This window comes from Furipterus horrens, unplaced genomic scaffold (genome assembly GCF_987537825.1).
Source record: "Furipterus horrens unplaced genomic scaffold, mFurHor1.1.pri manual_scaffold_5, whole genome shotgun sequence".
Lineage (NCBI taxonomy): Eukaryota > Metazoa > Chordata > Mammalia > Chiroptera > Furipteridae > Furipterus > Furipterus horrens.
Window position 1 is genome coordinate 151343237 of NW_028327175.1, and position 1153433 is coordinate 152496669.

Sequence of the window (1153433 nt, forward strand, 5' to 3'; positions counted from 1 at the left end):
AACACCCTGCATTTCAGCTTTTATACTGTAAAAAGTGTCTTTTCCATGGTCTGTTCAGTGCCTCAACTTTCATATTTTTGTGCTTTTTGTTAACACTTTCACTAAAATATCCAAGTGTAGTGCTGAGGTGCTATCTAGTGTTCCTAAGCACAAGACTGATAAACCTTAGGAAGAAAATACTGTGTGTTCGATGTTTCCTTCAGGCATGAGTTACAGAGCTGTTGGCAATAATTTCAGTGCTAACAGATGAACAATATGTATTATATAAAGTGTCTTTAAAGAGAAACATACATAAAACAAGGTTATGTACTGATGAGCTGATGAAACCATTGTGACCAGAGGATCGCAGGAACCAAACTCTGTATTTCTCCTAGGAGCAATGGCTCCAAATTCATTGTTTGCCACTTTGTTAATTCACTGTTAGCAGAAGTAGTATAGACAATAACTATCACAAGTAATAAGAGTCGATTGTATTTAATTAAAAATATTATAATATGTATTTCCAAGAAAAGTGCAAGCTGTGGTGTTTCTCTGAATAAACTTGAAAAAAATAAAAAGAATGTTAACAAGAAAAAAAGCAGTTTTCAGGATGAATGTAATCTAACTACAGAATGATTTGGACCACATTTTCTTGTTTTAAGATGTATTTTTATATTGTACTTTTTAAACTTTTGAAAGGAGAATATACCCTATAATCTATGTGTTCATTCAATGCAGAAGTGTTTTTATTTTAATTCCCTCAAAATGTTATTAAACTGATGGCAGATTGTACCATTATTTTACAATATAGACATTATGATCAGTTTAAGTAAGTTTAATAAACTTTATTGATATCAAGCGATTTAAAGGAGAGCCAAGCATGTGGTTGGTGATTAAGAATGTGCCCTGAATGTCCCCTCTAACGATCTGCCAGCCTCTGCTGTATTGTGTCTTACAATTCATCATAGTTGTTTTCCCCCTTTCATGATGGAAGATATAAGAGAAAAGAAGGAACAACTTTTGAAGAATAATTGTCTCAACTAAGAAAGGCTGAGGGATGTATCACCAATGTAGAGTTTCAGCAGATTAGAGGGCAGAAGAGAGTAATTTCAGAGGGGGAAAAAAAAAAGAAGAGGAGGGTGAAATGGTATGAAAGCCAAATCTCAAAAGGTACCTGTTATACAGTCCTTGAGTTTGGAACCATGTTAATGTTTTGCATTATTAGAAAACAGAAGAAAATGTTTTAATTTAAAAATTAATTCCTAAACATGAAAAACTAACTCAAACAAAGGAATACAGGAATCCTCTGTACTGTCATTCCAACTCTTCTTTAAGTCTGAAATTATTTTGAAAAAAATAATTTTATTTAAATGAACTGAAATAAATAATCTTTTTTTCATCACCTGACAATATGCTCACTGATTTTTAGAGAAAGAGGAAGGGCAGGAGAGAAACACCACAGAGAGAAGAGTTACCACTGACGATTAGTAGTTGCAGGTTCAAAGAGAATATGGAGACATGAGGAATGGACCTAAATCCAACTTCATTGTGGAGCCTGGAGCCTCTCTCTGTAGAGAGCTGGGAGATAGCCAAGTCCAGATGAATCCAGGTGAGTCCAGACAAGCACAGCCAGACTATATGTGGAGGCAGAACAAGAGCCCTTTAAAGATGTCCTCACTCTAATCCCCGGAACCTGTTAATACATTTAATTAAAATGGCAAAAGGAATTGTGCAGACATAATGAAGATTATGGATCTTATAACAAGGAAATTCTCCTGTATTATCAAGGTGGGTCCAATGTAATCAAACAAGTCCTTAGAGCAGAGAACTTTCTCTGACTGGATATAGAAGAGATGTGGCAGAAAGGGAAGTTAGAGAGGTTCTAAGCAGGAAAAAGATCCAACATCCTGTCACTGGCACTGAGATAGAGAGGCCTGTGTGCATGAAAAGGGAAGAGGTTTCTAGAAGCTAACAGTGACCTCATGCTGATAGCCAGCAAAAAAATGGGAACCTCAATCTTACATTCACGAACAAATGTATGCAACAACCTAAGCAAATTTGGAAGTCAAGTCTTTTCTTGAGCCTCCAGATAAGAGAGTTCAGATGCCCAACATCTTGAGTTTTCCATGTGAAACCTGAAGCAAAGAAACCAGAAAAGCTATCCGGACTTCTGACCTATGGAACTGTGAGATACAATAATGAATTTGTGTTCTTTAAGATGTTGAATTTGTGGTAATATGTTTTGGCAGGAATAGAAAAGTAATACACTATAAAACACAATATTTTGGCTGTATATTCCTGGAGGAATATAATGTTAGGGCAAAAAAAGAAGAATCACAAATATGAAGCTTCATACTGGCAAGTCTTTTTTTAGTGTTTACATTATCATTATTAATTTGAAATGATTCACAGATTTATCAGTCATTGTTCTGGAAAGAAGGAAATAACAGTCACAAATTAAGATAATTTGAGGAGAGTTGTTTCTTTTTTTTTTTAAGATTGTATTTATTTATTTTCAGAGAGAGGGGAAGGGAGGGAGAAAGAGGGGAGAGAAAAATCGATGTGAAAGGGGAAACAACCCACGCATGTGCCCTAACTCAAACAGGCAACCTTGTGGTTCACAGGCTGGCACTCAATCCACTGAGCCACACCAGCCAGGGTTGAAGAGAGTTTAATAAAAACACTACAGAAGTGTGAACAGAGTGTAAGGAGGCAACAAAAAGTGATGCAGGAACCTACCATTCCTAGACATAAAGAGACAAGGGAATCATTCAAGAATCTCTAAGGAAAGAGTCGTATGAAGACAGCTACCTGATAAAACCACTGAATAGACTTCCAATCAATATGGAGGTATAAGTAGACATGCTTTGCCTCCTGTGCAACCACAAAAGAATTACAACTAAACTTCAAAACAAGTAACACCCAGAACTGTCAAAAAATTGAACTGTGTGGAAGTCTGACACCCAAGGACTTAAAGAAAAGCCACACTCATCCAAACAGGTAGGAGGGGCGGAGATGTGGAGATAGGCAGAGAGGCGGCTACAATGGGAAGGGCAGTCCCACATTCATGTGTGGTGGATAAAGATCAGGAGGGATAACTGGGAGTGAGTGACCTCAGTCTCAGGCTAGGCCACACAGCCCAGGGTTTCAGTGCTGGGAAGATAAACCCCCATAACTCCTGGCTGTAAAAACCAGTGGGGGTTGAGGTGATGAAAGAAACTGCCAAATTTTCAGGAGACTCCACTTAAAGGGCCCCATAGTCTTAGAACCTAGGCAAACCTAACTGCCCTAGGATTCAGCACCAGGGCAACAGCTGGGAGGGCACTAGTCACAGATGGGGAGTGGGTGAAATGACTAGAAATGGGACAAGTGCTGGGCAAACCTCCAGAAGCCAGGCAGTGGTACTGTCCACTCTCTGAGCCCTTCCCTCACACACAGCCACAAAATAGTGAAGTGGGTTTCCCTGACCCGGTAATTACCTAAGGCTCCACCCTACATAATTTACAGGTGCCTTTTCTACAATAGGTTACTCTACTAAGAAAGGGAGCCAAAGCAGCTCTACCTAATATACAGAAAGAAACACAAGGAGGCTGCCAAATTGACAAGACAAAGAAATATGGCCCAAATGAAAGAACAGAACAAAACCTTGGAAAAAGAACTAAATGAAGCAGAGGTGGCCAACCTATCAGATGCAGAGTTCAAAAAACTGGGGATCAGGATTCTCAAAGAACTCACTGAGTATGGCAACAATATAAAGGAAGAAATGAAGTTTACACTAAGTGAAGTAAAGAAAAATATACAGGGAACCAACAGCGTTGGGAAGGAAGCTGGGATTCAAATCAATATTTAGAACAAAACGAAGAAATAAATATTCACTCAGAACAGAAAGAAAAAACAAGAATTGAAAAAAAAAAAACAAGGAGAGGACTAGGAACCTCTGGGACAACTTTAAACATACCAACATGCAAATCATAGGAATTCCAGAAGGAGAAGAGAAAGAGCAAGAAATTGAAAACTTACTTGAAAAAATGAAAGAAAACTTCCTTAATTTGGTGAAGGAAATAGAAATACAAGTCCAGGAAACACAGAGTCCAAAACAAGTTGGATACAAAGGGGAACACACCCAGACACATAAAAATTAAAACACCAAAGGTTAACAATAAAGAGAGAATCTTAAAAGCAGCAAGGGAAAAGAAGAGTTACCTACAAAGGAGTTCCTACAAGACAGTCAGCTGATTTCTCAAAAGACACTTTGCATGCAAGAAGTATTCAAAGTGATGAAAAAAATCACCTACAACCAAGATTACCCTATCCAGCAAAACTATTATTTAGAATGAAGGGCAGGTAAAGTGCTTCCCAGACGAAGTAAAGCTAAAAGAGTTCATCATCACCAAGCTATTACTACGTGAAATATTAAAGGGACTTATTTAAGAAAAAGAAAATCAAAACTATGAACATTATAATGACAACAAACTCACAACTATCAATAACTGAATCGAAAAAACAAACTAAATAAACAGTAAGAACAGGAACAGAATCATAGATATGGATATCATTTGGAGGGTTATCAACTGGGAGAAGGAAAAGGGAGAATGGGGGAAATGGTGCAGGAATTAAGAAGCATAATTGGTAATTATAAAATAGATGGGGGATGTTAATAATAGTATGGGAAATGGAGAAGGCAAAGAATTTATATGCACGACCCATGGATATGAACTAAGAGGGGGTTTGCTGGGGGGAAGGGGTGAACTGGGTAGAGGAGGGCAAAGAGAGAAAAATTTGGAAAACTGTAATAGTGTAATCAATAAAATATATATTTTAAAAACCAGTGAATATTGTTAAATGAATGAGTAAATGAGCAAACAAATGAATGAACTATTTTGATTAAGTAGTAAGTCTTTAAAAATCTGCCCATACAAAATACATAAGCAGAAAAAGAATTCTGTGGATCTAATATGCTTTCTCTAATCTACTCCTGACTCCATCTTTATGCCTTGATTTAAAAAAATGGGACTTACTGGTCCATTAATCATTCCCCTCTAATAAAAACATACATACATCCCTTTGCCACATACCTTTGTAATGTTTTCTCTCCATGAGCAGTATACTTCCTGAGCAGAGTCTTTAATGATGTCTTCATGATTTGATCTTAGTCTCTTGCTCTTTTGTGATCCATCAACCATTAGTAGCTACAGGTTCAAAGAAAATGTGAAGACATATGGAACGGACCTAAACCCAACTTGCATCCTGCAGTCTGGAGCCCAATACAGCTGAATTCAGCTGAGTCTAGACAAGGAGAGCCACACTAAAGCTTGACACAGAAATACTCAGCCAGTCTACACAGCTCCGTCCCATTGATTCAGAAACATTGTACTGGAGATTGGAACCAGAGCAGTTAAGCAAAAAAAAGCAATAAAAGGCAACTGGATTGGAAAGAAAAAGATAAAAAACATGTCCATTCACAAATGAAATGGTCTTTTATATGGAAAAACTGGAAGTATCCACTAGTAAGTTATTAGAACTATGAAGTTCCGTAAGTTTACAGAATTCTAGGTCAATATGTAAACATCAATTGTGTTTCTATACACTAGTAACAAGCAACCCAAAATGAAACTAATAAAATAACTACATTTGGAACAGCGTTAAAAATAATAAATACAGCAAAAAAGACAAGGCTTGTACACTAAAAACTATACAACATTATTGAAAGAACTTAGAGAAGACCTAAATAAATGAAAAAAACATTCAATTACTTGGAAGACAGTATTGTTAAGCTAGCTATACTTCTTAAGTTGATCTACACATTTAATGTATTGCCTAGCAAAATCACAGCTGTCTCGTCCACAAAAATTACCAAGGTGGTCATAAAATTAACAGGAAAATGCAATCCAGAATACCAAAGAAGAACAAATTTGAAGAGTCACACTTCCCAATTTTAAAACTTACTATAAAACTACAGTAATCACAACAGTGTGCTACTAGAATAAAGCTAGACCTATAGTTCAATAAATATAATTAAGAATCTAGAATTAAACTCTTACATTTGTTGTCAGTTGGTTTTCAACAAGAATGCAAAGACAAATCAATGTGGAAATAATTGTCTTTTCTACAAATAGTACTGGGACAACTGGATATCCATATGTAAGATGAGGTTGGACCCTCTACTTCACACCATATAGAAAAATTAACTCAAAATAAATCATAGGCCTAAATAAAAGGGTTAAATCTATAGCACTCTTTGAAGAAAAAAAATCTTCATGAATTTGGATTAGGCCTTGATTTGTTAGACATGACAACAAAAGCACAAGTGACATAGAGAAAATATATAGAAAAACTATAACTTATTAAAAATAAAAAGTTTATGTTTCAAAGAATAACATGAAGAAAATAAAAGATATCCCACATGAAATAAAATAGTTGCAAATCATGTATCTTGTAATGGAATGTAACTAAACTATATAAAGAACTCTTCCTACTTAACAGTAAAAAGGAAATTACCCAAATAAAAAATTAGCCAAGAATTTAAACAGATATTTCTCCAAACATGATATACAAATTACCAATAGCACATGAAAAGATGCTGTATGTCATTAGTCATTAGGGGATTTCAAATCAAAATCATGAAATGCTACTTCACACCACAAGAAAGAAACAAACAAAAATAGACATTATTAAGTGTTGGTGAGGGGATAGGGAAATAGGAACCTTCATACATTGCTTTTGGATTGTAAACTTGGCAGCCACTTTGTAAAACAAGCTGGAAGTTTTTCAGAATATTAAACATATTATTATTACCCAGCACTTTTATTTCTATGTGTATAACCAAGAGAATTAAAAGCAGATGCCCATCCAGAAACTTGGATGCAAATGTTCATAGTGGCATTATTCATAATAGCCAAAAAGTTGAAACAATCCAAATGTCCATGAACTGATGAGTAAAAAAATAAATGTGGTATATCCATACAAAAAATATTACTCAGCCTTTAAAAAGAATGATGTACTGGGACATGCTACAACATGGGTGAACCTTAAAAACATGTGCTAAGTGAGAGAAGCCAGAGATAAAATGCACACATTTTGTGTTTCCATTTCCATGAAATGTCCAATATAAGGAGGTCCACAGAAACAGAAAATAGGACTTCGAGGAGGAAGGATGACTGCTAATGGGTATTGTTTAAGTCCACATATGCAAAAAGGGAAGTTTCACAGCTCGTTTATTTGTTTTTTAAATGCACGTTCTCATAATGACTCAGTGATCACAGAGCAGGGTGTTGAGCTTTAGTAAGCGTTTTATCCAGGTTTGTTTCTGTTGGTATCCTTGCTTCCCTCCTACCCTCCCTTCCATTTTAAACTTTTCTTTCTACTACAGAAGTTTTAAAACAGATTCAAAATAGATTATATAATGACTTCCTTTTTATCTGAGAGGGCAATGAATGGTCAGTCCTACCTGTCATCTCCCTTTTAACACATTATAATCCGTGGCCAGTTTTTTCATCTACAGTCCCATTGATCCCTGTGTTAGGTTTGGTACTCTGAGAAGTAAAGGTAATGATGGCATAAGATAGGCAACAGATCTGTTGGGGAAAATACCTCTGAGGAGATTGGGGAAGCTATCAGACTGCAATGCAAGGTCTAACCCCTGTGGAGAAGAGAAGGGAGGGATGAAGCTTAGGTAGAAAAAGTTCTTGACCTCAGTATGGTTTTAGGAAACTTTCAGCAAAGCCAATGGGGAATTCTTGAGCCAAGGTGACATGTCCTAGGAATGGGCCTGCCTTAGAGGTCTCCCGCACTCAATCATTGGCTGAGAATAGTCCTTGAGAATCATGGCCTCAGTTTAAGTTGGTGATGAATTGATTTCAAAGGTCAGTTCAGGTGGATACAGTTTTCTACATTCACCTGTAGTTTTCACAGACAAAATTGCACATAAACAAACACAAAGTTTGCATTATGCTCATCTCATTCCCTAATAAATCAATTGCATTGGAATAACTTCTCATTTTCAAAACAAGTGTTATAAGCAGAACTGACAGAACAGCAAATGATATCTCCACTTCCCCTTCAAGTAACACTGAAAAAACACATTGGAAAACTATGGGAGCCTGGTGAACCACCTGCTGCTCCAGGTAAGACTGTGTTTTGTGAATGTTCCTAGGCTGGAGTTCAATTTCATTTCCTTGATGTGTATATGCATTGGTCAATTTCTACATGTTTGTCAAAAAGAATGAGGTGAAATCAAACATGTCTTTGATATTTAGCTTTTGTGGTAAAAACTGAAAGAGGATTCTCTAGAGAAGTTTATATCATCTGGAAAATTGCCTTTATCCTTTGATTCTTCAAGTTGTTCACTGTGAGCACTTTAGTTTCTCTTTTATCTTCCCCCAAAGATCATCAATTTTAAAAGAAATTTTACAAAGGTTCTCAGGAATAGCTAACCACTCAGGAATACATTCCTTTCATCTGAGAAACTACTAATAAAAAAATTTAAAGGCTTTCCATTCCCTATTTCTCACAGGAGAAAAAAATGATAAAGCATACATAATGTTGGCAATATGAGTATAGTATTATTTTAGAGAAGCAATTTAGGAAGGAATGGGGCAGTACAGGAAAAGGGACCAAATGAACCTAGAAAATTGGTTTATGCAGTTTTTAAAAAATTTCATTGTAATATATTAATAATTTTAGGTCTCATAACATTCCCTGTAATGAGTATTTACTGGGACCTATTCCAAAATAAATTTTACAGACTGTATATTATTCTCTATTTAAATTATAATTTTTAAAACTGTGATCAATTAATCATTAAAGAAATAATAGTTCACTTTTTAATCTTCATATATGTATATCATTTTCTCACACAACTGTTTACAATTTGACTTTTTAAGTAAGATAACTTTATTGGACCATAAAAGAACAATAAATATAAATATAATATAATTTATGGGTAAAACTTCACATTCTCTTTGTTTTTCTTAAGATTTTATTTATTTATTTTTAGAGAGAAGAGAAGGAAGGGAGAGACAGAGAGGAACATCAACTTGTGAGAGATACATTGACCCATTGCATTTTACGCACCCCCAACTGGGGACCCAGCCTGCAACCCAGGCATGTGCCCTGACTGAGAATCAAACCAGTGACCCTTTGATTCGCAGGTCAGTGCTCAAGCCACTGAGCCACACCAGCCAGGGCTAAAGCTTCACATTCTTGCAAATAAACCTCCACTTGTTCCTATAATTTTTCATTCTTTAATGAAAGGTATTCCAATATTATTCTTAAAATACTGTTTGTAGTGGTAATATATGATAATGAGTTATTAGCCACTTAATTACTGCTTTTTGAAACTTTTGTTGAATATGGTAAAATTTTAGTTTAATTCTTATGTCGTCGGCAGCCGTCCGTCTCGAGAGACGATGGTGTAGCTTCTTAAGTGTCTATCTGCACCGCCGAGAATGGCTGTGCAGTCCGACTTGGGAGTGACACGGCATCTGTCTCATCCCGTGTTGAATCGACATCTTGCGATGACGCTGGAGTGTCCTCTCCAGTGGAGCTGAAGCTACAGAGCCTGGGCAGGGTGATATGGAGGGTCTGCTGTTGCCCATGCAGCAGACCCCCCCTCTCTTCGCAGCTGAAGGGTCCAAGGGAAAGACGGAGTCGATACAGCTTGGCTTCAGGTGCGCCGCAGGAGTTGCCGGTGTTGACTACAACGTCAAACCGCCTTAGGGACTCCGGCTCCGGATTTTCTGTCGGGGTTTACTCCCTTAGCCTTTCCCCTGAAGAGGTATGCCGCAAGGCAGCGGAGGTTTTTTGGAGTCAGAGTTTTCCTTCTCTGATGTACCCTGACTGGAAGATCGAACCAGCGACACTTAGCTCGCAGGCCGACGCTCAATCCACTGAGCTAAACCAGCCAGGGTTTAATTCTTATGTAATGATATAATAATTAAAGAAATAAATTGCATTTTATAGGTGGTAATTAAAATTCTCTTACTTTCCTTTTACTGAGATTAGAAATGATTCCTTGCTTTTGGTTTTGAGGATTTTTACTCTATTTCAAAGAATAGAAACAGTCTTCTTAATAAAAACCACTAAAAAGCCCCATATTTTAAATTAAAGGGAAAGAATTTAGCATTTACTGTACCTTTTTGGGAGTGAATGTAGTTCAACCCCAATTAATGGGATAAACGTTCCTTCAAAAAAGAATATCAGCTAATAAATATAGAGGAGATGATATAATTAGAATTTCAGAAATCTACATCCTTCTGCCCCATGAAATAATTGACGTAGGCAAGGGTCATCAATGGGTGCTAAATAATTTGTTGGAGCATTATTGGAAAACAGAATACTCTCTCAATGCCAAAGCATTTATTCCAGATAAAGGGGAAAAGTATCTAAAGCAACCTGGCAGTCACTACCATAACATAATGGAATAGCAGATTAACTTCCACAGCCTAACGTCTTTTTGTAAGTAGGGTTTTGTCGCAGGTGGTTACAGGTAACCAGGTTCTTGGTGATCATGGACAAAGAATTGAACCAAACACACAGAGTTTATAGCAGAAAGAAAGAGAGCAAATTTATTAAGCAATAGGACACTGCACAGAACATGGAGCAGGTCAACTCTGAGCAGAGATTGAGCTCAGGGGCTGGAGGGATTGTGTTCTTACAGGACAGATATTTCCTGGCTAGTTTTGGCAGGCTTTTATTGTGCATGTACATGTAGTCATATTACTTCTAAACTACTGCGCATGGGATCTCCCATGATTTTCCTTGATTGGCTACGGGGAAGGGGGCCCCACAAAGCTAATTTATTATAACTCTATTATAACGAAGCAGGGGGTCAGGTAGCATCTTCTGCGCAAGTACAATCATGAGTCACCATGATTTGGCGCTTTTCCAGAAAGCAGGGAAAACCAGTCTTAGAACAGGGTCTTAGAACAGAGTTTCTGTCTGGTATTGATGTCCTTTGTCTTAGCCCTGAGGCACCTCTGGAATTCCAACCTTCCTGAGGAACTGGTCTTAGAACAGGGTTTCTATTCTGTTATTGATGTCCTTTGTCCTAGTCCTAGGGCGACTCCAGAATTTCCTCTCTCTTGACCATCTCCTGCCTCAGTTTTACTGAGTCAAAAATGCTAGCCAAAAGACTGGTCTTGGGGCATGGAGTCTAAACCATCTAGGTAGAAAAGATAAGATGTCAGTTGTCTCAGAATTTTGAAAGCATTTTTATTCATCCAGTAAGTGGAAGTGGGAAGAAGGAGTCAGTTCTGGGAGAACGGTGTCCCCATAAAGAAATGTTGGTTCCTGTGGATTAGCTAGGGTAGCAGTCCAGAAAATTCACATGTAAACAAGTGAAGGCTCCTGGAATTAGATGGTGCCTGGCTAATGTAATCTGCAGAAATATCCATGTGGAAATTAATCCAAAATTCCAACAGGCAAAACAGAGATGTGAGAAATCTTTAGTTAACTGGTCAGCAACCATTAGCTTTCTCTCATTCACCAGTCACTAATTTCATTTAGAACATTTCAGAATTTTCTTCTTCTTATATATATACCACAAAATTTTAACCCAAATTGAATGAAGCCATTGGATCTAATTTCTGGTATATAACACATACAGGTGATAAAGGGTCAAGTTGACCACACTATAAGAAAACAATAAACCAAATCCAGAAGGTAGAACATTCTACAGCACAGCTGCCTGATCTCATAAAATACTCAACATCATCAAAGAATTGGAAAAATATTCCAGATGGAAAGATATGTAAGAGCCAAATGCAATAGATAGACTTGACTAATCCCAATTAACAAACAAACAAACAAAAACAGCTATGGAAGACTTTTTAGGATTGTTAGAAAAATTTTAATTTTCCTGGGTGTTAAATGACACTAGGCTATCTGTGTTAATTTTATTTGTTTGTTTGTTTGTTTATTGTTCAGAGAGAGGGGAACGGAGAGAGAAGGAGAAGGACAGAAGCATTGATGCAAGAGAGAAACCTCAATTCATTGCCTCTCATTTGCACCCACCTGGGGACTGAATCCTCAACCTTGGCATATGCCCTGACTGGGATCGAACCAGCAACCTTTCACTTTGTGGGGATGATGCCCAACCAGCTGAGCCACACTGGTCAGGGCTGGTGTTAATTTTTTACATATGATATTGATATTATGGTTAGATAGGATAATTTCTTGTTTTTTAGTAATTGTGTGCTGATGTATTTAGAGTTAAACTGATATGTTGTCTGCAACATCTTTTCAAATGATTTGTATATATATGTTTATATATATATACATACGCACAAATATTAATGTAAAATATATTTTAAAAGGATAAATGTAAAAAAATGCTGAATATAAATGGTTGGTGTATGGCTGATTATTGAACTACTTTTTCAACTTCCCTACACACTTAACTTTTCCATAATAAAAACATGGGCAAGGTGGGAAAAACGTTGATTTTTATTTCAGTGAGCTAGACATTATTTCCTACAACTTTCATAATCATATCAGAGGCTTAAGAATATGTGGGACCTCAGCAGCCCAGAGAAAGTTAGTGTCTTAGCATCACACACACTATGGACCAAGCTCCTTTCATACAACCAGAAGTCTTACCTGAACTGTGGTAGTTTCTTGAGTGCTACCTCAGGGCAGGTGCCCTTAGGAGGAAAATAATTCTCCAAGATGCTAAAGTCATCCAATAATATAAAATAACTAGTGAGGAAAGACAAGCTCAAGACCTTGAGATGTTACCCTCAAATGATCCTATTGTCGTGTACCATTGCTCAGCTTGTGAAATATTGAGACTCTTAGCTAGTTCTGAGTTGAGAGAACCCATAGACATCACTGAAGCTTACTGAATTCCAGAGTGAAGAGATCTTAACTGACATTAAATTGAGCCTTATGAAATTGCTGATATGTGACCATATTTGACCAAAAAGAATAGAAGTTTGATATGGCTCAAGTTATTATTTGACTCTCCTCCAAGTTCTTGACAAAGGGTCACCCAGTCCTTCATACACAATGGAAAGGTTAAGGAAGCTCATTGCACTTACAGACAGCCCTTCTGGGAAAGTTTTTATTTTATCCCGATAAAACTTGCCACTCTGTAAATACCACCCTCTCTCTCCATGTTCTGGTGTGGCCCTTAACTCTCTTCAAAAGCAGTTCTCATGTTCTCCCATTGTCCCCTTCTCCATGTTAAACATCTGTGGCTCCTTCAGCCATTCCTCATATGATACAATTTTAAGTTTTTTCATGATCATCTTTGAATTTCCCCCGGAGATATTTCTGTTCTTCAATGGCCCAGAGTTGCTTAATCTTGAAATTATTGACATTTTGGATCAGACAATTCTGTGTTGTGGGAGACTGTCCTGTGCATTGTAGGTAGCTTAGCAGCATCCTTGACCTTTATCAACTCTGTGCCAGTAACACAGCATCCCTTCACCCCGAGTAGGGACAAACAAAATTGTCTACAAATGTCCTCTAGCAGCAAAATTGCCCTTGGTTGAGAACTACTGGTAAGGCCACCAAAGAACAAAGAAGAAATTGCAAACGTAACAAAGACAAACTCTCTAACTGAAAAACATGAGTCCCTTGCACTTTCAGAAGAGTGGGTTGCTCTGCATAGTAAAGGAAGGACTATTCGTGGTTCAAAAGGGAAAGGACGAGAATAAGAATTTGGAAAGGAATCATACTCCCCTGAAAGTCCTGGTGTTTTCTTGCCTGAAGAGAGCTGAGTACAGACATGTCTAAAATGTGATTTTAGGATCTGCTGCCATGTTTACTCTGCAACAGACTTCAATGAAATTTACCATGTCCTGGAAAGCTTTGGGTTAGGTTTGTCAAAGAAAACACCACAGGCCCAAAGTGTCACCTGTGCTAAAGCTCATGATGCCAAACATAGGTTTAATATCTGATTTAATTAATAGTTTCAACCTCTCCAAGAAATATAATCTTAACCAGTCTGAAATTTTTTGGTCAAGCACCAGTAATCTGTCACATGGGGCCTCTCCACTACCACTCCCTCCACAAAGGAAGAAGAGGCAATTTGAATGATAATACCCTTATGATCTCTGGTCCCTCCCCTGCCAAAAAGAAGCCTTTATCTAAAAATAATGGTTTCTTTTCTTTTGCTAATAACTCCCCTTCCTCACCCTTCCTTCTATATAAACCTTCCATTTTTGTACAACCCTCAGAGTGATCTTTTGCTTGCTGAATGGGATGCTCCCTGATTCATGAATCACTTAATAAAGCCAATTAGATCTTCAAATTTACACAACTGAATTGTGTTCTTCAACAGGTTGCATGACTTGTAAACGTAAAAAGGGATTCAGTTCCTCATCTGGGCTTGTTACTGGAGAGGGGACCTGGTCCTTGAGCGGGTCTGCCTAGGGAAGACTGGTAGTGTGTGGGTTCTTAATTTCATGCAGGAAAGATTTCACAACACCAGTCCAGGTGACTTTGAGAAGCCATTTATTAAAGCTGGAGACAGTGAAACAAGGGAGGGTCTTGAGTAAAAGAAGCAATAGTAGAGCCAAGGTGGGGCTGAAAGTGTGTAAACCATTTACTCTATAAAGTATCCTTGGTTATGGATAGGATTTTGTGATTTACTAGTTGGCCTTTTAACTATCTTTTTCAGTTTTCCCATTTCACTTATCCTGGCTTACTGGCCTGTCTCAAGGCCACATTACACTAATGATTCGTGTGTGTGTGTGTGTGTGTATGTGTGTGTGTGTGTGTGTGAAGTATTATTTAATACAGTAGTTAAAAGCACTGACTTGAATTAGATTGCTTGAATTCAAATCATGGCAATGCCACTATGCTATGCTACATAAACTTCAATGTCCTCGTACTCTAAAGTATGATAACAATACAGTCTATCTCACATGCTACCTATGAGGATTGAATGAGCTTGTGTATCTAGCACATAGCAGAATCTGAGTCCTACACAAATGTTTGCTACAATTATTTAGGTGAGTCTTGACCCATTTAAAAAACATGTCTTCTTTCACATGTGCTAACTTTCATAATTCCTTATCATAGGCTTCAGTTGCTGCTGTTGTTTGGTTCAAAGTGCAGAGATTTACATTCATCTCTCATTAATTTCATTTTGCTGAGAGCACGACACCCAGAATTGGATAACTTTTGTTTCAGTTTCAACTCTACCTACCTCTTACCAGACTTCTGAGAATTAAAAATTTTAAAACGTGGCAAAGAAATAAATCAGTAGTTCTCAACGGGGGGTGATTTACTTTACAGGTGGCATTTGGCAATTGTCATTTGGAGATATTGTTGGTTGTCACAACTGGAGACCGAAACTAGTATCTAGTAGACAGAAACTAGGGATGCATCTTAGAAAGCACAGGACAGATCCTCACAACACAGAACTATCTGGCCCAAATGTTAATAGCACTGACATTGAGAAACCCTGCATCAAACTGCAAATGTCAGTTGTTGAAATAATTTTGAATTCTAACTCTGACCTCTAATATTTTAGCACCTCCTCCCTGCTTTAGATTGTGCTTAAATTCAGTCAGCATGCCATCTACAGCTTCATTCCAACTATTAATAAAAATTGATAGTGTCTAAGGACAGAGTATTCCAGTCAGGTTACTGGGAGGCAGTATGTATGGTGGTTAAGCATCAGTGCACTGACATGAATTTGCTGGAGTTCTAGTCCCATCTCTGTCTACCACTAGGTATGTGACTGTGGGAGTTATTTTACTAATGTGTACCTCAGCTTCTTCCTTTGTAAAAAGAATAATAATATTTCTCTAGAGTTGCAGTGAGGATCAAATGAGAGTAAAGCAGGTAAAGCATTTAGTCTGGTGTCTAGTCCATAGCAAGTGTTCACAGTTAACCAATCACCATCCATTAATTGAGTGAGGATTCCTGAGGTGTAGTTGGTCAAGGATTTATATATTCCCTGCTCTGCACCACAATCCAAACCACATTTTACCATTTCTTGAAAATAATAAATATTATGATACTACTTGTTATTTGCTTTGCTGAAATCCTCTCATTATACATATTTTATTAAAAGCATTCATTCTAATGACATTTTTTTCCTTTTTTTTTTTTTTTTTTTTTTGCTAAGAGCATTGTGACTACTCCAGAAATCTGAGCTCTGATTACCTTGAATGCTCCCTTTGAAGTGACTGTAGATGCTTTCTAATTTATTAGTTGAAATTCTGTTGAACTTTAATGAGAATGCATGCGAACCACTTATTCCCATGTTTGCCACTTCTGGTGCTCTCATAAATCTTAACTCTTAGTTATTAAAAACACAACAATTCACCTTGATCACAAAAGATTTCTCAGTCATAGATATAAGGCTGTCAAGATTCATTTTGGGTAAGTAGTCAAAATACCAGCCTGAGTCTCCTTGTTGAGGCAGTTATCTCGGTGCCCTAGGGTCTACGGAAGGCCTGGGCGATATAAGAGAGTCAGAGCCCCATTCAAGGGCGAGATTAGGAGAGGTGTGAGTGTCACGGTTGCATCTTCGCGTTCTCCAGACCCCGCATCTGACTCAGGGATGACAGAGAGCAAGTGATCGAGGCAGGGCACAGAACTGCGCAGGCCCAGTGGCAAGCTAGACGACCACTCCCAGAAGGCACCGCGGTCCAGAGGACGCCGGGGAAGACCTTGCTCCTTCTGCAGATTGTCGTGCCTCAGAGTTGAGCTACAGCTTCTTGCTCTTGGGTACTGGGGTCAGACAGTGGCGAGTCAATACATGAATGAATGCGTTTAGAAGTAAATAAACACGCAGGGCTGAAACTCAAAGCCCAGGCGCATCCCCTGATGTACAAAGTGTCTAGAGGGACCTGGCTGGTCTGAGGCCACTGACTGCCCAAACCTGAATTCCTTGAGGTGCAGGTGGGATTTTGCGTGGAAGTTTTCTGAGCCCAGTGAAAGTGATGTGCCTGATTCTGGACTCCTGAAATGCCTTAAAAAAAAAAAAAATTAAATTCACATGGCATAAAACTTACCATTCTAATCACTTAAAAGTGTTGAATTCAGTGTCATTAGATATATTTGTTAAAGTCAATTTTAATAATAAAGAGTATTTATTGAATACCATGTTGTAGTACACCGCTAAGAATAGAATTTAAAGTTCTTACCATGGCCTAGAGATGAGTTGTTTTGACCTTCAGGAAGGATTGGACATACTCATTCTTTAAATAAGTATATATGTTGATCAGCAGTCAGTCTAAGTGCAATGGGGAGAATATCAGTCATCCAAGAGAAAAGGTGAGAGTGCCTTTTTGCAAAGAATAGTTGCATCTCATTAGGTGAAAGTCGCTGTATGGAAGTTCACATACACATAATAGTTATAGAAGGATGAGTAGCTGAGGAGTGACCAGTGCAGACTTTTAAACTATGACTCTCCGCAGCCAATTTATAGGATCCCAAAGGACAGAGGAGCATTTGAATCTTGCCATGTGTAGGCGGTCAGCAAAATCAGGCTGTAGGAAACTCTTCCTGGAGGAAGGGAGGGATTATAGTATACAAGCTGTGGGGACTACCTGGGAAACATCCTGTGCCTTCCAGATAGAGGAAACAAGTGCAGAGGTTCAGAGACAGGAATGTCCTGATGTGTTTGAGCAAGAGCTAGGAGCTAATGTGACAGAGAGGGAGCAAGAGGGGACAAAGACAGTGATGGGAGAGAAATGAGGGAGGCTGTGAACACTTGTATGCTGCTGAGAGGACTTTGGATTTTATTTTGAATGAGATAGGAAGTTATTGGAGGGTTTGCACAGGATTCCATTGCAGTGAGCAGAAAGTAGATGGGCATGTAGATGAAACAGGAAAGGCTGTATATAATTGTTGAAGATGGATGATGTGTAGGTACAGGGTTTCATTATGTTATTCTCCCTTCTTTTGTATTTGTTTAAACTTTCCATAATAAAAGTTAAACAAGTAAACAAAAAAGAACCCTTCAGCTTCTGTGTCAGAAGTAGATGGAAGAGGGGCAAAAGTAGATGCAAAGAGGACCAGTTAGAAGTTACTTATCTAGGGGAGAACTGATGGTGGCTTGAGAGGGTTGAAGTGAAAGTGCCTAGAAGTGGGTTGGTTCTGGATATATTATCACAAGAAAGTGGAAAGGATTGGTTAATGGATTTGGATGTGGAGTTGGAAACAACAGTCAAGGATGGCTGAGGAACTAGAAAAAAAAAAAGGAATTGTTATCAACTAGGATGGAAAAGAATGAGGGATGCAGGGTAAGATCCAAAGTTCAAAGTTCAGTTTTAGTCCTGTGAAGTTTTAGTTGCATATTAAAGTAAGTGCAGATGTCAAGTAAACAGTTAGATGTAAGAATCTGAGGTTCTGGGGAGAGGTCAGGCTAGACATCTGAATTTGAAGTTAACAGTATATAGATAGCACTTGAAGCCATGAGAATGGATGAGGTCACCAACTGTAACTCTAATATTCTGTGATTTCTTTTGAAGAAACAGACCTTCCTCCTTACAAAGCTCACACACACACACACACAAGTTGGTTCATTCAGTGTAGGAACAATAGACTATCTGAGAAATGACTGTACTCAGAGCTCCGAGTGCACATATATTAATCACTTTTATGAGGACTTCCAAGTGTCGTTTAATAAATTGTATGGTCCTTGGCCACACTAAATGGAGTCCATTTGTTCTGGCAGCATGAAAAGAAATAATTTTACATCTTGAAGGGTACAATGGAAGATGAATTAAGTCATTCTCTTTTTCAATGTCAGTAATTTCAATGGTTTTATTAGATCTAACATGTTTAGCTTATTAACATGCTAGTCACCTTTCTAAAAATCTGCCAATGAAAATGCCCATAATTATTTAAGCCAAAAACCACATGTGAGGGTTAAAGGGCTAAGACTGTGCTTTCTCACTTTGGGCCTGCTAAGAATTGTGGTCCATAGGATCTTTTCAATTTTTCCCCAGAGGTATTTATGGTATTTTCCAAACTGACTGATTATTATAATTGCCAGAGGTGATTGCCAGAGGGCTCCAGCTTTATAAACTGAGTCAGTATACCTGGGTTGGATCACAGGAATATGTATGTTTAACTAGTGCCCATGTTTGGGAAATACTGCTAAGCAGTTTCAAGAAGCATTTGATTTCTTCTTTCTCTACAGGTGTGCTTCCCATGACCTTTTTTCCTATCTCATTACAAGTTTGTTTTTGTTGTTGTGTGTGTGTATTTTTTTAGATTTGCTTTTCTTTTATAGTTGGCAGCAGGGAACCAGGATCTGAGATGAGTTGGGGTGGGCTGTTGAAGTACTGGATTCAAGTAGTGGGGACTCTCCTACCATGACCTCAAAGTCACTCTCAATCTGGTCTCTTTAGATAAGACTAGGTTTGTCTTTGAATCTCAGCTTTTGAAGTTAGCAGGCCTCCAGGAGGGTTTAGGCTTAAACACTACCTGAAGAGAAAAAGGAAGAGCAGTCTTGTCAAAGTGAGACTCCTGCCACTATGACACTCAGGAAACCAGAAAGAATCATTTTCATATTTGGGGGGAATTGGAGGATAGACAAAATAAAATGATCCTGAGATTTTTACTTCTTTATAGGGCTGGCTCAGGTAATTTTCTCCCATTCAAGATAATGAACCCCCTAAATTCTGTCTGTGGATGGACTTTTTAGGAGAGTCTGTGGACTTTATGTTGGGAATCTCTGCTCTAAATATATTCTCTACAGAGCAACGCTTTAAAAAATATAGATCAGAGCATATCACTCCCCTGTTAAAACTCTTCAGTGACTTCCTCTGGCTTAAAAGGCCAGATTCTTTTGACACTGTCTTCCCCAAAGCCCTCCATAATGTGTTTTAGGATCACCTCTCCAACATCATCTCCTAACTCTCTCTCCACGCCCCTTCCTCAGTGTGATACAGCTGCACTGGCCTTGTCTCTGTATTTACCTTAAGACCTTCTTTCCTTCTTTTCTCTGTACTTGTAGTATCTTCCCCGAGTCTTCACTGGGCTTATTTTATCTTCAGTTTAGTTTCAGATATAATATTGCCACCTTATCTTCGGCAAAACATTTATTACTAGTTAGTATTTTTCTATTTATTTATTTATTTATTTATTTACTGATTTAATGTGGCTCTCTCACTACAATGGAACCCATGGGAAGAGGAGTCTTATCAGATTCAGAAATAGCTATGTTTAGAATAGTGCTTAGCCTAAGGTGCTTACTTAGTAAATATTTGCTGAATCAATACACGAATAAGCAAGAAAGAAATTAGCTGGGCCAGTAAGAACCAAATAGATAAAGGTGGTTATCTCAGGGATGGGGTTGGTGAGATTGAAGGGGAGAAGGAAAAGACTTGCTTGTTTTACTTTATACTCTTTCCCACCATAAAAGGTAAATGATTATGGTTGATTTTGCTTCCTTTTTTTTTTTTGATTTTCCAAATAAACGTGTTTTACTTAGAAATCAGGAAGGTGAAATAAAACGTAAATAGCAATTTTAGTTACTTATCAAAATTTGCATTTGAGAACATTTCCTCCACATTCTTGCATTAATATCATTGTTTTTGTTTTTGACAAAAGACCTAGTCATCTATTTTGCTGAAAAGCCATATATTAGAATATTTTCTGAATAGGTACCTGGGTTTTCTTGTACCTCACTAAGGAAAAGCTTAAGATTTAGATGGTCTCTATGGTAACTAACACTGAGCCAAGACTTATCCTAAAGGATCAGTGGAATCTCACAACAGTGGATGTTCCAGCACTGGAAAATTTTTTGCATTTCCCCCAGGTCGGGAGCATGTTGTGTGTTTGCTTGTCTGAGCAGCAGTCTCAGGAACCTTCTTTAGTTTTACAAATATGATCTGAATCCAAACTGGGAACAAACCTGTGATGAAGCAGACTCCTCTCTATGTAAGATCCTGCCCCTGGCACATAAGTCTTTTCCTATTAGAAACTTACTTGTCCCTCTCCCCTCAGACAAGAAGTTAATTCTTAAATGGCATGTGACACTTGAATCCTTTATATCCCTCATATGACCTTTACATATCTGTTCTTCTCCTGTGATATTGATGGCAAAGACAAATGCAGACAGTGAAACATGAATAAATGTGATGGGTAATTTTATATATCAAATTGACTGTGCCATAGGGTGACCAGAAATTTGGTTAAACATTATTCTGCATTTTCTGTGGGAGTGTTTTGGGATGGGTTTTGCATTTGCATTGGTAACTGAGTAAAGCTGATTATTCTCCCTGATGTGATTAGACTTCATTCAATCGGTTGAAGGCCTGAATAGAAGAAAAATGCTGAGGGGACTCTTCCTACCTGACTGCTTTTCAAGCTGGGACTTAAGTTCTTTTTAACTTTGGATTTAAATTGAATTAATTTCCATATAGAAAAAAATGCTTATTACAAAAAAAGTAATAAAAAGGTGCTAATTTAATACTTACATGTATTACTAAAATTCAATAATAATAGCAGTTGTTTAGAACAGTAGGGTTCAAACATTTTATTCTCAGTACTTCATTGCACTCTTAAAAAGTTTCTGAGCCCTTTGCTTATTTTTAAAAAATGTGTTATATCTATTAATATCTACCTATTAGAAATTAAAACTGAGGAAATATTTATACATTTTAATTAAATTTCCATCTTAAAATAATTAATCCACTGCATATTAACACGTAATTAATTTTTAGCCCTGGCTGGCGTGGCTCAGTGGATTGAGCACTGGCCTGTGAACCAAAGGGTCACCGATTTAATTCCCAGTCAGAGCACATGCCTGGGTTGCCAGCCAAGGTCCCAGTTGGGGATGCGCAAGAGGCAACGGTTACTGAGTGAAAAGGGGGTTTTTTCACGTGGCGCCTTGATGTAAAACCCAACAACTAGTGTTGAGGAAAATAGGTCTTTATTTACAGTATTCCAACCTGGGGAGGGCTGTGAGCACTTCAGCTCAGAGCTGTGCTCTCCCAAGGGACCCAGCACTTCCCTTGCTCCCCAGAAGGCTAGAAGCCAAAACCATGCGCAGAAGTTTCCCATTCCTTATCTGTCAGCTCTCTTCATCAGGATCTGGGGTACGATGTCATCAGCCTCCGTCTAATAGTCTAGCAGAACATGTGCCACGTTACACTGGATCATGGTGAAGTCCAAGTTTTAACAGAGTCCTTTCTGCCTGTCCTGAGTTCTAAGACTCCAAAAGTCCAGGCTTTGGAGTCCACTGAAGTTGGCACAATTAAAGCAGCTGCAGCAGGCCAGCTTTCTTACTAGCCTAGGCTACATGGCCTTACTTTTCTTCTTTCAGACTGCATAGCCCCGCACTCTTTCTAAACTGCATGGTTCTCTCTCTGCCCTTTCAAAGCCACAAGGTTCTCTCCCTGCAAATGGCTGCCACCTTATTTTTAAATCTCTGACCATGGGCTGTGATGCAGTGGGCGTGGTAACCAGTTCTGACCATTCACAGAACCTTGCACAGGCCCCATATGCTCTTTCCTCACCATTCTATGGTCAAAAACCCTCCCATTATCTTGGGGCCTTGGAAGAACCAAAGCCATTTGCATAACTGAGACACTAGCTACCAGCCATAGATATGCAAAGGCTTCTTAAAACCTGTCCCTTTCCCCCATCCCCAAACTGCAGGCTCTGGGGAATTTGGAGGCCCGCTCTGTAACACAACCACACATTGATGTTTCTCTCCCTCTCTTTCTTCCTCCCTTCCCTTCTCTCTAAAAATAAATAAATAAAATCTTTAAAAAAAAACAATTTTTCAAAACAAAACAAAATTTAGTGATAAGAATGACACCATTTTACATTTATGCAGCTGGACTCTCATATGTGCGTCTGCATTCAATCTGCTGCAATATCTTACTCTAGTTAAAGTATATGAAAAGAATCTGGCCTCACACAAATATATAGATGGAGAAGAGAGGTATTTTAATAGTCTTTTTAAAATAATTGTACTGATCAGCTAGACTTCAGGATGTTCTGAATGATGGTTATTCTGTAGCTTAGTTGTAATTTTTATGTGACTGTGGGAGGGTGTTAAGTACCTCATTTACCTACGCCACCATCTTGACGGGAACCACTAGTGATAGGATTTTCATATATCCTTATCAGGTTGAGGAAGTTTCCTTCCAGCTGTATTTTTTGAGGTAATTGCAAACTACAAAACTAATAGTCTGCTTGGCATAATTTTGAATAAATAAAATACTATATCTCAATTATGTTTGTTAACCTTGATGAATATTATCTTTCCAATAAAATGTTCATCAGTAATACCTGAGTCAGTTAGAATTATTTGCTTGTTTTGGGTAGAGAAAAACACATTGGCCGAGATAAAAAGGGGCGTTATTTGATCATGTATGATAATGCCAAGTTCTGCACAGGGACTTGCCATGCCATTAGGGCCTGGTTTCTGTCTCCCAGAATCTCTGATCTTCTTTCTGGCACCATTCTTGGACACCATCTCTTCTTGTTATGGTAAAAATAGCCAGCAGATTCAGATCTTATGATTTCTCATTTAAAGGTCACCAGAAAAGAGAGTTTGTCTCTGTCCTGGAAGTCTCAGCAAAAGTCTTGCTCCATTTTTGGCCTGGGTTGGGTCACTTGCCCATTCCTCAATACATTAGCTTGGCCTGGGGATTGTGATGAATTGACTGGCTCAGACCTGTGTCCAGTGTACTACCTGGAGTTGGGGTGAGGCCAGAGCCACCAAAACCATGCAGTCGGGAAGTAGAATTATAGTGAGTGACTGGTGTTGGAAAAATAGGTAAGAGGTGAAATTTCAAGTTGATGAACAGATTGAGGTAAAAGCCCTTCATGTGGGTGGTCAGTACTACCTCCGGTGGCACAGAAATAACTTCTTACTTAATTTCTATTAGGGCTGTTGCGTCAAGAGGCTGTAGAATAAATGCCATAGTTGACACCATGTGGGTTCTAGCCCATCTGAGCTACCAGCTGACACCATTAGGTCTCTTGGAGCCTGAGCTGATGACGCTGATGAAACCACAGACCCTTGTTAGCTGTTAATTCCTGGCATACCTCTCCTGGCTGTTACCCTCAGGTCTAGAATACAGGCTCTTCAGGCATTTCTTGCTTATTCTTTTCCATCCTACTCTGTGTTTTTTCCCCTCTGAGTCATCTTCTCATGGCTTCGCAATGCTGACCTCTCTCACAGCCCTCAAAAACTGCTCTCTGCCAATCTTACTCTATTTTCTACAACATTGTCAACCTCTTCTCAGAACTCATTATGTTATTGTCTTAATGTAAACTTGGCTTTCCCTTGGTGTCATCACTTTCCAGGTAGCTTTCTTGAAAGAATGCTGGCCATGCTTTCTTCATCTGTACCTCTGCACCAGGAGGTGGTATTCTCTTAGATCTTCACTGTCACTTCAAACCTTGACTCTCCAATCATATTCCAAAAGCCCTCTCTTTCTTTGAGTTGTATTATACCTAACTCTAACACGCACTATTCTGCCTCAACTAATCTGGTCACTTCTACTGTCACTGAGAATAATGACAAGTAGTTCCTCATAAAGAAAAATGTGAAATGAAACCTATCTTTCTCCCATGTCTTCCAGTCCCCCTGTAACCCTCTCTGGCAACAACTATTATCACCAATATTTGGATTTCTTCCAGAGGTATTTTATGCAAATATAATATGTATATATTTGTGTGTATATACATAAGATTATATTTATATATTTTATATATGTAGTTCCTTAGAAATATACAAATAGAATGTTCTATACAGTGTTCTGAATCTTTTCTTTTATTTTTTGCTTAACAAAATACTTAGAATAATTATTCTTGTCAGTACATAGGACTTTTCCTTTTTTTAAAAATATCTTCTGCCATTGTAAATAATTTTAAATATTCTTTTTTGATACTACAACAAAAGTTGGCAGGAAATATTTTTTACAGGTTAGTTAAAATGTGTTCTGAAACTACAGAAGTAAACTTCATACTACTACATTAAAATCTGTTGGACTATCTTACATTCTGAATGGAAGTCATGCATGACTTTGTAGCATCATGCATTGTTGATTTGTAAAATATTACTTCCCTGAGTTTGCGCAGCTTTTCTAAGTGTAGACACATTTCATTTTATAATAGCAAAACCTTTGCATTTGTTAATATCATCATTGATCTTATTATAAGAGTCTGTAAGCTCAAAGAAGCTTTCAAGCTCACAGTAGCTTCTAAGATTCAGTTTTGGTTTGATAGATCAAATTTAAAGTAGCAAATATTTAAGCTGTTTTCTTTGAGAGGCCAGGCTCACTTTGTCATTTTTGAGAACATGCCTGCTCAATAGCCTAGGCTCAAAACTGTAATCTATCTGTTGTTTTTTCAGGTGAAAATGGTATTCCATTAAAAAAATATGGGCGCCCTGGCTGGTGTGGCTCAGTGGATTGAGCACTGGCCTGTGAACCAAAGGGTCGCTGGTTCGATTCCAGTGATGGTACATGTATGGGTTGTGGGCCAGGTCCCCCGATGGGGATGTGTTAGAGGCAACCGATCAACATGTCTCCTGCACATCGATGTTTTTTTCCCTCTCTTTCTCCCACCCTTCCCTTCTCTATAAAAGTAAATAAGATCTTAAAAAAAAAAATGCCTAGATCACCTTACAATTCAATAATTACTAAAATGCTTCTCCTTGAGACAGCAAAAGTGCTTTATTTTCCATTTCATTATACACACACAAATGAGTGCTCTGTTTCATTAGAGATATTCCTAAGTAAAACTGAGTTTTTGTTATTGTTAACTTTGTGTGTAGCAGTGAACATACAATGTGTGCTAGTATAATTAGTGCCACTGCCTTGACTCAGTCAGGGAACTAAGCAGCTTTACTCACCATTGTTTCAGGACCATCAGTGCACATAATACAGCGAGAAAGCAAGTAATGTTTTATATTGTCATGAAAATATTTTTACTCCATAATCTCTCTGAAAGGATCTCAGGCTACTCCAAGTTTGTGGATCGTACTTTAAGTTCAGAACTTACACCAACAAAAGACATTTTTTCTAGATAAATATTTTATTATGATATTATTTAGAATTTACAGCTCATGGTAATAAAGTACAGACTCACTTTTAGTCAGTTTTATTATTGCTTTTACATTCTCCACAGACAATACACACTTTTATTTATGAACCCAGGTCAGACTTCCCAGTCCTGCTTTTGGTATACCACTGGATGTTTTATATATAAAATATCTACCTATCTATCTGATATATATTATATATTTTTTTAAATGAGTTATTTATTAGATGTATTTATTGCAATTATTTTCTCCCAGTCAGTGGTTTGTCTTTTCCTTTTCTTAGTAGTGTTTTTAATGAATAGAAATTCTTTTTATAAAATAAACTTTATTTTAGAATAGTTTTAGATATACAGTAAAGTTGCAAAGGTAGTACACAGAGTTTTTATATATCTCTTACCTAGTTTCCCCTAACATTAACATCTTTCATTGCCATAGGACATTAGTCACAACTGGGAAACCAACATTGCTGCATTATAGTCAACTAAACTCCAGACTTTATTTGAATTTCACTGTTTTCCCACGAATGCTTTCTTTTTTTGTTTCTGAATTCAGGTCAGGATTCCACATTGCATTTAGTCATCCTGTCTCCTAGAACCCTCTGTTCTGCGACAGTTTTTTAGTCTTTCTAAGTTTTGGATGACTTCGACAGTTTTGAGGAGTACTAGTCAGATCTTTTGTAGCATGGCCCTCAATTTGGGATTGTCTGATGTTTTTCTCATGGTGAGATTGTAGTTATGGGTTTGGTGGAAAAGACCACAAAGGTGAAGTGCTGTTCTTATCACATCATATCAGGGGTTCATTATATCAGTACAATTTATCACTGGTGGTGTTAACTTTGATCACTGGGCACGGTTGAGTTTGATGGGTAAACTGTTTAACATAATATTATATTTTATCTTTTGTAGTGTGGTCATTTCTTGCTTTATATATTTTGGAGCTATAATGTTAGATGCATACAGTATTAATATTATTGTATCTTACTAGTTAATTGAACTTTTGTTATTAACAGTGTCTATTTCTAACAATCTTTAAAAAATTTAAATCTATATGTTTGCTATTAATGTAGTTATACTGATTTTCATTAGGACTAGTTTTTTCTCCTTAATATATCTTTCCATTCTTTTCTTTCTTAGTGTTTTTAATGAGTATAATTGACATATGAATTCTAGGTATATAATATATAATGATTTGATATTTGACTATATTATGAAATGATTACCACAATAAGTCTAGTTAACATTTCTGATAATACATAGTTACAAGTTTTTTTCTTGTGATGAGAACTTTTAAGATTTTCTCTTAGCAACTTTCAAATCCACAATATTGTTAATTATAGTTGCCATGCTATATATTACATCCCCATGAATTACTTATTTAATAATTAGAAGTGACTCCCTTCACTAATTTTCATCCTCCCCCAAACTCCCACGTCCAGCAACCACCAATCCGTTTATTGTGTCTATGAACTTGTTTTTGTTTTAAATTTCTTTTTAAAATTTAGATTCTACATGTAAGTAAAATCATACAGTATTTATCTTTCTCTGACTTATTTCACATAGAAAAATGTCCTCAAAGTCCATCCAAATGACAAGATTTCATTTTTCATGGCTGAATAATATTTCATTGAGTATATATACTACATTTTAAAAATTTGTTCATCCATTCATGGACACTTAAGTTGTTTCCATATCTAGGCTATTGTAAATAATGCTGCAAGGAATATGGGAGTTCATATATCCTTTCAAGTTAGTGTTTTTGTGTTCTTTGGATAAATATGCAGGATTGAAAATTTTGGATTATATGGTAGTTCCGTTTTCAATTTTTTGAGGACCCTCCATACTGTTTTCTATAGTGGCTATACCAACTTACACTCCCACCAACAGTGCACAAGAGTTCCCTTTTCTCTATATCCTTGTTAACATTTGTTATTTCTTGTCTTTTTGATACATAAGGTCTTAATTTTAGTGAAGTCTAACATTCTTTTATAATTTGTGCTTTTTATACTTATTCCAAGATTACATTTCTGGCATAAATTCCACTTGGTCATAATAGATCATTCTTGTTACCAAAAGGCAAAAAAAAAAAAAAAAAAAAAAAAAAATTATCATCATCTCAATAGAAGCAGAAAAAATTTTCCTTATTAACAATTCTTTATAAATTCTCAGTAATCTAGGAATAGAAGGAAGGTGGAGGTTATGCTGATCTTATAAAATGGATTGGAAACTATTCCCTCCTTTTTTCTGGCCTCTGGGAGAGTTTTATTTTTTATGAAATTGATATTATTGTTTTCATTAAATGTTTAGGAGAATTCACTACTGAAGCTATTTTGATTTGAAGTATTCTTTGTGGGAAGGTTTTTATTTAAGGATACAATGTCATTGATATTTAATTTCATTCAGACTTCCTATTTCACTTGTATTAGCATTGGTAAGTTGTGTTTTTTAAGGAATTTGTCCATTTCATCTACATTTTTCACAGCTTTATTGAGATATAATTAACCTGCCATACAACTCTATCATTTAAAGTGTACAATTCATGTTTTTAGTATATTCTCAAAGTTGTGAAACTCTTACCAGAACCTAATTTTAGAACATTTCTATCACTCTAAACAGCAACTGCTTGCTTCTTTGCAGTCACTCGCATTTCTATCCCCAGACCTAGGCAACCACTAATTTACTTTCTATCTCCATAGATTTGCCTTTGCAAGACATTTCATATAAGTGGAATCATAAAATATGCAGTGTTTTATGTCTGGCTTCTTTCAGTTAGTATAATATTTTTAAGGTTCATCTATATTGTAGCATATATCAGTACTTTGTTCCTTTTTTCTTTTTAAAACAAGTTTTTATTGAAAAGTATAAACTACATACAGAGAAGTGCACATATTTTAAGCACAATAAAATTTTTTTTAAGTGAGCACTTTCATAAAACCACCAGACACATCAAGGAATAGAACGTTACTCGGACTCTGGAAACCCTCTCATGTTCCATTCTTAACTTTACACTTTCCCTACAAGAAACCAATATCCTTTAGTAATAGCCTGGACTAGTTTAGCCAGTTTCTAAACTTAATAAAAATAGAATCCCGTAGAATGCATTATTCTGTATCTGCTTCTCATCAACAATATACTTTTAAAAGACTATTTTTTTAGAGCAGCTTTATGTTCACAACATAACTGAGAGGACGTTAGAGATTTTCCAAATACCTCTTATCCCCACAACTGCATAGCCTGTGCCATTACCAACATCACTAACCAGAATGGTACATTGGTTACCAAGGGTGAACCTACACTGACACATACTCACCCAAAGTCCAGAGTTTACCTTAGGGTTCACTTTTGGTGTTTTACATTCTAGGGCTTGAACAAATGTATGATGACTTATAATCATCATTATGGTAAAATATAGAGTATTTTCACTGCCCTAAAAACCTACTTTGTTCCTTTTTATTGCTAAATGTTATTCCATTGTATAGATATATATCACGTTTTGTTTACCTGTTCACCAGTTGATGGATATTTGGGTGTTATGACTAATGCTACTATGAAAAAATTTAAGTACAAGTCTTTATATGGACATTCATTTCTCTTCTGTTGATACCTAGGAATGGAATTGCTGAGTTATATGAAAACTCTGTGTTTAACATTTTGTGAAACTGTTTTCAGAAGTGGCTTGTACTATTTTACATTACCACTAGTAATATCTGAGCATTCCAGTTTTTCAGCATTTTTGTCGACACTTGTTATTTTCTGTTTTTTTCCTCTAAAATTATAGCCAATCTAGTGTTTGTGAAGTAACATCTTATTGAGGTTTGATTTGCATTTCCTTAATGACTAATGATGTTGAGCATCTTTTTGGGTTTATTGACTATTTGCATATCTTCTTTGGAGAAATGTCTATTGAAATCTACGCCTATTTTCTTTTTTAAGTTTCTCAGATTTCTTTTGTTTGCGTGTTACAGAAACCATCACTTTCTATCTTAAATGAAAGAACTGAATTTATTTTGAGAATTGTGTGGTCTCTAAGGGCACAATGCAATGAAACTCAGAAAAGATGGGACATAAACACTGGGTACTCTAGAATATCCAGGAAGTACTCTTTATCTCTTCTTCTCAGTTGCTTCATTCTTATCTCTCTTCAAGGTCTGGCTTTCCGTTTTCAGGCCACAAGACAGGACGTAGGATGTAGTTATTGCTAATCCTTAGGTTTCCCTCTCTTCATATTAAAAAAGCAATTAGATACCTCTTAGCTATATTCTAATTTCCTAGGGAAAAGAAAAGATACTAATTGCCCCACTTTGGGTTATGTACCCACCCTAGACCAAACAACTGAGGCCAAAAACGTGGTAACCCATATGATAACCATGTGGGTGCAGGGCAAATGTTGGCAACTCTCTCTGGCCCGTACCTTTTTTTTTTTTTTGTACAACCATTGAGCAAAGAATGGTTTTGCATTTTTAAAGAGTTGGGAAAAAACAAAACCAGCAAACAAAAAAGAATAGGTGACAGAAATATATGTGATCAGAAAAGTCTAAGATATTTATAATCTGACCTGTTAGAGAAGAAGTTTGCTCATTCCAATCTAGGGGGAGAAGAGCAACTTCTCAAAAATGGGGTGGAGGCAATGAATGGGTCTGTCACCTTAAAAGAAATCTGCAGACTAGCAGTTTCACAGGGTATTAACAAATGACCCCATGCTCCATATGCTTGGGAAACCAGATGGCAAAATGTGAAAAGACCTCTGTTTTGCAGGTCTTGTCATAGTATTTGATAAACTAGAAAACACTGTACATCAAGAAGGTATAGTATGCTGTTTCCTATTTGACCATAGAAATTTTATTCCCTCCTACCTCCAAGGAAATAGTATTTCTTAGAGAACACTTTGGGAAAATTTTTATATGTAAGCTCTCACATGTACTAACGTCTTTCTTAATATTGAGTTTAGCAGTGACTATATCCCATGTCTGTGGAGCTGTATGTCATGCAGGCCCACATGAATAACATGAATTCTCTGTCTTCAGGAAGTTTTTAGTCTATGGGGATAAATGGATAAAAAAGCAAGCTATGTTATAAGGATATGAAAATGGCTATGAAGGACAACACATCGTATCTAGAAACACAGAGAAGGGACACCTCCTCAGCCTTGTGGAGTATGGGTGTGGGCATCCAGGAAGGCTTTCATGAAGACGTGATGATTGAGCTGAACCTTAAAGATCAACCAATATAAGTTAAGCAGAAGAAAAAGGAGAACAAAAGATGAACTTTTGCATAGAAGCCAATAGAGGCTAGAGTGTTGGACAGAATTGTATCATTTTAAGAGTAATTGAGTAGAACTCACTGATTGGATATAGGAGATGAGAGAAGAAAAAATACAGAAGGTAATTCTCAGGGTTATGAATTGGACAATTTGATAGAGACCCATAATGAATTCAGCCTTGGATTTGTAGGGCTTACTGCCATACCCTGCAAAGGTTGAACATATGAGGCTAGAACTCAAAAGGGAGATCTGGGCTGGACATACAGAGGAAGGAGTCTTCACCATGCAGATGATAGTTAAAACTGTTTGCCTACTTTTTAACTAAGTTATTTGTCTTTTTAATATTGAGTTGTAAAATTTCTTTATGTATTCTGGATACAAGCCCCTTACCTAGTTTTGCAAATATTTTCTCCCAGTCTGTGGATTCTCTCTCACTTTCTTTTATGGTCTTGCTGAAAGTACCAAGCCATGTTTCTCTGATTTATATGGATCTGACTAATGCTGTTTCTATTATCTAGTGCAAAATCCTGTGTAAGTTAGAAACCTAAGATTTAGTTCCTCTAATGGGCACATGACGAAATGTGTGCTGCTGCCCCCTGAATCGCTGGTAAGGGCTCATTTGCTTTATGTTTTGTGGACAGAACCTTTGGGAAATAATTTTATATTGGGAAGAATTTTATAGTCTACCTTGCCTTTCTGTTGGAACAGAACAACTTAAAGGTCATAGCTGTTTACATACAGATCATGCCTAAATCTGTTCATCAAAACCAAATGTGGGTTCTAAAAAGGTCTAAAGGCAAGGCTGCAGCTAAGGCCAATTTAATCAGAATCTCTAGGGGAAGAGGGGGCACCCAGGCATCAGTGGCTTTGAAAGCTATCCAGGTAATTCCAATATTTAGCTAAAGTTGAGAACCATGGCGGTAGAGTCCCCTGCTAGACTTCATTTCAGTTACTCATTAAAGCAACAAACATTTATTGAAAGTCGGCTATGTCAGGTTCTGGTTATTTAGTGGTGAATAGGACAAAAATAGTCTGTGCTGAAAATCTTGCTGGGAGAGGCAGATGCTAATCATTTAATTGTAGTTTCAAGCTAAGTGTCTAGTAAATACATCTCCACTCAGTATCCTCAAGTCCATTGTGCCAAAAACTGGACTGTTAATTACTCTCTCCAAATCATTTCATTATATAGGGTTAATGGACATTTCAGTCATCCAAGTCTTGCCTCTCTCTCCTTTAAACTTCTTATCCAGTCAGTAACTATATACCACATTTCTGTCTACACATCATATCTTGTAATTGCTCTTTCCTTTCAATCCCCATTGCTATTATCTCAGGGCAGGTCCTCATCATCTCTTGCCTAAATTATGGCAGTTATATATAACAGGTATTCCTGGACATAGATTGATTCCTTTCAAATCCAGTCTCAATAATACCATCAAACTGACTGTTCTACAATGCAAAATATTTAATGGCTCCACAAGACTTATAAAATAAAATCCAAGTTCTTTACATGGCCCTCCATGATTTGCCAATTTTTCTAACCTTAACTGTAACACACAAAACCAACTTTCTTCCTATGTCAAGTGTTTTTTTTATTATATATTGCTACATAACAAACCATCTGAAAACTTAGTGGTATAAAACAACAACCATTTATGGCCTATGAGTCCTAGAGCATCATTTCTACTCATCAGGCAAGTCAGTAAAACCAGTCTAGGGGAAAGAAATTACACCCCCACCTCTCACTAGGAGGCATAGCAAAGAATTTGTGGATGCCTTTAATTTACCACACCAAATGTACAACATCTGTTGACCCATAGGTCTCTTTTTTTCCTAATATCATTCCATTTGCATCTTCCCTAATTCCTCAGCTTGGCAGATTCATGCTTTTCCAGACTTAGCTCTTCACGAACACTTTCTTGAGCAAGAGGACAACTGCATTCTGCTTTTCTATGACTTAGCACTAACTGAGGGCAAGACAATATGCCCTAAAAAAGAATAAACCCAGCCCTGGCTGCTGAGCTAGGAATCATTCAGAGTTGATCCTTCTCTCTTTTGTGCCATGACTGTATATTATATTTATGCCTATATCACACTTTTTGCAATTATTTATATATGATTGCACTGATCCTAAATTGACCTCATATTCTTCGATTTCACCTAAATTCTCTCAGTTGCCTATAGCTCAAATTGGTGTAAAAAAAAGAAAAAGTATGCATGGGAGGAGGGCAAGCTTTATTGCCTCAGGATCATGAAACTGATTTTCAAAAAGGGTGGGGTAATAGTAGTAGATTCCACGACTGGATCCGGGCAGCAAACAATGCCAAGTGGTCTCCCTCTTACCTTCTTTACACTCTGTTTCACCTCTCTCTTCTCTCTTTCCTCCCCCTCATCCTCTTTCCTTTCTTCTCCCTTCTTCCTTCTCTCTGCTTCACTCTGTGTAGTGGTTTTCTTCACTTCTAGGGCAGACATTTTCCCTCCAGTTGATGGATAATTTGGCTGTGGTGGTATTAGATTTCCAGAATTGTGTCCACAGAGGCAAATGACAGCCTTTCTTGTTAGTTCCAGATGAAAATTCCTGAAGACGAAAGGTTTTGATTAAGGCTAGGGAGTGGAGCACTTGTGGAGCAAGGACCAATAAAATGGCATTGGTCCTGTCAAGATAGCATAAAGTATATAAAACAAAATAGGGTCACTCATGTCAACCAAGGTGGCTGCCAGTCAGCTATGCCACTTTGGTTCATGAGGGAAACTACCTAAACCACACTAGACATATTTGGCAAGGAGACACACCTAAGATACCTGCGTACATGGTCAGAACAGCCATGTCTACAGAGTGGGATCACCCATAGGTAGGCTCCTGGGGAAATTCCCCATTTGCTATCATGGGTGCCGAGACACTTAGCTAGAGACCCAGAAGGGTGGACTACAGCACTCTCAAGGGTATAACTGAGGCAGCTTTCAGGCTGCTGCTGAGACAACTGAGCTCCACACATCAGAGTGCTGCTCCACACCACACTGATCTCCTCTGGTATCATCTGCTGGAGGCTCTGCCCTGCTGGACTGAGGACTCCACCTGCCCTACTGCCCACCTGGCTCCAGAAATCCTTTCCTGCAAGATGCTGATGACTCCCCCGCTCACCATGCTGTCTCCCGAAACTGCAGACTGAGACTCTGGGACTCGGGTTCATTATCTCCCAAGTGTCTCATGTAATGTTATTACTGATTGTTTCTGAGTGATTAGTATTGTTATTAGGTTAGTGTGGATTTGAATTAAACCTGCATTAATGGAAGTGGAGTGATCTTGTATTAATAAGGTTCAAGTGAATAGCACAGTTACCTGTGTTGGCTCCCTGTTATTTCTTGGTGCTAGTGTCACCTGTAGGACTGGTGGTCGTACAGGTAGCTCAGCGCTTTTGGTTCTTAAGGATTGGATAAGATGATCTCAGCAGGGATCGAAGAAGGCTGGCTTATAGAAAAGACTATATCACGAACACTCTCAAAACAGCACTGTAGTTGGCCAACCTGTGGTGCCAGGGGAGAGCTTGTCTGTTATTAGAAAGGTGGTGGGAAATTGTCCCATGTAAAAAACTGTGGGCTACCTAGAATTTGTCTCTGTTTCCCCAGGCCTCTGCTGAGTCACTGGTACATAGCAGGAGCTTCCTAAATGTTTATTGAATGAAATGAATAGATGAATGAATGAATGAACGAACGAACGAACGAACGAATGGACAAATTCTTGACCTGAAATGTCTCTTTCTATGCACAGAAGTCTTGACTGTAATGTGCTCTCTCTCAGAGATTTCTCACTGCTTACAGAAGTGAGGGATGCTGTTTTTAACCACTTCATGGCCACTGTGTGAGTCTACCTTAAAGGTACTGACACATGAAAGAACATGATTAAAATACTAAGTCCCTAGGCTGTGCTTCGTTGCATTTTTAGTTTGAGTTTGTTAGGTCAAGAAAGGTGTGGTGGGTCTGGTATGTCCTAGTGCAAGATCCTTCAGGAAATCTCAGTTTCTGTGTGAGTCAGCACTGAGGTTGAGGCTAAAATGCAGCTATGAGTCTCAGACCCGCATTGTTACCAAGCAATACATGTTTTCCTTAAAAGCTAAGGCAGTCTCTGGTGACCTTATCTCAGGCAGCAGTACTGGGCCACAACCTTGGCCTGGAGCTTCCCAGGTGTAATCTGAAACCAGTCCTCATAGGAGGAGATGGGGATGGGGGTGGGGGTGCACACAAAGAGAGACCCCAAAGTGGAGGCAAGGTGAGTAGTTTTCTGCACCCACTCACCAAATCTTTAAAGTTTATATGGAAGCCTTAACCAGCATCAGTCATGTATACAGAGGCCCCTTAAGAGGGTTTAGTCACATTACCCAGTCCAGATAGTCTCATCAGCACATTTCTATCTCAAGGATGTGTCCTTGGGCAGCTCCTAGTTCTGGGAAAGGCAAACAGACACACATTCCAAGCACAGGGGAGGGAATGTGGAGCCTCCAAGTGCCCCAGGTCCAGGTCATGGGTCAACTCCGAAGTCACGTCTTCTTTATGAGCTTCCCCAACAAGGAGTCAATCCACAATTCCTCCCAGAGGCTGATGATGGAACCAGAAACTTTTTGAAAATTCTTCCTGAGATTTTTTAATTCACATTCAATGTGCTCAGAGAGATGAGAGAATTTCAAAGACCTGTCATCATTTCATTCTCACTAGAAGTTATTTCTTTTGACACTAGTAAGAAGAAACAGAATCTTATGGAGAAAGAGAAAGAAAAGCAAAATGATTTCCACAGTTCATTACCTTTCAAGAGCAATTCTAAGCCCATCATCCATGGCCTGGTTCATTTTCTTTTAGGACATGTTGTCTGTGCTAAGTAAATGCTAAATCGTAGACAAACAGGTTATACCCCCCTATTCAAAGAAACACTGCCATTGGTATTGCCACTGGACTCTCAGCTCAAGGGATCCCTAATTCACTGAAGATGCTAGGCAAGTGATAAATAAACCAAGTCCCTGAATTTAGTGGCCTTTTTCTCTGATGGAGGACTCAATTAAACCTATTAACAAATACATGGAAACAAATACACACATGATATAGTTTGAGTTTACAATACGTGCTATACTTGTGACTTGTAACGTGTTAAATACAGTAGGATTTAGGGCAAACTTCAGGGATGATTGTTAGAAAAGACCCTCTGAAGAGGTGACATTTGAGCAGAAAACTGAATGAGAAGGAGTCCATTATGTGAGGATTCATGGACAAAGAAACAGAAAATGCTGGAGAAAGTGATCTTGGTGTGTTTGAGAGACATGAAGAAGGTTTGTGTCACTGGCGTGTGCTGAGCCAGGAGGAGAGAGTAGGCAGGGGTCAAACTATGAGGCACCTTGTGGGCCAAGCAGAGATTTGTATTTTATTTAAATTGCAGTGGAGGATTTTAAACAGACAAATTATGTGATTAGACTCCTGTTCTTTATCTGTGCTGTCCAATGTAGTAGCCAGTAATCTCATGTGGGTATTCAAATTTAAGTTGATTAAAATTAACTAAAATTTACTTCCTCAGTTCCAACAGACACATTTCAAACAGCTACATGTGGATAGTGGTAACCATATTAGACGGTATAGATACAGAATATTCCCAGCATTGCAGGAAGTTCTGTTGGACAGTGTTATTCTAGAGAGAGTGGAAACAGAGATCAATGAGGACAGATATTGCTAGATTAAGACAAGGGTCTTAAGAGAGGTGATGAGAAGTGTTTGTGCTTAGGGTAGAATTGGAAGGCAAAATCAAATAGCCCTTGCTGATGAATTGTTTATGAGGGAATAAAGAAGAGAGGTGAATTAATTATGCCTACAGGTCCACTTAAGGGGGGGGGTTTAAAAGGATTAAAAATGTTTATAAGCAGAAGAAATAGATCTCTGTTGGATCAATGGGATAGAATTCATCCTTCATGCTTGCATGCAGCAGCAAGAACCTTTAAACAACACTGAGATAGATATGGGACCAAAAAAAAAAAAAAAAAAAAAATGCCTGTAGGAGTTTCTGGGGAAATGGTGGATTTTGGAACTTGTAAAAACCTGTGCTTGAAAGGTCAGTGAGGTCTATCACTAAAATGATGGGAATCATTTTCAGGAAACTTTGGTTACTGTTGAGTCAGTGTTGAGAAATTTTCCTGGGGCCCAGAAACTGAAGAAAGAGTCAGATAACTCCAAAAACACATCAAGAATTTATTAAGGGAAATTATGGACAGAAGCAGTGTTTTGGGCATCCACGAGATGGAAGATCTCCACACCTGAAAGAGCATGGGCTTGCTATTTTTCTCCAGCTGGCATGTGCCAACACAGGGGTCTCATAGCATGTGCTTGTGAAGAGCTGTATAATCCAAAGCAGTGAACAACTTAGTGGGCCTTCTTATCTACGCAAGAATATTCCTTTCAGGTGATATGGGCCCACCCGTCCCGAGGTGAACTGGTGGCCAGCTTGCTTTGTAAGATGACATCGGTCACGTTAAGTGCCAGGAATCATTTCACCTAGCAGTCAAGCACATACATACCCTGAAAATCTCATTTGAGATTTCAAAGAGAAGAGCATGTTTTCCCAATCTGCTCCAGTGAAACTATTTTCTTTGTTGTTAAAAAAAAAGCTTTACTTTTTCTCAAGATGACAAGTTCAACCTGACATTGAAGGTACTGAAGATCATCAACAGGAAAGACTTAGGTATTGGGAGGCTGATTATGCACTTTCATCAGAAATTAGTAATTTGAGAACTATAGAAGCATATATTCATTCCACTGTGGTTCATTGTTCCTGTTCATAAAGGGATTTGCCTGTGGAGAATATGTTTGCATTGGAGAAAGATTCACAAGGTCAAGTCTTAAATGATCAGTTGATTCCTTAAGGACTCTGTGATATCAGACAAACCATTTACCATCTCTGGGCCTTCATTTTCTCATGTATGAAATGAGATGAGAAATCTTTGCTCTGTCTGTGTTATGTAAATATTATCAGCTTTAAATTTGCTGAAAATAATAACGATAACATTACTTGCCATTTATTAAGTAATTCTTATATGCCAGTCACTGTGCTAAGCAGTGGGATGAAGCTAAGACATACACTGCTAAACTCTGGCTTAAAACAACAACCATTTTATTTATTCATGATTCTGTGAGTCATCAATTTGGGCTGGCTTCAGCTGGATGGTTTTTTTGCTCTTCATGCCTATAGCCATGCAAGTGGCTGCAAATTATCTGGGAGCTCTGATGGCCTAATTTGTCCCCCCTCATATGTCTAGCAGTGGTAATAGCTGTTAGCTAGTTGGTCTAAGGGGCCTCAACTGGGACAGCTTGCCTCTCCTCTATTGACCTTTCACCCTACAGCAGGCTGGATCTGGCTTCTTCACATTTGAGTTTGAGGGAAGAATTCCAAGAGGTGACAGCCGCAGCTGCAAGGCTGATTGACTTCTACGCTTGGAAGTCCCACATACATTCACACCACCTTCTATTGGTCAAAACAAATCACAGGTACAACCCAGACACAAGTAGGGAGGTAAACTTTTCCTTTTTATGAAAGAAAAGAAACCACATTGCAAATGGGCAGGCATGCAAGCATAGGAAGAGTTATCATGGGAAGAGTCATCTTTGTGAACCATCAACATATAATCTCATGAAATCTGCACAGCAACCTTGTTATTCTCATTGGACGATGAGTAAACTGAGGCCCCATGAGGTTGAATAACTTGCTCAACATCACCTAGTTAATAAGTGTCTAAGCTGGGACATGAATTCAGGCAGCCTGGCTCTAGAGGCCATGCTCTCTCTCTTTTTTTGTGGTCTTCAAAATAGAAATACCATTAGAATAGACAGATTACTAGTGTCTGCCTATGTCCAGTTCTCTTCTTCTGGGATACATAATAGATTACACTTCCCACCCCTTACAGTTACAGTGGGGCCATGGAGGCATTTACCATCAGGCCTCAATTCTTCATTCTCTTTTATCCCCTACTTTTGTGACCCTGGAAACCAAGGGTTGAAATAGTGGAACTATAAGATATAAGTAGACTCAATTGTTGAATTACTACTCAAAAGAAACTGCCTTGTAGAGCTGCCAGACTGGCAGAGGAAAAGAAATAAAGTTGTATGTGTTCATCCATGGAGATTGTGGCATTTGTTATTACAGTGAAGCCCGTTCTGCCCTGACCAATGCAAACCTTACTGTATTTTTCTGCTAAGTGAATTCAAAATCTTATAAGTTTTAATTAAACAGGAAAGAATAAAGAAAAATTTAAAAATCACTCCAAATCCTATCCAAGGTCAACAATTCTTAATCTTTGGGTGACTATCACTACAAATAATTTTTTAAAATTGTTGTTCTATTACAGTTATCCCATTTCCCCCATTGCTCTCCCCTGCCCCACCCACCTCCCCAAATAATTCTTTGTGTACAAAAATATACACACAATTCATGTAAAAGGTTCACACTCTCCAGATTTCCTGGTAGCTTTCGTTTATCATCAAACCACATAATTTCAGAAAACATTCTTGGTTAAGTAATGAAGACTTGCGTAGGAAGCTCTTTGATATATGACATACAAAAAGAAGGTTTTGAGAGCATATAGTATAGGGGTTAAGAGTATGGATTCTACATCTTGGTGCTTGAGAACAAATCCACACCCCATCACTGACTTGGAGGAAGTTATTTCATTTTTTTGTGCCTCAATTTCTTCACCTGTAAAAGGAGGGTAATAATAGTACTTAATAGAAAGAATTAAATAAGGCTTGTAGAACACTTTACACAGTACCTGGTGTATAGTGAACACTCAATAAATGTTAGCTGTGGTACCAGGGTAGCAAATTTATACATTCCACCTAGATGTGCAAAGGAAGTGTAGCTTCTTTACCCCCTCTGACAAACCTCTCTTATACCCCGTGCTTGACGACAGAGAGCTGCTTTTGGGGGTGGAAGAAACTCTGCTACCTTCTGGTTTTAAAGACTTCCCATGACATATTTAGTCAACTAAAGTCCATTTTCATAATGGGCCTGTTACTCCCTCGCCTTATCACTTCCACCCAAAGGTGGTATAAAGAAAATCTCAGTCTTGCTCCCATGTATCTTTTATTCTCACACTGCTATCATGTCTAAGTGTCGCTGGTTCGATCTTCCAGTCAGGGTACATCAGAGAAGGAAAACTCTGACTCCAAAAAACCTCCGCTGCCTTGCGGCATACCTCTTCAGGGGAAAGGCTAAGGGAGTAAACCCCGACAGAAAATCCGGAGCCGGAGTCCCTAAGGCGGTTTGACGTTGTAGTCAACACCGGCAACTCCTGCGGCGCACCTGAAGCCAAGCTGTATTGACTCCGTCTTTCCCTTGGACCCTTCAGCTGCGAAGAGAGGGGGGGTCTGCTGCATGGGCAACAGCAGACCCTCCATATCACCCTGCCCAGGCTCTGTAGCTTCAGCTTCACTGGAGAGGACACTCCAGCGTCATCGCAAGATGTCGATTCAACATGGGAGGAGACAGATACCGTGTCACTCCCGAGTCGGACTGCACAGCCATTCTCGGCGGTGCAGATAGACTCTTAAGAAGCTACACCATCGTCTCTCGAGACGGACGGCTGCCGACGACGACGACGACGCTATCATGTCTGACAGATATGTAGGGGTTTTTCCCCAGCAAACAATTCTCTGTAACAATACCTGGGTGGCCTACAACTGAACTCAATTGTGATACTATCTATCTGAGTGTTCTACGAGTTAAGGGCTCAGTCTCACAGACTGCTCCCCTCCCCACAACTTCAGATGCCAGTCAGAAGTCCAGGTTATTACCTGTGCTTATGATCCCTTGGCTATAAATCAGAGGTTCCCATGACCCCCTTACTGGGTTCTATTAATTTGTTAGAGTAGTTCACAGAACTCAGGAAAACAGTTTACTTACTGTTTACCAGATTATTATAAAAAGGCGTGATAAAGGATATGATGAACATTCAGATGGAAAATATGCATAATGCAAGGTATGCGGGATGGGGTGCAGAGCTTCCATGCTCTCTCCAGACACCTCCATGTGTTTACCAACCTGGAGCCTCTCCCAAGCCACCTCATTGGAGCAAAAGACACCACTCTTGTCTAGGAAATCTCAAGCGATTTAGAAGACCTGTGTCAGAAACTGGGGTCAAATACCAAATATTAGAGTAAAGGATAGTCCTGAATCTCTTATCACTTAGGATATCAGAAGAGTTTTAGGATTCCTGTGCCAGAAAGGCAGGGTGGGGGAGATATCTATCTATCTATCTATCTATCTATTTCTGTATTATCTCCCAGGTGGTTTCTCTGTATAGGGAAAAAGCTTATGAGATCTCTCAACTTGTCTTGCCATGGGCTGGATGATTTAGTCTGTACTAGCATCCATTGCAGGAAAACTAGTTCCATTTGATATTTTAGCGAACAATTGAAAAATTGTATCCACTGCTGTCTATTGGTGACTTAACATTGCCTCCAGCTATTGAAGGTCTTGACCTTGCAGGCCTCCTTTTTCCAATTCCAGGCCTCTGCAAATCCAATGGTCCTCCCAGTCTCTCTCCAGACACTCACCAGGGCCACAGGAACTTTCTAGATCCTTTGTACATTATGCACAGACCTTAGGGAGCGGAGAGCACAGACTGTCCTTCTACTTTTGCTCAGTCCATCCCCTAATTCCTTGCCAGAAGTTGGCAGGGTCCCTTGCATAAAGGTCTCATTCCAGGATTCCAAATGGGGAGTGCACCAAAAACCCCTTTGATTTGATCTTTTTATTCAAACCTATGCTCTAATCTTCTGCCCTCCAGGCAAAGTCAGTTCACCTGTCATGCAGCTTACTTTCCCACCCACCCATCTTGTCCATGATTTTCAAATGTTGATTGGGCTAGGCTTTCTCCTTCATCTTCTTGTCTACAGGGACTTGGCTTATACCACTGAGCTTCCTCACTCAACTTAAAAAATAGAGAGGTAAAAAAATCTCTATATGATAAAGAAACTACATGGGTCTTGATATGAGAGATACAAGTCAGTTAACTCAAGTCAGGAACACAAAAACATTTGACACTATCTACCTGGAGATTACCCCATTATAGAATTTTTATTTTGAGGGAAGTATTTATTCCCTCCTCAGTGCTCTTTCACCTTTGCCATGGATTTACATTGCTTTGCCAAATTCTGGCATTTGAAGCGGCTTTGCATGTTAAAAGACAGTAGGAAGGCGGCCCACCTGCTGTTTGCCTAGATGCAGGAAATGAGCATCATACCATATGGATTTTTTAACACTCACCCACATGGCCCAGACACAAGTATCAGGTCCCCTGGCAACTGTGGGCAAGGCACCACTGGGGTGGCTGCTTTGACTGGGAATGACATAGTTTTATCCCAGTGATACAAAATTAATTTTGGTAGTTCTCTTCTTTATAAACTGACCAAGGATCTCTCTCCTCTCTTTGTCTATTCTGCACATAGCCGATAAGTGTTCATGTCAGGGCAGTTGCATAATTAACACTCAACAACAGGAGCTGCCACTAAAGCCCCTCCTGTGTGCCAAAGCCCCAAATGCCACCTTTCGGCATTTCTTTCTTTCAGTTAAGAACACAATTTTTGTGCCTTTACATCAATGGATTTATCAGACCATATAGGAACCCAAGGAGTCTGGATGAATCTGAACTTTTAACAAGCACTCCGGAGATTATTTCTTTCTTAATGACTGTATATTTTTTAAAAACAAGACAAAAACCTGTTATTCATTTGCTTCCTTCTTTGAGGTTAAATTATCCCAAGTGAATCCAGTTAAGGAGATCCCCTGGGTTATCTCTTTAGGCTGTGATCAGAAAGATCCAACAAGGCTCTACTTATGGAATTTTTGAGCTCTTTTCCCTCACGACATTGTAGTTGAAGTACTTCATTTTAAAGTCTTTCTAAACTAAAAATTTAAGATCTGTGTCTTGGGGACATAGTTGCAGAACTATAGCACTCCTGTGTTTCATTTAAGACAAGGATGCCATTCTAGAAATCAGTGCCCACCTGACCTCACTCTTTAAGCAATTCCACAGGTGGGAGTGCATGGGGGTCAAAGCCTGGAACTTGCCCCTCCTTCTCACCCTTCTGTCCTGATTGAGACACGTATTGCTAGTTTGATCCCAGTTGCCGGGATTCCGAACCTTTTCTCAGAAGCTTCAGAAAGCAGCTTTTAGATGCAAGTTCCAAGGTAAGATTTATTTAATTTCTTTTGAATTGGTGGGGACTGTACTGAGAACTAGAGTTAGGCTGTTTTAACCTCAAGAGAGTCAATTCCACACTTGTCCCAAGTTAGCAGCAAACACTGATACTGTCAGTGGAGGAAAACGAACGTAAATAGCAGTGCTGTAGAAAAGTGGTTTGCTTTAAAAACATGTGGCTACTGATGTTCCTTTTTTATCCATAAGTTTTTCCCTTCCTGATTGAAAGTCAGTATTCTTTTTTTATTTCCAAATGTTGCTTGCTCAGTAGTTTTTTGGCTAATATGATATGAAAGGTTAAAGTGGTCATTGGGGGAAAAGTCCCATGAGGCTGCAGTTTTAATAGTGAAGTCTCAATTTGGGTTGCTAGGAATGCTTTTAGCGTGCAGTTTCTTTCAAGTAGCAGTTTCTAATCTCATAATATTAGGCCAAGCCTTGGGGTCAACGGAAAAGGAGAGTGTGTGTGTTTGACCACGCGTGTGCGTGCAGGTGGGCACACTGCAGCCGCTCTGGCCTGGGAGAGGCCAGAGTAAGAAGGAAGGGACCAGCATAGATCTTTATTTACTTTATTTTTGAAAAGTTTTTCTAAAATTATAGTTGGAATAAAATATTGTTACTTTTAGGTGTACAATATAGTGATTAAATCTTTCTATAACTTATGAAATCATCACCCCTGTAAGTCTACTACCCCTCTGACACCATGCATAGTTATTGCGTTATCATTGACTATGCTCCCTTGGCTGTACTCTACATCCCTATTACTTATTCTTTAACTGGCAATTTGTACTTCTCAATCCCTTCACCATTTTTGTCCAGCCTCTCACCTCCTCCAATCTGGCAACCATTGATTTGTTCTATGAGTTTGTTTCTGTTTTGTTTCCTCTTCTTCCTCTTCTCCTCCTTTTCCTCCTCCTCCTCTTCTTCTTTTTAGATCCCACATATAAGTGAAATCATACGGTATTTGTCTCTCTCTGTGTCTTACTTATTTCACTTAGCATAATACCCTCTAGGTCCATCCATGGCATAGATTTTTAAAATAATTACAAAATGCAAAGAGCCTTTCTTGTTTAGTATCTCCCCACCTCCTCAACTTTGTCATTCTCCATCTGTGTTCCTTTGGGAACTTAACACAATTTTCTACTATTATATCATTCATTGGTTTAATTAATTAATGTTCATTATGGTTATTCCATTTATTAGTCTGCCTTCTCTTGTTCCACCTCTGAACATGTATGTTCCCAGAGGGCAAGGACCTTACTTGCCTTTGATACTGATTTTCTAATGCCTAGTAGATGCTCAGTAAAAAATTGTTGAGCGAATAAAGGATTGAATGCCCTAAGCACTTCACACATATTACCTCTCAGTAGACTGTATTCTAAAAGAATTTAGACTAGAAATAGTTTTCATAAACTGTTTTTTTCTTCTTTCTTTTTGCTGTTACATATACTTAACAACAACTTATGGGTGAATAGTCGAAATCCAACTGTTTTGAGTACAGCATTTGGAATATGATCACCATATCACTAGATATGTAGCACCATTCCATTACTATTATGAAGACTATGTACATTTCTCTGGTAAACAAGGAGTACAAGACAGTTTATGAAATTTCTATCTAGCCTATTTGAAAAGAGCTAGTCTCTGCAGTCTGCACACAACTGTTTAAATGCATCTGTCATTTTAGTCTTCCTTGTCCTAAGTCCAGCCCAGAGTGACTTTTCATCTTGGCAGAATTCCGAAGTCAAAATAAAGCTACCAGAGCTCACATCAAGAGCCACATAGCCCACCTCTGCCTGTTACTACTTCCTAAATAAAGCATCTTGGAGTTTACAGCTTGGATACTTGTCTTAAAGAAAGGTTCAGACCTTGGAACAGGGAAAGTAGATGAATCAACTGTCAGAAAATCATGGGCTATTTTTGGATAATATTAGTTCATAAATTTTAATCCTTTTTTATAACTCTGTAAAACCTTTCAAAGGATATCTTAGGTTTTGCCCTTTTTGACTTTTATCCTCTATTTGTACAGTTTTGCTTTTTATAAACTATACTCCTTTGGGGGAAGAGTATAAAATAACAAATCTGCATCTTTGTTTTAATAATCTATGAAACCAGACTCCTTATTGATAGACAGCATGTTCATGAAAGCTTGCAGTTTCTAAAAGAGGAAAAGGAATTATAAATAGTATACATTAATAATGTTTATTTTCAAGAGATTTAGAAATAGAAAACTTACATACTTGCAAGCTTTTATTTTTATTTCCTTTCTTTGCTATCATTCTCTTTCTGAAATTCAAATTTTAATTTATATTATGTCCACTAAGAGGTAATATGTCATACCTATTATATTAGAAAAAGAAAAATAAGAGGATAATATCAAATATGGGATCTGCTGCATTATAAGTGAACATTCATATATATACACCCACAGGTGGCTGGTGACTCGACAGTGTTTTGAGAATAAATTTTGCATAATACACAATAAGAGCTTTTTGTAAATTTTTGACCCAATTATCCCACGTTTCATTGCAGCACTATTATTGGGGAAAACAAAAATGCCCAACAACTGGAAAATATAAATTACATTTTGTAAGTTATATACCTACTGGAAGGAAGAGATAGAATTATTATATATGTATATAGTTATATTATACATATAATTATTAAAGTAGATTTATGAAGATCGGGTATGGAGAGAAGACATTCTTTTTTTAATGTAAATGAAAAAGCAAAAAGATTAAGTTATTTCACTGTGATTCTACCTGTGAAAAATGTGACTAATAGATGCAAACTGGAAGGAACTAGTTGTTTTAGGAAAGTAGAATTAAATATGGTCTCTCTCTGTGTGTGTCTTTCTTATAATAAAATGAAAAAAAAATCTAAAAATATTCTAAAAGTTTATGTAATTTCTGGGAAAAAAGTTGGCAAAAATCTTAACTAAAAACCTGAAATAAAGAAAAAAAATGCCCATTGGTTATACAAAATATTTCACTGTTCAACTTCACTTATTCTACCAATGCAAATATTTGCGACCTAATTTTTGTGACCCTTCCACATGTCTCTCCACTGTTTTTGAAAGTTCTTGAGAAATATTTGGAATTAGGTGTATTACTGTTCCAGGTGTATCCAACAACACAGGGAGGAAAATGAGGGCCTTGATCACACAGCTACCAAGGGCTGCTGCACCTAGGAGCACAGGTGGAGGCATGCTCAGTGGTCAAGGAGGAGATCAATCAGTGGGTCTGAGACCGCAGCTGTATTAGTCAGGACTCTTGTAAGGGACAAAAAAGCAAATCAGAGTATAACAAGCATGAAGAGACTATTAGCTTGTGTAACTAGGAAGTACATAACTTGTAGGAACTCAAATGACTTCATCCGTACCCAGTCTCCCCCTTTCTTCTCCTTCCCCCTCTCCCTGCTCTCCCCCTTCTCTGTTTCTTTAGTCATCTTTCAGAAGGACGTCTCTGTGTGTGTGTGGGCTTCCTTCTCTCCTACTTCAGTTAGTCTTTCTCCATGGGGTACGCTTTGTTATGGACTGTCCCAGGTTTGTCATCCATTTTGGAGACCCTGAAGAATAAGAGCTCCAAGGGGCTCATTTCCTGTTGTATTACCCGTGCTAGTGGTGACTGAGGTTATCTTTCATAGAGTGGTGGCTGTGAGTTATACTTATGCGTGAATGCCCCTGGATGAGGATACTGATAATAAGAATCTCTCACATCATTAGTGAAAAGTTAGCCAGAAAGTAATAAGAGTATTGTTGCAAAAACTCCCATTAGAAGTAGTTGACTTTTTTAAAAAGTTCTGCTTGCTAACCATGGCTCTCTATAAATATGGAATTTCAAGCAGTAAAACAGAATTCAGTGAACAAACTTGAGATATACTTGGGAAGACAAGCTCAATTTCTTTCTTTTTATTTTGAACCCTTGACTCTATAAAACCTTTAATTTCCCACCTCCCTCTTCCTGCCTCTGCTGGTTCCCATGGCAACCGCAGTTGGGCTGGGTAGGGTAGTAATGTAGGTTTGAGTCATTTGTTAAATTGAGTGTTTACAAGGTGGGATGTGTATTGCACTAGCCATTTGCATCTCCACCTTTAAGTAGGTCAGCTGTCCTTTCTCTAATGGGGAAGTATTTGTTCTCTGAACTTTCTGGCAAGCTTGTTTATTCTCTTCCTCATCCAAGTCACACAGATGAATGTTTTCTAGGCTTTTGATCCTCAGGTGGTGTATGGAGTAAAAAGAAACCGTGTGGATGGGAAAGAGGAACAGGTAGGAGTAGCTAGAGGAGAAGAGAGTCAGACAAGACTACCTGGTATCTGTAAGAATCCTAGTGATTCTGAAGTCACTCAATAATGCAGAGTAAACTATGACAATAAGGAATCAGGTTCTATGTCAGTGGTTCTCAACCTTCCTAATGCTGAAACCCTTTAATACAGTTCCTCATGTTGTGGTGACCCCCAACCATAAAATTATTTTCGTTGCTACTTCATAACCATAATTTTGCTACTGTTATGAATCGTAATGTAAATATCTGATATGCAGGATGTATTTTCATTGTTACAAATTGAACAAAATTAAAGCATAGTGATTAATCATAAAAACAATATATAATTATATATGTGTTTTCCGATGGTCTTAGGCGAACCCTGTGAAAGGGTCGTTCGACCCCCAAAGGGGTTGCGACCCACAGGTTGAGAACTGCTGTTCTATGTGAAAGCGCAAACATTTCGTGGGCCTCCTTGCTAAAAGTTCTTTCCAGCAGACTGTTAGTGGGCCTTGACACCTTCATTAGTCATATTTCTTGGGGATAAGACATGGCTGATTTCTTTTTGAAAAGGCAAAAGTAAAAAAGTGGAGGTTATATCTTATTCATTTTTGTATCTCCTGCACCAGCTCCAGTGCCCAATAAATACTGAGTAATGACATGATCAACATTACCAGCTAAGAATAGTTCACATTCAGTATTCCTGGCAGATTAATTCTAGTCATTTGTTTAATCATTCATTCAACATATGTTTCCTAATGATAAAAATAATAACTTCTTGTGAATATAACATAAGTTAAGCAATGAGCTAAGCATTTCATGTATATTCTTTCAATACTTACAGTAACCCTGTGAGACAGGTACTATCAATATTACTATTTCACAGGTGAAGAAATCGAAGCTTAAAAAGGTCAAATTAATTTCACCATGCAAATTGCTGATAAATGACATATACAGAATGCGACTGTAAGTCTCTCTGATGCTTAAAGTCTGTATGTTAAATCCCCGTGCTGTTGAGTGTTAGGAGCTAATTCTGCATGATTATATTACATCATTTTATTGTAATTTTTTGATAAAGAAGCTGGGATGTTTATCTTGTAAAATTCCCTAGAGTTTGCATTTTGCTGATTGCCTCCCTAAAGTATTTATTTTCTCCTTTCCTCTGTACTTTTTGTAAATTGGTAGTCAGATATAGAAGCTTGATCAGATTTTGGCTCATTTTTCTTGGCAAGCCTACTCAAGTGATATTGTGTTCTTCCATATGCCAGCAGACATATGATGGCCTCTCTTTTGTGTAAGATTAGCAGCCATTCATATTGACTATTCGGTTCAACTACTTTTTAGAGGTTTCAGAATAGTGTTTTTTTTATTATATCGGTTGTACATATGTATATATGGTGTGTGTGTGTGTGTGTGTATGTAAACCTCTTTATTAGTTACAATATGAAACTTCCCTTCATCCCTTATTTGGTTACTTAGCAGTATACTTTGTTTAGGAGAGACATGATGAATTTTAATTCTTTTTGTTATAAATCCAGAAGTGGAATTGCTAGGTATTATGGTAGTTTTCTTTTTATGGACCCCCCATACTGTTTTATACAGTGGCTAGACCATTTTGTATTCCCACTAAGAATGAAGAAGGGGTCCATTTTCTTGATTCTTTAACTTTAAAAATAATGCATTGGTTTCCAGGCATCTTCCATGATTATCAATTCATTGTTTTATTATGACAGTAAGCTCATAGATTTAAATATATATGATGGTTTTTAATCCACTATAGTTGTTTTTGTTGATAATAAAATCATCTCACTTTTTATCTGTCTGAGGCTCTTCAAGTTTGCTCCTGTGTCATTTGACACAACCCTAAGTAGTCTTCGTTAACTTCTTTTTTTCCCCTTTGTACAATCTGGTATTTATTAGACTTTGATCAGAAAAATCCGAAGTCCACCGTACTGGAGGGGTTCTGGAATTCCAACTGCCTCTTAGACTGTAGGCTGAAAGGCCTCAGCTTGTCATACTAGATGAGGTTCGCCCAGGTGATAGACCTAAAGCTGCATCAGCAAAGATGCTAAGAGAAGAAACTTTTTCTTCTAGCCGGGGTCTGTGGGTGAGTACTACTAATGTAGACAGTGGAAAAAAGTGTTGAACATTTCATCCTCATCAGAAAAACTGTACCTTTCCATGATTTGCTCTATGTCATAGGCATTAGAGTACAAAAGCAGGAACTGAGGCCCCCAGCTTCTCCAACTAAGGATCTTGCATTTGGTCATCACTTGTGGGACTCTCAGAGATGATAGAATCCTGTGCCATATTGGAAGGGCCTATGGGCTGAGGTGTAAGGAAGGTATAGAAATCTGAAAATGCTGGAAAAATAAGAGTAAGGACTGGTTGATGTTTTAGGTGAGGTGGGCACATTCTTGGCTGGAAGGATCTGATTTGGTTGCTTTAGTGATGGCTGTTGCCGCTGCTTCCTGTTTGACTCTTTGGTTCCCAAACCAAGTCTTTATTGTTGACTCCAGTAGGTTGAGTTTCCAAGTGAGTTCCCTGTGGAGATTTTTATCTGGAAACCTGGTGTAGCTAAATAGAGCCTCCAACTGTTTATACTGCATATGTATAAATGAGGTGCATTTTTGGTGCTTCTTTCATGTTGTGGGATCAGCTGGATTCTGTGGTATCAAGTTCATGCTGGAATCATCTATGTGGTTAAAAAGGCTGGGGATTCTCTGGTTACATTCTGTTCATCAGAGGTACTGACGTCTGGGATGAAGAGCAGTGGTCAGTTTTGCCTTGTTGTACCATGTCAATGTTATAATCACGTCAATGCTATAATCACTCATGTAGACAGAAGAGTAGGTCTGGGGAGTCCCATGGGCTCTTCTATTCATCTGGGCACCAGAGGACTACATTGGTGAGTCTGTCACGCATAACCTCAGAGTGCCAATTTTCAAGCCTGCTGGATGCATCTCTCTGAAAATGCAGTTTCTTTAGTCTAATAACGTCTTTACTATCTTATATGACAAGATGTCCCAGCTCATCTTTTAAAATTTCCTGCCCAAACTTGGAATAGTCTATATCTCTAAGGAATCCTGATTCTCCTAAATAGAAAGATGATATCTGGGGACTTCTGGCTTTTATATTAGTACTTCATTTTTTTATAAAAGCAAAACATGTCTCCTGCATGGATTCAGCCTCTGGCTAACTAGGCTGCTAGTGACCACTGGTCAGACTTAAGCAATAACAGTGAAAATTAAGAGAAAAGGATGGATAATAAAGATACTTTCCCCTAGATTTTTACTCTGGTAAAATACAAATGACATAAAATTCACCATCTTAATCATCAAGTGTATAGTTCAGTGGTATTAAATGCATTAATAATGTTGTGCAACCATTGCCACCATCCATCTCCAATTCTGTCATCTTGTAAAACTGAAACTCTATACACATTAAACAAAAGCTCCCTACTCTGCCCCTTCCCCCAGCCCCTGACAAGCACCATTCATTTTTCATTGTTATTCTATTACAGTTGTCCCAAAATTTTCCCCTTTGCCCTCCTCTGCCCAGCCAAACCCCCACTTCCACAGTCAGTCCCCACAGGTTGTCCATGTCCTTGGGTCATTCATACATGTTCTTTGACTAGTCCCTTCCCCTTCTTTCCACCATTATCCCCCTCCCCTATCTCCCTCTGGCTGATGTCAGTCTGTTCCATGCTTCCATGTTTCCAGTTTTATTTTTGCTTGTTAGCTTATTTTGTTCATTAGAGTCTTCTTATATGTGAGGTCATATGGTATTTGTCTTTCATCAACTGGCTTATTTCACTTAGCAAAATATTCTCCAGTTCCATCTATACTGTTGCAAAAGGTAGGAATTATTTCTTTCTTTCTGCTGTGTAATATTCCATTGTGTAAATGTACCACAGTTTTTTTTTTAATGGTTTTTCTATTACAGTTGTCCCACTTTTTCCTCCATTGCTCTCCTCCACCCCAGCCCACCCCTTCTCCCACAGTCAATCTCCACCCCATTGTCCATGTCCATGGGTTATTTACACTAGTTCCTTTACTAAACCCTTCCTCTACTTACCCACTTTCTCTCCTTCCCCCCACTCTCACCTGGTAACTGTTACTCTGTTCCTTGTTTACATGCCTCATACCACAGTTTTTTGATCCACTCATTTATTGATGGGCACTTAGGCTGTTTCCAGCACTTTGCTATTGTAAACAACACTGCTATGAACACGGGGGTGCATAAGCTCATTAAATTGGTGTTTCGGGATTCTTAGGGTATATTACCAGCAGTAGAATTGCTGGATCAACAGGTAGTTCCATTTTTTATTTTTAAAGGAAATTCCATACTGTTTTCCACAGCGGCTGCACCAGTCTGCATTCCCACCAACAGTGCAGTAGGGTTCCCTTTTCTCCACATCTTTGCCAGCACTTGTTGTTTGTTTATTTATTAATGATGGTCATTCTGACCAGTGTGAGGTGGTATCTCATTGTGATTTTAGTTTGCATCTCTCTGATGGCTAGTGATGATGAGCATCTTTTCATGTGCCTATGGACCGTCTGTATGTCCTCCTTGAAGAAGTGTCTATTCAGGTCCTTTGCTCATTTTTTAATTGGATTGTTTGTCTTCCTGGTGTTGAGTCATGTGAGTTCTTTATAATTTTGGAAATTAAACCCTTGCCTGATGTATCACTGGTAAATACGCTCTTCCATACAGTCAGTTCTCTTTTCATTTTGATGACTGTTTATTTAGCTGTGCAGAAGCTTTTTAATTTGATGTAGTCCCATTTGTTTATTTTTTCCTTTATTTCCCTTGTCTGAAGCGATAAATAGGAAAAAATATTGCAATGTGGGATATCTGAAACTTTACTGCCCAGGTTTTCCACTAGGGCTGTTATGGTGTTGCCATTCTTTCTGTCTCTATGGTTTTGACTAAGCTAAATACCTCATGTAAGTGCATTCATGTTATATTTGTCTTTTTGTGACTAGTTTATTTCACTTAGCATGATGTCATTAAGTTAATCTATATTGTAGCATATATCAGAATTCCCTTCCTTTTGTGAGCTAAACAATATTTCATTTAAGTATTACATTATTTTTTGTATAAATCCAGAAGTGGAATTGCTGGGTCATATGGTAGTTCTATTGTTAATTTTTTAAGGAAACTTCATACTGTTTTACACAGTGGCTGGACCATTTTATATTTCCACCAAGAATGCAGAAAGGTTCCAATTTCTCTATATCCTTGCCAACACTTGTCGTTATTCATTCTCTCTCTCTCATAGGAGCCAAAAAGTAGTAATGGCTAGGATGTAGTATCTCATTGTAGTTTTGATTTGCATTTTCCTAATAATTAGTAATATTGAGCATCTTTTCATGTACTATTTGATATTTTTATATCTTTTCAGAAGTGTTTATTGAAGACCTTTGCCCATTTTTGAATGGGGTTGTTTGTTTTTTGTTGTTGAGTTTTAGGAGTATTTTATATATCCTAAATATTAATCCCTAGAAGATACATGGTTTGCAAATATTTTCTATTATTCTTTGGGTTGCTTTTTTATTTTGTTCATATTGTGTTTTGATGAAAAGAAATTTTAAATTTTCAGTAACTTCGATATAGCTATATCTCCTTTTGTTGCCTATGCTTTTGGCATCATATCGGAAAAACCACTGCCAAATCCAAAGTTATGAAGCTTTTGCCCTATGTTTTCTTCTAAGAGTCTTATAGTTTTAGGTCTTGCATTTAGATCTTTGATTGATTTTGAGTTAATTTTTGTATATGGTAGTAGGTAAGAGACCAATTTCATTTTTGGCATGTGGATATCCAGTTTTCTCAGCACTATTTGTTGAAAAGTTGTCCTTTCTTCATTGAAGGGTCTCTGTACATCTGTCAAAAATCATTTAACCATATATGCAAGGGTTTATTTGGGGGTTCACTATTCTATTTCATTGGCCTACATGTCTGTCTTTGTGCTAGTACCACACTGTTTTGTGTTGTTATTGAGGCATGATTGACATACAACATTTTTGTTTTTGGTGTATTGAATAATGATTTGATATTTGTATATATTACAAAATGATCACCACAATAAGTCTAGTTAACATTCATCACCATATGTAATTGCAGAATGTTTTTTCTTGTGGAGACAACTTTTAAGATTTATTCACTTACCAACTTTCAAATATGCAATACAGTGTTATTAACTATAATCTACCATGCTGTATATTACATTTCATGACTTATTTATTTTATAACTGGAAGTTTGTATCTTTTGACGCCCTTCACCTACCAAGCCCACTGCCTGACTCAGGCAACGTCCAAGTTGTTTTATGTATTAATGAGCATGATTTGTTTTTCCTTTAGATCCCACATATAAGAGAGATTATACAGTATTTGTCTTTCTCTGTCTCAGTTCACTTATCATAATGCTTTCAAGGTTTATTCATGTTGTTGCAAATGGCAAGAGTTAATTATATTTTTATGGCTGAATAATATTCCATTGTATATCTGTACCACATTTCTTTTTTTTTTTAATTTCAATTACAGTTGACATAGAATATCATATTAGTTCGAGGTAAACAGCATAGTGATTAGACATTTATATATAACTTATGGAGTGGCCACATTGATAAGTCTAATATCTGTTTGACACCATACATGGTTATTACAATATTATTATCTTCTCTGTGCTGTATTTTACATCCTTGTGGCTGTTTTTTTAACTGAAAATTTGTGCTCTTTAATTTCACCCATCTCCCAACCCCTCTCCAATCTGGCGACCATCAATTTGTTTGCTGTACCTATGAGTTGTTCTTGTGTTTGTGTATTTTGTTTTTAGATTCCATATATATGAGAAATAATATAGTATTTGTCTTTCACTATCCAACTTACTTCACTTAGCATAATACCCTTTAGGCCCATCCATGTTGCTGCAAATGACAAAATTTATTTTTCTTAATGACTGAGTAATATTCCATTGTATTTATGTAACACTTTTTTTTTTTTTTTTTTTTAAATCTGTTAGTCCTTCAGTGAATACTTAGATGGTGTCAGAGTAATGCTGGCCTCATAGAATGAGCTAGGAGGTGCTCCTTCCTTTTCAATTTTTGGAAAAAGTTTGAGAAGGTTTGGTATTAGTTTTTCTTTAAATGCTTGGTGGACTTCACCAGTAAAGCCTTCAGGTTCTGGGCTTTTGTTGATGTTGGTAGATTTTTGATTATTGATTCAATCTATGTACTAGAATAGGTCAATGTAGATATCCTATTTCTTTGTAATTTAATCTTGGTAGGTTTTGTGTTTCTAGAAATTTGTTCATTTCATCTGGGTTACCCAACGTGTTGGCATACAGTTGTCCACAGCACTCTCTTATATTGATTTTAATTTCTGTGATTTTGTTTGTTGCTTTTGTGTTCACCATTTCCTTTATCTCTTCTCTGATCTTTTATTTCCTACCTTCTGCTACCTTTGTGCTTAATTGGTTATTTTCTGCTTCCTTAACTTAGGTTGTTAATTTCAGTTGTTAATTTAAATAAAAAAGTTTTTAAAAAAATAATAATTAATTACTTATTTTTTAACAAGGTTACTTTTATTTTATTTATCTGTTTTTAGAGAGAGGGGAAAGGAGAAAGAGAGGGAGAGAAACATCAATGTGCGGTTGCCTCTCACGCCCCCAATTGGGGATCTGGCGTGCAACCTAGTCATGTGCCCTGACTGGGAATTAAACCAGTGACACTTGGTTTGCAGGCCGACACTCAGTCCACTGAGCCACAGCAGTCAGGGCTAGAAAGTTTTTTAATGTAAGCATTTACAGCTCTACATTTCCCCTTTGCATTGGTTTTGCTGAGTTGCAAAATTTTGTATTGTTGTGTTTTTGTTTTTATTTATCTCTAAGTAGATTCCAGTTTCCTTGATTTTTTTTGTTCTTTGATCCATTGATTGTTTAAGAGTGTGTTGTTTAATTTTCACTAAATTGTGAATTTTCCAGTTTTACTTTTGTTACTGATTATCAACTTCATCCTGTTATAGTTGGAGAAGGTAAATTTGTACAAGGTCAGTATTTTAAATTTATTGAGACTTAATTTGTGACCTAACTCATAAGTGCTATCCTGGAAAATGTCCTATGGGCACTTGAGAAGAATATGTGTGCTGTTGTTTTGGGGTACAATGTTTTGTGTATGTCTGTTAGGTCAAATAGTATATTTTATTGTTTAAGTTCTCTATTTCCTTTTTTATCTTCTGTCCGGTTGTTCAATTCATTATTGAGATTGGGTATTGATGTCTCTAACCATTATTGTGTAACTGTCTATTTCTCTCTTCAATATTGTCAGTTTTGCTTTATATAATTTGATGGGTTATCAGGTGTGTAAATTGTTTATAATGTTTTATCTTTTTACTGTATTGAACCTTTTAATAATATGTAATGTTTTTCTTTATCTCCAATTATATTTTTTTATTTAAAATCTATTTTGTCTGATATTAGTATAGCCACTCCTGATCTTTACTATTTGCATGGAATATTCATATATTTGTCCATCATTTCACTTTTAATATATTTGCATCTTTGCATCTAAAGTGAGTAGCTTATAGACAGCATATTGTTGGATCATATTTTTTTATCCATTCTGCCAATCTCCAGTCTTTTGATTGGAGAGCTTAATTCATTTTTATTTAAAATAATTATCTATAAGAAGTGACTTCTGTCATTTTGATTTTTGTTTTCTATATGCTTTGTAGCATTTTTGTCCCTCATTTCCTACATTACTGTCCTCCTTTATGTTTAGTTGCTTTTTGGAATGAAATGTTTAAATTCCTTCTACATTTCTATAGCCTTTTTCTTCATGGTTACCATTGGGATTCCATTTAACATCCTGAAGTTATAACACTCTAATTTGAGTTTCTACCAGCTTAAATTTAATAACATACAAAATCTCTACTTCTTTACAGCTTCCTCCCCACACTTTTCATTTGTTAATGTTATGCAATTGCATCTTTATTCATGTGCACTCCCAAACACAAACTAATAATTCTTTTAGATGCATTAGTCTCTTAAATTATGTAGAAATGGTCAACTTTGAACCATTTCTTGCAGTACAGATCTAGTGGTAACAAACAGCCTCAGCTTTTGTTTATTGGGTAATGTCTTAATTTCTCCTCCATTTTTGAAGGATAGTTTTTCTGGACATAAGATTTTTGGTTGACAGTTTTTTATTTTAGCACTTTGAATATACCAGTGCACTGCTTTCTGGCATCTAAAGTTTCTGATGAGGAATCTGCTGATGATTTTGTGGAAGATCCCTTGGACATGATGAGATACTTCTCTCCTGCCACTTGCAAGATTCTCTCTTTGTCTTTTGAGAGTTTGATTATAATGTGTCTCCTCATGAGTCTCTGAGTTTATTTTACTTGGAGCTTGTTAAGATTCTTGGATGTTTATATTCATGTCATTCATCAAATTTGGACATTTTTAGCCATTATTCTCTTCAAATATTCTCTCTGCCCCTTTCTCCTTCACTTTTCCTTCTGGCACTCCCACAATGCATATGTTGGTTTGTTGATGGTTTCCAAGTTTTTAGGCTCTGTTCAGTTTTCTTCAATGTTATTTTTTTCTGTTCCTCAGACTTGATCATTTCCATTGCTCTACCATCAAGTTCACTGATTCTTTCTTCTGTCTGTTCAAATGTGCCTTTGAATGCCACTATTGCTATTTTTATTTTTATTTATTATACTTTTCAGCTCCAGAATTTCTTGTTTCTTTCTGGTTTTCCCTTTATTGATATATCAATTTTGTTCATATGTTTTTTTTTCTTGATTTTCTCCATATCTTCCTTTAGTTGTTTTAAAATCTTTGTCACATATATCAGCCATTGGTTTGTTTTGTTTTTGTTTTTCAGGAAAAGTTTCTGTTGATTTATGAGGTCTGTCCAAAAAGTATCCAGCCATGCACTATCAAAAATAGAGACATTTATTGAAGACAAAATACAAGAAACATTGTACACAGGACAATGATGCCTCAGTCCCCTTCAAAGTAGGCTGCCCCATCGTATTTTCTGGAATCTCATCAAAGGTCTGAAATCTCTTCCTTTTCAAATGTGATTTTAGTTTTGGGAAAAGCCAGAAGTTGCAGGGCATTAAATCTGGGCTATTAGGGGGCTAAGTCACCTGAGTGATTTGATGTTTTGCCAAAAAACTCTGCATGAGATGTGATACATGAGTGAGAGTGTTGCCATGATGAAGCTGCCAATCACCCATTGCCCATAGCTGTGGCCTTCTTAATCATCTGAATATTTTCCATAAAGGAATGTTCCAATTTAATGCAAAATTCAATGCAGACTCATTGCTCTACTAGCTCAGTAATTTTGAATGTGATGGACACACAACACACAAACTCATTCAACAGTATCTACTGTCCCCACTGACTAGTACAGTGAAGCCATTATTGTTCATGCATGTGCATTCCAGTCCACTCTCCTTGGCTGCTAGGTTACATCAAAGTCATACAAACTGTTCTTGTTATATGAGCAGTGGCTGGACTTTTTCAGACCGACCTTGTATATTTTTTCTTTGTTTTGGGCCATACTTTCCTGTTTCTTTGTATTTGCCCAAACTGGATATTTGAATCTGATAATGAGGTAACTGTGGATATCATATTTTCCCTCTTCCCTAGAGTTTGCTGGTTTTTTAATTGTTTTTGTTGTTTTGATTGTCATAGGCTATCTCTGTGTCAATGATTAGACTGAGGTATAAACTTAGTGTCTTCTTGGGTATTTTCTGAGCCTGTGTCTTTAACTGGGCATGGGCAGTCTCTTTCTAATTTTCCCAATATATGCAGTTGCTTTTGAACGTGCTCATTTCTAATGTCTTCTCCCAAAAGAGGAAAAAGTAAAGGATGTGGAAGGGGGTATGCCAGCCTTTTAAATTCCCTGGCAATGACTGCAGTTGGAGAGAGGCTTGCAAGAATTGGGGGAAGTGCCTGGTTGACTGCTTTTTTTTCTCAATGATTAGAAGCAACAATCAGTGATCAGAGTACAGATTCCTTATGTTTGGAAAACAGCATCCATTATGCCCATTCTGGCTCCTGAAAGCTCTTCCAAGAGCACGTGCACATCTGCCTGTGATTGGGTGTGGGAATGTGTAGTTGCTACTGTGCTAAAAGCTGAAATTGACCAAAATCAACCACAGTTTACAGACTAAGCTTTCCCTTGGAAGTTGCAAACCTGCAATAGACTTCAGAGTTCCAAAATAATTATACAAGACAAATTCTGCCAGTGCAATTGTTAGCTAGGTTGGGTGACAGATTCCTGATGCTTTCTCTTCCACCATCTTCCCAGAATCCTTTGACAAATGCATTTTTTATTTGAATGTGTGAGAAGGAAAAAGCATTGATGTGTCATCCCTGGCAGTTGGTTAGAGTGTCATCCTGGTATGCCAAGGTTGTGGGTTTAATCCCTGGTCAGGGCACATACAAGAAACAATCATTGAATGTATAAATGAGTAGAACAACAATTTGGTCTCTCTTTCTCTCCCCCCACCCCACTTATCCCTCCCCCTCTCTCCCCCTTTTCCCTCCTTCCCCTTCCTCTATCTCTAAAAAAAAATCAATACTTAAAAAATTTTTAAAAAAGCATTGATGTTTCATGTGAGCTTTTAATTTTGTTTTTAAGCAATCATGCTTGAAACCTTATATTTGCTTAATGCATTACATTCATTATTTAATTTAATCCTCATACTAACTTTGAAACACAAGTATTATTTCCTTTTATAGACAAAAAAATTAAGACATGGAGGCAGTGTATGTACACATATATGTGTGTGTACATGCACATGTGTGCATTTGTGTGACTTCTGGGAGGTCTTCTTGTGCTTTCCTTTCCCTTCTCCCCCATACTATTGAGGATATTGGCTTGACCATTTTACAGCATCAAAATAATAGAGGTTTAATCAGAATTAAAGTTTATTTCTCTCTCACAATGATACAATGGTAGGCAGGTTGTCCTGGGTTTGCAGGCATTTTTGTTCCTTGAGGACATCCAGGAACCCATGTTCCTTCTATTTTGTTACTTTATCATTCCCTGAGGTTATATCCTCATCTACATATTTGAAGGTGGCTAACCAGCAACCATGGAATGATTAAGGGGAGTGAAGGCCAGTGACTCAGTTTTAAAAAGTGGAGAAGTTTAAAGAATGGATTACTCCTGCTTACATCCTATAGGCCAGTACTTACGTCAGTTACACAGCCATGGTGAGGTGCAAGGAATGCTATGTAATCTCTAGATGGGCAGGGGGGTTATATTCCAAAATTATAGAAAGGATAATATATAGGGATATATTATCAATATCTTCTACTCTTCCAGTTCATACCTCTCCCTCACCAAAAAACATGCCCTAAAATGCTGCCTACTTAAGGGAGAAAAGTGAGTCTTAATTGTACAAAATGAGCTTCATCAGACTTTGCAGGGAGGCAGTGTTAATAATTGTGGAGTAGATCTTGAATGTCCTTGGGTAGTATGTATGTCCTAGGAACACACCCGGAGGCAGGGGTTGCAGGTAACTTGGAGAGCTGCCAACAGCAAAATTTGACGGCTTCACAAAGAACTACCAAGAGCAAGTTCTTTGTCCAAGCCTTAGTTTAACTTGAAGCCTAAAAACTTTTCAGAAAATATTTTGTTTTTCTCTCTGAGATAATAAATACTTGAAGTCACTGCCAATGTCCTTACTGTGCAGGGATGAGTGCATTTTTTTTACAAATGACATTGTGCTTCAGAAAGCAAGTTCTTCTCCAATGTTTGCCAAGGTAAACTGTTCATTTATTATAAATAAAGAGTCAGTATAGCTCACCCTTAACTGAATTTATGTGAAATGATCTGAAATTCTTTGTTCTTACCAGGACATTGATATGTATTTTCAACAGTTTTTCTGTGCTCTTGGTATTTTGAGTGTATACAACTCTTCTAACCTGTTTGCTCTAGCCAGGAAAGCTTGACATAATCCAGCACATTAGTCTTCTGTATCAATCTTTCACATATGCAGAGAGCAGGAGAGCTTTACTTCTAGATCCCTTATTTTCTGTAGAATGAACGGTCACCGATTTCTTCTAAGTCAACAATAATCAAAGAAAGACATTTCATAGATGATTTAAATGCCTCTAAAGCTGTGTTGTTGGCCTACACAATGACACGGGGAAAGAGCACTCACTGGCATGGGTTCGATTCTGACACTGCTGCTTATTTTTTAAATCTTTACTTATTCTATTTAATTGGTTTTATTTTTAAATTACAGGTGCTATTCAATATTATATTAGGTTCAGGTGTAGTATAGTGGTTAGATGTTTATATAACTTACCAAGTGATTTCCCCCCTACCCCCTGATAAGTCTAGTACCCACCTGGCACCATACATAGTTACTACGACATTACTGACTTTTCCCTATATAGTCCTTTACATCCTCATGACTATTCTGGAAATGCTGATTTGTACTTTCTAAACCCTTCGCCTTTCCTTAACCCCCACCCCGCTTCCATCTGGCAATGATCAATTTGTTCTGTGTATCTATGAGTTTGTTTCTGTTCATTTTGTTTTTTAGGTTCCGCATGTAAGTGTAATTATAAGGTATTTGTTTTTCTCTGATGTATTCTTTTTAGCACAACAGCCTCTAGGTCCATCCATGTTGTCACAGATTGCAGTATTTCATTCTTTTTTATGGCTGAGTAATATTCCATCGACTATATGTAACACCTCTTTATCCAATCATTTGTTGGTGGACACTGAGGTTGCTCCCATATCTTGGCTATTATAAATAATGTTTCAATGAACTGCATATATCTTTTCAAACTAGTGTTTTGGATTTATTGCTGAGTCCTTAGGTAGTCTATTTTTATTTTTTAAATCTTTTTATCAGCATTTATTTCAATGACCAGAGAATCTATATCTAAAGTTCAGCATTACTCTGCATTTTTAAACATATGCAGCAAAAAATTCAGCACTATTTTTGGGTCACTGACTCTGTGTCCAATTCCACTGTTTGACCTTTGTACACCTACCAGTTCTACCCGTGTAATAAGAGAATGGCACAATTACTTCTATAAAGTGACATCCTTAGATATTTGGTGGCCTTTCAGATATGCAAACCCTTGATGGCCTGGGCAATTTCATGAGTGTTCTTAAAGTGAACATGAAGGCTTGAATCTCTTGATTTGCATAATTTTGTGGAATATTCTGGGTCAAGTGAATAGCAAACCATTTTCAGAGCTAACCACAGGCCATTTTTGGAAAGAGCAAATTTTAATTATTTAGAGGAGTCTTTGTACTCTTCTCCATAGTGACTGCACCAATTTGCAATCCCACCAACAGTGAATGAGGTTTCCCTTTTCTCTACATGTTCACCAACACTTGTTTGTTGATTTATTGATTATAGCCATTCTGACAAATGTAGGGTGATGTCTCATTGTGGATTTAATTTGCATTTGTCTGACGATTAGCAACGTTGAGAATCTTTTCATATGTCTATCAGCCCTCTGTATGTCCTCTTTGGGAAAGTGTCTATTCAGGTCTTCTGACCTTTTATTTAAATTAAATAGATTTGTTTTTGTTTTTGGCGTTAGATAGTATGAGTTGTTTATAAATTTTGGATATTAATCCCTTATCAGATGTATCATTGGCAACTATTTTTTTCTATTCAGTAGATTGTCTTTGTTTTGTTGATGGTTTCCTTTGCTGTGCAAAAACTTTTTAGTTTGATGTAGTTCTATTTGTTTATTTTTTCTTTTGTTTCTCTTGGTCGAGGAGGCAAATCCAAAAAATATAACACAGTGACATGTTAAAGAGTTTACTGCCTATGTTTTCTTCTAGGAGTTTTATGGTTTCAGGTCTTAGATTTACATTTTAATCCATTTTGATCTTATTCTTGTATATGGTGTAAGAAAATGGTCTACTTTCTTCTTTTGCATGTATTTGGACAGCTTTCCCACCACCATTTATTAAAGAGACTTTCTTTACCACATTGTATATTCTTGCCTTCTTTTTCATAGATTAATTGACTAGATAGGCATGGGTTTATTTCTGGGTTCTCTATTCTATTCCGTTGATCTATATGTCTGTTTTTATGCCAGTATGATGTTGTTTTGATTACTATAGCTTCATAGTATAGTTTGGTATCAGGTAGTGTGATGCTTCCAACTTTTTTTCAAGATTGCTGTGGCTGTGCTCTGGCTGGTGTGGTTTAGTGGATTAAGTGCTGGCTGCGAACCAAAGGGTTGCCAGTTTGGTTCTCAATCAGGGCACATGACTGGGTTGCGGGCCAGGTCCCCAGTTGGGGGTGTGGGAGAAGCAAGCACACATTGATGTTCCCCTCCCTTGCTCCCTCCCTTTCCATCTTTCTAAAAATAAATAAATAAATAAATAAACAAACAAATAAATAAATAGATCTTTTCAAAAAATATTGCTGTGGTTATTCAGAATCTTCTGTCATTCCACGTAAATTTTAGAATTACTTATTCTAGTTTTGTGAAAAATGCCATTGGTATTTTGACAGAGATTGTATTGAATCTATAGAGTTCTTTGGGTAGTATGGATATTTTAACAATGTTAATTTTTCCTCTCTATGAGCATCATTTATGTTTCCATTTAGTTGTGTCTTTTTCAATCACTTTCTTCAGTGTCTTATAGTTTTCTGAGTTACAAGTCTTTTACCTCTTTGGTTAAATTTATTCCCAAGTATTTTTAAATTTCTCTTTTCTGATAGTTTGCTATTGGTGTATAATAATGCAAGTGATTTCTGAATATTAATTTTTTATCCAGCTACTTTACTGACTTCATTTATCACCTCTAATAGTTTTTTTGGATGGAATTTTTAGGGTTTTCTATATATAGCATAATGTCATCTTCAAATAATGACAGTTTTGCTTCTTCCTTTTCCGTTTGGAGGCCTTTTATTTATTTTTCTTATTTAATTGACTTTTAATACTAAGTTGAATAAAAGTGGTGAGAGAGGACATCTTTGGTTCCTGATCTTAAGGAAAACACTTTTAGCTTTTTACCATTGAGTATAATGTTGGCTGTGGGTTTGTCATATGTGGCCTTTATTGTATTGAGGTATATCCTGTCTATCTTCACTTTGCTGAGAGCTTATATCATAAATGGATGCTGGATATTATCAAATGGTTTTTCTGTATCTATTGATATCATCATGTAATTTTTATTCTTCATTTTGTTTTTGTGGTCTATCGTGTTATTTGATTTGTGTATATTGAGCCAAACTTGCATCCCAGGGATTAATCCCACTTGATCATGGTGTGTGCTCTTTTTAATGTATTGCTGAATTTGGTTTGCTAATATTTTGTTGAGGATTTTTTGCATTTATGTTCATCAAGGATATTGGCCTATAATTTTCTTTTTTTTTTTTGTAATTTCTGGTTTTGGAATTCTGTCGCTTATTGTGTGAATTTGGGTTAGTTACTTGATCTCTTTGAGGCTCATATTTCTTGTTCAAAATGTAGAAAAAATTATCTGTACACCTTTGGGTTGTTAATAGAATTAAATCACAGCTATACTGCTTCCTAAGTGTATGGTCTTAGTCAAATTACTAAAGTTTCTCATGGCTCAATTTTCTTATCTGTAAAATGGGGTAATAATAGTATCCACTATATAGATAGAGTTTTTGAGATATAAAGAGCTTAGAACAGTGTCTGGCACACATAGTAAGCTCTCTGTAGTAAGCTCTTTGTACATGTTAGCTTTGTTGCTGTTCTTTGAGTATGTAATAGCCACCTGTGTGCATTGGACTTATTTAGGACTTTGACAAGATAGGAAAGATTTCTCCAGCCTGGTTGTTCAGTGCAGACCAGAATTTTCATGGGCTCCCGCATTTACAGGAACAGTATGGAGGCTGTTTAGAGGTCAGAGCTACACAAACCTTTCAATGTAACTTTTCAGGATGCATCTGAGACAACCTAGTGAACCTAGTGCCACAAATTTTTGCTGAAAAAGGAAAACAAAATCTTATAATGAGAATATCTTCTTAGGGGCAAAATGCCACAAATATTTAAATGGGAGCAATTCTAGAAGTAGATTCAGTTGAGGTCCATTTAGTGATACATTTTCATTTCTTATTTTAAAGTCGTAATTATTTTTTGAGTTTTATTTCTTACAGCCCTTAGTAATGTAAGCCTCATCCTCCTTAGGTTCATGATTTATTTTCCTTCATCTATGAAAACCCTTCCTGGGATGAGGGGTTCAAACTGATGCAACTCTGAATGTTAACAAGAAATAGCAGATAACATATTTTACAGGGACTCTTATCAAAGTCTGTCTCAGGAAGATTTCACTTAATAGGCTATCCAGATATGCTCAGTTCTTCTATACTTTGTTTTGCAATTTTCCCTATGTTTCAAATTCAGCATCTTCAAGAACATTTAAATTAAAAAAATGGGCAGCATTTGATTTTGGAAAACGTATTTTTAGCTCACAAAACTGTGTTGTCATTTCTTTTTAGCTATCTTTAGTTTTTTCCTTGATCCTGGAAGAGGGTGGAGATTTACAATCACATGTCATTGGTGCTTTTCTTCACCACATAAATGATAAATGATTGAGAAGCAATTTGTTCTATAAAAATGAAATACATAGCCCATCCCCTTTGAGCATGCTGCTTGGAATGGCTCCAACTGCTTGAATGGCTAGGTCCTTGAAATTGGAAAAACAAAGCAAATTCCTTACACATTTTCAGCTTGGTCCTTTGTAGGGGGATAGAGAGAAACAATAACCTGAGGGAATGTTGGCTCTCTGGACGCTTCTGAGGGCCACAGACAGAATTAACTCTTTTATTGCCCTAGAAAGATCTTTTCTTCCTATGAGTACTGGAGATCAGAGATTTTCCACTTCTGTTATAGTTGTTTCTTTTTTGAACTCCAATCAGAAATAATCACAGCTTCCAATAATTGACAGTGTTTTAATTTTTTTCATATTTTACTACAGTCAACCTTAACCCTTGTTTGGGTCACACACGCCTTTGAGATCTGATGTTATGAACTCCCTTCCCTTTCCTCCCACCGGCCATACTTTATACACAAAAATACAAACGACTTCTGAGTGTTCATGAATCCCCTGAGCACCAAGTCCTCAACTCTTTACAGGTCCATGAATCTCTCTTACCAGATTATATTTTCCCTGTGGTTTTTAAAAGCATATGTTTGATAATCTTGTAATTTATTTCTCTTTCAAAAATAGAAGGTTCATTATTTTACTAAGACTTTGTCCTTTTTTTTTTTTTGGTTTGCCAAATTTATTTTTTTAATTATGTTTTATTGCTTATGCTATTACAGTTGTCCTGATTTTTCCCCTTTCACCCTCCTCCACCCAGCACCCCCCACTTTCTCAGGCAGTCCCACACCATTGTTCATGTCCATTGGTCATGCATAGGCTCTTTGGCTACTCCATTTCCTACACTGTACCTTACATCTCCATTGCTATCTGTAACCACCTATCCGTACTTCACTCATTCCCCCACACCCACCCCCCTCTCATCTGGCAACCATCAAAATAATCTCTGTATCCATGATTCTGTCTCTGTTCTTGTCAGCTTAGTTTGTTTTTTAGGTTCAGTTGTTGATAGATTTGTATTTATTGCCATTTTATTTTCATAGTTCTGAACTTTTTCTTTTTTTAAAGTATATTTTATTGATTATGTTGTTACACTAGTCCCAATTTTTTCTACCCTTTGCTCCCCTCTGCCCAGTACTCCCCGTCCCTCCAGAAATCCAACCCCCCTTAGTTCATGTTTATGGGTCATGCATATACGTTCTTTAGCTTCACCATTTCCTATATTATTCTTAACTTCCCCCTGTCTATTTTGTACCAAACAATTATGCTTCTTAATCTCTGCACCATTTCCCCATTCCTCCCCCTACCCCCTCCCAGCTGATAACCCACCAAATGATCCCCATACCTATGATTCTGTTCTTATTCTGGTTTGCTTAGTTGGGTTTTGTTTTAATTTTTAAGATTCACTTGTTGATAGTTGTGAGTTTGTTGTTATTTTAATGTTCATAATTTTGATTTTTTCTTAAGTGAGTCCCTTTGACATTTCATATTATAATGGCTTGGTGATGATGAACTCTTTTAGCTTGACCTTGTCTGGGAAGCACTTCTTCTGCCCTTCCATTCTAAATGATAGCTTTGCTGGGTAGAACAATCTTGGTTGTAAGTCCTTGTTTTTCATCACCTTGAATACTTCTTGCCTGCAAAGTTCCTTTTGAGAAATCAGCTGATTGTCTTATAGGCACCCCTTTGTAGGAAACTCTCTTCTTTTCTCTCGCTACTTTTAAGATTCTCTCTTTATCTCTAACCTTTGGCATTTTAATTATGATGTGTCTTGGTGTGGTCCTTTTCGGGTCTAGCTTGTTTGGGACCCTCTGTGCTTCTCAGACTTATATGTCTATTTCCTTCACCAAAGTAGGGAAGTATTCTTTCATTGTTTTTTTCAAATAACTTCCAATTTTTTGCTCATTTTTTCTCCTTCTGGCCCCACTATGATGTGAATGTTGGACCTCTTGAAGACGACTTCAGAGGCTGCTTATACTATCCTCAATTTTTTGGATTCTTTTTTACTTGTTCTTCTGTGTGGTGGTTTTTTGCTTTCTTATGTTCCAAATCATTGATTTGAATCTTGACTTCATATACTCTACTGCTGTTTTCCTGTAAATTGTTCTTTTCTTCATTTAGTGTATCCTTAATTTCTGACAGGATCTTTTTTATGCTCTGAGGTCTTCACTAAGTTCCTTGAGCTTAGTGGAAACCAGTGTTTTGAACTCTGCCTCTGATAGATTGCTTATCTCTATTTAATTTAGCTCTTTTTCTGAAGTTTTAATCTGTTCTTTCATTTGGGCCATGTTTCTTTGTCTTCTCGTTTTGGCAGCCTCCCCATTTTTGTTTCTATGTATTAGGTAGAGCTGCTATGATTTCCTGTCTTGGTAGTGTGACCTAATGTGGTAAGTGTCCTGAAAGGCCCAGTGGCACAGTGTCCCTTATCACCCAAGCTGGGTACTTGAGGTACACCCTTCATGTGGCCTGAGTACACCCTCCTCTTGTGTTAAGCCTTGATTGCTGTTGGCAGGTTAGTGGGAGGGATTTACCCAAGCTAGTCAGCTGCAAGGACTGGCTGTGACCACTGACCATCACCCTCTAATCTCCATGGAGGATCAGCTGTGCAGGGGCAGAGTGGTGGTGCTCCAACTGGTCTATAGCTGGCCACTGGGTACGCAGACTCTGGGGCTTCCTGAGTGGTGCAGGGCAAGGTCAACCCCAACCTGTGTTCTCCTGAGGGCCACTCTGCCTGAGCTATAAAGCAATCTGAGATGGCTGTTACTTGTGCTGGCCTTGGAAATTCCCAGGTGAAGTCAAGCTGTGAATCTAGGCTGGTTGCTGCTAATGCTGGGCCTGGGGTCACTTAGCAAGAGGTACAGAGGCTGAGGAGCTCATTGAAGCTGGCTGTTGCTTGTTTGAGAGGATTTAGGAAGTTGTTGAGACCTTGTCTTTTGTGTGATGGTAAAATCAGCTGAGGTCTTTAAAAATAAAATTTAATATTTTTTTAGAACAGCTGTCTTTCTCAAATCTTAATATTTTATAGCTCTTAGAATCAGACATGGATGTTTGTATGATAAAATCTGTAATACTGTTTAAAAACCAAAGTCCAGGAAATCCCAGGATTCATCTAGCTTTTCTCCAACTTAAACTTGAATATACTTCAATTGATCTGCCAGCAGTGTAATGTATTGCCAATTATTTTGTCCACCTAATAATGTTCTAGCACTATATTAAAAGTTTTGGGGGAACCATAACTAGTCAGATATTTTTTTGTGAACTGGTGCTAACTTGCTTGAACTAGATGCGTAAAGGATTCATTACCACCCATTATCTTCTACATCCCTATGGTGACATTGATAGACTCATAAGTGTGGTTTCAAGAAGGTGCTATGTGATTGGCAGGCAGTTATTGCTATCTAAATCTTGCTTCTTATTACCAGGCAGGAAATAGCTTCATAAGCGTCCGTTCTTTGACTTAATGTTTTATGCCTGAGTATTGTATACTTGGCTGCCTTCACACTCTGGATTCCATCATGGAAATTGGCACCTGCTTTTTGCTACCACTGTGTTGATCTGTTACAGGCTATGACCTCCCTGTCTGTCCTTGCTGTACTCAGTGTCACCAGGGCTTGCTGAGCAAGGCAGCGAAGCGTCATCCTTTAGTGTGTAATCATCATAAATCTGGTGGTTGCCATTCCTTTGGCACAATCAGAATCTCCAAACAAGTCATCATAGGAACTGTCCTTCATGTGATGTCAAGTGGCTAAAATTCCAGTTTTCCATAAACTAAGAATGCTTTTCTGGGTTGAGTTGGCTTAGTAAGTCTGTGGCCTAAGGTCCCAGGCTTTGGTCTTAGGTAGATGTGACACCAAGTCATTCTGTATGGGGCTTATCCTACCTGTTTTGTTGGGTTATTCTAAGATTGCAGATAGTATCTGTAAAGCACATCTTAGTAGCTGTTTTTACCATGATCTTCTAGCCATAATCCCTACCTCTGAATTGCTGAAGGGAACCAAAAGGTTTTTCTGTTTGATTTACACATATGTGAACTAGCAGAATATTTGATGCTGGGCTAGGAGAGCGCATCATGGTAAGTGAGACAGAGTGAAGACAGGACCTCTGCCAATTGGAAATGCAATTCTCATTTTGGAACAGTGCCTCCTTGGAAACACATAGTGCAGACTTCTAAGGGCTAGATCATCCAAGGTGAACGTTTCTGTTACTCAGAAAAGATGCAAGTGAGATGGGGCTATCATTAGCTACAAGTAGAAGTTCTCACTGGTTTTAAAAAATAAAACTCGAAATAGATTATACCCATGAGTGCAAATAGACTGTCTATGGTGATTAGAAAGTGGCTTAATATTTTGCAGCTTCATGAAAGACAGAAAGAAGTACAGATTTTTAGTTTCTCTGAGTGAAAAAAAAGCATAGCTTTCTTACCAGAATTCTTCTCTATTTGAGGTTTAAGGCAGATTGCTTGGTTTTTGAGAACTTAGTCTGCTTTGGGGAGCTAGAGACAATTTCTTTAACTTCCCGCATGGAATTGATGATGAGCAAAGACCTGTATCTAGGCCTCATTGAGTACACTGTTCATATCATGAAAGGTGGGATCAATATCAGGCCTTGGAAAGATTTGGGGCTGTTCTTATCTGACCTTGCATATAAGCAGCCTGTCTCAACCTGTTTTTACTATGTCCCATATCTGGAAGGGAAAGGGGCACCATGGATTCCTGAGGGCTTAAACAGGGCCCAAAACTCTGACTATGGCCCACATTTAAATTAGGTTTACCTGTTTTTTTATTTACTCTAAATGAGCTCCAAAATACTTGTTAAAACTCCAGGCACCTTCTTGAGAAACAGCTATTTTATTCAGTGTTTGTTCAACTTACTCCCCACTGGGAAAAGGAGCTCAGACCAGGGTGGACTGCTGAGGTACCTTGGCTATAAATTCGTCCCCACATTCAGCTCAGAGGACTGGGATGAGGTGGTTTCACACAGGCCACGCAGCTGGCTGATCTCTGAAGAAATGAAACGCTAACAGTTTTTGCTGTCTGAGCTGTTGCAAATGGCTTCTCTTCTTTCCTCTCACCCTGCTCTGGAGTTTACACAGATGCAAACTCCTTCTGTGCTTATGATCCAGGGATGCTTATGTTTCCACTAATTAGTGGGTGTCTGTCGGGATCATTGCATATGGTTGTGCAGGTTGAATAGGGCACAACTCCAGGGGTGCTGTTCACATAACCACAGTGTATTTGGGGCCCTGGAGCTGAGCACTGCATGTCTTGGACATCTGTTCATAGAAGCCCTGATATTGCTTTAAATGCAGAGTGGCAGGGGTTTGGGATTTTCTTTCTTATGGTAATTGCACTTCAGCTGTTAGCTTATTCTGGCAGAAAAGGGTGGTCTGGTCCTTGACTTCCTGCAGAACAGCAGCAGTCTGAAATCCTTCCTCCAAAATTTCTAGAAAATTGTGTTATATCTCTGTTCTCCATGGCTAGTTCCCAGAAACTTTGATCCATCAGCAGCACTGTGGCTCTGGCTCAGGGCCAAGCTGCTAGAATTTTGCAAGTTTCTTCATAGTTTCTTCTCAGTGAATCAGCCGCCTGAGGGACTTGGATGATAGGGCTCCTAAACTACCAGTTGCCTGAGTGGGAGTAGGGGATGGAGCAGATTGGATCTGTGATCAGAGCTGCAACACACCCCACCCCACCCCCACCCCCGCAAGGCTACACTGGAACTTGTTTGCTTCCAGTGCCTCTACCTGCTGTTTCAGACCAGGCTCTTTACATTAGAAGACACAGAAAACCGCTCTAACTGGCTTGAGTAAAAATAAAGAGGATATATTGGCTAATTTTCCTGAAAAATATATGGATATGTCTGGCTTTAGGTGCTCAAATGATGCCATTAGAACCTAGTCTTTTTCTCTCTCCTCTCCTGCTCTGCCCTCCTCTCCATCTCTCGGTTTTGCTTTCTTCTGTATTGGCCTTATTCCCAGGCAGGTCTTCTGCATCTGGTGGTCTGCAGCATCCCCAGGCAGATATCTTATAAGCTTAGTCATTCTAAAAGTAAGGAACCCAAAAGTTCTAAAAACAAACCAAACCAAACCCAACTCACACACAGCCAAAACAAAACCATGAAGAATTGGAATAGTGTCATTATGGTCCAGTTTTGGGTTATGGATTCATCACTAAATCTCTTGATGTAGAGATTGGAACCCTCTGATCAGGTCTGGCTCATGTGCTCATACGGTGGTTAGGGAATGTCCATTCCAAGCCAAGTAGACTCTGAGTGATGAAGGGTTAGCTCTCTAAAGAGAAACAAAGATGCCATCACTAGAGGAAGGAGGAATGCATATCTGGGTGGAAAAAAAAGCGTCATCAGATCAGACCTTTGCATCTCTCCATTCCTGCAGGTACCATTCAAGGCCAGTAGACACTGTGGCGCCTACTTTTATGAGATATACATATTTACCTGTTTGGGGGTAATTCCTACCATTCATTAAAACTGTTTATACTACACACACACAAAAGAAAGAAATAAAACTGTTTATACTTCTTTTAACAAAATGCCTAAAAGCCTTATGAACAGCAAACCCAAACAAACATGTTTCTGCTTTCATATATAATCATATGTAATCTTTTGTTACCTTAGCTACCCTGTGCACCAGGATGGAGATTAGGTGGGTTTTCTGTAGTCATTTTGCCTCTGAGAGGCAAAACCTTGGATTAGAATAGGGGACTTTTGATGACTCAGGTTAAGGCTCATCTCCCCACAGCACTTGAATTTAAGTGCTCCTTATTTCTTGGAGGGATTTGGAAGACTTTACTTTAGTCCCTTGGCCAGTTACATGTTAGGATTTTCAACATTGTATACTGGTAGTCCTTTATGTATAAACCTAATAAAACTGATCAGGAAGATGGAAGAACAAGTTCTAGAAATCCTATGGGCTGGGAGAGTCTTTTTATACTGTTTCACACTACTGAGAATGACAGAAATGCATAAGGGAAGGGAGAAGTAAAAACACAGATTAATGTAGGAAAAAGAATAACAAATAAAACATTTTTTTCTTTCTCCTAGCCCCCCTCTGCCACAGTCTTCTAAGGCCTTCTTAGTCATGTTTTGTGGTGTAAATGCCTTTATTTTTCACACATGCATTGACTCTGTGCCTTTCCTTTTTAGTCTATTTATGTGTTCTCTGAAGGTAAAAAGAATACATAAACCATAAACATAAAAAAGAACATCTTCTGGGTGGAACCTTTGTATCTGGCAGGCTGCCTAACCCGTAAGCCTCGTTCTGTTTGGTGAGTCTGGTAGGAGATGGGGGTTCCACTCTGACTATGAAAAGTTGAAAAGGTCAGATCCTTTTGACCTCTGGCCACCAGGACACAACCTGAGCCCAACCTGTAAGACCATCCTACCCAGAACATTGTGTTTAGACTGAATATCACAAAGAAGCAAGGATTGTTTAGGCTTCTCTCCACTGCCAGTAGCGGTGGCAGAGAGTGTCCCTGACATTTGCAAGGTCTCCCTAAACAAGCTTCTCTTGGGATGTGACCCTGGCTGCAATGCTAGCCTCCCAGCTTCTCGTGGTTTGTGCCTGTTTTCCAAAGCTCTGACATTTCCCATGATTCTGTTAGCTGTTTGACATTCTTGCAATAACTCTTTTTTGCTCAAGTTAGCTGGGTGGATTTGCCTTGTTTTCAAGCAAGAACCCCTCCTTATCAGCATTACAAAAGTACAGAGAAGAAATATGCAGTCTTGTGGTACTTATAACCTAGGTCACCCTCTTTGGTTTTACTCTTATCTTTCTTGTCCTTCTCCTTCTCCTTATCATTCTGTAGCTGTCAATACTGCCTTTCAAATCCATTTCAGTTCAAAGTAGTAGATTAAATATGCCAGGTGCTTGTATTTTATCTGAATTCTAAATAATGAGCTTTCTTCCATAGGGGGAATACTGGAAATCTCTTTATACAGAATACTAACATACCTAACATATGATGCTCAGAGAATGTGTTTCCATGACAACAGGACATTTAGGATTTTAGACAAATGAAGGGATACAAATGTGCTTAAAACTGTATTCCCCCCCCCCCCTTTTCTACAGTACAGGCAATAAGCATATCTCCGATTTAGTACCGGCCCACAGAGCTCATTTTTAGAAGTCTAAAAAATATACTTAATAATGAGTCACCTTAAGCATGATGCATTTTCTAAGACAAAAGGAAAATTCTTTTTCCCCTCTTTGGGGAAGAGGTAAACTTAGACATTATCAGTTTCATCTTGCAAGAATAAGAAAACCTCTTTTTAAATTAAATTTTAAAAATCCTCACCCTATGATATGTTTATTGGTTTTAGAGAGAGGGAGGGAGGGAGGGGGAGAGAGAGAGAGAGAGAGAGAGAGTGAGAGAGAGAGAGAGAGAGAGAGAGAGAGAGAGAGAGAGAGAGAGAGAGGGCATTGACAGGCTCCCTCCCAAATGTGCCCTGACCAGGAATTGAACCCACTACCCAGGTATGTGCCCTGACTGGGAATCAAACCTGCAGACTTTTAGTGTTAGGGATGACACTCTAATCAACTGAGGCACCCAGCCAGGACAGACTTATTTTTTAAAACACTTTAATATCTTCATAATCAATGTGAAACATATATCTTTAGTATAAAATGTTTTCAGAACGATTACAACAGGGCACATTTAAAGACAGGGAATCTTTTTGACTCCTGCTTCTCCTCCATCCCATCCAACCATACTACATTCCTGCTGTAACACAAGGAACCTGGTTGCCAAACTCAGAACTGCCTCTAGGTTATTGCTTTCAAAAGCCTCCCAGTGTCCTCAGGAGAATATCCATCGCCAGTGCTGACCATAGCCCTGACTTTGCTGCCTGTGATCGTGGTCTTCAGTGTGGCATGGTGTCCCATGCATACCTGTAACTCAGTATGCTCCTGGTTTGGACACCTGCCAAGACTGTACATGGAAGAGGCAGTGCTCCATTCTAATATCCTGTTTGATTTTTGAAGGGAATTCACTCTCATTTATAACTGATGAGCTCTGATCTTTAATATTATTTTGGGTGACGAAGAGGTAGATAAATTGTCCAAGAATCAAAATCTTTTTATTTTAATTTGTTGGTGTAACAACCAACACACAAAAAATAGGTTCTGGATGCAGGTTTCCCATGACACCACCTCTACTCCTCACCCCAGATACATACACATTTTACACCTCTCTGAAAAAGAACAAAATACACGTCTCTTCTGGAGCACAGGAAGTGGATTTGGAGAAATAAGAATGAGGTTAGAGACTATTGTGACAAGAGGTGAACTGCTTTAGAAAAGAAGTTAGTGACTAACTTGGAGAGGGCTGGGGCAGCATGGTGGAGATAGAAGGGCTGTCTATCAGGATACTCACATTTTTGTCTCTTGGCTGGGAATGGAGGACCCTTAGTTCAGGGGCAAGGTGGGAGAGGGAATACTGGAGCCCTCGGGCCTTGGAAGGCAATGGGGTGGGGCTGGACTACAGAGCCCCAGAGTGGATGTACCCTGGCTGCTGGAGCTGTGGCAGGTAGCATCCTAGAGCATGAAGGATTGGCATAGGCCTCCTCCCTACACCACTACTCACCCACCGCAGAGACCCAAGCAAAGCCTTTTCCTCTGTTTTACCTTTCATCATCATACACCACCACAGCTAATAAAAAGTAGGTAACACTTATGGAGCACTTTATACTCTGTGCCAGCTGCTTTTTGAAGTGCTTTATGTTGGTGAGCTCATTTCCACCATTTGTGGTTGATATAAACCATCACCCTCATTTTCCAGGTCATATAACTAGTATAGCATGATGTAAATTACATAAAAGGATGTATGCACATAAACTCTTTTCTCCATGCCCTCAATATCTAAAATTTGGAGCTGCTTTTGAAAACTAGTCTCACTTTTGGCTGAGTAGTCATTTATGCAATCTAGAGCCAGGCTTTACGTTGGGCTCATGTGCTTATTGCGATCCACGTGGAGTCTTGAGTTGGCATTCAAGGCTCTCCATGGTGAATTTCTCTTTCCATTCTTGCTTACTCCTCTCTCTTCTCAGGTTCTGATGATAACAATTTTGTTCATGCTTCCATGATGCTTTGCCCTTCTAGCCTCTTTTTTTGGAGGGTGGGTGGATGTTAGGCCTCCTTTTTCACATGTTAAAATTCTACTCATGTCTCAAATTCCAACTCATTTAGCTAGTGTTTATTGAGTGCCCAATATGGGCAAAATGCTCCTCGAGGACTTCTCCCATTCACTTTGTCAAGAGTAATCCTGAGATCGTAGGTGTGATGATAACGTGATAATACTATTAACAATCATAACAACAATAGCCAATGCACGAAGCATCTCCTTGTGTCAGGATTGCTTTTTGCTTTATACACATTTACATATTTAATATGCAGTAACCCCAGATTGTTTTATGTTCTATTCATTTAAGAACGTATCTTGGACATATTTTGGTTTACTGATGAGATGAAAGCTCTGGGAGTCTAATCTATGGATCTCAGCTCTTGTTCCTTTTTATTTTTGAGAGATAGATGTCCATCTTAGATATATAATAGTTTCTCTCCCTATCTATCTGTCTATCTTGGACAGTGACTTGAATATAGTATAAACTTTAAAAAAATAGAACTTGATTTGAATTTATGTATACCCATACTCATATACTCATGCCCCACTTCCATCCCCTCATCCAGATTTCCAGTGTTCTAGAAAAATCAAAAGAACTGAGAATTCAGGGTCTGCATTTCTAATATTGTTTTAGAATTCACTAACCACTGCGGTTTTAGTTGGGGCATGTGCTCTCAAGTTTTCCACACTCCTTACTGCTCTCTAATGCTGTGCACCAGGCGCTGTAGCCTCTGATTCTTGATTTAGAGTTCAGTGACAGGGCGGCCCTGCCAGGGTAGGGAGAGTTGCAGTGGTTACAGTGGAGGCACTCAGGCTGTCTGAGCAGCTCTTTTCTGTTATTTTTCCATCAGCACGATTCTTGTTTCATCCAGAAAGATGGCTCATTTTTGTAGTATTAGTTTAGCAGGGGTGGTGCTGTGTTTGAGTGATTCAAAGAACCATTTGAAGATCTGATGCTGTGACACATACCAGAAAACTCAAAGAACTTCCCATCACATGTCCTCAGCACAAGATGGAAAAACACCATGGTGATACCTGACAGTAACGAAGCTTTTGTAAAACTCTGTGGAGGAGGAGCTGAGTTTTAAAGCTCTTCTCGGCAAGTCTTCACTGGGAGTGGGATGCACAACAACCCTCAAAGGCAAACTGACTTATTTTTGATACTTCACAATGAGTCACTGAAGATATTGCTGTTTTTCCTTGACATTCACAGCATTCAGATATGTATTCTGTACTTGTTTGCGCTTCCTTCTTAGCCCTTAATTATTTATTCAACAAATGTGTGATGAATACACTTATTCTCCAAATAAATTTTGTACCTACTAGTCCCAGGCCTTGTGCTAGATGCTTTGGATATGGCAATGAATAAGGAGGACAGAATCTAGTGTATTGTAAAAGTAAACAAAAAGGTATATTATAATGACGAATGCTACAAATGGAATGAATAGGGTTACATGACAGGATAACTGGGTCAGAGGGGGTCTGGCTACTTTAGAGAGATGTGCAGGGAGGGCCTGAGGCGGTGACACTTGGAGGTTGGGATGAGACTTTCTCTGGCACAGAGTAAGTACAGTGGGATGGGACCGAGGTGAAGAGGAACTTGGCATGTGTGAGGAGCAGAAAGGAAGCTAGAGCTGTGCTATGGAGAGCACCAGTCTGTGACAAGATAAGGGACCTGCACCAAATTGTAAAGCTCTGCACCATTTCCTTCTCAAGGAAGCCTTACTACATTTTTTTTTTAAAAGTCAGCAGAACTAAAGAATATGCTTAGTAACATAGTTGGTTTACATTCTGGACCAGGTTTTTAAAAAATATCTCTTTGCAGATAGGCACCCCAAAGTTCTCAGGTTAGGACGAGTCCATGGAGTACACTTTGTCCCTGGTCTGGAATGCAGTGAGAGGAAGTGATAAAATGACATGATGTAGTTATAGAGGTAGGACACAGCCACATCAGGTCCAAATGCATGAGTGAAGATCAACTCTGCAAGGAAATGCTATAAACTATAAGTTAAAAAGCCAAGTGATCCCTTCAGACCCTTAACGAGTTTCAGCATTTGAGATGGTAAGTAGAGAACAACTAAGCAGCACCGAGGTGGAGATGTTAGGCAGCCATTGGACTGACTCAGGTGTTAAGTTGCGTGCTTATGCACACCAGCTTGATAGCAGGTCACTGAAAATCACACATCAGTAAATTTGTACAGCATGATCCAGGCATGTTTTAATTCTGCAGATGCCAAGAGCCAGAGGCTGAAGAATGGTGTGCCCACAGGCATGTTTTGTTTGACCCGCACAATATTGTTGGGAGAAAAAAAAATCATATTAATTAGCAACATTTAAAAACCAGGACAACCTGGCAGAGCTAGCCTTGTATTCCCACAAGGCAGGCTCTTTAGAAAAGGAACATGCTTACATACCCAACACCCACTACCCCTTAATGTCTTCTACATGACTTGACTGTTACTTGTGGGTTACACTACAGTAACAAATGTGGAAAAATCTCAGTGGCTTGCTAGAAAAGTTTATTTCTTGCTCACATTGCATGTCCATTGTGGGTCACCCGTGGCTGTGCTCCACATCACCTCTCCCCCAGTGCCAGGCCTGGGGGCAGGCTGTGTGGAGCATCAGAGGTGTTGAAGTAGGGGAGAGGGGGGCATGAAGAAAAGCGCACCATCTCTTAGAGCATCTGTGTTTCTTTCATTGGCCAAAGTAAGTGGCTTAGCTCAGGTGACTGCAATGGGAAGAGGCAGCCAAAAGTTCATGCAGTCTACCACAACCATTTGCCTAATTTAGATGAGCTACCTAGTCTCCACAGGCATTTGAGAGTGTGACTACTTTGGCCTCTGGAGCTTGAGAATTCAAGGTTTTATCATTCCAGAAGCATGCGACTTCCTCTAAAGCTTACCATGCTACAGTTGTCCCCACTGTATCCATCTATCCATTTAAGCATGTCTGTCTGTTTCTCTGCCTTGAATGGGTTAAGGTTTCATAGGCTTTCCCTTGATACCCTTATTTACTTGCTTTAGGCTTTCCCCAGGCAAGGCACATGATGGCCTTGTTGGCAAGCCAGGCCTGTGAGGCAGCTCCAGCTCTGCTGTTTCCTGCCCAAGCGCTGACTTCCAGGGGTGGGGTATGCTCTCAAGCTGAGCCATCATTGTGTCTTGCAGCAAAGCTGAACCTGGTAAAACTTAACCATAGAGAACAAGTAAACGACCAGGCTTGTGCAGCTGAATATTTATTACAGCCTCTGCACCCAGCTCCGCTCATGGAACTGGAAAGCACAGTCCCTGTTCTTGAAGAACAAGCTGTCCCTAGAAATCATCCAGGATGCAGACTTGAGTGCTGAATCATGGGGCACTCATTTAGTTTGTTGTGAGTTGCCCGTGTGAGTGAGCATGAGCTGGGAAGGCTTTGTGAAGAGGTCAGAATTTCGAGGGACTTGATCTCAAGTAAAGAACATTGAGCATGGGGTCAAAATTTCAATGGGTTTCACCTAAACATGGAGTTGTTTGAAGCAGGATGGGCATGTATTTTCTTGCAGAATTATTGAAAGACATTTGAAATATTTTAAACGTTTTCTACCGAAATTCACATTTTTTTTTTTTTTTTTTTTTTTGGTCAGGCTTTGAGTCTCACTTAATTGTGCAAGTGCAGGGGCTCCTTTCAGCAGCCACAAAGCCGGCTGTTCCCACCCTGCCTACAGCCTGGGGTGGGCTGCAGTGGCTTCTCTTCCTGGGAGCTCTAGATTTGGACTCCACACAAAGCTGTTTGCGTTCTCCTCATTTTGAAGGGAGTGGGCAGGAAACGAATGTATCCTGTACCTCCGAGAGCATGTGAAAAGTGGCAGGCACCGATGCATGTCGAATGAGATAGATGGCTGGCTGGCTGGCTAGCTGGCTGGCTGGATTTGGAAAACCACATGATGCATCTTTCTCTTCTCACTCATTTCTTTGTTCCATCTTCCATTTGGCACTGAAACTGGATGAAGATGAGGTGGTTGTTTTGCGCGTCATTAAAAGAAAGACTTTTAGCATAATCTCATCATTTTGCCTTCTTTTCCTTCCTCCAATCATATCAAAAAGCGACTGGGAATAGCACTAAATAAAGTAGATTGGGTTTTAGAGGCAACAGGAGGAGGGATGGTGGTGAACAACAAAACACATGCTTGTCCAAACATGGGAGGTGCAGTTTTGCTCCAAGTGGTTGGTATAAGGAATTTCAAAACAACATTGTCACTTCTATAGATTTTAAATAGAGCTCAAAATTTAGTTTTCATCTAAAAATCCTCAATTTTTAAAGAAGTGTTGACCTTTTTTTTCTTTTTTTCAAACGCTGTGTGGTCCAGACAAAACATCTCTGCAGGCTGGACATACCCAAGGATTTCTAGGATATAATTTTTGTACCTTCTGGCCTTTTACCAATCCAGCAAACACTTTGCAACACTGAGGTGGAATTTTTGAGGTAGCCAGAGTTTTTGAAAATTTGGATATCCTGTCTGAAGGAGAGACCAATCTGACTTTTTCATACAGATCAGGGTCTATGAGTTCTCCACACCCTTGCCTTGTTTCTCAGTGGCCTGTCAGTGATGTTGGTGAGGACTAGAGCCCATGGCTGTGGGAAAGATGCCGCACTCAGCAACATGATGGATGTGCTGTTTGCTCATGTGGTACTGGATATCCGAACTCAGTTATTTTAGACTTTGTGGCTAATAAGGGGATTGTGCTGCTGGAAAGGGCTCGTGGAGGATGGTGATACAAGTTAGTCCTCAGGCAGGGAAGTTAGTAGAATCAAAAGCTGTGCCATCCTTTGATTTCCAACTTGCTTGAGCCTATAAAGAAAATGGTGCACAAGACGGCACATAGAGTAATGTTTCCCATTTACTTGTTTCTTGGCCTCTGATGTTTGGCTCATTCATTCATGTACTGAAACATGCTTGTTGAGCACCTACGTACAGAATGTCAGGCAGTATCCTTGGTACTGTGGGTGTAGCAGACAACAAAACAAAGCCCCAGCCCTCGGGGACTGTACAGTTTAGTATGAGGACCCGGTGGTGTGCTTCACATGCTGGAACTCTTTTGAAAAGCCAACAAATCATTCCTTCCCGGTTGTCAGAATTATGCCATTGCTTGAGTTAGATTTTAGAAGAGAAGCGGCGATTGAGGATATTTGGGGAAACTAGGCAGGGAGATCACCTATTTCTCCAGGTTATCCACAAGACATTTTGAGGTGGCCCCCGAGGTAAAGCCCTGACAGTTCTTGCTTCTGGTGTCCCTCTCATGGCCTAGGGTTTCTTTGGAACACCTTTATAATCCTCTCAGCATGTTCATCTCTACTTTGCTTTGGAACTCCTTCAGAATTGGTGAGGAGTCTCAGGATGTCCCGTTGGAAGTGCGACCCTTAGGATGTTTATTCCTTAACTCAGAAAGCACCAAGGAATAAAGAATAAAATTTCTTCACTGCAGGACTACCTGGCTGTACATATTACTCATAGCTATCAGTCATTGAGTGTGGCAGATATAATGGTAAATTTCATTTTGACTAATTTTGAATGGTCTGATATAATTGTTAAAGAACTGAAAGCTATAGGGCCTACTACTAAGGATGCTTGTCAAAGTCCATTATGTTATTTATTTAGTACTGGTGCATAGTTATCTAGGTACCCACATAAATTAATTATTCTACTGTCTTTTGTCTCTTTTATTAAAAGAACCTCTGTTAAGTTTGACTCAAATATCAATGTTAGGAATGTTTATTTATGGACTATTTGATCATAAATTCATGAAAGAGAAGCAGTGCCATATGACTAGGAAATCACATACCTTTTAAAATGCCAGAATCAAGAACACTGAGACTCACTCAGACAAGAGATGAATTATCACTCCTGTGACTTTTATTTCTGGGCTTCTCACATATCCCTGTTATGACCTGATGCTCATAAAGGCAAGTAAACACTTTTTTTGTTTACATATCAGTCTTGATGGAACCCAGGAAGGTACCAGATGGACATGTGGGAACATTAGGATGCCATGGCAATCTTTATTAACAGAGGAAAGAGCTGGCTGCTAATGTGTTCAATGAAGTAGGTCCCTCTTAGAAATGGTAGAACAACTCTGCACAGTATGTTGCTGTACCTTGGCAATTATGATAGTGATAATGTATTTTAATTTAACAAACTCAGGAATCTGATAGGAATATAAAATTGAAAAACAGCAAATACCAGGAATCTGTCATCACAGTTCATTTTTTTATAGTGATGTCAATTAAGGAAAAGCTTAAATACATTTGATAAGCCAGCAGGTTGAAGACTGTACTAGGAGTATATACTGTATGCCCCCAGTTCAATCCATGCATACACATGTATACATATACACACATATGCAAATAAAATATTGATCATCCTATTTTGGCTACTTCTCTGATTAAATTTATGAATTTTTGCTTGACCTCAAGTGATCCCTAAAGTCTAAATTTCAGTCATATACACTTAACATTTAATACCCAAACAAATACACTTCATTGACTTTCTAGTTCAGGATAAACACATTTCTGTCAAGGACTAGGAGTCAGAAATTCATAACCCTTAGATAGGAAGTTAGTATGCCTGGATTCTGATCTTGGTTTTACAGAGAGGCTTTTGGGGTTTTAAAAATTCTTTTGGTGGGGGGGTGTGCGGGGAGGAATTGTAGAATGATTTGGTCCATGTAGTGGGGCACATTCCATTTATTTGGGATACCATATGTGTGCAGTTTAGCCCTATTCTTTATGTAGATGGTTTACACATGTGTTCTGCATTGATATCGAATCCTTACTGGGAACAACTCATTCCATTTGGCAGTAACCCTTAATGAACCGGCAGTATGTGACACTGCCGAACGGGTCTGATCACCCACTGAATATTTACATGGGGACTATTACCACCGAAGACAGTACCTACCCCCATGAAGTGGTCATGAGGACAAAGTGATTTAATAAATACAGTGCACTTAGAATAGAGCCTGGCATATAGTGAGCATTCCAATTTTAGCAATGATGGTAAGTGCCACAGCTACCACTACTGTATGCCAGGCTCCGGGATGGAATAAATAGTAAAACAGCCACAGCCTCTGCCTCTGTTGAACTTATCACCTAGTGTCCGACTGCAAACGTCAGTGCCTACCAGGCTGGTGAGCGCTGCAAGAAGTGAGACTGACTGGTGCCTGGAGACCATGCACCTGGCTGTGGAGGGCAACATGGCCCCAGCAGGTTGTTGCCAAATCTCGATTTTAAAGAGAAATTAGAAATTTGGGTTACTATGTGAAATCTCCCAACTATAATTGAATGGAAATTAAAAAACAATCCCTTCATGGGCTAAAAGCAGCAGCAAATGGAATGGTTCCTGGAGGTGCTGATGTACAATTTCTGGACGTGCTGACTCTAATAGTGCAATTTCCCACTTTTTGGGGCAGGCGGGTGCAGCCCAACCCAGACATGAGCAAAGATCAGTAGTCAGTTAATCTTTAATTCGTGGCTCCTCCATGAAATGCTTGGGACTTTTGGAGGTTGGGAGTGTGTAGGGAAGAAGTAAATGTTAGGGGACTCTTTAATGACCACTGATGCAGAGTCTCGAATAGGATTGGTGAGGGGGAATCAGTGTGGCCAAAACGACAAGCAGTTAAGACAGTTCCCTTTTGCCAGAGAACACAAAGACACTGTAGAGCACAGACAGGTGAAGAGTTTAACACAATTTATTTTATGCTTAAATAATCGACTAGGTCATCCAGTGTATGGTTTTTCATACATATGTCATTAGAGCGATATGTCAATGAATGCTGATTTTATATGAATATAATCAACAAAATTAAAGAATTTCACCAAAACCCAAATAAAAATGCCCTTTAAAACACAGCAGCCTTATGAACCTAATATGACACTGCTAGAATGGTTACAAATGATTGGCTTACGGAAAGGTGTCTACATCTTATAGCCAGTACACGATACAGTAATAATTTCACAGCCTGCCCCTTCTACTAGCTAAGGGTTTCTGTTCAGTCCACTTAAACACCCCTGACTGGGGCCTCTTAGGAGCACCATCCTCCTCTAAAGCAGCAAGCATTACCCCCTTTTAAGCACTAACAGAGAGCCCCCCCCTCCCCCTAAAGCAACTACTGTATAGGCTTTTTTTTTTTTCTCCATTTTTAGGTCATTTCATTGGAAAATTGGCAATAGCAACAAATATTAGATGAAGGGCTTTGTGTTTACAGATAAAATCTTCTGTGTTGCAGTATACTGGAGTGTTTGCAAAATTGGAAAAGGTTTAATCAAAATAAGGTGATACACATGCATCAAAATATTAGTATTCTGAAGAAAAAATTTTTTCACAGAACTACAGAATTCCTCTCTTTGGGAATTATTTAAATTTGCAGCAGATTTTAAAGATTTGTTTTTTTTAAAACCAAGCTAGCAGTTTTGCATATACAAACATTATAATTGATAATATACAAGAATCAATGAAGGTCCCCCCGCCCCCAACCCAAAATGCCTCTGACCTCTTCTAGGGTGAAGTCACTTGAGACCTTTATTATGTTAAATGCATTTGCAATATTCTGTTTGTGTTCTAAGAGGCAGAGCCTTATCAACATTTATTCTATTTTTCTGTTAGAATTTATACAGTGTTATTATTTACAGCAAAACTATAGATGTTTTAAAAAAGAAACAAATAGTGTTTATACCCTGACAGTTTGGGTCCAAGAAAAATAAGGCGAGCAGTTGTGGATTTAGTAATTTTAGTGTTTCTCTGTGATTTCATCAGTCCATCTCCTTCTGTCTCTTCCGGAGGCAGGAATTTCTCCCATTTGTAAATGACACCAAAGGACTTGAGATAAACTGTTGACGGCATGGCTTCTTGTATATACACTGCATTGCTAATTGCACACGTACCAGTCCTGGGAATGAAAGTGGATTTCCATGCTCTGTAAATTGGCTCATGCTAAATTAAAATGTGTGTGGTTTTCTTTTTCTTTTCTTTTTCCCTTTTTTGGAAAAAAAAAAAAAAGTCATGCCATTAATGTGTGGAAGCAGCACACACACACACACCCTTCTCTGTGAATTTTTACTTCCTGCTGACATATCTTCCACGAATTTCTGAATACTGGCAGTAAAAATACATAATCCTGTGGAAAGACAGATAAGTCAGTAGTCAGTTTAGCTTTCTTTCTTTCTTTTCTTTAAAAAGAGAACTTGCCTAAAACTTCCTTGCCATTCAACAGAAAAGGGGGCCGGCCCTGTACTTCCTAAGAAGGTGGTTTGGAAATTTTGACTAGGGTGCTGGCTAGCTGCCTCAGAGGACAAGGCCCGGAGGTGTGCCGGAAAGCTCTTTGAAGGCAATGACCTTCTCTCGGTGACCCTGTGACTTCCATGTAACTTTGTTTACTCTACCCGTGGTTTTAGAGGTTGAGTAAGAAAGACCCTTTTCTAGATCTGTCTCTGATGCTCAGGTCACTCACTCAGGTACTCGGGAAAGCTCAGGCCTCTGTCTTTACCTGTTTGTAACAAGAGGAGGCTGATGGGAGTGCTCTCTGACATTTCCACCAGCAGCAAAACATCAGGGGTATGACATTTTCATGGACACAAAGGGCCAGAGATATGGAGTCAGGAGAGAGCAGCTTAGTCATGACTGTGTGTTTATAAGTCTCCCCCGGCCGCAAATAAAAAAAAGGACAGTGTCATCACTTCCTTACTATGAAATTGTTTTTCCGTATGCAAAATAAAATTAAAGACTATTTTCAACCATTGGAATAAATACTTTCCCTTTTCCTGCCCCTACATCAGTCATGACAGAATAAATTAATTTTATTTGAGGATTTTTTTCAAATTGAGGCTCCACTAAGAATGTCTCGTGTTAGTGGATAATACTTGCATAAAGTATCTGTTTTATAGCCAGTCTTAATATGTCAAGATAAATCAACAGTCTTTGGCAGAGGTTTTCATACTTTTGTGCAGTATGTATTGTTCTTGGTATGAACTCCATAAAACAATATTATTCCTACGTATAGTCTTTCCTCCTCATTCAATGTGACAGGTGACAAATTTGAATGCCAGCCTGAGAACAAGACATCGCCCCTAGAGAAAACCCAAGAAAGGCAAGAACAACTTTAGGAACAACCCTGTTCATTGGCATGTAAGCATTAGATTGCTTTTGCAGGTCTAGGAGAACCTATAGATTGTTTCTGTTAAGGCCCCAAAGTGCTCCCAGTGACCTTGATGTTGTTTACTTATCCTGGACAAGTTTCTTTCCCTTTAGATGGATCACCCAGGATACCTTGGTTTATGTAAACATGCTAATTCAGCACTTCCTCTGTCTGCTCTACCGTGGTTCTGGCTTCCTTTTCTGTATTAAAAGTGTTACTGACCTCGATGCCCCAGGTCACTAATGCTTGCAGCCAAGAACACCCAAGTCTCAATTCCTTCTGGGGTGATTTCAACACCTGCCCCCCTCCCATGACTCTGCAGAGGCTCCAGAGAAGGAAAGTGACTCATTTGGGCAGATCATGTCCCAGAAGGTGTACAAATCAGAGTAAGAAGATCAGGATTTTCTCACCTCTCCTTTTACATTATTCCTAATCTTCCAGGCACCAGGCTTCTTAGATGGGCCTATAATGTTACCCTGCTACTCTTGGGCTGTTTTCTTAGAGAAAATCCTCAGCAATTTTCCCTAATTGAACACCCTACCCCCCTGCTTTTTACAGCTTAATTGGTATATAATTTATATACCATACAATTCATCTATTGTAAATATATAGTTTGATAATTTTTAGTGAATGTATGTAGGTGGGCAACTCAGTTGAACTTATTTTGTTTTGCTTCTCCTCTTCCAAAAACCAATCTAACTTTCAAGGTTAGTGTTGCAATAAACAAGGTCTTTCTCTTCCCACTCAATGCAAACGACCGCTAGCTTTCTGCAAATAATGGATATGTTTCTATAATATTAAAAAATGCTATTAATTATCCCTTTTATATTCAAGTATGATTTAGGTGATGGTTTTTTAAAAAGTTGGGAGTCAGTTCCCCTTATAAATCTAAATCTCTTTTGTTCTCAGTCACGCAATCAGTGTGTTCATCCCAAACATACAGGGTGAAAGAAGGTCATTCATTGGATAAGACTTTATACCAAGTTGCACAAAAAGCCTTAGAGCCCTGGCTGAGTGCCTATCTGCCTGTTATAAAACAGTGACACTCTGTATAAACTGCGATAAGAGCGACATCTGATGGAAAGATGTGAGAGGGCAGGATCCATCAAGATGACATTTCAGAAAAAGAATGAGTCACCTTTCCCTTCCCGGGTTTAGGTAATGGATTCCAGATAGAAATATTTGCATTTAGGAATCTGTCTTTGGGTTTTGCAGGCCTTTCAAACACAAAGGCAGTAGAAACCAACTCAGAAAGTTAATCATTCCTTTTAGTCATTTCACTATAATTTTTTTCAATTTTAAGAAACTTTAAAATATAGAAAAACAAAACAGCTATTCAATGGATTTTCATGACAGTTTATATTTCACAGAAGATGTTGTCCTTTCTACATCGTATTTTCAACTCAGGAGTATGCCTGAGTTACACCTGAGTTACAACCAACCTTTCGTTATAGGTCCATATAGCCGTGGTTATTAGCCCCTCATGCCTAGCTTTAAAAAAGCTCTGCAGTTGAGCTCAATGAACTGTTTCAGGCTTAATGCCCAGTACTCTCCACTGGAAAGCTTTGCTTCCCAGTCTCCAGTGGTTCTCACACTTGGGTTCACTTTAGCATTATCTAGGGAAACTTAAAAAAAAAAAAAAAAAAAAAAAAAGGACCAGTGTCCTGGCTATATCCCACACTAGTTTATTTAGAATTTCTTGAGGTGAAACCCAGCATCAAAAAAACCTTAAAAAAAACTCTCTAAATGATTCCAACGGTCAATCAAGTTTGAGAGCCAATGTTCTGGAGAAGCGCTTCTCGAAGTTCAAGGTGCATATCTATCAGCTAGTAGGTTGGGCTAAACCCAGTGATTCTGCATTTCTAAGGAGACTTCCAGGTAATGCTGATACTGATGGTCTGCAGACCACACACGCCAGCAGGATCCGGAGGGTCTAGACTACATGTCATCAACACACTAGTTTCCAACTTCTTTTTCTTTGCTCATAACTTTGTATCCACTTATACTTCCCTTCCCTAATCTTCATGTACATCTAACTCCCTCTACCCTTCAAGTTTGTTTCAAACTCCATCTCCTTAAAGTTCAGACTGTTCTTGCTAATGAGATCCACCTTTGCAGGTTAATGCTTACTCATCTTTAAAGTCAGCTCTGCTATGGCTTAAGGAAAGCCTTTTCTGATATGCCTTCCCTAGAACCAACCCACTGAGAATACAGAGCATTCGTTACTCCAGTCCTTCCTTTCTCTTCCTAACCGCTTCTCTTTCCTTCTCCTCTCTTCTGCTTTTCATTGGATCCTGGATTTTGGATTTTTAGCCCTGAACAACATTTGTCCTACCTCTTTCCTCCTTGCAGGGTGAGTTCCAGAAGAGCAGGGGGCATGGAGGTTTTATTCATGATTATATATCTAGCCTTTTCATTCTAAGCCAAGTGAAAGGTCAGTTGTTTTCTGAAGGAATGAATGAAATGAGTCAGCTTTTTGACTCAGCTACAGTGTTGCCCTGGCAAGCATGGGCACTGTGGCCACTCTGGGCTTCTGCACGGCTGTGAGACCCTGACCATTTCCCTCGGGGTTTGGAAAACAGCTATTCTGCAGTCTTCTGCAGCTTACATCTGGGCATCTTCCCTTGCCACAGCCTCACTGATCAGCCTTCTAATGGTATATCTAAAGGAAATGCTTTATAGATTATAGCTACTTTAAAAATGAAATTTTATTTTTAAAAAATAAACTGTTTGTGTTTTTACTATGTTGTCGGCAGCCGTCCGTCTCGAGAGACGATGGTGTAGCTTCTTAAGAGTATCTGCACCGCCAAGAATGGTTGTGCAGTCCAACTCGGGAGTGACACGGTATCTGTCTCCTCCCATGTTGAATCGACATCTTGCGATGACGCTGGAGTGTCCTCTCCAGTGAAGCTGAAGCTACAGAGCCTGGGCAGGGTGATATGGAGGGTCTGCTGTTGCCCATGCAGCAGACCCCCCCTCTCTTCGCAGCTGAAGGGTCCAAGGGAAAGACGGAGTCAATACAGCTTGGCTTCAGGTGCGCCGCAGGAGTTGCCGGTGTTGACTACAACGTCAAACCGCCTTAGGGACTCCGGCTCCGGATTTTCTGTCGGGGTTTACTCCCTTAGCCTTTCCCCTGAAGAGGTATGCCGCAAGGCAGCGGAGGTTTTTTGGAGTCAGAGTTTTCCTTCTCTGATATGCCCTGACTGGAAGATCGAACCAGCGACACTTAGCTCGTAGGCCGACGCTCAATCCACTGAGCCAAACCAGCCAGGGCTGTTTTTACTATGTAGAGCATAAAGAAGCTTACTACAGGTTGCCTTGTATTGGGTTGACCAAGAAGTCCATTTAGGTTTTATTCATAAAATAAAAGACACATTTTTCCATGGTCACCAATACCTTTACTAATTTGGATATTTTGAATATGTTGGCTATCTCTCGCTATTGGCTTTCATTGGGTAGAGGCTGGGGTGCTGCTAAACATTTTCCAATACGTAAGATAGCCCCACAACAAAGAATTATTTGGCTAACATGTCAATAGTACCAAGAGACTTTGCAAACCACTTTTGACACCTTCTATCAGTCACAGCATCTACTGTATACACTGCACAAATTTTTTTTGTGTGTGTTTCAGTTGCGTTTTTACCTTTCTTGAAATAATAAAGCATAATACACTGAAAATGGCTGCACAAAAACTCACCCATTTTATTGAGTTTTTAAAAAATGCATGCTGATATGACAGCTGTCACAATACAATCTAACAAAATTGTTTCAAATGAAGTTAAAGACAACTAAGTGCTACTACAACCATTCTACAGAAAAAACAAAATGGATTTTTTGGCCAATCCAGTACAAACTTTGATTCAGTTTGCTTTTAGGTCTTTAACAGTCATCAAATACTAATATTTAACTATTAATATAAGTAATAGTTATAAACTACGTACTGGATAAGTTTAAGTTTATTGACTTTTGATCATCAGCTATAGTATCTTGAGGAAGTAATTTAACTTTTCAAAATTTCAGTTTCCTCATTTATAAAAAAGGATAGTTGTACTTACCTTATACTATTATTTTAGGTGTTATTTGAGGATATATATATATATATATGTATATATATATGATCTTACCTAGTATCTGTCATACAATAATCATTTGCTAGAATATGATTATTATTCATAAATAATTTCAGAAAGACAGCTTGGTGTAACCGAAAGGACACCAGGCAGAGCATCAATAACCTGGAGTTCAGGTCCTGGCACTGTCAATCATGAGCTGTGTGACAGCAGAAATGTTACCTGGCCTCTCTGAGCCTTAGTTAACAAAATTGGCCTGACTGCCTCAAGGCTTGTTTGAAGGACTATACAAGAAGAAAATGGAAAAGCACTTTATAAACTATATACTATGTACAAATCTTTAAACCATTGGCTTTTCCTTACATTAAAAATAGAATAGCTGTGACTCAATATTAAAAGAAGGTGTAGAGTTCAGATAACTCAAAATTCCACTGGCTTTAAATGAAAAATAAAAATTTGAAGTCACCATCTGAGACTCAGTGAAATTTGGCAGCATCCCACTCTCTTAGTTGTTTTGTTATCTTTTTTTTTTTTTTTTTTTTTAAAGAGCAGCCAGCAGGGCTATAAAAATTCTCAATATATTTGCAAATTGATTTTTCCAGAGCACACATTCAAGTGTTCTGGAATTCCAGGCAGTATTCTTGCACTCATTTCCTAGGTTCACTAGGGAAGGTAAACATCACCCTGGAGAGTTAAAAAAGGCAGTCAAACACCATTCTTTCCATCTGACACACTGAGTCTACACTGAAGTTACTTTCACATTCATATGAATTCTCCTACCTGAGTTTCTCTCTCCTTTGAGTGGCATAGCATTATCATATAGTTTTTGGTGCCATTTATTTATGAACATTAGGTCTATGTTACTCCAGAGAAATGGCTCAGCTAGTGTAGGTGACTCCTCTGGTTCTTTCCCATCTGTTGTCTGAGTCTGACTAAATGAGATGTTAAACTTTAAGGGACATACTAAAGATGACTGAACTCAGAAAATTCTATTTTCATTTCATTTATCACTTAGAATTGCTTAAATCTATTGATTCAATACAGCAAACTCATGCTCAGTGTTTTATTAATCTGCTGCATAATGTCTTTCATCAAGTTTAGCTGTAAGACAGGCATGATAGGTGGGTTTATTCTAGTTATTGTTCCACTGGCGTCATCCTTAATTTTCTCAGCTCTTACCCTTGTCATTCAATAAAAAGTAAGACTTGTCGCTATCTCTTGATTCAGCTCATACTTTACCATCCTCATTGCCCAAGCCAGGATCTAAATAGTTTCTTAATAGGTTTTCTTCTCATCCATTATCGCCACTTCCAATTCCTTCTCTGCCCTGCAGCTAGAGTGAGTGATATGCAACATAACCTGAATCCCATCTCACGCTTGCCTAAAACATTCAATGGTTTCCAACCTTTACAAAGAGACACACAAGGGCTAAGTATTTGGTTCTTCCCTATCTCTCCAGACACAATGGCAAAACTCTTTTGTCCACTACACAGACCTGTTCTCACAGTTTCTCCTTCCCTCTTTCTTCCTCCTCCCTGCCTTTGCAGAATGCTATTGTTTGTGCCTAGAAGGCTACCCCAAATACTATCAAATTTCCCTCCCCTCACCCAGGTGAGTCCTATTCCTTCTTTAGAACTCAACATTACTATCCCAAGGAAAGATTCTCTGTTACCTCAGACCCAGGTCAAGTCTCCAGTTCTGGAGGCAGTCTCGTAGGGTTTGTGTATCCTATTTTTGCCATTTTAAATTTATGTGACATTGGGCAATTTGGGGCCTGTTTCCTCATCTATTAAATGCAGACGATAAGGGTACCTACCCAAGATGGTTGGTTATGAGAATAAATGAAGAGCACAAGTGAAACACTTGGGAGAGTATGTATAGTCAATACTATTTCCAGAGCACTCTATAGTTCTTAGTTTTCTCAATGCCATTACATACTAATGTGGTTAGTTAGTTATAATTGTTTACCATAGTATTGTCTAGCACTGTTTTCTCAGTGCCTCCATAGAGAGGAGTGAATAAATAAACAGTGGGAAGGGTTTTTGGAGAGGATCGGGTTACACATTTATTTGGGCCTTCGTCATAGTTACCTCTCATAAAACATAGACTAGATAACTCCTCAGTTCCTTACCTTAGCACTTCAAATACCAGGGTCTGGGAATTGGGGAGCAGGAAATGTACGAATATGAAAACTGGAATCTGTTTGCTCTCTTTGTTACTTTGCCCAGTGGGGCTAAGAGAACTGTCGGTGAGTAGCCCTAAAGAAGTCATCTTGATTTACCTTACAGACTTAGGGGGAATTTTTCAAAGCTCTATCTGCTTTTTCACTCAAATTGTCCTATTTATTCTACATAGCTACCATTAGAAAGGCAAAGTCAAATTTAGAAAAACAATGTTAAAGAAAAATACTCTTCTCTATGAAGAAAAGTTCAGACAACTTCAAGCATTTTAACTTAAAAAAAAAAGAGTAGTACTATTAACCTCCTATTTAATTTGCTTTGGTTTATATAAATATATATAAAATAGTGTATAAGGATTTCATTCATTTAATGTAAACTTGGCAACCACTATATTTCAACCAAAATTACATTCTCAGATATGTTCAGCTAACATGGTGAAAGGCTGGATCAAAATAATTCTGAGCATATTTGTAAGAATTAGTCATTGCCAAATCGTCTTCTGTTAGATTGCATAATGCTACTGTATTTCATACTGAGCCTTTGCTCTTAGAGGAGAATCAGAAACCACTATTTACATTTGCTTCTGCAAACATCATTTACATTTAAATTCCTGACTAATTTGTGAGAAAGTGCATGGACTGTGAACTAGAGTCAAATTTTAGTGTGTGTACATATACATAAACATAAAAGTAACTGCAGCAACTTCATATTGGATAGTCAAAGCTGAAACACAGAGGAATAAGAGAGGAAGGGGGAAGATCTAAGTCACTTATTTAGTGAAACCGCTTGTTTAGTTTTACAGGGAGTTAAGTCCTACTCTTGTTGAGATGAGTACACTTACCTCCTTGACTGACCGTTTCCTGTTATGAGTGGCTCTTCTTTTCCACATGCCGTATTTCTTTCTTTGTCTTCACCTTATAACCTTCTCCCTGCTTTGAAAGGAATACATACACACATTAAGATTTCACGGCAAAGGAGTGTTAGTTATAAAACAGTCCCCATTCTGGTTCCTTCAGGCTGGATTAGGATAAGTGAAACACAGTTTAAAGCAATTTGTCATTTCATGTCCCAAAATACAATCTGTTTGCTTTAACCACACAGCTTAGCATCATCAAGACAAGCTGGAGAGCACCACCAGAATATAGACAGCGTACCTGTTCTTCGCAAGAATTGAGTAGGTTAGTGAGGAATTGAAAAAATGAGCAGCATGTCCATTTCCTGTAGCAAGCTAGAAGAAATCATTGCTAAACCTCTCCAGGCACTCAAACCCCAAATATTAAAAAATATTAGTTAATTAAAATATACGCCATTTTAAGCCAGCAGAATTTTAAGTGATTTGTTGTAATGAGACTGAAGATTCTCAGTGAAGCACTAATCACAACTAACACTATGGAAATGCTGTTGACCTAAGGAACTTTTTTTTTTTTTTAATTTGTGGAATTATCACCCCCTCCTCCTATTCCAGACCAAGCAGGCACCCATTTTCTATAAAACAAGACCTCTTTTCACCAAGCACCAGAGACACACTTCTCTGAGAGCAGTTTTTGTACAGATACTCAGCTTTTACCCCATTTACAATAGAAACGAAAGTATCCTTTCCAATTTTCTGATTTAGTCCTTCTGAGAAATTTTCAGTTCACCTGTTTCTTATGTAAAGACTGGCCACCGAAGTTTCTATTTAAAAAATGAAAACAATAAATATCTGAATAAAGGAAAGAGAAAATAAGTAGAAATGTTTTCTCTGGGAGATGGAGATCCATTTACTGAGTCCTGAGTTTAGTTCTTTAACCGGCACATTGGAAACAGGCTGTTAGATAGTCAGAGGAGAATCCTCTTGGGGTTAACATGGAGGAATTCAGATTTCCCTGTAGAATATATTGTAGAAGGAAAACACAGACTTGATACATGGATCATGAACTGAGCTTTTTGCCATTCTAACATTTAAAGCCTGTGCATTTGCTGCAAATGCAAGCTCTCCCCAAGTGTCCTCCGTCCATGCCCAGGCAGGCACTGGACAGGGGCGAGGCACTGCCAGGGCTTTGGTGGTGGTAGAGGGTTTTTATTTTCTCTGGGAAGCTTGCACCAGCATGTTCTAGCCTTCAGAAATGAACGTATCTGTGAAATCTCTGAAGATGATAAGAGCATAGAATGTTAAAGAATGTTAGGAAGACAAGCGCCCTTCTTTGCCCCTGATCTAATGCACACGATATCAAAAGCAGCCAATGCTTCAAGGTGCCACACCGCAGAGGCCAGCCTATTAGCAACATATTCTACAGAGTTCACAAAGCTTTCATCCTCCACTTTCTCTTTGGCTGTCCCTTGCCATTACCACGGCATTATGTTTTCTCTCTTGTGGGATAACAATTCGTCTGATTACTTTCCGCGTGATCTGTAGGAAGCAAGAGGGAAAAGGAGAGATAGTCCTGTTTTCTGTTTCCAGAGGTGACACTACAGCAAACAAACAGAACATCTAAATTCCAAGAGAAGCATGAAATCCCAGTGGTGATTACTTTTCTGGTGACGAGGTTGCCTTCTTCATCAGTAAATTGTTCTTCTGTGACAGATTCACCAGGAATGTGTTTTGCTTCCTCTCCCTAAGGGATGTGGCATAGAGATTAGCAACACACCAGGACAGACCTCCACAGCACTCCGTACACCACACTCATGCTCCGAGAAGCATTAGAAAAAGAAGGTATGAATTCTACTTGCCATTCCAATGCAAGGGGAAAATGCTGACTCCACTGATGGTTATTTACTGAGCAGTCAACAACACTCAAAGCGTCAGACCTCAGATATGTCCAAGGACAATGGTTAGCAATGAACTCCAAGAAGGAAGACTTTAAAAATACATACTTATAGAATTTACAGTTGTCCACTGTTTTACAAAGAAAAAGGTTTCATTGGTTGGAAAAAATTGTAGCCAGTGATTAGGACTCTAATTAGATCATCTCACTTTCAGTACAGTCCATTTCTGGGGATTGCATTATGTCTAACTTGAATCAAGATAGAACTCTAGTTGGGGGATTGTATTTATCACCCTTTGTTAGTTTGTTTAGCTTAAAATTTCATTTACTAAAGGTGACATATACATTTTTTGAAGCACTGTAAGAAAGTTAAGGAAAATCTTACTTTTATTAAGACTGAGCCTTTCATAGGTCTTAAAATAAATGAAAAGAGCTGTCTGATTAAGTACTTAGTTTCAGAATACTATTTTCAAGTGAAGGGATTCTATTTGATGATTGATTATCTAACCTCTGTTGAAGAAAAAGAAGAAAGAAGAACGAAGAAAGAAGAAATAAGACATTATGAAAGGAATTTAACATAGTATCTTTCAGTTAGTGACTATTACCTGGGCTAGAAGAAGAAAAACTGTCAAAAGACCATCCTCTAGTGATTTTTTAAAATGAAATAAAATGTTCAGTCTCCAAGGTGGGCTCATATTTCCCTGCACATAGGAAGCTTAGTAGATTTAGATGTCCTTAATATCTTTTAGCTCTATAATTGTATAATAATAAGAATCACTCAGCAATAATAGGACTGCATTTTGCAATACATCACCTTAGGTACTGATATTCAACTTTAGGTTCATACCAGTGACAGTTTTGGAGAACAAGGACAAACATCTTAAGTGCAGACCTATTCTAGAGACATATTTACCTATCAGTCAAACTTTTTGTTGAAAAGGTGACCTGGATGATGCTACCTACAGAGCACAGAAGTTATTGTATGCTGGTGGCTTTTTAGGAAAAATGGCAGATCATAAAGAAGACTACTGAATTTCTGAGACAGCCAGGATTCTAGCTCCCTCAGTGTTACTACTGTCACAGAAAAGGTAGCTCTGAAAATTCTGTCAGTTCCAGCTAATGGTGAGAAAACTCTGACTGCTTTATGTCATCACAGGTAGAAAGGCAGTTCTGGTTTAAAATGACAGTGTAAAGACTAAAGCATGATCTTCTTTTGCTAACAAAATCCTACTTTCTTCTTTGTTGTTATAAAGTGACTTTGTATTCTTACAGATTGGGGGCTAACAGGTCATGACAGTGTGTGGGGCATATGATTCATTTTACCTCACTGTGGCATAGTGATGGGATGAAAATAAAAAATGCTTCTTGCTGCTCATGTTTAGTTCACCTTGAATCTTGCTTATGATGAATTTCAATTAGCACAGTTAACAGAAGGAAGGACATTGGAAAAATGTAGAGGTCTTATGACAAAATGCACTAAAATCTGCAATAAGTTTTTATGGGAATATTATTTATACTTATATAGTTGGTTTCATATATTTGGAAAATTTATACTTATATAGTTGGTTTCATATATTTGGAAAAAAAACATGTTATTTTAAGAGTAAAGGCATGAAGACAGTAGAAAATCTGATAAAAGATCATGAAAGATTTCACTGTAGTTTAAATATAAATAAATGAAATATTTTTGGAAATGTGCAACTCTTAGAGTGTTAGAGGATCCCAGGAAAATCCAGTAAAACAGAATCCTATTGCATATATCATGAATCAACTCTTTTGCAGTGAAAATATGCCAATTAATTTTTAAATTGTTTGGTCAGTCCCTGAAAGAAATGGGAAGTAGATATATTTATCAGCATATAGTGAATACATATAAGTATATTGATTTACATTAATAGCCTTAGAAAAAAGCAAAGCCCTACTTATAAGTAATAAGCCATATATGTAGTTGAGATCTTCTCTGGTATGTAGGTATTTTCATTGTTTCCTACTGAAAATTTATACTGTTTATATGTAATTAAAGGTATAGGTATATCTCTTCATCTTAAATGGCCATTAAATATAGTTAATTAGTGCTTTACTGAGGCCAAAATAAGTTGTCTGATTATGTTAAAACTCACTAAAATGGATTAGATAGGAATTGATTAGATAGGAAAGATAGAAAGGAGTCACAAAATATATTTAGAAAAAGGTATCCGTTTTAAATTTTGTCAAATATATTGAAGACCAACTGTTACCAAGGAGAGGTCTTCTGGGCCTTTCCTTAATGACAAAAAACAACTTCTAATTAGTTTCTAAAGTTCTTGAAAACATTTTGTACTTTAAGTAAACAAAACTTCCCCCCTAGTCTTGTCAATGGCATTAGTTTTGGCAGTACTGCCTCCCATCCCCCAACACACATTCTTTTCTTTTCTGTTTCAAAGGAAAATGACAGCACATATGGTGTTCCAGTGTCATCCCTGGTGGCCACCTTAATTAAGGCTATGTAAGCATTGCAGTCTATCATTTGTATTCCTCCTTGACATTTTGAATAAAATGAAAAAATCATTAAATATATTAAATGTACCAATTTGCTTTGATGTACAAAACACGAATACTTTAACTTTCCAAAAATGAAGTGGATATCATATATATGGCACACACATAACTTAGCAAGTTATTACGCAATATATACAGTATAATTTTTATATTCTGAGAAACCCAATTGCTAAGGATATTGTACATGTGCATATTGATATATGTGTATAAAAACAACTGAAGTTTGTGAAGAGAGGTTAGTGCCAGGCAATAGAATGATTAGACCAAAGCTTACATGCTTTTGAATTGCTTGGTTTGGGGAAAACATACATATAAACTCTTATTTTGAAAATAAGTAAAACATTTTCAAAAGTAGACATAAAAATACAGTTAAATTATATAGTGAAAATTTAGTTATTTGAACCTTACCAAACTTCATAATAGTTTGGCTGTGAGTTGGTTTAAAGTTTTACCTTTCTAATCACTGAATTTGCTAAGCAAATAATGTAAAACAAGCTCATAGGACAGGTTAATTAAACTGCTTTCAAGCATTTGAAACTACTGTGATATCAAATTATATGGAAATAAATGAATATGCTTATAAAATTTAAAAGATCTCCCAAACAAGTGGGAGCTTGTTGATTTGACTCATTCCTTTGCAATTTAAAAATATTAAATGTAAAATAAGTAAATCTACATATGAAATTAAATAGAAAAGTTATAAAATTATACTTTCAACCCACTTATTATTAAAATTGAATGGGTGAGAAGACAGATTTGCCTGGACTTGTAGTAATGGAATCCTGAGCACACCATTGATGCTTCCCAGGCAAAGCTAGCTCTGGGAGGATGGAACAACCCCAGGATGGTGATCAGCTTTGAGATTCTAAGTGGCAAACAGTATAAATATGTTGGTTTAGTCCAAGATTGGATAGCCTCCATGAAGTCTAGCATCCTAGCTCCATCAAATAGTTTTCAGGAGAGACAGCCTAATTTAGTTTAGGAAAAGTTATTATTATTTATTCTGGAAGAGAAAGAATGTAGTACTCTAGGAAAAGCACGCAGAAGGTACTTTTCTAGAGGGTTAAAGATTAGGTTCTGGTCCCAGAACTGCTACTGCTCTGCTGTGATTCTGTATAATCTGAGTCTTCTCTGATCCTAAGTTTTGTCATCCAGCAAAAGAAGTGATTTTAGTATTGATGATCCCTTTAAGGGCTAACATTCTCATTTTATGTTTTGGACACAGATAGTTCCCATGTCACATTTGCCATAAACTACTGTAGTCTCACGCTCTTTTATATTAGAAAGATATTAACACAAGAGTAAAGAGAACAGCAATAGAAGTGTGACTGACCCCTTTCAACTGCCCTGAAAATCTGAACAAGAAAATATTAGCCTGACAATTCTTATGTATGTAACTTACAAAGATTTTTTTGTTAGACCTGTAGCTTCAAATTATAATTATAGCTATTCGTTAGCTTTTGATTTCTCTGTCCCATACAAAAGACATTTCTCAAAGCTTATTTGAGTGATTCTGTTGTTTATGCAATGCTTTTTCCTGTTATAAAACCCACTCTCTGATGATTCTGCCAACTTCCCCTAAAATTCCACTGACTTCAAGAGGTGGAGATTTGGGGAGAACACCAGCTCCTCTGTTTTATGATGCCTACAACATCACAGTGTATTTTGGTCTTTTAAAGTTAAGTTCTCAATGAAAATGTTAATATATATAATTATTAAGCTCAAATACATAACAACAAATAACTTGATAATAATGTCTAGAATGCTAGGAGAACAAAAAAATAACACGTGCTGACTTGGGGCTGGGGGTTGATGGTTTTATTGTTTTGTTTTTATCTTTTTCAGAGTAATATTTTTTACCCTCTGACCTCCCCACTTTTTTTTTTTTTTTTGCAGGATTATCTTTATTTATTTTTCTGTCCTATACAGGGGTGGGCAAAAGGTAGTTTACAGTTGTATGTGAAAGAGTTTATTCTCTTCTTTTTTTTTAAAATCCTCAACTGAGGATATGTTTATTGCTTTTTTGTTTTTGTTTGTTTGTTTTGTTTTTTTAGAAAGAAACATCAATTGGTTGCCTCCTGTAGGTGTCCCCAGTGGGGATCGAACCCACAGACTTTTGGTGTAGGAGACAATGCTCCAACCAACCGAGTTACCCAGCCAGGACTATTCTTGTATTATTATTTATTCATTATTGTACTGTTTATTTGTATTATGACTATAAACCTACTTTTGCCCATCCCTATATAAAGGGAGTCAGCTTTATAATGGGCAGCTTGTACAAAGGAATAAGGTAGATTTGGATGCAACATGAGTATGTTATATGTTAAGCATAAGAAGCAAGTTACCATATGTCTGGTGTGCTTTTTCTAGACATTTCACTTTAAAACACCATTTCTTGGAGACATTGATTACAGGATAGCAAAGCCTGAGCAAACAAAGAGTATGGCTTTCATTCCTTTACAAAACTGAATTATTTCTTTCCTCTAATTCCAGGGACATGCCAGACACCAATAAGTAATTTGGCTTGCCTATATATAAAATTTTCAAATAAGTGATTCATGCTTGTTTTGATAGCTCCCTATTGAGCTCAAGGTTGATTGGGGGATAATTTAAGATTTAGACAAGAACTTATTTTCTTCCTTAATGTTTCCAGAGTCTTTGAAAAACTGTAGTAGAGCAGATTTTCTTCTCTTCAATCTGTTTTTCATGAAAAGTACAAGCAGCAGGATTAAGAAGTTTAGATACTGAGACACCTAAGCCAACATCTCTGTTTGCTGTTGGGTCTCTTAACACTTTAGAAATGGATGATAAGTTTGATAAATGGTTTTCAATATATATTTCCCTTCCTTTCTTTCTAGAGTTGCCAACCAAAGAGTCTCAAGTTATTTGGACTACATTCAGAAGCCTGTGCACTGAAAACGGCTTCCTAGTTCTCTGCACTCAATTATTTTACCATCAAGAAATATCTCTCTAAAGACAGTAATAAAGACAAGCAGCAGACTCTGAGACATAGTCTGCTGGACCTTACCATGCATTAGGTCAGTGCTTTAGAAGACCTTTGGGGGCGAAATCAAGATTTAGTGTTCAACTGTGCTGTAACAGGTGAAATTATATTTTTCACTTCAGTAGAAATTGCTTCCTATACTTTAACAAACAAAAAATAACTTTTGTCAAGGTAAAAACCTATTTCATTTATTGGGGTGATATTGGTTAATAAAATTATATAGGTTTCAAGTGTACAATTCTATGATATATCATCTGTACATTGCATTGTGTGCCCACCATCCAATGCAATTTACCAATGTCACCTCAATAAACTTAATTTAAAAAAACTTATTTTAGAAGTTTTTGTGTGATTTGCAATATGTCACATATATTGTAAAGCCAAAATTCTCAGTCATAATCTCTTCTTTATCTTACTGCAGTTGAACATTTCATTTGATATGAACTGTTCTCTCACAAAGACAGAGTCTTCATCTACATATATATAACGCTTCTCCAGGGAAAGCAGGATACAATTCCCAAGAATTCTCAGATAAAATTACAATTGCCACATGTCAACCACAGGCCCAGACAGATACTGACTACCAAGAAAGACGACTTTTCCCTTTTTGTTATATTTACATGCTTCCAAATGTGCAAGCAAACATATAGAAAGTAATTTAGTTATCAAGCATGCTGAATTTTCAAAACCACAAAAAAGGGCTTTCTAATAACACAGCAATACCCCATAATGATCCGGCTACAGGATACCTTTATAATCAAACGCCGGCGAATAACTCGGGTAGTGACTCTCTGTTCCGCCTCTGAACTTGAATCACTGTCACTGTTTTTCAAGTCCTGATAAATGTATTTTTAGCATAATTTTACCATCACATTAAAAATAAAAGACATTCTGAGAAGGGAAATTAAAAAAGAATTACTTTTAATGCTGGTTTCCCCCCCTAAGGAAAATCATGATGTGTATTTGTGAAAAATCTTAATTTTGAGCAGCATTCTAAGAGAATTTCACTCTGTACACATATGCATGTATGTTTATGCATAATTAATATATTTATTTAATTACCTTGATTTTTACCTGCATATATTTATGTCTAAATGTGTGTAGCTAATTACTTTAGTCTTTACCTGAATATATATTATAAAGACCAAGGTAATTAAATAATAAAATACTAAAAAGAACAATTATAGTCTTTTTGGCATCAGAAAGTACATGCTGCTGTTTATTAGTTTGAGGAAATATTAATATTCATTTTTAAGCTAGTTTTAAATCTATATACATTTGCCTTGAATGTATAATCTTATAGCTTAGTCCATGTTTCACTGGGTCTACAGAACAGGCAGAGTATTTGATTATTTTGAAATTTTGGTCATATTTGACAAATTTATCAAAAGCCATTTTGAATGTTATAAAAAGTAAAGAATTTATATCAGCATAATTGGTACCTAACACATAACTGGTACTCAGTAAGAGTTTACTCAAATGAATGAAGGAATAATGTAAAACATGCTAAAGCTTGAGGTCTTATTTTAAAGAACTGATGTGAAATTAGAATACAAAAAAAAAACAACATTTGGCAGACAACAATATGATACAGGTAGAATATGGTAATTACAAAATATTGAATTTAAGGCAATAAGGATAGGAGTTTGGAAAAACTATTAAGTGGCACAGCTCATAATTCAAAGGGAAAAATATCTAACTCTTATTTTAATGTCACAATGAAGAATATTTACTGAATCATTTTGTTAAATTTTAATTGATATTTTCTAAGTTTATTAGCTACCTCAAATCTGATAGTCCCAGAGTTAGACTATCCATTAGAAAAATCAATGGCAGCAATGGTAATATAATAGAAAAAACAAGTAAAATTGTTATGGGAAGTAGAAGTATCAGCTAAAATTATTTTTTGAAATGTTAGTCAAATAATAAAGTAGGCCATTTTCACTAAAGGTAAACTTAACATATCAACTTGACTTTGTAGGAAATTTTATCTGAACAAATATCCTACTTATATGATGTCAAATGGAAACAGTTTTTGAATTGCTAACTCCTTGCAAAGATATTGGTCTCTAGGTTTCCTATTACTTTTAAAGCCTTTTAAGAAAGGACCATAAATTCAGGCCACTTAGAATAACCTCATATTGTAAAAGGAGGTCCTACAATGGATAATAAAAAGCACAACCAGAGGAATTCATATTGTGAAAGAAAAGAAGTACTAATCAGAATTCAGGAATTAATAGATCAGATGAGGCAAAGGGAGAATTAAATCTGTGTTAACCATACACGAAATCTTTAACTGGGGAGAAGTTTTTACTTGGATAAAATTAAAAGCAGAAGAACAGATAATGCAAACACTAACAACAAATCTAGATGTCAATATCATAATCAATTTCAATGTCATAATCCTATCAAGGATCATCTGAGGCTGGTTCCACATATAAAGAAAAGGTGACCATTTGGCCAATGTTTTAGTTTCTACTCTCTTCCTGAAGTCTGTACTAATCTTCAGGTGATGGGTGGAGAGAATGTGGTAGCAGGATCTCATCAGGATTCTTTTCAGGGAATTAATTCTCTAGAACTTGGTAAACAGGGTTAATGAAGAGGCCAAGTGGGATTTTCTCAGTACTCCTTGCCATGAGTTGCTGCATAGAAAGAGGTGGAAAACAGCAGAATTTTACCTTGTAACAGCAGACAGTCATCCGTGTAAGAGCCGCACCCGGACTTTTGACCTGATTATTTAGGGGACAAAAAGGGGGCTGTTTTCTGAAATCATATATCAGATGACCTAGTTAGTTGCTATTGTACTATGGTCTACAAAAGCCACAAAAGACCCATCCTGAACATTTTTGGATTTCTTGTGGGGTCAGGCTTGTATCTATCAGAAGCTTGAATTCCATTATGAATTTTTATGCTCATAAAGCCTTTGTGCAAGGAGTAGGACCGGAGACCAATGCCAGAGGCATAAATTCTTAAGAAATTTTGGAAACATTTTCTAGTAGTAATCATTTTCCATTACTGATAAAGTCAGCTGAGTTTCCTTTCAGGGTTAAGAGTTTTGTTTTTAAACCCGCTTTATGCTTTCTCCCTGGTTCCCCAATAGCCAATCTGGATGCACACAGAAGTGCTTATTTATAATTTGATTTCAGAATTTTATATTGATTTTTAGTAGGCTTCTGCAGAATACATTTTCATAGTAAAAAACATCAGCATGTTACTACTTCTCTCTATATGTTGTGGGCTCATTTTAAAAGGGAATAGTCTATTTAAAGTCATACTGTTTACATAGACTAAGAATTAACTAAAAGACAGAAACTGATAGTCAAAACCACCCTTGTCAGGAAGGAAGTGAAAGACAGGCCTGACAATTTTACTTCCTCTTACTTTCCCTCTTAACAAGCAGGAAAATGGTCAAGAGATAGTCTGCGAAAGGGAAAAGGAGAGGATATGATTAGTTGACAAACTGACAAATTAGCTCCTGAGTGGGAGTTTATACATATTTTTAAACCTCAAATTAATCATGGACTCATTATTTGACAAAAGACTTTTCTACCTAAAACACTGTGGTAGATCTTAAGTAAACCAGATGTCTGAGGGAAAATGGCAAGTGCTATTATCCCAAAGATGTATAACTTTCAATCTATGTCTGTTGTGTAGTTCATGAAAAGACATAAAATTTGAGAGAAAAAAAAGTAAAAATATAGGAAACAGAGCTGATTTTTAATTTCTTATATCCATCTATGAGTCATAATTTCAATTTAACTCTAAAATATCTGAAAATGATAAACCTCAAATAAAATATAACTATTAATGGTACTATAAAAACATAAGTGGAAAGAGCAAGCAAATAATTCTATGGCAGTATGTAGTAAAATTATTCAAAACAAACATTAAGATAATTATCAACTTAGAAATTAAAGTTAGAAGTATCATTTTAATAATTTTATATCTAACTACTGTCCACCAATGGTGGTACCTATCCACCTCATTTTAGGCTTGGGAACTGTTTCTTCAATTTTTAAAACACACTTTCAGACAACAGACCTTACAGGGCAGCATGCTATAAAGTCTTTAAATTATGCAAAAGAATCAGACAGGGGTCAGAACAATTACCCCCCCTTGCATAAGTATGAAGACTGGATTGATATTAGGAAACCTGAATTCCCCCAAAACAACATTGGACCTTAAACTAGTTAGTTAGCACCTGTATAGTTCTTTTCCCTCCTGAAAATTGGCTAAAGAGATTCTTAATTCTTTTCCTACCCTATGAATGATCAAACTGCTCATGTTTTACTCAGAACTTTCTTTACCCTGAACATTAGTGTTACAATTTTCAATGATGCATTTATAATTTGGGAATAGTAAAGACCCTTGGGTCAAACGTTACAACATTAATCAAAAGAAACGAAGCATCAGTACTTTCAGTTTAAAGGCTAGCGTACTGAAAATAACTGGATGACGTACCTTTTGCTCAGACCCACTGGACCCTTCTTCTTCGTGGAGGTTAAGCCTGGGCTTGCCATCTGCCGGAGAAGTCCTGCTCATCTTTTTCATACTGACAGGCACACAGGGTTTAGGCTCTTCTATGACAAACTTGCTGGTTTCTTCTAGAGATTTCTGATACGCTGCTAGTGATGATGCGGGTTCCTCAACACGACCGTATCCATGCATTTTTGGTTTCAGTGTTTCCTTAGTACTCTGTTTCCCGACATCATTTTGGGATTCTGGGAAGTAAGATTTCATCTTTACTTCTGAAGTGACTTCTGCATGGTTTCCATTTGCTTCAAATTTTCCAGGCTCTCCTTTGAGATATGAGGTAATGGAATCTCTACATTGGTCTGGGCTGCAAAAGGTGAAATGTAGAAATTTACAATGGAAACATATAGCTGACAACGGGCTTCAGAAGGCAACAAATATTGGTGTGGCCAAAAAGTCCGTTACGTTTTTTCCGTACTGATAGCTCTAGTAGTGCTTAGTTGTCTTTAACTTCATTTGAAACAATTTTGTTAGGTTGTAGTGTGACAGCTGTCATATCAGCATGCATTAAAAATATTATCAAATTGGTGAATTTTTGTGCATCCAATTTAATATTGAAGATGGGAGAAGATATGCAACATTTTGGAATATTATGCTTTATTATTTCAAGAAAGGAAAAAACACAACTGAAACAAAAAAAGATTTGTGCAGTCTATGGAGAAGGTGCTGTGACTGATTGAATGTGTCAAAAGTGGTTTGTGAAGTTACTTGGTACTGCTGACATTTTGGCCAAATAATTCTTTGCTGTGGGGTCGTCTTATGCATCGGAAGATGTTGGGCACCACCCCTGGCCTCTACCCACCAGAAGCCAATAGCAGGAGATCGCCGACATCCTCAAAATATCCAAATCAATAGTTACTAGTGAAAACGAAAAATGTGTCTTATTTTATGAAAAAAACAATACAAAACATATGCACTTTTTGGCCAACCCAATAGAAAGGCCTGAAAACTTTGGTCCCCGGATTCCAGCCTGTGTGAGGGGTTATTGTGGGTGTGAGGCTGAGGAGGATCTCCTGCACTCTGGCTCCCAGCCTGGCTAGCTGTGCTGTCAGTCTGCATTCGGGTCAACTGCACTTCTATAGCCACCTGAACTCTATCCTGAAAAGTAATCCTAAGCAGTTCATGGACTGCTCAGAGTTCCAGACCCACTAGCCTACAAGAGGAACATATCTCAAAATGTTTTTATACTGCTAGTGAAAAAACTGCCAATAAGGCACAAAGTGAACTCCTGTGATGGGAGCTTGGCATCCCCAAGAACCCCAAATACCAATTTTTGTACGTGTTTCCAACTGTGATAGCTGCTATCACACTTTCCAACTGTAACACCCTTACGTGGCTCTCATCTCTCTGCTCCCCTGCCTCTGCTGATGCTCTCTGGTAATCAGGGGGTTGGTGCTTATGGGTTTTCTTTCAATTATTAAGTCTTTCTCTCCCAGTACTTTAAAAAATTGATTTCTGATTTTTAATAGCTTCATTATAGTCTTGTATTTTATAGCTTGTGTATTGTTTTTAGTGTCTTATTATCTGTAGAATTCTGAAGGCTGTAACTGTTGCAATGTTTGTTATATATAACATACACAATGTGTATATGCATGTGTGTATATGTGTAAGCTTATAATCACACTGATTATCTAAACACAGTTATAAAAATTTCAATAGCACACTCTTTTCTGTATATGTAAGGACAAACAGTCCCAGCATACTGTGAAGATCCTGTAACGTAACTATTTTTACTTGTTTCCTGCTATACAACTATAAATTATGTGACTGTATCTGAACATAGACATCAAACTTTGTGCTCTTTGTTGCTTTTGCAATTATCTCTTTGGTAGTTTGAACATAGAATTCATTGACGCTACCATTTTGCAAAAGGAGTTTTGTAAACCGCATCTTTGAGAATTTTTGTGGTTACAAAATAACTTTTTTGCATCAAACTTAATCATTAGTTGCCATTGAAATAAAATATACTTTAGTCTGATGTGCGCATAAAAAAATAATGCCAACTATTACTAAGAGACTATTTGTACCAGTCATTTGGTATGCATGCTATGCGCTTTCTTTTTCAATCATAAGCCTGTTTGAGCAAAGTAGTCATTCTTATTTTTAAAGCTGATTAAAGTGACATTCTTAGAGCTTAGAAATTCACCCAAAGTTACAAAGTGCAAACCTAATGATGGTAAATCTTAACCAATGTCTCGAGGATATTAAACTCCCACCTTTCTGGAGTAAGGCCACTATGAAAAGAACCAGATTCATAACTAGGGAATTATATTGGTTATAAACAAATTTCTATCATGACAATATTATTTGGGGTAAAGAATTACATATACTATGCTGCGAATCATGTAAAACATTCACATATAAAAAAGGAAGGATATTATATAAAATGTGTTTTTCTTAAGAGTGTAGAAAGGCAGATGACTTTTCTTTTATTCTTCTCTGCCTTTTCTGTGTTAAGACAGTTTAAAAAATGTATGAGAAAGAAACCCACCAAAATTTAATGGTTATTAAACCATTAAACCACTGAGCTGGTTTGGCTCAGTGGATTGAGCGTCGGCCTGCGAGCTATATGTCGCTGGTTCGATCTTCCAGTCAGGGCACATCAGAGAAGGAAAACTCTGATTCCAAAAAACCTCCGCTGCCTTGCGGCATACCTCTTCAGGGGAAAGGCTAAGGGAGTAAACCCCGACAGAAAATCCGGAGCCGGAGTCCCTAAGGCGGTTTGACGTTGTAGTCAACACCGGCAACTCCTGCGGCGCACCTGAAGCCAAGCTGTATTGACTCCGTCTTTCCCTTGGACCCTTCAGCTGCGAAGAGAGGGGGGGTCTGCTGCATGGGCAACAGCAGACCCTCCATATCACCCCGCCCAGGCTCTGTAGCTTCAGCTTCGCTGGAGAGGACACTCCAGCGTCATCGCAAGATGTCGATTCAACACGGGAGGAGACAGATACCGTGTCACTCCCGAGTTGGACTGCACAACCATTCTCGGCGGTGCAGATAGACTCTTAAGAAGCTACACCATCGTCTCTCAAGACGGATGGCTGCCGATATTGCGAGATGGTGGGGTTGCACTGATTTTTTATATCTGTAATTTTTAAATTTGTTTAATAAGCATGCTTATGTTTGCAGTCAGGAAATAATAGAAATGTTTATATTTCTAAAAGACTTGGAATTTTTAAATTATATTATTTTGAATGAGCATTAATTACGGGCTATGCAAAAAGAATAAAACGAGTAATACACTAGAAAAGAGTAGTCTTCTAAAGTAAAAGATACATAAATCTTTGGCATTTACATAAAAAAATTTTCATTTCACTTCAGGTTGTCAATAGTTTTAAGAATTATATCTGAGTATTATGTAACTTCCTCTCTCCAATTTAGCAGAATGAACCAAACTTTAAATTATGTATTATCCCCAAACGGGGATGATGCCTTAGAAAAAGGGTAGTTGCTAAAAACCATATATAGTATTTAAAATCAACTATTAACATGTAGGCTATGTTTCCTTTTCCTTTTTCTTTTTCTGAAACAGCCATACCTGTCATCCAGTCGATCTAGTAACCCGCCAGTTATTCTTCGAGCTTGAGCCGGGGACTCTAGGTTTCCACTTGTCTCGTTCTGCCAACCTGTAATTGAAGACATTTCCAGTTCTGCTTGCTGAACACGTTTAAGAATAGCCTGTACTTTTTCTTCTGTCATCTCCTCAGACTCTATTCCTTCTTCAAGTTGAATGTCCTCAAATAGAGATTTGAGTTTTTCTTCTGTCATCTCCTCATCAGGACCAGATTTTCCTTTCTCTTGCTGCTCAGAGCTTACTCTTACTTTTCTAGTTTGTTTCAATGGCTCTGCTGGTTTAACATCTTTTGGGACCCCAGCCATGCTTCCAAGGTATTGAGGATACTCACTCAGACACATATTCTCCAACTGGCTCTCATCTACATCCTCTGCTTCAGGTATTTCTGTTAAAGGCATTGAGTCTTCAAGTTTGCTGTCTTCTAGGGAAGTGTCTTCTGCAGTTACAACTGGAGGTCCATCTGCTGAATGCTCTACATTTCCCTGGGAAGGCACTAGCCCATCACTCAGTCTACTGGGAGTTCTAAGGGGAGATTCTATGCTAGAGATATCACTAAAATAATCATCTTGCTGGAAAGGGGTGGGTGGTGTGTAGTGTAACCCTGTGGGAGTTTCCAGTTCCACTTGAAGGGAAGAATAACCTATGGAAGACAGTACATTGGACTGACTGGAATGAATTAAGAATACATCAAACAAAAACACATGGAATGACAAATTATATCAGATATGAAAGTGTATGATGAATTACAGAATGATAAGTTTATTGGTTTAGTTCAATTAAATGTAATACAATAAAATAAAACACTACTGCAAACTATAGTAAAATAGAATATTAAGATATAGATTGTTTCTATCAATTTTGATAATTTTAATATAATAACTTAAATATGCAGACTAATTTAATCCAATGTAAAGTTACTTGTTATATGAGATACATTTATTCCATGGCAGAATTTATTATCTTTCTATTATTAGCATGTAAAATCTATATTGTGGTGGACTAAATACAATAAGCCATAAGAAACCAGTTTTTATAATTACTTATAACTTATATTAAGAACTGTACATAGGAGCGATTCTACCCAACTCTAATTTTTACTTATTTCACATGAAATTTATAGCAAAGAAAAATGAATTTAGTTTTTGGAAAGAAATGATTATTAGATTTTGGAGCAGTAGCACTGGGAAAAAAATTCTAAAAAGATGTAAGGAAAAGTACTGAAAAAGCAAATAAAAAGTAGAAAAGACTCCATGTAAATCTTCAGGTGTGTCAGAGATGAAAGGGTTATGGTGTATATGGAGGTTTTGGTAAACTTGGTGGAAGGGGTGCACTCAGAACCATGAATCAAATAAAGAGAATAAAGAAATGATGCACAACAGAGATAGGAGGCAAACCATTTGCAAAGAGCTCTGAATATTCACAACAAGGCTATGAAACACGGCGGTTTATTAACCAGACTACACAGAGGGGATGGAGGGGGCACTTCTCATGTTTTAAGCTTTTGTTCATGGACTACGGGCATATTTTGCTTCTTTAGCAGAGAGAAAAGTCAACAGTGGTCTGGTCATGGTGAGGAAAGGAAGTTTCACAGAACTTCAATGAAGAGGAGAGACAGTAAAAAAGGTAAACCAAGCAAATTTTCTGTATTATTAGTCTACAAAACTAAAGCCTAGTACATACTTCCATCATTTCAAGATAAATACCAACTTAGCTTTTACTGTAATTTCAAATCGCTATTGGTAAGTGAACATTTTTCTGTTATGGTCACCTATAAACCAGAATCTTGTTGAAAAGTTGGTTAAGATTAGCTGAGGTTTATAATCTGCACAAGTAAAATTTATTTCATACACATATTCCTAAATTTCCCTAAGAATTTATAAAAGTAAGAAATATAAAATATTAAGATTAGTACAAAAATCTCTTGTGAATTTATTTAATAATATTATGATTTTAAAATGTTAAAAATAAATGCAGCTTTTAATTCCATTGAATACATCTATTGTTTTCTGGTGATTTTGTTTATTAGAGATACTATGCTTAAATTATTTTTCTCAATTAAGGATATTAAAAGATTCTATAAACTGTAACTTGGCAATAATTCGTAATTTGATGTGGTATGTCTTTAGAGCAAAAAGAGTTTGGTTACCAATATATGGCCTCACATATAAGGTAAGGACTTGAACAGAGCTTTTCCCCAAGTTCCAATAGTATTTATAAGCTTTAAAAAAACCCACTTTGACATTATTACTATCACACTTGTGTTGTGTGGATAATAGGATATGCTTAAAATTTTCTGTCATTTTAGATCTTTTGTCACATAGCATTCAGAATTAGAAGTGATTGATTCTTGTTAGTCTAAATTTGCCAGTTTAAAATGGGGAAAAAAATCAGCATATTTTTCAAAACTTAAAATAGTGGAAAGATATGCCTAGTTCTTCTTGCCTTCACACCATTATTGACATTTTTTTACTCAGAATTCATTATAGGAATAAGTTCCATTTGTTAAGGAAGACAAGCATCTTGAAAAACATAAGGTATTTATTATATTTTTCTTAATACTTTGATTTTAAAAAGCCCAAATTTACACAACAAAGGAAAGATGGCAATATTATTTTATAAATTGAGTTAATGTAAAAGAGAAATTATGTTGTCAGAGACACTTCTGCTCACTGAATTAAAAATTATGCTGCCTTTTATAAAGTATAGATCAAAAAAAAAAGAAAAATATAGATCAAATAGGAATTTTTCAAACAAATAAATAGCACATGAAGTTAAAATAATGCTAAATAACTGACACACTTTTTTGAGTGCTACATTAGACTTTTTCATTACATGTTTAAACACTTGGTCCCAAAACAGTAATTCAGCATTTTACTTAACAATTTGCATATTATATGCTTAAATTTGACCTAATACCTTACTTACTTGGTAAAAGAGACCCCAGTTTGGTTTTATCTATGTATGAATAAACTAGTCCACTAGTTTTTAAGGTTAATCTAAAAATGACAGAAGCAATGCATTCTTTAGATATTAATTTTTTTTTCCATTTGGTCACAAAGTATTTGAAATAGAACTATTTCAGATAACTTATGCTCATTATTTACGTTTTACATAATAGGCATTTATCACTTGTTCTATTAGAGTATATATATTTGCAGACTCTGGCAGAGAAAATGCTGTGAAAATGAGAAATAAGGTCAAGCAAATCAACATTTAGCTGGTTTTAACTGACTGCCTTGTTTTACTACACTTTCTAATTTTATCAAGTGATTAAATAAATATGAACACTGAATTCAATTACCATCAACAGGGTCATGGAAAACATTGTTCTCATCTGCAAAACTTCTGGTGCCTGAGATATTTCCATAATCAAATATTGGTCCTTCTAGCAGAGTCACTATATCTATTCGATTAATTTTTGTCAAGACCGAAGTTAAGGCATCAGCTGAAAAAGGAGAAAAAAAGGTTTGAAAATCCAACGAAATTATTTTCTTGCAATCATCACAATATGCACACAAAGGCTTGGCTTTTGCAACCCTGCTGATTTTTTAGCTCTTCCTTACTGCAGCTCTGAAAACCAGAGGGCTCAGAACACCCGCTGCTGCAGGGCAGATATGTAAGGGTCTTAAGAACCACCCTATAAAACTGTGTTTGATGACAGCATCATTCATTCCATTGGAGGATGCAGAGCACATGAGGCTAAAAATAGCTAAACACCTTTTAGTTATAAGGGGATCTAATACATTTTTAAACATATTCCTCTCCTTTTAGACTGTCAAAATAGATCACCCTCATATTTGATGCTTAGCATTTTAATGACTTACTCAGTCAGGCTCACCCAGCCAATCCCGCAGTAACTTGCTCCATATTGTTGTGGGTTGACACGTGTCATAGTATAGAACCGCTCCCCTGGCTTGCCACCACCACATAACCAGACCCAACAATGCTAGAGAATTCTTTGTCACCACAGACCAAATGGAATAAAATAATGTGAACCCATAATCTGATCCTATTTTTCTCTCTACCTTCCTGTGCATCCATCTCTGACCATAACAGTAACTTCAGGGTGTTTGACTACTGCCCCGTGACTTAACAACTAAAATTATACTTTCATTTTTGATGGTCACAGAGAAAACTAGAGACAAAAATGCAAAAAATTCCCTAGCGAATGCTTTCTGAACGCCTCTAAAGACAAGTTAGAATATTTGCACTAAATTAGACAAGTATAATTTCAAAAGACTTGCTATTACTTTATTATCACTCTGATTTTATTAAAGTAGGCTTATCAAAAATATTGGATAACGCAGTTTCGAAAGTTAAAGTAAAATAATTTCAGCATACTTGTAGCATTTTTTCCATCTCTCGTAACCCATTTTTTTAATAACATGAAGCTTTGAGAAATTAAAGAATTTGGATTTTCCACACGTATTTGATTGATTTCATCCACTGAAAAATTCAGTTCCCTTGCCAGTTCTGTAGAAAAGAAAAAGAGTTACTAAGACTTCATAGTCTACCTTTATCACACACATTTCATAAAAGTAATGCTTGACTGCCAGAAAAAAAGAAAGAAATTTTACAGTAAAACCTATGTACAACCTTGAGCATTTCATTAATCTTTATATACTTGATTTCACAGGAAAGCAGCGATCATACACAGGCTGTGATTTAACTCTTAGTTACAATTAGATTCCATTTAAAGATTACATAGACTCTTGATCTGTACAAAGAACATATTGCTGAATTCTTCTAATTCAGCCAAATTATTCTGTTTCAGCAAACTTCATACAAGGTATGTAGGGACATATGGTTCATAAATATATGGCACAAGGGACTCTGGTCATGTTTTCCCTGGGAAGTCTTCAAGAAGTACATGTTTTACTCCTATAATATTCTACTCTATATGCCTTCAGGTTTCATGAACTCCACTTCAGAGGTTAAATGGTGACTCTAGACCAGGTCGTTGTCTATGACGTGCTGCCACTTATGTGAAAAGTAAAAGGGACATAGCTTTCTGTCCCTCTAGATGTATATACTCAATCTTGTTAATGCAGGGAGTGTCTTTGGGAAGATATGTATGAGTAGCCATGGCAACCTTGGTAGAGGGATATGTAGAGTCAAAAACGAGAGGACCTTTCATTGTGTATTTTTTGTACAATTGAAAAATTATGAGGTATGTAGTACCTTAAATAATTATAAAAAGTGAGAAATGGGAGAAATATCCTTCCATGAAAAAGAACTGGTTAAAATTCTATCCTTCTTAAGAAATGTTTTTTATATTGGCTACTTTAAAACTTTAATGAAAAGTACATTTTTTTTACTTTCAATATTATTTTGCATCAGTTTCAGGTATACAGCATAGTGGTTAGACCATCAATTCCCAGCAGTTTGGCAAAATGCAACCAGAGTTTCAGAAAAGTCCATATCCTTTGACCAAATGATTTTACTTCTAGAAATCTATCATGAGAATACATTGGGTTGTACACAATGGTTTTTATGCATCAATGTTCATTGTAGGCATTTACTACTGAAAAGTTAGAGACAGTGAAAGTGTTGAACAAAAGGAAAGTTCATTCATGTAATGAAGTGACTTGCAAATTGTCTTGATCAGAACCTACAGTAAGAAATACATTGTTGATATGAATGAAACCAGATCTTTATGGAGCAAAACTAGTCTCAATGCATATAATACACAGACATCATCTTTTCCATTCTATTCTATTTAAATACAAAACCAAAGCATGAACTGATTTCATGACTCACAGGTGACCCACAGTGAGGACAACAACATTGTAAAAAGTATGTCTGTTAGTTGTTATTTAGTCATTAAAACCAAGATCAGAGAATATTTAACTTTTGTAGAAACTATGTAATTACAAATAAAAGAGAAAATTGCATAATGTATATAACACTCACTTAAAAAAGCATTTTATAAAAAAATTAAAGTACATTGACATTACTTAACAGTGAGACAGAAGGACAGAGTTAAATTTTGTTCTTCTAGAGTGCTAGTTTTCCTAATCTTCATTGAGCCTATAAGAATTTGAATTTAAAGACTTAAACTTATTTTTATATTCTTCATCTCTCTGTGTTTTAAGAGACACAACTGCTGACCAGCAAAAGCCCTCATAAGCAGACTGTATCATTTGTGTAGAGACCAAATGAAGCAAAGATACTGCCACTAAAAATTTTATCGTTTTATGGCTTTTGTCTGGCTATTCTTATATCACCTCTTCTCCAAAAATTTACTCTGACAAACTGAGAACTGGATTTGCTCGTGGAAAATAATCTAATAGTTATGGGCATACAATACTGCAAAATCAACATTGGCTCCAGTATATTTTCAGATTACAATGTCCAAGATTAAAATGTAATTTTAAATTTTTAATGTTAGCAAATATTTATGTACAATGAATTGCTTAACTCTCAACAACTTGCAAGGGATTATTCAGACCACCTGTCTTTTTAGAGCTCTAATAAGCTCCTGGATATCATCAGTATGTGTAAGAGCAAGGACTGGGTTGAGGGAGAGAGGAATGTTTAATATGTAGGAGGGGGAGGGACTTACGGCATGGCATTCAAAGGAAAAATATTTAAATGATCTTGTTTGTCATTATAGTTTCATATGCTCCCTCTTAACATCATAGATTTTTTTCCCTGAGTTAGAATGTATGTCACTGATGGTATGCAAAATGACTTTAGATATGACAATGATTAACATTTTTAAATTATTATATTTTTTGGCTGTGCATTAAAAAATACACTCAACCTACAAAACTTAAAATTTCTCTAATTCAAAGCTGGGTTATCCAATTGACACAGAACCTTGTTTTCATTATTAATAAAGCAAAATCAAGCCAAATATTCCTTTTCTATATAGTGATCATAAATAGTTTCATTCATTTCACAGAACCTAACTACTTTTGTAAACTTAATAGATTTGTATATTCTATTTTTAAAAATTTTAATTCAAAATTTAAACTTATTGTCATTCCTTTGTTTTCTTATATAATTATTGAAAATGATCCTTGTTTTCCATTATTGGAGCATAAGCTTGAGTCTGCTTAAAAGTATCAGCTAAATACGTAAACATATAGATAAATGTGTATATCATAAAAATTGTGAAGATGAGTTGTGAATGATTAAAATTTGTTAAACTTAGGCATGGATTAAGTGAACTGTTGCCTAAGAGAGCTGCTCTAAGGATTTAAACCAGGTTTGAAATTTTTGAATTACTTAAAAGTCATAGGCCTTAGCTATGTTTTCTTTTATGCCACAAAATAAATTTCCTATTACAGAAAAGACAGTCTCTATGTTACCAGAAATGGCATTGTGAAGAAAGTGCTTCAATTCAATGTAAAATAAGATTAAAGTTCTATTTTTTAGTGAATATGCATAAAAGGATCTTTGAAAAACAAACGAACAAACCACTATATAGGCACTATCAGTAATTATCTCTGGGTAGGTAGAATTATGGGAGATAAAACTATTTTTTACTCATTGCTCGTTTCTTTTTTTTTTTTATGAACCACTTGTGAATAAGACAAAGAAATTAAGAAACATTTGTTTCATTCAGGAGTATATGCACTTACCTGTCCAACTAAGTCCCAGGTGATCGGCTACTATTGCCATCCTGATATCTGTCCGTTCACATGGACTCTGTGGACCTACGATTTACAATTTCTTAATTAAAATAATCATCAAGAAAAATACGATACTGGAAAATTGCTTTTACCAGTACTCAGATTTTACAGAGACTAACGCTAACACCGTACACTTAAATGTGTCCTAATCACCTACATGAACACTTCTCTTTTCACATGACTCACTCCATTTTCTCCTGCATCAGGTTAAATGTCAGACTACATGGATGCTCAATGTAATGGAATTGAACATGCTGACAAGCTAGCTACTTTACAACAGTTACAGAAGTGTTGTGTTGGTGAAAACACCACGATGGGATTTCGACATCTGTGCTTTTACTTTGACAGAATCATATCCATTAACACATTAAAATAAAATAGCTGCTCATCGTGAATGACACCAATGTCTTCAGCATGCTTCCCTAGCTGTCTACAGTGTAGTCAGGATAAAAGGAAGAAAGAGGAGTATGTAGACAGCACATACAGATGACAATGACAGAATGAGAAACTACGGTTAAGTCACTCCACAGGCAATCACAACAGTTCATGCACTAGGGTCTACGAGTTGGAAAGTGTTTACAAACTAGGCTCGTTCTCCAGGATGTGAGCAAAGAGCGCTCGAGAAACCTGACTGCCTTCATTCTCACCAGTCCTCCTACTGCTCCTTTTCTCACTGCCGGCCTTTTCACTCTTTGATTTTAAAGGCGCTGCCTCTGTTTTCTTATCTCTAGCAGACTTCGTGGTAACTGAAGGCTGGCCACCCCGGGAACTCTCGGACAACGACGCGTTTCTTGAGGTACTGTCTTCCTCATCCGACAACTCGGACTGCGTCTTTTTTTCTTCTTCAGAGAGGCGGTCCACAAGCTTTAAGGTCTCACCACTAATTCCCTTAAAATATTCAATGGAATGTTTACACACTTCCTTAAGCTGACTGCTCCTGACTTTAACTGTGCTGCTGCTGGTGGTGGCAGTGGTGGTGGCGGTGGTGGTGGTGGTGGTATTGGTGGTGGTGACACAGGTGGATCTTACCTTTACTGGCAGCTTGGATGGAAGATGTTTGGCCTTGTCTTTCTCTGGCTGCCCTTGCTTTTGTGGGGTGCATGCTTTTCTAACTGAAACTATGGGATCCCTGTGTGTGTTTTTCACCGGAATTCTGGACTTCACATCTATATGTGAAGAAGAAGTAAGGGTTTTGGTTTTCTCAGATTGGCTAACCTGCTTCAGCTTACTCACTTTCATGTTTGGCAAATGATTTGGTGGGAAGATAGCTCTTGATGAAGTGGCCTTTATGGGAAGTTTGGATTTTCGCCTTATCCCTATCACTTCCTTTGTCTTTTGCTGCTCACCCAGAACTTTCTGCTTATCTCTTACACAGTGTCCCTGCAGCACCCCTGTCTTTTTTCCTGATGAGCTTTTCACGGGATTAGCTTTCTCTGTGGTACAAGTGGGTGCAGGATGTTCTGTCAGCACTAAGTTACTTGTGATGTTATCTGTCTGTATAGTGGAAGAATCCAAATTGTTGTTGTTATTAAAGTTATCTTTTTGAAAATCATGCTTTTCTTGGGGCCTAGTGCCCACGTGGCTATCGGCTGAATTGGAAATCCCTGCTACCGTTTCATTTTCTAATCCCTGACAACTGGTCATCACCGCTTCTATCTTATCTGTGACTTCTCCAGGGCCTTCTTTCTTCATGGTCATGGTGGACGCAGAAATTCCCATTTTTATAGGCGTGCGCGACTTGGGGTCAGCTTTCAAGGTGTTAGTGGCTGCTGCTGATTTCTCCAGGGAGCCAGCAGTGGACGGGCCTTCCTGACACTCTCCGCTGGTCAGGACGCTGGGGTTAGGGTCGACTGCAGGTGCCTCTACATTTCTCTCTAGATTGGTTTCTACAGTGGTGTCCCCTGACTGTGGCTGTGGTGTGGAAGTGACCATACTCTCATCCCCTTCCCCCGGGTCCCCTGACTTCCCTTCAGGAGTATGCTCACCAATCTGGAAAAATTGGAGCCTCTCTTCAACAAAATCCCTCTTGCTCATGTCAATTGCACCACTGCGAGTCATCTCAAACATTTTTCCTTCATGAAATGGGAAGGGGTTAGGCTCACTAGTTGGGGTACTTTCATCGGTGGGCGTTCTGGCCGGCGTTGTATCAGGGGTTGTTGCTGGGGAGCGGTCTTCCACAGCCAGACCAAACGGCTTAGTTTCATCTTCCCGTGATTTACTGTCAAAAACTTCGTCATCCCCTCGGTTATTAGACCAAGGGTCAAAATCTAGACCTTTAGTTGCTACTGTTTTAAAAGGAGTGGCAAATTCTTCATCCACTTTGTAACTGAAGTAAGTATCAGGAAACACTGATCTGTCAGGATGTCTGCCTTCTAATGTGAAAAACTGGGCCCCTGACTTCTGGTCAATCTTATCAGGAGTCTTTTCCAAGGAAGGACTTTTAGACGGTGGTTTATCTTCATCAGGCCCCACCTTTCCCTCCTCCTCGATAACTTCAAGTTTACTTTGGCTAAAGGAGCGATCTGCTGGCTTCGGCATGCCCTCTGTGTTCCAGACATCTTTCTTGGTTTCCACTGTTTGGCTCGGGAGTTTAGAATCACTCTCCGTCAAGCCATCATCTTCATCTTGCAGGTCATAGCCATCAAGAGAGTCAATCTCTGTGGCATCTGTGTCGTGAGAAAACTCCGCCGTGGTAGCGATGGAACACTCCGTGATGGACTGGTCATTGTTCCCATTCTGGGCAGTTTCATTCTGAGGCGAATCAAGGCCAAGGCCAAATTCATTCTCTTTTCCAGATCCATTAGTTTCTAATTCCTTCTGGTTGGAAGCCTTCTCAGCAGAAGCTTTGGCTTTTGTGATTTCTTTTTGTTCATTGTCTGCTTCCTTTAACGTGAAGGTGTACTTCTTAACTGGAACCGGCTGATAAACAGATTCGTCATCACTGGAATCACTGGCATCTGCCCCGGGAGGGACTGGGGACGGTGGCTGCACTCTGATGACTGGTTCGGCCAGCTGGTACCTGTCATGCTCGTCCTGCAGACTGACTTCAGTCATGCCGACCTCTCTTTCGGGGAGATAATGATTCTTATCTGACTCAATCTGGTCTGCGTCCAGCGGTGGAGGAGGGGGAAACTCAATATAAGCAACTCTGTTAGTTTTGGGTCTTTGGTTAGAGTCTTTGCTCACGTTGCTAGTCACTCTGTGTGCGCCTGCTGCTTCCTCCACCACCGTCTGCTTTAAGGAGGACGACTTGCCCTGCTCCTCTTCCTCCGATTCCTCGGAAACCTCAGGAATGGGGCTGGGTTTACCTGGTATATAAGCTATGAGTGAGTCTGGTGTCTTAGATGTAAATTCATAACTCACTTCCTCTGAACTGGGTGTTTCTGGGGTTAAAGGGCTTTTCCCAGAGCTGTCTAGAAAGGAAACTTGCTCTAGCGTATCATCTTCTGGACTACCTTGGGGAGAAGGAGGTTGCTTTTGCTGTCTAGTTGTATAAAAGGTCCCTCTGGTCTCTTGTACAGTTTTACATTCCTGGCTTATGATTTTTTTTACACTTCCTTGCTGTATTTCTTTTTCATATTGCTTTCCCACCTGTACAAAACTGACATAAACCGGTAAAGTTTTTATCTCTTTCCCTCCCTCTGTCTGCGCTAGTGGTGCAACTTTTTCCAGCCCATCAACGGGACTGTGGTCAAATACGTCACTAGAGGGAGATTCCTTTCCTGGGCTAAAGTCTAAAGAATCAGGAGATTTGGAGGGGGAGGTTTCGGTTTCATCGAGGGGTGAGCATAAGCCTATATAACTCTGATGTTTGGAAACTTTGCTAATTTCTGAATAGGTAACTTTTTCATCTTCCTGAGAATTCAAGTGCTGTGTCTCAGCTGTCTCTTTACTCAGACTTGCTTGGGGTGATGGTTGTGATAGTTCATGTTTTGGAAATGGTGACTGCTCGCAAAAGCCACCAGGAGAATTAGGTGCCGGCACTCTCCTCTCGTCGGCCGCCCTGACCGGGATGTGCGACACTGCCCCGCTCTCACTGCTCTTCGAGGGTCGCTCGCGAGATCCGCCAGGACGGTCCCCTTCTTTAACAACATATTCCCTGTACAAGACTTTTTTGGAGGGAGATTTTACAGTCATTTCCTTAATTTCTGAGAGAGAGCCATTTGTTAACAATTTGTGTTCTCTCTCAGTCACAGACAGAAATTCACTCCTTTGATCAACACGTTTACTCTCAGGATGACCAATGTGATTCTCTCTTACATCATGAACAAGTACATGTGAAAGTTTTTCTTTCTGAGACTTATTGTTAGTAGCTCCAGAGCTTTCCCATGTTCTAAAGACCTTTCTGTCCCACGGTCCCTTAGTTGCTAAATCTGAGGTTACACGACATGCCAAGTCCTTAGCCTGTTGCTCAGAAAAAGGGTCAGGCATTGCTTTACTTGACATTTCAGTTCTCTGTTTTTTCACCTCATCAGAGCCAGAATCATTTACAACAATTTCATTGCTCTGCTCATGCTCATCCTTCGCTTTTAATACCATACAATCTTTTTGCACAGATACACTGTCATCTGACAGGTCTACGGCCTTCTGCTGCTTTTCTCTAGCAAAAACTTGGTAGACAGGTAGCTTGCTCTCCTGGGTCTTCTTCACTGGGATTCTGGATTGGCCATCTGGCTTTCTGTCCTCTTGAGACATGTCCTTACTTTTGGCCTGAGCGCCTTGTTCAAATTTTAATCTAATAGAACTGAGCTTAGATTGTTTGAGCTGAAACCCAGACTGGGGCCCTTCTGACGCTTTGCTCCTTGAAACACTTCCTTTGGCTTCCTCTGTAGACTTGCTGTCCTGAGTCTGTTGGGAAAGAGCCTTCTTCTCCGGGCTGCTGGGCAGACTGGATGCTTTCCTCTCATCGACTCTGGGGAAGCCGTGTCCATCGCGGCCATGCTGCCTTGCCTTAACCCACTCATCGTTGGATGCCAACAGTTCTGTCAACAGTACTTTCTCAGGGCTGCTACTAGTGGAGCTTTGCGAAGAGTGTTCTTTGCCATTTCTAGGGCGTGCCTTTTTCTCTGGGGACTGCAGTTCATCATTTAGCTTTTCGGTTTTGTCACGAAAAAACTGTGACACTTCAGTCAGTTTTTCTTCAGCTTCCTTCACAGTCCTGTCCACCCTATCTTCATATATCAACTTCTCTCTACCTCTGTCTAATCTGTCCTCAGTAAAGCGCATCCACATGGCATGTTTTGGACTACTAACATCGCCAGAGTAGTGCAACACTGTCACTTTATCAAAATGCTCATCTTTAGACACTTTACCTACACCATTTTCAGACACATCTTTATAGATTTTGGAGAGAATTTCTTTTTTGGGGGCAGTGACTACTTTTTCTCTGGACCGCTTATCAGACCCCTGTAACTCTGAGCTAGGGGGTCCTGCATGGTCTGTAACCGATTCCTCAGTATCAGAATGAGACACATCTAGCTTTTCTGACAGAAGCATTTTCTCAGCAAACCTGTAAGACTCCCCTCTTAGTTCTGACAACTCATCGTCATGGTATTCTATTGAGTGTTGACTCAAAAGCTTCAATGTTTTATAAGAGTCATCAGATATGAGCTGAGCAGAACTAGGGCGACTATCTTCTTCTTGGGATACAGGAGTGTTTACTCTGGAAGACTCCAGGTAAGAAGGCAATGACTCTTCAGCAGTAAGCTCTTCTTCTTCTTGCTGACCCTGTTCCTCTGAACAAGGAAAAGCATCGTGTTTTTCTGGCAGAAAATCTTTTAGGTTAATATCTCCCCGGGATAAGTCTTTCTGATACACATACATTTCCTTCTCTGGATGCTTTTTGGTTTCTCTAATAATGACTTCAGTGGGCTCAGCTTGGTTACCTTTTTCGATGTGGACTTCTATTATACGCTCCAGTTTGGGTTTCATTTGGTTGTCCTTCTCTGCATGCTGGGCTGAGGTTTCAGCAGCAGACTTGTGAACATCCGGGGACACTGCCGACTTATGTTCAAACAGACCTGCCAGTTCTTTGGAAGGGTCCCGCCCGGACTGAAAGGCCTTCATGATGTCATGGACTGACATGGTTTCTTCAATCCTTTCAGAGGCACCTTCGCTGCCTGGCGGAGAATGATAAACCATTCTGGTGGTGGTGGTGATGTGAGTCTCTTCTTTAACACGCATGCCTTTGCTCAAAACTCGATTGTGGTCATCTTCTTCACTACTAGCTTTCATTTGAAATGCTTTCACTTTTTCTTTAATACTAGAAGTGGTGGGTTTTGGCTCTAGCTCCATAAAGGTAGGTGAAGGTTTGGGAGACACGGGTTCCTCTGGCTGGGACTGGGGAGCATCTCCAGCTGAGGGCTCGTAGCTCCTGATAACATGAACTACTTCAGTTCTTGTTTCTGTAATGACAGGAGGGATGGGGGCTTCATGGAAAAGTGGCTTAGGACCAGTGCTCTCAGCGCTCTGTGGGGCCGAGGGTGTTTTTTCGCTTCTTGTTTCAAAGCCACTGTCAGACAAGGGACTTTTATCTTGGTCATGTTGAGAAAAGTCATCTGGAGACTCTAAAATAGTATCTGTTCCAAAAAAGGAATCAGCCATTTTACTTAATTCTTTCTCAGAGGTGGAAGGCCTCATGGAGGCTGGAGGCATTTTGAGTTTGTGTTCCTGCAAAGCAATTGCTGGTTTTAGAATTCTTTTCTGTCTCTCTTCACCATCTTTCTTTGCGTCCTCAAACTTGTACTTCAAGTTTGTCAGTGAGCTACTCCCAATATCATTTGTTAGGTAATCAATCACTTTGGTCAAGTTATAATCCCTGTCAGGGGCAGCCTTTGCTTTTACGTGCACTCGCTCTGGTAGAGTGGGGGAACGGCTCCCTGCCGCTTGCTGTCTGGCTTCTCTTATTTCTTCTGAACTAAACTCGATCCAGTCATCTTCGGGGGAGTGTCCTTTGTCACTCTTTGGTGACTTGGGTGGGCCTTTATTATCTCCACACACATCTTTTTTCAGGATTTCACTGACTTTCACTAAATCCTCCTTTACTTTCTCAACAATTTTGAAAGGTTCTTCATCGTCAATTCTCCCTTCTTTGGGGAGTTCGGGTTGGAATGGCTTCTCCTCAGGGACATCTGTTTGTAGTATTGCAGTCATCCGCATTAGGTCCTCCTTCATTTCAGCCACGTCTTTTAGTATCTCCTGACTGGAAGATAAAGAAGATGGTGCCGACAACTTAAGGGCAGAGGGTGCAAGGAACAAGGATGACTTAACTGGAGATGAAGTTCGATTGAAATGGGGCTGGGGACGTGTCTCCGTAGTCAGTGTTTTAATGGGGGACAGCAAGGCTGCTGCTGATTTTGCAAGTGAATTAGAGTCTGGAAGTTTCTTTAATGCTGGTTCTGGCAAAACATTGACTACAGAGTATACTGGCACTGTTATAATTGATGAAGTTACAGATGAGGTAGTTGCAGATATTGATGACCCAAGGGATGTATAGAGTGCACTTGCGGAAGGAGTTCTTAGAGACTGAAAAGCTGATGGCGCTGAAGCAACATATGACCTGAGTGGGGAAAATGGCATTGCCGTTGTGGTAGAAAACACTTTCTCAACTGTGTCGGTGGCTGCATTGACCACAGAGCTCACAGAGTTTGTAGCCGTAGAAATTTTTTCCTGTAACGTGGCAGTGGCTTTGCATCCATTAATTAAAGTTGAAGATGACGGATACTTCAGGGGGGAAATAGAGCCATTGACTAACGCTACCTCCGCATGTCCGGGCATCTGTTTCACGGGCGATGAGAGAGAAGAGGCCATCGTAACTTTAGCTGATGAAATGATATCAACTGCTGATTTAGCTGGAGATACCACTGATTTTAAAGGCGAAGATATTAGCGGTGTTGCTGATGTAATAATGGACTTAAATGGCAAACTTGAGGAATACATATTAATATTTGATTTGGGGGATGCAGGGGGTGTCATAGTAATTGATGACCTCTCCAAAAGAGACCCTGCTGTCGTCACTGGAGAGGTTCGAGAGGAAAACGTGGAACTGGATGCCAGCCCTTTTAAAGGTGAGGCCTCTGTGACTGGGGGAGCTCTAACCAGGGTACCAGAGGAAACTTGGATATTGTATGGAGATTGTGACACCACTGTTTTTATTGGCGAAGAAATTGTCCGAAAGGATCTAACGGGAGATGCCACGTCATTGATGGATTTCACTGAAGATGTAGTTGACGCGCCTAACGTGGATTTGATTGGAGAAGGAGTCGAAACAGACCAAATTGATTTTAACGGAGAAGCTGATGGCGTGTTAGAGGAAGAACTGGATAAGGAAGTGAAGCCTGACTTGGCTGGCCCGGGCACTGTGATCGGAGCTGTTGTCCAGGACTGGAATGGTCTTGTAGAAAAGAAGGGCTTGTATGAGTAAGAGGTGGGGAGGGATCTTGTTGCTCCTGCACTCCGTTCAACTGTTTCTTAAATTTTAAAATGAAATCAAACACAAAATCAACGAAAATGGTTGAGAAACAGAGAGACCAGAGAAAAAAATTGGTCAGTAAACTTTGAAATATTACAAAAGCAAGTACAATTGTTTGCATGATTTAGAATGGAAGAAGCAAAAGGAACAACTAAGTAAAGGAAGAAAAAATTTCTATTGACATAACCAACCCAAAGTTAAAAAAACTAAATAAATAAAAAACAGAGCAATGTGAAATGAAAGACAGAAAAAGCACGTTGCAACCAAATGGGCCGACAATGAAAATCAGAAAACACAAGGAAAGAATTAATGATGAAAAATAACCACAATGGAAAACTCTTCCCTTACTTCCTATTGACTTTCTTATGTGCTGGTTTTGAAATATCAGTAGCCGTTGTTTTGCCTGTATAGGTACATGTTTACTTTGTGCAACCACAAAACTCTCATTTTAATAATTTCTAATGTTCCCTTGCCTTGAACCTTTTGGTGATACAGATTGCACCTGTTAAGAACCATATTAATGTGTGTAGCTATACATTAAATATCTAAAGGTCTTTTTTTAGAAAACCACTCAAGCCTATTTCATGCAGAATCCAAAATAACTTTTAAGTGACAGGCGACTGATGTGCAAACTGTGAAGCCACTGGATTTTAAATCTATATCTTCCATGCACAATTCGGTTATGCTTCACACCCATAAAAAGCCAATAAGAGCAAGAAATTTTCTGAGTCATAATTAAAACACAAAAACAAAAACAAAAGGAATGTTTGCATTTATCATTTCCATGCAGTATATTCCTTTTGGTGAGGGAAAAAAATGTAATATGAAATGATTTTAAAATGCATGTGTATACACACACACAAAAGGGAAAAAAAACAGAAAATGTGGTTCATGGTTACCAAACGCAAGCAAAGCAACAAAACATTTTATCATGCGCAATATATCATGGCAAACAAGCCAATGAAGTAATACAATTTTTATGCCATAGTATGCACAATATTTAAACTTTAAAAATATTTTTACAAGAGCATTTAAGAAGAGTACACTTTTTCCATGAGATGTGAAGTCTTGGTACCTTTTGAGATTTTAGGAAAATATTTAATTCTGCATATTAAAAATAATCTGCAACTAAACATATTCATGTCTGGTGTTGTCTTCATTATGGATAAAAGCACACAGTTTATTTCATATTTTTTCTTAATCTATTATACTTTTAATTCTCAAAAGGTATCATGGGGAAAATCTAGAAAGCACATTCATATTTTTAACACCCCATATTTAAGTATCTACAGTGGGATACAATATTTTTCTGTATATATACTTATCAATGGCAAAGGTACCCATGCTGGTGCCTTCCCAGAATATTCATGGGACTCATGGATACCCCAAACACTGGAGCAGCCATGAGGCAGGCCTACCACTAGGAAGGATGGTTTATGTACAAGCATTCTTCTGGCAACGGGCCAGGAACCACACAAATGAGTAAGCACACTTGCTTGGGAAGAGCAAACACACACTTAGTCCTCCCTACTTCTACAACTCTAAGAAGCAAACCGAGCTGGTCACAGAGGTTTGGAATGCCTGCCAAGGGCTCGTGTTTATGTCAAAGTGGAGTACAGTCTTGGTCCCAGAAAGCACTGGTTCAGATAAGAATGAAACACGAAATGAGAATCTGCTTCATCTTTCCGCTCTTCTTCATGCTCTGCTGTGCCACTGCTGCAATCCAGTCCTTGGATTAGCAGCTACACCCTCAAGCGTGCAAACGTTCAGTCCTAGTGTACATTTAAATTCAAACATTTAGAACATAACCTTTTCTAAGCTTACCTATTATCCCAAGGGAAAGTGGAAGAACTAAGGAAAAACTCACCCATTCATTACCCCTCCTTGCCATAATTCTCAATATTATGTCACTTAACGCTGTTACAAATACCACATTGCAAATGGAAGGTTTAGGGATTCCTTCAGTGCAGTGATTTGGGTTCAGTGCAATGTCTCAAGAGAATTTATCTTTGTAATGACCAGAAACTGGCAAAGCTTCTCTCCTTACCCTGACGGCTGGTTCTATCACCCAAAGAAGTCTTCTGACTTTATACTTGGCACAAAGCAGCCAAATAACCGATCAGTTCCATTTTATACTTTAATGACACATTTTGTGGTGTACTTTACAACAAAGGAATTTCTTGGATGTCAGGCACTGAATTACACAGATTTTTGTTTGCGGGGTGGGGGCGGGAGTAGAAAGGACAGGGTAGTGAGAGAAAAGTTGCATTCACTTCGAGTTCTAACACCAACTCAGGGGCCGTGACATTTCCTTAGTTTTACCTTAGCCCCTTCTTCTTCCTTTTCATTCCTGTTTACCACCCTTGTGCTCACTTTCATAAAACAGAGAAAAGTACCATCTTCTAGCAAGAGTCAAGACAAGCTACGTACACCTTAATTGACACCAAAAAGCAGCAACACTTCTATAAGTGGGGAAAATCCAACTGACTTATCATATACCTGACCTTACAGCTCACATCTCCTCCCAACATATGTCGTAGGGACCAGAATCAGATGGGAGCTTGCCTGTCCAGAGTGCCTCTGGCTTAACCAAAGCTGGTCCATGGAGCCTGTCCAAAGCTCAAGGATATTGCCTGGGAGTCCCCACCAGCTACCCAGTAAGGGTCTTAGCTTAGGGGCAAAATGGTATTCCAATAAACTTCCACCCAGGAGATTTAGTTATTTAAAAACTATCTAGTGACATACATACATACCTTTCTTGCTTTGTAGCATAATGGGAGTTAATTTCAGCCTTTATGGTTTTAGGGTGAATTAGACATTTGTGCTAGAGGGAAAAACTATGATCTGGAAGAACATTCATGAGTATGGTAGGACTTCATTTCTCTTATGCTCCCTGTTCTGTGTCTTAATATAAAAGCTTCCCTAGTGGTCAAGGAGCTGGACTCCAGAAGATCATGCTGAGACCATCAGAGCTAAGTAGTGTTTTCTGTCAGCACATTGTGTATGCTATGTTGACCTACAGAAACAAGAATTCAGGAAAGGTGGGGAAAACCAAAGTTGTGGCTCTTACTGATTAATTTTCAGCTTTCCCTGATTTCAAGCCATTGTGAGTAATGGGTAATTGCTAGAAATGATTCACTAAATTGAAAATAAATTTTTGTATAAATCTTTCTCTGATGTTAAGGTGGCACCACTAACTACATCAATCACACACTCTGCTGTTCTCACAGTCTTCATTCCTGTTGGTGGAGACAGTTCTCTAAAGGGCTGCAGTGATTGCCAGAGGTAATCACCACAATGATGAGGGCCAGAGAGAGGCGGAGAGACAGAGAAATGAAGGAACATGACTGAATGAATCTATATCTTGACACTAGCAAACCAGTTAATAGGGAACCAAAACAACCACTGAGAGAAGAAAAGGGTCTAACCAGTCTAGGGAAGACTTAGTCTTAGAACATATCTAATAAAGGGAAGGGGGAAGGATAGACAGGGAAGGAGGAAAAGAGAAATCAGTAAACAAGTGCTACCTCAAGAAGGCAGGAAAATGTAATTCTTTCCAAATGGGCAGAAAAAGATTGAGGACTAAGATATGACCTACCTACAGCAAGAAAAGTGAGACAACTAAAGTTACTTTATCCTTTATCATCCTTTCTACCATTCCATATACATGAAAACAAATGTTTTCTTTCTTGAGCACAGATTTAAAGCAACATGGATATAACATTGTCTCCTAGCATAGTTAACAAAGTTTTTAAAGACAGATCATAGATGAATCTAAGTAGAAAAAAAAGTTAATGGCTTTAAAAAAACTGTTCAAAGCTATGTTCTAGGGGTGTTTGTGCCTCTTATCTTCAACTATGTATAATATAGTACTTAGATTTCATGATACAGTTTTCTTGCAATTTTTCTTTTCCCATTGCATTTTCAAATGACCATGAAATTCAGATTGTATAGAAAAAATGTCTCTTCTTATAAAAATCGACATAGATTAGTAAATGCGTTAGAAAACTCACTCATTCCAGGATCAGTCAGGTAGCTGTAGCGCTTACGTAAAGCTAAAGATGCAAAGCTCTGTCTTTTATCTGCTTTCTCGATCTGAAAAAGAAAAACAAAGACAGACTATGTCCAAAATTCTTGTGGCATCTTCATAGCTTAGAAACATTTTGTAAGATGTTATGTTGATTACTGTTCTTCTTTTTCTTCTTATACAATTTCTTCATATGAAATGTGATTCTATATCCCCACCCCAATGTCTCAAACAAATAACCATCATTTAGCAAATATCTGAGCATCCACACAGCAGACTACAGGGAACTACAAATAAAACATGAGCGTTACAGAGACTTCTGATGCTGAACAGTAAATTTTCCCAAGTTCATTTGTACTGAAAGCACATATATCACAATGTACACTCATTCTATGTGAGTACATTCCAGGAAGAAAGGCACACAAAGTGTATTATTCTGATTACTGCTGTTGTTTCTGTATGTTAATAGGCATAAAGTATAGATAAGGAGATTAAAAACAGGTTAATGGCTTTATTAGGAATAATGTCACCAAATCTTAAGGCTGCTGATTCTATTATTACTGAGATGTGAGTTTTAAAAATCCAATGATCTAATTTGGAGAAATATTAGGAGATAACTTATTAGGAAAAAATTCATTCAAAGCTTAATTGAACAACTATATTCTTAAAAAATGGCCAAGATAATTTTTTTAATAGAATATAAAATATTTCTCAATAGCCATTGAGCACATATTTTACATTATGTAAAAGATAGGCTGACTTGTATAACATTTCATATATTACCTGTGATTTTAATTTAAGAGTTATAACACGGTCGATATGAGGTAAAAGAATGCATGCCAATCACAATTTAGAATGTTTAATGAACTTTAGTTTGTCTTTTAAAATCATTATTTGGATTATGATTTTAATGAATTTACTGAAGTATTCATATATGTATATGTGGACAAAGAGTGAACCATTCTTTAAGAAAAATATATACCCTTTACTCATTTAAGTTAAAAAAAAAAAACAAACATTTCCCACACTTCAGCCCCCTGCAACTTCTTTTACACAGATTCAATTTCTATTCTATCTCTGATAGAATAAAAGCAGAAGTATTCATATTACCTCATCATCTTGATCTGACTCTGTCTCCTTTTGGTTCCAAGATGCATTGCAGAGACAAGGAATATTATAATGGACAGCAGGAAAGAATATCAGGATATGAAAAGGACTCAGTAGGGGGCACAAAATGCAAGCTGATTTAGAAGGCAAAGCAAATCAAAAGAAGCCAACAAAATGTATCAAGAATGGTACATCCATGGCAAATTAATGTGATGCTCTTTGAAAGCATAAAATTCTATGAACTACCAGCAGAAGCAGAAGCAATAAACAGAGGACTCCATCATACAAACCATAAGAATTTGACACCACAGTAACAAGACTGAGTCAATCTACACAAAGAGACTAACCAAACTTGAGTTTCAAGAGCTTTAATCATGGTACAAAGCATTCCATAATTGCATACCAAGGGCCCACTCCTTCAAGACCAGGTAAAGAAAGGTAAGATAAACCAATATTAAAGATACCTTTTTATGTGCTGGCAGAGTGATATTTAAGTTGCAAACAGCTGTTTGAGGCAGTCCTTTTGTTGTCTTTGGTTCTTTCAGGAAAGACAGACGACCGCAGGGCTCTTGGCTGGTGTCTCTAATCTAGAAGAATTTATGTAGTTGACAGTTATAGAAAGAGACTTTTCTGAGGATTCCTGTCTTTAACTGTCTTTTTAACAGTTAATCATGTTTGTTTTATGGAGACCTTCAAGAGGCAGGAAAAGTAAAGGGAAAAGATGATGATAACAATTACATGTCAACCAAGGTGGTCACATTTAAACTCAGCAAGATTTAAAATGTCCAATTCCCAGTCTAAACATAGGATTATTGTGTCTGCTTGTCTTATCCCAACAATCCATTGTATAGTCTGGGTTACATGTATTTTCTTCCTGTTTAATAACTTCTCAAAGCCTCAGATTTTAGCAACAATTTTAATGGCTAACAATAATGACAGTAAAATAATTGCTCTATGTCCTTCTGTTCTCTGAGGAGAAAGACAGTCTTTCCAGAATGTCCCTGGGCTATATCAGAAGTAAAGGTGAGCCTGGCTGGTGTGGCTCAGTGGACTGAGTGCCAGCTTGAGAACCAAAGGGTCACTGGTTCAATCCCAGTCAGAGCACATGCCTGGGTTGTGGGCCAGGTCCCCAGCTGGGAGTGCATGAGAGGCAACCACACATTGATGTTTCTTTCCCTCTCTTTCTCCCACCCTTCCCCCCTCTCTAAAAATAAATAAATAAAATCTTTTTTAAAAATTAAAAAAAAAAAAGTGAGGGTGAAACTTGAATACTGCATCCATTACTTGATTATTGCAGACTAACCAGATATCATCATTTTATTATATTAGAGTATTTGGTCTTACAAACATTTGCTCAAACATAAGCAATTATTTAGCTGTTTAAAAGGTGAAGAGGTAAAAAGGTAAATAGTTATATAGCTTTCCTAGCTGGAAAGTACACTCAGGTAGAACTAAGACAAAATCTGACCTTATTCTTATGACTTCAAGTTTGTTTGGGTATTTCAAACTGAATCAGTCATTAGAATCTTTCCTTTTAATTCTCTAAGAGCAATTTAAAAAATTCACAGAGTCTCTGTTGAAGATGATTTACCTTGATGGAAAATGGCAGTCTATTTTCTTTGAAAGCATAAAAGTTAAAAACAAGTTGTTGTCCTCCTTTGGTAAGTGGAGCCAGATTTCCATAACAATCAACATAAATAGGTTTTCCTTCCAGAACCTTTTGGAGGGAAAGAAATACAGAATTTAAGGTTGATTTTAGTTAAAAGAATTCTGAAATTTAAAGTTGCATAACACTTAAAGAATGACATGTTTCTGTGCCACATTTGTTTCCTTATTAGGAAATTACCTCTGTGGTTCTATTGGCCACAAAGGAACTCTTCTGGCTCATAGTTCAATAATTATGATTGGAAACTGTATTATGGAAACATATAACACAGAATTATATATTTGTATTCTAGCAAATTTAAACATGTTTGAATAAGTATCTCACATTAATCCTTATTCAGATAAACTTCAAAGGTTTTTCTTTTTTTCTCATTGTTGGGCTCTTGGATACTTATTTGATGGCTGGGTTTGAAAAAGGAAAATCATGATAATGTGTAGAGACTGTGAACATGAACATAAGATAACACAAGGAGCTACAGGAACATGGAAACCGTGGCTTAGATGCATTAGTACTACATTTTAACCAACTGAGATAAACTCAAAAAAAAAAAACAAAAAAAACACTTAAAATAATAATGAATCTGTATCAAATTTTTTAAAAAAACTAAAATTAATAATATATTTAATAGTTATAGTGAGTGCTATGATGATCTCAAAATAAACCCCATATCTGGGGAATATAATTGAATAAACTTGTTCTGAACAAGGTACCTCAATATCTTTGCTTCTTGCAACTTCCTCAAAATTCTCTTGCTGCTCTAAAGTTTTGTCCACTTTGTCATCTGTCATGCAGAAACATCGCAGGGAGGATTCTACAGGATCATTCATTTTGGCAAAAACAACAAACTTGGCCATATAAGGAACACATATTAATTCTCTGTATAGTTGCGTGGCTAACCCCACAGTTTCTAAAACTTGATGGCAGTCTGCAAGCCAAAATCTGATAAAAAACAAAACCAAACCAAAACATAAGTATGAAAATGAAGTGATTTAAATGCCAATTCTTAAAAAAAAATCACCATTAAAAATTAGAGAATAAAGAAAACTAAATCAAAATATTAACTTTTTCACCTAAATAGCCAGTATTTCTACTGCTTATCAAATACAGAAAATGCTAATAATTTTTTTCTCTCTATCTTTCCCATAAAATTCTTATTCCCCTGTAATATATACCAACGATAAGCCTTCCTTTCTACTCCTGTTTAAGAGTTTTAATCCATTACTTCAGTCTTGGAAGGAACAAGAATTTTATGGGAGAAAACTACTATCCATATTTATGAACTGAAGTAGCTAACAAATTTTACTGGTAGAATCAAGTCTAGCACCTTATAAGCTTCCTTTAAGAACTGGATTAAATGCTTTATCCCAGTGGATTTTAAATTTCTGAGTTAGATCCAACTTCAACACCAAAATTGTAAAAAATAGCCATACTAGTATTGAACACAACAATTTTTACTTTCTAAAAGGTAATAAAACTAATTCCTTAGTGCTTTTTGTAATTCTTTATTTCCATACCTGGCTGAAACATTGGTTGTAAAAGACACACAATCCTTTATAAATGTCAAAGGAGTCGTTCCTGTGATATCTTCCCACTGAGCAGGTGAGGTGCCCCCTAAGAAAACAACAGCAGATATGTTGACTTTATTAAGAGAAATGCTCCTTGTAATATTTGCATCATTACCCTGTTCTTCCTGAATTGCCAGGAACTTGTAAAACTTCAACACTTTCAATTACTGACATGAACAAAAGATGGTTTATACTTTTTATTGGCTTAGAGTGATTTCCTTGTAAGATAGTATATTAAAAATATTACTTATCTGTTCATTTGGGCACTAATGAATAGCTTAAAATTGGGGTAACCAGTTTATAAGTGGATTTCATAAGTGCAGTTTGTAAGTGCCAAGATTTGTTTCAGAAAGACAGTATAATTATTTTTTTTAATTTTTAAAAAGACAAGGGCTATCAAGAAAGTTAAGAAGCAACTCATTTGTACTGTCTGAATCATTTAATTTTCCACAGTAAGAGGGTGAATCAGCCATCAAAATTACTCTTAAAAACAAAACAAACAAAAAACCCCAGCTTATCTTAATCTTGGACTTTCAGTTAAAAATCACATTAGGTTGATAAATGATGAATTGAACTTTGGATTCCAGGTGCTTCTCGCAAAATGTGTTCTCCCCAAAGTCCATCTAATTTACTGTAGTCAAAAGAGTTGCTAGGTCCACCACCTCTGTCTAGGTCACCAGGAGATTAGCACTCTAGCAGATTCAATATTATCTCAATAAGCTTAAAAGAGCACTGTTATTATAAAATTTAGTAGTAGAAAAAATGTTAATGAATTTTAAACGATACATGATATCAACATTTTAAAGAAATGATTATGGGGGTAAAAGAAATGAGGAGATAAGTAAAAATGTTGTATTCTTTTTTTTCCCTACTCATAATGTTGGCATGGATGTTCCAAAGGCTTTATGTTTTTATATAGAATCACTGCAAACACCGGCATCAATAGCAAGTACGGCAACAATGTAACCAAACCTGTGATGCTACAGAGAAGGCGCAGATTCGGAGTGGTGTCCCCCTTGTACCCGTTGGACACGCCTTCTCCTGAGGGCGGGGGCACTGGAATGGTCATTGTGATAGGTTTATGGAATTTCCTCCTTCTTGGTTCCACAGTAACAATTGGGCTAAATGTCGCTTTGTTTCCAAGGATCTTTTTCACAATTTCATCTGGAACAGGCTGAGCCTAGAGAGAGAGAAAGGACCTTAAATGAAAGTGGACATTAAAAAAAATATATCATTGGAAAGTTGACTTCTTTTATGAAAGTTGCCTTTTTAAGTGAGGAGGAAAAAACCAAAACACACAACCAATAAATGTCCTTTTTCTTTGTCCTTTCTATTCCAGGAAGGCATAAACAAACAAACAAACAAACAAACAAAGAAACCCAAACAAATCTCAAACAGCCTAACACTGAAGGAGGAACCAATCCGCCTGAGTATTTCCCCAGTGTAACCCACACAGCACGGGCTTGTGAGACAGGGAAGGAATCCACTCTCACAGCAGAGAAGCCCCCTAATCTCATGCACAGTAAAGGGCAACAAATACTACATCTGATATGTTTTAAATCTATGCAGGACATTCAGGAAAAATTACAAAGGCAACTTGCACCCATGTAAAAATTGAGGTTTTTTGGAGTTAAGTAAAAGGCATTCATGATTTCAAAAGATTTCAATTCTAGTTTACCAAGCTTAACTTTTTCCTTTTGGTCTCTTTGCTATTTGGTAAAATATTCAATATGAAGACAGTTGAAGGGAACTGCATTCATACCACTAGAATGTAAGGTGGTCTCTTTAGCTAAGTGTTTACTGAAGGCCTTCCTGGGACTTAGAATTCTCAGCTCTAAAAAACCCCAGTTCTCTGGGCATAAGAGGCAAGCCTCACAAAAGCAATATGAACTTTCAGTTAAAATATTAAATACTATCTTAATTACCAATGCAAATTAAGCTATTTCAAGCTCTTTTCCTTATTCAGTAAGAAAAAAAATACTGTTTAAGTATTCGTTCAGTCCAGCTGAAATGAATAAATATATGAAACACTATCCTTGCCAAGATTTTCAGTCAGCTTTCAAACCAAAACAAGTTCCAATTGGTTCGGATAAATAAAACCTATCATTTACAATTTACTTAAACCAAAATTTGAAAGCCTGCAAGCTTCACTATCACTAATTTTTATGACGTGGCATATTCTAAACTAAATCAAATATGGGTTTGTTTCTTTAATGTTATATTTGTCCTTTGGTGCTTCTGTGCTCCACATACTGAGACCAATGACCCATGGTTTTTAAAAAAATGATGTTTCGTCTGAAACCAGGTAATGCTTTTATAAAGACAAAAACCTAAAATATGTACCTTATTTATTAAGCCACTAATCTAACTTCTAATTAATGCTTTTCACTTGAAATTGGTTAGTGATTCCCCAATATGATCTAATGCTTTGATTAGCAATATCATCAAGATGAATTATGACAACTGTTTCCAGAATGGAACCTGCTCACATGCCCTCTATACATAACAAGGAAAAGTATTTTGTGAACATTACCTGGAGGCCCACTCGAATTCTTTTGGTTAAAGCACCCTCTGGGAAAGACGCCTGGACAAGGGGCACTGTGGTGCTGCTCAGAATTCCACCTTCAGGACCGATCTGGTTGCTTTCCTGCTTAATCCGTGAAACTACTGCAAAATACTGGGGGAAATCCTTAGTGACGATCCTGCAGATGCGCTTTTTCCCTAACTCTTCTGGGCTATCAAGTTCTGAAAAGATAAATTAATAAAAACACCATGAGAAAAAGCCTGTTTCCATAATACCTTGAGGCAAACTGGTGTGTAATTTTGATAGTTAAAATGACTTAAATTCAGTGGTCTAAACACAGTTTGTTTTAATGACTATGAGAAAACTACAGTGACCCTGAAATAATATCAAGCTTTGCAAAAATAAAACTATTCCTATACAGTATTTGTAGAAAAATATTTCTACTGAAGAGGAACAAAATTTTTAAAAACTGACATTTTACCATATATAGAAAAAATTTCTCTTCAAAAAGGGACACTTCATTCTGTGATTATTTACATAATCTTCTCTCTATAGAAGCTGCCAAAAGTAGGAATGAGTCAGAAAAAAGTAGGGCCCCACAAGTAGTGAATAAGGACTTAAGTATGTCTGAAAGGCTCTAGAACTTTATTTGAAAACCTCCTTAAAACATTTTTAAATTACCCAAATGAGTAGTAACGTCATCATCAATTTGTCCCCGGCCAATGGCCCTTCTACATGAAACTCAACCTGTCTGCACATGGACACATCTCTTTCCTTTCTGTCACCTCTAAATCTCCTGCTTCCCCTGCCTCCCCAACTTCCGAGATGGGTTTATTTCTTCAGTCCTCCACTCTAACAGCTTTGACTCATTTTCCTTTTCATGTCACATCTCAAGGTCAAAACCCAGGGTACTAAGACTACCTCCTAACCATCTCCCTGCCACTCGCCTTTCCTTTCTCCAGCCCATTCCATCCATCAAGTGCTTTTCTCAAAAGCCAGATTTTATGCAGTTTTGATAGGTTCAATGGAAAGAAATGATTTTTAAAATCACATGAAATAACAATTTGAGACTAACCAAGAAAATTCTTGAAAAGTAACCTTGTGAGGGAAAATTTATCTTTTAAAATTTAACAACTTACCCAGAAATATCATAATAGAACAGTTATATATCAAGACATATAAAACAATAAGAAATACACACACGCAAATAGGTCAATGGACAAGGATAGAGAATCAAGAAATAGATTCAAATTTATATGTGTACACATACCCACATATTACATAGACATATACAAAGTATATAGGTAAGTCCATATATCTACTCTTATATGTATATTATATATTTAAATCAAAGTCACTTATTTAAACTTCTAATTAGTGACTTATTTAAAAGACAGTGCTGAACATAATTGAAAATCTATTTGGAAGAGCAAAGCTAAATCACTATATCTTGTATATAAATAAAAATTCCAGGTGGACAAGAGACTTAATTATTTAAAAACATTAAAATATTACAAAAAAATCAAGAGAATATATTTTAGCCTTGGTTAGGAGAATCTTTTCTACTCTAAAACCCAAAAGCCTAAAGGGCAGTTTTGACTACATAAAAATGACAAAATTAGTAGACTTGAAACACGAAAGGTAGAATGGGAAAGATACTGCGCCACACACCCATGGCAAATAAAAGATTAATATTTTCAATACCAATAGCAACTACAAGTTGATAAGAAAATGAGAAAGCCAAGAGTAATGGGAAAATGTTATAAGCAGGTAATTCACAGAAGCTGAAAAATGATCAATAAACATATGTTACAATGTTCAAACTTGATAATTTACAGGGAAATACCAATTAAAACAAGGTAAAATATTCCACACCAACCTCTTGGTAAGATCAAAGGCAGATGACATCTTGCCCAGAGAACATTTTGGGAAAACAGGTATGCTTTCATCATTGCAGGTAGGGTGCAAATAGCAATAATCTTTTGACTATGTAATTAGCATCATCTATTCAAAGTGAAAATATGCCTGTCCTTGGGCCCAGCAATCCTATTTTCTGGCATCTTTCTTACAATCACATGTAATGACTAATGCTTGAAAGAGCTTGAATGCCCATCAGTAAGAGAATGTTTAAATAAGTTATAGTTTATCAATACTCTAGACATTCACACAGCTGGTAAGTTGGATGATTCAGATTCGTTCATTTACCAAGTATTTACTGAAGTCCCACAATGTGTAGGCACTGGTCTAGCCACTGCAGATAGAGACCAAACTAAAGTCACCACTCACATGGAGATTATATTCTAATGTGGGGAGGGACACATGTCACTAAACAAATATGAAGAAAATAATAACTGAGGGGAGAAATTTGAGGGGCTAGGGAGGAGAGGTTCTTATCTGAATGGGTGATCAGATAACAGCTCTCTGAGGATGTGATATTAGAGGAGAGATCTGAGTGAGCGAGGGAGCCAGGCTGGCAGTGACTGAGCAGCCTGAAGCATATAAAGTGAGGCAAGAAGCAAGATGCATAGTATGATTCTTTTGAGTGGAAAATGTCATCTGCAGATTTGTATATTTTTATAAGGGAAATATGTACAAGAAACATTCTTGGGCACTGGTTTCTCCCAAGGGAGGAGAAATGGAGTTGGAGGTGAGAAGAGGGTGGGAAATAAGACAGTACTGTCTTTGGGTTTATATAGCTGGGATAGTTTTACCTGCTACAAAATAAAGGGGAAATCCCCACACTTCAGGGAGGGCTGTGGTTTTGTTTTTCTTGTTTGCTACTCTTCATACTTCAGATACATATAGCACATGTGCTACCTTCCTTGGACTATGAAGATGTCTGCCTCCTTTGTTAGATACACAAGGCTGAGACCACGGCTTATTGTAAATAAAAACTTGTGAAATGGTAAAATGGGTGGTTAGGTAATTGGATCAGAGACATCTTCTCATTTTACAGATTAACTATTGAACTCTGACATGGGAGCACCAAATTAATTTTCAATTAGGAGAGAAACTGGGTTCAACCCAGATCAAAAGTGGACTTGGAATTTTGGTTCTTTTAGTTAGTAACCATCTCTTTCCTCTCTGCTCTGTCCAAATCTAAATACCAAATCCCTAGTGAAAGAAAAATAAAAGAAAACAAAGATATAAAGAATGTAAAAAAGGTTAGAATTAAAAAACAGGAAGGCATCAGTTTTGCTCAGGAAAAATATTCTGGGCAAGTTTTTACCGATTCAGAATTGATGGAAAATAAGTTTTCCATACAGAGGTTTTTTTCCCTTTCCACAATTTGGCTCATTTTAATAAGTCTAAATTCCTCAAGTTCATAACTCATGCTGCAACCAAGAAAGCTCTGTTCATCTGCTTAAATTTCTGGGCAGTACATCATCATCAGCTAAGTAGATCTTGTTTTTACTTTCTGCCTCAAATATGTGATTACGCTCTCCTTTGGAAATGGCTTTGGACTCCACATAATGCAAGCAATTTAAGAAGACCCTATTATGAAATTACATCCTTCAAACAAGTCAGACATCCTAACTCTGCATGTAACAAGCTGTGTAGCCCTCAGTATGATGTTTACTCAAAATCAATCTGGAGCTACCAGAGGGGAATGAGGCATCTTTTGGGGGACACCTCTTAGCTGTTTTTGTGTGTGTGTATTGCAGGTATGTGCTGTCTATTTATGAGGGGTTGAGGTAGAGATGGCTATATCACTACTGGAAACTGTAATAGCAATGGGTTGGGAAGAACTGCCACTTTGTGTAGTGGAGGCAGTCTGGCCACACTTATGCTACATGACCTTTGATAAAGCATTAATGCTACCCCAAATATAAAATGAGCATGCACATCTCAGATGCAGCAGATGAGTGGGAAATGGAGCAGCACAGATTTCTAACTTCACACTCAACTTCTGACATCTTTGAGGATTTGCTGATGGTTCACAGACTTTCTGTGTTGTACCCACTTTGTTTTAAAGCTTTTAGCAAGTCTTCTGTCACCATTAAAACTTGCATACTTATTGACCTTCAATGTATATTTTAGTAGGTATTTTATAGATAAGCCTTAACCCAAAAGAACAACCTATGTGGAAACTTTTGGCATTTGAGTGGCCATGAGCCATTCTTGAAACAGAATTACATTACATACACATTCATTGTCTTCTTGAATTACTCTGATTCCCAGGCCTCTGCATGATGAAATGGAGAAAAGATATCTTCCCTTAACTGGGTTGTATCGTTTATATGTGTACTTAAAATGTTTTAAACTTTTCCTGAGAATAAAAGTCAATAGAAAGTAAATTTTTTTAAAAAATTAAATCTTGGCTTAGAAAAAGCAGCATAATTTCTTGGGTGGGGGAGGTAGAAGAGGGTTTAGCGGGATAATTGGTAATGAAAGGATACTTGACTTGGGGTGATAAATACACAATATACAGATGGAGTATGATAGCATTGTGTACCTGAAACCTATATAATTTTATTAACCAATGTCACCCCTATAAATTCAATAAAATAAAATAGAAGATGAAAAGCATAACTTCAAGAGTGAGAGTTGAATATTCCACTCTAGAAAATATGCCTAAGTAAGAAAATTAATGATGTAGATACTAGGTAATGTGAGGAGGCAAGAGGAAGAGGTGAAAACCAGTTAGTAAAGACACTATGGAATTCTTATGACCTCAAAGTCTATCACAAGATATTATGGGGACTTCTGGTCAAGATGGCAGCACAGGCAGATGTGGCTTGACTCCTCCCACAACCAGCTCAAAATTACAACTAAAATATATAGCAATCATCACTCAGAACCTCCAGAAATCGAGTTGAATGGAAGTCTGATAACTAAGGAATTAAAGAAACCACATCCATCCAGACGGGTAGGAGGGGCACAGGCACAGAATGGGCTGGTCCCATATCCATGTGTGGTGAATAAAAATTCAGGAGGGATATCTTGGGTGTGAGGAATCCCAGTCCCACATCAGACCCCCAACCCAGGGTTCTGCTTCACGGAAGTTAATTCCCCACAGTTTCTGGCTGCAAAACTCAGTGGGGATTGAGTCAGTGGAAGAAACTGCTGGAGCCCCAAGCAGTTCCTCTTAAAGAACACACACAGACTCGCCTTCCCAGACTCACTCTCTCTGAGCTCCAGCAGCGGGGTAGCAGCTTGAAAGGCACCAGTGGTACACAGGGAGAAACTGAAGTGTCTGATATCAAGGCAAGCAGAGGCCATTGTCCCTCTTCTAAACCCTCTCCCAACAGAGCTGGCAAGCTGGTGCCATCTCTGAGGTCCATCAACCTGGGTAACTGTTTGACCCCTCTGCCTCATACAACTTACAGGCCCACCCAAGCTGCTTTTCCATATGAATGGCTGGTCTTGGCTCCTGCTTCACAACTTTCTAAATCCTCTCAAACAAGCTACAGCTGGCCTCAGTGAGCCTCAGGTCTGCAGTAGAAACAGCCAACCTAGGTTCACAGCTTGGATTTGCCTGGGAATCTCCAAGCCCAGAACATGTCAAATTGCTTTGTAGCTTAGGCACAGTGTCCCCACGCAAAACAGGTGAGGGCTAACCTTGTCTTGCACTACCTGGGAAGCCCCAGGGCCAGTGCACTCAGTGGACAGCTACAGACCATGTCGGAGCAGCACCACCCTGCCCCTGCACAGCTGAACCTCCATGGAGGGTAGAGAGTGGTGGTCAGTCGTCAGAGCCAGTCCTTACAGCTGACTGGCCTAGGTAAATTCCTCCCATTGATCTGCCAACAGCAATCAAGACTCAACTCCAAGTAGACAGTGTACTCAGCTTACACAAAGGGTGCACCTCAAGTATTGAGCTAGGGTGATAGAGGAGGCTGTGCCCTATGGGACACCTACTACATTAGGCCATACTACAAGAGACACAGAATCTACTTAATACATAGAAACAAACACAGGGAGGCTGCCAAAATAAGACAAAGAAACATAGCCCAAATGAAAGTACAGACCAAAACTCCAGAAAAAGAGCTAAACAAAATGGATGTAAGTAATCTATCAGATGCAGAGTTCAAAACACTGGTTATAAGGATGCTCAAGGAACTTAGTGAGGACCTCAACAGCATAAAAAAGACCCAGTCAGAAATGAAGGCTACACTAGTTGAAATAAAGAACAATTTTATAGGGAAACAACAGAGTGGATGAAGCCGAGAATCAAATAAACGATTTGGAACACAAGGAAGCAAAAAACAACCACATATAACAACAAGAAGAAAAAAAAATTCCAAAAATCATGAGGATAGTATAAGCAACCTTGGGACAACTTCAAGTGTTCCAACATTCATATTCATAGGGTGGCAGAAGGAGAAGAGAAAGAGAAAGAAACTGGAAATCTATTTGAAAAAATAATGAAAGAATACTTCCCTAATTTGATGAAAAAATCAACATACAATACAAGTCCACGAAGCATGGAGAGTCCCAAACAAGATGGATGCAAAGAGGCTCACTCCAAGACACATCATAATTAAAATTCCAAAGGTTAAAGATAAAGATAGAATCATAAAAGCAGTGAGCGAAAAAGAGTTAGTTACCTTCAGGGGAGTATCCATAAGATTGTCAGCTGATTTCTCAAAAGAAGCTTTGCCGGATAGAAGGGACTGGAAAGAAGTATTCAAAGTCATGAAAAGTAAGGACCTACAGCCAAGATTACTCTACCCTGCAAAGTTATCATTTAGAATCAAAGGGCAGATAAAGAGCTTCCCTGATAAGAAAAACCTAATGGAGTTCATCCTCACCAAACCATTATTACATGAAATGTTAAAGGGACTTATTTAAGAAAAAGAAGATCAAAACTATGAACAATAAAATGGCAAAAAATACAAATCTATCAACAACTGAACCTAAAAAACAAACTAAGCAAACAAGAAGAACAGAAACAGAATCATGGATACAGAGAGCATTTGATGGTTGCTAGTGAGGGGATGGCTGCTGTGGCTCAGTGGATTGAGTGTCGGCCTGTGAGCCAAGTGTCGCTGGTTCGATTCCCAGTCAGGGCACATGACTAGGTTGCACGTCAGGTCCCCAGTTGGGGGTGCAAGTGAGAGGCAACCTCACAGTGATGTTTCTCTCCCTCTCTTTCTCCTTTCCTTTCTCTCTAAAAATAAATAAACAAATAAATAAATAATAAATAATTAAAAAAAAAAGAAGTACAAATAGGTTGTCACAGAATAGTCATGGGATGTAAAGTACCATATAGGAAATAGAATAGCCAAAGAACTTATATGCATGACCGTTGGACATGAACAATGGTGAGGGGATTTCCTGAGGGAGTGTGGGGTGTTGGGGGGGACAAAGGGGAAAAAATCAGGACAACTGTAATAGCATAATTAATATAATATAATTTAAAAAAATCTTATGGACCATCGTTAGGATAGAGGTTAAATAAACGATTATATATTCATACTATGAAATACTGTGCAGTATTAAAAAGAATGAGATATAAGTATATGTTGTAATATTTAAATCTCTAAGCCGTATTAAATTAAAAAGTCACAAAAAATATAAAAATTGACTAATCACATCTTTACATGTCTATGTGTAACTTCATATAATTTACATAAAAATTAGGAGAGGGGAAAAGAGGAAAATTATATTTTATAATGAATGTTTACACATTTATTATTACATGGGTAATAATACTACCATGCTAGTATTAACATCTCACCCTGGCTGGTTTGGCTCAGTGGATTGAGCGTCGGCCTGCGAGCTAAGTGTCACTGGTTCGATCTTCCAGTCAGGGCACATCAGAGAAGGAAAACTCTGACTCCAGAAAACCTCCGCTGCCTTGCGGCATACCTCTTCAGGGGAAAGGCTAAGGGAGTAAACCCCGACAGAAAATCCGGAGCCGGAGTCCCTAAGGCGGTTTGACGTTGTAGTCAACACCGGCAACTCCTGCGGCGCACCTGAAGCCAAGCTGTATTGACTCCGTCTTTCCCTTGGACCCTTCAGCTGCGAAGAGAGGGGGGGTCTGCTGCATGGGCAACAGCAGACCCTCCATATCACCCTGCCCAGGCTCTGTAGCTTCAGCTTCACTGGAGAGGACACTCCAGCGTCATCGCAAGATGTCGATTCAACACGGGAGGAGACAGATACCGTGTCACTCCCGAGTCGGACTGCACAACCATTCTCGGAGGTGCAGATAGACTCTTAAGAAGCTACACCATCGTCTCTCGAGACGGACGGCTGCCGACAACGATAATACACACAAATGACAGACTATTCGTGTTTCAAAGAAAATTCAACTCAAGCACATTTCCTCCCTCTAATTCTTGCTTTAAAAACGGAAACTGAAAGCCCTGGCTGCTGTGGCTCAGTGGATTGAGAGTCAGCCTGCGAACCAAATGTCTCTGGTTCGATTCCCAGTCAGGGCACATGACTAGGTTGCACACCAGATCCCCAGTTGGGGGCACGTGAAAGGCAACTGCACATTGATGTTTCGCTCTCTCTCTTTCTCCTTTCCCCTCACTCTAAAAACAGATAAATAAAATAAAAATAAAATAAAGTAACCATGTTAAAAAATTAACTAAAAAAAAAAGGAAACTGAAACATAACAGTGAAATGACTGAAAGTTTGAAAACAGGTCACTAAAAAGTCAGCTGGCTAAAAGGTGCAAGAGGGAATGATGTCAACACCCTTGACATTCAGCTCCTGTGAAGCCCTGACTTGCGGCCTCATTACCTGGCAACCTTAAAAGGCTTTTTATTCCATTTAAAATTTTGATAAATTATTGTGTATTAAAATTAAATTTTCTTTTCATAAAATGTAAAGGAACCAGAATTAAATTACATTAAATTAAATGTTTGATATTGAGGCCTGGTCACTGTAGGTGTTCAATTAACATCCATTGAACAAAGAAATCAACGAGGAATCAATGTAAGACTCATACTTTTCATACCAAATGACTGAAATAATTCTTTCAAATCTTGCTCTAAAATATACACAGTAGTAGAAACTTGTTATTGTTCATTCTTTTAATAGTGTTTTAAACAAAAATATTGTACAGTATTCCCTCACCTATCATGGGTATTACATTCCAGATCCCCCGCAAAGTGGGAATCTTACATTTATTCTACACTCTTAAACCTATGTAACTTTAACAACATATGTATACAGTACCACAAAATCCCATGATATAGCGAAAAATCCACGATAAATAATTAAATATAATATTTTTAAAAATCCCGTGATACAGTGAGGTCACGATAAGTGAACTGCAATATAGCGAGGGACTACTGTATATAAAAAAGTGGCTCTAGTCTTTCTGCTTTTTAATCCACAATAAAGTCTACTATGTCCCTGTGTTTATAACTCAGAAATTGGTTCAACTAATGGATGTTTACCCAAGTTGAATTAAAAACTCATGAGAATATAAAATTCTCCTGAAAATTCTGTGATACAGTCTTAAAAGGTATATGGCAGTCTCCCTTTATCTGTGGGGGATACATTTAAAGACCTTCTCCTATTCATACATATCAACGATAAAGTTTAACTTATACAACTTATACATCAGGCACAGTAAGAGATTAACAACTGATAATAGAACAATCAACAATATATACTATAATAAATCTATGTGAATATGGTCTCTCTCTCTCTGATAACCACACTGATAAGCAAGTCAGCTACTAACTGACTAAGGGGGTGATAGCTTACACAGCTTGGACAAAGGGATAATTCATGTCCTTAGTGGGACAGCATGAGATTTAACCACACTGCTCAGAATGGCATGCGATTTAAAATTTATGAGTTATTTCTCGATTTTCCCATTTAATACTTCAAGACTGCAGTTGAACACAGGTAACCAACCATGAGAAGTGAAACCATGGATAAGGGGGGATGACTGTACGAGAAAAGTCAGATTTTCAGGCAAATAGCAATGAAGTCTGATAATACAAAAATGTAATAACATCAATGTGCTTTCCAGGACTGTATGTATCCAGATTTTAAAATGCTCTATTACTTAGGCCCCGGATGGATGGCTCAGTTGGTTGGAGCATTGTCCCATACACCAAAAGGTTGCAGGTTCTATTACCAGTCAGGGCACAGACCTAGGTTGCGAGCTCGGTTCCTGTTTGGGGCGCATACAAGAGGCAATTAATCAATGTTTTTCTTCTCTTTTCTTTCTTTCCTCCCTTCCATCTTCCCTCTCTTCCTCCCTCTCCCTTCCTTATTAAAATCAGTAAGTATATTCCCGGGTAAGGATTTTTAAAACTGCTCCATTACTCAGGCCAGAAGCAAGGATTACTAAGTGTTTTGCTTTGTGTCCACCCTTTATATTCAGAGATAAACCCAATACAATTATCTACAGCACAAATGTGATCCCTGAATCACATTCAAACCCACTGAACACCTAGATCCTTGCACAGTATAGCCCAGACTGGCCAGACCCTAAGCAACACCAGTGCTACATATTAAAATCACAGATTTCTAGGTTTCTCTTGTGGAGATTCTGATTTGGTCGGCCAGGAGTGGAACCTGAATCATTCAATCCAGGTGACTGTGGGTTAACTGACACATATGGGAAGCAAGTTCTTAGTAGACTCTCACCCTATACCTGTCCTTGCAAACTCAGAAACCAGAGGATTAAAAACATGACAACAGGGTCCTATTAAAAAACAACTCAAGGATAGTTCAATACGAGAAGAGGAGCTTATAGGAAATAATAAATACCTATTACTTTTCAATGGTTTTGTTTCTTTAAAAGCATACAGTAAAACGAAACCACTCCATAGCTATGGAATTAAAGGATAAAAGGACATAAAAATCAATAGTTTCTACCTTTCAGGATGATTTATAATGCCATAGAATATGAAAAGGACCTCCCTTCCTTCTTTTTAATCTGTTACTAGTAAAGTTTAAACAAAAAATAATAATTAAAGGGAAAAGACAGAGGTGAGTTCTGAAATAGGTAGTTCTGGCCAAGAGGTAGGCTAAAATGTACATTTCCTTAATGTCTACTTTGCAGCGGGTCAGCTATGATTTGACCTACAGAAGTGTCTGAAGTTCGGAGAGGTTATGTGACTTGCACAAATGGACTTTGCTGGTCTGCTTTAGAGCTATTAGAAACTAGGTCTAGAAACAGGGTTGGGGAGAAGGGAAATGTAATCATATAGACATGGACTTCAACCACTACTGAACCAGTGTCTGCAGACCACCTGGCACATGGGTAGTGGTTGATAAGTGGATGAATAACAGATAGACTTACAAATACCCTTGTCCAAAAGGTGACAAGAATTCTTATCAGCCCACTCTGAGCAGAAAGCCCTCATCACAGTGCACTTCCTGCTGCACAGCAAATACAAGCTCATGTTCTACAGCTTTCTTGCCTCACTGATTAACGATGCATTTCTTAAACACCACACGACTCATTTAGTTTCTTTAGTTGTACAATAAAAGGTGGGACAATCTTCTCTGCAACTGAGATTTTCAAACAGAGCAATAAAGACTATAAAATGGTTTACAAATATGAATGGTTATGGAGCTCATAATACAATGAAGCATAAATAACAGAACTGAAATCATGTTCTCACTAAATGAGTTACTCCTAAAGCTTTCAAATTATCATCCTGATCAGTTTTGCCTTACTCTTATATGCACCTGATTACATGTCTTGGTAACTTGGTCAAACGGGGCCATGACTCTCTTCCCTATATCAAATGTGTTTTCTGAAGGCCATCTGTAATCTGGTCAGAAGGAATACAACCTCAAGGTTTCAAGGGTGAGTTCTATATCTAGGGTTTAATTTCTGGTTAGGTGAATGTCTGCTCAGCTTACTCCTCTAAGAATGGAGTATTTGATATTGATGGGCAGAAAAAAATTGGAAACTTAGAATGTTAGAATTCAAAAGGGCAAGCTAACTGGCATGAGTCTATGGAAACCCCACTAGAGACGGGTGCCTTGGGTTCAAATCCAGCTCCTCAACCAGTGAGCTTGGACTTTGGACAAGTTCCTGAACTCTGAGTCCTATATTTCTTGTCTATAAGAAAAGTTTTCTCTGGGTGGAAATGACAAATTAATGCTAGAAAACCACCAGCACAGTTCTAGTCACATAATTTAGGATATAAATTCTTTCCAATGCTACACAGTTGGAGAGGAGAGGAGAGGCAGAGAGCCAATCTGTTGCAGTTCTAAGGCTGGATGACTTTTAAATTATTCCACTATCCCACTTTTGTATCTCTACAGTGTATAAATATGAATTGCTGTCATTTTAATTTCATTCCATTTTTAAAGGAAAATTTCTCCAATTACAGAAAAGTAAGTATCAAATAAATTGGGGGAAATGAAAGAAAGAAAAGATACATATATAATATTCATCTCTAGCTGCAGAATATATGGAAGAGAGCACATGTGATAAATTCACTGAAGTATTTCAAAAATTACAGACATTCATTTCTTTGGAATTAAAATTCAGCTTCATCTGAATATTTGACTTGTACCAAGCCCACCCAGGACATTACAAGAAAAAGAGAAAAAAAACCCTCAAAAGATGTAATCTGACCCTTCTTCCTCAAACTAAACATAATACAAATCTTTCCAATATTGTCAACTTTTAAAATAATTATAGGTTCATGAAAAGTTTCAAGGACAGTACAGAGAGGTCTCATAGAACTACAGCTTTAGTAATTTAACTCATATCTGTATTCAATTCTGGTATCTGCTTCAAGTCGGTCTGGATCAGCATTATTTTATATCTTTACCTAAGGTAGGACCTTCTTTGTTCTTCAGATCTGCCCAGTACATGATGTAGAATTCTCTGGAAACAATGATATACCTGTCTGTTTTTCTCTCCAGTTTTAGCAATCTATATAATTTCTGACAATCACATGTCTTAATTTTCAGAAAACTAATTTTTAATCATTATATGCCCTTCTCCTGTCCCCTAGATCTCCTCTCCCCATGTGGTTGTGGCATTCCTTTCTATAAAAAGTTGCTTTCTCTCTTGGGTCTGGTTCTCCGAATTACTACTATCGCCAAAAGTGGGGGCATCTGCCTGGATACCAGTCCTTCATTACTCCATTCATTTAACAAATCAAAATGAAGCGACAACACTGTTCCAAGAGCTGTGATCTGTACTGAGCATAAAAGCTGTGAACATGGCAGAGCCAGCTCCTGCCCTCATGGGCTACAGTTCACCAAGGGAGGTAATAAAGTTCAAAACTGCTGTTGTGTGCGTATTACCACACGGATCTAACTCAGTCTGGGGTTTAGGAAGGCTTCCTGGAAGAAGAGAAGTGAGGGAGCCATGTGAAAGCAAGTTAGTGTTGTATTATAGTTTAATTAGTAGTTTTTGGTATGCCTTTTTTTTTTTTTTTTTTTTTTGCACCCCAGCCACAATTCTGATTTAAGTTCAATTTTTTACTTTTTCTCCTGAAATTTTCAGGATTGTTACTATATTTCTCCAATAGATGGTGCTGTGTACAACATAAAGCTATGTATTTTACTTTTCATTGCTCAAATGCTTCTACAATCAAACCTGACACTTTAAAATGATTGTCTCATGGCTGATAAATGAAAAACAAATAAGTTCAATGGAAATGAACCAAAGTAGCAGTTTTTAACTGAGAAGTCTGTTTCTAAAATATTCTTGATATAGTTAAATAATAAGTTATGGGAAATTTGTTTTCTGTTACATAACATTGCAAGTACCTATTGTCCTTTCCTGACTCCAATTACAATAGTAAAATTTATTACATCTAAAATGCAGTATCTTAAAATTTCATTTGCTCTCATCTGAAATTTAAGAAGTGACAACAAGTGAGAAAATATTTTCCTAGCATTCTAACATTGTTTGGAGAACTTTAGGAACATTTTGTTCCAAGACAGTGACTGGGATTTTAAAATCATAGCATAATTCATATATGCTCAAAGCATTCTTGTGATACTAAGGTAGCAATGATTTGGATTTTAAAACCTAATGTGTAAAACAAAGCCTGCACATTGTCCAGAGCAGTACTGTCTAAAAGAAATATAATGCAAGCCGCATATGTACTTGGAAATGTTCTTATAAGCCACACTAAAAAATAAACAGGTATAAGTTAAATTTTATCATTTATATTTAGGCCAGTATATCCAAAATATTACTATTTCAACATGTAGCCAACATAAAAATTATTAATGAGATGTGTATCTATTTTTGGGGTGTACTAAATCTTTGTGTATCTGGTGCATTTTATTTTTGTAGCATACATATCTCAATTTGTACAAGTCCCATTTCAAGTGCTTTATAACCCCATGCAGTTAGTGGCTACTGTGCCAGACAGTTCAGGACCAGAGCATTTCCCAGTCTTATGAATTCTTAAGTGAGGACCTCTAAGGAGGAAGGATTCTTCTACCAGTAAGTACTCCCTGTCCAGCATAACTGCAAACTATAAAACACCCCTTGGAGTCTGACTTCGGAGGTACAATTTTAAACATGTTTAATTGAACTTTGTGAGTTTAATTAAAAGATGTTTTTAAAATTAAACTTATGAAGTAGACCCAATCTAGTACATGTTAAAGACAATGTTTTTTTTTGAGGAAGCAGCATGCATATTTTCTGTTTTGCGGTATCTTTTTTCTCTGCTGAGAAAATAGGAATTGACAAGTGCTAGAACAAGATCTATGTCCACTGCCAAAGAGAGAAGTTCTTCCTGTCACATGATACCGTAGTGGTAACAGCAGGCTCTTCACACCCAGACCAACTGTCCTGTGTCATTCTAGCCTCTTCATGGAATGGAGCTTTGCTGACACACCTGCTTCATTAGCATAACCCCGATGCCTGGGTCTCTGGGCTTGCTGCTGACAGAGAGAATTCCTAATTCCACCTTACCTTGCAATGACAATTTTTCCCGAAGACATTCCATATCCTTTTGAGTCACACATGAACAAAGAGGCTTACTTGATTGGTAATGGAAAGTTTAAACAGCACGTGACATTTACGTAGTACTTTTGCTCCACACAAAGTACTTTCACAGGTATTTTTCATCTGAGAACATCCAGAGGCAAAGGAGTATGGTAGAAAAACAACTAGGATAAGAGGCAGAAGTCCAGATTTTGCATGTTTGGATCTATTTATTTATTATTTCCTGAGTGGGTGGGAGTGATGGGATGAATGTCACCACCAGCAGCTGTGACCAGGACTTCCACTAGCTCTGCTGGTGTCTGTGCGGTTTGGAAAAGGGTGCCCGCTTGGGATGGACATGGTCCTGCAGGTACATGGCTCGGCAACTAGACAGTAGCTTTGAGAAAATTAGGTAAAAGTGCCCCTTTGTCCTGCAGGCCAGTGGCAGAGCACACAGTGTGGCAAGTGGAAAAGGCGGGATTGCAGCCCCAACTTGCTCTCCCGCACAACTGTACATGGCAGCCGTGGCTAACGAACATCGATTGGTTGCTTCTTGTGTATCAGGCATCATGCTAAGAACTTTACGTTTATTAGCTCATCTGTTCCCCATTAGTTCCCTATGAGGAATCCTCACTCTACAGATTTAAACTGAAGTTCAGAGAAGCTGACTGGTTAGGGTCACACACGTAGTAACTGGTGGGCCAGGATGGGAATCCTGGTTTGTGACGTCCACAGATCATGATTCTAACAAGCACATTACACTCGGCAAATTATACTCCAACCTGCATTTGTCTTTCCCTGGAGTTATTCTAACCACTAAATTTCCTTGTGCATGTGGAAAGTTTTTGCAAGTTTTAAAATACTATAGAAACAATCAAATTCTTTCAATTGTGTTGTTTAGTAAAAATCAATGATCAAAATATTGGCTAAGATGATTTTTAAATACTTGGGCTTTCAGATTTTCAGAGAAGAGGGTGCAATGAAACTGGTTATAAAAGTGCACATCGATGAGTTATGAAGTAGCACATAGAATTCATTTACAAAAAAGTTGAAAGGGAGACATTTGAAATGACAGGTATGATCAAGGGGCACTGCCATAGGCCACAGATGAGGCTTAATTGTTATCACCTGGGGAAATTAAGAGGTTAAGTAAAATAGAATGATTTCTCTTTTTCTCTAAGGAAGTCTTGAGTGATCTGGTCACTGGTTTTTTGGTTCATTTTATTTAGTATTTTCATCCTGGTAATTAATAACTCTTCAGGAGCAAAAAGAGGAGGGGTGGGCAGAGTGGCGAGGGTAGAAGGTCACATGAAACCTCCTCAGTGTGCTTATGCTTCTCTTCCCACGAAAGCTTTGGCTAGTTGGATCTTGAAGGAGAAAGACGGGCTGCCTTTTTTTTTCTTTTTCTTTAAGAGCTAGATAAATTTTTTATTCCTGTCTGTCTGTTTTTCTGTCTGTTTTTACAGGAGGAATGTTCCATTAAGAATAAAGTGTCCTTAGGGACAGAAGAAGAATGGTGGGGAGTGGGACTTGAGCTTGGTATGAAATCTGATGAGTGGAGGTTCAGTTATAAAGGTGTGTGGTGGTTCTTTCATTATTAGTATTTAAAAATTCAAAACATGAAACCACTGTGCCTTGAAAATTCAGTCCAATTTTTGCTGCAGTGGCTTTCCAGTACTTGAGTCTTTAAACCTGAAGTATTTACATTTCCTCTTAATTGTCTAAAATGGAATCAACGTTTATCTGGTCTTTAAAAATGTAGCACAAAAACTCTATCTACCATTTCCAATATAACACATGCAGAATAGGGGGCTATATATCATTTCTCTAAAACATCTTAGTATGGCAGTGTTTGAGGAATCATTTATCTAGGCCAAGATATGGCTAATTCCTATCTGAAAACTGGTTTATTAAAAACACAGACATGTCAGCATGAAATCATGGAAGTCTATTCCATGTAGAATTCAAAAAAAAATTCTACTTCTGCTTGATAGGACATATTATAATTTATACTAAAAAATGAAGGAGGATATATTATTAGAATATTCAGTGTTTTTGCTAGAACTGCAGTGTCCAGTGAGATAGCCACATTGGCTATGTAAAATTAATTAAAATTAAAATTAAAAGTTACCTTCCTCAACTGCACTGGTCACATTTTGAATACTCAAGAGCCAGTGCTAGTGACCGCTGTTGGAAAGCACAGTGCATATATTTCCCTCATCGTAGAAAGTTCTATTGGACAGCACTGTCTTTGAAGATTCAGTGTTAATCCTAGAATATTGTTACTTCCTCAGGACTTTCTGCAAAGTAAGTCCCCCTCTTTAATTTTTTTTCCTCCTGGAGATCAACACTAATGAAGTTTGGAGTAGAGGAAATACACTAATGAGAACTTTCTTCCACGAAGCTACATATTGTAATGAGGTTCCTCCTTCTGCCCACTCACTGGGATTGGGTGAACATCTAAATCAGCACTGTGCCTGATTCTGGCGACTCAGCAATAATTAGTACATGTATCCTGCCTGCAGGAGCTTACAGTATCAAGGTAGCTATCCATTAAAAAGGAGAAAATTCTATGTAGTAGATACTACATTTTAAAAATTAGTAATCTACATTAGCATTGAAGAAGTACTGCATATATGAAAATATTTTTATATTTAATTTTCCTTAAAACAAAACTAAACAAAAACCTATCCTCTATTGAAAGCCCATTTCTCTTATTCTCTCCAACTTTTATTGTGAATCATCTACATTCTTCTATTATTTTCAAAATGCTAATTCAACTCATTCCCTTAAGATTTATTCTTTTTAAAACTTTTGATTGTATATTCTTATCAATTTCCTTCTAAGAGAATGACTATATTTCATGCTTTAAAATAAGGTAGTAAAAACTAGAAATTTTAATTACCATTACATGTTCCTACAACTTGAAGTTGTAGATGTTATGTGATATACATATCAGTATGATGTACAGACATTTAACGTATACTCATTAAATATATAACATTTAAAATGACTACACTTCTGGACCTTTAAATCTAGAGAATTGTAGGAATTTTCCTCTTTAGGCTTATTTTCTTCTCTACAAGACACACATTTCTAAAACAAGGGGTGGGTGTGTAGTTAAATATCTTGAAAATAGCAGGACTAGATTTTAACCCTGGTGCTGCTACTTAGTTGGAGTAGCCTTCAGTGTTACTTGACTTGTCTGAACTTCAGTTCCTTCACCTATCAAGTGCGATTAAAACTTCCCACTTTGCAGTATTATGCTGTCATTTAAAATTTTCATTAAAAAGGCATTTATCAGTGTCTCATGAATGCTAGACACTCAACAATTATTAGTTTCCTCCCACTTTGCTGTAAGGACACCTTGAAATTCTCAGTTGGCTGTCTTATACAAAACTTTTGGCATGACTTTTTTTTTTTTTTTTTTTTTTGTCTATAGAATGAATATAATAGTGTTGACAGCTGATATTTATCAAGGGCTTACATTTCATTACTCTTCATAGAATTACTTTATTTTTTCTAAACAACAACCCTATAAAGTAAGGAAGATTAGTAATCTCTATTTTATAGAAGAAACAAAAGCGCACAGGGATCAAAGAACTTGCCTGTGTCCATCCCTAAAACACCCTGGAGTCTGCCGAGCTCTTCTGTCCTCTGTCTCCTGAAACCAGGAGACCTTCCTGTAAGCATTCCAGAAATGAATGAATTAAACACTCAGAGACTGAATTTTATGGCATGTGAATTATATCTCCAATGAAGCTGTTATTTAAAACAACTGCTGAATCTGCAGTAATTGGGAAGTCAGTATAAAGATTGGCTTTATTTTATGGTGAGCTTGGTCTGCAATTGCTTTTTACATTTTTAAAGGAAAACTGTGCATCTTGTACCTAATCTCAAAACAAGTCTATTCACAAAGTCCATTAAGAAAAATTGCTATGATTCTAAGGGTTGGACAGCTGAAGATGTGTATGAGGAAGCAACATGCTCCGGTCTATGCCAGTCCTACAGGTCTAGAATGAGATTCCAATAATTAGCCTGAAACTTATTTTTTTTTTTAATGGATTACAGGCCATGAGAAATTAAAACTTCATGAAGAATGTTGAAAGAATCTGGGAGAAAACTGAGATTTAAAAAAAGGGTCCAGAAATAATAATTCCAAAAATAAAAGATGAATGTATTTTCTTAAAAATGCTCTGCATACTTTGCATACCTTCCATTATTATTTCACACCCTCCTTATAAATTTTTGACTTAGAAAACTTTCTTGGGTTTTGGAAAGATTGATGTGCTTGATTGAAGACTGAAAGAATCACAACAGTAGTTGTATTTCAGTATTATTGGGGAAAATGTTTGATAGATTAAATGGAATTTCATGCCTTAGATACAAGAAAACAGCGATAAAAGTTGAGGAGCCTGATTCCCAGCTTGATGTACAAATGTGTGAAATTCACGGACTGTTTCTTTTAGTCTAGTTATTCCTTTGATTTCTTTTTCTTGCAGAGATGCATAGAAACAATGAGTCATCAGAATTACCTTCATCCATGCCATTAAGTAATTCGGTTAAATCTTCATTTTTACTGTCAAACTGATGCTCCTTCCATGTTTCTCCATTTTCACTTCGAAGAACAATGAGTTCTCTCTCTTTTCCTCTCATAGACCCAAAGTGAGGTATTTCCACTATGACAGGGCTGGAAAAAAACCCACATTATTTTTGTGTCATATTAAATATATTTATAGTACCATACTTAAAAAAATGTTTCACAAACAGTATTCATTTAAAAATCAGAGGTGCCACTAAGGTTGGGAATGATTTCAAAGCTGCAGAATCATTTGCTAATTAAATAATATATTAGAAGCTGGAAAACATGCCATCATTCATTCACAAACAATTATTGAGAGCTAACTGTAGCTTAGGCTTTATATTTAACCGGTGGGGGAATTTAGCAGGTAAAAAAAGAAATTATGATTCACAGAATTGAACATTAAAAAATAGACCATAAGAAAGAAACTTGGACCATTTTAAAAAACACTATAGGTATATTGTAAATATTCTAATGATTTAAAAGGACACAGTCATTGCTTTAAAAAAGAAATTTTGTAACTTTCCTATTTTAAAGATTACTGACTTTTTTCCCCTTAGCAAGAAAACATCAATGTAACAATCCACTCCTCCAACAATCATGGTCTATGTAGTTAAGACAGCTTCCCTGATTTTCATTTCATTTGTGAAATGTAGAAGGCAGCATAATTTACTAGCTCTGGTATAACCTACAGAGGGATATTTAAATTTTCTGAAAAAGCACTTGTTTGAAATTGTCATATAAAGATCTATTGATTTTTGACAGTGTCCTTTTCAAAAAGAATGACTGCAAATTAAAGACAGCCAATCAATCACAGGAATAATTTTGCTAAATTTTAAAATAGGATAAATGCTAAAAAAAAAAAAAAAAAAAAAATGAATGGAAGTAAGCAGACCACAATCACATATAGGTTATGCCGTTGGATTGTGCAGCTTTCTTTTATGACATTTAAGTAGACAGTATCATTATTCTCCTACAGAGGTTGTATGTGACCTCCCCTCTTCACATACATGTTTATGTACATGTGATAACAGAAGATAAAGGCTTTATGAGCATATAAAGGTACAGCAGTTATAATGATCAAATAATATAATGAAAACATGAATATTTAGTGTATTACAAATACACTCATTTAAAATGGTATGACAAATATGATCATTTCACTTTTGGCAAAATAATTATAATTAATTCAAATTAAGGATTTAAAAAAACTTTATGCCTTTATTTTTTGACATGTAGAGGCAAAAGCTACTATGCCTAGTACTGTGAATTATTTTAAGTTATTTCCCATAGTTTTTATTTTTAAAAACAGCTGATGATTAGATATTACATTTTTTTGAGAACTATATATACAATCTTTGCAGGTTAATGCATCAGATACTGTCTCTGTAAATATTTAAGGAATGTGACTTTGTGTATGACACTCAACGTCATTGGAGAGAAGATATGACAAGGATCTCTGACCAGAGTGGAAGCCAAGCATAACTTTTCATAACAGGTTTCTTCATGCAGACTGCCAAGGCACATACACCAAACAGACGAGCAAACAAACAACAAATACCAACACATTTCAGCTTAAACAAAATAAAACGAAACAATCGAATGACTTCAGTAGAATATTCTATCTGCTGCCTAGTTGGTTTTCTTTCTATATCTTGTACTCCCAACATTTTTCAAGGTCAGTTTAGTTACTGATCACTTTTCCTCCTCAAAGCCCGTGAAAATTAGTACACATAAACTTTGTTTTTAAATGTAGCTTCACACACATACATATATACACATACACATACATATATCTCACTTACAGCAAATGTTGATTCAAAGCCTGTAAATACCTTCTCTTATACTGGATTAAAATTAGACTGTCAGTCTGTCTTAAAAGCTATCAGGTTTAGTTGAAGCATTTCAAATTAAAGGAAGGCTTACAAAAGCACAGAGTCATGAAAGCGGAATGCTTGCGGTGAAGTCCACATGCTCGAAAAGCACAAGATAGGTAGCGGTGCTACATTAAGTCAAGCCACTATGATTTTTTTTCTTTCAGTGACACACATCAACTGAAAGCATTTACAATTGAAAATATAAAAATAAAGACAGGAATAAGACCATGAGTATGACAGAAAAAAATTGAAAAATGAAAAAGAATCGTAGACATTCTGTATCTTGTCTATGAAGAGCCTACCCAATAAATTTTGTTCCTTGAGGCCCAAGCTGCAGGATTCGGCTAACCAAGCTCTCACCCTCATTTACAGGGGGAGGATTGGTAGGAAGATGCAGTTTACTGAATAACATCCATGCAGCAGGAAGAGAAACGAGAAGGGGAAACTGTGAACAAACTGTCCGTCACGACAGAGCCTGCCTGATTTGCACCCAAGTGCCACCTCAGAAAATGAATTAAATTTTTTCTTTCTGTAAAATACCATATCACAATGGATTGTTTCCCACAACACTGATCTTTATAAGAGGACATGTACCCAAAGTAGCCATTTTTTCAACATGGTGATATAATTCTAGCATCTATATTTTTCCCCTAAGAATGGTGCCTTGACTGACCGCTAGGGGGTTGTTGGGGTTCCGTGCACTCACTGAGCAGAGAACATGCTTCTTGGTTAGTAAAAGCTTTGACCAGCCAACTGAGTTAAGGAGTATCAGCCTATGAGCTTTTCACAGAATTACACAGCTTTGTGACCTCTGACACTACACAAAAGTTGTACGCGATCGAAATCATCCAACTACATAGTTTTAATAGTTAACTTCTTGAGTTAGAGGCAAAGAAAATCAAAGATGTGGTTATGAGGGCCAAGATTAAAATTGACAAAATAACTTACCCTAAAAATTGTGCCCCTGCAGGACCCATTTCTACCAGCCTACTGGCTAATCCCTCTCCTTCCACCATGGGGGGTGGGTTGGCCAGTTTATGTCTCTTTACCAAACGGCAGGTGATTCGGGTGGGGGCTGTACACTTGCGTGGAGGAATGATGATTCTCATCCCGTGGTGGCGGCTTCCTCTCATGGAGCCACCTCTCGCATCCACCATAAAGCTCACCAGAAACCTGCAGGAAGAAGATCAGAGGCCAAATCAAGGACAGAAATAAGCTATCTTCAGAGTAGGTTTTGAAATTAGGTGTTGAAGTTTAAGGTGACAGACAATGTAACTATCATTTCCTCTCTTTAAAAATAAATTGAAAGTAAATATGGTGGAGTCACATCAAACATGCATTGAACTTGTGAAGTGGGCAAAAAGTGAAACACGACAACTTCGTTTCGGTGGAACACGGCCCCCTGAGAGAGGCCAACCGCGTTGTCGTTGCTCAAAGGGAAGGAATAGAGACTGTTCTAAAGTTGGAATAAAAACTGGCTATTAAAGGGCTGTCATGCATTTAAAAACCAGAAACAAAACCACTGCATGTGGTCTCTCATGGGTGGTTTAAGCTATACTCAAGGATTGTTTTAACTAGAAGTGGTTTTCGCCATTTGTTGACTATGGAATTTCTCCCTGACAGGTAAGATGAAACTCCACAGTACGTCATAACATGTACAGCTCGTACAATGAATGTATATTTAATCATACCAACACTCTAATTTTTACTATCACAAAGCAGAATGTAATAAAAGCAGAAGATGACTAGTGTTGCTAAGGCAATTTTGATGGAAAGGGATTTAATCTTTTCAATACAAATCTGTCTTTAAAACTGTTTAAAATAACCTACATTTGAGTATTTCCATAGCAATATAAATATCGTAGTGTGAACTTTTTAGAAAATGTCTCTAAACTATATAGTTCTGTCATTGGTCTTTATATTAAAGCTAATGAGAAAAATATGAATATATAAAGAAATTAATTGTGTCATGTCAGGGTAACAGCATATCGCAATTTGTGATTCCTTTTGTGTGCTCATGGAAAGGAGTCTTCAGGGGAGTTCTCCCTCCACGGCGACAGTGCTGGAAAGCATTCTGGTGAGCGTGAACTGGTGAGCCCGACATATGGAGGAGTGCACGTCAGACAGGTGAACAGAAACATGGATCTGTGCGTTCTAGTTTTCACAGGAGAAAATGTGCTTATTATTGGAATAGTCCTAAATGTTGATGATTAGAAAATTGTTTGAATATCTGCAGTATTTTAGGGAAAAATAATCCCATCCATCAAAATCCTCTATTATATTTTCATCTAAAAAGAGTTCTAATGCCTCACTAAAAGATTTTGGGACCCTGCGTGGAGGTTCTAGCTGGGGACCCTTTCCTAAAGAGTTAGTCTCCTAACCTTGGAAGAGTAACCTCTTCAATAAAGTAAACTGACTTGCTATCCCCATGGAGAGAGACATAGCATGGGGATAATTTTTTAGCCAATCTGATTTTCAGATCCAACTCTAGCCATCAGTGAGGTGGAATCAATTTCACATCCTCTTGCTCATTTTGGATTTAGTCATTTCCTTCTGGATTAATTTATGTCTTTCTATAACATTATACCTACTTTGAGAGACTGGGGCCACTAGGATATTCAAAGTATGAGGAAAAGAAATGGGACCCCTCAAAAATTAAAACAGAAGGAAAAAACAGTTCTTCCTAGTCAAGGACAAAGATACATGTTCACTTATACAAGTGTCTGCATGAATTGCCTCCAGTGCTAGATGTTACAAGGCTCACCTGAACTTGCTCTGGGGAGCCTAAATTTTCTTAGACATATAAATGTGTAACAACTACTTTTAGTCAGTAACAAAGACAATGTGGCAGTGAAGTCTAAGATAAAATCTGATCATTCCCAGAATTTAGTAATTAAAACCAACTGTGATTGAGAATACAGTAAGATAGTAGATTAAAAAATAATTCAAGATAAACTCTGGGTTTGAAAATTCATTTGTATGAGTACAAATAAACACCATGGTGTTTACAGTGAATGGGCAATGTTTGCCCTGGCAGCAAGCGGCTGAGTCTAATAATATAGTCACTCAGATCGGGTCTGTCTTGTCCACTGTTTCACCCGCAGAGCTGAGCACAGTACCTATACACAATGAATGTTCATTGAATGGACTAAAGAACAAAACTATTTTGTTAAATATGCTCAGAAATTGCCTGGGGCAGTCTTGGTTAATAATAATAAATAATAATAATATATGTACAGATATATAGGTATGTGTGAGTCTGTGTATATGACATAACATTTGTAGATCAGCAGTCTGGAGGTAGTGTCAGAAGGTAATCAGTGTCACTATAAAAATATCCCAGCTACAGAGAATATCAGAACCAAATGGAAAAAACATGACTTATAAGATTTTAATGACAAATTGGAATAATCTCTGTGTTCTGATAGCACCCAGTGTAGAGCTGGAGCTTATGACTGATTAGATATTGTTCTAAGATTTTCAACACTATAGAGCCAACAGACTGAAGAAAGGTGGCAGGGTAGGGGTCCTATTATTCAATTACATTATGAAATATAACGATTTGTTTCGCAAACTCATTCCTTACATATTCTTTACAAAATAAAATTACATGCAATATAACTTACAGGAACAAATTAAAAGGTGATGTTTAATTACATGTGTTGTATCTTACTAATATTTAAACTAAAGCAGAAATTCTACATATGATTCTAAAATTAGCACATGAATAGTTTTAGTTTTAGAAATAGCAAGATGACAAATGCTGATACACTACAGACACTGACACAATCTAACTGCAGGGAGAAAGTCACAGAAATTAAAAATACAAAAATAGGATGGTTCACATAAAGGACACAGTTGTCACCTTGAATCATACTGAGGAAGTGGAGAAGAATAGCTGCAAAATAATTTAGAAAGCAAATGGGAAAAATTAATGTAAGATAATTAGAAGCAAGCAACAGAAAATGTCAATGATAAGCAAAAGAAAAATAAAAACCATCAGAACATGAAACCAAGGCATCTGGCATTTGTGGGACTACCTGGAAAATCACTTGCCGTAAGTACGCTCATCTGCAGACCTGGCATTAGTGAGCTATTTCCAAGTATATACCAAGTCTATATTTTTCTTTTCAAATAAGCCCGTATTAGCTGCCATTACTTTCCCTTTCCTGCATGTGTCTATTGTCTTTAATAAATTCAAGGAGGAGAGATAACTTGCATATTCAAATACTTCATTGTCTCCAATGTATGGGGAAGTTCATTTCTGACTTTATTACCCTGTGCTCCCTCAACTTCTCAGTTTACTAAGTTAATGGTAGTACTTTCCTTTCTTACACAGAGGGTACAAAGTGCTGGTTCTAGACCTTTTAACATGGTGGCAAATCACTAAGCTCTACTCAAAGAACTCATCAACATGTCTGCCTACCGTATATATCCCAGAGTTTCCTTCTAAACTCTGATTGTTTTTGCTTTTGCAATTTTAGACTCATATATATCTAATATAAATTGTGGAAATACTTTTAGCAGTTTAATAATTACCGCTACTATAATTAAATGTTTTTCTAATTTAAAGAAATATAATGTTAATGCTCAAAGACCATCAAGTAGTTTATAGTTTATAAAGCACTTTCATGTAAATTATTCCTATCTGAATGACACTGCAGCGATTTGTTTTTCAGAGTTGTGGTATTCCAAGCTACACTTCTTTAAGAATATTTTAAACACTGGCAGCATTACTCTGAATCTCAGACTTCTCATCTGTAAACCTGGAATAACGAGTAAGACTTCTCCCATTGTCTCATTTTAAGTTAAAAAAAAAAAAATACATGTAAAAGATTTAGCACAATGCCAGGTACATGAAAAGCACAGAGTAAATGTTAGCTTTATACTTTATCTTAATTAAAAGCAACAGAAAATACTTCATATAATACATACAGAACTTAATAAATGTTAATTGTAGTTAATTTATTTAATTCCAAATGAATCAGCCCTTGTCCTGGATCACGACTAATTTGTGGCCTAAATGCCAATTTCAGTGGTGAAAATACCTTGAAATTTCACCATCCGAGTGCATTATTTCTATTCCATTTGTATGGATAACACATATCCCAAATTTTAATTATAGGTACAGAATCCTATTATTTAATAATAAATTGGTTATCAATTCAGCAGTCGAGGCAGGTCAGCTTTCAGTCACCAGCCTCACACTGTGCTGGCCGACAGGGCAACAATGAGGCCTGTTTGATGTGGTTCTCACCACAGCACTTCTCATGGACATACACTGGCATGTTCTTTTCTTAAAAGTGGATTTCTTTATATTCTTTTCTTTTCTAAGAGTAATTTAACACAACTTAATTATAATTTTATTCCAGGGATGCAGAAGGTACCAAAGTTGATCTAGAGGTTTCAAATTTATATTTTCTTTTTTAAAAAAAATTACACAAAACCAATCATTTGTCAAATCAAAGGCCTATATCATGAGAAAATTATAACAACACCAGAGTTTACTACTTATTTAAAAACTGAAGTTTTGAGTAAAACTCTTCTATCGTTTGAGGCAAGGCACCAAAGCAGTTAAACTGAGACAGCATAAGGACTTGAGCCAGGAATAGAAAATACCAGTGGCCATGAAGCCAACCTAAGACTAGGTCAGTGATTTTTAACCGGTGTGCCGCAAGAAATTTTAAAACATGCAAGACCTGACACAAAGTAGTCAGAGCCACTGACCTCTTCTCCCTACATTGCCAAATAAAAATAAATAACAACAGCCAACACAACCAATGTACCAGTGTGAATCAATCAAAATTTTACCTAATTTTTTTGTCAGATTGGCAAAAATGTATTTTTTGGTGTGCCACATAATTTTAGTCATTAGCTTATGTCTGCCATGAGATGAAAAAGGTTGAAAATCACTAGACTACATGGTCAGAAGGAATTTGGGATAAGCTGACCACAAATGTCACCACCCCTCCACTCTGTACTCAAAAACACAGAGGGAGCTGATTTTATCTCCTTCCTATCTGCCTGCTTAAACTATCTCCCTAGTTGACCAAGGTTTGTCTGCTATATAACCTTCCTAGTGTGGTGGTAATGAGCAGTCTGCCATCTTGCCCCCACAGCGTCAGGTGGAAATGTAGTCACCAGGCCAGGCAAATGGAAAAGGAAGTCACCTGACCCTGAAATGGAAAATTCTGTGAGCCTTTTTTTTTCAAAAAGCCTTCCTGCTTTGTCCCCAACCTATAAAAGCAGCCAAGCAGAGCCAGCCCCTGAGCCAGTTCAGAGGACCTTCCTTTCCTCTGTGCTATCTCCCTTGTGCTTGAGCATAAGCTTAATAAAATCTGTCTGGAAATGTCTCTGGGCTTTCTTTTCAATTTCTATCTTGGGGAACCCAGGAACCCCAATAGGGGTAACAAAATGGTGAGGTAAATTGATAGAAATATCTATCTATATTTACTTTTTTATTAGAAAGGAAAATCAGACACTTAGGAAAAAACTTCATTTGAATAAATACTGAGAGAAATGACTATATTTAAATATTTTAATTGAAAAGGAAAATCAAGGACCTAGAAATGTACCAGCATAGACAGGAAAATTTTAGGCACCAAAACTTTAATGATTTTTTTTCCCTAAAACTGTGCTTCTATTAATAAAAAGATACACAAATTTGTTTAGTAAAATATTTACTATTTATAAATAAGCCACATACACTCACTAGCAAAGTCCTACCGAAGGTCAATATTTCATACATATGAAGCTTGTCAATATGAGTTTATAACTGCAAATATTAAATGCAATGTAAATTTAATAGGATAAAGAAAAATGACTTTTAGGTCACTTACCCAGAATGAACAGGGCTTGAGACAAGATTGACATTGTCCAAGGTATCTGCAGCCCAGCTATAGTGTCTAAGAGAATCTGAATCAAATTCTCTTGTGAATGTTAGATGCTGAAAAATAAAATGATAGATTGCATCAACAACCCATACAGACAGTGGCTTCCCTGAAATTACAATATATACCCATATATCTCTATAAGTACAGATAGTATAACACTCAAAATAAATAATTTTTATATACTTCACTACAGGTGTACATTGATGTTTTAAGAACTAGAAAACAGGTGACTTCAGGCGAAGGTAAACGTGGCTCACCTCCTCGCACAACCACGGCAAATTACAGCTATACCACAGAACAAATATCACTCATAACTCTCAGAAAATCGAGCTGTATGAAGTCCAACAACTACAGAATTAAAGAAAACACATTCATCCAGATGGGTAGGAGGGACGAAGGGGTGGAGATGTATAGACATGGAGTGGTCTGGTCCCAAACCCACATGTGGTAGATACAAAAATGGAGGGATATCTCAGGAGCGAGGGATCCCAGCCCCACACCAGACCACCAGCCCAGTGCTCCAGTGCCAGGAAGGTAAGTCTCCATAACTTCTGGCTGTAAAAATCAGTGGAGGTTCGGTCAGTGGAAGAAACTGTGGGATTCTCAAGCATCTCCTCTTGGAGGATGTGAGCATATGGACTTAATCAGACTCACTCCCTCTGTGGTCCAGCACCGGGGTAGTACCTTGAAGGGCACCAGTGGTATATGGGGAGGAACTGAAGTGTCTGGCAACAGGGTGAGAGCTGGCGGGGTGCTTCCTCCAAGATAGAACTGCAGACAGAGGCCATTGTACCTTTTCTGAGCCCCCCCCCCCCCCACAGAACCATGGTGTGGTGGCCCCATACCTGAGTCTCCATCAACCTGGCTCACAAGGTAGTAAGCCCTGTCCTGACAATTACCTAAGGGTCTGCCCCATCCAAAATATGTGCCCACTCAAGCTGGTAACAAGTGGCTTTTCCATAGCGGTGGCTGCGCTAGGCACAAGCTTCAGACCTTCCTAAATGCACTTAAAACAAGCAACTGCTGAGCCCAGCCCCTGTACCTTTCACTGGGTGGCCCAAGTCCTAGCACTAGCAGCAGCCATCTGCAGACAGCTTTATAGCTTAGGCCAAGGAGCCCCAGAAAGAACACAAGTGGAGACTGCCTTGACCTGTAACACCTTGGAAACCCCAGACCCACTCCCCCAGCAGACAGAGGCCATATCAGAACACCACCCAACCACCTCCACAAGTCATAGAGGGAGGTGATTGTGAGCCAGGGGGCACAGCAGGTACTACCAGCTGTCTGGACTGGGTAATCCCTCCCATTGACCTACTGACAGCAATCAAAACTCATCTATAAGAGGAGGGAGTATTCAGACCACAAAGAGGGCACACCTTGAGAACCCAGCTTGGGGAATAGGGCCACTGGACCCTACAGGACACCTACGATATTAGGCCTTGCTACCAAAACACAAAGTTGAAGCAGCTCTACCTAATAAATAAAGACAAACACAGGGAGACAAAGATATATGGCCTAAATGAAAGAACAGATCAAAACTCCAGAAAAAGAACTAAACAAAATGGAGATAAGCGATCTGTCAGATGTAGAGTTCAAAACAGTGGTTATAAGGATGCTCAAAGAATTTAATGAGGACTTCAGCAACATAAAAAAGATCCAGTCAGAAACAAAGGCTATACTAATTGAAATAAAGAATAATATATAGGGATTCAATAGCAGAGTAGATGAAGCTGAGGATCAAATCAATGATTTGGAACATAAGGGAGAAAAAGATATCCAATCAGTACAGCAAGATGAAAAAGAATCCAAAAAATCAAGGATAGTGTAAGAAGCCTCTGGGACAACTTCAAACATTCCAATCTTTACATCATAGGGGTTCCAGAAGAAGAAGAGAAAGAGCAAAAATTGGAAACCTATTTGAAAAAAATAATAAAAGAAAACTTCCCTAATTTGGTGAAGGAGATAGACATTCAAGTCCAGGAAGCACAGACTCCCAAACAAGGTGGATATAAGAGGACCACTCCAAGACACATCATAATTAAAATGCCAAAGGTTAAAGATAAAGAGAGAATTTTAAAACCAGTAAGAGAATAGCAGATAATTATCTACAATGGAGTTCTCATAAGACTATCAGCTGATTTCTCAAAAGAATCTTTGCAGGCTAGAACAGGTTGGCAAAAAGTATTTAAAGTGATGAAAAGCAAGGAGCTACAACCAAGACTACTCTATCCAGGAAAGCTATCATTTAGAGTGAAAGGGCAGATAAAGTGCTTCCCAGACAAGGTAAAACTAAAGCAGTTTATTATCACCAAACCATAATTATATGAATTGTTAAAGGAAGTTATTTAAGAAGATCAAAACTATGAACATTAAAATGGCAACGAGTACATAACTATCAACAATTGAATCTGAAAAACAAAGTAAGCCAACAAGAAGAACAGAAACAGAATCCTTGATATGTAAAATATTAGGATGGTGGCCAGTGGGGAGGGGGCTGTGGGGGAATGGGGAAAAAGGTGTAGGGATTAAGTACAAATTGGTAGTTACAGAATAGCCAGGGGGTTGTTAAGAGCAAGTATAGGAAATGGAATAGCCAAAGAACTTATACACATGACCCATGCATATGAACAAAGGAGGGGGCATTGCTGGAGGTAGTGGGGGTGCTGGACGGAGGGGGGCAAAGAGGGAGAAATTGGGACAACTGTAATAGCATAATCAAAAAAGAATTCGAATACAAAGTTTATTGATATGCTATATTATTTCAATCTTTTAAGAAAGCATCTTGAGTAATAGGCACAGTACGAGGAATCAGAGAAATAATTCTAACCATGATTTTAAGCACTTCAGCACATACTCAAATTAATCCTACAACAACTATAAAATTATTTTCCTAAATCTCAAAATAAAAATAAAAGATTCAATCCTGACAACTTCTGTTTCCAAATGGGGCAGAGTAGCCAGGTGCTGCTGCCAAGCACACCAGATAAATATGGAAATCACCTCGGGATGCAGCAGAGAACAGCTGAGGCATGAACTAGAGGACCAGCACTCTGGAGAGGGAAAGATCTTGAACAGTTGAGCTGACTTTCTGTTGCCAATTTTAACTTGGGCACTTGTCAATTACCAGTGCAGCCTGAGTTTGGGCTTCTGTACTTGCAGGAACTATTGCTGGGTTACAGAAGAATCAAAGAAGCTTGGTGGAGACTTGGGTGGCCTCGAGCATGCTTTCCATAAGAACACTGGCTGAATTCTGGGGCTGTGAAGAACAGGAAACTAAAAACCTAACCAGAAAATCTCTGAAAGGCACATGGAGCTTTTGGGGCAGTTTCATGAGAAACAGATTTCGTTTGGGACTTGTCTGTGGAGGAGACTTGAAAATCACACCAAAATTTCAAGTAAAGACCCTGAAGGGCTGGGGACAAACCAGGGGTAGTCTCAGCTTTACCCCAGCTGCAAACCAGCCTCATTTCAGCAGCCTCTTAATAATATTCAATAATCAGCCACCCCTGTTTGCTCAGCAGAAGGAGCGTGAATCCTCTGTGGAATATATCGCCATTGGATGTGTCGTGTCTGCATCTTTTTTACACTTCATGTCTAGCATGCAATGAAAAATTTCTAAGCACAGCCAGAGCACATGAACAAAAACAAAAACAAACAAACAAAGAAAAAGCCCAGATACTATAAACAGACTCCCAGATCATCCTACATTTTGAAGTATGCTAATAAAACGTGAAATAACTATGATTAGTGTGTTTAAGAAAATAGAGAAAAAGATAGAAAAAGGAAAATAAAAGGATAATTCAATGGAGCACTGGAATGTATATAAAAAAAGAGTCAAATGGACATTTGTCCAGTTCTAAATACAGTATTAGTCCTTGACCAGACACAACGGAAAAAGAGGTTAGTGAATTGGAAGCATAAATGGAAAACCATACAAAATGAAGAATTTTTTTAAAAGAATGGAAAATACAGAAAATAGTGTGAGACATGTGCAACATAGTGAAAAATTTAACATACATGTAATTCAGAAGAGGAGAATAAAGCAGAAGCTATATTTTAAGCGAGAATGGCTAAAAATGTTTTAAATCTGATACAGATATTATCCCACAGACAAAAAATAAGACCAATCTCAATTTTTGTCCTGTTAATTATTTACTCCATACTGAACCCTTATTAAATGAAAGAACTCAGAGAAAATAACAAATATAATAGCATTAAAGCTGAAAATAATACCTAGAAACTAGGGCAACATTGTTTAAAATAAAAAATAGGAGAGAACATATAAGAAAGGAGAGAAATCAGTTTCAGAATTTAAAATCTTCCTCCCTGCTCAAAAAAAAATTATAGAAAAGAGAAATATAGTAAAATAGAGAAGAAATCAAGGAAATAATTCAAGAAACTTTTTCAGAGCTGAAGACCTGAGTTATCAGGGTAAAAGGACCCACAAAGCAACTAGCCCTATAGAGAAGTATAGACTCTGCTACAGCACATCATCTGCAATTTCTGAATTTGGGGACACAGAAAGATTCTCCAAATTTAGAGAGAAAAAATGTCAAAGGTGGCAGACTTCCCCAAAATTTTAAAGAGAAAAAACTGAGGTTAAAGGCAAAGAAGCAATTCCTTCAATGTTCTGAGAGGAAATGATTTTCAACCCAGAATTCTATAACCAGCTTAAAAAAAAGTATGAATACAGAATTAAGAATAGAATTATATGAAACCTCTCTCTATATATATCTGCTGCACTCAGTAAAGGCAACTACTGAAGGAAGTATGCCACCAAAATGAAGGACTGAATCAAGAAGTAAGGCACATGGTCTAACGCAAGAACAGGGAATTTTCATGGTGACTATGGAGAAGGAGCCAGGAGGACACCTGCTGCAGTGGGCCAACGAGGAACTTGACAAATAAGAAAGCTCTAGGAGAGATGAATTACATAGATGAAATTTATAGAAGACCAAGAAGTATGAACATATTGATAGGAGATTTGCACAACTTGGGAGGAGTCTATGGGTTGAATTAGTGATCTGTACAGAATACCAACCAAATGTAAAATTCTAGGGAAAGCAAAATACTGTGCCGGAAAGAAAGTGCAATCATAATACACTTCACATCTGTAAATACATTTATGTAGGTATAATTATAGAGGTGCTGAACACATCCTGGTATAACCAAAATAGAATACAACTGCTTGGGGAGAATAGGGGGATGGAAAAATAGATGGGGGAAAAGAGGTATTTTAAAAATTAAAGCTTCATCTTCCTGAAATGAGGAAAAGCCAAAAAGAAGCAACATACATATTATTTAGAGACATGAAAATGTATGATAAGAGTCACCAAAAGGTACACTAGGCAGTTACCCGTGGAGAGAAGAAAATATGGAAATTCTTTTTTTCCCTAATGAGTGTGTCTTGGAAAATCGCATGACTTTTTAAAAACAAATTTAAAAAAATTACTCTAAATTACAAAGACTTTTTTAAAAGCCCTGGAATCAAATTTAAAAAAATATTTGTAGAGTACTTATGTGCAAGTCACTATCCTATCTAGCATGTGGAACAGCGTTTTTCTCTGCACTCAGTGAGAGAGGACACGTTCAATGGACGACTGTGCCATCAAGAGCATTAATAGGAGTCCACAGAACCAATGTCCTAACCCCAAAATACATCACATCAGAAAGTTCCCAAATTCTATGTGGGTAAACATAGAATTAGGTTTTAGTGTGGCCTTATTTACCAATTTTACTGACTTTTGGAGACCCCAACTCATCAACCCCCAGAGTAGGGCAAAATACTTAGTATCACGTGGGTGATATTGCTCAAAGTATTTTTTAACAACCTACAACTTCCGCATTTGAGATCCTGAGGTTACTATTCATGTTTTTCAAGGAACACACTTAAAAAAAAATTTCTAATAAATAAATAATAATACTCTTCTTTAGTAATTACAGTAAATTATTTACCTGTGGCACTCTTAGAAACATGCAATGGTGACATTAATTATTGAAACAATGAATTATATCACACAAAAAAGTATCACTGCCATCATGCAATATTTATCAAGGCTGGATGGTGCCAGCTCACTGGGATCCCACATCACTTCAAGTTATTCCCAGCTCCTTTCCTCTCATAACTCTCTGCCACTCACTGAAACTTCGCCATAACACAAACGAACAAATGTATACTGAACAAATTACTAAGTTGTTCTAAACAATCAGCTATATGTTCCAATATTTGTCCCAGGTTTGTTTTTTTTTTTTCCATAGAGGTCTGCTTAGGTTGTGGGTAGACTTAGTAATTCTAATAGCTGCAATACCGACAAACAAAATGCTCTTACCACAGTGCAACCATCTAAATAAAAAAGCAGGTAATTCAACTGAACTCTTGGTTTTCACAGAAGGAGAATTAATTGGTAGTTTTATTTTCAAGCTACCTAGTTCTGAATACTTATTTCTACAGATGAACATTTACTTAAAACTGAAATATGAAATTTGAACTGTTTACTAATTTTAACAAACAATATGAATTTAAAAATGTTCTGACATGTTATGCATGGCACCAGGGTAAAAGCTTTTATTACTTACAATAATAAATAGGATACCACATGTGATGATGGTTAAAAAAGATGAACTAGAGTTGGCTCTTGAATTTCCCATAGCAAGTAGGGGTGTTCCCAGGGTTTAATGGAAAAACTTGGCTTTGAAGTTGAGTCATAGACTTGGATCTGAAAATTGCCTTTACCACTTGTTAATGGAGAACACTTCTTTCCCACTCCTAAGTTTTCCATTTTGGAATGGCAACCCCATTGTGTAAGTGTGGGTCTCTCCCTGTCCCTTTATATTCCTTTTGGCTCTTGAAATACGGAGTGATTTATCTGAGTGGTAAATTTGGGAAAAGTAGCTGAGAAGGCTCTGCCCAGATCTAATTTTAACCCGCTTAGGTCTGAGCTGGGTTACAGAGCACAGATATCCTCCTCTGCTCCTAAATCTGCCTCTGTGAGGGGTATGCCTGCCCTGGCTGGTGATGCTGGCCACTGGGTAGGACATCTGTCAACTTCACAGTTTTAGTTAGCAGGCCCACTTGGCTCTGATACTAAGCCAGCCCTCAACCTGGCCTCCAGTGGGAATAAAGAAAATATAATATTTTGCCTTTGACCTTTCCTTATCATTGTTTATTGAAAGCCCTTCAGAAGTGCCCAACATTACTTGCTGGTTTTATGATCCTTAGCATGTTTCTTAACTGTTCTCAGCCTCAGTGCTCTTATTTTCAAATTGAGGTTTGGTTGATATGGAGATTAAATGAAAATACACATAAAAAATTTGGCAACAAAACAAGTGTTGGTCTGAAATAATAACGTCTCCTTATATGCGTAGTTTTTTCTACTTTTCCAAGGACTTCCATTTATATAAGCTCATTTGTTAAAATCTGGTAATCTGTGGAGTACAAAAGCATTCCAGTGTCGGCACTAATAATTTACAGTTATCTACACCAAATCAAAAGAGCCCATTCAGTTAAAAGAATGAATCTTAAAAATGCTTAAGTCTTATTTATTGACTCCAAAATGTTTAAATTACTACATTAACAGCAATATCACTAGGCCTTTTCCACTTTTTGTTCTTTGAATCCTCAGAACCCAGTAGCTCTGGGAGGTAATATTATACCCACTTTACAGATGAGGAAACTGAACTTCAGAGAGAGACTTCAAACATTTGGCAATACAGGGCTAACATCAGCACTGGGTGGCTTTAGTAGAGCCTTATGTTAAGGAAAAATTTATATTTACTTAATAAGACCTTATAGTTCCATATCAAAAATTATATAAATAAGGACATCAATTTTCCTCTTGGCAGTGATGTCAAGGATACTACTAAAATCAAAATGCACATTATTCAATAGAGTCCAAAGCCTGACTAATGATGATATCACTGTCTCCAAGAGCTTACTACTTTCCAAAAATAGTTTCTCACTAGCCCTATTCATCGGAGGAAACAGGAGAGCAAGTACACACTGGCCTTGTAAGTGAGGACACACCCGTATGTCCAGGTCTGGAAATGAATGTCCAGGCATGGGAGACAAGAGAGTATTTGCAAGGAAAAAAAGGAGAAAATTAATGAACTCCAATATTAGATAATGCTCCAGGTTTCTGGCTGTCAACCCCCAGTGTTGGATGACACCAATTCTTGTCTGTCAGCTCTGCTATCCCTGGAAGCCAGGAGATTAGTTGGTGGCCCCGACGGGACCAGGGCAGGGGGAATGCACATGGATGTCAGTTCCCTTAGACGAAGAATAGATGACGTGGGCTGCATCGCTTCATAGCCCAGTGAATGGCAAATCATAAAAGCCTCAACGAATCTCCACTTCTGCCTTAGGGGAATGGGAACGTGATAGTAACTGCCCAACCTCACTGAGAAAATGTAATGACCCAAGTGATATGAAAGTGGTTTGAAAATTCTAAATTGCCATGCAAACAAATACCCAGATGATAATAAATCTAATTCTCCCAGGCTTTTTACAATGGAAGATAATGTATTTCTTAAATTTATATAACATTACAGCCATCTATGTAGCTTTTTAGGATAGCATGCGTCTTTTCAGATTACAGAGATGTTAGTCCCTGATGGATTAACAAGCAATAGGGGTATTTTGGCTGTGAGGAGTACTTGTCTAAACATCAACTGTTCCTGAGGTGAATGTGCTTTCCTCAGGTCTGCTGCACTTCCTTTATTAGTGGCCCTGTGGCTAAGGGGTCAGCTGAAGAATGGGTTCAAGTAGACACCAGACTTAAATTCTATTCTCTGCTCTACCATTGATACAGAGATCTGATCAGGTTACTGGGGAAGGTGTAGGGAGGGGCTGTAGGAGGAGGTTGCCCAAGGCAATGGTAAATAGCCTAGGGTGGGATTGGCTGAGAAGCTGACTGCCTCCAGAGTGCATGGAATTATGGGCAAGAAGATTTGAAATAAAAGAAGTGCTCGTGGACTCTTTCTCAAGGATGCCTGTATGATTGTGCTGCAGCTGCGTTTCCCAGCAGATGGCATTTTGGATGGGAAGGAACTCGGCACAGCCTAGGATCAGGCGGGCCTGGCAGGGGGGTGGCAGGTTTATTCTTTGGGTGTTCTAGAGGGAACAGGCTCTGAGGCAGAAGCCGGCCATTCTTCCAAAATTGTGTAACTTCTGTATCTTATGTTGTTTTAGTTTGTAAACTAACCTTATAGAAATGAGATAATTAAAACTATCAGGTGGAACACTAGGAGAACTCAAGTGTTAAAGAGTTTAGCCCTAATTGATAGGCCTAAGTGTCTAATGAATGTGGAAAGCTGTTATTCCAAAACTGTGAAGCTTTGAATAAAGACTCCTTTTCTTTATTATTAAACCTTTGCCTCTGGAATTTTCCCTAGAGGGTGGCAGTGGGTAGCGGGACCCCAACTGCTATTCGGTAACACTATTTAATGTCACCCAATGTGACACTGGGTGAGTGAAACGCTCCTCCCAGCCCTAGTCTCTTGGTCTGTAATGTGGCAATGATAACAGCAAATCCATACGGTGGCTGAAAGCATGAAATGAGGCACATTTAACAAAATGTGGCAGATAGTGCACTGAATCTTAAAATTATTGTGATTGACAGTGGATATCAGGTGAAAGAAATGGCAAACTGGTACCAAAATAGAGTAAGTCTGTGTGGACATCAAGCACATCTACTTGCAAATATTCTTTTAAGAAATGAACATCATCTTTAAAAAAAAGTCTAATTCAGGACTGAGTCTTAGACTGATGCTCTCTGTCTCCCTCCACAACTAAGAAGGAATACAATTACCTCAAAACCAAAAATAACCAGAAATTCCAGAAAATAAAACTACATGGAAATCCAATGTATGACGTTATAAACCAGTGGTGCTCCTCCGGACGGGTAGGAGGGGCGAAACCAGGACAGAGAGGTCGGGCTGTGCTGTCCGAGGTAGCAGCGGGGAGAGCGGCGGGACTGCGAGAAACGCCAGGGGAGCAGTCCCTGCGGCAGTCGAGACCCGTCAGCTTGCGATTCTAACGCTGGGGAAGGCAGGCCCCCACTGCCTCGGACTGTGAGGCCCAGAGGGCGTGGGGACAGAGGAAGAGGCTCCTGGTCTCTCAGTGGAGAGTAATGGCAGGAATCCATCTTGGACCCCCGCCCCCACACAAAGCACCACGGTGTGGTGAGAGGGGTAACTGGGTTGTGATGAGTGCTCAGGGCGCTGCACCCGATACCGTAGGAGGTGTGACAGCCCCACCCAAGAAGGAAAGATAAACAAAAATGATCAGAATGACAGGAATAATGATTGAAATATCAGTCAAGAAGCTAACCAAAAAGCAGATAAAGGAATTAACCGATGAACAAATAGGAAAACTTTCTGAGGCTCAGTTCAGAGCTATAGTCACAAGGCAGCTTACAGAATTAACAAAAGATATTGAACACAACAGGGAAGGAATGAAGGCTAGTCCTGCTGAAATGAACGAAAACACATACAAGACAAGTGGTGAGGAAACAAAAACCAGAGATCAAATCAACAAATTGGAACATAGGGAAGGAATGAACAGTGCAGAAAGAGGAAACAAAAAGTGAAAAATATGATGAGAGGCTCAGAAACCTCTGGGACAGCTATAAGCGAATAAACATTCGAATTATAGGATTGCCAGAAAGTGAATAAGAAAAACTAGAAATAGAAAAATTATGTGGGAAAAAAAAAAAATGAAGCAGAACTTCCCTAACTTGGGGAAGGAAACAGACTTACAGGTCTAGGAAGCACAGAGAGTTCCAGAAAAACTGGACTCAGGGAGAACCACACCAAGACACATTATAATCAAAATGTCAAAAATTAAGGATAAAGAGAGAATCTTAAAAGCAGCAAGAGAGAAGAAAAGAATCATGTACAAAGGTGTTCCAATTAGACTATCAGCTGACTTCTCAAAGGAGACCCTGCAGGCAAGAAGGGACTGGCAAGAATTATTCAAAGTAATGAAAAGCAAAAACCTACAGCCACAAATACTCTATCCAGCGAAACTGTCATTCAGAATAGAAGGGCAGAGAAACTGCTTCCAGGACAAAGTAAAACTGAAGGAGTTCATTAGATCCAAACCACTGTTATATGAGATTTTAAAAGGTCTGGTTTAGAAGGAGGAGGATCAAAACTATGAACATTAAAATAAAAACTGTATCACAACAACCAACAACAGAAACTAGGGAATCAAAACAAAGGCAAACTAACTAGACAACGAGATTGGAAAACGAATGATAGGTATGGGGAACACATTGGGGGAGAATGTCAATGAAGAGGGGAAAGGGGGAAAAGGGAGGGAGATGATGCAAGAATTAAGCATAGTATGAGGGAATGGAGTAGACAGGAAGAGGTTGAGAAGAACTATATGCATAACCAATGGACATGGACTAAAAAGGGGGGATAACTGAAGGGAGGGGAGTAACTGGGTGGAGGGGAGCAGAGGGAAAAGAGATTGGGACAACTGTAACAGCAAAATCAATAAAACATATTTTTTAAAAAAAGTCTAATTCACAGTCACAGAGAACAGAATGGTGGTTATCAGAGGCTGTGGGGTAGAGGAAAAGGGAAGATATTGGTCAAAGGCTATCACTTTCAGTTATAAGATTAATAAATCCTGGAAACCTAATATACAGCACTGTAACTGTACTTAATGATAATGTATTATATACTTGAAATTTGCAAAGACGTAGATCTGAAGTGTGCTCATGACAGAAAACAAATGATAACTACTGAAGGTGATGGATATGCTAATTAGCTTATTGTGGTAATCATTTCACAGTGTATACATATATCAAAACATCATGTTCTACACCTTAAAAAATGGATCCCATAAAAGAAAACCCGATTTAAACAGCAAAATAAAATAGAACCTAGAGACTTACTAAATCTGGTCTTTTTTTTTTTTAAGTAATTCTTTTCTTGAAGTCAGCTATTATTACCTCTTAAGACCTATTTAAAGCTGTTATATAAACCATAATGAAGCTGGGTTCTTTGGGATTACCAAATCTGATTAATTTCAAGATACCTATGAACTTCAACAAAATAAGGTGAATCAAGGGCAGGGCAGAAGCTGAGTGTTAACACATCAACGTCCAGCTCCAGATGTCTAAACAAACTGTACTCCCTTAAGTCACAACCCCAACTTTTCTGCCTTAAAAGAAAAATCTGTAATCTTGCTGACCAATCTTTCAGAAGTGTTGAATGGATCACCTGAGTAATGCTAGCAAAGCACTTCGAAGAGAAAGAGCAGCATATTAAATGTCACTAGTCCAAGGTGCTTATCTTCTAGGGGACTATCTCTAGCAAATCTTTAATCCCAGGCTGGCTACCTTCTGCCACCGCACACATTTTTGAGAGCCCCTTAGAAATTAGCTTAAATGAAGGACATAGGAAGGTAAATCTGCCGCTGTGGGGGAAGGGTGTGTGTATATGCGGGTGTGTGGGTGTGTGGAATGGGGTTGAGAGGTAGAGGAAGAAACCTATTAGCATAACCAGCTTTTGGAGTAGGCATTCTCCTTTTCTATTACTGAGATAACTGAAAATCGTTAGGTCTTGAAAAAAATAAATGTGAATTTCTCGAAGAACCCTCCAACTTGCCTGGCATGTGACTAACATAACAAGTAGCACATACACAATATATGACTAAATGTACATGAGATCCTCTTTGGCTTCAAAAAAAAGGCCATGTCTAACTCAAAGGATCTGAAGGTAAATGAGAAGAGTTCCAATGTGACAGTTGCCTCCAGGCACAGGGGGCTATAATAAGGCCTCTGATATTCACCACAGAATCATCTCCACAGTTACTATTCAAATAGCCCTTGCGACTATGTGCACACTACTTTAGTTAAACCTTCTAAACTGGTCGCCCTTTGAAGCCCTGCCACTTGTCCTCTCAAGCATAAACACTTGGGCAAATCTGGTCTGAATCCACTCCGAGGGACAGGGCTGTGCACCTGCCCCTTTCTCTCTTTTCACTGACATCTACCCCTCTATCAACGGAGTGGAAAGGAAGTGGAAGGTGGTCATTTCTTAGTGATCACCTCGCAAAGAATGCCTTTCTAAAAGTTTTTGCTTGGAAACACCTGACTTTATAGCTATTCTCTTAAATCATAGCTCATTTTCTTTTTATTTTGTTAAAATTAGATTTATTTCTAGAGAGAAAGCATAAAATAATAGAATCTCAATGTTGAGTGGCACTTTAAGGTGCTAGGAGACTTTGTACATTGCCCTTAATACGTGGTTGTTCATTAGAGGTTTGATGACCACTGACAGCAAGGGTATTAGTGAGGACAGAAATCCAAATTAAACTAAGATACCCTCTCACCGGGGGGAGGGGATTGAGATTAATTTACTTCTTTATATAGTGGGGACATCAGGGCGGTACTAACTTCTGGAGTGGCTGAATCCAGCCATGGCTCAAAAGATGTAGGAATCTTGGTCTTCATGCTCCACCCCCAGGAGCTTTGGATGCGCTTCATTGGTATAGCTTAGCAAAGTCTCAAATTTAAGTCTTACTGGAAAGGCTATGATTTTACATTTCATAATTATTGTAATCCAGGAAAAGGAATGAACTGAAAGGCCAGGTTTGGGGCACATCCTTGGAGGAGAGGGAGGGATTTCAACCCCTTCTAAACTACATTGACTCAGAAATGGGTTGGGCAGAGGTTTGAGCATCAGGTCCTATGACTGCCACCTAAAGAAAGTAGAATCGGTGCATGCAGGCAAAAACAACCCATGTCTCCTAAGTGATTTCTGCTCTTCTCCCATCCTTGCAGAACTACCAGAAATCATATTGAATTTAATGTTTCTGCTGGCAAAACACATTTCTTGGTCTTACAAACTACTTCTAGGGTCATTCAAAGGAAGTGTAATTAATTAGTTAGCCTGCAAAGTATTTTTAAACCACTATCATGCCTTCTACATCATATTCATGCAAAGGTCAAATACTTCCATTCCTTTAATCATGTCTTATATGCCATAATTTTAAGCATAATCATTTTCTCCATAATTTTCATAACTTGTTGCTGAATTTAAATTGTCAGTTCCCTTTAAAGCATATTAAATAAAAACTTATTATTAGAATTAGAAATAAGCATAATGATGAACACATGTCTAAACATAATCTTTCATGCTAAAAATGGATCAAGATGATGGTACCACACCCATAGGAAGAATACTAGTCAAGTAGGAGATCTTGGAGGACTGAGAGTAAAGCTTGGGCTCTTCGCTGGCTTCCTTCTCACACTGAGCAAAGCAGATGTGTGGTGGGATGGTGGACTAGTGTTAAAGGGAGGTGTCCTGGCACCAGATGACCAGTGAATGCCATTTAACAGCTGTGTCCCCTGGGGTGAGTTACTTAAGCTATCTGTGCACTTGAGTTTCTTCATCTTTTTAATAGAGCCAAGAAATTATCTCATAGGATTTTTGTGAACTATAGACGAGTTAATGTTGGTAGAACTCTTAGAATAGTATCTGGCACATAGTGGGAACTCGAAATTAGCTGTTTTCATCACCTTCACTATAAGCATCACCACCCTATCTCCTGACGCTTATGGCTTCTAACCCTTTGAGTGCCAGTGTCGCTATGAGTGACACTGACAAATTTTCCCAAAAGTGCCAGCGTTGCTCCCAGCGACACTTTTTTCGATGGCTATAAATTAAATAACAATGGAATAATTTGTATTTTATGTTTTGTTCTCTTTTTTGGTACCTCAGGTTATATATTGATATAACTTTTTCTCATGTTGATCCAAATTTTGAATTTTTATGCTTGTTCAAATACTGACATATTAATTCTGTTATAATTTTTACTTACATTTTAAACGGTCCTTTTAATTTCATTTATCTTTGCAATAATCATCGAAACTCTATGCAGTGTGCATGATAAGGAAGCTTTTGCTAATGGACATTTTCATTGCTTCACAGTATAGCATTAGCATTTTGTTTATAAACTTTTTCACTGTTGATATCTATTGATATATGTCTAGTGTGAATGCTGTTTGTGTTCATTTTTTTTGTACATTATGAAGTTTTCTTTTTTTTTTAAGTTGTGCCATATTTAGCATATTTCTTGCTTGTTATCCATGTTGTTATGTGTTTTTTAAAATTATAATCACAGGTTTTATATTATGCCATATATTATACTTCAAAAGCCATATTGAAGGAAAGAATTTATTTTTTCTAAAATAATCGTTATAATAAAATAATTATAATGCAATACAGTTTTTGCTAAATTGCATCAAAGAACACTGCTTACAAAAGGAGAGTATATTTACTATATGTCGTGAAATTTTCAGCGTATTATTATGAAAAATGTTTTTATAGACATTTTTCATAAACTGCATTTCTCAGCAAAATAGCCTGGCATTTCTCACACAAATTTTAGCAATTATGCACGGCACTCCAAAGGCTAAGGACTAGTACTGCATAGAGGTAGTCGGGACTGGCTGACCTGGATCACACACAGCAACATAAGCCACACCAGATCAGGCTTTCAGTATGAATGGCAAAAGGTAGGAAAGAACCAGTCTGTTCTACACACCTTAGACAACTGGGCTTCTGTTAAAAGTCATCCCTTTCCTTTATTACTGCCTATTTGGAAAGGAATGCTTCCAAGCACATACTGATGTGGCTCTAAGACAGCCTGGCATGCACAAATCTGAGCTTATAAAACAAATACATTAGATGCTGATTGACCAATATACAAGAAGATCCTGGCCAGAGTGCTTTAAATCAGAGATTCTTCTCTTGAGGTGTATTCCAGAATCACCTGTGGAGCTTTAAAGAAACACACATGCCCAGGCATCTTGTTTTCCCAATAGCACAGAGGATGCCAGTGTTGCTCCCAATTAAGAACTGCCACTAGGTTTTTGACTCTGGGGGCATTGTAAAATCTGGTGCCCGGGCTCCACCAGGTCCACTGAATCAGGACCTGAGCAATCGTCTTTTTTAAAGTTTTCCAGGTGATTCTCATGAGTGGTCAGGCCTGAGAGTCACTGCTTTCAATAATATCTTTTGACAAATACAAGATGTGGTTTATTTACATGTAATTTCCAGAAGCATATCTACAGGTGACTCTTGATTAAAAGGAAAAAAAGTAAGGTGAAAGAACAGGGACTTTATGGATAAGACTACTTTACAGTTAAAAAAGAAAAAAAACAGAGTCCACTCTTGATTGGGGCAGGTGTTGGGCAGGATTAAGTGGTTCACAGAGTAATCCTGACTAAGGCCCAGAAAGGAATGAGGACAGGCTTACTTCTCCCAGCTCCCTTCCCAGCCCTGGCCTCCACCCTGCCATCAACCAGCACAGGTTCCTAGGAGTGTGGGGGTGGCAGGCCTGTGCAAATTATCCTGGGTCTCAACTGTTCCGTAACTGTGGTTAATGTGCAAACTGATTAATCAGCAGCAGGATTATAAAGAGGCAACAAGGCTTTGTGTGGGTGAGGTCTGCTCATGTTGAAAGAAAGCAGCATGTGGAAATTGAATTTTTATTCATTTTCCGCCTTAATTTATTACAACAACTTGAACTGGGCAAAAACAGGGCAGTTTTAAATCTGACAGTAGTCATGTAACTTTGCTTTAGGAATTCTGAATATTGAAGAATTCTTGCATGCTTTAAACAAAATCAATACTGTAGAGAAATTCCATTTTTGAAATGTATAAATGTAGATTTAGAAGCATGATAGACATAAACTAATAATTTTGCACTTAAAGTCTAATATAAAGTGTGTAAATGAACCTCTAGAGTAAATGCTTCTCAGTTTTGCACAGTGTAACTGGACTCTTCACTCTGAAAGCCTCTCTTTTGAAAAATTAGCCTTTTCTCTCTCTTCTATAATGAATGAGACACTAGGGACTAAATAGGTTAATATAGTTAATAGTTCCTATTTCAGGAACTATTTTCCAATCCTCCAAGTTTTTATTTTGAAGGTGTTTATACAAATAAAAAAGTTAAAAAACCAGTATAAGGAATGCCCGTATTTACTCCACCTAGGTTCAACAATTAACATTTGCCACATTTACTTTTTTCTTCTCCCCGCTACCCACACTACTTTTTTTTTTTTTTTTTTGGCTGAACCATTTGAAAATAAACAGTTGATTTAGTAATTATTTCATTTCTGAAAACTTCAGCATGCATACCCCTGGAACAGAGATATTCCCCTGTATAGCTTCAATACTGTTATCACTGCTAAGAAAATTAACAATTTCCTAACAGTGTAGCCAGTACATTTTCAAATTCCCCCAACTATCCCTCAAATGCCTGTATGCTTCTCAATGTTTTTTTTTTATATCTCTGGTAAATTTATCATGAAGGTGTGTAGCCAAGAGTAAGGTTATATGCTCATTAAACATGTTCTTTCCACAAGGAATGCTTGTCAGACCATGGAATTCTCTGCATTCATCAAAGAAAGCAACTTGCTGCTTCTGTAGTTATCAACTTAAGATTTCTTTGTGAAGGTTTCAAAACGTCCTGCACCCTCCTTCCCCTGCCTGGTCTACAGTGTTGTGACATCCACAGAGCTGCTTTTGTAATTGAAGCAGCAACAAATGGAACAAAAGATCATCAGCTTTACCTTAGCACTTCTCTTTATCCTTTATTTCTTTTCACAAATCCTTCATTCTGAGTTAACGCTGCCTTTCCATTCTACTTCAGTAAGCAGGTCTAGATAGAAGCTTATAGGTAACGAATGGGGTGAGAAATCCATTTGTAAACTTAGAGCATCACAAACATTCATATTGTATTTTAAGGTTGGAGTGCAAAACTTGGGAGGTAGTGTAACTGTGGCAGTGATAATGGTGGTAACAGCGGTGGGCGTGGTGGTGGCAGTGATGGTGAGGTCAGGGTGATGGTGGTGGTGGTCCCAATCACAGGTCCTTGCCCCAGAGCAAATATATATTCAGAAATATAAACCATAACTAGGTTCAATCAAGGATTTGCTATTCCATTACAGAACTATACACGTTTTATGTCAGAGAAAATTGTCACTGATACCCAAGGAATCTCTTTTCACCTGCAGTTTTATAAGTTTTGTGGATTTTTGGGGGGGGGGGGCAAAGAGAATAACAGGCATTTCTACATTTGTAAGTATTATCAATACACCCACTAATATCTATTTCAATTGGGAACATGAAGAGATCAGAATTTACTGACTAGGATAATGACCACAGCCAACCAAGCAGAGTCCTTCAGAAGATCTCAACCAATACCTGGGTAACACCTTATATCCGAGACCTTAGCTTCCCTGTTTGAGACAACTGATTTTTTAGTGTTAACACTTACTTAAACCATGACATGTTATGGCACTTGCATTCATCCCACAAATGGTGTTTTTTGTCTGATGGAACAGTGAATAGCCACTGTATTCCCTCTGTAAAGTCTGCCTGCTAAGAATGTTCTAGAGTACAAAGTACTAAAATGTTTATTGTAGGTCCTTGTGAAGTACAATGTGCATCTGTGTGTCTGGAAACCAGTGTGTCCAGACATGTGGGAGTCCCAAAGATCTGATGTCTGCTGCCTATCCTCTAACTTGGTGATAATTGATGCACTTATTCAGCTGCTCCAATTTAGCTTCACTGTGCAGTGAATAAATCCAGCATCATTTCACCAGTCATTTACATTGTTTAAATATTATAAGCCACTTTTAAACTTAGTTTTATGGTCCAAAAAGTTTCATTCATCATCAATATATGACTGCTAATGTAAAACCAGGTACTGTGTGTATCTAGAATAATGACCCACCCTGAGCCCATAAGTAGCAGGTCTATGTTGCTGGGACTTCATGTATTAAATCAGTATCTATTCAACTACAATTATGGAAAAAAAGAGATTACATAAACACCAAATGAACCTGGCAGAGATTCTGGTAGAAAGCAAAATACTTCACAGCTGGAGAAAGCCCCTTACAGGCAGCTGTGAAACTAAAAGATCAAAACACAACAGCCCTGGTTGGTATAGCCCTGGTTGGTATGGCTCAGTGGATTGAGTGCCGGCTGTGAAACAAAGAATCACAGGTTCAATTCCCAGTCAGAGCACATGTGTGGGTTGCAGGCCAGGTCCCCAGCTGGAGGTGTGCAAGAGCCAACCACACATTGATGTTTCTCTCCCTCTTTCTTCCTCCCTTACTCTCTCTTTAAAAATAAATAAAATCTAAAAAAAAACAAAACAACAAAACATGAGGAATCTAATCTTTAACTACTTGGTGAAAACAATTTCAGCAAATTCCAACATGCATTCAAAGCTTGTTTGGCAAAATCAAACATTCATGTGGATGTCAGCAAATTTAGCTACCAATTATTATTAACTCTCTTTTAAAAACATTAAAATAGATTTGACCTAGAAATGAGAAAAGGAATCCATGCCTTTCCTAGGATTTTCTGGGTTTCTCTCTGTGGGATTTTAGGGACTCACCCAAAGAAGAGAGGGATATTTCCATTTATGGCACAATTGGTTTTTTCTTTAATTGACAGTACAGGAAGATTTATAAATACAAAATCAAACATGCAGAAATATAGTTTTTGTCATGGGACAAAGAGTTTGATTCAAATATACAAATGACAGTTTAACAACCAAGGAATATTTTTAAAAGAATGCCTACCTGCTCTTTTGATGGCACGAGGAGTTCTTCGATCATCATGCTGTCCCGGGCATAGGAGCTTCTGTTCAAGGTGTAGGACCTATCCGAACTGAAGGAGCGGAGGCTGTTGTAGTTACAGTTACCCATTCAAGAGTGGTGGATGATGATGATGAGATGAATAAAAGAAAATTAATGCATGCAACTTGAAGAACAGGCAAGATGGCTAAAAATATCAACAAAAGTTGTTCTTGAAAAGACATCATCAAAAATAAAATCCCTTATATTTGAGGAAATCTCTTAAGCTTGGATGATCTCATGATCAGGTTTTGTTTAAAATTAGGCCAATTGGTGTTAAATCTGTGAGAAGATGAAATGCATAAAAATTCTGGATGTGGCACTGTGACAGGTGAACCAACATGACAACTGAGAACAACCAGATGATGCCAGATAATCTGATAGCCTGAGAGGTTTTTCTATGGTAAGACCTTGCGCTAGGGTCTCCTCTCTTGCTGGCCCATATCTGCCTAGTTCACACTATTAAATGAAATTATGTCTGCTATAAATGGTTCTGTTTATATGTCTTTGGGAACTAGATATAGGATTAACTTATCAAGGGGATTATAGTTGCTACTCGTGGAAAGCACCAGAAGGAAGTAGGTAGTGTTGCAAATACTTTTTACATGGTCTTCTTTGTCAGCTTTCTGGCCTTGACAATTCCAATTCCATGTGTGGTTATGTTTTATTTCCTTGCTCTACTCTTTTCTTAGTTGCTCCTTCTACTCTTTGCCTTTCCAGCCACTTTCGAATCCTTTACACAGCCCCTGAACTTCCCAGAGTGCAAGCTTTCTTATGGCCTGAAGTGCCACTCACTCACCACACTGACCTCTAAACTAAAAACCAGTAGGGGTTTGGGGGATGGCTGAAATGGTTGAAGGTGGCTGAAAGGTACAAAATTCCATATAAAATAAATAAGTCCTGGGGATGTAATGTACAGCGTGGTGACCATAGCTAATAATACTGCATTAGATATTTGAAAGTTGCTAAGGGAGTAGGTCTTAAAAGTTCTCATAACAAGAAAAATAATTGTAACTGTGTGCTGATGGATCTTAATGGGATTCATTGTGATAATCATTTGCAATATATACATATATTGGATCATTATGTTCTGTACCTGACACTGATATAATATTATTTGTCGGTTATATCTCAATCTCAGAAAACGCAATAGAGAAAGAGATCCTGGTAACCCTGCACATATTCACATAGGACACACAAGCTGGTCTGAGCCTTGGCAGAACACCTTGTGATCCCTCAGGAATGCAGGGGATGGAGGCTCGTGAGGAGCTGCTTTAGGCCATCTCCCACGTGCCTCTCTCTCTCACTTGCCATGACACGCTGTCATCAGCTTTTCATAGCTTCCTGAGGCTTCCTGCCCCAGTCTTCCTTGAAATAGAGCAGCAGAAGATGAAGCCACTTAGCTACAGTCTAGAATTGGCTCCTCAGCATAGGCATCCCACAGCTAGTATGGCAGACAGCCCCTTTGTTCTGGTGCCATGTTTTTTTGTATAGGGACAAGGACCATAGTACTTGGCATCTGTCACTGCCTATGTAATTAATAAACTGTCTGAATACAAATGTGGCTGCCTGAATCTTTACCAGTAGACTCAGTCAGACTCTGGCCTTGGCCTTGTGTGTACTAGACAGGGAAAAGAGCAAAGAAGAGGTAAATAAGGAATGACTCCTTGCTTTGCACAAAATGATTTCTTTCCCGCTCTATAGTTACTACACTAAAGATTACCCAAAGTGGGCATTTTTATATCAATACACAGAGGTCCCTGAATTACAGGTATTATTCTAAGTGTCTACATAAATGGGTATGTACATTCTTCTAGGATTAGAGCCTTGGCTTTCATCAGAATCTTAGCGGGATCTCAGACTCCAAAATAACCATTATTCTACAGCCATTATTTAGTGTATTCAGCAAATATTTACTAAGTGCCTATTATAAGCTAGTCAAAATATTAGAAACAGGATATAAAAAAAAAGAAAAAAGAAAAAAAAAGAGTAAGCATTATTCCTGCATAGAGCTTACCTTGAACACTTGCACGGTCAGGCCTCCTGTGCCCAACCATATGCCGTTTGACTCTTAACTCTTCCTGTCCCCCTCCCCCGCTTTCAGTTGTCAACATTTCTTTCTGTTATTCCTGTTTCTAGGGCCTTTACATTCTCTCACGTACAATACCAGTTTCCTAAAAGCAGGAATTCTCTTCCTACTCACTAACTCAATGCTGTTCCACAGATCGGTTTGTGATGACGGATGGGCTCTAAATCGGCACTGCCCAATACAGTGTCCATGGGCCACAAGTGGCCACCAAGCACCTGAAGTGTGGCTACTGACTGAAGAACTGAATTTTTGATTTTATTTAGTTTTAACTAGTTTTAATCTAAATAGCCATGTCACCAAGGGACTACACTATCTGACAGTGCAACTTCTAAGTACTCATAGCAAAGTTCTATTTTGTGATGTGATATGAGAAGCACACTCTCAGCATCAGACATTCATTTCTTTAAGTAATGGTTCTTAGGGTATATATTAATATTGGTGGTAAGTGAGGACAGTTTTACTGTAGATGTAGACAAGGACGAACGCTTTTAAAAAGTAATTACCTATTTATTTTAATTTCAGTTTTTAAATATGTCTAAGATTTGTTGATATGTTTTAAACATCCTCTTGTTTGTTTTACTTATTTAGGCATGCCAACTACAGAACAGAGGCCTGAATTGGAAGCTATCAACAGAAAGGTCGAAAGATGTCTTCGTTGAATATGTCTAAAGTTCTTACTCATGACTGTTCCAGACCAACTTACAATAAACAGATGGAGCCAATTAAATCCATCAAGCTCCACTCGGAATCCTTAATAGAAGTAATTTCAGCTACTAAAATTAGACATTATTTGCATGGGGGTCTGGAAAGCATTAAATTGTTTTTAACTAAGGTCAACTATATTATTTGTAGCCATCAGTATATCCTAAGTGTTAAATACAGGAAATATTAGAAAACCACATGCCTAAGAATTCTTAAAATTATACTAATGTGCCTAACACAACTCAAATAAAACAGCAACCAGCAAACAAACAGCTCTTCAGGACTTTCAAGTCCAGTGAAATTTCTTGTTACTTCATGCACCGTACAAACTTTGTTAAGGGAAAGAAATTCCTTAAGTATTCAGTCAATTTTGCGTAGTAACATTTCTTATCATACATTTAGTTACTTGCTCATTTCCTCAGAATCACAAAACTGATTTGCTAAAGCTGAGCAGAAAAAAAAAAAAAAGAACATGGCAGAACAACACAGCACAGCACAGCACAGCACAGCACAATGCTGAAGAAAAGAAAAATGAGAAAATGAGTCAGGGAAGGGTAGAGAAACACTGGAAAAGTGCCATTTCTTACCTGATCTTGGGACTATTTTAAAGTATTTTTATAAAAAAGAAAAAAAAAAAAAAGCAGGAGAAGAAAGCAAAAGAAAATGAGACAGGGAAAAAAGAAAAAAAATGTTATGGTTGAATGAGATACACATTTAATGTATTAGTTTTTAAATGTTACACTCAGAATATTATACTCTAACAGTACCTGTAAACATATTGGCTTTATGATTTATTTTTATATTTGCCTCTGAGCATAACATGAGTTGCCAATGTAAAAAAAATGAGTTACATACAATAGCAACAAATAATAATAATGGTGCAATCAAAACCAGAAGTATGAAAGCCTTAGAACTTTCTTGGGAAAAAATTATAAGAATATTCTGAATTCATCACTCACTGGATGTCATCTGCTACAATTTTCTATATACAAATGAGTGATCCACAAAATGTTACCTTTTATAAACTATCTCAGGAAAAGAATCAGAATACAAAGGCTATTAAATCTCTAAATATAATTTTCCTTTGAGACCCTTTACGATTCTGCATATTTTCAGTTATAACTTGCTGCTATCTGTGAATACATGAAATATTACACATTATAAAAAGTTATTTCCCCTTCATGTTAATGACACCTGTTACAAGAAGATTTTAAGGACTTTCATATACTATATATATTTATAAAGCAAAATCATACTAAGTTATATGGCATTCCAAATTCTGTTAAAAAAAAAAAAAGAAAGACTAACTCAAAAAAAAAACATCAACTCAGTATCTAAACTGGCCACATCAGGGACACTGAGTATTATCTCAGGTTTACTTTGTGGGAAATGCCATTCACTATTAGACAATGAAACTTTTTACAACAGATACTCAAACTATAGGAAAATGTCCCCAGGGCTTTGGCCTAGGTGGTTTAATTATTAGCTTTAAAATAACTTGACTGTCAGCAAACAAGCTGTTAATCCAACCAGGGAAAATAAGTCCCCAAATTTTGGACAAGGTCCTGTTTCTTTCAACCAGTGTCAAGACAGGTTTGAGCCAAGGTTTTCCACACACCAAAGTTTTAGGCTTCAGTTGTAAGGATTGAATTTGCCACTATTCCTGTCCGTGACTCTTAGTAAGTCACTGTTACACTCCTAACATGTCCCTTGTAAACAAACTAATGGCAGAGTTTTAGAAAAGATACTCAAACTCTTGGCAGGCAATTCTAATAAATAATATGTAATTTTTAAACCTAAAATGCCCTTTTAAGTCTTAATCATGAATTATATTTTCAGTAATGGAGAGAGAATTGTGAACAATCAACAGAAATATTTCTTATTATTGAAAAATAAGATTTTTCTTTCGATATAGAACAAAATTAAATTTTCAAACATGTAACCCAGATTGGTTCACCCAGTTCTGTCTGTGAGCTCTTTGCTGCTATGCTTGAAGCATGACTGCAAGGTGGGAAAAAACAGAACAAACAATTAACATGTTCACTCACATACAATTAAGGACTGAAAATCATGAAAGAAAATAGCAGAGCATGTACACTGGAGTTTAGAACATTTTATCAAATTCATATCCTCATCCAAAGAGCATATTTGGGGACAATGGAGAAAATGAAAATGATGTTGGTTTATGACAAATCATGGTTGTTTTAAATTACCTATGAAAAAACAGTAACAATGAAATACCTGGCAGAACGGGCCCCAAGACTAAAGCCCATGTAGCCTTCGGCAGGCAGAGAATCATCTCCCAGTTCCTTAAGGTCCTGGGGACCAAGGTATTTGTCAGTGTCCCCTGTCATTGCATCTTCACCTGCGAAGGTACAAAGCAAACCAAAATCAGAATCTTCCCTTTTGAAAACAGTCTGTGGTGGAGAAGCCCGATCCTCAGGTCATCAGCAAATCACCCATTCTCACATAGTCATCTTCTCCTGACCCCTGGATAATATTTGTAACTGCCATGTAGCAGGAAAAAGTAGAGGCAGAGGTTAGTTCACAATTTCAGGAGTAAAGTTAAGTAGCAGAAAGAGTTCCTGGTGTTAAGAACCAATTTTAAAACATTTTCCCCATCTCCTTCCTCCCCCTCAAGCCCTGGCAAACTAAAAGGAAAGATCTTTTATGTCACTTAGTTGCCCTCAACTCCCTGTGATGAGGGCATCTTGTTTGAAAGGCTGTTGATGTGAAATGAAAACCACCTCTTCTTTACTTTTCTGGAAATTATATGTGGGAAGGGACTTTTGTTTAAATGGTCTTCTCACACACAGGATTTCAGTTTGGGGCCTCTGTAAGAAACTAGCAAATTATCATACTTAACCTGAACTACTACTGCTCAATTGAGGAACCTTCAATCATATCAATTTTCAACTGTTTCTAAACCAATCAAATTAACAGCCCAGTCCAGTTGCCTCCCGTGTCTAAACCCTGCTTGGAAAGTAGCTCTTCCTTGTATAGAGATCAAATGGAGGTTTCAGCAGTTTGAAAAAGGGAATATAAACAATAAATTGCTCTTTAGCCAACGATACAAAGAGTTAACCACATAAAATACTTTTACTAGCTACATATGCATAACATGACCTCACATGGAAAAACCACATTCCAAGAGTGACAGGGCAGGTTTTCCAGATGCCTTTTGCCCTCGGTGACGGTTCCCATCCTTGCAAAATGCAGCACATGCTGTGGAAAAGTTCCTTCCGCAAAGAGGCAAACTCTGTCTCTCTTTTTATGACCCTCATTCTCTTTCTGGACACAAACTTGGCTGGCTGAGTGAGATTTCAAAAGTGCGTATGTTATGTTTTCTCAAAGGTAAGTGATTCATCCGCTCCAGCTATATTTTCCAATTCCTCTCTCTGTCCCGTTTATAATTTCCATTCATTTAAACTCAGGAAACCACAAGAGCTCAATTTTTAAACTACCAATCAAGTCCAAAAATACACTGTCAACTACTGTTTTTGCAAATATAAAAATTAAACAGATCAACTTTCTCCTGAGACCCAGTACCAAGAGATTATTTTAAGTAACTATTTACAACTGGGCTAATTTGCACACTCGCCACATAGGAGACAAAAACACCACACACCAAGTACAATTTAAAAGAAAGATCTTACTCTGTCGTAAAGCCATTTCCACCAGGCGGGGCTGATCAGAGGTTTTCCTGCTGTTTCCAGGAATTCCTTAACCAGTGATTTAGAATCTACCTCCAAAGCAACCCGAACAAACCAATCCCTGGATTGTATCCACCGTCTTCACCACCACCGCAGAGTTCCTCTCAGCATCTTCTCCTCGTAGGCAATTGAGGAATTACACATCTTTTCCTATTCATTAGAGTTCAAAGATTTTCAGTATTGCAGACCCCCCCCACCCCCCCCAAAAAAAGGAAGAAGAAGAAGAACAAAACCTGGCTACTCCTAATTGAGATTAAGATCCTTTTGATCACTCAGCAGACATCCTTTTAAAGCTCCTTCTGATTGGATTAAAAACTCCTCTGGCAAGCCTCTAGCAGGACCGAATGGTGACATAAATGCAAGCCCTCAGTTATTTGTATGTAAATATGAGGGCAGCTCCAGTGTAGACTTTCGGTAATCTGATACCACTGCTCGGTGCCTAGCCGGTAATCTAGACAGCTCTAAACCCTAAACCGAGGGAGAATCAGCGAGCGAGGTGCTGCATTTCAGTACGAGGTGCCTCCCAACAGGAATGAAGAGCTGGCCAACCCAGGTAGAGGCAAAACAAGAAAACCAAGAAGTGGCCTGCGCTGCAGTGGCAGGGAGCTCCAGGGAAACTTTCAACTTTGTTCTCAGCTGGGAACACCGGGAGCCTCGGTTATTTATGGTCCCTGTCAGGTGGAAGGAGGGACCAAAAAAAAAAAAAAAAAAAAAAAAAAGGCAGAGGGAGGGCCTGCCCTTGAGCTAAAGTTGTGAAACTGTGGGGCAGAGCGAAGAAGCAGTGATTCCATAACTCTCCAAGAAGCTCATGAGAACACACTCAACCCCGCTGCTTTTTAGCAAAAGTTTGAGGAAAAGGAGCAGAAGTGAGACTATCTGGAAAAAGCAAGTGGATGGTCCGCTTTATTTTTGGCACAGGTTCTTTCAACTTCTTATTACCCTCAAGGGGATTAATTTATTCTCCCTCTTGAGAGTTCCCTTGGAGGTGGGCGGGGCCGGGCGGGCTGGAGAGGTCTTCACCGCAGTGGGTAGGTGTTTCTGTCACTTTGCTGTTACATTGTTTCTCTCTCTCTGGGACTCCTGCCTTCACAGCTGCTCCACCCTGTTTATGTTGGCAGTGTGGGAAAAAAATGAAGCAAAGGAAGCGGGACTTTTGCACCCTCCATCTGGGTGCACTGCTGAGGCAATTTCGTTACGCTTTTTCAGAACAACTGGAGACTTAGGCTACAAAGTAAGTAAAGGGTTTGAAACTGTCACGCTGAAGTAGGAGGTTTGCAGCACTTTTTTCATAACAGAGCATCTATGTCTTGGGTTGTTACCTAAATATACAGACATTTGAATCTGTAGAACTGACGAAGCGGGAAACGGATTCGGTTTTCCTGGATAAAACCATAAATAACCTTAACAATAAATGACTCATGGAATATTAAGACAATATGACACCTGGTGTTTTAAATTTGACCAGCCTGGCTCTAATCAACATTGTAAATATGTAGAAATAGAAGTCTTTTATAATGCCTGGTACATATTGAAAAAATATTCCCAAGCGAAAGAATAATTTCCAACCTGTAAAGAACGGTAGGGAAAGTCATGGTAAAAATGAAGAAAATGTCTAAAACGTTGGTCTGTATTCCACAACGGCACTTAAAGTCCAAACAGTCTAGCAAAGCCTTAGTCGATGAGTGTGTTGCTCAAATGTCCTCACAAGGCTGCAATGGAACAGGCCATGCCTCTTGACTTCCCAGCCGCCTCTCTGGCCAGTCCTCCACACCCATCCTGCCCTCTGTCACACAGAATTATCTCAGGCATTCGAATTCCTGAAAGTCTTTTAGGCTTTGAACCACTGCACAGGGTGCATTCTCTTGATGGAACCTTTACCTTCTCCAGTGTTTGACTCTTTCCAGAACTCCTCCCACCTCACTCACTCTCCTGAGATGTCCCTCCTGTGGCCTTGCCTTATCAGAGTGTATTGCCAACAGAAACATCTGCTCAGTCTCTCCCACTGGATGGTGCGATCCCTAGATTAGGAACCAAATTTTGCCACGCCTAGCATGTAGTAAATACCCCATAAATATTTTTTAATTCGTGACTGCTTTTATTAAAGAGGCTGGTAGTTTTGCTTTTCTTCCCCAACTAAATTCCACAGTAACTTAGTACTCTTTGGGCATGTCAATAAAATTAAGTTTTCATTCCTCTTTACCCATCCTTTCTAGCCTTCATAAATGGTCACTATGAAACCAAAAGAAGTCTGGGGTGGAAGTGGGAGCTATATACATCTGACCAAAGATTAATTAAAATAGCCTTATGACATTACGTAATTATGCATTTACCACTTCAGAAAAGTGAAAATATTTCTTACAAGTCTGGGAATTTAGAATTAAAAGCACTGGTATTAGTTTAATGCAGTTTTGCATAGTAGGTGCTCTGGATTAAAATCCAAATTCTATCATTACTGATTAGGTGACCTTTGGAACACTTGACTCAGCCATTTCAGCCTCTACAAAACTGGGTTAGTAATTCTGCCTCTATCCCTATCCCAGTCATCTCTTGGGGTATTAAATAGAATAATGTACAAAATAAGGGCTTAATGCGCACTAATCATTACTATTATTCTGCAGCACAGTGTTCTCTAGTGCCCAAGCATCTGAATGTATGAACTTATATAGTTAAAATTTAAATTGCTACTGTTCATGCTGGTAAGGGCAAAATCCAACCACAGCAGCAAATTGTCCCTGCTCTCTAATGGATGACACAGGGCCTGGCACATCATAGGTGTTCAAAAAACATTTCTTGACTGAATGAATAAATAAGCAATAATAATAAAGTGAACTCCCCTTTCATTCAACACAATATTCTATAATTATTGTATAGTACAACATACTACTATATGAAAGATTAGAAAGGCATGAGATGAACTATACTGAGTGACTTAATAACTGCCTCTAATCCAGTCTATAATCTAAAAGCATTTTGATTAGTGGAAGCTCCTGACCAATACTTCTTATACAAGTGAGTATAAGCCAAAGGTATTTCATTAATGGACAACACTCAAACAACATTAGATACGGTATACTTAGTGAAAATGTATACAGGGGTGGGCAAAAGCAAAAGTAGGCTTACAGTTATAATACAACTAAATAATAGAATAATTAATACTATTACAAAAACAAACTGTTTCATGGATTCATAACCGTAAACCTATTTTGTCCACCCCTGTATGAGGGGCCACCTCCAGAAAACCAGAATTACCTTTTGGAGAGTGGGCCCCTTTTAGTACAGGCATCCCCACTACGTGAGTGTTCTAGGAACCCATCTGTATCAATGTACCAGCTAGCGTTGTTGTGAGAGGCTGTGTTTGGCTTCAGTGAATTTTTTTGAAGACTCTTTCAACTCATTGGCCCATTTCATGATGGGTGATTTATGAGCATAACTGCACACACTGTGCTGAGTGTTCATTGGTTTTTGACCCAAAATTGCATGACCCCTGTGCCCCGCCCTCCCCAATCACCCAATCTTGCCCTGAGAAATATTTTCTGTTTCCCCAGATTAAAAAAAGTCCTCAAAGGGAAATGTTTTGCCCATGTGGAAGAGACGAAACAACAACAACAACAAAAAAAGGCAGAAGCACAAAAAGGCATCAAAATCAACAAATTCTAAAATTGTTTTGAGCAGTGGAAAAAAATCTCGATAGGTGTATTGCATCAAATGGAGAACATTTTGAAGGTGACTGAAGCTTAAACATGTAAGAATACACAATTTTTAAAAAATGGATTGTTTTTTGGTGCATCCCCCCTCATATATTACCAACAAACACAAATTTTCACTAAGAAGTACTTGTGTGGGTTTATGTTCTCTGTTAAGTAATTGGTACATTGGCTTGACTTTTGGACAATAAAATGCAGGGAAGTAATTTTGTATGACTTCTGAGTCTGAGTTAAAAAGAAACATTTGTTTCTGCCTAAGTCTCTTGGAACACTTTTTTTGGGGAAGCCAATCCAATATAAGAAAGTTGTCTACCTCCAGAGCATCATGCTTTAGAGGAAGCTCAGAGTAGTCATAGGAAGGTGGCACAGAAATCAGCTCTCAGCTGTTCCAGCCAACCTGGCTGAGGAGACAGACCTCTGAATGAAGACAGCATACTGAACATCCTGCTGTGATGCTCTTGCCTCAGTTGCTATCTGACTATAATCTCATGAAAGATCTCAAGAACCCAGCTGAGCCTAGTCAACTCGCACAACCATGGGAGATAACAATAAATTAAACCACTGAGTTTAGAGATGGATTCTTACTTCCTAATAATTAGTAGAAACAGAGCAGAATGAGAAACGAGAAGGTCCAAACATAAGCCAAAGAGGTCACACACTGGTTGCCTAATGCATCCATCATAAATTAGTTAGCTGTCTCATGCATTATATGATTAGGGTAGTCAAAGTCCAGGGAAAGTACACTGGTAAATGCCACTAGTGGACTCATTGTTTTAGTACTGATTTTATATCTTTCAAAATTAGGAACACTGGTGTTCTTTTTTGTTAATCCATTTCATATAATGCCAGAGGCTGGAAAACGTCCAAAGAAGAGTACAAAATACCCCAAATCTATTCTGATCCCATCATTAACCAAATAAAAGCTGTTCAGCAGAGACACTGCACTTCAATGTCCCAGCTAACTTCCCAGTCCTCCGAGCATGACAAGGTTGAGAGAAGAGGTTTCCTGTACCACAATCAAATGGTCACAGATCCATACACTTTATCTACCAGGAAATAATACAAAATAGAATCAGGGACAAAGGAGAGAAAGAAAGATAACACATATATTAAATTATTATCAGGACTGAGGTAGATCAAATAGGTGTCAGTGCCTGGTGGAATATACCTAATCCAAGTTCCTTCCAATCTTTCATTATGCCCACTAATGATCCTTTACAGGTTGAATAAAGGAAACAGTTCTTGGCCTAATATTTATAAGAGTTTTCATGTCCTAGAAATTTTTTTCTCTTTTTTTCTTTTGCATGTAATTTTCTTCTACTCTTTTCTCCCTTAAAACCATCACCAATGAATACTTTTGTTGCTTTTCCAAAGGTTGAAAATTGTTTTCCCATCTAAATGGAGACTAGAATAATAAAGAAAGGTCCTTAAGGTAACTATACCAAATTATATTGTCAGAAACTTTGCTTAATTTCTCTTCTGTGAAATACAGAATCTCCCCAAGGAATGTATTTTGTCACATTATATAGTAGAAATTAATAGTATAAAACACCTTAAATGATTAATAGAAGACCTCCAAATTAGATGGGACTTAAAAAAAGCTACATTAGAAAGAATAAAGGGGTACTTAGTCTATATATTCTAGTGATTTGTCAGGAGTACTTTCTTACTAGAATTCAACAAGGAGTCTTATAGATTAGCAGTTAATGATCAGAATTTAGAAGATTCAAATTTACTCTGCTTGTTCTGAAAAAAGTGATTTTTTTTGATCATTAAATAGCAAAGAGAGGAAATGAAAGATTATTGGAAAAAGAAATCCTTTAACCATTTCTTGAGTACATTATAGAATAGTATAGTAGAATGAGATCACATCATTAAAATCAACCCTGCTATTTATTGAGCATTTACTATGTTCCAGACACTGTTTGGTGGTTCATAAGTATTATAATTCTCATAACAACATTATAAGATAGAATTGTTGTCTCCATTTAAAGATAAAACCCAGTTCACACAGTTAAGAGTAAGATCACTTAAAATATGGAGAAAATAAATTTCAAAATCAGTTGGTTTGACACAGAACTTTACTTTTAACTACTGCAATATGCTATGCTATTAAACAAATACTATAAAAAATTGGTAACCAAAATTTAAGCTCCATGAGGGCATGTTTTTTTTCTATTTAATTCCATGCCCAGGGCCCAGAACAGAGCCTGGCACACATAGTACTTGCTTAATAAATGTGTGCAATGAGAGTTCAGTGATTGCCTTTGGAGATGGCAACTATATTACTTGAGTGAGAAGGAGGAGACTTACTTTTCACCATCAACTCTTGTACCTTGGGAATTTTATACCATGTGCATCTATTACCTAGTCAAAAAATGAATAAAATTAAAATAAAATAAAAATCAGGGACTGCAGGTAAGTCATTAGGCTGTGTGTTCCACATAACTGGAAAGGTTTTTTGACATATAAAGATCTGCTTGGTAGATATTGCGATGTGTATGTGTACCAGCCAGCAAGTATCCGGCAAACATGAAGAGTAAACTCAGTATTTTACAATATTCAACCTTACTTGCCTCTTTAAGAGATAAAACAGAAGAAATGAACTAACAAGGCAGGAAGAAGGAGATGCATGATATTAATGTACTTCTGGTAGCTTCCCAAAGTTCTTAAGTAGCGGTTCTCAACCTGTAGGATGCATTAGAATCACAAGTTCCCATGAGAACCTAATGCTCCTGGTCTAGGGACCACACATTGATAAACACTGATCTTAAAAAAATCCTTACAAATTAATGACAATGATCTAATGGCAGTATTGAGTCTACAGAATTAAATATCTATTTTCCTAGTGGGAATTACTAGAATGAGTAAAACATCAACTTCAGCAGCTGAATTCAATGAATCGAGTGGAGTGTCTCAGATTTCAATGTGTATATTTCTATCACCTGGAGTCTTTGTTAAAATGCAGACACTGATTCCACAGGCCGAGGGCCAGCTCTGAGATCCTGCACGTGTAACAAACTCCTAGGTGACTGCAAACTGCGCTTAGAGTAGCAAGACAGTAGAGCAGTGGGCTAGGGCTATGTTATGAGTAAAGCCAGCTATTGCCTTTGAGTCACGCTATAATTAATAGGAAAGTTACTAAGATTACGGATCTGCGCATATGCCACCTTGCAACTCCTTCTTGGGATGAAGAGCTGGCATTAAGCGAGATCTCCTGTGAGTGTTCTGAGAGACGGATATGAGAATGTTGGGATGTACAGATGACAGAATTGTGGACTCTATTTTGGAGGTTCATGTGTGTGGCTGGAGAGGCAGAAAGTGCTCACAACTCCCGTACCATCTGAGATGGTTGGAAGCTCAGAGAGAGGCTGATGACCCCAAGCCCAAGGTGAAGAAGGGAGGGAGCTCCCTGCACTCTTCACCTGCCCTTTCTGTCAGGAATGAGCAGATGCTGATTTAACCATTTGTTTTCCAGCATCGCCTGGCAGTGGTGTGGGTTCTTTCAAGACATAAACTAAATGCTGGAATATAATATTTTCTTGCTTTCTTTTTCAAACATGTGAGAACAATAGGGTAAGTTGAAAAAATGTTTAGGTGAGCATTGAGTGGAATAAGTGGTCTTAAGAAGGCTGAAGAAGTGTGTGTCATAATAAGGGATTCACGTGCCTCTTGTGGGAGGGCCATCCCCTGCACTGTTCTGTTCTTCTCCCCAGCACTACCTGCTCAGAAGACCATGGCTTCATGGCTGGCCAGCAAGGAATCAGGCTGGAATGGCAAAGTCTGCAGGTCTCTTAAAACAAGTTGCTGTTACCCTACAGAACAAATGACTCTTTTTTGCTCAGGCTGCTTTTTTTCTTTTTTTAAAAAGAGAACAAAAATCACTTTGCCTCTTTACTCTTCAACATTGTTCTGTTTTTTGTTTGTTTTGTTTTTGTTTTTGTTTTTTTGTGGCTAGATGTACTTCTTTAAAAAACTGTGGAGTACTTTACTGCTCCTTAATTTGGGCTAGATATAGTTTCTAAAGTAAGCATGCATGACTCAGTGTTGGAGGTTCTCCAGATGTAGCAACGAAAACCGCTCCCTGTGAACTTGGTTGGGTTAATAAACAAACCCATTCCAGAAAAGAAAAAGAATTCAGTGTCTTTCCTGTGAAGAGGTAGAAAAAGACAATGTTGTAATAGTCACTATCATTTTTCATGTTCTTTTCAATAGTCCTTAATCCTAATCTGGAAATTCCCCTCAGCCATCTAAGTAAGATTACACAATACACTGACTTGGTCAAATGAACTAACAACAGAATGCAGCTAAGAAGGAGTGCAAAGTTGCTTACACTCTCCTCATTATCTAGAATCTATGCCACTTGTAAAGAAGCCTAGATGATGAATAAATTACTAGCCACAACCAAGCGCTGTGAAATCAGGCAAGAAAATGCTGGTTCTTACTTGAAGCGAAATTAGGTTGCTAAATTCAAGGTGGCAGTGGCCTGCCAAGTGGTCCTTTTTTCTATTCATTTTCTTAGTGACTCATCTAGCTTCGACTCCAAATCCAGACCTTCTTAGTCCCGGCTCTCCAGTATGTAGGTGCATAAGGACCATATATACAAAACAGGAACATGTTCGCTGTCCCCAGGTACAAAGGAGGACCAGGATTATGTATACATTGTGGGCAAGAGTTTGGCCTCCTCCTTCCCTTATATCCAAACTGCCTTTCATTGTGCAGGGCAATAAACATGCTTTTTAAAGTTTCTTTTGTATTTCTGAGCTAAAAGACATGTACATACAAGGTAAAGACACGCAGGCCTCTTGTCAGTTCTCACCCTCACTGTGGTTCTGGCCCAAGTGATCAGACCACCTCTTCCCATTTGTCCCTGGTTCTCAAACCCCTCCTGTCCCTGGATCTCTGCCCCCCACCCTGCCTTCCCCTGCCATTCATTCTCAGTGCTGATGTTTCACTTTCTTCTCTCTGCAGTAAGGGTGCCAGTGTGAGGGGGAGGGGACTAGGGTGGTTTGACTAGGACTCGCTTCCACACGAGGCAGGTCACACTGTCCAGGTAAATGGGCAGGGATTAAAATACTTTGGCAGGGGTGATGGGGAAAAGCATGTTCAAAATTACAATGTGTTTCAGGCAAATGAAAAAACAACCTGTCATCCTTAGTCAATAAACATGCTTAATTCTCCGTCATCTCTTAAGATAATCACCCTCTGCCCACTCGTTCCACAGGCTTCTTGGGGGGAAAAATACACTCACTGTCTGACTACTCACCTGCATTAGAAGTCCTCCTCCTGAGCCTACATTCACGATGTCATGGACATGTCAGAAGCTGAGGTCTCCTGTGCTCATCTGACTGGACCTTTCCAGGGAAGCTCCTCCCATGGCTTCCCCAATAACTCACTCTTTGGCTTCCTGCCTCCACTCTTCACCCGCTCCCTCTCCATATCCTTTGGCATTCCTCTTCCTCTTAAATGTCTGTGTGCCCAGGGTTTTCCAGAATGGCTTCTCTTCCTCCCATGTCCTGTCTGGGGTCCTCATCCAGACTGATGCTCGGCTTCACTGGCCCCTGCTCCTCGTGTGCTGGTCTCTACTGCGGAGGTCTCTGCTTCCCTGTCTCTGACACTTTGACCAATAAGTTTTCTGACGTGGGAACACTTCTTTCCAGTCCCCACCCTCTACGCTCTCCCCTAAAAGTTGTTTGTCCAAATTCTATCTGTGCCTTAAAATGCTTCCTCCCTGAGGTCTTCAGTAACCTTCCCATCTTTTGAATTTCCTTGTCACTTGATCTGTTCTTCTCTTGACTTAGAGCATGTTATTGAGTAGAAGAGTCAAAGCAGGAACACTAAATTCAGTTTCTAATTTCCTTGATATGTGAACCTGAACAAACATCTTAAAGTCTTTGAGCTTCAGATTCCTTAATCTAAATTAAAACTAATAACACTTTAAATTAGGACTAAGTGTAAATGAGGAGCAATAACTGTACAGATAGTGCTCTCAATTACTTGGACAAATTAAACAAGATAAGGTACCTTGTAACTAACATTCCCTGAGACCTCTGGGCTCACCCCTTTGCACATTATCTCATTCAAAACTTATAATAATCCGACAGCTGTGGGACTCTTATCTAAGTTACCTGCACCACTGAGGTTAGAGTAGAGGTTATGGACAGGGATTTGTGTATAAGCACTGCAGGGACTTGTATGACCTGGATCAAGTTTCTTCACCTTAATGGAGTGGACTTTCCACATCTAGACAGTAGGAAAACCATGACTAACTTAGAGGATCACTGTGAGTGTTAAGTGACATAATGCATGAAATGTATGTAGCTTAAGGCCTCGCCCATAGAGAAGGCTCAATAAATGGTTAAGTACTTGTTTATGATGTTGAGAGTGCCCACTGATGTGGAATCCTGTGGAGGGACAGAGACACAGTAAATGAGTGATGTCTAACCAGTGGCATGTGGATCCACGAATAAGGGCCTCTGTGGGTGTGTCCTAAGAGTTCTGACAGTGATAAGGACAGCTCTGCTCCTCTAGTGCTAATAGGCTGGTGTGAAAGAAAATAAATAAAATTACTCACAAGTTGTCAAACTATAGTCTGTGGGTCAGGTCCAGCCTGCCCTCCTAGTTCTGCAAATCAAGTTTTCTCACATAGCCATGTCCATGTGTAGAGGTATTATATCGACTGCTTTTGTGCTACAAAGACAGATTTGAGTCATTGGGAAAGAGACCATGTGGCCTGAATATTCTAAAATATTTGCCATTGGCCCTTCACAGAAAAAAATGTGCTGCCCCCTGAAATTTATGACTAATAAACTGATATGAACATTAGGAGGAATCAAAAAGTGTGATTGAGAGGAGAAGGGAAAGGAGGAAGCCAGGGGATATATCACACAGGATTTATCGATTGCAGAAAGGGACTGAGTTTTAGTCTAAGTGCAATGTAAAGCCTTGAGAGATTTTGACTTTAGTTGTGTATTTTGGGGGTGCATCTGTATTATTTGTGGGGGATAACTACTTTTATCCTGAAATACGGCAGCCGCACAGAGACCATGTAAAATGTAAATGTACACTTTAATTAATTGTTATAAAATAAATAGCATCCAGGGAAAGAAGCCTCCCACATCCCCATCCCAATCACAGCCTCCTCCACCTTCAATCCCTCTGTTTATGATATTCTTGTCCTTCTTAAAAATAACCTCATGATATACTTTGACAATTCTACCTGAATTTGATGAATTTTATCTTTGCATAACCCAGCAACTACACTCCTAGGTTTAGGCCTTGCAGAAATGTATGCATAGGTATACCAGGAGACATATATAAGATGATTTGTAGCAGCTTTGTTTGCAACAGCCCCACACTGGAAACAAGCCTCATTTCCATTAATAGACAATAGATAATTTAATTATGGCATAGGCAGACAATGGAATATTGCATAGACATAAAAATAAACTACAATTATATGCAACGGCATGAATGAATCTCAAAAACATTACTCTAAGCTGCGGAGGGTTTTAAGCTGGGGAAAGGAGTAACACGGTGCAATGTATACTTATCAAAGACTGCCCAAGATGCTGTTAAAAGGCTGGGTCTGTGGGGTAAAAGCAGGAGCCCTGGAAAGAGCCTCTTGCAGTTCCTATTCCCTGGGAGAAATGGTGGGGGGTGGGGGGAGCGGGATTAGGGTGGTGCCCATGGGGATCCAGAGGAGAGGGATTAGAGATGTACTCTGGAAGTAGAACTGATAGGACTTGCTGATGGATTGGATATGAGTGGTTAAAAAAAAAAAAAAAAAAAAAAAGGAAAGAAAGAAAGAATACTTAACCACAAGTTTTGACTTAGGTAATGGACTTATTTACAGAGATGGAGAAGGGTAGAAAGAAGCACTGTTTAGGAGGGTATATTTAGGGCACAATGAAGTAAGTTCTCTATGAGAATCTCAATGGAAACAGCAAGTACATAGCTGGGAATCCCAGTGGATAGTGTGGGTGAAAATCACTAAACAATTCCAATTCCAAAGAAAGGCTACCAAAGATAGGATGGACTCCATTTTAGAATAAAGGCCTTGGTCCTGGTCCAGAGATCTTTTTCTTTAGATAAAAATTCCTTTAAATTCATTATTGTTTGAGATCCAAGTACATCTTGGGGGAGTCATTATAAAGCTATTTATCAGTTCAATACATAGCTTAGGGCTGTTGCAGTGAGGAGGGATTCAATGGTGAGAAAAAGAAACAAGCAAATCTTTTCCACTCTGCATTTTCAGAAATCTGTGAAACCATCTTTTCCTTGAGTCTCCCTCCTCTTTGATGCAATTGACCAAACATATTGAAGATCTGCTGGGTACCAGGCACTGTACTAGGCTCTGGGGATACACCTGAGAATAAGACTTAGTTGTGCTTCTGGTGTTTCACTTTGACTTTACCACTACGAGTACCATGCAATTAAGCAATGTCTATCCAAAAGGTCAGTTATAAGCAGAGAAATATCAAGCAAAAGGCTAGATGACTTAAGAGATATTTGTACAATGATAAAAATTCAGGTGAAGAACAATTTCTGCATGACACAACCACCACTCCTTTAAACCATGCAGGGGCAAGCTCATCTCCAAGGCCTCTTTCCAGAGCTATAAAGCTAAAAGCATAATCATCTGGTTTATTTATTGGGATGCCAGAGATTAGGATAGCAGGACTGGCATTTGAAGGATATTTTTCAAGTGTCTTTCCTGATATCTAGTTTCACGTTTCCCAAAGTAATGTCTCCTGATTTTTTGAGTTTCAGATGGTGCCAAGTAAAATTCTAGCTATTCTCCCCCAATTGAGAATACTTGGACATATTTACTAAAATGACTTGCTTTGATTCTTAAAATCAATTCTAAATCATGTTCACAATTATTTTACTTGAACTTGCATCTCTTGGTCAATATATTTCTTTTGCCAAGATGACCAGATGAAGGTATAATATTTCTATTGTAATCTCATTAAGATCCTTAAATAATAATTCTTACTGCCTTGTGATAATTTTGAAGAGCATAGTTTGCTCATGCTCCTAACCACAATGTTTTAAAAAAGAAATTTAAAAATACATTCTTGGGCCCTCTATATAAGAAAACAGATCATGTTAGGGTATCGGTGAAAGACGTCATCCAAAACCAGATCCATCTCCTTGTCTAGCTCTGCCACCCACCTGGTTGGGCAAACCACTCAATATTTATTTGGGCTTTGCTTCCTCATCATTATAATGGAGAGCATGGGCTACCTGACACTGACCCTGCCCTTTCAGTGCTTTGAAATCTGTGGATTTTAATTTGCTGTGGTTTCTGTCAGGCACTGAAATGGGCACAAGGTGAGCTGAGCGTGACTCTTCTCACCCCTCCCATCAGTCTCATATAGGATGAGGTTTTATTGCTTTATCGGATCTCAAGCCCATACATAGTTGATAATTACTTCTATGTTGTACGTAGAATGCTATTTTTTATTTTAATATTTCATATCTGTATTTGATCCTGAAGAGATTTTGCAGTCCTAAGAAATTGTAAGTACCTAAGAATTAACTAATTCTTCCCAGCAAGTTTGCTCACCCAGTTGTCTCATAAATCTGCTCAGTAGTCATATTTCATAGAATTGCCTTTTGGGGTTTTACTTTTCATGGCTTAATTCCATTTCTCATTATGTCTCATCTACAGTTTTTAAATCTGCTACCCAATCCACTAAAATTATGCAAGTTAAGATAATATTTTACACACATTTTAAAATTGTTTACAAAATATATTTTATAGGCATTTAAAGTATAAAACTAGTGTTGAACTAAAGCTAACTGTGAAACCCCCAGCTGGAAAACAATTTCAACCTTAATCTCAATTTTCTTTCTCCCTCTCGTGCCTTTCTGTTTCTTATTTTTATCTCTCTTTTCTTTCTTCTTCTTCCATACACTTTCTTCTTTCTCTCATTTTTTCTTCTCTTTCTTTTGAATTACAATCTCAATCTAACTGGCACTAGAATCAAGATATTTATATATGCATATTAATTATAAAATTAATGTATGTAACATTTACTGGGAAAGAAAACAGCAGGGCATTAAGATATTTGTGAACCAGTCTAGGTCTCTGAAGAGCTTTGTTTACCTCCTACCTGTATGTTTGGGCTTAAAAATCTATAGTAGATAATGTTGCTTATCTCCTTTTCTTCTACTGTTCGGCTTTGCTGCGACTTCTTCGACTTCTTCATTTGGTCTGCTCTGTAACTTGACTCCATTGTGCCCCTAGGTCATTGACTGATAGCATTGTCTAGACTTGTTTAATTTTTTTTTTTTTTTTTTAGCAAGTAATCCAAACATTCTTTCTTCTACACTTTCTCATAGTGGACCAAATAAAGAGGAGAAAGAGAAGGAGTAGGCAAAAAAGAAAGAAGAGAGACTACTGTTCTGTTAATATTTACTCAATTTTTATAATTTAGAATAAAAATTATATTTTTCCATATTACATACCCATTTTTCTGTTTTTTCTTGAGAAAACTGACAGCATATATTGCTATTATTTTTATTTTCTTTAAAAACCTGTTGATATCCTCAGCACCTTGGGATACCAGTGTAGTAGTATCTTACTAGTTCTTGTAGAGAGATATTTTCACAACATGTGGTTTCATGGAAATAAACAGTTGCCACAATTCCTAGGGCTTACTGAAACAGGCAGCCCCAAATCCAACTAAAGTGCCAAAGTTCTGGCCAAACTATCACGCAAATGAGTCAGAAGTAAAAACTATCATTAAGGTTGTAGGGGCCTCTTTAAATTAACATTTCAAAATGATTAGTTTTGGGATTTGGAGTAGTACAGAAACGCTAGTTTCTGCAGCAAAGAATGATGTAGTACATGACAGAACAAATGTGGCTTAACAGTGCTCCTTTAAGTAAAATTTAGGGACAATAGCTGACAGTAATATTAGTATGTCAAATTAAATATATATTACAACCTCAAACATATCTTAATCTTCAATAATAGATTTTTAATATCATCCATGGACAAAACAGTAACTCTTCCACAGTCTGCTCTGACCACACCCCATCTAGAATGCCGTGTTCAGTCCTGGCCACCTCAATTCACGATGAACAGAGGCACATTGAAATGTTCATAGGAGATTGAGTATCATGGTGAGGGAACTGGAAGGAAGTGGTGATAATATGCCCAGCGGGGAAAAAAAAAAAAAAACTAAGAAGAAATATGAAAAGTACTTCCGAATGTTGAAAGGACTATCCTATGAAAGAGGCAAATTTTGTTCTAAATAGTGTCAAGTATATCAGGGCTGGACTCAATGAGTAAAAGCTAAGAACACTCAATGAAATGACTTATTAAATATAGAGTTGCTCACAATGGCATAGGCAGTTTGGGAATCAGGAAATTCCTATCATGTGAGGTACTTGGGAAAAGGAACTCTTAAGCAGAGGATTATATGGGGATAATATCAGCACTAGATGGTTGTTTGGACTGACCTTTAAGGAACCCCCTTCAACATTAAATTCTATAACATTATGAAATCAAAAGCCATTTGATTCCAACAGCCCATGGACCTACCCAAAGAACAAGGGCCAATGCATTTAAAGAAAGATGGATAAAATGACAATTAAATTTTTCTTATTAATTTCAAATTACCTGAGATAAATCTAAAGGAAATGATTGTCATTTCTACTTAAATAGCTATATCAAGTATCTTCAAACAAAGAGATTCAAAATTTCTCATTTTTTTGAACTTATTTGCTTAGTTATCCACATAAATAAGGCTATTGTACAGTCCATTCAAACTTGGCTTCTCATTAATGTGGCTATTTTGGGATACTTTGTTAAAAACTAACACATTTTTAGGTCTGTGATCGCCATTATATTGCATAAAAATTTCATTTGAAAGACATACTTTCGAGGTCATGGGTTGCATATATACACATCTATGTGAGAACACCATTTTTCTTTTATCTTCTGCATATCAGAAATTACTCTGAAAATGTGGCATAAGAAGGCATTGAAATATGACAAGAAAGCATATTACTCTTAAAGTCCTAAAGATGATACAAATATTATCTATTTGGTGATAGAATGGACATAAACATATAGCTGGTGTTTTAGAAGAAAGGAAGGAAATATGAATAAAGCCTTTAACATTTAACAAAACAATATTTACAAATAATGAGACAGGTCCTTCTTGGTTCTTAATGACCACATAGCATTAGTTCCTCTGGAAGCTCAGTCACTGCCACACACTAACAGTGGGCAGTATTTGTGAGACAGGATAGTGAGAAGCTAGGAAAATTCTTTGGCCAGTGGGACAGGGAAACAGACAGCTGAACACAATGGCTGAGCAATTTACAGCCAGCTGATGGTCACCAGGGTGAAGGACCCTTCCCCCAGTGCCTGGCAGGGGCAAAACTAGGAAAACAAAGACCTCACCCTCAGGGTAACCTCTTCTTCCCTGGCCTTTCCTCCCTGGAGGTAACATCTGGGCCTCAGTTGTGTTTCAGCTCAAGGCACAGAAATGCAGCAAAACCAGGTAGCCAATGGCCAGAACCAACTGCAATGACTAAAGACCCCCTGCGGAGACCATGACCCTGAAAGGGCACACCTGGAGAACTGATGAATATTTTACTGAAACCCTCCTCTGAGAACTCCGCAGAGATTCCCACCTGCAAGACAGAGATAAAAACCTCAAGACAAAGGACCCAGCAACCACATTCTCCCTCTGGGGAGCAGCCAGGGCCATTCCCTTCTTCTTCCCCCACTTCCTTCCCCTCAGGCACATGTCTCCTAAACTCTCAGGCAATGGGCAGCTGGCAGCTTGTCCCCAGCTAATCCCTGAACCAGTCCTCAAGACCCCCACTTCTCTCACTTCCCAGGGAGCTAAGGTGGCCCAGCCTAGGCTCTCCTGTTGCTTCCTCTATGCTAAGCCCTTCCTTGTTTTACTGTCCCTAGCTTTAATAAACATACCCTCACAGTCACCTGGAATCATGTTGTGAAATCTTTCCTACGTGAAGTCAAGAACCCACACACTTCCACCTGGCCCTAGGCAGACCCACTCAGGGCCAGGCCCCTGTCCAGTAACAATTGGACGCTAATAGTAGAAGTGACTTTGGATCAGGTAAACTTTTCCACTATTTAGGTTTCCAAGGAAATTTATGCAAATCAAAGAAGGAACCAATAATTAAAATAGGGAAGATTACCTAGCGGCAGAAGAAGACTAGCAACACTAAGACTGATCCCAGAGAAAAACACTGCATGCAAGGTGGCAAGTGGAGGGAGAAATAAGATAGAATGTAGTTGTGGAAAGTCAAATGATGCAAGAAAGAAACATAAATATAATATAAATTCTGTAAATAAATGTTTCATTATTTCAGCAAAACTCCATGATTTTCCATCTTTATAATATTTATTCATGGTAAAAATGCTAGTTTTCCAATGAGCCTTCTAAAGATGTCATTAATTAATATCATATATATATATATATATATATATATATATATATATATGACAGATCTGGTCAAATGTGTTAATTTTTAAGTAAGGTAAAAAAAAACAAAGTTTCTTTTAAGCACATGAAGTATAGCTATGATCACTTATATTTTGATTTCTTTTATGAAATCAATATTAAAAATTTATATTTTGAAAGCAATTTTGTTCAGGTTGGTTGTGTTTTCATTATTAGTTCAAGATCAAAAGGTGCTTTCACTACATAGCTTAGAGAGAATCTTAGAATGGGAAACTGATCTTGTAATTATAAGGATATCTTCTCTTGCTTATTTAAAAAACATTTTATCTATAAGCATTAATTAGTTTTCTGTTTTGAGATTTTCAGATGTAAACAATAAAACATCAATTTCCTGCTTACTAGAAACATTTAGGAAGAAAATAATCCAGATAATTATTGAGACTTGTATTATCAAGCTGGAAAATGGGGTCAAGAACTGATTCAAAGAAACTAAAAGAAGAGAATCAGTAATAGCAAATATACATTATTTCAATGAAACATAAATTAATAATCTCAAGAGAAAATGAAAAGTTAGTAACTTAAGGGAGTGTTACATTTTAAAGATTAGAAATGGAAGATAAAGATGGTAGTTAAGTTTCATCACAATAAAAATTTACAAATACCTTCTTCAACATCTGAGATATATTCGCCATCACTGAGCATTTCAGGGGCGTTGGCTTTACGAACTGCATGATTTAAGTGAACAATGTAAGTGTGTGGAAAACGCATACTCTTGATACTACAACAACAGATTTTAATGTTTCTAAAAACATTTTTGCAATGAATTTTCTTCAGGAAACAAATACATAATCACTCTTAATTATTATGAACTCAAATGAGGTTTTCATACCTTCATCATCAGACATATCAAGAACTTCATTCATTGTTTCTGGAACATTCATTTTGTGCTTCTCTGTGACAGTCTAGTAACAACAACAAAAAAGCAGTGACTTTAGCATGAGGAGAGTGCATGTTTTAATGAGACTATTTCTTTCTTTCTGAATTAGTTGGTTTATTATTAGTTGATTTATGTGTTTCTTATTCTGAAGTTCCCACCTATAAAATGATATCAAAATTGTCCTCTAGTATAGCACTGAGGTCCTTACTATATACATGGCAGAGAACAAATACAAGATGAACAATTTTAGGGACAAACCACACCAGCTTAATGCATTTAAATCCCTAATAAGACTTTTCAAAGAACAGAGAAGAGCAATATTTCCTATATTTTTTCCTCTATTTTTCCTGGTCCAATGCACCTGCCACACCATTTTACTAAATGTCTTGGCTGAAGACTAGCCAAATGAATGGCAAGAAATGTCTTTATCCCTTGTCAAGCCAGCCATTTAGTTTGTTTTCCCTACCTAACTACACATTTTAATTCCTGGAATGAATCAATATTAAGGTTGCATAAATAACATAATTTAATGACTGTATATGAAGAAAACATTTTGGAAGTAATGCATTTAAAGAACAGTATAGTGCAGAACAAAGGTCTTACTGAATATCTTCCTCGCTCTGATAACTTTTTACCTATAGAGTATATTTATATAAAGACACAGACCAGATCACTTGTTAGAAAATCTTAATGACTTAATATTTCAGAGCCCCTTTTAAATTCTGAGCATATGAAAGACCATGTAACAAAGGAAGATACACGTCTAAATAAAGCAACTGAAATAAAACTATGCTGTTAAAACTAAGAAAGGGTAAAATCCACAGTTTCTTACAGCAGTTCTTACACTACTTGGTCCATGTGATTACACATCCTGTTCTCAATTATCATGTTAAAATAAAGCACTATTTGGTGCCTCTTCCAGCATGTAGAATTGCAATTGAACATTTTTAAAAATAAACTTTTTATGTTAGAACAATTCTAGATTTGCAGGAATATTGTAATGATAGTATAGAGAGTTCCCTAAGTTTCTCCTATTATTAACTTCTTACCTTATTATGGTACATTTATTATAATTAATGGATCAGATTAATATATTATTAATTAATATCTATATACAGATTTTTAAAATTTCTACCTAATGTCCTTTTTTTCTGTTCTAGGATCCCATCTAGGATGCCATATTATCTTTAGTCATCATTTCTCCTCTTGGCTATGAGAGTGTTTCAGACTTCCTTGTTTTTAATGACCTTGACAATTTTGTGGTAAACTGGTCAGGTGTTTTGTAGAATGCCCCTCATCTGGAATTTGTCTCATGTTTTCCTCATGATGAAACTGAGGTCATATGGTTTTGCAAGACAACCACAGAGGTAAAGTGCCATTTCTATCACATACCATCAATATGACCTATCAGTGTTGATGTTAAGCTACGTCATCTGGCTGATGCAGTGTTTGCCTGGTATCTCCACTGTAGAGTTACTCTATTTCCTCCCAGCTCCCTCTCCATACTGTTGTCTTTGGAAGGAAGTCATTATATTGAGTCCAGATTTAAGCAGTGGGGAATTACATTTCACTGCCTTCAGGGTGAAATATTCTCAAAAGTTATTTGTAATGCTGTTGCCTGAGAAATTTGTCCCTGCTTCCCTGCTTATTCAGTCATTTATCAGTATGGATTCTGGACATTTATTATATACTTTGCACTATACCCCAATACTATTTATTTATTTTTGCTCAAGTTGTTCCAGCTTTCGGCACTGGGGACTCTTTCCATTGATTCCTGTGTCCCTTTGACATATCCTCATCATTTTTTTTTTTTTGTGTGTGTGCTTATTTACTTATTTATTTGAGGGAACCACTCCCAATTATTTTTTTATTTTTATTTTTTTTAGCACTACAAGATATTTCCAGCTCATCTTGTGTATTTCCTTCCCTGGTTTTAGCTGGATCCAGCCATTTCTCCAAGGAGCTCTTGTCCCCTTTATTAGATTACGGAATTAGAAACATATCTGAGTGATAGATGTACGCTCCTCATTGTTACTCAGGGAATTGAGTATTTCAAACAATGCAATTTAAACAGTTCAATTCATATCTCTTGAATATCAACTTCTACTCAGTTTGTTATGCTGCATCTTTCTCAGAATTGCCACATATATATGGTCTTTTTTAAAAGATGCAGTCTTTTTTAAAAGGTGTTCTTAGAAACTAAAGTCTGCTTATGGAGACAGTGGGGCCCCGTAACTGGCTGTGCAAACTGGCTGTGTCTGCACTCCCGTGGGGTCACTGCTGTGTTTAGTGAGTTTAAGGTCAGAGACCCTGCCCTGAATGGAGTCACTCCCCCTGTTAACTGGATTACATGGAACTGCTGTAGGGGGCTGATGAGGTGGGGTCTCAGCTTGAAATAAAGTCGCACGGACCACAGTGTGGGCTAAGTCTTACGGACTTGGATGGACTCTTTTCTAGACAATGTGAGTACTTCCTTTGGTGGAAGCCTCATTTCTTTCATTAGGCCCACTGAGCCGTCCCTGTTAGCATGATGAGTCCCTCCTACTCTCTCTTTCAGAAACATGTCAGCTGCTGAGGTTGAGAGTGAAATGGTTCGGTCCCATATGTGTTCTGTCTTTCTCTGGGAACCTGCACCTTGAAACCCTTCTCTTTCAGGTGATGTCCTGAGCCTGTTAACTTGACTTTCTCTGTCTGCAACAGTTTTTTCCTAAAACATTTTTGTATCAAAGAAACAATTTGAACTTCCTGAATTGGTGACAAATTCATTTACATTCAATCATTTTGTACTTTGAACTATTTGATGGGTTTCAATTCTCTAACAAATCTTATATGCTTGTTGCAGTGATTTCAGATCTTTTATAGCATGGTGACACTTGGCCATTGTTTAACACCTGTCCTCTCTCTCCTTCCCCAACATAGAAAGAGCTCCATGGGACATCTATAAAATTAAGGTTAATAAATATTTGTTTAGATGTTTTCTTGATAATTTCATAATAGATTTTAAGTTGATGAAATACTCAAGAGATATGTGAAAGCAACATGTGGGACTTGATCTCCTACGCAAATTCTATCTTGAAGTTGGAGATGTGCGTGGGAGAGGGTAAATGGGGGGTAAATGGTGACTTGGGTGGGGAACACAGTGTACAGAGGATGTGGTATAGGACTGTATGCCTGAAACCTATACAAGTGTATTAACCAATATCACCCCAATAAATTCAATTAAAAAATAAATGAAAGAAATGTGCCCTGATGGATAACCCTCATGTTAGTCCATTAAAGAAACTGTTTTCTATTTTACACATTATCAAACTTCTCTCTTGTAATCAGCAGGGTTATTATTTAGTTTCTAAAGCATGCAGATAGTCAAATAACTCAATCTGCAGATAGCTAAAGAGCCTCTCAATTCCTATATTTCATATGAAGCCCTGCATGTACAAACTATTTGCAGAACTAACTGTGCCTTCTTTCATGTTGGATAATGGCAGCTGAGAAGAGACGAGCTGACAATTCCACATGTTCCAGAGTCTTACATTTACCATGTATGGAGTCAATCTCAGGCCTGTGTATTGAGTCACTCGGTCAGGAATGACTCAGATAAGCCTCTGATACAGTGTAATATCTACTCTTGCTTCCAAGGTTACCAAGTCTTGATGCAGTTCAAAGCCACCAGGTGGGGTTAAAAAAATGACTTATCCTGGGGACTGCAGATTGTAAAGATGTATCCAATCCAATAAGGCCTCTGGTACACATTTACTTTAAATTTTAATAAAGCAGCTATTGTTTTCCTATGAAAACTTCAATAGATGAATGGAAAATGACTGAGTGGTAAAAAATCAATTTGATCTGGTCTCTAATGCCTTACTTCTATACCAATGTAATTTTTATAATAATGATAATGCTATCGATCATCATTTGTGAGTTAAAATATTTCAAAGAACCAACTTAGAATTTTCAATTTTCTTACACTGCCAAAGAAGGATGTTAAAAATATTTCTGTTTTCACCTCAGTAAAACTTTTAAATATAAAAACAAATAAATACATTTAGCTTTACATGGAACTAAAAACTTATTATTAATGCAACTTTTAAAGGGTATTTTTAGTGTTTTGAAATTTTCTTAATATCGGAAATGAGAGTTTTGCTATGCTGACTCCTAACGGCGAGGTGGCAACATCTGGAAACATGGCTCACAGTCTGAACAGAGGAAGGAAGGCTTATCTCTGAAAAAGCCCAGGACAATCTCCTGTCTGAAAAATGGCCCCTGTGGTCGCCATGGCCGGCATCCACTACTTACCGTGGTGGTGATGGTCTCTTCAGTCACGACCTTCAGCGTGTCGACCACCGAGATGTAGCCAAGCCTCCGGGCAATGGCGAGGGCAGTGTTCCCATTCTGGCAAGAGGGAAATGTGGACGAGGAATTAACAAGTCATTCTGCACATCTCAGTGCCTCAATGTTTTCTCATGTTTCACTCGTACACATCCTAAGGCGAGTGTCTCATCAGTCCCATCCCACTGTCACTGTTTCATCAGAGACATACTTTGCACGGAACCCACCTAACCTGTTCCTACTCATACAGCAGTCTGAGCTGCTACAGACAGAATCCAAGAGGTTTTTAGTGTTCTAAGTAATCAAGGAAACAAACGCATCTTTCTTCTGATCATGCACGTCCTACTAGGTGGCAAGGCAATCAGTTGTTTTTAAGTATGAGACTCTAATCACAACTTTCTCTCTGTAGAGCTCACAATATAATTATTGCCCTTTTCTTTTCACTCTGCTGAATGTTTGGTCATGCCTATTAATGAAAGTAAAAGAACAACATTGGTGCACTTATGGGAAATGTAAGAAGCTACTAGTGCCCAGGCCCATCTCCTCCTCCTTTCTGAGCTGGGCCCTGGCTCTTACCACAGTGACTTCATTGGGGGAGGCATTGTTCTGAAGTAAGACGTTGATTATATGTGTGTGTCCTTGTTGAGCTGCTTGATGTAATGGCGTATACCCATTCTGCAGAAGGAATATGGAAGAAATGACTCACATTTCCTTGGACACGCAGTCAATGATTTTGGTGGGTACAAAAGAGAAAGGAGTTTACCTTTGTTTTGGCATTAACTTTTGCAGAATGCTGGAGCAGGAAATTAACAATCTTGATATTTCCATAGTGGCAGCCCACATGTAGGGGTGTGTATCCCATCTGTAATTACATATTTTAAAAAGAGACATCGTAAGTACACTTTTAGTAGCAGTTATCTTAACTAGAAGCAAAATTGTTATTTAACCTTTCCTTTTGAGCTGACAAAAATATTTTTTTTCCTATTAAAACAAACAAAAAACACTCTTGATAATTCTGAGTTAGTCTTACATATAAAAATAATGCCATCTCTCATGTAAATAGTTACCATATCATTTTCCAAGTGCTCTCTCCTGCATTAGCTAATTTAATTATCCTAACACCTTTTCAAGACTGGAAGGAACGATGAAGTGACTGACAGCCTGGAGAGACTGCTCAGTGGCTTCTTGCTGAGGGGTCAGAAGAGTGTTCTATGGAAAGACTTGGACTAGAAGTTATTGAAAACTCTATTGTCTAAAAGTGGAAAATCAAAGTTAAAAAATGAAGTGGCTCAAGGATAATACAACGCGTAGATGATTAGCTGAATGCATGACAGCAATAGAAGGAAATTAAGAAATACTAAAGCCGAAGAGGCTCTGGTGGGTTCAGGAGGTCTGAGAAGTCTGAACCTGACCTTGGTACGCATGCTCTAGTTCAAGTGTCCTGCCTAGCTAACTACAGAACCACGGTTTGAAAACCACGCACTTAGACAAAGCAATGGATTGTTTCTCAAATGAATATCTATGGATGCCTGAGGGCTTATACATTCTATTTAAAAATATATAACGTGTGTGTGTTTGAGAATAAGGGTATTCCAGATACTTTTCTAGATGGACACATTGTAACAGACACCACCACACAATTTTGGCACCACGGTCAATCTCTTTATGAGGACGCTGGCAGTACAGGGGGCTGAAGGGGTGCCTGGACCTCTTACAACAGTTCTGAGTGTAGGGGTGAGGAGTCCATGTTTTCAAGAATTTGTATCTTATATGCAATGGCACTAACATGTCTTTGTGGTGACTTTGTACAGTAGATGGAATGTGTCCTCAAAATTAGTATGCTGATGGGGATCTTTGGGAAGTAACTAGCTCACGAGGGTGGCACCTCAGGAGAAGAGACAGAAGAGCTCATCTCCTCTCTGCTCTCTACCATCTGAGGATACAATGAGGAGATGGCCACCTGCAAATCAGAAGACGTCCCTTATCAGACACCGAATTTGCTGACACCTCAAACTTGGATTTCCCAGCCTCCAGAACTGTGAGCAATAAAGGCTCATCTGGGCTATGGCACTCCTGACATAACAGCCCAGATTGACTACGACACATGGGCAAATGGATGTATTTGAATTTGAGAAGGGGATGCCCAGGCGATAGCCAGTTGCGGAAAGTGAAGACACCTCACCAGGATGTGCTGCTCTCAAGAGCTGACTCTGATCACATTTTGGTCCATGGACTGAACTGTCAGTGCACCGACACTGACCAGACTCCCACTGATATGCTCACCATAATTGCATATATATGCAACTGATTTAAAACCCCTGAAGCTGCTTCATGCCCCGTGACACTGACCAGAACCCACTTGCCTGCTTTGCAGGGCGCTTTCCTGCAAAGATATTGCATTAGGAATCAGTATGCTTCTTAGTGGGGGAGGCATGAAAAGTTTTCTTCGATCAGTTCTCAGCACAATGAGCTTAAATAATTAAAGTAACATCATTCCCAAGTTTAGCAATACAGAATTTAATCTCAAGCCAACAAAATACAGAAAATATTTTGTAAAATCTAAATTTTAAGAAGCTCTTCAAGTTTTTAGTCAAGTTGGTAAAGCAATGATACATTACTTCCTAATGGCTCTTGTGCTAAATAGATTGGATTTTTTTTTTTTTTTTTACAAATTTATTAGATCATTTTAAATATTTTAAAGTACTGGTACTTAAGAGCTTCTCATCTTTTTTTTTTTTTTATATTTAAGCCAATCAGTCAAATGGTACTATACACTGCACCTGTAGGCTGCACGAAGCTGTCTTCTTTGCCAGTAAGATTTTTTCTTTTAAAGTTATTTCTTAAATTAGTGTGGTGAATTATTTAACAAAATTATGTATGTTTCAGGCATACAAATCTATAATACATCATCTGTATACCGTATTGTGGGTTCACCACCCCAGCTCAAATCTTTCATCACCATTTATCCCCCTTCACCCTCTTCTAACTCCCCATCCCCTTTCCCTCTGGTAATCACCATACCAAACCTGTGAGGTTTTCTTCATTTTTTCTTTTCTTTTTCTCTCTCTCTTTTTTTACCACTAAGAATTTGAAAGTTCATGGGTTATAAAACTCCTTATTCCCAAAGTTAGGAAGCCAGTTCAAGCACCCCCCATTTTTTGCACTACTGTTTTACTCAACTATGTGACAACTGTAGCCTCACTTCTTTTGGTGTTGTGATCTTTGCTGACAAGAGAAATAAGGAAAAAAAATTTTTAAGAAACAAAGAGATACTTTCTGAAGGGTGTCCCTTGTGAAAGGCAGGAAAGATACCTACTTCAAAAGTATTATAATAAGAGCCAAAATGTTACTGACTGCGACTTGAGTTGGGCTGGGTTAGGGGGAAAGCCTGGGAGAGGCCTGAGACTCTGAACTTGAGGGGTCACATGTGCAAACTGGGAGCAGAAGGTGCACAGCACCCTCTGCTCTCCTCGCAACCCGCCCCGCCATCGCCACACCTCCTGACTGAATCCTGATGTATGCTTTGGTTGTGTTGAGGCAAATAAACATTGAGAACCTCAACCCTGTCCATGCCTTCTAGAAGTTTTAATCTAAAAAGAGAGAGGTTACCAAAAAAGTGTTTAAGTCGTGTGTGCTCATGTGTATGTATATGGAACAACACAGGGGGAATACATTTGTTACAGAAACAGGGGAGTCCAAAAATCCCCAGAGTTTGCTGCTGGGGGATGGGGAGAAGTAAGCAGCTTTTCAAATGCTTCCACATGCCTGAGGCTGGTGGCTAGTGTCTTTCTTATGCAAATGGCTTTAATGCATCCAAAGCCTCAGGCAGATGGGAGGAGTCTTGAACCAGGGGATGGTATGGAAAGCACACAGAGCCTGCGTAAGGTTCTGTGAATGGTCAGAACTGTTTTGCAGCGCCCACTGCGTCGGATGACGCAGTCAGGGATATATAAGCAGCTGCAGACATTTTAGCTCAGACTCTTTCAGACTCTCGCTCAGACTCTTTCAAGCTCTCGTTTGGGCTCTGGCTCTCGCTCTGGCACTCTGAGGGTCTCTCAAGCTCTCGTTCGGGCTCTGGGTCTCGCTCTGGCGCTCTGACTCAGACTCTCTCTGGCTCTCGCTCGTGCTCTCACTCTGAGACTCTCGCGCTCTGACTCGGGCTCTCACTCTAGCTCTCGGGCTCTCTCGCTCTCGCTCTCTCGTGTGCTCCCTCCACGTGGCTTGGTGAAGGGGCCTTCTCCATGTGGCTTGGAGAAGGGGTCTCCAGGCTGCTTTAAGAGGCTCTTGCCATGCAGTTTTGAGAAGGAGAGAAGATCCACACGGTTTGCAGGAAGAAGGCAGTTTGCAAGGAGGCTGAGAATCCAGGTGGTTCTGCATTGAGAGCTGGAGGGCACCACAGCACAGAAAGGACCTCCCCAATCAGATTGAATGATTGGCAGCTGCTGGTAAAGCTGAACTGTGTTTGGAAAGTAGGGAAACGGTTTCTCTGACTTTCCTAAAACTAGCCTGGTTTGGAAGGGGGGAGGCAAGGATATGTGTTTGTGCGTGTTTTAAAGAGCATAAGACTTAATAACAGAAATCCGCAAATAACTAAATCTATATAACTGTTAAATAAACAATTCTTTTTTCTTTTCACCAAACTCTGGTATTGAGAGTTATAATTTTGGCGGCGGGCAATCGGGCCCCTAACTAAAGAGCCCGTGGGTTTGTTTTCAACTGGAGCAGCCCAGGGGTTCTGTAACACATTTACCATGAAATTGCAAATTCCTAGAGATTTCTTTTTAATGAAATGAATAAAGCAAAAATAATGAATATAAGCTAAATCTGGTTTTTTTATTTTTCTGAATTAAAAATATTTTCATTTAAAAAATGTAAAGTAACAAGAAACTGTTCAACCTCTACCACTGCCTTTATTGGTTTCTCTGTAAAGTGCTTAGCTACCTAAGAAGGCATTTGGGGCTAAGGACAAGAAGATTTTTTGGAAAGAAAAGTTTGGGTGAGAAATAACAGTGGAGGGAGAGTTGAGCAAATGGCTGTGGGAGTCTCGAGGAACCCCAGGTGTTTTCAGAAAGGGAAGAGGGGAGGAGCTTGCTACTTCAAAATGCTGCCTAGGGCTATCCTGGCCAGGGACCATTATATCTGCTTTACTATTTTAACACAGAGTTTTAAAAGCTTAAAGGATCTTGCCTGGTCCGGTCCCTCTCAGGCAGCTTCTGTCTAATAGAACACAGTATGTGTGGAGTATCCACAGCCATAGAGCCAGAGCAATGTCCAAGAGCCATCTGCGTGGGTCTGCTCCCTCTGGGCCAGTCCCGTAGGCCAGCCCGGATTTCACGCTGCACACCTTTTTTAACTGCCAACTCCCGGTGATACTTCTACATTATCAGTGTCTTCACTACCTGTCCATAGACCTCAGAATCTACCTATGTCACACACAAAAAGCTTTGTATTCACACATAACATTTAATACGTGTTCATTTTCATGTCAAAAATGTGCCACATAGAAAAAAAGAAGAGATATATTTTAGGGTAGATAAAACAAGTTTGATATAAAGAGGTAACAAAATTAAGCACCGAAAGAAAATGTTCAGGGAAATGAGATTAATATAAAGTCATATCTTGGATGATGATACAAAACATCCATTTTTTCTTACCTGAGCTTGAAATTGTGGCATTATGTTAGATGGTAGAATAATTATTTTTATTTTTACAAGTAACTACTTTGGCAGAGAGAGAGAGAGAGAGAAAGAGAAAGAGAGAGACCAGCAACCACATACACCATAATGAATTTAGCAAGTAGTAATAATTGAATAATATTTATCCTTTTTAATAGAGTATGCCTGCACAAAGTTAGAGGTCACAAAGTACTGAAAAATTTTCTATGTGCATTTTTTACATCAGTCACAGAAACTAAGAAAGGTACAAGCTTTCACACTCTGCTCTTAAAGGGTGGATCTGCTGCAGCAAGGATCAATAGTATTAACACACACACACACACACACACACACACACACACAAAAATAGTATTAACACAGAAAGATATTGATATGCAGCTAGGATAAAATACCCAGGCCATTGACGATAAAAGTAGCTGGGACACTATAAGCAGAGAATTTAATGTCCCTTGCACAGATATACATTTGACATACTATGCGTAAAAGATATGAAGGTGGATTTGTTCTTTTCTGCGTAACATTGTACTTGCATCCATATAGGGATCACTAAATGACACTTGGTGTGGGCACACTCTTTCTGTATACCTTTGTCTGGGCGTCCACATGTGCCCCCTGGTTTACGAGGACTTCCGCCACATTCACTCTGTCTTCTTGAGCAGCCAGATGGAGAGGGGTGAGGCCACTCTGCAAAAGAGTCAAAGTACAGTCACTTTACAGGAGGGGATGCAGGACACACACGCCTGTGTGGGAAACCATTTTCATAAATTCTAGGAGAGTAAACTAGAATTTCTATATTGTAAAAATTCTAGAGAATAAGTTTATATACTAGCATTGTGGCAACATTATCTGAAAGCTTAATGAAAAATCTCAAACACTCAGAAGTAGAGGGAATGGACGGAACTTTGTACTCATCACAGACTCAGCAATTAGCAAGGTTTTCCTACACTTGTTTCATTCAGCCCCATTTCCTTTTTTTCCTTTGCATAGTATTTTAAAGTAAATCACAGATATTATACCATTTCTCCTACATACTTCGGTGTTCATTTTAAAAAATAGATTTTTTCCAAAAATATGCAATTTTAATACATTACCAGTGGTACTAGCTTCAGCAAAAAGTATTAAAATAAAGATTGCTTACAAATTGAATTTTGATATATGATAATATTTTCTCCATTAAATATTAATACTCAAAACCGACATTTTCTATATGTTGTTTCTAGGTAAGAATAATGGCCTGTGAAATGTAATATAAATGCTACATCATGAGAATTTCCAGGTCATTTAGATGATGTATGGGTTTAAGGAGACTAGATATTTGGAACTGACTGTACCAAAGAAGATGCAGGCTACGCGACTGTTCTAATGGTAAAAAAAAAAAAAAAAAAAAAAAATCACTAAGACTATCTGTGGTGTTGTGAAGTATATTTTTTTGGTAAATAATAATTAAGAGAGAGTGACTTGGTGTAAGTGCTTCTAGATTATTTCCTTTCATCCATTACGAACACAGAAGTTAGTATCTGGAGGCCTTCCTTCTTCTGCTTCACTGTCAGTGCAGTGAGAACATCTTATTTTCAGAAGAAAGTACTGAACCAAGAGCAGCATCAGAGAGGATTCAGAACTCTCTAGATGCTGCACATTATTTATTTAGGGGTCGCTATTTTGTCAAGCAAATTACGGACTCAGGAAGGGTAATCCACACTTGACTTTTTAAATAATGTCTATAGAATTTTGGAGGAAATTCATGCAAACTGAACAGAGGGGAAACATGGAAAGGAGGACCCACTTGCACTCCATGAAAAGTATGCCAGGGCCCCAGTGCACCACCCAAGCACTGACATCATCACAGAACAATGATCCATGTTCTTTAGAGGAAACAAATATTTTCAGCTGTAACATTTTGTGAAAGTGTCACAGTCACCTATTCTAAGTTTTGAGACTTTTCAAAACTCTGAAGATACTTTACTGAGGGTTATCAGCATACTTGGGGACATGTCTTACTCTCTGTGTTCCCCTGCCTACATTCATGCGTGCTTTGGGTGTCCCACCTACCTGTGACACAGAGTCATTTCCAACTTTCTCAGGCTTCCTTCTCCCCCGTCTCACAAAGGGCCTCATTGTTACATTTATGTGCACACCTGCTCTATAAAGATCATCATAATCCTGTATTTAAACTCTGTTTTCTTGCCTGTCTTCCTCAAACCACTGTGAACTTGTTGAGGCAAATATCGTATGTTTAATCTCTATGTAACCACTGTCAAGTATTTAACTTTTAATCCATCTACTAATTGATGAAATCATAGGATGAAAGCAAACATCTTTTAGTTAAAACAGAATAAATTCAACAAAGAAAATTTTATTTTTATATTCATGACTTTGGTTAAAAAGATTTAAAAAAAAATAATGTGATGGTTGAAACAGCCCTGTTTGAGTTCAGAAATTATCTGTTAATCTTTTATGGGGGTATTAACCATAGTTCATTTAAAACATGGCGTTTAGTGGGAAAAGAGAACAGTGCCAAGTCAGAATAACAACTCTGTTGAATATTCTATTTGCTTTATAAAATACAGCCACTTGTGGTCTGCAAAATCCATGTGGGAATATAGCAACATCAAAAGCAAAAACAAAGCAAATCAGACACTAGCACTTTAGCAGTAAGTGAAGTCCATGGTCTCCTTTCCTTAAAATGGCAGGGAACTGCAGGTTACTAGTAAAGAAAGAAGTAAGTAAAACAATAAAGTGTTTAGTTCATCATAAATTTTCATGAAAGCTAATTTTTGTTGATATTTACTTTTCAGCAAGGAAATAGAGTCTAGCATTAAAAGGGAAGGTGGGATGGGTAGGTGGGAGGAGTGGAGGGATAGTAATTAAAATTTAAAACTGGTAGTTTGGGAAAAACTGAGAGAAAAACTGTCAGAGTTCTCTATTGGATCATCTGCTTGCACATCGGGGCTTCTGAAATATTTTATACAGAAAATGACAAGTGAGAAGGGGAAGCAAAGACTTACTAATGCCGTTGTACTAGATAGTTTCTTGGTTCTGTGAAGTTCTTAAGTTCTTGAAAGTCCCTAAAGTACTTTAAGTGCTAATGGGAAGCCAGTTGATCTGCTCTTTAAAATTTCTTTCTCTCTCTCTCTCTCTCTCTCTCTCTCTCTCTCTCTCTCTCTCTCTCTCTCTCTCTCACACACACACACACACACACACACACACACACACGAAGGTGGCTGGTGGTTTATTATGCATGTCTTTGTTCTTCAGAATTGCCTTATTGATGTCCAGTCTACCAAAGCAAACACTGACAAAAATCTTTCTAACATTTTTTAGTCTAAAAATATTCTATGATTCCAAGGTGAATTCAAGACTGGCTATATATATTCAAGACTGGAGATAACCATGTGACTGGAGTATTTTAAAGAAAAAAAATGTCAATCACACTATATTTTGGTATCAACCCTCCTGAAAACGTTAACCTGTTAACCGATTGTTAGTCTACACTGTAGGAGGATTAATGAGATATATTGCTCTGGGCTCACAAAAGAAAATAAAAAATCTACTCTAGTGGATGCCTGAATGGTCTTCCCCTTTGAGAAGGTCAGGTTCTCTACCTTATTTACATAAGTTGAATTTTTCAGCTAACTATAATGCTGGTTCATACATTGGTACTGAACCTTATAAAATTCAAAAGCTCAAACAAATCCTGATTATTATGACTATTTGACATTACTTTGTGATTCCCATTAATGCTGAGACATGAATTCCTAAAGGGGTGTTTAAAAAGATATGAGGAAAATCAAATGGATACACCAGAAAAAAAAAAAAAGAAATGAAAAAGGTATTTGCTCTATAATGGTCAAAAAGGATTTTGAAGATACTAAAACTACAAGAAATGTTTCCCTAGTCTCTTATGTAAGTCCTTTGTCTTACAGAATTTGTTAAATTACAACCTTGGGGATTCAGATTAGTGCAGAGTAAACTCTTTTCCAAAAATGTGCAAAGCTCAAAATGAATATGATTACTCCTTTCTCCTTAGAATGTGCTGTATGTTATCTAGTTCTTCCTCACGATGTTTCTGTGAGGTAAATACTGTCTTTATTTCCTAGAGGATGAAATGACGCTCCGAGAGCTCACATAACTCACCCAGATGACACATATCTAGTAGGAGTTGGATTTAAGATTGAAACCCTCTTTGATTCTAAAACACAGTCCACATATGTTAAAAATAATGAAATTACTTGTTATTTGTCACCATAAAACTATTCCTATGTTGAAACTCTACCTCAGTATCTGAGCTGGAGCCGAGAAATGCCACAGCTGTGCCACCACTAACTGGCAGAGGAAAAGCTAAATGCTGGGGAGTTTGGATTATGGAGAATTTGGAGGCATTCTTGTAGGGGTCTGTGTTGTTTGGAGACTTAGAAACATCTGTCCTGTGTATGGGCAGATCTCAGCCTCGTATTTAGAAGTAGTTAGCAAACCCAAATTCTCTCACATGTACAATGTGGGCTCAACTTTCACTGTGCTTCACAAAACCCTGATACTTTCTTCACTAATAATAAGAATGTCAAATATGAGGACAGAAGTTTGAAGAATTTTGGGAATAGTCTCTACAAGTTTCTCAGAACTGCCAACTAACATACAAAGACTGAACGTGTAAGCTAACAACCTTTCCAATCTATTGAATAAGATAGCTACCCTAAATTTCTGTTATTGAAATGAACTCTCTGAAGGCAGCACTGTTTCCAATTTCTTTCTGTAATCTAGGACTTAAACTGGGGCAGGCAAGGAGTAGGTGCCCAAGACATATCTACAGAATGCTACCATTTGCAACTCTTTACTTGCTACATTCTGGTGAGGTAACAATGCTGCTGTTTGAATTAACATTATAACAAAACTTCAAGTTCATAGATAAACTTTGTGGACTTCATTTACATGGCTGTATGCTACTTAACTGTACGATGTTGCAATTACTGACTTACCTTTCTCTTATGTTTAAACAGATTGCTTCCAATTTTTTACTATATTAAATAACACTTTGGTAAACATCTTGCAATATCACACTTTACACACCCTTCTGACCCAGATTTTTTGTTACTTCTTAATGACTTTTCTGGGAGCTGAGGTTTTGTTGTGTTGTGTGTTTTATAGAGAAAGAAGATTACCTTATTGCTCAGATTGACGTTGGCATTTCTGCTGAGGAGCAGTGACACCATGTCCACATGTCCTTCCTGGGCTGCAAGATGGACAGAAGCAATTCCTTGCCGGGTAACTGCATTTGCATCAGCACCATATTCCAGCAGAGTTGTCGCTATGTCCATCTGGTTCTTTTTGGCAGCGATGTGCAGTGGCGTATAACCATTCTGTCAACACGAATCACTTAGTCACGTGCCCAGTAATGAGATTAAAACGTGCGCAGTACATCTTCAAATAGTCTGCCTCTCTTTCTAGTGATTTTTTTCGGATGGTTTAAAAAAATTATGATTAAATAAACAAATACCAGTAAATTAAGCAGTGTCATTAATTTAGTGCCCTCATGTCTCCCACATCTGACCAGGGAAAATATACTTATAAACAGTTTAATGTAAGAGTCAGAGTACCACTGGTTTTACAAAAGAAATAAGGGGTTCCCTCTTCCGGCTAGTTATGTTAGTAGGTGCTCAATAATTACTTGCTTTATTTAAATTGAGGGTGAGAGGAAAACCTACTAGGAAACAGCAAACATATGGGGCATGTTCAGATCCATTATCCACCTTGAAAATCCCTTTGCTGGCCCTTTATTGCTTACCAGTTGAAATGTTTAATTTTTATGGTAGTGAAGATGCTATAATCTACTCCTATTTGATCCTCTTATTTGCCTCTTTCACTAAACTCCAGTTTCTATGCCATGCTTCAGCTGTACCAGTCCCCAGAACAACATACAGCTCATGTTTCTCTCTTGCCTACTCGACCAAAAATACTTTTCCCCAACATGCCCTCGGGGCTAGCATCTATCAATTGAAGATTTAGCTCAAGGGTCATACCCTCATGAAGTCTTTTACTTCCCCCTCCCCTCCTACACCTGTTCCCTACTTGACTGACTCCAATTAAAGTCCTGGAGATATTTAGTAGCTATCTTAGATATTTAGTAATATTTACTATTATTTACATATGTGTCTCCTCCTACTAAAATATAAATTTATTGCAGGCATGTATTGTGTTGTAGCTCTAGTATCTCACAGTGACTGGAGAATTCCTCAGAATTTCAGTCAAGCTTAGTAGAGCTTCCAGAACACTCTCTGATCCTTCTCTTGGCTGACTCTTAACGCTCAGAGGTATAGGCAGCCAAAGTCCTTTGACAAATTATTAATTAGCTGTGCCTCGGGAGCCTTCAGAGTCCTCTGTCCTGAGAAAGAAAGATCCCTAACCTTAGGGGACCTTGTCCTGGCTCACAGTCATATAACAGAAAGGCACAATTACATTTTGATATCAACATGAATCTGACTACATAAAACATGCCATAAAATTAGACTAATTTTTATAGACAAGGGGATTTAGAGAAAAAAATAGAATCTAAGGATTTATATTTGGGAATATGATCCAAATCCAGACAATGGATCATTCACAATCTTTCCAAGACACATGGGTGCATCAGAAACAACATGGGAGGCAGTGGGAGCTGCTGCCCCTTGATGGGCCAGTCTGAGGCAATTACTCACAAGTTAAACTCACTGGCACGTCCTAGTATGAGAACATTTTTCACTTGACTAATATGCTTTCTGTAATCAATTGTAGAGGGACAATTTAAGATGTTGGCTATTAACCCATGAACGTGGAAATGCCACTTCCAGACTTCTGAAACCAGCCTCTGCCAAATGTGATGAGCCAGGGTAGAAGAAGCGTTTATATCCCTATTTTTAGTTTTGACCTATTGCCATCTGGAAATGTTAGCTGACCTGGGAAGCATTTGGCCCACTGCTAGACACACCCTTCAGCAATCACCTTCAGAAACAAGAGCTTCTTCGGACTGGGTCCAACTCTACAGTGAGTGACAGGAGGGGGTGAGCTGTTACCATCCCCACCCCTGCATTAAAAGGGAAATTCACAAAGCAGTGCTAAAATGCAAAATCTGATTGGTCCACAAGTCTAACACAAGCTAATCAGAGTGGTAAAGGAAAGACAGAGTTTAGCTTCTTAATATGCATCTTGTCATTTTTTAAATTGCTTTTGCTACTGATATAATCTTCAAGTTGGTCACTTCTCAAACCCAAAGGCAGATCGTTAGCCTCTGATATGTGACAATCCTCTTCATTACTTCTAATTTCATGAAAAAATCCTGCATTCTAAAAGCACTTATTTAGCAAAGCTCTGGCATCTCTGTGATGCTTGTCAATTCCAGATGTGTTACTCATTATCACTCAGGGGCTTACTTGAGCTCCTTACCTGAGATACAAAGGAAAGTATAAAGCAAGGGGGAAAAAAAATCATGGTATTATTTTAGAAAGGAAAGTTAATTTTGAAAGACTTCAAATAATATATAGTTCATCTTGAGATCTATAATGGGATTTTCTAAATTTCCTTAGTTCTTTCTAGTTTCTAAAAAGTAAAATGATTCTTACTTGCCACACTAAAGGAATCAGATGCATTTATCAGAAGAGAAATAAAATAATGAGAGATTCAACAGTAAAAAAAATTAATCAACATTTTTTCCTCTTGATGTAGATGACAAAGTACTTGTGTGCTTTTGCTTTTCAAGATGAAAACAAAAGGAAATGTAATTTTGAATGACCAAAAGTAATAAATATACTTATACCACACTTAATATTTTTTTTCCAAGAATTTCACAGTCTCTGGCTGATCCATATTATCAGATATATATATATTCAGATATATATATATATATATATATATATATATATATATATTTTATGGAAAAGAAATCTGACAAAGAATATGTTCAGGCTCAGTATCCCTTCCACAATTAGTGCCCAGGTGATGCCTAAACTGAGGTCAGTCCTTTTGGACAGTATCTTCCTCAGGAAATAGATCAGGCTAAAATGGATTATAGAGGCCCATCTACTTTTTAGGAAACCACCATCACTCATTGCCTAAAACCCCATCATGTTTCTAGGACAAGTATAGCTAAGAAAATACCCAGTTAATATTACAAAAGAGAAGAAAGGGAGAAAAGAAAGTGTCACATACTCTAAGAACCAAGAATGTGAATTAAGGAAGAGTTAACATTGTCACTGCTGTCATATCCGTATGCTAATCATGCCCTTGTCCCTCATTTCTCACCATTGCCAGAATTCAGATATTCCTGAGCTCCCTGGAGTAAAGGAGGTTATTTGCCTACCCTGTATCTGTTCTCCCTCCTTCCTTAATTAAACTATTGTGTCATGTCCAGATGAAAACTACATTTCCCAGCGTCCCTTGCAGAAAGAAGTGGCCAATGAGATGTAAAGAGAAATGGCTGGGTGTAGCTTCCAGGAATACCCTATTGTTTGTCTTTCCAGCCTGTTGCTTCAAAAGGGACCAGCAGACAGAGCAACAAAAACCCCTGGAGGGAAAAACCAAAAGACTGCCTATCTCTTGACTGTTTATGACATGAGCAAAATTCACTCTCAACAGTTTAAAACACTGTGCTAGGAAATGAAGCTGGTGCTAACGGATGAAGCCACCTTTGCTCAGGCAGTTTCATCCAAGTGTAAAGAAAGCTCCTGACCAGGATCCCAGCCCCTGGAAGTGGGGGGAGCTGGAAATGCAGCCGAGATGGCATCAGAGAGGCTCCTCTGGAGGCAGCTGTGCTGCTGGAATGAGAAGGAACAGGCCCTTAGACATGCCGGTGCTCAAATGATTGTCAAAAATGTGCCTAAGGCTAGGGGGCTGTTGTAAGGAATTTGTTCAGTGACTGCTTTTTTAGCTCTTTGTCATAAATGTTTTGCAGATACAAAACCATGAATACAAAGCCTTGTTGACAAATTTAAAGCTAAAAAATCAACTACAAATATATCAACTTATTGACTTAAGAGTTATTTGAGGTTGGAAAGGGGGATTGGATTTATTGTGTTGCACTTGTTATTTTATAATGCTTGTCAGTTCTAAAGTGCTTGGCACTAGTGTGTCAAAGTTATTCTCATGTGAGAAATAAATAGTTCACTTATTAATTATTTACTGATTGTCTATCCAGAACTTGTGGCTATTTATAATGTATTTTAAAAAGTGGCCCTGGTTCAAAGGGATATTAAAATGAATTGAAATGAAATGGACAGGTATTAAATTTATAAATTTTTATCATTTAAAACACTGTGCTAAAATATACATAAAAGTCACCATTTTAATTATTTTAAAATATATTAAGTACATTGACATTGTTCTGCAACAATTAGCACCATCCAGCTCCCATATGAAACTCTACCCACTAAACACGAACTCCCTGTTTTCTCCTCCCCTCAGGCCCTGGCAACCTACATTCTACCTTCTGTTTCTCTATAAGAGACATCACATAATATTTGTCCTTTTGTGCGATGGGCATATTTTTCTTAGCCTAATGTCTTTGAGGTTCATCCATATTGTATCAAGTGTCAGAGCTTCCTTCTTAGGGCTGAATAACACCCCTTTGTATGAATCGTCTACACTTTGTTTATCTATTCACCCTTCATGGGACACTTGGGCTGCTCCCACCTCTTGACTATTGTGAATAATGCTATTTTTTTTCTTTATTTTTAAAGACATAGTTTTCTAAAAATTCAAGGTGTGGCTTTTTTATTAGAAACAATGTCAGAGTCTGAAATTATGGGATTTGAAAAGCTGCATTTAGAGGCAAAGCAAAGTTGGGGGCTTGATTTTGAATTATAGATTTTATAGGGTATAATTCTGGATAGGATGGAGCAGGAAATGTTTGAGAAAGACATAAAAAGTGGTTCTGAGGAGAAATTCCTGTCACAAATAACATATTCTCTTGATGGAGAAGGCACCTAAAACTTGTTCTCTTGAAGTATCCAAAGTAATCTAAAACAGCCCAAGTTCATTGATCTGTGTGTACAAGAGATTTGATCTAAACACCAAAGTCTAAAGAAGATCATTGTAGCTTCCCCAAAGTGGAAGAGTAAAGCAAAGATATAAAAAACAGATTTTAAAATAATGCTATTGAAGTTCCTTCAACCAATAATGTTTAGTGAAAGAATTGAACAGCATTTAGATTGTGGCTTGTATTATTTCAATGTTCTTGATCACAGCCACTTGCTCAACAATAGAAAACTCACTAAAGCAATAGAACTCTATTTACCTCTCTTTCAATAAACTTTTCTTTATGACCTGCCTCTCAAAGCCAAATGTCAGAGTGATAAGAAAGCCATATACTCTATGCATCTCTTTTCTGGCAAATCTAGGTTGTCTACTGCTCAAAAATACCTTAACAATAAGAATAATGATTCTTTTTAGCAATATTAAAAACACATAAACATAACCTTATAAACTTGCTAAACAGTATTTTGTCTTCTCCCAGTCTCTAGATGTCCTGTGTTTTCAAGGTAAATTGATTGACAAGTAAATATTTATTGAGCATCTACCACATGAGTTGGGTTAATAGCTGAAGGCACAGATTTCCTAGGGACTTATATTTCTGTGATTTTTAGGTGGTATATAAAATGGGAGGGTGCTACAGACAATCCCAAAGTGGAAGTGAATATAGAGATGGATGGACACTGCCCATCAGTGTCCTCATGCCGTTGAATAACAGGTACCTTTGCAGCCGCATGAGGTGAGGCTCCTTGGTCCAAAAGCAGAAGGGCCACTTTCTGATTATCATAATGTGCAGCTACATGCAGTGGAGTTAGCCCGCTCTGAAAACACGTGCAAAAACAACAACCAGTGTCAACAGTGTCTTAACATTAGAGGCCTAGATTTAGGAGATGGGGTTAGATTGGATACAACACAGCGTGTAATTTACATTCCAGTTTCCACAACACTTGGACCTCAGCATTCACCTCCTATTTCTGAAGCATTCTTCGTCCTATGAGACTTAAATATGGTTCACTTATAATTTAGGTGGCTGTTGGTGAATATTAGCAAGTGCTTGCTTTGTTATCATGGAATTGGCCTGTAACACAGGTGGCTGATGACCTCATACCTTCCCAGCAGCATCTGGAGATGCACTCTTCTGCAGTAGGAGATTGGCTACTTCAAGCTTTCCATACTTTGCTGCCACATGGAGGGGTGTAAATCCTTTCTGAAAAAAGAAACATAAAAATAATGAATGATAGAACTGACACAGAGACATCGCTTTTATGAAACCAACGAATTATTCTAATGATGATCAGTTAAGCCTGCATTTAAGAACCATAACTGGTAGATAACAGTTAAAGAGTCTCCTTACCAACAAGGAAGAACAGGATATTTCTTTTTTTTTTTTTTTTTTCTGTCTGCTGATTGAACAACAGGCCACTGATGCTGGGACTAATCAGTCATCTGATCAAGACGAAGTTGGATCTGGGGCTTATTCTAGGGCCATTTTGGGATTTCACATTCTAGCAAGAATAGGTTTCAGAGTCCCAGGTGCAACTTGGATTTGGTGGGCTCAAGTACATCCTTTAATCTTAGAGTGGAGCCTTTTTCTTCCCCTTTGGCTCCCACATGTATACATATATCTTTGTGTTTGTTCCAGTCTTCAAGAGCGGAAGCCAGAGACTTTCACACCTTAGCCATCACAGGGGCAATGAATAAACACCACATGGTTCTAGTGCAATAAATATGTAGAGTTGAACACTGAGTTTGAATAGCTAATCTCCCTTGCTCTCAACTCCTACAAGGATCTGGGAATCAACCTGTCAGTCAGCAAGTACTGTTAGGGAGGGTCCTGAGCATGAGATAGGGACTGCAGGGTCATCAACATCAACCTCATGAGATTATAGCCAACGAGAGCCAATGGCAGCTGGCTTGGTGGGAGGGCTGGGGCACTCAAAAACCCATCACCATTACTCTGCTGCACACATTAAATGAGATCCAAGAAGTTACAGCTCAACTCTACTGAATAGCCTTAAGAATCATAGGGGATGAAGTTTGAGGTAGTCATCATTTTTTTTTTTTTCAGATAGTGTGTCAAGTATTTTTAATTACTGTAATTATCTTGTGCATTCTCTAATGCTTCTTCTCTGCACCCAATTAAGAGAGTGCAACACCATTTCTAGCTAAGATATGCTGTAGGCCAACTCATCTTACTATCATGCTCACAAGGTTTACAAAGTATCATGAGAAAAACTGAGCTCTAAATTTTGCATTCTGCAGCTGCAGAGCAATTGTGTGAACTATTATCACTCTAAGGTAACAGAGTTGAGGTTAAAAAAGCAAATCAAACCATGAATCAGACAGGGCAATAATAACAAAAGACACAACAACAACAAACAAAAAATAACTCAAGAAAAATTCTCCTGATTTGAAAGTATTAGTAAAGTATCAACCAAGTGAGCTTTGATAATGAAGTTTGTATACGTGGCCTTTGCTAGAGAAATCTCTGGCTGTGTTTTTAAACCACCATTTAAATGTATCAAATAACATGCAAGAAATATCTGACTCTAGATATCAATACATTTTCATTAGAAGATAATGCATTGAGAAACTTAAGCTAGACAAGCCAGACACTCAGACAAACACAAACTTACACATACCCTAAACTACCCTCCCCCACACCAGGGCTTTGCTGACCATGTTATGACTACCCTGGGATCCCAAGAATAAATGGTGTTGTACAGCCTTTGTACCAATTACTGGGATAGTAAGGAGGATGAATTTGGAGAACACAATAGGAATTATAAAAACACATTGGGAATTGTAAGGAGGATGTATCTGGGGCAGAGCAGGATTCCAGGACTTGCTTTCATACCTTTGTTGTTATAGATAAAGATGCGCCATGATCCAGAAGGAATGCAGCTACGTCCTCATGCCCTTCTCGGGCTGCCAGGTGGAGTGGAGTGTAGCCAGAAGTCGTGGCTGCATTTGGAGATGCTCCTTGCTGCAACAGCTGTTGTACGATATCTGCCTTCCCGAGTCGGGCAGAAATGTGCAGAGGGGTTTGGTCATCCTAAATGGCAAGGCAGAAATGCAAGGTTAATTAACTGACAAAAGAATAGTGTTGTCGTGAAACATTTAACAAACTGCTTGGTATCAGAGGCTAAAGTTAACTCTTTCATTCAATACTAAAAAGAATCTCATTTACCTTTTCTTCAAGGTTCAGAAAGGTGGAGGTGGTAGATCTAAGCTCCTTAATCACCCTTCTACTAAACTATTAATATGGAAGTATGAGAGACAATTCTATCTAGAAATTATTCCCATTAGCACCTGCTTTATATACTTTATCAGTTTTTAATGTCTAATGACTCTTTTTTTGGGACATAAGGAACTGTATCCTGGTAAACCTCAAATACCTGGGAGAGAAATCACACTTCCACCAGTTATTATTCACTCATGTGAATTATTTTAGTGGTGCTGCCTTCCTATTGCCAAAAGCTGTGGAAGAGCAGGGCAGTATAGGGGTGCACAGGTACACCAGTGAAATGGCTCCCAGCCAAGAGGACCACGGGGGCTGAACGCCAGCCTACCCACTGCTTGCCACACTGTGCATCCTAGGCTGCATCTGCCTGAGTGGAGGGGTACCTTATACACTTCCCCCAAAGGCATGAGGTATCACTAAGCCCTGCATCCTCATCCCCAAGTGGGAGGGGGGCCTGTTCCTCATTTGCCCAAAGATGCCTTGTGGTGCTCCGGAGACAAATCCCCTCCTCGAACATGAAAAAGTTCAGGTAAATACTTTACGCAGGGAAGGTAGAGACAAGAGGGTACAGCACAGGACACTGCTTTAGAAAGGTAAGGAGGATGAGAGTCAAGGATAGCACGGGGTCAAACACAAGGTCAAAGCAAGTTCAAAACTTTCTACTACATTGCTAAGAGGAAGCACAAGAAGAGTGAGGGAGGTACACAAGGAAGAGGAATACTGAAAACAGAAAAGGATAGTTGCCAAAGAAAAATTCCATAAAACTCTACAACTGCCACTACTAAATAGGTACTGAGTACCTACATGTCCCAGGCTCTTTTTTAAGTACTCCACCTACCTTATGTCATTAATCATCACAACAATCCTATGAATTGCAACTATGACCACTCTCCTTTTCTCCATGAGGAAACTAGAACAGGACACGTGGCATAGAATTGTTAATTAACCTGCCCAACATTACATACAGCTAGTACACAGTGGCCCAAGATTCAAACCCAGGCAGTCTGGCTCTTAACTATGCTACATACTCCCTACTTAACAAATTGATGATGATAATTCCCATCCTCAATTTCAGTTTGCGGGTAAAACCACTCCTTTCACACAATGCTTGATATGTAATAACAACACTAATAAGTGTGAGTTTTCTTATATTCCATGGTAGAGTACAGCCTCTCTTAACTATTCTGCTTAACTGATTAAGTGGATTAACCAATATTCTCTAGATCAGTGGTTCTCAACCTTCCTAATGCTGTGACCCTTTAATACAGTTTCTTGTGTTGTGGTGACTCCCAAGCATAAAATTATTTTCGTTGCTACTTCATAACTGTAATTTTGCTAATGTTATGAATTGTAATGTAAATATCTGATATGCAGGATGTATTTTCATTGTTACAAACTGAACATAATTAAAGCATAGTGATTAATCACAAAACAATATGTAATTATATATGTGTTTTCCGATGGTCTTAGGTGACCCCTGTGAAAGGGTCGTTCGACCCCCAAAGGGGTTGCAACCCACAGGTTGAGAACTGCTGTTCTAGATGAAGGGTCAGAAAACTACAATACAATCTAGAGGCCAAATCCAACCTGTGTTTGTAAATAAAGTTTTATTGGAACCCAGTCAAGCTCATTTGTTTCCGTATTGTCTGTGGGTGCTTTTGGCTCTACAGTGGCAGGGTTGAGCAGCTGTGAAAGCAGTGCTGAATCCCTCAAAGCCTAAAATATTTACGATTAGGCCCTTTACAGAAAAAGTTTGCTGACCTTTGTTTCTATATAGATTCTCTATGAAATCCACCAACTGGTGCCATAGAACACTGGACACTCAAGGTTGTGGTCTGCTGTGTAGAATGTCACAACCTTTGTGTCCACCTGCAGATTTCACGCTTACAAAGGTCTAGGTGTGTTCATTCCCACAGAAGTATGTGTTCACTAGTTACTTTACTAATTTCTATTATATTTGTACTAACTACTTTAATTATACAATAAATATGTTAACAGGTAAGACACAAGTGTGAAAAGAAAGGTTTTATTTTCTCCTAAGAATACTGAGTTGAAAGCGTTGGAGCCTTGGCAGATATTGAGTAAAAACAATTATGATTTAACTAGATATGGGTCAGACAGCTGAATACTCTGACTGCTTCACAAATGTCCCAGTTTCTTCTCAACCCAAAACTAGAACCTACAGATCATGTAAATAAGTAATAGCAAATAAATATACATTTATGCACTGTAGGTTAAAATGAAATGATGAAGGCATTTCATGTTTGACAATCTCTGACCTGAATTGCCATTTTGATAAACCAGAACAACTACACACCCCCAGCAGTGACAGATGAGTTGGTTCCTTCTGGCGGCTAAAGGCCCGGCAGAGAATGAAGCATTCTAATTTTACCCTGAAGTTCTATGAGTCTTGGGGTTTACTGTGTCACAACTTGTAATGAAAGAGTAAAAACTTCCTTTTTCTTTTTGTGGCTGTGACAGCTGACATGCATGTTGACCCAAAGAGCTCAATTATGCTTCCAAATGGTGCTCGTTCTAGAAGCTTTGTGCCTAGGCCCCTCTCTATATGGTGCGAAGAACTATGGGCCAAGTCTAGGTTGACTTCTTAATCTGTTCAGAACCAGCAACGTGTCAAGGACACAAAGTTCTTTCTGGCACAAGGTGCCTGTTCTATTTAATTCTGTTAAATAATTGAATGGACAAATGAGGAGTTTTTTACAGCATTGCTTGAGTAGAGACTTTCCTCAGTGGAGGTTGTTCACTACTTAAGAAAAATATTCTTGAAAGACAGCATGCATTTGTTTAAAGGTTTTATTGAAATCAAGGGTTTTCCCCTCAATAGCAAATGCTTTCATGTACTGCACGTACCTTAGCTTTAGCTTCTACCTGCGCTCCATCTTGCACCAGGTACCGCACGACCTCAGCTTGTCCCGAGCGCGCAGCCATGTGCAGCGCTGTCTCTCCTCTCTGGGGGACAGGAGTCAGAGTAAGTTAACTGCAGCTCTGAAGAAGAGTGGTGTGTTTTATTTGCATGAAGCTTATGACGTAGGCTTATTTTTTTTTAAATAAAAAAGTCCCAAACACTTCCTTATGGAAAACAAGGAGAGAAAGGAAATGGAATACACAAGAATTTCAGAGGAACCTGATCCCTGATGGAAGGGCTTTGGTATAACCCTAGGGAGCCTGGTCATCAACAGTATCAGAAGTGTTGTTCAGTAATTTTCAGTGTGTCCTCACAGAGGGCTGAAAGGGGAATGCTCACAGGGGCCAAGATGAAGGGTAAAAGAGCGACGAGGGCAGGTGTGGAGGGCTCAGGAGAGAGCCCTGGCCCCGCCCGCGGGAGGCAGCCACTCCCTGACCTCTGCAGGCTGCCGTGGAGCTGGGCAGGGTGCCAGCTGCATCATGGCACAGCTTCCTAGTCAAAGGGAGTGGCAGTCTCGGTATTTGTGTACCCTTCATGCTTACAAAGACCACAGAGTCAGGGCTGAAAACAAAACAAAACCAAAATGCTGCACGGGCCAAACAGACACACATGAGGGCCAGACTTGCTGGCTGTTGGTCTGTGTTCTCTGCTTTATCTCAACAGAGCAGCAGTCTAGTCTTCAGGCATTATCCCAAGGGGTTATTTTCTTTGTTACTGAACCCCCTCACCTACCCCTCCATTTCACCTAGGAGACTTTAATCCGGATTATTTATATAACAATAAAAAATGCAATGAAAACAGTATAAAATATGGATATATAGAAACAAAGTCATGAAAATCAAATATATTGTCACACAAGTGAAATATAACAAAGACACATTTCACACATAACTTGCTCATGTATTTGCTGGAAAGGCCTTGGGGGTGTAGCTGACCATATTACCCAGTGTCTTCGGTATTAAGGAAACCCTTCTCTGTCCATGGGGTTAGCACCAGGAAGGACTGTATCGCAGCTGAGAGGCTGGTCTACTCCTGTCTGTGGATGTGCTGATTCCAGTGGCTGGTAGAGAGCCCTACTGGTGGCATACCCTCAGGGTCTGTGTGCAGGGAACTTATGGCTTGCTCTTTCTGGGCCAGAATGGTGCTTGTTTTATTTTTACTTCTTTGGTATTCATAAGTCCAACCAATGTTCTTATTCTGTGGTCTGGTGTGCTAATACTAATGTGATGTCAAATTTAAAAACCTGTAAAACAATGTCAAATGCCACATGCAGATCTAGAATGATTAGCTACTCCTCCTATATTTATCCTTAAGTGAGTCTCATGGTCCTGCAGAGTGATGCTTAGTGTGAGAAAACAGCATCATTTGATAATCTATGAACTGAGCTCCATGGGTTTGCTAGACGTGGTCAACACAGGCCACAGAAATTACTCTGAAGTTACTTGAAATCACAGTAATGATAGTGTTTAAATCACCTTCTCAACACGTAACACTTCTTAATGCTTTCATTGCAAAGAAAATTTCTCTCCCTCCATAAAAACTTTATTTTTAGATGCATAATATCCAGCAGTAATGTACACAGTTCATAAGTCCTAACAATTAGTGACCCCCTAGTGACTGAATGGATCTCACCTTCAAAGTAAAGGAAACCACAGGTGTTCTCAAATTCTGTCCTTTTAAGTAGTAAATTAAATAGTAATTAATTTACTTATAACAAAAAAATGTAGATAAGAGAAACCTTTGCCAGTTTCTTAAATGCTCACAATTCGACCTTCTGTGTTAAAAGAATACTTACCACGTTGGTGGTGTTGGGTGAGGCTCCATGATGCATTAGCTGCGATACGATATTTACATGCCCCATGAAGGCAGCAACATGGATTGGGGTAAGGCCCGACTGGGGGGACAAAGAGGGAAATGTAGGTTTGTTTTCTAATCATTAAAACAGTTTCTCTGTTTGCCTGCCCATCTGCCTCCTGCCATCCATCCATCCACTTATTTTAAGATACTCAGTTTATTGATCAGATGAGAAAACATCTAGACAATCACTATTATGCCAGATTCCCTCATGCAAGTTCCATGATTATGAAAGACCTGTGTAATAGCCATTAAAAAAGAAAAAAAAATTCACACATTTTATATAGTTCTATGGAAACAATTTAGAGAGAAATAACTTGAAGGTTTTCCCCCTTTGTTATTAAACTTTCGTTACCCATATGGCTATGTGTGTGTGTGGTGGGGGAAGGGGTGGCAGAGAGGGGAAGATGTGTTAGTAAAAATTTGACTTTTATTTCAAATCCTGCTCTGGCCTTCACCAAGAATACCCATGCATTCAGAATAAACTCATTATATTACACGTGAAAGAGTACAGAGCTTAACACAAAGCTGTCCCTCTAATAAATGAGCAAATCAGCATTAATGGTCTCAATTACTTAATTTTTAACTATAGGAATATTATAAATTAAGGTGATACAGTTTAAGGTAAATATTATAATGAGCGCTAGGTTAAACCTCAATTGTTAAATTTGCTTCAAAGCCTACACACACATATACACAATCCATAATAGTTCTGCTTTTTATATGAAATTATTCCATTTTAAGTTTTTCAGAATATAATTCCACTTACAACATTCTAATTTGGTAAAATATTTTAAAATGGCCAGAAAAAACTGACTTGTTTTTCAAAAAAGAAGAAGGAGATAAGAAATCTCAACAGATATTTGAAAAATGTCACACACACACACACACACACACACACACACACACACACAAGGCAAAACGAATTCTCTATTATAAAAGTTAGGTAAAAGACTGAAGAGGAAGAATTCTGGTTGCCCATACTTCAAACAGCAGGAACTGAGGAAAAAGGGGAAAAGGAGAATTTTGTTATAACTTGGAGCCTTTTTTCCATCGGCAGGGGAGTAGTCGCGATGTGGGCAAGGTGAAACTGTCCACAGGTGTAAGGCATTGCTCAGAGCTCGTAGGGAGCACAGGGCTGGCTGGCAGCGTGACCTTCTCCTCCCTGGCTGCCATGCACCGAGAGTGAAAACAAAAAAGCGTTGCCATGCGCTGGGAATAAACTCATTACTTTATAATTAACATAACAGGGTGCCTCCCATGAAGCCGTAAGACTGATAAAAGAATAAATCAGTATTAACATTTTCAACCATTTAATCTTTAAAAAATTGTGAGTGTTACAAATCAAGACAAGTATTTCAGTTGCAGATAAGAGACTGAGGTAATGCAATAATCACTAGACTAGACTCAATTTTTACGTTTGCTTCAAATCCTATCCTCTTAATGGATGCATACAATAAACCTTTACTGAATGATCTCCTATGGGCCAGGCATTGTGGGCATATAAACACCAGTAAGACTCAAGCGTGCCTGGAAGGAGCATGAAGGGGGCTAGCTGGGTCATAAGTAACCCAGCTGAATCAGTGCTTTGATGAAAATAAGCACAGGAGTAGGGGATGGTCCCAGGAGGAGCTCCTAGACCAGGCCAGGGTGGAGGGAAGGTTTCCTAGAGAAGGTGGCCCAGATTTGCTCCCAGAGGGTGTTCAGGGTTAGCCTGGGAAAGAGGGTGTGCGGCATGTGGAGGGTTAAGGGAGATGGAGGTGAACGAAAGGGTGTTCAGTCTAGGGAGGTGTCGATGGCCAGAACCCGCAGAGACCAGTGTGCTATGATGGGATGAGTCTGGAGGGCAGATGCCAGGCTTCTTTGCTCTATTGAAGGCTCAGCCCTGATTCTGATGGGTCTTTTTTCTGAGTCCTGTGTTGGTTTGTACAGAAGAAACCTAGAGCTAGTCCTTCATTAACTTTGGCAACTCTGTGTTTCATTAACTCTGAGGTTTTACAGAGAGTAATCCTTAGGTTAGAAACACACAGAGGTTGTATTTTGCAGGGTGTCTCAGCCTTAGCACAGTTGGCATTTTGAGTCAGATAATTCTTTGTGGTGGAAGGTTGGCTGGTACATTGTGAATGGTTTAGTAGCATCTCTTGCCTCTATCCCCTAGATACCAGTAGCACCACCCAGTTGTGACAACCAAAAGTACCTCCAGACATTGCCAAATGTCCCTTGGTGGGGCAAAATCGCCCCAGGCTGAGAAGCATTGCATTATAGGATTTCATATAAATCATGTCTTCAGTGAGAGTCACTTTCTCTGGAGTGTGAAGCTTGTATTTGAGGCAATGCTCCTAGTCATGGTGCTGTATCCACACTGACCCACCCCCAGTCTTGTCAGCGCTCCTTAGGACTGGTGGCCCCTTGGGTGACAGGCTCAGAAAGTGGTCTGTGACAATGACACATAGCAAAACTCACTGTCATCAGGAATAACACTGGGCTATACGTTCAGTACCTGGGGACCCCAGAAATCCTATCTCCTCTCACCTCGGTTACAGCTTGGATGGATGCACCGTGTTTCAGAAGGAGTTCCATTACTTTAATTCGATTCTTCTTGCAGGCAATATGAAGAGGGGTAAAGCCATTCTGCAAGGAACAGAGACACATACCTACTTGAGTACATTCTACCGAAATCCAGTTTGTGTGGTAACATATTTTAGCTTAAGTGATGTTCTGTAAAGATGTGGAAGTGAGCAGTAACATGTGGTGCTAAACAGGATGTAAGTTCTTTCTGGAAGCACAGGTAGGCTAGTGGGTCCTAGGAACCCAAGGTGCCCTGGTAAATGCGAATTTTTGGTCATAATCCCTGGGATCTAAGGCAGAATGGCCATGCTATTTCTTTAGATTATTTCACTTTGGAATCACTCTTCCAAATAATATCTCCCTCCTCTACCTCATTTCAAACACAGACTAAAAACAGCTGGCCCAGGCACTTGTTCTCAAAGCTAAAACTTCACCAGTGCCTCTTCCAACTTCTCTGCTACATTTTAGGGAGACTACAAGACCAGTCCTAGAATGTTTTCATTCCTTCCAGCTTTAAGATTTAAGCACGTGCTTACTCCAAGGAAGCAGAAAGTTAAACAACCCCACATTATTTGGGTCACTTGGTTTAATGTTTAATCTGATAAAAGGACTTGCTTTTCAACAAATCACCTACCAAAATGTACTGCCTCATAACCAAGACCATGGAACATATTTTCGTCACCACAGAGAGCTACAAAAATATAAGGGTCCACTGTAAAAGCTTAGGTCAAAGTCATGGCAGGTGCTTCTGTGGACATTGTGAGCCCATTTGCTGGCCATAGTCCATGCCAGGATGACTGGCTGCAAGCTTCGTATCTTGTGAAATCTTCAGTCAGAGGAAAATGAGAGTGCGAGCCCACACCCTGTTTTAAGGCTTTTTTTCTTCTATGGAAAATGAGTCATGATTGCTAATCTATTTCCCTCCCTTCTCAGAATTTAAATCTATGCCTGATATACGGGGCAGGTCAACAGCTCTTGAAATGCTGCCCTGATAAAGGCTCTTAGCATGACCAGGGGCACGCAGCTGCCTGGGGTCTGGAGGGCTCCTCCCTCCCCGTTCTCTTCTGCCCACTCAGAATTTCAGAGCCGGCACAGCATGATCCATCTGGCTAGGGAGACCGACCGCAGCAGCAGGAACGCAGCAGAGACCCTTCCTAAAACGGCTGATTGGATGACAGCCTTTACCTCAAAATTACTCGTAAACTCACATGTTCTCCCTAGCATTTGGTGATTTATTTTTTCCTAAACATGGGTGCTTCTTCTGAACTAAAGTGAAATGACTTACTAAATTGGGACCATTTATTTTTCTAAGACAACAAACACCCTCTTGCTGAGAAAACCAAACTATGATACTGAGCTAGGATTAAAATAGCAACTCATTTTTGGAGTCAAGACTACAAACCCGACCAAAATGTAGATTTGTGTCGGTAGGAAATGTAGATGACAGGCAACGTTTCATTAACTCACATGGCTAACATAAAATTTCAGCTCATAAATTCCTAGACGTTTCATGTTTAAGGTAAAGTTTTAGTTTTGTTTTGTTTTTGTTTCTGTCATTTTGCCTCAGAATAAAAGTTTAATTCACTAAATTATAACTTTACCCACAGTAAGGTAAGGTTGACCATCTCAGTCTGTGTTATACTTGTATAGTCTTCAGGTTTCATTCATATAAGAGAATCACCAGCGTGACCCTAAAGGATGTTAATAATTGAACCCTGTAAGCCTCATTTATGTTGGAAACAGGTTTTACAGATTTTCCAGAAGGATATTTGAAAACATTGACTAAGGTCTACTTTATTTAATTAGACCTCCCATTTTTACCTGCTCAAAAGCAATCCCTTCACATACAGAGGTAGCATGTTGTCAGCAAGACAACAAAGTCTGGACCTGTTGGCTGAGCTACTTACCAGGGCTTTGGCATTGGGGTTAGCTTTCTTGTCCAAGAGAACCTTGGCGACTTTGTAATGGCCGCAGTGGGCAGCCACGTGCAGGGCGGTCAGATAGTCATTGGTGACATCGTCCACAGGCACATTGTGCTGGAGGAGAAGCTGGACGCAGTTTAAGTGATCCCCTTGTGTGGCCATGTGCAATGGGGACAATCCATTCTGGAACACAGAAGAAGGTCAAAGTTTATTGTTTTACCTTTTCATCAGCAATACGCCAAACACAAAATACAGTACAGATATGAACAGATAAAACTCTTGTTTTCACATGAAAATACTTTCTATTTTTAAAAGGTTTGGACAACTGTTTTGAACAGCTACTTTTAAAACTAGCCCTGTAACTTTTTATATCAATAGAAAACAAATTTTCAAAGATAACTTCTTTTTCTGATTTAAAAAATGTGAACTGCACTAAAATCTGTTATTACATTCTCAGTGAATTGGAATTCTTAATTTTTAACACTGAAAAAGATAAAATAAAAGCAGGAACAAATTGGTGTTCATTAGACTAGTTTTTATTTTGTCCTCATGAGTTACTAATACTTGAATTTTAATACTGTATTGATTCAATGAACAAAATGTTCTGCTTACAGCGATACATTTCATCTCACATCAATGTAGAAAGTTTTTTCATTTTCTAGCAATATGGTGCCCCCATGTGTCTATAATGAGGAAAGGCAAGGCACTGACCAAGCTATTAACTAAAGTTTACCCTCAGTTAGTTTAAATCAATTGGGTTCAATGACATAGTTAATTATATGGGATAGGAATGAGTCAAAAATTCATCTGAAGAGCTAAGACATGAATGAGTTCAAAGGTAAATTAAAACCTTAAAAATGTTAGAGTGACACTTAGCATTCAGTACATGTTTCCTGATGAAGGCAAAAACAAGGTATTAAGATGTCATTCTGAAACTAATATTACATCAGTTGTAATTTAAAAATAAAAAAAAAAAGCTGTCAGTCTTTTCAAGCATGCTTCCTTTAAATATGTAGATAAAATGGAGAAGCCTGGGAAATTCCTAGGGAATCCAATTATCAAGAAAGGCTCTATTAATTTCTGTAACATAATCTAACATATTCTAGGGGAAAAAAGCGCCAGCAAATTCAGTTTCCAAAAAAGTGGTCATCAGTCAACTTTGAAAATAACAATATGTTAAGTACGAACTGATGAACCAAGTATTTCTGAATCCTCTAGGCTGTCATTTCCCCTAACTTGTCAATGAATAACACAAAAGAGGAGTTAAAAATAAGAAAAAAAGGCAAGCCTTCCTTTGGCCACTCTCATAGGTCATTCCCTCACTGTCATATATTTCAACTATCTGCATTCCTTGAAAGCAAGAGGTGCATGGGTTATAATTTCCCTGTGTTGGCCAGCAGAGAGCCTTGCATATATAGAAAGAGCCCAATAAATATTTATGTAAATTTAAAGCCTTCATACAATGTCAATCGATCAGGATACTTCTGCCTTAAAAGTTCCCAACAAACAATTTGAACCAAAGTAGAAACTGAGGTGCAAAAATGATGGGAACATTTCTCATTTGCGATACTGCCACTCCCAGCTGAGCATATGCACTCATTTATTTCCTGCCAAACAGTCTTCTGCTTAATGTTTTGATACAGTCTTTGTGGAAAATAAGAACTAAACAAAAAAAAACAAAACCTGAGAGAACACATGACATAGAGTAGAAAAGGAAAGCAGTGTCAGTAAAAAGAAGGAAATTCTCTAATGATACACAAAAAAATGATACATAGGTCACTGGGGAAAGACAAGGAGAAAGATCACTTGCCCTATGGGGAGGGTCCTTATTACCTATGGCACCTTCACCAAGCCGAACATATGGATCCATTGTAATGAGTTTTCTTAGCTCAGAAAGATGAAAGTCTGGAAGAATTACACTCAGGTCTTAAGGTTAGGAATGCATTTATTCACTTAATATTCATTCAACAACATTTATTGAAGGTCTACCACGTGCGTTAGACACTGATTTAGGTGCTTGGGGTACCATAAGGAATAAGCCAAAGTTCTTGCTTTCATTTTGAGGGAGAGCGAGCAAATAAGTAAATAGGCTAAGGGTTAAGTTGAAAAACTTGTGGAGGTTGCAGAGATCTGGGATAAGCTGAGGGTATTCAGTCTGAGAGACTAGGAAATGAGAGCAAACTCAGTGTATTTTAGGAAGTGAAAGAAAGCTAGTTGTCTGGAAGATGGTACAGGGCTGCACGAGAGGAGATGAGGCAGGAAGGTGGTCAGATTCGGGTAAGGAGTTTATTCTCAGTAAAGGAGGACACCTTCAGGTAAATGTGATAAATGTGACATGTATGTTTCTCCAGCCTTTCCCAAATGCCACTAAAAAGCATTCAAGGAATTTGAAAGGTAAATTCCACAGGGGCATGTATGTGTGCACACCCACACACCTACCTGGGAGAGGAAACAAAGACAGATGGAATATGAGAGGACTTAAGTGTGTTCACTTATCCAGCAGAAGAAAGAAGGCGGAAACCTGAGTCTGTGGAGGGGTATAATCAGTGGTGTGCTGATAAATGTTTAACAGCAGTTCTTTGAAAAAGAAAGTCCTGATTATGTAGTATCTGTCAATCTCCATGATGTAAAGACTCCTATAACGACCAATTTGAAGCTATTAACATAAAGTTACTGGATGTGGAACCAGGAAGAGATGTACACAATAGGCTCAACAATCTGGCTCCAGTATGTCTCTGGGTATAATAAAGACACCTGATTTGCCTCTCAAATGCCCCCAAGGAAGGGGATATGGATACATGGTACCTTGAAAGCAGTGTTGGTTTGTCTGAGTACAGAGCTGTCAGGTCTCCAGGCCCTTCCAACCCAGCAAAGTCAGTTGCCTGCCCCCTTGTAGCTTTAAAATAAATCCTCACCCAAGAATATGTTTATTGATTTGAGTGAGAGACGAGAAAGAGAGAGAGAGAGAGAGAGAGAGAGAGAGAGAGAGAGAGAGAGAGAGAGAGAGAGAGAGAGAGAGAGAGAGAGAGAGAAATATCAATTGGTTGCCTCCTGTATGCACTTCAACCAGTGATTGAACCTGCAACTGAGGTATGTGTCCTAACTGAAAATCAAAACCTCAGCCTTTTGGTGCACAGGGAAAATGCACAATCCAACGGAACCACCCAACCAGGGCTAGCAGGAAACCATAAGTTTAGTGTCTGGAGAAAGTGAACCAGAGAGATTCTGGACGCAGGGGCCCAGGTAGAGCAGAAAGCAGTGGCGAGGTTCTGGACTGGGAACAGCTGCTCACAAGAAAAGACAGTTTAGAGGTTGCATGGTGTCTGGAGTTAGACTGTCTGGGTTCAAATTCTTGCTCTGCAACCAGCCGAGATATCTTAAGGAAGCTATTTTGGGGGGTCTCAGTTTTCCTATTTATAAAAAGAGTATAATAGTAATATTAGTACCTTATAGAGTTATTGTGAGAATTAAATGGGTTAACATATATGAATTATTTAGGACCTGGTATGCAGTAATCACTCTACAAATATTAGTTACCATTGTTACGATTCAAGTATGCATACAAGGTTGTTATGATTAAAGTATGCATACAGGACAGAGACATTGACAGTCCCCTTTCCTTTTCCTTAATGTAAACCAGCGATTTCCAACCAGTGAGCTGCAAGAATTTTTAAAACATGCAATACATGACTATTTAGTCAGGGGCACTGACCTTTTTTCCCTTAGATTGACAGGTAAAAAAATGACAACAGCTGACACAACAATAGCCATCTGGTGTGAATGAATCAAAATTATACCTACTTTTTGTGGGATGGGCAGGAACTATATTTTTTGTGTGCTGCAGAATTTTAGCAATTAGTTTACGTGTGCCGTTAAACGGAAAAGGTTGAAAATCGCTGCTGTAAATTATTCCTATTGGTGTAAGCTGCAAAAGGTTGGAGGATTCATTTCTCAAAAAATGGAACTTCCCAGAGTAAAGGCCACCTCATCCTGCCATCTGAGGCCTCCAGCCTACCTGACACAGCTGAGTAGAGTTCTGACTGCACTGCCCCAGCGTTCCCACTCAGATGTTAGTGCCTGACACTTACGGGTGGGTGTAGGCATTTGTGGGAAACCCCAACATGAAAGTGAGCCAAAGCTAACAAAGAGAAAATAAGAAATCGGAGGAATTATGGACATATGAGAGGCACAAAAATTACACTAAAGAAAAGTGATCTAAAATGTTCTCAGAAAGGTAATATAAAATATTGCATCCATAAAACCAGAATGGGATGCTTTAAGGAAAGAAGCTATCAGAGAATAAGATAATGTTCTTAAATATTAAAAGCATTGAAGAAAAAAACCAAGGGGAGTTCTCTGGGGGTGGGGGGAAGGTAATGAGATGAACAACAAAAGGAAAAAATGAGATGATGATATAATTTTTAACTCTTCTGCCTGTATGGCTTTGATAAAATGAAAATTAATGTTACAGGGAACAGCTGAAATTAATCAGAAGGTTTTTAGGCAGGAGGTTGACATGATTTGGTTGACAAGTCATAGGGCCACTCTGACTGCAAAATGGGAACCGATTGTGAAGAAGGAGGGAAGTGGAGAACCAGTAATGACGCTATTATGACAGTTCAGTGACGGATGCTGTGACTCAGAAGACAGCAGTGCCGTAAAAAAGACAGACATGGACTGTAGGAAAGAGAAAAGAACAAATAGATGGCTTAGATAAGAAGCATCCAAAAGACTCAATAAAAAATAGTTACTGTTTAATTCTATAGGTTAATGCCTCCGTCAGCTTGCCAAACTAAGCTCTGCACTTCAAAGGAGTGATGGAATTGCGGAGACCACCTCAACCCTGCCCATCTTCACTAGAGTCGGAAACATCAATTAGCATACAAACAGGAGTAATATATAATTTTGTTCTTTTGATAATGTTTAGAGATCAAGGCTCTTTATAAAGCTTAACAGGGGTTCCAAAATAATTGATAAATAAAGCCAGTAGTGATTATGGGGTAGTTCCAAAATTTATTTACAAATGTTTTCTTTTTCAAATAGTGTCAAGTGGTTTTTCCATTAAAAAAATCTAGGAGACACTTAGTATAGTAAAACAATTTTTTTTTCAGGCAATCTTTATGTGCCCTTTTCAGATATGTGAACTTTCCCTGTGGAAAAGGTACTGTCTTTCCCAAGTTTCCATTCTTTACCAGTCAAATGACTTCTTTGGCCTTTTCACTAGTCTGTGAACTCTCAAGAAATAAACCACGAGGCTGAGGAAAGAGAGCCAGTTCCCAGTCTTTCCTTCCCCCAAAAGTCATCCTTTCTGAGCTATGAAAAGTTCATAGAGTAAAATCAAGCACTAAATGTTGCTGATAAAACAACAAACACACATGCAAAAATGGCTTTTTGGTAGACTATATTCTTTCTAAAGGCTTCATAAACCCAAAGTGATTTTGAGGTTCTCCCAAGATTTGGTGAGCATAGCCACTCTAACTGCTAAATTGAAACTATGGCATTTTCTGTGTAATTCAAAAGGCTGGGTTAAGTAACATGTAGAAAGAGTCAAAGCTAAATACAGTGTAATGCCCTGAAATCTAGGAAGAAATTACCTTGGTTTTTGAAAGAATGGGGGCTGCTCGATCGAGCAGCATTTCCACCACCTGCTCATGGCCACTCCTTGCTCCACAGTGCAGCGGCGTCAGACCGTCCTATTGAACACAGGGCAATAGCTTCAATTAGATTCAATGGGAATTTCTAGAAATGCAGAGTGTTTCTTCAAGCTTCAGTGCAGTATCTAACATGCTGTGGACCAGTGAGCTGCAAACATTTACTTCTATAACTGACACAATAATTTTGTATTTTTATGAGAACTAAATTCTTCATAGATTTAAGTACTTGGCAAAGTGTGTAATTTCCCACATATCAGGATTCTAACATTTAAAAATATAACTGTCCCATTATTTTTGCATATCTGGTGGAATCTAAATACTATAAGTAAATTTATATCCATCATTTAAAGAAATGTAGAAATAAACTTTGAAAATAGAAATTTGTAATAGGAATTTTACATTGGTCATTTTTTTCTCTTGCATTTTTATTTTTATACCAGTTCCCCCATGTAATTTTATCTTAAGCTAATTTAACTTTATGCATCAGTGTTTTTTTTTAAATTTATTTGTTTATTTATTTTTAGAAAGAGGGGAAAGGAGAAAGAGAGGGAGAGAAACATCACTGTGTGGTTGCCTCTCACTTGGGCCCCCAACTGGGGACCTGATGTGCAACCTAGTCATGTACCCTGACTAGGAATCGAACCAGCGACACTTGGCTCGCAGGCCGACGCTCAATCCACTGAGCCATAGCAACCAGGGTGCTTCAGTATTTTTTATTGATAACCACATGATATTTCTCTGCCACAGAAATATATAAATTTAAATTTAAAAGAGGTTTATAGATTTCTGGAGGACATGAGCTTTAACTATTAGAAATAAATCTCCTGATTAATATTCAAACACAATTGATCAAAATATCAAAAATGCATTCTAATTTTATGATTAAACAAGAGTAAAAATTTATTATAAATTCCCCTCTTGATGAGATATATTTTTTCACTAGTTCACATATCTGCTAATGAATATTACTGCTAAAATGGTTTAGCATCAATACTCTCCTAATATTTGCTTTTATAAATGTTAGTGCTGAGAAATCTTGTCTGCATAAATAAGTAGATGGACTTCTGCTATAGCAACATCAGTTATTTGCTGAACTCCTTCTGAATTATATGCAAATCACTTAATAATTTTTCACCAAAGATTTTTTTAAATGATCCATCTTAAGATAATTCCATTAGGTCCTTCATTTTTGTTGGCAGCAATAGGATTTATAATCATTCAATATGCAGAAGAATATGTTTTCCAATCATTATAGTCATGTAATTCTTAACAGGACATCAATATTCTGAACTCTTCCCTTTGCTCCCTTCGTGTTCTCCCCTTCACCCCCAAAGGTCTTTGCACTCTGGGTCATGTGGGTGAGAGTTAGAAAGTTAGACTTTTCTGTCATATTAGGAAGAAGAACCATTGAATTAAAGAATAGATGGGAAAGGAGAATTACTAGGGAGCTAAGGAAGTAGACAGTTATTCACTTAAAACCATCTAAGTGGCCCTAAACCCTATGGAAAGTTTCCACACACCCCAGCTTATGTATTCTCCAACTTGAAGGTTCCCATGGTTGACAACACCTACCCCAAAGACAGTCACAATTTCTAAGATACATCAAAATGCAATTCACTGTACTTAAATCACTTTCTAGATCATGTGAGCACTTCTTCAAAGTAAGCCTAATTTCTTAATGTATAACCAATCCTATTTCTAAACTACTAGCTAAATCTCAGTAGAATTAAAATCCCTTAAAAACTGAAACGTGAGTCACAAACAGTACATGACCTGGTCTGAACATTCTTTGAGCATGTTTAAATACTCTGCCTTTTATACTGATTTAAAACATTTGCCCTTATAAGCCAAAGTAAAATAATATAACCATATTTCAAGTTGCAAACAGTATCTTGTGAATAAGATAAAATCTGAGAACAAATAAAAAACACCATGAAGTCTAGATGTCTTCCCAGAACTGTTAACCTGAAAATACCTGAAGGAGAAATAATAATAATCACATCTACCTTCCAATACACAAAAATATTTCACATTCTCTCCATGTGATTATCTTTTATGAACTTAAAGGTCAAATTTTTTTTTTTCATTTTTCTCATTAGTAGACTCTAAGGCATGATATTAGATGCATAGACATTTCCAATTATGGTCACTCAGAAAAAAAGAATGTTAGCCCAACTTATTTATTCTTGAAAACGATCTTCCTCGAAGCAAACTGCTACATACGGAATTCAAAGTATTTGGCAATCTAAGAGCAAAATCATCTCAACTTCTTAGTCCTTTGAAATATACTGTTCTGTACAGACATACATTCTTACTGATTTCATCTTTAAAAATTGTTAATTGTGGAAAATTTCAAACACATTTCAGATGATAGTAGAGCGAATAGCGTAACGAGCTTTTCAGTATCTGGTATTCAGCGTCTACAATTGTTGCTTAATGATCAATATTGATTCATTTACTTCCTGACCTCTTCTTTCTCATACTATTTTGAAGCAAATCCAAGACACGGTATCATTTTACACTCAATATTACCCCTGTGTAGAAGGTACAATCTTTGTTTTATAAATGAAGACTCTAAGGTTCAAGGAGGCTAAATTATTCATCTAAGGTCACATAGTTCAAAACAAGGCCAGTGCTGACTATGAGAGACAATCAAGGGAGGTCTTGGGAAGAGTTATAAAGACAGACTCTGTGTTCAAACTTTCAGCAAGTCTTAGCCTCCCTTTCTTTACATTCTGAAGCTGCTACTTCTGGTTTTTGGTGTTTACATATTAAAAACTTACAGAATCTAGAAACTCAGTTAGGAAAGGTGACCTTTTTCATCACTGCAAGAGCTGTGAAGTGCTAATGTTCTGTCTTTCTTATTTATTTATTTTCTCAACCAAGAGAAGCATCAGTGGGTTACCTCCCATATGTACCCTGACCAGGGCTTGTATGTGCTCGGACTGGGGTTCAAACCTGAAGCCTAGATATATGCCCTGACTGGGAATCAAACCCTCAACCTTTTGGTTATTGGATGACACTCCAACCAACTGAATCACACCACCAGGGTGAAGTGCTATTGTTCTACCCATTGTTTCTTTTATCACCTCGTTTCAATGATAAAGTTGGCTAGCTCCCCGAGTTAAGTTCCTAGCTGAACTGCAAAGAGCCACCTGAAGCACAGCTCTTTCAACTGTAGCTTTCCTTGCAGTATTTTTAACTTTGATTACAAGTGGCTGAAGCCTTTGGATTTTCTGCAGATGTCCTCTGGCACTTTTTAAAGGTGCATGGCTCTTCAAAACAACCAGAATCCTGGCAGGAGAGATGCCTCATTGGGAAGCTGCACAAGATGTCACAACTACCTGGCTCACAGGCCAGTGGAAACCTGGTATTTAGAGTTAATGTAAGATCTTTAATTAGCATCACCATTTTTATCGTCACTAAGACGGAGACAAGACCAGCTGATCCCCAGTGAGACCGAAAAGTACCTGCTATTAAGCGATGCACACTTAATTCAGTTAAAAAAAAAAAAATTAGCAGGCATTGACTTAATGCCTATTTTGGGGCAAAATATAAATATTTAAATTTTGAATTAATAGCTTTGGCTTTGAAAGAGACATAGCTTATCATTCACTTTCCTGAACCACGGTTCTGATTATGATCTTCTGTAACTATCATTCATGCCTTAGCCAACTCCGAATTCCTCAGGTTAGCATTCAAAATCTTCCAACATTCATCACAGCTACACTTGGTCTTCCCTACTCCCTTCACATCTACCCTAATTAACAAACTCTTTTATGCAGTGCCTGGCAAAAGCTGATCACTTTCTTGTTTTTCTGTTTTGCCCATGCTACTTCATATAGCTGGAAGTTTTCCTTCCACTTCCTCCAAAATCCAAATCCTTACTCTTTTAAAGTAGTGTTTCTGTGAATCCTTTTCCAAAATTCGACACAACCATTTCACCTTCAGAACTCCTAACTTATTTAATCTGGGCCTCTTTGGGGGAACCACTAGCTTTTTACCTGGTGTTTTAGCTTTTTAGTTATTTGTGGGCATGCATTATTATTTTACCTTGTCTGCTTTTAGGACAAGGTTACTTTTTAAAAACCTTTACCCAAGGACTGGTTTCTAGAGAGAGGAAGGGAGGGAGGTAGAAATATAAATGTGAGAAAGAAACACCATTTAGTTGCCTCCCATCTGTGCCCTGGCCAGGGACTGGGCCCACAACCACAACCTAGGTATGAACCCACAGCTTTTGGTGTATGGGATGACACTCCAACCAACTCGGCCACTTGGCTAGGGCAAGGTTGCTTGTTAAGGGAGATTTAAACCTCAGAAAGAAGGTAACTCCATACCATGTCCATGAAAGTTGCTTCATAAAAGTGACGGAGTGATTTAATACATGGAGTGAGTTAGTAAGTAAATTTTTGGTCTAGTCTTTTAAAAATGTTTTCTAGTTAGTTGGTTAAAAACTGCTTTTCTTTTTATACTTCAGAACACTATTAAAATAGCTTGTCTTGCCTTCCAGAAAAATAAAATTCTCAATAGATAAGTGACTTGTAAATGGGGATTAGGCAAAAGAATATGATTTAATCTTTTTAGCTCTCAGAATACAGAGTAAGAGAAATATAAGAATATTTGCTCTAGATAAGTTTTTCTTCTCTTTCCAATTCAAAATCATAAAGCTTTAAAAATAGCTATTATGAATATTGTATTTTACAGCATAGCAGTGAACTCATTTATTCCTTTCCCTAAAAGTAGAGCAAGGTGTTTTCTAACACAAAATAAGGATTCTTACTTGCTCCCAATTCCCAGAAATGTACAATTAATATACAGTGTCATTTAGAATGGGGCCTGAGCCAAAAAGCAGTTCACCTGCACACAACAGCATCCACCTCCAGTTCAAAAATGCTTGACAAAGGCAATTCTTGAGCCTCAAGGGAGGCTGCCTCAACAAAGGCAGCATATGCATTTGGATAGGAGAGAAAGAGAGAGTTGCCATGGTAACATTATGGGAGGGAAACGAAATTGCATGGAGTTGGTAATTTTTTTCCAATTCCCCTGATTTTTAAAGCACTAGCATAATGGACATGTATTCCCTTGGGCCGAATTCTGAGGCAATGCAAACTGGTCAGGCCAGGTTTCATATTTCATTTCAGTGACATAAATCTTATTAGTGAGGTGGGGACTGCACTCTCCTGGCTGGAAAAAAATGCTCTCTTGTGTTAGCCTAAGAGCAAAACATTGATCACTGGAAGGTCAAAGAAACTTTCTTCCACACCCAGTTTTTTTCGGAAAAGCATGAAGCAGAGCATTAAGGGAATACTGAAGCCAGAATATGTCTCTGATAGGTTGAATTTGCTCAAAGCCCGAACTGAAATGACACAAATTCATGACTTGGGAAATGCTTTCAAAAAAGACATTTATTTTGGGTTTGCATCCTCTAGTTTCTTTTCTTTCTTGTAAGCAAAAATCTCACTCTGGAGAAGGAAAAGGAAATCAAGCAGAGAGAACTCTATGAATATATACTTCTTCTCTCTTGTGGATGTAAAACAGGATGTGATATTTAATTGAAAACTGAAAACAGAAAAAGCAGGTAGTGTTTCAGAGAGGAGAGTTATGATGACAACCAGATAAACTAAAGAGCATCAATTATAGTCTAATGGCTATTCTCACATCTGTACTTTTCACTAAAAATTCTGACTGTATCCTCATTTTGTGTGTGTTAGGCACTTGTATTAGGGCTAAGAGAAAGTAAAGAAACGTTTTCTGAAACACTTCTATTGTCACAGGTGCTTTATACTTGTGATCTTATCGAATCTCTACAACTTGTGAGAATGGCATGAGAAGTTCCATTTGTAGATGAGAAAGATGCTTAAGGTCATGTGCAAGTAAATGCCTGAGATTAGAATTTAAGCTCGGGCTTGCCTCCATCAAAGGGACTGAATTCCTTCTACTAGACCAAGCAATTTCCTTTTAAGATCAAGAATTCATTTTTGCCATTTATATATATAAGAGAGAGAAATCTCTCTTTCTAATTCCCTTCCTTGTTGTCCTGGCATACATTCTGTATGTTTAATATTAAACTAAAATAAGGTAAAATCTTGTTGTTCTTTCTGCTTGGAAAACTACAGCTTTATCTCTGAGCCTAAAAATAAATCCTTATGCTATCTGTTATGTCTTTTCCCACTCTGTTCTTCATGTGTTTTGTCCCTCATTTCTTGTCTTCTTTTGGGTTATTAATTATTACTCTAATAATTGAATAGTCATATAAATCATTGGCTATGTTCTACTTTGGATTTTTAACTAAATCCCTTTGTAGTGTTTTTCCTAGGGATTACAGTGCATATCCTTAACTTATCAGTGGAGTTCAAATAATATCTTATTCATTATATTATTACATAATACATATTATATATTGAAATAGTTATACCACTTCATGTGTAATATGAGAATTTTGAAGTATCATTTCATTTACACTATTAGTTTCATCTTTTGTGCTATAAATATCTTATATTCACATCTATATGTATTATAAATCTCATAAAAGACTGATCTTTATTTAACTAATCAATTGTTAAAGAATTTAAGAAAATAAAAAGTCCTTTATATTTATTTGCTTATTATTGTTTCTAGCTCTATCATTTTGGTCCAGGCTGAAGAACTTTCTTTAGTATTTATTTTAGGTGTATTTGGTGGTATCAAGTCTCTTAGCTTTTGCTTTTCAGAAACGGTTTTTATTTTGAATTTATTATAGAAATATATTTTTACTGAATATAAATCCTAGATTTATATTTTTCACTCAATACTTTAAAGATGTTCCAGTGTCTTCCGACCTCCAGTGTTTCTGATGGGGTGTCCTAGGTATTTTTCCATTAATAATATGTCTTTATCTCTGACTGCTTAAAATTTTTTTCTCTATCTTTGATTTTCAGAAGTTTCAATATGATGTGCCTCTGTGTGATTTTCTTTGTATTTATTCTCCTTGGCGTATGTTAAGTTTCCTAGATCTGGGGGTTGTAGTTTATGATTGAGTTTGGAAGTAAATACACATATCTTTTCTACTTTATTCTCCTTCTCCTTTGCCTCTTGCACTCCATTGCATTTTTTAACTAGCTTGCTATTATTACACAGGTTCTTGATGTATTCATTTGATTTTTGATCTTTTTGTTTTCTATGCTTCAGTTTGGATGATTTCTATGACTTGTCTTCAAGTTCACCAAATCTTTTATCTTTGCATTTAATCTGCTTTTTATACCATTCAATGAATTTTTAAAATTTCAGATATTTTGTTTTCCAATTCTAGGATTTTTGATTCTTTTTTGTAAAGGACCAGATACTTCTCCTGAAAGCCTTTTCTTTATTTGTTGTATCTATCTTTTCCTGAAGATTATTTAACATATTTATCATGCTTAAAGTTGGCTAATTCCAATATCTCAGTTGGCTGTGGGTCCCTTTCTTTAATCTAACTTCTTTTGATTGTAACTCAAGTTTTCATTTTTCCTTTTCTGTACAGTAATTTTTAAATTATATACTGAATATTATGAATGGTACTTATAGGGGCTTGGTCTTAGGCTTTTAATGATAGACATATTTCTCCTAGAATGATTCCTTTTGTCCTGGGGCATACTTGCAACTCCTGAGATACAGTTATCTGGAGGTTCCATAAAAAATCAAAGATATTTAGCAACCTTCTTTGACATGTCAATTCTGTCTCTCTTACAGCAGATAGCTGCTGAACTTCTCAGTTTTTAATCTTTTGGCTGCTATTTCCCTCTGGTCTGCTTGTAGTTTCACCGTTCATATGCATAGTTCAGGGGTCAGCCAAGAATTCTAGGGAATTTATGTGTTGATTTCAGCACTGCCTTTTGTGGTTCCCTCCTTCCAGTGATTCTCCCTAAATATCCAGCCACTCTCACAGCTCCAGACTTGATCCTCTGTCACCAGGCCAATAAACTGTGTTTCTGAATGAGTTCTATAACAGCATGCTACACTGACCACAATGTCTGTCATATATAGATCTTATCCTATATTATTTGGTTCTTTCAAGAGTTGACTTCACTCCAATTTACGCCTGCTTTTCAGTCCCTCCAAACAACTTTCTAAAAAGTATTTTCCCAGAGTTTATGACTTTTATCAGTAGGAGGCTTAATTCAATACAAGCTACTGCACCATTACTTGAAGCCAGAACTCTCAAATAGTTGAGTAAAAAAAAAAAAAAAAAAAAAAAATATATATATATATATATATATATATATATATATATATATATAGCCTCTACATACTATATCATCATAGTTTGTGTTTGTTTCTACTGTAAACTACTTTAGGAATATTCCTTCTATAAAGATTTAAGAGAATTTTTGAATTTTGAGTAGGTAGAAACTCTATAACCTGTTATTATAAAATATAGTTTTAAATATATAAAGGTGCTTTCTATATATATAGAAACTATATATATATAGTTCTTATAAGATGTTACAGGAAAAAAATCAATATAGAACTGTATATATAGAGAGTTCTTATAAAATGTTACATGAAAAAATCAATTAAAATTAAGCTTAAATTAAAAAACCATTAATGACTTCTTTATTGATTGTATCTTTCCTTTGGGGAAAAGAATAATTAAGATGTTTATAATTGATAGCTATAAAGTACTTGTGTGCCTAAAGGATGTAAAGTTATTTAAAAGAAATAGAATGTGGAACAGAAGATGGCGGCCAAGAAGGAGGAAGCTGAGTCCACTTGCTCTTGCTCCCAACTCAGATACTTTTGGCAGACATTTCAAAAAATAAACTCAACACTCAACAGAATCTTAGCTGATGTGGAGTTTGGAAGCCAAGGAGTACAGAAGATCCTTCACAATGGACAGTAAGGAGGTTTTACAGGTTGAAGGGGAAATACTCTGTGTGTAGCACCTATAGCTGTGGAAAGCCTGGTCAGAGATCACAGCTTTGTGGCTCCCTCCCCTCCCATGGCAGAGAACCCCCAGACTCAGAAGATCCAGGCCACACACACACACACACACACACACACACAGCGAGTAGCAGTAGCACACCTATAGCTGCAGGAGAGACCCAGAGAGAGGGGGGATCTACCTGTACCTGAGTTGTGGGGGAGGGGGAGGGGGAGGAGACAGGCCATGGCCAGCTGTGACTGTGAGAGACTCTTGGCTGTTTGGAGAGGTGGCGTGTACAGAAAGCCAGACAGTGACTCAGTGCTGCAATGGGAGTGCCAGAGACTTTTAAAAAGGGGAGCTGACATGTGCTGGGCAGCGATCCTGTGCACTGTGGCCCTGCCAGCAAGGGGAAGGGACTGAAGGTGCGCTTTGCTCCCAATGAGTGCAGCTGGGCACAGAGATCAGAAGAGTGCACAGCGAGGGGATTTCTCAGCCCCAGCCCGGGACAGCTGGTGGGGCAGAGGCTACGCAGAGTGGAGAGTTTGGGACTTTGTCTGCTGCGATGGCAGTGGGCTGGAAACTGGATGGGCAGGAGTTGAGCATCTGATGTTATTTACAGCCAGAAAGGGCCCCCTTCCCCTGTGGAGATAGAACCTCCAAACCTCCCCGAAGGGAAGTATGCACCCAGGCCCCACCTCCTGCAGGATGGAAAGCACCACCAATGGGGAAGCTCTGCAAAAACAGTCAGGACAGGTTCAAGAACCCCCTGCAGGATGCATATCCACAAGAAAAAGACAGGGAGAGAATTACCTAAAGGCCTCCTTTTGAACTTTACTCAGGGAGACAAAATACATTGGTTCCTAGGAGCCTATTCCACTAAGGCCAGCAAAGAAGGGAGATCAGAAATCAGTGCAGCGAGGGGGAACCAGGGCCCCGCTCAGCCTCGGCTCTCACACAGAGTTGCCATCAGCAACAAACAGGAAAGAGCTGACTCTCTTACACAGATTGGCCCCCTCACTTGAAACAGAGAGCAAAGTCATCAGAAACTATACATTATTGAAAATCAGCTGGGCTGGACCAAGACGGGTGGTGCAGGGGTAGGGGGAGCACACCCACTACTTTCCCAGAAGACTGAACAGTGCCTACCAGGGGAGAACCAGGGGTCTCACCCTCCCGTTAGCAACAGAGGCCCCTCTAGAGGCAGGTCAAGGTGATACAGGCGGTGCTGCCAGAAGCTGGATGACCTACTCTGGGACCTTGAGTGCATAAGAAAACAGGTGGACCCAGAAAGAAAAGTCAGAAGGCAGATACCAAACTCTGCTGAGATGGATTCTACCTCTTCTTCTTCAGAATGTGCTTTATTTTTTCTTTCACAGAGCCTTTTAATATTTCTTCTCTTGCTTCAACTGTATCCCAAGTAATTCAGTATTCTTGGTCTTTTATTTTTATTCTTTTTATTTAGATTTTTATATTATTTAATTTTTATTTCAAATCTCACATTGTACCCTTCCTTTGACTTATTCTATTTTTACTTCTTCCTGCCCTTTCTTATTTTTGTTGTAAATTTTATTTTCCCCCACACTATGCCATGTTCCTATTTTTTACTCTTACTATTTCTCTTCGCTTTATCCCCTCAAAATCATTCTTCCTTCCTTTAGTCAGCTCACATTCTTTTTCCCATTCTTATAATATTCTTATTTTCTCTCTACTTTTATAAATTGTGGCTTGTTTGGTATGGATATTACGGTTATTGCTGTTCTTTTTCAATTGTATTCCTATTTGTTCACTTTTTTTTTTTTTAAATTTCAAATCTCATAGGTTACTCTCCCCCTGTCTTACTCCATTTTACCTTCCTTCTGTCCTTGCTTATTTGAGTTTGGAATTTCATTTTTTCCCCTTTCTTAGTTTGAATTCTATTCCTCCCTCTATCCTCTCAAAATTCCTTACTGTAGACATCTCATATTCTCTTTTCTCTTTTATATAGTGTTCTTATTCTCTTTCCACCTTTATTAATCTTTGCTCAGCTAGTATTGACCCTATTGTGGTTTTTCTGCAATTTTGTTCCCTTTGGTTCACTACTTTTTAAATTTTACTCAAGACCTCATATTATCCTCTCCCCTTTTCTTACTCCATTCTCATATTGCCCTTCCCTGTTTACATATGTTTTAAATTATATTTTCTCCTTCTCTTCATCTTGTTTCTATTCCCTACTCTTATTATTTCTCCTCTTTCTTCCCATTCAAAACCATTTTATCTTCTTTAGTCATCTCATATTTCATTTTCCTACCTTATAACATTCCTAATCTCTCTCTACCTTTATTAATCTTTGCTCAATTGCTTTTCATATTGCTGATGTGGTAGGGGGTATTTTTGCTGGTCTGGGTTTGGTTTCCTGGGTGGTATTGCTTGGTTAACTAGCATCTCTACAACAGCATACAAGATGTGGCGGGGGTTGTGACTCCCAGTCAGCCACCTGGAGGGGAGAACCCACCAATGAATGAGCCATCAATAATCAAAGCCCGAGTACAACAAAAGAGCCCACACAAACAGAATAAATGGCAACCCTGGAGCATCCAGATGAGTAGATCAAAGAGACTGCACCACTGAGTCTCACAGAACTCCTCCCACAGAAGTCCACCCCACAAAGATGGGCAGGCTAAGCAGAGCAATCTAAGATGCAGAAACAAACAGAGTCACCTAAAATGCAGAGACAAAGAAATAACCCCAAATTGAAAGGAAAGGAGGAATCCCGAGAAAAAGAAGTAAATAAAATTGAGGCAAGCAATCTACCAGACAGAATTTAAAGTAATGGTTATAAAGATGTTCAAGGAACTCAGTGAGAACTATAAGGAACTAAATTTGAGCTACAAGAAATTTAGTGGGAACTACAGCAGCATGAAAAAGGACATAGAAACAATGAATAAGAACTAGGAAGAAATGAAGAATACAATATTTTAAATGAAAAATACACTAGATAAAATTAAAAGCAGGCTGGATGAAGCAGAGGACCAAATCAGCAAGATGGAAAAGGAAGTAGAAAGAAATACCCAGTCAGAGCAATACAATGAAAAAAGATTCAAAAAGAATGATGATAGTTTAAGGGAGGTTCAGGGCAACATGAAATATCAACATTTACATAATAGAAATATCACAAGGAGAATAAAAGGAGCAAGGGATAGAAAACTTGTTTGAAAAAATGATGAAAATAAACTTCCCTAATTGATGAGGTGAAAAATCATGCAAGTTCAGGAAGCACAGAGGGTTCCCATCAAGATAAACCCAAAGAGGCCTACTCCAAGACCACATCATAATTAAAATGGCAAATTTTAAAGACAAAGAGAGAATCTTAAAGGTAGTAAGATAGAAACAGCTAATAACATACAAGGGAGCTCCGAAAAGACTATCAGCTGATTTTTCAACAGAAACACTACAAGCCAGAAGGGAATGGCATGAAATCTTCCAGGTAATGAAAGTCAAGAACCTTCTGCCAAAACTACTCTATCCAGCAAGGCTCTCATTTAAAATCATAGGTGAAAGAAAGAGCTTCCCAGATGAAAGAAAGAGCTTCCCAGACAAAAGAAGGCTAAAAGAGTACATCTCCACTGAGCTAGTACTGCAGACATGCTAAAGGGACTGTTATAAAAAGGAGAAGAGAGAGAGAGACAGAGACAGAGAGAGAGAGAGAGAGAGAGAGAGGGAGAGAGAGAGAGAAGGAGGGAGGGAGGGAGGGAGGGAGAGAGAGAGAGAGAGACAGAGAGAGAGACAGAGAGAGAGACAGAGAGAGAGAGATGGGGGGGAGAGATATGGAAAAAACGGCATTTAGTAAGTACCTATCAATAGTAACCTTAAACGTAAATGGATTAAGTGCTTTGATCAAAAGACATAGGGTAGCTGAATGAATGATAAAAACGACCTGTCTACAAGAGACCCACCTCAAAACAAAAGATCTACACAGACTGAAAGTGAAGAAATGGAAAAAATATTCCAAACAAACAGACATGAAAAGAAAGCTGGGGCAGCAATATTTATATCAGACAAAATAGACTTCAAAATAAATCTATTAAAAGGGGCAAAGAAGGTCACTACATAATACTTATGGGAATAGTCCAACAGGATGATATAACCTGTGTAAACATATGTGCACCCAACATAGGAGCACCTGAATATATAAAGAAAATCTTGGAGGACTTCAAGAAAGATACTGACAACAACACAGTCCTCATAGGCAATTTTAATGCCCCACTGTCAAAAATGTATAGATCTTCCAAACAAATAATCAACAAGGATATGAAACTAAGGAGGTAAAAGGAATGTACTCAGAAAACTATGGAACACTGTAGAAAAAAATTTAGGAAGATACAAATAAATGGAAGCATATACTGGGTTCATGGATTAGAAGAATTAACATCATTAAAATGTCCATACTGCCCAAAGCAATCTGTAGACTCAATGCAATTCCCATTAAAATGCCAACGGCATATTTCACAGATCTAGAACAAGTATTTCAAAAATTTATAGGGAACCAAAAATGACCCTGAATAGCCTCAACAATCTTGAGAAAGAAGAACAAGGTAGGAGGAACCACAATACCTAATATCAAACTATACTACAAGGCCACTGTAATAAAAACAGTCTGGTACTGGCATAAGAACAGACAACATATAGATCAATGGAACAGAATAGAGAGCCCAGAAATAAACTCATGTCTCTAGGGTCAATTAATATTTGACAAAGGGGGCAGAAGCATAAAATGGAGTAAAAATAGCCTCTTCAACAAATGGTGTTGGGAGAACTGGACAGGGACATGCAAAAATATGAAACTAAACCACCAACTTATACCATACACCAGAATAAACTCAAAATGGATATGTCATGACATCACAGAAGTCCTAGAAGAAAACAGACAGTAAAATTTCAGATATCCCATGTAGCAATATTTTTGCCAATATATGTTCTAGGGAAATAAAGGAAAAAATAAACAAATGGGACTTTATCAAACTAAAAAGTTTCTGTGTGGCTAAAGAAACCATCATTAAAATAAAAAGGGAACTGACCACAGGGAAGAACATATTTGCCCATTATATATCAGACAAGGGTTTGATCTCCAAAATATATAAAGAACTCATACAACTCAACACCAGGAAGACAAACAATTCAATTAAAAAATGGGCAAAGGACATGAATAGACACTTCTCCAAGGAGAACATATAGATGGCCTGTAGGCATATAAAAAGATACTCAACAACACTGGTCATCAGAGAGATGCAAATTAAAACCACAGTGAGATATCACCTCACACCTGTCAGAATGGCTATCATTAATAAATCAACAAACAAATGCTGGCAAGGATGTGGAGAAAAGGGAACCCTAGTACACTGTTAGTGGGAATGTAGACTAGTGGAGTCACTATGGAAAACAATATGAAACTTCCTCAGAAAACTAAAAATGGAACTGCCCTTTGACCCAGCAATTCTGCTGCTGGGAATATATCCTAAGAATCCCGAATCACCAATTCAGAACAACGTATGCACCCCTCTTTTCATAGCAGCACTATTTATAATAGCAAAGTGCTGGAAACAGCCTAAGTGCCCATTAGTAAATGAGTGGGTCAAAAACCTGTGATACATTTACACAATGGAATACTACACAGCAGAAAGAAAGAAGCAACTCCTACTTTTTGTGACAGCATAGATGGAACTGGAGAATATAATGCTAAATGAAGTAAATCAGTTGGTAAAAGACAAATACCATATGATCTCACCTATAAGAGGAATCTAATAAACAAAATAAACTAATGAACAAAATAGAACCACAGGCATGGAAACATGGAACAGGCTGAAAGTGACCAGAGGGGTGAGGAGAGGGGAGAATGGGGGAGAGAAGGGGAAGGGACTAGACAAAGAACATGTTTGAATGGACCCATGGGCATGGACAACAGTGTGGAGATTGACTGTGGAAGTAGGGGGTGGAATGGGTGGAGGAGGGCAATGGGGAAAAAATTGAGACAACTGTAACAAAATAACAATAAAAAGTTATTAAAATATAACAAAAGATAAAAGAGGCAAAAAAAAAAAAAGAGAGAAAGAAATAGAATGTGAGCATTATGAACCTATATAAAGGAAAAATAGGAGAAAAAGTAGATTGTTTTCTGAGCTCCAGTACTTGGAATTGCACAGCACTGATCTAAAATAATAACTGTCCTGAGCCTCTTTAGTAGATTCTTTAAGTGAACAGGCTTAAGTGGCATATGAAATTTACCCAGTACTTTTAGATCTCTAATTTAGTAAGGGAAATGAGATTTCCTGTATGATGGTAAAGTCAATAAGGGAGAAATAAAAAAGGAGGGAGGGAGAAAGGGAGACATGCTCCTGCTATATTCTCAGAACTCTTCTCAACTCTCAAAAAACATCCTTTCCTTCAAAGAGATTTTCATGTTTGGAAAGCTAAGGACATTTCATGATTACGCGTGTACTTTAAAAAAATTAAGACTTTGTGTTTTTGGAGCAGTTTAAGATTCACAGAAAAAATGAGGTGCACTCTTGACCTTTTGTGATTCAAAATAAATTCTTTCAGTTAACTTGTAACATTTGTGATACAAAATTTTAAAATGATATTTTTAAATAATATATTTTCAAATTAGTCTTGATTAATGTAGAACCCCCAAGTCTTCTCCACTATTTCAAATGCTCCTGTCAACATGTCTATATTAGAACTCTAAGGAGAAATATTATATTAGAATTTTCTCTTTGATAGAGACCATTTTATAATTATGGAATATTTAATATATTTGTCAAGAATTTATTTTTAACTAGAACAATTACATTTCTGGAAATATAATAGAAAGCAACAGTCAATACCAATAATTCCTTTTTTTCCATATTTAACCTGAGAAATATAACCAGAGGCATTTCTGGGAATGGATAGCCTAAAATTAAGGACATCAAAGGTCCCCAGAATAGTAAGAATTTAACAATGGACAGACTTGAGGTACTCTAAAAACACTTAATCTTCTTGTGCACAAATATCTCTTCTTATAAGTCAATTGCATGCCATTAACTTCAGGGAGAAAAATTACATTGCCACAGCTCCAGTATAAAGTCAAGTAAATTAGGACCTTTTCACAAATGTACATTAAGGAGTGCATCTTATTTTTATATATTGAGCAAACACTTATTAAACACCCAATATGTGTCAGAAAGTGTGTTAAGCACTACAAATACTAAGATGAATGTGTGCCTCTCAGTGTCAAGGTGCAGCTTTGAAGATACCGTACTAATGAGATTATGTGACATGTGGGCAGTAGCCCCTTGCCAGGAAGGTTGGAATTTGGGAGAGGCAAGGTTAGAGCAGCATTCTGGGAATCAGAGTATTGTGATTATTGACCCTACCTGGAACTCCTGCATCTTCTCTGAAGCACAGCTGCCTTTATTATTGGATAAAGAAGAGTCAGTGAAAAGAGATGGAGAACTCAGAAGATGCCACAAAGTCTTAAAATGGTTCTAAATTTAGGGTTCATATAGAGCCTCTGATTGTCTGTGAACTGATGCAACAGTAAGTGCAAATGACAAGAGACCATCCATTGCAAAGTACCTTGTATCTTCCTTCAACAAATATACAAATACACACTACCTTTGTAGAAAAGGAGAGTTAAATGGGAAGGAATAGCAGGCTACTGTAAGTAGTCATTCTTAGAAAAACATTTTAGTTTATCAGGCAACAAATAAAGCCATGAAGATATCATTACAAAAAGAAACACATTTCAAAAATAATGTTAAAATTATGATTGAAAATTTTGCCTTAATATGTGTTTAAATCTCAGTACATTTGCTATTATTACCAATACTCTACATATTTAACTCTTGTCAGTTCTGCAGGATAATAAGATAACAAGCCAGTTGATAATAATCAGCACTGTGGTACTGGAAAAACAGGAAATGCTTTATAGAAATGAGCTAAATAGAAACAGATCCACAGCATCATGGTTCATTAGGTCATAGCTAAACTCCTTCAAGAAGATTCGTATAGAATCATCCTTTATGGTCCTCAGCTTTATTGAGATATAATTGACATATAACATTGTGTAAGTTCAAAGTGTCGTCGGCAGCCGTCCATCTCGAGAGACGATGGTGTAGCTTCTTAAGAGTCTATCTGCACCGCCGAGAATGGCTGTGCAGTCCGACTCGGGAGTGACATGGTATCTGTCTCCTCCCGTGTTGAATCGACATCTTGTGATGACGCTGAAGCTACAGAGCCTGGGCAGGGTAATATGGAGGGTCTGCTGTTGCCCATGCAGCAGACCCCCCCTCTCTTCGCAGCTGAAGGGTCCAAGGGAAAGACGGAGTCAATACAGCTTGGGTTCAGGTGCGCCGCAGGAGTTGCCGGTGTTGACTACAACGTCAAACCGCCTTAGGGACTCCGGCTCCGGATTTTCTGTCGGGGTTTACTCCCTTAGCCTTTCCCCTGAAGAGGTATGCCGCAAGGCAGCGGAGGTTTTTTGGAGTCAGAGTTTTCCTTCTCTGATGTACCCTGACTGGAAGATCGAACCAGCGACACTTAGCTCGCAGGCCGACGCTCAATCCACTGAGCTAAACCAGCCAGGGCATAAGTTCAAAGTGTACAATGTGGTATTTTGATATACATATATATTGTGAAATGTTTGCCACAATAAGGTTACACATTAATAAGTCAACACGTTCTTTACCTCACATAAATTTTGTTGTTGCTATGCTGAGAACATTAAAGCTCTACTCTCACAGCAGCTTTCAAATATGCAATATTGCTCACTCTAGTCACCATGGGATACCTTAGGTCCCTGAACTTAATTGTCATATAACTGATAGTCTGCACCATCTGACCAACATGTCCCTACTTCCCCCACCTCTCACCCATGGACAATCATCATGGTATTTCCTGCCTCTATGGGCTTGATGTTTCTAGAATCCACATAAAGGTGACATCATATAGTATTTGTCTTTCTGCTTGACTTATTTCAATTAGCATAATGCCCTGTGCTTAGCATCCATGTTATCGTGAATGTCAGAATTTCCTTTTATTTTTATGGCCTAATGATACTCTCTCTCTCTCTTTCTCTCTCTCTCTCTCTCTCTCTCTCTCTCTCTCTCTCTCTCTCTCTCTCTCTCTCTCTCTCTCTCTCTCACACACACACACACACACACACAGTTTTTAATCCATTTCTCTATTGATGGACACTTAGTTGTTTCCACGTCTTAGCTATTGTAAATAATGCTATAATAAACATAAGAGTGTAGATATCTCTTCAAGATAGTGATTTTGTTTCTCCTTTGGATATATACCCAGAAGATGGATTATTGGCTTTTATTGAAATATTACAAATGACCTTGTGAAAATGCAGTTTAAAGGCTGTATTCAAGCTTTATCAATTAATCAATAAAGATATGTTTTTTTGTTGTTGCTGCATAAAACCAGAAGGTGCTTTTTTAATTAATAATCTCTCTTAAAAATTCCAACTCTTGTTCTCTAGGGGCATCTATTTCTTGGTCCAGTCTCCTTCCCTGCTGACCCTACAACCCTCCAGATGTGGGGTGGAATAACGAGTACTTTTTATTAATTAAGACACCTCTGAGTCTCTCTCTTCTCCCTCTGGGTCTCCAGTGATGGGTAGATTGTTTCACTTACTGGTGTCTTACAAGTCCTGCAGGTTTTCTTCATTCCTGTTCATTCTCTTATCTTTTGCTCCTCTGACTAGATACTTTCAAATGCTCTTTCTTCTGCTTGCACCAGTCTGCTGTTAAAGCTCTCTCTTGAATTCTTCAGTTCAGTCATTGTTTCTTTAGCTTCAAAATTTGTTTCTTTTTTCTTTTTTTTCTATTTCTTTGTTGAATTTCTCAGTTGTTATTGTATTCCCCCCCCCCCCCGATTTCATTAAATTGTTTATTTGTGTTTTCTTGTAGCTCTGTATCTTTAGGACAATTATTCCAAATCCTGTCTTGTGCAATTCCTTATCTCCATTTCTTTGGGGTCAGTTACTGGAAGTTTGTTGCATTCGTCTGGTGATGTCACATTTCCCTGATTCTTCATAATCCCGTGACCTTGCACAGATGCCTGTGCATTTAAAGAATCAGTCACCTGTTCCAGACTGTCTGAGTTGACTGGTACAGAAAGATCTTCACCTGCCAGTGAATGTGTGCTGGAGCATGGTGTAAACTTGGGTCTAGTGGTGAAGAGTGCCAAATGAAGGCATGTGTGTGGAGTTTCTGGATCCAGGAAGCGGTGTGGTATTTCACCTTCTCAGGCTGCTGGAGTCACAGCACTGACAACTTGTGATCCTTAGTGAGCACTGCAGCAGGTCCACAGTGGCTGCAAGGGCTTTTTGGAGTCCTCATGTCACCTACCTCCAGGTCCAGTGGCTAGAGACTTAGGCAGGCAGTGGTGGCCAGAGCTGGTGGCACACACACCAAGCTGTGGGGATCAACTGCAGGTACCTAGGTAGTGGCAGGGGCTGGTTTCAGACATACATTTATTGGTGGGAGGCAGGGCCAGCTGCCAGGCCCAGCTTCCAGTATGCATTACCATGGCTACAGGGTCCCTCCATGGGTGCAGTGGATGCTGGTATTGGAAGTGAGGCTGGGGGTGTGCAAGTACATAGCTGTAGGGACTAGCGCAGGTAAGCCCAGTGATGCAGGCCAGCAAGAGGCCCACAGGTAGCTGGGGATGCCTGGCTATTGGTATGTACTGCTGTAGTTTCAGGGTCTTCCATGTGTATGTGCACAGCAGTGGCGGCTGGTCATGAGGGTCTGGTCAGGGTCATGCAGGTGCACAGCTGAGGGGTCAGCTGCGCATGTGCTCCGTGGCAGAGGCCAGTGAGTGGAGATAGAGACAAACTCAGGCCCAGAGCAGCTGTGAGGGCGACGGAGGTTGGGTGCATTTCTGAGGCTTCAGGAACTTGCCACCGGTGTGTGCACAAGAGTAGAGCCCAGTGCGGAGGCTCAGGCGGGCGGCGGTGAGCCAATGCACAGTGGATGGGGCTAGTCGCACGCACGCACACAGCAGTGCGGTCAACCACAGAGGTCCAGGCTGGCGTCCGGCACTGTGCAGGCACAGACGACAGGGCTGGCTGCTGGTGTGGACCCTGGGCTCTGGTGGGGGGGGGGGGTTCGGGAGTGGGTAGGGAGCAGGGCTGGCATCTGCCAATGTGACTATCTGTGGGACAGACAATGGTGAAATCTGCAGGGGTCAGTGGCAGCTGTGCTGGCCCTTGGTCACTGTCGTGGCGAAAGCAGCTGGGGCCTCTGCAGAGCAGGTCACAGGGCACTGCAGCCAGTGCTGCTGCATGGCTGACACTGACAGCCCTTGCTTCTCTTCCTTGTTCCTTCCCGTCTCTGTTTATCGTGACTTTGGCCAATCTCTGGGTGAGGTGAAGCCGAAGTGGGTCCTTTGTGCGATGGGCCTGAAGGCTGGGGAAGCTGGCCACTCGCCCACTTCCCCCTTCCTGGTGAGGGAACTCTTTCAGCTGGAGGTGCTCGCCCGAGTGTGGGATGATATAGGCAAAATGAAGCTGTTGTCCTTCCATTCTGGGGCAGGTATTTCAGGTTTTGTTTTTGTTTCACTGTGTCACTCCAGTTTCTTAAGGGAACTCCTGAGCTCTCCCAGAGCTGGTTTTGTTTTTGGATAGCTGTGTAACTGTTGATCTTCGTAGGCGGACAGGGGCTGGAGTCACCTCCTCCATCGTGGTGACGTCACCCAACCATGTATCACTGTGACTTTTACAGTAACTAATTATTCTTCAAGTTACAATATGCAGTGCCCTACCAGCAGGGAGAGCTTGTGAAATCATGGGACAGCTTCTCTGTCCTGGGTGGGAAGCTAAAACTCTGGAGGGTGAGCTTGCCTGAAGTCACAATTTTGTCACTTGCAGGTCACACCAAGGCTAGAGATCTGGCACGAGGGTAGAATAAATTCATTCTCATTCTGCTTTTCCAGCTGGTAAGGTCTTGCTCAGATCCTCCCTAAATTACTCTGACCACCATTCAAGTTGACTTTCTTGAATGGAAGCATCCTAAGTGTTTCTCTGAAATGCAACCCTTCAGAACCCTTTATTAGGTCAATAGCCCATGCAGGAAACAGAGCAAGGGAATAAGGTCCCTTAGAGTGCTGCTGTCTGAGTGAATCCAGAGTTTTCTGCCTCATTACAGAGAGATTGGTGTGTACCAGGGGTCATTCTTGATGCAACAAAGTAGCCCCAACAGTAGCTTGTACCTTATAGCCACTGAATTGGGTTGTTAAAAATGGGTATTTATGAAACATCTTGTTTTCTGTTTTGGGGCTTGTCCCCAGGGCTTTCTGACATTTTAGCTGGCTCCCTCCCTTTCAAGCCCACACAACCGATCATTCAGTTTTTCAGCAAGAGAGAAGGGGAGCTTTGATGAGGAGAACACAAAATAGTTTACATATTTTGGGTATGTACTGTGCTTTGTCCTATATAATCAGCCAGGAATTCAGTCTTGTGCCCAGTGACCATCCCACTCCAGGCAGCACAACAATCGAAGAATGACGGCTTTGCTGCTCTCAGGTTCTCCAAGTGTCCCTCCCATTCACAGGTCGCACAACACAAGAGCAAAGTAAATCCGAGTTAAAACGGAATGAATAGTGGAAAGGAATCTACATCTTGTTCAAATCAAGACAGCCTTTCAGAACAGGGAGGCAAGGTGGGACAGAAACCAGGCTGCACAATCATTTTGTCAGTGTACATTATTTCACTTTTGATACTTCTTTCCAGAAGAGTCTTTTTATGTTTTTATACTGGCCCTCCCCTATGACACTATATGCCACACAAAGTTGGGGCCAGAATTTCCTATGCACCCATTTCTCCTCTCTTTGTACCCCAAACAGCAAGTGTTTGGTAAATGATGCAAAATGACTGACAAGTGTTTGATGACAGTATCAAGACAGGGAGAAATGAGGTACTTTCTATTCCACACACCCACTAAAACCCCAGCTGGATATTCGGATATATCTATTTACAAATGAATTATTAGCTCCCTGTGATAATCAAGAGGCATAAGCAAGACATCTCTATTTTTTATTCCTTACAACCTTTTTAAATAGCCTATACTTAGCAGAAAACCCCTGGCATTTAAAGTAATATTTCTAGCATTTTTTATATACTGGCAATTACTTCTTATTAATTGATACAAAGTCAGTTCATTAAGATTTTTATTCAGTTTACTTCTCCAATCAGACAGTCCTTTATAGGTCAGCCTTCATCCTCTTGCACTCCTTTTATAGAAAGCTGGTTTCTTTTAAAATGCACACATGGTCTTCAGGTTCAATAGTTATCGGAAAAAAGAAATCTGGGTCTCCTGCCAACTACCTACGGCTAGGCAACCTTAAGGTTAGAATACAGGAGGAAAACTACCCATCAGCTTCATGAGGGCAGAGAAAGTGTCTCATCTTGTTCTGTTGTCCCGCTATGTCTGGCCCTATGTAGGCACTCAATAATCATTTACTGTTTGAGTGAATAACAAATGCCATGGTCAGTATAGGAGTTAAAGAATCAAGTTCAGCTTACCAGGCTAGTTTTAGAAACATGAAGGATGAAATATAGGATGGTGGAAGGTACTATTATAAGACAGGAAAATGACCCACAGTTCTTAGACAGGTGGATGCTCATGATAAGACCAGCTTTTTATTATCCTGGCTCCTGCTCACACCTTGTAACAAATTCATGACATGTTGAAAGAAAATGCCTTTGTTAGAAGTTTAATGCTAACTGGAATGCTGAGATACACCAGCAATGGCTGGGATGTATTTCTGGCTGACTTTATACGAGCACAGTTTACAAACATTAGCTTGATCTTATGACAACTGCTGCATGGTGGCCATTAATTGTTTTTACTTGCAGAGAGAACTTAGATGCAGAAGGTAAAGTACCCTACGTAAGTCAACTAGATAAGCTCAGATTCTGGGATTCAAGCTTGATTTGAAGTCTCTGTTCTCTCCTCACTCATAAGCCATCACACCAAAAAAGCAACCTGCCGAACAACTATCTAGACAGATTTTCTTTAAAAAATTTAAAATTGTGAGAAACACAATATGAAATAAAATATACTCTCCTAACCATTTTTAAGTATTTAGTTCAGTAGCGTTAAGTCTAACCACACTGTTTTATAACATCTCTAGAATGTTTTCTTCTTGCAAAACTGAAACTCTCTACCCACTAAACAACAACTCCCATTTTCTTGTTCCCCAGGCAACAACCATACTACTCTCAGTTACACTCAGTATATTCCCAGAAGTGGAATTGCTGGATCATATCAGTTTTTATGAGGAACCTCAATACAATTTTCGATAGCAGCTGTGCCATTTTACTTTCCCACCAGCAGTGCACAAAGGTAGACAGGTTTGTTCTTAAGTAAATGTTAGTTTTAGTATCAAACTAACTGAAGAGCTAAGCCTGCAGTGTTGAGTAGTGATTAAATTCTTGAAAATTTAACTAAACCTCTAGTCCTTAGACCTTAGCCTCTATAATTAAAGCCAAGCACTAGTTAAAAATGTATTAAAGATTTATAAATATGGGTCTTCATCCCATTTTAAGAAGAAGAAACTTAGCAGCCATTCTCCAGGAGACTATAACAAATGAACAAAAATAAAGCAGGTGTTGAACCAGTGCAAAGGTATTAGGAAAAGTATTCCTACTCCCTGAAGGTAAGTATAATATAAGCATGTACTATACATAAATTGCACTCTTACCCTCGTTTTGGCATCGATTTTAGCTCCTCGATCAAGCAGTAGTTTTACCATGTTGGCATTTCCTCTTTTCGATGCAACATGTAAAGGAGTGATGTCATTCTGTGGAAGAGGAGAAAAAAAAATTACAGTTGGGGTATTTCAGTTCAACCAAAACATTGCTTCCTAAACTGTCCCCAACCAGTCTTTATTGTTTTTCTTATTTTTAAAAATATTTTTAATAGTATGCTTCCAAACATTTCTCTCTGACAGCAGTTGTCTTCAGAAGGTGACCCCTCCCCTAAAGGCAAGAATTTTAAGATACACATTGTGGAATCCCAGATCATTTATTTTATTTACTTGAGGTGATGATGGTTTGTGTTTTTTGTTCTCTCTAAAATTATGTACCTTTAAGTCAGTGTGTTTTTCTATAAATTTGGGTAATACATGTTGGATAATGAGTGGTTGACCAAGAAGTAACTGATTAAGTCAGCCTAGACTGAGTTAAGGCAGTTCCATGTTACTCAGGGCTTTCCCTGAGTTCAACTGAGCACAAGAGGTCAAAGGGAGATGACAGTACCTCAAACTGGAAAATCTGTCACTACTGTACACAGTCACAGGACTTCTCATGCCTGCTGGGCTAAACTGTGTTCACAGGCATTAGTTAGCAGTATCATAGAAAACTGACTACAGTTTAAAAAAAAAAAAAAAAAACTACTGTGGAGGACTCTGAAATTTCACGCATGATCTCAAAGCTGTAGTTCTTTCTCTATGCATGTTTACGAGTGCTATGATTGTTTTTAGACTGTCAAGGAAACATGTGTATATAGTGAAAAACATTCTCTATTTCAGTTCTGTATTCCTGTATAATAGCAATATGGGTTTAAGAGCTGTTCACTAAAGTCAATTACATGATAAATGAATTAGGCTCAAAAGGGGCTATATTTTTGTTGTTTGATAATAGATACAATATAATAGCTACCAGGTATTGATCATGTCCTGTGTGTTAGGCACTGTGATAAACTCTTTACTCTCTCATTTAATTCTCATAATTCTCACAATGCCATATACAATTTGAATTATAATGATCATTTTGCAGATGTAGAAACAGTTCATAAAACCAGGATTCACATTAAAATCTGACACTTAAAATCATGGTTTTAAAAAACACTTTATAATGAAAATTTTCAAACAGGTACATAGTTTCAGATAAAAAGTATAAAGAGCATCACCCTGGTTTGATAATTATCGATCTCTTGCCAATATTAGTTTTCTGTATTCCTTACTATTTTTTTCTTGCTGAAGAATTTTAAGAAGAGAAAAAAATAATTCAGGAATCATATTAATTCATCCATAAATACTACAACTTAATTATCTATAATAGATAAGGATGTTTAAAAAAATCACAATGCCATTATAATGAACAAAATGCAAATAACTTCATAACACGAAGACCCTGTCAATGTTCAAATTCTCCTGTTATCTCCAATTCTTTCAGTTGGGTTGGTCAGATCAGAAGATCAACATCTAGATTGAACTGTCCCCTAGGTCTCTTTTAATCTCCATAGGTGCCCTACTCTACCTTCTTTTATCGAAGTTTACATATTTATTGAAAAAACAAACTGGATAATTTGTTGTGCAGAATTTTCTATATTCTGGACTTGGTTCATTGTTTAGCATGTTCTTTTTGCCCTATATTTCCTGTAAACTTTTCAGTCAAGTGCTTTTAGCCATTATACCTTCTCCCATCTCAAGAACTCTTACGAACAACAGGTGCTGGTGAGGATATAGAGAAAGGGGAACCTTTTGAACTATTGGTGGGAATGCAGACTGGTGCAGCCACTGTAGAAAGCAGTATGGAGATACCTCAAAAAATTAAAAATGTATCTGGCTTTTGACCCAGAGATCCCACTTCTGGGAATATATACAAAGGAACCCAAAACACTAATTTGAAAGAACATAAGCACCCCTATATTCATTGCAGCATTATTTACAATCATCAAGATATGGAAGCAGCCCAAGTGTTTATCAGTAGATGAGTGGTAAAAACAACTATGGGACATTTACACAACAGAATTCTACTCAGTAATAAAAAAGAAGAAAATTTTACCCTTTCCAAAAGTATGGATGGACCTGGAGAACATTATGCTAAGTGAAATAAGCTAGTCAAAGAAAGACAAATACCACATGATTTCACTCATATGTGGAATCTAATGAACAAACTGAACTAACAAGGGAAATGGGGACAGACTCATAGATGGAGAGCAGATGACAGCTAGTCAGTGGGCAGCATGGAGGGGAGGTTAGGGGGTGGAAAGACTGAGCTAAATGGAAAAAGGACTCATGAACGTGGACAACAGTGTGGTGACTGCTGAGGGGAGGGGGTATAAGGGGACTAAATGGTAATGAAAAAAATACAATAAACATTAATTATAAAATAAAATAGAAAAGAACTCTATATCTCATTATAATTAGATGCTAAAGTATAAGTCAGTAATAACTCATTAAATGAAAGAAAAAGAGACAAGTAAAATAATTTTGTTTTGGTAATGCTGATAGGGAGTGGGTGGGACTCATATCATTACACTAGACCAGGGATAGCCAACCCTTTTTCTACAAAGGGACAGTTAGCAAATATTGTTGGCTTTATAGGCCATACAATCCTTATTGCAACTACTCAGCTCTGCCACTGTAGCACTAAAGCTGCCCTACACAATATGCATGGAAATGAGAGTGGTTGTGTTCTAATACAACTTTATTTAAGGAACACTTCAGAATTACAACTACACTGTAGAATAACCATCACCAAGAACTACCTGAAGAGCAGCTGAACAGAATTCCTATAACTGAGGATGTAAGAGGAGCCACATTGAGACAAGGTGACACCAGCATGCATCACTGGGTAGCCTTCACAAGCCTAATAAGCCTAATACTACTTTGGACAGATGCTGTAGTTTCTCAGGTATAAGTGGGTGGAGCAGTGGGTGAGCCTGTCACACTACCCTGCACCTACTCAAGAGCTAATGGAGCCATAGCCAGGTCCTGGGGCTGTGGGGCATGTGGTTGTTCTCTATGCTCAAATCAACTCATTGGGATTAATGGATACCAAGTCACTTTTCAGAGGAAGAAGACTTATGAGCTAAATGGAATCATTTAGAAAGGGAATGTGTCTTTAACCATAAAAAATGGAGCCCAGTCTGGTCGTGGCATGTACTGTTGCTGTGTTAAGCTCTCAGAGTGGCATAATGACTTCAAAGTCAACATATTATTAAACATAAAGTCAGCTTGACCTAAGGTCACCAGTGTTCCAGCATCACCTAGTGTCTCTACCTCTGCTGCTACAATGTCAGTGCACATACAGAGCATCCTCAGAGAAACTACTTCATTTTCTCCAATAATGACAGAAACCCAGCCCTATCACAACCACAGGAAACAAATATGACCAGTTCACCACTGAACACTGGCCCAACAGATGGGGGTATAGTACTGTGGCACAGCCTTCGGGTGGTGTGTGGCAACACAATGAAGCTCACGTGAGCCTAGAACAAAATCCATGGATGAGCACCAATGAGACATTGTACCTTGGAATCTCCATTATTGCCATGATATTGCTATTTTGGTTGTAATAATTACCAGAAAAATAATTAAGCACAAGAAGAAAGGTAGTAAAAATAAGTGAGCTTTCATCAAATGACCCTAAGAATGGAACTCTCCAAAATACAGCTTCAGTGTGCTATGAAGCAGATGACAAAACCCACCCTGGGAACAATCTCTGTAGCATGCATTAAGACCCAATGGCCCTCTAAGGCTTATGATCTTGACTGCAGAAGACAATGACCAATCACCCTGTCATTCAGGCTCCAGAATGATTTTACTGTCAGTTTCCCATGGCATTTGAACATGGAAGTGATGTTGGGTAGTGTCTCTTGCTTACCTGAGTATAGTCAGCCTTATGGGTAATAGAGTCCTAATTTTTTATATGAAAAAAAACTTTAATTATAAAAACAAATGATGGGCCTAATTTGGCCTGGTGCTGGTAATTTACTGACGCTGAGCAAGACCCACTAGCTTACAGTTGAAGATTTTAACTCTGTGTAACTTGGTACAAAAGAGGAAGTAAAACTATGTTGTGCATTGTGTGTGCTTTGATCCTCTTTGGTATGAAATATTTTTTGGTGTCAGTGAAAGCTGGTTGAAGCAGATAAACTTGCTCATGACTTTCTAATTGTCTTGTTTGTCTCTTTCGTCTGAGTGCACCGTGTGCCATTTTAATGACCCTAGCAGCACAATGGGTGAATTCTAGACCTCAGACAGCAGGTGGAGTATCAGGTTAGGTCTTTTGGAAATGCTGTCTAACAGGAGGCTCACTGAGTTCAGAGTGAGATATGACATGAACTCATCTCTTCCTGCAAGAGTCAAGGCTTACATGCTGTATTTCCCTTTAAAAATGTGCTCTCGCCTGGTTGAGCAGAACTTAACCTTTATCACAAGTAGGACAATTTAGTGAGAGAAAGAACTCTATTTCTAATTTTGTCCTCTTCATGTATTCTCATATATTCATTCACTCATGTACTGTCTTATATGGTGGATATGTAGATGTCAAAAGGGTATCTTGAATATTTCTAACTCCTACATTTTCCTACACCTCTTTGACCCTGCTTAGAAGAATATTTAATATTTCTATAGCACTTAATAAATGGTGTAAAGGGTTTACACTATATAATTTTAGTTTATCTTCACAACAATCCACTGAAGTGAAATAAATATCATTAACCCTACTTGACTGATACATAAACTGAGGAACAGAACTGGTCAGTAATTTGTATATTTAAAAGACAGCTAGTTAGAGGCAGAATCAGGATCAGCATTCAGTTCCAGACCCTTGGGCAGTGATATTTTCATTCAGGGATCATGCTGCCTCTGTTTAAAAGTATTGCTTCTCATCTCTGTCTAATGTGGCTCCTGAATAAAATATATACTTTTGAACTCCTGAATCAGGTAGTGGCTCCTTGTCAATTAGAAAAAAATCTCAGTGACAGTGGTACATTTGGACTACCCAGTAGGATATTTACATTTTGATTCTCCAGTTAACCAGTAAAAATGTCTTATGCCCTACTTATGCACAAGGCTCATTGCTGCATTTCAGTTACGTAAGGGAGCAACAAAATGATGGAATCCTAGCACGCCAAAAGAGCCCAAGACGTTAGAGCCAAAAGGCTTATTTAATAGAACTTCTGTTTTGTGTTGGTGAAACGGAAGTTTGTACATGCCTTCTGGGATGCAGTTGGCAGTATATAAAAGAGCCTTCAAACCTACCACCACAGATGCAAAGGAGAGGCTGACTGCCATGGTAGAAAGGGCAGGAATGCTAAGAGAGTCCTAGCCCCGAGGCCTCAGCATGCTCCCTAAGGAAGCTGAGCCAGAATAAAAGAGCCCCAGCCCCAGCACAAGCCTAGCAGGAGTAGCAAAAGCAGCCGTAGCCAACGGCTGAGGTCGGGCAGGAGCTTGGCAAAAGCTATTTTCTGTGTAACAGGTATGCAGAGAAAGCGGAGGTGGAGCACTAACCCCAAGTAAAGTTCTCTGACCCAAACCCCTCCGCTAGCCCTTAAGCATAAGGCAGTGACAGCTTCCCCTCTAGAGGAATTAAAAACCTATGGTGCATTCAAACAAAAGTAAACTCAGTTCAACTCTTGACTAAACTGGCTCAACCATCCACATTTACAGCTTTACAGAAGACAAGGTATGCCCATTTTCAGACAAAGATACTATTTACCTTATCCTTTCTTGTTCTGCACATAGTACTCAGTATTCTAGCTAGTGGGACAGAGGAACAACACGCATGAAAAGTTAGGGAAAGAGCCCTGGCTGGGTGGCTCAGCTGGTTGGAACATCATCCCATACACCAGAAAGGTTGCAGGGTTGATCCCTGTAGGGACATGTACAAGAGGCAATTAAACTCTCTCACATCATTGTTTCTTTCTCTCTAAAGTCAATAAACATATCCTTGGGTGAGGATTTGAAAAAACGTTAGGAAAAGAGTCATGTAGAAACACTTGGTAAGAAAACCCACAATATTAGAAATGAATTCCTTTGTTGGGCACATCAGCAGACTGCACATAACTGAGAGAAGAATCAGTGAACTTTAAGACATGTCAATAAATAGTCTGAATGAAACACAAAGAGAAAAAAAAGAGTGGGAAAGAAAGAAAAGAGAGTCCAAGAGCTATGGGACAATATAAAAGAGCTGATTGGCCTGGCTGGTGTGGCTCAGTGGATTGAGCTCTGGACTGTGAACCCAAGGGTCACGGTTTGATTTGCAATCAGGGCATGTGCCTAGGTTGTGGGCCACGTCCCTGGTTGGGGGTGCAAGAGGCAGCCACACATTGATGTTTCTCTCCCTCTCTTTCTCCCTCCCTTCCCCTCTCTCTCTCTAAAAAAAAAAGGAGCTGATTGGAATCACATAAGGAGAAGAAAGAGAGAATGGACCAAAAGAAATATGTGAAGAGATGAAGAGATAATGGTCAAAAATGATCTCAGAATGAAATGTATCAACCTACCCAGCCAACAAATTCAAGAAATTCAAAGGACACTTGGAATTTATTCAAGATAAACAATAAACAAACTCCACAACTAAATACATTAGTCAAATTTCTCAAAATGAAAGATAAAGAAAAAAATCTTGGTAGCCAAAGGAAAAAGGAACATATTTCTTGTAAAAGAAAAGATAGTACTGTTATTACAGGAGACTGTTCATCAGAAAGCATGCAATCCTGAAAAAAAAAGTGACATTTTTCCATTCTGAAAATAAATGGGTGTCAAACAACAATTCTATCCCCAGTAAAAATATCTTTGAAAAATATATAAACAAAGGCTAAGAAAATTCATTACCAACAAACCTGCAATATAAAAAACAAAAAAATTAAAGGAACTCCTCTAGGCAGTAAAAACATGATACAAGACAGATACTGAGATCTACACAAAGAAATATAGAAATAAAAAAATGAAGATAAATATAAAATCTAAGCGACTGTCTAAAGCAAAACATTAACAATAAATTGTGGGGTTTATAATACATGCAAACTAAAATGTAAGATGCCAACGGCACACAGATGTTAGAGAAGAACCAGAACTATCCAGTTCCAGGCTCTCATGCTAGGTAAAGTGATATAATGTGATAAATTAATAACATAGGAAATATAAGTATTAAGTAAAAAATAGGATATAAAAGAACATGAAAAAGATGCTCTCATTGTTGTAAATAAGTATAGGTATAGATACATTCTAAAAAGGCTATAGAGATGACTACTGACCCAAATGTTAATGATTTATCTTTTGATGGAGATTACAGATGATTTTTTGCTTCATGCTTTTCTAAAAATTTTCCTTGTGTATATTTGTACAATGCACAGTGAAAAGAAAGATTGTATTTCTTTGTTATTATTACCTAATCTGTAGCCCATGACCATGACCTCTGTCTCAGTTCCCAACATTTACAGAGACATGGAGAGGGCTTACATACTCATTAACTTTCCTAATATTTGAACTTTGAAGGAACCTTGTAAGTCTGGAGATACCTTGAAGGTAAATATAAATTACTAATTATTTTCATTAATGTAGAAAATTAAGTACAACTAAAGGTCTGTATGTTCTACCTATGAAGAAACTTGAATTAAAACCTGGATAAAAACAAAGCCCACCTGGAGTTTTGAAGTTAACCTGAATTTAGTGAAAACAAAGGTAAACACTACTCTAATTTCGTGTACGTTAGCTTTAAATACAATATGTTTTTTTCTTGTATGAAAGATGAAACATTCAATGTAATATAGTACATTAGCATTTCAGAAGTTTTTGTTTTTTAACTGATGAGGATCTCTGAGTTCGTTCAGTCTAATTACCTAATTTATAGATAAGGAAGAGACCAGTGAGGTTAAGGGACTGCCTGGAGTCACAGAGCTTGAAGCTTGCCCAAGTTCCCAATTCTCAGGCATTGCTCCTTACACGTCACTAAGCTCTTTGGGCTTAGTTAAAAATCAATATTTTCAAGTCAAGAAAGACAAATGGCAGATGATTTCACTTAATATGGGGAATCTAAAAAACAAAATAAACAAATAAGCAGAACAGAAACAGACTCATAGATACAAAGAACATTTTGAAGGTTGCCATACGGGACGGGGGTTGGGAGAGTGGGTGAAAAAGGGGGAGGAATTTAGAAGTACAAATGGGTAGTTACAGAAAAGTCACGGGGATGCGCAGTACAGCACAGGGAATACAGGCAAGAATACTGTTAACAACTATAAAGTGGTGTCAGATGGGTACTAGATTATGGGGGTGATCACTTTGTAAGTTATACAAATATCTAATCATGGGGTTGTACACCTGAAACTAATATAATTTTGTACATCAGCTGTACTTTAAAAAGAAGAAAGAAAAGTAACTTTTTATCTCCAGGACAATAGCTATTTATTTCATTTAGCTTTTTTTTTTAACTACAGTATTCAATTTAATTATTATTTACTCTAAAAAAATCTTACAGTGCAAATCCGATTAACCAATCCCTTTCTTCTCTAGTATTTGCTTTTCCTCAACCCTTTTTCAAAGACAGTGGATTAAAACAAAAAAGCAATCACATATATACACACATCTATTTTTCAAAATCATCCAAATTGGTTCTAAAAATATCATATAAAACATTAATATGATTTGGATATTCAGAATTTTGACTAAACAAAATCACAGTACTCAACAGGTTTAATTCTCTCAAATTTTCAGGCCAATAACCTCATCAAGTACTTAAAACAACATGGATCACTGCTGTGTCTCCAAATGTGAGAATTTGTGTTCTCACTAAACTTCTAGCCTTGCTCCCTCCACCCCCGCCAGTTTATTCATGTTCTTCTGTGCTATTCTCCTTCTCTTTGACCCCAAATAATTGGTGAATTCTAAGAAGGTATTAAAGTTGGCAGTTCTTAGGGTGAATGCAAAAGGTGTTGGAGAAGTGTCAGCCCAGCACAGCTGTCTGTGAAAACTTGGGAAGTCTCATGGTTGGGGAAATAGTGACGGAGAGGAAGGGGAAGAAGAGGCAGAGCCATGGCTAATGTAACATGGTGTAACATGTGGTATCGTCGGCAGCCGTCCGTCTCGAGAGACGATGGTGTAGCTTCTTAAGAGTCTATCTGCACCGCCGAGAATGGCTGTGCAGTCCGACTCGGGAGTGACACGGTATCTGTCTCCTCCCGTGTTGAATCGACATCTTGCGATGACGCTGGAGTGTCCTCTCCAGTGGAGCTGAAGCTACAGAGCCTGGGCAGGGTGATATGGAGGGTCTGCTGTTGCCCATGCAGCAGACCCCCCCTCTCTTCGCAGCTGAAGGGTCCAAGGGAAAGACGGAGTCAATACAGCTTGGCTTCAGGTGCGCCGCAGGAGTTGCCGGTGTTGACTACAATGTCAAACCGCCTTAGGGACTCCGGCTCCGGATTTTCTGTCGAGGTTTACTCCCTTAGCCTTTCCCCTGAAGAGGTATGCCGCAAGGCAGCGGAGGTTTTTTGGAGTCAGAGTTTTCCTTCTCTGATGTGCCCTGACTGGAAGATCGAACCAGAGACACTTAGCTCGCAGGCCGACGCTCAATCCACTGAGCCAAACCAGCCAGGGACAACATGTGGTATATAACATGATATATATATATAATAGAATATGATAGAAACATGTGCTGTGCTTTTAAAAACAAGCACCTGGAAAAAACAACTAATTCTGCTGGAAAATAGTGAAATTGCTTGACTATTTCTTCCCTCTTACCTGTTTCTGAAAAACCTAGCTGAGATGGAAGCCAAGTTCCTTTATGAAATAGTCATGGAAGCAAGATCATTTCTGCAACCTCATGAAGCCAATCCAGGCCATTCCTATCTTACTTTTAATAACTGGCAGACTTTTCATTCCTTTTTCATATATAAAGGGAAGTGGACTTCTGATCTCCTCTACTCTCTCATCTTTTCTTTTAAAATGTCTGGGGAGGTTATCACCAAGTGAAAGAGTACTAAGTGGGTGATAGCACTCAAAGTCTTTTATTTTTTTTTAACTTTATTTGTTTATAAAGATAGGGAAGGGAAGGAGAAAGACAGGGAGATAAAGAGCATGTTAGAGAGAAACATCAATCAGTTGCCCTTCCTACATGCAGTGGATTTCTGATCTCCTCTCCTCTCGTCTTTTCTACCCCAGCACAGCCTTTGCTGTACACGCAATGCCACTGTCACCAGAGGGCAGGGAAACTGGGACTGAAAGTGGCCTTGGATCTCTTCCCTCAATTACAAACTCCTCCTCTACCTAATCATCTTTGGATGTTACACACTGGTTTTTAGAGATAACTTGTCCAGTGATTTTCAATACATGTTTTAAAAATAGAAGAAAAAAAACTTTGTGATAAGATACATATAAAACTTCCAATTAAACATTTTTAAGTAAACAATTTAGTCTTAAATACATTCACATTGTTGTGTAACCAACCTCCAGAACTTTTCATCTTACAATACTGAAACTCTATACTTATGGAGCAACTCCCCATTCCCTCTTCCACAGCCCGTGACAACCACCATTTTTCTTCCTATCTCTATGTATTTGACTCCTCTGGGTACTTCATAGAAATGGAATCCCAGAGTATCTGGGTTTTTGTGACTAGCTTAATTCACTCAGCATAATATCCTCAAGGTTCATTCGTATTATAGCATGTGTCAGAATTTCCTACCTCTTTAAGACTGAGTAATCGTTCATCATATATATATACAACATTTTGTATCATTCATCTGTCAATGGCCACTTGGATTGCTTCTACCTTTGTCTATTGTGAATAATGCTGCCATGAATGTGGGTATATAAATATCTCTGAACACTACTTTCAATATTACTTTTGTATATATACCCAGAAGTGGAATTGTTGGATCATATGGTAACTCTACATTTAGCCTTTTGAGTAGTCTCCAAGTCCTTTTCCATAGTGCTTGTACCATTTCACATTTCCACAGACCATAAGGGTTCCAATTTCTCTAAATCTTCACCAACCATTGTTCTTCTCTCATTTTTGATAATGACCAATCTAATGGGTGTTCAATATATGTTTTTAAGAGTTTTTTTAGTATACATTTCAGGGTTTCTATAATTCCATAAACAAAGGGAAATTTTTGGTCACTGAATATTGAAATAGTAAATACCTTTTATCCTGTAAGAATTTTTTAGGGAAAAAAAAAAAAAAAAAGAGTTCTGATACAAAAAAAAAAAAAAAAAAAAGACACACACAAAACCCTCCTGATACCTACTCATTTAGACCAATTAAGTTCTTCATTTTACAAGAGAATAGGTATAATTAAAATAAAAACCAACCCTACCTATTATTAATCTCTTACTTTGTGCAAATTCTATGTAATATACATCATCTCACTTAATCTCCACAACAACCCATGAAATAGATGCTACCCACTCAAATTTGGAGGTGAGCAAAGTGAAGCTGGAAAGGGCCACAGGTCACGTGGCTAAAAAATGCCTGACCTGGAATCTGAAGCTAAGTTACCTGAGTCTAAAAGTGGTGCTGGCTCTTTCTGGTGGGTCATATAGGAGAAATACATACAGAATATGAGTCTCATCTTAATGTGGGCAAACATTAGCTCTAGTTCTCAAGAAGCATAACCTCTATACTGAAAATGCTGCTGAAATAATTTCCAACCAAAAGGAAACAGCATATCTTAAAGCTAACAAAAATATTCAATATCTAAGAGAGTAGCTAGTTCCACTTTGTCATTTTTAATAAGAAGAGTTCATGGCTTTCATATTTTTTTAAAGCTGTCACTATTGGTAATGGTTCAAAAGTAGCCTGTCATCTCTTATAGTAAAGAAAGACCCTCCTAGCTAGAAATGTCTGAGTAGAGACATATAATAATTAAACTGAAAGGGATATTAAAAATTCAGTTATAACACAATCAATTGTTTTCTACACATTGAGAAAAGCTGTTTAAAAATGAGATAATAAATATTAGATTTCCTGTAATATTTCTAAAAATATTATGTTAAAAAGTCTACCCCCTTTTTAAACACTCTACTATAAAAAATTCTTAAAAACAAATCCAGTAAGGGACTTCACAATGATATATGTTTTACATGCCTATAGTATTTCTGATAAATCTGGAACAAAAATTCATATCTGAATTGAGTATTTTTCTTTCCCCTCCCAAAAGTAAGTCACTCCTATAGGCTTTTGAGATGTCAGTTAACTCGAAACTATTGGTTTCTCAGGTATCCTGCCCTCACTTGGTCTTTGGATAAATTAAACTCTGGCTGAAATTTCAAACGTGTCAAAATGTATAAACAATGTCTTTGAAGTTTCTAAAGAAAAATGACTTAGAAACACACAAAGTCGGTCTGGTGCAAACTGCCTTATCTGCGTGCAGCCCACCTGTCCTAAGGAGATGAAACTGCTTTTCCAGGGCAATGAAGACGCAGCTACCCAGCAGCTAACACCCCACCCTCAGCTTCCATCAGGCACTGCTGCCCTCCGGAGATGGTGACACTCTGAGGCAGAATCAAATGAGTTCGGGGGTCTGGATTCCAACTCTTGTTCTCCCATTTTACTCTCAGTAGGATCTGGGACAAACAATTCCTTGGGATCTCAGTCTGCTCATCTGTAAAAACGTCTATTCTTGTGAGTCTCAACTGATGCAAAAGTATCCTGTAAGCTCTAAATATGATGTAAATTCAAGGTTAAATTATGAAGGGTTATAAACATAAAGATAATTGTTACAAGTAAATGAGTGTTGAGATTTCTATAGTTCAGCTTTGGACAATTTATATAAAGATTTTCATAGCATGGCCTCAATCAATCGATGTTTTCTAATCAAGCCTGACCTGAAGAAGCACCCAATGAACTTGGTGGGAACACAGATTGCAAGGCCTCTTCCTAAATGGACTGAATCCAAACCTAGGGGAATGGGAGGCTGCTGGCCAGCTGGGGAAGCCTGGCTGCTGCGAGGCTCGGACTTGGAGGCTTTGGAAAAATGGGTTTAATTTTCAAACTCAGAGAGACTCGCTCTTTCTAGAGATGAGCCTGCTTTTTTTTTTCTAACCAGAAACATGTATATTGAACCCTTTTGTCATAAGGCCATTAAGTTTCTAAATATCACCAGTCCATTCTAAGACATGATGATTAGGGATGCAAAATGCAGAATTAATAGAGGTAATAAATAGAACGCAGTGAAAATGTGAATGCATTATACTTTGAAATGAATTTTGTAATTTTTCAGCTTTTCGGTTTGTCAATCTTTCAATTAAAATGTTCCTAAATGTATAATGGGATTTCTTAGTAAGGAAAAACCCCCTTCAAGGTCTTTTTAAAAATGTCCCTAATTCATTTTGCAATTCTGGTGCAGGCAGACAATGGCGCCAGCTGGTACACAGGGGCTGCTGTCAGTTCTGGTTTTTCTGTGATGACCCTGGATTAAGTCCAGAGCTCATACACATCGCCACTGATTACTATACTATAAATTTCATGGTCAAACATAGTTTACTTCACTTTATTGTTATCATTGTCTTATTTTACTTTATTTACTTTGCTATTTCTTAGCCCAAACTCTACCACCTTAAAGCTGTGTGCCTTTACACAAGTTACTTACTGTTGCTTCCTAGTGTGAGATAGAAACTGTACCCACACCTGGCAAGATCACTGTGAAGAATAAATGAAATAACATATAGAAAACTTACTATACAGTACCTAGTACCTAGTTATAAATGAGAGGTATTACCTAGATTGATTTGAATTTTGTGTTTTTTCTACCTTATAGTTCAAGTTCTCAGTAATAAGGGCTGAAAGGAAGCTCAGGGTCTTCTGTCCCAACCACTCTTAAGAGTTGCATCACTGAGGGAGCTCAATGTCTCTGGGGAACCATCCCAGACTGAACATGGTCTTCTGGGCCCTTCCTCGCCTTCCTGGGATATCCCACCTCTCTACCTCTTGGCTGTAAAGAGATGCTCAGTCCGGCCTGATGCGGTGAGGGTATCGGTGGCACTTTCACTGGGATGTTGTACTTGCATTGTTATTCTAAGGACAGCAGTGCTCCCCCTTCTACTGAGAATCAGTGGAGACAGCAGGACTCCAGAGAAGTCACCTCTGAAGAGAGGGGCAACACACCAGCAGTCAGACATGCTTCTCCCTTGTCCGTGGTCCCTTTCCCTATGTAATTGGAATCTACCCAGCTCACAGCCACGCCTCCTCATTTCCCCTCCTGTGCACATCCTCATGCGTCTTAAACACTACTGCCACCAACCCTCTTCTCCATGTAAATACCTGCACTGACTTGTGAAAACAGAGAGTAGAATGGTGGTTCCCAGGGGCTGGGTCACAAACTTGCAACTAGTAGATAAACAAGTTCTGGAGATCTAATGCACAGCATAGTGATTACTGTCAACAATACTGTATTATAAACTTCAGGTTGCTAAGATACTAGATCTTAACTGTTCTCAACGGAATAAAAAGAGAGAATTGAGCGATGTGATAGTGGTGTTAGCTGACAGTACTATAGTAACCATATTGCAATATATAAATATAGCAAACCAACATGTGTACACCTCAGACAGACACAGTGTTACATGTCAATTACATCTCAAAAAAGGAGAGAACCTGCAATGACTCCTCCACCTGCACAGTCAAGGCCAGTGCCCTCAGCCCAGCCCCAGTGCCAGACTCACCGTTCACGTCCAGTCTCATTTCACTCATGCCAGTGGCTTCACTCTCCACCTCTTGGAGTTGATTCTAATCCCTGTATTTCCATTGCAGTTTAGCTTTTCATTTTTTTTCAACTATGCTAACTGAGCTTGTTTTCTTGGAACCTACTGCTTTGATTTAGGACAGCAAATGACAATGTATGTGTCACAAGCTCACTCCTTTGCAACCTTTTGCTCCTGTGAAGTCCTAACTCTTCCTACTAGGTGCTCCTTCACCCTTCCTGCATATTCTTCAAACCACCAGAGGAAGAAAAGCAGGATTTTCTCATGGAAGAACCCGCAGTGTTCAGGAGGAGACCAGGGTGCATCAGAACTGATCCAAATGCACCATGTGACAACAGAGAGTGTGGACAGTGTTCCAGATTTCAGCAGAGGGCCACAGTGGTCCTTTGCTGCTATTTGTACTCACTGGAGGAAATGAAAATTCTACAGCTAATGAATAATTCTCTTTTAAAGTGCATATGAATAAAGTGAGCTCTGCCATCTCCTGCCTTAATAGAACTTAACTTTACAGAATTTCAAAATAGAATTTATTTGGGCCATTTAAAAATGTTCTTAGAGCAACAATTCTAGAGCAGCACTGCAGGAGGCAGAGCACATACTGAAAGAGGAAAAGTGAAGCAAATAGAAATATGCACCTTCCAATTTTTGAGTTTTTTATTGGTGTTCTCGGTGTTTCAAACAATGCCACATTAATAGTTTCTGATCTAATGTTGACAAACACCACTGCAAACAATGTAACTGCAACACTCTGGGAAGCAACATTGATGACTAGTTCCAGAACTACTCTAGAGAGTGGCCATGATGCCACCTGCTTGACATGTCATGCTTTATAGGTGAATGTGTCTTATAATGATGGGTCCCCTCTTGGATGGAAGCAATAACAACTACCACAAACATGGCTATGGCCCTTGCCCACGTGTTATGGGTGAAGCACTGTGCAAAGCAATTTATGTAGGTTATTTCATTCTGTAATCACCATGATGATACATTAGGTGTTATCATTGGGCCCATATTATGCGTGATAGTGCTGAAGCATAAATAACTCATCAAAGAGCACTCAAAGTACGTTGCAGAGCCAGTGTGGGACTCCAGCAGTCCAATTGTGACACTGTTTACTCTGACATTGTGCTATTCCTACTCTCTACTGCGAAGGGAAGGGAAGCCAAAGGCCACCTCCATCACTGTCAGACAAGGTGGCTGGGCAGAGGGGAGGCGCTTGTGGTGACTGAAATATCTCTCACTGTTAGAAAAGCTGAAGGTCACATGATAAAGGAAGTTGTCTTGGACCTCATCAGTGACTGATGATTCAGCATGTATCTGAGGGCTCTTCCCCTCCCTCCATGCTACTATGACTTAGAAACTTTATCTGCTTGTGTGAGGGTCAACAAAGATCCCATAACACACAGCAAGATGGTAGTGAGTTCAAAGGTACTTACAGATTTGAAATTACAATGTCCCTTTAAGATTATACAAGAGATTCTTCTTGGATGTGGCATTCAAGGAATGAAATGCAAGAGGCAGGAATGAGAGTGCATGGCAAGTTTAGAGCAAGTTCTCTATACAAGGTATATCCCTAACCACTCTGCCCTCCCCTTCCTGATTTTGCTCCTCCAGAGATGTTAATATGGCTATGGCAACAAGAATATGGTTAGTGCAGTAGCCACATCGCTACTTCCCCATAACTCACATTCCTTTGCTAAGGCACCCAAATCTCCGTTTTCATTCTGAAGGAGGTTTGTATAACCCATTTTAAAAACTGTCTTTGTCTTTAATGCTGTTGAACCTTATACAAGGAAATAAACCTATATTTGAAAATTTGTGTCAATTAATATGAGTATAGTTATGTGTGTATTTGGTCTTTTTAAGGACAGATATCTAAATGTGAAAAATAATATAGGATTGTTATGGCTGGTTATTTTCTTATTTTTTCTTTATTGTATTTTATTTAAAAATGAATTATAAAGTGAGGGGAGGATATATTTAAAAATATATTCACAATGTCACCACCATATGAAGCTGAGTAGTCTCCAGAAGGCCTGCACCCTTACAAAAGCATTACAGAAGTCATCTACACCCATATTGAAGAGATGTATGTCTCTTCTCCATGTTGAAGTAGTTGATGTCCTTTCTAGCACCCTTTTGTGGTGGCCTTGACCAGGTCTGGATAGCCCACATTGGAAGCCCTGCTTAAAACACCCTGAAGTGATCAAAGCTTGCCAGCAACCCTTGGTAATTAGCCCTTTGTCCTAGGCTTGTCTTCCAGGGTCATCTACACTGCAGAAAACAAGTCTCTCCAATGCCTAAATCAACTTGCTCTTCAGTATCTGACATTAAATATTTGAGTTTGGTGCACCGATCTAAGATCTAAAGTTTTTCTATTAGAATCCTGTGGATTTCCCCCCACCCTTAATGATGTCTGTTTGGGAAGCAGTTCCCTAATGCCAGGTGGGGTTCAACCTGAAATTCTGATAGACTAGGGAGAGGACCAGGGCTTGAGGAAAGCAGGTTTAAATAGGTGTTGGGTGCCCAGGTATAGTGGATAAGGAAGACTGGAAGTTATTTCTGCATTCATTCTTGAATTCAACAAATATATATTGAGTCCTTCCCAGTGCTAGGTGCTGGGAATCCAAGTATGTAATAACATACAGGTCTGTCTTTGAGGAATCAAGTTTTGCAATGAGGTGAAGAACAGGATATGGAAAGTATATTTCATTACACCTCCACTTCAGGTTTCATAACATTGTTGAGATAATACATACAAAATGCTTAAGGAAGAAGCTGCAACTTAGTAAATACGAGGGGGAACCCTCAAAACCCCTGGAATTATCTTCTGAAGGGTGAGCCCCTTGTAGTACAGGTTTCCCCCACTAGCTGAGTATTCTAGGAACCCATCTGTGTCAGCATATCAGCTGATGCTGTTATGAGAGTCTGTGTTCAGCTTCAGTGAATTTTTAAAAAGACTCTTTCAACGCATTTCTCCATTTCACAACAGGTGATTTACAAGTGCACCTGCCCACACCGTCCAGACTGTTGAGTAGTTTTTGACCAAAAATGGCATGACCCCCATGCTCTACCATCCCTATTCACCTGATCTTGCCCTGAATGATTTTATTTTGTTTCCTCAGATGAAAAAATGTCCTCAAAGGGAAATGTTTTGCCAATGTGAAAGAGGTGAGTCAAAAAATGGCAGAAGCACTAAAAGGTGTCAAAATCGACAAGTTCAAATACTGTTTTGATCAGTGGAAAAAACATCTCGATAGGTGTAATGCATCAAATGGAGAGTGCTTTGAAGGTGACTGAAGTTTAAACATGTAAGAATAAATACACAAATTTTTAATAAATAAATTCCATTGTTTGGGGTCCACCCTCATACTCAAATTATAACTACTTTAAATCATTATTACTATAAATTCCACCTGTGGAAGAAAATGAACATTGACTAAGCACTTATGTAACAAGAAGGGTCCTTGATGTTTCATATTTGGATCCCTCTGTCTGAATGGAATGCTCTGAAACATTCTAGTGGCTCCATCAGTATGTCCAAAGTACTGTTTCATGAAAGGCAGATAAAGAGCTGTCAGGCAGCAAAAACAAAAGTTATGCCTTTCCACAGTCCAGCAAGGAATGGTTTTCTGAAAAATAAATGCCCACCCCCACCCCCCCAAAAAAAATGGAATTGGCAAGAAACACATTCTCTGTTGTTGAGGTCTTCATTGGAACATTGAAGTTCATGTTCAATGAAGCCATTATCACAGAGTCAGGCACAAGGTGAGCACCGGGGAAGAAGATATTTACCAGGTGAGAGACTGGAGACAGAAGATGAATAAGACACTTCATCCTTCAAGGGGGTTAGAAAACAAATAGAATGTGCAAGGCAAAAATTAGGTCACTTGCTAGTTAATTTTAGAAAGGAAATCTCTAAACATTGTCTATCCATGGACATAGTTTTGCTCATGCATGTGCTGAACCATGGTGGCCTCATATGTGGGCAGAACGTAAGTCTGACATTTTTATTTTTCAAACATCAGACTAATAGTTCAGCTATCTAAAAATACTGCTCTCACTTTTACAAAAAATTAAATTAGTATTTATGAAGTAAGGCAAACATTTTTTTTGATTTAATTAAAAAAATTTTAATCCTCACCTGAGGACATGTTTACTGATTTTAGAGAGAGGGGAAGGGAGGGACGGAGAGAGGGAGAGAAACACCAATGTGAGTGAGAAATATCAATTGGCTGCCTCTCGCATGCATGCCTACAGGAATGAACTTGCAAACTAGGCACGTTTCCTGGCTGGGAATCGAAACTGTGACCTTTCAGTTTACAGGATGATGCTCTACCCAACTGAGACAGACAAACTGGCCAAAGCTTAGTAGAATTCCTAATGTGGCCCAGCACCTGCCAAAACCCCATTCGAGACATCTGATATTTGAGAAAGGCAATCCAATGGACATGTTAACTAGTCGTTGATCTATGATGCACATGCTAAGTTGTATCACACACCATTAAAGCATCATAAAGGTAAATACCTGTTTTAGTGGCATAGTTAGCTAGTTATTAATAAAGAGAAGAAAGCAAAGGGAAATCAGACACAGAGGCTGTTTGCTTCACCAGGAAGCTACAGCTTTTCACACATTAGGGTACCATAGCACCATGCTTCAAGGGAATTGACACCCATTCCTTCCCTTCTCCGATACTGGATTGCTGGGAGGAGCAGGGAAGGTAGGCACATGCACAATAGCAGTCAAAATGGTGCAGGGGGAGGTGCTTGACCACAGGCTCCTGTCAGTCTAGCCTGGGAAGCAATGGCTAGGGGTGGACCCATAAAGAAGTCTACGAAAGCTTGGAAAATTGACTGGTTATTTTGAAGAAGTTCCTGGTTAAAACCCAGGGGGAAACAAAGAGCCCCCTCTGTCTTGCCTGTAACCTGTACTCACCCCATGCACTCACACGTTCTCTCTTTATAACCATTATGGCCATGGGGAATCTGCACACAGGCTCCAGGAGGGAGCCTGACCACCTCAGCACAGCAATGGATTGCAGCCGGAAACACAGGAAAAACTAGCTGGATGCTGCACTGGAAATTATTTTCCATGGCAGGATGAACAGTGATGGACACTGGAGGGGCATCCTTCTGACTTTTCTTCCCAATTAAATCTTAGCACTAGACTGCATCCTCTTTTGTGGGTCCCTGAAAATGCTTTTTCTCACAACACTGCAAGAACCCCACTGCCACCAGCAACACCTGGGCCATTCTCTCAGCCTCCCTCAGCAAGGTGGCCTTATAGGTAAGGTAGACATTCAGCATCACACAGGCTGTATGGGGCAGTAAGAATTGAACCTTCTGAAGTGCAGTAATTAAAGATATTGTCACCTATGTAATTGACTGGTTTTAAGAGAAAAATTCACATGATGAAAATGATATTTAAATTACTTCATACACACAAAACTCTTCGTAGATAACTGTAAGATTTCCTCTGACAAAAAATAAAAATGATAGATCGATGATTCCCTTTCCATTATATATATCAAAGCTCCTCAGACCTAAATTTATTCTCTAGTTGTATTCACTGGTTTATTTCAGCTTCTGGTAACACTTACTTTTTTTGTTTCATTCTTACATATTCTACTTTCTATATTTTCATCTGTAAAGTACCTGAAATTCTTTTAGAAAGAAATGAGGTATATCACTCAAACACATAAATCCCTAACCAAAATGTACTAAATAACAAGACCAATAAACGGATTTTTAAAATGCAATTATCTTTCCCAAATGGGAAGCTGATAATACTTTACAAAGGCCAGGTCAATGACAAGAGTGAAGATTAAGTTAGGTGGTCCATTATATTTGATGAAGAAACTCTTAGCCAGCAAAGTATCAATCTATCTTCTTCAATCAATAAAAGGGACTTTGCAGGCACCCATATAATATAATTTAGCTTCTAGTTATTCCGGTGCATAAATGTTCCTTACTGGAATGGTAATCAGTAGCAGCTCTGGTGTGCCTTGTTTACCTCCTTTTCCCCAAGAGAGCTAGAATGATATGCTAAGGGAGCAAGGGTCATGCATAAATCCTGGCAGTGTCAACACCATCTCAGCAGACTCAATTCAGAGAATGAAGAATGCTGACACTGCATTGCAGCATTCAGCAGCTACTCCATTAATTCCCTGAGGCGGGCCTGTGAGGCTGAGCAGGTCTTCATGGATAATCAAAAAGGAAATATTTAAGATGTCAGACAGGATACCTTACATGAATATATAGCAAAATTACAATACAAAAGTCAAAACTGACATAATAATAAAAATCTAAGGAGAGGTGTTAATAACACAGGTCTGTACGGTACAAATCGGTTACCATAATTGCTCCACAGGGGTATACTTTCTCAGCTGGCTAGGATCTGCTTTGTCCTACAAAAAAAGCAGGGACAGCAATCTATTTTATGATGTTTTCTCTTTACTCTTGCCTTGTATCTGCTTTGGACATGGACATCTACTGCACGCAGGGAATGATTTTGGAAGTGGTGGCCTTTGCCCTATTCCCCAGGCCTCTTTGCTAAAGGCAGCCATTCTCCTAGGTCACACTCTCCACCCACAAAAAACTACAAGACTGTGTCTGCCTTTCTTCAGTGACCTGTCACATTCAGGAAACATAAACCATGGCCCCCTAAGACAAAGGTTGCTGTTGTTGTTTAATCCACATCTAACCATTTAATCAGCATCTCTATCTATACACAGTTCGTGGAGCATATAATTGATAGTTATGATATGCAGCTAGTTCTTTGCAGCTGTAGCTTAATGATTGCATTGTTCTGGCCTGGTAAAATCTGATATCTGTGCTCAGGACACCTTACTTTTCACCTGCTATTTCTGTTACATTGCTGAGTCTGTGACCTGGAAAAATCCTACTGAAGTTGGGAAAGGAGAGGCCTTTGTAGTGCAAAAGTATAGATGTTAGATTATTATGTAATAGAATTACTAGAGATTTGGAACCAAAATGGGTTTCTTGAAGCAACCAGCCGTTGCCTCAATTTAAGCTCTTTATGCAGACCAGCTCCTCTGACAACCTAAATGCAAGTCATCAATCACCAACGGCAGAGGGCAGCACAGTGCAGGCAGCCTGTCAGGTAGGTTCATAATCACATTCTACCCCAGCCTGCAGCTCGGAATGCTATTAGGCCTCATCAATTAGGAATGACTGGAGCAAATGCTTTCCAAACCAGTAACAAGTCTGAATTTTAATATATTTTAATCAAAAACACAATGTGATTATTTTATATCTTATATGGTAACAGGCAAAATTAACAACATTAGTCTGAGGTCTCTATTAATGTTTAATCAGTAAATTAGCATCACTTATAATTGCCACATCACTGTTTTAATGCAAATGGAGGCTTTGGAATTGCCTGTAGTCTGGAAATACTGTAAGCTACCCCCTAAATTGCTTAAATATTGTCCCGATCTTATTTTCAGCAGCATCAGGACATTTCTAAACAGTGGCACAAAGACAAACTTCAAACACTACCCAGGGATGAATTTTCCAAATGTCCTAATTAGAAGATGTGACTTAATGAGGTTCTCATCATACTGTGAATTACAGCAATAAAACCAGAACAATGCAACTTAAAGACAAGAACTTCAGTTAAATATTGATATGCCTGGTTTATACCTGACTTAAAGAAGTGCTAGCTTTGTCCTTCAAAATGTCAAACTTTGCCTCAAGGCTGCTGTGTTGCTGAATCATAAGGAGTAGCTAATGCAGTAAGAATGGAGCTCTGGAGTGACACCAGCCTACCGGCACTCCAGAGTCACTTATGCCATAAAGGCTTTTAGTAAGCTGATGATGATGGGGTAGGAATTAGCTTTTATATTAGTATGATCTGAGCTCTTATTACTTTTATAGGACTAATGAATTATAAGAAGAAAAAGAAAAATGAGCCCCTAAAGTTACCAAAGAGAGACAAAATACTAGAGTGGTTAAGAGTTTTGGGGCTATAATCTTATAGTCTTTTCTAATTTACTAGCTGTCATTCTGGATGAGCTACTTTTTATTTCTAAACCTTGGCTTCTTCTGTAACAGAGGGATAAATAACACTTTTCTGGATATTGGAATAAATAAAACAAAGATGCTTAGCTTGGCATCTGCCACCCAGTAACTCCTTCCAAAACGGTATTAATTTTACTGCTGCTGCTACTGTTTGTACCAGTATCATTCCCTATCTCCCTATGTGCAATAGTCCCATTTCTCCTCTAACAAGTGAGGTTTCAGAAAAAATAATACTTCAAATGCTATATTCAAAATCAGCACTGTTGCTGCTGTCAATAATGATATATCACCAGTCAAGATGGAGATGTAGGTAAACAGGTCTCCTTGTTTATCACCACAGCAAAGATTTTAACAAAGTTACAAAACAACTATCATCCAGAATTGTATAAAAGTCCAACAACCATGGAATTAAAGAAGTCACATTTATCCAGATGGTTAGGAGGGGTAGAGATGTGGAGATGTGGAGCCAGCAGTCCCACACCCATGTGTGGTGGATAAAAATTGGGAGGTATACCTCAGGAGCGAAGGATCCCAGCCCACACCAGACCACCCAGCCCAGGGTTCCAGTGCCAGGAAGATATGTCCCCATAACTCCTGGCTGTAAAAACCAGTTGGGGTAGGGCAGTGGAAGAAACTGCAGGATTCTCAGGGATATCCTCTTAAAGGGCCTGAAATGGTCTTTGGACTAATGCAGACTCACTTCCTCTGGACTCCAGCACTGGGGCAGCAGTGGGAACGGCACCAGCAGCATATGGGGAGAAAGTAAAGTGTCTGGTATGAAGGCAAGTGCTGGGACAGCTTCCTCACAGACAAAACCCCAGAGACCAGGCAATGACCATTGTCCCTTTTCTGAGCCCTCCTTCACACAGAGCCACAGAGTGGCGACACTGTATCTGAGACTCCATCAACCTGGCTCACATGGGTTGCCCCACCCTGGTGAGTACCTAAGCATCCCATCCAATTTACAGGTGCACTTTTCTAAAATAGGCCACACTACTAAAAGAGGAGTCAAAGCAGCTCCATCTAATAAATATAAATGAACACAGGGAGGCTGCCAAAATGAGGAGACTAAGAAATATCGTCCAAATGAAAGAACAGAACAAAATCCCAGAAAAAGAACTAAACAAAATGGAGATAAGCAATCTAGCAGATGCAGAGTCCAAAACACTCATTATTAGGATGCTTAAGGAACTCATTGGGTACTTCAACAGCATAAAGACCCAGGCAGAAATGAAAGTTACAGTAAGTAAGATAAAGAAAAATTTATAGGAATCAACAGTGAAGTGGATGAAGCTGAGAATGAAATCAATGAACTGAAACATAAGGAAGCAAAAAACAACCCATCGGAACAATAAAAAGAAAAAGAAATTTAAAAAAACAGGATAGTGGAAGCAGCCTGTGCGACAACATCAAATGTTCCACTATTCACATCATAGGGGTGCCAGAAGAAGAAGTGGAAGAGCAAGAAATTAAAAACTTATTTGAAAAAATAATGAAAGAAAACTTCCCCAGTTTGGTGAATGAAATAGAGATGCAAATCCAGGAAGCACAAAGAGTCCCAAATAATATGGAGGCAATGAGGCCCACTCCAAGACACATCATAATTAAAATGCCAAAGGTTAAAGATAAAGAGAGGATTTTAAAAGCAGAAAGAGAAAAGCAGTTAGCTACCTACAGAGGATTTCCCATAAGACTATTAGCTGATTTCTCAAAAGAAACTTCGCAGGCTAGAAGGGACTGGCAAGAAATATTCAAAGTGATGAAAAGCAAGGACCTACGACCATGATTACTCTATCCAGAAAAGCTATTATTTATAATCAAAGGTCAGATAAAGTACTTCCCAGCCAAAGTAAAGCTAAAAGAGTTTATCATCATCACCAAGCCATTATTATATGAAACGTTAAAGGGACATATTTAAGAAAAAAAGATCAAAACTATGAGTATTAAAATGGCAATAAATTTATAACTATCAACAATCGAATCTAAAAAGCAAACTAAGCAAGCAAGCAGCACAGAAACAGAATCATAGATGTGGAGATCATTTGAAGAGTTATCAGCTGGGAGGGGTAAGGGGAAAATGGGGGAAACTGTGCAGGGAGTAAGAAGTACAAATTGATAGTTATATAATAAATAGGGAGGTATTAAGAATGGCATAGGAAATGGAGTAGCCCAAGAACTTACATGCATGACCCATGGACATGAACTACAGGGGGCGTTTCTGGAGGGAATGGGGTTACTGAATGGAGGGGGGCAAAGGGAGAAAATTGGGACACCTATAATAGCATAATCAATAAAATATAGTTAACCCTCTGAGTGCCATACGTAATTGCTAAAATTCGTGTGAGAAATGCCAGACTATTTTGCTGAGAAATTCAGATTTTATGAAAAATGTCTATAAAAACATTATTATTCTTAATAATTTGCTGGAAATTTCACGACATATAGTAAGTATACTCTTCTTTTGTAAGAAGTGTTCTTCGATATAATTTAGCAAAAAATTTATTGCATTAAAATTATTTTATTATAACAATTATTTTAGAAAAAATAAATTCTCTTCTTCAATATTGGCTTTTGAAGTATAATATATGGCATAATATAAAACCTGTGATTATAATTTGAAAAAGCACATAGCAACATGGATAACAAGCAAGAAGTATGCCAAATATGGCATAAATTTTTGAAAAAGAAAGAAAACTTTATAACGTACAAAAACAATGAACACAAACGGCATTCACACGGGAGACATATATCAATAGCTATCAACAGTGAAAAACAGTTTATAAACAAAATGCTAATGCTATACCATGAAGCAATGAAAATGTCCATTAGCAAAAGCTTCCTTATCATGCGCACTGCATAGTTTTGACAATTATTGCAAAGATAAATGAAATTAAAAGGACCGTTTAAAATATAAGTAAAAACTATAACAATTAATATGTCAGTATTTGAACAAGCATTAAAATTCAAAATTTGGGTCAACATGAGAAAAAGTTATATCAATATATAACCTGAGGTACAAAAGAAGAGAACAAAACATAAAATATGAATTATTCCATTGTTATTTACATTTCTAGCCATTGAAAAAGAATCACCGGGAGTGACGCTGGCACTTTTAGAAAAAATATTGGCACTCAAAGGGTTAAAAATAACAATCCATCAGACACTGCCAAGTGCTTTACATACACTCTTTTTAATTCTCACAGTGACCCAATGAGGGAGTGATAATATTTTATTATTATTTGCTATCATAATTAATATCATTTTATCTTACAAATGAGGAAACTGGTGGACACAGAGAAAAAAGGTTAAAGCCAAAATTTGAACCCAGGGGGTCTGAATCCCAAGTCCAACTTTAGCCATTGCTCCAATCTTCTTCTGTCTTCATTTCCACTTCTAATGACTAAGCCTCGCACTAAACTGATTTTCCCAGTCAGAGCAGTATCCTCTGGTCAAATGTCCACATTGCTGTCTAGTGATACACATGACCCTAATTCCTTTTTCCATGAATATGAACATATTCGGTTACAGAATCTTGTTACTCGTTATGCAAGTTTGTAGGGGAACAGAAGATAAAAGCAAAAGATGGTTTCTGTTATTTGGGTTCTGAAGTTCAGGCCTCATCCAGATATTCCAGCACATTTCCACCTATAAGGTCAAGATCCCGATATCTAGAGCCCTGGTGGCTGCCCCTTGACCAATTTCTAATAGTCTCAGATGTTTCCTCTTGGGGAAAAGTTTGTGGTTTCCAGTCATGATTACTTGAATCATATCTTCCATATATTCACATATATATGTACCACCCCCCACCCCCATCTTGGTTTATTTTCCTACTAGGAAATAGGCACACCTGTTTAAATGCAAGACAATCTGTCTCAACCTCCTTCCCATGTTGGAAAAGAAAGGTTAACAATTATTCCAAATACTGCAAAGGCACATCCCATTGCAGTGCTCTTACCCTTGCTGTGAAGTCTACAGCAGCCGCTCTGTTTAACAGCAACGTGGCTACGTTGATATTTCCATAGTGGGCAGCTATGTGGAGCGGAGTGAAGCCACTCTGTAAAGAAAACACAGCAGACGTTCAATTGACTCCTGCTGGCCCCTCGTCTGGCATGTTAATACCATCACCCTGCCCAATTAAAAATGAGGAAGCAAAATATGCTGAGGTCCGCATTCCATTCTGTACTAGGTTTCTTTCGGTTAGTGCCAATTGCTCACAGGGTCGCAAATAAATGCCAAACTCATAGGCAGAGGAACAGCCAGGAAGGAACCAGGGGTGGAGAGTGAGAAATTTTAGTAATCCAGTAAGCAGTACATAGAGAAGCCATCATTTCGAAAAGTTAAAATAGGAATGACAAGAAAAAATCTTTATAGCATATATAAGGTTCAGTTAGTACCAACTGTTTTATTATTGGTGATAAAATTATCCATTGATACTCTTTGCCAAAATCCAATTAATTTCATATATTTAATATAAGATCAAATTATAATGATAAAAGCAATTTTGGGGAAGAGGTGCACTACAATTGGGTGATTGTGTTCTATAAAGAATCCACAGGTTGGTCTCTTTATTAGCAAATGTCTATTCAATAACACATTTTGTTTTCTGGATCATTTATACCAAGTCATTTTACTTCCTTAAAAAAATGCTAAAACATGCAGTGAATCACTCAGTCCCCAAAGATTGAAACCTTAAAGGAACTAGATGCATTTCTAAATTGTTAGCAAGCTTCATAGCCATGCTAGCTATCTTACTGACTCCTGTGGAAGGGTAGATCATATGGATACTGTTCTGAGGTAACTTTCATTTTGCTGACACCTCTGAGGGTAAGTGTCATGCAGAACTCTACAGAATCAGTCCTAGAAGAGTAGAATGACAGGGTTGTCTGCAGCTTTAGGTAGAGCTGATAAGCATCTTCACCTCATATACCTCTATAGCAATACCCGTAAGAATCAAGGATTCCTCATTCTTCCTTTCAAAGACCTGGTTCAGCTGCAGAAAGCCCTGGTAATCAAACTACTGTCTTTTCTGGCACATGCTACTTTGGGGTGGCGGTAGAAAGCAGGTATCTAGCCTACAGAAGGCAATGCAAAGAAGAAGGACAAGAAATGAGGCTGCAGCACTAAGGAATGGGGAAATGATGATGCAGATATAGGTTATATGTACATGTATATATATATATGTACCTCTGTTGTTCTATTCACCACCATCTAGGTTAACACATTTGGAAGCAAAGAGGAGGAAAAAATGAACGGTTAGTTCGCTATTGGTGATATGGATCGCAGAAAGCTCATGGCAGCTAAGTAATGAGGATGAGAGCTATGATGGAAGGACAACAGGCATGGAAAGAAAGCTAGACTGAATGAAGGGCTACACAATGGCCTACTCCAAATGCCACATTTCCTTCACAGACTTTCCAGTAACACGTCCGGACAATGAGAATTTTGGGCTGGCACTCTGGCTGCCGGCAGGCTCTCCACAGCTGATCAACACTCAGTGCATTGCCTGTCATCTTAGATATGAACTAAAAGGTGATTTGCACACACTTTGTTAGCATTTTGTAATTTTTCACCCTGATGTTTGAGCTGCAGTGTTAAATACATTACAAATGCATTCAAAAGAAGGAAACTACCTGGTTCATATAAATCAGTTTAGAGATGGCCTCCCTGTTTGCATGCAGGGGGCAGCATCCACAGTTACTTCCTAGCTTTGTAGGCTGGGGGGATGTGCTTTGACTGTCTGGCCTGGACATGGATTGTTGTCCTTTCCTGCGAAGCTGAACATTGGCATAAGTATGCCAAAAGGGAGACCAAGCATCCTCAAGTTAGGGTACCTAACCCAGGCTGGCTGCAAGACAGGCTGTTTCCCTGGCGCCTCACCTTTGATTCCACATCTGCGTTGTTGTCATTCTGCAGCAGCAGGGCAGCGGCTTTCGTGTCATCTTTTCGGGCAGCGATATGAAGAGCTGGAAGACGCACTTTTCCTTTGGTGTCATTTTCTAGCAGGAGTGAAACTACTTGATCATGACCTTGTTGCAAAGCTACTGCCAATGGTGTAAAGCCATCCTGGAAATAAATGGATGGGTCAAGACTGGTTCCAGAGCATTTTTTCTTTTTGATTAACAAGTATGAAGGTGACCAAGTGTCAATTTTTGTTTAGGGTTATTAAAGCTAAGATATGCAAGTCAACACATAAGGCTAGCAAAAGCAGGTTTATAGTTGTGAGTATGCAAAACACAGAGCTTATTCTTGTATTATTTATTAACTATTGTACTATTTATTTGTATTACAACTATAAACCTACTTTTGTCCACCCCTATTTATATAAAAAGACATTTTCAAATATACATATATGAAAGCAGAAAAAATCTGCAACAAGTTTATGGGGTTTTCTTTCTGTTAAGAAGTGATATACATTAATTGGGCAAATTTTGAAAATACACAAAATCACTATATAAAGTATAAAAAAAAAAAGCTATGATGCCATAATAAAATCTCAGTGAAAACAATAACATTTCAGGTTAGGTCCAGGCACATTTTTCAAAGGAGCTCATTTAAGTAAGCTATAAAATTTTCCACTGATATGTTAAAATTGGGGAACATGACTGTCACGTTCATCACTGTCATTGCTGCCTAGTGAGATACCTGGTGTTCAATTAGTATGTGTGAATTAATGAACTGTCATCATTGCTGTTTTAAGAAAGGTCTACATAAAAGATTCGTGGCTTCAATGACCACAGAGGGAAGAAGACACAGGGACCAGGCAGGATATGACTAGAATAAATTCACACACACACATATTTGCACACTTTGCATTGCCCAGGGGCTGGGCAAAGAGGAGACAGCTACAGATTTCACTGTGGTTAATCTGTAGATGCTCTAGGGTTGTTGACTATAGAATAAATAGCACAAGGGAAAATTCTAAGAGTGCCTCACAGATTTTATTTCTGAGATGCTTTCATTACCGTACACTCAAAAGACTATTTAAAAGTTGTTTTTACTAGAGAATTGGCAAGTAAGTTACTTATTACTTTATTTGGGTCATCATATTTAATTTCTGTAGTTCTCATGGTACAGACTGAAGACTACTCTATATAGAAAAGCATTTGTAAGGGAGAAGGAGAAAACCTAGTTACTTGCATACTAGTGTCTTATTGGTCTTTCTAAAAGACCACTTTCCTCATTCTGTTCTTTGCTAGCAAATAGATAAGGCCTCCTAACACTGATCTGACTGAATGCAAATAAGCACATTTATATTCAAGGATGTGGAAAATATTGGCCCTAAAACACCTACGGGGCAATATTGCCCAGGCTCTTCTCATATAAATCCTTTCGTCCAGTCCCCTTACTGTGGACATGCAGACCATTCCTATCCTGGCATCCACACTCGTGCTGACCCCTGCACTCTGACATGTCCTCCTCCCTGTTCTGCGTGTAAAAATTCTCTCTACTCTCAATGCTCCAAGATCTGGCTGAAGTCCCACCTTCTTTCAACTTTTCCAACAAGACCCAAGGGAGTGAAGGGATGGGCACTAATGTAACCCAAAGAATGTTCCAGACAGCCATAAGTAAGATAACAGGAAAAGGTTGCAACCAAGGATTTGCCCAAAAGGCATCACTGGTTTACATGTAAGAACATACAGTTCAGAATGTAACTTAGTGTTATGAAAAAAGTAATCTATATAACCATATAAATATATGATCTCATTTTCATAAAGATAACTATTCTTGTATTGTTTACATGTACAAAAAATCTGGATGAATAAACAAAATGTTATGTCTAGGGAAAATCAACAGTGGCTTCTTCTTTTTGCTTTTTATTGCACTTTCTCATTTACATACTATATTACTTCTGCAAAAAATACCTTTAAAGGATAGGGTGCTAAAAGGAAAATCATGTATTAAGAGTTAATATTTCATCTCACTTTTGAAACCTGAAGAAAACTAAGGGGTAAAAATGACAACCCACTTCTGTTCTAAATCAAAACTGAAGGGCTGCATTTCCACTGATATAAGTTTTTTAATCCACAGGGCCCATACATAAAGAAAACTACTTTGCACCAAAAAAAAAAAAAAAAAAAAAAAAAAGCAACTGGGATTATTAGCATTGCCAAAAAGAACATGCTGCCTGTGTAAGCCAATTAAAGACAGACACAAAGATATTAGCTCTACGGTGTTAATTGCTAATATTACCAACTGTAGATTTTGTTTCCAAACCAAGTTTAAATAGTTTGGTTTGACCTGTGCAGTTATTCTGAAGAGAAAAATACATGTTGAAAGGAAATGTGATAGAAGCTGCATGAGAACCTTCCCTGCCTTGTGTAGCATCTGCCACCATGCTTAGTTAATTACCAGCAGAATAAACGAACAAATATGGGTAAGCAAAAGTAGGTTTACAGTTGTGACTATGTCAAACAGTTTATTCTTGTATTCTCATTTATTATTGTATTATTTATTTGCATTACAGCTGTAAACGTATGTTTGCCTACTCCTGTACATTAACTTCATGTTTCAAAATGTTAATTAACAAAAGAAGGAAGATAGCTATGGAACAGATATGATATGAATACACAGTAATATAGAAATAATTTAAAAACCACAATAATGCCAAAGATTTGATTTGTAAGTGCAAGATGCATATAAAAAATATGTATTAAAGGAACTTAGCAATATCACATCATTTAATGAATTTAAAATTCTGTTAAAAATTTGTCAACTAAATGATCCTTTAATTGTCCCTTACTGTTTGTTCTGTAAATATGGACTTCTGTAAAAATGACACCAATATCATTGCTAGTAAGAGAACAATATTATACTTAGAACATTTCACGAATAAAACATATTATTTCTCATTTTTTTATTATGTAATACCAAAATCCAAAAGAGATATAAATTCACTCAAAGGTTCAAACATCTCTAGATAATCAGAGAGCTGTTGTTTATATAGTAAGGCACCGGGAAACCTCATGAAGACGTGAATATGAGGTATTTTTAGAAATTTATTTATTGCATTTTTAAAAGCTACTGAAAAAGATAACATGAAATTAAGTTAATAAAGAAGTAAAAATATTTTTTAGTATATCCTTTGCTAAAAGACTGAATTAGTGGTTTGAAGAACACGCATACTATTTTTCTTTAAGTTAGTTGTAGTGCCTCTTTTTGGATCTTGAAAGCTTAATACAATATCAGAGAATTAGGCGAATTATTGATGATTAGTTTACAAGGTAATTCAGATCTACCAGGAGGACGTTAGGCTTATGTTTGCTTCTAAAGGAGAAATACTAGTGAAATGTACCTTACAGTAAAATAAAAGAATACTACCTGTCCTTCACAGACAAAAGAAGTACTATGAAGTCACTTTCATTAGAGTATTTATATTATTTAGTACTTCCATCCAAAAATGGGAATGGATTTTCTGTTATTCAACAATGTCCCCCCCTCCTGTCCCCTTTCTCCCTGCACATCATACCTGAGACCCTGCCTCAGGCTAGCTACCGCCAGGTACAAAGAGAGGCACTGCTCTACAGCTATCAAATGTTTGTTCTCTTGTTATCAAACCCAGCAGTTATTTCTTAACTAGCTTTGAGGATATTATTATTTTTAAAATATCCATTCTCATGATAAAAATCCCCAACAGTACTGAAGGCTGTAAAGTAAAAAGTAGAGCTCCCTCCTAATTCTCAGAATAAACCACTGACAACATCACACTGACATTTTCCTGTATCAATGTATATAGTCTTGCCTCGTTTTTAAATAATTCTGAATAGTATTTTATTGGTAATTATAGCAATATTGATTAAATAGTTTTCCTAATTGGTGCCTATTTAGGTTCCCTCTAGTTTTAAAAAATGTTATTATTAATTATGTTGAATTTCTAATATATTGTTGTTTCATTCTCCTTTAATATACATGTAATGTGAATTCTTAGAGGTGCAATTGCTAAATTAAAATGTGTGAAATATTAATTTTTAATAGTTACTGCTAAATGTTCTGCAAAAGTGGTGCAGTCAACTCTCACCTTCACCAAGGTTGCAGGAAAGTTTTGATTTCTCACACCCCTCAAATTTCCCCTGATTAATAAATTAATGTTTCTTTGACTATGAGTGAGGGTGAGATATTTTCATACATGTATGGTCATTTGCATTTCTTTTTGTGTGAGCTGCCTCTTCATTTATTTAGTGGTTTCCCCAGAAGGCATGATCTTAAAAGCCAGGTGGGGTTTTATCTGATTCCCTTATTCCCAGCTTTCTTGTGCCATTCAGGAAACACATCTGAATGCAAATAAGAGGAGCAGTATTAAGACACAGATAACCCTGCATCATCTGTTCTAATTCATCATTCTATTAAAAAAAGTACAGAATACCCAAATGCTGTTCCTTTATTATAAGCAATGAATTTCTAGTGATATACTTCATAAGGTATCACACTCTCCCATCTAAATTTGTTTAAAAATAAACTCTGTTACCTAAGATAGTACCAATGACTTACCTTTTTGTTTTAAAATTATTCTTCTATTCAAGATTGCAAATATTTTTTTCAAATACCACTTTAAGTATAAATTAATTCTAATTAATTGACTTTAGAAATCTATAAATTAAATTATGCTAACCTAAATTTGGAAAAATACAGATTTAAAACTCATGTTTTATCATAAAAATATTTCAGAAACAGTGGTTGCCTTTGAAGCAAAATTAGAAAAAACAGAAAAGCGTTTTCAAGAAAATATGTAAATATTAAATAAATAGCTCAATTATAGGGTAGGCATAGGCATTTAAGAGCAGAAGGGTTATCTATGGAATAGAAAATTCTTTAAAATTAAAAATAGAAATTCTAATGTATTTTATAAAAATGTATGAACCAGCACATTAATATACAACTGCAATTAAAATACCAGTGAGATAAATTTTAAATGTTATAACTCCAGGTTTACAAGATGCTCTATAAACACGTAAACTTCCCCACAGAAAGAACCAGTGTCTTACCTCTGTGGCCAGGCTCTGGCTGGCACCATTGTCAAGAAGAAACTTGACAACTTCCAGGTGGTTTTCCTGGGCTGCCATATACAATGGTGTGAAACCATTCTGCAAAATAAAAAAATAAAATGCCTGTGGCTTTCTAGAACCAGTCTATTTTTCTACTGTACTAATGATACTACATATTTCAGGAAATGCTCACATATGATAACTTTAATAATACTTTGATGTAGATATTCATGAATGCAGATACATAATAGTGTAAATAGAATTTATAATATAAATATAATTCACAACTATACTCCATAATTCATAGTTTGAAAGTAGTTCATAGTTAATAGTCTAATTCATATGAATACGTCCACTTTCGATAAGTGCATTCATTAAACCATTTAACTGAGTGCCTACCATGATTAAAGACTCTTACTAGATGTCAAAAGAACATGAAGAAAAATACATTTGATCATTGTAGCTACTAAGCATCATATATTTCAATATTTTAAATAGATGATGTAATACTTTTACATGAAATTAAACATCTGAAATAGTTCCTACTTTGAAAAAAAATTTACATTAATTTCAAATGGCTTCATACTTACCATGGATGGGGTGACTTAAAACAAAGGAAGAACACTAATTTGCAAAAGTAGAATTTGATAAGGAGTCTACTATAAGTTTTATTCCTTTCATTTCTTGCACATAGTATTTTCATGTTCAGAATATATACATACATACAACTGCCAAAGAAGTTTGATTCAAGCAAATGAATGTGTATGGCTTCTTATTAAAAATATATTGCATGTGTTTGTTCTTTAGAACGATATATCTCACATCTATGAAATACTGTAATATTTTAAATCTTATCACAAGGTATATACATCAAAATACTTCTCAAACTATAATAAATTCTCTTTGAATAATTTTTTTCAGAATGTGATTTATTTAACTGAATGTTCTGGAATTTTTAATGCATATATTTTGCAATGTCAAATTATACAGATAAATTTTAAATAAAATATTATCAAATATTAGTCAAACTTTTGCGACTCAAAAGGTTAGGCTCATCATTATAAATATCAATTACTGTATAATCACCTTACGTATTAATAAGTCAACCTCTGGTGACCTTACTTTTTGGCTTAAAGCTGAGAATCAGGAAGTAAAAAAGATCCTTGAGCAAATAAAAGCAGTCACATAGCAAATCTACCATGACATATATACTTTATTCATCAGAGTTCCTCTATTCTATTTACTCTATTTTATACGTAATTGTAACAACCTAGGCTATTTGGTTGAAGCAGTAGAATATGATGCAGTAGTCAAGCTTCTTCCTTTCTTTTACCCTCACCTGAGGACATGCTTATTGATTTTAGAGAGAGGGGCAGGGAGAGGGAGAGAGAGGGAAAGGAACATCAATGTGAGAGAGAAACATTGATTGTTTGCCTTCTCTTTGCACCCCAACCAAGACTGAAGCTGCAATGTAGGCATGTACCCTGACTGGGAATTGAACCCCAAAGAAAGGGTTTAAGGGATGATGCGCCAACCAACTGAATCACACCGTCCGGGGCTCAAACTTCTTCCTTTTAAATTATCTACCTAGTAATACCACTGAAGTTCATGTTACTCTGTTCTGTCATGAAAGGTTTTATCAACATTAAGCATGAAACATGGGGTGATTGCAACACAGTGTTTCTGTATGTCTGTGTATGTATGCATGTGCCTATATATGTTTCATGCCACTGTTCCCAAAGCTATATAGGAAAATTGAAATGTAATTAATATTACCATTATTATATTTTTGCCTATTTCTCATTTGACCAGAATAAAAGATCATTTGTTTAATTCTTGGTTGATAGCCCTTAAAAACCAAAACCAAAAGGAAAAAATAACAATAAGAAACACTAGGGAAAAAAAAAAAGGTGAAAATGGTGTGGATTTTTCATATAGCTCAGTGAAATACTAAGTATCTGTTTTACCTTATCAGCTGAAATTTCCAGATGGAGGATTCAGATTTTAGGATTAAGGTTTCTAGGGCAACATTCCAAAATGGATGTTATTTTCTCAGACATAAATATCAACTAGATAATTTATGTCAGTGGATTCTCAATTTCAGAGTAAGAGGTCTGCTGTAGTTTAAGATTATTTAAGAAACACTGGTCTACCTACAAATGCCTGGCTTCTCAGCCAATGTATGCCCACTGTTCTTGAGGTTACTGTCCAGAACCAAACACTTTATGACCAATGAACGAAATATAAAATCAGGCACTGAGATTTAAGGTATGCTATGCTTACAGACATGGAGGTTCCAAGGAGTGATTCTTATGAACTACGACTTTTAAATCATTCCACCACCCTTTTTACAATGTCAAAGAGTGAAATGGATAGAACTGGAATTACCCTGAAATGAGATGTAGACGAGAGTCAGAGCAAAATTTAGGCCATGAATAAAAACATTACCATTACTCTCTAGCCCAGCAGTTCTCAATCTGTGGGTTGCGACCCCTTTGGGGGTCGAACGACCCTTTCACAGGGGTTGCCTAAGACCATTGGAAAACATATATAATTACACATTGTTTTTGTGATTAATCACTATGCTTTAATTATGTTCAATTTGTAAAAATGAAAATACATCCTGCATATGAGATATTTACATTACGATTCAGAACAGTAGCAAAATTACAGTTACAAAGTAGCAACAAAAATAATTCTATGGTTGGGGGTCACCACAACATGAGGAACTATATTGAAGGGTTGTGGCACTAGGAAGGTTAGAACCACTGCTCTAGTCCAAAGAGATGTAGGCAAGGAATTCAATGTGTTATCATTGGACACCCTTCAGATGAAATAATTTTCTGTGAGAATGATCAGATTACTGAAAAAATGCTATTTTTCAGTACACCACTGTTTTAATATTAATTTCCTAACTTAAAAAATTTCCAAAAAAAAGAGCTGGCCAAAAAGGAACATATGGGTGCCCAATATACATTTTCTTTTCTGTAGCAATAATTGATGCAATTCTCAAAAGGCAGAGAAGCTCAACACTGAGCAAGTATGCTGTTTAATGTCTTAATTAAATCCAATATCTTCAATACCTTCTCCTCTGAACCTTTACTGTGGTGTTATTATAAGTGTGCAAATCTTCAGATTTATAGTTTTATTGATAGTACTAAGGAATGCTGTCTTGTACCCACTAAAATAAAATAAAATAAAACCTTTACTGTTATTTAAGTAAAGGCTTAAACTTCATCCATGAGATTTTCTTATCCATCCTAGTTTCCTAGGGCCGGCCTTTGTACATGATAATGTGCTGCTCTTAATTAAAATGTTCAGGACCTGGTAATCAATTTGCACTGATTTACATATAGGGGTATGCTATAAGGTTAAAGATCAGAGAGGCCCTCCCTGCACCACATCCACTATTTGACTTCATCAGGGCCCGATCCCCCCACCATTGGAAACATTAAAAAAACAAACAAACCAGAAAGACCAAGGAGGCTCTGGCTTCAAGAGTCTTGTCTTTGTTAGGGCAACTATGAATTGCTGTTCATTTAGAATACTTTGGTAGTTAAAATAAAATAGTATTTCAAAGAGATTTCGCTTCTTTATAAAAAGAGTTTGCTTCTTTTTGTGCCTTATAGTATTTGCTTCTTTTTGTGCCTTATAGTATTAAGACGGAAGGTGAAAACAGTGAGGGGTATTATTTGACATGGCAGTTTGACACTGTTGCTGTATTTTGCACCAAGTACTAAGGATTTAATGATAGTAGTGTTATTTATAATAATTTAATTATTCAACCTGATTTCTTTCTTAAGTCAGGCCTAAATGATACCTGTGTTATCAAATAAGAAGACTTAACTAACTTAAGGCCTAAGATAGACCTAAGATCAAGGCAATGACAAGAATTAGCTTAAATAGTATCTATAAATTCTTACTTTACAGAGCCTCAGTTTATAAGATCAGAACTTTATACTGCCCAATGTTATTTTCATTTTGAAATTAAGAAAATATTTTATATTTAAGGAAGGTCAGGGATTCTTTTTCGTGCTATTTACGATTGGCTATTAAACATTGTCTAGAGGGTAAAATTTCACTTAGGGATGCTGTCCTTGTTGAATATTAATATTCCTGTGATGTTTTACTGTGTTGCCACATAAATGGAATTTATCTCATTTCCTGGCATTACTGCTTGTGCTTTAGAAGAGTGCCTGGAATTATCATGGAAACTCATTCTGCTGCCCGGCCATCTCATTACTTATTCTGTTCACGGAGCAATGCAGTTCAGAAGGCACTTGGGGACAGGTGTCCAGATGAAGGGAGACTTGCTCTACTGTGAACTGTGCAGCAGGGTATGCCCGGCACAGCTGCCAGGAGCAGGGAGCTCCGGAGCCTGTGCTCTCTTCCTTCATTTCATCACCACTAGGGAATGTGTACAAATTGAAATCAAATCTGGTTAGGAGTTTACTTCCACTACAGTATCTCCCAGACGTTGCAGAGAAGGTTTAAGACTATAGCTGCTTGAAACATTAGTCAAGAATGTGTACAATGTTTAAAAGAAGGAGGTTTCTTCTTCTTCCCTTGAGCGAAGAGAGGAAATGAAATGGAGCAGAGTTTTTCCACTCTCTCAGAGCTAATTATTAGTTATTTCCTAGTAAAGAGTTCTAAGGGCATTTAAAAAACATTGGTTTAAAAGCCTGATGCTTCGCTTGTAGTCAGCTGGTCTGGATCTCTCACAAAGTACTATTCTAGTCGATATTCAACTTTATAACTTGCCTTTCTGGAGAAGTGTTATTACTGCAAGTGAATTCTCATACGTAATCAGAATAAGTGGCATAGACCAGATAAGAAGGGTCTAACCAAAAGGAACTAGAATGAAGTTAGACCAAATATACAAGAACTCAACTTGTGATTAAGAGCACTGTGAAGGTCCTTTTCTATGACACAGATATTGAAAGGCATTAGAGCGATCACTGCTATGGCTGTAGTAACAAGGGAGGAAGTCACTGACATTCTGCTGATCCATTAAATACAGGTGGCTCCTGTTATTCAAAGATAATCAGTATTGAAGAAGGCTGAGGAAATTAAGTGCACTTAAAATAGCAATAAAAAGGAAATCAGAAGTTTGATTGAGACTTCATCTTAAAAGATAAAACTAGAAATTGTCAAACAAGTTTAGATGATTTAACAAAATGAAAGTTATGACTATGTTCGTGTATGTGATATTAGAATGGAAAAAAGATTAAACCAAATATGAATTTTGTAAAGAAAAAGTGTAATTTATCCAACAAATTATCTGGTAACTTGACATCTTTCACTTCACTTATTTTTCCCACAGCGTTAAGCAAGAACACAGTCCTTTTGCAAAAGGTATTTGAGAACCAAAGGCCTCACCTAATTTTTTGGTGTCATTTAATTATTTGATTTTCAAATCGTTCTCATTTGAAACATCTATGTGAAAATTATCCTAATACTTCACTCACCACCTGCTCTAATACTGCCAGAAAGCCACACACCCACAGCTTAGCTGTACACCCAGCAATTCTCCCACATCCCTTTCTCTGGCCTCATAAAATCCAGTATTTCCTTTTCAAAACCTGCAGTTTTGTTCTATAATCAATTCAACATCAAACACCCTGGGGCAGACTGACAAAGCAGGATAGATGTCGGCATTCATCTGGAAGGAATGTTTGATTTGAGTAGGAACCAGCTTCAAAAATGGTCAGGTTCTAAGGGAATATTGGTGTGTTATGATGATTACTTTCCTATACATCTCATGCCCGTGGGGACTCAAATAATGAACAATTTGAATAATGAGGACCTATTTTTTTAAATCAATAAAATGAAGTTAATTCTTTTAGACTCAATCTGTCAAATGATAATCTATTGGTGTTCTTAGAATTTCATGCAAGATTCTGAGAGTTTATAGAAGGACCTACTCAATGAATTATTAGTGTATATCCATTACAAAGAATCTGAAAATTTTAAAGTTTGGGGACTTTTAAAGCTGATTCCCTTGTTTTTTTTTTCTTTTAAAAATGTTTCAGGGAACAACAGCGATGCCTTAGTAGACAGGAATTATGTAGCATCTTCCCTTTTTCAACTAGATAAAGCACTGATATATTCTGAACTTCTAAGAGGATCTCCTTATTTATAGGCATCCCAATTTCCTTTGTCGGTTAATCAATACTGAGATTGGAATTGAACTAGCATCATGAAATAGTATAAGACTGTGCATTATAGTTATCCCCTAAACATTTGTGTCTATGACTACTAGAAATACATAGATGGATGACTTTTAAAAATCTCTACATCTCACACATATGTATTGCAAATAAAAATATACATAAATTTGAACAATCTATAATATATAACTATTCATTGAGTATAGCTCTCAAGTATTGTTTTCTTAGAGGATACTTGCATATGAACCAAGCAAGGACCCGACCCAAAGAACATTACTTATGAATTATAATAAAATTATAATTATTACCTGAGATTGTGCATTGACATTGGCTCCATTTGTAACCAAGACCTTGACTACCTCTGCTTGTCCAGCCAAAGATGCTATATGCAATGCTGTGTTTCCTTTCTGTAAGATGAAAAGCAAGATATATCAACATACCCAATCTTTTTCTCTCTGTTGCAACAGTTTACAAAATATTGAATCCCTCTTTGTAAGTTCTCCAAAGAGAACAAAGTTGACCAGTATTTCATGAGAAATATGCCCTGATTCTTAACAAGAGCTGAATCCTCATTGAATTTGGAAAGTGAGACAACACTCATTAAATGTGTGATTCTCACCTTTGTAGCCGCATCCACATTGGCTTCTCTCTGTAGCAGTTCAGAAACAACTTCCACATGGCCTTCTTTGGAAGCAAGATGGAGCGCATTCAACCCATTCTGATGAAAAATGAAGGGAACACTTTCCTCAGCAGGTTGAAAATAGAGCAGTAAACAGTCTACCAAGAACTTAAAAGATAGTATCTCATCAACATCATGTGCATGCATTCAATGTGGGAACTTGAACTGGGAATAAAAGTACTTGAAAATTAGGTGGGTTGTTCTAATATCATTACTTATCGAATTTTAGGAATTAATGATTAAAGGATGCATACCTACATTTCTGAGTGCTCTCTAACCAAGCAGAGAATATTTTAATTCAAACTGGTGAAATTTAACAGGAAAAAGTTAACAAAAAAGAGAAAGTCTTGGTAGTATCTAATGAAAGGTTTAGGAGTTTAAAGTCTAGATTTTAAAATATTTTTAACTAAAAAATAAACAACAACCACAACTAACCTGATTGCAGATGTTGATGTCAACTCCATTTTTTATGTAGTCAAGGGCCTTTTCCAGGTGTCCTGCTCGAGCTGCTCTTAAGTAACTTGCATTGGCATCAGACTAAAAGAAAAGAGAAAGACATTTTATTGAAAAATGAAGCTAATATGTATGTTTGTAACTACTCAGCTTAGCATGCAAGCTAGAAGAAAAATAAAACAGATTTTTTAAATTGAACTATAGGCATACCTCACTTATTGCATTTTATAGATGTTGTATTTTTTACATACTAAAGGGAAGACCCTCCACCAGCAAAAAGATTATGATTCAATTTACTGTAGGAGTCTAGAACCAAACCCACAATATACTAATAAGAGGTCTTTGTAAAGTCACCAGGAAAAAGACAAATTCTTTAAAAGTTATTTTTATGTATACAAAGTTATTCCTTGTATGATGTCATAACTGATTCTGAATTGAAAGAGAATATTTTTCACAATGTGTAAGTACTTAATCAACATACAATTTCCAGAGAGTGAGGAGATATCCTATAATTTCTTGGTGGTTATATTATGAAAACCTCACTATTTTACTGCACCCAAAATTTAACATCTCCTCTATTCTTTTGTAACTATAATAACTAATTTTACAATTAATAGCTTCACAAATACATTTAATGCTGTTATATTAATTGAACAGGAATTTGTGAGAAATGATGTTCTCTTGGATTTTCCTACAGGTTGTGTTTGAAAAGCATTTATAAATGTCTACACAGATTGTGATGTGTACTTCCCATATATTTTCAAGCTAGTTAAAGCCAGAGACTGGAGAACACTCTATTAGAAGCATCAGCAAATCAATAAGTACATATAAATTAAAAAAACAAAAACAAATGTGTAATTCATTCACTGAAAATATATAACTCTAAATTGCTAATAAACTCTATTACCTACAATTGCACAGTTGAAACTACCTACTATTGCAATCTTTAATAGAAGACAGTGATAGGAAAGCCTATAAAGTTGGGCTTGCATAATTACTAAAGGAGTCTTGCTCAGTGTAGAACAATATGGAAGCAGGTTTCCTGAATGGGTAGCCAAAACCATCTCATCACTGGCTATCAATGCAGTCAGGCAGGGTATGGCTTCAGGGTGGCAAATACTGTACCTCCTTCAAAGTTCCTGTTCTGTAAAGCCTTCCCAGTCCTCCCAGGTAGTTGAATTACTCAGTGCTCCCAAAGCATTGATTTCATTGAGCTCTCTTGGTGTATATCACATAGCATCATAGTTTGTGGTATACCTGCCCTTTCTCCCTGAACTGTAAGTCCCTTAAGAACAGCAGAGGTAGATTAAGGAACAGGCAACTGGAAAGCCACCAGGATGCCAATGTTCAATAATGCTAATTCGTCCTTGGAAATGTAATTGAGATGAAGAAAATTCTGTCCTGTAGAAGAGTTTTTAATTCTGGTGTGGATCAATTAAGTAAGAATTCATTTGCTCAGAACCTCAAAGGAAAGGGTATTGCCAGGGTCTCCACGCTTCCTAGAAATATTGCAGTATTGGCATTTTGATGTGGATAATTCTTTGATGAGGGGAACAATCCTGTTTGTGTCAATGTTTACCAGCATCCCTGGCCTCTACCAGTCAGGTACCAGTAGTACCCCCTATTTGCAACAACCAAAGATATTTCCAGAATTGCCAAATTTCCCATGGTGGACACAAAATCTCCCCAATTGGGAACCACTGCTCTAAATAAATAGTAAAACAGTTTATTTAAAGATTGTAGGCTTAAATCTTTGGACAGTCTGAATTGCCACATGACTTGACCTAGCACAAGGCAGTGACTTTATGTATTGTATTCATCTTTCTGTCTCCCTGGCAACAAGAAGCATCCCTAGCACATAGTAGGTGCCTATGAATGCTTTGTGAATAAATGAATGAGTCAATAAGTAAGTAAACAGTGTGGAGATAATGGTATCAGAAAAGATATTGCCTGTAACAACAGAGGAAGCTTTATTAATATAACTATTTAAGTTGAGAGTCTGCTATGATACAAAACCTAATACCAGAGATTATAAGTTAAGACATTGAGTTTGGTATTGGGGAACATATATAGATATTGATAAAATAAAACTGGGATTTGAGTCAAGCATGCAAATCATTTACTTAGAACAGAGAGTTAGGAAAGAGGATAAGAGGTTCAAACCAGAGAAAGGACAAATTGAAGCTTCCAGGGATTTAAAGAAAAATAAAATAGTCTTTAAAGGGATTTACTTGTTGAGAAGATTAGTTTTTTTGTTTGTTTGGTTTGTAAATTCAGTTAGAAATAAATTAGCTATGCAAGGATGGCTCATTTAAACATACGATATCATCTCTGTGCCTGCTTAATGAAGCATCAGTGAATTTGCCCTGAAGGGCTCTGATGTTGTTCTGGGAACAAATGACATCGGTCTGCCTGAATATGTCAACTGCCAGAGATAACAACTGCCAGTTAAGCATCCCAACATCTGACTTTTGAGTAAATAAAAATGGCAGCTAAAGGAAAAAAATAAGAGAGAGAAGAGGCTGATCATTCAAGGAAAGCCTCTATTGATCCCAAATCCGAAAAGTTTGGCAATTTTATACCCTGTCCATTTTCCTTTAAAATATTCTCAGAATTTTCCCACCTGAAACTCTAATGAAAAACAAAACACAAACAATATAAACCAAATCTTCTAATTCGGTGATTCTCTATCTATTTGGAGTTTATTTCTTTTGAGAATAACAAAGATATCAACAAATTCCTTTCCTTCAACAACTGCACATATATGCATGTACACACACCAAATCTGCATAGACGCACCAAATGTATGTACATATAAAAAATTTGTACACTATTTCATGAGGTTCAGGATGGCTGAGTTTACTCATGGAGTCATGTGTAAGAACAGCTGCTCATGAGAGAGTTCTCTAGTGGACATCTTCGCTATATCTACTTCACCCAGTGACCTTGGAATCAAATAATTCTCAGAAGCAGCTAATTTTTCACCTGAGAATTTTAAGAAGAAAAGGAACAGAAATCTATTTTCTTCACTTTCATGTTTCTCAGCCCTATTACAGACAGACATGCTTAGCATACCAATACATAAATAATTGGCTACTTTATACTTCAAAGTATAGGGGAAGAAAGAGGAAGGAAAAGATAAAGGCAGAAGAAAGGAATAAAAACTGATTTGAAGAAAATTGACAACTTAAAAAATGAAGTTAATAATACCCACAGAAAAATAATCATAAGTTCTTCCTTTTCTCCCAACTACCTATAAGCAATGCAGTCACAAGGTCCTTCCACAAATATTTGAGTATCGATGATGTCCTAGTTGTGCCAACATCTGGCTATGTGGTTGTGAACAAAATAGATGTGGTACAAATTAAGACGCACTAGCCTTCATCTCACTGTCTCTGACACTTTTCCAAATCGTGTTGCTTACATGGCAGAGTAAATAATGGATTCTTCCCTTTTTTTCATATTCTGCCTATAACACATAAATATTTTTATTTTATAAATATTAAAAAAACATTTCATATTAGGCTCAGCATCAATGTGCTGCATCTTCAAGCTGTTGTTTCATCAAATAACTAGGGGCTACTCTTCACAGGTTACAGCCTGTTTTTTAATCTAGAGCATTCTACAAAAAACAATGCCTTTTTAAAGCCAGTTGTAGACAAATTATTATGAAAGGAAATTAGGTCCCATGAGACATTGAGCTCTGTCTGCTATATGGAAAGTCACACAGAGAAGGTCATTGCCTAAGGATAGCTGGCACAAAATGAAAACAGGCAGGCTAGTCAGCATTTTTCTCCTATATGATCAAAATCTGAAGATCTTGGAAAATGAAAGTGTCTTTTGTCATTATTTAATATGTCATCTACTAGTCATTTCACTAGACAGAAAAAAATATGAGCCATGTCAAGGAAATAGCTTCAAGGATAGAGTTAAGCATTATTATGAATTAATCTAATAATACAGCATTTTCACCTGTACTAGAATAGTATTATTCAGCAGAAAACAGTGGCTGGAAAAACTAAGCATTTCCTGAGTGTCAACCTCAGTAAGAACTAACACTTCAAACCTCTGAGTATATGCTATATACTATTACAAGTACTTACTACTTTATATATATATATACACACTTTATATTTATATATATACAGTAATATTTATATATATATAAAGTAAATAGTAATATAATTAATTGTATAAGTCATTATGTTAATTTAGTCCTTATAATATTTCTGTGAAGTAGTATAGTGGGTTGAATAGTGTCTACCAAAATTCATATCCATTTGGAACCTCAAAATGTGACTTTATTTGGAAATATGATCTTTGCCAATATAATTAGTTAAGATGAGGATGTACTAGATCAGAATGGGCCCTAAACCCAATGACTGATGTCTTTATAAGAAGAGGAAGAGATACATAAACACTGAATAATTACGTTGTACACCCAAAACTAACACAATGTTAAATGCCAATTACATCTCAATTAAAGAAAAATAAGATGAGACAACACACAGACGCATGAGAGACCCTGTAAAGATGGAGGCAGGGATTAGAGATATGTTGCCACAAGACAAGGAGGCACCAGAAGTGGGAAGAAGTGAGGAAGAATTCTCCTTTAGAGCCTCTGGAGAAAGTGTGGAATGCTGATACCTTGAGTTTGAACTCTGGCCTCCAGATCTGTGAAAGATTAATTTCTATTTTAAGCCACCTAGTTTGTGGTGGTTTGTTATGGTAGCCCTAAAAAGCTAACACAAGTAGGTCCTAGTTCTAGTTGTTTTATAGATGAGGAAATTGAGCTTTAGCAAGTATGAATGACTTTCCCAGGAATATGAACACATAAAGTCTGACTCCAGAGTCCAGGCTATTAATCACTACTTTAAGAAAGGGCTTAATAAATATTGATCTATAGTTTATGCTCACTAACTCTTGGTTCATTTGTTCATTCATTCATTCATCTTTCATCCATCTATCCACCCAACCATTGAATTAAATATGTAGGTGCTTTCAGGTGTATCTTTTCTAGACCACAATTCCTTCCAAGGCCCATGGCTAGGCTAACAGTGGATTGCCAGAAGAAATGCAGATGAGACTCAGTAAGAAGATAACAGCTCTGTTTCATTGCATCTAAATCTCAGGGTGCAATCTCTGCAGCCCATTAATATCTGATTTACCAGTCCTCTAATCTTTCTCCTTTATCTCATCTTCCCAACTATCTGGGAACAATGTGAAGGGTAAGAATCCTTCCTATAAGCTTCAGGAATTTTTGTCTACAGTACTGGTGTTCTGTCCTCTGCCTACCAACATACTTATGTGCTTCTTAAAAATAAAAATCTTTAATTTTCTTCCTAGCACCCTTGTAAGTGGTGCAATTATTCAGAGTAGTAGACTGGTTAATAGGTCTATATCTCAGCTATTCCACTTACTAACAGGGTTACCTTTGGTAAATTTCTTAACATACATGTACATCAGTTTTCTCAGCTGTCAAATGGGGATAAAATACTCTACTGTTAAAATAAAATTAGATGATTCATGTAAAGTGATTAGCAGTGTGAGTATATAACAAGCACTCAATAATAATTTTATTTTAAAATTATTTTGTTAAAATCAAACAGGTTGTAGAACTGTTTAGGCTTACTCCTTCTATGCCCTTCATACTAATTCACATTTGAGTCTCCAGCCATATGGCTTCTCTCCCTGGTCAATAAAGTCTTTGTGTACAAAATCATCAGTGACCATTTGATGCCAACTGTTACATTATATTATTAAATTTTAATTGTCTTCTCTTAATGTTGAACAACTCAGAGCACTGATCACCTTCTCTTTCTTAAAAATCTTCCCTTTAGCTTTTTAAAATCTTTTTGTTCACTCCTTCTTGTTTCCTTATTGTCTCAGCCCATCAATGAAAAATTGGCATTTTCCATATTCAGAACTCACATTTCTTTTCTTTTTGTGCTTATTCCCAAAGCCACCACATCACTACCATGACTTGTACCACTCTAAACCCACCATTCTGTACCTACATTGTGCCCACCTGTATTCCAAACCGTTTCCACTCACATGTCACACAATTCACTCACTGCAACAGCAAAAGCAAATGTTTAATGAGAACATGTAAAATATTTGGCACTGAAACTAGGTATTAACAATAGAGATGTGAATAATTAATTCCCTTAATTTTCTTATTTCCATTTAAGGATACCAAGATTATCTTAGAAACTCAGGAATACAACTTTAGTGTATTTTTTTTTCTTATTTTTTTCCCTCAAACCCTCTTCCAGATAGTTACATGCATGCATCCTATCAAACATCTTGTCTCTAGGACTTTTATAGTTCCCATCCCCCTTTAAATAAGCACTTACTATAATGTATATTATACATACAAAAGAGTAGAAAAAAGATATATGAACAATTTAATGAAAAATAAGGGAAACACCCCCATACCCATCAGTCAGTTCAAACATGAAAATTATAAGTAGTTTTGTAGACATCCAAAGAGCCTTTCCTTGACTGACTCTCCAAAGACATGCTCTGTTCTAGTTAATTGTTCTCAGGGTTTTCTTTATAGTTTTAACATCTGTTAAAACTGCCTAAGCTAAATATTATGGACTTGATTGCTTCAGCACTCTCTATAAGTGGAAGCATACATTATGGATTGTTCTGACATGGTTTTGTCTAATGCTGTGTTTCTGAATGTCATCCACGTTGACATGTGTAATGGTAGTCAATTTATCATTACAGCTTGCAGAAGACTGCATTATGTGAATAACATAATCTATTTATCTCTGTAGAGTGGATGGATGTTTGTGCTGTTTCCAGTTTGGGTCTGCTATGAACCATGCTGCCATCGACATTCTGGCCACTGGTCCTGGCACATCTAGACAACACTTTTTAAAAGTAGAATCTTAAATTCTGGGTCATTAGGTATGTACTTATTTAACTGTATTAGTTAGTAACAAAATTTTTTCAAAGTGAGTGCACCAATTTATACTTTCTCTGGTTTGTGATTATTGATTGCGAGCTTATATTCCTTAGAAATTAATCTTTGGGAATACTTTCAGGCCAGGATTAACACTGCCATATTCCAAAGAGAAATTTATGATTGCTTTTGCCAGTTGCCTAGAGGTACTAAAAACCCAAGATTATTTAAAAAACACTTGCCTTGAGGGTTTTGGGGTTTTATTTTAAGACAACAGGAGACAAATTTAGACTTCACACTGGCGTATATGCAAGGGATTCCTTGTGGTTACAAATACTCAGGGGAGATTTTTTTCCCCCCTTCCATCTGGTGAAAAATTGAGACAGGAAGGTTTTTGCTATACTTTTTCTGTGGTGGGTTTATTTCCTGTTCAATCTCACCATTCAAAGCCACACTGTTTGGGGCCCAGCTCAGTGTGGGATCTATTATTGAACAATTCTCTCTGGGCATATTCTAGGCTTTGTCTCCAGTGTCCTATGTCTATGCAGCCAACTAAAACTGGTTCTTGTTGGAAATATGCTTAAACCCTTCCCCCTTTTTAAATTCACCCTACTACTTGCTCAGTTTAAGTCCTAGCCATGTGATGCCCAGATCATTTAAAAAGCCTTCAGGGAGTTGTAGTCAGTGCACTGTCCCTAGCTAATTATTCCAGGTGCACTGCACAGTACTCAGGAGCTTAGGAGGAGCTGCTGAGCATTCTGAGAAGATCGTGACACGGGTGATAGCTGCCAGTTATTGGGTGCCTACTCCAGGTCAGGGACCTCACTAAGCTATATGTGATGCATATATAATCTATTATTTATCATACATGCATTATTAAGGTGGGAACCCTCATTACAGATGCAAAAACTGAGTTTCATAACTGTTAAGCGGCTTGTCCAAGATCACACAGCTAGTTAGTAAGCAGCAAGGACTGAAATCCATGACCTATTTCTGGATAACAAGCCCAGCTGTTTCCTCAATACCAGTGATTCTGTGGAGCCCTGAAGTTCAAGAATACTGAGACCAAGAGTAGGCTGAGTAGACAGAGTTCCATATGCCTATCTTCACTTTCATCCCAAGTAGATCTACCTTGACATGTTTAAATATTGACATTTGATGACATAATCCCTTTGTAAAAAATATTTCTGCTTTACAACATAGAATTCAATCAACTGCTATGGCATAGCCTCTGAGGCCCTTTAAAACCTACCTCAGATAAACACTTTTAGCTTGTACTAAACCATGAATACTGATCTTGAAGGCAATCCACATGGCTTATTATTCCTCTAGGGCTTATTATTTCTTGACAGGCTCCATAATTTCCTGGCACTGTGCTTTACCCAGGACACCCCTTTGACAGTAATGGTCCCCACCATTACTGCTCCCCATCACTCACCAAAAGAGTCACCCACTAAATCCTAGGTTCAGCTTAAATGTCACTTCATCTTTTTTTATTTTCCCTGATAAACACTGAGCATGGCCGGCTCTCTCTCCAGACTCCTACAGCACTTGGTCTGTTCAGTTTAGATGCCAGCTGTCGCATCAAGGTTGGACTGGAATCTCTTTTAGGGTAGGTCCATGCCTTGGTCAAGGCTTACTTTTGCATAACAAACTCTCAGTAAGTGCTGAATGAAGAAATGCTGATCTCCAGTGCATAGTCCAATGCTCTAACCCTTGAGAAGCAAAAGCTTACTCCAGCTTGATGGGCAACAAATCTGCTTTGTATCTTCTTCAGTCCCTTGCTCTATCTCCATTTCACTAGATGAATAAAGAGAAGAGTCTAGTGACAGAATAAGGAGTTCTTCCAAACTTCACGAGAAGTTAAAGGAGTGGGTCTGAGTTTATTGATTTCTTTTTCTTTAAAAAAATTTTTTTTTTCTATTACAGTTGTCCCACATTTCCCCCCACTGCTCCCTATTCTGATTTCTTAACTCACTTTAGGCACACGACTTGATTTTTAATATGCTTGCTGGAATCACCTATGGCCAGCGTTTTTGTTTTAGCGGTAACTGACACAAAGATGGTGCAGGTGAGTTCTGCTGTGCCTAATGAATCATATGGCAGTTAAGTGTCCCAAAACAATCATTGGGCACTTATATTATGGGAGGCATTTTCCATAGGTGGCCACATATTCATTCTCACAAGTCTGTGAAGTCTGTGCAAGTATCATTTACATTGTATAGATTAGAAAAGTCAGGTTAGGTAACTTCTTGAAATTGTTCTAGAAACCGGCAGAGTTAGGAGTAGAACTCATGACTTTAACATGAGTTCTGCTGTTAACCCCTACTATCTGATGCCTTGCTTGGCTACATGTTCCAAAGTGATACACTATAAAAGAGAAAAAGGTATTTATATCTGTTGAGTAAAGAAGGAAAGAAATATCAGCAACATTTATTTAGTGTCATCAGACAGGCAGGAATTCTGTCATGTACTTTGCATATGTGAACTTATTTAACAGTCCTCAATGTTTGATATTTGTGTTTTAAAAGAGCAAATGGAAGCTTGAGGAGATGCACAGTTTCCTACAAAGAGACAGGGTTAGAACTAGAATCTGAATTCAGATCTGTGTGATATCACATTCCAGAGATCTATTGCTAGAGTACAGTAATAGTTCTTTTAACTAATCTCCCTCACTCACCCTGCCTTTTGTCTAACAGGACTGATGCCCAAATACTGATGACCCTTCTATAGGTTTCTCACACCCACTGGCTATTACAAGTCAACTGTGTTTTTACTCTAACATGATTATGCTAGTTGTTCTGGTTATTATAATTAATAATGTAAATAGGCATTATTTACATTATGAAATAGTACACAGAGAAACAGAATTTTTGTCAAAATAAAAATTAAACTCTTTGGAAAGACTTATTAGAAAGAAGTTCCTTTCCATGGAGTGAAAGGTCGCTGTCAGATTCCCAGTCAGGGCACATGGCTGGGTACAGGTTTGGTCCCTGGACGGGGTGCGTACGAGAGGCAACTGATCGAAGTCTCTCTCTCAACTTGATGTTTCTCACCCTTTTTCCCTCTCTTCCCTTCTCTCTAAAAATAAGTAAATAAAATCTTTAAGGAAATGTTGCTGCTGAATCAGATATGGATGAAAATGACTTTAGGGAATAAAAATAAAAATCTCAGAGATCTTATATTGAAGAGTACTTCAGATGGCTACAACTTTTAGCTTTCCGTTAGAGATGCTGAAACTGGGACTCTCAGAAACGCATGAAGGACAACATGGGCTGCTGTCGGCGATTCACGCTCAGAGTAAAGGCCTTATCTTTACATCCCGCCTTTGACAAGTGGATATTTATGTGGCTTAAGGTAAAAATCAAATGTTGAACAAACGTGTACCTTTACGATTACTGGCTGTTAACCACTTAAAAAAATTAACCGAAGAACTGATATAAATTTTACTGTGTGAAAGGTCTCCTATTAACCATGTTTTCTACTTCTAAGAAGACTCTAAGATAGCTCTAATAAAGTTTATTCCACTAAAATTTCCAGAAGCATTATCTAGGTGGCCCCAGATGTAACAGACCACACACTACCTGCTTTATGGTCACATATCATTTCTGATATGGCCCCGGAAGAACACCAATCTTCTGAATTTCTCATATTGAACATGTTAATTTAAATGCAAATGGCGGTACCAGTACATCATTGCAGACATATTCAGAAAACACATCAATCTGTTTTTTTTAAATCCACATTCTAAACTCCACTATGAGGTTGTGCTAAAAGTGAATCATAATTTGAGGTAATACATAATACATCTTTTTAAAAAACTATTCGGTTAAAACAAACTTCAATGTGGATGTTACATGTTTGTTCTATATGGGGATTAAAGGTTCATATTCAGTACAAGGGTTTGATATCTAGCAGTGAAGCAGAAATGACTACTTGGCCTCTATTATGAGGATGCAGGTACTGCTTTCAATGATTTTATAACCTAGCTGTTCAGACTGGAAGCAGCGTGTGAAATTAGAACTCACAGTAGAGAAACCAATGGAAGTTGGGAGAGTCCATGTAGGTTCATTGGGAAAAACCATGTCTGCATTCTGGACAGAGCTGAGCAAACAGCAAGAGGAGAAGGTAAGACTGTAAAAGGGGACTTGGTGGAGAGAAGAAGGAAGGGAAGTGGGTGGAGATGTTGAAATAAAAAGACCAGAGAAACGTGAAGAGACAATTTCTACTGAAAGGGAAAGTCACCTGGGGGAATGGTAAAGGAGAGGTTCATAGAACATTTGAAATAGCAGAGAGATATCATTTAACTTCCTCATCAAGATATCAGAAGACAGTGAAGGGTTTGGAGAAATGGATGGATATCATTAAATCTATATTTTAGCCTAATTAATTGATGGCAGATTAGAGTGTCAGAGGAATTGGAGACGAAAAGATCCGTAGGTCAATGGTTATCAATCTACCATGCTTCAGAGATCTCCCAGGGAAGACTCAACACCACCAACAACCATGGAGACACTCAGGTCCTATCCCCAGAGATTTAACTGGTTGTTCTGATGAACGAAGCTCAGGAGACTGTAATGTGTAAGCAGAGGTGAGAGCCACTGAATGAGGGTACTGTGAAAACAGGGCTCTGTGTGATATGGGGGTTTGTGGGGACAGCAGGTGGAACGGAAAAGAAAGGAACGCTATGAGAGGCATTCTGGAGGTCTGCTGGCAGACTTTTAATGTCACAGGAGAGAATATTAAATTCTCAATTCTAGATTTTAAAATTTGGACTTTTATATTTGCCTTTTTCCACTCTTATTCTTCAATGCCCCTCCCCCTTTATAAGCAAACACGTAGAGCCAGAAATAAAAGATGTGAGGCTTTTCTTGCTAACATCAACCACTGATTTTTGGTGATCAAAGTAATACAGATTGGTAAATTATTCTCAGTTAGGAAGAAGACTTACACAGTATGGGTTTTGCTTATCCAAATCCTCTATGACATTGATCTTTAATTAGTGATTTTAATGTCAATTCTAGTTTTGAAATATAAACGGAGCTGCTTTGCACAACTTCTCAAAACCTAAGACTGGTGTGTTTATTTGGAATAAAATAACTTTCAATGAAAAAAAGGCAACTAATTTGAGAGTCACATTCTTTTGGTTTTAAGGCTTTACGATTAGACACGGGGCTGTAGCAATAAATGGATTTTTCTTTTACCCTCTAGACTACAGCAGAATCACTGCTTATTCTCTGGGACACATTAATTTAGATAGGGACCACTCCGAGTTGCTGGATAATTTAAAGTAAGATATCATGTGCTGATATTTTATAGATATTTTGCACAGTGATCTAATTTCTGACCAATTTCAAAAGAATGTGCCCAATTGCGTAACTCAAAACAACTGTGACATTCATGCCACAATTCGCCTCCTGTCAATAAAAGCCTCAGATCTTTAGGGGTTGCTTCTCCCACCCCACCATCCAAAGGGGTATTAGGTCTTTATGTTAGCAAATAGACCCTTTTTAGGTATGTGTTTAGGGTTGGGGTGCAGAGATCTTAAAAGAAAGGAATTTTATGTGTGTCTTTTGCATGGCAAATGCTTAAAAAAACTTGAGGCCCTTTAGTTATGGAAGATCTTTGGTTACTAATATTTTATTCTTTTTTTATTTAATGGCTACCCAGTATCTGTATCTGTAATCATCACTATCAAAACCACTCAGTGCAAGGGGCTGCCTCCACAGATTCCTTCCCATTGCTACAAGGCTGTCTTTGTTTGTAAGGATTTTGCTTGGAAGAAACCTCAGTTCATCCCTGAAAATGAGGTCACTGCCCCCTAACACATGGTCAGCATCTTTACTCTGGGCCCTTTGCCAGAAAGGCCCCTGCTGTTGCACAGTTCAAACCTGCCATGATGTCTGTGCACAGTGGCCCCTCTGCAACTGGGAAGCAAACAACATTCCCATCTTTATCTTTATGCAAAGGACAGTGTGAATTGGTTTAAAAAATAAATAATAGTGCTGGCAGGCTTTTGTTTTTACAAAGGCACTGTTTTCAAGAGATTTACTTCACCATACTGATAAAACCCACTCTCATCAAATCTGTCTATTATGACCTGGTTTACATCAAAAGGAAGATCCAGAATCTAGTCCCTTGTGAGGTCTGTTTTCACCGAGATTTCAGGCCCCTAAAAATTCTTCTGGACACTGATTAGAAATCAAATAAATACAGAGAAGAAAGATTTTCCCCATAGGAAAAATAAAAAGAACATGTTAGCTGTTGTTGTTGGATAGGTGGGTATTTCCAATATTTTTTAACACAAAGTTGATTCTGTTCAGCTACAAAACAGTACTGGTTTACTTGAGTTTGTCTGAAATTTTCTGAGAACATAAAAAACCAGTTTCAACTGCCTCTCAAAGGATATTAAACCATATGTATCAGGGGAGGAGAGCTGTGTATGTCTTAATGATATGAGGTAAATGTAGTAATCTTTTGTCTTGATTTGTCCTAGCATGGGACAGAATTTCAAACCATTTGGACTTAAAAGTTTTTTAAAAAACTTTCCTCATGCTATAGAATTTGCAAGGTATCTTAGTGTGCTTGGACACAGATTATGTCCTGACACACTTATGTGTTTGGTAGAATGCTATAAATGTTAGGAATTAAAAGATTTAATAGACTTTAGACAAAATTACAGACTAAATAACAGGCGAGTTCCCTCCTTCCCTGAGAAGCTCCATAATATCATGCAATGTGAAAGTATCTTACAGCTAATGGTAAGTAGTTTATTTCCCAAGTGAGCAAAAATTAAAAAGTGTTAATAAGAATTTCTATTGTAGCCAGGGTACTTAATGCAAGATATAGAAAGAGGTATCGCTCTTAATACAAAACATATTTTTGAAACTAAAAATGAAAACAAAATTAAGCCTTTCACTTTATCTTATTCAAGGAATTTTAGAACACAGTGAGTTTATCTTTACTTGCATAAAAGTTACACAACAGTAACACATTAACCTTAAAATTTGTCAATATTTATCTTTGATTATTCTGAAATGTAAAGATCCAAATCGAGAAACCTGGAAAAACAGCCACAGATGAAGAAATCACTTCTCAAAAGTATGTTTTCCAGGTATCTTCATTACCAGGCTCGTCTGAGCCCTCTTCTCTGTTTGGACATGTTTCCGGTTCCCTCTCGGGACAAGGAGACACAAGCACAAGAGAAATGCCACACACTGCTTTGGAAAAACAAGTCTATTTGCAGCAGTCTAAGTGCTCAGCAATTCAGAACATATAAAAGCCATGGAGAATTTTTCGTTTTTTCTATCTTAATCCACAAAAATTGAATATTAATATGAGGAAGATGTAGTCCTTTTGGAACTTTTGATTATCTTTATTTTAGGAAATTATTTCCCCTGTTGAATTAAAAACAAGAATGCAGTTGAAGACTGCATAAACTAGTTAGCAGTTGATGTTGGTTTGTGACATGCGTATTTTGTGAATGACAGCTCTCCAAAATATAGGACTGAAACCTTTTCTATCTGTCAAGCAGGAGGTGAGTGCTGAACAAACACGGAGAGCCACTGGGGTCTTAGACTTTCTCACTATCCATTATTCCTTTCTCTTTTCCTTCTATGCTTCCTTTGGTTCATCTGTCTCGATTATTTCCCACGTGAACATATCTTTTAAGAAATTCTCTGTTGTCCTCCCACGAGCGAGGTCACCTATGAAATATTTAATGCATAATCTGTTCTCTAGAAAGTGGCCATCTTATGCCATAAGACTCTCCCACCCTTGGAAGGATCAGCTGCCATATGCGTGGCCATGCCCTCACTTATCATCGTGTTTTAGCACGAGAGGCAAGGGCGGGCCTGCAACTCACCTCAACAATATTGACTAAATAATCTCAGAGTTCTTAGCCCTGAACTAGTAAACTGGTAAGCAAAGAGTCAACATAGTAATAATTATATTTTAGTCCTAATATTTGGATTGCTTTGCATAAACAAAAAGTTTCTATTTTTTCATATACATCTTATTTTTTGAGGTGTGTAGAGATCACAAAATCATCCTTATTTGTAAAAAGAGGAAACTGAAGCAAAGAGAGGTGTGATTTGCTTAGCTAGTTAGAAAATGGCTAAAAATAGAATTTGGGAGTCCTGGATTTAATGTTCTTCCCAGTACCTCAGCGTACAAGAACAAGAATAAATTATTCTAATGAACATAGGGGTACATATATTAGTGTTTGAATATCTTCAGAGAAATAACCAGAAGTGGAATTACTGGGTCATATGGTAGTTCTATTTTTAATTTTTTGAGACCCTTCATAGTATTTCCCATAGTGGCTGAACAATATATAATTCCATCAACTGTGCATGAGGGTTTCTTTTTTTCCCACATCTCCACCAACAATTGTTGTTCATTGATCTGAGGATAACCATTCTGACAGGTGTGAGGTGATATTTCATTGTGGTTTTAAGAAGCATTTTCCTGGTGACTAGTGATGTTGAGCATCTTTTCATATGTCTATTGGCTATTAGGATGTCTTCTTTGGAGAAATGTCTATTAAGGTCCTCAACACCAATTTAAAAAGGTATATGCATATGTAGGTTCACTGCACTATTGTTTATAATAGTCAAGATATGAAAGCAAACATAGCGAACATGTATAGATAAATGGATAAAGAAGATGTGGTACACATGTACAATGAAATATTTCTCAGCCGTAAAAATGTAATAAAATTTTTACTATTTGTGACATGGATAGACCTAAAGGATATTATGCTAAGTAAAATAAGTCAAACAGAGAAAGACAAATACCATAGGGCTTAGTATTTTGGACTCTAAAAAAATAAACAAAACAGAAACAAACTCATAGATATAGAAAACAAATTGATGGTAGCCAGATGGGAGAAGTGGCTTGTGGGGATGGGTAAAAAAGATAAAGAGATTAAGAAGTACAAATTGCCAATTATTAAAACAGTGATGGTGATGTAAACTACAGCATAGGAAATACAGCCAATTATATTGTAATAACTATGTATGGCATAGGATGGGTACTAGATTTATCAGGATGATCATTGCATAAGGTCTAGAAATGTCTAATTACTATGTTGTACAACTGAAACAAGTATAAAACTATATGTCAACTATAATTGAAAAAAAAATTAAAGAATAATTAGTCCAGAATTTTATGGTTTGAACTAGTAAAATAAACTTAGCCAAAGATTTTCCTGCCAGACTTCTAGGTTGAATGGGACCTCCAAGGTCAACTGGTCCAACCACCCTCTCTCTCAGCTACTATCCATGCGGTAACTCTCCCTGCACAGTTATCCCACATATCCTGGGGGAAACAACAGCTGAACGTTGTGACCCATCCCTCACAGATGAAGAGGGCTAAACATGACAGATAGCTTTGTCTCTCTCTCAGGCAGCAAATGACATTTCTCTGAGTGTCCAATGTAATAAATAGCATTATGTAGTAAGATTTTGAGAGTCCATGGGCACAACAATAACAAACTGCAGTGTCCCTTACAAATGCACTTTGTGATACTAAGATATTGTTACTTATCATTTGGGAAATGCATAGCAGCTACTTCTGCCATTATACATGGTGGATTATATAAAACATGTCAACTGTTTGGGATTTTTTCATTTATTTGATATGTTGTGAATTAGAACAAGGATGTCAGGGCTTCATGCCAAAGGATCTTTATTATGTAGGAGGTATTGGCATGAGTCTTAAATTATTTAATCTACAGAACTATTCATATTTTAATTATAGCAACTGAAAACAGCGATAAGCTAAAAATTGGTTTAGATACCAGGAGAAAAGAGAAAGAATTTACTTAAGTAGATGAACACTTCCCCAACATTTTTTTTCTTTTTTTCTTTTTTAGATCAGGAAATAAATAGCTTGATTTTCTTCTAACACATAAATATACTTCATATGGTGGGAATCAGTCAGGGAATCACAATGCACTGGACTGAGCTTTCTGGTCAGATAATTAGAGGCCTGGCCTTAAAACCCAGGGGAATTGAAGGGTGAGGCCCACTGCACCAGAGGGAGAGGAGGCATTAGCTAGTGTTAGGAATTTCTCATCCTAAAATGTTATGTGCCAGCTGGTGCAGCTGGAGCCTTGCTGGTAAATGAAACTATCTGCCGCTTCTGGGGGCTTGTGGTGGGGATGTTTGCATACTGATCGTTTTTAAAACCAATATACCCAAATGCTATTGCTCTTTCCATTTAAATTGTTGATTTCCACCTGAGTCTATGATCAACAGAGGGGTCTTAGCTCTTGGTGAAAAACACACTCATACTTAAAGAAGTTCTTATTTGAATAAATAAAGAATATATTTAAAAACAGATTGGGTTACTAGTGAAGTCAGAGATAGATATGTAGGTATACAGATTAACAGGCTGATCTGTGAATCTTAAATAATCTTCAGGCAACATTTATATTTTTCCTGGACGAGATTTATAAAGAGAAGACTTAACAGCTTTATACTGAATATAATAAAATGGAAGAGAGACAAAAAACAAACAAACATGTATTGCCCAGATGTGCAGAAGATATTTCTTAAAAGTACAATGAAAACATGTAGTAAAGATAATAAAGAAGGATGCTATTTTTTATTGAACAAAGTAAAACATTTAGAGTAGACTTTATCCCAAAGTTGAGGTAATCATTGGCATACGTAGTCACAAGTAGTCCTAACACAGTAAACGGCTTTAAGATATTTGACTATACTATAGTCTAATAGCTAAGACATACTACAAGGATTCTGGAAGAAGACTCATCATATCTAAAGATCTGCCCTTCACATATGAAAAGGAAGGTGCTAAATGAGCGTTATCATGTCATAATACTTTTTAAGTGTTTGAAGAAAGTGATAGATTAGTTTAGATCTATCAACACATCAATATAGTTTGATGATTTCAGAGTTCAGACTGTAGAATACCTTGGTTCAAAACCTGACTCTGCAATTTATAAACCACGTGACCTTGGACAAGGTACTTAAACACAGTGTACCGTAGTTTCCTTATTTGTAAAATGAGAATAGCAGTAAAATGTAACTTACTGGGCTGTTGTTAAGATTAAGGGAGCTACTATATATGAAGCAGTTAGAAATGGTCTGGCACACAGCTGGTTTCCAGTTAATAGTATACCTCATTATCAATTAAACATTTCTTAAATTATTATTATTTTTAGCTTGTTTGGCTATGGCTATCGGCATGAGAGTCCAGTGACTATAACTGGTCACACAGGGACTGTGAATTTGACCTGATTTAACCAATGCTTTCAATAACTGTCTAGAACAGTGATTCTCAAACTTGTTTGTCTTGGTCCCTTGATACTCATAAATATTATTGAGGGTCATCAAAGAGCTATTGATTAAGAGGGTTATAACTGTTGGTATTTCCTGCATTAGAAGATAAAACTGAGAATTACACAAATATTAATGTATTTAAAAATAATAACACACTTATTACACAGTAACATAAAATATATATCTCAAGAAGAATACTATATCTTCCAAAACAAAAATGTGAGGAGATGGCTATTGTTTTATAGTTTTGCAAATCTCTTTAACGTCTGACAATAGAAAACAGATTCATGTATCTACTTCTTACAATTTGTGACCATGTGTTGTTTTGCTTGAAGTATGTGAAGAACATCTGGCCTCAAATAGATAATGTAGTTAGAAAAGTGGGGACCTCACAGGAAGTGCAGTACACTGGTAGGGTCTCAGGGACATTCAGGGGTGCTTGACCACACTTCGAGAGTGGCTGGTCTACAACAAAGTTGTCAAAGGCTTACCTCACAGTATAGGGGCCTACCACGCCTTAAAAGGAAGACAAAGTTCAAGTAAAAGCAGTGCTGCTATTTTTATAAAGTACAGACCAGGATCACACTAACCGCTGCCTGCGATGGCCTTCTCGTCCCCTTGCTTCAGCCCTCTCCCTGATCAGACCTTTCCAAATGGCCTTGGCTACACACTCCAAATATGCTGACGCTACTATACATTTCCAGTGGATAACACTGTCCTCAGAACATCAATTTAATGTTAGTGGAAGTGACATGCGAGACACGAACAACACATCCCATTGCAATTAGTGCCACCATATCAAAAAGATAGCATAAAAATTCTTTATAAACAACTTGTCAGTGTTGTGTAAACACAACTATAGATACCATACAAATCCTGTATTCTGGGAAACTTCTAGACTGAAAAACAATCTCATTTAGGTCACTAAAATGGAAAATTAATTAGTACATTTTTCTGTTCAAAATATTTTAAAATATTTAAGTCTTTTAACCATTGTCTCTTATTATAAGACTAAATGGTGTCTAGAAAGCTAAACATTAAATTTTAAGTCAAATCTATCAAAACTTTTTGGCTTCTTTTCAGCTATATAATTAATACCAAGTTGCAACTGGATTTACTTAGAACTGAATTCAAATACTTTTTTGATGAGATGCTTAAAATTATGATAGGCTGCACTCTTTAAAGATGAGGATTTGTTTAAAAATTCTAACAAATATTTATTAAGTGCTTAATATGTGCCAGGATCAGGGAATCAAAAGATGACTAAGACACAGTCTGTGTTTAAAAAGCTACAGAATTCAAAGTAAAGTTTTGCTTATTAACACGTGTTTTCAAAAATATAACAGTATAACCATTAAATTACAGAAACATGTAAATCAGTAATATAACAGAGTACAACATAGTCAAGAATTTAAGACTGAATAAAACTGAAGCAAAGCAATTTTAAATATCGACTTTTTATACTTTTTAAGTTGGTCACATCACTCGTCACTTGACCAAAGAAAAATAGCATTTACCTCTCAAAATTATTCTCTAGAAATGAGTATCTATCATGAATATCTACGCAGACTTTCATTTAATTTATTAGCCAAAGTAGATCCTAAAATAAAATAATTAAATTCTTTCTAGGTTTTTATGTTTAATAAATAATTAGCAACTGTAGATACCTGAAATACTCTAAAATTATTTATATAATCTAATAATAAAACTTTAGTGGTCTAGTTAGAAGACAGTTTAATTTTCATTACTAGATTTTACAATATATTCTGAAGACAATAGTAATATATATATATATATATATATATATATATATATATATATTATATATATATATATATATATATTTGCCTTGGGATAAAGAGTTGGCAAATACATTTTACTTTGTGACTAATGACTGCTCAAAAAGACATGGCACTTAGATTTTAATTCGCTTTTGTCTTGTAAATGTTGCTTAAACTTGATTATCACCCAAATTTATAACTGAGAGGAGGTAGTAGTTTTGTGTTTTCACACAGAAGAAAACAAATTTAGGTGAAAAGTAAATATCATACTGCATAATTAAAATTTTACATTTCAAAACACGAAATTACAGATAGTCTCAGCAGCAAAAATATAAGTTTAATGATTCCTTGAGGTTGACTATATAAATTTCCCTACTTGCTCCCAATATTCTTAAGTAAAAATTATCAGTAAAATTAGCAGTTCTCCAAATAATTAAATATGCATTTATTAATTGATTATTGAAAACCAGACATACCAAAAAGGACACATCTGAATTGGAAAATAAAAAATAAAGTAATACCAATAATTTCTATTTGGTATTATAGAGTATTTTTACAACTAAAAATAATCTTAAAAAACATAAAAATAATTCCCAGCTAATGAAAGTTCTTATCTTAAGCTGCCACAAAAATGCACATTAAACTGTATTAATTTGAGCTTTGCTCAATATTAGGTCTAGCTTTTTCTGATGAGCATTATTTAAGAATTCAAGTTTAAGAGTTAATTTTTCATCAATGATTTATGGCAGAACTAGTTCTTCCATAAAGACTTGATTATTAACCCATCAGATTTTAAAACTGACAAAGATACACACACATCTACCTTTCTAGAAGGCTTGTGCAGCAAATGTTCACAATAACAAGTTGTAAAATCACTGAAAGTTTCTTCCAAACACAGACTAAGCTAACCTACAGAAAATCTCTAAACGATCCTATAGAAACCACAAACCAAACAGAAGTAGTAGGAGATATTGATGATTTGTGAAAATGTAATTATCTACTATACCCTCTTTGCAAGGATTTTATCCATAGTTCAGTTCATGCAGACAGACTGTTCAGTCTTCCATTCAAGTCAGAGATGAAACCAGGAGACGAATAATTTTCATTCATTGTCCAACTAAACCCAGTACAGCAACAGTATGTGCTACTCTATTGTGACAGGATTTCTGTGTAATGTGCCGGGTCACTGCCCTTCCAGAGCCGCTGCTTAGGGCAGGATAATTTCAAATTCAGTCTGTCATTTTATTACACGTGTTTTAAACAGCAGGCCGACTAAAACAGAAAACTCTGCACATATGGGCTGAGAGCAAATGCGTTCACCATTTAGTTGATATATTCTGACACGAGACAGAAACAACATGGTCTGCTTTTATTTGAGCTTTCCTTTCAGTTCCAGATCTTTAAAAAAAAATTTTAATTAACTCATTAATTCATAAAAAGCCAAAACTTGTCAGGTACATTCTGTAAGATTTGTTATATTTGCACTGAGCTCTAAACTTTCTAGCAATGAGTGTCTCTCAAAGCCAAGCCTCACTAGGTAATCAGCAAATGCCATTATGATTATATATAAAATTTTCAGTTCCACAGCTAATGGAACAGAATGCACATCCAAAATTCAACCTTCAACACAGCTCATAGTTTCTAACAGATGAGTCAATTATTTTTAGAGTGCCATAACATGATGTTTAGGACTCCCAATATGCTTATACTACTAGTAAACTATAACTAATGTCTGGGATTCATGAACAATACTTTTATCTGATTTATGAATCTCTAAGTTTAACCTGCAAAGGTCTTTCTCTGAGGCACAAAGAATGTTTGCAAAATCTCAGATTAAAATCTCATAAATGTCTACTTTAGAATACAGCAACATTCTGGAAAGGTCATGAAAAAATACTCTTTGCTAAAAGATTAACCTATCTCTAAAATACAAAGATTAAAACTAAATCCATTTAAAATAAGGTCTAAAGTTGTTGCTTTTTACTAGGAAATGACATTTTTTTCCTCAATATTATTAGCATGTCTGACTACCTGATATTAGAACTATCACCAATGTCCTAATTTCTTATGTCTCCTCCTAGTTATTATAACCATTTCACTAAATTTTGCTTACAAAATGTTCATTTTATGCTCAAGATTTAATATATTGTGTTAATAGCAAATACTATACATAGCACATGTGTGTTCTCATAGTTACTAACTGAAAAGACAGAAGCAGGAAATCATGTGAAATCTTGAACCATGTCATAATGTAAACAGTATTCAATTAATCCCTTAGAATCAAACTTCAAAATTTTATAAATATAAAGCAAATATTTACTCTTATTTCTCATGTAGTAACCATTAAGGGGAACATGACTTACTGTGCTGATTCTTTAAAATTACTAAACAAGATGGCATATTTATTTCTATGTGCAAATCTATTAAAACAGAAATAAAACTACATTCTGCAACCTCTAATTACCTCTTCCATCTACCATTTACATGAGTTTCCAGAACAAATTTTAACTGTATGGTGCTTTTTCCCTCAATTATAAAATTCCATATTCCCCCTTGAAATTAATACACCAGGGAAAGCTGAGTTTGAAAGCCCACAGATTTCTCTTGAGAGAAAAAGGAAGACTTAAACCTTCTTACATTCTTGGGTCCACAAGGCCCTTCCTGCACCCCGAATCACTCACCATCTGTTTTCATTTAATTAAGCATCCTCTTAAGACAGGCTTGAACTGAGCACACTCCAGATGACATCAGAGGCAAAACATACCTAGAATCCAGATCTGGGCAAAACAGAAAGAAAGGACAGCCCATGGTCCCCCACACTCTGAACTCAGGCAATCCATGGTGCACACAGACTAGCTTCCTTCCTATCAGACAACGAACATTTTAAACAGGACGGCTATCCACAACAAAGCAGCATTTCTATAAGGAAAAAGCATTTCATTCCGAAACTGTAAATGCTTACTTGTTCTGGGCAGCTCTCTCCCTCATCCACTGCCATTCTGTGTGGCCAAGTACGAAACCTGATAACTCAATTAGTTAACACTTTGGACAGAGCATTGAGTCTAAAAATATCTGCCTTGGGAAATGTAAAGGTTTCCCCAACCTCCTACTAAAGAGGTAGAAGCTGACCAGAATTTTCTTAACTCTAAAGGGGCGGGGAACAGACAAGAGTATAAAAGGTGCCTTACAAATAATGTAGCACCTCCCAGAATTCCCCACTCACCATATTTGTGGCTTCCAGTCAAGCTCAGTGTATTTAGTCATGATATGGGGAATACCGAAAATAGCAGGGCAATCAGCTGGAAGCCCTTTCTGGCTGCTGGGAATCACTCATGAAACCAGCTTTTGTCATTGCACTTATCAGCATTTTTCTCCGTATGCCGCTACTCTGACATTCCTTCCAAAGACAATACCACCATTTTCTCCTCTGCCTCTGGAATCTAGTCAGGCCTGCCCTTCACTAGTGGCTTTTTAAACTGAATTTCTTTCACTACATTAGCTTTACTATTGAATATATGTATGCACACACACATAGTGGAAACATACCGTACTGCTGGTGAGAGTTATCTGAGGGCAAATACAATGGATATTTAAAAAAATATAGCACTATACAAAACTCATGTATAAAACCATAAAAAAAATACCATTGAATGCTTCTGGTTTGTTGTTTATTTAACTAATTGAATTTAGTTTTTCAGCTTTTGGGATACATAATACTTAGGCAACTTTTTATTAGTCTTATACTTGAGCTCAAGAGTGAAAGTCCTGAAAAACCCACAATCATAATAAATTGCCTTTATGTTTTTATTTAAATTGGTGCTAACCAATACAGTATTCCCTCACTTATCGCAGGTATTACATTCTAGACACCCCCGTGAAGTAGGAACCTTACATTTATTCTATACTCTTAAACCTACGTAACTTTAACAACATACATATACAGTACCACAAAATCCCGCGATATAGAAAAAAATCTGCGATAAATAATTAAATGTAATATTTTTAAAAATCCCGCGATACAGTGAGGCTGTAATAAGTGAACCGCGATATAGAGAGGGATTACTGTACCTTCCTGAAACCTGCCCTGAAACCTGCAAGATTCCAAGTAAAGTGTCTGTGGGGGACTAATTTCACCCTAGGAAGGCTGGTGTGTAAGTCTGTTTAACACAGATTTACAAAGAGCTTACTATGTGCCTACTCTGGTAGGTGCTCTTGGTGGGGTGGGCAGAGAAAGACAATGGACAAAATAGAGAAAAATCTCAGACTTGATGAAGCATACAAGGTCTGTTCAGAAGGTATCCATTCATGTAATATGAAAAATAGAGACATTTATTGAAGAAGATACAAGAAACATTGTACATAGGACTATGACACCTCAGTCCCCTTGCAAAGGAGGCATGTTGGGACTTCACACAGTTCTGCCAGTTACCATCAGCTGCCCCATTGTATTTTCCTGAATCTCACTGACAGTCTGAAATCACTCTTCTTTCAAGGTAATTTTAATTTAGGAAAAACCAGAAGTCACAGGGGCCAAATCTGGGCTGTAGGAGGGCTGAGTCACCTGGGTGATATGATGTTTTGCCAAAAACTCTGTATGAGATGTGATACATGTACAGGAGCATTGTCATGATGAAGCTGCCAGTCACCAGTTGCCCATAGCTGTGGTCTTCTGAATCACGCTAATAGTTTCCATGGAGGAATGTTCAAGCTTAACACAAAATTTGATGCAGATTCGTTGCTCTATTCTCTCAGTCATTTTGAGTGTGATGGCCACACAGTACACATGCTCACTCAATGATGTCTACTGCTCCCAACTGACTAGTGCAGTGAAGTTGTCATTCTTCATGCTCGTGCATTCTAGTCCACTCTCCTTGGCTGCCAGGCTACATCGATGTCACACAAACCATTCTCCTTTTATTAACAATGGCTGGACTTTTCCGGACAGACCTTGGGATATACCAGCAGGATGGGGCAGACAAGACTACAATCCATAAACATACTAAGTTATTGCATTTGATCAACAGGATAAGTACTGTGGGAAAAATACAGCAAGAAAAGGGCATCATAAATATAATAATAATGTCTACAGAGTATGATTTTATATGGTGTTGAACCATATAAAATTGTTATTTTCATCAGTCAAATCCAGATATATACCACTAATTTTATATGGTTCAATATAATAATATAATAATATATTATTAAATAGTTACTAAGTACTCTACATGTAAAGCATTATAATAATTTGTTACATATTTTCTTTTAGTCCTCATAGCTATGCTGTGAAGTAATCTTTATCTCTATATTTGTGAGATAAAAACTGAAGCTCAGAAAGGTTAAGTAACTTGCTAAGGTCGATAGAAACTAAAGTTCAGAAAGGTTAAGTAACTTGCTAAGGTCACCAGCTAGCAAGTAGTAAGGATTTGAATCTGATTTTATGATCCTAAAGGGAAGGTCACACACTTGCAGCAAATAGGAAATACATGTGTTTTTGGCTCTCACTGTATTTTAAAATATATTTTTAGTTGCCAACACTTAAAAATTGAGGGATTTCATACCAAAGTCTAGAGTTCCTGTTTGTTTGTTTATTTATTTATAATAATCATGCAAGGGATGGGTCACCCAGAGCCCATGTTTCTGTTGGGCCACAGTCTCTGGTACTGAGTGATGGCTTCCCAGCTCAGCCCTCAGTATTCGCTACTGTTCTAACATGCTCTGCTTTACTCCTTGACATTAGACACTTGGCTGCCCAGAGGCATTTTAATTTGGGCCTCTGTCCTCAAGCCTGTGCTTCTGACCACAGTGCTAGTGACTCCCAAGGGAGTATGACACCCCAGCAGGGCGTGTGACAACCAAGAGAGGTGTGACACTCTGGCATTGCTTTGAAATCCCTGGGAGAGTTGGCTCACTCTGGACTGTACCTCTTCTTCCCTCTCTCCTGCATTCATTCATTTATACAGTCACCACATGTGGGGTAAGGACCCAGTGTGCGCTGGAGGCCAGGCTTTGGCAGGAGAGACCAGGAAAGCCTGTTTCTGGACTGACACAGGGAGATGTAGCCAGAGTCACATGTGGAACATGGCAGGTCTGATCCACCTGCTGCAGACACGAGATGGGAAGGGGCAGAGCTGGACAAGGGAGGGTCCCATTGGCTGATGCTCTGGAGAAGGTGAGGCTGTCTTAGGAAATCCTCTCCATCCCCTGGTCCAGCGATGCCCAAGTGAGAGCAAATTCTTCTCCAATCAAACCCCTGGCCACATCCCCAGGCCCAGCTCTTTCCTCTGAGCTTGCAGACTTCCTTCCAATGACATTTGCCACATTTCTTGTCTTCTTCAAGGCCGTCCTTTATGTCTGGTGTTAACCACACCTGGTTCTTTCAGAATGCTGGGAGCCTGGGAGTCCAGGCCTGCGGATCTGCTGCTCGGATCTCATAGGTAGTTCCTAGTGTCCACAATGGAAATCAGAAAGCAATATATCTTGCTCCAGGCAGGTCATCAATGCCCCCATCCACCCAGGACACCCCCTAAGGAACTCACATTAATTATGCTTACTGGCAAAGCATGGCTTCCGCACATCTATTTTAGACTCCTCCCATCAAATTCTTAATCTTCTGTGTTCAATGAGAAGACAGAATAGTTGGTTTTCATCTTGCAAATATTCAAAATCATTGTTAGCTATCTCCCTTCTCTCAGTCTTCTGTTCCCTAGGATAAATCATCCCAACTGATTCAACCTTTCGGTGGGGCTCTTCAGAGAAAGAAAACAAAATACTCTGTAATTATACTAAATAATAAGAATAAAAATTCCCATAATTGTGTCTTTCAACCCACCCCCTGGCCATGACGCATTGTTTCCCAAACTATGGTTGCTCATCTCACAGATGCTGCAGCTGTAAAAGGAGAAGCAGGGGCAGAGGCTAACACCCCCACACAATAAGCGCGGGCTGACATAGGAGGCTGGTGTAGCCTGACCTCAGAGTCTGGTGGGTCCACTGGAAAACTAAACACATAGGGGATATGATGTTATCATCTCCTACCTCATTTCATGAGAACAAGTGTGTCCTACCTCAAGTAAACCCAATATTTAAAAAGACATTTTTACACCAAAGAAACAGTAAAGTAAATTACTATCTCAGAGATCATTTAATCAAAGCCCATCATTTTGAAGATGAAGAAATGGAAGCCTGGGGTAGTGCCATCATGGCACATTGTGAATCGATGACGTTGCCATGCCTAGAATTCATGATAGTATTCTTTTAACAAACAGAAAGGCTTGGGTGTTTACGCAGTGACTTAATTGACAAAATGAGAGTCTACTTGGGATTTTCAAGGTTCAATAATACTGCTCAACAAAGGAGGGCAATGCTCACGAAGATGATGGTGCAAGCATCGCTTCCAGTATTTGTCATTTGAGAGCTCAGACTAAAGAATAGGAATTTGCATCAGGCTGTGTAAGGAAGAGCCACTGCTGGCTCAAACAAAGCGAAGCCAGGCAGAACTCTTCTGCATGGACCTTCAAAATACACAGGATTCAGATGGCCTTTCCCATCAGTCCAGGGTGCAGACTAGGAGTAACCAAGGATCTAGTGTCTGCTCATGTCAAGCCACCTTGAGTCGTGAGCCATCAGGTGGAACTGGCCAGCAGAGCCGTCTCTGCAAGCAGAGGATAAAGTCTGGGTGGTGTGGAGTGCCGGTACTGGGGACGTGGCATGCTGCTGGGAACAACGGGCTGCCACCGCCTGCTGGCCCCTGTGCGAGATCCTCCACAGGCCCCCCTGCTCTGCCCAAAGATCGTGAGAGCTCTGTGCTGGTTGTGTCTTCCTGTCACCAACCTCCAGCCAAAGGGCTCCACATAGCAGGTGCCTAATACATATTTCAAGAAGGTGGGAGGGAGGCACAGAGGAACCGAGGAGAGGTGGGAGCATCTGCACATTCAGGAGATTGCAGATATAATGTCAAAAGCCACTTCAAGTAAGAGAAAGAGGGTTTTTGTGCCTGTGCTGAAATCCTTTTGAAGTCCCACTTCATCACAAATCCTTTCAAGACCTAGCAGATAAATGGCTAAAGAGCTGCCCCTCCCCCACCCTGTCATTTCTGAAAATGGGCCACCCACATACCAACTTTTTAACTGTGAGTCGGGTTTGTCTTGAGATGGTGCTAACATCCAAAACAGTGAGTCTTCACACTGAGACCGGAGGGCCAAAACTGATCTGCTGCAGCCCGTGTACTAAAACTTGTTTTTTGATTTTTAAGTGATTGAAATAAATTAAAAGAACAATAATATTCTGTGACACATGGACATAACATGCAATTAAAATTTCAGTGCTTACAAAAAAGTTTTGTTGGAGTCCGCGGGATACTGTATGGCCAACAAATCCTAAAATACTTAACTACCTGCTGCTTTTCAGAAAAAGTTTGCTAACTGCTGACCTGCCAGGGGTTTGGGGCTTGTGTCTCTATGATATTTTTTTTTTTGAAAAGCGGAAGTGTATCCTGTGTACTACCATATGGTCTGATGTCTGAGATTGAAAAATGGCCCCAGTATGATGCATTCACCCATTAGCTTTATATGATACAAAATACCACCTTTTTATGTAAGAATTTAAAGTATTAAGATGCTCTCAATCTTCTGTGTGTTACTTACAAAATACTGAGGACCTAGATTCTGTATGAGTCTAAGTCCAATATTCAGCATAAACATTAAATGTTTTTTAAAAGGAAAAATGACAGCATTTCCATCACTGATGTGACTCCTGAAAACTTGTAGTAACACAGTGTGCTCTCTATTTTCCTTGTTTTCCCCCTCTTTTCAAGCTGAGACTATGACACAGGCATTATTCACAGGAACACATGGAAAAAGCAGCTCACTGAACTTTTTAGAGGGCAAATGAACTAATCTACAAGGGAGCTTTCAAACAGCACAATAATCTTGATTGGCTGTTCTCATTATTTTCCATATCTTAATCAGGGCATATTTTACTCTTTATCAGCAGGGAAACAAACAAGATAAAGGATAAAAGTTTAGAGACCTAGTTTGGACAGGAGACAGAAACTTGATTTTGGGTGGCCCCTGTGGGGCCCATGGGGTCGGGGACCCAATGTGGTGAGGGTAAAGAGGGGACAAAGTGGTCAGGGAGGTGGTCCCCCTCCCCTTCCTCCCCATTTCCCGGACCTCAAGCCTCCACCATTCAAAACCCAGGGACACCCTGTGTAGGCGAGGACAACAGCTATTTACAGCTATCTCGGGGATACTCTTAGTAAAATAACTGATTCTATGGTGAGAACGACCAACTCACCAGGCCCTCAGCAGGCTTGATTTATCCCCAACACAAAGTAGTTACAAATTCTTCTTGAGCTGGGTGTCTGGGAGATTTTTCCTTGGGGGGCTGCTCCTCCCACTGAGTTCACAGCCTCCTACCCTCATCTGCACAGACCCCTAATTCCCCAAGCCCCACTACCATAGCCCCTCAAAATCTTGTATTCCTGGAGGAGTGGAATAAATGGACTCAACATACTCTCCCTCCCTCCTTCCTCCCTTTTGCAAATGGCTCTATATTCAAATGAGGCTGGTAGAATAAAGATTCTAGAAAGATACCAGACAGCAGTCTTCAGCACTCCATACATACGCATTCTCAACTCCTGCACACTTTATAATTAACAGATCATAAAGGTGCTGTCCAGTAATGACCAAGGCCTACTTTTTTAATGCACCCAAATACAATTAAGATAGTCAGGTTATTTCTGGACTACCAAAGCTGCATTCAGGGCAACCCGAAGAAACCCGATGGTGGGATATTTCTGCATTATTTCATATATAAACATGAAGCATACAAAATTCAGAGTTGATTATGAAATGAGCACCTCCTCCCCCTCCTTCTCAGAGGGGCTCCATGGAATGTAAACACTCTGAGCTACATGTAATTGACGGTGGGTCTGCTGTGGTGCATAATCAGAGCTTGAGATTTTGCAAATGTAATGAATTTTGGGGGGGTATGACTGGCCTCAGAGCAACACCTTTAATGGTGGTGAGTTTATAGTTGTGCATTCTCAACATTGACACATTACTCCAGGTGGGTGTCCAGAAAATGTGACACCCAAACACATTTACGAAGATGAATTAGAAGGCTGGGATAATTTGCATAGGCAGCCTTGTGTATGAACACTAACATATTCTATTTAGCACTTGTGAGTAAAAAAAAAAAAAAAAAAAATTGCAGAAATACACCAACTCTTTAAAAATTATGTATTTAAACCATCAGAAAAGAAGAAATTGAAGGTTACAAAGACAGGAATAGAACCTAGTTCTGCAGAATGATTTACCCCACAGTCCAGGAATCAGTAGTTCCTAAATTGTGTTTTATCAATCAGAAATCAGTTTACCCAATTTCTTTAAAAATCTTACTTCATATAGTTAAAATGTGTGTGTGTATACACACAAATGCACACAATGACTGAGATTTCCAGAAATCTCCTAATTACTATGCTATCATTCTGAGTTTGACTTATGGATGACAGATTTTCATCCACAAGTAAAAGGAACTAAGACCTTTTTTTCCAGGCACTGATTTTGTAACACATGCGCGCGCACACACACACACATACACACACACACACACAGTATATAAGGCATGTTAAGTGCATAGTTCTTTAAAGAAAATTGGTTGTCTTTTATGAATGGAAAACACTAACTATTGAGAAAATTATTCTTTGGAAGAAATTATTCATGCTTTGGATACATTAGGGAAAAAAGTAAATACCAATTTAATATAAGGAATTAAAAATGCTTTTATGCCCCACTCCATATCTGTCATCCTGCTCTCTATCTATGAGTCTGTCTCTATTTTGCTTGTTAGTTCAGTTTGTCCATTAGATTCCACATATGAGTGAAATCAAATGGTATTTGTCTTTCTCTGACTGGCTTGTTTCATTTAGCATAATGCTCTCCAGGCCAGGGGAAGGGGTTAGGGGTGCAGGGATCGAGCAAAAAGGAAGAAGGACTCACGGACATGGACAACAGTGTTGTGATTTCGGGGGGAGATGGGTATTAGGGGGATAAATGGTAATGGAAAAAATACAATAAAATTTAAAAAATGCATTTATCAACAGAATTTCAGGAGACAGAGAATTATTTATTCATTTCTTTATTTTTTGGAAAGAGAATCATATAATAAATCAATGTGACTGTTATTAAGAAGCAACTCTAGATTCAGGAGCCTGGATGCCTATGCAGACAGACCTGCAATTTGATTGCTACCATGTTGAGCCCCAGATTGTAACACAAGCACCTCCCAATGTCTACAATGTATAGAAATGATATAATTCGTGAAGCCATCTCCTTTCTAAAGAAATTCTTTTCCCAGAAAATAAAAAATGGGGACATAGCTAAATATCCTCCCACATTATTCCTATCTGCAATGTCCTTTTCTTCAACTCTGGAACTGAACAGATCGAGTCACATGATGGCCTGCTGCTCCACAGAAAGGTCTGGCGTATGTCATGTGTTTTGTTCTAAGGGGTGAGAACACTTAATGACTCTTGGCCCGCATTCCAACCATGTTTAATCTCTCTCAGGCCACAGAGGATGAAGGGGGGTTGGGAAGGCGCAGTCAGTTATCAGAGAGGAGAAAAAGGCCTCCTCTCATCAAACTGCCAGACTCCATAGAGAAAGGCCATCTTGTGGTGGCTGTTATTTCATTACAAAGACTTGTGGACACATCCCTGCTTCTTTATCTCCTAAACCAGATGGAGGTCTGTTGGCTACTGGCTCAAACACAACATGCAGTCAAAACAGCACACGGATGAACCAGGAAGAAAGGCGAGATGATTTGTTCTCTCGTGGGCACTGCTGAAGTGACAGCTGGACAAAAATTCACTGCTTCAGCCTCCTAGGCTATTAGAAGCAGCCCGTTCTGAAGGCTCCTAAGTCAAACCACCTTGCAATGTAGCTCTGCTTTGCTGCACTGAATGATATGTGAGTTCTTCATATTTATTTAACTAAATAACTGTGTGCGACAAGAGACGAAAAGATTGGACCTGTTCCTTTCTTTAAGGAGATTATGCTCCAACTGCAGGGAAAGAAAACCTATAGCATAAAATAATTAAAAAAAAATCTTTACCTAAACAAATGATCTAATATCACCTATTACCTTTGGACCCTCCTTGCAATTTATGCTCCCGTCACACTGGCTTCTTTTATATCCTTCCAAATACAGATTTTATTCCTACCCAAGGGCCTTTGCATTTACCGTTTCTGTTCTCTAGAAAGCTCTTCCCCTAAACCTCCCATAGCTGGTTTATTATCAGTGAGGCTAAAGAATAAATGGTATCTCCTAAGATGGACCTTTCCCAGCCACTCAATCTAAAGTAGGCCTGAAATAACTACTATGTCACCATTGTTTTCTATGTAGCACTATTTGGTAAATTTATCATTTATTAATTTATAGTTTGTTTCTCCCTTTCTTCTCTACTCCTTTAGAATTTTAGTTTGTAAAAGCAGAACCTTGACTTGTTCATTGATAAAACAAGAGCAGGAATATAGTAGATGCTCAATAAATACATTTCAATAATGAGAACAACCAGAATTAAGAGTTTGTGGGCAAGAACGAAAGAGGACAGGTTTGAAATGGCTTTGAGGATACTTCAGATTGCTAAAGGAAGATGAGCATATCCTAGGCTGAAGAAAAGTGTTGAGCAAAGTGAGTTCCAGAAAAATCCTCTATAGGGACAGCTTCAAGAATGGGGAGAGGAAAGCTAAGAATTATTGAGCTCTTTTCTGGAGCTCAGAGTTGGAAAGAACAAATCTTTCTGTCCACATAAAGATTGCTAAAGGATGGTACCTGGCACAGGGCTTGGCACAGAACAAGCCCTCATTAAGAATCTGCTGAATGTTGGAAATGGCTACTCCCTATTGGTAAAATATATTTACTAATGGTCCAGAAAGGCAGAAGTGTGGATGCTCTGTTCCCACATTAAAAGGGGCCTGTGTAGGCAAGGTAGGCACTGTCCCATTGCCTAATGACCTTGTCATATCATAGAATTAACTTGTAATCTGCAAAAGGCAAACACGGAATCTTAGGCTTGGATGTGGCCTCACAGATAACAGGAACCAGTTTTCCCGATGACACACCCACACAGAAAAAAATGACTTGTCCAAAGTCAAACTGCTCATTAGTGGGCTTCACATCTTCCTTCATTAAAACCCTCGTTAAGGTTTCAAGTATCTTTTTATAATTCTAATTTAGTGCCAAGATTCACATAGAGAGATTTCATATAGAAAGCCAGGTACCTACCACTTAAAAAGGAAATCAGATGCTTTGGCAAAACTAGCCCTTTGTTTCCATATGGCACAACCAACTGTAGTTTAGTCAAAAGCTGTGACCGTTAGCAGGGTGTTAGCTCTAGTCCCCAGCCCGGCCTTGGCAGGCAGTGGACTTTGCAGTTTCATGACTGAGAACCATCATCTAGGCCCAAACAGAGCACCTCAATCCTCTCCAGGGTGTAGAACAGACATAGCATGGTTCTTGCAGAGAAGATCAGTCTTGGTAGAACGAAGTTCTTCTTCAGGGACAGGTGGCATCCCCTTTGTGCTGCTCTCACATAGTGCAGTACCCGAACTGTGTTTATTGAACTGACCAGAACAGAACTGAGTTTGGAAATGGCACTGACTGCCTGGGCCCTGGGGGTGGCCAGAGCTGTGACTCTGTTCAAGTCAACATGACTATTAGAGAAATATCCTCAAGAGATGTTGGAGTTTCAAAGTTACAGGAAGCCAGTAACTTTTGAGTGATATGTGAGTCACTGGAAAAGAAATAAGCACAGGTCTGCAACAGCCCTATAAATACAATACCCTAAATAATAGGATTGAAAAAAATGAGCCTCACTTGACTCAGGTAGATAACATTTTGTGCAGAGTCAAATGCTGACTTCACTTTAGCATTAACTATCCTTACCACAGGCAAGGGTGAGCTGGAATATATAGGTTTTTCTCCTGCTGTCCGTTGCTTATCTTTTTGCCTGTCCCTGGAGCCATTCACTTCCTCTGGAACTTCTTTAACCATCAATCACTCGATTTTCTAGCCTCTTCAATTGGTCTTTCTTTGACTTGCTCTTCCCCTGAAGCTCAGCACCGTGCTCATTAAATTTAGCTATGATAACATGCTCAACATTTACAGAAATGTTTCTGTAAAAAGTAAAGAAACCCAAGAATAAATACTTCAACCGATGACACTGAACAGTTTATAAATCACCTCTAACTGATCATAGCATCTCAGATGTTACCTAAATGCTTTAGCTAAAAACAATTGCACCTCCAGCCCAACCCACTATTACCCCAGCTCCTGACTCTTTTACTTTTGTTACTGGTTTTTATCTCCCTGTGAATTGCCATGTATCTCTATTAGTTTCCTGTCTGTTTCCCTGCTAGAATGCAAGCTTCTTTAGGATGAGAAGCTGCCTGCTGGTTACTGCAGTGCCCCTCTTATCTCAAACAGTGCCTGGCATTCAGTCAGTAATGACTGACTGACTAAGTAACAATTACATTGGTGGAGATCCTCATTAGGATTCTTTGAAAGAATCAAGTTTTCAAATTGTCAAATAACAAAGTTTTCATCAAATGCTATCTAGTTAATGTGTTTAATATGGACAGAAATATGGCACGCTAGTGATATTAATTGAAAACTTTATGATATATTCCAGGCATTGCACTAAGACACGTATATTTATTTTCCCAGTTAATTTTCTTAATACTGTAACCATGAGAAGTCAGTGTTATTTATTCTTTAAGTGAATAGTGCAGTCTCTTTACTATTGTGTTATTCTGGAAAAAATCTGAAAAGCACTAACCCCAACAGGAGTTAACAGCATTAACCCTTAAAAATAGCATTTTTTCAATTGTATTATGTGAATAGAGCCAGGTCTGGACCAGGCAAGAAGTGCAAATTAGGGCACAGTCCTGGGAATGTGTGTCATATGAATAATACGTGATTCACCGGAAAAGGAACAAGCATATTTCAGTGGAACAGTCACATGAATATAAAACTGTAAAAGCATAACCAGGACTGAAAACACAAGCGTCACTCTCCAGGGGTGAATAACATTTCAGTGGGAAGTACAGGCTTTGCAGACCGAAGGTACAGGCTTCATCTGAAGGGGCAGAGCCCATCCAGCTCAAGATGATTAGATGGGTCTTCTAATATTTCAAGAAACTTGTGAATCTTCATGGTTTTAAGTGCAACTCTCCATTTTTTTTAATATATTGGCAATAATTTAAAAACTGGAAGTGCATTATAAAGGACAGATCCAGAAGGAAAACACATGTTCCAGATCTGAGGGCCATGTCAAAAAGCTACATGATTTTAAATCTAGAGGTAAAACTCTTCCGCTTGCTTTGACTTCCAAACCACACAATTACAAAAACGTAGAGGAAATGATATTATTCACTCACTAATGATTAGTTCCATTACCACATAATTTTCCAGTTTACAAATCCTATTACTTTATCCTTTTCTGGTTTCCTAGCACAGCCTAGCCCTGAACAGGATGGTAGGGACTGGGGGAGGATGCAGAAGAATCTCAAACAGTCACAACCGCTGCGGCCAGAGGAAGAGTGGAGACAAGTCATTGGTGCATGAAAAAGTTTAGTAGTACCTATAAATTCTTTGATAAATGGAATAAACTCCCAACTTGGTACTGTTTTTATATTTCCTAAGACATTACATTATGTTCTATCTAAGTTGTTAATGACATATCAGATTTTAGTCTATATAATATCTATTATAATATATATACAATTTCATTAGGGTGTACAAATGAAATATATGAGCAGATTGCTTGTGTGAATTTAAGGACCCTTCCAGAATTCTGACACTGACCCCTAGTTGAAGTCCATTAAGATTGTAATAATTCAAATACATACTGATTAAATGTAAAAAGAGGTTCCCGAATCACTGTAATTTTGCCAAAATCACTGTTAGAAATTAGTCCTTTGTAAAAATACTAATAATTAAAGTAAAAATGACTTAGGAAATTGTCTAATCTATCCACCTGCCACTGTGAAGAGAATATTTGCAACAGTTTAATTTGGGATTGAGTTTCGCTTGCTTAACTGGGGTTTGGGAAAGTTCTAAAATAAAAATAATATACTGTTGCCTCCCCTGATCCTCTTTTAATCTCAGCAATCCATGCAGTTTGGAGCTAGGAGTGCGCTGGTCCCATTTACCACCATTCTCTCCCTAACTAGCATGTTAAGGATTTATTTTAGGTATCCCAGTGAAATCCCACCAGTGGATATTATAAGCAAGAGGTAATAATTCACAATATTCCAATGGTCAGATTTCAGGTTTGCAATCTCTCCATCTTCTACTCTATGTACTAAGGGAGACAAATTCTGATGGAAATTTGAAGAAAAGCTTCTGGTTTTCTAATTTATGCCAGTCAGCACAGCAGAAAGGATTTCCTGAGACCCAGGGCTCCCACAGCATCAAAAGACTGATGAAAACAAGGTCCCCACACTGCAGCTTGCATGTGAGACAGGGAGGACAGGGTAAGTTTCTGAATTTGGAGAGCCATCAGGACAAGCTTATGAACCCATGGATTCTTCTCAGCTGTCATTAAGGGGCAAGTAGTACTTAACCCCCATAAAAATGTTAACTGTGAGGGAGCAGAAACAGAACAAGAAAAGCAAGATAAGTTTATGATCCCTCAGCAAACTAGACATCCTCATAAAAATGTAGTGGCAGTGAGTGTAATGTCTTAGTGTGTAGGTTCTAGCTAGGGTTTAAACCATGAGTTTATAATGTGCTCTGACCTGCACTGACTGGTATGTCTCAGTGGATTGAGCATCAGCCTGCAAACTAAAGGGTTAATGGTTTGACTCTGAGTCAGGGCACATGCCTGGGTTGTGGGCCAGGTTCCCAGTTGGGGGCTTGAGAGAGGCAAGCAGACATTGATGTTTTTCTCTCTCTCTTTCTTTCTTCCTTCCCCTCCTCTCTAAAAATAAATAAATAATTTTTTAAAAATGTGCTCTGTCCCTTCCTAGCTCTTCATCTTGAGCAAGTTATTCAGCCCCTTATTTCTCACTTTCTTTGTCTTCAAAATAAAGACAACAATAGTTTTCTTTCATAGGGCTCTTAGAGGAAATAAAAATGTCAGTGTATATAAATATATGTAACATATACAAAGAGGTTAATAGGGGTGGGCAAAAGTAGATGTACAGTTGTGAATATGCAAAATGATGTTTATTCTTGTATTATTACTTATTAGTTATTGTATTATAACTGTAAACGTATTCCCCCATATGTGTGTGTGTGTGTGTGTGTGTGTGTGTGTGCACAGTAGGTATTTAACACAGATTAATGCTGTAATTACCATTATTGCTTTTTACAAAAAAAAGAGAAAATGCTTTTATAATTATCATATTAAAAACAATACAACCCTGTCTCCTATACTTCTTTTTCATAGATATAGCTAGTCTACCCAATCCATCCAACTATCCATGTATCATATGAACATGAATTTGAACATAATATGGAGAAATTTATCCATAAATGCATATAGCGATCTTTACTGAATACCTGATATGTACCAAGTGGTCTGAAACTCAGAAAGTCCTACCCAGACAACCTTCTTTAACAGCCATCCCTGTCCCGAGCATCCCCCCATCCTCCTTAGCCTATTTTTCCCACAGCACTTATCACCGTCTACCTTATTATAAAAATTATTTTTGTCTACTAAAAAGAATACTCATTGAATATATTCAGATTGGCTTAATACAGCATTTCTACAAAGTAGGTATTATCTGCCTACAAATCAGTAAACTGAAGTCAGAAAGGTTGCCTTAAACACAGTCACCAGTTGTATAATAAACTGTAGGTATAGCTTCAAATATCAATTCGTGAAAAAATAGTCATAAGGTAATAAAAGCAATACATAAAAGCTTCAAAGCAATTTCATTTACCATGTAAAGTTTATACAAATAAGTTATATTGAACAATTTCATATTTTAAAATCCTAGTCTTTAAACTATCAACTAAACATCCAATTTTAAGAATATTTTAAAAGTATCTTTCTTTATAATTTACATTGCATTATATCCTTCTAAAAATTTAACAACTTCAAGTTTAAATTTCTAAGATCAGACTCTTAAATCAATGACAATAGATAACAGGACTGACTTTTTCCCATGAGCCAAAGCCTACACAGCTCCAAGTTACTGCATGTACATCCTTTATGACAATATACAGATTGGCTCAAAGAGGAACTCTATAGTAATATACTAGACCAGGAGTATTAACCTCATGGGCTTTAGTGGGTCTCCAAATGCTGGAAAACAGAATACAAGTTGTTTTTATATTTCTGCACACAGGCACTGAGGAGGGGCTTGTAACTCAAAAAATCAAGAACCACCACTCCAGAATGTCAGGAAGAAAGAAAGGTTGACCCCCTCCCTGACCTGCCCCCCATTCAAAACACTATCTCTTAATGCTAGTTGTGACCTGATACTTAAAAATCTGGTTTAGAAATGTACACAATAGCATGCTAATTTATGGAAGAAAACTTTCCTCACACTAAGAAATACTGACAATTACCTTAAGTGCTCCTGGCATTTAAGATCAGTGTGGTCCTATGTACAAAGACATTTAATGCCACCAAGTTTTAAAGAACACTTCAGTAATCAGCAACATGGCCTCACGGAGCCTCAGACACTTTGCAGTCAAGGTTTGCATGCTTGCTTTTTCACAACAAAGACTGGTAAACTGGAGTTCTTACCAGTCCTTGGGATTCCTTCAAAATATTATCAGCTGTATAGTAAATTCCTGCCTTTGGGTGGGGGGGAACTCTATACATTGACTGTTATAATAGCTCTACATTTGCAAAGGGATGTTAATAGTTTCCAATTCTTTGTTACATTTATTACTTCAGTTGATCAGCACTAGTACCTGAGAGATAAAAGTATTCTGTGAAGGTGCTGTAAACTTTCATTGACTAGGAAACCAATGCTTGGAGATATTTAAAACCTTTCCCCAAATCAGTTGTCTGGACTGGATCTGGGTGAACTAGAAGTAGGTCTTTTAATTTCTAACCTCTGCATGTTAACAAGTCTCCCATTATTGCAATGGAAGCAGAACAAAGCAACAAATGCCAGATTGGGGAAAAAAATTGAATGGCACTGTTGAATTTGTTATAATGACATATATCTTCCTTTCTATATCCAATATGGATGGACTTGGAGAACATCATGCTAAGTGAAATATGCCAGTCAGAGAAAGACAAATACCATATGATTTTGCTTATTTGTGGAATCTAATGAACAAACTGAACTAACAAGGAAAATAGAAACAGACTCATAGATACAGAGCAGGATGGTAGCTAAGGTGGTGGGATGGGGGATGTTAGGGGGTACAGGAACTGAGCAAAAAGAAAAATTTAAATTTTTACAACTCACAGACATGGACAACAGTGTGGTGATTGCAGGGGTAAGGGGGACTACCTGGTAATGGAAAAAATACAATAAAAAGTTTAAAAATACATATTTTTCTTGGGCCTCCAGCTTGCTTTAAAGCAGAATTACAGATTCAACAAGTATCCACGCATCAAGTATTGTGCTCAGTGCTGGGCTATACTGTGAATGAAGCCTTGCTTGTAAGGAGCTTATGTTCTTGGGGAATATATTCCACGCACAGTTGACAAAGTCTTTGGAGACATAGCTATGCTATGAAAAACATTTTTTTTGAACTCGATTGCTGAAAGTTATGATCTTCAGATTTCAAAGAAAAATATTATATTATAGTATTGAATAGCCTGAGAGTTCTACCTCTATCTTGTGCATAAATCATGCCCATTCATTACTCATGATGATTACTTGTGACCTAAATACTCTTTTATATTCTCTTTCCCCATTCACTCCAAGTTTTCCCTCAACTCTAGACCAGTGTTGTTCATGCTAGTGCTCTAGAGGAAATCCTAGAAAAAATGGACATCATCTTCCCTTCACCTTTGATGCTCCCTCTTCACATCAACTATGCCTACCTAAGCAAGACTCTCCCCTTTCTTAAATGCCTTAAAGTTTCTTTCTGGTCCCAACCACTTTCATTTCTGAAATAGCAAAGGAGCTGAGTCCTGCACCTATCTTGGGGGCAATGGCCCTACTACCACCTACAATTCCCGTTTGGAGTGTCCTGGAACCATTTTATGATTTTATCCTGATTCTGCCCACCTTTAAGCAGAAAAACACAAGGCTGGATAAAGAACAGAAATCCACACTCCAGCCCTGCCTGGGCTTGCATTCAATGCACCAACGTGTCTAAAGGCTGCAGAGCATTGGCGTCTCAGTGTTGCAAAGATCTGAAGGGAACAGACAGGATGTGACAAAAGCTGTACAGGTGGCACTCCCTATCTATTCTGGAGGGAGAGAGGAAAGGTTTATTTGCCTCACAAAACTGGGAAATATCGCTGAACAGGGTGTACTCAATCTGTGGACACAACTCTTCATCTTTTCTCTCCCTGCCCCATTAGTAAGAGTGGCTTCTTGCAGCAATGATTCAGACTCTTTAGTGGGTATGTGTAGAGTGACGAAATCCTCCCAGCAGCTCCTTCGCCACAACCCAGCCTGAAAATCACTATTGCAGGGAAACTTTCTGTGCTTTCTTTGTGATATCAGGTTAATCATCCATCCTCTTCTGATTACAGAGGTGCCATTCTGAACATTAAATGTGTAAAGCATTATACAAACATAATAACGATGCTATGAGAAAGCACAGCTTATTATGTCTTGGAACTTACAGTGTAGTCTGGGACATATGACAGGAAAGTATATAAACCACCCAGAGAAGGCTATTTCACGTTGACTTACTCTGTGCCAGGTACTATACTCTAACTTCTGAAGGTATTAGCTCAATTAATCCTCACAATGACCTCATTAGAGAGGCACTGCCATGAGCCCCATTTTACAAGGGCAAAAATCTGAAGCTAAAGAGGTCACATAACCTTGCCCATGGTCATGCCACTAATGAGCAACAAAGCTGGGGCTGTACTCAGCAGGCAGACTCCACCTCTCTGCCACCCTGCCTGCCTCCATGGTCACCCCTAGGACAGTTCACTTACTGACTGGGAGTAATTCTCATGTTCAGAGTGATCCTGGCAATTGCAAATTTGCTTTCAAAAATACCCAAATAGGTGTGTTCTTGTAAAGCTGCACATATAAAACTGTTGGGATGGCAGAAAGTGCATTCATCAGCTTCCAGCCTTTTATGTACTGTCTGTTCTCCTTTCACCCCCAAAGCCTGTTCTCATTAACTGTTTTCTTTCAGCATCCATGCAACTCATCCTGCAAATATTTGAGGGTTTACTATGTTCCAGACTCTTCTAGGCACTGAGGGAACAAGAGTAAGCAAATCAAATGAACACTTCTTTCCTCACAGAATTACATTAATTGTCTGGAGGCAGTGTAAAAAAATGATGAATATTATACCTTGCCAGAGAGGGAAATCCTTAGGAGAAAAACAAGTGGTTGAATTTTGAAGGTATATCTGCTAATTGTATATGAGGTATGAGAGAAGAACAACCATCAAGGTTTTTGATGAGGAACTGAAAGAATTAATGCTCCCTGAGACAAGCAACACCATGGGAAGAATGGGTTGGAATGAAGAATGGGTTGGAGCTTAGTTTGGGACATGTTCATTGAGATACCAATTTGACATCTGTCTTAGTTTGGGTTTTCCCATCAGCAGACCCTGAGATGTGTAATTTGAATGCAAGGAGCTTATTTGGGAGATGATCCCAGGAAACACATAGGGGATTGGAGAAATGAGAGAAATATAGCAAAGACTCCTTATTGAGTACATTATCAAGTCAGCAGGCACCATGGGTAAATGGAGCTCAATCTCTCTGGGGGACTATGGGAAAAAGAATATAACTCAGAACATACCTCTATGCAAGGGCATAGAGGTCTCTAGGGGTTAGGGAGCTGGAACATTTATGCATCAACCTCCATTAGTCATTGATTGAAGGACACTTCTAGAGTTAACTTATCCCCAGAAATGGACCAAATAGACCACACAGACTCTAGCAGACAGAGAACGTCTTTCAGAAAAGTCATAAGTATTTGCACTTGGAAGTTAGATAAAAAAGCATGGAAATTGTGACTTCTGAAGAAATATGGATGAAACAAAAACATTGTCTACCCTACCACACAGATGGAGATTTTAAGTAGGTTATCACATATACATGCCTGGATTTGGGGGAAAATGTCTGAATAGAAATATAAATTTGGGAGGTTTTTAAAGCCACGAGGCTAGATGAGATGACCATGGAAAAGAAGATAGAAATGGGATGTCATCTAAGAACTGAGCTCAGGGGTATGCAACGTGTAGAAGTTGGAGAGATGAGAAAGGACTGGCTAAGAGAATAAGAAAAAGTAACTATCCAGGTGCGAAGAAGATCGGGAGAGAGATGTCCCAGATACTAAGTAAAGAAAGTGTTTTAAAGATAAGGGAATGATCCAGTGTGTCAAATGTCAGGTCAAGAACACACTCTAGGGTTTAGCAATGCAGAGGTCCTGTCCCTGCAAGGGCAGTTGGTGGAGTGGCGAGGGAGAATGCCGGTTTAGAGAGGACTCATGAGGGACAGGAGAAGAGTCTTGGACAGTGAGCAGGAACAAGTCCTTAGGAGGTTTTAATCATAAAGGGGGACAGAGAAATGAGGAAGTAGCTAGAGGAAGACAGGGAACAAAGATATATATATATTTGTTTTACGAAAGCATGAAACGTTTCCTCCCTGAGGATAATGTTGCTCAGATTCTCTAGCTCCATGTCTCTGTTCCCCAGTGACAACTTTACTATTGGGCTCTCATCAGTTTATTGAACTTGGAGCTGGAAGAAACCTGAGCAAGGTGCTCTCAGTTTCTTACAGAATCAATGCAGCCCTTCTATAACATTTGCACCAAATGGCCAGTCAGCTTCAGTGTCAAATCTTCCAGGGGTGAGAAACAGACACTTTAACCTTCTAAACCCCCCTTTTTTTGAGAGAGAGAGAGAAAGAGAGCGCACACGTCCACATTGGTTGCCTAGCCCACATAATCCCTCCCTACCCCTATAATTACAGAATGCTCTCCACACCACCGAATAATCCACCAACCATAGTTATCTGACCATTACAACTGTTGGTTCAGTGAGAGAGAGGACTTCATCTCCTGTGCTCCCTGCAGGATCTGTAGTTCTGAGAAGAGTGGACAGTGAGTGCTCCAAAAATATTTAGTGAATACTGAAATGAGAAGCTTCCTGGCCACCTGTCAACTGAAGTGGATATTTTTGCTGTTCAACAAACACCTCATATTCATTTCCTAGGCTGCTTCCTAATAGCACCTGGGTTCCCTTTTGTTTTAACTTTTACCCACTGTTTGCACCTATACCGTGCCCTGCTGACCCAGGAAAACTGGTGAGCACTTGAACCAGGCAAGGCCAATCAGACATTTCCTCCCTGACATTTGAATGTCAGTGACAGAGCCTTGAGTATTGTTCAGCTTCATCTATTTTACCAGAAGTGCCCAGGCAAGGCCATCCAAGACGAGGAGTGTCTCTGCTGCTCAGGCTTTACTTCCTGCCCATCACAGAGGCATCTGATGTGCACCTATATCTGGTTTTCCATTTTTTCTCTGCTTGTGGGAGGATATCATCTCTTGGCAGTTGGGAGGAGACAAATGACTAATTTTGGCCAGTGGATTGTGGGTGGAAATTACACATGTCATTTTCTGGCTGGAGCACCTAATTCCCTGCTGCAGTGAACCATAAGCATGGGTAATATGGTTTGGAATAGCTGAGGAGCTGATTTTCACAGTCGCTACTCCTGACATGTAACATGAGCAATAAACTTTTATTGATTCTTCCCTATTTCAAAGCCTGATTCTCCAGTCCTCTTCTAAAAGAGAGCTGATATCTTTCAGGAAATTAACTTTTTCTTAAGGAAAGTCAAAGTTGGTGTTGATTTGTTGCATCTATAAAGCTTCCATATGTCATTTCACTCAAGACCAAGGGTTAAGTTCTGATTACTGCCTTGAAAAGTTTCCTCCAGGAACCTGTGCCTTACCTACCTATTTTTATTTGCAGATCCTCTTTATCCTGATGTAGCTATCCTTGCTTTCCCCCTAACCTGTCTAAATATCTGGACTTCAGAATGCATTTTCCGCGCTCCGGTATCTAATGTCACATTCCTCCTCTCCTTTCAGGCACAGACAAGGCTCCCAGAAACATTCCCTACCATCACCACCTGTTCTTCTCTAAGGATCAGCCAAATCACAGAGCCTCCTCCCTCTCTCTGACGTGCCCGCTGATGCTGCTCAGTTGTTCATGTCGACGGGGAGATGTGGGTGGCTTGATGTGTTCCCTCCCTTATTAAAAAGTAAGTTTCATCATGGCAGAGACTGGATATATTTATTTTTATTTGGGCATGTAGCTTTTATACAAATATTCATGGAATGGAATGAGAGAAGGGAGGAGTCAGGTCAATTGATTTAATTGTGGAGTTAATGGAGTATAAGATATCAAGTCATGATCATTCTCATTGCTATGCCTATTCTTGAATAGATGTCAGGGGCTGCTGATATATTCAGTGCACATATGGGTTTAGTAAATAAATATTTAGGGAGATCATGTCCTCTCTCTTTTGAATTAGGGAGTAGGCAAATTTTCTCTTAGACAGGATAGCAAGCTCTAACTGTTTTTTCTTAGTAAGTGAATAGATACAATACATATGAGTGTGTAAATTTAGAACAATGGGATGGTCGGTAAACTGCCTTATATATAAAAGCCTTTTTGCATATATACTTACTCCCACTTTCTACTAATCTTTTTTCCTCCTTATAGTGAAGCGACGCAGGCCATTAAAGTTACACAGTGTTCCAGAGCCAGAGTACCTCACTGTCTTCTTTAACGATCAAGAAAAGAATAAGGGTAAGGACATGGGCGAGTGCTCTGGGATTTCTTGGAAGTAAAAGAGTTTCAAAGGCGGCATTGCCATAACTCATGCAATCTCCTGGTTCTTCTACGTGTACTTCCTTTTGTTTGATATCCTTTTAAATCTAAAAGCATCAAAGGATAAAGGCTGAATGATGGCCTTGGCTCTGCAGCTCTCCTCTGGTGGACTGTCAGAACCAACTGGTCAGATTTTAAAAATACCAGTTCACCAGGACAACACCATAGGTAGTCTGACTTAGTGGGCCTAGTAATGTTAAAGCATTCTTCGGGTAACTCAGCCAGGTTTGCAAATAACTACTGTGGAGTCCAAGTGATTTATTTTTAGAAAGGCGCCTGTGCCCTGAAGTTTGGCGAATTCGACTACAAAGAACACTAGGGCTGACACCAATTAAATAAACTCTGTAGGGCAGGGGTCCCCAAGCCCCGGGCCTCAGACTGGTACCAGTCCACTGCCTGTTAGGACCCAGGCCGCACCACAGGAGGTGAGCAGCGGGCCAGTGAGAGAAGCTTTGTGGGCATCACTGCCTGAGTTCTGCCTCCCCTCTCCCCTGCCCCTCCCCCACCATCTGTTGAAAAGGGTCTTCCACGAAACTGGTCTTCCACGAAACTGGTCCCCCATGTCAAAAAGGTTGGGGACTGCTGCGTGCATTTTTCCTTTAAAAAATCCTTTCTAAGAAGTGCAATCATTTTCAAATTTGACTCTTATCTATTTAAAGTAGATGTTTCTAAGGTAAGAAACTGAAGTCTATTCAGCTGTGATACTTTTGAGACAGAATAGTTTGATGAAACCATGAAAGTGAGTGAAACAAAAAGTGAAAGTCTCAATGACATTTGAACACCCTATTTCTCTTCTACAGGCTTAGGCAGTTGATTATAAGGTAAAGTTTAGATAATGGGACAAAGATGGGGTTAAAGTGTTATTGCTAAAGAAATAATATTAAATGTGGACAGAGATTTACTAGAACGTGCTCACTGCAACATTATTTACAGAAAGGAACAATTAGAAGTAATATCTAATGACAAAGTAGTTATTAAATAAAGGGATTATATCCCTGTGGTATAATATGTTGCAGGCATGAAATCAATATTTTTAAAAATGAGAACGATTAGTTCCATAAGTTTTATACACGTTAAGAAGTCGATGAAATAGAGGAAAAACCACACCATGGAGTTAAAATAGCCTCATTAAACAAAGGTCACTGTAGCTACCACACAGGTCAGTCATCAATTCGTCAAGTGTGCTTGTGATTCAGAATCTGTTCCCTGCTCATCTCTCTTCCCCTGTCAACCACACAGGTCGTTCCTTTCAATAAACACATTAGCCTGTCCTTGAGTTAGCATAGGCTAATAAATAAAGCAAGAGATTAAAAAAAAGATGAGAATTTATATTCTACCTTAAAATATCCTAATCACAAGTAGCAATCAATTAAAACTGAAGAGTGATTACTTCATTCAGATATGAATATCAAATGCAGCTTACTCTGCACAGGAACCATTTTAAAGATAGTAAATTTAAAAAAAGAAGAAGAAATTGGCTCATTCTTTTTCATCTCAGATAAAATCACTATCTTTTTTTCTGTAAACCACAGATCTTGTCTTTTAATAACTCATTTGAAGAGCTTACAGCATCAGGACATTTATCCATATAAGTAACTGATTTTTTCCTTGTTTTGTTGCAGTCTAAGTGCATTTTCTATTGTGCTGAGCTCAGCATAAGTGAACATCTAGTTACCTTCCTCCTCATGATTACACTAATTAAGACAGTTTTTTGTCTCTTTCATTATAAGTACATGGAAATAGGAGCGTTTCCTTAATGTTCTGCTCCTAAACTAAGAAAAGTATAAACAAGCCATGCAGGGCTTTATTCAAGACAACTAGAGATTTCCTGTGAAAGACATTTGCAGCTTAATTATATGCATGATATTGTAATATAATGTGGAGAGAAAATAAAACACAATGCTTTTCCTTTAGAAGCTTATCTTCCACCAACTACATCTGCACCTAATGCAAGTGTCAATTTTGCAAAGACTGTGCCTGCAGACAAATGTTGGCACCACTGCTCTGCTGTAAACATCCAGTACATATAATGTGTATTTTCCTAACTTCCAGAGTGATAGTTACTAATTACTGCCATTTGTACCTCTTTGTAGACACCTCACAGTTGGCCCAGCTAGAGGAACACATGGAGGGGGAACAGAAGGGAATGGCAAGGCTGCTTAAAGTGGCAACTGTCAGTATTGCCACGTTTGCTTGGCAGCAGCGGCTGCAGGGAGAAGGAGGAACACAAGCTGACACTCCGAAAAGACCAAAGACAAATATACAAATAAAAGCACCCTACTATAAATTCAAAACCATATTAAATAAAGGCATTGTTCTATTTTAATAATTTCTGCAACAATGAGTTTGAGGCTGTTGGCTGTGTGCTGCCTTCGGGGTTTCTGTGAGGCTGTTTAATTTTGATGCTTCTGAGAATCACTGCTTTAAGACAGTATCAGAGAGGCGCTGAACTGTGAAAAGTGGTTAGAAGACAAAGAAAAAGGATCTGTGGAAAGAATAGGTAGAAATAAGAATAAACCGCACGATTCCAGTGTTATAACTTTGAGCAGAGTTTTCACTTATTTGGCAGGGTTTACTTAAAGTGTGAATATACATATTTATCTTTTCCAGGAGTTGAAGTAACAAAAATATACAACTCTATTTTTAAAGGCTCTTTAATATTTTAATTCTGATAAAGAACTCCAATATGGGTCTTGTGGATATCTACATCTGCAGTTCCCAAATCTCCACGGTATATTCCAAGTAAATCTCCCTTTCTTTTCTACAAAAAGGGCCAAACAAAACACATATATTCTGCTATTCTAAATATTGGGTGCTATTTTAATTTATAATTACATTATTCTTTCCTTTGTTTCCATCAGGTGTCCACTAACAATGTATAATACATATTATTTAGCTATATTTTGTTTCATTTCCTAGCTCAGTGCTCACTGGAATTTCAAAGACAGCAAAAAATTAATACTTATCTACAAAAGGTTAAAAATGCCAGGTGATAGCAATTAGGTTAATTTCTACTAGTATTCATAGCTCTTATACAATGTTTGTAATGTTGGGTAGCAATTATCTTGAACTCCGTTACCTAATAAAGATTTTTATTTTTACCAACACTTACAATTAACATAGCTTCACAAATTTACAGGTTGACCACATTAAATGATCTTTATAATTTGTTAAATTTGAAAGTGTACTTCAGTGAAAAATATTTCCCAATAAAGAGGGTCTATATTAAATAGCATCCAAAAGCTACCATTATCCTCCTCTCTCCCTGTTACTTTACTAGTTTAGTTAAAATTTTCCTTTTTAGCAATCTCTTCCTGCTTCATTAGATACATTCCAATTAGAGAAGCTTAAGGGGTAAAACGATTTGGCCAATCCAGGAGTAGGTGGCTGAACTGGAAAGAATCCAATTCCTTTCCTTGGCAAGTTCTCTAATTGGTCCTCAAGTTGCTGGGCCAGAGACTCCCCTGGGTCCTGGAGGTGCAAAGAAGAGAAATTGCCCTGCAAAACTCTGTGGTGGGTTTTTAATGTCAGATGATAGATTTCAGAAGTCTTTTGTGATGCAGTAAAATTTTTCTTACCTAACTTAACTTGGGAAAAATGGAAACTGCTTTATCCTAAAATTGAGTACTGGGCCAAGGACCATCCCTTTCTAGTGATAAAAAATACAAATTAGCATTTTATGGGTATAGAAATAATCGCCTAAACCTGAGGTTTTTTATATATTAACTTGGACACCAAAGGTCAGGAGATTCATGAATCCTAAAAAAGTATGTGCCTATTAGGTGTTGATGTATATCTGGGGGTGAAAGGCAGAGTCTATTGCTCTCATTGGATTGTCAGAGGTTTGAAATACTGACCTTACATGGCCTTAAATTCCCACTACTAATGTCACTTTCCAGGAGGCACTTGGATTTGTATTAAAGGTAAGGTCCCAGGGATTTCTCATTTATTAAAATGTATGATACCTTGAGAAAATAGGACTTTGGAAAAGGACTGTGTATTTCTGAGGGCTATTAAGGAAAAAGAGCACATTCCAGGGTACAGGAGGAGTCTGAAGTTAGCAAGCATGGTCCCTGGGGAGCCAGGACAGTCATGAGGCTGTTGGTAGTGGGGAAAGTGATGGATTAAAGGGTGGGGATTGACTGTGGGACTGGGGGTGGGCGGGGCAGAGGGGGGTAATGGTGGGAAAATTGGGACCGCCGTAATAGAACAATAAAAAAAAAAAAAGAATCTAAGGACACACTTATCTATTTTATACTCCACCTCTGAGCAGCTCAAAAAAAGAGACTGTTTTCTGGAAGAAATAATGCTACTGTGGGACATTTTAAATATATGTATAATAGCACTTAAACTGAAAGTTGTTATCTTCCAGATAATCTATGAAATTCTTGCCTTTGCAAATAAGAAAAGTCAGACCTGGGCCATTCCTGTTGTTTAGCAAAGAGCACAAGGACAGCACACCTAAATTCCAGTCTTTATAAACATCAGCAGAATAGCAAAGAGGGGCAAAGAGTCAAGGTTCTACAAATGCAGCCAATTAAGATGGTTCTTGGAACTTAGAATTTTGAGCAATTATGGATGGAGAGGTCAGAATTTTAATGAACCCATCAGTCTTGATTCGAAGACTAACCTGTATTAAATGAGCAGGCATGGGAGATGTCATCCACCACATCACTGTCATTGTTTTTGGAGGTAGTATTCTAAGTAATTTGTTCATTTAATCTATCTTTATAAAGTCCTACACATTAGGTTCTACTACTAGTCCTAATTAAAAACTGAGGCAAACATAGGGGTGCACAGGTTCTTCTGAATTGGTGTTTCAGGATTCTTTAGGTGTAATCCCAGCAGTGGGATCACTGGATCAAAAGGCAGTTCCATTTTTAGTTTTTTGAGGGAATTCCATACTGTTTTCCACAGTGGCTGCAGCAGTCTGCATTCCTACCAGTGTTATTTACAACAGCTAAGTGCTGGAAAAAGCCTAAGTGCCCATCAGTGGATGAGTGGATTAAAAAAACTGGTACATTTATACAATGGAATACAATGCAGCAGAAAGAAAGAAGGAACTCCTACTTTTCTCAACAGCATGGATGGAACTGGGGAGCATTATGCTTAGTGAAATAAGCCAGGCAGTAAAAGACAAATACCATATGATCTCTCTTAATACAGGAACCTAATGAACAAAACAAATGAGCAAATAGAACCAGAGGCATGGAAACAAGAAACAGACTGACAGTGACCAGAGGGGAGGGGGGTGGCTAGTCAAGGAACATCTAGAAATGACCCACGGACATGGACAACGGAGTGGGAATTGACTCTGGGATCAGGGGGTGAGCAGGGCAGGGGAGAGCAATGGGGAAAAAATTGGGGCAACTGTAAAAGAACAATTTAAAAAGGCAAAAAAAAAAATGAAAGTGAGGCAAACAAAGCATAGAGAGGTTGAGACACTTGCACAAAATTGCACAGCTACCTCTAGATGGCAGAGATAGACTGTAAACTCAAGCTCAGTCATGGCAGCTCAGATACTAGAATTTTAAAGAGTAAAAATCCAAAGTGCTAACTGTAGCAAAGAAGCCCTGTCAAAAAGAATGTTCTTTGGACTTTGAAGTTTGACTATCACTGGTGTATAACTGAAAATACTGTTAACTGAAAATACTGTTAACACAGTTTGGGGGACAGAAGAAACTGGGAGCAAGGGCCAGGCAAGTCACACTGGGCGTGTTGGGGGTGAAGGCTGTATCTAAGGAACTCTTGCAAAAAGCAAGCTTGAAAGGAGAGAGGGAGTCATTGGCAGGGGATTCGGGGCAACCCAGGCTTAATTCAGATGAGAAGAGAATTGGGCACACTTGCAGGGGGGTGGGAAGGAACTTTAGAAGGAAAAAAGTTTAACCTGTAAGAGAGGGAATGCAGGGAAACCCGGGATATCACTTTCTCATACTGTATCCCTTGAGTCAGTAAGTTACAGTAACTGATAGTTCACAATGGAGAATATGTACTATAAGACAAATATACTATCTTGCTAATGCAATTTCCTGAAGAAATGTGTTTACTTTTCCTAGGACACACACGCACACACACACACACACACACACACACACACACACATGCACGCACGCACATATAGCAAGATAGTGCAACACCAAAATGGTGATCGTAGTTGTTCCTGCTTTGGTGGAATTTGGAGAAATTTTTATGTTTTATAAAACATACATATTTAAATTAACTTGTTTTAAGGAGAAAAAGTAATTGATTTATCAAAAAATTTAAAAATTCGGTTTGCTTAAGGCAATGGAAACAAGCTGCTTGCATATCTATTAATGTCAGCTGTTGCTTTTCACCCCACAGCTGAGGATCCTGGAAGCCTTTGGCACTGGCTGAGAGAGCCTCAGACCACAAAGTACATAAGTCTCCAAAACTGAGACTGAAAGAAGGGGTCCTGCCTTGGACCAGGCCCTGCACCTGCAGCCTCGGCAGTCAATCAGATGGAGGGGTCATGGTTCCAAAGTCCGGCGCCGACCCAGGAGGCCACTGGCCCTTTCCTCCTGGTTTTCAGGGACATCCTGAACAAGGCTGAAGAAAGGGACTGCCACTCAGTGACTGTCATCAAGAAAGAGCCTCTCAAACCAGCTAAACAGAAACAATGTGTGTTGCCAAAGACCAAAATATCCAGCGGGGGCTCTCAGGGAAGCCAGTCAGGCAGCTGCGGAGACACTGATGGGTAAATAATTGTGTGAGTAGGACTTTCCTTTGATGATGAAAACAATAAGGCAACAAGGAACTTTAAAGTCCTTCAGTCTAGCTGATCAAATAAAATATAAAATTCTCATTCCCACCCCTCCCCCATGCTTTTTATTCTCTCCTACCACTCACGGTATTTCATATCTTCCATCCAGTCTTTTTTTTGCCACCCCCAGCTTGCTCCATTCCGTTTTCTGAATGCTCTATTCTTGTCAAATGCGACTGTCCAAATTTCCCTCTTCATACATAACTCTTTGTTTTTCTCCAAACATCACACTGTCTCACCATTTCCTTTCCTTCTTCAACCCCAGACTCCTATTTCCGATCACTGCGTTTTATCTCAGCAGGCTGTCCCTGAATATCTTCCCTATGTGCCATGCTTCCCCTCCGACCCTGTCTCCTCTTTAGCTCTTCCCTAGTTTGTGCTTTATGTCCCTCTCACTCTCAGTGATGTCACACTCGGCAAGCATGATGCTCCCCCCAGATCAGAAGGCCCTGACTTGGTTTGACAGATACCCACTGAGCACCAAATAGGTATTAGGTATTTACTAAGGAATAGCAAAAACAAATATAGCATGCGAGTCCCTGCCTTCACAGAGTTATGGACTGAGATTAATAAGCAATTTCCTAAACCTCCCATAGCTAATAAGGGCTATAGCAGAAGTATATATTCGAGGAGTGGTATAGTAGCTAAAAGTAGATTGCGTGTAACTGTCAATAAAATAGCACTGGAGTTAACCTTTTATATTTGACCTTCTATAGAACATTTTGTTTAGCCCCATTTTTCTAAAAACCTGAATTCCATGGTTCAAAAATCCTTGAATGGCTGCTGTGAGCTATTAGGAAGGAGGCTGATGCCTGACCTCTTTCACCTGTGTACCTGCACGCATGTATCTGTCCCCTTGTTTCTCTCTCCATCTCTGATTTCTTTCTGAGTATTTGGTTCCACTTCTCTGCACAATGAGGTTCATTCAGTACAGCATGTAGCAGTGCACTGACTGACTTAAAGTACACTCGAACACAGTTAAGTGGTATACAAATGGGCACTAGGCTATAAAAAACCTTCACCTACCTAGGAGGCGTACAAATAATACCTCGGTTAACTCAGCTCTCATACCACTGTTCTCAAATGTCTGTGTGCATCAAAATCACCTGGAGGGCTCGTGCTCAGGGGCTTCGGTTCCGTAAATTTGGATTGGGGCTTAAGAATGTGCATCGCTAACAAGTTCCCAGATGATGCTGACGCTGATGGCCCAAGGACCCCACATACATAAATGATGTTAAAAGAAAAATATGCGATAAATAAACTCATTTCTCAAAATGAATAGCTTATAGAATTTTTCTGTTACTGTTCTCTAATGTCAGTGGCATCAGGCCACACATGAGACATATCGGTGTGTGTGAATCAATGACAATACAATGGTCTGTATGTGACATTGTGTGGTCTAGTCCTTGGGAGGTCTGCTGTCAGTTTTCATCATCCACTGTGGTGTATTTATAAGGTAGAGGAGCCTGGGCTTAAAGCGTCCTATCCTTTGGTAAAATCTTTAGGTTGCTTTTATAAACAAATCCCTGATAGAAGCTTGCTCTCTGACTCTTCCTTAAAAAATTTTCCCTGTAGAAGTTTAATGTAGAAAATTTTAGTGATTTGAAGGTTTCATTTGTTTTGCTGTTTGTCTCCAAATAAATGAGAGCTGCATTTGAGTCTGGAAGCCATCAGTCTCAGGGAAAGCTTCACAGAGGTTTGGTGAATTTTCAAAGACCAAGTCAGTATATAATCCAGGAACAGAGTGAAACATAATGCATGCTTGTTTCTTTTCTTTGTTTGTACAAAAATAGATTTGTGTTTATTTGCTAGGAAAAAATGCAGCATGATTAAATGGTTCAGACATGAAGTGGTACATTTTGAAAGTGCCGCATAGCTATAAGGCTTCCATCAACATCTGTGGGAGTTAAATCCTCCGCATTGCTATGAAAATGTAATCTGCTCAGAGGCCAAGAATATTTCTGGTCTGTAGAATAAAATGCAAACATTAGCAGAGAGAGAAAACACAATGAGTCTTCTTTGAATCATATTACTTTAATCATAGGAAAGGGAAAAAAACTCTACTTTATGACCCCTGGCTGCACATGTTAATGGAACTTCCTCAGCAGCCACACCTAGATTATAAACATGTCACCATTTCACATACCTATATGGTCATATTCCTCTCACATAGCCTGTCACTTAAAGCAAAGACGGACTTTTCATCTGGGCATGCTGTGTGTGTTAATGAAAAAGAAAATCAGACGGCCCTGGGTTTACATTCCAGCTTTATCACTTTATCACATAGGGTCTGAGTGCCTTTCAGAAAGAAGCAGGACATTTTCCTCTTTTATAAAATGCAAAGCAATATTTATCCTACATAGTTTTTTAAAATATTTAATGAAATAATAAAACCAGAGTAGCTCTTCTCACTTGTCCAGACAACTTTCTCCTTCTAGGGCAGAGGTGAGGCTTCTGAAGGAAGGAAATATGAGCAGAGCAGAGGTGAAAATCCTAGGTGTTCTAGAAGTAGCAATAATAGCACCTGGTAGCAGCATTGGTACCAGAATTTAATATGCTCTGTTTGCCTGTCCAATGTGAACAAATATGAAAACTTTTTATAAAATGGAAAGATATACTTCTTTCTCAAGAAAATGTACTCATAACTACACATTATCTCTGATGACAATGAGGGGACTGAGTCCCTCTGGAGAGATGTAATGCATAATTGTATGATATTAAGCTGTAGCCCTAGCTAAATATTTTGCAGGTTTATCTCATTAATTCTCATACACAAAAGTCTATGCATACATACCATTATTATCCTTTATACAGATCATGGAGGAGACCATAGAGGTAATGTAAAAAAGGCTACTCTACATTGAATAGTCAGCATCCACAAACATGTAATCTGTGCAAACTCTGTTCTGCATATTTCATTTCATCCTCTCAGTGACTCTGTAAATTCCATTGTTATACCCATTTTGCTGATAAGAAAATTGAGGCATAGGAAAAGAAGCAGCTTGCCCAAGGCTTCAAAATAAGACAAGTAGGAAATCTGCGATTCAAATCCAACATTATTTACAACAGAAACTCTAAATCATTATTCCATTCTGTTTGCCTCTTGTCTCTTCTAATGTCTGCTCTAAACCACTCACCTCCTGGCTGCTTTCTTAGTCAGTGACAATGCTCTTGAGAATTCTGATCTTTCTCTTCTCTCCAGCCTTGACACAGGCTCCTCAGCTCTGCACTTTTATTACTAAGCATCTAGGACATTCCAATTTCTTGAGAATATATAAAAGACCAATGAAAGCCCTAGGAAGGGTTTTTGAAATGCAAATCAATTCATCTGGTAATTAATCATGCTCTGCTTTATTACAGCTCATGTATCTTTTGGCTTACTTTGGTTACTGCTCCTATTATTACCTAAAGATTTACATTCATGGCTTGTCTCCTGATCAAGTTTTTCAAGGGCACAAATCAGGTTTCACGTTTCTTTATAGTCCTCCCAGCATCTACCAGTTAGGAAGAATTGGTAGGTGATAAGATTGGATAATATCAGTGGTTCCACTAAAATAATCTAAATATGACTATTTTGAGCCCTCCCCAACTCCAAAAAAACCAGTTACATGGCATGCCTCTGTTTTTCATTTTATATAGCCATATGTGTGTCCAATGTTCTCAAATAAAGAGTGACCATTTAAGGGTGAGGATAATACCGTGTTCATCTTTGTGCTTGGCATAGTGCTTTATAAAAAGTAGGCACTGAGTAATTGGTTTTTGAATGAATAGCTATGCAAAATTCTCAAATTAGTCAAAGGAAACAGGAAGTGATCTTTTTAGGTTAAAAAATATCTAGATTGGTTTTAAATGTCGCAAGACTGGGTTGATCCACGCAAATCATAGGTTTTATCTAAGCATGTCAAGGTATGGTGGTCAGTTTCATAAAACTAAGTGTCTCAACAGTGGTTCAGCTGGGGACACCATCCAGAAACATAAATAAAAGTCTACTTCCTTCTGACTGACAAATTACACATTCATGAAAAAAGAAACTACATTTGTGGCAGCAAAGAAAGGAAGTTTTCATTTGGTCAAAACTGATTAATAAATATTTTTATTAAACATCTAACTCTGTGTCCCTTTACTGTGCTTGCTTAGATTCTGCAATATATTGTAATATGCTAAGGCCTTTGTCCTCAAGCATGAATCGGACTGAAATGAAATGTCTCCTACATTGCCACATTCCAAAACAGTCCTTTCAAAAATGAAAGACCTTCTGTTTGAATAGATAAAAATTTAGATACTGAATCATGAAATCTTAAGAATTGAAAATGTACTCCAGGAGTTTTCTCATATTAAATGAGTCAATTTACTATTAGCTGGCTCTGCTTTTCAGAAAGAAATTATCTTCTGAGGAGTAGATGGTTAAGGTCACTATCTCTAGGATAAGCTAGAAAAAAACAAAGCAAAACAAAAACAAGAGATACCAAGTATTTAGGAAGCATGCAAATCACAATCATAATAACTAATAAAAGAAAATCACTAAATGAGCCCTGACAGAGGCAAAATGGTGTTGGCACTACCTGACTATATCATAGATCACACACATGTGGCTCTTACAGGCTAATATGGTAGCTGAGGGAAAAGTGCTTTCTCAGGTCCAACAAGGTAGGGCTAGGATCTCAGTGAACAAGGGTTCACTAGGTCTGAGCATCATACTAGACAAGTTAGGTATTGCAATTGGCAAGATGCAGAGTCTAGGCAGAGAGAGGGTCTCTGAATTACAGGACCCACCCATCTCACAGGACAGCACTTTCCACCTCATGTTGTAGATCAGACTGTCTCCTTGAGATGCCTTATGAAAAAGGTGTTCTATTTGAGAAATGCTATATAGCAATCCCTCTCTTGATTAGTAATTTTCATTAGAAATTAAAGGCTTTGGGGGACTTCCGGTCAAGATAGAGGCATAGGTAGACATGCTTCACCTTCTTGAACAACCATAGAAAGAAGTACAACCGTTTCAAGAGTAATAACACCCAGAACTGTCAGAAAATCAAGCTCTATGGAAGTCCAACTACCAAGGATTTAAAGAAACCCCATTCATTCAGACGGGTAGGAGGGGCGGAGTCTCGGAGGTGGGTGGAGCGGGGGTGTGGTGCAGAAAGGAAGTGGCAGCAGTGGTGGCAGCAGAATGGATGGGAGGGATACCTTGGGAGCGAAAGATCCCAGCCCCAGGCCAGGCCACCTAGTCCAGGGTTCTAGCACTGGGAAGACAGACCCGTGTTACCTCTGGCTATAAAAACCAGTGGGGTGTTGGGTGGCAGAAGAAACTGCCAGATCTTTGCTGCTTAAAGGTCCAGCATGATCTTAGAACATACTCAATCCCACCCACTCCAGGATTCACCACCGGGGCAGCAGCTAGAAGGGTGCCAGTTGCAAATGGGAAGGGGGTGAAGTGACTGGAAACAGGGCAAGTGCCAGGTGAACTGCCAGAAGCCAGACAGTGACACTGTCCCCTCTCTGAGCCCTCTCCACACAGCCACAAAGCAGTGAAGTGGGTTGCCTCACCCTGGCAATTACCTAAGGCTGCACCCTACACAATTTACGGGTGCCTTTTCTACATAGACCATGCTACTAACACAGGGAGTAAAAACACTTCTACCTCATACACAGAAACAAACATAGGAAGGCTGTTAAATTGCAGAGACAAAGAAATATGGTGCAAATGAAAGAACAGAACCCTGGGAAAATAAGTAAGCGAAATGAAGATAGCCAACCTAACAGATACAGAGTTGAAAACACTGGTTATTGGGATGCTCAGAGAACTCCTTGAGTACAGAAAATAAATAAAGAAAGAAAGGAAGAAATGAAGGTTACACTAAGTGAAATAAAAAATCCATGGGAAACCAACTAAGAAGGGAAGGAAACCTGGATTCAAACCAATGATTTGGAATACCTGGAAGAGAAAAATATTCAACCTGAAAAAAAGGAAACAAGAATTAAAAGCAATGAAGATAGGCTTAGGAACCTCTGGAGCATCTTCAAATGTGCCAAAATCTGAATCATAGGGAAGCCAGAAGGAGAAAAGGAAGAACAAGAAATTGAAAAATTGTTTGAAAAAATAATGAAAGAAAACTTCCCTCATTTGGCAGAGGGAATAGACATATAAGTCTAGGAAGCACAAAGAGTCCTAAACAAGTTGGACCCAAAGAAGAATATACCAAGACACATCATAATTAAAATACCAAAGGTTAAAGATAAGGAGAGAATCTTAAAAGTAGCAAGAGAAAAGCAGAGAGTGACCTGCAAAGTAATTCCCATAAGACTATCAGCTGATTTCTCAAAAGAAACTCTGCCGGCAAGAAGGGACTGGCAAGAAGTATTCAAAGTGATAAAAAGCAAGGACCTACAACCTAGATTCCTCTATCCAGCAAAGCTATCATTTTGAATGGAAGGGCAGATGAAGTGCTTCCCAGACAAGGTAAACAAGGAGGACATCACCCCAGAGTCATTATTATAGGAAATGTTAAAAGGACTTATTTAAGAAAAAGAAGATCAAAACCTTGAAAATTAAAAAGACAACAAATTCACAACTATCAACAACTGAATAATAATAATAAAAAAAGCCCTAATAAAACAACCAGAACAGGAACAGAATAATGGGTATGGAGATCATCTGGAGAGTAATCAGCCAGGAGGGGAAGGGGAAGAATGGGGAAAAAGTACAGGGATTAAGAAGCATGATTGGTAGGAACAAAATAGACAGGGCAAAGTAGAAAATAACAGAAAATAGAGAAGCCAAAGAACTTATATGCATGACCCATGGGCATGAACTAAAGGGGGGATTGCTAAAGGGAAGGGAGTACTGAGTGGAAAGGGGTAAAGGGGGAAAATTGGGACAACTGTAATAGCTTAATCAATAAAATATACTTAAAGAAATTAAAGGCCTTTAAGAATCCTACATTAAGTAGTGTTTAAAATTTCCTTGCATGCTTCTCAAACTCAGTTTGCCACATTTTTGCTTAACATCTACAGAAAACACTTGGGAAATGTTGTCATGGGATAATCTAAGGCTGTGGACCAAACCCAGGCAAGCAATCAAGGACAGGACACACACTGGTGAGCAGGGCATTACGTCAAAGAAGAATCATACTTTTCATTCTGCATTTGATGACATTTATGTAACCATTCTATTGCAATCACTATTTCTAATTTTCAGAGGCAATGCATGAACTATTCATCATCAAATATTTTATCATAGTAAAATAGAATGTCAACAGTCTAAAATTATCTAAAAGAGGGAAGAAGAAAGGAATGGGTGGGAAGCAGATGTCAGTTTCTTCATTTTATATAGTACCAAGTTCAATGGATGAATACTTAAAAACTGAAGTATATAATTTAAAATTATAAAAGTAATCTCTGGAAGAACCAAAAATAAAAAGAAAAATGTAGGTAATAAAAAGTTTGGAGGCAGGAGAAAGGGAAGAGAATATAAATAAGTAAACGAACTCCTATTTCTCAAAGAAGGTATAGCAATAAATACTTTTTACATATGATATATAAAGAATATATTTTAGAGAATGAAAAGCACTAGTGAAATTTCTAGAAACAGAAATGGTCAAAAATGGTTCCACTGAAGAGTGGAGGTGGAGGTAGATTCATGGGCACCTTCCTGGAAAATTTGAAATTTTGGGGGTTTATGTATCATGCAGCCAAAAGTAAAGAAAGGAAGTGGCAGTAAGATTGTGTTTGTAGGTTAAGTTTCTGTTTTTGTAACAGTCATGGTTGTTAAACTTGAGCATGCCTCATAATCACCTGGAGGACTTGCTGAAACACAGAGTGCCGGGCCCACCCCAGAGTTCCTGATTCAATCTGTCTGATGTAGGGACTGAAAATCTTTATTCCTAACAAGTCCCTGGGTGATGCCCATGCTGCTGATCCGGGGGCCATGCTTTGAGAACCACTGCTCTAGGGCAAGTCTCAATTCTGAGGGTCCACAGACCTGGGCTTGTCTTTTTTGAGTAGTTTCTCCTAGCTGAACATGTGAAGGGGCAGAGTTAGAGGCAGATCCTAATAATCACTTAGTTTTAAACCAAGTCCATCAAAGCAGACCTTGCTTGCCCTTCACTCCCATTTCCTCCTAAATTACCTGCTGTCAGCATCCAAAATCTAACAAGTAACTATTTCTACAGATGGAAAGAGAGCATTCAGAGCAACCTTTGAATTCATTTTAGGTGCCTAATATGTCTGCAGCTTTCTATTCTACACAGAAGCCAAGACAAATGTCACCCAGAAAGGTTCAGCCATGGGAATTAAAGAAAAACAAAGAACAAAACTAAAACATAGTTAATATAGCTACTTAGCCAGCTCATCCTGATGCCAAAGATGATATGTGAGAATCCAGGTTTTGATGGGAGGTCTGAGGAACAGAAATAAACAGCTCCACAGGCACGGCTTCAGGAGCACAGCAGACACACAGGAAACAGAGCACAGTGGTTACTATCTCTGTGGTATTTGCCTTATTATAATTAATGCTTCACTTCAAAAATGGCAACATCCCCTCTCACCCAAAAAGTATCTTATGTGTTTCATATCTGTTATTGGTATTAAGCATGAAACTCAAAAATTTTTAAATTTATTAATTTTTAAAGAGAGTAAAGGAGGGAGGGAGGGGGAGAGAGAGAAAGCAAGAGAGAGAGAGACAATCATTGACTTGTTGTTCCACTTATTAATGCATTATTTGCTTGATTCTTGTATTTGTCCTGACTGGGGATCAAACCTGCAACCTTAGCATATGGCGACAATACCCTAACTGACTGACCTACCTGGCCAGGGCTGGGACTTAAAACTCTTAATTAAAATTTTTTTTTTTTTAGATCACAAATATAGCTATGAAAATTGACCCAAAAATAAGATTTTACCAAGTGCACAGAACTTTGAAAACAGAGTTAAAAAATGTATATTCTGTGGAAGTTAGTCCATTTCTTCTAGTTTAATAGCCATGCAAATATTCACAGACAAGTGCAAACAATCTTATTTACTGTGTGACTTGCAAATTTAAATGAAATGTTTGGTTAACTCTGAAAGAGGAAAGGGATTTAAATAAATGGGATGTGTGTGCACACAAAGAATGAAAGTAGACATCACTTTAGGCTTCCTCATTCTCAAAAGGCTAGTAAAACTTTGGATGTTTGTATAGGTGGGTCTTCAGCAAAGCATCATGTTTATAGATATTATTCTGTTTTACCAATTTCTCATTGCAGAAAGCTCAAAATGTTGAGTCAGCAGCCAATACTGTGAAACAATGCCCAACTAAGGATGCTTCCCAGCTGCCTGTGCCTCATTCAAATGTTAAATTAGATTTAGTGTGCCATTTAGTTTACTACTATACAAGTGAAAAGCTAGCATTACGAATATTTTGAAAAATAAGGGAATAAAGGCCAACATATTGCTCCCAGCACAACTAATCATTTTGATGTTGCTCATTCTAGGCTTTTTAGCATAACTGTGTGTGTGCATGTATATATGTATTTAAAGTTGGTATATCATATCCTGACTTATGTTTTTAAATTATTTTTCAGTATTTATCTTATTGGCCATTTCAGTTACTTGTCATCAATATTTTAATAATATAAAAAGTGTTACCATGACACTTTTATACATATAATTTTCCCCTTTCTTTTTGACTTTTCTTTGATTAGATTCTTAGAAGTAAGTTTTACTGGATTAAAGACTACAAAAAGTTCTATGGGTTTTGACACATGGTAGCAAATCCATAACAGGTGAATCATATCCATTTAGGTGTGTGACTTCTTTACCTAGATGAAATACATTAATCTTTTAGAAAGTGAAGAGCAGACATAATAAATCAATGCCAAAGCACCAATTCATCCATTCAACAATTCTTTCATGAGAGTATATTCTTCAGGCATTGCTCTGATTTACATTCTTGGGGAATGTATCATTAAAAATCATGAACCTTATATTTTTGATAAAAATACCCTCTAATAATGTTTGCATCTTACGCCTTTTCTGTCAAGTACACAGGAGGCAGTCTTCAAAGGAAGCTGTTCTAACAAGTGTGGTCCCTTATTAACTAGCAATTCATTCTAGGAGCATCGACTAATCTGGGGAAGATGCCAAGAAGTCCAAAAACAGTTTCAAAAATAATAAAACCACTCAAGTAAATTTGGAAGTTTAATATATAATAGAGATGGCATTTGAAATCATTGGATAATTTATAATGATAGGTCTAGAGTACTTGGACACTAGAAGGAAAAAAATGAAGCTAGGTTCTTTCCTCAATATTCATCCCTTTATAAAATTCAGGTTTCTTACAAATTTATGTGTATAAAATAAAACCACAAAACAACTAGTTGAAAACATGAGTGAATATTTTAATTCCTTTGAAGGAAAGAATTCTAAGTAGGAAACTAAATCCAAAAGTCATAGAGAGCAGAGTGTGTATCGTACATTTGTGTACATAAAAACACAACAACTCTACATGGCACACCAAATAAGCAACGTTAAGAAAAGAACAAAGAGGAAGAAATATGTTCTCCTTATACAACAAAGGGCTGCCATCCATACAGCAGGAGGGATTCTTACAACTAAGGAAACCCTCCAATAAAAGATAACAGGTAAGGGGCATAAAGATAAGATAAGCATATGAAATCTTACTCAGACTTTTAAGTCTTTAAGTAAATACAAACAAAATAATATGATTTTGCCTATAAAGTTGGTAGAAATTAAGAATATTGATAATAAAGATGCAATGTTGAGGAAGATAGAGATTAGTATACATTGGTAGAGAATATATAAACAGATGTACATCTTCAGGGAGCAATTTAGCGATCGTTGTTGAGATATTAGATGAACATAAACTCTCACTAATGTTCTGTCCCCCCCCCCCCCGCCCGCCCCCTGCCTCCTCTCCCCTGAGTGAGCTAGGCTGCCTCATGCTTCTTTGCCCTAGGCTCACTGTAACCAGCTCCAACTTACTGATTATACAGACCTATTCTCCTGGAAAACACTGGTGGGTAGAATTTCATAGAGAGAATGAATGTTCTGACTCTCACTGATCTCACCCTTTACTCAACCACTGTTACATCATATCACCCAGCCCCTGATACTCTTATTGTTTTCTAATGATTTCATACAATGAATCTTCTAAGTGACTTGAGACCATCTATTATTTCTTCTTTGTTGTTTATACTCAGTACCTAATGTAATACTGGACACACTAGATACATGTTTACTGAATAAACCTCAAAATTTAAAATCTTACTATTTATATCATGTTCCATGATTATAAACTATAGACAAGAAAAGACTGCATGTCTAACCGCTTTACCTTGCCTCTTGTCAAGAAGAAGGTATCTGTGAATATCTTTAAGAGAACAAAGGAACGTGAGCTTCATTAACACTCTGCATACTAAAAAGGTTAATTCACCACCATGAAGGCATACAGGGATAGTAGGGCTTCCTAGTTTTTGCTTATGTATATCTTCCTGCTTGACTGTGAGGGGATGGGATATCTTGTCTGAATCTCAGAGTATGTGTCCAGAAACTTGGATCAGTTCCCAAGACAGTTGGGTCCTGTTGCACAAGTCACCCAATGTCTTCTAATCTCTGTTGCCTCAACTATAAAATGAGGATAAGAACACCCATGAGTTATTATAGGGATGAAATAAATTAACATCTGTCAAAGTGCTTTGCAACAAATGGTGAATGGGCAAATGAACAGGTAGATTCCAGATGGGTGAGTTGATACCATTATAAATCACTTCATTTTGCTGGTTTCACCAGACTTATTTTTAGTGATGAAAAGGTATATCTTAAACCAGTTGTTTACTGTGCATCAGAACTTTCTTGTGAAAACACAGACTGCTGGGACCCATCCCCCCACCCCCGAACTCCTTATTTAGTGGATGTGGGCTGGGGCTTGAGAATTTGTATTTTCATCAAGTTACTAGGTGATGCTGATCCCACCGGCTTGGGGACCAATCTTTGTGAATCATTACCTTAGACATTTAACAACACGAAACTACTTTGAGACACAGTTTATTTTTAGCCTGGGTGAGAACAGCGTTCTGAAGCTTAAGATGTGACCTTGAACTTGTAAACCCTGTTCACTCAGTCCCCTCATCACCACCATGCTTTGTTTGCTTCCCTTGCACTGGAGGGGTCAGACAGGAAATGCCTTTGTTTCTACACTGATTGAGGGTTCTACTGTCTTTCTAGCCTCCTCAGCAACAGAGCAAGGGTAGAGTACAGATTATTTGAAGGGCAAAAGGGGATGCCTCTATCTTGTTTGCTGCCATTCCTCAAGCTAACTCATGTTGGGTATTAAGTCTTTGTTGCTCCAGCTAGTCCATTCTGAGTATGGGTGGTACAGAAACCTGGGTCCATGGGTTTTAATTATTCATGCAGCTGCCTTACCTACTATATGAAAGAACTAGTCAGGAAAAATAACTGGTTGTTTCAGGAAGTATTGGCATTTGACAACTTTCAGAAAAAGTTGGAGGTAGTGACTAAGGACAGAGAGTTAGTGGTAAAACAGACTTGGGTTTGAACTTCAGCTCTGAAACACTAGCCATGTGACCCAGGACAAGTAACAATCTCTTGAGCCTCAGGCTTCCTAGCTGTTAAACAGAGATACATTACCCTTTTCAGACAGCTGGAAATTTTAAGTGAAATGTCACACTTCAAGGGTTTATAATAGTGTCTGGCACAGAAAGTCCCTGTGTATAATTATTATTATTAGTAGTAGTATCAACACCCACAAGGTATTATATTTCTATTATATAGAATGGGTGCCTCTAAAAGAAAATATGCTGATTTTATAAGCCATAAAGGAAATCAGTTCATAGTAGTTTCAAACAGATTACAGAGGCCCACAATGCCTGATTCAGTGTGAATGCACGTGACTGGTTCTCAGTATGGTGGGTGAAGGGAACATGGATAAAGTGTAAAGATCTGCTTAAAGACCTTGGAGTCTAACTTTGAAAGACAAAGGAATGCAGAAACAGTGTGCACATTTCTCATACATATTTTCACTTCTCTACTGCCAGTTCAGTCTACCCAGCATAAACCAGTTTCTCAAGAAGCCTTGCTCCAGGACTAAGTGGTGACAATATGGGCTCCTGAGAGAAACACAGGAAAAGGGAAAACAGTAACGAAACTTAACTGAGCAACAGCTGCTTTAAGGGAGAGAAATGCAGAACATTTCTGGTGCAAACTGTTTGGTGTTACACTTGGCCTTTTATTTGCTACTTGAACTTTAACCTTTCATTCAACTTGTAATTTCATGAATTCAGCCAGAGATATCAGAAAAAGATTTCTTTCTGCAAGATGTCTACCCAGACAGTCTGACTTCTGGATTTCATTAGCTACTGCAGAAAGAAGTACAAAGGCCTCATGTGTTACAGCTCTGGCAGGCAATTCAAAACTGAAGGAAATATCTTTCAGTTCTCATGAAAATAGTAAGCAAAGATTAGTTAGGGATAACGGTTGAATGCTAAGGAAGATAAATACTTAAAAACAAATCCATGAAATATTCAGTGCCTCTAAAAATCCACCCCCAAATACTTTTCTTTAAAACACATGAAAAAACTTCAAAATATACGAAATCTTAATAGTTTCTACTCACTTATAATCAATGCTTCACATAATGATGGACTCAAAATAACTCAGGTTCTTTGGATATAAATAACTCACTTTATCTGCTAAAGGCCCACGTGAACCCTAATTCTTTCTAAATACAAAGAAAAAGAAAAGGAAAAATAAAAATAGTAGCAGTCATTGGAACAGAAGCTGATTGAAGGTGGGAGTACAGATTCTCACCCTCTCTGTTCTCCTTTTTAATAGGCGCAGATACTCATGGAAAAATAAGCTTCTGAGCAACATGAGTCTCTGGACAAGTCACATCTCCCAGAAATAACTGGAAACCTAGAGGGCACAAGTGCTAAGAAAAGAGAAGGGAAGTGGGGGGTGATAGGAAGCAAGGAATCTATCCAGTTAATAAGCATTTTCCTGCAAAAAAGTGGGATAAGACCCAAAGATATTGAGACTACATGCCTAATAGCTAACATGTCTATTATTTACATTTTTTCAAATCGACTGAAAGTCTTAGTGCTGGCCACATTTATTCAGCACTATGTGCAAGGTGGTATGCCAGGCAGAGGCAAAGTGGGATAATGCCTTGCATTTAACTTTAATGAATTTTTAATCTAGTAAGGGAGATAAGACAATGTACACAAATGTTTATATATAATATGCATAGTAGGGTACATACTTAACATCCAATAAATGATGGCAATGATGGCTAATTATGGAGCTTAGATGGTAGCTAAAGGTTCTGGCTTTAAGAAGAGGCTGAATAAATACGAGGGAGGAGAAATGAATCAGGGTGAGAGCAATCTAAAGGGACAGAAGAAAAAGCTATGGCTTTAAAAGAATGTGTGCAAAAAAGTTTAGAGGATGACAAGATCTTCACTACACCCTAAGCAAAAGCAATATGGTGTCTTCTAACTCTTGACACACTACAAATGAAGTGAGACAGGAAGATATGAAGTAATTTGTAAAAGCTATTCCAAGCTGATCTCCGAGTAGATAAGGCAGGTCCCTTTGGCGGCTCAGGCCAATCCCCTCAATCCTGCTTGTCCAGTAAACAGACTTCAGAAATCTAACCCAAAGACTCTCTTGAGCCTCAGCTCCGAACTCTAAAGGAAAAAGCAGCTGTGGAAAGCTACAAATGTTAACTGTTAGCAATATACAAAGCAGAGAAGGTTGAAGAGACAGGGGAAGAGGAAGATTCCAGTGTGAGCAATTACGTCGACCAAGAAAGGTCCCGGATCAGAAGTGCAGGCAGGGCCTTTGTGGTTGCAGCAGCCCCTACTCAGCTAGCTGGGCTAAAATAATGATGCTACTGCTGTCCCACCTTGAGTTCCCTGTGTCCTTCCAAACTTCCCAGGGCCACTGACCTGGCTGTGGTCCAGGGAGAATAATTTAGCTCCAATTACTTAAGCTGCTTTATTGGTTTCACAGAGAAAATCCCCTAAATCAACTTTCACAAAACCAGATAATGCCACACAGAGGGCACAACCATATTTCTTCAAATGCTTTTCTTTTAGAAACAATTAGAATTTAAACAATAAAAGAGGCCAGGTTTCCTTTTCTCAATTCAGTGGAACTCCCCAATCCAAAGGCTTCCTACAGTTAACGGATTGCAAACATTTAAATATAAATGATCCCTTTAAGGGTTCAGACTCAGAAGGTTTTTCTTTGGCACGATCACTCACAAAATAAAACAATGAGGGGGCAAGTCATTGGTTCTCCTGCCTGCATCACTCCCCACCCCCAAATCCTCCAATAACCAGTAAATAACTCCTCAGATGCATGCTAATGGCAGTCACCCAGAATGTACATCTGCTGCATGTACAAAACTTGCTTTGACATATAACTGCCAAATATAGAATTATTCACTTCAGTACAATCGCAGACTGCTCCATCCAAGGTCAGAAGCATTTGCATATTTTAGACAAGGTTCTCTTAGTGGAACATGCAAAACCTACAGCTGAAATCAAGGTGTCAATTTCTATTTTGAACCTTATTTGCCTGGAGCTTTTAGAGGAAAATTGAATGGCAGGATAAGGCAAAGAGGTAGCTAAGTACAACTTGGGGTGTGGAAAGATCAAGGTGAGTCACTGGGAATTTAGAGGGGAATGGGCAGGGGACAGCTGCTCAGGCCAGCAGGGACCCACAGAACAGCTTACTCAGCAAGCACCTGGAATGAAAGGTTCATCCTTATTACTTAAAAAATTGTTTTCTAATGCGGATTATAAAACAAAAATCTGAGATGACAATGCATTAAAGGCACCCAGAAATGCATTTAAAATGAAAATCTACCTTTTTTGCTGTTTTGCTCAATCCCTTCATGGTGTCATCCCCTCTTTCTGATGCTGTTGGTTTGCTCTCTGATCTATGAGTCTATATTTATCTTGCTTGTTAGTTTATTTTGCTCATTAGATTCCACATATAAGTGAAATCATATGGTATTTGACTTTTTCTGAGTGGCTTATCTCACTTAGCATAACACTCTTTAGGTCCATCTATGCTGTTGTAAAAGGAAAGATTTTCTTTTTTTTATAGCTAAGTAGTATTCCATTGTGTAAATGAACCACTTGCTTTTTTATCTACTCATCTACTGATGGGTGCTTGGGATGTTTCCAGATCTTGGTTATTGTAAATAATGCTGCAATGAACATAGGGGTCCACATATTCTTTTGAATTTGTGTTTCAAGTTTTTTTTTTGGATATATTCCCAGAAGCAGAATTGCTGGGTCATAAGGCAGCTCTTTAATATTTTGAGGTATCTCCATACTGCTTCCCGCAGTGGCTGCACCAATCTGCATTTCCACTAACAGTGCAAAGAGAGAGAGAAAAGAACTAATGGACAGCGACAACAGTGTGGTGATTGCCAGGGTGGGAAGTGGAGGAGAATATAGGGGAGATAAATGGTGATGGACCGAGACTCGACTTGAGGCAGCACACACAATACAGTGTATAGATGATGTGGTGTGGAAGTGTGCACCTGAAACCCGCAAAATTTTGTTAACCAGTGTCACCCCAATAAATTTAATAAAAAAGAAAAAATATAAGTAAAATAAAAATAATACCACTTTAAAGTACAGGCACATGATGGCAATTTATTTCTCATGTTTCTGAATTATGGAATTACAAATTAAAATAAGTAGCAAATTGAAAAAAAAAGCTTGAGTAAAATCTCTCCCAATTCTGATATAAAACCATCATTTAAGGTTTACCTGTGGACTTTATTCATACACCTACTTAAATACAGATGATCATAAACTGGGTAAAGGAAGTTTCCACATTTAGACAAATGCATGTAGTCTGATTTCACAGTAACTGCATGACTCAGAAGTTCAAGTTAGTGAGCAACTGTGCAAGTATGGCACCAATCCCAGGAAACTATGGTGTCTATGGCCCTGAGGGCACAGATGAAACACTTCTCCCCACTGATGTTCTTACAGAATGACCCCACTTGGGACTGCTCCTTCAACTCTTCCAACACTTGTTCCTCCTCTCCTTTATTCTCTTTCCAAAAGATGAGAGGGTAGGATTATCACCAAGCAACAAATATAAATTTATGAATCATTAACTTTTCCATTAAACTAAAGTTTCTAAGACTTGAATATTAAGTACTGTGTTGTTGTATGTACACACACATAGTGCAGTTAAATTCGGTTCATGTATAGCTTAAATAAACTGATCTGACCTCTTTTAATAGAGAGAGGAAGGAAAAGAAGCAGAAAGAGATTAAGAAAGAAAAAGAGTATGAATAAATGAGTGAAAAACAGAAACTGTGAGTCTTAGATCCTCAAATTCCTTTAGTCCATATGATTTCCCCATAACAATTACAAAATGCACTGTAATAAGCCATGATTGGAACATCATCTAATTAAATATCTACTTAAATTTATTTCAATATAATTTTCCCTGATTATCCTTGCCCAACATATCTCTTTGGACTCATACTATTTATATTTTACAGGGTTTCTTACCACACAATCTTTCTCTTATCATTGTTTTGACTAATATAAACTGAGACCATGCTTCTGTGAGAGAGCTGTCTGTTTCAAAGATGCTACACATGATGAGACTTTTAGCCTACTGCTCCCAGCTGAGCTGCTCAGGCAGAAAAAGTGACCCTCCCTTATTCTCTTCTGTGCACCTGTCCCTGCTTGTTCTGGGGGAAAAGGAAGATCAGGAACACTGAGCATCCACTGAAAGAATGCAGAGAATACAGGACAAGTTTTGAATAAAGACCCATTCTAAAATAAACACTGTCTCAGAAAACTACTGTTTCACTGCATGAAATGGCAATCTTTATCTCAGGATTTTCTAGGGAGATCCCAGCCTGTTAATTTTTCCCAATAGATGTCAGCAGTCAGGGCCAGGAGAGCCACGTGCATTGTGGTCATCAGCTCAGCCTGTGACCAGGCACGAGGAGGCTGTGCTTGGCTTACACATCTCCATGCCCACGTGCAGTCCATGATGTCATGGAGACTGTGCTGTCTCCTGCAGAGAATACAGTATACCATCTATCGAAATCTAACAAATAACCCAGCTTTCAGATCCACGGTCAGCTAGACCTGACCACTGAATATTTTGTGAATTTTGAATTATTCAATGACTTTGAAAATAAAGCATCGGGATTTAAGCTTTGTTTCTTAGAAGAAATGTGAAATGTGACTTGAGAAACCTTTAAGTGAGAGTAGCTTCAATGCTTTAAGGAAACAGAATTGAACTTTGGTAAATCCTTAAAGAATGGTAACTAGCACCAATGTTTGTTTTTTAATAACACATTTTCAAATAAACTGAAATTAAGACAGCAGTTAGGAAACTGCCACCGTTTTTCCTGCAAATCCCCAAAATAAAAAGTATATATCATAAAAATAGCTCCTTGCCCCAGTTCTCCTTGGCTCTTGCCTAGATACTGAGTAAGAGGAAGAATTGTGGCGCAAGTTGGGTGTCTAGTCTTACTTCTTTGCTTTTATCCTATTTTCAAGGACTTCTCTTCAAAAATGGGTTTGTAAAAATGTGGAAACTTTTAAAATAATAAAATTCTATCTTATATTGGTGGATTTTTAAATAAAAATATTTTTCTTCTTATGTGAATTGTTAGACATTTATGGTTTTGTGTTCTTTAGAGAATCCCACATTTAATAGGACACTCCACCCATTTCCAGGGCCTTTGCACATGCTGCTCCTCCTGCTTGATAAACTCTTCTTGGAAAAGACTTTTTAATAATTCAGATCACAACCCAAATGTCATGCCCTCTGACAGGCCTCTCTGACTATCCTATAGAAAGTAGCTCCACTAGTCATTACATACTCGCCTTACCAAATTTACCCTCCTCATAGATCTTATTTGAACCTGAACTTGTCTTACTGGCTTATTTGTTCACAGATACAAGCTCTAGTCTTGTTGCATCTCAGGCAGCCTCATTTACTGCTGCTGAATTCTTGGTACTTAGAAAGGTGTCTGGCACAGGGAAGTGCTCAGGGAATACCTGATATTTATCTACTTGCCATGGCTGCATAAATGCAAACAAAAATTCACATCAGTTAGTAAAGTGTTTTGATGACATCCTCAGTTATAAGCACCTGCCGCCTTCATGTTCACCCCATGGCTGAGGCCCAGGGACACTGACGGCCGCAACGGCATCCTCCGCCAGTGGGAGCATATGCACAACTGTGCCTGCAAAGGTTGGTCAGCGGTTCCCTTTGAACAGTTGCCGTCTGCAGATATATAACAAGCCTTGATGTGGTGAAGAGCAAATGGCATTTCCTTAGGGAACACCTAAATGAACTTCTGCTACTGCTTATAAATCACCCTAACATGTATTGGTCAGTTTGAGGGGCTTTAAAACTCTTGCCACATGTATCCTTAACCACAAAATTAATTTTGTTAGTGTGATTTATGCTTCCCTTTGAGTAATTTGATCTGAATCCTTATCAACTTGTCATTTTTAGATTTCTTTAAAAACAAAGCTGGTTTAAATCATATGCCAGTTTGAAACAACAGTTCATCCAAACTACCTGAAATTTAAAGATTTCTGACCATAGTGCCAAGAAATCCAACTTGATCAAATTTAGAACGTTAAGCATAGCTCTACTATTTATTTATAAAATTTCTTTTTGGTATCAGTAATTCTCTCCATTCTTTGGAACTATAACAAAGAGATATTAAATTAACCGAGTTTTTTCAGAATCCAAGAAACAGTTCTGACAGATATAAAATTTGTTTAAACCATAGGTTCAAATTTCAACACATCTGGCACTTTGAGTGTGCATGCATGCCTCTGCATACATGTGCACACGTGTGTGTGTGTGTGTGTGTGTGTGTGTGTATCAGGGCAAAAGACAACCCCTCCTTTAGGCTTATTGTATTCATCTGTTTTGATTTTAAGGCACTAAGGGCAGATCTAATTTTTTCATAAACAACTGTATTCCAGGGAGTTGAATGAACAATGGTACACAGCTACAAGGTCAAGAAACTTGGAGTCATATTTGTTGCATTTTGCTTAAAGTAGATGTAAAATACTTCTTCCCATATAGGAGCAAATGAAGGATACTATCTAAGAGGAAGTACTCTCTTTTCCTTTTTATTGACAGGTGACTCAAGGAGACAGGTGGTTTGATTTATTTATTGAAGCTAAAAGAAATCTTTTGAATGAAAAATCACTTTTAACCTTTGAATCTAATACTGTAAAACCTTTATCTAAAAAAAGAAACTCAGAGTCACTTTTCTTGGTTTTAACCTACAAACTACCCATAAAAGGAAAAGGAAGTTGACCTTTGCAGAGAAGGATTCTTTCTATGTAGTTCTTTCTAAGAAAGATTGAATAAAATGAAAAACAGAACACTTGCAGGTTGGTGCAAAAGTAATGTCCGACTTTTTTAAAAGAAAGTTTTAGACAGTATTTATTAAATTGGTGCCTCTTCTTATAATTTTTTAATATCACAGTGACTACTTTATACCTTATTTTTTCAATTATTAAAATATTGTTCATAATCATCCACAATATTTGCACCCATGTTCATTCCATCTAAAGACCACGTTAGAAATGTTTTACTCTATGAGGTTCACAAAGGTGCCAATGCAAGTACAGCAGCTAAGTCTATTCAGAGCGCTTATGGCAACAATGGAGTGACTGAAAGAAGTTGCAAGAGGTGGTTTTCCTGTTTCCAAAGTGGGGATTTCAGTTCAAAAATGAAACCAAAAGAGGGTCGTCCAAAAAAACTTGATTCCGAAGTGTTGGAAGCTGTTGTCACAGAAAACCCCACCATTACCTCTAGGGAACTTGCAGAACAATTTAACGTAGCCCATATAACTGTGCTATGCCAATTGAAAAGGATCAAGGATCAGAAAGGTTTCAGTAGTTGGAAAATGGGTTGCACACTGTCTCCAGAGAATCTGCAACAGCACATTGCTTGCTGTGAATCATTGCTTTTGCAACACCTTCAGGCTCCATTTTTAGGTAGGCTTGTTACAGGTGCTGAGAAGTGGCTCTTTTACCATAATGTTAAATGCCACCAATTGTGGATCAGTCGAGGAGGAAGAAGGTTCAACATCCAAGAGGAGGACTTCATCCAAAGAAGATCATGTTGAGTGTATGGTGGGATATGGAAGGAATTGTCCATTATGAACTGTTAGACAACAATCAAACAATTACTGCTAATCTTTACTGTGAACAACTTTGTCGTTTGAAAGCAACCCTCCTTAGTCAACAGAAAGGGTGTCATCTTCCATCATGATAATGCTCGTCCTCACACAGCTCGACTCACCAAAAATTTCTAGAAAGAGCTTGGTTGGGAAATATTGCTTCATCCTGCATATTCTCCTGACCTTGCTCCTTCTGATTATCACTTGTTTTGGGGACTACAGAAGCATTTTGATGGTCTTAGGTTGACATCAAGAGAAGAGGTTGAAAATGAGTTGGATTCATATTTTGCTTTAAAACCTACAGAATTTTACAAGCGTGGCATTTATAAGCTAGTTGACAGATGGAATTAGGTTCTAGAAAGCAAAGGAGGTTATGTTAATGAATAAATATTTTTGTAATAATGGGCTTTGTCATTTTTAAAATAGACCTTGAAATTGGACATTATTTTTGCACCAACCTTATATTAATTAAAAACAAAAGTCCAGATAGATCTATTTTATTAAGTAGCACATTTTAAATCTTTAGTTTTTAGCCTGGAAATTATACATTCGCATGCAGGCTTCTATCTGCAAGAAGATGAGTGATGCTGGCCATGTTCTAGAACCAAGACATTAGATCCATTATTTTTTGAAATCTTTCTTCTGGGTCCTCTTCTTTCTCAATTTCCTAAGTTTTCAGTATTACACAAAATTGATGTGCATGTCCTTTTCTTTCCTAATACATTTCCCACTTGAGTCATTCAGAATTTTGCTCTGATACTAACAATCATGCTACTTAGAAAAAGGACAATAGAAATCTAGAAGTGAATTGCTTTGGGAACTTTTCACCTATACCTTTGGTCTTCAGTAATAGTAAACTGATATATTAGAATTTCACAGAGGAATTTTTAAATCACTTCTTCAAAGTTTCTATAGTGAATTCCTTATTAATTAGAATGTTCAGGGAATGGAACTATGGATTGAATTTTTGATTTAACCCAAGACTTTTCAGAAAATGTTTTTTCATTTAGCCTTCGATGTTGAAAATATGTCACAAATGTGTTCGTATAGTTCAGCTACTAGATTTGGTAATATAGGAACTGATGGAAGTTTGTAGTTGTAGATTATTCAGTGCAGTAGAATAAGGTATAGGGGAAAATGGAGGCAGAATTATTCCAAGACAAATTCTGAAAACTATTCTTCACAATGTAGTTCATTTAGTCCTGATTTCCAACTCTTGTGAACATAAAGAGAAAATGGTCTGTCAATTTAGGTTTATTTTTAATTTGGTTCTAGTCCATGGAGGTTTCATGTATGATAGCTCACACTATTTTTCCATTAACCTAAGACATATTTTGTGAAAATTATTTTTGTGGACATTTTATTTTCTGATTATAAAACAAATAAATAGACACATACTGTTTAAAGAACAAAACAAGGCCAAAAAACAAAAAAACAAACAAGCAAACAAAAATCCCATAAAAAACCTTTATCTGGCTCAGTTGATTGGGTATCTTCCTTCAAAGCAAAAGGTTGCTGGTTTGATTCCCAGTCAAGGCACATGTTTGGGTTGTGGATTCATTCCCTGGTCGGGGCATGTACAAGACACAGTAGATCAATGTTACTCTCCCTTTCTTCCTCTCTTCCCCTGTCTCTAAAAATAAATAAGAATAAAATCTAAAACAAAAACAAAAACTTTAAAGTAAAAAATTCGCCACCTAGAGACAACCATGGTACACCATTTTGGTGAAAAGACATCCATCCGTACACACATAATTGCAGCTTTGTAAACTGAGAGGGAATAAGCTTCACATCAACATAGCCTATTTAATATAACCAGCAACATTTCTATACTATTAGGCTATCCAACCTGATCATTTTTAATGTTTCCCTAGTGTTGCATTATTGTTACTTTTATTTTTTTAAAAAAAGATTTTATTTATATTTAGAGAGAGGGGAAGGGAGAAAAAAAGGGAGAGAGACATTGCTGTGTCAGATAAACATGGATAGGTTGCCTCTTGTACGTCCCAACTGGGGATCTGTCTCACAACCCAGGCATGTGTTCTGACTAGGAATCGAAATGGCAACCTTTTGACCTACTGGACAATGCCCAACCAATTGAACCATACCAGTCAGGGCATGTTCCATTATTTTGTTACCCAACTTCTAGTGATGAGTTGGAATGTTTCCAAGTGTTATCATAAAACACTGCTATAAAACCTCAAGCTTTGCACATATATCTCTGTGCACTTGTTTAATTATCTTCTTAGAAGAAACTCCAGGAAAGACAAACTATATTTAAAATTATATGTCCATTTAAACATAACCAAGAATATTTCCTATAAAGAGATATTTTGTACATTTTCCATTTTCAGAGAACTGTATTGATTGCTGAGCTTAGATTTATATATCCTGAGACCAAATGACTATATTGAAAACTGTGTATAAACATTCTAGGAAGGTAGACAGCCTCCTGTCCCAAACTAGGACACTTCTATTACACCTGAGCCAGCAGGCTTTGGCCCAAAGCTCCCAGAGCACCTTAATGAATCCAGTGGTCAGGGCTGTGGTTTCACATTTCATTAGGGGAATGCCCTCAGATGAGGAAAAAATGAATGTCAGGTGGAGGCGAGAGTTCCTCATTCAGCACTTTCATTTACCTCCAGCAGCTGGCCTCAGGTCATGTCCGGGGGGGAGGCTCACACACCACAGCATCATTCATGCTCTTAGCAAACCTTACAAAGCACCTTCTCTTGGGTATTGCATGTGGTCACGCAGAGCTTGTCCAGAGACCATACTTAGTCTTGTTGATGATGACTGCAGGACCATTCGGAGGGAAGAACTCTGCCTGAGCAATTCAGGAGAGTTTTCACACCAGGACATCAGAGCAGATCCTGCAAGGGTGAACTTGCTGGGCTGCCCTGGACAAAGGAAGACTTGTTCTCTGGTTGCCCACTGGATACTACCCCCTATCTTCTTTTGGTGCCTCCACAGCAGAAAGGCTAACTACTTCCTTCTCTAGCCTCCCTGTAGCTGGAGGGGCTGGAAGATGTAGTTCTGGACAGTGAAACAGAGTCATCTAGAGGCTTCTGGGATGGTATTTTTTAAATCATATATTTCATATTTTATTTTTCTCTTTTTTATGTCTTAAAATAAACTCGTAAGAAGTCATTTTCAAAGTGAAGAAATGACATACTAGAATATACCTAGAATATTTTACCAATGTATAACAATAATAATAGCCATTGTTATTATTGTGATATTATGCAGCAGGGAAAATTATTTTAGCTAGATAACACCCTGAACAATGGCTAGGCAGTAGCTAAGACCACATTAATATGTATTAGCTTTGAATGAAATTGTCTTTTTCTGATTAAAGCCCTGAAATAGCTAGTCCTGCCCTTCTTTTGTTTTTGTTCTGAATGTGGATTTGAGGCAGGAAGCTATTGTGAAGGTCACCATCACTAAAACTCAGCACTAGCACCAGCAGCTGCCTACCTTCTGACCACTTGTTTTGTGAGAAACAAAAACCACCTTTCTTTGCTTATGCCACTTTTAGCTAGACATACTGCTATCTGTAGCTGAAGACATTCCTATCCAATATACCACTTCTCCAAACAAGATGGTCTCTTGATAGAAACAAGAAAATCAGTGGTGAAGAAGGGGCCAAGATAGGGCACAAAATAGGGAAGAATGCTGCAGGCTTCACATTGTGCAACTTAAATAGCTCTCTTATGCATTCAACACCCGGCCCTTTCAAGCTGAGCAGACACAGCTAAGTATACAGGGAAACGTTTCTCTCAAGTGTCAAGCCTAAAGGGGCATAGGAGTGTCTGTCTTATTAGCAAAATATGTTGACACTGTCTGATAATGAATTAAAAATTGTGTCTTCCTGAAGACACGCCAACTTCAAAAGTACCAAAATCAAAACAAGCCTAATATAAATCACAGAACCAAAAATATATAATGTAGGCATCAAAAATGAGAGTTAAAAAGGCGGTATAGCCAGGCAAAGGGAACACATGTGTAGAATGTCCTTTTTATATCCTGTCTTCTTCTTACAGAAGCATTAAAAGTTTATGTGACGAAAGGGCCATTTTTAAGAAAACCAACAGCCATAGGGCCACCAACCCATTGGAATTAAAGGGAAAATGATTTTGTTTAATCTTAAGAGAAAAGAAAACAATACCATCTGGACTATCATGTATCTTGGCCAACTGAACAGTCTAAAGGTAAGACTATTCAAGGATGCTCAAGCGATCTAGATATAATGTAAAGAGGTGTCTCATGGACTTCCAGCCAAGATGGCGGCGTAGACAGACATGCTGCATGTCCCTCAACAACTAAGAAAGAATACAACTACCTCAAAAGTAGAAACAGCCAGAAGTTCCAGAAAATCAAGCTGCATGGAAGTCCAGCAAACAAAGATATAAAGAAGAAATACTCATCCAGACAGGTAGGAGGGGAGGAGCCAGGGTGGAGAGGATGTGGTGTGGTGACAGTGGCAGCAGCAGCAGTGGCAATGGCAGGCCAGCAGAAAGCACAGTCACATGTTTTAAAGTCAGGAGGGACACCTGGGGAGCATTCCCAGCCCCTCACTGGACCTGGCAGATCACAGTCCCAGCACAGGAGAACATCAAGCCTCATTGCTTCTGATTGTGCAGACAAATGGGGGTTGGGGTGGAGGCAGAAACTGCAGGTCTCTTGGTAGAGTCCATTTGTTTAAAGGGCCTTCACAGTCCTAGAACATCTGCACACCCATCTACTCTGGGAACAATGGCCAGGGCAGCAGCCAGAGGGGTGCCAGTCTGGTGCGGAAGTGGGAGGGGTACCTGGAAGAGGGGCGAGTGCTGGGCAGGCGGCATTGTTCCCTCTTGGACTTGTCCCCCACATACAGCACCACAACATGGTGAAACAAGTTGCCCTGTACTGAGGAATCCCTAAGGCTCTGCCCCTTACAATGTAACAGGTGCGGCAGCTCTACCTGGGATGTAGAGGCAAACAAACACAGGAGCCTGTCAGAATGAGGAGACAGAGAAGTATGGCCCAAAAGGAGGAACAGATCAACGTTCCAGTGGGAAAACTAAGTGATGAGGAGATAGCCAACCTAAAAGATGAGGCAATAGACAACTAACAGAAGCAAAATTTAAAACACTGATGATAAAGATGCTCACAGGCGTGACAGATATGCTTGAGTATGACAAACACATAAGAAAAGAAGTGAAGGCTATGTTAAGTGAAACGAAGGAAAATCCACACAAAACCAATGGTGAAGGGAAGGAAACCGGGGTTCAAAGCAATAATTTGGAACATAAGGAAGAAAAAAACAGCCAACCAGTGCAGAATGAAGAATCAAAAATTGAAAAAAAAATGAGGAAAACTTCCCAAATTTTGTGAAGGAGATGGACATATAGGTCTGGAAAGCATGGAGGGTCCCAGGCGAGATGGACCCAGAGGGGACCACACCAGGATACATCATGATTGAGATGCCAAAGGTGAAAGATAAAGACAGAGTCCTGGGGGCAGCAAGAGAGAGGTGGAGAGTTGCCTACAGGGGTGTGCCTACAGGACTATCAGCTGATTTCTCAGACTACACTTTGCAGGCAGGAAGGGACTGGCGAGCAGTATTCAATGTGTCGAAAGGCAACCTGCAATCAGGACTACTTTATCCAGCAAGGCTATCATTTGGAATGGAAGGGCAGATGAAGTGCTTCCCAGAAAAGGTGAAGCTAAAGGAGTTCATTATCACCAAGCCATTATTATAAGAAATGTCAAAGGGACTTACTTAAGAAAAAGATAAAAACTATGAACACTAAAATGACAACAAACTCACAACTATCAACAACTGAATCTAAAAAAAAAAACCAAAAACAAAATTCAACTAAGCAAACCAGAATAGGAACAGAATCATAGGTATGGGGATCATTTGGAGGGTTATCAGCTGGGAGGTGGGGGGTAGTAATGGGGAAATGGTGCAGGGATTAAGAAGCCTAATCAACTGGTACAATATAGACAGGGGGAAGTTAAAATTAGTATAGGAAAGGGTAAAGCCAAAGAACTTATATGCACGACCCATGGACATGAACTAAGGGGGGTGGGATTGCTGGAGCGAAGGAGGGTACTGCGCAGAGGGGAGCAAAGGGGAAATAAATTAGAACTACTGTAACAACATATCAATAAAATATACTAAAAAAAGAATTCTGAATTTGAAAAAAAAGAGGTGTCTCATGAGAAGAAATAATGATAAAAATATATGTAATTTGTTAGAAATGTAAGATCATGAATACGCAGACTATTATATCAAAACAAATAGCCTAGTAAACTGTTTCACAAGGTAATGAGAAGATAAGGTAATCATTTTAACATGGACATTTTATAAAATCATAAATAAATGGGAATCATGTGTTTTGAAGAAAATAACAAACAAAAGTAATGAAACTTAAATATAGAGATTTTTCTATATTCCCACAGGGTGAGGGACAATTTCCTCATAGGTGCTATTTTGTGGATCTATTCTTCTGGAGCAAAAAACCAAAAATCACCACATATTTGGGAGTGAAATAGAAGATATGTAATAAATTCCCAGTTACGAAAAACATGGATTTTAAAATCTAAAAAGGCAAGTCATTGACTTATTTGCCACTATTTTCAGTATCTTGTACAGTGCCTGACAAATAGGTGTTAAAATATGCATTGAAGTAAAGGGAAAAAAAGTAGAAGGAAAAGAGAGAAGAGAAAAATGGAAAACGTCCTACATGAACAAGAATTTTTTAAATAGGCTTAGTTTTCTCAAGTCAGAGAGATTAACTTAATATAAAATACACATAAAAGTGCCAAAGGCTTTCCAGAAATCAAAAACAACAGAGAATACATTCTTATGGAAGTAGGTCAATGACCCGCACATTTTAAAAGTCACTTCAAATTCCCTTGTAGATTCTATTAATCAAAATCTGACAGATAATATATATTATCTCTAAAAATACTGATACTGCTCTTAGAAGGGAAGATTGAATTATATTATTTTGAATGAGGTTACAAGCATTTACCACTTGTTAGGAGCAGTTCTCTCTTATTTGCCTAATATATAAGAAATACCTTCTGTTGGCTAATAATGAGAAACTTACCCATGAAATTTTCAGCTGCTATTTAAACTGAAGTATGTTCTTTACTGGGACAATGAGAAAACATCAGAAATTTATTTTGCACTTTCAAAACACGATGTTGACCATTTTGGGACATTCCCAACAATCACCTTGAGACAGTGATTACTGCTGTCTCCATTTTACAGATGAGCAAACAGACTTTGTGAGGTTAACTAATGAACCCAAGACCGCATAGTTAGAAAGTAATGGAAGAGATGCATGGAGCATACATGCATACTGCAGAGCTATCTCCTAACCACTAATGTAACTATAATTGTGTCAGTGATAACAATAATGGATAATACTACTAATAAATTAACATACACACAGTTGCTGAACAACCTCACACATACTTAATCCTTGTCAGTTACACCAAACCTCAGGTGCACTTCTCCTGCTAAGGGCAGAATAATACTTCTTAGGACCTAGTACTCAATCACTGTACTTGGAAATTCTTTATCAAAAGCCAACTGTTTTCCTCCCCTTTTTATCTTAGTGCTTCTGACCCTTCCAGGAGAGGAAACACTTTTAGCATCTCCTCCAGGCTTCTGGGATACTCAACAGACAGGGTGAAACCTTGCTTCATTATTTTGACTACGGTGGTTATATGCCTGAAATTGTTAAGTGCCTAGAGTTGTTCCTCTGGCAGAATAAGAGTATGTATTAGATTTGCAGTTGCTTGGTGCCAGAGAAAAAAATAAATAGCTACTGTAAATGTACTCTGAATGCACACTTAGATCTTATTTTGGTTTTCTAATATAAGTTATATGGAAACAATAAAATAGATTCACTTGGCTTAAACCAATTCTGAGAACTGTTATCCATAGCAGGTTATTCTACAGTCCTAGCTTGGTTTTGATCATCCTATTTGAAATATTAAAAATTGACACCTGTGTTTCTATAATTCTAGTTCATTGATTAGGAAACAGGCTATTTAAAAACAGATCTTAGTTTCCATGTTTTATGTTGGTACTAACTCAATATCCACATGTTTATAGCATGTTACAGTAATAAGTATTACAACTCCATAAATTGGCCTTCCTAGTTACTTGTGAAGTCATTGATGGGAATTTAAAAATTAAAGATTTTTAAAAAAATGACAACTACAGAAGGTAAAAGTTATGTGAATAGGCAATGCATAAGTAAAGAATACAAATGGCTAGCAAATGTATGAACAATAATTATCTGCACAAGCATTACAAATTGAAGCAATAATGACATGAATATTGTTCAACTACGAAATTGGCAGAACAAAGAAAAAGTTAACACTCAATATTAGAGGGTGTAATGAGGTCATCACATTACAGAATGTAAGCTGGTTTACCTGGTTATGGAAAGAAACTTAATAGTAGACTTTATCAGCAAGTTTCTTTCATTCTCCATTTTTAGTCTCTGCATAGGAGACATACACACACTGTAATTATATGTTAAAGTTGAGCCAAATACCACTCCTTTGTCTCAAGGCTTAAATTGTTCTTTAGAGAATCACTGGACCCTGAGGATGCCCAGGATGCCCATGTCCATGAGGACATTCTATGCTAATAGGTTGAAGGAGGGGAGAAAGGCAGGAGGGAGGGAGAGGGAAGGTATCACTCAAGATTCAGAGCAACCTGGTAGTTAGCTGACCTTGAACAAGTAATTTAACTTCTTGAAAATGAGAATGTCGTTTTCACAGAATTATAACGATCAACTATGATAATGTATATGAAAGTTCTTTGTAAATAACAAATCAATAATACACATCTTTTGAGGCCTCTTATCTTTTCAGTTTCTCTCTTCGGTGTCCTTTGCTGTCCCTCTCAAAACACTGTCATATCCTGTCCCTTGATCCAGGGACAAACTTGCTCTAACATTATTTTTATTGTTACTGAACACACATAATTATTCCACTGTATAGACATTGTATCTTACCCTCTGCATAAGGATCCTCCACCAATGTTGTTCCAACAGAGTAACATTATTAAAAATTCCTATCACACTTAAAACTGAGGCAGAAATACCACAAACATGAAGCCTTCAGGGACAGAGTCGCAAGTATGGGAGCCTTGGATTCAGGATAGAAGTCCATCCCTTATATAACTGTTCCAGCCAAAGGGGAGCTTAGTGTGACATCCGAGAGAGACATGCTCCTAAAAGAATTTGTTTAAATTTTTCATCAGACTGCCTTTATAAAAAATGGAAACAGAATTTTCTTCAAGTGGGGGAACAGTTTGCTAAAGAGATAAAAATTTACCATTATCTTTTAAAAATATCTTTTTAGGACTCTATGCTTTCTATGCCTAAAATGTCAAGCAAGTAAGTGTTTGGTTTTGAATTTAGGGAAAGAATAAACTGAATTATTCCTCTAGCCTGAGAAGGAGGTTTTCACTTTTATATGCCTTAGAATAGCTGTTTCTCATTATTAAAAGCGTTTGTCCAGCAGGCAATGGAGAAATGTGCGTGAAAATGACAATGGGTGCCTCTCTTCTGTACTGATCATCAGTACCCTGTGTGAAAACACTTTTCTTTCCCCCTCTCAAGGTAATGAGGCTGGTGGGGTGACGAGAGCAGACCTACAGCAGAATCCCCACTCATTTCCCTCTGCTGCACTGCAGATCCTTTCTGACCCAACTCCCGTGTCCTCAGTGACATTTAAGTACAAGAGGCGAGCTTTCCTTTTAAAATGAATGCAGCAATCCAAGAACAGATGCTCAGATCCATTGCTTTTAGAAATAAAACATGATGACTCTGTTGGTGTCCAGTATTAAAATGTTTCAGTCCTGGGTGTTTTAGAAAGATAGGAGTGGGGAAGGGGGGTAGAATGTGCATTTTGGATGGTGGGAGCCTGCTGTGAATACAGATGGAAATTTTATGGTTTGTCTAATGCTTGTCTATTTCAATAAAGAGAATAAATCACAACAGCAGCGCAATTTCATTCGTTACTCCATGTGTTGCAATACTGAACTCAAAGTAGCCATCTATCTGGAATCTTTTTTCTCTCTGCATTGTTCAGTTTATCCCAACCCTGGTTCTGAAATGTATTAATCAAAAAGAGCACATTAGCTAAAAGCAGAGAAGAAAAAAATCGCTAGGGATAATATGGAATGTTCAACACACACACACACACGCACATGCACACACACACACACACACACACACACAGTTTCTCCAAGGGAGGTAACAGAAGTACTCTGTTTACTATGAGAACCAAATGACAGAGCCTCACCCCTGAGGCAATGGTACCCAGCCCCAGAGTAGAAAAATAGATGTGAGAACATTTCTCCTTTTACCCCACAGAGGCTCACAGGACCAAAGCAAACATTGTTTCTGTACATTCAGGGGGATGACATTTATTGATCATTCTTACTAAATTTCCATTAGATGATCACTTATTCTACTCAGAGGGTATACACACCACACAAACTCAAGGTAAAGTCACAAAGCATTGATGGCATTTCTTTTATGCAAGTAGAAGTTAAAATAGAGCCAAATTAAAATGAAAATGCAAGAAATAAAATTACTTGAAATCTTTTTGAGAGGTTGGAAATGAACTGGCTTCTCTTTCCATAACAATTTAACACTGAGCATATTCCAATGCATTTTAGAAGCAATCCAGGAAATTCTATGTGGCCAAGTTGTAGATCCCCATTCTTGCCCTATGCATATACTTCGGAATGCTTCTGGGAGTGGGGAAACACTCCTTAAAAGGAGTACCTAGTTTTAAAGACACATCTTTGACACAGGAGAATCTAGGGTTCAACAATGGTGCTGGAATTCCTAACACTAGCTTCTTCCAGGGGAGGAGGGGGTACTGACTGGAAAATGGCATGAAGGGACTTTTGGGGGCAATGAAATATAATCTATCTTGCTGGGGGAATGGGTTAAACAACTATGCCTTTCTCAAAACTGATTCAATATACACTTAGAATCACTGCATCTGACTGGAGTAAATTAAAATTTAATTAAAAAAAAATCTCCCTGGAAACATTACAAAATAGTATGATTCTAAAGACAGAGTTCCTTTCAGTATTTTCTGGACATATAATTGTAAGACAAATAAAAAGAATGCCTTTTGTTGAGTGTTTACATAAAAGCCAAGGGACGCCTAGTACCACCTGTCTCTGCTTTAGTGCCACAGTTAACTAAGTCATTATCATAAAAAGTTTATTGTTATGAGATGAAAGTAAATATTGCTGATAGTGCAATTAAAAGCTGTACATTAAATTGCAAATTCAAGCTAAAATTCTGGGCCAGGCATTCCTGTTACACTCTCCATGACACAGGGGACCTTGGGACTTCCCAGCCTCATTTGAAATAAACGCTCCAGCTGTGGTCTAATGCACAAAAGATAGAGTCTATGAAGCCTTCTCTCCATAGAATATGTGTGTGTCTCATTTTATTATAATTGGAGAGCAGATCTCAAAGACAGATACATCAAGATATAATTACTCTAATTTAAAAGAATTCCTTCATGTTGTCAAGGGCCATCATATATTTTACACCTATCCACAGAACTTCTTGTTAATAGAACTATGTACTGCATCAAGCAGTAACAGACTTGTTTTGTCTTTTTTAAAAAAGCCCAACAAACTGGACTGTTTTCTCCCATTCTGTCTACATTGACTCTCAACTAAACTCTTATTAGATGTCTGTTAATTTCTGCTAGAATTAATAACTGAAAATACTGATATACACTTGTCAGGCTAATGAAATTAAAAACACAGACAGACATCTGAAGGTTTCTGGAAATGCAGGTTCCAATTCTAGTTCTTTTTACTACTAACCATGTGACCTGAGGCATGTAAATTAACCTTTCAGAACCTCCTTTTCCTCATCTATGAAATAAAGCATGACAGTACTTGCTTCTTAAGAGAGAAACTTATAAGAGATAAGAGGGGACAGAGCTAGAAGCTAAATTGCTTTGCATATTTTGTTTTGGAAACAAATATTTTACATGTGTGTAAAACAACCATTATTAAAAACTGAAAGTGAAATGAGACAAATTAACACAAATGTGTGTTCAGCTGGTGGCATAATCAACATTACCACAGTGAGAGAAAACATCTCAAGTGACTTTTAAAATCAGGACTTTGGCTGTACATTTTTTGTATTAAAATTAATTTCAGTAATAAAAAGTACCATACAGAGATGAACACATACATATAAGAAGCATTAGAAAAAATTAATCTCATACATTCTGGGATAAAGGCATTCCTTCCTGGTAATTCAGGCTTTAACATTAAAGCATCATTTTTCATCAAAATGTTATGTATGCTTTTCCAGACATGTCTTATAAAAGATATACTGTGTGTATTATATTTTTGGAGAATTCTTTAAAACGCATCTTCAAACTTGAACTATTCTTGCAATAAAAGCACATTTCAGAAAAGTTAAATCTAGTACATGTTTTTTACAGCCAGTTTGACCAATTTTCAGGGTATTCTTATATCACAAGTATAGCCATGCCTATTTTTGTTAATGAACATATTTGTAAAGAAAAACTATTCTTCTAAATTGTTTTTCAAGATACTTTCTTTTCATTTCTCTAAACTTCTTAAAATTAAACTTTTAGAAATGTTATGTGTAAGAAATAGACTGTATAAAATGATCAGGAAGATTACTATGGATGATTTTCTTCTATTTTCCTACTTTCCAATTTTAAAAAGTCACTATAAAATTATTGCTCACAAACTGGAAGGATACATTAAAAAATGTCACTGTTTAAAAGGGTTCCTTATGACTATAACAAATAGTTATAGTATATGGGAGGGCATGAATACGACATCACTGTTCTTATCCTGTAGATTGCCATAAATCTAAAACTTAGATGCCTTTTCACTAGCATTTCTAAATTCATCATGCCCAATGAGCAACAGCTTAGACAAAAAGAAATGCCTTCAACACTTCTCAAAATAATTCAGTAATGATTCTCCAGGTTTCGTATTTTTCAACTCACTGAATTTCTGTTCTCTAGGGTATTCCAAGTACAGAGCTTTGGCATTTTTTGAGCTGGTACTGAAAATCCAAGTTAAAGAGTCAACATAAAGTAACATTTCTTACTTTGCAAAAAATGTTATTAATAGTTTACAGGAATAAGGGAAAGCAGAAGGAAGAGAGGGGACACACGTTACACACATGTCAGCCAATCCCTCTGTGTTCCTTTTGTAATACAAGGTGTATGTAACCAGCCCCTCAGATAGTCACATCCGACATTTCTGACACATCCTGGTGGGCTCCTTCCTCCCCGCTACCCCCACAGTAAGTCATCATGTCCTGTCAATCCCACTTCTGCAAGCTTTTCTGTGTTCTCTACGCCTTCTGCTTACATTCCAGGTCTTCAGGTGCTAGGGCAGTGTCCCCATCACTCTAACCTCCGGCCTAGTGGATGTGCCCATTCATATGTACTCCATTTCACTTTATATACATTTTCTCTATCAACTACAGAAGGACCTGAAATAATGTTTTATTCAATCTCAATGAAAATAATCAGTTCTGGCCAGGGCCACTGTGTGTGGAGTGGCATGTTCTTTCCATGTCTACATGGGTTTTTTCTGGGCACTCTGATTTCCTCCCACATCCCAAAGATGTGCCCATGAGATGGACTGGTGTGTCTGCATTGTCCTCATCTGAGTGTGGCTGTGAGTGGCCCTGCAAGGGAAGGGTGTCGTGTCCAGAGTGGGTCCCGCCTTGCACCCTGAGCTGCTGAAATATGCTCCAGCCACCTGTGACCCTGACCTAGAATGATCAGGTTGGAAAAGAATTATCTTATTTGTTCTTATTCATCTTTCTTAAATCTATGTATAGTTCACATTTATTTCAGTGTTTACTATTAGAAGTGTTTTGAGTCTTTATTTAGAAGCTTGGTGGTGTTTTTACAACCAAAAAATAAATAAATAAATAAAAGCCATAGGAACTAAACTCTTGTTTATAATCAATTAGTCTATAGTAAAAATTGGTTTTGTTGTAAATCTTTCCACTTAAAGTCACAGTTGCCAAGAACCTGCCAATGACATTAAGAACTTACTGTGTAAGACTATTTTAATTCTTTTAAACTTGTCTGTCTCCCTTAAACTACCAGTTTCCAAATGACTAGAAGCATGTCTTATTTCTCTTTGTATCTACAAGACATATAAATATTTGGTGAACCGAAATGTTGTCAACTCAAAATAATATGTGTGTTTCCTATTCACTGAACAACAAATATTTCAGAATTTTGTTCCTTTTGTGTCCCTATTATTGGCTAATTTTTCTGTCAAAATAATTCCACATGCTTTAGTTTCTTAGGATTGAGTCCATAAAATTTCATCTCTAAAAAGTCAGCTGCTTACCTATTGGTTAATCTGAAATATACATTTTAAAAAAATCAACCTTTGATAAAGTTTAACATATTACTTAATTTTTTGCTCTCTGGTATGTAATTAATATTGAAGTAGTACCATCTGTTCTAGTTAATTCTAGTGAATATTTTTGTGATAATGAAGATAAGAAATGAAAAGAGAAACAAAAATGTATGGACAGTAGGCATGCAGAGAAAGAGATGAAGAATTCAGGACATAAGATTGATCCTTAATAATTACTTAAAAAATAATTTCTAAGTATAAGGGATAAAATAATGGGAGAAATTACAATGGAAAATACAGAATTTAAGTATTAGAGGGGTCAAAGCTTTTGCATCTTTATAAATCTATACTTAGCTGCTATTTATAAATATTCTGATGTATTTACCATTGAAATGTATGTATTTAATGCCAAGCAAAAGACAAATATAAAAGTTAAAGAACAAGGATAAAACCCTTATGTAAACAGAAACAAAGTTCCCATGAAAAGGGAGTGAATACTGACTTCTGCCTAAAATCACTGTGACCTTGGCCCCAATTGTGGCGACAGCAGAGGCTGTGCTATATCAATATATTCTGAGCTGGACAATCCACACACACAATACATACTATGTCAGTTTGGGGTACTGCTGGACAGCTAAGAGGGAAATTAAAGGGTCCTTGTTACTATGTCCTATGAGAACTGGCTACAGAAACAAGGAGCATTCTGCTTGGAGAGAAGATGCAGCAAAGACACAGCACTATTTTCATCTATACAGATAGCTGGCATATGGGTGCTAGATTTAGTCTCAAAATAAGAGTCTATTCTAACAATTAGAGCTCTCCGGAAACAGGGTGGGCTATGTTTAGAGGTAGGACACACCCAAGCACAGGCAATTTATAAGCAATTCATATAGCTCTTGTCCAGGGCAGGCAGGCCCTGCAGAGGGCCCAGCTCGGTGACCTCGAAGGTCCCTTCCACCTCAAAGACTTCATGACTCTAGATTCTCTTTGGGAATTTTCCACACAACTCTGCCCTTCAAAATTGATGCATCTGTCCTTTACATAAGCACTACAGGATTAAATTTAGGTTTCTACAGTTTTATTTAAAATAAAATCATTCATTTACTCTAATAAAGTGATCAAATCATATATTTTAAACTGCAGTCCATAAACGTCAATACTAATACATTAAATGTAATCTGAGTAATTGGTATAAACATGGAGGCAGGATCAGTGGATTTTTCCACCCAGTGTTCATTGTAAAACAATTTGAAATCATATGTGTTATCTCAAGCATATAATCTGAATACAATGTGAGTCTCTTGTACATATAACATTTGAGTTATAAAGCTGTGTAGTGGCCCCCATCAAAACATTTCCTGAATTTCTGCTGACAAAGACATGAGAAACCAAGGGAGAATTCAACTGGGAAGTGGTAAAGTGCCCACTGGTGGGTGGTGACCAGGCCAGGGGGCCTTTTCAGGGGTGAAACTGGTGGAAGGTGGACATGTCCCTTCCTGGGCTCAGGTGGGGTAGGTGGAAGGAGGAAACAATGATTTAAAGTTGGGAATAATCAAAACAAAAATGTGAGTAAAACACATGATCCAGGGAGTTAAAGAGCCAGAAAGAGATAAGCAAAGTAATTGGGTCCTCAATGAGACCCTATATAATGAAAGCAGATATTGTTGCCCAAAGCTAAATTTTACATACTTTTCCTATATGTGCTATGGCATGGCATGTGGAAGGTTCCACTGTGCTTCCACAGTCAAGAGATGACAGAAAACTGAGGGAGAAATGACATCTACTGATAATACTGGAAACTGATAAATTTGGACTCCGAGAGGAAAAAGGGCAACAGCATAATCAGAAATGGAAGTCAAGCTGTCAAAGAAAGCAAAGCAGAGAGAGATGGAGACACAGGTGGCAGAGAGGACTTCTCACTTGCTCTGTATGGTGCCCCCCAGCCCCTCAACCCCCCCAACCATATTCCACCAATCCGAATATTATCTTGAGGAGAAGGGAAGGGCTGTCCTGATTTTGAAGATCCTGCATCCTGAGAGATCCCTCAGTCCTGGACAAAGCAGGCTGGTTGGTGACACTATCCCCTGGTGGATATGATACAGCCTCTTCTCTTGCCAGTTGAGAGCCATGGTCCTAAAAGAACCTCAGATTCATCAACAAAGCCTGGTGGGGGAAAAGAGCAGAGCTGTGTAGCCACTGTCATTTATTCATTTCATAGGACAGTGTCAAGGGCGCCTAGAATAGGACACTCTAGAAATCCAGAGTGTGCCTGCTCCAAGGACTTTATTGAGGGTATAATCCAGTGGGAGCACCAGGGAAATATTGGAGCTGGGAAGCCCTCTCCATACTACCATGTCAGGAAAAAGTGGCTGAAGTGGTAAACTTGCGGGCCTTGCCAACATTCAGATCAAGACTTGTGATCTTTTTCATCCAGAGGTCTTCAAATACAAAGGACTACACTATCTTAAGTTTCCTAATAAATACAAATAGTTGTAAATAGTCATGATAGTTAGGAGGAAAGAAATTACTCTCAGCTGCAGAAACCAGTGTCCCAGGTGGGACTGGAGATGTGCCCAACAGCGGGCAGGAGAATGGAGAGTGAGGCGAGGCAGGCAGGGCCCCACACAGAGTAATGGTGGGAAAGCAGGGGTGCATTCTGGAAAGGGTGAAAGGAAAGTCATTCTGACCAGAACTAAGGCCGACTAGTGGATTTGTGGCAAATGAGATTGTACAATAAATGCTGCTCTCCCACAAGAATGGAAAGCCTGGAACGCTATGCTAAGGCATCACCAGAAATAAGGAGAGAAGAGAATGAGAGTGCAGTGGTTTAGGCAAAACATGATGCCCCACCATCCTTTGTGCCCTGTTTTCACACACACACACACACACACACACACACACACACACACACACAAATTGAACTAAATATTAAAAAATAAAAACTCAGTTGGATACATTTTTGTACATCCATGATATAGAATACTACAGGTTTTTTTAAATAAAAATATATTTATTGGCATGGACATATGTGATTATATCGTTCAGTAGGAAAAAATGAGGTTACAAAACAGGAGACACTATTATTTCACTCTTAATTTGGGGGGAAAAAGGGAAGAACAAAAGAGAGGAGGAAGAAAAGAGAAAGAAAAGGAAGAGAAGGGAAGTGAGGAAAGAAAAATGGGTATATATAGAAAGACACTGGAATAATATACTTCAAAATGATAATAGCAATGCTTTATCTGGGTGACCTTTAGCCTCCCTGTGTTGAAAGTTGTACCTACAATGGACATCAATTATTTATGCAGTGAGAGAAACTAAGGTAAGAGAACTCACAGAATGCCTTAGGATATTACAAGGAATCAAGCCGGGAGTAAAATGACACAACAGATATTAATACCGTCAAAGCTTTGAAAAAAAAAAAAAAAAAAGCTTTGAAAGAAGTCTCCTTTGGATGGTGCTATTTAGCAAGAAAACCTGTCTGTCTGTGGTTTGCCTATTTATCTTTAATTGTCCCTGGGAAATACATATCACAGCCTGCCTTGGAAGCATTCTTGGGAGAGTCACTAAAACTGAACTTTTGCTGAGTAGTTTCCTCTAAGTGAATTTTACTCTCAAAGACCAGGAGCAGCTGCCAGTGGGAGACCTTTAATGGGAATGCGAAGGTAACTCCATTAAGACCTTGTTAGCGAAAAAAGGGCTAGTTTTCCCTATTTAGAAAATCTATCACGGAGACACACACATTGGAGGTGGGGTGCTATAGAATAGGCTAGAGCTGTATTGAGTGAGCTTGGGAAAACCACTCTATCTTCATAGGACCTGAGCATATCCACACCCTGTACCACATTCTTTCTAATGGAAATTAACAGAAATTTGGCTCTGGGTTTAACTGTCTTATTTGGTATGTGTGTGTATAAGTATACACACATTATACACACACACATATGTATATGTAACATGTGTATATATAATTATTAAATTGTATATAAATATATATTTTTTTCTCTATGTACACCTATATATTTTATTTTTAGGTGTAATTAACTTTAGTAAATTTACTTTCCCAATTTTAACTGACAACTCTAAGTATGCTGAGCATAAAACAAACTCTCATTTCTCGCAAATGGACAATGGAAAGAGGAAAAAGTGGGGAAGTGGGAGGAATTCATAACATTTGCTGAATTACTATACTGTGCCAGAAACTTCATGCTCGATTAATTGATTAATTTTGTCTTTATAACATTTCTTTGCAATCAGTGTTATTACGGATGAGGACACAGAGGCTCAGAGTTCTTGAGTAAACAATGTGAGACTACACAGCAAAGAATGACAGTAACAAGATTCAAACTCTTGCCTCTGTGACTTCATAGCTCATGCCCAGGCCCGTTTGCTCATTCTACAGAGCCTCCAGAAGTAACTTTTCCCGTTATTTCAGAAATCCCCAGCCGCACTTAAAAAGGGGTGGGCTAAGTTCCCTGTGCAGGCACAGCACAGATCGTATTAATAATTTAGTTTCCACTAAAGCTGCAGTGATGCTCTGGGAAAGCAGATCAAAGCCGAGAATGCCAAGTGCACCTACAAACACCCTCACTACCTGACATGCAAACAAAATCCTAACTAATCCACCAGAAAACCAAAAGGTAAGCCTTATCAGATGCCAAATGGATGGCTATATAATTATTTTAGTCTTATCCCATGGAAAACCCACTGAAATAAATGAGTAAAAACCCATGGAAGATGAGGCTTTTCCATAAAAAACTCAGAGGAAGACCAAGATATTGATTCACACACAGTGGGGCAAGAGAGAAGCACAGCACCTTAACCAGTGCAATAATTCAGCAAGCAGATGAATGTCTGGGAAAAATCAAAACCAGATTATATATAATGCAGTCACCAGGGAAAACACATTTTAAATGTATTTGTGGTCACCCTCAAAGATGCAGTTTCAGCTAAGATGGGCACAATCAAAACCTTTTGAAATGAATCAGACTGGAGGGTTATCAGGATAGCAAAGTCTACACTAATAAAGACAAGTGAATATGTGAATTTCATATGCCTGAATTACCCAGTATTAATATATTAATTCTACCTGGAATAAATGTGTATAATGAAACCATTTATTTTTAGGTGGCAAAGAATGACTGCTGCTTAGAAGGCACAGTGAGCAAGGATCGTTAACAATGGCCATTCTTCAAAGAAAGAAATTAATTGCACTCAGCATTTTTCAACACCAATATGGTTATCTTCCTGTTACTTAAGGGCAGGCAAATGTATTTTGAGTGTTGACAGAGCTCAGTAAATACACTCACTATATTACTGAGTCAAATTGCAGTGGCCAAGTTACTACTGCACAGAGGGACAGCAGGTCCTTGAAGAGGAGGGAGTGAACAGTGGACAGTATGACCTCAGAACCTTCCAGCACATCCTTTCTCTTTACCCCTAACCAGCCGAGGAGCAGGAATGTGGCCAGAAATTATGAGACTGGACATTCCTGGGATTTACTAATAGAAAACACAATGCATTGTTCAAGGTTGTAGCTTTGGTAAATGTCTCTTCCCTAGGCTACTATAAATCCACAGTGCCAAAGTCAATTATGGTCTTTTTGTACCTGATTCAAAATTGCTCTGTGCTTTGCAATAATACTTAACGTCCCCATGTACCATTTGGAGATGAAACTGTAGAGCTTAAGTCATGCATCATTGTTTAAAAAGCATTTCTTGTCAGGTATTTATCACATAAAACAAATGAAAAATAACATTGTTAATGAAGAGAGGCATAAAAGTAATTTAAAAACTAATCAGAAAATAATGAAAAGTAAAAGTTAAAATCCCTTCCAAATGAAAGAATCCTAAACAACCAGTAAATAATCTGTAAGCAGAAGAGGGAAACGAGGCAGGGTGGGAGCGAGAAGCCTTAGGTTTGATAATCATGGGTTCAAGCTCTGTTTTTTGGCTCACTGTTACTGAAATTCAAATTCTAAACCTTAATATTATCTGCAAAATGACAATAAAACTAAGAGGGTTCATTTAAATATTAACTGAGACAACAGCCTTTGGCATCTACCAATTTTTTTTTTTATTATAAATGGAACCTAACATTTGCTAGCAGATTTCCTATTGAGTCAAACTGAGACTCCAATTTTAGCCAACCCCTGTCCCCAAATTAGTTTTTTACTCATTGTTTTTAGTGTCAAGAGGGGGAAAATGTATTATTTTAGAAGGCCTAAGAGATCTTTCCTACCCTGATAATGTCAAAAGAATTTTAATATTTTATCTATGTCATCAGCTGAAAAAGCTTTTTGATATTGGGTTAAATTCTACAAATTGTATTTTAATATCTAATCTAGGATCCAAAAATTAGATGTTTTGAAGCCCTCAGTGAGTTATTTAGTAAAACCTGCTTCTTCCACAGTTTTTTTATAAAATTGACAAGCATAAAATGGAAGTCATCAGCAAACGTGTGGGAATATACTTATTTTAAAAACCAAGCAATCAGCCAACACAAAATGATATCACTGTCTATCCTTAGAAAATATAAACATTTTGGGATTCAGTTATGCACACATTTATTTTAACATGATTATGATTATGATCCTGTTAAGGTAGGATGCCTTTCAAGTAAATACATGAAGTAAAAGTGACTTGAAGTAAATTTATTTATTACATCCTACCCTCCATGCCCCATTGCATACTTTTCTTTTGCAGGGAAGAGAGAAATCACAAAGATTCATTTAAGAATTCTCTAGGGGCAGAAATCTCAGCATGGCATTTCATGGCCTAGGGAAGATTCATCTCATGGAGCCCTGTATTCTGTGTAAATGATGCTCTCAGCAGTGACTTGGGAGAGATCCGGGTGTGGCTGGGAATGAGTGAAGGGTGAGCAGTAGAAGAACAAACACTGGGCTGGGAATCAGAGTGACCTGGGCTTGGACTCCGGCTTTACACTTATGCTCACTGTGACATGCTGGGCTTGCTGAAACTTTCAGAGTCTAACTTCCCTGCCAGGGAATCAGGATAACACCACACATACATGAGGATTCAATACCATAATTTACTCAAAGCATTTGGTAGTGTGCCTATCCCTCAGTAGTTTCTCAATGGATTTTAGCTCAATAAAGAAAGGGTAGATTCTGCTCCATATACTTTTGCTGTTGGGTATCTCACTGTACTGATCTCCTTTAAAAAGTGAAAAATTACAGAGCCTATATTAAAAATGTTGAAGGAGGGATGTCCAGGTTTTGGATTTAGTCTTTCTATTTGGTTTGGGGTGAATGGAGTGTTGAGGCACTACTCTAAGGGGAAGTTATTGAAGTGGGCAGTTTGGTCTGGGGCAGGGTAATCTGTTGTGTCTGATTGAAACTTGTAGAAGGCTTCACAAGTGGCAGTCTGAGGAAGTAAGGAGAAGGGAATGTGCTTGTAAAAGAAGGGAGTCAACAGGCCACTTGGGTCCTGAAACTAGATATAAAATGTGGTGACTCTGTATTGGTCAGGTTATTCACTCTTCCCTCAGTCCCTACCGATCCTGAAACTGTAACACTACCTTTTTAGGGGTAATGCTACCTAGGAAAGGTGATAAATTGGTTAGTAACAGTATATGTACATATCTTGTAGATATATTGTACAAGTAACATTTTTTTCCCCCCAGAATATAAAAACTATGCTGTAAAGATTGTTTCATTCATCCCAAGTAGGTACTTTTTCTCTTATAAATATTTAAAGTTTATGCACCAATCTGCCAATGGTTTGTTAAAAAAAATGACTCGATAGTTCTTCTATCTGTGTATATGGTTCTTAAACTTTCTCCAGTGTCTACCTGGGCTATCATTTAAACTGCTGAGAGAAGCTAATTAATAATAGTGTTAATGAGTGGAAAATGTATTTAACATATGAGTTTCTCAAAATGTCAGATTTAATTCCCTGAGAGTGTGGGAAAAGTTTGCAAAGAGCTAAACTGCAGGACTCAAAGGGCTGTTTGAGGATGCCAGTCTATTAGTAAAATTTCATCAAATAATTATCCAAGTGCTTACTAAGTGTAAACATTCTTAGAGGCATTCCTTTGTTTTCTCTCCCTCCTGGTTGGCTAGTCACTTGATTACTTCTGACAGCCCATACTGTGAGGAAGGGAAGCTGGAAGCCCTTAAGTACTCCCTTTATGCCTCTATAGTATCTCTACTCCTTACAATATGCAAGCCAGTAAAGGACTAATATCTCCATTTGACCAACATGGAAACTCAAGCTCAAAGCTAGTAAGTCATAGCTGTGATATGAACACCCATCTAGGCCCAAAGCCCATTCTGTCCACTACCATGATTGTACTCACTGATCATCAACAGGTACTAAGACTTGAAGCAAAACAACATATAAGGAAATCAATTTTACCATAGGCAAATTGATATGAACAAGAGTTAAGTTCCTATGACAGTCTATCAGTGTTATAACAAGACAGTGTTATTTGAAGACCCACTGTATGTTTTGTGTGCCTGATTTTGCTAATGGTTTTAACCCTCTACTAAACAAAAACTACCATGTTTCTATACTCTCTTCAATTGTATAGACTTCTTAGCAAACTGTATTTCAGAAGGATAAAATAATGTTGTTCATAATGTTGACATTACAAGGTTTTTCAGTCACTAGCTTCTAGTTGCTAGAAAATCTTGAACTTTCTTCCTTCCAACCCTTTCCAGTCAAGTTCCCTTCCCTATTCTAGCTGGCCTTTGTTATGCAAAAAGGCAAGCTATAGGCCTGGCAGATATAAATGCCAGTCTCTATTCTACCCACTTTAATGGGATTTATCTAAATTGAAGCAGAACTGATATGATTTTAATTAGTAGAAAGTTGCCTATGACTGAGAAATAACTGGAAATACCTAAATCTAAATTGAAATCTATAGATATAAGCAGCTTTCATATCTGACAGTGATGAGCCATTCCATTCTGTGACCCCACTTTGGGCCCAGGGCAGCATAATCTTCAGTGAATGGGATAAGCTCCAGGAAAACCTAAACTATGTGTAAAAGATTCACAGTTGGTTTCTATTGCTTTGCTTTCAACTCTTCTACTTTTAATTTATACAAATTGGAAACACTAATTTGGGTAAAACTATAGTAGATGGCTTGTTTTCAAGTGCTACCTGTCTACACAAATATTTCTTTGGATCAACATTTGAATCATATAATTCAAAGAGTAACACTGTATTTAGACACCCTCCTTCAAAATTTAGCCTATATATCAATCAAAAGATATAAGCTAACAATTTTGGCTTTTGTCTCAGTGACTGGATTCCTTTTAAACATTATTTCAAATGTAAAAGTACACTAACTTAAGTGTAGTGATTTATATAAAATTTATATTTTGCAGTTAAATTTAAATGACTAAGTTATAAAATTCCCATTAATAAATGATTTAACTTGTAACATTCCAAAAGTGACGATTTTTCTCTTGAAATAAGAGTTCACCACAGATTTCTATTAATAAGATCCTCTCTTTAAAAACCTGTCCTGTAAAGGTTCTGATGACCCAAGCAAGAGACTTCACCCCACAGAGACCTTGGTTCTAAGACCAACTATTTCTGTGACTGAGGCAAGTTACATAGCAAACTTAAACTTAGGCAAATGATTCTATACATGTGGATAACACTATGGCATAGTGCTAACATAAATTCAAGTAAGGTGAGGAATATGAAGGGCACAGAGGAGGCCCATCAAATATTTCTTTCATTTTTTCCTTTACCCCTACCTAGCTATGTAACAGAGTAGTACAAGCAGAATCCAAAAGAGGGCAGGTAGATGAGCCTATAGGTCCTATTCTTTATATTACCAGTCCCGGAACAGGTACAATGAGGATGCACAACACATTTTTATTAAGTGAATAGATGCAGGAAAAATAAAATGATTAATGTGAACTTTTCTAATAGTATAACTAGAAAGAAAATGAAGAATTGCCAAATCTTTTTCCTTAAGCATAACTATAAAAAGCTAACATTTTTCTATATTGAGATTCAATAAAACACGCACACACACACACACACACACACACACACACACACACACATCATTTTGCCAGAGTAAAATTAAGAGACAGAAAAGATTATGGGCCTGAAGAGTAATGAAGAAACAGTTCAGTAGCTACAGTATGTCACAGTGGCAAGACAAACACAAAATTTTAAAATAACATATTTAGACATTAATCAATATATAATTTACATCTAAAAAAATCTTGTACTGGATATAATGGTAATTGGTCAAGAGCAAGAAAGTACTAGTCTCTAAAAAGTGAAAACATAACTTTATTGAGTAAAAATGTACTATGATAGTAAGAGAGCACAGAGAACCAGTCACCTGACAAGTTTTATTTAATTGCTTCCTTATACCTGAATATCATGGAACATCAAAGGACAAAGGTTTACAACCATTCCTATGAATGACCTAAGCCTTCTTCAGTCCACCCTCTTCCAAATGGTGGAAGAGAACAAACAAGGCAGCAGCCAGATGTACTCCTAGGGAGCTTACCCCACGCCCCCACCCCGCAAGCTTCAGTGAGTTGACTTGTTAGCACAACTCTTGAAGCCTGAGGTTGGAAACAGTCCATTCATTCTTCTCTTCATTATGAACATCAATGACAGCAACAGCTATCACCATATGACTCTTACTTGTGCCAAGCACTGGCCTAATATTAATTTAATGAAATCTCATTACCACCTGTGGCTCATTACATAGTATTATTATATTCATTTTGCAGGTGAAAAGACTGAGGCACCAAGAAGTTAAGTAACTTCCCCAAGGTCAAGCCTGTTAAGTGACAGAACCAGCCCCTGAACTCACACAATCTTACTCTGTAGTCTACGCTTTTAATCACTGCATTATACTGTCTCTATCATCCATCTATCTGTCCATTCATCCATCCATCCAATCATCTATCCATCCACCCACCCATCCCCTCCCTCTTCTAGACCACCTACCCTCCCACTCACCTACTATTCTGCAAGCCCCAGTATGGTAGTAGATAATTACAATACCACCTCCGCCTCATGGAGCTCATAGTCTCATGGGTGAGACATATAATGTAAACACATAATTACAGTGTAGAATATCAAGTATGTTGATAGACTCCAGATCTCTAGGGAGCCTGGTTTCTCTACGTGCTTGGCAGAACAGGGAACAGTGGTTCCCTTTATCTCATATGGAGCCACACAATCTTCTCTCCCAAAAGTCCAGTGGCTCACGTATAAAACCTTGCCCTGCCTGGCATCTTACACCACAGGTGTCATAGGTACCTAAGTAAGTAGGCGTGGGAGGGCCAGTAAAATGTCAGGAAGCACCAACAGTCTCTAACTAGAAATAATACAAAGTAGTTCACATCTCCTGAAATCTATTCTAAAATCCTTAAAATGCGTTAATCCTAAAAGAGACTAGAGTTTCACTACAATAAACCCAGTGGTTAAATACAGATCCCAAAGTCCAATGACCCAAATTTGAGTCTTGGTCCACTACTTACTAGCTGTATGACCTCAGGCAAGTTATTTATTCTCTTTAAGTCTTGCTTTTAGCTATGAAAAATGGGGATGAAAATAATACCTGCCTCATAGAGAAGCTGTGAGAAAAAGACAGGATAATCCAAGGGAATCACTGCACATTGCTGGTATACAGCAAGCACACAACACTGTTGCATTGTTATTACAGTAACATTTCTCTGAGGATTTGAAGTTCTGTTGTTGGTAGTTTTTATTTCATTTTCCAAAAGAAAAAAATAAAGAAAATTTTAAGGTTAAACATTAGAATATATTTGAAGGGGTTAAGAAAAACGGACACATTACTTCCTGGGTTATTTGGAGGTAGCCTATGATTTAAATAGTTTCCATATGTCTAGATGATTATCTGAGTCAACTCCACTTGGATTATAGCTGTGAAAACATTAACTACTTACACTGTACAGTATAGTAGTTAAGACCACAAGCTAGAGAGTTAGAGTATTCAAATGGAAATCTCAGCTCCACCAATGATTACTGGGGCAAATTTGAGGGAACAGCCTAAAGGAGTATGCCTTGGTTCCCTCATCTGTAAAATGGGGATAAACACACTTTCTTTGTAGGGTTGTTGTGAAGATTAAACAGGCCTCCACCTACAAAGCAATTTAAAACCCTACCTGGTGTATTTTAAATGGTCAATAAAGGTCCTGGGAGTAAAGTCATGAATCCAGGACATTTAATTCTTCATCTTCTGCTTCAAGCCAGGACTTTGGCAGTTCCACTAGAATCTGATCTCTCCCACGCACATCCTACGTACAATCTACTGCCAAGTTCTGCTGAGTCTTCCCCCTCAATATCCCTTGTATGCACCATCCCCTCTCCACTGGCAGTCTTTGCCTGGTTCAGACCTCCAGCATTTCTGTGTCTGTATCACCATCACTACTTCCTGACTGCTTTCCTGGTTGCTACCTACACTACTGATGTGTGAGTGATGGTTCTAAACCATAAAGCTGTTCCATCTCCTCTCCCTATCACCACCATTGAGTCGGTTCCAGTTGCAGCCTCATTTGAGCAGGATAATCCCTACTCTATCACCTCTGACTGCCTTTCAGCCATTTTTCCTGCCATACACTCGTGTCCCCTGGGCTCTAGGTATTCCAAAACAGTGTTTGCTTCCCACACACCAATGTTCCTTCTACTTCCATCACTTTAGGAATGGGATTCCCGCCCTTCCTCTTGCCTATTTTGTCCACCCCTCCTCTATGGCTAAGCTTTGTGAGAAACCTCCTCTGAGCCCTTATGAGTTGAATTGGGGCTCTTTCTGTGGGCTCCTATAAGCTCCTTTTTCATGCTGCGCTTACCCTTCTCCTTCCTCTGCAGGGAGCTACTGTACTGTTACTACCATGCCTTGTTCAGCTTTGTCTCCAACAATGAATGCAATGCCTGATCCACGAAGTTATTCAATGTTTGTTGAAAAATGAAGCAATGAATATTTATTCCTGCTGCCACTGAATAGCTGTATGAGTTTGACATCAATAACAGAATTGTCAATCCCAGGATATCCCTGTGTCACTCATATACACGTATACAGAAAGGGGAACTTCATAAATGTTTCCTTTTTTAGTATAAATGTCCTAAGGTCACCTCAAAAAAATTTTTGACAGGACATAATATATACAAACATACATACCTACATAATAGAAAACACTTATTGAACAAATTAAGGTAAATGATCCTAAAACTCCTCACTACAGAAACATAGTTTATGCAAAGAGGGCAGAACGGGTAGGAAACATGGCACCAGAAGCCAGTGGCAACAAGGGAAGTGCAGGGACTGAAGAACATTTGTGACTTCTAACTCTCATGGGTCCATGGTAGCTGGGGCCATCTACTGGCCAATATCTGTAGAATGGGACCCAGCTGGGTGCAGGGGATAGAAATAAAAGAGTTCCTCTCTGCAAGTTGCTTAGTGAGGGCATGGATCCACTCTTAACCAAAAGAGGCATTCCACAGACCTTGTGCTCACCTCCCACTTACTGCAAACCTAAGTAGCCCATGAGGAAAGGGGACCAAAACGGAAAAATATATCGGAAACAGGGAAGAGCAATGGAAAGTGTGGGCAAAGGAGATCTGTAAATGCAGTAGTAAGAAACTTTTAAGCTAGATACTCATTGCAACATTTTTTCTTTAAACCAGAAAAATTGGTGATAAAAAGATTAAGGGTTCATTCATCTAGATGCATTTCTTTTTAACAAATAGGAAGATCTTTTTTTGACACTAAAGTTGTGCCAAGAATAAAACATTTCATTATTAAAATTCAAGTAAGTATAAACTTCTAGAAGTTTCCCACTTTTTTTGGACTGGCAATCACTTATTCATAGCTATCAATATTTATAATAGACCAAATGTGTAACTCATTGGGTTTAAAAAAAAAACAACTGCTGAAATGTGAATTTAATGTTAATTTCACATGTATGTTATAGTCTGGTTATAATCCTTAGTCCTGTACTGTATGATGCTGTGTCATGTAGGTACAATCAAGAAAGTTTCATCTTGGGCTTACTCAAACCTGACCTGCAGGGGTACCATGAACCAAACCTCTTCTTTTATAAATTAGACATTCTATACGTTTTTCCATAATTAAAAAATCCTAGAAGAAATTTATGTATGTGAGCAAGAGGATCTATCCCCATAATAACACATAAAATATTTAAGAGGAGCTTTTTCAATTGACATGGGGCCTATAATATGAGCAAAGTAGTCCAGAAGCCTTAATTAGGATCTTAGAAAAAGGTAGGAAAAAGAAATGCCAAGTCTAAACAATTCACTTTGTAGGGAATAAGTGTTATATATGGTATATCACTGAAAGAAATCTTGGGTGTAACTTCCAAGTAATTCAGTCCTAACTTTGTACATAAAATGTAGTCAATGAAAAATCCATAGATCATCTGACTATGAATAGTAAATCTTCTCTAATACATGTAGCTTGGGCAGGGAATATACATCTTATACTATGTTAAGAAAACAGGTATAACAGCTATGAACGTGGGATCCAGCAAGCCACTTTTGGGTCTACTCCTAGTGCCCTGAAAACAAAACACTGAAATGTGCTTGCACATGGACAATAGCGATATTGATATTTCTCTATGTTCCCTTCTGGTTGCTAAGAGCTTTACGTTGGACAGACTCTGTTGTACTCATAACAAAGCACTTTGGTCTACCAAGCATTTGCTTCAGCTCAGTGAGTCCAGAAGCTCCATTTGCCCCACTCCTGTCCTATTTTGCTTCCAAGTCAAGCCAGGGCCCAGGCACAGAGGCCACAGGCCTGTCCCTGCTACTGTAGGAACCTGTGGTACATAACCCTAGCTCAGCTGACAACTCTCACAGAGAGCACGAACAGTAAAGAAGACACTGTATCTAATGCAGGGCCTTTCCCCTTGTTTCTTAGAAGCCCGTTTATCATGGTGAGGGTAGACAGAGGTGCGTGGGAAGGGCAATCAATAGCAACCTACCCACAGAAAAACCTAATGCAATGCCAGAACCAGAACCTAGCAAAATATGGCAATCTGATAACAGGCCTTCTGTGCAGGGCTTTGAAATATGCCTGCACAGAATTTCCTAACCTAAGTTTGAACTTTTGTGAAAATATATTCAAGAAGTTTATTGACAAGAATATTGAAGGCGGGACTATCTAAATTTAACATCTTGCAGCAAAGCAACTGCAGCCCTCCAAACTCAATCTCTCAAAGCCTGCCACGTAACAAAAGGCGAAGGAGTCTCCTATAGATTTCCAACTTTACAGAAAATGGCCAAGGCGCCAAGAATATTCATGATCAGTCCCGAGGAGACGTACACACAGTGGATGAAATTTGCATGTCATCTAGAGAGCACATGCATCACTGCTCAGAGCAAATTAAGATTATCTTTCTCTTGGGAATTCTCACAAAGAGACATAAAAATGGTTTATGACCTGACTTCTGTATTCAGATCACTGAGTTTTCATCAGTTTTTATTAACTGCCATGGGAGAAAAAAAAAAGTGCTCCGGGGCCTCTCTCATGGGTCGGTACCTAGGAGTCACATTTAAGGGCACAACCCCAAACACTCAGGAGGTAATCAAATGCCACTGACCTAGAATATTCCTAGCTTTTGCCCTGCATTTGAATAATGGGAGAGGATGATCCATGCCGGTGCTCTGATTTAAAGCAATCACTGCTGAAGGATGCAAGTCTCTGCCGTGTCATGGGAATTCCTGCATTCGAGTTCATCACTCTCACCCAGTAGAGAAACACAAGCCTCTCTGATTTTAGCTGTGTTTAACAGAAAGTTATTTCCAGCAGCTTATTTTCATTGCACAAGCTAACTAAAAGCACCATATACAAATAAGAGGCAAAAGGAAACACACACACACACACACACACACACACACACACACAGAGGAGGAAATGACTTTTTCGGCTCCATCCTTAAGGTCACAGATCTGGCTGAGCAACACACACATGTGACATAGTTCTAGCACAAAAGCTCCTTTTCCACGAGACAGACCTCTACGAAGTACAAAGCCTGGCTCGCTGGCCTCTCCCTCTAAACTAAGTCACCGCAGTCCATTTAACCTTGACTGGGCTGGAAAGAAACTACTTTTAACTCCTTTGCACACCTTTCTATGTCAAGGAAGCATGCCGGTGCCTCTGTAGAGGGAAAGCGCACCTTCCTTCCGCATCAGCACTGCAATCACCCCCACAAAGGGTACAATCTTCTCTTGCCATGCCCGTCCTATGGCTGTGTTCAGCGGCCATAGGATTGTATCATCTGTTCCCAATTTACACACACAATTTTCATTCCACACAGCATGTAAAAATAGCCCTTACTGCTTCTAACAGAGGCTGGGAAGAAATTAAAACAAAAAGAAGCCAGGCTAGATCTATGCTCTGGCACACATAGCTACCTTCTTCTTCCGATCCCGGGACCGTTTGCGGTGTTTCCTTTTTTTCTCAGCCTCTTCTTCAGCATTGATTTCTAAATCCCTGTTCTTCTTTAATTGTGAGGCTGCATGAGCCATAATGCATTGAAAAAGATCCTCTCAAGCACGCAGGGCTTCCTGGTAAAAGGTGATATCCTCAGGCACCTCTAATCAGGCTTACAGCAGCATTCCAATCACTGGAGAGAAACCTTTGACTAGAAGCAGGAAGACATTCAAAATGCAAAGATGCTGTAGAAGCTGAAGCTTTTAAAAACCCAAATGATGGTTTCCAGACTTCATCCTACACCTTCGTCTGCCTGAACCTTTACACAAGAGTGCAGCCATTGTAATGCATTTACCGTAGTGAAAAAGACAGCTGGGACAGAGGAAGCTGTGTTATGGCTGTGTCCCCTGCCACCAGCTGGAAGTGTCTAAGTGATTCCTCAGAAGGGGGAATGCTGCAAAGGATGCTTCTCCGAAGGAAGAGAAATCAAGAGTCACCATACATGCAGGAGCAAAAATCCAGCACTAATTCTGAAAACCTATTTTAGAATCCTTCGAAAAAAAGACAGGGCTGCAATTTATGCATCACCACTAGATCTGCACAGAGCATAATTTAACCCGTAACAGAATGGAGCAGTTCCTACTTTAGCTGAACTGCTGATGGTGCCAAAATGTATAAAATAAAATTTGACAAAATACACTAAATTTTGCTATGGAGCTCTGACTGCATCATGAGGCAAACAATGCATGCATTGCTGGTGTCCACAGGGCACGCTTTATGCTGAACTATCAGCCTAAATGCATTCTGCAGGCGAGGACTACAGAAGGGCCTGTTGTCTTTTAAAAACAACATGCTCATTACAACATATCATACAGAAAGACGTGAGCATGTTGGTGTATGGAACAGATGCCTGATTCATAGGAGTTCCCCAGGACTCTCCCCTCGTGTGGTCTGAGGGTCAGAGAATGGGGGATCTGGGCAGTCACCAGGGTTTCTGAGTCACTGAAATATAGATTGGCTTTCATGTTAGGGTTTACTTCAATCACCTTACTATTTTTGCCACCTGAGTCCTCAATGACTGCAGCCTCTGAATATTCATGATGTGAAGTGAAGCAGCAGCACTGTACAAGGCCTGCTGGAGTATCTTCTGCTAGGATGCACGCACTGGAAGAAATTTAATAAGTCAGGGATTATTTACACACACACACACACACACACACACACACACACACGCAAACACACACACAGCATTCAACAGCTTTAGCAAGGAACAGCTGAAATGTTAGGCCAGACCTAAAACATTTGGGCCCTGGTAAGAAACCCTATATTTATCGAGAAAATAAGCAGAATTTAAAAAGATGACGTTTTGTTGAAAAGATGTAGTATGTATGCTTCCAGTACCCAAAGTCCATAACTTTGGGGATCAGTGCACTTGACTTCGCAGGACTGACAGATAAAGCGTGTGAAAGGCCAAAGCAAAAGTCCAAAGGTGCTGTGTGAGGATGTGGAGCTGCCGTTCACCTGCTTCACAAAGAGCCCCAAGTGTGAGTTCCTGCAAACTACTACATACTGTATTTCTGGTTAGGAAGGTAATTCCACTTGTAAAGTGCTTTACAATCTCTGCCAGGCAGAGATAGGGGATGACAGGGAATGGTACAGGGATCACGGCCATTCCAGTCCTACTACAGTGAGCTGCACACTCCTCCTGGGCCTCGCTGACAACCACTCTGGTCACACGGTTCCTGAGGGCCTACTGTGGGTACTGGTGCTCCTGGGCTTGCTTCCCCACAGAACTCTCTTCAGGAAGATTGCATTCCAGAACGGTTCTCCATTGCCTATGAAGCCATCATTGGACAAAAAGGAGGGGAAATGAGGGTGCAGAATTAAATGGAGCTCAGATCCAAAAGCAACACACTGTATTGGGATCTTCATGGTAAAAATGTGTTTGTTTGTTTTTAACCAGGATTTTTTACTGTAAGAATAATAGACAGAGAAAAGAATGAAAATTAAAACTTTGGTATGCTTTCTTTGTATATAAAATCATCCTGTACTTTTAAGGAATATTCATACAATTTCCTTATTTTCAGCAACTTGAAGAGGGCAGCCAGCTAAAAAACTGGCTGGTTTCCCACTGGCACTGGACTTCTGTTTCCCTTCCTTTATAGACACTAATGATACTTTAAAATATATTTATAAGTATGCTTGATCAAGGTAACTTGTCCATATGGGGCTGGCAAAGCTGTACTTTTCCACTGAACTCTACTGGCCAAAGCGTAGTTGGTAATTAGGAAAACAGGCCCCAGGTTTCTTTTCCTTCCTTCCTCCCTTTCTTTTTTTTTTTTTTTTTCTTGCCACAGGTATTTTTTAACACGTTTTTCTCTAGAATAATTCTTTATCTTCCCAAAATGCTCAGAAGTTGAGAATCCATTACGACTTCTAAGCTGTCATAATATGATTTTTTGTTGTTGTTTCATTGGATTTCGCAGCATCGAAGTGGTTAACCTCCTAAGAAATAGCTTGTTTAGGTTTTCTTTCTTATGAAAAAATGTGGGCCTTTGTCCTCCATTTTTAAACCAGAAAAACTTTTAAGAGCAACATTGCCAAGGAAGGTAGCCCCATGGGCCCAGGATTTTGGTTGTTACATTACTAAAGTTTGTCCCTCTCTCCTTACCCAGTGTGCACCTGACAGGTAACTCTCAGGCTCCGTGTCCTTATCCTCAACACGAAGACATTTACACAAGAGAGCCACAAATATTCTTTTTCCTCCCAAACTGAATTGACAGTTCTGTCAATAATTCTATAAAGCAGGTTCTACCCCGACATTGGCCATGAAGGGGTAATGGGCAGGACTTGCCCAGGATGGCAATGGCCTTGGCTTGGAGTGTCAAAACTGAAAGTTATGGAAAAACAATTCTTAAGCCACTTCTCTCAAGGAAAAAAGAAAAAAATCTGTTCTAGTTTTTAAAAGTTCCATGTATAAGAATTCTGAAACCATCTTTTCAAAGTAATTTAAAAGAGTGATCTTTAAACTCCTATAAGCTACAGAAACTTTTCTTTGGGTAAATCCTATAGGAAAGGCAATTATAATAAATATAAGAGCCGAGCTGCTTGGCTGAGTTGAAACAACGGGGTCCTAGAGCCCCGATTTCTGGCTCCCTGGCCCTTCCTCCAGGTTGTGGGCTGGGTGAGCACAGTTTGAAAGCCAGCACACTGCCGCGGGAGGAGTCCTGGTCTTTGCCTCACTTGCACCTTTGTCACCAGAAGTTATGTCAAAAAGTGACTCCTCTTGTTAATTGTTTCCTCATAATTTTGTCCAAAGTAATTCCAGATTTCTTACCAGAAGCAACAAGTCTCATTTAGAGTATTTCCTGTCTGTGCATTACTACAGCATAAAACTAGTACAAAAATGCAAAAGTCTCTTTCCAGTTGGTATATAGAGTAATGTTTATACCCCAAATAATTTCTAACCCCAAAATCAAAATATTGTGACTAAATATTTCACTGAAAATAAACCAAATCAATTCACTGGGATGTTTTACAAACTTTAGAGACCACAGCCAGAAAAAGTTTCCCTCAGTTTTAGCCTGCACCTTTGCCAGGATTGTAACAAAAACTTTGGTTATGACTTCAGCCAGTTAATAATTTGACTAGTCTTGGTTGTCATTTTATATGTTGAGCTGAGTTGACACACAAACAATAATATATGTGATGTCTATGGAGATGATACTGTCATGTGGTAATTGTAAAGTTACAATAGCTTTGCATTTTGAAACGATATTACATGGTGATGTACCAAAGTGGGACCTGGGGAGTTTTCAGAAGAATGGAGGGTAAGAAGCAGGAAGGATAAGAAAAAGAGAACTGGTTCAGCTTGCAAGGAGGCTGCACCCTCCCGACCCCACCCCGGCTCTGGGTAATGAGGAAAGGGCGTGTTTTGATGGAATGAAAACTATTTTGTGCTTCACCCACTTCAGTTTTCTCAGAAGCAGAGCAGCGTCGCCACAGGAAAGTCAAAATATTTTTCCTTTACAAAGAAAAATGGATCCATCGTCATTTCATTAACTTTGGCAGATAAAGATGATGTCAAGAGAACTTGAGCAGGTTCTGAACATGTGGGGAATGAGAAAGGAAACAAACTCTAAACCTGTCAATGGTTACAAATGACAAAAAAAAAAAAAAAGCACCCTGGGAAATTCTCAATCTATAGTCCCATATTATTCTTCACCTTCATGCAATATATGAAGTCCTAAAAGAAAAAAAAAAAAGGGCTGTGACTGATAGACTGGTGGTACTTTCCACATTCCTTGCCGGGTGGCACCTTTGGATAAATAAGCACTGGCCTCTGTTCCATCTGTCTAAGCACTTGGTCTGCTCTCCATTCCTGGAGCAGGATGTCTGTCTAACTAACTGGCCTGACCTCGGCCCTGGAGAGCCAGCTGGCCCCAGGCTGCCAGCTGCTTCTGTGACCTCACAGGTGCACCTGGGGCAGACACATGGGCTGGCTTCCTGCAGGTCTCTCTATCACACCTATGCTGGCCAGCAGAAAGAAGTGGGATTCTTCACCATACATGGAAGACCTCTGAAGGCACATCCCTGTCCTGCCTGTTCCCCAAAAGTCATGCCTAGAAAGGTCATGCCTAGCACTGGGAGCAAAGTGTTCATCAAAAGTGGTGGGCAAATGAAACGTACTGGACAAGACACCTCTTCTCTGGGCTCCTGTTCCTATAGAAAGAGGGAGCCGGGCCACATGGCTTCGAAGGTTAAGTCTTGGTCGATACCACATTGCTGTAATCTGAGGTGATAGAAGGCTGTGGGTATTTGGAAATAAGGAAAAATATATAGGGAAGGTTTATTTAAGAAGAGTGTATAATCTGTGCTGGTCAATTCAGTAGCTACCAGCCATTGCCGAAATGTTGACTTAGTGTGGCTGCAGAACTAAATTTTTAATTTTGTTTAGTTTAAAATTTTAAATTTAAAGACAGGCTCAGTTGAGATACGAAAGCACATTAAAGTGTATTTGGAACAATTTGGATTTGTGAATCTATTTTTTTCAAAATTAAATTTTATAAAATACAGATCAGGTATTTCCCATGACAACTTAGCATCTCAATTAAGATATAAAACACACACTGAATTTCAAGACTTAGTATGAAAAAATTCAATGTAAAATAGCTCAGTAATAATTTTATATACTAACTCATGTTAGAATGAGAATATTTTGGATACATTCAGTTAAACAAAATATACTAAAATTAATTTCACTTTTTAAAAAGCTTTTTAAATGTGGCTATTAGAATTTGAAATATGTGTGGCTCGCGTTACATTTCTGTTGGGCAGTGCTAATCTATATAAACAGCTTATATTAACAAAAGAGACACAAATTATCTTCCTGAGGGCAGATAATTCTCCAAACAAGCATTAGAAGCCATTTAGTAGTCGGTCATTCTGCTTCCTATTGGAAGAGGTGAAGCACAAAAAGATGGTATGTTCCCAGGCACTTGTGCAAGCAGCATTCATGCACTTATGGACTCACTCCATCACACTGTTGTTCACCATGGTCAGCCCCTAGGACATAAGACTTGGTCCCTGGCTTCAAGTAACCCAGTGGACAGAAGGACAAGTAAACCAACAATTACAACACGTGTACAGGTGCTTAGGGAAGCAGGGGCAGGAGCATATAAGGGTGAAATAGAATGAAATGGCCAGCACTCAGAATAATGTTTCTAGGTCAGGTACACAGTCTTTTGTCTCCACCTACAGAATTTACAATTTCACAATTCACCCCCTTATAATGTAGTCCACCTGGTCAACTGCTCACACATTGAACAGATAATACGGAATTCCTTTTATGGCCCAAGCACTATGATAGGTGCTGGTGACACAGTGGTGAGTAAGACAGACAAAACCCCACTTTCTGCAGCTCCCAATCTGCTCAGTAGAAACCAGGGGAAGTAAATAAGTGAACAGATTAAGTAAAGACAATAATTTCAGATAGTAACAAGTGTTAGGAAGGAAATACAGCAGTATGACTGAATGAAAAGTAACTAGATGGAGAACAATTGTTCATGGATGTTGCTTCTTTCCAGTTTTAGATTTTCCAAGAAAAGTAAATCAAGGTACTGACAAGCCAGCTGAGTTGAGCTTTCCATTCTATTATGGTAGTAATTCAACCAAAATAGGCCTTTAAACCAAGACACTGACTGCAGTGGCTGACAGTGAATGTAAGTGGTTCTCGAGCAATGTGCTAAATTCAAATGTATTTATTGTCAAATATAAACAATAGGTATACTTTTGTATCACTTATTTCCTACCAGAGGTCCCCAAACTTTGGGCTGTGGACCAGTACCAGGCCAGGGCTGTTAGGAACCAGGCCACACAGCAGGAGCTGAGCTTGAATGTAATGCACTTGAGCCATCCCAGAACCACCCCCCATTCCCTGATCCATGGAAAGATTGTCTTCCACTAAACCAGTCCCTGGTTTCAAAAAGTTGGGGCTGCTATACTATCTGGTTAATTACAACTTCTATTACCTTTTATAACGTAATGGAATAAATTTACCTATATATCTTGCGGTGGTTAAGTCTCATTTCATACCAAATACAGTAGTCCTTCCTATATTGCGGTTCACTTATCACAGCCTCACTATATTGTGGGATTTTTAAAAATATTATATTTAATTACTTATCATGGATTTTTTGCTATATTGTGGGATTTTGCGGTACTGTATACGTATGTTGTTAAAGTTACGTAGGTTTAAGAACATAAGTAGTGTTTATAAAAGTGTAGAAAAGGTTAATAAGGGAGAGGGAAAGGTTAATAAGGGACTGGGAATGGTTTATAAGTGTGTGGGAAGGTATTATAAAGCCTTAAAATATATATAAATACTAAAATAAATGTAAGGTTCCTACTCTGTGGATTTTCACCTATCGTGGGAGGATCTAGAATGTAATACCCATGGTAAGTGAGGGAATACTGTATGACATATTCCATGAACTAAAATCTTCTTGATATGTCACTAAATGCTCATTATTTTTATATAATAATCATACTTTATGTGCCCCAAAGGAATGATAACGGGATCCAACAAGTAAGGGAAAACAGGTTTTATCCCAACTTTGTTACCAGTGGCTATAAGACCTTAGAGAACTCTCTTACCTTCCTGGTTCCCTAGTTCCACATCTGTAAAAGGAAAGGATTTCCAAAGTCTCTCTCCAAGCATACACACTGTGCTGGCAAAATATAATTATAGTAAGAATGCAATCATTGACTTATGTATTCTTCAGCTGGTGTGTTCTGATCAAGCTATAAGGAAAGTTAAGTTGACCTTCAAAATATTTCTTCGAAGAGGCAGCTGATTGTCAAAGTTATGAAGGAAAGGAATTGAAGATTGAGGAAACTGTGGGCCTACTCAGTGATCACTTGCTCACCCTGTATATGAGGGATGGAGTGGAGCACAAAAGAAAGCAAAGGTTCTTAGTTTTAGAAAATGAAGTACCTAATTAGGTTGGTGCATGAAGTAATATTACAGCAGCCTAGGATTGGATAGCAACTAAACACTATGCTGAATGCTATGAAGTAAATCAGTCAAATATTCAAACCCAAACTCGGGTAATATATTGGGGACCATATTAACCAAGCAGAGACTTATGTTTGACACACAAAAAAGAATCGTTCTATTTCCTTGGATTTGGCTCTGACTTACAGCCATAAAAAGAGCTGCTTGCAGAATTTATAGCCCCTTCCTTTTATGAAACTGAAATAACATTGCATGCTTCTTACCAATATGTTTCAATAACAAACATTTATGAAACAATGTGATCATTATAAATAACAAAAACAGTACATATAAACCCAAGGCATTATCAGGCGGGGGTTGAATGCCACACAGACTGGCACTTAGGGTTCCCAAGTGCATTTAGAAATTCTCTTCTTCCTACCTATGCTATACTCATGTCTTCGTAGATGTTTTCATCCACCTTGCTTCACAAGGCCAACTGTAAATAAGACCAATTAAATTCCATTTTACTTAGCTTTCTATACTATCCTGTCAAGATATAATCAGAAAAGGCAGTAAAGTTTGAATATTCAAAATATCTTGTTTTGGAAAATAAGGGCATGTTTTGGGGAAAAAAGCCATGAGGCCCTTTAAAAAAGATAAAAGTTGAGAACAATTTTTTTATTCTTTTCCAATTTCTTTTTTTCCAAAAGGGCAGGGAGAGGGGAATATCTTTTCAAATGCTGTGAAGTATGGTTTGATTCAGGGAGATTTCATCCTACTCATTTTTTTGTATGTTCTAAAGTAGGCGTCAGTAAACATTTTTGCAAAGGGCCAGAACGCAAACATTTAGGGCTCTGCTGGCTAGATCTTTGTGGCACCTACTCAACACCCAGCATTGCTGTTGTAGGCTAAAAGCAGCCAGAGAACATAAAGGAATGGACACAACTATGATCCAACAAATCTTTATGGATACTGAAGTTAGAATTCCATATAAGTTTCATACCCTCAAATATTCTTCTTCTTTTGATTTGTTTTCAACCACGTGAAAGTAATGACTTTCTTAGTTTGCAAGCTACACACACACACACACACACACACACACACAGGCACGTACGCGCGCGCGCGTGAGCGCTGCATTCGACCCCAAGGGCCATAGTCTGCTGACCCCTCTTTTAAGGCATCACATGGTTAATGACATACTGTTCTGAGGGTCTCAGAAAGAACATATGGACAGTAGGGTCAAAACCTTACTGACGCCTGGAATATTTATGTTTATATATGTACATGTATACGCATGTGCATGTGTATGCATACATGTGAGTATACACATGCATAAATGTGTATTTACCTAATACCCATAGAAAACTGTCCTTTGTATTTGAACCTAACTTATCTGAGTGATGCAAAGACATGTTACTATGCACATTTTTTATACTGTGTAAGTCAATTTGAATTTATTAAGTCACTCAATAACAAATATTTATTTGGTACTTTATTAAAGTAGCAGAGTCCAACACATGTATTTAAGACACTTAACCTCAACAAGTGGTCAGTAGAGTGAGAGTGAGTAAAAACAATTTTAAGTAGTACAGCTGATTCCATATGCCATTTTATTGAATGGGCACCTGTTCTGGAGTGAGTCTCCAACAAGACCATAATCCTGATCTCCTCTCTGCAATGTATTGAACATCTAGTTCACTGAGTTCTATTTCCTCCCCTAAGGTCAGGGCAGGACACAAATTCTTGCTTTATATTTTAATTTACTATTATACTCCACATATATCCTACTCAATTACTTCAGTTCCTTTGTAGAGCAAGGCACAGGAGTACATAAAAAGATATTTATGGGGTATCTCCCAGTTTTCTAATACTGTGCTAAACCTAATGTAAAATTTAAGAGAAAAATGCATAACCTTTCTAAAAACTATCTGAATCATGATAACAGACTCACACGCTTCCTTTGAGCATGATTCTATTAAAAGAACTTAACTTGGAGACTTGTCAATAGTTAATGAATGCTGCAAATTTCAAACAATTACCTGGCAATTAAAGATGGAGAAGTATGGAAAGAACAAGCTTAGGCCTCTGACCTAAAAGAAACTCTATCTGCTCTGAAGGCGGTGGATTGTCCTTCAGATGTAAGATCAGTTTTCTCCCCTCCTCCTGTCCCCATCTCCATCACCCGCCCCCTCCCCAGCCCCCATACATACACTAAACTGCTATTCAGAGAAAGGGAAAGGCCAGATGGTTTTAAGGATTAGCAATGAGGAAAGGCCCAAGTTTCACCTCAAGGTTGTTATTAAATTCTAGTGCAGATTGGCAGGGATACAAAATTTGGGCCATCTGAGAGCTCTTTGGGAGTCTTGGTCCTGTTCCTAATGAGCAGGTGTTGACATGAAAAAAGCTGCCTGTATCACAGTGCTGCAGGCATGGGGCTGCTATAGCCACTGAGGTGTGCTGAATCTTCCCCACTACTTCCTCCCACCCCAGAAGCAAACCATGCACCCAGCTCCGCACACCCAGCCATGTTTTGTGCCCACCTGCAGGAAGTCAAGCAAATTAATCAATAACACATTAAAACAGTGATCTATTCTGCAGTTGTGGTGATTTTACAATATTTTGCCCCACTTTAAAAATTCTCTCCAGTGTATATTTAATTTAAATTTAATTTAATTTGGGTCCCAAAGTTTTAATGACCTTGTAGACATGCTTGTGCATTATAGATTGCAAACTACATTAACCATTTCTTAGATGAAAGCTGGCCTAAACTGTCTATTCAAAGAGAATAAAATATACATCAACACTTCAAATACATCATTGGTTCTACAGCCATAGTACTGAAATCTAGTAAAATTTGGTCAAATTCTATATTCCATGAGTGACAATAAAGATAACTCTGGGATTAACTAAACAGAAACACCACTTAACTACAGGCATGTAAGTTACCCAGTTAGTGAACTCATCAGTTATACTGGCAAGAAAAGCATAGAATCCTGGCTAGCAGTCTAACACAGATGCAATACCTGTGTCTATTTTTAACAATAATTTTCCAGCCAACCTATTTTTTAAAGACTCCAGAACCTATGGATACTCAAGTTATAAAAATAAGAATGCTAATTCTGCTTTCAACCAATAGTTTTACAAGTCTCATAAACTTTTTTTTGTAAGCTCTTTACTATAATGGTGACTTTTAAAAATAATAACCTGATGTTTATTAGAAAAGAATTTCCTCAGTCTTTATAAATACTTGTGAATATTAACAGCAATAACAAAATTTCCAAAGTAACTACTGAATTTCATGAAGCCATCTTCTATTAGAATTGCAATAAAACCAGTCCTTTTATAAAGAGATCATCTTGAGTTTTAGGTAACTCAGATTTTATAAAGCTTGATACCTCTCATTATTTAAAAAGTAACAATAAAAACACAAATAATTCTAAAAATTGTGACTGTGTAGGGCTTTTTAAAAAGTAATTTTTACTTTGAAATGCAGCCTCATTGCAGTATGTGTGCTGTCTGTGATTTGAGAACAATTTTGTTTATCTGTAATGATATATAATAAATTTTTCTATTAAAAAAGTAATTTTTATTTATTTTTCCTGTGTCATGGATTAAAAAGATGAAAATAAAAATCATATTGCCATTACCTCACACCTGTTCGAATGGCTTGTGTCAAAAAGATAAGAATAACAAGTATTGGCAATGATGTGGATGGAAGGGAACCCTTGTGCACTTGTGGTAGGAATGTAGATCGGTACAGTCACTATTGAAAAAGTATGGTGGTTCCTTCAAAATATCATATGGGCTAGCAATTCCACTTCTGTGCATATATTTGAAGGAAACAAAATCATTGTGTAAAAACAAGCAAACTAAAACCCCATGTTGATTGCAGCATTATTTAATGTACAATAGTCAAGACATGGAAATAACCTATGTACCCATCAACAGATAAAGGGATAAAGAAAATGTGGTATATACACACTGGAATGTTATTCAGCCATTAATAAAAAAGAGAAGGGATTCCTGCCATTTGTGACAACATGGGTGAACTGTGAGGGAATTATGCTGAGTTAAGTTAGAGAAAGTCAAGTACTGTAAGACATCACTTATATACAGAATCTAAAAGAATAAAAAATAAACCAAATTCATAGAAATAGAAAACAGATCGGTGTTTGTCAGGGTAGGTGAAATGGATAAAGGTGATCCAAAGGTACAAACTTCCAGTTGTAAGATAAATAAGTCATGTGTACATAATGTATAGCATGGTGACTACAGTTAACAGTACTTAATTGTTTATTTGAAAGTTGCTAAGACAGTAGATCTTAGAAGTTCTCATCACAAGAAAAAAATTATAATGATGAAAAGTGATAGATGTTAACAAAATTTATTGTAGCAATCATTTGCAATATATACACATAGCAAAGCATTATGTTGTATCCTTAAAAGTAATACAATGTTATGTCAACTAGAAAAAAAATCATATTGCCACCATTCAGAAATAACCATCATTAACATTTTTGTTGTGTATTCCTCCAAGCTTTCTTCATGCATACACACACTGTATGTAACTATTTTACCAAAAATATAACCATATTGGTAGCATCACAATCTGCTTTTAAATTATATACTAACTACATATAATGAACATCCATTTGGGTCAGTAAACACTCTTTTATAGCCTTTAAATAGTTAGATAATATTCCATATAATAAATAAACTATAAATTTTAAACCAATACCCTTCTATGATACATTTAATTACCTCCAAAGTTTTCATGAGCGAAACAATGAATAACTACTCATCACCAGATGAGTTCATATAACCATAACTAAGGGTAAATTTCTAGAGGTATATTTCCCAAAAAGTGAAACCAAGTTTACTTAATGATTAGGCTTAAATATATCCCAAGGACTGGTAAAATTAAACTGCATTTCTTTTATCCCACTCCCAAATCTATATTTTCTGTGCCCCAAAATTGCTCTATTGACAAACAGGATGAGAAACCTAGAGGAAATATATTACCTATACCAAGGTAAATTGCTTATCATTCATTTTACCTACAATTTATCCATAGCTGATAATTACTTAAGAACCAAATTGCTTAAGCTCAATGTCAATAGATTCATGATAATATTTACAGTGTCACAGTTTGAATTCTTACAAGTATAACAGACGAAAAAACAGAAACTAAAAAACAAAAACAAACAAAAGAAAACAAACCTTGATTTTTTCTTTACCAGTTTGGGGTTGTGAAGATACCAAACAAAAGCATATAAACAGTCAAAATCTTTCTAAGTATTAATGGGAGAAATGGTATTGCTTTTGATGAGACACACAAAAAAACTTAATGTTTTTAGAAGTCTAGATAGAGGCATGAAGAAGATTGTATCATAATATTAATAAAACCAGAATTACACAAAATTACCAACTCATGATGATGGGTCTACAATAGTGTGCCTTAATATGTGGTGGATTTCAAAAATAGTGTTAATTCTACCTTGCCCCACAACACACTCATTTGGAATTGGTGGTGGAATCTATTTTTCCAACCTGTAAATGTGGGTTGTTCTTATGACATACTTTGGTCTAAAGAATAAGGAAAATAATAATTCTGTGCTAGTCCTAAGTCTAGATCTCAAGAGGATTTGCACACTTTTATTCTCTCTAGGAGCACTGCTGAGCCACCATGTGAACAAGCCTGGGTTAGCCTGATAGATGGTAAGAGACATGTGACTCATTATCCCCATTGCTTCAGCGAACAGCCATCCATAATCTCAGAAGCAGAGCCCCTAGCAGACTGGCAGCTGACCAGAGATCCCTGTGTGAACCTGCCTGGACCCTAGAAATGCCTAGCTGCTCTCAGCCCAATGGCTTACCCACAGCTAAATAAGTGTTATTATTTTAATCACTATGTTTGGGATGGTTTGCTATGCAGTACAAGTAACAAATGATATAGAAAAGATAATACAAATGAAATATACTAGGGATAAAAGAGGGACTATCATTACAAAACCTACAGATGTTAAAAAGATAAGTTAATATTATACATGAATTTATGCCAATAAATTGAAAATGCAGATGAAGCAAATTTCTGAAAAATGCAACTTACTAAAAATGGCACAAGATGAAAATAAAAATCTTAAGAGCCTATATTTTGTCTTGTTTTTCTAATTAAAATCACAAAACCATCCCACAAGGGATACTTCATGCTGTTTTGTTTCACTGGTAAGTTCTATCAAAAATTTAGGAAGGAAATAACAATATTACACTAACTCTCTTAGAAAATAGAGGAAGTAGGGACACTTCAACTCATTTTATGAGAACAGCATTACTTAATACCAAAACCTACCAAAGAAATTAATAACAAAAAATATAGAATGATCTCTTGCATTAAGATAAGATGCAAAAATGCTTTGGAAAACATTAGCAATAGAATGAGAATTATCCCAAGAAGGCAAACATGGTTTAACATTTAAATTTTAAAAAATCAATGAAGACAATGATCACAATAAACAAAAAATTCCATATGATTGTTTTAACAGATGCAGACAATTCAACTGACAAAATTTAACCCCTTTATATTAAAAAGAACTCACCGAATTTGACAAAATTCAACCCACTCATGATATTAAAAAGAAAAAACCTCACTAAATTAGAAATAGAAGGAAATTGTCTCAATCTTATTTTAAAATGTCTACAAAAGGACTACAAGAACTATTATACATAATGGTGAATACCTTCCTACTATGAGTAAGAACAAAGTAAGTTGCCCACTCATCACTTTTAACTCAACATTATATAGAAAATCTTAGCCAGTGTATCAAGACATAGAAAAGAAAAAATCACAAATGTTGGAAGGAAGAGTAAAATTGATTCTTTTCACAGATGACATGATTGTTCACATTTAAAATCCTAAGGAGGAAGATGGAGGCCTAGATAGCACGCTGCAGCGTCTCCCTCCACAACTAAGAAGGAATACAACTACCTCAAAACTAGAGACAACCAGAAGTTCCAGAAAACTAAGCTGCATGGAAGTCCAACAAAGATATAAAGAAGAAATACTCATCCAGACAGGTAGGAGGGGCGGAGCCAGGGCAGAGAGGATTCGGTGTGGTGATGGCAGCAGCAGGCCAGCAGAAAGCACAGTCATATGTTTTTAAAAGTCGGGAGGGACACCTGGGTAGCGCTCCCAGCACCAGACCAGACCTCACAGCTCACGGTCCCAGTGCCGGGGAAAATAAAGCCTCATTGCTTTTCACTGTGCAAACCAGTGGGGGTTGGGGCAGAGGAAGAAACTGCCAGCCTCTCAGCAGAGTCCACATGTTTAAAGGGGCCCTATAGTCCTAGAACGTCCGCAGACCCACCCACTCTGGGAACAACAGCAGGGCAACAGCTAGAGAGGCGCCAGTCCCATATGGAAGTGGGAGAGGTGCCTGGAAAAGGGGCCAGTGCTGAGCAGGCAGCATTGTTCCCTCTCGGACCCCTCCCCCCCACACACAGCACCACAACGTGGTGAAACTGGTCACCCTCTATTGACAAATACCTAAGGCTCTGCCCCTTACAATGTCACAGGAGCGACAGCTTACCTAAGACACAGGCAAACAAACACAGGAGCCTGTCAGATGAGGAGACAGAGAAGTATGGCCCAAAAGGGGGAACAGATCAAGGTTCCAGTGGGAGAAGTAAGTGATGAGGAGATAGCTCACAGATTCGATAGATGTGCTTAAGTACAACAAATGCATAAGGGAAGAAGTGAAGGCTATGCCAAATGAAATGAAGGAAAATCCACACAAAACCAATGGTGAAGGGAAGGAAACCAGGGTTCAAATCAATGATTTGGAACATAAGGAAGAAATAAACAGCCAACCAGTACAGAATGAGGAAACAAGAATTTTTAAAAACGAGGAAAGATTTAGGAACCTCTGGAACAACTTTAAACATACCAACATCTGAACCATAGGGGTGCCAGAAGGAGAAGAAGAAGAGCAAGAAATTGAAAACTTATATAAGAAAATAATGAAGGAAAACTCCCCAAATTTAGCAAAGGAAATAGACATACAATCCAGGAAGCACAGAGTCTCAAACAAGCTACACCCAAGGAGGACCACGCCAAGACATATCATAATTAAAATGCCAAACTTTGCAGGCAAGAAGGGGCTGGCAAGAAGTATTCAGGGTGATGAAAAGCAAGGACTTACAACCAAGATTACTCTGTCCAGCAAAGCTATTATTTAGAATGGAAGGGCAGATAAAGTGCTTCCCAGACAAGATAAAGCTAAAGGAGTTCATCATCACCAAGTCATTATTATATGAAATGTCAAAGGGGATTACTTAAGAAAAGGAAGATCAAAATTATGAACATTAAAATGACAACAAACTCACCACTATCAACAACTGAATCTAAAAAATAAAAACAAAATCAAACTAAGCTAACAACCAGAATAGGAACAGAGTTGCAGATATAGGGATCATTTGGAGGGTTATCAGCTGGGAGGGGAAGGGGGAGAAATGAGGAAATGGTGCAGGGATTAAGAAGCATAATTGGTAGGAAGAAAATAGACAGGGGTATGTTAAGAATAATATAGGAAAGGGTGAAGTCAAAAAACTTATATGCATGACCCATGGACATGAACTAAGGTTGGGGGAATTGCTGGAGGGAAGGGGGTACTGGGCAGAGGGAAGCAAAGGGACAAAAATATTGGACTACATACTGTAACAACATAATCAATAAAATGCACTTTCTTTAAAAAAATAAAATAAAATAAAATAAATAAAATCCTAAGAAATTTACAAAACTCCTAGAACTAAGTGAACTTAGCTTGGTTTCAGGATAAAGATCAATATACAAAAAACAACGACTGTATTTTATATCCTGGGTGCAAGCAATTGAAAAAATAATATTTAGAAAATCTACTTTGAAAGAAACAAAACCCATAAGATACTTAGAAATAAATTTGATGAAAGACACGCAAGACCTCCACACTGTAAACAACAAGTCATTGCTGACAGAAATTAACAAAGACCTAAATAAACTTACAGACAGACCACATTCATGGATTGGAAATCCCAATATTGTAAAAATGTCAGTTTTACTCAGGTCTTTGGATTCAATGAAATCCCAATCATAATGCCACTAATTTTTTTTTTAAATAGACAAGTTTATTATTAAATTTGTATGAGAATGTAAACAATGAAGAGTATCCAAAGAAATCTTGAAAAAAAATTGGAAGACTTATACTAACTGAATTTAAGATTTGCTATAAAACCACAATAATCAAGAGAGTATGGTACTAAGTGTCAAGATAGACAAATATGAGGTATGTCTGGAAAAAGTCCAGCCATTGTTAATATAATGAGAATGGTTTGTGTGACATGGATGTAACCTGGCAGCCAAGGAGAGTGGACTGGAACAAGCATGCCTGAACAACAACTTCACTGGACTAGTCAGTGGGGGAGGTAGATGCTGTTGAATGAGCATTTGTACTGTGTGGCCTTCATGTTCAAAATGACTGAGCAGGTAGAGCAACACATCTACATCGAATTTTGAATTAAGCTCGAACATTCCTCCATGGAAACTACTCGGATGACTCAGAAGGCCTCAGCTATGGGCAACTGGTGATTGGCAGCTTCATCATGACAACATGCCCACTCATGCATCACACCTTGTGCAGTTTTTTTTTGAGAAACACCAAATCACCCAGGTGACTCAGACCCCCTACAGACCAGATTTGGTGCTGTGGCTCTGGCTTTTCCCAAAATTAAAATCACCTTTGAAAGGAAAGAGATTACAGACCATGGATGAGATCCAGGAAACTACAATGGGGCAGCTGATGGAGACTGGGAGAACTATGTGAGGTCCCAAAGTGTCTACTTTGGAGGGGACTGAGATGTCATTGTCCTATGTACAATGTATCTTGTATCTTCTTCAATAAATGTCTCTATTTTTCATATTACATGACTGGATACCTTCTAGACACACCTCGTAGATCAATGGAACAGAAGTATATCTACACTTACATCTTTGATTTATTTACAATAAAGGCACAAAGCAATTCAATAGGGAAGCAAGAGTCTTATAAACAAATTGTGCAGAACTGCATGCATATCCATATAGATAAAGAACGTCTATCCTCACTTTACACTATATACTATACATAGTTCAACTTTTAACTTACAAATGGCCAACACATACAAAGTTGCTCATCTTATTGTCACTAGGGAAATACAAATTTAATCCATCATGAGACGCCACTATCATCTATTAGAAATGTTAAAGTTAAAAAGACTGACACCACCATCAAATGTTGGCAAGAATGTAAGACAAATAGAACTCTGTTGTTATTCGAGTTGTGAAACTGCAACTTCTTTGGCAGTTTCTTATATAACTATGCTATGACCCAACAAATCCACTTCCAGATGTTTACACAAGGGGTTAAAAAAGTATATGTCCACAAAGACTTGTGTAAGAATGTTCACAGCAGATTTATTCATAATGACTAAAATCTGGAGACAGCCTAAATGTCCATCAATACTCAAATGGATAAAATGTGGTGCATTGCATATTGGCAGAGCCACTATCTAGCACAGATCTAGCATTATGGAGACTTTTAATAAATATGGTGAATATATATTTAATAGGAGTTGTTTAATGTGTTTCTGTTGCTCTGCCCTTCCTTTTCCAGTATGTTTGTCCTGAATGTGTCAGGACTGAAGCAGGAGGCTCACTCCCTGTGACCGTCCCCCGCTACCTCCTGCACTGCTCTGTACATAGTGGAGGATCAATGACTTTTGCTGATTCCTACCCTCAACCCCCACCACCATCTGTTTAAACAACTCGTTTTCCAGCACACCCTTATGTCATGTTCTCTCGCTTTATTCCTCGATTCTCTAGAATTAATCTGCAGAAGGCAACAGAATCAGGGGCTGCCTCTCTTTCCCACTTTGAACTATGCCATTATACTTGAACAAACAGCTATGCTGCTCATGATTTCTGTCACTTTTGCAAGAAATAATGACTCTAGAGGAGTGACTAAAAATGAAAGAAAGCATCAAGCTATAAACTCCATTAGAGAATGATGTGTAGTCTGAAAAGGTATTTCCTCCTTGTGCATTTGAGTAATAGACATCAGTCACTGAGGCCTGATGTTGGAGCATTCCTCCATAGCTGGGGTTTCTTCTCTTTCTTCCTTTCCACTAAGCAGGCTTTTACACTAACTCAGATCATTCTGAGTGAAGGCTTCACCTTCTCAGATGTACTTCTGAAATCAGCTAGTAACACTGGGTGCATTAACTAATTAACAATAGTAAGGAGTTCAGAAAACAAACAGGCATGGAGCAATGCTATTATTATGTAGCTTCTGCCTGACACTATTGTCCTCATTAAGCAGGCAGTGATGTCAACGTATCTAGGAAGAAAGGCAAATCCCAACTGCAAGTTGCCAGCTGGGTTTAAATTCCATTTCTCTGAGACTATAGGCATAGCGGCTGCTGCAGTGAAGGTTGCAGATGATTTCTCCCTATTTTTTTATTTTAATTTTTTAAAGTCTCCTTTCGCTACTATAGCCATGCAGCCTTGTTTTGCATTGTTGAAAATTTGATTAACGAAACTTCCCAAATACCAACTTTTTAAATTCTAGAAAGACCAAGAGAAAATGACAGTATTATTTTTATGTTTCTCACCAATTGGTATGAGTGGCTCCTTTTTGAAATGCACTTAGTGCAAACATCCCTCATGCCTCACATTGTAGAGAATATCGGTCTACTTGCACGTTACTCATTTAAAAAACAAAGTTCTCTAGTGATCAAATAAAAGAGTAATATAGGATGGCTTTGATAGATTTACTTTCCATTGGTTGGTTGTTTTTTTTAACAAACTTAAGCTTAGGAAGTAGCTTCTGCAAAAAAAAAAAAATGTTTGGCTCCTTCCCTGTCTCCTTTGCAGACCAGCTTGCTTTCCTGTTGAACAACAAAGTCCCTCAAGTGTGCATCCCGGGCCAGCTCTTCTTTTCACTCTGCAGTCCCTGCCTAGACTATCTCACCACATTCATAGCTTCAGATATCACCTGCATTAGATGACTCACAGCCCAGACTCCTCTTCTCAACTCCTGACCTAAAGTTTCAACTGTCTACGACACCCAGGAGGGGAGGCACTTGGGAGAGTACCAACCCCAAGTTGGGGTGGGGCACCTGTGTGTCAACCTGAGCAACTTTGGGAATCCTGAACACAAATGAATGAAGAAGTGAAAGTGGCTAAAAGAGCGGCTGGTGAAAGTTCTCATCATGAGAAAGAAAATTGCAACTATGTGAGGTGATGTATGCTAAGTAAACTTACCACGGCAATCATTTTGCAATGCATACATACGCCAAGTCATTATGTTGTACACCTTAAACTAATACAAAGTTTTATGGCAATTATATGTCAGTAAAACTGGCGTGTGGGGGTGGGGCATGAGGGAAGCACCACTGAGTCTTAGAGATAGGCCCAGACTCTTGAGTCAGGGTGTCTGGTCTGAATCCCGGAGATGCCGCTTATTAGGATAATGACCTCAGACAAGACACCTAACCACCATGTGCCTTGGTTTCCACACTTCCTAAGTGTGGAAATGAGGATACAGAAGAACAGAAGAAACTACTCATGGTGTTTTTATAGAGATAATATGAGTTAATATTTGTAAAACACTTATATCAGTAAGTGCTGTCCTGTAAGTATGTGATTTAAAAAAATACAGACTACAAGAGCCAGAGCAATTAATTTCAGCTGTATGCAATTTACTTACAAGGGGTCTTACAATTTTTCTTGAAGAAGCTACTTTTGAATCTACAAAAGGCTTCTGAGCACCATAGAAGAGCCGAGAGATAGAAGAGCCCTAACATGACACTGGTGAGCGGTGTGTGAGAGGATTACATCTCATTGGCTGCTATCTGGAAGCATTTGGGGAGATGGCCATAGCCACTAGGTAGATAAACTACACGTGTTAGAAATCACACTGTCAGTTACTACCCAGCTACTGGGAAGGGTGAGGAGCTATCACAGCTCCCTGAGAGCTGATACTGTGTCTTTCTCACTACAGTATCGCCATTGCTAATTATTGTACCCAGCACAGAGAATATGTGCAATAAATATTTAATTGATTGATATTACCTCTCTAAAAATAAACTTCATACTTAAAATTATTTTCATATGCATATCTTACCTCTCTCTAAAGTCACTTGAAAGCAGATTCCATATCTCACTTATCTTTTCATTCCCACCCAGCACAATCTCTTGTACATAACAGAGACTTAAAAAAATTGAAAAAAATTTATGAATCAATAAAAGGGTGAATCATCCATGAAGTCTACTCAATAATCTTTCCCTCCAATCTGTAGAATAGTAAAATCTGAGTTTACAGAACTCAACTGTGAAGTACAAAAAAATTATCACCCTTCTGTGATACTAATCTTCAGCCTTTTTGTAAAATGGGATTGTAGCAGTCCATCTACTTATTTCTCATTAAAGTTTCATGTCCTGGAATGAAGACTTTATTTTGGCCAATTTACTAAAAGGGATGTTGAGTTCATAAAAGAAGTCTATTTCCTCTTCTGATTTTATGCCACAAAGTACACAAGAGAATTCATGACATGTGAAAGAGGTGGTTACCATGTTGCTGTATGTTAGTACCTGGGATACTTCCAGGCCAAGTGCCTCAGGTTAAGTGCTACAGAATAAGTTTTGAAAAGATGATAGATAAAATCATTATTACACTGACAAGCTTCACATGTAGCTCCCAGGAAAGTTACTACATAATTTCTCTTTGCTTTGGTAGCAACATAAGAATTTATAAGACCTCTTACTTGAATTCTAAAGCAACATTGTTTGCTATCAAATATCATTTTAACATTTGGGAAATCTAGAAGATTCTGCAAAGTAAAATAAGTATGTAATTTTATTTCAGAAAAGAAAAGGAGTTGGAAATGTTTTTCTTGAGAATTATGCAGAGTACTTAACAAGTATTTAATTAATTAAGACACACTCAAGTGCTATGTAATTCATAATAAAACTGAGCACAAAGATTATTGACATTATCATGTAGACCCTATTATTTTACCCCACTTTTTAAAACATTTTGAATTTGAAAAAACATGGTTTTTATTATTCACACAGCACAGAAACTATGGCATTTTAATTTAGCAGGATTTATGTTCTTCATGTAAAACATGCCTGCAAAAGACTGGTTCTACTCAAAAGATTCACTCCTGTTCTCAGCAAGTCCCTAAACCTGACCCTGCTGGGCAGGGGCACCGAACTGTAGCCTCTTTGTTTTCTCAGCTATGAGATGCACTCCTCGTTCTCCTGTGGAGACTGCAGAACATCAAGGGAACACACAAATCCATGAGCATTTCTCAGAAATGTATGTACAAGGTTATTTATATAACAGAGATCGATCTTCAGTGCAATTCAACAAAACACAAGGCATATACACAAATAACTATAGTAAAAGACAAGATCTTATAAGTAATTACAAAAAGAAAAGGTGGTACAAACAAGGAGCTGATGGAGATCTCCTTTGGAGATGAGGGAAGGAAGCTTCTTGAAGAAATGGGCTTTGGAGATTGACTAGCAATATAGCTTCTCTCCTCCATGTGATGGGCTACTGGAGGAAGGCTAATGCTGTAATGCTGGGAAAAAATAGTAAGCATCTAAATTGTTTATATCTAACAGGATGTTAAAATGAGACTGCTTCCATCTTTCTTTTGGCTGAGGAATAAGGAATCAGTGGTAACCACCTCCACCTTTCAGAGTGAGGTACTAGACGCCTAAGCAGCATTTGCAAAGTAAGTGTCTTGGAAGCCAGTTTTATGACCTTGCTTTACTCATCACCTCCAGATTGTAACAGAGGTTAGAAAGGCTGAGGGCAGACAGTTAAAGATTAGAGAGGAATTCTTCGAAAATGTCAGTATACTGAGTAATCCCCACCCACTCACCCACAGTGACTGCACAACAGAAACAAGGAATTTCTTTGTAGATCTTCTAGAGTTCCAGGAGCAGACAGACTGCCTCCATGGAAGAGGCTGTGGCAACTGACTGAAGACAGCAGCCAGGGGCAAGAAAGACCAGGTTGCACTGGCACCTGCCTACAATGCCCTGTCCCACCTGCAGCAAAGCTAGAGTGCCCAGGTACTTCTTGTGATCATCTGTGGGCCCTTGGGTTGAAAACAGTCAGTTTGGAGCTACCAAAAATCCAGCCCAAAGCACTTCTGGAAGGAGCATCCTGCCTGCAGTATTCCAGAAACTAAGGGAGAAAATACCAGTGGCCAGCCTGTGTCATGGCAAGGGCAGATATGAATGTTTTCAGAGGGGGGCTCCTAAAAACTACAACACAGGCAGCTTTGATCATCTGCAAAACACAAAGATAAGAACCTTTCCACTCCTCCAAGACAGCTAGAAGGAACCAATGCCAGAGTACATCAGTAGTCATCCCTGTCCTTCTTCTCTACCTGCCGCAACCCCAGAGTGGCCATGAGCTAGATTAGGTAGCTGGGGGAGGGAGGATGGATGTACAATGAGAAAGTAGGAACAGAACCCACACTCCTGCCCCCTGCCAGGAGCTTCCAATCAGGCTTGAGCAGAAAGAGGAAAAAAGCTTTAACTTTCAATAAAGTTTTGAGTTTTAAAATTATTATAGTTGAATGAACCTGTTAATTTCTAGATGAGATAGCATAACTAGAGGCCTTTTGTTATGTGACAGTGACCAAAACAAGTCATGGGCTTGCCCTCATACTTCACCCAAGCAGCAAAGATAATAGCCCCTCAGTAAGGATTTCAATGAGCAATAGGAGCACTGAACAGAGTTCTTTCTGATTCATGAATCCTGTTCATTTATCCTGGATATAGTTTATATTTTAGTTTATATTAAGATCGAAAACAGATGGAAACAAACTAATATTACATGTAATTACATGGATAAATCTTAAAAACATCACATTGAGTGAAAGAAGCCACACATATGTATCTGTGAATATACTAAAAACCACTGAATTATACATTTTAACTGTATGCATTGTGTGGTATATGAATTCCCAATCAACAAAGTTGTCTTTAAAAGCTAGACATAAAAGAGAATGAGCACTATAACTCAATTTATATGAAGTTTTAGAGTAAAAAAAAAAACTAGTATCAGTGGTACCTGGTGAGTAGGGATGGGGGCAGGGAGGATTGACTGGGAAGAGGAATTAGGAAAATTTAGGTGCGATGGAGAATTTCTATGTCTGGGCTGCACAACATAGTAGCCATTGGTGGGTATTTCAAGTCATTAAATTTTTTAAAAATAAACAAATTAAAAGTTCATGTTATCAGCTGTACTATCCACAATTCAAATGCTAAATAGCAGCATGTGGCTGACTAGTAGCTACTGTGTTGGACATCACAGAATAGGACATTTTTTATTGTCACAGAAAGTTCTGCTGGGCAGTAATGTTCTATATCTTCATTTCACTGGTGGCTATGTGGATCCTCATTTGTCACAACTTATAAGCCTTCCACTTAAAACAGGATATTTTGACATGTACATAAATTATATCATAATAAAGTTGACTTAAATAGTTTTTGAGAGAAAAGAGCCCTGACAATAGACTGTTGTCTGAGATTAAGAGAGTAGTTATGAAGAGAAGTAGATGGGGGTAAAGAAAGGTTATCTGAGAAGCGGAAGGGGGAAGATCTCTAGAGGAGGCAGCGGGATTTGATGTAGGACACCTTGCAGCAAACAGCAGACTCGAAAGAACTGTATTCACTGACTAGAGTTGAATGGCAAGCTCTCTAAGGAACACGCATATACAGAGGGAAAAGTGGGTTCCAGGGGAAAGATATTAGACATAAAAGTTCTGAAAGGTGTGTTGAAGAAAAATGAATCCCTAGGCTAAGAGTCAAGTGGTTTAAGAAAGAGCAACTTCACTGTGGCCAGGGGAGAAAAGTCGAATACCTGGCCAGGGTCTGAAGCCTGGTACAAAAACATATAGGAAGGGATATGATTGTTCAGCTAGTTTGACAGTGCAGACCTGGTTCCAAGGGACAGGGGAATTCTGTATAGGCTGGGTGTTTCATATGATAGTTTTGAACTAAAAAACAGATGTCTAAGCAGGCATTACATGACAGACTCTGTAACTGAACAATGGGTCCAGAAAAACATATATATGAATATGAACAATGTATGAATATATTTATATGCCACCTATGAAGTGGTCAGCACCATGTAGAAAGAGGGGATGAAAACCATAGAAGTTCACGTAAGCTGTCATATTGGAAGAGGACAGAATGGCAGGTGTATGATGACACAACAAGAACCAACAGAAATAAAATAGATATTTCCCCTCATATAGAACTTTAGGGAAGGGATGTTAAGAAAATGAATACCTGTGTCCTTTTCTTGAATACCCACAGACCACTTTCAGCTTCCTGGTAAAAAGGCATTCACGTTACATAAACTATCAAGACAATCACCAGAAAGAAAACTAACACATTTGTTAATTACAATGGAAAGGGTCTTTTAAAAATTGTACATGTTTACAACAAATACAATTCTTTTAGCCTAAAGTGAAAACACTTGCTTAGTTATCAGCTGCTATTTGTAGGGCTTACATCTAACTAAAAAGCAAGGACTGGTGATCTTTACCTCTGCAAAATTGGTTTCAAATTACCAAATTTGCAAATCAGTCCGTTCCTTCTTGAATTCTCACAGCCATAGTTGTGACCCATCATTTCTGGGATGAGAGAGTTACCATAGGAGCCTTCAAGCTGATTGTGTTACCTCCATGACCATCCTCCTGAAATGTACTGTCTAACTCACATCAAAAGCTCAGGCTAGGGTGTAATTCTGACTGAGCTTAAAGCTCTCCCCATTCTTTGACACTTGCATCAAACACACATCATGCTGATTCATATGTCTTACCTTTCACTCTTTCCATTGCCTGTTCTGCCTGGAACATCCTTCGCGTGTCTCATCACATGGTTAACTTTCTTTCTCTCATCAGTTAACCCTGAACCCAGGTATCATTCACTGCAGACGCCTTCCCTCCTTGCGCCACCTGGTTGACTGCGCACTCCATCTCTGCTCTCATAGCTGCACTAGCACAGTATACATGTTCTGTTCAGATCTGCTCTAACATCCTTGAAGACGTGTTATTGATTTTGTAATGCCTAGCCCCTTAACTGTTGATGATATAAATATAAGAAAATCCAAAAATATAACAATACTGTTAAAAACTATAATGGAAATAAGTCTGCCAGATTTAGAAAATAACATACAGGATCCCAGTTAAATTTGAATATCAGATAAGCAAATAAGAATTTTTTAGTATAAGTACATCCCAAACAGTGTATGGCATATACTTACACAACAGAGAATCACTGTCATTCATTTGATGTTCAACTTTACATGGGTGTTCTGAGTTGTACAAGCAACTATGAATAGCAATTTTCAGAGAACTTAAATTATTTTAGTCCTCTTTATTTAGGGTGCCCTTTTCAGAGGTATGAAGTACTCTGAGATTCAAAAGTTTTCATTTTCTTAAATGGATTAAAACCCGGGCTCTAAATCTATATTATTATTAAATCTTTTAAAGGTAAAAATGTTAGACCTGTGTTTATAACCAGTATGAAGGGAAAAGAATTCTCATTGTTTTTAATTTGAAAGAATGGAGTAAAAGTTTTGGATTAAAGTAAAAATTCTCAATTTGATTATTTCAAAGAGCTAATGTGTGAATTCAATCTACTAGATATAAACATCTGTGTTCTCAAATGAAGGTTAAAGTTTTGGAAACATTTATAAATGTCCCACAAGCTCTAAAAACACATCCTTTGAAAAGAGATACATTTCAAAGAAAAAGCACTGACCCAGGAGTTTGAAAACTTCAGTTCAGCACCACCTCAATCATTCCCTTGAAATGTGAACTTGGACATGGCACATAACTCATTTTCCTCATGTATAAAATGAGGGATGACTTTATAATGATGTCAAAGGCCTCTTCTTCCAACTCTCACAGTTATAAGTGTAGGTAGCCAAAGCCATGGGAACTGGTAGGAAGTCAGTAGACCTGGGCTTACTCCCAAGTCTTCCAGGAAACTCATTAAGTGCACATGTGTCCAGGCTTGGCTGAGAAAATCTCCATGCACCCTACTCTCTCTGTCACTAGCTTCACATTTCTCCTGTGGGCTCAGTTCACTTTTGCTAAAATAAGACATCACTAAAGACAAGGGAGGCCTGGCTGGTGTGGCTCAGTTGGTTGGAGTGTTGTCCTGTAAACTTAGAAGTCCCAGGTTCAATTCCCGGTCAGGTCAGGGCATGTACATATTCCCCGTCAGGGAGCATGTGAGAGGCAACCAGTTGATGTTTCTCTCTCACACTGATGTTTCTTTCCTTCCCTCTCTCTCTCCCTTCCCCTTTCTCTAAAATCAATAAGCATGTCCTCTGGTGAGAATTAAAAAAAAAAAAAAAAGGACAAAAGAATGTCAGAAGCAGAGGGAGGGTTGACATCGGTATGTTGGGTGCCCTCTTGACCTGTATCATGTATATAGGGGTACACAAAGACCTTTCTCTTGCCTACCAAAGCCTGCCTTCTGATTTCTGATTTACGTACATCATTTTTTAAAAAAGGAAACAGACTCCTGGAAGTAACACCCACCTTCTGAGAAGACCACTCTTTCACAGGCAGTAGACCTCAGTAAGATCACAATATCAGAACACAGTATAATAACGCCAATGTTCATCTGTGGAAGTGATCTTGTTACATCTAACCTCTTGGAGTCTTGTCTTTCTTTTCTCTATACATTTTAGCATATATCTTCGAACAGCCATTACTTTTGCTTGTCCATTAGGATTGCATTCTCAGAGATAGTAAATCGATCAATGACCTCTCACTAATAAAAACCAAACATCTCACATGGACAATCTCTGACTAACATGTCTACCTTGACACTATTTAGCAAAATGTTGTACTGGCTGCTCCTGATGGTGGGCGCTGCAGGCAGCAGCGCAACTCAGCTCATGTACCACAGGGGAGACCTAAAGAGCCGTCCAGGACAGTCACCCAGAGTGGTGTTTCCTTTCTCTGAGTACCACAGAGGCATATTTTATCACCCAACTTATTAAATGTCCATGTGAGGCTACTTAGAGACAGAACAAAATGCTATACAAATCACTTGTACTATTCACCAGCTCTTTACTGGTAAAACACCATGTTCAAGATATGATTTATGTCAGGAGCCTGGGTGAAAAAAGTTTGCCCTCAGAATGAAGAGAGTGAAGAGAGAAGGAGCTTTATGAACATGTATTAGGAGAAAGTAAACAATCCCCGTTTTATTCCCACCATCTTTTCTCTTTGGAGTATGGATGGTACAGCTATAGGTACAGTTACTGGTTAGGTTATTGAATGAATTCAGTGAAATTCCACCAAGAACAGACAAAGTAGATGTTTCATAAAGCAATGAATATGAAGAGAATATTTCCACTATAATATTGTGCCTTAATTAATCTGGATCAGAATGAACTGTTATCTACTTTCTTTTGTCTCCTGAATAAGCATGGTTTGCACATATGATACAGATTCTGAGGTACAAATAAAACCATAACAAGTTTTAATAATGCATCTGGCCATTTCCAGACTTGGGGAGAAGAGGAGATGATCCCTTTCCCAAAAGGGAATGAAAGGTTATAGTATGGTGGTTCCTCAAAAAGTTAAACATAGCATTATCTACAACCCAGCAATTCCACTACTAGGTATATACCCAGAAGAACTTTGTAAGTTGTATAAATGTCTAACAACTACGCTATCCACCTGAAACTAATATAATACTGAATGTTAACTGTAATTAAAAATAAATTAAAAAAAAAAGCATTTGCAAAAAAAGTGAAAACGGGTTTAAACAGATACTACTATGTGAAATGTTCACTGCAGCATTCTTCACAATCGCCAAAAGGTGAAAACAACCCACGTGTCCATCAACAGATGAATGGGTAAACAAACCATGGAATAGGCATGCAATGAAATACTATTCTGCCATAAAAAGGAATACAATTCTGATTCATGCTACCACATGGATAAATCCTGGAAACATTATGTTCAGTGAAATAACGCAGATCCATAAAGACAGTATGATTTTATTTACATAAAATATCTAAATTAGGCAGATTCATAAAGCCAAAGCAGATTATAAATTACCAGGGGTGTTATTGCGCAATAGGTACAGAGTTTATGTTTGGCATGATACAAGGGTTTGGGAAAGAGACAGTGGAGATAGTTATACAACATATGTAATATACAGCTGACTCTTGAACAACATGGGGTTTAGGGGCAACTACAGCCAGCAGAGTTGAAAATCTGCGCATAACTTACATCTGCACCTCCAAGTGCACACATTACCAACTGCCAGTTGACCCTTCAATAATGTGGGTTTGAACCGTGTGGTTCAGTTGAAAAAAAAAATCCATATATAAGTGGACCCAAGCAGTTCAATCCCAGTTATTCAAGGGTCTCAATGCCACAGAATCCTACACTTAAAAAAGGTTACAACTTCTCAGCACTTCATGCAACCACAGTGAAAGTTACAGAGAATGAGGAGGACACATCTGCACCATGTACTGTCCTGTGTGATTGGAGAAATCCAGTCTTGATTTCTAAAGGGGAATCAAGCAAGGGGCAGTGAGCAGAGGACGTGCACTTCTACAAGGCGGTTTCCACAGACATGACAGTGACATGGTTCTATAACCTCACCCTCCTCACAAGCCCACGCTCTAAGGAGCAAGCTAAGGGAAACCCTAGCTCTTTATGTAGAGCAGACAGGCATTTGAGGAGTGTGCTGAACAGGCTCAAGTTATCACAACAGACTTTTAAAATATATTGTTAAAAATCTAACCGCACTCTTACATTGTAAACACAGCGTTTGTACCAAAATTCAAATTTGGTCATTGTAATCCAGCTGCATAAATCAGGTCTATATTTAAAACCTGCAGGCTTCAATTAATTTAGGGAACATGCTGATGGCCAAATAAAAAGCTCATTCAGGAGTTACTTTCCATAACTTTAAAACCCAAAGGCTTTGTTTCACCTTTCATACATAAGGAGAAAACATTACATGCTATCCAAATCAGAGTATATGCTCTCCAAGGCATCCTACAGAGGTACTATACTGACATTTGGGGAAAGATAATTCTTTATCATACAGAATAATGCTGTGCATTGAAGAATAAAGGGTTATTACTATCCCTGACCTCCAGCTACTACTAATGCAAGTGGTGCCTCCTCCAGCCAAAGTGACAATCAAAATACCTCCTAACAATTCCTGAAGACATCTAGGGAGGTAGTATTAGTCCTGATGAAAACCAACATAGTGAAAGTCTCCCAGATATATGTTCTAAATATATTTGTAGGTCAAGAAAAGAACTAAAGAAGATAAATTTAGTTGAGTTCAAAATACTTGGTTGTGGTCTATTTCCATTTCAAGTATCTGCACATAAGAGAAATGGGGGGGGGGGGTTTACAGCTGTCTCCAAGTAAAAAGAAAAAAATCTTAATACAAGCTGGCATAGAGCAGAATGGAATTCGTATTCTGTTGTAATGCTTCTCAGTCTTTGTTTCCACAGAACACTCTGGTACTTTATTACCAGACTTCTAGTAATCAAACTGTAGTAGTATATTAGTTTACAGTGGCAATAATAGTGTCTGTGCTTGTTCCAATCTTCATGTGTACACACTTCAGGCCAAAGTGACTATTTGGAGACACCTGCCTTGATCTCATCCGTACCAACAAACTGAAGTTTTTATATATCCCAGGAAAAGCACTATCTTGCTAATGGCTTCACGTTGCCAAACATTTTCTCACTTAACCAAGGGTCCATTGGTCCCTATTGTCCAAAGCATTTCATAACCCATTGACACCAGTCAGGATGTCATCAGCTAGGAATTTTGGCAATGGTGTGAAGACCCAGAATATACAATGTACACGATGATTCAAATTTGGCAATATTCCTGTGAAAGGCTTATAGTATACTAGAGTTCTATAGCACTGGTTGCACACAACTTTCCTACCATCCTTTCATAACAATTACCATATCTTTCACACTATAAGACACACCTGACCATAAGACACACCTAGGTGTAGAGGAGGAAAACAAGCAAAAAATATTCTGAGCCAAATGGTGTACTAAAATATTTAATAAAATATAACAGAATAATATTTCAATCATCTAAAGTGAATAGCAGTCAAAGCAGTATTAAGAACCATCATCACTGTCATTAACAGATGAGGAGAGACTTTAAGGTTCAAGCACTCTTCTAGTTTCCTGGGAACCCCAAGAATTCATCATGGTCAGTGTCAGAATTTATGGAGCTCAGTTGCTCACAATCATTGATACCACTTTCTTAGTTATCTTCATACTGACCAGATGCCCTGAGATTCAGCAGTAAAGTGGGACATTTAAACATCCTCTGGGGTTTTGAGTGGGCCCACTGCTTCCTCTTCTAATAGCTGTTACCACCACTGACAGGTCAGGTAATACACATCATGGTCTGTGATGTGATATTTGCTCAAGATGCACAGACATCCCCACTCCCCACTTTTTGGGAAAAACAAGTGTGTCTTATGGAGCGAAAAATATGGTACCTCTGATGGTGGTTTTAAAGAAAAATAAACTTAAAATAATCTGCGAGCAGATTAATACAAGGGAGGATTCCAAAAATGCAGAATTTATTTATAAAAATTTGTGTATTTATTCTTAGGTGTATAAACTTCAGTCACCTTCAAAGTACTCTCCATCTGATGCAATACACCTATATTGAGATGTTTTTTCCACTGCTCAAAGCAGTTCTTGAACTTGTAAATTTTGATACCTTTTTAGTGCTTCTGCCATCTTTTTGTTTCACCTTTTCCACATCAGCAAAGCATTTCCCTTTGAGAACTTTCTTCATGGGAAACAAAAAAAGTTGCTTGGGGTGAGATGGGGTGAATAGGAAAGGTGAGGCATGGGGGTCATGCTGTTTTTGGTCAAAAACTGCTAAAAACTCAGTGCAGTGTGGCATGTACAATCATAAATCTCCATCACAAAATGGGCAAAGGTGTTGAAAAAGAGTCTTCAAAAGCAATTTACTGAAGCTGAACCCAGCCTCTCACAACAATACCAGCTGGTACACGGATACAGTTGGGTTCCTAGAACCCTCACCTAGCAGGGAAGCCTGTACTATAAGGGGCTGGCCCTCCAGAAGATAATTCATCTAGTTTTATTGGGTCCCTCCCTCATATTAGCAAATTTATATTCCTTCCTTGGCCATCCCAGATTTCTCCTAGAAATTTTGAGAAGGTGTCGTGGACTACTCTAGTTTTTCTACATTTCAGCAACTCAAGACAACAGAAGTCTGAATAACAAGCTTAGTCAAAAGTACTGGATTAAGTCTTTCCTCTGTGTGATTCAATATATTTAGGGTGAACACACAAAGTACAGCTCTAGTACCATCTGTTCTTTTGATTAATTATTAGCAGCACTCCCTTTTATTCTCCAAAGTGTGATCAATTATATGGTCACTCGTTATATTCAGAGTCACTGGGAGAGAGATGACAGTCACCAATAAGAGGATTTAGAAAACTAATTTTAGGGGGAAAACAAGTCTTTTTTGAATATCTGTTGGCTTTTAAATAGTTTAAATAGTGACTTCAGTATATATTCAAAGGTAGAAATGGGCCCCGCCTCCAAAATAAAAGTAATAAAAAGGAGTGTAAGAACTCAAGTCAGTTCCATTGAACGTTATTGAACATCTACTTTATTAATATTCTGGACTTTAGGGCAGAAGGTAAAAAATTACCATTACTTGGAAACCTTAAATTCTGCCCTTACAATTTAGTGAAACAGAAATTAAAGCAGAAGTTTGGTACACAGTGTAGTATAGCAGTTAGCACCCCCATTTCCTAGTTGTACCTCTTGGGGAAGCTATTGACTCACTTTGAAAATGAGTTTATCATATGAAAAACCTAGATAATACTTCTCTTACAGGTTCATTGATTCTATTCAATAAGCCTTTCCTGATAGTTTTCAACATGCCAAGTATGACGTAGTTACAGGAATTACAGATAGTAACACAGTGATAACCCATGCTAAACAAGGACATTTAAAGATGTTTATTATTTCAATTTATTCAGTGTATCATTTCAATTACAGAATACTGTGCACAAAAGGCATATGTATGACCCTGAAAGAGGAGCCCTTATGCCAGCTAGAGGTGGGAAAGAGATGCAGTTCAGGACTGACATTTCAGAGGTGATAGGACCTGAGCTGAATCTTGAAGGATGAGTCATAGTTGTCATGGTTTACATTAATAATAGAGATGAAAGCTATCCTGGAAGTGAGAATAGGAGAATTAAAGGTAGGAAAGGGTGGCATTTCACAAGGGGTTGTGGAAAGACAAGTGAGGTGGCACTACCTTTCAAAGTAGGTGAGTGGTGACCTGGGCAGGAAGCTGGAGGGCTGGGTGGGGGCTAAGTGATCGGGTCTTTGTGTATGCAGCTAGGAACGCTGGGTTGTTCCTTTAGGCAAACTGGGAGCCACTGAAGGTAAATGACATAGACTCATGTTTTAGACCAACACCTCTGGTGGTGCAGGAAAGATGGATCTGAGTTCTGAGGAGAATAACCGAGATTAAGAAAAGAGCATGGAGGCCAGTACTACACTGATAACACCATACAGTAAGTATCGGGAGTAATATCATAATATGTAGTGACTCTGTTTCCCCTTTGACCTCTACTTTCAAGTTCTATATATTTAAATAATACATTTCTTCCAGCAGTTGTGGTCCTTAGTAAGTAGGAAGGGTTCCACTTTTTATTTCACCTCTGAGGGCTATGCTCATTCAACTTTGTGTTCTTCCCCACATGCCTTTAATCTTGGCTGAAGCCCTTGCTTAAATAATCAACCCTAACAACAGAGTTGTACTCTGTGAATTTAAGTTATTGTTCCTGATGCAAGCAGTTGCCTTGGTTAAAATATGCATAGCACTAGGGTTATAAAAGATTAATAAAGTTAATGTGGGCCCCTCTGACATACAAGGAAATGACTGACCATGAGTCACCAAAAGCCACAAAAACAAAAACAACACTGGGTCTTTGGCTTCAGTTCAAATAGGCTTAAAGATAACAAGAGAGGAAGAAGAGAAAAACAGAATAAAGAATGTGAGTTAGCAGAGTATCAGGAGATATCAGGTTTGTTTAGTCTTTATCACTGACTGCGTGACCTTGAGAACCCCCCTTGTGTTCTCTGGGCCTCAGTTTTCCCATCTGTCAAAATGGGTACAATTCTAGTCACCTTATCTCTCTTTCAGCTCTGTGAGAAGGAGAAAAGAATAAAAAATACTAAAAGCAGATTCTTTTGTTAGACTGAACAAATCTTAGAGATTATCTAGCAAAGTAAAAATCATTTGAAAAAGCTTGAAGTGGTATGCAAATGCATACCCATTTAAAATTAATTTTCTTTCTCTTTAGTTGATTTGTATTTTAAATCTGGCAGCCAACACATTCTCTACCCTTCCACCTGGTCTCCCTTTGCTTCCTGCTTCCAGGGTGACCAACAAAACCCTTTTTGTCACAGATGCCTTGCTACCTGTCGTAGACCTAGTTTTCTTCTCTCCCGTCACCATGCTTTAGCAGAATTCTAGATCCCATTCTACTCGCCCCCACAGCTTTTGTGTCCCATACTAAGCTGCTACCTCCAGTTGTGACATTACTGTCTTCTACTTTTCACAATTTCATGACCATACAAAGCCTCTTGATAAGGTATACATAATAAGGTATATCTTATTATGACAGCTAGTCAAAAGACAAGACTGTACTTAAAAAATGTTTTAATTCTAACAATTTAAGGTTATCTTATGGGCAGGATACATAGTGGGTCATTTACTAAAGCCTTGTTCAGAGTTTTGTTGAATCATCAAGATGATCAAATCTGTCCGCACAGTTCCACAAGGATGTTGACGATAAATGTGATAATATGTCAGAGTGCTTTTAGCTCTTGTAAGAAAGAAACTCCATCAATCCAAGAGATTACTATTTCAACTGAAAGGCCATCAGGCAACTTCCCACCATTATTTATTTATAGCTTTAGAAGCTTTAAGCAAAGCAAAAGTCAACATCTTTAATTAGGTCACCCAAGTTCTACCTTTATGAAAGGAGCTGATATGTAAAGAACAGCTGATGGGAAAAGCACCTGTGAAAAGCTATAGGTGTCATATAACCAGATTAAGGGAGAAGCCACAGTTTAAAGCAAAATAATAGAGACTATTCAATTGTAGTGAATTTGGAGCCTCAGTTTTCTCATTGTAAAAAAGGAGAGGGTTAAATCTGACGCTGTGTTTTTGTCAAGCTCTTAACATTTCATACAGCCAGGCTGGCAAAATACTGATTAAAAAATGTGTTAACTCATGGAAAACTAACAGAGCATTTGATAAAGGTTGTTCTGAAAATAACTCACCAGCAGGGCACTATCTATGCCCAACATTCCAATGTAGGCAATCAAGTCAACAAAATGCTTCATCTAAATCAAGTAAGCAATTCGATCATCAAAGAAGGCACCACTAAACATCTCTTTTTGGAATGAATTAACTACTGAAAGGAACTGAGAAGGAGACAGACAGACACCTTCAGACCCTGACCTGCACATCTGTGGACATCTGATGGGAAAGTCTAGGGTAGTTCATACTCAGAATAAAGTAAACAATAAGGTGAGCTTTCCTGACAGTCTTGCTCACAAAACCACAGAGATAAAAGAAAACCACAGGGTTGTTATATAAAAGCACTTTTGTATCACTACATCTTATGACATAAAATGTAAGGTTTTAGAGCCCTCAGAAACCTCTGGAATTCAGATGTGGGAAGTGAAAGAAATGGCATATTAGAATCGAGTCTGTCAAACATCTTTTAAAAATAATATACTCAATACGATACTCTTCTGATTGTACTCACCATGGGCATTTTGTGATTTAAAACAAAAAGCAGCATGGGAATGAAAATTTAATGATTTTAAAAGGGTTCATGGGTTAATAAAGGGAAAAGAGTGGAAAAAGACTAATGGCATCCAATCTTCATGCCCAGAGAAGCAAAGCGATTTTTCCAAGGTCACCAAGTTCGTTGGTGGCTTAGATGTAGAGCCAGATGAAAACAAAGACCTTGCACAAGTGCATAGAATAGGTTAGCATCACCAAATTCTTTCTGGAAAGAACATATTTGCATAATTTTGCATAAGCAGTCAGACAAATTGATTACTGGTGAGGATCTTAGGCCTCGACTCCTCTGGGCACCCTTGTTTTTCTTGTTGGCAGCCAGCACTCAGTTCAGAAGGCAACCAGCACTAGTATATCCTCTCCACAGCCAGAGTCCCCCACCAGCAGCAACCAGCTACATCTCCACCTGCTTTGTTTCCTCCAAAGCCCAATTCTAAATGGCTAACTGAATCGCATGTTCGTGTAGTAAGCCTAGGCAGTGAACTCCTGATAGCTGTTTATAAAGTCCCTCAAAATCCTGTTTGGACCATTACTGAATTAAACAGGCATATTGAAAAATGAAGTTAAAACAATGAGGCTGTCTGTAACACAACCAAGCATGAGGAGCACAGTTCTATCAAATTCTGAGTGTGAAGCTATTCCTTAACTCCGTGCTCAGCATTCCTGTGAAATATGGTTAGCTTCTGTAGACACAACTCATCATTTCCAGGGTATTGAGGCTTGCTTTCGTGGCTCAGTACCAAGACACATGAGCCTTAAGAAACAATTTATCTTAAACATTCCCAAGTAGGATGCTCCCTAGTTTCCTTGCTTCTCACAGTTAACTTTTAAGTGATTTAATTGTCTCATCGCCATGCTGTGACATCATTTCCAGTGGCACCAAAGTTGTAAGAATGACCCTGAGAACATGTACTTACTGGCAATGTCATGTGACACTTGTTTCCAGAAACTCCATCGGCACTGAAATCACATCCTATGACTTAAGAAGGGCCTGGAAATGAGACACACTGAGTTTCCCTGAATAAATCAATAATATTCTCTCCCTTCTACATCAATAGGAAGAGTTGGGTGGTTTCCAACCTAGTTTCCATGGTCACAGAATGGGCTGTGACATTTTGGAAACCACATCTGCTTGCACTAAATACGCACAAGCAAAGGAGAAACTCTAATAGGGAGTTTTCCCTGCCTGAAAGGAGAACACGTTCTAACTTGTCTTCCATGTTGTGAGAAAAGCAATCCAATACCAATTCCTAATCAACCCCCAGAAACAAGCACTACTCTTTATGTGAAGACTTCTACATGTTTTACTGGATAATATTAACAACTTAACAATGATTCATTTGGCAGTCCAGAAGTTCAGTATTAAAATCTGTCTATAATTCCAGTGCCAAAAGTTAATGAGATCACAGGGCCCCCATCTTCAAATATGAAGTCATGTGGTTTTGAAGTTATGATCCTGAATCTTCGTGGTCTATCAAATCCAACTAATTGACAATCATTGACTCAGTTGTAAACATTGAAACTTCAGGTGCTTTTTCCCTTTTCCAAGCAGCCTTTATTTCTACCTGCTTCTCTAAAACACTAGGATAAAGTGAGAGAGGAGGTGAAAGAGACCTATGTAATGAAATGTTGAACCGAGGGAAAGACGGGGATGTGAAGGGAAAAAGGGATAACCAGTCCAAACAGCAAAGGATGCGTGCCCTCACTCCAAAGTTGAGTATAATCAATGTGAGCATGATTTTTAAGCTTGTGAGTTAACATGCTGATGAAATGGAAATGGACAGTCAAGACTTACTTTGGTTGTATGGAAGAGCCTTGGTTTGGGAGGACACTTGCTGGTTTTGGCATTGGCTTTACTTGGAACTGAGAGAAGTCACTTAGCCTCTCCCTAGCTCAAGTGCCTCCTCAATAAAACAAATACATTTACCGCCCTACTTTAATCACAGAAGCATTAGAGGATCAAATAAATAGATGCAAAATTTCTTTGAAAAACAATAGCAACATAAGGAAATATAATATTAATAGTATAGATTATTTACTATTTTATTAATTTTGAGTTAAAATATGGGATGAAGTGAAAGTTAAATTTAAAAAATTACTTGGATTCTCATACTCTTTTTCTTATAGGCAAAGCAAAAGTTTGAAGACTGCTAATTCTACTTGTCTGTGAAGCCTAGTAAGAGTATCTGTTTATTCTATGAATTTCCAGATCTACTTATGCATGAGTCATTAACAGTCATACAAAGTTGAATTCTTGGCAATTTTACTTAAGCATCTTATTGGGTCCATAAGAATATGGTGTTTGTTAGAAGAGCTATTATTTCAAGTTTTTCTGACCAATGCATTTGATTAGTGCCCTTGACGGGTCAATGGCTGATGGGCTTTAAGTTCTGAATGGAAAGTTTTGACACTGCCAGAGGCTGATTGCCAAGAAAATCAGAAGAGAGAACCAAGATAGTTAGATACAGAAGTGCGAGGAAATGCCACCTGAGAATTCATTGATCTGCAGGGCATAATACCTAGACTCAAGACAGTCCAAACCCAAAAGTTGCTATTCCTCTAAAGATAACTGACGTAGGTGGAGCAGGTGGTCCATGGGAAAGCAAGGCAGATGGCTAGCCATCTTCTCAGGGACTCCAAACCTACCATTCTGTTCTCCTCAGATCTGTTCTGGCAGAACTGAGGGTGACTATAATCTGTTGTCAAAACTGGGACACTATTGAAAGTGAAAGGGAGTGCTATCAACAAGCACATCAGGACAACGGATGTAAACAGTTTGCCCCAGGCAATCCATCGGTATAGTCATCCTAGTTAAATGTATTATTATTGTTTGGTTGTGTCCCCTACCCATTCATATATTGAATCTAATCTCCAATGTGATGGCATTCTGAGGTGGCATCTTTGGGAGGTAATTAGGTCATGAGGGTGGAGCTCTCATAAATGGGATTAGTGCCCTTATAAGAAGAGGCTAGAGACCTAACTACCTCATGTTCTGCCATGCGAGGATACCATGACAAGTTGGTAGTCTGAGACCTGAAAGAGAGTCCCAGCAAAACGCAACTATGCTGGCACTCTGAACTCAGACTTTCAGCCTCCAGAAGTGTGAGAAATAAATGTTTGTTGTTTATAAGTCACCCAGTTTAGGATAGTTCATTATAACAGCCCAAACTTGGACATATTTTTTCTTCTTCCCAGAGACTGACTTTATTAGGATGAAATATAGTCAATCAACTTGGAGGAAATAAGAGAAAAATAATAAACTTATGTTATCACATTTCCTGGAAAAATCAGTTCTATAGAATTTGAAGATCATCTTTTATAACTCAAAATCATATTTGGAATCAAAGGTATTGATTTGAATTCTAACTCTACTACATCCTAGCTGTGTGATTTGAATTCTAACTCTACTACACACACCTTAGCTATGTGACCCCAGACTACAGAAAAACCTCTCTGAGATTGTTTTCTCACCTATAAACACAGAAAAAGAAATGTGTGCTTTATTGGTTTGAGGATTAAATGAGGTAAGTCATGTATAAAGGATTTATCACAGAACCTAGAACAAATGTTAAATTGTAGTACAACTATCATTAAGATGTAAATCCTAGAACAATATCCAGCACAAAAATGTCCAGTGTCAAACCAAATACTTCTGAATGATTCTTTAAAAAAATATTTTACTTATTTATTTTTATTTTTTATTTTTTATTTTTCTTGTTCTTTTTTTTTAATGTTTTTTATTGATTACATTGTTACAACAGTTCCAATTTTCTCCCCCTTGTTCCCCTCCACCCAGCACCCCCCTCCCCCAGCAATCCCCCCCAAGTCCATACCCCTGGTTCGTAAAAATTAACTATCCCCCCCCTCTCAAATATTAGGACCCTTTGTAATCTTGTAAAGGACAATGGGCGAAGAGAGGGGAAGGGAGGGAGAAAGAGAGGAACACCTCATGAGAGAGAAACACCAATTGGTTGCCTCTTATATGCACTCTGACTGGGGACCAAACTCACAACCCAGACAAGTGCCTGGACCAGGAATCAAACTGGCAACCTTTCACTTTGAGGGACGATGCCCAACCAACTGAGCTACACCAGTCATGGCTGAATGATTTTTTCTGTGTCCCTGTCCTTCTGACTTAATCCTACTCATGTGCCTGTCAGCCTGTTTTCCAAGCCACCTGGATCACAAACTACCTCTATGCCATACTGTACCTTACCTATCGCACAAATTGAAGTAAAAATTCAGACTAGGTATAAAGAGGTGATTAATAAACACTACTGTTCTGATGACTACACACTGTATTCACAATGAACACTGATCACCTCACATCAAGTAGGCCTAAGGTTCATAAGAGGCAGAACAACTGTTCCTCAGGGTTCTGGGGCTGCTGTCTTCACAAATGGTGAATTAGTGTAACAATTGCTATCAACAGATGAATGCTAGTTGTCTTCAAACCAGCTTCTCTCTCTTTTTATTTCAGAACTTTGAGAGTTAAGTGCCCTAACTGCCCAGGAGAGAGCTGGTCTATAAGGTATTTTGTACTAATTTTAAGTTGACTCTAAGGCATTCTCTGAAGGTAATTAATCCAAACAGGACCTAATGCAGTGTAACCGATAGTTCCTGGGCCCTCTTTTGATTCAGGGTCACACTGAGAGAAGACCATCTGCTAACATATAAAAAGTTAACCACCCTCATCGGACCCTTCACTCAGACATTATTTTATTCCTTAATAATTCCAGAAACTGACTAGACATGGAAGAGCACCTTATTTCCCTTCTCAAATAGCAATGACAAACTAATAAAAATGGACAATTTTAAACCACTGTGAGTGCATTTAAAAAAGCTGAACAGTCATGAGACCAAATATTACAATGTGTTCATTAGGGTTGAGGCCTGGGAGGAGGCTCTGTATGAATTTGGGGGAATAAAATGTTTATCAGCATTATTCGAAGGTTTTACAGTAATGAGGAGAGTGAAGCCAGTTCTCACCAAACAAAATTACCTCATGTGGCTCCACCACCATCCTAAGAAATAATTTACAGAATAAAGCATTACAGCTTTATGAACAAGTTGAATATTTCCTGTATCAGGCCCCCTTTTCCAGCTTCAGTCAATGGTTGGCCATGAAGATGGAGCTTCCTTTGAAACAGTGTAAGAATGACAACAGAAACTAACCCCAATGCCCTTTTAAATATTACCCCACTCAGAAGGCTGTGTCTTTGTGGGGGCAGATGGGACATGGAAAATCTCTGGACATTCCACTTAATTTTCAGGTGAAAAATAAAGTCTACCATACATTTAAAAACAAAATGCCAAATTTCCAATACTAAACACATCCTAAGAGTGAGAAATTGTAGATTAAAAAAACAAAAACAAAAAAGGCAGATGAAAAAGAACACTGAAAATTGAAATATACATAGTAGAAACCAATCCTTAAGTAACCTGGGATAGTAAGGCAGGTGGAGGGCAGAGACAGGACCAGGAAATAGAAAAAAAAAAAAAAAAAGGCTTGAAATCACTTGATTCTGCTTATGGGCTGTTTTAGAAAAACATTCTTAATATGTCACAGATATAATCACTATGACTATACCCAGGTTTGTGATCTGTTTCCAAACCTTGAGTATATGTGTACACCAAATGCAGCTAAGATGTATATTGCTCTCTTCATCTAATCCTGCCACCAGCAGGATTTGTACATGAAGAATAATTCTGAATCCCTTGAACTAGGTATTGTCCTAGCTAATAAAACTTTCAGGACATAATATGTATCAAGGAAATTTTGTAGAAATTCACAGCAAGTATTGATTACATTTATTGTTCATTGACAGTCAAATGTGTCATAAAAGTGAGGCAAATAGATTGTACAAGTAAGAATTTAAGCATACCTTTAAAGCTATATACAATAGGGGAAGTCTTGGTTAAAAATTAAAAATCACTATGGAATATCAAAGCACTTTGTGGGAGGTAGGTTCAAGATGGTGGCTTAGGCAAATCTGAGCATGCTCCCACTCAAGAACATCTTGAATGTTCACCTATCTTTAGAGCAATTCCTCCTGAGAGACAACTGTGAGGCAAATGAACATCTTCTACACAACAAGTGAGAAAGAGAGAGACAGAGACAGAGAGAGACCATAGAGAAGGCTGAGGAACCATGGGAGCACTTTGGGAGGTAAGGGAACAACCCAGGACTAAAGGAATGAGTAGTATCATTGTTTAAGTCTCCCACGCACAGCAATAGCAGGCAGGAACTCCACCCAGGTTCTCTGACAGACCTGTAGGTAACTGTAGCACATCCCTAGCTTCCACTCCTGGACCTGGAGCTGGAAGAAAGAGGAGGGAATCAGAGTATGCACGCAAGAAGCACCTCCACCCAGAGATTGATTAAGTGGGTGCTGCAGGGTGCTTGCTTTGAGTACCTGCTGGGATACATATGGGGCTCCCTCACCTGGAGGAAAGGCACAGAAAGCAAAATGCTGCAGTACTTATCTGCAGGGCTACCCTGTTCAGAGAAAATGAGGAGACTGTTGGGCACTACTGTGTGCCAGTGTGGGGCTCCCCTGCCTGGAGAGAGAGAGAGAGTGGAGCTAGCTAAATGCCATGGCACCTGCCTGCAGGGCTTCCCTTAACAGGGAAAGTGCAGAGATAGTGGGGCACTACTGCAGGTGCACGTGGGTTGCCCTGCTTGAAAAAAGAGCAGAGTTAACAAAACTCTGTGGTGCTCACACACAGTGCTGACCCATGAGAAGTGAATGGGGTGCATCTGTGCACCTGGGCAGAGCTGGCCCACCTGGAGAGCATGCAGAACTAGCAAAGTGCAGCTGTGAGTACTTTCAGGCTGCCCCACCCAGAGAAAGAAAGGAGCTAAGGGCTTTCAGACTCAAGCACTCAGAGCAGTCCTCACCCAGACCCTAATCTGACAACACCGAGTTAAAGCAATAAGGCATCTATACCAGGCAGCCCCAGTCAGATTAGAAAGGCATAGAAGCAGGAAAACACCAAGCTGGCCCATCCAGGATCCACTCCTTCAGGCCAGAGCACACACCAGACACAGCATTCACCTGCCCTGATGACAATCAGCCTCCAAAACAGTTTGACATACAGTCTATACAGAGACCACTTTTTTTAAGACTGGGAGAGATAACTATTTTATATAACTCAGAAGAACAAACACAGAAAGTCAAACAACATGGGGAAACAGAAAAATCTGCCCCAAATGAAGGAACAAGAATAAAAACTTAATAAAACAGATAAGTAATTTGCCTGATAAATAATGCAAAGGAATGGTCATAAGGATGCTCAACAAACTTGAGAGTAGAATTTAGGATCTCAAAAAGCACTTCAACAAATAGATAGAAAATATAATAAAGAACCAACCAGAGATGAAGAATTAATAACTGAAATGAAGACTACATTAGAAAAATCTGACAACAAATTATTTAATACAGAAAAATGAATTAGCAACCTGGAAGACAGAACAGTGACAATTACCCAATCAGGAGAGCAAAATAAAAAAGATAATTTTTTAAAATGAGGACAGAATGAGAGATCTCTGGGATAACATCAAGTACACTAATATCTGCATTATAGGGAATCCAGAAGGAGAAGAGAGAAAGAAGCAGAAAGAAAATTTGAAGAAATAATAGCTGAAAAATTTTCTAATCTTGGAAGAAAACAGACATCCGGGTCCAGGAAGCACAGAGAGTTCCAAACAAGATAGATCCAAAGAGACCCACACCAAGACATATCATAATTAAAATGGCAAGAGTTAAGGATAAAGAGACATTCTTAAAGGCAGCAAAATGAAAATAAACAAGTAACATACAAGGGAAACCCCTAAGGCTATCAGCTGATTTCTCAAAAGCAACTTTACAGGCCAGAAGAGAGCAGCAGAAAATATTTACAGTGCTGAAAGAAAGAAATCTACAACCTCAAATACTATATCAAGCAAGGTTACTATTCAGAAATAAAGGAGAAATAAAGAGTTCTCCAAACAAGCAAAAGTGAAAAGAGTTCACAACCACTAAACTGGCCTTACAAGAAATATTAAAGGGTCTTCTTTGTGCAGATAATAAAAGGCAATAACCAGAAATAAAAATATACAAAATACCAGTAGAGGCAAATATGTGATAATCACAGTGAGTCAACCACATCAAAGCTAATGTGGAGGTTAAAAGACAAAGGTAGCATAATTAATTGTAACTACAATAAATAATCAGGGGATACACAAAACAAAATGATATAAACCTGACATTAAAAACAAAGAGTGGAGGGTGAATAAAAATGTAGTGCATATATAATTTGATTGAATTTAACTGGCTATCAGCTTAATAAGAACTGTGATAGATATAGATGGATATACATGAACCTCATGGTAACCATAACCCAAAAACATACAAAAATACAGCAAAAAAGAAAAAATCCAATCAAAACACTAAAGAAAACCAACAAATTGAAAGGAAAGAGCTCAAAAGAAGGATAAAGGAACAGAGAACAACAAAAATAACCAAAAAAAAAAAAATGAACAAAATAGCAATAAGAACATAACAATTAATAAATACATTAAATGTAAATGGACTAAGTGCTCCAATCAAAAGACATAGGGTGGCATAATGGATAAAATAAAGCATGACCGTCTATATGTTGCTTACAAAAGACTCACTTTAGATTGAAAGACACAATGACTAAAAGTGAAGAGATGGAAAAAGAAATCCCATGTAAATAGAAATGAAAAGAAGGTGGAGGCAACAATACTCATATGAGACAAAGTAGATGTTAAAACAAAGAATGTAAAAAGAGACAAAGAAGGGCATTACTTAATTTTAAAAGGGTCGATCCAAGAAGAAGATACAACAATTGTAAATATCTATGTACCCAACATAGGAGCACAAAAGTATATAATGCAAATATTAATGAACACAAATGTAGAAATTAACAGTAATGTGATACTAGTAGGAGAATTTAATACTCCACTTAGTTCAATGGATAGCTCATGCAGACAAAAATCAATAAGGAAATAATGACCTTAAATGCCACATTAGTTAATAGACATTTATAGAGCATTTCATCCAAAAACTGCAGATTACACTTTTTTCTCATATGTACATGGAACATTTTTCAGGATAGATCACATAACTCGGCCACAAAACAAGCCTCAATACATTAACAGAGATTGATATTATATCAAACATATTTTCTGACCACAATGGCATGAAATTAGAAGTCAACTACAGGAAGAAAATTGGAAAACGTAAATACATGGAGATCAAACAACATGCTTCTAAACAACCAATGGATTAAAGAGGAAATCAAATAGGGAGTCAAAAAACTTCCTTGAGATAAGTGAAAATGAAAATACAACCTTACTAAATTTAAGGGATAGAGCAAAAGCAGTTAGAAGAAAAAAATTTATAGCTATACGGGCCTACCCCAAGAAGCTGAAAAAAATCCCAAATAAAGAATCTAAATTTACTTCTAAAGGAACTAGAAAAAAGAGGAACACAGAAAACCCAAAGTAACTAGAAGGAACAAAATAAAAATCAGAGTGGAAATAAACAAGATAGAAGGCAGAAAAAATAAGAAAAAAAGAATTAAACTAAGACCTGGTTCTATGAAAAGATCAATAGAACTCACCTTTTAGCAAGACTTAAAATTTAGCCATTAGCAAAGACTCATCAGATGAAAAATGGAGAGTACACAATAATGAAATTAGAACTGAAAGAGGAGAGACTACATCCAATACTACAGAAATACCAGAAATAAAGGATCATTAAATAATACTATGAACAATTATATGCCAACAAATTGGACAATCTAGAAAATGAATAAATTTCTAGAAACATACAACCTTCCAAGACTAAACTAGAAAGAAACAGATTCTGAACAGATCAGTTACTAGCAATAAAACTGAAGCAGTAAACACACACACACACACACACACACACACACACACACACACACACACATTCCCAACAACAAAAAAACTCAGGACCAGACAGCTTCACTGGTGAATTCAACCAAACACTTTGATTGGAAGTATTTCCTATCCTTCCAAAAATATTCCAAAAACCTGAAGAGGAAGGAACACTTCCAAACTCATTTTACAAGGCAAGCATTACCCTATTACCCTGATACCAAAACCAGACAAAGACACTACAATCAGAGAGAAGTGCAAGCCCGTATCCCTAGTGAACACAGATGCCAAAATTCTCAACATTATACTAGCAAAGCAAATTCAACAGTACATTAAAATGATTATACCCAAGGAGATTTATACTGGGGATGCAAGGGTGGTTTAACATCTGCAAACAATTACTGTGGTTCATCATATCTATAAAACCAAGAATAAAAATAATTATTATTTTGATAGATGCAGAAAAATCACTTGACCAAATTCCATATCCATTTATGATAAAATCCTCAACAAAGTGGGTACAGAAGGAACTTGATAAAGGTCGTATATGACAAGCCCACAGCTAACACCATACTCAATGATGAAAGCTGACAACTTCTCCTCTAAGATCAGGAACAAGACAAGAATGCCCATTCTCACACTATTATTCAATATACTATTGGAAGTCCTAGCCACAGTAATGAGACAAGAAAAAAGGCATCCAAATTGGAAAGAAAGAGTTAAAACTGTCACTATTTGCAGATGACATGATACTATGTACAGAAAATTCAAAAGAATCTATAAAAAATTACTTTAAAAATTAAGTAAAGTAGCAGGATACAAAATTAATACAGAAATCCACTGTGTCCCTAAACACTAATAACAATTAGAAAGAGAAACTTTTTAAAAAATTACAGTTGCATAAAAAATAATAAAATACCTGTAAACAAATTTAATCACAGAGGTGGAAGACCTGTACTCCGAAAACTCTAAGACATTGAGTAGGACACAAATGAAAGGATATACCATATTTATGGACTGGACAACTTAATACGGTTAAAATGACCATACTACCCAAAGCAATCTGTAGATTCAATGCAACCCCTATCAAAATACCAATGACAATAATTTCAGAACTAGAATAAACAATCCTAAAGTTTATATGGAACTACAAAAGACCCCAAATAGGCAAAGCAGTCTTGAGAAAGAAGAACAAAGCTGGATGTATATGCTCCCTGATTTCAATTATACTACAAACCTAAGATAATCAAAATAGTATGGCACTGAAACAAAACAGACATTAATCAATAAAACTGAATAGAAAGCCCAGAAATAAACCTGTGTTATTATGGCCAACTAATATATGACAAAGGAGGCGAGAATATACAATGGAGAACTGATGGTCTCTTCAACAGGTTGTGCTGAAAAAATTGGACAGTAACATTAAAAAACAAACAAACAAACAAAACCCCTGAAACATTCCCTTACACCCTATATAAAAATAAACCCCAAACGGATTGGAGCCCTGGCCAGTGTGGCTCAGTTAGTTGTAGTGTCATCCCATATACCAAACGGTTGCAGGTTTGACTCCTGGTTAGGGCACATATCTAGGTTGTGGATTAGAGGCAACCAATCAATGTTTTCTCTTACACTGATGTTTCTCTATTTCTCTCTCTGCCTCTCCCTCCTTCCTTTCCTCCCTTTCTAAAAGCAATGAAAAAAAGAAAAAAAAAAAGGTCCTTAGGTGAGGATAAAATGTATCTGAAAAACTGACTAAATGCAAAGCATGAAACCATAAACTCCTAGTGGATAACACAGGTAGTAAATTGACATCAGTCTGAGTAATATCTTTTTGGATATGTCCCATTGAGGAAGGGGAACAAAATAAAAAATAAAATAAAAAATGGAACTTCATCAAATCAAAAAGCTTCTCCACAGTGAAGGAAAGCAACAAAACAAAAAAGACAACCTATAAAATGAAAGAATATGCTCACAAATGATATATCTTATAAGAGGGTGATACCCAATATATACAAGGAACTCGTACAACTCAATAAACAAACAAATAAACAAATAAAAAAATCCAATTTAAAAATGGGTGGAGGGCATGTCTGAAAAAAAGACATACAGATGGTCAACAAGCATATAAAAAGGTGTTCAACATCACTGATCATCAGGGACATGCAAATCAAAACCACAATGAGATACCACTTGACACCAGTCAGAAAGGCTATTATCAAAAAGTCAACAAAGAACGTGTTGACCAGGATGTGGAGAAAATGGAACCCTTATATACTGTCGGTGGGATTGCAAACAATATAGAGATTCCTCAGAAAAACTAAAGCTATGGCCTACTGATTCCACTTCTGAGTATTTAGCAAAAGAAAACAAAAACACTAATTCAAAAAGGTCCTATGTTCATTGCAGCATTATTTGCAACAGCCAAAATATGGAAGCAACCTTGGTGTCCGTTGATAGATGAATGGATAAAGAAGATATGGTATAGATGTAACAATAAAAAAGAATGAAACCTTGCCATTTGCAACAACATGGATGGACCCTGAGGTTATTATACTAAGTGAAATGAGTCAGAAAGAGGAAGACATATACCATATAGTTTTGCTTCTGTGCGGAGTCTAAAAAACAAGAGAAATGAACAAACAACAAAAACAGATTCATAGATACAGAGACTAAAGGAATTGTTGCTAGGGGTGGGGGGTATAGGTGGAAAAGGTGAAGATGTATATAGTCAATAATATTGTGATAAGTTTGCATGATGACAAATTAGTGGGGTGATTACTAGAATTAGTGGGGTGATCACATTATAAGGTATTAAAATTTTGAATAACTATATTGCATACCTGAAACTAATATAGCTAATATAAAATTGTGTACTAACTATACTTAAAAAAGAAATATAAGGGAAAATTTTTAAAGAACTTATTTATTTTTAGAGACAGGGGAAGGGAGGGAGAAAGAGGGGGAGAGAAACATGGATGTGAGAAAGAAACATCGATTGGCTGCCTCTTGTTATGTACCATGACTGGGGACCAAACCCGCAACCCTGGTATGTGTCTTGACCAAGAATGGAACCAGCGACCTTTCACTTTGCAGGATGATGGCAAACCAACTAAGCCCCACCAGTCAGGGCATCTCGCATATTTCCTGATTTAATAATATATCATAGTTTTACTTTTACTTGTGCATATCCCTCCCGATTGGCCCTGGCTGGTTTAGCTCAGTGGATTGAGCGTCGGCCTGCGAGCTAAGTGTCGCTGGTTCGATCTTCCAGTCAGGGTACATCAGAGAAGGAAAACTCTGACTCCAAAAAACCTCCGCTGCCTTGCGGCATACCTCTTCAGGGGAAAGGCTAAGGGAGTAAACCCTGACAGAAAATCCGGAGCCGGAGTCCCTAAGGCGGTTTGACGTTCTAGTCAACACCGGCAACTCCTGCGGCGCACCTGAAGCCAAGCTGTATTGACTCCGTCTTTCCCTTGGACCCTTCAGCTGCGAAGAGAGGGGGGGTCTGCTGCATGGGCAACAGCAGACCCTCCATATCACCCTGCCCAGGCTCTGTAGCTTCAGCGTCATCGCAAGATGTCGATTCAACACGGGAGGAGACAGATACCGTGTCACTCCCAAGTCGGACTGCACAGCCATTCTCGGCGGTGCAGATAGACTCTTAAGAAGCTACACCATCGTCTCTCGAGACGGACGGCTGCCGACGACGACGATCCCTCCCGATTTCAACACAGTATATAGATACATGTAGGAGCTCATAAGTTTTCAAAATTTTATTTTATGTGACTCTTTCACAGCCCACATTTGCAAGATTTGGCAGCAGTCCAGTCTAATTGCTGCACTATAGAATTACTGGAATGTGTTACGTAAATCAAATCACAGGCAGAACAATGTCCATGCACTCACTGTGTGAAAAATACTTGTGGGTATAAAACAGAAACAAAATAAAGCCAACAAATTTTGTAATGTAAACCATCTTCTATCTTATGTTTTATTTGAAAAAAAATCTGACCTAGTTTTTATTAACTTCTAGTTCAAAAAAGTCTTTTGTATGTAGGGTGCCTTACATTCTTTGGAAGGCCCTGTATGTGTACCAGAATGTGCACCTTCAATAGAATTTTTAACAGCATAAGACTTTCCTGTACTGCCACCCTGTGGAATCCTCAGAGAAGACAGCCAGACTTGAAAGCATAAGGAGAGGACCACCATCACCAATCCCGGAGTACTCATCTCATTATATAGTACAGTACACTCATTTTGCAACTCAGATCAAATGGCGTCAGAATTTATATATCTGACATGATTTTAGGCTGTTGAATTTCTCACTGTGAGTCCTCCAAGTAACTGAAAATTCATGGATGTTTCTTTTTCAATTAATGTAAAAATTTTTACTTTGTGTGAACTTTTAAATATGTTTACTTTTTTTTCTCCTTAAATAGTATTTTATGTAAACCTCTGAGAAATTGTCCAACTGAAGGAACCAAGGGAGTTCATGAGGTAATGAACTACATAGTTTAACCTTACTGAAAAGAGGCTTGTTATCACCTGAATTCTGCACCTATTCCTACGGTTGAACCTCATTCCTGAGAACTATAAGTATTGTTATAACAGTGATAAGTGGAATAGCACAGGAAACAAAAGGCTTTCACAGAAGTTCATGATGATCTGCTCAAGATTTTGAATTTAATATATTGTTTTCTGGTATTAAGGACCAAGGGCTGATATTTGCTTTTTAAGTTGGTTGTGGGAATGTTTATGTTGGAACGTCTGTAAATAAATTTTATTTTCCTGATGGTTTGATATAAATGATGTCTTATATTGGAAATAATGTTCCATCTATCAAAACAAAACTCAACACCACAAAATAAAACTTAATTGTTGTCTTGAGAAACAAATTCAGTTCTGTCTTCCTATTAATTATTTTTGTTTTACTTCTACCACATTTTCTTTCCCTATAAAATCTTTTCTTGGGATGAACTCTGATCACCATAAAGGCCTTCCTCGAGAAATTTTCCTTGGTATAAATTCTAGTATGTGTAAAAAATAAAAAAATTCTTACAACTCTATAATAAAAAGATAAATGACCCAATTAAAAATGAGCAAAGAACTTCTATGGACAGAATATGTACAAATAGCTAACAAGCACATAAAAGATGCCCAACATCATTGGCTGAAAGGTAAATGTAGTAAAATCAAAACCACAGTGAGGTACCACTTCACACCCCCTAGGATAGTTACAATCAGAAAGATATACAGAACACGTGCTGACACAGACGGGGAGAAACTAGGACCCTCCCACACTGCTGGTGAAAATAAATGGCATGGCTGCTCTGGACAACAGCTTGGCAGGTGCTACAAAAGTGTAACAGAGTTATAGGAAGCAGCAAATCCACTCCTAGGTACATTTCCAAGAACACTAAAAACTTACTTCCACATAAAAACTCATACAAAAGTGTTCATAGCAACATTATTTATAACAGCCAAAGGTGGAAACAGTCAAAACATTCATCAGCTGATGAGTGGATAGGCGGAATGCAATAAATGCATACAATGGAATATTATTCATCCATTAGAAGGAATAGAGCTCTATATATGTTACAACATAGATGAACCTTAGGGTGTTTGCCCCTGGCTGGTTTGGCTCAGTGGATTGAGCGTCGGACTGCGAGCTAAGTGTCGCTGGTTCGATCTTCCAGTCAGGGCACATCAGAGAAGGAAAACTCTGACTCCAAAAAACCTCCGCTGCCTTGCGGCATACCTCTTCAGGGGAAAGGCTAAGGGAGTAAACCCCGACAGAAAATCCGGAGCCGGAGTCCCTAAGGCGGTTTGACGTTGTAGTCAACACCGGCAACTCCTGCGGCGCACCTGAAGCCAAGCTGTATTGACTCCGTCTTTCCCTTGGACCCTTCAGCTGCGAAGAGAGGGGGGGTCTGCTGCATGGGCAACAGCAGACCCTCCATATCACCCTGCCCAGGCTCTGTAGCTTCAGCTTCACTGGAGAGGACACTCCAGCGTCATCGCAAGATGTCGATTCAACACGGGAGGAGACAGATACCGTGTCACTCCCGAGTCGGACTGCACAACCATTCTCGGCGGTGCAGATAGACTCTTAAGAAGCTACACCATCGTCTCTCGAGACGGACGGCTGCCGACGACGAGATGAACCTTGACACATTATGCTAAGTGAAAGAAACCAAACAGAAATGGGCACGTATTTTATGGTTCCATTTATATGAAATGTGCAGAATATACAAATTCAGAGAGACAGAAAGTAGATTAGTATTTGACAAGGGCTGGAAGAAGGGAGAAACAGGGAGTGACTGCTAACGGGCATGGGATTTCTTTTTTTGGAGTGATGAAATATTCTAAAATTACATAATGGTAATGATTGCAGTTTTATAAATACACATTGACTTCTTGTCCAATGATTTGCAAATATATCTCACCCTTGTGGATTGTCTTTTCACTTTTGACGGTGTCCCTTGAAGCTCAAAAATTTTAAAATTTCATAAAGCCTAATCTACTTGTTTCTTCTTTGGTTGCTTCTGTTTTTTTTGGTGTCAGAGCAACATCAATAATCTCAACCCACAAATATTGTGATGGATTTAAACAGAACAACAGACATAATTACACGATTCCGCAGAGAATCTGTTATCACAGTGTCTCATGTTGATTCAGTCACGTGTAGACTGGGGTCAGGGTGCATCACCCTCATCAGCACTATGCTCAGAGTTTCCTTCCTTAACACACGCTGTCCCTTCCCTTCGCCTAGGACACTATCCCTTCTCACAGCCTCTGTTTCACAGAGCTCTTGTACAACTGACTCCTGACATTTGTTTGGCCATAAAAAATTCACAATTACCATCTAATGTGGCTGAGAGCAAATGCAGTCTTCAGATGCATCCTGCCAAGCAGACTGTGCCCATCAGAGGAAGTGAGAGTCCTAGGGGACTCAGCAGTAGCCAAACAGCAGAAGGGGAAGAATTTCAGGGTGCCATATTTTAAGGAAAATTAAAAATTGAAATGTAACTTGAGGTTGGTGAATGGAAAAGTGGAGGGAGGGGGTGCTGGAGAACACAGCAGAAGATACTTCTTGGAAGGGAAGAGGCATGGAAGAATGCCTCACCTAGCCCAAGGGCTGCTGTGTGGGAACCTGAAGGAAACCCTGAGGATAGAAGGTACAGGGTTATGGGCTTGGGATTCAATATAAAGAAAAGCTTTCTAGCACAGTGTGCAGCACTGATGAGGCACTCAGTAACTTATTGAATAAAGAATGAATGAATAGATCCAAGCTCCCAAACTGTGCAAATGGCCATCCAACAAATGAATGAGTTTCTGTCCCTGGAAATCCTCAAGCAGAAGGAGGTGGTGGAAAGGATTCCTACCTGGGGCAGTAGAGGCAGGGTGAGCAGAGATATACATTTATTAATTTCTTGGCCTAGAACAAGTACTCATAACAAGCTTATATATTAGATCTTGTCATCCTAATTGTTATATCAGATGAAGAAACAGATTTAAAAGCATTAAGTATCTTGTCTGGTACTACACAGAAGGTGAGATTTGAAAAAATAGGCTTACTCCCTCTGCTGCCCAGCCTCGCTGCCAGCGGGCTGAAGGGAGGCACTAGGTAGCCCGCCCAAGTGTAGGCAACAGGGGCTTGAAGGCAGCATGCTTGTCCTACTTCCCAGGTGTGTGAACCTGTAAAATTAAGACTTCCAAGGTGATCCGGTGTGTTTTAATTGTAGGGATTCTACTTCCCCAGTTTTTGGCAGATCCAGGCTTTTTTACTTCAACTGGTCAGATGACTGGTTTGATTTATACAGAGGAAGATCTGGTGACTTCCCTGAAAGACTATATGAAGGCAGAAGATGACAAATCAGAACAAATTTAAAAAATGGGCAGAGAACTTAGATCAGCTAACTAGAACAGTGAGAAAAGATACAGAGGATTTGTTGGGCACCCTGTAAATGCCTTCAAGTTAATGAAACGTCTGAACACTGAGTGGAATGAGTCGGAGAATCTAGTCCTTAAGGATACGACAGATAGCTTTCTCTCAGAGACAGGGCTTCCCCAATGATGAAGATCAGGCTCAGGCAGTCAAATCCCTGCTGTGTCTTCAGGCATCTACAATGTGGATACAGATACCACTTCAAAGGGTCATCTTCCAGAAGGAGCATATATCTTTTCTAACTGTTGAGAACTGTTCTGAGTTGGGCAAAGTGGCCTACACGGGAGCAGAGTATTACCACACTCTGTGGATGGAACAAGCATGGAAGTAGCTGGAGGAAGGTGAGGTTTCTACCATTCATTGATCAAATCTCTATTCTAGACCATTTGAGCTATGCAGTGTACCAGCACGGAGACCTCAGTAAGGCACTTTTGCTCACAACAAAGCTTCTTGAACTAGATCCCAAGCATCGGAGAGCTGATGGTAACTTAAAATATTTTTAGTATATAATGGCTAAAGAAAAAGAGACTGGAAAATTGACCACAGCACAGTACAGAGTATCTAAGAGTGCCTGGCTCTCTGCTTATGAAAACTCTGTGGTGTCTCGAATTAGTATGAGAATGTAAGACCTAACGGGACTCAATGTTTCCACAGCAGAGGAATCACAGGTAGCAGATTATGGAGTGAGGACAGTACGAACCCCATTTTGATTTTGCACAGCAAGGTGAACCAGATGCTTTCAAAGAGCTGGGGACAGGAAATAGAATTGTTACAAGGCTGTTTTATATGAGTGATGTGTTAGCAGGAGGAGCCACTGTATTTCCTGAAGTAGGAGCTAGTGCTTGGCCCAAAAAGGGAACTGCCGTTTTCTGGTATAATCTATTGGCCTATGGAGGAGATTATAGTACATGGCATGCAACATGTCCAGTGCTAGTTGGAAGCAAATGGGTATCCAATAAATGTCTCCATGAACGTGGCAAGAATTTCGAAGACCGTGCACCTTGTCAGAATCGGAATGACAAATAGGCTTCTCTTCCTCTCCTTTTGTGCTCTGGTGTGTCTGACGCAGTTCCCAGTCTTAACTTTCAAGAGCTTACAATTGACTAACACAACACTCCATGGTTGGTTGAGTTAGGAAACTCACCCCATGATTCATCTGTGCACAATCACTAACTCTGTGGGGTTTTTTCCTTTAAAAGGAACACTACGTCACCACATTGTACATACAAAACCTTAAAGTTCAGTTGATATCACAGAGGACAAAGCAAGGCAGACTTAAAAATGAGGAGTTTTTACATTTGTTACATTTTTTAAAGAACTTTTTGATTAGATAACAAATATACTTTAAGCATCTGATTACAGTATATCACTACATCTCAGAGGATGGGTGGTAGGTACAATGGGCCGTGGGATGAAGAAGAAATGTCTTACAGAACCTAGGACTATGTTTGCCTAGTCTTCTCACTTTCTGGATCTGCCTGAAGACTAGGAATAGACTAGGCCTCTAACCTGGATTCCATACAAAGTTTACCTCTCCACATATTTTCTAAGTTTATTTTTTTTCCTCCCAAGTCCTTTTTAAAGAAAATATACTTTATTTTATTAATCCCCTTTTTCTCTCATAGCTCCTTTGTGGTGAATTAAATCTGTTTGAGGTAAAAATAGCTTGATTTAAAACATTTTTAACAGCAAGTTCTACATAAAAACACTGGGGTTTCTCAACTAAAATGATCACCACTTGGTCTGTTTCTTTGTCCTTTTCCTTAAATGACGGATGATTTCATCCATAAAATTAGTGCTGATTTTACTAGAGCTAATACCTTGCCTCATCCTTGCTATAGCAGGGTGATGATACTGGCATTCTGATTAAATAAATATTGTACCCACCGCCCAAAAAGAAAGATTTTATTTGAAGTTTGTCTCCAGAATGCATATCTTTCCATTCAATCACAATGTTATATTGTTGTATTAGCTCTGAAGTTTAATAAACTCCAAGATTCTGAGCCTCTTGTAAATCTTTGACCATCATGATATAAGAGCATGGTACCATTTACAACTTTTTCAAAATAGAGAACCTGAATTATCTACTAAAACTGAGAGAAGACTGAAACCTACCTTAGCCAGAAATTCCCAATGATCGCTCTATGTGATTATTACATGTATTTTCTATTCTCTAATTCCTAGATTAACTAGTGCTTTATGAACTTACCTATCTTAAAAATAACTTTTGATACATCTGGCTGTTCTCCTCCATAGTTACATCCATGCATGTGTGGTCTGAGGAGGGAGGCTGGAATGAGCAGGACAGGCTTAAAACAGAAAAACAAAAAACAAAAAAAAAGCAGGACTCTCCTTTCTGAAATAACAGGGTCCTGGCTGTCTGCCATTATGCCTATATTTAAAGGACAAGACACAAAGATCCTACTGAAATTTATTCCAATTTCCTCCTCCTCTACTCTGTCCCTTTAAGTATCTACCCTATTTCCCAATAGTCCAACATTTGGTGCTCTATTCCTTGAGTTAAAGCAATAAAAAGCCACTTTAATGTGCAGGTAGAGGGAGGAAGAAGGCAAATGTGATTGCATAAGCCATTTTCAGCCATTAATGACCTCACAACAATCAGTTTGATTGGTTGTTAGATTACGAAAAAAGGTTCGTTTTAAGAGCAGAAGACCAAATAACTGCCTAGTACAACAAACACCTCTCCTGAGTCCTGGGCAGCCAGCGATAATGACTCAGGAAGGAACCGGTAAGGAATAAATGATTGCGCTCTCTACAATTCACCGTTCTGGACACTGCATCAGAGCTATGGGATCTTTCCCAGGGTAACACCTTGCTTCTGATTTCTTTCTCCTTTGCTGCTGGGACTAAGTGAGTGAGAGAGGGAATGGTAAAAGCAGACAATTTCTTTGGCCATTCTATAGAGTGAGTGTATGTTCCCTAAGCCCTCCCCCCCAAAAAAACAAAGTGACCAGAGTCTGTTATGCCCTCAGAAAGTCTCAGGATCTCTAAGATGAGGGAGTCTCTGTAATTCTAATGTTAAAAACAGTATTTTTTTTTTCTTACAACATGATCCTCAAAAACAACCCAATCAATTCAATCAAAGAAATGAAGATCTATTCCAAAGCTGGAGGATAAGTTGGTATTGAAACTATTGAGAGATGATACATTACTAAGGGCCATGACATTTAGGCCTTAGCCACCGAGTAGGATCTGACTCCATTGTAGATATGATTCAACATGGTAGCTTAGGGTAGCTATTTCTACCAACTACTAGGGAATGCAATATTTTATTTATCAAAAATTCTACATTAAAACCAGGTCCTATGGAAGAGATTGGCATAAAATGTTGCTTAAATACAATGTAATAGACATTGTTTGAAAACATTGGAACCAGGTATCAGGAGGGTTATTGAATGTTAGACCCCTGTGAGCCTCAGGGGTATCATCCAATGTAGACTAAGAACAAATACTAGAGAGGTGGTACTTGGTATGGTAAGTTCTAGATCTGATTCTGCCCTATGTGGCCTTGAGCAAGATATTTCACCTCCCTGGTCTTTAGTTCCCTTCTCTGTGAAATAACAATACTGGTTCCAGTGATCTCTGATGTCCTTGCAGCTTTGACAATTCATGATTATATTTTAATGTGTCCTAAATTCCCACCTTAGCTGGATGGACATCTCTTCCTTCTAGCAACTGAATAATCTGTGTGAAAACCTAAACAGATTCTAACCAATTTCACTTCACAGAAAGAAAACAGTTAATGAACACATTCTGCATCCCAAGTTCTTCCATCTGTACCAAGTACATTTCAGGATGTCCTTTCCTGCTGAGTATGCCCCCAGGAACCTCCCAGGTTATACAGGACACTCCAGCTGTCAGCAGGTATTTCTAAGTTTGGCTGCTTCAGCAATTTATGGAAAAAAAAATCAGTAAGTGTGGGAGGAAGAGTAATAAGTTAAATAATGTTCACCTGCTTGTCCTTGAGGAGCTGTGGAGTTTCTGGGACTGTGGGCCTAAGACCAGCTGTGCCAAACTACCTGGGGGCGAGGGCAGTCTGGGAAACAAAGCCAATTCCTGAGATGTTCAAGGGAACCCCCACTGACCCTGAGTCACCAAGAGTGGGGAACAGGCAGGAATTTGCTCCCTGGGGGATTCCTTGCCAGAGTTTGAGAGTTCCCAATGTTGAAAGATTTATGTGGCAAAAAGTACATCAATTTTATCCAGCAGCCTAAATTAATGTAGGAATTACAGTGTGTGAGTGGGCAGACTGCCTTAGCAATTGGAACTGACATTAAAGTGGTATTGAGTTTGAGGAGCCAGTGAGAAGCTGGAGTGACGAGACAGGTCAGAGCTGACAATATCAATGGAAGGGGTTATTGTCTAATCGGCAGGAAGCTGGGCAACAAAAAGATGGGGGAAGACACAGAAGACAGGGAAAAGGTTAGAAATATACTCGCCACAACATAGACAGTGGTCTTTTCTGGGTAGTAACATAGATTGCGGATGATTTCTACTTTCTTTATAGTATCATTACTCTTATGATGTTTGGATTTGCTTTTCAATGAGCATTACTATTTTTATAATCATTAATCAAAATACCATTTCTTGATGGACATAAGAGAGATGAGGTAAATTGATTATTTGAAAAGCCTGAGAACAAATAATTTCTCGAGAATTGAAAATCCAAGACTATAATCCTAATATACTTTTAAAAATATTCCTATTTGAAAGCATTGTTTTTTATTATTACATAATGAGTTAACACAGTGACACCTCTCATTCATTTATCAAAAGCTATATTTTTTCCTCTTGATATTTTGTTAATAAATGAAGTTTCTGCAGCTTAACCCCTACTTACTAAATTCAGCATTTTCCCCTCAGAAATGGTTTATGTAGGTCCTGTACACACATACAATTGCAATTACATGAGAATTCCCATAAAAATCTGTTAAGTACTTAACTTCTTCAGATATAAAAAATGTTTATATCCAATAGAAATAAACAAAAGCTAATACATATATTTTTATATTTATAATAAGTACAAAAAGATCTCTATGAATTCCTCTCTGTTTGTGTGCATTTGCTAGTCACAACACTTCCCCCTAGTGTCCAGCTGATGGAAAGGCATAGTGGAGGGGAAGAATAAAGAACAAAGAACGGGGTGAGAATAAAACGTGTGCTGGAGGAGGGGAAGGAGGCAAGGATGGATCATTGCTGTCTAATGATCTAGATGAAACGCTAAAGCTTTTTTTGTACTACATCTGATTCTTTTCTAGGTCCCTGAACAATGATGGAAGTGAAAAAAAATAAATAAATTTTGCCTAAGACTCCAAAAAAATAACAAACCACAGATTTCCAGAACTACCCTCTCATGTCTTTCAATGTTTACTTCCAGCCTCAACTTGATTTCAGAATCTCCATTACCTTTTCCCCAATATACTTCCAGTTAAAACATTATCCCTTCTGGGGGAAATTGCACTAAGGAGTGGATTAAAAATAAAAGCCTCTGAAATTTCAAGGAGAGTGTCCCACTGTGCCCCTGCCAGATGCCTGGGGGCAACTGTAAGGCCCTGCTCAACCGGAGACTTTTCCTACTCCTCAAAGCTCTGTTTAAATAGTCAGGCTACCTCATTCATTCTTGAAGCAAACATTTTCTGACCCTCTGTTCCTGGTCTGTGTCAGGAAAAATGGTAATCATTGCTTATGTGGGACCCACATCTATCTCAGATGTACTTTTATCAGAACATACTCAACACTCAATATTTCCAAGTATCTTAAGCCCTTAATCTCACCTTCATTTACCAGGGGGTCATCACACTACTGCTTATGCATTGCCATTTTGCATGAAGATGTCATTTTTAATTAAAATATGAGAAAAGGTACATATAGATGTCAAACATCACTAATATTTTTTCTTCTTCTACCTTATATCCATTTATTGTGCATCACTAGTACTGAAATCCTGGCAAATGATATAGTGTCAGAACTAAAAATTTTAACTCTAGCTATAGATAAAAACTAAGTATTGGTGAAGTTAAAGAATGTAAAATAATTCCAGGTTTTCACATTTGAATCCATTCACACGATATAATATGGCTTCTCAAAAAACAACAACAACAACAACAACAAAAAAAAAAACACCTACACAAACATACTATGAAGGTAAAGACCATTGATAAAGGAAAGGAGAGAGTGGACAAGAAGTACCTATCAGTACTTAAAACCACAAAGAAAATGTTTTTACTCATATTTCCATACTTTAATCTCTATTGATTACAGCCATAAATTATGTTTCATCTGAAACACAAGGTTTTTTCCTTCTCCAGTGATTAGAATTTAACCAAATTTCATTTTGGTGTTAATTGATATCTTGTCACTAGAGGGAGTGGTTGTTCTTTTTTCTTTTTAAGCAGGTTTTGCTAAAACGAAAACATTTTATTATGCTTATCATATATTTAAGTTTTATTATGTGAGTATGTTGTAAAGGTCCTGGGTGTCCACATGGTACCTGGAGGACCTTCTAATTTTCTGTGTTGTTTTGGTTACAATTTTGTAGCTACTCCAGCTGAATTCAGCACAATCTTGATGCTGATAAATTAAATCTCTAATGACTTTTTGCATTTTTAGTTTTGAAAATGAATCTGTTCTTCCAGCTTCACAATTATATAGCTGTAAAAGTAAGATAAGAAAAAGGCAGTGTTTTGACAGCTAGTTTTATCCTTTAATAAACTTGATTTTGAAGCAATTCTGGAATACAAATTAATGCAATATTCCAAATGATATAATTCACTTGAAATTACATGTTTAGAAAAAGATAAAAAATGGCAGTCAGCACATACTAGGGTAGCAATAAATATTTATTAAGCTGACAACATTAATTTTAAAAAATGCAGGGATACACGGTTAGTCCACCTCTAGACTGTCCCTTCCACCTACCTTATTGCAAAATGAGATCTGAACTTCAGATGTAAACACCCTTCTGGGTCTTACAAGTCTCGCTATCAAATCCACACATCATAAGCAAGCAAAGTTCCCTAAATAAATGCAATAACAGCTGCAAACGTGAATTTCTGGGTAACTCCCAATCTGAATAGCAACTTAAACAATGCACCGTAGTTCTCAAGCTTTTTGGTCCCCCAGGTTGTCAGAAATTTTTGAAGGGACTGATGCAGAGTTCTATCTTGTTTCCCAGTTCCGTTATTAGCACATTAATCAATGACAAAGACACATTGAAAGTGAACCAAGGCTCTCTCACATGCTTACAGGACATGAAGGACAGCATGCAAGGCCAGAAAACTAATGTATTTTATCCCTGCCTGATGCAACCACTGATATTTATTGACATTATTTTTTCTCATTAGCACCATTCTTAAAATAATGGCCCATTCGTTCAGAGAAGGGAGGAGGAAGAGAAAGCAAGTCAGTCCATGGCCTGCTGTAAAAACGCATCCCAGAAGCACAGCAAACATGGTGCCTGGGCACTCTGATGCTTTCGTACCTTTGACAATGGCTAGCTATTTGAAATTTTAAACCCTGGAGGGTTTTATGTTTCTCAACCACGGAGAGTTATTTTTTTTTTTAATATCAATTTATTTTTTAAAGATTTATTTATTTTTAGAGAGAGGGGAAGGGAGAAAGAGAGGGTGAGAAACACCAATGTGTGGTTGCCTCTCACACAACCCCAACTGGGATTGAACCGCTGACCCTTTGCTTCACAGGCTAGTGCTCAATCCAATAAGCCACACCAGCCAGGGTGAGAGGTATATTTTAAAGAACAATTTTTCTTGCCTGCAGTGAAAAAAAACATTCCCAGGAGGAAAATATCTCACCCATCAGAACAGAATGCACCCATCCAGGGCCAACTGAGTTTGAGAAAATTGCGTCTCAGGGCGTGCTACATTATGCCCTGGGAATCCATTCATCTCTGAGGCTTAAGCAGATTGACTTGGGATCAATTAGTATTATTCTGAGTAGCATCTGATATTCTCAGCATGCTCTCCGCCCCCATCCTCTTCATTTCTCAATTCCTACAATTAGTGTGAATTAACATGAGTTCCCAGTTTATAGATGAATTAGAGGTTTAGAGACTCTTTGGTGACTTCTTTGGGTTCAGAATGATTTTCAGTGACAGAGCTTTATCATAATAAAATATTTTCTTCCCCTTTATCTCTCTCCTACTTTGTTCTTTTGAGCTTTTCTATATAGCCAAGGGTAGATAACATGTACAGGCTATTGAGCATGATATTGTTTTTCAAACAGCAATGCCAAGGTTGTTTTAAAAGCAGCTCCAACTTCAAAGTTTAAGACAGGGGCTTATCTATGGGAAAGAGACTAGGCTACAGCAAGATATTTTTATGTTATCAAGACAAATTCAGCCTTACCCCAAAATACCATCATCAATGAAAATGCCTTTGAAAAATTATAACACGGTACCCAAGAAGTATCTGGAAATAATGTGCCACCTCAGATTAATTTATTTAGCCCTTTAGTCATTCTGTTTTATCCTCAGATTACTCTGTGTCTTGTATATGAGAAGTGGTACGGAAGCAGGAAGTGTCTGCTTAAAATACAAACCTTCATGAGTTAGCAAAGGTAACAGGAAACAAATTCCACAAGTGACAGGAAATACCAGAGGAGTGTGAGACTGGGCAGTCTCCAGTGCCAACCGCTGTGCCAAATGCCACACAACCACATCACAGGCATCTGTGCACTATGACTCATCCTTGAGAGAAAAGGCAGACTCGTGTGTTCAAAGATGAAAGGACTTCCCCAGGTAGGATAAAAAAATAGCCACCAAGAAAATGAGGCATTTCACTTTAAAGCACTCTGAAAATGTCACAGCCTGTGTCACACAGGGGGTATCAGGACAAGGGGAGAGTAGAGATAAAGTATCAGCATGGGGCATATTGAAAAGGATGGTGATGGGTAAGGAAAGGCAAAAATAGAAGCATGTCTGCGGCTTCTAGAGAGGATAATTCTCCACCAGGAAACACGCATTTTGAAGGATGCTGACGTTCACTTCTTTTCCTGTCCAACGTCAAGGAGAGGGGCCCGTGCCGGCCCAGTAAAAGCATCTATATTAATTGTGACAAAGGATGGCCGCCTATGAAACGAGTGCAGGTGGGGATTCCAAAGTCCCTGTGAGACTAGGGGTTCCCTGGGCCAAACGCATCATGCACAGATTCTCCCAGTTTATGCCTCCAAAATGACAGTCACTTATTCCTGACCTTGACTGAAAACTAGGCTCTTGTGATCCACCTTTCCACGAATGAAATGAGGACTCAGAGGCTATGTAGTGCAACGTGGGGGCCTGGAGTTGTGGGGAGGGGGTGAGGCTGGCAGCTGGGAGACCTAGATATGGGCACTGCCTGAGGGACTAAACCTCGCTGGGTCACTTACTTTAGAGGGTGACAATAGATGATTTTAAGAATTTTTACCATCTTTAAAGCTCTATGGTTTTGCTCTCTTTAAAGGAATGATATAAATCTACAGGGACTCTTGACATTAACATTGTGCTCTGTAAATGAAGGAGCAGCAAATGGATCCCCAAACCCACCCAAGGAAATCCACCCTGACATTATCTACAGAAGCCCATTAATTCACAGCCTAGGCATTTCGATAGGACTCAGTTCCAGGCACCTAGGAAATCCAGAGAAGAAATGGCAGGAAATACCTCCTGCAGCACTCTGCAACTGCTCATCCAAGACAGCCAGAAGCACCACAGCTTAGGCTCAAGTGTCTAGGCTCTGTGCCTGCAAAATCGGGGAGATTCATGAGGTTTCTGGGGGCTGACAGAGAAAACTTAAAGCACTGAAGAAAATCCAAAATAATCACATCAAACTATGGCACTCTGGAGAAACATAAAATGTCATCCTAGCATTTTCAGAATTTATTTCTTCATTACAAAGGAGAAAATTAGGGCTCCCGCATCTTGTCTTTCCTTCTGACTCAGCCAGAGTGCGAGAGCTCCCCTGGCAGGGACCCAAAGCAAGGAGGCCAGTGGATTTATTTGCTGACACGTATTGGTGGTGCTCCATTTTCTGTTTTCTAAAAGAGTTGACCTATTTACACAAATCATACATCATCTTCCCTTACTACTTGCCTCCTGCGATAACTGGGCACCAAAGAATGGCTAAATCTTAGTTATCTGCTTTGTATAATCTCTCTGCTCATGCATTTGGAAGTGACTCTCCCTTCCCATGACCTCAACCTGCTGGATGGGGAGAACTGAGGGATTCTAGCCTGGCCTACTTTGTGTTTACTGGAAGCAGCTTCCTGTCCTAAAGGAAGAGAGGAATTGATTACTAATTCCTTTCAAATATCTTCTCTTGAGCTGTGGCTTCCCTCCAACGGAGTAGACACAAGATTTATTGTAATTGATATTCACAGATTATGCAAAGATAATACTTTGGCCAACAGCTCTAGCCTCATTCCATGACTCCCTAGATGACCAACCTTTTCACAAAATGACAATTTGACTCAAGTACTGAGCATTTATCCCTTTAGCCACCACAAATACCTAATCCCAGAGGGTCAGGGAAATGACCAAAAGGCAAATTTCAGAGGAAGTTAGGGACATGTGGAATAGTCCCTACATGAGCCCTATACCAGATAAATGCAGATCTCTGTGAATATATGAATGCTAGCACAGTAATGCAGCAGTTACAGGTCCTAGGTCCTAAGGAAAAACAGTCTCTATTTTCACAGAAATATAATGGAAGCACCTGCATAACAAAGTTTTCTAGTAGCCACATTAAAGAGGTAAAAATTAATACATGTTTTAAGCCAAAATATCTAAAACAGTATTATTTTAACATTTCAATATTTAATGTTTTTTTCACACTAAGTCTTTGAAATCCCATGTGTTTTACACTTAATTCAAACCAGCCACATTCCGAGTGCTCAATGGGTCACATGTAACCAGTGGCTATTCGACTGGATGGCAGAGGTCTGGAATGGGAAATTTCATCTTATTCAAAAAAAAATTTCATTTAGTGTTTTAAGAATTTAGGCTATGGAGTCAGACTTCGGGCTTACCTGCTAGTTGAGTTGACTTTACGCAAACTCTGTTTACCTTTCTAACTAAGCCTGAGTTCTCATCTGTAAAATGGGTCAATAACAGTGCTTGTTTTATGGAGTTGCTGGCATAGAGAGAGTCAAGGTTGTCATTATTGTTCATTCCCTTCTCCTCCTCAATTTGACAGACATGTATTGAGCCTCTCATATGTAGTAGGTACTGTATTAGTCTGCATGGACTGCTATAACAAAATGCCACAGATGAAGTAGCTGAAACAATAAACATTTATTTTTCACAGTTCTGGAAGCTGGGAAGTCCAAGATCAAGGTGCCAGTTAATAGGTTTCTGATAAAAGCTCTCTTCCTGGCTACAGATGGCTGTTTTCTCCCTGTGTCCTCACATAGCAGAGAAAGAAAACGAGATCATTCTCTGCTGTCTCTTCTTAAAAGGACACTGATACCATTGGATCATGGCTCCACCCATATGCCTTCATTTAACCTTAATTACCTTCTTATAGGCCCTATCTCCAAATACAGTTATATTGGGGGTTAAGGCTTCAAAATCTGAGTTGGGGTGTGGGAACAGCTTTCAGTCCATAGCAGGTGCTATAAGGTATCAGACAACTCTACAGAACATAGACTATTCCTTTGTTCTCAATAAACTCAAAAATCTAGCTTCTAGAAGTGATGCCTATTCACAAAACTAAGTTTAATAGATGATTTTTAAAATGTTGAAGTAGAGGTAAATACAAAGTGCATATGGGTACAAAGGAGGAAAAAAATTCAGCGGTGTGTTGGGAAAAATACCAAAACGCTCTCATTTGTAGTATTTGCCAACTTCTGTGATGTAAATACTCCCACCATGGCTGGTTTCAAGCTGCCAGAGTATTACTGAATATTTAACAATCAGTATTCAGCTCTCTCTAATCAGATTGAGCTAGCTCCAGCACGCTCCTGGAAAATCCCAGCCCAGGGAAAGAAAAGTTTGTCAAAAAAGTGGGATATCAGCCCAGCCTTAAAAGATAAGGAGGAGAGAAAAGAGCTCAGAGTGAAATGAAAGACTAAATAGGAAAAACCTGAGAAGGATGAAAGTAGATGATTAAAAAATAAGTCATTTCTTTGGGTTGGAACACATGCTAGGAAATGAATCTAGAAAGATAACTTCAGATCAGATCATAACAGAGACAGACTATAAAAACAGGAACAGGACTTTCTTCCATAAAACAAACCATTTATAAGAGCCTCTAAGTGGAGAGTAACAGAGATAAAATGTAGCACTTCCACCTTCCAGAAAAACACTTAGATGTGCATTATCTCACTTCTTCCTAACACAGAGCAGATATTACCAACCCTGTTGTGAGCCAGTATTCCCACTTGTGCCTTCAGACAGGCACCTTACTTAGAATAAGGGTCTTTGCAGGTGTACAGGCACGCACCGCTTAACAATGATGGTATGCTCTGAGAAATGTGGCATTAGGCAGTTCCAACACTGTGCAAACATCAAAGAGCACACTTACACAAACCTCGAGGTATAGCCCACTGCATACCTAGTCTTTATGGTGTACCACCATCCTGTATGTGGGCTGGCATTGTCTGAATTGTCACTATTTGATGTATGACTGTAATTAAGGTGAGAATCTTGAAATGATATCAGCCATTTTGTTGGGTTCTGAATCCAATGAACAATATCCTTATAAGAGAACAGAAAAGGAGAAACACAGACACATGGTGGGAGGGATCATGCAAAGACAGAAGCAGAGATTGGAATGATGCAACAATAATTCAAGGCACATCAAGGGTTGCCAACCACCACCAAAAGCTTGGGGAGAGGAGTGGAATGAATCCTCCCTCAGCCTCCACAAGGAACCAACCTTGCCAACACCTTTATTTAGAGCTTCTTGCATCCAGAACTGCGAGATAATCAATTTCTGTTGCTTAAGCCACCTGGTTTGTGCTAATTTGTAATGGCAGACTTAGGAAACCAATCACATCTCTAAAGAGAGATAAGCCTTAAATTAAGGCTTCAGAGATGATATTATTTGTTCAAAACCTTTGGTCTAGAACTTGGTGAGACTAGAACTGGGTCCCACATCTTTTGGCAACTGGTCTAGTGCTCAATCTATTATTTCACATGGCCTTGCCTTTCAAAGATCATGTGGGTCTCAGGGCAAGGGTAAAGCTGTATAAACCCACCTTGTGATGTGGAGAAGGCAAATGTAAACTTTACTTGCCACTCAGGATATGGAATCATGTTCTTCTTTTTCCTTATTTCCCCAATCACCTGTACGCATGGATGTGTTTATGAGCATGCAAGTCAGGGCAGTCTGCTGATTCCCACACAGGATCAGCTGGCCTTACAGTAGTGTCGGGCCTTGGTGCAGCTCCAAGTGCCATGGTCTCTGGGCTGTTCACTCTCATAAGTCACTCTGCTGGTGTGTGTGGAGCCACCTTTCAGCTGTGCCCCAGAGAGAAAAGTCGCTTAAGTTTTTTTTGCCATCACTGAAGGATTTGACAAGCTTATCCCAAAAGTTTCTACCCTCTTCTAGGACACTGAACATATCCTGGAGGCCCTGTGGCAAGGTCACATCTAAAAATGGTGGAGTCTCACCAGCACAGAGAGGTCAGGTGTCCTCTCTACGTCTTGCTTCATAAACTCTGAAGTACTTTGTCTTCTGCGGGGTGGGGGGTGGGGGGGGACCAGAATAGCATGTTCCCGAAAACTTATTGAAAATGTTATCTTTAAACTTACAGACATCTTGACGATAATCCTGGGGCTAAGAGAGGTGACATCCATCCTCCAGAAGAGAATGCAGTGCAAACAAGCAGAGTGGATTGATCAGCCCTAGAACACTTTCTAGCCAAACTTTTCCAAGGACAAACTTCAAGGAACTGTTTCTTTGCCATTCACGCTGCCAAGAATGTGCCCTTATCGATCTTGGGGTAACCACTATGGCTACAGTTACCCTCAGCACTGACAGCTCTTCTATTGAGGTTTCCTCATAACAACCAGTGTTGTTCCATTGCAGTGAATGTCTGGCAGGATACAAGAATGGCTTCTCACCACCTAGAGCAACAGTGATCTTTTTCTGCCAAGGAGATCTTCAGTGAGCATTGGAAACACTAATACCAGGCAGCCAATCAGTTCCTCTCACTGAGGCAAGCCTGGATTCCTGTAGATGTCTACATTTTGACAGAGGTGCTAACAACAATAGCAGCCTAATGCTCAAAGATTGGAATGCAGAAATGGCAGAGCTACCCACCCCCAAAGAATGAAGCAATGGCCCATGTCCCAGCCAGTCTTTTCTGTGGCATCTTTCAAAAGGAAACACTACTCACAAATCACCCCTTATTCTCTTTCAGTATTCTTGTTTCTCTAGACTCAGTGGAATGAAGCGGGACTTTAGGGATCCATTCCTTTGCCTTGAGTGTCTCAAATGTTTTATAAAGAGAGCTAGGCTTCATAATGAGCCTGCTTAATATCACCACAGAGTGATAAATACCAAATGCAGTTCAGAAAGCAAACCTTCTCAAGTCCCTGTGAACTTCATAAAGATATCTAGAGATTCAAGCTTAATCCAAGTATATAAGATTTTATATTTTTAATAAGGTTTTCAAAGGCTATACCTTTGATCTAAATTAAATACAGGTCACCTGCAGACTCTGGGTATCTCTTCTAATTGAATTACTCCCTTTACAAGTGTTGTCGGAAGGACAGTTTGTTTTCTGGTTACTGGAAAATTTCACATAAGCTAAAATCAAGGAGTTCAGGTGTTTACAGCGATGCCATCAGATATAGCTGGAGACCTTCCCTGAGGTACCCAGGGAACAGCTGGCCACATCAGTGAGGTGTCTGTTCTGTTTCACACAACAGCAGGAGCTGGAAAAAACTCTGCAAGTCAAATTCGTTTGCTTCAAAGATAACTAGCTTATAAAAGTTACCTCTAGGGGAAATGGCCCTAAGGAGTAGTAAAAGAACATAACTTTTAGAAACAGGAAGATTTGAATTTGAATCTTGGCTCCAGCATTTGCTAGTTGTGAAACCTAGGGCAAACTGCTTAACCGGAGCCCATTTACTCCCACGGGAAGTATCAGGAACAGTATGCAATTTACAGAGTGGTTGTGAGCATTGAATATACACAACCCTGGCCAAACGCCAGCAAGTAGTAGGCGCTCTTCTCCCTCCTCCCCACTCCGTCCCAGATGCTCTGGAGAATAAAATCTGACCTACTTCCATAATCCATTCCAATTCCTGAAAGTTCAGAATTCTTTGTTTAACTTAAATACATTTTTTTCAGCCATTTAAACGGTCCTCATAATGTCTGTTCTCAAAGGAAATTAAAATGCCCCAGGTTTATCTCTGTGTGCCGCTACCAGTCTCCATGTCTTAGAGGCTTTGAAGCTAAGTAGTAAATGACTTTGGGATTTGCATTGGCTCTAGAAGACATACAAGAACAAATGGCTAAATAAATGTTTGAGAAAGTTAAACTTCCCTTTTATAGCTTTAAATAGAAACTTAAACAGGAATTTCCCAGATTACCATTGCTTCTGAAATAGTTTTCACATCATAATTTTTCAAATTTTATGCCTAAATATTAGCAATCATCTGGGATATTCCCATTAGCACTGATTTATGAGAATCTGGTCACTGTTGGTAATCAGACACTGAAAAATAAGTGAAAGCCAAATTAACAGCCAGACACTGAACATGTCATTATTGAAGTCTAACAATAAACCAAATATCTGGCATGTTTTCTTTCTTGTATATGAATTTGGTCTTTTAAAAACCATTTTTATCCACCACTCTTTTTCTCTTCGGTTTTGAAAGTGTGGATTTAAATTCACAAGGAACTAGGTACTTCCTTTGTATTTCTGTTCCATTTACAAAATTATAATGGTGGCTGGAATGATAACTAGTGAGCTGAACATTTACTCAGAATAGAAACCGCTCAAGGACTGCATCTTTTGATAACATTGTTCGTCTTCTCTGCCTTTAAAATGTACTGTTTTATATATGCTGGAAAATGATAGGGGGAGAAAAAACACAATCCACGAAAAGTCAGAAGCGCAGAAGAATCTGGAATGACAATATTTCCTTCTCTTCTCCTACCCACACACTGCCCTTGGGCCCTTCAGTTTCTATTACTGCCAGCCCAGCCTCTTAGGATCTCCCACGTGTCTCGCAGCTTTAGAGCCCGTGAAATTGTAACCCCAACATTGATAAGGACAGGAAGAGCACTTCCTTCATAATGGGAAGAAGGTTAGGGAGGTCGGTTTATGGGGTGCCCCTTGCCAAAGAGAAACCCCATTAAATGCCCTAGGATGAAAACAGGCCACCCTTGGCTCTGCCTGAACTAGGACATCCTGGAATGATGTTTTCATTACATACAAAAAAAGAGTTTTTCTGTTCAGGTTGACTGTACCTGAAAATTAAAGATAAAATAATCTCTCTCCCTACTGGAAGTTACTGGAGTTCACAAGTAAGGTTTTTGGGCCTGGAGCACTATAAATGGACTATTATCAAGAAAACTCAGACACACACACACACAAAAATCTAATGTTATGATGGTAAAACCTTATACAGCACCAGGTTCTCAAATAATTTTTTGAAATCACTCAAAACAAACTGAACAAATAGGAACAATAAGGCTGCATTCTTAAATTTGAAAATGTCACAAATGATTGTGAAAACTGCATTTCTGTACTACAGTATGCAGCAATAAGTAGTATTTTTTTTGTGGTATGTCCAAACATTTGTTTTATTGTTGCTGCTGTTAAGATGTTATTAAAGCAATGTAACCATTTTCAAACAAAATCTTAACAGAATTTTAATATAGAGAGCAGATAAAAGATGCTTTAAGTATTGAACATTTTACAAAACATAATTTTACTTCCCAATTTACTCACTATAAAGTTAATTAATAAGAATGAGGGTGCTTCGATTTACCCCAGAATTTCAACTGAACATTATAGATAATATTTGTTTCAGCATTCAAATTATACCTGTATTTTTTACCGTTGCATGGAATCAGAAAATGCTCAATTAATACAGACAAGTAGTTTAAAAGAAAAATAGTTTTTAATTTTTCACCTTGCTGTGTCAAGACATTCTTCAATTGAACATAGATGGTGCAAGCTTTATTCAATGCATGTACAACATAATTCAACCAGGCAATGAAAGTCGGCACTGGGGGGTTTCCATGTACTCACATTTTGTATTTCATTGTAGTTTTAAAATAGGTTATTATTGGTCACTTTAAAACTATTATGTTTATTATTTTTAAGCACAGTTTAAAATTTATTTCCTTTACTTTGCCTATAAATGTAAACAATTTGTCCATATCACAGTCAAAAATTACTTTGAGGTTCATATAATATTGAATTCTCTGTAACTTTAATTACATGCCTATCTCTTCATTATATGTCCTTCTAATTCCCTACAGTTGAGGCAATGTGATTCCAGCAACGGGCTGACCATGTCTCAGGCTCTGGTGCCCCTCCTGGCTGGTCCTTAACAGGCACTGCTAACTCAATCTTGGCTGCTGGTCTAAGAATGAATCCTTCCTAGGTCTCACTAGTGTCAATCCTTTTCCCACTCTAACTTCTTTTAAGACTCGCTCCTCTTGGGAGACCTGACGATATCATGCATGAGATCATCTGCAACAAGGTTTTTAAAAGAGTTCTCTCTTCAATCTATCCAACTAGCTAATTTTTGGATAAATGTGACTCATCTTCCTAGCAGCTAGGGAGGAAAAGCCAGGTCTTCACAGTTGGTTTGGCTTAGCATGTCTTCTTTTTAAAACATCAAGCATGCAATATAATTTGAAGGTCTGTCTATATTAAAAAGCCTGAACTTATTGCCTTCCAATAAATTCAACTGCCAGGGATTCCTTCTAAGAACACACCCTTCCTTCCTGCACCTAATCAGGGAAGTAAAATGCCCATGAGAGCTGGCAAAAACTCCAGTAGGGAGCCAAGCCACCACTGCCCCTTTGAATAAAAAAAAGTAGGTCCCCTTCCCCAGGAATTCTGATTCCCTTTCTTAGACTAAATCACTGAATTTCCTATCGTTAGCCAAAACAAACAAACAAAAAATTCCCATGGAGCTTTAGTTTCTATACTCTATATTATAAAAACAACAGAGCTCTTTTTCCTAAGAAAAATAAAACCACTGATCAATATTTTTTTTTCTCTAAATATGTATTTCCTAGCCTGGTCTCAAAAAGAGGAAATACCACTTTTCAGTATGTGTTCCACCTTCCCACCACCTCCCACATCACTCACCGAACTGAATCAACCAGAGGTCAAACTATGATGATAACAAGTGAGACTGAAACTGACCATTGTAATTTTGGCTGCATGTCTGTCTCCTTACCATGAATCCTTCTGCCTCCCTACACTGAAGCAATGTGATTATCAATAGTACAACCTTGTAGCAGGCTCAGTCATCCTTGGATCTCATCAGCCAACATCAATTCAGTCTAAGCTGCTGGTCTAGTTTTGATCCTCTACCCAAATTTTTCTAAAACCAAGTCTTGTGAGAGTTGACTTGTGAAAGTTAACTCAGGGATTGGCTTCTGACTCCCCAACACCAATGCCCCAAACTAGGTCTCTACTTCCGGCTCTCAGGTTCCTAAAGCTAATCCATCTTTGCCTATTTTCTGCCCTCTACCACTGAACAGAATTCCTCTTCCTGCTCCGCTCTATCCTGAGCCTGGCTCTTGTGCTAAGTTTCCTGCCTGGGTCTTCAACTGTCAACTCTAGTTGGAACTTTTCTGTGCTAATGAACAGGCCACGCATTCCTAAAGACAATCGCTTGAGGAAGGAGCACATCTCTTAAGAAACTGGACCTGTGAGACAGCATTAAGAAACAAAGAAGGTCTGTCTACCTTGGCCTTAACCATGGTGTGTCACAAATACTCAGAAGGGGTTCCTGAGTAGGGGCTGATAAGAAGTTAAACGTGTGCAAAGTTAGAACTTAACTGTGGGTATCAGAAAGAAGTGGAAATGATGAGTGCAACAATTGCACAAGGCCTACAAATCCACATGCAAAACAAGCACTGTCCTTACACTAATAAAAGTTATCTTCATGGTGAAAACAACATTAGGCTCAGCATGCTAATACACGGATATTGAAGTAAAAGGGCAGAAAGAAAAGGAACATCCAGTCCTGAAGGAAATGGGAAAAGGGTGAAGGCAGGGAGAACAGAAGCTTGTTTATGTGTTTCTCCCTGGGCATTTAGCACGTTCCAGTGGTCTCTGCTACATTAATGGAATGAACCAAAGGAAGGGATGATCCCCTATCAGAACTTAGGTCATAGGATAAAAAGATTATCAGTGTCTCCTCAAGTGGTGGCTGGGGAACAAGAAGGGAAGGAGCTTCATGGCAAAGGTGAAACTGGGAGGAAAAGAGTTAGAACCTCATGGTTGCCTTCAAAAGAATCTCCTAGAAGGTTCTGGGTTCTGTTTTATTCCTAAAGAAAGTGGCTTTCTTTCACTTCTCTGGGTCCTCACTGTTCCTAGTCCACTGCATCCTGCCAGCAGCCAGTTGGGTCTGAAGGTGAATCAGTGGTGAAGTGGTGAGAAGCAGAGTTAAGAGAAGTGAAGAGGAGATGGGATCTGGGTCAGAAACAGGCTCAATGACGGCTCTTTTGCTCTTTCCAATGTGGCCTCAGGTAAGTTACTTAACCTCTCTCTATATACAGGCTCATATATAGAATATATAATTTTTTTCATAGGGCTATTCTAGGGATTAAAAGAGGTAAGGGATGGGAAGTACCTTTGAAAGTAGGTCTGAAAGCACACAGCATGAATGAAATAGTTGGTTGCTATTATTTCCCATACGTAAAAGTTTTCCAGGCAATTCGTGCTATTCTGTGCAAAAAGCATCTTCTCTGAATTGACATCCTACCAGTAAGGAGGAAAATTGCTAGGAAATGGAAGTGTGCTCCTTTCTGTTATGTTCTTCCAACAATATCATATTTCCATCAAAATAACTTGAGAAAATAAAATTTGCTGGCATTGCAAGTGGCCCAAATTCCTAATTATGTTCCATAATTCCCTTTAAAGGAAGATACAATGTAATATATCCTAGGGTCCATCTATGTATGTGGTACAGTGTAGCCACTCTGATGAATAATGGTAAGATACCCACTCCCTCAAATAAATAAATAAATAAGAGTTCACAGTCAACAGAGACAAACAGACAAATACCAGATCATGATATCACACACAGATCATACATTACAACAAGTGGACTGAGAAAATTCAGCAAGAAGATGAGAAAGAAGGATATTGGTTCTGTCCTTTGGGAGCAGAGGAAATTAAAGCAAAAAGGTTACTTTCCTTGTATACTTGCAATATTATTTTCAATGAGCATGTGAAAGGGAAACAGAAGAAAATAAGGTTAAGTAAAAATATCCACCACATAGTGATGGGTAGTCTTAGGAAAATGGTAGTGCATAAAAAAAAAATTCTTTTTTAAGTTTTTAACTTCAGCCAGAGTTCCATGAAGCACCCAAATCATTTCACTGGAGTTTTGCCTGCATTAAGATAAGAAAACAGCTCATGTTTTAGGGCCTATAAATAATGTAGTGAAAGTTAAGAAGCCTGTTATTCATACCCAAAAACCATAAGGAGTTTATGGATGTACAGCTATTTTATCAAAGAGAATTAGATTGTACTTAATGCTACTGGCAATAAAAAAAGAAAGAAAGAAAAAAGACATTTTTCTAATTAAAACGTGTTTTTTTTTTGGAAATAAAAATCAAACTAAAAAGTACCATAAAACATAGTACATCAAAACAAATTGTACACATACCATAGAGGGTCTAAACTGAAAATTAGTCATTGTTACCCAGGTCAATTGTTCACAAGGAACAAATATATTTCCTTTTCTCAGGATAAATGTGTTATAAAAACAACAATATGGGATTCTGCTCCTGTAACATTTAATAGACTTGTAAGTTGCTTGGTCTGAGTCAAAAGTTTCTGCCAATATTTTCAGTGTTTCCTAACCTAAAAGTTGTTCAAATCTGTAATAAAACAGCCTATTTCATTCCCCATATTCCTCACTTCAAAACCCCCTAAGATCAGGCAGGTCTGAGAAACCACCACCTGGTCCTGTGATCACTTCCCCTGGCAATCACACGCACGCCCAGGTGAGACAGTGAGGCACCCTGGACTTGCCCCAATGCTGCAGCCTTAGCTGTCTCTGCACTTTCCTGGGACCTTCCCCTCTTTTCTTCCAATAGACTGCTTTCCAGGCTGGGCGGACGCATCATTCTAGGACGGTTCTCTTTCTGACTAATTGCTTCTTTTGTCAGCTCTAATGAATGATGCATGATGGTGTTTAAAATGGTTTCCATAAAGATTTCCATCATCTTTAGGACCCAGAAAGAAAAATGCAGCCACTTTATGGAATATGCCCTTAATTAACCAAAGTGATCTTAGATCAATCACAATGAATTTCTTCAATAGACTGTCCAGGTGAGGACATCCCTAGTGATATGCCACACACATTCTCTTAGATATGTTCCCAATAGGTTTTTATCAGACTCCCTGCACTGTGTCTCTGAAATATACAACAGCTCTGGCAGCAGCAGCTTCAAAAGTAGAGCAAAGTGTATGAGACACAAGTCTGAAAGAGCTGGAAGCTCAAGAGCAGATGGCAGAATGGTTTTATCACCCTGCCCTCTGACCTCTGAAACAAGGTCTAAAGAGAAAAGCCAGTGCAGATTGTGTCACCAATTACTTTGAAGACATCCACATTGAAATGTCTTGTTCCTGAGCTCAGCTATACACACTTGCTTTGCAACAACTGTGAATTATCTCAAAAGAAGCTAAAGAGCAGAGACAACTAAGCTACAAATATGTAGGTAATCACTTCTCATCAGGAGCAAACCCTTTGGGAAATAACTACATTTCCCAGAGGCACAGGCAATGATTCAGCAAACTAAAGCAGCCAGAAAGGCAATATTGGAGAAAGAAAGAATCATTAGAAACTTCGGGAGAAAATAATAGCTTTGCATGGTACTTACCTATGCAATTTAAAGGCACAAAAAGAGTTGCCCGGAAGTGCTGTTAGAACAAAGAAACAAACACATCCAGTCTAGAAAAGGTATGCTTTTCAAGAGTTACTTTAAAACAACAGCCAGCAGCACCACCACCACCCCAGCCACCGCCCCAAAGAAGACAGCTGGGTTACTCTGTCACTTATCCTAGTTGGATACAATCAATACAAACTCTTAATTAATTTTCACAGAATTAAAACTGGTGTCCATGAGATGGATAGGTACCTATTGTTCAAAACACAATAGAGCTCATGCATGCAGTTTCAACACACACACACACACACACACAGATACACACACACACACACACACACACACATATATATATATATATATATATATATATATATATATATATATTTTTTTTTTTTTTTGGTCTCTTCAATTATGTCCTAAAGCTGAGAAACTGCCTCCTCTGGCATTTAAGTTAGACTGGCTGGCATTTCCAGGGCTTTCAAAAGGGCACCATTCACATTTTATGCCACTGGATTATCTATTTTGTATTTTATACTTGTATTTATGTAGAATTTATATTCTTACTAATAATTTGAAGTATCTAAGAATTGAAGGAAAAATGTCTTAGTTCTTTTGATTTTGAAAGTATTATCCCAAAAATCTTGAACTTCAGACTCTTAATTGTCCATAATCCTAAGCAGAATTGCAAGTTTATAAGTATGGGTGAACATCAAAATCACTGCTAAATCTTGTTAAAATGCAACTCTATGGCATAAATACTACATATATAAATGGGATATGGCTATAATTATAATACACATTTTTTAGTGAGAAAAGATTTTAGAATTATTCTAATTAAATCCTCTCACTTTACAGAGGAAGACACTGAAGTTCAGAAAAGCTGTGACTCTGATCAATGACTGGTTGGAAGCAGGGACATGACCTTAGCACAGGTCACAGGACTCTAATGTATGCCCATTTTTAACAGTGCACAAGTCTACCCTGAAAACCCCATTGGACTTTCTTGCATGGCTTCCCCCAGAGGTGCATTCTGCTAACATTTCACTAAAACAAAGGCCCTGGTTTCTAACCCACTCCCCTTCATGAAGTGTGCATCCTTTCCCTGACATTAAATCTAAAGAAACCTTTTTCTCAAATCTAAACATCAGTCAAGGGATGTTATAATTTCTTTGCTATGTCTTTATACAGTACTGCCAAATGTTACAATTAAAATAACATATGTTAATAAATGACACTTTACAGTTACTAAGATAGAATCACCATAAAAATAACTGGCTCAAAACGATAATATCATTACATAGATTGATTGCCAATGCATAAGAGTGTCCAAACATCTGTTATGGAGAATTTCATTTACTGATGTAGACACACCAACAAAGCAGGGAGAATAAAAGCTGTCAGCTAGGATGGGTCCAAAATATATGTGTTTAATGTGAATTCTGGGTACATAAGACATACTTGGGTAGACTAGGTATATGTCCACACTCTAATATTCCATCAAAAATCACAGCAAGCTGTCCTCAGGAGAAATCAATCAGTAACTTGAGGACCGGTCAATAAAGGGCAAGTATAACTATTATCCAAGAGTTTGAAACGACTCCCTTGCAAGCTCAGATTGGGCAAGGTCAAGAATCATGCAATCAAATATAAATTCACACATTTCAGTCCTCACAGAGTAGAAATTGAAGTGAAAATAGTCTTTTCTCACATTATTCCCTCTTCTATCGTCACCACACCAGTCCCAGTTGCCTGTCTACCTCCAGACAGAGGAGAAAAACAGAGGTTCTTTATAGAACATTGCTCAGATGTAAAAGCAGTACTCAGTGGTTTGGGCTCTGAGCAAAACCAAATGAAGGACAAGGGAAGTGCAGGTTTAGGGATGTGCCCTTTGACGGTGCTCTGAGAAAGTAACTGTAACAAAGAAGAAATTATAAGGTGTTTAACAAAGACTGTCTAAATGGGAAGATTTGGTTAGGGGCTGGCAGAAATCAGTGCTTTTCCATGATTGAAAGGTTCTACATTCTAACCTAGTCTGTTGACAAGGTTTTTAAAAATTCAAAAAAGTATTGATGCACATGACAACCCTAGATTGTCAAAATGAGAAGAGTTGTTTTAATAAGGTCCCTATTTCTTGCAAGAAAGTCTTGAATATTCTGATTCTGTATAGACAATGTAGCCTAATATTTTTGGTAACATCCCCAGAATAGTAACCCAGAAAACTTCTTCTTGAAAACCATGAGTATAGAAGTATGCATGCTGAGATCTCATCTCTAAAAATGTTTACTGCCTTATATATTTTTACATTAACCATCTAAGCATTTATAATTTCTTAAAGAGTTCCCAGGTATGACCTTCAATAATTTCACCATTTTCATGTTTTTCCCTGTTTTCATATGACACTAAGTGTGATCTGAACAATCAAGAAAGAGAGGTGGGTAGTCATATCTTACTGTTACTTTCTTTTTGGGTTTATAATCTACAATATAAATAGACTGACTTATTTTCTATCTCAGATGTACACCAAAGTCACAAGGGGAGCTTTTTAAACAACCAATACCCGGGTCACACCCCCCAGAGATTCTGACTTAATTGCCTAGAGTGGTACCCAGGTATTGGTATTTTTTAAACACTCCTCAGGCACGCACTCAGGTAACCCTAATGTATAACCAAAGCTAAGAACTTCTGCCCTATATTCTTTCTAGGTTCAATAGAAACGCAATGAATTTCCTACCCTTCCAAGTTTGAGGGGATATGTATGACAGAAATATTTTATTGACATTTCATCCTGGCTACTGACAAAAATGGTGGCTATACCAAGGCTCAAGACAGAATCTTGTGGCATGTTTTTATAAACCTCCCTATCATTTTTAGGTAAGCTCATTCAAATAGTTACCATTCTTCCTCTTCTTAGCATTTCTCCATCTTTTTCATAAGAATATCAAAAGAGTGATCTTATTGAATATGCAGCAAAATTCCCTGATCTGCTAGGCTAGTAACACTGACAAAGGAGAAACTAGGAAATTGATGTTGACAGAATTACTCCACTTCATTTTCATCTGTCATAGTTTAATAATCTTGCTTTTTAAAAAGCCAAATATTCAAGAATTTTCCAAATTTCTTAGAGACAGTTAATTGACTATCATGGCAAATACCTTCCATTTCATTTCTGAGCCTACATTGAATAAACAAACATAATAAAATAGACTCAACTCTTTCTTCTTAAAAATATTTTATACTTGTTTGGAGGCAAGGAACTCTGCATGTACGAGTGTTCCAGAGGAAATGATGGCTTCATTCCATCAAGAAGACATTTTAATTCTCTACTGAGGAACGAAAGAGTCCTTAAAACTTTGCCAAGAAATGCGTTCCACTAAAACTTTGAAATGGTCCGGAAACACAGAGATTACTGTTGTTTAACATGGAGAATTTATTTCCCAATTGTATTAAACATTGCACTTCCCTTATAGACACTTGAAGGCACACCTTACAGAAAAAAAAAAAAAAAAAAACAGCTAAAAGTCTCCTGGGAGATGATAATGCTAGAGGTTGAACCATATGTTAATGCTGCTTTTCATTATGACAGCTTATATCATGGAGTTAATCAAGAGGTGAGCACAATATTAATTACTCAGGAAAGAAAAGTCCTATAAATGAGATTACTGGAGTTTTATGTCTTCTGTTTTTACATTTTTAATTATAAACATTTTGTTCCTTTCTTTCTTTAGAATGTGGTACTTCAAATTAAATAAATTTTTCTTTATTTCTTAAATAGTTTTTCTGGAAACCAGAGAGCAGTTGAAAAAGAAGTAACCTGATAATTATTCTAAGATTTCTGTAATAATTGGCCAAAGAATCATAGTCTTGTTTAATAAAGAAAGGAACATATTTAGTCTTTACAAAAATAATCTGACTATTGCATCTTAAGCATTAACTAAAAGTGATCCACATATATATAGAACACCCTGACATATACTAAAGAACTATTTTCCAGAGTTTCTTTAACTGTCTCTTTCTTTTAGCATATGCAGATGGAACATTTCTGCTCTACTTTACATATTCAAAAACTTAGTAAGTTATGTTTAACCTCTACTTGGTATCCCCCCCATTACCTCATGACAAATATTCAACAAAATCATAACAGAAATGTCATTTATAGTTTGGTTGCTCTGTGTAGAACTAATTTTAAACCCATGCTACTAAAAAATGCAATATCTTCACCCTAAAACGTTAAAAAAACTAATGCTTTCTTTCCTTCACCTGCTGCAGCTCATTCTCTATCTAGAAATCAATGAATCACACCCTACATCTGTTAGGCTCTCCAAAGCAAATGCTGCAAAGCTCTATTTTATTTTATTTTTTACCATGTTTCTATGGCAAACTAGAGTCTCATGAGAAGTTCTTCATTTACTACTGCGACCTACTACAGAGTTACAAAATTCCAGGAAGCATTTAAAGAATATTTCCCTTGGATCTAACAGGGAAGGAACTCAATTACTGGGTCCTTCATGAGCCATTAAAATTCCTATGTATTCTGTGCAAAAGCACAGCAGTATTTATTGTTTCCAAGTAACTTGGAATAACAAATCCATATATACCCATTCACTGTCTGGCAACAGTATGTAAATATATTCCTGATCAGTCATCATTAATTGCATCCATACAGCAGGAATATGTTGAGTGCAGAAGAAAGGAAAGCCATTCCTCTAGAAATATGGAACATAATTAAATCAAACTCAAATGAGCCAGCGAGGGAGACCAGATGAAGACGAGGAAACCAGACTGCTCCTCTCCCCAAGGCCAAACATCCCATGTTCACAGGCAGAGATCCTTGTTCTCAAATGGCTCCTGGAATTCAGTATTAAGAACTTAACAAAATGCTCTATAGCACTGGAAGAACTCCTAATGGGAACACAGTTTTTAATAATGAAAAAAAGACTTAGGAGAGAGGATTAGGGTATTTCATTGGGAAGAGTCAAGATATACATAAAGTTCAGCTATTTTCTGGCTGTAATAGGATCCAAATATTAAGTGAAGCTGGAAGCAACCCTGAGATCATCTCCTCTGAGTCCTTATTTTATAGATGCATTGTATTATTTTTTTAACCAAAAATATTTCTCAATAAATCATGTAAAATGTCTTATATGGTTTCTTAATAGCAGAGGAGAACAGGTAATTAAAAGAAATGGAAACCAGTTTAAAAGCAAAACAAGAAGTAATTTTATTCCTTGGAATTTTTATAAACTATTTATAAATACACAAGTTGGGAAAAACTAATAACTACAGAGTCACAAATCAATGAAAGAGAAACTGCTTGAATTCACATAAACACAATGTTGAAATTAGTAACTAAGACAAAGTTAAACTTAAAACAATTATATTTGCAGATAGAAATGGAATATAAAAACTTTTACATATTTATGTAATCTAATACCATACATATTTAAAATAGATAATGCCCATAGAGTTGAAGGAACACTCTCATTTGTGAGTCAAGCCTAACAGGTTTTTATATTATACATCGTATTCTTGAAAGAAAAATAGAATTTGGCTGTACTCATGTTTGAGTATGGCTCTTTGATACTCTTCAAATCTATATTTCAACTAAAATAACAAAATTATATTATAAAGAACTGACTGCCTTTCTTCCTGTTCCATTTCCAATTGTCCTCTAACCAACCTCTTGTTTACTGTGGTTATGAATTAATTCACAAGCATATTCTATCCTGGTTTTAAATTCCAGCTCTGCCACTCACAGCTGGGGGGCCTTTGGCAGATCTATTTTCCTTTAAAATGGAGATAGTGATAAAGCCAATGTTAGGGTGAGAATAAATGATCCCACAACTGAAGCACTTCAACAGAACACCTTTATGACTCAGTAAGCACTGGTAAATGTTATTTGATATTATATGCTGCACAGTAATTTAATAACAGGGAATGCTAAAATAAAATATTAAAATAGACTTGTCTTGATCAATATTTTTTCTTTTTTGCTTTAAATCTATTTATTTTTATTTTTTTATCACAATTTACCCCCCCTCTACCCTCTTCCACCTCCATCTGTTGCCCCCCTTCCTGCTGACCAATATTCTTTTCAATATTTCTTTGTGCTCATCATCCTATATATCTATCACTTTTAACTCACTCTGAACATGAGCTGGACATAGTATTTCTTTTACAATTGCATGCTGGCTATCAACACATTATCAACGAGTCACATCTTTTCATTAACCAGGTTGGAAAATGGATCTGTGCCAATGAAACCAATTTCTCTCACCCAATCAATTATGACATGAAAATAACAGTGAGGCATCATAGGCATTGAGCTATACAAGCTAGACTGAATAGTCACAGATAACTTCTACTACAACCAATTTACTTGCATGTAATTTCTTTCCCCAAGCTTTTAACTTCAGTTTCAGTGATACAGAGACGCTAACAGGGACCACTATCAGAATTCAACACTGTTTTCCTTGTGGAAGTAAGAAAATAGTTATAATCCTTCATGTTGGTGTGCAAAGTACTTTGGATTTTCTTTGGTTTACCAACCAGCCAAGTCAGAAAAATCCCAGAAATGGCAGAATGTTAAGTATTTGGGCATCAAGAAACGAGCAATATCACACAGGAAATGTGCATAGCTCTATGTTTTGTTTCATTGTTTAGGGATAATCAGTTTGGGTAACTGTCATCCTCAGCTGTTCAATTATACAATCACACAGTAGGAGAGCTGTGTTTGGTAAATTAATTAGATAATCATGACAATAAATAAACCACCCTGTTTCCTCACAAGTCAGTATTTTCTTCCACCATGCAATAGTTCTCATTTTCCAATAATATCAATAAAGTATCATGGTTAAGCAATCTCATAACCAGTTCTTGAGAAAAAAAACACAGAGCAATTCACTGTCTCCTACTGTATGGCTAGACCATGTCGGAATTAGTTGATTTAATAAGGAGAAGTACCCAAAACAGTATTCCCTCACTTATCACGGGTATTACGTTCTAGACACCCCCACAACAGGTGAAAATCAGCGAAGTCGGAACCTTACATTTATTTTCGTACAGTATAGCAGTCAGGCTGTGGTGGGAGCCATCGAGCACGCGGCCTGCCAGCGGCAGGCTCGTGATGAACACTGGTGTCGGCAGGGTAACAGCACTCAAGTCCCTACTCCTCACGGCCACCGCAAACGAGAGCCACAAAGAGCCATGTGACTAATGACTGGGAGTGGGAGAAAATGGAACAGCAGAGTAGAGGTGTAATCCGATATTAAAGAAGCTATACAGAGGGAATAAAACTTAAAAGTGGGGGAAAAACTAGTTCATAAAGTTAAAAACAGCCACCCTTCCCTGTGCTTCCCAAACAAACCCTTCATTTCCTGTGTTTTTCCTGATTGCCCCTCCTTTGACTTCCCATGGCATATTATCTTTTATCTTCTGAGCCCTTATTTCTGACACTAATTTTTTTAAATATCATATTGAATTAGCAGTGTAACACTGCTCTAAGCTTTTTTTATGTGTTATCTCATTTAATCCTTACAAAAAAGACCCCCATGACAAAAACAATAAATGTAATTAATTTAGTAATTTCAAATACAGAAAAATATAAGAAGCAAAATATAAACCGCTGAAGTCCCTGTCCCAAAGGAAACAGTTAGTAGTTCTTGTGTATATTTCTTGAACCCCCCCCACACATACACGCGCATGCACGCACATGCATGGGTGTTATTTTGTTAGTGTTATTAATTTTAAGTCAAAGATCTTCTGTAGAGAAGTCACTTGGCAGCTTATTTTATACACTTACAATTATATGCTGGAGATCTTCCTTCCCATGCAGATATATTTATACTTTTTAATTACTCTCTGGTATTAATTGCATGGATATTGCAACATTTATTTAATACCTTACAGGAAGACAAAGCCAAAATGACTCTCTTTGTACATTATATCAGGTCTTCTTTTCAGAAAGTTGTTCACTGGATAATTCCTCATGTTAAATTGCTCAAAGACTATATACATTTTAACTACTGAAAAAATTACCAAATTGTCTTCTAATCATGTTAGAATAATTTAAAACTCCCATCAACAGTATAAGAAACTACCTGTTTTCCCATACTTTATATACATCAAAATACAACTTTTACCCATGACCTGCCAATAGGATACATTTCTAAATTACTGTATCAGAATGCATATGGACACTAAATAAATAAGTCAGCTGAGATGGAAATGTGACTTATACATACTTGTCAATGTTGCTTTCACTAAATGATGCCACCATTGGATACTGGAGCTTTCCTGTCTTGTTACTGAAAGCTCTTGATAGACCAGTTAAAAAGTAGCCAATCTTCCATAAGTTTAACCTTTGATAAAGAGTTGCTATCAGTAAAAGCCTTTGTAATTTCAGAATTTATCTCAGAGAAATTCAATTTAAAAAGTTGTAGAGGAGAGTTAAGATCTTATCAGACCAAGTGGCTACTTAAGCATTTCAAGTCATGCTTATGACACATGTCAAATAACAGAAGAAACTAACCAAACCATTTTCAAGCAGATGTACGTAGTTACCCACCATTGCAATTCTCTTTGTAATTATCGAGCAGTGCTGAAATCTCAGGATAGTATTTGGTATTGATGGTCCTTATGCTATTATTTAAGATTAACCTAAAATAAGAAAAAATACCTAGTGGCAATTTATACTACTACATTGATTTTTCCAGTAACAACCCACCTCCATCCCAGACCTAAAACAACTGGTTTCATAAACATATAGAAGCAATCACAAAATACTGTGGTGCTAAATAATTTACTATGTTCATTAAGAGAATTCGGAAGAATCTTAGTGTATTGCTATAAAGATTTCTGTGATGAGGTGAGTTCAGAAAATGCTTGATTTAATGAAGCTAAATAGAGGTTTGGTTCCCCACCCCCCACCCTGTAAGACATTTTAGAGACTTAATAGGCTCTATGAGACTGCAAGAGAGAGATACAGTTGCAACATTTTGCAAATTTATCAGACCAATATATGTTTCTCCCACTAAAACACTTATTCAGGTCTTAAGGAATATCACTAATTTTCAAGAGACTGGGTCATGTAACTGCATATTCCTTGAGGATGGGCCTGTGTCTTACTCTTTCCCTACTACTGATGTGTTCCCTGGAATATGACAAAAACTCAATACCTACTTGCTGAATGAATAACTCACCATTTTAAAGAAAAACTGAGCTTTAAAATTTATCCCACAATTGTAAAATCATAGCATCCATTGCTGTAAGGGCACTGTCTCTTCTACACAGTGCACATAAGGCTCTGGAAAGCAACACGCAAACTCTGATAACATGAACAACCACCATTTACCAACTTCACAGCATACCTTCCGTGACAGTCCCCCGCCCTTTCCTCACACACAGCTGTAAGGTAGAGATTAATTAATATATAAATAATAGGATGCACAATTGAGAATATTTTCACACAATTAAAGAATATTGAATGACACCAATGAATGCTGACAATCTAATATCAGATAAAAAGAGCAGGATACAAAAGTGAATATAAAAAAAAGATTTCAGTTTTGTAATATGCACAGATATTCAAACTCACATTTGAATGATAAAAATTCTGGAAAAAAATGCCTAATGTGATTTTTGTCTGAGAAATGGGATCACCACTAATTTTTTTTCTTTCTATTCTACATTTTAAAAATAACTACATTTAGTCATTTTACAAAGGAAAACCAGGATACAAATCTACTTTCCAATGTTTCAAAGTTTCCAGATGCCTAAGTGTTCTTTGTCTACATATTAATTCTCTATTCAAATACAAAAATATAACTTCAGGGTTTTATATTTCTATTATGACTTAGACAAATATTGAGGCAATAATGCTATTGACTCAAGTGTGACCCTATCACAAAAACAAGAAAGAAGGTCCCTTTCTGAAAGGGCTCTGCTCCCCATCTGGGTGACAATGACTGCAGTGGCTTCCTGACCTCAGGTACACATGCTGGAGATGAGGAGCTGAGAGTAGAAAACCCAAGGATAAATGTGGCATCTCCCCGAAGTGCCTGGCTAACCTAGGGAGGAATGGGTGGGAATGGCTTGACATACTATCCTTCTAGCAAAATGAATGCCGATTTATGATAAAGCAGAATGACAAATTTACATGATCGTCTAAAATAAGAGAAGAATTCTCAAAATTTCCGAAGAAATGTAAAGCTTACTAAGATTTGGGACAGATATAAATTCACTGTCCTTTAGGCGTTTTTCAAAAAGTTAGGGGTGTGTAGGAAAGGAAAATGAATACATACTGAGAGGGAACATAAAGAATTTTTGTTACCACAAGCTTCTTTATGGTAACAGTGCCCCCCCTCCCCTCCAAAGGCACAGATATCCTTGTGGTCTTTAGGACATTCTAGTGCCAGGGAGGGCGGCCAATGTTTCTTTAGATTGCTTACTTCCTCTGAAGAGAAGGCAGCTCATGAGAGTGGGCTACACATGGCTTTGCTTCTCCCTGCAAGTGCGACAGTCAGGAACAGTGGGTGCAAGCAAATGAAACACATGCACCAGTTCTATAGCAAACACTTCAGGAATATACAACAGAGCAGCAAGACGGGATGAACTCAGGATACGTGAGTCCATACTCTGGCCTCCAGTAATGGGTTTTCAAAAGATTTCAACCTGAATTTTTCTCTTGGTTAAGAAACAATGTGGCTTAATGAGGGGCTCTTTAAGATTTTTTGGAGTTTCCAGTATAATTAAAAAGTCTAATCATTATATGTGCAATTATACAGTTTTAAAGAAATACACATGTGTGTCTGTGTAATTTTAGCACATATATACTATATGATTAGTAATTATTTGCAAGTTTAATCTTCATAGTATTCTGCATTTAAATGTTTTTCTAAAAGATTTTTTATATCTAAAATATCTAAAAGAAACTATCCACTACATATGTTATTTGCAATTATTGTTATATAAATCTACTGAAATATATGCTATTTGGGAGCTACTGTTCACATCCAATCAGAAATTCAAACTAAAAATTCATAAAACATATCGGCAGCATTGACATATTTGAAGGTATTGAAGCATTTCATACTAATGCTGAGTGAAAATGAAACCATGGCTGCAAATTATAACTCCTATTTTATAAAAGCAAAAGGATGCCACTGGTAACCATACGCACCCACCATAATCCTTATCAGAAAAGTACACCTGGGATAAACTATGACAGGGCGGACAACAAGACACCATTTTTTATAAATCCAAGTTGAAAATAATAATCACTGTAACTATGGTTACCAGTCATAGATAAGAGTTGCAGTTTCTGTTTGTTGGTGTTAGCCGTGTCCATACATTTTTGGTTTCTATTTGTCACACCAGCTCTACAGACATGTTTTAGTCCTATTTTAGAATTGAGAATAGAACTCAGATTTTACCTACGTAAAAAATAATCTTTATTTCTATGCTATGCATGTTTCCTAGTCCAAAAAATACATCTAAACAACTGTTTTTTTAAAAAGTCATCTAATTAATTTTGAAATTGTATCTCAACTGTTAGCAAAATTCACTCATAAAGTTTAGAATCACTATTTCTTCTCAAAGAGGAGAAAACATTAGTGTTCATCACTCCCAATTACACACACGTGTATTTCTACTAATCAGAGAGCCCATCTCAGAGACTCTGGCCACTTCTCATCAGCGCGTCTTTCCATCTTGCCCTCACATTTACTTTGGTTTCCTACCTTGCAATTGATTTTTAAGAACTCTGGTTCCATAGTAGCCACAAAGCACTGAAGTCAGAAGGACACCATGCCAATAGATACACTCCAGCTCAACCTAAAAGCAGCAGCTTTAAAAGTGTTTATCATCCTAAACATATCACTCCTGATCAATGTTCGGAGAAGAAAACAACTAAAAGGAAATTTCTAATTAAATTAAAACAACAGGACTTAACAGAAAGTGCATCTCCATGGTTTGTTGTTGTTGTGATAATAGTATTTTGTTTTCAGCTGTAACGTCAGAAGCTAAAAGAATGTTATATCTAGATGTTATAAATTTGGTGATGAGGATCTTAGAATAAAAGAATAAATAAAATCATTTTAGAAAGAACTTGAATGGAGGAAAAGAGAATAATGGAGCACTAAATTTGCTCTCCGGAATAGTTTTCACAGTAAAGAAGGTGGGAGGTAATAGAGTTGAAGGAACCAAAGGAGTAACCTTGAGACCAACATTCCAAATGTGTGGCAGCCCACGTGTGATTTGATCACATAAGTTGTCTATTTAGGGGACAAACAGGAATGTGATTTCTCTAGGCATTGCTGATTTATGACATCCCTCTTTAAATGAATTTAACTTGTTCAAGGAACAATGAAAAGTAGGCAGAACTCTTTTGTCCCAACTACAAAGAACTTCAAATAAAACTTACATGCTCCTACTTTAAACTTTTTTATGCAATGCCAAAATTTTATATAGATATTCAACATACACTTCTGATGAAGTTTAAGGAAGGAATTTCCAATATTGCAGCTCTGCTCTAATGGTAAAAATACTGGATTTATACTCAGAAGTCTAGATTTGAATCCTGGTTCTGTTACATATATATATGTTGTATAAACTTGAACCAGTCCATGACTCTCTGGAGATCCAGTTCTTTTATCAAATGAGGTCCTCACTTAAAAATTAAGTTAGATTATGGATGCAAGCAAAAAATAACAATTATTAATTTTCCACCTCTTGTTGTAAAACCTAATACCACCATGAGTGGAGAGGATTTTTTCTCCTTAATTATTGTGAAAGATTGTTTACAAGCATCTTCCAGTTTCAAGATTACTAAATGTAGCACACTAATGAAAATTAGGCCTGCAAATAATCTTTCAGAACACCAAAAAAAGTCACTGTATTCTTCAAGTTAGCCCCCATTATAAAACATATGCAATTCCACAATTCTGAACACCGCAGAAAATTACTATTAAAATACAACATTTTAATATCAAGAACGGGTAAGAAATGGAAGGAATGGATAACAGAAGGCCTTTGAGGCTATCATCTTTAAAAATAAAAATAAACCTTTCTCCCTGGAGACTTCATAATTATAAGATTTGATTTCCAGGAAATAATAGGCCACAAATGAGAAACATAGGGGGGAATGAATGGCCAATTTCTGTTTGAGAAACAGAAAGATTATAATGCTCGACACAAACTGGAATGAGACCTTATAAGGCCAAATATCCAAATTGTATAGAATGAGCAGCAAAATACAGCAAGGGAAATATATCAACAAGATCAGTAACATACTGAATGCTGACTATAGTTTGGTCACTTCAATCTAAAAGAAAAAAGTGCATACGCTGTACATGTAAAAAGCTTTTAGCAAGCTCAGGAAACTCCCACATAAAAGTCATCAAAATGATGGAAAAAAAATAGGTAAGCAAAAAAATAAGTAAATGAGAAGAGGGTAGAATCATTCTGAAAAACATTTAGGAAAGCCGAAGTGTATATCCCCTTTCCCAAAAACAAACAAAAACAAAAACAAACAAACAAACAAATACAAGATTAAAAAAGGCAGAAAATGAACAGGTTGAATCCATTTTACACAATCTATAATTATCACACAGGAAGGACAATGGGATAATATGAAGGAAGAAGGTAAAGTTGTAAAGGGTAAAACTCACACTCTATAATTATGTAAGAAATCAACTATCATTACCCATTAAGTAAAATGTTCTTTCAGTGAGAAAGGAATACCAGTCTTCTTTTGGGAGAATCAATTCATTATTAATACCAAAAGAGATGAGTTTATCTCCTGCGACACAACATTTAGGACAGGAGATTTTCTAGAGTCAATCTGTGAAACAGGCAACACTTCTAGCAAATAAACTAGGGTAGGTCACTAGTCTGATATGTGGGGTCCTTTTCATGGTTTTGTGGTGCTATTAAAAGCTCAAATTCAAAGCTTTAGAAAATTGTCACTTGCCATACTTTCTGATTCTCTTAGGAGTCAAATCCTCACCAATGCAACAACAACAAAAATTCTCTAGCTATATTATAGGTTATGTGATAGAGAATTTTGCACAATGGTAAAACCAAAATCCAAATGGAATGAAGAGAGACTAATGACACTTTGTTAAATTACCATTATAGTGTTTCATTTCAAATCTAAAGCAAGATTTAAAGGCAACTGATGATTGGCTAAATGGTAATTATTTCAAATATATACATGTCATTTTAATGATATCAGCACATTATTTCTGAGAACAAGGGAAAACTGTACAAGATAAAGCTCTTTCTTGTACTTTAACTTCCCTTGACAAATAATTTTTTAGTCTCATAAGTATAACAGAAGGTGAAAAAAGGAAACATTTTTGAGCTAATCATTGTCACTGATGGAACCACTCTTGTTAAAAGAAGCAAGACTCGATAAATATCTTTCATTAACACAAATGATTGAAATCCAAATGGCAACATGTTAGGGGTTAAGAGTACAGGCGTTAGGGTCAGAAGACCTGATTTACAAGCTCTCTGGAACTTCATTTATTGACTTCTAAAATAAGGATTATAATGATATCTTCAAGATTGTGATGAAGTCTGCATAAGGTAGCATATGAAAAGTATATAATGCTGTTCCTAGCACATGAAAACAGTTGTTGTATTCATTATTATCAATATTGTTGATATTTTCTTAAAAAGGTAGCTGTTCCCAAACCACTATCTTACCTGTACTAACCAAATATCTCTAGATATATGCAACTACAGTTATATCCAATATTTATTCTATTCACTAATTTTTAATAGGTTGAACTTAAATTGATTCATTATACTAGGGATTGATTGAAGTGCAAGTAACAAAAAGAGATCATGGCAATTGAATGATTTTCCCTTCTCAGAAAACAAACTATTTTGAGGGGATGTGCTAACAACTTCATTTTTGTTTTCTGAGAGTTCTAGAAATTGTAGAATCATAGTACAGAATTATCAATCAGCTAAATAGTTGTCAAAGTCATCAGTGAATATATATATATATATATATATATATATATATATATATCTTTATTAAAGGCAACAATGGACCTGAACAGCCTGAAAGAGATGGAGACATTCTTACTTAAGAACCCCTTTATACACTGGTAACATATATGAGGACTTTGCCAAGTATTCATCACAATCATAGCCTTTAAGGTTCAATTCACATACCATCCTCCTGAAGCCATCTAGTATACAGCCAAAACTAAACTCCAGGGTTTCACCACACTTTTAATTACTAACTACACAACACTGACTTGTGTTCAACATTTGTATAACAAGTCTTTTTTCCTGATTTCTTCTTCCACATTGCGTACAGTAACTATTCAGTACTTGGAGGTTAGCAATGAATACAAAAAGCTGACAGGCACAGCCAGGGAGAGACAAAATCATTATTTAGGAAGTGTGGCTACTCTTGAGCCCTGACACACCAGTATTGATTAAATGACTAGAGAGAATAGGGTTCCTACATAAGAAATAAGTCATTTCGGAAGGAGAATTCTCTAGAAGATTTGGGGGGGCTACGATGAATTCAGTTTGGTACATTCAATGTGAAATGGCCATGAGAGCTCAAGACCTACTAGATAGACTAACAAATAGGAATTACCAGCATTTACTTAAAGCTATGGGGATGGATGAATTCACATAGAAAGGATGTTTAGAAAGGGGAGAGAGGAATAAAATTTGAAAGAATTAACACCTAATGGGCAAGATTACAAAGTTAACCCAATTTGTAGCCCAGAAATTTGAAAACACTCAACTCCGGTCAGAAGAGGAGGAAGAAAGGAAGATGTGAAGGCTAAAATAAACCTGATGGTTACTCAATTTTAACAAAATTCAAATCAATGTAGTTGAGCACCTACCATTCATTCAATCACTTAGCAAATATGCAACTGATAAGCACTTTGCCAGAAACTGAAAATACTATGATAAGACAGAGTTGACCTAAGAAGACAATGGACATAGAGACAAGGCAGGGGAAGGGTGATCACAGGGAGCTCCCTGGCCAGGCAATGTGGATACTCAGTACTTTTGATACTTCTGTCTCTGAACTACAGATGATGTTACAACTTGATGATACTGGCCAAGGTCATTCAACTATTTCCCCAACCTCTCATAACAATGGCCTTTCCAGGTAAATTTTCCTTTGAACAGAAAATAGTTGACAGAAGTTTGGGACCCCTTCATACATCCCATTATTCATTGTCATCTTTGTTTCTATATACATCAGCATTTTGTCGATTTGGTTTCCCATGATCAGTTCCCTGGATCATAGTGAATTTGTCAAGTGAATGCATTGACAAATTATGCTTTCGGACTCCCACACTTGGCACCAGATTTTAGAAGCTTATGACCTCACTGAGGAACTGCTGTTGTGTGAAGCTCTGCCTGAGTAACCATCCAGTCTTGCTGGTTATTCATTTTTAACTATCAAACTTTCCTTTAAAGGTTGCTCAGAGTGACCTTACTAAGCCTGAACAAAAGAGGACACTATTTGCCACAGAGTAGCAAAGAGTACGTTACTACTAAATGCTGATTTTTCTACCTGCCTATGTCTAATCTCAAACTGTCATTGAGCACATGTTTTCAAAATGTTTCATCATATATGCCAACATGACTAACATCAGGACCTCTAACCAAAGCCATGCCTTATATTCTGACCCCTGGTTTTATGAGTGAAATTCCACGGTTTCTATTGGCTACAAACACAAGCCACATCTGAAGCTCCTATTAAACCTGAGAATAAAAGCCATCATATCATACTTCCATTTGCATCATAGAATAGACATCACAACAGACTGGCTTTATCCCCAATTTGCTGCCAAGACCTAGGAATTCCCCAGAATTTGGGTTTAGAGTATACACTCTTTGAAAGACTGTTCCTTTAAAAAGCATGTACCAGAAGCAATAGTGGACACTGCTATAAAATCCTAGTATTAGTCAAAAAAACAAAAGTCAGAGTAAAGTCCTGGCACTGTTCTCCTTTTCTGTTCTTCAATCGCTTATTCCTCCCACTCCCCATATTGCTCCCTTAATTCTGAAAAGTAATGCCTTCTGTCATCTCCGGTTATGCCTTCATTCCTGACTCCCACCTATCAGCCCTGCTCCCGTGTCATTCTGTCAGACTCAAATGGCACAGTCTCTACCTACCCAACAACCACCATAGACTGTTGAAACCAAAAGCACCTGCACCATCACACATTCTAAACTCCTCTTCCATAACAGAGACTCTGGCCATAGGTTGGTTTTCCAGAGACATTAAGCAAATTGCCTGAGATCAACAAACTGGTTCCTGGCAGAACCCAGATCTCCTAATTTCCAAGCTCACAGTTTTTCCTTCATCTATTCCCCAACAGTCTTAAAATCTCCTTCAAAGGACTGGCAGTTTTCTCAGAAACCCAATCAGAATGAACACAACTACCCTTGACCAATATCTAAGATGTCTCATTTATTAAAGTGATCTAAAAACAAAAATACTTAAGATTTTATCCAAGATAAGAGACTCTAATCCAAAGAAAAAAGAAAACACAGTACAATACATATGGAACAGAACCATGCTTCTTGAGGAAAATTAAAGAACAAATCACAGGATTATCTTAAATTTGAATATCAAGGATAGCTATTTCATTCCCATGCTTAGCACGTATGTGTTAGTGCTAAGCTGTTAAGTACATTTTCTTCTTTAATCTTTATGACAATTTATAAGAAACGTGCTTCTATTTTGTAGATGAATAAACTTAAATTTATCAAAGTTATATATATATATATATCGTTAGTACCAAAAGAAATGTTAGTGGCAGAGGTAAGATTTGAAGCAAGGTCTGCTTGACTCCAGGGCCCAGACTTTCAATCAGCCTAAAACACCATTTCTCCTGGGGGAGAAGTAGAAAAAGAAGATCAGGATTCACAGTAAACAAACAAACTTCTGCCTTGACATTTCTATAACAAAAAAGTTAATTCTGAAAATAATGGAAATATACCTAAATAATATTTCCAAGATATTTTTACATGCAGTATCCCATGTAATCTTTGCCAAATATATAACTGTGGCATCTAACACACAGGTCTATGAACAGCAGTATGTCCTTTTCCATTCCTTGCTCATTTTTTGCTTTCTTCACACTCATGTTCCTTCAAAGACAATTTTCAGCATCATGAGAGCTTTGACCCAATGGTCTCTGTTCAGCTCTCTTTATGCTTACAAAACTAAAATTCACCATCAATGGTGCTAAATAGGGTGGTATTAAACATGTATAAGGCATTCACCAGAGATCTAAGATGGGCAAATCCAGAACAGAAAGCCAACTCAGTGAGGAGAGCAGAAAATGAGAAAGTACTGCAAGTGATGACCGTGACAGCCAGGCTGACAAAGCAAAGAACACTATGAGAGAAAAAATTTTTAAATTATTAATAAAAGTAAGAAGCTCATGCAGAGGATTCCTATTCAAATTGTGGCTCTTCCAATTGGGAATATTTAAATGGATGCATATTAAGTGATAGCAAAGGATTTTTTATGTGTAAAATGGGTTTTAAAAATAGTTTAAATCCTTAAATGTTAAGAGATATATATGAAAATACAAATAAATAATTTGATGTTTTAGAGTTTTGCTTTAAAGTAGTTCAAAAATAAGTAAATAAATAAATAGCATGTTTTATATGGGAGATCAATGAACCAAGAATGGCAATGAACTGATAATTGGTAAGTTGGAGACAGGTAAGCAGTGCTTCAGCAGATTATTCTCTTTTTAAAAAATGTTTAGGCTGTCCATTATTAGAGAGAATTCAGTAAAGGGCTTAGGAAGCACACTAAAGAGAAAACAGGAATGTTTAACTAGTTGGAAGAAACTCTTTCCTCCTGATGACAGACTCAGTATTACTGTTGTACAAACAAAAACACAAAATCCAAGAAATTTCTAACTATTACAGAATGAGCCACAGAACTGAGACTTGAGAATTTCTAACTCTAAGTTAAGCTTACCAGAAATTACTACATGGTTATATTTAACTATTAATTTAAGATGATTCCGATGTTACTTTCCCTTATGTTTATATTTAGTAAAATCGTGATTTTTGAAACTATGTGTGTTTGTCTCTTTACATTTGTAAAAATGACATTTACTTAACTATATCATTAATGTTGTTAAATTTCGTCCCATAACCACCCATGAGAATCACCAAAGAAAAACAGAGAGCCACTAATTTCAGTAAAGTAGTGTGGTAAAAAGAGCACCAGAATAAATGAAGAATTAGGATATGTAGGTAATTGTGATGGATATAACTCTTACTATGGAAATTCAGGCAAGTCATTCAAACCTTGAGTGCCAGTTTCATCATCTGTACTGAGACTGGATTCCATTACATGCCATCCAAGTTTCCCTTGGTTCTAACACCCTACAGGCTGAAATCTGTTTCTCCCCATGTCTACACCTGTTCAGGAACCTAGTGCTCACCACAGATTATGACACCTCCAATTTTAGGAAGGCTCCAGGTCTCAACAAATCTAGCTGATGGAACAGCAAAGAGAAGTCTATTTCTGGCCTTTCTCATCGGATGTGAATGAAGCTATGCAAACAGGCACAGAATCTTCAAGTTCTGTCCAGGTCATGTGGAAGGGACTAACCTCAGGCAAGAGTGTACAGTATCCAAAGTTCTGTAACAGAGTTGTAGAAGGGGACTCTAGAGACAACAACAAGGGACACTGCCTCTGGGCAATGTGGAGGGAGGCAGGCTGGTGGGGACCATGCTGCTGATAAATCACCCCTGAGCACAGCTCGCTCAGGGTGGGTTAGACGTCCCTACCTAGTCTTCCCATAGTCTCCAGGAACCAATCCCTGTGCATTTGCTACTATGATTGGTAATTAGCTGTGTGAGCTGTTGGGGCAGAGCCTGGAGACTTTTGTTCATGGTGTATCTCCAGCATGTGGAATAGTGGCTGACATTCTTAACTTGTGTTTGCTGGGAGAGTAATGATAAGGAAAGTTGACATGGAAAATGTGAACATAACTGGCACATGGAGAACATCCTATCTGAATCAGCTTCTAACTATAACTAGTAGATTTAAAAACTGGCTTTTTGCATACTGAAAAAGTAGGGGGGATTGAGAAAATTATAGTTAAGAGTGACTATAGGAAGGAGGAGGAACTCACAACATTAAGGGGGAATAAAACAATGAAGCAGGAAGGGGGCACTTAAAGAAAGAGGGCTACTCAGAGATTTAAAAACTTAACTCTAAAAGAATGGAATATTTTGTATTATCTTGTAGCCTGGTGTTCCAGTTGTCCAAAATGACCAGAACTTTATCCCATTAGAAGCAATATCTATGAGTACAGATTCCATGGCATTGACATAAATAAATATAATGAAAAGAATAATTATTTCCCACTTATATTCTAATATAAAGAATAGCAAACAAAAGTTGCTTATCAGTTTTAAATAAAATATTAAGCCTCAACTAAAATTTATAGTTATTAGTAATGAAAGTATGGTCAAATTTTATAAGCATATTTAAATTTCAAACTTTCTAGTATTATTCTGGAATCCATATGCAGTCAACACTTTATTTTTAAAATACTTCAAGCCATGGATTTCAAGAAAAAGCTTAACAAAATATATAAAAGAAACTAACTTATAGATCTATTCATGAAAACACAAATTTGGTAGCATAAACAATAATACAGCTTTTTAAAGATGCTTCTCACAGATAATACTGTGTACAGATAATGTGCTGTAGAACTGTGCATCTGAAACTGTATGGTTTTGTTAACCACTGTCACCCCAATAAATAAAAAGAAAAAATATTGGTATGTAAATCTAAAAAAGTATGCTTCTTAACACAAGCTTTAATTCCTAGAAGTTACATGGCAAATGTTAGTCTGTATAATTATTCATAATCTTATAAACAAAATTTTTCTTTATTAAAATTCTATGCTATTTATGTTCAGTGATAAATTTTTAAGCTGTTGGAATATGTACTCTTCCCCAAATTTAATAATGCAAATACATTACTTGTTCTAAAAGTTATAGCTATGAGCAGTTAAAAAAGGAAAAACTGAACACCCAATTCTTCAGAGGGAAAATAAACTAAATCATGTAGTGAGAAATCTTCATCATGGAATACCCAGAATATCTAGTACTTAATAGCACATCACCTAAAATCAACCAATATGTTGTATTGAAAGAAGAGAAACAGGAAGAAGTATAAAAAATAAATTCACCCAAGGAAAACACAAGACATTTTAGAAGCAATCTTCAAGAGGAAATCAAATATCTCAGATAACCATTTTGGCCCAACTCTTGTTAAGCAAAAACTAGAGCAAAAATGTTTCCTAATATCCAGAAAGAATAAACCAATTGAGACAGAAAAGACATCAGAGATAAACAGGGCCTTTAATAAATTAATTAACAACGATTCTCAAATTTTAGGGCACATAAGAATCAGTGGGGAGCAAAGACAGGAATACTTGGTGAAATGCAGATCTGCAAGTGCTAATGGAGAAATTCTGACTTGAAAAGTATATTAGGTGACCCCAAGAATTGGACTTAGGATACTCATTTTTAATATTAAAAATTCCCCAGATAATTTAGATACAACTGTTTATTAGTTAATTATCCTTTGAAGATCCTGGGTATCTAAACAAAATTTCTTCTTATAAGAAAAATTAAACCTAGAAATACAATGGAATTCATGTAGTGAGTGCTTTTCTACTACACCAAAGAAAGTAAAAAAAAAAAAAGAAAAAGATGTGTGGGAGAGAGAACTATAAACAAGTTTTAAAGTGTTTAATTTTATGAAATAGATACCATCTGGGTTTTTTTGCATATCAGCTAATGAAAATGTTTGCCAGAAGCAATTCAGTTTAAGAACCTTCATTAGGCCAAGTTTTCTTTCACTTCAAAGTATAAATGCTCGGACAGGTTTACACATGCTGCAGAAGAGGAGGGGGAAAGTGAGCAGGAACAGACATCCGTGAAAGTCTGTGGTAGTGCCCTAAATCAATCACCAAGTGAGAAAATGGCGTGTCACACTTTGAACAAAGAGCTACTCCAAAGAGGTTGAGAAATATTTAAGAAACAGGTTTTTTAATAACAGTTTTATTGAAATATAATTTACATATTACATAATTCACCCATTTAAAATGTACAATTCAATGGTTTTAATATAGTCATACAATTGTGTAACCATTAACACAATTCATTTTAGAACGTTTTATCATCCCCCAAAGAAACCCCATACCCAATAGTAAGTATCCTCTGCTAGCTCCCGCCTGCCCCCAGGCCTAGGCAAGCATGAATCTACTTTTTGTCTTCATTGATTACCCTGTCTATTCTGGCTATTTCATACAAATGGAATACTATAGTATGTTGGCCTTTTGTGTCTGGCTTCTTTCACTTAGCATAAGTTTTCTAGATTCATCCACCCTGTAGCTGGTAGCATATACTTCATCCTTTATAGTGCCAAAAATTATTTTTAAACCAAATATTTAGAAAGGAAGGATTCTTATAAATGCCTTTATTCATTTATCGGACTAATATAGCATATGCTGGAAGATATTAAGTTGTAGAAATCAAAGAATAGATCCCATTTGATCTGATTCAACACAATCAAACATATTCTTTGCTGTTTTTGCTCATATCTATGAATAGACTCAATCCAGAATTGCAAAATTATATAGTATATTTTTATACTGACAAAATATATCTAATAATTTATTCTAGGCAAAATAATAGCACTCATTACGAATATATTTTCTACAATTACTACAGTTCATAACCTCAAAAATTTATACTTGAAAGGGGGCAAATGGCATATATGAATAATAGTACTTCAAACTAAAATATAAATATGTGGTTACCCTGTGTTGAACTATCCATTAGTATCAGTAGATTCACTGAGGTACAGTGTATTCCAAAATATAAATTCTAAAGAGACAGGGACAGTTTACTAGTTTACTGATAGATACCAAGCACTCAAGGCCAATATACTTAAAAAAAAAAAAAAAAAGAACAGTTTTTAGGTTATTAGTTAATATGTTATATGTCATATGGCATTGTATTAATTATTTTGAATTGTTTTAAAATAACTTTCTTGTGTCAAAATAACTTACACTCATTTTAGAAGTATGAAGAAACATAGAAAATTATATTAAAGTTATCTAAGAAAACTCAGAAAAAAAGGCACAGCTAATATTTAGAACATTTCCTTCTAGTCTTTTCTATGTATGAATACGTATCTTAATTGGTAGACCTCATATAGAGTTCAGGTCACATTTCACCATTGCTTCTCAATAGAATTAATTTATACATATAATTTAAAGGCCTTAAATATTTTATGGATAATACTTTTATAATCAGTTACATGATCTTATTCATAAGACATGTGATATGTGATATATACACTAAAACCAAAGGAAACCATGTGCTTGCAAATGAAGTACATACCAATCTTTAAAAAATATAATCATAATTGCATTAATGAGCTTCCTAAAAGGAAACCTTTATAGGTGGAAAACAAAACCAAGTTCTCTTGTCATCTGAAGCTACACTTGTATATACCGGACAGGGCAAAACATTTATTCACCAGGGCACAGGGCACAGTATACCAACGTGACCTTAACAAGGTTTGTTTTGGGAATCCCAGCTTCTCCTTGCTCCAACTCTCCTTCCTAGTGTACACTCCTACTTCAACTCTGGCACCCATTGCTCTACTGCTCTCACTTACTGAAATCAGACAGAGATTATAGGATAATCCTGGGCAGCAGGCAGCAGCCTGGGCTACTTACTCATCACAGTTCTGGCACCTTAGATGAATGAATCATTTTATTATTCAAAGCACAGCTGTCTCAGCTATAAAAATGAAAGCTCTACACCAGTGGTTCTCACTATCGTCCAGATCAGCATCATCTACAAACTTGGCACACACTCAGGTTCTTCCTCAGCCCTACTGAACCAGAAAACTCTGGGTGGGGCCCAACAAAGTTATCATGGACCACACTTCTGACCAAGTTTGTCAACCTCTGCTCTAGACTTCCTCAGATCTCCTGCCTCTCACCTCCTCTTCCACCCTCACTGTGAACTGTTGTCCTGGCTTCTGACTTCTCTCGGGAAAAAAAAAAAAGGCAAAGAAGACTTGTATAGACTTGGAGCAACAGAACCAAAAACCACCCACCACCAGTGCAGCCACATACACTGCCTTGTTCATGACCTTTCTAAAGGTAGTCCCTACACTCACGTGAGTCACTTCACTAGTTCTCCATCCTTTTTTTATTCATCATTTTTTTCTTCACCTGTATCCTTTTCAGTGGCATACAAACCTGCTGATACTTTTCCCATCTTAAATTCCTATTTAAGGAATCTAACCCTAACCCTAAACCTAACCCTACAGCCACCATTTTTCAAAACTGAGGTATGATTAGTATACAATAAAATACAGATTCTAAGATTAATAAATTTTGATAATTATCTAAACTCATGTAAATACCACCTCAAACAAATTGTAAAGCATTTTAATCACCTAAGAAAGTTTCTCCCTGCCCCTTTTCAATCAATCCCGCTTCACCCACTCAGTCCACCACTAGCCTGATTTATAGAACTAAGATTAACTTTGTCTGTTTTACAACTTCATAGAAAGGGAATCATACAGCATTTACTCTTGTGTCTTCCCTTTTTTGCTCAGTACAATGCATCTGATATTCAATCATATGGAAAGATCAGTTAAAAGATAATATTCATGACCAGAAATAAAAAGAGCCAAAGTGAAGCAGTAGCAATATGGAAAGGAGAAGGAAGAGGACAGACCAAGAGAAGATATAGAAGAAGAATCAACAGAATTTGATAACTGACTGACTGAGTGGTCAAAGATGACATGTGGGGTTTTGGTATAAATGACACAGCAAGTTAGGGTTTTTATGTAAAAATAAGCTCAGTTTTGCACTATAGTGAAGCTGAAGCTTTACTGGCAGTTTCGAGTTGAGTTTTCCAGGAAGAAATTAGATGTATAGATATAAAATTCTAAAAAGTATTTAGCATTCATTATATAATGTAGAAAGTATCATCACAAACGATGGTGGGAGTTCAGCCATAGGAGTGGATAAAATGACAGAGAGTATATAGCAAGAATGGAAGAGACTCTCAAACACTGTCCTTGGGAATATAACATTTTATTTGTGCCCCCATCCTTGCTTCCGGGAATATAACAATTTAAAGTTGTTAGAAAAAGAGGATATTGGATACCAACATCCATTCTATCTTGCTATAAATGATAAGAACATGTCAGTCACGATAATTCCATGTCCCCTGATAGTAACTAGAATAGATATGGACTTAATCAAGGCCAAAGTGAACTACATGAATGATTTCTGGGAAATTTTTCCTTGTTTATATGAAAAGAAAGAACATGATCTGTATGAAATTGCTGAACTAATGTATCAACCAGATATGAAGTCTGTCCTACTTCTGGACTTTCTGTTGTGAGAAAATAACTGTCTTTAATGCGTGAGCCAGATGAGTCAGGGTTTCTATCACTTGAAGTAGAAAATACCCTGATTGATAAAAGGTATCCATGCTGGAGATGGCAGGAAATCATTAGACAAGAAATTGGAAAAAAGAGTGCTATTATTAAAATCAAGAGAAAAAATATTTCATATGAAAAGACAAGCATAAGAGATACATTATGTGATCTATGAATACATGTGTATATACATACATAAATGAGCATTCTTTACATTGATACACACACACACACACACACCACTACATGGGTGTTCTCTATTAAAAATACATGACTCAGAATAAAAATATTAAATATTTACCTGATGCCTGGCATATAGTTTGAAGAAAATGAGTATTTGTAGGAGGAATGAAAACTGGTCCCAATAAGGTAAAGTGATTTTTGGCTTCTTTTTAAAAATTTGATCAGTTTGATTTTCAAATTATTTACAATGGGAGTTGGTCTCTCAATTACATTCAATAAATACATACTTTAAAATCTAGGAATCTTGACTCACTTGTGGGGATGGAATTTGATATTTTTAAATATTGGTACTTCAAGTTAATGATTATAGATGATGTAGTACAAACTGATGGTATTAATATAAAGATATAGATACCTTAATGCAAATAGTGACCTTATCATTCTAAATTATGGCCACAGGATAAGATGACTTGTATAGAATTAGAAAAAATATTTTTAAATTTAAGTTAGTGGATAATGCTAACTTTCAAAGTAACTGAGAAATCTATCAATACCTTCTCTACTAAAGGATCAGACTAATGACAGAAGGTAAGAATAAACATGGAAATTTTCATTTCTCATTTTTCTGTAAAAGATAAATCACTACCTCCTACAAGAAAGTCCAGAGAGTAGCAAAAAGTTTAGATGAATAGGAAATGGCAATTGTCTTGTGCTGTAGACCAACAGTGCAATTTTAAGATGTTCCATCCAAAGCTTTATAAAGCAACACAACACTCCAGGGTCAAAATCCTATAAAACTATACTAAGAACCCTGAGGTTAAGGCTCATGCCATAACACCTTATTACTCTAAGTGTGTCCAATGGTCCAACACCATTGTCATCATCTGGAAGTGTGTTGAAAATCAGATTCACCCAGATCCACTGTAGTTTGAGAGGCACGCTTATATATTCTCCATATGACCTCTTGCTTCAATTCTCAGTTAAAATACGGAGCCCATGACTCATGATAGCTAGTCTCCTAATTCTAGCAGTGCTTAATTGTTCATTGTGCACATAGGGCTCCAGCAAAAAGCAAAAGGCCAACAGTCTGAAGACCAAACAATGACATGACAGCTGCCTTTTTATTAAGTAATGTGAAAAGCACTGGATACAATTTTTAATATTCAGATTAGAGAGATAATTTGTATAATCTTACTGCAAATTCCAACAGAAGGGTTGGAGGGAGAAGAAGGAAAAAAACTTGCAATTGCGTAATTATAACATGAAGTGAGGCAAAGAGAGTTAAAAGACATCAAGCCCCAAGCAGAGAGGCAACCGTTAGTTACAAGTTCTTTAGGAGACTCAGAGGCTTGTCTTTTAATAGTTAACTTGTCTTTGCAAACCCCTGTTCCAAAGGCATTTCGTAAGTGGTTTTATAGCTGATGGAATCTAAATTATGGACAGATCCATGGTATGGTGCATGTTTCATTTTTCTTTTTCTCTTCTTTGCCCCATCCCACCACCCTGGCCCCTAGCAAAACTGCCTGCTCCTATTTTGTATTTCCAGGTTCAGCATAGAGACTGGTACATAAAGGAGCTCAACACTGAATGAACACATGCATGCATGCATGCAAACAAGAATGACTCTTCGCTTCTCTTGATGGGTGATGCGTTTATTATTTGAGTAGGGACCAATGGTGACACCACCAAAGTTCAATCTGGAATCTTCTTGCTGTAGTCTCTAGTCACCTACTGAGCCCAAGAGTAGCCTCTGGTAACAAATAACACCAAGAAGTGTTTATCAATTCATATGAGTACTGGGCATAAACATTTACTTCCAGTTCTTCCTGTATTAAAGCAACTTACTCTAAGCAGATTTCATTATGCTCATAATGGCAGAATCATGAATGAAGCCCTTTCTTGTGTTTAAAGCAATTTTGGTTGTTACAAAATAACTGAAGATAAGCTTGAAACAAACAGTTGTTAAAAATAAGCAAGGCAAAATTAAATTTAGTCTTCTTTCTTTATAATTATTTATTCATAATTAGAAACCTGCATAGTATTCAATTTCTTGGGAAATATAATCTGCTCACTTTTTTTCCAAAATGACGTTAAGACAGAAAATTTCCATATAAACATTAGTTTTCCTTTTTATTATCCTGGCTCAATATAGTCAACTTTAATTACTTTAAAAAACAAGAGAACATTCCTTCCAAAATAGGAGACTCCCTTTTGGTGTTCCTTATACAGTCTTTTGAGACCAAAATATATATAATAAATCAAAGAAGACAGACACAAGCATGGTAAGGGTAAACTATTTGGCTGAGAGTTACTTTAGAGGCAGAGATGAAAGAATAGAGTCCAGTCTCCTATTTCTTACCCATTTGTAGCACTCCTTTTCCTCCTTTTAATTTGCTGACATTTGGATAGACTACCACCTCATATTCAGCTCTCTCTGAGAAAGGCCTTACTAAAGAAATATATTTTTTAATACAATACAAACTTTTGTGAAGGCTCCTTGGCTTGGGATTTTATGCATTAATATTCAACTACTAAAAATGTTCATTTCATTAGCACTGCAGCCATCTCCTTAAGTCAGATGTTCAGGTCCCCTCAGCTTTACACAAACTGCCCAGGTGATTCCAATGCACATCTAAGTTGGGAAAGCGGTGCCCTAATCATCATACAATGGCTGGCATGCGAAGCACAATAAATGCAGCGAGGCAAAAATGTGAGTGCTATAAATCAATAAAATCTCACCCCTGTATCTCAGACAACAGAGCTCTCAGCATCTCTCAGTGAAAGAAAATATTTTTAGAGGTTTTATCTGCAGTGTGTTTTCCCTTTGTGGGTAGGATATCCGTTTTCCCCCCTCAGACTCCTGAAAATCCACTCACAATCCATACATCCTGCAAGTGCCTCTTGTCCTCTGTTCTCCAGTTTCTTCCTAGGCCTCTTTCCCATTCCCACCTCTCTGCTCCCAGCACTGTGTCTCCTTTCTTTCTCCTTGAACTACAGGGCATTATTTTGCCTTCCATGTGGGATTAGAACAGTTGCTCCTCACACACGCCTGGGCTTTTGCAGCTCACAGAGAATTTCCTAAGAAAATAAATTCCTATTTACAAAGCACTGTTTCTCTGTGATGTGCAGTTCTTTAAATATGTTGAATCTGGGTATAATACTGCTTAGAAAAGAATGATTTGAAATAAAACTGAAAATTTAAAGTTAGCTTATTTTTACATTTAACAATAAATTTTGCAATGTATACATCAACTCTCTTGTTCAACATTCTATCCCATTCCATTTCCTTTGACTGATTTTGACAGGTAGACTGCCCTTTAAAAAGCTAGTTATTGTAGTCATTAAAATACCAAATTTCAACATGGCCAATAAAATACATTTGTAAAAAGATCAATATGGCCATGTTAAGGAGAAAGGTTATTAGAAGCACTTCATAATAACCCAGTGAAAATTATTGATTTTAATGAATATACACTTGTCATATCAAGTTATTAATTAAAACAACCCAGTCACATTATCTCCTTAATCAGAGAATGATAAAGTGACAGTTATTTTAAGCACTCTTCATTTATTCATCATTAAAGTCGAAGTCCTGTTACATTGTCATCCAGGATATTGCAGGGAAGTAAAGATAGTTTAAAATATATTCCTGCCCTCAATAGGTTCTAACAGCCTAGATTGGCATAAAAATTAGTTACTTCACAAAAATATACTGTCTCCCTCAAAAAAGTCATGAATAAAGTCAAACAATTTTTTTCTGAAAAGTCACACTAATCTTATTTATAATACATCATGCAAAAAGAAATTTAGATAGCTTATCTTCAGCTGCATTTGGGGACCTGTGAGTAGCAATTATCAGTCTTCTATAAAGTACATGATTTACAGTCCTAGGTATATATGCAACAACATTTTCATAAACAGTCAAAAGGCAAAGAAAACAAAACGCTCAACCCCTTTGAAAACTATACACAATTCATGAGACATTATGAAATGTCAAAACCAAGGAGTCAAACAAATATCTCAAAACCATCAATTTGGTTTGACATTTTCTGTCCAGATTAAAATGTGCGAGACATGGAAGGAAACCACTACCTTAATGAAGGTTGTTTAGAACAAAATGTTCCCCTAAACGCTGTACGTTTCTGCGTTGTAGGCTCAGCCTGCGGTGTGCAAGCATGGCCTCCAGAGGGGCCAGACCCTGAGAGCACCAGAACGCAACATTTCCGAGGGACTAGTTCAAAGACAGCCCAAAACGAGCTTGGCCAAGTTTAGCGCAATGTTTTAAGCTCATTTACATCCACTGTCTCAGCACAAAAAAAGTTATTACTTAGCTTCACTGATTATCAGCATAAGGACAATCTTGTTTCAGCCAGACTGCTCGCAATCCCTCCCACCGCATACCTACTAGATTCAAGAATTCAAAAACGCCTTTTGGAAACATGTAGGTTGACTAAATGCCATCTATTATAAAACAGACAACAATGGCACTTATCAAAAACCGAAACGCTTCACTAAATTCCCTGAGTTGCTACCATGCCTGTTATTTTTGAGATATAATTGACATATAACACAATAGTTTTAGGTACACAACATAATTATTTGATATTTGTATATATGCTGAATACATTATTGACCAGAAAAAAAGCCAAAATATTAGTTTGGATTACTTACTTATAATATATACCATTATAAAGTTAATGTGTGTTATGTGACTTGAGTAATTCCAAGAAGAATAATCCTTTGACCCCAGTTGTTTCTGCCACCATGGCATCCCCCAAGAATATCCCCTTAATTAAATTTTCACAAGAGTTATTCACCAGGGTTTTGTAGACTGCATTTTGGGAGGCAGGTAACAAATTGATCAGGGGCCAGACCTTGAGAGCACCAGAACACAACATGAATATCCAACCATAAATTAGTGTTTTGGTTTTTATTGGAGACAGCAAACTAAACATGATGAAGAAATAAGATTTCCTTCCTATAGAAGGAATTGGGAATATATCTGAAACAGACAACCAGCACAAAAGCTACTGAGATAGTGTTTTAAATACAGATTCCTGGGCCCTGCCCTATACCTACCCACTCAAGCAGAATTTCTACTGGTGAGATCTTGCATTTCATAACAAGTAACTCGGGTGATTCCTAACAGTGCCAAAGTTTGGGAATCATTGCTCTAGAGGGTTTTAATACCTTTCCTTGAAGGACTAAAATTTTTACCATAGAATCTTTCTGTCACATACACACATCATATAGCACTTCTCGATTAGATGACTGATCGTGGTAATTTTATCCCTCAATTAAACATATATTACGACTGTAAAAGATGCAAATAAGCCATATAAGTATTCTGCCTTCCAGGATTTTACAGTCTCAATTATGTGATCATTGTAAATTGTGTCATTAAAAAGTATAAAAAAGAACATCATCAAAAATGAAAGAGACTTATAATACTGTAATAACTACGTATGGTGTCAGGTGGGTAACAAGACCTATGGAGAAGGATCACTTGATAAGTTAGATAAATGCCTGAAATTAATATAATACTGAACATCAACTGTCATTAAAAAATAAAAAAAATACATTAAAAATAGTAAATAAAAAGAGAGACTTATATTCAAAACTATGCTTTATCAAGACAGGAATTCTCTGCAAGCCGAAATTAATACATTTCTAAGCATTTTTAAAGAGCCAAGGAGGAAGAGATCAAGGAGGACTGGGGGCTGAGAGAAGACAGGACGTGCAGGGCGAGGACAGAGCTAAGGTAGCAGTGCTGGACACTTACTCTCGTTTGCATCCTAGTAGCACTCAAACTACATAAAAGGGAACTCACTTTCTCAAGGACAGTACATTTTTCTTTTCATATTGCAAACCACAGTGCAAATATATTCTCAAAAGAGAATATATTTCTTCATATAAGGGGCAGTGCTAAGAAATGAAAAGCAATCCTTGAAAGAGAACTGGTTTCAAATATTTTTTTAAAAATAATTACAGAATATCCTCAATTTGAGCAACATAACAGAAAATGCTTTATCTAGAAGTTTTCACTAGCTAGGAAAGTCTTATCTAAAATGACAAAGCTATCTGAAACCTCAAGGATGAGGTGACAATAACCAAGGTACCTGAACTGTAGCGAAGGAACCTAGAAACTCTCAGAACATAAAATATAGACACTCTCCCTCATGATAACATACCACATTAGCAAGCAGAAGCAAATATGAGGCCCCTTCATTAACACTAGAATTGCAAAAATCAGAGGGCAATAAGAAGGTAACATACAGCTCTAGAGTCAGAGGAACCTGAGTCATGTCCTGGATCTTCCATGATTTAGGAGTTGCTACCTGGGCCTCAGTTTCTACATCTGTAAAATGGGGCAATAATGGCACAAATTTACATGACTGTTATACAGATAAATTAAATATCTACATTAAACACCTGGCAGAATATTTGAAAGCTCTCTGTTTAGTGGTTAGAACTACAACTTTAATGGCTCATCATATGGAGTTGTTAGAAAAAAGAAAAAGCAATTATAAATTCATGCTTAATATATAGCCTTATATATATGACATATATATGTTTGAAAATCTATACTTATATATTTTTAATTTTTAAAAATAATTTGTGTTTATTTATTTATTTTTAGAGAGAGGGGAAAGGAGAAAGAGAGGGAGAGAAACATCACTGTGTGGTTGCCTCTCACTTGTGCCCCCAACTGGGGACCTGGTGTGCAACTGAGTCATGTGCCCTGACTGGGAATCGAACCAGCGACACTTGGCTCACAGGCCGACACTCAATCCACTGATATACTTATTTTTATTGCTGTAAATAAACAATCAGCAAGCAGGCTGGTTGTGCTTCTATTGACATGTTGGTCTTTAATTTTTTTGAATTATTTAGTTTTATCATTAGAGGACTTTGACATACATAAAGCAAATTTTTAAATAAAATAACTATTATTCAATAAAAGAAGTACAATTTATAAGTACGTTTCCCTCCCAGGATTTGCTGTGAAGTTCGTAATGAAGGAGATAACCGTTAGTTGGCATCAATAATAAAACAGTAGTGATGATATTTATCAACCATTTCCTAAGTAACAGAACTTTATGTGGATTACCTCAATAAATCCTCATTAACAACTCTAAAAGGTCAAGGTCTATAATCATTTTTGTCACTAGTTTACAGATGAGGAAACTGAGGCTTCTTAGGAAGTAAATATTCTAAGTCACATGTCCAAGAGCAGTGATTCCAGTCTACCTATGTGAATCTGGAACTTCTCCTCTTGCCCATCAGCCTATACTGCCTGAAATCCAGGACAGAAATCAGCTGTTAATCCTAATCCACTGTTCCTGCCATGTACTTTGGAGCCTGGCATAGGCATTATCAACATAATTCAGTTTATGAGAAACAAGAGTCAATAATTCCATTCAGTCTCACACTCTCCTTTGGAAATCCCCCCACTTCTACAATGGGACTAGGTTTCCACAGCTGCTCCCAAGTGTCCAGAGCCCCAGGCAATATTGCCCAGATGAGTTGTCCATCCAGGGTCAAAACATTGCCTCGGATGGTGCCCACTGAGACCATCATCTTGGCTGGGGACCGTGAATCTTACATGTTACCCTTTCCAGTTAATGTGACACATTAATTCTATTCTAATACACATTTCCAGAAAGCTTCTTGTAAAATGGAGCCTAACAGTGAAAATTTCACACTCTGGGTGGAAATAGATGAGATATTGAATTAAATCTCAAAATATAGAGGGAAGAAAATGGATCTAGTGAGGTTGGTAAGCAAACCAAATCTTATCATGTTTTCCTGTGATCTATTTTATTGCTGAATGTGGCATGTATTAGATGTTCAATGAAAACCTAAAAATATGGCCTTTTAATATAGTGATGGGACTAAAACATTGCTGGAGGGAGGTGGAGGGGAGAAGGGAAATTAAGGAAAGGATTTAGTCAAGGAACTAGTATGAATGACGTATGGACATGGATAAAGGGTGGGGATCAACTGTAGGGGAGGAATGGGGTGGGTGGGGCAGGGGACAGTCATGGGGAAGAAAATGGGACAACTGTAATGGAACAACAATAAATTAATGAAATTTAAAAAAACTCTGCTGGATATCAAAGGGCCAAACGGCAGGCCCGTGCCACCACAACCTCTCGGTAGCATGAAAACATCTGCTTGCAACAAGGCTGTGTGTGGGCAGGAGGTTCAAACTGGCTGGTCAGCGACAGTTTATGACAGATAAGGGATATGCAGAGGGCTTAAAGTGTCTATTTTGCTTCTGGTATTTCATTCATCTATTAACAGAGGTTGGCTACTCACTCTAAAAAAATTAACTACAACAAATAACTAAGGCAGAAAATGGCATTTTTTCCCCCTGGAAATTACTTTGAATACTATGGCAATAAGTCCATTTGAAGAACAGAGTAAAATGAAGGTAGTTATTAAACAAATGTGGTTGAGATATTGAGAGAACCTATTAAAACCTCATATGTGAAATATTCTTGTTGAAAATCTTAAAACTAAATTCAATCAATCCTTTAGATCCGATTTCTAGTTTACAGGAAGTATAAGGGATGGAGAAACAAATTAAAGGACATCACTAAGATGAAATCAGAAAAATACAGAATGTAGGCTATTTTATAGGACATCTGACCAAACTCTGTCAATAAGTCAATGGTTTAAAATAAAAATTAAGAAGAGGGGAGAGAGAAATTGTACTAAATTTTAAAAGCCTTGAGTGATATAACCAAATGCAACAAGTGAAAACTTGGTTGGACCCTGATTTAAACAAACTAGTAGTAAGTCACTTTTGAGTCAATACGGGGAGTATAAATATAAACCAGGTATTACAGGGTATGATCAGATAATTGGGAATTTTGTAGGTGTGATAATATTGTGATTATGTAAGAAAATGTTCCCTTTTCACATGCACATTGAAGTATTTAAGAGCAAATAACATAATATCTAAAGTTTGTTTTAAAATACCTCAGCATTCCCCAGTCCAAAACAAAGGACAACAATTACTGCAAAAGATGGATAATTGTTAAAACTGGGATGATAAGATTCCTTGGATAATTCTCTCTCTTGCATATGATGAACTTTGTAAAATTTTATTTAAACATATAATCTACAAGATATACAAATGGCCATCAGATATATAAAAAGATGCTCAACTTCACCAGCTATTAGGGAAATGTAAATCAAAGCTACAGTGAGATAACACCTCACACCTATCAGAATGGCTGTTATCAATTAGACAACTAATAACAAGTGTTGGAGAGGTTGTGGAGAAAAAGAAACCCTCATTCACTGCTCTTGAATGCTCTTCAATAGACAATGGGATAAAGAAAATGTGGTACATATATACAATGAAATACAACTTAGCCATAAGAAAAAAATGAAATACTTCCATTTGCAACAACATGGATGGATCTTGAGAATATCATGCTAAGCAAAATAAATCAGATGAAAAAGTCAGGATTCATATGATTTAACCCATATGTGGGCTACAAGCCTGAGAGCAACAAATGAACAAACAAGACAAAAACTCACAGTCACAGACAACAGTATGATGGTTACTGGAAAAAAGCAAGGTAGGAGGAAGCAGTGAAGTGTAAAGAGGGTCAAATATATGGTGACGGAAGGAGATTTGACTTTAGTAAACACACAATGCTATTACAGATGATGTACTATAGAGTTGTACACTTGAAAACTATTTAATGTTATTAACCAATGTCAACTCAATAAATTTATTAAAATTTTAAAATAAAAGTAAAAAGGAAAGAATCTAGAATTCTAAGTGTACAAAATACGCAACATGGTGTTTTAAAATTAACATGAATTATAAAATGCATCATCTTTGAAAATTATAATTTAAAATGTAGAGGTATAAGATTGTTTTTAGAAGAGCTGATATTTTACTTAAGACTAAAAAGGTCATTTCTATCATTTGACTAAAAGTTTATTGAATGTTAATCTTTTCTGTTTTGTCCGTCAAGATACATTTTTCATTAGTTGTCTTTAATATTCAACTCCCGAGGGCTAATTATTGTTCAAAATAAGCATTAGCTATTCTTCTTGGAAAATACAACTAAAAGTTCATCCTTGTCACAATTATGAGTTAAACCTGTACTTACTGACATTTGCAACCATACTGGTAGTTCTTTAATAGGCAATATGAACAGGTGCTTATGATCCACAATTGGTCCCTTAGAGGCAGGGTCCAAGGCGCAGTTGGAGTGAAGAAGAGAAAATTAGTGTCCTAATTATTCTCCCTACTCCAACTATGAACAATGTTACAGAGTCTTTTGGGTTCCCAAATTTCCAGCATCAATATCAGAAAACTTCTGGAGTGAGAAGTCTTAGAAAATAATTCATCTTTTGATTTTATAAAAATTCAACTCTATTTTCCAATGACAATAAAAATATATTATAATCCCTAACAGATCAACCAACCTTATAGTTCATACAATGAAAATGAGAATCACCATATGAGGTAAGTTCAAACTTATCCAGCCAACCCTCAGAAACAATCTGCTTCTACAGCCACCTGGAACAAGTTTCCTTATCCAATTAAGTAACCATTCTATTCAGAGTAAACCCCAAAATCTATTTCCTCAGAAGAGCACAGCAGAGCATAAAAGGGACTGGGAGATTATTTACATAGGAAAATATGCAAATCCAATTATTTCTTTTCCATACAGTGACATTTTAATAAAGGAAGGCACTGTCCTGATATAAAAGCCACCAAAATGATACAGCTCCTACATGGAGTAGCAGTTTGGTCACCATCAGCACCACTGAAGGAACTAGGCAAAATGACTCAGACGACAAACAAAACCACTCCAGGAAATTCCAAAGTGGCTCTGGAAAACCCACCTGACATGAACAACTTCAGCTATTTCTGAACTTCTATTAAAAAGAAAGACATTGCTGGGCATCTTCTGGACTTAACAAGGTATGGTGTGAATCATATACTCCAAACAGACACACAATTTTTACCAAGTATTTTAAGTTATCATCAAGCATCTCAGAGGTTTTAAGGAACTCCTCATTTCCCCAGCATTAAAGGCTCTGATTTCAACGGCTCGGTGAAGTAGACATGATTCTGCTTCTAATCAGAATTGAAAACTTTTGTGACTAGGAATGCACCAGAGATATCCAAAATACTAGCAAAATACGATGTTTAGTAGGTCAACGCATAATGTTGACTGAGATTTTTATTTCTGATGAATAAGCTATAGTAATAAACCTTACAACACACAAGATTTAAAGAGTCCTGAAGGTTTCATAGGTATGAGGTTCACGCCCAATTCTCTGAAGGCCTCATTTTGAAGGTTCTATTATTAAGTCTTTTTTTTAAGGGACATTTCCCATTAGCAGTAAAAGTAGTTACATTACAAATAAAGTAGTAAGGTAACATTGTATTTATAAATCATAGCTCCCCTACTTGTGATGTGAAAAATAGCATTTCATCAAAAAATAAACACCATCATGAGATTTATTCACACACCCATCCTGCATTAGAAATTGGCTGTTCGAAAGTGTCAGATATATGAAACTTGGTGCTTTGAGAGGGAATTTGTTTTGTATTACAATAATCCTCCCCAAAGATTAACAGTAGTATAACAAGAGTTAAGAGAATCATCTTCAAATACACAGAAGCTAAACATAACTTCTTTGGAAAAATGCAATTAAAATATGTCAACATGTGGGATATTCTTAACATTGAGCCTCTCGAGTAAAATGCCTAAAGTTAATGACAGCATTTCTATTCATTTATCCGAGACCAAACAAATGAATCCAGGTACTTACTATGTCAACTTGAAAATACTGCTATACAATATGTTTTTCAATAATAAATGAAAACAACAAGCACAACCAACAAAAACAATGGTTTAAGTAATCATTCATAGTAAAAAATAATTTTCAACATAAAAGACCAGCTGGTAAACTGAAAAAAAAAAAAAAAAAGGAAAACTGTCCCTAAATTTTTGACTTTGACTTCTAGAGAATTAACAACAATGGAAATCTTTAAAGGATTTAGCTACAACAACCCTATATTAAACTACTTAATACTTTAAGAAGTCTAATGACATTGTATCTCTTCAACAGTGAAATGAATAGGAGGAATTCACATTCCTATTTAGCTTAAAAAGCTTTTAGATTTCCTTCTAAATATAGATCTAATATTTGAACATCTACATAGTAAATAGTCTTCAAATATTTAAAAAGGAGACTTCAATTACACTTCTTTGATTTAGAACTGTGAATTCAAATACGATCTAATAATACTCTAGTCTTCAGGCAACTATTAATTTAGAATGTTTTACCTCGGGTGCGACTTTAGGGTCTTCTCTTTCAGCCTAGAGTTCTTCTTCACTCTGAGCTGCAAGACCATTTTGTGATCATCACCACAGTACCACAACATTCTAAATTTCATTCCAAACCGGGCTGATGTGAAATACAAAGTGGCACAATGCCTATTGACTTAAAACACTGACAATGTCAAATCATTTTAGGCTTTTGGTAAAAACTGTCTTCTGAAAAGCACATCCAACAAGAGAGCAAAGTGAATTTCATTTTTCCTTCTTTTAGCTGTGCCAACCACAGATGCTTATTAAGCCAACAGAACCACTTTTGCTGGGAGGAGGGGGAGCAGGAGTGGCCCAGCTTGATGTCATGAGGTGTGGATAAAATGGGCAGCACTTACCATCTCTCTTGGAACACCCATTCCGACAGTATCCACAATACCTGCATATCCGTGCGCTCCTAACTGCCTTGTTGAGTTTTAGTCCATAAAATGGCAACACGAGTAAGAGCCACATGGGAAGAATAACCAATTACGCCAATGCCAAATTCACTTACCTGCAAAAGGAAAAGCAAAGATTTAGAACACTCTAATCATGAAGGCACAATAGTCTCTCCACATCCATACTAATTACCTTTGACTTACAGCAGATTATATGATCATGGAAAAAGACAAATATAACTTGCGGCCTTTCATAACACTATGTAGAAAGAGCAATTCCCTTCTGCCATAAAAAAAACTATGAATTCTTTAAACAGGTACAAGTTAACTGGATGAAGAATAGAGTATTTTCTTCATGAAATGATAAACAATTCCTCTACAATTTATTGAAGAGCAGATCTTAAGGGTGTTTCCCAGAAAGTGCCTAATGATTGTCATTACATCAGTTGCAGCTTTCTTTTTAGGATAAAATGGTGCTCATTGCTGAGATTTTGCCAATGATCTCCTAGACAACTGACAGCTACAAGAGCCATAAATAGATCAGCAAACACCATCACTGTTTGCTGCCCTGAAGTATTTTACCCTTATATATTTCATTCTCATACATTCCTCTTGTTTCAAAGAATAGGAAATATACAAATACTGATATACCAGGGGCACATAACTAGCAAAAAAAGAACAAAGTGTAAAATGAAGCATCTCTATATCTACCTACCTAAAACCATAATAACATCTAATATTTTTTAGCTCTTCTCATGTGCCAAGTACCAGAGCACTTTGCATGTGCAAACTCATTTTGGTTTTTTAATGTAAGTATAGTTGATATCCCGTATTATATTAGTTATATTGGTTTCAGTGGTATAATATAATGATTTGCTGTTTTTATACCTTACAATGTGATCACCCTTACAATGTGATCATAATTATCATGTGATAATAATTAGAATTATTAAATTCTAAAAATTATCAGTCATGGTGCAAACTTATCACAATATTATTGACTATGTTCCCCTTCACCTTTTTCACCCATTCTCCCACTCTCCTTACCTCTGGCAACCATTCCTTTGGTCTATTTCTAGGAGTCTGCTTTTGATTTGTCTTTTTGCTTTGTAAACAACTCTTTGAGGCAAGAACTGCTATTATTTTCATTTTCTATAAATTTGGATGTTAAAAAAGAAATTAAGAAACTTGCTCAAAACTATATGGCCAGAAGTGACAAAGCTAGAATACAGATATGTATTATTTTATTATTACCAACTTAGATTTCACAGTTTTCTGAGTCAAAACATCAAGTTCTTTCTCTCATGGCATTTATTTTGACATATTACTGAAAGACTACGGAAGAGTCTATAATTGTGCACTTCAAAAAAAAAAAATCAAAATGACAATATGGGTATACAGCTGTTTTCTTTATAAGATGGAACATCATTCCCTTAGAATTAGTAAAAATAAGTGCTTGATAGAAATAAAATGTTTCAATGTATCAAAGTTTACAAGTATCAAATCATTATTTGTCCTTAAGACTGCTACTATAAAACAGAAGTTCCTTCAAGGACTGATTGCTCATAGGATTCATACTTGATATATAGAATGTAACATTACAAACATACATAATAGAACCTTTTCTAGTTAATGTATCTCACCTCCTTCCAATGTGTCCCTACATGGAAGCTATGTGCTTACTTCACTGCAGCAGCTATTTCTCCATTTTTAGAGCCCTTGTTTGGATGATATTCAGACATGGGATTTCCACTAGACAATGGTCTCATTACTTTATGATAATACTTTATTTGTGATTAAAAAACCATATTTGGTGGGAAGAGTCCTTCATCCAGTGTCAAACATTTTCAAAAATCAAATTCATCCATACAAATCACTGCATTCATGAAGTTTAACACATATAAATAGGCAAGTAAATAGAGAGATGATATAATTATGTATAGCTTACTTATGTATCTGTTTCTCAAGGCAAGTATCTCTTGAATACACATAGTACTTTCCAGAGTGAAGACTTTGAAGGGCAAAACATTCCTTTGAATGTTCTGACACGTATATGGTTTTTTCCTCCACTAAAAACCAATCATTGAAGCCAATCATAGAAAGTATCAGATTCCATTTATAGTCACCAATTACCCAACATGTACCAAGTTCGATACTAAGCTTTTTAATATGTTAGCTGAATTCACTTTAATAAAAATCCTCTTAAAAAGATGATTCCTATTTGACAGATAAGAAAAACAAACTTAGACATAAGCAGGCTCAAAGGCAATATGCTTATTCACTGGAATTCTAGTCCAGATCTCCAGAATATAAGGCATTTTTTGGACGACCTGCTTCTGTATAACTGTATCACTAATCATCTCCTCTTTATTAAGGATAATGTGAGATATATGCCTGAGTGGGCATATTTTTCTTTAAAAGGGAGAAAACATTCATCAGGCTTAGTCACATTTTCCCTTTTGATTTTTATTTTAGATCTCTAACACGTATTGACTATTCTAAATACCACTTAAACTCTGGAGAGAAATTAAGCATGTATACTCATTTACAAGAAAATTTCAGTTTAAACAAAAATTATCAAAAGTGTCCAAACCTTTTCTTTTCTGCTTTAAATTTGTTAGCAAGAAAATGCTAGCCATTGAGATATGTCTGGGGTGGGCATTTTGTTACTATGAGTATAATTTTTAGTTATTGCAGAATTACAGAGGGAATAAGACAAGGAGTCAGACTAAAGAACAGAGGAAGCAGTTCCAAAAATCACTGTGTTTTTTGTGACTTCCACAAGACTGGAAGGTAATTGTGGTATAAGAACAGCATTAATACATCTGTACTTTGTCCTATTAATCAAGTTCCATTCTAGAACTGCATAATAAAACCTATTAGCAGCTAATGGTAAAATGCTAAATGCATTTGAGAGAGAATATCTTCAATAAAGGAGTTACTTTATGCAAATAGCTATTCATATGTCTCAGAATATTATTTTCAAAGCATTTGCAGATGGCTGCACATGGCCTCCAGCTTCTGATGCACATTCATTCAGCAACCAGGCCTGGGCTCCCTCAGAATATTGAGATAAACCAAGTTCCCCCCAGGGCCAGACTGCCTTCCTGCTTTCTCAACCTTTCACTTGACTATCAGCAGGACATTGGTGAAGCACATTCTTTTTAATGGCAGGAAACTGTACAAATTGAGTGCTATTCAGAATGTTTTCCTTTCTAAAGGGGGATTCAAATGTCCCTGCTAGTGACAGAATTTCTGAAACATTTAAAGGTCTCATCCATAATGTAAACAAATCTCAGGCACAGGCCCACTGAGTCAAGACTGAAATAGCGATCCTGGAATTATCTCCATTCTGGAAACATTAGCAGCTCTCCATAAAGCACAGGGAGAACAATCTCACTATGGGCGACACAGGGTAATCACCTTCCACAGACAGACACATATCACTGGTTTCAGAGAACTTTAACCTTTTCCATTAATTAAAAGAAAAAAAGTACAACATGCAGACATTGATCTAGGTCTGTCTTGTGCATTGAAAAGGTCATCTTCACCTCCCAAAAGACAGGGAAGCAAATTTAAAAACAAAAACAAAAACCATAAAAAAAATAGAATTGAATAGGGTCATTTTGCATCAGTTTTCTTAAGCAGTGACTGAAAACCAACACTCACTCATATCTTGAGCTCTTTTTGGCCTTTGCACCATGCAATACTAAAGATTAAAAAATGTTAAAAGGAAATATTCATCCAATTAGTGAAAAAACCCTACTGGTTGTAAATGTTAAAGTTACCACCAGGTGGGAAGAGTGTCATGGTGTATATGCTGGAGGTTATTGTCACACTGAGCAAATAGCAAAAAGATCTTTTCACAAGACAAAATAAAATTCTAAAGCAAAATCAATTATTCATTGCAACGCAAGGAAAACGATTTAGCTGTGGGCCTGGGATGCTATCAATAATTTCCTGGCTTTAGACGTTCTTAAGTCTCCTAATTTAATGGGAGGATGATTCTTTTCAAAGATTTCTGACAACTTGGAAAAACTGTTTTTGAGAGAATCAAATTTTATATAACAATATTACTGACTACAGTTTTGATGCAAAACAGAGAACTATTAGGCATAAGGAAATTAATTCTGTTTATTATTTGAAATATATATTAATGACCAAGTAGAATTAAATACTCTAAGGAACAGCTGGGAAATAGCAGCAATGGTAGGCTATATTGAGGGGAAAACCTAGGAATTCACCTAAAGTAAATTAAAAAATAAAAACAACAAATAGAAACAATTATTTCCATAATTTAAGTATTAATATTAATTTTCATTGAAAACCTGCACTGAGAAATTTTCTAATCATTAACAATTTTAATGTTAAAAACAATAGCTTTGTCTCAATTCTAGGCATAAGGAATGAAACATCAAAGAAATCTGAAGTATGAATAATAGTTTTTAGTGTTTTTCCTCATTAAACCATGTGTCTGCCTCCCTCATCAATTATGGATTACAATTCAAGGAAAACAATTTAGCTGAGGGCCTATGATGCCACCAATAATTTCCTGGCTTTAGACATTCTTAGTCTCTTAATTCAATTATCAAATAAATTTCATTAAATACAAACACAGCAAGTAAGTGAAAGGTGAACTTAATGAGCTGCTTCTCTCAAATATTTCATAGACAATGTCAAAACTTATTGTGAAGAGCTGCATCCTTGGTTAATGAGACTAGCTTGATCTCTAAGTCTCTAAAATAACAAGATTGCTAAAATTTTTTAAAGAAAAATGACTACTGCCATTAGATAAATGCAAATATATTGAGCTTAAAACTAAATAATTTTAATAATAAATAAGAATATTAGAGGAATACCATTTATTCATTCAAAATATTCTGACCGGGTGCCTGCAATAGGTACTTATTATGCTAGATATTCCAGGGTGATGCAGATATGAATCCTTCCAGAAGGTAGCTGACATCATAGGCCAAACAGGGGCAGAAATAATTAAATCAACTTCTCAACTACTTTCCAGTTTTCTCATTACTTAGGGGATAAAGTGTGACTGCAGGAAGCATGGCCATAAAATCTCCCCAGTGGTTACAGCCTGTGCACATTAACAGAGTCTGGTCTGGTCTGACTTGAAATGAAGATGAAATTAACAGTTTACAAGAAGTTGATATATCCAGAAAAAAGTTTACCATCCTCACATAAGACGGTTTCTGTCCCACAATAAGAGGAAATATAATTTTTCAAAATAAATCAGTGAGATAAGGCCCAGGATAGTGCTTAATTAGTTCATTTAATAAAGTGCTTTGATGGAATTATAAATCATCAAAAGAACTGTGGTTGGGATATAGATGAGGCTGTGTGTATTCTAGTGGCTCTCAACCAGCAGGATATTTCAGAACCACCATGATCCCTTATCAACACCGAGTTCTAGTCTCAGAGGAAATGGCTACAGCACTGAAACAGGAGAAAATTCCTCTTTCCTCACACTGTCTTGCTTAGGGCTAGAAGTCACAGAGCAGCTAAACAGAGAAAACTAGAAGCAAACCAACTGCCAAACACTGAAAACTATAAAACCTGTCGCTATATGGGTAAAAATAATTCATCCACTGGTATCTTTGGGACCAAGTATATGCCAGGCACTGTGCTAGTTCTGGATAAACACCAGTGAATGGTGTAAATATGTGTTCTGTCTTCAGAAAATTTGCAACCTAATGGGGGAGATAAAGGACATCCAGCAAATAGGCCAATAAATGTGCCAATCAGTAGCAACTGTGGTCAGTCTTCCAGTGAAATTCACAAGGTCAGGGATAATGTAATAAATAGGGAACCATGATCAAGGCTAATTGGGAACTAGGGAGAGGTCTACTTAGGGTGGCCAAAGGGAAGGTGACAATGTGATAGGTCACCTTGATCCAACAGTCAAAGGACACAATTTCATAACACTAAAGAAGTAGAGAACACCGTTTTATCTTAAATCATCAAATGTTCAACAAGGATGGCTCTGAGAAGAAAAAAATATCATGTACCTTTTGGCAAAATAGCAGGAAAAAAAAACTGCGTCTAACAATTTCATATGACTGAGAGAATAAGTGTTAAGAGCCAGAACACTGTCTGGTAAATCTCATTTTATCTTCAGTCCTACTAGCTTCACAGATGAGGAAACCGAGGATCAGAATCAATTAGGTAACTTGCCCAAGACTGCACACAGCTGACAGACTCAAAACTTGGAAAGCTCTTGCCACCGACTACATTTTCCTAAACTCAGAACATGGAGGCAGCTAGAATGCACACCTGGACTTTTGGTATATGCTAATCAACCTGGCCCTGGACTTAGCCATTCCCAAAGGATATGCTGATGGACTGAACCCATTCCCAGGGGAAATGGTAACGGACCTAACTCAACTTGTTAACTAACCTGGCGTGGGGGGGTGGGGGGGGGGAGCAATGAGATGTAAATGAGCTACTGAATATGTTGATAAGCAAAATCACCTTTACCGAAAGGTGTGTTTCACAAGTATTAAAAAAAAAAAAAAAGGTGCCTGCAGAAGTGCGGGCAGGTGATTCCTAATGGGCCCACGAGGAGGACCAGGACTCTCCATTACACCATTCCCCTGCTCCTACAGGCCCACAAGGAGGACCAGGAGTCACCTTTCCCCCACTTCCCTCACTCCTAAGAGCCCTTGAGTCAGTCCAGGAGTTGCCTCTCCCCTTAACACCCCTTCCCCTTCCTTTGGTCCCTCAATAAACCAGTTATTTGCTTCCAGAGTGGTCTCCAGTGACTTTTCAGAGCAGGGCTGCCCTGACACCTAATATCTACTGTTATCACAGAGGTATAAGAACAGCATATCCTCTGTCCCTTTTTTAGGAATGGAAATATCTGCCTTGTGATCACTGCTAGTGACAGCGGCACTTACATGTTTAATGTACTGGTGCCTCGTGGAAGGTGAGTAGAGGTGGTAAGAAAGGATGTGCCTAAGAGCAAGAGGAGCCACGTTGTTTTATCAATAGGAATAGTAGCTATAGTTCACCAAGGTATGATGCACTCGACTAATCAAAGTCCAGCTTTGCAGTGGAAACCACAGACAGAAGACAAGTGGGAGTTCTGCTGGAGGAGAGCTCCGGGTAGTGAGGAAGCCACCTGAACAGCTTCAGCAGAGCAGGCTTCCAGCCCTAGTTTTGCCCCTGAGGAAGGAAACATGCTGACTGGGAACCCAGACAGGTAAAGCAGCAGCTGGCTTTTATAAGTACCCTTTGCACCCAGTGAATTTTGTGCCACGTGTATTTATGATCTGCCTCAAAAAGCTTAATTTTTTAAAAGACAAAATGTAAAATAAAGGGATCACTGCAACCACAGACAAGTCACTACCTTTTAAAACCGTTTTCTCATTTACAAGACTTGCCTTTCCGGATTGTTGTGGGGAATCACACAAAATTTTACATTTGACAGTACTTTGTAAATTGTAAAATATAGACCAATGTAAGAAACTATTTCTAATAAGAAATGAAGAGAAGTGCACTCTGGGTAAGACAACAATTAAGATGGCCCTCAAGGGTGCACATGGACCAACCAGTGGAGACTCTCGCCCCAACATACAACAGAGGGTGCTGGCTAAGGGGAAGGCGTAGGAACCAGAGAACCACCCTGGCCTGATGTGCAACCCCATCCTAGTCGCTCGACTTCCCTGTGCTGCCATTACCCACTTCACTGTAAGTCTGAAAATAATATCGAGGATGCCGTGTCTCAGGGAGGCCATGACCCGATTCATTTGCTTAGTAAAGTCTCTGAAAGAAGTAAAACTTAATAAATGGGGAAGGGTCTAGTCAAGAAACAAGTATAAAGGACCCACGGACATGAACAGCAGTGTGGGGATTAATGGGGGTGGTGGACAGGGGAAAGCAATGGGGGAAACATTGGGACAACTGTGACTGAACAAAAATAAAATTTTAAAAAATGAAAAAAATAACTCTAATTAATAGCCAACATTCACTGAGTAGCCAAAATACATTAGTACCACACCACCTCAGAGGTCGCCAGAGCCAAATCTAAAGCCTGAAGTAAGAAAGAAATCACCCAAGAAATTCCACATTGCTGGAAGTTTCTGGCGCAATCATCAAATAATTTTATGTAAAGTTCACTTACTTTTCCTATCCTCAAATAACATGGTGCACATCAGCAAATGTCAAAAGGGAAAAATAGCAAGCTCCTATTTCCCGAAAGATGAGCCGCTCAGCGTGGTGCATAACGAGGCTGTACTGGCCCCCGCCGTCTGAGACGCCTGCGCTCTGGCATTACTAATGGAACTGGGTTCTCTAAATGCAAGCAGTCAGCAGGGTTTCTCACTACCCCATCATAAGAATCACCTGGGACACTTGTGGAAAATCTAGATGTCTGTCCTTACCATAGAATGAATGTGAATCTCCATGGGACGGCCCGAGAATGTATACCCCAAATGAGCCTTGTATCGGGCCTATTTGGGATAGCATGCACAGAGCGGCCTCGCTGACTACTAGGGATAAATCATTATTTGGGTACCATTTTCCCCTCCCTTCCAACCCCATGCCCTGCCTCCTTGCTTGTAAAACCATTCTCCACTGCTTTCTAGATAAACACACACACACTGACTAACCTTAATGACCGAAAGACTATTTTCACCTGAAGACTACCAATGGGTTGAATAATTTTCTGAAGAAAACAGCTTTTCATTATCCAAGCTAATGTGCAGATCTGGCCTGTACCATCAATGCCTGCAGGTATTTGAATACTTCCTAGCTGATCCAAAAGGATCCAAGGCCACAGCCCTACTGCTGCTGGGAAGCACTGGAAGGCTTCCCGCCTCACCCTTGGCTCACTTCCCAGCCTCCTTTCTACTGGGTTCCCTCCCGCCTCATGGATGGAAAGTTAATGTTCCTCCACTCTTCATCGTCAAAGTCTTTTCTGTATATGCTGGAGAAGGCAGAGAGAGAATCTTACCTTTACTTCCCTCCTTGTTGTAGGCATAAGGAGAATAAAGAAAAGCAAGACCACAATATCTGAGGAGCTGAGAGGTGCCTCTGGCCCTGACCCAATGCCCTTGGTGAGACATTAAAGGATGACCAACTCCAGCAGAGAGACTGACAAGGTACCTGTGTGCCTCAGGGCAGTTTTTGCAATACAGACAAGTCCGGCTGTCTGTCTAGTTATCAAAAACACTCCCAGAATGTCTTGTATATTTAAGGCTGCAGGTACTTGCTATAGAAAAACATAACCTCATTCATACAAAGTCCCTGCACTGAAGGAGCTTAGTTCAACCAATGGTAAAATATTAATGAAAAGGAAGAATAAATGAAAGTATGCCACAGAGGTTGGGAGGAGGGAGAAATAATTTTTCCACTAACTGAATTGCAGACATCTTGGAGAAATTGATCTTGCTCTGGTCCTTCATTTTATACATAGGAAAATTCTCTCTCACTCTAAATTCTGATGTTTCTGAATGGCTATTCAGAGCTATAAGAGACATAAGAAAATTAGCTAAGAACAAGGTTGGGCATTCGTCTCAGGTTTTCTAATTCCAAGTCAACAAATGTATATGAAACACCTACTATGGTCAGGCACTGGGATATAGGGTAAAAAAGACTGAATCACTGTCTTTAAAAAGTTTATTTTCTGGTGTTAATTTTATCATACCTCACCACAGTTAGCAAAAAGGCGTGGAATCATAAAGATACCACTGGGAAATATGGATGCCACCAAAGTTCAAGGTGTATGTAGGATCAGGAAGATGGGTGAAGGGGTCAATGAGTTATGCGATTACTGAAATATCTTTGTCATGAAGTGATAAGGTGTTGCGTTATGACTAGGCCTCAATTTAAGTAGTGTTAATACAGGCACACACACAAAATCACATAATTCTATAAAAAATGGTGGGCCCCAGATTCAAGCCCAGGTGTACCGATTTCAAATCCTATCCTCATTCCTAATCAAGCACAGGGACAGAAAGAAATAATGAAATTAAAAGACATTTCAAAGGAGTAAAACAAATGAATATGAAAAGAAATTTTCAACCACAACATCTTCTAGAAAGCCTGTCCAATTTATATACAATTTCCAATACACTAACAATCCTTTAATATTTTTTCCTCTGTGAACTTTTTGTTTCCATATTCTGCCTTGCCTTATGGGTCACGAACTACTCCAGGAAAGGCACAGGTTTTTCTATTCTTTAAATTACTCCCAGAATACTTATTATGGTGTTTCTGCCCACTGCTGTCACTTAAATCATATTGACTGGTAAAGGAAAAACTTATTCTTTTAAAAATTTGCATGACATGACCCCTTGGCAAAAATAAAAATCTGAAACAGTTTTTAGACATTAATAGACCAATTGCATGTTTCAAATTCTGTGACTCACATCAGACTTAGAAGTCTTAATCATTTTTCCATTTCGTAATTTTGTCTTAAATATTTTGTTTGCTTTTCACATTTTTATTTACAAACTAGCTCAACAGTGTACTGTGAGTACTATGTTTCAGCAGTAAACCAGCCATTGTTTTCTACAAAATCCATTATTTCAAAAATAAAAGTAGTTACAGTCCTTTGGCAAGTACAGCCAATTTTCATCTATTTGGAGAAATATAAGTCATGCCTGTGAATAATCATGCACTTACCATTTTCTTTGTAAATTGGCTCTAAAAAGGCTATTTTTCTTCTTTGGAGGAGACCACCAGTATGTTTACATCTTTTGAGTTCTAAAGAATCTGCCTTATGCGTTAAGTCACAGCACATTAAGAATGAATTATACTGTAAATAACTTTTAAAAATATCGAATACAGGACTTCCATCAGCTAAAGGAATGTATTATACATTGTATAATGCAAAAAGCTAATGTATCTATAGCAAAGACATACTCTACTAATTAGCCATTAGCTACTTAGGCTCCTTATTAGAAGACTGGGGAAAAATCATACTTATATTAAGTCTCTTAGAGTTTAAATAAAGCCTGGAGTTCTGAAAAGAGGTTAAGATCCGGAGCACAAAACATAATTAGCAAATTCATGACAGATCTGATTAAACTTCATTTGTAACCATGGTGAGTTAAGTTTGCAAGATCTCTTAGTTAAAATTAGAGATTAATGTAAAACAGTGGCTGCGTCATTGGATATGGTGTGGAATAAAGCACCAAAATCACTTCAAAACATCTTACATTTTCAACCATCGCTCATGGTTTTTTACAAGCCATGCAGGGCCTAATCTGGAATCCCTTTTTTTCTTTTGTAATGTAATTGATCAAAGTCAAAAAGGGGCTGTTTTAATCTAAAGATGGTCCTACCCAAAAAAGTAATTACTAAAATTCCACATTTCCTAAAACACTTCCAAAATATCACCATTTCCTGATTCTCTGCAGCAGATTATCAAAGCTAGCAAAATACCTACCTTGCTTCCAAATTAGAATGGCAGCAACATAACATAAGGAATAATTTAATGGGGAAAAAAAGAAAGAATAAAAGACCAGGTAACCATTGCTACCTACCATCAAAAGACCAAATATATAGCTTGGCCAAAGGAGTTTTTTCACTTTGAACACTATTTGATTAATCAGAGTGGGAAGAAAATGTCAGCTCCATGGGGATAGGGGGAATGTGTGCAGTTTTCTGAAATAAACCACATGGCTAAAAATCAATGCAGTTTCTCACAGTTGAGCCCAGCTGAAGGGCATTCATTGTCCTTACCTAGTTTCCAGAAGTCACTGCCTGCCTCAATCCAAGCTCCTCTGTTGGGCCAGGTGTTTTCAATTTTATGCTTAGTTTAAATGCCCAAGCTGGGGTTGTTTCCTGCTGACTCAGGACCCCATAATGGCTCTGACACAAAGGGACTGCTAAGGCTCTGTAGGAAGACATGTCTTTTTGTGGAAGTGACATATGTTTTTTGGCCAGATTCCTGCTTGGACCACGGGCTCCTTACTTTCCAGCTCCTTTGCTAGATTCAAACTTTTCAGCTCATCTGCCCAATATCCACAACTGTTGTTTGTTTAAATCTTTGACACTTGACTTTCCATCCATGGCCTAGGTTTGGCATTTTTGCCCACTGGCTGCGCCTGAGTCTCCACTCTAAACTTCTGAGTTCCAGATCCTCTGATCCAGCATACCCAGGAACTCCTAATTTCATCCACATCATCTGGAGGTTTGGGGACTTTGAATCCCATCCCCTGGGCCAATTTTTCTCATATTAAATGGAAATGTTTTATATTCCCTCACAAGGGTTCATAAGAATGATATGAGTTAAAGGATAATCTTTTTAAAGGCTAAAATGATAATTCTTAATATGAATATAAATAAACATGTTTCAAAAATTTCATTAAAGTTATTGAATTCATGAAGGAGCCAGTAAAATACTAAGCTGACCTCTTCCAAAAGGAAAATGGGTAGTGTCAACTGAGTCTCCAGAGACAAATCTTATTCATCTTACTATCAGTTTTCTGCAACCTATGTTAAAGATAATGGAAGACCCACACTTTTACAGAATTAGATAACTCAGATTCATACGGTAGGCACCATCTAGTATTTCAGTGACTCTTTCACCCATTACAAAGACTCTTACAGTGTGGCCTGGGGTACACATAAGAAAATTTGTACAAAAGAGCTTGGTGAATGAAAACACTTATTTACCAAAAGTCATTTACCAGAAACTTACTTTTTTCTATTGATAAAAGATGTGGTCATATACTCCTTTTTTTACCACCATAAAAAAAATGTAGCATTAAATAAGACAGGGCACAGGGCCTACCAGGTGCTTAACAAACGGCAGTTATTTATAAACAGCACATGTACATGTGCACACATCTGTATAAACATACACTGGGCTATTCAAAATGTGTGCAAGGCTTTTGAAACTCTTATTTCCCTTGCTTTGCAATAGGCAGATGCAATCAATTGTTCTCAGAAACTGTAAGGAGGGCTCTGTAGAATGATGTCATTAAAACAGTGAAAGCTATAGCAACTTTTAAAGACAGGATCCATATCAGCTGAGGCAATTGTAATATATAACATTATTCTTGACACAGATTCTATACATTGGAGTCATTTTATTATGTGTTCCCTCAGACAGACATTCTTTGAATTTTGTGATGACTCATAAAAATGTCTAAAAATGACTCATAAAAAAGTACTGATCATTCCAGACCATTGTGATAAAACAGCTCTTTAATATAATATGCTTACCCATAATGAATTTGAAACAAAAATGTCATCATTATAGGATCAGAATCTTTCTAAAGAGGCTGTTAGGAGAGACAGAAAACCAGCTTTTCCTCAATGCCAAATTAATGTTTTCTTCCACAGATTTCCAAAGAAATTATGTCAGTGCAGTAGAAAAAGAATGAGAGACTCACAGTGAATTATTTAGGAAAAGACTACTATAAATAAATAAAGAATATAGATTGGTAAGAGTGCTGTTTGTTGTTTTTGCTTTTTTTGTTTGTTTTTGTTTTTAAATATGCTCATGGGGAAAATGCAAACTTGACAATTGTTGAGTCTCCTTTCCATGAAAACTCCAAGTCCCACCCAAGGGATGAGTATTAAAAATTTGGTACTTCTCTTCATAGTTTTTTTCTGAATATATGTGAGTGTGTGTACGCACCTATATACATAAAATATATTCAATGTCTTGCTTTTTTCACTTATATACTGCAGAGCTTTTATGTAAAGTGCTAGATAGGCAATTATATTTTAAAAGTTGCAAGACACAAATTATACTTAACGTCTAAATCAGTAGCTCTCAGCTCTGACTGAAAGCAGAATCACCAAAGGACTATTTAAAATATAATGATGTTAGCCCTGGCTGGTGTGGCTCAGTGGATTGAGCACTGGCCTGCAAACCCACGGGTCACTGGTTCAATTCCCAGCCAGGGCACGTACCTGGGTTCCATGCTAGGTCCCCAGTTGGGGATGTACAAGAGTCAACCACAGAGTGATGTTTCTCTCCCTCACTTTCTGCCATCCTTCCTCTCTCTCTAAAAATAAATAAAATCTTAAAAAAATAAAAGATACTGATGTTAGAAGCCTACTCCAGATCAGGTATCTGCATTTTTAAAGGCTCCCTAGGTAAGTCCAGTGTTGACTACTTACATGCTAAGATGATAATCACTGAACCTCTTCAACAAGCTTTGAAAGGTCAATGGACACAATGCAACCATTTGCAGAAGCTTTTTGTTTTTAGTCATCCACATTCATTGCAAAAACAAGAGTAAAGAATACAAAAGAAGGGGGGGGTCCAGAAACACCCACACGAACTCTTAATACCACCTGATAAAGCAACAAAGCAAAAATAGTATATAATCCTCCTTAAGAATAAGAACCTTGGGAAAAACAGATTATCTCAAGAGATTTTTTATTTTTTTTACAGACTCTCCCCCATTCAAAGTATTCCTCAATTTAAGCAGAATGTCCTCTGGAATTCATTCAAAAGAGTATTTATTGACCAGCTACTATGTGGGTCATATTGAAGATAGAGAAAGGAGACAGTCATTGCACTTCAGAAGATCACTGTCCAGTGCAGTGGTTTTTAAAGTGTAATTTTGCCTGCTAAGCCCTCTCTTCAGATGCAGTCTAAATGGAAGCGTGATATCTAAGCCTTTGCTAGAGACAGATGCTCTGATTGCAATGGCAAACAAGATTAAAGCCCAGATTCCTACAGGTCTGCCCTACAAGAAGCAGTCAGTCACCCAGATACCACCAAAGAACCCTAACTGTACCAAGGTGCACAGTGTAATACACATTACCCTAGTTAATCAGTGGCAGTCACCTCAAACTCGATAAGTTTGTAAAGTCTAGAGCAGTTCTCTCCGTGGTGGGATACATACAAAATGATCCACAGAGACATTTTAGAAAATGTTAGAGCTCTCTATATACAGTATTTACGTTAACAGCCTTTATCAAAGAGACTATTTTGTGAATTATATAATGCAAACAATCGACTGATAGAATAGTTCATTCATACAATTTATAATAACACATATTATGTTGAAATGTATAAAAATGCTACTTTATTAAATAAAAATTGATGGAATATCAGCCATTGCCTATGGTTGAACCTAATATGTATAATTAGAAACTATGAGTAGGGGAAGGGTCTAGTCAAGGAACTAGTATAAATGATGCATGAACTTGGACAACAGGGTAGGGATTGACTGTGGGAGAAGGGGTGGTTTGGGTGGTGGGGGTAGCAATGGGGGGAAAATTAGGACAACTGTAATAGAAAAACAATAAATAAAATTTAAAGAAAGAAAGAAACCATGTGCAATTTCATATGGTTCAACCTGTGTATCTGGGTTGCCCATCCTCAGCACAATCAACATTTCAGACGAGACAATTCTTTGTTTTTGGGGGGTTGGTGGTGGCATTCTCTGCATTTATTATATTTACCAGCATCCCTGGCCTTAACCCTCTGGATCTCAGTCACTAATATGCGCCCCCCCACCTCCCCAGCTGTAACAAACAAAATGTCTCCAGACATTATCAATTGTTCTCCAGGGAGGTAAGATCATCCTCTGCTGCCAATCAGTGCTATATTTTGTGTATATGGGCTGATTTTTTTACTAATAGAATAAATAGTCAAAATAGTACAGACACCAGTGGCCTAGAGAAGAGAAATGCTGCCATCAGCATTTAGAGCAACGCCAAGATGCTAACCTAAGGTGGACATTTTCAAGTGTTTCAGATGTGAGCCATCTGTTAAAGATGAGACAGGTTCATCATCACCGTGCACGTTGTGATCTACAACTGAGGATACTCATGAGAGCACCATGCTATGTGCAGAAGGCATGTGCAAGGACCCATTCACAAGAAAATGCAGAAGCAGCTTTTCTCCCGAGCTAAACTGGGGGTAGACAATGAGGGTGAGAAAAAACATATCTGTGAAGCACCAAAATCAACAGTCACAGATCAGACTAGCATGCAGCCAGCAGGTCTGGGTTTTTCCCAAGCAAAGGCTTTCAGAAGGCTCTGAACACTGGATCACAAAATGTTCCCAAATGCCTCATCATAAACACAATGAGGTCTCGATCAGGAGCCAAAGTACTGACTTCCCAGATGCTCCCGGTGGAAGAGGCTGTTATTCACACACAAACTGCTCTTCCATGAACCACCCCCACACACTGATAGAGGTTTACGCAGTGCAATTGATTTTTGAAAATTAAGACTGATGATGTACGGGCTTATGTGCATGCACCACAGCGTATGTACATACATACATACATACAGTGCTAACTGAGTGCACTTTTCTCCTGTCAAATGCAAAAATGGCAAAATTCAAACACGTTCATTTACTCCTGTGGTCTGAAAGTGCACACATTAGGAGAGAAAAAAAAGCATGCCTCCCAAACATCAGGTAAACAGTTTTTAATCATGATTCAGTTTGTCTTGGTTCCTGTTAATCACTGGCATATAGAAGATGCAACAATGGAGCAAAGAGAAGTCATCACCCTCTACACATAAATGCCAGCCTATGACTTTTTGAACAATTTACAAATACATACAGATATGTGACAGACATTTTTGAAGTACTTGCTTGAAAGCCTCAGAATTCACTCTCTTTCTGAGGCATTAATATTTTGGGGTATCGAGTGGGAGGAAGTGTGGGAAGGAGGGAATTCTCAAAAGGAACTGAATAAAAGCTGGCATTAAGTGAAAGTTGGGATTCCCCCATCCCACCTCCTTGCCTCTGAAGGAGGAGAAAACAAAGTTTGAGTCACAAGAAAGTCTGCCTCAGGCCTGACCCCTAAGGGCAGGCCCTCCTCTGCCAGGCAGCCCCCAGCCTCAAGACAGAAGCCAACCTCAATGCCCAGATGGCGGCTTCTTTCCGCCAGATCCTTAGATGATGACTTCAAAGGAGATGTCGGGATCTTCCTATTTAAATTAAGTCATGAAAGAAACTTCATAAAAAGCCATAAAAATATTCCTTTGTTCTCTTAAAAAAATTTTTTTATCTTCCAGAGTTTCAGCTATTTTAAGCAGGATTATAGACTATTCTATGACCCTGGCTGGTTTGGCTCAGTGGATTGAGCGTCGGCCTGCGAGCTAAGTGTCGCTGGTTCGATCTTCCAGTCAGGGCACATCAGAGAAGGAAAACTCTGACTCCAAAAAACCTCCGCTGCCTTGCGGCATACCTCTTCAGGGGAAAGGCTAAGGGAGTAAACCCCGACAGAAAATCCGGAGCCGGAGTCCCTAAGGCGGTTTGACGTTGTAGTCAACACCGGCAACTCCTGCGGCGCACCTGAAGCCAAGCTGTATTGACTCCGTCTTTCCCTTGGACCCTTCAGCTGCGAAGAGAGGGGGGGTCTGCTGCATGGGCAACAGCAGACCCTCCATATCACCCTGCCCAGGCTCTGTAGCTTCAGCTTCACTGGAGAGAACACTCCAGCGTCATCGCAAGATGTCGATTCAACACGGGAGGAGACAGATACCGTGTCACTCCCGAGTCGGACTGCACAGCCATTCTCGGCGGTGCAGATAGACTCTTAAGAAGCTACACCATCGTCTCTCGAGACGGACGGCTGCCGACGATAGACTATTCTATATAAGTGAATAATCAAGAAACTGAACTTTAATTTTAACTAACTCTAACTAGAACTTACTGCAGGCGAGGCACCGTTTTAAATACTTTATGTGTGTAAATTCCATTAATCCTCAGATTCATTAATACACACACACACACACACACACACACACACCTTATGAGGTACGTGCAATTTTTATCCCCAGTTTACAGATAAGGAAACAGGAGTGAGGTCTGACTGCAGGGAGGTCCAGCAGACCCATAAGACACAGTGCAGGACTCCTCCTTAAATTTTGTGCTGTGCCAAGGAAACTGAGGAGGCTGCAGTGATTGGGAGAGGTAGGTATGAAATCTGAACCCCAAGGTCTTAGGCACACCTCTAACCTGAGGAGAGTCAAAAGAGAAAGCACTGGGTGCTGAAGTTAGTAAAAAATGAGATAACGCTTTATGTCCATTATTTACTAGATGTAAACTGTAATTTCTCTGAGCCAGGTGCTACTTCTGTGAGAAAACATAGTATCTACTCAGCGACTGAGTTTGAGTTCATCAAAAGGCCTGGCCCCAAGATGTACACAATAAATACTACTCTCCATACTTCCTTACCTATTAAAACTCTTCATTTACTACTTAAATGGCATTTTTTTTAAGTTTTATTTTTTACTGACCAAAAGTAAACTTTGTTCTTGTTTAGTTAGAATCAGCAGGAATATGTAATTACCAGAAAATGATCACTTCAACAGCTAATGGGGAATAGCAGGCAATTTGCTCATAAGGTTCCTGGACTTTGGATGTCTACTTTTCAGTTTATTTGTGGACTTCTGACTGGAAATTGAATTATGCCCATCAGTAGAAAGTTGTTTAAATATGTTATGGGAAAATCATATAATGAGCACCACACAGCCGCACACAAAGAGCCTGGGAGCCCTCCATGTACTGGAATGGAAAGCATCGCACACAATACCTTAGTCGGGGGGGGGGGGGGAGCAAGCAAGGTACAGAGCAGTGAGTGCAAGGATTTTAATTAAAAAGAAGGTTCAGTGTGTGTACATTTATGTATGTATGCCCAAGTAAACATAAATATCTGACAGGATACACAATTCACTAGGAATAATGGTTACCTCTGATGAGAAAAAATCAGTGGCTGTGGGCCAAAAGAGGGGATTCTCTCTCTATCTCTAATCCTCACCTGAGAACATCTTTTCATTTCTTCTAAAGAGAGAAGGGAGAAAGGAAGGGAGAGAGAGAAAAAGAAAAATATTAATGAGAGAGAGAAGCATCAATTGGTTGCCTCTCACATGTGCCCAGACAAAGGATCTTTAGTTCTTGGACCAGGGATTGAATCTGCAACCTCTCAGCTACGAGACAACACTTCAACTGAGTCACACGGCCAGAGCTATTCTTTGATATGTTTTAAATCTTTATTTATGTGAATATACCATCTACTTCAAAAAATAATAAAAATAAAAATAAATAGAAGACTGGGAGGTGATTGTTACAACTTATGGTGCACATATGGAAGCAAAATATGGCATCTATTTGGGAGCTCAGAAATCATTATTGTAATGTTCTACATCAGAGCTCACTGAGGTCCAAAAGCCATTATCAGTTGAAAGCCTGTTAGGAAAGCAGATTGTTGGTCACATCCCAGACCTACTTGACAGGGGTCTCTAGCAATGGGGGCAGGAGTCTGCTTAAAGAAGCCTTCCAGGTGATTCTAGTGCTCACTCGCAAGCACAGATCTAGATCAGTGATTCACACACACTTCCCAGGCTGGCTGTAGACACCAGCAGAGTTTATTTAAAACGGGCTCCTGGGCTCCATTCTAGACTGAATTACAATATCCTGGAGGAAACATAGGAATGTGTCTTGTTTACAAGCCTGAATCTGACACACAGCCAGAGTTTAAGAATCACTTCCTAAAGCTGAAGTCTGCTGTGATCAATCCAGAGGTTTTATTGAGATTAATTTGCATGTGGCAGTCTAAAGAGACCAAAAGCTGTGCCCACTTCCCAAGATCAGTCAGGCTTCTTCATGGAATATACATGTGGTAATGATTCTTTTTGTACAGTGTATCTGAAACTTTGGCACACAACATAATGACCTAAAGGGTTTGCTGAAACACAAACTGCATTATCCCAACTGCAGTTTCACATTCAGTAGAATGGAGAGAATTACTGGCTGGTAATTCACATTTCTAATGAGTTCCAGCTGATATTACTGCTGATGCTGTTAGTCTGAGCACTTTGAGAACCCTTCTCTCTCGAGCCCACTGGTTCTCAACCAGGATACTACAGGCCCTTTTCAAACATGCTCTCATTTATAATCACTATCTATAGTCATTTTTGCTCTAGCTAAAGATGCAAAATTTTATGGGTACGAGTGTGAGACAGAACTTTGAGCTGAGCAGGTAGGGTGCACCTGACGAAGATAATTAATAAGAGGTGTAGCTAAATGTTTGTTTAACAGACACCCTCAGGAGTATATGAGAAAGCCTGATAGGGCCGCAAACATTTCTCTTCCAGCAGAAAAGTCATAAAATAGAGCGTAAAACGAAGAAATGCAATTTAATCTCCTAAATCATTCCTCCAACATTTCTTATCTGTGAAACTGATCCTTGATTTCCAAAAGTTGAAAACCACTGCTCTTGTGGGAGGGAAAGGGACAACTGTAATAGAAGAACAAAAAGAAACAAACAAAAAGTAGAAAAGAAAAGCACTGCTCTCATCAGCATAACTCCACTCATGCTGTCCAATGACCTTGCAGTCCAATCTGGACTGGATTATGAGACCAAATGGGGAATACCAGGCTCTGTCAGATAGAGGCTCCCTGGCTATGTACCTGAAGGAGCATTATGATAGATAGAATTTATTAAGGTACAGTTGTAGAGCTGGACTGGAAAATCCCACCATTTTATGGCAAGGAAGCTGTAAGTCACAGGAGGTGAGGTGCTCAGCAGCTCCCCTGAGGGGAAAGCCCATTTCTCCTGTGGGTAGGGGGCCCCATGCTCCCCTTGCTGGGCTCCTGCAGCTCAGGACAGGCACTCTCCTTGCCTCATCCACTCAGATACTCTCACACATATCAATAAATGCTTCTCAGGAACAAAAGACAAAGCTAGAGGCTATTATGGTTAAGTAGCATCACAGGAGGTGGCGTTCAGCAGAAGAAATTGCTGTGGGTTCTGGGGGAAGTATCATTGACCCTGGAATAAGCAACCAGGAGAGGGCAGGGAGGGAACAACCAAGTGCAGAACAAAACTGAATTCGTTTCTGACCTCATTAATTGGAATGCCCATTATTTTTCATAAGTTAGGCCGAACTGTGTTTAGAAAATGGCCGTGGCTGTTTTATATTCCAAAGGTTAATATATAAGATAAAAATAGCTGGTGGAGGAGAAATTAGAGAGGAGGTAAATTGTTCACAGGCCCCTTTCACACCCTTCTACTTTTATTTATTTAATTTAGAATTAGATTCTTAATAATTAATTACAACAATTCAAAAATGATTAAAAATTCATTCTATTATTTATTCAAATAACAAGATTTCTTTCTCTGGAATCCTTTAAGAGGAGAATTGCTAATTAAAATTACAAGTATCTTCTCTTAAAATTTAATTTATGGAAAAACCTACTTCTTTCAGTTGGTTGCATGGTTTAGACAATTTTGCATACTAGGAAAAGTGCTTAAAATAACATGAGTGTGTGAATTATTTGGCAATGGGCTGTGATGTTGTACCACAAAAATTCTTCACTATTTAATTAAAAACTTCAACAACTTAAAAAAAAAGAGATTTTGTTTCATAACTCAGATTTTAAAAAAGATATCTTCTTGTAATATAGTAACACTGGACATCCGAAAATATTTAGTAAGTTATATTTCAAGCCTTATTCAGATTGGTTTCTTTCCTCAACTTCTTTTTCCTGTCCCGACCCAACAGAGGTTTTATGACACAACCCCACCACTAGGTGAGTGACTCTCAGGAGGGCCATGTTAGAATCTCCAGTCGGTAAGAAAAATTACAGGTATAATTTTCCAAAAGAGCAATGATTACAATAGAGTGCTGATATGTAGAACTGGAAGAGCAAGCGACAGCTGTGGCTCCCTGAATTCTGGATCCCTCTGCATGTAATTTTCTCCATGTGTGTAAGTAACAAGGGATACAGGACAATTAAGGTGTAACAGGCCACAGGTCCTGGGTGGATGGATGGACTTGTTCACCAAGTCGCTTGTTTCTGCATCACTGGCCTTCGCGAACTCCCAACAAATCCATATCTCAGCAAAATTACAGATGACTCTGAGTAACTTGGGAAATGTTGGGACTATGCTGTTAAATCTGCCAAGGTCAAGAGTCAACTATTCAATGAAAGATAAATGGGTGTTTCAAATAACAATAACAAGTCTAAGAAGTCTTCAAGATGTATATAAATAAATAAATAAATAAATATATATATATATATATATATATATATATATATATATATATATATATATATACACCCCTGGCTGGTTTGGCCCAGTGGATTGAGCGTCGGCCTGCGAGCTAAGTATCGCTGGTTCGATCTTCCAGTCAGGGCACATCAGAGAAGGAAAACTCTGACTCCAAAAAACCTCCGCTGCCTTGCGGCATACCTCTTCAGGGGAAAGGCTAAGGGAGTAAACCCCAACAGAAAATCCGGAGCCGGAGTCCCTAAGGCGGTTTGACGTTGTAGTCAACACCGGCAACTCCTGCGGCGCACCTGAAGCCAAGCTGTATTGACTCCGTCTTTCCCTTGGACCCTTCAGCTGCGAAGAGAGGGGGGGTCTGCTGCATGGGCAACAGCAGACCCTCCATATCACCCTGCCCAGGCTCTGTAGCTTCAGCTTCACTGGAGAGGACACTCCAGCATCATCACAAGATGTCGATTCAACACGGGAGGAGACAGATACCGTGTCACTCCCGAGTCGGACTGCACAGCCATTCTCGACGGTGCAGATAGACTCTTAAGAAGCTACACCATCGTCTCTCGAGACGGACAGCTGCCGCCGCCGCCACCGACGGTATATATATATATATATATATATATATGTATTTTTTTCCCTATTTGAAATTTGTTCAAAGAGTCCTATGGCTAAAATATAGAAGTACTCAAGAAAAACAACACATTATTACAGTAGATCAGGGCATTTAATTTGCAACAACCTAAATGCCCTCCAGGGTATATATGAAGTTTCCATTTCTCAGAAGTGGGTCAGTTTCACCTGAGAATGTGATTATTTTTAAAAATTCTAAGTTAGACCTAATAGTATATTGAGAAAACTTTAATTAGTCTGAAATCATAACCATAAGCCAACCGTAACTGTTAAAATGACAACTCCCTGTCTTCAAGAATGGAGAAAATGCATGTGTCTTATTACTGCAATGGGTGAACTACTGACTTGTGACAAAGTCCCAATGCTGTGGGATGAAAAATACTTCCCCAGAGTTCCAGCAAGGAAACAAACCCAAGAAAAGAACCCCAGTGGGATCAGCCAATGCCAATCAACCTCCACTGTTAAGCTTTCATAGGTCCTCAAAACCAACCCAATTTCATCCAGCTGGGTAAACATCCACACACCCGCTGCAGGCGAGCTGTGCCCGCTGTGGCTGGGGCAGCAGAGCTGCTACCTTGCACACACTTTCTTCTCAAACCACTGAGCATTACCACTAGAAATATAGGTCCCTGTAGGCTGGACCTTAAATCATAACATACGTAGTTTTTAAAACAACAGAACCTTTGTTGGGCTCTGATCTTTGCAGTTTCACAATCATTCAGTATCGTGGGCTTTTAGGTTTAGCCCGGATATAAAATTAATAAACTATGTGAACCAAATCCATCCTGAGAAATTTCTTACTTTTCATTTCTCTAGCTTATTAACATAAGGTCACCTGAAATTTCTGATTCAGTGATATGTACCCAAATTTGTCCTCTTTGGGTATAGGCTTCCTTCATTCCAGAAGACTCTGAAAACCATCATTATTTTTGCTTTCAATCATAAGTTGTAAATACTGAATAGCTACATGTGGTAGAATAACATGACACAGAAGCCATTTGTTTTAAGTAAGAAAAGTACATACTCTCTACATAATTTAGCAACAAAGAGAAGGGGCCATAATTTCTTGGGATGAAACTGACCTGACCTCTTTAGGGCTGAATGGAGTCTGCTCTAGGCGATGTATTCTATCGCCCTCCATAGGGAAAATACTGGTTCTTGGTTGGGGGGTGGTGGTGAGAGGAGTAACAATCTTAGATATTACACGTTATTTTTGTATATAAAGCACAGATATACATACAGCATGTAAAGAGGTACACAGTATATCCATCATTTAAAATTTCATGGGTTGGGGTAATTAGGTAAAAAAAAAAAACAATGTCTAAAGGTTGAGAAACACTGCTCTAGAAATTGGCAAAGCAACTGTTTGAAGCTTCCAGCCAAAACAATCGCAATTATTATTTTGAAAATAACAATTTGTTGTTTAAATTCAAACTTTCAATAATAATAAAATTATTTTCTTTTTGAGGAAAGCCAATATAAATTACAACAAAGCAGAAAATAATTATGTGGCTACAAATATTTTACAAAATGCTTGTTATCTTATTAGGAATGACTGAAAACTACTTTTAATAAGTTGATCATGTCATTTTTCAGGAATTCACAAACTATTTCTCTCTCTTATTAAACTTACCATAAATATATATAATTATCTTCTGTCAAAACTGAATTATATTTTATAGTTGCTGGGGAAAATTTAACAGACTTATTCTAAAGATGTAATAAGAGGCATTCCTTTTGTAAAAATTCAGAAAGCACATTTTGTAGAATAGTGCACAAGTTACAAAAGCATGCGTGAAAAATTAAACAAGCTGTATACTGTTAAAATGATGTAATAACAAAAGATGAGACAAATGCCACCTGCAACCTATCTGCTGTCTGCCTTAAAAATTCTTTCAAATAAAATTGTATAAGCTAAATGTAAAAATATTTCCCTCATTAAATATATTAATAATAGGATAAGTTTCTAAAGCATTTCACATTCAAGGAAACAGATATTCATTTCTGAATATCCTGAAACATACCCAAAATGAGTTTATGCACAAAATTTCCTTTTCTGGAATCTCCTTATGCCAGTTCAAAAAAGATAAATTATATAAACAAAAATGGCTACTTCTGCCATTGAAAGTAAGGATAAGCGGAAAGCTTCCAACCAGCTAATTGTGAGCCAGTTGGTGACAAATATTTCCACTACTGAATCTGTCTCATATCTAAAGACAAGTTATGTTTCCTTCAGTTCAGTTTGTTCTCTTGAAGTAATAGTCCATCTGAAAATTAAAGAGCCACACAGACAAGCTTGCTGGTCATAAAAAACTTCTAACTCGATTTACGCAAGAATAAATCATGCTCACCAAAGGGGCCTGGCACTCTTCTAAATTAAAGTAATCCCAATAATTACAATCAAAGTTCTTCGGTTGGCTGAAACAAAGCCAGCAGAAGCATTAACCTAAATGTCTGCTTCAGCAAGAGCCAGAAAATGCTAATGTTGACATTCAGCTTCAAGAAAGATTACACAGAAAAAAAAAAAAAAAAGACACACACACAAAAAATCACATGTCAGTGGAAGGACTTGCAAGAAATGAAAATATGAAGAAAAGATTTTAAATTCCACATTCAAATAAACAAGAGTTTTGTTTTCATTAGGGGACTGTCATTTTGCAGAATAAAAACAGTTATCTTACTATCTAAAATGCATGTTAGAGCTATTCAGCATTTTAATGCGTGATGTAGATTTTGGGGAAAACAATATAAAGTGATGTGTTAGAAAATTCAACAATTTAATGTGATATCAATCTAGTTTTAGCTTTTTCATTTATTTCTTGGATATACTAATTATTTTAAGGTAATTATTTAAAAGTGCTTTTAAAGAGAACAATGGAGATCATCTTCAACTGAGAACCTCAAACCATCACATGCACAGAAAAAAGAGGAAGTAATGGCATTGAGTAGAATTTCCACCATAAAAACCACCAAATTAATCAGTCACTCTTAATATATATTGTTTTATTATAGCTATAATGCTCCAAGTCACTGGCCTAAATAAAAAGTTTGCTTTTGAAATTTATGAAAGAAAATGGAAACAAATATATGTTATGGAAATAAAATGTACTTATGACTTTCTATATTATGAAAAATGTTTTAAAATGGAATAAATATTACTGAGCAGCCTTATTTCATAGAAATTAAAATTTCATATTAATTTTAAAAAGTAGAATAAAATTATAATTATATTAGCTATATGATATAACCTCAAATAAAATCTGAATTGTAAGCCACACTTAACATTATGGGACAAACAAGGTGACATTTCATTTTTGTGTGTGTCACCATTTAATTTGTGTATAATGACTAAGATGCTCCTATAATGTATGATTCATGATGAGTCATTCTTATAAAATAATTTTAAATGTATTAATGTAATGAATAAATTTAAAATTTTTTAAAATAATGGTAAGGAATCTTCTGCACGCATGAAAAATACTTTCAGATAAATGCTATTTCACTCTGAACAGGACAAATGGGATTATACTTAATTTTGTAACTATTTTTTAACCATGAGGCCACCAACCACAGTCTCATAATTGTGTTGGGTCACATGAACTTTGACAGTTGTTTTTAGAAGTTCAGAAGATATTTCAGGATGATGACTGAAATTAAGAAAGGCAAATAAAAGGATTCAGTGAAAGAACAATAATAGATAAGGGGAAATTTACTCTATCGAATTCTAAATTAAACAACCTATTGTCTACCACTTAAGAAAAATCTTGTACACTATAATGCTCCCATTGTCTAATGTAAAGAGTCTTAAGGACCAGCACCTCATAGTTATGCATTTGTCAGCAAGTCTTATGCCACAATACAATATCTATTGTTTTCTTGGAAGAGAAAATCATTACTAATATTAGTTCCCTTATGACCAAAATACTCCCCTTCTGGCCCCTGCATTGCCTCTTAAAAGTCTACTTATTAAGCAAGCCTTTTGCTTTAACCACTCCATTTGAAAGTTTGTTCAATAATTCAGCTATTCATTTACTTAGTCATTTAACAAACATCTACATACTTCATTCTATATGCTATAAAATCCACCAGATGTAGGGCCAGATATGAAGAAAAAAATGTTCATATACATTTAACAGACAGAGCAGTTTTGCAGTTATTTTTTGAATGTAACTTTTTCTTCTATACTTAAAACTTCCAAAGGCAGGAACTATCTTCTTTTGTAGAGAAATATACATTTACTGCTGGATGGGACACATACCAAGAGTATCCACTAGAACTACTTTTACACTTTTCAAAAGGAAGTGGTATATTTAAAATTATAATCTCTGTGTTATGGTCATTAAAACAGTAATTCCTAATAGAAACACTTAACACATACATTTCAATTTGGTGTTTATTGTTGATTTTATATTTCACTGACCCAAGTTATATCCATAAAGTTCCTTCTCCAAAACACGGTAATCTCTCTGCTAACAGTGAGTGAATGAGTAGCGACAAAAACTAGGTGAAGGAAGATGTCAGCATCACAGCATGTCTGCTCTGGTAATACATCTTCAGAGATCCATAAATGAGGAAAGCATACAATGGGTGGTCAATACAAACATAAAATAACACTTTACAATTGAAATGTAATTATATTCGTCGTCGGCAGCCGTCCGTCTCGAGAGACGATGGTGTAGCTTCTTAAGAGTCTATCTGCACCGCCGAGAATGGCTGTGCAGTCCAACTCGGGAGTGACACGGTATCTGTCTCCTCCTGTGTTGAATCGACATCTTACGATGACGCTGGAGTGTCCTCTCCAGTGGAGCTGAAGCTACAGAACCTGGGCAGGGTGATATGGAGGGTCTGCTGTTGCCCATGCAGCAGACCCCCCCTCTCTTCGCAGCTGAAGGGTCCAAGGGAAAGACGGAGTCAATACAGCTTGGCTTCAGGTGCGCCACAGGAGTTGCCGGTGTTGACTACAACGTCAAACCGCCTTAGGGACTCCGGCTCCGGATTTTCTGTTGGGGTTTACTCCCTTAGCCTTTCCCCTGAAGAGGTATGCCGCAAGGCAGCGGAGGTTTTTTGGAATCAGAGTTTTCCTTCTCTGGTAATTATATTAACACCATATTAAATACAAGTTCATGAAAATATGGCACTTTCTATTAGAAATTTCATGTATAAAAAATGATTTCATAAGAATTTTTTCTTAAAAAGGTATATACAATAATACCATTGATGTTTTTTCCATGGTCCCTTGCTTTGCCTTATTAAGAAATAACACCTTTGAGCAACCTTTTTTTCATTTTTAGTTCCTTGTCTGAACTAAAAATTCCATGTTAACTCCAAATAATTAATCCTAGGAGCTAGAAAATTCTGAGATTAAATACTTTAGCATAGGAATAAGAACACCTGGGTTCTAGAATGAGCTCCATAATCTACTTGGTGTTTGACTTTGCACAAAATGTGTAAAGTGCCTACTGTGAACCAAGCACTATTTTAGGCCCTGGTATTATAGCAACAAATATGTTCTGTTATTACACGAAGCCAACATTCTAATGGGAGCGAAAGACAAAAAGTGGCTCAGTATCAAGTGCCACAAAATGGTAATGCATAATCATGAGAGGGACATCATGAGCAAAGAGCACATTTTGGGTGGGTGGCAAAGCGCTCTAAGATAGAAACTTCTGAGAATGAGGCAGTAAATGATAAGAAGAAACTTTCAGGTATGTTGACACTCCATCTTAATGACCTATCCCAGGTGTGGACACATGACTAAGCCAAACAATAAAATATCCTGCCTAGTAATTTGGAATCAGGACTTGAAGAATATTATCTTCTAAGGTGCTTGAACTAGGTAGTGTTGTAAATATGGCTTGGAGTAGCTTGTTTCCACTTGATGGGTCAAGACCATTGATCATCCAAAGAATGAAGAAGAGCACATATCGAAATGAGAAACCACATGGCCCTGAGGCGATGGAGTGATTGCAGTGCTATACGGCTTTCCAATCCTTGGTTCTAGTCTCTTCTGAGGTACAGCTGTGCTTTAATACCCCGAGGTCCATGAGGTCCACCTGGAGCCTTCAAATAAATTCCCTTCTTTTGCTTGAAGTAATCCAAATGGGTTAATCTTTCAAAAATTTGCTTATTATAGCAGGCTTAAATTGCTATCCTAACTCCATCTGGAAACACATTTGGAATCTATTTATCAAATGAAGCCTAAACACTGTCAGCTAAGAGAAGGCACGGTATGGTGAGAAAGGTACACCGTATAGAAGTGGATGACAGTGAGTCAAAGGGTCACCATGGGGAGAACTCCACACCGGTACCCGAAGTACAGCTTAGAATGTCTTTACAACCCAGAAGACTGAGCACACTCTGGCATCATGGCCCCCCGAATGAAGCGTTAGCAGGACCTGTCATCAATGTGGCCATTTGCTTTAGGCTCAACCTGGTTTCCTAAAGTAACTCTGCCTTTGAAAAACATGTCATGACAGTACCAATTTGCTCATTTTAAAGTCTTCGGTTTTTAAATGTGCATGTCAAAATTTCACTCCAAACATATTATAGAAATATATGCATGAATATGCATTCTTACATGTACAAGAATATTTACTGCAGTAGCTAAAATAGCCAAAATTGGGAATAACATAAAACAGACACCAAAAGTGATTTACTCAAGTATAGTATAGTTATAATGAAGTATCAATAGTTAAAAAGTGATCAGGTTATTCTACATGTAATGATGATCAAATTATAATGGCAAATAGGAAAAAAGAAAGCTTAAGGAAAAAATATAGCATTATACTAGGTTCAAAATAAGCATATATGTGTGTACACTTATACATGTAATCAGACTATGCAAAGAAAAATCTCACAGGTTCTCTGACAAACTCTTTATTGAGGAGACTGTGAGACTAGGATTAAAGGAATATTTCCATTTTCTGATTCGTTGTCTTCTATATTGTTAACATTTTTCACAAGTGTGCATCATTCTTCTAACTAATGAACCAGTAAATACCCTCCATCCGTGCCTGTGCAAAAAATAAAAGATATGTTCAACCATATGAAAATGGTAAGAAAACTCACAGATTTAAAAATGTGAGAGAATATAAATTTTTTCCTTTCTTTTTTTAAAACTGCACTACAGTCCTGGAAAAAGAAAAAAAAAAAAAAACTGTGATTTTACATCTTGCTTAGAGAAGCTGGCAGTTTTAGAAAAGCAAAAAGTGCTGAAAGTACTAAAAATAACTCCCATACCACAGAGCACCCAGCTTTCATTTAACTCTCTTTACTATAAATATCTTAAGAATAACACCCCTTCTCTTTACAGTACTCCTCACAGTGTGGCTGGAGAGGAAGTCACACTACTTTCTAGACTAAGATACGGCTTTGGCAAAGGAGATAGCTCCTTTGGGGAAGAGAAAATGGGGTTGTCATAGCACCCTGCCAGGCTTTCCCAAAAGGCTAAATTGGGAGATCACTGTACTCAGGTTAAAAATAAAGCAGAGACTCTTCTCCAGAAACAGGTGACTGGAGTTTTGCCTTGTTTGTGAGGATGCTTTTGTCTGGCACAGCAGGCAGGGCTTCTTGCAGGACTTCCACTTGTGAGCATGAAACACAAAATCCACTTCCGTGGGACTGAGCTGCCACAGGCTAATGTGCTCTTCATTTGTAAATACGTGTGTAGTTTATTTAGAAATATGACAATCATGCCAAGAAACGTCCTCTTACTTCCCCTCATACTTGTTAACACCACATCCCAATTACCAACTGTTTGGCTGGAATTTTTTTTTTTTTTTTTAATTTCTTTTCTCCCCTTCCTGTGAATTCTGGACTCATTTGATGGTGCTTAGGAAAAAAAAAAAAATACAAGTGTCCCCACCCTCCAGCAGTTGTCTAGTTCTTTTCTTGAGGCTGAGGTCCACAGTACAGATACAACACCAGACATTAACCCTAAAATCCTACCTTAATCCTCACTAACTTTGGCGACAGCATTCCCTTCAGTACACCAGCCACCACACAGAAAAATGCTAAGGATGTTTGGATTGGCTGGATTCCCCCTTACAAGCAGTCTTCTTTCTTCTGCCCTCACTCCTTCCCTCCCTATATTCCTTTCTTCCTTCCTTCTTTCTTTTTTCCTTTTACTAATAAGATAAGTCCCACAGCTTTATTAAGTGACGGAGTGCTCCATAGCAGGTGTGGATATAAAGAAGGGTGGGTGGGAAAATCACACAAAGAAACCCAGAGGTATTTTATTTATAAAGTACATTACTTAATGATTTCAGGATTACCAAGGGTAATATAATGCATGTTCCTTCACTCTATCCTCAATTAGTCTTTGGGGGGTAGGGGTATTAAAATAATTATATGACTAGAGAATAAAACTGGAACAAAAGGTTTGTCTTTTTAACTTCTGAAATCTCATCTTTCTAAAAGTTAAGATTCGCATTCATTCACTGGGTGGTTCCTTCAAGGAGCTGGAAGCCCACTCAGAGCCAGGGTGAGGTGCACAACACTACAGTCCCTTTTACTGATGTTAGTGGGGTTTAAACTATGGGACCCAGAAAAACATACATGTAATTTGTACCCCATATACCCAAGATGATTCAGCTTGCCCTCAGTATGACCTCTGAGCTATACTGAAACTTTATCCAATGAGTAATCCTTCCAGTAAAAAGTTGACAACAAATATCTTTTTAAAATGTCCTGTTTTAAATAGTCCATAAGGAACTGTGCTATTTATATACCTTAAAATCTTTTGAAACTAAGAAATGCAAAGGTAACTACAGTGACCTACATTTTTCACCTTTCACACTGACAAATATCAGAAAGTCTAACAACACTGTGATGGCACAGCTGTGGGGAGACAGGAACCTCCCCCACATGTTACTGATAGGAAGACACAGGATAAAATGAGAGGTGTCCTGTGGGGGGACATTCGGCAATATCTGTAAGTTGACAATGTATACATCTTTTGCTCCCAGAATTCTATTTTTAGAAATTTATTCCACGGACACACTGACACATATGTGCAAAGATAAATAAATGAACAAGATATCACTGCAGCATTATTTGTAAAAGCTGAAGAGCAAAACTAAGCCATCAGTGGGTGAATAATTAAACTACTTGAAGGAGGCAACTTCCATATAATGAGATGAGCTGCAGCAAAGAGCAAGGTATCTCTGTGTGAAAAATATGGAACCAGGAAGAATAGACATTGGTAGACAGGCAGACACACACATACACCCATTTGAGCTAACAGAGACTGTCTCTGGGAGGAAACTGCTAATAAATAGTATTGTCTCTTGGGAGAGGAATATCCTCATCACTGTATATGTACCCATTATTTATATAATTAGAATTTTCATATCTGGTACATGTTTTAATTATGCTTAAATAAATACTTCTTTAATCTCACAAAATTTTATCTAAAATTTCCAATCATTAATGCAACAATTTTCAATTATTAAGTGACTGTTAACACAAATTTCACTTTCTCACACTGTCTACTTTCTAACACCTACCTCATTAAAACTATTAAACCCTTCAAGGTTCAATTCAAGTCCCAGGTTCGGCATGCAGCTCTCTCTGGGCCATTCTACCCAGACTCAATTCTCATTCTTTCTAAACTCCTACAGGTCACAGAGTCTATGCCTCCATTATGTTTCATGTACAACTAGGTTTGTTGTTATTATTGCTTAATTTCTCATCTTCTGAATAAGAATGGGCACTCCTTGAGGGGACGGACAAAGTGGGGGAGGCTTTGTCTATACCTCTCTCTGTGGCTTGCTACAGGGCAAAGCATACAGTGGGCAAAACATACAGTGTACTCTAGACGTGTATAAGTTGTATGCCCCGAAGTTTATAGAAAGCAAACTGTATTGCATAAAAGGCAATATCTAAAAGGCAACCAGAGTTTGGGGCAAGCATCAATAAATATCTATATATACTTTAATCTAAGAGCCCATTCAACATGTCCTGACATGAAAGAATATTAGTCTTGTAATATTTCAACCCTTTTTGAGATACTACCTTTTAAGTTCACTGATTTCAATGTCATTATAATTTAAATTTAGAATATCATTACAATTTCTGAGAGAGAAATTAGAGTAATGAAAAGATGATTACTAAATTCTAAGCATATACACTAATATACAACATTCTTGTTTGCCACCCTTACCACATTCCTGCTTCTTTCAGGACTTTAGTTGAAATACTCCTTTCCATTTTTCTCTCATATTTAATCACTATGAATAATCTTTAATTTTGACAGGTTAACAAATTTCTCCTTTAAAAAATAATGACTTTGCACTGAACTTTAAGTTATCTCTAAATGGCAGTTACAAATATGAAAATATTATTAGGCAACTCACTCTAAAATGACAGACTTAGATTTTAATCTAAAACAAATGCAGGTATCAATATAATGTAAAATAAATACACATTGTGATAATTTTTTTCTCATTCATAAGTCTGTCTTGATAATTTTGTTCGTTTTAATCTATAGCACTTCTTATCCTAGGACATTTGAATATAAATACTCATTACAGATGTACAAAGTTCCATGCTGCTTGGTCTCAATAAGCAATATGTTAACACAAATTCATTTAAAATCCTCAGGGAATTCTGTGATAGATGCATGGTTATCTGATTTTCTAGTAAATTCAGCATTATAGGAAGTATTTTCAGCATTTTGAAAATGGAAGAAAGTGCCAAGTGATTTTGGCTAAAATTGCCGTCTTGATTCTTCCCCAGAAGGTTCTCTTAATTTACCTACAAAGGTCTATACTTAAAAAAAAATAAACAATCATAATCATTGTATAAAAGTTACATAAAATAGGAAAATCTTTATCATGATGAATAATGATGGTGTTATATTAGGACTAGAAGAGGAGCAATCAGAAAGTAAAGGAAAGCTACGGTGCTAGAAAGTCAGGTGGAACTAAGATGGAGAGAAAACATGGAAACTAAGTGATACAAGGAAGGGTCAATGTCAAAGGAAAGAACAGAAAAGTGAGATTAGTGAACCAGCAGCCTCAGAGACTATCAGTCCAGAGAGAGCGATTTCATCCTGTGTTCCAGCTATGCATCCCTGCAGAGAGTCCCAGAGTCTTTACCGAACTAAATGTTTTCTTTTTAAGATTTTATTTATTTATTTTTGGAGAGAGGAAAGGGAGGGAGAAAAAGAGGGAGAGAAACCTCAATGTGTGGTTGTCCCTTGCTGGGGACCTGGCCCACAACCCAGGCATGTGCCCTGACTGGGGATCAAAGTGGTGGCCTTTCAGTTCACAGGTCAGCACTCAATTCACTGAGCCATACCAGCCAGTACTGAACTAAATGTTCTTTGAGCTGCTTACCAAACTGAAGCTCTGTGGTTCTAAGTCAGATGAAGAAAAACAATAGTTCTAGGTTACTAGGATTTCTGCTGAGTTTTGGGCAAATGTTACAGACCCTGGATACAGAACCTGAAAAATATTCAAGAAGCCTTTAAAGCTACAAATATGATGGCAAGTAATATGTAATATTCTCTTGATTAAGATTTTCAAAGGACTAAAAAGAAATATCAGATTTAGCCTAAAGCAGTCATCAAGTCAAATAAAGGATATTGTGTACCAGAGTGAATCTATGATGTCAAAGATCAGGACAGACGTAAGGGGAGCACAATTAATTAAGAGCTAAGTAAATGATATTTTACTTCTTTATATTAAGGACATTGTACAATAGCAATATCACCTCAGTTTATATAATTGAAATTACACTAATGGTACAAGCCTTAGGCTGTGCTATTATCTACAGACCAAGATGATAAGATCCCATGATAACGAGTTTTCATGGGGAGGACGCAGCCTAGAGAGACTGAGAAATAACAGGCTCTGCAAACCAATATGCTAAGCCTTGTGATGCCTTCCAGAAGGCAAGACTCCCCTGCAGAAGGCAAAAGATAAAACAGATAGAATATCTAACAGCTTGATAGGCTTTGTATAATTTATAAAGTATTTCCACATTCACAATTTTAGTTACCATGCAATATTATTACAATCCTCAATTCCATTTCTATCCCTCTGAAAGTGATTGTATTTCTCTAGAGCTTCTCCCTGACCGTAAGAAGATCTACAGAAATGACTGTCCATTTAAAATGTAAGGTAAACACAAGAAGTTTTGTGTACCTTCAGGGTAAACAATCATATTCTAGTATATTCTGTACTGACTGTAACTTTGCAATAATTAACATTCTATTCCATTCAACTGCCTGTTTATTCCTGCACTATTTTAATTTCCTTTAGACCCATAACCCCTCCTGTAGCAAGCAACCGAGCTTAATTTCAGCAACGCAAGAAGTAAAAAGCATACAAAAAGGAGAAACAATAATTACAAAACTGAAACCATGAAGAGTAAATAATCACAACAGAAGAAAAGATTCAGAAATGGTACAATATGTAGCCACTTTATTTGGCAGAACCTCATAGTGCTTTCCAGTGCTAGGTGATGTTTAAACTTGTAACAGTCCGATAAGGTAGATAATATTAGCCCCATTTTACAGAAGATAAAATTGAGTCATAAAGAGGGGAAAGTAATTGGTCCAAGGTCACAGAGCTGGTAAATGCCAGAGCTTAGATGTGAAACCAGCATACTTTTAATACCTGTGCATGCATACACTGACTTTTTTATGTTTAAAAAAACTGAGATATAATTGACATATGACATTGTATTTGTTTTAGGTGTACAACATAATGATTTTGTATATGTTTATATTGCAAAATTATGAGAATTAGTTTAGTTAACATCCATCACCCATACATAGATATATTTTTTACTTGTGATGAGAACTTTTACGATCTACTGTCTCAGCAACTTTCAAATATAGAATGCAGTATTATTAACTATACTTCCCATGCTTCACATTACATGCACAGGACTTATTTATCTTATTACTGGAAGTTTGTACTTTTTGACCCCCTCATCTATATGCTGCCTTTTCTTTGTCACCTTCTTTATCAGTTCCTTCAATTAAATTTTTTGAACAACCTTAGCAGTCAGCCAGAAAAAAATTATATATATATATATATATATAGAGAGAGAGAGAGAGAGAGAGAGAGAGAGAGAGAGAGAAATTTCCCTTATTAGAATACCAACATGTTTAAGAATAGGAGAGAGCAAAAAATGTGAAGAAATGAAGTACAACTTGGTAGTCACAAAATAGTCATGGGATATGAGTACAGCATAGGGAATATAATGAATAATATTATGATAACTATATATGTATGATACCAGGTGGGTACTGGAAATTTGGGGGGGGGGATGCTTTGTGAAGTATATGAATGTTTAACCACTATGCTTTACACCTAAAACTAATAAAAATAATATTAAATATAAACTGTAATTGAAAAATAAAATTAAAAAGTATAAAGAGAACAGGACAGAGCAAAAGGCAAGTTTTCATCTATTCAAATTTTTAAAAAATATTATAAAACTCTGTTTTAGGAACCACAGGCAATAGAAAGGTAGAGTCATGTCAACATCACAGTCCTACATTTTATTTAATTTCTAAAGAGAAAATACAAAATACAAAAAGAAATTATTAGTAAAATTAAAAGGCACTGTAAGGGGAACACACAACAAGTTCAAAATGGCATAATGAGCATCATTTGCCCTATTTCTCCCAAGAGGAAAACTTCCCAAATTAAGTATTTGAAAATATTCACAGAGGATTCAAAATCTGACAATTATACAGAGTTTCAGGTAGTATCAATTCACGTATTTTATATAATCCATGAGTCTCAAAACCAAATCTCAAACCTATTTTTACATATCTCCTGAACAACTTTAGGTCTGATAGCTCAAATGATTTATTAGCATCCTTCCCTTACAGACTTAAGTAAACATATTGTGCTAGTTCCCATTGATTGTAATATGTTATCACTCCATTTCTCATATATCTGATTCTTAAAATACTCTAGTATAAGATGATTATGGTAACTCACATTTATACTATTGTTCTACAATTATAAACTGCAGAACATATTCATATTCTCATTTAATTCTTAAAACAATCTTGTGAGGCAGACAAGACTTCATTTTATCCCCATTTTTTATGGATGAGGAAATTAAAGCTGAGAGAGTTCAGTGTATTTTATCATCAGAATTTATAGCTTCTGCTCATTTAATCTACCCATCATACAACACATAACAGGAAATATATTTGTCAAATTTATTAATTACAATTTCATGGATATTCTAATTCCAAAAGAAATTAAATAAGAAACCAAGTCTTTATTATCAGTTATTCTGAATAATACAATTCCTTAGGAAATCAGCTATTCAAACATTCCCACACATATGATCGAGAGAGAAGGGCTCACTCAAACACACACACTCAGGCCTACAAAAGGCCCACATAGTAATATGGTTACTGGCATGTACACAAAAACACCATGGTTTTCCAAGAGATGTCATACGTCATGAGTTTAAAATATTTAACAAACTTTGAAACAGATTTCAAAAGCTGTAGTTAAAACATTAATAATTAATAATTGGCTTATGGATTATGATTCAATACTGTCTTCATGTTCTGGCATGTCATGAAAATGTTATTCTTACTGTTAATTTATTATGATTTAATATTTTATTCTTGCTCTTCAAGAGTGTAACTACTATAATAAAAATATATTTTTCTTATCACTAATGTAAGGGCAGTTCAATGGCAAAACTCCTATTTCTTCATTGGAGAAAAGACCTAATACTTTTTTCCCTAGCTGAATTAATGCTTAGAATGTATTTTAAACTCATTTAAACTTTATTCCAGCCACAAAAGAGATTATCTGTCCAGAAGTCTAGGCAATTTGGCCATTCCACTTGAAATCTACTGAGAATGATCATATTTCTTATTAGGTCAGAATGAAATTATATGTTGAAGTTTTCTCTATATCTAATCCCAATATTCTTATCATAATTGACATTTGGGAATATAAGTAAAAGAGAAGATAAAAACAGTACATAAACAGGTGTCATTCAAAGTATTTTGATGAAGATTTACACTATGAAGTGGCTTTAGGGCATGCTAGATTGTTGAGTGAAAATTGTGAATTCTTTATGGGGTCACTAGGTGGCATGTTATTCTGGGTAGTCTGTACAGGTATCTACAAGGAGCTGTTATCAAGGAACAGTAGAAGACAGGGAATGCCTTAAAGAAATAAGCAAGAGTATTTACTATGCTTTAATAAAGAACCTTTATTTGTGTTGATCTGAACTAGAATTATTAAAACTAAAACAACAAAACCATTCAGTAATTTGCTGTATCTTATGAAAAAAAATCATTGAAACTAAAAATCACAATAGTAAAACATGTATGAATTGTGCCATAATCTTTTTCTTAGTACTTATAAGATTAAAAAACATATGTATGTGTGTATATATTTAATATATTAAATATAGTTTATATATTTATATATTGCATATTTTAATATAAAATAGTCCTGTGTTAGAAGTTTGATTAAAGTAAGATACATGAGCAGCTTTTTTTTCCCCTTAAATAGCTTCTAATTGTATCATTAACAGATTCCTGCAAGTAACAGAATAAGAGGCACTTACGTGGTATAAGTGTATTCTACAAATTTTCAGGTTAATATATCATTTTTATAAAAAGGGAAAATATGTGTGCTAAGAGTTTTCTAAATAATCTATAAAGGAAGAGGATTTCTAAGAAAGTCTAAAATATAAAATAGAATTTAAAAAAATATTTATGTAGCTTTCTTTTCTCTCTTGCTTTCTCGTATTTCTGGTATTTGTAGAACAAATTGTGTTTTGTATTCTTAATAAACAATAAAATATATTCTCTAAAAGATAAAAAAGCAGAGAGAAAAATAAAAATCTAAACGATTAAAAATAAATGAATTTTTACTCTACCATTATGTTTCTATTTTTTATATCCAGCAGAAAACAAAAACATAAAATATTATGGCAGCTCACCTGTCTTTGGAGAAGTCATTACTGTAATGAAGTAAATTTTACTTTATAACATCATAGCATTTTTATAAACTGGCAAGGATTCTGTTTCTGCTTTTAATTTTAACTTATGCACCGCATATTATGCCTTTTTGTATTTCTGCTTAATATTCCAACCACTTCATTGCAAATGCTGTTCTGTGTCTCTTCAGAAGTAAAGTCACATTACTTCAGCATATCTGCAATTTAAGAAAAGGTTTATAGTATCCTTATCAAGAATTTTCTATATACAAAGTTAAACATATTCTATTTCTTCAATAATGTATTTTACCAATATCATGATACTGGTTCTCTATATCACATAATAAATTGTTTGGTTTGGACTTTTTGTTTGTGTTTTCAACTTAATATTTAATATATGAACTGAATATTCAAGGACATCTCACAATGTAATACTTTCAAATTGTGTTTTGTAAAATGTATGACCAACACATTAATAAATAGGTTAAAATATAACTATATTTAAAATAAAAATCAGATTTAAAGAAAAAGATAGGACTATTATTGATAAAAATATATTTACAGAAAGACTCAAAGTGAGAGCCAATTAACTTCCAGGCCATTCATTTGGTTTACTCTTATTTACAAGTTTAAGTTGGTGTACACTGCAGACCCCTAGGCTGCCATTTACAAAGTAAAGTGAAAGACCTTAAAAGGAAGATATATACAGTTCATATATTTCTTCTGACTTTGGTTGAAGCTTAAATAAAAATGTTACGTTCCAAAACTAAGATCTTTAAAGTTATAATTTAATACCACAATACCATTATAGTATATAGTAGAAACTTAATACTTTAAGTTTCTAATTTTAGTCATAAAAATACAAACTGTTCCTGAGCTTTGAATTTTAATTTGAAAAGTTAATTATTTACTATTGTATTTCATAATCTAGGAGCCATTGATTATGAGGTGCATCATTTTTAATGTAACATAAAGAAAATTACTGTTGATTAATTTATAGCAATACAGGCAAGAAGGGACTGGCAAGAAATATTCAAAGTAATGAAAATCCAAAACCTACAACCATGAATACTCTATCCAGCGAAGCTGTCATTCAGAATAGAAGGGCAGAGAAAGTGTTTCCAGGACAAAATAAAACTGAAAGAGTTCATTAGATCCAAACCACTGTTATATGAGATGTTAAAGGGACTGGTTTAGAAAAAGGAGGATCAAAACTATGAACACTAAAGTGAAAACTGCATCACAAGAAACAACAACACAAGATGGGAATTGAAACAAGGGCAAACTAAACAGGCAACAAGAGTGGAAAAAGAACTATAGGTATGGGGAGCATATTGGGGGGAGGTCAGCAGGGAGGGGGAAGGGGGAGAGGGAGGGAGATGATATAGGAATTAAGGAGCATGGTAGGAGGGAATGGAATAGACAGAGAGGTTGAGAAGAACTATATGCACAACTAATGGACATGGTCTAAAAGGGGGGGACAACTGGAGGGAGGGGGGCCACCGGGTGGAGGGGAGAAAAGGGAAGGGAAATTGGGACAAATGTAACATTATAATCAATAAAACACATTAAAAAAAGTTATAGCAATACATGATCAAATTAACTCTTGTTGAAAATAATTATTTAGACTTGTTTATACATACACTTTTATCATCTGTTACCCTTATATGCACTAAAACAGGAAGATATAAGTGAAATAAACTGGTTGAGGTGTTCTTAAAACGTTCACAAATTCAGTCTTACTATTCTGTATTATCAACACTTTGAGGTTAAGTCATCAATGTGATCTTAAGTACAAGATAGATCTCCGTGCCATCAAGATGGCAGTTGATGTGGCATTTCTTAAAGTGCTCTACAATTGTCTTCAGGATTTTCTTTCAACTCACTATTACCCTTTCTGCAAATTCCTCCCTTAAAAAAACCTTAAGAGTTTATTGAGTGAAAATTTGAGGCATTGCAGCCATGTCACCTGGAGTAACAGCCAAGTTTGCAAATGCAGGCAATGACAATTATGTCATAGCTGCTGTCTGGACAATAGCAAGGATAAGAGGTCATGGAATGTAAGATGCACCCCAAATTGTAGAGACATTAAAATGTGTAGGACATACTGTTGCTTCAAACTGAGGAAATACAACATTTGTACTCATTTCTTTTAATCTGCAATTAGAAAAAGGAGTTTTTATATATCTCCTATGCTATAATTATAAAATCCAAGATAATTTTTATGCTCTCAACTAAATATTTAATAAGACTGAATACATAACACTTTTTAAACAAACATGTCTGAGCATTCATAACCAACTAAAATGTACATATGCTAGGTTTTAACAAAATGCTTTTATTACAACAATAAAGATAAACATCACCAGTTTTAAAGAATTAAAGTAGAATGACAGTACAGACATATGTTTTTGTTATGGATCTTGGACACCTTGTGAATTTGGTATGGCACTTGAACAAAAATAGACTTACTTGCTACTACTATTCATGTATCAGTCATGAACTTCAAATATGTGAGATCTGAGCTGTTTTTATAAATCTAGTTTGCTCTAGAATTCTAGAAATTTGCTGTATGTAGTAATAAAGTATAAAGAACTGAATTATTTTGCTAAATCTACTAAAGCAGGTATTTCTGCTTTTTTATTCATAATACCAATTGATAAATTACAATGACTGAAACTTAATTATACTGCCTAAGTGGCAAATTTCTTTAAAATAGGGAAGCACTAAGAGTAGAAGAGAAGAAATCGGGCTTTGGATTTGGATGAGTTGCAATCTCGGGCTTCCCACATACCCACAGTGAGCTTAGACAACTTTCTTGGGTCAAGTTTCATCCCTAGTGAAATAGAATAAAATAATTAATTTACTGTAGGACTTTTAAAAATGAGATAAGTTATATAAATCTCATAGACTATACCTGGTACATAGCACAGATTTGGAAAATGTGAATTTCATCTTCTGATTCACAATACATTTGTGATAAAATAACACCCTGCCTGACATACTAATTTGGAAATCTGAAACTTCAACCTCCTTTTTAAGCTCGTGAGCACCTCAAGTGCCATCCAGATTTTCCCAGCTACAGTCTATTACTGCTATCACTTGAAATGATCGATTGTGTGCCTTGAAGAAACATCATGTAGACAGGGCTCGTTAAAATCATTTTTCTAATGGCCTTGACTGTGGGGGGAGGGTAAAATCTGATATCAGTATTTGAACAATCAAAAGAGCAAAAATAATTATTAAAGGAAACTAAAATAAAGGAAGATAGATTTACATTAGATAAACATTTACCATAGTTCAAAGTTCTGCTCGGAGAGAAGTGAAGACAGAAGCCAACTCTTCATAACACAGCTAAAAAGAGAGGTGCAAACTTGGAGCCCAAGAGACTGTGCTGGATGGATGTGTTTGCTTGACTGTTTTGGTCCACGCAATGATTTTTTACAATATATTAATTAGTTTCAATATTTCAATATCAAGAGGTTTCACATAGAAATATAGACTTATGGCTTTTCTTAAGTAATTACTAAAAATGGCCATCAGCTCCAAGTCATTCATTTACATGATTTTTCTGACTCTTTAATCATATGAACTTGCCACCCTCTGGTTCAGCGCAAGATCTCTCCAGAAAAGCCTTTCCAGATGAACATCAAGTCACACAGCATGGCACAAAATGCACCGTAAATCTGTGTCTTTATTGGTCTTAGGTTATTCTTTTACGTTTTACATGTATTACCCTTGCAAGCTACATCATTTAGGGCTCTCTCTCTATGTAAAACTCTGAAGTCATCGTCCCCTGAGATTACAGTGTCTCAGAGAGCAGGAACAGGGCGGGGCCCGGGGAGCGCAATACAGTGTGATTCACCATTTCACCAGGAGCTCAGGAAACTGCGGTTACTCTGCCAGGCTCCAAACTGGTGGCAGCTCAAGAGAAGAGTCCTCAAGTGCTAAATCCTAAGCCTTTCTTTCCTGGAGCAGCTTCCTACGAATGCTATCTGCTTACAGCTGACCAGCTCCAAGACCATGAAGCCAGAAACTGCAATGACGTGAAGCTTTATAGTTCAAAGTGAGCAAATAAATTCTTAAAGTACACAATAAGCCAACGACCACTGTGAGCTTCATTAAAAAATCTCAAATCTACCCAATAAACACTCACATCTTCAATGATGTGTGTCAAGGTGCATTCCAATCTGGCTTTTCTCCTATATCTGTTTATTGGTGAACTTATTTTCCTGATAAAATCAACCATATTTTACCATCTATCTCTATAATACTATTTGGCAATTAGTTTTTTCATAAGTTATATATTATAATATAATATACTTGCATCATGTAAGACCCTAAAAGAAATTCAGGGAAGAGGTTTAGGGGGAAGGAAAATACCAACTAGCTTCTAAGTTGATTCATCAAGAATATTTCTAACTTCTCAGTTCTGTATTTCTTTTATTTTTAAATGGGACTTGAGTCCAAAATTTTTATAGTGGTGGGAAGGAAATAAAGAGAAAAATTATATGAAAAGACATTATGACAGTTTCTGATTAAAAATATATTTAAAACAAGAAATTTTAAGAAAACATTTAGATAAGACCACATATATTGTGAATATATCCTCTTAGAATTGAAATGATAAAAATGTTATAGTTATAAATTTAAGGCAAGAAAAAATGTAAAAGTATTTGTGTATGAAGGCTACATAGTGTTTTGTATTTTGAAGACCATAAAACAGACTTTGAATGGCTTTCCTAAACAGTCAATCCTAAATCTTAAATTTTGTAACACACATCATGACCAGAAAGTACCCTATGTGTAACATTAATTTTGCCCGGTGGACAGTGGAATAACTTAATTTTTATTTTCATGAGATTAGACACCACCAAAAAAGAAAGAGAAACAAAATGACAAACCTACCCCCTTAAAAGAGATACAGGAACTGAGTATCTCTGGAATTTTCCTGCTTTTTCTTTAAAGATCATGTGACCCATAAGCAAATACTATTCTAATACTTTTATCTTTCCTGCAATGTCTGCCACTGAGCAAAACAATTAATACTTATTTATTTTGATGTCAACCTTCTGATTACACTCTCAAACTCAGTAGCTCTTGAAAAAGAAAGAAAAACGCTCAGTGGTGCAGCTCACCTCGTTTTTCCCAAAAGAGTTGACCAAAGTAGTGGCAACAGTTGTCAGTCACAGACTGCCTGGTTCAGAAACCTCCTTGTGACATTGCCCAGGGGCACCCCCTCACTCCAGATGTTAAAAGAGAAACAGCTGAAGATCACTAAGGGTACACTATGAAATGAGAATTATATACCACTGCTCCACAGTTAAGTTAACCATAAACATATGCAACACAGAAGGCATCTGATATGGTAAGCCTTGAAATTACTTCTTTCTGGGAGAAACCTTAAACCAGATGGGGCTAAACACACCATCAATTTTTCTGGCCATGTGAAAAGACCCGAGTCCACTTCATGCACTGTGTTCTGGGATAGTCCATGACTTGTGCTGAGGGATATAACATAAGTTGCAAAGACTTCTCATTTCACCACTGTTCAAAGTTCATATTCCAAGCAAAAGTTCTCATCAGGAATGTTACCACAATCATTTGAATTTTCTCCTGTGCACTAGGATACAGCTGCTGACATTTCTATGTGTATTACACCAGTGTCGCTGTTTCTCCATAAGCCCCTTCCCACCATCTCCATCTTTTCATGATGAATGTACAAATTTTCACTATATTTTACCCCCCAAAATCTCCTAAAGAATAGTATGTGACTGGATAAGTAATAAGATATGTAAATATGACTATAACAAAAATCAGACTGTAAAGACCAATCAGAAAGAAAGTTTCTGACAGGTTCTCAATAGGTTTTTTTAAAATATGACCAAACAACTTCACTCCTAGGTATAAACCCCAAAGAACTGGAAACAGATGTTCAAACAAAAACTGTACACAAATGTTTGGTGCAGTCTATTCACAATAACCAAAAGATAGAAATATCTCAAATGCTCTCAACAGAAGAATGGAAAAGACCAAATGAGGACTATCCAAACAGTGGACTATTATTCAGAGAAAAAAAGGGAATAAAGTATGTACTGATACATGTAATGTGAATAAACATTGAAAATGTGCCAAGTGAAAGAAGCCAGATACAAAAGGCAAACAATGTATAAAACATAAACCATTCATATGAAATATTCAGAATAGGCAAATTCATAAAGAAAGAAAACAGATTAGGGGTTGTCAAGGATTGGGGGGAGGAGAGAACATGGAGTGATGGCTTAATGGGTACAGGGTTTCCATTTGGGGTGATGAAAAGCTCTGCAACTAGATAGTGGCGATGGTTGCACAACATTGTAAATGCAGTTAATGCCACTAAATTGCACTTCAAAGGGGTTACAATGCTAACTTTTATGCTATGAGTATTTTACTGCGGTAATAAAAAAAGTCAAAGTGGCAAAACTGTTCATAATCCAGATGTAAACAATACACCGATTGTTTCTGAAGGGACTTCTGTGAAAGGCCCAGAAATGAAAGAGATCAATGACTCACTTTGCCATTATATAGGGTGTTCTTTGAAAACTACTTTCAATCCCATACTTTAAATTCAGAATGTTTCATATGGTGGTACTGTTAGATACAATAATAGAATGGCAATTGGGATTCTACTTGAAAGGGGAAAACAATTAGAAAACATTCCTTGTTTCCTTAATACTTCAGTTATAAAAGTACCAGTTCCTACTGGAATGTAAATGGGTAAATAAGGTAGCTATCTTGACAGAGACCGAATAATGTCAGAGATGACGAATAGAAAATGACAGCTACAAAGGAGAGGTTCTCTTGGGCCTTTGTGTCCCTTTCAGCAAACACACGGCACTGCCCCAATGTTGCCTACTGCAGTATTGCTTTGAAAATATGAATTCTATATTGTTGGTAGAAAGTAGTGTCTTAAAACCCCAAAGTGTCATAAGTATCATCTGGTTCAACTACATTTCAGAAATTAGAAAATGGGGGGGCTGGGGAGGCAGTCAGTTTACTATCACACAGGTAAACTCAATAAACATTTTTATGTTTTTATCTATATTGTCTTAAGTGTCTTCAATGTACATATCAGCTGATTTTGAGTCTTATGTTCCTTCCACCAAACCATCTCTTGCTGCCCTTATACCAGAATCAAGAAGAAAACCCACAATGTGCTATTGTTTATATATCACTCTGTTACACCTCATCATAAAGGGTTAAGTATACTACAGAGTGCAAGGACTTTTGGAAGCACAAATACAAGAATGAAATAGATACTACTATGTTAATATACTAATCGTAATAAACCAAATCCTCTCTGGCAGGTACCATCAGAAGTTAACATTACACAAATATATAATAAACTCTGTCAATTTTTATGATTATAATGCAGTATGTTCCATAAATCTGTTCCTAAATCAAAATTTTAATAGAGAGAAAATACGTAATTTTCTAAAACAATTAAAAAATAATTTGACAGAGTGTTATATTTGGAATATGAATTTTTAATTCTCTAATTAAAGAGGAAGAAAATCAACATTATACATTCATTTTACCATTATGAGCAAGTTGTTCTGATTTGTAAAGAAGGAAAGAGAGCAAGTGTCATATTAAAATGATACACAAAATTTCTAATTTGGGTAGACAATGAATTGTAATTATATCCCTCAAATTTTGCTTTTCTTCATATCAATAAGTAGTACCAAAACTAATCTTAGTCAATGCTTTTAACACTTTTAACAATGACTCCATGCTTTAGGCCCACCTTTGGCCAAGATCTGTGCTAGCCACCTGACATATACTCTTTTTGTAATCCTTGCATCGAATTTCTACATGAGCAAAATACCTCCATTTTACAGCTTGGGAAACACAGGTTTAGGAAATTTAAGTAACTTGACTAGCTTTGAATTAACAAGGATTCTGGTGTCTATGATTCCATTCTGTGCTCCTGCCAGTTCAGCATGCAGATGGCCTTCCTTTGACCAAGCCCACGAGCATAATACTTTTAGGAGAACCTCCACTCTAAAGATTACAGAAAAGTTTTAAAAGCAGAAGAAAAAAGGCACATGTTGACCCATTAGATTTATGCAGCTACATTAGTACATACATCTATTTTATAAAGAAAAAACTGTAATTGCCATAGTATAACTTACACCAAGTACTGTAACATAGGGCCTAAAGTTTCTCTCCTAAAAGACCTTCATACAGAGATAAGGGATTAGTTTACAAGCATTTCATCAGATGAAGCATTTTATCAAAGGGACTACTTGGAGAAAAATCAGTCATTAATTTAAACAATTAAAATTAATATTTTGTAGTCTTCACACTAATACTATAGAGGACCTTCCTTAATTTTTGGAGCTTTGCTTTAGAAATCCTGTAAAATCACAAAATTCTGTGTAAGATAGTGAGAACTTCTCAAGTATTAATGCATTGCTGCTAACACCTATTTCATGCACACTTATGTAACTGAATTAGTCAAAAACCATATCTAGCAACACCTTTTTTAAAAAATATGGACTCATGGAACCTACTATTGCTATTCAAATTTCATAAATTTTCTGTGTGTTTTTTTTTTTTTTCTAATTTAAGAATAAAAAAAAACAGTTGAGGAGGATGAGCCCCACTTGATAGGTCAGAACAGGGAACGTGGAATATCTGAAGCCAAGCTGCTTCCTCTGCTTCTCTGTCCAGAACAACAGATTGCGTGAAATAACCCACACGTACAGCAGGAGGCGATCCATTAAATCTCTGATAAACATCTCTGTGGGGGCCATGGGGTGGGAATCCATAAAATCATAACCATGGCTGCTTTTGTTTTTAAAAAGAAACTTCGAAGTTATTCATACATACAGGGTGGGGCAAACGTAGGTTTACAATGTGAGGACAAGGTGAAGACAAGAAACAGAGTTTATTCTTGTATTTTAATTAATTAATTATTGTATTATTTTACATAGAGACAATTGTAAACCTACGTTTGCCCCACCCTGTATTTACTTGGATACTTCATGATTCACTTAATTACCTGTAATTACACACAAAACCTTTTTCATTAATATTCAAATGACTGTGGTTCAACTTCTGTGTTTTGGTGTTTCTTCTGTGTTGAAATGAACTATGTTAAAAAGGTGAAACCATCACTTAAGATAACACGATAATGTTCCAAAAGGATTTTTCAATTTTGTAACGTGCTGAAGTAAATTATCTAGCAATGAAATCACTGGGTGTGAAAATTATATACACCAGTATCATGAAAATAACAAAGAAAAATTACACAATGTTCCCAAATGAATTACCTAGAGGTTAAAATCTATGTCAACGAATTAGGTTGGTTTGCTATAATTATTGTTTAATTTTTCATTAAGTACTCACAAAATGCTGACATCAAATATGACACAAACGCTTCACATTATAGAGCCTGTATGTTAAGACAATGTAGATTTCATGTGCTACATTTTATTTACAAAAACTATTGTACACATTCAGTTCTGATGTGTGCCTTTATTTTGCATTTATAATTTATCGAGTAGACTCTGTACCAAGGAGGAAAGTAATTGTTAATTTTGAAGGTTTAAGAGACATGGATTTCTGAAAGAAGTTTTAAATTCCTCGCTGTCCTTAACAATGAGTAACATTGAAGAGAAAGGGAGAAGTAAAATAAAAGTTCTTTATTCTCACAAGTTCACTTGGTACTACACTGTTCATATACCATATATCCCCAAATGACTCCCTAAAATACTGTTCTCCAATCTTAAAACCCACAAAATATTGATTAAATTCCAAGAGGAAAAAGACATTAGAGATCTGTGTGTAGAAATCTTCAAAGTTCATGCCAACTGTGAGAGTCTATTAAAGTGATGCCATTTCCTCAGGACCCAAACGTTACAGGGCCTTTTCCCAAGCCCCAAGTTTCTTCTGTCTAAAATGTCATCTTTCCAGAGCTGATCAAGTCTTTGTTGTGCCTAAGCTCACCTCAAAGGTCACCTTTTCAGAGAGGCCTTCCCTGCCACCCTGGCTCTAGGGGTTGCTCCTTCTCTGAGCTCTAGTCTGTGTCCAATAGAGCAGTCTCTTGTGGAATTTGTATGTTGACTTACTGCTAGTCATCAACTTTGTATTTTTATTGTCTGTTTGGTCCTTGATAAATCCCTTGTACCTAGAATAGTAAGTGTTCAAGAAATATTTGTTGAAAGAATAAGAGGTACGGTATTGAGGCAGAACCAAAATGATGAACTAGATCTATTAAATAACTTGGCGTGATTATACCTTATTTTAAAGCATCCACGCATTCACACACACACACATATTCTTGCATGGTAGAAATGACAAATCAATATATCTCATGGGTTGTGAACTATATAATTTAAAAGACTAGTGAGTTGGGAGTGAGGAATGAAAATTTTGAGACTGTCTATACAAACAGCCAGCACTTAACAAACTAATTATGTTCCGAGTTTCACATCTAAACTCCACTCATGCATTAAAACTTCATAAACAACTTAGAGGTTTGTTTTTATTAAGAACACTGTTAACACCAGTATATCAACTGGTATCTAATAATATTAATGAGATGTTTTAAACAGCATGATTTAAATATGCTTTGTTCCTATTACTTCCCTGGTGGTGGCAGGAACCAATGGATTTCAATGACTAAAGTTACTAAAGGAATAAAAAGTTGAGAGAAACTTCTACATTTTAAGCTATTCAATAGCCATGTAATAAATTACTTTATATTTACAAGTTTGTATAACAGGAAAAAATAGAATAAAAAGTTTTTTAAATAAGTTACATAAAAATATAACAATACATGGAAATTTTTATTTAAGAAGGATGACACAGAAAGTAATTTTATGTGCTAATTGTAAAAAATTAATTACCTTTCATATGACTTACATTTTCTTGGCAGGTATGCACAATGATTCAGTCAAACAATAATTTCCCCAAGGTCTGTACATTTTCTTTCAAAAACTATATACCTGAGTTATTTTTTATGACCTTATCAAATGAACAACAAAAATTAAGAATTTCTAAACAGTACATTAGAAACATATTTTTCTTGATAAGTCACAATTCACTACATTAAGAAAAAAAAATAATGAAGCAGAAAACTTCACTTTATAAATATCATCTTCAAAACCACCCTGTCCAAATGTTCAGATTTATAACTAAGCAAGCTGATACCTGTTAGAATGCCTCTGCAAATCATTTTTCCTACAGACTGAAAACTGCAGTATGAACCTTTGATATAGCACCTGACATTACAGAGCACCACTTTATCTGGAATTTATTAAGGCCAAAAACAAGCCCTCTCACCCTAAGTTAACCTCTAGTCATACTAGCTCACCACCAGTCCCAGCTAAGAATTCAATACAGATTCACAATCCATTATCTGAAAACCCTCCAGCCAGAAGAGCTGTAGATTTCAAACTTTTCAGATTTAGAAAGGTATATACCAATATTATGGACATCCCAGAAGTGCCTTGAGACAGCACTCCATGAGCAAACAATTTTTACTTCTGCAACAGAACATACAAATATTCACACTAAGTAAGATAAATAAACACTATAAATAGCTTCACATAAGGTCAGAACAGGTTTTGCTGTCAAATGAGTTCAGGTCGGGTCAGATTTTGCCGCCAAAGAAGTTCAGAAAAATAATCAGATTTTCATTTGGATTTTGGAATTATGGAGAAGGGATTTCAAAACGGTAGACTATCAATGCCTCTCTTTGAAAGCCACATTTAGAGTTCATGTCTCATGGTTGCTATACATTAATAAATTTTTATCAAGTTTCTTCTGCCCTCTTTCTAACAAATAATATGAAGAAAATCTCAGGGTAAGTCTACCTCACTAAATTTGATTTTTAAAAGGTAGTATTTTGTTCGAGTCTATTATTCTATGAAATTCTGAAATCAAGAAGTAATCTCTCAGGTTCTCTTAATCTATTTGATCTCTCCCTATAAGAAGAAAGTCCCAAACCCACAAGCACCTTGTGCAAAGACAATGTGGAAATCCACAAACTAAAATGAGCAAACTCCAAAACTAAATTAAGAAAATTTAATTATTGGAAGAGTCAAAATTACTCTTCATGGATATTTAAACATTTTAAGTGCTTATTAACTATAAAGTTGCTAGCGTTTATTAAAGTAAGATTAACAATCAAGAGAAAGAATAATAGAGAATTTAAAAATCTTTAAATTTTTAGTTATGTAAGACTAAAAACAAAAATATCTGACAGTGGTGTATACAGTGAAATGGGAAAGTATATAAAAGCCACTTGACCCGGAGTGTCTCTTTAGCCCCTCAGAAGTCACAGTAGACTGTACGTGTACTCATGCTCAGTGAATAATAACTTAATGCATTCTGCTCACCAACAAAAGACTTTGAGATGTTATTTGCTTGTAGAACAAAGTGAGCAATGTGAGTGATGACCAAACATACAAATGAAAATTAAAAGTCAACATATATGCCATGTGCTCAAGGTATACCAGCACATCATCTTTTTATCAGAGGGCACCATATACTCATGGCACCCTCATCAAGATGCCTGGAATCAAAGAAGAATCCAACAGTGAAACTCTAGCAATTATTAACTAATGTCACACCAATAAATTTAATTTAAAAATTAAAAAAAAAAACTCCAGCAGCATTAGGAATATCAAATGAAAATCAGAAATGGACATTCCCTTGACTTTCTCTTAAAAAATGATTATACATGGGGGTAATTTAAGCTTTATCAGAGCACAAACAAGCACAGATCTCACACATAAGGCAAGCGCATGGGAAGAGAGAGCGCAAGACAGAGAGAAGAGGGAAGGAAGAAAGTTGTAAATTCCACCCTCAGAAGAAATAAGAACTATAAAAACTAACTTAAATAAAGTAAGCTATTCTGAATTATTAGTATAAAAAAGACAACTTATCTGAAATGGCAAAAATGCCTTTACTGAAGTTCTCTGGAAAATAAGCAAATTCACTGCTATGGGACTTACTATCCAGCAGGGTATAAATATCTAAGTTTTTTTCTCTAATCTGCCATACACAAAAGAAAATCACTCAATGAAACACTCAAGGGACCAAGTCTGCAGTAATCACTGGCAATGAAACTATGTGACATACATGCTATCAGATGGAATGATGATGTAAAATAAAAACCTCACATCCCTACCAAATACTAGGAACGTTTTTCTCACAAGCAAATCGGACATGGATACTCATCTCCTCAAAGCCTTTTGGTGAATGCCAGGACAAAAAGAAAAGGATTTTTTGCTCAAACTCCTTGAGATGGTCCTCGTCTTTTTCTCCACTCTTGTATCTTACAATAAGACATCTTTGTATGTTACACTCCAACCACACAAAACAATGTTTAGATTTCTGAGCAAACCAGTCTACTTCTTTCATCCCCCAATCTCTACGGCGAAGGATCTGACCCTCTGGGGAATACCTGGGAAACACATATGCTTCTAATATCAGCTCAAGCATGCCTTCCTCTACTTATCCTTTCCCAATATCATCCTCAAATGGAATTTACCACTCCCTTCTTTCTGTCCCTGATGGAACTTGAATTCACTTTTATTTGGTACCTTTAATGCTTTCTGCATGAATTAGTTTACCATAGCTGGCTCTGGCTCAGGAACTAAAAGCTTTCCATCACATCTCATCTGCTAAATAACTAAATTAATTGGAAGGACTTCAAGTACCATCACATGTTCTATTAAGCATATTTAAGTTGGGAACCTGGACAACACACCCTTCTTTAGATGCTCCTATGCATTGAATTGAAGCCCTCTTCCAATTCATATGTTGAAGTCTTAACCTCAAGTGTGGCTGTATTTAGGCATGGGGTTTTGGGGGGTAATTAGAGTTAAATGAGGTCATATGGGTGAGGTTCTAATCCAACGGATGGTGGCCTTACAAGAAGGAGAGGAGAAAGAGTTCCTTTTCTATCTCCACTTGCATATGCCAAAGAAAGGTTATATGAGCACACAGAGAGAAAGCTGCTATTTGCAAGCCAGGAAGCACTTCAAACTTCCAACCTCCAGAACTGTGAGAAAATAAATTATGGCATTTTAAGCAACCCAGCCTTAGGTATGAATCCAGATGCTAAATAAATGAAATCACTAAATGTCACTTTTTACACTTAATCTTTGGTGGTTTGTTAAACTAAGCACTTCTAGTAGTATCAATATAATAACAAGTGGACCATATGTTCTCATCGGTCATGTCTACCAGAGAATCAGTCACTCTATAGTAAATTTAAAGTTCCATGATGACAACCACTTTGAGTTTAGGAGTCATCATTTTAAAACTTCTTATGAAAATATGGTCTTATTGGTAATTTTATTTTACCCTCATAATATCCCTAGTAGTAGTACCAGGTATGTGATCCCAATTTTACAGATAGTTTGTCCTTTCAAAGACAAGATAGCAAGTTAGAAGTAGGGCTAGAGTAGAACTCAAGTCTCCTGAACTTTAGTTAATCCTTCTCTTGTAACCAGAATAAGGAGAGATAAGTGGCTATAAGATGTGGACATACACCCATACCCTCTTCGCATTCCAGAACAAGATCTAGAAATTATTAGAAGAAAAGTATTTTCTAACATCAGTTTGAATCCTTATATTCCTGATGAAAGTACAAAATACTATGTGCTAACATAATGAGTCTATTACATTTATCTCACTGACTCCAATATTAAATATGTCTCCTGAGAGATTTTATACCCAAATATTCTAAGCATGTGATCTGTTCTGAAAACATTCAACACCAACACATAATTTTTAAGGCAATTTTGAGATATATTCCTACACAAAAAAATTCCACACTTAATTTTATATAAAAATAATTCCATAAATAGCTAGGAAATATTTAAAATACTTGGTGAGCTTGTTGCCACAGAATTTGACAGGTTGTACAAATTTCCCACTTGAAATGTTTTCATTTGACCACACCCGCGAATGCTACACACAGTGTAGGTCATCTGGAATACCCAAACCTTCTGAAATGTTTGATTCAGAAGGACATGGAACATACACACACAAAGATATATAGATATAGATATATAGATAGATAGATATAGATACACACACACATATATATATTCAACAAAAATATGATATGCTTTATCTAAAAATGTGTGGGAGAAAGGCCCCTTATTTTAAAATATATCTCCTACTTGATACATATCTGTTCTAACACTAAAAATTATTGGTGTGTTCTGGTCAGTATATGATAGAGATAATTCAATGGCACACTTCAGTGTCAACTGCATACACAGCACATGCTGAGTGCCTTCTGATGTGAATACCGGCAGGTTCAATGTGGACAAGGGAATAGAGCAGGAACACGATAACTTGAAAAAGAATCAGAAAGTTCCAGGTGTCCTGACAGTATAAGGTGCTGTGTCAATCCAGAAGACTGACTGCTTTCAAACTAGGGTGAATTGACAGATGTCAAGAGGGCAAGATCTGGGTTGAACCTTCATCGATTGGTAGGATTTTACTAAGCAGGCTGGCATGAAGTGCTTTCTCCATGGACAAAGAACAAGCACCAGAAGAAATAGATTAGTTCGTGGACTGAGGAGAATCTACTTTGAATAGAGTCTGACGTGAAGGAAATAAATGGTGAAGGGGGAAAAAGCCTGGGATGTGGGTGCAGGTTTGACTGGGAAGGGCCTCAAGCTCTGTCATCAGGAAATGGATGTCACTGAGCCAGCAGTAGGGAGTTTGGAAAGAGATCAGGCACAGTGTGATGATGAAGGCTTTCATAAAGAGTACCCTGGCAGCAGTTGGGGGGGGTGTGGAATGGAAGGAAGAAGGCTTCAAAGCTACTGACTTAACACTGTGCTCTGAGCAGGACAACTAACTGTACGAGGAGAAATGGAGCACAGCTGGGGAAATTTCAAAGAAGAGAAGAAAAATGCCCGTGTTAAAGGGTTCCACATAAAAGCTCAATGATTTACAACCAACCTAGCCACTGCTCACTTTCATCTGGATTGCACTGTTGTGGTTCATGATGTCTGCCTGGGCTCCCCGTGACACTCTGTGTGCAGAATCATGGTGGAGCCTGTCAGGCACTCAAGGCCATATCTCATCAACATGAGTAAAGTTGACAGCTTTCCTAGAGACCAGCACCACCATGCCAGGCATTAAACAAATCATTCGTGCTGTACAGCTGTGGCCTGCTCCCATGGGAAATCAGAATAGCACCTTTATAACATCATCCACCCCTGCTGAGACAATGTATAAGAAGTCAAGCCTGACTTAAAGCCAGTGTGCATAGCTTAACCATCTGTAGGATGTTGAAGCACTACCCTAGAACACTGGCATGTTCATAAATGTGCCCTTGGAGTCTGCTGATAGTAGCTCCTTTAAGAACACCATATTCAAATGAATCTCTTATAAATAATAAACAGATTATGAAAATGTTTTAAAATGCCTGACAATTCAATGAGTGGTTGAAATCTTTATCTTCTCTACTCCAACCATCCATTCTCTGTGTCCATTGGCTAAACATACATTACATTGGGTCAAGGAAGTATTTTAAAGAATCATAATTATATATAGCATTCCTGGGAACTAAAATATAATATCTGAAATTTTTGATTGTAGAATAAAAAATGTAGTACATATTTTCCTTAAATAGCTATGAAATATAATCCTATTTTAAGGATTTGTTTTTCTTTGTTACAGATACACAACAGTCTTTTCCATTGGTGGCACACCCTGTGATATAAACCACAATGAATAAAAAGCAAATGCCAGATTTAGGAAATTATTTCCCAACCCCCAGCCCCAATCCAAAATGTATTAAAAAGTTAAGAGCACATTTTAAGACACAGAAATTTAAGAAAATGAAAATGAATCTACAGGTTCACAATAATCACCTGTTTATATTTTAAAGATTGTTCAATTTACATGGAAAACAAAATTAATTTTATAAATTATAATGAACAAATTAGGCATACAGCTGTACAACTGCAAAGTCTATTGCAAATCTGAGATTTGCCAGCCATGAGCTGATCAATAATTAAAATGGAGTTCACCTCTATGCTGTAATCTTGAAGTGTAACTACAGGTTTCCCTAAGTTTGCTTAAAATATGTGTTAAAGCTAAACATCTATACCATAATAATATTCATTGTAATTGTACCCTGTTGATTAACAAACAAACATTCTGGAAATTTTTTTAAGGGGGAAAAACACACCCACCCACATAATTAGGACATGTGTTTACTTAATAATCCTGAATATCACTATGAAAAACACACCACTTCAGGGAAATCTAAATGACTATATTTAACTGTTTAAATATTTAGCAATGTATGTAAGTTGTGATGTTTTTCTCCAACACAGAACACACCCATTAATACACCAGAAAAACAAAAGCATTCTGATTCTAGCAGCTTCTTCAAATCCAGTCTCTTAACAATCTAGCCTGAAGATCACTTACTCCCAGAGCCAGAGAACAATACAGAGAACATGTTGCTTATTCATTTCTTACCTTTTTTCCTTTCCTTTTCCTATGAGCAGGTTTTGCATTTTTCTCCTTTGGTTCTTCACTCATCTTTCCTTTAAATCAGGTGAGTTGATAAAAGACAGGAGATCACTGCCCGTATTCCAACATCCAAACCCGCGACAAAGAGTCAAAGCATTTAGACCAAAGTCCATTTACGGGGCTCCCCAGGCAAGCCGCCTCTGCTTACACCCAGCCCCTGCTGCTGTCAGCGCCGTGGCTGCTAATGTAGCTCCGTTCAGCTTTCCTCCGGAAGAAACTGGGTGTTTTCCACATCAAACAGTCAATTATTCCTCTAACAAAAATCAGTATTCTAGTCTTTCATTTTTAACTTATCATTACCCTGAGATAAAATCTTGACAAGACTTTGTTGCTTGTTCCTCCACAGTGATTTCAGCCTGTAAATGGTGAGAGAAAGAAACACACACACACACACACACACACACACACACACACACATATACACACACACCCTCACACACAGAAATAAGCTACAGACTGCTGACAAGTCTCCAAAGCCTTCCCAGAGGCTGATTTGCTGCTTCTTGCAGGCTGGGAAGCCGAATGTAAATTGCTCTCGGGGCTGCGAGCCTCCCATATGCACACATGTGTTGAATACATCAGGGCATACCAGGGGAGGAGGCAGTCGGGAGAGTGATAACAGATCAGGTTACTGGTTGGTAAGAAACACTCAATGATTCAAACAATAAAAGAGCCCTACTACAACTAGAGAAACCAAAGGTTACACTTTCTCCATTACTTTTTTTAATGTGATAAGCAGAAAGATAGCCAAAATGTCAATTTTCAGCTAAAGGTTTCTAATGAAGGGCTAATTACAGAAGGCCCCATATCTAATTTGCTATCATTCATATTTCCTTTCTTTGAATATACCAACCAACCAACCAACCAAGCTGACCAATCAACCAACAAAACAGAAACCCTCTAGAATATTCAGAAAATGCTAACAGCAAGGCAGAAGAAACATTCTGTGCTCCTGGTCATGTTTAGGGCAGTGCCACTCTCAGATTAAGGAACACACTCCATGCTTCACGCCATTTGAGACCCACGCTTCAGGATGTTTTCTGGGTGTGTGTGTGTTGGGGGAGGGGTGTTGGGGGAGGTGTAGGAGGAGGGCAGTGAGTTCACACCTGGGTGGAAATTCCCTCACCAAGCCTTCTATCCATTTAAGCATAGCTGAGTTGCTGTCACAAGCTGTCATTTAAGCATCTCTTGAAGTGCCAGATGCATTCTGATTCAGGAAGGAGCAAGGTTCTACCAGCTGCCACGGGCAACCACGAGGATCAAAATAAATCTTTCTAAGCAGATACCTGACACAGGTGTAGAGAAGGAAGAGAGGAACAGGTGGAAAGAAGGGAAAGGGAGAAGTAAATGGAGAGCAGGGTCAGATCCACCCTTAGGGGCCCAGAATCCAGGAATAAATGATACCATTTCCTTGCTCTAACATTTGTATTCAGGAGGTATTGGGTTAAAATTAACATAAACATTTGCATTCAGGAGAAATGGGATTAAAATAATATAAAGCACAGCCTTACTGGGAAAAAGACAACAAGGGCTAATTTTCAGCAATGTGTGTCAAAAGATTTAACACTTTCGAGGAAAGGATCCTAAAGTATTGATCCAAAAGGACAGATGTTTATGCTAAAATATTCCCCATTCTTTACCTATCACACAAAGGGGGTTTATGTCTACAGTATATGCAACTAACATTCCCTTCCCTATCCCTTGAACTACCAGTCCCCCAGAAAGACCTGAGTATGAGGGATGCATGAGATGGCTTCCCCACAGCCAAGCAGGCCAGGGACGGGGTGTGAATGACCTCACAAAGAATTACGTGGATTTTACAAATGGTATGTTAGCTACTTGAACTTCTTTTCCACTGTGGGGTTCTACACTGCTTAATTACAGTAACATACATCTTAGTAGGTCTGGTGTGGCCAAATTCTCCATGGTGTCAGCCATCTAACTCTCACCTTCCAAGTTTCAGTTCAGACTTTAAACAGCTACCTACCCAGTTCCCATTTTCTGTTTCTGCTCCACAATGTTCCTCTCATCTTCCAATAAAAGGTAGAAACTCATAATGTGGCAGCATAGACCATTCACTACCTCCATAATTCAACTCTTCCTCATATTCAAAACACTGGGAACTGTAGGGAACCGGTAGTATTTTTACCACCTCTGGTATTCATTTACTTTAATCAGATAAACCTGGGCTTGTTAGTTGTGGCCCTTTTAGGAAACAAGAATGAGATAGGTGCTATATACAAATTCTATACAAGGTAAAGGATGTAAGCAGGTGGACTGAAGTCACACTGTGCTAAGCAGTTAGACAGAAGCAGAGCAAAGAAGATAGGCCAGGTGTAGAAGGTCACCAGGGCAGAACACCCCAGTGCCTAGCAATGGACAAAACTGGGAAAATAAGGACCTTGTCCCCATGGTAACCTCTCCTCAGCTAGCATATCACTGGTCATGCTGTTTAGACCCCCTGACCTTTAACATCACTGGCCATGCAGTTTGAACCCTCCCCTGACATTTCCTCCCCTGGCATGTCATTAGTCATGTGGTAGGCCCCCTCAGAGAAGAAACAAGGGGCCGAAAAGTGGTCTCATGGGCGCCCATGCTACCCTTTGTATGACTACTCCATTAAGCATTAACCCCTAGGGATAACATCTCGGCCTCGGTTGTGTCTTAGCTCCAGGCCCAGAAAAACAGGAAAACCATGAAGGTGACACCATGACTGACATCAGGACCAGTGGCCAAGACTGGTGCCCACCTGGTGCAGACCAATCAGTAGAGACCCCAACCCTGAAAGAACACGCCTAGAAAGCTAATGAATATTTCACTGAGATGTTCCACTGAGAGCTCCAGATAAATAACCTCCTGAGAGAGGACCCAGCTCGCTATCCCTCTGGGGAGCACTCCCATTCCTCTCCCACCCCCTACCCCAGACACATTACCTTTATCTTTCTCTCTTTCTCCTAAGCTCCAAGGGCCCTTCTTTTGCCTCTGTCACTTGTTCCCTGAGCCCATTTCTTCTACGGCTCACTTCTTCTACCTCTGTGACTCTAACTAACCTTCCTCTTATACTTTGAGTCTTGGCTCTGAATTATTTCTTAGCCAGAACTCAAGTACAGAGGTCACTGAACCAAAGTCAAGTCTGACTCCACTGATCTAACAGCTGGTGCTGCTTTTACCATAGCCAACAAGACTATCTAATCTAAATCTTTGTATTATTCACTAGTGAAACAGCAGAGATAGTACCTCCAACTACAGAGAACCATATTTTGATTCCTAGTGTCTAAAGAATTACTAAGTTGCATCGCCTCCCCAGAAAGTCTGTGTCAACAACTATTTACTAAGTATCCACAGACTGTGAGGCTATTTTAAGAAAATCAAATGTATACAGAAATTGCAACTAAATTTAGTTTATTCATGCAAAAATTTGCAAATTAATTATAATTATAAAATATACAAAATAAAAATAAAAGGAAAATGTCTGGCCAAGTACACAGCAAAGAATGTGTTCGGGGAAAAGGTTATTAGAATAACTTTTTTAAACTATAAAAGTGTGTTTAAATTGATGAAAATTTTAGGAAATTGGTGAAGTAAACTGGAATTCACAGGACATGAATGAGATTGTGACTGAAGATCATTGTCTGTCCATTTCTTTGATAAAGATGATCCTGACTGGATTCACTTATATATACAATACTCATATTATAAGCTAAAGTGCTCTCTGCTGGTTGGATGGAAAAAAAACAGGACTTTTAGAGAACAACATTAGATGGCAAAATTGTACAAATAATCATTTTAGGGAAGAATTATCCTTACTGATGAACTCACTAATCTTATTGCATATATTTCAAGATGCCACATTATATAATCAAATCTGATAGAAAGCCCAGTTTCAAAATTAATTTTAAAACGTTAAGTGGTACAATAACAAAAAATATAAGCTATAATTTAATAATAAAAGTATGTGATGTATAACATGTTTTATGTTTATTTTCTGTAACTTGTTAAATTGTAGACTTTTAGAGTCAACAAATGATTACATCCCTAAGAATCTATAAAGCAAAAGAGTTTCTTCTGAGTTAAAATTGAGGGCTTAAGACATCACAAAAAAAAAAATTATAATTTCTAACAATATGAAACATATTTCACTTTGTAAAATTTAGCATCAAATTTCATTTAAAGGTTGAAAATTAAAACAATTTGACTTAATAAATAGTAAAACTATTCCTTATTATTGTTTAATGATGTTCTTAAAATTTGTACTCTAGAAATATGCATTCATAGAAATACTGATTGTTTTTAATACCCAAAGGTATGCTAATGTGTTTTAAATTAAAATTGCTCTGGTTAAAAGAGTAATTTGACTGATCTAAAAACAGTCTAGGACTGATTACTTGTTCCAAAAATGGTAAATGTTAACTACTTTTCAATAGTAATCTCTAATTCATCCAAATTATAAAATTCCCCCAACACTCAAGAAGCTTTAATTTAGCCTCGGAAAAAAACTTAGAAGCTAAATTCACTGAAATCATCAACCTGGAAATGAAACTCTGTTCTGTCAAGATACCAGAGAGGAAAACACAACTGGATTCCAATGCTGTCAAACATGACTCCACAGAACCGACCGCTTAATTAGAGTTTACTCCAGACAGAAACAATCATAAACTAGTTGATACAGATCTACTGAGACAGTTCTATTTTTAAATTAAATAACTCGCATAAGAGGACAACAACCAGAGCCAAGTTAAGTCTCATAGAACAGATCTATTTTTAAAATGAAAGTAGCTTACCATAGGAAAAATAACCGAGCTAGGATTATTAGGAAGCGCACTTAAAAAAATACATTCTGCATAAAATTTACTTGAAAATCCTAATGTAATATAATTTCTTGATTAAAATTAAAGTACAACATTAAAGATAAAAAACAACTTTCTATTTGAATTCAGCAGAAATACCTATATGAATAGGTCAATTATATTTTTAAGGCCGGGACGTCATGTACTTACTATAAGTTACACTGCTGGTTGGCAAGCTAAAGTAGGTGCTAAATCTAACAGCATTCCCTTGATACCATTCATTAGTCCTCAATGTTTAAAATACTTGTAAAGTTAAAGACAAAACTACAGGCAAGTAAGGTACTTTCCACAAATCTCTTCAGAGAGTCGAGTAAAACATTGAGATGTTCTCTCTTCATCTACCCATGGCCTTAACAGTTCTACCCTGAGGTCATGCAGCCAATCAATAGCAGAGCTGGGACCAGAATCAGTTTTACTGACTCCTCCTCTGAAGGCCTTTCTTTTCACTACAACAGTATCTCCCACAGAGGGTAACATGGACCCACGTGAGGTTTGAGATGATATTCAGTGGTAAGCAAACTTGTGTTCCATAGTTATACACTTGTCTTAAATTAGAAAAAAATATATAACTAGAGTTCATTGGGTGCATCTCATGGGACCTTCACTGGGAGGTTTCAGTGAATGCCAGGAGAGAAGGAAACAGGAGAGAGTATGGCAGGAAATAGGTGGTTGCTTCAAATGCCTAACAGGTAAATCTTCATCCCAAAGATCCAGGGTTGCCTGAGGTGAAGGACGAACCTTGGATTTCTTCCACCATTAGCTCCAATACTGCTCCATCCTCCTGCTTGCCCACTGCCTCAAGTGTTGTGACAGGGCCCTTAAACTCCTGGGCCATCCCTAGTGATGATTTATAAATACGAATAGTATCCTAATAATTTTATGTATCAAAGCCTATGCTTCATACAAAGTCTTGCTATTTCTTTTTAAAATATATTTTATTGATTATGTTATTACAGCTGTCCCAATTTTTCCATTTTGCCATCCTCCACCCAGAACCCTATTCCCTCCAGCAATCCCCCTCTTAGTTCATGTCCATAGGTCATGCATGTTAAGTTCTTTGACTTCTCCATTTCCTATACTACTCTTAACACCCCCATGTCTATTTTGTACCTACCAATTTATGTTTCTTAATCCCTGCATCTTCTCTCCCATTCTTCCCCTTTCCCCTCCTAGCTGATAACCCTTGAAATGATCCCCATACCTATGATTCTGTTCCTGTTCTGGTTGTTTGCTTTGTTCGTTTTTTAGATTCAGTTGTTGATAGTTGTGAATTTGTTGCCTTTTTAATGCTCATAGTTTTGATCTTCTTCTTTTTCTTAAATAAGTCCCTTTAATATTTCATGTAATAATGGCTTGATGATGATGAACTCCTTTAACTTTACCTTGTCTGTGAAGTACTTCATCTGCCCTTCCATTGTAAATGATAGCTTTGCTGGATAGAGTAATCTAGGTGTAGCTCTTTGCTTTTCATCACTTTGAATGCTTCTTACCAATCCCTTCTAGCCTGTGAAGTTTCTTTTGAGAGATCATCTGACAGTCTTATGGGAACTCCTTTGTAGGTAACTATGCTTTTCTCTTTCTGCTTTTAAGATTCTCTCTTTTATCTTTAGCCTTTGGCATTTTAATTATGATGTGTTTTGGTGCAGTCCTCTTTGGGTCCAACTTGTTTGGGACTCTCTGTGCTGCCTGGACTTGTATGTCTATTTCCTTCACCAAATTAGAGAAGTTTTCTTTTATTTTATTTTTCAAATGAGTTTTCATTTCTTACTTTTACCCTTCTCCCTCTGACATCCCTATGATTTGGATGTTGGTACATTTGGAGATATCCCAGAGGCTCCTTAGACTATCCTCATTTTTTTCTTTTCTTTTTTTTTTTGAATTCTTGTTACTTCTTGCTGTCTGATTGAATGTATTTCTCTTCCTTATGTTCCAAATCATTGATTTGAATCTTGGCCTAATCCCCTCCAATCTTGGTTCCCTATAGATTTTTCTTTATTTCACTTAATATAACTTTCATTTCTGCCAAGTTCTTCTTTATGCTCTTGCCATATTGAGTTCTTTGAGCACCCTGACAAACAGTGTTTTGAACACTGCATCTGATATATTGGTTATCTTTGGTTCATTTAGTTCTTTTTCTGGAGTTTTGTTCTCTTCTTTCATTTGGGCCTTATTTCTTTGTGTCCTCAGTTTGGCAGCCTCCCTGTGTTTGTTTCTGTTTATTAGGTAGAGCTGCCTTGACTCCCTGTCTTAGTTGGGTGGTCTGTAAATTGTGTGGAGTAGTGCCTTAGTCAATCTCCAAGGTGGCGCAACCCATTTCACTGCATTGTGGCTTTGTATGGGGAGGAGGGCTCAGATAGGGGACAATGCTGCTGCCTGGTTTCTGGAGGTTAACCCAGGAGGAAGCTCTTTCTTGGCAATCACCATTTCTAGCCATTTCACTTTTTCCCCATATGCCTCTGGTGCTCTTCCACGTGTTGTCTTGGTGCTGAATCCCAGTGGGGGTGGTCTGTGTAAATCCTAAGTCTACGTGGGCTCTTTCAGAGGAATGTCCTGAAAATCTGGCAGCTTCTTCCACCGCCCAGCCCCTCCTGGCTTTTACATCTAGAGGTTATAAGGATTTATCTTCCTGGTGCTGGAACCCTGGGTTGTGTGGTCAGGCCTGGCACTGGGATCCCTCACTCCTGAAGTATCCCTCCCGATTTTTATCCACCACACATGAATTTGGGATTGCCTCTTCCACTGTATCTCTGTTACACCATGCCTCCACATCCCTTCTACCTGTCTGGATGAATGTGGCTTCTTTAAATCCTCAATTGTCAGACTTCAATACAACTTGATTTTCTGATGGTTCTGGGTGACATTTATTTTGTGATCTAGTTGTGATTTTTTCTGTAGTTGTGTGTGGAGGTGAAGCATGTTTACCTATGCCTCCATCTTGACTGGAAGTTCTTAACAAACTTTTTCTAAAAACTTTTTTAGAAAACTTTTCTGGGCAAAGCAGCTGCTCCCAATGGTGGCTGGCCAGGCAAACTATCCACTGTTGTGCTATTTCTAATGTTAGTGAAAATATCTGAGAAAAAATGCTCTATGTATTCAAGCCTCTAGTCTTATTTGAGTCTAAATATTGAAAAAGGGCATACATGATATATGCACATCGGCTTAGAGCAACTCAAAATTCAGGTAGGTGTAGACATGAGGTGAAGTAAAATGGGACCATGAATTGACTCAATTTTTATTTATTTTTATTTATTTTATATATTTTTTGATGCTGGAAATCAAGGTTCCTAAACTGAAACATGTTCTCATGCCTCTCGGTCCAGGTGTTCTATGAACCGAGCTGGTGAGCTGGACTTGCTAGCGCCGACAGTCTTTGACTGATCAGGCCTCAGGGTTTCAAGACATTCTGTGACTTAAAAGGAATCTTGCTGAGTACTCCATCTTCCCTGATGTTGACAAGGAAACCAAACAAAGCTGAGCACAGGTAGCACAGGTAGTGCTTAACCCTGCGTGCTTTCTGTTAATGTTTAAGGAACAGTGTATCTGTTCCCATAGTCTTAAAAGAATAGATTATTGAATTCCTGTTTTTTGTTTTTGATAGGAAACATTCTTTATAGTTTATATATTAACCTCCTTTTGTTGTAATCCTAAGTAAGTAATTGTATATTGTAATCAATATTGGAATGTGCCTGTGAGCTCATTCCTTACCCTCCCTATTGATTTCTATACTTGTAAAACTCAATAAAAGGAGAGGTCTTTGCACCGCTCGCTGCTGACCTGCCAGAGCATGCGGCAGCCCTCCAACCGACTCATTCTCCTTGCTGGAATTATTTCCATGCCCTTGACCACATTTAATACAACAATTTTTATTGTATTTTTTCCATTACCATTTATTCTTCCTATACCCTCTTCCACACCTACCTCCCCCCTTCTTCCCCACCACCATGCAATCACCACACTGTTGTCCATCTCCATGAGTTCTTTCTCTTTTTTTTTATTTTTGCTCCATCTTTCCACCCCGCTAACTCCCCACCCAGAACTTCCACCCTGCTCTCTATGTATCTGTCCCTATTTTGCTTGTTACTTCAGTTTTTCAAATAGCCACATGAGTTTTGCCATATCAGATGAGCATCAGTACTACTCATTAATGTTTTTAATAGAATTTCTTCAACCTAGCTTTGCTCTAAGCAACATTATCTGTAAAACTACAGGTTTGATGACCTAGTTCCATTTTGACAATGCATTGGAACCCTTCCAGTAGGTCCATAGCAGGGTTTTCCTGTTATGTTCTGGGTGCTCTTTCTTTCCTGATTATTTAGCCATGTGCATATTAAAATGTAATGATATAATCAAAGTAGATTAATGAAAGAGGGAAAGACAGAACGTTCAAAAAGATATAGCCTCTAAATGGGTGGTGTGTTTTCTGTTTATTTTCTTCCCTGAATCTTTGCAATGTTCATCGGTATGATTATCTGAGCTTAGTAATTTTCTTTCACTAGGATAATAGTTCTCTTTAGAGGCCTGGTGGTATTTACATACCAGATACCCATTCTTTTGTGAGGTGACCCGCCTGATGAGTCATTCCTTTGATCTTCATTAAATCCTCATGTCTTACTGAAGAACAATAGACATCCTAAATGATTTTTAGAAGAACAATGGAGACAGGTTCTAAAGACATTCCCTTGCTTTGTAAAAGATAATCTCTATTAATGTTAATATTAAAATGGTTACGAAGTGTGATACTTATGCTTGCATCCACGCCCAAAAGGAATCAGCAGTTCTGCTGGGTTTTTCTTTATTGTTGTGAAAATACTATGCAAAAGATGGTCAGATGCAGCTCTACTGATAACCTTTTTCATCAACTGTCCACAAAAATAGCAGCTTCCTAACTCTCCACATTCAACCAGCACAGTAAGATTGATACCCTTATTTTTTCACTTACTAAAAACAAAACAAGTTAGGAAAAAATAGATTTTTTAAAACTTTAACTTAAGCTAGGTCTCATAGTATAGTAAAATATTATACTGATAATAATATCATCTTGACTAAACATAACATGATATAGTGACAAGTATGTTACCTCATTCCATTTAATAACTGTTGGCACCAATGCCTAAAATCATTTGTTCACAGAACAGAAGGAAAAGACTTGAGAGATGTTTCTAGCAGCAAAAATGAAAATAATAATAACAATAGAGGAGAAACTACAATGACAAAGGGATTGGTTATTAAAGCAAGAGTCTGTGGAATAAAGATTATGACAGCTCTTCTAGAAGCCTCCTGCCTCACCTCTACCCAAATACCTGTGAAACCAGCATGCTGCCTCATTTAACTCCGTGATCAAGATGATATTGGAATTAAATCCAGGCCTAGGCTCCAGCCAATGATGTTTTCACCATGTCATGAAGAATCCTCAGATTAGATGGACATAAACTATATAAAATTAAGGTAATACCCTTAATTTTAAAATAAGCTTTTATTGAAAGCCACACATACTCTGGATCAGTCATGGTCCTTTACCCATATTCCTCCAACCAAATAAGTGAGAACACAAATTCCTCTTGAAGTGAAGGATCCTGGGCAATGTCAATCTTTTCACAATCCTCCTCATATTATTTTTCATATTGGTGCTTTTGATGCAAAAAATACACCACTAATTTTAAAGGGTTTGCACATTTAAGACATGGTAATATGATTCAGAAAGTCACATCAGGATAAGCAATAAGAATAATATTCCTCCAGAGCTGATCACTCATTATCAACCTAAACATTCCTCAACATTGAATAAAGATCTGTGTTTACCCACACCTTCACCAACATAAGTTAGCATCAATCTTTTGTAAATTTGCCAAACTGACAAAGGAAATATATTATGATGCTTGGTTTTAATTTGCATTTCTCTGCTTGGTAGAAATATTGAATGTCTTCATGTTTACTAATCACTCCCATTTCTTATTTTGTGTATTTTATTTTTATGGGTGTACTCAAGTCTATCAGGATAATCAATGAAGATGAATTTCTTTTGAGGTCTAATGATCAGAGACTGAAAAACACATACCTTCTACTCTAAGTCAAAATGAGAAATAAGTTAAGTGATTAGGTAACCACAACTAATATCTAAATTATTTTCTAAAACGTCCTATTCACACGACAGCCAGCATATACACCATTTTGTGGCATGACATCTTTAGATAACTGAAACTCAGCATTGCAATAATAAACATGTCCAAATTCTAGTTCTTACTAACTCTCTCTATAAGAGATGTTTAAAAGAACAAGAATTTTTCCATATAAATTAAGGTTATGTTGACACAATTCATCCTTATAGTATGATACTGCATGGGAATTTATATATTCCCTGGGATTATTCACTACATCTTACAAATAACTAATCTCGGTATGCAGGCATTCTTTAATATTCAGCTCTTGTAACAGACTGGAAAACAATTTCCTCAAGAGTAAACTCTGCTTTTACACTGACTTCAACTTAAAAGCTAAAGACATGCTCATCCAGAAACTGTAAACAGCCTCAAATAAGTAAACAGAAGACCTTCACAGGAAATGTGGCCTAGCCCATCTGATTAGGCCTTTTTCATGCTTGTGGGTGAAAAAAAAAAAGGAAATCCCAAAGAAATTGACTCGAAGCTTGTCTCCCTCACCGCTGTGGCAGAAGATGCAGTGAGTATCCTGGAGGGTCACATCTATGTCCATAAAAACTTTTATCACCTTCAAAACTGTGATGCCCAATATTATAGTTCTGTACAACATTCTGAAACTTAATAAATGATGTCACCTCTAAGATCCTGGCACAATGCTTGTATCATGTTGTGTTTATCCTAAGTGCCAGCACAGGGCCTGGTACAGAACAGGTGCTTCATAAATACCACCTGGATTAACGAATGACAGGATTATGGAGCCCTGCGGAATGCCTGACATTGTCCTACACTAGAAGTGTTATGCTCCTTAAAATTTGCAGTCCTATCTTTACATTTTGATGTGGTGTGGGAGAGGGCTTTGACACAGAAGTCTCAGCAGGCTACTTCCCACACAGCATCAAAATATAAAGATGATGATTTTCATTTCCTCAAACCACCTCTTTTCTTAACGTTGGCCTCCTTCACCCTATGTATGACCCCCACCCCACCTCTTACCCCTCACTAGAAGCTCAGAGATGGTGAGAGGAAGGTTGGGAACCAGACTAAAGGGACAATGTTGAGTCAATATTTTGTAGTGGTTTTAAGTTAAATATTAAATGGCTTATTAATAAAACTATATTAAAACCACTTTTTCAAAGCAATGCCATCAATATGTCCTCTGCATTTTGATTAAGATTTAAAACATGAAAATATACAAAAGATACACAGTAATTTAGGTTTTCTAATCTATATTGTTGAGGCATTTTTACTGAAGTTCCAATTGTTTCCTGGGTTTTCCTTCCTTACTCTTTGTTTGAGCCTCAGTGAAGCCCTCATAGAGTTAGACTTAATATTTATTCCCAGTTCAGTTTGAAAAATATTCATTAAGCCTCTAGTATGTGCCAGGCTAAGCTAAGGGCTGAAGGAGCAAAGCTTGTCATGGCCCAGTCAGGCTGCTCACTGTATAGCCTCCAGGTCACTGTGCGGCTCTGGGCAAGACTTAACTGTTTCCCATCATGGTTCCCAAGTCCTAAAATGAAGAAGACTTGGATGTACTTCATGATCTCTAAAAACCTTTTTTAGTTCTAAAATTCTCTAATTCTGTGACAATCTCTATTATAGCAACTAACATTGTCCAAACGGATACAGAAATTAGTACCTTCAAGTGATGGGCTGCCATAACAAATATCTAAAATTGGCCTACCAGGCAGACCGCAACAGCAAGGAAGCTGATGCTGGAGACTGGAAACCTTGAGATCCTAGGTGTGTACAGTGGTGAAGTACTTGGTTAATCTCACCCATGGTAACTTGAAAAGCAGACTGCAAGCTTACTTGTGCCTGTAGGTTTTGCATATGTTGGTTATTATTGGCAGCATTTAGCAAGGATTTGAAAGAAAGATGAGTTTAGGTGAAAACTGTGAAAAAACAAAAAATGAACTAGAGGAATTCTAGAAATTTGGGGACTTAAAAGGATGGAAAAGTCAAATGTTTAAAGACTCTAAATGGTAAGAGAGAAGACTAAGAAAGGCTTTGGGGGACAAAGTCCCATTTACACTCAGCCTTGGGGTAAAGATCATATTTAAAAATATGGTTTTCTTCTTAGTATTGCAGGTGTCCTCTTAACAGCACCTTTAGGATGAGAGATATAGCCAAAGGAATTGAGATGCAAGGAAAACAATATTTGACGGTTATATCTTGACAGACCTTTGGATGAAGTTACTGACATATGGAACTAACTGGAAGGATATAGATCATAACCCTAACAAGGATGTAAAAGAACTATATTGCATATTTTAAAAAATAAAATAAAAGACTTAGTTTGATACTTCAAAAAAAACTTTGAATCTCAAAAGTACCTCCCTACTTGCAAGTATAGGAAGTGGACTGCGAAAAATGTATCGCTCCCCAAAATGGCATAGTCTTCAATATCTAGTTCAAATGTGGACAGAACTGAAAGTGAAAAAGGACAAATCTTTCACAGAATACAGGCAAGGGCCCATGAAAGCAATGAACAGGAAATGACTTCCACCAATTGAAAGTTTAATTCAAGTCTAGTAAAATAAAAAAAATTTTCATCCAGAAGTATTAAGTCAATTCCAACCCAGACTTGGCAAAGCTTATCAATCTCCACACTTTAATGATCCAAGATGGTGGTGGAGTAGGTGGGAGGTACACTCACCTCCTCCTAGGACCAAACTGGAATTACAGTAGTCCCGCTCTACATTGTGGTTCACTTATCATGGCTTCACTATATCATGGGACTTTTTAAAATATTATACTTAATTACTTATCACAGATTTTCCGCTATATTGTGGGATTTTGCGGTACTGTATACATATGTTGTTAAAATTACATAGGTTTAAGAGTGTAGAATATGTTTAAGAACATAAGTAGTGTTTATGAAAGTGTGGAAAAGGTTAATAAGGGAGTGGGAAAGGTTAATAAGGGACTGGGAACAGTTTATAAGTGTGTGGGAAGGGTTTATAAAGCTTTAAAAAAAAATATATATATATATATATATATATATATATATATATATATATATACTAAAATAAATGTAAGGTTCCTACTTCACGTATTTTCACTTATCGCGGAGGGGTCTAGAACGTAATACCCGCGATAAGTGAGGGAATACTGTACAACTAAGATAGAGAACAATCTACCTGAATAATCATTCACAGACTAGCTGAACAGGAGTTATAACCAAATGTTTACAGATGAAGCCACATTGACACTGGAGGGAAGGGCAGAGATGCATAAGGAGCTGGTCGCACTATCACAGGCAGCAGCTGAGATTCCTTGAGGAGCATGGGGTCTCAACTCCATGGAGGGCTCCATAGCCCAGAGCATGAGAGCTGAGAAGGGGCACCCACATAACGTCTAGCTGTGAAAATCAGTGGGGATTCTGTTGACCAAGGAGAAGGGAGTCAGCTAGAGACACAGCTGCCCTCTTAAAGGGCCAACACACAAAATCATGTTCACAGCTACTCACTCTGGACACCAGCAGAGGGATGGAGGAGTGGACTAGAATCATGCAAAGAGAAAGTGGGGTTTGTGGCTCTAGGAAGAAAGATAAATGGACAGCTGCCAAGATCCCAGTACTGACTCCCTCTCCTCCATCACAGATGCCATCTTTCTTGACTGGAGCACTCCCCTCCTTATGGCATCAGCCTGAGGGAATGATGCTCTCTTCACCTACCTCTAAGCCTGAATGGCACCTCGCCCTCATGAGAGATCCACTAGCTCCAGCCTCCCAACTCCTGGTGGCCCAGCCCTGCTAAGCTCCCGCTCCCAGCAAAAGGAAAGAAATACTAAAGATCAGAGCAGAAATAAACAAAATAGAGTCTAAAAAACAATTCAAAAGATCAATGAACACAAGAGTTGGTTCTTTGAAAAGATAAACAAGATTGACAAACCTTTAACCAGACTCATCAAGAAAAGAGAGAGGACCCAAATAAATATAATCAGAAATGAAAGAGAAAAAGTAACAACGGACACCACAGAAATACGAAGCCGCGCGTCGGCAGCCGTCCGTCTTGAGAGACGATGGTGTAGCTTCTTAAGAGTCTATCTGCACCGCCGAGAATGGCTGTGCAGTCCGACTCGGGAGTGACACGGTATCTGTCTCCTCCCGTGTTGAATCGACATCTTACGATGACGCTGGAGTGTCCTCTCCAGTGAAGCTGAAGCTACAGAGCCTGGGCAGGGTGATATGGAGGGTCTGCTGTTGCCCATGCAGCAGACCCCCCCCTCTCTTCGCAGCTGAAGGGTCCAAGGGAAAGACGGAGTCAATACAGCTTGGCTTCAGGTGCGCCGCAGGAGTTGCCGGTGTTGACTACAACGTCAAACCGCCTTAGGGACTCCGGCTCCGGATTTTCTGTCGGGGTTTACTCCCTTAGCCTTTCCCCTGAAGAGGTATGCCGCAAGGCAGCGGAGGTTTTTTGGAGTCAGAGTTTTCCTTCTCTGATGTGCCCTGACTGGAAGATCGAACCAGCGACACTTAGCTCGCAGGCCTAAAAACATACAATCTTCCCAAACTGAATCAGGAAGAATCATAAAATCCAAATAGATTGATTACAACTAATGAAATTGAATCAGTATACCAAAAACTCCCAACAAACAAAAGTTCTGGACCAGACGGCTTCACAGGTGAATTTTATCAAACATTCAAAGAAGAATTAACACTTATACTTCTAAACTACTCCAAAAAATTCAAGAGGAAGGAGGCCTCCCAAGCTAACTTTATGAGGCCAACATTATCCTAATTCCAAAACTAGGGAAAGACACTACAAAGAAAGAAAATTGTAATCCAATGTCCCTGATAAATATAGATGTTAAAATTCTCAACAAAATATTAGCAAACAGGACCCAGAAATATATTTAAAAGATCATATACCATGATCAAGTGGGATTTATTCTGAAAATGTAAAGTTGATAAAATATCCACAAATCCGTAAATGTGATACACAACCTAAACAAAATATAGGCTAAAAAATCACATGATCATAGGACTATCCAGGTGGCTCAGTTGGTTGGAGCACAAGGATTTAAAAAAAACACATACATTCATATCAATAGATGAAGAAAAAGCATTTTATAAAACCCATGTATGATAAAAACTCACAGTAAAGTGGAATACAGAGAATATACCTCAAGATAATAACAGCCATATATGGGTAAGTAAAGAACTACATGAAAAGAAGATTGGCCTACATAAATGAAAATGTTGGTCAATTCACACAAATAATTAGGAACTGAGCATTTTAAATAATGATTCTATTTTAAGGCCAACTTTAAAGTGATGAACAACATTAACAAAATTACATATATCTTCATTAACGTTGTAAATACAGTTTCTGAGTCTCCTGTTTAGCTTTCCTCAAAGGACTCTGTGGTCATTTAGCAGACATGGGCACTGGGGGGGAGGAAAATATTGGGCACTGGCTCTGAGCCAAAACTAATTCTAGGCACATAACATTACAGTCTAAAAGTTTCTGGAGGTCAAGTTATAAATGAAGTTTTGACCCAGTCTACTTCACATTAAGCCCGGGGCATCTCAAACCCATGCTGTGGTTATTTCCACAGTCCTCAAGTGCAGAGTTAGAGATAATCCTATGAAAAATCCCCACTGAACCATGAGATAAGAGTTATTTTGGTAGGACCAGCCAAATGGAAGCCTTTTGAGCTTCTTTTCCTTGTGATCAAAGTTGTAATCAAAGTAATATAACATCCCTGATGGAATGGCAGAAGTTAACAATAACTTAAAAGGCCTGAGACATTCATACATAGTAATTCCTAATATGTGCAGAGAACAGACAGATCTTGAGGAATAGCAGCAGCTTATTATATGTTAAATCAGGTGGTGAACGAACTTCTACCTGCCATTCCAGACATGGTGTGCTTAAAAGAACAAGTTTATTCAGCCCCTGGGGTCCTCTATGCAACTGCTGACTGTGCATATGCTGGATTCTACAAAGCAGAAACACCAGAAGCAGTCTGCTTTACCTAGTAAGGATGCTCTAACACCTTCTTAAGTATCTTGCCTTAGGATTACGTCTACTCTTTGGCCATGTTCCAGCACTTAGTCTGCAAGAACTCTGACCATCTTGCAAAGCTACGGGATATCACAACCATTAAGGAGATTGCTGACATCACACTGAGAGTTCCTGAAAACCCAGCAGTTATCCTAGATGCCTCACAAGACATGTGCACAAGAGAGCAAGAGATACAAAGCACAGGGGCCGTTGCCGGTTATTCACAGAATGGCGATAGGGTTCCGCGTCTAGCAGTGATCATGGCCCAGTCCCATTAGTCAAGTCCTTGCCAGACATTTGCTGTGGCACAACTTTGGGCTATGTTACTCTGCTTGTCCCACATTCCTCTACTTCCTCTACAACCCCAAGCTTTGTTCTCCAGGCTTCCATTAATTCCACAAACTGTGTGGTAACTTTTGATAGAGTCTTCTTCTGTTTAAGTTAGCTAGAAGCAGTTTCTTGTCTGCAAATAATAACAATATACTAAGTGATTTTAGGTTTTAGAATTTACAGGGCTAGAAACTAGAGGGGAGCACAGAGATCACTGTGCATTATGGTGTTTCAGGGCACACCATATTCAGTCAACATGCAAAGGAAGGCACCGAGATGTTGTAGAGCAGTCAAGTGAATAATTGAGTGTCTGAGTTACTCAAAATCTGGGCTAAACTACATTAAGACAAGAAAGAATTTAAGGGTTTTTCCCTCAAACATCCCATCCAACAGTTTTGGTAGGCTCTCTGGGTCGCTGATGGCCTAAATACTACAAGAAGCTATAGCTTAAGTAACATTCTACAACTAATTCAGGGACAGTGCTCCCCAAACCTCTTTCCAAAGGCAAATATCCTGGTGGAGAGAAGGACCAGAAAGAAAATGACCGGCTCTTTTCCCTCTGCTTTCCTCTCCTTAGAACCTACTTAGAATTTCTGTTAGTCTAGCAGTATGACTGACCCCTATGTCTTTGCTGAGATCGACACTACAAAGATCTCTCTGAAGTTGCCAGGGGCCACAGCAGTGCCTAGCAAGATAACTGATAGTTAAGTAAACACAGCAATTAATCAATCCTAGGGAGTTTTATGCCCCTATTTATTAACTCTTACCATTATAGTTATGCTCAAACCAAAGGAATTGATGACAATATTTTCTTACCCCTTTAAAACATTTTCTACCTATCCTGCAGCCAAGAAGTGGGGAAAAAACAGAACCAACAAAATGAAACATGTTTTAACCAAAACATGTGAATTATTATCACTGTATGTAAAATGTTATTCCTCCATTTCTCCCCAGGATGTCTTGCCTCGATCTTCAAGAATTCTCTGCAAAAAGAATCAAGTATTTGAAGGTACTGCCGAAGTAGGTATAAAATGCAGCTTTTGGGAAAATGGCAACTGCAAATCTTTTTTATGTAGCAAATAAAACTCTTTAATCTATAATCAGGAAAAGAAAAATGATATAAAAGTCATAACTTTTAGGATTCTATTGCTTTCTGGGCATTCTCAATATCTATACAAACATTTATCCATTTTCTTCAGGATCTTTAAGCCTGGCTTGCCAAATTTGGTTTTTCTACAAGTTAAGTACATACTAAAGATAATTTTCATAAAAGTATTCTAAGAAAAATACTCTTGTTCAAGGGAACTGTGGTGAATTCCAGGTTTTCCTCACTTGTTTTAATCCTTTCACTTTTTGGCTGAAATAAAACCTAGACATTAAACAATGAAGGTGGCGATTTGGATTTCTGTGAGTGAAAGGCCTGTAACTCAAAGGCTATTAGAGTAAAAGCACTTACTTATACATTCAAGAGCAGTGACCTGGAACCAATAGCTATTTTCCACATGCTCTAAAAAACAAATTTGGATAAGCCATATGTAGATATGGTCCCATTGAGGCTTTCTTCCCTATATCCTGGCATTGGGTAAATAATTAATATCCATTAAGGAGATTTATATAACTTAAATTTATCAAGGAATTACCCATCTTAATTTTATATGGAGCATGAGAAAAATCTAAAATTATCAGTGTCTTCTCCTTTCCCTGCCCCGCAACCTGTCCATCTACCTACATAAACCTTTCAACCTCCCTTTCTGTCTCTTCCCCTATAATCCTCTGAATTGTTCTACTCGAAGATAGTTAAAACAGGAGCTCACAGCCATGGAAAGACTAGTACAGTCTAAGACTAACTCCTGGACTACAGCTTTCACTCCTATCAAACTAGGCAACATTTAATAATTCAATGTATTCTTCTTGGCTCTTTTGATGCTTTCTTCAAAAATAAATCTATTTCTCAATTAAGACTAACTTCTTCTGAGAGACTGGATCACAACATGGATGTGATTTTCTTCAGTCTCTTTTTTCACACATATGTTATTAAGTCATTTGTTATCACACATTTTGCAATATTATTATAAGACAATGTTAACTTAATCATGATCATACTTTCTGCATTTTACCTATAAGGATAAAGATACATACCTCTTCTGACACAGATATATATATCTATAAAAGTAATACATAAACAACACAGAATTTTTTACAGATCTTTGACATTCTGTGGCCTGTATTTTATCTGCAGAAAAGTTATATTCATAGCAAGCCTATTTTCATCCCCAGTGTACTCTGTTTGGACTAGGAGGACACAGCAATAGGCTTACTATGACGAGGTCTTAGAAGCTTACAGAGTTAGTCTTTGATTTTGCCTTAGAAATACATGCTCTCTGGCTTCTCTGAAATCACTTTGCAGGGAATGGTAATTGCTCCTCTTAGGTAATCAAATCATTTCAATCATAGGCTGATCCTGGCTAAATGGCATCCTTTAGATTGTTACTACTCCTAATGAGGTAAAGATCCACTGAAATCTCTGGTGTTTGAGGGACTGGAACATTCATTCTAGAGAAAGAAATGAAATGTTCAGACCTTAATATTAAGCATAGGGCCTGTCAACTCAAATCCTTGGAAGATATATATTATTTTTAATGGCAGGTGAAAAAGCTCCATATTTCCCCCAAGATAGTGCTAGGAAGAAAGTCAAAGAACCTAAAAGGTGAGAGGACAGATTGACAGTTCATTCTGTCATTCTGAATCTTTTCTTTCCACATAATTCTTCAGCATGAGGTTCTTAGCCTTTTTAATATTCCTAACAGCATGCCTGCAATATCACGTACAGCATCCCCGCGATGAGGTTCAGTGAGGAAAAGAAGAGAATTCTGAAAGAAATACATGCATTTTACCCAACATAAATAAGACTGTAATGCAAATAAGAATATAATACTTCAGGGATTGTCAGTTTTGCACATGTGAATTTGTCCTACATACTGTGTGTTCCCTTAATAATTAGATTGTGTGAAAATGTTCAGAAGGAAAAACAATGTTTGAAATAGATCTTTAACAGGCTGTGAAATGACTGAACACTCAACATAATGAAACACCAAAACTGAAATTAAAACCTGCTCCCCCAAAATCCATTGTTATGGTCATTAATAAAAACAATATGTTATATGTCAAAAATGCTTGTTCTAATCAAACATGGGAACAGACCCTTTCACAGTGATTAGTTTATTGTGGGAACCAAACAAACTCATATTTTTATATTGTGGCAAAAATAATTTGCCAGATTATCTCTCTTCCAAACCTGATAGGATTTTAGAACAAAATGATAAGAGATACCCACAGACTTTTCTATTAGATGCTTTAATGGTCTTAGTATATAGTCTACAGGATATGGAACATGTTCCATTTTAATCAAATCCAATATACAAAAGTACAATACTTTTAAAACCAGTAAATTATAGGAAGACTAAGTTTCAAAAACTGAATCTATATCATATAAGAGTTCAATTTAATATGCAATTCTTCCTTTAAAGAATAAAGGTATTTAAATGCATTCTTTAAAAATCTCATTATGATTTTTACCACTAAAATGAGCCCCCATATATAAGAAAATACAATCATTAAATCTACTGTTCATTTAGAGTCCTAGTAGACCAGGAGACTAAAAACGCAAAACTTAAATAAGATATATAAGAAGCCAAATTTTTTAAACAAGTAAATTACTTTTAAAAAGACTATATATAATACATTACAAATTGACTCTATATCATATAAAAGGATTCACTATGAATATGAAACTTTTTTTTGATTAAAAACATACAATTTATTTAGAATGTGTCCATTTAAAATTTTTAGCATTCCCTCCAGTAAAGTGGGCCTCCAAATGTTGGAAAATAGAAACATTAAAACAATTGTTGTTTTATATATTTTTAAACCAGAGACTGTAACCCAAAAACTTATCTTAGAGATGTTTATCAATATTCATCCAGAGAAATCCTTATAAATTATTTGTCTTACCAAAGATGCTCTTTCTCCTTCTGACTTTTTCACAATTGCAAATGAGATATGAAGTGAATAAAATAGACTGCCAAGATATCATTATGTGAAAATAGGTTTTATGATTGTTACCCTGTTTAATTGATTTAAATACACATTAGTAATCTGTATAGTGTCAGTGTACAAATATGTTGTCCATCCATGTGATTTTATTGGTTCAGCAGCCTCTCTGTTCAGGGCACTTTCTGAGCTGACTAGTGACCAGTCTTGAAGTGACAGGTACAATAATAGAAGAGCAAGAATGGGTGCTGTCATTCCAACCCCCACTGCTTTAAACTCTATACTTCCCTCAAGAATCTGTTTAAATGCCAAAGTCAATGGAAGTCCTCATGGCTAGACTTTGTCCTACTATATGCTCACTTAGCATGTTGTATTTATTCTCCTGGGTATGCACAGAAAGAATTCAAGATAGGACATGAGCAGGTCTTTCACTCCGCAACTAGACTGAAATTCTTTAGAAAATGATTGCTCCATTGTCATCGTTAAATCTGTTGTGCTGCTTTCTACAGAGATCCTCTTTGTTTAAGTAAATTTAATCAAAGGATCAACATAATTCACAATGGCAGTTTCTGGTCTGGGCTGTTTTGAGAATAGAGTCTCCATGGGATCTAAGAACCACCATTTTTCTTAAGAATAACAAAATGAAATATCAAAACATTCCTTATAAGGACTAAAGCAATGTTAATTTTTTTTTAATTTTCATAATTCTTAAAGTATATATTTTAAAGTGGTTCACAAAGCATGGTTCCTGCCTCTAGACTTTATCTACTGAAATACTCCTAAAGTTTTCAGTAAGATGGCACTAAAGAATATTCAACATATAAGAGTTAATTATATTCCAAATAATAAATTTGGGCAGAATTCTTTGTTTGAAACTAACTTACATTCTGATGAAATGGGAAACCTATTTCAACTTATAGCATATTATTCTTTAAAAAAAAAAAAAACAGGGTACAGGAACATCTGGTACACTGTACACAAATTAATTAAGTGTAATATTAAACTATAATACCACAACTATACCCACCTTAACAAACAGACAAGAACCATATATAATTAGCATATCTACAACACATATTTGTGGCATTCATCTATTTATGGAGTACTTTTTTTAAGTTTATTAAAGCAAATATTTACCCTCTCTATACCTCATCAGTTCCTTAGCAACCCTTATTTCTAAAATACAATAATAAATTGTCCCCATTTTGCCTAAATTACTCAAAAACATTAAATTGAGCCTGAATAAGGAGGTTTTTGTTATATTAACAGCAGTGATTTTTCACACAGCTAAGGAAATAACAGCCCTAGCTGGTGTGGCTCAGTGGATTGAGTGCCAGCCTGCAAACCAAAGGATTGCCAGTTCAATTCCCAGTAAGGGTATGTGTCTGGGTTTTAGGCCAGGTCCCCAGTTGGGGGTGTGTGAAAGGCAACCACACATTGCTTTTCTCTCCTGCTCTCTCCCCCTCTCTTCCCTATTCTCTAAAAATAAATAAAATCTTTAAAAAACAAAACAAAAATAATACCTTGAAAATTTAACACAAACCAATTGTTATAATATTAAATTCCTAGTTTTCATAAAATGAATTGCTGTATTAACTCAAAATATCAAAACTGTGGCTATATTTATTCATTCCAAAGAAAGCTCTTTAAAGCCCTTCATCAAAAAGCATTTTGACCCTGATTAGTGTGGCTCAATGGGTTGGGCATCATCCCACAAACCTGAAGTTTATCACTTCAATTCTCAGTCAGGGCACATGCCTGGGTTGTGAGCCACGCCCCAGGTTGTGGACATACAAGAGGCAATCAATTGATGGTTCTCTCATTCACTGATATTTCTCTCCCTCTCTTTCACCCTCCCTTACCGCTCTCTAAAAAAGTTTTTTTAATAAATTTTTTAAAAAAGTATTTGTATGAAAGTAATATGTACAAAATGAAATGTTTTCTTAGATATTTCAAAGTTAAATGTCAACATATGATGTAAACTTGCTGTGTTTTGCTGACTCATAAACATTTCGACATAAAAGCAATTCACAGTGTCCATTACATCAAAAATATTATTGCTATTTTCACAGATATATCTCCTAGGGCAAAGGAAATAAAGGAAAGAATAAACAAACAGGACTACATAAAACTAAAAAGTTTCTGCTCAGTGAAAGAAAACATCAGCAAGATGAAAAGGGAGCCAACCATAATGGAAAACATATTTGCCAATGATACCTCAGAGAAGGGTTTGATCTTCAAGATATAAAAGAACTTATACAATTCAACACCAGGAAGACAGACAATCCAATTAAAAAATAGGCAAAGGACCTGAACAGACACTTGTCCAACAAGCACATACACAGGGCCCATAGACATGTGAAAGGATACTCAACATCACTAGCCAGCAGAGACATGCAAATTAAAATTACAATGAGACACCACCTCATACTGGTCAGAATGGCCATCATCAACAAATCAACAAACAAGTGCTGGCAAGGATGCAGAGAAAAGGGAACCTAGTGAATGTTGGTGGGAATGCAGACTGGTGTAGCCACTGTGGAAAACAGTAAAGAATTTCCTCAAAAAACTAAAAATGGAACTGCCCTTTGATCCAGCAATTCCACTGCTGGGATTATACCTGAAGAATTCTGAAACACCAATTCAGAAGAACCTATGCACCCCTATGTTCATAACAACACTATTTACAATAGCCAAACACTGGAAACAGCCTAAGTGCTCATAGTGAATGAGGAGATCAAAAAACTGTGGTACATTTACATGATGGAATACTATACAGCAGAAAGAAAGAAGGAACTCCTACCTTTCCGACAACACAGAGGAAACTGAAGAGTATGTATTATGCTTAGTGTAATAAGCCAGGTGGCAAAATTCAAATACCATATGATCTCACCTAATACAGGAACCTAATGAACAAAACAAAAAAAAAAAAACAAGCAAAACAGAACCAGAGGCATGGAAACAAGGAACAGACTGATAGTGACCAGAGGGGAGGTGGGAGGGGGCAAAGGGGGAAAGAAGAGGAAGGGTCTAATCAAGGAACTAGTATAGATGACTCAGGGACATGGACAACAGGGTGGGGATTGACTTGGGAGAGGGGTGATGTTTGTGGAACAGGGAAGAGCAATTGGGGGGGGATGGGACAACTGTAATAGAACAACAATAAAAAATTTAAAAAATAAAAATAAAATCTTAATGCTAAGATGAGAATTTCTGGAGTAGTAATGATCAAATAAATGAATGATTAACTCCTCCTGTCTGTTATTAGCCCCTAAAGACAAATTCTTAGTGGTGTGGAATTGGTAGTTATGGTAGACTTATTAGATCACAAAAATTAAGAGCTGATTTTTTTCTAAATGAGCTCATTAACTTGATAAACAAGTCCCCTTTTCCATCATGACGCGTGAATTAAGTTACAGGGACATGGCTTTTTAACATTCCTAGTGTGTTCATGTCCATATTTGATACCACTCTATTTCTAAAGTATTATGAAGAACACAATGTTGATGATACTTTATGCCAAATTTTTCTAGCATTAGACTCACATAAAAGATGATCTACAGTCAAGGTAGTTTATATGGCATTATTAACTTATCTTTCTTGTTGATTCTCATCTGCTGTAATAATATAACCCAATTCACCTATAAATGCTGGCAGTTTTACCCCTAAAATACATATATCCCAACCCATCCATTCTTGCCCACCTCATTGCTACTCCACTAGTCCAAGCCACCACCATCTCTCACATGGACTCTTACACTGCTCTCCTAACTGGCATTCTGGCTTCCTCTTCTGTCCCCTACAATCCATTTTCCACACAGCAACTAGAAGGGTCTTGTAAAACACATATAACAGGTCATGCCATGCCCCTGCTTAAAACTACCCATATAAAATGTAACACTGTCTGGAAGCCCTGCATAGACCAGGCCCTGCTTCCTTCCACAGCCCCTTCATTGCTACTCTGTCCTTACTGATATCACTGAGGCCTCCTTTTTAGTCCTGGAACTCACCAAGCCCACTCCCAACTCCAGATTTTGCTGAAATACTCAGTGTCTGGTCCTCCTGCATACTCAGGCTTTAGTTCAGCTTTCATGTCCTGAGGACTTCACTGCTTACAAAACCAAAAGTATCCCCTGCATAACGGTCATGACCAAGTAACTCGTTAGCACTCTGCCCTGTTTATTTTCTTCAAAGCACTTATCACTCACAAAAATGATCTTTTCCATTAATTTTTAATGTGTGTGTTGTCTGTGTCTCCCATTATAAACATGATCTGTCTCATGTCAGGCACCTCATTTGTCTAACCACCAAATCATGCCTAGTTCATGGCAGAAGCTCAATAAATATCTGTTAACTGAATAAAAAGCCCAAAAATACATGAGTACATACTGAAGTTTTATATTATAAAGCTATTTGTAGACTTTGATAAGAACAGCCACATCCTAGATATGAATAATTTCACACATGTGGCTCTAGGAAGAACTACTTACCTGGTCACCTGAAACAAATAATTCGTTGTCAGGTAAGAAGCTTAACATTGATCACCTATGAATATCAATAAGGACAATAAGGCAGTGCATTTTTTAATTGTTTTTCTATTACAGTTGTTCCAATTTTCCCCCATTGCTTTCTACTACCCCACCCCCCAACTCCCACAATCAACCCCACCCTGTTGTCCATGTCCATGGGTCATTTATACTTATTTTTTGATGATTCTTTGAAATAAAAATAAAGCTTCATGGCCTTCACAACAATTTTGTAGAACTTAGTAGTAATAACATGCTGGAACAATAATAATAGGCATGACTCTAAGCATTATGTATGTATCAACTCACAATAACCTACGAAATTAGTGCTATTATTGGTATAAAATATTTTCAATATAACTGGCATTATTCACTAATGGGTTGGGCAGTTCCCATTGGCCTCTTACAGGCTATTTAGATGAAATTCCTGCATTTAAACTATGGCTTTCTTCTACGCCTCTTCAATCATATAATGAAAGTGTGGCAAGGGATCAACCATTCAGCATCTTCTGTAAAGATTTGTCATTCCATTCTATGGAAAATTAGGCTTCATGGACAACATACATGTTTGAAACTCATTTGCCTCTGTTATTATATGTGCTTAATATAGTTTAAGCTATATATACCAATTGGAATATCCACAGGGAGGCTAATCCCAGAGGGTTTGTCATCTGGAAAGACTATATCATAATGTTATAATATGATACTTTACCTTTTCATTTTTAAAACAATTACTTTTATGAATTGGGGTTTTAAAATTGAGGTATGTGGACACCCTCTTCTATGGGTCTGTGGATAGATCTTGGAACGGGAAAAGTACATCTTTATTTTCACTAACATCTATCTAAAATCTAGCATGTCCTTGCATTATAAATATAGGCATGATATAAGCCACAGAGCATTTGCAGCACCTATGGCTTTGACACCAGTATAAATAACAGTTATTTTCCTACCACACTACAGTTCAGCAGACAACTCATGATACTGCTTAAATTCACCATGACTTCAAAAATATACACAGCTGATATTAAATGCTCCGTGAGACCTTATTACTTAATGCATTAAGCACATCTATTACTTATCTACTACTTTATCACAATTTTAGTCTTTTGATAACTCTTTTAATATAATTAATTTCTCTAATATTTTCTTTGATGTATTTAAAGTTTTCTTCTGAGAAGAGGTTCAGAGGCTTCATCAATCAGCCAAATGTTCTAATAAAAGGTTAATGCGAGAATTTAGCATGTAACAGGAATGCATTTGCCCCACATGTCTTCAAACCAGTGGAGGAACCTACTGGGCAAATGTTTTTGCATTGAAGAAATATGTCAGCATTCCTAACTAATATTTTGTGGTATGATTAAAATAGTTCACCCTTGATTTCTCTACAAAGAACTCAAAAGTAGTGTGGAAACTGAGACAAGTTATCAGGCCTTTTTCCAACAGTCATTGACACACTAACACATCAGAAACAAAACCCCAGCAATGACAAAGGCCAGGACTGGAACCCCACTTGTTTTGGGAGGGCAAGTATGGTAAAGATAAGCTCATCCTGAATGATCCCAGTAGTTCTGTCTCAAACATGAGCATGGCCTCATGCAATACAACACAAAATAGTGACTTAAGAAGACACAAAGCAAAAATGGTTTTCCCACAGTAGACCAAGTTGTGAGGGGAAAATGCAAATGATAATGTTTATATGAAAATATTATATCCCTGAATTTCAAAAATATTTCTATCAGTTTTAACATTGTTTTATTTCTCCAAATAATTTGCATAGAGAACTTTTCAGAAAAAAAATATGAAGTGCTATTTTAAAACGTAGAAGTTAAGGATTGCAATAGACTTCCAGACAAGAGGGAGGCATAGGTAGAATGCTTCGCCTCCTCACACAACCATATAAAGAATTACAACCAGATCTCAAAACTAATAACACCCAGAATGGTCAGAAAATTGAGCTGTATGGAAGTCCAACAACCAAGGATTTAAAGAAGTCACATTCATCCAGATGGGTAGAAGGCGCAGAGTCGCAGAGATGGGTGGAAAGGCAGTGTGGCATGGAAAAGTGGTGCAGGTGGCAGCTGCAGTGGTGGAAGAGATGGGGGGATACCTTGGCAGTGAACGATCCCAGCCCCAGGCCAGACTGCACAGCCCAAGCTTCAAGCACCAGGAAGATAGACCCCCATTACCTCTGGATGTAAAAACGAGTGGGGGTTGGGGCAGTGGAAGAAACTGCTGGATTTTCACTGTTGAAATGGCCAGCACAGTCTTAGAACATAAGTAAACCCACCTACTCCAGCATTCAACATGGGGGCAGCAGCTGGAAGAGCACCAGTCGCACAGGGGAAGGGTGTAAAGTGACTGGAAAAGGGGCGAGCACTGGACAAACCATCAGAAGCCAGGAAGCAACACTGTCCCTCTCTGAGACCTTCCCATACAGCCACAAAGTGGTGAAGCAGGTTGCCCCACTATGGCAATCACCTAAGGCTCTGCCACACACAATTTACAGGTGCTTTTTCTACATAGGCCATACTACTATGACAGGGGGCAAAAGCAGCTCCACCTAATACACAGAAACAAACACAGGGAGGCTGCTAAATTGAGGAGACAAGGAAATTTGGAGACAAATGAATGAACATAACAAAATCCCAGAGAGAGAACTAAGAGAAATGGAGATAGCTAATCTATCAGATGCAGAATTCAAAATACTGGTGATCAGGTTGCTCAGAGAACTCCTTGAGTATGGCAGAAAAAATAAAGGAAGAATTGAAGGTTACACTAAGTGAAATAAAGAATAATCCACAGAAAACCAACAGAGAAGAGAAGGAAGCTGCAATTCAAACCAACAAGTTGGAACATAAGGAAGAGACAACATTCAACCAGAACAAAAAGGAGAAACAAGGATTCAAAAAAATTAGGAGAGGCTTAGGAAACTCTGGGACATCTCCAAACATGTCATCATCTGAATCACAGGGAGGCCAGAAGGAGAAGACAAAGGCAAGAAATTGAAAACTTATTTGAAAATAATGAAAGAAAACTTCCTTAATTTGGTGATCAAAATAGACATACAAGTCTAGGAAGCACAGAGAATCCCAAACAAGTTGGACCCAAAGAGGAACACACCAAGGCACATCATAATTAAAATGTCAAAGGTTAAAGATAAAAGAGGGAATCTTAAAAGCAGCAAGAGAAAAGCATAGAGTTACCTACAAAGAGGTGCCTATAAGACTGTTAGCTGATTTCTCAAAAGAAACTTTGCAGGTAAGAAGGGACTGGCAAAAAGTATTCAAAGTGATGAAAAGCAAGGACCTACAACCTAGATTACTACCCACCAAACCTATCATTTAGAATGGAAGGGCAGATAAAGTGCTTCCCAGACAAGGTAAAGCTAAAGGAGTTCATCATCATCACCAAGCCATTATTACATGAAATGTTAAAGGGACTTATTTAAGAAAAAGAAGATCAAAACCATGAATATTAAAAAGGCAAGAAATTCACAACTACGAACAACTGAATCTAAACAAACAAACAAACAAAGCAAACAACCAGAACAGTAATAGAATTATAGGTATGGAGATCATTTGAGGGGCTATCAGCTAGGAGGCGGAAGAGGGAAAATGAGAAAATGGTGCAGGGATTAAGAAGCATAACTGGTAGGAACAAAATAGGGGGAAGTTAAAATCAGTATAGGATGGAGAAGCCAAAGAATTTACAACCCATGGACACAGACTAAGAGGGAAGGAGATTACTGGAAGGGAGGGGGTACAAGGTGGAGGGGAGCTGAAAGGCTGAAAAAATTGGGAGAACTGTAATAGCATAATCAATAAAATATACTTTAAAAAAGGACTGCAATAATAAAATGTTTATTTTCATAAGAAATTTCATCAAATGAGTTATTAAAACCCTTATCCAGTGGCCACAGAACTACATGAATCACCAGCATAGTAAAATCATCAGAAGGCAAACGGGTTTAATTTCACATCAGTTTTTCCTAGTGAAATCAGGTTTTCACTCCTCATTATCACTACTTCTTCTTAGTCATCACAAGCTATTAGTTCAATAATCTAGACTGAAATTTTGCCAGTTATCAATATCAAGCTCACTGACACACAGTTTCTACAATCCGTTGTTTTCTCCTGTGGGACACAGGCAAAAGATCTGTATCACTTTATTCCCATACCCTCTTCTCTACCTGTGAACAGTTCTAAGGCACAGCCCTCAGCCTCACTCAATAAACAATGGATACACAAAAATGCATAATTGAAAATATCAACACTGGTTACAAGCCCTTGCCCAAGCATTTGTTTAAGAGCTGATTGATTAGTGTGTTTGAAAGACAAAATCTGTGAAGGTCAGGAAGGATATACATAAAAGATGGCTCCAACGAATTCAGTCACAATAAGTCCCGATTACAAAGGTTTAAATGAGTTTCTATGCAGAGATGAGTTTCTCGGACAAGAAAGGGGAAGGTACTACAGGTTCAAAGCCACTGATTTATGTCAGAGATCTGGACAATAAATAAAGAGCAGAAGTAAAGAGTGCAAAGCTACAGGTATGTTTTTTAAATAAAAGTGTGGCTAAAACAGTATTTGACTCTGTCGCATTTTTATAAGAGCTATTACTTCTGTGTCAAGGCCTAATTTCAACACCTACTGCCTGTGAGGTGGGACTTACCTTTTTTATTTTATTTTATTTTTTTATTTTCTAGCAAGATCAAACCAAAATGCTTTCAACAAATCAAATAAAATTTCTCTAGAAAAGGCATTCTTACAACTAAAAACTCTCCAAATGATGTAAATACACAATACAAAACACAGGAACTGATAGAAAAAATACACAATCAAAAGAAAATATTTTCTCATTTGATTGCTGGCTTGTGACAAAGCTTGTGAACTCCTCTCCTGGTTGCATAGCAACCAATCTAAGCAGCAATTCTAGCCTGTAAGAAATTTCCATGCCAGAGTTGTAGAAATAGAAGCTAAGTACTCAGTATATTTTTCAAGGTTACCTATATTTGCAAAGGAAAATAGAAAAATTGCCTGGAGATTTCTAGAACCAAAAATCTGGAAGGAAGTTCTCTAGTGCTTTGAGCCCCTCCACAATAACTCCTCACCACCTGTACTGTAAGTAGACAACTCCCAAATGGGAAAGAAAGGCTCCAACACCTACAGAAGTACACCTTATTGAAACAAAATATCCATGCTCCATAAAACTAAACCACTAAATTTAAGGGTTAGACAGTAGTCAGTGCCTTTGCTCCTTAAGTGCCACCATTCATAGTCCACCCTCTATACTGTTCCCAGGATTGCTACTGAACAGAACACGATTTATTTTAGGTTTTGCTGTCATAGTTTTCCAATAAACACATTATTATAACTTATTATTTTAGTGTCTTTCAACATCCTTGAATACGGCTGATCATGGCACTGACGGGTCCCTAAAATAAGTGATTCACTTCCATAGAGACTCATCTTAAAAGCTTGAACCTGCTAAACATAATCAGTAAATACACTGGCATCAGCGCCATTGACAGGACAGACCAGCTTTCTGTCTGTCTCCATCTAGGCTCCAGAGAGGAAAATTTACCAGGAGTGATGAGTCCAGACCCAGATGATATTAAAGCAGGGAAAGCAGAGCCTGACAGAGAATGATTCGCATGCATTGGTGGACTGGTATTAGTTTCTCTGTCCTTAGTTACTCATTCTATCCATTGATGTTTCAAGTCCAGGCCAGCAAGGAATAGGGCTTGCCTTCTCACAGGGAAATGACATACATGGGGACACATGTTTTCTTAAATAAGTGAGTTGGATAGTGAGACAGCAGAAAAAGGAAAAAAGGACTAGACCAAGGTCCGGGTTCTAGTCACAGGTAGGTCAATCATGGGACTTTGTGTAAGTCATATAAGCTAAGCTTCTGTTTCTTGGTCTCTGAAGTTAAGTTCAGAAGAGCTTCTCTGCCCATTTCATAAGAATGGTCCAAAAATCAAATAATGTTAAGTTAAGTAACAGAAAACAGACACAAACTTCTACCTAAATACTCTTTCGGATTTTGCCTACTTCTTGCTTCCTCAAGTCATGTTGAAGGGCTGTTACGCTGGTATGGATTATCTTCAGAGATCCAAATTATTAGTAGAGAGCAACATATTTCAGCTTATTTCTGTCTATAAAGCAGTGCTTGAGTAAATAAAAAATGCAGCCCTGTCATTAGACTTTAAAACCAGCAGAACATTTAGTGCTAGCTGCTGATGGGCAGCGATATTGACAATTAGGAAAGGCACATAGAAAACAAAAGGTAGTCATTCTTCAGTCCTATATTCCTGATTTTTTAAAATGATGCATTTCTTAGATTTTCAATGGTTGGCTTAGGATAAAAAAAAAAGAAACCACAATTGTAAATTGGGCCAGGAACATTTTCTTCTGGAATACTGACAATAGTTCACTACTACCAGTCATTTAAAAGCTTTTGATTAATCAAATTAATGGGTCTTATGAGATAATTTTTAAAAAGTATACATCACCTTTTCTAAAACATGTATTTCTATAGAAAGCAAAGTCTTTCCTCATTTGGTAATTAAAAATATTTACTTTTCCATTAAAATTATGCCTTATATATAAAAGCATTTATATATCTGTTTAATTAAAGGTGAAAAACAGTTGTCAACTTTAATTTTAGATACTAGGGAGAGTCTAATTGCTGATTAAAGTAAAACCTTGCTAGGCTTATAATCATGAACTGTCAGCCTTTGTTTGGGCATATTTTGCATCACTTGCAGAAACTGTTATGTTTACTTAATAAGGCAAGCAGGTTAAAAAAAAAAAAAGTCAGTCTTTATCAGGAAGCACAGAATTCACGGAAGAGAGAAGTGATTTCTCCTATGGCTGGAAGCCTTGACCAGCCACATTAGTCATTTGAGCCTCCTCCACAATTATAGAAGTATCCCCTATGTCATGATAAATATGCTTGGAATCACCAATAGCTAAGTCTCTCAACTCCCTGCACCCCAGATCCAGCAGGAAGAATGCTCACACATAACAGATGTATGGAATACACCCAACAAGCTGTTGTGTGTTGAGTTCAGAGTCTTAGCTCATGCAAAGGTATCAGGGAAATGAGAAAGCTTAAACCTTTATTTGAAATGGAACAGATATAGAACTGTAAAGGAAATGCTGTCTTTATATGACGAAGGGCTTATTTAATCAGTTTTTTTCCCCATATACATGCATTCATTGAAGGCAAGAACTTATAAAATGCACTCCCTTCCAGGTCAAGATACAGAGAACTAATATTTGCTCAGTGATGCTCTGTGCTGGCACCATACTGGGTGTTGTTAACAATCCCGAGAGGTCAGTCTTATTTACTTCTCAGACAGGTAAACCAGAGTTCCAAGAAGAAAAGTGACTTGCCAGAAGACACTCAGACAGTGAGGGATGGGACTGCATCAATCTGACGCTCAAGCTTATCTACTTTTTCTTATATTACACACATCCTCCATTTCTAATTAAAAAAAAACAATCTTACCAAGAAAGGCTGACTCTAACCCGGAATACCTAAATCATTGCAAAAGGCTGCCTATTGAATCCTGGAAACTTTCCATTAAAGGGCAACATATTTACATGCCAGAAGGTTTTAGCATATGTTCTATCAATACTATTTCCAAGTATCTATCAGCACAGGTACAAGGATGACACCTTAATTGCCACTTCTTATCTCAGGAAATTATACGTGCCTTGGATTATAGCTGGATATTCAAAACACTGGATCAAAGTTGAAATAAATAAGTGAAGTAAATAACTGTCACCAATTTGGTTTTAGTAGGTATGAAGCAGCTCTAACAAATGTCAAGACGTTAGTGGGAGGTAGGAGGGATTAGAAGTCAGAGAATCATGGTAAGGAGCAATGCAGTACCCCAAAACTGGAGAACAGGTGCAGAGAACAGAGAGGAAACCAGCCTCATACGGTTTTTATTGTCAGCAGTAGCTAATGCTGAACTCCCTGAGGGTGGCTATCCGCAGCCAGTACTTAAAATGTCATACCTGAAAAACTCAGCAATTTTCCTGCTCCTGCTCTCCCAGATTCAGAATCTAATGTTTCAGCAGACAGCATAGTCTGGAAAGAGCATGATTTAGGGGATCATTTAGATCTGAGTTCAAATCTGAGTTCTCCTATTTACCAACTATTTCATGTCTCAGTTCCCCCACCTATAAATTGTGGGTAATTAAACCAGCCACAGAGTTACTGGAAAATCAAATGAGTTAACATTATGTAGCATGTAAAGGTCACTCAATAAATAAATGTTAGTTCCTTTCCTTTCTTTTACTGCACCATTTTAAGTAATTAAGTATCAGCTGAGTGGTTATAGGCTCAAAAGACAAACCATAATCAGCCACATCAGGAAGTCTTTTTCGCTTTCCTGAATATAAGAAAGAATGCATATGTGTCCTATTTTCTTTATGGTCTGAGACAGAATCACTTTTTATTTCAATGACCTCTTGAGTTGGGAGTTGCACACTGAGCAGTGGATGATATGCATTCTACTCTCTCGCGAAGAAAGAAACCCATCATTGAAGCTTAGGGTAAACAGTATTTATCACACTGAAGCTGCTCCCCAGGTCCTCCCCTTGGGACAGATTGGCAGAGTAACTGCTATCAAGGGGCTTAGTAGGGATCTGGAATTATGGAGTATTTTTTAGAGCTCTAACTTACATCATTATATATATATTATACATACACGTGTGTATACATACAAACATATATATAATATATAGTAAAATCTATATACATATAGTGATAATGCACACATTAGATAAACAACCATATACCATGAAAGACCAAACTAAGATCAACATTTTCAAATCCTGTTCCCCCTATTTTGGTCCAACATTCAGAACATCACAAATGGATATGGAGGCATGTGACATGTGGGACAGGGAAGCATCCACGTCAGCGAACTTGAACCATTTAAAAATTGGATTTTAAAATATTATTTCCTGCCCTGACTGGTGTGGCTCAGAGGATTGCAAGCTGAAGGGCTGACAGTTCAATTTCCAGTCAGGGCACGTGCCTGGGTTGTGGGCCGGGTCCCGGCTGGGGACGTGTGAGAGGCAACCGATGAGATGTTTCTCTCCCTCTCTTTCTCTCTCTCTCCCTTTTCTCACTCTCCCTCCCTTCCCCTCTCTTCTAAAAGTAAATAAATAAAATCTTTAAAAAATTATTTTAAAAATATCATTTCTTGGATCCACCACCAACTTATTGTCTACTGCTTCATTACAACACTAATAAGAATTTTAAGTCCTCATAGTTTTCTGGGTTTAAACATTCTCTTAAAACCTACTGCATGGAAGATGGGCTTAGAATGTCATCAAGTGAGGAAAAGAGGAGACAGAGGGCATCTGCATGTCAATGGTGGTGATATTTAACATTAAGCAAACACATATAATGGACCAGAACTATTTGAGAACAGTGCATTCATTTCATTTCCACAAGAACACTATGAGGTAAGTGCCTGCTGTTATTCCCCCTTAGAAATGAGAAAATGGAGGAATAAAGTGTTCAGGCAACTTGGTCACAATTCCTAACTGGTGTCCGGCATCTGGCACACTATCCTGTCCTTCAAAAGGGGATCATTTGTGATCAGGAACCATACCATTAACCAAGCCAAGACCACATTTTTCATCAAATATATGAGAGCTGTATGAATTTACCTTAGAATGACAAGGTACCAATTTGAGTTCTAGAGACTCAGTTAAGACATACTTACATAAGAAATTTTATAGGTATGATCATGGGTTTAAATGTAATATGGATAAGTCCATAAAAAGGTCTACCACAAAGGGACTTCATGATCGTTTTTTTTTTTTTTTTAATGAAATAATAGGACAGTGCCCAGGTAACTTGGCACCTCCTCCACTACCTCAGAGATTAACATGCACTGAGATCTTACCACATTGTAATCCACAACTGCATCCAATTTGATATGAAGAATATCTATACTAGGTTTATCTCCTTAGCTGAGAATTCAAAGGCTTTAACATGACCCTAGACTACATTTTCAGCCATATTTACCACTTTTTGATTTTTGAATAAAAATATAATCTGAAATTGTGCCCAAACAATTCTCCAGTTAACAATTCCACCATAGTTAAGATATAAGTATTTTTTTAACCAGGTTTTTAAATTAAACTTGGTAATTTAAACAAAATAAAAAGAAATTCTAGAAAAATATCTGTCACCAATGGAGCTAAGACTAATAATCTTAATATATAAAATCTCATGTGAATTGACAAGAAAACATTAATATCCTAATAAAATAATACTCAAAGACATAGATAGACAATTCACAAAAGAAGTTAAATGCTTAGTAAGCATGGGGGAAAAAAACAGTCTATTTCATTAGTGATCAAAGAAAAAAATGGTCTGTCTCATTAGTGACCAAAGAAAAGCAAGAATGGAACCCTTTTGTAGAAAATTTCTTTTACAGAGTACAATTTTTATGATCGGTCTCTAAATGTATTTTAACAGGAAAAAATCAAATAGATTATCCCTCAACCTTCAGGGAGACAGTAAACACCAGCATCAGCTGTCTGAGAGAAAATACTGTGATGTTAGACATCATTTCTGAAACCTTTAGCAACTTTGTAGAGGTTCTGGAAAACAAAGGGGTACTTGAGAAACTCAGTTTTCTCATGAGCAGAAGGATCGTATCATTTACTGAGAGCATGAGATTTACATTTTTTGGTTATGAATCTTTTGGTATGCTGAGCCAGGATTCTAAGCTCATGGGTTCTGAGCTGATGTCAGTACTTGCATGTGATAATTAGATGGTAGTTAATGAGCTGACATTTATAAGATGATTTTGAATATAGGTAAACTATATATTTTTATAACTATTTTGATTAAATGATATTTTTTAATCTTCCAAATCAATCTCCCTCCCTTTCTCTGCCACACACACACACACATTTACATTGCTAACACATTTTTTTAATGGGCCTACAATAAAATTATTCTCTTTAGAACAAAAATCAAAGCAAAAATGTCTTCTTTGAATGTCAGAGAAAGGTGTTTTGGAACTGATATTCCAAAGAAAATCAAAATCTTCTTCTTAGTCGCCACATATGTTCAAGAAGATCCCATGAGACGCAGCAAAGAGAAAAGGAAGACGTGCCTGAGCTGTCAAGTTCATCCTGAGGTGAAGTGAAATGACAGCGATGCCGCCAGCCAGTGTGTTCTCACATCTGAACCTGACATAAACTAGCGCCTCCATGTAAATACCTTCAGGGCACCATGTCTGCATCGTGGTAGCTCTGATTTGTTCTGAATGTAAAGTGAAAACAAACCTTTGCAAGTAACAGCAATCATGCAGGTATTTTTAGGCAGTTTCATTGTAACCCATACCCTTAGACTGGGCATGAGTCAATTCTGACAGTTCTGAGAATTGTGTCATCAGGATTCTGACTGTGCCTCACACAAGGCAGCACTGTTCCTGATTACTCATATTCCAGAGTTCAAAGACAAAGGAATTCTATCAGAGAGGCTCACGCTTTCCTTCATCCTTTATATTAAATAAATCGAATGTTCTGACAGCACACCTATTTTTAAATGTCAAGTCACATTTACAAACATCTAAATCAAGGGCTCGCCTTCGGCATACAGGGTTTAAAAGTGACTTTGTTTCTTAAATGCTGCCACTTGGTTCATATTCTATAAAAACACATAATCAAAGTAGTGGGGGGAAATGAGTCAGATACTAGATATAAGAAATGGATTTCCTTTCACTTTTATTGACACTCTTCTTTCCTCATTAAACTCAAAATTCATCCAAGCCACCTTTTTAATTTGTGCACTATGATGTCCTATCTCCTCCTCTCTACTCCCAAGAGGACTTCAGTATTTTCACTGGGAGAGAGAATTCAGTAACAAGGATTCTGTGTTGCCTCCTGTGGACCCAGACATAATTTTACTGGTAAAGTGGTTAGGTGACTGGAGCTGGAGGAGCTGGGGTGGGTTCCCAACAGTGAGGGACCTCTATAGAGTTCAGATCTCTGATTCTGGTATGTTCTTTGAAACTGTGATAAGAAAGAAAAAAGGCAAACTGAGTTGAGAGTCCAGTCAGCATTCCAAAGCACCAAGGCAGTTGGGCTCATAAGCAAACCAGATAGAGGCCAGAAAATACACTCCCAAGATTCCAAAAGTGTAAAGCAGAAGAAAGCCTTCACATTGGGAATAAAAGGCAGCAACTCCCAGCCTCTTTTGGGCCCAGTCAGTTTCAATCACTCACCTAAATGAATGGTAGTCATGTGGTCTCTGGAGAAATCATTCCAGCCTGGCATTCCCAATAGCTGCACCTCATGCCTCTGACCACGGGTACAAGTCAGTATTTCAGTACAGACAGCATTTAAACCACATACAAAAGAAGGTAGCATGGCCATGCATTCAGTCCAGAAGCTCTTTAAATGGCTGAAGACTAGATAAAAGAGACTGATCTGTGCACAAATACATAATCAAAACAGAACAAGAAACCCTAAATCCACACGTGAGGGGTTGTTTCATTCTCACCTAAGGTTTTAAAAAATAAAGTACTTCAGTCTTGAAACAACATGTATTTTTGTTCTTACTGGTGAAATCCATCTTTTATTCATTGCAAAAATGGTATAAATTATTAACTACACTGGATTTAAAATTCAAAAACGTGGACACAAAATGCTTTTGAGCAACCACAGAATCCTAGAAATACAGTAGGAATGGGAGCAGCTAGAAGATAACTATTTCTGTTTGTTTGTTTTTTCTTCTGTTCTTCTTTCAATCCTCATCTGATGATGTGTTCATTGATTTTACAGAGAGGAAGGGGGAAAGAAAGGAAAAGTCGATTAGTTGCCTCCTGTACCTGCCCTGAATGGGGATCGAACCCACAACCTAGGCATGTGTCCTGACTGGAGATTGAACCCACAGCCTTTTGGTGCATAGGACAACACTTCAACCAAATGAGCCACCTGGACAGGGCCCCATTTCTGTTTTTATTCTGCCATAATTATTTCAGACAACCCCTTAATATTTTTAATTATCCAACTATATAAAATGAGAGTTTTAGATCAGACATACAAAAGTCTATCTTAGCTTTGCATTATGAAGACTTCTGCTGAACTCTGTGTAGCCACTGACTAGATCTATGCTTTGGTCCAATGATTTAACATGAAATTAAATTTTTATCTTCAGAAAATAGTTAAACTTTTACCCCTTAAAATTACTGGAAAAGAAAATATACCCTAAAAATGCAAACGTTCTTCAAGAGGTCAGAGATATTATATATGGGTAAGATGGAATTAAGAATAGGACTCAGATGAATCTAGTTTTAGCTTATCACCAGTGTCACAAATAACACTGGTGAGCAACATTACCACATCCTGCAGAGCCTGAATCCTGCTGGTGACACAATGAGAAGTGACTACTGAACCAATGTCAAAATCTCAGTAAGCTACATTATCATTCTTATTAGTTCATGACAAAACAAATCAGTATTACTCTATCATTTCACTGAATAACAATTAAAAAGTAACATCATTTAAGGAAAATAATTCAAGTGCATCTATATTTCAAAGAATTACAGTACTGATATGTGTTAAAGAAGCAAAAGAACTAAAATTTTCATACATAGAAAACAGAATTATAAGTTTAGCCATATGAAATAACTGGTGTTTGACAATTTTTGCCATACCAAAATGGCAATTTCACATAATTCAACCTGAGTATTTTCAACAGATTTCTTTTATGATAACATCATATTCATAGATGTGAATCTATACATATGAATGCAGAAGTCATTTTAGAAAAAATCACTAAGCCACAATAACATGAACTATATTATTTGATATTTACTGAGGTCTTCTTTTCTCACTGAGCTAATGTTTTATCACACAGTAAACCTATGAGGTAGGTACTATTATTAATCTATTTTCAAGTGAGCAATATGAGCATAGGACAATTCAGCATCATGTCCAAGACCAGAAGAGTTGACATTCAACTGTAGTCTGCCTTAAACCTTACCTTAGCCTGCCAGTTGAAAAGAATGACCACCTCCCAGACTTAAAGCAGAAAGAGTAGTGGATGCTATGAGCATCTGGAAAGGTGAATGAATAGTGGGGTTTTGAGGAAAATGGGAAACTGAGAGGCAGAGTTGCAGTATTTACTCATCACTGTTTAGCGGAAAGGTACCTGCACAGCCCACTGAGCAGAATACCTCTCAAAGTGAGACATGTCAGGTGATCAGGTTATCAGGTTATCATGGCTATAAAGTCTCTCACTAATAAAATCATCAAACTGGCTCTCCTTGTTCTAATTCCAGATCTAGAAGCAAATGACTGACTGATCATAATGCTACTTCCATGTAGGCTTTTCAAACAGGAGAGAGAATGTACTAATAAACTAAACCAAACATTAGATTTTCATGGAATTATAAATGGAAAAATGGATGCTCTCAGTCTCCAGGGGGCATGGCTACTGTTCCATGCCATAAGATCAAACCACAAGCTGCACAGCTGAGGACCAGATGTGGAATACAGTGAACATGCTCAAGGTACCATCCTGCCATGAGCACATGTCCAGGTGACCAGGTGGCCCCCACCAGGCAAAACTATAAAAGCTTTCAAATTGTACTCTAACTTAATAAGTAGAAATTCATATAAAAATCCATTCAAGTCTATGTTTATAATCATGACAAAGAAGGAAAGCCAAAAATAATATATCCAATTAATTCAGTGTAACTCTTCTTTACCTTTCTAGAGCTTCGTGAATAGTAGGATCCGTAGTCACCCTAAAAATAAAAAGACAAACATTTAGCAAACATAAAAGAATGTAATATATTTGCTATGATGGCAGTTTACAAATGCTTGTTATTAATGGACTTAAGAACACAGTAAGTGCCTTAAAAGAGAACACAAAGAAAAACAGGGATATGAAGGGTTGCAGTAGAAGTGGGCAGGGAATGCTAAAAAACTACAAAATGAAGGGATGCTCTGAAGTGTGCACATCAAATCAATGGCATTGATAATTTGGATAGAATTTTTAAAAATGAAGCTGTGCCAAATATACAAAAAAATACGACCCTGGACTTAAAACGAATATGCCCATTATATACAACTCTAACCATTACAATAAAGATAATGCGAAAAAATTTTGTTTCCTCTGAGTGAAAATACTGGCATAGTAAAGCACTTTCCCAAACCATTCGTCTTCACATTTATTACAAGAAGCCCATTTTTGCTCTCGAACTCCATTATTCTAATTATTGTTTATCGAGGTCCAAAATAAGCCACATAAAAGCCAAAAACCTGACTATGCAAGAGATAATATGGTACCTGTGATTTTATTAAGGAATAAATATAAGAAACTAAGTACTACTCAGTACAGGCACTTCAAGAGCAGGTCAGGGTTGAGTTTCTGCTTCTACAAAATGCTAACTTTTTCATCTGGAAAAAGTGCATTTAGCTCATTGTTTATTAGGACATAGTAATATGTGCAAGATATAAATTATTCCAACTGGAATCAAAGTTTAGATATGTAGAATGTGAAGAAAGGAAAATTCTGTCATACTTTGTACTTTTAGCTCTAACAAAGCTTGTACTAGTTAATTCAACTCAACCAAATCTATATAACTTGATACCTCAGAAATTATTTGATCTTTTCAGCTTTTATAAATTCACTATCAAATCATAAAGAATTTAATCTGAAATTTGAAGTTTCTATTTGAAGTTCCAATAAAGAAAATAGAAGAAAATAAACATTTCTAAAGCCTTACTTTATTCTTAGTACCTCAGCCATATTTTGTTTAACTTTCACAACAACTTCTAAAATGGTAAGTTTAGTAATGTTTTCTAACCATAAAAGCAATATGTAGTCATTGTAGAAAATATAAAAATATAGACAATAAAGGCCATTCATGATCACACCACTTAGAACAAAATTAGTATCTTCTGTTGTTCCCTTTAAATATGCACAGTCACATACACAAGGAGTTCTAAACAAGATTGGAATTGTACTGCACATCAGTATATCTTGCCTTTTTCTCTTAACCTCAGGTCATTTTTACATATGATAGTCTTTAAAAACACAATCTTAATACTTGCATCCTAATCTTCATATTCACAAGGAAAAATGTTTAAACATTTCACAATATTTATTATATAAGTTATTTCCCTTTTTGTTTAGTATATCTAACATTATAATATGCTTGTACAAAAATCTTGACATTTTATCTGCTAATTTCCTTAAGTGAAACTTAGCAAAATAAAATTTCTGAAGAAAAGGCATAAACTTTTTTCATGTTTATAATCTTCCCAAGAAAATGACAATTAGCAGGGTATATTGGTTCCTATTTCTCAAATGTTCACAAATGTATCTTAACCTTTTCATAAAATACTTTTTATTTCATAGTAAAAATTGTGTCTATTTTTAATTTTCATTATTTTTTCATTATTACTTCTGAACAATTTTTTAAATTTACAATTATCCTGTATATTGCGTTAGACCATTTTTACTTAGGAAATTCGTGGTTTTCTTATTGATTTGTAAAAGCTCTTTATACAATAAAGATATTAATAATTTGTGTATCATAATTGTATAAATATCTTGATTTGTCTTCCCACTCTGTTATTTGCATTTAGGTTTGGTTTATAATGCTTTTTGATGCACAGAAGTTTAAATTTTATGTAAATATTGCAATAATTTCTTTGGTTTCTTCTATGATTTCTATGCCTAGAAAGGTCTTTCCCAGTCCAATTTCAATTAAATAGCTACTTATATTTTCTTTTACTTGCCTTCCAACTCTGCCATGATCTTTTAGCCTAGACTAAATTTTTTTTTAAACTGTGCAGAATTTTTTGTAGGTATGGTGTGAGGTGAGTACTTGATGTGATTTCTGATAACTTTATCAGCCTTTTTCCCAACACAATTGGTAAAATCACTTATTCCTTCACAGTTCAGCTACATAAGATTCTCTTTGAGAGCAGTTTCTTTGAGATACAATGTGAGATCTAATGTCAGTTTTGAAACCTGGGTAAGTTTTTTTTAACCTCTAAATTTTGGTTTCCTTATTTGTAAAAGGGAGATAACAATACATATCTTACAGTTTTGTTGTAAGGGTTACACTAGATGATTTACGGTAAGCACTTCCGTTATGCCTAGCACAGCACATGTGCTCAGTAAGTCAATGGTTAGGTACCAGATTTGGGCTTTCTGTTTCTCCTCTTCTGATTCATCTGTTAATGCTTGTACTCATAGCGTGAATTTGACAGAACATGCATTTAGTAGTAGAAATATCTCCAAAACCACTTTTTCAAAAATTTCCTGGCTATTTTCACCTGTTTGTTCTTTATATGAGCCCAAATCACTATCATTTCAGTTATCTTAGGATGCTTTTTTTCCTCCCACAATGATCTCTTTCTCTCTGTCTTTTTGGCATGCTTTATTACATAGCCCAAAAATTTGAAAAAAAATGTTTTAAAGTGATGGTGTACACAGATATCCTTGCCTTTTAACTGATGAAATAGTAAAGATTCCAGGGTCTCATCATTGAGTTTGAGTTGGCTATAGGCTTAAAACAAGTTGTCTTTAAGAATACTGAAGAAACATCCTTCTTATTTTATTATTATTTTTATCTCCATCCCACAAAAGAAATTAAATCTGAGAGGTAACATGAGTTACCCAAAGTCATACAACCAGTACATACCAATACACACCCAAGATGTCTGGTTTCAATGCTATTTTATTTTCCAATGCAACCATGTTACCACCCTGTGTTATAGTCTGTCTCCAACCCAGCAACATGTTTTGTCCCAAACTTAACCATGTCAATTCATTTAGACCTTATAAAATATCATCTTATAAAAGTAATGTAATAAAGAATGGCTAGTCCTGAGTGGCGTGTCTTGGGCATTGTTCTGCAAACTGAAAGGTCGTTGGCTCAATTCATGACCAGGGCACATGCCTGGCTTGCAGGCCAGGTCCCTGGTTGGGGGTGTACCAGAGGCAACCAGTCAGTGTTTCTCTCACACACCAATGTTTCTCTCCCTCTATTTTTGCCTCCCTTCCCTTCTCTCTAAAAATAAATAAATAAAATATTCTAAAAATTAAAGAACGGCTACTATCTCAGTTTACCTCAGGAAATGTAGGTCATTCATTACCATCTGCTGAAAAATTTCAGTATTGATCAACACTGAGAAAGAGTTAAGTTGGAGAAACCAGAGACATTGTGAGACTCCTCCCTAGCCATCCCCCTAGGCAGAGAGAAGCTTTGGGCCACTGAGGGCACAAACCTTGAAGCAAAATAGAAACTCTTGAAAGAGCAGGTGAGATGGAGATAAAAAGTAGGGTAGAGGGATAAAGCCACAGTAGAGGGTTTAAGCGGCACCTCCTGACCTCTCTTCTCCACAGGCCCATTAAGGTTGAGAGTGCCTATTAGAGCAAACATTAGATGGAAAAAATATTGGCCTACCCACTTTCCTTTTCATGGCCACCAGCCAAGCTCTGACCATGAACTTGCCATTTTAGAAAGGCAAGCTTTCCTTCTATTGGTCTGATCCTAAATAAATACATGTCTTTCTGTACAGCTCTAGGATAGTTTAGAGATTGTTGAAAAACCGAGAGAAAAATTGTAGAATTGAAGAAAGTTTCAGTTTCTAGAAAACTCAATCAAAGGTGACCCCAGTGTGCCCTAGAATGAAATTATCCACTGCATACTTTTTCTCTAGGTCAGTTCTGCTGCCTTTTGGGAGAGCTCCTTTATGGGCCAGTTTTCTCCCTTCTCCCTAACACGATCCCCAGAGGCCCCTCCCAAACCCCTCTGTACTAAATTAAAAAAAAAAAAAAATTAATAAAAATTTGAAAACCATATTGGTTCTACAACCTTTTCCCTTATTCTCTCCAGAAAAGGTTGGAGAGTCTTGCTAAGACCTCATCTGGATGACAAAGATTTGACCAAACTCATCCATACACAGCCAGCTCACACCAAGACATACTCCTCTCCCTTAACCCAGCCCCAACCACATTCCTTCTCCCCTGTTTTCATTCTGCCAAACAAGTCAAAATCATATTCTGTAAAGAAAAATGGTATATGTAAGTAAATTTAGAATAAATTAAATAGAATTAATTGTCATTAATTTAGTAGAATAGAATTTAAATAGAAAATATCCCATCTCTTTTTCTCTTCTTATAGCCCAACCGCATAGTCATGGCTTCATTCAGAAACAGAAATGTTTAGTTGTTCACTCTTGTCTTGACATTAATAAAAATGGAAAGCAAAACCACATGTTCAGGGGTTTCACATGTTATATTATTGATCCTACAAAACAATCCTGTGATAAAAGCAGGACAGCCATTAACATTGTTATTTTACAAAAGCAAACTGATAAGCAAAAAGCAAGCAAAATTACAGTATCTAGGAGTTATGCGCTCACTTAGTTGCAGCAACAGGACTTGAACTCAGTTTTGTTGTCAAATTCAAAATTCTTCCTATTCTCTGATACTGACTCCACAGTCTCTAGAACCACTGGTTACTAAACTTCTTTAATTCTATTATAGCTACAGAGGTAATCATACTTTATTTCTCAGCAACTGTTCTCCAACAAGACTATTCTCAAGTCCAGGGTAATTACTTTGAGACTGTCCTACACAATTCTTGTTTCTTCCTTGACTGAACAATCTCTTAAGGTAACAAGCTAGAAAATGTAGGTCAAATTGTGCCTGAGCTTATAAAGGCAGAATTAAAGATTATTATATTGCTACAAATGCTAAATAAAACAAATTGAACAGTTTTCAATAACTGTGTACAATCTTATGAATACTTTCTTTTAAATAATGGCTCTATTTCCAAACAGATCTTGAATGTGTGGCTTTTCCATAACTGATTTATTTCTTATGTATATATCCAGCAAGCCAACATCTATAATAATAAAGAATTATTCCACCCATGACTCAAAATACATATTCATCCTTATAGATGTGTGAAATTCAAGTTTAACTGTGTTAGTATCATCAATATAAAACAGCAATTTTCAACCTTTCTTATCTCGTGGCATAGATAATTTAATTACTAAAATGCTGTAGCACACCAAAAAATGTGTTATATTTTTTGCCCATCTAACAAAAAATATAATTTTGGTATAATTATGATTCATTCACACTGGATGATTATTGTTATGTTGGCTGTTGTCATTATTTTATTTGGCAAGCTAAGGGAAAAGAGGTCAATACCCCTGACTAAATTGTCAGGTACTGCATGTTTTTAAAAAGTCTTGCGGCACAACAGTGTACCACAGCACACCAGCTGAAAATCGTTGATATAAAATAATGAGTTAATCCTTGTATAGTGCTTACCATGTGCTGTTCTACAGGCTTTACAAGTATTATTTCATTTGATCTACATGTAACAACCCTATGAGGTCAATACTTTTATATCTCCATTATACATACAAGGGACTGAGGTCCAAAGAAAGTAATTTGCCCAAAGTACAGTAAATAAGTAACAGAACTGAGATTTGAACTCAGGCTGTGTGGCTCCATTATCCACAGAATTTCAATAACTTGTAGTTTCCAAAATATGTTAACTTGATATCAAGAATTAAGTATGAATTCCAAACTCTTCAATGTTGACTGCTGGAATAAGTACGAATGACATCTTGGAAATAACCCTGATCAGAGAACATCTGTGTTGTTGCTTTTTGTTCTTCCTTGCAGTAGCTGTTTTTATTTAGCAACAATGCTAATCACCAAGACCACATATTATTTTAAAGTAGTGATTTGTTTGAATAAATAAAAAGAAAACTGATACTTTCTTGAATAAAAATACATAAAACAACAACTAGTCTTCTGAAGCTATTGGGCCTTTAATATATGCTCAGCACAGAACATGTTTAATCCTTTAATCAATAAAAGGTAGAAGTTATTATTGTTCCCATTTTACAGGTGAAGAATCTGACCCTTGGAGAGATTAAACTTCCCAAAGTTACCCTGCTTCCACAGAGCAAAGGCAGCCTTCTAACCCAATTCCGTCTTCAGAGTCCTGCTCTCAGCCATTCTGTTTGCTTGCCCTCAATCCATTTGATTGGAATAACATTGGTTAAATTAGAATAAAAAAAGGCAATTTAAATAAATATTGCTCCACTGCAACCATGCAAGACAGCAAAATGTAATGTGTTCATTTATATTCATAAATGCACCAATACATTTAAGAGAACTGCTTAATGAATAAAGCAATCTGAAAATCTTTAGGGAGAGAAATTGCTGGAACAGTAAGAATTTTCTTAAAAGCAATGCTATCTCCCTTACTCCTTTGGATAATTAAAATTCTAGATTGTTTTGTCTTGAATTTGACATTCTATTTTTATTGCTTTCAGGAAATGAACCTGTTATAAACCTCAAAAAGGAGAGATCTGCAAATATATCAATTCAAATACACTTGAATAAGACGTTCAACATTCATAATATTCTTGCCTTTCAGAGTAGTGGAAAAACTTGTCACTGATAAACCAACATCCCAGACCTACATGAAATCATGTAATTCATTGCAGGTTTGAGAAGGTGTCAACCAATTTATTGAGAAGAATCATAATTCACTTGTTGAACTCAGACCAATTAATGTACTTAGAGTGAACTACTAGAAAATTCCAAGTGGCCCAATTATTGTTAGCTACTTGAAGCTAGTTAAAAATATATATTTCTAATATTATCTATTCTTTTTTTCCCCAAGATGATAGTCAAGCAATATAGTAAGCCTCTATAAAGAACAAAGGTAGGTACTACTGCTATGGACAGGTAACAGATTTGACCCATCTGTTCAGATGATAATGCTATGGTAACTCAAAGAACAAATTTTAACACAGTCAGGCAAGAGCTATGTTGGACCAATAGGCTAGAATAAAGTGCTAGATCAAAGTCAACTGCAGCAAAAGGTGGCAAGGCTTATTTAATGTAGTAGTAATCTACCACACAGTGCTGAAAAGTGCAAGTTCTGGAGTGGGCAAACCTGACACATAGCATCAGTTTCCTCATCCACAACTGAATGATGGTTATGTTGCTACCTAAAGGACTGTTAGGATTAAATAAGGTAATGCACACAGAGTGCTTAGCACACAGTAAGTGCTCAATAAATATTAGCAACTACAGATGTTTTCCACTTAGCTCTCTTGTTTCACAGACACAGTAAGAAAATTACCCAGTGAGAGGTTAATTAAATCAACAGAAAATGAGCCTTAGACTTCTACAATCTTTTCTAAATGAGAAAATAAGGACAAAAGCTATTTCTGTCTTGTTCACTGTATCCCCAGCATCTGACACAGTGTCTGATAAATATGTGGTTAAATACATATTGAATAATTATATGAATGAATGCATTTAAAAAGTTGTTTCTCTCAGTGAAAGGCATACTGGAATCTTGGCAGGGTGTAGAAGAAGGTTTAATATGAGCAAAAGGAAAGGGCCTAGAACTGAAGTTAATGAATTCTGTAAGATTATTTTCAACACTGGAACCACAAGACCCAATCCGATCCTTCAGGTTAGACTCCCCCAAATCATTGATGTATGTACAGTGCTAAGTGTTACAAACTGACCAAGAAACACAACACAAATGTTTATTGTTCGTGTGAATTTAGTTCTTTAAAACACAACTAAACCCTTAAAAGAAGTTCCCTAAACAACCCAGTGCACTAGAGATCCATAACATTCAGTTAGCTGTTAAGTACAGTAGAGAAACCACTATTTTAAGGTGTTTGTTCTTGTGATGTTAAGTGCTTGTTAGAGCTTCCCCTAAAAGACAGAAATTAATTCTGCATATACTCTGTCCCTGCCAGTTTCTAGACATTATCTTGGCCTCTACAGGGAATATGGAGAGGAATACGGAGGTTGCTGTCTAAAAAAGAGAGACATGAACAAAAATAACTCCAGTGCAAGGCAGATCATAGCAAGTGTCACAGAACTGCATGAGGAAAGGTATCCAAAGAGGAAGGAAATAAGTCTATTTTAAGCATTTAAGGCTTTATGAGAATGTGCCACCTGGATGAGACCACAAGGATTCTGAACAGACAAGGGAATTTTAGGTTGAGAAGACACCAAGGAAAGGCCCTTTAGGAAAACAGAGGGTGGTTATATAATTTGGGATCCCTTTAATACTTTACTGGTCTATTGGCCAAGAAAAGAGGACATTTGTAACCAGAACTACCTGTAACATCAAACATAAGGACAAACGTATAGGAAGACATCATAGATGGTTGAGGAGGAAAGAGACATGACTAAGGCTGTTGGTTAGATTTATCTGGCAAGAGCATGTTAGATGGAATTGAGAGGGAAAAACATAAAGTAACTCCATAGTAAAAGATTAACCTTGTCTGAGGAAAGCTCTAGCTTTTGCCCTTGCTGCTGGGAAGCAACTTTTAAGCCCTTGCATTATCCTGCCTGTTAAGAATGACTTTGTTTAACACTGGGGCTTTGGGCCACACCACAGAGGCTATGCTAATATGACTTATGGCAGGTGCTTGTAGCTGCTTGGTATCAGATAAGTCTCAGGAGGGACTGAAGACTAAGGTTAACCAAGAGAGCTGTCAACAATGTCTTTGTGACCGACCAAGTCAATGTGGCCTAGCTTCAGTGAAAACTTCAGACACCAAGGCTCAAGTGAGTTCTGTGGTTGGCAATCCTCCGTGTGTGTTAGAACACATCATTACTGGGGACAGTAAAGATTACCAGCATGACTCCACTGGGAGAGGTCCATGAAAGCGCAGCATGTGGGACTATTCTGGACCCCAATCTACGTGCTTTTTCCCTTGACTGCTTTGAATCTGTGTCCTTTCACTATAGCAAACCATAACTGTGTATACGACAGCTTTCAGAGTTCTGGGAGTCTTCCTAGTGGGTGATCTTGGGAACCTAAATTTGCAGTTGGTTTCAGATGTGAGGGTAGTCTTGGGAACGTCAAAACTTTAAAACAATCAATAAGAACACCCTCCATAAAGGTGCAGGGGAAAGTCATGGTAGTATAAAATATAGGGGTGGAATTGCAGAACCATGAATGCTAGAGCTCTGCAAAGAAAAACAAATGAAAATGGGTGGAGACATAATTAGATATAAGAAACTAAAAAGAGTTAGACTGAAAGAAATCCATTAAATTATTAATAAATGTAAATTATTAATAAATGACAACTGAGAAATCAGTTGGAACAGCTAGTTTGAGAGGGAAAGCAAGGTGAAAGAGGGGAAATGAGATTGTGGCACCATCAATCCTTTCCTCCCCTGTGCACAGAAGCCAACATCCCCACTGAGAGGTGGACTCTGTCCCTTCACCCCATGGATCTTGTCTGGCCAAAAAAACATGGTATAAGTGATACTGTACCCACTGTGGTTAGGCCTTGGAGAGGACAGGCAGGCCCCACTTTCTGCCTCTTGGCACATGAGCCACAGTCTAAAACAATTCATGTCACTCCACTGAGAGACAGGCCACAAGGTAGGATCCCGAGGCATGAGACATGGGAATAAAGAAGACACCACAGCAAACGGAGTGGTGGGGCCTTCAGATGACTGCAATGGCAGGAGAGATCCAGGCAAGGACCCCTTGGAGCCAGCAGAGGTAATCAAGCATCCAGTCACTGCACTCAAGAGTGGTTTGTTATGAGTCGATAATTGAATTGCAAGACAGTAAATATATACATAGTTCAATTAAATCATTTTCCCTAGCTCATTTCTTTATTTAGAAAGCAGATGATCCTCCAAGACAATGGAGGTCAGGAAGTAAGAAGTATAACTAATTAAAATCCCCAGATGACACAAGGAGCTTGAGAACATTTCGCTGTGTGGCTACAGATGACCAAAATCCATTTATTTTCCAAAGTACCTCATTTATATGGAAGGAGCCGCTAAGGATAATGCACTCAGTCAGGTCTCTGATTATACCTGATCATCCCCTCACTTCCTAGCTCCACTTTTCCAGCTTATTAATATATTCACTCTAATCCTGGTTGATAAGTTGCTGGCAAGCTTGCTTAGTTCTGTGTTATTTGCATTCACACAAGAAAGTAACACACACGTGCCCGCACACATGATTAATCCTTTTCTTAATTTTTATTTTGCTACTTTAAAATATTTCAAAAGAGTTATGGTTCTTGTAAAATTATGGCAATTTGGGCCCTGGCCAGGTGGCTCAGTTGGTTGGAGTGCCGCCCCATAAATCAAAAGGTTTCAGATTTGATTCCTGATCAGGGCAAGTTCATTCTCTCTCCCTCTTCTTCTCTCTCTCCCCCTCTCTTCCTCTCTCACTCCTTCCCTCTTTTCCACGCTATAAGAATCAATAAATACATCCTTGGGTGAGGATTTTAAAAAATTATGGCATTTTGGTTTTAAAAGCTGAGATAAAGTTCGTTCGTTCGTTCGGCAGCCGTCCGTCTCGAGAGACGATGGTGTAGCTTCTTAAGAGTCTATCTGCACCGCCAAGAATGGCTGTGCAGTCCGACTTGGGAGTGACACGGTATCTGTCTCCTCCTGTGTTGAATCGACATCTGGAGTGTCCTCTCCAGTGAAGCTGAAGCTACAGAGCCTGGGCAGGGTGATATGGAGGGTCTGCTGTTGCCCATGCAGCAGACCCCCCCCTCTCTTCGCAGCTGAAGGGTCCAAGGGAAAGACGGAGTCAATACAGCTTGGCTTCAGGTGCGCCGCAGGAGTTGCCGGTGTTGACTACAACGTCAAACCGCCTTAGGGACTCCGGCTCCGGATTTTCTGTCGGGGTTTACTCCCTTAGCCTTTCCCCTGAGGAGGTATGCCGCAAGGCAGCGGAGGTTTTTTGGAGTCAGAGTTTTCCTTCTCTGATGTGCCCTGACTGGAAGATCGAACCAGCGACACTTAGCTCGCAGGCCGACGCTCAATCCACGGAGCCAAACCAGCCAGGGTTTGAGATAAAGTATTGGTTAAAATAATACCTAGGACATAAATAGGTACTTTAAAATGATGAATGAATGAATAAATAAACAAATGATACCATTCTATCATGACTGTCAGATTTTGTATGAGTACATGTAATAGCAAAACAGGGATTCTTAACCATATTTTAGAGCATGCACCCTTCCGGCAGGCTGATAAAGCCTCTGGACTCTGTCCTGAAACAAGGCTTTTAAAGGCATAAAATAAAATAGGATTGCTAAAGAAATCAAACACAGTGAAATGCAAGTATCAAAATGTTTTTAAAAACAAATTTATGATCAAATAAGTGCATCTATATTAATTCATTAAATTGTACAATCTAGTGGAAGGTCTAATAACAACTCTAATTTTGAAGTAGTTATGAGTATAAATGATATTTCAATAACTGTACCATAATATGAAAGTATTCATAATCACTACTGCTGACAAAGTCACAGGTACTATTAATACCATTGTGGTTTCTTATCGATATCCATAATTAAAGACAAAGCTAAATTTTGACTTAGAGATTACTGAAATGAAATTATTTTTTCCCATCAAAATTCAGGAGCCTTGCCAGTCTTACAGCCATTTGGTTGGACTCCCCTGCAGTAAAGCATCGGGCATGCCTACTATTAACAGTACAGTATTCCCTCACTTATCACGGGTATTACGTTCTAGACCCCCCTGCGATGGGTGAAAATCTGTGAAGTAGGAACCTTACATTTATTTTAGTATTTATATATATTTTCAGGCTTTATAAACCCTTCCCACACACTTATAAACTGTTCCCACTCCCGTATTAACCTTTCCCACTCCCTTAACATTTTTCACACTTTTATAAACACTACTTATGTTCTTAAATATATTCTATGCTCTTAAACCTACGTAACTTTAACAACATATGTATACAGTACCTCAAAAATCCCACAATATAGCAAAAAATCCACGATAAATAATTAAATATAATGTTTTTTAAAATCCCATGACACAGTGAGGCCGCGATAAGTGAACTGCAATATAGGGAGGGACTACTGTGCTCACCTCTCAGACCTTCCAAAGCACTGGGCCTTGGGGCCTGTGTGACACTAGTAATCTTGTCAGTTTCAAAGGTGAGAGGAGTCACTGGTTTTAAAAGACAACGGGAGCCCTGATGAGTGTGGCTCAGTGGATTGAGCACTGACCTGCACACCAGAAGGTCACCAGTTTGATTCCCAGTCAGGGCATAAGCCTGGGTTGTGGGCCAGATACCTGGTTGGGGGTGTACAAGAGGCAACCAATTGGTCAACGTTTCTCTAGCAAACTGATGTTTCTCTCCCTCTTTTTCTCCCTCCTTCCCCCACTCTCTAAAAAGTAAAGTAAATAAAACCTGTAAAAAAAAAAAAGACAATGGAAATAAGGTTATGGGGTCTAGGGATAGAGTTAAAAAGTACAAAGGGTTCAGGGTCACATGACCATCTGAGGTTATGGCAGCGTCCTCAAGTGTAACACCTGCAATACAGTCTTGAGGACCGGCTTGAAAAAGACCAGGATGATAACATGATCATTATCAAGACACACATGCAGAAGTAAAAGTGGGGCCATGAGATTGGATGAGGAAATTCAAAAAACTAAAAAGATAGGACAAAGATCAGAGCCTTTAAATGTATCAAATTTAGGGGGAAAGGCAAAGGATTGAAGAAAGAAAAGTTTGAAAGCAATGACTGAGAAATAATAAGTGCTTCATTCACACAGTCTGGGGCCATAGGAGATAAAAGAGTTTGAATGAGGGCTGTGGATTAGCTCTGAAACTCAGTTAAAATAGAGAACCTTATCCATTACCATAAAAGGAATTTAACTGTAACAAGAAATCATCAAATCAAACTGCAACTTCTAGAAAAATTGTATTTATCTTCAGTTTAAGTTTTCTGTTTGTTAAGTATTGACTCTGAAGACATCCAGGGGGAACAAAGCAGAAAAAGGAGGGTAATATATCATTAAAAATTCTATTGAATGACATTATCTTCTGCCAGTAAACAGGGGGCACCTGTATTGTGCACTGAACACCTCAATACAGTGATTAAAGGATTGAAAATCATAAAGATTAAGGTTCATAAATCCTTGTTGAGTCTGCATGGGCTTGCTAGCAAATGGAACTTTGGTATACAGTGTAAAGGCTACTAATGTTATGTCAATGTCTTGCATGTGATTTTAATTCTGAAAGTAAGGACACAAGCTCATTATTTACTGCATACTTTATCTGACTTCTTTGAAATGAATCGATCTTTGGTTTGGTCTGGAGTTTGCCCTCTGGTTAGCTGTCATCAGCTGGGTGACTCTGAACCCCAACCTTCCTACTTTTTTCTACTTTTATTAACATGCATCTAAATCACACTTTCTATATACCAGGTCCTGTTTCTGCCAAACTCTACATGCTTCTTCTATGCAACTGTACTTGATAAAACACTGTTTGGTTTTACATTAATCTCTCAACAGCCCCATGATTATCCAAGAGCAAGTCATATGCTTGCCAATTGTCTGAAGTTGTGAATTACGGCCCTGTGAGTCTATACTGAGCCTCTAGTCTGCCATAAGAGGGGCTTGCTTCACATGTGCCACAAGAAAAAGCTTCAGGGGAAGACTGTTGGAGAGCTCCCATATGACACAGCTTCAAGAAAACAAAAACAAGAAGTGCCAACATCTTTCCTCAACTTCAGAGAGGGGCTTAGCAATTGTCTTAGTTCATTCAGGCTGCTACAACAGACTACCACAGACTGCTTGGCTTATATACCACAAATATTTATCTCTCACCGGTCTGGAGGCTGGGTAGTTAAGGTCACAGTGCCAGCTGATCTGATGTCTGGTGACAGTGTGCCTTCTGGTTCACAAATGGCCATCTTCTCACTGTGCCCTCACATGGTGGAAGGAGCAAGGGAGTAGTATGGGGTCTCTTTTATAAGGGCACTAATTTTATTCTTCTACAAGGGACCTAATCACCTCTCAAAGGTCCCACCCCCTAATATTATTATCACATTGGACATTAGGTTTCAACATACAAGTTTGGAGGGAATACCAACATTCAGACTATAGTAGCAATTTTAAAAAATTTAAGCCAAATTGTAAAACTTGAGGTTCAGTCTTTTTAAATCTCAAATATTTATATCTTCAATTTGCTGAATTATTATCACAACACTTTTTCTGCTTGCCCCTGTGACAGAATAATAATATGTCACTCTATCATGGTTAAAATAAGAAAGGTTATTCATAGAAAACTGACAAAATATGCCTAGCATTTCTCATAGGTTAGGAGTTTCAAAATGGTTGCTAAAGGGTTGGAAACATCAAAATGTTTTTGAATAGTATGTTTAAAACCTCCCTTCAAACAAGGGATTTGCCATTTTACTGAAAATAGTTTCTCTGCTTTTTTTCTATCTTTTGTAAAGCTACACTGAGCAATGAGTCACCAGGTGATTTCCTGTATTTCTGAGTTCCATTTCAAAGATGGAAAAAAGATTATTCCTCCTCTTTGTCTTCACACATGTACCTGAGCTGCTATTGTTCAAGGTCATGAAGAAGCTATGGTTATAAACCTCCATTTACTTGGCAAGGAGTGTTATAACACAGGAGTTTATATACATGTCAAACATTGAAGGCAATTTAAAATTTTAATATCTCCAGAGATTAAATTAAATGGCTGCTAAAACCAAGCTTTTAAAGTAGCTTTCATTCCTATTTAATTTATTTGAATAAAGGGTAACAGGCATCATATTTAAAATTTCTGTTGGAGATAACTAGGATATTAAAATATTCTATTTTATTTTTCATTATTGGACTCCTAAACAAATATCATTCAGATTTACTAACATCTCCAGCTAGCTAATATTGAAAAATACATAATGGTGGGCTGTTGCCATGGTAACACCTCTACAACTACACATTTTCTATGGCAACACAGGCCTCATGGAATACTAATGAAAATCCATAGCAACAGAGAGTTAAAGAGGTGATGTTTGGAAACCAAAAAGCTCATGTTACATTTATTACAAGCGCTAGGGATGGATGCCTTTGTGTATTTTATAAACAATGTCTGTGTTCAAAGACATATTAGCCAGAAGATATGAAAGGCACATTTGAAATATTTTCTGGAAACAAAAACTAATGCCTATGGTATTTATAGAATTCACATCAATGCACTATTAAATGTGAAAATATGTAACTCATATTTTAAATATATAGAATCAGAACTCATAAAAATGGATATATATTTCCCCAGTTGCAGAAGACTTACATGTTAAAATGCAAAGTGAGCCCTAGAAGCAACTGAGGAGCACTTTGTTTAGATCTCATTCTTTCCCCAGTTCTTACTCTTCAAGAATTCCACCTGTGTATCCTTGGTCACTTAACCTAAAGCCTTGGGTTTTCCTTCTCAAAAGAATGTGTATTCAAGGGATGTTAAAGCTTCTAAGATTTCTATTCTATCACTTACTAGCATATAAATGTGCACAAAACATTTAATCTGAGTGTCAGTTTCTTATCTGTCAAAGGGCATTATATCTGCCTCCTCCTCATTACTAATTTGCTACAAAATGTGCTAAATTTATAGAAGTACTCTGGGGAAAAATATTAAACTTACTGTCTTAGCTAAAGACATATAACTAAAATGTTCCTCTTTATACTTTTATTTAAAGACATGCAAACTAATATAAAGATCCATATAAAAATCCATACACACTATAAACGATTTTGATATACAGTTATTAATTGAGCATCTATTATGCAGCCAGTTACTGGTGTTAAAGGAAAGAATAAGACAGGTAGATCCCTGCGTTCACAAAGCTTATGTTCTAGCAGAAAACATAAGAAAATCAGTAAATAAAGATGACTAAGAATTGTGGACGTGCCACAGAGGAAATAATCACAGTAAAGTGATTAGAAAGGATTTATGAGAAGAGGTGGCTACTTTAGGTCAAGTTGTAGGCCAGCCCTCCCACTAGGAAGTGAGACTTCAAGAGTTTGAAGGAGCCAGCCATGGAAATACAGAAACACACAGTCAAGTTAGAGGGAACAGCCATCATAAGACCTCAAAGTAGGAAAGTGGTTAATGTATTGACCAAACAGCACAGATGTTAGTGGAGCTAAAGAGCAGAGAATAAATGATATGAGAACCAAAAGGGAAGCAGGACCAAAGTGAGGCCCTGTTGCTTTAAATTTTAGCTGGCCAATCCAACGATATGGAACAAGGAAAAAGCAATTGAGCTGAGGTGGGGATAGGCAATAATGTTCTAGCTCTGTGATTTTTCTGGGTAACTGTAAGTGATATTATACAACATGGTATAAAAACATCATTGGCAGACCATATCCTAAAAGTCCATACCACCTGAAGTGTCCAGATCTGATTCTACATTTCTCTAACTTTCAAGTGTTCATTTTCTCTTGAGTTGAAACACCCATGCTTTCCACTGACTTGGGTCTTGTTTTTTTGCCTAACAAATGTTGCCAATGCTTTCTGCCCTGGGATCAAACACAAAGCAGAACACATCTTAACATAAAATGAGCAAAGAAATAGAACATGAGTCTCATGGACCTTGAATAAAATCTAATGTTTGAATCCACATAAGAGATATAGATTTCAATTATAATACAGTCTGTCTTCATCAAGTTCAATTATAATTATTTGAATGGGAAGTGGTTATCAGCAATTTATTCACTCATTTTATTTAACAAGCTATAATAAGCTTTACAACTAAAGAATAATGTAGAATCTTTGAAATTACTCCAGAAGTATTTTGCCTGCTATTTTTGTTTGGAATTCATTTGGCTGGGTTGAAATTTCTAAAGGTACATGATAATTCAACAAAAAGAGGGAAACAGTACAAGATTATCAAGTATTCCAAAATATCCCAAATTTTTTTAAATTTATGATTTATACTCTTGAGTAGAAAAATCAACTAGTGACAAATCTGATTATCTGAATATTATACAAAGTTTTATCATAATTTTAGGAGCTCAGGCTTTACTAAATAATAACAACCCCAGGCTCACACATCAGGCAAATTCCAGTTTTCCCAACTCTCCATTCTATTCCACACCTACAGATACAGTCTTGGTGGAAATACCTCTCATCATTCAAAATGGTGGTTACACCAAGTTTTGTTAACCTGTAACAGAGGATGACCTTTCTGAGACGCCCTCAGATTCTACATCTCCTAATTTTCCTGTAATTTTAATAAACTCCAGGAACTAGAGCCCTGGTACTAAGCATGTTAGAAGCAGTCAATTAAAACATGAGAGCAGCAAACATATCTAATGAAAAACTCTATGAAATTAGACACAATACAGAAGTATAACAATCTAGGGCCACCCCTATTAAGGACTGGTAGATATAACCTCACCAATAGTTACTGAAATCTGTTTATAACTGATTTCATAGCAGTGGCTCTAAGTCATTTGTAGGGCATTTCAAATATCCTTTTTATATAAGTAGTCTCCAAATTTTGAAGGAGTATTTGCCAAAAACTCAAGCACAAGTCTGTTATTTATGTCTAGTCATTAAAAAAAATAGTAATCTGGTATAGACCCAAACGGCACATAAAAACATCAATTTAAACCAAAAATAATTTAAGTACCAGATTAACAGCACTTTAAACAAAAATTATAATATATAGCCTCACAGAGCCTTTTCTTTCATCTCACATTTGCAAGACAAGTAAAAGCCTCAGAATTATGGAAAAGATGAAAATGGAAAGAAACCAGGGACATCCATATTCAGGACAGCTATTCTGATTTTAACTTTTGTAATTTTAGGCATCATAAGGAAATATTTGACATCTATTTAAGCATTTAACTATATTCTTAATACAACTGCTTAAGGTTAATTATCTGCTGCGGATCTAAGATAAATGAAAAGTAACCAAATATATTTTGCTCAGAAATTAAATTGACACACCATGGTGAGAAGATAATTAGTTAAAAAATTAAATTGTATTTATTTCAAGTTTTTGGTAATCTGGAAACATATCATTATGAACTATAAGTAAACAATGGTTTTAATAGGAAACCAACTTAATTTCTATACCCAAAATGAATTAATCTGGCTTATCCTTTTTTAACTTCTTTTTTTAAAGCCTTGTTTATATACTCTAAGTTTAGAACTAGCAGAGAATGTAAAGATCATCTCATTAATCAAGAAGCAGAGGCCCAAAGAGCTAAGTGACTTCATCAAGACCATTCAACCTATTAATCACACAATAGGCTGCACTAGGCTTATCTATCTCAGAGTCCCAGGTCAACTCTGTAACATTTTTCCACTTTTTCCCTTTTCTTGTGATGACAAAACTTTACTTAAAGCACAATTTGTTTTATTATTTGAAATACTATGGTTTGCTGTTCTTCTAGTGAGGCACACATCACACATCCAAGAGGAGATTTTTACCCCAACAGAACCTGAGTTAGTAAGATCTAGCCCAGCCCAAAGAGAACATCTATCCAGTGTAAAGAGCAGATCTTGTGTTCAGCTCAAGGAAGACTGTTCCAGGCTGGAAGACTGCACAGAGTGCAATGTATGCTATTCAGAGGATCTGAAGGAATGACACATACTGAATTTACAAGAGCAGAGAAGGCCCCAACCTGCTCTCTTAAACAAACAAACAACCAAAAACAGTTGCTGCAGTATTAAGAAGTTGGGTGTTAACTCTCAAATAAAATGAGATCCGTGGTATGAAAAGACACTGAAAACCTTTGTAAGGGATAAGAAAAACAAGCTAATAATAATAATAAGTTCAATTTTACTACATATAAGGATTCAGTACACCATGAGATATTGGACACTGGAATATGTTTCATTGTTCAAACCATGCAGAATCCTTCACTATGTGCTTTCTGCCTCCAAATGCTGCTTTATTTCCCACTACACTCTCACTCCAAACAACACACCCTTAGTACCAGCTAAACGATTCAGTGAATATGTCATCCTGATTCACATTTCAGTCACTTTAAATATACTATTCACCCTTCTAATATTTTTATCTCTTTATTACAAACTGCTTAATAAAAACTTCACCTTCATGGGTTCTTCCTAGGCAAAATTTTATCATCCTTCCAAAATTTATCATACTCTGGTGATGACTTTATGGTCTCTATCACTCACCATGAGCCCTTTGGGAAAAGAGGCTCTACTTTATTCTTCCTGGCAATTGACCTCACACTGTAATTGCATTCAGTATGTGTTCACACAAAGAATGAAAGACGTAGTGTTGAGGGTGTAGCAAAGTGAGCACTTACACACAATGCCAATGGGAAATCGATACAACCTTCCCAGAAGATATTAAGCAACATATTTTTAGGGTATTAACATTCTGAAAATTTCAACCCAATAATTCCAGTTCAACAAATATATCTCAAAGATATAACTGAACATACAAATATCCAAGAATGTTTAACATAGCCTTCTCTGAAATAGTGGAAAGGTTGAAACAAGTATAATGTCCTAAAAATAAGGGAGGAGTTAAATAAATCATAGATTGAAAAAATGAAGAAAACATCAGTGATTAGGATAGAGTAATAGGTCATTATACCTAATAACATGGGAAAACTTTTTATGATATAATATTAAATAAAATGTACATTTATGAAATGAACCCAAATATGTAATTTTTTTTAAATTTCTGCTTTTACACTTAATGGATTAACTGCCATAGGAATTTCCTTTCTTCTGTAAACTGGGAAAAATATATAAAACAATGTTTTTCAAATGTCAGAAAATAATCAGGGCTGGAATGTGATAACAGAGTGAAAGGAGAAAAGAGTTCAGCCCGGCAGTTGCTCCAGCTCAGTCTCTGTGGGTACTTTCAGCCCATAGTGCAGGAAGAGAGAACCCAAATACAGCAAAGCTAAGTGGAGGAAACAGACAGAATTTGTGGTATGAGTACAAGAGAGGGGGCAGCTACACAAAAGGCTCTGGAGACCTGCAAAGGGGTTCATTGAATCTTTAATGAATACAGATATGTATATGCATGGAGTAAAACTCCCTAAGGTAGAAGAAAGAAACAATAGGGTAAAAGAAATTCCTAGAGCTTACACAGGACTAGAAATAGTTCATGTTCCTACCAAAGTGGAGAGACCTTGTAATACATGAAGCATTGGGTAGAGTTCTTGGGAATGTCATACCTTAGTAGGTGGGACTAAATTAGCTCAAGAATAATGATCTCTGCATTCACTGGACCCATTCTAATAAAGCTTAACAACAGGCATAATAGATTAAACTGATCTGCCAGTTACTTAATGGCATGATGGAAGAAACAAACTCAATCCTTTATTTAAAAAATACAATAATATCCAACAGTCAATAATATAAAATTCTTTATGTCTGGATCTAATAAAAAATTACCAGGCATGCATAGAAGCAGAAAAAAATATGTCTCATTAACAGGAAAAAAATCAATCAATAGCAGGGAAAAAAATCAATCAATAGCAACAAACCTAGAAATGGCAGAGAAATTAGCCAACAAAAATGTTTAAAAAGCTATCATAAATATAATAAACATTCTCAAAGACATACAGGAAAATTTAACCATAATAATGAGAGATATGAAAACATATATAAAGGCCAAGATGGAATTTATATAAATGAAAATATGCTGGATGACCTCTAGGGTCAAAAATATACTATATGCTATTAAGCAAATTAGTCATTGCAGAAGAGATCAAAGAACTTGAAGACAGAAAATAGCAACTATCCAAAATGAAGCACTTAAAAAAATGAACAAAACATCAGTGACCACTAAGACCACATCATAGTCTAGGGTATGTGTAACTAGAGTTTGAGGAGAAAAACACAAAATATTTAAAGAAATAATGGCTCAAATTTTTCCAAATTTTATAAAAACTATAAGTCTATAGATTTTAGAAGCTCAACAAATCTCAAATAGAATAAACACTAAGGATCGCACAGCCTTGACCAGCATGGCTCAGTTGATTGAGCGTTGTCCCACAAAACGAAAGGTCACTGGTTTGATTTCTAGTCAGGGCACATGCCTGGGATGCAAGTCCGTCCCCAACTGGGGTGTGTGCAAGGGGAAGCCAATTGATGTTTCTCTCACACATTGCTGTTTCTCTCCTTCTCTTTCTCCCTTCCCCTCCAAATATAAATAAATAAAATCTTAAATATACACACACACACAAAGATACATTCTAATCAAATTGCTGATAGTTATAAAGTGAAAAAGAGAAAATTCTAAAAGCAACCAGAGGTAAAAAGCACATTAAGTATAGACACATTAAAAATGTGAATAAAAGTCGACTTCTTGTCAGAAACTAGCTAAGTGTAATGTTAGCTTCAAAGTTCTGAAAGAAGAAAGTTGTTAACATAGGAGTCTATATTCAGCAAAACTATCATTCAAATATGAAGATAAAATAAAGATAGTTTTAGACAAAAAGAAAAAAAAGGAAAAAGAAAAAAGAAAACAGGCCTGAGGGCTGAAAATTCATCACCATCAGATCTGTTATAAAAAACTGAAACTTAGATCTAATTAAAGGAATAAAGAATGTCCAAAGGGGTAAACATGATAGTGAAATATAAGAATTAACTTCTAAAATATTTTAATCTGTTTTAAAATATGAGACTGTTTAACATAAAAATAATAATGATATAGTATGGGGTTCACAACATGTGGAACTAAAATGTATGACAGGAATAGCACAAAAAAATTGGAGGAATAAATGGAAACATATTGCAATAAGGTTCTTATACTGGTAGAATAGTTATTTGAAGATATACTATGATATATTAAATGTGTGTCATAATTTTTAATTATAGTCACTAAAATAAGACAAAACAAAAGAAAGAGATATTTCTAAAGGGCTAATAAATGAGATAAAATAAAATCTTAAAATATACTCAATTATTTCCAAATAAAGGAAGATAAAGAAAAATATTTTAAAATAGTCAAATAGTAAACAGCAAAATGATATATATAAACTGAATCATATGAATAATTATATTTAATATAAATCATTTAATATTCTAATTAAAAAGCAGAGATTGTAAAGGTGGATGAAAATACAAGATTCGACTAAACACTATCTATGAGACACCACTTGAAATTTGTAGACATGGGTAACAAGTAAATGATATAATGAAAGGAATTCAATGGCTTGCCAAGATGACTGGTTAAATTGCACAACCCTCTCCATGAGTGTTACAAGTTCGCTTCTAAAACTGTGTAACAAATAGCTCATTCTTATGTCACAATCACACATACCTTCCAGAGGATAAATGCCAACTGCATCTACATATTACCTAAAAGCTCAAAAGAACCTAAGATGGTGGAGGAGTAAATAGAAAGGTATACTAACCTCTTCCCAGGACCAAAGTGGAATTGTGAATAAATTGTAGAAAAATCAACCAACTGAACACTAGCCGGAGAGAAGTCTTATAACCAAGGACAGATGGAAGAAGCCACTTCACCATAACAAGACTGGTGGGGAGTGTGGAGGTACCAGAGGGCTGGCTGGGCTCCCACAGGTGGCAGCTGAAGTTCCAGAGGGCTGTTTCAGCAGCTAAGGTGCTCAACATGAAAAGTGTGGGGTCTAAACTCTAAGGGAGCAGGGTTTCTGTCCATCAGGGGGATATAGATACAGACATAGAGAGCCTTTTAAATGGTCCACACAAATTTTCATTTGCAGCCACTTACCCTGGGATCCAGTGGAGGGAGGGCAGAGTGGCCTAGAGATGTGTGAGGACAGCTAAAGGATCAACCACCAAGATCCCTGTGTTGAGTAATCTCATATTGCAGAAATCATTTTCCTTGGGCAGAGCACTCTCTTCCAAGTGGCATAGCCTTAGGAGAACCTATAGCCCCATCTGAAGGAATCCCTTTCATCCCATCCTATGGAGCTTAAGGCAGGCTGCTGAGTACAACTGAAGGCTATAACAGTGATTAAGCCTAAACAGACAACCAGATCACTGGGACTTTTGAGACTTTAGTTGACACTCCCCTGGGTCTGATGCTGGTAAAAGCCAGTCTTTATGCACAGCCTTGTTCTTCTTGCACACAGCCAAGCCCAGCAGAGGGAATCACAAACTGTGGATCACTGATAGCTTTAAACAGGTTGCCCAGGACCAGTCACAGACAGTGTCTGCTATAAATCCACACCAGAGTCTTTGCAGATCTACCTAATACATAGAAACAAATACAAAGAAGCAGCCAAAATGGGAAGATAAAAAAACAAGCCACAAATGAAAAAACAAGAAAATTCTCCAGAAGAACTAAATAAAATGGAGGCAAGCAATTTATTAGATGTGGAGTTTAAAGTAAACATTTATGCACCCAACATAGGAGCACCTAAATATGTAAAGCAAATCTTGATGGACATAAAGGAAGAGAGCAACAGGAAAAGTCATAGTCAGGGATTTTAACACCTCAAAACTTCAATGGCTAGATCTTCCAGAGAGGAAATCAAAAAGGAGATAGTGGCCTTAAATGACACACTAGATAAAATGGATTTAATTGAAATCTTCAGAGCATTTCACCACAAAGCAGCAGAATATACATACTTTTCAAGTGGACATGGACTGTTTTCTAGACTAGACCACATGTTAGAACCCAAAACAAGTCTCAATAAATTTAAGAAGGTTGAAATCATATCAAGCATCTTCTCTAACCACAATACTATGAAATTAGAAATAAGTCACAAGAAGAAAACTGAAAAATACATAGACAGGTAAGTTAAATATCATGTTATTAAACAATGAATGGGTCAACAATGAGATTAAGTTAGAAATAAAAAGAATCCTTGAAACAAATGAAAATGAGAACACAACAAACCAAAATCTATGGGGCACAGGGAAAGCAGTCCTAGGAGGGAAATTCATAGCATTACAGGCCTATCTCAAGAAGCAAGAAAAAACTCAAATAAGTAATCTAACTTTAAAGGAATGTGAAAAAGAACAACAAATAAAGCCCAAAGCAAGTAGAAGAAAGGAAATAATAAAGATCACAGCAGAAATAAACAAAATAGAATCTGAAAAAAAAAAATACAAAAGGTCGATGAATCCAAGAGTTGGTTCTTTGAACAGATTAAGTCAGAGCGACAATCCTTTAACCAGACTCATCAAGGAAAAAGAGAGAGAGGTCCCAAATAAATAAAATCAGAAATGAAAAAGGAGAAATAACAACTGACACCAAAGAAATACAAAGGATTGTAAGAAAATATTATGAACTACATGCCAACAAAGTAGACAACCTGGATGAAATGGATAAATTCCTAGAAGCATACAATCTTCCAAAACTAAATCAGGAAGAACCAGAGAGTCTAGTAGACAGATTACACCTAGTGAAGATGAAGCAGTACCAAAAACTCCCAACAGACAAAAGCTCTGGACTGGATGGCTTCACAGGTAAATTTTAGCAAACATTCCAATAAGAACTAATACCGCTCCTTCTCAAACTATTTCAAAAATTTCAAGAGGACATTATGCTAAGTGAAATAAACCAGTCAGAGAAAGACAAACACCATATGAATCTAATGAACAAACTGAACTAATATGCAAAATAGAGACAGACTTACAGATAGAGAGCAGGCTGACAACTATGGGGGCAGGGGGAGAGATCAAGCAAAAAGAAAAAAGCGCTCATGGACATGCACAACAGTGTGGTGATTGCAGGGGGAAGGGCATGTTAGGGGGGTAAGTAGTAATGGAAAAAATACATTAAGAAAATAGCTATTAAGAAGTAAAATGATCAAAGAAGATATATCATGTTAACACTGATCAAGGAGAAAATAATCTGGATGTGCTACATTGATATCAGAAAAGCAGACTTCAGAAAAGTAATATCACAGGTAAAGACAGACATTTTTAAATGATAAGGAGTCAATTCATCAGGAAGATATAATCCACAAAGTGTAGGCATTCAATAACAGAGATTTAAAACACATGATGTAAAACCTGACAGAACTAAAAAGAGACACACACACAAAATGCAGCTACATCATTAAAACTCTCTCTGTCACACACACGTGCACACACACGCACCTGCACACAAATGTAATATTTTCAAGTGGCCGGTGTTATTTCTCTAGATGGTGACATCAGAGGTCATTATTTCCCCAGAAAATACTTTTCTGTACTTGCAAAAGTTTCTTTCACAAGCACCTACTAAATGTTAATAATAATGGTATCCTGGTTCCATCTTGCTTTTTTCTCTCAGCGTTGCTTTGATCTGGTAACAGAGCTCTCATTTTGCCTCTCGTAACCAACCTTTCGCGCCTGGTGGAGTTCTCAGTTTGAGGGCTCACACCTCTTCCAGAATAATCAGGGCTTCCCCATCTCCTTAGACCCAGTGATGAATCCACAAACGGTCAGTGACCCAAGCAGTGCTAATCAAGCTCTTGTTCAGGGGTTTTTACGTGTGCTGGACGATCACTCTGTCTGAGGACCTGCTAATCCTGAACCAACAGGAACACCCTTGCCTTGCAGGGAGAATGCCGTCCTGAACAAGAGCCTCCAAGAGAAAAGTTGTGCTGAGAAGAAGAGAGTAACAGAAATGTGACAATCGTATTTGAGCCTTTGCATCCAGTGATGCCTAAAAAATTCCTTCCTGGACCTTATCATTTTATGAGCCAATTACAATATTTTCCATTTTTGTTTAAACTAATGTGAGTGTAGATTGTGTCAGAGGAAATCAAAACAACCCTGACCAATACAAAGTAATGTAAAAGAGTTACTTCCATTAACTTCTGTTTTGCTTCTCTGTATTTTTCTTTTGAGAAAAGAATAATAAATATTAAATGACTTCCCTTTTCTTGGTTTTGTCTGTGCCCAACAGGCTGCCATTGGATATCAGGCATGGCTAATCTCTGAAATAAACTCTCAGGAAAAATAAACCACTTCTAGGATGTGCACAACGGTATCTACCCAAACCAATAAATATACAACGCAGATTCTTCTAAATGTTATTTCAGCCTTTAAAATATATTTCTACTCCTTTGTTGCTTTCACGAAGCATGAAACAAGTTTTTTTAATTTCTATTTATAGAGCCATGAAGATTTTTTTTCTATATATTATAGAGATTTCTAAGTAAATATTAAAAATGCTACTAATAGAAGGCAGAGGATTTGGAATTAATCTCTAAACCAAATGAAGGAATAATTATCTTTAAAACACCACATTTCTCTATGGAGAACATGTAGCAAAGGTTTTTTTAGTGTAATCATCAGAACAGGGTTCTTAAACACTGCATTTTGATTTATAGGACTGGTTACACTATTCTTAGCAAATAATTCTCTTCAAGCCATACAGTGGTCCTCTTCACTCATTCCTGTCTTTTTCTACTATAATAGATTAGAAAGTAGAAGAGATCATGTATCTTAGGAAAAGTATAATTTTGAGTAACATAGCATGGAGGTATTCAATACTTATTATGCCAATAGACAATTTTAAAATCAGTAAGAAAGCTATCCAAGAAAATTGATTTAGAGGGGGAAAAAAAGTGCTCTCAGATTCAGTCATGAAATACTTCTGGTTTTGGCTTTAAAAAAATAATAATGATGAGTCATTGCTGCTTTTCCTTGGTGTTCAAATTTAGACATAAAATGTAGGTATATTTTCAAAAGTAATTGTGGTCTATAAAATTAATTAGGACAAAAATTTTATTTACCTTAAAAATGATGGGCTTTTATACAAATATCTTGATGCCTTTTTTTTTTTTTTTCATTTTATTTTAGAATACATCTGGAAATGTTAGCTAGGATGTATACAATTCTCATATATCTTTTATAAAAAAACTTATCCTAATGAGGTTTTGTTTTAAGATTTTTTAAAATTCTCACCCAAGGACATGCTTATTGATATTTTAGAGAAAGCAGAAGGAAGAGAGAAAGTAACATTGATCAATTGCTTCCCATACCTACCCCGATTGGTGATCAAACCTGCAACCTAGGTATGTGCCCTGACCTCGGATTGAGCCCTTACCTTTTGGTGAATGGGACGATGATACAACCAACTGAGCCACCTCTTGATGCGATTTGAAATCCTCTTTTATCATCTAATTTATGTCCACAGTTATAGGCAATTGCAAAAGACATACACATGCAAAACAAAATAAAAAGTTTTCGGAAAAGAACAAGTCGAGCCCGGGCGGTGGTGCAAAGGCTGGAGGAAACCTGACAATGTGGAATCCCAATGCCGGGCAGCAGGGCCAAATCCATATCCTCCTAATATCGGGTACCCTGGAGGTTCCAATCCTGCCTATCCACCACCTGTCAATCCTGCCTTTCCTCCAGGCCCCTTTCCCACTCCCCCAGGAGCTCCCCAAGGGAATCCAGCTTTCCCCCCAGTTGGGCCCCCTCATCCTGTGCCACAACCAGCATATCCAGGATGCCAACCATCAGGTCCCTAACCCTCCTCCATGCCCACCACCGGCCCCTGGTATGCCTACTGTGAACCCATTGGCTCCTGGCATGGTGGGACCAGGAATGGTGCCGGCCGGAGTGGAGGGCTTCAGTGGGAATGAAAAGGCTCCTGCGACCGCAGTGCACTGAGTCAAGAGGAATGGCTCTGGAATTGAGCTGAAGAGATAGCTGGGGCAAGAATACACAGTGAGGTGATAAGGATTTGAGACTTTATTCTTAGAAACAATGAAGAGCCTTGGAACGTTTCACTAAGAGAAGTGAGATTGCTTTTGAAAGCTGTCTGAAGAAATGCAGAGAAGGGGTTGGTGGGAGGTAAGTCTGGACTTAAGAAACCCAGTTAAGAGAGGCTGGGAGGCCCGGGGAGGGAGCGGTAGGGATGAGAGACAGAGACGTTGATGGTTTGATTGTGGGACAAGGGAAAAAGATTGCAGAGTTTACTGTGACTTCAGGAACCTCAACATTTAGCTCAGACACAAGAAAAGGGGGAATTGAATGAACACTAAGCAGTTGCTGCTGGAGAAGGAATGGCTAATAGGAACAAGTATGGCCAGGGACCCCGTGGGGGAAGTTGCTGAGAGCAAGAAGTGTGTCTCTTGGATTGAGGATCATGGAGATCCCTGACAACCTCAGCAAGAGCAGTTTTGATGACATGATGAGGGGGAAAGCCAACTGACGGCAGAGCCAATTGTAGGCGAGAAGCGTAGACAAGGACAGGCAGGCAGCACTTGTATTGAGTTTGGCAGAAAGCGGAAGAGAGATGGGGTAGAAAAAGAACACGAAAGGCTCACATATTGAAGTTTCCAATATAAAATTACATTATGCAGCGTGGTCACGAGGTGTATCTGTATGTGTTGTACATATACTCATATGTGTCCTTACAGACTATACAGGACGGTACATGGCTATATTTTGAATAGAAACTATAACAGTAAAACATTCAAATCACTTTTGTATTAAAACAACCCTGATCAAGTAGTTCAGCAATTACATGCCTAGCACTGTGCTGAGCATTGTGGAAAGTAACGATGAAACCTCAGAATGCGGAGCTAATACATATACCTAAAATAATGTCATACAGATGGTAAACAAGCAAGAAATTACTTGCTCAGAACTCACTTAAAAGCTCTTTGGTGGTTGATTAAACTGTAATTTTTCTATATAAAATATGAAGTCATTTTACCTTAATAATGCCAAATTGCAGCTGCAGTACAATGCCTTTTGCAGATTTGATTTATTTCAAGTACAACATCATGCTGCCATCTACTGGCTATTCCCCAAATTTTCTCTAACAGTTTTTTTAGTGATATCACTAGACAACTCCAGAGTCTATTAACTGGGACAGTAAAATATCCAATAAATGCCATATAACAAAGTTTAAACAAAATACAGTACAAACATTTATAGGTTACAAAAGAAGCTCTATTTTAATACATTTCCAAATTCATACTACCTAAAAACAGTAAAAATAAACCTGCTTTGTTATTACAAGTGTTATAGTTTGTACTATGTGGACTTTGAAAAGGAGGAAAAAATATATCTCCATTATTGTCATGATAATTAGTTGCACAAAGTAACAAATTATGGTACAAAATATGCGATGCTCTATCTATCATAGAATAAAGGAAAACCTTTCCCCTTTCCATTGAAAACAGGTTTTAGAAAATTTAAAGAAACAAGTAGTTTGTTTTAGGGAGAAGAGTCTTAAAATTTTTGTTCAGAGGTATGTACTCCTGTCTCTCCTTCCACCGCAGATCCACCTCCCATTCTTATTTCCAAGCTCCACATGCTCACACTTCCCCCAACCCAGAAGAATTTGCTAATCATATTGGCCAGAACCCAGGACAATCATAACCCTCCGGGCAGGGTTAGTGTACCTGAAAGTTACACTAACAGGACATGCTCCCATGTTTCTTCTTGGCTCTGTGCATCAGAGAGCACAGTGGGACTCAGCATGCTTCTTCAGAAATGGACATTCCTGTAGAACTACCTACTAACCCTGCTGGTCCCAAGAAACAGATTCGAGCTACTCCAGCACAGTCTCCCAGTTATTAAAAGGTGGCATCTTGCTTCTCAAACTGTAAATTTTCTGATGTGCTATCCTAGGAACTCTACAGGGAAGAAGAGCCCAGAGCAAGCCAGAATTTGGGCATTGGTGAGCCCTGCCATCAAAATACCATTCACATCACCACCAACCCCTAAGACATAGATGAAAAAGTACAAAGTTACAGGTATACAAGAGGAGTAAGTTCTAGAGATGTACTGTACAACATACTGCCTATATTAACAATGAGTTATTGTGCACTTAAAAATTTGTGAATAGGCTAGGTCTTATAGTAAGCGCTCTTACCACAAACAACAACAAAGGACACAAAAGCAACTTTCGGAGGGGATGGATATATTTATTGCCTGGATTGTGGTGACGGTAACATGAGTGTATACCTATGTCCAAACTCACCAATTTGTATACATTAATTATATGCAGTTTGTATACCTATTTTACCTCAGTACATCTATAAAAACGGGAACTGTCAAAAAATGAAACAAAAAATGTATTTTAAGTGTACTGTCTAAAGTTCTTTTAACAGTGTAACCATTTTATCATAGTAATCATTTAACCTTTTAAAGCATAGATAACATCAATATTTTTATAGTAATAGTATTTTCCATCATATCCTAGATAAGACTCTTAAGATGAAATGTCAAGGGTAAGAATTAGTATAAAAGTTCAACAAGTTCAGTGACTTACTCCCAAAATAACGATGTGATGTGAAATCCATTCAACTCAATACATTTCGGTATACACCTTTGAAACCTAACACCAGGTCCCGCAATTGTTAGGCTGGTATTTTTTTTTTTAAACAGAAGCTTTCCAACTATAATCCACAGAGCTCTAGGAGACCCCTGGGTGTGCCTTAGAGGAGGGTTTCTAGCCACCCCATCCCAGTGGCAGACAGAGCAACTAGTTTATACGATTTCATGCTGTTATGTTTTACGTGATATATATCCCATGTAAGGTTTACTGAGCTGTTCACCACTATTTCTATTCTCTTCCATCTAGGTTCTTGATAGGACTGCATCTCCCTGTTACCTTTGAAGTCAGGTGTGGCTATAGGACTTGCTTCAGCGACTGTAATGTGTCACCCTCAGGTGAAGCTTTCAGGGACAGTTCCTAATCTGTCACCTTCCCCTTTCTTTCCTGCATGGAAACACATGTCCAAATAAAGTCCCCATCAACCTGGGTCCCTGAGGGTCTAGAATGAGCAGAAATCTCCTGTCATAGTGTTCAGCAAGTATGAGCAAAAAATAAACTTTGGTGGATTAAGCCACAGATATCTGGAGGTTCTTGGTTACCACAGTGCAGCCTATCCTTCTGACAGTTACAGCTGCTGAATAATTTGCTAACCCTATTCTCTAAGGTAAGGATCAGCCAACAGTGACACATGGGGCAAATCCAGCCAGCCACCCGTTTGTGTAAGCGTGGTGTTCTTGGAACATGGCCAGGCCCATCATTTACATGTTGTCTATGGCTCCTTTGGGGCTGTAACAGCAGAGCTGAGCAGTTGTAACAGAGACCCGTGGCACACACAGTCTAGTACTTACTCTTTGGCCCTTTCCAGAAAAAGTTTGCCAACACCTGTTAAAAGCCCTGTGCTAACTAGGTAGTGCTAATAAAAAATAAATAAGCTCTACTCTCTTTGATGCTAGGTCTATAAAAACAAACTTAAGGCAAAATTTGTTCCCATACTGGGGTACAATAGACCACTGGCTTCTGTAGTTTTAATATTATTAACTGTGACTACTCTCAAGCATCTGTCAAGGGCATTGTGAAGAACTGGCATCTTAGAGGCAGGACTCTGGATTATGGCACGGAGAAGCTATTGTGTGGGAGAGAGACCAAGCTAATAAGTGACCCAGCTAGTAGATGGCTCAACAATCGTTATCTCCTCACAATTGGGTTGTTCCCATTCAGTTTTAAGGTTTGTAAGGTAACGGTCATGAAAAATAAAAAAGAGCATTTATCTGGATAAAATTATCCCGGAAATAAAATTAGCTGTTAGTGCTGATGGTAGAAGTAATTAACTCTTAGAAAAAGTTCTTAGCCCGAAAACATATGCTTCATATGTGTTAAAGGATCGTACCTCTAGATCAGTGGTGGCCCCAGTGTAACATAAATGAGCCCATCACATTCTTTGGAAAGAAAATAGTTAAAATGCCTCAGCAAGGGCCTGAATCTGGACAAAAACTGTTTATTGCATAAGGCCCAAAACTTTAAAGAAAGTCACAAAGACATTTAATTTGACAGATTAAGGACATACATAAGAAACAATTAATGGCTGAATAAAATGCAAATGAAGTTCTTTTTCTAATCCATTTCAGCAACAACACTGTGAATTAACATGTGCTTTATTGTTATATAATGCATCATAAGTTAGCAATTTAGGGAGACCTTGGAGCCAGACTCTGGCTTTGAATCCAAGCTCTGATATTTATTAGCTTTTCTCAGTTCTCTGTGTCTCAGTTTACTCATTGGTAAAACAGATATGACAGTGTATCTATTATGTTATTGGGTTTTTGTGAAGACTACCTTATTTAGAGTTCTAATACTGCTAAATATGGCACCTGGCATATAGTAAGCATTACATAGGTGTTTGTTAACTAAATGCCCCTAGTAGTTCCTTGAGGTATAAGACATTCTGGCCTCACACACAAGAGAATGAACACTCAATCCATCCTTGGTTAAAAGACAGCTAGTCTAAAAACTAGACGGTAAAACCTTATAATAAATAATAGTCATTAAGAAAAAAAATTATTAAATTTACTGACAGCTGTTTAATTCCCACTTGTAAAAAAAACTGAGACATTTTCTGGAAGAACTGGTGTCATATGAGTTTAAAAACTAACACACTAACAGAATTAAAACAAAGATGATTGAAGAACTTGAAAAAAGATCTTACCGTGAGAAAGAACAAACCTATTTGTCTTTATATTTAATAAAACATGAAGTACAGTCAAACCTCGATTCTCAAAATGTCTTGGTTCTTGAACAATTCAGTTCTTGGCAAAGTTGTTTACGGAAAAAGTGTCTCAGTTGTCAATAAAACTTCAGGTCTCAATTCTCTACCCGATAACCCTTTCAGGCTGATACTTGTATGATTGGCCATGCGTCTATCAGGTGACAAAGGAGATTTGATTTTCAAACAAATCGCTTCTTGAACAGTTTTCCGGAATGAATTAAGTTCAAGAACTGAGGCTCCACTGTCTACTTATACTTTTTATACTACAAAAATCCAAGAAGAGAAAATGGAGACAGAGGTATATGTGGCAACATAATGATATAAAGCATAACATTTAAGATTAGTATTAGCTCAGTACTGAAGTTCTTACAAAAGTTTCTATTGGAGCTAGAAGGAACAAGTTTGTTTCTATGCTTTTTGTTTCTATGGCTTATTCTTTTCCAGGAAAAAAAAAAGTACAAAAATCTAAGCTGGGTGAAAAATGGGACGAGACACCTTCCCCGTCTGAGGGTTTTAAGCCAGGAAGCATCCAGATGTACAACCAAAGTCAGAATCAAAAACCTGATAACGAAAATTGCAATACAGAAAGATTAGGCAGGTGCTTCTAGAAAGTAGATAGGAGGGTGAGCCTAGATACATTCCATAAATGCAGACCTTTATACCTTTGCATTTCCCTAAGTCACTAATATTGAGCATCTTTTCATTCCTTGACCATTCATATATTTTCATTTGTAAAGTATATGTTCAAAAATTTTACTACTCTTATTAGGTTACTTGTCTTGTTATTACTGAGTTCCAAGAATTCTCTATATATTTTTGATACAAGTTCTTAGTCAGGCATATATATTGAAAATATTTTATTCCATTCTATAAATTATTTTTTTGTTTTCTTAATGATGTCTTTCAAAGAGCAGAAGTTCTGATTTTGATAATAGCAACCTCATGAATTACACAGGGTGGGGCAAAAGTAGGCTTACAGGTGTTCATATGGGAAATAATACAGTACTTAATAAATAATAATATAAGAATAAACTCTGTTTCCCATATTCATGATTGTAATCCTACTTTTGCCTCACCCTGTATTTTTATGATCATGCTTTTTGCATCCTAAAAAACTTTGTATATCACCAAGTTCACAAAGATTTTTCTTTTTCTTCCAAAAGTTTTATAGCTTCAGCTGTTATATTTAAAGCTAAAATTCATTTTAATTTTTGAGTATGATATGAGCTAAGTGCTGCTATTTAGTTTTTCCATAGAGATTTCTAATCGTTGCAGCAGTATTTCTTGAAAAGACTGCTTTCCCCATTAAATTGTCTTAGCATTTTTGTTGAAGATGGATAATATATATGATATATATGTAGGTCTCCTTCTGGATTTTCTGTTTTGTTCCACTGATCCACATATCTGTCCTTTCCCCAGTACCACTATGTCTTGATTAGCATAGTTTTATAGTAGTCAGGTAATACAACTCCTCCCACTTTTCCTTCTATTGAAAAATTGCTTTGGCTATCATAAGTGGGAACTTTTATGAGGATTGTGTTTAAATTATAAATCAATCAATTTATAAAGAAAACTGAGTCTTCCAATCCATGGACATGCTTTTTCTCTACATTTATTTAGGTTAATATCTTTTAGCAATGTTTTCGTACTTTTCATTGACAGGTCTTGTGCATATTTTAATATTTCCTGTTTTTGAATGGTATTGTAAACAAGCTGTACTTTTACATAATTTTCCAATTTTTTATTGCTAAATTATTGAAATACTATTGGTTTTGTACATTGTTTTTTATCCTGCACCCTTGCTAAATTCATTTCTTAGTTCTAGTAGGCTTAATTGGTTCATCTCTATTTTTTCTTAATCAGTCTAGGTAGAGGTGTATTGATATTATTTATCCTTTCAAAAAATCTGCCTTTGATTTCACTGATTCTCCTCTTTCTTTTTAATTAATTTCTAAATTATTATTATTTCCTTCCCTCTGGATGTTTTGGATTTAATTTATTCTTCCTAATTTCCTAAGGTATGAAGGTAGGAGCTTAGATCAAGTATTTTAAACTTTTTTTTCTTTCTATTATAAACATATAGTTATTAATTTCCCTCTACGGGCTATTATAGCTTCATCCTACATTTGTTTTAATCTTGATAAGTTGTTTTATCATTCAATTCAAAATATTTCTAATTTTCTTTTTTTGATTTCTTAACTCATGGACGCTTAGCAGTAAGATAACTAATTTCCAGATATTTAGGGCTTTTTTAGACGTCATATTGTTAATTTTTAATTTAACTCCATTGCAGTCAGAGAAAATATTCTGCAAGTTTTCAGTCTTTGAAATCTATTAAAAACTTGTTTCATGGCCCAGTGTATGGTCTATCTTAGGGAATACTCTATATGCACTTGAAAATAATGAGTATTCTGCAGTTGTTTGTATATAGTATTTTATAAGTATCAATTACATTAAGATGGCCATTCATGTTGTTCTGACCTTCTATATCCTTACTGATTTTTTTAATCTGGTTCTATCAGTTACAGGAAATATGTCTCCAACTATAATTGTACCTATTCCTCCCTTCAGTTTGGTCATTTTTGGCTTAGTTTATTTTGAAACTCTATTACTATATATATATATGTATATATATATATATATATATACATATATATATACATACAGAGAAGGAAAACTCTGACTCCAAAAAAACCTCCGCTGCCTTGCAGCATACCTCTTCAGGGGAAAGGCTAAGGGAGTAAACCCCGACAGAAAATCCGGAGCTGGAGTCCCTAAGGCGGTTCAACGTTGTAGTCAACACCGGCAACTCCTGCGGCGCACCTGAAGCCAAGCTGTATTGACTCCGTCTTTCCCTTGGACCCTTCAGCTGCGAAGAGAGGGGGGGTCTGCTGCATGGGCAACAGCAGACCCTCCATATCACCCTGCCCAGGCTCTGTAGCTTCAGCTTCACTGGAGAGGACACTCCAGCGTCATCGCAAGATGTCGATTCAACACGGTAGGAGACAGATACCGTGTCACTCCCGAGTCGGACTGCACAACCATTCTCGGCGGTGCAGATAGACTCTTAAAAAGCTACACCATCGTCTCTCGAGACGGACGGCTGCCGACGACGACGATATATATATACATACAGAGAAGGAAAACTCTGACTCCAAAAAAACCTCCGCTGCCTTGCAGCATACCTCTTCAGGGGAAAGGCTAAGGGAGTAAACCCCGACAGAAAATCCGGAGCCGGAGTCCCTAAGGCGGTTTGACGTTGTAGTCAACACCGGCAACTCCTGCGGCGCACCTGAAGCCAAGCTGTATTGACTCCGTCTTTCCCTTGGACCCTTCAGCTGCGAAGAGAGGGGGGGTCTGCTGCATGGGCAACAGCAGACCCTCCATATCACCCTGCCCAGGCTCTGTAGCTTCAGCTTCACTGGAGAGGACACTCCAGCGTCATCGCAAGATGTTGATTCAACACGGGAGGAGACAGATACCGTGTCACTCCCGAGTCGGACTGCACAACCATTCTCGGCGGTGCAGATAGACTCTTAAGAAGCTACACCATCGTCTCTCAAGACGGACGGCTGCCGACCATATATACATATATATATATATATATATATATATATATATATATATATATATATATATATATATATGTGTGTGTGTGTGTGTGTGTGTGTGTATTTATTTATTTATAATAATTGCATCTTCCTATTGTATTGATCATTTTATCATTATGAAATAGTCCTCATTACCTCTATTATTGTCTTGAAGTCTACAATGATTCCAAATTTCTTTTGTTTACAGATCGCATGGTATATCTTTTTCCAGTCTTTTACTGCCAATATAATTGTGTCTTTTCATTTTAAAGATGTCTTTTGAAGAGAGCCTTAGGCCTTGTTTTCTTATTTTAGATAGTCTGATAATCTCTGCCTTTTGACTGGAGTGTTTAGTCCATTAACATTTAATGTCATTATTGATATGACTGCATTTAAGCCTGCTTTTTTAGTGTCTGTTAATCTGTCTCACCTGTTTTACTTTTGTTCCTTTGTTCCTCTTTTCCTCCTTTTATTAATCAACTGCCTTTTTAAAATTCAGTTTAACTTTGCTGTTGACTTTATAGCTATAGTTCTTCATTATTCTATCATTACTCTGGAATTAAAATATACATCTTTAAAATATCCCTCTCTAATTATAGTTAACATTGAATTTATTTAGGTAAAATATTAGCAGTAATAAAATACTATATTTCTACTTACCCATTCTGCCATCTATCCTTAATGCTATTCTTGTCTATATATTATATATGTATACATTATAATTAATAGTTATAATGTTGCTTTAAATAGTCATTATATTTTGCATTTGCCCAAATATTTACCATTTCTAGCGATATTCATTCTTTCCTATAGATCTGAGTTCTTCTGAGGTCCTTTATCTTCCACTTGAAATATTTTTTTCTAAATAGAGAATCAATGTTCTTGTTTCTTTGCATGTCTAGTGCAATACTATAGATTATGTTATATGTGAAAATATAGATTATGTTATAATCTATATTATATTCCTTCGAGGATTACTGGCCTGTTGTTCTAGTAGGCAGTTAACTTCCTGAATCCCACCTGCAAACTTTGTCTTCTACCCAGTATATGGTATGTAGCCACTGAGAGCTTGCTCTGTTCTTGTGGGTTCCCACTAGTGATTATTTTTTAGGTTAGCTGCTGAGGATCTCACCTATGCTGTGTAATTTGTCAGTAAACATTTGAACAAAGATGGGGCTCAACTCCATGATTATCTTGTTTTATGATATCTGCTCTAATTTTCCAGCTCTAATTTTCCAGCTGCTTTGTTGTCTTTGGTCTCTATTCTCTGACATTTAAAGCCATATGCTTTAACACTGTTGACAAAGACATTCAGTTAAAATAAGCAGAAAACTCACAGATGTGGAACCTCATAGCTCTATCTTTTAAGAGATATCTAACTTTCTCATCAGTCTCTATTTTCGAGGGGTCTTTTTGGCCAGGCTCCCTGGAGTCTCCCACAGACAGGTGTGGGTTTAGTTAGTTTCTGTGGTTCTGATATGCTGCCAGGATTTCCCCTTAAAATTTCCAGATGCTCTTCTAGCCCTGATTTCTGACCTCTGCTACTTTTAACCAGTAAGCCTGCAGTTTGTCGCTGCAGTTTACCATAGGAAAAGGCGCTACTGGGCCAGAAAGCTATGAACTCACAATTCTGACAGCCCTCCAATCAGTTTTTGAGATTAAAGTGTCCTCCAACTTTTGTTTGCTCTGTGATATGTTATAGCATCTTTAAATAATTGTAATTATTATTTAAACTATATTTAAATAATGCTTTTTTAATTTTAATCATTATTTTTCTCTGTTCTTATCATTCTTATCTCTAGGAGGGTTTCTCTGACCTCATCATTCCATCTGTGCTAGAATCAAGTAGGTCATTGTATAGTTTAAAGCTCCTAAGTACATAAGGGCTATTTGGCCATTATAAAAGCATAATGGCTGTTCGTGTGAAATAGATCAGACACTTTTAATTAAAAGAGTACATCCTTAGTCCATCATAAAACTTAAAAATATATGATAATCATTAAAGTAAATGAAGAAAAGGCTGCACTTTGCTTTAAGGCACATTGTTTTAAAGGTAAAATTAACAGGTAAAAAACAAGAAGAGACAATTTGATATAGTGTACACAAAGTCAAATATAAAGGAAGGCAGGAGGGACAAAGAAATCTGACAATGGGCACATTTTATTTCCAGAAGACTTAGCAACAAATAAGAGAAAATATCACCAAGTCTTCTCTCTTAACTTTTAGGATTTGTTTCTATTTTATTGATATAATCAGTGATCCACCTGTTCTTAAAACTTAGTTATATTGGAGATTACTTGTGTTGTATAGATAGAAAGTAGGTAAGTATGTTGGAAGGTAGGTATGTTTCTCCTTCTATTTAGGCTCTTAGTTTATGCTTCTGCTGTGGCATCTATTCTTCTGATTAGATTATTAGTATATTAAACTTTAAGTTACTTTAGGACTGGGACCCCCCTTTCATTTGCCTTCCTATCTACTAAAGCTACTACTACATACATGCACTACATTTCTTAAATATGCATATCTCCCTAAGTGCCCATCTGTAGATGAGTGGATCAAAAAAACTTGTATACTTACATGATGGAATACTATGCAGCAGAAAGAAAGAAGGAACTGCTGCCTTTTGCAACAATATGGATGGAACTCGAGAGCATTATGTTTAATGAAATAAGCCAGGCAGCGAAAGACAAATACCATATGATCTCACCTAATACAGGAGACTAATGAACAACATAAACAAACAAGCAAAATAGAACCAGAGGCATGTTAACAAGGAACAGACTGACAGTGACCAGGGGGGAGGAGGGGTGGGAAAAGGGGGAAAAGAAGGGGAAGGGTCTAGTCAAGGAACTAGTATAAATGACCCATGGACATGGATAATGGGGTGGGGATTGACTATGGAAAAAGAGTTGAGGGGTGGGGGGGAGAATGGGGGGAAAAGTGGGCTAATTATAACAGAAAAACAATAAATACTTTTTAAAAATATTCACATCTGTATGTTAGTGTATCAAAGGCTTACTGCAAAGCTTATGTGTGTGTGGCACTGTGCTAGGATGCAAAGATGCATCAACCAGCAGCATCTCTCTCCTCAGTCTGGTGAGCAATACTGTCATACTTAAAACTAACTAAAACATTTGTGTGGTCATGATTACTATTGTAACAGTTATCACATTTGTATTTACCCACATATTTAGCATTTCCTGTGCTTTTTATTCTTTTCTATAGGTTCAAGGTGCCTCTGGTGATATTTTCTTTCTGCCCAAGTATAGGTCAAATATTTTTATTTCTTGGCATATCTAGTGGGATAATATTTACATTGTAGCAACTCTAGATTCTGTTGTGTTCCTCTGAGGATTATGGCAGAAATGCCACAAAGTAGGAAACATTTTATTAATTGCCACCCTGGAGTAGAACCAGGGAGGTTTCCTAACAGAGAAGACATTTAAGCTAGGCCTTAGAGCAGAAGTAAGATTCTTCTAGACAGTAAAGTGGAGACTATTAGAGGCCTAGAAGATGGGATGATCTGAACAATGTGAGCATTTAAAGGTTATCTCAGGAATCAGGAGTTGGTTTTGCATCAAAATCTTGAGAGAAAAGGAGCAAACACCTTGGAGTATTACACACACACACACACACACACACACACACCACAAACCAGCAAATTGGAAAGTATACCAAGTAGTTCAGGCTTAGTTCTGTAGAAAATAGGAAATCATTAAGAGAAGTCTGAAAAAAAAAGAAAATAATTAGAAAGATGACTGGTGGCAATGTGAAGGATGGACTATGAAGGGAAAAGTAATGGGGTTGGGAGTGAAAGTGGGGTAGTTTTTTTTTTTTTTTTCTGGAAGATGATTTATGATGGAACTGTAACCATTGTCTAGGTTACATTTTTATGGTCACCTGTAAAAATAACAAATACATAGGCAGATAGTACTGAAATATTATATCTAAACTTAATCATAAAACTAAAAAAAAAAAAAAAAAAAGTCTCTTACAGAGTGAAAGAAGGAGAGCCAGAAATAAAACTATTGTAATTTCTGGGCATTCCTTTTTCCTTCTACCAAAATAATGCTCTTAGAAAGTCTCTCCGGTCTACCCTGACTGGTGTGGCTCAGTGGTATGGGCATCGTACTGCGAACTGAAAGGTCACTGGTTCAATTCCCAGTCAGGGAACATGCCTGGGTTGTGGGCCTGATAGGGGGCATGCAAGAGGCAACCAATTGATGTTCTCTCCCTCTCTCTAAAAATAAATAAAATCTAAAAATAAAAATAAAAAAGAAGAAAGAAAGAAAAAAGAAAGTCTCTCCAGTCTATTAAAGGCACCGTACCCAGATATACAGATTATGAGAACTTAATCATGTGCCCTTCTAGTTTCTTTCTGTTTCCTTAGCCTATAAAAATGCCATTGTTTTGCTCTAGCTATTGTACACTTCTGTTTGTGGATACCAGTTGATTCCAGGGGAATTCCATTGACTTTTATCCCATTGTAAATGCAGAACCAGCTTAAAACGGTCCTATCCTATTTCTAACAAGACACTGAACTGCTTTTCAGAAACAAACCAAAACCACAAGTCATGCAGCCAAAGTATGTGCAAAGGAGAGAACTCTGACCTTCAGCTACACCCAGAACTAAACTCTTGCCAACCTCCCAATGGAACCAAAAGATCTAGATATAACTGGAACTTGAACACTCGAACATTTTCAGTAGTGAAGGGTCCACTTTTCGGGGCAATCGGGTGCTGAAGCCCCTTACCATAAATGGCTGAGTTCAAGCTCCTCCAGTTAAAACTTGCCCCACCAATGCTTCCACATACCTGATCTCCTAACCCTTTAAAAATCCACTCCAATCCCTGGATCATGAAGGCAGACTTGGGTTTTCTCCCCACCTTCTTGTTTGGCTGCCCCGTGAAATAAACTCTTCTTTTATATTGGATGCTTTAGTGATTGGTCTTACTGCACATCATGTGTATGAACTTGGGTTTGATCACATGATTTTATCTTTCACCTTATCTCTTAACTTTGGATTCTAAACTCCCAGCATATTAATGGCCTGCTCATTAAGGCTTGCAGGCTTAAAAGAATCAAGTATCCATTTGCCAGATGAATGGCAAAGAGGCTATTTCCAGGTGTAGCTGCAGGAAAAGGCACCCCAAAACATCATCTGTAGGAATGGCGCCCTGCCACCCACTGGGAGCCCCATGGCACCCTCACCTTCCATCTGGTTTAGTTAGTTTAGTTAGTTGGGCTACAAAAGCATTATGACTTCTTCTGATTTCAGTTTTTTGAGCTGACTCTAACACTAGTGTGCACTTTTATCCCCCAAATAAGCCACACTGGGATTTGAACTAGGTCATCTGGTCCTCGTCTTAGCTCTAAACTGCTATACCATACAGGCTGTCAGGATCAGGAACCAGAGCTAAAAAAAAAAAGACTATCTCAAATCAATCCAGGGATATTTTTAGATGAAATCAATTAAAACATGTTCTAAAAGAATATGAATTATAAACAAATCAGGAAAATTATTAACATACTTTTTACCTCCTTTAAATTTTTTTTTTATGTTTGAGAAAATTAAAGAAAAGAAAAAGGATTGAGAAAACTGATGACATACTAACCAATTTTAATTGTGGGATTGCCCTGCAATAAAAAGGAATCCGAAATGTTTTCAGCTGTCCCAATGACATACAAAGATACAAAGTTAAATTAGTGTCTGCTTAATTTACATCTGATGAATATATCAGTAAAAAGACCCGAGATCATAAAAACCACAACAAATCCTCTATCAATCTTTCTTCCACAAAATTCTGCAGAAAATTGAAAAAAAAAAAGCTGAATGACTCCTAGAACCAAATCCTAACAATCTAAAAGTAAATATATATATATATATATATATATATATATATATATATATATATATATATATATGTGTGTGTGTGTGTGTGTGTGTGTGTGTGTGTGTATGCACACTCATAATGGTCATTACTTCATAACATATTTTAAGTCACTGATTAACATAAATACATAAAGTGTACCGACAATCTCCTCAAGCAAGTTGTAATTAGAATACACACCTTTACTAATTAATTCTTTCCAAATGTTTATATCTGTGTTTTCTAAACTAAAACATAAATGCAAGCTCCAAGAGGATAGGATTCTGTTTTGTTTCTACATTATCCTGAGTCTCTAGAAGAGCATCCAGCACATAGCTGGTGCTCAAAATGATATTTGTTAAATGAATAATTATGTTTAGAATACATCTCACTATTAAACTGACCTTTCAGATAAACTATTAAACTATTTCAGGACTTTCCTCTATGTTTTATTCATTTGGTCACTCAGATGTTTACAGAACAACTGTGTAGGACCTCATGCGATACACCAATAAGTCTTACATAAGGTCCTTGAAAAGTCCTGAAGGACAATCCAGTTGGGGGACTAAGTCGAGTAATATTAAAATCCATGGTAATACCAAGCCTTTCTGCCCACCTCCTGCTTCCAGGAATTCCCCCCAGCAAGTCACCCCAAATAAATGAGCAATCCGTGTAAAAAGGATGTGCTTGTTTTGCAAACAGCATACATTCCCCCCATCAGATTGCTGCCTTGAAGCCCTTTCCATGTATATATTCTTGACTCTAGGAAGGTTAAAATTCTGACCCAAGAAATTACTATAAGCACCATGGGGAAAGAGCACTGGGCTGATCTTACTAGAACAGCCACAGGGAAAAAGGGCAGGGCAGATTCCACAGAAAGGACTCCTGGTGTGCGGCTATTGGCCACTGCACCCTTTGCCTCTGGCTTGAAGCCAGGCAGCTCTAGCTTTACTTGTGTCACAGGGCTCTGCTGAAAGGGGACACCGTGAAACTGCCAAGGGGTGGCTTTATGAGACCTATTCAGGAGCATGAGGGGAAAGCAGAGCTGGTGACATCGGTCCGGGATTGGAGAGAAGCCGCACGGTTTTAACGTTGAGTGTCCTGACTTCAGTAAGGAGACCAAACTGTTCAGGTTCCTTATTCCTGTTTTAGGTCTGATAGTATCAGCATTTCTTCCTACTTCACAAGGCATTAAACTGCTCAAATGGGACCTATATGTAAAAAACAAGAAATGGTAAAAATACTACTGAACCTACATTATTTTAATTCTTTCGACTTAAGTAGGTAGCACATTAATCTATTTCTCCAAATTGATATATAAAAATTATTTTTGTATAGGGCTTTTGAATTTGCGAAGAGCCTTTGCAAAGCATATTTATTTATCCTTGCAACAGTAAGCAGTGAGGTAGTTGGAACAGGGTAGATGTGACTATTTAAAATGAGGAAATGAGAGATTTAGGGGCCTACTCAAAACCAAATGCATCTTGTGCCATTTGCCTTTTAACGTAATGCTATTCTCCCTCTGCGCCCTGCCTGGCTCACAAGGCTGGGAACCTAAGTGCAGTCCAATGCTCACCCATCATGCAGCTTCCCACGGCACTGTCAGTGAGGAAGGCCAAAAGGAATGAGGCAGCACAAACCCTGACAGTAGCTCGGCCTAAAATCCAGTCCAGCACTAACAAGGATTTCAAACCTTGATGTTTGGGATTAATAAATGAGAGGAGTTTAGTGTCTAATTTCTTGCAACAACACTGGCAAGTTAGGGCAAAGTACAAAAAAAGGTTTTATTATGGGATGATTTTATAGTTGTGTCTGAAATGACAGTTGTCATCACATTGTGAAACAAGGAGCCAACGACTGAGAAGCAATGACCTTGCATTAAATCTAAGATACAATCTAAGATACAATTTAAGACATCCATATGGAGTAGAGAGCATTCAACAAAGAAACATTTTATGAAATGACTTGAGAATCGGTCACCTTGATATACCAGATGGTCCTAGTGTAAGCTTGTTTCATGCAAAGTTAGCCATTTAAAATCTCAAAACACAGAATAAATTAGTTTAAAAGAAACTGCTGCAGGCCAAATAGCAGAATGCTCATGAATTCAGACAGATCTACAATCTAAAAAATCACCTCCAGGATCCATTTAAAAGCATAACACTCAAAATTCCAACAAGTTCCTCCATGAATCAGGCACCTGTAAATATTTTCAAAACATGTTAGAGAGATTATTTGTTTCATGCCATATAGATAATGTTCAAGAGGTTGAAATATTTTCAAATCCGCAGAGGTCAAATGTTGATGAGCAAACTTTAAGATGAATAAAGTATGAGAAACTTAAATTACTTATATATCCAATATGCAATTCACTTTAAGAAGAATAAGCCTTAAGACAATCACAGAATCAATGATAAGTTTTATGGGACAATGTTATAAAGTAGGGACATGGGAAGTTTTTCCTATCCAGAGGGAAGAATGAAAATGTTGACGTTAGTGACTTCGTTGCATTCCCAGCCTGTCTCCTTGTCAATAAAATAAAAAGGAAGATGCTTCTCTGCAGACTGCTGGAGGCTACAAATCACTGTAAGAACTTATTTTTAAAGTTTATCACTGTTTTAAAAAATAGAAACAGGTAGTACTGTTTCCTCTCACTTCCTTTAACTGCTGAAGATAGCACAAAACAACAAAATAACAAATGTAATTCTATTCAAAAGGCATTTTCTGAGAACATAAAACATGCTTATCATGGAGCCTGATGAGCAGTGGGAAAAAAAAAAAAAGCATGGATTCATCTTGTGTTCTCAGCACCCAACAATGTGCCTGGCAATTAGCAGATGCTCATTAAATACTGGTTGAACAAATCCCCTGTGACATAGTCCTTTTCTTGACTAAGCTCATTACATTGTCAAGTGGCAAGGGTACTATTGCTGATAAAACATTCCTCTGCTCTTGACTGTGGGCTGTGTCTTCAGTATTTGTTTCAATATAAACACAGTTGAAGTCCTAGAAATTTATAAAAAAGAAAGAAGCTATTCTATTAGGAGTATCTTGGGATATTCTGGAAAAACATTCAGTTTCTGATCCTAATCCCCATGTAATTTCTCCTACCAATCGAGGAAATCACAGAACAGGACAGCAGTTCTCAGCTGCCAGGTGACAACACACTTGTGCACTTGGATCAAATACTTGATTACCAATAATAAAGAAGCAAATTTTAATGATGTACTTCTTTAAATAAAAGGAGTCCACCTCATACCTGTTAGGATGGCTACTATCAAAAGAAAAGAAAAGAAAAAAAAAAACCCACAAAATGACAAGAGTTGTTGAAGATATGGGGGAACTGGAACCTGGTGCACTGCTGGTGAGAATGTAAAATGTTTCAGCTGCTATGGAAAAAAGTAAACATATAATTACCATATGATCCAGCAGCTTTTCTTCTGGGATATGCCCAAAAGATTTTAAGGCAGGGTCTCAAAGCAATATTCGCATGCCCATGTCCAGAGCAGCATTAGTTACAATAGCTGAAAGATGGAAGCAACTTCAGCATCCACTGATGGGTGAATAAACAAAATGTGGTACATACCATGGAATATTATCCCGCCTTAAAAAGGAAAGTAATTCTGACACATGCCACCACATGGACGAACCTTGAGGACATTAAGCTACGTGAAATAAGCCTGTCATAGAAGGACAACTACTAAACAGAGATGGAAAATAGAATGGTGGTTGTCAGGGGCTGGATGGAGGGGGAATAGAGAGTTACTGTTTACTGGGTACAGAGTCTTAGTTTTGCAATATAAAAAGAGTTCTCTGAAGGTGGATGTTGGTAATATTTGCACAAGAATATGAAACTACTTAATGACATGGAACTATAAACTTAAAAATAGTTAAAATGGTAAATTTTAAGTTATGTGTATTTCATCACAATTTTTTTAATGCACCGGTAGGTCACTTACCATAAATTTAGAAAACCTAGGAAAGGAAAAAAAGGGATGTGTATTACCTACTCAAAAATTACATTAAAAAAATGTAGAACATCTTCAAGATTATCCTTATACATCTATCACTCACATTCATTGCACTCTAACATGATTTCTTGAGGATTGAAATGGGTAGTGTTTCCTTTAGAGTGACTAAAACAGCCAATTTTATCTAAGACCATAACTATTTTAAGAAACTTTTATTAATAGCTGGGGCAATTCCAAATGACTATAATGCTTGGAAGTTATAGTGCACCATGTTAAACCTAAATCCCGGATAAACAATGAATAAATTTTTAATGAAAATATGTCCCAAATATCTCAGGGGACATACTTTTTTTTCCAAAATACTATTCACTGTTTATCTGAATTTATCTGGGGTCTCTGTATTTTTATTTGTTAAACCTGACAACCCTGTCCCAATTTCTTAATCTTATTCTGGAATAATAATTTGAATAAGGAAAAAGATTAAAAAATGAAATCATCTGTGCTGCACATGAAAGTGATGAATATGCTCTCAACACAAGAGTTACACTCAGGAAAACAAGGCAGGAAAGTGATGAAGCAATCACACTACTCACACTAAGATGTAGAAATATAGAATGCCATATTGTTTTAACAATAAACAAGTTTGCTTTTACATATTTTTATTAATTGATTTTTGGAGAGAGAGAGAGGGAAAAAAAGAGAGGATGTGGAAAACAATGATCTGTTGTTCCATTATTTATGCATGCATTGGTTGATTCTTGTATGAGTCCTGACCAGAGGTTGAACCTGCAACCTTGGCATATTAGGATGATGCTCTAATCAACTGAGTTACTCAGTCAGGGCATTTTGCATATTTTTAAGAATGTATATTCTTCACTTAAGTTATTATCTGTGGATTGAATTTCTGAGTATAAAATCAAAGTCCACTTTAAAAAAATGTTTTAATTTACATCTGCCAATTTGTTATTTTTCTTTGTAAGTTACTAAGGTCTTTAAGGATCTCGTGTCATTACCTATGCACTTTGAAAATGGTGTTAGGTTATGCATCCCTCCCCTCTTTCCAGCCATTTGTTATGTGTCCATACAGAATTGGAGTAGGGTTCACACTTTGAAGACTACAACATTAGGAAACATATGCAATCCTGCTCCTTGGCCTATTCCAAATAACCCCCATAGACAGTCCATCAGAGCAGCGGGGAGTCTCTCCCTCTAGCCAGGATGGAAGCTGGAGGAGGTTCTTACAACAAGCATGCCAAAAGCTGGCCAAGATAACTGGATAGGAAAAAAGCCACTTCCACCCAGTACAAGATTGGAGATGGGATCAGGGGAATGCAGAAACACGTGCCATAGAAGTCAAAATGGACCAGGGGGAGGTGCTAGACCAAAGAGGCCTGTCAGTCCAGCCTGAGAAAAGAAGGGATTGGTTGGGAGATGAACCCACCTGAAGCACACCAAAGTTTGGGAAGTTGATTGGTCATTTTGAGAAAGCACGTGGTCTATCCCACACCCATGCTATTATAATCCTAGGGAGCAAAGCAGCTCCTGTTCGTTCTCTCTCTCTCTCTCTCTCTCTCTCTCTCTCTCTCTCTCTCTCTCCTTTCCTCCCTCCCTGGCTCTCATAGCGCACTTGCCTGTTCCATTCATGACCGTGTGGCTTTAGCAGCCACATGGTCCCCAGCCTCCGGGAGGGAGCCTCACTCTCTCTTGCACACCTGGTGATGCTCTGGCCCATATGTTCACACCCTCTCTCACATGAAAGCATGAAACCATATGACACTGGCAACCACATAGTCCATGGCCATGTGGGCTTCATGCACTGATTCCAGGAAGAACCCTGAAATAGATATAAGCTGGGACAAGCTAAGCTACCTGGATGGGGACTAAGACTGCTTAGCAGCCACCTGCAGGTTCCAAAGGACCGTACTTTGAAATGGAGCATGAACTTTGGACACTGGCTTTTGTCTTGGTCTTGCTGAGGACAGTTGAACTTTTCCAAGGCACAAAGAGGAGATGGCCTTTGAGACAGGGGAGTCCACTATTCCCCCAGGTTACACAACATCTGAATAAAACCTCTTTCCTTTTGCACCAGCATCTGCTTCTTGAGTTCGGCTTTTGTGTGACAGGCAGCAGAATACCCATTTTTGTTCGGTTACAACCCTATTTCATTTTCTGAAAAGAGGGTGAAGAAAGAAGCTCAGGGAACATAAATTCTCACTCTCCTCCACAGCAGGATGGACTACTTGGAGAAGCCAGAAATAACTCATCAGATTAAAGGTTTAACTTAAAGTCTGGCCTGCCCTCTCTCTCAATTACTCATGACAAAATTAAGATTCTGAGTAGACAAGGTATCCTGAAATGTAAGAACTATTTTTGAAGTAACTATTCATAGAACTGGGGACCACTGCAATGTGGCATTCATTATAGTACTTAAGGGACACAGTAATCCACAGACACCAAACAACTCACAGACATAAATAAGTACTAGCTTTACAATAAAGAGCTGGTGGACTGTTTCTACATCATTGACATCAGTGGGGTGAGCACTTCTGGCTCCCAGGTACCATAAATTTTGTAATGATACAGATATTACTCATTCCTGCTGGATAGAAGAAATGTGGAGAGAACACTGGGGACCTTACACTGTAAAAACCAGTTTCAAACCAGATGCACATCAGCCAGGCTCACCTTGTTGCCATCAAGAAAGTTTTGTCCAAGATTCTTTAAGAATGCTCTAAGCACAAGAAATGATGTTGCTACAGCTTTGGGAGTCAGCAATTTTTTGCTTATGATTTGCTGGCTTCAAGGAGTCTAACTGATCAGATATGTGTGGTTGCCATACACATGTCAAACAGGTTTTTCTGCTTTCAGGTCCTGGTAGAATCTGTTGTATTTGTGAGCTACAAGCAAAGAACACTTTTCTGGAACAGTTTCCTTACAATCATGCCCACTCCTGACTACTGTCAGCACAGGAGGTGAGGGTTCAATAATTTGACAAAATGTTCTTTTGTCCTCAAAGCTATCCTTCAGCCACATACTAGCAGAGAGCAGCTCAAACTCATTTTATGGGCTCCATCCTGCCTCCTCCAATTATCCACTTAGGGTTTTGTTTTCTTGATGTACACTCAGTTTTACAGAGGTTTGCACCCTATATGCAGCATTTGGGTGCTACTGGGTCTCTGCTTCACACCTGAACCCAACCCCACCACTCCTCTGAAACACTTTTATAAAGGGCACCAATGCCTTCCAGATTTCCAGGGCTACTGGATAGCTTCCGGGCTGTATCTTATTCAGCCCCTCACCAACCTTAGAAAATTGAAACATGCCGTCCTGAAGCCCTGCCTGTCTAGGTTTTCATAACTGCACCCTCTGGTTTTCCTTGGCCACTCCTTCTCACTTTCTTCTTTTGACATCTCCTTCCCAATTGAACCTCTAAATGTTAGGGTCTCCTGGGGCAAGGTCATGGCCCAGCTTCTCTTCCCTCTCTCTACTCTTTATCTGGGTGATCTTAAACATTCTTATGGCTACAAACCCAATGGAGAGACTCTGATCTCCTCTCTGTACTCCTGAAATATATATCCAATTGCTTACTCAAAACCTTCCAAAGATATTTCAACTTTAACATACTGAAAACTAACCTCTTAATTTTCCCTCCAAGCTCACTCCCTTACTGGTCTTCCTCAACTCCATAAATTTCACAATTGTTCTCAGAGTTACCCATCTAGGAAACCTGCATTTCATTCTTGATTCTTCCCCTTGCTTCACACCTTCCTGTACTGTGACCAATAGATCTGAACTCTTGACATCTAGCCTAGATCCATCCACTCTACCACCACTCAGCATCTAAGACCATTACCTAGCCCCTAAATTATTGCAACAGGCTCCTTACTGGTCTGCCTGCTTCCAGTGTTTTCCCCTCATAAGCAATTTTCCACCAGGACCAGAGTATTATTTTATAAAGCATCATGTTGCTCCCTGGTTTTAAACCCTTCCATGGCTTTCCATGTGTCACATAGGTTATTGGTTGCCTGACCCAACAACCATTTTTCCTTCTACTAAGTAACAGGAACATGCAATTTAGTTTGGTGCTCTTCACCCAAAATAGAAGTTTACACTCTCTCGAAGGCCATATAACTCAGTTCTGGCCAATTGCCTCTAAGTTGGAGTGTTGTGTGGGACTTCTATGACAATTACTTAAATAAACTGATCATCTGAAGGAGGTCCCCATTTTGCCCTTGACTCTCCTTCTTCTTTTGGTCTAGATAAGGATGTAATGCCAGGGCTGTAGCAGCCATATCAGACCATGATGCAGCCTTCAAGGTGGGAGTAGTGCAATAGGACAGCAGAGCCAAAAACAGCTGAATAAATAAATGAATCAATAGAAGCCTGAGTCTTAGATTACCCTGGATTTTCTACTACAAAACTCCCTTCATAAGAGAAAGGATAGACTTTCATCTTGAATAAACCACTCTTGGGGGGGCAGGGGGGCAGCAGTAGTCAGTTATATGTAGCTGATCTAATGCACATATACCATGGTATTTATATTAAAACCCGACTCCTATAAATAACACATGGACATGGGCAACGGGGTGGGGATTGACTGTGGGAGAAGGGGTGGGCAGGCTGGGGGGAAGAATGGGGAAAAAAGTGGGACAACTGTAATATAAAAACAAAGAAAAAATTTTAGTGGGAAAAAAACCCCCGGCTCCTTATGAACCACAAGGCCCTGCATGGCTTGGCTCCACTGTACCTCTCCACTTGTGCCTCACCATCCTCTTTCCAGTACATTTCATCACTCTGGACTCCTCTCTATTCCTCCAACAAACAAATGCTTTCCTTCCTCAGGGCCTTTGCACAGGCTCCTCTCACTCCTCTCACAGTTCTCATGACTGGCCCTTACTCATCCATCTGGTCTCAGCTTAAAGGTCACGTCCTCTCAGAAATCTTCCTTGCACCCTCACCGAAGTGGGTCCTCCTGGTTATACACTAATGCTACAACCCATTTGTCTTCATCACAACACTTTAGGCCTTTGTGAATTTGTTTTTTGTTACTGAACTTATAGAGGGGTTTGTGCATGTGATCCCTTGCTGGGCTGAGAGCTGCAAGGCCAGGAATCTGTGTCTGTGTGACTCTTGCTCACCATTATACCCCAGCATCCAGTCCTGCCCAGGGTACTGTGAAAATGAAGGAATGTGCCTTATGAGACTATGTCACAAAACACATTGAAGTCCCCGTCATACTCTGTCTTGGGTCACTCGCTGTGTGGGAAGCCAGCTGCCATATTGTGAGGACACTCTAGCAGTCCAGTGGATGGATGCACATTGTAAGGACATTCAACACCTATAAAGGAATGACCTGCACTAACTTTCCCAGCATGCAGTGAGCCACATCCAATCAAGTTTGCAAACAACTGCAGTTCCAGCTGCCATCTTTGCAGTGACCTCATGAGAGATCATGAGCCAGAATCATCTAGCTAAGGTGCTCCTGGATTCCCAGCCCACAAAAACTGCGTGAGATAATAAATATCTATTGTTTTAAGCTGCTAAGTTCTTCTATAATTTGTGATTTAACAATAGAAAATGAATATACAGTTATTTTTAAATTGACTTTTAGAGATAGAGAGGAAGGTATAGAAAGAGAGAGCGAGGGAGAGAGAAAAAAAAAAGAACATCGATTTGCTGCTCCACTTTATCTTTGCATTCATTGGTTGATTCTCGTATGTGCCCTGACCAGGGATCAAACCTGCAACCTTGGAGCACTGGGATAATGCTCTAAGCAACTGAGCTACTGGGCTGGGACCAATCAATATACATTTAAATCATTTAAATTTGGTAACAATCATATTTGCATTTAGATGATGACCACCTATCTAAAACAAGAAAAACTTGGAAAATATTCATGTGATAGGATGATGAAATAACTTGAAATTTTCAAAACCTGTGCTGCAAAGATGTTTTGCTTTACAAAAACCTTTTTTCAATAGGCATAGAAGAGAAAAGGCACTCATAAGAGGCCCTCAAGTCCTATCCTTCCTCCTCAACAAGAGCAAAAACCACAAGAACAGGAAATAACTCACAGAATCAGGGATCTAAGTAACTTTGACCTCTCCTCAGAAAACTTTTAAAATTTTTACTTCTCCTACAAGTGTTCAATGTGAAAATAAATATTTTGAGGGCAAAAGCATCTAATAAATTCTAATCTTCCTTTGGTTGCTACTCTTTTGACTCCCTTTTCTCCTATATTATTAAGGTTACCCTCCTCTCTCTTCTCCCATGTAGCTACAAAGTGGGAGGAGGAAGACTCGGAGAAATATTAGAGAATTAGAAGGCTGAGTCAGAATCAAGATGACTTAAGGGACTTGGTGATATAAGACACAGTGCTTAGACTGTCTCTACTCTGGGTACACAGTCTTCACTGTTTATGCATGGTCAAGTTCTATTCACCTGAGCAGAAAACAGCACATGGGTTTGGGCCAAAGTCACATCCAATCAAAAATCTTGTTTGGGGACCAGAAGAGTTCTCTTTGATCATGGATCCCAAACTCAGACTCCATGGACCTTTATCCCAATTATAAATTGTTTTTTTAATTAAGGTAAAATTTATATAATAGAGAATCAAAACTGTATAATTTGATGAGTTTTGATCAATGTGTGCATCCATGAAAATAATACCCAAACCAAGACTAAAATAATAGTTTCTATCATCCCAGAAATTTCTGTTTGCTCCTTTCAAATCACCATACCAATTATAATCTTTTAAACAATTAATACAAAGACCTTCTGAATCACCTGAATAACTGTCTTGTAACTGAATACTACACTTATTTTATGTTCACAATAATGTTGACTTCAGGTAGTAATATTTCAAATGTTTGTGAGCTGATTTTTTTTTAAAGCATAAATCATACTTATAAGTCCTGGTATCATGGGGATATTGAACTCAAAAGAACCCATGTCATAATGACTAATGACCTGTATCACACCACACTTTTGTAGTAAGTCGCAATTTTGCAGTAACATGTCATTACCATTGTTTATGACATGTTGTTTGTGTGAGATGTTTAAAAATATTTTGGGTTTTACAGTTGAACAACAGTCATAGCACAAAGCTTTCAAGCCAAGTTTTGTGATTTTACCTATTTAAATAATGTTAAATTTAAAAAGTTAAGTCAACACTGACAGGCCATTCTTTTTTTCTTTTTAAGTAAGTCATACATTGCTTAAGTTTGAAAAACATTGCTTTAGTCTACAAATCCATCCTGACAGAATCTAGTATTTTCCTTTGAAGATACACCTTTGCAGTTAAGCTTAATTCAGCCCACTATACCCAAAAACATCCCAGCCCACACCATTTGTCCCTCTCTAAATTTGTGCAGTAGACAGTATAAATATTTGTTTCCCTGAGAATTCCTGGCTTCTTCAACACTTAAATTCTATAACATACACAAAATTGATAATTAATATTTTTCAAATGAATGAAAAGTAGCCTGTAGAAATGGGAAAATAACATATACTAAATAACAGACTAAATTTGGGTACTTAATTTCTGAAATTAGACAGAAATCATCGTTGGCAGCCGTCCGTCTCGAGAGACGATGGTGTAGCTTCTTAAGAGTCTATCTGCACCGCCGAGAATGGCTGTGCAGTCCAACTCAGGAGTGACACGGTATCTGTCTCCTCCCGTGTTGAATCGACATCTTGCGATGACGCTGGGGTGTCCTCTCCAGTGAAGCTGAAGCTACAGAGCCTGGGCAGGGTGATATGGAGGGTCTGCTGTTGCCCATGCAGCAGACCCCCCCTCTCTTCGCAGCTGAAGGATCCAAGGGAAAGACGGAGTCAATACAGCTTGGCTTCAGGTGCGCCGCAGGAGTTGCCGGTGTTGACTACAACGTCAAACCGCCTTAGGGACTCCGGCTCCGGATTTTCTGTCGGGGTTTACTCCCTTAGCCTTTCCCCTGAAGAGGTATGCCGCAAGGCAGCGGAGGTTTTTTGGAGTCAGAGTTTTCCTTCTCTGATGTGCCCTGATTGGAAGATCGAACCAGCGACACTTAGCTTGCAGGCCGACGCTCAATCCACTGAGCCAAACCAGCCAGGGCTAGACAGAAATAGTATCTATATATATACAGGGGTTCTTAAACTAGTGTTCATAAAATTCCTAGAAATGTATACTAAATTCAAAGTTTATAAATATGTATTTTTCTCAAGAAAGGGTCTAAAGCTTTCTTCAGATTTCAAATGGACTTCTAGTCCCAAAAAGTGGTAAGAAACCATAAGGATATGAAAGGTCAATTAGCTATCATATTTCTCTATACATAATGGGGGTAGCATGCCCCATGAACATAGCCAACAAAGAAGCTGAGACATTGAGATAATGGGGGTGGGGGGGCAGACAAAGTCTATATTTGAAAAAGGAATCTAGAAGTTAAATTGCACCATTTATATATCTAAACATAGGTTGACCTAAAAAACAAGAATATTTGTTTTTTTCCTACTTCCTACACTGGAAATTATAAAAGTTATGACCAACACAAAAGATAAGAAATTTAATTTTGATATCAGTATCATAAAATAGCCAATAAAATAAGTGCAAATGGTATAACAAAGCAATATAGCTGATGTTCAATTTTTAAAAAGAAATTCAAATTACTTGCTCTGCTAAACTAACATCAGATAATTCTTGCAAGTAATTGAAAAATACTTCAATATTTTACCCCTTATCAGTAAAATGAAATGAAATAATAGAAATCAGCTTTAAAGTGTATGCACATTCAAAACTAATTAAATTTTAAAATATGAATTAGACCATCACTATTACATACAACATTATTAGTCTACATTTTCTTTAAATCGTTACAGGTATATGCTAATAGAATTATAAATTAACTTCCATAATACACATTTTTAGTAACCTGTGTTCGTGATACATACCAATAGGTCATAATTATTTGTTGAAGAATCCATCTCTGTATTTCTACCGTAAAAATAATACTTATCAATTACAAAACATTAACATAAATTCCAAATTGTGAGGTACAGTATACTGTAGAATCACTAATGATCATGATTTCATCAGTATCATGTTGAAAAGAGAATAGCTAGAGTGTATAAAATGTTTTTGAAAAACTAATTTTTAATATTTCATTTAATTTTCCTACTCAAATAAGCAGCTTACAAAGTTGTGACCTTACCATTTCAGTTTTCAAGAAATAACTATGTTTGGAATATCTGAATGCCTTAGATTTAGAAATAGTTATGGAGGATTTAAAATTATCTATGAACGATGAAAGCATCAGCCTTTTCAGTCAAGCATTAAGCTTTGTCTCCAGAGACTCTCAAATTCCAAGCCATGTCTCACAACCTCATCTAGAGACTGAATCCCAAACTAATCCTTTCCCATCTACCAGAGAAAAAGAAAAAAAAAAAAAAGAAGACACCAAACACTACTAGTTTTTCCTTACAGGATGAAGCACAATACTTCTTCCAAATACCAGACTCTTCTAGGCTTTTGCTGGTCCTTTGTCACAGAAGCTCAGTGGCATCCCAGCTGCCCAAATCCACTTGGACTGCCCTACTTACAGACAGTACTTTACCACACTGTTAGTGAAGAAATGGAAATGAGGCAGTTATCTGTGAGCTAGTGGTTTCATCCTCACAGATGGAGAACAAACGAGGTGAAGCACAGGCTGAGAAAAAGGCAATGTAACTTTAAGGTAATTGTCTTACTCTCCATCAACACAAAGGCAATAATAAGTGTTCTGAGAGTTTGCTTTAATATTTCAAAAACCCTAAAGAAATTGTGTTAAAGTATATTAAAGTTTGCAGAAACTAACAAGAAAGTAAGTGGACAAGGCTTTTGTGTGAATTTAATTGGCAGCAAAACAAAACAAGATAGCTCCTGCTGACAGTTATTTTGACTTATGATGGGAAAAAAATAGGAAAACAGATGATTACTTAAGTAACAATTTAGTGGGCAAAATTTCACACAACATTGAGTCACAAAAATAAAAATGAGAAAGTCTGGAGTAGCCTTAGAACCATAATGCCTAAGTATACATAAGAGTACATATTTAAGCAAAGCACAAAACATCTTATTATGCAGCTTACACACTGAATGTGGCTTTCTTCTCCTTGGTATTAAAAATATATCCATTTAAAAATATTTAATTTATAAGATGCCTTATTTACTAGAATATATTCAATATCATTACTAAATAAGCTCTACAAAAGTTATCATAAACAATGCTATCAAGCTAACATTATTTTATTCTACTTAATTCAATATCTGTATAAATTATTCATCTATCGATTATTTACTATTAAGACAAAATTAATGCCATAACTAGGACTTCAAAGTTTCATAAATATAAAAAGGTTTTTTGGAGGTTGAATCAATGTTCTGTTTTTGTTTTATTCCCAAAAAGTATGAGGCCCAGAACTAGAAAATAAAGGCACAAAAGCCAACCACAGGTCTAACCCAATGCTGGGACTTGGATATGGAAGAAGGTTAATGAGAGTAAGCTAAGGCTGAAGTTTACAGGGTTGGGTTGCTGATCACAGAAACCAGGTTGAACTGAAAGCAAGGGTGGAGATCACAGAGCAAAGCTTTGGGGAACAGAAGAGATGGTTGATAAGGGTAACATTCCAGGTAGGGAGCTGCAGGGTCCCCAGCCTGATACAGAACTCAAACATAGTCTTTGCATTACCCAGCTGGAAAGGACCATGAACTGATGAATGAGAATCAGTCTGCGTGCATGCTAGAACACCCAAAACGATGCACAGGACAGGCAGGCAAAAAGACCTTGGTCTGAGAGATGGAATATTCCAGTAACGGGGCCTGAGTAGAAGGGACAGACCACAGTAGAAGATGGGTGTGCTTTGAGGACCAGGAAGAAGGCAGTGGGCACTAGCATGGCCCAGGGGCTCCTAGTCATGGAAGGAGTGGGGATGGGGTACTGAGTCCTTTCCAAATTGGTAACCCACCCTGAAGATGTCAGCAAATATCTAGCCCATATTTTCCTGGTTTTCTTCCTAGCTCTAGTCTTGCCTAATTTCAGTCTTCTAGGAATGATAAGACACTGGTATTCCCTAGAGACCTTCTCCTCTTTTCACACAACCTCCTCTTCCTTTCACAGTTCAGTTACCCTGTATAGGCATATGTTTTCCAAATCTATGTCCGTGGCCTGCATTTCTTTCTAAACCCCAAATCACTATGTTTCTCCATTTACATGCCTTGAAGGTGCCTCAGACTAAGCATGACCAAAATTGAACCCATCTTCCCCACTGACAAGACACTATAGGGTGCAGTGTTTGAGTCAGCATTCCAGCCCTGCCCAGTCTGGCTCACTTGTGAGAATGTACTCCTGAGCCCTGAAAGGTGAATGGGGCATGCTATATAGGCATCCCCAAACAAGACTGTAACAACCTTGTATATTAGAATGGGGAAAGGCGGAAACAGGAAGCGGGGAGCTCCATGTACTCTGGGAATATGGCCAATTCCCAGGGGCCGGGGACCTACAAGGTTTTTTTTTTTTTTTTGTCATGTGGAGAGCAATTATCTTCATATAATTATTGTTAGCAAAATCTACATAGGCAACATGGAGCCACCCCAACTAGTTCCCACACCTCCCTATTCTATTATTCAAGGTTGGTACAGTCTTGTTTGAGGAGGCTTATGTAATAATAGATCTTGAGACCTGGGAGTTGGATGCACTGCCTGGGACCATGGTGTTTCCACCGAGGCTTCCTCGAGTGTAGTTCTGTGACTTCTAGTGCTGACAGCTCAGTTGGTGATGTATTACCCCTGAAATTCCCTTCTGTCTTTCCCTGCATCTTACTAATGATGTATACTCTTCTTGTAATAAAGCATTTTTTCTTTATTGTCATCCAGAGTGTCTGTGCTCTCATTTTCGAATCCCTTTCAGTATTGCTATGTACTACATTTTTGGTGTCACGAACAGGATTCAAGAGCATTTTGGAGAAAAAAGGAAAAAAAAAAAAGGTGAACTCACTTGCAGTGAGCATTCCTGGCTGGGAAGACGCCCCATATAGCACAGTGGCAGTAGCCTGGGCCCCAGGGGCTGGGTTATGTGAGGACTGGACCCGCCCCTCACCAAGGGATGAGCCAGGGGAGGTGTGGCTTGCTTGGCGCTGGTTCCCCTGAAGTAGAGGAAGGAGTGTCATTGTTTGGGGCTGAAAGAGTAGATTTTACTCACCGCTTACAGGAGAGCGATGAACAGAAACAACAGGAAATGGATGCGTGATTAGCCCAGGAAAAGGTTAATGGTGAACTGCAGAGTAAAATCACTATGATGTTGCAGTGTCAGAAGCAAATTTTAACAGATCAGGTCCTTTCTTATAGATCAGTTGCCGAGACAGCTGCAGTGAGGTTGCTAAGTATAAGTGTGGAAAACGGAAGACAGCAGGGAAAGGTAAATGAGGCTAAGGTGCACTTGGCTATGACAAAGGTGGGGGTGGCTTTGGGACCCAGACACCTGGGTTGGTGATGTTTGGGACAACTCCCCAGAAGGCACTGATTACGAGGGTCATGAGCCAATGTGGGAGACTAAACCAATCCACTGTTAGTGAATAAAGTAGAGAAATCATGGCAAGGTATGGAGGGATGTAGTCGAGGATTTCACCCAGCAGGAAATTAATGATATTTTTACTCAGTTCTCCCAAAAGCCCCTTTATAACATGGATGGTGAGACTGTAATGAAGGAGGAGGGGCAGAGATCCTCTTAGATCCTGTAGGCAGTCAGAAGTTTATGAACATTAGTTCTGAACCCAAAGTCCAGACAGCAATTAGTGATTTTAAGGTACTGGTTGGGTCACAACAGTCCTCCTTGCTGGCCTTAATGGCAGCCAATTGTAATAACAAGTATGTAACTGACTCTGCTTGGCCTAATGCAGACCACCCTTGGCATACTCTGCAACACTATGGGCAGAGGCTTAAGGAGGAGGGAATGAAGATGACCATCTCTGTAGGAAAGGCAGATACAGCCTTTAATACTGTAGCAATGATAAATTGGCTAATAAAGACCACTTCGCAGTGATCATGACTCTTCTTATGGGATGTGTCGATGATAATATAGAAGTGCTGGAGAAAATCTGTCTACTGGGGGACTTAGGGTACTGGAGTATGAATGACTCAGGATCTGAGTAGGCCGCGAGTTTCCTGCAAGGATGTGTTCACTCGGTTACTGAAGGTGGGGGTCTCTAAGGAATAGATTGATGGAATTTCAACTCCTGAATTAATAGACTGGTGCCGAAAGAAGGACATCAATGTAAGGAAAATAGTAGCAAGGAAAATTGCTTTTCCCACTGGGGAAGATAAGACCCCTTCTGCTCCTCCTGTGGAGGAGCCACTCATGACTTCAGGAGAATTCCCTGAAAGAATGGCCCTCATTATATCTGTGATGAATTGAAGGCCATTTTCCTGAATTGAAAACCAAACTAAGCCCCAGTTGAGTGATGTGCCAAGAAAGATTCCCGTCCCCATGTTAGAGTTATAATATCCTGGAAAAACGGCTCTCTGCAGATTTCTATGGCTTTAATTGATACTGGGGTGGAGGCTTCTTTAATTTATGGCAATTCTAAGAATTTCAAGGGGAAAAGTTTTAATTATGGGGTTAGGAGGTAGCCAAATTCAGACTACCCAAACCTTATTGACCTTAAAAATTGGACAATTGCCTAAATGGGTATATTCTGTAATGATTGTCCCTGTCAAGGAATATATAATTGGCATTGATATCTTAACAGGGATGACTCTGACCCTAGAGGATGGTTGTTATCAATATGGAGTACACCTATTGAAGATAGCCAGTCCTATACTAGAAGGAAAGTTGCCCATTACTCCGGTTCAGTTGCCTACCCCTACAGAAATCATACAGTTGAAACAATACCAAACTCCTGGAGGTCAGAGAGAAATTACTGAGACAATTCTGGACCTGGTCTAGGCTGGAGTTCTGATCCCACCATGTCCTCTTGGAATAACCCTGTGTGGCCCATAAAAAGGGCTGATGGCTCTTGGAGAATGACTGTAGATTACTGGGCCCTAAACAAGGTGACGCCAGCACTAACTGCTGTAGTCCCTGATGTTATAATGTTAACTGAGCGTATTTAAAGTCATCCAGGAATGTGGTATGCTGTAATAGACTTGGCTAATGCCTTCTTTATCACCCCTAGAGCTAAAGAATTCTGGCTGCCATTTGCTTTCACATGGCAGGGACACCAATATACTTTTACTAGATTGCCATGGGGTTACTTACATAGCCCAATTATTTGTCACCAAACTGTAGATGAAAGATTAAACTGCTCATTTACCCAGCCATCCAGATTAATCATTATATTGATGACATCCTTATTCAGGGGCCAGATGAAGCTATAGTTCAGGACTCCAGATCAGTGCATTCCTCATATGAAGGGTGAGGGATGGAAAGTTAATCCCTCAAAGATTCAAGGGCCGGCTCGAACGGTTAAATTCTTAGGAATTCAGTGTGCCAAGGGACACCAGGAAGTGTTGCCCAAGGCCTGGCAGAAAATTCTTGAATTTAAGAGTCCAATTAATAAAAAGGAAGCTCAGAAATTCATTGGATTATTTGGACTTCGGCATAATCATGTTCCCCATCTCAGTCCAATAGTAAGCCCTTTGTACCATGTAACTCACAAGAAATACTCCTCTGAATGGGGACCAGAGCAGGAAGAAGCTTCCCAAGCAGCAAAGCAAGCTACCCAATATGCCTTAGATTTATGGCCAGTGAGAGAGGGAGATGTAGAGTTACAGGTACCTGAAGACTATGGATATAATTGGAGTTTGTGGCAATGACAGGAGGGAAAACAGTTCCCCTTAGGGTTTTGGAGTCGAAAACTACCTGAAGCAGGAAACTGCTATGAGAAACAATTATTGGCATGTTATTGGGCTTTGTTAGAAACTGAACAGATAACAACTGGGCATTCTGTAATATTGGGCCCTCAGATTCCTATTATGATATGGATACCCAGTTCTCCTAAAACTCATCAGATAGGGCAAACTCAAAAAAGTAGCATTATTAAATGGAAGTGTTACATTCAAGACTGAGCTAAGCCTGGCATAGCTGGGGTCCCTGCTTTACATGAGCAAGTAGCAGAGACCACGGGAGATTCAAAGATAGAACTTACCCCTAAACATAATATTCACGAGTCACCTATAAAGTGGAGGAAAGGATATTCTGAGTTAACAGATGAAGGAAAACAACACACTTGGTTTACTGATGAGACTGTTAAATATGTAGGATCTGTTAGGCACTGGAAAGCAATGTCCTCATACTCAGAAGTTATTAACCACTACTGGGAAAGGGAAGAGCAGCCAATATGCTGAGCTCTTTGCTGTGCATCAAGTGTTAAGACAAAATAATCTGTCTCAATGTCATCTATATACTGACCCCTGGTCAGTGGCAAATGGCCTGGCAACATGGATACCACTTGGGGCCCAGCAAGTCTAGAAAATTCATAACAAAGAATTATGGAGAAAAGCCTTGTGGGAAGAAATTTGGGATACTGTTCAACATACCCATGTGACTGTCTTTCATGTTGATGCTTATGTCCCTACTAACACTTCAGAACATTTTTTCAATTCCTTCACTGACATTGAAACTCAGATCCAAGTCAGAACTGTAGACCTTGACCATGATAACTCAGGTTCGGCTAAGTGGGCACATCAAAAATGTCACCACTTACTGAGGAGAGAAAGCTATGTAAAGGTGGGTCATGGATCAGGGAATAGCTATAACCATAGAACTGATTAAGACTGTTACAGCCCAGTGCCCTGTCTGCCAGCATACCAAGGGCCGACAGTTACCTCAAACAGTGAAGGGGCAGCTAGGGAGGGGAAAATTATCTGGACAAATCTGGCAAATTAACTATACCGGATCATCCCCAGGCACCATTGCCCCTATTGCTACGGGGACTGACATATACCTATGGCCTGAACACTGTGGATGGATTGCTCCCTGTAGTGGCTTAGCCATTAAGGGTGTTCATATGCTTGGAGGAGTCATAGGCAGCAACTATCAGGGTGAAATTAAGGTAATCCTCAAAAACTTGGGCTCTCAAGATATACTAATTCAAGAAGGAGATCAAATTGCCCAACTGTTCATCCTCCCTTATCAGACAGGAATATTCACTGAAGGAACTGTACCCAGGGTAGTGACAGCCAGAGGATCTGAAAGCTTTGGGTCCACTGACCATGTCTCAGGGACCAAGGTCTGGGCCCAGCGGCCCAATCAGCAGTCATTGCAGGAGACAGCATTGCCCAAGGACTAGATAACAGTGTAGCTGTTACAATCCCAGGGCAAGAAAAGTAGACTAACATTCCTTAAACTGATTGTGTTTCCCATGAATAGATGGTATAATCATTGGAATTACAGGAATGAAAATAGGATGGATTCACAAAAACACTATTGCAGAATGGGCTGGTGCCATCTCACAAGTTCATAATCAACCGAATTGCTGGATCTGCACTGAGTTCCCAACTTCAGCTGGTGAAGTACTAGCTTGGTCCATCAGAGCTGCCAATGACAAAGAATGGAATTGGAGGTTGCATAATTGGAATATGATAAGCTCCCCTTGGGAAACAGGATCCTTTAACCACAGTCGCAACCAAATTTTCCAGCATGTTAGACAGCCCATTGACAATATGAAGAAAGGACTGTACCCCTCTGTTTGGAATGGACTCTACTGGGGACCTGCCCTAGTGGTTAAGCCCTCTGGAAAGTTCCCATCGTGTATAGAACAACAGGGAGTCTTGAATGCTACTGTAGGCTTCCTTCCTCAAAGCTTCTGCAAGAACATTTCTAACAGTGGTTCTCTTTTCCCCAGTAGCTATAACACACCAACATGTACAACCCTTCTACCCCAGGGGGCCTTATGGACATGTGGTCATAATGGATGGCATTACCTACCCCACTATTGAACTGGGAGATGCTCTTGGGGTTGGCCCTACTTACCTGCAACTATATACAGAACCTTGCCAGCAAAACCCCATAATTGGGAAGTCGTACGAGTGTGACATCGAGCTCAACATACCACTTGGTGGTTTTATCCTTTGAGCATATTCAGTCCCCATGCTTCATCAATTGTTCTTACTAAAGAAATGAAAGCTTTAAGTCTTCATTTACCTTCTGCCCTTAAGGATTCCAAAAAAAAGGATACTAATCCTCACTGATGAAACTACTCATGCGCACTGTAGCACTCCTAAATAGAATGGCTTTAGACTTATTGATGGCTGCTCAAGGGGGTGTATGCGTGGCCGTTGGTACCCAATGTTGTGTATATATTCCTGATTGTGCTAAAAATATTACCCATGCCCTGAATGATATGAGCAAACATATTAATGCTATCCATGATATAGGACGAGACCCTACTAGTGAACAGTTTCAACAATTAAGAAGTAAGCGGTGAATATATTACTGGGTGTGATCATACTCTTCGCCACCATTATTGTAGCATGTATCTGCTATTGTAATGTTTGTTCTTTACCCAATGTCTTGTCCTATTTCCCCATCCTGTGGAAAAGGTTAAGGTCGTGTCCTATACATGAACCAGTTCAAAGGTCAAACTGTACTGTTGAGGCCTGAAAGGTGAACTGGGGGCATGGTCCCAGACATGACTGCCGAAGGGAGAAGTGCCAAGAGCTATTATATAGGTATCCCCAAACAAGACTGTACTAACCTTGAATGCTAGAATGGGAGGGGTGTGAACAGGAAGGGGTGCTCCATATATTCTGGGAATCGGGCCAATTTGCAGGGACCAAGGACCCACCACGTGTTTTTTGTCATGCAGAGAGCAATTATCTTCATATATTGCTAGTAAGATCTATATAAGCTAGGGAGCGGGAATCAGTCCTTTGAAGCCTCAGCTGTGGAGTGCACACACTGCCCGGGACCCGTGGTGTTCCCACCGAGGTTCTGGAGGACCGCTACCCTGGGGTTTCCTCACGTGTAGCTCTGTGACTTCAGATGCTGACAGCTCAGTTGGTGATGTATTATCCCTGAAATTCCCTTCTGCCTTTCCCTGCATCTTACTATTGATTTATACTCTTCTAAAATTAAAGCATTTTTTATTTATCGTCATCCAGGGTGTCTGTGCTTTCATTTTTAAATCCTTTTCAGTAGTCCTGTGCACTACAGAGCATCATTCTGTAAACCAAAAGGCTGTGAGTTTGATTCCCAGTCAGGGCACATGCCTAGGTTGTGAGTTCATTCTCAATCAGGGTGCATGCAAGAGGCAGCCAATCAATGTTTTTCACTCACATCGATATTTCTCTCCCTCCCGTCCTCTCTCTCTGAAATCAATGAGCATGTCCTCTGATGAGGAAAAGAAAAGAGTCAGCATTCTGGACTCCAACTTCCTGTTTTGAATTCTGACTCCAGCACTTCCTGGGTCAGAGTGTTCAACTCTCCACACTCAGTTTTCTCACCCATAAAATAGGAATCAATAGTACCTACTTCCTGGAACCAAGCACAGGCCTTTTCGGCAAGGATAGAGTAGCAGGATAAGCCAAACCAACAGAATCAAACTCACTAATTAATGGGCAGCTAATTGCAGTCATCTCGCTCTCACCGTCTGACATAGAATAGTACCCTGTCCTTATCCAACAAGGGAAGATGGACCAGAAACATGTTCCTGAATTTCACATATCTCACAAGTGGGGTTTCCTTTGAGAAACACAGTTTACCTTTTCTCAACTTCACCTTAAAAGCCAGAAAGCTACCAGATTGCTCTCCTTTTATATTTTTTGCAAACTCCTTTACAGTTATTTCTTTATGTAGTTTCCATAAGCATCAGCCTTGTGTTCCAAATTAACATACTGAGGCTCAGAGAATAAAAGTGGCCAAGCTAGGATTTTGTGCCAGGTCTTCAATTCCCATGTCAATGCATCTTCCCATAAACTGAAGTCAAAAAAATAAATAAATAAATAAAGCATAATACATTTATCTCAGATAAATTTACTCCTTAAAATTGAGGAAATACCCTAATTCCCTAAAAGCACTTTTAAGTTATGTGTCCTCAATAATTTTTGCTGGTGTGTTTGTTTAGTCAATGGTAACCAAGAGAACTAGGTACCAAGCCATTATGTAAGGTTAAAATGAGTGTGCAGCCACAGCTGCAACAACAACAAAAAGTGATACAGAGAGAACTTAAATTTGAAACTGACTTTTAAAAAAGAGAGAGAGAACAATTACTCTCTTGGAACAAAGAGGAAGCAGTCTGACAAATATGATAACTTTAATGTTGGTTAAGACTCATCCTCACTATTATACCAGCATGCTCTTGGCAGAGTATTGCCAGAACAAAAAGCTCAAGATGTGAAAAGATGTGGCATGGTTTTTAATGCCCTTCCAGCCATTATTCGAAAATGCTTGTTAAAGTTCCAGAGTGAGGGTGTGTTTTTAATCATCTAGATTTTTCTTGGCAAGGTTACTCAAAGTCCTTATGGAGAAATGCAGCTGCTCCATCCACTTAGATAAGCCACAGCTGCCTTAAGAAGAACACAAAAGAAGTTCTATCATTTTGAGAAACAGACACACAAATCATAGTCTTAAGTTTATTGTTTGTATTTTTCTTAAAGCAGAAATTCAGAGATGGATCTAAAGGCTAATCTGTTTGTGATGCATAATAACCAAACACCATTTCAAAAACCAATCTTAAGGCAAAAGGGCCAATAATATCTTATGTCAAATTTGTTTCACTTCCTTTGATAAAAGACTTTGTAACCATACCAGCTTTAGTCTAAGAGGCTTTAGAGTACAATCTTAAATCATTAGCATGTGCTAAAGATCTACTACATGTTTGTTTTATAGAAATGATCCTCACTAAGAGAAGCCTGGCAAAACTTCAGCTATCTAAAAAGCTTTAGTAATAGATTTTAGAATGGGATATGTTATTTGTAATTGAAAATGGGAATAGAAGAATGATGACCTAGAGAATTAAGAGCAGCTTAGATAAACTATGAAGAGAGACTGAAGATTCATTTACATGGAGGTAAATGTTGGAACTCTGAAAGCCAATGAGATCTTTGAAGGAGAATATGTAAAGAAAGAACAGAAGCTTCTAATGAAGACATAAACCGACCAGTTAACCACATCTGCTCCAAACATATAAGAATGGAAAGTAATATATAAACAAAAAAATTTTAATATAGAACAAATAAAATTATAGAGCAATCCTCATAAAAATAAATTTTAAAATATCCGAAGTAAAAACTTTCTCATAGATGGGAAAAATCTAACAACATTATCAATTCTCCCCAAAATTAATCTATAAATTAAAAACAATTCCAATCAATATAAAAATAGAATTTTTCATAACATGACAAAATGATATCAAATTTTGTAGAAGAGCATGAACAGTTAAAAGAATTTAAATAAGGAGAGAGAGCTTGACCTAGGATATTAAGAATATTTACTAAATCACAGTATTTAAGACAACATGGTACTGAAAGAGAAATAAACCAGCCACTGAAAACAGACAGAAAGCCCAGAAACAGATCCAAATATATATATAGAAACTTGCTATGTGACCAAAGTAGAATTAAAATAAATGAGGCAAGAACAAACACTAATACCCAATAGAAAAATATGCATATGTACAATTGAATCTCACCTTTATTTCATAAACAAAAATCCATTTCTGGAGAATTAAAGAATAAAATGTCAAAAGAAAAACAACACTTTAAGAAGGAAATTGAGGAGAACACATTTGATACTTTGAGTAAGAAATGATTTCCTAAGCTGGATTTAAAAAGCATAAAACATAAAGAAAAAAAATTAAATTAACCAAATTAAATGTTAAACACCTACATATCAAAATATATTATAAAAAATCTTTAAGTAAACACCAGACTGAAAATGCTCATGTGAAAGCCAAACAGAAAGAATGCAGATCATATATATGGCCATCAAATCAAGAAGAAAAAACAAAGACTCTTATTTTTAAAAAGTCAAGAATATAATTAGGCAATTTATAAATAGGAAACCAAAATAGCCAATAAACATATATGTGGGGCAACCTCAAAAAAATACAATTATCTTCTGGAAGGTAGGCCTGCTAGATGAGTATTCCAGGAACACATCTGTATCAGTGTACCCGTGATGTTGTGAGAGGCTGTGTTTAGCTTCAGTGGATTTTTTTGAAGGCTCTTTCAACGTGTTTGCCCTTTTCATGATGGGAGATTTACAAGTGCATCTGCCCACAATGTACTGAATGTTTAACAGTTTTTGACCAAAAACGGCATGACTCCCATGCCCCACTTTCCCTGTTGACCCAATCTTACCCCAAGCAACTAGTTTTTTTGTTTCCCTGGACATAAAAAGTCCTCAGAGGAAAACGTTTTGTTGACATGGAAGAAGTGAAACAAAAAACAACAGAAGCACTAAAAGGCATCAAAATCGACAAGTTCAAAAACTGTTTTGAGCAGTGGAAAAAACATCTCAATAGATATATTGCATCAAATGGAGAGTACTTTGAATGTGAGTGAAGTTTAACTATGTAAGAATCGTTGGTAACTCGTTGGCAGCCGTCCGTCTCGAGAGACGATGGTGTAGCTTCTTAAGAGTCTATCTGCACCGCCGAGAATGGCTGTGCAGTCCGACTCGGGAGTGACACGGTATCTGTCTCCTCCCATGTTGAATCGACATCTTGCGATGACGCTGGAGTATCCTCTCCAGTGAAGCTGAAGCTACAGAGCCTGGGCAGGGTGATATGGAGGGTCTGCTGTTGCCCATGCAGCAGACCCCCCCTCTCTTCGCAGCTGAAGGGTCCAAGGGAAAGACGGAGTCAATACAGCTTGGCTTCAGGTGTGCCGCAGGAGTTGCCGGTGTTGACTACAACGTCAAACCGCCTTAGGGACTCCGGCTCCGGATTTTCTGTCGGGGTTTACTCCCTTAGCCTTTCCCCTGAAGAGGTATGCCGCAAGGCAGCGGAGGTTTTTTGGAGTCAAGAGTTTTCCTTCTCTGATGTGCCCTGACTAGAAGATCGAACCAGCGACACTTAGCTCGCAGGCCGACGCTCAATCCACTGAGCCAAACCAGCCAGGGCCATGTAAGAATAAATACACAATTTTTAATAAATAGATTCCATTTTGGGGGTGGTCTTCTCTCATAAAAGTACTTCAACATCATTTAAAATCAAGGAAATGTAGCAAATTAAAACCACAGTGAGATTCATTTTATAACCAAAAATTTTAAAGCCTCACAATTCCGAGAGTTGAAAGAATATTGAGAAATGTCATTTTGTATATACACTTGGGTGACCGGGTAGGGGGAGTGTGGGCTGTACTCTTACTTAGTACTAGTAGTTTGGAGAGCAATCTGGCAATATCTTGTAAAGTTAAAGGCATACCCATCAAAATATCATGTGATCACATTACATGTATGCAAATTTTATTTTTCAACTATACTTCAACAAAGATGAATAAAACTTTAATGGTGTAAAAAAATGTGTGTACCCTAAACTCAGCAATTCTACTTGTTCCTAGTTACGCATCCTGGAAAAACTCAATGTCAAGTAGTCAAGGGAAGATTTTTTTCAAGACCTTTCATTGTTTTATAATTTTGTATAACAAATATCTATGTAGTACTTACTATGTGCCAGCACTATTCTATGATTTTTTAAAATATTAACTCATTTAATTCTTATTACAACTCCATGAGTTAGATACAATTATTATCACCTGTTTGCTTTTTATTTTATGTTTGGACCTCATTTACACATTAGATTAATCAGTATCCTTTGTTCAAGACACCACCTCTTTCCCACACTTCCATGCATGGCCTCTTTTACCTGTTAGTTTATTAATCATGTTGATTATATGATAAATATTTAAACCAGAAAAGACTCCCTGAATCCCTGCTTTTCACCCATACTCTGTTTCTAATGTAACAGGCAGAAAAAGGGAAACTAATAAAATGTTTATTCACCGGGAATAGATGCCTATATAAAAGTGTATTTATAAAATGAAATCACAGCAGTTTAAAATGAATGAACTAGAGCCATATATAAAAATATGAATAAATCTCATCCTGGCTGGTGTGGCTCAGTGGATTGAGCACCACCAGCCTGCAAACCAAAGGGTCACGGGTTCAATTCCCAGTCAGGGCACATGCCTGGGTTGCAGGCCCAGTTCCCAGTGGGGGCGTATAAGAGGCAACTACCCATTGATGTTTCTCTCTCTCTCTTTCTCTCTCCCCTCCCCTCTCTAAAAATAAATAAATAAAATATTTTTTAAATGTATGACTAAATCTCAAAATCATGATATTGAACAAAAAAACAGTGCAGAATTACATAGAGAGCATAAGACTATTTATATTAAGCTTGAAACAATACTATACATCCCTCACAGGTATAAACATGCCATAGATATAGTATAAAATCATGCTCAACATCAGCAAATACAGTACCAACTTTAAATACAGTTATTCTAGGAATAAAAGGAAAAAGCAATCAAGTTAGAAAGGGGTAAAACAAAAACTAGGTATAAATGGTATTGATATAATTTATTTTTAATGAAATATCTAGAACAAATGTGGCAAAAAAGTAAGATTTCATAAAGCTAATTGGTGAATTCCCAGGTGATCATTATAATATTTGTTCTAATTTTACATGTTAGAAAACTTAAGAAAAAAATGTTTTAAAGGAAAATAGGTTAGTGGGATATGCTAAGCATTCACAACCCATCATAATATCTAAGGCAGGATCATTATACAGACTTGACCTGTGGGATGATTTTATAGGTTGGTTGTTCTTTTCTAGAAACTACCTCCACAAAGGACATAGGCACTTCTTCAACGAAATATTTATAGTATTCCTTACTCTCAACATATGCAATTCAAATTTAAAATAATACTGAGATAGCAATGTAAGGAAATCCAAAGTAGTTCTGATGTTAACAATAAATAATTACAAAAATAATACAACTTACTGAGCATTCATATGACAGGCAATATCATTTTCTAAAACTACTTTAATACTTTTTATGAAATATGAAATAAATTTTTTCCAAACAATTTTCCAAAAAAAAAAAGAAGAAAGAAAGAAGGATTTAGTTGTTGTTTTAGAAAGAAGGATTTAGTTGTTGTTTTAGTATTCCGAATTGGATGGTGCTGAGGCATATTTTTAATCTGCCTATTATACAAATCCAGTGCTGTAGCCCCCGCCCCCACCAAACCTCTGATGACAATAACCAGAGGATCATTCATACAGCCCACCAACTGTTAATAACCTACCACCCGCTTTGAATGACTTAATCAAGAGCTGTACACTCAGAAGCCAAGCAGGAAAATGTGTGAGGCTTCTGGATTTATAGCAGCAGTAGGAAGTGTTATTGGGAGGGTTTCTAGCCCATGAAAAGAAATGGATATTCTACGTGTGTTTAAATATTGCACTGGACTATAGCACAAGGTGGCTGACAGTGATTTCCAGGCAAAATCTGCCCACAGGCCACTATTTTACACCTCCTGAAATAAATTCATACAGATTTACTTTACCATTCAGAAAACTATCTTAACAACTTCATTCAACACATCACTTTGTTTGGTTTTTGTTGTTTAGTGCACATATAGTCAATTTATGGCATCTGTCCACAGAGCCTTCAGATCAAAGTCAGCTCTCCCACAGTGTATGGCAGGGCCTTCCAATCTTTCCACTTCTTGACACATGTAGAAAATTATACTTAGACAAGCACTGGGTCAGAATGAAAGACTGCTCTCCACAACAGGCAAACTGGCTGGGAGCTCCTGCCAACCCTGAGACTGAGGAGACCAACAAATCTCAACCCCGCTCACTGCGGCGTTGCACACAGTTTGGCAGCTCGGCTCTGCGAGGTTTTACTCAAACACCGTAAGGAAGCACAACACAACAGTTAAGAGCAGAGACTGTGCGGGGTCAACAGTCTGAACTGAATCCTTGCTTTACCACTCTCTAGTGTGTGACCTTGGGCAAATTACTTCATCATACCACGCCTCAGTTTCCCTAGCTATAAAACGGAGAGGATGAAACTGGTATGAACTCTGTAGGGTTATCACAAGCATTAAATGAAAGGGCCAATGTAAAGCACTTGCAATTATACCTGGAATACAGAGAACAACCCATTTTCACTTATTTAAACTACCAGCAGATCAAAAGCAAATTCTTAAAGAATACTGCCTTACAGAAGAGTGTCTCTGTTATTCACAAAAGCAAAGCGAGATGACCATTTTTTCCCCACCAAAATATAGGCCAGGCTCTTTGACCTTTTAATAAAAAATGTCAATTATATCTCTTGCATGTCTAACATGGATGCTTTTTATCACACCAACATCAAATATAGTAGCTGAATTTCAATCAATAACCCTAGGCCTTTATCTGCTACCTTCTTTTCTCAAATGTCCAGCAGAGGTTTTTGAAATATTTAAGAATGAATAATTTTAGGCAGTGGTTCTGAAATGTTTTCTGCCAAAACATACACTCACAAGCACTCATGAACCTGTACTACAAACTCATTTTCAGCAGGAGAAGAGCTCACTCCTCTCTCTTAAGCCCAGTAAGGTGGGTTATTAGGACTACAGGGCCTCAGATCCAAGGAATCTGCCAATGAACCTTCTATTCCTCACAATTAGCTAAATTCAAGTAGTCTTCAAGTACACTGGCCAAACTTATGTGGATTGCATTATTTAAGATCCACATAGACATTATTCAAAAGAATTAAAACTCAGTGTGTACTATTTGTTTTTAAGATTTTAATTTTTAGAGCAGTTTTCGGTTCACGGCAAAATTTAAAAGATACAGACATTTCCCACAAACCACTGCCCCCATGAATACATAGCCTCTCCCATTATCAACATCACCTAATATTTGTTACACTTGATGAATCTACATGGACATATCATAATCACCCAAAGTCCATAGTTCACCTTAGGGTTCACTCTTAGTGTCTTACATTCCATGGGCATGAACAAATGTATAATGACATGCATTCATCACTATTACACAGAGTATTTTCACTGCTCTAAAAATTCTGTCTTCTGCCTTGCCCTTTCCCCAACCCCTAGCAACCACTTACCATGTACTGTCTCTGTAGTGTTGCCTTTTCCAGAAGGTCATATATTGGGAATCATACAGTATTTACCATTTTCAGAATCACTTATTTCATTTAGCCATGTGGATTTAAATTTCCTTCATGTATTTTGATGGCTTGAAAGCTCCTTTTAGCACTGAATAATATTCCATTGTCTAGATGTACCACAGTTTATTGATCCATTCGCCTTCTGAAGAACACCTTGGTTGCTTCCAAGTTTGGACAATTATAAATAGAACTGATGTAAACATCCAATTGCAGGTTTTTGTGTGGACATAAGTTTTCAACTCCTTTGGGTAAATACCGAGGGGCACAATTGGTGGATCACATACATGTTGAGTATGTTTAGTTCTTCAAAGGTAAGAAACCACCAAACTGTCTCCCAAAGTGGCTATCCATTTTGCATTCCCAATGGCAATGTATGAGAGTTCCTGTTGCTCTACAACCTCATCAGTATTTGCTATTGTCAGTGGCCCAGATTTTAGCCAATTCTAATAGGTGTGTAGTGGTATCACATTGTTGTTTTAATTTGCATTTCTCTGGTGGCATATGATATGGAGCATTTTTTCACATGCTTACTTGCCACATATATATCTTTTTGACAAGATGTCTGTTAACATTAAGAGTTTTTGTTTTGTTTTGACTGATCACATATTACCATGCAAAAAACACCTTGTGAAGACAATACCAAAACACTGGGCAGTGCCTCTATATAAGCAGTTCTGGCATAAGTTTGCCTGAGCATAGTAACATTGCCTCTGCTGACCTCCAGCTCTCGTGCTTCTTTTGTTAGATGAAACCAATGCAGTCCAAGGTATTGTCCCTTCTCTCATGGATTACCTAGAATAGGGATTTTCAAACTAGGGCTATGTGCCCTTCACAAGGTTCAGGATGACAAATGGGAACAAGCATATATATATTAAATTTCCACATTCTTGATTTCCATTTCTCCTCTCCTACAATTGATCTGATCACTAGCACTTAGAATACTTCTTGTCAGTTCTCGAGTTCTCATCTTTCTTTTTTCTCTTTTCATAGCTTCCCTCTTCTCTCAATTTACCAAAATAAAAAAGGCAAACTTCTTTCCAACTCTGAAACTTCCTAGGATAATGGGCTCAGGGTATAATCATCACTGGGGTTTCAAATATAAGGACAGTTCAAATTTTACTGCAGTCATTTTGAGAATGTGAATGATCTTACTGTCAGATTAACACATTCTTTTGCAGTTCAGGTGTTTTCCAATTCTCTACCATGAACAAAACGAGAGATAGGCATAAACCAGTTGCCAGCTGATATTTAAAAGTACTTACTGATAACAGATTGCTATGTGAGCTTTGGCATGCTGGAAGCAGGTAAAAGAACTGAATGACACTGTTATAATAAAATCCCCTGTATTACCATTTACTATTCATGTAAACAAGGTTTCTGAAGCTATAAAAACAAATATAGGAATATAATTTTTGCTGAACCCTGTCTTATTCTGGTAATATTCAAACAAGAAGACATAAAAAAGTCTCATCTATCTCCTTAAGAAATGCATTTCTAATAAATTCTGCTTTTTAAAAAACATAATGATTCTCAGATACTTTAATGCCTTTGTGCTGCTTGAATAAATTCTACACTGCTAATAATTATAATAGTAATTTAATCCAGTAGAAAATTTCTTAGCACTTAAAGCCTTATGATCACAGAAAATTTTTGAATAATTATTTTAAATTTATAGACATTTTGTGTTGCCAGGAAATATAATGCAGTGATCAATAAAAATAGACATTTTGCCATAAAACTGTATTTCATTACAATGCAATTCTGTGTGGGGAGGGGAATAAAATAACACATTCAAAGAGAAAAAAAGGAATAATGTGAAATTTGGCTATTAAGATGTTATTTATATCTTCTCAATGGATGACCAGATGTCTTTATATTTTTAAGTATATTTGATTAATTAGGTTATCACAGCTGTCCTAATTTTTCTCCCTTTGCCCCTTTCTGCCCGGTGTGACCCCTCCCTCCAGCAATCCTAGCCTTAGTTCATGGGTCATGCATATAATTACGCTGGATTCTCCATTTCCTTTATTATTCTTAATATCCCCCTATCTATTCTGTACTTACCAATTATGCTTTTTAATCCCTGCACTTTTCCCCCCAATTCACCCCCCCCCCCAGCAGATAACCTTCCAAATTATCTCCATGTCTATGATTCTGTTCCTGTTCTGGTTGTTTGCTTAGTTTGTTTTTGTTTGTTTGTTTTTTGAGACTCAGTTGTTGATAGTAGTGAATTTGTTGCCTTTTCAATGTTCACAGTTTTTATCTTCTTTTTCATCAATAAGTCTCTTTAACATTTTATGTAATAATGGCTTGGTGATGATGAACTCCTTTAGCTTTACCTTGCCTGGGAAGCACTTTATCTGCCCTTCCATTCTAAATGATAGCTTTGGTGGATAGAGTAATTTAAGTTATAAGTCCTTGCTTTTCAATACTTTGAATCTTCTTGCCAGTCCCTTCTTGCCTGTAAAGCTTCTTTTGAGAAATCAGCTGACAATCTTATGGGAACTCCTTAATAGGTAACTCTGCTTTTCTCTTCTTTTAAGATTTTCTCTTTATCTTTAGCCTTTGGCATTTTAATTATCATGTGTCTGGGTGTGGTCCTCTTCGGGTCCAACTTGTTGGGGACTCTCTGTGCTTCCTGGACTGGTATGTCTATTTCATTCACCAAAGTAGGGCAGTTTTCTTTCATTGTTTCTTCAAATAAGTTTTCAATTTCTTGCTTTTCCCCTTCTCCTTCTGGCATCCCTATGATTCAGATGTTGGCACATTTGGAGGTGTCGCAGAGTCATCTTATATTATCCTCATTTTTTTTTGAATTATTGTTTCTTTCTGTTCTGCTTGAAAGTTAATTTCTTCCTTATGTTCCAAATTATTGGTTTGAATACTCGCTTCATCCCCTTCACTGTTGGTTCCCTGTAGATTTTTCTTTATTTCACTTACAGTAAACTCCATTTCTTCCTTTATGTTGTTGCCATATTCAATGAATTTTTTTAGCATCCTGATCACCAGTGTTTTGAACTCTGCATCTCTTAGATTGGCTACCTCCATTTTATTTAATTATTTTTCTGGAGTTTTCTTCTGTTCTTTCATTGGGAATATATTTCTTTGTTTTCTCAATTGGGCAGCCTCCCTGTGTTTGTTTCTGTGTATTAGGTAGAGCTTTGATTCCGTGACTTAGTAGTGTGCCTTATTGTAGAAGAGCGTACCTGTAAATTGTGTTGGTGGGAACCCTTATGTGATTGCCAGGGCAAGGAAACCTATTTCACTGCTTTGTGGCTGTGTGGGAAGGGTTCCAAGAGAGGATTGTGCCACTGCCTGGCTTCTAGAGGTTTGCCCAGCACTTTCCCCATTTCCAGTCACTTCACCCCCTTTCTGTATGCAACTGTCACCCTTCCAGCTGTTGCCCTGGTGTTGAATCCCAGAGTGGGTGGGTGTGCATATGTTCTAAGACTATACGGGCCCTTTAAGCAGAGTTTCCTGAAAATCCAGCAGTTTCTTCCTCTGCCGAACCCTCATGATTTTTACAGCCAGAAGTTTTGGGGATTTATCTTCCTTATGCTGGAACCCTGGGCTGTGCAGTCTGACCTGGAGCTCGGATCACTCACTCCCAAGCTATCCCTCCCAATTTTTATCCACCACACATGAATGTGGAACCAGCTCTGCCCATTCCACTGCCACCACTGCTGCCACTCCACATTATACCACATTTCCTCGCCTTTCCACTGTCTTCGTGTCTCCTCCCCTCCTATCCATCTGGATAGCTTCTTTAAATCCTTGGTTGTCAGACTTTCACACAGTTAGATTTTCTGACAATTCTGGGGGTTATTTGTTTTGAGATTTAGTTGTAATCCTTTTTGTGGTTGCATGAGGAGGTGAAGCATATCTACCTATGTCCCCATCTAAACCAGAAGTCCAAATGTCTTTAAATTTCTATGTTGCTTCAATTTTATTAGCTATATTTAGGAGAATGATGTAATGGGATCACTTGACAATATTTACCATATACAGGAAATCACACCACTTGCAACAGTTCTAATTTATGGTAAAACTGTTAGCTGTCAGCTAAAAAATGTGCAAAGAGGCAAATAGTTATCCAAATTCTGCAAAGGGAAACAAAGACTACAAGCTCAGAAGTTCATATAAATATTGTACTTAAATGTGGACATCACCCACATCACAGCCTAGGTTTCAGTGCAGTTCTCTTTTGTCCCATGCCCACTCCCTCTCACAGTGAGACATTGGGGTTTTGTTTTCATTGTTGTTGTTCTTTTATTGGACCAGGGTATAGAGCCTTTTGCTTCCTAAAGATAGATGCATTAAAAGTAAATTAAAATAAAGGATCTAAATACAAATGCAAAAGGCCTACTATAAATACTATCAGTAGCAAACATAATTTCAACACGGAAAAAACGCAGCTCATTAATGCAATAATTCTCAATTTTTCTGCTTAATATAGTAAGTCTCATGAGATGTCTCATAAATTAGTCTTCACATAATTTAAATATCTAAAACTTAAATTTAAAAAGTATAAAATGCACTTGAAAATCACAAAAGTAGAATTAAATTGGAAATGGTAGAAAGATTTGACATGGTCAAGACTCAATATCTAAGTCCATGTATTAAAAAAAAAAAAAAAAGACTCAACATCTCAAAGATATCAGCTCTACATTAATTTATTAATTTAAAATAAGCCCAATAAAAATACCATTTGCCCCCGGGAGTCAATTATAAAGTTCATCTGAAAACAGAAACATACAAAGCCAGAGAAATCCTGCAAGAGAAGATGGATTTAAGGTGGCTAACTGTACCAGATATTAAAACATATTATAAAGTCTCCAATATTTAAACAGTTTGGTATTAGCACATGAATAAGCAGACCATCAAGAAAAATAAAGAATCACTTCCAAGTATAAATGCAAATGTAATATTCGATAAATACAGACTCTCATCGAGGGGTGATATTTTAATAACTAAATAGAAAAATTGTATCATCAGATCCATTCCTCATACCATACACTAAAGTAAATTGCCAATGGATCAGAAACTTAAATGTATAAACAGTTGACTGAAAAATGAGGGAAAATATAACTCAATCAAATTTAAAGCTCAATATTCATTATAAGAGAAATGAAAATCAAAACTATGCCAATATGTGACTCTTTACCCATTAAATTAATAAAAATAATGTTTGATGACATGCTCTGTGGGTAAGATTGTGAGCAAACAGGCATCCCTTACACTGGCAAACTAGTGTAGCCCCTGTGAATTGGACTTAGTCATTACTCAGCAAAATTACATATCCACCTGCACTTTGACCCATCACTCTTGTTTTAGGCATTTATTTCAAAGATACAGTAGCAAAAACATGAAAAGACATACATTGGCAAAAAAACACACATGAAAAGACAAGGCAATTTATGACAGGATTATATATAATAGCTGAAAACTGGAAATAATTCAAATGTCCATCAAGAGATAAGCTAACTAACATTATGGTACATTAACACAATGGAGTTCTTCACAGTTCTGAAGTCATCTCAGGAATGTCTTGTTAAGTAAAAATAGCAAGATCAGGAAGTGTGTACAGTATGCTGTCATTTACCTAATAAAAGGGATCCAAATATATATGTGAATATTTACCAAAGATGGCCTATTGTGTTAAAATAAGTGAGAGGTTAAACCATAAACTTTAAAATGTTAACAGAGAAAAGAAGAAATAGGGTAGAAGGAAAACAAATAATTTACAAAATTATAATATTAAATTAAAATTTAAAGCAAGAATTCCTAAAAATCAAAAACAAAATGAAACAAACTTACATGTGTGGCCACTATAGAGACAGTACTAAATGATTTTAAAACAAATAATTTATATATCTAAAGTAAGATATACATCAGGACAAAAAAACTCGGGGGAAAAAAACACATTTTACAGTAATCATGTTGTTGACTGTAATATTAGTATTGCTATATTTAGACTGCTAAGTGTATACTGTCCTATGCTACATAACACTTCAGTCAATAACAGACTGCAGACACCATGGTGGTCCAATAAGATCATAATGGAGCTGGAAAATTCCTATCATCTAATGACTTCAGGGCTGTCATAACATTGTAGCACAACACATTACACACATGTTTGTGGTGATGCTAATATAAACAAACCTATTGAATTGCCAGTCCTATAAATGCATAGTTCATACAGTTATGTACAGTATATAATATGTGATAGTGATAATAAACAACCATGTTACTGGTTTATGTATTTACTAAACTATATTGTTATCATTATTTTAGAGTATACTTTTTTACTTATTAAAAAAAGTCTACTGTGAAATACTTTGCCATGTTATGCTATCAGCAGCCTCATATATCTAGTGTTTCCTGTGTGTCTTGATCACATCATTTTCTCATGTTTGATTTAATCTTATGATGTTTTATATAGTTACATGCTGTACAGGCTTGTAGCCTACAATCACAGACTATACTATATAGCCTAAGTCAGTGATTTCAACCTATTTTATCTTATGGCACACGTAAACTAATCACTAAAATTCTGCAACACGCCGAAAAATATATATTTTTGCCAATCTAACAAATAAAATGGGTATTGTTTTGATTCATTCACACCAAACAGTTACTGTTGTGCTGGCTGCTGTCATTTTTTTATTTGACAATATAAGGGAAAAAAGGTCAGTTGCCCCTGACTAAATAGTCAAGTTTTGCATGTTTTAAAACCAATTGAAAATCACTGGCCTACGTGTATAGTAAGCTGTACTTATCCAGGTTTGTGTAAGTGCACTCTAGCATGTTGGAACAAGGACAAAATAGCCTATGGATGCATTTCTCAGAATGTATCACCTTCCTTAAGTGGTACATGACGGTGCTGTGAAATAAATCAAAAGAGTAATTATTAAGTATTTTACTCTGACATTTCAGGGGCCTACAAAACTAATTATTGATGAATAAATAAAGGGATACAGATGTTAGATAGAACGAGACAAGTGAACTAACTTGTTATTTTGAGAACTTTCTCTATGAACTCTATACCAAAAAAACAAACAAACAAATACTGGAAGTGAGGATTTTTTTTTATAGGAATATTTCTGCTAATAAAAGAAAAATGAATTACAGGGTTAGAAAAGAAGAATGAATTCTAGAATCAAATACTATTTTGTACTTTCTAAATATCATGGAATCTATGCATTTTTCCTCAACTAGAAGACAACCAAACATTCATTATTTTGTCTTCATACAGAAGAATATACCACAACCTATTAAGTTCTACCAAAAAAATCTGAATCTGACAGAGCTTCTAAATCCAACTACCAGTTTACAGGAAATAAAAAACATTCAATGACATTATAGGAATTCAATCAGCAAACAAAGAACTTAGTTTCTTTAACAAATAATTTAAAAAACAAAACAAAACAGAGAAGGAGAAACCAATAGACTAACAGAGAGTCAAGAAACACATCAACCAATCACAACATGTGGATCTTTTTAGGATTGTGATTAAAAAGAAAAAACAATTTAAAAATATTGATACTTAAGAGACAATTGGAAATTTGAGCTTACTGGATATTTAATAATATTTAAGAAACTATTGTTGAAGTCTTAGGTATTATTTAAGATTGAAATATTACAGTTAATTGTTTTTTGTTTTTTTTTTAATTCTTCTCTCTCATAGATATAAGTGAAATATTTGGGGCCAAAGTAATATGACACCTTCAATTTACTACAAAATAATACAGGAGAGAGGGAAATGGATAGGGTATAAATGAAACCAAGTTAGTCATGTACCTGTGATTATTAAGGCTGGGTGATAGGTAAGTAGAAGTTCATTGTATGATTCTATCTAATTATGTATTATATATGCTTAAAAATTCCCACAATAAAAAAACTAATCAAACCTGAAACTAGTACAAAATAATATTGAATCTAAACTATAATTGAAAAAAAACATTTAATTAAAAAAAATTTAACTAATCAAAGATTTTGGTTTCTACTTCTGAATAGCAAATTTATTTTTGATGAACATTTTCTATTTATGAGCTCTTCTTCAGAACTAAGATGCTATCAAATATTTTTAAGTATATACCATAATTTTATTTTGAAATATTCTAAAACACCTAAAAGTATAAGAATAGAACCAGTAGCTATGTATTTATCACCTACTATAAAATATAAAATACATATTAGAAATATAATGTTTCCTCAGTTATATTTCTTCCTCTATCCACTACTCCATATCCTCTCTAAAGGTTAACACTATTTTGAATTTAGTGATGAATAATCCCACATGTGGGAGCTAGTCTTTAAAGGTAGCCCTCCAACGATCAAGAGTTCTAGGTGTTCATGCCCTTGGGTAGGCCCTTGTATTGGGGCTGGCCCTAACACTTGCTCTTGATCAATAGGATATGGTGGGACTGATACTGTAAAACTTCTTAGGAAAGGGGATAAAGGCCTTGCAACTTCCACCTGTGTCTCTTGAAACATTGCTCTTTGATCACTCCTTTTGCCCAGACATCATGGAAAGGCCATGCGTAGGCTGAGCTCTAGGTGGAAAGCCAGCATCAACATCAACTGTCAGCCACCTGAGCCAATCTTCTTGGCCATCCAGGGCAACTGAGCCTTCACTGACTCCAGCCCCACCCCAGCCACTGTCTGCATAAGGAATCTGAAGAGAGCTGAACCAAGACTACCAACAAATCCAATGAGGGATAAAAATATATGTATGTACTGTATACATTGATGTTTTAAGCAACTATGTCTTTGAATAATTTTTACACAACAATGAATAACCAGAACACCACATGTCTTATACTTTCACTACCTATTTATAAAATAAAGTACTTTAAAGGATCAAGTAGTCATAGAAAAAATATCTACTATTTATGGATACCTTTCTACCACTGCCTTTGTCATAAAGATAAGCTATCAGACCAGGGGTCCCCAAATAATAATGCAAGCACAAAATTTGTCTGGCTTTGTATAGCCAAACAAGCTAAGAATGGGTTCACATTTTTAAATGTGGGGAAAAAATTTAAAAGACGACTATTTCACGATCCCTGAAAATTATTTGAAATTCAAATTTCAGTATCCACAACAAAACTTTATTGAAACATAGGAATACTCATCAATTTATGTATTATCTATGTGCCTTCTCTTTGTTTTCAACAGCAGAGTTGAATCATTGAGATAAAGACCCAAGGGCTCACAAAGCCTGAATATTTACTATCTGGCCCTTTGCAGAAAAAAAAATGTGCTGATCCTTGCCATAAACTTACTTACCAAATGCATTCCATAGAACAGAGAAACCCATGAATGTAGACAAAGAACAATATATAGGAGACTTTGAAACTGGCTCACAGTAATAAGGCAGAGAATAACCTTCAAGAAGCCATCAAAAACAAAGTCCAATAAGAGAAACAATCATTATTCTTCCACCAGATAAACTGATCAACAGATCAAAAGAAAGATTGGGAAAAAAGGAGAAAATGGTTTCAAGATCATTTGAACTCCCTATTCATAAGAAGATAATAGTTAAAATGGGTCCTAAAAGTGTGTTAGGAAGGGCTTCTTCCCAGAGTGGAACAACTTCAAAGTTAATGGAGGACATAGGAGAAAAGAAAAAGGAGATACACTGGAAATCAGTTGTAAGCAGAAAACACATTTTAAACATGCCTTACAAGTTATAAAAAAAATGGCAGGAGCATAAAGTACCTCTTAGAGTGAATAACAAGAAGCCCTTAATGCCAATAATTATCACACATTAATATCCATTATCTCGGTATAATTGTAGGACAGACATTATCTTTAATATCTGACTATTGTTCATTATTAAAGGTTGACCTTTCTCATATGGGCTCTTGTGAGGTCCAAGCAAAGCTCCAAAACAACATTGGTTCTAGAATTTCATCTGTAGACCAATGAATACCAAGAAAGTGGAGGATGTTGTAAAAAAAAAAATCAAATAATAACAACAATGCGTAAAAAGTAGAATACTATTATCTCCACTTTCTTGAGAATTAGCAAAGTTAAGAAACTGTTCAGTCACAGAACTAACATGTGGCAGATCTTGGCCTGAATCCCAGAGAGTCTGATTCCAGGGCCTATACCTCTCCAAAAATTAATTTTTGAATTGTCAAATAAGTATAAGCCTAAAAATAAGGAGGTTGAATCAAATCAAACATTGTACCATTAAATATTAGTCACTATACCAGATAAGTATCAATTACAGTATTTTTAATCAATTCATTTCACATTAATATTAGCTTCTCTTTTGACAGTATCTAAATTTAATACCAATTGGAATAAAAAAAACCTCAGCTCCACAATGCATTTCAGTCAGTGCTTACTGACTATTTAGCTTGCATAAATAGTAGCAATCAGCACAGGCCTAAACTCTGAAACAAGTTTAGTGTAATTATACAAAAACAAGGCTCAAAAAAACAGAGCTTTTAGAGAAAAAGGACTTTAGCCTGAAACTCGAAAGAAAAATAACCTCAAAAAAGCAATAGATTATGATGGTGAAGTGAGAGAGATCTAAAGAATTTTAATAACATTGTCCTCCTGACCTTTTCCAACAAAGAAACTCTACAAAGAGGAAGTACAAAGGCCATTTGAGGAAATGAGTGTGCATGCAAGAAGGAATCCAGACTCATCAGTTATTATTCCACTCGGACTTCAAATTCATTTTAATTTGGGGAAGCCAAAGGGGTGTGTATTTAGCAACTAGACATGCGTTTTCCCCACAAAATATGGAAACACAGGACAGCAAAGCATCCCTTGGAGGCAGCAGCACCTGTCCAAGCACGTGGATCCCAGGCTGAAGCATCACCAGTGCTCTCATGGGGCACAAAGATGTTTCATCTCTGCTCCCCTCAGTACCTTCCCAGGTCTGTTTTCTAACTAGAGGCTGTTATTTTTCTGACTCTGCAAGAGTTTGAACACTGCTTCGCTCTGTCTCATTTTTAGAGTGCAATATGGATATAATCAGTTTAATAAAACTTCATGTGTTCATGGACAGTAAAGGCATTTTTTTTCCTATGGACTTGTTCTCAAAATGGTCACAATTATGGCCACTGATTCTGGTAGACAAATTGTTCAGGTTTACTATACCTAATTAACAAAATTGAGTCAATTAGCTTGTAGAACACATAATAAATAATTAAAACACAATAAACTCCGGTCTGTAAGCCAGTCTGTACTTGTTGCTCACTGAAATATTTTGACCATAATTTAACTATATATTTAACCAAAGCAAATAAAAATTGTTGTGATGCCAAAGATACATAAACAAAGGCAATATTTATAGAACTAAATATTCTTTTTTTTTTTTTTTTTTTTTTTTTTAAGATTTAATGTGTTTTATTGATTAAAATATTACATTTGTGCCACTTTCCCTTCCCTCTGCTCCCCTCCACCCGGTGGCCCCGTCCCTCCAGTTGTCCCCCCCTTTTAGATTATGTCCATTAGTTGTGCTTACAGTTCCTCCCAACCTCTCTCCGTCTATTCCATTCCCTCCTACCATGATCTCCAATTCCTATATCATCTCCCTCCCTCTCCCCACTCCCCCTCCCTGTTGACCTCCCCCCACTATATTTCCCTTACCCACAGTTCCTTTTCCACTCTCGTTGCCTGTTTCGTTTGCCTTTGTTTCATCTCCCTAGCTTCTGTTTTTTAAACCAGTCCCTTTAACTTCTCATATAACAGTGGTTTGGATCTAATGAACTCTTTCAGTTTTATTTTGTCCTGGAAACACTTTCTCTGTCCTTCTATTCTGAATGACAATTTCGCTGGATAGAGTATTCGTGGTTGTAGGTTTTGGATTTTCATTACTTTGAATATTTCTTGCCAGTTCCTTCTTGTCTGTAGGGTTTCCCTTGAGAAGTCAGCTGATAGTCTAATTGGGACCCCTTTGTACATAATTCTTTTCTTCTCTCTTGCTGCTTTTAAGATTCTCTCTTTATCTTTAATTTTTGACATTTTGATTATAATGTGTCTTGGAGTGGTTCTCCCTGGGTCCAGTCTCTTGGGAACTCTCCTTGCTTCTTGGACCTGCAAGTCTATTCCCTTCCCCAAGTCTGGGAAGTTCTCCTTTATTATATTTTCACTCAATTTTTCAAGTTCTAGTTCATCTTCCTCATTCTCTGGCAAACCAATGATTCTTATGTTGGGCCTTTTATAGCTGTCCCAGAGGTTTCTGATCCTCTCATTGTTGCTTGCCATTTCCTCTCGCTGCATTGGTTGACTGCTAGTTTCTTCTCCATATTCCAGTTTGTTGAAATGGACTCTGGATTCCTCACCATCTGTCTCATATGTGGTTTTGTTCCTTTCGTTATGAAAGTTTTTCGCTTCTTTCATATCTTTTTCCTGCTCTTTTGTGAATTCTGTAAGCCACCTGCTAACAATGGCCCAGAACTGAGCCTCTGACAGGTTTCTTATCTGTTCATCTGTCAGGTTCTCTATCTGCTGTCTGGTGAGTTGTGTTACCGGTATTTCTAAAGTTGCCTGCCTCATTTTGACAGATGCGTTTTGTTTTCCTGGGCTGGCTGTCGGGAGCAGGGGGCAGTGCCTGCGTACGCGTCACAAATCAGCGACCGGCAGGCGCGCGACCTATTTCGCAGCCCTGTGGTGCTTTCTGTGGGGGCGGGGGTCCAAGATGGATTCACACAGTTATTCAGCTAGGAGACCGGGATCCGTCCTCCCGCCCCCCTGGGCCTCACTGTTCAAGGCGATGCTGCGGCTTCTCCCCAGCGCCGGAGTCGCGCAGGAGTCGCGCAGGAGTCGCGCAGGCCAGGGGCTTGATTGGAGTCGCGCACGCCAGGGGCTTGAAAGCCTCCAGGATTTTTCGCCGCCCCGCCGCGCCGCTCCGCAAGCAGCTTTGCCTTCTTTAACTCTTACCTGCCCAAATGGCACCGCTGGTTTATAACTTCATATGTTGGGCTTCCGTGTAGCTTTATTTTCTGGAATTTCTAGTTATCCTTTGTTTTGAAGTAGTTGTATTCCACTATAGTTGTAGAGGGAGACCTAGCGTGTCCGTCTAAGCCTCCATCTTGGCCGGAAGTCCACCGAACTAAATATTCTTGAGTATGAATATATATACCCACTCAAGTGTGTCTTCATATATATACCTATATGTTTCACACCTAATTATAATATGTAAATGTGTTCATATATGTAAGCAGTCCTTCATTATAAGTTCTAGTAGCTCATGATTAATACTTAATATGCCACTTCTGCAAAAAACAAACAAACAAGAACACCATAACCCCTAACCTTCCGGTCAGTATCAGTATTATGAATATACAACTGGAATCATGTAAAATCTAATTTAGATGACAGAGGTTCTAATATGAAATTATTATCAGGCTATATTAACTTAATCCACTTTTGAAATCTGAATCCTCAAAAGTTAACAGAAAAAAACCCACATTTAGAAGAGGGCATTTTAACCATTCACTTTAAAACCCAGGTTTTCACATTTCAATTGATTTAAGAGATTGCTTATCTAGAGTTACTATATACCCAAGAATGAGGCAGGTATGTAAAATTAAAGTCTCAATCATAAACTTGCTGAAGTGATTTAAATATAAAATGACCAAAAGATATTTATTAGCATATGACAGAATTGCAGACATCCTGACTTGGGCCAGCACAGAATGTTTTCCTGAAACTTAACAGAGCATAATTCTGATAAAATTAGACATGACTAAACATAATTATAAAATTTTAAATGCCAATCCAATGATATTCAAGTTGATTACACAGTAATGTCTGTGCATATTATGAGTTTTTAAATGAGCTAGAAATTGTCCATTTTGCTGTTGGTGTTTCCTTTCTCAGTCACTCACTCCATTCCAGAAGTTGTATCATATTTAACTCTAACCTTGCCAAGCCAAGTCTAAATTCCAATAATCAACTACAGTTTATATTTCCATCTGCCCCAAGTTCCTTTGCTGCTAGTACACCTGACAATCCAGTCTAACTATGTAGGAACACCCTCTTTAAGTCAAAACACCAAAGAGGACTATAATTCAAATCATTCTGTGTTTTTAGAATGCCAGAGGTATAACAACAAAGGTGGGAAAAATTCCACAGGAAGGACTGTTCAAACAGAAACTCGCAGGGGAGAATGCATTTTAGATAAGCCCTGAAGAATGAGTAGAATTGCAAAGGAGTCAGGGCAGAAACTGGACTTTGCAATACACATAATGACATGAGCTAGCACCACTGGGCAGACATTCTATCTTTCTTGATGGGACCACAATGACAGCCAGCACTGATTTAGAGCTTACTGTCTGAGACACTACTTACATTGCTTTCTATGTATCCAATCATTCAGTGTCATGGTGACACTATGAGGGGAAATTGTTATCCCACTACCGTAAATGAGGAAGCAACCTCACAACTGTGCAGTGACTGCAGGGGTTCAGAATGAGCCACCCCAAGATGTGCCTCAGTGGTATGCAGATTACTATGAGCTAAAGGTAATTTTAGATTCAGACTCAAGAGAAACATCTGCCCCTCCCTTTAACTACCTAGAAGAATTTGAATTAGGGGTCTTGCTCATAATAAGAGACTGTCAGAGATAACTTCTTTTGACCTATCCATAGGGCAGAGCAAACCTCTATTTACTAAATGTCTGTTCTTCTTATCAGCCTGCAGTGACCCTCTGAAGCTCCCCAGGTGCATTAGCCCATTCCTAATTCAGGAATTCCCCTTTCCATCTCAGAACCTCTCTTGCATGTAGGGGCTCTGACTCTCATATACGTGGGGTTCCCATACAGATGTATGTATTAAATTTGGTTATTTTCTCTGTTAATCTGCCTCGTATCGATTTGATTATAAGACTAGCCGAAAGAGCCTTGAGGGTAGACGGAAGTTTGTTCCACCCCCACACTACTTAGAGATAGCATGGGTGGGGGACAGCCTGCAGGGCTAAGTGGCTGAGTAAGTGAATAATGAAGGAGCGTAAAGTGCACACTACTCCTTCAAGAAAGCCTGTGGCCTTCTGAGTGACAGGATTACCTTTTATTTGGCCTATGCTTTCTGTACTTTCCAATAAATATTTAGTTTAATCATCAAAAACTAAGAATATTCATTTTTAAAATGTACGTGGCTAAAGGATACAGCGTGGTAAGGGTGTGGGGCATAAAACTTCAGCAACACGGAGTCTCACCTGCAGCATAAAGGCTCAGCTCCCTCAGAGTCCACAATGTATCCATCTACACCCCTCCTTTCCCCTCTGTCCTGTTAGTTCCAGTGGTGCTGGATCAGCAGTGAAGAGCGCTGTAGTGCCAAATAATTTTAAAACATGCAATTTTTTTTTAAATGGAGAGCACTTAAAGTCTGTTGTTGTTGTTTTCTTCTCTAGGTAGATAAAAAATAAGTGCTGTATATGTGGAAGAAGAAATGAGACATCTAAGAGAGAAAAAAATGAGGACCTCTTCCTGAGATCGGTTAATCTAAAAATAAATCCTAACAAAATAATTTTTAAAATTCTGTCTCTATGTATATTAGGATTCTGGATTTTAACAAATAGTAACTATCATTTAGAAGTAATATTTGTGTGCATATTGCCACTCACTGTGCAATATGATGTACAGATATATGTACTCTATGCAGGCTTCTTATGTGTGAAGAGTGATCATTGATGCATTTTATGAATGAATTTAACAGAAGAGTAATTTCCTCAATGTCAGTCAAACAGAAGGAAAGGGGCTTATAAATACTGAATCACTTAGAGATAAAATTACTTTCTTAACAATATTTTCTGAATCCTTATTACATCAAAGGAAAAGTTAAGTTTAGTTTGGAAGCTTTAACACTTCAATGAGTGCTAATCTTGCCATTTGAAAAAGAGAAAACAGCTCTTGAATCAAAGCCTTAAGCAAGCTACAATATCTACCTAGAAGTTTGTAAAATTGTTTTATTTTCATCCTTATTTTTATGTTTACTTTTTATTTCAGGAAAGCCATAGTAATCTTCAACTTATAATAATGATGTAAAATTTCATTTCTTAAAAAAATTCATTCATATTTGTAAAATGTGAGTTGATTTAAAAGGTAATATTTAAATTATCTTTTTAAAATTATTATCTGTGGGTCATGAATACAACAACAACAAAAAATCATGCGCTCTGGGAGCCAAGCCAGACTGGCTGAAATTGCATTCAAGTTCTGCCTCTTAATATCTGTGTGACCTTTAATCCATTGCCCTAATCTCTCTAATCTTCAATCCCCTCACCCACGAAAGGGGATCAGTAATTATACAGGGTGGGCAAAGTAGGATTTTAGTAATACAAATAAATAATACAATAGTTAATGAATAATAATACAAGAACAAACTGTGTTTTGTGTAGTCAAAACTGTAAATCTACTTTTGCCCACCCCATACCCATCCTGTAGCAAAACTGTTAGAATCAAATGATTTAATACAATTAATGATCTCAAAACCACAGCTGGCACATACTAAACTCTCAATAAATGTGAGCTCTTATCATTTTTTAAGAAAAGGAGGGACGTGCAGCAAATTTAAGTGATCTATTTTTTTAAATTACCTTTGTCACCTAGAGTCAGAAATTTAAATATCTAGATAATTATTTTCTTTCCTTTGTCCCTGGCTGGTTTGGCTCAGTGGATTGAGCGTCGGCCTGCGAGCTAAGTGTCGCTGGTTCAATCTTCCAGTCAGGGCACATCAGAGAAGGAAAACTCTGACTCCAAAAAACCTCCGCTGCCTTGCGGCATACCTCTTCAGGGGAAAGGCTAAGGGAGTAAACCCCGACAGAAAATCCGGAGCCGGAGTCCCTAAGGCGGTTTGACGTTGTAGTCAATACCGGCAACTCCTGCGGCGCACCTGAAGCCAAGCTGTATTGACTCCGTCTTTCCCTTGGACCCTTCAGCTGCGAAGAGAGGGGGTGTCTGCTGCATGGGCAACAGCAGACCCTCCATATCACCCTGCCCAGGCTCTGTAGCTTCAGCTTCACTGGAGAGGACACTCCAGCATCATCGCAAGATGTCGATTCAACACGGGAGGAGACAGATACCGTGTCACTCCCGAGTCGGACTGCACAGCCATTCTCGGCGGTGCAGATAGACTCTTAAGAAGCTACACCATCGTCTCTCGAGACGGACGGGCATGGGCAGCAGACCCTCCATATCACCCTGCCCAGGCTCTGTAGCTTCAGCTTCACTGGAGAGGATACTCCAGCATCATCGCAAGATATCGATTTAACACGGGAGGAGACAGATACTGTGTCACTCCCGAGTCGGACTGCACAGCCATTCTCGGCGGTGCAGATAGACTCTTAAGAAGCTACACCATTGTCTCTCGAGACAGACGGCTGCCGATGATTTTCTTTCCTTCGAAAGAACACAAGACAGGAAAAGCTACATTCAGGAACCCAGGAGATGCCAGGAAAACAACACACAAAATCCAGTCACTTGGTGGATTCTGCACTAGAAGTGTCCCTTAGCAAAGTAGTTGCCCAAATTCTGTACAGGGGTGCGAAGTGAGGTAACTGTTACCTGGGAACCTTATCAAATGGCTCCCTGTCACCTGCTTACTTTTACCTTCTACTATTCCTAACCTAAATAAAGAATAGAACAGACACTTCTCCAAGGAGGACAGACAGAGGGCTCATAGGCATATGAAAGGATGCTCAACATCACTACCCATCAGAGAGATGCAAATTAAAACCACAATGAGATACCACCGCACACCTGTCAGAATGGCCATCATCAACAAATCAACAAACAACAAGTACTGGCAATGATGCAGAGAAACGGGAACCCTAGTGCATTGTTGGTGGGAATACAGATTGGTGCAACCACTGTGGAAAACAGTATGGGATTTCCTCAAAAAAATAAAAATGGAACTGCCTTTTGCTCCACTGATTCCACTGCTGGGATTATGCCTGAAGAATCCTGAAATACCATTCAAAAGAACCTACGCACCCCTATGTTCATAGCTGTGCTATTAACAATAGCCAAGTGCTAGAAATAGCCTAAGTCCCCATCAGTAGATGAGTGGATCAAAAAACTGTGGTACATTTAAACAATGGAATACTATGCAGCAGAAAGAAAAAAGGAACTTCTATCCTTCATGACAGCATGAATGGAACTAGAGAGAATTATGTTTAGTAAAATAATCCAGGCGACAAAAGACAAATATCATATGATCTCACCCATAAGTGGAACCTAATGAACAAAACAAACAAATTAGCAAAATAGAACCAGAGGCATGGAAACAAGGAACAGACTGACAGTGATCAGAGGGGAGAGGGGAGGAGGGGCAGGGAGAAGTGGGGAAAGAAGGGGAAGGGTCTAGTCAAGGAACTAGTATAAGGGACCCATGTACATGGACAACAGGGCAGGGATTGACTGTGGGAGTTGGGGGGGTGCAGGGGAGAGCAATGGGGGAAAACTGGTACAACTGTAATGGAACAATAAAAAGAAAAGAATAGTCAGATACACACCTCCGGGTTCTGGGTCACATGGTCAGAATAAAATACTTTAAAAAAACTTAAAACAGTTCCCTATAATCCATCTGTCAATACTGATTTAAATCCCACTGCTAAGAGTAAAAAGCCTTCATCTCAGATACATAAACTCTATTAAAAGAGTCAATATCATAGTTACAGAACACTCTTCAATCAAACTAAGTCTAGCATGATAGTTCAGCTGACAAACCGGTCGCACTAAGAACAAACTAAACAAGAGTGATCATGTTAGCTCAGTTTATCTGTTCAATCCTACCATTCTTGGACTTACTCCTTTAATGCAGTTTGTTACTGACCATACCCACTGTCTCAACAAAGGCAGATCACATCTGATTCCTATGCCCACTAAGCCTGTACTGGAGAGTTAACTTATTTTCTATAGTATTTGTTACTTGTATTAGCAACCACTCTAAACGTTCCTTGATATAAGCTTAAATAACATTTATTCAAGAATGATTTTAAGAGCATTTTATATTTGAATGTTGTCATTCAATTTAAATCCAAAATAAGTTGTTAATATGTGCTAACTACCATGCTGAGAACACAAACCATTATGATTTTTGCCAAACTCATGTACAACTAACTTATTTTTAAATATTTTTATATTTTTCTACTTTGTAAGAGTTCCAATATATAAAACACTCCTTAAAAACAATATGGGGATTCCAGTTAATGGTAGTACATGGAAAGACCATAGAAGTTAACATTCCAGTCCTCACAATAAGAAAAAAGTGAAAAAATAAATATCAACCAATTTTGAAGATCCATCAGAGAACTGGTGTTACAAGACAAGTCAACACCCCCAAAATTGGAGAGACAGGCAAATACAGAGAATCATAGATTACTGGGAGCAGAAGTCTAATTCACCAAAACATTGGAAGTTCCAGCTACAGCAATCAGGCAAGAAAAATAAATAAAAGTCATCCAAATGGGAAAGGAAGAAGTAAAACTCTCAGTCTTTGCAGATGATGTGATACTAAAGCTACCACCAAAAGGCTATTAAAAGTGATCAATAAATTCAGTAAAGTAACAGAATACAAAAATAATAGTCAGAAATTGATTGCACTTTTATACATTAATAAAAACTATCAGAAAGAGAAATGAAGAAAACAATCCTGCCCTGGACAAATAGTTCAGTTGGTTAGAGCATCATCTCAATATGCCAAGGCTGCAGAAAAAGCATTTGATAAAAACAGACAATAACTTCTTAGACTTTATTTTTAAAACCCTACAGCTAACATTCTTCTTAATAGAGACTTTCTCCATAAGATCAGGAAAAAGGCTAGGATGTCTGTTCTCACCTCTCCTAGTCAACATTGCACTGCAACTCATAGCTACTGTCTTTTTGCACAGAAGACATGAACTGTTATATAGAAAATACAAAAAAGAATCAAACATAAACAAATAAACAAAAAGTCTCCTGGAACTAATAATGATTACAGCAAGTTGTGAGATAACAAAGCAATTACACAAATGTTAAATGCTTTCCTATATACCAGCAATGAACAACTGGACCAAGAGAAAATATTTGCAAAGGACATATCTGATAAAGGACTTATATCCAAATTATACAAAGAATTCTTAAAACTAAGCAATAAGGAAACAAACAGCCCAATTGAAAAATGGGCAAATGATCTGAACAGGCACTTCAGTAAAAATATACAGATGGCAAATAAGCATATAAAAAGATAATCAACATCATATGCCATTCAGGAATTGCCAATTAAAACAATGCGCCCTGGCTGCTGTGGTTTAGTGGATGGAGCACCAGCCTGCAAAGTGAAAGGTCAGTCACCGGTTTGATTTCCAGTCAGGGCACATGCCTCGGTTGTGGGTCAGATCCCTAGATGGGGGCATGTGAGAGGTAACCTATCAATGTATCTCTCATACATTGGTGTTTCTCTCCCTCCTTCTCTCTCCCTCCCTCCATGTCTCTCTAAAGATAAATAAATAAAATATTTTTTAGAAAAGAGAGAAACCACTACACATCTTTTAGAATGGCTAAAGTCCAAAACACTGACAACACCAAGTGCTGACAAGGTGTAGAGCAATAGGAACTCTCATACGCTGCTGTTGGAAATGCAAAATGGCACAAGCACTTACTTACTAAGCTAAAAATAGCCTTGCCATAGGATCCAGCCTTGTGCTCCTTGGTATTTCTCAAACAAGTTACAAAGTATGTTTTAACAAAAACCTACATATGAATGTTTATAGCAGCTTTATTTATACTTGCCAAAACTTGGAAGCAACCATGATGTTCTTTAGTAGGAGAAAGGATAAACTGTGGTGGACCCATACAATAGAATATTATTCAGCACTAAAAAGAAATGAACTATAAAGCTATGAGGAGATATGGAGGAACCATAAATGTGTATTGTTAAGTAGGAAAAAAGAAGGAAAAAAAAAGGCTAATCTGGAAAATCTACATATTGTTTGATTCCAAGGCTATGACGTTCTTAAAACAGCAAAACTATAGAAAGTAAAAAGACTTATGGTTTACAGGGTGCTGAGAGAGGGGAGAGGGATAAATAAATGGAACACAGAGGACTTTTAGTATGATACTGTAATGAAGAGATACAGACATTACACATTTGTCAAAACCCATAGAACTGCACTGCACAAAAAGCAAACACCACTATAGATTTCAGTTAATAGTTATGTATCAATATTTATGCATCAATTGTGACAAATGTACCAGTCTAATGCAAGATGTTAATGATAGGGGAAATGTGAGTAGAGTTTGTATTATCTACTCCATTTTCCTGTAAACCTAAAACTGCTCTAGAAAATAAAATCTATTAATTGTTTTTAATTTGGTACTTGAGCAAAGATAGTATTTTATTTGCCATTTTTAAATCCAGTACCAAACAGAGTTTCTGGCAAAAAGCAGTGTCTCTGTGTCAGATAAATTAAAGGTTATGAGGCATCAAGGCATGCGGGTCTGAAAACACACACACAGCTGGTGGTGGCAGAGCCACAAATTCAAGAAGCTTCTACAAAAGTGGTAATATTCAAAGGATGAGCATAAAGTACGAGACCCTTCCTGGGCAGACAAGGGCGGGTAGAATACACAAAGAGAACAATCTGAACAAGAGCACGGGTACTAGCAAGAGGGCAAATTCTGGGAACATTTTCTTTGGATTTCCTCCTAAAGCCAGAACAGTTATTTAGATACTACGATTAAATAATTATATTGACAGTTTACAAAATTTACTCATAAATGGTAGGGTTTGTTTATATATTTGCAACTCTGTTCTTACATGAATGTTATTATACTTGTTTATATGATCTTTCTTTTCTTTTCTTTTTTTAATGCAAGCTTTACAATGGTTTTTGGCCAATAGACATTAAGGTCCTGATTTGAATTTGGTCTTGTTGACCAAATTATCTTGACGAACAAGATTCTGTTTAGTGCAAGAAAAATTAGAAAGGTGTATGTACAAAATAAAATAATTCTAACTGCAACACTAGACAACTTTCTTCAGATAAGTTAGATGTCACATTCTCCTCTGAAGGACCATACGTTATTGCTACATAGACTACATACTCATGTATTCAAGGTTTTTTGTGCTCCTATTACAAGAAATGAATATTACATCAAAATAATAATCTTTACCAAAAATCACTCATACAATTTCCCATATAACTTTCATTTTAAAACAAAATACAAAAAAATTGGGTAATCCTAAGTGTTGAATTTCTAATTTGGTTTTGTTTTTGTGTTGTTGTTTTTTGGGAGAGGGGGGTTTTGCCATCTCTTAAGAAAAACCGATTAAGGGGAAACAAAACAAGTGTGAAAAAGTAATTGCTACAATCTAAGTACACACACCAACCTATAAAGAGAGCAAGCCTTTGGAGAAGCAAACTTTTCATTGCCAAATTAAACATGAAAGTAAATATTGTTAAAAAGAACATTTCAAACAGGAAGGACAATTCTTTGGATCTCTGGGCCAGGACAAAAAATCTCAACCTTCCAGTCAAGTCACAATTTCACATTCAAAAATATTAAAGGGAAAATATTTCAGAATGGAGATTTCCATGCTGAATCTTGATGTAATAACAGAATACACACTGTCACCAGAAACGCAAAGTATATGATGCAATGTGAGTAGTGGAGCTGCCAGGACAAATAAAAAGATCAGAGACCAATAATACCTACTTATCCAGTGAGTGATTTATAAGGCCGTTAGATATCAGTCTCTGTACTTTATCCCTTGAGGATTTTTTTTACACACACGTTTATTTATTTATTTTAATTTTTCAACTACAGTTGACATTCAATATCACATTGGTTTCAGGTGTAGAGCATAGTGGTTATACACTTATATAATTTACAAAGTGATCCCCCGGATAAGTCCAGTACCCACCTAATAGTGCACATAGTATAACATTATTGCCTACATTCTCTGTGTTATACTTTTACAGCCCTGTGATGGTTCTGTAACAACCAATTTGTACTTCTTAATCCCTTCACTTTTTTCACCCAGCCCCCAAACCCCCTCCCCTCTGGCAACCATCAGTTTGTTCCTTGAGGATATCTTTTTAAAGCTAGTATTCTATATTCAACTTTTACATTGATCCAAAATGTATAATCACAAAGTAAAACAAAGTGAGCCCACGTTCCACGAATCACAGTGAGAAAGCTACAGAAAAAGTGATAGTGCTGTGTTGTGGGGAGTTGAAGTGGGCCCCCTTGCACACAGCTGGTGAGATATAAATTGGTATAACCATTTGAAGGAAGATTCGGCTGTCACAAAATATAAAATAAAATAAAATAATATAAAATAAAAGGGATATAAAAATGTCCACGTCCTTAGTACATGTTCCACTTCTCGCAACACACTACGAGCCTTCATTGCTACTCTAAGGAAAGTATTTGTAATGAATAGTTTGAATGAAACTTACTAAGGGATTGAGAGACTGACATCAAATGAGTGGGATTTGCATGCTATTTTGCTTCCAAAAGATAAAAATATTATTAAATACTATTATATATGCATACCTTTGCCCAATTTCTGACACATTTCTAATATCATACATCTACATATTACTTAAAAATAAATATTTTTCAAAGTCAAAGTAAGCTCAACATTATCCTGCAGGACACCATGCTGGCAAACACTATCCAACTGCTAAGTACCTTTTTTGTTCAACAGCCATACACTGAACATCAGATGTGCTTTAGGTCCTAAGTTGGGGGAGACAGACATGAAAATGCAGAAAAGGCATAAAGAGGACCTCTAACAACCCATTGTCTGGTTACTTAAGGAAGGCTGAGTAATTAATAATTACTGAAAAAATGTGATAAAGGCCATGACGGTCAAATGTACTTGAGGACGAGAGGGGTATAAGGGGGCTAAATGGTAATGAAAAAAAAAAAAATACAGTAAAAAAAATCCAATGTACTTGAAGTGCTACAACACTACAGAAAATAGAGGGACTGTCACTATCTGCAGAGGTCTAGGAAAGTTGCTTAGAAGAGGAGACATTAGAGCTAGGTATTGAAGGATTTGCAGGGATTTTCCAGGAAGAGAAAAATGAGAACAGCACATATTCGCAAGAGAAAACATGTACATGAAAGAATGCAAAGGCACAGTCTATTTGGGGAAAGGTTGGAGAAATAAGTATAAAATGGTCACAAGATCAGATACTATTTAGTTCAACAGAAAAATCTATCATACTGAAAAAGAGCAGTACACTTAAAAAATAATATGTAGCTGACAGGTGTGGCTCAGTTGGTTGGGTGTCATCCCACAAAGCGAAAGGTCACTTGTTCGATTCCTGGTCAGGACACATGCTTGGGTTGCAGGCCCAGTCCCTGGTTGGGGTGCATATGAGAAGCAATCAATTGATGTTTCTCTCACACATCCACACATTGCTGTTCTCTCTCTCTCTCTCTCTCTCTCTCTCTCTCTCTCTCTCTCTCTCTCTCTCTCTCTCTTTTTCTTCCTCTCTTCCCCTCTCACTAAAAACAAAATCTTTTAAAAATATATATGTAAAATAACCACACCAATATGTTCATATAGCACTCAGCAATATTAAATCAATAAATTACTTAATCATACAATTTGATCTTTACAATTCTGAGAGGGATAAAGTAGCATATCATTATCCCCGTTTTTTAGAAAAGTTTATTGATTTTAGAGAGAGAGGAATGGGGGTGGGGGACATCGATGTGAGAGAGAAACATCAATTGGTTGCCTCCCTTACATGCCCCAACCAGGGATCAAATCCACAACTTAAGTATCTGCTCTGATTGGGAATCGAATCTCCAGCCTTTTGGTGCAACTGAGCCACACCGGACAGGGCCATTATCCTCATTTTGTAGAAGAGGAAGCTAAATTGTAGAACAGTTCAGAATCACACTTATAAATCACATTTTCACGTATCTGACTCAGTTTGTATCCCTTCAGCTAGATAGTAAAGCTTCCCTTTTCCTATTGTTTCATTTATTAATAAGTTGTTGAGAAAGATAAAACACAAAATTAAAATCAATTCTTTGTTGTCAACATTTTATTGCATGGTACTACAGGTGAAACTTTTATACAAGAGCCAGGCCTTCCCCTGCACATTACAGGTAAACCTGAAACTCTGGTCTGCACAACACTCACAAACAGGTAGACACTGGGCTCAATCAAGTTCACTCCAACTTCTATAGCCATTATAAAAATAATGCCATGACCTTCTTTTTCCACAGAGTTTGCCTACTGAATATCAGCAGCACCTCTACAGTGATGAATGAATACTTTCAAAGGCTGATAATGTTCAATTGAATTTAATCACTATGACTTTTTTAAATAGCCAGGGTAGTTGCTGTTACAAAAATGTACAATATGTATAAAACATAGTTATAACCATTTTATACTACTGTCATTTCAGAAAGGTTACAGATAATAAGTAGAAAGGATGGGTAAATTAAATGGCAGTCTATTCAAAATGATGATCAAAGCAGAGGTCAGAGTAATGTGGGGCCAAGAGCCAGGCTCTGGAAGTTAAAAAGGTAGAGGAAAGGATTCTCCCCTAAAGCCTCCAGAACAAAGTCCTACCAACCCATTGTGGAATTCTGACCTCCAGAACCACAACATAATAAATCTGCATTTTTTAAAGCCAAAAAGGGGGGTGTGTGTGTGAGCTATTTTACTTCAAATTTATCTTAAAAAACAAATAATACAATAGAAGGAGATATATCTGCAAAAATAATCATGCATTTAGATCCTTTAAAGACAATATGTATATTGTCATGCAGCCAACTATTTCTGGATATAATAGGATACTGAGCACCTTCTAAATCTATGAAGAATGATAAGGATAGTTCAAGTATCGTTTTAGAATTACCGGTAAACATTTAGTATATTGCATTCTAATTCTGTAAAAACAAATAGTACTATGACACATCAGTGTCTATTATGTAAAATATAAAATTTTACAGAACTTAATTTTTAAATTATACAAACTAAAGTGTACTGTATTGTACATATTTTAAAAAGATGTTGTCCTCTGTGCAAAATTTAACTTGAGAGTTTAGAAATCAATCCAAATTTTATTTCACTTGGAACATGTGTCACCATATATAATGTTATCAGGGTCTCTTTGGTTAAGCCTTGTAGTAACAGAATTGATCATGTAAAAGGTATTCAGACTATATCAAGCAACAATGTGTTATTTTGCTTTGTTTTTAACTTCACCATTCAGAAGGCTGTTAGCCATACTTACTGGTACATGGCACATTATTATGATATTCCTTATTTATTTGTTTATTTTTTGAATCTTTATAACCTACTCCCATGCACTGGGTCCTAAGGCTCTAAATGTGCTCAATGAGTATTTAATGTAATTATTCTTACAAGATGTATACTGTGCTATGCTTATGAATTTTTAGTTTACATAAATAATAAAAATACTCCACACTCACATTTTTCACCAACCACTACATTCTTAAGATCTATTCATGTTGCTTTTATCTAATCTGTTGCTTTAAAATACAGACAACTCTGTATGTATCCACTATGCTCTCTGTCTTTCTCAGAAATGGTCACTCAAATATTTTCCCTCCTCCACTAATGACACAACAGTCATTAGCCTAGGACACATTGTCTTGGGGAATCTAGGAGGCGCATTCCAGTGGCCACCTGCAGGGATGACACTGTTGGGTCACAGAGTAAATAGCTAAGTAATGCCAGACTGCTTTCCAGAAAGCTGCTCCCGCCAGCCACACACAAGTTCTATTTATTCCCTCATTTGGCTTTGTCACTTATTAGCTCTGTAAGAACCAAGAACAAATTCACTTCTGAACCTTATTTTTCTTTTCACTAAAATGAGATTACTTACTCTAATCACCTTGTATAGTTATTTTCAGACACAAATTTAATGAAATAACATGAAATTACTTTGAAAAATATAAATAGTTGTTTACAAATATAAGCAATTATTGTTGTCATTTTTGTTCATATGATAATTTCTAGTTTTCCTCCATCCCACCCCACCCTCAATCTGCCAAATGAGAGCAGATAAGTGAGTAAATCTGAAGCTTAGAAAATGAAAATTTCTCCTGGATACCTAAACACTGAGGGAGATTGGAACAGAAAGGGGAAAATACTTTTGCTTTTTTTACCTATCTCTGCATTTATTTAATCAAATATGTTATTAAGGACAATGTAGAGGGCATTTTACTAGTACTAAAATATAAAAACTTGTATGGCAAATATGCACATAGTACATAAACAAGTTTTCCATCTAGGCCTTGAATTTTGTATATAAATTTTATACTCAAATGTAATTACTTCAAAGATGGTAGTTTCTGATATCACAGAATAACAGTTCCAATTTATTGAGCACCTACTATATCAACATGTCATGTATATTTCCTCAAACACTTAAAACAGTTCTGCAAGGTGGACATTATTACTCTGGTTCCTCATATAAGAAAACAGACAGTTAAGTGATTTGCCCAATGGAGCAATTAAATGGTAGAAGCAGAAAAACCCAGCATAGTATTCTAAAATCCAGGCTTTCTCTTTTCACTCCACTTCATTTCCTCTTAAAAGATATGTTTCAAGATTTCTTTAGTAAAAAAATGCACTATTTTAGGAGTTATAAGAACATAAACAAAATATCACAAAAAATTAAAAAGATGCAGGCACAATTCAACAGTAAACAGTACCATTTATTTAATATTTATTATTACCAAGTTCTTTATGTGCATTATTTACAGTCCTTATGGAAATCACTGTATTGTAAAGGAGGTGTCCTCATCTCTATCTCAAAGGTGTGGAAACTGAGATTTAGTTTTGCAAGATAATAAGTTGCTAACTAGTAAAGCTCAAACTAACACATAGGTCTTCCTAAGTCTAAAACCATGTTGTTTTTTTTTACTGTAAATGACCACATTTTTGAGGATAATAGAAATTTTCTAAAATTAGATTGTGGTGATGGTTTTCCAACTCTGTAAACCATACCAAAATTTATTGAATTATATACTTTAAATGGGTGAATTTTATGTATATAAATTATATCTTAATAAAGTTGTTTTAAAAAGCTTATGGTTTTTTCTTTGTAACTATACTTTCTTTTACAAGTTTGTAAAGTCTTATTACTTAACATCAATGTTTTTTTCTATATCGATCCTTCATCCATAGTTAAAATCATATTTCCAAAAATTCTCAGATTAGTACATGCCAAAGAAACAATCCCCCCACTCCACAAACTTTTCCTTTCCTCCCATTCTGATCTAAGGTCATTCTCTAGAGATGTGGGGTAAAACATGAATAGTTTCTTGTATAGTTACACATACACTTATGCTATAATACTACTCTTAGGTATTTAACCTCCCCCCAAAAGGAGAAGGATATATGTGTCAATAAAATATGTATACACAGATGTTGAGAGCACCTTCATTATGATAGCCAAAGGCTGAAAACAATTCAAATGTATGATGAATGACTGAAAAATTGTGGCACACTCATACAGTGAAAAACTACTTGGCAATAAAAAGGAATTATCTATTAATATCTACAAAAGCATTATGCAGGGGAAAAGAAGGCAGGAACAAAAGAAAAACAAGGCAAATGTAATTCACAGTGAAAGAAATCAGAGCAGCAGTTGCCTGATGGGTTGGAGAGAGTTGGGAAGGAACACAAATGAACTTAGGATAATAAATATTCTGCTGTGATAGGGTATAATATTTGTAAAATTGATAGAATTGTACAATTAAATTTGGTGAATTTTATTGTATATAAATTATACCTTAAGGTGATTAATAAGCATGCACATATAGCAACACTTACAGAAGGGGAAGAAAAATACGTTATACTTTGCTTGATTTTCATAGAAACAGGCTTTAAAAATCCTGTCCTACCATCCTAACATCCAATAATTCAGTTACAGACCTCACTTCTCTCACTTCTAATCAAGATACCTGAGGAACTACTTGCTGTCTATTTTGTTCTCAGTGGAAAAAGAGAGCTAATCAACCATTCTCACTACTAGATTCTTTACTTACAAGTTTATTTAAATAGCCTACTAGACTATGACATTCTGGAGAGTAAAAACTAGTTCTTATTTGCCTGTGCTTCCCGATGTGTGCCTAATGATCTGGTAAGTGTCAAATATATTTTAGATAAGCAAATTACTGATTCAACTAAAAGGAGAAGAAAAAAAAACAGTGCATTTCACTGTGTGTAAGTGGTGTGCTGAAATTAGCTGGTACCAGCTTGCAAGAAAGCCGGTCGTGGACATTTCCTCCCAACTCCCTATGTTCATCTCCCATTGGCAGTCTGAAATCAGCCATGAGGGAAGTCTTTGTGATATTGAGACTTATAAGAAATATATATTTGGTCTACAACCCTGTTCTTGGCACAGTGCTCCTAAAACCTTTGGAATTTCCCAAGTTATGAAATCAGTAAAGGCGTTATGTTAATGAGGTGACTTTTGGACCAGGCCTAAGAATGGGGGCTGGTAGCTGGGAGAACCAACCATGTAATTAGAGGATTGGAACTTTCAGCCCTATCTCCTAACCTCCAGGAAAGGGAAGGGAACTGGAAATTGAATCAGTTGCCAATGGCCAGTGGCTTAATCAATCATAACTCTGTAATACGGTATCCATAAAAACCCATAAGCACTAGTTTTGGAGCACTGCCAGTGTGGTGAAAACATGGTGATTTGGGGAGAGTGGCATACTCTGAGAGGTGTGTAAGCTCTGCACCCCTTACCCCATTACCTTGCCCTGTGCATCTCTTCCCTCTGGCTTTTCCTGAATTATATCCTTTGATAACAAACCAGTAACCTAGTAAGTAAAATATTTCTCTAATTCTGAGGACCACTCTAGCAAATTAATTGAACTCAAGGGGAGGGACGTTGGAACCTCCCATCTATAGTCAGTTGGTCAGAAAGAAGCACCTGTGATTATGACTGGCATTTGACATGGGAGGAAGAGTGGGACACAGGCCAGTCTTGTGGGACTGAGCCGTTACTTAATCTGTGGGATCTGATGCTACTAGGCAACTTTTTGAAAACCAATTAACCAGCATACCATTGATCAAGTCTCAAAGGAAGGAAGGGATGGAGGGATGGAGGGAGGGAGGCACAAGAAAAGAAGAGAAGAGAAAAGACAGACCCAAAGGACCCACAGAAAGCAAGCAATTACCCCAACTGCTCTCTACCTACTATGGAAATTGTCCCTATTCTTTTACACCCCACTAAATCCTTTGTCTTTGATGATTGTTCAATTGCCCTCCCAAATTCACTGAGAAGTCCTCTTGTTATTTTCCCTTAAAACGAATAAATTTCTTATGCTCTAAGATGTTGCCAATTGCAAAAGAGCACAGTTTCTTTAAAATCAGATTTTCAGAGAAAAATAAATCATTTAAAATAAACAATATAAAATAAATGTAAATTTCCCAATTATTGTAAAATTATCCTAATATCAGAAATGCCAAAATATGAAGGGGAAAAATGCTTCTAAGAAACAAACAAAAAAAATCACTTTATTACAAATTATCTGTACCTAGTACTTAATTTTTTTTTAAATCATAGACTATCTTAGCTGGAGTAAATCTTTGAAACAGTTTATTCCAACTCTCTCCTTTTTTCCAGCAGAGAAACTGAGCCCAAAAGGTGATAAGATTCTGAGTTTACAGAGCTAGTTTAATCAGAAAGTAAAAACTCAATTCCTGCCCTTCTGACCTCTCCATCACTGCTCTCTCTATTACTCAAGTAGAAAGGGGTTCAAATCCAGTTTCAGCTCTTTACCAAATTGCCATGTGCATAACTTCCTGAAGCTCAGTTTCTTTGTGTATAAAATGGAGTGTGGTAATAATACGTACCCTACAGCATGTTTTGAAGTATATAGCATCTACCATGAGAGGCATAAGAGATCATGGTTGTTATTATTAAAGATGAGTATGTCTTCTCTAGCCAATTGGATTTTGAACATTTTTAATATAAGAATGCTTATCTGTAGCATTGTCTATAGCTGCTAAAAATCAGAAACAAGGTAAATGTGTATTAATTGGGAAATCAGTTAATAAACCATATTCTATACACACTGTGAATATTAGGCCACCATTAAAAAGAATAATTAGAGTAACTTTCCAGACAGTTCTCTGAGCCTTTCTCCCGATGTTTTTATTGTGGCACTTTTCAGTATAGGAATTAGGAAGTTTAAGTCTCTCTCCTTCATGATACTCCTCTCCTTAAATTATTAGGTACTTTTGTCTACATTTTGCCTTCTTGATTACATAGTAAAGCCCACACTAAATCTGAGGTACATGATTAAAGGATACCAAAGTTCTAGGCACAGAAAAATGTCTGGGGCTGGCTCTCTAAGTTTTATATTATGTAAGCTCTGTGTAACTAGGATCATGAACATTGCTAGAGTAAAAACCAAGACTCATACACCAGAAACTGCTTTTCACATGACAGGTGATCAAAAATTCTTGTTGTTCAAATGGTTAAAGCTGCTTCTAAATCTGAATGCCAGGTTCTTCTCATCCTTTACTCCATCAGTATTCAACAAATATTAATTGAGGGCCAACTATATGTCAAGCTTTATATTTGATGCTAAAGGCAAAGATGCACTTGCAGAGCTGCTTTTTGCCAGGTTCCACATAAAATGCCATGACATGGAGTAAAGGGGGGAAAAGAGAGGCCCCACTCTTGTATGGCAGACCCTTGGCATCAAGCCTTGACATTATCCAGAGCAGCTGCGCAGTGCAGAAAGGTAGTTTGATGCTGGAGGGACAGCATAGCTACTTATGAATCACTGTGGTTATCTTGAAAACAGGTTGGGACACAGCCTTTCCAACTCAGCAATACGGTTCTTTATTCTACACTGGCATTTAATGTAACTTCCATTCTGCTTTTCCTCTACCAGGCCCTAGGTCCAAATATACATACCCTACCCAGAAAACAAAACATACATTAGGGCTATTTTTTCATTGTTTCCCTTTCCTTAATATTACCTGAAAATTGCAGTAACTAAGCAACATCTAATTAAAGAAATGCCAATTTCTTCCATATTTTAAAGCTCTAACTCCAAACACATGTTCACTTAATCTCTGTCTAGTAATAGAGATCATCAAGTACAAAAGATGGTTTATTCTGAGAAAAATATTACCATCCACTTAGATTTTTAAACGTGTAACTTTCAGGTGATTGTTTTCTTCTTGCCTGACATAAGATGCTTGCTAATTAATCCATACAGGACCTTCCTAAGAGAGAAAATTCAGCAGTAATTTCAATAAAACATCAAAAAAAAGGGTTCTATTTGAATACTATTGATCTTACTCTCATAGTTAACAGGAGCCTGACTGGTTCCTGGAAAAAAAAGTATGTCTTATTGAATAGACAAATCCATTGGAAGATATAGTTTCCTCACTTTCAAATACACTGGGACAAGTGTCCAGGGTGTATTTCAACCGTAATTACAGATGTTGAATATGTTACCACATCCTTTAGGCTCCAGTCAGGAAAACAATACTCAAATATAGCACTTAACTTTGATAGAATTTTCAATCTATAACTAACCACAGCTGGGTTTCTAATACTTTAAAAAACATTTCTAACAGAAACTAGACAATATCAAAATAACTTTTAAATTATATCATGAATAGAAGGCAAATTTTTAAATTTAAGTGTTTTTTATATGTTGGCATATGATGAAAATGGAAAAGCAATTAAATAGACCTATTGTTCCAGATACCTTAAGCATTGACCCAACATCTCACTGCCATTCACATTTGCAAGATCCATGTGAACAATTATGTGAACGAGAGCACAGTCAATACCCACAGAGAAAGGTTACTTCAGATCTAATTAGATCATTAGTAACCTTGATCTTTTCAGAAGGGTAGACTTTACTAAGTTTGGAGACACAGTATCAATAGAAAGATTAAACATTCCAGTTAAAATTCATTAACTCAGAACTGTCCTCTTTATTAAGATTTTATTTATTTACTTTTAGAGAGGGGCAGGGAGGGAGAATGAGAGGGAGAGAAACATCAATGTGTGGTTGCCTCTTACGTGCCCCCAACTGGGGACCTGGCCCATACTCCAGGCATGTGCCCTGACTGGGAATTAAACCAGCAAACTTTTGGTTTGCAGGCCAGCACTCAATACACTCAGCCACACCAGCCAGGGCCAGAATTATTCTTGTGTAAATGTATCAGAAAGTTGGTCTTATTGATCTCAGTTTAGTTTATTTTTAAAAAGTAAAAAATGCCATTTATATAGGCTAGAATTTCACATGACCTCCAATTTCAATTATAATGATTCCCTACAACTACAGTAACACATTCTACAAAAACAAATTCAAATATTTCATACATAAAAATTGACAACTTTTAAATTTGAAGTTACTAATTGGAAATCAACCTAGGAACAACCACTGAGAGTCCAAAACAATTATATTATTTTCAATTACAAAATATTGTTCTAGAATTAAGCACACGCACTTGCTCTATAAGCCCACTAACAATGTAAAAGGAAGAAAAAAATTAAATACTGAAAACAGGAAAACCACATTCCTCATGTAACTACTGCCACAAAAATGCAAACAAATTTGGAATCCACAATGTTTCCTTGGATTCCAAAACACACCACTGGTCTTTATATTGTCTTAAGAACATTGAGCCACATTCTCTGCTACGGAGACTAACATATTGCTGTGCAGATTATGAAACAGATTCTGCTTTAACAAAAAGGACACTGAGAACCATCATGAATGGTCCATCATTAAAAACCAGACTACTCCAGATTCACAACTCCCTCATCCTCCACTGACTTAAGAACTAAGAAAACCTGGCCACCTAGATATTAGTAGCTGAGTTAAAGATATTCAATGAATTGATTTATTTCACTTTTTGTTTCATAGCTGTGTTTTTAATTTTACATTCACTTTTAATATTAAACATTTGCTTCCTTAAAGATGAACTCATTTGAGCCCAGGTCAGCAGATTATAGGGATGCCTGAACTGCTAAGGCAGCAATCCGTGTTCACTCCGAGACTGTCTCCCTGCAGTCTTCCCACTAGAGCCTACCTGAGATGGCCCACCCTACTGGAATAAGATCTGATACAACTCTAGGATGATTCCTAAGCTCTGCTTCTAAACAGAAAGTGGCCTCTTCCTAAACTAGACAAATCACACATTCTCAAATGAGCGAAATTAAAACTCAGAATCAAGGTGGCAATAAAAACCTACCAACTGACTTTGTCAAGACTTGAGTCTTCTTTTGAACACTTCCCCTAATTCCCTAAGGAATTAGACACAACAACTAAAGGAAAGATATGATCTGCGGTAGGAGATTCGTGTGTCTAAAGGGTAATTGAACATTATTTGAAACTAGGTAAACTACTGCTTTCAATGCTACTCAAATGGGCCTCATTATTTAAAAAGTAGTATTTCCCTTTTTTCTAAAATAGATAACACACACACAGTAAAAAAAAAAAAAAAAAGTCCCAAAAGGTATGTGAAAGTAAGCCTCCCTCCCACCATCCCCAGGTCTCTCTCCAAGGACTATAATCTCATGCGCTCCCTCCCACCATCCCAAGGTCTCTCTCCAAGGACTATAATCTCATGCGCTCCCTTCCATAGACATTCTATGCACATGCAAACATACCCGAGTGTTTTAAACCAATTATCCTATAATATACGCACATGGCAGCTGCCAAGTTGCTACTAAATGCTTCTGGTCTTAAAGGTGGCAGTCTGCTGAGGGGTGTGAGATGGAAGAAAGGAGATTTATCTTGAAGCTGTGGTTCTGCAAATCATGCACCCGGTTTCTACTTCATGTGTTCTACTTTCATGTCTACGGAAGGTGCTTGAAGATGCATAGAGAAGGTAAACCCACCGCAAGCCACCCCTGGCACTGCCAGTACATCCGCACTGGTCTGCACTTTTCTATGTCCCAACGTTTATATTTTGTATTCTCAACGGGTTAAATGAAGTATCTCGATTCACCTTCAAAAAAAAAAAAAAAAAAAAAAAAATCCTAACTCGGAAGGTAACTTTCAGAACCAGGTGACTTTCTCCCTCCCTGCCAAACATGCAGCCTACTTCCGTCGTGGTGTCCTTTACGAGAGGTTCAGCCTGGCACGGAGTTACAGGGACTAGCCAAGAACAGAGAAACCCGAAGACGGGAGAAGCAGGCGGAGATGAGGGCGTCCCGCGCCCTGGGCCGTGCTTTTCTTCCTCTAGACAAATGTTTCGAAGTAGACGACCCAAATCCTTGGGCCCTCCCTCCTTTTTCTGGATGAGATGCTCGAGCGCTGGGACAGATTTCGAGCTTGAGTCTCTGCCCGGAGCCGCAACTTCAGTCCGGCGCCCTCGGGTGCAGTGGTTGGCACACCACCCACAGGGATCGGGTCGCCCTCCGCTCGCCTTCTCCGCGCCGCCAGGCACCCCAAGAAAGGCAGGGCTCTAGGCAGCGCCCCTGCGCCCCTACGGTTTCCGAGACCCACCCCCGCACGGGCCTCCCGCGCGCCCCGATTCCCCGCGCGACCCTGCGGGATAGAAAGCCACAGGTAGGGGGACGGCGCGGTGCTCACCTGCGCAGGAGGAGGGGTGCTCTCGGCGCCAGCTGCAGACGAGGTGGAGGAGGCCATGTTGTGGGGCCGCTGCCGCTGCTTCTTCCAGGAACTCCGCTCTCCCCTCCCCGACTCCTGCCTCCTGCCCCCAAACGTGGGACTTCTCAGGAAAAAGTTCGGCTGCGGCTCAGGAACGCCAAGCGCAGCCCAGCGACACCCGCCCCGCGCGGCGTCTCCTCCCCCGTGCCTTGCCGCAGCGCCGGCCAGGTGCCCGCCCGGGCCGGTGCGCGGGGGGGCGGGCCTGGCTCAGGTAGAGGCGCGGCGGCCCACGGAGCCCGCTCCCCGCTGGCTGCCCGGCCGCCGCGAGCATGCCCAGTTGGCCAGCGCTCCTGGGGTCCGAACAGTGGCGGGACGGAGGGGTTGGGACTGAGGGGCGGGTGGCCTTACCTGGGGAAAAGGGGAGTGGAGGTAACTCCAGCAAGGGAGCAAGGGAAACTCCCGTTCGCTGCGGACTGCTGAATTAGCCACCTCCATTACAACAAAAGAATAATATCCTATGATTATCTGATTAATTGAGGCTTATTCAAGCGTGAGTAAAATCATCATTAGGCAATTTTACTTTTGCTTTTTTAGTATTAATCTATAGCATACAATCTGTGTAGAAGCGGTGTTTGCCCAGGTGCACAGCTTCAAAACCAAGGTTCATAGCGTCCCTTTCACCCCACCGATGTCCCAGCAGCACCTGGATTGCCTCGGCTCCCTGTCCGATTAAAAAATAAAACTGGAGCCATCTGGGGTGTGAGACAGGCACTGAGCCTGATCTAGCAAGGAAATAGGGGCAGGACCTTTGAGTGTCCCTGTTTCTAGGAGCTCAAATGACAAGGCTTAGCGGAACTGTCTTGGCCAAGGCTGAGGGACTGTTGAATTCAGGCTGCTGCCCCCACAGAATTTACTATTCATGAAGGGGTGGGGAGGACAGCAACTGCCCCTCACGTATAGCGTCTCCCAAAGGGAGAGCCTCTCATTGAAGTCATAGGAGATGGTTCAGTCGATAGATGGAGTAGGGCCAGGGCATTAAATGACAGAGAATCATGTTGGCTAGGAAGTTATTCCCTTTACAATTCTCTTTCAATTCTTCTAATTACAACAAGAAAGTATTTTCTCTCCAACACTCACTAAACCCCCTTATTCTCAAAGAGTAGGCTCCAGGCTCAAAACCCTAGGTAAGTACTGAGTAGATGTTATCGCATTGTTAAGATTTTATTGTTTAGTTTCACTCTTCATCATTACTGTTCCTTTCAAGTGAAAGGCTGTTTTCTATTCATGGTAGGAATCCAGTTCCCTTTTTAAGCAACTACATGTAAGGTTTTTTTTTTTCCCAAATTAGATAAATAAAAATAGCAATATTTTAGATAGGAGTAAAGTAAAGCAAAAATTCTCGGGGTAGGTAGGGAATGACTGAAATGTGGAAAATTGACAACAATGTTTTAGTCAACTAGTGGCAAGCAAAGGCAGAATAACTCCTTAACCAGAGACCAGTGAGGTAATTGTGCCTCTGATTTAGCACCTGGCTTACTTCCTCCATAATACCCTTAAAGCCGAAGTAACCTTTCTTGGGCATCAGCTCTGTGTTGCTCTCTGTGCTGAGTATTTTATTCATATTATCTAATTTAGTCCTCACAATAGCCTTGAAGGACAGGCAGCACAATCTGGAAACTGAGCCAGAAATCCTAATTTAGCTGAGGCCACCATTAGAACACTACTGGCTCTATAGTTTGGGTATTCTTCACTTGAGTTTTTAAAAAATCATTTCAGAATTTAGCAAATCTAAAAAAAAAATTAAAAATCCCTGAAATTTTATTTTAAATTCCATATGCTGTTCCATAGGGAGTAGGTACAGTGTTTTCGTCAACTTTTCAAAGAGATCTATATCCCACAAAAGTTTAAGAGCCACTGTTACCATTAGTTACAGTACAGTCCCATGCCTTGGGTTATAAGTTCCTTGGGAGCAAATGCTCTTTCTTCTTCAGTCTCCACTGTGCCTAGCCTGGAGCTTCATCCCGCTCAGCCACTCACAGGCATTGGTTGAGCTAAATCAAATGTGTGAATCAGACAGCACAGGCTACAAGAGCAAGTGGGGTAGCTAGGAAGAGTATCTTGTTAGTAAATCCTGCGTAAACACAGGTATTTTACAAACCAGCTCCCTGGCACTGATACAGCCATAAGCACAGCCTTAAACAATTGGCAAACAGCCAATCAGGTAGACAATAGAGGGAGGAAGGTGCAAAAGCTCTACGGGAAGGTAGCACAAGGAGCAGCACCTGGGAGACTGCCCAGAAAGACATGCTTTTTTGCAGAGCTATTCCAGTCCCGTCTGTTTATCTGGCCGGCTGTTTCTGAGAAACACTTGTGTTCAGGTTAAAAACACTTGTCCTCCAGAGACAGACTTCAACACAACAACAAAAAAAGCTGACTACAAGTAAGAACTGGACATCTGGCAGCATCTCTCCTGCCTTAAAAACCTAAAACTAAACCAAAAATCTTTCCAGCCCATAGGCCATGACTGCCTCTAATTTCGTCCTCTCTGTTCCTCCTTTCATAGCCCAAGTATCTTAGAAGGATAGTAGTCGACACAGCACCCCTACTTTCTCACCTACACACTCCTTTGTTCATAGTCTTTGGGCCTCGGCCCCTCCTCAGCTATTAAAACTGCTCTTCTCAAATAACAGCTGACCTCCTTTTTGCCACATCCATTAGGGACTTTTCCAGACATTATCTCAGTTGATCTTCAAGGGCACTTAACATGGCTGTCAGTGACCTTCTCTTCCCCTTTAAGTATTTTCTAGGATTTCAACCTGAGTCTTCCTTACTTCTCATACAAGGCACTGACTCTGGGATCTCATCTACATTAAGGCTTTGGCTATCACACAGGGATGCACAAATCCAACTAAGATAATTTCCCTGAGCCACAAACCCATATTTCATCATGTCCAAATGAAATGCCAGGCAACAATGATCTCCAAGCCAGGGGAAGAGGCCTGGAGGTCATGAAGGAGAGGATACTGTGCCCCACTCCCTCCCAGTCCAATCAGATACTTAGTCCAAAACCATCCCTTGAAATCTCTAAATTATTCCTTCTTATCCATCCCACTACATCTCTGCCTTTGACCTTCTAATTGCTACAATTTATTAAGCAATTACTATGTGCCAAACCATGCCAACTTGCATTTTCCATCATCTCACACCTAAAAAACTACAATCGCCTCTTAATTTTGTGTAGTGCATTAGCTCTCTCATCCAGTATTATGATTTTTCCATAATTTCAAATCTATTCACACACTTAAAATCTTTTAGAAACTGATTTTATCCTTCAGGATAAAAGTTAAATGTAGCAAAGGTTCCTGCCCACTGCTTCCACCCGATCTCAACTGTTCTCCCTCAGCATTTCAATGCCTTTCTCCATCTCAGTCTCAGGCAAACCATACACACAGTCATTCTGAATTACTCGCAATTCCCCCCAAAAACCAAGGCCATTACCTTCCTACCGGCTGTCCCTATTGCCTAGAAAACCTCCCACCCTCCAGTCCTCTGCCTTCTCCATCATTTCTGTCAGGTCAACTCCTATTCCCCAAGCAAGACTACATTCAGAAAAGACATCTTTATGGAATCCTTCCCTAACCCCTTTATTGTTAAAATGAGGTTCACTGCCCTTTCTTTGTTCCTCAAAAATACCCCACACCATACCTCTAATTATTTTGAAGAATAGATTCATGCTTTTCTACAATTTAGAAGTCTTAGAAACTATAAAAGTGAACCAAATTGATGTGGGCTATTTATAGTCTTTATCCCATTTAGTGTGACTACTCATATGTTTTAACTATGGGATACTGCCTCAGACCCTTTTGCCAATGTTATGTGATGTACAGTGTGTGCACCATATTCATGTCCTAAAAATCCAGAATTGTGAAACACATCTGCCTCCAGGGGTTTCAGATAAAGGATATGAACCTATATAACCTTTGCTTTTCTTGGCCTTCTCCCCTTGAAATTAAAAGCTTCTTGAAGCTTCAGTTGTATCTTTTTCAGCCCAAATAGCCAGTATCTAATGCAATGTCTGACTCAGAGAGATTTGCTGAGTAAATTAAGGGTATATTTATGAACTTGGACCAAATTTCATAGGACTGACTCCCAAGGTCGAAACCTGATACCTCTCTTGCTTACCGCATGGCTATCTCTCCTCTGGGCTACATCATACCTTGCATGCACATCACATTTCTCAAGGTAATGTAATTGTTTACATATCTGTTTCCAGTGAGACAGGCTGAAAGCAAAGATAATGTAAGCTTTGTATTTCCGGGTTCATAGTGCCCAGCACAACATCAGGCACATTATATTCTGGCTCAATATATTTTGTTGAATGATAGAGGGTAAAAAAAAAAAAATAGGGGGAGAGAGGGAACACAGGAAGAGGAAAAAAGAAGAGAAGAAATCTGGATGAAGATAATTTAATCTCTATTTAAAGACTCTAATAGTATGTTCCAAACTCAGTCTCTTCACAATATTTGTCATATTTGTACATTACCTTTAATACTTGTTTATTTAAATTAACTTATATAAACACATTTATTTTTTCATTTTTTAATCTTTATTATTTTTTCTGTTACCATTTAGTCCCCTTTCACCCCCTTGCCCCAGCATTCACCCTACTGTTGTCCATGTCCATGAGTCCTTTCTCCTTTTTGCTCAATCCCTCCACCCCCTCTCCTCCCCCCTCCACTAGTTGTCATCCTGCTCTCCATCCATGAGTCTGTCTCTGTTTTGCTTGTTAGTTCAGTTCATTAGATTCCACATATGAGTGAAATTATATATTATTTGTTTTCCTCTGACTGGCTTATTTCACTTAGCATAATGTTCTCCAGGTCCATACATACTGTCACAAAAGGTAATGTTTTCTTTTTTATGGCCAAGTAGTATTCCATTGTGTAAATGTCCCATAGTTGTTTTATCCACTCATCTATTGATGGACACTTGGGCTGCTTCCATAGCTTGGTGATTGTAAATAACACTGCAATGAACGTAAGGGTGCTTATGTTCTTTCGCATTAGTGTTTTGGATTCCTTTGGATATATTCCCAGAAGTGAAATCACTGGGTCAAAAGGCAGATCCATTTTTATTTTTTTGAGGTATCTCCATACTGCCTTCCACAGTGGCTGCACCAATCTGCTTTCCAATCAATAGTGCAATAGGGTTCCCTTCCTGCACATCCTCATCAGCACTTGTTGTTTGTTGATATATTGATATTGATCATAGTAGTTCTGACAGGTGTGAGATGGCATCTCATTGTGGTTTTAGTTAGCATTTCTCTGATGATTAGTGACATTGAGCATCTTTTCATATGTCTATTAGCCATCTGTATGTCCTTCTTGAAGAAGTGTCTACTCAGGTCCTTTGTCCATTTTTTAATTGGGTTGTTTGTTTGTTTAGTGTTGAGTTGTGTAAGTTCTTTATAATTATGGATATTAACCCCTTATCAGATGTATCGGTGAATATGTTCTCCCATTCTGTGGAGTATCTTTTTATTTTGTTGATGGTTTCCTTTGCTGTGCAAAAAAATTTAATTTAATATAGTCCCATTTGTTTATTTTTTCTTTTGTATCCCTCATCTGGGAAGATATATCTGATAAAAAATTGCAATGAGCAGTGTCCAAGAGTTTGCTACCTATATTTTCTTCTATGATTTTTATGGTTTTGGGTATAACATTTAAATCTTTGATCTATTTTGAAGTATTCTTGTGTGTAGTGTAAGAAGGTGGTCTAGTTTCATTTTTCTGCACATATCTGTCCAATGTTCCCAACACCATCTATTGAATAAACTATCTTTAGCTCATTGTATGTGCTTGTTTCCTCTGTCAAATATTAATTGACTATAAATGTGTGAATTTATGTGTCTGCTTTTTTTTTATTACTATAGCCTTATAGTATAGTTTGATATTAGGTAGTGTGATTCCTCCAACTTTGCTCTTCTTTCTAAGAATTGCTGTTGCTATGCAGGGCTTTCTGTGGTTCCACATAAATTTTTGAAATATTTGTTCTAGTTGTGTGAAATATATCATTGGAATCTTGACAGGAATTGTGTTGCGTCTATATATTGCTTTGAGTAGTATGGACATCTTTATGATGTAAATTCTTCCTATCCATGAACATGGTATGTGCTTTCACTTATTTGCATATTCTTCTATTACTTTCTTCAGTGTCTTATAATTTTCTAAGTACAGGTCTTTTATATCCTTGGTTAGGTTTATTCCTAGGTATTTTATTCTTTTTGAAGCATTTGTGAATGGGATTGTTTTCTTAATTTCCCTTTCTTTTTGTTTGTTATTAGCATATAAAAATGCAATCAATTTCTGAATATTAATTTTGTGCCCTGTTACTTCACTGAATTCATTTATCAGTTCTAGTAATTTTTTGGTGGACTCTTTGGGATTCTCTATGTACAATATCATGTCATCTGCAAATAAAGACAGTTTTTCTATTTCCTTTCCAATTTGGATTCCTTTTATTTCTTCTTCTTGTCTGATTGATATGACTAGGACTTCCAATACTATGTTGAATAAGAGAGGTGAAAGTGGACATCCCTGTCTTGTTCCCGATCTTAAGGGTAATGCTTGTAGGTTTTGCCCATTGAAAATGACACTGGCAGTGGGTTTTTCATATATGGTCTTTATTATGTCTAGGTATGTCCCCTCTATCCCCAATTTGCTGAGAGTCTTTATTATAAATGGGTGCTGGATTTTATCAAATGCTTATTCTGCATTATGTGTTTTCTATCCTTTCTTTTTTTTTTTTTTTTTTTTTTAATGTGGTGAACCACATTTATTGATTTGCAAATGCTGTACCAATCTTGCATTCCCGGAATAAATCCAACTTGATCATGGTGTATGATTTTTTTGATGCATTGCTATATTTGATTAGCTAATATTTTGTTAGGATTTTATTGTCTATATTCATCAGGGATATTGGCCTATAATTTTCTTTCTTTGTAGAGTCTTTAACTGGTTTTGGAATTAAGATAATTATGGACTCATAAAATGAGCTTGGGAGACTTCCCTCCTCTTGAATTTTATGAATAGTTTGAGAAGGAGTGGTGTTAGTTCTTCTCAGAATGTTTGGTAAAATTCACCTGTAGAGCCATCCAGTCCAGGGCTTTTGTGTGCTGGGAGTTTTTTTATTACTGCTTCAATTTCACTAGGTGTAAGCTGTCTATTCAGATTCTCTCTTTCTTTCTGCTTTAGTTTTGGAAGATTGTATGTTTCTAAGAATTTATCCATTTCAGCCAGGTTGTCCAGTTTGTTGGCAGATAGTTGTTCATAATATTTTCTTACAATCTGTTGTATTTCTTTAGTGTCAGTTGTTATTTCTCCTCTTTTATTTCTGATTTTATCAAACAAATTTATTTTTAGAAGAAACATTATCTTACAATGTTCATGGAACATCATATTCACTTGCACTAAACAGACATGACAAAAACAAGATATTGCTTTTTTTTTTTTTTTTTTTTAATTCTGTATTCCACCTGAGACTCTCTCTTTGTTCTTAGCAGGTGTTAAGGGGGCATTAACACTGGCACTAGTTGAAAACATTCTATTCAGTGTTAAAAGAAAGATTGAAAAAGAACAGAAAGGAAGTATCTTATTATATAATTCAATATTATTTAATGCCCTGTTCTCAAGCCACCTAATGTTATCTCAAGAATTGCCAGCAGAAGGAGGGCTGTATGAACTTCCTCTTTTCTCCTCACTCTGCTTCTACATTTATAATATTTCTCTGCAACTTCAATTAGGCACTCTATTTTTTTCAGTAGTTCCTACCCTAATTAGATGCTAACTCATGATCAGTTTAAACAGTAGGAATTTTCCACCTGACCATTAACAAGAGGGAAAAGCTCATTTCTTTCATGGTGTCTGTAAAATCTGCAATCAACAGGGAAATAAGAGTTCAGGCAGAAGGTTTTCACCTGTGAAAAACTTTTATTTAATTTCAATAGACTATGGTTACTGAATATGTGTTTGTCTCATAAAATAAGCACATAATAGAAATAATTTATCTAGTAAGAGAAATACATATTAGGTTACCACTACTCGTGAGGACCGTGACTGAATACAAAACTATATCCCTTAATTTGTAAATTTTACGAGGGAAAAGAGCTCACCATGCACAAAGTTGAACCAAAATGTTTTCTCTCTTGTGGCTTTTGGCCTTTCTCCCCATTTATGGTCTCAACTGGGTAAAAACTCATACTTCTAAATATACAATAAAGATAATGGCTTAGCAATGTTTTTATCAAGGTCAACTGGAATGAGGGTAAAATGTTTATTTATTAACTTTTGCAATCCCATGTAGAATATGGTTAAGCAACTTATCTTAATGTCTACTTTTATTACTTAATTTCTTAAATTTCTTAAATATTTGAACAGAAATAGAGATTATTCTGGTATCTGCTATGGAGTAAGAAACACCGTCTGACTCAACTTATTTGAGGTAACTAATTATTGATTTTAAAAACCCAATCACAAAGTAGTTTATAAAATGAACTTCATAGTAATAGGAACTTCATAATAATACTAAACTCCATAGTAAAGTTACAGAAGAGAAAAGATCAGTATGATGAAGCCTACTTTATCTCCACCTTTTGATTACAATAACTTTTCATCAATTCCTTTTACTTTAGTCTGGAATTTGAAAAACATATAAAGTGATGATAACATGAATAATAGTATATATCAACATCAAAAAATGCACATAAAAAGTTAACATAAAGTAGAACTAAGTAATTAGCAACAGGAAATAAATAGGAAACTTTGAGTCACATATTAATAAGGAAAAGCTGACTTTCCTTTTACCCTTGCCTGAATTCCTAGTGAAATGAACTGTACTGACTCTCACTGAAGGTGCTTATGAAAGAAAAAGAAAGAGAAACTTCGTTTTGTTCATTGGTATGGCATCGAAGATACAGGGGAAAAGGAATAAAAGGAGGTGACACCTTAACTCAACATTTGGGGGAATAAAGAGGAACAGACTTTCAATTAAAATGTTTTCTTCCCACATACTCCTCTCGGTTCCCTTTTGCTTCCTTTACTCTCCCCAATTGTGATTCTGCTAAACCAGAACCAGGCTCTCTTACTTTATGTATGTTTGCATCTTTGTCCTGAATAAAGGGGGAAAAATTATCATGAAGCTCTTTGACCTAGTCCATGCCTGCTTTGCTCCTAGCTCCAGTGGAATCGCCTGATTCAGCCTTTGTGCTTATAAAGCTCTTTCTAATGGCTTTAAGTGGAACTTCTGTACCTAGGAATTCTAATTGTATATCATTATGCAATATAGTACCGTGGACTTCAAATCTGAGTTTTTAAATTCAACTTGGAAAGAAAATTAGATTCTTTAAAAATAGAAACACACTAACACAACTCCCCAACACTCTCCCCAAATACACCCTTAGAAAGTACCAAAAATTGTTGGTCAGTGGATATCCTATTCCTGATCAATTTGTTTTGCTACATTCTTCCCTTTGCCCACTCCTTCAATTACAGTATATAGCTTGCTTAAATTTCACATTGAAAGTTTTGGAGAGCCATACAAAGTTCCTGTGGACACGCTCAGGATACTGATACAACCATAATTAGGATCACTGATTTAGTAAAAATTGAAAACTAGGGAAGCAATCTTCATAATCTTCAGCCCAGTGCTGTTCTTCATATTTTCATCACTTTCTCATTTGAGCACATACCTCTGGTGCTTGAACATGTAACTAAACAAGTTTCCATACTGCAAAATGGTGCCATACCCAAGCACTGTTCACGTCACAATTATAGTAGAGTCAATATTTATATTAATATTTTTGACAGGTGGCAATTAAAGTCTAAGAAACTCAATATATTTTTAATGTTTCTTACAGACAGAGATAAAGTATCTTGAAGGAGGAGAGGTTCTTTATTCATACAAGGATGCTCTCATAGTCTTGCTTATAAGGAAACATTAAACTCAAAGTCCCATGAAAGCAGGGACAGTGACTTTCATTGTATATCCCATTTCCTAGCATTGGACTTAGCACATTTTTGGTGCTAAATTAATATTTGTTGACTCTCTGGCTGAATTATTTACTTTAATTATGGATCTTCCAATTTATTGATATATAATCTTTTTAATTACTTATCCTCTCTTACACTGAACTTATAAATCTTTAGTGGATTACATCAATAAATTTATTGATGAATAGAATGGCAATACAGAGACACTATATAAATGTTACATGATATTATTTATTGGCTTATGTGGCAATGACACTTGATTTATTTTAAATGCCTCATTTTATGAATCATCTGTTTACAGATAAGGCCTTTTCTTTTGCAGAGCATTTGAAAAATACAGTACCCAATATGCCATTAAATATTCCTCTGAATACACTGCCTCCCAGGTGTATAGATACAGTTCTCTCTCTTACATTGCTCCTCTTCTTCATTATAATCTAGATCAGAGGTCAGCAAACTTTTTCTGTAAATAGCCAGAAAGTAAATATTTTAGGACTTATAGGACATACAGTTTCCGTTAACAGCTACTCAACTTTGCTATCATATGGTGACAGCAAGGCTACCTGAACAATGGGCATGGCCATGTTCCAATGAAACTTATTAACAGCAACAAGTGGCGGGCTGAATAAGCAGTAGTCAGTAGACTCCTGATCTAGACTGCCAGCACCCCATCCTTTGGTGTTGTAGAATGTCACTTCGTATGTGCTGGGCACTCTATTTCACCTCATTTTATCCTCAAAACAAATCTCCAAGATGGATATTATTACCCACTTTTTATGGGTGAGGAAATTAGGGCTTAGGAAGCTGACTTGACCAGCTTCACCTAATCATTAGTCAAGTAGCCAGGACTGTCTGTGTGGCAGCCCCACCTTGTTCAGAGGCCACCATCCTTCATCCGGAATACTGCCATTGCATCCTAACTAATTTTTTATTTCCTTCCTCCTCCCTTTATATAACCCTCTCTCTCCAGAGTGTCAACAATTACTTTTTAGTGTAAATTAGGTCACATGACTTCCCTGCTCAAATCCCTTCCATGTCTTTTATTGCCTTTGGAGTAAGAACCAAAGTTTTTATCTTTGCCTGCAAAGCCTGATGTGGTCTTCTGCTGCCTGCCTGTCTGACCTCATCCCCTGCCCTATTGCTCTCTTGCAGGCCCCAGCCACCCAATGTAGGTTCTGATTCCAAGGCTGCCCCACTAGAATATAAGCTCTATCTATAGGAGCAGGGCTTTCTAGTCTTCTTATGCACAGTCATGTCATCAGAATATTCCTTAGTTCTCATCGTATATTAAGGATTCCAGAAATGTTTATAAATACATGCTGAATGAAGGTTTTGTAACAAAAAAAAACCCATGCTCTTCATCACTTCTGACCATTTCCAAGGACTGATTGAGGCTATTTCTCATGAGACATGTCATAGCAGTTAATTGGGAAAGCATTTGGTTTGTACTGTTCCAGCCACATCTCCTAACTTTTAACCCCAATGACATACAAACACAAAATGCACCAACTACATGTGGCCACTTAGTTCAGTGACCAAACACAGAGCTCTATTTAAAGAACATTACCCTCCAAAGTGGCAGCCCCATTTTGAGATGGCCAATCAGAGGTAGCCAACCCAGCAACTGTGGTGTTCCAGAACATCTTCATGGCAGTCGAAAATCACTTTGAATTGTGTTTGGTGAAATGTAGGACTTCATCCCGAAGCATGCAGCACGAGAACACCTACAGGGACCCCATAGCCAAGTACTGCTATGGAGAGAGCCCTCCTGAGCTCTTCCCTGCATGACAGGCATGGAAGATTTGCCGAGTGCACGTGACTGAAGGATGTGCAGCCTGAAGCCAGGCTTCAGCAGTGACTAGTCCCTCAGAAGAAGAGGGAATTGCCATCGTGCAGAAACCTTGGCTTTGACCACTTCTTGGGCTGTGCTTTTTGGCTCACACCCCACCGGGCTTTACCAGGTGGGACTGATCTGTAAAGCAGCTTGGAAACACCAGCGGGTCACCTTTGAAAAAGACAGAACTGCAGGCGACCTTGTGCAGGGGTTGGCGCTTTGGATGCCTCCACCGCAGCAGCTGCTCGGGACTTGTGTTCACTCACAGTGCTCATCGTGGCCTTTCCCTGTAAAGTTATTTATTGGATTTCTTGGGAGCAGTGGGAAAATTATAATATTTTACATGAGAAAATGTTTTGCTTTGATTGAGCTCTCCCTTCTCTGAGCTCTCCCTGTACACAGAGCCACAGAACTGTGAAATAGGTTGCCCTGCCCTGGCAATCACCTAAGGCTCTCCCCAACACAATTTACATGTATGCTTTTCTACAATAGGCCATGCTACTAAGACAGGGGGTCAAAGCAGCTCTACCTAATACACAGAAACAAACACAGGGAGGCTGCCCAATTAAGGAGACAAAGAAATATGGCCCAAATGAAAAAAAAGAACAAAACTCCAGAAAAATAACTAAATGAAATGGAGATAGCCAACCTATCAGATGCAGAGTTCAAAATGCTGGTTATCAGGATGCTCGAAGAACTCATTGAGTATGACAACAACATAAAAAAAGACCTAGGCAGAGATGGAATTTACATTAAGTGAAATAAAGAAAAATCTACAGGGAAACAATAGTGGAGGGGATGAAGCTGGGATTCAAATCAACAATTAGAATGTAAGGAAGAAAAAAGCACTCAATTAGAACAATAAGAAAAAAGAATTTTAAAAAGGAGCCTCTGGGCCATTTCCAAACGTACCAACATCTGAATCATAGGGGTACGACAAGAAGAAGAGGAAGAGCAAAAAATTAAAAACTTATTTAAAAAAATAATGAAAGGAAACTTCTCTAATTTTGTGAAGGAAACAGACATACAAGTCTAGTAAGTACAGAGTCTCAAACAAGTTGAATCCAGAGCACCACACTAGAACACGTCATAATTAAAATGCCAAAACTTAAAGATAAAGAGAGAATCTTAAAAGCAGCAAGAGAAAAGAGGAGAGTTACCTACAACAGCTCCCATAAAACTATCAGCTGATTTCTCAAAAGAAACTTCATAGGCAAGAAGAACTGACAAGAAGTATTCAAAGTGTTGAAAAGCAAGTACCTACAACCTAGATTACTCTACCCAGCAAAGCTATTATTTACAATGGAAGGGCAGATCAAGTGCTTCCCAGACAAGATAAAGCTAAAGGAGTTCATCATCACCAAGCTATTATTACATGAAATATTAAAGGGACTTATTTAAGAAAAAGAAGATCAAAACTATGAACACTGAAATGGCAACAAATTCACAACTATCAACAACTAAATCTAAAAAGCATATTAAGCGAACAAGCAGAACAGCAACAGAATCATAGGTATAAAGATCATTTGGAGGGTTATCAGCTTGGAGGGAGAAAGGGAAGAATGGGAGAAAAGGCGCAGGGATTAAGAAGAATAATTGGTGGGGATAAAATAGAGAGGAGGATGTTAAGAATAGTATAGGAAATGGAGAAGCCAAAGAACTTGTATACATAACCCATGGACATGAACTAAAGGGGGCAGGGAGGATTGCTGGAGCGAATGAGGGTACCAGGCAGAGTGGGCAAAAGGGGAAAAATGGGGACACCCATAATAGCATAATCAATAAAATATAAATAAGGGTTTGGGGTCAGGATTTAGAAGAGCTACTCTGCAGCTCTAAACAATAACTAAAACATTTTCAGTTTCAGTTTCCTTCTTGATTAAAAATGAAGAAGGATTAAACAATTGTGCTCTTTAGGATCTCTTCCAATGCCAACATTCTATAATTTCACCAAGACTGTATGTAATCCAAGCAGACAAAAAGATAAGCCTGGAATTTGGTTAAATGAGCCATATGAATGTACACTGTTAGTACAAGAAATTAAGAAAAAAGAGCAACCAGAATTTTTGGAGATGCTTGACAGATGTTCTTCACTCACTCGTTGACTTGTTTATTCATTCATTAAAAAAAAACTATATTCTTGACATCTCACAGGTATTTTACTAGATGTAGTGAAAGGACTAAATCCTAGGAGAACTTTTAAAAATATATCCAAAGTGTCCTGAGCTTTCTAAACAGATAGGAGAGAGCGCAAGAGGCTTGGGGTATATATGCCTGGTTCTAGTCCAGGCTCTGCCTCCAGCTTTCTGCATAAGAGATGGTTCTGGGCACACATCTAAAAGGCCTGGTGCCTCCTTCAGAGAGTACATGGCTTTCCTCACACTGAAGGGATCCTGACCACAGTGCTCAGAAAGAAACATTTCTAACTTGGTGTTCCAGGGCATCTACCAAGTTTCCCTTGCCACAAGGTGATAGGTCAGCCACAACAATTTTAGATATTTAGATGTTTCCTTCCTAGAATTCAACTTGATTACATGAGGACATTGAAGGCAATCTGGTCAATGAATAATATTGTTTCTTATTAGACACTACAGAAAATTGATAATGGTTTTCCCAAAGTAGAGCACACCCAGAAAATTTAATGTAACATTATCAATAATGAGTATGAAGTAAAAAAAAAACTTTTTAAATAAATTTGAATCAACCTAGAGGAAACTTTGAATTATCTTTCCTTTTTCTATATAGAAAATATTACAAAGCTACTGTTAAATTTCAGTCCCCATGAAATCTGGATCCTGCCCTGGGTATAATAAAGGAGGGGAATCTAGGCAAGACAAACAGTGTAGTTAGGGAAGTCTTCCCCAAGTGAATAAGATGGACCCTGGGCATTCATAGATAGGTAGAATTCAGAAATTGCTAAGTGGATTCACAACTTAGGAAGCACCCATCTTCAAAGGCATGCCATTGTCAAATGATTGTCCTCTAGAGTTTTATAGTCAATTTATTGGCCTGGGGTCATTGGAGAAGGATTCCATGATCAACTGGTGATGCCTGCCACAGGTCAGAGTTAAGGATAAGGGACCATGTGTGCCACATGCTTGCCTCACCTACTTGGAGCTCTCAGAGAGCTATTTCAATATCATCATTAGAACGTTTTGCCCCATCAAAGTTATGCCAATGCTGAGGTATTCCAGTACCAAGATTGAAAAAGAAAATGAGAAAAGGTATGTTTTCAGGAGAGGGTCCTCTCACTTTCTCCTCAAATCCCACCACCATTCGGCTCCTTTGCTTCTTAGATAGCAGTATGTATGTGCTTGAAGGGGGAGGTTGTAGAGGTTCTGGGATAGTGTCAATGCAGGCAGAGAGGTCTACACAGGGGCCTACAAAGGGAGGGAGAGAGGGAGTCAATTAGGCAGGATGCCAGGTGAAGAGGAGCTCAATCTAGGAGGGCTTCTCCATGCATGTATTTCCCCCACTCATTCTCCTTTTGACCGGGGCTAAAAACAAGGTGTCGTCAGGGCAGGTTCTTCTGGAGGCTCTAGGGGAGAATCTGCCCCTTGTCTTTTCCAGTTTCTAGAGGCTGTCCTCATTTCGTGGCTCATGGTCTTGCATCCCATCACCTCTTCTCCCCCTGCTTCTGTCATCACATGACCTGTTCTTCTCCAGTCATCGATCACTCTGCCTCCCTCTTATAAGGACCCTTGTAATTATATTCATGGCTCACACAGAAAATCCAGGATAATCTCTCCAACTCCAAGTCCTTGAACTTAAGCATGTTTGCTGAGTTTTGATTATTATGTAAGGTAACATTGATAGGTTCTAGAAATTAGGATCTGGACATCTTTGGGGGCCATTTTTCAGCCCACTATAGTTGGTGTGTTAAAAATGGCAGATGCTGCCTCATTTTTTCAGTGATGCAGCAGACACATTTGAGCCTGGCAAGGGAGACCAGGCAGATCACTTGGCTCATCAAGTGAGGCATGTTCCAGCCTTGGGGCCAGGATCCTATCAGGTTCCTTCTTAAGGAGAGGTTTCTAGAATCATAGCACTGCAAGGGATAATTAGTCCTTTATTTTATAGATGAGAAGACTAATTATTCCCAAAATGCCAGAAGGTGACTTGCCCAGGTTATTCAGCCAGACTAAAGCCCAGAGTTCTCTATTTCTTTAGAGAACTCTGGATTCAATACTTACTTAGTAAATATCATTAAACGTGTAGGCTAGCAAATGTTATCTCTTTTGTGGAAGGAATATGGCAACGTCCCGTCCCCCCCACCCCCCGGCAACAAAGCCAGTGCAGAAAATTCACCTCTCTGTGAGCAGAACAATGAAGGTAACATGAGTTGTAATTCTGTGTAGTTTTGTTTGAGTCCAACTCCTTTGTTCCCTGAGGTCTGGAAGTTTCCTCATAGCTCTTTTCAAACTCAGCTGGCATCGCTAGTGGGGTGGATCGTTCTGCAGAAAAGGAGAAATATAAACCAGTAATTCTGCAGTAAATGGGCCCCCTACCTCAACCTGGTTCGCCTGGAGCGTTTTCCCTCTGCCATATTACCTCATGGCAGTGGTTCACAAGGTGTGGTGTCTGGAGCAGAAGCAGCAGCTCACCTGGAACTTATTAGAAATGCAAATTATTGGGCCTCACCCCAGACCCCAGCAGGAGTCTGAGGTTGGGGCCCAGCTATCTGTGTTTTAATAGGCCCTACAGGTGATTCTGATGTAAGCTAAAATGTGAGAAATAGTTCCTTAAGATGATGCCGGAGCTCTCTGGGTGACGGGGATAGGAAGGCGGGAGGAAAGAGGGAGAGCGGGGCTTTCTTCCTAAGTTGAGAATGACCTTGGGAATGATTATGGTTCGGGATGTGTTTTCTTCTCAGGTGCGTTGGGGTAAAGACCTCTGACTTCACTATGACTGACAGGACAAAAGAAACTGAAAAAGGCTTAAATAGTATGGGTAATACTTTGAAAAGTATTCAGGGAGATTCAGGAGTGTGGCTTTGGATGACACCAAGGGGAACAACTTCAACCAGTATGAAGAGAGAGGGAGACTCGGAATATATTTGTTAAAAAGTCTTCCCAGTAACCCAGATATCTCAAAATGTTTTGAGGTTCTGTCTTTGAACAAACGAGTAAAAAAAAGGGAGATGGGTTCTCAGCAGCTAAGTCATTACAAGAAAACCTGACAGCTTACTGGGTGACACCAGGGGTTATTTGTCGAACTGATGACAAACTCATTAGCAGCCCCCTGTGGGAGGCAGGCTTAAGTGCCCTTTAGTCCTGTGGGTAGGCAGTACAGTTTGAGAAGATTCCTTTCTCCTCTTAGGCCAAGGAGTAAAATATGAAGACAGACAAGATACATAGCACTCTTCAAACTTACCAGAGGCAGAAATTTCTCCTTACACCTGATTGGACACAGATCAAGGGCAGAGGTTCTTACTGGGGGCTATTTGTTCCCCAGGGCACATTTGACAACGTCTGGAGATATTTGTAATTGTCACAGCTTGCAGGGCTGCTACTGGCATTCAATGAGTAGAGACCAAGAGTGCTGCTGAACACCTTACTACACACAGGGCAGCCCCCCACTAGCATGATCTGGCTCCAACTGTCAACACTGTCGAGGTCAGGGAAACGCTGCTCATGCTCTAGGGTAAGGTGTGCTGACAGCCCTCATCTCCGTCACACATTAGGTGTGTCTTCCTCAGGAAAACCTCATGCTTTCTGGCAGCAGCAGTTGTACCTTTGAGTCAAAGTGACTGAGGACAATTATAAGTGGTTGGGAGACCTGGGGGTGGTGACGGAGACAGAGTTGAAGACCATGGGAGGACTCACAAAAGAGAAAAATCAAATAAACAGGTCAAATAACAACTCTTATCTCCCTCTCAAGGATCTTAGTGCCCTAAAAGGCAGTGACCTTCTCCCAGCTCATGGCTGGTGTGCAGGTAATGGCTGTCTCCACATCAGTCATTCTAGCCTGGCAAGGGAGTGGTTCCAGAGGATACATATAGCTTCAGGATGGGAAATGTACTCTTGAACCAACCACTCAGATTATCAGACACAAATTACACCATCCTGAATCATCAGCATTGCTTCATTGCTTAACTAACGAAAGTAAAACCTATCCATTATAAAAGAAGCCCTGTAATGTCCTTCTCCATGACCCCATGTAACGAGTGATCCAAGATGCTAGTATTTTCCACTGGCTATGTGCCAAAAATGCATTGTGTATTAAACATAAAGATCTATCTACTTCCTGTCCAGAATTGCCCAAGGCTACCAGATGCTTCATTAAGAGAGTTTTAAATTAAAGTCACTAAAGGTACACAAGAAATAAAATTCTGATCTTACTCACCTCTGGTATCTTTTACACCAATTGTTCATATTTAAATATAATCCCCAACACTTTTCTTTTTGTCCACTTAATTAGCAGTAATGATGTAAAAAATGGCAGGTGAAATATAAGTGTTTTCTGATTACCCTGTTGATTTTAGTGTTCTTTAATTAGAGTTGGGTAACATATCCAAGTTTGTCTTAGTTCTTTAACCCCTTAATTAAAATCGTCTGTAATTTAATTAACCTCTAATTGATTTCCCTATTTATTCCTTCCTTTTACAAGCAAAGGGGTTGAGATTAAAAAATAAATGGGGGTATGATTTTCATAAATTAAAATTAAAGCAGTTGTAGGGGTTTTGTTTTTGTTGTTTAATTGGGTGATTTGACTCAGTCCTTTAGGACATTGTTTTTCTGGAGTCCCACCTGGTCACTTCTTGGAGCACTTTGAGAAATCCTGCTTTGGCCTCTGGGCCTCTGGAGACCATGAAGGATGAGCCCATGAACCTCCCTGTTTTTAAAGAAGTTTTCAGAATTAGAAAGAAGAGATGCTATGAATACACTTGGTCGTGTATTTATTTGGTCAAATAAAACCACAAGGGCTACAATTTCTTCTGAATTAAAAAAAATGAGTATATTTTGAAGTTTGTTAATATTTTTTCCTGGTCACTGAGTAATGTACAATAATGAGGAAAGTGGCTGAACAAGGCTAGTAGAGTTGGTGAAAGGAATTCATGTGCCTACGCCAATGCAAAGGAGACTGGCCTACTTGCAATTACTGCTACGAGTGTCAGAAAACAGAGACATGATCTGAATCAAGATTCAGTTTTCTATTAAACATAACTGTGCCTTTTTTGTGTGATCTCACATATTCGGGCAGGCTTGCCTGTGTGCACACACATGCGCACTTCTCTTTGCACTCAATTACTAAATCCCCATTCTCTGGACTACTTTAATTGACAGATCCATGTATAAGTTATCAGAATTCTTATCGGAGAAGCCTTTTTTCAAAATTGTATATGAGCTTCACTTGACATCAAGCTCCTGTTATTAAAAATGTTGCCTGATATACCCTTCTGTCCACTCCTTACTGTCAGTTTTACTTAATCCTTTAAAATTCAGCTCACTCACTACCACCTTCTCTGGGAAGTCTTCCAGGATGCTCCACTGTCAGTTTGAGGGAGCTGTCCTTTCTCACAGCTCACTGGTGACATATGTATTCCTCTATCTCTATTGCAAAGGCGTAATGACTGGGGACACATTCTCCCTATGCCTTCTGCCCTGTACTAACAGTTTCTTCCAGCTGGGTTTCTAGTATCTTTGTACAGCTGGTGCCCAGGACAGAGTCTGCTACATGCTAGGCACTCAAAACATGTTTTACAAATTGGTGATCAAATTACCAGGCATGCAAAGAAGCAGGGACATACAACCAATGTTGGGGGAAATAAAACCTCAACTGAAAATGAAGTAGAACTGACACAGATGTTAGAATCAGCAGAACATCGGATTTAAATAGTTATTTTTACTGTATTTAATGTGTTCATAAGCCCTGGCTGGTTTAGCTCAGTGGATTGAGCGTCGGCCTGCGAGCTAAGTGTCGCTGGTTCGATCTTCCAGTCAGGGCACATCAGAGAAGGAAAACTCTGATTCCAAAAAACCTCCGCTGCCTTGCGGCATACCTCTTCAGGGGAAAGGCTAAGGGAGTAAACCCCGACAGAAAATCCGGAGCCGGAGTCCCTAAGGCGGTTTGACGTTGTAGTCAACACCGGCAACTCCTGCGGCGCACCTGAACCCAAGCTGTATCGACTCCGTCTTTCCCTTGGACCCTTCAGCTGCGAAGAGAGGGGGGGTCTGCTGCATGGGCAACAGCAGACCCTCCATATCACCCTGCCCAGGCTCTGTAGCTTCAGCTTCACTGGAGAGGACACTCCAGCGTCATCGCAAGATGTCGATTCAAGACGGGAGGAGACAGATACCATGTCACTCCCGAGTCAGACTGCACGGCCATTCTCGGCGGTGCAGATAGACTCTTAAGCTACACCATCGTCTCTCGAGACGGACGGCTGCCGACGAATGTGTTCAAAATTAAAACAAAGTTTATAGAATATAGCAATAGTGATGTTATGAGAGTCATTTTAGATATTAATACTTCATTAGAAAGACCAGGTGCTAAAAGTTAATGCATAGGAAGAAAGAGATAATACAAATAAGAACAGAATCAATAAAAAACAAAATGAAGATATAATAGAGAATGTTGCAAAACAAACATCAGTTCTTGAAAAACCAATAAAAATGGATGAACCTCTGACAAGATTATACTAGGGAAAAAAAAAAAAAGAGAAAAATCACAAATAAGGAGTATAACCAATTAAAACAATCTATGGAAATATTGGAGATGTTAAATGTCATAAGAACACTACTATCACCTATATGCTGAGCTCCTCACTCAATATGCCTCTCCATCCATGGCGATAATGTCCTCACGGCACTGCATGTAGGGGAGGGGAATTTAGATCCACTTCATGAGCAAGAGTATCAAAGAATTTGTGGGCATATCTTTAAAATGGGAAGAGTTGAAAGTTACCAGTTCAATGAGGTGGGTAAACTGCATCATGTCCCTCTTGACAGAATGTAGTGTAAACTGCACAATCTCATTATATAAAGTATCCTTGCTAAACATGCTTAAGCTGAATTTAATCAGGCCGCTAGCCCTAACCTCGTTACAGAAGATGCTGTATATAATGCAGAAGATATTGGAACAAGGTAAATGACACCATAAAGAAACATTGGGATGTATCATGTGGGAAATTTTCTAAAGACAACTGGCTTAAAAATAATATCATGAAGCCCTGGCAGAATGGCTCAGTTGCTTAGAGCATCATCGCATACACCAAAAAGCTGCAGATTTGATTCCCAGTCAGGGCACACACCTAGGTTGCAGGTTTGATCCTCGGTAGACCAACCAATGTTTCTCTCTTTTTCTTCCTCTTTCTCTTTCTCTCTTTCTCTTTCTCTTTCTCTTTCTCTTTCTCTTTCTCTCTATCTCTTTCCCTCCTTCTCTCTCTCTTTCTCTCTCTGTGTCTCTCATCAATAAAAACACATACTTGGTGAGGATTAAAAAATAATAATATCATGAAAAACAAAATATGTAATATAATAAAGAGATGTAACAAATATAATCCATATATCTTTATTGTAGCTCAGATTTTATTTTTTAAAAATCTAGAAAAAACATTTTGGGGAACTTATGAATATTTAAATATGAATAAGATATTAGAGAGTATTATGAAATTAGTAGTCATTTCCTCAGGTGTCATAATGGTGTTTTGATTATGTGGAAAAATGTGGTTCTTAAGAGATGCACAGTGAAGCATTTGGGGTAGAGTCATGATATCTGCAATTTACTTCAGAATGGTTCAGGAAGAGAAGAGAGAGATATGAGGGGTAAGGAGGAATGAAGGGAGAAGATAAAGATATAGCTAATTTGAGAAAATGAAGACAATCGGTGAATCTCAGTGATGGGTATAGGGGTTTTATTGTTACTACTCTGAACATTTTTTAGGTTTAAAATTTTAAAAGAAAAAGTTGAGGGGAAATACACATAGACACTCTTTAAATCTGTACAGATAAGATAAAACTAAAAATGGAAGCAAAAGAATGATGATTCAGGATGGCAGTTACCTGGGCTTGGGTAGTAGAAAGAGATGATGCAAAGAGGATCACACACATAAGCTTTTGCTATCGTCCCATTTTAATGTTGGGTGTGGTTTCATGGTATTTATTACATTACTGCTATAAATTAATAATTATGTGAAGTAAAATGGCCATAAATGCACCAATGATGAAAGTGTGTCAAGAACCAAGGATTACATTAATGTACTTCTGTGTTCTTAAGGCATTACTAGCCTACTGCCACAAAAACAATGAAAATAACCTTATATCTTGAGTGGAAAGTTCTAGTGATGGGAGAAAAACTGGACATAACAGTGATCAGAGAATGAGCCCTACATTTTTTCACTCTTTCATCTGAAGCTAATAATTGTGGTGTTCCAAGGATAATGAACAACTATTTAAAATACTCTACTATTAGCCAACTATTCGACCTTGTTTAACCACATTTGTATTTAAAGCAAATGGTACACTTCTGTTATTTAAGGAGACACAAGTGGAAATGAAATTATCATTAAGATGCATATATTATTCTTATTTACTAAAATTGGTGTTAATAATATTTCTTATAATTTGTCATCTTAATAGAGTGTCATTTATTTTATTGCCCGTAAGTGGAAAGTTGCATGGAGGTATAGAAGCTGGGCTTTGGAATAAGAAAATCCTGGATTCAAGTCTTCATTCTGCCTCTTACTAGCTGCCTGACCCTGGGTAAATTACCTAACCTGTCTAGATTTCAGTTTCCTCATCTGAAGCTGAATCTTCATGAATAGGATTGTTGCATCTTTAAAGATAGTCCATTTAAAGTGCTTAGCACAGTTCATGGTGTAAGTCCGAATGTTACACAAGATAGTAGTAGCTATTATTACCATACTGAAACATTTAAACTGATTTATTTTATCTATTTATCTTCACACACACACACACATACAATTTCCTATGTACTGACAAAGTTACATTGTTTATTTTCAAAAGCTTACATAAAACAAATACATACACAAAGCCCAGGGAATGGAGGGAATGGAAACACTTAATCTCCTTAACATTCTCTTTGTTTCTCATTAGATGGTCTATAAGGCTCCATCATCTCTAACATTTTATTATTCTATAAATTCTATGGTTATTGCATTTGCAAGTGTTTAGAAGTTCTCTTAACAAGTTAAAGTAATTTAAGAAATGATTCTGATTAAAGGTTGAATATATAGTGATCTTTGCATTGTGAAGTTTTGAAAGTGTTAAGTTAAATGTTAATATCTTGAAATTGTAAGTAAAAATGTTAGCTGTAGTGTATTTCCCCTTTGGTGTGTGGTTATTGTAAAGCCAACATAAAACTAGTTGGATGATAATGTTTTTAAATGACCACACATATCATCACACTAAAGGAACAATTCTGTGTCTATTTCCTTCTAGCATAATTCATGCTTTTCTAACCTTGAATCAGTGCACGTGTCTGGGTATGTGGTATTTGATTAAAGGAAATACCAGTTACCTATTTAACCATTTCCTTACTAGATGTCTAGGTTGGCTCTAAATTTTTATTTTTGTAAATGTTGTGATAAGTTTTTCAAGTATATAAATTTATTCACATAAAATTATTTCCTCATGATAAAATAATGTTAGAGAGTACACTAAATTCTAAAAAACAACCAGTATGGGCATTATAGCACTTTATTGCTGTATTGCTTTCCAAAAAGATGTGTGTGTGTGTATACAAATAAAATATAGCAATATATATAACATAATAATATGTATTTTAGGATGTTAATTGTAATTAAGTATAGCAAAGATAAGCTTTTTTTAACTTAAATTATCTAACCAAGAGTACATATCAGAATTAACTTTTGCCAATCTTTCTTCTTCTTTTTCTATTTTTACTTTAAACAATGGAAGACTTGGGTGTAATATTCAATTTAAAAGAAGATTTTCCATTTAAGGTCATAATAAGACATCGTTTATTATAAAAAGGCTAAATGCCAACTGGTTTTCTGTTTTGCCAGTCCAGTTTTATTGACTTCTAAAAATGGGTACCTTGAATTTACAAACATGCCTAGCGCTATAACCCACTAAATGTACTTGTCATATTTTCCTTAGCCATGGAATAGTTGAATTGAGCTTGCAAATATTACAAAATATAAACAAGAAAAAAAATATTTGGCTTGATACTTGGATAATAGCAGCTTCATCAATTTTACCAATTTGTCTCTACTACCCTCTAGTGGAATCATAATCATAATAGCCTTAGAGCATTGTCTCCAGATCTTGCTCTCTCTCACCACACACACACACACACACACACACACACACACACACAAAAGCAAGTGTATAGACTTCTAAGTTTCAGCTTTATATCATTGCTCCCAGCCTTAGATATCATGAACTCTTGGAGGGAATAACCTTTTAACTGGCATTCTTGCTTCTCTCTCTTCCCACACTGATCGTCTCTGGAAAGTACTGCCAGATCAATCTGTTTAAAGGGAAAATGCAATCCTATCACTCCCCTGATCAACCAAACAAGAAAACCTTTAGTCATTCCCATTGGACTGCTTGAAGTGCTGCTGGTGAACTTCCCCACAGTAACTTCTTCCAAAAATCTTCACAATATGAATCCAACTTTTCTTCCCACCCTCTACCCCATAACTCCCTATGCTTGCTCCAACCTCCAGCCCAATCCTACTTCTGGATCTTCTCCAAACCTGCCCTGTGTTTTCCTCTTTCTTCTGAGAATGCCACCAGCCTAGTCATCTCCACCCTACTAACTTCCTTCTTCCATTTCTGTTTGCCAACTCTATGTTCACATTCCAAGAATTACTTCAAATGCACCCTTGGTTCAGCTTTACAAGCTCCCTTTACAAATCCCACATAAGCCAGGTACCTCTCTGACACTTCCATTCCCTTTCTAGGCTCCTCTCCTGCAATTCCCATTTAAACTAACATCAGCTTTTCTATCTATGTAACTCAACACAAGGATCCTGTCATCGATGCAGCCTTATCTGCCTCCTCCAGAATCTTTTTCCCTCTCTGCTGTGTGACCCCGTAGCAATTCATTCAAGTCTCTGTTCCCAGAGGGACAGATAGTGATCAGCATGATTGGGAAAAAGCATTTGAATGAGGGCTTACTGTGGGCTAGGCATTGATTTAAGTAAATGTTACATGGATTACCTCATTTTATGTTCAATATGATACAACAAGGTACTACTATTATCATCATTTGAGTAAATTAAGCATAGAGAAATGAAGTGACTTGCCCAAAGCCACAGACAAGAGCAGGAGCCAAGATTTAGAAGGATCTGGGCCCAGGCAGTCAGTCTCTGGACGCACAGCACCGTTTGAATGTCTCTCCTCTTACTTCTCGTTTTTGAGTCTGTGGTTTGGGATTGGCTGTGGAAACAATCAAATACGATTCCTGAGATCGAAAGAAGTTTCTGTTTTGTCTTGTTGAATGAAAATGTCTACTTTCCTCTTTAAAATTCTTTTCTTTGTACATGTTTTCCATCTGGACTCTGAAGCTTAGGAAGGCTAGTGCTTAGGCTTTATAATGTTATCAAATATTGTTGAAACAGCAGATGAAGTCTTTCCTTTGTTATCTGAGTGTAACATCACTTTACTTTGTATTCCCATAATTCTGAATTCAAAACACCAGCTGAAGGAAGGTATTTAATTAATTAGGTCATTAGCACAAAAGAAGCATAATCACTTGGTATATTTTTCTTATCTTGTACCTCCTCTATAGCTCAATGAGGACAGGTAGTCTAATTCATCTTTGTATCTTTAATAGCCCTCAAATAATGTCAGGCAAATAGAAAAACATTCAAATAGTTGGTGAGTGGAACTGAGAGAGTTTAATTTTCTGTTGTTTTTCAGTATCGCATCACTGGTGTGAAATCATGCTCAGTCAAGCGTCAGATAATTGATGTTTGCTGGGAGGCCTTCGGGCACTACAAGACACTCAAGTGCCTGTCTCATTTTTGAGGAAAAAGTAAATTATGTTTCATATTATTTTAGCAGTAGGATCATGTTATTGTAATTTTGCTATTTGGAATTTGTCATCGATAGCAAACATTTTAAATGAAGCAGAATATTTCATAACATGAAACCTCAGGCCTATATCATTTCAGATGACAGTTAATTGAATTAAACTAGGACTTCATTTGTTTAACACCATTGGAAAACAAACTTTTATGTTAATTCTTTAATTTACTGATTGGAAGCCTAGTCATAATCCATTGCCCTGAATCATTGGACTAACTCTGCAAAGATAAAGTTTTAGCGAATTATTTGTCACAACAAGTTTTCAGTTCTGACAGAAGGGCCTATCTTAGGCATAAGCATTACTGCACTAAAATTTAAACGACATTAGAAATCCATAAAAAAAATACCAAAAATATCTAAGAGAGGCAACTAAACAATAGCTCTGATAATTTTTCTTGCCTCCAAATATGTATAAGATTGTGTGCCAGTTTCAGAGTTAGAGTCATCATGAATCTAATGACACTTAAGTGCCAGGGCCCTGCCTTTGCACAGACCCTTTCCCACTCTGAGAGGAGTGTTCACGTGGTCATGTTTTTGTAAATTATATAAAATAAGGCATTTTAACCACAATTCATTTAGGCTGCCATTTCCACTCCCCATCAGTCACTCTTACCCACCTGTCCAGTGACATTGGCAGGACCACGATCATTGTTAGGATTCAGCTCAAGGGACAATGACTTGAGGATATCTTTAGTTCAGGATTAGTGGTATCTAGTTATTTATCCACACACTTCCAAGTTATTGCCAGCAGTCCTAATGTAGGGATGGCTTCTGGGAATTCTCTGACTCTCCTGGCATCTGGGAACGAAGGTATAGGTTCAGAGACTTTGTCTGACCTCTCTGTAAGTGGGCAATGGGTAATGGAGAAGCTAACCCATGAAAAATTCTTCCAGTTATCAGATGCATAAAGTTATATCATTACTTCATCTAAACTGATGAATATCCCTTGTGTCAGGGATATGCTTATTAACACAGCATGAACAATTATAAATACATCAGGCAATTTTTGGAATCTGGAAGTTTAGAATCATGTAAATTAGAACTGTTTATAATTCCTGTGCTCGTAGGGTAAAAACTTAGAGCAGCAGTATAAACACCTATGTGAGAGAAATGATGTTTTCTCAAATTTGACAGAATTCTAAAAATGTACATGACACAATCATTATCTAATTCAAATCCTTTAGCATGACCCATAAAGTTCATTGAGTTACAGGTATCTAGCTCCCTAGCATATTTTTCTGACCCTTTCTTGAGCCTCCAGACTCCTTTTCTATTCTGGCATTGTTGAATTAATTTCAGCCCATCAAACATGCCTTGTTATTTGTTCTCCATGGACCAGAAAGCTCTCCCTACTCATGAAACTGCTTGGCAAACTCTTCACTCCTCAAGACTCATTTCAAATACCACCTCTACTGTGAAGCCTTGCCTGACCCCTCTGCCCACCACTGCACTCATGCTACTCCTAATAAGCGCCACTCTCTGCACGGAGTAGCCTTGACCCATTGCACTGTGAGCGTTTGCTCGTCACTTAGATGGGAAGACATCTATTCACCTGCTGTCCTTGATACTCATGGATCCCAAGGTTGATGAATGAATTTCTCCTCCCTACCCCATCCTTAGCTCCTGAAATTCCAATGAAAGTTTGAGGCAGATTGACACATGTGCAATGTATGGGTGCCAGAACGTTGACAGTGACCCCTCTTTTGTTGGAGAAATGAAAGTAGGGCCATGGAGGTTATGTATGACAAGCTTTTATTATGGAATTGTTTGAAAATTTTGCCCCAAAAATGCCTATTACTTTGTTGTAAAAATGCCTAACTCAAGAACAACCATGATAGTTCAATGTTTTTAGTTCTGATAAAAGTATCTTAAAACTGTATATCTTGCTTTCTCCATCATTTTACTTTCTGAATTAATGTAAAAGAAGATTAGTCTTCTCCTTTTGGATAAAATTTTTAGCAACATCCAAGATTTGTATCCTGTAGCAAAAAAGGCCTTGGCAAGATTCATTCATTCATTCATTTATTCATTCAATTTTTGACTAAGTAATACACTCACATGGTTCAAAATTCAAATGATACAAAAGTCTCCCTGCCACCTCTGTGTCCCAGTCACTCCTTTACTTCACAGAGGCACATTGTTGTTAGTTTCTTGCATTTTCTTCCAGGGTATTTTATGTATAGTAGTCATCCTTTATTTTCAGGGGATATGTTCTAAGACCCCTAGTGGATGCCTGGAACCTCAAATAGTACTAAGGTAGTACTAATAGTACTTTATACATATATAAAGTTTCAGTAATATATATTCTGTTTTTATGCATAGATATGTATGATAGAGTATAATGCCTTTTTCATCTTAGCTAAGCACTTACCATGCATTGTGGCTGTTACTTTTGCAGTTTGAAGTTCAACAGCAAAACTACCACAATTTTTTTTTCTCACAATTTCATGGGTAAATTTGTTCTTTTCTTTCCTTATAAAGTCTAAAACTTTGACATTTTCATTAAAGAAAGCACTTTATGGCTTCTTTGGGCATGTCCAGATTGCCAGCACCACTACATGGCTTTGGAGTCATTATTAGGTAAAATGATAGTCACTTGAACCCAAGAACTGCAATACCATGACAGCTGATCTGATAAGCAAGATAGCTACCAAGTGACTAGCAGGGGGAGGGGAGTGTCTACAGCATGGATGTGTTGGACAAGGGGATGATTCATGCCCATGTGGGACCATGCGAGATTTCATCACACTGCTCAGAATAGCACACAATTTAAAATTTACAATTTGTTTATTTCTGTAATTATGCATTTAATATTTTTGGACCACAGTAGATTGTAGGTAACTAAAACCATGATAACTGAAAATACTAATAAGAGGGGACTACTCTGGTTATAAGTAACTTTCTCAAACTATTTTTTTTTTTTAATATGAAAGAAACACTTGCATTAGTATGTTGGGTGGTCATAACAAAATACCACAGGCTGGGGGGCTTAAAAAGCAGAAATTAATTTCCTCACAGTTCTGGAGCCTGGAAGTCTGAGGTCAAGGTGCTACCATGGTCGGATTCAGGTGAAAACTCTCTTTCTGGCTTATAGATGGAGCCTTCTTGCTGCGTCTTCACATGACTCAGCTCTCTGGTGTCCTTTCATCTAAGAGGACTAATCCTGTCTTAAAAACTTCAACCCCATGGTCTCATTTAAACCTAGTTACTTCCCAAAGACCCCTATCTCTAAATACAATCACATTAAGAGTTGGAGCTTCAATATGTGAATTTCTTGGGGGGGGGGGCAGTGCACATAATTCAGTCCATAGAAATATTTATTTTTAAAAACAAAATAAAAACTTTGTGTGCTGTTCCTTTTCCTTCTAAATGTAGTTTACCAAAATATAAAGGCGAAAATTTTTGGAGCACCTGCCTTTCCATCCTTTCCTCTTCAGTTCTTTTTTCATGTCATCTTTAAAATAGTTCTAAAATCTGGTTCCAAGGCTGTATATCTCCTGAGTAGCCCCTTACAACAATATTCAGGGCTATTCAAGATTCTGACTGCAAACTCTCTTCCCTACTTGATCCTACAGATACCCTGCCTCCTATGATGGAGTCATCCTGATTTACGTGGGCATACTTTTAGGGCTTTACCCCTGTCATTTCCTGTGCTTAGAAGACCACCCCACAATTTTGTCTCTGGTTTGTTCAAATGTCACTTTCTCTGTTTGAATTAGTTATTTCCTCCTCTATGTTCTCATATCACCTTATAGCATGTTACAACCATAAGTGAAGAGTATCCTAAGTAATTATTATGCTTTCCCAACCCACACCTACAGCAGAAATTGTATTTCATTAATTCTTTTCTCTATAAAACACAGCGTTGTGCTTCAGAGACACTGAATACAAGTGGACCCTAAAAGTAATAAACTGTAGAGTGAATTTACAATAACCCTTAAAACTTCAAAAACAAAGATAATTTAGTTAAATTTAAAAATTCAGAATTGCAGCTGTAGAAGTTTGTGTTCTCTTTATGTTAGATGTAGAGTGGATATAATGGATCACTGCCTGTTTTTAAGATGATATAAATTAAATGTGTTAATTAGGCCTCCCAAAGAGAAAGGTATGTATATTTTTCATTTATTCATTCATTGAAATCAGTACCTTAAACTAACAGAGAATAGTCTTTCTTAGAGTACTTCTCTGGGGCAGTTTTCATTTAAAATGTGAATATGGGGTTTTAAAAGTGACTTTTTAAAGTTATTAGGTTTAGGCAGAGATTTTCCAAACCCCTACCCCTACTATGAATGCTCTGCCTCATAGTGGGACATAAAATTGTTTGTGCCACATATAGGGCCAGATGACATATGCTATTTATTATGTAAAAAGATATTAAACACTTAAATGCATATGATATACTAGTTCTATTCCTTATCCTAATCTGGGTCATCTAATACATGTTTGGAGAGGTCACAGTAATCAATCTTTGTTCTGCAGCCCTTTAGGGTCAGTACAAAGAGAAATCCTTACTTTTACTCTTTTATTTTCTTCAAGCTTTAAGAACGATTTTCAAGTGCAGAAATCTCTCTCTTAAGGATAAGAGTCAGGGCAATTAAAGAGAAAGTTTTTGATACTAGGTTATTTAAAGTATAATTTAGACCACTTTTTCTTCCCTTATAGAATTTTGATGGGGGGGCAGTTAAAGAACATTTAAAATACTGATGTGAAAATATTTTTTAAAAAATTTAAATGTATTTTTGTTTTTTATTTTTAATAAGTAAAATTTTAAATAAATAAAAAGGAATTAAAATGATATTAAAAAACAAAGCGCGTTTATATATTATATATATATTCTTTACATCATTGAGGACATCTTTGAGTTTTCCATTATTTTCTTAAGGTAACTATTAAAATATGCTCCTTCGGTACAACCCGAAAGCCACCCATTCAGAAAAACATAAATATCCACTAGCTTTAAGTATTAGAAATGAAAGTAATAAAATCTGGATGCTAGTATTACTTTTGTAATAAGTTATTTGTGTACACTAAATTAATTATGCTAATATCGGGAAGTGAAAGAAACCAACTCAGAGACAACAATAGGTTCCTGATGACTAGAAACAGTAGGACGACGCCCTCCCGGGAGGAAAGACAGCGCTTGCGCGCAGACTCATTTGGCGCCCGCCTTCCTGCTTTTTCTGAGGCCGCCGTTTTCTTTTTCTTTGGCGCTCAAGCTACTGGGAAAGCCCAGCCCAAGCGTGGCTGGGCTCTGATTGGCTCCTTTGAAAGTCTACGGGTCAACTGATTGGTGGATCCGGGGCCCTTTAGCGCGGAGAGTTTGAAACTGATTGCACTTCCCTTCCAAGCTGGCTCAGGGAAGTTAAGGAAAGAGGGAAGGAGACGTGGTAGCTGCCGCTGCCGACGCTTTCCTTGCGGGGTGATTAGCCGGGTAGAGTTGCTGGGTTCACGGTCATGGCTGTGGGGCTGACAGGGGCCGGATTGGGGGCCTCGGAGGGGAAGTATTGAGGAACCGGGAGGTATTTTGGCGACTGAGCTGGGCAGAGGCGCTTGCGTGGGGCCAGGCCGTGCCTCTGGAGGCTGGGCCCGGCCTTCACCTGGATGGAGCTCCTGGTCTGGGCGTGCGAGCGACGACGGGCCAGGCTTTCGAGAGAGGGGGGTGGGGGGGAGCGCCGAGCTGGCTGGGTTACTCCGGGGAGGGATGGGACTATCCTGGCCTCTGAGTTGCCATCCGGGGTCGCGGTCGGCTTTTGTCAGGAAGAGGCCGCCCACCTGGCTAAGGAGGGTTTTGGGTCGCGGTTGAAGCCAAGTCCGTGCTTTGTCTCGACCGCGCCAAGCTCTTGCGGAGTGCCTTGTGCGCCCTGCCCTCGCTTCCGTGGGTGTAAAGTAAGAGTGTTCTTGGGCCAGGTACCCACGCCAGCCCTAAATCCAGGCGTCTCGAGAAACCGATCCGATGAACTGACTTGTGGGCCTTCTCGGATTTGCCTCTCCGCCTGTGGCCTTACCCACCAGAGCTTTTTAAAAACGTTTAGCCAAGGCATAGAGCCAGAGGGAACTTCGATTTTGTTTTTGTTTTTATTTTGTGCGTGGTGGTTGTTACATATTATGGAATTTGCAAGAAGTAGCAAGTTAAGAAATGGTGAAAGATAGATAAATATGTGGGTTTTAATAATCTTTTAATCAATTTTTATCTAATATTAAGGTGCACAACATACTTCCTCTAAAAGACCTGAAGTCTCGAGGTTAGAGGTTAGGCCACTGGAATTGTACATGTTGCAGCTAGTACAGAGCCCTAGGAGGCATTCCAAAGGCCTAAAGCTCATCCTTCATTGAGAATGGTCACGACGGGAAAATGGAGGGAAGGGTACTTAAGCCCAGCTTTGAAATTGAGTTAGTTTTTAGCTGTTTGTTCACAGGGAGCTCAACAATTTTATTTTGCATTAGACATACTAAGTCTGGATATTGAAGGAAAGCTTATTTTAATCGTACATTGCCATTCCCAAGAATTAAAAATTTTTGAGATTAGCAGTCATGGCCAGTGTAGTCCAATTTTGGCATTTACAAAAGATGATTTATCTCTACTTATTTCCGGAATGATTTTGAAGATGAATGTGAGAAATAGAACTTAAGGGTCAGTTATTCAGTGACCTTTATATATGATCTTATCAGTGATGAGTGTTAGGAAATCAAGGCAATTATGCTTTGGGCTTCTAGAGTTTCATTGGGAAATTTACTGAGGCAGTCTGGAGTGGTTTCAGCATTTCAGCTTTTTTTTTTTTCCCCTACCATTCTTTGTGATTCAAATGTTTTTTTGTGGTTCTTTTTACTTTGTTCTTGCGATTGTATAGGGTATAATTAGAATTTTATCTGCGAAATTGTACCTTTTCTTTTAGGGTGCTAAGTGATACTTCCTACTCTTTCAAAAAGTACCTTGAAAGTCTTGATCATGTTTGTGTATGTGACTGCTAAAAACAGGAGAAAGATGGAAGGAAAGTCACTTGAGCAAGTTTAAACACTTATGATTTTAACAATTTTTCTCTAAACATTATTTATTTATTTATTTTAGAAAGAGGAGGGGAGAGAGAGAGAAAAGTACTTATTTGTTGTTCCACTTATTGATGCATTCATTGGTTGATTCTTGTCTGTTCCCTGACCATGGAACTCCATGGTATATCAGGCGGCGCTGTAACCAACTGAGCTACCTAGCCTGGGCTTTTTAACAGTTTTTCTAATAAATCAGTGTGACCACATTTTAGCTCCCTACTTAATGTCTTGAAATTATCTTCATAAAATCATAAAACAATAAAAATTCAGTCAAATAACATTATTTGTTGAAATATCTGAGTATAACTTTGGCACGCAATGATATGCTCCTTAGAAGGGTCATGTAAGAAAACATACTTCTAGTTTTTGTTTGAGAAGGAGAGATAAGTTGATGTCTGAATTTGAGGGTTTATTTGATTTGAAGAAGCTAAATCACTGGAATAAGATACACAAGTATTTCTTATCTTTAAGGAGCTAAGAAATTGTGGGAAAGTCTTATTGCATGAGTAAATATTTTAATATAACTAATACTTATGGAAAAGTAATACTGCACTAGACACTGGAAACTTTTACATATAGTATCTCATTAATAACTCAAGATTGCCCTTTGAATTAGTAGTGTATAGTCACATAATTTTTCCTCTCATTTTAGCATCTACCATAACTATTGATTGACTATGGAAGACTATATCAAAGTAGAGAAAATTGGAGAAGGTGAGTGCTTTATGATATAAAAGTTTTAAATTATTTAAGATGCTATAATATCTGTGATATGAACACATGCAAATATTAAAATCCAACCTTTAAAGTGTCTTACACTACTAATGTACATTAATATGTATGTTCTTTGAATAATAAACACAAAATTAACAAAATCTGTCCATATTTCAAGAGAAGTGAAATTATTCTGATGACTCCCTGACAACCTCCCTCCCTGGTAATATTATATTCTAATAAATATTTGTATTTTGATAAGACTATTGATGTCTTGTATATGTTTTGGGAGGAGAATTATGTTAAATTTCATAATATACTTTTAGTTACCTACAATTGTTTTTAAGATAGTACTTTTCTTTTTTTAACCTAAATTTTCTGAACTGGTTTCAATAATCGACTATTAAACTAATTTAAGTAATTTTTTGTTTAGCTACCTTAGGTTGAAATGATCTGTTATATGTACACGTTTAAGCTATTTCAAAACCAATGATATATAATCGGTCCCTATCTGTAGTAATTTCATTAGAATTTTTTTTAAATGTTGAGATCTATATGGTATAAATGAGGGATAAATATCCCTTTGGCTGTTCTTCCCCTTCTCCTACAGAATATCTTAAGTTTTATATTGGAGTCTTGATATTGACATCCTAAACTCTTTAGGGACAAATGATATAGTTTATACAAAATAATTTGCTACTGGAGTCCAATTTATGTAGGTTCTGTGTGAGGAGCATTTTCAACCATATTTTTGGTGTGCTCCAAAACCCTGCTTGTGTAAGGAATACTTGACTAAAAAGTCAGGGGAGGAATACTGGAAGGAATCTAGTAAGATAGTAATGACATGTTTGGGTGGTGGGTGGAGTTGGAGATACGTTCTTTTAACTTAGAAATTTTATATAATTTGTTTCTGGAAGAAAAAATTTTATTGCACCCATTTAACTACAAATTTTGCTACTGAGTTAAAAATAAGCTTGATTAGCATGTCTAAGGCAAGTAATTTGTTATTGATTCTTAGTCTTTTTTGAAATAGCTTTTTCTACCTTTGTAGAAACTGATAAAAGCTATAGAATAGATTTCTCCCTAGAAGAATGCACTCTAACCACTTTTGAAATTATACTGATGTCACAGAAAAGTAGCAAAAGCTATGCAACAAAATTTTACATATATTGGGTTGGCCAAGAATTTTGTTTGTTTTTTTGTAAGGTAGCTCTAGTAATGCTTAGTTTTCTTTAACTTCATTCAAAACGATTTTGTTAGATTATATCAGCATGAGTTAAAAAAAAAAAAAACTTACGAAAATTGGCAAATTTTTGCGTAGCAATTTTAATATTGAAGATGGAAGAATATATGTAATATTGTTGTCATACTATGCTTTATTATTTCAAGAAAGGTAAAAGCGCAACTGAAACGCAAAAAAAAGATTTGTGCAGTGTTTGCAGAAGGTGCTGTGATGGCTCAAACGTGTCAAAAATGGTTTGCGATGTTTCATGTTGGAGATTTTTTTGCTGGTCGAAGCTCCACGGTCGGGTAGATCAGCTGAAGTTGATACCAATCAAATCGAGATATGGAGAACAATCAGTGCTATACCATGCAGGAGATAGCTGATGTACTCAAAATATACAAATCAATAAAATTTTTAGTGAATAAGAAAAACACATCTTTTTATTTCACGGAAAAAACTAAAGAGACTTTTTGGTCAACCCAGTAGTTAAGGAGGTTCAAGACCTCCCTAAAATTTCCAACCCCAGTTTAAAAACCACTTATCGAGGAAATCACGTATATCAATTTAGCTAAGTAATGCATCTTTTATTATTGCCATTTCCATCCCCAGATCCTTTATATTGACATTGTTGCTTATTGTATGAAGCCCAAGATCAGAATCAGTATTCTCATCAATTTCTGAATGGGTGTGAGGCTTTTCTACCACATGGTAAACAATGTGACCTTGATTAGACTTAATAAACACTTAATATTTTATCCCCATTCTTTTCTGGATGAGAATTATTGACCATATATTTGAGATGCGTAAAACACCATTTACAGAGTTTTCTGGAAGTGGTACAGTGACTCCTGTTAATATTTCCCAAACCCAAATCTTTATGTTGTACTTTATACCTATCTTATTGTCAAGTAGGATATTTGGAGATAAATTTCAATTTGCGAAGATTCTGTTTTCTTCTCTAACATATACTGGACAATTACTGGTGATTTAAATGTATGGAAAACCTTTGATGACTGCATGAATTTTATTTCTCAATTACAGACGCAATAGGTTGTAGTTACCCTTAATTTCTTTCTGGAAGTGATGAGGGTGTAATTGTGTACGGTGCTTCCTGTCTGGACACAGCAGATATTTCTATCATGTAACACCTTATGGGATTCAGTCATTTTTAAAGATCTTTTTAGTTTGTGGAGAGGTGTCACAGAGTAGGCATTAACTTTGTCTATTTCAGGTACCTATGGAGTTGTGTATAAGGGTAGACACAAAACTACAGGTCAAGTGGTAGCCATGAAGAAAATCAGACTAGAAAGTGAAGAGGAAGGGGTTCCTAGTACTGCGATTCGGGAAATTTCTCTGTTAAAAGAACTTCGTCACCCAAATATAGTCAGGTACGGTACAATATCTGGATTTAAACCATTGTCTGCATGCTATTTAAAATGTACATTTCAATGTGGAAATTTTTCCATTTGCTTCATTTTTGTGTACCCTACTGAGTGGGATAGAACCAGACTATTTTTGGTAATTGAGGACCCTGGGCATAGGAAAAATAGACTGTTAAAAGCAGGAACAGAGTTAGAGGAGCTTGCCTCGCGGAGATTAGTATTTGGGGCTGAGAGATCAAGGTGAACTCGCTGTGGGAGAAAGGAAGACCTTTGCACTGAGCTTTGTCAACTCTTACTCAGGGCCAGAGGGCCCTTAAAGATCCCTTAATCAGAGTCCTAACACAGTGAGCTAGGTCAGATGAAAAAAAAGTTTTTAATTTTTTAACTATGGGATGTTGTTTTGGGGTGGGTTGTCTTTCTAAAGGTCCAAGTTAGGATTTAATTGAATTTTGAGGGGCGGGCAGAGATAGCAACTGTTAAGGTCAGATACTAAAATTTATTTCTGTAATTTATCTCAATAGAAAGACAAGCTTTGATCAACAACTAGTCAGCCTAGAAATGTTTTGCAATATAAGTGGTTTGACAGCAACTCCCTATATAATATAATACAACTTAATTTTCAATTTCTGCCATGAGATTTCTTTCTCAAATTTGTGTTTAGTACTAACTACTAGGGAAGGTTTTCACTATTAGGGAAGCTACCATTCTCTTCTTTCCCAAAATAGTATGTATTTGTTGTCAGAAAATATCTTAAAACCTCTGTGAAATTTAGGGAAGTTATGTTATAAGAGAGGTGAAAAATGTTTATTCTATATTTTTTTATATAATGGTTTTGTTTTTTAGTCTTCAAGACGTGCTCATGCAGGATTCCAGGTTATATCTCATATTCGAATACCTTTCCATGGATCTAAAGAAATACTTGGATTCTATCCCTCCTGGTCAGTTCATGGATTCTTCACTTGTTAAGGTAAGAAGTTTACCTGACTATCAGTATTTATTCACTGAATGTAAAGAGCCTACTCTATGTAAGTGCCTGTGTTCTGTAGGAATATGCTTGGAAAACGTGTTAGAAAGTAGAATGAGGAAGAAGAGTTTCAATTTCCTCCCACAGTCAGATTAGATTGTTAACAGTTAACATTTTATTACTAGATAGTACTTCTAATTATAAAGTGAAAAATAGTGTCTGAGAAAACAGAACTAAGAAGTATGTATTATATTGTTGGAAACAAAGATATTCTGGTCTGTATTTGGTTGTCAGGCGTGTAAAACAAAGTAACTAGGCCTGGGGCAAAGTGGTGGTGGGAAGTGGTTTTAATTTTTCTGGTTTTGAATATGTTTTGATTAACTGTACATATTATGTTCTGTTAAACTATAAATGTGTACGTAATTGTTTAAACAGTAGTGAAGTATACAAAGAAAAAATGTCTTATTTTTAATACCAGCTTGAGCAAACCACTCCTCCAGGTGTATAACAAAACACCTACCTCTGAACTACCAAACAGCATTTTCTGATCATTGTGTCTATTTAAACATAATTATAGTGTCTTCTTTGTTATTTCCTTTGGAATCTGACCAATGTCTCCAAAGAGGAAATAAATATGTAAAGATAAAAGATAGAAAAGAAAAAGACCAGTTTTATTCAAGTTAGGCATGGAGTTGCTATTAGTGTATAGGGCAAAAGTTTGAGAAACTTTCTGTACAGAATGCTAACTGACTTGAATGAGGAACCAAAAATAAGTGAAGGAAGGCAAAATAAGTTCAGTGGCTATAGTTGTGTCCATAAGGTGAATATCTTTGTCTTAGGTGCACAAACATGATATTGCATATAAATGGGCTTTCCAACTTTCAAATGCTTCTTGTTAATTTTAAAAGCCTGGCAGCATTTTGGTAGTTAAGTTTCACTGCATTATAATTTTGTCTTTCTTCAGAACAAACCCACCAAGATTACTTAGAAAATCATTATGTGTTATACAGTTAATTTTCTAACATGTTTTCTTCTTCCAGAGCTATTTGTACCAAATCCTACAAGGGATTGTGTTTTGTCACTCTAGAAGAGTTCTACACAGAGACTTAAAACCTCAAAATCTATTGATTGATGACAAAGGAACAATTAAACTGGCCGATTTTGGTCTTGCCAGAGCTTTTGGAATACCTATTAGAGTATATACACATGAGGTGTGTAGAATTGTGTGTTTTTGGTGCTGGATTGTCTCCTTTATTTTTTCTTTGAGTCAAGAAAGAAATGCTCAAAAAAGAATTTGACTTTGCTAGCATGTTTATTGCCTTAGCTTCAAATTTACCCTTCATTTCATGTTATGTAAAAATGGAACTGGTACCTTTCTATTTATTTATGCATGCATGCATGCATGTTGGCTGGCTGGCTGGCTGATGAAACATGCTTTGTCAGCAGGCCGTGCTGGAGAACTATTGCAGAGGGGAGGGATTTTCCTTACTGTAGTTTTTAGAGTTCTCATTATTTCTTATCAGTCTCTCATTATTCCAGTCCTCTGTTACAGTTAATAATCTTTTATATTAAACTTTCTCCATTCAATCACCAGGTGGTTTCTCTCTGTCTCCTGATTAGATCCTCTCTGATACACAATCAAATTGATTAAAAGACAGGTTTTGTTGCTTAAGGGGTACTGTTTCAGATACATGTAGGAGTTACTAAATCATATTTCATCAATATTATATTGTTGACTTGGCATTTCATTTGTTATTCTGGAGGGAAAGGGAATGTTGAATTGTATAGTATAGGATTATAGTCATGTGTTGCTTAATGTCTGGGACATATTCTGAGAAATGCATCTGTAGGCCATTTTGTTGTTGAGCAGACATCATAGAATGCACTTACACACAACCCTAGGACCTACTATATATTAGGCTAAGTGGTATAACCTGTTGCTCCTAGGCTACAAACCTGTACAGTATGTTAGTGTACTGAATACTGTAGTCAGTTGCAACACAATGCTATGTGTCTAAATATAGAAAAGGTACAGTAAAAATACACTATAAAATTTTTTAAACAGTTCACCTTTATAGGGTACTTAAGATGCTTGCAGGATTGAAAGTTGCTCTGGGTGAGTCAGTGAGTGAGTGGCTAGTGAATGTGAAGCCCTTGGACGTTACTTGTGCACTACTGAAGACTTTATAAACACTGCGCACTTAGAAGGCTACACTAAATAGTTTTTAAAAAGCATAGTGTTGCACTAACATTAGCATGGCTATGACTTCATTAGGTGATAGGAATTTTTTAGCTCCATTATAATCTTTGGGAACCACTGTCGTATATGTTATTCATTCTTGACTGAAACATTTTTATGTGGCACATGTCTGTATTAGGAAACTGCCTTCTTGGAGTTGTCTACCCTGGAGCCCAAAGACTTTCTCCAGATCAAAACCTATAGCAGTGCTTATCTGGTTAGATGTCTTGGCTTCTTTTTATCATCACTTTATATCATTTTCCCATGGCTGATGCCATTAATCTCATCAACTTTAAGTTAGAGGTAATACTGTTACCATTGTGATGAATTATATACACTAAAATAATAGACCAGCTCTAGACCCCTAATAAACTGTTATGACTTACTTGTGTTTTTAGCATGTAAGCAGTACACGCACTTTGTTCAGTGCCACCCCCAAATCCATTACTCATTATCAAATGGGCTTTTAAAAGCAAAAAGAAAAAACTTTAAGACAGTCAAAGCTTTTTTGACCCACACTTTAATGGTTTGAAAAGCAAGAAAAGACTTGGTATGCTTTTTATCCGCTTTTTCTTTTTTTCCACCTTAATGAGTAGAATTCAGAAATAAAATATCTTCCATTTTAATATTTTGTGTATGGTTAATTTTTTAAACTGTTAGCAGAGGCCTTCTAAATGACAGTTGTAATGAAATGTAAATGTGTACATTTAGGTAATTTAATGCATCATTTACTCAATATGAAAATTTGCCCTGTAACAGGTAGTAACACTTTGGTATAGATCTCCAGAAGTATTGCTGGGGTCAGCTCGGTATTCGACTCCAGTTGACATTTGGAGTATAGGCACCATATTTGCCGAATTAGCAACTAAGAAACCACTTTTCCATGGGGATTCAGAAATTGATCAACTCTTCAGAATTTTCAGGTATTTTTGCTTTTTACTTAAGCTGTTAAAAACTTGAAAGGCAACATGAATATAATAAGATTATATTATGCTTTAATAATTTCTTGTTTTGCTACGGCTTTTAGAGCTTTGGGTACCCCCAACAATGAGGTGTGGCCAGATGTGGAATCTCTACAGGACTATAAGAATACATTTCCCAAGTGGAAACCAGGAAGCCTAGCATCCCATGTCAAAAATTTGGATGAAAATGGCTTGGATCTGCTTTCAGTAAGGAGTGCCCTTCCTACTGTCATTGATGATTCTGAATGTTCTCAGTCTTTTCTTTTAACTGGGAAATGGGAAGAAAACTAACATTTAGTGAGTTAGGCAAATAGTCTGTTATCCTTATTGCATTACGAGCTCCATTTCAAGTACCAAGAAACCTGAGTGGTTTTGAAAAGAGAATTAGCATTAGTTCTTTTCATTACTATTATTATTTTTATCTGATGGATAGCTACAGATATTCTGAGGTCAGGGTTAATATACCTTTGTTGTTTAGGTTGCTGACTTGTCGCTTTCCTAGATAGAGATGTTTCCCTTATTGCTTGGTATTTTTAGTATCAAAGCCTTCATGGGATGAGCTCCCATTTCTTACTTTGTACCTTCTTTCTATATCAGAAACATTAGGTGAAGGCCTGGTGAAGTTCTTGAGAATGTTTCCTGTCTATTACATTGCCATTCCCAGCTAGCAGTTGTTTTCTTTAGAAACAAGACAAAAATGCTCTTAGGATTAAAAAAAAAAGTCTTAGGCTTCTGGAAGTTTGTTTTAGAACAGTGTTTAAATATTGAGCTTTTTGAAGGAAGTAATTTTTAATAAATCTCCAGTAAGTTGATTCAAGAAAAGACTGTTTTGGCAGGTTATTAAACATAGTAAAAAATAATCTCTTGCTACATCATCATATACATCTTCTAATTCGTCTTTGAGTACCTTTCACTTTATAAATCATTGTGCCACCAGATTCAGCCCAGGTTTCCCAATTGTTTGCAGTGGAGTCCAGAGTCCTTTACCTGCTATTTAATATTTTGTATATCAGTATTGTTGATTTGACATAAAAGGCCTTCGATATTCTGGGCCCAATCTATCTTTTTTAACTTTGTAATTCTTAAATACAGAGAATTTCACTTCAGTTACCAAAACAAAAAATCAAATACTGCAAATCAGTCTTTAGTCTAGCCACTTTTGGCATCTTGGACTGGATCGTTCTTTGTTGCTAGGGTGCTGCCCTGTACATTGTTATAAGATATTTATCCTAGCCCTGTGCCCTGGAGATGCTAGTAGCATGTTCCCCCCCTTGTAGTTACAAACCAAAACGTCTCCTGAAGGGCAATCTCTCCCACTTGAGAACCATTGCTGTACATTGAAATAGAGATGGATTTAAAGTTTAGCTTTATTACTCCTTTGCCCTGTGAACTTGGGCAAATTACTTAACCTGGAGCTTCCATGTCTTAATTTGTAAAATGGAACCATTACTGTACCTTTTGTTGTAAGGATTAAGTAGCATGGTATTTGCAAAGTACTTAACATAGTGTTAGATACATAATAAGAGCTCAAATGGTAACTAGACAGTAGAGGTACCTCTTGTCAGCATGTTGTTTGATTTTAAGATTAATATTTCTTTAAGATAAAATTTAAGGTCAATATTAAACTTGATCATCTTTTTCTGGTGATATATAAATACTAGATTGATCCATTTAGTGACTCATTGTAACTGTGTTTGTAACACATTGCACTCTGGTTTGGTTTTTATTTGGAACTTGCTGGAAGCTACATCAGAAACCACTATATATTTAATTTCCACCATTTCAAAAATGTTGTAAATAATTCAAATTGCCGTTTAATTATCCAAGAAATATAATTAGATAGCTTTCTTAAATGTATGTCTTGGTTTTAAAAGTATTTCTGAATGCTTGTGTCTTAAATCATAATTTATGGCAAAAAGGTAATTGAGGTATCTAAAATTTAAGAAATAGGTTATTCTAGAGCAAGAGGGTGAAGTATGAGGATTAGACATTTATGTGGTTTGCTGTTGAACTCATGAAAATATTCATTTAGTAGATTTTCATTAAAATTAGCTTATGACTTATTAGTAGAGAAATGCAGGCTCTATGGAATCCTTCTAGTGGTTTATTTCTTAAATAAATTAAAACCTTTTTTCTTTTTCTTCTTTCCCCTCCAGAAAATGTTAGTCTACGATCCTGCCAAACGAATTTCTGGCAAAATGGCCCTGAATCATCCATATTTTAATGATTTGGACAATCAGATTAAGAAGATGTAGCTTTCATACAAAGAGTTTCCATGTGTTGTGTGAAGAAGAGATAGTTATATTTTACTGTCAATTCTGTTATTGTCTTCTGTATTTTTGTTTTCTTTGTTGTAAAACTTAAGCTGTACTTCATCTTCTAACTTCAAAAGTTGTAACTTAAAATGTAAATATTGTTCTATATGAATTTAAATATAATACTTCTGTATATGTGTGTAGATCTCACTGCAACAACTATTTGTTACTATAATAAAACTATAATTCTAATATTGATGTCAGGAATGGGAAAATTTTGAGTTAGCTTAAATCATATCAAATCTTAAAACAGTTGGGTTTTTCCTGTAGTTGGAACTATTCGTCGGCAGCCGTCCGTCTCGAGAGACGATGGTGTAGCTTCTTAAGAGTCTATCTGCACCGCCGAGAATGGCTGTGCAGTCCGACTCGGGAGTGACATGGTATCTGTCTCCTCCCGTGTTGAATCGACATCTTGTGATGACGCTGAAGCTACAGAGCCTGGGCAGGGTAATATGGAGGGTCTGCTGTTGCCCATGCAGCAGACCCCCCCTCTCTTCGCAGCTGAAGGGTCCAAGGGAAAGACGGAGTCGATACAGCTTGGGTTCAGGTGCGCCGCAGGAGTTGCCGGTGTTGACTACAACGTCAAACCGCCTTAGGGACTCCGGCTCCGGATTTTCTGTCGGGGTTTACTCCCTTAGCCTTTCCCCTGAAGAGGTATGCCGCAAGGCAGCGGAGGTTTTTTGGAGTCAGAGTTTTCCTTCTCTAAACTAGTTGGAACTATTACAATTTAGGAAAGTGTGCTAATTAAGTTCAGAGTTCATAATGCTTTGAAGTATTTGTATGCTCTGGATGTTTAGCTTTTCCTGTCAGTTTCTTGCCCTGTGTTAATTTCTACTGGTATTTCTATTTGTAATCTAAATATTTAAGCATTCAGAATGAGAAAGCTGCCCAGATTTGAGAAATAATGCTAAATTTATAGAGGTTTTTTAGTAACTTATAAAACTAGCTTTAGAGTATGCCAAAGTTTGCTAAGTTTTATAGTTAAAGATCAAAGGCTGCCCATAGCAGGGGAGGACAGTTTAGAGAATTTATGAACTATCCTATTTTTAGATAGGTTATGGAAGTTATTTGTCTAAGTGAATTCTTGTGCCTTGGTCAGAGGTAATAACTATGCAAAGGAGTTGTTTATCGTGGCTTTCAATTCCGACATAAACATGTCAAAATTTGCAAATCAAGTTTTTATTAGCAGCCTTCTTAGAAGGTTCAAGTATTTGTACAAGTATTTAGCAAAAATCACTAACTTTGGGAATTGTTTAATAATGCTCACTATGATTTTATAAGCAGCCTAATTTAGATTAACTGTTATAGCCAAGAGAAATGTCTGTAAATATAGTTTTATCATTTATAGTGTGCATCTTTCCTTTGACATGTATCCTCTATTTTTTCCTCTTGTTTACCTATGTCTAGAACAGGCATTCATGTGTTATTGTATTGATCCAGTCACCAAGTTGATTGGTAATGTAATGGGTGACCTTTACGTTGTCCTGTAATTTTTGCACTCTCTAGGGGAAAGTCTATGAGTCACTTTGGCAGTGGAACTTAACTAGAGTTTTGGTGGCTTTGTTCTAAGTCCTTTGGTGGAAGTTAGCCTGCAGTAAGAGAATGCAGAGCCTTGGATATGGAAGTAATTTGGGATCGTTGTGGGTAGTTATTAAGAATTTATGATGGGAATTTCGTAAATGAAATCACAAAAGATTTGAGACGGGGAAATGGCAAATGTACAGCCATGTTTTTCTTAACCTACAAAGTGAAGGAGAAGGATCTGTTTTTCATGTTGGATTGCAACCCCCTTAGTGGTTTAGAAGCAGCATTAATCAACAACCTCCACCACCACCACCACCACCACCACATGTAGAATGGAAACCAACAGCTTATCTGATATAATTATTTCTTGGCATTTTGGTTTCAGTAATATATAAACGTATAGTGTTATGAATGCTTTGGGCCTGTGGATTTGATAGAAGCAGCATGGAACCTCACTATTGCTCCATGAACATTAATCTGAAAAGTCAATAATGTATCTATTTAGAACCTACTTTGTGAACCAGGGCAATGAGATGGTAGAATATCAGCATCAATTGCTGTAATGAGTGACCTGCTTTTTCTGTACATATTTGTGTAGCCCTATGTAAAGTATGTCAGCTTGAGTAATGGGGTGAAAAGTTACTGAATTGGGTCCTCGTGCATATTTTTAAATAGGCTTGTGTTATAGTGCTGATTAATCTTAAAATGAAACTTGTCTCTGGGTCAATTGTTCTTAAATCTGATATGCACTGGAAACATCTGGGACTGACTCAGGTTCTAGCTGAACAATTCTGAAGTTGTGTGTTAGGAAATGTATTCCAGGAAGTTATTTTCAAAAGTTCCCCAAGCTGATTCAGATGTAGCCTAGTTATCACTATTTTTTGGAAAGCTGAACAACTTGGACTTGCGTAAAGTTTTAGTTGTCTTAAAACTTCATGGTATCATGCAATGTCTAACTGGTTCTATTTGTTTCAGCCTGTACTCAGTGAGGGGAAAGGACTGTATATTTCATCACCAATGTGATTGCTGGAGCATACACTGAAGATAGCTCTATCATGAGGTTCTCCCTAGAGTACAGAGGAGGGTTTTTAAATCTAGTTCAGTTTAAATATACAAGCAGTAATGGTGCAGAGAAGTTGAAGTGCTTGAGATTTGAGTGCTCTATTGGATGGAACAAACTTTTACATTAGTTTCTTTAGCAAACTAATAGGTCAACTTCAATCTCTGTTGCAATAGTTGCCATATTCAAAGGAATTTGACTTTCCGTAAGACCATAGGCTCAGTTTGCATTGAGGACAGCAAATTAGTGATTGTGGAATGAAGAGAGTTGTGGGTATTATTTAAATAGGTTTGTGGCAAGGTGGATAGAGAATTGAATGACAAGGAAGTGAAGGAAGGAGGGATAGAGAATAAAAGATCCTGATGAAGGAGAGTTCTTAAAAATAGCAGTGGATGAAAGAAGGTGAAGGGATTAGCCAAAGAACATGCGTGTCCCGTGGACAGAACAATACAGATTGCCTGAGGCAGGTGTGGTGGCTGGGTGGAGGTGGGCAAAGACAGAGTGGGGACAACTAATAGCATAAACAATACAATAAAAAACGGAAAGGTGAGATAGTAATGTTATTGACAAAGGAATTTTCAGTTTGTCATAGTATAAATATCAAGTTTCTAAGAAAAGGTTCAGGAGAATATAGTCATGGTTTTTGAGAAAAGGTATAATGATTGCATTCCTTTAGAATGCTGAAAGTCTGGTTTTCAGACTTGTTAAAACAGGTTTCTGGCCCATTTCCAGAGTGATTCAGTAGGTCCTGTGTGGCCATGAATATGCTTTCTGTCAAATTCCCATGCATTGACGCTGATGGTCCAGCGGGCACGCTGAGAATCACTGCATGGTTAGTTTTCAGGAGTTAGAGAACTGAACAGAAGCTCAGTTAGCCTGTAGAGGGTGCACTGAAGTGCAGAAGGAGGAACTGACTTAAAGGTCAGGCATACACTTAGAGGTTGAACTGGAATTTGAACCTAAGTCTTAATTTTTCGGTGTTGAGAAGAATGGTATAATGTAAAGATTCCAGGCTTTAGAATTGAAGAGATTAGGGCTTGGTTCTCAGTTCTGCTATTTCTGCCTGTAGCCTTGAGTAAGGCACTTGGTGGCTCTTGGGTCCATTTCCTCAGTTGTATAATGGTAATAAATGGGACTTCTCATATAAATATGATTGTTATTAGGAATGGAGATGGGGTTGCCAGGCATTCTGCATGTATAAGACATAACCTATCAGGGGTCCCCTAAATGTGCTTCTTTCAAAACATTACAAAAATTGGGCAGTTAGAGCTGTTATCTGCCACATAATTGGAGCTTAAATCTGAAATTGCAACACTAGTTGAGGAGTATAGGTAAAGTTCCTGGCACATGGCACACAGTCATTTTCCCCTTTGAACTCTCATTTCTTATTACCTGTTAAAGCCCTCTCTTACTAAATTATAAGTCCAGTGAGGGCTAGGGCCCTGGTATTTTGTTTGTTATTGTATTTTTAAATTACAGTTTACATTCATTATTATTTTGTATTCTAGGTGTACAGCATAATGGTTAGACAATCATACTTTACAAAGTGGTCCCCTTAATATTTCAAGTACTCACCTGCATCATAATTATTACAATATTATTGACTATATTCCCTATGCTGTACTTTACATCCCTGTGACTTTTGTGACCACTTTTGAGATCATATATTTGTCTTTGACTTATTTCACTTACCATAATACTGTCTAGGTTCATCCATGCTGGACCTAGATTTTATTCTTTTTATGGCCAGAAAATATTCCATTGTATGTGTGTACCGCAACTTGTTATCCACTCATCTGTCGATAGGCACCTGGGTTGCTTATATCTTGTCCATTGTTAATAAGGCTGCAGTGAACATAGGGGTGCACTTATTCTTTTGAATTAGTGTTTTGGGGGTTTCTTTGGATATATACCCAGAAATGAAATTACTGGGTCATAGGCAGTTCCATTTTTAATTTTCTGAGGAAACTCCATACTGTTTTCCATAATCTGCACCAGTCTGCATTCCCACCAACAGTGCATTAGGATTCCCTAATAGCCAGCCATTCTGATGAGTGTGAGGTGATATCTCATTGTGGTTTTAATTTGCATTTCTCTGATGATTAGTGACGTTGAACATTTTTTCATATGTCTGTTGGCCATCTGTATGTCCTCTTTGGAGAAGTGTCTGTTTAGGTTGTCTGAGGGGCTATGTTTTGTTCTTTAATCCTCACAGCCCTTGGTCTAATGCCTCAACCATTACATGTGATTCCAGTTCTTTAAGGTTGCCCACAAGTAGTGTCCTTTCACCTACAAAAATAATTGAATGTCTGTAGTAAGCAGCCACTATACTTTATATACATTTCCTCTCTATTTCACAGCAACCTTGTAAGGGAGAGGGCATCTTTATTTTACAAATGATGGTACTATGATTCATAGAATTTAGGACTTGCCAATGGTAACAAGCGTAGTAAATGCAGGAGCAAGAACCTGCCTGGGGCTCTTTTTAACTTCAAATTGTTCTCTTTCCATGGCATCACATTGATTCCCAAGATAAACCCACAAAGAAAACGTGTGTTTAGTTTTAAAAGCTTAAGGAGAGAGAGCTGAAAAAGATAGGCGGTCTTAAAGCCAACACAGCCCAGATGCCAACACCACAGGCCTTCAGACCCTGTATTAGCACTGAGGCTCCTGACTGAAAATCAGAAACCTCTTCCTCAAGGTTGAAAGGACAGTCACCAAAGAGAGAGTTTTCAGTCCAGTCCATTTTCCTATTTCATTTTAAGTAGTAATAGTCCCTTTTATTTGGGAAACCACTACTGCCTGTGGCCCCAGGGAGTTCTTAATTCTGGCTCTCCATTTTTTATTCATAGGGATGACCCATATTGGATTAGTCACATGACACCATAATCCAGCAGCAAAATTGGTTCAAGGAGTGGGCAAATGACCTAAATGACCCATCAGGGTCCTCTTTGCTATAGAAGCCTTGAAAGAAAGAAATCCATTTTCTGCTGATATTGCTGGACTGGGGTGATATGACTGGAATCCTGTGGCATCTCTCCCACTCGAGCTAGTCAAGCCAAGAAAGACAAATAGAGATCTGCCTGGGAGCATTGTGCCACTGGTTCTGGTCCTGGGGCCATGGTTCCTGTGGTATTGCCTTCAAATTTGTGAGCTACCCAGGATCCCTTGTAGGAGTTGTATTTTCTTTCTTTTTCTTTTTTTAACCTAATTTGAATTGGCTTTCTGTCATTTAATCCCCAGAGTCCTGAGTACTAACAGCTGTCAATCCCAAGAATTTATTTGCTAATAGCTATTAAGATCTTTATATTCATAAAGAGCTTCATAGTAATTAAATGGCATGTGTTATTTCAATAATCAGAAGCTTCCTATACTATAAAAATGCTCTTAACTATAAAACAACAAGAATAATTATACCATAACACATTCTTTATAATAGAGAGAGAAAAGATACATTTCCCAACTGAACATAGCCATTTGTCTCAATGGTTCTGGTATTATGGCAAACGTATTTATGTGTGAGAAAATGTAAATGTCTTCTTCATGAAGTACGTTCAACTGTTTCTAGGGTCCAAATGGGAAGCAAAGCATTTGCTCCACCTTAAAATCTCCTTGCTAGAATTTGAACATAATTTTAGAAATGCTTTTTGCTTCTTGGTGAAATACTTCTCATATGCAAGCACTAATAGAAAGTGGCTCCTAATGTAAAAAGATTGCAGTTTCGCAGGTGAGCACAGAACAGTTTGACCAGTCACAATCAATCTGAAGGCCCATGGACCTGGATGACAAATGTTATGGTATTTATATCCTGGGAGCCCTTAATTACCTGTGCTAACAGAAGGTCATAGCAGTTTAGATAACCCCAAAGAGCACACATATCACCTTCCTCACCCCAAATTTTGGCACTCACTATGTGACCCACCCACTTTTGGCAATATATCTTACTTCCTAGTTAGTGAAATCATAAAATCTTACAATTCAATGGGATCTGGAATATCATGCAATTCAAGCCTCATTTTCCCAAGGAGCAGCCTGGAATTTCAACAATAGAGGGAGAAATAGAACCTAGGTGTTCAAGCTTTCTACTCTATCAGCTTGATTGATAGTGAAGTTTTGAATCAATAATGGAGTTCCAGAAAGAAATGATGTACTTTAGGGGTAAGATATTCAGGCAGGAGAGAACCCAGGTAATCAGTGAGGAGAAAGTAGGAGTCAGATCAGGGAAAGTTGCATAGACTTTTCAGTTCTCAGAAGTTATTAGTGAAATAGGCAACAATGCGAGCAGCACATGCAAGTCAAGTAACCACATTATGAGTGATAGCTATTGAGTGTGATTTTTGCAAGAGTAATAGCAGTTTCATTCTATTTCCCTTTAGAAGATAATCTGGGATTTAACTTAGATGATACACGTACCTTTAAATAGCCACATTCTTAAGAAAAGAAAGAAACCAAAGAGCAAATTATCCATCTGCAGTTTAATTATGTATCAGATGATAAACATTGTGATAGTTATATATTCATAAGGTCTCTGGTACTGGAATAGCTAATGTATTATAGTAAAGGAAAAAGGCAAATAGCTCAACTGCATTTTTTATCCTTTTTCAAGAGAAAAATATGTTACCATGTTTGGAATATTTCCTAGCATAGCCAAAAAGCAAGAAATAAACCCAATGATTCAGTATATCTAATGGCAAAAAAGAAAAGAATTATTCACAAACAGAAAACTGGACTTTTGAACAGATGTTTATTTAAATACAAACAGCAACTCCTACTTTTCCTGTTATCTCTAATTATGTGATGCAACATTTATACCAGAAGAAGTGCTTTTTAAAAACAGCCTTCCAGGGAGAGAATAAACAATACTATATTTGGCTAACAGCTGCTTTTGGAAAATGAGATGTCAGCAGAGCTGAATGTTGTTTAAAGAAAACTAATTATCTAGCTACCTTTGACTTGAATCGGAGTAAATAAGACACTTCCCTCTTTGCACTGAAATGTTTTATCTAAGACTTAAGTATTAGTCAGATATTTTACCCCCTCTATCATTTGCCACATGAAACAAATGGATTTAAAGGCGTATTCCTTGTGTTTGATTTTGCTGCCCAAACCACTTTGGGTCATCTGGTGCTGCCCCAAGCTATTACCTCTTAGCCATCACCTCCCACTGTTCATTGTGTTCAGTGTAAAGCAGTGCGTTTATGAACACATGAAAACCCAGATAACCTGGTGACATAGAGTGTGGTTGTACCTGTGGAAGTTTAATTATGCGAATGTCAAATAATGTAAAGTTTCTGCGTAATCTCATGTAGCATTCGTTTTAAGGTTGGCAAGCCAAGTGAACCGTAGGACTGGTTCATGCTATTGCCCAGGGCTCTGTGGCCGGTCAGACAAGTACCTGCAGCCCTTGGGTCAGTGTTGTGTAAGCCAGGCTGTGGTTTCCCTGAAGTAGAACCTCCTGCGAGTGCCTGTGGCGATGACTGTACTTACTTTAACATTTTCCTTGTTATAATAGGACATATTTTTACATTCTGAAGCAATCTCATCTGAGCACTCATTAAGTGGGGAAACAATGCTAGTGCCGAATAATAGGCATTTTAGAATGGACTTGGGATGTGCTTTTGTGTCACAAAGGCCAAACAAAGGACTCCCATGGTACATTTGAGAGTGAGTACTCCATAAAATATTAATGATAATCTTGAGAAAATAAAAAGAAGCACTAAAGCAAAAATATACAATAGCTGTAGATTTTGAGGAAGTATCTCTCTACACTTATGTCAGTAGTATTGAGTTATGCAAATTCTTCAAGAATACGTATATCCTCTGTATAAAATTCAGTATATGATTATCATGTAAATAGTTATTAGAAAATAATTCTGGGACTAGCACAGAATTCTATACATATTTGTTCATTCAACAAATATTTACTGAGCGTGCATTATGAGTCAGATGCTGTGCTAGGACGTGAGGACACAGCGGTCAACTAAGACTCTTAATTCTTGCCTCGGTGGACTTTACATGCCTTGCAGGGAAAACGATTATAAGCAAGTAAATAAACTTAAGGATGTTATAATGGGACTGTTCCTGCCTGTTTTAACTAAGCCCAATAAGACAGTTATCAGTAATCTGAATTTGATGTCTGATATGCAGATTTACAAGGAAATGGCTCTTAGAACCTGTCTCACAACTCTTAGGCCCAGGATAAGCTACGCAATTTCCAGGGCCCGGTACAAAATAAATTCGTGGGGCCTCTTGTTCAAAAGTTAAGAAATTCCAGACAGCAACAGCAGAACATTAAATTAAAAATGCAGGGCCCTTCACGGTGGGGGGTGGGGTGGCAGGCGGTGGGGGGGTCAGGCGATAGACTGTGTGACTGCAGGGCTCACATACTCCTGCGTGACCTGCTTAGAGTCTTTAGAAAGAAAGAAAAGTAAAAAGGCTTAGAGAGGAGTGAAACTGGGTGGGGGTGGGGGGGGTGATCTTCGCAAAGCTGTGCTGTGCTTTGAGCATGCTTCCATGTAACCCAGGTCTAACGGTGAAGTGGCTCAAAGGTATCCATTGAAGAGCTCTGAAACGTGCTTCACGCCACAGTGAGACACAGACCTGGCACCTGCTTAAAGCACATTGGGACAGGGAACCTACTGCTGCCCATCACATCTGCATGTCAGGAGAACGCCACCGTGATGGGACTCACCTGCATGTCTAGGGCTTGTGGGAGCAAGAATTGATTATTGGCCTAACTGGAATGGAGCCAAGAGGGAGAGCGAGCTGGAGAGGGAGTTTCTTGGACCAGTCTGTACTGGCCGAATGGCATTAAGCCTGCCTCCAAAACTAGGACAATGGAGTCTCTTCCTGCCCTTTAGAAAAGCCAGGCCCGCATCACTCATGCTCCACGCACCTTTGTAAAATTAAAATGTAGTATATTATGAAATGTTTTTATATAAACTATAAATAGCATTTACAACACAGAGCCACCATGTACCCATAACCCAATGAGGTCATTATATTTGAAACACTCAAAGTCTCTCCCTGATCACATTTTCCTTTCTTCCCCTAAAAGATTTATCTCTATACTTTTTCAACTTTATAATTTTACATGTCTATCATATCTATCTTTTTATCTATCTAATCTATTATTTTCATTATTATATTATATGCTTTTCTGCTTTATGTAAAGGATATTAAAGATTCTGACATTTATTATATTTGTCTTTGTGGGATTCATTCATGTTGATAAATGTAGCTACAGTTCATTTACTTTCACTGCTGTATTCTATTGCCTGACTACTGCAGCTTATTCATCTCTTCTATTAATAGATACTTATTTCTCATGTTTTGCTTTTATGAGCAATGCTGCTATAAGTTTTATTCCGCATGTTTCCATTGCTGCCGTGCAAGGGTTTTGTTTATTTGTTTTTGGCAGATCCATTCCTTGTCCTTCCCCTACTCTGCTTTGTATCTCAGAGATCGGACCCCCACAGGTGGCATTTCCCAGACTCCCGTGTCACCTGGCTTGCATCTGGGCCTCGCCTATGGGAGGCACTGGCGGAAGCGGGAAGAGAGAAGTTAGAGTGAGTATCTGCCTTTCTCACGAAGTGTCACTTCTGCACTTCTGGCGGCCACTGCACAGGTCCACCCTGGTTCTGGCTTTCGCCCAGTGGTTCCAACTCACTCCTGGTCTTCTGCAGCCCCGCTTTTTTTTCTCTGTAGTGGGGGTGGTAGTAGGTTCTGAAGTGGCTAGTCCCTGGTTACTTCACAGTCTGCTGTTAGATCGCTCAGCTCTTTAATCCCCAGGGAGATTCCTTAGGTTAAATTCCTTCGGTTTCAATACTTGGAATGGTTTTTGTTTTTCTGTGATATCTTAGTATATAGGTTGTGCCTATCTTCAATTCCAAATTACTTTCCAAAGTGGATATACCAACTTATATGTCTACCAACAGTGTATAAGAGTTCCCATTGTTATAATTCTAACCAATATTAAGTATTGTCAGACTTTTTAAGTTTTGCTAATCTTATTGCCCTGAAACAATGTTTCACTGAGGTTTTAGTTTCCTTTTCTTGAATTAAGGTCTTTACATTATCAGCCATTTAGGTTTTGCTTCTGGTGAAATGCTTGTTTGCCTATTTTTGATTCTTTGGTTCTTATCAATGTATAGGAGTTGTTTATATTCTGCATGCTAATCTTGTTGGTTATATGCATGGCAAATATCTTTTTTCCATTCTTTGTTTTGTGTTGCCATTTTTCAATTGTGTCTTCTCATGGATAGAAGTTTCAAATTTTAATGTAGTTCTCACATGAAACATTGCTTATGGGACAGGATCTACCCATTGCGAGCTAAGTTGCATAACCAGACTACCTATATTGACAAACTTCTGCATCCTAGATTCTCCGGACAGGACATATAGAGAGAAGAGGCTCCTAGTTGGCTACGTGTCAGCATTTCCCATTAGACGAGATGGATGGACTCAGGAGAGAAGGTATGAGGCTCTGATTGCTGCAGATCTTACCTGGAGGGAATGTGGCTTCCCTGGGGGCACCTCCCAGGCTTTAGTAGCCCAACTATTCTTCCAGTGGAATGCAAGTTGATAGTGGGAACATGTTTCTTTCAGTTTCAACTGAGCCTAGCTTGGAAAGTTTATTGGACAGGGCAAGTCCCTGAAATGTCACCTGGTCTGTTCAACATCGCCATCCGGCAACCAAGAGCCACTCTGGGTTGGTACAGAGAGCACACAGGCGGCGTGCAGGCAGAGCCTCGCGCTGCCGCAGGGAGCGGATAATCCCAAGCCCGGCTGAGGAAACCGAGCTCAGGACCAGCCTGGCACTTCGCCAGCTGCACAGCGCTGCACTGTCACCTCTGCGCTGGGCAGGGCAGCCTGTGGCACAAACCGTCTGTGACGATTCCCTCTGCAGAACAAAGGTCAGGAACTCTTGTAACGCTGGTATTTTAGAATAGTTATTATTTGCATATGACATTTAAAAACTCAAACAATTAACAAAACCTACACAAGTCTTGCTTCTTTCTTGTCCTCATCTGGGCTCCTACCTCTCATTCATCTCTTTCTTCCTCCCTCCCCCTTCTAACATTTTCTTTATACAAATTTAAGCAAATACGAATATACGTTCTGATTCCACCCTGTTTATACACAAAGATATCATATTACACAGACAGATTAAAAAAAAATAGATCTAGAAGATGTTTGATCAAGAATTTTAAAATCAGGTTTTATTTTTATTAGATATTTTCTATGAATTGACTGTGTCATTTTGCTAAATTTTCTTAGTTTATTTCCTAACAGAATTTAGAATTTCTCTTACATAAGTCTGTGGTCAACCATCAGTCCAAGTAAGGTGGGTACAAAGAGGATGATTAAAAAATTTTTTTTCAGAATCAGAAAAAAAAGGTTTTATGGTGTGTTTATTGAAGAAAATTTGGAGAATAGAGAAAAACACAAAGAAGAAAATAAAATTTAATAGTAATTCTACTACCCAGAAATATTACAGTGATAATCATTATAGTGTATAGGGTCCCATATTTTATAATAAATATATTACAAAAATACAATTAATATATATTTTAAACTGTAAAGTGGACAAGCATTAATCAAGCTTGTTTATTTACCATAAAATAACAAGTGTTCAAAATCCAAGCTCATTGGTGACAATATAATGTGCTGATGTGTTAACCTGCTCTCTCTACTTTTCTATATTTCCTCTTTCTATATTATTTTTTAAATGATTCTGAACTAGAAGCACATACTGATTCTGTGCCTAGTGTAGAGAATTACATGATTTCTCTATTTAGTTCAACACATTTCAACAAGTATATTTTCACTACTTTAATTGTAATAGTAATTCCCTACGTTTGTATAAAGTACCACTATTCACAAGTTTGCTTGCTTTTCAGAATGTCCCATTGAGGAAGGTAGCACTATTCCCATTGACTGGGTGAAGAAACTGAGAATCACAGAGGTTAAGTGCCTCGTCTAAGGCCATTTAGCTAATTAGGTAGAAGAGTTGTAGGTTTGGTTCTCATTGTACCAGACCAGGTGGGGACAGAAGAAAGAAGGAACACCCTACATTCCCAGGCTTCTTTATGTTTACAGTGTTGCTGATGAGATAAGAGACAGAATGATTAGACACCCAGATAAATGGCCTAATAGAGGTAAGAATGATCCCCCTCATCAGACCTTATGCATTTGCTGTTTAGTCCGTCCCACCACTTCTCCCTGTTCCTTTACTTGGTCTTCTTCTTCATCAGTGCTATCAGCTGAGACCTCCAATTCTTTGAGGAAGAGCTCCTGATGGGAAGTTAGAGCTTCAGCTGCATTGTGGTCTTGACAAGTTCCAGTTTGTAGGCAAGCAGAAGAGGCACACACTTCCAGCAATGGAGGTTCTTTACAGACAAGTGAGAATTATACCATAATTGTGTTTTTCCTGTGGCTTAAAAAATGTTTTTCACATATTCATTCAATTGTTCAATCATTTGCATATTCATGTTCGAATTCAACAGGCATCACCAAGGACCCAGTGTGTCCTTGGTGTCCTAGTGCACCCAGTTAGCACTAGGGGAGAACAAGATAAATAAAACATGAGTTGTCCTCTTGAAGAGCTCCATTTCCACATGATTCTTCTGCTTGCTCAAGCAACAGACTTGGAGTGAAGCATTACTGGATAACACACAATCCACACTTTTTTTGTTTGTTTATTTATTTTTAGAGAGAGGGGAAAGGAGAAAGAGAGGGAGAGAAACATCACTGTGTGGTTGCCTTTCACTCGTGCCCCCAGCTGGGGACCTGACGTGCAACCTGGTCATGTGCCCTGACTGGGAATCAAACCAGTGACACTTGGTTCACAGGCTAACACTCAATCCACTGAGCCACAGCAGCCAGGGCTACAATCCACACTTTTAACTTGGACATAAGTTGGGGACAGCTCAGTGAATGTATCACTTAGTTAACACATGGGCCAAGAGCTTTTCATTTCTTTTTGCTACTACAGTCACTTTTGGGAAGATGAGGTCTTGGTTCTAGGATGAGGATTGAAAGCAGTGGTGTTCAACATGGGATGTGCAAGACATTATTAGTAATATGTTTTATACATGATGTATAATGTATTAGTATTACATATATTAGTGCACATATATACTTTATGAATCAAGAAATACACATATGTTGTGAGCTCCATAGTGTTTTATTGATGAGGTGGGCAATCAAGAATTTGGGCTTCATGGCCCTAAAGCCACAGCTACCCTACTTCTCTCCTTGTCAACAGTATAGAAAACTGCTGAAAGGCTCATTTGGAAAGCTTTCCAAAGTCATTGGGTTCAGATTTGGCCAGATGGCTGAAGAGAAAATTATACAAGGTTTCTAGAGTGGTAAAGTTCAAATAAGGTCCTACAGACTGTGCCAAATCTTCTCTCTAACACAGACAGAGGAAGGATAGATTTCTTAGCTGAATAAGACCTTCCTTCCTGACTTTTAAGAGCTTCTTTTCACTCATATCCGGAGAATCCTTTGGTATTTATTTGTTGGTGGTGCTCTCCTCCAGAGTTATTTTCACCTATTTTTCCAAATAAGTACCATAATTTTTCAACCCCTTCCACTCCTTCTTCCTCATTCTAGCTGGAATTGGAGGAGCATCAGCTGGAATCCTGAGTTCCCATCTCTTCTATTGCCAGACATTTACATTTGGCAATAGATGTCTAGCAGGGGCCCCCATTAGTCAATTCCAAACCATTCTACCAACTTTCTTGAAAAGCTTAATTTCTTCTTATTAACCCAGTATCTATGCATCAAGCACTCCACCTACTTTCTTGCCCAGAAATAATTTCTGCCATAGTGGGTTTTGGACTGAAGATATTTTTCACTTTTATCTAAGTGTTCTATTTTCTTCTATCTCCATTCTGCTTCTGCTCGCATGTCACTGATATCATTAAAAGCATTGATAGTGTCTGCAAAATAAAGGTTTTCACTAAAATTACTGGTCTATGGTAATTCAAAAAGTAGTTAGGGAATGTGGATTGTGATTATTCAATTGCAAAAAGATCTTTAAAGACAGATTCTTTTTTATCTTCTTGACATATGATCAGTTTGATAAGAATTTCAATTTTATTCAACAGTTGCAGAGCCCATCTGTAGAGTAATGTGAATTTTACTTGAAGCATCCCTTTCTTCCAGTTCAGGTCTTTGCTAAAATCCTGGCATAAAGTATCCGTTTCTTTGTTTTTCTGTTTGTTTTTAATTCTCACCCGAGCATATGTTTATTAATTTTAGAAAGAGGAAGGGTGTGTGTGTGTGAGAGAGAGAGAGAGAGAGAGAGAGACATTGATGTGAGAGAGAAACATTGATTGGTTGCCTCCCATATGCGCTCCAACCAAAAATCGAATCTGCAACCTAGGTATGTACCCTGATCAGGAATCAAACCCGCAACCTTTGGTGTGTGGGATGACTCTCCAACCAACCTAGGAAACTGGCCAGGGCAACGTATCTGTTTTGGAATGGAATTTGGAAAAATTGCTCATCTATTTTAGAGATAAACCAGATGATCCTGGCAAACATCCACACGTGGCTTCAGATAAGGGCCTCCTAGGGGTGTGAAGCCTGTCTGTCAAAATAGTTTTTGGGTTGGCCATTCTGGGGCATCTTTTATTCCAAAGTAAATGAGGGATTCCTGTCCTTTATGATAAAGTATACTGGCATGTGAATGACATTCATAATTAGATAAGGAAGGCTAAATGCTGTAAGAGACAGACCCTGTAATGTATAATGGCTCAAACACAATAGAAATTTATTTCTTATGCTGTTGACAGTAGGATGACAGGGTGGCTCTCCTGCAGACATCACTTCAGGGACTGAGAGTGGTGATGCTCTACCATCTTGAACCCATGGTTTCCAGAACTGCCCCAAGAGGCATCTCCATTCCAGCCATATGGAAGGCAGATAAAAACACGGAGAAATGTGCAAGACACATCTGGATGCAGTATATTTTTTCCCTCACATTCCATTGGCTAGAACACAGTCATATGGCCACACTTCACTGCAAGCAAGGTGAGGAAATGAGGCCTAGTTGTGCCTTAAAGAAGCAAGGGAGAAAGAATATGGGTACCAACCTGTCACTGAATACTTAACACTTGGCTCATGGAAAAATTTATTCTGAAGTCCCCCTTTATCAATTACTGAGATGAATTGCATATCCAGAGGTAGCTTTGGGATTCCCTTCCTTGACAGGCTAGGTGCCCTAACATGTTATTACAGAAGATGACAAACCTCCTCTAACAGGGTTGAATGGCAGAGAGAGAATGTGGGTATTTTGCAAAAGGTTTTGAGATGATCAGTAAATCTCTGTTGGGGGCACAAGTAGGGGTGGTGTTTCTGGAACCATACACAGGAATGCAGCAAATCTCTCCCCTCACTGGAGCCTGTGATCCGTTTCTCCCAAGTGTCTGAACAGCTGACAGCACTGCCTTCTCACTTGATCAAGGGAAATTTTGGTCTTATCTTTGCAAATAAAAATGATTCTTCCACTGAAAGTGCCAACTTGTTATTTGGAATGACAGCAGGGATTCCTTAGCAAGAAAGGCCCAGCAATACGGCCCTGAGATGGTGTGGGCAAATGCCTGGAGGCTTTCATCTTTTGGAGAAACTAATACATGGGGCATCAGCTGAGTTTCCATTTCAGTGCAACTTAAGCCTGAGTGATAAAGGCAGCCGTGTTCTGTGAACCTCATATTACATAACCCTCATGTGATTCAGGGTCGCTATTTATAGTTTTCCATTGTGTGGGCTCTGGACTGAGTTGCAGGGATGCATCTTTCTTCTCCAGCATCCCAGAAGAGCAAAATGACTCAGCATTTTTCTTGAGCTTTCACTTGACCAAGGTCTTTCAAAACTGCTTTTGTTTTATTGTCAAAAATAATTTTGGCTTATACCTTACCCTAAAGTTCATTTTTTCATCTGCTCATTCATTCAGTCAACAAATATTTAGTGAATGCCTGCTAGACACCGAGGATACAAAATTGAATAATACACACCTGGAGTTGAGATAGGGCTCGAAAATACTGATTCTGAGACCCCTTCCCAGATCAATGAAAACAAAGTATCTGGGGGTGAGTTCTGGTCATCGGTATGTTTGTAAAATCTCCCCAAGAGTCCAATGTGCAACTAGGATTGAGAACTACTAGAATATAGATAACATAGATACTGAAGCCAGAGAAATGCATAAGGTTTAATATTCTTAGGAGAAGGACTACAAAGAGAGCCAAATAAAGAGGAAGCCCTACATGGGTGCTGAAGAACAGTGCAAACAAATTGGAAATTACTTGATACATAGGAAGAAAAATAATTTTGGTGTCTGATCAACCTGTGGTAGAAGTCCAGCCTTTCTACTTTTCAGCCTGTGTGATGCTGGACAAGCATTTAACCACTCTGAGCCCCTGCTACCTCATTTAAAAAATGAGGATAATAATAATCTTCACATCTAGGATTGAGGCGAGCAGTTTGTTAGTGTATGACAAATCTGCTATTTTTGTTATAATTTGGAACTCAGGAGGAAAGATCAAGCCTGAAAAGGTGGATAGTTAAAGATATGAGTATGGATCCTAAGCAGTTCTCTCTTGCTGCCCCAACTGGGAGAAGGCCACCATACCTGAGACCTTGGCTCCATATGATGCATCTTCCTTGGGGAAAAATAATTATTTTTATCTTAAAGCTAATGTAAGTAGCCTTGGCTGGTGTGGCTCAGTGGATTGAGTGCCAGCCTGTGAACTGAAAGGTCAATGGTCAATTCCCAGTCAGGGCATACGCCTGGGTTTTGGGCCAGGTCCTCAGTTGGCGGTGTGTGAAAGGCAACCCATAGATGTTTCTCTCATGCACTGATGTTTTTCTCCCTCCCTCCCCCTCTCTCTAAAAACAATATTTAAAAATATTTTAAAAAACTAATATAAATATGTATTTGATTAGAATACCAAATTTGTTATCAATTAATTAAGACCCCCCCCCTTTTTGAGGACTCATTAGGGGGTGCTCAGGTCCATGAGGGCACTATTTATGTCTCTGCCATTAATGTCCCCTGGTCTTTGGGTAGAGAGCGTAGCCTTGAGTGTCACGAAGGTCTCAGCATTCTGAATGAACTGAGACATTCAGAGGCCATTCCTTCTGGATATTTAAGTAACCACTCTTAGCATATTTTTCCAGTGATAGACTGTACCATATATATATATATATTCCTGCTATATCCTTCCTATTTGTAATACAAATAATAGCACATTCTATACATTGTTTGTAGCCCTGAATTTTTGGGGGGGGAGGAGTCTATAGGTGGTTTATTATGGGGTGAAGAAGAACAGGGAGAGGAGCTGCCCTTCTATTGACTGCAGCCCAGGAACTGCGGGTCCCACAGAGAACCCACTCTTAAAGCCAACAGACTGGCTCTGCCTTACACAGGCCCTGGATTTTACCTTAGCAATATTTCCTGGAGATTATCTCAACCCATAAAGAGCTTCATCCACTTTTATAGCTGCAAAGTATTCTTTTATGTAGATGTATTATAATTTCTTTAACCAATATTCTGTTGATGTTTTCAGCCTTTTGCTGTTTAAACCTTGCTGCAGTGAATGACCCTGGACATGTCATTTTGCATATGGGAGCATCTTTTGCTCTATACATTTCTGCAAGTGGAATAGCTGGGTCAAAGAATACGTGCATTTATAGATTGTCCTTCATGGAGGTTGTTCTCATTTCCATTTCCACCAGCAGTGTGGGAGAATGCCAGTTCTCCTCCAAAAGTCTGATTTCTGCCAATGCGCCATGTGCAAAGTGAGACTTCCCGATAGTCATAAAGCACATCTTTCCAATTGTGAGTGACATTGAACCCCTTTTCATATGTTCTAATATTGATTTGGGTTTTCCTTGCTGGGAAGAATTGCTTCATATCATTTGCTTATTTTTCAAGCAGGTCATTGGCTTGTTTCCTGTTGATTTTAAGGAATTCTTTATATATTTAGGCAAATAAGCGTGGCTTCTATTGCAAATATTTTTCCTTCCAGTTCTGTCATTTGTCTTTGATTTTTTTTTCTGCAGAACATTGTGACTTCTGTGTTTTATGTGTGTCATAAATATAAAGATATTCTTCACTAAGATTATTAAATAATTATCTCATGGTTTCTTTTATATATTTTATTTATTTATTTTTAGAGAAGTGGGGAGGGATAAACATAGATGTGTGAGAAAAACATGTGCTTCCAACTGGGGACCTGGCCTGCAACCCAGGCATATGACCTGACTGGGAATTGAACCAGCAACTTTCAGTCTGTAGACCTGATCTCAATCCACTGAGCCACACCAGCTAGGGCCCCCATGGTTTCCTGTATCACTTGTAATGTGCTATATTTTTTATGTTTAAATTTTTGTACCACTTGGAATTTTTCCTAATGTAGGGTGTGAGTTATGGGATTTAACATTATTTTTAGATGGCCATCTCCTTGTCCTGAAGCCTTTAATAGAATAATCTATCTTTCCTGTATTGATTTGAGGCATTATTCTTTAAACTATATTACACTTATCACACACTAAATGCCATATGCCCTTAAGCCTTATTTCTGGACTTTCTATTCTCTTTCATTGATTGCTCTGACTACACATTTTTAATCACTTTATAATAGGTTTTCATTCCTGCACTGGAAAAAAGTCTGGTAATTATTCTTTTTCACAATTTTCTTGATCCTTTTGTTGGTTTATTTTTTCTTCTAAACTTTAGAATAAACTTATCATTTTAAAAAGTTCATATTCTATTGGCTTTGTATAACACGTTGATTAATGTTAACATAGAGGAGGCAGGTGGCTTCGTGCGTGTTCCCTTTACAGTGCCATGGCCCTGCCCCTTGGCTAGTGTGACCCACTGGATATCGGACCCTCACAGATATCACCAGATATAACACTGCTGTGCCTTTGGGATTTAGTGAGTGACAGGGAAGAGAGGCAAGCAGAAGTACTTACCACTCTTTTCTGGGGAGAAGAGCAGAAAACCTCCCCTTCCATAGATACATGAGGAGTGGGAGGGGAAAGGTGTTCACCATAACAGTAAATTTGAGGGGTGCCTGCCTGCCACGGATTCCTTCAGGATACATTTCAATGACTCTTAAAAGAATTTGGTCCTATGCTTCCGGAGGTCTGGGACACTAACGGTGTGTGTGTGGAGTATTTTACCTGCTGGAAAGGATAGTGAGAGGCAGGCGTAGAGTAAAGAGTATGAGCCCAATGGGACTGAGTTTAAATCCCAGCCCCGCCAGTTGTGTGATTTTGGGCAGTTAATTTCCCCATCTCTCACTTTTCTTACCTTTAGAAATACCTTTTAGAATAGTCAAATATTAACATTATTATGTCAGGATTCTAGTAGAGCACCTGGCATACATTAGAGATGTACTGAATAAACAGGTGCATATTTTGCACTAAAGACAAACTTGACTTACTCTATAGAGTTTCTCTGACGTCCTTGGCAAACCTGTCCTGGAGAGAGTGGTCCATACACCAGACACAGATCCCTTTCTTCATTTCTGCAGGGAGGGCACCCAACAGACAGGGCAGGCCTTTCAGTTTCTGGAATCCCAAGCATTTCAGCGCTTCCCCAGTGACTTCGTTCTTAGTCTGTGAGTCACTCAGGTTCCCTCATCTCAGTGCATTGCTATGCCTCTCATTTTGCAGAATTTAAAAAAAAATTTTGTGTCATCCTGAAATGGAGATATTTTCCATATAAACAAATAGAACCTTGATTCCCAAAAAAGGGGTGAGTACTTTTTCTGATTATGATTTTCATATATAGTAGTTCCTCTCTCTATCGCGGTGCACTTATCGCGGCCTCACTGTATCGCGGGATTTTAAAAAATATTATATTTAATTATTTTTCGCGGATTTTCACCTATTGCGGGGCGTCTAGAATGTAATACCCGCGATAAGTGAGGGATCACCGTACACTCATTTAAGAAAAAATAGAAAATGTAGAAAAGTGTAATCAATATTAGTTGTAATGCCATAATACAGAAAGTGTGCCTTCTGGGCTTATTTCTGTGTCTACACCCTCCTCCTCATGGACCTCTATATTGACATTTACATACATCCACAACTGTATAGACATCTACATCCATATAGATACGTGTATAGGATCATACACTCGTATAATTTGTCTTTCTCTTTTGTTGTCTGTTTTCTACATTTTCCAAAAGTTCTGGTAAACATAATATTTTAAAAGATTTTATTCATTTATTTTCAGAGAGAGGGGAGGGAGGAAGACAGGGAGTGAAATATCATTGTGTGAGAGAAACACTGATGCCCCCACCTGGGGACTTGGCCTGCAACCCAGGCATCTGCTCTGACCAGGAATCGAACCAGGGACCTTTCGGTTCATAGGCTGATGCTCAGGCCACTGAGCCACACTGGTTAGGCCTAAGCATAATTTTTTTTTTTTTATTGCTGCATAATATTTGGTACATTTTTCTTTTACAAGTCAAGAATTACGAAAGCAGATTTTATCTTCATTGACACTAGTTATGGAGAGGAAATAAAGATTGGAGACTCATTATTTATACATTTTCAATTAAATATTAAGCAAGTAAAGTAAACAAACCATCAGTTAGTTTCTGAAAACTTAGAATTAAAATAATCAGTGAAGCCATTTAGAATTATTGTTGCTTGTTATTTTTTCAGGAAAAAAAATTAATGTTTTTTACAGTTATTACTGAGTAACTTGCACAACTCTGTTTTTAGGAGGAATCCAATAAAAACCCAAACATAAGAGTTATTTCCCGCCTATCCTTCCCAGAACACAGCGTGTTTATTCTCCTTATGAGGGCAAAGTTGAGTGTTTTTGTAAAGAAAAACAACCTGGAAATCTAGAGTGATTTGAGCCAAATGGTAAATTAAAAGTAAATAAAGTAAATCAAGAAATCCTTGTGGAAAAATGAGCCAGATCACTTCTGCCATCCCAGCATGACCACTTTTTGCTGTGTATCTGGTGGTTGACCACAAGATGTCACTATGGCATCTTTAATCCTAATAATCGTGTAGCTGGCTGGGGGTGGGGAAAGAACAGAAAAAGAAAATCTTACAGTTTTATGCAAAATGGAATCGCTTTTTTTTTTTTTTTTTTTTTCCTTTCTGGAAGGCAGCCAGGCTAATAAAAATAATTTTTTAAAAACCAACACTAGGAATTGAAAAGGCTTTCAAAAAACATCTGCAGAGTGAAACTGTTAACTCCAAAGAAGTCCAACTTCATATTTATACTGTATAAATTAAAATGGAAAATAAAAACCCATTTGGGCCAATGTGAAAAATCTCCAAAGCATGAGAGAAATACTTCTGAAGTCAATCCATTTTCAAAACGATGGCATTAAATGTGGAGGATATAATAGCTGAAAACAACTAAATCCTGTATAGTGAGGCTTCCAACAACCAGTTTCCAAAAACAAATATTGTTAATTAACCAAATTTCCCTTCAGACTCATAGTAAATAATCATTTTCTTCAACCAAACCACTCTGGTGCTTGCTATTTATTTGGTCTTTTGAACCGACTTCCCTGGCTTGTTGAGGGGTAGTGACAGTGACCCAAGAAGACCTCAAGGAATGCTTCATGATGATTGGGTAAACTGGATCTGTACATTATAATTCTAAAATATCACTTTCCAAAATTTGTTTCTTACAACATTAATTCTGAAAGTATTAGGAAAAAACCCAAACTATTCCATAGTAAAATGACTTTAGGAAAAATGCAAAATACATCTCCCTCTTACAGACTTATAGTTTATGTTAAAATGTTAAAGGCTCTGGCAAGTCGTGCAGAAAGGAAGGGATCTGCATTTGTTTAGCTCAGGATTTTCCCCACTTATGTGATAATAGATTTCTTTTTCAGAGGGGTTAACTCTTACTGGCAATATTTTAGAATGTCACTTAAAATATTTGTTTAACTTTGCTTTAAAGCCACACTGAGTTAGAGGTGGGCTCACCTGGGGAGTTTTGGTATGAAAGGTCCTGGAAAAATCTCTCTCACCCTCCTACCTCATTGCCCTGAACTAGTCAGGCAATTAACCAGAAGGCTTGGGGGCGGCCCAGGCACCCAGTACTGTGGGAGAGAGTGCCCGCGGCTCCTCTCGCAGCTCCTGCATTTCCCGGAGTCCTGACTTCATGCCTTCATTTTGCGCCTTTTCCAAAATATAATACACACACAGAAAAGTGCATGAATCACAAGTGTGCAGAGATGATTTGTTGTAAAGTGCTTCACACACTCCTATAACAAGCACTAGATCAGGAAACATTATGAGCTCCCAGAAGCCCCTTCATACCTTTTCAGCTACATCTCCACACAAGGGTAACCACTATCTGATGTTATGCCTTTTCTTTCCACATAAAGGGATTTTGATATCCTTGGATTTATTTAGTGTCCAGGGTAGGACTTAGTGAAGGGTAGTTGCTTGGGCTCATCTATACGCCTGGACCACAGATGCACAAGTGCCCCTCAGACTGCACACAGGGCAATGGGAGAGTCCTGGAGTCAGACTGCTTGGGTTCGAACCCTGCTTCGAGACCCTCCCTACCTGTCTGACTCTGGGCAGTCAATTGTTAGGGACCTCAATTTCCTGATTTTCAAGATTAGCCTGGATTATTGGGGCGGGCGCTGAATGCCATCCCAACTACTGTCTTTAGAAGAGAAAGGCAGGGAAAGATTTGCTGCCCCTCCTCCCCCCCAGGAGGTGATGTGAAGATGGAGCAGAGAGAGATGTGAAGATGCTGAATTGATGCAGACACAAATTAAGGAATACTGGCAGCCATCTGAAACCACAAGAGCCCCAGGAGTGAGGAAGTGTGGCTCTGCCAGCACCTTGGTTTGGGCCTCGGGAAACTGAGTTCAGACTCTGACCTCCAAAACTGTGAAAGAATACATTTCTGTTGTTTGAAGTCATATTTATGGCGAACAGCACTTACCATGTGATAGGTGTTGGGAAGAGAGAATTCAGAAAAAAACAGCCTTCATGGAGCTTATATTCTAACATGAAAGAGATGATGAACAGATACACAGATGCACAATTTAATGTCTGATATGATGCTTGCTATATGCTTGAAATAAGGCAGAGTGGTGGACACCCATGAGTCTGAGAATGGTAGGCAATGAATAGGGCAGGATATGCAGGGTTCTGCTGGCAATGCAAAGTAAGGGGTAAGGGCTTATGGCTTAGAATTTTCAGTACGTTTGGGAAGCCAGTAAGTCCCTCTTCAAGTTGTCCTAGGAGAGGTTCTGGACTGGTCAGGTGATGAATGTCCCTGCAGTATTTAGCCCTTACTTTGTTGTCTTGGGGGATTTCTTTACCCCTCTAGATTTTAATAGCCTTAACCCAGGTTAGATTAACCAATTTATAAGGCTTGGGCTTGTAAAACAAGAAACCAACGCTCACAGCCCCTTCCTTAACAGGGAAGCCACCCACGATCAGAAACACAATAGCTTCTGTGACCATGGCGATCCTACGCAGAGCCACTAGAGGGAGGCGGGCGAGGCTACCTTTAGAGAATTGAAATGTTAAGAATAAGACTGAGGGTGTGTTGTTAAAAAAAAGAAAAGAAAAAAATCCTCCGCTCATTCCCATGATCTGCTTCTAATTATACACAGGGCTAGACTCAACCACACACATTTCAGCCAATCCTAGATGGTCCAGGCTTCTTCTGCACCCACAAAGCAGTCAAACCACAGGCGAGGCACTTTCAGACCAGAAAAGTGGAGCAAAGAGCCACTGATACATACAGTGCTCCACCCTCTTCCCCTCTCATCAAGAGTCTCCTGGGACTGAGAAGCAGCTTCTGCCAACATTCCCTACCAACTTAGCTGAAGCTAAGACCTGACACAAATGTCTTTCTAAATTCTTTCAAGAGTAATTTTATAATTGCTCTTTTCATGTTCAGTATTAGAGGCTGGCAAATAAATGATCCTCTTTCCCCCACATCAAAGTTGAAACAAAATAATTTGGAGTTCATGTAATAAAAATGTCTATTTCAGGGTCTAAAGGCCCTTTTAAGAAAAATTACAAGAGCAGGTAAATTTTAGAGGTACTTTTATCACATATTGTCAACGCAATATAAAGATATAATAATAACCATTTTAGGAGACTTTTCTTTTTCTTCCGTTTAATCCTTCTAACATCTAAACCCAGAAGCTGAAGATGGAGTACCTAGGAAAAGATTCATTCGTGTATTCATTTAGTAAACTTTAGTTTTTGCCTTTTAATTCTTTCTTTTGACATAATTTTTAACAGAAAAGTTGCACAAATAATGCAAAAATTTTTTACAAATTTTCTTTCCCAGGGACCAAATATTAACATTACTCCTTTCTCTTCTCCCCACTTTCTCATATTGTTTGCTGACCCTTTGACAGTTGCAGCAGAACCTAATTACACCTTTCCCTTGTATAGAACCTCTGTACAATGACCAAAATTGAGATATTAACATTAAGACTATTATTTTCTAGTCCACCAACTGTATTGTCAGGTTTTCCAGAGGTCATTCTTTTTTTTTTACAGTAAATGAAACTCTCAGATGACATCCATTTCTTGGTTTTGCTTTGTTTTTCTTGATGGTGACACTTCTGAAAAGTACAAGCAAAATATTTGGTAGAATGTTGATGCTACATTTGTCTGATATTATTTCATGATTAGATTCAGGGATATGCATTTTTGTTAGGAATACCATAGAGATGTTGGGTCTTTCTCAGTATATCACATTAGGGAGCACATGATGTTGATTTTGATTTGTCCCAAATCTGGAGCTATTAACCTTGTTCACTTGTAAGGTGTTAGTAAAAATATTATGAAAGCTATAATATAAGCTAATATATAAGCTAAGTATAATACAGTATAAGATATTAAAAAATGTGCTAGGCTAGTGGTTCTTAAATTTCCATCTCAGGAATACTTTATACTCTTAACAATTACTGAGGGTCTCAAAGAGCTTTTGTTTATTTCAGTTATATCCACCAATATTTACTGTATTAAAAATTAAAACTGAGAAATAAAAAATATTGACATTAATTTATTTAAAAGTAACAATGATAAACCTGTTATATAATAACACGAATAATATGTTTTATGAACAATACTATATTTTCCCAAACAAAAAAAATCAGAGAACAAAATGTCATTGTTTTACATTTTCGCAAGCCTCTTTAATGTTTGGCTTAATAGAGAGCATCTGGATTCTTATACCTGCTTCTGGATTCAATCTGTTACAATGTGTTTTTTGGTTGAAGTATATGAAGAAAAAAATACATATGTATTACATATGAAAAAATTGCATATGTAATTGGAAAAGGAAGGGGTATATTAGTAGCCTTTTCAGATACTTGTGGATAATCTTTGATACTATACCAAAACTCGGTGATAGTTTCTAAAAGGTTAGTTGCAGTGTAAAATCTGAAAACATGTCAATGAACATTTTGTTCTCTGTTACATTAAAAATCCACTGGTTTATCATGTACTTTGAATGGCTCTTTTACCTATGAGTGATTTTGTAAACATCATGCATTGGTCATTTGGAAAATATTGGCTTTCTGAGTTATATATATCTTCCAAATGTGGCCACTTCTTTAAATCCTAACCCTCCAAATTCATATTTGTTAATATCACCACTGAGCTCTTCAGAAAAGTGTTTAGATTTTGAGAAGTTATGAAATTCATCATAGGATACAAATTTTTCAAAATTTGAGTGTTCCCTTGAATATCCCACAACAAATATCATCAGTTGTTTTCTTTCAAGTGACTGGGTAATTTTGTTTGAGAAAATGGCCACTAAACTCTCAACTCTGAATACTGTAGTTTATCTGTCAATTGTTCTTTCAGGTAAAAATGGTGTTACATTAAAAAAAAAAAAAAAAAAAGCCACTATTTCAGCTTACAACTCAAACAATTGCACAAAGTGCTTTTCCAAAACAACAATTGTACTTTGGTGTGCAGCTGAATTACTTACTTAATGCGTGCTCCTCATTTATCACACAGAATACTAAAAGATGAGAATTCACTGGTCAAGAGTTAATAAAATTAATCCATTTTACTGCTTAATCAATTAAGTTAAAAAAACTTGCATATTTTTTAAACCAGAAATGCATAGCATTGAAGGTTATAATTACTACTAGTACAGTAGGGAGCTGCTTACCTTGACTTTTGATAAGGTGCCAGCAGTTTTATACACCATTGCTTTCATAATTTGTCCAAATGTCAACATAGTCAAAAAAAACAAATAATGTCTTAGTGTTCTTATAAAAATACTCTGACCTAAAAGTGTCTCAGGGACTCCCAGGGTCTAAGGATCACACTTTGAGAAGACAATGAAATGCAAGCCTCTGTGTCATGTACACGTTATGTCTCCCATGAACTTAACATCTGGTTGAACCAGCAGACCAGCTGACAAGAAGTATGTTGGAAGAAGAGTCTACAAGTAGATATAAGTTATTGGTAATATTTTAGTTCCTGTTTTTGGTCGTGCGTGCATGGAGTTTGATTATAATATAAATCTGTGCTGTCCAATATGGTAGCAACTGACCGCATGTGACTATTGATCACTTGAAGTGTGATAATACCTAATTAAGATATGCTTTAAATATAAAACACATATCAGATTTTGAAGGCTTCATATGGAAAAAAATGAATGTAATTATTTCATTAATAATTTTTATATTGCTTGTATGTTGAAGTGATAGTCTTGGATATATTGGGTTAAATAAAAGTATTTGATCTGTTAATCTACACTTTTTAAAATGGAGCTACCAGGAAATTTAAAACTACATGTGTGGTGTCCATCACATTTCTACTAGACAGTATAAATAAATACACAGATAAAACAAAATACTGATTATAAAGCAGGGCCAAGCGTAGACCATTGATGATAATGCATTACAAACCAAGGATTATTTTTAACCAATTCTGTGCATATGGGGTCTAGGGGAAAAAAAAAAAAAAAAATATATATATATATATATATATATATATATATATATTAACAGTGTGGTAAAGGTTATTTTAACCATTTGATAAAGACTCAAGTCGCTAAGACAATACAGACAAGGAGCAACTAACAGAGTGTTGGGGAGATCACAGGATGACTCAATTATAACTAAAGGAAATTAGAAAATTCTCAGGTGAATTCGGTGTAAGAAAGGAAGGAAGAGGGTCCCAAGGAGAAGGAAAAGAATTTGCAAAGACTTGGAGCCTATGCTCAGAGCCCACTCCTAGAACTCCAAAATTTATAGGCACTATTGTAATACTGCTACATTGCCATCTGCAGCTATTTACATAAAACTCTGTTTTCCTTGAGGCAGTTGTATATAAGAGAGAAGATTTATTTTACTTTCCTGCATTTCTCAAGAGAATCATGAATTTTAAATTATATATTTTAAAATCTGGGAAACATCCTGGGCTCATACTAAGAGATACTTTGGAATAACTATTTAGTTTTATAGGCACACATGCGGTTTTGCTTATCCATATCTTGCCAAAAATGTGACCTTTCATGTCTAGGATAGTAAAAACCTGGCTCCACAATACACAGAGCTGTGCATAGCTTTTAGTGAGAGGGAAAGTTAAAAAAAAAAAAAAAAAAAAAGTCTGCAACAACATAAAAATGATACAATGGTTAATTTTACAATGACATCACATTGATGTTATAGTTAATGCCAAATTGAACAGTGGGCTCCCCGAGTGTCAAGACCTTGATCATTAGCAATCTTCCAGTCCAGTTGCTACCTTGTCAGGTAAGAGAACAGGCTCTGGTGAATGGAGGAGGCAGGACTTAAACTAAACTAGTGGTTGGATCTCTAACTTGACCTCTCCCCTCTCCCTCAGATGAAAATGTAGCTGAAGTCCTTAATCTTTCAAAGAACTGGAGATGAGAACATCTTCAGTATGAAAATAACATCTTCAAACCCTAAACCAACTACCTGAGCCCACAATTTACCTTCATAACCATCTCAGGCAGCACCCCACAAACATGGTCCCGTTTTTCTCTGCTTGTCTGTGTATGGTCCACTGGAGTGAGTGTAAGTGCCATGAGAACCGTGGCCTCATCTGCTCGTTAGTGTCTGTAGCCTCAGTGCTGAGGACAATGTCTGGCACACAGAGGGTGCTCAGAACGTGGGGTTGCTCTTGTACTTGTTGTTTAGCTCACCCTGTCTCCCTGGACTGGCAAACTACACAGAAATTGTTTTACTGAACATCATTGAAAATGATAATATGATAACGATAATGAGTGAGACAGGATAGTAAGAAGTGAGGAAAATTCCTTGGCAAGTGGAATGGGGAAACTGAGACAGCTACCTGATTCAAACTGGCCTCATCCAGCACCCTGACTCACCTGCCTCCTTCTCCCTTGCACAGCTACTATTTTAGGCATTAAGCCCTGAGGAAAACGAGATTCTGATTAACATCAGATAATCTTAGGAACAAAGCCTTGGGCCTGTTGACCAGAGAGACAGAGTTTTGGTCAAACTAGAGGAAATGTCTAGGCCTCAGCTGTGTTTCAGCTCCAGGCCCTGAGAAGCCACAAAACCAGACAAAGCAACACCATTTCTGACATTAGGACCAGATGCAATGATTAATGACACCCTACCTTAGTGCCATCCAATCAGTAGAGACCACCACCCTGAAAAGACACACCTGGAAAGCTGATGAATATTCTACTGAGATCCTCCCCCGAGATTGCCCCTAAAATTCCTGCCTTTAGAAAACAGACAAAATTGTTAAGGCAAAATCACATGTGCACACACCCTCTCTCTCGAGCATCCTGTACTTTTCTTCCCCTTCTTTCCTATGACACATCTTTGCTTTCTTTCTCCAAGGGCCCTTATTTTGCCCTGGTAACTTGTTTCCTTAGTCCATGTAAGCCAGCTGGCTCACTTCTGCTTCAGAGACTTTCTTTCTAATGGGCCAAGGTAGCCATGCCTAGGCTCATTTCTGTTGCTAAAATTCTGCCTATCTTAAGCCCTTCCTTTGTTTCACTGCCCCAGCTATAATAAATGTACTCTCAAAATCATCTAGATTTGTGTTATGAAATATTTCCTGCATAAAGTCAAGAACCAAGAGCCCACATCGCCACTAACATGAGCCTCTTAACCCCAGGTGCTCTCTGTTTCCCAGAAGCGAAAAGAGGACATGACTTAGCCACAGGCCTTCAGTAGTTAAGCAGCTCACTATATTGGAAGAGCAGGTGTTGGCAATAAGAGCCATTCCTCATCTCTCCCAGCCCCTGCAGTCCTCTGCCTCAAAATAACTTCCATGAACTCAGTATCCTCTCTTTGCTGTGCTGAGCACTTCACAAACATTATTTCTAGTTCTTACGACAACTCTATGGGACAGTTGTTATTAACAGTGTCATTGCCTCCATTTGCAAATGAGGAAACTGAAGCCACTCACTCAAGTCCATGCTGTTAGTAATAATGGACTTAGCTGGGATTTGAACCCTGCTCTAATTTCACCTGAGTCTCTGGCCTTCCATCCACAGGTAATCGGATCTCAGTTTGGGGAATGTTGGCAGCTGAAAGGGGAGAATCAGTGTCGTAGGGGTACTTGGAGGAAAGTGAAAATGAAGAGCAAGAAGTACCCGTGGACTTTAACACTTCCTGAGCAGGTGCCATGGGCCTGCCCTACATCAAACATGTCACTGGTGTATCTCAATTACCTGTGGATATGATTTTTATGAAGAAAGAAATCTCAGGCTTTGTAATTTTTTGCCAGGCCTTGGAGCTAGTGAGTGGCAGAGCAAGAGTCCAGACTGAAAGCTACATGCACTTGTAATTTTGAAAGATCATGCCAAATTGCCTTCCAAGGGACTTGTACCCCTTATCATCCCCACCAGCCATGGATCAAAGCGCCTGTTTCACCATGGCCGCATTCACGCAGCTCAATGTCATGAGACCCTTGCCTTTAACCACTGTGCCATACTGTCTCCCGAGGACAGATTAATTTGAAAGCTGTGCAAGTCCAAGGAAAACTTAGTTGCATAAGAAAAGGTCAAAAACTTGACCTGAGTCAAATGTCTGGCCAGAAGTACTTAAACCAGAAGCATAACAGAACATATTTGATAATTATACTCAAGAGAAACAGTGTAAAGACATTTATGCCAATAATAGAATTTCCATTCTGGAGCGCCTGAGTTTCTAAACTGTCTCCATCCTCTGTAGAGAGAGGAAGGTGGTTGAATTCCAGGAAATGCCACTGGACTCCAAACACATACAGGAAGTGTGCTGTCTTCTAGGGGAAGAAGCACTGGACTGGGCTTCCAGAAGCCCTCTGAGCTTATGTGGGATAAAGTCACCTTTTCTGGGTCTGACTTGTGTGACCTGGTTGAGTACATATTTTGGGGAGCTTATAAAAAGCAACAGGTAGGACCCACCTTCTTCAGTGGGTTATCGACTGCACAGGAGTTCAGGATGAGGGGCAGCTTGTTCGGGGGCTTCCAAACAAATGCACTGAGTTGGTGATGCAGCTCCAGATGATTTTGTTTTCTTCATAATTCTTTTGGAGATACTAGTTTCTGGACTTTTTAATAGAGAGCATGTATTACCTTTACAATCAGGAAAAATAAATAAAGTTTATTAAAACAGACCAGCAGCCTTCTATGGGGTGAGAGTCAAGGACCCCAGGAAATTCCTGGCTACATCAAGGCCTTCCATCAGCCTTGTAGCTCCTGGGAATATTACAGATGCAAAATCTGTTTAGTATGAGCACACTTCTTAGTTTATCTATTGCTTCCTAAATCTGGCTCCAAAATCAGCTCCTCACTAGAGTGTTCAGGTCCAGCAGGGGTTTGGGTAGAGAAGGCAGAGGTAATATAGGGCTGAAGGGGACAGGGTGGAGCACAGGGAGGCAGGATAGAGGTACATAGGGGTGACTGCATGAACAAATGAAAAACAAGTGACGTGGCACCAAGGATATCCTTTGGCTTATCCAGATTATCTGCAGCTAGCCCTACACATCACAGTGAAAAAGAATCCAGAAGAGAAAAATCTTGATTAAAAATGGGTTGGTGAACCCTCACTGCTGGTAGGAGTAGAAATCAGTTCAATTGGAATTGGTAACACAGATGAAGATTCCAACTGTGTAATTCTACTCTTGGGAATTTACCCTGAGGACATAACTTGAAGCATGAAAAAAGTTGTTTACTGAAAGATAATTGTAGCATTATTAATATTAAAAAGCAGACATAACTTAAATGTTCCATTACTAAGAACAAGTTATATAAATTTGGGTACATACCATTAAAAAATTCAAGGTATCATTTTAAATGGGAAGCAATGTGCAAATGTGATTTTTCTTTATGAATAAAATTATGGAAAATATGCATAGAAAAAAGCTATAAGGAAAGTTACTAAAATGTTAAGTGTTAGTTTTTGGATGGTTTAGCTTAGATGTGCAGGGGCAGCTATTGCTTACAAACTCTATTATGCTACCTTCTGCAGGTTACACCAGCTAGCCAAGTGAGCTAATAGACATGAAACAACAGGGAGGGGAAAGGAGGACAGTGGCAAATTGGAGAGGGCTTCCCTGAGTTGAAGGCTTTGGTCAGATCTTATCATTGGGTTCTCTGTGTTTTAAGATAGGTTAGCAAATGGGTTTCTGTCTAAACTCTCCAGATTTAATGTTAAAAGTTGTCTACTAAAGTTTTTAAAAACATTGTGACTTTGGATCAAACAACAAAATCCCATTGGACCACATTAGCCCGAAGGCCACATATATGCAACTTCTGTCCTTGAATGACAAAGCACTTCGAAAGGTGTCAAATTGCAAAGAGATATGATAATGATACAATATCACAGGTTTATTAAAAGCATTAAATAAAATATTGGGTCTAAAGTACTTGGCAAAATGACTGCTTTTAAATGTTAGAAATTGGTGATAAATTTCATGTGCTGAAGATAGAGGTATATAATCAGAGGATGGAGCTACAGATTATCCAGGGAAAAGGCAGAGAGAGTTTCCGGGGATGGTGATGTCTGAGCATTGTTTTTTTGCAATGGATTTTTTGGGACATAATTCATATACCATATAATTCTCTCATTTAAAGTACACAATTCAATGGCTCATAGAGATGGGCAACCATCACCACAATCAATTTTAGAACAATTTCAGTGCCCCTTAAAAGTAATTCTGTACTCATTAGCTGTCACTTCCCATTTCTCCCAAGCCCTCCAGATCTAGGCAACCACTCTTATATTTTCTGTCTCTACAGATTTGCCTATTCTGACCATTTACTGTAAGTGGGGTCTTATACTATGTGGTCCTTTACTTAGCATAGTGTTTTCAAGATTTATGCATGTTGTAGTATGTATCAGGGTTTCATACCTCTTTAGTACCCAATAATATCTCATTGTGTGGATAAACCACATTGTATTTATCTGTTTATCAGTCAATGGACAAATGGTTTGTTTCTGTTTTTTGACTACTATGAATAAGGCTGCTATGAATGTTTGCGTACAGTTTTTCATGTTTTCACTTCTCTTGGATTTATTCTTAGGAGTGGAATTGCTTGGCTAAGCATAATTTTGAATAATAAATAGGGTTTTAGGCTGAAGAGGCAGGGAGATTCAGAGGAAGGAAAAGGATGGATGGGAATTGATAGGATATTTTTACTTTGAGCCAAACCATGGGAGTATAAAATAAAAAGGTTTATGAAGGAAACTTGAAGTGGTTCTATGTGGAGAAAGCAATGAGAAATAAGGCTAAAGGAAGGCAGAAGAGTTCAGGCAGTGGAGAGGCTTGTTGGTTTGTACTTTCTTTGGGGGTATTAGGAGCCACTGCATGGCAAAAGCAAGGCAGAGGCAAGACCACACCAAAGGCCATTTGGAGAATGGATTTGGTTTCACAGCTGAAATCCTCTCTGGCAGGCAGCTCTGGTCAACATCTTGCTACCTGTAGAGTGTATTGCTCTTCAGAGCTATCCACATTAAATATTTTTACTGGCTTTTTGCAAACAAAATAATGTAATATGGATGTGTGATATGTGATCTATTTATAATATGACTAAGGGAGTTTTAAGATAAACCATTTTGTTGTCTAAAAGACATTGCAAAATTGGGTGTGACTTATTTGTGTTGGTACTAAAAATGTGTTTGGATTAAGTATGAAAGTGAGTGTGCCAGTTTGCTTAGATTATTTTTTTCTGCAGTAAGAAATATTCATTTTAACCAATAAAAAATTATACCATTGTGATTGAAATGGAGAAGATGACTCATGATTTGAACTTGAATCTTCTGAAATGAAAATTCCTTCTGCACTGGTAGCGCTTAACAATAGGATATTCAGACGGTGTTCCTTGTTTATTCCAGGTTGAAGGACAAAAACCAGAATTGAGATGTTGTTATTCCAAGTGAACATTTTTGTGTCCCTATGCTATGAGAATTATCAGATATTATTAAGAATACTGTTATGTATTTTCTCTTTCAAATCTGAAGATATCAGGCTATGCTTTATTTTCCTCTGAGTTTCATTTAATATATTTTCTAGTCCTTTTCAGTTAAGCGCCTTGAGAAATAATATTTCTCTGTGCTTATTCCAAATTAAATTTAAATCTGACTATTAAAACAGCTTGTAGTTGCTTTTTAATTTCCTTATTCACTTGGTAAACAGCAGAAGTGGAGCAATATAAAAGGATTTGGAAAAGTATAAAGCTTTCTAGTTTCCACTTTTTACTATTTAATATATTGGATTTGGTCCCCTCCTTTGAAATTAAATACAAGTTGGGAAAGTTTAAAATGCTATCAATATGTATTCAGTCTACGAATATTTATTGAATACCTACTGTGTGTCAGACACTATGAGACATCTCGGGGCAATGGTAAGATGACTAAGTAAAGGTCCCCTTAAAGGTGTTTACAACCTCCTGGAAGAGACAATAAACATACACAAATGGCTCTGCTGGGAGAAAGAAGGGGACAGGGCCCAGGAGTGGCACAGTCGAAGTACCTGGGGTGTAGCCTATTTGAATGTGTGATCTAATAAGGTTGTGCAGAAAGGGGGCCTGTGATGGAATATATTAGGAATCCCTGGTTTGAACAAAAACATAAGGGCAATATAATGCAATGGCTAGGAACGTCTAGGTTCAAAACCCAGATCTTTCACTTACCTGTCATGTGATTTTGGTCAAATGATTTAACCCTAGCATTTTCTTATCTGTGAAATCAGTGTGCTCTGTAGAAGAAGTAGAGAGGACTAAATGACAGCAGATGTGTAAAGCATATAGAACAGCCTGATATAGAGCAAGCTCTCAGGAATGATACTATTTTAGTACAGGATTTCTCAGAACCCGAAGCGTTAATATACATTCAGAATTGGAGAAAGAGAAAAATGAAACTTCTCCCAAATCTGTTTGATCACAGAACATTTCTCTCTCTTTTTTTTTTAAATAGATCACTTCAAGGAGCTAGTGTTTTAAGGAATAAATTTTGAAAGCCCTGGAAGAGGGAGATCAGAGGTAAAAAAGACAGCCGTGAGACTGAGCCATGTAAGAGGACAGTGGCTTAGTCAAATGAAGATGGGGTACAGGATATTTTAGGCAGAGCAGAGGAAGAGCCAAAAATAAAGTGTTATAATTGAGGGCAGCGAAAATCTTTTGTAGGCTATATATTTATTCATAGGGAGAAGGTAAACTTACTGACAGAAAGGATAAATACCAAAATGATTGAAGTGGACAGCTACAGCTTTGGACTTTCAGAATCCATTCCCCCTTCTTCAAGAAACAGCATTAAACTTTTCCTTGGGGAACCACCAGAGTTGCATATACTACTGTGAAGTTACTGAAGCTTAAAAGCTTCCACGCTTCTCAGTGACGCAGGCACCTTCTCACGGCCTTGTGAGAGATCCTAGTACCCCATCACAAAGTCATACATTTTGTAAAATGTGCAAAAATGAGAAATTTTAACTGCAGTTGGTTAAGATCACTGTTCCTTTCCATTCTGATGTTTCTCATTCACACTTAACCCTCGTGTTTGAGGTGTTAGAAGGGCTGTGTATTTTTGGGTCTAGTTAAGGGAAGTTGAGTTGGGAACACATTTGGTTTGTGCTTCAGTGGATATATTTATGTGGTTCATAGTCACTCAGTTATTATTCAGTGTTTGTCAGCATTCTTATGGGATTGCTGAATTCCAGGATTACTTCTACTGCCCACTGTAGCAGATGATGCCATGACAAGGTCACTGACAGCAACCTGGTTAATGAGTGTTGTCAATTCAGAGTATTTAAGATGATCCAGATTTGGACAAGAAAATTTGAAATGTTTTGAAATCATCCAGGTAATATGTAGAAGAAATCTGAGAGATGTCCCAAATTTGGCAAGAACCATAAAATTATTTGGAAAATCACCAATAACACATCGTGATGCTGTAAGAATATTTTAAAGCTAACAGTAACAATAACAAATCAAATCCTAATCAACCATGCTAAAAGGACTTAATAATCTTTTTTTTATTATTTAAAAATGACATTTTGGCCCTGACCAGTAAGTCTTAGTTGTTTGTGTGGTTGTTTCCCAAAGCAAAGGGTTGCCTGTTCATTTCCTAGTCAGGGCACATGCCTGGGATGCAGGTTTGGTCCCCAGTCAGGGTGCATACGAGAGGCAATCCATTGATGTTTCTCTCTCACATTGATGTTTTTCTCCCTCTCTTTCTCTCTACCTTCCCCTCTCTCTAAAAATAAATACATAAAATCTTAAAATGATATTTTGAAGTTTTTGTATTAAGAGTGATTGAAGATTCACTTTTAATTGGCAAAAAAAGTGTAGGGAAAAAATCAATTATATATAGAGACTTACCAGGAAAGATTTTGTGATGATTGTGTTATTTCTTAGCTTTTTAGGATTTGTGGTTTATTTCTTTTCTCATTTGAAATATTTTCTCTCAATATCTAATTTTGAATTTGTAATTTTGTCTTTTTTTTCTTAAAAAGCCCTCCCCTGAGCCTGAAAAAGTGTTAGAATTCACAAAAACTGACCTACCGCTGGGAATGATCCTTCCCATCACATTCACTTTATGACATTCAAGTGGAGCCGATTCTGTCCGAGGCTTTAAAAGGACAGGTCTTCCCAGACTGGCCTACCCTACCGAGCATTGCATTCAGCTGGCGAGGGAGAACAGTTTGGGGGTTCAGGATCATGTGACCCTGCCAGTGCAAAAGGGACTCCATTTTTGAGCTCGTGTAGAAAGCCAGCTGGTGAGTAAGCAGACCCTCCAGTAGGGCTGCTGTGGCAAGGGCACAGACAGAGGCTTCATTCCATCAATCTAAAAAATGAGGAAGATATAAACCAAGGTACCAAGCTGGTTAATAAGATATATTTTGTCCTTCCACTGTGGAAATACACCTTTATAATGACAAAATCAAAACATGTTTAAAACTATGATTTTTATATAATTGAAAATTATTAGATAACCTAAGACAAATGAATTAAATTTAATTATATTTTATTGATTATGCTATTACAGTTGTCTTGATTTTTCCCCCTTTGCCCCCCTCCACCCAGCATCCCCCACTCCCTCAGGCAATATCACCACCACTGTTCATGTCCATGGGTCATGTGTGTAAGTTCTTTGGCTACTCCATTTCCTATACTGTACTTTACATCCCCATGGCTATCCTGAAATGAATTAAATTTTTATTGAACGTGATTGGGCATTCTGTTAGTCAGCTGGTGATGATTAGAAGAGTAATAAAATAAGCACACACATGCAAACACACATATATATGCCATAAATTATTAAGTATTTATATCATACACTTATTTTCCTTTCATTTATGTCATCAAAAATCAGCTATAAGCAAGGTTTTCACTGTTAATATGTTATATTGACAGTAATAATCCAATGAATAAAAAATAATTTGAATATATTTTTCTCAAAAAATATAAAATTAAGGAAAATTTAGGTTTTAAAAGCTAACAATATTTGTATGTTTTCAAAAAGTTATTTTGCTAAAGGTTTAAACATTATTTATTAAAATATAAATATGTAGTTAGTATCAAAAATTATAAAACAAAGATGTGAATATAGCTTAAATTCTAAATTACTTCTGAAATTTTAATTTAATCTTATTAATAAAAAATACTATTCATAATTCTAGTGTACAAAGTTCTAGTTGCCCTGTATTAAATGAGGATTGCATTTTGGGCATGTAACAATCTAGACCCATGTGTAAAAATATTGAGTAATATGATTTCTTTAATACTATAAAATGTTTCTTAGCCATCAAGTGCAAATATTGCAGAAACCTCCCTAATTGTTGGCTTTCTCTGTAACTATAAATTGGGACATGAAGAGATACAAGCAAAAGAATAGTTGGCACTACTGGGAATTAATGTTTCATTTGAAAGGCTCATTGCATTCATGTCACGGAAAAGAAAGGATTTAACAAATAAATTAATTTGTCTTTTCCCTTACCTAAATTCTTCCTCCTCCAAATCTTCCCCACATTCCCAGGCAGCGTCCCTCTCTGACATCATCAGTAAGACAACCCACATAATTTCATGGAATTCAGATGTAGTTAATCTGAGGAACTAGAACAAGAGATGGGTAGAAACATTTCCCTGGGGACTAAGAGTTGTTAGGCACAGAGCAGATGTTTAGAATGTTCTTTAAAGAAATATAAATATAGTTATGTATGTGTTTGTGATAAATGGAGTCCTCTACCATGCGGCCAGAAAAGGGGTGCGTCTGGCCTCTGGGAAGAAAGCTGCCCACATTACCTCCATTCTGTAACTACCCAGAAACCTGCTCCTTGTCTTCAAGATACCCTTGTATTTCCAGGGTTAGGGGTAGGGGAGGTTGAGGTGGGGAGAGCAATGATTGACAGGAGGTGATCTTTCCCTTTGCTCTCACTGCTCTCAAAAGCTATCTTCTCACTCTCTCAAGGACCATTTGCATCTCTTGAATAATTTGGTATTTATAAAAAATTACTTCAGTTAGTTTCAGATTTCTGGGTAGGGGGTGAGGAGACAATCTCAGAGGCACGGTACTGTGAAGGGGGTGGCTATCTGCTTATAGTAGGTAGAGGGAAGGTTCCAGGAAAAACTAAGTGGTGGGAAGATAAGTTTCAACTGTTACCTTCAGCTCCTGAATCACAACAGGGGTCATTCTGGAAATCAGGCTAGAAGAAGGGAACAGACATTAGGGATACAACCAGCAAGTGCTATCACCTGAAAGTGATTAAGCTTCAGGGGCCAGCTGACAAGGGGTGGGGAGGGAGCGGGTATTAGGAGGTCTTCATAGTTGGGGAGTCTTTCCCAGAAGCATGGAGTGACAGCTGGTTTCTAGAACAGTGACTAACCAGCCAGGTTGCATTTTAGTAAGCCCAGCATGAGAAAAGGGGATGTTTTGCACCCGATTGAGCAGGTATAATTACAATATAGGTTAGAAGAGTGGTAAAAAAAAGAAAAAGAAAGAGGCCCAGAGGAAAAAATATCAAAAGTAAATTGTAATTTTATGTTGTGAACTAATTGGAAGCTTTAAACAGCAATTGAAATTCTTTCTGGGCCTCAGGGAGATGAGGTGGCCTTCTTCAGGATGTTTGAACTTAATTACCAGGTGTAGCAAAAGCCGAATGAATTTTATAAAATTACTTCAAATAATCATGTTGGGTACCAGAAATGGTTATATTTATCTAATGGCCTTTGCATAGCTTTCAAGTTGAAAGATTATTTGAATCATTGAAAATTTAGTAGAATTTCAGATGAGTGGGAGGATGTTTGAAAAATGTGTTCTGTACCCTGTCAGGGATTCACTTGGGTTTAAAATGTATACAGATACTTCTTTAGTGTTATATTGGCAACAAACATTTTATATTACCTAAAATATTTTTAAAAGGAAAAAGTAATATAATAACATTACAAAATTTTTAGGAAAAATGTCATCTGCAATCTTACCAGCCTACTATAAAAACTCATCTTTTTATAATCCTCTGTGGGCATATGGTTTTCATGTTATGCAGTTTTGTATCATCCTCTTTTTCTTCCTTATTATAAGTTTTTTTTCTTATGTTACATATCCCACATTTTAATTTAAAATATTAATGGTTGTATGGTATTTCTTCTAGGAGCTGTGCCAAAATTTACTTAACTGTTGTTTGTAAGATAAAGCATTTTTTGCAATTTTGCCATTAAAAATAAAATAAAAATGCAATGAATATATTCATGTGGAAAGTGCCCTCCTTCATCTCTTGTTCTGGTTCCAGACTTTGAATTACTTCTAAGAAGTGGAATTAATGGGTAAAAGAATATAAGACATTTTCTTGGCTCTGAATATATATTGTTAAATTGCTTTACAAAAGGGTTGTTTTAATGAAGTAAAATACTACACTGTATTAGACCAACACAACCATTGTATTCACCATCATTTTGTCTTTCTCTGTTTTATCTTTCATGCTAATTTAGTTGTTCCTTATATTTCTTAAAACCTTTGTATTTCTGTGATGTCAGTTGTTATTTCTTTTTCATTTCTAATTTTATTTATTTGGGTCCTCTTTCTTGCTAATGTAATAATAGCCATTTTTAATCTGTGTTGTGAGCAGAGAAAAAATATTTTTGCTTATATTTGTTATTGCTTATGTCCACTAGGTATTTAGCACTTACAGATTAACCCTCTCCTGGGGGCCTGACTTTAATTGATGGCAAGTTCATTGCAAGTTTCTGAAAATTTGTTAAAGAAAGTAGTTATACTCCCAACCCAAATAATCATAATTTTTAAATTATATCTGAATCAGAAATGGAATGTTTTTAACGACAGTTATTTAAGGTAACTGTTTTTTTTAATTACCTCATTAATCTTAAGCTAATTTCTCTTAATATGTTAATAAGGCTTCACTGAAAAGAGCTCCATAATAAAGTAAGTTGGGAGGTAGGATAGCACTCAAACAGGGGTGATGGGCAAAAAAAAAAAAACCCGCTTCCTCTGATTAACCACTAAGAGCCCAGAAAAATTGAATCATATAATCCTTTAGTCTTAGTTCGTGGAATTCCTGAACTGTTCCAAGGGGACCAGACTCTAGCTCCTCCTGGGGTTTTCCAAAGGCCATTAGCTCTGTGAGGTCTTGTGCTAAGTAAATCTGTTTAACAAACTACATGATCATACTAGTTACATTTCTGTGAGTTCGATTATGAGAGGAAGATAGGACCTTCTTCCCTTTGAAAAGTGGCATTTTTCTTCCTTTGACTTTGCCCCCATTCTACCAAAGCTGAATAAGTGGCAAAGAGGGTTTGGGAGCAAGCAGGTGATGCCTCTCCAGGTCATAGGAAGAAGCCTGCATTGCCCTGGCCTCATGTTTTCTTAATCTTTTTGTCATTAAACTATATGTTCTGTAGTAGTGGTAGTGGTTGTGGATGCTGGGGGCTGTGTAAGAATATCCACCAGAGCTGTAGAAGAATGTCATAGAACCTCTGGTCATTTTTTCATCTCCTCTTTTAGTGTATGTTTATAACAAACAGATGTGTATTAGGGGTATGTGCTCAGGGATACTGGTGATCTAACATGGCTAAGGTTAGGTCATCAGCTTAAAATGAAATAGTTAAAGAGGTTGTTCATTCATTTATTTTCTAAAAAACATTCTCCTTGAGCGAACACTGAGGGTCCAACCTACTAGGCACTGAAGGTATAAGAAACTAGGGTCCCTACCTTCAGACCAGAGGGACAGAAAAAGTTCTGTTAACTCACCTGTGATGAATATAGCTCCTCAGACAAGAACATTGGCATTTAGAGCATACTTACAAAAATTATTTTTTAAGGGTTTATTATTTTTAGAATGAGGAAGAGAAACATTGATATAAGAGGAACACTGATGAGAGAGAGAAACATGCCCTGACAAGGGAACTGGATCTGCAGCCCAGGCATGTGCCCTGACCAGGAATTTAACAGGTGATTTTTCACATTGCAAGAGGATGTTGGAACAACTGAGCCACACAGGTGAGGGAGAGAGCATATTTTTATCTGGAGTTTCCTCTCTGCTTATATGTCTCCAAACTACGGTGGCAGCAAATGACTTGTTAAGAATTTGGGACAGGCGCTTTCAGTCCATCTCTTTCTTTCTATGGCTTTCCTTATTACAGAGACAATGCACAATATGCTTCGTTCTAAAATCTGTGATTCTCAAAATTGGGTACCCTTTAGAAGGAGTCTAGCTAAGAGGTTCATTATTATATAAACTGTCCAGTTGATTTATATTAGCTTGGATTCCTGTGATGGTATATAAGTTTGCTAGGGTTGTTGTAACAAAGTGTCACAATATGAAGGGGCTTAACCAACAAAAATTTATTTTCCTACAGTTCTGGAGGCTAGAAGTCTGAGGTGTTAGTAGGTTTGGTTTCTTTGAAGGCTTGAAGAAGAATCTGTACCATGCCTCCCTGCTGGTTTGCTGGTAATCTCTGGCATTTCTTGGCTAGTAGATGCATTATTTCTTTCTCTGCCTTCATCTTCACATGGACATTCTGTCTGTATGTGTCTAAATTCCCCCTTTTTATAAGGAGATCAGTCATATTGGACTAAGGCCCACCCTAATTACCCCACCTTTACTTGATCATCTGCAAACACCTTATTTCCAAATAAAGTCACATTCAGATGGTTTGAATATGTGCTGGCAGGTGAAAGGATGACTTGACAAATGCCACCAGGAAGTACAATTATTTTATACTACAATATTTTATATGTTAGATTTTACCAACCTGTTTTCTCTACAGGAACCACTTTCTCAAATATTGAATTTCAATCCACTTAGACAAAGACAGAGGGGAGGGGCTGTTGATGTGATTTCATTTAAGACTATCCAGTACTTTGGAACTCTATCTGTTTGGTGCCTATAGTAAGACAAAGGGCTGAGTAGTGGCTGAGCTCACTGCTCTACATAATAACATTAATGGAGAATGCAGTCTGATCATTGTGGGGGCACATCATTTCTGATCTGATGCTGTCAGTTCAGACCGTAGCAGCCCTCTCTAAGTCCAGGTCACTAGTTCTGATAGCCTTAAATTTTATTCCTTGAGATGTAGCTACCCCTTGGGGGAATTCACAGCAACTACTTCTATTTCCTCTACCCTGGCCTCTATTTATCCCCAAATTTTCTGAGACTTTATGACATGCTTGAAAAGAGAAGGGAAATAGATACACAGAATAACATGTAGTCTGGTAATATGGTTCCTAAGTGCTGCATTTTGGGTTGGGGGCAACAGAATCACTGGAGGGAATAAAAATACTGATTCCCAGGTCCACCCAGGTGTCCATGGAGATCCTGATTCAGAACCATTAATTTAGGAGATATAGCTTAGTAATCTTCTACTTCCTGCTTAGCTGTTCTTAAGGATGGAAGCTGTCCATCATACTCTATGGGGAGGGATTCTTTCTCAGGACTTCTAGAAGTCTAGGTTCTAGACTCATAAGTTGTAGAAAGAGTTGAAAATCCTCAGGATGGCAGTGTAGTGTAATAATTCAGAGCCCGAGTGTTGGATTCTGCCACTGACTAGCTAGGTGACCTTGGGCTTAACTTCTCTGGGCCTCAGTTTCCTCACCTCTAAAGGCAGTAAGAGCTACCTCACACATTTGTAAATTTTAAATGAGTTCCTACATTTAACATACTTATGATAGTGCTTGGTAGACAGCAATCTCTCATATGACCCACATATGACCTATGATTATCTCTCCTTGGTGCACTAGTTTTTATTTTCTTTGGTCAAGGCATCTGCATTTATATTATACATTTTTTGAATGTATTTTTATATTCTAAGAGAAACAGACTGGATTAAAAACTCAAATATGAGCTAAGAGGCTTCCCGGTCTATGTCACCAAAAATTTTGAAGGCTGTTCTCATGGGGGGTGAAAAAAGGGACAAGGATAATTCCAAGGTTAAGTCAGAAATTTATCCCCAGGCTCTCAGGACCTGAGGGAACTCTCTGCTGGCTCATTTCTAAAACTGACTCCTTGGAATAACCCCTCCTGCCCCAGGATGACCTGGGTCAGCCTGGCTGGTGCCTCATGTAGAATAGCAGCTGCTTACAATTTTGCTGTGTTTTACCTGTTACAATCTAAATTTCTGCAAGGACAAGAACTCTACACAGAACCATCCCCAACTGGTGGCCTCCCTCTTTGTCTCCTGCCATATGGACAACCTCAGAGGACAGAGTGGAAAACGAACGCTAACTATGTCCCTGTGTAGCGCCAGGCCAATGATTTCATATTTAGCAAGAAAAAAATATTGCAAAAATTCTTAAAGGAGAACTACTTACAGGTTTTAAGGAGAGGATGGGATTGTAAAATTGGCCCTGATGGAAGAAGATGGGGAATGGACTGGAAGCATTTGAAAGGAGAAGTAACCAAGGAGAACAGGAGAGGAGGCTATATTTATCCTTTGTATGTAGGTCAAGCTGACCCATTTCGGAGCGGGAAGTTGAGATGGGGCGGGGGCCGGGTGTGAACATTTTCGGCAAACACAGAAATAGAATTGACTTAAGCCAGTGCTCCTCAGACTTGAACGTGTGCACAAATTGCCAGGATCTTATTAAAATTCAGCTTATGATTCAATCAGTCTGGGTGGGGCCTGGGAGTCTGCATTTCCAACAGGCTCCCAGGTGTACAGACACTGCAGGTCCCTAGAACACACTTTGAGAAGTGAGGGCTTAGAAGATGGAGGGGACACATAAAAGGACTCTGTAGGGCTGAGAGGAGTAGGGAGTCCCTCATGTGAGCGTGTAAGGTCAGCCGGGACTTCCTAGTGATAGAAGTTGTCTGATGAAGTGGGAAGCCATCTATTTACAGCCAGTAAGACCTGGGAAACTGTTGGTGTGGTGGAAAGGAGATCAGGATTTTTGAGTTGTGTCAACATGGGTGTGAATCCCAAGAAGCGTGGTGTTTATTTTGTAGGGGATGGGGAGGCTTTGAAGGGTTTAAGCTTTTATTGGTCAGCTCCTTCCGTGGCCTCCTGGCTAAATGCGTCATTCGTGCTTGAGATGTGGCCAGCCTTCAGTAGACGTGGCCCGTCGCCACCATCCTGGCCAAGCAGAGGGCTGCCTCCTGCCCAGAACTGCTTGCCCAGAAGGGGAGATTTGGAAGTCCACACCTCTCACTGCTGTCAGGGGACACACTGGACCCACATGACCTCTTTCTGTACTGAGGTGGGCTTTCTGGTCTGTTACTTGTGCCTTACATCCTTTCTACTCAAAGTCTGGTCCACAGAGCAGTAGTATCTACACCACCCTGTTAGAAACACAGAATCTGACCACATCTCAGATGTTTGAAATCAGAGTCTGCATTTTAACAAGATCCCCATTTGATGTGTGCAAATGTTAAAATTTGAGAAGTCCTGCCTTACATAACTCTTCCACCAACACCCTTCAGTCCAGGAAAAGACACTCAATTAATAAATCACACAGATGCTTACACAGCCTTCCTGTGGGCCAGGCAATGTTCTGAACACCTTTCAAATATTAACTCTTCTAATAACCCATCAGCCACCTCACTGAGCTCTTCTCTGCCTGATGCCCATGTCAGGGTCACTCTGCAGTGTCCAGAGGGGTGGCAGGGCCTTGTCACATGGAATCCCCACACTGGCCTGGCCAGCTGGGATATGACTAGAACCTCTCTCCAGGGCTCAGCCTAATGGGGTCAGGGGGAGATTTGTGGGTGAGGGGACATTCTGCCTTAATACTCCTTTCTAAGTAAGCTTTCTGTCCTCGGACAGTGACTGCATTTCAGAAATGGGGTTGGTAGTTTGGCTTCCATCATCCCTCCAATCTCTAGAGGGAAGGGGAAAATTGGCTTTTAAGATCTCAGGTCATGCTATGGGGTGAGTCTCTGGAGGGGAAAATTTGAGCGGGTCCTTCCAGCACCTGAGTCTCAGGGTGGGAGACTTTTTGTTGGGTTGAACAGTGGTTTAGAGCTTGGACTCTGAAGATAGACTTCTTGCATTCAAATCTGCATCCTGCCACTTTCTAGAGGTATAGACCTTGGATATGGCCCTGGCTGGTTTGGCTCAGTGGATTGAGCGTCGGCCTGCGAGCTAAGTGTCGCTGGTTCGATCTTCCAGTCAGGGCACATCAGAGAAGGAAAACTCTGACTCCAAAAAACCTCCGCTGCCTTGCGGCATACCTCTTCAGGGGAAAGGCTAAGGGAGTAAACCCCGACAGAAAATCCGGAGCCGGAGTCCCTAAGGCGGTTTGACGTTGTAGTCAACACCGGCAACTCCTGCGGCGCACCTGAAGCCAAGCTGTATTGACTCCGTCTTTCCCTTGGACCCTTCAGCTGCGAAGAGAGGGGGGGTCTGCTGCATGGGCAACAGCAGACCCTCCATATCACCCTGCCCAGGCTCTGTAGCTTCAACTTCACTGGAGAGGACACTCCAGCGACATCCCAAGATGTCGATTCAACACGGGAGAAGACAGATACCGTGTCACTCCCGAGTCGGACTGCACAACCATTCTCGGCGGTGCAGATAGACTCTTAAGAAGCTACACCATCGTCTCTCGAGACGGACGGCTGCCGACGACAAGACCTTGGATAAGTTACTTAACATCTCCGTGCCTCAGTTTCCCATCTATAAAAGGGGGCATAAAGTACCTGCTTTACAGATTTGTGGTGATAATTTAAATAAATTAATATGTATAATGTATTTAGAAGCACTCAATATCCAGACAAGTTTGGGTTGTTCACTATTCTGTAGGGCCAGCACCATGCTGGGGAATTCCATGGATCCCACAAAATTTGAAGAGGGGATTGGGAGGTTTTCTAGGTGAAGAGGGCTTCATTAGTTTCCTATGGATACTCTAATAAATGACCACAATGTAGTGATTTAAAACAACTGAGACAAATTTACTGTTACAAGTCTAGAGTTCCTAAGTCTAAAATAGACTTCACCAGGCTAAAATCAAGGTGTCTACATGGCTGAGTTCCTTCTAGAGGCTCTAGGAGAGAACTGACTTCTTTGCCTTTTCCATTTTTTAAAAGTTACCCATATTTCTTGGTTGATGACCTGTTTCTCAAGCCTCAAAGTCAGCAGCCTAACACCTGCTAATCTACTTTGCAGCACTAAGACCTCTGCCTCAGTCTTAACCTCTCCTTCCTTGTCTCTCCCTTCCCTGCCCCCTGCTTTCATCTATGAGGACCCTGGTGATAACAATGGGCTCACCTGGATAACCTAGGATAAGTTCCTCATCTCGCAATATTTAACTTCATCACATCTGCAAACTCTCTTTTGCTGTGTAGGGTAACAGTCATAGGTTCCGGGAATAAGGATGGGGTTCTTTTGGGGAGAGTGACATTAATCTGCCTACTACAAAGGCCAAAGAGATTCAGTAACAGCTTATTTTGTCAAGTAAATGAAGGAAGCCCATGTTGATGTGCAGAAGAGGTTCGTAAGAAGCTCTTGGTAATCAGAGGGCCCTATCATTATCAAGGGCATTTATACCATGTTTTCCCCAAAATAAGACAGTGTTTTATATTAATTTTTGTTTCTAAAGACGTGCTAGGTCTTATTTACAGGGGATGCCTTATTTTTCCATGAACAAGAATTCACATTTATTGTTGAACAAAAAATCAACACTTATTAATATACTGTAGTCATATCATCACAAACATCAGCATAACCAGCCAAACTCTGAATTCCATCAAGAAGTTGCGGGGAGCTGTAGCAATGACTGCCACTAGGTCTTATTTTCAGGGGAGGCCTTATATTTCTAAGCTTGAAAAAAATTGCACTAGGTCTTATTTTCGGGGGATGTCTTATTTTGGGGAGATAGGGTATGTACCAAGCTCTGCTGTAGGTGATCCCATGGTTTACCATTTAATTTGCACAGTAGCCCATTTTGTAAATGAGGAAAGAGAGAATGGGAGAGATGGGATCACTTCTTTAGTGGCAGGGATGGTATTTGAACTCAGTTGTGTCTGGCTGGAAACTCCATCTTCTTACCACCATGCCATGCATTTTATTCAAAGTAAACTAAGCCCAATAACATATGCCCATTCAGAAGGCTTAACATCCTCAGCTGAATCTGTTTTTACAAATAATACTTGGGTATTCCTACAGCTGGGAGCTGGCAAGGGTAGAATTTAGCAGTAGCCTTTAAAGTCTCATTACCCAATATATGGGAGAGTTGGGAGCTCCTAAGGGAGGAAGCCTCAGGTTGCTATAGGTCCCCTCTTGTTCTTACCTCAGAGGTCCGTGCTTTCCAAGGCAATGCAGCCCAGACCCCTCACACTGCCTGGCCCAGCTTGATGCCCAGTCCCAGGGTAGGGTCCTTTCAGATAGATAAATGAGAGCATCTTATAGTGTGCAAACTACTCCACAGAATCAATTCTGCACCTCTGGCAGTAAAGCTTTTTCACTGTAATTGAAAAAAAAAAAAAAAAAAAGAAAAAGAAAAAGAATATTGGAAGAGTTCAAGAATAATGGAGGTTACATTAAATGGGAAAGGAGTAGAAAAACCTGGTTTGGTGAAAATGCTGTTTTGTTATCATAGCCCTTGGGAATGGCATATTCAAGAGTCCAAACAAACTTGGGCAAAGACCCTTCCTAATGGGGTTTTGGGCAAGGGGGAAGCCCCAGGGGTGACTGTCGTGAAGGTGCTCTTGTAAGGCAGATCAGTGCTTGCTCCATAGGAGCCATGGCACCTCCCTGTATGGCTTCTACTGGAGCAGCTCTGGAAGAACCCGGTGAACAAGTGGGATTGTGGAGGAAATGATAGAGAAGCAAGCCTCTGCTTAATGTGGAAAAGAACGTCCCAGAAACTAGAGTTTCATGAGAATGGGAATGGGCTGAGCAGCGAGCTCTTTGTCTTTAGCATTATTTAAGGAGAGGTGACATAGAGATTTGTTAGGAGACCTAGAAGAGTGTCTACTGTGACCTTGATGTCTCTCACTCATAGGTTCAAAGAAGGCCCCACGAGCCTTGAAGGCCACACTTAATTGGCTGTGTCACCTATAGAAGCCTCCCAGGTTAGTTCTGAGAGTCCTCAGATGGTTCACATATACTCAGATCAGTCCTCCTACGTTCTTTTGAATTGCCTTGCTGACTGGTGTTACCTCCCTACCGATTGCTTGAGAAAGGCCCATCACTGCCCTGGTGACTTCAGGATTGTGCAGCTAATTGCCAAACACTTTATGTACCAAATGCACTGTATTCCAAAGAACACGTAGAAGGCAGTAGGGTGCTGGTAAATGTTTAATGACTGGCTCTTCCGAAAAAAAAAAAAAAGGACAGACAGACTATGATTTGTAGTGTTTTCCAATTTCTGTGGTGTAAATGCTCTCACCATGGCTGATTGCAAGCTACCAACTTGTCAACTGGCTTGTGAAATTGCTGCAAATTTAACAAGTTGGTTTTCCTAAACTGGTGTGGGTCAGCTTCAGCACACCAGTGGCAGAAAGTTTCCATGCCTTTCTGTTTGTTTTACAGAGGCCCTGTTGCTTGTGACCAGGGTGCATTATGAAAGCAGCCACTGGGTTTCAGCCTGTACCACCCTTTTCCATAGCAGACCAGCCAAAGCTGTTAGGGCAGGGTGGGGCTTTACATGCTCTCCTTACATCTTCCTCACCCCTTAACACAATGTTTTCCTGACTCCAAGTATCCGAACACTGACTCACCCTATCAGGAGGAACCTACCCATGTACATATCACTTGTGCAAATAGATATCTCATAGAGTCTCCAGATCCTCCTTCAATTTCAGTTTCTAGTTCCTCAAAATGGCTGATCATCAGAATTTCACATAGAGCCTTAAAAATATAGAATCATAGGCTGCCCCTTTCTTCAGAGATTCTGATTTAGTAGATAAAGTATGGCACCTGGAAATCTGAAATTTTCCAAATGCCCCGGGTAATTCTAATGACTGAGGCATGTTTGAGACTCACCACATTTCACTGCATTGGGAAGGAGGTTAGCTAGAGAGCATAACCTTAATAGACCTTCCAGAAGAATTAACACTATCACATATGCTTCCCTATGGGAGTGATGCTTTGCGGAGGGGAGCACTGAATCCACGGGATATGATTGTCCCTTCTTTCTGCCTATGGTAGATCGGGCTTAAAGCATCAACAGTGTACACACCGTAATCCCAAGACAGTGGCTAAGCAGGAGAGTGTCAGTTGCCTAAATTAAGTAGCTCTGAACCATGTGTTATTAATGACTACCACCCAGTGACAATGGGCTGTGGTTGGATTATTTCTTAAACTCTTCTAACCCTGCCTTCCTCCCTTTCCCACCTTGGATCATTGCTGCAAAGTTTGTTGCTCAGAGGCAGGCCTAGTATACTAGGTGTTTTCAGAGGGCAGGGGACTTGACTCTTAGCCTGGCTTAAGAATGATCTTAGAGACAGGAAAAAAGATAGGAAAAGTGAAAGAACTAAGGTGTCTGTAGATGGAAAAGGAGAGGTCCATGAAATCTCACTGACATTTACAGTTCACTCTTGTTATATTAACAATGGCTGGACTTTTTCTGGAAGACCTTGAATGCCCTCATTGCTGTGATCTGTAGGCTCTGGATTCCTGCCTTGTGACCCCAAGGAACTTGACTGAATGACTGGAGCTTCACTTCTATTTTTAACTCATCATCTAAGCATTGGGATTCCAAATGTGAACTCTTAGATTCCTGAATATTACAGTGCCCAGGGGCATCTTTGCCTGGACTGAGGAAGGGGAAATCTGGAACATTTCAGAGCCTTCAACCAAAGTGAAAACCCAGACTACAGGACCTAATATGAGGTGAGGAGAGTTAGAAGGACAATGCTGTACATCATGCAGAAAAAAGGCTTAGGGCTGGGGGTGGGGATAAATAGTGAAAGGGACCTAGGTAAGATTCTCACTAGCCATCTGTCTTGGTCAAGGAGGGCCTTAATCACTCTGCCTCTGATCCCGCCTTTCTCTGAGCCCCAGCATGTTCTCTGTGCCATACATGTTGGCATTGATTACCTAGGATCTCTTACTGGGTTCCTGAAAGACTGATGGTTGGTTTACAGTCACCTCTAAGGTCCCTTCCACCCTCCTAATTTCTGAATTTGCTGCCAAGACATTTGAGGGCAGGGTTTTCTATGTCATTGTTATCTCTCCCAATGAGGTGTCTTCTGAACAGGGGTTACCAGAGAAATACTGCATCCAGCTGGCCTCCTGCCTCTGCAGAAAACAAAGATGCAGCCACAGAGCCCATGTCTGCCAGACTTGGGGCTCATCTGTTACCTCTACCTGCAGATTATAACACGGTGAACTTTGGATGACTTCACAATCCCATCACAGGTTAAACTTTAGCCAACCAGTGAAGTGGAAATGAGATGCACATTTCATTCAAAGAACCCTGGAACCTAATACCATGGCTCTGTGCACATAATGATAAGAATGCTTTCAGGGTGTGACACAGTTTGCAGATACGGACTCAGCAGAGAACAGGAAGGTTATCAGTCATAAGAGGGAATTATGGTGGGCAAGATGGAGAAATACCTGAGAATAAGGTCAAACTGGTCTTTGACTCAGTAGCTTCCACTAACTCTATGTGGCCTAGGATAAGTCACTTATATTTTCTGGCCCTCAGGAGCCTCATAAATAAAATTTTGATTCTATTTAGTTGAAACTCTCAGTTGTTTTGTTTACTTCCTGAAGATTTGAATAAATGTCCCACTCTCAAGAAGTTCATCCAGTTTTGTGTTATTTCTGTGGTTGCATCTGTTTTATTTTACATTGAGAGCTCTAACATTAAAAATGGTATGGAAGTATGGAGTATCTTACATTTTATTTTCCAATGGCTATGCAGTTCTTCCAAGACTATCGATCAAAAATTTCATTTCTTCACTTATATAAAGTACAATTTTAATCATAGGACAAATGAACTTGTGTGTATGTTGATTATTTCTATACTTTCTATCCTAGTCCATATTTCTGTCTATTTTTTGCTGACATTGTTTTAATGGTAAAGCATCCTTAGATATTTTAATAACCAATATAGCTGTCCATCTACTTTTTTCTGCTTGTTTTTAGAGCTTTCATGATGTGTTAGCCTGTTCAGGTTGCTATAACAGAAGTGCCACAGACACTTCTAAACAACAGAAATTTATTTCTCACAGCTCTGTAGGATAGAAAGTCTAAGATTATGGTGCCAGTTGATTCTGTGTTTGGTGAGGTCCCACTTCTAGGTTTAGAGACAGCCATCTTTCGCTTGGGCCCTCACATGGTGAAAGGAGTGAGGGAACTCTCTGGGGTTCTTTTTATAAGGGCACTAATCCCATTCATGAGGGCTCCACCCTCATGATGAAATCACCTTCCAAATTCTCTACCTCCCAATATAATCACATGGTGGGTAAGGTATCAACATATGTATGCGGGGGGACACAAACATTAGCACATGGCTAATGTGATCTATTTCTAAGAACTTGAGAATAAATTTGTCTAACTCCAATAAACAAATAAATGTTGTGTACAAATAAAGTAAGTGAATGAGTACTGAAGTGAGCTCAAATTCATGTTCTGGTACCAACTGTGTAAACTTGGTAAGTTCTTTAGCCTCTCCGGGTCATTTTTCATTTGTTAACCAAATGGGAAGCTGTACAGTATTGCACTGCAAAGTGGAATTAGGAATCAGACAGACTGGAGCCCTTTTCCTACCTTGGCCATGTCCTCCCTAAATTTCTGCCTCCTCACCTCAGTAGAGGGTCTGCATTAGGGCCAGCACAATAGAATTGAGTGTGGAGAGCACCAGGCTCATAGTGAGTGAAGAGAAAAAATAAAATTAGTAGTTGTGTGCTTGGGGATCATTTAGTTACATTTTCCTGCTTCCAGGTTTTAACTGGTAGTGAAAAGATATAAGTAGACACAAGGCAATCAAAATCTGACTTGGAGTGATAAACACACAATACAATAAACAGATGATGTATTACAGAATTGTACACCTAAAACCAATAGATTTATTAACCAGTGTCACCCCAATAAATGCAAGAAAAATTTTAAGTCTTGGCTACATTTATGGTGTTGAGTGTCCAATAATCCCAAATGTCAAGGGTTCCTGGTAAAGTTGATTCGTAGACATTAGCTGGGGCCTTGGCCAAATGAGGGCCTCCTGCTGTTTCTCAAACCCAAGCCTTAGCTCTTGTCTGTGGGGAGCTGATGTGTGGCACAGTGGACATGGGAAGCCCAGCTGGCTTTCGGGTGGGGGCTGTTGCCGGTTCCCACCTCCATGGCTGGCAGAGAAAGGTCCCTGAGAGAATAGATTCCATCAGCTGCATCTCGAAGTCCTGACCCAGAGGTTCTTTCTGTGGAATAGGAATATCAGAGAGTCCCGGCCCTTCCTGCACTTCCTCAGGGCAGAGAAAAGAGAGACTAAGCAGCCCTGTCCAGTGAGTGTTATAGTCCTACCAGCCAGGTTGGCCTCTGCTCTGTAGGGGAGGGACCAACAGGGTAGATGGAAACCCCGGAGTGTTGCCCCAAGACCCTGCCATCATGGCGAGGTATGTGAAAACTGCTGAAACATGGACAAGGGGGCTGAAAGTCCCTTCTAAAATCATTGTTTCTGTGGTGATGAAAATAACAATTATACTATTGTGAAGAGTTTTGGGCTTAAGGTATTTGCGGTCTGGCAGTTGGATGGTTCCAGGAAACCTGTTGGATGAACACTCTTTCCAACACCTGTCTCAGATATAATCTGCCATGTTTCCATTCATCTTAAGTGATCCAAATATCAGTTTCCATTGAAGTTTGCAAAAGCCAAGGGCAAAACATCTGGAACTTTATAGTGCCAGATGCCCAAGAATACATATGAGTTAGTGATTTTGATAAAAAGAGACAGGATGCCCGTTTTTGGAAAGGTTACCCTTGGGGGAGGGGTCATTTTTCCTTCCCAACACTCCCCTCCTCTGGCTCTCATCACTATACTGGGCCTCCTAACTGGCCATTGCTTCCTACTTCACTCCTGCACACACACACAGCTCCTTAGAATCAGAGGGAAGGAGTAGCCAGACAGTGGCTGGAGTTGTAGCCAGGTTGGGAGATGGTCAAGGCAGAACAATGAGTTTACCTAGAAACCATCAAGAGACTATTTTCAAAGAAGGAGCTACATGGGAGGCCAAGTCACTGTTTCTTGGCTCTGACAGTAAAACAGGTGAGCATGATGTGTGTAATTACAGAAGTTCAAGGCTGAATTCTTTCCCAACTAAACTGAATGGTTACTTCTAGTTATTACATGAATGCTTTCCGCCTCCTTGAAGATAGCTATACAAATAGAGAGAAACTCAAAGAGGTCTGTGTGGTTGAACATCCAAGGAGAAAGAGGGTTGTTTCTTGAAGCTTTATGGTACTGGTGCAGCAAGTCAAACAAATAATCAGGGAAACAGCATCTGATGGCTGAGGGGACAGCATGTGCAAAGACCACAGGACAAGAACGAAGTCTATTAAAGGCTATTCAAGATGACAAATGGGGCTGGAGTACAATAAGCAAGGGAAGGAGTGGCAGGTGAAGCAGGCAGGATGGGAGTCAGGACAGATCAGGTAAGATGATTCTCGATCTTTGTGCACATTAGAATCACCCATATGCTTTAAAAACAGAGATATCTGGGCACCACCCCCTCAGTATTTAGTGTTGATTCTTAGACTCTTTGGTTCCCCCTCCTAAAAAGAATTTTGTTGAAGCTGGGATTGTTGTTTACGAAGAAATATTTGTTTTTGAATTCTTACTGAACCAAAAATAATTAGTTTGAAAAGTTCAGACTCTCTCTGGAGAATTTGTGTGAGGAAAATGAGGAGACATGGCTTTAAAAGAGGTTCTTACCTGGGAGATCCAATAGGAAAACAGTGAGCCTTAAGGGATCAATAATCTTCAGACAGTTGAAGGGGCTGAAACATGGTGGCTGTCTACTTGTTGAGTTAACCAAAAGCTTGGATGAAATGGTTAGAGCTCCTGTCTAAGTGAGCATGGGTGAATGCAGGAAATCAGGCAAGAAAAATCAAAGAGCAGTCCTGGCAGTAGCTTTGCATGTGAAAGATGTCATTTAATAAAGTAAGTGGAGCAGAGCTTTTCTTACTTGCTCTGAGCCAACTCTACCTTTTCTCCTTCAGAGCACAGAGTATCCATCATTACTTCTCCATCTTATTTTCTTCCCTTCATCAATCAAAAGCCAGCTCTGGACAAGCTTTCAACTCTTTCACTCTAAGGTATTGTGGCAGATGGCAGCAATCCTATCTCCCATTCCATATGTTCTTATAAGTTGACCTTGACACACCTCCCATTGATTGGTGGAGTCTATGTCTTCTCTCCTTGAACTTGGATGGACCTTTCGACTGCCTGAAATAATAGAGTATGATAGAAGTGACACCATGTGACTCCAAGGCTAAATAAAAAATATTCCATGTAGTTCTACTTTCTTCTTTGGGGACACTCACTTTTGGAACCTGGCTGCCATTCTTTAAGAAATACTGAACAAGCCCAGGCAGCGCGATCCCATGGAGAAGCCCTACATAGGTATTCCAGTCAACAGCCCTGCTGAGGTCTCTGCCAAGAACCGGCATAAACTAAGCATGTGAGATACCACCAGATGATTTCAGCTCTTAGCCATTTAGTTGTCCCTGACCTCTTTCCAAGTCTTAGTTGAAGTCCTAAACATCGTGAAATAGAGATGAGCTAGCCCGCTGTGTCCCCTCCAAACTTCTGATTCACTCACTTAATTCAGGTCTCTACTCAAATAATACCTCCTTGGAGAGGATTTCCCTGACCACATTTGTCTAAAATGGAATTTTTAAAAATTGAGAATTAGTTGACATAAAACATTATATTAGTTTCAGCTACACAACATAATGATTCAATATTTGTGTATCTTGCTCCATGATCACCATAGTAAGTTTAGTTAAGATTCATTTCCATACATAGTTAGATATTTTTTTCTTGTGGTGAGAAGTTTTAAGATCTACTCTCTCAGCAACTTTCAAATATACAATATAGCATTATTAATTATAGTCACCACGCTGTACTTTATATAACCAGACTTATTTAATAACTGGAAATTTGTTCCTTTTGACTAACGTTGCCCATTTTTAAAAATCTAAAATGATATTTTTTTCTTTTTTAAAAAGATTTTATTTATATATTTATAGAGAGAGGGGGAGGGAGGGAGAAAAACATCCAAGTGAGAGAGAAACATTGATTGGTTGCCTCTCTCATGCACCCCAAACTGGCTGGCGATAAACCCACAACCCAGGCAGGTGTCCTGACCTTATGTCTTGCGGGACAATGCCCAACCAACTGAGCCACACTGATCAGGGCAATATTCTTGATTATTTTCTGTCTTCTTCCTTTTTTCATTCATAGTAGTCATATAATAAAAATACACATTTGTTTATTGGTTTTCATTGCTTGCTTCCCACAATGGCATAAAAACTCCGTAATGATAGGGGCACTGATACTTAGAAAAATGCCTGCATATATTTGACAGGTATCTGTGCAATCAATATCTGTGGAGTGAATAAAACTTGACAATTATGCCATTAGTTCATCCTTCCAGAGTCATGTCAGACACCATTAAGCAATCCCAGCACTCCTTGCCCTGCAGCCTGGATTATGCCTCAGAATAACTCACAACACAATCATGCATTACTGATCTGAGTTAGTAGATGACATGAAACCTGTTTTCCATACCTGGTCTATAACATCAATTTTGGCATGTTCATTTATTGTCTTATTATTATTTACTTGATACTAGATGCTCTCTGAGGTTGTAGACTGGGTCTCATACTATTTTTGGCACAGAGTAGAAGTTCAAAGAGTCTTAAATGAATTGCAATGATTTGCAAGGTAGAAGGAAGGCTAAATCAACATATGATCACAAAGCTTCAAAAGATAAGACAAAACATAGCAGATGAGGAAGTTAGTTCTGATGACAGAAATTTGGGGTTATAAGATGTTCAATATGAACCTCTGTAGGATTTAAAAAGTGGACCTTTTCCACCTATCTCACCACAAAGCATCCCAGACTTGCATTTGCATCATTGACTTGCATATGGTATGATATTGTTTGAATGGAATTTCTCCAGGGCTAGGCCTAGAAGCAGGGCTTGGGTTTAGGGTGAGGGAGAAGGCAGGATGGAAATGCAATAGCTTTAATGCACTGCTCCAGACTTTGAGATCAAAGTGAACCTGTTACCACATTTGGCTGGGAATGGGTGGTCTGTTTTAGGAGAAATGAAATATGAAATTATCTTCAACCTGGAAGGCTCTGACTTCCTGGGCAGATTTTGGGTCAAGATACTCTAAAAAGAAACATGTCATTTGAGGGCCTAGTTCATACCACATGTTTTTTAAAACAGGAGAGAGAGATCCTAATTGGTTATGAATGCAATCATCTCCACTTTGGGACATGCATAATCAAGAAGAACATCTCCATTGCAACAGAGGTGAATGCCATTTTTGGAAACATCATTCAACCCTATTATCGGTATATCTGTCACTCAGAAACAACCCAAACCATGAAAAAAAAAAAAAAAAAAAAGATACCTCACATGGATGAGTCACATATTTACTCCCCTACTTCCCAAAGCAAATTACAAGAAAATATATAAATAAACAAAAGCATCTTTTCTCCATAGAATTGTCTGAATTAGACTGGAGAAATGATTCAAGGAGAAACACTCCCCACGGTTGCTTAGCTTTTGGGCAGTTGGAGGAATGCTCTGTTCATTAATTAAAGCTCGGAGTCAGGTCTAAATGCCAATGCTTAAGCTCTGAGTAAAAACTTTAGGTCCTATGGTAGGCTAAATAAAAATCAGACAATAAACACCATTGAAATCAGGCACTCGATATTGAAATAAAAATGTCAAAATTTGCCTTAAATCTTTGGTATTTGATCATTTATCTCAGACTGTTTTTTTGTGTCTGTGTAGGTAGATGGTGGGAAACTGAGGGAGAATCAGAACTGTCATCTTGGGTCTTTTCCAGAAACTGCTGAAGTCTATAAAATTTCAGAAATTGCTTAGGTATATAAAATGCTGTGTGGCAGAAAGTTGTTTAGGTTCAATGTAAATCATTATTGAGTTTGTTTTGTGCAATCTAGGGAAAATTAAACAATGGCTTTTCAAGTAAGGCCTTGTGGACATTTTTGGAAGAATGATTACATTTGAGATTCTGTAATTTTGAAGTTAATCAAGGTGAATTTATTGTTTTTATTGTTCTTCAAATTAATTTCAGGGGCTTTCTGACATAGAAGCAAAGGAAGATGCAATGTTCTTCATCCTTATTTACTCATCAGCACTCAAAGCTCCCATCAGTGTGCCTCATCAAATAGTCCAGGTTGTTTTTCAGAATTTCACAATAGAGATTAGCATGCCGATCAATCTGTGCCCTCCCAGATGATCTTGGCTCCCTTTTTGCTTCTCTGGGTGTCCTTCCTTGCTTTTGTACTCTTCTGCTTACCTTTAAGAGCCCACATCTGTGACCCTTGTTAGAGGATTTCCTGCGTGCTATTGGAGCCACTGTCCAGAAGTCTCCAAAGCCGGAGAACCTAAAATGCCCATGAGTTTACATTTATTCCCTACCCTTCCTTTGCCTGCAGCACTAGACTTTGACCACTGGTGCAGAAATATGAACAGGTGTCGTCGTCGTCGGCAGCCGTCCGTCTCGAGAGACGATGGTGTAGCTTCTTAAGAGTCTATCTGCACCGCCGAGAATGGCTGTGCAGTCCGACTCGGGAGTGACATGGTAGTATCTGTCTCCTCCCGTGTTGAATCGACATCTTACGATGACGCTGAAGCTACAGAGCCTGGGCAGGGTAATATGGAGGGTCTGCTGTTGCCCATGCACAGGTGTAGTTCACCATGAACAGGTGTAGTTCACACTGTAGAGCACACCTAGAGACCAGGCTGAGAGCAAGTTTGCCTGAAACCATACCCATGCTTTGCTTTTTACCATACTGCTTCTTTCCCCTTCTTTTGTTTATCTTGCCTAAGACCTCTGCCTAAATAAATCACTTACATGTGAATCTTTTATCTCACGGTCTGATTCTGGGGAACCCATTACCTTCCCCATAAGGTAATGCTGTGGGAATTAAATAGGTAAATGCATGTAAAGCACTTATCATGGTGTTAAATATATTATTATTATGGTTCCCACATCAGTGTCTTGGACTCTGACAGATTGGTGCCAAGACTTGCAACATCAGTATGTCCCACTGGGCACAATGAAGAAACATTTACTAATACTGAAAGAGCACATGAAAGTATATCTTAACATACCAAGGCCTTGTACCCTGGCTATTTATGTAAATGAAGCAAAATGAGAGCAAGAATGACTACAGTACAGAATCTACTGGGGAGAGAGTCCACCTCATTTTTGTTTTTGTTTTTAAAGATTAGTAAGCCCATTTTTCTAAGAGTTGGAGATTTCAGATGCTTGGCCATTTACTATAACTACTTATTTTTAAAGAAACCTCTCAGAAATATGGCTGTGGTGGCAATAAGATCCAAGAATCCCAATAGAGTTAGGGCTTGGGCAGAAATCACAGTGGTCTGAACACCCTCTACCTAATGAATTAGGTGGTGTTGCTCAGTGCTTTACCACCGAGAGCAGGGAACTAAGAAAGGGACGTTTTATATGCATGCTGTTATGTTTCTACAAAACGTAAGAGTCATAAAGAATCTCAAAGACTCTGAGATAGCTTGAACAATCTATAGAACTTGTACTGACCGGTTACTTTTTCTTTAGACTTCATATGTGAAATAACAGAATTAGAAAGCAACCTTCAATGGATGTGCATAAGCTCAACAGAAAAATCTTTAAGGCATAAAATTAGGAATCTTAATATTCAAGAGGCTCTTGAGAAGCCATCCTGTCCTCTCTCCTTTCATGAGCGTCAGATTGTAACAGGTTGCAGAGTGAGGGGACCTTGAAATAGAAGATATTCTCCCCAGCCCATGGTTTGGGGGAGGGGGAAAAGTGGATGGTGGGGCTTAGGACACTTTTCATAATGGCAAGTCTTTCCTGAAGGGAAGCAGGCTGCTGCCCCAGGGTAAAAGGACTATGTAACTTCTAGGGCTTATCCTGACTGTGACTAAGCGAGGGGAGGTGATGGCCACATAGGAGGTCACATAGGAAGCTCCATTTTAGGATTTAAAATAAAGGTGGTCTGAAAGGAAAAGGGATTCTTCCATGTTGCCCATCATAAGGGAGAAGCTACATCTGTTCCTCTGAGGATTCGGCCATGCAACCTGGGCTAGTGAGAAAGAGGTAGCTGGTCCACTATGGAAGACAGGGGGAGAGGTAGCAGCCATGCTGAGCTGTAGTGAGGAAGGGGCAACCACGAGGGATTCGGCCATGAGGTCTGAGAGAGAAAGCAGCTATGCAGTTTGTAGTCAGGTTTCTGCTCTAGCTGACTCCAAAGCCACCAAGGACTCTGCCTTGCAAGGTGCTGACGTGCTGCCTTGCAGACCTAGACACTATGTGGACTCTTGGGACTTAGGACATACAGAGGGCCACTCTCTTGGGACTTGTGCCTCCCAGGACTCTACCATGATCCGGTGTAATACGGCACACGTATTCCTGGGCTACATGGAGGCTGAGGACAACGCACTCCAGACCCTGAAGGAGAGAGCTGCTGCGAGAGGATGGAGACTCTGAAACCCATGAGTGTACCTTCCAGAGGGACTGAAAAGCTATTTGAGCAGCCAATTTAAGAATAGATAAGAATATTGGAAACTATTGGGCTTGGTTTGGGCTTATAGCCTGGTGGGGAGCAAAGAAAGCACTAGGTCTCGTGGGAGAACAAAGCTCTAAGCAGGAGTTTTCCCAGGCCTGCCCTGAGGTTGAAATCCAGTAAATAAAAACCTGTGTCTTTCAACACTGAGTTTTGGGTCATGTATGAAGGTGCCATGTGCATGAGCCCTGGTTTGCTCTGCTACAAGATGACACAGAACACCACAATCAGATGGGATTGTCTAATTCATTCCAATATCTAACAATTCACTATCAGCAAAGTCTCTTCAAACCTCTAAGAGAGCAGGGAGTTAAGCCTTGTGTTTCCACTTTTTGGTCAGAGGACAGTCAATCTCTGGCCTGGGCCAGAGCCTTTCAGATTCTTATGACTTAAATTCTGTAGAATTATATCAACTTAGTGCTGGTGACAGAGAAGGATTTTCATCAGAGTCCAATCACCAATGTGTTTCCATGCATGTCTATTACATCAGGATGCTTTGATCTATATATACCTCAGGAGCAGGATCTGAAATCCGTTTTTAGATCTTGACCCCAGGGCATGTACAAGGTCCACTGTAGTGCCAGGGAGTGGAACTTGACCAGTGGTTTTACCACTAGTGAAATGGGAGTGTAAAATGTAGAAGCAGTCTAAGGAACACTAAGCAGCCATGGGAAAGAAAAGGACAGGCTGTACATATTGTAACACGGCTATGTTTCCAGTGAGGAGCATTGAAGAAGCTGGTTAACTAGACTCCACATCCAATCTTTAAGAAAAACAAGAAGGAAAGAAAAAAGACTGGTATTGATAAAAATGAAAGTGCTGCAAATGAATTGGAGGCTCAGCCAAGTTTGGCCTTGGGGTGGCCCAGCCCCATTCCACAGACAGTGGAGGCCCAGTGAGGGGGACCATCCTCCTGGAAGGTGCCACGCTCTCCTGTATTCTGCCACCACCTACCTGTCTTTTTTCTCCAGTTCATTGCTTTTCTTTCACTTTCCCATACCTCTTATTTTCTAATTTTTAATCAGCTATGAAGCACTGAGCATCACGGTTGGCCCTGGGCGGAAAAGACCACGTTGTTCTATTTTGCAGCATGCAGCATGGTCCTCTCTTTTGGATGTCTTGTTTGTTTTCTGAACGTTTACTACATGCCAGATGTTATACTTTACCTCAATCATCTCATTTAATCTGCACCAAAAACGCAGTGGAAACCTGTCCCCGTTTTTTAGATGACTAAAGCATAGTTAAACTTAACATTCCATGGGTATTATCACCCCAGTTGAGACTACTGTGAATCAAGCCAAAAGGGTAGTTCTTTTATCAGACTGGGAAAAAAAATGCCAAAAATTTCGTTGGTATTCAAGAAGAGAGATATAGATTATGTCCTTTCCTCATTAAATGGCTGCAAAATATAACCAGTCTTGTCTTCGGAATTGAGAATGTATTCAGACTCAAACATTAAATACTCCCTCCATGGGCTACCTTTGGGTATTGCTCATTTTATCTACATTTTATTGGAACTCCATGTCATTAAGATATTCTATTTCTAGAGAAGTGGCGAATTGCTGGCAAGACACTTCTGTCTCCTACTGTTGTTTCTACACTTTCATGTCTGTGCATGTGGGACTATATGATTGATTGACTTTTACCTAGCTATCTGCTCCTAAATGATTTCCATATTTTGTAGACTGTAGTCTGTAAATAAGTAACTGATGAGGCCATGCCCATGAACCCAGTGAAAAAACTTGCATCTAAATGGCTTAAGTAAAAGTGCTCAATGTAGAGGTACTATCAGCATAGGGTGGAATTTTCAAACGCAGCCAGAGAGACTGGCGTTGCTTCGACAGGAGGTCACCAGTGTTGCCACAGCAATGCCTTTTCATGTTGCATATAGCGTCTGCCTAATTGGAAATTCAAGAGGACAAAGTCTTCATCTGAAAATAAATTAAGTCATGAGGTATAGAGGAATCTCATAAATTAGCATTTTAAAGCAAAGGGAATATCTCTGTGGCTCAGGGTGCTTAATTCTTCTTCCTTGGTTTCTGACAGTGACCCATCTTCCTCTTTCTTTTTACTTTTTAAAAAATTGCTCTTAGCCTTTTCTTTTTTTTTCTCTTCATTATGCTGCTTTTTGATTACTTAAACATAGGCGCACTCACACACAACAAACACATTCTCCCTGGATAACTTCTAACTTTACATCTTTTATGCAATAGTTGCATTCTTTTAGGAAAAAAAAAAAAAAGCCTGGTAAATATTTAGCTTGCAGAAAAGCATTCATTTCAGAAATGTTGAGCTCATAAAATAGTTTCTAAATTTGGGATTCACTATGTTTTTTTCCCTGATTAGTAGAATGCATTTTACTTAGCTAATGTCATTGTGATGAAAAACTTAATTCTGACAACTGATATGCCATAAAATGGAAGCAAATTTAAAAAAATAAAAAAGATTAGAAACATTTAATTCTTGCTCTTGAATGTCCATAATGGAAATACCTTTTATCTCTAAACCAGTAGGATTTGTGGTTCCTACTGTGCCAACAAAGGGCTGTTGAAATACTTGGTGATTTGCCAGGCACTGCCCTAGGAGAAACTTGGACTAAGACTTCCTTTAGGTAAGACTCCACTGGTATGCATTATGATCTGGACCATCGCCTTTACAAGGTATGGGAATGTGTTGGGAACCTCACTGACTTCTCCCTGCAGTTATTTTTTAGTTGTAAACTGCTTTCCATAAAGTTTTAGAAAACTTGCCACTCAGAAAAGTCCCCCTATGAGATCTGATTGGAGACTCTTCTTCCCTCTGAGCTTGGGTAAACATTACAGCATGTAGAAGTCCAGAAATTGTTTACACATTTTCTCAGATGTGCTTCTGAAAAGATTGATTTTCATGAGCCTGCCAATGCATACTTTCACTTAATTGCTGGCAAACTACCCAAACCCAGGTTATAATAAGTCCATTAGCGCAGAGACATCATTTGTTTTTTTCCAGTGCTGTACCATGTCTAGTGACATAACCATATTAGCCAAGGGCAAACAACCGGGCCCCTTATTTACATCTGGCTGGCAATACCTAAAACAAAGATGGTGGTCATTCAAGTGGCCTCATTACCAGAGCACACACAAACTCCTGTGACCTAGCACCTTTATTGTTTGATAGTTTTTTCAAAAGCTATTAACATTACACTCATGATAATGATTGGTAGTCCTTAAAAAAAAAAAAAAAAAAAAAAAAAAAACGAACTGAAGGCATTTTATAGCTAAACAATTTTATTGGCTTTTTGTGAAATAAAAAACACAAAACCACCATGGTTAAAGGCTATAGTCAGCATCAACCAAATGAACCAGCCACTTGGTTAGAGTAGCTGATAACAAACACTAGTGTATATTATTGCTTATACCCCAGGTTCATTTATATGTCCATTACATTTTTTGGCAAGATTACAGTCAAATGGGAGCTTTGGTTGTGTAAATTCAACTCTGACTACACACTGAAAGTCAGCCTCTACCATTTAATGACAGGATATATGCCGATTCTTCCTGAGTCTTGACATTTATCCTCTCCTTCTGTTTCCTTTCTCCTTTCATTAATGATTTACAGCTCTATTGACAAAAAAAAAAAATTAAAGCAGATGCATTTACAACCATCCGTCCATACTCTACTGCCCCCTTCCCTGGTCATGAAAGGGTGATGCATTTCTGGGCCTCTCTAAACTCTTGTACCTGGTGTGTTTCCACAATCAGTAATCAGTTCCCATCTGTAAATCTGAATAGATTTTCAAATGCATATGATGGTCAACATTGGGGTTTGGACTCAACTGTCTGTCACTTTTCCAAGTTCTGAAAGCTAGGGGAACAAACCCACAACCTTTAGTATCAGTAAGTTGACCAACTAACAAAATAAGCCCAAATTCCCACCACACAGTATCCCATGGTAGGTATGGAACCTTAAAAGGCTCTGTCTGAGTGCTGTAAAAATTTTAATTAACAGAGAAGCAATGACTGGCTGCCTCTCGAAAGCTCCCCTGCTCAGTACTTTGTATTTTAACACTGAAAACTCAGAATGACAAAGGGTCAGAATGAACTCACAATAGCACCATTTCCTAGACTCTTGGAATAAGATTCCTGTCTGCATTGGAGAATGCAGGGACCCCGACCACCCAGCCTCCAGCTTTGTGCCTTCACGGGCTCCGCTGACTTTCAGCAGGAGTGGGTGGTCTGCCTTAGCCTATTTCTACAGCAACATGGATTTTCCCTGGGAAGAGTTAAAAATATGTGTCTTACAAATGAAGTTGGCCGCAGGTGAGAGACCTGAGGAAGCTTGTTTCTGGTGGTGAGATGTGACAAGCCTGTAGATGGTGGGACAGAGTTCGGGGACCCTTACCCTTACCCAACTAGATTCAAGTCAGTAGAGAATCTGCATGCAGAAGCATGGCGAGATCAAGGAACACTGAGAGACATAAACCTTAACACAGCAATCCAAACGTCAACCCTCTTATGGTAGCTTTTGTATTCAGGCCCACCAGTGAGTTTGCCCTGAATAGTGCTGGGATTTAAGAAGCCCTTCTAATGCTTATAAAGATTATCCTCTTGAATCTAGACATTTTAAACAACAGAAGGTTTGATATCACTATATTTTACATGGCACATATAACCATACAATTACTAGCACTTAACACGGCAAATATTGTAAATACACATTCTTGGAGTTGACTTGGTAATTATACCAGTGCTATTCGGCAGAACAAAGATTAAACACTCTCTAACTTGCACTTTGGGGAATTTCGTTCCAACCCTTTACTTCACAACAAAAGGAAAACCCTCTAATTATGTAATAAGGCTCTGTGATCTTGTGAGCACAGAGAATCACAGGGCGACTTCATGGTTAAGTTGTGGCCTGTAAAATAAAGTAATACACAGTATTTTTATTTCAACAAAATACAAGAGACCATATAAAAATATTTTTCAATTTGGAATTTGAAACATGAAAGCTGGGTTTTTTTTTTTTTTCTTCCTTTGTATAAAAAGAAACAAAACAACAGACTAAGGTTTATTAAGCCTTCTAACAAAAAAATATACATGTAGGTTTAAGGAATGCAGTGAGCGTTGTCAGTTTCCCTTTTTGTCCAGGCTCATGGATGGTGAGCTTGTGCTTTGATCCCAACCAAGATAAATGCACAAAAGTGGAGGAGGATCAATGCTGGAAACCTGAACTACATCTTATCACTAATAATAAGACTAATTTTACAGTAGTGCTTTTAAATGTGGTGTGTGGGATTACTGACTTTTTTTCCTTTTTCTCCTCAGGCAACTGCCGGAGACGAATTCCAGAAGCACCACTTCCGCCTTGAGTGATGTTTATTTAGTGCAATATCTTCCTTCTCTCGTTCCCTTTTCACACGCTGGTAGTGGTCTTCCTCCTTCAGGTACCACACCGGGGGCCAGCGGTGGCGCTCAAAGTATTCCTGGTTGTCTGGTGAAGGGAAGGAGTGGATGATCACACCCGCTGTTCATCACTGATTGCTAGGTTTTCTGGCTAATGCTTCACGTATATGATTATCTTATACATCCTCTCCACAATCTGATGTGCTGGAACAGTGACTGGACTGGGGCCTTTTGCAGATTAGGACACTGAAGTTTTGAGAGGCAGAATCTCTTGCCCTAAAGTCACACAGCTGAGCACAGAGAACCTGAACCCAGGACCACTTGATTTAGAGTGTAAGCCCGCTCCTAAGCCTGCCTCCCTGGACAAGGTTGGGCCGACCACCTCTGCATGCTCTGCAGCACAGCCTCATGAGCCCCACTCCACTCAACCCCCGAGCATGAAGTCCTCCAAAGAGAATTCCCAACCTACAGCCCTGTGTTATGTCACATGGCTATGTGACCACCAGCCAGCCACAGGATTTCTCCCTAAGCTAGCTCTCTGCGAGCCATGTCCCTTCTCCAGGGCAAGGAGGGCACTGGTTCAGTCGGAAGTGAGAAGAATTGGATGACTGGGGACCCCGAAGGCTCACCTGCAGATTTCGATTTGATTTCCTTGCGGAACTTGGAACAGACGCTGTTGTAGTTGGTGCAGATGTGGTGGAGGCACCAGGCGGCCAGCTGGTGGGCATTGTGGAACTGCAGGGGAGTGACCAAAGCGGATCAGGCTCTTTTTTTCTAACGTGGGCTACAAACAAATAGGAAGCTGCTGTAGGGGTCCCAGAAATAAGGCCCATGCACTAAGTCAGGAAACACGTTGTTTTGCCTTGGCCTGTGGTTCTTGACCCAGCCAATTATAGCATTTGGCATAGCACTTCCCTATCCTCTGTGAGAGACGCACCAAAAATAATCGCTATATCAGATCAGGAGTTTAAAGTACGGCTTGCCCTCCCACCCACCTCGTCACCTGGCCCTCTGGTGTGATAAGTGACTGCAGCCTCTGGAAGGCACCAGCCAACAGCAGAAAACAGCAATGTCATCTCTGTTTAAGGAAGCCCGGGCAATGCAATACTCCGTGTCGCATGTCAGAGCGCAGCCTGCTGGGGCCAAAGATCTGAAAGAGGAGACTGTGGAATGTGCGACTGTCCTATACCTGTCCTTTGGTTACATAAGAAGAGCAGGCGGTGTGGGTATGATGGGAGGGATCAAACACTCTGCCCCTCCTTTTTGAGCAGGTGCTCAGGGAGGAGGCACTGAGGTAGCTGTGACAGAAAAAGACCTGATGCTCAAAAATTGACAGTCAACTCCCCATATCTTCTCCAGATTTGGCAGGTCTCCTTCCATCCCTCACTGTTTTTGTCTGTACCTTTTCTCAGACATCCATTCTGTTGTTATCGTTCTTAAAGTTTCTTGGGTTAGAGGACACTCTGAAACCTACAGCCTGGCTCCTGGGGCCCACACGGTTCTGAACAATGGCCAAGAGAAAAACCAAAGGCCTTAGAAACCATCTCAAGAACTCTCTGAAAATCACAACCCCTACATCATAGACTATTTTAATTGGTGCTTTCAACTTTTGATACTAGATTTCTTTCTGAAAGTAGGGTTAAGATAGTGGTGTATTGGAGTTGGCTTGTACCTACTCAGGAGTGTCAACTGTGGGTATTTCTTCCCTATTCTGAGTTCAGTGACTTCATGTTGTTAGAATTGGTCAGATGGGAAATTTACACCATGGAAATTAGAATTTATACTTGTCCCCAAGCTGAGTTTTAAATATTTACCAGCACTAACAAATATGGGAGACTGCATCTTAAACTCATCCTCCCAAAGCTTGTGAGATTAACATTAATCATATTATTTCCTTGCAGGGTATTTGTGTGGGCGGGGTGGGGGAAGGGACAGAGCAGGAACACAATGCAAATAAACATACACAACTGCAAATCATTAGCTCAACATTCTGCATCATTTCCTCTTCTCTAAGAAGAATATTGATTGTACAGAGCCAACATCACAAATCGTCTTCTAGGCCTGTTTCAAAAGACCCCAAATTCCAAGTTTGGTTAACCAGCGAGGGCCTACTGATCCTGTTGCAATTGATGCCTGTTCTCAGTCATTATTAGAACCTCTATTATGTTGTTTTACACATTGGATTTTACTAACTGGTGCTTATGCCTATTTCTCTCCTTGTCAATAATTGTCTAGGGTGATGCCAGGTACGAGGAAGAAAATACCAAACACTTCACAGATTGAACAGGTTGCTGGAAAGTATTATTCCACCTTTTACCCTTTTGAATCTGAGCCATCTCCTATGGCCACAGTTGGAATGGCCTGAGTAACATCTGCTATGTGTCTCCCTCCTCTCTCTGAAACCACCTCCTCTCCCTTGATTGAGAAATATCGATTTAAATTGTCTGACCTAAGAGTTAGTAAACCACTGCCCTAACTGACAGAGGGAACAGAGAAAGCCAAACCCAACGGGCCGAAGAAAAGACTGACAAATTTATTCTTATTCCTTCTGAGTGTAAACTCATTGTCAGTAAATTTAAGCCAGGGACTAGATAATTCTGCCTATATGCCTTGTATGACGTGAGGGCTTCCATTCTTCAATGCTCTTTCTTGAACATTCTCTCCCACCTAATTCTCAAAATAATCTGTAAGGTTAACAGGGAGTGCATCACCATCCTCAATTCTTATAGATAAAGAGAGTGGAGCAGAGTTTAGCTCCATGCCTTGATTAAGTTATTCAGTGGCAAAGCTAAAGGTGGATCTCAGACCCTCCCTAGAAGAAGCGTATAGGTGTGTATTGGGATTACAGAATCACAAGATCAGTGTTAACAAATACTGATTTTAGAAAACCCTAGAGAGCTGCAGTGAGACATGGGGCCTAGAGGGACTTCAGGGAATTCTAGAAACTGATTTTGGCCAATACATGTCCCAGAATTTGAAAAAAGAGAGACAAAACCTTTCCCTAGCATGCCCCAAGTTGTTCTCCCTCATGTGAAGCTGATGCCTTGGGGGACAATGCTCCTGGTGTGGGGGGGAGGTCCTTGTTGTTTTTTCAAAGGCAGCCCAGCAGGGTGAGCGATGCATGAAATGTAAAACTCTCAGATCTCAGTGTACACAGGGGGCCTCTGTGACTCAGTGGTGACATCTTTATTTAGACAGATGCAACAGTGGAATGTTTTATCAGCATTAAACGAACCAGTCGAACACATTTAAAAGGTGAAAAGCAAATTGTTACAAACCTGGGCCAACTCCAAATAGGATAGCACCTCCCCATCAATGGCCACGCCACTCATAGCAGCCTCAGTCAGCTCCCGAACTGCGTGCTGCTCTGAGGAAGAAAGGGAGCAGAGAAAGTTAAATTGTCCTGTGCGAGCCAAACGTCTCACCCGGAGGGTCTGGTCCAGGGCCACTCAAGAGGGAGGAGGTATGGAACACAGTTCTGGAAGCCATCCTAACTGAATCTAAGGCCCATTCTGATGTGTGGCCTTACAGTACATGGAGATCTGGTCTCCGGCCATTGCACTGATGACTCTGGGGACACTTGTAAGCACTTCTGAAATAGGCAGAGTCCTCCAGGCCTTCACTGTCCCATATGGTAACTGCCGGCCATGAAACTATTTACAGTTCAATTAATTTAAATTTAAATAAAATAAAAAATTTCAGGTCCTTAACCACAACTAGCCATGTTTAAATGCTACCTTCCTACTAGAATCCTCTAGACCCTCTAGTATCTTCCTGTTGGACAGTTTCCCCACCTACCTCACTCTAATTCTCAACACTTTCTGACAGTGGAGAGGCTGAGTAACAGGAATGAGTCCATATGGGGAATTAAAAACGTGCATGCGTATGTCTGTCTCAACAGCTGCAGATGGGCGACATATTGTTCAACCTCTTAGATTCTAATGAGTTGGGAGATCATCAGCCAGAAGTGACAAAAATCCAGTTGGGAGAGCCATTGCTGCTTGGGAGCTGTGTCCAAGGATCCTAGGTTGAATTTAAGTTGTGGTTCTGAGACTGAGCTGTCTTGCCTCCGTTTAGGCTGCCACCTGCCTCTGGAATTAACAGGAGTGGGTAGGTTAGGCCCTGCATTCCTAGCTCCTTGATGTTGCTGTATTATTATTATTTTTTCTTCTTCTTTCCATCTCTATCATTGCATCTGCTCTTCTAATTCAGTACATTGCCACACCATGCTTACTTTCTGCTCTGGCTCTACGTACTTGTTAGTCAGTACGCCTCTATCTGATCAATAAGGCATCTAGATTTCAATGGTTGCTTTGGCACACCATTGTTCAGCTAGATTGACAAAGAATCATTTGTAACTAAATTTCCCAGAAAAGTCATCAGGCTTTTAAATTTTAGGTAACAGAAACATTTCTTGATATTTATTCAACACTTGACTTGCAAAGCATTTTCACTCCAGAAACTGATTTTTGAACACTATTCTAAACACTCTGTACTTATACTAAACAGTACATACCAAACAGTATAAATGATTAAAGGAATCATCTTAGAAAGCCATATATTAAATAATTACAACAGCAGTAACTAGAATTTAATAACAAAAGTAAACATACAGAGAAGTCTATAGTTCACAGGAGAGGGTTTCTTTGGTCAGTTTCTTTCATGGAGAAATCAGTCTCATGTTTTTATAACCACATTAATATTTAAACAAAAAATGGTACTACTTAACATTGATCACAGACCTTGTTCAATGGATTTGGCTCAAAACAGCTTCTGACTGTTTAAAAAAAATCAAATTTATCCTTAAAGGACAAGTACTTGTAAAAACTGTGAATAGTCAAATGGTTTGGAACGCATACTTCTGAAAAAGGAAATTGCCCATCACAGCTTCCCAGAGTTGCTATTTAAAAAGCAGTACTACTCATTTAGATCTATGATTTTAGGTGCATTAGTTAAAAACAGTTTTTAAAAATCAGATAGACATGCTTAATTCTCTCTTGCTGTCTAACTGAGGAGGGAGGAGGGTGAGAGGAGGACTCTTCTCTCCTGTTGGTTAAGTGTGCAGTACAGAGAAATAATAAATCTTTTTTCTAAAAACATTACCAGGAAATCAAGCACAGCTACAACTGGTTGGTTTGCTCATATATTCATTTTCACTCACTTAATGATTCAGCAAATACTTATTGAGACGCTAATATCCCCTGGCACTTTTCTGTGTGCAGAGGATAGGTCAGGAAAAAACACAGGCACTGTCTCCGCTTGCGTGGTTAACAGGCGTCAACTAAATGTAGTGATAAACACCCAGATTGGGAATTGACATCACTGGTAAATGAAGCTGAAGGTTTAACTTTAAGAAAAAGGTATTTGAGTGCATATATCCTATTTAGACCTGCTTCAGTTTACCAACTGAACGAATCTTGAAATAATACATAAGATTTTGTGAAGTTAAGCCAAGTCACCCTCTTTTTTTTCTTTCTCCCCAAATGATCTTGACAATGTCAGAACATTTTCTAAAATAGCTTTAAGAAAAACCACTTACATAATGCTGACTAGGTACCAGACACTTAACTCTTTAATCTTCACAACAGCTCTATGGTAGAATACTATTATTCTCATTTTAAAGAGAGTGAAAGCTGAGTCAACGCAGTTAAGTCACATATGAAGTCAGTAAATGCTGGAGTCAAAATCTGAACCCAAGCCATCTGGCTGAGTAGCTTATGTTCTTAATTACTGCCTCCTATTGCCTCTTTCTAAAGATGGTGCCTGAGTGCACATTATGAAGATTAACATAAACACAACAGTGTCATTTCAAGTTCTGTGGGCCGCAAGGGGCGGGGCTGTGCACAACCCGTTGTTTTATATTTGTATTACCTAACAGGGCCTACCACAAAGGGCATGCTTAAAAAATAGTTGTTGAATTGGATTGGGTTGTCTGATACATTTGATCTGTTCATGTCACCCTGTACACCTGTACAAGACTGTCCTATACTGAGTGATAAAAATTGATTTTTAGTCCCTGAAAATCTTATTTTTGTTTAAATGTGATTTTGATAAATATGACAGAGAGACACTGCATGGCCCTGAGTCATCAGCCTTACCTGCAAGTGCAACCAAGTGTGGCAGGCAGAACCTGTTTGCCAAGGCAATTAATTCCAGTGGGTCCAGGTCCAAGGTAGGTGACAACTGCTTGGTGTAGAGATAATCCAATACCGCCTGCATTGACATCTTGTTTATGCTTGGGAGATACACCTGAAATGTTATTTGACAAGCTAAGTTCTAAGGAAGAAAGCAGTGGGCACATTTTCAGGCTATACTACTTATAAATATCCCAATTGTGTGATTCGATATTGGCAAGTCTGAAACACCTGCGTTGAAGCTGTGTATAGAAGTCATTCACTATTTACAGCTTTACACATAACAGTTTGATTTGTAGATGACAAAAGAGTGGGGCTGCCTGACAAAGCCTGATTTGGAATTTTTAAATGGCTATTTGGACTTATAAATCAGACAAATGGGCTATAAATGTACGATGACATTACAGTCCTTCCCTGCCAAGTACCTTATAATACTCTATTGTGGGGAAAGAAATCTCCTAGCGACATTACAGGTGTTGGGGGGAGCTGCAAACTACACTGTTGCTGACACAGATAGAGCCCAGCTCTCTAAGAGGCCAAAAACAGAGGCTGGGCAACCACCTGAGCCGCCACAGTGACCAGCTTGATTCCAACATTCTATCAATATATGCTAATACAATATACACACTGAATTATTTTTTTTATCGTACAACCACATAGATTAAGAACTACTAGAACATTAATAGGTATCAGGAGGTTGAGAGAACCCAGAGAAATCCTCACCTGGAACTTCAGGGGCAATAGCTGATTGGTAAGGTGAACTCTCCCCAGTAGTATTCCCCTCATCTCCCTCCTGAGTACCTGTAGTTGCTACCTGTATAAATAGATGCCGAAGTTTGCTAGAGAGTCAGGGAGTTCTGGATGTCTGGGTGGGGCTCAGTGGGGATATACACAGCACAGCAGCTACGTTTCTCTCTAGGCCTCTGACTTCATGAAAGGGGCCCTGGTGTTTACTGTTGGAATGAGGATGATTACAAAAACCTTAATTGAAGGCCTCCCATGCCATCCAAATGCATTATATAATTTGATCCTCAGAGGAAGATTATTTTTGCCACTTTATAGATAAGGAAATTGAGGTTTGGGGAGGTTAAGTTCCATATCCAAGGTCGCAGAGCTAGAAAGCAGAGACTGAGATTTGAAAACAGGGACTATAGTTCTAAGTCTATGTTCAGAACTGCTGGGCAGTACTTAAAACCCTTTGTGGCTAGGAAGCAAAGGTTTGGGTCACAATACAGCCTATTTCATTAATAGTTTTTAAGAATTAGATTTCTTTTTTCTTTTTCTTTTTTTAAATAATTTACTTATTTACTTGTTTTATTTTATTTTTAGAGAGAGGGGGAAGGAGAAAGAGAGGGAGAGAAACATCACTGTGTGGTTGCCTCTCACTCGCGCCCCTAACTGGGGACCTGACGTGCAACCTAGTCATGTGCCCTGACTAGGAATCGAACCAGGGACACTTGGTTCGCAGGCCAATGCTCAATCCACTGAGCCACAGCAGCCAGGGCTAAGAATTAGATTTCTAAGTTCAAAAGGATGAGCAGTTATAAACTTCTTAATTCTGGTACTTAATAAATAGAGATATAGCTTATAAAGATACACATCTATAATTATATGAAATTACATCTATATTACATATCTAATTTTTCTCTCTTTCTCTGTATATACGTATATGTGTATATATGTATGTATATATGCATGTGTGTACATAAACACACACAGGGCTCTTATCCAATGCTTCTAGTGATGTGGTTCCAGAATTGTTTAAGCTACAGAAACCTTTCATGTTATTCTCCTGCACAGCCACCAGCCACCTCAGAAAGGGAATATCCTTTCAGACAGAACTCTCCCTTAATCTATCAAAGGAAAGGCACAGAAAAATTCCTATAAATATTTAGAAAATTATCCCCCCTCCTTCATACATGAGGGGGGACCCCAAAAAATCCCAGAATTTATTTATAAAACATTGTGTATTTATTCCTACATGTTTAAATGTCAGTCACCTTCAAAGTACTCTCCATTTGATATAACACACCTATCGAGAAACTTTTTTCTCTGTTCAAAAGTTTTGAACTTATCAATTTTGATGTCTTCTAGTGCTTCTGCCATTTTTTGTTTCACTTCCATCACATCAACAAAATGTTTGCCTTTGAGGACTTTTTTCATCCAAGAAAACAAAAAAAAAAAAATCACTTGGGGCAAGATTCGGTGAATAGGGAGGGTGGGCACAGGGGTCATGCCATTTCTGTTCAAAAACTGCTGAACACTCAGTATGATGTGGGCAGGTGTGCTCATAAATCACCCATCATGTAATCGGCAATTGCATTGAAAGAATCTTCCAAAAATATTCACTGAAGCCAAACACAGCCTCTCACAACAACACCAGCTGGTACACTGATACTGATGGATTCCTAGAACAGTCATCTAGAGGCGGAAGCCTGTAGTACAAGGCATCTGCCCTCCATAAGATAATTCTAGTTTTTTGGGCTCCTTTTGTAGAGCTGTTGGAAACAATTATAATTCTGTAAATAAGGTGTGTGGGTTATTACCATCAATGATTTAACAAATGTGACCATTTCAAGTTTCTAGCACAACCTCTGCAATAGATAGAACTTGGCAAGTAGAAACTATTACTAATATTATTTTAAAATAAAGAAGCTGTTGTATTGTAATTAATTGCAATTCCAGTGAATCTAACATAGAAATGTTTACGTGCATGTGCATTTATCTTATACAAACATGAATTTATTTATAGATACCCACTTGTTTCTGAATGTATAAGTAATGCCAAAATTTTATTTCTCTAGAATAGTGTTTGGATTACTACAATTTTCTAGGTAACTGAAGGTTAATTAAGTTGTAAAACTAAAACTTGAGCCATTTTGAGTGTGAAAGTACAGTGTATATTTTATAAAGTGCTAAGTGCTATAAAGTGTTAATAATTGTAAATATAAAAAGTCCCAGAGCTTCCTGTGAACCCTTGCTCTCTCAGAGACTAGGGTGTCTGCTGTTTCTAAAAATAAGGGCTTGAAGGACAGGGGAAGAGGCGAGGGCAGGCTCAGATATGTCACTACAATGCTGTATGACATTTGACAAATTGTTCACCCTTTATGACTCTCAGTTTGCTCATCCATTACATGGGAGAAATTTGGAATAGATGATACTGGAAGATTTTTTCTTCCTCACTAAGATCATGGATTTTGATGATATTCAGATTACTATAGCTTTTTTTTTTTTTTTTTTTTTTTTGGTAAGAGTGTCTTCTAAGTCATGGCAAAATGGACATCCTAAATAAAAAAGAAAAAAAAAAAATTCTGGCAGCAAGGGATGACAGATTCCAGTACTCTCAATATCTTTGGAGTGTTCTGACATTTGTAATCATTTGTGACCTGCTGCCTCCTTCTTGCTAATGATGCCAATGTTTTTTTGCAGTGATGGCATGTTTTGGCAAATAATATTAGGGACTTTTGGAAGAAACCAGCAAATAAGAATAAACTAAAGTCATGTTCATAGCACATGTTATTTTCCTCATTATTAATTTTTTAAAGACTGTGTCTGTGAGTTCAACATTTATAATGAACTGTATAACTACATAGAGACCATCTTATAGAACTTTTTAAAATGACATAAATAAAGCTACATAAGAAATATAATTAAGAATTTTGCATTTTACCTGCTTGATGTTGCTTTTAAAAAAGTAATAAAACAGAATATAATGCTACCCTAAACAACATTCCATATTCCAGTTTAGTTGGTTTAAAATTTTAATTCTGAAGATCAGCTAAGACTATTAGGCTTATAATTAGAGATAGTCTCCCAGAGAAAGTATTGCAGATCCAGAGCATTGCTTGCCACAACCCAGGCCTGCATTTTTAATAAACCATTTGCTGAGTACCTCTGGGAGAGAATTATGCTTATTGCTGTATTAAAAGTAATGAGAAAAAGATATGTAAAATAGCGTCTTCTTAAATATTAAATGACAAAAAAGATAAAGTAACACCAATGGGCATATTTTACTCTTTTCTGAAGATGCATGTGAATTCTATAAAAGCAAAAAATAGGCTGAATTTTGTAAGGGAAGTCACATTTTCACAAGATAAAATAGAGTTAAAAGGTAGCCTAGAAAAGACAAATCCCAAGTGCAAGTGTGGGCCATTTATTGAGCATTAAGTGCTCTTCCTTACCCCTATAACACTTCTACCAGGAAGGGAACTGGGAGCTTTCACTTAGGGGACAAAGATCTTTAACTTCTCATTGGAAAGCATTTAACAAGAGTCCTCTAGGATGACAGTCACTAATGACTCCTGAGCATTTGTGTGTTCTAGGCACTGAATTCAATACTTTACACATGTACTCTTATGCCCTGCCTGCCCTTTGAAGGTTTTCTCATTATCCCCATTTTATAGATGAGGACACAAATTTAGGGAGGGCTGGTGGCCTGCCCAAAGTCCAGATAAGACTGGGGTTCGAAACTACCTAACTATTGTAGACTATACTGGAAATAAAGAGAAGGAGCATAAAAGGGCAGCAATGCCAGCCGCTCATGACATTCTTCACATATTGGCTAGAGGAATTTTGGCACAGACCTTTGGTTGCTTGGTTCCAGGGTCTTTGTCTTTTGAGTCCGGTTGAATCTATACACACCTATTATTAGCCTTAGCTACAGCTCTAAGTGGTGAGTGACCCCCTCTTCCTGGGAGAGGACTCAACAGGTGGCCGCCTCCAGGAGAGGTTCTGTGACAGCCACATACATGTGCATTCACATTCCACTGGCTGTCAAGTTCTTGTTTTGGTCGCCTCTCCTGCACATTTTAATCTGGAGACAATTCTGAGAAGGGATAAAGGGGATTAGCATTTGTGAGGCCAGCTCTGACAGTATCCCTTTGTGCCTGGATTCCTGACCTTGATCAACTTCTTTCTGCTGGGTTAATCACAGGCAGGCTGTCTACAGCACCATCGGCACAGATTTCAGTGAGCTGGAAAATAAAGGAAGCAAGCTGCTTGGCTCTTTATCTCTAGAGATTACTAGAGTCAGTGAAATGCCATTTGGATGACGTTTTATTAATCAGTGGCTTCCTCACTTTTTTTGGAAGAGGCAAGAATATCTTCAACACATCAAAATAAGACTAATGACAACTACCATTATGTAACATTTATGAGATGCTTTGCAAGTATTCATTCTTACACTCACCACCATGCTATGGATAGGTTAATTATCGTGTTTTCCAGATAGAGAGCGTGGAGTGCAGAAAGGCGATCACTAGCAAGGCCACATCGCTCTTACAAAGAGGAACTGGGATTTGAGTCTCTAAGCTCTTTCCCTGGGCAGCCTCCACAAGCTGGAGTAGTCTCAGTAATAAGTCTCTGAAATGCCTCTTATAGCACAGGAAAGTTTTCACTGAGTTACAAGACAGGAACTCCTGGCTCATAATGGCTGCTAGATACCAGGAGAGGTCATCAGGGTAGTCTAATGTCTTTTCTCCAAACAGCAGACATCCTTTCACTGGGGGTTGGTTTAGCAGCTGCAGTTTGTTCTGGAAGCAGGAGGTGGCCCAGTGACCTCTTCCTCAGCCCCCCACTCGGCTTGTGATTCTAGGATTCTGTTTCCCTACTTGGGGATGCAAATGAAGGCTCCTGGGTCACAATGGGAGTGCTCGGATTTCTGGTGTGAGCATCTCTTCTGAAAAGTTAGGCATTGTTTTTTATATTTTTTAAAAAAGTTTGGAGAGGTGCTGAGATAAGCAAAGCAAGCCTCTTAGGACAATAAACTTGACGGGGTGTCCCCATGTTTTTTTTTAAAAAGATGGTAAAAAAGTACTTGCAAAACTCAACAAAAATGCTTGCTCACCTCTAGAATAAAGTTAGAAGTGTTTGAATGAAATTTTTCTTTCTTTTCCAACAGAGTTTGTAAAAAGATGAAGACATAGGGTCTGCTAGATGCAGCTTGCTCTGCTGTAAGAATATCCCTCTTTTGGAGATAAGGCCAGTATCTGACAGGTAACCCAGGGGCCTCCCCTAGACAGAAGCACTTTGAGAGATGTGTTCAGAGGAGTAACCATTTGCTTTGTTAGTTTCCCTACCATTGACAAACTCTCAGAGAAGGCTACTCAGGGCTGAGACTCAGGGAGTGCCACAGTTCAAGAGGACCTCAAGGGCAATCTAGTGCATCCCTCATTTTGCAGAAGAGGAGGATGAGGCACAAGGAAGTGACTTTTTGAGGTTCCCCATCTGCTTAGGGCCAGAACTGAGCCTAGGATGTAAGTGACCGAAGAAACATTTCCACTGTATTGAACTTCAGGAAGATAGCTTCTGCCTGGGAGCATTTGTAAACAGTGCGGCTGGCCATGTTTTCAGGGAAGAGGAGAGCAGTGGGCATGCAAGGATAGACATGTAAAGCACTTAGGGGCTCACACACAATAAGTGAGCAGTAAACAACGGCTCCTCCTGACTGCAGAATTAAGTAGAGGGTGTCCTAATACTCAGGCACTGCCTAAGGAACTATTTCATGGAAGTAGCTCAGAATTGAAGTCATCTGGTTAATAAAACACTTTCTACAAATAGACATGCACATCCATGAAGACACCACTTAGGCATTTCGGAGGGCACATACCTCACTGTTGGCGCTTTCCACAAACGACCCCCCAAACATGGCAGCCATCCACTGGCAGCTACAGATCAGCAGCGGTTTGTGGGCACTGATGGTTCCATCATCCAGCTTAAACGTCACATCTGCCCAAGGAGTGAGGAAACACCAACATGAGCTGACCTTGCGGAGAGCTCCACCCACATTCATCAGTCTACATCTCTGGTACTCTCTTCCATGGCTTTACTTAGTGATTGTGTGTCGACTCCTGCCCGTGGCACCCCCAAACGCCCTGCACGTTCTCCGAGGATTAAGGGGTAAGCATTTACACAGTGTCCCGACATAAATTCTCTCAACCAAAAACATAAAGGACTATTTTTTCCTCTCCATTATGAACAATTCCAAACATATACAACAGTGGAAAGAATAACATAACAATTCATTTATCACATTGTTAGTATTTTCCCATGTTTGCTTCAGTTATATGTGTATATATATATTTTTTGTTTGTATGTATGTAGACATTTTTAATAGATAGTATTACACTTCATTCCTAACTACTTTATCAAGAGTTTCTAAAAAGAAGAACATTCTCATAGATAACCATACCATTATTACTCCTAAGAAAATTAAAAATAATTCCCTAATATCATCCACTATCTAGTTCATATTAAAAAATTTCCAGTGATCCCTAAACTGTATTTTATAGCTTTCTTTTTCTCTTAAACAGAATTTAATTGAGGCTTTCACACTGTATTTGGTCATTATGCTTCTGCAGTAAGGAGAGCATGATTTCATCAACTTTACTTAGAGTTCATGCTTAATTAACTGCAGGTTTGAACATTTTCTTTTCCATTAACTTTCCAAACTACTTCTATAGCATGATGGTCAATGTTTGGAGTAAATATTACTCATGAGCTTTAAACTTTATGAACAGACTCGGTAACCAATTACTCAACGTATATTATCATGACAGGCATCATGAAAGATAAAGACACAAATGAAGTATACCATGTAAACAGAAGTCAGGAAGTCAAATTTTAATGATCTCACACACACACACACACACCCAGAGGACAACTTCAGAACAAAAATAGTACAAGCGTGTAGAACACTTAAAGCATGACTATGTAACTCATCTTGGATACAGGCCACCAGCGTGCTTAAGCAATTATGTAAGGGCTCTGTGGGCAGATACACATAGTTATCACAGACCACGAAGGAATAAGAAAGGAGTGTGAGAACCAGAAAGAAGAGAGGATGAAAAGAGATGAGGCACCTTGGATGGCAATGCCAAGGGTCACCAAAGGTCCCTCAAGTTTCTCAGTGGCCTCAGGACAAGCGGTCACTGATTTTTGTCATGGGTAAGTGCTGAAGGGTCAACAGAGAACAGATTTGGCCAGAAAGGAATCCTGAAGGGTAACTGTAGGCATCAAGCTGACTGGCTAAGGCTCAGGGGTAACCTGACCTATCTTTGGAAGGACTGTGATACCATGGCACTGTAGCAGAAAGCTTGGGCTGAAATCCTGGTTCTACCACTTACAATCTGCATAACCATGGGCAAATTACCTAATTTTCTCTGTCCCTTAGTCTTGCCATCTGAAAAACAGAGCTAATATTACTTAGCGCTAAGTCTGATGAGAATTAAATAAGTAAATATGTGTAACTTGGGCAAGTCGAAAAAAATAAGTATGCATATATGTTAGAGACAGTTATCTTTTCCCCTGCTCATGTCTGGCTAACATTTGATAAAACACAATCAAAGGTACCCATGATGTGGCTGTTGGACCCGCTCACCTGAGAATGTCCCCTTGCTGAGACACTCTTTTATCCGATTGGCCTTCCTGACGTGAAACGCTTTCGTAATCTCCTGGTTCATGAAGGCTTCCTTGTTCATGATGTTTTCCACCATCATCCTCAAATCAAACATCTCCAGGATCTCTGCGATCTGAGCCAGGCCCACCAAATCCTTCTCCTTTTCATCCAGTTGCCCTGTGTAGAGAAACTGGAGCAGGGTCCGGAAAGGGCCTGGCTGGACAGATGAGTCCATCCTGACCACAGTCAGGGGGCTCACTCGCTTTGAAATGGGATTGATTTGCATTTCCTTGTGCATGCTAATAAAACCCTTACTCCAGCCTGCCAAAGTCTGTGTCTCCGGAATTGGGACCTCAGCTTCCAGCTTCAGAGTCTCCTGTTGGAATAGGTTCTGGCTGCAGGATTCCCACTGGGCAGCCTGAGGCGTCCTTGGGGTGCCCTCTTTCTTTTCCTCATCTGGGTCAGCACTCAGTGCCTGCCCCCGCAAATCGCTGCTCTGCCTCTCCTTCTCACAAGCAACTTCGCTCCAATTTGGGGTTTCTTCATAGTCCATTAAAAAAAGATCATAAAATTTGGAAGAGGAGGTAGCGAGGTAAATTCGGTGTGCAAAGATGTGCTCCTGGTCCTGGAGGATGAACAGGACGTCGGCACACAGAGGATTATCCAGTAAACAGGCAGCTTCGTTTGTCCCCGCGGAGGGACATTCTGGGACTTTGATAACCGGCGGCGGGGCTTTTGGAGGTAGGAATGGTGCCTGAAGTAACGGTTTCTGAACCTTCTTTAAGTGGGATTTCCAGAACTGCAGGTGCCGGCGGGAAATCAGTGCCGCACGGATTGCATTGTCAAACACATCCTTGATTCCAAACTGGTCAAAAACGCTCGTCTCATAGTATGGTATGCCAAGTTCCTTTGCAACCTCTCGGCCTTTTTCAGGGGGCAGAATATCCTCTCTCTTTATGGGCCTGAAAGAAAATATTTTTAAAATTATTACCATCTTTATTTCAGGAAAAAAGGAGTAACCAGGGTCTATGATCTAATTGAATTCTACATTTAGAATCCTTCTCAGGCTTTTAATAAGGCTCTTGAAAAATCTATTACCAACCTCAAGTTTTCCAAATATAAAGGACTTAGGACTACAGGAGAAAAATGCTTTCAGTAGTAACTACAATAACTGAAGCAACAGCCATTTACTAGCCATATAATCCTGGAAATTTATTTAATCTCATTAAACCTTGGTCCTCTCATCTGTAAAAGAGGAATAATAATAATGAGTACCTGTATCTCCAAATACTGTTGAGAGGTTTAGATGAGGTCATATGCTTAGCATAGTACCCGGTCCACTATTGCTTGATAAATGTTAGCTGTTATCATCATCACCACCATCATCTTCTTCTTCATCACCACCTTATGCTTAAATTTTGCTTTATAATTTAAAAATGAATCTATGTTCATTTTCTCATTTGAGCCTCACAATAACCCTATGAATGTTATTATCATTTTACATTCTGAAGAAACTGAGGAAGAGAGTTTAAAGTGTTTGCCCTAAGGTCACATTTATAAATTGCTGAGAGACCTCTGCTAAGCAATCAGAATCTAGATTAAATGGTCCACATCCAACAGCTCATTACGCTTTCTATAATTAGATTTGTGAATCTTCTTTCATCTTTCCTTTCCCCTTTTCTTCCACTCTCTTTAGTTAGGATGTCATCATCTTTTACTTGGATGAGTGGATTGATCTCTTAACTGGCCTTTCTTCAGACTCTCCACATTTCAGCCCACAGTTCTCACTCCTGCATGAAAAATCCTCACATAACACAAGTGTGGCTTAGCCGCAATTCTTGAAAAAAAAAAAAAAAATCGTCCTTGGGTTCCACAAAGCTCATGGAATAAAATCTACATTTTTTAGGCTGGCACATGAGACAAATTTACAATCTAGTCAAACCCAGGGAGACCAAGCCTTTGGAAGCAGTACAAGCAGAATAGTTCTGCGATCATGCATAACTGCAGCAAAGACACAGATGGATTCTAGAGCATAGGTAAAACATGATCTGTTATCTTCCTCATAAATGCACACTTGATTTTGAGACACACTCTTAGGAATTGATCTTCCTAAATAAACATTTGGCTTTCAAGACCAAACGTAATGTGTGTGTGACAGGCACTAGTCTTAGGAGAAATAAAGTAATACTGGGTAGAATTTGGATTTGAGAAGACCTGGATTGAAAAGAGGAAATACTGTAGGGTGTTGCAGAAGTGGAAGGGAGGTATAGGGAAGAAAATGGAATGTCAAGGTTAGTTCCTGGGGGCATTTTGTGCTCCTTGCTCCTGGGACTGACTGGAAGATCACCACTAACTGAGGACACTTTCTCAAGGCTGAGCTCAAATATCACCTCCCTTATGCAATCTCAGAACTGCTCTCTAGAAGGGCCTGTCCCTCCATTGTCCTCTGGAACTCTGTAACTTCCCCAGTCCTCCACATGTGCCTGACTGTGAGGCCTGGTCATCTTGACCTATGCTTTTATCCAGACAGTTCTCAGGCTGGATGGTCTCTTATTCACCATGAGGCCTCTTTCCCTCTATGTGGCTTCTAATATTCAATTCTTAGTGCATGTATTTAAGAATAGAAGGATTGTGAAAACCTAACATGAAATGTTTTCAGAAAAGGTATGCAAAATGTACCCAGAATATCAGAAATTTCTAAGCAAAGTACCATTTGCTTTTGCTGTGATAGTACAAAAGATTGTATCCATATGGAATTTCATAACAAGCACATTAGCAAACATTGAAGGAAGGTATTAATACCAGCATTTTGGAAAAGCTATGCTCTCCAGAAAAAAATGTAGTTAAACATAAAACATAAAATTGTTTCTTATAAAGGAAATATTTATTAAAGGAGCATAGGTTGTTAAAAACTCTTATTCCATATCCCCGAAGTTGGTAACCACATTTTATATAGTGAAAAAAATCCTCCATTGAGTTGATTTTTAAACTTGTGACACATTAAAAATATGATCACTAGAGACATTTTAAAAAGTTATTGTTGTTTTACAACTATAGTTCCATATGATTTTTAAAGGTGGAAACTATCATCCTGGAAATGAAATACTCGCAGAGGTTGGATTGAGGAAAATGAAAAGATTAAAACCCTTGCATATGCTTATGTGTATGAACCTGATGTTCTTGGGGCCAGAAATTGTGGTTGATCACTCTGTTACTTAACTTTATTATAATAATCATAATTTCAAGAATGATATTATGAGTAGCTAACATTTATTTTGTTTAATGGTTTACAAATTTTAAAGCACTTTTCCACACACCATGTTGTAATTAGAGAATTCACTTTAAGCACTGGCCAACCTTTTAGAGAAATGAGTTCCTGCCTAAGAGGTTACAGTGAGTAGGAGAAGGGCCACGACACGCTGTCTCATGATCAATAGCTAGCTGGAAGCATACGGCTTGTTGGTGGGGTCCCAGGGTCATCACAGAACAGGACTCTAGGCCACAGAGACATCTGGTACCTCCACATTTTAATTTGGCCAGCACAGCGCAACACTGAGTACCTTGGCTTACCTTGCTAAAGGGCGTCGGGCTCGATTAACGGCTTCGAGATCAGCATAGCGGAGATCTAGCTGGCAGCCAACTAGGATAACAGGTGTACGGGGACAAAAGTGCTTGATTTCTTGATACCACATGGTTTTCACATGATTTAGGGAATTGGGGTTAGCGATCGAAAAACAGAGGACCACAACATCAGACCTGAAAGGAAATCAAGAAAAAAGCTGTATTACCTTTTAACTGTTTTTCTTTTATCATTATAGTTCCTCCTCACTCCCATCCATCTAATGCTAATTATTACATCACAATTAAAAATAAAGACTAGATATTAAATTACATTTGGAGTCATGCAAACAGCCTGAGAAGCACCCACAGTCCAGCACTAACACAGCCCGAGTTCATTTCCATATTGCACTACAGAATGTCTATGCACTGAAAAGTTTCCAGTGAAGTTATTTCATGGTATAGATGGTGACACAAACTTAAATGAGTACTGGAACCACAACATGCTGAACTATTTCTCTTCATCACAAGAAATAGTTACAAGATAAAAGAAAATAATACAAACTACCTTTTACCAGTTAAAACATAAAAGTGATGATGACTCAACCCAATGAGATAAAGCAAACAACTTAAACACTACTGAAAATGTAACAGGTATTTGCAGAACAAGGCTGGCAAATGCACAGAAGGAGGTCTACCCTTTTTCCCACACATGTAGAGGGCACAATCACTTATCTGTTTCTTAATATGCAGGAATTTATAATCTTTATTAGGTATAAGGTAAGAAGGTAGTGTTAACATAAAACTAGCAAGGGTTAGATGGATGGGTAATAAAATGAGAAAATGCTGGAAGCAGATTTCTCAAATGTTATTTGTGACACATAGCAGGTATATAGGGAAAAGAAAAATTGCTTTATAGTCAATTTTGACATAAAGATCTTCCATTTTTATATAACAACTTACCATTCTAGAAGCAGTTGTTCAATTATGGTATTTGACAGAGGGTTGCTAAAAGGTATCTTTAATAAGAATTATAAACCATCATTCTAGGTTAAAATTAGGCTGAATGATGACTTTGAGAACATTGAGACAGAAGAGTATAAGGAATATAAAAAGTTACACCCAAGGATTCCAAAGTATCTTGCAGCTCAATTCAGAAATAAACTCTTACAATTTTATTGGATGTTAATGTATTGTCTTTATTTTTTTTTTTTGTAATGAAAAGAATCAAGTCAATGAATAAAAACACTTTCTTTTATTTTTTAGAGCTTGAAATGAATAAAGAAATTTACATATGTTGGAAACTAGGAAGGAACTAGTTCAAAGAGCAACAGCTAAAGTTCCATGGGGACCAGAAACATATACTGAAAGCCTGCCCCTAACATATACCACCTGAGCAGGAGATTCCAGGTTTCGGAATTCAGTAAAGTAGTAGGATACAAAATAAATATTCAGATATCAGTTGCATTTTTATACACCAGTAATGAACTATCAGAAAGGGAAACAAAGAAAACAATCCCATTCGCAATTGCTTCAATTAAAAAGAAAATCTTGGATAAACTTAATCAAAACACCTTTTAAATCATTAATGAGCTTTCCTCCTACATATCAATGAAGGCAAATATATCCAGGCAATCATAAAATATCTAAAAATAATCATTTGCAATGCAGAAAACTGCAGGGTACTTACATTAAATGTAATTCACAAGTTGAGTCTTTAAATATACACACACACACACACACACACACACACACACACACACACACACATATATATATATATATATATATATATATATATATAAACAAACCACAGCAAATATAGGGAAAAAATCCCAAGATTAAAATATTTATAAATTATAAAAGAGGACCTAGGACTCAAAGTAGATGAATGTGTTAATCTGCATGTTTAGAATGTCCTTGAAATAAATATATTATCAAAGATTCTTGAATGTGTTAATCTGCATGTTTAGAATGTCCTTGAAATAAATATATTATCAAAGATTCTTGAATACTGGAAAATATAATATGTATAAAAATGTTCATAAATAATGAAAGGGAAACATGTCTTGTCTTTGAGGTTCTGATTTAGTAGAATATTTTATGCACAGTCTTACTTCTTATGTATTTATTATTATTTTTCTATTACAGTTGTCCCACATTTTCCCCCATAGCTCCCCCCACCTGCCCACCCCTTCTCCCAGTTTTACTTCTAATCAGCATAAATAACAGTACCCAGCAAAGTCAAGAATGCTTTGAATTTTACATTTGTTAGGAGCTCTGTTTTCTACTATTCAGAATCCTATTTATATATAGGATATCTAATGTAGCTTGGCTGTAAGCTTCATCCTGATCATAAAACAAAGCCACCATGAATTTTGGCACAGTGAGAATAATATGGCAATATCTGAGGTTCAGTATCATGGAGAAAAAATTTGAGGAAATATATTCAACCCCTAAAAGTATGTGATGTGTAAACTTGTTCTAATTGGTGCCTTCTATTTCCATATTAAGTTACATGGCTATAAAGGGAATCATTCTCAGAGCTTAATTTATATGACAGATATGTAGCTAAATGTCAATTCTGTTATCTCATTTTATGATACAGCATGTGATGTTTTGAAATCAGAGCTAGCTCAGTTGCCAAGGTTACCGTGATAACACTCATGCCACTGAACACATATTACTCTCCAGATGACCTGTAAACAAGTACAGACGGGACCTTGGGGGTTGGAAAAAATGAAATCTCCTGATGATAGTAGCACAATGCCATCGAACAGCACAGGTCCAGAGGGCCCACCTTCTATGTCATGTCAATATCTCAATGTATGAAATGCTGTTGGAGAGCTAGACAAATATTTCAGTTTGCTGTCAATATTTTGCTTCAAAGGAATGATAGTTAAAGAGAAGAGATGTACTGAAAGCAACATTACCTCTGAAGCTAAAATAAATCACTGAGCCAAAATTCTATTTGTATCCCTTTTTTCCCTTTTTTAATGCACATCTTTGAGAATCTGTCCCTGTAATTTTATGTTGAAAGTAGTTAAAATATCCGATTTGTTTAAATGTCTTTGATTTAATCCTTCTTGGGTTAAATATGAATGTAAATTAAGAAAACATTGAGTACAGATTATACAGAATCTTAATTCTTATGGATGCAGTACTTGAGCCCTGCTTTTAACCAAAAGGCTGACAGCTCAGTGGAGTAGCAACAGGGCCATAGAAAGATGCTGCTTTAACACATTCTTCCTTATCTCAACATTCTTTTCTAATTCCTAATTCTCACCACATCAGTATCCTCTGTGACATAAGCACATATAGAATCAAGGAACAATCTTGAGAATTACATGTATTCCCTCTAGATTCTGGCCATTTTTAAAATCTAGCCAAAGAAGGCACAAAAGCTTCAGTGTGGAGTATCTCCAGCTTTAGGCAGAATTCCAAGGAACTAGAGATATTAAATAACTTTTAATCAAAATATTCATTCCCACGTGGAGACTGTTCAATGTCTGACACAAGCTCATGTTTAAAAATGCCATTCCTATGAAAGATAAAAAGAAGAAGTCAGCTTTTAGCATTTTTACTTCTATGTCTCTGTTACTTTATTTTTTTACTTTAAAGAGACTAGTTTAAAAATAATTGAGTGGGGGAGGTGTGATGAGGACATTCTCACATATTAGGCGTAGGTTAGCCTAGAAATGACCTCAGCGTTCCTATTTCAGCTGTAAGAAGAATCTGATAGGATTTAAATGGAATCCCACAACTCTTTGGAGTAGAAAACACAAGAATTAGAGAATGCAGAGGCAAAGCACAAAGTAGATTAAATTCTGAACTCCAGAACTTGAATATTGAGAAGGGGTAGGAAGAGGTTTGAGTATGTATATGTATTTTTTGTGACTGGGCTAAGTAATTGGATTAAAGAAAGCCAGGATTACAAAGGATTTAAGAGTGTATAGTCTCAGCTGCTTGTCTGTGAAAATTTATTTTTTGGAGAAAGCATGATTTTTTTGTTCCTAAGGGGAACTATCAATATAAAAGTTTCACTAGGGTACTAACATACTAAATCATGCCCATAAAATAATGTTTTGATGCATTAAGTAAAAAATAATCCAAAGTAAATCTATATGTTGAAACACTGTGAATCTCCAGTTTCATGGAGGGGGCAGGAGGTGGGGAGAGCATCTGAAAGGGACCTAGTCATCCGAAAATGCTTGAGCTGATAAAGCCAACCTCAGTTTCTCTTCAGATATTAAACAAACAAAAAAACATATTTTTTCAATGTTCTTTCAAGGCAAACACTGGCCAAAGATAGCATGTGAGAAGATTGGCAAAGATATTTGGGTAACAAGGAGTTCATACAAAATTGGGATCAATGTTTGTTAGAGAGTTAAAAAGAAAAAATCTGAAGAGAGTGCATCTTACCCACATTTCTTGGCCCAACCTAGATTTTAAACAGCAAATGCCATATGTGTTTTCAAGGCCGGTCTTTATAATATCTACAATCAAATACAGCAAGCTTGGTGGGAAAAGATCACAAGAGCAACGAGAAGCTGAACTGCTTTTCCAATATGAAGTACCAAATTCATCCTTTGAAGAAGTGGTTTAAAAAGGGTAATCAATATCAAAGACTGGTCATTAGGAATGAGTCTTTTAAGTTATTTTCTTTCACAAAAGTGCTTCTGTCTTCTTACTTTGTCTTCCCTTTACTAGTCCCATCTATTTCGCCACCATTGTCCAGCTAAGGAGCTGTGAACCTTGGGTTTTCTTATCTGGTTAAGTGAGAAAGAATTCCTAATCTACACTTTATCCAAGAGCCTAATATCAGGCTGACTGGATGGGCAATGTGAAGGAGAGTGGATTCCACGCAGAAATCCGGATAACCGAGTGCGACAGCCAAATGCTCTTCTCCAATGTGCCAGTTCTGGTTGGGTTTTTTGCACTTGGTGACTAAAAACAAGCTAACAATTATATTGACCTGAGTCTTGTCTGGAAGCATCTCCCTTTTAACAAACCTTTCTAAGCCTTTTGTTCTACGGTAAGATACCACCTCTTGATACATTGCTACTGCCTATTATTATATTTTTTAGTAGAAACTCCCATATCCTTTATATGGGTAGAGATTCTAAGATCTTAATCACATTTTAATGGGTTTCTTTCTTTCTTCCTTCCTTCCTTCCTTCCTTCCTTCCTCCCTCCCTCCCTCCCTCCCTTCCTTCCCTCCTTTCTTTTTCTTTCTCTTTCTTTCTTTCTTTCTTTCTTTCTTTCTTTCTTTCTTTCTTTCTTTCTTTCTTTCTTTCCTTCCTTCCTTCCTTCCTTCCTTCCTTCCTTCCTTCCTTCCTTCCTTCCTTCCTTCCTTCCTTCCTTCCTTCCTTCCTTCTTTCTTTCTTTCTTTCTTTCTTTCTTTCTTTCTTTCTTTCTTTCTTTCTTTCTTTCTTTCCCCCTTTGGCAAAGATTCAAGTAGTAGTTTCTGACCTCCACTTCTGGGGCTTTAAGTCCTCCTATCCCCTCACCCCAATAATCAAGGTAGGCTCTTTACAGAAACATTTTCAAAACCATTTACGTCAACAACGCATCTTTCATGCATACAGTCTGACAGTGCTATGCAAACAGACAGATCAAAACAGCACAAAAATAGCTGGGAGCATGGCAGAGGAAAGAAATGTGTAACATGTGACTTTGGAAAATTTTAGTAGGGGAGCAGCCCAGTGTGTATGAGATGCAGAGGGAGTTGTCAGTGATGGTGAACAGAACCACCTGGAGATGAATGGCTATGTAAGCTCATACTCATGGAAGATGGAGGGGCCTGCAGGGGAGCACCTGGCAGGGCAGGACCATGCAGCGCCCTGGAGTGAGCAGAGAAATCAAGTCAATACTTTACCAATAGCAGTGAGGCTTCTTAAGTACAGATGTTATGTGGGGAAAACATCCTGAAATATATCCAGATTTGGGAGTGATTAGCATGCGCAACTATTTCTTCCAAGCCTATAACTGCATGTTTAGTAGGAAGCAACATTTTAAACCAGTCACCCCCACCCTCCAAAAATGGGACCAGAGCAGTGAGTGCACGCTCTTGTGCAAGAAAGCCATCGCCACATTCACCAATGTCACCAAACCCTGAGGTAAATAATACTCAAGTCTTAAAAATGGTTGGTTCTACCATCAGAGTACAAACATCACAGGGGGCAATGGCTCTGCCCTAGAAGGGTGTTGGTTATCATCCAATGGAAACTGGCTGTTTTTCTATATTCAGCGCTTTGTGCTCTCTTTAGTATATTCTTATACCTCACACAATCATTGAAAAAGTCGAATGCCTGCGAAATTGGGTGAAGCACAGGTAATTTGTTAGAAGAAATAGCTTATGCAATCTCATTGAACTCCTGGTCAATGAAAGCAGGAAGCACTGGCATTAAGGCTTGCTTCACAGGAGGGGGAGACACTGTGGTGATAAATGCCCTCCCTGCGCCACCTGTTATTCCCATTTTTCTTTGGCTTTCCCTGAAGCTAGATGACTGAGGAACTTCCTTCCTACACTGTTAATGTTTTCTCCTGAGAGCAAGACTAGCTGTAGACAGAAGAAAGCCTCTGTGTCGGCTAGCATGTCAGATGGGAGGTCTCTAGGATTAGCTTCCCTGACTCTTCTGAAATAAACCAGCAATATCATTCCATCACAGTAAAAAAAGGGCCTTTAACCCAGGCCCCTAAGCAATTGTCTTTGAGTGGACAAAGGCACAAAAACTTGTTAAGTCACTTATCCAATATCAATAAGCAATCATTCAATCGATTCCATAAATACTAACTGAGAACCTGCAGTGCACCAGGCAATCTTCTAGACTCTGGGAATACGGCAATTAGTTAGACACAAGTCATTGTCCTTATTGTGCTTATCCTTGTCATGCTTATATTCCAGTGGAAAACAGACAATAAGCAAAAAAAAAAAAAAAAAAAAAAAGGTAAAATATGTAGTATGCTAGGCAGTGACAAGTGCTAAACAGAATATAAGGCAGGAAATGGGGACAGAAATATTGGGGCACAGAATTTGCTGTTGAAATGTGGCCAGGGAAGGCCTTACTGAGAAGGTGACATTTCAGTAAAGACCTGAAGGATGTGAGGGAGCTAACTTGCTGATATCTTGGGGGAGAATCCAGTGGAAAAGGAAACTGCTAGTGCAAAGGTCCTGAGGCAGAAGTATACCAAAGATGTTTCCTTGGGGGTCAGGGGGACACAGCAGGTGCTGAACTCAGAGAGGCAATGCTGGGGAGAAGTAGGGAGGGCCTCAGGGGTGTCTGGTTCTTACTTCAAGTGAGCTGATAGACCATTAAGAGTTTTTGAGCAGAATGACATGATGCAATTTATGTATTAAAAGGATCACCCCACTGCTATAATGAGAACTGATTAAATGGTGGTGGGGAGAGGGTTGTCAGAAGGGATGAGATAATCAAGAGAGGACCAGTTATGAGATTATAATCCAGCAGGAGATGATGGTGACTTTGGCCTGGGAGCAGATGGTAAGAAGTGGCTGCATTCTAAATATATATATATATATATATATATATATATATATATATATACATGGCAGAGCCAATAGGGTTTACACATGGACCAGATGTGAAATATAACCAAGAGGAGTTGAGAATGATGCTTGAGTGCTAGCCCTGAGCAATTTTCTTTCTTCCCTGTTCCTTGTACTGATATCTTTAGTTCAGAATTTCTAAAACTGAATTGTAATTATTTATGTGCTGTCTTCCTCACTATACTATAAGTTTCATTTTTAGGGATTTTGTTCTGTTCCTATTAGTTTCTCTCCCATTGTACACAATATAGCATTTGTAACAAAAGAGCCCTTCAGTTACTGTTTATCAAATAAAAACCTTATAGATACTGTAGGATAAAATATATATGTCAATATTGTTTGAAGACACAAAGTCTAAAAGAAATAAATTTAGGTCTAAAATAAGTCATGAGATATGTTAAAATTTTAATAAAGAATGAAAATAGTATGTAAGCTATTATATTTCTTCAGACAATTATTGCTGAAAGACAGCAATATAATATCTCTGGTATACAGCAAAGATTAACCAGGTAATATATATTTTAAAGTATTTAAATTTATCTAAAAAATCGATTTACCCAATCTAATTAGATACCATAACACCAGAATAGTAATAGATTAATGATCTCTTCCAGGAATTAGATTATCTTTAAAAGGAAAGATAATGTAAAGAAATAGGCAGGTTACTTTCAGAATTAATTCTTAGTTACATAGAATTAAGGCTTAAGGGAACACCTTCTATTTCACAGACCATCATTTAAAAAAATGCCAGAAACCAAATTAAAAAAAAAAAAAAATCACTAAACTAGAAAGATAGCCAAGGTGATAAGTTTAAAAGAGAATTTTCTAATTTGCTTTATCTTTCTGTAATTCAGTACTTTGTCCTTCTGACTATGTTCTACGTACTATATGCTAGGGACAGAGGAGTTCTGGGTAGAGAATGAAGTGATGGAATAATTGTGGAACTCTAATGAATGGCAAATGTTAAATGTTACTGATAGACTGTTGTTAAAATTCACCAAGAAAAATATTTGTGGAAATGTTCTGTAAACTGTAAAGTACCAATTACTGTCAGACAAATATGATGAATATAAGTTCAAAAGTCACCAGGGACATATTTTGTATATTGCAGCTAATAGGAATGGCAGAACATTCTCATCAAAAGATCTTTTCCTTTTGGCTTAACAGCTAATGTCTTTTACTGATATGGAATTGCTGAAAGATGGTAATAGAATTATCTTCTGAAGATACTGCAGAATTTCTCAACAGTCTTTTTCTTTTTACCAATTTAAAAGGGAAAACTGAATGGACTGAAATATATTTCTTAATCAGAAGATCCCAGTATATAAAACATCATAAACTGATGTTTGTTCTTCTTCCGTGAGGAAAAGTCAACATGCTTAGGTAGATTTTACTCAAATTGTCAAGCTTATAGTTATTTAGTAGTAACAGAAAAAGGTAAAAAAAAAGGACAGAACACACCACATTTATGTATTGAATAACGCATATGTTCCTTATTCTTTTTATCCATCTAGTGATCTCATTATTCATACTTCTGTGACATCTTTTGGGTTCATTAATGCTTTTCTGGGTTGAAGCACAAAAGACCTTCTTTCTCAGCCTTGACCAGTGTTTGGGCAGCAGCCAGCACCCTTCTAGTTCTTGGAACACAAGTGACCTCAGTCATCAATCAAGCCCAGTTGCTATCTCATTTGGCACTGCTTCTTCCCAAGGACAATTTTGTTCTGGGGACAGGGATGGGTCTGGCACTGGAATCTGGCCCTTGGGATATTTTGCCTTCTGGTTACAATACAGGATGTACCAGTTCAGAGCAGGCAGGACAGTGTGGACCAGCAGGTGGAGGGGCACAGAGCATGGCACAGACATATGTTCTGTGTTCCAGATGATCTGGTGTCACTGCAATCCTGTGCTTTAGTATGTAATCCATAAAAGTCCATCGCCTTCAATTTTATGATTACTTGTATGCATTTAGTCTAATGTATTTTTGTTTGTTTTGGATGAGCACAAGGCAGTAATAATCCACCTTTAATTGTTCTACTTAATGCCTCATCTTTGGGCAAATGGAATAATTATATATAATGATTTTTTAAAATGATTCTTACAAAGATCTTGGCAATGATACTCAGATGCGAAACAACATATAGTTGGAAAAGCATTAGTATGAATACAAGTAATTCTGTTTAATAATATTCACTCAAACAAGTCATCTTAAAAAAATTTACAAATCCAAATATTTGGGAGAAAAGGGAGGTTTTGGGGTTGTGGCTGACTGTGTCTCCCTCCTTTTTCTCCTGGCTTCACAGCTTAACCTTCCATTTGCTAATTTGTCAAAGAGAGGCTAGGCACCAGAGTTTTCCATCTTCTTTACCTGCAGTTGGTACATGATTTGTTAGTCTTACTTTAAAAGTGCAAATATAAAATTCAACCTAGTAAAATAATTTAGAGTTTGTTATAATGATATTTCCTTGTAAGTGCCTTAGAAGATGGGGGCTTACATAAGCTTGATAGGTTCATGCACTCCTTCAACTAACATTTATTAAGCTCCTACTATGTCCCAGACTCAGGCATTTGGATCATAAAGTAGAAAGACAAAAATCTCTGTTCTAAAGATACCAGGGATAATAGGATAAGGGGAATGGGAGATGATTATGGAACAATTTTCAAACATTGTGATCACGGCTGCAGCAGAGATTTGTAAACGTAATGTACAGACACTTAAAGGAGAGATACTTCACCTGGATTCTGAAAGTGATAGGGATGAAGAAGATTTAAGGTAATTTGTGACTCTTGTTCTAAATTCTTAGACTATTAGTGGTAATTAAGTAGATAAAGAATAGATGGGGTGGGACTGTAATTTTTCTATGTAGATAAAAAAGCAAAAGCATGTTTGTGGGCCTAGAGACAAAAGAGGACAGGAAACTACATATATCTGGTTATTCCAGGAGCAAGCAATGAGGCTAGAAAGGCAGGCGGGGCTCAACCAGAGAAATGAACAAGAATGGAGCCTCACACTGTCCTTTCACTACTTAACCCAGTGAGAGGACACTCCTGATCCCTGCACTCTGTACCCTGTTCCCAGTCAGGGTGACTGAGTATCAAATGGAGAAGGTCATGTGTATACTCCCAGAGGTTACTACTGCATCCTCCAGTTCCAGAACAAACCCCTAGGAAAGACAAAATTGTTACTATTTGATGGTGGCATGGAAAACTTCCATGGAACATGGTGTTCTCTCTTTGGCTATCATGGGGTATCTGGTCACATTTATTTTCTTAGAAAAAGATACAAATATAAGCACAGCCAAAGACATAGGCTACTTGGTCAGGCTATAATTCCCACATCTGAGGACACTTATCTCTTAGAAAAGGGAACCAGGATGATTTTGGGACAATTTAATAGTGTTCCTTTGTTAGCTTTGAGATTCTAGAAACATCCCATTTCCCATATTCTGCTATTAAAAATCAGGTCTCATTTCCCACCCCTCCCTATGTTCACATAAAATATTTATGTTTTCAATAAGAACTAACTTTAATTTCTATGAATAAATAAAACATATTGTCTACCACGAAAAATTTCTCATGTATCATAGATTATTTTTATTGCCCCCCAAATATTTTTATTTAAAAAAACTTGTGTACTTAGTGTTCAATTTGATTAATTTTGACAAAAGTATGCATCCTTGATATTATCATCCCAATCAAGATAACAAACATCCATCACCCAAAAAGTTTCCTTGTGTTCCTTTGAACCTTATTCCTCCCTCCATCCTGTTTCCTAGGCCATCAGTGATATACCTTCTGTCACTATAGATCACATTTTCTAGAATTTTATAGAAACAGAATCATATAGTATGTGTTCTTTGGTTTCTTTTACTTACAAGTTCTCTCTCTAATCTTTGAGATATTTCTCCCATTTGGCTGAGGTTCAGTAAAGAGCATCATGATAACTCCATGCTAGTGTTTACCGAAGTATGGCCTGAGGACTACTTGCTTTATAATCATCCAGGTACTAGCTAAAATTTGCTGATCCACCTCTCTCCAGAGCCCTGAAACCAGAACAGCCAGTGTGGTTAGGCATACTCAAGTATGAGAGCGAGCAGTTTTAGCTTAACCTCTTAGGGAATAACTATTACTGCATGTTGGTCCAACCAGATGTTTTTCTTATGTCTTTCTACTGTTTTCTATAACCTGGGCAGGTCTTACTTAGTCCCTTATGCCAGAGCAGTTTACAGAACTACATATCTTTAAGACATAAGTTGCAAGAATTTTCCTAGATCCCATTGTAGCACGTGTTTACAACTGTGGTTTGGAATAGTTTCCCATAAAGAACATGCATTGCTAACTTTCCTCTCTTTGTGACCTTGCTATCAATTTATAAAGTCCACCGTCAGGGCCAGGTCTTGGGTGAAGAGAGTTTAGCGCTTGCTTCAAGTACAAAATGTATAGAGGTCACAAAAACAAAACAAAACAAAATAAAATCCCTCAGTAATCCAGATGAAACAAATCTTAAAACAAACAAAAAAACAAACTTAAAGGAAAAAATATCCATGATGAACAAAATACCAAAATTTTAAATAAAGCCAAGACCAGTAACAGTAGCATAATGAGCCTGAGGCACAAATACAAAATCAGTGGTAGTGATCCTATCGTTAAAAAATTATTATTATTTGAAAGGACTTCCAGCCAAGATGGAGGCTTAGACGGACACGCTAGGTCTCCCTCTACAACTAGAGAGGAATACAACTACTTCAAAACAAAGGATAACTAGAAATTCCAGAAAATAAAACTACACGGAAGCCCAACATATGAAGTTATAAACCAGCGGTGCCATTCGGGCAGGTAAGAGTTAAAGAGGGCAAAGCTGTTTGCGGAGCGGCGGGGGTGGCGAAAAATCCCGGCGGCAGTCAAGCCCCTGGCAGTGCGCGACCCCAGCGCTGGGGAGAGCGGCCACCGCATCGCCTTGAACAGTGAGGCCCAGGGGGGCGGGAGGACGGATCCCGGTCTCCTAGCTGAATAACTGTGTGAATCCATTTTGGACCCCCGCCCCCAAAGAAAGAAAGCACCACAGGGCTGCGAAATAGGCCGCAGACAGGCGCCGGTCGCTGACTTGTGACGCCAAACGGCGCCGGTCGCTGGGTCATTACGAGTACACAGGCACTGCCCCCGACAGCCGGCCCAAGAAAACAAAACGCATCTGTCAAAATGTGGCAGACAACTATAGAAATACCGGTGACACAGCTCACCAGGCAGCAGATAGAGAACCTGACAGATGAACCGATAAGAAACCTGTCAGAGGCTCAGTTCTGGGCCATTGTTATCAGGTGGCTTACAGAATTCACAAAAGAGCAGGAAAAAGATAAGAAAGAAGCGAAAAACTTTCATAACGAAAGGAACAAAACCGCATACGAGACAGATGGTGAGGAAAAAAAATCCAGAGTTCATTTCAACAAACTGGAATATGGAGAAGGAACAAGCAGTCAACCAATGCAGCGAGAGGAAATGGGAAGCAACAATGAGAGGATCAGAAACCTCTGGGACAGCTACAAAAGGCCCAACATAAGAATCATTGGTTTGCCAGAGAATGAGGAAGACGAACTAGAACTTGAAAAATTGAGTGAAAATATATAAAGGAGAACTTCCCAGACTTGGGGAAGGGAATAGACTTGCAGGTCCAGGAAGCAAGGAGAATTCCCAAGAGACTGGACCCAGGGAGAACCACTCCAAGACACATTATAATCAAAATGTCAAAAATTAAAGATAAAGAGAGAATCTTAAAAGCAGCAAGAGAGAAGAAAAGAATTATGTACAAAGGGGTCCCAATTAGACTATCAGCAGACTTCTCAAGGGAAACCCTACAGGCAAGAAGGGACTGGCAAGAAATATTCAAAGTAATGAAAATCCAAAACCTACAACCACGAATACTCTATCCAGCGAAATTGTCATTCAGAATAGAAGGACAGAGAAAGTGTTTCCAGGACAAAATAAAACTGAAAGAGTTCATTAGATCCAAACCACTGTTATATGAGATGTTAAAGGGACTGGTTTAAAAAACAGAAGCTAAGGAGATGAAACAAAGGCAAACTAAACAGGCAACGAGAGTGGAAAAGGAACTGTGGGTACGGGAAGCATATTGGGGGGAGGTCAACAGGGAGGGGGAGTGGGGAGAGGGAGGGAGATGATATAGGAATTGGAGATCAAGGTAGGAGGGAATGGAATAGACGGAGAGAGGTTGGGAGGAACTGTATGCACAACTAATGGACATAATCTAAAAGGGGGGGACAACTGGAGGGAGGGGGGCCACTGGGTGGAGGGGAGCAGAGGGAAGGGAAATTGGCACAAATGTAATATTTTAATCAATAAAACACATTAAATCTGAAAAAAAAATTATTATTATTTATATTTTATGACCAAGGTGGAATGCCTTGCTCATCTCACCCTAGTCTTGGCCCTGGTCCATCCCCACCCTTGACATATTTCTCTGTCAAAGAGGCTTTTTGCCATCCTGATACCATCATTAGAATGTTACTTCTGGCTTAGGTTTTAGAATGTGCCATGAACAATAAGAACTACTTGAAAATACTCTAGCTAGAAACACTGGTTGTTTCTGACTCCTTCTTTCACCAATAACCACAAGTACAGCCAATCCCAGACAAGGACATAAACTATGGTCACCCACAATCCTGAATTTTTTAAAGGAGAGCTAGCCAAGCACTCAAAATGCGATGTATTCATGCTGTATCTGTTACATGTGCCTTCAGTGTGAAACTGGACCCATCTTATTAAATAGATACACAGAAACCCCAGTTCTGATTAATATTACCATTTAAAACTTGTACTGTACAAGGAGCTAATAACATTTGAGAAGAATCAGAGTGTAAGAATAATTTATACAATAAATAGATTCCAGCTGGACTGAAAATATGCCCAGAAATTGTTGGGTAGAAGAACAAGTACCGTGGTTCTGTGTGCTTAAGTTAAATTTTTTGGGGAAAGCATGTCATATAACATATGGTTGTCACTCAGTATTCATAGAGCATTGGTTCCAGGACCCTTTGTGGATACCAGGATCTGAGGATGCTCCAGTGCTTTTGTAAAATGGCATAGTAGTTGCATATAACCTAAGCATATCCTCTCTGATACTTTAAATAATCTCTAGATTACTTATAACACCTAATATAATGTAAATGCTTGTAAATTGTTGTTACATAGCATTATTTAGGGAATAATGACATGGAAAGAAGTATGTACATGTTCAGTACAGATGCAACCATCACAGGCTTAACTACATAGTACATGTCAGCAACAACATTAACATTTTTTTGCCAAATATTTTCAATCTGTTGTGGGTAGAATTTGTAAATGAGGAATCTGCAGAAATGAAGGACCAACTGAGCCCAAGATTACTGCTCACTCTCAGGAAGTTCACTTGACTGTCTCATTTTTATTCCAAGTGAAAGGATTCATGTTCAGCAACTTATGGACGCAGAGAAAGAATTAAGTTGTTGGCTAGGTACAAAAACTTCAGAGGAACAATGGAATATTGGAGCTGGCCACAGATGGGGAATGCTGGTCTTCAGCATCCACAAAAAACAGCACAGGAATGAGACTGCACCAGGAAAAATTTTAAAGTAAGTTTGTGACCAATCATCATCGTCAGGCACAAAAGCATAGTGGAAAGGGAAAATACAGGCTTTGTAGTCAGACACAACGAAAGGAAAAGTTCAGTTCTACTCTTCCCTAGCTGTCTGACCTTGGCCCCTTTCTGTGCCTGTTTGTTCAACTATGAAGAGAGCCTACTTTGCAGGTCACCACAAGAATGATGTGGGACAAGATTTGTGGAGCACCTATCACAGGCCTGACTCATGGGAACCTGTATTAAATTGTAGCTGCTGTTAATAACTACCACCTCCAGCACCATAGGCTTTATGAAGTGTTTGAAGGTTATCTGACCCTGAGACAGATCAATGATGGAAGTTTCCAATGAAAGGAAACAATACAATTTGTAATTATTTATGAGTGGTGTGACTGTCTGAGGGGGGCTGAGAGAACCAGATGTCCTGTTGAAGGCAGGGCCCATCCTATTTGCCTACCTTTTCAGCGCTAGGTACTTAAGTGTGAACATTTCACTTTTATAATAGCTCCAGGGAAAAACTTCAAGTGATATCCCTTTAAAAAGAGGCTCTCTTCTTGCCAAATAAAGAGCAGCTGATTACAGTCATGGTTACTATGTACAGTTTTGTTCTTGACATTTTAAAAGACCCAGAAAAGAGCTTCAAAAGTTCATCCAAAAGTGGATAGAAAGTAGGTGGTGGGAAGACAGGCTACAGGAGAGTTGGAGCCATTCACTCCAGACAAAAGGGGTTGACAGATTTCAAATGTGTTAAGTGTTCGGATGCTGATGTTACTCTGCTACCTTTCATCTCCAGCGAATAGAAGGACTTTTGCCTATCAATACTTTTTTTTGGATGGATGATTTAGTTTCTGAAGAAAAGAAGTCAACCAGATGCACTTTTAAGATCTCTTCTAGTTCTAAGTCTTTGCAGAAATACGAAACAGCAAATAGACACCTAGTTCATCACTGCGGAGTGGTTTTCAGTTACATCCTATTTAAAATGAAGTTGGTATAGTAGAGACGGTGGAAGCCTGGAGTCAGGCAGAGCTGAGTTTGAATCTACCTCTGAAACTCACTGTTGGGCAAGTTATGATAATAAAAGAACACAACTCACTCAATCGTAGCAGGAAATAATCTCTGCCTCCTAAGGTTCCTAAAAGGATTAGCTTAACTAATGTTGGCAAAGCACCAACTATTCTGACTGGCATATTATAGGCCTTGGATAAATTGAAGCTATTATTCTAGTTGGCTAAAAAATGGTTTGAATAGTTGACGATTATAAAAAGAGCAATGCCATACTGGTTATAGCTATGCCATGTTAGGAAAATTGCAATTCAAGTTGGCAGACTGATACCCCCTTGGCCCACAGAATCCACTCCACAAAGTAGACGCTGTCTATGCCAAAGAATGTTTGAGGGGGCAAATTATTAACTAGTTTGGTGCTAAGAAGCAGAGGAAACTGAAGGTGAGGTCTAAGGTAGCCTGGTAGGAATCTGGTTTCTTTCAGTGTCACCACAAGAATCAAATGAATTATTTCAAAAAAGCTTCAAATACATTTCCAAGTATAAGGAACATATCACATCTCACTGACTTGTAATTCACACCAAGTACAGTAAAAACATCAGTCAAAAAACAGGTTGGCAAATGAAACTGATTGTCAGGAACTGTGTAATTAGGGTTTTTCCTCCTTCAAAAATGATATGCAGCTAAAAATGAAAGCCATAAAGAAATTTAACAGCTTGCACATAGCAATGGAGTGCAATGGTTAGAGCCATATATGGATAAAAGAAACTCTTACTACTATCAGACTTTTCCACACAATGTAATGTTTTGGTGCTACATCAATATGGTGTTACATTTTTAGGATTTATAGAAAGATACTGGAGTCGAGGACAGAACAGCTCTGGTTCTTGTTTTTTACCAGTGGTAGGGTCTGTGGCAGGATGCAGGGAGGTTGTGGAGAATTAGAAAAGACAGGAAGTACAAGGTACAAACATGTGCACAAAGTGAGGCCCACACAGAGCTCGGCCAGAAACATGGGAGCATTTCCTGAAGCCCCTGTGTGTCGCTCGGAGCATCAGACTTGGCTTGGAAAGCGCATCCTGTTTCCATCAAAGGGGGAACTGGCTACAGTTGATAGACCCAAACACAACAGAGAAGGGAGCAGAACAATGCACTTTGAACTGATGGAGTCACATGAAAAAGCCGCTTGTTTTTGTTGGTGAGTAAGAACAGGCATGACAAGTTGTAAAATGACTCCAGACACATCAGGGAAGGGGCTGGCTGAGGCCCAACGTAGACTAGATGCTTGTCTCTATTAGATCAATGAAGGCTATTCTGCCATTAAATCAATCCTAAGTGAGAATCTCACACAATAATGAAACAGCTTTTATATTTCCACCATACAACTTCTACACCGTGGACCCAAGTTAAAATGTATTATTTCAAAAGCGTACATTTCAAGGGGCAACAAATGACTGAGGTACTGAACCAGGCTACAGAAACAAAACACAATGTTTCAGTGAGTGCATATTTAGACCTTTGAAAACTACCATGTATATCCTCACTTTGCTTGAAGTCATCATATATTGTTTCCTAAAAACCACCGATATTACAAACGTGATTGCAGAGTACTTCTAAGCAGGCTCATTAGTGTGTGTGTGTGTGTGTGTGTGTGTGTGTGTGTGTGTGTAATCATTGGACAAAAGAAAACACTTAATATGGCAACTAAGATAAAAATCGAGAACATCATGGAAAAGAAAAATAACAAAACAGGAAATTAAGGAGAAGAAAAGTATCTGATGCTGAATATTAAGTTCAAAAGTCCTTGTTACCAAAAGTTTTTGTTACACTAAAATTAATGTTTTACTTTCATATGTCTCTTTTTGAGTTCCTTTAAACAAACTTGTCTAACTTGCAGATTCTTTCAGTATGTGAATGACTTCTCAGCAATGCGCAAACCCATTCCAGTGGTTTATTCAGTATTTGAGATCACTTGGATAAATGCCAATAAAAGTGTGCTCAGAGGTTTGCAGAGCTACTGGCTTAAAGAAATAGAAATAACTTTCAGCAATGCTTATCTCAATACCAAGGAGTAACTCATGTGTTTGGAGTATCTAAATAATTCAATTCTATGAGGTAAAACCATGTCTGATGTTAACAAGGGAACTGATTCATGAGACCTAAATTCTAAACTTAAAATGAAATGTGTTAATTTACAATTAAAGGGTAAAAAAAATCTCCTTATCTCGACTTCGATAGCTATAACACATTCCTTAAGATAGCCTTTCAGAAAGTTAGAGTCACAAAGAGTCTGTTGGTGTTTTGGTGACAAGAAGTATCTAAATATTTTAAGGCACTTTGACCATGTTCTTACTCATATGAATGTCCTTTTAGATCAACCTTCCTTTTACTGGAATTTGCCTTCTTCATTTTCTTTTTTTTAAATGAAAAAGAGATATAAATGCTTCAGTTCATTTTGGAAATATGCCTTGTGAAGGACTTCAGAGATATTTTTCTTTCTTTTTAAAAATGACCTTCACATAAAAGTAATAGACTTTTCAGATAACAAAGCCCAAAGCAAATAACATCAGACTGCAAATATGGTCATGAAAAGACCAAAGAGACCTTCAGACATGGAGTGGCCATGTGCTAAGCAAATTTAAAACATTTTAACAGATGCACATAAAGCATTATTGAGGAAAACAGCAATCAAAGCCACCCAAGACTGAGGGCACAGAAGAACACTGTCTAGCAAACATCCTAGTTTAACTAGCACTCTGGTTGTTTTGGGTCAAGTACTTCCTAGGCAAGGCAGACTGCTTTTCTTGACAACAGGAAACAATGTCATTTTGTTGTTGTATTTTTTTCTCTTTTTTTAGACACAGGGCAGAACCCAATACATTTCAAGGCCATATGATGTGGTTTTTGTTGCTTTTATGAAGCAGCTGCGAGTTTTGGAAAAGAAATTGTAGTCAAGCTCAACCCTGCTGACTAGTCCTGGTTTACCTGCCGTAAGCAAAACGTCTGTCTTTGTGATGATCGCCAAAAGTATCCCACAGCCTGAGAGAAACACTCACTTCATCAACCACATCCCGGGAACGTTCCAGGACCTGCAGGACAAAGAGAACATCCATACTCAGTGCCGTTCAAAAGCTCCCAGGAGAAGGATGTCTGAGTCAGCACCCCTCCGTGCCCATCCGAGTCACTTGCTTTTCGTTTTCTTATTCCACCTTACTTAACAGGACTTAAACTAAGGCTAATTCTCTTTGTGGAATCCCATGATTCCAACCACCTAATTCAGGATACCGTAGCCATATTCCCAAATTTGCATTTTGCTTTTGTCTTCTCTTGTGGCACTAAAAATGTTAGATTTACTTTGAACGCACTAATTGCCTTTCCCCCACTTTTAATATCAGACTGGCAGCAGCGACAATGTGCCCTGAGGATTGGAAAGAAACTCTGTACATCTTACCTCCTGGCAGACCCGGTACTGGTCAATGGCCCACACGGTTGGTACATGGGTGGCTAGCAGCTGGTACTGCGTTAACGTCGTATTACATGCTCTGGCACAGATCAAGCGCGTCTTCCCCACGGCATTATCTCCCACAACCACACACTTGATGGTTTCAACGTTGGGTCTTTCGTAGTCCATGTCAGTGTCCATTTATACAACTCTATAAGAAGAGGGGGACCAACATTAAAGGCACCCTGGCTTTCCAGAGCAATCAAGGACTTGAGGGGTTCAGGCAGTTTTCCTTGTCCAGGAACTCCTTTCGATGTGCCCAAGCATAAGAAGATGTTTGGAAGTTTAAACTAAGCCTAAGTGAAACCTGAGTTTTTTTTTTATATTTCACACAAGTATAAAAACACTGGGTTGTTATTTTGACCCAAAATGGTTTATTCTGGTTAACATGTGATTTTCTTCTTGGTTTTCTCTAAATACAACCTGCCTACTGGATATCCTTCCAGACAACTCAGGACTGCTGGAACACTTTTATATAGCTCACTAGCTCCTCATGTTGACTCGCTAAAGAAACTCATCACCTGCCGGTTTAACCTTAGACAGTAGGGCATAAGATGCCTTGGCAATACTAATGTCCATACCATCAGGTTTCCAGTGATTCAATATCTCCCATTGGAAAGCAGTTTTCTATAGGTTCTCAACTATCGTGGTGACTTAGAGGAGACTCACAAGTTCAAGCAGAAAGTTCTACCCAACTTTACTAAAGAGTAAATTCTAAGACTGACATTTGGTACATTAATAAAATTAACATATTTATTCAGTTACTGATTTTTATTAATCAAATTAATATATTAAAACAATATATTCTCAAGAGAGATACAATTAAGCAACATTTTTTTTTTTTTTTATTCTCCTTCTTTCTGTGTTTTCATCAAGAAATCTGGAACTATTTGGTAAAGAAGGATTTTTACCAGGATGAGGAATTACTTTGGGATTTTCTTGAAAACATTAAAAAAGATGTAAAGAGAGACGCTGAATTGGAGGGTCAAGAGGAAGAGGAAAACCTGCTCCCACAAATGCAGAGAAGACTGACTCCCAGTAGCAACTGGATGGACAGCCGGTCATTTTAAAATTTAAGATTTTAATGAACTGTAACTACCCTTTTGAGGAAGTCTATTGTCAAACTGAGAAAATTGGTTAGATGGTCATTTTTAAAGAGTTGATAATGGTTTTAATGGCCATAATGGTAAAGAGGCTGTAGGACCTAATACATAGTGGGGACTCAATAATTGAACTGATTTGAGAAAAATGACCATTTGCATAATATGAGATTAAGAGTATAGTGGGAGAGATAGAAGGAAGAATATTAAGAAGAATGCTTTTTCACAGTTAGAACCATCTGAACATGAAACTGTCTCCTGTAACACTGTCACAGGAAGAGATAAACCAGAGGCTGGAGAACTATGTCACAGGAAAGGAGTAATTCAAGGAACAGATGTGTGATGAGGTTAGGATATGATCTGTGGTTTCTACACAGTGGAGAGGCTTAAAATAGACAGATACTTGCCCCCCATTTGGCAAATGCTGTTCTGAAGGTCTTGGGTGGGAAAAGAATCTTAAACAAATCTCCAATTCTGAGGATCAGCCAGGTGTGGTAACTCCTGATATTTCTCTCTTTCAAATCTAGCCTTAACATTCTATGGTTTTACTAGTTCCCTATTTAATAGTAAAAAAAAAAAAAAAAAAAACCTCCGCTGCCTTGTGGCATACCTCTTCAGGGGAAAGGCTAAGGGAGTAAACCCCGACAGAAAATCCGGAGCCGGAGTCCCTAAGGCGGTTTGACGTTGTAGTCAACACCGGCAACTCCTGCGGCGCACCTGAAGCCAAGCTGTATTGACTTTGTCTTTCCCTTGGACCCTTCAGCTGCGAAGAGAGGGGGGGTCTGCTGCATGGGCAACAGCAGACCCTCCATATCACCCTGCCCAGGCTCTGTAGCTTCAACTTCACTGGAGAGGACACTCCAGCATCATCGCAAGATGTCGACTCAACACGGGAGGAGACAGATACCGGTGATAAGCTCATCCGATTGGTGAAGGAAACGAGCGCCAGGGGTCTCCTCTGACGGTGGGAGAGGTCATCGCACCTCACTGGACAGCTACCGCCCGCCTCAAGCTGGGCAGCCCCAGCCAATTAGGTGCCGTCTCGCCATGGCTCGCCTGCCCCACTGGGTGCGTGGGGATCAGAGAGGCGCCTCTCGAAAAGTGGGCCACAAAACACCCGCACCAGTTAATTCCAAGCAAACAACAAGAAAGAAGCCTCCGGCTCTTTGCCTCGCTAGCTGGAACATCAGGACCATGTGCCCCGGACTTACTGCAGACCTTCCGTGGGTCAAGGGTGCCAGGAAAACCGCTGTCATCGATAGGGAACTGGCACGACTAAACATCGACATTGCGGCTCTACAGGAGACCCGGTTGGCCGACAACGGAACTATCAGAGAAACCAACTACACCTTCTACTGGCAAGGGAAGTCTCCGGACCAACCAAGACAGCACGGTGTTGGGTTCGCTGTGAAGAACATGCTTGTTAACTCCATAAAGCCACCCACAGGAGGCACAGAGAGATTACTTACCCTCTGATTGTCAACAACTTTCGGCCCAGTCAGCATTCTTAGCGCGTACGCCCCAACCCTCTGCGCCACCATCGAAGAGAAAGAACAGTTCTACCATGCACTGGACGAAGCGTTATCCAAGATCCCCAGAAGTAACGCTCTCTATCTCCTTGGAGACTTCAACGCAAGAGTAGGAGCCGACCACATGGCCTGGCCCACCTGCCTTGGAAACTTTGGGAGAGGAAAGATCAATGAGAATGGTCAGCGACTGCTTGAGCTTTTGTGTCACCACGGCCTGTGCGTGACAAACACATTCTTCAAGTGCAAAGAAATCCACCAGGTGTCATGGAGGCACACCCGCTCCCGCCATTGGCACCAGCTTGACCTCGTCATCACCAGAAGAACGGATATTGGCAGCACCCTCCTCACCCGCAGCTACCACAGTGCAGACTGCGACACGGACCATGCCCTCGTGGTAAGCAAGGTGCGCATAATGCCGAAGAGGTTGCACCACTCCAAGATGAAGGGTCGCCAACGCATCAACACCAGTTGTGCCAGCAACCCAGTTAAGACCCAGCAATTCATCAACAAGATGGAAGATTCACTCGGCGAGGGAGTGGCGGCAGATGACATTATCGAATCCAATTGGCCACGTCTCCGCGACGCCATATACAACTCCGCCATTATTGCTTACGGGAAGAAAGAGCGGAAGAACGCTGACTGGTACGAGGCTCACTGGGAAGAAATGGAACCCGTGATCGAGGCTAAGAGGAAGGCCCTACTGGCTTACAAGATCACGCCCACTCCCAGTACACTTCAAGCTCTACGGGCTGCCAGGAACAAAGTCCAGAAGACCGCCCGCCACTGTGCCAACACCTATTGGCTAAACCTGTGCAGAAGCATTCAGAAGCCGCCGATATAGGCAACGCACGAGGAATGTATGAGGGTATCAAGAAGGCAACAGGCCCAATCCCCTCCAAGATCGCCCCCCTTAAGTCCAAGACAGGTGAGGTCATCACTGACCAGGAACAGCAGATGCGGTGGTGGACCGAGCACTACCTCGAGCTGTACGCAACGAAGAAAACCGTAACAGACACTGCTCTTAACGCCATCCCAGACCTACCAGTCATGGAGGAGCTAGACACCCCACCTACTGCGGCAGAGCTCAGCAAAGCAATCGACCGCCTCGCTTGCGGGAAAGCACCAGGAAGCGACGGAATCCCTCCAGAAATCCTAAAGAGCGGGAAACCAGTCCTGCTACAGCTGCTCCACCATCTACTCTGTCGCTGCTGGAAGGAGGGTTACATCCCCCAGGATGTGAGAGACGCCAACATTATCACCATGTACAAGAACAAAGGAGACCGCAGCGACTGCAACAACTACCGGGGCATCTCTCTCCTCAGCGTCGTCGGCAAAGTATTCGCCCGGGTCGCTCTTGCCCGCCTGCAGACCCTTGCTTCCCGCGTCTACCCAGAGTCCCAGTGTGGCTTCAGAGCTGGCCGATCAACAGTGGACATGATCTTCTCCCTACGCCAGCTGCAGGAGAAGTGTCACGAGCAGCATAAACCACTCTACCTCGCCTTTATCGACCTTACGAAGGCGTTTGATCTGGTCAGTCGAAGCGGTCTCTTCAGCTTGCTACGGAAGATTGGCTGTCCACCACATCTGCTTGCTGTGGTCATGTCCTTTCACGACAACATGCACAGCACGGTGTCCTACAACGGCGCAACCTCTGAGGCCTTCCCAGTCAGCAGCGGAGTAAAGCAGGGCTGCGTCCTCGCGCCTACGCTGTTCGGAATCTTCTTCTCCATGCTCCTCCAAAACGCCTTTAAGGACTGCAGCGAGGGTGTCTTCATTCACACCAGATCCGATGGCAAGCTCTACAACTTGGCCCGTCTACGAGCCAAGACCAAAGTCAAAGAGGTGCTCATCCGTGAGATGCTCTTCGCCGACGACGCAGCTTTGACATCACACTCCGAAGAGGGACTCCAGCAGCTAGTCACTTGCCTTTCCCACGCATGCAAGGAGTTCGGACTAGCCATCAGCCTGACGAAGACGAATGTTATGGCTCAAGGCACGGGGACTCCCCCATGCATCACCATCGACGGGTACACCCTGGAGGTTGTCAACGACTTCACTTACCTCGGGTCCACCATCTCGAGCTCTCTGTCAGTCGACTTGGAGGTCAACCGGAGAATCGCCAGGGCAGCCACAGTTATGGCCAGACTGAACCGGCGAGCGTGGAACAATTCCAGCCTCACTGAGAAAACCAGACTGCGCATCTACCAAGCCTGCGTACTCAGCACTCTCCTCTATGGCAGCGAGACGTGGACCACCTACGCAAGGCACGAAAGGAAACTCAACAGCTTCCACATGAGGTGCCTGCGACGCGTCCTGCATGTCGCCTGGCAGGATAAAGTCCCCAACACCGAGGTGCTGAAGTGAGCCAACATGAGCAGTTTGCATGCAGTTCTTAGTGAGAGACACCTCAGGTGGCTCGGCCATGTCAAAAGAATGGATGCAGGCCGTATTCCCAAAGACCTCCTCTACGGCGAGCTAGCAGAAGGCAAGAGGATGACAGGGCGCCCAAAACTGCGGTTCAAAGACATCTGCAAAAAGGACATGACACAATGCTCCATCAATCTCAACACATGGGAAGTTCAAGCAGACGACCGCCTAGCCTGGAGGCTCGCGGTCAGGCAAGGTACGTCACGTGCAGAGGCTGCGCGCAACGAGGAGGCGGTCCAGAAAAGATCGAGGCGGAAGCAGCGTCAACAGCAGCAACAACGGCCATCTGCCTTCACCTGTAACAAATGTGGCAGGGATTGTCACTCCTGAGTCGGACTGCACAGCCATTCTCGGCGGTGCAGATAGACTCTCAAGAAGCTACGCCATCGTCTCTCGAGACGGACGGCTGCCGCCGCCGCCGACGATTTAATAGTATAATATGGCAAAAGCATGACTTTGGCATTAGATCAGTGGGTCTTAAGTACCAGCCAGAGAACATTTAGCAAAGCCTGGAGACATTTTTGGTTGTCACCGTGGGGTTGGGGAAGCGATACTGGTTTCTAGTGGGTAGAGGCCAGAAAGGCTGCTATCATAGTAGAATGCACAGTACAGCCCCCCAAAATGTCATAGGGCTGGCCCCAAACATCATAGCGCTGAGATCAAGAAATTCCTGCCTTAGAGGATGTGAGTCTCAATCCTAGTTTCCCCTTTTTCTAGTCATTTGACTTCGGGCACATTATTTGTCCTTTGTGAGGCTCAGCCACCTCATCTTGAGGTAGGAATCCCCTAACGTTATTGTAAACTGATGTTTTCAGTCCCTGGTGCCATACCCAACATATGGATATTTTCAAAAATTATAATCATGATGCTGAAGATGAATGCCTTTAGATGACAACAAAATTAAGTCAAGTGGAAGACCAGAATTTGATTAATAATCACAATGATCTATAAAAGGGGTACATTTTGGGAGAGCAATTAAAGGGTAAGCCATTGAAAAAAAAAGAACATAAATATAAGGTGGAGCATAGATGACCTTATGCTAAGAAGGCAGAACTTTTAGGTGGGAGGAGGGTACAGTTAACTAAAAGATAATACGGTTGGAAAAGTAGCTTAACAACATTTTTGGGAGGCATTTCTAGATTCTGGCATGGTAATGCTTCTTAATAATCTTTGGTAAGTTTCTGGTGATATTAGCATGAGGTAGCCTGTGCCAGAAAAACAGGTTCCATTTGGAGCCTCACACTGGAAACTGAGATATATTATTTTGGGTGCCCTTTGTGGTGGAAAATCTTACTCTTTTGATGTGTATTTTATTTTTCTAGCTAATTAAAAGTCAGAGACCTAATCCCTAAAATGCTTGACTTTAGTAAAAATTGAGATATGACACAAAAAACATAGGATTGGTTTTATTGTTGCCTTGCCAACTAGCTCTGATATCAGCCCCTCAAAGAGGAAACCCTTACCCCCGATAATTTGAAACATGGCAGCTTGGTGGAATAGCTGTGTCGCTTTTACAGGAGTCTACTTACTTTGAGGGGAACAAAGCCCTCCCAGTTTTATATTACGGCTATGATTACAAAAATATCATTACTTATTTATAGACACATCTCATGAGCAGTCCTAAAAAGAGTTTCTGTGTCAAAGGTGAGAATAACATCTGTGAGTCCTCTAATCTTTAGCAATCTGCTCGAATGGAGGTGACTGCCAAAGGTGATGAACCATGAGCAAAGGGGACAGCAAGCAAGTGAAATAAAAGGCAGGGCAGAATTAAACACTCACAGCCAGGGTCACTCGCTTAAGACATGGAATTTTCAGGAATGGTTTTCTGGATTTTCAAATAATGAAGATTTTTTGTTGTGTGTGTGTGTGTAGAAATTTATTTTGTCATAATTTAAAAGGCATTTTAAGGGCATGAAATGACAGCCAAGGATGTAAACTCATGCTACACATATATTGTTGTAAACTGATTCTTCATCTGTTACACATAAACAAATGAACCATTAAACTATGGTAGCAATTATGAAAATATGCAATTTTATTTTTCTTGTTATGGGCTCTAATTTATTCATATCTGGCCCCCCTATGTTTGAATGAGCTCTTGGGACCATCTGGATAATGACTATCTGGTTTCTAATCTTTATTTACCCAGAATGAGAGTAATAAATATTCATTTAGCACTATTAATAAATTTCACCGCCATAAATCCTGCAGATCTATGCAGATACCCTTTTGCCTTTAGATACACATCTGAAGAGACAAGAAAGGTATAAAAGAAAAAGAAAACCTAGAAGTGACATTGGTAACCTGCTACTGTAGCAGCATTGTAGTCTTCTTAGTCAAAACTGACTTGAACTTCATGTCATATTTTATTGAATCCTCAGAACATAGATGCTGAAGTTAAAAGAACTGAAGGCTCTACCTGCACACTATGGAAATCAGAAGTGGTGGGTTTATTTGAAAACTGGCAAGTGACCAAGACAACGTGAAGGTGGGAAAGTGAAGGACTTGGTGAGGTGGTGCCAGTGTCCGCCATCCATAAGACTGAGTTAGAACACAGGGGTCATGACCTTCTGGCTATCAAATTACCCCACCTGACTTGGTTATGCCACAGCTGCCCATGCCATTATTACTGTCATGTCCTCCACTTCAGATCCCTCCTCCACATTCCCCACCAACTCAGCTTTCTCGTTGTGGCTACAGGATGACGCACCTCATGCCCTAGTCTCACAGTTTCTTTACCTCTTCAACACCAGTGATATTGGCCACACTTACTTGAGCCATTCATACTTTTGGTCATGTGCTAGATACTGTTGTCATCCAGAAGCATTTTATTTCTTGTGCTAGATGGAATAGGGCCACAGCAGCCACCCCCATCAGAAGATGGAATCTATTTCCCTTCCTCTTGAATTTGAGTTTGCCTTGTGACTGGACAAACCCAAAATAATGTGAGGCTGTGTGAGTCCAGAGTCCCTGTACCTCTATCTGCACGCTGTTGTAATGCTGTCCTGAGGCCATCATCTAAGAAGGCTGGCCTACCCTGGCAGAGGATGGGAATTCACAGTGAGAACAACCGAGGCAGCCCTGCCGATGGCCTCACCAAATGCCATATAGTGTGAGGCCATCTTGGATCTTCTAGCCCAGCCAACTCTCCAGCTGAATGTAGCTTCATAAGGAAGCACAGGTGAAACCAGATCAGGAGTCACCTAGCCAAATCTCAAAGAGTCATGAGAATAGATTGTTGTTTTAAGACACCAAGCTTTGGATGAGTTATTATGCAGCAATAGTTTACTGAACATATCCATGGAAAAACTCTAGCACATTGACATCTCCATTAAAAAACAAAACAAAACAAAACAAAACAAAAAAACAGGTTATAGGCCCCTGATATTGGGGCCTGATATGGATGGATGATATTTTCTCATCACCATCACCTTCAACGCCTTGTACTCCGTGTGTGGTAGGCAGAATAATGGTTCCTCAAAGATGTGCATGTCCTAATTTCTTGGGCCTATGAGTACGTTCCATTACACGGCATGGAGGAATAAAGGTAGCAGATGAAATTAAGGTTGCTAATCAGCTGACCTCACCATAAGGAGGTTATCTTGAATTATTAGGGAAGGCTCGATACAATCACAAGGACATTTTAAATGTAGAAGAAGGAGGCAGAAGGTCAGAGTCAGAGAGAAATATGAAGATGTTGCACTGCTGGCTCTGAGGATGGAGAAAAGGGCCAAAGCTAAGGAATGTAGGCATCCTCTAAAGATAAAAAAGGTAAGGAAATAGATTCTTCCCTAGATCCTCCAGAAGGAACGCAGTGTGCCAACACCCTGATTTTTATCCAGTGAGACCCATTTAAGATTTTTGAAATCCAGAGCTATAAAATAATAAATTTGTGATTTTTTAAGTGACTAAGTTTTTGGTAATTTGTTGCTTCAGCAACAGGAAACTAATCCAGCATGATTTAGCCACATAGTGGCTTCCTAAATTCTAAATGTTTGCTACCTCAGTGCCTTGACACGTACTTCCTCTGCCAACCCTCTACCGCTCCTTTCTGCCTGACAAAGTCTACTCGTTCCCTAAAATCTTATTCAGATATGACCTCCTCTAAAAAGCTTTCTTAACTGCCCCACCTCCACGCGCACTAACTTGCTTTCTCTTCTGTAACAACAAGTGGTTCTAGGAGAAGCCATCACAAAGACGAGCACACATGCGCACTCATTTCCCCCTATATTAGCCAATTATGGAATGGAGGCTTGTGAACTTGTTATTTTTCTGGAGCTATACCTTCAAAGTGCCCATCTTGTGCACTTAATGAATCATCAAGTATTTCTGGGGTGCTACTATGTGCTAAAGTACTTGGAATATATGAGCATGCAATGCGCCTCTTCTGTAAAGCTTTCTCTGACTGCCCAGTTTGGTCCATAAGCCCCTCAATTTGTGACTGTCTGCTAGGGCCAACCATGGGCAAAACAGTGACATAGATGTGACTGTAGCTGCCTTGGTCTCCTCTTGAAATCATTCCCCTTCCTATGGTGGCACCTTATCCCCACCTTCTGTCCTCGAGAAAATGGCCTTCATGATGTCCTGTTCCTACGTTAAGAGGCTCTCAGAAAGTGTCAGACACATTCACTCCCTCAGTCACACGACAGCTAGATGACAGTCAAGGAGTCCTGGCCCATAATGCAATAATTCAGGGACACTTGGCTGATGAAACTCAAGATATTTCTGTTTGCTCCAGAGAGGTACACTTTAGTATAGAGCCACTATTTGAATTCAGGTGAGGTGTGAGTTTTCTAACACTTGAATTTTAGATATTAGGGAGGGTGGACAGAAAAATGTTTAGCATTTGTCTAAGACTTCTCATTAAGAATCTCCTAATTGTTTTGAATCACCCTACCATCAGAATATACTGCCTCTTACCATCACTTTTGTTGAGTTTCTTGTTATATTTGCTATTTTAATCAAAGCTCAGTGAGCAATCTGCCTAAAGACAAAAATCTAAGGCCCACAGATTGGCCTTGTACTTTTAGCTCTGTGCAGCTGTTCGCGTAGACAGCTTGAGCAATGCTATTGCACAACCACTGAAGTTTCTTGTTCTTTAGAAAAGCATATAATCTGAACATTAAGAAACACTTCTACCTGTTCATTAAAAAATACTATGGAACAAATTTTAGAGTATTTGAAGAGTTCACTCTGAAAGAAAAACTGAGAATTTTATATTGACAGAAACAAAAAAGAAATGTTAAGAGTTGTATAACTATAGCCAACAGCCAAGTTTCAACTGTGCAGACTTCATTATTCTGAGCTCCTAATCGCCAGTCCTAGGCAGGCAGGAGCTGCTCTATGCAGAATATAAACATCTCAGCTGGAATGGAGAATGGGCCCAGAGCTGGGAAAGAGACAGGCAGGGCTGGGTTTGGGCTTTCCTAAATCCAAACTTCATAGAAAATAGAGTTCTAGTATAAAATTGCCTTTTATCATTCAAATCAACACTATTTTTTTCGATTAAAAGTTCCGATTAAAACTGAAAAGAGAAGAGATTAAGTAACAGAAAGGACACTGCATAGAAAGAAGTCTAGGAATGCAAATAATACAGAGGTGTTTTTAAACATCCACTCCCCGTCCTGCCAGAGCCCTGTGATAATGGAGAGCTACACAAGATTGTGCTCTCTCTAGTATTTTTTATTTTATTTTTTATTGTTTTCTGTCATTATTTTATTGTATTTTATTGATTATGATATCACAGTTGTCCTGATTTTCCCCCCTTTGTCTCCACCTATGCAGCAACCCCCCAATCCCTCAGGCAATCACGCCACCATTGTTCATGTCCATGGGTCATACATATAAGTTCTTTGGCTATCCCATTTCCCATACTGTACTTTAAATCCCCATAGCTATTCTGCAGTTACCTATTTATACTTCTTAACCCCCTCACCTCTTCATCCATTCCCCTAAACCCCATCTTATCTGGCAACCATCAAAACTGTCTCTGTATCCATGATTCTGTCTCAGTTCTTTTTGTTTGCTTAGTTTGTTTTTTAGATTCAATTGTTGATAGATTTGTATTTTTTGCCATTTTATTGTTCATAGCTTTGATCTTCTTTTTCTTAAATAAGTCATTTTAACATTTCATATAATAATGGTTCGGTGGTGATGAACTCCCCTAGTTTTTCTTGTCTGGGAAGTTCTTTATCTGCCCTTTGATTCTAAATGATATTTTGCTGGGTAGAGTAATCTTGGCTGTAGGTCCCTGCTTTTCATGACTTTAAAAATGAATATTCTTTGACAATCCCTTCTAGCTTGCAAACTTTCTTTTGAGAAATCAGCTGACAGTCTTATGGGAACTCCCCAGTAGGTAACTAACTTCTTTTCTCTTGCTGCTTTTAAGATTCTCTCTTTATTTTTAACCTTTGGTATTTTAATTATAACGTGTCTTGGAGTGGGCCTCTTTGTATCCATCTTGTTTTGGACTCTCTGTGCTTCTTGGCCTTGCATGTCTATTTCCTTCACCAAATTAGGGAAGTCTTCTTTCATTATTTATTCAAATAGATTTTTAATTTTGTGCTCTTTCTCTTCTCCTTCTGGTACTTCTATAATGCGAATGTTGGATCTCTTGAAGTTGTCTCAGAGGCTTCTTACACTCTCCTTGTTTTTTTTATGGATTCTATTTTCTTCTTGTTGTTCTCACTGGTTGTTGTTTGCTTCCTTACGTTCTATATCATTGCTTTGATTCTCAGTTTCATCCACTCTACTGCTGTTTCCCTGTAAATTGTTCTTTATTTCAATTAGTGTATCCTTCATTTCTTACTGGATCTTTTTTACGCTATTGAGGTCCTCACTAAATTCCTTGAGCATCCTTATAACCAGTGTTCTGAACTCGCATCTGATAGATCGCTTATCTCCATTTCTTTTAGCTGTTTTTCTGTAGTTTTGATCTGTTCTTTTATTTGGACCATGTTTCTTTGTCTCCTTGGTTGGGCAGCCTCCCTGTGTTTGTTTCTATGTGTTAGGTAGAGTTGTTTTGACTCTGTGTCTTGATAGTGTGGCCTAATGTAGTAGGTGTCCTATATGGTTCAGTGGCACAGCCTCCCCTCTCACTCAAGCTGGGCACTTGAGGTGTGCCCTTCATGTGGGCTGAGTACACGTTCCTCTTGTAGTTGAGCCTTGGTTGCTGTTGGCAGATCAATGAAAAAGATTTACCCAGGCCAGTTAGCTGCAAGGACTGACTGTGACCACTGCCACCAACCTCTGCCCCATGTAGAGGATCAGCTGTGCAAGGGCAGGATGGTAGTGCTCCAACGTGGTCTGTAGCTGTCCACTGGGTGTGCTGGCCCTGGGGGTTACTGTATGGTGCAGGCCAAGGTCAGCTCCCACCTGTGTTTTGCCCGGGGCACCCTGCCTGAGCTATAAAGCAATCTGAGATAGCTGCTACTTGTGCTGGGATTGGAGATTCCCAGATGAAGCCAAGCTGTGAACCTAGGCTGGCTGTTGCTAGTGCTGGGTCTGGGGCTCACTGAGGCCAGCTGTTGATTGTTTGATAGGATTTACGAAGTTGTGAAGCATGAGCCAAGAACCAGCCATTCCTATGGAAAAACAGCTTGGGTGAACCCTTAAGTTGGGTGGGTTGGATTCCAAGGCAGGTCAAACAGTGTTTGCCAAGTTAATGGAGTATCAGATGTGGCACCAGCTTGCTGGCTCTGTGCAGGGAGGGTTTTGAAAAGAGACAATGGCCTCTGCTTGCCCTGATGCCAGACACACCAGTTTCTTCTTGTATGCCACTGGTGCCTTGCATGCTGCTGCCCTGGTGCTAGAGCTCAGGAGGAGTGAGTCTGAGTAGCTGAGTCCATGTGTGGGTTCTTTAAGAGGAACTGCTTGTTTCTCCCTCCAACTCAATCCCTGCTGGTTTCTGTACATGGAGTTGTGGGGACTTATTATCCTGGCACTAGAACTCTGGGCTTGGGGGCCTGGTGTGGGGCTGGAACTCCTTGCTCTCAAGACATCTCTCCTGAATTTTTATCCACCACACATGGTGAGGGGATAGCCTGTTCCGTGACCGCATCCATCCTACCAGTCTAGATGGATGTAGTTTTTTTAGTTTCATAGTTGTCAGGCCTCCATTCAACTTGATTTCTGACGGTTCTGGCTGATGGTTTTTCTATATTTTAGTTGTAATTTTGACGTGTTTGTGTGAAGAGGTGAACCATGTCTGCCTACGCCACCATCTTGACCAAAGGTCTCTCTGGTATATTTTAAAAACTCAATTTCAGAGGGAAAAGTGAGCCAGGATTAGGAAAAAAAGCTTTCTATCTATCCATTGCAACTTAATAAGTGCTGCCCCAACTGAAAAATAAAGAACAGATGAAATATTTAGCTTAAAAGATGCATAAAAATTCCAGGGTAGATTTCAAAACCACCATAAGTAAACTGTGTGCTGTGTTCTAAGCATACTGGTCTGTCTACTTTCATCTACAAATATGCCATGTAACCTCTCCTCTGATGACTTCACTTTTGCCATTACTTCTGCTCAAATGCCTTTTCTTATGACCCTGATCCTGGAATTGTCCTTCACCTTTAGGACTCAGGCAGTCTTAATTAGTTAAAGAAATATAGACTGAGCACTTAGTGGGTGCTAGGCCTACAGGTGTACAGTGATGAACAAGCCAGGTATAAGCCTTGCCCTCAAGGACCTCATAGTCAGGTGGGGAGAGACATTTGATAGATTTCTTGAAGAAAAAAACAAATGGGTGTTATGGGAGAAAATAACAGGTGGGAGCTTGCAGGGAGGTCAAGGGCAGCCTCTATGAGGAAGCCCCATTTTCCTGCTATCAGAAGAATGAGAAGGGCCCAGTCATGAGATGGGAAAGGAAGCAGGCCCAGAAAAGCTTGAGTAGGGGGAACTGGTGAGATGGAAGGTTAGAAAGGTAGTCAGGGCCAGATCATATGTGGCGCTTTAGGCCACAGTCAGAAGTTGGATTTTATTCTAAATGAAAATAAATGGATTTTATTCTTAAGTCAGTGAGAAGCCACCAAATTGCTGTAGGCAGAGGAGTAACAGGTTCTGATTTGCTTTTTAGAAGTCACTGATATCACTGAGACTGCTGTGTGGAGATCACGTTGTGGGGAATATAAGTGGTGGCAGAAGGAGCAGGTAGGAAGCTCTGAAATTCTCTGGGAGAGAAAGGATGGCGGCTTGGACCAGGGTGAAATCAGCAGACATGGAGCAAAGTAGACATACCCAAGTTACGTTTTGGAAGAAGCATGTAAAACATGCTTCCTTTATGCTGCATTTATTAAATTCCCATTTTTTAATAGTAATAATTGTGCTTATATGTATTTCACTTTCACACCACCAGGATTATAAATTTTTGACAACAGAAACTGTTAGTCATTGTTAAATCCTCAAATCTTTTCTCAGTGCCTTGGCCATATGTGGCTTTCAATAAACATTATTTCAATAGAATATAAAAATACAGCCGCTCCACCCTCCTTAGGAAAACTTCCACCTGGGGCTGGAAGAGAACTAGCACTCCTGTCTCTGATGAATGATCATTAAGCCTGTGGCTGTGAAAACAGTAGCATGTGGCTAAGCCTGCAGTCAGTGAGAGGAACACCTTGAGGGACATCTGTGTGACTCATCATGAGAGTGGTGTTTGACAGATGGCATCACACCAGCCATGGCTCCTCATCAGGAAAAGCATCAGTAACCATGGGAACCATGAAGGAGCAAGGACCAGGCCCCTTTACCAAATGGAAAGGTTGGGGCATGAGAAGCCCCAATAAAGGCTGGTCAAGGTGGTTTAGGGCCAGATCTGATTTAGAAGGAAAAAAGAAAATATGATTATTTATTCTACTCTGGTGCCTAGAACTAATTTATGAATCTTAATAGCATTTACATATAAGGGCCTCATAAAGTTCTCATCCACTTTTAGACATTAATATCCTAATTCAAAAAATTCCTAGCCCTTTTCAGTGAGCCACTACTTGGATGGAGGAAAAGGAGAAAAGGGAGGCATGTATCCACCACATATAAAGAACAATTTATAGTTGAAATGAAAGTGAGTCTTGAATGAGGGAGTTCAATCTATGCCTAAGAGACGCATCACAGTAAGCAATCAGCTGGACTTCAAGGCAAGATAGCACAGAAAGAACAGATGCCTTGGATCCCCCTCTACCCATGTCTCACTAAAATTAACCTTAGGTAGCAGACTTCATGACAGTACCATAAGCTAAGGATGAGAAGTAACCATATACTAGAAATTTGAAGGATTTCTACCAAATTCACTTTTATGGAGCCAAGTGAGAAAGTCAATTAAGACTAGCAGACAGCCCATTTCCATAGGGAAGAGAGTTTGCCTGGGCAGTAAACAGGATGCTCTTTGGGACAGATGCCCGTAATATGCAATAATGATAGCTGGCCTGACTTGGGACATGGTGGAAAGAGTAGCATGTGGAGCCACTGTAAAGCCATTAAAAAACCAGCATGCTGTCGTGGGCAAGGAGTAGTCCCAGTGATTGTCCTTTGCTTAGAATGGACCAGATAGGCAGCACTGAGCATGTAAAAGACTTTTTGCTTCCTTCAGCCTGTTCAAATATGCCATTTCAGTTTTGATATTGCAACAGGAGTGGCTGATCTTGTGACATTAATGTGAGAGGGAGCGGGGGTGAGGGAGTGCAACCTCTAAGAACACTGGTACATCTTCAGTGATGAAATTACTCATCATTGTCCTTATCTCACCTTCAAAAGTTCTCTCAAACTGTACCACACTGAATAGCTTTGCTTGTGTACTCTGGAACTGTCTTGGTTCCTGGGCCACTATGGAGCCTGATCTTGGTCTCTGATAGAACCTAAGATTATCCAAGAATTTGGAATATACTTTAATCTTTGATCAGCATGACTCCTTTTTTAAAAACATGAATTGAATGAACAGAGACCATTCAATATATGGTCTATTAAAAACCCTGACACACAAAAAAGGACAAGCAATTAAAGATGCAGAGGAAGTGTCTGATGAAGTAGATATGCTGTAAGAAACAGCAGAAGAAAATTTTAAAAAATAATCTGATTCATGTGCTTGATCATGCAAAATAAGATAATGCAAGTATATAAACTAACAGCAGATGAGGCTATAAGTAGGCAAATTACTTAATCTCTCTAAGCCTCTATTTCCTATTGGTAAACTGGGGATAATTACCTCTCACAATGGGTTGTTGTGAAGATTAAAGTAGATAATGCTTGTTAAGTATTTTAACTACTGTGCCTGCCATCAAGAAAAGGCTCAGTAGTCTTATCTATTAAGATTGTCATTATTTAATATTATGTTTATGTTGTGTTTGCAATAATATAGACATGCTATGAATGTTACACTATGAAAGAGAAAGTGTAGGATGGTAATCTGAAATACAGTTGATGAAAACTACATAAAATAAATACGTGTAATTCAAATAAAATTGGGACCTCTTTCCCAGTCTTTCAGTTGAAGTACCATCTTAGCACAGTGGCACATCTGAAATGTGGTTTACATAATACATCAGGCATCTCGCAGCAAAACTCCTAAAAAAAGAGTTCCACGTCTCATAGCAACTGTTCATAACTGTCTCTCTGCCTCTCAGGAAAACCCCAAATCTTTTCTTTTCAGGTGCTTCTTCTTCCCCTCTTACAGGGCCAGCCATTACTCCCTCTTCTCTTATTGCATTTCTATCCATTATTCCCCTCTGCCAACTAAATGGATCTTCCCTGGGATCCACCCTTGTGTCTGGGTAGGGGGAATGGGTGAGCATTAATATGTGAATATCTATAATATAATAATTGCATTTCTGTCATCTTAAGAGAAGGAACACCAAACTCCTCCTCCTGCAACAACAATACATGGAGGAAAAAAATGGAAAAGAGATACTAAACAGATAACAGTGGTTGTTGCTAGATAATGGGACTATAACTTGTTGCAATTTTTCTACTTTCTTTTGGTTTCCAATTTTTTGCAGTGAAAATATATTACCTTTCTTTGGAAAAGTAAGATAAAGTTCACATGCCATAAGACTCACCCTTTTAAAGTGTACAATTCAGGGGGTTTTTATTATACTCACAAAGTTGTACAACCATTTTCACTATCTGATTCTGGAACACTTTCATCATCTCAGAAAGAAACCTGTGCCCACCAGTAGTCATTCCCACTCCTCCTCTTCTTAGCTCTGGAAATCACTAATTTACTTTCTATCTCTACGGACTTGATTATTCTAGACATTTCTTATAAATAGAATCCTACAATATGTGGCCTTTGGTGTTTGTCTTCTACTTAGCATGTTTCCAAGTTCATTTGTGTTGCAGGAGGTATTAGTACTTCATTACTTTTTATGACTGAATAATATTTTTAGATATATTACTTCCATGATGGGAAAATATTTTAGCTTTTAGAAAAGTAATAAGTGTGTAAGGGTAATCCTTGATTGTTAATTCTACTAAGGGTAAACTGATACAATTCAATAATAATACATGAGTTTTGATGATGCATAAATTATTTTTCAAAATGATATGTTTATAAAGCATAGTGAGCCTGTAAAGCCTGTTTTTTTTTCTGACTCATACTCTTAACTAAAAATAACACAGGAATCTAAATGATATCTTGCTGAGTATCAGAGAGAAGTGGAATGAAACAGAGACAGGTGTGGACATCCAGGGCACATATGTACAATTCTATCTCAGAAAGAAGATGAAAAATTCTTGGCTCTTAAATTTTGAGTGTTCAAATAGAATACTTATAGTACTGAAACAAGCAATTTTAAGAAACTGTTTGGATACATAGCACATGAACTATTCAAATCAAATAAGGTATTTTAAGCTTGGAACAATATAGTTTAATTCAGCTTTACATTCATTAAGAAGAAAGAAATTCCTAACTAGTTTGTATACATACTTATATGTATAATATTTGTGAACCTGCAAATCACAAACACATACTGATATATATATATATATATATATATATATATATATATATATATATATATACATTCAGTGCACAAATTTATGTTATAATCTTTACTTGGTAAGGCAGATTCTACATATCTTCAGCTTGAGCAAAGCTGACTGTGGCTAGCACATATAAAGTAAGGGTTCAGTGAAAAATCAAATGCTATAAATGAATGACTTGTCCTGAACATAAAATAGAAAGCATTTCAAACGCACTGAGGGTGCAGTGGGGTGGTAAAAAGAAGCAGAATGCTTGTGGTGTTCTTGATCTAGGTGCTGGTGACCTGCGTAGTTTGGCTTGCAAAAATTCATGAAACTGTACACTTGTGATCTTTATACATTTTGCTATGTATGTTATACTTCAATAATTTTTTTAAAGTTAAAATAGCAACAAAAGACCCTACACATTGGATTTGGAGGGCCTGTAGTCCTCATGTGGGTGAGCCTTTGGTAAGGACTGAATCAAGCAGCTTTGTTAAGAATTAATAATTAAAATATTGGTCAAGCCTTTAAACAGTCAAAGTTGTAAGTGCTTGTTTGATAAAGTTAATATAAAATCTGTAGAACAGACATGCTTAAAAATCCATCCTTATGAAGAAAAGTCTCTATAGTGTTCCGTAGCAACTTGTTCATTGAAAGCATACTCTAAAGATATCTGTTCTTGGGTCAGCTTTTGTAGTACCAGAGAGACAACTTGCTGGGAAACCTTCATATATGATGACAATCACACGATTGCATTTAATCATTTATGAGACTATAATATGATAGTTAGGATTAGGTTATGTTCTGATTGAGGCTAATGAAGAAAACTGTTTTGTTCCTCCCAGAATTTCCTAGCAAAGTTAGCCCATAAATGTAAAAGTGCTGGTGGACAAAACCCAGACTGCTTAAAATCTCATATTTTATTTAAAGTTACTGGCTGACATCAATATATAGATTCTCACTAGTATTTTCAGGACATGTTCCTGTACCTTTCAACTCTTGGTGGAAGTTATTACATGATAGATTGTACATTTTTTAAAAGCAGGATGGAGCACTATTTGTGGGAATGGAAGATGATACCATTATTTAGGAGTGCAACTGGCACTCAGAAGACTTTAAAATGTCCGTAACTTTTATCAGTTGTAAGGCTTTGTTCCTGGAAGATTAATTAGGGTATACAAAAATATTTCATTAAAGAAATGTTAATCATATCACTGTTTGTGGAAACAAAATACTGGAAAAAATTTCAGAAATACAACTACAGGGGATTGGTTAAAACAATAACAATATATGTCCATATAATAAGAGTATATAGTCACCCAAAATGTGTTAATAGGAGTATATTTATTGTTATAGTTAGATATTCATGGGAAATATTTAAAGAAAAAAAGATTATGAAAATATTTACAGACTGACACTATATCTTAAATATTATGTGCCTAAATATACACAGAAACATTTAGAATAGGGATATATTAAAATATGAATGCCAGCTCCTCTTATAATTGATTTTATTTGTTTTTTTATTTATATATTCCATCTTTTCTATAATGGGCACGTGTTCTTTTATAACAACGAATTTTACAAAAAAAGTGAGGGTGAGAATGTAGGAAAACCAGGGACTAGAATATTCTTTTTTTATTATGTGGAATTAATGTCTACTCTTGACCTCTCTGCATACCTGGAGAGCTTTATGTGAAGTGCCTTTCATATAGTAGGAAATAGTCCTGCTGTTCCTGGAAACTTTCAATTCTGAGCAGACATTCCACTCACCATCAATATCATTTTGGAGCTCAGGGTCATTCAGCTCCCTTGACTTATATCAAAGAAGAATCTAACATCTCAATAGGCCCAAACAAGAAAACTACATCTCCACTTGGCCTCGAACAATGCAGTGAGGATACACTTGCTGAACACCAGGGGCGGGAACAACACAATGGGAAAATCTTCTCTAATCTTTTCAGATCAAGTCATCAGACTTTGAGAGATTTCAATTCTCTTTCAGAAGAGAGTCCCTGATCTACTTCAAATAAACAGATTTAAAAAAATATATTAGAGTCTAAATTATTCTAGAGGGTCACTGTTGATTTTTGTTTAATACACACAAAGGGAAACAATTTTTCTTCCTTGAAGCCTCTTTCTAGGAGCCTTAATGATCTGCTGCCAAATTTAGCCTTGGCTACATCTCTATCATGTCTATTATTTCTCCATGCTATTGATGTGAGGCCAAGTCTCATCCTCATTTAGAGTGTATAAGAACAGATGTCTCGCTGAAAGGGGGGAGTTGGTGAACCTATATGAAAAGAGCCAGGAGAATATTCTGTACTGAAAGGAAGCACAGCTTCATGGCTTATGGTACTAAAAGCTTATTGTCACACAAAAGAATCAGTGGCCTTAATCATACTATATGAGAAATAAATGAGAGGAGGAGTGTAGAGAAGGCAAGTAGAGGTTGAGGTCTATTTATAGAATGAAATATTACACAGCACTAAAAATGGATGAACCACTGCTACATAACATAAACATAATATTGAAGGGAAAAAGCCTGACACAAGAGATTTTGTTTCAATACAAGCTCAAAATCAGGTGAAACTAATCTATGATATTAGAAATCAAGACAGTGGTTACTTCAGTTGGGAAGTGACTGAACAGGGGTTTCAGAAGGCCTTTGGTGTGGTGATGTTCTGTTTCTGTATGTAGGTGCCGATTATGTGGGCATGTTCAGATTGTGAAAATTCTTTTAGTATCATAATATACTTATGATTTGTGTATTTTTCTTAAAATAAGATACATATCAATAAAATATTTCATATTCAGATTTCTCAGCCTGAACCCATATCTACTAAGACTATAACTTACATATTTCCTGGGGTTCCAATGTATAGCAAAGGTTGAGAATCACCGGGCCAGATAATCTACACCTAAGCCCATGAGAACCAGTTGTTAAGTTTTTAGGATTTTTGCAAGCCTGTTAAAATAGGGTCAGTATTAAAAATTAAATTTTATAAAACTTTGATTAAATAAAGTATACTAAAATAAAGGTACTAAATACTAAAAAGTCACCATTTTCTATTTATTTTACTACATTTTACAGTTATCTATATTTTTGAGGTTATTTATGCCAATTTTACCTGCTTGATGAAAATAACATAGAGTGGTGTGTCACTGTTCCATCTCTTTCAAACTCTACGCCCCATCATAAGGATAGCTTGAAATTGACTATAGGGGTGTATTTATACCACAGAAGTTAGCAACCACTACACAACATCTTTAATGATCTGCTGATTGTCTTAAGAAAATGATTAAAAACTGTTCATAATGCAGAATAAAAGTATTATATGTGTAGTTGCTACATTGTGAATAGCACATTTAAGGAAATAGCCTTACAGTATTTAAAAACTATTATCTGGTTCAGCAAAGAAGTCACTCATATTTTTAATTGATGTATACACTTCTGACATATATCTTTATTTTTTCCCCTCTGTCTTACTAACATAAAGGAAACAATCAGTCAACATTTATATGAGAATTACACCTCTTCATTAATTGTATCATAGGTAGGCTTTGGATTAAAGAGTTCTGCAAAAACCAACATTCTGTGAAACCCAATGGGCTATATGGAATTTACAATAAAGAGTATTGTATATTTTGCTACTATTTTTAAATTGTATGCTACGCACATTCTTTATGTCAGTAAAATTTATAATCAACTTATGTATGCACATAAATGCATTTTTTTTCCAGAGAGCTGGTTGATTTACCAGCACACCTCTGTCTACATTCTTCCCATGTTTAAGATTGCATGCCTCTCTTTTATGATTGAAGAAACAGGCAAACAAAATAGGGTAGGAGTCTTAGGGCCTATAAGGCATAAGTTTTAGCATAAGATATAGTAACAGTTGTACTTTAGAATCTCATTACTCAAAATGTGGTTCTCAGACCAGCGGCACTGGCCTCCATGGGAAGCTTGTGCGAAATGCATCATCTCGGGTTTCACCCGTGAACTCCTGAATCAGAATCTGCATTTTACCAAGATGCCTAGGCAATTTGTATGCACACTAAAGTTTGAGAAGCACTATTTAAAAATAAACTCCTTTGTATGAACCGAAACTTATATAACCAATTTGAGATTAGTAATAAGGTTAGGGACAACCTAGCAATTAGTGATCTTTAAGCATCTAAAACCAGTTTAGCCACTTCACGGCACTTGAAGAAAATACATAATTGTTACCCCTAAACCAGAAGAAAAGGACCTACATCTTGCAACATACATTTGTCAAATATTGAAAGGGAAACTGTACCACTAGGAAAATAAAGACTATTCCAGGCAACTTGGATTATTAATTTTAAAAGGAAAAAAAAGTATAAGAAAAAAAAAATCACAACAGTAGATTTCCTCCATATGCGTGATGGCTACGACATGTTGCCAAAGACCTGGCTCTGAAAATTGAAAGCAGGGCAGCAAGTACCACATGGCAAAGTGGCAGCTGAGGAGAGGAGTGTGATGAAACACTTCCCAGAGATGTAATTTAGTCCAGGGTAGTTATCAAATGCTGAGGGTGAAAGGGGGAAATTGTAGTGCTTATGCTTTTCCTATCAATATATCAGTCAGCAACGCAGGACAAAAGGAAAGACAGGGCCAGCACACAGAAAATACTCAATAATAAAGTTAATTGAAATGATGGGAGGAAAGTGTCATATATTTTGAAACTGAAAGCAAAAATATTCTACTGGCAATAATATTCTCTGGAAATGATTGCTTAGTTATTTGGCTGAAAATATAATAGCTGCTTTGAGATGCAAAGGTCTATGTGGAAAACACGTTAGATACTTAAACAGTGTCTGGAAGTAAATGAGAGCCACAAATCTCCAAGAGGAGCTTGGCATTAGTTGTGGCAGAAGTGGGAACAGTGAAATAATTCAAGTAAACTTTGGCAACCTTATATGAAGAAAACAAATCAAATGTAATTGTGATTGGGCCACTGGTACCAGAGAGAACATCATGCCTACTTTCATCCAAGAAAAAAAAAACTACTATAACCATCCATTGCGATATCAGCACCTACTAAGTGCTCCACGTGTGTAATTTTGTAACATCTTTATAATCCTCTGGGGGAGGTGATACTGTCCCTATTTTACAGATTAGAAAAATGAGGTTCCAAGGAAGTACTTCAGCCATGTCACATAGTTAATAAAAATCTGGAGCTCCACAGACAAAATTAAAAATCTCCTTACTTGATTAAAACAAATTGCTCAACAAAGACAGCTTGGCAGGGCTCAGAGTATGGGGCTGTTCTGTTTTGAATAAGAGGAAAGGACTGTTCTATATCAGTGCCAGTGAAGACAAATGAGGGTTCTCTTAGAACCCAACATACCTTTACATTGCTGGATCCTCTTATCACCCATTTCTGGATGTATCTTAGATTTCAGATGTATTACATACTTGATAGTTGTAATTTGGCTAAGTTGGAGGGTTTAGACAACTTGGCATATTTCTGCCAGTGTTATGTAATAGAATTGAGCTGGGCCTTGGAAGCCTGGGTTCCATACCAGATGGGTCATTTATTAACTATGAGAGTGGGTAAGTTATAACAACTTCTCTAGGTGGTAGTTTTTTCACCGCCATGAGGCTGGATTAAGTACCTTAAGAACTTTTCTGGATCCATGACTCAACTGTTTAAGATAGAGACTTCCATCAAAATACATTAGAAATGACTTGAAGAGTTAACAAATTTGTTGAGGCAAGCCTGCTATGTGGTTCAAGTTACATTAAACTTAAAAAAAAAACAACATAAAAATAATCACATAACTCCTATACTCTACCATCTGCAGGAATAATCTGGAATACAATGATTTAAAGTGTTGTTTTTATTTCTAGGCATTCCTTTAAAACAAATATATACATAAGTTCTTAGATCTGGGTGCAAATCCAAGCCCTACCTCCTATTTGCTCTTTGACTTAATGTATCTGAGTTCCACTTTTTGCTTCTGTAAAACTGAAATTGATAATAAACATCAGCTGTTATGTAGTCAAGTGTCTGGCCTTTAGCAGGAACATAAGTGCTGGTTATTGTTTTTCCAGTGGTAGTTAGGAGTTGGAACTATGGTTGGGTAACAGTCTAAGGGAAATTTCTCCAGAGGGACAGAACCTGAGATGGTAACCTCATTATAACTGGAAACTTGTCATGAACAGTGTCTGTGCAATAAATAAACTCAGGTGCAGGATGCAGAAATGTAATTGCTTCTTATGGACCTATTGGCATCTCGCTCTCTTTTTAAAAACTTTTTAATTCACCTCTTGGTGGGTAAAACGTTACCAAAGTATTTGAAGACCAGAGTTTCCGTGGACATTTGGAAAGAATGGCTGTCATACCGACCTTTCATTTCAGTGTCTTATTTGCCCATTGCCCAAGTTCTGCCCTATGTGCCAGGAACAAAAGCTTCTAGGGGGAGGAGGAGGTGGCTCACTTTGTTTATATAATTAAAAAAAAAACCACCCCAAACAATTCTGGTGATGACATATAAATACTAATTTGCACGCATCCCATCCATTTGAATGAGCGTCTTTGCCCTCCCCATCAAAGCTCTCCCTTTGCCTCTCTCCTCCACCACTACTCACACACGCTGCCTCTTCCTGCGCCTTTCTACATACACTACTTTTTGTGACTTACTTTTTCTTCTTTCTCTAAGTTTTGTTTTGGTGTTGTGAGGTTGGCCAAAGCTTGGGTAGAGAAAAAAGATGATCACAAGAACCAGATACAGATCACCTGAACTCTTTGAACCAAACCTATGACATGAAGCCCAAGTGAGGCCTCCAAATAATGAGATGGAGCTGCCTACTTTTTAAAATGAAGACGAACAGATTAAAAAAAAAAAAAATCCTTCTGTTTTGTACAGGTAAATTTCCTGAGCAAAAATCATAGTAAAATTTCAAATGTTTCCAGTCGGGTTTTGAGATAAGCCGAGCATATTAACTAAAACTTTCTGAAGTTCAGAAAAAGTCAATGATTGTTAATTAAGTTATCATTAGAGATATTGCACAAATTCTAAGATCTCTTTCGGTACTAACACTATATGATTCAGAATATAGCTTTGCTCTTTAAGTCATTATCAGTTTATAGTTGCTATTATGATATATTTATGATCAAATATCAGTTGATGCTGAGGTCCCAACCTGTAATGGGATCTTCCCAGCATAGTAGTGCTGTTTTGTAATAATACACCATATAACAACTTTTACGGGACAAAGGTGTTATAGGACACCTTTTAACTCCTTAAATGCTTAAAAGTATATCTTAACTAATTAAGCTTTTAGGGAGATTAGCTTGAGTTGGTAATATCAGTATATTTTAAAAAATGATATATTAAGGTTTTCTTTAGTACTTTGTTCCCATTTAATTTTTTATTACTCCTTTATCTAATAGTCCCTAAGAAGGACGAAAAACTTGTACAAATTATTCTACAAAAAGTAGGGAAAAGGGGGAAGAGAAGGCTACCCACCCAGGCAAAAACTGACAATGTCTTATTTAATCTTTAAATATTGATCATTTTCAGGACTTTGGTTGGAATTTATCTATTTTGCATCCAAATATATTACATGGCACACTTCAGAAAAATTAAGGTTCCAAAATGAATGCAGCACTTTTAAGCAACATGCCAAATTGTAATGCTTTTTTAAAGAGGCTATGCAGATTCAAACAGCTTACAATTTTTTTTGCAATGCTTTTGAAACAATAACACCTTTGAGTTTGAGATACTGTATTCTAATCTGTTCGTTCTAGAGCAGCGGTTCTCAACCTGTGGGTCAAACGACCCTTTCACAGGGGTCGCCTAAGACCATCAGGAAACACATATATAATTACATATTGTTTTTGTGATTAATCGCTATGCTTTAATTATGTTCAATTTGTAACAATGAAAATACATCTTGCATATCAGATATTTACATTACGATTCATAACATAGCAAAATAACAGTTATGAAGTAGCAACAAAAATAATTTTATGGTTGGGGGTCACCACAACACGAGGAACTGTATTTAAGGGTTGCGGGATTAGGAAGGTTGAGAACCACTGTTCTAGAGGATTGCAAAATCTCTCTGTTTGGTTGAAATTCTTCATTCTGTCTTTTCCTAAAATCTCACTCATTTATCACCTATCCAGACAAAATATGTACTGGAATATTTTTTCCAATGACAAAGTAATCCCACAGAATGGAAAATGCTGAACTTCTTGTAAATGTACCGATGACCTCCCAGTCAGCCTTTTGGTATATATGATCTTGATTTATTCTCTAATTTTTTCATACATGAATGTTTACAATCTTGCCTTTAAAATTTGTTTGTAAGTTCCTTAAGACCAAAGATCATATGACAAAAACTTTCTTCAATTTTTGACTGTCCCATGACAGAATGTAGACATGAGTATTGATTATTTCACTGTTTTAATTTAGAAAATAAAGTTTAATTTTTTTGTAACAACAGTATGATATGAGCTCTAATTACCAATTATATTAGGAAAATCACTTCACCTTTCTTGGCCCCAGTTTCCCTACTGGAGAAGAATTTTTCAACTAGAGAGTTTAGGTTTTAGAGTACGATAAAAATTAAAAAATATATATCCTATTTCTTCCATTTACTAGAATTAGGAATTGAACACATTATCTAACCTCTCTGAAGTTCCAATTCCTCACCTGTTGTTTGGGAATCAAGAGAATAATTTCACATCAAAGGGATATTTGTTTAGATGCAGAGTAAGAACATAAATGTCAAGAATGCAGAACATTACCTGAACTTTAGTGCATGCTCAAAAATATCAACTATTATTATATCAACTTTCTTCTAGCTCTAGATAGAGTGCTAAGATTAGGATAGAAGTGAAACCTCAATTATCAGGCACCCAGATCTCCAGTGTTCTCAGCTATTCAGGCACTTCCCCCCCCAAAAAATAGTCTTATAAAGAACAAACTGATTTAAGGTCAATTTTAGTACCATTTTACCCAGAGAGTAAAGAGAATAATTTCAACAATCATTGAATTTATGATGTTCAGAAATTATTCTATTAAAATATGACAAAGACAAATTGTTATAAGACAAGGTGACTAAGAACCTGCTCTAAAAATGTATGCTCAGAATTAGACCCAAGATTTAACCTGTGGTCATGGGTTTGTACAAAGACACTAACCTGGCTTGCTGGAAGGGAAGAACTGAACACTCCGCTCACAGCTGGACTTACCTACATAAAAGAGAGAAACTTTATAAATCCTACTGCTTGCCAGAAGCACACGGGGAGCCACTAAAACTTTCAACATACATTGTTTTCATTTTTCCCCCCAGAAGGACAGAATCTGCTTTACTTTTGTTGGGTGCCAATGTTAAAGTAGCATTTCTTTGGGTCAAATACATCCTGAAATAGCTAGGTTAACATTTTGTAGCATTTGTGAAAATATATTTCTGAGCATTTGGGGATGTTACAAAAAAAGCATTTGGCCACGAACCCAAGGTTAGGAACAAGGAAAATCTTATAGGCATTTTATAATACAGAAGTCATAGAAGCAGACATGTTATTCCTCCAAAATAACATTTTAAGACAATATTATCATAAGCAAAAGTCCAAATGATTCTGTTTTTTTCCTATTAAATTATATTTGAATAGTCAATAAGTTGTGTAATTCAGCCAATGACATCAAACTGCCCGTGTTTCTATTTCCACATCTTGGTCACACACAAATTTACACTACCTTCAAAAATTTTTGGAAAATAACAATCAATGGGCACATTTAGAGGAATACTAACCAGGATTTTATTGCTTCATAATTATTTCAGTCTTCCAGATTGGAATTAATTGGTTAAAGCCCTTTCCACTAAAATGTCCAAGTATGATCCAGGAATCTTAGAAGAAACCTTGTTTAATGTGGTAATTACTGCCCAATCCACCTGCAGAGTAGTATGCAGATGTTATTTACACTGACGAGGACTTGTGTTTATTTTCTGGCAACCAGAGATTCTCTTAGGCACCTATGAAGTTATTGTAAATGAAATATAATTCCAAATTTCTAAGGAGTGTTTGTAAACAAACTTAGTGTACTTTTGGAAAAGCCTAGAGCTTGCCTGAGATCAAACAAACAGAGACTATTGGCTATTTATATCTGCTGATAATGAGAAGGTGTACAAAGATGGAAACTACTGATAAAAGTATTTTTGCAGTTTAGAGAGGATATAGAGTTCAGTGTAGAATATGCAGCACAGCCTGGTTGGGGATGGGAGAGCCCCAATCTAGAGAAACCTCAAGTTGAGCTGGGGTCCAACTGAGCTGCATGAACAGGGCAGGCTGGGGGAAGTTCAAAGTCAAGGCGACTCTTTTGGTCTTCCTAGACCTTCCTAGAAAGGTCTGGGTGCCTTTGTGTATATATCAACCTTCATGCACCCCCCCTCTCCCCCCAGCAAATGTGTACAGTCAGCTCGAAAGGCACAGCTTGTGTGCTGACGTGCAAAGCCAAGTCAAAACCCTGTGCTTGGCGCTCCCTTCTAACTTTCTGGCTTGTCCAAGTCTAAATATTGACATTACTCCTCAGTTGAGATGTTTGATACTGCTGAGGATAGAAACGGCACAGCTAACAGTAGGATCTAATGATATATTTTTACATAGTTGTGCCTTCTTCTCACTTCTTTTTTTTGGAGAAGAGGTTGGATTCCCTTGCCTGCACACTCCCCTACCCCACACCCATCGTTCCCCCCAAAAGCTGAGCACAGGTAAGAGGTTTTGCAAGCCCCTCATGGCAGCTCCTACTGTTGTCACAGCAACTCACAACAGCCTCCATAGACACGGGGTTGGGGGTTGGGAGCTCCAAACTGTGGGTTGACCAGTCAACTCATGAGGGGGTGCAAGCCCCAAAGGGGCAAGCGTGACCCCCCCTTTCGGGACCTCCGGCTCCCTGCCACTGTCCTTCTGAGGAAAAGAGCCCTCTTGCCCGAGCGGCACCACCCCCTCCCTGGCAAAGCCAGCCTGCTAGGGGTGCCTGTTGTTCATTTCCTCAGCTGCAAGTTAGGGGTGCGGCTGTGCGGTCGCTCCTAGAAATCTCTTCTGTTTGCCTCTGATGTGAGGGTTCCCAGCCTCTCGCAGAGGCGAGGGCGGCTCCTGAGGCAGCTCGGTCCCAAAACTCTCTCTTGGGACACTGCTTACCGCGTAGTGCGGCCCGGGAGCCCCCACATGCCACCCGCTGGGGCCGAAGCGGTGGGGGCTCCGCGGAGGCTGCTCCGAGAAGTTTCATACCATAGCGCACTCACGACACAGAACCTACCCTGAAGCCGAGCGAGACGCGAGCTCTCTCCGCCTTCAAGGGCTGGGGGGAGCGGGGGGCCCCCCCGCCACTCAGCAGCAGCCACGACTGCGCGCGGTCGCGGGTGTGCGGGGCCCCTGCGCGCGGCGTGCCGCCCGCCGCCCAACTTTGCACAAAGGCAGCATGGCACTGCCTCGCCTGGCGGGCTCGCCCAGCGCCGCGGCCGCTCTTTTCTGTCCGGGGAGAGAGGGGTTCGCCTCTTTCCACCCCCCAGCCCTTCCCTTCTCCTCCTGCCCCCACCCCACTCCCAGGCGGGCCAGCTCGGCGGAATAGAGCTCCCGGCACCGAGCTCAGCCGCGGTGGCGGCAGCCGCTAGCACTGTGACGTTAGCAGCCTTAGCGGCTATTTATATCCACACGATTGGATTTCATTCATGAAACCAGGGCCTGGTGTGTCGGTGCGCTGGGGCGCTGGTGGCAAAGGTGCCTCAGCTTTACGCAGACCGGGGCCCGGGCTCAGGGGCGGATTGCCCGGGACAAACATGCGCAGAGAATGGAAGACCCCGACCCTCCTCCCAAGCTGCTGGGAGGGGTAGGTCAATGCGATTTGTGTCCCTGTTCCCATCCCTAACATCCCACCCTTTCCCATACAACTGCTGGCCCTTTGTCCCAGGCTCTGGAAAAGTAAGTTGGGCCACTAACCGGCTGGGCGGCATGGCTTTCTTTCCCCTAGCAGCTGACCGGCCGCGGACTCCGAGGGAGGACATTGGCTTTTGTTTCAAAACCAAGCCCAGCTGCTGACTAAGGGCTGCGTTAGCCCAGCCTCCTCCTACCCTGGGCGGCCGCACGTGCTGGCGGGCTCCCCCCTCTGGGTTACCTTCCTCGGTGGCTCGGCTCTTGGGATCCCTGCAGAGGGCTTAAGGACACACCGGCTGCCCCCAACCCGAGTAAGGAGGTGATTTACAACCTCCAACAGATGGCTGAGTGAGGAAGTGAAATTGACTTCTGGCTGCTCATGGGTTGTTGGAATCCTTGCAAACCGATGATAGTCCATCTTCTCACTCTTCCAGGCTGACTGTGACCCCTGAGCACAAGACCAGGGGTATCTTTGCAAGCTTCACAGAGAGCACTTACAGTACTTCAGGTACCCTGTCAAGTTCTAAGGAGGTCACAATGAACACAACCAAACTGGTCTGGGCCCTCAAGGAGCTTTGAGATGTCCTGCTAAAACTAGTGTGCCTCAACCCTCCTCACTCCCAGCCTGGAGGGCAATGGTATTGATACCTTCAGCTACCTTAAGGGGTTTTGTCATTTAATAAACCTTTGGGAAGGCTCTGCTCTGAAGGCTGGGGATCCAAAGATAGCAACAATGTGTCCTTAGTCTTCAAGGAGTTCTCAGGTAGTATTTCTGAGGTATTGCCGGCTGGGAAAAAGGGACCCATATTATATTTTAAGGGTGACCTCTTTGCCAGATCCCCCAAGAAACAGCACATGGGGACAACCCTACAAGCAGACAAATCCCTCTGTTTCTCAGTTTCTTCCAGGAAACCATCTTCAGTTTTCCAGATGGAATACTTCCTCTCCCTTCCCAAGCTCCCCAGATGAATTTTAGCCCATTGGGTATTCCTACCCTTCCCCACTAGTTTATATTTCCTTCAAAGGCAAAGGCTTGCTTGGTGCTCTCTGAATATCCCAGAAACTCCAGAGAATAGTGAAATTCAATGTTTTTTAAAAGGAAAGGTATTAAGGGCAACCTGCTTTGTTTAAGCCATCCTCATTGAACTGTCTTTGGAATTGGAGTTATCAGTCCCTAATCTTTTCAAACTACCCTGGAGGCTAAGAAATAAGGTAGAAACTCAAAAGAAATGGGAATCAACATGTATTGCAGCCACTATACATGGCAGGCAATGGGCCAGAAGGTTTAAGACATATTTTCTTAGTCCTCACAATTGATGAGGTAGATGTTATTAATATAATCATTTTATAGATGAGGCAACCAAGGCATGCAGAAGTAAGTAGTTCTGAAATTTTGACATTGCACTTGTACCTGGGTCAGCCTGTGCCAAGGCCTTATTTTATCACTAACCTGCTTTTTGACAACCTGCATTTACTGTTTTTTTCATTTCCTCAGTAATACATTTTAAAAGTTGTGGCATGCTTAAGCAAGGTAGGTGCTAGGACCAGAAAGACACCTATATAAGACTCCATTTGGCTAACTACCATTCGGATGTTGCCTTCCACCCCCAGGGAGCACTGAAGCTCAGACAGGCCTTCCAAAGGATGCTTCTTCCTTAGCGGTAAAGAACAAATAGTTGTCATGATATTGCCCAGCTGGATGCCTAAATCTGAGGGAAACTGACCAGAAAACTTTCAGGAAAATTAATTGATGTAAACAGTAATTAAGACATGGCACAGGAAAAGTCACTATTTTATAAAGTCCTTCCAGACTAGGGCAGTGATTTGAGAGTTTGCCATAATTATGCTATGTAGCTCCCAAATTTTACACATGAAACCCCCAATCCCGGAAAAGTTGGAGAAACTGCAGCAGGGAGTACAGACTCTATTTTGCCAACAGGAAAGGAGAGAAAAGGAACAATAGCAAATTGATCTCCAGAATCACTGTCATGAATTTATCCCTGTTCTTTTTATTGCCACAAAATAATCCACATTTGAATACTAAAATTGTTGTTTGTTAATAAAATCAATACTGTTTGCTTTTAATAAATATAAAAATGGGTATTTAAGCTTTATTAAACCAACACTGTTTATTTAAGTACTTTCAGGATTATACTGTACCAAAGTGGGTGTAAAAACTTTTGGCTAACTTGTATGGTAAATATTTACCAAAGTCATAAGATTTAAAAAATCCCGACAATCAAGATAGAGAACTGTTCCATGATCACCTAAGTAGTTTATCATGCTAACTCTTTGTATTTGGATCCCTCCACCAGCCATTCATCTGTTCTCTCTCTGTAGAGCTTTGTTATTTTGAGGTTGTTATATTAATGGAAGCATATAATATGTAATGTTTTGAGATTTTTTTTTTTTTTTTTACTAAGCATAATGCCCTTGAGGTTCATCAGAATATTGCATGTATCACTAGTTCATTCCTTTTCATTGCTAAGTAAATTGCTACCATACCAGGGTATGTTCCTTCATTTACTTATTGAAGGATGTTTGAGTGGTTTCCAGTATTTTGCTATCACATGTAACACTTCTGTAAACATTTGTATATAGGTATTTCTGTTAGTATAAGTTTTTATTTCTTTGGGATGAATGCCCAAGAATGCAATTGCTGGGCCATATGCTAAGCAACTGTCAAACTATGTTCCAGAGTGGCTGTACCATTTTACATTCCCACCAGTAAGTTAGGAGAGATTTAGCCTCTTCACATTCTCACTGGCATTTGGTATTATCATTATTTTTTTTTAAATGTCAGTTTTCAATAGTTTTGTAGGGGCAACTTATTGTGGTTTTAATTTGCATTACTCTAACGGCTGATAATGTTGAAAATATTTTCACATGCTTATTTGCCATCCATATCTCTTTGCTAAAACATGTATTTGTCATCTTTGGCTTATTTTATAATTGGATCATTCACTTATTTTTACTATTGAGTTTTGAAAGTTTTTAAGGAAGTGTATTTTTGGATCATAAGAATTTTCAAACTGCAGATTAAATATACCTCAAGATAGCTATTTTAAATTCAATACTATTCGGCATTTCTTTTCCCATCAGCTTTACAGAGAATATTCTCAGGTAGTTATGTAAAGCACACTCAAGTACTTACATAAAACTTCTATAGATGGGGTCTTTTTGGTATTATTTTATAAACGTACATCTCACGGGTGGTCGACGGACACTCAAGAGGCTAGCTAACACGTGGCAACAGCCCCAGGAGTCAAGTCCTGGCTTCTGCGCAGGCTCAGGCGCAGGCGCAGATGCAGACCCTGCCTCCAGCTGCCAAGGTGCCCCGACACAGCTACAGCGCATGTCACACGCCCGAGAGGAAGACCGCTGTGTGCCGTCGGTCTTTTCCTCCTTCCATGCTGTCATTGGCTATAAAGACGGTACTTATTACCATTGGTCGTAAGTTTCAGGTGTTGCAGAGAGTTTTTACTACCAAGGCTTGAAGACGTGGAAGAGAATAAACTCACTCTTACGCCCATTTTAAAGAATAGATGTGTGTGGTAGCAAGACACTGAAAAACAGCGGTGGAAGAGGATTTCTGGAGTTAACACGGTGGCTTTCACAACAGCCAGCAACTCTGCAGTACTCTAAAGATGAAGTGGCTGGGGACATGGTCGACATGCTGACTCACGTTTTCTGGCTTTTCAAGAAACATTTCTGCACCGCATAACAGAATAAGGCTTCTGGACCCTGGACGTAAGCAGTGGTTACTGCGGACGTCCCCGGACCAATAGTCTCGCATCCCAGCTTCCCAGAAGAACAGGGGCTCTAGCTCCCACCGCCGGGCAATGGAGAGCGTGGCCCAAAAGTCTAGCTGTGGCTCTAGCTAATGACAGAAAGGTAAGACTGACCACCGTTCTGGGGCTCTTCATGAATGCTAAATAGTAAAGGTCAAAAAGAAAATGACCTGATCCTCTAGGGACCTCTCTTTCTCCTGAAACTCTTTCTTGTATTAAAGAACTGTAGTATTTCTGCCAGAGTAGATGCTTCTCTCAGTTGTCAGACTACTATGGGGCCAGATGATGCTCTGGCATTCCATCTGGGGCCCCTTCCGCAGCTTTCATGTGGGTGATACAGCAACAACCTGGATAACCTACCACCATGATTCCTTTCTGTTCCTCCTTTGTGTTCCAAACACAGGTGGGCTTTGCATGAATCTGTGTTAATAGGCCCTTCACTTGGGAAAGTGTGAGAAACCCTTGAGCCCAAGGGCTTAGCTGTGTGGGGTTTTGATTACTTGGGATTTACCTCAGGTGTTACTCAAGCCAGCTCTTTGAATTTCCTATTTTCTGTCCACTGTTCTGGGGTAATCTAAGTTATTCCTGGCTGTAGGAATCAACTGGAAGAGATGGTCTTTACCTAAAAACTACAAGTGGAAATTTACTCCCAGTCTTGGGTTTGTAGTCCAGTTATCACTGTCAGTCCTGATATAATTTCTAGGGGAATCTTTTTTTAAAGCTTAAAAATATATATATTTAAAATAATTTATCTTAAAATATGTATTTAAAAGTGCTTATATTCGTCGTCGGCAGCCGTCCGTCTCGAGAGACGATGGCGTAGCTTCTTGAGAGTCTATCTGCACCTCCGAGAATGGCTGTGCAGTCCTACTTGGGAGTGACAATCCCTGCCGCACTTGTTACAGGTGAAGGCAGATGGCTGTTGTTGCTGCTGCTGACGCTGCTTCCGCCTCGATCTTTTCTGGACCGCCTCCTCGTTGCACGCAGCCTCTGCGCGTGACGTACCTTGTCTGACCGTGAGCCTCCAGGCTAGGCGGTCGTCTGCTTGAACTTCCCATGTGTTGAGATTGATGGAGCATTGTGTCTTGTCCTTTTTGCAGATGTCTTTGAACCGCAGTTTTGGGCGCCCTGTCATCCTCTGGCCTTCTGCTAGCTCGCCGTAGAGGAGGTCTTTGGGAATACGGCCTGCATCCATTCTTTTGACATGGCCGAGCCACCTGAGGCGTCTCTCACTAAGAACTGCATGCAAACTGCTCATGTTGGCTTGCTTCAGCACCTCGGTGTTGGGGACCTTATCCTGCCAGGCGACATGCAGGACGCGTCGCAGGCACCTCATGTGGAAGCTGTTGAGTTTCCTTTCGTGCCTTGCATAGGTGGTCCACGTCTCGCTGCCATAGAGGAGAGTGCTGAGTATGCAGGCTTGGTAGATGCGCAGTCTGGTTTTCTCAGTGAGGCTGGAATTGTTCCACGCTCGCCGGTTCAATTTGGCCATAACTGTGGCTGCCCTGGCGATTCTCCGATTGACCTCAAAGTCGACTGACAGAGAGCTCGAGATGGTGGACCTGAGGTAAGTGAAGTCGTTGACAACCTCCAGGGTGTATCCGTCAATGGTGATGCATGGGGGAGTCCCCGTGCCTTGAGCCATAACGTTCGTCTTCGTCAGGCTGATGGCTAGTCCGAACTCCTTGCATGCATGGGAAAGGCAAGTGACTAACTGCTGGAGTCCCTCTTCGGAGTGTGATGTCAAGGCTGCGTCGTCGGCAAAGAGCATCTCACGGATGAGCACCTCTTTGACTTTGTTCTTGGCTCGTAGACGGGCCAGGTTGTAGAGCTTGCCATCGGATCTGGTGTGAATGAAGACACCCTCGCTGCAGTCCTTAAAGGCGTATTGGAGGAGCATGGAGAAGAAGATTCCGAACAGCGTAGGCGCGAGGACGCAGCCCTGCTTTACTCCGCTGCTGACTGGGAAGGCCTCAGAGGTTGCGCCGTTGTAGGACACCGTGCTGTGCATGTTGTCGTGAAAGGACATGACCACAGCAAGAGATGTGGTGGACAGCCAATCTTCCGTAGCAAGCTGAAGAGACCGCTTCGACTGACCAGATCAAACGCCTTCGTGAGGTCAATAAAGGCGAGGTAGAGTGGTTTATGCTGCTCGTGACACTTCTCCTGCAGCTGGCGTAGGGAGAAGATCATGTCCACTGTTGATCGGCCAGCTCTGAAGCCACACTGGGACTCTGGGTAGACGCGGGAAGCAAGGGTCTGCAGGCGGGCAAGAGCGACCCGGGCGAATACTTTGCCGACGACGCTGAGGAGAGAGATGCCCCAGTAGTTGTTGCAGTCGCTGCGGTCTCCTTTGTTCTTGTACATGGTGATAATGTTGGCGTCTCTCATATCCTGGGGGATGTAACCCTCCTTCCAGCAGAGACAGAGTAGATGGTGGAGCGGCTGTAGCAGGACTGGTTTCCCGCTCTTTAGGATTTCTGGAGGGATTCCGTCGCTTCCTGGTGCTTTCCCGCAAGCGAGGCGGTCGATGGCTTTGCCGAGCTCTGCCGCAGTAGGTGGGGTGTCTAGCTCCTCCATGACTGGTAGGTCTGGGATGGCGTTAAGAGCAGTGTCTGTTACGGTGTTCCTCGTTGCGTACAGCTCGAGGTAGTGCTCGGTCCACCGCCGCATTTGCTGTTCCTGGTCAGTGATGACCTCACCTGTCTTGGACTTAAGGGGGGCAATCTTGGAGGGGATTGGGCCTGTTGCCTTCTTGATCCAGTCCTGAAATGTCCATAATTATTTATTTAAAGATAGAAGCATTAAATACTGTGTGCTCTTTAGTGCCAGTTCTATGAAGGCAAAAATATGTTTTATTTACATTGGAGTTCCTATTTTACTGGGCACTAATGGATATAGTCTGTGAGCTGGAAATCAACAAAGAGGTCTCCTTTTCTTATAGCATGTTAAATGTATTTGTGCAGGTTTGCATAAAATCCTTTCTGCAAGGAACATGTATAAATGACCCATGGACATGGACAACGGGGTGGGGATTAACTGTGCGAGAAGGGGTGGGCAGGGTGGGGGGAAGCAATGGGGGAAAAAGTGGGACAACTGTAAGAAAAAAAGAAAAAAAATTCTTTCTGTATGGATCCATTCATTAGGTTTTCTGTTGGGTGTGGGGCAGGTATTGTAAAAATTTGATTATACAAGCTGTACAATTCTAACAACATTCTTCTTTCTGTCAAAATCTCTCTTACCAAGATGCTGGTGTGCCACTGGTCTAGCTCAGCATGTGTAAGAGGGTAGCAAACAGCTTTTATGGTCATCTGTCTGGCTTTGTTTAGTATGGCATTACTAATTGGAAAACACATTATATCACACCTCTAGAAAGAAGAAAACAACAGTCTAAGGCACAATGTGTATCTTTGATTTTTTTTGAGTAAAAAGTATGATTCCATACTGGAAAAAATCTGTATGTGAAAGGGACATTTGTTTCAGGAATAAGCTACATTCCTAATATTTGCAAAAGGTGTTAATGCTAGATTTTGACTCTCCCTAATTAAAAATAAATGAAAAGATTTATGAGTCATAGCATGTTTAAGACTATCTTGCTTGACCAACTGTTTCGTAAAAAAATACAAAACTGTGTTTCTCTTCATGAAACAGTGAAAAAAAAATTCCCCAAACACACATTAAGGGAGCACAGGGTAGTCAAAAGCACAGAAAAATGGGATTGTACTTTCGCTATCCCACTAACTAGCCATGTGATTCTGTGCTAGCTCTTTAATCAATCCATTGCAACTCAAATTTCCACATATGAAATGAAGACAAGAATAATAATTTTCTGAAAAGTTGTTAAGAAGACTAAATGAAATAATGTTTGTGGAAAATATCTTGTAAAATGTGAAGCTCTGTACACACTGGTAAATGTAAAAATGCACTCGTTATGAGGCCATTTAAAAATAATGTTCAGCACAAGGTATCGTTTGATTTGGGACTACCAAAGATCAATCACACAAGAACTATATCATTTCCACAACTCATCCCCCAAATGCTGACTGTAAGCATTATACATAATAGCCTCCATCAAATTCTCTCTATAAAGTAGAAAGTATAGTATCTGAGATTTCTACACCACCAATGACTTGCAATTGCTTTTTCTTCTGTCTGCAGAAGTGAGCTAAACTATGAGCAGAAACTAGAAAATATATGGACTATGCACGCAAATACGTACAGCCCATTTCTGAGAAATAATTCCACCTATACTCATGTCACATTTTTCTGTTCACCAAACTTCTCTAATATACATGTCACTTAATCTTCATGACAGCCTTGAGAATTATTATCTCAAATATGAGAGATGGGGAAATGAAGTTTCCTAGAGGGTGACTTGTTCCATGTTAGCAGAGGGGAAACTAGAATTCTACTTAACCCAGAATTCTAACCTTGATCTTCTGATGATGTGGAAGTAAATATTCTGAAGTAAATTAGTGCATAGTTCACTAACTTATATACAGGTATCACTTTAAAAGGAGACAAATTTTTTAGAAACTATAGCGACCTGGAAGGAGATCTAACCAGTCAGTCCCCAGAAAAAAGCTGAATTGTGAGGCTTCTTAACTGGCATCACTTATCATTTTATACATAATGGTTCCTTATGTAAAAGCACAGAGGACCTGACTCAAGAACATCTGACGCAATGCATACAATTGCAGTCTCTCCTTAGCTCTGTAAATATTTATATTTACTTAATATTTCATATGACCTCTAATTTACCACTTGGTAAACTCCCCTTTATGGAAAAGTAGTTAACTGCATTGCAAGTGAGTGATATAAGCAGTTAAATATGTCAGATCAATATTGAAGGAGCATAATCCCTTAGTTTGTAAATATAAACTGATGACTCCAAGGGTCAGGCACAAAGTCACTTCCCATCACAGCCTCAGTCTTAGAAGAAACTGAAGTTTTGGTGGAAGCCAGGGAAGTGTCATTGTGTTTTCAACCCCACAGTGCCTTGAACAGCAACGAAGCCCATAGTAGATTATTTTTAATAATGGTAAATTATAAAACTTTTATGAGACACCTTAGTTATAACTTCTTTTGGTATATATAGAGGCCATCTATGTGGCAATTTTAAGGGAAAACTGTGCTTCATGTTTTCATTATTCCACTATAATCATTGCCAGCATTACTTTGATTATCCATGAAAAGACATTTGAGATTACAAAAATGTTTTGCAAAGAATAAAGTGTATTAAACAGGTAATGTACCTAGCATGCTTGAATAAGAGTAGTAAACATCAAGATCACCACCTGACTTTTTAATCTGTAATTAATACTAGTTAATATTTTAACAAGCACCCATGATGTGTTGGGAAGGGTGCTAAATGCTTTCACACTTACATTAACTCTTCACAATGACTTTATGAGGAAGGTGACACTATCACCCCACTTTATGGATAAGGAAACTGAGGACCAGAAAGGTCAAGTCACTTGGCAGAGCTCAAATACCTATTTAAATATTATTCATCTTAATGTAGGAACTCCTCATAGGGGAAAAACTATTTTTATATAATTAGCACTTCATATTTACCATTCCTTTTTCATTCAGTTAAAGAATGCTGATTATAATGCGTAATATCCCACTGAATAATAGGAAGACTAATGGGCTACAGCTCCTCCTAAATTCTGATATGAAACTCAGTTAAATTACCTTAATACTTTCTATTTCAGAAACCTCAGGTAGGCTAAAGGTCAAGTAGAGTTCAAGAGAGTTCATCTTCGTGAGATGGCAATAGCAGGACTGGCAGGGCCCTTGACAAGTCAGCTAACACCTGAGGGTCATATCACCTCACCATCACCATGTCACATAAAACTAATAATTTATGGAAACTATACAATGCAATCTCTAATTCATTCCTTGATATTTCCTTAATAAATTAAGTTATTGCTCCACTTCCTAATGAAACAAGCGGAATACTACTCTAGTTTCACCTTGTGCCAGCAATGTCAGGTGGAAGTGATAATATAGGAGGGTTATGCAGAAAGAATACAGTCCATCTTAATGGATGATGTGATTATGAAGTTTGATTTAAATACATGGGCAGTGTGGGCAAGGCTCCTAGTAAGTGTATCATTCCCAATTACTCAAGTAAAGAATCTCTCTTGATGTTTAAATATCCACATCTATCTAGAAAAGGAATAAGCTAGACACATAAGAACCTATTGATCAAAAGAGATGCTTCTTTCTTCTTAATTCTTGGCCAACCCAGAATCCTTCTTGAAGACCATGGGTCCCTCACTCATCTCTCTTAAATTACATGGCATCTGAAGGGACAATGGTATTTGTGTGAGATGGTCACTAAGTATGACACAGGAAACAAAGAGAAATACCTAAGTGACTTTTTTTCTAAGCAGTTTTCAATACCCCAATCCAGACAATACTTTCTTTTTTTAATAGTAAAAGTGATATAACATTTATAAAGGTGATATAGCATTTACTGTGAATATAAATAGTTCTGCTTTCTATAAAAAAGAACCAGTGACAACTGTTGATTTTATGAGCATTGCTGCTTGTGCTGTGTGATTATTGCTGGGCTTGATGTTTCTCTTCTATAACACATTTGAGGTGGCTAATGGATGAAAAAACCATATATATCCTGAACAATAGTTTATAAATAGAAGCACGTAGTCACACAAAGACTGTTCTGTGCTCTTGCATACTATATAGCAACTGAGACACTGGGAAATACCGAAGTGCCTTCTGAAAGATAAAGGAAACTTGAGCATATCCAGTATAATTTAAGCTTTCAGTTTATTTTAATGTGTTTTATTTTAATGTGTTTTATTTTATTGAGACTGTATTAATTAAAAAAGTAAACTTAGATAACTCTATAATTTAAAACACCAGTTTTAAATTAGTGTTCTTTTTGTTTTTGTTTTTCATTTTGGAATTGCTTTTTTTCAGCCCTCCCAAGTACAGTGAACAACAGTTAAGGTAGCCTGGTTGGGAGTGCAGAGCACTGGCTTGAGAGTTGGGTAATGAGAACTCAAGACTGCCTGTTATCAATTCCTTGCAGGAGAATTTCCTTGGGTGAATCAAGTTACTCTACTCAGGGCTGTTTCCTCATCTGTAAAATGGAAGAACTCACATTGGAATAAAAGAGTTTATTTTAGTTTAGAGTTCCAGAGTGATTATGCTATTCATGTTAGAATTGTTATAAAAAGGCCAAAGATACCATGATCTCAAAAACTTGTGTTATTATGAAAGATTCAAAAAACATATCAACAAGCATTGAATGACTGACTTCCATGTACTTCTGCCTGATTTGCCTGATGAGTTTCATTAATTACTTACTGATGGCTCTCATTTGGCTTGGGGTTAGGGTTGCCAGATAAAATACAGGACACCTAATTACATTCAAATGTCCCATGAAATATTTGGGACATACTTATATTAAAAATTATTCACTGTTTTTCTGAAATTCAAATGTAACTCAGTATCCTGTATTTTTATTTGCTAAATCTGACAACCTGATTGGAAAGGGTGATGAGAGGGGAGAAAAATTGGATGAAAGGAAAGTAGACAAGCATTTATGGAATTATGGGATAGTGAATTAGGTTGTAAATAGATAAAATAAATTAGTCAGGTAGCATGTCCCAAAGTATATTCTGTTGGATCAGCCCAGTGTGAAACTCTATTAATAAAGGAGAATAGTCCTTTATTTACTTACAAATGGTCAAATAAATTTTGGAAATACTTTATATTTTATCATCTTCTTAAATGAAGTTACACTTCTTATTGGAAGACTTCTCAGGACATTTCTATGTGAAAGGAAATTATGCTTTTATAAGAAAGAAGTAGTCTTTTTTGGGCTGCCCATACTTATTTGACTAAGTAACCCTTCTTTGTGATCAACAGTCCAGTGTTCTACTGAATATACTCTGTGAACATCAGAGTGACTAATAGAAAAACAGTGTGCTGATGGATCAGTGATTCCAAACAGCTTAACCTGGAAGCTTCCTTCTGATAGGGCAGACATGTGGGTCATTGTGGTCAATTATTCAAGGAGTAGCTGCCCTGGGTTATCCCAAACGACAGATAATTGCCAGCTATCGTTACACAGCACAAATGCATTCACTTAAATTGCCAGTCCAGCATATACCGGCAACGTTGGTTATAAAACACTGTAATTATTTAGAGTAGCATAGAAGCAGTGTCCCAGTATTAGAAAGCATTCTCTTAGTCTAAATTTGTGGTCCATAACTTGTCAGTGATAGATATTCAAACATGTCCAGTGTTTGTTGCAAAGGGAACAGGAACTCACATGTGCACCAAACTTATTTGTTGTTTGAAAAAGAACATCACTCTTTTGAAAATTAAATGTGTACTATCATGGTTAACAAGGTGTTTTTCATTTAAACATGTTATTCATAAATTTTTTTAGCCACTAATTTTCTTCATGAACAGTAATGAACTGTTACCATGTGGGATTCTACAAAAGTTTTACAGTTGGGCCTTATTTCTTAATAAGCTGGTAATACCCTTCTAAGTGACTTCAGCTGTTCCCAAACAATTTGGTTCAGTGGTGTAACCACAACTAGGCCTTAGGAGTCAACTTACATTCCTTCCTTCTCCCATCCTTAAAACCAACCTGAATCAAATGCTAATTGATATTGAGACTGCTAAAAGGCAGGTCCAAGTGAATAAGTAAGTGGGGTGGGTGGTGGTGGGGGGACTCAAGGTTTTGGGATAATTGCAAATTTAGTAATCTACTTCTGAATACATAAAAAATATTCTTAATAATTTTTCCAATGATAATAACAACAATATGCACTGAATGCTTACTCCATGCCAATGGCTGAGATTCTGTTCAGTGCTTTGCATGCTTTATCTCATTGAATCCGCATGGCAACCTCATAAGGTACTGTTATCCTCTTCTTGTATGGAGGGGGAAGCTGAGATATAGAGAGGCTAAGCCACTTGTGCAGGGTTACATTCTTAGAAACAGGAGCTCAAGAATTAACATTCTAAGTCTAAATTTGAACCCGAATTCATAATCACAATACAATATTGTTGCAAAGTAGAAGGACTCACTGCGAGCAGACACTACTTGTGAGTGTACTTTCTGTGCTTTCCCAAAACAGACACAGACCCCACTGTTAATTGGATTAAAAAGTCAATAATTAGGTCCTCAGAACATGTGGTGAAAAGACTCAGTACAAGAACAAAAAGGCTAATTAATGCTAAACTAAAGGCAGTAAAAAAGACAACACCTTTAAAGGAAGAAGTCACAGGGAACTTGATTCCATTCTTATAAGCCTGAAAACATTTAGTTTTGAGCCCAGTGTGTTACAAAGAATGCTAATGCAGCCCTAATTTTTCTGAAAAAATTTCTAGTATAAAAGTATTAACTCTTTTCTTTTTAGAAACCAAACTTTCTGAGCCATTTCTCTTGCAAAAGAAGCCAACAGGTTTTAGATTTAAAAGGCTTTGGTCAGAGGACCTTTATTTTTCTTTTTATTTGATGAGTTAGCATATTACAGGATCTATAAGGCAAAGCTTGGAGTTAAAACTTTAAGTAGATATGAATTTCCAAATATTTTTGTTTCAGGAAAATATGACAAAATATCCACCATAAACCACTTTTTCAACAGAGAGGACAGAGTAGGAGTTTAAATGTTAAAAAATGACTTCATTTTTACAATTAATATGGCAACATCATCACTGGTAGAGCGTTACTTTGGTGCCCCTGATGAACCAGCCCTTGCAGTATTCCTGCCCATGGGTGGCCCTTCCTTGGACAGATTGGCCCTGTGACTTGCTTTAACCAATAGAATATCATTGAAGAGAAGCTGTACCAGTTCGGGGCCCAAGCTTTAAGAAGGCATGGCAGCTTCTTTTGTGCACTCTAGAGGAAGCTGCCTACTATATAAGAAGTTGGACTACAGTGGGACTGCTGTTCTTAAGAATCCTAACCTAGTCACATGGAGAGGCCCTGTGGATGAGAAGCCAAGCCCCAGACAGTAGCCTGAGCTGAGCACCCAGCTGACAGGCAGGTGAATGAAACCATCTTGGAAGTAGATATGCCAGCTCAAGGTGAACCACCCCAAGCTGATGCCGTGTGGAGCAGATGGGCTGTCTCCACATGGCCTTGCCTAAGTTGCAGAGATTTCGAGCAAATAAGTGAAATGATTGTTGTTTTAAGCCCCCAAGTTTTTGGTTAATTTGCTATACAGTGATATATAAGCATAATACCGGTTCTTTTTTTGTGTGTTTTGGATGAGGCATTCATTCATTCATTGGTTTTATAAAATGATAACAAGTTTACCATGTTATAATCTTCCCCTTCTCCCAATTTTGTATTGGAGGACACATTTATTCTTTCAGTAAGTGTTTGCCAAGTACCCCTGTTGGATGCTATTGGGTCCTAGATACCCAAAGAGGAGAGACTCAGAAGAGCTCTCAGCCTCACAGAGACAGAAATGCTCACATATAGGATCTGTTTTGTGTGCTGGAATGTTGTGTGCCCAGTGAAACGACAGCATAGAGAAGCGATTAACTCATTCGGCAGTGGCTAGGGAGGGGGACAGAATCTTCCAGGAAATATCCTAAAAGGAACATTATTTGTGTTAAGCCTTGAAGGATGAAAGGAATTCTCCCAGATGGGAGGAAGGCAGGCTTGGAAGAGAGCATTCTGTTCTGAAGGGAGAGCATCAGCACAGTTCTGACAGTATGAAAGAATGATAGTTTTGAGTAACTAAAAGTAGTCTTGTGTAGCCATGTACAGGTGAAATAGCAAGGATTACCCAGCTGTCCAAGCAGACAAAAGCCTTGAGTGACATTCTAATGAATTTGGCTCTAGGACAAGGTGAAGCCATCTGAATGACTGTTAAAAAATTGCACTTAAATTAAATGTAATTTACATACAGTAAGATATCTAATATCTTGAATGTGACCACCATGTGTATCAGTATGTGGCCAGCATAACACTCATGACAAAATCTGACAAGGATATCGTGAGCATAGACACATATCCCTGAATAAACTATTAACAAAGAAAAAATACTATTAGCAAATCCAGCAATTTAATAAAGGATAATACCTCAAGGCCAAGTTGTCAGGAATGCAAGGTTGGTTTAACATTAAAAAAAATCAATAATGTAAATCACCATATTAGTAGAATAGAAAACCATATGATTATCTCAATAGATACAGATAAGACTATTGATAAAATTCAACACCCATTCATGATTTAAAAAACAAACAAAACTTTATCTGAGTATTTAAAGCAAGGGAAAGGCTGCTTAAAATAGAAGACTTCTTTTGAAGCAATCACAGTTCTTAGTCTTGGAATAGGGAGCTACAACATGACATTGTCTAGGAAAAGTTTCCAGAGATAGAGGAGAAAGCAAAATCCACAGAAATCCAACTGCACCATTTGAGGAACTATGCCAAATGCTGACTGATACTAAATGAGCAATAGATTCACTCCAGACCTCTTTAAGAACTATGCAGACAAGCAAGGACTCAGACAGGGTCCATTAAAAATGTGATTTCTCTATATATCACAGGCAGCAGTGATAATGGATATTTTACTTACATATCTCTGGCTGCTTTAGGCTGAAACAGAGCAACAAGATGAATAAAAAGCTGAATAGCGTAGGCCTTTAGTGATGGCTCATGGCAATAAAGATAACTGGTAGAAACTTGAGTCCTAGTTTTGTCTGTCACTATCTAGCTATACACCCTTTGGAAAGACAGGTTATCCCTCTGAGCCTGTTCCTGTATTTATGAAATAAGTAGGTTAGACTAGAAGGCCTCAGAATGAGTTAGATCTGGGTTTCAGTCATGGTTCTAGCCTTTAACATCTACATGACCTGTGCCTTCCTTTCTACATCTGTACAATGGAAAGAAATCTCAAAGTATTTCTCTGAGATTAAACAAGATCTTGTAATGCTTAATACATTCACTGCCCATATTGAACACTCAATAAAGGTAGATGTTATTAATGTTAAAAACTAGCTATATGGCTCTAAAATGCTATAGCGATAAATTGTAGACTGGGAATACTAATTTGTTCTGACATGGTGATGTTGTGGGAAGCTTTGAAATTCTGTATATCCTGCCTGTCATCACAGGTGGTACTGTAAGAAGCTTCATAATTTTAGCAGGAAGGAAAACAGAAGGGTAGATATTTCTTCATGATTTAATCTTGGTAATGTACCAATGATTTCATTACCATGTGCAAAAAACTATGATGACATTTCTTATACTCTGATAAGTACTAAGTGAAAATTTTAATTAAATGATGTATCCATAGAATTTCCATAGAATATAATTAATGTGACAACCAGAACCCCCTATTGATTACACTGGTAAATTTAATCAAATAGTATGTTTATCTCAGTAATCCAACAGAGTCTGACATCCACAGCCAGACATGTGGTTTTTGCCAGTTGTAAATAAGCTGCTCACACGCACAAAGGACCCCCTTAGAGAACTGGAAATTTAATCATCTGCATTTGCAACATAACATGTTGTATCAAATAAATGACTGCCTTTTTAACAAGATAATATTTATAGTAACTGAGACTTTGAACTATTTGGTTGGACCAAATATTTAAATGGGAATAGAGCGAGGTTTGAATGATTTTACTTTTTGTATCATACCCCCACCATCTGACGCTTTCTTATTTACTTGCAATCATAGCCCAAGTCATGAAAAACTTACAATAAACCACAATTGGATTGCATTTTTGGTGGCCTTTTAGGCAGTACTGGCAGGTTGGCCACCCCCACTGGCCTGCACCCTTTGGTGCCCTTGACTACTACTCCATTGCTTACCACCTCTAATACCTATGAACTTGTCATTGCCACTTCAGAAGATTCTTGGTGCAATCATGCGGTGAGGGCAGGATTGTAGAGTCTTTTCCAAACTTCATTCTATTGCTCTTCCTCATCTGTTTATTTACATGGGATTGGGTTTGTGGGTAGGGGAGTCATAACTTCCCTGTACTCAAGTAGTCAAGTTACTTTACCCAGGCTCTCTTTTTTTTCTACCATTCAACCAACCAATGGAAGAGGGGTGGGGTGGCCCTCATTCTCAGAGGGCCCTGGGGATGGCTTCCCAGTTTACTTCAGTTGGGTCCCCATTGATGTTTAAAAGGAACTGTGTCATGCACGCAAATTGCACTCAAAACAGAGAGCCCACATCAACATTATTTGGAGCGTGTAGAACACCTTCTATCCAATAAAAACTGCAGCCCTGAGGCAAAAGTCAGCACAGCACTGCATGGCAACTTTAAAATAGAGCAATTAGGGGAACGACATCCCGGGCTAGAATAAAAGCTTAGTCTAGAAACACACTGGAAGGAAAGTGCATTTCCAGCAGGCAGTGTGGCTTTGGAGCTGGACCCTCCTGGATCAGGAACCTGGCTCCACTGCTCCCTAGCTGTGTGATTCTGGATGCACTATCTAACCTCTGTGGGACTCCGCTTTCTCCTCTAAAAAAGGAGACCTGAGCGTTGAGTATGTTGCCTGGCACATAAGAATAGCACCATTCTGCATATGTTCCATCAACATATAAATAGGCTGCCTCATGTAACAGAATGAGTGCAATGGTGTAGTACATGCAACCACACTAGTATGTCCTGTAGATCTAGACTCAGAGTGAAAAGACCTTGTCTGGGAAGGATTTTGGCAATTTTCAAGCTATTTGACCTGAGAAGCCCTCCAGGTTCTCTAATTCCTAGAAATGTCTGGGATGAGCTTGACTACATTCACCTAGGATAAGCATTGCTATGTGTGGAAGAGCTTTTACAAACTATACATTCTAAGCAAGATAGGTTATTATTCTATGGCTATGTTATTGCAATGCTATTAACTGTAATGATCGTTTATAATTTTTTAAAAAGAAATTGACCATTTTTCTTCCCTTTAAGATTCATTACTAGGACTGGTGTGAGTGGAAACTTCCAAACGAGCTGCATAATTGAAAATGTCTCCTGATTATAAAGCTTATATGTAGTTAGCAGACTGTAGTTCTTTGTTGGAACCAACATTAAAATCATCTGGTTATCTGTGACTTCTAATATAACTCTTCCAACAGAAAAAATACTCTTTTTCTACATATAATATGTCAAAATATACACAACAGTTATATTTTCCTTTTAAATCTAAGCACACAGAAATGACAGGAGAAAGGAATGATGAATGTCTATCACTAGCCTTTTTATTTTTATTTTTTTTATTTTTTTTTAAATAATTTGTTTATTTATTTTATTTTATTTTTAGAGAGAGGGGAAAGGAGAGAGGGAGAGAAACATCACTGTGTGGTTGCCTCTCACTTGTGCTCCCAACTGGGAACCTGACGTGCAACCTAGTAATGTGCCCTGACTGGGAATCGAACCAGCGACACTTGGCTTGCAGGCTGACGCTCAGTCCACTGAGCCATAGCAGCCAGGGCTTATCACTAGCCTTTTTATAGGCTCACCTCAAATTGCAAATGCAAAATAAAGTTAGAAGTCCAAATTGGCTTATACCTACTCTTTCTACATTTTTTGCCTTTTAGGGGAAATTTCCACACCTTTAGGAAGAAGTACATTATATAGTGTTTTTTCTTCCTCTCATAAACTGTCTTGTGTAAATGTCCAGGTCTTTTTTAAACAGTCATAATTTCTATTTTCTTCTAAAGAAGCTTTCCACTTGACAAGTACTTAGAAGCTTATCTGTCCTTTGATCAAGTCTTCAGATTATTTACTGCAGTCCTGGAAATAACAGTGGGCTTAGTTTTATCTGGGAAAATAGAAATAAATACTAGTTTAAAAAATCCACTTGTAACAGTTTGTCCCCTTGCTGGATTGGTCCTGGCTTCATAAAAATTAACCTGTACGCTGATAGTACTGATTCTGCTACTTTAACTCTTTAAAATAAGGCCACTTAAAATATGCATTATTTTTAATATACTTAAACAAATATGTCATTCCAAATCTAAAGTTAGACTGTCATAAATGATTACCAGTCACATTGTTAGGACTGAAAGTCCATTTTTTAACATCTCAATAAAGTCTTGATTGTAATGCAGACCACAGACAGCTACAGATGTGAGGGCAGAATTCCCCAGGAAGTGTTGCAAATATGTATAATGTCCAGCCAAAGACATCTGCATAAACAAGCAATCGCATAAACACACCACACCGTGGTTTGACTAAAAATTATGGCAGGAATGTTTTTAGAGCCATTCGTTGTTCTACAGGTAGACAGATATTATTAACCCTCTCTCTCATACAGAAAAACCACACAGCTCAGTAAATATTGACTGCACTATAATTCTGACACCATTAATCTTTTCCTTCACATACTTGTGGTTTGTATCTTGCTCCTAATTTCACAAGATAAAAATGAATAAAGAAGCTTAATAAGGAAATAACCCAAACACAATGAAAGAGATCCCGGAAGATAAATTCACAGGTATCATAAGAGGCTTTTAGGGCAGCCTTGCAAAAAGGCTCTTTTGAAAGTTGCTCCTTTTGCATAAAAATGTCTGTGAGCAGAATAAAATATTTAAATAGAAACATTAACTAAAATTGAAAACCTCAGCATTAGAAAAATGCACACTCAGGCTCTCCCTTCCTGTTGAGGAAGCGGCCCGTGGTTGGTCATCACCTTTTAAATATAAAATTATGTGTTCTGTCGGACCTGGCCAAGGTTTTTGGACCTGTGAGGCTCCAAAAGAACTCCAACACATTTATAAAAGGAGCAAAGGTTTTTATGTTTTATTGCTACGAAAGCTGACAACTAGTTGAGTATATTCCTGTGTCATCCTTCCCTGAATCTTGCAATTTAGTATCACTTTCTTAATTATAAGCTCCCTGCAGTAGTTTCTTTGTTCCTCACATTACCAAATGCAGTTTCTAATGTAATGAGTATCTTACACATTAGGTAACTCTGGAATGATTAAGTGAATGAATTAATAGGCATTCAGTAATGCTATGTTTTTTCTAACCAAGTAAAGAAAAAAAATTGAATTTTTTGCCTTGACATTACTGTCTCACATCATTTTCTACTTCAAAATGCATAACAAATGAAGGAAAAGAACCAACTAAGGTGTGTGTATGTGTGTGTGTGTGTATGTGTGTGTATGTATGTATGTGTATTAAGCGATATACACAACCATAAAATATAATCTTCATATAATGATCTTTTCTTTCAATCTCTGTAAAAATATACTTCATGCAATGTCCCTTTCTAACATTTAGTGCTTTTGCTAGTTTTGTACTCAGAAATAAACATGCCACTGGCAACCTGCTTACAGAAGATCTGTGAGAAATAGTGAAGGGAATGGAGTGATGGTTGATGCCAGAGAGGACACAAGACTCATGGAAAATCCTTTCCTGTGTTCTGGGTCACCACTGCCCTCTAGGGGACACATGGAGAATGAGCAAAGTCTCTCATACTTGAAGAAATTTGAAAAGACTTTGGAAAATTAGCTGGTCTATCCACTTCTGTTTATTAAGTAAAACAATTAGAAACTAATTTAAATTACTTCAAGGATAGCTGTATAATCCTAAAATATCTTTACACTGCATGCTTTTCTAGAGCCACCTAATTTAGAGTCACTCTCAGCAGATAAAAAGTTTTTTATTTTGTCTATCCTAATTTTCCTGCCGTATTTTTAACATGTTATTTTTTCTCTTAAGCAACAGCTGCTTACTATGATTAATATGTTAGTCACTGTTTATACTTGAAGCTTTTAGCTTTCAATTCTCTGGAAACCCCAGTTTCTTCAGTATTTATTCTTTATAAAGTTAATTTGTGCAGAGGAAAATATGCAAACATTTCCAAAGTTGCCAAATTGTTACTTATTTCTGGAAAAAGCAGCTTCACTAGTTCAAAGTGAAGAGGAAAGATCAACTTGTGATTTTTACATGGTAAATCCAAATGCCCTCAGGTCATTCAATCTTTTCTTATATAAAACTTGAAAACTTTGTGGTAATATTATTGTAATTGTACTTTATAGACAGAAATTGACTTGCTCTTTCACTTCTAAGGTCTGAAAGGAAAATTTAAATCACTAATACTAAAATGAAGTTTTTGGAAGCAAATATTTTGCCTTAAGAAAAGTATTTCATGACATTAAGGGTGATATTGTGGAAGAGTTACTCATAGTGCTTGGCACATAGTAGGTGTTCAGTAAATATTTGCAAAATAATTAATTGGGGTTTTTCCTAAGTAGTGTATTATGTGCTTTCATTTTGATATCTCAGGTACTTCAAACTATTATGCTTGGTACATAATAGGTCCTCAATAATTAATGGTTGAATGAATTAATGTAAATTTTTAAGGAAGTCTTTGCTGAGTATTTTTTAATCACCTTAATTCTTATGGTATATCAATAATGGTAGAATAAAGTCTTAATACTAAATGAGACAACTATGTTATGAGATGGAGTATTGATGGTAGTCTAACTAACTGTCCTGGAATTCATTTTCAGCTAAACTCAGGACATCTGATAGGTTGTGGACCTGCCTTGTTGGCAATTTCATTGTTCAAAAATTTGAGGAAATGAATGGAGGAACTGATATTGGAAAAAAAGTCAAATTCTAACAAGGGGGAACTGGTTGACCATGTAGGAGTAATAGGAAATTTATAGAACAATAAAAACATAGTTTTAAAAACTGTGATGGGATAAGGGGTCTGAAAAATATCAGACAAATATGGCAAATTTTTGAGAGCAGATTTTTAAAAGTTCAGGGAACAGATTAGAAGAATTCTATAGGAAGAGAATATGAAAGGGGAAATGCCTTGGAAAGATTGAGAAGTTTGCAAAAATTCTAAACATACCCCAAATTTCTTAATATTAGTTTCTCTTGTGTTAGGATTATGAGTAATTTCTTTTACGTTTTACCTCTCTATATTTTTAACTTCTCTATAAAGTGGTTTTCAGATGATCAAAGCGATTCTGATTATATTATAATCTAAATATTTAAAACAAAAGTTACCTTAAAACAACCCATTTCTACCATGTAGTTGCACATAATTTTGATGTGAAAGTTGGAAACTATAAAGAAGAACCCACTGTGGTGGTTTTTATATAATATTCTTTCTAGTTTCCCTGCATCTCTGCTTCAAATAATCCATTTATCGCTTCATTCATTGAGTATATATTTATTGAGCAACTTCTATGTAGCAGTTCTGTTTCAGGCACTTGTTATTAGAGGGCTTATGTTGTAGCAGGGGAGAAAAAGAGTAAACACTTAAAGCATATCTTTAATTCCAGGCAGCCATGATGCTTTCAAGAAAAAATAAAGCAGGGCAAGAGGAGAGGGAGCACTGTGGTGTGGTTGCTTCAGACAATGTCGTCTCAAAGTCCTCTTTGAGACGGCAGCAGCTCTTAATCAGAGGCATCAATGCTATAAATTGGCCTTGGGAAGATCCAGGTGAAGAGCTGTCCAGGCAAGGAAATAACAAATATAAAGGAAAAGAAAAACAAACCCTAAATGATCTGAGACAAATTAAAAAAGTATCTCAGGATACACATATTTGTGTTTTTCTGCTTTTTAAGTTCAAGGAACATAATGATTCAAAAAAAGATGGACCTGCTGCTTAGAGACGGTGGTAACATTGATGGATGAAAAAGAGAACAGAATTGTAGGGTTTCTGTCTTCCTTGTCTATGTCAAGGAGAGTTTGACCTTTGGAGTGGAAATGATAGACCACTATTGCTAAGAGGGAAGAGAAGATGAATAAAGAGGGTATAAGAGGGTGCCTACCTTCTAGATGCCTTCTAGAATTCTAGTTGGTGGGAGTTGTGCCCCTGGGCATTCAATTTTTTATCACTTAGAAATGATCACAACCCTGGGGCCAAGAGACAGTATTGATGTTTTTATAATAATTTTGAATAATCTCAGTTAATGACCAAGATTTATTGAAATGTGAGATTTGGCCATCATCACCTTCTACTTGTCAGCTTTAGAAGCTCTTCTACCTGAAATTCTCCTGTCCTTCTGGCTTAAATTTCCTTAAGGAGGGTGATGAAGGGAGGGGTGTAGATTATATTATGCTGATGGAAGAGGGGCCAGGTCCTCAGAGAAAATGGCCCTGGAGGGAGCAGGGGGACTCCAGTCCTAAGGGCACAGATGGATGAGGCCTGGAAACCTTGCTCCTTTCTGTTCCTCCAAAGCCCTATCATCTTTCTCTTAGGTTCTTTAATGCCACCCATACTTTTAAAAAATCCTTACCTGAGGACATTTTTTTTTTTTCTTTCATTGCTTATGGAAAGAGAAAGGGAGAGAGGAGGAGAAACAGAGAGAAACATCATTGCAAGAGAAAAAACATTGATTGGTGGGCTTTTGTACATGACCAGGGATCGAACCTGAAACCTGGATATATGCTCTGACTGGGAATTGAACTCGTGACCTTTTGGTCTGTGGGATAATGTTCCAACCAACTGAGCCACACCATCCAGGGCCCACCTATACTTTTTCTTCCTCCCTGCCATACCAAACAATTCAAATATGGCTCCGCCTGAGCCTCAACAGGAAAACTAGTGCTCATACTATCTTTGGGTGTAACACAAATAATCTTTCTAGAAAGCTGGGAAATATCATTTACAGCTACAGGAAGAGAACTTGGAAGGGTATTAAATAGGTGTGGCATGTGGACAGATGTGGGAGCGTTTCTTTGCTTAGTTCAAATTTCTTATGTAGTGTACAAATGAATTTTGTCTCCAGACATATATAGTTCCTATTTCAGAATTTTAAAACATGAATGTAACCACCATAATATCAAATTTTGCATATTTTGATTCTTAAAAAAAACCAAGATACTGCTATGTTTTAGACACTCAGCTAAAGTCCTAGGGACCATGAGTAATAAGAGGACCCTATAGGAAATGAGATCAGCTAAATCGCTGCTGAATATCTTTGAGGAACTGGGGAAAGCAGGACAGGTGTGTACAGGCAACGGGCTGGCAAATGTGAATGTGATTTTTAAAAGGAGGAGAGAGGCAGTTTCTCAGAGCCTACATATCAGTGGACCTCAAATCAACCATGATAAGGTTCACAAGTGGGCTCCAAATGATTCACCAAGGAATAGATCATATGTATGAACATCATTTCCTTCTCTGAAAGGGTTCCTGGGTTAACCAAATTTTTAAAACTTAAGGGAACAGATTAGAAGAATTCTGTAGGAAGAGAATATGAAAGGGAAAGTGCCTTGGAAAGACTGAAATGTTTGCAAAAATTCTACATATACCCTAAGCCTCTTAATACCATTTTTCTCTTATATTAGGATTATGAGTCATTTCTTTTAAGTTTTACCTCTCTATATTTTGAACTTGTCTATAAAGTGGTTTTTCAGATGATCAAAGCAATTCTGATTATAGAATTATATTCTAGAGTTGTTTACTAATCCTTTATTATATAATGATATTGATTTACCTTTTTTGGGTCACTTTTAGGCTGTACTTTTAGTCATTGTGGGTATGGAGCAATAGGGACTTTATCCTCTCTTCTCCCATCCCAGTGTGAGAGCCCTAGAGAGCAGACTACATGTAGCATTTCCTATTTACCTCTCAGTTCTGATGTCAGCAAAGAGAGACCAGGCAAGCTGGAGAGACTGCTTAGTTAATATATACAAGGCCAAGTGGGTAAAACCATTACCTGGATGCATTTCTAGTGTGGTCTTCAATTCTGTCTGGTAGAGGGATCATTTAATGCTGCAGATAAAACTTGCTTTTTGTGCAGTCTGTCATTTAGCAAAATGCCATTATGATCATTTGCCTATAATAGTGTCAGCCTTTCTCTCAGTGCTATGATAAGAACATAGGTGGGCATTGGCCGGGTGGCTCAGTTGCTTGGAGCATCATCCCATACACCAGAAGACTGTGGGTTTAATCCCTGTCAGGGTACATACCTGGGTTGTGGGTTTGATCCTTGGTCGGGGCACATAGGAGAGGCAACCAATCAATGTTTCTCTCTTTCTCTCTCAAATCGGTAAACATATTCTCAGGTGAGTATAAAAAAAAGACATTGCTTAAAAATACTTCCCAGTTTTGAATATAGTGGGGCTGAGGAGATGTGAGTGATAGTCACAGTTTATACTTGTCACAATGAAATGCTACTCTCTTTAGGTTTATAAACATGTTATTTCAACCATAACACATTCAAGAAATAAGGAATATTTATGACTTTTTTGTAGGGACTTATATCAAATATTTGCTGATCAATACAATTCAGATCCATATTGAATATTAACTCTATATTCCATGGCTGTTGGTAATTTTCTTAAGTTCAATGGTGCAAATTTACCTGAAAAACTAACAAATTTTTGATAAAGGACAGTTTACTATTTAACTTTTGAATGAATCATTTTTGACCGTAGCATAATTCTTTTTGCACTGATAGTACATACAATGAAGAAGCTACCAAACAACATAAGAGCTAAATATTTTCTAACAATACTAAGCTCAAAAAAGAGCTTACATAGCATTTTTTTCTGCTTGCTTTACATTTATATTTGTGTCACAATACAAATAGGGCTTTTACAGTTTAAGATTAATGCTATGGATTTCTATGTTCATTCTATATCATCTAAACTGCAGTTGGACAAGCAACAACAACAAAAAATCAACCAAATACCGAGCAATTCATTGTAAAAATATTCATGAATGCTCAGGGTCAACATCATAAAAAAATGTCCCAGGTTATATGAGTACCTCACCATTTTTATTTTGGTAAAATTTCTTGTGAGGATTCAATATAAATAATATATGTAAATGCCAGGGATTAGCTCAAGGTAGCTAGTTTTTATGGAACATTCTTATCATTGCCATTATTAGTAGTAATAACATAATTAAAAACAATATTAGCACCTGAATCTAGAGTCAAGCAGGTCATCCGTTCTATATGCGAGAGGTCTGTTTTCACTTTTTTTTTTTTGATAACTGAAAATAATAGCTAGTATTTACTTCACTTTTTATCTGAGGTTTCCCATTGGTGCACACATAGTTGACTATCAAGTATTGAAAACTAATAACCTGATTATTATACCTTCAAGTATCATCACTGGCTTACTATACAAAGTCAGTAGTGGTGGATTAAGTGGCAAACTCAAGGACTGCTTAATCTAACTATTGCTAATCTTTATCAAACAGGCTCGTCTGATGTAATTTGTTCTATGGCATCCCTGCTCAGAAGGTAGCTTCATTGGAAGTAAAATGTCCACTGATGTTGACAATAGAATAGAAAGCAAGAATTTGATTAAATAGAATGAAAAACGAGAATGATTTTAGGTTTAAGAAAGTAGAGTTCATGAGTCCTTTGGGAGTAAATGTTTCTAATGCAGAGTAACAAAGGCAGGTCAAGAAATAAATTTCATATCATTATATAATATGTATGTTAATTTTTATATTATGATTTTCTTGGATTTAGTGATTCAATATGGACTGCCTCAAATATAAATGTAAGCAATTGTTAAGAAATTACTTTGAAGAAACAAGCAGAATCTTTCCTCCATTAAAAGGTTTTCATCTATTAAACAATCATATTTTAGAGCAGAATAGATTTTAGTGTTTGAAGAAAATGAAATGCTGGAAGCTAATATTATCATGAAATCACAGGGTTGGGGGATCATCTAAAGGTAATTTAGTTCATCTTTCTATGTCTATTCAAAATAGCAGCTAAGAGAGAAAACTTTATATTCTTCTTGAAAAATTTCAGCATAAACTGTATTTGAACCTGATTTGAGCTAGCCCTCTTTTATTTGTTTTGTTGGTGTTTTTAACAAGTACTCCATTTCTAAAGGAATTTTGAAAAAATTATTTGGGGGTTATATCACAGTAACATCAAAGCTGCAATGAGGAGGATAGCACCCTTTGGGTTTTATACTCAAAAGAAACAACCCACACACCTGTATACAGGTAGGACACAGTAAAAAACACTGGTCTGAAAGAAATCTTGAGGCCTGGCACAATGGAGAAAAGAATATAGATTCATACCAGGCATTAAAAGAATATAAAGTCAAGAATAAGACAAATGGTTTGGTATTACATTAGTTGCAGAGAAGAGGATAAGTTACAGGGCATTTTGGAAGAGATTTGAGTTCAGTGTTAGAACTTACTCAAAGTGAGAATGTGTGCTATGGATTCCTGTATAGGTTATACAGTGTTATTCTTTAGTGATAATCTTTTCTTAAAGAAAATGTTCTAATGTTGAAACTAGTTTAGGTAAAATGAAGCATGACATCATTAAGTTAAATTTAAATGACTTAACAACTGTTACATATCTATAATTCTTTAAGATGAAAAAAATAATCTCCAGACTTTTTTTATATTTCTGTAACATGAAATGTATTACTCCTGATACCTCACATGTGTAGTCAAAATTTAAACTCTTTTATCTGTGCATCACTAAGCTTATAATTAGCCAGGAGTACCATCACCTCTATCCCAAACAGCTCCAATTAAATAGATTTAAGATCTTTTCAAATTTGTTTGAGGTAAACAATATAAAGTATACAGTAGTCCCTCTCTATATCGCAGTTCACTTATCGTGGCCTCACTGTATCGTGGGATTTTAAAAAAATATTATATTTAATTATTTATCACGGATTTTTCGCTATATCGCGGGATTTTGCGGTACTGTATACATATGTTGTTAAAGTTACGTAGGTTTAAGAGTGTAGAATGTGTTTAAGAACATAGGTAGTGTTTATAAAAAGGGTGGAAAAGGTTAATAGGGGAGTGGGGACAGTTTATAAGTGTGTGGGAAGGGTTTATAAATGTGTGGAAAGGGTTTATAAAGCCTTAATATATATATATATAAATAATAAAATAAATGTAAGGTTTCTACTTCGTGGATTTTCACCTGTTGCAGAGGGGTCTAGAATGTAATACCCATGATAAGAGAGGGAATACTGTACTTGGAAACAAAACTATATTTCAACTAACAAAATGTAATAACGGGAACTGGGCTCATAACTAATTATATAGCCAGATCAAATAAAGAGATATACATAGATATTAAGACAGCTATGAAACTGATGAAATAAAAAGGTTTTTTGATTTCCAATTGTCTGATAAGTAGTTTACATTGAATTCTTAAGTTTACTATGAACAAATATCTTTATATTGCATTCATTTAAAAATCATATTCTAAAATATATGTTATAGCTAAATTATCAGACAAAGTTTTTTCCCATGTCCATGGAGATAAGAGTGCCAGTTACAGAACACCCATTTCTTGGGTGTGAGATTTAGGTTTAGACTTGTTTAGAAGAAATAGACAATAGGACTGGGGTTTGTTTATTCTTTAGCAGCCTGAGAACTTGCATCTGCTTCTTCTAGTCAGGGCCTGTTGCTAGTAGTAGATTCAAAGTAAAGACACAACTTTACTTGAAAGGGCATCTGTCAGACTCTAGTTTTAATCTCATCTCCATTACTGGCTGGGCAAACCTGCACAAGTAACTCTATTTCTCTGAGGAAAGTGTAAGACCACAATCATTTCTTGCAAGCTTTAGTTTCCTTTCCTGTGGGGCAGGGAAGGCTTTGTGATAGCATGTATGGGAGTGGCTGTATTTTATAAGCAAATATAGAGGAGAAATAACTCTCTCTAGTCCTATATTCCAGAAATGGAATTTCTACCTCTGTCTGTGTGGCTAAAGTTATGACTCTAGAATGATCTCATTGACAATATTTACATTAATTAAAAAGTTTCTTTATAGAAAAATGCCAATATGTTACTTTACAATAAGAAATACATCCATCAACCTAACAAATTATATTGACTGATGTCTTTTCTCCCTGTAAGTATAGATATAGAGATATGACTGTAAGTATATGGGAAGGAGAATTATAATCAATGAACCAATTAGCAAGTGAATCTGGGTTCAGAACCATGGCAATAAGCTGGAAGTGCAAATGGCTGCTGTTTCAAAGTCATGTCAACCTAATGGAGTCCTCTTTCTCAGGGTTCCATTCCTTCATGGCCCAGAGACCTATGTTCTAGGGCCAGGATCTTCCTTCCCTGTCAGGGCTGGACAGGCACAGCCCACATTTGCCCCCTTGACTTGCCCTTTTCTGTACCAGCTTCTGATGGACAAGAATGCTTACTTGTCAGAGTTCATATTTGTAAGAATTTTTAAGTTACATGGAGACTAAAAGCTGAAATTTTAAGCTGAAATACTTTTTTTATTAGTTAGCCTGGAAAAGCTAGGTAATAATTGTGTAAGTGCTGTACTGACTTTGGAAAGACAGATCGAATTTCAGCAACTTCTCCATATACAGCTCTGAAGAATCAGGAATACCTGATTTCATGTAAGTTCTTTCTTTGAAAAAGAATATAGTGTTTTTACTTAGCATGAACATTATTTTCCAGATTTCCTGTGTAAGAAACCCTCCTTGCAATGTTTCTTTTTGGTAAAAGCTAACAGAATTACATAAAAAGATGACAATCAATGAAAACAGAAACCCCATAATAATGGATTCTGGGACTACAAGACTGAGAACCTGGGAATCAAGCCCAGTTCAACATTTACAATAATGAGATGTTCACTTGTATCTCATGTTCTGTGAAGGATGGTGGAAAATGAAGAAGTGTAAGGGAGTCCTATCTGGTTTTCTGCCCATTTAGTTTATTGCTATACCAGAAAGTAATATAAATTCACAGTTCTCCTGTTAACGCTATGTAAGGACATGGAGTTCCCAGGGGAAAATTATATACCCAATTTAGAAGCTGCAGTATGGTTAAATAAATGTAAATGGGAATAATAAGTACTGTCAAAAAAGTCTGGACTGGGAAAAGCCGTGAGGTATTAGATATTAGAACAATGGCATATAAGGAAAGCTATAATAGCATTTCATTTGGATAAGTTATTAGTTGGAAGGGTTTTAAAAAGAATGAAATTTCTATTCTTTATATATTAAATTATACTCTACTATTCAAAATGTTTCTTTTGATTATATGTATATTTTTCTATTGTTATAACAGAGAATACAGTGTCTAGAATCTTCCAATTTATATATAAGATATATAAATAACTAAATATATGAAAATAATCCACACTACCTATTTAAGGGTTGAGCATATATAACTCTGAATTAGAAAACTACACACTGAAGTGCTGATTCCTTTTATAACTCATCTCTAAGCAAGGAGCCCGAGGAAAATATTTCAGTAACTTTTCTCTATAGTAATGCCCCTTGTTTTTTTTTTTTTTAATAATTTTAAAAACTTTTATGCCCTGATTAAGTAGATACTGCACAGTGGATCCTGTAGCAGATTATACAAATTTTAAAATATTACTTCATAATATTTTGTCTTATTGGTAGACCTTATGTAATGGAGTTTACATTTTAATATATACAAATTTTTAATAATAAAATTATTTTCATAAAATTCTTGTCATAGTACTTCCTGCATTTTAAGTACTTTCCCAGTTTCAAAATACATTTTAATTTTGAAAGAGTCAATTACTGGATTCTGAAAGAGTTTAAATACTCAGCACGCACAATGTGCTTTAAATCATCTGCCTTTAACAGCTAACATGCCACTATTTAGATTTTATCAGAAACTTTTGCAGATGAAATTAGGGCAGGGACTCTTGCAATGAATTTTTTAAATTTTAGTTTTAATTGGCCAAATTGGAGTCTTGCGACTAATAAATGAAGAAGAATTATACATAATACATTATCATCAAAAGAAAGCACATTTCTAATTAATTTAAAAATTGTACTTCTAAAATGACTGAACTTTTTTGGTGCTTTGTTCTCTAAATTATAGGATTAATGTAGTAAAATGATATTGGAGGGGTTTTAGAAGTATTTTGAGAACCTTGGACTTGAAGTGTGTCACACATTGAGAGAAGCAGTTTTACTAATAGCTCAATGGAGTGCAATATGGTGAGATAATGCAAACAAGAATAATGCAGGGGATGCTGCCCTTTTTATTAAATCTTAATATATCCCTTATATGTGCGGTTAGTTCTAAGTCTCCATACAATAGCTACAACAACCATCTTACTGATGCAGAAATTGATAAAGAAAACAGAAGGAAGAAATGAAAGCGGAGAAAGAAGAAAGAAGGAAGTGGGCAGGATAGAAGCCCCACAATTGCAAGTAACTCAGTTGGCAGATATAAATGATCACATTTGTTTACCCTACCACTCTAGCCCAATGCAGTTATAAACTTTTCAATTCTTTTATATTACAGTTAAGATTTTAAACTCCGAGAATATTAACACATCTTTTCTGTGTCACTAGACAGGTGCTACATGAACATTTTATAGAGGGACCATTTCTCACCCACATAAATCAGAGGGGGGGGAGAAAGAGGGTTGATTTAAATGCCCTAACTCAGAATTCACTATGATTTAAAATCTCTGACTTAATGCTGCATTAACCACTGGTGGCTGCTTTACTGCCTTTAAAACATGCATATATAATTGGATACTGTAATGCTTTGTGAGTAAAATAAATACCAACTTGCACTAAAATAAATACTCTGCATGATGAAGTTCATGTAGACATAAATTAATCATTTACCAGTTAACCAATATGCACAGGAAAGAAATAGATCACTTATTAAAGGTTGCTTCATCTATAACATGGGAAAAATAAAATGCTGATATATTTTACTGTGTTGCTATGAGGGAAAATATATAAAATTATTGCTAGAAGTTCATAAACCATAAAATGCTGTATGGACATTAAATTTAATAATATTTGTACTAATTCACATTCAATACCCTCTGCATTAAACATATCTTTTTGTCTATTGAAGCATACACAAAGCCAAGCTGAGGCTTTTTATTTAATTTTAATGGTGTCTTTGGAATTTTGCAAAGCATCACATAAGTTATTGGTTATATAACATTCAAAACTTTTTAGTGGCTCACTTCCACCATTCCTCAGATAAAGTTCTTCACTGTTCACATCCCCAACCCCATTTTTAAAGACTACTCTCAAAGGGCTTTATGTATTTCAGTTGTAAAGACATAGTAGTTATGAAGGGAACTTGGGTTTTAATTTATAATCAGGCAGGTTATTAATATGCTGTATTCTAATTATAGACTGAAATAGGAAAGTAATGTTAAATGGGAGGGTGCGTTGGGCCTCTGCATATAGTATCAAACTGATGTGTGGGGTAAACCTTCTCTGCTGGGACAGCACTGTGGCCTGAAGCAGCAGCTTCTCAAGGCCTTCATGCTGCTCCAAACATTAAAGGCTTTAGAGATAAATCAAGTTTCTCCTTCTCAGCTCAAATCCAAAAATGGCATTCAAGGGCAGAGGGGAGAAATAAGCAACATAGAGCATAGTTCCTTTATTCTTCAACTACTTAAAAAAAAAAAAGGACTCATTATTTAAAAGACCGACTTGTACAAAGCCTGTAATCCACTCAGTACATTTTCAACATTGTCAATATTCCATTGTCATTGTCAATGATAAAACACATCAGATGTTTCTTCACTCACTTCTTTTTATAGGGGCCATTAATATAGAAATATCTCCTCATCTTCCACTATGAAGTGATAAATTACTGACTGGTGATGTCTGAAATATTGCCTAATCTTTGTCATGAACTATATTTATGGCTTTCTTGTCATCAGAAGGTAGGTATTTTCTTGAATTGGGTTTAAGGCTCTAATATTTTTGCTAGGAATATGTGTGCTAGAAAAACTATACCTAGGTCCAAAGGAAAATAATCTTCCCATTTTCTTTCATTTGAGTATTAATAGACCTTGACATTTACTTCTGTATCAATCTCTTCTTCTGTATCAGGATTCACCCAGAAGGGTTCTGATCAGGAATCTAATTTATGCTAGTCAATTTACCATTTTGGTGATAAGTGTCCTTGTAAGACAGGAAGAGTAAAAGGGAAGGGAATATGGCTAAAATGCATTCTTATCCCAGTTAAAGCTTATCAGTGATCAAAAGGAAGCACAGTGAAATTGTTTCCTCCATCTCTTAAATCTAACCAGAGTTAGGGAAAATCACAATTTTTGTAAAGGAACAATATATAATAAGGGCAGAACACCAGAGGATAAAACTAACAGAGGGAAACTTAAGGCTTTGAGGGAAATGAAAGTCAATAAGGGTGTAATTCTACATAATTCAATTTAGTTTAATGTCTATCAGTTGTCTGCTGAACACCAGACACTGGAGTAGATGCTTGGGATATACTCATCAAAACTAACAAAAATTGCTTTCCTCATGGAGCTCATATTTTATTTGAGGGAGACAGACAATTAATAAATGATAAATTACAGAATTTATGAGAGGGTGGCAAATATCACAGACAGAAATAAATTATGGAAGGAAAATAGGAATCATGGGAAGGGGTTGCATTGTTAGAAGGGTGGTCAGTGAGAATCTTATTGAGCACAGACTTGAAAGAGAGAGCAGCAAGTCACATGGATCTCATGGGGAAGAATGTGCCAAACAGGAAATAGTACAGGCAAAGGCCCTGATGCGGAACTCCCCTGGTGTGCTGGCAGAACTGGAGGGAAGTTAGAGTGATTGGAGTAGAGTGAATGTGGGAGCACGAATAGGAGATCTGGTGGTCATGGTGGGCTGAAACATATATGCCCTCGAGGACCATCGTTAGACTGTAGCCTTTACTCTGATTCAACAAGGAGCCACTGGAGAATCTTCAGTAAAGGAGCAAAATGATCTGACCTATACTTTATTGAAAATAGGCTGTAGTGGGCAAGGGTGGAAGAAAGGAGATTATTTAAAATGAAAAGTTCAACTCTCTTCTCTGCATAAGTTTAATGACTATGAGGCAGAAATTTATGAGAGACAATAGTTTAAAATTACATGCAAACACAATGAAGTTGTAATAACACATAGCTAAAACTGGTTAGAAGAGAGAGTTCAATAAAGCAATTGTTTTCATTTCTATAGGACCAAATGGTAACTTTGAAAACATTTCAAACTAAGTACATGAGCAACCAGTGATAAAAAGCAAACATTAAAAGTTTGGGAACTTTGAACATCTGTTGCTAAGGAATGTGTGAAAAATCTCCCTTTGTAACATCGTCTAGTTTGTGGGGTTAAATAAGTGCCTCTTATGACGTTGAGATGGTCTCTTCAGGTACTTTTTAGTTCTTTGAGTCTCAGGAGTTGGAAGTTGGAGAAACTTGAGTTAAGAAGAAAGCAAGCCATCAAGAAAAATAAAGGAAACCATAGTTTTGATTAATCATAAATGCTGTTATTGTCAAATTATAAAATGTTGAATGACAGGAAGGTTGAAAAAAAAAAAGTCAAGTCTTCTCCAGGGAACAAAGAAAGTGGAAAATAAACATACTGTCAAAAGGTGAATTTAGCTTTATAGTCAGCCTTTCTGGCAGTTAGAATTATTCGAGCTCTCCCCATCTCTCCTGGGCCATTTAGGTTTAGAACAAATCAGACCTGAAAAAGTGTCAAAATTCACAGTAGGAGTGCCCATGCAGAGCGCCAGTTCTCTCTCTGAAGTAGGTTCTACATTTACCTAGGGAAATTTCTATTGAATTATAATTAGGTGGCTAATTAAAAAGTGGATTATCAGCTATATTAAAATATGCCAGAAAGAGGTACATATCATTCAATATTTAATTTGGGAAATCCATTTTTTCCTTAAAAAAAATTCTCACTGGGAAATTTCATATATAACATGTACATTTTCTTTTTCTCTTATATTAATTTTGTTGAAATAAGTCTAAGGGTTTTTGTTTATTGAGGTAATGGAAGTAATTTGAGCTTCCTCTGCTAATAACGAGTACCTGCACATTGTAATTATTCTTTACAATGAAAACCCATGACCATGATAATAACCCCAAGGCAATTAGCAGAAGAAATAATATTAACAATGAAAATAATAATGGCTACCATTTATTCACTGCTAATAGACAGGGTGGGGCAGAAGTAGATTTACAGTTCTGGGTATGCAAAACATGAGAGTTTATTCTTGTATTATTATTTCTTAATAATACAAATTCTGTCTCATTTAATTCTCTCAGTAACCTTATGAGGTAATTTTATGTCCGTTCAACAGATGAGGAAACTGAGTTTAGGGAAGTCAGGCAAATTATTCAAGGTCACACAGCTTGAAGCTTATAAAGCTGAAATTAAAACTCAGGTCTGTTTGACCTCAACAATTTTGCATTAAGCAAGTTTTCCATCCTTAAAATATTTTAACATTAAGCTAAAACTATTGTTGCATTGAACTGGTTTGGAAATTGATACGTACCATATAAACAGTTAGTCAGGATCTTATAACCCAGACCATATTGCAAGCCATGTGTCAAATATCAGTTTATTTTATAAACTAAATGATCATCAGGAGACTCCTGACCATTATATAGCAGAAGTTAAAAAGTAATTGTTATCTGGTGTTAAAAGTTACTTTTTATTTGCCTTTTCCTATTTTCTTCTAATTTCTAAAAAAAGTACAAATTAAATGATAACCTATGAACTTTGGTACAATTCTATCTAGTAGTCTCTAGACTGGGCAAGTATTAAGTGGGTCCTTTGATTCCTGAAGGCACTGAAAAATTGGCCATCCCAAGTAGATGACTTAGCATGTAGGTATGACTGACTATGCAGGGGTGGGGTTTCCGAATTCCTTATGGCGTTCAGTTCTGATACCATGGGGATGATTTGGAGTTCCTTACGAAATAAAAAGCAATGACAATAACAATGTCATTATGTTAATATTTTTGAGAGCCAAATGAGTATCAGACATTGTGCTCATTACATACATTACTTCACTTTTCTTCAGGGTTTCTTAGTTTTGGTACTATTGACCTATTGGGCCAGATAACTCTTTGTTGTTGGGGGCTGTCTTGTGCATCTTAGGAAGAGCAGCAATATTTCTGGTCTCTATTCATAGCACATCCACCCCCTTCAGCTGCAACACTCAAACTATCTTCAGACATTACCAAATGTCTCCCGGTGGTCAAAATCACTCCCAGTTGAAAACCTCTGTTTTATTTTCTCAGTCACTCTAAGAGGTTGGTACTATTAGACTAATAATATTACTGATGAGAAAACTGTGGCTCCACAAGGCTTAAATAAAATGCCTGCAGTCTCACAGTTAGTAAATTGCAGAGCTGGAACGTGCATAGGTTGCCTGCCTCTTGAATGCTGTTGTTGTGATTGAAACACACAAGAGAAGATCTGCCTTCTTTCCCACCCTCTTCATTCCTCTATGACATCACAGGGGTGGAGCAGAGGGAAGGAAGAGCGGGTGCGTATAACACAGGGCACAGAACTTATTTTTGTATCATGGCCTTTTATTTGACAGATTAATTCCACTTTAATTGGAATTCTGGAAACTAATGAAAAAACTACAAGTGTTAGATGGTCTACTCTCAGGGTTTTTGAATGTCTAATTTAATTTTAACCAATTAGCAAGCCATTATGGAAGAGTATGATATTGAGAATCAATATTACACTAAACACTAATATTTTATTCAGTATTAAAAATTTATACAAATGCTAATACAAGTGCTTTATTCCTACTTTCTTTAAATGAGAAGAAATGCTTCCTTAGGGTGATTCCAGCTACAAAGAAAATGTTATCTTCTTTGGAAACTGTTGGTATTATGCTTTCCATAGATCATTGCTTAAATGATTCATAAGATTTAATTGAATGAAATTTATTAATTTTTTAGGAAGTATATGAGTTTTTCAGCATATCAAAAATTGTTCTCCATTTTATACCTATATCTCATGTTAAGGTGACAATAAAAGTACATTATGTCCAATATGCTAAAAAGGACAAAATAACTGCTATAATCCCGAATTCAGGATATTACTCCCTCCCTCCTTCCCTCCCTCCTTCCCTATTTCTTCCTTTTTTCCACTTGGTACTCTACTTTTTAAAAAGTTTTTATTCAGAGATTATCTTGAGCTGGAATTTGAACCCAGATGTGTCCAGACTCTACATTTTATGACTTCTTTGCAAAGAGGAATTAATATATGTAGATAAACTAAACTACATAAACATCTAAGAACCACCTAGAAATAGTTCAGTTAGGCATGATTTTGAAACTGGATTTCAGATCTACTTTCCAAATTGTGCCGTATGCTTTTTTCAGAATGTGGCCTTGCTGTGCTCTCTGATTTTAGACTTTGGGTGCACTGCATGGGTCCTATGGCTCTTCCTTCTCCTTCCCTCACTCATCCCATTTAGCCTGCCCCTCTGCTTCTACTCTTCTAGCTTCAGTAGCTTTTTCAAACTTCCAAGCTAGTATAGCACTGAAAAATTTCCTAGCATGGACTTGATGAAGACATTTTACAATTTTTAAATCACTTATGTACTTTAATTCCCAACTTCTCAAATATTTGAAAACTATGAGAAAACTATACTTTTTATAACATCCTTAACTTTGTTAATAATTATACTCTGTTCTTCAGTACTAGACACGTTTTGTTCCATATTTTAGAGACCTCCCAATTGGGTTGGCCAGATCAATAAATTAATATGCATGTACCTTGAAAAAGCTACTCTTTAGGAAAAGCTTGCTTGAAATTCTATAGGCATTATTAGAAGTTAAAAACTGCCATGCAAAATCAAAGCAAAAAAAATTAGTGAATAAATTAAGCTAACTAAAAAATTATAAATTGGTGGTATGTTTAGCATAGTAATCAGCATTACAAATAGGAAAATTTAAACTAAAAAAATAACATTTAATTGGCTGACTTTTCTAAAATATTGATTGGATTTAATTAATAAGCATTTTATGCATATGGCTATTCTGAAAGTTCTTTTAAAAATGAAAGACCAGAGACTTAATGAGAAGTATTATTACATGAACATATTTGAATGTGGCTTATGAAAAATAGGACTTGAGAATTAAAAATGTGTGTATAAAATGTAAATGGATTTAATTAACTGGAAACCCATAAGATAGAACTTCTTCAAATAAGCAATTACTTTGGGGACTAATAGTGTAAATAGGATCCTGATTCATTAGCACAAATACCCATATGAGAGAAGGATCAGCAAATTTTATCCTTTAAGTTATTTATTCACACATGGTAATATCTCATTAATTTAGTGCTTCAGTAAATTTAAAAATCTTTTGATAGTTTGTTCATAAGCTGGGCTGACATTTACCTTTGCTTTGCAAACACATTTATTTATAGGTTGATACTATATGGTGTTTTAAACATTTATTTTAATCTTATGTACACTTTTTAGATGCAGAATAAACTATTTTCAATGAATCTCAGGCACTTTACAAGCTCCTACATACATCTAATCTATATGCTAATAACAAAGTGTTCACATGATTTATTATAACAGGTCTCCTTAGGGATTTCTACTTTGTTTTGTTGAAGTTACTATATGTAGTTTAAAGTAATAAAAGACACATTCATTTAAAAGTTATCTGTAATTCAGCCTTCCTACAAATTTAGACACGCCTACCCTCCTAATTCATTAGAATAAATGAAATTTTACAATATTCACAGTTACACATATATAATTTTTCTCTTAAATATGCATTAGAACATATAAGGAAAAGTAAAATACAAAGAAGAGTGAAACTAAATGTTTTGTGGGTAGACAAAGGAGATTAACAGTCTTACACCATTGTAAATCCCTTGGGCACAATAGTCTGGTGAAAGAATTCAATAATGGGACTCTTTTTTCAAAAACTGGTTTTGTTTACTTGGGATGACTCAGTTCTAATTACTTGCAAAAAGATAATAAGCTTTTGCTATTAAAGACAGTCAGTTTGCAGGCCAAAAGGGGTGTATGCTCCAAACTAGGGCATCTGGTAGAAGAGAAATGCCACTACACGGCAATCTGGCATTTCTAAATCATCCTAGTATATGGCATGACTTTTATGAGTCCACATGTCCACTTTCTGCAAAAGATGCTACAGGGAAAATTAATGAAGGGAAAGCGCATTTAAAATGTAGTCAGGAGGCAGAAGCCATCACTTACTACCACTCCATGTCAATTACACCTCAACAGGAAGAGACACCTTGTAAATCCATACTACTTCACAACTCCAGCAGGAGGAAGGAAGATTTCCTTCCTTGTCCAGCAGCTCACCCAATGAGAAACTGTCACCACCCTGACTCTTGCTTCCCTCCATGGTCTTTCAAAACAGCCCCTCAAAAATTCCTTCTTCTTCTCTATAAAATAATGTTCCTCTCCTTTGTTAGTTGGACTTGCCTAGTTTTTGCTCTAGCATGCTTATACCAAATTGTAATTTTCTGCTAGTCCCAAATAAATCCATTTTGCTGGTAAAATAACTGGCTGTTTTATGTCTTAGGGCATTATTCACTGAAGAATTTTATAAGTGTGTATAAAGTGGGTACATGAGTTATGCTATTTTAATGATCAAAACCCATCTGTAGGTCAAAATGACTCAAATTCTAAACCAGATAAAACATATTAAACTAGAATTTGTAAAAACCACAATTGAACTGAAAACTGGAATATTGCCTCTTTGTAATGAAACATGTTGAAGACAAATTTGGATATTATTCATAAGTCATCTTCATACAAGAAGCATTTCCATTTCTTTTTTAAATATTGAGAGAAAATTAAATGGAGAGAAAGTCAGTTCTGTTACCCAAGTCAGTAGTTACTTACCACAGGGAGAGAAAAAAGAAACTTCAGTTCCATTTTCATAACTTAATCATGAATACTTGAGAATAGAGGCCCCTTTCATGTGTTTCTTGATTGTTACAAAACCTGGGAAAGAGATACAAGCATGGAATATTTCATTATCAAGAAGAAAATTGCTCAAACAATACCAGTTTCTTACATTAGTGATTTTCTCACCTGAATGAGAGCTATCACAGTCAGCCATATGCTGTTCAGAAATCAACCAGATGCCCAAAAAAGTTTGAGCAAGAAAGGCTAAAAATGACTACTGCCATTAGAGAGAAAGATCCTGGGGTCGAATCCCTTTATTTGTCTGATTGAAACTTGATCATTAGCTTCAGTGAGTTTCTGTTTCCTCATTAGGTGGAAGTAATAATACCAGCTAGTCAATGGACTGTTCTAACAGTGAAATGAGATGATGTGTAGAAAGACATTTAATTAACAGTGAAAGTATTTATTTATGCCCTGACTCTTTATCTTAAGAATTTGAGGTGGCTTCCAAAAGGTAAATTAATGAAATGTGACTTTAAATAAGGAAATAATGTCGAGAGTGAAAAAAAGGAGGAAGTATCATATGTACACTATCTATGTTGGTCAGTAGTTGAACTGATTGAAGTTATAATTTGGATTTGAACTTTTCGGTAATTTAAGTAAAAGGAAAACAATTTCTTCTATAACTCCTATTATTAGAAAGGAGAAATTACATCACTCCCCCAATGAATCAGATCACAAAATATTTAGTTATTCATTTGAGATTATCACATGACATATATCTTATGGCAGATCTCCCACTAGGGATGGAAAATGGCTTCCTGGTGCTTATCCTAGTGCCTGATATAAAGTTCATAGAAAAAGTTTTCATATAAAACATTATACAGAGAAACTGAGATAAAATGGACTAATATATTTAACAAGAGTAGGACTGATCACCTAGCATGAAAACTGAAGGGCAAAACAGTACTTCTGCTTGGAGGTAGTTAATATTACTGTAAAACTTTGTATTTCTCCTAGAGCCAAACCTGAAGCTCAAATTAGGGAAATCCTAAATATAAACTGACTTACTTGGTGATTAACAAACCATCCTGCTCTCTTCCCTTGTGCCTTCCCAACAACCAGATGAGGAGCTTCTTTACTTAAGTCACATTCTCAACAGAGGAGGAGTTTCTGAACCAAGCCACTGATTGCTGCTCACTAATAAGTAGAGGCTAGAGCTGTAAAAATGAAGTGTGATACAGTACCGATGTGTAATACAGTGCTGACAGCTGCAGAGCCCAATTGGTGGGGACATTCCAAAAGGGAAAGGAGGAGAAAGGGAAAAGACACAATCAAATAAGTGCAACAAATCACAGTAGGAGGACCCTTCCTTGAAATCCACTTGTTTTTCTTGGCTTCCTTGAAATCTCACTTCCAATCTTCCAGGAAATGCCTCTCAATTTTCCTCTTCTGATTATTTTTTTTTCAACCTCCCTTTACATGTGGGCCTTCCTCAAGTTTCTCCACTTGGCAACAATTTCATTCACACCCATGGCTTAATTATCTTTAAAAAATTTTTTTTTCCAGGCTAGATCCTCATCCTCCCTCTCCTGAATTTGCTTTTCTTTCCACATGTAAAACCTTTCTGAAATGCTTGGCATCATCTTAATTCTCCCTTTCCATCACGGCATCTCTCCACAACACACACATGCAACTGATTATGGCTACTTTGCCCACACAGAGCTCTATCGCTCTTTTACGTGTCTAAGGCCATTGTCATATCAGAAATTCACCATCCACCATCTACCATCAAAGCAATGGCCTCCCATCTCATGTACTCCCTGCTTCCAATCTTTATTTCCCAACTTTCCTGATGATTTCACTTTTCTTCCTAAACCTCATGCTTCTTTACTTGCTTGAAAATTTCTAACAACTCTCCAATTCCTGTAGGATCAAGTCTAAAACTTCTCAGCAGACTTTCTAAGATCTGAGATCAATACATTTACCACTTTCCACATAAACTTTCTAGTAGTACCATACTATTTTTCCTCACTGTCTCTACTCCCTCCAAACACTGTTTCCTGCCTCCATGACACTGGTTAATAGCTTTCTGCTGTCTGAAATGTTCATCTTTGAACACCTAGTTCAAATACCAACTCTTTCAGGGGTCTTTTGGAATTTCTGAGTAAGAATTCATTGTACTTCCCTTACATACCCAGGGATGCTTAATGGTATCCTTACTGCAAAAATCTCATTTATAGCATTCTGGCTTTATTTGTATAGTTATATACAGCAGTGCCAAGAGCTCTCAAAAAGCTCATGATCTAGTAAGGAAACCCTGCTTTATTTAAATTTCTGGCTTCCATTGGATAATGTTCAATGCTTGAATATTGTGTATGTTCTATATATAACAGAATATCAGGTGATTTTACAGACACAAATCTAGAAAATGTTTTCTAAATATGTGGCAATAACAAGACTTCACATTTGAAACGCAGAAGGGATGAAAGGAGAGGATGAGAAGAAAACCAAGTATAGGTGGATGTGTCATTTTTCTCTTTGATTTCACACATTTGTTTGATGATTTTATAAAAATTAAGAGTTTATATCAGAGGAAAATGTTGAATTTGTTGTAATGAATCAGATCACAAAATATTTAGTTATTCATCCGAGATTATCACATGAAATATATCTTATGGCAGATCTCCCATTAGGGATGAAAAATGTCTTCCTGGTGCTTATCCTAGTGCCTGGCATATATAAGACAGTTTAATATTTGTTGAATGAGTAAGTGCTTATGTCTCTACTTATCTCTCCCTCGGTCTCTCCCTCTTTGTAACCAAACTATGGCAAATAATTCCTGAGGCTCATCTTTATTTTTTTTTTATCTCTTGTTCTCAGTTCACACCACTTCAACCCGACCTCTACCTTATCACATTGCGCACTATGCTGAGATACTGACTTCTGCTGTGCTACCTCTGGGTGGACTCACTTTATAACCTTTCTCAAGGCAATCATAACTATCTATGGATCATGTCGATCACATCCAGACCTATGAATGTGAAGAAGAGTCATAAGTTTATGTCCAAACCCCAGAGGCCTCTGACAAGCTCCACACCCATAATCAAATGACAACTTCCACTGTCCTTTGATGCATCCAAGACTTTTTACACCCATCATGTCTGGCACTGAATTGAGCATTTATCTTTGCAAACTTGCTCCTCTTCCAGTGTTCCCTGACAATTTCTCAGAAGATGGCTCATTAGTTTTATCTTCTATATATCTCTTAAATCTATTGACATTTTAGAAATCACCAACACCCTATCCTTTTACCTCTAGGGAAAGCTACCAGTGTATCTCTGCTGAAAAAGTTAAAGTGGTCTACATAACTTTTACCCCTTGCCAACCAATACTCTGTAGTATAGCCAGAAATATTTTTTTGAAATATAAAATTGATGATGTAATTAACTACAGTGCCCCCCCCCCTCTGAAAAACCACCCCATCCTTCTAATTGGTCCTATAATAAAGCATATTCTTTGACATGGCTAAAAAGCCTTTCATGGTGATGGTCTCTGATTACATCTTTAGATTCAAGATGTTCACCCCTACTCTCCTTACTGCAGGTACCTGGCTTTCTTGTCTCTCACACTGATCGCACTGCTGTCTTTTACTTTCCATTCATTGTGACTTCTGCCTATACTCCTTATCTAGTTGGTTGCTATACATTATTTAGATCTCATTTTCCAGAACCTTGTATTGTTCCTTTGTAGCACTTAAAACAGTTTCAGTTTCATACCTATTTATGTCATTCTATTACTGTCTGTCTTGCCCATCAGCATTTAGGCCAAATGAGGGCAGTGAATACCTTATGCAATTCATTGCATTCTGACAATGTCTGGAACATAATGAGTACTCATAAAGATGACTTTATTGAAACTATGAGGGAATGAAATGAACACGTAAATAAACAAATGTAAATTCAGGGGGGAAAATGTATCTTTAGCCTACCATTTAAAAATTCTAAAGATAAGGACAGTATTGAGATCAGTAACAAGAACACTAAGAGCTTGTGATAAATTTAAGAAATTAAAATAGGAGGGATTCCTTTCTCACCCAGACTCAGTAGTACATGAATGGGAATGAAAGGGATATTTTTAATCAAAATTTCACCTGGGCTGAAACAACTGGTTTTAGCATAAAAGAAATATGCTAAGAGAGGAAAGTAGTACTTTTCATTTCTATTCTTGCGATTTCTGCCACAGCATATATTGAAGAAGGGTCATTGCAAAGAGGAAGAGAGGGCTAGAACCAGAGAAATGCTGGGAAGGCAAAGGAGAGGAAAGATTTTTAAGAAGTTTAAGTCTCTGGATTCAGGATATTCTGCTGGTTATGCTTTTTTTGTATCCTTGATTCTAAAATCCATGTCATTACGTGAAATATAATTGCCTCTGCTGCTTCCATATGGTGACAGAATTCTAGCAACTGCATCAGGATCTCAACAAATAGACAAAGTGAAAATGTTGCATAAGCTGTTTTCCTTCATTTAGATTACAAATACAGAGCCGCTATTAATGAAACACAAATTTTGCCAATTAGAATGTATCAGTTATAAATGTCTCTTGCAATTATGAGAGTAAACATTCCACATTGAAATAAGAAATGCCATCTGATTTTGACTTAACACAAAGAGGGGAAACACGTTCCATTTAAGAATGGCAAATAAAGCTGTCAATGTTATCCATGCCTCAAATCCATGTAATGTTCTGAGAAACTAGTTATTGTTTTTGCTCTCTAAAGGAGAGGAGGAGGCAGAGAAGTTCCCAATGAACTTCCATCCAAGGATTAAGGCTAGCTAGAATAACTTGCATTAATCAATGTCCTGAGTGCATATCCCTTAAAGGGGAGAATGAAAGCTTCTGGTATTTCATTTAAATAGTGTGTAACCATGGAAAAATACTTGGCCATAAAAAAGAAGAAAAATTTACCCTTCGCGACAGTATGGATGTTAACTGGAGTACATTGTGCTAAGTGAAATAAGCCAGTCAGAGAAAGACAAATACCACGTGATTTCACTCATATGAGCAAACTGAACTAACAGGAAAATGGGGACAAGCTCATAGATGGAGAGCAGGGTGAGAGCTAGTTGGGGTGGGGGGTGGAGGTTAGGGGGTGGAGGGAATGAGCAGAAAGGAAAAAGGACTCATGAACATGGACAACAGTGTGGTGATTGCTGGGGGAAGGGGGACATAAGGGGACTAATTGGTAATAAAAAAATACAATAAAGATTAAATAACAAAATAAATAATGTGTAACAATAGAGAAACTAGAATGCTGCAGGGAGTGATGGGGGTGTGGAAAAAATGGCAAAAAACTTTTGTCTTCCTTGTCCACCTACCCCCCCCCCCCAGCCTTCCTCCCCTGAGTTCTAAGATGGTTTAGACCTAATCAGGCCTCTTTCTGCAAGACCTACTGCTAATAAAAATTAGAGTGAGCCATAAAGTCTTAATGATAAATATCTAAAGTGCTATTTAAACATTTTATTATGGGTTATTTCAGGCTTAGATACAAGGACTCTTGCCAAAAACAAACACTAAAAATATAATCTATATTCCTTATCATTATACTCACACTTCTTTCTTTTAAGAAACAGTTTGCTGGCCCTAGCAGTTTGGCTCAGTTGGTTGGAGCATTGTCCCATACACCAAAAGGTTGCAGGTTTGAGTCCCAGTCAGAGTACATACCTAGGTTGTGGGTTTGATCCCCAGTCAGGACATGCATGGGAGGCAATCGATCAATGTTTCTCTATCACATCAGTGTTTTTCTCTCTCTCTCCTTTCCAGTTTCTCTAAAATCAATAAAAATATATCCTCAGGTGAAGAATAAAATAAATTTAAAAAATCAGTTTGCTATTAAAGACATGTACTATACATAGACATATTCATATATAAGCATATATAAAATATGACCCTTTGTAAGGCATAACTGATTATTTTATTTCTACTTCACATTGGCTGCTAAAAAAACTTAGAACAAAATTTATTACTCTTATAGCATTAGTATTAAATTTCATAGCATAAATTTTAACTATGAATCTCTTCTCTGGCTCCATCTTCTATTCTTTGCCTCATTTTTGACTTTGACTAATTTTTCCTTACCTTTTTGAAATATATTTTATATTGCTATATAGTATATTTTTATTAGTCTTTTTCTATAAACCTAAATCATTTCCAGCAAATAAATAAAATATACAACATTTATAGATAGCCTTGTTTTTCCTTCAGAGGGTTGTAAAATTTCCCAAGGCAATATACAAAATATAACTTATTATCATGAATGTTGAACATTAAGATACTAATGTTTATAGTAATTATTTTTTGTTGATATTTAGCTTAGTATTTTAGTTTATTAAATACTATTTTTACATACACTTTTAGGGCTAGGTTTCATAGCCTGTGGTCTGTAGACTCTCAAATTATATGCAAAATTTTGTGTGTATAAATTTATATTAAGGAAGAGTTTCATGATTTAAACCCAACTCTGACCCAAAATATTAAAAAATACTGATTTGCAATGGAATAATTTCAGATGACCAGATCTTGGTTTTTTGGCAATCAACTAATTGACAAAATATTTATTATTTACCTACAAAGTGCCTGAAAACATATAGCAATAAACATATAGTTGACCTCTGACCTCAAGACACTTCTAGTCTAGTGGAGATGAGGGTAGACAAACAATACAAATAATTGGATGGTTATATACAAAAACAAAAGAGAGTGATGTAATAGAAAGTGAATGAGATTGGGTGTTCAGGAAGACCTTATCTGGGCCAAGCAGGACCGGAGCGAAGAGGATTCTAGGGAGAGGGGCCAGTTAATGCAAAGACCCTAATGGAGATACAAGCTTGTTATAATCTATAGCTCTTCTAGAAAAAAATGAATTATAGATTTCCAAATCCACTTTTCAAATTCATTTTTAATACTTCAGTCTAGAAATATCAGACTAATGGTATTTTGCATAATGGTTAGATATCTTTTCCTTGTTTTCATTTTCTTTTTTTTTAAAGTTATATTTCCTAATGTGAGGGAAAGGTATCCTCAGGAAAAGAATCTGGTGTATTTTATTATCTGTTAAATTTATTCAATAAATATGTGAGTCTGTCATCTTTAAGGTATTGTGGAGGATGCCTTCAAGATGCTCAGCATGGCCAAATAAAACATAACTGCTATATATGTAACCGTTATGTACCTCTCAGCCCAGACAGAGTACGTAGCTTGAAGAACCAGCCTCTGCTGCCTACCACTGCAGATGACTCTAGTGTCCCCAAGAGCCCTGGCAGCCTGGAATCCATCGAATAATATGGAGAGTTTTGTATCATGACTGTACATATTGCTTTTGCTACAAGGAAACAGATGCCCATCCAATTTTGTTCACTTCCACTATTTGCTAGATTTAAACACACTGAATTCCTCCCCAAATATCTTTATTAAAAAATCCTCTTAAGAAAAAGGTCCTTGTATACTACTGGTGGGAATATAAACTGGTACAGCCACTATGGAAAAGAGTATGGAGGTTCCTCAAAAAATTGAGACTAGAGGCTACCATATGACCTAGCAATCCTTCTTCTGTCTCTCTATGCTTTACAAAGGTTCGTATTTTATATATGCTTATATATGAATATATGTATGTATAGTACCTATTCATTGCAGCATTATTCATGGTAGACAAGACATGGAGATAACCTAAGTGTCCTTCAATAGATGATTGAATAAAGAAGGTGTGTTACATATATATAATGGAATATTACTCAGCCATAAAAGGATGAAGTCTTGGCATTTGTGATAACATAGATGGACCTTGAAAGTATCATGCTAAGTGAAATAAAAGAGATGGAAAAGGACAAAAACCACATGGTTTCACTCATATGGCACCAAATGAACAAAATAAACTCATAGAACCAAGCAGTATGGTGGTTACTAGAGTGGGAAAGTGAGTAGGGTGAAGATGAGGAGGATAAAGGGGGTCAAATATATGGTGATGGAAGGAGACCAGACTTTCAGTGGTGAGTGCACGATGCAGTATACAAATGATGTACTGTAGACTTGTACACCTGAAACTTAAATAATCTTCTTAACCAATGTTACCCCAATACATTTAATTTAAAAAAATCATCTTAGAAGGAGTGAGATCTTCTGACCTTCTGACTGAGAAATCACTAAAGGAGTTTGTTAAAAACATAGTTGTTTGGGTCTAATCTCAGACCCATTAATTCAGAACTATGCAGAATGGTTACAAGCAATCTGGATTTTTAAAAAGGCCTTCAGATGATTTTTATGCTCTCTGAAGTTTAAGAACTTCTTTCTTTATGGATGTAATACTCTAGCAAGAATTGCTCTCTAGGTTTAAGAAGGAAAGTTATTTTAGTCCTTAAAAACAAGCCCTCATCATTTGGAATTCAAAATATCAAATATCCTTTAAATGTATCTTGAATCACACTAGTATTAAATGCTCAATACTGTAGATTTTCCATTTGGAGCTTCCAAGCATTTAAACAGAGTTGGTAAACTAATGATAGGTATTAAAAGGCTGCCTGATGGATCATTAAAATAGTAAATGAGTCGCTAAAATTATAGAGGCCATATGAAATTTAAAATAAAATGATCTGACATAGGATGTACTGCTGTGTACTGATGCTGCTACTCATTATTGGTCTGGGAAACCTGAAGGTCTTTGGAATTTCTGGAAAAAAGCATCATTGTCCAAAGATTCCTATTCTTATTGATTAGGTGGTCCCCAGATTTTTATTCTGGGTGGTGAGAAGAGCACTGGTGTGGGAGACAAGAGGCATAGGTTCTATACTTTAGGTTCTTTGTTTTGCTGAGTTCCAGTCTCCTCTTCAATAAATGAATAGTTTAGATCTTTAACCGGTCTCTGTGTTACCTTCCAAACCCAAGTTTCTATTGTTGTATTGAGGTAAGTTTTCTCTGCTGTAAGATATGGGGGCTGGACAATGTGCAATGTGTCCGTTGGTCCTGTGTGTCGGAGGGCAGCCTCATTGTCTCCATTCCCTCTTGGATCCCCATTCATAATTCAGGCTTACTCTCTCTAAAAGTTTAAGATCAGTGATACTACTTTTAGGTTATCTCAAGAAAGGGACACTATTTTGCTGCATGTCTTTATAAGAGATAATTAGTCATTCAACATATACTTATTGATCACTTACTATGTGATACTTATCACCAGGGCAGGCCCTGGGAATACAATAATGAAAAAAAAGAGACGAAGAGTTTTGGCCTCATTCTGTTTACAGTCTGATGGGGGGAGTTATGGAGAAGATAACAGCAACCCCATGTAAATTGACGTGAAAGTAAAATAACCACAGCTTGTAATTAGTGTGGTGAAGGATCACTAAGGGCTGGGGCAGAGAATAGCAGAAGCCTGAAAAGTGTTTGGGAAAAGCATCATGGAGGTGGTAGTCTTTACTGAGACACAAAGGATGATAAATAAGGGAGGGGTTTCGAGGAAATGGAAAGAGAATACTCTGAAATCCTGTGGGAGGAGCAGTTTATGTGCTTGACAACCAAAATCCTGGAATAGTTCTATCTCTGGGAGTTTAATACAAAACTACAGAAAGGAAGTAATAGGCCCAGAGGGTTTAAGGGACTTATCTGGGGTCAAATGGCCAGTTAGTTAATGATAGAACTCTTCCACACTTCAGTCCAAAGTGAGAATCCTTCTTAGGGATCACAATGCAATAGAAGTGCCAGAATCCCTTGGTTCAAATCCTGGCTCTTTGACTCATAAACTGCTTGTCCTTGTTCTCTGAGACTCAGTTTCCTTTGTATGAAACACAGATGACATCTACTGCATCAGATTGTTACAAAGATTTAATGAGATAATGTGGTACAGTGCCTGGTGTATCATAGGTGCCTGGTACATAAGCTCTTTTGAGTTTTCACCCAGTGCACTTTCACCCATACGAGGCTGTTGGAACAAGAGTAGGATAGAGGTTGTTACTAGACTAAAAGGAGTGGTGGCAGAGAGGAAGTTCTGGAATACTAGGCCGGGGCCAGTTCAGCAGCTATCCATCTAAGAGTGATGATTGGAGGGAATGAGAAGAAGTGGGAAGGTGTGGATGGAAAACATCCCCAACTTTACAGTTTTGCTCGCTGCTTAATCTGCATATAGTAAATGTAGTTTTCATCAAATAGAAAAGACCATCCATAGCAATTTTTATATTTGCATTGTTGTATAAGAAACAGGTTTTACTTTAGGAGACCAGTAAACAAGAGAATGATACTTTATTATTAAATACATGTAAAAAAACCCATGATGTTAACATGTCCTTCAGTCCACTGGGAACAAACTAATTCAGTTATCTGCAGGATATTAAAATGATTGCTGGTGTTAAAGATGCTTAAAAACCAAACCCATGATATTGGAAGAATGAATAATTTACCCGAGTAACTATGAGGATTTTCTTCATTGTCTGTGATAAAACCATTGTCTATGAACTTCAGCTTTAAAATAGCATGAGGCATACGTATTTTATGGATTAAAGCAGACAGCTAGCTATAAGTCCATTCCATAAAACCTGTTTGCCCTCCCTGTAGACTAACCCAAAACATAAGGAAATATTTATGGTTTGGGCACACACAAACCAGGGCTGAATATTTCTTAGTTTTAGAAGTTCACTGGGTCCCTTTTACCCCAACCATAAGGTAAATGTCATTCCATATATAGCTTTTTGAAATGCTCCTTACTTTATGATTCTCTGCCAATGGTGCCTTTTGGGAGAAATTTTATTTCAAAGTTTCACAGGATGCGAATTGAACTCATTATTTTACTCCAAGCTCATTGTTAATTGACAGGAAACATGCATTCTGAATCATCTTGTATGCATGGCAGAAGCAGCTACATAAATTTAACAATGGGTGGATTATTACTGTTTAGCATATTTATGGAATTTTATATTTGGGAAACATTTTACAAATCTTTTATTAGTTAATCCTTACATTTCCTAGTGAGTATGACAGGTGGTAAACAATGCTTTGGGTTTCAGATTGACAATACATAGGTGAAAACTTTGTGGGGAAAACTCTACAACATTCCTCTGCACTCTCATTCTTGCCTCAAGCACATTTCTGAAATCTTTTTCCTCTCACAGGAGAACAAGGCTAGAGGCCTGGGGAGTGGGTCACACCCACCTGAGGCACTAGTAATAAAAAGGGAATATAGTGGGTTCTGTCCCAGGTTAAGTGGCCTACACCAAAGGAAAGCTCCCAAGACTGGTGATGTAACAGGATTCCCAACAGAGATGCATTCTAAGCTCCAAAAGGAGCAGATAAGGAAGCAATTTTTCTAAAATCACACAGTAAACTTAGTTTTCAATTCTAATGATGCCATACCTGCTGGATTCATTATCAAGTAACACCACCGTTATTCTCTTAAAATGCATGCCTGTATATTTAAAAAATAAAACCCAATTCAAACTGACAGCTTGTATTTTCCTTTTAGTGTGTGTGAAAACTCACAAGTTTTTAAGCTCCCTTGAGTACCCACTTTCAACTTTTTAGAATCCTCCAATCTACCCCCTGTTCCAGACACCAGAAAGTACTGGGGAGCGGAGCAAAAAAGCGTGTATAGATCAAAGTCTCATTCTTGACCCAAACCTTTGTACAGTCTGGGGCTTTCAGAGCTAACAAACCAAGAAAAATCAATTACATGTCACCTGAGGGCTGGACAGGAGAAGCCACAGATGCTGCTTCTCCTTTCTAAAGACCCCAGCCTGGACATGTTCTGCCCAGACTCTAATCTCTTCTGATTGACAGTTACTCTCTCTCTCTCTCTCTTTGTGATCCCTGGAGCCCATGTCCACCAGAGGTGTGCCTGTGCGTGTGACAGAGAGAGGGAGGGAGAGGGAGAGGGAGAAGGAGAGGGATATGAATGAATTAATATGTATGAATATGTATGTTTTGGACAGTTAGGGTACAGAAAGCACCCCAAGTATTTTTGAATCAAGCCCCTCTGGGGCCCTGTGCTTTCTCAGAGCAGTTGGGCAGCTGTCAGGAGGTCATTATGCGGTAACCAGGTCACTTCGCTTTCAAGGGTGTAAAGGGATTCTCCATGCCCTGGCGTCTTGTGAATATGGGGGTGAGGGTGCGCAGAGAGGTCCCCCCATAATCGCTCCCACCCAGGCGCTCCCTCTCGCCACCCAATCCCGCCCACCCTGCCGCGCAGACGCTACCTGGTGACACTGACGGCTCCGCAGCGGCTCGCGCTCTGCCTAGGGGCAGGACTGGTCTGGTGCGGGCTTTGTAAAGCCACGGTAGAGCCGCCAACCCCGCCCCGCCAACCCTACGCTCGCCCACCTGGCCCCGCCCTCCCTTCCACCCCTATCCCGCCTCCGCCACCAACCCCCCTTCTTCCCTGCAGCGTCTTGGCCACCTCACTCCTGCTGGCTGCCTCCCTGAGGGCAGAGGCTGTGGGTCCTTCCCCAGGAGACATCCGGGCGGGTCACTGGAGCCAAAACCAGTCAGTGGCCTCCAGGATCCCAGGACCGGTCACCTAACTTGTGCGGGCCTCTCTCGGGGACTCCTAGTCTTTGCTGGCCCAAGTGACCCCACACTTTTCCACGCGTACCCCAGTATTGGTGTCTCCACAACCCACCTCTGGGACAGATAGGGCGCCAGGAGGGTGAATCCTTCTACCAGTGGAGGCAAAGTCTATGTAAAGTTTCTGACAGTGTCAAGGGTCAGCCTTTTCTTGTCTGGACATTCTGTAGCCCAGAGATGGAAACTCAAGCGATTCTATCTGGAGTTCTGTTGACATCACAAACCACACATTACTCAGTGTCGCCTTGTACACAGAGACTCTTCTCCAAATATTGCAGCCTTTTGCACATTCACCTTTCAAAGGCTCGGCTGAGGGACACTGCAGCGAAAGAGTTAAAGGAACTTATATATTTTTTAAAATAAAAAAAATATGCTAGAAACGAGTTAGCTCTGTCCAAACTCTAAATATGGTAACCTCTGAATAATCCAGTGATCAGGATTACCTAGGCCCATCACGACTTTACACCTCTATATCTTTAGGACTATCTGTCTCTTTACTCTTTTCTTTCATTTCTCTGGAGATGTGAAGGAGGGTGAAAATGAAATGCAACGAAAATCAGTTTGAAGAGCTCTCAACAGCTGGTATAAAAGTTTATGGAAGAGGCAGTCTGCAATCATTAAAATAAGATTCAAAAATTATCTGTAGAACTCACTTTAGTTTTATCATTTTGCTTGAATTTGAATAATGAAGGGCTAGTGGTAACTATTAATTTTTAGCAGAAATAATATTTTTCTATGAGTTAATAAATAAACATATAATATAATGTGTGATCAGGGTAAAACTCTACAGAATAATGTGTTAACCAACTGATGTGCTTAGAGATACAACATAAAACCGATTGTGTCTTAGAAATTTAATAGTATAAGAGGATAAACTAAAAAAAAAAAATTATAGAATCTTTGTACTTCTATCTGCCATCTAATGAAAATGTTTCCTTTCAACTGTTTCTAAAAGATATAATTTCAAGACTACTCGAAGCTTTGGACATTTGTTCATTCTTTAAAGTATTTAATGAGAGCTCAGAAAGTGCCTGGCATTGAGCTTGGTGCAGATAATGTAAGGGTGAACTAGACAGATGATACAAGTTGAAACTTCTAGAAACTCATATCCTTATGTGGGAGAGCTGCTAAATAATCATGTGCAAACATAATTCATTGCACTGGAAAAGTTATATGTGCAATATGGAGAGCTAGGAGAGTAGGAAAGGACATCCTCCAAGTGGTGTGACATTTAGATTATGCCTTTGTCTTGAACCCTAAAATTATGTTGATGCCACAAAGATTTTTTTTTGCTGTCTTTCTTATCTAATATTCAGTCCATCAGGTAATCTTGAGAGTTCCATCTTTAGAAGGTGTTTTAAATCTGACCTCCTCCACTATCACTCTTCCAAACCAGCATCATCCATTTGGATTTGTGAAAAAGCTTCCAAACTTGTCTTCCTGTTCTCAATCTTGCCCCTATGGTCTATTATCCATGTAGAATTTCAAATGGCCCTTCGAAGGTATAGGCATTAGCTCACGTCAACCCTCTGTTCAAACCCTACCCAATGTCTTCCCATTGCAACGACAGAAACTTGAACCTAGTCACCAAGGCCTTACTTCCTGCCACCTCACCTCTCCTATTTTCTTCTCCATGAGTTCCTCCTTCCCACACCCTACCACAGACTATCTGGCCCTTCTGGCCTTTCTGCTGTTATTTCAACCATCATGCTACTGCCTCTTGGCCTTAAGCCTGGGATCTCTTCCTTTAAATATTTAGAGGCTCCTCTGTAACATCAGATATTTACTCCCTTGTCCTCTTTTCAGAGAGGCAGTCCTTGACCACCTAAAATTAGCTTCCTTTCTGAACTTTCTTATTCTCTCTGTAATTTACTTAACTTTTCCTTTTACTATATGCATACACGCATGCACACACACCCACAAACTTTTGTCTGCTGCCTCCCTTCTAGAATGAGAATAGCAGGTTATAGAGCCAGGCACATAGAAGGTACCCAGTAAATATTTGGTGAAAGAAAGCATATAAATTATGTTATAGACTGAATGTTTGTTTCCCCCAAATTCTTATGTTGAAACTCTAACTCCCAATGTGACCTGGATTTGGATAAAGAGTCTTTATGGAAGTAATTAAGGTTAAAAGAAGTTACAAACTCAGGCCCCTAATCTGATAGGATTAGTGTCCCTCAGTACTGAGGAAAGGCCAGGAGAGCACTCAGTGAGAAGGCACAGCTGTCTGTAAACCAGGGAGAGCACTCTCATCAGAAACCCAAACTGCTGGCCCCTTGTCGATCTTAGACTTCCCAGCTTCTAGAACTGTGAGATAAATTTCTGTTGTTTAAGCCATTTCATCTTTTGTGTTTTATGGCAGCCCAAGCCAACTAAGACAAAGACTATAAAAGAGAGAGTTTAGGTGCAATCATACTGTGGGCTAATCATTTCAAGACCACTAATGCATGGAATGGTATGGTGCTGACACCTTTAACCAATGAACAAATTTTGCAGCACCTCTCAGAGTGACAGAAGCTTGAAGATTAATCTTATCTGGACCTGAAAACAGAATGAGTATTCAAGAAAAACAAATGTCTTTTTGTTGTTGTTTGTTCTGCCCTCATGCATGATTGAAGCTCAGAGAAAGAATGATCCAGTCACCATGGTGAAAAATACTGTTTCATGAGAGCTCAGCCTCTACCTGCATAGGAGGTTTTTTTTCCTTCCTTTTTCAGCTGAAGGACTCAGTGCTGATGTATTCTGAGAACATAATCATGGCCCAGTGATATTCAGGCAAAGTATCCGATGCTTTAGATAACAGATTCAGTTACCTGCTGCAACTGTTTATTCTATTGATCTCCAAAATAGGCTTTGGGGGATAAACATTGGAACTTCCATTTATGTTTTATATTAAAAAGAAAAGAAAGAGCATTGAGCTCTTGCAAATATATAATATACATAATGTTACTGCTACCCTTATCCGCCTATAGGTCAGTTGGTCTCCTGTCTGCTCTTGCAGATGTGTCTTGAGGAAGCACTGGGTGAGCCACTGTGTGGAGGGGCTAACGTGGTTAATCGAGTTAAAAATAAACTTTTATTTTCATTGTGTTGTGTCTTATTGATTTTATGTGTGTCCATTAAGGAATTAAGGATTCTATTATCCAATTTTAACCAAACCAGCAGTAAGAAAATGGAAAAGTGGCTTAAAAGGATTCCTGTAAACAAGAATAGTAATAATATGAGCATTAGCAAACAACAGGAAGTTGGTGAAATTGAAGCTTTTGCTACTGTAGTAACAACTGTTAGCCATAATGGGAGGTTAATAATGCTGATGATCTGTTTGATTCAGTCTTAGAAGTCAGCTTCTCCTCCCATTGAAATAATCAAGAAGACATACGAAATACGGATGTATATCTGCTTTTATTAAGAATGAGCCTTGCCTTAAATAAATATTGTACATTGAGATATAGGCTAATGATAATATGACATGTGCTAGCAAGAAAATAAAGATGATCTATTTCATCACTCAATGATTTTTACCAACTTTATTTATGTGTATGTATTAAAATATATAATAGTGTAATAATTTGATTAATAGAGTAATAAAAGAATAAACATTGGGACTATATACCAGACATTTTAAACTGATGGAGTGTCCTATCAGAAAAGTTTGGAAACACTAAGTTACATAACCAAGGGTAAATTGATTTATTAGAACCTCAAACCCTGGTCCTGAAAGATAAGAACAAATAAAACCTATTTCTTAATCAGAGAATACCTATTCAGGGTATGGATTACCCAGCATATTTTTATAGCTTTTTCTCTTCTGTTTTGATAATTTCATAATTTCAAGGGAAATAAGGGGAGAAGAAACCTTTTAAATTTACCATGATATTTGGCAAAGGAGATTAAACTTGCCTAAGGAGTTAGGGGTCTACTTAGGGGTACTGGTTATCCTGCTATTCTAGTTTTGAAGTATTACAGATCATGATAGTATGACTGCATATTCAACATTTTCTTTAAATTAGTTTATTTTTTTCTTACAGTGGAATGTAGTCATAGAACTTGGGATTGAAGTAATATTAAAACACAGTCAAACTCTTTGTTCAGTGGCTCATACATAATAAAGATTTGTCCTAGTTTTTTTCAAGCTTTTATCCCCCCACCCCCTTCTAAAACTTAACATATTTATCTGCAGGATGAATTTATGCATTTTTTATAATTCAGCCACCAACATTGGGTAACAATGGATATCAGTGTATCTTTAGTTAGTAGAAGGACTATCTGTTTAGTTCCATTTTCTTAGATGAGTGTAACCACACCGTAACATTTTGTGCATGAAGGGAGATTTGAATACAATTCATTGTGTGAATGAATAAGCTGAGGCACAGAATTCCAGAGGGCTTGCCTGTGCTGAAACAACTGGATCCTGAAAGAGTTGAGCCTAGACTCCAAGTCTCTGACTTCCCACTGCTATTGGCTACCTCAAAGTGAGCTTGGAGAGAATGTTGTTTTCTTTGCAAGTATGAGTGAGAGAAAGTAGAACACCTTCTTTGGTTGTGCCCCATTGTATCTATACATGTATGTGTCAGGCAGCCCAGGGTGTTTGAATTTCCTAAAGAATCCTACCCCAAAGGGTGCCCATGAAGAAAAAGGGATTATTCTCTCCTAGGGGTTTGTTTATTTTGTAATTAATAAAGAGAGAGAGGATACCTTATAGATTATTTTATTTTTCTCCTTGAAGGAGAGAGGGTCTCAGAATTTAACTTACCACTAAGCCACTGCCAGCTACCATTTTCCCAATTAGAACTTTAACCTTAACAAAAAATAATTTGGTAATATAGTCCTAATGAAAAAATAGTAGTAAGAGGCAGGCAGAGTGCTTTAAACTACTTGATGGGGATTATTGGTTACTACTTAGCAATGATATCTAAAAGTTTGGCAGAAAATTTTCAAGGAAAGTGATGGAAACTTAATTTTCTGAGACACATAAAATAGGGCCAAATAAAATAGTGAAGAGTGTATTGTAAAGATAATCTAGTTGCCCACATGGCCTTTCGTTAGTTACAGCTTTTATGGTTCTCGAAATGTGTGTGTTCTTTATTCTTTTATGAGAAAATAAAGATTTTCTTTTTCCCAGGGGCCTGAAGTTACCCTGCAGTTTAGTTGTTAAAATGTGCTGAATATATTTTCTTTGTTACTTCTAGGACACACACTTATTCTGGAATGCACCTTAGTTTCTGTGTTTTCTTCTTAAATTTGAGTTTCTGGCTTTATACTCCAGATTTTAAACTTGCTAGTTATATTTTTCTTGATATTCTTGCTAAACTAGTTAATAATATATTTTATGGCATGGATTTAAGGAAAGAATTGCAAAGATTTGATTACAATCTTATCTTTTTAACTTTGATGTTTACCCTGCTCTCAACTTTGAAAGCTGTAATAGGGTAGAATATTTCTAAAAGAAATTTGGAGTTTATGTGTAGTTCCTATAAATGAGACTTGTAAATTCTATAACCAAATTCTGTGCAAAGTTTTATTTAATATTTTTATTAACAAAGTCTCAGAATTTGTGAAGTTCACATTTTTGCAGCACTATATCATCTGAGTTTTATTACAAAAGAAAACATTGGATGGTAAAATGCCATCTCTGTAATGTCTGTCCAGATGGATATTGTACAAATGGCACCATCTCTTTTCCTTCCATAAAAAAAAGACAAGTCCTTGATAATAAGGATTCTTTCATTTTTATTTCTCAGTATGTGATGCTTAATACAATTATTTTATGGTTGTATTATGTTCATTTTCTACCTATAACATGCTTTGTGAGTAGAAACTGTAAAACCTCAATTTATTGCAGGGGCCATCTTGAATTCGGACACCGTAATTCCGGATTCCCAATATGAGAGAGAATATTTCACTTTGGGAAGATAGTACTAGCCTGAAGGGGTGACATTGATAAATATTATCAAACTTTAGTAAATTAAAGTCTGACTCTTCATTTCCTGTGAACACCACTCTTTCCTACAATAGAACCAATTGAGGAAAGTACAGAAAATCCATTTACTCTTAGGGTTTTGTGTCCTGACCTTTTGGGGTACATTGTGCATTCATTATCTTTCTAGTCTCTCCCATTCTTTGTTAAAAATGATGCACTCTCTGTGCTTTAAAAAAATTTGTCATCATGTCACTTCCCTCCTCAAAATGAGGCACTCACTGCACTTGGAATTTAACTGTAATCCTTAGCCTAGGCAGCTAGGCCTTTTAGAACTTGACTCTCCCTGCCTTTTCCATCTCTCCTACAAATCTTTCCCTGGGTCACTAAACTCAGTGACGTTAGCGGACTCTTTGGTTCTTGAGGACAACACATTCATTCCTGACCATGTGCTTGTGAATTTGTGATTCCTTCACTCTGCAATGTTCCTAACGCGGATTTCCAAATGAGTGCTTCTTCCCAATACTGCTTTCTTCATCAGCCATCTAACGTTGCCACCTACCTCTTCAGTTGTCCATCGCCTTACCCTGTTTTTTGCTTTATAGCATTTGTCACTTTCAGAAATTATATTATTTATTATAAGTTTCTGACATGATCTCCATTGAAATGCAATTACTATGATCTTAGGGACTTCTATCTGTATTGTTCACGCCCGTATAACCATTATTTAGCACAGAATGCAAAACATAGTAGGTTGTCAGTAAAGATTTATTTTCAATAAAAAATGGATGCAATGATAGTATAAGCAGTAGTTAAAAGTATAGGATTGAGATTAGTGATTAAATCCTGGCCTCTTGCCATTTAACTTTTCTCAAGTTCTTTGGTTGCTTTCATCACAATAAGGTGATAAAAATATTTACCAGTTAAGTCTGTTATGGGTATTAGTTGAGGTGATGTATGCAAAGTGCCTAGCATATCTCTAAAACAAGGCAATTGCTCACTCGTAGCTGTGATAGTTTTTCTTCAAGAGAAGAAAGGAGGCCAAGTACACTCTGAATCCTGGGAATATGCCAGGGGTCAAAAGCCGGGAAGCAGGTTCTTTGATCAAGTTCAAAATCACAAACATTCAAAGTTCAGAATTTGGGTAGAGCAAGTGAGAACAAGTAGCAAGGAAGAAACAAAGGTAAAAGATTAAAACAATCACTAACAATGGGATCAGAGTGCCCTGACAGGCTAGAAACTGGTTGTCTTTGTAGCTGAAACTTACATTACTTTGTTGGTTAATATTTCAATTTTTTTGATATTATATATACTTCATTCTACATAATTAAAAAGAGCCCAGTTTGATTGTTTTGTAAAGTATCCTTTTTTTTTTTATATATGTATTATCTTTTCAATTTCATTCAGAAACTTGAAGGCCAAATAAACCAAACTTGGTCATTTAATGATAGTCGGTCCTAAATTAATATAGGCACAGTGCTTAGGCGCTAGTAAATAACAGGCAGACAAAGCCCTGTTAAAAGCAATTTAATCTTTGATGGTTAAAAAGTAAACAAGAAAAGAAAGGTACAGTGTAGTAGTCAGGCAAAAAAAGGTAAAACTTCATTAGAATTCCTTACATGTATTTATGACTTGGCCTTGCCATGATGAATTCCATATGGGTACAGGGGTCAGGACCAAATAAAGCTTCTCCAGTGCTTGGGTCTTCAAAAGTTTTAATCCAATCCTCTATAGACATGTTTTAGAAAACAGGATCGAGGACTCTAGATCTCAGATCTCAGGTCCCAGTTCCAAACTTTCAGACTCAAAACCTAAATAACTTTTCCTAAAAAACAAACCAAACAAACAAAACCCAAACCAAAAACCACACAACCAAATCTTTTCTGGAAAAAGTGTGTGTTGTGGTAATAGTGGGGAGAATGTTCTGAGGTTTAAAGTTTTGAAAAATCTCTAAGTAGAGAACATTTGGAGAATTAAAAAGAAAAGGATATTCTAATTCCTGATGTCATTTTAGAGTATTCAGTATTTTTCTCTATACATTTTTTATAGCCCAGTAGTCATCTATTAAACAGAGGATCTACAGGATAATTTCTTGTTTTGGTTATTTTTATAGGTAGTAGTAGTTAGGATAGATTAGGTTAAGTGCAACAAACAACTCCAAACTCTCAATATCTTAACACAATAGAAAAGTTCATTTCTCACCCCAGTGGTTTGGGGTGACTCTGCATGGCAGTTCTTCTCCACAAGGTGACTTGACAGTCCACGCACTTTTGATGGTGGGGCTCTGCTATCTCGTTTCAAGAACTTCCTGATTGTTGCAGTGCAGAAAGGGGCTCATGTACCCAGGAAGAAGTGAGGCACCTGATATTAGTGTGAACTAGCTATGCATATTATTCCCTGAAGTTGAATTCTTTCTAAAGCAAAGGATTTAGCTGAGAGCTTAAAATGATCCCAAAAGTGGCCTTGATATATGTGTAAATTTATAACTGGTAAACTTGGATTATTAGCTACTCAAAGATAATTGGAGACTCAAGGATTACTCATGGATTGCACTTAGAAAATATTCTTATGGCAAGCGGGCATAGCCAAGTATATTTTCATAATGTCATCTTACTTATGTTCTTTAGCTTCCTTTAGAAAATTGGTTCTGTTTCCTATTTTTTCTAACCTTCCACTTCTGCAGTGGCTCTGAAAAGAGTAGGGGATTTTGGCTCTTCCAGTGTGCTGTGGTAGACATGCAAGACTACCCTGAACTCAGAATACAGTATGTCATGAAAATCCTCAGACAACTGGGTTAAACCTTCTGATTTAGTTATATTTAATCACTTTTTAAAAAACTTACAAGAGTAGCAATTTTATATGCTTCAACCTTATAATTAATAGCTAGGATATTGGCATTTCCCTTATTTTACCTGTTTGCCTTGGTGTAAGCCTAATTTAGGTCTTCTCATAGAATCTAGAATCTTTGAGTTCATTTTAAGTAAGGAATTTTGTACACAGAAGTTTGGATTGTAACCATCATTGTTTTTACACAGTCCCTTCAACCATGACCAAGTAATTCACAACTTGACAAGTGGTTAATTTTAGTGAATTATTTAACAAGTTAATTATCCACAGTTTCCTCAGAGCATGTGGTTCTTCCTTAGGTCAAGCAATGATTGCAAATTACTTAACTACATGGCTGGTGGTGATGAAAGATACTCACATTCATTCTTTAGTCCAACCCAAATTTCATTGCTTTATAATAATATGCCAGGGCAGTATAAACTGTCATCTAAATTCATTTCATTATTTTTTGTTGTTCCAACATTCCTGAAAAATGATGAACTGTATTACCTTTCCTCCCCAGTTTATCTCTTTTCTGAATATGACTACCATTTATTGAACATATGCCTTGTTCCCAACATTATGCTGAGTTCTTTACTTATATCAGTTAATCCTCTCAACAACCCTCTTAGGGATATAACATAATTATGCCTATTTTATGGATGAGGAAAACTGAGGATTAATGAAATAAAATCACTTACTCAAAGCCATGTATCAGGTAAGTGGCAAAATCAGTATCGGAATCCAATTCTACATCTCATAGATACCAAGTTTATGACCACTTACCATGTTACCCCCTCCTCCCTTTTTCCTTCAGTTTCTTTTTAAAAGCAATACAGCTCTTAAAAATATACTCATGTAAAATTACCCATGTACCTAAGTATCATTTCTATTTCAACTGAAGGTAAATTTTACTAGACTGGTTTTGCAAACCAGAACTACCAAAGAACACAGGACTGACTATAAGGAATTCTAAGTGAAAAACTGAGTTATTGGTTCTGATATATCCACCTGGATTTTTATGTAATAAAAACAGGCTAAGAAATGCTTAAAATATATAACCTTTCTTAAATCTAGGTGTTGTAAAACAGGTGTCTGTTTTATTATTTTCATAATTAAGAACAGAAAAAAAATAAAACAGTCCAAAAGATAAGCTCTTTGAGGGCATATTCCATAGAGTATGCCTCTTAGGTTCTTGAATATGACAAACCCTCAATATGTTTTTGATGTGTAAATAGACCAGTGGCTTTAAAATGAATCACAATGCATCATTTTGTTCTAAATGTTATTTGGGTGTATTCTTATATTCTCAAAGTATTTATTTGCTTCCCAGTGTAAATATTTAAACTTTTTAGGTTTCATGGTTTTAAAAGCAAGCAGTATTTGGCTCTTTAAGTTTCATAAAATTTTGACTTCAGGTCATAAAACCAGAAAATATTTCTGACTGGTAAGCTGTTTTAATTAGGATAATATATTAGGCATATTTTCTAAAAGGCTTATGGATTCTTTAAACTTTTAGAGAGAATGAAGTTTTATACTTATTTTACGCACATAATCCTATGAATATGGTTTTAATTGCACTACAGCAAATGGAAAATAATAAAGGAAACAGTGAATATCAAATTTTACATATTTGCTTTTTTATAAAAATCAATTTGTAAATGGATGTAATGTAATGTGGTACTATGAAAATTGGTAGTTAAATTTACTTTTAATCATTTTTACTTTATTATCTTTGGCAGCTATAAGAATCTTTGTTTAATCTTTCTGAAAAGAAACTTTAATCCTTACACACTAAAAATACTGGTAAGGTACACAGTTAATAAACTTAAGAATAAAGTTAATCAGCCAACACCAGCAAATTCATGGTTAGAAAACTATGCTGATAATTATATAATACTTACATTATGTTCCTACTTTGATGTACTCTATTTGATAATATTGCAGTGATAATGATTCATTATATTTTTGATAGCCTGTAATTATTATTGCAAATATTTCATTTGCTCTCTCTGTATGCTTTTGATTTTACAACAGAATTTTAAAAAGATATGCAAACTTGAGTTGAGAGAAATAATTATACAAATACAAAAATTATGGTATCTTCCAAAATGAACAGGTTCATCCCCCCACCAAATACAATAATCTGGAGTGAAATTGTCTGGGTTCCAGTTCTACCTCCATTATTTATTAGCTGTAAATATTTGAGTAATTATTTATCCTGTCTAAACCTTAGTTTTCTTATTTGTAAAATAGAGTTAATGAAAGCTTCTACCTCACATGATCCTTGGGAACATTAATGGCATGATCTACATTAAGACATTTTGTGCTAACACAGTAACTGGCAAGGCTCAATACATCTTAGCTATTTTTTAAATCAGCACAACAGCAAGTTTTTAGGAGTAAGGGATAATCTGGTTCCTTTGAAATTTATATAGATATAAATATGTCCATGTTGGTAATGTGGGACCTGATAAAACAAATAGTAAATATAATAATGATGTTCTAACAATTATAGTTTATAGGTAGCATTTATAACAGTAATATAAAGTATTGCTTATAATAATGAAGATCCCCATGAACAAATCATATTTGCAATAATTATAATGGATTAATAGCATACTTAGAATTGTGATGACTATTTAAAAACTGAGTTCAAAATATTAACATTATGTATGTGTTAATAGAGATTGTTTATACCAAAATGGAATTGTGAATGCATGAAAGTTATGAGAAACTTAACTTTCAAGAAACTTATGTTACCTGAAAAAGAGAAATGCATTGAGGGAAAGCATCTTTCAGTCAGAGAAATGTGTATGCCTGAGAACAAAAAGACATCTTCCTAAAGTTAACACACTGAAATCACATGGTAATAAGTTAAAAGACGGCAGGACATTCCACCGAGGCTCAATATTCTGGTGCTATTCCACATCAGAGTTGTGAACTATTAGCATTTGATAAAGAGTCTGCTGAAGCAACATACAGATGATTTGCATGCAAAGGGAATGCTTTTGCCATGCCACTGGGTTTCATATAAACTGAATTCATACAAATACTACAACTCTACTGTGACTTTTATTTTTGAAACTGCAGCTGAAGTATAAAGGGCTTTTCATGCTTCATTTCCTCTGTGAGATCTTTCAGATTCCAGTAGTCCTAACTATGTTACATTAATTATGAACTGACCATAAATGAAGGAAAATAAAGTGACTAAGAATGAGTGATTTTTATAGGGGTGAGATTTTGAGATTCATAAAGGCTAAAAGGACAAAAAGTCAGAATTTTATCAAAGAAAATTTATTCCAAACATTTTTCCATGAAACTTACCTTGTCATAAAATGTATCATTTACCTTATTTGGCCACTATGATATAGAAGCTACTACTCTCTTTTAAACTCACTTAATTGGTTAAAATTGATGGAAAGCCCCGTAAGTGCATTGAATCGATACCGAATGGTCGGATGAATCAGGCACGTATCTTAATCTTAGAGAGTTTATGGTCAAGAAGGAAGGTTAAGAGTATAAGAGTATGGACAACAGTGTGGGTGCTGCTTGAGGAGTGGGGCTGGGTAGAGGGGGCAAAGGAGGAAAAAGTGGGGACAATTGTAATAGCATAAACAATTATACACACACACACACACACACACACACACACACACACACACCTTGTATATTATGTGCATATATGAGGCCCCTCGTTTGCTCCCCAGTATCTCCGCTAGAAAAAAAGAAAGAGTATAAGATTTGTCAGGAAAAGATTAGGCTGTAAGAGATGTACCGTGAAGTCCATTAAGCTGTAAACAGGCAAAATTACATGTAAGTACTAGCTCTTCTGATAAGGTTTAGGATAATGATCTCTGGCTATTTAGAGAGATAATGTAAACTCATACACTTAAGCTCTTTTTACTGTTTCGCTGGGGCAATCACCCGTCTATCCATTCATATATCAAACATTTATGGAATGTCAACTCTGCCCAGTACTGAGCCTATAAAAATGAATTAACCTTTTATGGAGTTCACAGTGTGGTAAGGGAGATACCTCATTTTATTGTAGTTTATTTACTTGTTTCAATACTAGGACTGAAATATGTGCCAGGTATATAGAGGTAAATAGGATGGAAGTTTAGGATATAAGCATAATGATTATTAATAAGGGCTTAAAATTAGCAATTTAGAAATGCAGAGTTTTGAATCTTTGGAGTCATGAAATTGATGTCCTCCATTTTGCTCATGAAGAAATGATCAGGAGATAAATGATTTGCTGTAGGTCATATGGCTTATTGGCAACTGAACTGAGTTGGATCCAGTCCTAATTCTTTTAGCTCTACCCTTCTCCTCTTCTGATCAGGTCAACTGCCTCAGGAGGGTTAATAGTTAATGTAAATGTTTTATGTAGACCCAAGCCAAAGAAAACATATACAAATTGCTGTTTAAAAAGGAAATAAATTAATGATATGAGTGGCTTAATGGCAGGTATCAGATTAAAAGTAGATTTACTTTACAAACACCAACAAAGGAATTAATGCAGCTTTATGAAGATATCACATTACAAATTAAGGAGTCTTTGATATTCCACATAACTCTGATGTGAATGTACAGATACATTTTATAGACAATTAAAACATGTAAAAGGTGAGAGTAGATTCATAAAAGTCAAAAGGGAAGTATCCATTCCCAAGTAATGGTGAATATATTAATAAATGGAATCTGAGTCCTTGGCAATCTGGTATTCCTTGTGATAAAGCTGGAATAGACTTTCAAGAAAATAAAGCTTCTCTTTGGCCATTTATTACTATTATTCTTGCCATACAGGAATGTGTAAGCCAATGTTCAACAATTGCTACTGAAATAATATTTGGACTCTAAGATAGTCTGTTATAATAAAACATTCTGGAAGCATGGCATCTACTCTTCCATTGACTAGTTATTGATTTAGGGCAAGTTACTTAACCTTTCTGAGCCTCAGTTTCCACATTGATGCAGTGAAATATGGAATATGAAACCACTTAGGATTCCTTCCAGCTTTAAAATTCTGTCTTTGCAATAGACAATACTCGCCTATTCAGAAAATAAAACCACAGTGGTTAGCTGAGCTTTGTGTTCCACTTAAGATGCACTGGTAAATAAAGTTGCTGATAACTAGGAATAGAAAGAAAAATGATACCTTACTCATTTTAATGAGAATGCTGAAAGAGTATGTAATGGCTTATTATTAAACTATTGCACTGGTGGAGAAATTGGAAATATCACAATAAAAATTTTCAATTTTCCATTTCAGTAACTTTATTGAGTTGCCAAGGGATATAACAACAGCCAAAGTTGATACATTAAATGTGGATGTTTAAGAACAAAGTTAATATGTGATGTTATTGTTTCTCATTTTAGTCCCTTTCTGCCAACCCTCTCCAGAGTTAAATAAATCTTCTTCCTTACTTATTTCCAAAAAATGTCTTACTATTCCTGATAGTTTAAATATTTTTTTGCCTAATTTTTTATTCTTATGTAAAGGTAGTAAATCACTATAGATTTTTATTTCTACACTGCCAAGTGTAATACAATGTCACTATTCCCTTGGTTTCCACTGAGTCGTCTTCTGGTTTCTATTTTCAGTTTATGATCCTTGTGTCTATATTTGGTAAAAGTCTGCTTATGTTTTTCAAATATGATGTAAGGCAATCTTTTAACAAAATGTTTCTGAGTGGAAACTAAAAGCAATCTGAATTATTATAATTTTAGATACATGCTTCCCGAGAAGGTAATGTAATGCTTTATTAAAGGACAGAGTTGCTATTTGATTTAAAATATTGTTACATTTTTATGTATTTATTCTATATTTAATGATATTCTTATCCTTTTCTTTGGTAATGTTATTGTACAAGCTGTCTGCCTCCTGACTCAGATTCCCCCTTTGTGTTTCCCTGCCAGACACGTGACATTTCTTCTCCTGGGCTACAGCCTATTTTCTGTAACAGCTTTGGGTCTTCATTCTGGCCACTAGGGCACTTTGACTTTGATCATATTCCAAAGATCAGGCAATTAATTAGCATGAGCAATATGTTAAGTTACACAAAGAGCTCATAGTCAGCCCTATTACCTATATTATAAAAATTATACTTCAAAAATTCTAAGCAGATGAATGTAATCCACAAGAAAACATGATCAGTTAACTCTAAGGATAATTATGGATGATTTGAATTTTTTGCTAGTATTTGGGTAAAGTCCAACTCAAAGAAGCAATGTTTTCTAGTGGGCCTCAGTGGTAGCTGGACTGGAGGTAGCTTTATTATCATTGAATCTCATAAGTGGGTGTATGACCAACATGCTTAATTTAGAAAAGGAAAGCTCCTCACCTCTACAGTTATCCCCTCTGGGGATTAGAACATATAATTAAGTTGCCTGGAAATCAGGTAATACATAAATAGTTTATGAATGGGTTATACAGAAAATAAAATATTAACCATTTCTCTTTGGGTAGGGGATGAGGCAAAAGGAGAACCACACAGCAGTCCCCCTTCTCATTTACTTCTCCCATTTTAGGACAAATAATTGGAAGAGAAAGTGTAGATGGAGGAGGACCCAGTATTTGATGTTGCAGAACCTGTTTGGAGATAACAGCTCCAACCTTTAACAAGATTGGCCAGGCTTTGTCTTAAGGACCAAGATGGGCTGGGATCAGAACCACCTCCAGGGGCTCACTTGCTTCGGCCTCTGTTGTGGAGATTTGCCTCCCATGAGCTTACTGGATGATTTATTTCTAATTAGCCTCCCAACCACTTTTATGACCTGAATGCTGGATCAAGGGTCCTGTTTTCCTCTGTTCTCCTGTTATTTTACTCAAAACCTTTGCCTGGAAAGCACACACCTTTCCTGACCAAATAGCTAAGTCCACCCTGAGTCTGACAGGCATATTTTTCATTCAGCATGTAGGAAATATTTATTAATCATCTAACTGTAGTAAAGTAATTAGCTGTTAAAGGTGAATAAGAAATAGTCCCAATCTCTGAGATGCTTCTAGTCACTCTAGGGACTAAAAAAAAGGTAACGAGGCAATTATAATAGTATGTACAATGTCTGGGTAAGCATGATCGTGTTACAAGAACACATTTGAGCAGCACTCATCTCACTACTAGGCTCTACCAAAGAGTCAAAGGCAGAGAAACTTGCTTTGTTTCTATTTTTAAAAATCACTGTCATCAAGAGCACTGTATTTGGTTGACCTAGATCATCTTATTCCAGTACATCTTCCATGTCTTCTTCCTCATGACTCCTAGACCAGTGAATATAGTTCTCCTAGTTTTGCTTATTCTTTCTCCTTGTCATACTTAATTACATGGAGCATTGAAACTCCTTGGGAACATCCAGTGGTACTTTCTGAGAACTTGAAAAAGTGTGATTAGAGTCATGCAGACATGGAAAAAAGCTGGACTACTTAAGGGCAGCCACCAAAGAGGGGATCCTTAGACTTCTGCTTCTGGGATTCCCTAAATCCTATTCCTGTTCTCATCTTTTCTGAGATTTGTGTGTTCATTATGATTCTACAAGAAACTCATGTATTCTTTTTAATAATTTTTTAAAGGCTTAAATATTTCATTTTTTGTGCTTGTAGCCCAAGAATGCTTATGATGTGTTTGTGTGTATATGTGTATATATTTATTTATATATAGGTATGTATAATCTAGAAAATCACGTTACCTATGCTCAGAAAATACACACCAATTCTGTTGTTACTAACTGTAAATGATATGAGGGATGCATTTCACTTCTTACAACTTTATCTCTCAGGCAGGAACAGCAAAATTGATATTCCTCTGGTTTCTAAGTCCAAAGGTGAGCTGAAGAGAGAGATGGTATCAGGACATCTTCCAAAGCTTTCTCTGCTCATCTCTCTGTATAGATGCTTCCCACTCAATTCAAGAGTAAAGGATGTTTTGGAGAAAAGGACCAGTCCTTGTTTTGTCAGTTCAGTGTTTCTTATCAAACCAGGACTCTCACTCTTATTTTCTGAAATTGATCTAGCTCGGATGTTAGCTTTGGCTGGTCCAGGATCCATGCCCACACTGACTTCTTATCAGGTCAGTCGGGCTCTGTCCATTCACTGGGAAATTTCTTCTTCTCCATGGTGTTTTCTGATACATGGGATCTTCCTATGAAATGATGACTGTCTATGTGGATTTTGCTATGGTTCTGCTCCAAGGTGGTGTCTCTTAAGCCACTCTTGCACTACAGCTTATTGCTCCTTTACCTAATTTAGAGTACAGGAAACCACACCCTAACCATGGCACAGCACCTGGACTGCCACTATTCAGGCACTTTAGTGTTTTAATACAAACCATTAAGCTGTATGTTTTCTTACTATCCAAGTCACTTACATTTGGCGAGTCTTCAGTCTTCCTCCACCAAGAAATCTTACAGTGCCACAACAAGTCATAGAATTAACACTGTGTGATTTTGGAATTTATAGCATTTAAAAATATATCGGTGGTTTCTTAAAAAAAATAGATTTGAGGCCCTTTCTTAAAATAAAATTGTATATGAAGACGCTCTACAGAAAGTAAAAAACAAAAACAGAAAATGAAAACCAAAAAATCCCAGCATGGAGGTGGAAGCCAGGATGGTGGACTTGCTGTAGCTTCACTTATTTGGTGCATCTGTTCTTTTCTGCTTGCACATGTGTAAGCTTTCTCTAGCTGAGCATCTGAGGTTACCTGGAGCATGGTTTGCAAGCCACTGGCCTCACTATCATTCATTTAGCACTGAATCAGTTTTTTTTTTTTTTTTTTTGACATTTCTTATACTTCAACCACCTTATTATGCTTTGCATTGTTATTTAATTTTCCAAGTACATGTCTTGACTTCTCCACTAGACTGTAATCTCCTTGAGAGCAGAAAGAGTTTCTTGTCTTAGAGAGGAGCCAAATTAAAATCTGCATAGACTAACTTAGTGCTCAGCTTGTGAAAAGGATGCTCTTCAATAATTATTGATTGACTGCTGATTGTGTCTGGTGTCTAACACTCAAGACAGGAAATCATTCAAGAACCTGGGCATGACTAGATAGTAGTCTAATAAACACATCAGGTGGTAAATTGGGCTCTTGTTCTGTAAGGTCTACATAATGACCCCATGCTGTTGACATTTCAAAAACGAAAAAAAGCCATTAGGCTCAGTGATTCAGAAAACAGTGTATTCTTTTAATTGATGACAATTGCTACTTGATATAACTGATTGATATGCTCATAAAAGACTCAGAGTATATCTATTCATTCTAGGTGTGACTTTCATGTGTGCAAAGTTTCAAATCACAGAAAGTTTCAAGTGCTTTCACAGAACACTCTTCTATACCCAAGAAACCAGAAAAAATGTAAGAAACCAAGCCTCTTATTAAAGCTAGCAATGTGACTAATTATATTATGGAGAATGAATGGGCAATAGTATGTGCAACACTTCAGTAGTCAGTTTGGGATGAAATTTTTCATTCTGTTCATTGGTGTTATCACTGATTAATAACCAGCATGACTGAGTAAAATATATTTGTATCCGCAGTAGTTGGCTGACTCACATGATTGAGTGTTATTTATCCAACATATGCTCTCTGATGATGGTTGTATTTTTCCAATATGCTTTATAATCAGAAACCACTTGTTTCTCTCAATGTGAACTAATTGCTTTCTAAGGGAAGAAAGCTTATATTATACCTGCTATAGAAAGGGATTTTAAAAATTAATATCTATTTTAAAGCTTTGACTTATTATTTAAAGTTAAAATTAGCTTGAACAAGTCTCTTGAAAATATTCAGTAGTGACTTCCTGTTACTTAAAAATATCTTCATATATCCAAAGCCTAGGTAGTACAAAGGACTGGTGTCATTACAGAGGAATTATACTTTCCTGGCCTTTCGACAAAGGTTTCTTGGCAGAATTTTTAAGTCCAATTTTTACTATTAATAACATAATGTATGCACATATTCTCATTTTCTGAAGAGTGTCTATATGCTTGTGATCTTATTCCTCTTCACAAGTGTCCTATACAGGAGAAATGAACAAAAACGGCTGTGATTCTTTTGCGGTTAAAAACAAAGAAGTGAATGACCTGCCACAGTCACAGAAAAATGGGGTTGAAATGAAGATTTCTGGTCTTCTAGCCCAGTGCTCTATCCAGCAGCCATGTATTCTCAGTCTTGCTTTTCTACGGACATTACTCCTAATATATGAGACACACTTCCATATACACTCATGGATCACAACACCAGCGATTTTCATCGTGTGTGTGTGCATGTGTGTGTGTATGAATGAGATTTCAAAGGGCATATATCAGAGTTTTGGTTGGGTTACTGAGAATAGTTTTAAAATGCTCTAAGAAGAGATTTCCAATTCCTTGAAAGTTATGGCTAGTGTCAATGTATTTTCTGTACTTTTTCTAAGTTTTCTTCTATACCTCCTATATCTTTCCCTGAGAGTCTAGAAATGTTTTATGCTGGAAGCTAAAATGCTTCTTCATTAGACTTACTCTTCATATAATACATGTTGGCTGCTTCATTTATACAGTGATTCCTTTGCCATATTTATCATTTTTGGTTTGGTTCAAAGCCAACTTGCTGCCTACTGAAACCCAACCTCTCTCTCCTGACAGATTAGGTTTGACCTGGCTCCTGCTGTATATTTCTCCACACCTTTGAAAGAGCACAACATGATCCTATCCTATCTTATTCCCTTTGGCTCACTCCTTGGATGCTGCCTCAGTCAACCAAGTATTTCCCATGTAGTAATGATTGCAAGGAAGACCAATCTTCCTGAGGAGGTAGGCTGAGAGTGAGGGAGGATGGAGGGAATGTGACTCTATCTGTTGCTAGGAATATGAAATGTTCTTTTGCCCAAGACATATCTTGGTGGGATATAGAGACTCTAAAGGAATATGACTAGATCTAGAAAAGTGTAGGAAGGTATAAGCAGAGCTGTGGTGTGGGGTGGTCTGGGACAATGATGGTGGGCAATAGTGTGTCATATTTATGGTTCTCTACCTTCTAACGTCCAGAGGAAAAGCCATTTCTAACTGTCAGAAACATGATAGAATCATCAAAAAATATATGCAATTATTTGTTCATTCAACAAAAATTTGTTGAGGGCTTACTAAAGTGAGTAAAACGTACAATGTGCTGACGGAGTACCAGGAGGTGTGTGGAAAGCTTTGTATCCATTATTTTATTTCATCTTTTCAACAGCCTGCAAAATACATCACTGCTTTGAAAGTGAGAAAGTTGAGACTCTGAGAGGAAGGGTAGAATATGTGAGGTTGCATAGCTTGTAAGCGGAACCTGGATTTGAACACACATTGACTGACCCCGGAGTTCCCATATTTAACCACCACACTCCATTACTATGAGCCCTGCACCGAGGATATTACTGACTGTAAAGCAGAGAATGCCTTTGTGAGAATCCCTGATATTAGTACAGTCAGCTGTCCTGGTTACTTCAGGAATGTACCAATGTTAACATTGAAAGTCTCACATCCCAGGACACTTCTCAGTCCAGGCAAACCAAGGTAGTTCATAACCAATGCCACTAATGCACATCTGTATCTCCTTTGGGCCTGGAGAAGCTTGTCACAACCACATCCAAGGGATCAGTGTCTCCCCTGACATGTTAGTTCTATAAAGCTCATACTAAAGAGGTTCAAGGTCATGGAGGAGCCCAAGACTCTTTGGAGTGCACTTTCCAGCTCTCCTAGCTGCCTATGACTATGTAAACATAGCACAGAGCTGTGACTCCAGGACAGAGAAGACTGAATGGAGAGGAGTCAGGGCAAGTATTTTCTACCCTCTCCTAATTTATCTCTCTTACTTTTTCATGACATAGTACCCAATTCTTTCTCCTTCTGGATATTTCTTTCAGGGAAAGATTTTACTGCTTAGTAGTTGACTCTCTTTTGTGAGAAAGGTGAATTCTGTTACAACTACCTCAACATATAAGGCCCTGACCAGTATGGCTCAGTTGGTTGGGCATTGGTCACTGTTGGTTTGATTTCTGGTCAGGGCACATGTGTGGGTTTTGGGTTCGGTCCCGAAACTGGGCACATAAGGCAACTGATTGACATTTCTCTCTTGCATTGATTTTTCTCCCTCTCTTTTTCTTCCTCCCTTCTCTTCTCTCTAAAAATAAATAAGTAAAATCTAAAAAAACATATACAGATACAAGTGTATTAAAGGAGACTCTGACATGATTAATTTCTACAAGGATATCCTTTATTGCAGAGATGCATAAAATACCTCTATTCTTGCCTACAGCAATTCTGGTTGCCAACGATCAGAACCACAGGTTTAAACTGAGGGAAACTTTGAATTTTACATCTGCTTTACATCTGTTCTTTTCCTTCCTTTTATTCATCATATGCATTCTAATTGTTCTTCATTTATAGTCTGGGATCCTCCTACCAGACGGTAAACTCTTCAAGGGTAGGGACCACACTGGTTTTATTTTTTACTGTTTTTTATTATGTGTTCAGCAGAAAGCATGAGATAAGATATGCATTCAGTAAGTATTTCTTGAATGAATGAATACTGTATCAGATAAATCATAGCATTTAATTTAAGTTCAACTTTTTAGGCTAGCCTTGTGAAAAAGCAACAAGGGAAGAACATACAAAGTAAAGCATGTGATTCTAAGCTGTGATCTATATATAGTCTTTCCAGTGTGTACAAAACAACTCACATTTATTGAGTATGCATTATATGCCAAATATGTGTGTGTATGTGTGTGTATATATAATATAACATATGTGGTATGCGTGTATATAGATATTTATAAACAAAGGCAGAAAGAGATTAGATAATTTGCCAAATAATAAATAATGTGATCTGAATTTATTTGTGAGTAGAACTTAAACTTGGGAAACCTGGCTCCATTTTTCAACCATTATGGAGAGCTGTCCTATCTACACACATTGCAGCTGACTTCATGAGTATGGCCCAGCAATCTGACTCTGGGCTGTGCACCAGGCCAAAATGGATGCATCAGTAGATACCCTCTTCCATCGCCAAAAACTCTATAAATATGCATATATAATTCAATTTGTTACCCTCCCATTAACAAGAAGTATATTTTTGGCTCACATAAAATGTATATTGGCATTCATGTATTCCATATCTGTCTTTTAAAAAATGAATGTTTATACTGCTGTGTAAAGGATTCAAAGACATAGGCTTCTTGACAGTTGCAGAAAAAGGAAAGGTAGGAACTATTCAAAAATGGGAAGGAAAATGAAACTGCTTATATGAGATTATTATAAAGTTGCTGTAATTAAGACTTCAATGTGAACTACATTAAATCTAAATACTAAATAGTGATGGTGAGATCAAATAATATATTAGGTAAAAGAGCCATCAGGTGATTACTCCTACTCAGTTTCTCTTTGAACTCCGATGAGCTAGCATTCCAGTTTTCTGTGGAGCTGATTACACATGACAGGTCCCCCATGACCTTGGAATCACAGGTCCCCCATGACCTTGTGGTTGATGTTGCCCTAAGTCCCCAATACCCTTGGTAGAAAATCACAAATTTACCTCTTCCAGCATGCATAGAGAGCTATAATCTAAGTCATGGATATCTATCTATCTATATCTATCTATCTATCTATCTATCTATCTATCTATCTATAGATATATATATATTTTTTTTCATTTCTAGCCTTTTAAAGGCCATAACAGAGCTTTTAAAATGGAATTGAAAGATTCTCTGTAATGAGTTTTACTCATTAGATGACAGTTTCATTGACTCCTTGAATCTTGGGGATGCTGTGCTTTTTGTAGGGACAACTGAAGGAATCAGAAGAGCATCTATACCACATATTAAATGTTATCTACTAATTGCTATAATGATAACATCAGAGGGATGTTATTCTTGATATATTGGCGAAAGGGTCTTAAATAGGACAAAAAAGTGGGCAAGGCAAAAACTGAGTAAAATATAGTAGAGGCAGTATAACTTGAAACCCCATAGGAAACACTAAAAGTTTTGATTACCGGTATTTAACTACTTTTTGAATATATACATTCACAATTAGATTAAAGCATTCCATGATACTTTGGTTTTGACAGATTAAATATTCCTTAAAATGGTGGTATAACAAACAAAATGAAAATGAGTCAACTGAAACTTCCCTTAAATCTTCAAAAATCTATTAAATCTCATTCAGTACTAATTGCTGTAAACTTATAAATAGCTAAGAGGAAATATTTTTAAATAAACTGATAAATTTGGTGGATTGACTTTGCTTAATTGATTTTTCAGCAAAATGATATTTTGAAGATGAGCTTTGTTCCCAAAAGCCTCCTTTTTCCAGCCTCCATCTAAAACATGTTAGCTCATATGGGCATTGCATGGGAACTGCTAAAATTGTTTGATATTTCCAACCTGGGAGAGGCCTAGACATCTTCTGTTTTAGCCATGCTGACAACAGTCCTCTCTTGATGGGCCCTGTGAAGGAAGGATGCGAGCTCTCTTCTTCACCAAGTCTTCATGCAGCTTCCCACCGTGTCCTTGTCTGTGCTCTATCCCTGAAATGCCCTTCCTTCTCTCCAAACTTTGCTTTATTTGTTATATTGTCTCTTAACCTAATTCTCAATTAATTTATTTATGCCTCCTTCTTGTCCACGTTCACCCATCCTTACAAACTCGTTTGCTGCCACTTCTTGTTCCCCTGACCACACTTCAAGCTGATTTATTATCTTCTTTCTCTTTGTGTCTTGAAAATACATTCTAATATTAAGTATTCTTCTTAAATGCTTCTTATTAAATTCTCAACCAATTGTACTTGGCTTCTAAATTCCCACTGCACTCCACTGAAACTGTTCTTAAGATTATCAGTGATTTCTTAATTTCCAAACACTGTGACCTTTATTGGTCAGCATCTCCAAAAGTGTGTATGCAGCATTCAAATCTCCTTTCTTCTTTAAGATAATTCTCTTACTGTTCTCTTGCCTTCAGTATAGCTGTCCCTTTTTAGTCTCTTCTGTTGAATTTTCTTCCAAAGTTTTCCTCTTAGTGTAGAGCTCTACACAAATGTAACTGGGATCATTGGAATTGATTTATTAATGCTTAAATTCAGATAAGGAACAGAGGTTTGTTTTCTATATCAAGAAGAACACATGAGCACACACACACACGCACAGAGTCAAGTAGAACAAGTAAGACACGCAGAATTCTATATGAATTCTCTACCTGGCCCCTGGTTACTTTGGCAGAGCTAGAAAAGTTAGCAGAAGTAACTATGTGATAGTTTCAGAAACACCATGGGTCCTGGAGACAGGAAAGAGAGGGCAAGGAGAAGGCAAACTCAGTTTCCTGGACTCCATAGTGTTATGGGCTGAAATATGTTTCCCTCCCCAAATTCACTTGTTGAAGTCCCAATCCCCAGTTTTTCAGAATGTAATGATATTTAGAGACATAGCCTTTACAGAGGTGATTGAGTTAAATGAGGCTATTAGGGTGGGGCCCTAATCCAATAGGATTGATGTTCTTATAAGAAGGGGAAGAGATACTAGGGGTGTGGGTGAATAGGGACAACTATGTGAAGAGGCGGCAAGAGGGTGATCATCTTGAGCCAGAGAGGCCTCAGGAGAAACCAAATTTACTGACACCTTGAATGCAGACTTCTAGCCCCAAGAAATATGAGAAAATATTTTTCTTTTGTTTAAATCACCCAGTCTGTGGTATTTTGTTTTAACAGACCTAATAAACTAATTAATATATGGAAGAATTGGAATTCCTGGATAATCAGTTTGACCCCTGAAGCTGCAAGGCTTATTGGTAAAATGGATTATATCATAACAAAGTATTCCTGCTTGGAGTAAGAAAAATCCTCTCTCTTGAATATTTTCCTCTGATCAGGAGGTTAGAATTTTCTATTTCCAGAAGAGTGAAGTAACTTCCCTTAATATGCTATATGCTTCTTTAGTTGGAACTACTAGCTATATATAACCTTCACTTAAAGAGAATGCTTTGTAACAGTGATATACCAAATGTAAAAATTTGTCTCAGCAAAGAGCTAAAAAGCAAAACAAAACAAAACTAAAAAGTGCCTGTTGTTTGAAGAACTCACATCCCTTGCTCCAGAAAAAAAAATTATACAATTCAGGCAAGTTTCCTGCATTAGGATTTGTGCTAGCTTCAACAGAAGCTATACTAAAATTGGAATAGGGCTTTAAATTGGTTTCATGACAAAGGCTATAAATTATACTAGGTGACTCAAATTATTCATGAGAGAGAGGAGATCTTGATTTATGCACTAGTTTTGTGTAAATTTCATTTTTGTAAAGTAAATCACTTTTCCCATTGACTCACATTACAATCTGAGATACACTTTATCTTCTTTTCTAAGTAATTTTCAATTGACAGAGACTTTTTGCACTTCCATGCAAGCATTTAATGACCTAAATGCAAACACCTAAATGAAGCATAGCTTTTTACAAAAATTGCAAGAGAACTGTGTATTCATTCAACACACACAACTAATACCAACTATTTCGCAGGGACTGTAGATTTAAAACTGTGGACCCCTTAGCTTCAAGATGCTTATTTTCTTTGGTAGACTGAAAAATTCTTTTGAGAAGCAAACAATCAGCTCTTAAAGGCAATGCTTCATAATATGCATGTAATGGTTGTTCTTAAATATTAAATTATTTAACATTACAAATAATTTTGCCATTGTTTGCTCAAATAAGATTGATGTTATATGTATTCACCAGCATTTTCATGGCCATTTTATTGTTTTGGGAAGTGAAGGATTCTTAACCTGAAAAATTTTAATGTTTTTAAAATATTTATGTGTTTTATAAGGTCTGCAGAACCACATAAAATAATGTGTAAAATCAAATGTATATGATAATGGGGTTAAAATCCAAAATTTATAAAGAACTCATAAAGCTCAACACTAAGGAAACAAACAATCCCATTAAAAAATGGGCAAAGGATCTGAATAGACATGTCTCCAAAGAGGACATACAGGTGGCCAATAGACATATGAAAAGATGCTCAAGGTCACTAATCATCAGAGAGATGCAAATGAAAATTACGGTGAGATATCACCTCACACCTGTCAGAATGGCTATCATCAATAAGTCAACAAACAAGTGTTGGTGAGGTTTGAAGAAAAAGGAACCCTAGTGCACTGTTGGTGGAAATGCAGATTGGTGCAGCCACTGTGGAAAGCACTATGGAGTTACCTCAAAAAATTAAAAATGTAACTGCCTTATGACTCAGCAATTCCACTTCTGGGAATTTATCCGAAGAAACCCGAAACACTAATTCAAAAGAATATATGCACTCTATATTCACTAAAGTGCTATTTATAATTGCAATGATTGGGAAGCAGCCAAAGTGCCCATCAGTAGATAGATAGTGATATAGTGTATTTACATAATAGAATACTACTTGGCCATATAAAAGAAGAAAATCTTACCCTTTGCGGCAGCATGGATGGACCTGGAGAGCATTATGCTAAGTGAAATAAGTTAGAGAAAGACAAAGACCATATGATTTCACTAATGAACAAAGTGAACTAATGAGCAAAATAGAGAGACTTATAGGTAGAGAGCAGGCTGAACAGCTGTTGGACGTAGGGGGCTGGGTCAGCAGGGGAAGTGGAGGTATTGAGTAATAAAAATGAAAAAAACTGATGGACATGAACAACGGTGTGGTGATTGCCAAGGGGGGAGGCGAAGAAATGGAGGACATGGGGGAGAGCATGGGGTAATAAATGGTGATAGAATGAGACTTGGGATGATGAACACACAGTACAAATGCAGATGATGTGTTATAGAATTGTGCACATGAAAACTACATTGTTTTGTTAATCAGTGTCTCCTCAATGAATTCAATAAAAAAGAAAAGAAACAAACAAGAAAAGCAAATGTATATGTGTACATGTTATTTTTTTCTGCAGAGAGAGTTCATTACTTTCATCATTTTTTTCTGAAGGATCTATGATCTTAAAAATTATTAGAATAAGAAGCAATGAGTTTATTGTCTCAGTCAGTTTTCACAGACAGTATTCTTTTGAATCTAGCTTTGATAGAAGCAGCCAATTTTGAGAAAATAGACCAGTTATTAGAGAGGATTCCTTTATAAACATGATGCATGTATTGAGCACCTAACATGTCCGTTTTATTGTAATAGGACTTTCAGGGTCAAGAGGCTGTGTTGAGATAGAGCTGAAGAAGCCATAGCTTTTTTTTTTTTTTTTTTTAATTGGTTCTTTGTCTTGTGGTGTGGGGATGTGTAAGGCTAGCTTAGAGGAAAAAGATCAGGATAGATAGTTTCTATGAACAACTAATAGCTTCATCAGGGACTATGTAATATTTGTGCAGAAAAATCCCATTAAACATAGATGGCCAGATATGTAAGGGATTTTTAAAAATATTGTGCTGGCCTGTAAGTAGTAAGCAAGTTATTGACTTCAAGTGCTTTATTGCATGGAGAGCATTACTAACAGAGAGTATTTTCCATTTTCTATTCATGATTTTTCCTCATTATTTCTCTTGGGCTAATATTGTTTAGACACAATGAACACATTAATAGTACACACCCTTGAGTGCTTTTTAGAAAAACACAAAGTATTTATTGATTCTTTATGGGTATTTTTAACCTAATGAAAGCTAGTTAGAATCAAGAACCTTAACAATAATGTGTTGTATTCTTCCTACTGCTAAAAAAACAGCAGGAAAACATTTTTAAGTAACAGAGTCTTGCTGCAAGTTAGAAGCAAATGAGCACTTTCCAGCAATAAGATCTGCTGAATTACTGCATTTATATCCTTTCCTTAATCTGTATTATGAAGATCATGTGATAAAGAATATCTCTGTGTAATGAAGACTGTTGCTAACTTGAATACTATAACACAGAGCTGATGCCATCTGTTAGAATAATGTTAGAACCTCTAATCTTACAATTGTTGGGAGCCCATTATTAGTTTTCTATTTACTTAAAATATATATTCAAAAACCTAATGCTTCAAGCTTCATGATATGTTCTATGAAAACATGTCACCCTACTTTTCTTTGTGCTTGTCAAGCAATGTCTTTTACATGGGAACCTAGAAAACCTCTAATATTGAATCCAAGACACTCAGAACTTAAACAGATTGAAAAATAGTCTATCAACTTTATTTATTGTGTTGGTACGTAGATTAGGTATTCGGACTCCATTGTAGCAGTTGAGGGTTTGGGATTTCAGAGTATTTGTTAGTGTTGTAGCATTTTGGTTTTGATTTTTCAGGAAGTGTGAGCACTTTCACCTTTGGCCCTTTTTAGGCAACTGGATACCCCAAAGGCATGGCAGATAGATGGGAGCTCAGTTATCTCAAATAACTTAGAAAAATGAAAAATATTTGTTGAGATCTACGGGCCTTATCATGCTGCTGAGTATAGCTTCTGGCTATGAAACTATAGAAAGTTTTTTCTGAATTCTTGTTTCTTCATTCTGTACTGGTTTTGACTATTTATTTCTTCCCTATATTCTAATTCATTGATTTGAACCCTAGCTTCCTTCCCTTCACTATTCCACTGGTTTTTGTGGATATTTCTTTACTTATTGTAGTCTTCATTTCTTCCCTTATATGTTTGCTGTACTCAATGAATTCTCTGAGCATCCTTATCACCAATGTTTTGAACTCTTCATCTGATAGGTTGGCTACCTCTATTTTGCTTAGTTCTTTTTCTGGAGTTTTGATCTGTTCTTTAATTTGGGCCACATTTCTTTGTCTCCTCAATTTAGCAGCCTCCCTGTGTTTGTTTCTGTGTATTAGGTAGAGCTACCGCACCTGCTTTGTTGTAAGAGGCAGAGCCTTAGATATTCATCAGTGCTGGGCAATCCATTCTACAGCTTTGTGGCACTGTATGTGGGGGAGGGGTCAGAGAGAGCACATATGCCAGCTGCAAGCCCAGGGTTTCTGTGCTTCTGATGAACTGGCTACAGATCGGAGGTTCTGATGATCCCCTCCAACTCAGAATGCCAATTGCAAGTCTAGGTTGCTACCTGTACTTCTGACTGACTGACATGAATCAGAGGTTCTCAGAGCCCACTCCTTGTGTTCCATTAATTTGATAGAGAAGCTAAGAGAACTCAGAGAAACATGTGACTTATTAGATTACTGGTTTCTTGTAAAAGGATATAACTCAGGAACAGCCAGATGGAACAGATGCATAAGAGGACAAGTTATGTGGGAAGGGGCATGGACCTTCCATGCCCTCTCCAGGCACGCCACTCTCCCAGAACCTGCACATACTCACCAATGCTGCATCCCAAACTTTGTCCTTTAGGGGTTTTATGGAGGCTTCATTACATAGTCACACTTGATAAATCAGTTTCCATTAACAATTGATTCAATCTCTAGTCCTTCTCCTCTCCCTGGAGGTTGGGGGATAGAGGGAGATGGGGTAGGACTGAAAGTTCCAATCCTCTAATTATGGGGCTGGGTCTCCTGGCAACCTATCCTTAGGTGCTTCCAAAAGTCATTTCATTCACATAACAAAAAGTACCTTTATTACCTTCAATACTCACAAGAGTTGTAGATGAATGACCATATATATATTTCTTATAAATCACAGTATCTCAGGTGCCTGTCTTCAGGAGATGTCATTCTATTTCTTCACTTCTGAGCAGATATAAACCATATCCTCAAAGACCTCCAGTCACAGGAATTTTCACAGCACATATTTTGGGCTCTGTAACTGCAAGTTTGACCATTAGACTTCTATGCCAACTCCCTCTTTCCATATTTTATAATTCCTCTTCCACTTTACTCGTCTTGTCTTTCCTTCCCAGGATAGTGAATAGAAAGGAGTAAAGTGAGATGAAAGAAAAGCTCAAGGAACCAATTTTAATACCTTTGATCTCCTTTTCAAGTTCTAAGGGTAAAGATTTCCGAAGTAATGAAAATATTCCGGTTCTGTCCCTCTTAGCTACAGAGGGGACTCCCCATAGCCTAGCTGGCTGGTCTCATTGCTGAGATTCTTTTTGTTTTGGTTTCTTTATCTCTGACATAAACATAATACTGTATATCTCAGTAGAATGGCAAGGAATTGATTGATAATTGGCAACAGTTTTTTTCTTGGTTGGGTTTCATAATTCCCCTGTATATTAGAAGTGAATTACAGCTTAAACATAAAAAATCATCTGACAATGCCTGAAAGAAATATATTTTCTGCACAAAATACATTCTCTTACTCTCTAAAAACTTCTCACAAAGGCTGTTATCTTTCACAGCCCTGCTGGTTGTGCAGTTGAACTTTCTAATTTGTCATCTGGGTATTCTGATATACAGATGTTCCAAGAGCCAGCCTGCTGGCAGAAGAAGGGGAGCAGGGTCCAGGGGACATCTAGGGATCACCAGTAAATATCCTTCCCCTGTACTGGGATGACTTGGGTAGTGGGCAGTCCATCCCCATCTCAGGCACAGCTGTCTCCCAGTCAGGAATATTCTTAACAACTGGCTGCAAATGTTAAGGTGGTAAAATATTACAATATACATGTGCATTTATTTTTCTAATATTCCTTGCTTCTCTGTTGCAGTATATGTCTTCCCTTCCACAGTGAGCATTGGTTCCTGTTGCTCATTTGGCGTTGCTGGCTTCATAAATATGAATTTTATGGTTTACTTCCTTGACTCTATCTTAAATGCTTCCCACTCTGTCAGTTTCCCATGCATTTTTGAGCTGCAGCCAGTTTTCTTTAACAAGCTGTAAGTTCCTTCACAGTCTGTTAAAACCCGGTATTTCTTTGCTGCTGTCCTATAGACTCTTATCAATATTTCAAGTCTTGTGATCACCAAGTTGCCCAAGAATAGCATCTGCAGTTAAATTAACAGGAATAAAATTATAAGATCTATCAATCTTCATGCTTCACAATGTAAGGAGGTCATTAACTGAGGTCAGGAGAAACTTTCCCCTGACAGCGAGCTCCTTCAGAATTAGTGCATTATGGGAACATTTACAAATTAGTCTCATTATACTTAGGAGCATCTGGTATGAACCCCTTGTCACAATCATGATTCTGGGAAGGCAATTAATAGGTTCTTGTGAATTCTCAGTAACCTCCAGCCTTGTTTAAAAAAGAAATTTGGATGGATTTCTGCTATTTCATCCAAAAAGACTTTTCTTTCCCCTTCTTCTCCACAGTTGTTAATCCAGTGGCCAAGGATTCATCCTGAATCATGGGTCTTGCCATAATTGTGTAAGTAATGTCACTTAACACAGGATAACAGTGCTGTTACTTGATGTATGTCCTGTGCCTTCCCACTCATTACTGGTCAGGGGCACAGAATGCTAGAGCTGGAAGAGACAAAAGAAGTCGTCTTCTCCAGCATTTTCCAAAGTCTATTCTGTGGAGCACCACTTCCATGCAATGCTGTAAGATGCAACTCAGGGTAAGAGGGAGAGTTCTGTAGTCACATTATCGGATCACACAACTTGTCAGAAACTTTGGGTCTCAGTTGGATTCAATCAATGGGTGATATGAGTGGGGTGGGGTATTTATTTCCCTACTTATGCCTTGCTGTTGTTGCCACAGGCTGTCTGCAGCCCTCCTCTGAAGGCCATAATTCCTTGTCAGGTATTCTACTCCATCCACCTACTCCCCACAGCTAACTGTTCTGGAATATGGTTTTGGGAACTATGGGTTCTCTTGCCCTTTCATGTCTAAGGGTGGTAACAATACCCCATTATTGCTAATTCTAGAATACTGCACTATTCCCCCTTTTCTGTTCCCTTAGGCCCTGTCAATATTTTATAAACAACACCGTTGTTTAATTCTCTTTAAAATATGTACTCAGTTTGAGAATACCACCTTTTTCTTGCCATGACCTTGACTGGTATAGTCATTGGTTTATCAATGCTGTTTTGGGATTAGATAGGCTTTTGCCCAAAGTGATGACATAGTTGCAGAATGCTATGTAAGCAAATAGAGCAGTTAAAAATCTCTTTGTCAGACTTCTGGACTGGAAACCAAGTAAAGAGACCTCTGATCTCAGCTGGGGCCAGTAACACTGGTAATTGGGAGTAATAATTTTTGGCAAACTTAACTCTGGACTAGTGACTATTCCATTTGGAAACTCAGATAAAATAATTATGTGATGATGCTTTGAAAAATGAGAGTTTCTAGTTCTATTATCATTCTGGGGTTGGCAGTGATAATTGGCAAGCTACTTGCCTCTATAGCATCAAACTTTTAGATAAATTTTATATAAAAGTTAGAATCTAAGGCAGAAACATACATCTATAGACAGCACAAGAGTGTAGGGATGTAAGACTGGCTCCCTTCCAGTCCAGTCTCTTACTTCTAGATTTAAGTTTACTAGTTGCTTGGTGCCTGTTCAGGTAGCATTTGACAGTTGATGCAGAGTTCGGTAACATGACTCTTAACCATTTACAGGAAGACAGATGTCTAAAAGGCTTTGAGATTGGACTCACATTCATAGGCTATGCTAGAAACATGTTCTTTTAAGTAATCCTGATCCAGAATCTCTGTTCCTGAACCTACATCTGGACATAGCTTTGGGTTAGCCCAAAAGTTGTTCTGGTTAGGTTATTTGTCCGGACTATGTGAAGAGTTCGTTAATACTTATTTGTTCAGCAAGTATTTATTGACTTCTAGTATGAGACAGGTACTGTGCTTAGTGCCAGGGACACTGCAGTGACCAAGGCATCTTTCACAAGGAGAATGTTCTAGTCAGGGAGTCCGACAGAAACAAGCAAGGAATAAAATAATTATAAATTATGATGAATGTTATGAAAGATAAAATCAAGGACCAAAATGAGAGAATGACAGAGAAGAGACACTTTAGATGGAGTGCAGGGAAGGCCTCCTAAGTATGTGGCATTTAGGCTCAGAGGGAAATGATGAGAAGGTGCCAGCAGGGAAGAATTCTGCAGGCACAGGGAACATGTACAAAGGCACTGAGGTAGGCAAGAACTTTTGAGGGATTGAAGGACTGGAAAGCAGCAGATATCTGAAGTATAGGCAGCAAATGGGATGGCCTGGAAAGGCAGTGGTGAAGACTATGGCTGAACTGTCTGGGTTTGAATCCTGGTTCTGGAATCTAAATCTGTGACCTTGACAAAGTCCCTTAACCTCTCTGTACTCAGTTTCCTCTTCTGTATAATGGGAATAATGGGCAGAAAAATAGTATTTACTATTCTTAATATAAATTAAGATTATTAATTATATATTAAAAAAGTTGTTAGGACTTTGCACATAGTAAGTACTCTCATGAGTGCTGTTACTAGGAGGCTGCATAGAGAGAGGTGAACAGTAACAGAATACGCATAGGATTTCATACAGAGACATAAGCTCCAGCTAAGATACTTAAAAAAATAAAACATAACAGAACAACTTTTTTTTTCAAAGCATATCATAAACTTATGCCTGATGATGAAATGTGTTGTGTATGTTACCAATTTATTTTTAAAAACAAATCATGTCTTCTTATGGCCTTTTGAATTCATCATGGGCAAACAGGGCCCTCTTTCATCCTCCCCTAGCCAATAATCCACTTTGGTATATATACGTCATTTTTCTCAAGGAGATTTGAAGGAACAGAAGTATGAGGTACTATTGATTATTTTAGTAAGTGTACCATGCCTGTCATTTTATCCCACTTTTATACCTCATCAGAATTTAAAACTATTTTTAGCTCCACATGGGCATAATTATATGTGATCTAAAGGATCATGGAACGAATAACGCTGGACAAAATCTCAGGCTTACTGTAGCTTATATACCAGTAGAGTTCATTGCAAGCTTTTATGAGTGCAACTTACTAGTATATTTTATTTTCTAATTTTCCCCATATTTTGAAGGAAAAAATACCACACATCATTTTTATATATGTCTCTACTTACAAAACTGGGGAACAAGAAGGTGAAGGAGACATAAAGATAGAGAAAATGTACTCAAGTCAACTGTTCAGAAATCTGCTCTGGAGAGATGGAGGAACCAGAAGAAATATCTTGGTGAAACCTCCAAAAGCGGCTTCACACCAGAAGTTTTCCGAACCCTTTCATTTTTCTTGGTATGCTTTCTGCACATAGTCCTAAAGAAGTTATTCTTCCAACTGCAAAATGACCTCTTCAGAGGAGATTTCAGAATTGGTGTATCTTCAGGAGGACTGTCTGATCCTAGTTCAGAACCTGGGATGCATAGTTTAGAATATTGCATATGACACTCTTTTCAGTCTTGGCCAAGAGAACTCATTCTAAGAGCCTTGACCAAAAAAGCCAATTGGAATGAATAAAGTTGAAACAATGCCTTTTAATGTCTTGCATTTTGAAAGTGCATGTTTAAAACAATAGATGTTAGAGATAGTCCATTGTCAGGAATCAGTGACTGCATTTCTCAATAGTTTTTAGAAAAGTGGGGGGCAAATGTAAGATTAAATAACATGTTAAATACTGAGCTCTGACACACTTTTTAGGCTTTGCACACAAGACAGTCAGGCTGCAAGGCACTAGTTAGGTGGGTGGAGCAGAAGAGCTATAAAATTGTATTCTTTGATGTTTTCTAATCTCCTTATCCTGCCTCTTTCCGTGCCCATTTTGTCTTGCTGTTGTTTTTCTGCTGCATTCAGTGTTCTATGAGGTAGGAAATAAAGTAATGACCATCAGAAGCCCTGAAAACATTTTAAAGCATTTTCCTAGGTTTACCTCACATTTCTAACCTCAGAGAAGAGGGGTAATCTAAAGTTCACAGCTAGCTACTAAACTGAAATATTTTTTTTTTCCTATAAGTGAATACAATGTCCTAGTGATTCACATTTTAGACTTTAAAAAAACATTGCATTTTAGGGTGGCCAACTATCCTGGTTTGTCTGGGACTGAGGGGTTTCTTAGAATGTGGGACTTTGAGTGCTTAAAATAAGGACAACCTGGGAAGTTGGTCACCTTAATAACATCATGATTTCATATGGTTTTCTTCCCATCTTCCTTTTCCCTCCTGTTCTTTCTCCGATCTCAACACTTCTGGGAAGTGGTTTTGCTTTAGTTCCATGTGTTTTAGGATGTGGGGCCTTTTAGCATGTGTTGCATTTCTTCCCTGCAACCGTCTAGTGCCCTGCCTGTTGGGTCAGTGGAATTTGAAGATAATTACAACTAACACTTCTCACAGCAATTTCATATTCCCCATGTCCTTTGAAATCACAACATAGGCACCAAAGGCAGGTATAAGGCCCACTTGAGCTACAAGGAAACAGAAGCTCATAGAGGTAGCTGGTAATTTCCTGGGAAGTTACACACAACTGGCCTTGATCCCAGGTCTGGCAGTAAAGGCAGTGGTCCTTTAAGTTCACAATACGTAGTCTTAGAGATATTTTTCTTTGTTGTTGTCGTCATGGACAGCTGGAGGATAGTCTTAGGACAAGAATCAGAGCTATTTCTGGGGTTGGTAAATTGCATAGTGCAAAAGAACATTAGCCTGGAAATCATGAGACTTGGGGCATATTCCCAGGCTCTGGCCTTATAAGCACTGTCATTGGACAAGTCCTCATACATCTGTGCCTCATTTCCTTCACAGTATAATGATGAGGTTGGACTAGATGAATTCTAAGAATCCTTCTAGTTCTAATTTACATCCCATTTCCTCTCTATTGCCTATTGCCCCCTTTTGGATCTCCATGAAAATCATTTGAAGGTATTTTACTTGGATATAAAGTTGGAAGATAATGGGAAACCCATATATGGCTTGGAGCCATCCTGGCAGGAGATCTGGGACACAAAGCACCTCCTATGTGTCCCAGATCTCCACCTCTTAGTGGATAACTCTTTTAGGAGGTTTTAGCTAAGCGATCTCTCAGCCATATCTCTCAGCATGGGACCAAAGAAAGGGAAGCAAAGAAGCTCAACATAAAAACCAAGAGCTACTTCCTTCAGAACAAAATGGAAGGTCCATGTCCTTTGATATCATGAGTTGGAAATTGCAAATTTAGGCTAGATATTCCACCTATAATATGAGGTCTAAATTCTAAGTGACCTGGGGTTGTATATGCTTCTTAAAGTTAAACATCTCTACTGAGAAGCAGATGGTTCTTTCAACACACTCCCAGTAATCTCTTGTCACTCTATGAGAAAAGTTTACACTAAGGAAACATTGGTATATAACAGACACAGTACTATATCTTTAGTGTACTTTGTAAGTATGGGCTTCTACATCTGTGCATAGGAACTAAGATAATGCCTAAGGGTTTTCTAAAGGAGAGTTTTCAGAGCTCCAGAACCGGGTAATTGAGACATTTGCCCTCTGACCTCCATTCTGAGGCATCTGTAAAAGGAGGCAGGGCAGTAACTCACAGAAGCAGACACTTAGGCTTCCTTGAAGCTTATATGCAGCCAAACCAATTCAGCCCCCTTAATGACAAGACAAAGGTGTGGTGGTGGTGGGAAAGTGGAGCCCCTTTCCACAGCATCTTCTGTGATTGCTCTTGATGTTCACTTTAAGGGACTTCTGCCCCCGCACCCTCCTGCAACCCCTGTAATTAAATAAAATACCTGTTACTTCCTCCCAAACCCCAACCCCAGTTCAGTGCTTGCAGAAAAGTTTGGAAAGCCATCTATGGGTGATTGTTATATTATGATTTAGAATTGAAAAGAAATAAGAAAGGTGGCTTGGTAGATGGACAGAAGTTTGTGTCAGGCATCTTGGACAGCGTGGGGGTCTTGGGACCTGAACGAGTTCACACACTTCCCTAACAGTCTGCTCACTGGGACAGCTCACACAATTAGACAAGAGAGGAACCATCCCACGTCTTACTCAGAGCCCATTTGGATTTTGTTGTTTATTGCTATTGCTAATCCAACTTCTCATTTCTCAGTGACAGAACCAGTGCTAACGAGGGAATACTGTTTGTGTTTCATCAATACATAGATATAAAAATGTTTGAGGCTATATCTCTATGCTTTTTCCTGCCTACCTCCACTCCCAGAATTTCATGGTTCACAAACCGTTCCTCTAATTGCTCAGGTTGAGATTCTTGATAAGCAGTGAGCCATTTCCCAGGAGCCAGACTTAGTAGTTTGCGTCACAGCCCTTGAAGAGGTTGTCACTGGAGACCTTCAAGCTGTTGTGCTCTGTTTTTGGAAAAAGGGCTGTAGTCCAAATCCCGAAGCTACTGCTCTCTGAAGGTCTGGAGACGTTCCCTTTGGAATCTCAGCTAAACCAGTAGTTCTACTTTCAGAAGCTGCTTCAGTTCATCGTTGTACTGCAGTTCAGCAAGTAGTTATTCTCTAAGTCACAAAGAAAGGGCTTAGTGACTTAAGAATGATTCCCAGTTTTGCCATTGCCCCAATGATATCTGATGGAAATAGATTTGGTTGGGATCTGGGGCAAGGAGATTCTAGTTTTCAGAAACATATCAGTTACATTGCAGAATAAGGGATAAATGATCATATTTATTTAACCCATGGATGCCCAAGTACCTTAGAAGTCTCAGACTTTCCATGCCTCAGATGCCCCACAGAGTGAAATGTGGCCTCTTCTAAAGTTTGGTCACACCTAGAATTGTACTGCATTCCTTGACTGAGGGGCTGCCATGAGCTTCTGGGGCGGGTGCTTGCTCCAACTCCTCTAACCTTCACAGCAAATCTAAGAGCACGTACTTTTATGCCCTTTTGACATAAGAAGAATCTGAGACTTAGTGTCAAGGTTGTATAGTTGAAGAGCATACAGGATTTAAGTGGTGAAGATGAGATCATTTAAACCCAGATCTCCTTGCCTCCCGGATCTGCAGTGTTCAGTTGTCTCTCAGATCATTTGAACCACAAATAAAAATGCTTGCCAAGCATCTAACAAGTGTAATGAAGAGGAAAGTTCAATAATTAAAAGCAAGAGAGGAAGGAGAAAGGGGTTAAGAATTTCTTTCTTCCTTTCTCCAATTGAGCAATATCTAGTAACATGCTACCTGAGGGCTAGCTTGTGTCCCCAATTCCTCAAATACTTGGTAGTGGTGATTGCATTTATCTGAATTCACACTTCTGTGAGCCACTGAGCAATAAAGAGCAGCTTAGGAAATAGTGGCAAAGACATCACACCTCTGCTGGGAAATCTGTTTTGCTTACTTTCTGTGCTTTGGGTGCAGATGATAGCGAATACCCTCGAGAATGAGCTCTGAATATGAGGTGTGAGGATGGGAGCTTCAATCCCCCCTCTCTCTTAGACATTTAGCATCCTTGGGCAGGTCCCTCAAACCCTCTGAGCTTTAGTATCTTCATTTGTATCATGGACATTATGTCACATTGTTATCCGCCGTCGTCGTCGGCAGCCGTCCGTCTCGAGAGACGATGGTGTAGCTTCTTAAGAGTCTATCTGCACCGCCGAGAATGGCTGTGCAGTCCGACTCGGGAGTGACACGGTTTCTGTCTCCTCCCGTGTTGAATCAACATCTTGCGATGACGCTGGAGTGTCCTCTCCAGTGAACCTGAAGCTACAGAGCCTGGGCAGGGTGATATGGAGGGTCTGCTGTTGCCCATGCAGCAGACCCCCCCTCTCTTCGCAGCTGAAGGATCCAAGGGAAAGACGGAGTCAATACAGCTTGGTTTCAGGTGCGCCGCAGGAGTTGTCGGTGTTGACTACAACGTCAAACCACCTTAGGGACTCTGGCTCCGGATTTTCTGTCGGGGTTTACTCCCTTAGCCTTTCCCCTGAAGAGGTATGCCGCAAGGCAGCGGAGGTCTTTTGGAATCAGAGTTTTCCTTCTCTGATGTGCCCTGACTGGAAGATCGAACCAGTGACACTTAGTTCGCAGGCCGACGCTCAATCCACCGAGCCAAACCAGCCAGGGCCGTCACATTGTTATATATAGAGAGTTATTGAGGAGATTAAATAGAGTAATGCATTTGACAGTTCATAAAGCAATGCTTGGTGCCTGGTAAATCCATTATAGAACCTAAATAATACTTCTGGTAAATGTTGTGTTATAAATGTTAATATTTCAATGCCCGGTAAAAAAACAACAACATTCCAAGTGTGCTCCCATTTCAGAGTTTTGGGGCTTGCTTTTCCCTCTTCCTGGGCTGTTCTCTCATGTCTGCACCATGTTGCCATGTTTCATGGTCTCAGCTTAAATGTCACCTTGGTGTAAAGATCTTTCCTGCCCACCGATCTAAAGAGAAATATTCTGGCAGTTCTTTATTTTATTATCTTCACAGCAATGTTATCTAAAATTAATTTTGTACTTGCTTTTTGTTTTTTTGTGCCTCCATCAGAGTGCAAATTCCTTAAGAGTGGGAACCTGTCTGTTTTGCTTACCGCTAAGCAGCCAGGACCTAGGCCAGGGATGTCCAGCAGGAATAGAATATAAGCCACATATGCAATCTAGAGTTTTTTCGTAGCCACATTAACAAGCAATGAGTAAAAATAATTCTAATAATGCATTTTATTTAACCCAATATATTTAAGATATTATATCCACACAGAATCAATATAAAATTGAGATTTTTTTTGCATTCCTTTTTTTTTTTTCCCATTCTAGAGCCTGATAATCTCTTGTGTATTTGACACTTACAGCACATGTCAAACCCTCAATAGTCATAGGTCCATTCTGGCTGTAATATTGGACAGTATAGGCCTAGAGAATTAGCATGCTCAGGTCCTCACCATTTGTTGAAGAATACGTGTGGTTTTCCATCTTTGTCTGAATTGCTCCAAGCCCTTTGTTTTTAAACTAACAAACTTCAGAACTAGAATGTTAGAGATCACTTATATACTTCCTCACATCATAGATGAGGAAAGTTTGACTCCCTAGAGGGGAAATGTTAGTTTCTACATTGTCTTACTGAAGGTAAGACACCTTCTTATACAAAGGTGGCAGAACCAGGCCTGAAACTCGCGTTCTCTTATTTGAAAATAAATGCTCTTTTCAAATATGCTGATCTCGAGATTAAAAAAACACTCTCTGTGATATATACTACATTATTTTTTCTGAACATATCAAATGATTATATACAGTACTCCTCAACATAAATGTGTGTAATCCCCAGAGTTTGACATTAAGGAAGTGATCAAATTTTTTAGCTGCCATTGTTATGAGTCATCTTTATTCACACCTTGTTTAATTAAGTCACTTAATCAAAATCACTGAAAGCTTTAAGAACTTCGGCTTTAACTTAAAATGCAAAATTATTCGTTTTCTTTCCTGGATTTTACATTCTAAGATATTAAAAATTCAGATGTCACTCACACACCTGCAGAGCACATGGCCACCTTATTCACATTCCTTTCTTGAATCACTGGGAAGAAGGTGAGCAGCTGCTTCTGAGGTGGTATAATATTGATTAACAGTGTCTACAGGAAATCAGCTCAAGACAATTAATTTTTACAGCACCAGTCCTGTACTTTCAAGCGTTCTATTAAGATTATGCATTGTTAATTGATACTGCTGGGAATTAGGAGCAAAGACCAGTTTGCCAGAAAAAGAAAGCAGGACAACGCTGTTGAATATTCATATTGAGTTTCTACTTAATAATCCAGTGGGGAGGGGAAATCAGAGCTGATATCTAGCAAACCCAATCGAGATGAAAAATTACTGCCCCTTTCTTTTTATTTTTAAGTCATGAACATTAGGGATTGTGTTCTAAGATAATGAGTTGTCACTTCTGCCAACTGCGACATGGTGCATACTTTGTCAGTCTTCACTTCTGAACCTCTAGGGGCAAATAATACCAAGCCCCTGTGCTGCATTATGTTTGCTGATTTAATTCTCTTTTGGTATCTATTTGTATCTCTAGAGTGCTGAAGAACACGGCATCACTGCCATCTTCTCTGTGCACTGTCTGGGGAGGGAGGCTGAAGAGAGACTTTCACAGCCACTGCGCACAATCTCCAAGGCCTAACGAACACATGGTACAAAAAACGATCAGATTGAATGTGGATCCCAGGAATGCGAATTTCTTTGGCTTAGAGAAAAATTATTATTCTTTGTTTTAAAGCCTTTATTTATTTATTTATTTAAAAATTTATTTTTCAGTTGCAGTTTACATTCAATATTATTTTGTATTAGTTTCAGCTGTACAGCATAGTGGCCAATCACATACTTTACAAATCCTGCTCCCACCCCAGCTCGGATATTTCCAGTATCCACCTGCTAAAGTCTTTATTTAAATAGCTCCAGCAAACCAGGAAAAATTATATCTCTTAAAATTCGTGGAAGTGGATTAAAATTCTGGATGTGATTGCTGAACTAAAAATGTCTTTATTTTGAGTTGGGCATTTTAGTTGCCTTAGATTTCAAGCTTTGCTTTTACATTTGAAAATGATTAACTACTCATCATTCATCTATTCTTCATTTGAAAGGAGGCCTCTGGTCCTAGTGAGATTGGAAATAGGGGTTGAGATGGATGAGAAATGTAACTGAAGAGGAATAAGCTTTGGACACCCTGCAATTTGGAGTGCTCATTCAGAGGCTATTAAGGGTGCAATTAAAGCTCCAGGCCATAGAGTTTTGTGGACAGGGACCCCGCCCCACCACACCCCTTGCTAGCTGTGTGATCTTGGCGAAGCTCAGTTTCTTCATTTGTAAAATTAGGATCATCTTGACCCTTATCTTAAATGGTTGTAGGGTGGTTTAATGAAAAAATACATGTAAAACTTCCTGTATGTTTTAAATGTCCAAAAAGCATTAATGACTATCATCTTTATTGCAATTCTCATTGAGTAAAAGTGACTTGATCCCAGAGGAAAGCAACTGATGTTTGTGCACTGAAGTAACTGTATATTTTTGATATATTACTATGAAATACAGGCCTTTTGCCATTTAAAAAATACTCTTCATTTATTTTTAGTACTCATATATATCGAGTTTTGAATTTGCACAATATTTGAAAATAATAAGGCCATACTTTAAAGTAATTTAGAATGTGGCCTTCCACTGACTCCTTGACTTTTCCATCCCCACATTTCTGAGCTTTTTAAGAGACTGTGTTGTGATTCCATGTCATCCCAGAATGACAGCCCTAATATAATTGCAATATCAGGGTCAAGGCAGAAAGTCACAAATTTGTTGCTGTCTGCAGGCTCAGTCTAAGATTCCATCTGCACAATACCATGACAACCAGTTAGAAAGAGAAAAATTTAGTTAATCAGGCCGCTGCTTTAGCTACATGAAACCAAACAACTGGTTTCAATCTTATTTTCTTCTGCTTCATTGCATTGATGAGATTCAACCCCTAGTTCTGACATCATGTGTGTGACCTAAATCACATTCTTGTACATTCTGAAATTGGCTTTAATTGAGTATTTAATGGAGTATTTGCTTTATTTGAAAGACCTTTCTTTGCTCATGTGTATGTGAGGAGAATTGTAATCCAGTGATTATGTGAGCTTGGAGCACTGTGCTTCCATGTTGGAGGTTTAAAGTATTTTTCCTGTGGTTGGATGGGGACGGGTGATTTTCGGTCAGGTTCCCCTGGGTTAATTTCATGGCACTGAAAGCCTGCTTTGATGATAGCTGTTGGTGCATATTTATTTCTCGTTTTAAATTCTATCCAGATTTACTCACAACTGTTTGCTATACATTGTGTTAGATAAGAATGAGCGTTCTGAAATTAGATAGACTAAGCTGAGTCTAAGAGGAGAGGCTCTTAGAACGAAACTTCATTTTCTTAAACTTTTGTTGTCTCACCAGTAGAGTGGTTTTTTGATTAGAAGAAAATGAGGGAATTCAGTGGCTATTTTTTTTTTTTTTCTGTGCTCATACCAATAGCCTCAGCATGGGGAACAAACACATACATATTATTTTCCTTAAAAAAAATTCAGTTGGGAAATGGAAGCTGCTCAACAGTGCCTGGCATATAATTTTCAGTTAAAGAATGCTCATCTACCATTCTTGTGCTAGATACCTGAGTTCCAAGAATTCCACATGGACCTTTTCATCGTGTGTGAAAGAATGAGTACAGAATGCGCCTGGAGATGGATCTGGGAATGACTCTGCAGTTTTCTCTCCCAGCATCTCCAGGATTTGGTGGCAATGACAAATAGCAACTCAAAGCAGTTTTCCAAAGGCTTCTTTAAAACAAGCCAAACAGTTCCTGTTTGATTTGGCTGTTTACTGTCATTCTTACATGAAAAGAAAGAAATGTTTGGCAAGAACAGACTTCAGAATGGTGCCAAAAGGGAGCTTCCAAGGGTCAGTGTGTCACTGGGCAGTCGTTCAATTCACCAGGGGAATGTCATTGAAACTCTGCTTGAATAGTTTCATTTCTCTGCAAATTGTACTGCTGATGGCAGCTGTTTAGATTCACACATGGGTTACAGGTGCATTCACACCCTTATCACTGTTTTACCATTTTGTTTTTAAATAATTTCAGACTTAAGAAAAGTTACAAAAACAGCACAGATCGTGATCATTATCCTTCCCACATAACATGGTGTATCACCCTGGACAATTGAATTCTTATTACTTCCATACCTATTATGAAACTTACAATATTATTGGTAATTATTTTCTCCATTCTTTTCAAAATGCTATGAGTAGGTAATGGGAACAGTCCTCCTGGGTGCATGCAGAAACCAGTACATTGTCTGTAGAGAGTTCAACACAAAATAAAATTAAGTCATCTGTTTGTTGTTAGTATCGTATGCTAGCAATTGTAAAGAATATCAATGGCAAAAGATTCCCTTTTGTGGGGCACTGCCTTGTAAGTTCATCACCTCTTTGTTTTTCTTCCCTGCTTTATTGAGGTAATATGAATAAACATTGTGTATCTTATTAAACATTATGTAAGTTTAAGGTGTACAATGTATTGATTTTGATAGTTTTATATTTCAACATGATTATCACCTTAGTGTTAGTTAACACCTCTTTCACATCACATAATTATCATTTCTTTTCTTTGGTGAGAACATTTAAGATCTACTCTCTTTGTAACTTTCAAGTATATAGTACAGTATTATTAACTATAATCACAATACTATGCATTAGATCCTGGAACTTAGTAATATTATAACCGAAAGTTTGTACCCTGTCACCAACATCTCTCCATCTTCCCCACCTCCCAGTCTCTGGTAACCACCATTCTAACTCTGTTTCTATGAGTTAGGCTATTTTAGATTCTCCATATAAATAATATCATGTGGTATTTGTTTTCTCTGTCTAATTTATTTCACTTAGCCTAGTGTCACCTAGTTCCACTTAAGTTGTTGCAATGGCAAGGTTTCATTTTTTCTCATGGCTGAATATTGTTCATTGTATGTATGTATATATGTATATAAAGGAGAAGTATTTCACATCTCCTTTAACTGGACACTTCACTTGTTTATATATATTGTGAATAATGTTGCAGTAAATACAAATGCACATATCTCTTTGATATCCTGTTTCCATTTCCTCTAGATATATACCCAGAACTGGGATTGATGGATCATATGGTAGTTCGATTTTAAATCTTTTTTTAGAAAACTCCATGCTGTTTTTCATAGTGGTTGTACCAAATTATATTCCCACTAACAATGTACAAGGGTTCCCTTTTCTCCATATCCTTACCACCAGTTGCTTTATTTTGTCTTTTTGAGGCTAGCCATTCTAACAGGTATGAGGAGATATATTGTGTTTTTAAAAATTTATTATTTTTATTGTTTTTCTATTACAGTTGTCCCATCCCCCCCATTGCTCTCCCCCGCCCTGCCTACCTCCCACTTCTCCCATACTCAGTCCCCGCCCCATTGTCCATGTCCATGGGTCATTTATACTAGTTCATTGACTAGACCCTTCCCCTTCTTTCCCTCTTTTCCCCCTTTCTGCCTCCCCTCTGGTCTCTGTCAGTCTGTTCCTTGTTTACATGCCTCTGGTTTTTATTTGTATTTCCCTGAGGATTAGTGATGTTGAGCATATTTTCATATACCTGTTGGCCATTTGTATCTCTTCTTTGGAAAAATGTCTATTTTCCTTATTAAATTTTGGATATTAACCTTTTATATACCGTTTTCAAATATGTTCTCCCTTCCCAAAGGTTGCATTTTCATTTTGTTAAATTTTTTTGTCATGCAAAAGCCTTTTAGTTTATATAGTACCACATATTTATTTTTGTCTTTGTTGCTTGTATTTTTGGGATCATGTTAAAAAAAAAGTTAATTGCCAAGACAAATGTCAAGGAGATATGCCCTCTCTGTTTTCTTTGAGGAGTTTTACAATTACAGGTCTTATGTTTAAGATTTTGATGCATTTTGAGTTCATTTTTTTAAGTGGTGTAGAGTGGGGGGTGGTCAAATTTATTTCTCTTCATGTAGTCATCCATTTTCCCACCACCTTTTATTGAAGAGACTATCCTTTCCCCATTGAGTAATCTTGGTTCTCTTGTCAAATCACTTGATCATATATGCAGAGGGTTTAACTGTTTTGATTACTATAGCTTTGTATTGTAGTTTAAAATCAGGAAGTGTAATGCCTTCAACTTTATTCTTCTTTCTTGGGATTGCTTTGGCTAATTGGGGTCTTTTGTGGTTCAATATAAATATTAGGATTGTCTTTTTCTACTTCTGAGAAAAATTCCATTGGTATTTTGATAGTGATTGCATTGAATCTATAGAGCTTTGGATATATGAACATTTTAACAATATTCACTCTTCCGATACATGAGCAAAGGATATCTTTCTACTTGTATTTTCTTCAGTTTCTTTCATCAAGGCTAGTAGTTTTCAGTGTACAGATGTTTCACCTCCTTAGTTAAATTTATTCCAAAATATTTTATTGTTTTTGATGCTATTGCTAATGGGATTTTCTTTCTTTTTTTAAAAGGTATTTCATTGTTAGTGTATGGAAACACAACTGATTTCTGTATATTTATGTTATATCCTACGACTTTACTAAATTTATTGATTAGTTCTATCAGTTTTTTGGTGGAGTCTTAGGATTTTCCTTATATAAGATAATATAATCTGCAAATAAAGATAATTTTACTTCTTCCTGGATGATCTGGATGTCTTCTTTCTCTATTTACCTGATTGCTCTATCCAGAACTTCCAGTACTTTTTTGAATAAAAATGGACATCCTTGTCTTGTCCCTTATTTTAAGGAAAAGCTTCAGTCTTTTACTATTAAGTATGACATTAGCTGTAGTCTTGTCACATATGGCTATAGTTGTGTTGCAGTTATGTTTTTTCTATACCCAATTTTTAAAACATACTCATTACCTCTTTATTTCTGCATTATTTATTTAACCAGTTAAAAATTTTTTTAAAATTACAGTTGACATTCCACATAATTTCATATTAGTTATAGGTGTACATCATAGTGGTTAGACATTTATATAATTTATGAAGTGACCTCCCAATAAATCTAGTACCCACTTGCCACCATACATAGTTACTACAATATTATTGACTGTAATCCCTCTGCTGTGCTTTATATCCCTATGAGTATTTTGTAACTACCAATTCTTTTCCACCCCGCCCCTCATTTCCCCTCTCATCTGTCAATAATTAGATTGTTCTCTGTACCTATGAGTCTGTTTTTGTTCATTTATGTTGTTATTTAGATTCCACATATAAGTAAAACCACAGGGTATTTGCTTTCTCTGTCCAATTTTCCCAATACCATTTATTGAATATACTGTCTTCACCCCATTATAATCTTGCTTCCTTTGTCATAAATTAATTGGCCTTATAAACATGGACTCTCTCTTCTGTTTTATTGACTCAGGTGTTTGTTTTTATGCAAGTATCATGCCATTTTGACAGTATAGTTTGATATCAGCATGATACCTCAAACTTTGTTCTGTCTCAATATTGCTTTGGCTGTACCATATAATTTAAGGATTATGTGTCCTAATTCTGTGAAAAATGCCATTGATATTTTGTTAGGGGTTGCACTGAATCTATAGATTGTTTTAGGGGTAGTATGGACATTTTCATGATGCTAATTATTTTTATCCATGAACATGGTATATGGTTTCATTTGTTTGTATCTTCTTCAGTTTTTTTATTCAGTGTCTTATAATTTTCTGAGTACAGGTCTTTTACTTTCTTGGTTAAATTTATTCCTGTGTATTTTATTTATTTATTTATTGATGCAATTGTTAATGCAGTTGTTTTTCTAGTTTCCCTTTCAGATAGTTCATTATTGGTGTACAAAATGCAATTGATTTCTGAATACTTATTGTGTATCCTGACACTTTATTGAATTCATTTATCAGTAATAGTTTTGTGTGGAGTCTTTAAGTTTCTCTCTATGTGGTATCATGTCATCTGCAAATAATGAGAGTTTTACTTCCTTTTCAATTTGTATGTCTTTTATTTTTTCTTCTTGTCTGACTATTGTAGCTAGGACTTCCAGTGCTATGTTGAATAAGAGAAGTGAAAGTGGAGGTCCCTGTCTTGTGCCTGATCTTAAGGGGAATGCTTTTATTTTTTTCCTGTTGAGTATGAGGTTAGCTATGGGTTTGTTATATATGGCCTTCATTATGTTGAAGAATGTTCTTTCTATTCCCATTTTGCTGAGAAGTTTTATAATCTGTACTGGATTTTGTTAAATGCTTTTCTGCATCTATGGATATGATTATCTGATTTATATCCTTCGTTTTGTTTCTGGGTATAACACCTTAACTGATTTATAGATATTGAACCAACCTTACATTACAGGAACAAATTCCACTTCATCATGGTGTATGATGTATTGCTGAATTTGGTTTGCTAATATTTTGTTGAGAATTTTTGCATCTGTATTCATCAGGGATATTGACCTATAATTTTATTTATTTTTGTGTCTTTAAAATTAGGATAATGCTGACCTGATAAAATGAGCTTGGGAGTCCTTTGTCTTCTTAAATTTTTTGGAATAGTTTGAGGAAGACAGGTGTTGGTTCTTCTTTTATTGTTTGGTAAAATTCATCTGTGAAGCCATTTGCTAGGAATTTTTTGATTACTGCTTCCATTTCATTAGTTGTAATCGGTCTGTTCAGATTTTCTTTTTCTTCTTGAGTCAGTCTTGGAAGATTGTATGTTTCTAGGAACTTAGTCATTTCTTCCAGATTGTCCTGATGTTTTCTTATAATCATTTGTACCTTTGTGGTATCAGTTGTGACTTCTCCTCTTTCATTTCTGATATTGTTTATTTGGGTCCTCTCTTCTTTCTTGATAAGTCTAGTAAAAGGTTTGTCAATTTTGTTGATCTTTAAAAAAAAACAGCTTTTAGTTTTATTGATATTTTGTATTTTTAAGTATATTTTATTGATTATGCTATTACAGGTGCCCCATTTTTTTTCCTTTGCCCCCCCCACCCAGTACCCTGCTTCCCTCCAGCAACCCCTCCCCATTTAGTTCATGTTCATGGGTCATGCATGTAAGTTATTTGGCTTCATTCACCCTTTTCTATACTATTCTTATAATTCCCCTGTCTATTTTGTTCCTACCAATTATGCTTCTTTATCTCTGTACCATTTCCCTCTTTCTCTCCCTTCCCCCTACCAGCTGATAAACCTTCCAAATGATCCTGGGACATACCTATAGTTTTTTTTTTTTTTTTCTGTTCTAGTTGTTTGCTGTATTTGCACTTGTTTTTTAGATTCAGTTGTTGATTGTTGTGAGCTTGTTGTCATTTTACTGTTCATAGTTTTGATTATTTTTCTTAAACAAGTCACTTTAACATTTCATATAATAATGGCTTGGTGATGATAAACTCTTTTAGCTTTACCTTGTCTGGGAAGCACTTTATCTGCCCTTCCATTCTAAATGATAGCTTTGCTGGATGGAGTAATCTTGGTTGTAGGTCCTTTCTTTATATTGCCAGTTAATGCAGATTCAGATGTGGCACCTGCCTTCCCCTGTAGGATGCATGGAGGGAGGGCTCAACACAGGGACAATAGTGGCTTTTGCCTTGAAGCCACACTGTTAAGTTTCTCTATGGCTCTTGCTCCTCTCCAGCTTCTTTCCCTTTCCTGAAGCTTAGGGTGAGCGCCTGAATTCTTCTCGCCTGCAAAGTTTATTTTGAGAAATCAGCTGAAAGTCTTATAGGCACCCCTTTGTAGGTAGCTCTCTTCTTTTCTCTTGCTGCTTTTAAGATTCTTTCTTTACATTTAGCCTTTGGAATTTTAATTATGATGTGCTTCCTGGATTTGTGTGTCTATTTCCTTTGCCAAATTAGGGAAGTTGTCCTCCATTATTTTTTCAAATAAGTTTTCAATTTCTTGATTTTTCTCTTCTCCTTCTGGCACCCCTATGATTTGGATGTTAGTATGTTTAAAGTTGTCCTAGAGGTTCCTAATCCTCTGCTCATTTTCTTTTTTCTTTTTTTCAAATTTTCTTTCTTCTTTCTGTTCCAGGTGAATGTTTATTTTTTCTTTTTGTACCAAATCATTGATTTGAATCCCAGTTTCCTTCCATTACTGTTGGTTCTCTGTATATATATTTTTAATTTCACTTTGGATAACTTTCCCTTCTTCCTTTATTTTGTAGCCATACTCAGTCATTTCTCTGAGTATCCTGATCACCAGTGTTTTGAACTCTGCATCTGATTTAATTCTTTTTCTGGGGTTTTATTCTATTCTTTCATTTGGGCCCTGTTTCTTTGCCTTCTCAATTTGGCAGCCTCTCAGTGTGTGTTTCTGTGTATTTAGTAGAGTGCTTTGACTCCATGTCTTGGTATTATGGCCTAATGTAGTAGGTGTCCTGTAGGGTCCAGTGGCACAACCTCCCCTATCAACCAAACTGGGTACTCGAGGTGTGCCCTTCATGTGGGCTGAGTATTCATTTCTTTTGTAGTTGAGCCTTGGTTGCTGTTGGCAGAACAATTGGAGGCATTTACTCAAGCCAGTAAGCTGCAAGGACTGGCTGTGACCACTGAGCACCAACCTCTGCTCTCCATGTAGGATCAGCTGTGCAGGGGTTGGGGGTTGTGCTCCAGTGTGGTCTGTAGCTATCCACTGGGTGTGTTGGCACTGAGGTTTCCCTGGTGGTGCAGGCCAAGGTCAGCCTGCACCTGTGTTTTGCCCAGGACACTCTGACTGAGCTATAAAGCAATATGAGATGGCTGCTGCTTGTGCTGGGCTTGGAAATTCAGCATTTTAATTATGATGTGTGTTGGTGTAGGGCTTCTTGGGTTCATCTTGTTTGGGACTCTGTTCTTTCTAAACTCATGTGTCTCTTTTTTTCACCGGGTTGGGAAGTTTTTAGTCATTATTTCATCAAATAGATTTTCAAATTTCTTGCTGTCTTCTTTTTCTGGTATTCCTATGATGTGGATTTGGTATGCTTGATGTTGTCCCAGAAGTCCCTTAAACTATCCTCATTATTTTATTTTATCTTTTTCTTTTACTGTCCTGATGGGTGTTTTTTTGCTACTTTGTCTCCCAAATCATGGATTCAATCCTCTGCTTCATCTAATCTACTGTTCATTCCTCCTAGTTTATTCTTCATTTCTGTTAGTGTATTTTCATTTCTGACTGGTTCCTTTTTATGTTTTCTCTGATTTTTAAATGCTTATTTTCTCTTTGTTGAAATTCTTACTGAGTTCACCTATTTTTCTAAGTTCATTGAGCATCTTTATAAACCAGTGTTTTGAAGTTTGTATCCAGTAATTGTTTGCATCCATTTCATTTAGTTCTTTTTATAGAGTGTTCTTTTGTTATTTCATAGGGGACATATTTCTTGGTTTCCTTATTTTGGCTGCCTCTGTTCATTTGTTTCTATATATTAGGTTGATCTGCTACATCGCCCAGTCTTGGTATGGTGGTCTAATATAGTAGATGTCCTGTGGAGCCCAGTGGCATAGTGTCCCTGATCACCTGACTCTGGTGCTCCAAGAACGTTTTCTGCATAATTGTGTTTCTCCTCCTTTTGTAGTTTACCCTTAATTTCTGTTTTCTCAACAGTGGTTGTGGTTGACCCTCAGGCTGACTGTCTGTGATGATTGTCCATAACCACATCAGGGGCTGACCCCACGGAGCAGGATCCAGCGAAGCGGAGCTCTGGTGCCTGCCAAGACCATCTTTTGAGTGTGTCATTTGTGGTGCTAATCAGATGGTGCTCTCTTGGGGTCTGAGGCTGGCTACAGGATTTGTTGGGTGTTGGTTCTGGGGCCTCTTGGGAGGAGCTTTGTTGCAGGATAGGTCAGCTGCTTCCTGTGACCAGCCCAGGGCCATGAGAGGAGCTACAAGGCTGCCTGTTTGGGGCCTGGAAGCATGTGAGAAAGGCCGTGCTGCAGCCAGAGGCTGGATGCCACCCACTCTGGGCCTGGGACCACTCAGCCAAAGGCGCAGGGCACACTGAGGCCAGCTACTATCTGTGTGGGATCTGCAGATCTTGGGGCATTTTTAAGGAAGCTTGCAGCATGGCTGAGGTTGCCTGTGAGTAACAGCCTCCGAAAGAGCCAAGGGCAGTTGTCAGTTTGGTGGGATATGGCCTCAGGGAGTCACCAGGGTGAGGTGAGCAGTGTTTGCTCAGTTAATACAGGTTCAGATATGGCACCTGCCTTCCCCTGTAGGCTGCATGAAGGGAGGGCTCAACACAGGGACAATAGTGGCCCTTGCCCTGAAGCCGTTCTGTTAAGTTTCTCTATGGCTCTTGCTCCTCTCCAGCTTCTTTCCCTTTGCTGAAGCTTAGGGTGGGTGCCTGTGAATGAGTGACTCTGTGTGAAGGCCCTTTAAGAGGACTTCTGGTTTCCAGCAGCACCCTGTCTCACCAGGATACAGTCCCCACCAATTTTCATAGCCAGCTGCCATCGGGCTTCCTCTTCCTGTTACTGGAGCCCCGGGCTGGGACTCTTCCTTCCTTGATGGGGACTTCTGCTGCTGAGTTATCCTTAAAGATTCTCAACCACCACAAATGGGTGTGGGAACAGCCTGTTTCATATCCCTGCCTCTCCTACTGACCTCTTCTTTTTTTTTTTTTTTAATGTTTTTTATTGATTATATTGTTACAACAGTTCCAATTTTCTCCCCCTTGTTCCCCTCCACCCAGCACCCCCCTCCCCCAGCAATCCCCCCCCAAGTCCATACCCCTGGTTCGTAAAAATTAACTATCCCCCCCCCTCTCAAATATTAGGACCCTTTGTAATCTTGTAAAGGACAATGGGCGAAGGTCTCAAGCTCCTCTAGCTGCTTCAAGCTGGACATGGTCGTCGTCCTACCTACCCTTGGGTCCAGAAAACCCTAATAAGAGTGGGGGTGTGGAGGGGAGGGTGGCCTTCCCACATGGGGAAGGATCGTGCAGACTCCAGGTCAGTTGGCTGTCTCCGGTCAACGGCGTGCTTGGTTTAACAGGCTGGTGTCCTTGTTGTGTTCTGGGGGCAACAGATTTGGCGAAAAGGGTTAAAAGACATCATTCAATCCATAACTACTAGATGACAAAAGGCAGGGATTAATTTTTCAATGTTCCATATTAGGGGGGAAAAAAAAAAAAAAAAAAGCTTCTTTGTAAGAAGGTGTGCTAGGCACATCTTGCCTGTCCAAAACCCTTTTGCCCGTTATACTTAGTTTGGGCTGAGGTAAATAGTTTAGGTTTTTCCCCCTCTCAGACCTCTGGGCCTTTTCTGTCCAAGCCATTAGGATAGAAAAGAGAAACCCGTTTTAAAGTGAAGCCCACAGACCACCCCATTCTTCCCCAACCCAGCCATTTAGTTCAGCCAAACTGTTGAGTCTCAGGAGGCAGCGCTGCAGAGAGGATTAAGTGAGGCTTATGCGTACAGATAATCACTCAGGTAATGAGATCATTGGCTTATGTCCTTTGAAAACAAAAAACACGTGTTAATTTATGTAACATAACCCGCAAACAAGTCTCTAAATCTGGAGAAGAAACTTTTAAGACGGTTAGTTGCCCTGTTTTATACTCTACTACTGATCATTGCGATTTTCCTTGAATAATAATTTTTCTCCCTAAGGTTACCCTCCTTGTCTTTAAAGGGACTACATTAAGTCCATTTTTAATTTATCCTGTTCGTTTGCATAAACATAACAAGAGCAGCAAATGATCACTTATGATCTTTAGTTCTGCTTTGCTGGAACTTACCCAAGGAATATTTGGGGTGACCTTCAGTCTGTTCTTCAGGGCACAGAAGCTGTGCCACATATCCGGCATTCATCCTTGCCTGTACACACCTGTTTTTTCCAAGTCTTTCTGGTCTTTCCTTGTGTCTTGAGGTCCCTTCTAGCCATCTTTCAGGAAAACAACCTTCGTTCCTTCCCTGGAAAGATTGCTGTGGACCGCACAACCAACCATGGTACCAGGTCTTTTATCTCACGGGCTTTTATTACCTTTGAAAGTCATTCCCAGTTCCTCAGGGCTTTATGGTAACAATCTGAGCCCAAGTATGTTTCCTTTAGGCTTGACATTCCAGTCAAAGACTTGGTCAAAAAAAAAAAAAAAAAAAAAGGAACCTCTGTTGACAACTGGTCTTATTAGTTCTATGCAAAGGAACTTATGTCATTACTTACTTGTTTAGAATGCCAAACTCTGGAGGGATCAAATAGGGAGAAAAATATACAACATGAAGGAAAATCTTTGTCCTAATATTCACTGAACTGGCATTTCCATTCTTCATATTTTCATTTTTCCCCCACTAAAAAATTTTTGTTTGTTTTTCCATTACAGTTGTCTCACTTTTTTAGCCCTCTTGTTTCCCTGCACCCTGTCCCTCCCCTCCCCCACATTTAGTCCCCACTCAGTTGCACCTGTCTGTGGGTCGTTCATATATATATATATTTTTTTTTTAACTTGACCCATCCCCTTACACCTTTCTTTTCCTCCCCCCCGCCCCCCTTGTTACTGTTAGTCTACTTCTTGTTTACATACCTCTGGTTCAATTTTGCTCATTTGTTTGTGTTGTTCATTAGTTTCCTGTAATAGGTGACAGCATAAGGTATTTTTCTTTTGTTGCCTGGCTTATTTCACTAAGCATAATTTTCTCTAGTTCCATCCATGTTGTTGCAAATGGTAGAAGTTCCTTCTTTCTTTCTGCTACATAGAATTCCATTGTGTAAATGTACCACAGTTTTTTGATCCACTCATCTACAGATGGGCATTTAGGTTGTTTCCAGCACTTGGCTATTGTAAATAGTGCTGCTATGAACATTGGAGTGCATAGGTTCTTTTGAATTGGTGTTTCGGGATTTTTTGGATATAATCCTAGCAATGGAATTGCTGGTTCAAAAGGCAGTTCCATTTTTAGTTTTTTAAGGAAATTCCAAACTGTTTTCCACAGTGACTGTACCAATCTGCATTCCCACCAGCAATGCACCAGGGTTCCCGTTTCTCCGCATCCTCTCCAGCACAAGTTGTTTGTTGATTTGTTGATGATTGTCATTTTGACTGGTGTGAGGTGGTATCTCATTGTGGTTTTAATTTGCATCTCTCTGATGGCTAGTGATGTTGTGCATACTTTCATATGTCTATGGGCCCTCTGTATGTCTTCTTTGGAGAAGTGTTTGTTCAGGTCCTTTGCCCATTTTTTAATTGGGTTGTCTGTCTTCTTGGTGTTGAGTCGTATGAGTTCTTTATATATTTTGGAGATCAATCCCTTGTCTGAGATGTCATTGGCGAATATATTTTCCCATATGGTTGGTTTCCTTTGCATCTTGCTGATGTTTTCTTTAGCTGAGCAGAAACTTTTTAGTTTGATGTAGTCCCATTTGTTTATTCTTTCCTTTATTTCCCTTGCCTTAGGAGATATATCAGTGAAAATGTTGCTACGTGGGATATCTGAAATTTTCCTGCCTATTTTTTCCTCTAGGACTTTTATGGTGTCACGGCTTACAACTGACCTCTTCTTTATATCCTTAGTTATGAGTTTCATTCAGCTAATCTTCAGATGGTTCTCTGGCTTGATTGCTCTATATCTCTACAGTATTTAGTATAGATCTCTACTGAAACTGCTATCATATCACGTCACAACTTCTTAATTATCTTTTTCTCACCTAGACCATGGGATCCTTGAGGAGAGTAATAATGTTACCTTTGTATTTTCAGTGCTGCGTATAAGCCCACAACAGGTGTTTATATGAATAAGGTAAAGAGCCCAGAATTATTTCTTTTATATCCTTCCTTCAAAGTACTTTCTTATTAGTAATATATATGTATACCTTTCTGTTCTGAAGAAACTTTGTGAAGGAGCATATTTTCAAATGATCTTATTACATATTATAATCAATGATTTAAAAAATTATATGGACAAGTCTTAAAAAATTAAACACAGACAGTCTGGGAACCTTTAGTGAATAGTATTAAAGTGACATATTCTGTAGGACTCCTTATAGCATTGTGATGATAAGAATCAGCTTTGGAGCTCAAAAGACCAGAAGCCTCCTCCTGACTCTGCCCCTCATATCACAGACAGTGACCGTGGGAAACCTATGTATCACTGGCACTTAATTTTCTCATGTGTAAGATGAAGGCTATGAAAAATAACTATAAACATAGATGGTGTGTCTATTTATTAGTAGTGTCTGGCACTAATGATGATCAATTCTCAAAATTTTGACTTATTTATGAATATTTCAGAGATTTATATAACATTATTCATTTTAGATAATATAAAGTAATTTGATGTTTATCGTAATTATGAAACAAAAATATAAGTTTTTATGAGATCAAGGAGAAAAATGCAAGTTCATAGTAGATAATTTTCCATAGATATTACCCTGATTTTGGTCGACTGAAATGTAAGCTTTGCAGTTGATTGCTATCCTAGGGTGTTATTTTGAAGAGATCATTTTTATCTTGACAAGGGTTTAAAACCCAAAGGTTACAAACATAGAACATTTTGGTAGAAGTGTTAGCTTGTTCATATTTGTCATAAGGATTATTTAAAATGACCACAGTAGAAACCTTATTATCTGATGTGACTGGCATTGGCTAATAAATTTCAGTAAATTGGAAAGGGATTCATGAAAACAATATATACGTATTTTAAATATTCATGTTGTTCACCAATATTTTGATGGGAAGTCAAGGCTTTTATTTTTTATTATTTTTTTTTAGTGTAACTGCACTGATTAGAGTGCTTAGTCATTTTTCTTGCATACACCATAGTCACAATAAATTATCTACTATTTCTACTAGTTTCAATTTGCTAAAAGCAGAGCTAGAAGTTAAAGAGCTGTGAAGCAGTCCAAAAGCAGAATCTGTCCAGGTTTTTATGAATATTTCCCACTCTTTCACAGATATCTTATCCACAACGATTTTCTTTCTAAACTTGGTTTTATCAGTTCTTTCTAAAGTATTCAACTAGGTTTTCATAAAACCAAAAACTTTCCAAAAAGCCCCCAGACTTTTCACATCCATATTTCATCATTTTCTGTAATATTTAATTAAATAATGTAATTGCAATAGCAAGAAAACTAGCATTAAGTGACTTGAGAAAAACATAGAGAACTCAGAGTAAATATAAAACTTATGTGTTGACATTCTAGAGAGTAATGTACTAGTGGTAATGGTCCACTGTAATGTCAATCAGATGTCTTACAGAGGAAGGGAGTCCATGGCTCAGCCAGGTGGACTGGGTAAGTGGAATGGTCGGGAATGTCAGCTGGATTTAATCTTGAGAGCTTAGCTTTCTTCTACAAACTGAATTTTGCTAATTAGAAATGCTGTGGGATTCTGAGCTTTTGACCCTTAAAATGTTTTAAATTTTTATAACCTTCTTGTTAGGTTATTTCAAGGCAATTCAATTTAAGATGTTGCTTGGTGTTTGAATTTCATATTTTGCCAACCCATTTCTCTTTTCCTGATCTCCTCTAATCCATGTGCCTCAACAAAAATGCTAGTTTAATTTTAAAATTTGAGATAAATGGAGGCACTGGACAATCATATCCTGTGGAAACAGTGTCTGTCAAACACTTACTGGGAAAAAACACCTATAATGTCTAATGCTCGGCTGCACACTCATATTCCTAAATCCTCCCTGAGCAGTCAAGCTTTTAAGAATACCTCTCGACACTTTGACCTAATTTGATGTTGAAAGTTTTAGTGCATGTCACAGAGAAATGATCTGTTGCTAATTCACATAAGTCTCTTTTGGCCTCTGATAGCACACATATTTTCTTAAATAAAAACAATTCAACATTCTTTGTTTAGGAAATCCATATTTTAAAGATTATGAAATAAGTGTGTTTAATATAGGAGAGAGAAAAAGAAGGCTTTCATTTGAGAATCTTGATATAATTGATATTATAAATTCTTAACTCCTGCTGATGTTGATGAGAGCTAAGTGCATGCAGAGCCAGAGGTCACACTTGAAGTGTTTGAAATTTGGAACTGTCTTGCAGAGGATTATCTAATCTAAATCTTCCTGATGTCACTTCCTTCTTGAAGAGCCATTTGTCCAGGAAAGATGAAATTTTGCATGACTCCCTATAATGTGATAGATTAGGTTGGTATAAGTTTACAGATTTTCCTTTTACTTTGCAGGTTTTTTAAAGCTGGGAAATTTTACAGTCCAAGAGTGAAACACAGGGATACAGTAGGTGTATACTGTTGCATGACAGTTGGCTGGAGCTAAGTAGCAGCTGTCCCTTGGACAGGGCCTACTCACTCTATTCCCTATAATTCCTCTCACTCCATTGTGGACATGTGGCCAGTCATTTATCTTACCTCTTGACTCCTATAGGCAGGTGAATTTTCAGTCCCTGCCATGAACTTTATTTCTTGATGTAAGCTTTGCATACAGTGAATTATTGATCTAGAAGGATTAGGTTCTTCCAGTGTAATAAATTGTTTCCTCTGCTGTCTGCATGAACACTTTCCGGCTGTACCTTAATCTATAGCAAATGCTCATCATAGAATAAGGTGCCTCCCAAAGACATTAAGAATCCCAGTTCAGCCAGATTTTACAATTTACAACTCTAATGTAAATGCAACATCTTGCAAACACACTTTCAGATACATATCTCCCCAATCCCAAGTTACATGTGGTCATTATTTACATTTTGACTGCCCTACTCCTGGGTTTCCTGATTCTTTAGGACTCATGGGATTTCTTGAGGGGTTACTGAATGAAGTACAAGGGGAAGCCCAGAATTAACTCAGTTTTTGTCTTGATTCTTCTGAAACATCAGAATAGGTTGTCCTTGGTCAGTGTCCTTGTTCTCAAGATTTGTTGCTGGTGCTTCCCCAGTGATGTGATGTAAGGAACAGTGGGGTTGGAAATCATTCTGGAAGGAGAGGTTACTTGAGGACAAAGATGTACCAAGGATGGAGTGGTGGGGGGGTTGGAGTGGGTGTGGCAGGTAGAATCAGGCCTTGGTTGCCATAGGTAAGGTACAGCTGAAGGCCACAACTACAGTGGAAATGATGCTGGCAACTGGAAAAAAAATAAAAAGAAAGTTTCTTGGTCTCTTATATTTATAGTCACTGTTTAGTTTGGAAATTTACTTTTACTGAACAACAACAAAAATTATGACCAGCATGTTCCTTAAGGTCATATGGAGGCTAAAGAGAAAAAAACAAAACAAAACTAATTTCTCAGGAAATACAGTTTATTCCCAGTAACATAGAACACTTCACACATATTAAGGTTTTATTTTTAGTCATTAGCAAATGTAAGGATAAGTGGGCTAATGAGAGACTTATACTTAAATGGCTTCTTAATCCTTAAATTCTCTTAGCTTGCAGACTGGTAGGCCTGTGTGTAGGCAAGGGCATTACTTGTCACCTGTTTATGGCTCCCACTCCTGGAATCTAGCAAGTGCATGTGATGGCAAAGAACACTGTGCATGGAAGAGGCGGGGGAGGTGCATTGTGGTTTAACTGGAGGAAGTACAGTATATGCAGCTAAAGAGCCAACTTTAAACTTCTGATATAAAAAATGTTTTTCTATATATTATTGTTTGGGTACTGTCCTAGGTAAGTGAATGAACCATATGTCTTTGGCCTTGGCTTTAAAATATGAATTTTCATCTTTAAAGAATTTGGGGTTATGAGTTATAGATTATAGGTCGTTTGAGCTGGAAAGGAGTTAGAGATCTGCTATTGTATTTCTTTATTTTGTGGATGAAAAAATTATTCCCAAACTCAGCCATATCTAAATATCTTTATTTCTTTTCTCTAAATAAATTTTTTTTCTAGTGTTATTGAGGTATAATTGACATGTAATCTTGTGTAAATTTAAGGTACACAACTTCTTGATAATATATATGAAATATATATTATATAACAAAATGATTACCACCATAGGGTTAGCTCACACTTCCATCATGTCACATACTTCCTTTTTTTTTGGTAAGAACATTTAAGACCAACTCTCTTAGCAACTTTTATGTATATAATACATTGTTATTAACTAAATAATCTAAATAATATGTTACAAGTATTTAATAATGAATAATTAATATATAACATATTAGTTTTAGGTGTACAATGTAATAATTTGATATTTGTTTATATTATGGAATGATCATCACAATAAATCTAGTTAACATCTGTCACTCTACATAGTTATACATTTTTTTCTTGTGATGAGAACTTTTAAGATCCACTCTCTTAGCTACTTTAAAATATGTAAGACAGTGTTATTAACTATAGTCACCATGCTGTTCATAATATCCCCGAAGTACAGTAAAACTGAAAGTTAGACTTTTGACCCCTTTCACCCAGTTTGCCTACCTCTCAGCCCCTACCTCTGGCAAACACTAATCTGTTCTCTGTATCTCTGTGCTGTGTTTTCTTGTTTTATGTTATTTTAAGATCATATGGTATTTGTCTTTTTCTGTTTGACTATTTCACTTAGTATAATACCCTCAAGGTCCATCCATGTTGTCACAAATGGCAAGGTTTTAAAATTGTTTTTATGGCTAAATAATATTCCATTGAATGAGTGTGTGTGTGTGTGTGTGTGTGTGTGTGCGTGCGTGTATGTGATTTTATTTAACTCTTAATACATTGAAACACATTAGGTAATATGTCAGTTTTAATTAACTTTCTTAGAGAGGAAACTTCTGGGGAACTCTTTTTGCTCCTGTTCTACTCTAGATTGGTACTTTCCAAGTCTGGGCAAGTCCCCTGGCCTTCCCTTCTTTACCATCATCCTAGGGAACATTTTGTTTTTTTGTGTGTGTTGGGGGCGGGATTGTGAGTTACCTTATTTTTATGACTTTCTCTTCCTTGTTTTGTTTTATTGGAGGACATTATTTACCTTGTACCTTCTAGAGTAGGAGGCCACAGTAGGTAATTTTCTCTAGGCTTTGCATGCTTTAAAAGTCTATCCTAACATTTAATTGATAATTTGGCTAGAGATAGAATTTTGGAACTAATTTCTCCTCCTGAATCTTAAACACATTGTTCTTCTGTGCTTAGCTCCTAGTTTTGTGTTTACTTTTAAAATATTTTATTTATTTATTTTTAGGGAGAGGGCATGTGACTTGACTGGGAATTGAACTGGTGACCGTTTGGTTCCTAGGCCAGCAGTCAATCTGCTGAGCCACACCAGCCAGAATTCTAGTTTGGCGTTGAGACATCTGATGCCAATCTGGCTCCTGATTCCTTCTGTATGACAATTTTTTCATTCCAGTAGTTTTCTTTTGCTGATATATTGATGATGGGCTTTTGATGGGTCTTATTCATTGAACAGGGTACTAGTTAAGCCTATTAAATCTGGAAACTTTTATCTTTCAATTTTATGTACTTGGCATATATTACTAATTTGATAATTTTCCCTTTTAATTTTTTTCTGTGCTTTTTCTGCAGCATCTAGACTGATTCTCTAACTTTCTGATAATTTCTTTTCTATTTTCCTATTTTTGCCTTTTTGTTTTCTGGGAATTCTCAACTTTCTCTACCAACCCTTCAGTTGCATTTAAAATTTTCCTGCTATCATAATTTTAATTTCCAGGGGTTCTCTAAATATTCCTCCTATTTGTGCCACCTTATTCTTTAACAGAGGCAATGTCTACTCTTATTTCTGATACTATAATAATTCCATAAGTTGTTTTCTAATAATATTTTGTAATTTTCTGTCTTTGTCATTTTTAATGTATTTTTTAGTTTCTTCATGTTAAAAAACACTGGTTTGTTTTTCTCTTCCTAGTGAGGACTTTAAAGTTTGTGAGCATGAGTGAAACTTGTGAACTGCCAGGCTTGCATTTATAATTCTTTATTGTGTTAATAGGTTTTGGGAGGGAATGAAAGTAAATGCACATATTCAATGTACAATATTTAACCAGATGCTTTGGTTGGTATACCCTTATAGTGGTTGCAGCATTAATAAAGCTTTGGAGTTTTTCCCCAACTATCTTCCCCTTACCAATACCCTGTCCCCTTCTTCTTCATTGTCTATGTATGCACATCCCTTCTGTTATATCCATGTAATGTTGAGGGGACATTTGTCCAATAAATCTGCTCTGCTTTAGCATCTTGAGCAATTTGAAAAAAGTCATTATGGAATACAATCCAAAAAAATTGTTAGATCTATCAACTGTCAGCCTTTGTCTAAGGCTAGAGCTTTCAACGATGATAAATTCACAGCCACAAGCAATGAAACTCATATTTGAATGAAGCTTACCCAAGACACATATTTTCTCTGTAAGGCACATCATAGCCTTCTTGCACTTAGGAACACTAGACAGCACTTCGGCACTATGCTTAGTAATGAAGTTACTAAGAAAAAGCACAAAAGTGTGAAAAGTGTGGCACTGAATAGACTGTGAAAAGGACACTGTTTACAGTGTGAGTACTGAAACAAGAAAGGGAAGCATTGCCTTGTTCACCTCAGCTGGGAACATGTGTGGGTAGCTGAAGTGTTTAACGTGCTCTGTGCATATATGTGTGTGTTCACACAGCACCACAGATATTGATTTTGGTTAGAATTTTCAAATTCTAACAAATAGGAAATCTGTAAATAATGAGGATTGATTCTGTGCGTGTATGTGTGTTACGGCAAATGGAAAACAAAATAAAATTAATTTCCAAAGCTTGATGACCTCTTCAACTTCACATGTGCATGAGAAATAACAAGTTTGACCTTGACATTTTACTCAATGGAAAGACAGGTCCTATTCCTATCAGTTATGGTAGCTACTAACTAACATTTCAGATGAAACTCCAGGTTTGTTTGTTTCTTTTTTCCTTTCTTTTTGTTTCCGTAAGTTCTGTTTCATGGAAGAAACCAGGTGAGTACACAGTTACCAATATTATGGGTTGATAATTGGTAGGCATTGTTGAAACAGCTGAAGCAAGCCTCTCTTCTGCCTAGGGCTGAGATCTTAAACTCTAACTACTAAGAGCTGCCTGAATTGCCAGAGCCATCTGCTGTTGAATTATTTTTCTGGCCACGTAAGCAGGTTTTGATTGGTTTCATTTCTTTGTCCTAGTTCATGACATTTAAAAAATCTATTCTGCTTGAATAATTTCTATTCTTGTCACATGGCATAGTGACTCACATGCATCTGGAAGGAAAGACCAAATCATGTGCTACTATGAGGGGAACGACCAATATAGAGGAACATCAGTGCTTATATTCACTCATATTGTGGATAAATAAACTTGTGAAAGCAGTCTATTTGGTAAATTTATTTGAACTATGTAAAATAAATTTGCAGTAACAATATACTTAAAAAAAACCCATTGACTAATTTATATTGGAAATTGTTTTCTTATTCAATCTGAGTGTTGCCACAGAGATCCCGGTACTTTATAATGCTGTGTTGAGGAGGACTAAAGTAGGAGGAGGATGGAAGTGGAGGAGGAGCTAGCATGGTCTCCAAACCTTCTTCAACTCAACTTCCATGAATGAGATAGAAGTGACTGAGCTGATCTTGATCCTGGCAGGAATTAATTACATATTCCTAGATGTGTCTTAAAACAACCTTAATTCTGAATGATATTAGTCTTTGGATTAGTCAGGACTTTGTATTTTTCAAAAAGAGAAAATCTATTCAAATGACTTTTTGCCTCCAGGTTTAGGTATATTGAAGTAGTATTGACAAATAAAAATTATATTATGTACTTAAGTTGTACAATGGGATTTTTAAGATATAATGTGATGATTTATAATACATATACATTGTGAAGTGCTTGTCACAGTCAAGTTAATAACACATCCATAACCTCACATAGTTACCATTTGCCCCTGGCTGGTTTGGCTCAGTGGATTGAGCGTCGGCCTGCGAGCCAAGTGTCGCTGGTTCGATCTTCCAGTCAGGGCACATCAGAGAAGGAAAACTCTGACTCCAAAAACCTCCGCTGCCTTGCGGCATACCTCTTCAGGGGAAAGGCTAAGGGAGTAAACCCCGACAGAAAATCCGGAGTCGGAGTCCCTAAGGCGGTTTGACGTTGTAGTCAACACCGGCAACTCCTGCGGCGCACCTGAAGCCAAGCTGTATTGACTCCGTCTTTCCCTTGGACCCTTCAGCTGCGAAGAGAGGGGGGTCTGCTGCATGGGCAACAGCAGACCCTCCATATCACCCTGCCCAGGCTCTGTAGCTTCAGCTTCACTGGAGAGGACACTCCAGCGTCATCGCAAGATGTCGATTCAACACGGGAGGAGACAGATACCGTGTCACTCCCGAGTCGGACTGCACAGCCATTCTCGGCGGTGCAGATAGACTCTTAAGAAGCTACACCATCGTCTCTCGAGACGGACGGCTGCCGACGACGACATAGTTACCATTTGTGTGTGTGTGTGTGTGTGTGTGTGAACACTTAAGATCTACTCTCTTAGCAAATTTGAAGTACAATATTATTAACTATGATCACCATGCTGTACATTACATCTCCAAACTTGTTTATCTGATACATTTTTCCCACTCCCAACTGCTGTCAAAAACCATTCTACTCTCTGGCTCTATGAGTCAGACTTATTTCACTTAGCATAATGCCCTTCAAGTTCATCCATGTTGTCACAAATAGCATGGCCTCCTTTTTTATGGTTGATATATATATATATATATATACACACACACACACACACACACATCACACACCTTATTTATTCATGCATCCAGAGATGGACACTTTGGTTGTTTTCATGTCTTGGCTATTGTGAATAATGATGTAGTTAATAAAGGAATGTAGACATCTCTTTGATATTCTGTTTTCAATTTCCTTTGGATGTATACGTATAAGTGGGATTGCTGGGTCAAATATGGTAGTTCTATTTTTAATATTTAGAGGAGCTTCTATATTGTTTTCCACAATAATTATACCAATTTACATGTCCACCAACAGTGTACAAAGTTTCCCTTTTCTCTACACCCTTGCCAATACTTAGTATGCCTTTTTGATAATAGTTATTCTAACAAGTGTGAGGTGAGATCTCATTGTGTTTTTTATTTCAAATTCCCTATTGACTAGTGATGTTAAGCATCTTTTTAATGAACCTGTTGGCCATTTGTATGTCTTCTTGGAAAAAATGTTTATCTAGGTCCTTTGTCCCCTTTTTAATTGGGTTATTTGTTGACTTTTTTTTTTTTTTTTTGCAGTTGAGTTATATGAGTTCTTTACATAATTTGGATATTAACCTCTCATATGTATGGTTTGCAAATATTTTCTCCCAATCTGTAATTGCCTTTTTATTTTATCAGTTGCTTTCTTTGCTGTACAGAAGATATTTTTATTAGTTTGCATAACAAAAATATTCTATGTAGGCTTTAGATATGATTGTATCCAGGGCTTCCAATAATGTGACTGAGTCAATTTTATTTTCTCTTGTCCTCAGATCTGCTTTTCCCTATTGGTTCTCCCCTTGTAATATCAAATTAGTTTACACACTAATGTCACAGCAACTACATCAGATATAAGTTATTTAGTCTTCCTCAAATTTTATAAAAATCCCAGAATTCAGTTTCTTTGTTTCTTTTTAGGCCAGGTGCTCATCTGTGAATCAATCCGAAGAGTCTGGGGAATGTGGTGCCATGACAGCTGGTTATCTATCACATGACTACTTGTGGAACCAGGGATGGAGTTAGTACTACCTGGATTATTTGCACTAAAAGTAGTGTAGGGATTTTTCATTAGGGAAAATCAGAGTGCTATAGTCAGAAAAAAAGTAAAAGAATGCCGGACAGCCAAATAAAAAAAGGTAATTTTGGATTCATTTAAACCATTGACTTTCTGTATGTTTAAATTACGATCATGGATATAGAAGTTCTTTTCAAACAGCCTATATAAGTGTAATATATTCATATTATTGCGTACAGATAATATAAATTTATTTATATACACATATTTGTGTGTCTGTGTATATAGAGTTAATGCCTGCTTGTTCACTATGCATTATGGAAGGTATCAAGGTAAATAAGAAATAATACTTGTCCTCAAGGAATGTAGAATTTAGTTGGGGATATTCGAAAGTAAAAATTAGTTAACTGTAACATGAGTCAGGAGTGAGATTGGGTATGTGGTGAAACAGCTGTAATTGATAAAAGCTACAGGAGCTGTTAAGAAGATAGTATAAGACCACCTCCCACCAGATTTATGGCTTAAAACCAGCAAAGACCAGCTCCATCGAACGTGGTGTCTAACTTTACCTTATGGTAACTGGTAACTCCTGGCCTCATTATAGGCTCATTGTAAGAAATTAACATGCTAAAAGACACACCCTGTACCACCATGATCAGAAACAGAAGCCTAAATATGGACACAAAATCGCCAATGGAGATTTTCTCCTTAATCTCCACTGAGATCCTGAATATTCCTCCCTCTCATTGAATGCCTTACCCCTTGATTAAGTAAACCTCAATAAAAGAAGAAAATCCTGCTAAAGGGGGTCTGCTCTGTGGGGTCGCCCGTTCTGTCTCATTGCTTCATTAATAAACTCAACTTTTATTTTAAACTCTAGGCTGGCTCATTTTATAATTCTTTCCTGCTCAAAATCAAGAATCCACAGTGGGTCCTGGGTCTTTAGATCCCCAGACCACCAGAGTGCCTTAATCAGCAGGAAATAATAGCTAAATAGCAACATGTGTGGGAAAACACAGGATGTTGGGATATTTTCATTTCGAGCAAAGGAAATTTAGAACACAAATCAGTGCCTTAGAAAAAGCAGTGATAAGCCTAAGAGGCAGGAGAAAAGAGGAAGATGACACCAGAGTTGATGATGAAGATGATAAAAATGAGAGGAATATTAATATAAAAAGAGGAAAGCAGTACCTGGGTGGGAGTAAAAATGTGGGCGGCTTATTCCTTGTAGTTTTCAGTTCTAGTTCAGAATTAACTAAGGAAATTTTAAAATGTAGGAAGGTAGTGCTCCTCCCTTGACCTTCAGAAGTAGTATCTCCAGCCAGGGGCCCAAGCATGCTTGAACCTGTGGACATGCTCCACCTGGAACTTTGAATTGCGTGACTGGTATAATTCCTCAGAAAGTCATAGGAAAGTGTTGCTAATATGCTGTCTTTTTATTTCTCTCACTTTGCTCTTTGCACTCAATAATAATTTATTTACATTGAACACCAAGGTTGCATAATTTAGGGATAGAAATAAATCAGTGTTGAAACTTGAATTGTTTCCTTAAACCTTTAAATGAAAATAATTTATATAATCTCATGGTCCATTAATACTTCATTTATCAAGATGGCACTTAACCAGGCACATCAACTATTGAGAGCTTAGTTCAGAAACAGGGAAAGAGAGCTCTGAGAAGTCAGAAGTGTGGCTGTAGTTTACAGTAAATAAAACTCCTTCACTTTAGTTTTAGGAGAGTCTGGAGGGGAGTGAAAAGGAAGAATATTGGGGATATCTGTAATATAACAATAAAAAATAAACTGGTTTACAATCATATTACACACACACACACACACACACACACACACACACACACTCTTACACACTCTTCTAAAAATCTGGCCTATTTGTCCATAGCAAATTAAAAATAAGGAATCATAACAAGAGAGATTTGGGGTAGCTGTAAAAAATTACTAGAACCACCAGTCTGAGATGATACCAAATAGCTGAAGGAGACCAAAAATCTATAAAAAGCCAAATCAAAATACAAAGCAATATTAGGATATTAAGATTACTACATGCACACATGTTCTTGATTAGGAACCTGTATTATCAAGAAAACGTTCAATATGTTTTGTTTCAAAAGGTAAAAAAAGAGTCATACACTTATATATAATTTTACAATTTATATATTATACTGTAAAATTATAATTTATAGTTTTATCACATATAATTTATATATATGTTTTTAAGAAGTCAATGCTTAATGGAGTAAATTTTAGTTCTTTGGAAAATTAATTTACCTATAATTTACTATTCTCTGTGTCTGTTAAATGAGACATCATGGCATTTTTTGAATTAATCTGCTGAGATCTGATATTTCATATATGAGGGAAGAGGAGTATGGCTAAGAAAGAAAGAGTGGTACATATATTAAATTTCTTTTGTTTTGTCTGTTAAGATTGTTTTCTAACAAACCAGCACACAAGGAACTGGTTTAATCATTTTCTCATCACCAAGGTCATTACTGCTAATGAAATATGCTGAACATTTTGTCAAAAATGTTTCTTCCTGAGGATGGAAATGCCTTTCTTTGTGATGTGAAGCTAAGGGTACTGGGGTTTGGACCTCAGTGGAAATTTGAGCTGAGGCCAGAAGGTTTCTTGGGTATCTAAAGTCTTAACCTGGCAGAGTTCACTGGGCCATATCCCAACAAGCTCCTCAGTAGTTCTTCCTTGTTTTCTGGTGTCCCTCTTTTCTTTGCATTTGTTAAAAATGAAACAAATACCTAGCAACGAGCCCATGGTTACTCAAATAGGGTAATACTAGTTTAGAGGTCTTTGCAAATCTCTGCAGTGATGAATATAAGCAGGCATTTCATATTCAGTGTGTAATGTTAAGGCAGCTGTAGACTCTCTGACATTACTGTAGAATTAAAGGGTCAAATCCCATCTAGATTTTTGTGCAGCGCCTTTTAGGTATATGGTCAATTATAGTCTCAAGTCAGGTATGTTAATATTCTTGATGGAGGGTGACTGTTCAATTGCTGGAAGAATGGTAAATTGGATAAGTGTATACATGTATATTCTATTTTATTGTTATTGTTAAAAATTAAAATAATTTTGTTAAAGGATGGGTAATATTGACTGCAGTTAAACCTTGACTGATTTCTAATTTGACCTGGTGTTTGAAATTGATAATTTGAAATGTTTCTGCAGAGAAATAAGTTATCTTGATTAATGGAAGGCAGTGGTATAGCTGATGCCTTTTCTCTTGCCTCACACAAGTCTGGTCTTGTAGAGAGAAGATGGGACATTCTTCATTAGCCTGAAATTAGTTTAATCCCAGGTTTGATCTCCTTTCCTCAAGTGTTCTGCTTTATTGGTATAATAAAACTATATTTTATTATGCTAAATGTAATAGCCAATTAAAAAATAAATATTTCAATAATGGATTTGAAATTTTATCAAATATATTTTAGCATGCTTTCAAATGATTATAGTTGAATTTCTTTTTTTAGCTTTCACTTGTCAGATTGAAATATCTATGAGCCATCTCACATTTTTAGAATAAAAAAAAAACTAAGTAAGTTTGTTTTCTGGAATCACAAATATCTGAATATTTCTGTTTAAGTTAGTGAAAGATTTTTTAAATTTGTGAGTTACAATTTTAGCAGTAAATAATGTCAATACCATTACTTTTTTGTACTAAATGTATTGGGGAATATTGATTAATAAGATAATATAGGTTTCACGTGTACATTTTTATGATACATGATCTGTGTATTGAATTTGTGCCTATCACCCACAGTCAGCTCATCTTCTGTCACCATTTGTTTTTCCCACTTTACCCTTTACTACCCCGCCCCAACCCCCTTTCCTTTGGTAAGCACCACATTATTGTTGGTCTATGAGTTTCAGTTTCATATCCCACATATGAGTGAAATCATTTGGTCCTAATCTTTTTCTGACTGAATTGTTTTGCTGAGCATTGTTTCTCAAGGTCCACTGGCAGTATTTCACCTTTTCTTATAGCTGAGTAGTCCATGGTGTATAAGTACCATATCGTCTTTATCCAATCCTCAGGTGTTAAATTGGCAAAGTTCATTCAGATCTCAAGGCAAAGACTTGATCCTTCTAATGTTTGCCAGTGATTGGGCTCCTTTTGGAAGATATTAATGGTTATGGTCAAAAGTTTTCCAAAAATTAAGGGCAAAAAAACCAGTTTGCTTCTTTACAAATAGTCTTCAAAAGCATCCTCTTTTCATCAAAAATATTTCCTCTGTGGTTTAGCAGATGCCAAAGACCTTAGAATTTTAAGATTTTGGTGATTACTATCTCCTCTGCAGACTCACCCAATTATTCATATTGCCCTTGATTTTTCCAAGGCCCATTAATGGGTGAAGGAGGCTCCAGTACCAGCAGGTGCTAAATGCCAATATCCATCGTTCCCATCTAATATGGGAAATATCATGATGCCTCATTTGCTTTTCAAAACAGTTTTTGAAAACAGGCCCCGAAGTGTAAACCAGGCAATCTCATGATGGAAGTTTAATAACTTTAACATTCATCTTAGATCCTTCATCAGATCCTTTAGACCTCGTGGCTTGTATTGGGGATCTGGGATAATGGTGTGGTGTCAAAGATTCACTCTGCAGAAAAAAAAAAAGGTATTCCAAAGTGGATGTTTCTAATTTAGAAAAAGAAAGGTTTTTCTGGAGAAATGAGGAAGTATTTGATTTTTTCTAGCTTTTATCCTTTGCCACAGATATACTGCTGAGACAGATGAAACACCTTATTCCTCAGGTGCCAACATCATCCTTTAATGACAATCCATTAACTTTAGTTAAAAAGTGATGCTCCAGTGAGAATGCAGGAGATGGATTGAGCATGACCTGGAATCTCTTATAAAGAACCCAGGACTCACACCTTTAGAAGCAGGCAAAGGAGAGGGAGAGGGAGTAAATTCACAGTAGATCTTTTAGAATAGGGAGTCAGGAACTTTTAATTCCTATGGGGGCCTAAACAGTAAAGGCAAGGCACATAGCTGGCCAGGAAAGGTGCCGGAGCAGGTGCCTTTGGAGCAATGCAGAATGTGTACTGAAGGTGACACAATGTGTCTGAGAGACAGCAGCCACTCCGCTCCAGCCAATTTAGCCTTCACAGAAATATGGGGTGCAATGATCCTTCATCTATGAAATATTTTCAAAATATGGTAAAGAATAAATTATGTAAATTCCCCCATGTATAAATGCTCATCCAGAGCGATAAAGACATTATGTTGCCAAGTCGAGCACGGTTGAGGTGGCACGAGGCCCGTGCCTTCACTTTTAGAGTGTCAGTGTGCTCACACTAAACTCAGTGTGAAGTAAGTTGTCACACGCTTTTCAAATAAGCATGTCGTGGTTCCAAAGAACAAAACCGATATATATAATATATCTTTTTATATATGATGTATAATGTACATATTATTTTTAATAATAATAATAAAGTTTGCCAGCTTGTAAACATCATGCATGGCAAGAAAGAAATTGCCCCAGCAATCATGGGGACAGGACTGAGATCCAGAAGTCAGGAATTGCAGCATCTCTCTCTGTGGTTTTCTGAGGATACTTGGTCTTTTTTTCTTTTTAATTGAATTTATTTGGGTGACATTGGTTAACAAAATTATATAGGTTTCAGGCACACAGTTCTATCATACGTCATCTACATGTTGTATTGTGTATTTACCACACCAAGTCAAGTCTCCTTCCAGCACCATTTATCCCCCTTTTACCCTCTTCTATCTTGCCCCCTACCTCACCCTTGCCTCTGGCAATCACCATACTGTTGTCTGTGTCTATGAGTCTTTCTTTTTTTCTTTGCTTAATTTCTTCACCATTCTCACCCAGCCCCAACCCCCTTCCCTCTGACACCTGTCAGTTTGTTCTCTGTATCCATGAGCCTGTCTCTATTTTGTTAGTTTATTTTGTTCATTAGATTCCGCATATAAGTGAGATCATTTGGTATTTGCCTTTCTCTGACTGTCGAACATAGTCTTGTGTTTCTGCCTTCCCAGACGCATCTCTCCACTTCTTACTGCAGTCTCTCTATTTCCTCTGCATAGTTCCAGGAGTTGCTACCTCACATCTGAGGCATGTACGTGGTTTTGGTCAGCTGAGGGGCTGACCCTGGCCCTTGCACTACATGACTTTAGCTCCTGAACCTACTAATTAGTAAGGACAGTGTCTATGTTTCAGTCTAGAGAGTCTAATGCTGAGCCAAGCCTGTGGATTGGTTCCTTTGAATAAGGAGCCTTCTGCTGGTCCAGTCAGCAGTGGCTGAACAAGGAATGGGGTCCGCTGAGGCAGAACTGAATGTCCTCCTTTGAAAGGTCTATGGGTAGGTTAGATTAGGACAAAAGAGGAAGTTAGGTGTGGAAGCAATTGACCGACTTCTTACATACTGCATACATTAATGTTGACATCTTAGATTTTTAATGTCAACATTAATGTATGAGGTATATTAATTTAAATGAAGTAATATGTCATCAATGAAGGTTTGAGAAATTCTTTAAAGGGTGAATATAACAAGATCACCCACAGTCTCATTACCCATAGTTAAATACAAACATTTTGGTATGTTTACTTTCAGTCTTTTTTCCTATGTATAGATCTCAAAATATTATATTTAATAAGAAAAAATTCTGAAAGGATGGGAATGTATAGATTCATTTCTCTATAGTAATACATTTTAAGAAAGACTTGAAAATATGCACAGGTTTCCATCTAGTAATTTCTTATTTAAGGATTTACCCTGAGGAAATTCTCAGAGATGTGTATAAAAATGTATGTATAAAGATATTTTCCAGTGCATTATTGCTCATAGTCAGAAATGGGGAACACCTGAAATATCCAACAATAAAAGATAATTAAGAGTATAAAACAGGCACCAGATGAAATATTTTCTGACCAATAAACAATTGTTGGAGAAATATATTTACTGAGGTAAAAATGTTCACAATAAATTGCTAATCAGTTTATAAAATTATATGTGCAGCATAAGCATATTTTTGTATAAAATTATATGCATAATAAAAGAACTTGGAAGGCATTTACCAAAATGTTAGTAATAATGATTGTCTCCAGGGAGTAGGATAATGAATTCTTTTCACTTTTTGCTTTTCAATATTTTCCAATATTTTTGTATCGGGCATGCGTACGATGTATAAACAAATAAACCCAATGCACACAATAAGAAAATGAATTTGGTGGCATAGAACGGTGTGAAAATGAAAATGAAAAATATGGCAAGAGAGATTTTAACAGTGTCTAAGCTCAGTAAACAGGCAGGTTGTCATAAGGCTCCTTGATCAAAACTTCTTTTACTCACCATGTGAGTAGAAACCACGTGGATGCACCTCCTTCTTTGCCTCATAAGTGCATCATATGGAATTGAAATGTATCCCTCTTTCTTTGATTATTGAGGTCTTTCAAGTTCTCCTTCTGGGATTTTTTACCCTTGAGATGTTTTCTTTTCTATACTGAAAATAATGTCTCTACTTTATGCAAAATACGGAACTGATTAAAAGATACAAAGAAGAGAGGAAAATAATGCCTCCTAGTTCTATAGGGTTACGCTTCTGAACCTTAGAGAGTCCTGGGAGATTGCTGTGAGTTGACAGTGAGCATGCCCAGTAACTTCATCCTTTTACTAGATGAGACATGTATGTTTCCTTTCTTCCTGGGGGTAAAATGCAGCAAAACAACAGCAGTAGCTGTAGTAGCAGCAGCAATTGTGATAGAAGGTTCCACAGCACTAGAATCTAAAAAAATCAAGAGTTTACCTCATTTGTAATAAACTCAGCATATTTTCAAAGTCTAAACATTGAAATTCTTCCTGAGCATATCTGATTCTTTAGGTCAGATGAGATTATTCCCCTTATTTATCCCTACTGCTATGTCTTTAATTTGGATGTAGGTTGTTATCAAACAGATAAATATGGCTTTTAAGGATGTTGGAATGACTGGGAAATAACCCCCATGCTGCTGCAATGCTGAGAATGTTGCTCATCCACCAAAGAAATACAAAGGCAGAGGTAGACTCTCAGACAGTTTGAGGTTCAGGTACATGGAAGCTATTTTTTTCTTAACATTGCATTAAAATTAATGTATATATTTTATGTAATGCTCATGGTTTAAAAAGTCAAATGGTATAGAAACACTAAGGAAAAAAGCACTAATTCTTGGCTTCTGGTTATTTCCTTATTTCAGTTACACTTCTCACAGGTAACTACTTATGTTTGCTTTTGTCTATTCATGTGCTTTTCTCCATTTTTTCAGCTAAGATGCTCATATTGCTGTTTCTTAATTTACCTTAATTTATTAGTATCTTGTCTATTATAAAAAGATTTAGCTTAATAATACTGGACTGTATATTTCCCTCCTCACTTCTATCCCAAATCATTCTCAGTTCCTTCACAGATTATTTTTGCAGCTCCCAACAATATTAAGCCCCATTTCTTACTGTGTCATACTTCATAATATTTACTGACTTCCTCCTATGAAGGTGATTATGTCAGTGTTGTCATACTTTCCTCCACCTCTCCATTTCAAATCCCATTCTGTCAATAGTCAGTTACAACTTGCCTTTTACATTGGCAAGGTGAAGAATATATACAATCTGTTCAGTAATTATAGTACAGTAAGTATTCCACAGCTTGTTCACAAGTTGATTCTAATAATTGGAAATAAATAAAATTTATATTATTTAGATGAGGCATAACAGTATTTTCTATCTCAATGTCTTTGTCTACTGTCTGGGAGATTTTCTTGATTTAACTTTACAATGTATCCAGATATTTTTTTAAAAATGAACAATTTTTTTTTTACTTTTGAGTGTTTTTCTTTTGGTCTTTGCCCTTTATTCACAGCAGTCTCTTCTTGGTTTATGGCTGCATTTCCCCACTCCTCTCTATGAAGACCAATTAGAAGCATTTTTTTTATCCCCTGTTTCTCTCATTCCTTCTCCCTCAATTACCCAAGATTCATTTAAAATTTTTTGTCTGTCTTAATTTTGCATGTTTCAGCCTTTCTTAAATGCCATCATTGGTGGCAATGAAAAATTGATGTGAACCTTCTGCATATGAATGGGACTTGATGAAGGGGGAGAACCCAGAGGCTATGCACTGAGACGCCTCAGTGCCAGAATGGTGGGGGATTTGCTCAGAGCACTAATTTCTACACTGACTGCCATATTTCTCCACAGGTAGTTTATTTAACATATCCAGAGAATGTTCTTTCTTTCTAGAGTGTTCTGCATACCGGTAGGTGGAAGGAAGAATGTTTTCTGTTCCATCTGTAGACTTTCCATTAATCTTCTTTTCAAGCCTATTCTTTGAATCTGCCCTGCATCATATCTGTTGTTACTGAGTCCTCCAGAGCAAATCTGTTCACTTGTTGATTGCAGTCCACTTTATTAATAGTCTTAGTTATGGTTTTCCTCATCTTTCTCCCGTCAGACTTCATATTTGTTCATCTGTTTTTTGTCATGCAGGAAGTTTGTAAAATCTCTTGCTCCCTGGTGATTCCTCTCTAATTCCCTATGTTGTGATTTTTATTTTTAGCTCTCTTTTCACTATTAGTATGACGGTGTCTCAAAAGGGAGAGGAGAGAATTACAGATGCCATGTTGATATGTAAGCCACCACTGTACTTTTAACTAGGAAATGTTCTGGAATCTATGTTCAGAACGATGAGAAGCTATCAATATCCTAGCAAAATGAATACAAGCAAGAGTTAATAGATACATAGGTTTTATATGGTGTCAGACTTCTAAGTATTGCCCTAAAAGAGAAGAATATAATTTTTAATTGAGTGAGACAAGAGATTTGTTGAATGTGAAAGGTGTAGAATCATGATTGAGAAATTCACAGTCATGAATTCTATCCCGTTGATGCATTCAGAAAAGTAATAGCTGACAATTTTGATGTCTGCCATAGAGCAAAAATAGAGTCATTAGTCAAGTGATGTTTTTAGTAACAGAATCAGATGTTTTTAATAGGTTGTTGAAACCAAGAGAATACACTAGTATTCTCTTAAAATTTTAAGAACATCAAAATTTCTTATCAAAGAGAATAAGGAATTCAAAATGTGCACAGTTGATATAGTGGCTTTTTGAATAACCCTTTAAAACTAAATACCCCCGTAAATCAATACAATTACTTCCTCTATAATGTAGACAGCTACAGTTTACAAAAGGCAGATATGTTTGATTTAATTTTGGCAAGGCATGTTCCAAAAGAACAGACTGGTACTTCTTCAGTTTATTTTAACTCTGCTCTTATTTCTCGGTCTTTTACATTTATTAAGGCCAGCCACCATTTTCTGAGTGTCTTCTTTATTCCAGTACTGTATTAGATACTTTACATATATTAGTATCTAATATAACATATTTCTTTTCAATGTATCTTAATAGTTATTAATAAAATATTAATGCTGTGTATTTATTTATTCATAGAGTTCATTGTAAATCCAATTAACAATCTCATTCTTTCAGATGCACCATTTAAATCCAATTATCAAACTCTTGACCGAGCAATATCTAGTTGTCTGCATGAAACAAAGGTTTATAAGCAGGTTTTGTTGAATGTCTGTTCCTGTGAGGGCTTATATGTGCATAGATTTTTACATAGACTTTTATGCACTATCATTTTCAAAATAGGGGATAACATTTTAGCATTTCAAGTTGTAAGTAATAAATAAATGCCAAGAAAAATTTTTTTCTTAAAGCAGCCTCTCCTTTTCATTTTTTAGTGCCAACATTAGAATTGATGGATATGGCTTCATGTGATTTATGTTTATTGGCAAGTTTGGTCATGTGATCCCCAGCTAAATGTTCTGGAAGCAGTCAAAACCACACCTAGACATGTTTGAATTTAGAATCTCCCCAAAGCCCTATGAAATGGATGTAACTTTACCTGTTTTGCAGAAGGGGAAACAGAAGGCCAGAGAAGTCAGGCACTTTGTCAAGCACATAAATGTTAGGTCAGTGGTGGAATCAGGATTCACATCAATGCTGTTCCAACAAAGGATTCAAACCCACATCTGTGATTGCAGAGCCTGGTTTCTTTTACTATCCTGCCTGGATCCACCAGACAAGAGGCTGTCTGAAGCCATTTGCCTCCTTAAGAGGCCCCTCATTTTGGTTGTGTCCGTGTCTTGGCCACCATGAATAATGCCACAGTGAACATTGGGGTGCCTGTATCTTTGCAAATATATGTTTTTGAGTTTTTCAGGTAGATACCCAGGAGAGAGATTGCTGGATCATATGGTAGCTCTGTTCTTAATTTTTTGAGGAACTCCCATACTGTTTTCCATAGTGGCTGTACCAGTTTACATTCCTATCAGCAGTGAATGAGGGTCCCTTTTCTCTACAACCTCTCCAACACTTGTTACTTGTTGTGTTGATGATAACCATTCTAACAGGTGCAAGGAGGTATCTCATTGTAGTTTTGATTTGCATTTCCCTACTAGCTAGTGAAGTTGAACATCTTTTCATGTATTTGTTGGCCATTTGTACTTGTATGTCTTTTTGGGAGAAGTGTCTGTTTGGGTCCTTTGTCATTTTTTAACTGGATTGTTCGTTGGTTTGGTGTTGAGTTTTATGAATTGTTTATATATTTTGGATAGTAACACTTTCTTGGAGCTTTTGTTTGCAAATATAATCTCCCATGTAGTCACTTGCCTTTTTGTTTTGTTGTCAGTTTCTTTCACTGTTCAGAAGCTTTTTAGTTTGGTACAGTCCCATTGCAATGGAATACTACTCATCCATGAGAAAAGATGAAATACTGCCATCTGTGACATGGATGGATCTTGAGAATATTATGCTGAGTGAAATAAGTAAAAGCTAAGAACTATATGATTTCACTCATATTTGGGATATAAAACTGAAACTCTTGGATATAGACAGCAGTGTAGTGGTTACCAGAGGGCAGGGGTTGGGTGAGTGGTGGGTAGAAGGGGTTAAATATATGTTGACAGAAGATGGTTTGACTTTGGGTGGTGGGTGCACAGTAGAATATACAGATCTTGTATCATAGAAATGTACACTTGGAACCTATATGATACTATTAACCAATGTCACCACACTAAATTTAATAAAAAATAAAAATGAGATCCTTCATTTTATTTAACAAAAAGAAAATAAAAATATCTTATTTTTATGATTGATCTTTCAGAAGTATTCTTTATATGCCTACCTGGTAGGTTAAATAATGAAATTTACCATTAGGTTCCCTTCCCTTAGAGTCCATGCCACAGAAAGATAAGCCAGTGAAGCACTGGTCATGTTCAGAAGAAATTCTTTTATCAAAATATTGAATTACAATTGCTCTGAAACCTGCCTGTCAGCATAATATTTTATAAATCATCTAGTTTGAGCAGAAACATAGACAGGATGTAAGTATTTGCCATCAGCCTAGCTGAAATGGTCATCATATCCTTTTGAAATTTCAGTTTGAAAACCCAAAGTTTGAACTGTCAGGGTACATCATTGCTCTGCTATGGAGATATTCTTTCCTTCTCATTTTCTGAGCATCATTCTGTTTCTCTGATCTCTGGCTTTCTCTTTGTCTGCACATCCTTGACAATATGAAGATTTGTTCATACCGGTCCAGGCAGGTTTCCCCAGTTCTGTCCCAGCAACGTGCGGGTCTCCTACTGACACGTGATGGCTCTCATGGTCTATCACCATATGGCCCTCATGGTCCTCAGTCCCTTTGGCCAAAGCATAACTTCACAACATACTTTCTGTGCTGGTTATGTCCTCCCACTGAGGCACATTGGCCTCTCTCCTCCACTGCTTTTAAGCTATACCTTAACATGGAATTACTTCTTCTTAAAATACCTTAATTTCAATAGTGTTCTTGGTACTCAATTTTTGTCTCTAAAGGGCTGTTTCTGGTCCTGAAATAAAATTTCTTAGACTTATACTAGACATGCTTTTGTGTAATAAACAATTTAAAGCAGAATGAAGGGCCTAAAGTAGTTCTTGACACAGTTAAGCGCTTAACAAATGTTGATTTGCTTATTACTCCGACCAGGTTCAGAGGTTCAGATACTATGCTAGGTGTGTGTGTATTATAGTTGCTGTTTTTGTTTTTTTAAACATATTCAGAACTCATATTAAATTCTATAAGGATGTACTGCTTACCTTACATATATAGGTATGTGTATTTATGTAGCACACATATATAACAAAAATATAACATGTATATATGTGTGTGTGTGTGTGTGTATATATATATATATATATATATATAAACTGAATTTATCTTACATATAATAAGCTACTGAATAAGTGTTCTTCAGTGGGGCTCATTTGAGTCTCATATTAATCCTCACAAAGTTGTTGTTGGTGATAATCCTTAAGGAACATGATCTAATGAGGACATGGACCAGACATGTACCTCTCTTATAGCATGAAGATGATCAGACCTGTTGCTAGATTTTCTTTTCTATGCAACCAAAGTATAGTCTTTGAGTAGTGTATTATTTTTTGCACCAATATCTATAGATTTCTAATTGATCTATAATAGCACCTATATAGCAGGGTGGCTGTGAGTATGTAAAACTCCTGAGGGGTGCTTGGCATCCTGTAAGAACCAGGTGAGTGTTTGTACTCTGATGTCAGAATTCTTGCTGGCTGCGCCATCTTGGCAGGCTCCGGTGCTTCAGTTTCAGCATCTATAAAATGGAGAGAGCAGTACAACGACTTCATAGGGTATTGTGAGAATAAATGCACTGAATTATGTAAAACATTTAAACTGTCACCCTGTACATAAAAATCATGTGTTAGCTGTATTTTACCAGTAGTTCCACAATTACTATTATTCCTGAAAGACTTGCATTTATCTATGGAGTCTAAGTCATCTTCCTCTCCCTGATTTCTCCATACCGTCCTTACCTCGGGACTGTCCTTTAAAAGTTACCCTTACCTTACTCAGGTGGGCTCAGGAAATGTTTCATAGCTCCACATCCTTTGTCTAGCCTAGGTGTTCATACTTTGTGTTGTAGACCTTCTCTTTGCCTTCACTTCTTCCATGCATCTCCAGGGACTTCACTTGTTGACTTTTCCTTGCTTCTCAGACCTGTATTTACACAGGAAAGTTTCCTTTTGCCTCAGTTATTCGAACATCATATACTTCCATGTGTGACATTGGTTTCCACACTCTGGCCTGAAGTGAACTCTGGACCCACTGTTGTCTCTGATGAAAGAGGTGAGGAAGAGGGTGGGGGGCAGATGAATGAAATACTTTGCAAAATACTGCCTCTGACCTCCTTTCCGAACTTTGGGGTCCACTGCTCTAACTCAAGAGGTGTTCATCTTTTGTCTTAGCCTTGCTTTTTTCCCTGCTCTGATTAGCATTCTTTGCAAGCTGGCTATTTATGGGGGTGGGGGTGGTGTTTTAAACTCTCTTTTGCAGAAAGACTTGCTGACTCCCTGGAGTCCAAGCTGAGGTGGCTCCCTCACTATTGAGCATAATAAACTTCCTGTGTAACACCTTTCAGGAAGCCCTGGCATTACTCTTAGGTCACCTCAAGCACAATAGGATATGAGCTACACTTTCAAGTGTTGTCACAATCCTCACAACAGCCATATGAACAATGATTACCATTTAATGGATAAAGAAATGGAAGGTCAGAATAGAAGTCTGCGTGGTCACTGCTGTATTTTTAGCTGCCTGAGGACAACTTTCAGGGCTTTTTGACCAGTATCTGAAATATCTGCTTTCAGTGACCCCTAATAAATCAACTAGATGGTCAAAATATTCACTTTTGGATTCTGGGAGAATGACTCTGGAATCAGCAGCCTGGGAAGAGGCCCCAAGCACAGTCATTTACAAACTTTCACTTATAGGGAGTTGCTAAAGCAAGTGATATTAATATTTGTCCTATTTTCACAGTCATAGGAGAATCGGAAAATAAATGAGAGCTGTTTTTCTCTTTTTTATCTTCCATAGAGCAAACAAGCTTAGAGTTCCAGAAGTTGGGTATTTCTTGCCCATAGGGGGAAATTACGAGTTCTTTGTTTTTGAAAATCTAGATTCACTGAAGGGATGGATCATCTGAGAGGGAGGAGGCCCCAAGGACTGGAAGAAATAGATGTGACTTGCCTCTGGAAGGAGAAAGATGGATTTCCTCACTACCATTCCAAGATGGCTGTACCCCAGAGGGGAATGGTAACAAAAATGCCTGAAAAATCAAATACTAGGTTCCAGTCATAGCAAAAGATCCTGTGCCTGAGTTTGGCAAGAGGCAGTGGAAACAGTTGCCTTTGGATGGCCTGTGTGTGTGTGTGTGTGTGTGTGTGTGTGTGTCTTGGATATTGAGCATCTCAAACACAGTCATGAAGTTCTGAAGGCAAGTTGCCTCTTCCCCCAATGTTAAGGATTGGATACACTGCATGGGACTATTGAATAACTCCCAGAGAGAGGGGCGCCCCCCTAAATATGTCTGAAATTCAGTTTATAAACATTATTAGTGAGGGGCTTAAATCAGTAAAACTGATTTAGAACATATTTAAAAAGGTGACATTTTCTTGCTTCTGAGTGTCAAACATAGGCACCCATTAGACATCTATCAATAAAAATCAGCCATTATAGTTTAATTTTATTATTATTTACAGATTCAAAATTTGTTCTGAAACTGAGGGCTGAGGGACTGGGAAAAGAAGGAAGGATAGAGAATGTTGTGAAGGAAAGCAGGTGGAAACCAAGGAGGGAGGGAGAAGTGAGTGCATTTCAGGAGGACAGGTAAGGGAGGGTGAACAGGCTTGCTGACAGGATAAGAAATTGGAAAAGCAGTTGGCTTGGTACCATTTTCTGGTTCTAGAAGAGATGGAGCATTTCCATGGTTGCTCAGGGCCAGAATTTCTAGGTTGCTCATGATCTAGTTGTTGAGAGACATGATAATTATGGGTGACCATTAGTCAACAGCACTGTGCTGTAGCTTCATTAATGCCTCCAGGCTCTCACTGAATAAGAAACAGGAAGACAAAAGTAACATCTTACAGAGAAGTTGATCTTCTTTGTGGTGTGCCTGCCTAGTTCACTTTCTTCTTTTGGAGCTGACCCCGGTCACAGTGTTTGCTGAAGGGATGGGCTACATACCTCCTGGTACAGCTGCCTCTCCTGTTTCCTACCCCTGCCACAACCTCTTATTCCAGAGATACAAACCATATTCTCTGTCTTGTGAGTCTGGTGTCCAAGACACAGGGTGTGTACTCATAGGGTGGTGCTTCATGCTTGAATGCAGAAATCACAAAGCAGGCAGGGATAGGGTACGTCTTCAGCCATGTGCCTTAATGAGAAGAGAAAGCTGGCTCTCAAAGGTAAGCAGGTGAGGGTAAGGGACAAGTTGAGAGAAGCAGGGAAGAAAGGCCAATTGGCTTGAGAAAGAGACTGAGAAGTAGAGTAGACTTCAGAGTTCCTGGGTAGTCAAAAGACCTTTCCTCGAGCTTTTCCCATGTCCTTCCAATTGTCCTCCTTGAGCAGACATCTGTTGCTTGCAATCTCTGATGAAGAATAAAAGCTATCATTTAATGAGTGGGCTTTATAAAGAGGAGACTACTGAATATGGTTGGCTCTGTCCCAAGCCTCTGCAGATACACAGAAAAATCATACTCGTGAGATACTCTAATCCCAGGTAAAATAAATGTTTATTAAGACAAATTTTGATGTCAGTCACTGTGCCAGATGCTTTACAAATCTCTTTCGCTTAATCCTTACAAAAAGGAATCTTTCACTTTACATAAAAGATCCAGGGTTCAAGATTACATCATTTTTTATTCAGTCACACTCTCTCATTTGACTTATTTAAACTGGAACATTGAAATTTTTCTCTCCCCATGGTATTGCTTTAAAATTTTACAGTTTTCTAGCCTTGATAAGTAAGTAGGGGCTATTTTTGAACTTAGAAATATTATGCTTGATTTTCTGGAAACATGAATAATTTTTATCTGCATTTCTAATCTGAGACCCTCAAACTCTGAAGCTGTTTTATACTGTTGAAATCAAGGTGATTCAGAAGACACTGAAGGAATTCTGGGTGAATTTGGGAGGAATGAAGAGCAATTATTCTGAAGAGCCCAATGATTCCTTCCAGTGGATTATTAGCTGAGTAACTCTCAGGAGCCACTTGGCTGGCCATGACTGTGTAAGTTCAGGAATTACTGGAAGAATGTAAGACATTACTTATGAGACTTAAAATTTAGAGGGAAAAAAATTATCTCAGAATCTGCCTTGAGGACATTCTGAATAGATTCCAGGCACACCATACTGTTCTTTACTGATTGATGTTCTATTTAGTTAAATCCTGCTGTTTTGTGGTTTCAATGCCATCCTATAGCTTCATAGAAATTCCCAGAGGCAAAATTAGCATCTGTCCCCTATTCTCCATCACCTTAAAGAATTATTGTTAAGGACTATACGATAATGTTTTGGAAAATTATGAGATGCTTAAATCTGTCTATCATCAGAACTTCCTCCATTTCTTAAGGATATTTTTAAGGAAAATTTAGATGGAGCTTAAACTAGGGATAAAATTACAGTACAGGCATAAAAATACAGACCTTGCATTTTCCAGGGAGAAAATTGTGAGGTGAGCTTCTTCACTTTGATGCAAACTCTAAAGCTTGGTTCCTATGGTTTTTGATCACACAGTGTGAATGGGGAGAACTACTCAGTTAAGTATAGCTATAAATGACCCTTTTAAGGGATGCTTGTGAAATGCAGGCTTTCAGTTTATTATAAATTTCCCAACAGGTTTTCAGTTGGAACCCCCCTGAGAGAGATCCACTTTCCCATCAGATTTTCATTAAGATCTATTTCCCTGAACCTCTGTCTGTTACTCTGCTCTTGAAATGTCTTGAGAATCAATCATTCCATTTTATTTGCCTGAATGTCAGGCAACTATAAAAACACACAGCCAAAGGTTTGTGATCAGCTAACCATAACAAGTGCACCTGATATTTGCTTTTGTGTAGATGCGGCTTTCCCACTTCAGTAAGAGATATGAAGACTGCTTAATTTCTAGTAGCTACAGATTCTGTTGTGTAATAATTATTTTTCATAAATTTCTTCTAGGGTCAGAATCACTCCCGTGATGCTCTGTAGTGCTAATCTCTAAAAGTTAATGCCATGTAAGTACAGCCACAGACTAATAACTGAATATGCTAGTCTCTCATTCCCAACACTCTCTAACTCTTCTTCATTGGGATGTAATTAAGCATTAGTGGGGACTCTGAATAAGATTCAAACTTTCACATTATATATTTGAAAATTAGAACTGGCCTTCCTTTTGCAAGATTCCTAACACCTTTTAGCCTCTGAGACTGAAGGTCAAAAATTTTATCCATTTTCCTTTTTCTGCTGTTATAACTAAAATCAATTCAAGTATTTGCCAAGTGTAATTCAGGCTTTCTGGTTAAAGGCCAAGTTTTCACACTAAGCATTATGAATTTGCAATGAATTCATAACATTTAGTATTCATGGTAATAACACTGATCATTATGAAAAGATTTAATATTCATGAGGGTTACACTGTTATTTTTTCAGGTGCCATGATAATTTTTAATAATAATTCAACATTTCTTCATGGGAAGTTGGAAAAATAGAGTGGCAGGGCATTAATACAAATTTTAAAACTTGATCTTCCATGAGACTGTTTGATCGATATTATTCTGTATTATTAAAACAAGCCGCCTCTGTTAAATGATTCTGAAAAGTCAGACAGATCCCTGCATTGAGTGCAAGCTGATGACTGGTGTAGTCCACAGTTTAAAGGGCAAGGAAAACAAAAATATTTGCAGTCCATTTTGGAGGGGGTACTTTTAGTATTTGTGTCATCCTTGGCCTTCGTGTCCTTAAATTTGCTTTTTACCAATGCATACACTTCAGAGTATTTTTTTTTCCAGTACGCCATCTGTTTCTTTGCAATTGGGGATGGTTGAATAATTTCCTGAGGAACTGCTGACAAGATGTGGCCCAGGAACAGTAATCCAGCAGGACCAGATTTCTCATTAAAATCTCTAGGCTCAGCTGTGTTGTAGCAAGCACTTGATATAAGGTGGTCACCCTGGGCCGGTGAAGGTCAGTGACCAGCAGCTACCCATTAAAAAAAAATAGAACAGTGAAACCTGTATACACATTGTAAATGGGCCCATGTACAGGATCATTTAGGTGGGGAAGTGTAACTTGTCCAAAGGTATTTTTTTTTTTTTTTTGTTACTTCATTAGTAAGTGTTCATCCTCGTTTACCTTCACATAGTTAATGTCTCGTTCTCTGAGAAGACTTGGGGGAGGGGAGAGGTATCTTACATCATCACACCTATTTTACCTCAGACTCTTGGCCTTTTCTTTCCCGGTATGCAGATGACCAGGGATATGTATATTTGCTTTCCTGGAATTTTCCATGATTCTTTTAGTAGAGCCTGACCTTCTTGCCCAGTTGTAGGAAGCACTTAGAATCAGCAAGAATCCCAGGTAGGGTAGATTGAGGTATGGACTTTACCTATATCACTCCAATATCCACAGTAACACTATGGTTCAAATGCTATTACTTTTTCTCATTTTACAGATGAGAAGACTGAGTCACAGGGCATTTAATAACTTGTCCCCAATCACACAGCTAGTAAATACTAGACCAGGGATTCATACTCTGTTAAAAGTTTTCTTTATCACCTACAGAGCATATAGTCTCATAATCCTATATCCCTAGATTATGTATGTCCCCAAAATGTATTCAACTGATCATCAAGATCATATGCACCAGGACTGTTAAAAATAAAATTCCTGCTCCTCACCTCAGACTTACTGAATCAGAATCTCTGGGTTGGTGGGTGCCTAGAGTTTTTAACAAGCTCCCCTGGTAATTCTGATGCATACTAAAATATGAGAACTACTTTCCTACAGCATAATAAATGTTATTTAATTAATTGGTTTATTAAATATTGAACAGTTAATGTCATTATAAAGCTAAGAGTAGAGTTGAATGAAATTAAAAGTAAAAATCTGAAGCTATAGTGGAGGTGGGAGTGGGGTTGAGGACTAACAGGAAGAGACCGAGGCAGGGACTCTCGTACATGGAATAAATCACAGGAAGGTTTTATTTTCAAATTTTGGCACAGCTGCAATGATGACCTTAAGTTAAATGACTCCTGTCTGACTCCTTTGTTTCCCATTTCAGCTGAATCAGTTGAAATGTGGACTCAAACCTCTGCCTGCTTTTTTGCTTCAGTTTCTTCCTTCTCTGGTACAACTAGGAGGCTTTGCAGCTCTGCGTTTGTGAGTATAGTGCTGTAAATAAGAGGGCTTATAATTAAGGAGGCCCGTGTTTCAATTACATGTTTAGCATGTTGTATTGTTGCTCACTTTCTTCATAAAAATTCGACCAAGTTTGGGATCAGTTTCTCAAGTTACACCTTAAATTTGATTTTCCAGCCAACTTTAATGTGAAAAGGCGACATTTTAGCTTTTAAATTGTGTAACATCTTGAATCCAACTTGGTAAGGGCTGAAAAATAAAACTATTTTTGAATTAATTGGTTTCTTTTAAAAATATATCAGTTTCTAATAATAGATTTGAACTGGCTTAAAAAGGAAGAGGGGGAGTATTTCTTATAAAGATACAGTGATGTCTCAATGAGCCCAAAGGCAGGAGCACTAACAGGCCTTAGGATGAAATTGGAAACATGAACAGCAGTTTCCAGAACTTCTCTCTCTCTCCAAAGTTGCTCTGTTGCTCTGTTTCATCTTTTATTTCTTAGGCTAGTGGAAGGGGATCACCTCAGATGCCCATGCACTATCTCCTATATTCAGAAAGGCTCAGATTGTTTCTTAGATCACATTTCCAATTATGGGGTAAACAATCTAAACAGTCTAGTTTGTGGCAAGTACCATGGCCAAGTGGATATGTGTAGGGGTAAGAGGAATGGGGATGTGGAGGAGGGTCAGGCATCTAGCAGTGAAGAGGAGTGGGAAGATGTTCCTAAAGTTAATTCTTCAAGAAATGAACAGAATGCATTTTGTGAAGGTTTGAATCTTGCTTTCTCTTCTGGTGAAAGAGGTGGGGGTTGTGGGGCGGAGAGCAATGGAGCAAGGAGTATAGAAATAGCTTTGCAGAGAAAAATCAGAATTTAATGGCTCCTTCAAAATTTGGTAGCAGTTTTCTTCCTCCCCCTTAAGATATCTTCTATGAAGATTAAAGAATATGAGATAAAAAACAAACAAAAACCATGGTTAGTTGTGAGAGGTGTGTATTTAAATGTAACACGTCCCCTGATTAAATCTCAATAACAAAATATTATATGCATAACTTTTTATGCATGACTTAATGTCATCATCTTGAAGTAATATTCATCAAGAATATGGAAAGACTAGTAATGTTTCCAATTTGACATTGAATCCGGTGGTGAAAGTCTATGCCTATTTCATCTATAATGACATCTGGACTTGGGCTCTTTACAAAGTATTTGTTTAACAGAGAAGAAATAATATTTGATGGGAACTTCTCTCAGACATTTCCATAAATCTTAGTAGTCAATTCTCTTTATAGAGCAAAGATAAAAATTAATGCTCTACCATTCTGACAATCCCAGCTGCTGGTCTCAAAATACCAGGACTTCTCTGGTATGTAACCCTCATTTGAGGGAGAGAAGTAGTGTATTTCGGAATAGCTTTAATGTATTCATTCAGCAAGTGATTACTGCATATGTCACAGGTTAAAACTGATGACCTGTGGGCTGGACTTGTCCTGCAAGTGTTTCTATGTGTGTGTGTGTATATATATATATATGTGTGTGTGTGTGGGGGGGGTGGAATGGGGAAATATATTTATATTTATATAGAGAGGGTTTAAAGATGTTTGTTCACCAACATTTAAAGGTTACATGATTTCATATAAAAACCCAGATTTCCAGCTATACTTGAAAAATCAGGAGATGTGTCTGCATTAAGTTTACATATATACAATTCTGTGTGAATAAAGCATTGGTATTAACCACATTAACCATTTATAGAGAGAGGCTAACAGACTGACTGCAATTGCTTTAGCTCTTGGTCTTTGTTCCATAGAGCTGAGTTATCAGCATTATTTAAGTTCATTATATGCCTCTTTCCTCACATTTGTCTCCTCTAAATAGGAGATGTTTTGGCAGGGAGGTGGCTTGAGCTCAGAAGGTGGTCATAAATTCATAAAATTGCCTCCTTTCTCTACATTTGGTAGCCTCCCAAATAATTATGATGGAGTAAATCTTCCTAAATCTTTGTAGTAGGGCAATGTAGGAAGTTCATGGGAAGAGGTACATGCACAGAGAGGTGGTTGAATGTGTCAGATTTTAATATTTGGAGGCTTCAGCCACATGGTCCTCATATGTGCTCTACCTGCCAGCAAATTGCCTATACTCCTGAAATTTGACAGGGGTGTTAACTTAAAATGAACCATTTTACAGATCCCTTGAGTAACTTGCTAAATCCACCCTGAATTCCAGAGGAATTTAAGTTCTACCCCCTCAGTAAAGTATTTCCTGTCTCCAAAACAAAGACTGAATTCACCCTAGTACCACTCCTATTATACTTATTATTTTGCCAGTACTTCCCAAAAGGTAATGGTAATGGATTGAATTGTGCCCCTCCCCCCCATTCGTATATTGAAGCCCTAACTTCTAATTTGGCTGCAATTTGGGATAAGGATTTTAGGAGGTAATTAAGGTTAAATGTGGTAATAAGGGTGGTACCCTAATCTGATAGAATTGATGGCCATATAAGAAATGAAGATATCTCTCTCTCCCTCCTTCCCTCCCTCTCTCTGTCTTTCTATCTGTCTCTGCAGAGAGCCTTACCAGAAACTGACCATACTGTCACCCTGAACTCAGATTTCCAGCTTTTAGAACTGTGAGAAAAGAAATTCCTGTTGGTTAAGTTACTTAGTCTATTTGTTATGGCAGCCCAAGTAGACTAAGACACAAACCATGTTCAGAAGAATATTGGATGTTAATGGGAGTTCCAAAAGGGGAATGAGTGGATGGTCAAGTAACTTTAGAAGGTACTAAACTAAGTTAAACAGTATCCTTTATCATATGAGTTCTCAGTCCTTGAATTGTTAATGTACATTATCAATCTTGAAAGGGAGGTATTTTATCCAAGATTTTCTAAACTTATTTAACTATGGGACACTTTTCTCAAGAAACATATTTTAATATCTTGAACAAAATTAATACTCTACATGGTACAATTTAGAAAGTGCATGTATATTAATCTGATGATTTAAAGTTGTCTTATGATATCTCTTAGTTTAACTCTGCTCTTATCTATCTATCCATCCATCCATCCATCCATCCATCCATCCATCCATTTATTTAAACTTTTCAGTCCACACAATTCAATCAGGCCCTACCTAGTGTCAAGCAGTGTCCTAGTTGATTTCCCTGCTCTATGTCTAACAACCACATGATTACCATTTTACAGGTGATGAAACTAAGGCTCAAAGGCATCAGCTAAAAATTCTTATTAGCAGAGAATATGAGTTGGTCTCAATTTTAAGTTTCTGCTTTTGCTTTTTTCATCCCTCCCTCCCCTGCACACTCAAATCCATACAGTTAGAGATACTGCGACTCAGAGAGCACATAGTTATTTAAATTATGGTCTCGGTTTCACACCCTGGTTTAGCTGACTTGAAGGCCTGTGCTCTTTCCACTAGAACATGTGTGTCCTAGGCTAGGGGGTTTGCGTGAGCAAGCTATGATGATGGAAAAGTACAGGATACATTAAGGGGCTAACCTATTCGGCATATGGTTTGTGGAGGGAAAAAAGTGGCAGGTGAAACTGGAAAGGTAAACTGGGACTAGGTTGTGCCATTTTTGAAAGAATGTGTATTAGTTAACTTTGCAACAACAAACAAGTTGAAAATTTCAGCGACTTACTATGAGAGATCTTTACTTACTGCTCATGTTACCTGAGGGCTGTAGGTTGTCTGTGACTCTGCTGGGTTTGGCTTGTTTTGACTCAGCTCCATGTGCCTTCTTGTTCCTGGACCAAAGCTAAAAAAGGAGCCACTGTATATGATATGTTTTAGGGTCTAAGCAATGTCTCTTAAGTCTCTTTAGCTCTCTGTTTAGAACTCACATGTTGTTTTTTTTCACCACATTCCATTGATTAAAGCAGTCACATGACCAACTTCTAAGCAGAGTTTTGTATTTTGTGTATTCTACTTGGTGGCACTGCAGAATCACATGGCAGAGGGTGTGAATACATAATGCTTTTATATGGCAGTAGTGAAAAAGTGAAACAATAATTTACTATTTGATACTTCACAGTTTTCAGACCTCTTTAGGATTAAGTCTTAAGTTTACATCTTAACTTTGTCACTGGTAGACAACTCTTCTTGACACATTTATTGGGAGGCAGAAATAGTTCTTCTTGACCTGAAAAAGTGAGCATGAGCCATATGTGAGATAGAGGGTTATATTGTATAGATAAATTGTTTTCCACCCCAGATGATAATGGGTAGACAAACTTTTGTGGCAGATTGAGGCTCTTTGTCAATGTATCACGTTGGTTTCTTCCCATCCTCACACTGGTGTGAAGGGGTTGTTTAAGCATAAAAACTCATTAAAGTTGCCATGCATGCTCTCAATATTAGTGAGAGAGGAATTGGGTTATCTTATAGGAATTCCAGTCTAAAAACTGTACATGTCTGGCCTCACTTTACCAGGAGTAGTAGCACAGGAATCTGCCTCTCTGTCCTTGGACAGAAAGATAGCAGCAAAATGAACCAGGACTTGGGATTTAAACTGGAGGTTGGAAAGGAGGAAAAGAGATCAAGAAGAGGAGACTTCTGGATATCTATGTGAGACAGACATAATAAGAACAAAAAATGAAAGTTTTGCATCATCCTGTGGATTCTGAATTTATTTACAATCAACCAAGAGTAAGATGGTTTCTTTGGTGTTGCATGCCCTTCAAGAATGTCAGGGTTATGCTGTCTAGATTTTGACCATGGACTGCAGGTGTGAGAAAGGAGACAAAGGGGAAAAAGGACTGAGCAGCTGTTTCAGAATGTGCAAGGTGGTAAAGACTGCAGGTCAGTTTGTATCAGTGATTAGGAACCTCTGGACATCTGATTAGGAACCCTATTAGGCAAGGGACTGCTTTTAAAGGCTTGTCTGCCAGAATCTCAGCCTTTTGGTTCTGACCCATTCCAGACTTCCCCACACATTTCTATTGAGACCAGAAAACTGAGGTTTAAACAACCTTTTGTGTCTTAGTGTCTTTTGTTGCCTGGGTCACTGGGGACTCTTTACCATTTTAGTTAAAAGCTTGATAACTGTGTTCTGTTATGATATAATTAAATATTTGATTAATTGCTTCAGCTTTATTCCACAGAGTATGCAGATTTCTTGAATCAAAGACTTTGATTCAGCACGGTGTCGGAAAACATGAAGATTTAAGGCTCATCCAAGCATCAATTCTGAGCTAATGCAGATGCCCTGACTCTTGAGGCTGCTGAATGATAGGATTAAACAAACATTTAAAAAAGGGGGACTGCTGGTACCACTGAACAAGAAGAATAATCAAATGTGTTAGGCATAGGAGAATACAATCTTTTGTTTTTATATCTGTAATGTGTACTGTCACTCCTGTTTTTGGTTTTCCCTTTTAATGGAGGAAAATGAGTTTTAATCTGTGAGAGGGAGGCTAATGTGTTATATAAACTTGCATGAGGAGAAAAGCTTTCCTCCATCATCCAACGTTTACTAATCACCATTTGTGTGCTGGACACATAAAGGGTGAGATTGCTTTCAAGGTCTACATGTTCCACTAGGGGATATAGACCTTTATAAAATATATTCCAATATAGGGAAATAATAATAAAGGCAAAAAATAGAGGGATTATGGTTAAAGTGGTGGGGCAAGGCAGGAGTGGGAGAGGAAGGAGATCAGAGAAAGCAAATACTAAAGTGATTTTTAAAAAAAGGGTCTCTAAAGAAAAATTACATGAATGGGGTGGGAAGGAGGAAAGACGTGTGGATAACTAACTAGTGTGAACTTCAAATGCTTGTCATTGTGACTTACTTCGGCATTAGCTGTCAGGGGCATGCACCACCTATAAGGGGATGGGAGTTGGAGTGACTGCTCTGCTGCAGTTCCTGCTCGTTGGGATCTTCATTGCCTTCACCCATAAAACCATGACAGGGGTAGCTCCATGAATACCTAAAACCCACGCTTTCTTTCATAGAGTGGATTTGCTTCTGGCAAGCTTTTGCTCAATCCAGGCCTATGGTTCTCCATCTTTGGCATCTTAGCCAATACCATATGACTAGTTCTGGACAATGGAATTTGAGTGGAACTGATGTGTGTCACTTATGAAGAGATGAAGTGTCTTGTGTCCCTTCTCATGCTCTTTCCTCTTGCTGTGTTGATGTTGATGATTGTGACATCACAAGGGCATCCCTGCAAGCTGCTTGGTTTGCATTAGACTCAACATCAGCAAAAAATAAAATTTGATTGTTTCGAGTCACTGAGCTTTTGGGGCTGTGAATTGCAATTAGCCTACCACAGGTAGTGCAAAAAATGCAAACAATATCCACTCTGCCTTTCACACAGCTGTTGAAAATTTTAAACATGATAGATGTGAAAGGCATTGCAAAACTGTAAGTACTAGAAAAACATCAGGCCCTGTTATTGGAAAGAAAATAAGAACTTAGGTATTGAAAATTAAAGTGAATTTTATAAGAAATGCAATTAACTCACTTTAGAGTATGTTTAAAAAGATTACTGTTACGTGCTGTATCAGAACATCTTTAAACCTCAACTGAGGTCTTTGTTTTGAGTGAGAATGGATGCTACAAATTACTGATTTAATCAGATACTCTGAACATAAACTTGAGGTTCATCATTAGGAAATATGATATGTATTCCTTTATTTACTTTTTAACAAAATGTGAATTGGATGTTTCAAAGGAGATGTAACTTGAGTTGGCAATAATTAAGAGCTGAAAAGAACCGAGTGAGAGGATTAATAAGGGGAAAATGACAAATTGGTCAGAAGTATTTCAGGTACAAATGATAGAAATTTGACTAGAAGCATCTTGAGCCAAAAAGGGACTTTGCTGATAGGACATAACTTTAAGAATGGTCAGGGTCCAGCTGGGCCTCAGGGACAGACCAAAATGCCATTAGATTCTTTTCCCTTTTCTCTGTTTGTAGCTTCATGTTCCTATTGGGCACGGCTTCTTGTTTTCATAGCTGCTGACAGCTCCCTGGTTCCCATCCTAAACCATTAGTCACTGAGGCAGACACTACCTACGGACTCCATTCTTCCAAGTCCTGACATTCCAGGGAAGGGATTTACTGGGTGATTTGAGTGATGTGCCCACTCCGGAAGTCACTAACATGATGGCTTCTTGGTTAGTCATGTGTATGAGGCAAGAATTTACTAGAAAGGATTTCTAGATGCAAATTTAGCAGCTCAGAGAATTTTTAATGCAAAGTTGTTGATTAAAACTATCACTCTGTAGATACTATTCTAAACTCTTTTCTAAGAAGAAAGTATAGTTGAAAATATCCTATTAGTTCCAGGTGTACAATATTGTGATTCAACATTTGTGTACCTTATGAGGTGATCACCATGATAAGTCTAGTAAACCATCTATCACTGTACAATGTTATTAAAATATTATTAAATGAATTCCCTATGCTGTATATTATATCCTGTGTCTTATTTATTTTATAACTGAAAGTTAGTACTATTTTTTTTATCCTCACCCAAGGACATTGTTTTTTTTTTTTTTTTTTTTTTTTTCATTCTTTTCAAGGGTGGGGTAGAGAGGGAGAGAAAGAGACAGAGAGAGACAGCAAGAGAGAGAGATTTATTTGTTGTTCTACTTATTTATGATTCCTGTTTGAGCTCTGACTGGAGACTGAAGCTGCAACCTTGTCATGCATGTCAGGATGAGCTACCTGGCTAGGACATGTATTTTTCTAAAAGATGCTAAAGCCAATATTTGCTTGGTCATAATTTGAGTAAAATTTTCTGTGTTCTGATTAAAGACATTTTAGTCTTGTCCTTTGTTGCCTTTTTGTCACTATTCATTATTACTCTTATCAAAATATAGGACTACCTAGATTTGGAAAGAGATGGAGAGGGATTACATTTTTGAAAGAAAAAACTCAAATGGATTTTCTTTCAAGGAACACTAAAGAAAACATCTTGACTATGGTACATTTACACAATTGAATACTATTAAGCAGAAAGAAAGAAGGACCTCCTACCATTTGTGACAATATGGATGGAACTGGAGAGTATTATGCTTTGCAAAAAAAGCCAGGCAACAAAAGACAAATACCATATGATATCACCTAACACAGGACACTAATGAACAACACAAACAAATGAGCAAACTAGAACCAGAAGTAAGTAAACAAAGAGCAGACTGACAGTGACCAAGGGTGGTAGGGGAGAAGAGGGGAAAGAAAGGGAAGGGTTTAGTCAAGGAACAGATATAAATGACCCATGGACGTGGACAATGGGGTAACAGGGTCAGGGTGGACTGTGGGAGAAATGGTGGGTTGGTTGGGGGGGTAGCAATGGGGGAAAAAGTGGGACAGCTGTAATAGAAAAATCAATTAAAAAAAAAAACATCTTGGATGGTGACTAGGTAACAGGAGATTGTTTAGGGCATAAACACAGATGGTGACTTGAAACTCTTCTTGAGGATTCTTCATGTGAATTGGCAATGGTGCTGATTTCCTGGATGATCTCTTAATCATTGCAAGTCTAGGTGCTATTTCTTTTTTTTCACCAGAGTTGCCCATAGAAAGGAAATGTAAGCTGCAAGACAAGAACATATTGGACTCACATTTTCCCTCTCTGAACACCCAATCTTTATACTCTGGGCTTCCCAGTTATCTAAATAGAACTTGTGGAGTGTGATTTGAGAGTCATCAAAGAGCTTTTTTATTCTCAATGTGTGTCCAGCTTTTTTGCACCCAAAACATTTACCACTGAACTCATTCAAGTGGTTGCATTACTTTCCAGTTGGGAATCTTCATTAAACTTGGGAAGCCAATGGGATCAAGCAAATCTGGAGGGGCAATAAATTGAATCCAACATAGCATATTTATAATTTGTGCTATCTTACTAAATGTGATATATCTCCTACAAAATCTTCTAGAAAAAATGGAATAATACTATGCTTGTTTTTTTAATTATAAAATATTATAATTAGAGAACATTTTACTGTTTTAGTAACTTCTGTTGTTGAAGATTTAGTTTTTTTTCTAATTTTTTTACTTACATCTTTTAGATTATTGACTAACAATTTACTCCTAGACATATAAGTAATGGTTCAAAGGACATGTCTTAAATTTTTTTTTTCATATATGCTGCACAACTACACTCCAGAAAGAGTGCACAAATGTATACTCTTAAATTGTCCTCCAGAAGTTTGAGGAGTCCTTTTTGAAAAAAATAATATTAAATTTATTTTAAGTATTGACCATTTCATAGCTGAAACTTACTGTAACACTTTTTGTAAGTTTTATTGCTAGTAATGAAGTCAATATTTTTATATTTATAAAACATTTATATTTGTGTATTTATGAATTATTTATATATCCTTTGCTCACTGTGATCTTAGGGTGCTTGCATTTCTTCTTATTGATTTGTAAAGACTATCTGTTAAGGATAATAGCTTTATAGCTTATATACTGAAAAGATTATATATTTTTCATAGTTTAAAATATATTTTGTATTTTAATATTAATTTTTAAATAAATATAAATTTTACTTTTTATATGGTCAGATATATTGCACTTGTTTCTTTCATGGCTTTCCTCTTTGGTTATGCTAAGAAAGATTTTTAAACTGCTAGATTTATGTGTGTGTGTGTATATATATATATATATATATATATATATATATATATATATATATTCATTTTTTTTAGTGTATTTACGTTTGTAATTTATTATAACACCTTGAAGATATTTCATTTCTTCTGGCTTTCATTATTATTGTTGAGAAATCAGCTGTAAATCTTAGCTGAGTTTCTTTGAAGGTAATGTGTATTTTCTCTGGCTTCTTTGAAGATTTTCTTCTAAGTCTTTAGTTTCCAGTAGTGTTCCAGGAGTGTTCCTATTGTATGTCTTTGTATTTACTTTTCTGGTGAGGTTATGTTTTAATATCTTTGATGTTAGCAACAACTAATAAGCCTGATTCTCTTCCAGTTAAACTTTATTTTTTGTGCAATGATATGGGGTAGTCTTCCTAAGCCTGCCTATCATGGCACTAGATGGGACTAAAGGACTTATGAGAATGGAGAGTGAATGAGTTGGTTCATGATACCATGTCTGTGAATGTGAGTACTGGACTCCATGTAAATGATGCCCTATGTTTATGCTGGGAATGGGAACAGTATAAGATAGAGAAAGGAAAAAAGTTGTCTGATGTGGAGGTGGGAGTGCGCTTCACTTAGGTGTGACTCTTTGTGTTACCAAAGACCTTTACTAAACATATTGAATAGGAAATTTGTTGGCTGTCTCATAACTTAAAACTTGTAGATTTAATCTCAGATTCAGCTCAATACAGGGACCCAAGTTATATAATGAGGTCCTGGATTCTCTTTAAGATCCTATCAGCTGTTTTTCTTCTATATTGGATTTATTCTTAGGTAGGTTTTCTCTTACATTGGAAATATAGGTTTTACCATTCTACCCATGTCTTTCATATTCAAGTCTCATGAGAAAGAGAGTACTTTATTTATTTATTTATTTATTTTTTGCAGAGTGTTGTAGCAAAATTGTGTGCTACTTGCTCCTTCTGTATTATTTGATCTTGAAAAATTATTGCAGCCAGAAAAAGGAAATGCCCTGAAAGGCTAGACCAGTGTCAGATGACCATTCCATCCTAGGACTAGGGAATGGAGTTAAACTCAGTTTGAAGTGTGCTAGTTAATAGTTGGGAATGTTTTTTTTCTTTTTTAATTATTTTTCCAGATGAAAATTGGTGTTCTGTGGTGACCAGCATCCATTTCTTATTTCTTTGTCTTTCTGAGTCTGAAATTGTTTGATCTTAAAACTTCCATCTTTAATGACTGAGAATATTTTCTTTAGTGGCTCTCTTGAAGTGTTACATACTTCTGAAATGCTTGTAATGCACTCAGGCCCTACATCAGTGTTTGCCATCCTTATTTAAATGATCTGCAATAATCTTATAACTAGAGGCAGCTCCAATAGTTCTAGACCCTGGATGCACATTAGAATTACCTCGAAAGAATTTAAGAGAAGATTTCTAGCTTTTCCCTAGAGAGTTTGATGTCGTACATCTGAAGTGAAACTCAGGCATTGATGATTCTGATGTAGCGCTAGGAAGAGAACAGTAGGTTAGAAAATTCTGCAAAAAACAAACTATATATTTTCTTAGGTGGTAAGTTTTAGGTTTTCAAGTGTTTGAGAGTTAATTTCCTTTAGCCACCACGTTTTGACATTATTTATTTCAGTGTTATCTGATTTTGAGTTAAAACTTGGTAGAAGAGAGTGATGGAAATGATGGTGGGAAAGGCATGAGAGTGGATATGGTCACAAGTGAGGTGCTTTTCCTTAAAGATCTTTATGAAGTCCCAATATGAATAGCCCACCTTGAAAACCTACTTGAATTTCCAAAGCATTTGTTGACTGGATATCTAAGAAGGGGGCACATGGGGACATTTTTCTTTGATGTTCAGCTGCTTGCCTTTCTAGCTGAGGAAGTTCAAGCAGAACCTGTATGTATATCCAGGTTCCCCATAATATGGACTTCAGTGTTTTGTTTTGTCTTTTTGCTTTGTCCACAATTTAATTTTTTTTAAATTACAGTTTTGTACAATATTATATTTGTTTGGGTGTACAACCCTGTGATTAGACATTTATACAATTTATGAAGTGATCACCTCAATAAATCTAGTACTCATTTGACACCATATACAAGGGGACCCCCAAAACTGGAATTTGGTCATAAAAATTGTGTATTTATTCTTACATGTTTAAACTTCAGTCACCTTCAGGTACTCTCCTTTGGATGCAATACACCTATCAAGACTTTTTTTTTTCCAATGCTCAAAACAGTTTTTGAACTCATCCATTATCATGCCTTTTAGTGCTTCTGCCACTTTTTTTTTTTGTTGTTGTTGTTTATTTCACCCCCTTCACATGGGCAAAATGTTTTCCTTTGAGGACTGTTTTCATCCAGGAAACACAAAAAAGTCACTCATGGTGAGATCAGGTGAATAAAGAGGATGGGGCATGGGGGTTAAAATCTGCTGAATGCTCAGTATGGTGTTGTCAGGTGCACTTGTAAATTGACTTTCATGAAATGGACAAATGTGTTGAAAAAGTCATTTAAAAAAATTCACTGAAGCTGAATGCAGCCTCTCACAACAACACCAGCTGGTTCGCTGGGTTCTTAGAACACTCACCTAGCAGGGGAAGCCTGTACTACAAGAGGCCCACCCTCCAGAAGATAATTCTAGGTTTTTTTGGTCCCCTGCCTTATAGTTATTACAATATTATTTATTGTATTCTTTATGCTGTACTTTACATCCCTCTGACTATTTTGTAACTACAAATTTTACTTCTAAAGGCCTTCACCTTTTTCATTCATTTCCCCAAATTCCTTCCATCTGGCAATGGTTAAATTGTTTTGTCTATGAGTCTGTGTCTATTCTTCTTGTTCATTTATTTTGTTTTTTAGATTTCACAATAAGTGAAATCATCTGGCATTTGTCTTTCTCTGTCTGACTTATTTCATTCAGCACAATACCCTCTGGGTCCATCCATGTTGCTGCAGATGGCAAGGTTTCATTCTTTTTGATGGCTAAATTATATTCCATTGTGTGTGTGTGTGTGTGTGTGTGTATGTATGTATGTCACACACACACACACACACACACACACACAATGGAATATAATGCAGCATTATTTATGATAGCCAAGATATCATGGTTATAATAAATAATGCTGCAATAAAGAAATGAATATACACACACACACACACACACACACATATATATATATATATTTGATTTAGTGTTTTGTTTCTTTTTGGGGATAAATACCCTGAAGCAGAGTTGCTGGATCCTTCATTGTCTCTTATTATAGCCTTTGTTTTAAAGTTTGTTTTTTCTGGTATATGTATTGCTACCTCAGCTTTTTTTGATTGTTTCCATTTTCATGAAATATTTTTTCATCTGTTTATTTTCAATCTGTGTGTCTTTCAACCTGAAGTGAGTCTCTTGTAGACAGGATGTGTAAGGGTCTTGTTTTCTTATCCATTGAGCCACTGTATGTCTTTTTGTTGGAGCATTTAATCTATTTGCATTTGAAGTAGTTATTGATAGGTTTGTATTTATTGCCATTTTATTATTGATATTTTGATATTTTTCTTCTTCTTAAAGACCCTTTAACATTTCTTGTAATACTGGTTTGTGATGATGAACTCCTTTAGATTTTTCTTCTCTGGGAAGCTCTTTATCTGTCCTTTGAATCTAAATGATAGTTTTGCTATGTAATATAATCTTGCTTGTAGGTCCTTGCTTTTCATCACTTTGATTATTTCATGCCAATCCCTTCTGGCCTGCAAAGTTTCTTTTGAGAAATCAGCTGACAGTCTTATGTGAACTCTCTATATGTAACTGTTTTTCTTTTGCTGCTTTAAAGATTCTCTCTGTGTCTTTAATCTTTGGTATTTTAATTATGATATGTCTTGGTGTGGGCTGCTTTGATCTCATATTGTTTGGGACTCTCTCTGTTTCATGGACTTGTATGTCTGTTTCATTCACAAGGTTAGAGAGGTTTTCTGTCATTATTTTTTCAAATAGCTTTTCAATTTCTGGCTTTTTCTCTTCTCCTTCTGGCATCCCCATGTTGTGAAAGTTGGTATACTTATAGCTGTCCCAGAGGTCCCTTAAAGGCTCCTAATATTTTTTTTGATTCTTTTTTCTTTTTTCTTGTTTTGAATGAGTGTTTTCTGCTTCCTTATCTTTCAAATCTTGATTTGATCCTCTGATAAATCTCCTCTATTGTTGATTCCCTGTAATATATTCTTCATTTTAGTTAGTATATTCTTCATTTATGACTGGCCTTGTTTTATCTTCTTTATCTCCATTTTTATTTTTCCTATCTCTGTCTCTTTGTTGAAGTCTTTACTAAGTTCCTCTACTCTTTCCCTAATTTCACTAAGCATCCTTATAACCAGTGTTTTGAACTCTGCATCTGGTAAATTGTTTGTATCCATTTGTTTAGTTCTTTTTCTAAAGTTTTGTTCTGTTCTTTCATTTGGGACATATTTCTTTGTCTCCTCATTTTGGCTGCCTTCCTGTGTTTGTCGTTATATATTAGGGAGGGCTGCTATTTCTCCTGGTCTTGGTAGAATGGCCTGTGTATAGCTCCTGTAGAGCCCAGTGGCACAGCCTTCCCAGTCACCAGAGCTGAGCCTTGCAGGTGCACCCCCTGCCCCATGTGGGCTGTGTACAACCTTCTGCTTTGATTTTTATTGCTGTTGGCACATAAATGGGAAATATTGACCCCCAGGTTGATCAGATGTGGGCCCTATGGAGGATCTGCTGTGCAGACATCTACTGCATAGAGTGGAACTCACTTCAGCAGGCTCAGGTACCTCCCAAGACCACCCCTTGAATTTGTTGCTCATGGATGTGGTTAGGTGGTACATCAGCATGGCCTCAGGCTTTTCACCATGTGAGCTGCCTCTCAGGCCTCCTGAGAAGTGCAGGACCAGGTCAGTTACTGCCTATGTCCTACTCAGGGCCAGCTAGCATGAGCTACCAAGCAATCTGCATATGTCTTCTACTTGTGCTGGGCTTAGACTTGTCTGGGAGAGGTCAAGCTGTGAACCAAGGCCAGCTGCCACTTATGCTGGGCCTGGGGACACTTAGCAAGAGCTTTGGAGTACACAGAGGCCAAAAACTTCTTGCTTGAAAGATTTGAGAAAGTTGGAAGAAGGAACCAAGGCAGGTCATTTATATGGAAAAAAAACACTGGAAAGAACTTGGGTGGGCCATAAAATTGAGTGGGGCATGGTCTCAGGGAATCACCATGGATGAGAGAACAGCATTAGCCAGATTGATGGAGACTCAGATATGGTACCTGCCTGCTGGTTCTGTTGGGGATGGCTCAGCAAAGGAACAATGGCCTCTGCCAGCACCTCTGTCTGGGAGACAGCTGCTTCTCCCTCTGTCTCCCTGATGCCAAAACAATTAAATTCCTCTCTGTGTGTCTCTAGCTCCTTTCTAGCTGCTGCCTCAGTGCTGGTGCTCAGAGTGAGTGAGTGAGTAAGTCCATGAAGGCCCTTTAAGAGGAACACCTGGGACCCAAAGAGTCCTCTGTCTCCTCAGTCACAATCTTTGCTGGTTTTTCATAGCCAGAAGTTATGGGGACCTCTCTTCTACACTAGAACCCAAGGGTGGGAAGCCTGGCCTGGGCTGGGACCCCTGGCTCCTCAGCATGACCTCCACATTGGAGACATCCCTTTAGATTTTTAACTGCCACACCTAAGTATTGGACCAGCTGATTCCACATCTCTGTGCCTCCCACCAGTCTTGATGTGGCTTTTTATTTATATCTTTAATTATAGGACTTCTGTTAAGCTAGATTTCAGGTGTTTCTTAATGATGCTTGATCTATAGTTTAGTTGTTAATTTTTATGTGGTTGTGGGAGGAGGAGGACACAGCATTTACCTACATTGCCATATTGACTGAAAGCTGGACTTCAGTTTTAAAAAGATTCCTTTCAGGCCTATTTTCAGTTCACCACAACTGTTTAAGATAAGAGGTGTTGCCAAATAAGCATTCAAATAAACAGACAAACTCAGAAAAATTATAAGTCAGATAGTATCTGATGTGCGTTTACTTCTTTGTTGCATTAGGCATTTGGGAAGACACATGGTGAACTGTAAATGTTTACAAAGGTTTGGACATTGTTTACAAATGATAATAGGTGAATATCTTATACTTAAAAAAATAAAATACTATTTTTTTCTTTGCCTTAAATTCATAGCCAGTAACATAATCAAGTGATTCAAATGCCAACATCTAGAAACCAAGGCTTGCCCCCAATACATATTTTTCTATGACAGCCATCCACTTAATTTTTAATTATGTATTAATTTTTGTTTGAGAGTAGAGTAGATTATTTTTAACCTGCCAATCTTCATATATGGGGACCAAGGTCGAGAGGGATGGACTGGAATTTTTCTTTAATTCTACCATCCTTCAACCAGTTTCTCTATTTTTCAGCCCTGTTTCTCATTCTGCCCCAGGTCTTACTTCTGTCTCAGAGACTCTCTAATTCTGTACTATATTTGCATATTTTTCACTATGTCTCCCTATGGTAAATGATGGGCTGCAAATTATTTCACTATTGTATCCATCAATATGCTTCTATCTACTTTACAATTCCAGAAATGCAAAGAACTGCCCTCTTCTCCCATTCTCTCGGTTTGTCGGGTTGTATTCTTTTCTACTGATAGACGCTTTTTGGGTGGACTTCTGGATTGAAAGGGAAGTGAATCCCTGGTTTGCCACCTGTACCTGAAACTATTCTGCTTTCCTTTTCTTTATTTTTTAAATTTTATTGTTGTTCTATTACAGATGTCCCAATGTTTCCCCTGTTGTTCTCCCCTGCCACTCCCACCTCCCACTCCTACAATCAATCACTACCTTGTTGTCCATGTCCATGGGTCATTTATAGCTACTCCTTGACTACACCCTTCCCATTATTTCCCCTCTTCTCCCCCTCCCCACTTCCTTCTGGTCACTGTCAGTTTGTTCCTTGTTTTCATGCCTCTGGTTCTATTTTGTTCACTTGTTTGTTTTGTTCACTAGGTTCCTGTTATAGGTTAAATCATATGGTATTTGTCTCTCGCCACCTGGTTTATTTCACTTAACATGATACTCCCAGTTTCATCCATGCTGTTGTGAAAGGTAGGAGTTCCCTGTTTCTTTCTGCTGCATACTATTCTGTTGTGTAAATGTACCACATTTTTTTGACCAACTCATCTACAGATTGGCACTTAGGCTGTTTCCAGCACTTGGCTATTGTAAAGAACGCTGCTATGATCATAGGGGTGCATAAGTTCTTTTGAATTGGTGTTTCGAGATCCTTCAGGTATAATTCCAGCAGTGGAATCACTCGATCAAAGGCTTCATGAGGAAATTACATAATGTTTTCCACAGTGGCTGCACCAGTCTGCATTCCCACCAACAGTGCACTAGGGTTCCCTTTTCTCTATGTCCTCACCAGCACTTGTTTGTTGATCGCCATTCTGACTAGGATGAGGTGGTATCTCATTGTGGTTTTAATTTGTATCTCTGATGGCTAGTGATGTTGAGCATCCTTTCATGTGTACATGGGCCCTCTGTATGTCCTCCTTGGAGAACTGTCTGTTCTGGTTCCTTTGCCCATTTTCTAATTGGATTGTCTCCCTGGTGTTGAGTTGTATAAATTCTTTATATATTTTGGAGATCAAACTCTTGTCTGAGGTATCATTGGCAAGTATGTTTTCCCATAGGGTTGGTTTCTTTTTTATCTTGCTGATGTTTTCTTTTGCTGAGCAGAAGCTTTTTAATTTGATGTAGACCTTTTTGTTTATTCTTCCCTTTATTTTCCTCGCACAAGAGCATGTATTGGCAAAAATATTGCTGTGTGGGATATCTGAAATTTTACTGTCTTTGTTTTCCTGTAGGACTTTTTATGGTGTCATGGCTTATGTTTAAGTCTTTTATCCAATTTTATTTATTTTTTGCATGTACCATTCCAGTTCTCCCAACACCATTTGTTGAAGAGGTTATTTTTACTCCATTTTACGCTCATGCCCTCTTTGTCAAATATTAATTGACTATAGAGACATGGGTTTATTTATGTGCTCTCTATTCTGTTCCATTGATCTATGTATTTGTTCTTATGCCAGTACCAGACTGTCTGGACTACAGTGGCCTTGTAATATAGTTTGATATCTGGTACTGTGATCCCTCCTACGTTGTTCTTCTTTCTCAAGATTGCTGAAGCTTTTGAAAATCAGTTTTGGTTCCATATAAATTTTTGAAATATTTGTTCTATATCTGTGAAATATGTCATAGGTATTTTATTTTATTTTTATTTTTTTATTTTTTATTTTTTTAAATTATTTTTAAAATATATTTTATTGATTATGCTATTACAGTTGTCCCAATTTTCCACCTTGCCCCCACCTCTGCCCGATACACCTGCTTCCAGCAATCCCCCACTTAGTGCATGTCCAATGGTCATGCATATAGGTTCTTTGGCTTCACCCTTTCCTATACTACTCGTAACATCCTCTTATTTTGTACCTACCAATTATGCTTCTTTTTTTTTTAATGTGTTTTATTGATTATAATATTACATTTGTCCCAATTTCCCTTCCCTCTGCTCCCCTCCACCTTGTGGCCCCCCTCCCTCCAGTTGTCCCCCCCTTTTAGATCATGTCCATTAGTTGTGCATATAGTTCTTCTCAACCTCTCTCTGTCTATTCCATTCCCTCCTACCATGATCCTTAATTCTTATATCATCTTCCTCCCTCTCCCCGTTCCCCCTTCCTGTTGACCTCCCCCCAATATGTTCCCCGTACCTATAGTTCTTTTTCCACTCTCGTTGCCTGTTTAGTTTGCCTTTGTTTCAATTCCCTAGCTTCTGTTGTTTCTTGTGATGCAGTTTTCATTTTAGATTTCATAGTTTTGATCCTCCTTTTTCTAAACCAGTCCCTTTAACATCTCATATAACAGTGGTTTGGATCTAATGAACTCTTTCAGTTTTATTTTGTCCTGGAAACACTTTCTCTGCCCTTCTATTCTGAATGACAATTTCGCTGGATAGAGTATTCGTGGTTGTAGGTTTTGGATTTTCATTACTTTGAATATTTCTTGCCAGTCCCTTCTTGCCTGCAGGGTCTCCCTTGAGAAATCAGCTGATAGTCTAATTGGGACCCCTTTGTACATGATTCTTTTCTTCTCTCTTGCTGCTTTTAAGATTCTCTCTTTATCTTTAATTTTTGACATTTTGATTATAATGTGTCTTGGAGTGGTTCTCCCTGGGTCCAGTTTTTTTGGAATTCTCTGTGCTTCCTGGACCTGTAAGTCTATTTCCTTCCCCAAGTTTGGGAAGTTCTCCTTTATTATATTTTCACTCAATTTTTCAAGTTCTAGTTCGTCTTCTTCGTTCTCTGGCAAGCCAATGATTCTTATGTTGGGCCTTTTATAGCTGTCCCAGAGGTTTCTGATCCTCTCATCGTTGCTTCCCATTTCCTCTTTCTGCATTGGTTGACTGTTTGTTCCTTCTTTGTATTCTGGTTTGTCGAAATGAACTCTGGATTTTTTTTCCTCACCATCTGTCTCGTATGTGGTTTTGTTCCTTTCGTTATGAGTGTTTTTCGCTTCTTTCTCATTTTTTTTCCAGATCTTTTGTTAATTCTGTGAGCCACCTGATAACAATGGCCCTGAACTGAGCCTCTGACAGGTTTCTTATTTGTTCATCTGTCAGATTCCTCATCTGTTGCCTGGTGAGCTGTGCCACCGGGACTTCTATAGTTGTCTGCCACATTTTGACAAATGCGTTTTGTTTTCTTGGGCCGGCTATAGGGGGCAGTGCCTGTGTACTCGTCACAACCCAGCGACCGGCGCCGATCCGCAACCTTTCTCGCTGCACCGTGGTGCTTTGTCGTCACAACCCAGCGACCAATGCCGATCCACAACCTATTTCGCAGCCCTGTGGCGCTTTCTTTGGGGGAGGGGGTCCAAGATGGATTCACACAGTTATTCCGCTAGGAAACCGGGATCCATCCTCCCACCCTCTGGGCCTCACTGTTCAAGGCGATGTGGTGGCTGCTTTCCCCAGCATTGGGGTCGCGAGCTGCTGGGGTTTGACTGCAGCTGGGATTGTTCTCCCTGCCGCTGGGATTGCTCTCCCTGCAGCTGTCCCTGGTGCGACCACAAACAGCACCACCCACTTTCGCTCTACCTACCTGCCCAAAGGGCGCCGCTGGTTTATAACTTCATACGTTGGGCTTCCGTGTAGCTTTATTTTCTGGAATTTCTAGTTATCTTTTGATTTGAAGTAGTTGTATTCCTCTTTAGTTGTAGAGGGAGACCAAGCGTGTCCGTCTAAGCCTCCATCTTGGCCGGAAGTCCTGTCATAGGTATTTTAATAGGGATTGTGTTGAATCTATAGATTGCTTTAGGTAGTATGGGCATTTTAATTATGTTAATTCTTCCAGTCCATGAACACAGTATATGCTTCCATTTATTTGTATCTTCCTTAATTTCTTTCTTCAGTGTTCTATAGTTTTCTGAGTATAGGACTTTTACCTCCTTGGTTAAGTTTATTCCTACATACTTAATTTTTCTTGTTGCTATAATAAATGGGATTTTTTTTCTAGGTCTGTTTCTGATATTTCATTGTTGGTTTATAAAAATGCCTTCAATTTCTGAATATTGACTTTGTATCCTGCTATTTTGCCAAATTCACTAATTAGGCCAAGTAGTTTTTGGTGGAGTATGTAGGGTTTTCTATGTACACTATCATGTCATTGCTAAATAATGACAGTTTTATTCCCTCCTTTCCAGTTAGGGTGCCTTTCATTTGTTTTTCTTGTCTGATAACTGTGGCTAGAACTTCCAATACTCTGTTGAATAGAAGTTGAGAAAATGGACACACTTTTCTTGTTCCTGATCTCAGAGGGTAAGTTTTAGTTTTTGCCTGTTGAATATGATGTTTGCTATAGGTTTCTCATATATGGCCTTTATTACGTTGAGGTATGCTCCCTCTGTTCCCACTTTGCTGAGTGTTTTTTTCATAAGTGGATGCCGTACTTTACCAAATGCTTTTTCAGCATCTATTGATACAATCATGCAGTTTTTGTCTTTCATTTTGTTTGTGTGGTGTATTATGTTTATTGATTTGTGAGTATTATACCATCCTTGCATCTTTGGTATGAATCCCACTTGATTATGGTCTATGATCTTTTAAATATATTGTTGGATCCAGTTTGCCAATATTTTCTTGAGGATTTCAGCATCTGTGTTCATTAGTGATATTGTCCTGTAGTTTTTTGTTTGTTTGTTTTTGTTTTTTTTTTTTTTGTTGTGTCTTTACCTGGTTTTGGAATTAGGATAGAAAGAGTTTTGGAGTCTTCCCTCTTCTTGAATTTTCTAGAAGAGTTTGAGAAAGATAGGAGTTAGCTTTTTCCTAAATGTTTGGTAAAATTCACCTGTGAAGCCATCTGGTCCAGGGCTCAGATGTGTAAGGAGATCTTTGATTACTGCTTCAATTTCACTAGTTGTTAATGGTTTATTCAGGCTTTCTGCTTCTTCTTGATTCAGTTATGGAAGATTATATATTTCTAGAAATTTTTCCATTTCACCCAGGTTGTCAAACTTCTTGTCATATAGGTACTTATAGTAATTTATTACAACCCTTTGTATTTCTGTGGTATTGGTTGTGATTTCTACTCTTTCATTTCTGATTTTATTTATTTGGGTCCTCTCTCTTTTTTTTCTTGATGAGTCTGGTTAAAATCTTTCAATTTTGTTTACCCTTTCAAAGACCAGCTCCTAGATTTATTGGTCCTTTGAATTGTTCTTTTAGACTCTGTGTCATTTAATTCTGCTGTTGATTAATTCCTTCCACCTACTTTCTCTGGGCTTTGTTTGTTGATGTTCCTCTAGTTCTTGTAGATGTGGGGTGAGGTTGTTTATTTGAAAACATTCTGTCTTTTTTAGACAGGCCTGTATTGCTATGAACTTCCCTCTCAGGACTGCCTTTGCTGGATCCCATGGGTTTTGAGCTGTTGTATGTGCATCTGTTTCCAGAAACTTTTTGATTTCTTCTTTGATCTCAGTTGACCCATTCATTATGTAATAGCATGTTATTCAGTCTCTATGAATTTGAATGCTTTTGAGTTTTTCCTTGAGTTTGTTTTCTAGTTTCAAGCCATTGTGATGTGAGAAGATGCTTCATATGATTTCAGTTTTCTTGAATTTGTTGAGGCTTCTTTTGTGCCCTACCATGTGGTCTATATTTGCAAATGTTCTGTGTGCATTTGAAAAGAATGTATATATCAATTAAGTCCATTTGATCTAGAGTGTTGTTCAGTGCCACAATATCCTTGTTGATTCTTTGCTTGGAAGATCTATCTACTGTTGACAATGGGGTGTTAAATCCCCTAGTATGACTATGTCGCTGTCGATATCCTTGAAGTCCTCCAAGGTTTTTGTTATATACTTGGGTGCTGCTATCTTGGGTGCATATATGCTTACAAGGGTTATAGCGCTTGATGGATTATTTTCTTAAGTATTATGAAGATCCTTCTTTGTCTCTTTTTATGGCCTTTGTTTTGAAATCTATTTTGTCTGATATAAGCATTGCTACCCTGGGTTTTTTTTTCATGTCCATTTGCTTGGAATATTTTTCCTATACTTTTGCTTTCAGTCTGTGTAGAACTTTTGTTCTGAGATGGGTGTCTTGTAGACAGCATATATGCAGGTCATGCTTTCTTATCCATTCACCTATTCTATATCTTTTGATTGGAATATTTAATCCATTTACATTTAATTATTATTGATAAGTACTTATTAATTCCCCTTTTTTCCTTTTGTTCCTCTCTGTATCTCTCTTTTTCTTCATTTTCTTAAAGCAGTCCCTTTAGCATCTGTTGCAATGCTGGTTCAGTGGAGATGTATTCTTTTACCCTCTTTTTTGTCTGTGAAACTCCTTATTTTGCCTTCCATTTTAAATGAGAGCCTTGTTGGGTAGAGTCTTCCTGGTTGCGGCCTTTGCTTTTCATTAGTTGGAATATTTCTTGCCATTACTATCTGGCTTGTAGTGTTTCTGTTGAGAAGTCAGCTGATAGCCTTATTGGATCTCCCTTTTGTGTTATTAACTGTTTCACTCTGGCTGCTTTTAGGATTCTCTGTTTGTCTTTGAATTTTGCCATTTTAAATATGACGTGTCTCAGAGTGGGCCTCTTTGGGTTCATCTTGATTGGGACTCTCTGTGCTTCTTGGATTGCATGACTTTTTCTCTCATCAAGTTAAGTAAGTTCCCTATCATTACTTTTTCAAACAGGTTTTCTATCCCTTGCTCCTCTTCTTCTCCTTCTGGTATACCCATGTTATGGATATTATTATGTTTCTTGTTGTCCTACAGCTCCCTCAAACCATCTTCACTCTTTTTGAGTCTTTTATTTGTTTTGTTGCTCTGTCTGAGAATTTTTTTCTACCTTGTTCTCCAGCTCACTAGTTTGATCCTCTGCTTCCTCTAATCTGCTTTTAATTCCTTCTGCTGTGTTCTTCATTTTAGGTATTGTATTTTTCATTTCCTCCTGCCTTTAATTGGTAGTTTCTATGTCCTTTTTCATGATGGTGTAGTGCTCAGTAAGTTCCTTGTAGCTTCTCTGGAATTCTTTGTAGTTCTCACTGAGCTCCTTGAGCATTTTTATAATCATTATGTTGAAGTCAATGTCTGATTGTTTCCCTCAATTTCACTTGGCAGTCTTTCTGGGGATTTCTTCTTTCTTTTTGATTGGAGGTTGTTTCCTGTTCTCCTTATTTTAGGTGAGCCTTCTTGTTTGTTTCTGCATATTAGATTAATCTGTTTTGACTCCCTATCTTCATGGTGTGACTTTCTATGATAGGAGACCTGTGGGACTCAGTGGTGAAGTCTCCTTGATCTCTTGAGCTGATGCTCTTGGGATGCTGTTTATGCTATTTATGTGGGCTCTCTGGTTGTAATTGGGTTTTGGTGGTTGTTGGGTCATTCTTTAGTGGGTCCTTCCCTCTGGCTGGCTGACTGACTGAGCATCAGTCCTCCCACCACATTTTGTATGCTATTGTACAGGTGCTGTCAGAACAAAACAAAACAGCCCAGGAAACAAGCTTCCACTTGCAAAAGTAATCCCCTCCCACAACCGTATTAGCAACAGCAAATGAGCCAATATTAGTGAAAGTATAAGGAAATTAACTCTATTATAAGAAAGGGAAAATGAATATGAGATGACTAACTGAAAGAAAAGTGATTTTTCAAGGGTAGAGAGAGGAGCAATAATAAGAGTAGGGAACAGAGGCAAGGCAAAGAGAGAAAGAAAATAAAATTTGCCTCATAAATAAAAAATGGAGGGGAGAAGGCATAATGGAGTTAGAGAAGGGCAGCATATAGTATTAGGTTTAAACTGAAATTAAAGTTTTATATATATAGTGAGAAAATAAAAAAAGAGAAGAAAAATAGAGACCAAATTGGAGAAAAAGATCCACCACAGCAATATCAACAACAAATGAGTTAAGATTAATATAGGTAGGATGGCAATAAGGGAAAAAAGAAGGAAAGAAAAGCTTAAGAGATGTCCATAGGAAAGAGAATTTATTTTGAGAGGACAGAGGGAGAAAGAATACTAAGAGTAAGGAATGAAAACCAGGTTGAGACAAGAAAAAATTAAAATATTAAAGAAAAAGAAGGGGGAGGAGGAATGAAAAATGGAGTAAGAGAGGAGAATGGTAAAATTTGAGGTTTCAAATACAAAAATAGTAACGATCTAGAAATAAAATTGAGGAAATGTTCCAACTACCACCTTATCCACAACCAATGAGCAAAGACTGATAGAGATGGAGAGAAAATAAGGGATTTAAGAATGAGAAAAAGAATGTGAGATCACTAATGACAAGAAAAGTGGTTTTGAGGAGCTGGATGGGGTAGAAATTGTAAGAGTATCTAATAGAAACAAGTTGTAGCAAGTGAGAAAGTAGAATTTATGATAAAAATAAGAAGAAATAGGTAAAATGAAGTAAGAAAGGGAGAAGCAAAATATGAGATTTGAAAAAAATTACAATATAAAAAGTGATGACATATTAGGCACAAACTTGAAGGCAAAGTAATGAATGTTAAAAACCTATGCAGGAGAGAAAATACTGCCAATTATGAAGACTGTGGTGAATTAATCTCAGTAGAATTTAGTGTTTACCACTGTTCTATCTTCTTGATTTCACCCTTGGTGATGTCAGAAAGCGTCCCAATCTGGCCCTAGGCAGCCTGTTTGAGACTATAAGTTATCCACAGTCTGCGGCTATCTCCTTCAGATTTGGCTGGGCTATGGTGTTCTACCCTGTCAGCTTTCCATCAGCTTTGGGCCCAGGAGTGGTTCATTTAATGACCCGAGAGGATTGCCAGTGTCTTCTCCACCTGCCTCTAGAGAGAGCCTCTGGTGTATCAGGTGGGATGGGAACTCTGGGTCATCTCCCGGGTTGCTATTCAGTCTTTGGGGAAGATGGTGGGAGTGTTTCCCACCCCCTCACCACACATCTTGTTCAGTTCCAGATTCTTTCCAATAATGTATGTTTTCTGGTGAGTCAGCTGACTATTTCCTGTGGGGGGGGGCAATCTGTGAAAAAGGGGCAGCTCTTTCTTACTTGGTGCAGGCAACAGCTCTGTCTAGATGCAGAGGTTGTATGGGGACCTCACTCCCCCTTGTTGCACTTTTCTCTTTTCTCTCTCCTCTGCTCAGTTTAGTGGATCAGGGCCTGAGGAACAGTGCAGCTCATAGTGTGTGGTGAAGGCCCCTTTCAGAGTTTTTCTTCTTTCCCCTGTGAAAATGTGTGCAGCAGGAGAGCCCTGAACCTGGCCTCACGGATCTGCAGAGCCTGTCACCCTGCAGGTGGGGGTTGGGCTTGCCTGTCTGTGAGTGGGTCTGGCCGACTGCAGTAAATCTCGGTTCAGCTCCTGCCTTTCAGACCCCAACCTGCCGCTCTCTCACAGGAGGGTCGGCCTGAATTCTCCATTCTGAACAGGCTCCTGCTTACTAGGCATGCTAGCTTGAGTTCTGCCATCCCTTCGGTATGACTGTCCCTCTTGAGTTCTTGGTTAACAGAATCGCTCTACCCGCGCACCCACGCGCGTGGCCCGGGCCCCTGCTGTGTCTTGGGTCTCGCCTCAGCTCTTCTTTTAAAAGAGTTTTGTGTGTCCCCTACACTGTAGCACCAATCCCTTGGGGGCTTGTTCTCCATGAACTACCCCCCCACCCCACCCCCCAAAAAAAACAAAAAACAAAAAACAAAAATCACAGCAGAGGCGGATTAAGGTCAGTTGAGGTTCCGGGTGCAGAAGGAAATATTGGGCCCCTTTAAAAAATGAGGGAGAGAGGGAAAATAAAAATACATGGTTTTGAGGGGCCCTTCAGAAGTCGGCGCCCAGGGCGCATGCCAGGTGTGCCCGCCGTTAAATCCGCCTCTTCATCACAGCGTCTGAAAGCCACCGGCTTTCAGAACCTCCGACACTTTTGGAGAAAGTTTCTCTCTGGATCTTTCCTGGATGGCACTGAGAAGATCCCCACAGCTATACTATAACACAGGGTGGTGGCGGGGTACTGTCACCGCTCCCTCCAGAGATCTTCGGCCTCAGGTGGGCCCACTCCTACCACGCTGTTTCTGGAGCCTGCACTACCTCGGCCTTCTCTCTCTGACCCACAGCTCGTGGCTCCTGAGCCAGTCCGCAGCTGCCCCAACTCTGTGCAGCCGGAAGAGGTAGGCTGGGCAGCAGTGACAGCTCCACTTGGAGAGCCTAGGTCACTGGCTCCCGGGTGCCTGCAGGCGGGCAGGGTCTTGTCCACTCCCACGCACTCTCCGCGCTCTTGTCCATGTATGTGCTCACCACATGCTCTCACTTCTCCATTGGACTCTCAAGCTGACCGCTCTGTGTTTTGACTGAAGGATGGGTTCAGGTCTAGAAACAAGTGGATATAATTTCCAGCTACTCTGCAGCTATCTTGGATCTCCTCTATTCTGCTTTTCTTTTTATACTACAGGGTTGGCCAAACTGTTCATCTGTTTTTCTTCTGTACGATGGCTCTAGTAGTGCTTAGTTGTCTTTAATTTCATTTGAAACAATTTTGTTGGATTGTATTGTGACAGCTGTCATATCAGTATGCATTAAAAAATTCATCAAAATTGGTGAATTTTTGTGCAGCCATTTAATATTGAAAATGGAAGAAAATAAGCAGCATTTTTGGCATATTATGCTGTGTTATTTCAAGAAAAGTAAAAATGCAACAGAAGCACACAAAAATTTGTGCAGTTTATGGAGAAGGTGCTGTGACTAATCAAATGTGTCAAAAATGGTTTGTGAACCTTCATGTTGGAGATTTCTTGCTGGATAATGCTCCATGGTTGGGTAGACCAGTTGAAGTTGACAATGATCTAATTGAGACATTAACTGAGAACAGTCAATGTCCTACCATGCAGGAGATAGCCGATATGCTCAAAATATCCAAATCAATAGTTATTGGTAAAAATAAAAAATGTGTCTTATTGTATGAACTCTTTGGCCGACCCAACATATCAAGGTACCTCTGATTGTTCATCTTCCCATTTAATGAAACATACCAAAATAGTTGATTTCAGAAGTAAATTTACTCAAATTGTTATGTTTATATACAAAGATATGGATGAGCAAAGGCATTATTTTCTGGGAGAAAAAAATGATGTATAATATTGTTTCTATTGCTAAAGTCTCCTGTGAGACTTCAGAAAAATAATTTAAAAATCAAATAAATGAAAGGTTTTATAATATATTTTATAACATTTTATTAGAATGATAAATGAGTATAGAATTAAAAGAATGAAGCTTTTGGCAGACTATAGGACATTCATCTAAGAATAAATTACTTGGGAACTTTGGTTACTCTAATATTTGTTACCAGTTTTTGCCTAAGGCATAATGCCAAGTAGTTCCAAAGATGAATTATTACCCACAGCTCTTACCATTTTATCTTGGTTGTTTAATTAAATATATCTCTCATATCTTTATCAAGAGGAATAAATTAGATTGCTGTGTATTTAGTCCATACTAGCTTATTTTTCTAGTACTTTAAAAAAGGCAACTCTATGCCATATGCTGTGCACCAGAATGACTGTAAATAATCATAAAATTAAATGCCAGAATTTACCACTACATGTGGTTTCTCATTAAGATTTGATGTGGCTTCTCTAAGCTGAAAATGGTTGAAGGGTTGATTTCCCATATTATCAAGCTGTTTTCTGAGCTTTCTTGCTGGCCCACCTACCTGGATATATAATTAACTTTAACTATCAAAGGCTTCTTGTAGATTTGGGTTATATCTTTAGGAAAATGAGAAGTTATTCTCTGAAACACATATGTGCTGTAGGAATAACAATTCCAAAGTATCTTCAGTGGCTGTTCCCTAATAGGATGGTGACCATATGTTCTGGAAATTCCCTAGCAATCCTATGTCATGTACCCTGATTCAGGGTTTGGAAAATACAGCCAATACCACATGTAACACTTACTAAGTAGAGAGCATAGATCAGGCTGCTATTGCTAATGAGCTAAATGTTGTTATTTAAAGATGAATCCCAAACCAACCCAGACTGTATTGGTCATTGTTTAGAGTCATGCATTTAATTTTCTTCTTTAAATATTATTATTATAGAGAATTAGAAATTTCCATGTAGAGAAAACCATGGTCCTAGAACAACAAATCCATTTAGAGGAGAAATTATATAAATTAAAATTAACAAGGGTTAGACTATATTTATTTTTAGATATAATTGCTTTGATAGCCTTCTTTATAATTTTTTCATTGTGGAGAATTAGGAATTACCATATAAAAACAATGGTCCTGTGTTTATAAATCATTTAGAGAAGAGATTATAACAATTAAAATTAAACTTTTCTATGTGTTCTGTCATCACGGTAACAAGTAAAGATCAGCTCCCTGAGCAGTGTATTAATTTTTCATACCTTCCAATGGATTTGGTTTCAATTCTATCACCAAAAATAATAAGAATAGTTATTTCAATGACAAATATATTTGAGTGTCATTTGCTGTTCAAGGTACTGTGCTGGGGATGAAGGTACCCAAAAATAAATGACAAACTGCAGTAGTTTGAGAAGAGCACGACTTGTAGTTGAGTGTTAGGACTCAGACAAATGAGACCCTGTCACTTATTAGCTATGTACCTTGAGCAAGTTAAATAACTTCCCTTGTTGTCATTTGTAAACTGGAGAAAATAATACCCCACAGGTGGTTGTATAAGTCAAATGAAGTGATAGTAGTGAAGTGCTCAGCACAGATTCTGGCACGCAGTAATTCCACAAGTATTGACAAAAGCAGTCATTTCATAATGCTAATGTAATTTCTGTTAAATTGATTGATGATATTTGTCAACATCAGGCCATAACTACCATTCAGGAGAAGAGATAGGAAGTATTTGCCTTGGTATGCTCAGTATTACAACAGGATGGGAATGGAGTTGAGGTGTGGCAAGAGGAGCACACAATTACAGCTCTGGTTCCTAATGATTGACATTGCTAATTTCTAGAAACTCTCTTCCTACACATTTCTCTCAGTCTTTCTACTCTCCCCACATCCTCCAGAAGTACCAACCCCCACAATAGTCTACGCAGCTTCCTAGAGTACTAAGAATTGATCTGATTTTTGGTAGAGCTAGTCTTACCCCAGCATCAAACATAAATCTAGGGACCAGAACCAGAACAGAGCAGGACAGAAAATATTTTTTTCTCGATTTTAAAATTATACAAGCAGCTTTACAATGTAATAAATTTTTATCACACTCAATGAATTGGCTGTAGTGATACAGCTAAACTCAATGAAGTACTGTACTGAAACATAATGGTTGTGCTGAGTGTGGGCTGTCTGTGAAATGTTCCACCACAATGCAAAATAAAGGAGAGCATCTGCATGAGAAGGAAAGCTGAAGTGCCTGGTAGGTAATGGGATATACAGTCTTTCTTAGAAAAAAAAATTATCCTTACTTTCGTGGAATCTAAGACCCAGAGTGCTGACCAGAAGAAAGGATGACTGTATACTCATTCTCCTGGCTTATTTCCTCTGAGAGACTCAGATGGTCTTTGATGGGAAAGCTGTTACCATTTAGTCCAGTTTTTTCAACGTTTTTGTTTTAAAACTATGGCAAGTGTTGTTGATCTGAAATCCTCCATAGAACCCATGTGTAATGAAACAGAAAACAACTACTCTGTGTGGGAGTGGACATGAGACCAAGGGACCGCTTACTTGGTTTCCACAGCCCCAGCTCCCTACATGCACGATATCTGCTTTTTCAGTGTGTTCATTCATCATTCCCTAAGGTTTGAAACACCATAAACTATTTAGGGCTCACTGAACCCTTTATTTTTATATATGAAGGAACTTAGACCTAGGAAAAGAAAATTATGTTTAAAATCATGAACTAACTAATGTCAAACTAGGTTATGGAATCTGGGTCTCCTAAGATCCAGGCCATTGTACTTTCCTTATAGGATACTACCTCATTCAGCTTAAGTCTGTTTCCATCAGGAGCCTCAGTGAAGAGAAAATAGCTAAGCACAATTTCCCATAATGGATGCTGCTGCTATTAGTACTACTACTACCTACTACTATTTTTGCAAAATGGAAAAAGGAAAACAAGTCAATATATCAATAATTAGAATGTTAATATAATCCATATATATATATCGTCGTCGTCGGCAGCCGTCCGTCTCGAGAGACGATGGTGTAGCTTCTTCAGAGTCTATCTGCACCGCCAAGAATGGCTGTGCAGTCCGACTCGGGAGTGACATGGTATCTGTCTCCTCCCGTGTTGAATCGACATCTTGCGATGACGCTGAAGCTACAGAGCCTGGGCAGGGTAATATGGAGGGTCTGCTGTTGCCCATGCAGCAGACCCCCCCTCTCTTCGCAGCTGAAGGGTCCAAGGGAAAGACGGAGTCGATACAGCTTGGGTTCAGGTGCGCCGCAGGAGTTGCCGGTGTTGACTACAACGTCAAACCGCCTTAGGGACTCCGGCTCCGGATTTTCTGTCGGGGTTTACTCCCTTAGCCTTTCCCCTGAAGAGGTATGCCGCAAGGCAGCGGAGGTTTTTTGGAGTCAGAGTTTTCCTTCTCTGATGTACCCTGACTGGAAGATCGAACCAGCGACACTTAGCTCGCAGGCCGACGCTCAATCCACTGAGCTAAACCAGCCAGGGCAATATATATATATATATATATATATATATATATATATATATATATATATATATATATATATATATATATAATTGGATCCTATGTTCTTCTCTCTTTATGAACACATTTTTTTAATTGACCAAATTCCAATTGTACCAAAATATAAAGGAGAAAATTCTTCAGATAACCAAAAATTTTAATTATATATATTCTTTTCAGAAGAATATTGATTTTAGCTACCTTATTATAAAAGAATCATTCCATGATGTCCTTTCTGAAGTTGATTATGTGGTCCCAGGAAGAGGATGACAGAGAATAGGTTAAAATAGTCCTCTCCAGGCACTTATGCCAAATGTTCAAATTGAAGAAATAAAATAAGACAGTATTTAATATTGAAGATTAGACTCTGATTTGGTTAATTGCCAAGATAATTGCCCTTTTGATTAACTGAAAGGCAACTGATTACTCAGTCATGGGTGTGATGTCCCATCATATTTACAGGTTTTGTTCTGCTCATGCTTAAGGGGAAAGGGGCATTATTTGAACTTCTACACCAGAGAGTTGGAATTATGGAAGGCCAGCTTAGACCCCTGCCTACCACATTCAGATTTACTGATATCTCCAGAGTAAAGCAGGTTTGTTCTCAACTTCTTCTTAATACCTTAGAAGGATCTTGTTACCCCAAAGGAATAAATTGCCAAAAGCTTTTTTTTTTTCTTCTTCTTTTTGGTGAAGCAGTGTTGCAATGAGGATATGGAGGAGAGAGGGAAGGGCCCTTCTCAAACTATGGAAAACCTACTTAGATTACAAAGTTTATCCCTCAGCAGATTTCTCAAAAACAGGGAACTCAGTACTTTAGTAGCTACCAATGCGCTAGTGTTGAAACTGTTTTTCTACTAGTTATAATTTTATTATTATTAGCATTCTTGAAAATAAATAAATAGAAAATGTTCTCCAGAGTCAAGTTGCAGGGTTTTACTCTATTAATACAATTCAGATGTAGGTACCAACTCACAGGGATAAACTCGAAAGACAAAAGACTCAATAACTTTATGACTAAACATTCTGAGTTAAAAACTAAAAAGGAGGGGGGCTATTTTGACAAGAGTAAGTCATCAGCTGAATTACTCATCAAAGAATAGTTGTATTAAAAGATAAACTAGGGCATATTATAAATTTTAAGGGTTTATTTGAGCAAAAATCAATTTGAATTGGGCAGCATCCAGTCTAGCCGATAGAAGAGAGTTCTGAGGACGTGTACAAAATGAAAGACTTTAGGTGTTCCGGTGAAGATGGTAGAGAAGGTAAACACTGTGTTCCCATCCTCCCATGACCACATCAAAGGTACAACCAAATTATAGAACAATCAACCTGGAGAACCATCGAGGACCAGCCAAGCAAAAGTCCTATAATAAAGGAAATAAAGAAAAAGCTGTGCTGAGACTGGACTTTTTAATGCTGTTTAATAATACTTGACAATTTTTTTTTTGTATAAAGTCCTTCCACGTGCATTGTTAGTTATTCCTGAGTACTTTATACTTTTTGTACCTATTGTGAATGGGATATTACCATAGATTATATTTTCCAACTCATTATTGTGAGCACATATATAGTAGTGCTATTGATTTTGCATGCTCACCTTTAGAAGAAATTTTTTGATGCCAACTTGCAATATTTACTAGCAAATTTTTATTAAAGAAATACATTTAACATTAAAAAAATGAGACTTTCACCCCCTGACAATGGGCAAGGACATACCTGATTGGTGGTGTTGCTCTTATATCAGTCAGGGACAAAGCAGTTGTTAGTTCATCCTAGCTTGTTGCCTGTGTTGGTGGCCAGAGCTGTTTCATGCCAGGGGCACATAAAATAAAAAAATAAAATAAGCAACTTTCATAGGCGGAAGGGAGCAGGAACAAGAAAGTTACACAAGGCAAAAAAAGTGATTGGATATTACAAAATTACTTTCAGGCAGATGCCCTAACTAGTGCTGATTAGGAGATTCCTGATCAACCGGTTTAAGATTCCAGTTTTGAGAGACCTGAAACTGTAAGTCTCAGTTTGGTGACATGGTGGCTTGGCACAAGAGACCCCATTTTGGGACTGTTGTCTTGTTTTACACAATTGTCAAAACAGTTTTGGCTTTGTCTCATAAAAAGAAGTATGTAATTTCTGAAAGTTTTCTTTTTGATTTGGTATCATGAACAATTACTTTCTGCCTGTTCCAAATATCCCTTAGAGTTTCAGATTGAATCCTTTTTTTTTTTTTTTTGGTAAACACTTTCAGAATGTATTTTAAGTCCAAAATATCTCTATGGAACTGTATATTCATTTCAATAGAAAACATTGGTGAATTTCTATGAATTGAGGTTAAATTCAGATTGGTTACAAATTATGAAACTGTGGTTTCAGATTGGAGTGCCAGCATTTGGTTGGGTTGTACAAATGCATGTGGGTTCAAGGTTGCCAAAACTGTTCTAGCATTTTAATGAGACACCGGATCCTGTATACCAGGATTTTGATTCTACCCATAATTCTGAAATTCTTTATGACTCTCACCACACTTTAGTACTTAGTACTTCTAGTACATGATATTTCTGCACAGTTGCTGAATGTGGCCTCACATTCCAGTACTTTTAGCATTTAGTTTCTCATAGCAATAAAAAATTGAGAAACCTGGGATATTAAATAAAAATTATGTCTCTCTGTTAATGTTATTTTTTCTATGTTAATGTTATTGCTTTCTCTCTCTCTTATTCTTCCTCCCTCTCCCCTTTGGAAAAACAACAACAACAGACAGAGAAAAGAATCCAGGGTTAGACAAAGCCACGGTTGGAATTTGTGGTCACCAAGTCTTTAGACTTTCACAGCAACAAATGCTATTAAGAACAACCATGCTGCCTCAGCTTCCCAGAGGATTCCAAAACCAGTTACATCATTAGGGATTCAGATTTTTCTAAACAAAACTGTCTGGCCCAATGTCCTTAAAATCAAGGGACTTAGTGACATCTTTCTAAAGATGTTTTGTTTCCCTCTGTTTATGCCTTCCTTATTGATGCCGAACATTAAAAACAAATATTTTATTTATTTATTTTTAGAAGGGAAGAGAGGGAGAAAGAGAGGGAGAGAAAGATTGATGTGGGAGAGATACATCGATCGGTTCCTCTCGCATGTCCCCAACTGGGGACCTGGCCTGCAACACAAACATGTGCCCTGACTGGCAATCAAACTGACGATCTTTCGGTTTGCAGGCCAGCACTCAATCCACTGAGCCATACAGGCCAAGACAATGGAAACATTTTATAACTGTGCAGGTAACTTAAGTGATGAGTGATTCTGACAAGGAATCTCACTAACCCTTATAACGATCTAGCCATGCTCAGTTGTTTTAATAATTATGCTCCATGATTAAATTGTTTCAGTGACATTCACATTGTTTTCTGCAGATAGAATACTTATTTCCAATAAGTAAAATATCTAGAGTGAATTAGTTTTTTAACTGTGTTGATATGTGGTACTAGTGAACTAGCTTTTAAACTAGCCAACATGTGGTCATGCAGGACACAACCTTAGGGGGAGCAGTGAGTTAAGTGACTCTGGAATCAGAGGGACATATGTTTTCCAGTTTGTCTTGGGCCTCAGAAAAGCAAGGAATGTATTTTCTGCAGCTGTTTTTATATATGAACTAATTCTACTTTTTCCTGCCCTTTGGATAAAGTGACCCTGTTTCAGAGAAAGTGGTATGAAAGGATTCTTACCATTTGCTAGTGTGAATTTGAGAAAAAGCACATGGTTCATCTTTCATTGCCATTAAAGAATTTACAGCCAAATCAGTGTAATGATTGTATCTCAAAAAAGCTTTGCCACTGAAAAGATTATTTATTTTTCTAAAGTAGGCAAATTAGGCTCTTAAGTTCAGGCAAACCTATTTTCTATCTCATTGAAAACCTTCTGAAGAGCTTTATGATGTCAATGGTGTTGGAAAATTTAACTGAGTTAAATGCTTAATACTAGAGTGAAGTTTTAAATTCACATTGAAGTGATTCTTTTTAAAGAGTTCATGCAGTAATTTTAGATATGTGGCATTACTAAAGAATCATGGGATCATAGCAAGACTGAATAAACTAACAGGGTCCTCATGCCCAAGACATTCTGTTTTCCCTTATTTGATTGCTTTCTTATAGAAAAAAAAAAAAACAAACAAACAAACAAAAAAAAAAAACCCAAAACCAAAACAAAACAAAACAAAAACAAAATGAAATAAGAACAAAGCCTATATTCCCTGAAGTGTTACCTTTTGCTAAAACATCGCTTTTTAAAGATTAAAATTTTCAGTTCCTGCTACTTCTTAAATCCCATACTTCATAGTAGTAGAAATCATTTATTTCAAATGATGAACACTATTCCAGTGATGCTCTGAAAGATAACTCTGTATAGGACTTAGACTAAGTGTAGAAATGGACAACAAGGGTTTAAACCTAGGACATAGGCCAGCTCTCATAATTTTCATAATCATAACCCATAACCTGGGTTATCTGTAAGAATCATGTGACAGTGTCGTGGGCCTCTTCTCCCTCACAGCCATCAGTTAGTCTTCCTAAGTCTTCCTATTCAAGAGGACGATCTCACACCAGAGTGTCCTTCGGCCAAATGTATATGCTTTATTGCTGGAGCCTCCAAGCAAGAATTCTGAAGCAAGAAAATTTACTTTCTTAACTACAGTAAAGTTATTTGAATTAGAGCAATGGAATTGTCACAACCACCTCAGACAAAAATTTTGTGTCCCTTTTCTGTTTTGCATTATAAATCTGTGCATGTAAAAGACCTTTTCTGCTTATACTAAAAGGATGCTCCTGATCTAGTGTCAGTAGGACTTGTGGTTTTGGTGTCTTCCACACACTTCGACTCAGGTTGTCGGCACTGACTTAGAACCTGCCTGGAATCATGATGGGGGCTTTGTGAACAATCCTCACTTGTAGGAGCTCACATCCAGTATAGCAACAGCTGTCCTTGCAGTTAGGCATAATGCAATATCATGAATGTCATGCAACAGAGACAGGTACAAATAATATAAAATGCTTAAGAATTTGAATGAGTCAAGAATAGGTTCACATGTAAACAAAATAAAATCCAAGTTTACTTCTCACATTAATAACTTTTGGAGGTAGGCATTCCCAGCTCCGGTTCCCTCTACCTAGCTATTCCACCATCATAAACACTTAATTCCCACCTCCTGGTTTAAACTGGTTGATCAAGCATCAGTCATTAAATCTATATTCCAGCTAATAGAAAGGGGAAGGAGTCAAGAACTGCATGCCCTGTTCTCTGTGAGGACACCTCCTAGAAATAACACACAGCACTTCTGCCTTCATCCTATTCACCAAACTGTGGTCACATGGCTGATCACATCTGACTGCAAGGAAAAGGTGATCCGGTCTTAATTCTGGAAAGCCATGCACTCACTAGCTGCACCTGGAAGTTCACTAATGGTAGAAAGAGAGGATAGTTATTGGAGGAAATTGGGTATTTTCTGCCTCAGGTATTCAAATAAGAGAAAGAGAATTTTATCTGGAAATGAAAAGCAGGTCTGGAAGGCTTCCTGGAGAGGGTAACATTTAAGCTAGGTCACTGAGGAAAAGCAGGAGTGTGTCAAATATAGAATTGGCAGAAACATTATAGGCAGAGTGAGCAGTATAAAGGTTTGCTTTCAGGAAGCAGCCAGCCTGAACCAGGAATGTAGTCAGTCACCACAGATCAGAAATGGCTGTTCTGTTTAGTGCTGACTGGGGAGAGCTAAGGAAACATTTCACAATGTTCTCAGTATCTGAGCTACTTTGTCTAATCACATATATCCAACCACTAAAGACTGAATTATTACATCATGCCCATAGAATTGAAAAATAATTTTAAGACTGTGTCTATAGAAAATCTCTCTTGTGTGCATTAACAGGTATAATCACTTGTCAAGTTAGAAAAGGTTTTCAGAAAATTGATTAAATCTGGATTCTGATTATGACATATATCAAGTATGAAATAATCATTTCTAAAACCTTTGGCACACAGGTTCATTTACTAACAGGCATCATCATAGCCTAACATCATGCTTAAAACAAAGAAACAGTTTGTCCTGAAACAGAAAAGCACAGCACACAGGATGGGCAGGAATAGGAATAGGTATAGGTATAGGAATAGGAATAAGAGCTGATACTTATTGAGCACTTGCCATGTTCCAGGTGTGCTTCTAAGCATGTGACACATATTTATCTTCAAAAATACTGTGAGCTAGGTTTTTAGTACCATCTCCAGTTTTATAGATAGTGATCGGAGGCTCAGAAATGTTAAATAACTTGCTCAAAGTTCCATAGCTAATATGTAGAGAAAGACAGACAAACCTGTATAGCCTGGCTTCTTAACCACTTTACTAGGTGGTGAACAGGAACTAGGGGTGGGATGGGTTCCAGCTCCATGGCTAACTAGTGATGAGACTCTCGGGAAAGTTATTTCATCCTTTTGTGTCTCAGTTTCTCAGTTTCTGGGGCTTGGCACAAAGTAATTGCTTAATAGTTAAAAGGTTGAACAAGACTGAGTTGTTACTTGTAAACACTAGCCAGTATTTGGTCCTTAACCATACAAACCAAAAGACACAACTAAAGCTATTTCTGACATGGCTTTACTTTCTCTTTCAAGAGAGTAAAATTTCTCCTTCAGTTTGTTTACCCCAATTCCCTGAGGTCTGCCTCTCTGCTAGTTCTTGAGTTTGAGCTGCTTTTTATAGCCATCTGCTACAGTGTTGTGTGACAACAAACAATATCCTCTTAAAAATGTTTACAAATGCTTCTTACATTAGTGCTGTATATTTTTTTCGTTAAGCTGTGACATCGCCATTGAAAAATTATTTTAATCATTGCAAACTGAATTACACAAGGAGAAAGCATAAAGAGATAGTACTTAAAAGGCTGAGTGTACATGAATTGCTTTCGCTAATGAAAGAAGCACGACTTAGCCAGCGCACACAACATGAATCCTAAGATGCACGGACAATTGACTATGGTGATAAAACAAGTATTAGTGTTACATCTGAAATCCTCATTATGCTTCATGCAGCAAAACCCACTGTGTACCTGCTGTTCAGTGTGTCCTTCCTCCTCTTGACACCGTAGTCTAATTATAGCACAGGGCACGGGGTGAAAGCATGTGACCTGCGTTTCCACAGTTTGGGGACCTTCAAAAGCCCTGCAGAGTTATGCCTGATGATTCTTTTTCTTTTTAAAGCTGATGAAAATAGGTGTTGGTCAAAATGATTTTGGAATCTTCACTGTTCCATACACAATTCTAATTAAAACATAAATTATTTAAAAACACACACAACTATATTTCACTTACATTGGACTCTTGCTTTATCTCCCTTGGCTCTATAAACTAGTAAATTATTAACTCAAAGATAATTTATGTCACAGTGTTCAAGATGGTGTCCTTTGATTTCTTTTGGTCTGTCTTTTCATTTCATGAACCTTAAAATTAAGATGATGATAAAGGCATGGCATTTAAGAAATAGAAAGAGAAGTGAATGCCTTATTTTTACTACTCATCTAGAATCACATAGTAATGAGATTATTAGTATCTTATAAACAGGTTTTATTAATCTACAACCTTCTGTTCATGGACTAAGAATGTAACCCTATTAGGACCCTCAGTAAAATTTGATGCAACTATAAATGTCTGCCCACCCCACCCCACCCCGGCTCCACACCTTTTTTTAAATTTAAGGGCGACGCTAATACTTCAAGGAATATATAATTATATGTAAGAGTTGGATTAAAGTCATTGTTTTTCTAGATGAAAATCTCACCCTTCAAAGAGCTTGGAATGTGGTGAGGGAAATAGACAAGAAAGAAACCAATTTTAGTCAGCAAGGTAGGTGTAAGAATGGGTGGTATGAGGAATCTGTACAAGGATCATCTAACCCAGTCTAGGGTATCTTAAAGGGTTGGAGGAGACAGTATCTAAACTGAAACAGAAGCGATAAAGGAATGAGTAGGAGGGACAGTCCAGTTTGTTCCTTTGTTTTTGGCAGAGAGGCTGTGGATCATGGACTAGGATAGGAGGGGGGTGGGAAATGTGAACTAGAGGTCAGAAGATAAAAGAACTTGTAGAACTCATTTTCAGGTTTCAAGGAGCTCACATTACAATTTGAGAGATAAATGATAGCAGAGAATTGTGGTAATAAGTGAAGACCAGGAAAGCAACTTCCTAAGAAGCTTTCGATGAATTAACAGTTGAGTAAGGCACACTCACCATGCTACAGGATTTCTCTGGAGAAAGTATCTAGACTCTTCCTTCAATAAAATTCTATGGTCTATGATTTCATTCTGTGGTGGGAAGAGAAGTCTTCATGGAAATGTAAGGATTTAGCTAGGCCTGAATAATGGGTAGATTTTTATAACATTTTTTTGGATATAATTTTAAGCTATCAGAAAAATTACAAGAATAGTGTAACAAATCTCCTTATACTATATCCATATGGACAGATGCTTACATCTTGCCCCAGTTGTTCTTATACTTTCTCTCTCATATACACATTCACGCAGACAGGTAATTTCTTTCTGAGCCATTTGAGGGTAAGTTGGAGATATTTTTCTCCTTTACTCCTAAACACTTTAGTCTATATTTTCCAAGAAAAGAATGTGTTTTTATATAATCACAGTAAAATAATCAAACGTATGAAATTTAACAATGCTGTTATCTAATCAACAGTTCATTGTCAGATTTTGTCAGTTATCTCAATCATGTTCTTTATAGGTTTTTCTCTCTTAGTGCAGGATCCAATGCAGATTCATTCATTGCATGTAATTCATGGTCTCTATAATTGTTCTCTCATTTTAATAGTTTATTAACCTATCTTTGTCTTGTTCTTGAGATTTTTTGAAAGGTACAAGTCTTTTTATTTTGTTGAATGTTCCTCAATTTTGGTTTATCTGATGTTTCTTTATGATTAATTTCAGATTATGCATTTTGGGAAAGAAAGAAGTTAGGCTGCATCCTTCTTAGAATATCATAGGAGGAGGCAAAAAATGTAGGTTTGTTCCAATATTAGTGATATTAACATTGACTGATGGTGTCCACTAGATATTTTTCACTGTTGAGTTACTAATTTTCCCCTGTGTACTTCATAAAAATTTTGTGGGGAGATACTTTGAGGTTATGTAAATACTATGTCCCTTATCAAACTTTCACCTGATACTTTGAATGTACACTGATGATTTCCTAATCTATAATTATTTCTGCCTTTATGTTGCTATATCTGTATTACATTTTTGGTTTACCCATATGTATTAATTTTCTTATATCATTATGGGCTCATTTCTTTTGTAAAATAAGTTATAATCCATTAGTGTCATTATTTATTTTGATATTCAAATTATCCCTGATTTACTTCTGGAAATTCCTTCAAATTGGTTACTTTCTCTCCCTCTCTCTCATAGACTCTATCATTCTTTGAACACTTTCTGGAGTAATACATTAGTCCAGGATCACTTTGTACTTTCTCTGCCCCAGTCTTAGAATTTGCCTTATGTCCAAGGAGCACCACTTCCTAATACCAAAATTTGAGTGTGCTCATTGCTATCAGGGTGTTATTGTTTTTAATACCTTTGGTAGACAAAGCTAGAATATCTTTATATATTATATTATATTATATTTTATTATATCATAATATACTAAATTAAATTTTTCTCCCTACATTTAAAAAACTACAAGTTCACAATGATAATGGTACATTATAGTCTTTTTGCTTCTATATTTGTAACTTCAATAGTGAGAAACCTAACTCAGAATGAATTCATTTTTAAAAAGCAGAGAGAAATAAGAAAGTTTTTCTGACCTTGAAGAATCTGTGAGACATCCAGGTAAAAAAAAGTCTGGATCTGAGTTATTCCTAACAAAGGAAAAAATGTCCTTAACTTATTGCAATTTATAGAGTGGTATAAATGCTAAGAAGGTCAAAGTTGCAGGATCTGCATGGGATTAGGGGTTATATAATCATGCATATGCCTCCCAGTTTCTTCACAAAGAAACCATCATGTCTGTTTTGTTTTTTTTAAAGTATATTTTATTGATTATATTGTTACAATAGTTCCAATTTTTCCCCTTTGCTCCCCCCCGCCCAGCACCCCCCTTCCCCAACAATCCCCTCCCCAAGTCCATGCCCATGGCTCACTCTTTCATATATTCTTCTTCTTTTTTTTAAATAATTAATTAATTAGTTAAATATTTTAACAATAAAAAATAACAATCCCTCCCTCTCAGACTTAAGACCCTTTACAATCTTATAAAGGACAATGGACGAAGGTCTCGAGCTCCTCTAGCTGCTTCAAGCTGGACATGGTCGTCGTCCTACCTACCCTTGGGTCAAGAAATCCCTAATAAGAGTGGGGCTGTGGAGGGGAGGGTGGCCTTCCTACAAGGGGAAGGATCGTGCAGACTCCAGGTTGGTTGGCTGTCTCTGGACAACGGCATGCTTGGTTTAACAGGCTGGCATCCTTGTTGTATTCTGGGGGCAACAGGGTTAAAGGACATCATTCAATCCGTAACCACTAGATGACAAAAGACAGGTATTAATTTTTCAATGTCCCACATTGGGGAAAAGAAGGGCTTCTTTGGAGGAAGGTATGCCAGGTACATCTCACCTGTCCAAAACCCTTTTGCCCATTATACTTAGTTTGGACTGAGGGAAATATTTTAGGTTTCCCCCCTCTCAGGCCTCTGGGCTCTTTCTGTCCAAGCCATTAGGATAGAAAAGAGAAACCAGTTTTAAAGTGAAGCCCACAGCATCATGTCTGTTTTAATTGCAGAGGGTGGGGAGCTCTTTCTGTGCAAAACACTTATATAGGTTTTAATAACCCCTTGCCTTCAACATTGAGATATTTAAGACTGACCTCTTACTGAACTATTTGTAATATAAGGTTTCTGTACCAGAGGCCATGGACTTGGCAATAAATTTTGTAAAACAAAACTCTCCCTAAAAAAACTGTTTTTCAATATATTTTGATAAGGAGTTTGTCAGGTTAAATGGTAAAACCTATTCAAAATGTAATTGCCGAGGCTTTGTTCAAGAATCAAGAAATTTCTTTTCATGACTTGTCTCCTTTTATAATCTTTCTAATTATGGACAGACATTATAATGCTACATTGTTGAACAAGATTATTATCATTATTATTATTTGTTTGTGATTGGTTAAAGATGACTTAAGACTGCAAAATCAGGTGCCAGAGTATTGGATGACTGTGATTTATTTTTAGCATTTGGTGAAAGGAAAACCATTTCAAATCTTCTTACTAAGGTATGGAGGGGTAGGGGGAACAAAATGTTTCCTAATTAGACCAATGGCTATTTGCTTCTTATTATTGAAGAAGAAACACTGAGTACTAGATGAACAAATTCTCTCAGCCTAGGGACACAATTCAGTGCCAACTGGAAATAAAAATTTCCCTCTTCCAAGTGAACAGTTATTTCAGAATATAATGCTTTCACAAAACCTTGGCCCGAAGATACAGGTTATTTCTTATGGAGTTACCGAATTTAAACCTGATCACAGGAGGGGCCTCAGGTATGAGCTAGGCTGAAGAATTATCGGAAACAGGGCTAAGTTAAAGATCCACATCAGGACTAATGGCCCCGCACACACTTTTTTTTTTTTTTTTTTTAACCTTCTAATATGAAGAGCAGGGCCCAGATTGGCGGAGAGATGGCTCCTGAAACAAATATTTGAATATTCAGTGAAGCATCTTTCTGAGATAATTTTTTCTTTATAGGAATTAGTTTTTTGGGCTGGAGCCAGGCTAATCAATAAGTAAAGCGGGCACTGATTTTTGTTCTCTGTTCCCCTTCTCTTATGATCTCACAAGATCCTCAAAGCCTGATGTTCCATTAACATAGGGCCCCTCTTTTGGTTTCAAAATCATTTTGTAATGCAGAAACCAAAATAATGTACATAAGGCACTTAACCCGGTGTGTGTCACATAGAAATATGCAATATTTATCAATAATGATATTTTGGATCTTATGAAAGTTTATTTACAAAAATGGATATTAGAAATGTCACATCATTTTCTTCAGATACACTTAAATTTAGCATCAAGTCTCCTTTGTGCAGGTTGGCAGAAAATCTATTATGAGTCATTGTTAGACCATCCCCGTCTCAGTCCCTGGGGCTTAATAGAGAAAAACTTAATTGTCTAAGCATATATGGTTACCTGATGCGAGGGGTCACTGGGGACCTCTGCCCTGCTTGGTCCTGGGGACTCTGGAGCACAGCCTGAGGCCAAAGGCCCAGCCTCCTGCAGGGCAATAATTAGCCCTCTCCACTGAAGTCCTGCACCCTCTCCATTGTGTGATGAGTAGGCTCAGGCCCAGCTCTCTGAGGGTGCCTCAGAATCTGTCTTGGTCTTGGGGATTCCCCTCTCTCCTTCTGTTTTCTCCTCTCTTCTTCATTACATGTCATGTTTGCAAAGGCTCTCTCCCTTCACCCTTTGGTAGGGTTGCCAGATTTTGCAAAAACAAACAAACAAAACAGAAAAAATCAAGTCACCCAGTTAAATGTGTATTTCAAATAAATAATGAATAACTTTTCAGTATAAGTATGTCCCCTGCAATGCTTGGGACACACTTATATACACAAAAAATAAACTGTTACTTCTCTGCAAGTGATATTTAACTGGGATCCCTACATTTTATCTTGTATCTCTATCCTAAGAGTTACTGCTTTTGAAAGACTGAGGAATAGAAGTTGTGTGTAGGGTTGGGTCTCTCAGTGCAAATCCTCAGTGGGATAGAGAGAAGACAGCTTATATAGACTTAGAAAGGTACAGAAAGAAAACCACCATGGGCAAACACAAAATAATATCTGCAAACAATCTTGTTACTCTCATCATCCCTCCCCATGATTTATTGCTTAAGAGTCATTCCACCCTGGGAAAGCAATACTAATGGATCCTTTCCTAAATACAGTTTTAGTTCAGATCAAGGAGGAGAAATTAGAAGACACAAGAAGTCTGCAATTTGAGGCAGGGGAGCAGGAAGATGGGGCAGAGGTGCAGAGAGGTTAGGGCCAGAAAGGCAAATTCATCCCTCACAGCTTCACTTGTTGGCCTGATGTGGGCATTATGGGCAGCCTAGGATAGCAGAAGTGATACTGACCTGATTCCATTCAAGGCTCAGCATCATAACCACTACCACCAAGCTGTGTAGCCTGGGACAGGTCACTTGGTTTATCCCTACAGCTCAGACCTCTGTTGTGAGAATCAATCCCACATGTACTCCTGAATGTTTCACAGAGACCATGGAGTCATCATGGGCCAATGTGAATTCATTCCTTCTCCTCCTTTGGCCCGCTCTTCCTGTATTCTCTATGTTAGTACAGTGACATCACCTTCTGTCGAGGCCTCTAAGCTGGATACCTAGAAGTCATTCTTATCCCTGGTGATTGTCATTGTGGGTCAGGTTCTCCTGGCTGGGTAGGCATGTGTCCCTTGCCCCTTTCATTGCTGCAAAAGTGATAATCTTCTCAGACAGGAGAGAGATCATTCCTACTTTTTCCAGGAGGACAAAGTCACTCTGAGGTGGCCAGAGAGAAATGACTCTTCTCTACATTTGGGTGGAAAATTGAATTAAATACACTTATGTACTTTTTATAATGACTTTGTAATAGTCCCCTCTACCATTATTTTCTTTCTTCCCCCCAGATATCAATGGTTAAGGTTATTTTTTTATTGAGGTATAATTGATATGTAACATTATATTAGTTTCAGGCATACAACATAATGATTAGATGTTTATATATTGTGAAATGATCACCACAGTAATCTAGTTAATGTCCAACCTACTCCCCCTTTTTTTTGAAGTGACTTGAAATGAGTCTCTGTTCCTGTCTATCAAAACAGTTTGACAAACAGATAATCATTTTACTTTCATTTTCTCAATGGACATTTTACCAGGAGATTTCGACTAAAATTAAGGTGGCAGGGTATTATACTAGGGACTACAGTACTTATACCCTGGGAAACTTCTTGCGGCAATTTCCTCAATACCCCAAAGACCAGAAAGTTATATTAAACAAATCCATTGAGATTAGTTGAACAGAACCAGGTCAGAAGACCTTAGAAAATAATTAACCAATCTTCTCTACTCTTGAAATAGCTTCTCTTCTCCAGAAACACAGAGGAAAGAAGCCAAATAATAGCGGAAAGGATGAGAATGCACATGACTAGACTACTTCATGGTTCCTGCTTTGCAAACAGAAAAAAGTCACTCATAATCATATGTCCTTTGCTAGTTGTGTCACAGGAAGGCGTATGGTGAAAGAATAGGAGGAAAAGCAAGGTCATTAGCCATGTTTGAAAAATTGTTAAATCCAGGGGGAAGGGGGAAAAAATCTCATCTTAATGATCCCAGTGAAATCATTTCATGATGGTTTTGGATCATTCCAGCACAGTCAACAGAAATATTCAAAATGGACTGTAACAGGGAGGTCAATTTGATACAAATCCTTGTGAGGGAAACACATACACACACGTGCGTGCACACCATACTTTGTATTTTTATGTATTTATGTATATAAAATGATATGTGTTTAAGGTAAAATATATATTATTGGTATTCAAAATGTAAATTTTTGACACTCCCTAAACAAAAATTAGATTTAGAGTTAAGTTTAGATCCTAGCCAACTGTATCATGCACATGATAAAGGTGACAGGATTTGAATGTAGAAGCCAGGTGTTTTTCTGTCTTTTGAGTTCCACAAAAATCCAATCTGTGTGCATATTTGTGTATGTGCATACTTATGATTCTTTTCTTTGATAGCTTGCCATCAACCTTCTTTATTGTGCCTTTCAGATCTTCATCTAGAAAAAGTCTGGAGTTGGTAAATGCTGCTCCAATGCTGGGTCATAGCTAGAGGTGATCGGTGAGTTTAATGGACCTGTACCTTAAGAAACTATTATTGAGTGTCTGCTAAGTGCTAAGTACCTTCTTGATAATCTGTGAGTTCCTAATTTTATGCATTTTACAAGTAAGGAATAAAGTTAAGTCATTTACTCAGGGTCACATTTGAACTCCAAAGGACTAAGCTGGAATTCAGTTTCATAGTGTAAAACTTGAAAGCCCCTGGTCTTTCTGTGACACTGATTACATGTGTATGTGGTTCGAAATGGGGACTCTGGAGCCAGACTCAGTTTTAATCCTGCTTCTGTTGCTTTCTCACTGTTGTACCTTGGGCAAATTATATAACCTTGGTGGTACAGTTTGCTCACGTATAAAATGGGAATAATATTGTAAGACTAATATTAATAAGGTCGTTGAGATGATTAAATCATACAATATGTATGAAGCGCTTACCCTATCCATTGTAGTCCCAATCTGTACCGGTGTTATTGTTATTGTTTTTCTTTCCTTTGACAAGGGATTCAAGCTCTTATTTATGGCACCTGGAAAGGCTAACTAACCACCATTCTGCCTCATAGCTTGGTTGGTTCACAGTAGCACCCCTCCTTTATTCTCCTGCCTCTAAATGTGGAGTGTCTGGGTATGTGGATGCTCACCAAGCTCAGACAGTCAGAATTTCTCCCAGATGCTTTTTAGGCTCCAGATTTCTTTGAAAACCCATGTTTACTTTCCAGATTATTTGGGAAAACCAGTGAACCCGGTGTGAATGGGATAGCTTTACACTTAGAATCATCTCATCCAAAATCATAGATATACTTTCCTTCTGGTAAATATACCTTATCTGATTCTAATGTCCAAAACACACCTTCTCTGAATGCCTCCCATCATGGTGCCTTAGTGAGGGGCTTTCCACCTCAAAATGAACTCATAAAGATGTAATTATTCTCTTCCTCAGAGTTGACTCCACCAGGCTCATTTACAAAGTTACTCAGCTGTGACTTAGCCAGTTAAATAACCCTATTGTCTAAAGATATTCCTTGCTGCAGTCATTTACCCCCAGGAACCATGTTCATGTTACAGAGAAATACAAATAAATACAAGTGTGCTCTGCACCAGCAGAGTTGCAGAGCTATATTTTGTCAGTTTTAAATTATATCTGGTCTTGGGTGGGAGGGAGCCAACAATTCTAAAGTCCATGAAAAAATTTCATAAGAAATATTAGACCCTCATAATTTGGAAGTCTCGTATGATAGTTTTATTTTGTTCTGGCAGATTTTATAAGCAAACAGTTTTCTGGATGCCTAAAAGTAATGCCTAGGACTCTGTTTTTACATATTTAAGCTATGTATTTAGATACAATTCAAACATTCCAGGGTATTAACGGTGTTTACAAAGGAACTGCTGGAGGCGAATTCAGACAGTTCCTTAAATTAATAATGCTTTTGTTGCAGCCCAGTTTTTCCATCCAGTTCTGCTAGAGCCAATGTGCATCTTCTCCATTTATTCAGAAACTGATGACAGTTTCTCTCTCTCTCTCTCTCTTTCTTTTTCCCTCTCTTTCTCTCCATCACTGTCTCTCGCCTTCTTCATGGCACAGACAATGCAAACTGCAGCATCACTCATTGGTCAATGAAGAGAAGTCCCAAAGCAAACACTGAGAGAAGGAGGCTAAAAGACAGGAGGGGAAGAAGGAAACTCAACAAATTTCTGTGTTTGCTTAGAAGAAGAGGGGCCTGGCCCAAGGAGCAGAGTGTTCTTCCAGGAACCATGTCTGTACTTTTGTAAGAATAAGTAGTATATAGTGGCTTGGAGCTAGACAGATTCATATTTAAGTGCTTGACCTATTACTTTCCTATTGAGTATAGCCAAATCATGTGATCACTTTGAGGCTTGGTTTTTTGCATCGTTAAAGGTGTACAGTAATTCCTACTTTACAAGGTTGTGTGTGTGTGTTTGTAAATATATATATAGTATGTTATAAGGGTTTAGTATATGATTGCCAATATTTTCTGTTTCTCATTATCATAGTGTTGCTGTAATTATTACTATCACTATTATCTATACAATTGCATCTAACAGACCCTGTCCCCTTCAAAGGGGCTGCTCTCTTCCTGACTCCACCTGCCTTGATCTTTAGTCCCATCAGTGCAGAGATGATCTTGAGGTTTACACAAAAGAGGGAAGGGTATTGTCACCCAAAGTCCAAAATTACAATGCATCCTTATGGGCGAAGGAGAATATTTGTTGTCCCATTAGCGTGGGCTCTTACAAATATACTTCAGACAGTAATCCTGAAATTTTAGTGTGCATAAAAGTCATCTGGAGGAATTTAAAAAAATACATATTGCAGGGCCCTGTCCCACAGTGTCTGATACAGTAGTTCTGAAGTCCAATAATTTGCATTTCTCCTAGTTCCCAGGGAGTACTGATATTGCTGTTCTGGGGACTACACTTTGAGAATGCCCACACATTGGGTAGCCAGTTATCATCTTGGAAGCACTAACAGTCTCATCTCCAGATGGTGCTTTGTATTTGGGGCTCAGGGAGTCCAGAAGAGGCTGGGGGCATTAAAAGAGAAATCAGGGATAGGTTGAACACCTGCAGAAGCTGAAGACTGAAGGGGAAGACAGGCGTCAAGACCCCTTGCCACCTATTTCAGTTTGCTGGAACTCTTGGCTTAGGGTTTATCTCCTTTCTCCTCTTCCTCCAGGCCTCCTCACTCTTTAACAATCCTTATACCTCTGGGTTTCCTTTTCTTTTCCACCAAGTCACCTCCAGATGGGCCTGATGAAGGGACATGGCAAGAGTGTCTCAGGTAGTGGAAACAGTATGCATAATGGCTGAAGGTTGGATCAGAGGAACTGTAAGAAAAGCAACTCAATTTGGCTAACGCCTAGAATGCAAAGAAATTCCAACTTGAGAGGGTGCTGTGGATAACACAGCAGAAGTTGGGTCATGAATTGGACTTGATACTAAGTACCGTGGAAAGCTACTGGAAGGTATTGATTAGGGAAGTGATAGTAGATGATTTGTAATTTGAAAGGCTCACTCTGCTTGCGCTGTGAGAAGTTGTCTGCAGAAGCCTGAGCATGGAAATAGGGAGTCCAGGGAAGGGGCTGTTGTAGGTGTCTAGGCATGAGGCATTGGTGGCCTAGACTAGGGTGAAGTGGTGAGGAGGAAAAGACTTGAGTCCTTATTTTGCTGTAATAAAGTTGTTGAACCATCTCTGTCATTTACTCCAGGGTTCCCCTGACCCCCCAGCAGTTCCCATACTTTCATGTGCCTCAGAATCACCTGGTAGGCTTATTAAAGTGCAGATGGCTGTGTTTTAATAACAGAATTTCTGATTCAGTGAGTAGGACTGAGGCCTAAGAATTTCTGACAAGCTCCTAGAGGATGTTGATGCTGCTGGTCCTGAGACCACACTTTAAGAACCACTGATTTATTCCTACCTTTTTATAAAGAGGATTATAGCCTTGGGCCTTTCCAGATGATCATGTTCTCAGCTTTTGGTAACCAGCATCCCGGTCTTTAAATAAAACATTGAATCTATTTGCTGAGAGTCTGCTCCTCAGGATCTGCCTGAGCTCACCAAGCTCTCTCAGGTTCAACTAATTTGTCTTCATGAATCATCATCCTTGCCCTGATTTTTCTCAAAATTCACTTGGCTTCTACAGCAAGTGGAACCTGTTCATCCCCAAGTGATTCTAATGAACTCTCTCTGTGTCAACTCCCCAAGGAAATGACTTGAATACCCAGCATGCCTGTAATATTTCCTTTATGTAAAGATTCTGAATTCTCCTACCCAACAATCCTATGTTAAACAAAGACAAACCAAAAAACAATCACGAGTTTTAAAAAGTTTCTTTATTCCACAAGTTGCTCCTTTGTTCTCCAAATCCTTCCATGTTTCTTTACCTCCCACAGATGGCCAACCATTCTTGACTTTAATTTTGGCCCATGCAGGAACACATTAAACATTATTTGATGATGGTGACAGAAAATAAAAATTAACTGCAAGGTCGCTGTCCTAATCTGTTATTAACACGGTTTCCCTTCTTTGGAAGCATCAGCAGAGTATGCATCAGCTACAAGCCTTCTTTCTTTCTTTGTCTTTTAAAATTTTTCCTAGACCCAGTCCTTGTAGTCTAGGTTTTTTGCAGCTTGGATCATCTTACCAGAAAATTGGTGTGGATACCTTCTCCACTGCAGTGAATATATATATATATATATATATATATATATATATATATATATATATATATATATATATATATATATATATTCATGCTTCCTATGGGCCCTCCAGAGACATGAAGACTAATGTGACCTCTGCTATACCTTTGGCTCCCTGTATGATCCAGGAACTTGCCACACAGTGACTTTTGGTCTTGAGAATTGATTCCTTAAAGCGCTCCTTTGGCATTGATTAAAAGGCAGAGGAGAGGGAAGGGACAGAGCAGCAGAGGAAAATAAAATGTTAGCACTCCTCTGTGCCATACCGCAGTCAAGGTCGGCTTTCAGCACGGGCACTGAGGGGAAGAGACTGGGGCGCCTGAGAGGACAGGCAATGAAGGGGGTGCACAGGGGAGGGTGAGTTCAGAACTGAGCCTGAGAAAATCCACGCCATCCAGTAAAATGCAACCAAGTGGTTAAGAAGGAAATGAATAAGAGAACTGATAGTGAAAATTATTTTTTATCAGAAAGAAGACTGGGTTCAAGAGTACTTCTAGTTTCAGGTATTACTCATTATACAGTATATTGGTGTATTCCCTCAAGTGGAGTTCATAAAACAAATAATTTAAAGTGAATCTAATTTTCCCATTGATATAATTATTAAACTTACTTTACAATGTAATTTTATAATATAAATATATTTAAATATATTTATACCATGTAAACATATTTACATTATAATATATTTACAAATAACTCTATTATGTAAATTGTTTTAATAAGTTATGTAAACCATTCTAATGAACTGAGAACTTTTAATGAGGAAGGAGTCAATTGATGGCAGTCCTATGGCATGTGGGACATTTTAGAGAATTGGTTGCAATTTCACTTTTCCTTACTTTTGTTCCTACAGCCTGATTCATTAATGAGAGGATCCATTTTTCTTGAGGCAAGAAGTGTTCAGGGTTCATACTTAGTAGTCCCCTTTTTCCATATTTACAATGCTCAAATTAATATAATTTTGACTTAATTTTAGTTGACAATTTTTTGTTATTAATTTGGCTTGCATAAGGCTCTAATTTAGGAATTTCCATGTTCAGATACGGCCATTTTAAAAAATAAAATTCAATCACAACATTTTTCAAAATTGGATTGTTAAATGTTTGTTCACTTAAAAGAATAAAAGTACTTTAAGAACTTTAGAAACTTCTATTAAAAAATAATTAATTGTAATTCCAGGCAATATCACTACAATGTAGGCTGAATATTTGTTGTACTAATCAGAAATACTATTTGTAAGCATCTAGGAGACCTCACCTTTAGTCTAGATTGAATTACGTAGACTAGGTGAAGGTGATAAATGCACATTAAAGTGATTTTCTTTTCTACTGTGGATTTCCCCAATTCAGTCTGTCTTTTTCTCGTTGTATCTGTGTTAAAGAGCTTTGACTGTATTAAAATATACCATAGTCCTAGTTTACAATATTACACTTAACCAATAGGTGTCGCTGTCTAACACATGATATAGTCAAACAACAACAAAAAAATCCTATGATGTATTTCAAGGTTCTGTAATCCTAATTAATTCCATACTTTATCAGCATGGAAGGGTTGAAACTTTGAGCATTAAGTTTCCATAAAGCAAGGACTCCAGAGGCTGTTGGGGGCCGGGGAAGAAAGCAAAGCATGTATAGATTTCTAGTTTCAGAGAGAAGTTAGGAGAGAGGCAGAGATCTTGAGCTCATCAACATCCAGAGATTTCTCACCAGATCTGTCACCATAATAACCTTCACTGACTGCTTGTTGAGGCTTACTTGCTTTTTTATTTCTCTCTCTCTCTCTCTTTTTTTTTTTTTAACTCGGCCAAGGCCTTCAAATAATAGTGGGGAATCAATTAATTCAAATTCTATTCTAAATTGTGAGCAAAATTTAGGGTTCAGAAAGGTTTTCCTGCTACATATATATAACTGAGCCAGGATACCCCAGCTCATCTTTGTTCAGGGTTTTCATCTTTGTCAAATACCAGTAGTGAAGTAGACAAATGTTCTCTGATGAGAAAAGGAGTTAACCTTGAACACTTGACAAAACAGGCAATTTTTAAGGATTAGAAAGAGAAAAGGGAATCACTGTTGGGTTAAATCAGTGGTTCTCAATCTTCCTAATACTGCAACCCTTTAATACAGTTCCTCATGTTGTGGTGACCCCCAATCATAAAATTATTTTCGTTGCTACTTCGTAACTGTAATGTTGCTACTGTTATGAATCGTAATGTAAATATCTGATATGGAGGATGTACTTTCATTGTTACAAATTGAACATAATTAAAGCATAGTGATTAATCACAAAAACAATATGTAATTATATATGTGTTTTCCAATGGTCTTAGGTGACCCCTGTGAAAGGGTCATTCGACCCCCAACGGGCTTGCGACCCCAAAGGGCTCGCATCCCACAGGTTGATAATCGCTGGGTTAAATGGTCTGTTTGAAGATCTGATGGTCTGTGTAGACTTTCTTCTGGATGATGCAAGAGGAGAGTGGCTTTTTTACAGTTTTAGGCAACCTCTTGAAAAGTTTATTTTTCTTCAGTTGCTTGTTCTTTTTTTTTTGGAAAAAAAGTTATGGAAGTTTTGAACATATGCACAAAATTAGAGAGAATAATATAAGAAACCTCCATATACTCATCACCCAGATTCAACTATTATCAGCATACAGTCAGTCCTTTTTCATCTATACCATCTCTCCCACACCTTAACCCTACCTATTGTATAATATTATTCTGAAGTAAATGCTAGACACATTGTCACTCCACCCCCTAAATATTTCAGAAAGTATGGCTAAGAGACAAGGCCACTATTCTCTTAACCATTGTTATAGCAAAATAAATAAATAATGCAATTTCTTTAATATCATCTAATATGTTCTCAGTATCGAACTTTCTCTGTTGGTCTATAACATTTTTAAAATTGGTTTATTTGAATCAAGATTCAAATAAAGTCATCTTATTGCATTTGATATTTCATAAAACTCTTAATCTGTATCAGTTTCCTCCTTCCTTAAAAAGATCCTATTTATTGGTTGAAGAATTTGGATCTGGTGTCCTGTAGAATATCCCTGTCTCTGGGGTTGGCATATTGCATCCCTGTGGTGTCATTTGACATGTTCATCTATCCTCTGTGTATTTCCCATAAACTGGTAGTCATATCTAGATGCTGTTCATATTCAAGTTCAATTTTTGGTAAGAGCATTTCATAGGTGATACTATGTACTCACTAGTACTCACTCTCTATTGTATTTTATTCTACCTTGTTTTTATTTTATTTTTTGTAATGTTAAGATTGACCAAAGGGTTCAGATGTAGTCAGCCTGATCCATGCATCATTGCCCACGATGACCCTTTTCTTTTTTTGGGAAATAGAGTCAAAAAATAAAATGGAGTCACTACAGTCAAGCTGCCAAATTATTAAAATGAAGTAGATTGAGGCATGAGGAAAAAATTCCATTATTGTTTTAACTAGCCTGGGAATTTAAATTTTTGAACATTCCATCCTGTGTCAATGCCTGGATATACTGATTGAACTGACAAACAATCCTCTGATGACCCCCTGAAGGGCTAAGGAAAGAATATGCATGTACCCATACCACCTGATAACCCTTATCCAGACCACATGACATCCATTGTTGAGACCACTGGTCATCTAGAGCAGCAGTCCTCAACCGTTTTAGCACTGAGGCTGGTTTCCATGGAAGATGATCTTTTCACAGATGGTGGGGTCTGGGCAGAGGCGGATTTAACGGCGGGAGCACTGGGCATGCGCCCTGGGCCCCAACTTCTGAAGGGCCCCGCAAAACCCCAACTTTACACTTTTTTCTAATGACACCAAGTTTGGTTTCGCATGTGCAATTTTAATTGCATGCAAGTTTACAATAGGGGATAAAACCTGATAGTATGTTTATATTCGCTTATTTTCATTATTTCATTACTACGCTGTATAGGCCCCCTGCAGCTGTGCTACCACCCATGGGAGCACTAGAATCTATTTGCTACTTTGTACTTACAAAGGTTCTCCTGCAGTGCAGATTTATGATATACGCAAATACACAGGGATATAAATTAGTTTGTGGATATGTGCTTGTTTCATTTATGGTTTTAAAAATAGTTTTCTGTGCGTATAAATAAATATTCAGGTAAGGTGAAATTATATTAAAACAGAATTAATTCCTATTGTTAAAATTATATTAAGATAAAATTAATTCCTGTTGTTACATCAGGGCCTGTATTTTCTAGTTTATGAATAATTAATAAATAAATTAATAGTACATAATATTTTTTATTTATTTAAAAATATGGTTAACATGTATTTTTATTTTCCCTGTCTCTCTCTCTCTTTTTTTTTTAAGGGGCCCAATATTTTCTTCTGCGCCCAGGGCCTCAACCAACCTTAATCCACCTCTGGGTCTGGGGGATGGTTTCAGGATGATTCAAGTACATAGATTCTCCTATGAGAATCTAATGCTGCTACTGGTCTGACAGGAGATGGAGCTCAGGCAGTAATGTGAGCAATGGGGAGCAGATGTAAATACAGATGTAGCTTCACTTGCTGACTCATGGATCACCTCCTGCTGTGCAGCCCAGTTCCTAACAGGCCACAGACCTGTACTGGTCCATGGCCCAGGGGCTGGGAACCCCTGATCTAGAGGATTATCATCTCAGACCAATCACAGGCTAAGAATTCAGGACTGATTCTTCTCAAGAATGTACTTTTTATTATGACAGCTCTTAGCTTTTCTTTTTTCTTCAGGACACTCTGGGTATTGCCTAGTTGTGTATCTGGTTGGCAAACCCTAAGATCCTTGAATAAGTCTTTATCATTTATTTCTAGCCAAATCCTCCATACTCTTTTTGAGTTTGTTTGCACCTGGAGCTATAATTTCATTAGGGGCTATAAGCTAAAGATATTCTAAATTAATCATTTCTTCTGTAGTTACCAAGTAGAATTCTTCTATAATGAAAAAATTTTTCTTGTCAATTAATTATTTGATTACTTTGGAAGCAGTTAATATAGGAAAGGCAGGATAAGTGCTTGATCCCCAACTTCTTTATTTATCAAATTTCAGAATAAGAGGTTGGTGCTCTAACAATCTTCAAATGGAATAAATGAGATTAAAAAATATGTCATTGTGACTTTTATATTTAACAAACATTTAATATGTTTTAATCTATTATATTTATTATACAGTTTGATGTACAAATTATTTCATCTTTGTCCAGGGGGAGTCCCTTTAATTTGGCTCCTAGTATCTCTTGACATAACCCCAGTTAATGTGGATAGCTTCTTTGTTTTCCCATATGAAAAGATGTTCCAGGTTTATATTGTGAATTTACTCTACCAGACTTTGGATCAGCCATCTTTCTAAGGATATCAGGTTCTTTTCCCTGGAAAGGATAGTTGGAAACCACAATATAGACATGAAGGGCACCCTTTGCCACTGAGTTGATTATTACTTCCAGACCTTTTGTGTAACTAGTGCTAGATAATAATTTAAAAAAAATACATAATGAATATATTAGACTTTTAATTAAAGTGCAGGTCTACAGATCTTATTCACATGTATTTAACTATGCTTCAGGCTTTTATAAGATTCAGCTTAGGTAAAATTGAGTTCATATTCAGTTTGGGTTTAGTGAGGTTTATTTGTGTGATTTTTCAGTCACTTTGGTATAGTTAAGCTACTGCTAACCATCAGTGTATGAATTGCTCCTGTGGTTCTTGGAAGCAGAAACATGTGTATAGTGGAGTAAAAACTAGGCTTGCAATGTATGGGACATAAAGCTGATCCCTGAAAAATTCTTCTTATCATCAGATATGTTTAATTTTTACTTGAAAATACAGTTCTCATCAACACCTAGTCAACATAGAAGTGCCCTGCTGTCAGGAATATATTTGACAAATCAAAAAGCAATATATATTTAAAAATTTATGATAAATCATGCCAAATAAAATTTGTCAAAATTCCCATGCTGGTAGGGTGTAAAATTATGCCAGGACTACAAATAACCAAAACATATTATTGTGAAGTTGCATATTATATGTCAATAATAAAAAGTTTTGTTGTATCATTCTAGAAAATATTTAATTATCTTTCTAGTCTCATTACAGAAATTGATATTAAAATGTTGTTTTTATTTGAAGCATGAAAAAGTTGTAATCAAAACTGTAAAGAGGGTTAATATTATACAGATATCTTAGACAATTAATAAGATTTTTATGGACTATAATGTAGTTGAGTATTTGCAAGCTATTTAAAATTTGTTGTGATTTTTCTTCCTAGTCTAAACAAAAACTCACTTCCATACCTAATTTTATATTCTTAATTTTATTATTATTTTTTAAAATGAGTCTCTAAAATTATAGAAATCTTAGAACCCCCTCCCTGCCACACAAATTCTAGAGCTGCCAGGTGATGGATGTTTTTTATTTAACCCCTCCAAATTTTAGTTCTTTTCTGCCCTATTCTGTACTATGGGACCTCTACAGATTGCTTTAGCTGAGCTTACATGCTCTGTGGCTTCCAGATGGGGTTAGCCAAAGAAAGGTACCAGATGAAATTCAAAAGGAAAGAGAAAAAGGTTGAGCTATTCACTCCTTTTGCTTCCTTCTTGTATCTCACCATAGTTATAACAGTGAGTGTGCTTCTCTAAGGCATCAGGACTTGGTGGAAGCTTCCTACCCCATGGTTTTAGCTCTTACAGGGCTGCAGTAACACCATTTCCTCCCTTTTTCCCTTTGTGACCTGGATATAATGACATTCTACAAGATGCCTTACCATCCTTGTTGATTTTCTAAGTCCTGTTCATGACTTAATAGTTCCTATGATAAATTATTTTTGTTAAAACTTTTCAGACTTCTGGCCAAAATGGAGGCCTAGACAGACACACACGCTGCATCTCCCTCCACAACTAAGAAGAAATATAACTACCTCAAAATTAGAGACAATCAGAAGTTCGAGAAAACTGAGCTGCATGGAAGTCCAACAAACAAAGATATAAAGAATAAATACTCATCCAGACAGATAGGAGGGGTGGAGAGGATGCAGTTCAGTGGTGGCAGCAGGGACGGCAGCAGCAGGCTGGTGGAAAGCGCAGTCACACATTTTAAAAAGTCAGGAGGGACACCTGGGAGCACTCCCAGCACCCGACCAGACTGTATAGCTCATAGTCCTAGCACTAGGGAAAATAAAGACTCATTGCTTCTGACTGTGCAAACCAGTGTGGGTTGGGGCAGATGAAGAACCTGCCAGTCTCTCAGCAGAGTCTGCTTGCTTAAAGGGCCCCCATGGTCCCAGAACATCCACAGACCCACCCACCCTGGGAACGATGGCCAGGGCAACAGAAAGAGAGGTGCCAGTCCCATACGGAAGTGGGAGAAGTGTCTGGAAAAGAGACAAGTTCTGAGCAAATGGCATTGTTCCCTCTCAGACCCCTCCCCCACATACAGCTTCACAATGTGATGAAATGGGTTGCCCTGTACTGATGAATACCTATGGTTCCACTCCTTACAATGAAACCGGTGCAACAGCTCTACCTAAGACACAGAGGCAAACCAACATAGGAGCCTGTAAAGTTGAGGAGACAGAAAAGTATGTCCCAAAAGGGGGAACGAATCAAGGTTCACGTGGGAGAACTAAAGCGACGAGGAGTTAGCCAACCTAACAAATGAGATAACCAACCTAACAGATGCCAAGTTCAAAACACTGGTGATAAAGATGGTCACAGACTTGACAGATATCCTTAAGTATGGCAAATGCATAAGGGCAGAGGTGAAAGCTAAGCTAAATGAAATGAAGGAAAATCCACACAAAACCAGTGGTGAAGGGAAGGAAACTAGGGTTCAAATCAGTGATTTGGAACGTAAGAAAGAAAAAAACAGTCAATCAGTACAGAATGAGGAAACAAGAATTGAAAAAAAATGAGGAGAGGCTTAGGAACCTCCACAACAACTTTAAACATGCAAACATCTGAAACATAGGGGTGCCAGAAGGAGAAGAGTAAGAGCAAGAAATTGAAAACTTATGTGAGAAAATAATGAATAAAAACTCCCCAAATTTGGCAGAGGAAATAGATATATAAGTCCAGGGAGCACAGAGAGTCCCAAAGAATCTAGACCCAAAGAGGACCATACCAAGACACATCATAATTAAAATGCCAAAGGTTAAAGATAAAGAGAGAATCATAAAAGCAGCAATAGAAAAGGAGAGAGTTACCAACAAAGGGGTGCCTATAAGACTTTCAGCTGATTTCTCAAAAGAAACTTTGTAGGCAAGAAGGGACTGGCAAGAAGTATTGAAAGTGATGAAAAGCAAGGACCTACAACCAAGATTACTCTATCCAGCAAAGCTGTCATTTAAAATGGAAGGGCAGATAAAGTGCTTCCCAGATAAGGTGAAGCTTAAAGAACTCATCATCACCAAACTATTATTATATGAAATGTCAAAGGGACTTACTTAAGAAAAAGAAGATCAAAATTATGAACATTAAAATGACAACAAACTCACAACTATCAACAACTGAATCAAAAAACAATAACAAAATCCAACTAAGCAAACCAGAATAGGAACAGAATCATAGGTATGGGGATCCTTTGGTGGGTTATCAGCTGGGAGGGGGAAGGGAGAGAAATGGGGAAATGGTGCAGGGATTAAGAAGCATAATTAGTTGGTACAAAATAGACAAGGAGAAGTTATGAATAATACAGGAAAGGGTGAAGCCAAAGAACTTATATGCACAACCCATGGACATGAACTAAGGGGAGTAAGATTACTGGAGGAAGGGGGGGTACTGGGCAGAGGGGATCAAAGGAAAAAATTGTGATACTGTAACAACATAATCAATAAAATATACTTAAAAAAAAACTTTTCAAGTGTGCCATTTATATTCTGCTGGGACTGAGACAGGTATTGAGGTTAAGCCTGAATAGAGAAGCTGGAATAGGAAATTAACCAAAGCTTATTTGGCTCCTGTTTTTATATACTCATACGTGGTACCTCAGCTTGCACTTCCGTTTTTTGTATGAGAACTGTGTTCGTGTGGACCCTGTTTAGGATATGGGACATTTTGGCAAGAATGTTATCTCCTATGCTTATGTTTTAGGCTTCACTGGAACACCACGCACCTACTCCCTCTAAGTGCATTCCTTCTCCCTGGGGTGTCAACACTGAGTAGCATATGACGCGGTACCAAAAATAAAAATAAAAACACCCCGTATTATCTTCTGGAGGGTGGGCCCCTTGTAGTATAGGCTTCCCCATTAGGTAAGTGTTCTAGGAACCCATCTGTATCAGTGTACTAGCTGGCGTTGTTGTGAGAAGCTTTGCTTGGCTTCAGTGAATTTTTCTGAAGACTCTTTCAATATGTCTGCCCATTTCATGATGGTTGATTTACGAGCACACTTGCCCACACTGTAGCGAGTGTTGAACACTTTTTAAATAAAAATGACATGACCCCCATGTCCTACCCTCCCTATTCACCAGATCACCCCCCAAGGGACTTATTTTTGTCTCCCCAATGAAAAAACATCCCCAGAGGGAAGTATTTTGCCAATGTGGAAGAGGTGAAACGAAAAGCAGCAAAAGCACTAAAAGGCATCAAAATCGAGTTCAAAAGCTGTTTTGAGCAGTGGTTAAAACATCTTAATAGGTGTATTGCATCAAATGGAGAGTACTTTGAAGGTGACTAAAGTTGAAACATGTAAGAATAAATACACAATTTTTAAAAAATAAATTCTGGGTTTTCTGGCTCCTCCCTTGTATGAATCTTTGCTTTTCCAAGATACCTATATTCTTTCCTCTCTCTAGTGTTTAGAATTATTTCCCTTTTGCTGTTTGCTGCTCCCATAGGTGCATCCCTCCCTTCCTTCTCTAGTACCTTTAGCATAATGTCTGCAGGTAGTTTAGACATTTATTTTATATAGAAAGATGATGATTTCAAGTACTTATATTTCACATCCTGCAAAAATCCCTGAGGCAAAACGCTGAGGATTAGAATGAAATGGGTAAAAGGAAAAATACAGGAGAATCACATAAATTAAAAGTTATGTTATTATGTCCCAGACTCCACCAAAAATTGTTGCAAGGTGTTTAATAGTATGATACAAAGTATTTCTTGGAGCCTACATGGGGCACATCTTTGTCTGCTTACTTTCAGATCCATACTCTGTGTTTCTCTTCCCTGATCTCTATTCCAAGAAACTATATTTCTCAGGCCTCTAGTTCTCTAGCATCTCTGCAAGTTTGGCCAGTGGGATACACTGGTACAAAGCAGGAGAGAAGCCGGGATGATCTCTCCTCTCTGCTTTTGTTGGCATTTCTCTTCTATGAGTTCTGATCCAACAGCTGAAAAAGACCTCTCTTGAAAGGCCCACTGTGATTCCAACTTATACCCAGTGGCCACAGCTCCTGGATTTGGGAACATAGCTTCCATTCTATGTTCTTCAGACTTCAGAGTAGTAGCAGTTTCTTTTTTCTTTCTTCCCCCCAGTCTCTGAGATGCCTACACCATCTCCTCTTTGGCTCCTAAATTCTTTCATTACTTATATAATCAATTCCCTAGATTGAATTCTATCTGTTTGAAATACCTCAAGTGGTTTCTGTTTTCTGATTGAAATCCTAAAGGTATATTATGTTTCTGCCCAATGGGAGAATTTGTTTCCACTCGAGACCCCATATTTGTCAAAGATTGCTTGTATGTAAAAAAGAGCAACCCAATCAATTAATCTAGAGTAAGTAAAAGGAGATTTATTGCAAGTAAACATACAGAGCTCATGAAATTCAAGATTTATTGCAAGTATAAAGAAAATGAAATCTGTTCTACTTTCTCCTCTGGTAAGGCTTAACCCTCAGATGATAATATGAAAAAGTAGATCAAACTAAGCCACAGCTGACTATTTTACTGTAACCCCAGGTCAACTTATACAACACTCCTAGAGAAGACTTTTGCCTCTCTCTATTCCAAGGTTAGTTTCAAGCAATGTTCATGACAATTGGGAAAATGTAGTTATGTAACTACATTATTTATTATCCATTTAGACTCCATCAGACACAATGGGGCACATAACAAGTCAGGGGTACTCATAAGACTCTCCATAATACAGGCTTATGTTAACTCTCAAACTTTAAATTACTTAACTTGGTGACTTTTGTTATCCTATGTGATTAACTCCTCCCATACTTCTTTCCAGATCTCTTCTATTTTATTTTCTTCTTACTTTATTTTCATGGACAAAAAGAATGGACTATGTGCAGCCCTTCTAACCCATTTGGCCAAACTCCAGCTGTAATTACGGAGTCTTACTTCATTTCATGTAAACATTGTCTACTTAATCCTTTACTATTTTGGTTATTTCTATAAGGTCTGGGGAACTTGAAAATACTCATAAACTTTACTTAACATACACATAATATTTTAAACTGTACCTTCTTTCATGCAATAACTTTCAGATGTGATCAATATTGCTTTCTCAAATTATGTCATTGGATGGGCCAGAATCAGGGAAGTCCTCAGGGATCTTAGCAGGAGTCTGTGATTTTTATTGCAGTGACCCATCATTACTGTGTCTCAGCTCCCATCTGATTCTAGATCTGTCTCTTAAAGCTCTGTTAGAATTGTTGTAGACAGCCTGAGATCAAGGGTGTGGGAAAGGGGATCTCTATTCAACCACTCTGTCCTTATATCTTAATTAATATGTAGTTGCTAAGGAATTTGATCATGATCTTGGTATTTTATCTATTCCTTCCCCTCCAAATTATAAACACTGACTTTTTCTCTCTATACTTTAAGAAGCAAAAATAATAATACCAACGCTAGTCACTTCAACAAAAGGACTATTATTACTTTCAATAAAAAATGGGACTTTACTACATTGAAGTACCTTACACTTCAGAGAATGTATAATTTCAACTTGGGTAGCTGTCATATTATTACTGAACAGCCTCTCTCTCTCTCTCTTTTAAATATGTTTTATTGATTATGCTGTTACAGTTGTCCCAATTTCTTTTCCCTCTGCTCCTCTCCACCCAGTGGCCCCACTCCCTCCAGTTGTCCCCCCCTTATAGTCCATGCTTATTGGTTGTGCATATAGTTCTTCTCAACTTCTTCTTGTCTACTCCATTCCCTCCTACTATGCTTCTTAATTCCTGTACCATCTCCCTCCCTTTACCCCTCCCCCTCCCTGCTGACCTCTCCCCATTATGTTCCCCATACCTATAGTTCTTTTTCCACTCTCATTGCCTACTTAGTTTGCCTTTGTTTTGATTCCCTAGCTTCTGTTGTTGGTTGTTGTGATGCAGTTTTCATTTTAATGTTTATAGTTTTGATCCTCCTTTTTCTAAACCAGTCCCTTTAACATCTCATATAACAGTGGTTTGGATCTAATGAACTCCTTCAGTTTTATTTTGTCCTGGAAGCACTTTCTTTGCCCTTCTATTCTGAATGACAGTTTCGCTGGATAGAGTATTAGTAGCTGTAGGTTTTTGATTTTTTATTCCTTTGAATATTTCTTGCCCATCCCTTCTTGCCTGCAGGGTCTCTTTTGAGAAATCTGCAGATAGTCTAATTAGGACCCCTTTGTACATGATTTTTTTTTCTTCTCTCTTGCTGCTTTTAAGATTCTCTCTTTATCCTTAATTTTTGACATTTTGATTATAATGTGTCTTGGAGTGTTTCTCCCTGGGTCCAGTTTTTCTAGAACGTTGTGCTTCCTGGACCTGTAAGTCTGTTTCCTTCTCCAAGTCTGGGAAGTTCTGCTTCATTATTTTTTCAGCCTCTCTCTTTTTGACTCTGTTGCACAGATGTTGTTGGTTTAGACATGCACCCCAGAATGCTGCCAAGAAAGGGAATCTAGGTTGTCTCTGCTGGGGCTGACCTGTAGATTAACGATTCCTGAATCCATAATGATCAATTTGTTTGGATATGTTTTGATGTTCTATGGAACTAGACAGATGTCATCAAAATTAGTACTGGTCATTTATTCATTGATTTTTCTACTTATGTTAAATAATTGCACAACCAATTACTAGTGACTAAAGTAAGGGCATTGGGGTGTTCTAATGGCTGAACCCCAGGTAGTAGGAAAGGCCTGAAACAGCTGCAGTTACTGAACTTCAATAATCATCACATATGGGCCAGGGGTACAGGCAGTGGAGATTACCAAACAACAAGGGTCTTGGACAGGCAACTTCCATGAACGCAGCTTTTGCTGAGCTGCTACCTCCTTTATTTAGTTGGAGAACTAGGCCACTTTCCATGTAATAAAAACTTAACTTAAATGGGGCAAAATTATCAGATAGAGATGCTATCCTAAATATTTATACTGTCAGAGTCAAGCTTGTTTGTGTGGTAAAGAGTAGAATGGACTTCGATGGGAGGTGATGCAGTAATGTGTGTGTGTGTGTGTGTGTGTGTGTGTGTGTGTGTGTTATGATTTTCTAAAAAGTTATTTGAAAGAGTAGGAAGAATAGAAACTCTTCCTACCCCAAACTATATAGAGTAAGGTCCCTTCCTTACCTACCATACCACTACCACCCTCAACGCTGGGGCTGGACTAACTGTTGATCATGGCGGAATTTGACCAAAAGACCAATTATAGATCAGAGAAACAGATTATGAACCATAGGATCTTATGTATAGAAATAAAGAAAGTTCCTAGATAAGATACACTATAGCCATATTTCCGCAAAGCATTTTGACTGAAAGGTAAGTTTCCTTAAAAATCAGCTGATAAGCCTCATTAAAAGTGGTTGGTTGGGGTGATTTGAGACAGGATCTGAGAATTCTCTTCACTGAATTAAACCTCATTAAAAGTCATCAGTTAGAGTGATTTCAGACAGAATCTGAGAATTCTCTTCACTGAGTCACCAGGAGTCTAGTATGTAAGAAAATGAAAATTTAGAGCCTGTGAGAGAGCAGGCTGACAGCTCTGGCAGGGGGTTGGGGGGAGCATGGCACAGTTAAGGGGTGGAGGGATCAAGGAAAAAGGAAAAAGGGCTCAGGGACATGAACAACAGTGTGATGATTGTGGGGGTGGAGTATAAGGGGGGTAAGTGGTAATGGAAAAATACAATAAAATAAAAAATTAAAAAACATAGGAAAATAAGAAACAAAGAATATGAAAGCAAAAAATCTGAATTGTGTCAGGGCAGAGATATTTCACCTACCACGTGATTAAAGGCTTCCACCAGCTTCTTATCAAGCAGAATTTAGACATTAAGATTAGATACCCAATACATAATATTTATAGTTTGTAGAAGATAATGATGTATAATTTTACCATTCCTTTTAGCATTATATCCTACATGGGTTCAGACATTTGTGATTTATTAATTTCATTGCCTTCATAAAATCCTGAGTTAAGAAACCGATCCAAATGTTGTTGAAAATAGAGATCAGCACCAGATGATCTTAGGGGATTTCCTTGAAGAATCTGCTTCTCCAAGTGCTAAGGCCAGTTTGGGAGCACCCTGCTGAGAATGCTGCTAGTGTGGCTTACTTCGGACTATGGAAGCCAAAACCACATAAAGGAATCAAAGAGGAAACAAGGTTCCGTTGGAAGAGTGGCTAGAAATAGCTGTACGTTACAACAAAGGGATTTGATACTGGATGCTGTTTCAGTTGCAAGAAGGCCACATATAAAGAGGTTATCTGTGTATAGTACTTGAAAGAACCTAGCTTCCTCACTTAGTAGCTGTGTGGTCTTAGACTGAGAATTTAGCTACTCTGTGCCTCAGTTTCCATAAGTGGGATGCATATAATAACTCTTTATGAGTTGTTATGAGGATTTGATGAGCTAGTGCATGAAAAACATGTGGAAAGAGCATTCAGTAAATATTTTATATTATTCACTACTAATGTTGATAATAAATATTTCCATCAATAATTAGTTTCACTGAAATAAAGGCTGATATGAAATTAAGACTTCTGGATATAAATTTAGAAGCATGGTTTTTAGTCATGGCTCTTACAATTGTACCTGAAGTGAATTATAGAATTTTGGAACTGGAATGTGGGAGTGATTTTGAGATTATCTTATTGAATTTCATCAATTTATGTGAAAAAAATTGTGGCCAGAGGATTCTTGCTTAAGGCCACATAGGTAGTTGGTAGCAGCATGCATTCCTTTTACTGCTTTTCTTCAACAAACTTGGCCCTTAGTTTTCTCATGTGGAAATCAGGTATTGAATAATATTAATCTCAATTAAAATGTATGTTCTTTCAAAGCTCAAATTATTCATTTATCCAACAGATATTTATGTCTAAATCTGAACATATGCATATTCTATAACACAATTCCACCTCTAAGTATGTATTTAACATTTATATATGTACCAAAAGATATGCAGTAGAATTTTTATTAGAGCACTACTTGTATTAGCCAAAACCTGGAAATTGCCTAAATGCTCATCAGAGGTTAAATGAGTAAGAAAACTGCTACATTTACATGATGGCATATGATGCAGTAAGGAGAAAGGTGACTACAGATACCAACAATGTTGATGAATTTTACCAGTATAGTGTTGAATGCAAAGTCATACAAAGAAATAGCTTATATTATGTGATTCTATTTACAGGGAGTCCAAAAATAAGCAAAACTAAACCATGCTGTTAGAATTGGGGGTAGTGGTTACTAGGAAAATTTACGAAAGTGTTTCTGAAGTGTTGGCAATGTTTGTCTCTTGTTCTGGGTTCTGGTTGCAGAGATAGGCTAAGATTGTGAAAATTTAGTCATTTTTATACCCATGATATGCATACTTCTCTCCATGTACATTGAAGTTCAATTTAAAAATAAAATAAACACAGTAAAACAAAAATTTTTTGATTGTCACCTGTTGTTAGCCATTAATTCATGTGCTGGGGATAATATAGTGAACAAACCTGTCAATATTCCTGGTCTCAAGGAAGCTCTTTTTGTTGGGTAGTAGAGGAGACAGATATATGCAATGAAGGAAAATTAATGTTACTGTGAAACTAGTTGGTCATTGCTCTGCATTTATTAAGCAGCTACTTTGTAGTTGCCACTATTGTCTTCCAATTTATAAACTTTCGATAGTGCATCGTCTTTCATTCTGTCTCTAAGACCTTTTTTGAAATATTATTACTTTTTTATCTATAAATGCTTTCTCTTTTCTTGGCTCTCTGCTGATTTCCAAGTGGTTTTAGACTCATTTTTCATCAGTATGTCAATCGATTTCTGCCAATTACCACAAAGTGTTCATTTCTGATAAAGGAATAGAAACAAAGCAAGATGGAAAAACCTGCTTTGGCAGCCAGTGGTATATGGGACCTATTACAGCCACTTAAGTAACCTCAGCAGTGATCTGTTTACAATGGAAAGATAATTTGCTTTTTAAGATCTATTGCCCATTTAGTGACCTCACTGACAAATGTTAACATTATTCAAAATTGTTCTCTCATGTTTCCAAAGTTGTACTTAATTGCCTTTCAGACAAAAGGGATGCTTTAATTATTATGCTTAATTGTGCAGAGAGAACAGTTGCAAAAACAGAGATATACATTGATGTTCCAACGTGCATTTATGGAATAAATGAAGTCCAAGAAGCAAAAGAAGAATGCTGAGGCAATGGGTGGAGAACTCTGGGAGTGTGTAGAGACTTTTATTGGGACCACGTATAAGGACTATGAGAGAAGCAAAGAAAGATGCTAATTAGAGGGGAGAATACAGTATTTTTTTTTTCTTTTTCTCAAAATGTCCCTGTGGACTAAGGGATTACAGAGCCTTTAGCTTGGGTTTTTGATAAGGTTTCTGATATATTTAAATTAAGGTTATATGAATAGTCTGTTACTTAATAATGGCTCCTTTCATGGGACTCATGGTAGACATATTTGTAGTTATTACCACATTCCCTTGTTATTGGTAGTTTTTCTTTCCTTTCACCTCAGTTGATAATGGGTATGTGGATTCTGTTGGCCATTTTGCACTGTGTGGCTTGGCCCACAGTTTAAAGTTGATTGGAAGAAGGAAGAGCACATATTTCAATCAGAGCACCTTTCCCAGATTGTGGACACTGTTGATAGATCAAGAGGTGGGCATATGACCCAAGCTTGGCCAACTCCTTCCTTACAAATTTTGAATTGAGTCTTAGAAAGAGAGACTTATCCCTCTTTGTATGATTTTATATACATATACATATAATAAGGCCCTGGCTGGTTTAGCTCAGTGGATTGAGCATCAGCCTGCGAGCTAAGTGTCGCTGGTTCGATCTTCCAGTCAGGGCACATCAGAGAAGGAAAACTCTGACTCCAAAAAACCTCCGCTGCCTTGCGGCATACCTCTTCAGGGGAAAGGCTAAGGGAGTAAACCCCGACAGAAAATCCGGAGCCGGAGTCCCTAAGGCAGTTTGACGTTGTAGTCAACACCGGCAACTCCTGCGGCGCACCTGAAGCCAAGCTGTATTGACTCCGTCTTTCCCTTGGACCCTTCAGCTGCGAAGAGAGGGGGGGTCTGCTGCATGGGCAACAGCAGACCCTCCATATCACCCTGCCCAGGCTCTGTAGCTTCAGCGTCATCGCAAGATGTTGATTCAACACGGGAGGAGACAGATACGATGTCACTCCCGAGTCGGACTGCACAGCCATTCTCAGCGGTGCAGATAGACTCTTAAGAAGCTACACCATCGTCTCTCGAGACGGACGGCTGCCGACGACGACGACGACATATAATATACAGGTATCCCTCTTATAACACGGTTTTGCTCTAACATGGTTAGAGAATTGGGAAAAACTCCCATATAACACAAAATTAGGGAAATCTCCATGAACTACTGAATATGATAAAAGCTTCTAAAACCAAAAAATAACTCATTTAAAATTTCTCATTCAAGCATGTACATCGTTATGACTGTAGAAGATATACAGGAATTGCTGGTGGAAGAAGAAACTGATGAAGCAATTTTGGTGGAAATGACATCTGGAATCTGCCTAGATAACTTAGGGGATGACAGCACTGATGAAAATGAAGCAGTTAAACAGTTTACTCTAAAAAGCATAAAGAAAGGCCTAGACTTAGCCAAATAGTTAGAGTCATATTTCTTAAATGAAGATCCTTGCACTGAAAGGAGCACAAAGTTTAAGAGAGAACTTCAAAAGTGCTTAGCACCATAAAACGAAATTTATAAAGATCTCTCAGTTAAAAGCAAGCAATGTAAAATAGCAGACTTTTTGCAAAACATAGAGCATAGAAATCAAGATAATGCTGAAAGTTCAGAGGATGAGGATATCCTGTCAAAAAGAAAATGCATTCGGATAATGGAGCTTAGTAGTGATGACGAAGAAAGCATTACTTAATTTATATTAATATGTAATACTTCTGATGAAATTACTTTAATAAAGATATTTCTATTAATTTTAAAAATATAATAGTATATTTTTTAAATTTTTGGTACCTAGCCCACCTTTTTATACTAGTTCTTTGTTTCATGTAACACGGATTCACATAACACCTAACAACTGTGTTATATGGGGGTTACCTATAATATATATTTATATAATACACACACAAAGTATACAGCCATGTAATATTAAAAATACATTTATTGAAGAAGATACAAGAAACATTGTACATAGAATGATGATGCCTAAGTCCCCTTCAATGTAGGCACCTTGGGACCACATACAGTTCCCCCAATCTCTATCAGCTGCCCCATCGTATTTTCCTGAATCTCACTGATGATCTGAAATCTCTTCCCTTTCAAAGGTTATTTTGTTTTTGGGAAAAGCCAGAAGTTGCAGGGTGCAAAATCTGGGTTCTAGGAGGACTAAGACCTGGATGATTTGACGTTTTGCCAAAAAACTCTGCATAAGACATGATGCATGAGCAGCATGTTGTCGTGATAAAGCTGCCAATCCCCAGTTACCCATAGCTGTGGCTGTTTTTGTCATATTGCATCTTTTAACCAATGAAGAACATTGAGGTAGTACTCCTTATTAATTGTTTAGTCTGGAGGGGCATACTTGTGATGGACAGAACCTTTCCAATCAAAAAACATGGTAAATATGGTCTTGATCTTTGGGTAGAGGGAACCAGGTAACTTCCATCGGACAACTGTCCTTCATTTCTGGATCATAGCCATAGACCCATGATTCATCTCCAGTTATAACCTTCTTGAGGAAATCTGGTTCATTGGTAGCAATTTGACTCTCGTCATTAGCAACTGTAGCACGATGTCCCTTTTGTTCTGGTAGCAAAAGACACAGAACGGATTTTGCCATTACACATGTCATGCCAAGATCCTGCATCAAAATCTTGGACACAGCACTCATAAATTTTGGAATCCCCAGATATTCTAGTTCTCGCACTGTCAGTCACCGATCTTTGCTGATTGCAGCCTGTACACATTCAACATTCTCAGGTGTTCTGCTTGCTGCAGGCCTTCCAGAATGTGGATCACTTACAACACATTCTCCACCATCTTTGAAGCATTTGTGCCACACTTTTATTTGTGCTGCACTCATTGCATCATCCCTGACAGCCTCTGAATCATCCAACTAGTTTCTAGAGAGGAATGTTCAAGCTTAATGCAAAATTTGATGCAGGTTTATTTTTCTACTTGCTCAGTCATTTTGAATGTGACGACCACAGAGTACACACGCTCACTCAATGGTATCTACTGCCCCTACTGACTAGTACAGTGACATTGTCATTGTTCACGCATGTGCATCCCAGCCCAATATTCTTGGCTGCCAAGTTACATCAATATTGCATGAATGGTCCTCATTATATCATATTAACAATGGCTGGGTTTTTTCTGGAGAGACCTTGGTTGTATATGCTGTTTGTAGATATCTTTTTCTGCCGTGTGCCATACTCTGTAACAGAAATGAATGCTATGTGTGTGCAATGGGGAGAAGAGCTGTGAGTTAAATGTTTTTGAGGTTATTCTAGTCCCTAGTTCCTGTCCATTCATGAAGCCAAGAGGGCATTCCTTTTCTTGGATTCCATGAGAATATTAATTACCTTTTGATGGCAGAGTGGGTTTCTGTACTTGCAAACAGCAGTTCTATGTAATAAGCCCCCTTTCTTTATACCAACTCTCCTCTGAAGACAATAAAATATGGTTACCACTATATAATCTAGTAAGTCAGCTCAACTCCTTTGGGAATGAAATGGTTTAAATAAGTATAATAAATATAAGGAGTAAATCAATATTTTAGAATTTCTAAGAAGAGTGTATATGTCATTTTACATTTGGAATTGTTTCACTGAATGATAAAAACTAATTATAGAAATTATTTCATGTTACAACTGAAAAGGATCCTCACTCCAGATTCTTTTCTAGCTTAAAAATGTGGGGTCCAGGGAGGTCAACAGACCTATTCAGATTTCACTGCTCATCAGCCTCAGTAGGACTTTTCCATTGGGACAGTAAAGAGATACACATAGGCCACGACAGAATCTGGACCTGAAAGCAGAGAACTAAATTCCAGAGAAAATGGAAGCCAAGGGTGGTGGGGCATGGGGGAGCATTGCTGTGGAATGCATGGAGAGTGGAGTTGTGAATTCAAAGTCAGGTCCGCAGACAGCAAATTCCATTGCATGCCCTCTTATTTCCTGGCCCATCATGCTACTGTGTTTTAGCAAAGGCTTCAGAAATCTGTATTTTGCAGTTTCTACCTTCTTATTTCCATCTTCTAAATTCTAAACTCTTAGATTCTTCCCATAATTCCTCAGCTCTCAACCTCCTCTGAGGGACCCTTGGGTTGGAACTGAATGAGAAGAGATCTTCTTTTTCAGCCATCAGAGAAAGGTGTGATTTGATGATATTGCAGACAGGATGAGGACCAGGGTACACTTTAGGAGAATATGTTCACAAGGGAAATACTGATAGATCAAGAAATTCGACATAATGAACTTATCTAATCAGAGGTCATGGAGAGCTAATCAGAAATTTGTACATTTTCTGGGTGGCAGAGGACACATTTCTGATTTTCAATCTCATTTCTTAGATTGGAAAATTACTTGACCTATCAATACTTCACTCAGTTAATCTTTTTAATAGGGGAATAGGCTAAAATTTGCAGCTGTATAGCTTAAATGTGAAAATGCACATGCAGAACTTAGCATGTAAGAACTCACTATATATTAGTTGTTAAAATGGGACAAGAATAACTTTTAAAAAGGTAAAATTATGACTCTCACAGAGATATAAAACAAACATGTGTTAAATATTTCATTTAACTCATTATTAAATAAGTTCAACCATTTCAAAAGGGAAATCCAAAGACCCAACTATTTATAGACTAGGAATATTGAAATTAACTGCTCTAAACAGTGCATGCTTTTCTGTTGGAGTCACCCAGTAATCTTTTCTGCCTGTTCCAAATTCCCTGACATTGCTATAATTATTATTAATTCATCTTAGCAGAGTTCCTCCATTCATGCCCACTTATCATGAAGGTCTCTACTTTTGACATATCATAAGTCTCATGTGCTTAAAACCCACATTTATAATATAAGTATTCCTTCCCATTCCAGGTGACTTTGCAATAGAGTTCTTCTGTTACAACCCCTTATTATCAGGCCTTCAATTCTTGGCCATAACTTACCAGCTTGAATTAAAGTCAAAGGATAAAAATTATGTTGAGGCTTAAACAAGAAAGAAAAACGGAAGTGGTCTCTCTGGCAACTTACCCATTTAGAATGTCTGGGGCTATGAAAACTTAATCCACTGTTGGCAGTGCACGCTCAAGCAAGGAAGTCTATTTGGTGTGGGAAATAGTACTCAACCTTTCATTTTCAGCAATTTAATCAAATTTCTCCTGCTCTCTCAAATATTTATTTAGTCTCCTATAATTTATGGTAACCATGACACTTAGTATTACCCAGGTGTTAAATCTAATACAAAAAAGGTAAAAAGAATAGTAAAGAAGTATCAAGTGATGCCCAAGGGAACTTATTAAGTGTATTTCATTTAAATAATCCAATTCAATGAAATGAGGCAGAACTCTTAAAAGAAAAAGTACTTGGCTCAAACTGAAGCAGGCACCTCACCTGCAAGCTGCCCATGTCATTAATTTTAATAATTTCTATTGTACACATCTTTTAGGTAGACAGCTATTTAGCCATTGTGCTGGTTGTTACTTACTCTTATTCTGTGGTATGCAAATTAGATTGATAGTAAGATCTCCTGTTGAAAGATGCTCAAAGGGGCCAGTGACTTGCACAAGGACATAGGCAGGGCACAGACACTGTCCTATTTCAGCTAATGTTTATCTCTTTCAGGAAACCTGAGCTGTTTCTTGCTTCACATATTCTCAGCAATTTCCATCTGAGAGAAGAGACATCACTTGGATAGGTGATATAATATCAAAAAACCTTGGCCTGAAATGTTTCAGGTGGTTAGCCATTCCACCTTGAGGTACCCCTCTCTGACAATCTCTTATCCTCAGAAGCCATTGCATTTCGAACCTTCTTCTCCAACAGTCAGCACCAATTCCATGCACCTACATGGGCTCAACTTGTGAATGTATTTGATTGCTATGCCACCACATGTAAGAAACACTTTAGAAGAGAATATTAGGTCCAGAAGTCCATGATGCTGGTGGCCTCCAGATTAGTTTTGGGCTCATGCTGAAGGCTAACAAAACAGGTTGAAGTCAGGAGGTTGGATTCTGGGTCTGACTTTGCTGGTATCAAATGGCACGACCTTGGGCTAATAATTTAATTTTTTTGTCCCAAGCACTTTTACTACTCTGCAAACTAATTTAGGAGGAGAAAAATAAGTATAATGGATTCTCTAATACTAATATACTAACATTACAGTGCAAAGAGCCTGGGCTTTGGAGGTTCAGATTTTGACTCTCTTTTTAAGTAGCTGCTATTTAGTGAATTAAAAAAAAAATTACTTAAGGTGTCTAAGCCTCAGTTTCCACACCTATAAAATGATAAAGACAATATGTCATGGGGTGCTATAAAGATAATCTCTAACATGTTTAACATGCCTGGAACAGCATGTGTACACTAAAATGATAGCTATTATTTTACATATTTTTTTAGGCCCAGTCCCCTACAAATTAGGTACTCTTATTTTTCTTTATAATTTTATACCCAAATATTGGAGGAAAGAGAATATAAAAGTTCAAATATGGCATGCTTATTAAAGTTAAAATGCATAACCCAACTTATTTATTCATTGGGGTGATATTTACCCAAATATTGGATAAATCTACATGTTAGTAATCCATGGCAATTTTCTGTTTCAGGTTTAGTTGTTTTTTTTGTTTGTTTGTTTAAATATTATATCATCTATCTAAGTGAAGTCTCTTGTCTCAGATGGAGATTGCTCAGGAAATGGCAAATTATTTTGTTAAAATCTTCAGCCAAATAGAGACCATTTATTCAAATCCAGTAGTGCAGAGAAATGCTATTATAAAGATAAATAAGAAGCGACAGTGTGTACTGGAAAGAGACTAGATGGAGAATAAAAAAAGAAAAACCCAGTTTCCAGTTCAGCTAACTCCAATTGTAAATGTGACCCAGAATCGTGACTGAAGTTCTCTGAGGCTCTGTTTCTTCTGTGATTTATTGAACAACATATATTCTATATGCATAGCAGCATTGATAATCTATGCTGTGTAATTAGAAATTAGTTACTAAAACATGAGAAAATAAATTTAGATGATCTGTGTTTTGGATACTACTCTTAACATAGAAATCAAGGATATTCACAATCACTACTAATAATTATAGCACTATCATAGTGCTAGTATAGTATAATAGCATGACTCTGCTAGCTTTAGTATGTACCACAAAACACTTTCAAAATACATTGGTTCTTTGGGCCTCACAGTGACATGTGAGATAAATGTTATTATTCTCTGCCTCTGACAGTCTGGGAGAGTGCATGTGAGAGAGAGAGAGAGAGAGAGAGAGAGAGAGAGAGAGACAGACAGACAGACAGACAGACAGACAGACAGACAGAGACAGAGAGACAGAGAGACAGAGACAGAGAGAGATCCCACAACCATTGTAGAAATCAGTAACAGTCTCAACCTTATTCTAGTGTGTTCACACTCTTGAAGCTTTGCTGCTCTGGTCATCCTACATCTGCTTCTGTTTAGCCCAACCAAGCCCATTAACACAACAGTAACATCAGGAACTCTGCCTGGATAAAACCTGTAAATATGCTTCATGATAACAAATAATTAATAATCAACAGTCCAAAGAATTACTGGCTTGTAACACATAAAAGCAGACCTTATACCTTTACAGGCTTTCCATTGATTCCCCCAAATGGCTTTTTCTGAACAGGGTTCAAAGATAATAATTTAATTATTTTCTCAAGCTTTGGGACCACTTAAGGAAAAATAGTCAAATGTTTTCAATTTTAAAAAATATTTAAAATAGTTTTAATTTTATTACAAAGCAATATATATTTACTGTAAGAAATGAGAAGACACAGAAAACAAGTCCAATGTCACCAATCCAAATTGTGTTTGGCCACTTGGGATCATGGTGGATTATTCACTTTCAGGGCATTTTTATTTTCTTTAACCAAATTTGGCCTCAGAAGCTTTCTCAACACAATGCCTGTGCAATCCATAATACTTGGTCAGAGTTGGCCCATGGGTTGATATTATTTTTCATCTCCTGTGACTTTCCAATGCCTTTTCTCTAGGCTCACCTGTTAGCCTATACTCAAGTATATACATGTGTCTTTTAAAAATTTACTGATTTGGCTAGCTTCAAAGCATTCAACTTCTTATTAATGTGATACCATCTATTTTATTTTCTATAAAAGGTGCAACTCTTGCACTCAAATCAAAGAATTTTCTTTGCAGCTTCAGCGAATGATGGGATAAGGGTAGAAAGTTAAAAGGTCTTATGCCGACAGTCATAGAAATCAGTTCTGAAACGAGTTTTAATTTGAATAGTTTAAGTGCAAAATTTTCAAAAGGAGACTTTTGTAGTGAAAATACTTAATAAGTATTTCTTGTTAAGCCTGCATGCTTTCCAAATAAGGTGTCCCTGTCCTTCTGAATTACTTAGTGTAAAAGCTGTAATGTTATATGTTCCCGAGGGGCAGAGAATAATTCAGACATGAAGTAATTTTAATAGAAATCATTCCTCTTTTCTTGGCAAGAGAAGAATTTCAGTAGGAATTTTTCAAAATTACAAAATATCCCTCCCTAGGGAATTCATGCTGCCACTTAGCAGATTTCTCATTTCATTTAACACAAATATTTTGATCCTCAAGGGGAAATATGCTCAGTTACAGTTTCTGAATTACTGTCTCCCAAAGATAAACGAGGTGCTTTTCTCCAAAATGGACACAGGAGAGCTAAGGTGGGAGGAAAATGATGTAAATCCCAGGAAGAAATTTCTAAAAACAAATCATTTACCAAAGTCCTTAGAAATGGAAACAATTCCTCCAATTCTTATTTCATTTTCTTCTCAGAATGTTTTCAAATAGGAGAGAGACTATCCCCCACTCTTGTCCCCCCCTCAGGAGAAAGCTAGCCTGAAGATCTGACTGAAAGGAAAAAGAGATGTTGATCCTGGAAGGCAACTGGGTTAATCTTCTCTTACCAGTTCAGATGGATGCAGTGGCCTACTAGATGGGTGGGTGAAGAGAGGTTATGGGTTACATGTGGGCTTTTAGCTGAAAAGGGCTCTCTGTCTGATGGAGAGTTGTGAATGAGGATGCTTTCCATTTGGTGATCTTGGATGGGTGATGCCTCTAGCAGGGTCAGCACAACTGTGAGGAAGATGCAGCTTGTCATTGGTGCCTGTTCCCAAGTGTCCTGTGCCCTCCAGATCTTCTGAAACTGAGTACTGAAACCCGTCCTTTCCAACCAACATTAAAAATTCCATCTTGTCCCATTGGTAATTCCACCGAAGTTCCACTCTTTGCTAAATAGCAAGCAAAATAGTCTCCCACATTGGGTAAATGGAATGCACTGTTTTTGCCAGTGGTCCTGAAGAAAAAGCTGAGCTTGAAGGAAGTAACTCAGTGGTGGGAACATCAGGCACCATGAGTTGTTAGGGAAAATATTTGGAAGTATATAGTTATTTCCATCTTCACCAAAGTGGACATCTACCTATTCTGTCTCTGAAAGAATGATATTGCTCCTAAGGTCAACTTCAGCACCATATTTTGGTGATGAAACCATTCCTTTCTTGGAAGGTAAATAAATGGTTGTAAGGCTTTCAGTGAAGGAGGCACTGTAAGAGCTTTTAAGTAAACCTTCATGGCCTCAAATAAATTCAGTCCTGCAGGCCCTTACACGATTCCTCAAGACGTCATCCTTAAATGTCAGGTCTAGAGAAGTTTATTTAGCTGTGTTTGAATTAAAAACTTAAACCCTAAGAACCTGAAACCGTGGCCCTATATATCTTTTTATTATTTTAGCCCAGAGTACTCACAGTGTCTGGGTACATAGTTAGTGATCAGTAAATATTTTTACCCCAGCAGTCAGAAAGGTTAGCAACACCAAGGGAAATTGCTAAACTGCTTTAGTCATACAACATGTCTATCATGAATTCATGGTTGTGACAAAAATCTGGGGTCAGGAACAATCCTAACATACAAGTGGTCAGATGTCACAGTGATATTTATTTCCTGATAGACTATTGGAAGTTTTGTTGCCTGAGGGATTGACAACAGTGTCCAAGGTAATTGCCAGATGTTTTGACGTTAGTTTGCAAGCTCTCTTGGAGAAGATAAGCAGCTCTCTAAAGCCATAAGAAGCTGTTAAAAAAATACAATTTTTTTTTTGAAATGGAGATTTTATAACCACTTAAGTTGGAAGAATTGTTTGAAGTGATATAAAAAACAGAGTATCACTTTTTAAAATGTCTTAAAGTGAGCCTCTTTGTAAGGAAACAGACTTTATTAGGCCTATATCCTTTCTCTCTTCTTTATATTATGTTTTTATTATGTTAGGCCTAGCAGAAGTCACTTCTATGTCAAGTACACCAATTAATGTCTATAGTAGTGAAACCAGGATGGGTGTTAAATTTCCTGTGGCCAATTTCAGGATGATCAAGGGCTTACCTAACTCCAATCATGTTATTTTTTGCAAATGTGTGCCATGCAACATCTGTCCCCTGAGATGTGGGACAAAAAAATATAACTATATTTGTGTAAATCCATCTTTAATACTAAATAACTAATATTAGGAATATTAGTTATTAATATTTATTAATAAATAATATATTTTGAGTGCCTTATGTGGAGCAAACTTTGTACTAAGCATTTCACATATAATCCTCCCTACATTATAAGATAACATGAGCAATCCTTTTTATAGAACAAAAAATAAGGCTCATGGAAGTTAGGTGATTTTCCCAGGGTCATGTTGCTATTAAATGACTGACATTGGGCTTGAAACCAGGTTTGTCTAACTTCAAGCCCACTTTCATTCCTTTATGCCAGGCTGCCTCCAATAATGTTATTTGTATAGTAATTTATAATTGATAATAGGCTTTTTCATTTATTTTTGGTCTCAGAATGCTGAGGATTACTTATTAGGGTTGTGATCTTTGTCGTTGCCTTATGGATAGAGAATGAAGGTGAAATAGTTATGAAGCTAATTCAGATTTATGCAGCTGGACTTGGCATCCAGGTGTTTTGACTCTTCTTCCTGTGCTATTTCCATTACCTCAAGGACACCAAAGGTTTCAGGGCTAGTGAGTGTCATAGCTTGCCACCACTGTCTTTTTTCATGGAGGTGCAACTTGAACTGCGAATCGGAAGACTTATCCAAGATTTGCAAGAATTTATCAAACACATTGCATGAGGCCTTTCCTCTACGATCTCTACCTTCAAGAAGTTCACACAAATGTGATGCCTAATAAGCACACTTGTAAAGGAATGTCTTAGAAACTAGTAGGCAATTCATAATTGTTGAGAAAAGATATGCATAATTACACAAAACTTATTAAGTATATAAAGGACTCAAACTATAATTTGTGTCCAGTACCTTAGCTGAAAAATTGGATCCAATTTATAGTCAATTCCAAGATAAAAAATTGTTATTTATATGTTGCATGAGAGAAAGATATGGAAGATTGTAGCATAGTTAGAAGAAAGCTGAATGTCAATAGAGTTAGAAAAAGCTGAAAGATGATGAAGTGAAGGTACCCCTTCACCTCCATTGACTAAGATAGTGCAGAAACTGGCTTTCAAACCAAGCATTTATAGATGGGATTGAGGGCATTTGTGTACCTGCTAATATTGAAAATAGATTAAAAGGTATATGTACATTTTTATGAAGAGAGGTCCATAGATTTTGATGGTTTTTTGAATGCATGTCTCTGCAAAACAATAGTCTAAGTGACTCTCCATACTGGCTACATGTTAGTCATTCGTGCAGTTTTTGGAAATTTTGGATGGCTCCTCACTGAGACTATTGAATCAGAATTCTCTGGAAAGGGGAGATGGGGGTTAAGATTAACAAAATATTCTAAAATTTATTATAGTACCCTAATAGTGTTGAACACCACTGACCTAGAACATATAATTGTCATGTTGTTTGAATAGGAGGGGGAAGAGAAGGGAGCAGTTTTATAAATGTATAAAGAGGAAACAAACTAAAAAATTATTTGCTTACTCTCAATTTTATTGGCTTTTATTTTTTGCTTTCCATTAATAGCTTTTGATCTCATTGTGCCAATGCCTTTCATACAAGCTGCCTGAAATCTTTTCTAAAAGCAGGCATGACAGTGTTGTGTTTTATATTATTTACTGTGTTTTAGGTGAAAAGCAAAAGAAATAGCTTTTGACTAGTTAAGCCCAAAGTGGGGAGATTGGAATGATTAGGAATGCTCATAGAACTAAGGAAAAAGCTAATGATTTAGTTTCTGGGAAGACCAGTTCATGGGAAGTTTCCTGGAACCTCTCAGCTCAGTTCCCAAGACCTCCAGCCTCTGTGTTTCCAAGGTTCAAAATGGCAGGGAAGATTCATAGTGGCTCACTTTAGGTAAGGTGTCTTTCAGCTATGGTGAAGAGGCAGGTACAGCTATGGGGGGGCCCACCTATGTGTATTTGGGATTATTTCAAGAAAAGAAGGAGTTTCAGAAGATTAGTAGTCATGTCAATTGATATCTACTCTATTCATAGATAAATTTTGTTTTAGTCTAGTCCAAGACCAAGTTTCAAGAAACATCTTTGAAAATGTTCCATGTGCACTTGAAAAGAATGTATATTTTGCTTCTTTGGGGTGAAAAGTTCTATATATATCAACTAAGTCTATTTGTTCCAGAGTGCTGTTCAATGCCTCAATATCCTTGGTGTTTCTTTGCTTCGAAGATCTGCCCATTGTTGACAATTGAGTGTTAAAGTCCCCTACTATGAGTTTGTTGCTGTTGATATCCCTCTTGTAGTCTTCCAATATTTTCCTTATATATTGGGTGCTCCTATGTTGGGTGCATATATGTTTACCAGGGTTATATCCGTTTGATGGATTGTTCCCTTAAGTATTATGAAATGTCCTTCTTTGTCTCTTTTTATGGCCTTTCCTGTGAAATCTGTTTTGTCTGTTTTTTTTTTTTTTTTTCATGTCCATTTGCTTGGAATACTTTTTTCCATCCCTTCACTTTCAGTCTGAGTAAATCTTTTGTTTTGAGGTATGTCTCTTGGGTCATGTTTTCATATCCATTCCTCTACCTTATGTCTTTTGATTGTAGCATTTAATCCATTTACATTTAAGATTATTATTGACGGGTATTTATTCATTTTCTTTTGTACCTGTGTTCCTCTCCCTCTCTCTTTTTCTTAATTTTCTTAAAGCATTTCCTTTAGCATCTCTTGCAATGTTTGTTTGGTGTAGATGTATTCTTTTAGTCTTCCTTTTTGTGGGAAACTCCTATTTCACCTTCCATTTTGAAAGAGAGCCTTGCTGGGTAGAGTAGTCTTGGTTGTATGCCTTTGTTTTCATTGCTTGAAATATTTTTTTGCCATTCCCTTCTGGCTTGTAGTGTTTCTGCTGAGAAATCAGTTGATAGTCTTATTGGAGCTCCCTTGTATATTATTTGCTGTTTTTCTCTTGCTGTCTTTAGGATTCTCTCTTTGTCTTTGAATGTTGCCATTTTAATTATGATGTGTCTTGGAGTGGGCCTTTTTGGGTTCATCTTCATTGGGATCCTCAGTGCTTCCTGGACTTGCATGACTTTTTCTCTCATCAAGTTAGGAAAATTTTCTGTCATTACTTTTTCAATCAGGTTTTCTATCCCATGCTCCTCTTATTCTACTTCTTGTATCCCTATGATATGGATATTGTTTCATTTCATGTTGTCCTGAAGCTTTCTTAAACCCTCTTTATTCTTTTTCAGTCTTTTTTCATTTTGTTGCATTGTCTGGGAATTTTTTTCTACGTTGTCCTCTAACTCATTGATCTAATCCTCTGCCTTATTTAGCCTGCTTTTGATTGATTCTACTGTGTTCTTCAGTTCAGAAATTGTATTCTTCATTTCATCCCAGTTTTTATTGGTAGTTTCTTTGTCCTCTTTATGCTGGTGTAGTTCTCAGTAAGTTCCTTGTAGCTTCCCTGGAGTTCTTTGTAGTTCCCCTGGAGTTTGTTTTAGTTTTCTTTAAGTTTATTGAGTTCATTGAGCTTCCTCGTTACTATTATTTTAAATTCCATGTCTGATAGTTTGCTTGCCTCTATTTCATCTATCCCTGCTTCTGGGAATTTCTCCTTTCCTTTTGGTGGGGTATTTTCCTGTTTGGTGGGGTGTCATTGCACCTCCCCATTTTGGGTACTGGTCTTGTTTGTTTCTGCTTCTTAGATTGATCTCCTTTTATTTTCTGCCTTTGTGGTGTGACCTTCCATGGTAGGAATCTGTGTTATTCAGTGGTGCAGACTGCTTCATCTCCTTAACTTGATGCTCTTAGGATGCCCTTTATGCCTTTTATTTGGATTCTAGTACTATTTTGGTTTTGTTTGCTGTGTTGCTCTTTTGTGGGTCCTTCCTTTAAATTAGCTCAGTGAGAGTCACTCTGCCCATTTCTGACAGTTGTTGAGCTGCCTCTGACTGATACCTCTTGGAGGAGAGTAGTCTGCTTATGAGATTTCTCCCATAGAACTGAGTTTGAGACTTCCCTGGGATCTGATCTGCTGCTCCTCCAGTTTTTTCTCCAGAACCAGCATGCAAAGTTTTCCAAAGCTCCTCTAGTTCATTTCACCTTCTTTCATCTGCAGCCCCGGTTGAGCATGGGAAGTGTGGTTTTTTTCTGCTGGCTGGTAGGTGGGCTGGGGTGCTGGGAGAGCCTGTAGGCATTGTCCTGCCAGAGCCCGCAGATCCACCAAAAGTTTCAAGAAATAAAAGTACAGGGGAAATGGAAAAGTCACAGCTTCAGAAGAGGAAGTCTACTAGAGGATTATATTTATAAATTAGGTTACTTGTTGCTCAAATGGGAAGGTAATTATCAAGGAACTGTGATTTTATAGTATTTATCATCATGAAACTGGTAAGGAACCCATTATAAGAGCTATATAACTGTCTAAAGCAGGGTCTAACTGGTGCCTGGTGGACCATAGAAATGAGAGGGCCAGGACCTAAGGCAGAGTTCATCAACTTCTGTACCACATGGGTCTGGACAGTTCTTTGCTGTGTGTGTGTGAGTATGTGTATATGTGTCCTGTTCATTGTAGGATGTTTTGGATCATTGCTGATGTCTCCCCAATAAATGCCAGTCATGGCAAACAAAAATGTCTCCAGCATTGCCAAGTGTACCCTGTAGAACAAAATTGTCCCTGGTTGAGAGTCACTGACCTAGATGATGACTGATGAGGGACTGCTTCAGTTTACAAGCAATTACTGAGTTCTCACTGCATGCATTATTGTAGCCACTTGGATTCAAAGATGATAACCCTCCCTTCAAGCAGTTCATACAATAATGGGGAAAAACAGACACAAACAGCACTGTTTGTGTCTCTGTTGTATTATCACATCCAGGACAGTCCCTAAAATATATGTTCTGCTCAGATATATATTGATGGAATTAATGCAAATATAGCCTGTATTAACTGTTTGACCTCAGACAAATTCAATAACCTCAAATAATCTTAGTGTCCTCATTTATAAAATAGGTATAATAATAGTTACTCACAGGACTGGGATGAGGTTTAAATAAAATAACACATGCTTAGAATATGATAGGCAATCAGTAAAGAATTATTATAAAATGGAAGTGTGAAGTGTCAATGGGGATCTTTACTTTTCTCCCTAGAATTGCTGACAAGAACCTGCAGCTGAACAGTAAGGTATTAAGCGCCATACATTCTATACTCTAGGCATGTGCTCTATCCACTTGGCCATGCTCACCTGTAAGCGCCATACATTCTAACTGTAGGGAAGCCTGTTGCCACCTCACCGCAGCTCGTACAGACACCTCCTCAGAAGCGTTTTGCGCCTTGATTATGTAAAGAAAGCTGGAGATGAGAGGAGCTTGTGCTTTGGAGAATGTTAAATTCTTTCTTCCCTGGGGTGTAATGTACCAGGTGCTAACCCCCTGTAGTCTAAAATTGTCTAAGAAAGTAATCTGATTAAGCAGGGAATAGATAATGCTACCCCATTTGAAGGTTGTATGTGCGGTGCTGCAGGCATATGGAGAAAGGTGCAGAAGTCAGAGTGGACCTGAGGGATGGAGAGCCCAGGAGAGGAGGGTGTCTGCAATGCTGGGTATGGTTAGATGACCTGGATGCTGTTAGAATAGCTAGGGTTTAAATCAGCTCATGGGGGAAGCCCAGATGGGCACAGGGGCTGAGTGCTAAACCATATTTAGGGGCCATGCAATAGAGGAGGCAGCCAAGTTGTGCCACCATCTCTGACAGGGAGGGACTCTGAAGGAATAACAGATGTTCACAAGAAGGAGGCAGAGTTTGGAAACTGGGCACACCAAAATGCCTAAATGCTTCTCAATAGAACATTAACAAGAACAAGAAAGGAGACAGAGAACTCATTTTCATGCTCACATCGATGGTCTGGTTATGTGAATTAGTTTATGGCCACAACAGAATCAAATAAAGTCTGACCGAATGAAAGTGGAGGAACTCCTGTTCTAAGGATCTATCAAGTCCCTTTAAATAGGATCAGGACTGGTATCCAAGCCTAGGGCAAGGCTGAGCCTGGGTGGGAACTAGAGGGCTGCCAGGCAGAGGGGTGCACATGTCTTTACCCCTAATCCAGCCACACAGATGTTCCATGCTGCATTTCATGATTGCTGGGCTTGCACAGAAACCCTGGCCTTCTACACGAAAAAGGGTCTCACCTCACATTCTATCAACAGCACCAGAGGGAGTCTTCATTTCCAAAGGTAATTGCCACAAACGTGTTACACAATATCATTCATTACTTGCTAAGATTGAGTGTTGAAAGTACATTTCACAAGATAATGAAGTTGTTTCCCAGGACTAAAATAACTGGTTATCTGACTCTTAGGTTCATCCCACATTAGATGTATTACACACACAACTGTCAAAATAAATAACTTACTTGGGATGTGTCAGAGCTCACAACAAGCTGATGAGAAATGTGGAGGGTTGTAGAAAGCAAATCAGAGAGGCTGAGAGTGAGGGGAAAATAATGGTCCATGTCAGTAAAGGGACAGCCCAGCACGAGGGATGAAAGCCTGGTGAGATTTAAAATGCCCATATTCCCATTCCCGCAGGTTTTCATGAACAAAAAGGGCCACATGTGGTCACACCAAAAGTATCAGTTTGAAATGAATTCCCAGCTGCAGTAGTGTCTCGTGAAGCTGGCTCTGTGATTTACAAAGGTGAAAGACAAAGCCTTAAAACTAAAGTGGGGGTTTTCAATCAGGTCGCATGAGACAAGTTGGGGGGAATCATAGACTAGCTGGAAAAACATTTTTGTCAGGAAACAGGTATCATTTTAAAAGAAGTTTGGACACCCTGCTCCAAACAGGAAGAGTTTCAGGCATAGACTGTTGAATGCAAAGTTATTTTTAAGGAAGTTAGGGAATATTTAGAGTAGCTTCCAAGTAGAAATGATGAGAGCTTAGAGAGGCATGAGAAAACCAAATGACGAGAAGGATGATGATGATGATGATGATGATGATGATGGTGATGATAAAGAAAAATGGGAAGAATAAAGAAAAGAAGGAGGAGGTAGAGAAAGAAGAAGAGAAGAAGGAAGAGGAAGGGAAGAAACAAGAGGAGAAGGAAGAGGAGGAAGAGAAATCTAGTTCAGTCCAGCTAAATAAAAAAACAAAGTGTACACAAACAAGTAAGCTCAAATAGAAAAGGTGGTAAGGATGGGGAAGATGAACATGAGTAATTATTCCAGGCTTGGTAATGTTCTTTCAGTGGCAGCAGTCATCTGTCTCATGTGTCATTATTGTTGCATGATGCCACGTAACACAACATGCCTAGTGGTAGGTAGCAGCAGTTTGCAGCTGTCACTGGGTGTACCTAAAGAGCTCCAATTTCATGGAGCATCATTCAAGGCAATGGCCATGTGGAAGGCCCAGTTTTGTCTTTGGGCTGACAAGGTCTAAGAATTCATTGAGCATGCCCATTGGCCCAGGCATTTAAGGCCCTGGGTCCCCCTCCTGATGCAGCTTTTCCATTTCTCAGCAAGACCAGTGCCAGTTTAGGCAATTTTGTGACTCAGCTATCAGAATCTTCACTTTGCCAAAGACAGAGAAAGAAGAAGAGAATTATTGGAGTGAGAAATAATGAGTCTATGTTATGTTTTTTTTTTCTTTTTTTCCTCCAGTAATATAACTTTTGTGAGCATTGCTATTATAATAAAATGAATAGAATGTATAGAATTGTGAGAGTGAGGTAAGAGTCATGGGCTATGAAGGCAAACGACCGTGGATTCCAACCGTGCCTCTTAGGGAAAATTGCTTAATTTTCATAGGCCTGTGTCCTGTTGAAGAACACTATGTATTTTGAAAAGTTACAAGGACTAAATTAATGAGACTCACCTTTAGAGCTTATGTTAAAATATCTACCATACCTCGGCTAAGCCTTACCACAACCCTAGGAGATGGGACCCATAATTCATTTTCCACATTTTACAGAGGGAGACGCTATGAGGAGACATAACTTGTGTGAGGCCACACAGTGGTGCAATATGGATTTGAACTAGATCTATGTGGCTTCAGAATCTGAGCTCTTAACATCCACATAAAAATGCCCAGCTTGATCTCTGACACATAGTGAGCACTTAATAAATGGCAGCTCCTGATATTATTACAACAACCTTAAATCTATTTTGGAAGAAGTGATGTAAATAAAATAAAAGAACAACTATTGTTGTTGGCATCTTTTTAATCATAGGGAGTATAAATTGCCCTGCCGGTTCTCATAGACATTTTAGTTAGAGATTTGTGAAGACTTTTAGTTTACAGGGAAATGAATCAAGTGAACAAAATCAAATGGTAGAAAAAATTCTCTTATCTAAAAAGACTTAGATAAATCTGTTGCTTTGGCTACCACTGAAACATGAGGTTCCCTTTGGAGGCTTATGTTTCTGCTATCATGTTAGAACATCTGTAAGTTTAGGCTTTATTGGAAAAATGAGGGAGTTGATTAGATTTTCCAAGGAATTTCTTCACCTAAATCAATAATATTCATTATGAAAGTTCAAGTAATATCAAACTTAATCCCAGATCAAAACCTTTTATTTATTGGAAAAATTAAGGTGTATAGATTTTAAGAAAGAACTTTCATTTGCCTACTGCAGTCCAATTTTGGGGACGATGCGAATTGCTTAGATATTTTAGTTCCTTCTGCAATTGTACTTTTTGGTATAGGAAGTCATAAACATGTTTAAAGGAGACGATCAGAAAAAGCTCCTATTAACTCTATACTTAATTTCTTTTTTTTCAGGATTATTTTTAATTTTTCATTACAGTTGTCCCAATCCAGCCCCAGCCCCCCATTGCTTGTTGCTCTCCCTGGCCCCACCCACTGTATGCTTAATTTCTTAATTAGATAAGTAACAATGACTGAGGTCTGGGTCTAAGAGGCTTTTTTTTTTTTTTTTTTTCCTTTTCAAATAATGGTAGGAAAATAGGCCATATGATTAATAATCTATTTTTAGGACTTGACAGGTCAGTTTTATTCCTAGGAAGAAAAGGGGCTTAATCTATTTGTGGAACTTGATAATAGCCCAGAGCATTTGTCACTGAAGGTTAAAAACCTCTGTGCTAACTTCCTACTTTAAACAGCCTAGACTAATCCCTCTGGAAATCCAGTCTTCTACCTCATCACCAGATGGCACCAAACATCTTTGGGGGGAGAAGAGAGGTGAGTGGGAAGGTTTACTTTCTGGTGTTTCACCTAAATAATAAATCCATATAAAATGCTAAATGCCGAGGGAATGAAGTATACAGGGAAACTGAGCCAATTTCCATGTTCAGCAGTCCCACAGCATTCCTTTGTCCCTGCTCTGGATCAATTTCATATTTTCTAAAATATTGAGTCTCATAATCCTAGGAAAAGAGAATCTTGAGTCAATTTTTTATTGTAGTAAAATATACATATCATAAAATTTATCATTTTAACCATTCTAAGTATACAATTCAGTGATATATACAATTCACTGTAGTGTGTACATCTACAATGTACGACTATTATCATTATCTATTTCCAGGATACTTTCATCATCCCCAACAGAAAGTTTGTGCCAATTTAGATTCTTTAAGAAACTTGTATTTTAAAATAATTACAGATTTACAGAAACTTACAAAGATAATACAGAGAGGTCTCATGTACAACTCACCCAGTTTCCTCCAATGGATTTTATGTAACTACAGTACAACATCAAGATCAGGAAATTGAAGTTGAGTTTGGTACAATATGTGTATATAGCTCTTCCCCCAGCTTAATTGAGCTATAATTGGCATATAACATTGTGTAAATTTAAAGTGTATCAGGTGATGACTTGATGTATGTATACATGAAATGATTACTACAATAAGGTTAATTAACACATCCTTCATCTCACATAGTTACCGTGTGTGTGTGTTGAGAACATTTAAGATCTCTTAGCAACTTTTAAGTATACAATACAGTATTATTGACTACAGCCACCATTAGATCTCCATTACTTATTTGTCTTATAGCTAGAAGTTTGTACTCTTTGATCAACATCTTTCCACTTTCCCCACCCTTCAGCCCCTGGCAACCACAAATCTACTCTGTTTCCCTGAGGTCAGCTCTTCTAGATTCCACATACAAGTGATAGAATTTGGTAATTGTCTTTCTGTCTTATTTCACTTAACATAACGCCCTCCAGATTCATCCACGTTGTTGCAAATGGTAGGATTTCCTCTTTTATTTATTTTATGATTTTATTTATTGATTGATTTTTAGAGAGAGAGGAAAGGAGGGAGATTGGGAGGGAGGGAGACATCAATGTGTGAGAGAAACACTAATCGATTGCCTCTCACATACCCACATCCAGGGACCTGGCCTGCAACCCAGGCATGTGTCCTGATTGGGAATCTAACTGGAAACCTTTCAGTTTGTAGGACTATGTCCAACCCACTGAGCCACACAAGTCAGACCAGGATTTCCTTTTTTATTATGGCTGAATAATATCCCATTGTATTTATAAATGACATTTTATTTATTCATTTATCTATTGACAGAAACTTAGGTTGTTTATATATCATGGCTATTATGAATGATGCTGCAATGAACATGAGGGTGCAGAAAGTGATGATAGTGATTTCATTTCCTTCAGATATATATCCAGAAGTGAGATTGCAGGACCTTATGGTAGTTTTATTTTTAATTTTTTGAGGAACTTCTGTAACTGTTTTCCATGGTGGTTGTACCAGTTTATATTCCCACTAGCAGTGTACAAGTGTTCCCCTTTCTCCACATCCTTGTCAGCACTTGCTACTTTTTTGGATATGTGTAGATAGTTCAGTGCCATTTTATCATATGTGTAAATTGTTGTAACCACCACCACTATCAAGATACAGATCATTTTGAATAAGTGTACAAACTTCATCACCCTTACAGTCCTTTACTCTCCTCTATTTATAACATAATTGCCTTAGATATTTATTCTACCTATGTGGAGAATCACATCACACATTAAACTTTTGGCTTCAATCATCAAACATAATTTGGAAAACCCAAGAGAAGGATGTGTTGTGTCTACCTGTCTTTTGTTCTTCGTGTTATTATTTCTTCCTTTTGATGTTCCAAGACTTTTCCTTATTATTTTCTTTCTGTTTCAGGGACTCTTTATATGGGAGACCTCCTGGTGACAAATTTTCTTAGTTTTCCTTCATCTAAAAATGTCATTATCTCCCCTTTATTCATGAAAGATAATTTTGCTAAATATAGAATTTAGGGTTCACAGTCTTTTAGCACATGAAAAATGTATTGTTTCCTTCTGGCCTCCACAGTTTCTGATGAGAAATCCAAGGTAGTTACATTGATTTAACCATATAGGTAAGTTGTCTTTTCCCTTCTTCTGATTTCAATATTTTTTCTTTTTCCTTTTCTTTTTTTTTTTTTTCTGAACTTGGCATTGATTTCTTTGAGTTTATCCCTTTTCAGGGTCACTCAGCTTCTTGAATTTGCAGGTTTATGCATTTTTCCAAATTTAGGAATACTTTATATTAGCTCCATCCTCTTTCTCCTATCCTGGGATTCCAATGGCATGAATATTAGATCTTTCATTATAGTTCCAAAGGGCCTTCAGGATTGGTTCCTTTTTCTTCAGTCTGTAATCTCTCTATTGTTCAGTTTGGGTCATTTCTATTTTTTTATCTTCAAGGTCACTGATATTTTCCTTCTGTCATTTCCATTTTGTTATTGAGCCCATCCATTGAATTTTCTATATTTGCTATTGTATAGTTCTAAACTGTTTATTTGGTTCTTTTTAATATATTCTATTCCTTTGTGAGACTTCTTATTATTTTCTTTATTTGTTTCAAGTGTGATGGTAATTGCTTATAGAAATAATTCTATGATGATTACTTTAAAATTTTGGGGGTCATTTTTACCTACGTATCCTGTTGGTATTAGCATCTGTTGTCTTTTCTTGTTCAACTTTAGATTTTCTTGGTTCTTGGTGTGATGACTGATATTCAGTTTTATCCTGGACATCTTGTGTATTATGATAAGAAATCTGGATGTTATTTAAATCTTCTGTTTTAGCTGATCGCCCTTGACACCAAACTGGCAGGTGAAGGGGAGTCTTTCCTGTTACCACCTGGTGGAGATGGGAATGTAAGTATACCACTTGGCCTCTATTGATACTACAGTGTCATCCCTTAAGTCTCAAAGCTCCTAGCTTGTCCCACTTTTTCTTGCTACCTTTCAATATCGAGTTATGTTTGCTTTCTACTTGACGTTCAGGATTTTTAACTGAATAGTGGGAGGAATATGAGAACTGCATGACACTCTCTTGGTCCTGAATTGAAAGTCCTGAAGTTGTTTTGTTTCATTTTGTTGTGTAGTTGGTGAAACATATGATCCAAGTAAAACTCCAGCAATGATGATGCTTTAGGCTCAAGATTTAGAGTGTTTGCAGATCTAACCAGTTTATTAACTTCTGAGTCGCACACTTTGGGCGAAAACCAGCAGTCATTTGTCAGTGACTGTTTCTACTATACAAAGTAATGGAAAGCTTTTTGTTTTTCTAAGGAAGGAAGTTAATATTTTTTCACTTAAAATATCAACAATTTTTTTTTCTTAGAAAATGTTTAAAGATATTGTTTAAATATACCTGAAGATGAAATTATATCCTCATTCTAAGCATTCTTTTCTTGATAAGAGACTAGCCATTGAATTTTAAATAAAAGCACCATGGAAGTGGATGGGAAGTATAGCTCAATATGTATTTTATTCTTACTCTTGACCAGAATAAAGCTGCTGAGTTATAGGCTTTAACTATCATGTCACAAGAAAAGCAGTCAAGCTTGACAACACCTGCTAATTAGAGACCAAGCTCAACAGGAAAACTCAAATGATACCAATAATCCAGAGAAACCACAGCCTTTTCCTTAAAATAGGTAGCATAGGCCTTGGTTCTTGAATGTCTTGGCTCTTAAACAATTCAATTCTCAATGAAGTTGTTCATAGAAAAAAATGTCTTTGTTATCTAGTAAAACTTAGGGTCTCAGTTCTCTACCCAACAACACTTTCATGCTGATACATGTCTGATCAGTCATGCATCTCTCAGGCAACAAACAAAGGAGATTCGGTTTTTGAACAAATCACTTCTTGAAAAGTTATCTGGAACAAATTAAGTTTGAGAACCAAGGTTTCACTGTATATCCACACTGTAGCCTGAAAGTTAGCAAATACATTTAAGAGCGTTTAGTTTTACATTGCTATAACTCCCAGCTTCAATGATGCTGTGAAGGGGTCAGCAAAGTTTTTCTGTACAGGGCCAAATGATAAATATTTTAGTTTGTGTGGGCCATATAGTCTGGTCTGTTGCAAATACTCAGCACCTCTTTTGTAGCATGAGAGAAGTCATAGGAAATACATAAGAAAATGAGTGTGACTATGTTCCAATAAGATTTTATTTACAAAATCAGACTGCAGGCCAGATTTGGCCAGCAGGTTATGGTTTGCTGACTCCTTGTATACACCCATGTGGCAGGATACTTTATTGGAGTATCAATTTATTTTTCCCCCTTGTAGATTCTCATTTCTTCATTCCTCATGTGTAGACAAGTTCTTTCATGCTTCCTTGACTTGGGGGATTTTGAAAGAACAGAAATCAAAGTGGTCTGAAATCAACTTTTCTATTTATTCTGATAAATCCATGACAGAGGTTATAAACTAGTATCTGGAAAACTGACTATGGCCAATGACATATTTTGTTTGGTTCAAGTGATATTTTCAAGGCATTTGAATTAGTAACTAGCATTTAACAATCAGGGTGTTTCCATGAAAATTGAAATCTCTGAGTTTTCTAGAAAAATTGTCATGGCAGGCAAAGCAGTGCCCATGTCCCTCATGACAACAACTGTCCAAAGCAAAATAGTAGCTGCCCTTTGGACCGGTTTCCTCAGTCCCCACAACACCCTGTTGTCTTGGGAAATGAATTCCAGGGTTAGTTGCTATTTATTATTTTTTCTCAGACTTTTTATAGTGAAGGATTATTTCTTTATTCCAGTGTCTATACCATTGTTCATATTTAACACTTTGGGCTCCTTTTCCTTATCTGCCATCCTTGGCCTGAGGACATTGTAGAAATAATGCTAGGTATTCCAAATGAAAATAGAAGAATAACTCTTCAGAAGGAAAGGAGAAAGGTGCCATTTCTCTAAACTGGCAAGTGTTAAGACAACAGTGGGACCTCAGGGAAACAGGCCAGCTTTGTGTTCTGTGGGTCTGGGGGTCAGGGGGTTTTAAACATGTTGCAAATCCTTTGACACTCTTCACTTCTGAAGCAAGAAACCATTGCATGTCTGCTAGTTTCTCTTGTGATACCCTCTTTGGGAGCTGCTACAGCTGTGTAAGAAGCCTGAGTAGTGTGAGGTGACTGTAGGAAGATCATGTGGAGAGACCACTGTGAGAAGGAGAGGTGCCCGAAGAGCTCCAGCTGTTCTGGCTCCCAGCTTTTTGAACCTCCCCAGTCCAGATGTTAACTATGTAAGCATGAAGCCTTCAAGATGATGCTGGACCCAGTCACCATCTGAATGTAACTTCATGAAAGACTCTTAAGCAGGAGCCACCTAGGTGAGCCCAGTCATCCCCCAGAGCAAGATAAACGATTGTTAGTGATGCAATAACAGGCAACCAAAAACAGTGGAAATGCTGGCAAAAGCCCAAAAGAATGGCTACATTGTTCAGGGTGGCTTCCTTGCTTTGGTAGAAAATCCTGTGAACAGAAAGCAGCTGGTCTTCAAAAGACAACTGTTGGTTTGGCTCAAGGACACAGATGGTGCCCAGTGGAGGCAGGGATGGGAGACTAGTGGTCCCATTTTTCCAACCCTACACAATTCTGAAGCAGCATTTGGAAAGAGAACCAGAAGAAAAAGAGGAAGAGGAGAGGGTTCTAATTTTTGAGCTTGAATATCTTGCCAGCTCAGGGGATAGCATTTTGAAGTCAATATTTATTCAATTTAAAGACAGTTTAAAAAGCAACTTTTCTTAAACATCCTAATTTGAGGACTGTGATTCAAATTAGTAAAAGAAAGGAAGCCCTTTATTTGTCCACTACCTGAAATGACACTTTTCTCGCCCTCAACCAATTACAGATTTGCTAATACGATGGACTATTTAGCCAAAAATGTTGTGAAATTTGTGAACATATGATATCTGTCAGCTCTAAAAATTTAGTGAATAAAATATAAGTGAAGGAAAATATTTTTGTGAGAAGAGATCTTGGAGAAGGAAGAGTAAGATCAGAAATAACTGATTCTTGATTCTGTCCTCCCTCCTTTCTTCTCATATCAGTGTGATTTATATGGGGCAAATATCACAGTAATCTACCTCATGGACAATGCTGATTTCCTTTGCAAAACCTGTTTGACCGTTTTTATTAACATGTTTATAAATTATTTTGACTGGCCTGATTGTTTTGGTAAAGGTTATTTTAGAAGCCATATTTTACTGATTTACTTTGTCTGGGTTTTATAAATAAGGGGATATGAATAAGGAAGGAAGACCAGTTTTTAAAAGCTTATTTAAATTTCTAAAAAATGAGAAAAAGAAAATACACATTGGTTGGCCAATTTTAATATTTGTGTATATTTTTCTTTAGTAAATTAATTGAAAAGTTTATTTGAACATAAGAATTGATATGATTTCACTCATCTGTGGAATCCCATGAACAAACTGAACTAATAAACAAAGTAGAGACAGACTCATAGATAGTAAAGAGGCCGACAGCTCTCTGGCCAGAGTGGAGGGGATGATTCAGTGGGGTGGAGAGATTGAGCAAAAAAGAAAAAATTAAAAAAGAGAAAGAATTCATTGATACATTCAACAGTATGCTGATTACAGTATGGTGATTCAACAGTATGGTGGTGGAGGTGGAAGAGGGATAAACGGTAATGGAAAAAATACAATAAAAAAGAAAAATAAGAATTGGCTTGCTGATGGGCTTTTTCCAACGATTATGATTAGATATTCAGACCTGTGTGTTAATTGTGTATGTGTATATTTGTGTGCATTTGAGTGTATTTGTGTACCGTTGACCCTTGAACAACATGGGTTTGAACTGTGCAAGTCCATTTATAACTCAGATTTTTTTCAATAACTATTGTAAATGTATTTTTCTTATGATTTTCTTAATAACATTTTCTTTTCTCTTGCTTACTTTATTGTAATGCTACAGTATGTAATACTAAAACATACAAAATATGTGTTAATTGACATTGCGTTATTGGTAAGGCTTCCAGTGAACAATGAGCTATTAGTAGTTAAGTTTTGAAGGAGTCAAAAGTTATACAGAGATTTTCTACTGCATGGGGTTGGGGCCTCTACCCACTGCATTATTTAAGAATCAACTGTACATGCCATGTGTTTGCATGTTTATGCGTGTGTGTGTGTGTGTGTGTGTGTGTGAACACTTCACCCTTTGTTTTCCAGTCCAGTGCTTTGGATAAGGAGTTTGGAAAATTCTCAGCAAGCTCCCTGGACTTCTCCTTTTTACTTTGTGAAATTGCACTTTCAATAAATAAATACATAAATATAACAACGAGTTATTTTTTTAAAGCTCCTTTATCTTATTCAGGCTTCTAAATACAATTTCTTTAAATCATAACAATTTGAATATGGAAATGGGTTTGAGATTGTTTTAGAAAAGAGAGGTGGCAAGTTCAGAGCCTCTCTGAAAGAAAAGGGTTTTAAAAGCAATCAAGAAAGGAACCTGCAGGGAGACTTAAAAGTGAGAGATGAGGGCTTTGAAGAGGCCCCAGAAAGCTTTTCTGGAAATGAAGAACAGCTAAATGAGACATTTATAAGCAAATAATGAGAACTGAAGAAAAAAAAGGAGGGTACTGTTTTTTGTATAGGCCAAGTAATACGGGTAGTGCTAAGTTTGACAGTAGCAGAACTAAGAAAACAGTAAGATTCTTCATTGTTATTTCTAACCTTTCCAGTTGTGGGAAACAAGAGGGGGAGCCTGGGAAAGATGCCTGAGTACTCCTCAGATCAATCTGAAATCTTCCCCAAAAGAGATTGTTGAATTCTCTTTTGTCTCTCCCACCCCCAGCCTCATAATTCTTATGACCTCAGCTTTATCAGCTGTGGGGACACAAAAAAGGGATGTAGGATTTGTTCAAATCAAATTATCCTCAAATTAATGGTCTCCCTATGTTAAGCAGTCAAGTATGTGTCTACAGAGACTGCCATATGCAAAACACAGTAAAAAATTGTGCAGCCCAAACTAAGATATGCTCTTCTGTGGAAAACAATACTTCTAGCAGATTTGGCCTCATAGTCACTATTAAGATGATAAAGTGGCGTAAGCAGAGGGACACAATCAAGTCTATAAGGAACAAAAAGGAAATTGGAAGCAGGATATCGTAGTAGTCTCTTAAAAAGACATCATCATTTCATCTATAGTAATGAGACCTGGGCTATTGACACTCGAGTTACCCAAGACTCCCCTTGAATGCTTCTAATTACAGGGGATAGCCAACATTCTGTTTGCGGTCAGAAGAGAGATGAAGGCATTCTGACCTCCTCACCTGACTATGGCAAAAAAAGAACACTCTTGGTTCTCATAATTTTATTCTTGTCACAGAATGTAGGGAAAATTACCTCAGAATCATGCCCTGAGCCACCTAAGGGCCATAAATTCAGAATAGGAGATGATTCCGGAAGGCAATGAATTCTTTCTCTATTAATTCGCATCCCTTAAGACAATCCACAATGAAATGGTTGTTAGCAGCAAGATGAGTAGTTCCAGAAAGTAGCGTGGATGGAAATAAAGGCTTCTCTCTTTGGCTTAAGTCATCTATAAACAGCCAAGGAAGAAATTGTTAGAAAGAAGTACCAATAGGAACATCGGGAAAAAAAAAAAAAAGAAGAAGAAGAAAGAAAGAAACTTGAGAATTTTATTAGACACCATATTAAAAATAATCTCAAAGGACCCATCAAACCTAAGATTAAATCAGAAACCTTGTTCATAGCCTTCAGTTAAAATAGCAGCATTTTATAATTACTGTACAGTGCAGTGACCCAATTTTCACAAACAATCTGAATGTTGCTTTTAAAGGCATCAGTGTCAGAAAGAAATGAATTTGGCATAAATCAGTTAAGATTTCTCGAACCATTTCTATAGCAACTAGAAGCAAAAGAGTTATAAGGTTTAGTGACAAAAGATTCTGAGTAAGAAAAAGCAAACCACTTCAGGTTGTTTATCAAATTCAGGAAAATAATAAAAGCTGTTACTCTTATTGGGCTCCCTAAATGAGATTTTTAAAAGCATTTCACAGTTTTTATCAACATTACCTAAACAATGAGTTCCCCAACCAGGCACCCTTAAATATCTCAGAATGCTCAGAGGGAATGATGGGACCCTGAAGCTATGTCAAAAAACCTAATGCAAATAGTACATTTCTCTGTGAATTCTGAACCCATGTGATCCAGTATCTGCATGGAAACACATTTTTTTAAAAAAAGCATAGTACTAAAAAGTAATTTAAAAGAGTTTAGTTTTTTTCCAAGACACTTGCAGTGACATAAGCTCATTAGCACCTCTTGCGTCACTTTTTCTCTCCTCTCCAGATTTTTTTCCCTTCACTGTCCCAGAGCCTTTCCCTCATGAAAACCCCCTCACATTTTCCCTCCACCGGCTGCCCCCAGGAAGTTTTCTCTTTCACTGTCTTCTCTCTCTTGACCCTCCCCTCCCTGCCCCCGCCACCCCCCGATGTCTTATCTGTTTATTATGGACCTCTCTCTAACTTCTCTCATATCTCTTTTTCCTACTTTTTCTTTTTGTCCTATCAGGTTGTTCATGTTTCCATTTCTGCCTCATGGGATTGTAGGAAGGACCACTTAGCCTCACTGAGTGCAAACAGGGATGGCTGCAACAGCCTTTCATTTATTAAATAGAAATGTATAGGTTAATAGTTTGGGCACTGCACACAGCAGGATCTTATCTTCAGGTGGAATCTTATTGCTAACTCAGGGCTGGGGAACTTAGCCCTTCCTGGGTTGACTTTCTCCTCAACCATTTCTTCCTTAGCGATGGCCTTATTCTGCCTTGGGGAATTTCTATGGTTTACCACACATAGTTCAAAAAACATTGTGTGGTGATTATTTTTCTGACCACTGATTTGATACGGTCCCACTGAGTAATTTTTCAGGTCTATGTGCTGTATTTTTCCAACCAGATTGCATACCCTTTGGAGATGGGAGACAGAGATTCAAGAGTCTTTCATAGCACATTACATGATGCTAGACAATCAGATAGCATTTTTAAAGGATCATAGAGTTAAAGGTATCAATAATCAGGGTGCCTAATTTTTCCAGCAAACTTATTGTTCCTAACAGGATATTTCCTGAAGTATATGCCAAATAGGGGCAAAAGTTCTATTAAATATTCTACAGTAAAAGTATTCTGTGCAGATAGTTGGGAAAGGCTCAAATTATATATGCCCATTTGGAAATTCATGATACATGTTAGCTTATAGTTTAACTTGTTGAACCCAACATATTGCAAACTTACTTGGCTGCAACCTTCCCCCTACTTTCTTCTCTCAAAACATTCTTCCACGTCCCACAGCATGAATGTGGACCTTCTTTGGTAAACTCTGGTCTAGGACAGCTTAATAAGCCAGGAGATGCATCTCAAATGAAATCCTTTTCTTGTGGCTTTTCTTATTCCTACTCTCTTTTCTTCTTAACAAAAATTAACTCTTTAATCAAGTATGAAGGGGAATAATAGAAGCATGAAGAGGAATAATGGAAGCATGAAGGGTAAAAAGATACTATTTTAGGATTTTCCTTTTGTACCATCTGCAGTGTGTTTAATCCTGGCAGCCTTTATTTGGTCCATTTTCCCCTTGTGCAGGTCAGGCTTGAAGTGACGCATGCTTTTTGTTTTCTCTGGACACCAATCACAGAAAGTTTCTTTCAACATCTGGTACTGCTTAAAAGCTAAGAAAAAAAAGGGGGGCACTTTATGAAAAAGCTATTAGTAGGGAGGGAAATGAAGGCTTGGTGTTCTCACAAAGGAAGGAACACTTAAGAAAAATTAAAAAGAAACAAACAAACTGGAAATTTGAATGCAGCTGTTATTTCTTTCCATTAACAACTTATTATCTGCGGTACATATAAAATGACCCACAACAAAATACTGTGCCTTCCTCAAAAGCTCTCAGACACGCAAGCAAAAAGGGCAGACCTGGGGAGAGCATCTAACTGCTGCATTTAATTCTGTTTAATGGGTCATGGCCAGCTGCTAAGAGGACATTTCCTAAGAAGGTAAATAATCACTCATTCAAAAGTAGTCCCACAAAGTAGGGAGAAAGGTGAGAAATAGACAGGCAGCAGTGATCACAGGCACGTGTCCTGCTCTGAGAGAGACTTTGCTCCTGGACAGAGCTGCTGTGATACTGGTGGGCACTCAAGGGAAGGCCTTGCCTTTTACCAAGGATGTGAAAGAGAAGAAACTCACGTTTTGCAACAGCATGGATGGACCTGGAGAAAACGATGCTATGTGAATTAAGCCAGTCAGTGAAAGAAAAATACCATGCGGATCTCCCTTATATGTGGAATCTGATGAACACAATAAACCTATGAACACCATAGTAACAGAAGCTTAGGTACATAGAACAGACTGACGGTTGCTGGAAAGGAGGAGGCAGATGGGATGAAAGATGGTGAAGGCAGTAATCAAAGTACATTTGTGCACAACCCAAGGACACGGACAACAATGGGCGGATTGCTTTGGGGTGGGGGGAGGGCTGGCTGGGTGAGGGAGAGGAAGGGGAGAAAAGTGGGAACAACTGTAACAGCTTAAACAATAAAATAAATGAGAGAGAGAGAGAGAGAGAGAGAGAGAGAGAGAGAGAGAGAGAGAGAGATTCAAAATAAACATAAAATTCACTCACCAGGGAAATTTTTTTTTTCACTTATAGATCAAGGAACAAACAGAAAGATTGAAAATGACCTGTTCTCTACTCTCTAGGAGTTTACATTCTAGGATGGAATAAAGACACGTTCACAGATAACTCTAATACCAAGTAGGATGTGATGAATACTGTAAGACAGTTACAAATTGCTCTGAAAGTTCAGTGGCGATTCCTTTTAAAAACTGTTTCTTTTACAATGTATTTTCTAACATGTATGTGCAAAGCACTGTTTGGGACAGAGGTAAATAAAATAAGCCCTCCACTGGCTCACAGATCCCATTGGGATTTAGCCACTCATTTTTAAAAAGGGATTCACAGCCCTGACTGATGTGGCTCAGTACGTTGGGTGCCAGTTCAATTCCCATTCAAAACACATGCCTGGGTTTCAGGCTGGGTCCCTTTCTTCCTCCCTTCCCTTGTCTTTAAAAATAAATAAATACGATCTTTAAAAAATAAAATAAAATAAAGGGGTTCATAAAACAAGGCCTGAAGGGCATTTATGGCTCATTGATTGTTTTGAAAATAAAGTTATTAAAACACAAGCATGTCCATTTCTTTATATATGGTCTGTGGTAGTTGCAATGGAGACAGTGTAGCACATAAACCCAAAATATTTACCATCTGGCCCTTTATACACAAAGTTTGCTGACCTCTATACTAGCAGACAATCAGTAATATTAGTCACATGATAAGGAACCTCTTCCTTAAGCTAGTTATTGTTCTTATTTCAACATGATGCTGGGAAGTGTCCCTACACCTTCAGGGCCATAGACTTTGTAAGCTCCCTAGGATGTGAACAATTCCATATTATCCAGATAATGCTCCATAATCTAAGTTCCTTGCTAGTCTTTTCTGCACCATTGTATCACTACACCAGGTGCTAAACAAATAGTTCTGACATTAGGACATTAGACCCAGAGAGATATGTGAACTAGTCTAGAAACAATGCTGGTGTGAGAACCTAATTCCTTTTGGAAACTCCTTCCTGTTTTTGAGCAATTTCTCCCCTGGACCGTTGTAATAGCTACTTGTCTCCTATCTGAGACTATATTCTTCCCTGTAAGCACCAACAAATGTCTCTAAAGCTCTGCTCAAAAATCTCCAGGACTTTACCATTACTGAAATTCTACAAAATTTTTAAGACTTAGCTGAACTCTGCTTCTTCTATGCAGACTTCCGAAATCTCTCACCCACCTCAAGAATGAAACATGCCCTCTGTGAGTCTGTAATTCCTCTTTGTTGTAGAGAAAAATGTGTTACAGTAGAAAATTTCATGTATGCTTTAGAGCACGTTTTTCTGATTTTAGCTTTCCACTGCCTTTGAGCTGTTTTAAGTTAAGTTGTTCTAAGTTAAGTTGTAGATAACTGATAGCAATGCAAAATAATTCTTGTACCTAAACACTGATATGCCAAAAATTCTGTCAGGTGAAGTTTCAGTTAAATTTCCTCCCCACTATGGAAGAAGCTAGTTTTGTCTCAATCTGCACACTTATTATAATACATGCTTTCATTTTACACCTGTATGAGAATCATGATTTGAGCTTTTTAAAAATTACCCACTAACATATTTCTTTAATGTCTGTTGTACAACTTCTATATGCCAAGCTTTGTGCGAGGAAGTGAGCATATAATGGTGACCATTAGTAGTCATGGGCTCTGCCTTCAAGGAGTTTATTATGTCCAATGGGAGAGAGAGATTTTTTAAAAGTCACAGGTTCATAAAGGAAAGTTATGAGTTGTTCAAAGAGAAATTGGTTTAGAGTGGCAGGGAACAGTGAAGAAGTTGAGGAAATGCCCATCAGAAAGTAACATCCCAGCTGAGACCTGCAGAAAAATTGGTGAAACTTCAGCTGGAGGGAAGGGACAGAGTAAAGGTGAAGGGGCTCTCTAGATACCAGACTAGGCAGGGCCTAGTCATCCATTGTAAGTAGTTCGGGTTTCATTTTAAGACCCACAGGTGGACAATTGAAACATTTTACAGCTTTCTACGCCTAGCTAGACAATGGATTAGAGTAAGAGTCAGAATGGAATAGTATATAGTATATAATAGTATCTTTAAGAAGATACTATATACGAAGTCTTACAGTATCTCACTTACCTCAGTCTACCTTCTAAAATAACGGTGAGCACCAGGGTTAACTTCCCTAAACCGAGGACAAGGATGATGTGTTATTTATCTTTGAATCTATCTGGTTCCTTGTGCACAGAGGAGGCCCTAGATGAATGCTTATTGAATTGAACACCAGTCAGTATTTTATTAATAACCATGGTTGACTATACATTAGCTGACAATAGCTAACATTTACTGAGTGATCATTATGATGCAGACTATGTACCAAAAGCTTTGCGGGGTATTATATAATTTAAAACTCATAAGAATTCTATCAGGCAGGTTCAATAATTGTTTTCATTTAAGAAATGAGATAACTGAGACTTAGAGAGATAAAGTAACTTGCTTAAGGTAATGAAATCAGTAAGGGGGATAAAGATAGTTTTGCCTAACTCTAAACCTGAGCTCTTAATCAGAAACTATATTACTCCCATTCAAGTATTTGAATAGCAAGTTTACCAGAACAGATGCTGGTTCATTATTTCTGCCTTCTTTTTAGTCATTCAGATTTACAATTTGACGCTTCTTTTTCCAGATTGCATTCAAGCTCTCTGTCAACATTTTGGTTATCAGGACATCCTTCAAACATTGCCATTTATACTTTCTCTTATGCCTTCAAAGAAATTTGCTATTAGAATTCAGCACAAAATATGTATTGTATTAGGGATTTATGTTGTCTCCAAAATAATTTTACTCCTAACAACATCACCCTTATTATTTGACAGCAAGAGTCAAGCCATGAAAAAATGGACCCATTCATTGCAGCTCCAATTGAAACACAGATAAAAGAATAAATATATGCCAAATATCAAGGAGCCAATCTCAAAAGGGATAGGAACATTCTGCTCTAAATTCTGTTGGGGACCTCAAACAATATAGGAAGGGAAGACAAAAAAAAACTCTTAATTGACTATTCGACTTCATTACATGAATACAGCTTCATTGTATTCATCTAATCAGACAATTACAAGTGACAAGATATAATGCTAGCAAATTCCCTCCACATGAATAAAAAGCAATTTTGGATTATCTTGCTGTATTGACTTCTCATCACAAAGAGTTCAGTTTCTTTCTCTTACGCGTAACTGGGGAAAATTGTAATTGCTTTAACTGGTTTTGATTGACCAACTGCTTTAACAGGACCATAAATACAGATGTCAGGACAGCAAACACTGAATGTTTATTTCTGCGATCCTTCTCTAGATATTGACAATCTGACCCATGAACCCGCCAGCAGGTAATCTCATAGATCATTTTCTCAATAGGAGATTCTTACAGTTGGGCAGGTTTGTCAATATCCCTAGCACAGGGTTTTGATCAAGGACTGCTTTGTAATTGTCTGGAAGATACATTAAACACCTCACTTTCCGCAGTGTTCTAAAGACAGAACAGTCACTTCAAGTGTAAATTGCTCACACCAAGATTTCTCTGTCTGGCTATTTTAAAAAGCATGTTTCAGATCCTTGCTGCTTAGAAAATTTACAGTCATATAAAAATGACTTCCTCGTATGTGTCTCTGAAGGTATTCCTTTGCTCATCAAATGAGAGTTGTTTTTTTTTTTTTAAACAAAACCCTAGTTGACAAATCTTTTTAAATTTAAAGAATACAACTGCTTGTCACTTTAGCCAGCTAACTCTTGCCTTAGAAATAGCTTTAGTAGTTCACAAGTGTCTGTTTTTCCTGACACAACTATACATTAATTGCTAACTACTGAGCATGCAAAACCGATAATCAAGAAAAATCATCTGGATGATTCACATCCTTGACTCTTTCTTTTGTCAAAAATATTTAGCAAAGGGTGTTAGAAATTTTTTTAAGAAATGTGCAGATCCTCAAATGCTAGCATGGGATAGTTGAAAGGGAAAGACTGAAGCTAGGAAGCAGAGGCAAAGACAAAAAGGTGGGACACGGAGTCACTGAGGGTCTGTGCGGCGATCCTCCCCTTCAATCACAGTATCTCTTCAGGTCCTTCTCTTTTCACGATTTTTTTCCAGTGTTCCTTGCTGATGTCACTGTTGCCAAAATCTCTTTTCTGTCAGATAGGCAGGAAAGCAAAATAGAGAACATCTGCTTTGATTTGTTTCTCCTTGAGTGTGAATTAGCAGATGGGAGAATGATAGGATATTTTAAATTACCAATGTTGTAAAATTTTAAACACATTAGTGAGGTCTATATTTGGGGAGTTGGATGGGAGTGAACGTTACAGCTGTTTTGTAAGAAAAAGTCTATAAATTTTATTCCTATCCTTATTGAGATGCTAATCCAGCTGGGCTAGGTTATCTATCATAGGTCATAATATGAAATAGGCCTAATATATGATGAGGTAAGCATTGTAAAGGGAAGGATTAGATTACTTTTAACTTGAGCATAACCACCCAATTGTATTGGAAAATGCTAAACTCTGCTACCTGAGAAAAGATCTGTGACTTCACTGTCTAGATAATAGCCATTTTCTCTCTAGCTAAATTTTTGTGCTGAAAATCAAAAATTCAATGAGTCTTTCTGTAGCATTAAGCTCAGAGGCCTATAGGTTATAGTAGCCTTAAAATAAGGTCAGTTTCAGTATCTTTTGGCAAAGAAAGCTATTATAGATTATAAAAATCCCTATATACGTCAGTCAAATCAAGATTCCCATTTGAGAGAAGCCCGGAGCATAAAGAATGAAGAGACATGCAAAAGACTAAAGATTTAACAGAGGAAGGATCTGGAAGTTAAATGACTCTTGACCACCCTTCTTAACTTAGTCTACTGATACTAGAAATTTCAAATTAAAGAGAAAATGAGGCAAAGTCAGTTTCTCTATATATTTTAGCCTTTTGCTCTGGGAAATGATAAAACAGCTTTTCAAAACACAGGTGGAAGTGTGGATCCGAGAGCTAATGAATACTGGAAATGATCCCAAAAATTCACAGTTTGAGAACAAGTTGTCATGAATTAATATTGTCTCAGCACCCTGTTCAAATGGATTATAAAAATAGATACAAATTTCCAGCTTACCATGGACAATCTTATCTGGGCTTTGGGATTCAGTCTAAAATTGGGGTCACAATATTTAGTATGGTTAGTGGCAGGCAATACCTTTCACATTAAAATATATGTATCCCATCTCTCTTCAGCCCACCTAGATCTCGTGTGAATATTGGAGAAAACTATGACCAAAGCCCTAATCATAGCTGCACAAGAACCAAAAACATACCACACATTCCCTCTCCAAGTCCTTCCACAGAAGGGCAGGTCTGCATAGTGGTAAGAGCTTGGGTTTTATAGAGAGAAAAATCTGGATTGGAGTCTCAGTTCTGCTTTCCAACCATGTGGTCTTGGACAAGTTACCTCATACTCCCTAGCCTCAGTTTCCTAAATTCTAAAAGTGGAGATAATAATATCTACCTTGCAGAATTGTGAGGATAAAATGATATAATATAAAGGGATTATCCCACTGTCTTGCATATGTTAAGTACACAATAAAAATTAGCTGTTGTCATTATGCCACAGTTTTGACTGGCTATGTAGTAGGCCTTGGTGATTTATTGCATTTTTTTTTTTGACTCATTTACAATCTCAAATAGCATAAAGTAAATGTACCAGTGAGGCATCTCTCTAGTATGTTAATAGTAGAAGAAAAATACACATGCCTGGTATTTCTGAAGTTCTTACACATGTTACCTCCTTTGTTCTCTGCAATATCTTTGCGAAGCAAGGTGGTGGTTCTTGTCCCCATTCTGCAGGCAGGTCAATTGTGATTTAGAGGAGTTGAGAAACTTGACCTGTCATGTTGTATGTGATAAACTCAGGTAAAGTTTGCAGCTGTTTTTACTTTCATGTATTATAGAACAAACAAAAATGTGATTGTCTCTATCCAGCCTGTGGTAGTCTTTTGCTCAACCAGCTGTCCTGGTCAGATGCCTGTATTTTACTCAGGTCTGTGTTAATCCTACCTTGGATTTAGTTGGCTTAAGAAGCTTTTGGATCAAACCTCTTATTTGCCCTCCAGATATATCCCAAAAAATAAGCCCTCATATTCTTTAGTGTAATTTTTATTGGAAGGTCAGTTAGGGGGAAACAATATTGATGGAAGCTCACCTAAGAATAATCTATTCCTTTATGGTCTAAATATTATCATTAGATCAAATGAAATTACCAAAGTGATTCACAAAGACATACTTCTTGGCTGCTTGTGAAATTAATTGTTTTGAAGGTCTATCAGGCATTGTTGTCCTAAGTTTAATTGATTCATGATATAATAAATACAGTCCTAGGGAACAAATATGTGGTTTTTATATCAATATGAGGATATTGCCCATTGAATTAATTTCACCAATGTTTGAATGGCTACATTTTGCCAGGGGTTGGGTTCTAGAGATGCAATAGTGAACGAGGCATAGTCCCTATTCTCAGACGATAAACAGGCAAATGCTATATAAGATGACACGTGCACCATAGTAAGTAAAAGCACCTAAGAGTACCATTGCAAAGTTTTAGAGTCCTCAAAACTACCATCACTTCTGACACCAACTATAAGTTTAGGGTTCCCAGACCACCTCAGGCTCAGTAATTCACTAGAAGGATTCACAAAACACACTGAAAGTAGTTATACTCTCCATTATGGCTTGCTACAAAAAAAAAAGGATACAGATTACAATCAGCCAAGGGAAGTGCTACATGTGGCAGAGCCCATAGAGTTCCAAATCGGAAGCTTCCAGTTGTCCTCTACAAATGGAACAGAGGACAGTGTGAGCACCTTGCAGCAGTGATGTGTCATGATATTATAGAATGTTGTTTGTCCTGAGAGAAGCTCCTCTGAGCCTTGGAGTCCAGTGTTCTTATTGGGACTCAGTTGCATACATATGGTTGACCATCTTTGTGGCTGACCTTAGTTTTCAGTTCCTCTAGGAATCAAGCTGATACTATATGGCCCAAGGCCTCTACCATAAATCACATGGCTAGTAACACTATCAGGTATGTCCCAAGTCCTCCAAACAGACAGACACTCTTCTCAGGACAGAGCATTCTAAGCACTTAGAGATTACTTCCCGGGAAGAAGAACAACGCCAGGTTTGGGCAAGGTACTCTGTACTACAAAACTCCTACACCAGTGCACAATGCCAGAGAAGACTTCTTGGAGGGAAAAGTGTATAAATGGAAATCTGCAGGGCAAATAAGAGTTAGTCAAGGTCTTCCAGTCAAAAGAACTGTATAAACAAGGGCTCTGAAACAAGAGAAAGTTGAGATTATTTGCTGTGCTTCAGGATGTCTGGAGCAGAAGGTGTGAGAGAGCAAGTGGCCAGAGATGAGCCTGGAGCAGACAGCTGGGGACAGGCCTTATGCTGCCTCAAAAGCAATCGTATATTGGAGCCAGCTTGTCGTGGATTTGAGAAAGTTAATTGGTAAATATTCTGGAATCTGGCAAAGTATGTTCAACACAGTTATCATAAAAATTCAAATATATGAACTTATGACTAAGTAAATTATATTTTTAGAAGATAATACTAAAGACTCATCAGTTGCTAGTTACTACACTTTACTATTATCTATGGTCTTGAAGCTATTTATGTCCATTATATAAGTGTGGTGAAAATTCTATACAATAGTGTACTACTGTATATCTCTTCCCAGTCTGTTTTCAGTGATGTCACTTTGGTAGCTGGAATTCAGTCATGGTAGGAATATTTACACTACAGTAATTGGCAAGTGCTACTAGTCAGGGCTTTTGCCTCCTTCCAAGAGCTGGTTGTTAAACATTTGCAAGTGTAACACTTCTCAAGACAATATTTCCTTTAGGACAAACAGACATTAAATATGTTAAGCTGGGAAGTGATATAATAAAGTTTGCTCATTGGGAAGATCATTTTGATTTTGAGTGAACAAGTTTACTGAACCAGGGTGGATGCAGGAAGTCTAGTGGGAAGCCATGACATTGTCCGTCTTCTAAGGGCTCAGGAGAAACCTGTCTCTAGTTCCAATATCGAGGACAACTGTGCCACACCAGAATACTTGCCTTTTCATCATATAGTGTAAATATCACAAGGAATTATTTTTTCTACCCACTTGGAAGTATAAAACCAAATTTGAGATCTACCTCTAACAGTTTTTTTGTACCTTTTTTATGCCCTTACCCCTTTTATTTTCCCACCCTTATTTTCCCTTTGATACAATGTTCTCATTTTAAAGAATTTTACAAATGTATTCTCTGCATTCTAAAACAATCCAGGAAATAATTAAATAGATTAATATCTCAAAGGTAGCCTATGACCTTCAGGGCTCACATTTATAAAAATATTAACAAGTACCCACAATTTTTTGTTGTTGTTGGATGACTTTCTTTCCCTGGTTTTAGCTTGGGACTGAAGTTTCTTCTTACAGGGTAGGCAAAGTAGGTTTTCTGTGAATATGAGAAGCACAATTTATTCTTTGGAGTTAATAAAGCTATTGTAATAATCAGGGCCTGCATATCCTTTACCATACAAACAACTGTAAATTTACTTTCTTCTATCCCTATAGAGGGGTACTTATACTCTGTTAAATCTGAAACAGCTTCATTAAATAAGTGAACCACATAGAAGAGTCTTGAAGGAACAGAGAGCTGGTGGGAGCCAAATACATTGGATGGTGTTCAGGACATTGACCTGACCTGGTTCTTGCCCTGAGGATGCTCACCCTCTCCTGGGGCAGGATGTACAGTAGCCATATTCAGATCATTAGAGAGCTCATTCTGCTCTGATAGGAGTTGGTCAATCTATAGAGTTTCATGAAGGAGGGATTTTTTAAGTTTATGACATGGATCCTTAGGGGTCATGCTGGGAAGGAAATACATTGCTGTTTTTTATTCCATGATACTATTTGACACTTATTCTTTTATTCAATGTAATAATCACAACAACCCTAGGTGGATAATTTGTCCTTGCTGTAAAGTGGGGGAAATGAGGATTTGGAGTGCTTAAAGAAATGATCCAGGTGGCAGAGAGAGGATTTGGGTTCACACTGTCTGCCTCCAACCCTGCCTTGCTCCTTCCCCCAGTAAATTCTCTGCATGGAGTTCAGGTTCGGCTTTGACACACTCAGAAGGGGTTGTGAGGAAGGAGAGAGCTGTGTTTATCTGCTAGATAAAAGGACTGTACATTTCAAAGCAACATATGTAAGACACTGACAAATATGGGTGAAAGGACCCATCATACTGACTTGTATCTTGGAGAAATGTTCATAACTTTTTCTTTATCTTCATTGTTATTTGTTTCTGACCAACAGAAGTAATTATATTAATAATTAAGATAATGATATCAACTAACATTTATTTAGTGTTTAATATATGCCCAGCATTGGGCTGAGGGCTGACGGTTAATTAAACCTTACCCCAATCCTGGGACTATGATGTAGGTACTATTATTATTCACATTTTATGGTTGAAGAAACTGACCTTCAGTGAGCAAGTTAGGGAACTTGTACCAGATAGCACAGTTAATAAATGCTGAAGTTGGAGATACCAAATTGCCAGAGTTGTCTTACAAAATCTGTTGTGTCTAGGCATTGGGATGACTTATGGATTTAAAAGTTATTCTTCACAATTGTACTAAGAAGAATATTCTGTGTAGATATAACACCTTCCATCTATAGGGCATTCAGATAGAAATCATAGCTCAATCTTATTACTCCTGAGAAAATTATTCCAGGTATTAGAAGTGTTGGATTTCAG

At 37.9% G+C, this 1153433-nt stretch overlaps 3 protein-coding genes, 2 long non-coding RNA genes, 1 other non-coding gene and 2 pseudogenes across 12 annotated transcripts; 5 read left to right on the forward strand and 3 right to left on the reverse strand.

The window, feature by feature from the left end:
* Positions 1-83125: 83125 nt before the first annotated feature.
* Positions 83126-584769, reverse strand: ANK3 (ankyrin 3). 3 transcript variants are annotated; one of them, XM_090278066.1, is made up of 49 exons: positions 414395-414596; positions 310498-310599; positions 310003-310101; positions 309692-309790; positions 303214-303312; positions 298112-298297; positions 296190-296288; positions 269459-269557; positions 245788-245886; positions 240179-240376; positions 238236-238334; positions 235645-235743; positions 233795-233893; positions 230540-230737; positions 228791-228889; positions 228405-228503; positions 222846-223043; positions 218275-218373; positions 212778-212876; positions 212591-212689; positions 211982-212077; positions 207641-207713; positions 207414-207476; positions 195608-195661; positions 188119-188242; positions 183033-183135; positions 163363-163469; positions 160389-160421; positions 157472-157696; positions 154600-154754; positions 135235-135446; positions 133674-133881; positions 132651-132747; positions 131847-132075; positions 131062-131187; positions 129935-130057; positions 128350-128431; positions 116514-124334; positions 115816-115890; positions 112568-112699; positions 111528-111671; positions 108191-108866; positions 104581-104959; positions 102798-102848; positions 100869-100955; positions 94344-94427; positions 94163-94222; positions 92675-92765; positions 83126-84566 (listed from the first exon to the last, which is right to left on the reverse strand). In XM_090278066.1, the coding sequence occupies exons 1-48, from the start codon at positions 414506-414508 to the stop codon at positions 92697-92699; spliced, it is 14070 nt and encodes a 4689-aa protein (XP_090134192.1). In that variant the 5' UTR covers positions 414509-414596; the 3' UTR covers positions 83126-84566; positions 92675-92696. The 3 variants fall into 3 exon arrangements, with proteins under 3 accessions (XP_090134192.1, XP_090134190.1, XP_090134191.1); XM_090278064.1 differs by lacking the exons at positions 94163-94222; positions 94344-94427; positions 100869-100955; ... (2 more) ...; positions 160389-160421; positions 414395-414596 and adding an exon at positions 584346-584769 and having other exon boundaries at positions 108191-108278; positions 108558-108866; XM_090278065.1 differs by lacking the exons at positions 94163-94222; positions 94344-94427; positions 100869-100955; ... (25 more) ...; positions 310498-310599; positions 414395-414596 and adding an exon at positions 189534-189768 and having other exon boundaries at positions 108191-108278; positions 108558-108866.
* On the forward strand, positions 190373-193199 carry LOC150010115 (uncharacterized). Its single transcript, XR_016511223.1, has 3 exons — positions 190373-190508; positions 190683-190821; positions 193136-193199. It is a non-coding gene; the product is annotated as an uncharacterized LOC150010115 (long non-coding RNA).
* On the forward strand, positions 467138-468796 carry LOC150010116 (prolyl 4-hydroxylase subunit alpha-1 pseudogene; annotated as a pseudogene).
* A 67574-nt stretch (positions 584770-652343) lies between the features above and the next one.
* LOC150010117 (proline-rich protein 13-like) lies at positions 652344-652763 on the forward strand (annotated as a pseudogene).
* Positions 652764-764013: 111250 nt separating this feature from the next.
* On the forward strand, positions 764014-775657 carry CDK1 (cyclin dependent kinase 1). 2 transcript variants are annotated; one of them, XM_090278068.1, is made up of 8 exons: positions 764014-764110; positions 766376-766437; positions 768894-769050; positions 769888-770011; positions 771049-771219; positions 773007-773170; positions 773275-773416; positions 775366-775657. In XM_090278068.1, exons 2-8 carry the CDS (start codon positions 766401-766403, stop codon positions 775462-775464), a joined length of 894 nt encoding a protein of 297 aa, XP_090134194.1. In that variant the 5' UTR covers positions 764014-764110; positions 766376-766400; the 3' UTR covers positions 775465-775657. The 2 variants fall into 2 exon arrangements, with proteins under 2 accessions (XP_090134194.1, XP_090134195.1); XM_090278069.1 differs by having other exon boundaries at positions 764017-764098.
* Positions 775658-839022: 63365 nt separating this feature from the next.
* On the reverse strand, positions 839023-908989 carry RHOBTB1 (Rho related BTB domain containing 1). 4 transcript variants are annotated; one of them, XM_090278073.1, is made up of 12 exons: positions 908250-908525; positions 906134-906184; positions 878896-879097; positions 878430-878533; positions 859255-859440; positions 855667-856646; positions 853897-854015; positions 847254-847404; positions 844434-844522; positions 841785-841890; positions 841056-841243; positions 839023-840667 (listed from the first exon to the last, which is right to left on the reverse strand). In XM_090278073.1, the coding sequence occupies exons 3-11, from the start codon at positions 879085-879087 to the stop codon at positions 841074-841076; spliced, it is 2097 nt and encodes a 698-aa protein (XP_090134199.1). In that variant the 5' UTR covers positions 879088-879097; positions 906134-906184; positions 908250-908525; the 3' UTR covers positions 839023-840667; positions 841056-841073. The 4 variants fall into 4 exon arrangements, with proteins under 4 accessions (XP_090134199.1, XP_090134197.1, XP_090134196.1 ...); XM_090278071.1 differs by lacking the exon at positions 908250-908525 and adding an exon at positions 908930-908989 and having other exon boundaries at positions 839023-841243; XM_090278070.1 differs by having other exon boundaries at positions 839023-841243.
* Positions 908990-1077391: 168402 nt separating this feature from the next.
* On the reverse strand, positions 1077392-1083627 carry LOC150010120 (uncharacterized). Its single transcript, XR_016511377.1, has 3 exons — positions 1083586-1083627; positions 1078223-1078308; positions 1077392-1077870 (listed from the first exon to the last, which is right to left on the reverse strand). It is a non-coding gene; the product is annotated as an uncharacterized LOC150010120 (long non-coding RNA).
* Positions 1078196-1078332, forward strand: LOC150010121 (small nucleolar RNA SNORA48). Its single transcript, XR_016511598.1, has one exon. It is a non-coding gene; the product is annotated as a small nucleolar RNA SNORA48 (small nucleolar RNA).
* Positions 1083628-1153433: the final 69806 nt, after the last annotated feature.

Coding starts and splice junctions, on each gene's coding strand:
- ANK3 (XM_090278066.1), bottom strand. CDS start 414,508: ATGGCTCATGCAGCCTCACAATTAAAGAAGAACAGGGATTTAGAAATC. Junction 235,744..238,235: donor CCATCCAAGCTGTAACCGAG/GTGAGAGGAGAT, acceptor TTGTCCCCCCAG/TCGGGCCTTACCCCAATCCA. Junction 94,428..100,868: donor GCCGGCGTTTGATTATAAAG/GTATCCTGTAGC, acceptor CACATCCCTTAG/GGAGAGGAAGCAAAACACAT.
- CDK1 (XM_090278068.1), top strand. CDS start 766,401: ATGGAAGACTATATCAAAGTAGAGAAAATTGGAGAAG. Junction 766,438..768,893: donor AGTAGAGAAAATTGGAGAAG/GTGAGTGCTTTA, acceptor TGTCTATTTCAG/GTACCTATGGAGTTGTGTAT. Junction 771,220..773,006: donor TTAGAGTATATACACATGAG/GTGTGTAGAATT, acceptor GCCCTGTAACAG/GTAGTAACACTTTGGTATAG.
- RHOBTB1 (XM_090278071.1), bottom strand. CDS start 879,087: ATGGACACTGACATGGACTACGAAAGACCCAACGTTGAAACCATCAAG. Junction 854,016..855,666: donor CAGCAAGGGGACATTCTCAG/GTGAGCGGGTCC, acceptor CTCCTTGGGCAG/ATGTGACGTTTAAGCTGGAT. Junction 841,891..844,433: donor CCTATTTGGAGTTGGCCCAG/GTTTGTAACAAT, acceptor ACTCCCCTGCAG/TTCCACAATGCCCACCAGCT.